Source organism: Megalopta genalis, chromosome 11 (assembly GCF_051020955.1).
Source record: "Megalopta genalis isolate 19385.01 chromosome 11, iyMegGena1_principal, whole genome shotgun sequence".
Lineage (NCBI taxonomy): Eukaryota > Metazoa > Arthropoda > Insecta > Hymenoptera > Halictidae > Megalopta > Megalopta genalis.
This window is the reverse complement of record NC_135023.1, coordinates 12,075,431-13,210,870: the sequence shown is the minus strand read 5'-3', so window position 1 is coordinate 13,210,870 and position 1,135,440 is coordinate 12,075,431. Positions and strand designations below refer to the sequence as shown.

At 38.0% G+C, this 1,135,440-nt stretch overlaps 28 protein-coding genes and 3 long non-coding RNA genes across 77 annotated transcripts; 11 read left to right on the top strand and 20 right to left on the bottom strand.

The window, feature by feature from the left end:
• Positions 1 to 66,920: 66,920 nt before the first annotated feature.
• LOC117226178 (uncharacterized) lies at positions 66,921 to 147,755 on the bottom strand. The gene is made up of 4 exons (XM_033480252.2): positions 144,222 to 147,755; positions 82,093 to 82,265; positions 69,468 to 69,671; positions 66,921 to 68,736 (listed from the first exon to the last, which is right to left on the bottom strand). The coding sequence occupies exons 1-4, from the start codon at positions 144,589 to 144,591 to the stop codon at positions 67,996 to 67,998; spliced, it is 1,488 nt and encodes a 495-aa protein (XP_033336143.1). The 5' UTR covers positions 144,592 to 147,755; the 3' UTR covers positions 66,921 to 67,995.
• A 145,053-nt stretch (positions 147,756 to 292,808) lies between these two features.
• On the top strand, positions 292,809 to 930,044 carry dpr1 (defective proboscis extension response 1). The gene is made up of 6 exons (XM_033480167.2): positions 292,809 to 293,914; positions 475,440 to 475,603; positions 666,689 to 666,899; positions 868,206 to 868,425; positions 878,425 to 878,522; positions 925,312 to 930,044. Exons 1-6 carry the CDS (start codon positions 293,839 to 293,841, stop codon positions 925,413 to 925,415), a joined length of 873 nt encoding a protein of 290 aa, XP_033336058.1. The 5' UTR covers positions 292,809 to 293,838; the 3' UTR covers positions 925,416 to 930,044.
• LOC143260280 (E3 ubiquitin-protein ligase MARCHF3-like) lies at positions 593,693 to 616,555 on the bottom strand. The gene is made up of 7 exons (XM_076525259.1): positions 616,468 to 616,555; positions 611,577 to 611,787; positions 603,363 to 603,488; positions 603,037 to 603,158; positions 602,319 to 602,446; positions 594,362 to 594,504; positions 593,693 to 593,723 (listed from the first exon to the last, which is right to left on the bottom strand). Exons 1-7 carry the CDS (start codon positions 616,553 to 616,555, stop codon positions 593,693 to 593,695), a joined length of 849 nt encoding a protein of 282 aa, XP_076381374.1.
• On the bottom strand, positions 865,482 to 900,103 carry LOC143260240 (uncharacterized). The gene is made up of 3 exons (XR_013034362.1): positions 900,044 to 900,103; positions 888,162 to 888,244; positions 865,482 to 866,243 (listed from the first exon to the last, which is right to left on the bottom strand). It is a non-coding gene; the product is annotated as an uncharacterized LOC143260240 (long non-coding RNA).
• Positions 930,045 to 969,892: 39,848 nt separating the features above from the next.
• Positions 969,893 to 976,009, bottom strand: LOC117226110 (uncharacterized). 4 transcript variants are annotated; one of them, XR_013034463.1, is made up of 5 exons: positions 975,873 to 976,009; positions 974,894 to 975,026; positions 973,826 to 974,767; positions 973,503 to 973,749; positions 969,893 to 972,335 (listed from the first exon to the last, which is right to left on the bottom strand). It is a non-coding gene; the product is annotated as an uncharacterized LOC117226110 (long non-coding RNA). The 4 variants fall into 4 exon arrangements; XR_004491716.2 differs by having other exon boundaries at positions 974,588 to 974,767; XR_013034464.1 differs by having other exon boundaries at positions 972,698 to 974,767.
• On the top strand, positions 971,030 to 979,877 carry exu (maternal protein exuperantia). Of its 7 annotated transcripts, none has more exons than XM_033480115.2 (6): positions 971,030 to 972,277; positions 977,499 to 977,803; positions 977,886 to 978,173; positions 978,406 to 978,598; positions 978,690 to 978,832; positions 978,923 to 979,877. In XM_033480115.2, exons 2-6 carry the CDS (start codon positions 977,516 to 977,518, stop codon positions 979,232 to 979,234), a joined length of 1,224 nt encoding a protein of 407 aa, XP_033336006.2. In that variant the 5' UTR covers positions 971,030 to 972,277; positions 977,499 to 977,515; the 3' UTR covers positions 979,235 to 979,877. The 7 variants fall into 7 exon arrangements, with proteins under 7 accessions (XP_033336006.2, XP_033336008.2, XP_033336003.2 ...); XM_033480117.2 differs by lacking the exon at positions 971,030 to 972,277 and adding an exon at positions 975,528 to 975,664; XM_033480112.2 differs by lacking the exon at positions 971,030 to 972,277 and adding an exon at positions 976,160 to 976,297.
• Positions 979,878 to 984,259: 4,382 nt separating this feature from the next.
• On the top strand, positions 984,260 to 998,937 carry LOC117225953 (uncharacterized). Of its 2 annotated transcripts, XM_033479821.2 has the most exons (7): positions 984,260 to 985,853; positions 985,953 to 986,201; positions 993,076 to 993,333; positions 994,747 to 994,883; positions 995,397 to 995,847; positions 996,482 to 996,659; positions 997,096 to 998,937. In XM_033479821.2, exons 2-7 carry the CDS (start codon positions 986,169 to 986,171, stop codon positions 997,335 to 997,337), a joined length of 1,299 nt encoding a protein of 432 aa, XP_033335712.1. In that variant the 5' UTR covers positions 984,260 to 985,853; positions 985,953 to 986,168; the 3' UTR covers positions 997,338 to 998,937. The 2 variants fall into 2 exon arrangements, with proteins under 2 accessions (XP_033335712.1, XP_033335711.1); XM_033479820.2 differs by lacking the exon at positions 984,260 to 985,853 and having other exon boundaries at positions 985,890 to 986,201.
• Positions 986,442 to 990,482, bottom strand: LOC117225954 (uncharacterized). The gene is made up of 2 exons (XR_004491669.2): positions 989,886 to 990,482; positions 986,442 to 989,254 (listed from the first exon to the last, which is right to left on the bottom strand). It is a non-coding gene; the product is annotated as an uncharacterized LOC117225954 (long non-coding RNA).
• On the bottom strand, positions 996,398 to 1,003,710 carry Pect (phosphoethanolamine cytidylyltransferase). 2 transcript variants are annotated; one of them, XM_033479819.2, is made up of 6 exons: positions 1,003,544 to 1,003,710; positions 1,002,974 to 1,003,111; positions 1,002,630 to 1,002,809; positions 1,002,108 to 1,002,534; positions 1,001,798 to 1,002,018; positions 996,398 to 1,000,512 (listed from the first exon to the last, which is right to left on the bottom strand). In XM_033479819.2, the coding sequence occupies exons 1-6, from the start codon at positions 1,003,585 to 1,003,587 to the stop codon at positions 1,000,506 to 1,000,508; spliced, it is 1,017 nt and encodes a 338-aa protein (XP_033335710.1). In that variant the 5' UTR covers positions 1,003,588 to 1,003,710; the 3' UTR covers positions 996,398 to 1,000,505. The 2 variants fall into 2 exon arrangements, with proteins under 2 accessions (XP_033335710.1, XP_033335709.1); XM_033479818.2 differs by having other exon boundaries at positions 996,398 to 1,000,499; positions 1,003,544 to 1,003,709.
• A 2,005-nt stretch (positions 1,003,711 to 1,005,715) lies between these two features.
• Positions 1,005,716 to 1,011,318, bottom strand: LOC117225950 (putative ATP-dependent RNA helicase DDX5). 2 transcript variants are annotated; one of them, XM_033479816.2, is made up of 6 exons: positions 1,011,162 to 1,011,318; positions 1,009,464 to 1,010,665; positions 1,009,296 to 1,009,355; positions 1,006,394 to 1,006,624; positions 1,006,139 to 1,006,318; positions 1,005,716 to 1,006,052 (listed from the first exon to the last, which is right to left on the bottom strand). In XM_033479816.2, coding segments are annotated over exons 1-6 (1,842 nt in total). In that variant the 5' UTR covers positions 1,011,164 to 1,011,318; the 3' UTR covers positions 1,005,716 to 1,005,885. The 2 variants fall into 2 exon arrangements, with proteins under 2 accessions (XP_033335707.2, XP_033335708.2); XM_033479817.2 differs by lacking the exons at positions 1,005,716 to 1,006,052; positions 1,006,139 to 1,006,318; positions 1,006,394 to 1,006,624 and adding an exon at positions 1,006,990 to 1,007,624.
• Positions 1,011,319 to 1,011,772: 454 nt separating this feature from the next.
• On the bottom strand, positions 1,011,773 to 1,016,669 carry LOC117225946 (uncharacterized). Of its 2 annotated transcripts, XM_033479809.2 has the most exons (7): positions 1,016,365 to 1,016,663; positions 1,015,566 to 1,015,823; positions 1,015,261 to 1,015,498; positions 1,014,842 to 1,015,122; positions 1,014,286 to 1,014,779; positions 1,012,863 to 1,013,105; positions 1,011,773 to 1,012,781 (listed from the first exon to the last, which is right to left on the bottom strand). In XM_033479809.2, coding segments are annotated over exons 1-7 (1,833 nt in total). In that variant the 5' UTR covers positions 1,016,367 to 1,016,663; the 3' UTR covers positions 1,011,773 to 1,012,464. The 2 variants fall into 2 exon arrangements, with proteins under 2 accessions (XP_033335700.2, XP_033335701.2); XM_033479810.2 differs by lacking the exons at positions 1,011,773 to 1,012,781; positions 1,012,863 to 1,013,105 and adding an exon at positions 1,013,423 to 1,013,934 and having other exon boundaries at positions 1,016,365 to 1,016,669.
• A 315-nt stretch (positions 1,016,670 to 1,016,984) lies between these two features.
• Positions 1,016,985 to 1,019,075, top strand: LOC117225947 (RNA-binding region-containing protein 3). Its single transcript, XM_033479811.2, has 6 exons — positions 1,016,985 to 1,017,111; positions 1,017,326 to 1,017,805; positions 1,017,864 to 1,018,005; positions 1,018,074 to 1,018,517; positions 1,018,601 to 1,018,751; positions 1,018,826 to 1,019,075. The coding sequence occupies exons 1-6, from the start codon at positions 1,017,091 to 1,017,093 to the stop codon at positions 1,018,983 to 1,018,985; spliced, it is 1,398 nt and encodes a 465-aa protein (XP_033335702.1). The 5' UTR covers positions 1,016,985 to 1,017,090; the 3' UTR covers positions 1,018,986 to 1,019,075.
• Positions 1,019,076 to 1,019,458: 383 nt separating this feature from the next.
• LOC117225948 (uncharacterized) lies at positions 1,019,459 to 1,028,149 on the top strand. Its single transcript, XM_033479813.2, has 5 exons — positions 1,019,459 to 1,019,865; positions 1,020,287 to 1,020,563; positions 1,020,638 to 1,020,927; positions 1,021,015 to 1,021,249; positions 1,021,341 to 1,028,149. Exons 1-5 carry the CDS (start codon positions 1,019,674 to 1,019,676, stop codon positions 1,021,400 to 1,021,402), a joined length of 1,056 nt encoding a protein of 351 aa, XP_033335704.1. The 5' UTR covers positions 1,019,459 to 1,019,673; the 3' UTR covers positions 1,021,403 to 1,028,149.
• Positions 1,028,120 to 1,030,328, bottom strand: LOC117225949 (uncharacterized). Its single transcript, XM_033479814.2, has 3 exons — positions 1,030,180 to 1,030,328; positions 1,029,567 to 1,029,788; positions 1,028,120 to 1,029,436 (listed from the first exon to the last, which is right to left on the bottom strand). Exons 1-3 carry the CDS (start codon positions 1,030,324 to 1,030,326, stop codon positions 1,028,954 to 1,028,956), a joined length of 852 nt encoding a protein of 283 aa, XP_033335705.2. The 5' UTR covers positions 1,030,327 to 1,030,328; the 3' UTR covers positions 1,028,120 to 1,028,953.
• A 74-nt stretch (positions 1,030,329 to 1,030,402) lies between these two features.
• Positions 1,030,403 to 1,038,940, bottom strand: LOC117225945 (uncharacterized). 6 transcript variants are annotated; one of them, XM_076525440.1, is made up of 12 exons: positions 1,038,704 to 1,038,939; positions 1,038,537 to 1,038,595; positions 1,038,137 to 1,038,206; positions 1,036,627 to 1,036,903; positions 1,034,493 to 1,034,685; positions 1,033,943 to 1,034,169; positions 1,033,229 to 1,033,518; positions 1,032,382 to 1,033,152; positions 1,031,344 to 1,031,436; positions 1,031,140 to 1,031,241; positions 1,030,702 to 1,031,011; positions 1,030,403 to 1,030,591 (listed from the first exon to the last, which is right to left on the bottom strand). In XM_076525440.1, exons 1-12 carry the CDS (start codon positions 1,038,838 to 1,038,840, stop codon positions 1,030,517 to 1,030,519), a joined length of 2,604 nt encoding a protein of 867 aa, XP_076381555.1. In that variant the 5' UTR covers positions 1,038,841 to 1,038,939; the 3' UTR covers positions 1,030,403 to 1,030,516. The 6 variants fall into 6 exon arrangements, 5 of the variants coding, with proteins under 5 accessions (XP_076381555.1, XP_076381558.1, XP_076381556.1 ...); XM_076525443.1 differs by having other exon boundaries at positions 1,036,627 to 1,036,930; positions 1,038,704 to 1,038,898; XM_076525441.1 differs by having other exon boundaries at positions 1,038,742 to 1,038,896.
• Positions 1,038,941 to 1,040,040: 1,100 nt separating this feature from the next.
• Positions 1,040,041 to 1,043,796, bottom strand: LOC117225942 (diphthine methyltransferase). The gene is made up of 4 exons (XM_033479805.2): positions 1,043,645 to 1,043,796; positions 1,041,372 to 1,041,981; positions 1,041,161 to 1,041,296; positions 1,040,041 to 1,041,085 (listed from the first exon to the last, which is right to left on the bottom strand). Exons 2-4 carry the CDS (start codon positions 1,041,964 to 1,041,966, stop codon positions 1,040,722 to 1,040,724), a joined length of 1,095 nt encoding a protein of 364 aa, XP_033335696.2. The 5' UTR covers positions 1,041,967 to 1,041,981; positions 1,043,645 to 1,043,796; the 3' UTR covers positions 1,040,041 to 1,040,721.
• Positions 1,043,797 to 1,044,278: 482 nt separating this feature from the next.
• On the bottom strand, positions 1,044,279 to 1,046,721 carry LOC117225941 (uncharacterized). 2 transcript variants are annotated; one of them, XM_033479803.2, is made up of 3 exons: positions 1,046,581 to 1,046,721; positions 1,046,203 to 1,046,391; positions 1,044,279 to 1,046,110 (listed from the first exon to the last, which is right to left on the bottom strand). In XM_033479803.2, the coding sequence occupies exon 3, from the start codon at positions 1,045,891 to 1,045,893 to the stop codon at positions 1,044,628 to 1,044,630; it is 1,266 nt and encodes a 421-aa protein (XP_033335694.2). In that variant the 5' UTR covers positions 1,045,894 to 1,046,110; positions 1,046,203 to 1,046,391; positions 1,046,581 to 1,046,721; the 3' UTR covers positions 1,044,279 to 1,044,627. The 2 variants fall into 2 exon arrangements, with proteins under 2 accessions (XP_033335694.2, XP_033335695.2); XM_033479804.2 differs by lacking the exon at positions 1,046,203 to 1,046,391.
• A 2,760-nt stretch (positions 1,046,722 to 1,049,481) lies between these two features.
• ClC-b (chloride channel protein 7) lies at positions 1,049,482 to 1,053,791 on the bottom strand. Of its 2 annotated transcripts, XR_004491667.2 has the most exons (13): positions 1,053,428 to 1,053,791; positions 1,053,076 to 1,053,204; positions 1,052,675 to 1,052,873; positions 1,052,341 to 1,052,594; positions 1,052,088 to 1,052,265; positions 1,051,502 to 1,052,026; positions 1,051,260 to 1,051,429; positions 1,050,965 to 1,051,144; positions 1,050,663 to 1,050,872; positions 1,050,335 to 1,050,580; positions 1,050,183 to 1,050,263; positions 1,049,740 to 1,050,118; positions 1,049,482 to 1,049,658 (listed from the first exon to the last, which is right to left on the bottom strand). XR_004491667.2 is itself a non-coding variant. In XM_033479802.2 (12 exons), exons 1-12 carry the CDS (start codon positions 1,053,602 to 1,053,604, stop codon positions 1,050,017 to 1,050,019), a joined length of 2,451 nt encoding a protein of 816 aa, XP_033335693.2. In that variant the 5' UTR covers positions 1,053,605 to 1,053,791; the 3' UTR covers positions 1,049,482 to 1,050,016. The 2 variants fall into 2 exon arrangements, 1 of the variants encoding a protein (XP_033335693.2); XM_033479802.2 differs by having other exon boundaries at positions 1,049,482 to 1,050,118.
• On the top strand, positions 1,049,680 to 1,049,814 carry LOC117225944 (uncharacterized). The gene has a single exon (XM_033479807.2). It carries the CDS (start codon positions 1,049,680 to 1,049,682, stop codon positions 1,049,791 to 1,049,793), a length of 114 nt encoding a protein of 37 aa, XP_033335698.1. The 3' UTR covers positions 1,049,794 to 1,049,814.
• A 383-nt stretch (positions 1,053,792 to 1,054,174) lies between the features above and the next one.
• Positions 1,054,175 to 1,056,062, bottom strand: IFT46 (intraflagellar transport 46). The gene is made up of 3 exons (XM_076525450.1): positions 1,055,703 to 1,056,062; positions 1,055,450 to 1,055,641; positions 1,054,175 to 1,055,385 (listed from the first exon to the last, which is right to left on the bottom strand). The coding sequence occupies exons 1-3, from the start codon at positions 1,055,909 to 1,055,911 to the stop codon at positions 1,054,809 to 1,054,811; spliced, it is 978 nt and encodes a 325-aa protein (XP_076381565.1). The 5' UTR covers positions 1,055,912 to 1,056,062; the 3' UTR covers positions 1,054,175 to 1,054,808.
• Positions 1,056,063 to 1,056,184: 122 nt separating this feature from the next.
• On the bottom strand, positions 1,056,185 to 1,059,206 carry LOC117226114 (uncharacterized). 2 transcript variants are annotated; one of them, XM_033480124.2, is made up of 3 exons: positions 1,057,780 to 1,059,206; positions 1,057,494 to 1,057,705; positions 1,056,185 to 1,057,349 (listed from the first exon to the last, which is right to left on the bottom strand). In XM_033480124.2, exons 1-3 carry the CDS (start codon positions 1,057,849 to 1,057,851, stop codon positions 1,057,001 to 1,057,003), a joined length of 633 nt encoding a protein of 210 aa, XP_033336015.2. In that variant the 5' UTR covers positions 1,057,852 to 1,059,206; the 3' UTR covers positions 1,056,185 to 1,057,000. The 2 variants fall into 2 exon arrangements, with proteins under 2 accessions (XP_033336015.2, XP_076381566.1); XM_076525451.1 differs by having other exon boundaries at positions 1,056,185 to 1,057,322.
• A 472-nt stretch (positions 1,059,207 to 1,059,678) lies between these two features.
• On the top strand, positions 1,059,679 to 1,062,303 carry LOC117226112 (sodium-dependent nutrient amino acid transporter 1). Its single transcript, XM_033480120.2, has 9 exons — positions 1,059,679 to 1,059,819; positions 1,059,892 to 1,060,023; positions 1,060,101 to 1,060,341; positions 1,060,397 to 1,060,622; positions 1,060,696 to 1,061,070; positions 1,061,125 to 1,061,491; positions 1,061,582 to 1,061,858; positions 1,061,931 to 1,062,025; positions 1,062,115 to 1,062,303. Exons 1-9 carry the CDS (start codon positions 1,059,793 to 1,059,795, stop codon positions 1,062,250 to 1,062,252), a joined length of 1,878 nt encoding a protein of 625 aa, XP_033336011.1. The 5' UTR covers positions 1,059,679 to 1,059,792; the 3' UTR covers positions 1,062,253 to 1,062,303.
• Positions 1,062,304 to 1,062,423: 120 nt separating this feature from the next.
• LOC117226113 (sodium-dependent nutrient amino acid transporter 1) lies at positions 1,062,424 to 1,067,584 on the top strand. Of its 2 annotated transcripts, none has more exons than XM_033480121.2 (10): positions 1,062,424 to 1,063,127; positions 1,064,655 to 1,064,741; positions 1,064,814 to 1,065,117; positions 1,065,177 to 1,065,390; positions 1,065,511 to 1,065,882; positions 1,065,976 to 1,066,342; positions 1,066,778 to 1,066,877; positions 1,066,951 to 1,067,127; positions 1,067,196 to 1,067,290; positions 1,067,360 to 1,067,584. In XM_033480121.2, the coding sequence occupies exons 1-10, from the start codon at positions 1,063,113 to 1,063,115 to the stop codon at positions 1,067,504 to 1,067,506; spliced, it is 1,878 nt and encodes a 625-aa protein (XP_033336012.2). In that variant the 5' UTR covers positions 1,062,424 to 1,063,112; the 3' UTR covers positions 1,067,507 to 1,067,584. The 2 variants fall into 2 exon arrangements, with proteins under 2 accessions (XP_033336012.2, XP_033336013.2); XM_033480122.2 differs by lacking the exon at positions 1,062,424 to 1,063,127 and adding an exon at positions 1,063,134 to 1,064,152.
• On the bottom strand, positions 1,067,314 to 1,071,415 carry LOC117226111 (sodium-dependent nutrient amino acid transporter 1). Its single transcript, XM_033480119.2, has 9 exons — positions 1,071,287 to 1,071,415; positions 1,070,446 to 1,070,818; positions 1,069,759 to 1,070,014; positions 1,069,324 to 1,069,698; positions 1,069,066 to 1,069,255; positions 1,068,711 to 1,068,887; positions 1,068,282 to 1,068,381; positions 1,067,953 to 1,068,224; positions 1,067,314 to 1,067,884 (listed from the first exon to the last, which is right to left on the bottom strand). Exons 1-9 carry the CDS (start codon positions 1,071,287 to 1,071,289, stop codon positions 1,067,717 to 1,067,719), a joined length of 1,914 nt encoding a protein of 637 aa, XP_033336010.2. The 5' UTR covers positions 1,071,290 to 1,071,415; the 3' UTR covers positions 1,067,314 to 1,067,716.
• A 109-nt stretch (positions 1,071,416 to 1,071,524) lies between these two features.
• On the top strand, positions 1,071,525 to 1,082,175 carry LOC117226188 (uncharacterized). Of its 4 annotated transcripts, none has more exons than XM_076525455.1 (7): positions 1,071,525 to 1,072,072; positions 1,072,837 to 1,073,092; positions 1,073,484 to 1,073,561; positions 1,073,623 to 1,075,298; positions 1,075,379 to 1,076,276; positions 1,076,732 to 1,077,138; positions 1,077,226 to 1,082,175. In XM_076525455.1, exons 1-4 carry the CDS (start codon positions 1,071,903 to 1,071,905, stop codon positions 1,073,698 to 1,073,700), a joined length of 582 nt encoding a protein of 193 aa, XP_076381570.1. In that variant the 5' UTR covers positions 1,071,525 to 1,071,902; the 3' UTR covers positions 1,073,701 to 1,075,298; positions 1,075,379 to 1,076,276; positions 1,076,732 to 1,077,138; positions 1,077,226 to 1,082,175. The 4 variants fall into 4 exon arrangements, with proteins under 4 accessions (XP_076381570.1, XP_076381568.1, XP_076381569.1 ...); XM_076525453.1 differs by having other exon boundaries at positions 1,073,484 to 1,075,298; positions 1,075,379 to 1,075,761; positions 1,075,942 to 1,076,276; XM_076525454.1 differs by having other exon boundaries at positions 1,073,484 to 1,075,298; positions 1,076,732 to 1,077,128.
• On the bottom strand, positions 1,073,727 to 1,081,025 carry LOC117226185 (sodium-dependent nutrient amino acid transporter 1). The gene is made up of 11 exons (XM_033480279.2): positions 1,080,890 to 1,081,025; positions 1,078,545 to 1,078,634; positions 1,078,387 to 1,078,476; positions 1,077,492 to 1,077,741; positions 1,077,166 to 1,077,403; positions 1,076,702 to 1,077,076; positions 1,076,023 to 1,076,212; positions 1,075,545 to 1,075,721; positions 1,075,013 to 1,075,289; positions 1,074,344 to 1,074,438; positions 1,073,727 to 1,074,214 (listed from the first exon to the last, which is right to left on the bottom strand). Exons 1-11 carry the CDS (start codon positions 1,080,896 to 1,080,898, stop codon positions 1,074,041 to 1,074,043), a joined length of 1,965 nt encoding a protein of 654 aa, XP_033336170.1. The 5' UTR covers positions 1,080,899 to 1,081,025; the 3' UTR covers positions 1,073,727 to 1,074,040.
• Positions 1,082,176 to 1,083,822: 1,647 nt separating the features above from the next.
• Sqor (Sulfide quinone oxidoreductase) lies at positions 1,083,823 to 1,086,717 on the bottom strand. Of its 4 annotated transcripts, none has more exons than XM_033480284.2 (9): positions 1,086,426 to 1,086,717; positions 1,085,873 to 1,085,993; positions 1,085,696 to 1,085,804; positions 1,085,393 to 1,085,617; positions 1,085,119 to 1,085,319; positions 1,084,825 to 1,085,034; positions 1,084,541 to 1,084,727; positions 1,084,226 to 1,084,472; positions 1,083,823 to 1,084,153 (listed from the first exon to the last, which is right to left on the bottom strand). In XM_033480284.2, exons 2-9 carry the CDS (start codon positions 1,085,983 to 1,085,985, stop codon positions 1,084,078 to 1,084,080), a joined length of 1,368 nt encoding a protein of 455 aa, XP_033336175.2. In that variant the 5' UTR covers positions 1,085,986 to 1,085,993; positions 1,086,426 to 1,086,717; the 3' UTR covers positions 1,083,823 to 1,084,077. The 4 variants fall into 4 exon arrangements, with proteins under 4 accessions (XP_033336175.2, XP_033336171.2, XP_033336173.2 ...); XM_033480280.2 differs by having other exon boundaries at positions 1,085,873 to 1,086,056; positions 1,086,426 to 1,086,716; XM_033480282.2 differs by lacking the exon at positions 1,086,426 to 1,086,717 and adding an exon at positions 1,086,271 to 1,086,408 and having other exon boundaries at positions 1,085,873 to 1,086,056.
• A 496-nt stretch (positions 1,086,718 to 1,087,213) lies between these two features.
• On the bottom strand, positions 1,087,214 to 1,111,755 carry LOC117226183 (uncharacterized). 8 transcript variants are annotated; one of them, XM_076525439.1, is made up of 9 exons: positions 1,111,609 to 1,111,755; positions 1,109,259 to 1,109,469; positions 1,109,056 to 1,109,179; positions 1,106,649 to 1,106,694; positions 1,105,104 to 1,105,194; positions 1,104,817 to 1,105,014; positions 1,101,747 to 1,104,710; positions 1,093,115 to 1,093,311; positions 1,087,214 to 1,093,048 (listed from the first exon to the last, which is right to left on the bottom strand). In XM_076525439.1, exons 1-8 carry the CDS (start codon positions 1,111,752 to 1,111,754, stop codon positions 1,093,144 to 1,093,146), a joined length of 3,948 nt encoding a protein of 1,315 aa, XP_076381554.1. In that variant the 5' UTR covers position 1,111,755; the 3' UTR covers positions 1,087,214 to 1,093,048; positions 1,093,115 to 1,093,143. The 8 variants fall into 8 exon arrangements, with proteins under 8 accessions (XP_076381554.1, XP_033336158.2, XP_076381553.1 ...); XM_076525438.1 differs by lacking the exons at positions 1,087,214 to 1,093,048; positions 1,093,115 to 1,093,311 and adding exons at positions 1,110,357 to 1,110,448; positions 1,110,789 to 1,110,937 and having other exon boundaries at positions 1,094,922 to 1,104,710; positions 1,111,110 to 1,111,751; XM_033480266.2 differs by lacking the exons at positions 1,087,214 to 1,093,048; positions 1,093,115 to 1,093,311 and adding exons at positions 1,110,357 to 1,110,448; positions 1,110,789 to 1,110,849 and having other exon boundaries at positions 1,094,922 to 1,104,710; positions 1,111,609 to 1,111,749.
• Positions 1,111,756 to 1,111,825: 70 nt separating this feature from the next.
• dgt1 (KAT8 regulatory NSL complex subunit dim gamma-tubulin 1) lies at positions 1,111,826 to 1,116,266 on the top strand. Of its 6 annotated transcripts, none has more exons than XM_033480276.2 (9): positions 1,111,826 to 1,111,949; positions 1,113,376 to 1,113,459; positions 1,113,932 to 1,114,180; positions 1,114,260 to 1,114,441; positions 1,114,513 to 1,114,681; positions 1,114,912 to 1,115,227; positions 1,115,305 to 1,115,427; positions 1,115,500 to 1,115,640; positions 1,115,709 to 1,116,266. In XM_033480276.2, exons 3-9 carry the CDS (start codon positions 1,113,939 to 1,113,941, stop codon positions 1,115,955 to 1,115,957), a joined length of 1,422 nt encoding a protein of 473 aa, XP_033336167.1. In that variant the 5' UTR covers positions 1,111,826 to 1,111,949; positions 1,113,376 to 1,113,459; positions 1,113,932 to 1,113,938; the 3' UTR covers positions 1,115,958 to 1,116,266. The 6 variants fall into 6 exon arrangements, with proteins under 6 accessions (XP_033336167.1, XP_033336161.1, XP_033336166.1 ...); XM_033480270.2 differs by lacking the exon at positions 1,111,826 to 1,111,949 and adding an exon at positions 1,112,980 to 1,113,119 and having other exon boundaries at positions 1,113,376 to 1,113,446; XM_033480275.2 differs by lacking the exon at positions 1,111,826 to 1,111,949 and adding an exon at positions 1,112,980 to 1,113,119.
• Positions 1,116,267 to 1,116,432: 166 nt separating this feature from the next.
• LOC117226137 (zinc transporter foi) lies at positions 1,116,433 to 1,124,454 on the bottom strand. Of its 6 annotated transcripts, none has more exons than XR_013034466.1 (13): positions 1,124,238 to 1,124,453; positions 1,121,613 to 1,122,353; positions 1,120,973 to 1,121,037; positions 1,120,623 to 1,120,863; positions 1,120,374 to 1,120,543; positions 1,120,108 to 1,120,305; positions 1,119,910 to 1,120,039; positions 1,119,522 to 1,119,791; positions 1,119,263 to 1,119,439; positions 1,118,995 to 1,119,182; positions 1,118,603 to 1,118,777; positions 1,118,149 to 1,118,465; positions 1,116,433 to 1,117,871 (listed from the first exon to the last, which is right to left on the bottom strand). XR_013034466.1 is itself a non-coding variant. In XM_076525446.1 (13 exons), exons 3-12 carry the CDS (start codon positions 1,122,334 to 1,122,336, stop codon positions 1,118,631 to 1,118,633), a joined length of 2,310 nt encoding a protein of 769 aa, XP_076381561.1. In that variant the 5' UTR covers positions 1,122,337 to 1,122,353; positions 1,123,724 to 1,124,086; positions 1,124,238 to 1,124,453; the 3' UTR covers positions 1,116,433 to 1,118,465; positions 1,118,603 to 1,118,630. The 6 variants fall into 6 exon arrangements, 5 of the variants coding, with proteins under 5 accessions (XP_076381561.1, XP_076381564.1, XP_076381560.1 ...); XM_076525446.1 differs by adding an exon at positions 1,123,724 to 1,124,086 and having other exon boundaries at positions 1,116,433 to 1,118,465; XM_076525449.1 differs by having other exon boundaries at positions 1,116,433 to 1,118,465; positions 1,124,224 to 1,124,454.
• A 1,102-nt stretch (positions 1,124,455 to 1,125,556) lies between these two features.
• mon2 (Mon2 homolog, regulator of endosome-to-Golgi trafficking) lies at positions 1,125,557 to 1,134,490 on the top strand. 2 transcript variants are annotated; one of them, XM_033479992.2, is made up of 25 exons: positions 1,125,557 to 1,126,064; positions 1,126,262 to 1,126,393; positions 1,126,492 to 1,126,674; positions 1,126,750 to 1,126,986; positions 1,127,052 to 1,127,177; positions 1,127,237 to 1,127,434; positions 1,127,522 to 1,127,774; positions 1,127,842 to 1,127,995; positions 1,128,068 to 1,128,310; positions 1,128,392 to 1,128,678; positions 1,128,759 to 1,129,129; positions 1,129,201 to 1,129,413; positions 1,129,513 to 1,129,688; positions 1,129,764 to 1,129,926; positions 1,130,330 to 1,130,477; positions 1,130,560 to 1,130,813; positions 1,130,961 to 1,131,095; positions 1,131,164 to 1,131,414; positions 1,131,495 to 1,131,657; positions 1,131,728 to 1,131,874; positions 1,131,950 to 1,132,263; positions 1,132,347 to 1,132,531; positions 1,132,613 to 1,132,856; positions 1,133,025 to 1,133,101; positions 1,133,397 to 1,134,490. In XM_033479992.2, the coding sequence occupies exons 1-25, from the start codon at positions 1,125,945 to 1,125,947 to the stop codon at positions 1,133,564 to 1,133,566; spliced, it is 4,944 nt and encodes a 1,647-aa protein (XP_033335883.1). In that variant the 5' UTR covers positions 1,125,557 to 1,125,944; the 3' UTR covers positions 1,133,567 to 1,134,490. The 2 variants fall into 2 exon arrangements, with proteins under 2 accessions (XP_033335883.1, XP_033335882.1); XM_033479991.2 differs by having other exon boundaries at positions 1,133,019 to 1,133,101.
• Positions 1,134,491 to 1,135,440: the final 950 nt, after the last annotated feature.

Genomic DNA, 1,135,440 nt, shown 5'->3' with positions numbered 1-1,135,440 from the left:
AATTGCTGTGTGTCTCGAGCTATGAGACAATAAGTAAAGAACGATTTATTTCGATCGAAAGCGGAAAGCAATTTCCGAGGAGCGTTGTAGGGGCCGAAGGGGCGAAATAATTGTTTGTCGAGCAGCGATTACGATACTTCTGAGACAGTTCGATAATCGCGAGTCATAACCGTTCACCCCGGCCGGTAATTGCGGCGGGGCCCCGTTTTTAAGTAAAATGCAAGGTTATGGAGCGGCCGGTTCTTAACGATTGTAAATTGTCGCGCAAGAGGGTGGCTTCGTAAACGATTTAGCGATAAGAGACGCCGGCCGAGCGCAAAACCGTAGTGAAAACAAAACGAGAGAAGACGGTAAAAATGTTTCATAGATACAAAGAGCCCGCGGGCTGGCCAGGCCGCGTTCGTTCACCGGAGATTGGCCCAAATGAAATTACCCCTCGAAACCGCCGCCGACAATCTCCGGCCGCGAATAAAAGCCGTGTACTTTGCCCTTTTAATACACGCACTTCCACCAGCGAAGATAAGCCTTTTCCGGGTCTATTTACGAACCCGTTCGCCGGTTTGATGTAATCGCTCCGATCGAGCCGGGTTTACGATCGTTCGCTCGATATTTCGGTGAAATTGTTTATCTTTTCCCTATGGTCAACGCCGCACAGCGTGGCACGTTTCCTCGCAAAAGTTCGCCGCGATTCATAACATCGAAATTGAAGTCCGTCGTTGTACATTATTTTCCTAGAATCGTGCAAACAGAATATAGAATTTAATATTACGATCTTCGTTTGGAACCGTTTCTGTAATTAACTGTGTTTAATAGATTACATAGCGCAACTATGTTGTACAACATAATACAACAAGGATATAATCAAGTGTAAACAATGTGATCGTAAACAATGCAACAATAAACGACAGAATCAGTTGGTAGTGGTATTTGAAATGAACTGTTTTTGTAATATTTATAATATAAAATTAAATTAGCTATTATTTATATGCTTGATTTATTTCAAAAACGTATTGCGACTATAGTAAAATAGTAAATATAGTAAAAATATAGTAAAAAGAATATAATAATAATAAATATTATATTATAATAAGTAGTAATAATAATATAATAATAAAATAAGAAATATGGTAAAATCTGTACAGTTTACCCGAAATATTGGCAATTTAAAATCGCAGTGCCGTTCGGAGAATTGAAAAAGTTAAAGTGAATATGGGTACAAAGGGGCAATTTAGAGTGCAAACAATTGATTATCATCTACAAACGGACTAATTCGAAGTGGAAAAAAGTGAACACGATACACAGAAGGACTGATTCGAATTCAAAAGCTGAATTTGATTTGCGAAAGGATAAATCGAATCTGAAAAATGCTTAATTTAATTTGCAACAAGGTGAACGTGGTCTAACGCAAAACTTATGGCACAAATTTTGAATCTTTGCATAGGTTGAATAGGTTCTCGTAGGTTGAATCATCGCACGAATCATCTCCGTTCCGATCTGCAAAACAGCGGACAAATCCATTAAATAATCCGCGCATCGGCGAGATGAAGTCGTCAGAGATCTCGAGAAGAAATCGTCGCGGGGGAACCGATCAGGGCCGCCATTACCGGTTCAGTAGCTCCGTTAAGAGGGCTCGAGAAGGAGCAGGCGAACCGTAGGGTGTCGGATACAAGGGGGTGAAGGGCCTCGGAGGATAAAACACAGAAGATGGACTTCGAAAAAGTCGAGCTCTTTGTCCCGCAAATGGAGACGTTTCCACGCCATTCCCTTCCACGCCGGCCAATCTGTCCGGCGCGGGGAGAAGTAGACCTTATTTTTTTCCTCACCCTAGTTCCGATCTGACCCTTTGTCTCGTTGTTCCCGGCCCCTCCCCCCTCCCGCCCCTTGCCGCCCTCGCGCGAGCCGCACACTGTCGGAAGTTTATCACGTCCGTGAGTCCGCTCGTAAGCTCCCACTCTCTTTCTCTATCCTCTTATTCCTTCAGGAACGAATCTGCGAAAGCTCCGCGCGGTTCCCGGGAATCGAAGGGACACCAAATCGAATTACGTGGATTTACGCCTTCTCGAGGAGGGGCGGGCGAGCTTCCCTTAAGCCCCTAGAACGATTCCTCCTCTCGGGAAATTCTTTTGGCCGAGCTGAGACGCGGTCGCCTACGAAACCGGCGAATTCTCCGAGAACGAAATTTATGCTCTCCGTTCCTGTCCATCTAGGGCGAATCGTTCCAACAGTATCCGAAGCTTAGAGTATATGAGCTTTTCTGGAATTCTCGTTCTTTCTTTTTTTTGTATCGTTGATGTTCGGTGTCTAGTGACAATTTTTTAGAGCGGTCTAAAATTGTATTGGTGCTTTTTCGGTGATTTTTCTGCGGATTTATGTGGAAAATAAGAAATATTTGTATCAGTTCGCAGGATGTAGGAGTCGAGCATACATTTTTCTGTTTTCAAACATTTTAATAAGTTCTAAGTTTTAATCAGTTCTGAATTCTCCCTAATTGACGCTCAGATTGTGCACGAAAATGGACAATTTGGGAGAAGTAATCGTATAATCGTGTCTCCTTTTCCCAGTTTGTCCATTTTTGTGAATAATCTGAGCGTCGATTAGGGAAAACTTTCTGTAACACAACAATATTTTTAATTCCTTTTAATCTCTTTACTATTTTAAAGTGATTCTATTCATTTTTATTTGAAATATATAAAATGTAGTGTAGTACCCTCATTGGGTAGAACAATATCTTAATTTTGGATAATATGATAGTGAGGTTTAATTGGTTTGAAGTTAGGTTCGACTAAAGTTCGCAATACACCAACGAATTGAAAGTAGTTTTAAATGTTTAAATTGAAAGGAATACGAAATCAATATACTGATATAATAAATACTGATATACACTGAAAAATCCACACACGATCTGTGCACGCATTAGCAAAGACTAAAAAGTGCATACATAATTTGTGCATACGTCAGAAAATACTGAAATGTGCACACTTAATTGGGCTCGCATTAGAAAACACTGAAACATGTGCACATAATTTGTACGAACACTAAAAAATACTGGAAACTGCACCCTTAATTTATGAATATAGATAGAAACGTTTGAAACGTGCAGACATAGTTTGTGCACGCGTTAAAAACATCTAACATGTGCACACATAATTTGTACAACCGTTGAAAACATTTAAAATGTGCACACATAATTTGGGCACCCGTTAAAAGAGTTTTAAATATCTGCAGACAATTTGTGAACTCGGAATAAACTGAAAAGTGCACACGCAATCGATGTACAAGTTAAAAGAGACTGGAAAGTGCACGCGTAACTTTTTTAGAAAATCCATTAGAAAATCCTGGAATGTGCACACAATTAGTTCGAACACTAGAAAAGACTGGCAACTGCACCCTTAATTTATGAATATACATAGAAACGTTTGAAATGTGCAGACATAATTTGTGCGCGCGTTAAAAACATCTAACATGTGCACACATAATTTGGGCACCCGTTAAAAGAGTTCGAAATATCTGCAGATAATTTGTGAACTCGGAAAAAACTGAAAAGAGACTGGAAAGTGCACGCATAACTTTTTTAGAAAATCCATTAGAAAATCCTGAAATGTGCAGACAAATTGGTACACACGTTAAAAACACATAAAATGTACAGACAAGATGCAATACAACCTGAATTAGTCGCGTTCAGTACTCGACAATTCCGGCGTTGATAATATCGCAAGTCCGGCTTGAATTGTTCCGCTGGAAAAAGTTTCAGCAGCTCTCGGAAACTCGGAAAAGATGGTGAGCAATTTTGGGAGCCACTGTGTGCCGGACGAGAAAGAGGAGAAGCTGGAAAGTGGAGCATAATGAGAGGATCGAAGGATCCACGAGAAATCGAAGCGTGCCAGGTCGATTCGGAAGCGGAGAGGACGCGCTTGTGTACCAGCTCATGTATGGAGAACAAGTTCGAGAGATTGGCGGTGGCTGCAGTTGCTATGGCGACAGGGCCGTCTAAATCCGCGAAGCACCCTTCCGTCGTCATGGGTCGAGGGGGTGGGTAGCGTGCACGGGGGTGACAATGGGGGCGCTAAGCCTGGAGATTTGCAGGGACCACGCCGGTTGGTCGGTTCATTGTTTCAACGCCAGCTCCGTCGGCAAAACGTATCACCGCGGATTCTCTCTCTCTCTCTTTTTCTCTCTCTCTCTCTCTCTTTCTCTCTCTTGATTTCTCTCAGCTTCTCCCGCTCTTGCCTCCTCTCTTGACTCGAGCGAGCAACGTCGAGAAAAAAGTCGTGAAACTTAGGCAGAGACGAACGAGCGGCGGCCGCGTTGAATATAAATCGCGTCGCCTTGCTCGCCGCTCCGCGGAAACCACTTTCGGCCGAGAAAAATGCCCTTGAATTAAATCGGCTGCTATTAATTTAATGACCACTTCATTAGTGGCTGCGATACGTGTATCGGTTCTTCGCTAACTCGCTTTTTCCAACGGCGCCGTCTCCGTTTCGTAGCGAAACTCTGCGCTCCGTTCGTTTCCTCGAAATCGTGCGCTTATTTCGACACAAGGGACAATCAGCTTGTCGCGTAATTGAGAGTAATTAGACGGCGCGTCTACGCGCGGGTTTTAGGGTTTCGATCGCTCGAGGATCTTCTTCTCGATATTTTTGCCTGGGCATTTTTCTACAATTTTGAAGACGTGCTCCAGAGAGACTGGAACGACGCGAAACTTTGTCTCCTTCCGCATCGATTTTGATAAATTAAACTTTCTTATTTACGATTGATTTGCGAGCATGCATTTATAGAATTACAAAATGGAAATAAAATTTATAGAATTATTTTAGATATTTATAGAATTATTTGAATCATTCATAGAATGTGATTTGAAACATTTATATAATTACTTTACACATTTATTTAATTATTTTAAACATTTGTAGAAATACAGAATTAATTCTAAAACATTTTCTTATGCATATATATTATGATAAAAATCGCTAATAATGTGAATAAACATACTTTTCTTATTTCTATCAAGTAATATAAAATGGTTGCATCCAGCGATCAGTAAACCTAATATTAAAAATTAAATACAGTCACATCTGCGACTACAAATTTTGTACGCGTGTGCCAACAGCGTGGCGATAACACATAAAACAATAGACGAATTAAATGCGAATTCAAGAACATAAAATATTATTTTTATTTGTCAGTTCAACTGTCAGCGTACGTCGTGTTTCACAAATCTCATGACTCGAATGTGTTTCGCGCGCTTAAAATTTCACAGTCCAGCAACATGATCGTTTGACATTAAACTTTTCCTAAACAGGTTATCAGATAAACAGAAACATCCGAAGTAACAGGTAGGAGCTTCGCTAAATTTCGACGCAGCGTTCGTTTTGTATTTTATATCGATATTCAGTCGGCACAACAGCGTGTCACTCGCGACAAAATACAGTGTCCAGCTTGACGTAGAATGGGGTCATCTGTCGTTAAAATGTTAGAACTGAACGGGGCGTAGACCGACAACCGGGAGAAATTTATTTTCTGTATAACCAGCGCCAACGCGTTCGACGTTATATAGAAATTGTGAACGAGACTTAGTTTAGTTCTTGTTTTATATCGCGTCTCGTGCGCTCGAGTACGGTGCACACAATTATCCTGAATTGTTTACGACTACCATTATCTTCGGTGAGAATCGTAGCTAGAGTACGCACATAAACTGCGCACGAAAGGCAAAGTATAATCAAATTCTCGACAGTCCATTAATCATCGTTTGTCTTTGACAAACTTCTTTCATTATCATTAAGCTGTTTGACGATCATCGAGCAGGATTGTACATTTTGCGACTGGTTTCGATGCAGCCAAAACATTTCTTATCACAGTTTGCAAACAATTATAGATATTCAATGATAATTCTTTGAACAATATCGGGATTGGTAAAGTATAATTACGCTGCGAATTTTTAGCATTTCTAGCGCACATAATTGTGGTGAATTTTGTATTTCGAAGAGTAAAATGATCTTGAACAACGCTCATATTTTTCTGGGGACTGATAAAATGTACGAACGGTAAGCTACGAATATTTTGCTTCGTGTAAGTTAGCCTTTAAGTATTTATGTTCATATTAAGATTCTGAGGACCTGATAATTTATGCTTGAAAAGCGTGAGGTAATTTCCTGGACACTCCTGAAACTATTATATAAGAAACGCGACGGTAATGACATCAGTTACAGCAGAAATCAGAAATTAATCACTTCTCCGAGATCGTGTTATAACTAAACTGCGAACTTCTATGCAAAATCAGAATTCTCTAAGAAAACTGCACGAAATGTAAGTTGAATAAAAATGCGTTTCTGTTGTCACTAATTTTAATAAATTGAGAAAAATATCGAATCGTTCTCAAATTGTTTGTAATGCCTTCACAACTTGACGTTTTTCCTCATCATTTTTATGATAAATGCCTGAAATCCGCAGTCTAGTTTAAACATGTTATTAATGATAATTAAAACGTGTTGGCGATGATAAATAAAACAAAATTTAAAAAAATTAAAAATTAATACATAAATCGTGAGTATTTCACAAAGTTAACTTAAAAGAATTTCTTACTCTCGTGAAAGAAATACAGTAAATTCTGCCTAATTGACGCTCAGATTGTGCACGAAAAAAAAAATGCACAATTTGAGAAATATAGATACGATTATTTTTTGGAGATTTTTTGGAGATACGAGTTTTCATAGTTGCTGGCAATCGGTAACTATAATCGCATCTCCCTTCTAAGACCCAAATTGTCAACTTTTGCGCGCGATCTGAGCGCGAATTAGAAAGAAATCACTGTAATACGGAATGGCTACTTCGATGCTTGGCTCTTTGACTCTCGCACTTCGAGATCAGCTGTTTCCTCAAACCGTATGACGGCCGAAGGATCCGAAATCTTATAAACCCCGTGGTTAGCTGCGTCCACCGAAACGGACCGCGCACCTGCTACGAAAGCTGCGCGAGCAATTGATAATCAGCCGTCGACGTGACAATAAATACATCCGGTTTAACGTGTTTCCATTGACATGCCGCGTACGAGACACACGGCGGCGCGACGCGACGTTCTCTACGGTGCTTTCACTTTGTATTGGACTTATGGTAAACACGGCTATTAATCGTTTCGCGGATAATAGGAATTAGATTCGGTTCGGTTTGTCGCTGGGCCGTTCGCCGGCTCTTTTACGAGGTATAAACGATATTTATGGCGGTAATCCACTTGCCGCGAGCCACCTAATGGTTGATTTCTTCATCCGCCGATGGAATTCAAGTTCGGCCCGAATCTCGCGGAAACCGAACGGCGCGTCGTAATATCGGGATTTATGGGGGATAAATGGTGGATAGCGGCGAGTAAGTCATCCGCAACGGGAAAGAAGCGCCCTAAACGATGGACAATTTGTACAGTTTATTCCAATACAGCCGCTGTTATACCGCGGCAAATGGAATTGCAGTACTCGAACGTTCCGGGGCCGGGAGATAAACGGCGCTCCGCATAGACCTGTCTTCGACGGCCGCGGCTCTAGCGCTAAGCCCTTAATACCCGCCGGTTATTGCGTACCTGCGATTCTAATCGGGCGCCATGCATTTTTAATCGAATCGGCTGAACGGTCCGCTGCTTTTTGGACGCTAGACCAAATTAATCGAGGCTTTGTAAGACTGCGGAAACGCTGCTTGCAAAACGCGGCTCGTGGAACTGAAGATGGGGTTCATCAGACCTTGGTATACTGTACTTAATTTTCCATCATTTCATTTGGTCCTAGTTCAATTCGGTTCGAGTTTAATTTGTGAAAATTTATGGCAACAGATGAACGCGAGAACTACGTGAAATAATTACGCAGCTATGTTTGACTTACGCTCTCAATTTGAGGTACAATGGCGAGTGAAAAATTAATTCTTCGGTACTATTGCAGAATAATTACTTTTCCCTCGTTTTTTTTTTTTAGTAAATTTTATCTCCCGCAGACAGGAAGAAATCATTTCGTTATTTCCGCGTAACAGTGTTTCCTTGATTTTTTGTACTGTACTTTCTTCTACGGCTCATTTTAACCCTTTACTTCAGACATGGAGTCTGACAGATTCTATGATTAACTATGAAATATATTGCAATAAAATTGTGCCATACACGTTATATTAATTTCAACATAAAAATTAATATCACATTCATTTTATGAACAATACACTTTAGTAAATCTGACAGATTCCGTGTTTCCTTATTATTGTCGCAAAATCGAACGTCCGCAGTTGAAGATTAGGTTCATTAGGTAGATTTCAGTATTTTAATGCATCCCAGTATTTTGCACGAAGTTCCACTACCTTTTAGCTTGAAAAATAGCGTGAATATTAAAGGAGAATACGAAAGTCTCGACAGCGGAAAATAGAAACATGAAAACGCATGAATCTCGGGAATAATTCCGCGCGTTCCACGCGATAGTAGCGTGAAGCTGGCCGAGCTGGATGAGATGATATTTAAAAATCGAATGGTCCGGCACCGTTTGAAAACAACCTAATGCGCGTTTAATGTTCGGATAATGCAAATTGGCTGAAATAAATGTTGCGTTGTTATTCATTACGGCGGCCGACGCGACGGCCGATACCTTAAAATTAGCTGTCTAACGTTGCCGCACAGAGAAATTTCCAGACATTACTTAATGTCAACTAATTGCTGCTCGCTCCGCTGAATTCGCGCCTATCCCCATAGAATATTTATTGCGTGTTACGTTAGAACGCAACTTCGGCGATGGCCAGGCACTCCGGTGCAATAATTAATGGGCTGACGATAGGTGTATAAATATCCAGAAAGTGGTCATGGATCAATAATCGTGTTCTATGCTAATGCGGGAACTATTAATTTGCAATGATTGATAACGTAATAGTTGAAGCCGGCCGCGTGTAACGTGGACAAGCGTCCGGGAATTCTAATTGCCGCGGCGGCAAACACTTTTCGTAATTAAAAGTATATTATTATCGAATTAAGAAACGGTACTTAACTTGTTTGTTCAATCGCGGCTCGATAAATCTTGGAAGTGCGAGGTTTTTCTCGGCTCGAAGTGCGAGCAACGAATGCATACGGAAAATATCCCCGCGTTAACTGCAGGCGATACCGTTAATTATAGTGATTTTGATATGATCGCGGGATTTCAAGAAATTTCTATCGTTATTAATAGACAGCGAGTCTTCATCTGTATTTGCCACGTGCAAATTTGTGAAATTCGCGAAAGCATTTACAATGTCGTAAATACATATAGAACATTCGTGGTTCAGTTTTGCTGCAACGAATCTTCTAATCAGCGAAAGGATACTTTCTCTGACTCGAACGGGGCAAAAAATCAGCTATTAAAATGGAAAATTGCATAAAGATCCGTTGTCTAATTATTATACTAAACTTCTCATTCGATAGCTTGTATTATTTCGTTATTTATACCAACTACTGCGAAGTGTATCGTTTATAGCTGTATTCCAAATTTTTTGAAATATCTAAACAAGCCATGATCTAAAAATTAGTTTAATGGATACCAGACATAAACGTGTCATCCTTGTAAACCAGACTCGTGACAAAAGCTCCATGCACAAGCTATTAAATATGAATAGCATTCGTGTCGTCTAAATCCAAATAAAATTTGATATTTCTATTAACAAAATCTATATAGGAATAATAGTAAATTAATACATGCAAGAAACAAAAATTGTCTTGTTCTGTTAAGAAAATTATTAAGGAAGAAGAAGAGCTAACCAACTTAGCTGTGAACAAATATCGTAGTGCAATTTGTTAATACTAGTGCGAGCGTTCGATTAATTATTATTAAATGTAAATTGAAACAAAATTTGATTCTCCTGTTACCAAAATCTGTGACTAAAAGTAAACGAGGACGCACAAGTAACAAAAACTGTCTCTTTCTATTAGCGAAATCATTAAAAACGGCGAATTGCTAATTAACGCGTCTGTGAAAGAGATCCTAGAGCAAACGGACGACGGTTCAACCGCACGCGTTTAAGATCCACGCAATGCAATATCTCAGTTCGAAAAGCCCTCAAATAATCACTTGAACAGTCACATTCACGGCCCCGGCTGATCACCTTGCGGCGGTGGTATAATCCTACGAAATGTATCCGAAGACAGCCACAAACGTAAACAAACTCGTTGGATCGGCAAGAGCCAAAGTACACCGAGTATATACTGAAAAATCGCAGCGGAACAGCGGCGCGCAGCTGTTCGTGGAGCGTCGGGTCCGCGAGAAACGGGCCTTAGGTAACCCGACAGGCAGCGCCGCGTGCAGCGGGCCCCGCAGAAAGTCGGTAACGCGTCGTGACGTCGCGGACGGCCATCTTTATTATGACAATAATTTAATTTCGAGCCAGGGAGTTTCGGGGCCGCTCGTAAATACGGCGATTATCGGTCGCGCTTATTAAATCCGTCCAGGGACATCTTTGGTCTCGCTTTGAGGCCGGTCCCGGGGTCTGCGCCGGGCCCATCTTGGCCCGTGATCCCTCTCGATGCCTCTCCCTTCCACGGTCCGCGGTTTCTCAGGCCTTTCTCTTACTCCTACTGACAGCGTCCAATCCGTGGCCGGCGCGCGTTATCTTTTTCCTCTCCGAGAGGCATCCTTTACGATCCGCCGATGCTAATTTTACGGGCCTATATCGCTTCAGCAGCAACGTGGCGGCGCGGCAGTGCGGCGGCAACGTGGCATCAACGTGGAACTCGTAGCGCAACTACGAGAGAGCCTCGTTCTCCTCCTCGTGGCGGCTTCACTGATGATGACGAGATGATCACTTAATTTGGCCAACAGCTGCCGCGTCCTCTTCCTTCTTTTCTTCTTCTTCTTTGTCTTCCACGTTCTCCTCTTCCACCACTTCTTCGTCCTCTGCCCCGTCCTCTTCTCCGCCCTCCTCCATCTTCTTCTTCTACCTCCACATCTTCGTCTTCTTCTTCTTCTTCGGTCGCCTCTTCCTCTTATTCTCCTTAATCTCGTTTCTCATCCTCCGCTGCCTCCCTGCTTCTCCTTCTCCTCTTCTCGCCAGTCGGATCCGCTTTTATAGCTCGGTCCCGCAGCTAAGCCAGCACTCGAACCGCCAATGAGTCCGCCTTGGCTTCGCCGAGCGGACACTCGCCCCGAAAAGATGTCCACTTTGTTGCGATTTGGTAGCCGCCGAGGAGTGTTGCCGTCGATTGCCGGCTCGCGTGTTAATTCTGACAGGCCTTCTGTTTCTCTGCTCCGGAGATCCCTCGGGCTGATCGTCGAAAATCGCCGAGGACCCGTCGAAAACGGCGCTGTTTAATGGATTCTCACGCATCTGCTCCCGACAGAATCACCGCGAGGACGTGTTCCGATAATCGACCGGCATTGTTTGCTCGGCCGGCGGACCTTCGTACAGAATCGCTTTTCAATTGTGGCTAATAAGCGAAATTCCTTCGCCGCGACGGCGAAATTCGGCGTCCTCGGCTGTTTGACGAGCATTCGTCACTATGCCGCTGCGAGGAACGTCGTCGTCAATCATTTTCTCGTTAACGTGACTGATGCGTGTTTCTTCGGCCACACGCCATTGCGGACATTTTTCGGCCGCGGCATGCAGGCTGGCCTGGATAACTGGTTGCCGAACTGATTTGTGGAGACGTCACGGGTTATTCGTTAAGTGGTTCGTTTGATCGTTTATTGAGAATCATTTTAGGATGTTTGTATTAATTGTGTGTAGATGACGTTACGTATTTATAGTTGATTCTTCCAAATTGACGCTCAGATTTACACGAAAGTGGACAATTTGGGAGGAGGGGTTACGATTATTCGAGCCTCGCGGCTTGCTTTTATGGTTGCCGATTGTCGACAACTATGAAAATGTGCCGCGAGGCTCGAATAATGAGCGTCGATTAGGGAGAATTCATTACATTCGTCGAAATTTATTTTGTCGCCATCAAAATTGGCCTCGTTCGAGGCGATGCACGTACGTCAACGTTTCTCAAAAATTCATTTCTGAATTCAATTTCAATTCAAAAACTCGGCTTTCTGTTGAGACTTTTTTTAACACACATGTTTATTCATATCTTTAGCGATTTCTCTCTCTATATATAGGCGAGTTAGGATCGTACTGGCGTGAGTCACATTTTCCTCATTGCGAGAAGAAGGAGTGTTATTATTTACTAACATATGTTGCTCGATGATCAAATATATTGTTCAGACAATTTAGAGTCAACTGAATTTATAGTAACTTTATAATTTATTTTATTTGCCTTTTCAACATTCTGGAATGTATAGATTTCAAAACGCAAATTGAAATCTTCAAAAATGTTTACAACTCCAAGAATCGCAAATTAAAAAGTTTGGAATCCGTCAGAATGACGCATTAAATAGAGCAATCATTTGCAACTATTCGCCATTATATATTTCATTTGATTTGATATTTCTTGTTCGCTGAAGAATGATACCACATAATTAAATAATTAATGTTCGCTATTGTGTAATCGACGTATCGCATCGCCGTTTATAAATTGTGACTCGTTCGTTATCGTTCGCGTTCGTCGTCGATCAATGTCTTATCATCTGCGTAATATACATCGTTTTCATTGTGTTGGAATAAATATATTTAATTACGAATAAATACAATTATTAATCGTGGCTGTTTGAAGTTTCTATGACAATTTCTTCGTTGAATTTCCTGCGCCGCTGCTTCGAACAGGCGTCGAACACGTGAGAAACGACGATCAACTCTAATAATAATCCTCGTTCGACTGAACAAAACTTTGGTATTTGCCTCCTGGTTCATTCGCCTATCGATTAATTTGAAACTAAACGTATGAGGCACGTGATTTAATGGCACGACTATCGGCAGACTTCAAGATCCCCAAAATCGGCTTGCTTTGCGTTTCGTAATATCGCAAAGTAAGCGGGAAATTAAACATTGTACTGCGGATTTTTGCGCAGAATAACACTTGTCGGCGTCGATAACGAGGAACAGCGTTTAAGAATAAACACGTTCGCGTTCTTTGGATAAAATCGAACTGAAAACGAAGTAAGAGCTGCTCGAAAGCCTACGAACGTTCCAGTTGTTTTGTACTTCGTCTACTAATTTTCGCAATAAATGCACAAAACCCGTCATTTAATTATGATGATTCAACCTAAAACTCTTTTCCGTGTTGAAATCAACTTAGGGACGCTCCGTAATGGGAGAAGGCGAAGAGGTTCGTTTAAAGATTATAAGGATTACACTCGGTAAGTACGGTAATAATTATTTATTCGGTTCACTCGCCTATCGAATATTTCGATGTTAATGCGGTAAGAGACGCGTGATCTTCGATCGGAGAGCATTGGTCGTATTCTCAATCCCCGGTAAGATTGACTCCGTAACGTCTCCGTACGGAAAAAAGCGAACGAGAAGATCTGCGAGGGCTCGCAGAATATTTCTCCGGATGTTAAAATCGTAAGCAGCGAATAACGTGATCGCGGGCTTACCGCGAGTTTAATCAGAACGTATTCAAAACAGCGGCGTTCCTCCGCGTATAAATCACGTATCAAGGGCGACCGAACGAAATTAAGCGACTATTACGCGTTCCTCGGCGCCGGTCAAAAAGCGGGGCCCCCTCAAAGTGCCAGCCAAAACCCAAATTTCCGGATACCCGGGGCCCCGGCTAATACACGGATTCCACGGGTGCCGGTTCGTCTTTAATCCGGGAATGATTATTTATGGACATAAGAAGACAGCCGAGGATCCTAACCGTCGCCTAAATAAGGTGTCGGTCTCACATACCCGTACGAATGTCCGTTATTAAATTATTATACGAGCGGTGGATTTACGGGCTTTTTCGTCATCGGAGATCAACGGCCTCCGTTAATTTCTTCACGGTTCATTAAACGAACCAGGTGTACCTGTCGAAATTAGACCTAGTGCCCCCGCGATCCTTTGTTCATCGGGAGGCTGTAATTTACGTCGAACAGAGCCGATTTCTACGAGAATACGATCTCGTACCCTGTCGTTAATTCAATCAACTGATCGATCACATGCTCTCCAAGGCTAAATTAATATGTTCTAGATAGAAGTCGTTTCGGCGTGATTTAACGTCCACGTAGTACTAATGAATTGTATATTTTCTTTCGTTTACGACTTTAGTTCACGAAATCGTCGTTCGATTGGTCTGTGTCAGCTGCAAGGGAACGCGGAGTTCATTGAAAATATATTTATTGTTTGAAAAATCTTCTAACGTGGAACAGCGTTTACAAATGAATACGTTCGTTCTTTTATTAAAATCGAACTGAAAATGAAGCGAGAGTTCCTCGACGATAATGTATTAGAATAACACAGTTCTCCTCATATTTTTAATCTTTTGCGACTCGTGAAAATGTAATCGATTTTCCGAAACATAGTTTTCCTATTTTTCAAAATCGAACCACACATTTTCTCATACACGCAGCTCGACAAAAATCCAGAGAAAAGAAATCAATTTCCTTCGAGGCCCCAGGCCCCGGAGCGTCCCCTAAAAAGATCCATCAAATAATTACGTCGAATAATTTTAAAACATCGTCGAACGCTGTGCACACCGGGCCCAAAATCTCGGCCGCGTAAACAAAAATAATGAAAATCCCGAACGGCGTTTATTAATCGCCGGAATTTCGATCGTAAACTCGCCCTTCAGCGTCGAATGTAGCAGCAGCAGCGGCGGCGGCGGCAGCGGCACGGCGGCGTTGCCCGAATTAAATCCCGCCTGCCCCCGTCGCGATCAGGTCGATCCCAAAAAGGACGATCGGCGTCCAACAAAATTGAAACGCGATTCATCTCTCGACCGTGCCATCGAACCATCGATTATACCCGGTTGCACGAATTTCCCTGGCACCCGACTGCGCGTCTAAAAGGCAGTCGGTCGCGGGGCGGGAGGACGAGGGTGCGCGGCAGCCTCTCGAAATTCCCATAAACTTCATAAATTTATCGAGCGGCTCTCTCTCTCTCTCTCTCTCTCTCTCTCTCTCTCTCTCTGTTGCGTCGTCGGAGCCGGGTTTCGCTATTTTCGAGGCGGGCCCGACGCGCGGCCGAGCGCTTCGTGGGCCGCGGCGTAATTCAAAAATTCAAATTACGTATTCTATTAGGTGCGAGGCTGGCCGGAGGGTGGGACGAGGCGAGAGCCTCCGCGCGGAATGAGAGAAAGAGAGACGGTGGGGGATGATAGGGAGAAAGAGAGACGGGGAGAGATATGGGAAGAGAGATAGCGTGAGAGAAAGCGAGATGCGGAGAGATAAAGCGAGATGGAGGAGAAATAAAGAGGGAGAGAGGAATTAAGAGAGATAGAAAGAGAGAATGAGAGAGATGAAAAGAGACGGTGGGAGACGAAGAGAGAAAACGAGAGATAAAAAGAGACAAAAAGCAGAGATTGAGAAAGAGAGAGATTGAGAAAGCGAAAGATTGAGAAGGAGGGAGAAGGAGGGAGAAAGAGAGAGATTGAGAAAGAGAGGCAGAGAGAGAGAGAAAGAGGTCGGCAGCGTACGGTCGGTGGAAAAAAGGACGACGAGGAAAGCGGCGACGAGGCCGAAGCGGGAAGAGGAGCGAGGAAGAAAGGACTAGCCACTCTGGTCGAGGATACAAAAGGAAGGGTCCGGTAGGTGCGCCGTGAGGCCGTGGCAGAAGGGGAGGGACGTCGCGCGGAGGGGGCAGCCGAGAAGAAATGAGAAAGAGTGTAATAAATTGGCGGTGAGATTATTCTCGACGTGCATTAAGACGTCAAGCGGCGACGGACGACCTGGAAAGTATTGCCCGACACCTTCTACGCCACTATTCTCCCCCTCCAGCTGTCCCCGCCGCTCCTCCCCCTCCCCACTCGACCCGCTCGCCGGTCCCCCACCATTTTGGGCCCTTCTCCCGAGGCCGGTCGGTCGGCCGGCCGGCCGGCCCGTCGGGTCCCCTCGGACGACCTACGGCCCTGCTGTCCGAACACAAGCCGGACAGAGAAAATTATGCTCGGTCTAATCAGCCGGAGGTGTGAACGTGCCCCATCTGAATTCGTTAACTGCGCCTTGTGGGCCCGCAATAAGGCCGATTCTAAATGCTGTCGGGCCCTATGTGTTCCTCCCGCGACTCTCCCACCGATTCGGTCCACGATCCTCCTTTTTCACCGGGATTCATCGCGTGTGCTTTCGCGCTGGAATGCGCGCGCCGCTTTTTCTTTCCTCCAGCACGGACACGACTTTATACAGAGGTTTATGCTAATGGAATAATTATTTGAACCCCACGTACGGCCCTCGTTTAAGGTGACGTGGAAGGTCTTTGCGGGCCCGTTTCAACTTGACTTTTAGGGATTAAACGTCGCCGTGAAACGTCTATTAAAATGTCTGGGAAAAATTAATGGGATTCGACAAATACGGATATTAATTGTTGCGAACGGTGTTAGGTTTGTTACACTTGCTCGGGTGTGCGATTTATTGCGGAAACGATTACGTCGAATTTGTTGATGGTTGGCGCAAGTTTTGTGACAATGTTTGCCCCGACGAAGGTGTTTGTTCGACTATTTCCCATGAGAGTATAGCAGCGTTCAGACCACATTTGTTACATGTTTTTATAAGCAATCACTGTCAAACAATGCCACGACTCAATGAAAAATGAATAATGCAAATGTAATGACCAATTAAAAATAAGCAACGCAATTTAATCAAAGGAAAGCATGAATGGTATAATATATAAAATTGTACTATTAACTGGAAACCGTAACTAATCGTTGCTAATAATGGAAAGTGTAACTTTTTAATTGACTGCTTAAGAAACACTCGGTCCTAATTAATTGCAGGATATTACAAAGTCTGTTCACACACTTATATTATATCTGTTCACATTTGGATATAAACACGTCTGTTCGTAATCAGTATTTAAAAAGGATCGAGCGCAAAATCTTTGACGATTCTAAAACTAAAAACTGCAAGAAGTCCACATCCTTGCGGTATTTGTTCGATAAAGTAAGATTATTACAACTCACATAATATATACAAGTTTATAATTGCTCTTAACTATTATTTTGACTACTATGAATTATTTTCTTGTGAATTCATTTAGTTTACAAGCTTTTCTTTACAACCATATTTTTTACATTTTTATTCATTTGTATCATTTATTTGTTATTTATTAATTTGTATTTATTTCATTTGTTCTATGTATTATTTATGTACAAGGGGAAATAGAAGCCATAAATAAATAAATAAATAAAATAAATGAACAGCACCAGAGTATGATTTCAATAATTGCAGCAATTGCATTGATTAAAAATTCATCAAATTTGAATCGTCTTAATCGAAAGAAATAAAAGAGTAGATAGGTAAGAATATGCAATCTGCTGATTCGATCTGACTGAATGAGATGTTTGTCCGGTGGCTGGCCACGGTGTTTCCGGGAGTGTTAACAAGTCCCGATCGTTTCCTCTCTGCCGAAAAGGATCAGAGCTTTATGCGGCCGTCCGCACGCGGTGCCAGGTGCTGGCCACATAATGTATTACTTAACACCCACCAAAAAGGGGGCCCACGTGTAGCTACGGGGGGCCTCGGATACCTAATCCATCCGCCTGGATCGTCTTCCAGCCGGTATTCTTCGCCTCGCACCTCCGACAAGGAAAAAAGAACTGTTCCACGGGGAACACTCGACCCGAAACGATTTCGGGAACTGTGAAACTGGACTGAACGTTACTCAGCGTGTTTTTAGAGGCTCCACGAAGTTTGCGGGAGTCCATTAATCCTGCTGAATGCGATGAATGCGATAGCAAGTAATTGTTTGAACGTTATTGTGAGCTGGCTCGATCCTTGGTGCTCGAAAGTCGAGATTTCTGTCATTATCTATTATTGTTATTATTTATTTATTTAGCATTTACGGGTTGAAATCTTTTGTTACAGGGATAAAGGAAATATATATGATTATATAAATATACATATATATAATTATATGTAATATACATATATAATAATTATATGTATTATAATATATATGATTATATAAATATATGTAATAATTATATACAATATATATAATTAAATTTTCTTGAAATATCTCCATACATATAAATAACGTAATCCATGTGCAACTATTATTGTAACTGTTACTAATTACTGTAATAATCAGTGATGATTTAATTTAAAACTTTATCCAAATAACCGATTAAAAAAAATAACTTTATCAAAGTAAATGTTCGAAGTAACTGTTATCCAAACGTTTATATTCTCTTAATTAGTTCGGATAACCGACATTCTACTGTATATTTTAAGAATTTAATCTGAATCATAATTACTATGGGAGATACGCACTTTTTTTTGTTTTTCTTTCTTTCTTTTTTTTGTTATTCTCAGATGTTAAAGAACATTTTTAAAGGAACATCGATTTAATTTCTTCTTATTCAGAGTAGCCGTAAGACTTGAATTCACACGATTCGAATTAAAAATTAATTGTTACTATGAAGCATTGAATAATTTAAATTAGTCAACAGCATCCATTCCGACAATTCAAGAAAATATCTTCAATGATATGATAAATCTCGATCAATAAACGAAAAACTAAAAACTTCTATAGTTTATAAACTACCGAAACTCTCAAAGTCAGAGCGAATGCATAAAACAAGCGAACAAAATGTTTGACGTTCGGCGGAATTTGGTAGCCAATTCCCGGCTCGGTTACAAAAATCGTAGATGACGACCAAGTGTCACTGTTGACGGCATATGTGACGAATAATGAGTTAATTTGCTGTCCGGTGCCGAAATTGTTGCAGCGAAAGACACAAAGGAATTTCGACGAAGCTCACCGGGCGGAATTTGCATCGCGAGAATCGAACACCTGACGTAACTACGCCCCTCAGATTAGCTCGCCTGTGGTGGAGAGAAATGGAGACTCGGTTCACCGAAACCGGTAATTTCGAGACCGGGACTTGACCGTGGTTGAACGCGTGTGACTAGGTATTATTCCGCGCCCGGAGCGGTGCGTGGCGCGTCCACGTTTCCGATGCCGCACCGTTCAATTTTCCAATGGAAATCGAACGAAAATTATCGTGTCCGTTTCAATCAACCGTTCCACTTCGTTCATTGCTGTCTACGCTGTCTGACACGCCAGTGTCAGAATTTTTTCGAACCGCTACTTTATCAGTCACGTCGCTTTGATCTCGGTTAACTTCATGCTTGAGACAGTCGAGATTTTTTCGTCGTGCGAGAAAGTATAGAGCATATATAAGTTGTTGCAAATTTTTGTTAATTCTTTGTGAATTTATGTTTATTATATTTTTTATGTAATAAATTATCATTATATTATTATTATTATTATTATTATTATTATTATTATTATTATTATTATTATTATTATTATTATTACGTTACATTTTTTCTAATTTTTGCTAACTTTTTTGCCAACCCTTCGCTGTTATTGCATCTTGTCACTCAAAAATTAGCGATACTATTGAGACGAAAAAATTTGAAAATATAATTTAAACATTCTAGAACATCGTTTCGTTTATTAGAATTTGATATCTCACGTTCAATACATTGAATTAATTGTTAATTTCATTTTTTCGAAAAAGAAATGTAAGCCATTTTGAACTGGCGTGACAGCAAAGGGTTAATTATCAAATTTGTACGCATATATTTAAGTATTTAACTATTAAATATTTATTAATATATAGACTATTTATATACATGTATATAATATATAATAAAATTTATAAGAGATACTATTGTCAACAGTACACTCTCTTTAGCCGACCATTTTGTATATTAACCCATTGCTCTCGAAGACATTCAGATTCTGAATGCAGCACAGCGTTTCCAACGTACAATGTTTCCCATATTATACGACTTAGCGCATTTTACGACACGATAAACAAATACTAAGCTCCACCACTGTGACCAATTTCACCGAACAAGTGACCATTATGTCGACAAAAGCAGAAAGTTAGAGGCCCGTCGAACAGTGAAATCGATTCTAGATATTTCGAACCGTGTCCGAAAAAGGAGCAGCGACTGATCGGCGCGAGCCTTTGATAAAATTATCGAGGACGAAAGAGAAGTCAGCTCGAGCGTGCCAGGAACAAGGGAAAGGCGCACCGCGAGGCTCGCGAAGAAGACGGGGTAGCGAACCAGGGATCCTCGTTAACGGGGAACGGTTCGCAACGTAGCACGGGAAGGCCAATAAACAGCCGGCCGAGAAGATCTAGGAACAAACGCCGAGTGAATTCCAATCAACGGGCTAAATTACACCGAGCCATTAGCTACCAAAACTTCCACCCACTGCTGGGAATGACTTGTCAAACATCGGCCATCGGTTCCGATGCAACGCGAGAGCCCGGGGGCCCTCTTTTACCTGTCCAGGTGCGTTCCTCGCTCCCCAGCACGACTATCCTCGTCCTGCCCAAGGGCGCTAAGGGCGACGGAGCGAGAAAGGGACATGCCGGACGATGAAGACGTTGTAAAACGACTGTACGTTCTCTGTGTCTCGGTTCTCACACCTCGAAGACGAAGCGGCGCACGGTCAAAGGCCCGCGGGGGGTAAGCCCCTCGGACCGTGAGGCTAATTGATACGTAAGATTACGTTCCTGGCCTCCTTCGGCCTGCCCGCCTCCACCCCCGGCCCCCCCTTCTCGGGATGATTGGTTGTCGGCCCGGAGACTAGTCACTAAATTCCTTGTTCGGCTTGGAAACGAGCCGCGTGTTCTGCCTCGCACTCGCGTGCGCGACAAGGAATCTCGGCTGGCCTAACGCTGAACTTGTTGATCCCCATTCAGTCCCGTGTACTTCAATCATGGCAAATGAAAGACGACGGTTTTATCGTCTTCGGGGGGGTTCGTCGATCTAGTGCAGCGAGACCGGGCCCACGGTCGCCCGGCGATTCTTTATGCAAATTCCTGTTTTGGAGGAACGAGAAAGCAGCATCGTGGTTTTTCGGCTCCGGGTTACGATCCCACGTTACCCCTGTTATTTGCGAAAATGCTCACTGTAACGATGAATCGTTATCGCCTGCCACTCTCCGGAACATCCCCCGGGCCCTTTCTTTTCCTTCCTGCTGCACCGCCGTGGAATCATTTTTGTCGAAGCCGTTTCTCTTCGTTTTGTTGCATCCGCTGCACTCTTCTTTTTGGAGAATCGTAACCGCACTGCCAATTACCGCCAGTTGTTGTAAATAGTGCACGTTTCCGAATTGGCAAGCACAAGCAAACGACAAGATCGGAACTGGAGATTTTCGCTCACTATTTCTTGCTTAGGAAAGCGATTCGGCGATGGTGCATCATCATTCGCAACATCAAAATCTCCGTGGAACGTATTATTACTTCCTGTCGAAACTGTCATCGTGGGAGGAACCTGTGTCATGCCGTTCGAAGTGACGAATCGTGCTCAAATGTTACAAATTTCTTGAAACGTTTAGATTTACTAAATCAAATTTAAAGGACCCTTAATTAAATACCAATGACCCTTCAGAACTTTTACGATCGTACTAATTTCTTAGATGAAAAAGAAACCTTATATTTATAACGTATTTACTCCTATTTAAATGTTTAAATAATGGTGACAGAAGAATAAAATGTTATTCTTCATTTCATTATTTATTATTTATATACAGGGTATCTCAAAAATGTCTCGCAATCCGGAAATGGCTGGTTCCCCGGATCATTTGAAGCAACTTCTTCATTTACAAAAATTTTCTCCGAGGCGCCGTTAACGAGTTATTAACGAAAAACAGTGACCAATAAGAATCGAGTACGGCTGACGCGAGGCGGCCCAGCTAACCAGCGCGCGAAGCCTAGTTCCGCTCATTGGCTCGGTCGCCTCGCGCCAGCCGAGCTCGCCTCTTATTGGTCACTATTTTTCGTTAATAACTGGTTAACGGTGACTCGGAGAAAATTTTTCTAAAGGAAAAAGTTGCTTCAAATGACCTGAGGAACCTGCCACTTTTGGATTACGAGACATTTTTGGGACATCCTGTATAAGGAATCTAATTAGAGTCCGACTTTAAGGAACGTCCGACTCTATTACGAGTCTGACTCGTTAAAGTACGGCAGATTAAAAATGAAAAGAAAAAGACAAAAAAGTATACATATAATATTTATATATATGTTTTGTCCTCAAATTCACTCAAGAAGAAGAGCAGCTGACCGCAGAGAACCGAAACGATCGAATTCGTCTTTGTTTCACTTTACCGGGAAGAGGAACCGCGTTCAGGTTGTCCGAAGGTGCGGCACGAAGCCGAAGTGCGCCCTGTCGTTCGCGTAATCTCGGCCGGCCGCCGAATCGCGAGAGGAATTCCGGGGAAGCTGTAAAAGTCGGCGTCGGATGCGGCTGATCCTGTATCGGCCAGTAAAAGTTGCGCCGCGAGTATCTAAAAGTTGAACGGCGAGCGAACAACGGCCGACTTCCCTCTCGCGAAAGGCAGCCCGGCGTTCATAAAACGGCCGTAAAACACTAAACGGCTGTAAAGCTGCCGCCCCGAAACCGCGGCGCGCGGGCACACCGTTGTTTAGGCTCTCTGTTGTTGCTGTTGCCTGTTCCCGTGCGCGTCCCCGATCCCGAGCTGCCGTCGCTTTCTACCTTTGCCGGGCCCGGCCCCGAATAGAGACACGGAGCTTCGACGTTAAATCATCCGGCGGCCACGCCCCCCCGGGTCCTTCCTCATATCGGGCCCCGCGAGCGGCCCCGCTCGAATCCTCCCGGACGGACAACACGATTCCTCGGGCCCCCGCTCCGCTGGTTATGCTTTAATAGTTCCGTAGATTGATTTAGAAGTGAATTTATGTGACGGTGGCGGGGCGCGGGGCTGACTCCGACAGAAATTTCTCCTCGATTGGGAAATAATTGATACTCCGGGAAAATATTGGGGAACTTCCAAATAGCCAATCGGAAACTGGAGATTGAATACGATAGACTCCTGTGTCATGCGCGTTTCTACGACGGATGTGTCTATAACGCGGAAAAGATGCTGCGATCATCGTTTTTAGGCAAGGTCATTCTGGAAATCCTATGAATGGAATTAGGGTAAAAATGTAGTGAGAAAAGATCAACTACACTTTACTTCTACAAGTGAAAATAGGAAGGAAATATTGTATAGCAAAAAGTCCATAAATGCTCTGGTGAGAAGTTATGATAAACATAAGAATTGTGAAGGATACATGATAACCAGTCTGCGAATCTTTATGCAAAATAAACATTCTCTGCATCAATTGCAATAAATAAGTAGCGCATGTGCATATAATTCTTTCTTTAATAACTTCAACAAGTTGAAAATATTGCTCTTATTCGTTTTTTGTAAGAGATACATCGAATCCGCAGTCTAACGATAACGCTTCTCATGTGTTACAGAATTTGGCAAATTTAACATTTTTCGAAAAAATAGTTACATATGGAGATAGCATTTCAAATATATTTGCAGATAGATTTTTGAAATTGCAAATAGATTTTTTAATCTTCTCATGTAATACAGATTTTTCAATTAAATATATTTGAAATGCTATTTCTATATGTACCTACTGTTTCAAAAAAAGATTATTTGCCAAAATTCTGTATTACGTGAAAAGATAAAAATACTTATACTGCATTTACTATTTAATAAATCTATTTTTCCCCAGGCCTGGTTCTAAACTTTCTGAGATGGTAACAAACGGACTTTGATTTGCAACTGTGTCCAGACAAAGTTCAAAGGACGAGTGTCTCGAAGTGACAAGAATATTCTCAATCGCGCAGAACACACACACACACACACAACTAACAATGTCCAATAGAATCCAAACTTTACAACAGACTTGCACGAGTTACGAAACAAGAATCATAGACTCCGACAGCAATAGGACAATTAGGCACGTCTCCATCCGTGAATCTGACAGGAGAATAGAAGGCAATACCGGGCCCGAATTTCCGAGCGGACCCATTCTCCCGAGAGGAATCAGAAAAACGACAACAATGCGGCCGGGGGAAGGGAAAAAACATGGGTTTTCACTCAGTCATCGTGTTCCGACGCGCAAGAAATCACATAATCATTGCTGCGAACGCGAAGCAGATCGAGCTACCGTACGACCCAATTTATCGCGGTGTTATTAACCACCGCGTATCCTCGTATTAACCGGGCCCGTTCAAACCGGCCAAAGATACTGACTCCGGGAATTAGGTTAATCACACGACCGGCCGTTTCGATCGGAGTGCCGTGGCACTGTGCATTAAAAATCATCGAAACTCGGACGAAAATCAAGTTCTCGGCTTCGATTAAAGTCAGTCAAATTTCCAGTACGCGATTCGAATATGTTCGTACTGAATTATGTTACAGAAATAATTGTTCGTAGACTGTACAGAATTTTTTTAGAAAGCTACGAATATGTGGAGAAATATGTGTCCTTCAGAAGGCGTGATATTTGCGTGAAATTATCTAAATTTGTTCAATTACATCGCTTTATGGAGAGCGATTTGGTGAAAACTAATTACACAATGTTAAAAATACACGTATGCACTTCAAATGTTCCTTCTGTAATCAACAGTGGTATTGCTTGACAGAAACGATAACTGTATTTACGAAGATAAATAAAATGTGGTTTATTTTGTTAATACTAGGTTTACGAAGCCTATCAAAAAAACGGATCATTAATTTCTTAATTTGCGATTATTTCGATTGCAAAAAGACATTATTATATGAATTATTTATTCAATATATTAGGCTTGCGACAAATATTATAATAACATTCGTTAAAAATCGGAATAAATGTAAACTAAAAAAACTAATATAAATAATATAATATAATATAATATAATATAATATAATATAATATAATATAATATAATATAATATAATATAATATAATATAATATAATATAATATAATATAATATAATATAATATAATATAATATAATATAATATAATATAATATAATATAATATAATATAATATAATATAATATAATATAATATAATATAATATAATATAATATAATATAATATAATATAATATAATATAATATAATATAATATAATATAATATAATATTAATATAATATAATATAATATAATATTAATATAGTAAATAATATAACTAATAGAAGTAAATTAAAATAAAACAGCTGCTTCTAGTGCCCCGCGAATCTAGTATTAGCCTGTCAATAAAGCAAGCGTTCAAGTCGCAATGATTTTCGTCCCATTTTTCGAAGGAATCGACCAGCGTGCGTCGCGACGCGTCGTCAGCCAGCGTCCGAGATCCCAGTCTCCATCGATCGGGATTCGTTGAACACGATCCGATATTGAATCTTAATCCGCGGAGCGGATCGACGCGGATCGGCGCGGTCCGCGGGATTAAATTCCATCGGGATAACGAGATCCTAATTACTGGACGACTTCCGACAGGCCGGCTCCTCGATCCGTCCCTGCCAGCGGTGCTTGTAATTTCCGCCCGATAATTTTACGACGCCACGTTTATCACGGAGTCATCAAAGTTAACGTGGCGACCGATAGCTCGGCCGGATTCCGAGCCGCGGTATAGTAATCATCGAGGTGGACGAGTGAGTCCGTGCCGGAGCATCGCGGCCAATCGTAAATTTCAACGTCGCGACGCAGACTCCGCTCCGCGCTAGAAACCGCCGCGTTTACGCCGCCAGTTATTAATTTGACGAGCGGGGATTCGAGTAACGGTTCTGGCTATTAGACCAGGGATCGCCATTGGTGATAGATCAGTTTAGAGTGATGAATGGCTCGCGCATACGCGCGTCTCGACACACCGTTTCGGGCAAACAGATCCGGATTCTTAAATGCCGTTCGACGAAACCGATTCCAAAAATCGCTTAGTTCAATCTTGGCTCGATCTTCCAATGGCCTTTAAGACAGGTTTCGGAATTCTGTCTGTATGGATTTCTATAAGTACGATACCACTAGATAACCTGTGACCCGCTCATTTGTCAACTTGACAGTTATATTTGTTTTTATAATAATCAGAATTATAATTCTGAATTTTTTCATGTTGAAAGTTTCACACTAGAACTGTTAAACCAATCAAAATGACTGGTTTTTTCTTTTTTCTTTTACAGTTGCTGCCATTATAAAATCATTTCTTGAAGAAATTTGTAGGTACATTTCTTTATTGGGGTATATATTGTAATATAAATCGCACGAAGTTCAAATTAATTCAGTCTTGGAATTTTTGTAAAATGATATACATTGGTCGCATTTAGAGCTCGGTACAGTAAATTCTCCCTAATTTTCCTTCAGCTTGTAAACAAGAATGTAAGACTATTTGATAAGGGGAGATAATGATTATTCGAGGCTCGCGCCTCATTGTTATAGTCGCCGATTGTCAACAATTATAAAAACGAGGTGCGAGACTCGAATGATCGTATCTCCTCTTTCTAAATCGTCCACTTTTGTTTGCAAGCTGAAGAAAAATTCGGGAGAATTTACTATAATTTTAGTGTTAAAAGCGCGCGTAAAATTGATCGAATTATTCCCCATAACACCGTTTTAAAATGAAAATACCACTGACTCAAAACGTGACGGCACAAGAGGCAAGATTCGCCCATTACAACTATTAAATAATATCTTATTTTTATCAAATAAATGATTCGATTTACCGTTTGTATTTAGTTTAGTTAGCAGCCACTCGATGCAGCTGGCATTGCCTTGCCCGGTCCCAATTAATCCACCACGTTCCGCAGTCTAACAGCCACATTTTCAATCAAACGTGCACTTGTTATCAGCCGAAACGGATTGCCGATGAAGTGATCATCGGCGAGAGATAAGATCGGCACCGAATTACGACCGAACGTCCTCGGTTTACTCGGGAATTTCGCCGCGAAGGTTTCATTACAGCATCGGCGCAGTTAACCGCGTAGCATCTCCATTTTGTCAGGCATCGGCAAGGTGTGCGCCGATGCAGTCCGCTCGCGTCGGATTCTCCAATTTCGTTAAACGATCGGTTGACAGATAATCGGCCCACCGTTTCCCGAGCGCGCCGGTACGGGGTCCGTCCGCATTATCGGCTCCGTGATCGAAAAGTGATCGATATACTTCGATCCCTGACCCAAGCGATAACGAGGTATTAACGATCGGAGCTGAACCAGTTTCCGAGGTGGTTCGGAACGCGCACACGGACGGGTCTCGTTTGCCCCCACCGCCGGTCCCCGAGGGCCCCGTGCTCCGTTCTTTTGTTTCGAATCGGCCGGGCTTTTTCGATTATCGTCCGCCGGGGCACCGTAACGATCGCCTAACTCAGTGGCCCCGCCCACCGAGGCAACGGTGCGCTCCACCCCCTCGGGCTCTCACCCGGAGACGGTCCCACTTTTTGCATTTAAATTAATTTACGCCGATTAATTTTTAATTAAACCCGTGCCCGAGCCTGGATCTCGGTAGGCGCGAAATACTTTGGGCAAACGCGCCGCGGCCGATCGGGACCGAAGCTGTTCCAGCCTCTTCCCCGCCGCTCTAATGGGAATCCGGGCCCAGGACGGTGCTCCAGATTCCTACGGGGACCCGGATAATATATTACGGTCACGTTTCGGGCGACCGAAGGACTTGCTAGATTGAAAAACATGGCGGAACCGGCCCAAAACCGTTGCGTCGCCTCACTTGTTTTTTCGTTCCGAGGAACCGACCGAGTATTAAGATATCCGAGTTTTATTAAATCGCCGCCGGTTTAACGAGGGGCCCGCATTCTCCTGCACTGACAAGCCAAGGAATCCACCGGTCACCCACGAGGTCTCCGGTTCCTTCGCGATCGTTCCGTGGACCTTTAATTTCGCTCCTGAAAATCTGTCTACGCGATATTAATTACGGGGATTAGCCTGTTTACGGGCTCTTTGAAATGTGTGCCCCTAAAATATGCCACAAAAAGCAAGCAATTCGAGTACATTAAATACCTAACCTAGATATTATATGTACACAGACTTTTCAAAATAATTATTTCTACATTTTTATTTATTTCATTTCGTTTTGACTTACAAATACTCCAAACATTTTAAAATTTACGAATATATTTTAAGTTTCACTAGAATTACGATTTAAACAAAAATATTGTTATTTCGTCACGACGAGAATACTCGTCGAAAATTAACTGAATAAGTGATGGACATGTAAACTACAATATACTTATTGTACATTGTTGGTGTGGTATTTTTGACAGGAATTCGATCATAGTTGTTTTCATTTATTTTGTTTCACTGACTTTAATCACATCTTTTACCAGATTATTTGATTCTAAAGATTGATCGCTAAAAATATTTACGTATAATAACAGCTGTATCTTGTTCGAAGCTTGAAGCACGTAGAATCTTTCGAAACATTTCAGAAAATTGCTCCAACATGGCGGACAGTTGAGTTGGCAGACAGATAAGAAGTGCAGGAGAATAGTTGCGGATAACACGAAAATAATATTCGGACAGCGCAGATTGCGGCGGCGGTTTTGTTTAATAATCGAGAGACGCGGGCGCCCGGGGTGCGAGTAATGCAGCGAAATTTACGAGGGATGTTCGCCCCTCGCAACAGTATTTTTTTTCTCCGGCCGGACGCACCGATATTCTCAATTCGAAATCTCGCGCAGACGATTGCTTATGCTGATTGTGTGTGCACCAAGAGAAACGGTTCTGTGTATCGAAATGCGATCTCCTGGTTTAATTACGAATCCTTCTGGGAGCGATCACGACACCGAACGTAAGCGGGCTGCTCCGTGAAATCGACCATCGACGATACGAATCCCGATAGATCAAGAAAAAGAAATGATCGCCGCTCTTAAACCGAATCAGACAACGACTATGTATGCTGGGATAGTATTCCTCGTTCGTTCGCATTGTTCGCCACGTTCGTGAAGTAGTTCATATTGTTCTTAAATAAATAACCTGTATTTAATGCATTGTATTTAATACAATTAATTTTTTGTATTCAAAATCTATTTGTAATATAATAATTCTATTTAATTTCTTACGCGAATCTATTATAGTTTAAATTTCTATTAAAAATCTATTACAATTTAAATTTCTATTTAGATTTCTATATACAAATCTGCTGTAATTTAAAATTTCTATTCAAAATTTACTAAAATTTGAATTTCTATTCAAATTTCTATGAAAATCTACTGTAATTTAAAATTTCTACTTAAATTCTTTCACAAATCTATTACAATTTAAATTTCCATTTAGATTTCTATACAAATCTGCTGTAATTTAAAATTTCTATTCAAAATTTACTAAAATTTGAATTTCTATTCAAATTTCTATGAAAATCTACTGTAATTTAAAATTTCTACTTAAATTCTTTCACAAATCTATTACAATTTAAATTTCCATTTAGATTTCTATACAAATCTGCTGTAATTTAAAATTTCTAATCAAAATTTATTAAAATTCAAATTTCTATTCAAATTTCTATAAAAATCTATTACAATTAAAAATTTCTACTTAAATTCTTATAAAAATCTATTACAATTTAAAATTTCTATTTAAATTCTTTTACAAATTTAATATCATTTAAAATCTCTATTGAAATTCTTATAAAAATGTACAGTAATCTAAAACTTCCATTTGAATTTCTAATAAAACTTTATTATAATCATAATTCCAGTTAAAATGTGCAAACCGTTGAAACGAGGGTTACCTTTTGTAATCGAGTGAACAAGAGTCGAGACTTTTGTGCAGCATCGAACGGAGGGGTACGGGGCTAACGGAAGCTCGTGGTTTTCCATCGTTCCCTTTACTGGTTCTTCTGCACTGTTACTCGTTTAACCACGGATGCCTTTCGAAAAGGGAAGGAGACGGGGCGAAACGCTATACGGCGGCACGAATCCACGCCTACCCATAACGATATTTTAATTAAACCGAGGCGCTGGTCGAGCCAAGGAGAAATTCAATCTCGGGATAATAAATGATCGCAGCCCAACACCTTCCTGACTGCTGACGAGCCGACACCTCGGCTTAAAGAGTTCACACCTTTTCCGTGTGCTTGTCCGGAATGGCGGACGCGCTGGATACTCCTCTTTATTATTTCTTTGATAAATTCGATCGAACTCGCCCTTATCATTTGTCTTGCGGGTCAGCCCGCGATCTCGTTAAGCTAAAACGTCCACCGATCACCACGGAATTAGTTGGAATCTGTTGGAAGCGTGCTGATCATCGTCCCTTTTAGGGTTGATTTCAACGTTCAAGCAACGTTTCATCCGGCAAATTAGTGTACTTTTTCTCGATCATTCGAAATCTTTATATCGTTAGAAGTAAAACGTTCGAAGTAAAGACTTCTGACGTTATTTATTCAATTTTATTATTATCGGTTTCGCGTAAACCGATACAAGGAATTTCTCTCGGAAATGAAACCGGCAGATCTGAGAATACTAAGTCGGTGAAGACATAGTAATGCGAAAACGAGGACTTAAATTTTGTATTTCTAACTTTGTCATGATTCGAAGGCAATTCGGAGGCCACGTGCCACGATTCGAAGGCAATTCAGAGGCCACATGGCACGATTCGAAGGCAATTCGAAGGCCACATGACTCAATTCGAAGGCAGTTCGGAAGCCACATAACACGATTCGAAGGCAATTCAGAGGCCACGTGACTCAATTTAAAGGCAATTCGGAGGCCACGTGACTCAATTCGAAGGCAATTCGGAGGCTACATGCCACGATTCCAAGGCAATTCGGAGTCCACATGCCACGATTCGAAGACAATTCAGAGGCCACGTGATTCATTTCGAAGGCAATTCGGAGGCCGCATGACACGATTCGAAGGCAATTCGGAGGCCGCATGTCACGATTTCTTACCTGACTCACATCCAAACAGATCATTTTGTGTCTTCTTTCGGTTATTCGCGTCACGTGCCGCATCATACCCTTTTAGCATCGACGTATCAATAAATTACATATGCGTAGGACTAGCACAGGGAAATTCACAGCATTCTGAAATTTGGCATTTCCGGGAGAAATTACTGTGCTCGTAATAGATAAATTCGAGAAGCGATGCGAACGGTACAGAAACAAAATTGTGTGATTATAGCGAATCCTGAAGTTACTGGCAGATGATTACCCTAACATATTTTTAATACTTATTCTTTTGCAACGTATGCTTTAAACTCTGATCTCACTAAACAAAGAATAATAATAATAACATTCAATACATCAACATATTAAATACTGCAAACAAGGAAAATACATTGTACACCGACGCGTACCAATCTTATGTGAATCGGTGAATTATATAGCAACTTCAGGGGTTATACACCTGGCGGCAGATAGGTGGCACATCAGACCGTGACTACACAACTACACAGACACACACACACACACACACGCGGGTGTTTGTTTCGGCGTTTTGCACGGCGCGTTTTCCTCGTCATTTATCACGTAAGATTATCGATTGCGGCGTACAAAACGCGTGGTAGGAAACGCTGGAAAAAGAAACGTCCGCGTATAGTCACGGCCTAATAATTTATCGTAGCTAAATTATTCGCAACAGTTTACGGGGATGTTTGACGATTATTAACGGCAACGCGCCATTGTCGCCGGGCCCGCATGATTTGTGGGAAACTTAACTGACGAGTAATTGCCCGATGATTACCGACTTGAGTGAAACGGCTTCGCCTAACTCGCGGGACCGTCCCTCAAAAATCGATGAATTATCGTCCGCTCGTCATTGTGAAATAATTTATGTTTACAGTAGACGGTGGCGCGCGCGTTCATTACGCGGCCCGATAGTCCTTCGGCTTCTCATTAGTCAGAGTTGGTTCCATTGAAACCGCGCGCGCGGTGCTTCGAATAATTATCGACGCGTTATAAATCGAGCCGTTTACCTTTACGCGGCCGGGCATCGCCTCTCGGCCAGTTTGCCGGATCAATGTGGAAAACGGCGCTGAACGAGCCGCGCTCGAAATAATTACTCGGCCGGGAATCTTGGAATTTTATTATCGCGCTTTAATTCACTTCTTTGACGCGCGATAATATTCCTGATGGAGCGAGCGCCTCCTTCGCGAGGCGATTTATCATCCTTTTTTTATTTTAAATGTCGCCGGGGAAACTCGTTTCGCGAAGTTATCCGCGGACGCGAAATTGGATTACGTTTCTCATTTTTCCATGCGCGTTCTTCTCGCCGCCGCGCCGGGGAGACGAAAAATCATGCCGAAACGCGGAATCAATCATTTCGACGATTATCTGTTTAATTAGCGGACGCGTGGAAACGTTTCTCGGCTGCTGCTTTTCGTCGCTGCCTTTCGGGAGAAGCTGCGCGCGTCCGATTGGACACATTGAAAAACAATGTTGCATCGATATGAAAATCAGGTTTCACGTTTCCGAAAGATCATCTTAATGAAATGACTTTTAACACGTTCCGTGCCGAGCTTTTTTTACTCGAATCTTCACACTTTGATATTTTACTAAAACTTGATGTATTACGTGCAATTATTAATTCTTGTACACATAACAACGTAACAAAAACTTATCAACGACCATTCTTGCGGTGGAAATTGATTCTTCGGTTCTAAATTTCTTGTAAACAATTTGTTCAGTTCACTAAGTAAACATGCAAGCGTGTACCATCGATGGTACACGTGGCACGGAACGTGTTAACGAAGAACGCGGATCTCGTCGAAGCGATAAATCGTATTTGCGGTGGAACGGAAGCTAACATTTAATCCGACAATCTTCATTGTTGGAAAACGACTGCTATTCGCAGAGTAAAATGATTTACATGCATACATTTTCCGTCAGTTTCCTTCGGCCGCGTCATATTGTAGCTTCGATGCATAACATTCAATTTTTCGAATGACTAAACGATGAAGCAGAATCGAAAACAACGGCCGAAAGCAGCATATTACTCTCTCTCCTTGCGGAAAATTATGCGAACATCAGAGAATAGCTAGTCTCGGCCTCGGGAGGACACTTTCTAATCGTCGGTTTTATTCCAGACATAATCAAATTACTTTGGCCGCGTAATTTCGATAGGAAATTACACGAGTTTCCCGCGGTCGTATTTCTTCGATTGCAATTGAAAATTGATTGGACACGCGGATATATTAAATCATGAGGATCAATACATTCGTTGCAATTATTTTCACAATTAATTGCATATTAAATCACGAATTGCTGTTTCAATTAGCAGCTCTATGTCGGAGCGAGCCGAGGTGCAGTGCACGGTGGTAGTAATTTAGAGTAGTGATTGACAACAGATTACTTCGATTATTAATTACGGCCTGGAGGAAAGTACGCGATTTATTAATGCGACTGGAATCTGCCGATTGCGGTGTAATATTGATATTCTAGTGGAAACGAGATACCTCGTACGTTTTCGATAATGATCGTTTATTTTTTCTGCATACATTAAGCTAACAGTAGATAAATATTGTCTATGTCATTATTATGCTTAATGTATCATTCGTTATTATAATTAAAATTGAATTGTTACCACACAAAAGAACCATTGTTATATTTAGTACATTATTCATTATTATACTTAAAATTGAATTGCTACCAGTCAAAAGAATTTACAAAACTGCAACGTTTCAGATGTAATAAAATCAATGCACATTGGGTATATTTTATTCTAAATGAGATAATTACATTCCACATAAATTTTCAGCCATTTCACACAGACAAGATCACAAATAATTTATTACAAGCTGTTGAAAATAAATTAATTCATTATGGAATCAAAAAATTCTTCAGAAGGACGTCTGCATTGAAATAAATCTTTATAAAAAAATTCGTATTTCAGATACAATTTAACCTTGACACGATCAAACAGAAAGTGTATGATATTCCATGTGCAAAAATGTTTCATAAAAAAAGAGAACCTAATGAACAATCATTTAAAAGAAATGAACGAACACGTGACAGATAAGACTCTATTACTCACGTATAATTACGTGCACATTATGGCGACCGATTTCATTGAAAAAGGAAAGAAAAAAATGGTCTCGTACATACAAAATGGTGTCCAGCATCCCAGAACCGACTAGTAAGAAATTATTTTTCGTTGAACGTTGACGCTGAGCCGCGGGACAGCGACAATGTCACACGAGTGTCGGCTGATGAGTCTATTATAAAATTAATAACTATAAATCTCCGGCGTCCCTGAGCGCGATAGCGCGTGGCCGGCCGTTTTTCATGCCTCCGTTAATTATATACGGGCGTAAATTGAGCGGACTGCCATGCAGCGCCGTAACAAGCCGTCTCCTTTCCTACAACTGCTTTCGATTTCTGGTCTTGCTACCGGCCCTGTCGCCTCTATCTGCGAACAATATCGATATCCAGCGACTCGGACGATCGACAGGTACACGCGCCTTCACCTTTCGTCGCGATATTATCACTCGACCGTGGTAATGGCCTACCCACGAATTCCCACGTCAATTTCCATAATCCGGCGTTCGATACCGGTTTGCTCGTTTCATTATGCAATAAGTTAGGCTTTTAGACAGTTCGATAAGAGATGAAAGATTCCATCGCAGCGCCTAACTGTGTTTTATTAAATTTCACAACACGGGAAACACGTGGGCCACTCGATCCCGAGAAATTCGGCCGTTCGTCTGCGGATTAGCTCCGAGTTCGCAAATTCCAAACTTTATAGATTGTTTCTCGGATGCTGAACACGGTCGCGTATGCCTAAGCTACAGGCATAGTACACGGCTCAACGGAGTGTTAAATGTTATTAAGAGAATCTAACGGTCGATGTCAATTGTAGGTTTATTATGCAATAAGTTAGGCAACAGCCTAATAAGGTATTTCAATGTGAAATGAAACGTTTCTCAACGAGGCAACGATGTTGCAGCTTCAATTTACTCGATTGTTTTATCGATCGTTTCTCAATTGTTTGATCGATTTTGTAATACCATGCCCCTAATCTGGGAATGTAGCGAACGGATGAATAAAAGCGTTGGACAAATATCAAAGTCATTATTTTCAATGCTTTATCCATTTGCATGTCCTCCTAAATGCATAAAATACGCAATCTAACCATCAGTCACAATTCACGGTGACTCTGATTGATGTGCTTTGTTGCTGGATCCATGCGACTAACGACTCGTGTAACACAGGGATTAGGGACGTTGTTCTAGTAATAAGAAAAAAATGTCGGGATACACTACTTCATCGGCACCAATTCTTGCCCCTTTATTACCCACCAAAATGGCTGTTGGAGAACGCCTATCTGAGCTCCGACTTCCGATTGGCCGAGGATAATGACGTGCATTTTACCAATTAAGGGTTTCAAAGAGTCTACACTGTAGACTGTACTGCCTTTTGTGTGAGGTTGCTGCGGAATGGACAGGTAGCCGCCCTGTGCTCTACAGTCTTCATAAATATTGAGAACATTTTCCACGTGAGAATTCTCTCAATTATTCAGTGAATTGTATATTAATTATTTCACACTGCTTTCTTTGGTAAAAAGTTTTACCTCTAACCGTTTAGACAAAAGTTGTTTGAAACAGTAAAGAATATCCTAACTTTCGATCATACTTCGTTGATAACGAATGCTAACAATTATTTCTTATATTTCTGAAGAATCTAGAGCATTTTTAATGAAAATCAATATCGACTGCATTCTTGTCTAAATTAACTAGGTTAAATACAAAACCATGATGACACTGGGAGAATTGAAAAATATTTTTTTAATGTGTGCAACTTATTAAAATGACCGAAGGAGGAAAGACATTTTTATGAGACTCGAGTGTCTTATAATTATCTAAGACTGTTTTAATTTTGCACAAAAATCCACAGTCCAATATTATATCATAATAAATGAATAAAAAACAATCTTTTTGTTCACCACTACACTCCTCGTTATAAAATTCGACAATTTCTCAAATACATCTAACTCTGTCATTAGGGTAGAGGTGTCCAATAATATCTTGTTAAATAATAACTTCTTATTAAGGACACTTTCATTAAAAGTAGATACACGTTTAAAACCTAAAACTAATTTAAGAAAAACTAATAATTTAAAAATATCACCACTTATCTAAATTCGATTCCTCATCCATATCAGTAAACAAAGGGTATCGTTCGTGGCAAACACACAACCAGTACCTTTTAATAGCTTATTTAGACCGTAAACTAACGCAATACTTCATTCTATCAATGTAATAACAAATGTGACATTAAAATGTTGTTTCTCAGAATTCTTCGCCGTATTATCGCGATGATCGTTAAAATAAATGAAAGTGACGGTATCCCGGGCAGCCTCGGTAATTGGGAGCCTTGCCCCATAACGGAAGCAAGTTAGGGTCTCGTATCAGGCAAGTTTGCCTTACTTCTAAACGTAATAAGGGAAAACTCGGCGTGGATATTTCGATTGGAGAGCCGCGAGCGCGCCGCGGCGGATGTAATTCGACCGGTATCCGGTGCGTAGAACGGAATCAGTCGAAAAAATCGTGGAAAATGAATTACGGAAAAGGGAGGAGCAACGTCGGGGATGGTCGATCGTGGACACGATTTCGCAGTGTCCGGTCGCACGAAAGTAAGAAGGAGAAACGCCGAAGTTCGTTTCACTCCTTCTTCGAGCTCTGTCCCGGTCCGCGTTTCCCGTTGCTCGTCTCTCCTCTCTCTCTCTCTTTCTCGCGTGTCTCGGGGGCATTAAGAGGAACGCTCACGGCAGCCAGTTTGAATTTCGAACCGTCGGGGGATAATTCCATCGGCGGGGTGTTCTAATTGGCCTCTCATTACCGATGCTCGGCTTGTTTCGGTATACCGAACCGTGAGCGAGGGTCCCAGCAGCGCCGAAGCTAACCGGTGGCCCCGGCCGATTATTGCCAGTTATTATCTACCGCGGGACCGTTCGATTTAATGGCCAATTGTTTCGAACGCCGCGCCGTTAATAGAAATTTACTGGTGGCCGCTCGACCGCGTACTGGTTCCGCTAGGAAATGATGTAACTGGACGCGGCGGCCTACGCGCGCGCCTTTCTTCCCGTGACCGCTCTTGATCACGATCGAATCGAGTCGATGACTCCGCGCCGTGTAATCATTCGCGGTTCTTCTCGCGCAAATTAACCCCTTGTCACGTCCACCGATTCCTTGAAACGCTTCTTCGAGCATCCGATCATTAGGAGTTTCAGGGAATCGCTGGTAGCGTACGGCCTCGATTATCGGAACGTTGCGACGTTTGAATCGGCTATTGAACGGATACCGTTTACATTTAAATGTTCACCTGTCAACCGGTTATGGAGAAGCATCTCAATAATTACAGTAACCGCTTCAATTTATATTTGTAGAAATACTGTGAAAACGTCAACATCCGTGTTCTCCTGTTCTCGTATTTTTTGCCTATGTGCATTCAAGTTTATATAGGAGAATTTATTTTTCTTAGTGTCAGAAAACATTTTTATGTAGACGTATTTTATACTTCATAAATATTTATCAGTGTCAGTTTAGTGACACGTTTGCATTTTATTCCCTTAAGTTTGGCTAATTTTCTAATTCTATTTGTCTGGCCAATTCAAGCACAATCTACTTACAATTAACACTTGCAAGACTCATTGTCTCACAGTTGTAACAGTATTATATTTAATTTTTGTATTAAAAATTATCTGTTAAAATAATGAAAGTGCAGGTCGCGATGAAAGTTTTAAAATTTCAATCTACGACTTGTGAAAAAATGATAAATATATTGATGTTTAGAACGCCGATAGCACCGCGGTTTAGTTCGAAAGTTCAGTTTCGTAGAAACTCCGACCGAGGTTCATCGTTCGCCGACAGAAGGTCAGTAATAACGAGGCAGGCTTCTTTTTTACAGAAATCTTTACCGTAATTGGCCATCCTTCCGACGAATACTTATAATAATACGCCTAATAGAAATAGGTAACTGGGTACCTTGTGATCTGTGTGGGATAATTGACAGAATTCTATTAGACCTGCTTCCCCTTCGGCAACTCCCGACTGACTTGATTTAGTAGCGTGCAGCAGCGAATTCGTCAAACTGTGAGCGAAAATTCCCGACAGTCGGACATTAATTCCCTTTCACCCGTAAACAGCTGCTAAAAGCAGAAATACCGCGCTGAAGAAAATCCACATTTGTGGAAACTCAAAACAATTTCGCTTTCAAATCTGATTTTCCGTATTCATTTAATATTCAATCTTAATTTTCCATACTCATTTAATTTTCAATTTCAATTCTCTACATATTCATTTAATTTTCTATTTTAATTTTCGATACTCATTTAATTGGCAATTTTAATTTTCGATACTCATTTAATTGGCAATTTTAATTCTCGATACTCATTTAATTGGCAATTTCAATTCTCAATACTCATTTAATTTTCAATTTTAATCCTAAATACTCATTTCATTTTCAATCTTGATTTTAAATGCTCATTTAATTTTCAATTTCAATTTTCAATACAAATCCAGTATTCCATACAAATCTAATTTCCAATACAAATCCGGTTTTCCATAGAAGTCTAATTTTCACCCCAAATCGCGCCAAACCATAAAGCCGTTCAGCATCGACTCGAAAATCCGATCAACATAATGGACCACACAAAAATTGCCCGTTCATAATACCACGCCTCGGCGATCCCGAAAATTCCGAGGCCATTTCACGCGGAACAACATAATACTTTCTCAAATTGCCCCAGCATTTCGTCTGGATATTCAAAAAGCCGCGGAGAAAGATCAATTAAAAATCGTTCGGTTATTTTCTCGAGCGTAATTGTTTACCAGGGATCGGGGCACGATGGCTGCGGAACGGGTCGGGAGGCTAGGACGTCGAGTTTCCTTGGAAATTATACACCAATATTTTTGCTCGATACACATTGTAACACCCTCTCGGGCGATCTTCCCGAGCCGGCTCCCATAAGCCGCTATAGCAAATGCGAAACGTGTATAATGGCGAAGCGCGTGGTCATAGGGCTCGATAATATAGTTATTACCGACAGAGGCCCCCTCCGGGCAGAAGAAAGCGACGAACCCCGCATTAAAAACCAATTTTTGGTCCCGAAAAAACCTCCGCTCTTCCTCGTAATAACAGGCCCGGTAATCTATAGTAGGTTTTCTGTCCGGGCCCGGGGACCGACCCGCCAGGGCCACCTTCTTCCACCATCGGGGCCCCTCCTCGCCTCCCTCGCCGCCACCGGCACCCCGTAGTCCTTCGTTCTCGTCGCGCCAGCTACCTTCTCCCGGGATAATCGAACAAATTGGACCTCCAGCATCCGCCAGGACGACTTTTTTTCAATTAAAAAGGGCCACGGTTGCGTCCAACAGCTGTCGACTATGTTGCACGGCGTGTATCCTCCTTTCGGGAAATTGGGGGTTGTTCAAATTATCCCCGTACCTATGGGAAGATGCGGTGTCCTGGAGGTCCACGAGCTTCTGTGCTCTCGATCCACGCAACCGAGATAGTTCCGACCGGCCATTTTCGTTTTATCGGAATTTCTGCACGGCGCATAGTGCGTCGTTCGGGGTCAAAGGTAACGAAATGAACTTACGTAAAACCGGCTGCGAAATCTATTCGTATGTTCGTAAATAGTATTCGAATGATTGTATATGTTGCAGTAAAAAATAAACGAATGTGATTCGTTTGGGGAGGGGTGGTTTGCCTGACAGTGTAACAATAAATATTTCAGTCAACGCTTGGCATCGAAGCAATGTTAATATTCACCGTCATAGACAGATTTTCATTTTCCTATTCTCAGTGTAACGTGTTGTTGAAGATAAATACTTTTCGCTTTGATTTGTTAAAATATAAGATACCACTAATAAAAATGATAGTACGATAAATAATGATATTAATAATATTCGCAATACAGTAAATTCTTCCTAATTATCCTTCAGCTTGTAAATAAAAATGGGCAATTTGAGAAGAGGAGATACGATTATTCGAAACTTGCATCTCGTTTTCATAATCGTTGACAATCGGCAACTATAAAAATCGTCCATGTTTGTTCCAATTATCCATTCCCAAATTGCAGGAAAATTGGGGAGAATTTATTGCATCATGATGACGTACACACAATAAAGTTCACCGATTATTATTTAAATATGATTTGATAGTATTGTTTAAATATCTTACTGATAGAAAAATCTATATTTTCATGTATAATTTCTTCAACGCCGTAATGCGGATTTTATGCGTTTATAAAACATAATGCACTTGAAACACGAAACAATGTAAATATTAAAAAAAGGAAAAAACTAAAAATATATCGGGTTATTACTTCCAGCTTATTAAAATGATTTAACGGAGAACAAAAATTGCGCTTAGCTCCTGCGTCTGACAATTCCAATTTTGCTCGAGCATCCTCAGCTTAATACACACCCAACAACATCCAAAAATTCACGACGACCCTAAAAATTCGTTGACAAGGAAGAATAAAGCTATAAATAACGTACGCGCAGGCCTCGGTTAAACCGTGAAATATCTCGTTCCCGGGAACGGACGAAACAATAAGCGTCGAAACAATAAAGCGGGATTCAATTAAACGAACGTTTCTATTCGCATACGTTGAACCCTAAACGCGCGAAGTCGGACGGTGCCGCGTAGCCGGTAATTACAGAAATTAATGAGAGCCACGACCGTCTTTTCGCTGGCTCGACACGCTCAAAGCGACGAGGGGCGAGTTATTACAACGTTTCTACGGAACGATTGTTTCGCGATCACCGGCGAGCCATTGTTTCCCGATCCGTTTGCGAGGGCCCTCCCTTTCGGTCGGTGATTCCTTTGTAAAGCGGGCGTCAGTTGTTCGAGGCGATTTATTATGAGAATTATGAGCGGCCGAGCAACGAGCACTCTTTCTACCTCTGTCTTCCTTCAGCGGTCTGCCATCATGCTCACTCTCGTGGAACTTTGGGGAGTGCTCGAGGAGGTGCTAGTAAGAGGCGGTACTGCCTCGTAAACCTTAGATTTACTTCTGGCTGGCCGCCATCAAAGTACCACATACCACTACGTAGATCGTAGCTCATGGCTCCGAGAGCCGTCTCGAGATACTTATCGGCGATATTGCCGTGAACAGAACCGATTGTTTAAGAACATTGACCGAGAGATTGCGCGGGAAAGAAAGAGAGAGAGAGAGAGAGAGAGAGAGAGAGAGAGAAGGGGAGAGGGAGACGGGCCGAACCGCGGAACGGTTCCACTTGGTTCGAAGGAATCCGACGCGCGAAAAATCTCGGTTTTGTTGCTCGCGAGACCCACGACGACGTAGGTAATATGTTCTCGTTACGAACGGCCGGCTTGCTGCAACTTAAAACGAGTTATTGTGCTCCGGAAACGATCCCAGGGCTCGCTTCGATGACTCACCTGGTGCCCGACCTCATAGGTGCCTGAGGATTGTCACTGCATTTGTTTCACTATTGCGAAGATGGAATTCGCGTGTCTCGGCTGACGGTGGTTTTCTTGCTGGAAAGAAGTTCCGCAAGAGCAAATGCTGGCAGCAATCTCTCTGGAATTCATATTCTCTTGATAATGTACGGTAATTTCTCTCTAATACGCGCTCGGATTGCGCACAAAAATGGACCATTTGGGAGGAGGAGATACGATTATTCGAGCCTTGTGTCTCGTTTTTTAGAGTTGTTGACAATCGGTAACTATAAAAACGAGCTGCAAGACTCGAATAATCGTATCTCCTCTTTCCAAATTACCTATTTTTGTGCGCAATCTAAGCGTCAATTAGGAAAAATTCATTGTATTTTTCGACTATACAGTAAATTCTCTCTAATTGGCGCTTGGATTGTACAAATGTCTCCCTAACTGACATTCAGATTATGCACAAAAATGAACAATTTGGGAAGAGGAGATACGATTATTCGAGCCTTGTGTCTCGTTTTTTAGAGTTGTTGACAATCGGTAACTATAAAAACGAGCAGCAAGACTCGAATAATCGTATCTCCTCTTCCCAAATTATCTATTTTTGTGCGCAATCTGAGCGTCAATTAGGAAAAATTCACTGTATTTTTCAACTGTACAGTAAATTCTCTCTAATTGGCAAACAAATGTCTCCCTAACTGACATTCAGATTGTGCACAAAAATGGACAATTTGGGAGGAGGAGATACGATTATTAGAGCCTTGCGTCTCGTTTTTTGCAGTTCTTGACAATCGGTAACTATAAAAATGAATCCGCAAGGCTCGAATAATCGTATCTCCTCTTCCCAAATTACCTATTTTTGTGCGGAATCTAAGCGTCAATTAGGAAGAATTCATTGTATTTTTCGACTGTACAGTAAATTCTCTCTAATTGGCGCTTGGATTGTACAAATGTCTCCCTAACTGACATTCAGATTATGCACAAAAATGAATAATTTGGGAAGAGGAGATACGATTATTCGAGCCTTGTGTCTCGTTTTTTAGAGTTGTTGACAATCGGTAACTATAAAAACGAATCCGCAAGGCTCGAATAATCGTATCTCCTCTTCCCAAATTGTCCATTTTTGTAGACAATCTGAGCGTCAATTAGAGAAACATTACTGTACACAGAAATTGGACAACTTGAAAACAGAAAATACGAGAATTATTTGAGCCTTGCAGCTCGTTTTTATAGTTGCCGATTGTCCATTTTCGTGCGCAATCTGAGCGCGAATTAGGGAGAAATTACCGTATCGCCTTAATAATCGACGCAAGCTCGCATCGCGAATTCGTTCACCAATGCAACAATGAAATAATCGCTGCTCATGTCAGAACGTATTTTACGAGAAAATTCCTCAACGGAATTGATCGTAAATGTAATCGAAGGAAGTAAAAGGACGTACCGCTAACCAGATTTTCGACGACATGTAATATTTAACGCCGGAGAGCATAATCGAATTAGGGAACAATGAATATTCGATATCGACGCGAATATACACGCAGCACGTTGACGAATTAAAATTGAGAACTCGCGCGCGCGCCGATATTGAATAAGGTCTTTTTTTCTGTAAAAAGTGTTACATGTCCTTAACATCATTCGGGTTGCATACTAAATCGATCCCGGAGAACCGGCCTGCACCGTGGACGCCTCCAAATATCTGGTTTACCCACACAGGTCATCGACACTCGCGATCAATTAATTTTTCTGCAGAAACTGATACTTGTCTGCCTGGACTTGTACAGATCGACGATACCGATCTTCCAGAGATGGTCACGCACATCTTGCCTGGATAAGACACGGCACTGCGAACGCTGCGCCAGATGTTGCTGATGTAGGTGTGTATCTCCGTTCGCTGCAAAAGTGTTCCTCGTATTAATTTAATATTGAATTCTAATAATAGAATGTTGGATGAGAGAATAACGTTATAACTTCTGGATAAAATAATTGAATATTTCAATAAAATGAATTGTAGCACAAATGAGTTTAGTAATGATTTAATATCTGTTATCGAAGAGTGGTGTGAAGAGTAGTGCATCGCGTGTACATTTGTATCGAGTAGACTGTGAATGTTATGCATTTATGAATAAAATTGGATAAATGCAATTTGAAATAGAAAGAATATTAAAAGAATTTAGAAACGTCGATGTATATCATTTTTAATCTATTAAAGCGATGAAACGAAGAATGAACTTGCTATTTGAGCTTCCATTTCATGCAATTGATAGGGACAATTTTTATTATGCATAAAAATCGACAGTCTACTTATAATTTTCGTCACGTTTCTGATAAAGCATGTTCGAATTAAGAAATCTATTCGGCAATCTCGACTGCGGATCTTTGTGCAATATAAAAATTATCTAAGTATATTGCGAGAGACATAAATTAGACGAAAGTATCTTCAATTTATTAACAATCGTAATAAGTTGAAAATAATATGACACATCTTCGAATACATTCAACGCCATTCTAGTCTTTCGTTCGACCAGTTAATTAACCATAAAATCCGCGGTCTGGTTAGTGCAGAAGAAAACACCTTCACAATTTCGTCGATTTGAAAATAAAAAATGGCGCGATAGCTTGAAGGATCGTCGACAGTAGAAAGATCCCAATGCCGTTTCTAATTCAAAGAAACAATGCACGAATTCCGGTTTCAAATTCATGTTCGCACACATGAACGAAACAATTTCGTTTCTCCGGCCAGAGATCTTGCATCCGTCTCGGCGACAGATCGGTATCCGGCGACCGCTATCGAGAATCGATTTTGGCAGAAAAGTGAATTCCAACGAGCCGCCTGTGGGGTCCGTATCCGTGCGCACCCGAGACAGGGTGTTCGAGGCACGGGGGTAGGAATGGTGTGGGGCAGGATCAGAGTGGTCGGCTGGCGCGGATATCTGGCATCTTCTCCGAACATTTCCTAATAAAATCCGTCCGTGCCGGTCGGGCCGAGGTTCGTTGCCAAAAGCGCCTATTAATTTTTTATCTCGCATCTTCGACGGTGCTAGGGGCTCGCCCGTGCCCCCGTCCGCGCTTTTCAATATGTAACGACGGTCGTAAAACGCCGCGGCGCGGCGCGGCGCGGAGCGGCGGCGTCCGTTGGCCCGGGACCACGGGACGCGTTCCCCATTATGCATGTGGATGCATAAATCGATCCGCGTATCGTGCTCCTGTTCGAGAACCAGCCTCCGAAACCGCGTATTAAGTCGTTGCTCGCGCAACGCGAGATAACCCGCCCCGCGTTTCCGCGAACCGTCGCGCCTGCAACGCGCTGCAACGCGCCGCAACGTGCTCGGAACCGCGGTGCAACGCGGCGAAACGCATCAGCCTCGCTCGGGCCCCGTGATGGATCCCGGCCAATTTCATCCGACACCTGCTAATTCCTGACTGTTTTGGTTTCACGGAATGCCCGTGAACGTTAACGGCCCCCCGAGCCAAACTATACGCTTCCGTTGATCCGGATCATTAATGATTCTCCACGAGGATTATGTTCTCTAGAGAATACAACGCTTCGGGGAACCCGAAGGCCGGGGCCCGGCCTTTTTTGGTCACCGGATGCAGTTTTCGGGCAGCGTGCACGCGAAATTAAGCAATTTGAGGGGCCCGGCTTAGAACGAATCTGATCATGTTCCTTCGGGGAACGAAGGCGGTATACACGAGGGTTTTCTAGTTTGGACCTCGGCGAATTTTATTCGAAAGTAGTCACATTGTTATTTTCAACGTTATTCTTTGAATATAAAAGTTATATCAAATGCATTTGAGGTAAGAGCAAATTCCTGTAATGTATTATTTCGTTATTCGTTTGATCCAAATAGGACGATTGTAATATACCGCAAACAGATTTCATTTTTAATAATATTCTGTCACACCAATTTGTTAACACTAGATTTACGGAGCACTGGATGCAGCTGTTTTGTATTAATTTAGAGAAGCAACATGTTTCTGAATACTCTTAAATGTTTAATTCCTCCTCGATGCTATTTTTCCAATAGATTGCTAAAAAATGACGTTGTTGATTTCAAACAATTCCAATCACGTTCCCTTTTAATTCAACTTCGACGAGCACATCGGCGAACATCGCAACACGCACACAGAATCTTGAAAAAATGATTCACTTGTTTCCAATTACAAGACCGTGCATTTTGATGCAAAATGAAAATCGTGTGCATCGCTTGAAAGATACAGAAACCGCATAGGATTTCCACTATTTATATTAATGATTTGAATAGTCGGATAGCATTATAGCATTATTTAAATAGTCGCGTTGGTGCTATCGAATTTTGTTTATCTAGTAATCGTTTAAAATTATACGCAGCCAATTGCGCAATAAGTGCGCAAAAATTACCTTGCAGCATGATCCAATTCCTGATTTCACGCATTCATAATCAAATATGCACGAGAGGCCAGAGGTCAACCGCGTTGGAAACAGAAAACCAGGATAGGTGAAATCGTTCAAGAGTTCTTACACGTAACTATGATAATTCCGCGGTAATCGTGGCAAAGAAATCCCGTGAAACGTATCCAAGGCGAAAGGTTCGGTTCAGAGACAGATTGGCATCCTACTATACTAATCTGCGGGTATCGGCGAGGCTATCGGGACGTCTCACTTTCGTCTGGCATTCATCATTTCGCACGCATCTCACGTGTCGTGTTCGATTACACGCGACATTTACAAATGGACAAGACGCCGGCCCGTCTGGAAAAACTGCTGGCATTATGCAAACGACGAATCTATTAAATCATTTCGCCAGAAGACAGGTTCGATACGCCACGCATCCTATCCGCGCGGCGACCGGCGCGATACGGCACGGCACGGCTCGGCTCGGCTCGGCTCGGCGCCACGTCTAGAAAAATCGAGTCATGAAGTGTGTACAGCCATCATTTTTCTCGTTCGCCTGATCGCCGCGGAAAGTGGCAGCCGCCACTCAGCTATCACTCAATTACAGCCGGGCGCATGCTTGCCGCATAAGAATCGCAATTTCCGAGAACGGCTACTGTTTATAGCATCATTACGCAAAAACTTAATTCAAACCGACCCGTCTCGACAGGAAAAGGTGCTGCATACGCAGCAGTCATTAATTCAATACTATATTTGCCTCACGCGATCCCGAGTCGCTCTGAAATCCAGAGCCTAATTTGCGGTCTGTCCTGCCGAAATTAGCTCGCTCCGGAAGATTAGTAGCCTCCGATCGTTTCTTCCTAGAAAATGCTTTAGGGAAATGCTAAGCTACGTGCGGTACCAAATATTTATTGTTCCAGCGTTTCTCGATTCGTGGAATCGGCGTTGGACGACGGTCAACGTTGTTCGTTCTGGCTAAAGCGGATTCGATGTTAACTTTTGTATCAATAATTTTACCGATCGATCAGTTCGCAATCCCCTTGGAAAGTGCGTAAGTTACTGTAATTATGCGAATTTTATGCATTTATAAGGAAAATAAGGAGATCAAATTCAAAACGGTGACAACATTTAAGGAATTGAAATTATTAAGAAAATGAATAAACGTCTGTTAAGCTCCTGCATCTATGCACATACACAGTATAATTACCATCCCTTTGGAAAGAGCGTAAGTTACTGTAATTATGCGAATTTTATGCATTTATTTGAAAAATAAGTAGATCAAATTCAAAACGGTGGCAACATTTAAGGAATTGAAATTATTAAGAAAATGAATAAACGTTTGTTAAGCTCCTGCATCTATGCACATACACAGTATAATTACCATCCCTTTGGAAAGAGCGTAAGTTACTGTAATTATGCGAATTTTATGCATTTATATGAAAAATAAGGAGATCAAATTCAAAACGGTGGCAACATTTAAGGAATTGAAATTATTAAGAAAATGAATAAACGTTTGTTAAGCTCCTGCATCTATGCACATACACAGTATAATTACCATCCCTTTGGAAAGAGCGTAAGTTACTGCAATTATGCGAATTTTATGCATTTATTTGAAAAATAAGTAGATCAAATTCAAAACGGTGGCAACATTTAAGGAATTGAAATTATTAAGAAAATGAATAAACGTTTGTTAAGCTCCTGCATCTATGCACATACACAGTATAATTACCATCCCTTTGGAAAGAGCGTAAGTTACTGTAATTATGCGAATTTTATGCATTTATATGAAAAATAAGGAGATCAAATTCAAAACGGTGGCAACATTTAAGGAATTGAAATTATTAAGAAAATGAATAAACGTTTGTTAAGCTCCTGCATCTATGCACATACACAGTATAATTACCATCCCTTTGGAAAGAGCGTAAGTTACTGTAATTATGCGAATTTTATGCATTTATTTGAAAAATAAGTAGATCAAATTCAAAACGGAGGCAACATTTAAGGAATTGAAATTATTAAGAAAATGAATAAACGTCTGTTAAGCTCCTGCATCTAAGCACATACGCAGTATAATTACCAGACCGCGGATCTTTAAGCAAAATAAATATTTTCTTAACGAACCGCGAAGAATAGAAGTTGAACAAAAATGTATTTCTCGTTTGAATTATTTCAATGAATTAAGTAACGTGTAAAAACATTTCTGAATTGTTGAAATTTTGTCATTGTTTGGTATTCGACCTAGACAATTTCAACACAGATGCATAAATTTGCAGTCTAGTTATTACGGACAAGATTACATTGCGTGCATGGGCGATTAAGCTATAATTATCAACTGTTGCTACAACATATGCCACTATCATTAAATTATCAAATAACTTTCTGAAGCTAAAGCGTTCGTATTGAATCAACTTGTGCACGATTTACTTCAATTATAATATCAACGAAAAATATTCAACGAGTCTGGAAAATTAGCAAAATCAATTTAACCGATTCTTGAAATGATCAGCTCGAATTACGCGTTGTACATCCAAAAGTTCTGAGAAGATGCCAATCAAACTTTCTACGGAACGAATGCAACGCGATCAGTATAACAGAGGAAAGAACATGGCGTTTGGTGGTAATCGACCGAAACCATTGTACTCGATATTTGGCGTCCCGGTTTCGCGTCAGCTTAATTACACCCCGCCTTTCAAAGTGTCTCAGATCCGCTATCGCCGCGCGCAAATGATCAATCCGCTAAAAGCGACGCTCTGTCCGATTATGCGAGGCTTCAAGCTCCTCCCATCGCTGTCCATGGTCGCGCAGGTCACAGGCCTATCTATCACCGCGATCTAAGCCGTAGCTATATTAATTTAGACGAAATTACTAGTTACGGCCGTCCTCTTCTTCGTACGACAGAAGGATCCGCGCGCTCGATACCCTGTGAAACAGGACGAGGAGAGCAAACGGAGCGCAGAGGATCGCCCAGAAAGAGAGACAAAGCAAGAAAGAAAGAAAGAAATAAAGAGGGCCCGGCCCAAGCATTTAATCTGGTCCGGCGTGGGTGGGGCTCGCTCGAGCGAGCGAGAAAAACGCGTCGAGCAAGAGGAAAGAAAGCTTGGGACTTGTCCGACGAAGATCGAGCGAGCAGATAGCCGATACCTCTGGGAAATATCGGTATCGATAGTCGATCGAGGCTAAATGGTTTATGCGAGCGATCGACCTCCGACCTCTTGTAATAACTGGCAAGGAATCTGCCGCCTGATCTATTGGATCGAACTCGATCGACTTACACCTTGTCCGCGAAGATTCATCCGTGTTCTCCGCTCGGCCGCTCCGCGCGCGGATACCTTGGTAGATAACGAGGCTGAACCGAATCCTCTCTCTCTCTCTCTCTCTCTCTCTCTCTCTCTCTCTCTTTCTCTCTCTCTCTTTCTCTCTCTTTCTCTTTCTCTTTCTGTCTTTTTCTCTAGCTCTTTCTAGAACGTTCTCTCTCTTGCTCTTTCTTGCTCTCTCCAACTCTGCCTCTCTCTATATATACTACTCGCTGAATCTCTGTGTCTGTCGCTATAATTCTTTTTCTATAGCATTTTTTGGGTCTCTATATCTTTATCTCTCTTTCTGTCTGTATCTCTGACTCTGTCTCTTTTTTCTTTATAAATCTCATTTTATAGACCCCCTCTCTCTTTCTAACTCTATCTCTCTCTATGTCTGTGTGTGTAACTTCAGAGTTTTTTTATCTATATGACTTTCTTTCTGCCTATAACTGGAACTCTATCCTTCTTTTTGTTTATAACTCTGTGTCTCTGTCTCTCTTTCTCTCTATAAATCTCTTTCTCTAGCTCGCTCTCACATATTTCTATTTCTCTTCTACAAATTTGTGTAGAGAGAGAGACTGTGGAGTGTGAATTTCGAAAACCTGTACAAATTATATGCTGCACTATTGATTCTAAAACCCTACAAGAAATGTTAATAATGTCTATACCTTGTTTATAAAATCTAAAGATGTTTATATTGTAAATAAACTGTTTCAATCTACCGAAATCCATCTATTTAAAATTTGGACCATTTTAAGTTCATAGATTCGATTACTTAACAGTGTATCAGTAAACGAAAGGTTTTGTTCGCGGCGAATACGTAACTACCGCATTTCAATCATTTTTTAGAATTTACAGTAATCTAATGGAGTACTTAAAAACGATTATACTCTGTTAATATAATATCGAACGTGATACTAAAATTTTGTCATCCCGAATTCTTTGTCATATTATTGTGGTTGTCGTTAAAATAAATAAAAGTGGCGGCATTCCGGACGACTTCGGTAATTGGGACCCTTACCCTATAACTCTTTCGCTAGCTCCACCTCTCTCTCTCTCTCTCTCTCTCTCTCTCTCTCTCTCTCTCTCTCTCTGTTTATAACTCCGACTCCGTCTCGTGTAGATTCGGTGTGGTCGATCGTTTCTTTCGTTCCGTCCGCTCCTCGTCCAGCGTCCCGCAAGGATCGATGATCCTGCAGGCTGGATCCGCGGGCCGGAACGGGTCTGCAGGAGGATTAGACTGTCCCGCAGATTGAATTATAACGCGGCCGTTTCTGCGAAGAATAAGATTATCGGGCTTTAAGCTGATGGCCGGTTAACACTGTCCTCCCTGCGATCTCGCCGCCTTTAAAACACACCGTCGCGCCTCGCGTCCCCGTGTTTGCAATGGTCCGCGCCGGAAATGCTCGTTGATTGTAACTAATCAGCGTCGTTAATCTGCGAGCCGATCTCCGGGCGAGTCCGAGCAGTTTGGACACGCCCGGGCACCGTGAGCCGAGTTTCCCCGAGATCGATCGCTTTCTATAATTTAAACGGTCCCGATATTAATTGGTACTGGTCTTCGCTGGTTATTCCACGTCTTCTTGTTCCGAAACATGCTTTCTCTTCGCCTTTTCTCGCGCGTCTTTCCAGACGCGATATTTCCACGTCGTTTCGATCCGATGCGATCGGAGAATTGAGGAAGTTTTCTTAATGCTCTCGATCGTTGTTTTTAGGTCGACTCTTTTTTTGTTATATTCCTTCTAAGGCGTTCTACGAAAAGTACCGGTAATGTTGTTTAAGCCACATGGATTCGACCCAAAGAAATGTTTTTTTTTTGGAAATGGTGCAATAAATTTAAGCTTGTCATATGGGATGGTATAGTGATTAATAGTCTGCGGATTTTATAAATTGACGGCACAAATATGAGTAATTGCAATTTAAAATAGCGAAGAGATTGAGAGAATTAAAATATCTCGTTGTGTCAGCTTCGATCTATCAAAATTATTAAAAGAAAGAATAGACTCTTTATTTAGTTGCTATTTCTTGCGATTGACATAAACAATTTCAATTTTGCATAAAAATCCGCGGTCTAATGGGTTCAAAGATAATCAACACTTGATTTACAAGTGTTAATAAATTTCACTCCAACAATGGCGATTTCTCCTCACACTTTTCGTATCGTGATAAACAATGACAGGCAATACACGTGATACGAAAAATCGCATAATAAGAAAAATTGATGTAATCGTTGACAATGATTATTATTTTTAATCGGAAGCGTGAAACCAATTTTCTCGACCGGCCACTTTCAAAGTGCACGAAAGTATCGAGCTTCCCCGTAAATTATCAAACATAAACCATATTTCGTATGAAAATTGGTTTCGTCTTCGAAAGGCAATTTCTTTTATATTATCAGGCACACGCGGCATTATCGACTACATTATGAATGGGGACTACCGTCACGGTATCCAAATAACACATTTGAAGTATTTACAAGTACATGTATTATGTTCGGACGACTATAAACGATAAGCATGAAACACATTTCGCCGGTGAAGCAACACTCGCGGCGAGCCTATAAAAGGACGCGACGCGACTCTGACGAGGAACCGTCCAGATATTATCGTTCGATATATGTATTGCAAGCGTGTGTAAGGGGCCAGTTCAACGAGGCGACACCGTTCACGCCTATTGAAATAATGACGAGGGATAATGGATGGACGATACGTATGACTCAATCGACATTGAAGACGTCTTCCTAACGAAGCGATCGCGGCCCTCATAAATCCCCGGATTATTAATACCTGGCAGTCCTGGTGCGTGAATCCGGCAGGTGGTTGGCTGGCCTCTAATCGCGATCCGAGAATAATTTACACTCGCACTCCTCGGAACCCATCGGAATCTTTAACGACCATCGTCTTCGCTTTCGCGCGATTTCTTTCGCGGGACCAGGTGACCGGCGGCGAACGCTTTTTATGCGGGGAAACTGATTCGCCTGGTCGAGGCAATTCCGCGACATTTTTTACGGTCGGCGCGCCGGGTCGGCTCGTAAATAAGTTCGCTTTCATATTAACAAGAATTATATCAGAATCAATTATACCGGGTAGCATATCTACAGGTAGTTAGGGTGCGCCTACGGTTGCAACAGTGTTAAAGGCATGTCTTCTTTGCACGCGCAGTCAAATTATTACAGCTGCATACTACTGTGATCAAAAAGTAAGGTGAATTTGTTTATAAAATGTAAATTCTTTATTTATTCTTCCAAATCAATTTCATCCCCTTCAAAGTAATCCCCGTCCGATAAAACGCACTGTTTCCGACGCTTTTTCCAGTCCTCGAAACAGTCGGAATAGTCTTTTTCCGGTATAGCCTTCAAGACCTTCTTCGATTCGGTTTTTATCTCCTCAATCGTGTCAAAACGGCGTCCCCGCATTGGCTTTTTGAGTTTGCTGAATAACCAGAAGTCGCACGGAGCCAAATCAGGCGAATACGGTGGTTGCGGAACGATATGAGTCGAGTTTTTGGCAAAAAAGTCGCGAAGAACCAATGCAGTATGACATGGCACCAATCGAGACTTGACGCGTTTGAGACACAAAACATCCTTCAAAATGGTTTGGACTGAGCCAAATGATATTCCAACACTATCAGCGAGATCTCTTATTGTCAATCGACGATTTTCAAGCACCAAATCTTCGATTTTTTGGACGTGGCCCTCGTCGGTAGACGTTGATGGTCGTCCAGAGCGCGGTTCGTCTTCAACGCGTTCTCGGCCCGCTTTGAACTCGTTGTACCACTTATAAACGTTTTTTTGTGCCATAGTTTGATCACCAAAGGCCTTCCGCAACATTTTCAACGTGTCCGCACAAGAATATTCGTTCCGCAAACAAAATTTGATGCAAGTTCTTTGCTCAACAAAATCACCCATTGTAAAAATCGAAAAATTCACTTTTGGTCGTTTACTAAAACACGTGTAACTCGGAGATAATTAAACCTTTTAACAAACAGACGCTTGGCAATTGTTATAGACAGTCCTACCAACCTAGGAAAAAAACAATTGCCTGCCTTCCTAATGTCCGGGAGTTTTAAATGACAATTTCACCTTACTTTTTGATCGCAGTAGTAGATGGAAGATCGTACATTCAACGAGTACATTTTCGACTAGATCGGGTAAATTGAATTGTTGTTATTTTTCTATGAACGTTTATAGATTGCAGGTATACACGCTTGTCAACGTTTGTCAGCGTGCACGCTTGAGCAACGTTGTAGACAACGTTATCAGTCGTGCCGACAGTGAATATATTACTTGTGTTGTTGTTAGGATAATCGTTGCATCGTGCAGTTTTCTTTTGCATATTCTAGCAGCATTTAAATGTATAAAATATTTTAACCCCTTGACATACCATTTTTTTTCGTAGTTACTGCGATTAGAAATTTTTCGATCGCAATAATTTCTTAGAAGAGAAAGAAAATCAATTTGTGCCTAAATTAACCTGGATGCCTAAATATTGATGCCAAGAGATTCGAATTTTATTGTAATTTTAAAGGACAGAATAACATCTGTACTCAATAAATTATTACTAGAAATTTTCATGACATGTCGGTCTCGTCAAAGTACGGCAAGGGGTTAATAGCGTGATCCTGAAACAAATTAGGACTTGAAAAATTATATTTGACTACGTTATCGTAAAAATATTCGACGCAAAAGTCCCAGCAACTTTTCGAAAACCTCAACAAATACAGAACCTTAGAAAAACATCGAAATCGTCGCTAAAACGAAACATTTCCTTTATCGACAACTAAAAATAGATAACCTTGCGTCCAAAGGAAGTTTCAACGTCAAATTTCATTAATAACACGCGCACTAATTGCACGCTACAGCACGTTAATTTCGAAAAAATGTTTAAACTGTTATCGCAAGGTTCGCGAATCGCGGCGAATAAAGCAATAAAAGCCTTACGTTAGATCGCAAGAATGCGATTAAATTAATTAATATGCTCGAACGGGCCTTCCGCGGAGATAGCGACCCTGTCAATTAATTTCTCATCCAACGAGTTCATTGTCGAACGGACCATCGCGCTGTAAAATTAAATAATTTCGAACACGACTCGATTCGCTTCTAGGGCATTACCTTCGGATTTATGAAGGTGAAATTAACAGTAGCCTCTTTCATATTCACGAGTAGGCAAGTTGTTTACGCCAGCGAAGCTGATGATATCATTTAATACAGGAAATGATAGTCACTTCGCACGTCGCTAGCGGGAGTCAACGGGCAGCAGCAGGAGCAACAACGGCAGCAACCCTCTGTTTAATGTTCCGTGCGCGTAATTTCTGAAGACGGAAAACTTTTTAGGCGATATTGTTTCCAGCGACAGGTTTCCCGGGAAAACGTAGCCTAGAGTGGCTAATTGCGTTCGTGATTCTCCCCAGTAACCGCACGCAGCTGGAAAGAAGGGGAGGGATGCGCGCGGCGCGCGATTAACTGGTAATTAGTTGACACGTTGACCTACCTCTGGTGCGCGTTACCTGCTCTAACAATTTCTAATTGTTTCGCGCTACGGCAATAGGCGAACGTCAACGCATCAAATATTAACGACGCTCGTAGGTAAATTGCCGGGTCGCGGTCCCTTTAACTTCGTCGAAACTCTCCTTCGTTTATTCTTTTTTCTCCCCTCTTGGTTTTTTTTTCTTCGCCGGGACGCCTTGCGCCGCTGGAAAGCGACTCGGGGCTAATTAAGAAATCGCGTTTCCACACCCCATTAAATACAAAAATTGCCCGGCGCGCGAATGAAGCCCCGACAGAAGATAAAGACCTTAAAATAATGACTGTCTATGGGAAGAAAGTCAGACAACCGTGCGCTCGCCGTCGCGTCCCGAGGAGACAATGGATTCACGACTCGTCGACGCAATTTTCAGACGATTAACACGAGAAAGCCGGGTCTACGACGTAACGGCCGAAGGTAATTGTTATTTAAGTAGAAAAATCGGCAACATTTTTTTCTGTTTTCATTCGTTTCTCTTTCAATTGTTTTACGTTCCTTCTCTTTGCCTCTTTCATTCTTCGTTCACTAAATTAATCGCTTCATTGGTGCAAAGCAGGCATCATTTTTTAGATGCACTTATTTCTAGATAAATTGTTTCGTATTTTTCATTCCACGGAAAGAAAAGTTCGCTAATTCGGTATCAAAAGATTGAAATAATTTCTGTGCTATTTTAAGAACATCCGTCGTTTGCATGTTCCATTTTAATAAATAAATAACTAATTTGATAAAGTTAATTGCCTTGAAAATGTGCTAAAGGCACAGTAATTGGCTGCTCCATAGTAACTAGCTCCACTACCCTCCGGTCTTTTCATCGTTGCGAGGCAACGTGAATCAGTTATTTTTAAGGCTCGGTGAATTTAGCGTTACGGAATATCGACGAATGATTGACAACGACAGGCGATACTTGGCGATTCACGCGAATAGATGATAGATTTTCCGGAGGTTGCAAATTTCTCGATTAAAGAGCACCGGTGATAACGTGAACGGGATCCGTGGCACGAATTTCTTGCGCAACGAGCGGGCGACGTCGACAACAACGGGCGCACTTTGAATACGCTTCGCTGATTATGCACGTTTTCTTCACTTCGTCGGATAGATTTCGGTGTCGGGCTACATGCATAAGTTAACAGTATCAACGAAACGCGCTTGTAATTACACAGTCGCAGCATGAAAGGGAGCAGCACCAAATGACTACGTTCGTATCCGACGTTAATAGCAAGGGGGTTAATGAATAAAAGATAGTTCCGCGGAAGGCCAAAGTACAAGTGACTGGAACTGGGGAAAGAATTCTACGCGGTGGAACAAGGGAGCCTTGAATTTATGATTGCTATAATTGTATTTAATAATTACGTTTCGATGAAATTAGATGGGACTTGCTCCGCTGATGAAATAATAACTTGTTTCGCCGCAAACTGGATGCATATTTTTGCGCGCGTAAAGATGCACGTCGATTTCTCGACGTTCGATTATCATAAGAAAATGATATTTTAAGTGAAACGTTCGTTCGCGTAGAAAACAAGCTTTCGGCGGCATCGAATCATGGAACATTGGCGTCGCAGTACATAAACGCGTGCAAGTGTTCGATTACGATTAAATCAGTGCTCTAAATACAAGGAGAGGGGAGAAATTGTTGTATAATTTCATAGAGATATTCTGAAGCAAGAGAGCTTTAATTAAGCACGTATACGATCGGGTAATCCGGTTTACGATATTCACGTTTTCAATCGGTAAATTTATAGGTTGATTTATCGAATCGTAAAGGTTATAGTCCGACAGTTATGGCGGCCGTGCGTTTATATAGCCTTGAAACAAGAAGATTATTTTAAACATTGAACGCATGGATAATGACAGCGAACGCGCGAAAACTAGAATAATTAGGTGCTAGATGAACTGTAAAATTCCTGCAAATTGTACAGGGCGAGGAACGGGATGATCACAGATAGAGAAACGAGGACAAAACAACGGGCGAAATTCGTTCGAAGACAGCTTTTTATGCGCATGTCGTTTCACAAGAATCTGCCGAGAAGCGTCCGATCCTGTCGCATATTTCCGTCGAATAAATAAATTAATTCATTCGGACGTATCAGATATAAAAAGATATTCTCTACGAGCCGTCTGTTCAAGTTTTCAATTTCCTTCTCCACGTTGGATTAAAATTCTCTTCCTAGCACGTGTATAAATATTTGATGAGCGATTTCTTAAATAATATACAAACGATCGGTATGTTTGTATATTATTTAAGAAATTGCTCGTAGAATATTTATGCACGTACTAGGAAGAGAATTTTCATATATTTACTTCTTATAAATTGCAAATTAACGTTCTCATGCATCTTAGAACACAGCGACCGTTCAGATAATCTTAATTCACGCCGTCATGTTTCTTCACGTTTACGTAAGAGAAATTCAATTAATTATCTACATTTGCTTCGCGGCTAACTTAAAATAAATTCTCTCTGCGGATGCTATATTTATTCTCGCATGCTTTAATTTTATCTCGGGTACATATTATTCTGGTACATTTTTTAACTTTCACAAGTATTGCATAAATCGAGAACTAGATCACTGGTTCTTATCTAGGAGAATAGTTCACATTTTTAATTGTTTATACGAACATATGTTCGTATAATCAGTCAGAGAATATTCTCTGATTATACCTCGGTTGTGAGAACATCCGAGACACGATTTAACCCGATTTTTATAAACAGCAAAAATACGTTTCGCGATCCTTGTTGCAACATCGTGCGGATAATGCGCTATCTTTATTTATCACTCTGCACCGATAGCAACGAATATTTAACGTCGTCTAGAATATAATATCTGAGAAGGTTCTGATCGCCGAAGCCGCTAAGAAATGCAAAGATAAACAACGAGCACCGCGAAATATTCTGCACTAAAACAAGCTGGAACAATAAGTTGGCTCTCGGTTAATTTGCGCACGGGAGATTGCGGCCGTCCATGCGCGTGCACGCGTTTATGGAGAACGCTGGACCGAACAACAAAAGGCTATTGTGCCCGACGTCGGTATGTGGTTAATATTATTAGCCGTGAGAGAAACGCCGCCGTAAAGGCAGGCGCTTTCTGTCCTCGTCCGGCTGAGGACTCAATTACCGGTCAATCCTCGAATCTGCTACCTCCTCTTACCTCCTCTTTCTCGTCTCCCCCCGCTCTCCGCTCTTCATCGTGATCCACGAACCCGGCACGAAACGTTGCAACAGAATCTTCGATATCTTCGATCTCGAATCGAACGTACTCTTTGCCATTTGCCACGGAGCGTTACGGATTAAGGGCTGCTTTTCGTAAATTATTAGGTTGCAGGCTCGTTTTGCATACGCTGATAGTCATTCTTAATTCCCTGCAATCTTCTAATCGTTGCCGCATATCTTCATTGAGATTTTCCTCTTCTCTAATATAAATAATATAAATATTACAATATATCTAATATAAATATTCCTCTTCTATTCCTCTTCTTCCAAACGTTCCACGCGCGGAGGAATGATTCTTTTAATTGCTGGATCGATGCGAACGTCTTGAACATTCTTGCATTTTATCGTCGATTTAGCGTTCGTCGCGACTGTGCCGGCGCATTGGTGCTCGATTAGGCAGAAACGGAAGCAGTATTATGTTTGGCTGTCGCAAAAAATCCAATAGGACGACGATTCCTCGCAGTCACTATAAATTCGCGACACTAAAGTTCCATGGAATCAATTGCATCGTACAGAAAAATCCTCCCTAATTGACGCTCAGCTTCGAAACAGAAGTGGACTATTTGGGAGAAGGAGGTACGATTAATCGAGCCTTAAAGTTCGTTTCGAGAATTTACTGCAATCGGACCATTTCAGCCGTTTTCTTCGACGCGACGCGACGGTACAGGCGGTTTCTCCGCGCGTACGCGCCGCTTCGAAATTAATGAGACCGTATTCATCCTGCGGAGCCCACGACGAACACGTTTTTACAGTGTTTTCAGCTGGTCGTTGTTGTATACAGATTGTCCCCGAACGATAATAACAACACACGCAACGCCGTATCTCGTCTCTATGATTTATAGGCCGGTCATTGTTCGCCACGCGACGACGACAGCGCGTGTGTCAGGACTATATCATTATTCCGCCGCTCTTTCGGCTGCATTATTAACAAAGAACGAATCCTGGCATCAACAAGTGTCCACGTTTCCGGGTGAGTCGAGGAAAGGAACGAGTGCTAAACCAGTTTACGCGGTCTCGTTGCCTCGGACAATCGCCGTAAGATAACATCAAATTGCAATTTCGAAGATACGGCGCCGTAAAGATTCGACGATCTTCTTTGATATTATAGCGGCGATATTGTATTAAAACATGACGATTCGTTCGGGGCTCTTTTCTGATGCATTCCAGACTTCCGAGTCGATGTGTCTAATTCGATTTTGTAGATTGTGAACATTTTTTTTAGCTCTAAGTGGTGTTGTATTTTAGATGTATGGTTTCGAGAGAATTTAGTATAATTTTAGTATAATTTAATTAATTATAGCAGCGATATTGTATTAAAACATGACGATTCGTTCTGGTATAATTTAATTAATTATAGCAGCGATATTGTATTAAAACATGACGATTCGTTCTGATATAATTTAATTAATTATAGCAGCGATATTGTATTAAAACATGACGATTCGTTCTGGTATAATTTAATTAATTATAGCAGCGATATTGTATTAAAACATGACGATTCGTTCTGGTATAATTTAATTAATTATAGCAGCGATATTGTATTAAAACATGACGATTCGTTCGGGGCTCCTTTCTGATGCATTCCAGACTTTCGAGTCGATGTGTCCAATTCGATTTTGTAGACTGTGAACATCTTTTTTAGCTCTAAGTGGTGTTGTATTTTAGATGTATGGTTTCGAGAGAATTTAGTATAATTTTAGTATAATTTCACGAGTAAGAATAACGTCGATATTATTCTAAGAACGATGACAGTAGGGTGATACATCTACATTGAAGATTCGTTCGAAATCTTGCAAGAGTGATCTTTTTCAATTCGATTTTGTGGACACTGTTTTTTGGCAATTTCGATAAGCGTTGTATCTTGAGGATACGATTTCGGAACGATTACTAATAATCAAGAGAATAATTGATGAATCAATCGGAATGCTTATTAATTTCATAATGATAACTAGCCAGCAGATATTATGCGTTTGTGAAAAAAAAGCGAGGGAAAATAAAACGGCAAAACCGTAAATGCATTTAAAGAGTTTCAAGATACTGTTGCGTTATCTCGAATGATGATATAATCGGAGAACGAAAGAAACGTCTGCGTGGCATTTTTATCTTGCAATTAATGCGAGCAGTTTTTACTTTGCATTAAAGTCCGCGGTCTGATAATAACGACGGCGAACAACGTAACGAACGCAACAACGTTTAATACGTCTTCCTTGCTAATGCATTCGCGGATGATGATTGAATTTCCCGATCTGGAAGAACTTAGTAATTCTAATTCGTGCATCGTTTAGCCCGTGACACCTCTATTAATATGTTACTGCCAAGTTACGATCTCCGCGTTATCCGCGTTACGCGGTTCATAGTGCGAGGAATTTAGACAAGGCACGCGTGCACGACGATTGAATTATTACGCGTCGATCGTAGGCACATAATAAAACAGCGTAGCCGAATAGATTAAGTAAACTGGCGGCAAGGATGGGAAAGTCTCGTTCCGATGTTACGCGTAATTAAATTTTTTCATATGCCAATTAACTTTCCCATCCCATTATTAACGGCGCTCGCGCGGACCGCTATTTCCCTTTTCACCGTCCGCAGATAAGGATTCCAGGAAACATATATAATATCGAGGATATTTCGCGTGATATTTCCGAGAACTTTAGAAGTCCGCGATGTGTGTCCGATTATTCCGCCTGCGAGGATAATCGCATCGTTCGTTCTTTTCCTGCCCCCGTGGAGGTAACGCGTGTACAACGTGTCTACAAAGAGCTACAACCGCGCGCACAGCTTCATTACAACGTTGCTCGATTATAATTAACCACTGCCGTGTTACGCATACCGAGAAATCCCGCCAATCATTCCAAAAGAATTACCATGAAAATAAAGGAAAACCAGCGGCCGCTTAATATCGCCGCTGGAAGCGCAGAGCTTTGCGGAATCGCGTAATCACGTGGCGAGGGTGATTTATGGGCGTCCCATTGTCTGCCGCTGAAACGGCGCGCGGGACTCGCGCATATTAACATTTTACGGCCGCGCTTCCGCCATTTAAACGTTATTAGAGGAAAGAAACGTTTGCCGATCGGTCGTGCGAGTAATCAAACGGAATCGGCCGGCGCATAAATTAGCAACGATCGCGTCGGCCGCAATCTGCTGTCCCCGCCGCGATAAACCCGTTACCCTCTTCGTACCCGCCGCGGCTTTCAAGCTCTCTTCCCGCCCCCGACCGCTCGCGTTGTCTATACGGCGGCGTTAATGAAACGGTTTAACCCTTCGCGTCTCCGCTTCGCCGCGTCGATAGCGGCGCTATCGCTGCAATTCATGAAACACCGACAAACGAACGGTGACGGCCGCGAAACAATTAAGGAAACAACTGCTTGGACGGCTGGCCGAGGGGCGGCTGCCATCTTGACGCTTTAAGAACAATCGGTCCTGTTTGCGGCGCGTCGATGCCGATGGAATCGCTATGTTTAGAACGGGATCGCGGGGGCGACGGATTTTTAATCGGCTCGGAAATATGGTGAATCGAACGATATGATTAGTCTTGTATTTATATTATTTAGATTATCTATTTATTATTAATTTATTATTTATTTATTATTATTTATATTATTTATATGTATCTTGATATTTTAGTCTTGTTGTGGGTCTTAAATGACCCTCTGCTGGCTAGGGAAATGTTGAAACGCTGTACCAAAATGCAAATGGTAATTAAAATTGTAAAACGTCGTCAGCTTTTAGCTTTGTTCATATTGTGGAACAAAAATGGCTTCATATAGCTTAATGTAAAAAGTCAAGCATGAGAGAAAATTAGAGATGTTAAGAAAAATGGCAAATAGCATATTAAACATGAAACAGAGTGAACGAATAATCATGCTAGTTTTTAGCTATGTTCATGTTGTGGAACAAAAATGGTCCCAAATGGATTAAGTAAAAGGTTAAACATGAAAGAAACGTACAGACGTTAATAAAAAAATGGTAAATAGAATATTAAACATCAAACAGAGTGAACGAATATAGTACATTCTTTTTAATTGACACTCAGCTTGTACATAAAAATGGACAATTTGGGAAAAGCAAGTACAATTATTCGAGCTCTCCGGCTCATTTTTATAGTTGCCGATTGTCAATTATAAAAACGAGGTGGAAGACTCGAATAATCGCATCTCCTCTTGCCAAATTATTATTACTATTTTTGTGTACAAGCTGAGCCTCAGTTATAGTTAAAATTAGTTTAGGTATGAAACAATGAAATTCCTTCCAGGTAGAGATGGAACTTAGTTATCATTTCCTGTTCGCATTTCGTGTTATAAAGAAGTGGTTTCACTACTTTTGCATTCTTACGAGCCTCTCAATTGGTTAATAAAAATTGGCGGTTGATATTGAATGACAACGAACGCCAATAGTTTAGTTACAATTAATTTGCTTCGACAGCACGAATAGTAATAAAAAATAGCAAGGCGTATCGCTTTAATCATCACTTCTTCGCGTGTATTGATTCACACGACTATTTAAATGTCACTCATTTACCAAAAAGAGAAGCAACAACAGCTTCAGAAAATTCATCAAAACCTCGAAGAAATGGTACGAATTTCTGACAACGTGCTTCAATTGCTTCTTTCCACATGAATTCGCCATTTTCGCGTATCAATCTCGCGTTCGAGGTTGAATTATTCGGCGAGCCGACACAAGAGGAACAATCAATTGAACTATCAATTAAACGTTCGGGAATCTTTCGCCGGCTAAAACTCGGAAGGTTTAACAACGAAACACGGTACGTTATTGCTAATTAGCAATTACCTCGCGCTTAACTAAAAGTTAATTTCGAATCGCCAGCGTTACAGGCTAATTACCAATTTTGCTAACGCCGCCGGGAATAGAATGGTAATACGACGATACAATATTCCGTATGAAATATCGACAGCTACGGTGGCTAATTGAAATCATTGCAAAGTGCTGGATTAACAGAGCAGAGAGCGCGTAATGCATCGGACTCATGCGATTGTTCGGCTAAAAAAAGAAATGCTCGCCGATGTTCACCGATTTTCGAGTAATTAGTCAAACAATAGTCGGAGCGAGACTGATGGAAACATTGTAAGTACATACTATGCCGGCATTCGGGAGATTGTAACGAACGAAATTATGAAATGTTTAATGGCAGAAGCTGTCGTTAACGCGGTAACACGGATGCTCGTTGTTCGCGGGAGTTTTGGAAGAAAGTCCATTCGTTTCTGTTCGCTGACTGCGAAACAATTAACGAACTGTTTGTTACAGCTGTCAGTGCGGCACACCTCGGTGTGATTTATCGTTCCCCTTTTTATCGCGTTTGATGAGCCCCGAGTGCGGCCGGAGTGTCCGAAATTATTCCGCGCGGAAAAATAGTATTACATGCAAATAGGATATTAATCGCGTTTTCATTTTTAATAAATACTGTCAAACGCCGGCCGGGGCGCGGGTGATGAACAGTCGCCCGACGAATTTAGGGCATTAAAATTCACTGACCATTAATTTCCAAACGCAACAATCGCCGTTCGTTTATTTTTCACGTGACACGGCCGTTATTAATTTCATTTTTCGGCGGCGACGGCTGCGGCCGCGGCTGCGGCGGCGGCGATGCGGCCGCGGCGGCCGCGATTACTTCAATTCGAAAACTGCAAATTAAATTCATAAATATTCATTAAAAAATCTGGCTGTTATAATCGACACCGCGGACAGAAGCGTTAAAATAAATATCCGTTTTCTGGCGGACGATAATGGCGTCGCGTCCCATGAAAGTTTAACGCCGGATTTCGACCGCTGTTATGCAAAAACAACGCCCGCGAAAAAAATTCGCGAGAAAAATGTATAACGAGAGTAATCCGACGTTGAGCGCCATATATAAAATTAACAGATCGCGCTTTCTATGTAAATTTGATATATATCCACGGGAATCTGATATATGTATCATTTCCCATGCATATTTATAACGCGAATTCGCACGCATCGCGAATATTTGTTGTATGAGAACACCAACGACTCTATTGTACTTCTAGTTCCGTGAATTTCTACGATTTCGCGGACTTCCGGGCTCGTTACCTTGAATATTAACTATTTCTTGCGATCCTATCTTCACAGATCATGCTTGAAAACCGGCGTTAACTTCGCTAAAAGAATGACTAGCTACACGAAAAATTATTCTTTTAATATTCCTCCGATAATACAAATTCATCCTCCGATCAAAAAAACTGATATTGTGACGACATTCATGGACTTTCTACGTAAAATTTATTTATGATTATATGAAGCAGTCAAAGTTTCACGATTTTCTCCTCAGATTTCGTGCTCGAATATTGTCGAAAGGTTGCTTCAACTTCACAATCAAGAAATCGTAAATTAAAAAATAATCATTCTTTTAATATTCCTGCATTTCAGATGAAAATTTAATTTAATGTTGGAATGTTCTATTGGATGTTCTATCTTTAGTCGTTCTTCGATCGATGATATTGTTCGTTCGTTCACGCGAAATTCGTTCGCAAGTGAAGAAATCGTTCGGGGATGCACGGCATTGCTCGAAGCGAGAACCAGATCCGATTCGATCGGTGGATCCGTTCGTATTGTTCCCGTGTTAATAAAAATCTTGCGAACCGTGCAGTCTACTTCCAATATTACCCCAAACGACAATGTTATTCGCGACGACCAACTAATCAGACTAGAGAAAAGGTCTGGCTTTCTAGTTTGCTTTCACGGTTCTCTTTTGTTCGTCATTTCTCCTGCATCTTATAAAATACAGCAAAATGGTATAATTCATACCGGCAGCCTCGATTCAAGGTAAATTAATTGTGCGGTTCGTATCCGTACGGTTTCATTCCACTTGGTCCCGGGCGTTTTCGGTCCGACGATATCGAACTTTCGTTTTACATCGGTAAATTTTAGGCCGAACATGATACAATTTAGAAAATTAGATCCATTTTCTATTTATCAGTGTCTGGCTTAACGATCGCGGCTAATTGGCATTATCAAACGGCTCGATGGCTCTATTTTCGTACGTGCTCGCCCATAAAAAGCACATTACACCAATTCCAACGTATCATCGTGTTCGTTTAACGGATTAACGAACATTCGAGGCAAACGAACGCAATTCCGCGCCATAATAATCTATTAACATTACAATGAAATGTTCGAAAGAGATCCCGCGCAGAACCGTAAGCTCCTAACACGTGCGCTCCGGCCGCATAATTTCCTGCTGCTAAACGAAACAGCAGCGTCCACTAATTTTATGCATTTAATAATATGCATTTCCAAGTGAAAGTTGTCTCCCCGAAGCACGTAACACGATTTCAACCGTATGAATTTGAAAATCCACATAACGCTTGGACCGCGAGTAAAACGATCTCTCGCGTGGGATCGCGTGCGTTAAGTACGTTGACAAATCTTTCGTAGGCCTCTCTCGGCAGGGTAATTGCTCAATTACCTTATTAATCAAATTACGTGTTAGCGGGAAGATACTGTTTCGAAGTGAAAGTGGCGTGGAGACATCGGCCACGCGATCGGAGGTGCCAATTTCAGTGCTATTAGTTCCTACGCGAAGGAGATGATCCGCGGGAGATTCGGCGTTAATCGAACAAAGGGCCCTGATCAGACGAGTCGTGGGCGGATTCGAAAATAAATACGCTTTCACGAGAGGATCTATAGGCCCCGGACGTGGGTGAGCCATCGAGAGATCAGTCATGGCGGAGACAAACCGCGGTCGCGATCGCGGCTCTATAAATCACGGCCAACTTACGCGCTGAAGGCGATAAATGCGTAATTAACCGCGCGTGTCGGGGACTATTTAAATCTTTATGGGTATAGAACCGTCGATCGGATGCCCTGTTTGATCCCGAGCCGCGCAAATATTTATTGCGCCGCGTTCGATGCCCTCGCGTTCCTTCGGCGCGACGCGGACGCGTTACGCGAGTGTACATTTTATTGCGAATGCAACATTATGGTACGCGACGAACCAATAAATTAACTCTCATGTTTCTGTTATATTGTTTTAATAATTTGTGAGTTACGTCGAAGTTCGATTCATAGTTGGGCAAAATTTTAATCGGATGACGGACGATAAATTAAGACTAACGGATCAAATTTTATTCCACACTATCGAATAAAAATATATTCGTCCTAAATATAACAATTCGTTTGAATAAGAATTCATTCGAATAAGATTTTATTCGAATATGTACAAAGTTTTGATAATTGAATAATATGATGAAATACATTGCTTGCATTATTAATCAGTCAGTTTATGAGAGAGGGGACTGTATAGCTGGCTGATGAGAAGATGTCAAGATGGCGCCGGTCACCGTGAAATTGATTTGAAAGTCTTTTTTATTCATTCGTTATAAAACTGTGTTACCTGGATAATTGTTTATATTAATAAAGAACAGTGATGCCTTGTAAGCTTTTTGAAAATAATTCTTATGTAAAAGTAAGTCTGACAGCCATTGATTCATTGGAAATGTAATTGGAAATATAATGTCAACTTATTCATGTGTTATAGTACTAAATGAACATGAACTTGGAAACTGAAACTTTTTCAATTTGGCTAAATTGTTTCACTAAAGCATCTCTAACCACGTAACTATTTCTTTCTAATTTCTAAAACTCATCAGTATAATTTCGGATTTTATGTATTTATGGCAAAATTGAATCATTGCAATTTGAAATAGTAAATATATTAAAAGAGCTTCGAAATGTAAATGAATTATTGCTGATCTATCAGAATTATTAAAGGAAGAAAGTACATTCTATTTAGCTTTTGCAGCAATGTTTCTTTTGCATAAAAATCAGCAATTTACTCACTAGTAACCGAAAATTTTGAGAAAGTGTGTTCACAAATTTCTAGCAACTTCAAATCCATTGTTCGTAATACGTAAAATAAGCACTTACCTGTACGATAAAAACTGTAATACTAAAAATCGTGAAATCCCAATGTCCCATCTGGAAAAACGCAACACTAGAATTTTAAAAATATGCCCATAAACAAACTTCGATATATTACAGTAAATCCTCGATTATCCGAGCGACAAATGTCTCAATTGTCTAATCCAAAACGACGCACAGAAACTAAATTGTCTGTGCAGATCAATAAAAAGGTCCGACAGCCTTGCAACTTCCCTTGACATTCAACTCTCCCAGACTGGTCCGAACGATCGAGGATGTACTGTACCATGATAAAAACAAATATTCGTACGACAACAATAAATGTCAAAGCATTTTTCCTAGGCAGATGTAAAACGAATACTGCCAAGTAACGAAATGATGCTACACTCTGCTTTCCCAGCGAACCTTTTACGCCTCGTTCGAAAAAAGGAAACGGACAAGGATCGGGGGGACGGGGCAGAAGTACGTGAAAACACCGGAGATAGTCTTGAGAATAAATTAATATATTTGAAATGAATATACGGTAGATACTGTCTCGCATCCCAGATTTTATGGCATCTCGTAACATCCCCTCTCCCCCGTGTCTCACATATGTCGGCCGTCAGTCTCGTCCGTTGCGAATGAACGGAAAACGGGGAGATCCTGGTTCCAGGGTTTTGCGTACCGCTTCGCGTCTCAGCTTCCTTGCTAGATCAACCTGTTTACTCTCTCTCTCTCTCTCTATATATATACACTGGTTGGTGCCAGGCGAAATCTGCTATTGCTTTTTTAAATAATATCCGCGTCTCGACGTACTGGGATAATCGGCTACGGTACAATTAAATAAAACGAGTCTCGTTCATACTCCGAGCTATTTACATTAAATACACGTACACACGGTCCTCTATCGCACGCACACGTCCGTCCACACGCAGCCGCATCCAATCGTTCCTCGTGTCAGAACAAATAAAAAAAAAAGAAAGAAAGAAAGGAAGAAGAAGAAGAAGAGGAAGAAGAAGAAGAAAAGAAAAAGAGAGCCGTCCGTGTTTTATTGCACATTCTCGTTTCTAGCGGGACAGAAGAATGGGATCGCAGGACAACAACACACATCATCGCTCACGCACTCGATGCAGATATGTCGAAACTGATATAAGCCCTCCCTTCGATCGGTCAGCACATCTTGTCTCGTCTCGTCCCGTCTCGTTCTCCGCCTCGCGCGATCGTTCATCAGTCGTACGGATGACCCCGAAGGAATCAGATCCCGACTCCCGGCCAGCAACCCCCGCGGTGTGCCAACCCGGCTAAGAGCCGGCCGCAATTAGTACCTAAAGTCTTCCTCGAAATTACCTAAAGACCTCTCTGATCCCTTCTGCCAACTACTACGATGCTACTCTAAAAACTGTCGCCTCCTTCTCTCGACCTCAACGCTCGTCTCGTTGTTCTCGATAGTGTTCGTGACTGGCCCATCACTTCGTTGTCGATCGAACCAAACTGTCCCGGGCCAGTTGTTTCTTTTTTCCTGGCCCGGGAAGCGTTCAAACTAGTCCGCAAACGCCTCGGTGTCGGTTTCTAGAGTCACTACGTCGTGGAGGGCGAAGTGGGCACCGAGATCGGCGACGTGGGGCTGCTCGACTCCCTGCCGTTCGACAGCGTGGGCGTCGAGGCCCTGTACTCGTGGAGGCCAGGCGTGCTGGTTCGGTTGTTGCCCAGGAGGCTGTCGATCGAGAACGGGTTCAGCCTCTTCCTCTCCTCCCTGCCCTTCACGGACAGATCTATGCTACTGCTCTGCACGTCCTCCTCGCTGATCTGCTGCTGCCTGGCCGACGTCCTCTCCGGGTTGCCGGCGTTGTTCGTTGCCTGGCGAGCTCCGCCCGCGTTGTTCATGCTCACCAGCTCCCGTCTTCTCTCCAGCAGGCTCAGGCCCCAATGGTGGATGCCCTGCTGGTGGTTCAGGTGGTCCAGGCTCAGGCTCGAGTTCGTGTTCTGCAGGTTGCCGGCGATTTGGTTCACGGTTCTCCGCGGGTTCGCCGGGTCGCCCGAGTTGCCGGACAGCCGTGGGTGACACTCCCCGTCCACCGAACCGTCCGCCGCGGAGTCAACCCGCTCGCTTCCGCTCTCGCTGCACGAATCCAAGCCGCCGACCACGTCGATCTCCTCGTTCGCGTCGTTCCCGGAACCTGACACGCTGCTGCTCTCGTTGTTGTTCGTCAGGTGATTGAACGAATTGCTCAACGCGCCGTTCAGCAAGTTGCCGGCCGGGGCGGCTGCACTGCGGGACTCCCACTCGGCCTTCAGCGTTGACAGGTCCACCGTGATGCCCTGGAATCACGACAGCATGGTCTACGATCTGGTCATTCACGCTGGGTGGGATTCGTTGGATGGGTTCGGGGATCCTCGGTTTGGCGGTTGGATGATCGTTGGCGATTTTGAGCGATGGGTGGAGAGGTTTAGAGCATTTGCCTGGGTCTTATTGATTCGATGGAAGCAGTTGGTAGCGTCTAAATCCTTGTAGTGTATGAATTAGAAGGATGATGAAGGTTTCATGTATAATCTATTGAATGATTGAGTTGGGATCATGGTGATGTGAGTGATATTTTCGAAAATTTTAAATTACGTTTGAAAATGTAGATGCCAAAATGTCAAAAGTAACTTATGTCCAAGCTATCTTAATAAATTCGGCCAGTAAACAATACACAAGCTAGCAAATAATAACACTTCCTATTCCTCACAATGAGGAAAATGTGACTCACGCTATTATGATTCTCGATCCAATCATATATGAAATTTCTCATATTCATATATTCATTTCTTCTGATCGAAACAAAACTTGAGGCTTCTTATCGTAATTATCGTAGTTATCGTAATCTAGGAATAAACGTACATAAAATCATACTAAAATATTGTTATATTGATATTGTTTCGTTCGATTGGGAAAATGATTGAGAACAAAGAAGTGGTAAGCAACGTAGAAAAAAGCAACGTGACAAAAATCGTAGAAATCGTGAATGAAATTTGATGTTTCCGTCCCCGTACAGAGTTCCAAATTGTACCTTCGATGCCAGCTTCCTCTGCTGTCGTTCCAGAGCCTTCAACAATTTCTTCTGTCGCCTTTCTCGCTCCTTTCTTCTCAGTTCTTCCGGCGGAATCGGTTCGCCGCTGCAACTCTGAGGATGAGCGTTGTGCGCCGGCCTTCCTGGACCCTTTTTCGTGTGCTCCTTCTTCCTCCACTTTGCCCTTCTATTCTGGAACCACACCTGCAACCGACCGAAGAAGATATTTTCATCAGCCTTCGCAATTATGCGAATTACAGTTTGTTATGAGCCGAAGCTCCAAATCTTTCAAAGATAAATATCTTCACACGTTTTAATTATATTTATTGAAAATCATAGATTCAGAATAATCCTATTACTCGAGCAGTATTTTAAAATATAGCTACGTATATTTCAGAACTATATTTTCACATCGGCTATTAGAAATCTTAGAAGGAATACCGGGAATTGGTTAATCTTCTAATTATCGAGCGAAGACTTCAGTTTTTACGATACTTAAAAACATAACTGCGCTGTAGAAGCTGTCGCATTCATAATATAGTTAATAATGATGTGTATACAATGACGTCTAATAACGATAATACAATTTTTATTTAGATATAAAAATGAAATTATAAAATATATATTATGAAATATATATTATGATATATATGTTATGAAATATATATTATGATATATATGTTATGAAATATATATATTATGAAATATATATTATGATATATATGTTATGAAATATATATTATGATATATATGTTATGAAATATATATATTATGAAATATATATTATGATATATATGTTATGAAATATATATTATGATATATATGTTATGAAATATATATTATGATATATATGTTATGAAATATATATTATGAAATATATATTATGATATATATGTTATGAAATATATATTATGATATATATGTTATGAAATATATATTATGATATAGATGTTATGAAATATATATTATGATATATATGTTATGAAATATATATATTATGAAATATATATTATGATATATATGTTATGAAATATATATTATGAAATATATATTATGTAATATAAAAATGAAATATTTCGTTAGGCAAGAGTTTTCATATCTCGTGGTTCGAATTTTGGGCTATTGTCCCGCGGATCGAACGCCGTGCGTCGTGTCGAATAATTAAAAGCGTTGGTAGGGGCGGCGGCGTTTAAATATCGGGACTACACGAAGGAACTAGCTACCCCACGCGTAAGGACCAACGACCCCCCGGAGTGTCTTGATTCATGAACAGTTTCAACACTTTACCCCGCGGCTCGCGTGAACGCTCGTGGCGTGAAGCACGATTTAGAGCCGGAGCGGAGCGGCGCGGCGTGAATTTCCGCGCGGGGGTCGAGCGCGGGCACCGCGAGCTGGAAAGAGCCGGTGGAAAGCGGTAAAAGGGGTTGAAAAGATGGTTGAAAAGGATGAAGACATTAGTTGCGGCTGGAGGCCGGTGCGCGGCGCTGTTCACACGCGAGCCACAGATCAATAGACCCACACACCAACCCTTGTAATACCTTCGTCACGTCACGTGCTCCTACGATTTTCTTCGTTCAAGCTTTTCTTGTTTACTTTTTGCTCGCGCCGGGCGAAACGAGATCGAATCGGGGGAGAGATCAGATTGCCGGCCGTTCAGCTGGTCATTTTTCAGTGAAACTAGCCGAGTTTGATGGAACTTCCCACGAAGCTTTTTCCAACGTCGGCAGGGTGTAAATTACTTTATCAGGAAACGCGTTCCCTTACACGGGAATGGAATCCGCCTCGGCACTACTTCATTTTCGTTGGAAGCCTGATGATGATGATCGCCGTGGCTCGGCTGCCCCGCCGCGTTTGAATAATTTCCGAGTAATTCAGAGCATTCGTCGGAACATAAGAGGATTAACGTCCTGTAATTTCGAAAATTATTTCAGTTTTCGCATTGGAAAGATTGGCTCTGTCTTCCCTCGGTTACGAATCGTTGTCAATTAGCGCCAGTTTTTTCTGTTCCACGAAGATGGAACAACTAAACTAGACTTTAATTCATAATCAATTTATAATGCGTTTCTCTGTCCTGGTGCAAAACATTTGATAATAATGGAGAATAAAAATATTTCATAATCGTTCCAACTCTCGCCAAATTCGCACCTTCATTTGGCTATTCTATTCAGTCGTTACAATTACTATTGTCAACGTTCGAATTAGCAAATCAGCCAAAACGACTGATTTTCTGGTTTCGTCTTTCACAGTTAGCGAAACTATGGAATCTTTTCGATGAACTTTTTTTATTCGAACGTGTATCATAGTAGAAATCGTACGCAATTCGACCAAATTCAATCACCATAATTTTTCGATGCTCGTACGGTTATTTATCGCTGAGCCCAATGCATAAGAAATTCGAATAATTACGCGCCGTGTAAGGTTCCAATAATACGACTCGCGAGCGACGTATCGTTAAAAATTTAATTAACAGCTCGGGAAACGATACGACACTAATATCAATATAATAACAACCGGCCAGGCAACGTTTGTTAAGCCATCGACGAAGGGTCGCAGCCGCAAGTTCAACGTCGATTAAATATCATCATGAGAAATAATAAACAGTATTAATTACCCGATGCGTATCCATAATTCAATTTTATTTGGACACAGTGCCCGAGATAAAACATTCGCGTCTCAAGCTAAATATATATTATTCTTCCGGCGCGGAGATAAATTTAGATAGGAGGCGTTCTGTACGCAGGAACGGAACGGAACGGAACGTTAGTTCGTAATCTCGGGATTTTTAATAACTCCCGATTAATGAGAAACGAAACGTGCCCGATACAACCGTGGCCAGGGGGAAAAAAAATTGAACTCATCGTGGTACCCGCAATGCGTTTCACAATATGGCTGATATATGCGAACGGACAGCAGCTGTCCCATTTTTAAGAATCCAGGCAGGACGTCAAAGTTGCAATTATTAACAGCTGCGGGTTCATCAATTTGTCGTGTTGCCGTTTACACCTCCGTTTTCTTGTAATATTCGTTAAAAATTCTCGCTAAATGGAAGGAGCTAATAAGCCACGTTCAGCTAAGTTAATTATCGTAGGCCTTGACTAAACCTGCGACAGCCTTGCTTGACCAGGCTGTCAATTTATTGTTCGAAAACGAAACTTAATGTCGAATCATTTTTTGCAATGAATTCTTTTGGGTCGAATATTTCGTTCGAATAACCATTATTCATCGTTTGTCATAAATTATTCTATCTATTTATTCGAATAAAGAATTCGAATAGAGATTTTAAAATTATTCGAATAATATATAATTTGTACAATTGTAGACTGTTCTTGTTTTCTTAAGAATATGTATAATAATAATAATAATAATAATAATAATAATAATAATAATAATAATAATAATAATAATAATATAATATTAATAATATTATAATAATTTCTATTATAAGGTTATAAAAGAACATATTTAGATATACGTCAACGATCAATCTACTCAAAAATGGAATATGGAAGAAATAAATCAATAAACTATGAAAAAAAGCACTGTATTCCCTATCATTTTTATTCGAATCCTAAACGAATAAATCCTTATTCGACCAAAATTTGATTCGAATGAATTCTTACTCGGATAAATCGTTTTAAAGTAACTCGAACACGTAAATCGATCAAATCGAATGACTTCAAATTATATCTGTTGGGGAAAATTCAGAAAACATGAAACATACATTTATTACTAACCGTAAACTCAGCATTGTAAAATACATGTACACAGAAGAAGTCAGTCACATTTTTCTCTGCGACAACATTTATTTTCCTGCGATCCAATCCGAAGAACAAGAAAAGTGTGTCTCTCAATCGTCGTTACACCGTCGATCTTTATGCAAATTCCTGTTTCCGTAGACTGTTCAATAAAGCATCAAATAAATGAAGAATTACCTTCGTACACACACCGGAGAGAATGTTTCCATATCGAAGTAACAGCGCCGATTTCGTCGGAACGATCCGCGATCCATAAATCACATTCGGAAACTCTACTTTCTATCTATTTCCCGGTCTCCGTCTCGATCGTATAATTAAATGCAGCAACGGATCAATCTTCGGAGTGAATATTCCCGAACGGACGACCGCGCAAACTCTTCGCCAAGATCCGCTGCCGCGGCGCCGCGCCGCGCCGCGGTAATCACCTCGCCATTAACCCGATTAGTATTCGGTCACTTAGGGTATTACTCGGTTCTAATTCGCATGCAACTATTACCGACGCGTCTTGCGCCCATAAACCCGTAAAGGGCCGACAATAGATCGTAAAACCCGTGCACACGAGGGAGCAACCTGGTCCAAGCATGTCATCCAGTACCGCTAACAATAAGCAATTACCGTGATCCGTTTGCAGATTCCGGTGCTTCGGGCACGATCGCTTCTTCGTCACGGTTTCCTCGAGCTCTGGGATCGCTTGTCATTCCGCGCGATGCTGTGTTATTACGAGGCAATTTTTCGGGAGAAATTTACTGCTGACGGGCGCGTCGTTGTCGTTCGACTGGCAAAACACGAGGTCGGGATCGCATGCTGCAGCGGCCACTTTCAGACGATGAATTTTCATTCGTTTCCATTCGAGAAATCTACGGTAGCGCGTTTCACTTTCTCGATTTAAATCTTAATCGAATAAGACAAAGCGACGATTCTGTTACGTCGATGCTGCGATGTTTCGGATTAAGGGAAACACAAAGGAAACGCAGCGTGAACATTTCTAAAACCTGAACATTTCTGTCGAACTTTACATATTCCAGCAAAATTGTGATCTATCCAGTAACATGTACAGATGGATTACTTTTTTATAGCATGTGATACGTCATTTCCCGTAGATTTTGACACGGCGACTTCGAAAATCCGGTCGCTGAAATTGATCTACCGCATCAGGACCTCGTAAAAAAGAAGAAGGAAAGAATCGATTTCAGCGAAACAACTAACGAAAACGGGATTATTTCGTTGAAACGACACACGATCAGCCCCCGGTTCGAACGTATATTGCGTTCGCGCATATGCGATATACAAGCCGAACGAAGATAATGAAGTATCCGAACGGAAACAAAACGAAACGGAACGAAATTAAAGTAAACTATTTAAATAATCCGCGCGTGATGTGAACTACCATCGATTGCGGAATAGCCCGCGGGATGTGCACTTGTTCATGATTTTATTGTGACACGGAGCCAGTTGCGCGGTATCTACGCGGTGATAGTTATAATTGATCTAGTAAGTAATCTTAAAAATAGTTATTTAATTGGTGATGGTTGGCGATCGCTGCGCGCGGATTATTCCGTTTACGGATGCAAATGGGTTGAGGCTTGAGCGACGTCGAGACGCGACCGAAAAAATTCCCGATCGTTATTGAAATTGTTCCCCCGCCGATGCAATCGGCGTCAATCATCCGGCTGCGCCAATAAAGCGGATCAAAGAGGACCAGTTCTGAGGCGACGTCGTAAAAGAACGTGAGAGAATAAAGAGGGGCTTCATGTCGTTCTCCATGCGATTGATTTTTAAGCAGTAACCCGCCCTGTCCTCCTCTTTATCCCGCTTCCCTTCGTCTCTCTCTCTCTCTCTTTCTCCTTCTTGCTCTCTTTCTTTCTCTCTTTCCCTCCACTGTTCGCGTTCCAGCCATCTCTGTCGTCCTTGTTCTCCATCCACTTGCGAGAGACAGGTTGTTCTTCGGCGGATTTGAGTAAATATGTTAATGATACCGCGAGAGAGTCGTCGAACGGCGCGACGCGTGCAACGATCGACAATTAACGAACACGGAGCATGGCGGTTCATTTGAATATAAACGCAAGACAGCAGGCATGGTGGACGAGAAAATGGCGGTACGATAACGTATTCGGAGCTTCGATAGTCCCGCGATGAGCCCGCGCATTGGTCAATCAATTTTACTGCTTTTGAGAGGAACTCGCGTTCGAGGATGATGGCCCCGCGATATTATTACGTACGAAGAGACGCATTAGTTTCTATCTTGGTCTCTATTTCGCGGTTATTCCCTCCCGTCGGACGTTTACGCTGGTTGTGTGCGAATTTTTTCAGCTCGCGAACGCGCGTAAGTCGGAGAACTGGTCTCGGGAGGAGAGCACGTCTGCACTGCAGTTATTCGGTTGATTTATTTTCCGATTTTTAGTCCGACCTTATTTAACGCTGGAACTACCGAGCCACACAGTCAAAATGACTGGCTTCTGATTTCTCCTATTTCATAATTCCCGATACTATGAAAATGTTATTCGTAGAAATTTTTATAGAAATTTTCTCATCGATGCACTTATTACAGTGAAGATATTAGGAAGCTTAAATAAATCCAATCTTCTCACTGTTCAGTGATAAATAACTGTCTATTTTCGCAGATTTCGGAGCCTATGGAAAGCAATTAAGAAGCCACGCAACGTGATTAAACGTATTTTATACGTCTGATAATATCACACGCGTAATATTATACAGATTTTCTTCTCAACTCGGCGCGGAGTGCAGAAAACGTAGCGGATGAAGTGGTACGTGGCCGCATAGCTGTTGAGCCGCTGAACAGAAAGCTCCAAATAAAAAGCGAGCCAGAGAGAAATAAGATTGAATAATTTTCTATAAGTGGATCTTTACAGCCCCAATAATCGTAAATCAAAAAATTCGAAACCCGCCAGTTTAACCGGCCCCGTAGTTCCAGTGTTAACGACTCAATAGCGATTAGGCCAGCAATCGTCCGAGGGCTATATCCTTTCCACGAGCCGACGCACGTGTAAACCGACATGGTCCCGAGATTCTCAGGCTCCCTGGGGCTCCCAGTTGCCCGTGCCGGATCGTGTCATCGGTTTATCTCGTCGTGACAATATTTTTTTAAAGGCCGCGCGTCGCGGGGGTTATCTCGCGCGGGGATCAACTATCTAATCTGAGGTCTATTCCCGATCCCGGCCCTTCGGGAAGACGCACCGGCTGCACGACATCGTGTCACCACCAGGCCCGGGTTATCTCCGGATCGCCCCTGTCACCAAGGTCGCTCACTTTTCCGCCGCGCAAAGGGAGTCGAGGAGATCTCCGCTGGCTACCGTTCGGGAAAACGGCGCGCGGCGCTCCCGAATCGCCAGAACTTCGCCGAAACTTCACCGAAATTGAAACTAAGATAACGGGACAGGGATAGGATAATAGGAAAGTACGATAAGATAAGCGACGAGAAAAGGTTAGAAGCAACGAGCTGCCTGCGAACGCGAGTGGCGACGCTTCCGAGCAACAGCGTGTCGACCGGCTCGAAATATTGAGAAGAAATCGTGGCGGAGGAAGTGAAAACCGCGTGTTATTGAATTTACAGTGTTGCGAAAACGTGTAATTTGTGTAAGACACGCGAGCTTTTCTATTTTCTCGTTTTCGTTGCCGGAAAAGTGGCGAGCACATAAATCGGCGCAAGTCAATTTCGAGGTTGTTTCTATTTAAGATCGAACGATCGCGCGTTCTGAGCAGCCTAATTATTGAACACCTTTCTTTGTATCTTCGTCGAAGGAAAGGAACGACAGGATTACGAGAAACGAACGAGCGACAGCTATTCGGGGGCCACAGTTCGAGCCCGCGTCTCGGTTTCGCGCGGTGATTTCAACGCCCGGTTTCGCGTGTCTCCTTTCACGTTGCTCGCGTCTGTCGCGCCGAGTTCAAACGTCGCCGTAACCTTTTTTCTTTTTTTCGGGCATTTCCTCGATTATGCGACGGAATATTTAATCGGCACGCGGGATATCTCCCCGCGAAAATAACAACAGGCCGGGAGAGCAATGAATATGCGATGAAACGAAAGTCGTTGTTGCATAGGTATCGGTTAATTATTCTTTCAACGGAGTTCATTTCACGGTGCAATTTTTACTGCGCCCATTCTATTTAATTTATATCGGGCACGTTAATGAGTCGTTGATTAAACGAGAAATTTCCGAGGTGAGAATTTTGTTAATGAACGCCTCGGTTTTGCCACATATTTCAGCTGGGCGGAGACTGTTTCAACAATGTGTTATTACCTTGATATTTTAGCGCGGCCGTTTCGCGGTGTTAACGAGCGTTCAACAACGCCGGAGTGAAACTGCCGATTGGTTTTTGGGTCGTGCCCTGATTAGAAGGTTCCTGGAGACTGCCTCAATTATCGTGGTGACTTATCATCGGCTTCGTTAATTGTAACAATGTTGCGTTCGAGACGGCACGAAAGGATGGACGCGCCGCGCGGAGATCGTATCGGCTCGCTGCGAGCAATATGCGCCGGCACATCGCACCTGAAGCGTGTCTAAGCACATAAATATAAATATCTTATCGTCGGGAGAGAATACGAGGGTGGCCTCGTGTTCGATCGGCCGTGAAATTGAGGGTCCACCATTCGTAGACCCCGGCGAAGGACACCGTCATGTCATGTTCCAGTGTCTGGTGTTGGGTTACGAAAGACCGAAAAGGGTGTCGCGGGTCTTTTCACATTTTTATGGACGGATACATTCACAGATACAGCGTATCGTTCACGAACCACTAACAGGAGCCACGTTCGATTCGGTGTTCGAGGATCTGACCGAGAGCGGCCGCTTTTGTGACCGAAATTCGGAGCAATTTAAACTCGGAATATTTTATCGGATGTTCATTCTGTTTGAACACGTCGTTCGATGTATTTAGGACTTTTGATTGCTGGATTGATTTTATACATTTATCGGAACAGTAGAAGTAACTGCAAGATTAAAGCGGTGTGTTATTTTCAACATATTAACACGAGAACGAATTTTTAATTTGTCTGCTTAGACAGAATATTATTATTATATTAATGTAATATATGATAACAATATGTATAACATATATGTTATATGTTATATGTTATATTTATAAATTTATATTATATTAATAACGAAAAATAGAGGGGGGTGGTTCTAAGTAGTTCTAAGTCGTTCTAAATCATTAAAGAAAGAAAGAGATTTGTTTGCTTTGCAATTTCTTGAATTAGAAATTTGTTCCTTTGCAACTGATACCAAAAATTTGCGTACAAAATCGCAACCCGGTGAATTACTATTTAAACTTAAATAATATGTTTAACAACTTTTTTATGCAGGATTTTCTGCATTCATGGCAAAAATGAATAAGTCAAATATAAAATTCCAAAAGAATTGCAAGAATTTAAAGATATTGTTACATTTGATGTTGAACTTATTACAACTGTAAAATGAGAAAAGACGTTTACATTGAATTTATGCGTTCTCCAATTAACTTGGACAATTTTCGTTTCACAAGACGATCCGCAGTCTAGTGATAATAAATCGCGGATCTTCAAGCTACGAAGTATTAAAATTCTAGATTTAATAAGATTTTATATACAGGAGTCTTTTATTTCCATCGAGTCTTTCGAAAGTTTTGTATAAAAATGCGTACCTAACAATGAATGTACCGTTTACTTAATTATCCAATTTTCTCATTAGCATTCGTTGCATTTACAGGAAGTGTAATCCGTAACTAGACTGTGTAGATTTATTTATTACAAATGTATACACAGCGCATTTTAATCTTGCTATCCTTCTGCCTGTTTCGTACAGTTTCCTCGCACTGAATAGAAAAAATGTAAAATCTCCAAGAACGAAGTTATAACATGGTCTACATCTTGAATGGAACAGCGCGCCGCTTCCTCTATCGGCGATTATCAAGCGTAATTAATTAGCTTGAATTTAAAATCTTTCGCGGGAACTGTTGTCGACTTTCAGAAAACTTTTCAGACGGTTACCGTACTTGCGGCACAATTTCATTTTCGTATCCTGTTCGCCGAGAGCAGAACGCACCCAGACGGTACGTATAATGAAAACACGAAGAATCGGCGCATGAATTTGAGAAACACGGCCTGTCAATTAGGGGCAAAACATCGCTTATTAGTTGAGAAATGGCGGCCGGTCATGGAACGTTTGTGTTGGGTGTTACGCGGGATCGCAGGGACTTTCACGGAAAACGATTCGCGTGGTTCGCCGATTTATCGGCGGATCGAGCTTCCGGACGAATAAATTAAGAATAATATCACTTACTTTGATTTCGCCCCGGTGGAAATACGCGACCGGCCGCGCACTGTGCCCGCCCGTCCACGGTGAAAAAAGCTGCGGGGCCGCGATAACATTCAAACGTTTTCCCGCGAAATCGACTTCCTGCGGCTGACAAGTTGCCCCGTCGCATGGAATGAGCACCGGTGCGCGCACGTGGATCGATAGCAGCCGAGAGATCCCGTCGGAATCTCCCCGATACCGACCGCACCGAAAAAAAACGCAGCCGTGAAATTTATTCCGATTTTCGTAATTCGTCGCGCACGCGGATATCGGCCGCTAATTAACGGTTCTCTCACCCGTCAAGGCTCGGATTACAAAGTGGACGCGCGAGAAGCTTCTTCTCCGTTCCTCGAAGCGGGATTCGAGCAAGGATTCGAGCTGTTAGAGAGAGGATTTCTAAATTTTTCCCATGAGAATTTCACTTCGCAGTAAGTACAGTCTGGGACAAATATACGTCGACATCTTTCGAAACGGTGCAGCTTTTTTAAAACTGGACTAAATGATTTTCATGTTTTCTTTTAGCGAGACTAGTCTGCTGGACAAGGAGTGCAATGCTTTTTTAAATTTTTCTATTACCTGGAACAACGAACAAAAATAAGGAACTCTCGTTTTTCTACATCTCAAAAACTACGCACGATGTTTGATATTTTTTAACGGCGTTCGATGCTCTGACGTGTATACTTCTGCTAATTCTTCCTAATTGACGCTTGGATTGTACACGAAAATGGACAATTTGGGAATAGGAGATACGATTACTCGATATATACGATTATTATCTTTTATATTATGTTATATTTATAGTATAATCACCGATTGTCAACAACTATAAAAATGAGACGCAAGGCTCGAATAATCGTATCTCCTCTTCCCGAACTGTCCACTTTTGTGCGCAATCTGTGCGTCGATTAGGGAGAATTTGCTTCGGAAGCTGTATTTCGATCAACTTTTTGGGAAGAAGGAATCCACAGAAAATTCTCTTCATTATTCAAACGATACGGTCGACGAGTCGGAGCAGTCCGAGATAGATCGCCTTCGGTTTACTACCCTCGAAGAGGGCAGCTCGACCTCTCTCTTCCTCTCTCTCTTTATTTCTCTCTTGGAAAGGTAACCGCATTCAGAACCGGGCAGATGGACTAACTACCCCCGGGAGACTAGCTCAGAGGCCAAGCCACCCCCGAGGTCTGTCGGGCATCAACCCTCGAAAAATGACGGCCAAGTCGCTATAAATTCTCGCCTATCGGCACGGCCGATCTCGGATCTCAGATAAACGTACGCCGGACCATGAATCGGGTCGCAATAAAAGTGCGTTTTTTCCTGCTCGCATCTATTGCCGCGGCGAGATTGTGGAACGGGGACAGATAATTACATGTGTCGCCGCCTGTAAACTGGAAGTCATTAGTAAGATATCTTCCAGCGCTTTCGGATCCTTCCAGCCTCTTCACTAATTTCATTATCGCGTTGGAATTTATCAATCTGCTCGTTCTCTTGTTTCGTCCGCCGAAATAATTTTGGGCTGATAAGCTATGGACACCGTGAAATCAATTTTTCTCGGTACGATGTTAACACTGTGCCTGCTATGCCAGTTAAAATGACCGGTTCCACAGTTTTTATTTAAACATTTTTGGCATTAATTCGAGCGAACGTTGTAATAAAAATGATAAAATGTCTAAATAAATTCTGTCTTGTAATTTTTATAAAACAAGACATGTCAGACGACTTTAATGCTCGGTTTAGTGTTAGGGGAAAAATAGATTTTTGAAATAGTAAATACACTTATGAAGAAGAGAATTATTCTAAAAAATAATAATAAAAAATAGATTTTTGAAATAGTAAATACGCTTATGAAGAAGAGAATTATTTTACTCGTGGAGTGAAAAATAACCAGTGGAGATCGTTTATTGATGATCTCATTTGTTATAAATAATCCTTAAAAGCACACAAAAGAACACGTATGGAAATAAAATAATTACAGCTTCACAGATGTTAGAAAAATGTTCGAAATAATTCTTAAACAATTGTAACACAAGAATTGACTATACCTGAATACTCTACCACATTCAAAAGATTCTTAAGGATTACAAAGTGTGCAGCATTTCTCGTATCATTACAATTCTCCATCCTTCAAAAATTTGTTGTTCACCAATTTGCACAGAAAAAAAGATAAAAAGATTACTCTTTAATGTCAAATAGCACATCGATTGACTATTTTCAAATACTTTCTTGCTATCAGAAGAATCGTACGCTCAGAAACGAAGAAGAAACGTTGTATATACTGCAAAAGTGTGAATTATTTTCTCTTGCCTTATAGCCAACGAATCGACCGTCCTCAAATATTTTCTTGCTTCCGCAAGAATCGCGCACGCGAGAAGAATATGAATTTGTTCCGCGAAGTGCAAGCCGCGCAGCATTTTCCGTATCGTTGTGTTCCCGCGTCTCTGAAAAATCTCTGGCATTCGAATTGACGACATCGCGCGATTACTGTCACTAATATGTTTCCTCATTCGGCTGGAACGGCAGATGCATTATCCCTGTAATTTCGCGGCCTCGGCTTTTTAAGATCATGAAAAAGCGTGTACTCACGGCGACGCGGCTCTCTTTCAGGTCGAGCCTCGCAGCCAAAGCTTCCCGCAGAAAGACATCGGGATAATGACTCAAGCGAAATGACTCCTCCAATTGTTCCACTTGCCAATTACTGAAGTTGGTCCTGCTCCTTCGTCTCTTGCCACCGCCTTCGTCCGATTCGCCGTCGCATCCTGGAATCAGAGACATTTTTACGTTTCCGTCGTCTAGCCAAAAATTTCAATCGACGTTCTATCTCTGTACCGACTATCTGACACTGTCTTTGTGCTGGCGTCATCGAACTCCGCGGTTCCATCTATTGTGCCCCGTCGGTGGCTGTTCAATTACGATTTTATTTATTTTTTATTTTATCGCCGCGAATTACCGAAATCATTGTTCTTTCGCAATTGGAAGACGATGGTAGTTTCCAAAGAGGAACAAACACCAGTTATGAGACGCATTCAAGATGTTTGGAGGTGATTAATAGATTGTGTATGTTAATAAATTCGTCGTCGTTGTCTCTTTGATTTCGTCATTTTGTATACGTCGAAGAGGATCAGTTTTCATTTAGTTCCGATCACTAGGAATTACGAGAACATTTTATTTCCAAATAAAGTCCGCGGTCTAAGTTAAACCGTCCACAAATATTTAATAAAATGACAGTATTTTGTTTAGCGAAATTAAAATCGAAATGTTTGCGGATCCTAATAAAATTAAAAAGAATAGCGTAAAATGTTAACTTATGTTATGAAATGTAATCGATAAATTCAAAAAACTTAGAAACACAAGTAAAATAAATTATGAAGTCACTGTAAATTAACTCAACTCTAAATTATCTTAATAATTAATTTGATCAGTGAGCAATACACATGTTATTAAATAATAACACTCATGAGGAAAATGTGACATACGCCACTATAATTAATAAAAATATATAATATATAATATATAATACATCATATAAATATATAAAAATAACCCTGTCATATGTTACAATTTTAGAATTGTGTGATAGACTATGGATCCTTATGCAAAGTAAACGTTTTGTACATCTCTTGTAATAAAAAAACGTTCAATTCTTCCTCCCGTTTACGAACAGGCCAAGAAAGTGCCACGAAATTATAGTGATTTCTTTTTCCGAATCGCAAGAAACACGATTCAAAATTAACTGACATCCCGGTAACGTTGCAGTATTTGATCGCCAAACAATCAACGAAACCTATCGTATCTTTGACAGATCGATGAAAAATAGTCACGAATAAACGATGAATTCAGTTTATCGATTTCGCCGGAAGATAAAGGCAGATATTGTGCATACGGAGAAAGCAGCTCCCGTATAAAAGCAGCAGGGGATCGGAAGCTTATCGCCGCGAAATTGTCCGAGGCACGGTATCATTCACCCCAATCGTCTCATCGTAGATAAGGCCAGGAAACTGAATCCCGGCATATTGAATAAACATGGAATTTCAGTGATTTTATGAGGGCCGTCGTCTACCCTCCCATCCGTATCTGAGACAGGAATCTGCGGATCCGCGGATTGTTTTGGCAGAGTCGTTCGCCGAACGCGCACAGATACGTATGCTAATGCGGGAACAGCGGAATTGAAAAAAGATCGGCAATTATGATTGACTCGGCAATAGAGACTACCGTTATCTGAATTGCGAGACGAAATGGCACGGGATGAAACGTCTCCACGGTTACCGAGAATTTTCTCGGCGCACCGGGTCCTTAGCTTCTCGATGCAGATTTAATTCCCTGCCGCCGTTGTGCTCCGTTTTTACGACATTGGAACGATATTGATAAATCATTAGGAATCGACGGGAGTCGTTTTCTCGAACGTTGCTTCCTAGTCTGTGTTCCGAGCTGCTTCGGTGATCAAATGATTGTTTTATTTTCTGGTCGGAGATCAAATTATTTATATTCTCTAATTAATATAATAGTTTGTGAGAAACTTTTCTAACGTATGTATTAACATGTATAAGTTTTACTGTCAACGTTAATTTTAATATTGAAAAATGTAGAACAACGCGAACAACAAATTGTATGATTCAATGAAGAAGTGTGTCTTTCAGGAATCGAGAAGATTTGTTCGAATGAAAAAGGTTTTAAAGGAAAGTTTGAATGGAAAAAGATTTTGGAAGAAAATATGAATAAAAAATATTTTCGGAGAACGATTCAATCAAAAAGATTTTAAAAGAAAGTTCGACTGAAAAGGATTTTAAAAGAAAGTTTGAATAAAAAAGATTTTAAATCAAAGTTTGAGTAGAAAAGATTTTCAAAGAAAATTTGAATAAGGAACATTTTGAGCGAAAGTTCGAATAAAAGAAATCGTAAAGGGAAGTTTGAATAAAAAATCTTAGTAAGTGATCGAGCGATGGCGTCTCCGAGAAAACACAGAAAATTGTTGGAGCCACGATGCAATTGGAAGTATCAATTGCGAGGAAGCATTAGATTTCATGGTAAAGGTTTGCGTGGCGCTGCTATTACAGAACTACTGCGATTATTTACAAGCAGTGAAACTATGTGTTCTATTAAACCCTACGCAGAATTCTACAGGTTACTTCCACGAAGTAGTCGCTCCCGTTTGTGATGGAACAGCTTCACACGCACTATTGACAGATGCTTCCACTTTAATAGGAGAATTTTTAATTTTCTCACGGAGCCACGGTATTATTATCGGAAACGGCTATCAAATCTGATGGATGAAACAAGATACGGTAATGAATAATTCATGAGGGAACAAGTTAAACAATTTTCACGTCCGGCTCGGCGCGCTGGTCATTTGAAACTATTTTGGTGTCGCGATACCGCACGATTTCCTCCCGGTTCGGGGAACCCACTCAGTCTCGGTCTCGATCATCCACTCGCTGTATAATGAACCCCTGATATCGTGATTATGATTCATTTAAGTTCGCGGTCGAACCGTGACACGATCCGACACAATGATCCGGTCGTTTCGTAATCGTCATTTCCGGAATGCTATCTCTCGGTTCTTCCCGCAAGAACGACGATCTCCGAGACTTGTATCGGGAGACAATAATTGAGCAATCTCGAGCCAATGGAATTCAAGATTGACGGAAAAGCGAACCGCGAAATCGTTTAACTTCTCGGAACAAAGACAATAACTTTTTCGACAGTTTTCTTCTGGTGACAGAGCTGTATATATAAAATGACATTATTTGAATATAATTAATAATTAAAATAATATAATGAAATTATAATAATATAATATTATTATATTATTATATATTGTTATAAATTATTATATTATTATGTATTATTATATTATTATATATCATTATATTATTACATATTATTATTATTAATATTATTATTTCAAACATGTTACATCATTTCATAATTATTTACACACTTGTGATCACTTTCGATATAACGTTATTTGAAATATTATTTTAAATAACATGCCACTTTCTGTTATAATTATTTGGAATAATTATTACCTGTATGAGATAATTGTGGTATGCTACATAGAAATTATATGGTGATATAATTATTAACTGTGATTGTGTGTCCGATTTATTCTGACATCCTGAATGACATTTCTGCAAGATAAAATAACCGACCTGACCAAGTTAAATGAATATTCGATTACCAGACACATCTTTCTGAAGAATTTCTCTCAGAAGTCTGCTACTAGCATAAATTAGAAACTTATTTCAAATCACGTTTGTATTTATACCTCGAATAATTGAACCTCTAAAGTAAAAATAATATAAAAGTAAAGTAAAAGTAACGTAAAAATTTTATAAAGTTAAACATCAAAGTGCCAGAACGGAGTACAAACAAAATTCGCATAAACGAGCCTAATCGAAAATTTCTATAAACGAACCTAATAAAAATTTGTATAAGTTACAATTACCAAATTTCCTTGAAGCGTTGAAATCGTGTACATTCGAAGCAAAAAATGAACAATGGAGAAAATTTGGTACAAGTTTAAGTGAGAAAATAATATAAAATATGAAACATAAAATCTGTAAAAAACGTAGAAAGCTCAAACTCGATATTGCAGAAACGAACTTACTGAAATTATTACAAACATCCATCGTCCACCGATCGCTTCCAAAGTGCCTCAGCAACAGGAACAACGAAATTCGTGGAACAGAGTTTCACAAGATACGAGACAACAGCATGCCAATATCACGAATTTGCAATTCATTGTGCAAGACGCTGCGGGCGAAATGTTTACCGCGGGCAGGCTCGATTGAGCCATAAATGTAGTTCCGTTAAAAGTCGCGAGTCCTCAAAAATAGACGGGGGAAAGTAATTGCGCGCGGTCGTAAAGATTAAAAGGAAAAACGAAAATTCGCTGTTCCGGAAGGCAGAACCGGGTCTTTATCGGTCGGCGATGATCCTTCAAGCTGCCACCGTTGTACAGCTGGATCGACCGCTTATTATGGCGTATAGATTATCAATAATGAGCGTACCGATCGATATCCATCGTCGTCTCAATTGGCGGACTCTCGCTGGCGTGGTGGGGCGAGAGCCGTAGAGGTAACTGCCAGATAAATAGCGTCTAATTACGCTGATTAATGCGCGGCCTCATGATTTCTTCTCTTCCTCCCCGGCCATGTCGACGACGACACGGCCGATTCGCAGGCATTATCGTCGATTGGTTAATTTTAATTGGACAAGAGGATCCCGACGGGACTGTCGAAATCGTCTCTCGGCGCAGCCGAGCAAATCGAACGACCGTCGCGATCAATGGCAGCCGCATTGGCGCCGCCAAAAACCGAACTTTCGCATCGGCAGATCCCTATCGCGGAACCGTTTTGCCGATCGCCGTACCAGATACGCGCCCTACCATTATCCTCCATTTCATTCGATCGCTAACGACTAGACATTTATGCAGAATAAAAATGATTTATATCAATAGTAAGAAACGGAAGACGTATATGGAAATCTTATTCTTTCTTAAAGTCGTTTAATTAATCCTGCGCGCTCGAGTGGCGACCACTAAAAATTGTTATGTGAAGTTTCGAAATTATTTTTACAACATCAAATTGCATTTGATTTCAAAAAATACTGTTAAAAGCGTTGCTGTTGAGGGACCGAATTTCATATGCATAAAATGTCGAGTCATCCAAAATGGAAATCTTGTGGAAATTTTAGAAGGACTTAGAGTGCAAATAAGTGAAAATTTGTCGTAGTAAATGTTAGTTCAACTCATTCGTGTTCTAAAAAGCCTAGTAACATTTACCTTAGTCAGTATAATACAATAAAAATGAATTCCAAAATCAGCTTAAAAATTAGTGCCATCCATATGTGACTGAAATAATACGTCGATGGAGTTCATTTAGCATTGTCACAGTTTGAAATTTGATCTACTCATTCTTGTCGTAAATGCATAAAATTCTCAACGAGAATTGTACGGAACAGAAGTTAGGTTGAAATGTGTATTCATCCTTCAAACAATAACAATAAATTAAGAAGAATCTAGTAACGTTCTTGGATTCTTTCGATGTCTTCATTTTTTGGAGTTTCGCCGAGTCAATTTTAGCATAAACTCATGAAATCCGCGATCTACAAACGGCAAACACGAAAACGTTCCACGAGCTGCGACACGATCGTGCATATTTTGGTCCTACAACTTCGACAATAAACTTCGAACGAGTAAAGACGAGATTGTTTAACGTTATATTACGCGATCCGTGCGCTTGCGGCGTTTATTATTGTAGACGCACGGTTCGGTTGACGCCACTCGATGAGCACTGATCTTGATAAATGCGAAGTAAATTGCTGTGCGTTAATCTCTACAGTCGAAGATTATTTTAAGACTCCGGTCCGTGTAATCTTCGTTATGGTTACACCAACAGCAGATAATCGGCATTTTGCAGTCACTTCTGACGTTTTTGTCGCATCTTTAATGTCTACACGAAACGATTACCGTGTACGACCGAATTTTTACTACGCTCTCGATGCGACTTTTCTCAGGAGTTATTATTATTAGCTCCCCCGGACCTCTTCGTTTTAATCGAAGATTAATATTAATCTCCCTGGCGTTTTTCCGTCACCGGCACTAGTCTTTTCAATATCTCCCCTAGCCACTTATTAAATCTAGCTATTAAGTTCTTAAACCTGTTCTCTCTCGTCGACGACGTTCGTCTATCGCGAAACAGCCACTAAGTTGCACGCGGTTAATTGAGAACTCAAGTATTTTGCATTAGGTTTTTCAATGTTTGGTCCGTAAATGATACCGGCGTACCAGTTTCTCATATTTCCAACGTAATTTCGTGTCTAGCCACAATGTTGCAAAAATCTTCTGTTCTATGCATCAAAGAAAATTTAATCTTTATCAATTTGTTAATTTATGTGCAGAGATTGATACTTCCTGGTTTCAAGTTACACGAACATTTTTGCACTCGCATTAGAAACAGATGGTTTATTTATACGAAGTCGAAGAAATAATATAAGTTTAAAATAGGTTTATACTTAATATAAGTTTAAAGAGAAGAAAAATATTTATCTTACTTTTCTTTACTTTCCTATTTTACTTTCTCCTAGCAACTATCCCTGCAACTATATTAATGCAGTACACAAAAGGATTCGTTTGCTTTTTTTATTAATACATAACGAATGTAGATACATTTACAATATATCCTCGTGGAATTAATTTTTCCAAATCATCCCCAAACATTTTAACGAGATAATTGTGATATGCTGGGTGGAAATTATATTTGGTGATATAATTACTAACTTATAATATGGTGATATAATTACTAACTTATAATATGGTGATATAATTACTAACTGTGATTGTAAATCTAGTTTATTCTGACATCTTCAAGGACATTTCTGCAAGATAAAATGAACGATCCGGCCATGTTAAATGAATATTCAATTATTAGACACATCTTCCGAAGAATTCCTTTCAGAAGTCTGCTACTAGCATAAATTACAGAAACTCGATCTGTCTCCAAAATTCGACTAAAAAGTACGCTTTAATGTTCACGTAGGGTAGTTCTTCTCATTCAAAAATAAACAAAATAACAGAATAAAAAATGTCATACGTCTCATTCGATAAACATGAAGTTAATTACGATCACCAGAATCCTGAGCAAACCGCAAAAATGTCATAGTTCGCGAAACAGCAATCGTCCGCCATCGCTGTAACGTAAAAGCAGAAGGTGATGTAGTCCTTCTGGAACCGTAATAGATCTGTTTGTCGCGGAAAACGTCGTCCGAGGCCTCTCGTTCGCCTCGTGACGGACTCTGAATACAAATTGCACTCGGCTCCGATATAATTTTAATACGGAGGCAATTTACAACGGCTGCACGACGATGTTCCCTCGAATCCGTCTTTCTTGCCGGGAAGGCCGCGGAACACCGCGCCGGCGTTTAAGCTAATTATCGTTGCCCGTGATAAGCAATTTACAGCGCGGCCATTTAAGGGTTCCGCAGAAATTCCGCGGGGAAAGGCTAATTCAATATGTCGCGGGTTTCGGGTTTCGTGGAATCGTCGGACGCCAGAACAGCCTCAATCGGCGACACTTAACCGAAACGTTTCTTTAATAAATCCCCGACACTCGCAATTACTCTGATCGATCACTTTACGCGACTCGGTAATTTCTGCCCGGGGCGGGACACTCCCCCTTTATGAACGCTAACAAACCAAATTGCACCGTCGTCTTTTTAAACGATCGTAGATTACTGCGCGATGGGAGATAATTAGGAATTGCGAGTCGCGAAACTTATCTTCGAGATCTCTTGCGTGAGATTGTTGTTCGATTGTTCATCGCTCTCTCGATCTAATCGATCGAAAATTGATTACCGTCCGTCATCGAAACGTTCTCGAACGAACGAACTTTCTGCCACGATGGTACTGGGTAATAGAACCGAGTCCGGGATCGATTTGTGCGCAAGAATGATTGATTTCTTTGGGTAATGATGTTTGAAGGAGGCTGGCGAGTGGACGAGACTTTACACGTTAAGACATTTTCGTTTCAGGGCGAAATTGTTTAGATCGAAGTGGTGTATGAATTTGCTGAACAATGTAACATACAAATATAACATAATTATATAATATTGGCATTATAATGTATAATATAATACAGACATTATAATATACACATAATATAAAACAGTCATTATTATATGTAATATAATATAGTCATTATAATATATAATATAATATATATATAATATAACACATTATAATATGTAACCTAATACAGTCATTATAATATATAATATAATACAGACATAATATACACACAATATAATACAGTTATTATTATATGTAATATAATATAGTCATTATAATATATAATATAATATATATATATAATATAACACATTATAATATGTAACCTAATACAGTCATTATAATATATAATATAATACAGACATAATATACACACAATATAATACAGTTATTATTATAAGTAATATAATATAGTCATTATAATATATAATATAATATATATAATATAACACATTATAATATGTAACCTAATACATAATATATGTGTAATATAATATAGTAGTAATATAATATAGTCATTATAATATATAATATAATACGTACATTACAATATACCATATAGTATAGACATTATAATATGTAATATAATACAGACATTATAATATATAATATAATATAGAGCTATAAATTAGCAATTTAGAATCGTGAACCACAAAAAATTCAATAATACAGTACAAGTATACATTAAAAAACTAACGTTTTCAATCATTCTAAGTTAAAATCGATTGCTCGACTATATCGTTCGATTTTGCGTTATTATACTATACGTTTTACAGTATACTAGTTATTCATATTATATTATAATTTAACGAATAATTATAACACATCGTACGTTAGTAAAACCGTAGAGTTTTTAAGAGCACACATACCACGAAGCACTTCGGAAGAATAATGTAAACGCTTGAACTGACAAATCAAAGAATCATTTCTGAATATATGATTTTCATACGACGATCTATCGATTATATTGAGGTAAGAAACTTGGCAAGTATTATCACGACTCCGGTTGTTATTCAAGGGACGATTTTGCGGCAATCTCGAAAAAATCGCGCGCAGCCAGAATATCGTGGTTCGAACGTTCCGGCCGGCAATTCTGTATCATTCAGTCATTACGGCCTGATGAGAGCGCGGCCGATGATCATAAAGCTTGGGCGCTGACAAAAACTGGAGGAATGAAAACGCCGCGCCGCCCCAAATAGAGACTAAGTACCAATTCCTGGCCAATTCTCGCCGATTCGAGGACTCCTGTTTGGTTTTCGTTTCCACGCGGTCCAGAAATAAGACATCGCCGCGCCGAAGGAAGGGGCACCATATAGGGTCGCGTGCGCCGTTAGGGGGCCCAACATGGCCGGAACGTATCATCATGCAATTACGCCACGCTAAGAACGCGGCTGGTCATCGGGAATCCTACGTGGACCGTCGTAAACGCGCACGAAACGCCGGCGAACCTGCACAAACGCGCCGCGATCAGCTCCGTCCTCCGGATAATAATCGATCCTCGATCGCCGACCATGACGCACGTGGGCTACACGTATATGTCGGTTTCCGATCATTCCACCAAATTACTCGCGCAACGTCGGGATCAATCGAGCGGGTTAAGATCGCAGCGGCGTAACTCAGATTTACGAAAATCTTCATCTGCGTACTGAAATGTAATCTATACGCGCGAAAGTGTAGAAATGGTGAGTGAAATAAATTAGAACGTTACTGTGTGTGTAAATTAACTTTACTCTAAATTAGCTTAGCCTTCGGACAACGGACCATTTTTTCACAACTGTACAATTGACAATGCTTTCGAGCTTTGCTCGTTGAAGTAGAATATTTTAAAAAATATTTTCGTCAGTCTATGTCAGTCTTTTTATTATTCATTTTATATATCGTTTGATTTTATTGAATTACAAAATGATTGAGTAATTAGGCGACGATTTAAATATTCTGGGTCCAAATGACCCGGTCCTCGCAGTCCGAGGGATTAACAGCAAATTTGATCAGCAAACAATGCGCGTATTAGCAAAAAATTACACACCTTTGTGTGATTAACGCAACAATTGCAATTATAAAGCAATTATAAGGCCCACTATACACCAGAAAATATACTTAAACACAGTATAAGAATACATTTTCCAATTCAAATCATACATTTATTTCCGACCATTTAATTTCCTAGAATAACTTCTCACACCGTACATTTTACAACATTAACAAACGAAAATATTAATAGAAATATACGCATTGAATATACAAGTGTCGAACCAATTAGCCACTCGTAGACCTGATCAGAAGAATTACACACACCGACATAAAATTGCTTCGAAGTTTGATTCGAAAGAGAACAAGATTTAGAAACCGATCGGTTGACAACGTGGTATAAATATATATAAATAAATAAAGAAAATGATATAAATAAAGAAAATAAATGGTATAAATAAATAAGTCGTATAAATAAATAAAGAAAATGATATAAATAAAGAAAATAAATGGTATAAATAAATAAGTCGTATAAATAAATAAAGAAAATAAATAAAACGATGAGAGTAATGCTCGCAATAAACGTGAACAGATAGAACGCAAAAGCTACGAAGACAGTGGCAGAACGTCGTTTTATTTCGTTCTACCTATTACATTAATTAGACCATAAAATGCAAGTCGGTGGCGGTAAACTATTACGGGAAAATTGTTTAACGATCCAACAGGAACGACGCGTCCGCGCATTCTGAACGTTCAAGCGCGATCGAACGTCGCCGCGACGCTCCAAAAAGGATCGTTAAGTTTGATTATTTCATCGGCGATGGTCAACACACTGTTAAATTATTACGTTACAGGCGAATCGTCAACTATTTTCCAAACCGTTCGAATTATTTTTAAACAAGCCCGAGCGTTTTTCCAGCCTAGCGACGATAACGCGTTTACAGCTAGCATAAACGTTCTCAGAAGCACGAGCAAGCATCGTAAACGGAATGAACGATGCAAAACCCTGTTTCTTCTTGGTGAAGAAAAGAAAAACGAGCAAGACGGCGGGCGGGAGGGAGGGAGGACGGGAACACGTTCGGAATCGTCTCCGGGGAGCGGCGGTGTACGTCTTAATTAAATACGTTATTTGAAGATTGGCGCGGCAATTATCCCCGCCGTTTCTAAATAACGTAACGCAGACTAATCAAAGTGAGCCACCGTCGAACGAAATTTCGTGGTGGACGATGGTCTTTCCCCTGTCCGTTAGTCAGCGTCGAGCCGGGTTCTCGATTAAAATATTTTAATTAAAGATCCTCGCGTTTACGCGCACGATTGCGGCGTCTTATTAAGACCGCACAATGTACGGGGTTGGAAAATGGGAGCCGGGCTATTAAGTTTAATGTCATTATGAAGGTGTCAAGGCGCGGCGGCGTCGTAAAACGTGCCACGGAAAAATATTCCACGCGCATCGCGTATTCAGCCTCCGGTTAATTACGGTGTAATTGCATGTTACGTCCCCGGTAACAGACAGCCGATCGCGTTCTTTCATTAAAAGATAGACCGTGGCCGGCTCGCGCTCGCGCGCACACGTCGCACTTTTATTTCACCGATATAAAATCTCAATTTTCTGCCGATCGGCTTCCATCCCTGCCGGATCGAGCCTCTCTTTTCAGCTCCCGAACACGGACTCCGCACGAACACGGTTCACCGTGAACGCGTGACAAGCCGTTTCTCCTCACAGTTTCGCGGAGATTTATTGCGGACGCGCCCGCATGAAACGGTTCGCCAAATGGTCGACTCATACTCGGCTGTGTTTTTACCACGGTGGATCGTCAGTTCTTCGCTCGTTGGGCTGCTCGCTGTCCGGTAAGTCGCCGGCTTCTTCGGCCAACCTACTTTTTTCTGTATTGTTCCGAGTTTCGCAAATTATAGGGGCGAATTAAACGACGTAAGTGGTTTAGCTTATTTTCGATCGAATGTGCTTCCGTTCCACCGTGGCCTTCGTTTCTGAACGGCAATCAATTCTTCAGAAACATAATGAAGTTTAATCGATGTTTTTTACCTGATACGAAAGGCTGTTTAACGTTTCAACCGTCGCGTCACCCGCGCGAGTTGATTGAAGGTGTAAGCCACATGTTTCCTCGTTGCGAGAAACAAGATGCGTTATTGTTTATTTGACCGAACATATCGTTACGATAGTTTTGGGTCTAGCGAATTTATAATTTATAGTCAAGTGATTTTATGATTTTATTTCACTTGTATTGTTCACGTTCTCGCGTGTATAGATTATATTTCAAGATGTGCACGAGTGATCTGCTTTATTTATTCAGCTTCGAAAATTAAAATTTACAATATTCTATCACATTTCAATTTTAATTTCGTTAAATAAGATGCTCGCATTTCATTGCATACTTATGGTTGCTGACGTGGCAGTCGAAGCATTAACGATATAGTTGTTAGACGGTGGATTTTACTGCGAAATAAAATGTTCTTGATGTAATTCGTAATGAAAACTGACCATCGGCAATGTCTGCAAAATGATAAGATCAAGGAAGTGATGAAGTTGAGGATGAATTTATTAACATCCACAATCTGTTAATTATCTTCAGATTTCTCGAATGAGTTTCGTAACTAGTGTTTTATAAAACATTTTAATTTGATGACATTTGTTAGATCGTTGGCCTCGCAGTCAAAGAGTTAAATAGGCTTTTCAATAATTGAACTGTGTCTAAAAGAATTTCCGTAATAATGTTTCAAGCAATAATTCCAATACAGCTTGTTACATTGCATTGTACTGAATTTCTTAAATGCAATAACTTTCGATAAAAATGAACCAAATGATTTGTATTGGTTTAAATATTAAAAGGTACTGGGCAATGACTAAAATACTTTTCTCTTAATTTTATTATTGAATGGAATCACGAAAAAGATAAAAACTCTCATTTTTTTAACTTGTTTATCTGAATCTGGAACGAAAATTTAAAAAATTGATAAAAACAGATCATTTCTGTATTGTGATTGTATTTTGATCATAATACATTGTGATGATGTATTATGATTTACAAGAAATATTTCAATATAAAAATTAAAGTTTCAAAAGCTCTATTTCGCTTTAAAAGATGTTCGAATACATTTTGCCGGGGGGAGGGGGGTGTAGTTTCCGAACAAATTTCGAATTATTGATGTTGAATCGTGGAACACAACTGTCGCCGCTAGAAATAAACAAGAGAATCGTACGAAATAAAAATAAGGTGGAATTAATTGACCGAGGCAGAGCATAGCAGCGAGTGGATCGGCGTCAAAGTGGCGTGGACGGAAGCGAAAAGAGCAGAGCGAAATAAAATCGATTCGACGAAAATTCGCGGTCAGCTTCTGGCTCGGTCTCACAAGGTGGACGGTTGCACGTACTTTAACAGCATTTACAGCGGATGTAATTTAGAAGTGAATTCGAGTTTCGTAATCACCGGGTTGGCGAGCACCACCGGACCGGTTGGCTGCAGGACGCAACCCTCCATTTAGAGGGTAGTCTCTTGTTAAGTGAGAGTCAACGACGTCATTAGCGTTAGGAACGACGTTCTGGCACCCCCGAGACCGCCACTTTCTGCCCAGAAAAGGGATGCAACACGAATTTCCACGGTGACCGTGCACTAAAGAACTTCTTTCTCGTGTCCGCGGCCAGTTCCCTCTAAAACGGGCCGAGCCATGCGACTGATTTATAATGATAAATTACAGGTTCGGGAGCATTCCGTATTATTTAAGAGCACGCCGCGATATTAAGCGATCAGCCGTGACAGGTGCGCGTTCCCCCCGGTGTTTTGTTACGTTTTCGGACCCCGTATGAATCGTTAAGTAATTATAGTGCGATTGCCAGAAAACTCCGGGACATCTTTACGCGCGATCGTTAGAAAAGCTTTCATTTTTTTCCCTATAATTCTACACCGGTCCGTTTCGAATAAATATTTATCCAAGATTATTACCCGAATTATGTGATCCATTTTGATCGAATATTTTACTCGAATGATTCATTATTCGTCATAGATTATTCCGTCTGTTTATTCGAATGATTCTTTATTCGACGATTTCTTTCGTCGACTAATTCTTTATTCGAATAATTCGAATAATTCAAAAAATTGTTTATCCTAATAATACGAAAAAATACTTTACATTATATGAAAAAAACATTTTATATTCTATGACGTTTTGTTCAAATCAATTATTTTCCGCACGAATTCCTGTACGAAGAAATTCTTATTCGAATAAAATCTCATTCGAATTACAGCTTAATTCGTTCCTCGAATCGGCGATGAGAAATCGATGGAATAAATAATTCACTCCGCGAATTCCTCTGAAAATGAACATTAATGGAACGACATGCGAATCACATTATTCGTCGAGTATCTCTGGAAACCGTTTGGAATTCCCGCGACAGGCGATTGAGGATCTCGTTGGATTTATAACGCGACGCGAATCAAACGACAACGCACCTGTCGTGCAAATATTTAATTAATAGACATTACAGTCACACTTTTAATTCGCCGTGCTTTCTACGAAACGAAACAATGCCTTCCGTTGCGATTTCTCAAAGAACGAACGCTTGCGCGGCGAACGGTGCGCTATTTAATTCGGTCCATTAGGAATAAATGCCGTGTCACGTTAAACGTACGACTCGACGCTTATTCAACGCTGTTCTGACAGAACGCATGATTCTTCGATCAACCACTGACAGCCGGCAACTCATATTTAACCCGGCCGAATGTGCGTAATTGGTCGACGCACGTGAAATTTGTTCACGAGGCTTTTATTATCAGCGCGAGTTGTCAAACTATTTATATTCCTGGTCGCGATTACGAGCTGCCCTGTCCACTTTCGGCGCGCTTAATTTCCACGTGCACCACCGTACAAAGGAGACAGTTTTACACGGGGGAGAGACGGCGTCTTATCAACAACGAACTGGATGAACAGCCATTAATAACCCTGAGAAATGTTCCAATCGGACCGAGGAATTAATTCGAGGCCCCAAAAAGTATAGCGACGCTCGGAAGCCAAAACGACTTTCTCCCCGGGAACGTTTACGGGGAACATTTTAATTACAAGCCGTACCTGCCGCGGCTCCGTCGAGGCCGCGTTCACCTAGCGGACAATTAATTTCCTACAGCAGCCTCCTTATAAGCTCGCGCAAACGAACGGCTCGCAATATCTCCTATCTACCGAAACATTAATATAAACTTAATTGCCGCGGTGTTTAACGAACTGAAGGATCTTCTGTCCATTAGATCATTTCTCCACCTTACCGTCGGGCTCGATCAACGGAACCGGTCCAGTTTCCTGTGGGATTTCCCAAGGGGACGCGTCCACAGCCGAACCACCGGAAGATCCAACGCGGTCGAAATAAGCTAATTAATGAAATTGAGCACGGAAAGCTGGATCGTTTTTTTCTTTTTTTAAGGATTTTAGACTTTGCGAATGACGACGGAACGTGATTGTTTAACAGTTGAACGGCTCCGCGTTTCGACAATAATTATTATTGATTGGTTCCAATTTTATTTAGCTATTTTTTCAACACATTTTTTAAGGAATTCCGATTGGACGCGTTAGTTTTTCGATAGATCTTAATGAAAATCTTCTAGATTTTAAACATGATAATATAAAATTTGATTGTCGAAGTATGCGTATCTTTTAGATTTTATGTATAACAGAATTGATAGATTGTTATATATTAAATAATATATAACATTACAACAATATATAACATTTATTTAATATATATTAAATAAATTGTTATATATTATATTATATATTGTTAATATAATAGATTGTTTTTAGATTTTTCATAAAATGAATGCGGACAGTTATGCAAACTAAAAGTCGTCGGATCATCAGTCGCAGGAAATAGAGACTAAATAGCAACGTCCTCTTGTCTCTTTATTTTTCTTTTTTTGGGTCCGTCGAATTTATTTCCGCGAACCTCTGAGAAATACGCGAATCCTATATTCTAAAACGCAATCACTGCATACCTTGAATTTCTCGAAATTGCGACAAACAGCGTTTCCAACCACAGAATTAATCGTGATCCACGTGATCGCTAACGACCACGCAGTTAATGCGACGACGTGAAACTAAATAAACTCGTAACGAAAAAAAGAAGGGGGCGACAGAAACAACAAAAAGATAGCGATCGGACACAAGGTGCAAGGACGTAGACGTGACGAGTCCGCGTAAAGAGCCGATAAAAGGCCGAACAAAGAGGGAATCGAGAACGAAAGAAAAAGTATTCGCCCGGCGATACCGAGAATCTCTGGAACGGTTCGCATAAACCACGAGGACGTCGAGGAGGAACGGATTGAAAAAGGAATCGCGTAACAGAAATTCAGAGAACAAGGGGCTCGGGAGAGGGAGAAGGAAAGGACACCGGGAAGGGTTGAAGGAGACGCGGCGCGAACGATGGAGAGGGAGCGGTACGAGCGAGTAGAGGGAGAGAGAGGAGAGCGAACAAGATTATTAAGTTGTAAGGCGTTAACTGGCATAAGGCGTCGGTAGGTGGATACGTTGCTTGCGTGCCAGACTGACTGCATTTGCATCTAGACGCCATCAATCCTCCTGACGCCCGGTTACAGTGCCCCTCTCCGGGCCCCGCCAACCCTCGCGGCAACCCTTCGAGGCTCTCCCCTCGCCCTTTTCTCCGCTCGAGCCGCCGCGCCGCGCCTCCGGCTGGATGATCTTGAATTAAATATCGAGAGCAATAAGGAGAGCGGATCCGACGGATCGCGGGCACCGTGCAACTCGAATCATGCTCGAGAAAATGATGCTGCTGCTGCTGCTGCCGCTGCCACGACGATTACGATTTCTATCAGACTTTTTTTGCTGGCCGTCATTTTCGCGACGGTAATCGATAGAAAGGGATTCAATTTCTTGCTGGATAACGAAATATCGATCGGAATTTCTTCATCCTGCGATGTTGGATAGGAACCGAAAATGAGAACAGTACGATTTTTTAAAGAAATGCTAGTTTGAACTGCTATTTAAGAGAAATAGATCTCCTTTTTTTTATTTGAGCGGTTGGTCCACTGTGAATAAAATAAAATTTATTTGTAAATATATACTAAAACACTCTCTCTCTCTCTCTCTCTCTCTCTCTCTCTCTTATATTTAATAATTTTTTACATAAAGTAACATTGACATAACCTTGAAAATGAAATAATAATTGTTGCAACAGTTTCTTGATTCGAACTTTGATTTGCACTGTAACAACGAGTCGGACTAGTTTCTTCGAAAGAAAATTTGATTCTTCCATTTATGAAAATCGAGAAATGAACGTAAACAAGGTCGTCCAAGAAACAGAAACCGTTTCGTTGTATTAGAAAAATGATTAAGAACAAAGCTAATCGATATAGATGTGGAAAAGATCATAATGCAATGAGTTAATGCGAGTGCAAATATATATTGTAACACAGACTGTATAAATTAATGCAAATCGAAACAAACATTGATTCTTCTGTTAAAAAAATCTAGAAGAGAGTGTAAACGAAACCGTAGAAGAAAGAAAAATTGTTTCATTCTATTAAAAAGAAACGTATAGAGCACGAGGAAGTGCTGATCAAACGTGCCATACGATTGATAAATTGCTATAAATGTAGCACGCCCTTCGTTAATCTCTCGATTATGCATTCAGAAAATTCATGTAACGTGCTCCGCGTGTTACGCTCATTATATCCAAGTTCTTGTCACTTTCTACTTGTCGTAGCGACCGCTGAAAGGAAACGGTCGCCGATCCGGAATGAATTTATTACCCGAAAATGCACGACGAGCCTTGCATTCCGTGTGATTTAAAACGACTGGCCCCGGGATCGACATCTTATCGATGATCGGACGACGCGCTAATCCAGCGGCAACGCGTGCTGCGATACGCGACATCGTGTTGCAGAACGGCGAAATTCCGTATTAAAAGTGAATTAATTATAAAAGACGTCGCGGCCGAGACGCGCCGAACAGAAACGCAACTATGCTGTCGCCCGGCGACAGGTGCGAGCCAGTTGTCGCGGGAAGAACGCCGGCCCGGCCGGGGCTGTTTAATTTACTGCTGGCTACCTTCAATTAGCCGTTAAGCAGCCATAAACAACACTCCCGAGCTCCTCTAATTTGAATTCTAATCGAGTCGTATCGGCCACACTGTTAATATTCCCGGCGAAAGTTGACGCGATGATAAGGATCGATTTTGCATGTTGCGAATTTTTACGAGCATCATGATTCATACAATCGACGTTCGTTCGTTTCTTTCTAAAGGATTTTTGAATTTTTTTCTCTACGAAATTCCTGCGCTAATGGAGCTCTTAACGATAGATCTATTTTTGTAATTTTTGCCTTCAGTGTTGTTTCTTTGGCGGAACTACTGGTTGATGGTGACTGAAAAACGGTGCTGAAAGATTAATTATGATAATTTTCGAGATTAAAGTTATTGATCTTTGACATTCCGAATTTTTCCTTAGGATAAAAATTGCCTGTATTAATTGCAAGATAGAAACGTTAGATGGATATCTATTTTGTTGCTTAATAAGTTCATCGAGTTGAGAACAATGCAAGAATATTTTCAAATTTTCGATTTTTGTCTTCGGTATTATTTTTGTGTGTGAACTATTTAGTTGACAGTTAATACATCGATTGGAAACATTTTAAGACCAATAATTTTCGTATAACCTAAACATTGTATACATCAATTGCAAGATACAGTCGTTACATAGGTATTTATTTCTTTATTGAATGAGCAAATTTCAAATCTTTGAGCAATATTTCATTGTACAGTTCCTGGTTGCTGTAACTGTAAATAAACATTAGTGGAATGTTCGAGCATTCTTTGGAAAGTATTGAAAGAGGAAGAAATCAGGCACAGATGGTAGCTATCTTAATTTCTGTATACTGGATGAGTATGATTTATAGATATTACCTTGGATCCGTCGAATATTAGAAATCTTAGGCACGTCGTTCGAATCTCCTGTATTTAATTGAATGCTAACTATGAACTGGTTTCGAGATTGGTTCCATCACTGGTGTTTCAGATTGATTGGTTTTTAAAACACTCTCGGTTGGCCTTTGGACTTCTCACTACTACCACCCGGTTTCCTGAATGCTAATCGAGCCCAACGGAACGTATCTTGTCTGTCGGATGAATGACTGACAGTCGGATAAAGGACAGAGAGCCGGGTCACAGTCAACCCTTGACATAGTTTATTATCAATGGACTGGGAGCTAATCTTTTATGCCACATTATAACCTCCTGCCTGGAGGTAGCTATTTCATTAACATTTTTGCAATTTAACAATATTGTGGGAATTATCGAGAAATCTTCCTGTGTTTATAATGTATTCTACAGAATTGTCATAAATTGTTATTCACCGAAATAAAATGTATATAGAAAATAATATATTTATACGATATTCTTAAATATAGATATACAGATTTTGTAAAGATAAGTTATAAGCATTGTTACAAGCAAGAAATATTTATTTATTAAGAATCACAGAGAAAAAAAGAGCTGCATGTTATGTACATCCACTTTCGAGATGTTATCGTTTGAAATTTTTAACGCTATTTCTTTGTATCGGCAATGCTGCCACACTTTCTTTTTACAGTATTGCATATTCTTCGTTTCGCGTAACGTTCTCGAATCGAATGATTAACCAGAATAGAAATAATATTATTATATTTGGAAGACAGGAAGTATTCCCTTAAAATATTGATTTACGAAAAATATTTTGAATGGACGTCTACCGAGAAATTAAAATGTGCGTATCAAAAATTTAGATGAAATGAAAATTGATTCATTAGCAAATATAAGTCGAAATATGTTAAAAATATTAAAGCGAAGTTATTCCAGAGCGAAAGGAACATTGATTTCCCAATTGAGAACCCCATTGCGTCACCGATATTATGCACCATTTGCTTGCACGCACTTTTCTCAGCGGGTTTCCAGCGATGAAATTTACGCAAAGCTCGCTGAAACGTACGCCTAATCTCTCGAACAATCAATCTGACTTATCAGAAATCCGACGTTTCGTATGCACGACCCACGTAACACTATTGAAACGGCTTCAAATAACGCAGCGTTTCCCCCCCACGGTCTGAGAGCTGCAAGGAGCGAAATGAGGAAATGGAAACGTGATTAGAAACAAGACATTTTGAATTAATAATTGCTTCAATTAATTCACGACGGCGAACGTGTTTGAGTGAGCCGAACGCGGCGCTCTATCCGATGCTGGTTGCGAGCTAGATGAAAGTAAACAGAATAAATAGATAGAAATGGATAAGAAAAAATATGAATAATCCGAGAACAATAAGGTTCGTTCGGAAGGAAACGTACCCGTTTCGTTTCACGATGCTTCGACGGTCCCTTATCTAGCTGGCTTTTTCTTGGCCGTCTTCTGGAAGAGTGGCTTCCTCTTCCCATGCATTATGCCGCGCAGCCACCCCCGGAGGGGTCCCCGGCTTCTTAATGCCGGCTATACGCAGCCAAGAATTGCACGCGAAGGTATTAATATATAATTAACCGGCCTGGTTGTAGATCGTATCTGAAAACCTCCTTATCGACCAGCAGACCGCCGATACCGGGGCTACCCATATTATGCGAAGACCCTTTACGTGGCTTCGTACCTCGTTCGACGAGCTGTTGCACCGCTGCCGGCGTTTATTTTTCTTCTTTCTTTTCCTCTCCTTCTTCTGCTCACTCTTACTCTCCCTCTCTCTCTCTCTCACTCTCTCTCTCTCTCTCTCTCTCTCTCTCTCTCTGACTGTCTCGCTCGCTCTCGCTCTCTCTTCCTCTTTCTATCTCTTCCTCTTTCTCTCTTCCTCTTTCTCTCTCCTCTCTCTCTCTCTCTCTCTCTCTCTCTCTCACTCCCTTCCTCCTTCCTTTGACGAGTCCTCTTCCCCGGCCTTTTCATAGCCCGGTCTTTTCAGCCGTTTCATTCGAGCCAGCTCTCCTCCTTTTTGCTTTGTCTACCGACGATGGAACACGGCGCAAGTTCCTGTCTCGAAAATCGCGGAAAATTGCCGGTCGATCGCCGGTCGATTGTGCGGTTTTGGCTCGTTGTCGACGCTACCATTTACCAGACATTAGCCTGAGCACAGTGGGCTCGAAAACCAACGCGCTTGGATCCGAAGTTCCCGTAGCGTCTGCTGTGCGCGGCTTATGTAGCCACTTAGCACGCAATTTGTTGTGCTGGCATTTTTCGTCAGCGTTCGCGAGAAATGTGCCGGTGTGATCGAACAGACGTTCAATTTTTGGGGAATTTGTGCATTTGCTTAGGATTTTCTGTTTCGACTTCGTAGAGTTTTAGGATCGTTTCTCCGTTGAAACTGTGGTAATTGAACAGATTTTTATACGAAAGCCTATTTTTCGGGATACCTTTTTTTAGAAATAATGGTAATTGAACGTATTTTCGTATAAAACTATGTTTCTGGAGATGCTTCTTGTCGAAAACGTAGTAACTGATCATTCGACTATTTTATGCAAAATAAAAATTGTCTGTGAACACATTCTGTAAACAAAATAGCAAATTCGTTCGTTGTTTAATTGCTTCAATAGATGGAAAATAATATATCGACATTTCAAAGTTCTTCGAATCTTTTTACCATTTGAAACTGCATCTACCAAGTTTCCCTATAAATGCATAAAATCCGCAATCTATTCATCATATTTTCCTGTGGAAAACTATATTATTCATTTATTAGACCACCGACGTTTATGCAAACTAAAAATTGTCTAGCTTAATTGCAAACAGAGGCTAGACGTAAATTTCATTCTTCCTTGAATAACTTCAGCAAGTTGTAATTAGAGTATATCGACGTTCCTCGGTCGCTCGATGTGCACTTATATTAACAATGACTTAACTCATTTCTAACTATTTCTGAGTCGACGTCACCGATGATACAAAGGTCGTGTCGAACGTAATCGAGTATCATTTCTCTCGAAATTTTTCTTGTTCACTTTTCCCAACATTACGAGTCATCCACCTCTGGTGTTTGCTTAATTTTCCTTTCCCGAGAGGACAAACAACGATAATTATATGTTTATTGTCCACGCTACCGTCCGCGAGATAACAAACGAACAGAAAATTATCACGGACGTACGTCCGTCCGTTTCTTTCCTATTAGATTGTCCTGCATTTACGTTTCGCCGCTGATTGAAATGCTCGAAGTTCAAAGGTTCCGCGCGGTAGCCCGTGCCCGAAGGTTTCACGAGGCTGACAGTAAAGATTTAATAAGGTTTTGACACGTTCCTGATCGAACCGTTCCGTATCGAGCCTGCTTAGGGTTTCGTAAGAGGCCGCCTATCTATCGTAATGTTTCTTCGTTGCATGACGTGCATACATTCTCATGGTTCTCTTTCAATATTCATTGTTTTGATGCTGATAAGGCGGCGCTACTGGCGATAAGTCAATCAGCATTTCATTCAACTCGCATGAAATTTACATCTTAATAGGCTTAAACGGAACGTATTAAGCAGGATTTTAGTAGGCTAAAGAGAGCATCCTGAATAATTCTATCCTCGTTTTATGGAGGAAAATTTCTTTTTAATGGAAGAATATATTACGCAGCAATTTATAATAACATCTTTGCTAGCAAGAGATTTTTTCGACGAACGAATTTGTTATTTAGTTTCTAATTCTCTTGCATACGACGCAGACAATTTTCATTCCGCATAAAATAGTCGAACGATCAATTACCGCGTTTTCGAAGAAAAGTGTCTCCAGAAATATATTTTCATACGAAAATACGCCCAATTGCCATTGTTTCGAGAAAAGATATCCTGAAATTTAAAAATTCTAGACAGTCGTTCACGGCTGAAGAACTGTTTATACGTTTTATAAAAGTGTTTTATTAAAATAAAAAAAAGGAAAATCGTGTCATCATTCTCTTTCCGTTGCTTAAGCGGTTAGTATACTCTTTCAGTATGCGCACTTTCATACTCTTTGTTAAATTATACAATATTCTTTCAAACGTGTTTAAAAATTTAAATCAAGCATGTACAGTGTAATTACGGGGGCTTACGTACTTTTCGAAATATTGCAACAGCGAACTGGTTGAGATTAAGATGAGTCGGTGATTAGGGGTGTTTAGATGGAATCGGCCGTATGTTTATTGCCTCGGACAGGGTTGAGAAGCTCCGTGTCCCTTGGTTGCTGTCAGTGCCTCAAGAAAACGTTCGTCAGCGGTTAACACGCTTGGAAACAATTACGGTTCTAATTACATCGTGCGTTTAATTGGTGCATCCTTGATTCACTATGCTTCGACAGTCGTTAAATTACCGCTCGCGGAGCAGGCGAAACAATTATTCGCCGCATATAAAACAATCTTGCAACAATTATCCATGGCAGAGTGTGCACAAATGAAAAGGAACTGCGATAATTCTATTTCCATGTGATTACGCGACCCGGCAATTAAAATGATCCCGCGGCACGGCGATCATCTGCCGTCGGAATCTACAGGCGCAACAACAACGGATGCGCATGGAAAATTCGTCTCGACCATACTAATCACGACTTTTTAAATTAGCACTTCATATATTCTGGCGAGACGGCGCGAGTTCTCGGCGCTCTATCGTAACGCATCTCGACGTGTTCCTATAATTTTCGTCGAGCTCGGAGCACGATCGATACGGTCTCGATCGCTAATCGGCTGTTCATCTAAAAATCTAATTTGCACCGGGACTTATAAAACGCTCCAGCGATCGCATAATCGCCGATCGATCAGAGGTTAAGTGGATTGTTCCCGATGCCTCGTTAAAGGAACAACTGCTTCTCGTTCTCTCATGCTTGTTATCAGTTTGTACGTACATAATGATTGTCTTCATTGAACAATGGCTGGCTGTTGTGCCGACCGACACCGTTCCGTCAGTATCCGACTATCCTCTGCCGATCGCCGAGCGATTAATATTTACGATTCCCGTTGCCGAATAACTTCGAAATCGGTGCGCGATAAACGTCGCTAGAATGTTCCACTAGTTTTAACCGAACGTTGTACGTACGGATAGATTCGAGACTTAACGTTGAGCAAGCATTTTGCAATTCCTATTGCTAAATGTCGAAGATAAGCTTGCAAATATAAGATAGTTGGCGAAGAAAATGCTCACCATAAATATTCACATTTTATACGCTTCAGTTCGTTTTATACGTGCTCATTTTATGTCGAAAGTGATAAAGGAAATGTATAATCATCTTAATCTTTGTTGAGCAATATGTTCACAATATACATAATTCTAGAATAATATTTGTATTAAATGCCGCGTTAATAAAAACGTTCTTTATTCTTATACAGAGCGAAACAGAATAATTCATGGACAATTAGCTTTTATGAAAGCTTCTTTCTGCACATATACTTTTCAATTGGAATATAAACATCTTCTTAAACAATAACGTTAACGACTTCAAAAGTATTTGGACTCGCGTGGATGAATTAAATCCGGAATTATGTGAAGAGTTTAATTTATCGAACAATCGAGTACAAAATAAAAGAATACTTTCGTGGAACTAATATCGAATCGTTGCATTTGTCTAGAATATTGTATCGAAGATAGCATTTTATAATTTTGTACAAAAGGGATCCTATTTGTTCGTCAAAAAATTGTAAATTCTGAATACAATTGTGACCGTTGCCTCGCGATTTAATTTCGAGATTTCGGATCAAAATGCATCGCTTAATTTTGCTTGATCCTCTTTGTATATTAAAAATGGAAAATAAAATAATTCGTATTGCTTTAAAATCGATGTCTATTTATGGAAAATCGTTAGGTTAGTATTCCACGCGACAGTTTATAATGAAAAGAATGATCCACGAAGGAATTAAATTAAAAATTTCTTTCATTAGACACATTTACATAAATGTTTAACTTTATAAATGTTTCCTGCAAAATCATTTTATTTCTTCAATGGAATGCGAATTTCTTTCAAATCATCTTGCCTAGAGTTAATGATTAAACCTTTGTACGTCTAATAATTAATGTTTCCGTCGCTCCGATGTGTCCATATCTCATACAAGAGGACATTGACCGTACGAAAAAAGAATAAACAAAAATCTAAATATAAACCAAACAAGAAGCCGGTGCCTCGATGGTTTTCAGGGCGTCTTATAATTTCACCCATCAGATCAAATTCTCACCCTGTTCGCCCGTTGGCGCGACCGGAAGCTTCCGGGCCCGAGAACTCGAAGATCACTGGCTGAAGCCGGTGTTTCCCGTATCGAGGATCGATCTGCGTCCAGAGCACGGCAATTTAATTGGCGTTAACCGTTACAGTTTGCCGGCAAAAGCGACGCGAATCCACGGAAAGCATTTTAATTAGCGTACAGCGGCAGGCGGCTCCGCCTGAAATTTCAGCAAGCTGGTCTCGCGCGCGCTCGTTATTGATTTATCGCTGACGGAATACTGTTTACGTGGTCCCGCCTAATTTCTTTTTTGCCTGCGCGGCCGTCGGGGCGCGTCGACCCCTCGCCGGTTCCTCAATTTTTGTAAATTATGGCCCACCGACGCTGTTCGAGGCACCGAAGCGCAATTACGCGCGCGCCGATAAGCGCTTCCAGCCGTGATCTGGCCGCGTCGACGGAATAAATCGTTCGTTTAATTGAAACGGACGCATCGCAATTTCTAAGAGTATGGAAATTTGCCCGGGCCCCGGGAATCGTTGCGTAATAATTGTCCGGGGCCCGATTACCAGCCGGTAATCGATACACGACCGCCGTCTCGTTGGTATCGATGTTGCGTAAATTGAGGAAGTTCAACGCGCGCCATTGTTTTGCTCGCCGGAGAACCCAGCGCCGCGAAAACGCGCGCTCATCCGAGCCGAAAACAATTACATATTGCGGAGAACTGCCATGATTGATACGTTACTGTCGTCTCAAAGAGATTTAAGATTAGCATACAATATTATACGTACTTACAATTAATCAGACACACTAATGAGTCTGGAAATGGGGGGGTTCCTGAGCTCATTTGAAGTAACTTTTTCCTTAGCGAAAATACAATCCGCGGCTTCGTTTACGAGTTATTAGCGAAAAACGTTGACCAATGAGAGGCGAGATCAGCAGGCGCGAGACGGCCGTGCCAATGAGCGGAACTGAGCTTCGTGCGCTCGTTGACTGGGCCGCCTCGCGCCAGCCGAGCTCGCTTCTCATTGGCCACAGTTTTTCGTTAATAACTTCTAAACGAAGCCGCGGATTGCATTTTCGCCGAGGAAAATGTTATTTCAAATGACCTCAGGAATCTTCTATTATCAGATTTAGAGACGTTCTTGTGATACCCTGTATATGTCAGAGTCGCGGATAAAATTAATTTCCGACCAATTTTGAACATTCATTTTCATTGTAGTACATTCGAACAAACTGAATTTGACTAGGATGTTTCATATGCGAAAGGCTTCCAATGTCATTCGCTATGATAAATTTTAACTTACTAGTTTCGATTTAATGATTTAAATTGCTTTTATTTTGGGGGGGGGGATTTTTTAATGCGATTACATTACTTTTTACTGTTACACCGTCCCATTCAAAATTGTCAAACAACAATCGCAAAATCTAGCTATGGTTTTCTACGCAATGATTTATGTTCGGTCCGCATAAATATGCAAAGCTGTTTATTAATTTCAAGCGTGTCGGTGTAGATAAAGTTTTACATCCTTCGAAGCTTCGCCGGAATAATTCAAAAAGTACTGTTCCAACGAGATGCAAGATACGAAATCAATTAACTTCCGAATTGTTTAGCGAGCAATATATGTCACGCTCGAAATTTTAATTCACTTCTAGCCTGCTGCATGGGTTACGACCACGCTGCATGTCGCGTCATACTTTATGCAGGTTGCGGTATTACGGGTTCCAAGCGTAACTCGCCGTTTGCGACGAGAAAAGTGGATCGTATCGGAGAGTGTCTTAATTTATACGCGATTTACGTGTCGTTCGTTTTGATTATCGCTAATGGAGGATCAATTTGCATCGTTCGATCTAGTCGTTATAGTAACTAGCAGCTTTCTACAATACTTCACGGAAACAAGGTAACTCTCTGTTTATGATTAAAATAACCCCTTCGAATAAATATCGGAAACGAAGTGCAAAATATGTGCCGCAACAAAGACGCGTCTAACATTTTCAGCGTATGTCGATCATGGCAATATTTCAAAATGAAAGATCTCGTTTCTTATGATCGAATTAATTTCAGCTTGAACCAAAAGATCGAGCAATCGGATGCTTTTCGATGTAATAGGAACTGTATATGTAAAACCGCGATGAAATCATCGTACAAGAAACTGAAGAAGGTAATTCGAGAACACAATTTTTCGTGGCAGCATCGTAACAATTTATTGATGAATAAAAATTGATAATCTCCGTCGCGGAAGAGAATTATATTCAGAAACATTCATTTAATAAGCAACGAATAAAACACAACGGTGCGTTCCGAATAATGATAGCGAGGCTCATGTAAACAAATTAAGCCGCAGCGGCGTCCGCTCGAGATCACGATAAAGTAGCTCGATGCGCATGTTAACTTTATCCGAATCGAGATCTCGATCTTTGGCTAATATTGAAATCGTACCCCACCGGGGCCACGCTCCTCTCTCCGTCTCTCTTCTGCTCTCCTGTTCCACTATTTTCTTACTTTCTCTCTCTCTCTCTATCTCTCCCCCTCTCTTTCACCCTTTTTCTCTTTTTCTCTCGTTCTCGCAATCGCCGTCTTTTCGTCTCTCCGTCGTTCCTTTTTTTCTCTCCGAGCGCAACGAGCATTCCGACGCGACTCGAACACAATTCGTTTCCTGCCGGTGTTATCACGTGGATTTGGAACGATTCCGCGTTGACGTGTTTGCGTAATCAGATCTGGCCAGCCCGCGGTAATAATTATTGGCACGGAAGGCTAATGAAGACGGAAACCGAGACGGGAATTAAAGAAACACCGGGACGAATCGATATCTCTGTCCTCACAATCGCGCTAATTGCGAACGCGGTTTGATCGATGCGATACTTTCGAGGAACCGTTCTTGTTTATTCGCATTTATTATGCGCGTTCTTATACCGGCGCCAATTTAATTACGTCGATTTGAAGATCCACTACACTTTGATTGTCACATCGACGATCTCAATAATTTTACAAAATTATAACATCATCTTCCTGAAAATAATTTGCGAATAATAATAAAATCAATTATATTGTTCATAAAAATAAATGATATATTGAGATTATTGTAGGATGCAAATAGAAACTGCGAAAAATTTTTAATTCTACATAAACTCACTGTATTTTATTCTTAATCAACATGTATAAAAACTGTTCGCAGTTTTTATTTACATTCTACGATAATCTCAATATATCGGTTATTTTTATGAACAATATCATTCATTTTACTATTATTCACAAATTATTCTTACGAAGACGATGCTATAATTTTGTAAAATTGTTGAGATCGTCGATGTGACAGTCAAACCGTATTTATAACTCATTGTATTTTATTTTTAATCGTACATACAATAACAAAATCGTGGAAAGCTAAACATATGATACAAAATAAAATAGATATAGAATGTCGGAACCACTCATTAGTCCAGTATAACAATTAACGGTAAAGTTATTAATAGCCTGCGGACTTTATGCACCTACGACAGAAACGAGTAGGTGTAACTTCAAAAAAAGGGAGAAGATGAAAAGAATCGAAAAATATCGATGACTTAATTCGAATTTATCGAAATTACTAGGGAACGCAAAAACATTGTGATCGGTTCCCTACGTCTGGCAAATTGATGCGGATGATTTTTCTTTCGCATAAAGATCCGCAATCCAACAGTGACAATCTTTCTATGCACCTACGGAATTTGCAAAAACATGATTACCCCGATCGTTACGAACCATGCAAAAATGAAAGGCTGTTTGAGCGTAGCGTTAATTATAAATTGATGAAGAAATTTTCCAGGAAAAAGTAGCAAGGTGTAGCGCATTAAGCAAGTGCATTAAGCGGTTATATTTCTTATTACGCGAGTCAAATTGTAGTATCTCGTTCCTGGAACTCTACAATAAGCCAGTATTTCCTCTGAAACATAAATGCCGCGGTCAAAACACGGCGTACAACTTTTTACCATCACGTATCGGTTGGTTCGATTTGCTTTTCAAAATAGATTTCGTTTTTTAAAGGGTCTGAAAAAGCGCCTGATTCAGTAATTTGCCAATATTTAATTTAACCTCTACGAGAATATGATTTCAAAGCTATGACAGAAAACGGTCAAAAAGCTGTTCAATTTAACGCTAAACATTAAAGAATCGTTTTTCATTTTCTCGCGAAATTGTGAAACATCGAGGGACCCAATGAATTTGACAGAAGAATCGACGTCGAAGCGTAAGTCTACGTCGACCAATGATGGTCAAGCGATGTTTCGCGCACAGGCGATAGCAACTATTTTTGTCGGGGATAGAAAATATCAGCGTTTTATGCGGAACTTTATAAAAACCATTCCGCGCTTACCCCGCTCCATAGGTCGATCATTAAGGATCGTAAATCGAGGAATATTTCCGATCGTGGTCTAGCACCGAGGCGACTGAACCCGCTGACTATGAATTTTTAATACAGCGTTTCTATGGAAGACAGATCGAGGAGCTATAAAGACGAGACTTTATGCGTAGAACCACGACCGGAGGCATAGCGTTTCCTCTTGGAGCGCATGGAAATGGAAGAAATCGTGCGAAACGTTAGGTTCGTAGGAACCGTTTCTTTCGTGAATTCTCATTAGCCGGCGCCGCTCGCTCGCTCGCTCGGTCCCGTGTAAACAACCGCAGCGGAATGGCCGTGTATTTTGACGAATGCCGCCGGCCGGCATAACGAAGGTATCACCGAATAATGCGAAATTAATTCGAGCGAAATTTTAATTAGCAAAATGCTTACCGCGCGGTTGCGCGGTGGTCGTTGGAATTGCAGACGATCGCGCCCCGAGGATGTTGCTGAATTATATGGAATTAATTCGAGGATGTTTTAATTAGCAAAACAGAGCCTCCTTTCTATGCGTTCGCGGAACGGCCGGTGTTCGACGGAGAATTCGAGACGGCGGTGCGCGTCGGTGCCCGAATAAACCGAAGATATATGACAAAAGGATGTTGCTAATCTCCGCGCGCACATTTCATTCGGCGTTCGGGCCCCCGACCGCGCTGCTGGATAACAAAATATATGTACTTATGCTATGATACTAACCGGCGCTCGCCGGCTCCACGAAAAAAACAAATTTCTTTTGTATCGTTACGTCCAATCTGTATACACATAATTACGCAACGCACATACCTTGTCACATAAATATTCACGCGGCCGCGTTAAAACGCGCGCGGCCGCGCCGACAATAGTTAAGAAACAAAATGTAACGTTAAACGATCGTATCTACCACTTTCGTTTACACGTAATTAAACCCTTATATCCTGCAGCCGACTTGGAAGAGCCGCCGTCGTTAAAATGCTGACACAAGCGAAATGAGATTAGATATTTTGTTCTGCGTTCACTTCACCCTACGGTCACGGTGCCCGAGTTCGCGCCGTTAAATTATTAACGATTCGGAAATCGTAATAATGAATTGCTCTCGTTTTCGATGGGCTCTCGAGGTATGTTGCACGATGATCCAAATTGCAACGAAGAATTAAATAATTCAGGACATTGTACATTGATTCACCGTACCTCGTTTCGTTTCGTTTTTACGCTAGAAAGCGTTTGTGTTCTGTCTGATACGAATCTTTCCTTGATTCAGTGCTGTACTGAAAGTCATGAACGAAAATGTGCTATCAATCAGTGGCAGTTCTGTTGCTCGTAATCGAGGCAGTCGCGCGTTAAGAACGAGAAAAGGGACGGACAGAAGTTCTTCGTTCGTATGCGGGATACAAAATACTTCGTGGAGTGGAAATTTTTCATTTATTATTCATTTCTATTTGATTTCTTTTTGATTTCTTTCTTATTTGGTTCATCGTATCATTAACAGTACTTCAATTTGAAACGATTCACGTGCAACGCTATTTGCTATAAAAATCAGCAACGAGCATTTGTTTTTACAATATCTTGGTATCGAAACGTTGTACTATCTAAGCATTGTGTTTCTAGATACATTATCATCTAGCAGAGAGCTTGAATTAAATTTTTAGATAATAGAATGTTATCAGGATATTAAAATCAGGATATTATTTTATTATATTAAAATCAGGATATTATATTATTATATTAAAATCAGGATATTATTTTATTATATTAAAATCAGGATATTATATTATTATATTAAAATCAGGATATTATTTTATTATATTAAAATCAGGATATTATATTACTATATTAAAATCAGGATATTATTTTATTATATTAAAATCAGGACATTATATTATTATATTAAAATCAGGATATTATTGGTATCAGGATATTAAAAAAATAAACCTAAACATATCATTAAGTCAAAGCCCATATCTTCATGATTTCTTGCAATTTATGTACCTAATAGAATTAATATACGTGCAATAAACTATGAGAACTATTTGACTATTTAAACAATATTTTCTAAAGCAATACGATGATATTTGTCATAACTTCACATTGACCGGATAATATTGATTTAAAAATTGATGGACCAACGAAAAAACACTTTCGTGGAAAATAATTGAACGAATTCTTCAAATCAAGCGAACGTTCTGATAAAATTAACGAACAGTTCAAATGAATTCATGCTTGCTATTATTGTAGGTTATTTCAATCATCGATCGCAAAAGCACAAAGACAAACATTAATTCTGCATATCAGTTGTTCGTCGAGTAACACCGATTCCTGTTCCGTTCACAATTTCGCGGATGCATCGATTTTCGATCGCTGTCAGAACGTATCGTCCCGCTGTGCGCTGGCGCAAAATGGCTGACTCTGCGGTTTTATCACGTGCGAACGAATCTGTCATTGGCCCGACGATTAATAATTCGACAGCGTTATCACGGGATCCCCGCTTACGCTCGTTTGCGATCGCTCGCGAGCCCTTTCGGTGGAGAGAAAAAAAATGCGAATTTGCGTGCCGGTGTTGGAGCGGCGACCTGGCAGCCACCCCCGCTCTGCCGCAGTAATTACTAACCACGGGTTGTTACCCCGTAGCGTGTCATTTGCCCGGCAATATCGTATCACCGTCTTCGCGTGCGATCTCCGCGTAGTCCGGAGTCGATTGTTTTAAATTGTCGATCTGTTCGCCGAGGCGAGCGGAGCCTGCGGATCGGTCGAACGAGATTTCCGCGAATTCATCTTCCGTGGTAAATGTCCCATTGATTGGACGATTGAGGGAAGAATTTCTGTTATAAGTCATCTATCAGTAGACCGCGGGTCTTTAGGCAAAATAAAAATTGTCTGCGATTTTAATAAGTTCTAATTAACGTATCAACGCGTTTCTAGGTTCTTCGAATTTGTTCGCTGTTCTATGTACGAGAGGAATTTAGAATTTCAATACAATTAAGAATTAACTGTTTAACGTATAGAACACTTTGGGAATTTTTTGTAAGATTGAGCAAAGGCTTCTATGAAGAAATTGAGGTTATGTTAAGTATTTAACAAGTATCTAACTCGGTATGTAAGTACTATATGACATGCAGTGAATACTTACCGTTAAATTAACGCAATAAATCGTTAACATTATGGATTTTTTACTTATAAATTTCATGAAATTCTCTCGAACACTTAATTCTTAAATAATATCGAATACTTTCGTCCGATAAGAAAATCTATCTCAATTTGATATCATTCAACGAGTTAATAAAAATCCTACTTGTTGTAAAAATAATACGAATTAGTTATATGCTTAAAAAGCGCGCAAGCAGATCTTCTTAATAGAATTATTAAAATTACTGAGATTATATTAAGATTATAATTTCTATTATTACATTATTACGTTATTACATTACTATATTATTATGTTATTGTATTATTATATTATTCCATTATTACATTATTATATTATTACATTATTCCATTATTACATTATTATATTATTATATTATTATATTATTATATTATTATATTATTATATTATTATATTATTATATTATTATATTATTATATTATTATATTATTATATTATTATATTATTATATTATTATATTATTATATTATTATATTATTATATTATTATACTATTATACTATTATACTATTATACTATTATACTATTATTATTATTAATTTTTTGGACGATCCTGTATTTCAACCTATCTTCTGCCGTTTGTTCTCTCCTAAAAACAAACGTTTGGAAAGTATTATTTAGTTCTACGAATAACCTAGTCACTAATACGAAGCTCAAGATTAATGAAAATGTAAATTGACGTCTAATCACTGGGCATGTCCAATCACTGGGACGCTTATCTTACCCCGTGGCTCGACAGGAACGGCCAAACAACGCCGAGACCGTATTTAGAGGCTAAGGACTTTTTAATTGGAGCGGAGGTGAAAAGTCCTCCCGGCTGCTTGAATTAATCGGTGTCAGGTGACCAGTCCCGCGCACACGCCACATATTTTACCGGTCGTTACGCGTTCCGTCGGTCGGAGTAATTATAATCCGCGGTGAGTTATGCCTTTTGTGGACCCGTTAGCCGAGGACTCCACTTTTGCTGATTTTCAGAATCCGGGACCGATTAATCGCGTGCGCCGGCACGAAACGCGCGCGCGCGGAAACTGTAAACGTGAATTAATGTGAGAAATGCCTGGCATTTCTGAGCTAGGAATTTGTCGTTTCACGATCGAACTTGAACGTTTCAGATGTCCGAAGGATGTACAGTAATTTCTCCGTAATTCGCGCTCGGATCGCGCAGAAAAATGGACAATTTCGGAAGAGGTGATACGATTATTCGCCGGTATTATTTTGCCGGCTCCCAAATTGTCCATTTTTCTGCGCGATCCGAGCGCGAATTAGGGGGAAATTATTATAGTAGCGATAACGGCGACGATGGGATAATAAAGAGTGTAGCGGTGGAATTATGGGACGATTAATTTTGTGCACAATTGGAACGTATGCGCGGAAACTATAAATGCGCATTAATGTGAGAAATTCAGAATGTTTAATGCAGAAATGAAATTAATCCAGAAATTCCAGTAGCGAGGAAAGAATATAACAAAGAAGATTAATGACAGCACACAATTATGATTTAATACAAGAAGAAATACTTATTAATATCGTTGAAAGAGCATTGATTTTCCCGATCGTTCAAAGTTTTGCGTTGAATTACGTTCGCGTACAGTCCGAATAAGATAAAGACTGGGTCGAGCAATTAGCATTACTCTCTCGATACACTCCTCCATTTTGCAACGTCCAATTATGTCCACGACGGTGTAATCGCGATCTTTCCTACGGATTTAATGTGACACTGATTTATGTTACTGATAAAAAAAACGTGTAGGGCTTACTATTAGCATTATATCACTGAATAGTACATTAAAACAGTATAAACATGTAGCGCATGTTTGATTGCATCAATGTTTTGCAATCCAGCTACGCTTAAATATTGCAGCTTAGCGAGGACATAACTCTGGCATTACTGTCTAATGACTGTGCGGCGGATGTTACCGCGGAATTTGATTTTCTCAGGCCGTTTAATAATCTTTGGGGCGGCCGCGGGGCGAATTAACGCTGCCAATTAAGGAGTTTATTAACATGCTACGCAAATATTCGAAAACTTCATACAGCACCGACTTCGTAAGCCCTCTAATGAATTTTCATTTCCTGGACAATAAACAACCGCGCGTTTGTTTTACTATTTTCACACACATTCAACCTAATTTTAATTATAATTATTGATTTCATATTTCTCTGTATATATAAAAACTGTGTAGTTCGATAATACAGGCTCTGGATGTTATAATTATAACGCCGCTAATTGAACGAGTCCTCTGTGGACCAAGTAAAGTTACCTACGACGGATTAAAAAACAATTTCAAAGTCCCCACGTGTAGGTTAATTTTTATTTCACTGGAACACGCATTCGGCGGCTGCGAATTTCATATAAAAAAGATAATTGACACGACAATAGTTCCTGCTGTACAATAAACGATGTCTCTATTTATGTTGAAAAATGTTCGAACGAGAAACGCGCGCAATAAACTGCATTCTCTCGTCGCAGGATCCACGTGCAACGTTATCGTTTAAAAGTGCAACACGCGGTCCATTAAACAACATCGTAGATTACGCGGTTTCTCATCGAACCACAATAAAACTCATTCTTCCGCTGTTTCAATTAAAAAGCGTTATAATTCAATACGCGATAGTGCTCCGCAAACAAGTCCTTTTATGCCGACTTTATCGCAATCGCCGACGTTTCCCTGACGATCGCTCATCGTTCCATTTTTCAAACCGTAAACGTCTCTCCCCCCGTTCGCACGTTGCGCCTCCTTTCGGTCCGAGCTCGATCTAATCAGCGCAGAAACGTTTTAATTGAATCACGTCGAAAACATTGTTTCCATCGAGACGATAAATCTGCGGTTCCGGGGAAGAACGCCGCGTGTCACATGTTCTCAATTCCGCTTAATCTATTAGTCAATCGACAATGATATTGTCGCTTAATCTTCCCATCGCTGGTGCTTCGTGTCGGTAGTGTTTCAAATTGCATAATTTTCTCCAGCCCGTAGTAGCTGTTTCCGCGATGTTTCCTTCCTGATAATCGCGTAAATCCCTGCTACAGTTCAATCAGTGCAATAACTTAACTTGTGTTTGACATCGTGTCATGCGACGTTTTTCCTTATAGCCGCAGAAATATCTCCGGCAACAGAGAATTTAATAACTGGAGTGTTAACCCGTCGCACTCGAAGTTATTATCACTCTGAATCGAAAATAGCTTTCCCTGACTTATAGTATTTCCATTTGATACGATTTGGTACGCATTTTATGCGTATGATATTGAGTCTTGTGACTCGTACACCCCCTTCGAAAAGCATTAGGAGACTTACGGTAGATCAAATAAATTTGCAAAACCGACAGGTAATTGTTATAATTTTTTAAATTATTGTTTTCCTATTATTTCTCATCCTATTTGGCTCTGCATGTATTTCATACTATATATATATACTCCATACATTATAATATAATAATTATAATAATAATAATAATAATATAATATAATAATAATAATATAATATAATAATTATTATTATTATAATATATATATATTATATTATTTATTATATACATATAATAAATTAATAATCATTTGCATAAGTGACAAACATTTACAACTCAACATGCACTTTCAACGATACGATGCTACGAAACTCGCAGACGTTACCTAAACTGAGAAAAAATTACAATTTATATTAAATAAGATGGTGTCGCAATACTTTTGGAGCGGGGTGTACAACAGTTACTGCTTCCAACAGCTCTTTCAACAGTTCTTTCGAAGCACAATTTTAATAAATTTAATTTCGGAATGCGATAATATAATTTTCGGCGTTTCAGAGTCGCCACTCGAGTGCAAAGGGTTAATACACCCGAACGGTTTCGTGAGCGACTGTACGCGAGACACCCGGGGTTGCGTCGATCCAGACACGGTTTGATAAATGATCGGATGATTCACATCCGTTCGGTACGCGCGTTCGTTCCGATAGCGGGGCCGCGCCGGTGATAAACGCGCCGGTATTGGATCCCATGCGGTCAACACAATTACAGGCAAATTACGATCGTAGCGGATCTGAAAATTCTCTGAAACGACGAGAACCGGCCGTGTCCCGCCGTGGGTGAGACCCGAGGCGCGTTCTCCCCACCGTAAGATTCCGTTCATTCATTTCTGCGCCGCTCGGAGCTGGCAGCTGAGAAACCGAGTACCGAGAACCGCGATCCAAACACCGAATTTCAGACGATAAATTACCAGGAACGAGGCCGACGTTTCCGCCTCGGATAGCTGTAATCGTTCCGGAGCGATTTCCTCGGCTCGATCGAAGATTTCCCTTCAAGAGGCTGTCACGGGAAATTCTAACATCGGGCAGGTCAGATCTCTTCAAAATTATTGTACGATTATATGTGTTTTTCTCGGATATTTTTTGGCATTTGGATCGCGTTAACGATATTAAACGTCAAACGAAAGGAACAGAGAGCGGTCAGATTTTCTTACTTCGATCACTTTCTTCGTGGTTAGGATGATCAGAATTACCTTGATTCGAATAATTTCTTGGAGAACGAAAATTAGTATTTATTGTTTTGCTATATTTACACGAATGCTTGAATATTCGTTAAATTTTTTAAATTCGTTCGTGATTAACTGATTTGTTACTAGAAATCTCTATCACTAGTCGGACTCATCAAATTATCTTAGTTACAGTTAATTAAATAGCTGATTAAATATTCGATGATTCCTTGGGTTTATTCTCTTTGTTTGTATATGTGTTTTATGTATTGAATGCCTTAAAATTAAAGTAACATTCCATGCATCCAGTAATACGACAAATTTAATATAATTTATTATCATAAACGCGAAATAAAATTTTATTTTACGATATAATAATATAACTTTTACGATCTCCAGTTTGCAATTTCTTGCAACAAATGTAGTCATCTTGAAACAAAGATGTTCTGTTAAATTCGATATGAACGTTGATTAGCAAAATTTTGCTTATTGTTCAGTATAAAGTACATCTCCTTCCTGCTAAGCATTAGTGATATTTTGTAAATGTTATTTATCAAAGTTTTATTGTACTTATGATTCTCTGATATTAACTATGATAGAGATACACAGCTATTAGTAACATACATAATTTCTTCGATCATTTATAGTGAATCGCATGCGATGGATACCTTATTGGATACATGATGCGTCCTACCGTGCAGGTGATTTCAATGCCGGATAAGACAGCGACTTCCAGAAAGTGACGAAAGGACTATACAGCAACACCGTTGGAATTTCCAATGTGTTGACAAAACTCATCCGTCTATCTCTTATCCGTTTATTATTTGATTCTAACGAATTTATTCGCGGTATGCGATAACAAATTTTTCAACGTTTTATAAAACACGAGCTTTATTTTCTCAGCTTAAAAATATCAATTACTACTCTTTAGCATCATCGACTAACTTATTAACACGACAGTTCAAATATATAAACTTTAGAATCACGTGAAAGATCATCAATAATTAATTAAAAGCTGAATATCAATTTTTCTTCCTCCATGGGGTTATTATAGAAACTGCGCTAATTATAAAAGCTTCAGAAACAAAAAGTTTCGCGACAAAAAAATCGCGTCTGCGAATCAATTATGAAATCATGTAACAATTCATGGAACAATTCGTGAGTGAAAAGTTCAGCTTGAAGGGTGTGCACATTTTCGTTGCTGTATTTTATATTCATCGCGTGCATTAATAATATTGTTATCGGGTCACCGTTAAAAATTGCGATTTCAGGCGGGGGCCACGAAATTCCCGTATCCGGTTGATTTATCGGGTTCGAGACAAGTAAAGTGACCGCGGGCCGCCGTGAAATTCTCTAATTCAATTTATTGTAAACGCGAAATGTCGCGGCCATAATTCACGTCCCCGTCGCGTCGGGGCAATCGAGCACGGTGGAGGAGCCGACCAGAGATCCGTCATAAATTTCGTGCTATTAAGTTGCATGCGAGCGTACCGCAATCATGCCGCCGTACTACGATTCTGCCACTGTACTGCAATTTAAACGTCATACCACAATTACGATCAAGAAACGTTTCAGCCTTTAAAGGCTTCTTTCGGGCAGCCGCGCGGACTTTCTCGTAACACGCCGCCGACGAGGAATCGTGCTTGAAACGAGCCGAGAAGCGGTTCGAACGCACTTTATTACCACTGATATCTTTATCAACGAAACGCGGGGGAATTAAATTTACATAAAAACGCGTACATTGTGCGATCACGAAGCTTAGCTGCCGCTTCACGTACTGCTTAATGTTTCCGAACGTTTCTCATTGTTTCTAAATGGTCCTTAATATTTTTCTAATGTGCTGCGAATGTTCCTGAATATTCCGCAATATTTTTTAATGTTTCCGAATGTTTCTGAATATTCTTCAATATTTTTTTTAATGTTCCTCAATGTTTCGGAATGGTTCTCAATATTTTTTAATGTTTTGTGAACGTTCCTGGACATTCCGCAATATTTTTTAATGTTTCCGAATGTTTCTGAATATTCTTCAATATTTTGTAATGTTTCTCAATGTTTCGGAATGGTTCTCAATATTTTTTAATGTTTTGTGAATGTTCCTAAACATTCCGCAATATTTTTTAATGTTTCCGAATGTTTCTGAATATTCTTCAATATTTTTTAATGTTTCTCAATGTTTCGAAATAGTTCTCAATACTATTTAATGTTTTGTGAATGTTCCTAAACATTCCGCAATATTTTTTAATGTTTCCGAATGTTTCTAAATATTCTTCAATATTTTGTAATGTTCTTCAATGCTTCGGAATAGTCCTCAATATTGTTTAATGTTTCTCATTGTTACTGAATACTCTTGAATATTATTTCATATTTTTCAATGTTTCTTAATATTCCTCAATGTTTTTTTTAAATATTTCTCAATGCTTCTCAACATTCCTCAATATTTTTTAATGTTTCTCAATGTTTCTGAATATTTTTGAATATTATTTCATATTTCTCAATGTTTCTTAATACTTCTGAATGTGTTTTAATATTTCTCAATCTTTCTCAATATTTCTTAATATTTTTCAATATTGCTCAATGTTTCTTAATATTTCGGAATGTTTTTTAATATTTTTCAATGTTTATAATATTACTCATCGTTTCTGAATAGTCCTCAATATTGTTTAATGTTTCTCAATGTTTCTCGAAGTATTTACGTTATTTTCTTTTCACATTTCGGAGCTGCATTGAACAAACTGCATCTAAAATTGTATAATTTCAGTAATTGCTAGAAAATGTTTTTCCATCTAGTAATAATAAATGGATGTTCAAACCAATAAATATTAATAGTATGAAAAAAAGACAGTAGAAAATGGTAAGCATTAACATTAAGAAGACAAACGTCGCTAAATCGTTCGAAAACTAAATAAAAAAACCTTGATCATTATTAAAAATCATTCAAAAGTCCTTAATCACCGGATGCGCGGAGACTTCGATCGGATATTGCCACTTAAATATTAGCTGAGCTCGACGGCGCTCGTCTTCGAAACTGTCACTGGAGCGTCATCCCTGGCCTAATAGAGGCATCTACTTTGTCGTTGTCGTCGTCGTCGCAAGCAGGAAAAAGCAATTCTTTTCTTTTTTTCGTTCGTGCGGCGCGTTTCACGCTCATAAATTGCAACCGTGCGTTAAGCAATCGCGTGAAGAATTATTGGTGCTGGGAACGATGGCGTCGAGAGCGGGCTGTGCTACCATTGACGCCCGGTGCAACGGGAAGCAACCCTTAATTTCCAGGAGGTGATTGATCTCTTCCCGTTTCAGTGATAATAAGGCAGCCCCGCGCGAGATTACACGTTCCGCGGAATATCATTGCCAATTTCCATCGGGCAGGCGCGAGGCTCGCTTAAAAACAATTCGCAGCTGAGGCCGTCGTGTCAGGCCGCGTCGGGCTAATGGTCGGGAAAAGTTGACCACGATAACTGGCTTCATACGATTTTTACGGAAACCGGCGCTGTTCTGTCTCGACCGTGGATCTTTGTGCATAATAAAACTCCTCCACTTCGATTCCGGCAGACAGGAATCAAATGGAAATTGATTTTCAGTTTTAACATTTTGAATAAGTCGAAAACAATCTGTCGGTATTATTAAAGTCTTGTTTTCTTAATATTTTTAACAAGGAGTTAGTTTTGTTGCACAATTTATGGCGCTTTTAGAATCTTTTAATTGTCAGATTTACAAAATCGGCATCATTTCTTTACAAATTAAAAGGGTTAAGGAAACAATTTGTAGAACATTTTAACAGTAAAATATAAGTTGCGATGATATATATTATTATTTTATAACAATGATAAGATTGCATTTACATTAACTTTGGACGATTTCTGTGATAATATATGCTTGAACGAAGAATGGTATCTAAAAATTTCACATAGAAATTTTATTATTAGAGATAGAATTTCTAGTATGAGAAATGTTGAAATTAAGTTTAAGCAATTAGTTTTTTTGGGCGCTTTATTATAAATAATTTTATAATAGCGGTAATATCAATGATAATAAGATCAAGCACAAAGATAATTACGAATAGCAATGGCAGAGCGTTTAAATGAAGTAAAAGAATGACAAAAGAAGTTGATAAGTACGTCGATAACAATTGATATTGTAAGTAAACAATTGATATAGTAAGTATTAGAGTAGCAATAGATATAGTAACAATTGATATAGTAAGCAATTTAAAGAGATTTCATATTTGCATTTTCGCAATTATCGCGGAATGTTGAAAAATCGTTGACATTCGTCAACGATTATATATAAATAATATATATAAAATATATATAAATAAATATAAAGTAATAAATATAAATAGTATATATATTTTATATTTATTATTTTGTATATATAAAATAATAAATATAAAATAAATTTATACATAAAGAAATTATGTATAAAACAGTGCTTATGTCAGCGGTATCGACTTCTCCACTCGGAACTTTGCAATTTTAATGACCTCTTGAAATTCGGCAATCTGGCATACACAAGAATCACCGATTTTCATAAAAATCACACGAGCATACGAAGTGCGGCAAACTTTTTTGGGAAGAGGCACCACCGCGATGGCGCGTCCTGTCGCGCGATCCCGCCATCGAACCGGTTCGCAGCCGACAATTTGCGTTTTTGCGATCGCCGGGAAGGTGCCGTTTACACGGAAAACGCTGTTTCTTGCGATCACGAATCTGGGACAAGTGTTCCCCGCTCGAGGGATCGTTCCGTGGGACGTTTAGCCGCGGACGGGCGGCGCGGGGGATGAGAGCTCGGCGAAGTCGCGGAGAAAGTAATAAAAGGGAGATGCTTATCGTCGAAGACAATTAGCGGAGCATATAAATACCGAGTATTTATAGTCCGCCGGCCGTATCTTTCCCATTCCTCCGCCGTCACCCCCCGCGGACGTCGCTGCTGTAACTCAAACTACTTAATTGATGTCTTCTTCGCCTCTAGTTAACATTCGATGAACGTTTAGCGAGCCGGATTATATATTTCGGCCTTGAACGGCGATATTTCAACTCCGCTTTTCATTGAATTAGTCCTCGACAGTAAGCTGCTAGGTTGTTTCTCATGGTTTCACGTGACGGTGTATTTATTGGAATTTTTATGCCGGCGGTTCTCTGTACAGCGTGTTCCATCGAAAGCGAGTCACGGTTTGCAAATACGATAATCTCTCCCTAATTCGCGGTCAGATTGCGTACGAAAATGGATAATTTCGGAAGAGGAGATTCGTTCGAGCTTTGCGGCTCGTTTTTATAGTTAACGATTGTCAGCGACTATAAAAAAACGGGACGCAAGGCTCGAATAATCGTTTCTTCTCTTCCGAAATTGTCCACTTTTGTGCGCAATCTGATCGCGAATTAGGGAGAAATTACTATACAGCTATTGCTTCTAATACAGAAATATTCAAATACGACAAATTCAGAAACTTGGCAAAATTTGCTTTGCAAATATACAGAGTGTCTTGTTAACTCAAAGTAACTGTTACATTTTTACCTATACTTATAAAAAATTCAAAAAGAAAACTATATTTGAATATTTCTATTTTCTATTATTTCTAATATAGAAACGCAATTATGGAGTTTCGTTAAATTGTTTAAATATTACTAGAAATGAGTAAGTTCCTTTCAGTCTGTGATTATTCACGCCACTGTATTCATAAATGACAAATTACAGAAGAAACAGGAGGAGTTAATTAGACCGTATGTTTCAATTAGAAGACCTTCAATGTTATAATTAAATCGCAGATTTTATACGTCTATGGCGAAACTGGATAATTGCAATTTAATATAATAGAAAGATTAAATGAATTTAGAAATACCAATATATTATTTTTAATCTATTAAAGTAATTGAAGAACGAAAGACCTTGCTACGTAGTTCGTGCTACGCGGTTACTTGCAATTACTGTAAAAATTTTTATTTTGCATAAACATCCGCAGCCCAGTCATAATAAGGAATACTTTAACCAGTCAGCTACTATCAATTCGCCTTTAAAATTGTTTGTACGTCCTTGTTAACGAATAGCAAAATTTGTCTAGAATTCTACTTCTGTTCTTAGACAATTAGGTATCGGTTGAATCTCATTTGCATACAAAGTCGAACGATTACAATATTGTAATCGAATAACGATCCGAATGTTTAACGAATACGATGCATATTTATTAAAAACAAAACAACTTCAAGCGATAGATAACAGAGTATGTACTTAGTGTTCAGAATTATTCATTTCGGTTATTGTTCATTCGACGAATGCTTTTTTACGAATTTGTTGCAACGTATTAATAAATACATGCGCAACGTACGACAAGATGTTTTCCGGTGAAATGGAATTAGGGCGTGAACGCGGCTAACGATTTCATGTATTTAATACAAAGGTAAATTATGTTACTACATTCGAAATTGTAATTATCGCGACAGAACACGATAACGGATTTCGTAACGCGCTGATATCGTTAATCGAACATCAAAGCGACGCCAGATTTTACGGCGGCAGATTTCGAACATCCGGGCTCCTAAATTTTTATCTTATCAACTGTCAAAATATATGACATCGTGATCGCCATGGGACAGTTGTTTTGCCAATGATGTCGCGCATTCAATTTTATTCGAATTGATTCGTGACTTTAACGCGTCCATCTCTGATCACTATATTGCGGATCTTCGTGCGGAATAAAAAATATCTAAGTCAACTGTAAGAAATATAAATCAGATGAAAATGTATTTCCTCTGTTAACAATCGTAATAAGTTGAAAACGATGTGACAATATCCTTACAATGTCATTTCATTTTCGCTTTCACAATGTCATTTTACTCTTGTATTTGACTTATTCATTTTTGTCATAAACGCATAAATTCCGCGATCTACCGATCTCATTACATGCAAACAAAATGTCGGCGATGCTGCACTCTTTCAATGTTATTGACATGTGATTTATAGTATGATAGTAGTTATATAATAATAATAATAATAATAATAATAATAATAATAATAATATAGTAGAATAATAGAAATATTATAATTATATATATATTATATATTATATATATTATTATATATATATTATATATATTATATATAATTATAATTATAATATTTCTATTATTCTACTATATTATTATTATTATTATTATTATTATTATATATTATATATATAAATTATATATATTATATTATATTATATTATAAATTATATATATATTATATATATATATATATATATATATATATTATTTATATTATATTATATTATAATAATGAATAGTAGAATATTTCGAGTGTACATATTAGCGTCGTCGAAGAATTCTGAAGCTCCGCGAATAAGTCCCAGAGAGCTGAGACTACGTGAGATAATATTCTCGCAATGTACTTTGCAAGATAAGTTGAAAGAGAAAGCAACACCGAGGTCTTAAATACGATTAAATGCGGTTAGTAAAAAATAATCGAAGCGTCGTTACAAACCGAGCTATTTTTCTCGGTATTGAGCCGCTTTTGCAAATACGCAACGTGGAAATAAATAATAGCAAAACTTGGGAATTACACTGGTGTTCGATGTCTGCCGTGGACAGCGGTGCCGAGAATCCTGCTTCGAGAGCGAGGTGCGTCCATCGAAGGGCCACGGGCTGGCAGTTCCGAGGCGAACCTGGAAACGCGGTACGGTTCGCGAGGAATCCTCGCTGGGCGAAGGCCGAGGACGATTCAATTTGTCGGTCGCGGTGCGAGCGTTTCTGGGGGCCCGTGGCGAGATTCACGGCGTGGCACGCAAACCGAGCTCGAAAATTAGCTCGTGACCGAGCGGCGGCGGCGGCGTTAGCGTTAGTAGTAGTAGTTGTAACACCGTGGCCGGGCGATACGTGATGAACAAGAAGAGAGCGATTGGGGAGGAGAAGGGAGAGGGAGATCGAAGAGAAAAGGGGAGTGACCAACGAGAAAGAGAGAAGGAGGAAGACAGAGGGCAAGAGAGTGAGGAGAAAGGGAGAAGGAAATGATGCAGTCCAAACAGAGAGAGAGAGAGAGAGAAAGAGTGAAAGGGAAAGAAAAATATAGAAAATGAGAAACTAGAAAGAAAGAAAGAGAAAGAAAGAAAAAGGAAAATATGGAAAGAGAGAGACCAAAAAGATTCAGGGAGAGAAAAAGAGAAAAAAATATATAGAAAATATGAGAGACTAGAAAGAAAGAAAGAAAAAGGAAAATATGGAAAGAGAGAGACCAAAAAGATTCAGGGAGAGAAAAAGAGAAAAAAATATATAGAAAATATGAGAGACTAGAAAGAAAGAAAGAAAAAGGAAAATATGGAAAGAGAGAGACCGGAAAGATACAGGGGGCGAGAAGGAGAAAGAAAAAATGTAGAGAAGGAGAAACCAGGAAGATAGCGAGACAAGAAAGAGAAAGAAAAACATAGGAAGAGAGAGATCAAAAAGATCGTGAAAGAGAAAGAAAAATATAGAAAGAGAGAGACGAAAAAGATCGAGAAAGAGAAAGAAAAATATAGAAAGAGAGAGACGAAAAAGATCGAGAAAGAGAGAGAAAAATGTAGAAAGAGATACCAAAAAGTTAGGGATAGAGAAAGAAAGAGAGAGAGAGAGAGAGAGAGAGAAATATAAAAAGAGAGAGACCAGAAAGATATCAAGAGAAAGAAAAGTATAGAAAGAGAGATCAAAAATGTAGAGAGACAGGGAAAGAAAGAGAGAGAAATATAGAAAGGAAGAGACCAGAAAGATATCAAGAGAAAGAAAGAGAACGAAAAACATAGAAAGAGAGAGACCAAAAAGATACAGAGAGAAAGAAAGAGAGAGAGAGAGAGAGAGAGAGAGAGAGAGAGTGGGAAATAAAGACAGAAAAAAACAGAAGGATTGAAGAAGGTGAATGCGAGGAATAAAGAGAGAAAGAAGAGGAGAGTGTGAGAGAGAAAGGGACGAAAGGGATGCCGTCGAAGGTGGTTGCCAGAGAAAGAAAGAAGTTTGAAAAGGGACTAACGACCGGCAGTTAACGACGGCTCTGAAATTGCTGGTTGCCCGCTGCATCTTCTACGGCCGACCTGGCCGAGAATTATTAAACTGTAGTTTAGTTTAAATTAAGTTATTACCCGGAGCCGTCCCCGTCTTCTTTGTCCCTTTTCTACACGACTATGACCCCTCGGAACGTCTCCTCGGCCCCCTCGCTCTTTCTAGCTTCTCCCCGGTGTTTTTCTGCCGTTGATCCTCTCCTCTGCCACGGCAACGTGGAATCCACGATTTTCCAATGGGAACTTCTCCGGAGAATGCTGGAAGGCCGACTACGATTCGAAACGATTACCCCGAGACCTGCTGCACCAGCGACTTCTTGTTTATTCGAGTATCAATTAACCCTGTTCTCTGTCCTTTGGCTCTGTTTAACCTCCCCGCGTTTTTATCCCGTTCCCGCGTTCACCGCGAGTTACAACTTCGAAATATTCAATAACGTTGATTTTATTAACCGCTCGCGGATTGTTATTAACCCCCGGGGTACTACGTCTGCTGTTTAAACTCGCGTAAGTGGCATCGTGATTTCTGCACCGTTCGAAAACTGCAGATATCCGTGCGAGGCTCTATGTTTGGAATTGCTTCGAGGAGAACAGACGAATGATATATGGACTGCGGATTTTCAGGCGAAATAGAAATTGTTCTGGACTGATCACAGATTACGGAAACCGCTTGGACGTTCCTTTCGTTCTTTACTTATTTTATTGATAACAGTATGCAACAGTATTTTCGAATAAATTATACGCTTTGTATTCGAGCTACCCTTTTTTGTCATAGATGCATAAAATCCGCAAAATCCGCAAAAATCTTCGAAAAGAAAATACAGAGAAAGAGCGAAGTATAATATAATATTGCAAATGGTGTCCTACTTGAAGTGTCCGCTTGAAAAGTCAATAGCAAAAATTCGTTTAAATCTCGTTTCGTTCGAAGTCGTTTAATATGTTCGAAAGACGTAAGAAAACGAACTAACAACAGCGTGAATCAAAGTGCAGTGATTCCACATTGTAGAAAGTCCCTAGAATCATTCAAGTCGATTTTGCAGGTCTCCGATTGTTCTTCGAGTTTGCTTTCACTCGAGACAGACGAGTTACTCCGAATAAATATACAGAAAGAAGGAAAACGTACGTACAATAACAATTCGCAAACGTGTGAGAAATGCGATCGCAGATATGGTCAACAATTGTCTGATTTATAGAAAAGAAGCGTCGCGAAGGTAAGATGGAGAATGGTTCAAGCAGCTGTTAAAAATATTACAAGAAAGAGAGATCAAGATGCTTGAAATTCAAGATCGAAAATAAAACGATCCGGGAGAAGATACTGTGCCGAATAACTCAAACGTAATATGTATGTACTTTCTAATTCGAAATATCTATGTTGTACAATAAATTAATTCTTTTTATATATACCGCCGGATAATTTGCACTTTATATCTCGATGCTTTCTCGTATTCCGGCGGAAAGTTCGTTATCGTCGTTCATATCGACAAAAGTTCATTAACGTCGAATGGAACGTTTCCAGGCCATCGATGGTCCAGTAATTCGTTTCGCGAGAAAGACAGCCGTCCGAAGAATTACAATTTAATTGTAAATTACATTTGGACAGCAGTTGTTTCTGTTCGATAAGAAAAAGAATGGAGATTTCTTCGTTTCCTCGACGCATTAGTGACCGCATTAGTAACTGCATTAGTAACTGCATTAGTAAACGCACACACTACGCACTTAGTTCCGACTGTCTGCAAGTTTAATGTCTGCATTATCAAACGGGGAGAAGAACGAGCAACGCCATGTTCCGGGAAGACTTATTTCGTGGCGTCCAAATGATTCTAGCTTCTTTAGGATGCGGCCGCGTTATCGCGGCATCCTGTCATTATTTTACGATTAGACTGAACGAACAGGCATTAGGCCGGTTGACAAAAAACCACCGATTTGTCGGGCGAGCCGACAGCAACGGATAAGATGAATCGATTGAACCGCTGAAAAAATTACAAATTAACGACCCCCTTTCGGTGAGTTAGGTGAGACCCCGGACCCCGGAGACCCCGCGGGTCACTTACAATTAGATTTCCCATGTTTCCTCCCAGAAATTGAACTTTGATGGACCGAATTCGGGAAACCTTCCGCGGTATCCCACATAAATCACATGGATCTACCTCCGGCTCTCTTCGAACTATTTATAAATCCCTCGTATTTTCCATACTACGTCACAGATTCAACTTCGACGAGAGACCGTGATAGACCGTGAAACAATTTTAAACCGTAAAAAGTTGATTTTCGAACTCGATTCGGACAACGTAACTGGATATTTTGTGTTCCACTTGTTTCGTATATTTTTAAATAAGGAGCAATACATTCGTCATCTTGTCTGATCATTATTGATACAATTGTTGTCCGAAATATCGTAAAAATTTGTGCTTTTTTTACATAACTTCAGAAAATTTCGATCTTTCATCTCGGCCAGAAAATAACTCTAACTAATATCGATTCATTTGAGGCAAAGCGATTTCAAATAATAAATTACTTCGTTATTTCTTCACTTCAAATTGATCAAAAAAGATAATGCTGAAAACAGTAATGAACAACAAGATTTTATTTTATGAAATCTTCACCACGATTTGATTAACGCAAGTGAAGATGCAAATCAGCCGCAAACATTAAATTTAGCTTCACAACTTGTTCGAATAATTATATCAAATGATCATAAAATAAGATGCCATGTTATTTCAAATAATTATAAAATAAAATACTATGTTATTTCGAATAATTATTTCAAATAATTATAAAATAAAATACCATGTTATTTCGAATAATTATTTCAAATAATTACAAAATAAAATAACATATTATTTCGAATAATTATATAATAAAATAACACACTATTTGAACTAACATTTCAAATAATATTTCAGAAGGGACCGCGTGCATGAAAACAATTACGAAATAAATGAACATGTTATTGAAACAATCGCATAATTCCAAACGTAGATCTGGCGACGATCCTGCTCGCCGGACCAACAGATTCGCGAGAAAATCGGCCGGCAATTAGTCAGCGGCGAGGATCGAAGGATCGCGATCCGCATTCCGGAGGATCAGGCGCGATTCCCCGCCCGCGTGCCACGCGCGCGCGTCCTTTCATCGCTCGGCGACTGCCCCTTATCTCTCCAGTTGTCGGAATACCGGCCCGGTTGTCGCGAACCGGTCATTATTCACGCGTTTCGCCGCGAATCCACTCCGGGCCAGCCGCAACGTGCAGTTTTCCGTGAAAGCCGGGCTCGCGCGGATCGCACGATCCACGGAGATAGATCGGGACGATTAAGGGAGGCAGCTACGGGAAAGATAAGCGTTCACCGACGGCGAGAGGCCAGCGGCTTCTAACAGCGGCTTCTAACATGCGGCCGCTCTAACGATCAACGAACGGCGAAAAAGTTTAACGATCGTGTAAAGCGTACACACGCGAACCATCTTATCCGGGCAATTATGTAAAAGAGACTTCTGTCGGAGCTGTTTCAAGTTTTATGAACGACGAAGTTACCGTTCAACCGCCCGGAGACTGATGGTTACTCATATTCCGTTGCGGCTGCGTTAGATAGGCCGAGCCGATTACACGGGATGCTGTTTACGTACGATTTTAGGTTCTCGTCGTCTTTTGAACCTCTCCGCGCTTGAATTTGCTCGCTCCGATATTGTCGTTATTAACCTCGACGTGTACGCACTCTATTCGCGGCCTGCGAGCGCTCCAAAAATAGTTCGTCCAGCGCTGATCTTCGTTGATCAACTCGCCGAGCCGTTTGATCGATCAGCTAAAGAACTATTTAGGAAGCTGATAGTCGGTGGACGGCGGATTTTTATGCAGAATTCGCTGCAACCAGTGCGAATGACAGGAATCGCTCGGAAGTTTCGTCTCTTCTGTAACAACTTTAGTCGATCGTAAATGATACATTGACGTTATTAATCGTTTTTTATTTAAATTAACATTGACGTAAAGAACTATTTAGGAAGCTGATAATCGGTGGACGGCGAATTTTTATGCAGAATTCGCTGCAACCAGTGCGAATGACAGGAATCGCTCGGAAGTTTCGTCTCTTCTGTAACAACTTTAGTCGATCCTAAATGAAACATTGACGTTATTAATCGTTTTTTATTTAAATTAACATTGACGTAAAGAACTATTTAGAAAGCTGATAGTCGGTGGACGGCGGATTTTTATGCAAAATTCGCTGCAACCAGTGCGAAAGACAGGAGTCGCTCGGAAGTTTCGTCTCTTCTGTAACAACTTTAGTCGATCGTAAATGATACATTGACGTTATTAATCGTTTTTTATTTAAATTAACATTGACGTAAAGAACTATTTAGGAAGCTGATAATCGGTGGACGGCGAATTTTTATGCAAAATTCGCTGCAACCAGTGCGAAAGACAGGAGTCGCTCGGAAGTTTCGTCTCTTCTGTAACAACTTTAGTCGATCGTAAATGATACATTGACGTTATTAATCGTTTTTTATTTAAATTAACATTGACGTAAAGAACTATTTAGGAAGCTGATAGTCGGTGGACGGCGAATTTTTATGCAGAATTCGCTGCAACCAGTGCGAATGACAGGAATCGCTCGGAAGTTTCGTCTCTTCTGTAACAACTTTAGTCGATCGTAAATGATACATTGACGTTATTAACCGGTCAGCTGTTTTTGAAGAGTACACTCGTCGTAATCCAAAATGCTGTCATTTCTTCGTGTCGAGTATACTCGTCACAGACTAATCAGCTGATCGTAGGATATATATGTACTTGGATAATCTCGATTAAATTATGAATTCGATAAGAGTAAGCGAATCATTTAATTGGAAAAGGAGAAACATCTGTAAAAATGGAAATAATTAATTTAAGTAGAAATTAAATAATTACGATAACTGTTGCACGCTTATAAAACAGATTGCGACAGCTGACTGGTTAAATGCTTGTAATTTCTCTGCATTGGTACGGAAATTGCGGAGCAATTGCGACAATTACGCGTGTTCCTGTACAGAATTCTTCGAGCGTGGTGCATGAAAGGAACGAGGAGAGCGAGTAACGCGAACCTTAGAAATTTATAAGCAGCTGCGCGAAAGTGATCGAACGCTTCGAAGTTTATTAACATCTTCGAGCATCGTGCGGCCGATCTACTCGACGGAGACATTTAATTTGTCGTATCGCCGCGTGAACGAGGGAAATTCCGATTTTAATGGGTTTATTTGTCTAATTGGAATTTCGAACCGGGACCGACGACAGCCGGGAATGTCAGCGTCATCGACTCTCGGCATCATCTGGGAACTGACAGGGGAAAAATCGGATGCCGGTATTTCAGGGAACTGTTCATTTTAACTGTTTTTGATCTGTGAAACCGTATTATTATGATAACTACGTAAACGTATATGCGTAATGAACGAGTCCCGGCGGTTGGCAGCTTTCTCGGCGAATTGATGACAGTCATAGATCATTCCGGGATTATCGTATTCATCTCGGACGGGCAGACGCGATGTTAAAGAAGGTTAATCGTGCAAATTTCCAACGGCAAATGGAAAACCGAGACCCGACGGGACCGCGATACGTTTAACCGGAGTTTCACGCATTGTGCAAGCCGACTTTGCCAGCGATTATGACGTAACCTCGGCTTTTTCCAGGGGAGCTCCGGGACAGTTTAGCTTTTCCCAGCAGTCGAGGTGTCATCGTTAACAGAAACACGACGGTTACATCACGCGTCGCGCAGCCGGCGTCATTCGCACCAAAATCTGTCGACGGGTATTCCAACGTGAAATTAACATATTTGTATTTAATTCTGTTCACTCGAGCGATGATTCTGAGGCACCGTTAAAAATTGCTAGGGTAGCGGAGCCGGTTACTGTGGCATCACCAATTGCCGTGCCTTTGGTTTGCTTTCGAGCATAATTAACTTTATATTTAGACATTCGATATCTTTTTATTGAAAAATAAACGAAACAAAAGAATAAAAGAAATTTAATTTATACTGTTAAGTTTAGATTTTGACTGCAATTGGGGCTTCGTAGTGTACATTTTAGAGGAAATAAGAGACTTTTATTTGTTTTGTAAATGTTTCCAAGGAAAATAAAAGACTTTTACTCGTTTCATAAATTTTTTCAAGGAAAATAGAAGACTTCTATTTGCTTTATACATTTTTTCAAGGAAAACAAAAGACTTTTATTTGTTTTATAAATTGGCTTAAGGAAAATAAAAGACTTTTATTTGTTTTATAAATTGTTTCAGGGGAAATAAAAGACTTTTATTTGTTTTATAAATTGTTTCAGGGGAAATAAAAGACTCTTATTTGATTTATAAATTGTTTCAAGGAAAATAAAAGATATATCTTCCAGCACAATAAAATATAATATGTTCACTTTAACTGAAATCTCACTTTTGTATTAAAATGTGATTTTTCCAGGTTTTCAAAACTATCAGGCTGTGTAACAATTACGTTCGCTATGACAAGAGAACGCGAACAGACTTATTACACAACCTGATAGTTTATTGTACCTGCCGTGGATCAGACAAATGATTTTGAAAATTGAGGAGATCGAATTCATTTTGATTTCGTAGAACGTGTATTACACATAAAATAAGAATCCGTAAAATAACTCTGTAAAATAAGAATCTGTCATTTTACTATTAAGGTTCAGTATTATGAGAATACCTTTCCTTGTTCAACCTGAACAGCAATATGTAGGTTAATCAAAATTTGACACGTACAATGCGTGAAATGTCTCGAAAAAAATTCATTACGCTTCAGTCTAATTGCTAGATTGTAGATAATTATGCAAATCCTCCTCATTTCTCGTCGACCATCTGGCATGAAAAAAGAGACCGTAACAAGAAAGAAATCAGAATTGTCACAAGTGTCTCTTTATGTAAACGACTCGCCGTGTGCATTAATAATCCGCGGACGTTGCAAACGCGGGGTAATTACGAAATCATTCAGAATAATCCTGGATACGCGAGAATGAAGTTGGAAGTAATTAAAATTGAAAATGATCTTCAACCTCGGAGCATCGCTATTTATGGCATCGCTCTGGGAAAAAACCTTATCTTTCAGATTAAACATTTCTGCAAAGTAACAAAGCAATGTAAACGCCAAACTTAACATAAACGTAGCGCCATAGGGCGCCAGCTGTAATTACCATGGCGAAACAGGATAAACTAGTTCGGGTTCCCTCAGATTCCACTGCAGCCATCAATTTCAAATTTTCGGAGCACAGCCGGTTATGGTAGCACTTGCTACCATACTTGAAGAACATTTTATCCGAAGATCACTTTAAAAGTGATCGGACTTTATGCAGCACGATCAATGCGTGGAATTTTCTGCACTTTTATTTTCAATGTAAGTGTTATTGCCAATCCGACTGTAGGAGAAATTTCGGAAGAGTCTTTGGTTACAATATGTATTATCCTAAGTAATAAAAAGTGTTTGAATTTAACAGAAATTTAACGATTCATAAATTATTATAAATACATGTTGCTTAGTCAACTTTTAACCGAATTATTTCTTTTCTGTTTTAAATTCACTTTTACATCAACACTTTCATTCTGTTATAAAAGTACAATTTTACCAGTTATTTTATATTTGATTGATAAAAGTTCTAAAGGGACATTTACTTCTCTTATCATACATTTTAAAGTGAAATATAAAAAGTTTATGCCAGTTTTCAATACTTATTTTATCGTACGCTTGCATTGATAGGAAAATTTCACAAAATAAAGAACCATTATGTAAACACTATCTTTTTCCAAACAGTATAACTTTTACCGTCCAATCAGAACTTCTTCCCATTTCCGAAAAGAGAACAAATGTTCTATCTATGCACAAATGTATAAAATAAAGGTTTCAGTGGATTCATTACTGTTTCCCTAGAGCAGAAGAGTTAACCGTGAAAAAACAACAGTTACATCAGGACCGACTGAAAATTTTCCGTTTCGTTCAAGCCTTGTTAACAAAAGTGTAGCAAATCTCAAATTGATCAAAAAAACATGATTCCATATTCAGAACGTTGTTTCATGTACAAAAATTGTTTTAATTGCGAATTCGGACTTCGCGGATATCATCTATTATAAAATGAAAGAAAACTTGAGATATCGAAATGAGAAAAATGCCTGGCCTCATTAAAACGTCAACCGAATGACTTGAAACGGCACGACAGGCGGAGATCGGGCACCGATTCGGTGTGATTCCATTAAAGATTTCAATGTCCGTGGTTTCGGCGCGGTTCCTTCGGCGAACGAACGCACGAGAACTGGGAGCGACGGAACAGTTGTTCGCCGGTTTCGCGACTCCGTGTTTCAATAACGAACGCTCCCGGGCCGGTTTATCCGTGTTTTATTCACCGGCCGGAATATTAATTAGCCCCTGTCACTGACGAATGCTCCGCGGTTCTTCCGAGCGCTAATGTATTCGGCGTAATTAGCCGGCGCTCAGGGCGTCGCTAATAAAGAGAAAATTATTGGATTCCGTTCGCCGATTGAAATAAACGCTCGAAATCGCTTCATTGAAGTCGCGTGCAGAGCACAGGCTGCAGAACCTTCCGCGAAATGCGATGCGTCCGGCGTCAGTTGCGTGAGACATCGGCCGAACGAAAACGTCCTCCTTCGAACGATTTTTAATAAGTCGAAAGTAGAATAATCGACATTCTTGAAGCGCCTCGACACCATCGCTTGCTTCCGCTCGTTTCGCTTTCAATAGCACAGTTTTATGTTTTACTGGTTCCAATATACGACGCGTTATTTTTCGACCGTGGATTCCGCGTGTTTATAGCGTTCTTCAACTTTGAGACACGTTGCAGAGAAACGCTGCAGCAATTATAATTCAATCGAGACTCGATTCAGTTTCTTCGTGACTCCGATGTAAATACTATGCGCTCCGATTCGTCGATTATAAAATTCGTTCAAACGTGGAACTGTCGCGTCGAATCGATAATATTTTTATTAGAATTTCTAGCGACTTGTACGTTCACGAAAAATCAATGGTTTTGCCAAATTGTTGACTACGTTATTATGTTTTATCAAATAATTTGTGAGATTTGTTCGGAGATCCTCGATGTAATGATCAGACAGCAGGTTTTTCCGTGCTGAGCGAAAATTTTCTGAATTTATTAAGTAATGCAGGAACAACGTGGACGTGTAATGCTTTCTTAACAATTGCAATGAATTGAAAATAACGGTATTTTCCGATTCCTTAAATGTTCTCGCTGTTCCACATTTGATCTAATATACCGTCAGGTTGACAAGTATCGCGCCGATAAGTATAAACTACATGTACATACATTCTGATTCGTCGATTATAAATTCGTTTAAAACTGGAACCGTGAATGAGAAGCTCCGGCATCGGATTAAATTCGTCTTAAAGTAAAGTACCGGGCTCGAGCTTCGGTGGCAAAAATATTTACGAGAAGCTTTGACGCCCGTGTATCGCAGTAATCAGGGTTCTGGAGCGCATCGTCGGCGACACGTCGGAATATCGGAACCAGTTCGAATGAAAATATAAATTCTCAATGACGAACAAGATGGCGTGGGCTGCGGAGCGTCTAGAAGTGGGCAGACTTAATTAACGGCTGGACTTAATGATCTGGTTTAATGAAAATTACACCGGATACACGTCACGGATGATGGCTTGTCGCGAGAATATGTAAACAGCCAGGCTGGAAACAATTTGTGCGATTTTCCGCGCGTTCTGTTTCGCGCGTTTTTGAGTAACGGTTATTCGACGGAGCGATCCCGAATGAATTACGGGCTAATTACTTATTCCGGGATGATTTCAGCTCGCATTATGCACGCAAATTAAACGAGAGCATAAAGAGGTTAGAAGCGAAGAATGGATGGATGCTATTAACGAGATCGAAGGCTTTAAGCGTCGCATAAATTAAAAATTATCGGGCTTGAGCAACCTTGAGACGCGTACCCTATCGAGAGTTCATATAAATTTCACGGCGGTCGAATAAGCTTCATTTGCAATTCACATCGTGATGTCTCGGTCGTGAACGATTATTAATATTATCGAGGAATAAATGTCTGTTTACACGGGAAAGTAACGCAAAATAATTATTTGACGTGCATAACTCCCTCGAATTAGTTAACCGGCGAAGGACTGGCAAAGTCTGTTCGCAGAAATGATACACAGGCTCACGTGACTCTCTCGTCGATAGAAGGCATTCACTGGATCGATAAAATTGCGCCGCAACGATATAACCGTGAGCGATCATGAATGAACGGACTTCAATTACTCGCGGGTCTAATTAAATGTCGATAGGAGCCGGCTGATAATCCTGAATACTTATCAGATACCTTTTCCTTCGTTGGCTACCGGAAACTCGTTAACAGTTACTTCTATTGTTAGTCCGTGCGTTGAAGAACCGAATTGAAATGCTCGCCCCGACAGCAACTTTTGCAGCGTGTTCTGTGCAACAGAATAATCGGTTCGCGGATCATCGAATGACGTGAACTTAACGAAGACGAGGGGTTTCGAACGTTTCTATTTAAAGGTCTTGATCGAATCGCCGATTAAAATTAGATTGAATCCCGATGAATATTCGTTCGATATTTTCGTGATTCGAACCGAAAGCGTTCGGCATCCGGGCGCGTTAATAAAAATAGCATTCGTTGAAGTGGATAGAAAATGACGGTGGAAACGCTGATAAACGTCGATCGGTGTTGAGTTCTAATTAACAGCGATAAAACGCTTCTATACAGACCGACGGAGAAATCGTGCACAGCCAATCGGCCGAAACATCGGCTAAAAAGAGGTTACAATGAAACGTCGAACGATTTGGCAACCGATGACGTTATTAACACACAAAAATTCGGTACAACATTTACTAGAACTTCACGAGAATTTCCCAGGATTTTATTCGTCTTGTGCCGAAACAAATAATCGATTTTTTTTCAAACGGAATCACCGCGAAACGATCAGCTGCCTGCTCCATCCTAAAAAGAAAAGTTACGAATGTAATTAAAAGGAGACATGTTACGGAAACAATGGAACATTCTACCAAAGTAATGTATGCAGATTGCATTTCAGAGCAATTATATTCTCGGAGGCCATTAAAAAATAATTAAGAAACTTCCTTCTATGAAGAACACATTTATAAGAGAGAACGATTACAGTTTTCACTTGTACATTTCTTTAAAAAGTCGCTGAACGAGATGGTGATTAAAAACACTCTCACGTTATTATCTGATGAATATTCATCCGAAGGTGGATAGAGGAAGATGTATGGTACAAGAGCAATGAGACATTTTCGAAAACTCGTTCACACCGTGAACGATAATAATTAGAATGCGGATGTTTATGCAGAATCAAACTTCTCTGCATTCATTCTTCCTTCTCCTCTCTCTCTCTCTCTCTCTCTCTCTCTCTCTCTCTCTCTCTCTCTCTCAATTATTATAATATCGATCTTCCTACTTGTTTAAATATTCATTTAGGCCATAATCCATTCATGTTTGTCACAAATGCACGATGTCTGCAGTGTAATTATAACGAAGCGATATGATATAATGAAATAGATAAAAATATAAGACAAAAAAAAATAAGATATCTGTATGACATTCTTAAAGCTTCTTTACAACGATGACAGCGATTTGACTGTGGATCTTTATACAAAATAGAAATTGCCTACATCAATTGTAAGAAAAAGAGGCTATACCAAAATGCGTCTTCTCTTCTAATGAACTGAATAAGTCGAAAATAACATAACAATGTCATTAAATTCTCTTAACGCTTTCACTGTTTTGAAAATTAATTTTAACGCCAATCTATTAGCTGTTAATAATGATAATAAAGTAATCAATATTAGTGCAAGATACACTGACAAAATAATTCAATACTTTGATGCAACGAATGCCAAGAAATCAAGCATTTTTTAAAAGTCGATATTATTCGATGCACTGCAGATTTTATGCAGTTATAATAAAAATAGGTCGAAAACGGTCGCACCGTTTAAACAATGGAAATATAGCAATACACCATTGTCAACATGTAAGTGACTCCAGTTTTTTCAAGGATCAATGAAAGCAAAAAAGAGACATTTTGGGAAACCCACTCGCAAACTAATGATAACAAAGAAATAATTCCTACGAGCTGCGGTGTGTCGCGATAATTGAATATTTTTCGCGTATGAATGGCTCCGCAACGAATCGGCGACTGCGACGAGAAGCGGATTGATTGAACAACCGATCGTGCGTTCCCAATGTACCGGTCGAGGTTCTGCGGTTGACAAATTAACTCACCGAAAATGGGAGTTGTCAAAGTCCCCGGATAGCGGCCGTCCGCTGGAAAAGAAGCGAAACGCCCGCCGTGGTAGGTCTCTCACGTCTGTCAGACGTGACGCGTTTATCTTAAACACTGTTACGTTAAACAGCCGCGGAACTCATTAGTTAGGTAGCCGGCTCGCAGGTCGCGTTACGTGCGGTTGGCTATGCTAGTTGGCCCATTAGCGAAATTAGAAGAGGAGTATTTTAAACGCCGCGTGTAATGAAAACAATTGCGGATTTCATTTAGCCAGTCGCTGCGCCGCGCCGCGCCGAGCCGAGCCGTTTTTCCGTCTGTTCGCCGCTGGATTAGTTTCGGATATTTCTTGTTTGTTCGACCGTTCACGAGGCGCGGAACGTTTTTCAGCCGGCTGCAAGAAGAATCGTTGGCTGATTTAAGGAGAAAAATCGACTCGGCTCGAATCGGATCGGGGGAAACCGTTCCGCGGGCTGATTTGTTGCACTGGAACCGCGGCAATTGCATTGTCAATGGTTAGTTACTTCGTGAACCTGGCTCAGAATTACACGAACGATGCGTTGTTTTATCGGCTGGTGTTTTATTCGGAACTGATAATTTAAACGGTCCGCGTTTAAAATATGCCGACAGAGATTGTTTAAAATCTGCCAACGGATGTGTTCAGAATCTGCGGCGATATTAATCAACAAAATGGACTTTTATAGCTGCGTTTGGGAGATAAGATTGCAGATCTTTATGCAGTTATGTTGCATAAAATTTAGAATACGAAGATAAGTCATTAATATTTTTATTAGAACTTTCAGTGACTTGTAACGTTAAGAAAAGTAAATATTTTTGCTAGAATTTTTGTGGCTTGCGCGTTAATGAAAATCGATATTTTTACTAAATTATAGTAAATGCCTTATTTTGTTTTATGAAATTGTTTCATCAAATTGTTTTATCAAATGATTTGTGAAAATGCAAATTTATTCGAAGATCCACTGTTTTATTAATCGGATTACGGGTCTTTTTATGCCAAGTGAAAATTGCCTGTACTAATTAAATGATAGAGGAACAACGTAGACACGTAATTATTTCTTAATCAGTTTGAAAGGTTGAAAATAATAGAACAGTATTTTCTAAATGCTCAGATGTTTTTATGTAATAAAATAATAATAAAATTGCTATGGGTACAAGCAAATAGAGTGTCGTATGCAATTATCAATACCATAAATTAATACAATGTAAAATATAAAACGCAGAACTACTCAGAGACAACATCGAAAAGTAGCAAATTTTTAAACGTGCTTCATATTCCCATCTCGTTCGACATTGACATTGAAATCGGTGAAGCGACTTCTGTCTCTTACACACTTCACATAAAAATTATTTCGCACAAAGATCCGCAGTCTCTTTACCAAACCAACGCATCGTCGTAACGCTACTACGATCGCACAATCCGTTTCTTCTCTATTCGCATCGAATCGACTAAATCCGCGTTGTAAACGCCGCGAACACGATCCAAGCCAGATAGTCGTGGCCCAATTAAGCCGGCCCGATTGTTTCCGTGACTTCCATATCGTTCGGAAGTGTCAAAGGCGTCGGATATAATGAAGATCGAACGGGTCGCAGCAAGTTCGACAGAGTGAAAAGAGAAAAAATATGGGATCGGGATCGATCTAGATCGGGGCGGGTTTCCGCGAAACAACAGGAAGAAAAAAAGTTGCGAGTTAAGTGGCACTCCCCGCGAGGCATAAACAAGCGTTAGGGACATGAATGGGATCACGTAAAAAACAGATTTCCACCCTCGATCTCGTACACGAAACGTGATTTCAAGCCGTCAGCCCGGAGGAAGGGTGGAAAAAGGGCGTTACGGATTGGGGCTAACCCTGTAAGCGATCCCAGGGGCTCGTCAAGAACGATCTTATGATTGACCGTGTTACGGCACTCCCTGTAGACCATTTTCCGGGTGTATCTTGGAAATACATACGAACGAGAGTGCCTGCCCGAGCAAGAAACAACCGGCGCGGACTATCTTCCAACTATCTGTAACTGTACACTCGGATTCTTATGTACACGCTTCTGCAGGATGACGGGTAAATAATCGGATCATTCGCCGATCAAACAGCCTCGATTCTACGCCCCGACTGAATCTACCAGCGATTAATCTGATCCTTTCAACGAACACGCACGAATTAATGGACCGCGATCGCGGCTCGACACGCTTCCAAAATTTGCAGAATTATCGTCGTCGATTGGTTGCATTAGAATCGTAGCGGCGTAGGTTCATACTTTTCTTATTGCGAGAAACATACAGCGTTATTGTTTACTAATATGTGTACTGTGTGCTGCGATGTGCATTGTTTACTGCCATATTTATTGTTCAATGATCTTGTTATTAAGACAATTCGGAGATCAGCTAATATATCTAAAGTTCATAATTTATTTCACTCGTTTCTTCAACGTTTCGGCATTTATAGATTACTTTTTAAGACGCAAGTCAACATTTTCGAAAGTACGACACAAGTCACTGCGATTCAAAGTCAATTTGCTCGACAGTTAAGATCGATTAGTATCTCTTTGTCGTTAATAAATTCCTGCACGATGAAGAAGATTTATATTTACTGCATGTTTTTGCATTGATTACGATCGCGAAGAGCGTCGACAACAAAACAATCGAATTTTATGCAGTCGTATTAATCCTTCGCGCTACGATTGTTCCTTTTTTCATTGCTACGTTGATCGATTATTAGTACTTATAATAACATCCCTTACAGAACGAGGCAATTTTCGTACGTTGTTGCACGTCTTCGTTCACCTTCATTCTTAGATCTCGATAACAGGAAGAATCTGTTTGAATAACATCTATATTCAGCGGATCACGTACGGAATCTCCGTAACGAATCTGACACGTTGTTATGGCGCAATTACCGGACTTCCGATTCCGTACGCGAAACACAAATTTCCGCGCATGAATTTCGAACGATAGAAATTATGCAAACGCCGGGTATCGCTGTGCCGGTAATTTTTGTATATTCATGGCGACGTAACGATAGCTTTCAATTCCCCTGAAGTTTTCACTCTATCGCGTTCTCCATGAATTACACATAAACGTTCGAAGCCGAGCATTAGAAGCGGCGAGCAAAAATATATATTCATTTCAATCAGCATGTTCCGCGCGCGACGTTCTTTATCGCGACACAGAAATTAAAAATGCGGAGCGAACTATGCGATGCCAGCGGTTAGAGCCGCGAAATATCGGATCGCGGTGAAATCGTTCGCGTCGGAACGATCTTCTCGTTCTTTCCCGGCAACGATGAATTATTCTCCGCGCGCGCGCGTGTATGTATGTATGTGTTCTAATGATTGAAAGAAACCCGAGATCGCGAAAAGCGCGGCCGCGCCAGTCCCGGCGACAATATTTCGGGGTCTAATCTCATTGACGTAAATAGCACTGTCAGTGGCACGCGGTTTAATTCGCATTGTAAATTAGACGACGGCGTGGACGCTGGCCGGCAAGGCTACCGTTCGTGCCTCAAAATTGCGGCTCGCGGTGCGATAAGCATGCAAAATATCCGAGAAAGAATGCGGCAACAAATGCGTGATTGCCTTTCGGTTCAAACGAAAAGTAAATTATCGGCTGCCGCGAACATGAGCGTGCACACGCGCTCGGGACGATGCTGTTTTCGTTTCGTTCGATATTTCGTCTCCGGCCTCGTTCCACCGTAAGAGTGGAACAATCGAGAGAACGAATCGAGCGACAGAGGGGCGTGAACGTCGTCGCCTCGGCATCTGGCTGCGCCAGACGATCGGAGACAGAATTAACGGTGAAGCGACCTGGAAAAGCACCTACCTTTCTTCTCCTCGTCCTCGTTGGCGTGAACGACACTGTGATGAAGATGATGGGCGGCCGGATGGTGGCTAGTTATCGCTGGCACTAGAGGGTGGTTCCCCAGCGCCGGATGCGGATGATGAGGATGATGATGGCTGAGGTACCTGACTGCAGCTGCGGCCGCCTGATGCTGGGCCTGCATCGTTTGAACCTGACTTTGAACCTGTCCGAGGACCGGGTGATGCGGTGGCCATCCTGTCAGATGAAACGGAAACACAGGTGTCGCCCTCTGGAAGAGCCTGGCCGGCGTCAGCAGGGAACCACCGGAACCAGCGGAACCGCTACCAGGAGGCACTGGGAAGGACAGACCACCTCCTGGTTCCAGGACCATGTTGGGTACCAACTTGATGACTGGCTGTCTCTCCGCGGGAGAGGCCTCACTTCCTCTGCATTTAAACACCTCTGTCACCGATCGATGCTACTCCGCCGACGTTTATCGGTCCTCTGTGCTCATCGGAACCGATCCAGTTCGCTGGCAGCCTGCTCCCAGAACGTGTCGCGAGTCGACGCGCAAAGGTCTTTAGGATTCCAGTAATCAGAGCGGATCGCGGCTTCTTTGTTTACATCTTCTCGAGCCCGGCAGCACTCGCTCTGCGGTTAGCTCTTTGTTTCGCGGCCAGTGCTTCCGGTCACGTTCACTTTGGCCATCTGAGATCGTCGTTGGTTCGCGGGATATTAGCGGCCGGTGTATCGTTACGAGTGGTCGAGGAGAGCTCGCGTGGAAGTGGTCGGTTCAGGTGCCGTCGGAAGGTGAGCTCTCGGGCTGTTTCGCCTTTAAACGACGAATCCCCGATCGGACGTGGACGAATAGCTTCGAATGTGTCTCGACAACGACATAGTACCGCCTCCTCGACTATACCCCGAAAATCGATGTCCCCGAGAGTCCTCTCCCAGGGTGCGACATTCGAATCACCGAGCCTGGCGAAGGTTGCTTCGTCGCGCACGGTTGACACGGGTCAGTCTCGATAGTTCTACGGCTCGCGCACAATAACAATCCTCTCGAAGTGTCACTGGAGTCACTCGAATGATCTCTCGTCGACTGTCATCGACGCGAACGCGCGCCGTTCGAGTCCGGATGCTGGTCCCTGGCCAGCGAGTCCTCGACGGTACGTCTTCGGCAACGGCGCCGGGTTCACGGAACAAGAAAAGTCACCGAGGCGGCTGGTCCCCGTTGACGGGGACACCGGTGTAGCACTAGGTAGATCAACACTGGCCCGGCAGAAGCTACGGGGCCGCACCTGGGGACTTGCGTCGCGCGGCCGTCACTGACGAAAACACTGATCAGCTGACGTGATCGGGAACGCGGGTCCGGTCCGACGGGTCTGTTGCGGCGAATTCGGCCACGTAACCCACGAATTCCTGGGATTCCTAGCTGGCAAGGGTCCTGTTAGTGTTAGGACCACTACGGCACGAGCCAACGGCACAGCACTATCTGCCTGGAGAGTCAAGTCAACGGCTCCCCTCTGCACGCGGAGCCCAAACTGGTTTCGGTCTCCGCCCACCGGCTGGGGATTCGCCGGCCGGGTGGTGGGTTCACCGGTGCCACTCCATTCCCGGCCAACCGGCGCGGACGGATTACGGCCGGAGCCACGCCCCGCGGACAGTTTTTTAGCCCTGGAATTGAATCGACGCCCCTTCCTTCCAGTAATGGAGCGGCGGTGGGGATGAATCAATTGGTGGCTGCCCTGAAACCGGCCGCAAGATGGCTCCTCCCTACCCCACAGCATTCGGGAAATCACCCCTGCCGTGGACCCTCTCTGCCGCGGCCGACCTTAGTCTCTAATTCGAGCCGCGGATGCACTCCTCCGTCTTCGAGCGGCGAAATTTTCACCTAGGAAAAATTGGGTGTTCCCGGCTGCGCCTTCGTCTCCCGATCGCAGAGTGGTCCTCCCGCGATATTTTAAGGGACACCGTCGCGAATACTTGCCAACGGATACTGATCGGCGAATCGAGGCTCGACCGCGATCGCCAGCGCGCGAAGGCAACAAGAAGCCTGCCTTGCTCGTCTTCCAGGGAAGCAGCTCGACAACGTTTCCCTTTCTTCGCGATCGGTCTCCGACGATTGTTGTGCTTCCACCACTCCGCGCGGCCCCCACCAGACCTCTGCCACCCCTCCAGCCCTCGAGGGCACGATCCTCTTTTAATAAGAGGAGCTCGGAGCTCGGAGGCGTTAAGTAATTACATCTATTCTCTTCTGGGGAGGAAATTACCTGCGCCTCGGGGTGGGAAAAATTAGGAAATTAAAATTAACCCCCGCCACGAACGCCGAGCTGTTCCTCCTCCTCTACACCTCGCTCGCCATTCCTGTCCTCCGTTCTATCTATCTATCTCCGTTACCTCCCCGCCCCTCTCTCTCCTCTCTCTCTCGCTCTCTTCCTCTTATCTCTCTCTATTTCTCTATATTTCTCTCTCTCTTTCTCTCTCGCGGTTTCTCTCCCGAGCTCTCCCTCTCCGTCGGTCTTTCTCTCTGTCTCTTGGCTTCGCGCACTCCGCTGGAACTCTTCGTTCTCGAATTTAGGAGGAGCCGGCGGCCATTACCGCTTACGTAATCTTTTTACAGTGGCGGCAGCACCTTGTTAAGCAAAGTTATTTAGCGCGCGACGCCGAGTTTGCCCAGTTGTCGGCGTGTCCCCATCTATCCGAGTCGAAAACTGCCGTCTTCCCATCTATTTCGAGTCGAAAACGAGCCTCCGCGACGATTCTTGATCATTTCGCTATCATGCCCCGGCCAACGAGCGCGTCTCGCGTTTTTTCGCGGCACACGTATTCCGTGTAATCCTCCCTTCTTGAAGAAGAGACTTCTCCACCCTCGGCGGATGTCGTCGAATTTTGTAAAAATCGTAAGCTGCGTCTAACCGGTTCCCGCAGATTTTGATTATGTCGCATGAATTTTCTGAGCTCGATTTGCTTGTCAATGATTTCTAAAATAATAAATTCTGATACGACCAGTAAGGGAACATTTTTTCATGAAGAACGGTGATTGCTCGAATTCGAATTTACTGTGAAGGAATTTGACACACTTTTAAGAGCCAGAGAAAATATATAATCGTTTCAATTGCAGATCTAAGATGCTCGATTTCTTGCTTAACGTATAATTCTAATTTTATGCTATTGGTCGAGGTTATTATTAAGTGTCGAATAATATAGTGTGAGTATTTAAGTTTATTATTTTGAATCATGCAAATCACTCGTGAAATCTTCGTATCGATGAAAACGTTGTTAACACTAGATTTACGAAACCCGTCAAAATGACGGGTCACTAATATTTTAATTTAAGATTATTCATACCGTAAAGATACATTTATGAGTTATTTATTCAATTTATATGTTACCTACGGCAAATGTTACAATAATACTTGATAAAAATCAGAATAAATGTCTTATTATTACTTTTATAAGCTAATATAAAACAGCTGTTTTTTGCTCGAATATAACCGTAAATCTAGTGTTAAAAATACTTCAAAAATACTATGAATTTACCAGTGACTTTTCTAAAATATGTAAACTAAAGGATTTTGCAAAAACGAGCGACTTGTTTCAACCGAGAACAATAATGAACACTGTTGAAATCACTCTACATGCAAAATTTTGAAAATTCTATTAAAACGAGATACGATTCTTAGATACCACGTTACAAATCACGGTAAATAAATTAACGCGCGATAGTTGGTCGAAAATGAACGAGGAAATTTTCCGATACAGCGTTCCGCGACACGAGATGGTCGACGCTGAATATGCCTGAGACATGCGATCGTTTCAATCTGTCGATTTAATCAGAGCTGCATTCAATATTTCGAACGATCGCGTTGTTTACGCGCCTGGAAATACGTTGCCCTAATCAATTCTACTGGTTACACATGCAAACTCCATTAAAATCATAAATCCACAAAGCAGATACCATTAGAAACGAGAACGATATTAATTTTAGATCGCTCCTTGTATTTTCGATCATCGACTAATGCTCTCCGCAACGATTTTCATCAGCCGACACAGAGTTTGAAATTCTTCCACTTTAAATTCTTTCACTCGCGAACGAGCACGATAAAACATATCCTAATTTGTCCCGAATTATACGAGGAGGCTATTACCGCATTTTTACTCTTCATTTTCCCACGTCGCTTTTTTCCCCACCGACAGCTAAATGTTCCCGGCATGGGAATCGCGGTGTTCTTGAATTAAAAATTCGCTGTATCCTATTTGTCGCGCGGCCTGAGCTTGCAGAATTTATGCTCGAAGTGGGCGCGCGCACGCGCGCGCGCCGGGGGATGCGCTATCGGCTGACGGCCGCGTCTGCAGTCAATTTGCCTAGGAACAGATGCATTTCTATTATCTGTCAGGGGCGCCCGCTCTTTGTGGATGCATAAACAGGCGTTGCTAATGGGATCGAGGTTATTACAGTCGCGGGAAGCAGTTATTGTGGGAACACCACCTTTTTGTGTCGCCCCGCTGCGACCTTCGGTATGTCGCTGATAAAACTATAAATTAATGTAATTCCACTTGGGTCGCGTTTACGTTCGCGTCCAACTAATTTATACAAACCGGGCTACTTTGTACGTTTTGTTGATACGTTCACTATGCAACCGGGAAACTTTATGCATTATATTAATACGTTCACTTTGCAACCGTACAAGTTCGTACGTTTTGTTGGTACGTTCACTTTGTAACCGAACAAGTATATACATTTCGATGAAACATACGTTTTATACAGTATTTGTGCTGATTGTGGGACAGCGAATTTTACGCATGTTGGATTAAAAAATGGCTGATAGTCGAATATGCAAAACTGGGAAACTGTTGGAAGAATTGAAAAATGCTCTTATATGTGCATTTTATTAGAATTACTAATTAATTGTAAGTCTTACGTTTCTTACAATATACTGATTAGACCATTTCTATTTGGCATAAATAAATCTGCTACCTGGACCCGTCGAATTTTTGTTCATGGTTTCGTTCTTGGTAAATACGTAAATTCTGCAGCTCGATTGATGCATAAAGTTATAAAATTGCAGCTTTTTTCAGTACAGTCACAGATACTTGGTTGAACATGATCAAAAATCTAATCAAATTAAACGAACAATTCGTACACATTTTTCTTTGCACGAGGCAAAATCGTGTGAAACGAGGTACACTGTTCAAAATCGAAGTAAAACGAAGAATATCGACTGCGGATGTCACACAGTTATGTTAAATGGATCGAATTTGCAGCTTACAAAAATTATTAAAAAAAGAAGACCATGATAAAGACCTATAATAATTACAAGACCGCGAATTTTACACATTTATGTAAAAAAATAAGTAGCATCAGATAAATATTATTATTTTCATTCAAATTATATCACTTCGGTTCTAAAAAAATTGTCGCAGCAAGCAAGACGTTTCCAATTCGCTCTTGCGCTTTACAACTGTTGCGGGTCATTTTTATTTTACACAAAACACTTACTTACGTCCCGAAGCGTAATGTAAAAGTGGCAAGACGACCGCCATCTAGTAAACGTGCGAACGTAGAAACGCTGTCGTTCGACCTGCGACCTTTTATTTGCGCGCATCACGAGGGTGGCGCGAACCCGGTTCGAAACTCGAGGAAACGATGATCCTTTTGTAAATCCCTTGTCGCCGATAATCCGGCGATCCAGGAGAAATCGTTCGTGCCCGGTGGCGTGGTTTTAAGCCGGGAACCCCGGCAAGTTCGCGAGCCTCGTTCAGAATCGGTGTACACGGAAGCGTCTCGGGGGGGTGGCGCGAGGCGGAGAAGCTGGCGAGTTCCTAATTTACACAGCCGCCGCATTCTCCGAAGCCCTTTTGGCCCGGACTCCAGAGTGCCGTCGGAACTTCGCCGACGATTAAAACGCTTTAGTAATTAACTGGGTCTCCTCACCTTCCGCGGTAACAGTTACCAAACCCACCAGCGGCCTCCTTCCGCCAACCAGTGGCGAGGATCACTCTTCTCTCCGCCGTTCCTCTTTTCCGTTCCGTCCACGAGCGCGCGGCCTCTCTTCTTCTCACCCTCTTTCGGCGTCGTCCCTCTTCCTCGGGCCGCTTCCTCTGGCCCGCTGGCGCATATTTAGGGATCGCTGGTTAGAGGTTGCCCGGGCAACCGCGCGCCGAGAAACCCTCTGTCGTTACCAGGGCAACCTTCTCCGCTCCTTCATCTTCCCTCTCGGCCTCCTTTTCCCGACCGCCGCGCCGCGGCCGGATTCAATTCGTGAGAGCGAGAACGAATCGACTGAGAGCGAGTGGAAAGAGGTGTGGGCGAGGGAACACCGACCCTATACTTCTCTCTTCTCTCCCTGCTGCTGCTGCTGCTGCCCGGCGGCGACGCCGGGAAAACGAAAAAGATGCCGCACGTTCGGTGATTGTATTTGATAGCCCGGCCGTGGACGTGGAGAATGAAGATTCGACCTTGATTAAAGCAGCCGTCGCCGCCGCCACCGCCGCTGTTGCCTCCCGAATTTTCCCGCAGCTGCCTCCTCGGGACTTCAACCAACACTCGTCCAACGATGATTGTTTTCGCACGCTTCGGGATCGATCCCAGAAATGATCTTCTCTCGCCGGCTGAGACCGACCCGGAGATGTCATGTTTTGGTTTCCACTCTTTTGGCAGGGATCTTCTGTGCTTTTAATTGTTTCGTTTCGAAGAATCTCTCTCGTTTTTGGGTGGCAAGCTGCAGCGAATTCTCCGCAATTGACCCTCAGCTTTTGGAAGAGGAGGTACGATTGGTTGAGCTTTGAGGCTCGTTTTTCTTTGCTGTTGAAAATGGGTAACTATAAAAATATATATATTACATTATATTATATTATATTATATTTATATCATATTTATGTTATATTTATTATCATATTTATATTATATTTATATTATATTAATATTATATTTATATTATATTTATATTATATTTATTTTATATTAAAATTATATTATATATTATATATATAATATAAATATATAATCTAAAAACAATAATCGTATCTTCCCTTCCCAAATTGTCCATTTTTTTTTATGTACAAGCAGTGCGTCAATTAGGGAAAATTTGCTGTACATCCACTTAGATGTTGAGAATTTGTTCTTGATATGATTTTTAGGCTGCTAGGACCTTAGAAACATATTAGGGTTGATATATCAGGATGGCATTAATAAATATGTGATGTACAATACAGTTCAACTGATATAATTTTGTGGTTGTTAAGGAGTAACTATAACTCTAGATAATAAAACATGCATAAAATTATTTCGATTATTTCAATATAAACTTAGAAATCGTGAATATTAAACAAACGTGAAGGTACTAAGCATTAGAGAGAGAGAGAGAGAGAGAGAGAGAGAGAGAGAGAGAGAAACAAGGAATAAAAAAAGTCGAAAAATCTCCCACTCTGGGCACTCGAGTTTGCGTTTTCAACCACTTAGCTATTGCAAACTCTTCGAAAAGTGTACAAATTACTGTAATAAATTATACTTTATACGCTTGATATTCTCAATAATTTGATTTAAATAAAACACTTTTAAAAAACATCGAATTCGATAAAGAAAATGAAAGTACGCATTCTTCTTGAGCAGTCAGCTGTGTTTGACGAGCACTATACTAACAGCTCGAGCAGCGGAAAGGAGAACGGCGGCTGATCGATAATCGTCAGGCAACGATCGGCAGATCGATATACGAGTCCGCGATGGTCGGCGGTGAATAGCGGTCGGCTGGTAATAAAGAAAAATGGCGGCGGCGACGCGAATTTCCATGACGGCGTAGAAAATTCTGGGAAAGGAGCGAACAGAGGGCCATGAAAAATTGATCGAGCACGATATCTCACGTTTAGGCGAATCCGGCAAGGCAAGCAGGACACGCGCGTCCCATGCATCAAAAAGCCGCCGGCTCCGGGCCGTGCTTTAATATAAAACTTAAATAACGATACAGCAGCGTCATGACGAAAATGGGAAATAATCTTATGAATAAGTTCTTCCCCGGGGCGTGCTTGGCTCAGCTGGTCTCGCCGGGAGACCGCGGCAAATTTGAGAACCCCCCGCGATTTTACAAATTACCTTTACATGATCGTCGCCGCCGCTACGGCGCCGATTAATTCTGCCCGCTCGTCTTCTTCCGGTCGTTTCGCCGAGTTTGCAAACTCGCCGGGTTTCCTTTCGACGCGTCCTGTCGGTACACGCGGAATCCTTTCCGCAGCGGCTTCTGGAACCTCTTGGCGAACGCGATTAAGAAAATATGGTTGCTCCAAAGATTTGATGCATTTATGATATAAAAATGACTGGGCGGAATTCCGAGCAATAATGTCGTTCAAAGAAGTTGAGGACATTCCCGTGTTCTCCTCCATTTGTAGAAATCATTGGAAAAAAGAAGTAGATTTTTATTCGAATCCTGTTTCGTACAATCGACTCAGACGATTTTTATTTTGATTTTATAAAGAGTCGCAGTTTAGTGATTAGACTTAGTGAAAAATATTTGAAAAAGTAATGAAAATGGTAAATGAGATACTCGTAATAACATAAAATTAATAGTCTAATTAAAATACTCTAATTTAAAAGTAGTGGAAATAGTAAATGAGATATTCATAATAATATAAAATTAATAACCTAAAATTAATAGCCGTAAAAGAATATTTCAAGATTTATTTGATGTCATAGAGATAAGTATATGTATCGAAAATTGTTATTTACGTTGTGGCAAAGAAATGTATTAATTGAAATAGTATTTTTTTCAAATATTTATGATATTTGGAATAAAAATAATTTAAATAAAGTTAAATATATTTTTTTGTAAATAATTGTGTTAAATAATATTTCATGCGTCTAGATTTCTATGAATTATTTGAAATTCTATTTCTGACGATTAATATTTACGGGAGAAAATAAGCCTACGGAAAAAGTACAAACACATATTGCTTTGCAATATTTGATCATTCTTATATTTCTCTTAATCAAGGAATGTAATCGGAACATTTAACATCTGTTTGCTTTTAGCAATATTTCAACGGCTCATACATCAACGAAGCATTTAACGAAAGGCTCGAATTTCTCACGAATTTTCCCTACGATTTCTACAATTAACTTTTAACACAACGATCGCATCCGTCTTACCCACTTCTTTTTCATACCGAAATCATGGGTCATTTTTTTGAAGCACATCGGAATTCGAAACGCCGAATTACGAATGCGAAACTAAATCAGATACATTATATCGCGAACTAAATACATTATCTTGACCAATCAAGCAATTGTTCCCGATCTTATAATAGGTTTATTACAGAGTTTCACTATCTAGTCCAAGCATCGGGCGAACGAATTACATTACTAATTATGTTTTACGAGCGCGTTGCCGGTAGGACAATAAATCAGTACACAAAGAAGCAACGTTATGCAAAATCCCGTGAAACGAAGTCAACCATATTTCTTAAGATCGCTAACAGTTTATTCGCATTTTTCATTTCTTTCCGCGGAGGATAACTGAAAATGTTACTGCATAATTTCCGCTGGTATATTAGCGTCCAGATAAAAGGTTTAATGATACGCCTCATGCAGATAAGCCCCCGCGCGATACATTTCCATCGCGGGCAAGAAAGAAAACAGATTAAAATCGTACTAATATATCTCCGTCTGCGTTAATTACCTGCGTTCTACCTAATAAATTACAATACCAACGGATTCTCCTTGGCGCTTATCTGTGCTGGCAATATCTCTGGTTTAGAATAACTCACGGCGTATGTTTACGTCATTAGTTCCCCATCCGACCAGCAAAATTATAGTCGTTCCGCGGATGAAAGTAAATGTTGCCGATCGGTAATCCGCGAGCTAAAGTATCACATGCGATAAACTCGGACATTGTAAAATTCGAGCGCCGTAATTGATTCGTAATTGCAATTAAGCCGAATCGTTTACAATTAAAATGAATCGGAAGAGCATTACAAGTAAGTAGACCGAGGTGCGAGCCAGCGGAGTTACTCATTGAAGCAGCGTTAATTGCTCACATGACTGGCTGGCATAAATTCCGCTTCCTTAGAAAACAGAAACAAAACGAGAGAGAGAGAGAGAGAGAGAGCCTCGCTCGGTCGTCATCTGTAATTCTAAACAAAAGACGAGGAAGAGTGAAATCGTCAAGGGGATCCGCGGAAAGAAACGGTTTCTAGGCTCGTCAACAATCAAAGTGCACTCGATACGGGGCGTTCATTGATTTCGCTGATGTTTGCAGTCTCCGCGATAACATCCTAACACCGCGGATATTTATTTAAACAACGGTGAAGAGACCTCGAGCTACGTCGGCGCGAACGAGAAGTCCGGACAATCGAAACGCGGCCGTATCTCGTCGGATTATCCCGCGGTTCGGTCGGCGTCGATAAAAATTCCGCCCCCGTCCCGCAGATAATTATTTCGCCAGATAAGACCGGCAGAAAATTTAGCGGACGCCAGCGATTCGAAAGCGGCGCGCCAGTTTGTTGCCGCGTGCCAAGAGTCAGGACGACTAATTAAGTGCGCCCGTAAGTTAATTGAGCCGTGTAGGAGGAGAACGAAGATACGAGGGAAACGTTAAACTGTGTAAACATCGGGCTAATTACTTCGAGACTTTATCGTTCTGCCGGGCGGCCCTCGGATGCTCGATATCGATTACCTAAGATCCATCGATTACAGATATGTAGACGGAAATGTTCCGCGAAAGTTGCGACTCCCTGAATAATAAATTTCACGCGACTGAAACATCGTATCTCAAGGATGGAACATGTTTCGCCATTTTCCGGGCGGTTTTGTTATTCTGTCTTTGAACAAATTACGCTTTCTATGTGGTGGATTGACGATAGAAAAGAAGCAGCGATTTATGTAACTTAGGCAAAAAATTTAGAAGATTGTTGCTGCGAAAGGAATACAGTTTCAAATTGTAATTTTGTAGAAGTTTGAATGCGTGCATACAATTTAGTTGATTAAGAAGAAATCATGTGGTTTAATGTTTGTTCTTGGAAAAATTCTTATCTTTTTGGATGAAACTGAAGAAAATTTATTTTAAGTGACTCAGAAAAATGAAACGTAAAATTTTGCACTGTGAAATTAATAATACAATTTTTAAGCTGTATTTTTCTGCAAAATTCGAATTCGTATCTTTACGCAAAATTCGATGAGCGTAAAATTTAGTTAATAAGCCAGAAGTCTTATGGTTTTGGCAATAATTGATTTTTGCATTCGCAAGTCGATTATTAAATAAATTTGTTAAATATATTAAATATAAATATATTAAATTAAATATATTACATATTATATATATTATAATATATAATAATATATATATAATATTATAATATATAATAATATATATATATAATATTATAATATATAATAATATATATATAATATTATAATATATAATAATATATATAATATTATAAATTAAATATATTAAAAAGTATATTAAATACATTAGATATATTAAATAAAGAACGTTATAATATCTTACAAGTGTTGTTTAATACGATATTCCTATTATATGTCCCGAATTGTTCTAAAAATGAAAATGATCGACACGCGGCGGAGTCATGCGATCGCGAAATTTGAGAAGCACATTTGCAAGCGGACGTCTCCCGAATCACGGATGCGTCTATTCGTGAAATATTACGCAACTATGATACCGCGTTGGAGCGAGGCCCGCGATCAATGGATCGACGTCGGTTCAGCAAAGCCCATGAATTGAAATTTCTCAATGCAAGTTCGGTCGCGACCTCTTGGCTCGTTAACTGACGTTTGACGTCTTTATCGTCCGCCGGTCGCGGAGAAAAAAAAGCGGGACGATCGGCGAAACGGGAAGAAAAAAGCCTGGAATGGATAGATTAGATGAGCTGGCCGGGGCGAAGAATGGGTTTTAGTGCCGTTCATTAAATCGTGACTCGTCATCGCGACGCTCTCGTGCCCCCGTTCAATTTCCGCCGCGAATCGTGACATCTTCGATCGGAAAACTATTCAATCGTCTTCCATTGCCGAACAGAGTGCCCCGATCGTGCCACGAAAATGCAACTAATTCCATGGGATTCCACGAACATACCAATGGCGAAGCGTCGGAAATTTTAATGGGAGACCGATTCTCTGTTTTCTATTAGCTTAGGTATACGTCTCTCGAGAATCTCCGTTTTTAAGGATGATAATTCATGGAACTCGACGATTTTTGTCGTATCGGTCATGCGCGAGAGACAAAATTGAGCCGTTTATTTTGAAAGTGGCATAAGTCAGTTTACCGTAATGAAAAGTGGTGATTTTTTCATGTTTATACGAAATTATTTATACTGAGCAAAATATCAGTATCCTGAGATAACAAATACAAGTAAATCTTCTCGAAAGTTAGCATCCATATTTTTAAACGTGTTAAAACGCAAACCCTTAAAATTTAAGAGAGAGAGAGAGAGAGAGAGAGAGAGAGAGAGAGGGTTTATATTTAATATATCGACTTAAAAACAAAGTGATTTATGCCACTTTCAAAATAGACGGCTCAATTATGTTCGTCTGTTTGTAAAGATTGATTTTTATCGCAACCTATTTGTGTACACCGAATTTCATTAGAACGTTAAACATCTGAGAAAGTTACCGAAAAAATCGCAACGTTTCATTCTTAGTTTTGCTGTTCGAATTTACTTAGATCTTCGAGGATTTTTCGTCATAATATTTCGATTGAGAGATTATAAAAATGTATTTACAAGGACTAATACACAAGAAATGAATATCTTCGTACATATATATATATATATATATATATATATCTATGCGACAAAATTAACGCAAAATCTAAATAAATACGTTTCATTTATTTTTAACGAAGTTGTTATTTCTTGTGCACGTTAGTTCTCGCATTAACTGTATTCGAGATATTTTTCTGATCGACGAGACACGTGAATGGAAACGCTTAACGCGCTTTGCTATTCATAGGTATGTCTATAAAAGAGCAGTTTAAGGCGAAGTATTCAAAGAGAGATGGATGAAATGATAAAAACAAAACCCTCTTCAAGGTCTTTGAATAACTTACGTTCATCTGCATAACCTTTTCTAATCTGCATAATCCGCGAACAGTGGCGGTATAGTTTGCACTCCCATTCAAGTGCGCATCCTTTATATTTATTCCTCACGCAACACAACGTAATGTTCGCCACGGAAACACGTAGTCTTTTCAAAGACCCCTCGGGTTAAAATAATTTGACTACTAAACTAATGTTTACGATGTTTAACGTGAAAAGCTAATTAATGAATTCTCCGACGCACAAAACACAACTCTTGCACCGCTATGAAATTATTGATCCTATAAAACTAATTAAAATCGGTCACACGAAGCTACCAAAGAATAATAATAATAACAATAATAATAATAATAATAATAATAATAATAATAATAATAATAATAATAATAATAATAAGATTATCTAAATAGCGATGATAAAATCAGGTAACTATTGTGTACTTTATTTTCTTTATTTTCCTGCGATTGTCGTAATAATCGTAAAATTGCGTTTGCCAATTAATATATTGCAATTTCTTCCTCATTTTTTTAGAATGCAATCAATGGTAATGTAACAATGGTAACCGGACAATTATAAATTAATATACTATTCGTTGCATAAGGGATCGAATATTAGATTGTCGTGCACATAATTTCGTTTTTTTTTCGTAAAGAAAATTAAAAATGACTTTTTATTATTTTAATAATAAGTAAATTTTAATCGATGATGCATTGACCACTTTGTTCAATATCTTCTGCCATTTTTCTACTAACTTTGATCTTCCATGCTCGCAGAAATCCTGCTCTGTATTAGCAAAGTACCGAATCACCGTGATCGAACCGAGACTTCTTTCCGTTCAAAAACATCTAAAATTCCTATTAATTCTTTTGAAGTAATAGATAGTAATATTGCTCCGAAGATCGGAATAAAATCGCCGGTGCTTTATCCGCCTAACGATTTTCGAGCGGCTGCGGGAATCAGGGGAAATCGGCCCTCCCCCGTCACTCGGCCGGAAGTTTGAATCCCCGCGAATTCGCGGTTGCTTTGCAAGTCTAATTGCCGGGGCGATCAAGAACGAGGATGAAGAAGACGAAGAAGAAGAAGACGGCTGTTGGAAGGAAGGAAGAGGCGGCAGCGAGCCGGGAGAGGGATGAAGGGCCAGGGGACGGCGGTGTAACACGAGGGGCTAGACCTAGGAGGAAGAAGTAGAAGTCGAGGAGGAGACTTAGCCAGCAGCGGTTCGCGAGGGAACGGCCATAACAGGAGCGCAAAAATGGGGTTGCTGGTGAAAGGGAGATGCAAAGATGGCTGCGTCGTAACGACGTGTCTGCGTTTCTTCTTCACCCGTCCCTTTTTTCACCTTGTACCTTTAGGCTGGCTCTCCCGCGCTCTAGTTCCTCTTTCTGTCCTCTTTCGACCCATCTCTTGCTCTCTCTCTCTCTCTCTCTCTCTCTTATTCTATTTCGTTCTCTGTCTTATTGTCTCTTTCTCATTTTTTATTTTTTTTTCTTCTCTTTATTCTCGCCATATCTATATTTCTCTCTCTTTCTCTCTCTCTCTCTCTCTCTCTCTCAGTCTCTCTATTTCTCTTTTTTTCTCTTGCTCACCCTCTCAGTATCTCTTTTCCTTTTTTCTCTCCTTCTGTCAGTCTCTCTAGTCTCTTTTTTCTCATTATCTCACTCTCTCAGTTTCTTAATTTCTTTTCTTTGCATTACTCTCTCAGTTTCTTAATTTCTTTTCTTTGCATTACTCTCTCAGTCTCTCTATTTCTCTTCTTTCTCTCTTGCTCACTCTCTCAGTTTTTCTGTTTCTCTTTTTTTCTCTCCCTCTCTCATTCTCTGTTTTTTTCTTTGCGTCGCTCTCTCAGTCTCCCTATTTCCCCTTTTCCACTATTGTTCATTCTCTCAGTTTCTCTGTTTCTCTTCTTTTCACTACCCCTCTTAGTCTCTCTATTTCTCTTTTTTCTCTTTATCGCACTCTTTCAGTCTCTCTATTTCTCTTTCTTCTCTTTATCTCACTCTCCCAGTTACTTTTTTTCTCTCTCAGTCCCTCTACTTCTGTCTTTTTCTCTTTCCATCTCTCTTTTCCAAGGGTTGAAAACAGTCGTTGTATGAGACAGAATGGTAATGATCTTCGAAAAACTAAAAATAATGACTCCACAAAGAGATTTTACTTCCATAATATTCCTCCTTCGGAACCATGGTTGCCATGAACATTGTTCATGACACAATGATTTCCACTCCCCTATTCTACACTAACATTCTCTGTTTCTATATCAAACTTATTCCCTCTTTTCGCCTCTCCTTATATTCTCTCATATTCGCTTTCTCTCTCTCTCTCTCTCTCTCTCTCTCTCTCTCTCATGGTGTGTGTGTTTCTCTCCCTCTCATCCTCTTTATCTCTCCATCTCGGTCTCGCCAATGGGGTCGACGGGGAAGCGGCGAATTCGAGTCACGCGTCGGCGGTTAGTTCTGATTAGCGACAGGGCGAATGACGTACCACTGGCAGGATCTCGTGTCTCGAATACGGGAGCAGGGAGTGTACGGTGCAAGTGCCAAGACCGGGCCAACGTGACCAAGCCGCCGGAGCTGCTTTATGGGAATTTATTTAGGAGGATCTGCGGTGACTGCAGAAGCGTGCTTGGCCGCGCGTACGATGTGCGGAAACCTCCCGGAAACCGATGTAAATGCAATACATTCGGCGAGGATACCTTATTCCCGCTGTTCCACTCGGCAATCACAGGTCTCGTACGCGACTGATGATTTATCGGAGGCTGGTTTCGTTCGTTCGCGCTCGGTCTAATTGTAGCTCCGGTTGGTCAGCATTTTCGTCTTCCCTCGCTTCGATTTTTCGGTATTTTGAGCACCGAGTCTGTTCGCTGTTATGTGTTCCACATTTTTTCTAACGTGACTTAGCTCGTGATGTTGCAAATTAACTTTGTTGACCCCTTTTTTGAATATTAAATATTATTTCATAGAACGACTGTTTTCAACCCTTGGAAAAGAGATATGGAAAGAGAAAAATACAGAAGTAGAGAGACTGAGAGAGTGATGCAAAGAAAAAAAGGGACAGAGAGTGAGATAAAGAGAAGAAAGAGAAATTAGAGAGACTGAGAGAGTGCGATAAAGAGAAAAAAGAGAAATAGAGAGACTAAGAGGGGGAGTGAAAAAAAGAGAAACAGAGAAACTGAGAGAATGAACAATAGTGGAAAAGGGAAAATAGGGAGACTGAGAGATTATTAATCCTGATGTGGATATCCAAAATATTCTCGTTGGTGAAGATAAAAGTTATGTGTAATATTGTACAATAAACAAATTGAAATAATAATTAAAATACAACGATAACTTTGAAAGACAAATTCAAAGTATGTGTCGTGATACCAGACTGTTGCATATTAATTTTTCAGCGAATTAAGTGGAAATTAATTTCGTTTTACAAGCATGGAAAGAAAGTGAAAATTAAAAATATTATGTAAATTTTTTAATTAGTTATGTCAATGAAATAATTATCAGCCTTTTAAGAAGAAGATTCCGTATTTTTGAAATCAATGAAAGTCGTATCTAATGAATATTCGAGAAATTAATGGGGGTTAATGGACCTTAATATCTGTGCTGCATCAGAAAGGAGAAATTGATTAAGAAATGCTTAGCCGCTAATCATGAATTCTAAAAGACGATAAATTATCTATTAGTAACATGCAGCTTTCTAATTTATGTTTGTCAGATTTTCATTTAAATATATTAACACATTAAAGTGACTGGTATGCATTGCCTTATAAAAATCACAACATTGAATTCAGTTAAAATTTCCACAATTTTTATAATAATATGTGCTTGATTGAAGAAATATATTCAACAATTTCCAGTGAGAAATCGGCTAAATGATTTCAATAATTATGTGGTGGTACGTTTAGCGTTAAAGAACAATTCTCGAAACATAAACTAATGCTCGATTTGAGAAATGCTACTACCTACGGGGAAATGTATTATTTTATTAAATCGTAATGTCGACTACAAAAAAGAAAACCAATGACAGTTAAAACACTCGGCCGTAAAAAGTTTAATTATAAAATGGGAAAATATTTGACGGCGTTGTGTGTGTGTGTGTGGAACTGTGCGAAGGGACGCTTGATATATTAAATTGTTTACATTGAATAAATCCAGGAATATCAATAATTTGGCAAACGAGCCTCATTAAAAGTAAAATTACCGAGTGACGTACTTACTAATTAACCGTTCCGTTTTCCATGTAATAACGGCGGATGTTGTAATTAAATTAATTAGCCATTTATATGTGTCCATCATTGAGCTTTAGAACACATTGCGCACGGACGTTCCTGTCAGTATGTTCCAATTAAATTGTGCACCCCGCCGATATTAATGGTCATGTTTAACACGGACGTATGGCACAATACCTAACAATCAATGCCGGGAGTCGGTAAAAGCACGACGGAACAAATTATATTATTTTTCATTGAATAATTTGCAATCCCTGTTCACGGCGGCGGCATTGAAATTTATCGACGATCTATTTTCCAATTTCTGCCGAACGATGTTACCGGGCGCGGCAAATTTTTGGGAACGGAGCTCGCGCGAGAGACCGCGACGATTAGTCATCTTGAATCCAAATGAAAATAACGCCGTAAATAAAATAAAATCATCGGAAAATCTCCGTCGTAATTTGCGCGCAGATTAAACTGTAGGAAATGACGTTCAATTATTTTGGATTCTATTTGGCACACGGTGCGGCACATTGACGAAGTTGAATATGTTGCGGAACAAGGGAAAAATGGGGAGAGAACATTTTTTAACCTTGGAAAATTATTGCAACGAAACTGTGATTTACCCGACACCGTGTGCAGTTGGATCGTCTTTTTATGACCTGTTACGCATCGTTTCCCGCAAATGTCGATATACTGATTTCAGATCCAGTCGCAAAGGTTATCCATTGCTTCTTTCGAAAAAACAAAACGGTTTCAAGCGAAAGGATCATCGGAACCGTGATTTTTTCGTCGAAACGATTCAACGATCCGCTGATATTTTCCCTAAAAAACCTGCTAATAACGTTACGTAAAACACGCTGTTACGTCAAAAAAATGAGAAGGAGTTGTTATTTCGGCGCGTCCACCTCAGCCAAAGGCAAGCAATCGAACTGCGGAGGCAACAAAACTGTGTCGAGCAGATACCTTGTGATCCGGTGAAAACTCGCGTAAGATTCCGAGAAGACAAGAAGGGAAAGAAGCGACTGATAATGGCAAGAAACCACCGCGTCCTCCTAAATCACGAGGAAGATGGCCGGCCGCCGATGTTGCCATCCTCCCCCCGTTCCCCTGTTTAGCTAACCCTCTTCATCCGGCCGTTTCCTCGCGGTTTCTCTCTTTCTCACCCCGATGCCCCGACTCCTCACGAATCCACGTCGCTTATCGGCCGGACGATCTACGGTCCGCACACCTCGGTGCGGTACCGTTTTCTTGGCGCAGAAGACTCGGGAGAGGCGACCGGACACACACGAGCACACCAGACCCGGCCGGATAATGTAGTCCTCCGGTTGATTTATGGGTTAATAGTTAACCGGCCGTAAATAATGCTAATCACACACTTATTATACGTTCCGCGGCGGCCGGCGCGGCGAATGTTTTGTCCCCCGCCAGATTTCCGAGAGCGGAGCTTTCTAGGACCCCTTCTTGACCAGCTGCCTCCGGACATCTGATTGGACGGGAACTGTTATTGCCGCCGGGAGGAGCGGAACGGTGGTCAACTGTTTCATCTGTGTCTCGCATTGTCCTGCACCCGGGTCCTTCCTCTCGCCCCCATTTTCTTCGCTGAGGGGAGATCCTGGTTTCGGACACTGAAATATCAGCGACTTCGGAGAATTTTTTTTTCTCGATAACTACAAGTGGAACTGTTTCAACACCTTACGGTGGTATTATTGAACATTCAGATGGCACAATAAAATTTTTGTGTTAACGATAATGTCTCTTAATATCGCTGTAATTGTGCGTGTTCGTGGCGCTGCGCCGCTGGAGTTGTTAGTTCGCGAAGAATTTCGAATCTAAAGTTCGAAACTAATTTCGAAACGAAGATTTTTCTTACTCTATTTATTACTCTATCTTACTAATTCTGTCGTGGATGGACTCACAAAATTACGAAAAAAGTGATAACTCGAGAAAATATATATGATTTTAAGAAAAAGTTACGATCTTTTTGAATCGGCTTGTTTATGCAGAAAAACTTATATGACTTAATATTTCCACGAATGTTCAAGGTCAAGTATTAGTTAACTAAAAAATGGTCGGCGAAGTCAATTGCTGAAATAGTTTTTTTTCTGTCGAGTACAAAGAAGTTGCAGTCATTCTTATAGTTATTGTCATATTAATAAGAATGACTATAATTTCTTTGTACTTGACAGAAAAAAGAACTATTTTAGCAATTGACTTCACCGACCATTTTTTCACAGATCCGACTTCACAGATCCAGAATAAATTATTGTCATATTATATTGTGGATCTGTATGTAAAATAAAAAATGTCTAACTCGATTCTAAGAAATATCCTTTCTCACTTGATGATGCTAAAATTCATTTAACATCGTTGCAGATCTCATCATTAGACTGTGGAGTTTTGTGCAAAATAAAGCCTGTCTGCGTTAGTTGCACGAAACAGAAAGTAAATACCAAGTTCAATCTTTCTTCAATCGCTTTACTTGATTAAAAGTAAAGCACTGACATTTCTAAATTCCTTTAATCTTCCTTCTATTTTAAATTGCAACCACCCAATTTTCTCACAAATGCATGAAATCCGCAGTCTATTCATCATAAATACATAAAATCAGCAGTCTACTTTCAATACAATGAAAGAATAATTTAATCATTCTCATGAACCAGGGCTAAAACCATCAACCTAAGTGAACTTCAACCCCTTGCCTCATACATAATATCGTATCAGATTCCTAACGAAGATTTGAAACATGATCTACTAAACATTCATATCATTCTCGTCTTGCAAATCAAAATAAAACTCCGCTCTTCTATTTTCTATCAATATTTAAACATCGAAGTAAAACTTGGCGCACAATAAATATAAATTATTTGGCTTCGCAACGTAAATTCTCAGTTTCGCGTATAAATTTATTATAGACGAACAAGTGTCGGTCAACTTAACTATGCAAAAAAAAATGATTGAACAACAATATTCGGCAGCAACAATCGCTTCCGAACACGTCGGAAATGAAATTAGCCTCCGTCAGCGAGCGGATCGCGGTTCAATATTTAACCGGGGACACGGAAGATATTGAATGCCGAGACACAAAAGCGACCGATCGGAAGTTACGCGCCGGAGGGGCGAGGGTGGAACGCCGGGTCGGCCAATGCGGTGTCGAGAACGAAAATAGCCGATACATTTTATTTCACCGGCCATGTTCTCCGGGAATGGTTCCCGTGGCGTGCTGACTCGGTGTTTTCCGGCTGAGACCCTCGTTTCTGCGACACCAGCACACCGTCTCCGCACGATCGCCCCCGAAAAAAGGAGCGGCCAAGGGGTGGTTTCAGCTGAAAATACCGAACCGGTCGATTGGAAACGCTTTAGCAACGGGAAATCCGCCGCGGATTGGATTGTATTTCGAGGTACGGCCGCCCTCGACCACGCTTTACCGGTGTCTCTTCTCGCGGGACCGAGGATCGAACCGGAAACTCGATGCCCGGCTCTTCCACACCGCATCCTTCGTTGATGAAGACATCGCTGACGCGAGATTGTGATTAATGATCGACCGCGCGTTTCCATCCGAGGCCTCTGCCGTGAATTTAGTAGCGACCATGCGGACGCGTGTTTTTCTTCGTCCCGGGAAATATGGGATGCGTTTTTATTGATAATCTGATTCGTGAGATTGGATCCTCCGTGCTATTACCGGAACGCGGATTTTTCTGGAAATATGCTGTGTGTATGTGTGTGTGTGTGTGTGTGTGTGTGTGCGTTCGTAGGTCTGAGGTCGAAGCCACCAGAGATGTCAGAAAGGAAATAATGAATGGAGGTACGAATGAAAGAAGAGAATGACGAATGAAGAAGAGAACGTTTTTAATTAAAAATTCTTGTCTCGAACTTCGATTTGTTTTATTCGAACAGCGAAATTTTTACATGTATTATAAAATCGTTCACAAATAGTTCGAAATATTGTATTTGATACTGTGTAGTAGACTTTTTATAAATGATTGGAATTGTATAATAATATAATAATATACTAGGTTGGATCATGGGTCTTGTCCATTATTACACGATTTGCGAAAGATTAAACTCAAGAGTACAACTAAGTTGAATTTCATAAACGCGGTGCATCAATCCTTTGCATTCGGATTAATCATTCAGCTCGAATTGTTTCTGTAGTCGAACAACAAGTGTATAGGAATAATCCGCAAACCACCGATGACTCGAAAGATGACATTCAATGCGACATTAACCCCTTGACTGCGATTAGAAATTTTTCGATTGCAATAATTTCTTAGAAGGGAAAGAAAATTGATGCTTATTGTGTGCCTAAATTTACTTGATTTTCAATATATTGTCATCAATATTTAAATATCGATAAGATATATAATATCTATATAAGAGATTAGAATCGAATGCTTAAATATTGATATTATTGGACATTTTCATGACGCGAGTTGGACTCGTCAAAGTATGGCAAGGTTATCTTAACCTTGGTTATTTTAACCAAGATTTTTAAATGTTGAAAAAGGTGCGACTGAGCGCAAAAAAAGCGATCGTTCGGCTGACATAGTATTTAACGCGTAACACTAAACGATCGTACCAAAAGTTACAATTAAAACTTCGTGCAACTTTTACGATTTAAACATGCTCTCTTTAAAAAAAAATGTATATATATATATATATATATATATATATATATATATATATATATATATATCGATAGCTCTTGTCGAAAGATTCTTAACATTCGTGTATCCGAACGAAGAAAATTCTCGGAGTGCGAAGCCAATTACCGAACCATTCGTCCGTCTTATCGAGCAGCACAATTCGGCGTCCGCGGCTCAACATCGACGCGTCGACTCGGACATCTCGAGCGGCTTCGGCCGACTCGTTAGCACACATCGAATCGTAATAAATCAGCCGGCCAGTGAATTTCTGTACGATTAACTGGAACGCGATCTGCGCGCGGTACTAATAAAAACATTATCGTCCCGGCGTGGATAACAGCTTGATAATCCGGCCGGTCGTAAAATTAGGAACAGATCGCGCAATTCAATGGTCTCTTGTTCGAGGCGGGTTCTGGCGTTCTCGCGATGGACCGTGACAGGGCCCGATGCGATCGTGATTGCATCGTTCAGGAGAAAACGGGTTTAGATGATTTTCAGATAGCAGTCGGCGGCGTCCGATGAAATCCAGCGTTTCCGGTGAACGAGCGCTTATACGTGGACGCTGGGTATCATGATCAGCCGCGAGCACACACGTGCTCCGCGTTCGCGATCATGCGAACGCGGCGGATCTGCGTGTACGCGCGCGCGCGCGTGTGTGTGTGCGCGCGCACGCAGAAGAGAGATATTGATATAAACAGGGGGCAGGGCCCGAGTGGAGCGTGCTTTGTAATCAAGCACCCATTACCATCGAAGGTGGTCAATCTTCTCTGTGGAGACGTTCGCATGGAACGACGTTGTTCGGGGCGATACGACTTTTAGCGCGGTCTTGCTAGACTTTTTCGCGAGAGGCTGCGCCCTCTCCGCGGCAGCTCGGCCCAAGAGAGGCTGCTGACACCGGCGATCCTCTCAGCCACCTGCCGTTCCACTTGCAAAGTGTCAAATTATGCTAATCGGGGCCCGTTGATAGATTTCGAAAATTTGTCTCGGTTAGAGGCTGCGTCTGTCCGCCGCGTCGCTCGCTGCTGGATTAAAACACGACCTCGCCGCTTATGGTTACCATAATTACCGCGTGAATGGACCCTAAGTGAACACGACACGAGAACGATACAATGAAAACAGGTTACAAGAACGGTACACGGGATGGGCTCTGTTCATAATTAAGGTGTCACTCGCGGTTTTGTTCGAGGCCTTTTGCATTTTTCACGGATTCGTGGCTTTGTTCGTACTTTGTCGGAGGACCTGCGTGTTCGGTGACTGCGGTGATAGATTATGAAGCATTCGTTTTGTAATTTCGATCATGATCTGCTTCCGAGATGTTATAGTATTGTTTGGGATCGATGGGACAGATCTGTTGTTCGTGTGTCTTTTTCCAGATATACTGAATAGTGTCACGAGCTATGAATGAAACAATTAATAATTAATAATAGTAGTTAATAAATTATCTGTAACAATTGAGAACGTATTTGTTCGTTTAATTCAGACGATGTCGTGGTTGCTCCGAGCACTTAAACTCCGTACGATGCTTGAATGCGGCTAAATTCTTATTAAATTTTCTGCTTTAACGACGATGACTTATTTCAAATGGCTGCATTTTAACCCCTTGGGTGCATTTGACGACTAAGACTCGTCATGCACTTGATTTGCCTAAATTACGGATGACGAGTTTAATTCATCACTCAAACTAATCATTCAAACTCAATTACTATGTATATCATAACGCTCAAATAAATGAATTCTCACACAAGATGCACTACTTTTATACAGAGTGACCCAAAAATATCTCGCAATACAGAAATGAGAAGTTCCTGAGGTCATTTGAAGTAACTTTTTCCTCAGCAAAAATGCAATCCGTGGCTTTGCTTTCGAGTTATTAACGAAAAACGCTAACCAATAAGAGGCGAGAGATCAGCTGACGCGGGACAGCCCAGTCAACAAGCACAGTTCCGTTCATTGGCTCGGCCGTCACGCGTCAACCAAGCTCGTCTCTCATTGGTCAGCGTTTTTCGTTAATAACTCGTAAACAAAGCCGCGTATTGAATTTTCGCCAAGGAAAAAGTTGCTTCAAACGACCTTAGGAACCTCTCATTTCTGGATTACAAGACATTTCTAGGACGTCGTGTATACTATTCATCAGCAAATTATATAAATCCGTTCCAAACGCAAGAATTTTTTCAAATAAATCTATACCCAAGCGATTAATGGCAATCTATCGCCAAGTGATCGAAACATTCGATCATATTAGAGAGCCTCAATAAACAATCATATCGTTTCTCTATTTTCGCGTCGAAACCGAAACCGGGTTACGTTGTTTTCGCAAGCAGCGCCTCGGCCGAGATAAACTTGTATCACGGCTGAAAGCTGCATTGTACCGAAGCTGCGACGATCGAAGAATGATCGCCTAGCCACCGAAAGACGCCGACCGTTGTCCTCGTTATTTCGAGAGACGTCATTAACGGTCGCCGTTTTCCGTGGAATCGGGCGTGTACGCGTTGAGTCGCGATCGGGCCCGATTATAAACGGCGCGGTTCCAGGAACCATGCCCATATCCGTCCACGAGGGGCACATTAAATTATGTAGAATTTTCAATATGTGCCATAATATCGGTACAGGACGGCAAAGGAACGAAGACGAAGCAGAATTCCCATCATCGATAAGATACCCCTCCCGCCTACCCGGCAATCGTTTTGTATCGGTCGATCGTGAACCGAGCGGAAGAGGAGTACCCGTGGTGAACGGCCTACGCCAATGGCCGATGATGAAGTTATCCAGCGATAATGGCTCCATTACGGTGCACCGTCTCCAATGGGGCCCCGTATACGTAGCAGGTATCCAGCTACGGAGAGAGGACGACCGAGGTACGATTCCACGATCGGCTATCCCGGGCTCTAGCTCCGACGAAGAGGGACTCGAGGGTCCATGGTGACCATGGGAACGAGAGGGACGCTGCGAGGTGGATAGAGGAAGAGGGCCAAGTATCGTCGCACCATATACTTACCATGGCGATTGTTTATGTTGGCTGATGGCCACTTATGTTGCACACACATCGCATTACGAAGCCGTTCTCGACCCTCACGAGCCGTTACTTAGCCCGTGGCTTCGACGTCGTAGGGTAATGGCGAACACGTTACGGATAAAATGTATACTTATTCTCTCGGCTCGATGGCACCGATGCGATGCCTCGGCACCATCGAGATTATCCTGCCTACTTCCCTTGCAAGACTCCCTCCCTCCCACCCTCGATGCTTCTCTGTCGCTCACCCTGTCTCTCTGGCGCTCACCCTGTCTCTCTGTTGCACTCTCTTTCTCTCTCTCTCTCTCTCTCTCTTTTTCTCCCTCTCTAGAGTTCGGTCGGTCTTATTATTTTTTTCTCACCGACGAATTCGAGGCTCTCCGCCATTTTCCACGGGCCGGCGACCACGCTCCATAACGCACACCTGCCGGGCGTAACCTGCGAGAACACGTCCAGCTATCCGCCGCGCCAAGTGTTGATCGTCCAGAGACACTGCAATTAGCTTCCATTTCGACTCCGCCGCGAGTGGAATCCGTCGGCGATGGTACCAATAGAAGGAGGTCCTTCGGGCAGCTCTTGCGTGTCTTGAATGGCAACTGATGGTAATGGCGGGCCGGTGTTGGGACCTGTACGATGCATGCCGAAGTAGCAGCTAATTGTCAAGGAAGAACTGTAACTAAAGAATCGGAGCAACACGGAGACGTGTTGCAAACTCTTTGATTTTAATGGGTGGATTAATCGGCGATTACTTTGCCGGGCACAATTAACTTTGTATTTATTGAATAAGGTGTGTTCAATTTTGTTGTTTAAAGGTGAGCGAAATAAAAGAATGAACGAAATTTGATGATGACTTCACCTCGCAGTTAGCAGCTCCATTATTTTACCCAAAATTCGTAGTCATCGAGTTCAGTCTTATCATCTTGGACTTTTTTTATGACGAAATTGAGTTCAGAGATACGTTTTCGAAAGCAGAAAACAAATAGTAAATTCTTCTCAATTTTTCTTCAGCTTGTAAACCAAAATGGACAATTTGGGAAGAGGAGAGACGATTATTCGAGCCCCGCGGCACGTTTTTACAGTTGCCGATTGTCAACAATTGTAAAAACGAGGTGCAAGGCTCGAATAATCGTATCTCCTCTTCCCAAAAATCTAGTATAGCATGTAAAATAGTATACTGTAATCTTCTTGAAAAACAAGGAAATTCTAATCTAGTGCACTTAAATGCACTTTAGTGCTAGCTTAATTGTGCTCCTGTCATTTTTATGTCTCGTGGATTGTTTACAAGCTGAAGGAAAACTACAGAGAATTTACTGTATTCCATAACTAGAGTTTACCATAGTTTAACCATAATTATTTCACCAACATTTGAAGCAAGAAAAAGTTTCTTTCATCGACTGCAGTGCAATTAATTTTTGTTAATATTTCCATTGTCTACTTGCGATTATAATAAAACCATAATCCATAAATAAACAAAAATAATGTGTCTAGACTTGTGCAAAATAAAAATGTTGTCGTGTAATTATACAATAAAACAAGAATCGACCAACAATGTATTTCGTCGTTCAATAGTTTTAATCAATTAAAAATAACGTAACGATGCTCTTAAATTCTTTCAACGTTTTCGATATTCTTCCGTGTATAACTCTTATCACTTTTTGCAATAAATGAATGAAATCCGCAGTCTAATAATCACTTAAGACCCGAGTCCGAAGCAAACCGTAAGAAGATAAACTATCTGCTGGTTCGCAAAAAGGAGAACCGTGGCTCCGATTATTTTAAATCATTCTTGGTAAGCAGACGTCTCGCCGTTGCATGAATAGAGTTCCTTCGGCAAATTCCAGCTCACCAACGCTTCCGCTTTGTTCTTATTGGCGGCGATAGAGGCGGGATTCAATAGTTATTCATTAAACTCGAATTCAGTCGGGCAGGATGCTGGGGTCAGTTCCACGCTGACCTTGCGGCTATATTCAAAGGCGTTATCTCCTGCTGAGGTCCCCCGCGCCACCCCGCGCCGCCGCTCTTCCTTTTCTTCCTCTTACGGCCTCCGATATGCATGTCCGACATACGTCCATGAAGCAGCAGAAAACCGAGCCGACCAATATCTCGCGACCCCTTTTCTTTTTCCCCCGCTCGGCTACTTCCTGTTTCGCTGTTTCTGCATCGCGATTTTCTAACCCCGTCGTGTTCCACTCGGTGAATTCGCGGCAAGCCAACGACCGGTGAAAAATCAATTGATTTTAGCTTAGTCCACCGGTGATTAGAATCTCTGAAATTTTATGTTTTGCAATAGTAGTTTAGGGCTTAAGTTTTTGCTCAGACCTTAACCCTTTGCTTAGTTCTTAACCGTTTGCTTAGACCTTAACCCTTTGCTTGGACTTAAAGGGGTTATTCTGGCGTAAAGTTTTTTCGTCTCTTCAGCTTTCTTTGAGATTTCTCTTTCAAAGAAATTCTATCGCATTTTGCAGTCGCATTTATAACGTTCATTTACATATATTCCAACGACACTTGCAAATTTCTTGGGTTCAAAGAAATTAAAAACGGAGGCATCGGCTAACGTGAAACGTCGGTGAATTTCAAGAAGATTATTTATTCAAAATATGTTTTCACGGCTGATTCAGGTTATTTTAGACAGTACCTACCCGTTGCTTTTTTGCATCGAAAAACATTTATCGGTTACAGGATTACAGCTGATCTTTAGGGAGGATCCGGTCGAAAAGACAAATAGCGGTTCGCGTGAAATTACAAATTCGATAATCTTGTAATTGGTAATCATTTTTATAGAATAAAGTGATGTACAGCTCGAAATGAAGCTTTTTATATACGGAAATAATTTTTTTCTTTTACGCGGTCTTACAAATGAGACAATTAATAAGTAAATTAGCGGATGAGTTGATCTTACAGATGTTGGACTAGATGGTAAGTTTTTAAAAGTCGAGAATTCGTAGCTGATCTTTTCTTTCTCGATAATGTCTTCGTCAGCAGTTTCGATCAGGAAATCAGGAAATTATCGCGTCGAACACAGTTTAATAAAATTTAGGATTAGGATCATTAGCGAAGAAGGGTTATTAACAAGCCTCCGGTAGGTGGAGGAATAAAATTAAAATTCGATGATTTAGGCGCTGATCTCATTTGAATATCTGCAGTTCCAGTAAATAAATTGCTTTTTACGATTACAAGTTTCTTTCCTGGCGTTCAAATCACCGGCTTCGATCTTCGTTCGAACTGTACGAGCATTGTTATTTATTGTACGCATGAAAAAGGTCTCGCTCTTATGTAAATCGTGTACTTTCGTGTGATTTTCAAGCATCGGAAACGAGTTTCCAGAGATCAATATGACTGAAAGAAAAAGATTGTACGATATTATAGCAAAGAATTCATCATTTCATAAGACTTAATACGAGCCATTTATTGCGAGTGATAGAGAAAGAAAAAGAGAAAGAGGGAAAGAGAGAAAGAGAGAGAGAGAGAGAGAGAGAAAGAGAAAGAAAGAGAAAGAAAGAGAGAGTGAGTCATACATAGACCGCAAATTTCCATGCAAAATAAAAAATATCTAAATTTGTTGCAAGAATCGCGAGTCACTTAGGAACTTCCTCCTTTCTTTAATAACTATAGTTGGTTAAAAGCAACGTGTCGATACTCTTTACGTCGTTCACTCTTTCCTCGCTTCAAAATTACGGATACCCGTTTTTGTCATAAATGCACAAAATCCGCGGTCTAGCCGTACATCGTAGAAATATCAAACGAAGCGAGAAGTGATCGACGTTAATCTGCATCCGTTAATTGGGTTACTTGCATATCGCTGGATGCGTGAAAAAAATCACAATGATTATGAAACAAGAATTTCAATTGAGCGGAGGAAGAAATCAAAGGCGGCGCGCAGCGGATGTGACGTTGTTTAAATCTCGGAACTGCAACGTCATGAGAAAATGCAAGCTGTAGTGGGTGGTTCCCAAATCATTTAGCCATCTTGCGAACCAACCGCGTCGAATCAATGGCACACACGATTAAATACGGCTCATTTCGACGTCATGGGAACGAACCGCTAGCGCGGCATACTGAACCGCTCTAATTCTAATCGCCGTGAAAATTGCCCCCGGACGGGTGTTCCTGATTGGAAACGGATAATTAAAGTTCTATTTAGAAATGCGGCCTGATGGCTCACTCAACTTGGGAAGAGATACGACCATGAGAAAAATCTGTTTCACCGAACAAAGTCGGTGTGCTTCCAACAAAAAGTCACAATTTTCACGACTCACGAGTGAAAATCTTCGTGCAACGTTTTCCTAACACTGTTGTAAGAGATACGAATTGGATAAAAATAAATCGTTCCTTTCAATAATTTTGATAAGTCGAGAACAGTGTGACAATATTATTAAATTTTTTACATATTGATTTGTTTTCACAACTTTATATTGTGCTACACATTTTTGCCAGAAGTGCATAAAATCAGTGGTCTATTCACGATAAAAATAAATCGTTCCTTTCAATAATTTTGATAAGTCGAGAACAGTGTAACAATATTATTAAATTTTTTATATATTGATTTGTTCTCATAACTTTATATTGTGCTACACATTTTTGCCAGAAGTGCATAAGTGCATCAGTGGTCTATTCACGATAAAAATAAATCGTTCCTTTCAATAATTTTGATAAGTCGAGAACAGTGTGACAATATTATCAAATCTTTTATATATTGATTTGTTTTCACAACTTTATATCGTGCTACACATTTTAGACAGAAGTGCATAAAATCAGTGGTCTATTCACGAGTCAAACGTTACACGCACAGTGTATAATAATTCTTATTTTAGAATTCGAATATTTAAAAAATTAAACAGATGGATCGATAACAAATGCTTCGCTTTTGAATAAATATAAAATATTATATACATCGGATATCGCTCAACTGCTTCAAATTATTGCAACACAGACTTATCAGATTTGCTCAACGCCTGCAGATGATTGATTGCTTCCTGGAATCAATGTTCTACTTTCCTTGCGTTCTACACACAATAATAAAGGGAAATCTAATCATTTTTATATTCGTGTTTCCTGCGTTCAATATGTGCCAATCTGGTTATCTTTCTTCACCGCCTATCAATTTATTAAAAAGAAAAATGAAGTAGTTTCGTAAAAACAAAAGTAAAAAATAAAGGATTTCATTTACAACAGATTTGAGGTAGACATTTATGTGCGTGAAAATACAAAGTAGATCAAATACGAAAATGTAAATATTAGAATAAGGATATTGTCACATCATTCTTGACTAAAATTATTAAAAGAATTACTTTTAATAAACTACATTTTCGTTTTCAAGAACAGTCTCAATTATGTATCATATATATTTTAAAAAAAATGCCAAGATCGGATTTATTTAAACTTTGCACAATTTCTGTTATAATATATACCTGAATAAAGATATTCATCTAAAGATCTCTGATAGAAACATTTTTATAATATCAAGAATTGTAAAAGAATCAGCTAGGAACCAATCATTTTGACTAGTTGGATAGTTCTACCCAATAAGACATTAAATTTTTGTACTCGAAAATAAAGAAAATAAACGAATGCAACAATTTAATACGCCTTACTAGATAAATATAAAGTTAATCACGCCGGAGAACAAAAGAAAGGCACTCGGTCGCCCACAGTAACCGGCTCCACAGTCTCCTTTGTGCATCCACAAACTTTCACGTCCTGTCTCCCCTGCCATAAAAAGTCACCTTGTATAATTCGCGGATAACGCGAGTTTTTGCCACACCCGGCCAGATCAAATGGCACCTGTCGCACCGTCTAACCTCGCAACAAGATCTCGCAGCACCTTTGACACGAGCCGAACCGTCTCGGCAATTACCTGCGTTCCATCCCTTTCCTCGAGCAGCTGGCAAAAGGTTAGCGAGCACACGATGCCCCAGGACTGGCGCAGTCCGAGGGGGAAGATTTTCGCACAGTCAAGTCAAAGAGGGGCCGCGCGGGGGTAGGCGTGAGGAGAGCTCCGCAGGGAACAAACGGGAAAGAGCCAAGGAAGCAGTGCGCCGATCAGATAGACCGTTGTACCGAGATCTTTGCTCTTTCCCTCCCTCTCGCAAAAGAGCAACAAATCCAGTGGCTTTATCGTCCATCGCCGGGGTGTAATCCTATAGGTGCTTAGCGTGAAATCCCATAATCGATAGTTTGCTTAACCCGGAGCCACGTGGCGCCACGTGCGAGCCTCCATTAGAGCATCCTAAAGTATACAACGGGTAGGTTGCACGGCCGAAACTCGTGCAACATCGGAACACCGTATCTCTATGTTAATATGGGAATGCGGGGGCCACCTCCGCGGCCCCATGGGGGAATTCGACACGCCTCGTGCGACGCATCTGGCCGAATCTTCGACCCCTGTCCCTGTGCACCGTGCGATCCTCGTTCCGCGGCCGACGTCGCGGACACGGGGAAAAAGATCGTGCCCGCGACCCCGATAGCCGCCACGCAATTATCGAAATTACGATGGGATCGTACGTTATCTCCTCCGCCGCGGAATTCGCCAATTGGGGTGGTTTATCGAGCACGGGGTGGAGGAGGGACAGAGTTTATGGCGGAGGGCGATGGAACGGGGACTCTTTCGAACGCCGTGTCGGCCGGTTTCGTAAACTGGAATTAATTATAATGAACGATGTTTTGCACGTTTTTCGAAGAAAAATAAGATTAATTTGTAGTTTTATCGTATATACTTCATTAGCGCTAGATTTACGGAGTATTAAAAGCAGCTGTTTTATATTAGTTTTTAAAAGTGGCAATAAGACGTTTATTCTGATTTTAAAGGGGTGTTATCGTAATATATAAATAGTATGTAATATATAAATAATTGTAGTATATAAAGTGACACGTACATTGAATAAATAACTGATAAATGTATCTCTACAATCTGAATATTGATGGATTCAATTATTAGGATTAAATTACATAAATAAATTATAAATTATAAAATACAGTGGATTAAATTATAATTACTTGTCATTTTGACGGGTTCCGTAAACCTAGTGTCAATGATAATTGTTCAAGTAAAATATTACTTGATCAAACAAGTTATTAACAATATTTATTTTAGAACTATGAAACGAAGAAACCGCACGGATGTGTTTTATAATATAAATCACTAAAATAGTGGACCAATTGCTGTGTCTTTCATTCGTTTTCGGTCACAATTAATTTAACATATATCAAATGAAGCATATTAAATGTTTTATTCGAAGCTATCCGCGATAAAAGAATTACAAAATTTAATACGTCTTATTCGACGAATATAAAGTCAATTATGGCTGAAAACAAACCAGAGCAATCGATCGGCGCACAGTAACCGGCTCGACTACCCCGATCGATGTACGAATGAAGAACGTGTTCCTCGATCCCATCGCCGAAACAACGAGTCCACGGCTAAAACAGCCAATCGAACCACGAATGCAGAACCAGTTACGCAAAGGCTCGTGAACGACACTGTCGAAAGTCATTCGTAGCCCCGGATCCTTTCTTCGACCGTTGCCCAAGTAACCAATTAGTCGTATCTGAATTACAAAATCGTGCGTCAATCAGTCTGCCGCGCAGCTCGTTTACCCTATCCCGGTCCGGATCTTATCAGCGCGTAAATAGCTCTCGAGGAACACAGTCGGCTGACACTATTCTATTAGGTCAGCACGAGTGACGTTAACAATCTCCCGACTCGAGCGAAGGAAAAATTTTCAACCGGAGAAGCGCTGGGCCACATTAATCCTCGAATTATCAATAACCGATTAGCTGCGAGAGATATTAATAGCCTGATCGTATGAGGGGAACAGGAATCATGAAGTCGTACTACCAAAGACTACCGACAAAGAAGTAGGACGACTATCTCTGAGCGCCGTTGATTCACGGGGCTCGCGGAAGATTCCATTCATAAATCGTTTACGGTCATTGTTACCTCCGGCCGGACAAGCATTATCGTCGCTCGGTGGACAGAAATGGGCGTATTTTCGTGATCCACGATTATGGAAAGCCTGTGTCCCACGCCCGGCGGACCATTAACGATCTTCGAGGTCGACCTCACTTCCTTTGATAGCGGCGTCTTAAAGTCTGCCACGGCCGAGCCAGCTGCGGCGTTTCTTCTTCGTTCCTCGTTCACGAGTCTTCTATCTTCTCTCTTTCCTCTCTTCTCTCTCTTCTCTCTTCTCCCTTCTCTATTCTATCTTCCCTCTTTCCTCTCTCTTACGTCTTCCCTCTTCTATCTTTTCTCTCTCCTCTGTTTTCTCTCTTCTATCTTCCCTCTCTTTTCTCTCTATCTTTTCTCTCTCTTCTGTTTTTTCTGTTCCACCTTTCCTCTCCCTTCTGTTTTCTTCCCTCTCCTATCTTTTCTCTTTCTTCTCTCTTCCACCTTCTCCCCCTTCTCTCTTCTATCTTTCCTCTCTCCTCCCTTCCATCCTTTCCCGCCTCTCTCTCTCTCTCTCTCTCCTAACATTTCTCCCTTCTCTGTTCTCACTTCTATCTCGTCTCTCTTCTCTCTTCCATCCTTTCCCGCCTCTCTTTCTCTCTCTCTCTCTCTCCTAACATTTCTCCCTTCTCTGTTCTCTCTTCTATCTCGTCTCTCTTCTCTCTTCCATCCTTTCCCGCCTCTCTCTCTCTCTCTCTCTCTCTCTCTTTCCTAACATTTCTCCCTTCTCTGTTCTCTCTTCTATCTCGTCTCTCTTCTCTCTTCGCTCTCCCGCTTCGCTCGAGTCCACCCCACGTTCCGCTCCGTATAAGATATTAATTATGCCGCGTGATAATGACGCTCCAGCTACGAATCCCCATTAATTAGCAGATACGTTACCGATCCCGGCCGATCTACGAACGAATCGAACGCTGATAAAACGGAAATAAGAGCCGAGCGGAACGGTAAATCTTGCGTCAAGACTGCCCATTGATTTTCTCGGACCGCTTAATGGATACGTTGATTCACTCGGCTAGCTGCTTCTTCTCCGGCTCCATTCAGACTATTGTTCGATCTGGAACAAGTGGCGGGGAGCTTCTTCGATTTATCACTTTCAGCATATTAGAATCTTCTTCTTTCTTCTTTTTTTTTTGTTTTCGTTACCTTCTGTGCACTCCTCCCGTAATCATTTGCACTATTTTCGCGGATAGACGGTGCTTCATATTTAGCGGAGGGAGAAGAGCATTTATCATTTCGTAAATAGCTTCTTGGAATTCTTTTTTCAGCACCTTTCTACATTGTCTGTTCGATACGTGTCTAATTTCTCATTTGCGATATGGAGCAGCCGAGATAATCGAGGAAACACGTGCGTTCGGATAATGCAACAGTTATTTAATTGAAACAGTGGTATCTAAGTGAAATGAAAAGTATAACGATACGTGTATTGTTTTAGAGCGATGGAGAATTTTTGTCCAATATCTTTTTGCTTTATGAGAAGAACACGTTCTTTAAACATTTGTTCGCGTTCATTTATGTACGTGTTATTAACACATTCTTTAAACATTTAATTCATTGATATACATGTTCATTAACACATCTTTTAAACGTTTAATTCATTCACGCACATTCTTGAAATATTTAATTCATTCATGTACGTATTCATTAACACACATTCTTTAAACATTTAATTCATTCATGTACGTATTCATTAATACACATTCTTCAAACATTTAATTCATTCATTTACGTATTAATTAATGCACATTCTTTAAAAATTTAATTGATTTAATTACTTCTATAGCTTCTTTATTTCGCAACAATCGTTTTTACTGATAAAATCGAAGGTGACGTGAAAGTTTTTATCAAAGCTTTTTTGTATCATCAAAAAATCTACTAGATCACCAAATTATTTCTTTTATTTCTCTAGTTAAAATCGAAAGAATCTCATGAATTTGTTACACACAACAATCCACCTCTAATGAAGAAACACTGTTTGAAAAAAAATCTTTGATCGCTTGATCAATTAATCTATTGCACTCTATATCCATTTGAACTCTAAGTCGAAAATAGCACCTCTCATCTACAGTATTTTCATTTTATATTCCACAATACACTTTACGCGTACAAAATTCCGCCTTGCGACCGGTACAACAGCTCATTAAACGCAAACAAATAGAATAACGTTAAAACTGTTTCTGTACATGATATAACGGCGCCTCCGAGTCGCGGCGAGAGCGCAAAGGGTTAATATCTGCCGGTTAATTACAGAGTATTTCGTCTGTGAACATTTTTGGCAAAGGGACCGACCGAACTGGCAAATGCCGGAACGTGAAAACATTATTGAAGTGCAGTGCGAGAAGATTAGCGAAATCTACCTTGGCAAAGAAAAAATCGCGCATTTAACCCAAGCTAATTAGCGGGGAATCGGTCGAATCAACTAGCGCGAACGAAATTAACGCGAGAATCGAAGAGGTGTCCGCGTGCCGGTAAAGCAGTCGCGATTAACTGCAATTACACGCGGACAAACGGGCGGCGATAATTCCGATCTAATTGCATCCGCGAGGCGGCCGACAGATGCAAATTGGGCTTAAGTCGACGGGACCGGTGGGGGAATTGCTGCGTCGGCCCGGAAGAGGAAGCTGCGTTTTCAGTAAGATGAACGACATCCATTCGCGGCTCATTCATCCTCGTAATTAGCGCTCGTCCCCGGCGCGTATTCGCGCCACGTAAATACAACGCACGTGGGAGCTATACAACCCCTCCGCTGGTAATTTATTCGCGCTGGCTACCTTCGCCTTATTATTGTATTAAGCCCGGTAGTCGTGGCCGGCGAACAGTTAATTACAGAAGCTGCCCGGGCTCGTGGAAAGTCGCGCGACCCGCCCCGCGCGCCCTCCGACGATCTATGGGCGGCTTCAACTTTTTCCGATGCTATTTCAATCGTGAAACGTTCATTAATAGTTCCGCCGAGAATTTTAATCCTTAAGCGCCCCGCGCGCCGTTCGCGAATTTTCTCGTCTCCCAACGTTTTCGAACTCGGATGATTTTATAACTGATACACGCGGATCATCATGGAAAATACAAATGTTTTACTTCAATTGCACCTATCGAAAGAAAAATTGTACAGTTGCTTCATTTCTAAATTGGTGTGACAGTTTGAAAATAATTGAACAGTGTCCTCGAAGTTTTTATTTTTAATCTTTTCACTCTTTTGTTTGTTATCTAACCAATTTTGTTATATATGTTCCCAGATAGTGTAAAGACGTCTTAAAGACATCTTAAAGACGTCCAGTTTGGGGCGTACGACGTTCAGACCTGAAATGGACGTAAAACGGACGTCTTTAAGATGTCCAGTGCTTATTGAGTTTATAATAAGCTAGGCCATTTGTTCGTTTATTTTTTAATCGCTATAAGAAACAACTATTTAATATTTTTCAAAGTTTCATGTTTTACTAAAAAGAGTTAAGTGAAACTCAGTTAAGTGAAAACGTATTTTTTTCTGATCATTTCAATCGGGCAAAAATAGTATAACGATTTTGCACTTTGTCTAGCCATTATTTGACGCTTAAAATGCACGGTTTATGGCTAGAAATAATTACGACTATAAATTGAATGAAATAAAAATAAAAATGAATATAAATAAACGTCGTGAACAGCACAGTTGTGAAAATAGTTCGTCGTCGGAGAACTAAAGGAAGAAAAGAAAAGGTTTTCGAGACGAACAACCATAAATTTTGCGAAGATTAAGCGATCGAACATTTCCGTCGCAACTTCAGGTAGCTATAAAGTATCCCGTTGATTTATATCGGCGAATTACGCCGAAAAATGGCACATTTGCCGGGAATCTCGTCGAAATGTTACCCTTTTTGCGAACAGAAAGCCCACTTTGCCGAGGACAAACCAAAAGGGAATTTAATTCCGGCGATTCCGAGGCCTGGCGAAGGGTTTCAGGGTTGCGGAGGCTCGCTGCCGCTGCCGAAAATCAGGGTTGTTCGGCGCGCTGGCAGTGATTTAAAATGACAACCGCTCCGGGCCAGTGCAGGGGTTATCCCAAGAGTGCAGTGTCTCACAGTCCACCGCCTCTGGCAGACGACGGTTTCATGCGCCGCGATTAAAAAACTTCCGCCCCGAGCACTGCAGAATCTCGTGAATTTATTAGCTCCGGAGCATCACTTACCCCCGTGGCTTCCGATTCTTCGACTTAACCCTGCGGCCCCTAAAAACGCCGAACAACTGTTTCATGTTCTTAGAATACGTTGCACTTCTAGCTGCAACATTCGTTGAGACCGTATACGATGATTCCTAAATTATGGGGACGATCGTTTAAAAATTAGGTAACAATAATCTGCGTTTAAGAGTTTCAAGCGACTAGAAATGTCTGCTGCAATTTCAGATTGCTCCAATTTTTAAAAATGTAAATTTTTATAAGAATTTGTAATCTGTCAATTCTATTAACGCTTTTACAAATTATTAGAAATATATAAATATTATATATATATATATATATATATATATATATATATATATATATGTATGTATATATATATTAGAGAGAGAGAGAGAGAGAGAAATTTCTATAGTATTATTCATTCTTATAAGAATTTATACAACTAAAAATAAAAAATTTCTTTAATTCTGTCGAGTTGATTTTATAAAACAGCCTTTTATTTGGTTAAATAAAGGACTGTAAACAAATTGTTACACAATGAAATAATTTTCCATAAGTTTTATATAAAAAAAAATCTGAAGAATACGTACAGATTCTGTATCAAATGGATCATTTTCAAACATGTTTCAGCGAATCATAAGTTTCGATAAAATTAATGTAAAATTACAAGCTACGTTGGAAATTTATCGTCACTGTTAACAGCAACGTAAGAAATTAGAGCGTGAAAGATTCGCGATGATTTTTATGCGAAATAAGAATGTCCTATATTTGTCAAAAAAGACAGGCGTCAGATGTAGCATTCTTTTTTTAACAATCATACTAGATAGCAATTTCGACATCGACATTATTAACTGCTTCGAATCATTTTACTGTTCTCAGGTTGCACCCATTCGTTTTTCTCATATAAATGCACAAAAACCGTTGCCTAGTAACGAATGTCTAAAGCCTCCCTCCTAAATTACAACGGAAACAGGCAAACCATTCAGATGGGAAACAAATTGAAAGGGTCTACGAATTTCTCTGAGAATATTGGTTTAACGTCCACTCCAGGCACTGCAAAGCCTCGCGAATTTATTAGCTCTGGGATTGCTGGGACCTGCACGTTTCCTCTTCTACGAGCCACCGTTCAACCACTAACGGATGTCCGGGCTGTATCTTGCCGCCGCGACTTGCCGGACGAGCTTGTAATGCAGTTGCAAGCTTTCGTCCGATTTCGTGATGCAACGATTTATTCGACATCCATGGAGTAGTATGCGATGCAGTCGCATGCGGACTCGATTCGGGAAGCTTCGCTTAAAAAAGGAAGAACGTCGATATCTCCGTGAAAATACCAGAGAAAGGGCGTAATTCAAATTTTTTAATTTATTTTACGTTGTTGAGATTGGAACATTCTGTGAGAAAGTCGAAAACTGTGTGGTCTTGTTTTTGAACAAAGAATTTTTTGACTATTTCCAGAATTCTATTTCCTAATTCTTTCCAGAATTTCCAGAATTCTATTTCCTCTAAATATGTACTATTTCCTAATTTCCAACTTGTTGACTTATTTTGTTTCGTAATTCGTGCATTGTTTATAGTAACACACTCTTCATTTCAAAAATAACATTTTATAAAATACTATACCGAGGATTTTTAAACAATAAAGCTATAGTTTGAAACACTAAAGTGTACTATATTCTGAAATGAAATTTATAAGGCTATAACTAGACTGCTGATTTTATGCGGTAAAATTCGGTTTTTATAATTGAAGATGGTGTAAAAATTAAAAGCATCTGAGCATCTTGTTAATCTGTTAAAATGATTAAAGGAACAATATACTTGCTATTTAGCCTCGGTTCCTTGCAATCGGCGCAGACAATTTTAATTTTGCATAAAAATCCGCAGTCTAGTTATAACCAGGAGACTTTTTAATTATGGTCACTCACAAAGACGTAACAGACGAGAGATAAAATTGACATAATCAAAATTTTGTTACGGTCAATCTAAACGTAACATAACTTATAGCATGCATACATTTTATAACATAATACAAAAAGAATGAACTATTCGTTGAGTCAAGAAATCGACAAGAAATATTCTCCATGAAAAACAAAATTTATTTACCTCAGCTGCAACGAGCTCAACGAGCTTCCTCTCCTCATAAATGATAATAAATTCTTCAAAAATCGCAATTATATTGTGAATGCACGAAATACTCGACTTAATATCCTCAGCGAAAACGTTAATTCTCGTCACAGGAATATTTGCAAATTCTGATCACGAGCAACCCCCGTTAGAATCAGTCTACGGTATAAATCGATTTCACGACGAACAATCTCAGACGTCTCAAAGAGCCAGCCGGCAAAGTTTCGGTCGCCGATAAGCCCGTCTAATTTTCATTAAGATCGAAAAGGAACACTTCGAAAATCCATTTCGCGACGTCCAATGTTTCCCGGTTATCTTCTCGCGGCATCTAATGACTGATGATCCGGGTCGGTCGGCCGCGAAGCCCGATCGATCCGGTTTGCCGGCCGATTTCCATCTTTCGCGCGAATTCATTTCCCTATTATTTCAGGACGTCGGCCAGGAGATATATGAATTGTTTGATAGCAGCGGTGCCGCCGGTGTTAACAGACAGGCAGGGCAAGGGCGTACGGATAAATTGTCCTAAATACCCGACGTAGCCCATGCCGGCAGGGTCCGGGGGGTTGGTGGACCGGGCATCGTGGGCGTGTCGGTCGCGTGCCAAGCATCTATCATCCCTTTAAAGGCCCTCGAAGATGCCGAACAGACTGAATGGACGAGGCCGTTAAACGCTGTCAAAACGTTGACGAAGTCACGTGCCCCGTGGATGAAAGAACGGCTCCAGGTCTTTCGACGGCGACTTTGCTCCCTGGAAGTGTTGCGACAACTACGCTTGATCGATCGACACGCGACGAGCTCTACGCGATGACCCGGACGTTTATGGTGGATGTAGATGAAGCTGCTGCTGCCGTGGAACAGATGCCGAAGTTCGAGGCGAATTTTAAGTTCTTTCGAAGCTGTTTCACTGGCGAAGCTTCGGTTGTTTTGCTGTTGGCGGCTCTTCGAGGAGGACAGTCGGTGCGAAAATTGTTCATAGAACTGAGGTATGCTTTTAAGAGATTTAATAATTAACGGACTGCGAAACTCTCTTTATGGAAAGTAAATATTATCAGATTACAACAGAAAGGAATGAAATAGAAATTATATCTTATTTTTATTCTTACAGTCACCGATGTGGGAAAATTGTTCATAGAACTGAAGTATACTTTTAAGAGATTTAATAATTAACGGACTGCGAAACTTTATGGAAAGTAAATATTATCAGATTGCAACAGAAAGAAATGAAATAGAAATTATATCTTATTTTTATTCTTACAGTCACCGACGTGGGAAAATTGTTCATAGAACTGAAGTATACTTTTAAGAGATTTAATAATTAACGGACTGCGAAACTTTATGGAAAGTAAATATTATCAGATTGCAACAGAAAGAAATGAAATAAAAATTATATTTCATTTTCATTCCTACGGTCAGCGACGTGGGAAAATTGTTCATAGAACTGAAGTATACTTTTAAGAGATTTAATAATTAACGGACTGCGAAACTCTCTTTATGGAAAGTAAATATTATCAGATTACAACAGAAAGGAATGAAATAGAAATTATATTTTATTTTTATTCTTACAGTCACCGACGTGGGAAAATTGTTCATAGAACTGAAGTATACTTTTAAGAGATTTAATAATTAACGGACTGCGAAACTTTATGGAAAGTAAATATTATCAGATTGCAACAGAAAGAAATGAAATATAAATTATATTTTATTTTCGTTCCTACAGTCAGCGACGTGGGAAAATTGTTCATAGAACCGGGGTGTTTTTTAAAGAGATTTAATAACCGATAGACTATGAATCTTTGTGCAAAATAAATATTCTCGGATTGCAACAGACGGAAATGAAATAGAAATTATATCTTATTTTTATTCTTACAATCAGTGACGTGGGAAAATTGTTCATAGAACCGGGGTGTTTTTTAAAGAGATTTAATAATCGATAGACTGCGAATCTTTGTGTAAAATTAAAATTCTCAGATTGAAGTTAGATAAAAATTGTGAAAATTTATTTTCCTTCTTAACAGTTTTAAAAGGTCGATCATAATTCACAACAGCTAGGTTTAATTCATCCCCTGCGTTTAATGTTTCGTATCCTACTCGCTTTTCTCACAAATGCATCGAGTGCATAAAATTTGTAGTATAATAATTAATTTGTTAAATATATAAATTAAATGTGTTAAATTAATGTGTAAAAAACTTGTACATAAACAAAGTATTTCCAAATAAATTAATCGTAGATGGGAAAATGAGATTACTATGTGTTCTTCGTACACTTGTTTACGAAGACAGTTGTTAATTAATATATTAAGGTAGAATCACAATATTAATGCGTAAAATACAGAGAAAACGAGTGTATTCAATAATAATATCAGTTCGAACGAGTCAAAAGAGCAAAAGTGTTCAGATAACAAAACGGCTAAATAATTACAGTGATTCTTCAGCTTGCACCGAGTCGTGATCGATTTGTTACAATAAATCCTGTTGTTTAAGGATGCCGAGGATCGAACAGTACGAGCACGCGTTCATTGAATAGATGAAATACCGGTGAATAAAGTTATTTCAAACTCATCGAGGCTCATTCGCTTCGAACGAACGAACACGGTGTAATAACGCACAATCGGGAGATACGTCGGGGTACAATGAACGCTGTTCACCGTGAATTATGCTGACGCGGATTCACAATAAATGGTAAACGGGCATTCGATTTAGAAGGTGAGATTAGAAGCGAGATCAAACGACGTTTCGTAAGATGAAAAGTGATTGATGAGATTTCAAGCGTATCAAGCGGGGTAGATCGTTTCGTATGGATAGCATGAAATAGAAATGAATCATCGTTCAGCTCGACTACTTGTGCATGCTAATTGCTTGGATTTTCGAACTACAGTACACCGAAAGATTGATCTGGCGAGAGACCGGACGACAAAAATAAACTCTACGACCTGATCCTTGAAATCTGACATGGATCGTCGTCATTGTCCTAGAAACTTCCGAGATCGACTCGAAAGCTGTTTGCGTCTACGACACGGGTTAAGACGTACAGTAGTGGACAAAAATTTCTTCTCGTTGAAATTGTTCTAATCATACAGACACTTTCGCAGGAAATAATTCGATAAATATCACAATTTAGATACTCATTTTGATAGGAGAGTTTTGTTAAATGACTTTTGTTAAATTCAGTTTTGTTAATCTATTTAATTTTAATCTATTCGTTAATCACTCTTAATTTTCGATGGTTTTAGTATCGATTCGACCGAAGGCACGCGGATTTTAAGGTCTGTATACTAAAATAACAAACAATTAATACTTCTATACTAAAGTAACTAATATAATCAATATAATTATAATATAATATAATTACTAATAATATAACTGTATAATATAATTACTAAACCGTAAATCATCTGTGCGTCGCCCAAATTGGTGGATTTCGAAACGAAACGATCGAAATATATAAGTAACAGTTACGCAAAACATGCTGCTAAATGAAATTAAAATGCATCGTCCGGAATTTATGACCGCCGCCATGAATTCGTGTACGGTCGATGGCAATCTTTATCGAAGTGAAAGGCCCGCTAATCAAACAGAGGAATCGGAATCCATTAAACGTCCATAAAACCGCAGTCCATTCCTGTAGCTACGGTCTAAACAATTTGTCCAAGGAAACTTTGGTCCAAGTGGAATCCAGTTAACCACGATAAAGAGGTCTCCAACAATAACCACCGGGAACCTTCGACTTCCCGTTAAACTTTTCGGAGGGTCGCCGGACTCGTGTTTGCGGTCGTAACCCAGGGGTGGCCCCCGTGATTTTGGGGGCGCACAAAGACCGCTGCCACCAGCGAAATCGTGTGCCGGTGGATACACAACACAGCCGCACGGCTCGGATGATTTTAACCCCCGTCGAGAGCGCTAACTCGACGGGTCTCTCGCCCCTCCGACAAGAATTATATTTGGATTACAAGCATTATCGCCCCGGAATGAACTTGACTTTTATGGCGGCGAAATTGCTTGGGGTTTTCGCTTATTCATCCCTACGCGGCGAGCTCGTAGCCGGCGAGGACCGACCAAGAAATTAGGCCAACCCCCGCAATCGCTTATCACCGTTGCAACAACGAAATTCTTGTTATTTCTAAACGGCGATTTTATTTGTCGTCGTACGTCACGAAAACTTCGAACACATTGATCTGGTTCAGCGATCTCGTTACAGCCGTTAATTGTTAACAGTTTGCAGTCTGATAATTCCATTAGGGTCTTCACGAATTATTTGTAAATTTGCACGCAATCGTTAATTTTTGTACGAAATCTAGACAAATAAAAATAATAATACAAGGTATGCAAATGTGTAAAAGACGATAAAGAATTGTTGAAGTAAATATGTTTACTGTTCATACGAACATTTGTTGTCTAGAATTGTCAAGATTAAAAATAACGAGCCACAATATCTTCCATCCATTGTATTCCTTGCCGATAAAAGCGAAGAACAATATTTTACACACAAACGTTGGATAATAACGATACAAAAATGACGCGCGTGAAAATTGTGTACCAACTTCTGACTTTAAATACAAAAAATACATAGAAAAAGGTACAACCAAAAAATATCGAAGACCTACAAATTTGTTTAAACAGCGATTATAATAATACAAAACGTGTTTGACAGCTGTTTTCGCATCATTCACGTAATAAAACATTTAAATAGATATGTTCGTATGGACGGTTGGGAACCGCGTCGCGACGGACAAAGGGTTCGAATTTCAAGAGAAATTAATTAATCGCCGGATCTTAAGGTCCCCGAATTAATTAGTGCAACTAATAACGGACTCTGCCTGGGAATATTTTGCGGATCGTCGGCGTCGGCGCATTACGAGCGGCCGCTCCTCGGAATGAAGATTGCACCGGTGTCTACGCCACTGGCAGACGTCTGGCGGCGTGGCTGACAGCCAAATAAAGGACAAATAAATTAAGTTAACGCGTTCCACACTCGGCCAGTACGATCTCCCTCCGAGCAACGAGTATTAACGCCTCCTTGGCCCTCCGGTTCCTCGGTCTATTGTTCGATGGAATTTGTAATTTAGATTGATACGACGCGGCGTTCCTCAACGCCTGTCCTCCGCCCTCGTCGGCGCGTTTGCCGGGGAAAAGTTTCGAGAAATCATTTGTTTGGCCGTCCGTGGCTGCGAAATTTACAACCCAACGGTGACGGGGTGACGCCACCAGCGTTACACCGCCGCGCCGCGTTGCGAGATTTTTAGCGATGGCGGACGTCGTTCGCCAAGACGTTTCAACATATGTATACTTATTCGAACCTGCGAGACTTCCTCTTCTCATCGAAAGCTTCTGCTTCGTCTGCGAACAATGTCTGCAGAAGTTCGTCCACTGCTATCCATTATGAAAATTTGTTTCTTGACCCGAGACGATGATCGCGCGGATTTGCAAATGTTCGAGGACGTTTGCTCTCGAATCTCTGGGTATTTGTGTTAATCTTTGTGTTAATCTCAATTTTAATGCTTCTGTACAAATATGCTGAGTTAACCAGTTCGATGTTTTTGACGAGTATACTCGCTATAACACGAAATATTGGCATTTCATTTTTCATACTCGTCATAAGTAGCCGATTAAAAAGGATAAATACTTTGATATTCTTTATTAAATTATATATTTTACGAAAGTGTTGTATTTAAACAAAATGTGGAGGAAATTAAATGTAAATATTGTACCTAATCTTAGTGATTTATACGCTTTTCAAAGAGGTTGCCGCAGCTAACTGGTTAATTGAATTAATCGGAACATGGGTGTTCGGATAATGGAGGAATTACTTGGATGCAGTGCTAAATGATATTTTGATTCATTTATATGGTTGGATTTCTTTATGTTTGTTTAATTTATTCGTTTCATTTATTTAATAAAGATAGAATCGTATTTGGAAAATAGAGAATTCTGACATTGGAGTTTCGAATAATCGAGATTCTATATTGTAATTCAATATTTTCTTGCATATCTTTTCTTGACAATTAAACATTTTTTGCAATATTTGACAGAATAATTTTTGTATCAATGATTTTCTATACTTCTTAATTGACGTGTTGCCTAAACGTGTTGCGAGAATTATCTCTCTGTAAAAATCATTCTTTACTTCCAACGATTTCGTAAAATTTCTGCGATCCTTTTACAGGAATGCGGCAATGGTCGCGTAAATATTGCGAATGACGGATTATTTATCATGCGTTATTCATAACGAACGATTAGCCCGGTCGACGCAGGCGTTGCAGAATAAAACAATTAATTTTCACCGCGGAGAGAGTCTTACATGTGCCATAAATTGACTGACAGTCAAGTTACCTGAAGGTATAATTACACAGAATCCTCATAATTAACCGCGGTGCGCAACGAACGTGTTATTATCAGCGGACGGAGAAAGAAAAAATGACGGTATTATTTCGCGCGGGCCGCGCGAGCTTCAACTTCGAAAGTTCCTTCTGGCTCCTGAGAATTTCACTCGCCATTACGTTAACTAGCGATAGAGCGCCAGAACTTATTAACTATCGCGATAATTAAAATGCTAAATGATTGTCGAATGGCTTCGGACACAGCGACTGTTGCAGCTGCGAGCGAAAAATTTGATTAAACGCCAATCAAAACCTCTGTTCCATAAATGAAAAGTATGAGGCTCGTTCAACCATACTCTCTTGTAGTATAATTTACATTTTGTATCATTTTATATTTATATGTTCTTCATTTTCTATTTATATATATTGTTCAGTTTTCATTTATATGTTCTTCATTTTTCATTTATATGTTCTAGCATTTTTCATTTACATGTTCTAATATTTTTCATTTATATATTGCAAGATTATATACATATATATATATATAATAATAATATAATAATATATATATATAATAATAATAATAATATAATATATAATCAATATATATATATATATTGATTATATATTATATTATTATATATCTGATATATTCAGATATAGCAAGAATCTCTATGTCTCCATAATTCTGTTGTTGTAATTTGATGCATTCGTCTAAAATAAAAAAATCACGTAGAGAAGATAATTGGTCGACTTCAAGAGTGAAATAAAACTGTATGAACGTCAACTGGAATTCTTTTGTGTAAATATTTCTATGGAACGTATGAGAACGTATAAAATCGTAAACATGAACATTGGACATTCTTAAGCATTCTCCGTCCGTTTAAATCGCACGAACACATTTTCGTCGCAAATGCATAAATTGTTAATTCCCTTACCGTTTGTAAGCTTTCTCTTCTCGACGAATAAATTCATCGACGTCGTAAAACTCACTCAGTGAGAAAAATCCGACAAGTTCTCCCGAAAAAAACCTCAATTTTATCTGCTATTTTTCAAGTCAAATAATTTAGCAACAGCGATAACTAGATTGCTAATTTTAGACGTTTCTGACAGAAATGTATAGGTCAAAGGTAAATCTGAAGAAACATCGGAAGAATTTCATTTATTGTCGCATTAATCTCCACTGAATTATTCACAAAGGTAAGGTCTTCTTACTTTTATTCTCAGACAATTCGCCTTTCGAACAAAGATACATCGTCCAGCTGCATCGATAATTACAAATTGTAATAATTATCCCGATCGGTGCCTTCGAAAGAAGGAAAGTACAAATCTCTCCTGCCTCGAGACAGGAGCGCAACTGAAATATAATACATAGTTCAGTGCTTCGGAAGCACCAATTAGCGTCTTCCGTGCCGGGGAAAAAAATTCAATTGTCCGTCGGAGCAAGGAATTCGCAACGATTTCCACGACGGTTATCGGCCGCAGCGAGAAGTATTTATCCGTGGCAGTCCAGTAAATAACGGCAGGGACAAAACGGTCGGCGGCGCACGATTTACAATGTATCAAGTTAATGAGTAGCCACGTCAATGCGGCTCAGCCGTCGGTAATCCTTACTCGTTTATGATTTGCGGCCATTTTCCCGGCGAGCGGGCGCGAACACGGGCCGCGCAAAAATCCGGCTGACGGAGCGACAGAAATGACTGAATAATTAGTACGTGCAGGATGATAGAGCCGTAACCTGTTGTGCGCTCGGATATCGGGTTTAAAAGCAGGCACTCGCGAGCACGCGAAATAAGTGGAACATCTATTTTTGCCCGGGCTCGGCCCGACGGATTTTTTTTTGTTCTTTTTTTTTCACCATTCAAACCGGATTTACACGTTTTCCCGCGGTACAAATTACCGCCGGCTGCCCCTCGCAAATTAGAGTTTCTATAAATCATTCTTCTAATTATACTTCTATAAATTACTCTCATTAATTATTGTTGGTTTATTCGCGCGCGGACATTTTATTCTGTCCCGGCGCGGCGTGGCGCGGCGCGGAGCGGCGCGCGAATGGCTCGGTTCCCTTCTTTCGCGAGGAGCGTGACTCTTAATCAGCCGTTCGACTCGTACGACAGTCGGCCCATTATTTATTTAATAGCGTCGTTAGAAGTGATTCGAGGCAGCCCCGTCGAACTGAAACGAATCGCGAGGGCTTTACGATCCGTGCGGAATAACGCGTCGGGGAAAAGAAGATCGCGATCGAATTCGACCGCCGTTAGATCCACCAAGAGAAGCGAACAGCCCCGATTGCGCGACCTAAATCAAACGCTAGACTTACGGAGCACAAAAAACAGCTGTTTTGTATTAGCTCATAAAAGGTAACGATAAGGCATTTGTTCTGATTTTTAACAAGCGTTATTGCAACACTTAGCGCAAGAAGCATATAAATTGAATAAATAACTCATAAATGTATCTTTACGATGTGAATAATCGTGACTAATTTTTCAAAAAATTTGTGACTCGTCGTTTCGACGGGTAAATCTAGTGTGAACCGTCGCGAACGCTCCCCGACGAACGCGGTGGGTCTTAATTAATTTAGTTCGGAAACGACCAGACGGAGGCTTCGATCTTCCGTCGGAGATTAATTATAGGTTACTCTTTTGGATTTTACAGGCATTCCGAGGTATTATTACGGCTTTTTACGAAAAGGCTCTTGAAACTGAATACTGATACTGCGTCGTGGAATCGACTCTTTTTCTCTGCGCGACCGGCAATTATCAGAGGACGGTAATTATGTTCGTTTTTCACGTTGTTGAGCATATCTGGAGTGCTCGGTGCAAGGTAAAATTAGTTTTCTTCTCGGCAATCCGGAGACCAATAAAATTAGAGATAACCGATTGAACGGCTGGCACTTTTTGTGTTAATCGTGAGCACTGTGCGGCCGCCAATGGACAAAATTCAAGGATGTTACTGCTTCGTATATATTCAAAATTACGTGTACGATGCGTTCAAATGTCTAAGGAATTATATTTAGCAACACAGGATGTTCGAAAAATTGAGCAGGCGGTTAATTTGAAGCGAGTTCGCCGAGCGAATATTAGAAAAATTAAATAGCACGTTAGTTTACAACGCAGCTTGTTTACATTGCCTTACGAACAAAAGGCCACTTCGCGATGTAATCTTTATAGAAAATGACGGCCAGGGGTTACACGATTCTAATTAATTTACAGAAATATTTGTAATGCTTATATGGCAATGGAAAATGCTTATATGGAAAATGGCGTCCAGGGGTTACATGATTCTAATTAATTTACAGAAATATTTGTAATGCTTATATGGAAAATGACGTCCACGGGTTACATGATTCTAATTAATTTTCAGAAATATTTGTAATGCTTATATGGAAAATGGCGTCCAGGGGTCACATGATTCTAATTAATTTACAGAAATATTTGTAATGCTTATATGGCAATGGAAAATGCTTATATGGAAAATGGCGTCCAGGGGTTACATGATTCTAATTAATTTACAGAAATATTTGTAATGCTTATATGGAAAATGACGTCCACGGGTTACATGATTCTAATTAATTTACAGAAATATTTGTAATGCTTATATGGAAAATGGCGTCCAGGGGTCACATGATTCTAATTAATTTACAGAAATATTTGTAATGCTTATATGGAAAATGGCGTCCAGGGGTCACATGATTCTAATTAATTTACAGAAATATTTGTAATGCTTATATGGAAAATGGCGTCCAGGGGTTACATGATTCTAATTAATTTACAGAAATATTTGTAATGCTTATATGGAAAATGACGTCCAGGGGTTACATGATTCTAATTAATTTACAGAAATATTTGTAATGCTTATATGGAAAATGGCGTCCAGGGGTTACATGATTCTAATTAATTTACAGAAATATTTGTAATGCTTATATGGAAAATGGCGTCCAGGGGTTACATGATTCTAATTAATTTACAGAAATATTTGTAATGCTTATATACAATATAATAATTAACACGAAATGAAATAATATTTTCCTACGCTTTAGATAAATTTTTAAACGGCTCCTGCTTTTTGCAATAAATGCCGGAAATTGTTACGTCGCACAAAGATCGGCAGTCTGATTATAGCAAATTCGGAAATAAAGGGAAGAAAATATATGAGCGCAAAGGCGAAGCGGAGGATTCGAAATTCGCTAGCGCTTCGGTGCCGAGGGGTCGAAAAAAGAAGAACAGCAAAGGGCCGTTTTGAGAAGGGCCCGAAGAATGTCGTGACAAGTTCGGATCGGGCCTGAGCAGGTTCCAGAGGAGCGGAACAAAGTCGACGGAAGGTAGGACGATGGTTTGCGGTTTCCTCGCGAAATTTATGATGATTAAACGCTCGGTCCAGCCCGGAGGTGTGCGACGACTTCATCGGCTCGGCCGCGTCCATTGCGGGCTCCGCAGACAAATTGGATTACGATTTTACGCTTACTCTCGCGACGATGTGAAAGACCGCAGCCATTATTGAGACGCGGCTCGGACGCCGTGGCGGATCGCTGATGAAACAAGTGTCGAGAAAGCTGAAGAAAACTGTTTATGAAACTTTACATTCCCCCGGCGCGACTGCGTTGTCACACGGCTCGTTAGGGAAACGGCCGGCACTCGGCAACGGAAGGGCATTTCGCTTTGCGAAGCGATTTCATAAGCTCTTTAAACGTCTTATTTCATTTTGGGAAAGAGCCATTGTGTGCTTAATTATTTGCACGCCGTATTAGCCGACAAAAGCAGCACGCACGTGTGCGCGTATGTTTTCTTTATTCCTGCCGCAAAAGTGTTCTAACATCTCTCGAAATTGCGACGACGCGTGTTCTTTTCTTTCTTTATTTCGTCGGAATTTTATTTTAATAGCAAAATGCGGAGTCGTCTTTTTACGACGCGCGACATAAATATCGAAGGGGTTAACGAACCTCGCGTTGCAAGAATGCTTCGCCGAGGAACTTCATTTCGAACGAATCATCCTATTGTTCGAGTTTTCTTCGTTCGAAGTGTTTTTGTAAATTTTCTTGGACGCGTTAAGTTTCAAATTTGTTGCAAATTTATTGAGACGATTGAAAACGAAGTAAGTGATGCATCTACGTAATTCAAAGATGTTTTGAACTGATAAAGAATGAAGTTTCTGGCTTGCAACGTTACAATTCAGTTCGTCAATTTCGATCTTTATTACTGTTTTAATGTGTTATTCCTAATGTAAAATTGTTTGGAATTGGCAGTGTAATCCTTTTTCTATTACGATGACGTGTTCTGACAAGGAATTAAATCAGAATGAAAAAAGATCACCGGTATTGACGTTTGCGAAATCATAATTTAAAAAGACGTTTCATATCTATTGGACATCAATTGACTATCACAATTAATTTTCACAATTTCAATTTGCTATTATTTCAACCCCTTGCCGTATCATTCTCCTCAAACTTACAATGATTAGAAATTTTTCGATTCTAATAATTTCTAAGAAGAAAACAGATACTGTATATTTATTGTGTGTCTACATTTACTTAAACGTTTAAATACTGATGACGAGAAATTAGAATTTTATTCAAATTGAAGAGAACGGAATAGCATTCATATTAGACAGGTTTATTACTAGAAATCTCCATCACAGACTCGTCAAAGTATGGCAAGGGGTTAATACGTCAATATTTATTGAAAACACTGCTTGTCACGAGAAGACTGCGAATTTGAAATATTTCTGGGAAAAAATGACTAAGTATAATTTAAAACAGTGAAAAGATTGAAAGAAACTCTAAAACTGTATTAAAAATGTATTCTTTTCAACATACTAAAATTGTTAAAGAAAGAAAACCATTTAGTGTTTTGGCTCCTACGCCTCGCAGGCGATGCACACGATTTTTCTTTCGCATGAAGATCCGTCCTCTAGTCACGTGTTCCATAATCCTGTGTTTATTATAACGTGTTCCTACGAGGCATCATAACGTCTTGGTTAGGTGGAGCTCGCTAATGGTTAATAGGTCCTGGCGGAACATAGATATTAGATAGCGCAGTTACACGGATCAGATATTTCATCAGTTCCAAAGGAGATGCCCGGAATGAATTGAAGAAGATACGAAGACAGATAGTGTGGACGATTTCTTCGGTCGATAATGATAGCTCTGGGAAACCGAAAATTACTCGAGGAGAAGGGACAGGTCGAAAATGGTAAGAGGGATGCGGATAGTCGAGAGGGAAGGTTCTAGTTAGCCGCTACTATCAGTTACACTATTATCTGCAGTAGCTACTAACTATAGGGGAAAGCCACGATTGTGCTCGCTCTGGTCGTATTGTATCGGGTGTTTCGAAAGAACCGCGCTGTTACAAAGAGAAAACCAAATCAACCAGAAGGCAATCTAATAATTAGCCGTTTGACAAACAGGCTCCTGAAAAATTCATCTTGATCTTCGGTCGCTCGACTAACTGGTACAATTAAATCAATCTTTTCATCTTCGGGTTTCGATCGTTATTTTCTTTTTTTCTTTTTTTTTGGTATTCTTCGCGTTTCGTGATCATTTTTACTTCACCGCGAAATTCTTTGGGATCTAAATTGACTGGATTTCAAATGATTGGACAATGTTGGCAGTTACAGGATGGACGAGAATATTTGAAAACGATTTAGGTATTCGAAACCGATTTAGAATTTATAATCGAACGATTGATTTGCAGAATTCTTTTTTCGAAAGTTGCTCTTGCAACTCTTGTGTTGCTGTTTTCTTTGAATACATTAGATTCAGTTATAAATAATTTCTACTTTGTTACATCAACAGGAGAATTTACAATATTTTGATCGATTGTATTGATCAATTATATGCTTCATATTATTTGGGGAAAAAACGGAAATTAAGATAAATTAATATTGAAATAAAATTAACAGATCATTCTTAAATCGTTGTTAAATCAGTCTTGATCAATTATATACTTGATACTATTTGGAAAAAAATGGAAATTGAGATACATTAAAATAACACTAACAGATCATTCTTAAATCGATCTTAAAATTGTATTTATCTAGTAATTGTATTGATCTTTTTTCGTCAGTCAAAAGACATTCGAACAATTTTGATAATTTTGATAGTTCATTCACCAATATATTTCTTATTGTAAATCTGGATATTCATCTTTCTAACGTTCATCTCTATATACAAAAATTGATCGAATCAATTATGGTAAGCTCAAGAAGTATGAATCTCTGAATCACATTGAGTTCACGAATAATGCCAGCATTACATGACACGTAAGATAACAATTGGAGTATTTTACAACTCTTTTATTTAGGTTGCAAAGTCACAGTTGAGGGTACGCTTAAATTATATAATTAGCATAATAGAAGAAAGATTATTTTATTCCGTGAACCATTGCACACACACACACACACACAACGTATGGTTCTCAAAAATGGAAAAATAAAAAGATTAATCGTGCTAATTTTTCTTAATACTTCTTAATATTTCTTAATATTTTAATTAATACTATTTCACATTTAATTTGTTAATTTTCTCCCGCGATTAAACGACTAAAGAAATAATGCAGCAGCAAATTCCGAAATAAAAGAGAGAAAATACATTGCAGCGCAATGGATGAAAGCTTGAGGCTAAAAAAACCGTTCCGAAGATAGTATAATAATCGCAGCGAGCACTCGCCGGACCCCGGAAGAAGGGCTCGAAATTGCGGGCGGCGGCTTCTTACGAGCGGCCGCGAAAATCTCATTAGTAATTTACACGGAAACAGTTCCGCTGTAATTAACGTATTTGCAGTAGCGCGTGGTTCGGCTCTCGCCGAGACAGATTCGGATATCTTTCGAACGCAATCAGTACACCCGTTATAGGCGTACCTATGCCCCGGGAAGGGATGAAGGTAATTAATTGCCATGGCAACGCCGAGCGGAGGCATTGAACGCTACCCCCGCACGCTTTAACTGAAATATGGCGGCCCGTACGAATTCCTCCTGCCTGCCGGAACATGATTTTCCTCCAAACCGCGGCGTCGTTCTACGCCCCGATGCACTTCGCGGAACGTCCCATCGACGAACCGCCTTTGACGATCGTTAGAAACCGAGAATATAATGTTCGAGAACGGATTTACTGGCGGTAGAACCGCGCGCCGGCCTCGAACCGCCGGAATTGCTACTTCGCGTACGATCGCAGTTTTCCGAGAAAAACATTTATAGTTCCCGCGTACGAATCGAATAAGAGCGAATTTATGGTTCCGACGTATGGTCGCCAGGAAGAAAATTGCTGATCGTGTTTAACACTTGCGGGCAGATCTGCGACACGGTGGTTCGCGTTCGTTGTTTATCGGAAATCGGGGAACTCGTTTTTGCAGAGGATCTTTTAAGATCGACGCGTGGAGTTTCGCGCATTTATGGCAGATTTTTTGGATGCTAGCAAATTTAGCTAGGTCCAATTGCATTTTTATTTCCCTTTTTCACTGGGCAATCTTCTAGCTGACGGAACTTTTCTCGAATTCAATTTATTTTGTAATATGGGAATGAAGTTTGTTTAAAGATCAAAAATGAAATGGTGAAAAGTTTGAAATAATAAAATTGTGTAAGCTTGCGCCCCGAATTTTTATGAAACACTGGTACCATCGGTTGATCTTCTTTATTACTGCATCTGGACAAATATGCAAGAACAATAATGCTTTTATATTAATTTAATTAAATAAGTTTTATATTAAACAGTGGTGTCTATGTTATTGAAAAATATCGTTAATAGTTTGTCTGTCATACTTAGAAGAATGAAAATTGGAAAATGTATAATGTTGAAGTTCGACTCTCATAAATGGAGAATTTACAATTAAAAAATGTTTAATGCTGAAGTTTCACTCTTATAAGAGGAGAAATGACAATTCAAAAAGTCGATAGAACTTTAATCCGCATGAAAGAAGTAAAATTAAAAAATACTGAAATTTGTCTTAGAAATAAAAAAGTGAAAATTAAAAAATGCATATTACCGAAGTTTGAAGAAATATCGCTTATTATCACCATATACACCATGGCCATGTACGTCATCATCATAACCAATAAGTATTATCAATTGGAACTACAATGGTCCTCGAGTCATGATGCTATCTTCTCCCGAACAAAAATGGCTCTGCCTGACGCACTTCTTACCTGCAATTACACGTTGCGAAGTGTTTTTCGCCGCTTCGTCAGGACACGAAATTCTTCAACCCGCGTTTTAATAACAAAGTAACGCGCAACGAGCCGCCGATAATCTTCAAGCCCCGGCAGCGCCTTCTCATTATCAATCCCCTCGACGGGCGACACCCTTTTCCCATTCATCACTTTAAACGGTCGATCAATCATCATCGTCGACCCGAAAAGTCGTTTTTATCCCGCGAGAGGAGCCATCCGGTCCTCTGCCAAGTCGAATCCTCCTCTAACACCTACAGATCGTCATTTAACCCTGCGTTAGGTGTGCTAATTTGACTGCCATTGTTAGCCGTCAGCGAGACAGGTGTCAACCAATTAGGATAGCGTATCTCTCTAGCTTAGAATAGTGAACTTCGACGTTGACATATGTTTATTGTATATGAAAATCTTCGGTAGATGTAAATTCTACTGAAATTCCTAGCATAAATTATATCGAAATTTCGAGTATCAATTATATTGACATTTCATGAAAAATGTGATGAATATTCTAAGAAAACTGTCATAAATATTCTCAGAAAAATATCGTGCGCATTTCACGAAAAATATCACGTCTATTTTAGTAATAACGACGCATTATTATATAATTCTTGATCGAGAAGTGATTTTGGCATCGACAGCGCAATGAATCAAAATAGGGGTTGTTTTAGGGGTAAATAGAAAATAAAAATAAAATTCATACAATTGGTCGCGATTAACTCAGTAATTATTAATCACGAAATGATTACTTTTTTACTATGATCATATTATGTTAGTTGGAATAATTCTAAACAGTTCCTTTAGTTTATGCTACGTTAATTTCAGAACAAGAGAAACAAACTATTTATTAATCGATTATGGATTACTGATCAATGATTAATAGACTGCGAATTTTATGCATTTAGTTAAGTTAAAATAATTGAAGAGCATTAATATTCTTTTCAACTTGTTCGATCCATTAACGAAATAATCGAGTGTATACATTAATGTAAGGACTACTATTAAAAAAAATTGTTAACGTTGTATTTCAATTTATGTGCCTAGTAGGATTAAAATGCGTGCAATAAACAATGTAACCAATTCAGTTTTTTGCAGTTGGAGCCATTTTAACTCGAAATAGAAAATACATTAAATTCTCCCTAATTTACGCTCAGATTGTACACAAAAATCAACAATTTAGGAAGAAGAGATACCATTACTCGAGCCTTGCGGCTCGTTTTTATAGTTATCCACTATCAACAACTATAGAAACGAGCCGCAAGGCACGAATAATTGTATCTCCACTTACAAATTTGTACACAATCTGAGCGTCAATTAGGGAGAATTTACTATAGTTCTTCTGACCCACAATATAGTAAATTCTCTCCAATTGTCGTTCATCATGTACAGTAAATACTTTCCAATTGTTGTTCATCATGTACAGTAAATTCTCTCCAATTGTCACTCAACATGTGCAGTAAATACTCTCCAATTGTCGCTCAACATGTACAGTAAATTATCTCCAATTGTCGTTCATCATGTACAGTAAATACTTTCCAATTGTCGCTCAACATGTACAGTAAATACTCTCCAATTGTCGCTCAACATATACAGTAAATTCTCTCCAATTGTCGTTCATCATGTACAGTAAATGCTCTCCAATTGTCGCTCAACATATACAGTAAATTCTCTCCAATTGTCGCTCAACATTTACAGTAAATTCTCTCCAATTGTCGTTCAACACGTACAGTAAATTCTCTCCAATTGTCGCTCAACATTTACAGTAAATTCTCTCCAATTGTCGTTCAACACGTACAGTAAATACTCTTCAATTGTCGCTCAACATATACAGTAAATTCTCTCCAATTGTCGCTCAACATTTACAGTAAATTCTCTCCAATTGTCGTTCAACACGTACAGTAAATACTCTCCAATTGTCGCTCAAAATGTAAACAGAAATGGACAATTTGGGAAGAGAAGACACGATTATTCGAGCCTCGCGGCTCCTGTTCTCAAATTATCCATTTCTCCCGACATGTTGAGTGACAATTAAAGAAAATTTATACCGTATTTCCATTTGATACAACACTAGCGCATTTTACGCACACGCGAAACGATATTCACAATCGCGGCATCGCAGCATCCGCGGAATGTCGTCGGCGACGGCTTATATTGTTCGGCAGCGTCGGCATGAGAAATGCGAATCGTGCCTCGGCTCGTTTGTAGGCGGTGGATGCTGCGGCACGGGGGTAAATGGCGAAATGGGGCGACGGTAAGGAGGGAAAGGGGGCGATCCGCGCGTTGCCGGGGCATAAAAGCTACCGTAGTGGTGCCGGAACGTATAACGTTTAACATTTAAGCCTTTAGAAGGTTGTAAGGTTGGCTCCCTGTAATTATCGCCGAGGCGCGGCGCCTTGAGGTCTTCATTATGGCCGAGCATCCTTGTTATTCCTCTGTACGCGAGCGTGTACGCGGTCGACGCGCGCCCGCGCGCGCGCACGCTCTCGTTCTCTTTGACGGGAAAAAGCGTTTCGGGCCAGCATCGTAAAGAGGAGGACCAACAGGAACAAGAAGACCGCTCTCTCGGCCCTTTCTACCACTTCCTTTTGCCTGACCACTGTCTTTCATAACGCGGGGAGGCGAGGGGTACCGAGGAGGATTTCGTGCGGCCAAGGGGTTGCTGCGAGAGATGGATGCTGTTTACAAGGTTTAATGAGAGCAGGCTTTATTCTCTCTTAGCGGTATTTTGTTTGCTGCTCGAAATTGCAAGCTGTGATTGATGAGCATTCGTAATTGTAACCGACTGGTTTATGTGGCTGCTGCTTCGCGTTTCTTGCTGCCCTCGTGGAAGGGTAGTTTCGGCCGGTTTTTTATAGATATCGGTTTCTAGATCGATCAGCCGGTTTCTAATTGGCTCTTTTTACCGCGGTGATCAACGATCGAGAGTTTCTTCAAATGTTGTTCGACGGCGACTATAATTTTCGTCGATGCTGAAGTTGGGTTTTATTAAATCCAAAATAAAATTGAAAGTTATTTGGGCTATCGCGAAGCAGTAACTTCTTCTGAAATTTTAATTAAGAGAAAATTACCGAGCTCTGTTTGCAGACGGTTCAGTTATTGAGTACCCTATTCTATACATTTTCATAGTTCAGAATAGTTGACGCAACTTGATACGCTAGTTCGATCGATCATTATTGATATGAAAGACCAATCTTTTTCAACAATTGTTCGGGTGTTGAAAGCTACTTGGAAATGAATGGAGCAATTTTAATTTCTTAGCAATATACAATCTAATCATCTATAGTCAGAGTTGTTTATGTGGGTTTAAAGTAATTTATTCATAATTTATTAACGCATTTTTGCCTATCACGAGATAACCCGTGGAATTATTTAATAAAAAGGAATTATTTATTATTTCTCCCTTATTATTATTTATTATTCATTTTCATTTATTATTATTATTATTATTATCTCACTTATTATAATCTTTTATCTTTAATTTATTATTTCTCACTTATCATTATTATTACACAGTAAAATATGGAAATATTACGACGCATTCTTGGCGATGAAAGAAAAACAACAGAACAAAATACTTTTACCACATTACAGCAGAAACTTAAGTTGCACTAAAACGCAATGATAAATGCAACGTCAAAGTTCCACGAAGTCGTAAAAAAAATAATTATGGAACCATTTGAACAAAGCGAAAAATAACCTTGAAAAACAAGCAACCGCCCACGTGCGCGACTATACAAAAACAAAATAAATATCACAGTAACCTCGAAGACCTTAAAACAGTTCGATCGAAGTTCCGTTGCCTATGATCCTCGTCCAACGGAGACGGCCAGATCTAATTTGAAATATAAAAATCGCAGCATCTAATATCTCTATCAACATCGAATCGAGGAACTTTAATTAAAGGTTACAGTTTACAGTCTACCACGCGAACTTTCCAACAGGATACGATCCCGTACACAATGCCGAGGGGTCTATAAATGGAAGAGGGTAATTGGAAGAACAGTTTGGAAACACGTAATTTTTCGCCGCGGCGCCGGACGGATCGGAGAGGTGCTTCGTTTCCCGAGAAACCGGAGGATAGCTCGCGGATCGGCCGCCGAGAGCCTATAAAATTCACTTTGACCGTAGCCCGGAATTGAGGCGAATGAAACCGAATGGACGATGAATAATTGCACGTCAACCGCGAGCGGAGAGGGTGATTTAAGTCTTAAAATAACATCTGTCGGTGTGGCGAACTATTGTTCCCGGAGTGTGGTGAACCCGGCGAAAAAAAAGGATGAAAAGGAAAACTATGAGGAAGAGGAGAAATAAAAGCGCGGCACCGCCGGACAGAACAAAGGAACGGCCGGCGGTGCCGCGTACTCACGAAATTAAAATAAACGGCGGCAAGAAAGCTCGCCTCTGCCATTCCTTTCTTGCCCTGTACGCCATTTCAGTCGGCCTGCTCGGCGAATTTTATTGTGGTATTTAAGCCCCATCGCGGCTATTGATGATCGCCTGCAACAGCGATGATTTCACTGGACGGTTGGTTCGTCCGCGCCGCAGTCTTCCGACCGCAGAAAGAAACGGCACGACTTTTAGGGTTGATTCGGAATTTATGGCGCGTTAGAGAGCTATCGCTCTCTGTATATTCGTTAGTAATATCAGTCGTAAATGGAACTGGCCAGAACCTGATTCAATATCGCCGATTTTTCGGCGTGACTAATTGGCCATTCTTCTGGAATATGTAGTAAATTCTCCCTAATTTTCCTTCAGCTTGTAAACAATAATGGACAACAATGGATGGCTTGTTTTTATAGTTGCCTATTGTCAACAAGTATGGAAATTGTCCATTTTTGTTTCCAAGCCGAGGGACAATTTGGGAGAATTTACTGTATTTTTTGGTTTCTCTGCCAAAATCGAATAATCATGTCTTCTCTTCCCAAATTGTCCATTTATGTTTACAAAATGAAGGAAGATTAGGGAGAATTTGTTCTATCCATAGAAATCACGTATAAACAAGAAACTCGAAAATCGGTTAACGCTTATGCAATAATAAGCTGGTTAAGTATATATATTTAGCCGTTTGCACTATTTTATTACCAATTTTTAGACGAGAAAGATAATCTATATTTATTGCCCGCCAAGTTTTGCTTTCATGTATTGATAATCGATAAAAAGAGAATTGCTAATAAATGATAATAGAAGATTAGATTTTTAGAATTAGAATTTTATTTCGTTTCCTAGACAGTGCATCTATATTTAGTGGATTCTTTTTTATTATTTTACTATTATTTTATATATTATTTTAGCAGATTTTCGGCGACTTGGATTTTAGCGAAAACTGACGAAATTGAACCTGTAAGACAGACGAGCATTTCTTAACCCTCAAATAAGTATTTAAATCGTGTACTTAATTATTCAATTCTCTCAACAATTAATTAAAATACATTACACTGAAAACAACAGAAACGCTAATTCTACAAGAAGCATCTTTGAAAATACATTTTAAAAAATGTGGCTCTTCCGTAACGAAAGTAAACGAAGCCACATAACAAACAGAAATCGACTCGTTCTATCAAACAAATTATTAACGCAGAAGAAGTGCCAATTAACGTAGCTGTTAAACAAGTATTTGAATCGTCACGAAACGATCGAACGCAGCCGATTCCTCCCGGCGTCTCAATGCTCCTCCATTTACAGTTGATCAATCGACTCACAACCACTACAATAACCATTATTATAATCACGGTGTTGTTCCTCTACCACGAACATCTCCGTCAAGGACGGTCTTGCGCGCGTTCGCCTTCGCAATTCGCTCGGGTCATCCCGGGAATTGTTTACGTAATATTTTGAAATATTCCCGGCGCAATGACAAATCGTGCCAGTCGACGGATAAACCGATGAAAGAATCAACGAACGGCGAATCTCGAAAGTTCACACGGCGGACGCGGGGCATCGCGGTCTGAAACGAGAATCGACAAGTAATGCATTTGCATTAGAAAGGAGCGGTGCGATGGGGGGGAGGGGGTGAGAAACATTGTTGCGCCATTAGCGTTAATCCGGCAATGAAATAAATCAAGCCGCAATAATGGCCGCGGTGTAAGGACAATCGATTATGTCGGGGCATAATTTACCGGCCGGCGATAGAGACACCTGACGACGAAGAAGACGGAATCCAGCGGTAATATCAATTCGAGTACGTGATTCACTCGGGATTCACGGCGTGAGTCTTGGCATCGAGATGAAGATAAAGTCGATTCCCGGTCGGTCGAGATGAAAGCCGAGCGTCCCGGGGCGTCCGACACCTTGTTAGACGAGTTGGAGCATGGCACCCCTCGAGGAAACGACCATTTGTTACGAGCATCCTTTCATTCCACCCTAGTCACCTCTTTTCTTCTCGGTCTACCGTTGCACCTCGCCCCGCAAGCCGAATATCCCTTAACCGGGAAGGAATCCACCGAATTTACACCCCCCCCCCTCCTACCCCGCTCCAGCGAAACGATCGAAGCGACTTTTTAATTTGTTATCGAAAGCGCGACGTTTCTACGGCTTTCAGTTCTTGGCGTGCGGCTATTTTTATTGGCTGAGTTTCTCAATTTATGATTATTAGATTGCGGACTTTACGTGCATTTATAACGAAAATGAGAAGGTCGAATGCAAAAGAGCGAAAATAGTTAAGCAATTTAAAAATATTACTGCGTCACTGTCAACTCATTTGGAATGTATAAACGAAAAATAAAAAATAATAGTCTGTGTAATTCCATCGTCTTTCAGTTGATCTCGACGATTTTTATTTTAAATAGAAATTCGCAGTGTAGTGATTATTATTAATTAAGTTCAATGAAAATGATGGGGGTGAGTGAGGGGTTATATTTGTTAAATTTAGTGTAATTAATTGACGGAATAATGCGGGAAAGGGAGAGCCGATTTAAATGTGTGCGAAATTAGTGTAGAAATTTATGTTCATATTTGAATGTTATAGTTCATAAGTTCATAAAATATGATTACGAATAACTGTAGCATGATCTCTTGTCAGGATTCGAAAGTCCCGGAACTTTTTCGCAAACTGCATTATTACACATTGCACATTAATAATAGCAAAACGTATTTGAGAATGATTAAGGAACAAATTTCCGGAATTTTTAAAGAGCAGTATATTTATTTTTTAATAGGTTAATGCCGCAGTGCACATTGCAAAAATAGTAAAAGAATAGTTTTCTCCAACAAAAATTCACATTTCAGATTAGCCAGCAAGAGCATAGATGGTTTTAAGCCCAAACGAAATGCAATACTGCAGTTTCACTTGCATTAAAGAAATTATGCGATTCGGCTGACAGAAGAATTTGAGATTCGTAAGTCTGATTTCGTTAAAAGAAAGTTGAAGATTGGAAAATATGGTTTCTTTTCGTATAATTTGTATTTATTTTATTTTATTTTCTCTCGATTGTTAACACTAGGATTACGGAACTAATGTTTTAATTTACGAATTATTCAGATCGTAAAGATGCATTTATGAGTTATTAATTCAATGTATGTGTTACTTGCGGCAAGTATAGCAATAACACTCGTTAAAAGTCGGAATAAATTTCTCACTGTTACTTTTAGAAATTAATGTAAAACAGCTGCTTTCAGTTATCCGTAAAACTAGCGTTATATCAAATTGAGAGTTAAACGCTTGTTGTTCTATCATGTGAACAATGTTATTAAACATTATTATTATTATTATATATTATTATTGTACATATATTACTATTATATATTATTCTACATTATGATTACTATTATTATACATATATTACTATTATATATTATTCTACATTATGATTACTATTATTATACATATATTACTATTATATATTATTCTACATTATGATTACTATTATTATACATATATTACTATTATATATTATTCTACATTACGATTACTATTATTATACATATATTACTATTATATATTATTATACATTATTATTACTATTATATATAATTATGTATTATTATATATTATTATTACTATTATTATATACCGTCTCTCAATTAATTCATATAACGGAGTTTCCACTGTAGTATGCATAGTCTGGCTCGGTCCGAGAGACTATAGATTCGAAAATTGAACGACGAAGGAACATGTGGTCTGGGCACGCAGTTCGTGGCGCGTATTCCGGGGGTTGCAACGAGGCCCATTCGGACAGCAGCCACCTCGTAAGTAACCTCGAGTAAATCAGTACCCAAGGTGGCCGTAAATCTGTCCCCCTGGAGCAGCGTCGCGGCGTCGGGAACACGATGGAGGAGAAAGCGACGCCCTCGCCCCTCGTGCGCGGCCTGTAAGGGCTCATAACGGCCGGCGAACAAGTGTTATGGTATGGCTTATAAGTGAATGCCACCCCCTAATCGGAAAATACGAGCTCGATTGTCGGCCGAGGGGTGGAAATTCGACTTGTCTCCTTTTCTCTCCTCAACCCTCTCCCTCCCAGTTTTCACGGTGCCCGGGTCTTTTTTAAAGCTTTATGAAGCTCCCGTGTCTCCGTCCCGCTGCCGATTGTTCCGCCCGTCACCTCTCCCGGTCCTTTCGCATCTTTTTTTTCTAAACGGTACGCGCGACCCAACCGCCTCGAACGCCCTCCATTTATGGCCGAATTTGTAACTTTAAATTGGCGGCCGAGCGCCACCCGGCGCACCGCCACGCAGCTCCGATCCACGAGGTTTCCGCGCCGTGAAATTTCGTGGCCTTTTTTTTCACGGCCTGATTTACTGGATCCCCATAAGAGGAATGGCAGCACGGGGTCCGCGGACGCTACGATTTTGCGACGATTTACGGCGCAACGTCTTGACGACCGCGCGGGTCATTAATACGAATGTTGACCTGCCGCGAGAACCGTTTGCCTCGAATTTGTTCCGGCGTAACCGACCGCCGAATTATGGCTCTACACACCCACACCTAACCGTCCGCGAAATCCTCCGCACATTTTTCAATTCGTCTTTAAGCGCGCTCCGAAACGTTACAACGAAGGAGGTTATTCAAATGTCTGCTAAACGAGTTCGTCCGTTTCGAAGTAGATAATGGTTGAATTAGGATCGTTTGCCTCGGTGATTATGTCCGTTGCACTCCGATGATTATGTTCGCCTTGCTTCGACGATCGTGTTCGCATCGCTTCGATGATTACGTTCGTCTTGCTACGATGATCGTGTTCGTTTTGCTTCGTTACGAAAGGAGGCAGCCAGATTAAATTAATCAAAATTGAAAGAACAAATACCAGTTGCTTCGATTCGTTTTGTTAAGTCAGCGCGCATCAGAGGCATTCGTGAATATAACTTGAACTGTGAGTGTGAGATTTCGATTTTTTAAAGTTCCATTTACGTTCCCTGTTGTTGTTTCACATTCTATTTTGTTCGTTAGTAAAATGCATAATGTTTATAATCAGACTGGGCAATTTTACGCGTTCGTGCAGATCTTTTAATTGGAGGAAGTATTTCTTCGATTCAAACCTTTCTAAAATGGCGTACGAAAGTACGAAGGTCCGCAGTCTATTTACAATAATAAAGGAACTGTGAAATCTTTATTTTCTGTGATTAACAACTGTATCATTGCTAATCTGTTCGTCACAACAATGTCGAATTGAAAGAATCATCAGCGCTTATTAGACTGCTGTGCGAAATATTTGCCTGCATCAATCGCGAGGTACTGCAGCTGGACATTTATTTTCATAATAATTATAACAAGTTCAAAATAGTACAACAGTATATTAAAATTCTTTATTTCGCATTCGGCCAACACCCTGCCATAAATGCTTAAAATCCGTCGTCTGGTCATTATGATTAAATTGACAGTCGGGCTTCTCAGAAGTTCGATAGTAAAAATATGCATGCGATCTTAACGGGGGACTGTTCTCGCGAAAATTCTCATAATTTTCCAGTATAATCGATGCCGGCGTCAAAGCCGAAGCGCCTAGGCACCAGCCTTAAGCCGAAATTAGCGACGATATTGCGAAGGAGACGGCTCGTAGACACTAGACGCGCAAAAGGCACGGCTTAGCACCCTCGTTCGAGGCGGTGGTAAGCTCGTTGGGGTGATTTGCTAAGCCCGCTAACAAATAGAAGGATAGATGGCGGCGTTCAAACCCTGCCAGGCGCCAGCAACCCCCGGCCAGACCGTACACAGCCATAGCAACCCCCGATCATACGAATTACACGCGGATCAGAACCACTTTGAGCTACGATTCGATACAGTGGACTATGACGTTGCGCTGTACCGAATGATCCAGCTCCTTATGCCACCCTGAGATCACTTTGGCATCGAGGAATCAGAGCAGAATAATCGGACCATTCTATTGAGTGGAAAATATTGCGGCCTGTCGCACGTTTATGGTATTCGGGGTGCGTTACTGTCTTTTGCGAGATTTCGTAGACTTTTCTTGAATCGACTATGCGATCGTCTCGAGTATGAATCTGTCATGAATGTTAGGATATCGGGTCGAATAGAATTCGAGTAGGATATACGAATGTTGGAATTAAATTTGCGTTTTATAATCTTTTTAGTAATTATGTTTTATTAACGAGGAAGATATATTCGACGTTATTTCTTTATGAATTTCCTAAGCTAAGTAATATTAACTCTCGAAGATACAAAAACGCATTGCTGGTTGGTTTAGCGATCATTTCTCACGTTTCCTAAAACTTATGATTATATTAATTAAAATAGAAAGAGAGTTTACTTTAGAATGTAATATAATGTACAGAATTATTTTTGTACACTATCCATACGTTCAGATATTCAACAATCAAATCATGTTAAAAGACTTATGAGAAATCTCTTGTAAAGTCATTAGAAAAGACTGAGATATACCTTTTCTAAAATCACTTTGAATTTAGATCGAGATAAATCGTTTATGTAATCATTACAAATTTAAACCGAGATATTGTATATCTTGTAAAATCATAATAAATTTAGACTGAAATATTGTATCTCTTGTAAAATCATTCTAAATTTAAACTCTTGCAAACTCATTTGAATTTAATCTATTAACAGTAGAAAAATTGATTAGAAACTCTAATTTCACTTATCAAATGCAAAATGGTAAATGTTATATCATTTTCAAACTGTAGATTTTTGCAAAATAATTGTACCAACTTCATTAGTGCTCCTATCGAGCTCTAAATCAAATAAATACATCATGGAAGTAACTAATAAAAACTTTTGAACGTATTCCAGTATTTTACTCGAACATTTCATAAATAAAATTACTATAAAATTATTTGAACCTTGACCCGACGATCCAAGATACGACGCAAGGAACGATAAATTCTCGGTCCTCCTTTTCCAAGATTTAGAATTCAATTTCAATTTTGAGACAGGCTTTGGATGAACATCCATCAACCGGAAAATCTCTATACGGTGGTCGAGACATATAATTTTGGCTGATATTTGCGACAAGGAAGGAAATCATCGAGGAAAATCGTTTCTCATGAAATCGTCCGTGTCCGACGATATCCATTCGGGTTCCGTGAGACGGTTTTCCATGGTACGGAGCGATCGTGGCGCCGATTTCCATATTCCGAGCTGATTCGACAACCCCCACGGTGATACCGACCGGTATTAAATTATCCGGGTCTACGTGCAAACGCGCCGCATAATGCCGTGTACCGAAACGCAAATGGAGCGGACCACGGCCGACTCGACGTTAGCTTCCCGATAGCCGCGAGAGAAAGAGAGACAGTGAGAGAGAGAGAGAGAGAGAGAGAGAGAGAGAGAAAGACGCAAGGATAGAGGGGAAAAAAGTAACACAGACAAAAAGAGAGAAAAATAAAGAAAATGAGAGAAAGAGAAAGAAGAAGAGAGAAAGATAGATAAAGAAAGAAATTAGAGAAAAAAAGAGAAAAGGAGAGGGAGAGAGAGAGTTGGTGAAGTAAGTGAGATAGAGAGAAAGAGTTACAGAAGAATAGAGAAAAAATGGGAGTAAGAAAGAGAGAAAGGGAGATAGAGAGAGAGAAAGTGGCAGTAAGAAAGAGAGAAAGGGAGAGAGAGACAGAAAGTGGCAGTAAGAAAGAGAGAAAGGAAGAGAGAGTGAGAGAAAGTGGCAGTAAGAAAGAGAGAAAGGAAGAGAGCGAGGGTAGAGAGAATTAAATTGAGAATATGAGTGAGAGAGAGAGAGAGAGAGAGAGAGAGAGAGAAAGAGAGGGGCAAATGAGTGAGAGGGAGGAAGAGAGAGAGAATTACAGAAGAATAGAGAGAAACAATGGGAGTAAGAAACAGAAAAAAGAAGATAGAGAGAAAAAATGAAAGCAAGAAAGAGAGAAAGGAAGCGAGCGAGAATAGAGAGAATTAAATTGAGAATATGAAAGAGTGAGAGAGAGAGAGAAAAAGGGAGAAATGAGTGAAATAGTGTGAAAGAGTTACAAAAGAATAGAGACAAGAAATGGAAGTAAGAAAGAGAGAAAGGAAGAGAGCGAGAATAGAGAGAATTAAATTGAGAATATGAAAGAGTGAGAGAGAGAGAGAAAAAAAGGGAGAAATGAGTGAAATAGTGTGAAAGAGTTACAAAAGAATAGAGACAAGAAATGGAAGTAAGGAAGAGAGAAAGGAAGAGAGCGAGAATAGAGAGAATTAAATTGAGAATATGAAAGAGTGAGAGAGAGAGAAAAAAAGGGAGAAATGAGTGAAATAGTGTGAAAGAGTTACAAAAGAATAGAGACAAGAAATGGAAATAAGAAAGAGAGAAAGGAAGAGAGAGAGAGAATAGAGAGAATCAAATTGAGAATATGAGAGAGTGAGAATGTATATGTGAGAGAGTGTGTGTGTAGAAGAGAATGAGAGAGTGAGGGATTCCTTTCTCGAAAAACTTCCACCTCGTTACCGGTTTCCAAGCTCGAGGAAAGGAGCTGGCGAGGAGCCAATTACGGGCACGCGATCCCGAGGAGACGCGCGAGAACTCTTGTCGGAGTTTCCGCGAATATTTCATACGCGATAGGATCGGCGAGAACGCGGTGCTCGGGGGTGCTAGACACCGATCATCGGATCGGTTTTGATAATGACTGCGATTTTTAATACTCTTGTTTTAAGTATCACCGCCCACAAGCTAGTCTCACCTCTGGTGCTCGGTTGATCTAGCGTCGATTGAAAACTGACCTGAAAAAATACTTCTGTTTTATCTGCAGCGATTATATACAGCATAATAATATATCCTGTAATCTAGTGTAGCATGTAAAATAGTATACTGTAATCTTGTTAAGGAAAAGGAAAACTTTGATCTAGTGCACACTTATGGCAGAAGGGATTCGAACGTATTAATTATGCTCCTGACATTTTTATGACTCGTGCAATTGACGTCGAAAGTATTTTCATGAACGTTGGAAATATTTTTATGAACCCCTTGCCATATTTCGGCGAGTCGGACACGTGATGGAGATTCGTAGCAATAACCTGTTAAGTATAAATGATTTCTTGACATCAGTATTTAATCATTTCAGTAAATGTTGACACACGATAAATATAATTTTAAATATAAATATATAAATATAATTTGTTTTTCCTCTTCTTAGAAATTAATGAAATGGTAAAACTTCTGATTGTTGCAACTACGAAGAAAATGGTTCGGCAAAGGGTTAACTATGAGAATAGATCCAACGATAGAATTTGTTACAAATAAATAGTCGAGAGGAAGATTAGTTTACTAAGACAATTTGTCGATAGTTTATCGATTAGTTTACCAAGACAATTTGTCGATAGTTTATCGATTAGTTTACTAAGACAATTTGTCGATAGTTTATCGATTAGTTTACTAAGACAACTTATCGATAGTCTCTATCGCTATTATATGGTTTGTAATTCTGAATAAAATAAGTTGTGTAGATTCAGTGGGAAAAATTCATTAAACGGTTAAATTAGCATTACAGTCACGCGAGGTTATTAAAACGTTTACATCCAATGTTTAGGATGCTGTTCGCTGCACGACGATGAACAGCTCGTCGTTCGAGCCCGTCCAATAATTAAAACGAAACTATAATTACGATCTTGTTCGTCCGAAGATTCCAATTACGATGCGTGCAACACGCAGGTGATGTTCGCAGGAAAATGACACCGAAGAAGTATCCTCTAGCTTTTCCGTAATCGACGCGATCGTAATCTAAATTTTCTCTAGATAGAAGATACGAAGGCGCACATGTTCGACTTTTTTAGAGACTCCTACGGAAAGTTATAGTCGCCGCAACACGGAGCGTATCTACCGGGGACCGAAGATTTACAGAAGCATAATGAGTCGCGCTAATTAATGCTGACGCAGTCGTGTTCAGCGGCAATTAACGGCGAAATTAATTAGCCCGGTTATCTCGTCGCAGGGTGGACTCCGTGGAACGACAGAGTGTTCTTCGGAGATTACGCCGAGAAATATTTGTCAGTCCCTTCGTTTTTTTTTCTTCTGGCGTCGCGCGAAGGAAGAGCAGAGATAAGTGCGGACAAAATATGCTTCCTTCTATCGATCAACGGTTTTTTCTTCTGTAAACAAGAAAGTAGGTGAGCGGTTATCCTGCACGATTCTAAGACCGCCGCGAGGAAGACGGTGTAAAAAATAACACACACACACACACACACAAAAACGAAGAAGTAAAAGAGCGTCTCGGTGATAACCGGAAGACGACGGGACACGAAAATGATCGGCCGTTAAAAATCGTACGACCTCGAGCGCGAGCGAGTTCGATACCGGAGCGTTTTCTGGCCGGCCACCGAAACGCCGGACATTATAATAATTAACAGGAATATTTCCCAGCGCGGCGAAACTTTCAATTAACGGCACGGACCGCGTGTCGCCGGTTAAACGGGCCGCAATGAAACGGTCGGTGAAAGTTAATGAAGTGATAGAATTTGCAAATCGAAAGGTACCGCGCGCGGAATTCCATTCCGGCGCGGGGCGAACGAGAAAAAGGAAACACGATTATCGTTAAGTTTTGACACGCCCCGGGCATGCCGACCAAGCGAATTCAACTTGTGGAAATCCCAACAGATTGCCGCGGGGTTTGTCGCCCGGCGGTGGGTCCCTTTTCATGGTGGTTTCCTCATAAATAAAAATAACCATCGCACCCCTCGAGGGATACGTATGCGCGATATCGCTTCTCCTGTCTCCCTGCCGCCCCCCCTTGGCCCTCGGAATCAGAAAGAATCGTCACGTCTCCTTTCTTTGTTTCAGCCGCCCCTCCTTCTCTCGCTCACGTGATAGATATTTGACGCGCGGTAAATATTTCCCTGAAACACGTATCGACGCTCCTGACACCCTCCGCGCGATTCGCCGCCGACATCCGCGGTCCTCGTCCTCTGTTCACGAGCCAAAGATTGCTGGATAGATCAGTGTTTTTTAGCTTTGGATTACGTTGCTGCTACCTTTTAACCATAATTGTTATTTTAAACAATTTAGATACTTTAGAGCACAGGTTTTATAAGTACAATTTTATTCAGCTGATCTACTGCAAGACGATAACTACAGAGTTCTGCCATTTTGTTCAGATTCACATAATTCCCACAATTATGTTATTGTGATAATTATGTTAATTGCGATTGTGATTTTATATGATGATTCCTGGGGTTATTTCAAGTAACTTTCTCCTCAGCGAAAGTGCAATCCGCGGCTTCGTTTACGAGTTATTAGCGAAAAACTCTGGCCAATGAGAGGCGAGCACGGCTGGCGGTAACCGGGCGAGCCCAGTTCCGCTCACTGGTTCGGTCGCCTAGCGCCAGCCGTGCTCGCATCTCATTGGTCAGTGTTTTTCGCTAATAACTCGTAAACGAAGCCTCGTGGAACATTTTCGCTAAGGAAAAAGTTACTTCAAATAACCTCAGGAATCATCCCTTACCGAGTATTAACATAATTATGGGACACGCAATATAACAAAACAAGCATATTAATTGCTTAAGAATCACTGTGTCGTAAATTACATTGTCGAAAACGTTGACTTACGTCTTGAAGTGCAACCTGTGCATGCCGAAATGTTAATAAACGGTGAAATAAATTATGAAGTTATTATAAATTAATTGCTGAATTAATAAAATTGCTGAATTATAGAATTTGCAAATCGAAAATTTAATTAATAAAATTGCTGAATTATTTCAACGATAAATTTAGTTTGGTTTCACAAATGGCTCCACCCTCTCGATTAGAAAAGAACGAGTGCATTTCACAACGAAAGAAATACTTAAAAAATCGATAGTGACCGTGCGGCTGGAGGGAGCAGGAAACTGATTTCGACGACATTTGACGGAAGACATAACAATATCCGCGGAAGACGCGATGGAAGCAAATGCAGCATTAGCGAAAGAAAGCCTGGTATCTTTAACAAGATCGAAAGTAGACGGTGGCAAAACAGTCGGCCGTATAAAATCGTTTAAAAGGCAACCAGCCCGGACGTCGAGGGGTTGTCTTTAACGCGTATGCACTTGTCCATATGGTCCGGCTGGCTCGTACGCGATAACAGGAAAGGGGACCCGTTATTCTCGCGGTCCCGGTGTCACGAGGGTGGAGACGCTCCGTTATGGGGCCCATGGGAATTCGGCCGCGGGCTACGCAACGAATTCGAGCTCTCTCCATGGTTATGTAGATACACGTATTAGGGGATTTTCGGGGGCCGATTCTCCGCATGGACTTTTCCCCGGTCCCACCCCCCTCCTGCCCCTCTACTCCGCCCCTAATCTTTTTGCTGCCGTGTCCATCTTCCTCCTCGTCCAGCATTCTCTCCACCCTCCCACCTCCTCGTTCCCGTTTGCTTTTTTACGGTTCTCCGTCGCTTTTGTCCCCGGCCCGGATGCGTTTACTTGCGGGTCGAGCTCCTGGCGAGACCGCAAGGATAACATCCCCCGGGGAGAATCCGGAGCAGGGGGTTGGCGAGGCCCGCGGTCAGCCACCGATACCGCACACCAAAAGCCAGAGAATTTGCCAACCTGGCGAAAATATGTTTGGGATTCGTTTCTCCGGCTGCCGCAATCCCGGGGCCAACGTCGGGGCGAGACCGTCATGGAATCTACTTTACGAGTCGGTAGATTGAACCATTTGCCAATGGTCCAGCTGATCTCCGAGCGCTTCGGGGACAACCCCGGCTGCGAAGGAACATCCACGGAGGTTCTTCGTATTCCGTGGGGCCGGCCGAGATTTTCTATTCCGTCGATGGGATGAGCTGTTTGATCGACGCCCTTGGCTGCTAATTATATTCGCGATACGAAAGGAAAGATAAATCGGAAGCGACGTAGGTTTGCTGCTAGATGGAATCCTTCGAAATCTTCCTGCCGTCGTTTAAGAAGTGTGGTTAACGTGGTTTTGATAAGCTTCGATCATTTACAGCGGACTGACAAGTTTTCACTTTTGTACAAACTTTCTTTACTTCGTTTTTTAGTGACCGTCTTTCTACAGTTAATGTTACAGTTTCGTGTTTGTGTTACATCAAATACGCTTACACCGTAGTTAAATAATTATGACATAGACACCCTTAATCGTCAATAAAGGGTGTCCCGTAATTACTTTAATACTCGGAAAGGGGTGATTTCTGACGTCATTTGAAGTAATTTTTTCATTATTTATATTATATAATAATATGATATATGTAATAATATATATAATATTGATATTATATATATTTTATTATTTATTATATATGTATATATAATATCAATATTGTGTATATATTATTATATATATTTCATATTATTATATTATAATATAAATAATGAAAAAGTTACTTCAAATGACGTCAGGAATCACCCCGTCATTGAAATGTTGTTGAAATAATTATGGGACAACCACCATTGACGATTATATATAATATTATCATTAACTATACTGTACTATTAATTATTCTACAATATTTTAATTAATTATAGGACATTCTGTATATGTATAGAACCAACTACTGCAAATCTTAATTCTTCAGTCCGTGTGATTAAATCAATTGCTTTATACTTCAATTTCAAAATTTTATCTTTCTATCGTTTTATCATTTTTCATTTCTCATTTACATTTCTCATTATTGTTGATTTTGTCATTTTCATTATTATTCTATTATTATAACTATTTCTACTATTATCATTATTATTATTATTATTAGTATTAGTATTAGTAGTAGTAGAGTAATAATAGTAATAGTATCATTAGTTATTATTATTATTGTCATTATCCTTTCGCTTATGCTAAATAAATAAATAAACAAGTAAAATAACGTTATATTTAATTACAGACTTGCCTGTTGAAAGTAATATTTCGGTTATGAAAGTTACAAAGAGTTTTCCGTAGGAAGAAGAATGTTCGCCAAAAACTAAAGTCGAGAAACAGTTTTAAATAGTAAAAAAAGATGTCAAAATTTAGATCGCTCAGACCACAGCGCGGCGCAAGGATCGCCGACACGTTCGAGCAGAATCCGGCGACTCACTCTCGCGCAGGCAGCTACTTAAGGGAGGCCCGGTTCACATAAAATACCCTATAAAATCGTGAAATATCCTGCAGATCATCGACCCGTGGCCGCGTCTCCCCGAAGGCGGCCGGCGCAGATCGATCATCGAGAATTCCCGGCCATTCTCACGCGTGCGAAAAGGGCAGGAAGACCCCGGCTCCCTGGAAGTCCATTGATTCGCGTATCATCGTAATTTCACGGCGCGTTACCTACGCGAAATAACTCGGGGGACCGTGGCCTCGTCGACGTCCTATCTGGGCTTCGGCTTTAAACAAGCCACGAAATTGGTTTACTTTTGAGCTGGAAGCCACCCCGTCGCCTGGCCGGGCCGAGTTTCCTCCGTGAAGCGAAGAAGGGCGACAAAGGGAGGTCGGAGGAGGATCCCACGGGCTTCCGTCGGGGAATTAGCCTTTTAAATTGGCTCGCCTACACCCACATCGCCGCTGCTTTTCGTGGATCGCGGCGACACAAACTCCGGCCGCCTCTTGCCTCCCGACGCGGACACCACCCCTCGCCATTCGGCGTCCTTTGCGGGGGCGGGTTTGATTGCACGCCCCTGTGAAATTGCTGGTATGATTGGACTCGAAACTCGGCTGATTAATATAGAAAATTGAAGCGGCCCGAAGGAGTCCGGAACCTCTCCTCGGAATTCGGGAAATTGTTGGTGGCGCCCTACTCTGACGCAATTAGCGACCCACGATTTATGGGGCTGTGAACATCATTTTTGTGTGCGCGATTTGTTCCCTAGGATATTCTATGAACAGTCGCCCACGATCCGCCACCGGTCCCCATTTCGGCTGATTTCGAATGGAGTGAAGATAGATCGATATCTTGGTGCTTGTTAGTAATAAAAAACTTGATCAAGGTTTGATTCTATACTTTCTAAAAAGCGCTTGAAATACACGGTTGCAGTAAATACTCCCTAATTGAAAGTTTGAAAGAAATAGACAGTTTGGAAAGAGGAGAAACGATTATTCGAGCCTTGTGGCTCGTTTTTATTGTTACCGATTATCAACTACTATAAAACCAGGCTCACGATTAATCGTACCTTTTCTTCTAAAATTGTCCATTTTTGTTTCTAAGCTGAGCGTCAATTAAGCAGAATTTACTGTATTGTTATATTATACTTTTACAATTTACTGTATTGTTATATTATATTCGCTAATGGTTCGATATTTTCTTTTCTGCAATTTATCAGAAGACGTAGGTTTGCTACAAGATAGAATCGTTCGAAATCCTCCTATCATTATTTAAAAAATGTGGAAACGTGGTTTCTGTAAGCTTCAATAATTGACGGCGATTACAGTAATCACAGCGATAATCATTATTAGACTGCGGACCTTCGTGCAAGATAAAAAGTTGTAGCATCTGTTGCAAAGAAACACGAGTGACTTAGATGCTTCATTCTTTGTCTAATCATTTTAATCGGTCGAAAGACATATCGACGTCATTAAATGTCTCCGATCTTTCTAGTGTATCAAATTACAGGTACTCATTCTTATCACAAATGCATAAAATCCGTAGTCTAATCATTACAAATAACAGATGATAAATTCTTCATACTTTCCATCAGATTCACATTGTTCACAATCAACTTACACAATTTTTCTTTGAATATACTACGATTCACCGATTATACTACGAATCAATCGAATTTCCAAACAAAGATTGCCAAACGAAGAGATTGAAACACCAGGTCCGACGAACCAAGAAAACTAAAACCGAAGGATCCGTAAACACAGTTATTAAGAGCCGATTGGATCGGCCGGTCAAAATTAATTTCGTCCGAAGCCGGGGACGAAACGTCGAAGCCGGCCCATTTTCCAGGGACATTTAAATCCGTCCGGACACACCGGCGTCTAATTAACGTCCGACTCCGTGCGTGTCTAACTCCAGCAATCAATTCGTCAAACAGTCTCAATTACCTGTCCACTTTGCCGGCCCTCGCCGAGTATTCGGAATGATGCCGCAATATCAACACTCGTGGTCGCGTCACGGTGGTCCTTTTTTCCTGCAGGAAATATCGAGAGATAGGCCCTATTTTGGCAACAATGGGAGGGTCGGGAGAGCCACTCGACTTTCCCATTTCCTCGACAAACGAGCAGAGTCGCGAGGCGCGCGCCGCGACAATGGCCTGTCATCGGCGCGGCCCACTTTGACTGCCACGTCCGACCGGAAGCCGAGGCTAATGTGTTTGATCAGAAGGACCCCGGGGCCAGGATCCTAGACACGGTCTCCCGCCAACGTAGAACTCGATATCCGCTTAGCCGAGTTCCACGCTGTTTCTCACGGCGCGGCGCGCGCGACTTTACCGGCGAAAATAAGCCGATGTAAAACCAATAGGTGTTGCCGGTGAAATGTGATCGATATGGCTGCTTTAACCGGGCTCTGCCAGGTGCTGGTTATGGCTTGGAAACCTGGTTGACCCACTTCCCGGTCTGACTGATTGAAAATGCTCGCCGCGAGAGAGCAAACGATTCTTCGGGGAAACGCTCGGTCCAGCGCCTTTCGATTTAATTAGCCGGAAGGAAGCGTTTCTCTCTTTGGAAAATGAACACCGAAATATCATTTAGGTTACTCTCGAGTGTCTTTGGTGCGAGATTATCGCATCGTGGTTCTACGATTTTGGTATTTCATCAGCGCGTTTCTCGTTTGTTCGTTCGTCCTTGCGAAAACAGCGGTGAATTCTTTCGGAGAAATATTTTGCGAGATTTATCGTAGTTAAATGGATTACAAACTTATTGTGAACAAATAAATGTAAATTTTATGTAAATTTTATGTAAATTTTACATTGGAAAGTGATGGATAGACCGTGCAAATTTTTGCAAATTCTTAAGTAAAATCGAAAAGAAAATGCCATACCGTGCAATAATTATTATTCATATTACAAAATATAAATGTCATTTGCTTTTTCTAATTCGAAACAGTCTTCCGCTGTGAAAGTCTAGGAATTTAGAACGCACTCGAATAACTTCTGATAATTTACTATCAATCGAAAAAGTAAATGCAGCCATCCAAAAACGTTGTCGCACATGAATTCCGAAAATTCCGCGGCGCGTTAGAAGCTAGCCGAGGCAATTCTAACGAGTGAAATCGAGCATCGTCGTAAATTTCGGCCGGATAAGAAAAAAAAAGCAGAAGATCGGCAAGAATCTCGTTTCGGTCTGACCAGGGAAAAATGTCGGCGATCGGCGGCGGACGCTCTAACTCCTTATTTATTCCCGTCTAAAATCTCATTCCGACTGAAATATTTGGTCTATACCCAGCGGTACGTGCATTCTCCGTATGATTTTTCATTAAAGTGTCTCCCGCAGCTGAGATATGGCCGGCACATTGAATGTAGCTAGTCCCATGAGCGAGAGAGACCGCCGTATGGGAAATTCGCGGGATAAAGCGGGCGCACGGACGAGAAATATAGCAAAAGCAACGGCCGGGTGTGGGAGGGAACCGTGTAGCCGCGTTTTGCACAATATTGCGCGGGTGATCTACGGTCCGGGCCGGCGTTCCCACGAGTGCGATAAAGATGGTGGCACACAAAGTTATGCAGCACGAAGAGAAATGGCGGAATTGCTCCGCGCTTTTCTTGCAAAATTCGTTTTGCCATTACCGGCCTGACGAGCGCTCGTATTTCGAATTTCAAGCGAGAACGCGGTCCGACTGTACACGTAGCCGTCCACTGTCCTGTTAAGTGTTATTCCCCGAGTGGCATTAAGATTGAAACGTATCAAAAAGCGCGGATATCACTGCACGCTGATTCGCTCGACACGGACGGCGCGACGTTCGGAGGATATCAAAATTGAGAACGAAACTGTGGATCTGCGCGCGAAATAAATATTGCTTGTATAGATCGAAAGGAATTTTGTGAAACCTTATTTAATCCCTCGATAATTTTGATTTTGAAATAAATGGCCTTAAAGTCTAATTTTCTAACAACTTTTTTGACAAATGTATAGAAGTTTGTAACCAAATGTAATTAAAATAAAAATTCCTTTGCGTAGATGGAAAGGTAGTTCGGTAAAACTTTATTTAATTCCTTAATAATTTTGATAAGTTGGACATAAATGATCTTAAATTCTAATTTTCTAACGATTTTTGTGACAAATACATAGAAGTTTGTAACCAAATGTAACTAAATAAAATTTGCTTGCATATATGGAAAGGTAGTTCGGTAAAACTTCATTTAATTCCTTAATAATTTTGATAAGTCGTAAATAAATAAACTTAAATCCTTCTAAATTGCTAACAAATTTTGTAACAAATGCATAAAAATCGTCTAACTAATTCTAACTAAATAAAACATAGTAATAACTTTTCTGATTGATACAAAGCAGTTTGCGCCAGCATAAATATAACAAAATAAAAATTGTCTTTTCCCCGCGAGTGATGTTCCGCAGACCGAAGCTGCAATGAAAAATGGATTCTACAAAACGCTTCGTTACAAAGGTCTACAATAATTTTTATATTATCTGAAATTTGCAAAGGTCTGCGATCTAATGGTATTTTATGTTCACGAATAGCCAAGAGTGGTAGGAAATTTATGGCCAGGCAAAATAAACGGCAACGCAGATTTTTGTTGTAAACTGTGCAATAAATTCAAATCAAGTATGCGCACTGAATATGATTAATTTTATATTTGATATATCCCCGTGCTTTTTCGCCTGAACGGCAATGCATTGTGGCAATCCCATACGGTTCTTTTTTTCTTTTTTTTTTTTTTTTAAATAAAGTTTGAGATCCATTTGTCAACGGCAGAAACGCTGCAGGTTATATTGCGAGCAGATTGGTTATACCGATGTAAATTTTAATGTAATTTTTAATTCGTTTCTCGCGGTTTTTACGATGCCGGATTTTACGAGCGCGAGGGAATAAATATTCATGGCCTCCCCTGGATTTCCGTTCCTCGAGTAAAACAGGAACGGGCGCGAGGCGTGTCCTGTCCAATACATCCAAATATCTTGCTAATTAAAAATTTATCTCCCGAACGCGCATGCAATATCGTTATTATCCACGAGGTTCGGCACGATAATTCCCAACGCGACCCCGAATTCGATAAACTGGCCTACCGATTCTATTTACCATTTCGTATTCGCACATAGGGCCAACCCGATTCACCTGCGCAGAATCTTTCCGAGCCTATTAGACTAATTTTAATACCTGGAATCGAGCATTTAAAGAAAAACGCGACATATCGATCCATAAAATTCTATCTTTCTTGGAACCAATGAGAAGAAAATATCAAGTGATCAAATAAATTAACGACTACAATTTCTGTTCTAATGACTGGACCGCAGATTTTTATGCAAAATATAAATTGTCATCATTAGTTGCAAGATGCTTGAACCACGTAGATATTTATTTCCTTTTTTTCAATTATATCAGTGAGTTGACAACGATGCAATAATTCTTTCAAAATGTTTAAATTGTTTGCTGTTTCAGAATTCGAAATGATCGAAGAGTATCGTATACTATTTTCAACTCGCCAAAATTATTAAAGGAAAAATTCAATGTAAATCTGGCTCCTATCTCTTACAGCCGATGTAACAAATCTATATTTTGCACAATTCGATTTAATTCTACATAAAGTTCTATCTTTCTCAGAACGAATGAGAAAAAAGATAAAGTGATCAGATAAATTAGAGACTACATTTTCTGTTCTAATAATTGGACCGCGGATTTCTATGCAAAAATTGTCATTAGTGAGTTGCAAGATGCAGGAACCACGTCGATATTTATTTCTTTTCTCAATTATTTCATTCAGTTGAAAACGATGCAAATTATTGCATTATTGCATTATACTTCGAAACTGCTTAAATTGTTCGCTATTTCGAATTCGAAATAATCGAATTGTTGTCGACGTATCATCTCCAATCCATTAAAATTATTAAAGGGAACATTAAACGTGTATCTGACACCTGTCTCTTACAGCCGCTGCAACAAATCCCTATTTTGCACAAAGATCCGCAGTCTAGTGTACCAACAAAGCGAACTCCGTCAAAAAGAACGCGTTTCCGCGCCCAACAGCGATAAAATATCGGTAATACGATATCGCCTAATCGATAGTCACATCTGTTGATCCGTAACTTCCCAAGTTCACCGCAGCAAGTCCACAAAGTTACTGCCCCCGTGTCTCGCCGATCGACGAGCCGAAACACCGAGCACGCCCGGCGAATTCAATGGCCTCGTAAGAAACCGTGGCCAACTAAAATTGAGCAACGATGGCCCGCTAACGCGCAGGATTCCGGCATCGACCATCTTGGCAGCGTCGGCCCCGCGGCTCATTACCATCGTTATTACCGTGCAGCGTCGTCGTCGTCGACGGCGTCGTTTTCCAATTTTCCCCGAGGCCCCAGAATCTCGAACGGCAGTCGAGAGCGGCGGCGGCGACGGCGGAGCTCGAAGGGCAACCGGAGCCAAGGAGAGAAAAATTAGCTTATCGCGTACAATAATCCCGATTCCCGTGGGACGATGGCTGGAGAGAGGCTCGGTGGGCGTGCGGCCGCGGATTAGGGAACATATTTCGTAATCCGCGATAGGTGGCACGGGTTGCGCGTATTCCGGACCACCCCTACTTATGCGGCCGCAACCCCGTCCGAGGCCGGAGGGGGCTGCACCGGACGAATTATTATCAGGAAGATCCTCATGTATCTCAATGACGCATCGCTTCGCACGGGACTTAGGGTTTAATGGACTGCCGGCCGGGCACATCCGTGTTTTTGCCGGGCCCCGTCGCACGCTCTCTCTCTCTCTCTCTCTCTCTCTCCCTCTCTCTTTCTCTCTCTCTCTCTCTTTCTCTTTCTCTTTGCCCCTTCGGCCCCCTTTCGGCCGCCAATCGGCACCCGGCCCTGCGGTCTCGCCTCCGAGGGAAAGGCCGAGGGAGAAGGACGAGGCGAAACACGTGAAACGCGTGAAATCGTTGTAATTTCGCGTCCGCGGGACCGAACGTGCACGCTGATGAGCTTGACGTAGCCGAGGTTGAATCGGTAACGAGATTGCCGGGCGACGCGGGCTGAAACGAGTTCTTCCGAGGGCGGTTTTTTGATAGCAGGCCGCCGGACTCGTGCGACCAGCCACGGAGGATTCAAAGGATTTCCTTTCCCACCGTTTTTACTTTTTTCTTTTTTTTTATTGTTGCTGGAGGCAGGAACGTAGCCGGTGTCACGTCACGTGAAATCATAGGAACGGGATCCGTTCGTGCGGGGACAGCGTGACGCGATCCTGATCTGTTTCAAACAGATTTGAAATAATAGAAACACGCATATCGCTCGAACGTCACATGACTTCACGTGACGTGACGTTAGTGTGTTTCTATATGTAAAGTCGCAGTAACACCTCAGGTTATGTCCTCATGTCTCGTATCCTTAGTTCTTTTTCAATTTAACACTAAACCTATCGCAGTGAATGTGACCGCTTTCTTATTTTGCAATTCTGCAAAGTTCCGAGACTCTTTCGTGGAAAAGATATTATTATATATTTATTATATATATATATACAGGGTGTCCCACAATTATTTTAACAGCCGAAAATGAGGGGTAGCTGAGGTCATTTGAAGTAACTTTTTTCTTTGCGAAAATGCAATCCGCGGCTTTGTTTACGAGTTATTAACGAAAAACACTGGCCAATGAGAGGTGACGGTGCGAGAGAGAGAGTCCGCGAGAGAGTACGCAGCACGAGGCTTTGACAGATGGTCGGGACGGACTCGAGCCACGTTCGAAGTATTGAACAAATTACGAAGCGAGAACTTTCGGGATTTTTTTTTACTACGTAACAGTGATATTTTTAAGAAAAACGCTGTTCACCTTTACTTTAGAACGTCTGAAGAATATTTACTCATTTTTCGGACCCGAAATAATAAATAATTTAACCGTGACGGCCGTTTTAATTTTCTAGTGTGCATGACACCTCGTGTGTAACATGTGAAATTTTTAAGCAAGGTGTACAGTGAAGGTTAACAAAGTACGTAAATGATATTTTACGTAAAGGATATTTTAATTTAAATAATTCCGTGTCCGAACACAGTTCGACGAATGATTCGCAAAGCTAATTTAATAAATAATAATCGTGTTAAAGGACGTAAGGGATATGTTTGTTAGAGAAATATGAAGAATATTATCAACAAGAAACTCACCCATTTAGTTGTAAAATCCACTTCATGCACGGAAATGTGTGCAGGAGGATAGTGCATTGACCTCGTACAATGTATGATGAACTGCACAGCTGATCTGTATCCGACGGCGACGAACAGAAGGATATCTCCAGGCAGGCAATTTCAACGTTTACTTTCACTGCATTATCACTAAACACTGATCACTTATCAATAATATTTATGGACCAACTTTCCTGGGTTAATATGTATGGCCCTGAAAAGAGCCGATTGTTTTATGCGACGCGTTCGAAGTTCATATCGTTAAGAACACATACCGCGTTGACGGGATAAACTGCGGAAGACTAGCACGATGGCTGACAATGTTCGCGTTCGATGGAAAACAGTTGAAATTCGCTCGTAGGAGAACGAAACACAGTCGGCCATCGTGCCAGTCTTCTGCAGTTCATCTCGACAACGCGGTACATACGTGTCGTTAACAGTGAGAACTTCGAACGCGTCGCATAAAAAAATCGGCTCTTTTCAGAGCTATACATATTAACCCAGGAAAGTTGGTCCATAAATATTATTGATAAGTGATCAGTGTTTAGTAATAATGCAGTGAAAGTAAACGTTGAAATTGCCTGCCCGGAGACATCCTTCTGTTCGTCGCCGTCGGATACATGAAGTGGATTTTACAACTAAATGGGTGAGTTTCTTATTGATAATATTCTTCATATTTCTCTAACAAACATATCCCTTACGTCCTTTAACACGATTATTATTTATTAAATTAGCTTTGCGAATCATTCGTTGAACTATGTTCGGACACGGAATTATTTAAATAAAATACCATTAACGTAAAATATCATTTACGTACTTTGTTAATCTTCACTGTACACCTTGCTTAAAAATTTCATATGTTACACACGAGGTGTCATGCACACTAGAAAATTAAAACGGCCGTCACGGTTAAATTACTTATTATTTCGGGTCCGAAGAATTAGTAAATATTCTTCAGACATTCTAAAGTAAAGGTGAACAGCGTTTTTCTTCAAAATATCACTGTCACGTAGTAAAAAAAAAATCCGGAAAGTTCTCGCTTCGTGATTTGTTCAATACTTCGAACGTGGCTCGAGTCCGTTCCGACCATCTGTCAAAGCCTCGTGCTGCGTACTCTCTCGCGGACTCTCTCTCTCGCACCGTCACCTCTCATTGGCCAGTGTTTTTCGTTAATAACTCGTAAACAAAGCCGCGGATTGCATTTTCGCAAAGGAAAAAGTTACTTCAAATGACCTCAGCTACCCCTCATTTTCGGCTGTTAAAATAATTGTGGGACACCCTGTATATATATTATTATTATATATTATATATATAATTAATAATATATAATAATATTTAATAATATTCAATATTTTATATAATATTTAATTATATTATTTAATATTATATTATTTATTATTAATATATATTATTAATATATTATTATTATATTATTTAATATTAATATAATATAATATTTAATAATTACATATATAAGATATTATTATTGCTTGAATAAGTTATATTATTGGAGCAAGTTTTACAATAAAAACTTTACAAATTCCAAATAAATTCGGTCTTCTCACTTTTGCGAAGCAGTACATGCCAGTTAGTATTACTGCTTGGTAGGTTTAGTGTTAAGGATATGCTTTGATGTTTCCCAGAAACGGATCCTTCGCGTAATTATTCGAATTCGTTATGTCACTCGTGTCATTTTTAACTTTGCGTTTGTCACTGCTATGTTCGAAGTGATCGCGTTCCAACATAACGTGTTTTATAACCGAGTTTTTCATTACAGTTCGGGCACTTCGGTGTGACATTTTCGAAAGTAATTTTCATGTTTAATTGGATTCTTTTCTTGAATATTTTCGTGGCATAGTAAAAGCGTGATCGACGTCGGCAATATTAAAGGAGCAATTAATTTCTGGTCGGATTACACTGCAAGATTGCATAATTCGCTCGTACGATTTATGACGAAAATTATACACACGTCCAAATATTTGTACGAACGCGTGCCGTAAATATCGCAGATACAAACGCTCTACAGAAACGAATTTATAGCTCGTGCAACTACAATGAAATAAAAGCTCCTGGTCAGAAATAAAATGAAATTATAAAATTTCTAGCAATAAATTACCTTGTAAAATCCTGGACTGTGGTGGAAATATCTTCTACGTTTTTTCGAGATGTACCACTCTAATGAAATAGGATTGCAGCAAATTGTCCTCGTAGTCAAAACTATTCTAACAATTATCTTCGTTATCAATTGTATTTCTTCGTGGTCAATCAATGCATCACGCTCATACATTTTATCGTTTCTTTTTGTATTATATTAATCTTATTCTAATTTCATGTTTAACCATAATGTGACGAAAGTATCTTGCTCTGTTATTTGTCCTAGACAATCGAAGATGTTACACCTTGCAATTTTCAATTCTTAATTACCACATTAAGTTCACCTAAAAATCATGAAGCTGAATTATATTTAGAGATCGAATCGTTGAATTGTATTTAGAGATCGACATTCGCTGCTTTCGAGTTGCATAAATTGTTGCGTACCTATACAAAGATTCAAATGACAAAGGGTTAAATACATTTAACTGATCTACTAGAACTTACGTAATATTTATTGCGTTATTAGCAGCATGAAAGTGTTACAAAAAATCCAGATTAATTGTTTCTACTTTGGACATCAAAAATGAAGAGATCCAAGTTCCATTGAGCAAATGTAAGTGTATTAAAAACGTTCTCTCTCTTTTGCAATTTGTCTTACAAGTATGAATAAAAATTATGAATAAAAATTACGAATAAAAATTATGAACAAGAATTATGAATAAAGATTATGAACAAGAATTATGAACAAGAATTATGAATAATAATTATGAATAATAATTATGAACAAGAATTATGAATAATAATTATGAATAACAGTTATGAACAAGAATTATGAAAAATAATTATGAATAATAATTATGAACAAGAATTATGAATAATAATTATGAATAATAGTTATATGAACAAGAATTATGAATAATGATTATGAATAATAATTGTGAATAATAATCACGAACAAAAATTATGAATAATACCGATGAGTAATAATTATGAACAAGAATTATGAATAAGAATGAATAAGTAATTAGTAGCGAACTCCCAGAGCGGCAATAGTAATTAAGGGTTAATTAGACAGGGCGAATCCTGTCACGCAAAGAAGTCTAAAATCTTCCGTTCGTCATTCGTCGGCGAGCGAGCGAGCGAATTTCCAAAGTGTCGCCGGTTAAAAAGAAATAAGCTAACAAATAATCACGAACCAATTTCCACTCCCCCCCCCCCCCCCTAGCATCCAATCTCGTCCGCGATCGGCGCGCGGTCCAATCTAAAAAAGCCGGCTCGCGAGGACGATAATACAATTACCGGTACCGTGTTAATCAGCAGCAGCCGCGGGAAAATGAAACGAGGTCGAAGGAAACGTCCACGGTCGTTGGTATTAATCCATACGGGAGGCGAAGGAGCACCGCGGCGGCGACTCCGGCGACTCCGGCGAGAGGAGTCCACGGTCTGTTAATTAACGAGATTTTAAAAATGCGATGACAATTTCAATCCAGCCCCGACTAACTTCAGCTCCGAGGGTAATTCTATTAGGCAGTGGCGTAGCATCGTAAAGGGTTGAGGGCAAGAGATAGACGGACGGACAAAGAGGGAACCAGCACAGATGGAGGGAGAACGCTGAACACCGTGGACGGAGGCAGGGGTGTACTGCCCCCTGGGGCACCCTCACGCTAACTGGCTGCGACTGTGGCACGGACCCCTTTACGATTCTGACTTAATTTATGTATCATCCGAGAGTTAAGTAATTTCTCCTCACGAATTACCTCCATCTCGCTGACTGAACGAATTTCTCCTTCTTCTTCTTCTTCTTCTGCTTCTTCTTCATCTTCCCTCTCTCCCCATTTGCTCCCCGGCAAAGTCATCCCTCTTCGCGTATTGCGACACGCGTGACGAGGCTCCGAATGCTGAACTTGATTAACACGTCAAGTGCCGAATATCGGCTCCAAACATTTCCATGATATCAAAGTTATTTAATTAGCACGTCGAACGCCATGTTTGTCACCGGTGAATGACAACAATTGTGATCTAGTGTGTAAATAAATTTCTAGTAATTATACAAATCTTGCACAGACTATTCATTACAAAATTGAGAGAGGATCACGAATTAATAAATACTTATTATAATATAATTATATATAATATAATATATATGTATAATATAGTTATATATAATATAATTATTTATAATATAATATATAATATAAAATTATATATAATATAATTATTTATAATATAATATATAATATAAAATTATATATAATAAATTATAATATAATATATAATATAAAATTATATATAATAAATTATAATATAATATATAATATAAAATTATATATAATAAATTATAATATAATTATAATATTATAAATTAATTATTAATTATAAGGACTAAAGAAATCGTCTACCTACCTATAAATTTCATGATGAAGCTTTCGTAGATAATCTACCAAGTATTAATATTATCCTTTTTTTCTGAATCGAAACAAAATTTGATTCTTTCGTATTAAAAATCTAGAAGCGAAAACGAAGAACTAAATCGAAAGGACATATGACACCTCTGTTACAAAAATCTAGAGAAATGAATACGAATGAAGGATTACATCGAAAGAAAATATGTTTCCTCCGTTATAAAAGTCTAAGAATGAAAATAAACAAAGTGCCGAATCGAAAGGGAATGTCATTCTTCTTCTAGCAAAAATGTACGAATGAAAGTAAATGAAGACACGCGAGGAAGAAAAATTGTCTCGTTCCATCAGGGAAATGATTAAGGACGAAGAGATACTAATCAACTCGGTTGTGAGAGAAATCGTTAATGGCACACGTCGATTGATATGGCGAATCGCATCAGCCGACAGCGACTCCGGAGAAAATAAAGTGATAGGCGTGTTACTTTGATGTTTCTGATTGAGGCAATCGATGGTTGCGGGCCTTCGGATCGGGAGAGATAATTTCATTCGTTCTTTGTTGTCGAGGATGAAAGAGTAATTGTAGAAATGCATTTTTAAAGTGTCTTAAAAAAAACAAGAAGAATAAGTTAAAACATATGGATGACGCTTCGTTCGACAATCAGATTCTCGTTTTTATACGTCGCCTTCGAGAGAAGAGAAAACGAAACTACGATTCGATATAAATTAACAAATTTATACGTTTTCTTGCATTCGAAGAATCCGGTGCACGCAGTAAATGCACAAAGATGAACAGTCCAACGATTGCTATTAAAATCATCGACGCAAGAAGCAGAGGTTCACATGACGAATGTTCTTAATCAATTATTCCTAAGAGCTTCTATTTTGCATAAGCGATCGATCGTTTTCAACGTTTCAACGGGGCTTGGCAACGCGTACAAGACTGCAGATTTGAATCATGCCCGACAAACATTATTAACCACGAACATTATCTCCGACTTGTTGAAACCGTTGATGTGGAAAATAAATCGTCGATTTTCGAAGATGCACGACGTCTACTTATAACGAACATCTAACAGAAAACAAGAATCCGCGACGCACAGGATTTGATCGCACCGAGCAACAACTGTGAGGATAATTAAATCACGGAATTAATGAGCCACGCAAATGCGTGGCTCGCACCCGACGGTGATAAAAACACGAAAAAGTTTGAACGGCGAACGTTTCGGTTGTGGAAGAAGGATCGAAGAGACGAGTGGATTATTTAAAATTTCCTCGAGCATTCAGCGTACGGTTTCTCCTACGGCGAGCGGCCGGCTAATTAAAACGCGAGAAACTTTCGCGGCAGCCCCGAGGAAACGAGTTTAAATCTGTTTCAGACCAGTTTCCAACGAGCGGTGCCTTAGTGGCTCCCTCGTGGACCGTTCCCAACATGACTGCACCCCCAGCACTTTATTACGAGTCTAATCTATCTCGGCGTGAACCAGCCGAGCAGCCGCTCGGTCAAAGAGGGTTAGTATTTAACCCCGAAGCTAATTGGCTTCTTTTGAATTTCTCGAGACGCGAAAACAAACCTGCCTCGACGGTCCACCGAGCAGCCACGCTCGAACGGGGACCCGCGTCTCCTTCGTTTCGATTGGCTAGCTCGTCGAACTCGTGTGTTTTCGGTTCGAAGATTCAAAAAATTAATTAGACCTCGTCGTTCGGAACAGAGTTGGGCAAAATTTGATTCGCGTAACGGTTACAATGTGAAGGTAATAACGAATGGAATTTTATGCGACACTATCGAACGAATGTCCAATCGAATAAAAATTTATCTGGCGAAAATTTTATTCCAACGAGACTTTATTGGAATTAGATTTTATTCGAATAAGAATTCATTTGAATAAGATTTTATTCGAGTAAAAAATTCATTCGAATAATTTATTTGAACATGAATTCGTTCGTACAGGAACGCGTACTGATTTTTATAAAATAATAAAAATGTGAAATCTGTGCGTGAAAGAAACATTTTACATGTCTCTTTGAAATCTGACAATTTTCATAAAAAGTACGATAACGTTTAAGGATTAACCAGTAAGCTGGAGACATTGTTCATTTCGAGTGAATAACAATGACACGTTTTTAACTTTGAAAAAGAACTCGTTCTCTATTTTGCAATAAAAGTATATAAAATATGAGTACAAGTTATTGTTCAATTATAGTTTTACAATTGTGATCAGTCTTAAAACAATCCAAAAATGACATTAGTTCATTAACAACCCCATAATTTTACTATAAAATCAATGCACTTTGCGCGGAATGATTGCCTATAAAATAAATAAAACTGTACATTCAGAGAAGAAATTTAAATGAAAGGATTTCGTGCAGCCTCGTGTGAACATTTGAAATCAAATTCAAAGATACAGTAATGTCTCTCTAATTGACGCTTAGATTGTCCACGAAAATGGACAATTTGGGGAGAGGAGAGACGATTATTCGATCCTTGCGGTTCAATTTCATAATATAATCACGAATTGTCAACAACTGTAAAAACGAGCTGCAAGGCTCGATAATACTTGTGATATAAATGATTTAGCTTCAACTGCACGCCAAACAAACGAGTTAGATTCAAATCCAAGCGAAACACATGATTTAGCTTCAAATCAATGCGAAGTAGAAGGGTTAGTTTCAAATCCATGCGTATCAAATGGTTTAGCTTCAAATACTTGTGATATACATGTTTTAGCTTCAACTGCACAACCTGAGCGTCAGTTAGGAAGACATTACTGTACGTAGAATCCTTGAGCCATCCTCGAGAAATCTTCCACAAAATAAATCGCAATTAAAGTGCTTTCGAAGTGACGAGTTTTCCAAATTTTTTTTCAGGCATCTGAAGATCTGATCGATTTCGAAGCATCAAGATGCCAGCAAGAAAAGGGGTTAGACGGCACGGCAACAGGCGAAACAAAGGACCCACCGACGTCCACCTGCTTGATGAAGTTATCCAGGGCGTAAGGTGGCGTCGTTAAATGATTTAGGCATCGCGAGATCGGAATCAAAAATTGGCGGTCGAGGGGTCGCCGGCGATGATCCACGAAACATGTGGCGAACGTGAAACGTGCTCGCGGGGGAAGCGCCTGTTACGCTCGTAATTGCATCTTACGCCAATGAGCAACGAATTACCAGGTAATATATTACCTGAAATTATAGGTGATAACCGACGGGACATTACGGTCGCCACTTCGGCCAGATGGGTCGATCGGTCCGGTCCGGCCCGGTCCGGTCCGTTTTCGGTGGCGATTCGCGCCGCGGCATATGGAACCCCATAAATATTCGAGGGCTTCCTGGCTCGTCGACAGTGGGCACCTTTGATTTCTCTTTCTATCCCCCGAGTGGTCAGTGTCGCTGGGCCCTGGCCAGTTTCGGGGTTCGAGTGCTTCGTCAATATCCTCGCTACTCCCCTGAAACACCAGATTTTGTTACACGGGGAACGCTCTGCTTTGCTCCATCCTTCCGCATCAATTTTTATATGTTTATTATTTTTATTATAATTATCTTATAAACAACTTTGACACAAACGGATCACGACTCGAGCGGTTATTGAAACTGGAGATTGAAAAATGGTGCATTTGTAACTCTGGGACAGTGACTACAAGTCTCATCATTTCAGCGCAACTTCTCATTATTTATACAAATATTTTATATACATAGGGTGAGCGATTTAACTATTTCAGTGTAATTTTTCTAGCAAACTGCATGTTGCATAAAAGAATATCTCGAACGAAAGATGTAAAGTATAAAAAGGTATACACGAAAACAGTTAATCTGTTTATGCAATTTAAATAATATTTTTATGCAACATGTGGTTTACTACAGAAATTAAGGTGATATATTATAATAATATTTTTATATTATTATATTAATATAACAATACGGTGAAAGAAACCACTCACCCTATAAGCGAAATCTTCTGGTTCACCTTTCAATGCACTCTTTCATTCCATTGTTACTAAAATCAGTGAAATGCGAGTTTTCGTTTCTACTCCACTGGAATTTACACATCCACTTGCGACCGAAACAGCGATCCTTCTTATTTTCCTAAACAGAAGGATCAAAGGCTACGGTGTACATTCTCCAAGACTTTCGTCTAGAAGCGTGTGCCCCGTTGCATTAAAAATCGCTCTAAGCTGCAATATTTAATCCTGCGGTAGAAGTGTCCGGGCGTCTTCGGCGTCGATGTAAAAAAGTTCATAACGGGTCTCGTTAAAAATTCTTCAGCGTCGTTCCGCGCTTTACAAGGCTTTCCAATTCCGCCCTTTCGTTTCCCACGTTTACTCTTTACAGTCCGGCGGGCTAACTGCGACTTTATAACAGGGACGATTATAGTGGAAAGCTAATTTCCAACTAGCTGAGCGTCGTCTCTCTGCCTCTCTTCCTTCCTCTCTCCCTCTCTCTCTCGCACTCTATCGCTCTCTATCGCGCGCGCGTTCTCTCCCGGTCTCTCTTCCTCCCTGCCTCGCGTTCTCTCCCCCATTCCGTGGCTAACTTCGTTAATGTATAATCCGGGGTGGCTCCCCGGGGCTGCGTTGCCGTGATATAAAATCAGTAAGCTTTAGTAAATTTCGTTTAAACAATCCAGTAAACAATTTTCCGCCGCTCTGCACGGCAAAGTAACTGCACCCTGGTGGCACCTGTACGCCTGCAACACTTTCTACCCCGTGGCGTTTACCCCTATCGTCGCGCCGTTCTGCTACCGTGCCCCCCCTCCCTCCTTTTACACTTCGACGTCCTACTTCGCAGGAGGATGTTCCCGGGTATCTGTCATCCTGGGATTAATCTGGTTAAGTGTTCGCCGAAACTTCCGTGCTTTGCGCTGTTTTATACATCCTTGCTCCCAGCGTCGCTCGCCGGGAATGTTACTGGCGCGCACACCGAACGACGTGTCTTGTAACAAACTTCGGAACACGGGAACCTTCGCCAAAATGAATACGCAGAGACCCTTGGAAATATTGGAGCACCCCGGGGGACTCGATTTACCGAACGGATTTTCTGTATTCGTTTGAAAAATAAGCGGCCGAGACGCTGAAGAGTGACGAGAGCGCTCTCTCTCTCTCTCTCTCTCTCGTGTATTGTTTTCAACTTAAATTAACAGGAAATTTTCTATTTAAACAGTCGGCTGTTGTAATTTCTTTGAAAATCGTATGCGCGTTTGTTTCTTTTATAGAATTAATCGATTCTATATTGTTATAATATAGAATTAAGCTGCAATGAAATGACTGGTTTATTTTTAATTTTATTTCTGTTTTATTCGTTTATTTGCTTAAATCCAGTTAGCTGTTTGACGAAACTACGGCACAACTGGAATTATAACAATTGTTTCTGTGAAAACTGTTTAGATAAACTTTTTTTATCAACTATATACTATAATAGAAGCCGTACGAAGTTTTAATAAATCCAGTCTTGTTACTGTTATAAAACAATATGCATTAATTGCATTCAGAGCTTGATAGGCCTAGCGTTAATCTAATTTTTCGCCACAATGTTTGTATTTAAACCGTGAATGCTTGATAATGTATATCTGGGGATTAATCATTGCTGTTTTCACAGTATGTAAATCTTTTACAGCTATTTATAAAACTCGGACCACAGAAGTTCAACACAACTATCTACCGAAAAATATTTCCGCTGTATTATATCTATCGATATTTGCAATTTTTTCACGAAAACATCAAGAATCCCATTATTTTCAGCATCGTTATCCTTCGTCGCGGGATTACCGAACGAACGAAACTGAAAATCCGTTTCGCACCATAATCGAGTGGCTGGCTGCCTTACAGGCATCAGAATTACACGATATTTATCACGGATGCTTTCGATCGTTGGCGCGAGAGGCTGCCGTCGACCGCAGATAGTGATAAAAGTATCTATAACTCAGCAAAAAAAAAGCCGAAAAAAAATAGCACCGAAAGAGAGGCACAAATCATTGGCGGGACGGTCGCGGGGGTGTGGCGAGGGGTTGAGGGTGGCGGCGGTCTCCCGTGGGATATCGAACGCGGTCATAAATCGCAAATCAAAACGTGTCAAACGGGCCGGTCGCGAAATTAAAAGTGACGGGCGAACGGCGTGTATTGTGCACGGTTGCATATCGGCACCGTGAAAACCGGCCCGCCATAATTGTGAGTTACGGTGATCACGCACCGGCATTTATTTATTCGCCGGTGCGCTCGTTATTTATGACGAAAATGTATCAGTGCCTGTATCTGCGGCAACGCGTTCCTCTCCTCTCTCGCTATCTCTCTCTCCCTCTCCCTCTCCCTCTCTCTCTCTCTCTCTCTCGCGATATATCTCTCTCTCGCTATATCTCCCCCCTCTCTCTCTCTCTCTCTGTGTCTCTCTCTCTCTCTCTCTCTCTCTCTCTCGCTACATCTCCCTCTCCCTCTCGCTATATTATTTCCCTCTCTCTCTCTCCCCCTCTCTCTCGTTATATTTCTCTCTCTCTCTCTCACTATATTTCCCTCTCTCTCTCCCTTTCTCTCTCTCCTTCACTATCTTTTTCCCCTCCCTCTCTTCCCCCTCTCCCTCTTTCTCCTTCTCTTTCTCTCTCTCTCTCTCTCTCTCTCTCTCTCTCTCTCTCTCCACATATATACACGTACGCGTTGCTACCGCGGAATCGATGACGCACCGATATTTTATCAGAATTTTCGAAAACTGTCGAACCGTGCCTAGAGATCGAACCACCCTTTTCGCAGTGTTTTCACGACCAAGAAAATTAAAACGTGTATGGGTTTTTCTATGGAAAAATGTTGCCCAAAGACTGACGCGCAACGTGTCCGAGTGTAGATCGAAGCAGAATTTATAGCTCTCTGAGGAACGCTAGATTTCGGATTTTAGGCAGTCACGGCAAAATTGAGTAGAAGATTATTCTAGAACGTCCATTATTTTTAATCTATTTAACATACAGTAATGAAGGAACAAACTTCTATTTCTGTATCTAGTTTTATCACCGACGACAATTTCAACGCCAGTCGACGAATCCTTCGAGACTGCTTCCAGAATGAAAAGAACAATTCAAAATCATATGCAGAACACATCGGTTTATTCAATAAACTATTCAAGTTTCTCTCTCTTTCTCTCTCTCTCTCTTAAGTCCATTGGAATACTTCAATGAATAATATGGTAACAAATTATTGTATATTAACTAACTGCTGTAATCGTATGATTGCTAGTGACCGTAGGGTTGATGCAACTTTGAACATACACAAACAAAATAGAAACGTATTAACAGGAATAATAAAACGTATATGCAATTTATAAATATCTTTAAAATTCATATTTCAATGCAAACAAACTTGGATTCCATATCTGAACATTTTCAAATTAGCCTTAGAAGGCTAACAATTATGTACAGCAAGATACGTTTTAATCAGTTAGCTGTGGCGCGTCCTTTCCAAGCGATGACGAGTATACTCGTCAAACATAGAATAAGTGTCGCTGTTAAAAAGACGGTTTTATTTTATAAAATAAAATCGCGTCTCATCGGTCACTGTTTTTCGTTAATAACTCGTAAACAAAGTCGCGGATTGGATTTTAGCTAAGGAGAAAGTTACTTGAAATGACATCAGGAACTACTTATTTTCGAATTGCGAGACATTTTCGGGACATCTTGTATAATGGACGAGTATTCTCGACGTGACACAAAATACAGTAAATTCTCCCTAACTGACGCTCAAATTGTGCACAAAAATGGACAATTTGAGAAGAGGATTATTCGAGCCTTGCAGCTCGTTCTTATAGTTATTGACAATTCGTAACTATAAAAATGAACCACAAGGATCGAATAAAATAGAATAAATAGAATCAAATAATCTAATAATAATAAGTATCTTCTCTTCCTAAATTGTCCATTTTTGTAGGCAATCTGAGCGTCAATCAGAGAGACATTACTGTACTGTCACTTCTCCGTGACGAGTATACTCGTCAAACACAGCTAACCGTTTAAAATACGTTCGAACAATTTGTATTGTATTGTACGTATACGAGTTTCTTCTATCTCGTGCAGTAACACTGCATTGGATGGCCTCATCCTCGAAGAACCTGCTCGCCAAAATATCGTCTTAACTGACAGTGGAAGCGAACGAAACAGTTACGGGACAGAGGATCGTCTACGGCAGGGGTGTCAAACTCGCGGCACGAGATGAACATTTTTGATGTCAAGTATCAGGACGTAAACAATAATTTAACTTTATATATGTTTATTAGAATGTACTAGTCGAAATAAAAATATTTGTTTCTATGAACATTGACTTTTTTTTTGCGGCCCACCTAAAGTTAAGCATTGTTTATTTGGCCCAAGTTAGCTTTTGAGTTTGACACCCCTGGTTTAAAGTGTAATTATTCACTCAAATAACAAAGTTAAAAAGTATTCAATTAAAGTTAAGAAGTTCAAAAGAGTATTTGTATTTATATTTCTTGTTGTTTCAAGCAATTTCAAGCTTTGCAAAATATTCTTTGCTAAATTAGACTCTCTAACATTTCATAAAAATTCAAATCATTCAGTTCAATGCGTTTTAAATTTATTCCGTGTTAAAAAGTGTACCAATATCTTCATAACTGATTGTAGTGACTGTACATGCTGATCTTGAAACATCAGCGTTGATTTCGTAATTTTTCATTGTATTAATTTTCAGGAAATTTGTGAGTTGATTTGGAAACAATTCTCTAAAGTACGTGTAAAGATTTTAAATGTATTCGGTTATAGCAATTTCATTTTTTGTGTTTGTATAGATTCATATCATTCGACAAATTTTTGCTGCACAATTGTACACTTGAATTGCATTTGAATTATATGAACATACAAGTTAAGCATTGTTTATTTACTCAAGTTAATTTATTTACTCAGTTTATTTATTTTTGTCCACGGTCTACTAAGGAGTACGAGGCAACTACTAAGGCAACCGTCGAAGAACAGTAAAACCATCCCGCCTTATCGAATAAATCTTTCATCCGGAAGTTCGCCGGAAGTTCCAGGATCGCCTCGCAGGTCTCCGAGGTCCATCGAGGCCCCGGCATCTTACGAGACCCGGCTGAAGTCGTCGAAAGGGGGGGCCCCGAAAAACCCTTTAACGAGGAAACTTTGGCCCCGAAACGAGCCGCCCGAACATTTTCGCGGGCAGCTTTAAATATTCGGAAGCACGGGGCGGCTCGCTCCCTCCTTCACGTCCCTGTTTCTCTACGGTCCTGCCGCGTCCCTGTTACTCTCCGGTGCCGCCATGACGATTCTAATTTAACGCTAGCTAACGACGGAAAGGGGGAAACTGTTGGCTCCCGTTTCCCACACCGCCGCGGCCCGCGCCCACGGTAACACACATTCCGTGCCAACAATGTACTGTTTCGGGACAACGAATAAACAAAAAACACCGATTCTCCATCAAGTTGATTGGCAGCGCGCTGCAGGATTTACGATGCGGATTTTTGGCCGGCACGGTCCGACGGAGCCGCGAGTTTTTCAATGGCGCCGCGCCGTTTAGACGTTCACGTTGAAATAATTTAAATTACCCGGCGAAAATTGTAATTAGCCCCGGCGCGTCCCGTGTAATCGCGCGTGCAGAAAATTGCGAGCGGAAGGAACGTTAATTATGCGGCCGTGACATAATAATGGCCCCGAAAACGACTTCGACGAGCCCCGGGCCGCGGTCGCGATTATTTTTAAAAACCGCCCAAACGCGACCGTCGCGTTCTCGTTGCGTTACGGCCGCGGTCTTGATGAATTATTCGCTGGCAAAAAAGAAAAGGAAAAAAAAGAAACGCGGAATATTAACCGTGAATGTTGCAGAGGAACGCATCGCGTAATTGGGACCGCCGCGGTCGCGTTTTTATCGAACTATTATGCGCGTCGTTCTCTACCTCGTTTGTCTTATTCCGCGATTCTTTTCGAGGAATTTATGCTCGTTCTGTCACGTCGTCTCGTTTGTCGAATGATTTTCATGGTCGTTCGCACGAAATTGTCCGCGTAAAAACGATGTCTCGGGCCGGGAAACATTGTCGAATATTTTACTGTGTTCGTAGGAAATGTATTAAATATATTTTTATATTCCTTTATTGCGTTTCCGAGCAATTAGTTTCAACCATAAACTTGAGGAATGACGACGAGTACGTTACTTTCAACGCATACATCACTCGGTGCTTCATAATGTTCCAGCAAGGCCGTACACATTTTTCTTGTGCAATATTTCTTTGCTTATTCAAATCCTGATGATGTTAAATAAATACTCTGTCCAAGGAAATCTTAATTAATCTGTAAATAACGTTCCAAATCTATATATTTCGAGCGCAACGCTTCGAGGACAAATTCTTTTATTTATATTTATATATATTATTTATTTATATTTTTATTTATATTTTTATTTATATTTTTATTTATATTTTTATTTATATTTTTATTTATATATTTATTTATATATTTATTTATATATTTATTTATATTTTTATTTATATATTTATTTATATATTACACTATCTGAGACAACAACTAGACCATGAATATTTATCGTTCATGGTATTTAAAAATTTTTAAACTGCTAAAAGACACGTATATTAACAACTAATAATATACATTATTAATTTCATTGCGGATTATGAGTGCTTCATTGAAAAATAAAATAAAATAAAACAAGAGAATAAAATAATATTGACAACTAATACCCACATCGCTATCCGATTGTTACCTACAAGGAATTTTCTCGTGTTGGTCAATTAATTTTGTTTCTAATTCTGTTTTCCACGAAATGATCTACGAAAATCGACAGTCGCGCAAAGATCTATTGATCGGAATTCATCGCAGAACGAAACGAAACGTAACGAAACGAACTCCTCCGGAGTAGCATTGTCGCGTTGTAAAAATAAAAAATCCTGCCGGAAACGAAAGGCCGCAAGTATGTAGAAATCGGCAGTATTTTTGAAAGCGGCTAACAGTTTCAGCAACCGATAACACGATGTCGTTAAATAACAGATTGAATGCGGCGAACGGCGTCACGTTTAAACGCGACGCACGCGAGACTCATTCACGCGTGCACACGCATTAACAACGCCGGACGCGTAAGCGTATTACGCAAGATTCGAAATTCCATTCCGCGCTCACCGAGCCGAGAAAGGTCCGGCAATAATGAAAATTTTCAAATTTCACGCTCGATTATCCGAGGGGTCGCGCGCGACACCGCCATTTGGCGCGTTTACAATCGACGATCCCTCGGCACGATCCATCCGGGCCGTCGATCACCAACGATTCGAACCGCGGCTCTGCGAGGCTTCTGTTCGAAAAGATTTGATTCGAACGCGAACCATAATTTCCTAATATTCCACGCTCGAAATGGCCGGCGACGCGCGGCGACGCCTTTTCCCGAAATGTTAACAACAGAATTCGCAACTTCGTACGATTTTTAGGAGAATCGGTACCCTTATTCGAGAAGAAAAATCGGAGACTGCTTGACGCGAGCATTGTTCCAATCTTATTTCTGGGGAATATATTAATTCTCGGATATTTCGCTGTTGTTGTACAGAGTGGCCCAACAGCTGTCGCTCAAATTGCTCGAAAACTGTTCACTCGAATGACTTTTTTCTCGATAGAAAAGTATAATAACTTTCGATAATATTGCTTGAGAAACGTTTCAAACGTCGCAGGAACGGGGTACACGGCGCGATATAATTAATTTTCTTCCAGATTGCTTTTTCATCGGGACTTGTAGGTCGCCTTGAATTTTTTAATCGTAATGTATAAAATTTGTCTCCGCCACTGGAATGATATTTGAATATTTGAAACGACATTTGACGCTACGAAATGTGCCCAACCGGGCCATTTTGCAGATTCAGAACGGGGATTTATTCTACGAAATGCGTCACGTTTATTCGCTATTCCCTCTGTTTTTATGCAATCCGTCTAATTTACAACGCGCGACGGTCGGCGCGCGGCGGACCGATTTGTATCGCGCGCACGCACGCCCGTTCGGATATTCTTCCGAAAAATCGGAGCAACCCGAGAGAGTGATTGAATAGTCGCGCCGCCATTCTCGCGCATTAACAACGAGGATAAATGAAATATTAATATAGCCGGGGCTCGCATTTATCTTAATGCGTCGCTGGAACGGATTTGCATATCCATTTAACCATCCGCCGACGGACTGCGTTCCTCGTTATTCCCACGAACAAATATTGCGTAACTGTATTTTGCAAATACGTGTTTATACGCGGTTCTCGTTCGTTCCAATTTGTTGTAAAAGGTGGTAGAGGCACGATTTAAAAAAAAAAATAATGCGCTCTGTGCACGAAATGTTTCGAACGAGTTCGATGAATTAGTTACATCATGAACAAATGCGCCGATACGCGGATATTAATATTTCATCATTAGTGTATTGCTTTTCGCGACGATCACAAGGTTGGATTCGTTCGAACTTCGTAAAGAAACGCAATAATAAAATCGCAAAAGTTCTCCGACAATTTTTGTCGAATTATTCAGTGAACGTGATCCATGAAAAATGGCAACTATTTAAATGATCTTGAAATTGCGAGCATTTTTGTAGCCGATATTCCGCACCAAGGAGCTGCTGTGACCTCTCTTCGACAAGAAAAATTCGAGAACGTCGGCACCGCGGTTGGAAATAAAAGCCGCGAGCCCGAGGAAAGCGCGCATGAAAATTCGGCCCGGTAAATATTTCCGGGGGAGCTCGCGCGCGGCTGCCTCTCCGGCGATTTTATCATCGGCGCGAGACAAAATATTCGTTCATTTAATCACGCCGCTGATTATTTCCCCGGGCCGTGATACTTTTTTTTTCTGCCGAGCCAATCCCGCTCTTCAATATTCGAAACAGAGTGGCTCGCGCGCGCAGGGTCGAATGAAAAACCAGCCGGAACTCAATCTACGAGCCGTCACAGCCGGCGCAGCGCGGAGCTCGTTAAAAAATCATCACCGAATTAAATCGAGTCGCCTTTCCACCGTGTAAACAACCCCCTTTCGCGTATAGATTTCGATGGGACGGGGCCAAGGGACGCCGGAGAGAGGGACGGAAGCGGCGGAGAGGGAACGGAACGGCGAGAAAGTTTCGGGGACAGCGGCAGGCCTGACCCTCGATAATAGATGGCACCCCTGGGTACCGCAAATGAACCACGAAATGCTGCCGGTGCCCCGGACCAACCTGTCATAGGCCCTGCCGAGACGATGCACCATCTGTCCACCGGCGAGCGCGGATGCAACGATGCGCTGCGAAAGATAACGCGGAGATCCGAAGCTGCGGGCGGCGACGATTGCTCCGCCGCGGCTGCGTTTAATGTCGTTCCGAGCGATCGTTTATGACAGACGAGGCGATGAAGGGTGCCGCCGAGGGCTGACCGATTAGGCGCACGCCAAATGCCAGTCGAATCTTGTTTTGTCTAACGTCGATCGATCCTCGGTCGCTCACGGCCGAGATGGGGTGCCGCGTCGACGACAGAAGGACTTCCGATTTCTCCGTGATTTTCGAATGTGATAATAATTCGTGGATCGTGACGTGTCCGATGGCTATCGGGATGTTCGAAAGTGTTCATCGTCAGGAGGAAATTGTAAAGGATGCGTACGTAATTGCGTACGTTCGAATCCGAACGCGTCGATTTTTTAATGCTTTAGGTATTGACAGTTTTTTAGTGGTTCTTTTAATAATCGAAGAAGAATAGTTCGTTTCTGAAAATATTGTTCGGAGACTAGAGTGATCTCGTTTGATCAATGTGTTAAATTATTCCGATTAGTGTAGTGGAAATAGTTCTTTTGGAGTTGTTATTTGAAAGATAATTGTGGAGCTTTTCATAGGCACAGTTCAGTTATTCTATTTTATTACTTTCGGTAGATAAAATGTTAATATGCAGAATGACATAAAAATTAGAATAGACAATATGTATTTTTTTTTTTAATGTTAGACTGAGTAGTTCACTAGACAAAAATGTTTTGTAAATATTGCAATTGATTGGAATTCTAAGAAAAACGAATGTGATATTTTTGCAATTTATTTATCTGAGCTAATTATAGTAAATTTTCCCCAATTTTCCTCTACAGCTTATGAACGTAAATAGTCAATTTGGGGAGAGGAGATACGATTATTCCAGCCACGCAGCTCATTTTTATGATTGCCGATTGTCAACAATTATAAAAATGAGATGCAAAGTTCCAATAATCGTATCTTCTTTTTCTAAATTGTCCATTTTTGTTTACAAACTGAAGGAAAATTTGGAAAGAATTTACTGTATTTCGAAATAGAACCATAAAATGGTGAAGCTGCTCATTAAAGTGTAGTAGTATAAAGTCTTGTAAATATAATGTCGGATATATGTAAGACCAATCTTAAGTCCTTAAGAACAATCTTAAATATTTAAGAACAATCTAAAATACTTAAGAACAATCTCAAGTACTGAAGAACAATCTCAAATACGTAAAAACAATCTTAAGCACCGAAGAACAATCTTAAATGCATAAAAACAATTTTAAGTAATTCAGAACACAATTTTAAATGACTCAAGAACAGCCTTAATTGCTTAACGAAAAAAAAAAAAAAAAAAAAAATTCGATCTTGCCCTCGCTCGTTGCACTTCAAGAAGAAAGTTTCAACTTGGCATAAAGATCCGCGGTCCAGCAATAACGGCCAAGGGGACCAACGAAATCCGACGAACGTCGAGTCCGAAGACGTTCTCCTATTCGCGAGTGTCCTAAAACGCAGCCGTAACTGTAAGTGCGGTACGTCGCGATGAATATTTATTAAATCAACGGTATCGTAATACCTGTCACATAATTGACACCTCGGGGTCCGTGTCGCGTTTATTGCCATCGGTGCTCATTACACCGGTCTGCACTTAAGTAAATTCCAGCAGCAACGGGCCCGCGGCCGCAGCAGGTTATTCAAGTTTCCTCGGAAAAAAAGGCCTTATCGAGAACCTGCTACAAGATCACGGGTCGCAGTTTCAATCTCGCCGTGCAAAAAGGAAGGACGAGTGGCCGGGTCGGCCGAAAACACGATGATCGCGGCCGAGATAAACGGCGACTAATTAAAAACGAGTAAATTAGGCCAATCGGCCGACCGGCCGGCCGCGACGGGGTCCGTTCGTGTCGATGCGGCCACGCAAAAGTTTCGCGACCGTTCTCTCTCTCTCTTTCTCGTTCTCTCATTTTCTCTCTCTCTCTTCTTCTCTCTCCGTCTCTTACCCTCTCTACCGAGGACCTTTTTCAGCCGCGTCCCTTCGGTGCTCGCCGCCGCCTACGGCCGTTTCATTAATCTCGCGTCTCTCAATTTATTTTGTACGTCTTGTTAGGTGCCGGGCCCGTTCCCGGCTGGTTATGTCTCACTCGAGGAGAGAACGCGCGATCCCGTGCTGGGTGATAATGAAAAGCGGACGACGGGACCAGAAGGAAGTTCTCTCTCTCTCTCTTCCTCGGCCGAGAGGAGAGGAGAGCCGCTGCAGAAAAACGAGTCGGTAGAACGCGCTGGAACCGCTGCTGCTGCTTCTGCTGCTGTTGCTGCCACTCGATAGACCTCTTCTCCCGATGCAACGCGTACTTACACATTCCCCCGTAAATTCGTCGTAATTAGATTAATTTATTCGACCTTCGCGCGCGTAAGCAGTCCGCGCAGTTTACCTGGAGATTGTTCGCTCGTTCATGCTCGTTACTCGATAAAAACGCGTGTCGCTTATCCTTATCAAGCCGAGGTACCCGCTATCTTCTTCTTCATCATCTTCTTCTTCTTCTTCTTCTGCTTCTTCTTCTGCTTTTTTTCTCCTTCGCGTTATTATCGCTCCCGCGGGTCAGCGCAGCCGACTGGCAGCGCGCATGAATTACGCGCGATTCCAGTTTAATAAGGGAAACGCAAATGGTTGCAAATTGCGACGTTAATGAAATGGGTGCAAATTGTCTAAACTGCTGATGGAAAAATGTTTAAGCGGAACGCGTGTGTGCAACGCCTCGCAGAGACAGAGACGTTCCAGGGATATTTACGCGCGATCATGGTCGAATTTAACGCGTTACGGCGCCGATACGCATGCATGAAACACTATAAACTACAAGCTTACGCTGATTTTTCCTTATTATTTCGAGCTTCTACCGATCAGTTCGATCGAAGCCCGCGTACGAAGTTCATTTATATTTCACGCCGTCGGACGCGTCGCTTTCGTCATTTATGTTTAATAATAATAATAATCGTAATAATAATAATCGACGACTTATATCTTGCGCGAGTGATCAAATAAATATTATTGCATGTTATTATTATTACGAGAACGTCGAATGGTCTGAATAGACTCGTCTCGTTCTTCCAGGCGCTGTAATATAGAGCAACGCGCCGTCAGCGTTACCGAGCGCTCGGCAGCAGGTTTTGCGGTTCAAATTCCGTAATAAAAGATCGGCGCGGCGCGAAACAGCAACGTAATTATTCAGAAGAATGAATTACACCGCGTACATATTAATCAACCCGGTCCGGGATGATTAATGAACAGGACGGCGCAGGTTGCACGTAAATAATAGAAAGGAGCGAAGAAACTAGCTGCCTAGAAGTAATTTAAATTACATTCGCCCGCGACGTTACAGCGCGACGCGTACCGGCGCGATGCGATCCGCTAATTTGCACAATTCCATTTTTGCAAGCTTGAAATTTTTCCGAATCCCCGAGGGCCGGGGAAAAGAAAATATTCGCCGGCGCGCTGCGGCGTCTCGTCTCGTCTCGTTTTCCGATTTCGTTTCCAGCCGGGTTTCCGCCCGTTCCACGAGGCGAGCCGGACTTCGCGCGCGCGAGACGTGCTCGCGTTTCCAAGAGCGCGCGGCCGGTAAATAATAAAGAACAGTGGAAAATCGATCGGAACGATATCACGGGCCGGGCACGATGATGATGAAGACGCAATTAAAACGTTGCGCACGCCGACGCCGCATGCCGCGTGTGTCAAACTTGCCGCGAAAAGTGGGACGTGTGTTTCTCGTGTTCCCGCAGAGAAACAGCTGTCTCTATGCGCGGTGAATCCCTTGGCAGCAGGAAAATTAGGTACGGATTCCTCTAGTCTCGATCGGAGATGCCCGTCACGAATTAGCATTTATATCACCGTGGTACCGTGCAACGAGCTGGAAATGGAATATCCAGAACGCCGTGATAGAGACTCGGCCCCGGTCTTCCCGCCGCGAATTAATACGTCCGTGTCGTCTCCAGACGAAATCGATCATCTTCTAACCGGTCATTATGTCCGAGTCAATTAAACGGATTTCTAATCTGATGCGAAACTACTATGTACTATCTTCGACGTCACCTCGGCTGTCGCGCCGCCGTCAATCCTTCGATTTATTTCGCAACATTTTTCAAGTTGCGAATATCGCAGCAGGGACAGTTCTAAGGTCTTTCGACGCGTTAAGCGTCGTAAAATTCACACAATCTCGAGTTAATTAACCCTTTGCAGTCGCGTGGCGACTATAAGGCGCCGTTAAAAATGATCACATCGTGTGTCAAAATGATTTTGATATTATCAAATTTGTTTGTATGTGGAAACCTTTTAAAAGTGTAACTGTGTGAACGAGTCTCAAAATTTAGTGTAACATTAAATGCACTAAGTTGTATAAAATGCAAAGACGGGGGTCAGGAAAACTTCTTTGGACTTCGAGTTGAAATCTCGCCGACTGCAAACGGTTAACGCTAGATTCACGGAGCACTAGCAACAGCTGTTTCATACTAATTTACAAAAGTAACAATAAGATATTATAAAAATTCCGTCACAGTTCTAGATATTATAAAAAAGTTTCTACAAGAAATTTTTAGACAGACTTCGTTATTCAAGTACGTATTATAACAGAAGAATTACGAAGTTTTATATTAATTTAATATTACTTTTATTTAATTTAATATTAATATTGGCACTGTTGCAGTGTTAAGTTTGTAAATCATGTAAAATTCGAGGTTTTCTCGGGATTTTTAAAAATTCGCCCCAATTTCCCTTCAGCTTGTAAATAAAAATGTACAATTTGGGAAGAGAAGAACGATTATTCGAGCCTCGCGACTCGAATTTTTACAGTCGCCGATTGTCAACAATTATAAAAACGAGATACAAGGCTTAAATAATCGCATCTCCACTTCCCAAATTGTCCAATTTTGATTACAAGCTGATGGAAAATTAGGGAGAATTTACTGACGAAGAGAACATTTTGTAGCCTAAACATGAACATTGTTGCTTTCACAGGTTTCAGAAACGATTGGTCCGAGTTGTACCATACTTCTCCTCGGCCGGAGAGTACAAGGGGTGAAGAACGTTCGAAGATAGACTATTTGTTTCGCAGAATGAGCCGTCATCAACGGGGGATGCGAGAACATCCTCGCGCGGTTAAGAGTGATGGATTTCTTGTCACCAACAAATGTGTATCATCCTCGTGGGAGAAAGAGAATCGAATAACGCTGAGTGGTCTCCGGTTTCTGATTCGTTTTGACGGATTTCTTAACAAGAAACGCGTCTAGCGTTTCACACGTTTCTCCGCGAAAATTGCTTCGCGATGAAGCAATTTACTTCAGCGAAGTAAAATTTAGCAAAAGGAAAGCGAAGTAGTTAACGCCAAACTTACCAAACGGTAAAATTGACTGGTACACGTTATCCTGGAAAAGCAAAACGATCCAATTTAATTAGATTTTATGCAGTGTTCTTATTGTAACAGCTGCCACGATAATGTAATTTACCAAGCGTTTCTAATGAAAGTGTGTCTTTACAATTTCTATAATCGTCGAATGAGGTCTATTTGATAGGTTCGGTGTCAAAGTTCAGTTGAAAGTTTGGTTAAAGTAAAATGGAAAACTAAAAGTAAAAAGAAAAGGAAAGCAAGCTATGCTTTAGCAAGCTATGTAGTAAATTCTCCCTAATTCTCGCACAAAAGTGGACGATATGGAAAGAAGATTATTATTCGATCCTTGCGGCTCGTTTTACGGCTCTTTGATTAACGTACACGATTAATCAAAAAAGCAGTCTCCAAATTCTTCCGTTCTCTCGCTACTTTGCAAAATCGCTCCGTCCATAGCTGCATAAACCCCGCAGTCTAATCATAATCCATAAGATTGTAACCTCGACATAAACGATCCCAATCAATCGGCCAAAGAACACTTAACGCAATTTTGACCGCAATCAATAACTCCTCTCCTCCGTTTTCCCCCTGCAGACTTCCGTGGAAAACGACGTTCACCTTGATCGCAGGAAAATTCTGGTTACGTTGGCTCATGTTTCGGTTGCGTGGAATAACTGGCATCACCCTGTTAACGGGTCAAAGTTCGAAGCGATGATGATAGGAGCCGGTGGGCTCATCATCAGGCCGGTACCTGCAATTTCTCTAATAATGGGAATATTTGTTGCGAAACGTTTAATGAAATGTTCTCGAAGGACTCGGCTCTCGGACCGAACAATTTCAATAGCGGCTTGGCCACTTAAGACCACCGATGAGCCGGGACCGGGGGAAAAAAAATGCCGCCGAGTTCTCCATAGAACAATCGCTTCCTTCATTCCTATTCCGCGAGACGCGCAACCATACCTCTCCGGGCTCTTCCTTATTATTTTCCTTTCAGCGACAAACGCTACCCGTTCAACGTGACCGCAATTATCGATAATTCCACGGTTCCGCGGTCGAATGGCCGGATCGGCGCGCTGCGCGGCGCGACGGGGCATCGGTATCGACAATTTTGCGAGCGGCCGTTTCCTCGGGTGGACGCGTAACAACGCGCAAATTACCGTAATTCGGTATGCGAGTACCGCGGCCGCTTCAGGTGAGCCCCGCGCGGTCCACCGTTATTTTCTACGTTGCTATTAGGATATTTACCGTGGAGCCCGCGTAAATACGAACAAAGCAGGGCCGCGCGGAACAATGAGCAGCCTCGGCAGCCACGGGCTACGAAACGTCCCCGTCGTGGCTCGTCAAGCCGGGACACGTCAGCAGCCACGTACACCCGGCCGGAGGGTCCCCTGTTTCGGTCCTCGGGGACAACCGCGGGGCCAACCATCGCGGAAAGATCGATCGCAGCGATAAGGAGGAACGTTTTTGATCGGACGCCGCAACGCGCCGCGCCGCGCCGCGTCGCGTTAGATGATGATCACGATGATCGGACACGTTAATTACGAGGCTCCCCTGATCGCAGAAGCTTTGTCCCGAATCGCCGAGGTGTATTGTCCTCGCGATCGGCGCCACGCGATTGCTGGATTTCGAGGGACTTTTCACGTACCGTTGACTTTCACTGGACACCGGAACTTCATCGCGTCACTGATCCGAGTGTAGCGACTTTGCACAGATTTTGCACAGATTTTGCGTAGATTTTGAAGTGGAAGATGACGATGTAATCTTTTGCGGGATGATTTTGCGAAAGTGATGGACATCGAACGATTAGAACTTTTGATTCGATCGAATTGAAAGAATTAATGTCGCACTGGGCTTGATCGTACGATGATACATTGATTTTTTGCAATCATCAGGTGCAATCGCTCGAACAGATTTTAAGGGGAATTGCTTGAAATCATTTCGCAACGTTATTATTAGATTGCGGATTGTACGCGTTTATGACAAAAATGAGTTCAACGAATGCAACATAGTAAAGCCATTTGAAGAACTATGAGCTAATGTTATTATTATTCGCGGCTAATTACAGTTATTAAGACATAAAATTAATGTGAACGTAGCTCTTGTACCTTACGATTACTGCACACAATTTTTATTTATTTTAAATCCATAGTTTAGTTATCGTAGACTATACAGATTTGACGTATTAATTTATAAGGAATTGCGGTTGCATTGCTATTTTTAATTAAACCTTGTAGATATCGATCCATTCGAAACCATCGCATTCTTTGATTTTGCAACTAACGAGTAACTTTCTCTACAAATGCAATAAATAAATAAATAAATAAATGATCGATGAAAACCATTAAAGTTATTAATCGTCGCAAAGTCGACGACTGGATTAATCGATCGACGAATCCACCCAATCATCGGTCGTTGATTAAAAACATTAACCGTCGAAAAGTCGACGACTGAATCAATCGATTGATGAAATTAATTAAGATGTTTGCACGTAACACGCTCGCGACGGTGAAACAAATTTCGTCGGTTAAAGACAATTTTAACCCGAGCTTTGTTTGCTACGTTAAAATACGTGTCTCGGTGGCGAAGCCAATTAGTATCTGCGGAGTTTAAGCGGTCCGAGAAGAATGCTCGGATTGACATAGGAAAACCGAAGGAAGAATATTATGGCGAGCCGACGCGTAACCCGTTCAGTACGAATATTACGGGATATCGCGTGAGAGAAGCCGTCTGCGTGCCGGTTGCATGCGCCGAACTCGTTACTGGTTTTGTCCACGTAAATTAATTACCTTACACCATTTGTTCCCTTTCGCAACCGAGGAATGTCGACGCAAACGTGCGTCAATGTTTTGCGGAGGATAAATGAAACGTTCGATGTCGAAAATTGATAGTAATTAAAGGAAACCTACTGACGGTTCTGCGTAACGATCACATCATACTTGAGATCGTATTAACTCGATCACTGTCACTTCGAACGCGTCGCTATTTTTATTATTTCACTGCGGATCTTTATGCAAAATAAAAATTATCTGTGTCAGTTGCAAGAGACAGCTGCTGGATTTATAATGGCGTGAATAATTGTAGACTGAATGCAACTTTTACATTTTCAGCGATATTTAAACTAAATGTTAATATAACACCGTATTTGTATATTTGAATCTTCTATTATTTTAAATATAAATACAAATACGACGTATGTACAAATACGATGTCATGTTGAGTTTTCTATTTTCTATTATTTCGAATATAAAAGTATACAAATACGATATTTTATGAAGTTTTTTTAATGAATTATGCACATCACTGTACAATCTAATCTCTTCTTGAACAATTTTAATCGGTGAAAGTAATACATCGACGCTATTCCAGCATGATTCACGAATACGCATTATCGGGGATGAAATCAGAAAATGAATTGGCTCCAATTATGTCCTTTAATAATAATCAAAGCGAGCTAGGAACTATGATATAGTGTATACGTAATTCTACGAGTATCACTGATCACGTTACTTAATTCTCAGGTGGAACGAACATTTCTCCACGTGAAAAATATTCGTCCGCGACGCTAGTGAAATATCTTAATTAGATCGAACGAGAAGAAATTAGAGCAGCGAATATTAGTCTCAATCTCCCGGGAGGTATAACTTCTCCATGATTTTCAATAGTGACTTCATCTGTTACAAAGTTCTAGTTTCATTCACGAAGATCGTAGATAATGTGAATCATACACCAGATATCGAAAACGCGCATCAAATATGAACGAACATACGTTTCCTGTGATAAGCAATGTTTAAAGATGGTACAAAAGGAAATCCGTGATGTATGTTCATATAATTGAAATGCGATTCAAGTGTACAATTCTGCAGCAAAAATTTGTCGAAAGATATCAATCTATACAAACACAACAAATAAAATTACTACAACCGAATACAGTTAAAATCTTTACACGTATTTTAGAGAATTGTTTCCAAATCAACTCACAAATTTTCTGAAAATTAATACAATGACAAATTACGAAATCAACGCTGACGTTTCAAGATCAGCAAGTACAGTCATTACAGTCAGTTATGAAAATATTAGTACACTTTTTAACACGGTATAAATTTAAAACGCATTGGACTAAATGATTTGAATTTTTATGAAATGTTAGAGAGTCTAATTTAGCAAAGAATATTTTGCAAAGCTTGAAATTGCTTGAAACGACAAGAAATATAAATACAAATACTTTTGAACTTCTTAACTTTAATTGAATATTTTTTAATTTTGTTATTTGAGTGAATAATTACACTTTAAACCAGGGGTGTCAAACTCAAAAGCTAACTTGGGCCAAATAAACAATGCTTAACTTTAGGTGGGCCGCAAAAAAAAAATCAATGTTCATAGAAACAAATATTTTTATTTTGACTAGTACATTCTAATAAACATATATAAAGTTAAATTATTGTTTACGTCCTGATACTTGACATCTCTTCTCTGATACAATCTTTCCTATTTCGGGAGAAATTTTATTACTTTCAAAATTTCTAATTCACATTACTATTTTATTTTTACTTTGCGTCGGATATATTGACTGGGCCGCAAAAATGTTCATCTCGGGCCGCGAGTTTGACACCCCTGCTTTAAAAATTGGCATTTTGCAACTTACATACACGCAGAAAAAAAAATTGTGAAAATAGCAGGTTTCCATTGTAGACCGCGTTCAAGAATAACTTTAGGCAGCCAATGACAATTCATCATCGACGACTGAACTGCGGGTCTCCATTCAATCACCGCTCATTAATAGAAACTAATCACGCTATAATTCGATACTCGGGAATTTTTCCCTCGACGCAGCACGCGCTGACCTTCTCACACGAGACAACGAAAATGTAAATTCGCAGGAACATCTGCTCGCAGAATAATCCACTCGTAACGCAGTGTCTCAGAGAAGCGAATCTTCTGCGCGCACATATGTATCTCTAATTCAATGGTCAACGGCTATAAAACATATTAATATCCGACGTATACAACTCTCTGCGACTCGTGCGAACTTGCCGGATATTACCGTTCGCTGTCACGGATCAAAAAACTAATTAGAGTCCGGTATCGTCCGACATTGTCCTCCGATCGCGATGGATGAGAATTCAGCAAATTTTTCCAGGGAAACCGATTACCAGCCGCCGTGCGTTCTATTATCGACCACACCGGCGAGCAATAAATGTCGATATGTGTCTATTGGCACATGCGCGTGTTAATCGAGTCGTCGTCTCGCGTGTTTCGTCGTATCGGAGCTGCCGCGGCCAATAACGCCTCGCTGACAACGCGAAGACGTCGCCCGGCAATCAAGCATCTTCTATTTTCGACAATACCGTAACCATTCCGATTTGTAATCTCTGGTTAATCGGGCGGCGGCCGCATCATGCTGACAAGCTCCATTTTTTCCGCGCCGTTATTAGCCTACCCCTGTGCAGGAGTGCCGGTCTAATCGCGTGTCCAGTTTCGATCGAAGCTATCGCGGACGATGAAAGAGGCGGAAATGGATTTGTTGATCGAACGATTCGATGGAACGGCGTGCAACGCGATTGGGTATATCCTGTAGCACATTGTGCCACGCGAAATTCAGCGGGAAGAATGTATTAAAATCATCGAAAGGACGAAGGAAGAAGCGGAACAATTTCGAACGCGCGTCTGCCGGTTAATCAAAGTCTTCGATGTCGGGATAGTCGTCCGCGAAAGACGTTGACGAACGGGTAAAGAGGCCGACGTGATCTCGACGTGAAATTTAATGTCTGCGCCGTCTGATCACTGACAGACGGTGGATGTTTGTACGTTTCTCGGTCGCATATATCTGCAAGATTCAATGGACGTTGCGACGGAATTGTTTATTTCAATTGAAAGTATTAACCGGTCGTTTTGCGAATGCGTTTTGTGCACGTCGCGTGGTCGATGCGCGCGCGCGCGCTTTCTTTTCGCCATTATTGCTGTATTGATTGGAAATTGAATCCTTGTTCTTTTTATTCGGAATTCAATTCCTTTGGAATTATTCGATGCTCGTTTGTTCCATGCAACAATTTGATACGTTTGTCACTGTTTTTAAACAAGTTTTATTTATGTATTTGCTGCTTGACGTCGGTGAGAGCGCCTAGTTTAAATTTTTCTCGTTACATTTTTTCGTTTACGATGCTAAAACGAGAGACTGAGGTTAATTGGTTTATTAGATCTTTAGATGTGATACCGCTCATTTGGCAACTTTGTTCTATTAATGTTTTATTAGGACGATGTTTCTCTGACTGCGACGGAGCAGCTACATTTCGAACAGAGAGATTATTTCTGCACAATAGCTAAGGAGGATTGCATCTTCCGGCAAAGGGTACATTTTAGAAACGACGTAACTAACACGGTTAGCTGAAACAGTTTAATTCGAACAGCTTAACTATGCCAGCGTTTAGAGCAAAACACTTTCTTGACGAAAATGCGTGGGTCAAAGTTGAAATGAATGTATCTGGAAAAATTTCGTCACAAGATTACATTATTTCCAGTTTGTTAATTAACACTTGTCAGACGGGTTGTTGTTTTTCTCTGTCTTTCTCTGTTTCCGGGCATTTTTTATGAGAGAGAGAGAGTGTATGCATGGTTTTAAAGCGTTGCAGTTTTATTAAATCAACACTATTTTTGACAAAATTTTACGAAGTTGTTTATTCGCGTGTCTAGCATTAATAAAATATTAAGAAAGTATTAATAAAGTACTAATAAAAATTCAAGCAAAAGCGTAAATCTACGAGGTCGAAGTCAGTCGAAGTTAGAATAGAAAAACGTAAATCAACGTAACCCATTCTAAGAAATCAGAATGGTGAAACGTAAATCTACGCGACCTATTCCAAGAAATCAGAATGGAAAAACGTAAGTTTACGTGATTATTGTAAGTAAGATGTGCCGGGAAGCAGAAAATCAACAGAAATGAATGAGAATGAATGAAAATTGGAGGAAATGAATGGAAATGCATGGAAATCAATGGAAATGAATGGAAATGAATGAAGATGAATGAAAATGAATTAGAATACATGAAAATGAATTAAAATGAATGAATAAGGATGACTAAAAATGGATAGGAATGAGTGGGAGTAATAAGAATAAATGAGAATAAAAATAGATGAAAACAAATACAAACGAGTTCGAACGAATTCAAACGAATGAAACCGAATATAGACGAACAAAAACGAATTACAATGGATAGAAACGATTAAAAACGTGTAAAAAGGAATAAAAAGGTATAACAACGAATAAAGTTGAATACAAACGAACAAAAACGGGTGAAAACAGATAAAAACGGATGAAAACGGATAAAAACGAATAAAAACAAATAAAAACGAATAAGAACAAATAAAAATGAATAAAAACGAATAAAAACGAATAAAAATAAATTCAATAAAATTGAATGAAAATGAATGAAAACTCGTATATAATAATTGAACACAATAGTTTCGTTTCTCAGTGGTATCTCGTCGCACCCTATCAAAGGACCAAAAGGGATCCGTAAACGTCACCTTGACTTATTCGATCGCAGCTGTCCCAGTGTTCCGACAAAACCAGTATAACTCAGGTAGCCGATCGAGCCGAGCGTTTCTGGCTGCGAAGAAGCTCCTGAATAATTTCAATCGAGACGTTCGAGGAACCGATTACGATCGAGTGTCCCGAAAGCAGCTTGTTAAAGGGATCGTATCGCGAGACGAGGCGATCCAGAAGGTAGCCAAGGAGCAAACGAGCGGTCCGGTTAATTCGGAGGACGAGCGGACCTAAGCGGAAGGTGGTAAAACTGAAAAATCAAGGGTCCCGGGCGCGGCGAGTCGCGCGCTCGTCCTCCCGGCCCACCCCCTCGGCCCCACCCCCTTCGGCGGCCGCGCGAAGAGGGGATAATAACGTGAAATTAGGAGCTAATGTGGATCGATGTGCCCTGCCGACATCGTGGCTCGACTGTTTCAAGAGCGATAATAAAAACGAAACGATTTCGACTCGGCTCCGGCCGACACGCACGGCACGGTGGCGAGGGGAACGAACGGCACGCGGGCGGAAGAGGCGTTTCCAACGAACAAGCGACTTCTTCGTCCAACTTTTGCCCCGCCTACGCCACGACGTTCTCGCCCCCCACCAGGAGTCCCCCAGAGAGAGGGGTAGACCCCCACCGCGGCCGGATTCGATTGCCAACCGACGCGGAGAACGTTCGCCTGGCGCAAGTCGCCATGGAAACCGACGAAAAGCGTCGCCCGGGATTGTTCGAAACAATTATCCGGCGCTCAATTCCACTCGCGCTAGTTCCACGGATCTCTCCGGCCGCGGCGCCTACGCTGGATGCTTCTCAATCCCGAGCGAAGCTGGAAAATTCCTTGCCAAACCGAGACCCGGATTCTTGCCGACTAGGGTGAACTGTCCAATACACGGACTAATTGAAATTTAGTTGACAATTAGAGAAAAACTTGACTTTTCAGCTGTATTCCTTTTACTTGATTTCGGAGACGAATTTTCTGGCGAAAAATCTTCCGCGAAACATTTATTTTAAAGGACAAAGACTTTCTCTGGTACGCTGGATAACGTTTTACGTCAATATGACGGGTCACTAATTCTCTAATTTGCGATTACTCAGATTGCGATGATGCACTTACGAGTTGTTTAGTCAATATATGTGTTACGCGAGGCAAATGTTACAATGACACTCGTTAAAAATCGGGATAAATGTCTTATCGTTGCTTCGATGAAATAGTATAACACAGCTGCTTTCGGAGCTCCATAAATCTAGTGTTAACCCGTTGCACTATAACGTCGAGTCAGACTCGTGACGAACGTTTCGTACATAATCTGCTAAACATGAATATTATTTCATTTCTTGCAACATTGCGAGTCTGAACATCGAGTAGATGTAATTCTTTAAACAACGCCAGAAACGACGAAGTCAGGAAAAAATGATGGCTCACGCTGACGCTGAGATCACTCGATAGTTCTTGGATATATCACGTTGTTGAACGCTGCATCAGCGATTTTTCGAATCAGCTATCCTTGCGAGCTGGAGACGCTATTTTGTAACACCTAGTTCGTGCTGCGTTGCTTTTTAATAACCAACAAGATGCCACTTTCAGGGAAACAAAGATCAAGGAGACGGACGCTGAACAAATTATTTAAATTGCAAATTATTTATGCAAATTGACTGTCTCGTAAGAACTTGTTCACTTTGCTAAGAGTCTTAGAACGTCGAGAGCGCGAAACGATTTAACGAACTATTAGGCCTATAATGCGAAACGGTTCTTTTAAAAGCAAATAGCGCAGTCTAATCGACAGCTGTTCGCGAGATGATTAAACAGTAACGAGAGAATCGTGTATTAGAGCTGAAGGAGCGAAACTCAGCGGTCTGATGCGATACCTAAATTATAAACTAGCGTATCTCAATTAGGTATTACGATCGTAATGTTTATTTTTCGATTCTTGTCTAATAACAAAATTCCATAATTGCAGTGGCACGATTTCAGATTACGAGTTTCGATGCTGTTTGAACAATAATTTAAAAATTAATAATAAGCTCACCGCGGTGTCAAGAGGGCGATTTTATTGCGGACTCACGCCGGCGTGGTTTCAGTTCACGAAACCTCCGGATATCTCGGAGGATCCGCGCGGAATACGGGGGAAAAGTATTCAGCGAATGTTTTCCCGAAGATGGCTGAATAGTGGAACGTATTCCGCGCGAGTTTTACTTTAGCACATCCGGGGAGGGATCCGTGGTGTGTGTAAGTGCTTGCGTGGTTAAGGGGCACCACGATTCGAGCAAATGTGTTTCACGCTCCGCTAAGCGACGGCTCGATTGGAGATCAGAAAGATGTACGGCATCGCGACTGCCTCCTCGGAATATAAAACTTTATGTACAAGCGAAATGAAAAATTCCGTACACTCTGTCTAAAAATCATGGACCTTTATCCCCGGCTTTCCGACGTCGTCGTTATCCTTTGCCAACCAGGATCTCTGTGCTGCGATTAAGCATCAATATTCGTGCCGGTAAATGAAACTATAATTCTCATCGTTCGCAAATATTTCCTTCTCAACAGCTCGCTCGAAATTTTGAACATTGCCGAACACATTTAAAACGACATTATACATTATAAATTAAATGTATAAATCACATATGCAATTGATACATTAACTTAAATGTATATATTAAATTTAATGAATGAATTAATTTAAATATAACAAAATTGAATGAATCGAAGTGAAATAAATTCAATGTAAGAAAGATCGTGGACACGAAGTGTAACAACGGAGGCTAAGTATTTTTAAAACGCCGAAAACTTTAATGTCGAAGTATGGATTGAAATAAGATTGTTACTATTATAAATTAAATGATCATTCGATTTTTTCATTTATGTATTAACACCTGTCATTGTAATGTATAAGCTGAATCCATTCTAAAAGTTTGCCAACTGACAAACGAAGATTAAAAGAAGGTAGAAGTTATTTTGAAACTTAATCGTCCATCGTTGTAACATTTTACGCATTCGTTTCTGATGAATTAATATCTGTATTGTATTATTATTGATTATTGTGCTAGATGTTCAAGTGAATTTCTACGAACAAAAACAGTTTCATGAAAATCGGAGCGAGAAAGACATACTTTTGTTACTCGAACGATTTGACGAAGTAAAAACTTTGACGAAAGAATTCTTCGAGCTCGTTGAATTCTGTCATTTCGCCGTATTTTCGCTCGCTTGCATATTTTATAAATCTATTGCACCCGCGTTTTACTTGTCACGCTTCGCCGCAATACGTTCGAACGCGTATTATTCCGCGCCGGTTTTTTGTCTTCGCTCGTAGACATTGTTCGGAAAGTTTCAATGCATGGGGAACACATTGCCGTATTAAAATAAAAGCTGATGAAGTTTTTCACATTAAAATTCAACGCGACACGAGGACCCCGGCGCATAATCCGGAACAAAATATTTTACACCTGTATGAATACTTTAATTACTTGTCGCGTGTGCCTGTTGTGCATAATGCATTTACTGACACGGTCCAGATAAAAAGAATTTCGGCGTGAACACGAAATAAATTTGCGCGCGATAATTATGCAGAATCTGCGCGCATATCTTAAAATTGGACATGCGTCAATTTTCGCCGCGTATTATCTCGTCGATTGGAAATGATTTCGCGAGCCTAGCAACTATCAATCTAGCGAATCACGAAACTGTACATTGTTTGATAAAAAGAGCCAGTACCTGCGATATGCTCCAGTTTAATGAATCATTTGCTCTGATGAAAATATCACCGACGCGATTCGACTTTCTGCTAATTACTTAAAATTTTAGAAGATATTGCTGGGAATTAAAAATTGATTCAAACCAAATTGCTCTAAACCAAAATCGAGTCTATCATTTTTATAATTAAGCTCATAGAACGATCGTTAAAAAGTGAAGTTTTGAAATTGATTCAAGCAAACAATTTTCTCCGAATTGAACTGGGCCAACAATATTATCTCAAATAATCTTTCTGCGAAGAACTTTCTCCGAAGAAAGAACACTCGATTAAACTGGCTTCAAATATTTATTTAGTTCGAATAGCATTCTCATAATCAATTTCAAGAAACAATTGTTTCAGACCTTTCTCCGGTTCGCGTAATTAATTAACGAAGACCGTCGCACTAAATCCGGCCCGAATCCGAGCTAAACATTAAAGGGCTCGTAAATCTCGGATGCTCGATTCGTGGGAAGCAACGAAGGAAGAGCCTGCTTCGACGGTGTTAGACGATATCGCAGACTTTCTGCGAGGACTGTATGCGAATCCTCTGTTATTTTCGCGCACATCCAGATATCGTTTCCGCATCACGTCTCCGCTATTCGCCTCGGTTCACCTGGAAATAAATATGTTTCCCTTATCGTTCCCGGCCGACCGATCAGGAAACAACGATTCCCGAAGGTTTGAAGGCCGCGCGGAGGGTCGCGGGGCGGAAGGCAGGCATCAGAAAATCCTGCTCAGCAGAGGTCGGAGCTGAAGAAGAGGACGAGTGTCCGAGTTCGCACCCGGGCCCTTTGTTCCGGGGAAAGCGGGAGAGCCGTCGATTTCACGACCGGCACCGCTTTTTCGCGGGCGTAGGTTGTAATTACGTTTATCAGGCCGCGAATCGGACGCGACGGAGACGGCGAATTAAGACACGGCCGCGGCGTCTTCGCGTCGATTTCATCGGGGGCGACCTACGGCTCTTTTATCGCCGGCGTTGATTCGGGGAAAAAGATCGAGGATCGGGGATCTGTCGCGCGTGAAGATTCCCGCTCGCAGATTACCGGTGCAATTAATTATCTCGCGGCCGCGTACTCGCGATCCTCGTAATTAATTGCGGCTCGCGTAACTCACGCGCGATCGTCTCCTTGCGAGTTTCCTTCGATGTTTCGATATCTGATGGAAATCGCACGAGAATGATTTAAGGCGGTGTGTCTCGCTGTTTAATATTTGAGGAGAGAGGGCGTGCAACTTCTCTGTTTCCTTCTTTTAATTATTAACTTCGCCGCAACCTTATCGACTCCGTTCGGCAACGATCTATTAGTCTAATCACATTCCTCCGCAGGAAGGAAACAAACTCGTATCAGGTTTCGCGGATCGTGATGGATTAATTCAATTAATAACCGTGTTGAACATATTTCCGCAATTAACTAACTGCTTCCCCGGAACCAAGTGTAAAGAGGATACTTACTTGCGCGGCGAACTATGCACCGTGTGCCGTGATTAATGGTGATAATTCTTTGCGAAGCTTCCCAAATTATCTTGCACGCGAAAGTAACGTAAGTACTAATGCGAAATGGAACAATGCAGAATATCGAGGGAACGCTTCTTAACCATTTTGCACTCGAAGTTGCTTTAATTCTAAAATGAAGACAGTTTTTCTGACCTGAAGTACCATTTACATTTCCGATGATTATTTTTATTTTATGCGTACGATATTTGTTCGTGTGATACCTGCGTTTGATTTTATATTTAGCGCTTTTATGCCAATAACAACGCAAGAAACATTAGCGGTCTGTGAGATCGATTATTATCGTAAGTTTTGATAGAGGTGTAGTAGCTAATGGTTAAGCTCTTGGAATTAGTATAGATCTTTTTAACAAGAATGACGTTATCCTGTGAATAAGTACATATATCTTTTAAGTATAAATTTCCATGACAATAATCACAACGTTAAGTTCGATAACTCAATCGAAGTTATTTTAATTCGAAATACAATATCTCCATTTTATACGATTTATTTCAAATTTATTTCTCCTATTATCAAGTACAATACTTGCAATTTTAACAGTTTTCTAAGTACAAACAAATCTGATACTGTTACAATCATTTTCGAAAATAGTATAGCAATGTTTAGTGGCACCTCGAAGCTATTTCAGTGTCAAAGGGTTGATAGATAAGTTTATAATGACATAAGTTAAATAACGTTAAGTTACAGTTAAGTTACACTTAAGTTACATTTCAGTTACAGTTAAGTTAATACAAAGATATTGTTGTACATACACCAGACTCATGACGTTAAAGTACACAATCTACTTGTAATCATCACACGAATAAAACTTCTCATAAAGAAAAAACCAAAGATTACGTTTCCCTTATTTCCTAACAATTTCGTTCGTAATCGAATATCTTAAAGATGATCGAAGAAAATCATTTGACCGCGAATAAAAGTTCCAGCTGAAGTGCTGGTCGTCAGAAAATATGATTAATGCTCCGTGCGTGTTGCATGTTGAAATCCCGTGAAAATAGTACGAACCGCGAGGAATCAACGAGCGAACGAATCAGATCCTGAATCAGGATTTTCGAGTCAATAACAGTACTCGGCATTCGAGCAAGCCGAGTGTTAACACCGGCGTTAGCGCAAAGAATATGGATTTAACGGTAATTCCAAGCGCGACGGCGGCGGCAGCGCCGAATGATTCAGATGCTCATTGCCATGAAGCTGCAGTACCGTTCGGGCATCAATAACGTCTAATCACCCTGACGTAGAACCGATCCTGCTTGGTCCTGCGGTGCAATTTCGTCCTCTAAGCGTTCGCCACAAATCACACCCCGCCACGATTTGGTAACCCCCCACGTTCGACATTTAAACTCGGCCGGATTATGGTCCAAAGCCTCTTGTGTGACCGATAATTAATCGCCCCGATCCGTTTTACGATCGCCTCTAATCACGCTCCGGAAAGTGTTTAAAGAGTCCGAACTGCATTTCCTCCGGTTCCATCGAGAAGCAATTTCTTTTACAGAGACCGGCCCGTTCGCTGTCATTTGCGATCGTTTCTTTTTCAACGTTCGAATTTTCGACGAATCGTTGAATATATGTATTAACAAATAACGTTGAAAGATTATGAATCCGACTTCGAAAACGATAGTGCTTTATATTTTATTTGAAAACGTTAATATGACAGAATTTAAAACGGTAGAAATAGGAAAAGAATTTAAGAATATTCATTTATTGTTCTCGATCGATGAAAGAAATTGCTGTCTCGCGGAAAGATTTGCGACAAAAATCAGTATGACAATTTAAAACAGTAGAAAGATTTCGGTCTTGTTAAATTCTGCCATAATCAATGTACTATTAACAATTTTTACAGTTATTGTATGTTATTACATGATCGAATGGAGAACAGTAACAATTTTTATTTTATGTTATTTCGTCTTATTCAAATTATCTAAGAAAGTACAGACGATTTCTATGGTGCTGTTTCACTTCGTCGTTTATCAAATCTCCTACATCGACCAGAATTTCCAAGACAGTTTCGAGCGCGAAGAATTCGATGATCAACCTTCGTTCTGTCTATTTTCGCGAGTCAAGTCTTTCCTTAATTCATCAATATACCAACCGAAAGCAACAACAAAAAGTGAATCAAACAATTTCACGGACTCGTCGAGAGCCGCCTGTGAATCGCGCCGCTTTTATTTATTCGCCGTTAATTCGTTCGGTTCATTGTTTCGCGGCCAAACAGGAATGCAAAGTTCGTTCTCGTTACCTCGAACTCGGACGTACATACATTGTCCGTGGAAGTGACTGTAATTCCTGGCCGTAACTTAATTTTCGGTGGTTTATAGGGAGAAAGAAGGATGACGTTGCGAGGCTGGATCGTACCTGGCCGATACCGGTAACGCTCGTAATAATTCTCGCTTAACCATGTGCCGGAAATAACAGGGAAATAACGATGAAATAACGACGACGGAAACGTCGTCCATGGCAACGCGAGATAAATATGCGTTTAATGTGGCCAACGATCCGTTTATAACCGCTAACGGTTCTCTCTGGTCGTTCTGCAAAAAGACAGCGTTAATTTCCGTTGTTCTTCGCACCGCCGTTTCCATCTGCATCGTTCAAACGGGCCCAGTAAACTCCGACTCCATTGTTTCTCGGTGAATCCTTTCTGTTCCCTTCGAATTATCAAACACAATGAATCTGCGTAGCTCGAGCTGCTAACAATTTCTCGTTTTTAATTATTCGTTCGCCGAGCTATCACGTTCTGATATCACTTTTTCGCAATATCGTAATATAAATAATGTACAAATAATATGCATAGATTATGTGAAAAAGATATTGTAATATGGTGATATGTGCGTACGGTTCAGAAGCCAATCAGTGTAAGTATAGTTTTCCATTCTCTTTGTTGTTTGACTGTCTAGTTTAATGCTAAATCTAATTAATACTAATCTAATTTCATATTTAATATGTGACAGAAATTGATAAATGAATTTATGAATGACTCTAAATGCATTCTAGATATTCTTTTACTTCTTTTTCCTTGCAATTCATTTTCATCGTTATTATCATCCAATATATTTATTTCAATATATTTCAATGTCTTTATTTCAATATTATCTTCAATATTTATTTTATTATATCAATATTCACTTCAATATATTTATCTCGATATATTTATTGAACAAACTGAAGTTACTAAGATCTGTGGAATACGAAAAAGTTGAACTAACATTTCCTACGGTAAATTTTAACTTTTTAGTTTCGGTTTAATTAATTGTGCAACTTTCATATTGTCGGAATTTTCGATGATGATATTCGGCACTTAACGTGTTCATCCTTTTTGTTGTATTATATTCATTCTGCACTTAATGTGTTACCAAGAATCCTAAAAATTTCATCAAATGATAATAATTTATTTATTCAAATTAATATTCAAAATTGAAATCGTAGGAGACATCCATTACTTTTTCAACACATCCTTTCGCTCTTTTATTTCCAATAAAATTAGGAACTTGTGGTTTGATTGTCACGAATTGGCATTATAAGGGCTTCAAAATGCAATTGTAACATAAATATCAAGATCGTAGGTTTGACAATGGCCCTATTAGAATACGCAAAGAACTGGCCTGATAAAAAGACTCAAAAACTATAGAATTTTCTTACTCATGACTGTGAGGTCCCTACTTTGCGAACCTAATAGCAAAGCTTGCTCGTATTTGTATCATTTCATAAAAGAACCTACGAAGTTAAAAAAAGATGAAAACCAATGCAACAATATTAAGTATAGTAAAAGAACGTGCAATCTGCTGGATAAACTAATATAATTCCATATAACTCCTAGAGTCCGTCTGATCTGAATAAGGAAAAACGAGAAAGACACAATGAACTGGTGTCGAAATGAATTTTGAAATTCGAGCAAACAATTCGCGGCCAGAAAAGTCTAGAAGACGAGAGAAGGGATACATCAGTGGCTCGGCCGGTGTCGATCAGGGAAACGGAAAAAGCTAACGATCAGGCTCGATAAAGTCTGGCAGCTCTCCGAGATACTGCGCCACGGATTTCCGAACGTATCTCAATTACCCGGCGGACTATAATTAACAAAAACATCGGTCGGCCGTAGCGGGCCGGAAGTTCGCCGCGGAGGGGTGCCGGGGGTGTATCCGGGGCGGCGGGGGTGTCGGAGGCTATTTTGTTATCGAACGACAGAAACGGCGCCGGTGGTGGAACCGCGCGCAATTACCCGCCGCAGAATGTACAGCCGTTCGGAATAGCTCTGCACGCGGAATCGCGGTACAGATTAATTGTAACTGCATCGTGGCTACCGATTTGCCTAATTAATTCGGTTACTAATGGCCGCCGCGGAATCCTCGACTTCCGAGGATCGAACGTGCCCGCTCACGGCATGGCAGCCTGCAGCGCCATTCGCGTCCGACGCTATCAATGGAATCGGACCGGGATCCGTGGCCGAATGGGAGATTCCACGGCTGCCAGCCAGCCGACGATGGAAACTCGGCCACGGAATTAAATCGCCAGAAATCTCGGCTAACCCGGCGCACCTCCCTACACGGAGATTCGATTAATTCCAATCGATCCGGCCGGCTGCACCACCTTCCCAAGCGACCGGCTCCTTGATCTCCATTTCTCCGTTACGATTGCTTTCTTCGGGATCCGATCGGTAATATCAATTGCGACTTCGACACGACCACGAAGACCGTGCCCATTAGCCACGACTTCACGGATTCCGGCGGATGGAATTTATTCGGCTCCGGTGACCGGAGACGAAAATAACAATTTCACTTTCGACCACCGTTGGCCGTTCTTCGAAGTCCCCTCGGATTGATATATTTATTCGGATTGTTTCGGATAAGTATTTATCTAGAATGATTATTCGAATTCTTTCGAATTAGTGTATTTATCAAGAATAATTATTTGAATTCTTTCGAATTAGTGTATTCATCAAGAATAAATATTCGAATTCTTTCGAATGAATATATTTATGAAGAATAATTATTCGAATTCTTTCGAATTAGTGTATTTATCAAGAATAATTAATCGAATTCTTTCGAATAAGTGTATTTATCAAAAATAATTATTCGAATTCTTTCGAATAAGTGTATTTATCAAAAATAATTATTCGAATTCTTTCGAATAAGTGTATTTATCAAAAATAATTATTCGAATTCTTTCGAATAAGTGTATTTATCAAAAATAATTATTCGAATTCTTTCGAATAAGTGTATTTATCAAAAATAATTATTCGAATTCTTTCGAATAAGTGTATTTATCAAAAATAATTATTCGAATTCTTTCGAATAAGTGTATTTATCAAAAATAATTATTCGAAAGTATTCGAAGAATTTATCAAGAACAATTATTCGAATTCTTTAGTATAAATGTGTATTTATCAAGAACAATTCGAATTCTTTCGAATAAGTGTGTATTTATCAAGAATAATTATTCGAATGCTTTCGAATAAGTGTGTATCTATCAAGAATAATTATTCGAATTCTTCCGAATAAGAGTGTGTATTTATCAAGAATAATTATTCGAATTCTTTCGAATGAGTGTGTATTTATCAAGAATAATAATTCGAATGAATTCTTCTTAGTAGACTATATTTTATTTGAATTGTTACGAATAAGTATTTAGCAGAAAGAATTATTCGAATGAATACGTTTTAGTAGAATATTTCATTCGAATTGTTTCGAATGTTAAGATTATTCAGTTACGCTGACGACGATACAGATTACCAAAGAGAATTGAACTGGAATTTTGAATTTTGAATTATTGGTCAACTTAGCGAAGTTCGAGTATACTAGGAAATACTCTTTTGCATCCGCATCTTTGAGGTTCTAATTTATACAGAAGGATGATCCCATTAACATTTCATATTACTTTGACCAAGGGGAGCAGTGAGATGAAAGGCACGCGTAGATTAAGATCGTAAAATATTTATCTCTACAGTTCTATTTAACAACCTTCGAAAGTAATAATTTCAAATGTAATATTGCTTTCGCATAATTTTATGAAACTGTTCCTTAACGCCATAACCGATCTTTGACAGAATCAAAGTGCACTTAGAGCCCCATAACTTGCAAGTTAAATTTTAATATTTTCGATCGGAGCATACTATTCAATTTGTACAATAATAATTTGTATTGTTTCAAAATCGATAATAAAATGATTAGATTGCTATTATATTATACAATGACTGGTTTATCGATCAACGGGAGAAAAGTCTGCCTGTTTCAATAATGTAACTGTGATAAAATGAGAAAAAGGAGCGATGTTAAACAATGGAGTACAGTTATTGAGCATTTTAATTATGTCCAGCATCGATAGATGTCAATAATTGAGCCGTTTATTTTGAAAGTGGCATAAGTCACTTTACCGTAATGAAAAGTGGTGATTTTTTAAAGTTTATACGAAATTATTTATACTGAGAAAAATATCAGTATCCTGAGATAACAAATACAAGTAAATCTTCTCGAAAGTTAGCATCCATATTTTTAAACGCGTTAAAACGCAAACCCTTAAATATATCGACCTAAAAACAAAGTGACTTATGCCACTTTCAAAATAAACGGCTCAATTGTTCTATAAAATTGTTTTCACGATTTCCACATATGAAATAAAAAACTTACAATATCTTTTTGTACTTGTGTGCCAACGAAGTGCCCACATGCGAACAGTAACAGAGATTAATAAAAAAAATTAAATGTTACAGCTTCTTCGTAATTCCTTTCGTTTATTTCCTTTACATGTATTATTCAAGTGCAGCAACAACCGCGCATATATTTTTTAACTCGCCATAAAAACCCACGCAATAGAGGGTTAACGACCCGATAAAATTGTGGCATCTGCCTGTTTTCCACTGAGCCTCTCGATTGTCTCAGCCGAGGAAGCGTGGTTCTAATGGATTTTTCACAGTGACCGCGAAATGGCGTGCGGACGGACCGCAACAATCGTCGGTTTGTTTACCGAACAAAACCGCGAGGACGTGACCAAGCTGGTTAAAAGGAGCAGATGGAAGGAGACGGGGAAACTAGAGAGGAACAGAGGGAAAGAAAGAGAGAGTGAGAGACAGGGAGAGAGAGAGAGAGAGAGAGAGAAAAAGAGAGAGAGAGAGAGAGAGAGAGAGAGAGAGAGAGACGAGAAGCAGGCAAAGGAGGATTCGTCGAAGAAGTCTATCTCGTTGAAAGGAAGGTAGCCGATCAAAAGATATCGGGTTCGAACGTAGCAGAGCTTCGAAGACCAGGAGCCACCACAAAAGATCCTCGGTCAAGATATGGACAAGTGTGTTCCCACTTTATTTTTTCCAGCTTCTCTTTTTCCTCGTCGGTGAAATCGTCGGCCCCGCGGTTTCACGTCGTAAATGGCCGCTCGGCAGAGATCGACGGGCCCATTGAAAACCTCCGAGGGAAGAACCGATTACATTATAAATCGAGATACAAGGTATCGGGTGCCGGCTGTCTGTTTGTTTCTACCCTGACGAACCACCAGTTCACGATTCACCACGTCGTCGCCCAACGATTTTAATTGATTCGACTCGATCACCAGTTTTCTCCGGTTTTCGATGATCGATGCTCTCTTATATCGCCGGAATTACCGATAAGACCGGTCGCGTCCACTTCGGCACCATTACTTCACGGTTCTCATTTTCTTCTGTTCAAGTTTGTTAATCGCCGATCTCGAACTTCGCTGTTTATTTCGTGGCAATTACGTTTGTATTACTTAGCCGGTCGTTATGCAAAATAAAACTGCTTTAGCGCAGATGCGAGAGACAGGGGCTGTGGATTTCAACGAATTATATTCGTAAATAATGAAATCATTCGTCTGAACTAGTTAACTTTGATGAAATACACGCGCGGACCCTCGAGTCAATAAAAACGAGGATTTACAACACGTGTCGCGCTACGGGTTTAATCATGGTTGTAAACCTGTTGCAACAGCTATATGCAGCATTTGCACTGGATAGATATAGAGAAAGTATCGGAGAACGGTAGAAAAATGCTTTTCTCGGTCTAAGGAAGTCGACAAATGACAGAAATCGCGACGGACTGGCTAATTTTTATGGAAAACCGCTGTCTTCTCCTTTTCGACGAATGAATTTCTCTGAAAGAGATTCATGGCATATATTGTAGCAGTTTGTCACAGAAACAATTATACACACTGTGCGCCGCGATATTGATAGACAAACGGATGACACTAATTTCTCGAATAAACTGAATTTTACTAGAATGTTTATTAATTGAAACACTTACAATACCATCCACTGCGACAAAATTTAAGCTTCCTTCTTTCAGCTTCATTGACGCTAGATTCACGGAGCACAAAACACAGCTGCTTTATTTTAATTGATAAAAGTAACAATAAGATGTTTGCTCTGATTTTTAACAAGTGTTATTGTAACATTTGCCGTGAGCAACATATAAATTGAATAAATAACTCATAAATGTATCTTCACGATATGAATAGTCGCAAAATTTAAAAAACTAGTGACCCGTCATTTTGACGGGTTCCTTAAATCTAGTGTCAAGCAACTTACTTAGATTTCGCGGGATTTTCGGCACTTATCGCGTTCGGTCAAAATCGAGCAATTCTCCGAACGTTCCACAACGGACCACACTACGCGAACGAAACATACAAAGCCAGCCATATTAAGAGGAATTAACCGCGCACGCACCGTGCTCTCGGAAGGTATCGACGCGGCTCGCGTTTCCAGAAAGCCCATCAATTAGCGGCGCACAGAAGTCGTCGGACGTTCCGAAAAGGCAAAAGGAACGCCGCGTCGTCGGCGAGAGGCTCGCGTGTCGCGGCGGTACGGGCCGGTCCGGAAAAATTAAAATAACGACTTGATTTATCGGCGAAGTTCTCACGGTCGAGGAGCGAAAAAGTTTTCGCTCTCCGGTCGGTCGAGCCGCGAGCGTGCGCGCGCGCGCGAGGCCAGGGATGAGGGCGAGATTCTGCCGGGCTTCGTCGTCCTCGTCGTCGTCGTCGTCGTCGTTACCGCGAGAAAAGGAAGTTTCCTCTCTTTCTCGGACCGGTTAGCACCCCCGACTTCCTCCTCGGCCTCCCCACGGCAGCTCGACCGGCGCCGTTCTTTATTCAAAGTTGTAATAACGTTTGGCAGATGTTTCTGATATAGTGGCGAAGCCCAGGGCCGCTTTATTCCGCGAACTTTTATCGAGTCAATTTAAGTTGCTGCCAGGGACTGCCGCGCGCGCGTCTGTGCTCGCCTCCCTTTTCTCTTTCTGCTCCCGCCATCCCACCGACATCCGCCACCATCCCCGAACCCCGCCTCCCCCCTTCGCACCCCGCCCCGTTCGCCCCGGCGTCCTCGCCTTCTCCACCCACGCCGCTTTCTTCGGGCAACTTTGTATTTCATATTCATCGCGGAACAGCGCGGCTTCTTTCCGGCCGGAAAAAAAAGAAGCAGGAGTAAAAAAAAATGGTAACGGGAACGCGAAGTTTCGGGGGCGCGGATAGATTTTCTTAATTTTATGCGAGCCCGCCGCAACTTCGGAATTAGTTCGGCGTGATGTCGGCGAAACCGGGGCTGCAAGCGGCGTTTTCGTGGCTCGTTTGTGGGAATCAAGTTTCTACCGCGCCGGATAGCGTACTCCTCGCGGATACGCCACCCCTTTGCCAGTTCTCGCGGGATTTTCGGATTGTTGTTCCGCTTGGTCTACGTCTTAATGCTTTTGTCGATGATCAAAATTGTCGACGTTGTTCTACAGGCTGTCCCGAGAATGTCTCGCAATCCGGAAATGAGGGGTTCCTCGCGTCATTTGAAGCAACTTTTCCCTTAGCGAAAATGCAATTCGCGGCTTTGTTTACGAATTATTAATGATAAACACTGACCAATGAGAGGCGAGATCAGCTGACTCGTGGCGGCCGAGCCAATGAGGTTTATTGCGCTCGTTGGCTGGACCGCCACGAGTCAGCTGACCTCGCCTCTCATTGGTCAAAGTTTTTCGTTAATAACTCGCAAACAAAGGCGCGGATTGCATTTTCGTTAAGGAAAAGATTACTTCAAATTGCCTCAGGAACATTTTTGGGACACCCTGTATAAACCAGTTGGCCTTACGATGAGCTTCTGTTGGATTTGAGAAGTTATTAGCAGCTCCTTATGCTTGATCGCAATCTTTTGTATACGAAAATACCTTTACGATAATCAAGAAAGATGTACTTGATATATTATTATAAATAAAGTCTTGATTGAATATTGTTACGAGACTGCGGATGTTTATGCGAGGTAGAAATATTCCAATCTAATTGCAAGGGTCAGAATTTCAATAAAAATGTATTTCTCCTTCTAATAATATTCATAAATTGAAGGGACGATAAGAATATTCTGAAATTTTTCCAGTGTTTATTATCGCATTTTGTGTCGTTATTTTTGTTATTCTAATGTGTTCACACTTTGGTATTTTACATAATTATTTTTGCCATAAATGCGTAAAGTCCGCAATCTAATTATTACACTTCTACTTCAATTTGACATTTTAACATTCTACTAAATGTTGCAGGTCGATACGATGGTGCGAGAAAGTTATTTTAAGTTGAAGATGGTCCACCATCGACGTTTTTTTACTGAACAATAAATATATTTAAATCGCATCCGAAAAATAAATCTTTTCATATGTCACACCTCAGCTCACGTCATAAATTCAACGAAACATGCGCGTCTGTGTGCCGACGCTAATTAACAAACGTAATCGGCGGATACAAGTGTATCAGAATGTTATCTCTCTCTTGTAACAAACGGATTAGAAAAAAAAGCAAACTCGTGAAATCGGTTTCACCTCGTTTCACCGTCAAGCAGGTGACGCAAATTGAACGGAATAAAAGTCGCGGTCGCATTCGTTGCACGCGTTAATAATTTTATGCATGCCGAACGCCCCGGCTTCCTGTAACGAGTACTATATAAATTCTGGCACACGTATTATGCCAAACTGGTATCGACACGTAGGGCAGGCAAATATAGTGGGGCTTAAACCTGCCGATGTAACTTTATTTCAGCTCACGTGCGAATCCAATCCAGGCATGATTTTCCATTTCAAATCGAGCGTATATCAAAAGTCGGGGCCGTCTCATCCATATCAATCGAAGAAGGGTATCGGCTTCTGTACCTGAATTACAATAATTCTTTGAATCTATATAAAAATTGTCAGCCGGCATGATGTATAACGCAGCCGGAGGGCCCCGATACCTTTCTTCTTGATCATTTTTCTTCGACGAGATCGGTTCTGACGCCGGCACAAGGCAAACCCGTACGTTCACTGTAATAGCGATTATGCGATTTTGCAATAGATATGCGATTATTCAATTTCACAAATAGTGGATGTGGGACACTGACCAATGTTAACAAATTTGGGAATTTTCTATATTGCTCCCGACTTTATAAACGAGTGGAATTTTATGTTGATTTTGTGCATGGTAAGTTCATGACAAATGTTCGTTCACTGTTGAAGCAGTTAGAAATAAGACATTTGGAGAAGTGAAGTGAGACATGTCTCGATTATTGAGAAATTATGCAAATAAATAATCATTAACAATAATATTCTGATGGTCTTGATACAGTCGAGTTATCAATAGTGTTGAACGATTTTTAAAATAATTTCTTAGATCTTCCACAATTCTTATTTGTGCTGTACTCAAGATACCTTTGCCTTTAACAATGCTGTTTTTTAATTATCGTCACTCAACTGACTTACTCGTCGTCGCCACAATAATTTCGCTACGAATCTCTGCGTGCACGGCTGTCGATAATGCAAGAAAAATAAGAAGTTAAAGAAATGACATTTAAAAATGAAAATTCTAAAATTCTAAAAATTCTAATTAAACTCAATCTGCTGTTTTTAAGAAGTATCGATGTAGCATAATAGCAACTGTAACATTATTTTACCGAAATAGTCAAGTTGAATTATCAGATATAATGAAGAGAAAAGAAATATTGTATTAGAATATATTTATAGAAGCATTGCGTGCCAAGGAAGTATGTTCAATAATAAACGCTATAATATTATTAAACTACGACTCTTTGCAGAATTCAGAAGTACGATTGATGCTGCCATCTGAAGGCGTGGTTGGAAGGACCCTTATCCTGACTCGTTCTTAGCAAGAATCGGGTATTTTCTATATTGCATTTCTGCATGCCTTAAATTTACATTTCTCAGTAAGAATCGAGTATTTTGTATACTTCATCTTTCCATATAGGTCATTACATCTCATGGGCTTTCCTATCTCAATTTTAGAGGGCTCTAGAGCCCTCTTACCATATCGTGTCGCACTCAGCGTTACCGATGGTCCATAAAAAATAAGCACGTTAGAAAGAAGCGAATATTTTGTATATTTCATTTCTACTACGAGTGTTGAATATTATTTATTATTTAGAGGCAATAATATTTGAAGGCACGAACATTTAAATTGTGGAAATAGTATTTGTACAAAAATCAAATTGTGCCCAAAACTGGACAATTTGGGAAGAGGTTAACAATTGGCAATTGTAAAAATGAACCGCGATGCTCGAATCATCGTATCGCCTCTTCCCGAATTGTCCAATTTTATTTACAAGCTGAAGGAAAATTGGAGAGAATTTATCGTATTACTGTCGCTTGGAAGGATAAGAGTTAAAATAACAAATTATATTTACACGTGAATTTACACGACTGACCATCCCCATAAAGTGGATTCGGTCATACAAGTTGCAACAAAAAGACAAATAAATACATGCTATAAACAAATTATGAAATCGTGCGAAATAGAGATATGAAACGACATCGATTTCCGTATTAAAACGAGATGTTTTTTCCATAAAACTTAGATAAGAAACTTAGATAAAGCTTATTATAAGAAGTTATTATGTAGAAGTGAGGAAATTTGCTGCACAAATTCTGGTTTCATTCTAACTCCCTTTCGGGTCTCCAATCGCAGCAACCTCCTCGTACTTAGACTCGGACAATTGACAAATATAATACTCAATTTCCAATCAGTTATAAATCGTTAATTACATCGAGTTAATGGCTGTAAAATAAACGGTTCAAATGCGAATAACGATGTAAAATTTTATATCTCTATTTTCCAAATGAGCTTTCGATATTTATAAAAGAATGTTTATAATCTCTTTTAAATTTGCAGCTGCAAATTGACTCTTCCATTTGGACAGCGGACGCGAGGAGACCTTCGTTTTTTTTTAGCGATGTCGGTATTTCAGATCATGTGACATCGAACGCGATATGGTGCCCATATCGTCTGTGCCTATACTACGTTCGTGGTTGTTATCATAACCATTCGATCGTTTACCTACATCTGGTGAAGCTATCATAAAATACACATACAGAAATCTGTGCTCGAATTTGTACATAAAATGGGTGTACGTATCTTTGTATCGTCGATATCATTGCAGTAGTTGCAATCGTGCTTATCAATCATCGATAAAGAATCAACCCTTAACTACCATGAAACCTTTGCAAAAAGATTGCAATCTTTATGCTTTCCTATTTAATATTTTTAATAATATTTGATTCCCGTAGAACATACAATTTTCCAACCAGTCGATTTGCCAACGTTCAAGTATACTTGTAACTGTTTATTATCATTGCGTAAAGTAAGAGCAATTAAATTTGATCTTTATTCGGCACTTGTACGCAGGTAATAACTATTAGTCCTTCTATACTAGTTGCGCAAGTTTTAATGTCTATAGTACTTAAGAGTTGAGAGTGTTGAATGCAGGGTATTACAAGGGATGAAATTAGACTCGCTTCAGGAAACTCTACGATACTGCTACGTTATATAATCGTAATCGTTAGATGAAGATTAAACGAAAGCATAACAACACAAGCTTGAAAATCTCAATTGAGTTTACTATAATTTCAAGACGTTATAGTGTGTCTATACGAAATACGTTAGAATATTTAATAAACCTCTTTTATATTATATTATGAAAATATGAAGTTACGCAAACATCCACATTATAAATATTTGTTATAGAAATGTATAATTAATTATTTCATAATTCTAACTTATAATTAGAATATAATTTGCATCTTGACATAAATCAATTTTAAAACCGAAACAGTATTACAACGAGACAGGATTATTTCTTATATTTCTGGGAAGGTACTGTTGCATTGAGAACTAAAGTAAAATTATTAAACATTGTGATCTCAGATATAAAATTTAGTAAAACATACGTCGATGGTGATTATAACCTGTATAAAAAGTTTTATAAAATATACAAAGCTACAATTTCCGCAATATTTAATTATTTATAGCTCATAACAACGTCGACCAATTTCCATGAAATTGTCAGCATATAAATCATTATACAAGGTGTCCCAAAAATGTCTCGCAATCCGGAAATAGGAGATTCCTGAGGTCATTTGAAGTAACTTTTTCCGTTGCGAAAATGCAATCCGCGGCTTCGTTTACGAGTTATTAGTGAAAAACACTGACCAATAAGAGGCGAGCTCGACTGGCGCGAGGCGGCGCAACCAACGAGCGCACGGAACTCAGGTCCGCTCATTGGCTCGACCGCTACGAGTCAGCTGACCTCACCTCTCATTGGTCAGTGTTTTTCGTTAATAACTCGTAAACGAAGCCGCGGATTGCATTTTCGCTAAGGAAAAAGTTACTTCAAATGACCCCAGGAACCTCTCACTACCGGATTACGAGACATTTTTAGGATATATAAATTGTATTGAGATATATAAATATCGCCATTCCAAGTAAATGTAATTAAACTAAAGAAAGACATTGTAGCGAATTAAACATCTAAAAGAATTCAAATAATTTCATGGAATTTGAAGGAAATTGTTCCAGTTTAAGTGGTGTTCGAATACTTTGGTTACGGCTCGCCGCATCTAGTTTCAGAAAACGATAAATCATAATCGGTGCTTCATTAATCAATAAAAATGCATGGCTGCATTTTTCTTGCCGCCGTTGTACAATGGGATGATCAATGCTCGGGAAGTTTGCAACCGCGAGTATCCCAAAGACGCCGCCGCGACCACCCTGTTCGCCAATGATATTTGAATAAGGGCGCCCTTGTGATAGACATGCAGATTTCTGTTTTGCAGCCGCCATAGGTGACTTCATTGTCTATGCAGCAACTTCCGGCGGCGAAAGTTTAATTCTATGAAACTTTGCCCGCCGTAGTCGGCCTTCTCCGGATCCCAGTGAGTTATCTCCGTGGATTCAGGGAGGAATTAAATTTGTGATTATAAGTGTTCGGCTAAATGAACATTTCGTTAAGCCGAAGAACTCAATAAGATCGCTCCCGTTTCGTTCCTATCACTCTTTCCACGCGATCACGCGGAATTCCCGTGAAAGATATCGGCCGTTTGGAAAAGTTCTATTAACTTCGCGAACGACCTATTGAAAATTCTTAAGAGAATTCTTCATTCCTCGAGCGTTATAAACGGTCGAGCTTGCTCTGTATCGAATCGAATCAATTATCACCGTCAAGATTACTGAAAGCATTACAAGAGCAAAGGTTACGTCTAAGAGGGTCTTTGAATTTTTAAGGGACGCCGATTTCCGTCGCCAGTACGAAATACTCAGTTCGCTATGGTCCCCTTCGGGTTAAATAAATTAGTATAAACCTTCTGCTTCCTATTAGGAAATGTCAAGACCTGGTGATATTTTTACTTCTTATTAGAAAATGCTAAGATCTTGTGAATTTTTTATTTCTTATTAGAAAATGTCGAGACCTTGCGAATGTTTTATTTACGCATATGCAATCTCAAAATTCCAAAAAGTTATCTATATACAATTGAATGACTTTAATTACACTTTAATTATATTTTGGAAGTTTTCTTCGAAGATCGCAATCGAAGAAGAAAATTTTATGGATTTATGTCGACTGAGCAGGTGAAATTTTAAACGATTGGAAGATTAAAGGAATCGAAGAGTGATGATATATATTATTTTCGATCTGCAAATGTCTTGTGACGGATCCAGAAATTGCTATGTTCCTTAAAGATCCACAGCATAGTGATAACGATTATAAATGTCTAGTGATAGCTGTATAAAATAATAAGTGTAGATACTAGATAATATTGTATAATAATAATATTATTATAATATATATAATATAGTATAGTATAGTATAATAATAATATAGTATATTATAGTATATTATAGAGTATAGTATATATAATATAGTATAATATAGTATATTATAGTATATAATATAGTATAGTATAATAATAATATTATTATTATATAATATTGCTAAAAATAAGCAATTCAATGATGTATACAGTAATTATACTTGTATAAGTAATTTATGTTCATAAAGCATAATGCTGTCTATGTTAAAATTATCCAATACGACGCACACGTACGCATTAACGTATAATTTCGAATATGAAATTTTTCTCGATAAATCTTCAAAGTTACATGAAAAATGTCTAGTAAAATATTGACTAAAAACTATACTTCGTACATTCGTCTTTTTTAATCATTACAAACGCAGCTTTCACGAATTCTGCTCTGCATCAAAAGTGATTAGAATTGGTTATTAGACTGCGGTTAATCGCTAGTGATTTTTCTACGATTCGTTGGAAATGTTATAGGAATGAAATTGGAATAAGTGCCGGATCGTAATATCCAGCCAGTAATAACTCACAAGCTTCCGGCACGCATACCAACCAATTGTACAGTAACTTCGGGTTAAATCGTGGCTCCATCCACGAAGGAATATTACGTTTCTGCCTTAAAACGCGTACAGCTACCGTGGATTCATTACGGCCGGCTTGTTCCGTGCATCGAACGTAATCTGGGGGGGTTTTTTCCCGTCCGAACGGAGCTCGCCTCTGTTTTTTATGGTAAACTAAGACGATTGTTCTTTCATTAGCAAATTGCTGGACCGGTACACGCGACGTTGTATTAAAATCGTCGTTAGTTACATAGAGCGGAATGTAAAGGGACTTACGCGCGTCGCGAGTAAAATTGCCTATTTGTTTGACTATGGGCTAATTTGAGTGAGTGTTTTCGAGGATATTACAAGTCGGGCCGAGCACACAGGTTACCTCGTACGATTAATCAAATTAATTGAAAGTTGCGAAACGGAATATTTCGTCCAACGCGTGTCATCCAACGCGTTTCTGAAATGTTTCTTAACCCGAGAAAGATAACTTACGTCGCAGAGGCGCCTGCGAAGACTGTTGATTTTTGTTAATTTTTCATAGAGGTCTAGTGATTTAAGTTTAAAATTACTTAAAATATAAAAAAATATAATATAAATGCATTTTATTTTTACAATAATGCCAAACCTTTAAAATGACTAGATTAACTTAAATAAATATCCATTGTTAGTATAAAATTGACGCCTTAGAAAAGCATGCGCCTCTGAAGCGTATGGTTATCTTTTACGTACGTTGTCATATGGTTATCTTTCTAGGGTTAAGATTCGCGTCGAAGCATAATACAAGTGATATCTTGCAACTGTGTTAGAGTTTGGAAATGTAATTGGCTGATTTAGGCTACGTAATATATTATTCCATTTTGTTTCGGAATAATGTGTTGTTACCTTGATTAATCGCGATAGCCGCTGCAGTTTCCCAAAGCATTGTTCAATTGTTAATTTTCTGTAATGTATCGCTCCGAAGGTGCGATCAATCAAACTTTTCAGTGCAACGCCGTTAGAAAACAAAGTATTTCGATACTTTAGAAGCCATACATCACGAGATGATTTTCCGCGTCGTTTAACTCCCATCTCGCCGCCACAATTACGTTTATATTTGATGTAGGTTACGAATGGATACATACAATTATGTATATCGTGTTGCGCGAATGCTGGATTCGGAAGCGATCGATTACCATACCGTAATGAAATACTTCTAATTGCTCGAACGTCTCATTCTTGTGTGAAAATTACTAAGTTACATTATTTTTGAGAATAGATTTTATTGAAGACTTAACGACTTCGTATCGATTTCAAACATTGATTTCTCTATTATATTCTCCTGATATTAATTATTATTATTATATATAATATATTTTTTTTATATTATATATTATATATTATATACAATATATATATATTATTATATTATTATATATGATATTAAACTGACTGTTAAATAATTATTAAATAATAAATAATAGTTGTTACTAAATAATAACTGATCAATAAATTATTTTAGTACGAGCAAGTAAACGTTTTACAGTAATTCGAATATAATTATTAATCATATAGTTGCGAATAAGACATGTGCGATAAAATGAAACGTACATAACTAATAGAATTTATAACAACATATTATAATAAATGTTATGAAGAAATTTATTGTAATTTACCAGATCATAATCGTAGGGCATCAGCGAAGCGTACACAGTTTCAATTCTACTTTTAGAAAGCAGCGATGAAAACACATGTTTATATCGTCCTAGTTTTCTCTTATACCACTTTATTCGACTAAGATATTACGTGTGTGTTAATGTAGGGTGCAGCACAGCACTGGAACTTCGCCGTTTCAATTAAAAAAGTGCGAATTAGAGGGAGAGAGGGAGGTACAGCAATTAATCAGCGAAAACGAAAATCTCGTGCCAAGAAAAACTGTCTCAGTCATCGAGCCATTATTACATACTACAAAGGTTAAGGAAGATGTACTAAGGGTAATGGCCCGTTTACATCGCTGGAACGAGGCGCCGCAGAAAATCGATATCATTCACACCGAGGCTGTGGGAAACTATGGGATGGACCTGAAACCGCGATTTCTTAGCTGCTGGCGAAACGATCGCGCCCGGCGATAGAATGCATGCAAATTTACGACAAACCGGGGAAGATAAACGTTTCAGCTAACTTGATTAGTGTATTCTAATAACTGCGCTGCGAATCTCGTGGATTCGTAAAATCCGGAAACGGTATAAGTCGCAGTAAAATGAGGTGTTCCGTGAAACCACGATATAGTTTCCATTGTTTAAATCAACAATCACAAAGAGGATTTATGGTATTTTAAAGAAACTCGCAAGTTAATGACAACTAATGATTATATCGAAAATATAAAAATATTAAATCTACATTTATTAAAAACTAGATATTAATGATAATTTCTTAAATATTAAATATTTGTAGTCACCGATTTTCATATTAAATCTACATTTATTAAATACTAGATATTAATGCTAAGTTCTTAAATATTAAATATTTGTAGTCACCGATTTTCATTGAAATTCTGTCGCTAAAAAATTGGTCAAATAGTCGTTCTATAGAACTTTGTATGTATTTGCTCGATAAGTAATAAACTTGGATTTCAGGGCGATAGAAATATGAACGCAGACTATACCGGACAAGCGAAAAATGTCAATATTAACTTTCGGCTCGTGGAAAGGCAGTTCCTCGAGACCCACGATTTTCAATTTTTCATCTGAAGCAATATATCATGTCGATGGAGAATGCTCGTAAATTTTATACATAGACGTTTAAATATGATAATTTAATTAATCGATGTATCGATACGCGAAGAAACTTCGTAATCCTTGTGCAAAATAAAAGTTTGGTGCATCGATTGCAATAAACAGGAAATGCATTCCTGCCTGTTGCAAATAATATGTAGTTAAATTGTTGAATTCTTCTAACAGTAACATTGTTCTGTGTTTCGACTACCAATTTTTGTTATAAATGCATAAAATTCGCGGTCTGCTGATTGAACAACACTTAACAAATTTAATTATATTTCCCGAGCAGACTGAACGGAGAAATGAAACGTTATTTCTGTCAACTTATTTTACATTTCCTCTTCATTGTCAATCATGTTATTCACAATCAAGCAAACGAAGAGCGAATGTGTATTACACAATGCAGTTGAATACCGTGTTATCCAACTCGGTACGAAAAGTTATGAATAATTCCAAAGTCTTCTCTCGCAAAACATTTATTCGTAGGCATTTCGTATTTTCTGCATTTTCAGGCAATATTTTCGGAAACACATTTCAATTTTAACAAACTCATAAATTTCGGAAAATTTGCGTATCGTTAAAAATATTGCAAATTTTAATCGATTTCGTTTGCTTGATGATGATAATCCAATAACGACGCCGTTCGGAATCTTCTTAAAATTTGTATTACCCCTTTGCACTCGAAGCCATTTGAACTGTAAATCTAAAATGATTTTTCTAACCTACGCTGTCTCTATTTTATATGACACAGCGCATTTTATGCGCGTGAAATTGAGTCCTTGTGACGTATGCAACAGTTTATACTTTTAACAATTTTTCAAATCTAAATTTTCTCGATATAAGAATTACTTTGGAGTGTGATATAAACATTTTTCAGTGATGCCTCGGGGTCACCACTCGAGCGGCAAAGGGTTGAAAATGTCACGTTAACCCGTGCAGTCAACTAGTTCAAAGAACAAGGCGCGACGTCGTTTTCTCACGGCACAGGTGTATGAAACTTTCGCTCGATTGTTCCTCCAAGATCCTCTAATTCCGATGCGCGTTTTCCACGCCGTCCTCGTTGCTTAAGCCCAATTGCCTTGCCGGCAATCGTTTGCGAGCACTTTCTTGTCAATGGACCGAAGAAAATCACCGGAAGAGAGAAAAGGCGACAAACCGGTTGGTAACCCCTTCACAGCAGCGACTGCATGGACAATTGTTTCCGTGGTTATCAGCTTCTTCGAGGACAGCCGAGATTCAACCAATTAAATCCGTCTCGTCGCGGCAACGAATCTCGAACGATTGAGTTTCATCAATTTGAGTGGAGCAATTAAATGTTCCCCATTTTTTGGTGAAACGAAATACGAACAGAAATATTCGTTATCGTCTTGCGTCATAGAAATGCGAATTAAACGATCAATATCCTGAGAACACGCATCTGTGTGGGTCAATTTCACCTTCTCGATATTCTGCTTTTTTCTCGTATCCACATATTCGTATACAATATTTTTCATTTTCAATAAATTTACAATATTCTCTGTTCCCCTTATATTTGCAATATGTTCCTATTTCCCTTGCACGATATAAAATGTACAAATAAATTCCGACAGACGTGCAAAAAAAGGCGAAAGCAATAAATTTTCTGTAAAAAACAGCGAATTAAGAACCTATTTTTCAATCAGTGAATTGCATTCTTTTTCCTCGATCAACGAAGAAGCGCAGTTTTTTGCCTGTATTTTCCAGTACATCGTACAAGAATACATATTTTCATATTTAAACGTGCACCTGCTTTTAAAGAAAAGTGTTCTCAATGGAAAATTATGAATTTTAAAAAAAGTGGGTCTCGCATTGGACTCTCTTTATCCCGAGTAATTCGTGGATCCACATCACATCGATTCACACTATCGATCCAAATCTTCGTGCAGAAAATCTTCGTTGCTTTCCAACTTGGCCGGACGTTAACGCGGGGGTTAAGGTCAGGCAAAGGGTATCTCGTAGCGAGTATATCTCGCAGGAGCCAGGGTAATCGCAGTAAAAATTCAGGGGACATTATGAAGCATCGTTACAGGATTAATCGCGAACTCTCGGGAGCACGACAATCTGGCATTAATGCAGGGGCTTCCGCGCGGAGCCCCCGGCGCCATTACGTTGAATAAGTGATCAAGGGCTTGCCTAAATCTCCGACATGAAAATTGCATTCCATCTAAAACCGTCGTCAGAAATCTCTATTGACCGAAGTTCGCGTACGCCGCCGCCGCCGCCGCGAGATGCGCCGTTCCAGCTGGGATCCCGTTTCTCGATCGGGATCCCGCGGATGTCACCGAAACCAGATTTCTGTTGCTCTCGTTAGTCGTATCGCGGCCTCGGCTAGGTCGTCTAGACAAACCGTGAGGGCAGAAGCGACGCACGGTAACGAAGACCGCGAAAGGCCGGGCGAGGCTAGCTACGTATTGCCTGGCCGTGTTGGCGTGTAACACGTACAACATTCTGCTCCAGATCCGTTCGATCAATCCGATGTGAAAGGTGTTTCCAAGCACCGGCTGGTACCTATCCTTTTACGTTGATTCGCAAAAGCCGGGCCAACGTGTACGCGAGAGCTGCTAAAGCCGCCTAGGAAACCGGCGGCCACGGAGTGATAACGCGTCCGAAAAGAAAGCGGTCATTCCATTCCAACGGACACCGGCGTTATTGCATCGTTACCCTGACTTTCGCTAGTTAGCGAAAATGAAGCTGCCGAATTCGGCCGGGTTCAAACAGCGTAACGCATCCCACTTGCGAGACTGCATCATTCTCGGCGCCGAAGCCTGACTTAATCCTTTGCACCGTGTCAACGTGGTGGACTCGCGATGAAGATTTCGTTAGCGATCGACCTCGGATCTTCGTGCAAAATGAATGCTTGTTGCATCGATTGTAAGGGACAGCTAACAGATACAGTAATTTCTCCGGAATTCGCGCTCAGATTGCGCATAAAAATGGATAATTTGGGAGAGGAGATACGATTGTTCGAGCCACGCGGCTCGTTTTTATAGTTGCCGATTGTCGAGAACTATAAAAACTAGACGCAAGGATCGGATAACCGCATCTTCTCTTCCCAAATTGTTCACTTAGGGAGAAATTACTGTATGCATTTTATTTTTATTTTGATTATTTCAATTAGTTAAGAATATTACATCGATGCTGCTCCATTATTTTCATTTTCCCACTGTTTTGAATTACCGTCGCTCGTTTTTGCCATAAACGCATGAAATTCGCAGTCCAGTTATTAACCCTTTGCACTCGAAATCATTTTAACGGTAAATCTAAAATAATTTTTCTGACTTGCGGTATTTCCATTTTATATGACAAAGTGCATTTTATGCATATGAAATTGAGTCTTGCGATGATTTGTGATGACAGTTACACTTTCAACAATTTTTTAAATTTAAACTTCGTTAATATACAAATTATTTTGGAACGTGAACTAACAATCTCTCAATGGTGCTTCAGAGTCACCACTCGAGTGCAAAGGGTTAAGATCTACGAATAAAAGTAGATCGAGCATTCAAGAAACGAAGATTGTCACGTTCCATCAGGAGAATTGTGCACTATAACAAGCCAGACTACTGATAAAGATTTCATACAGAGTTCACTAAATATTAACGTTATACATTTCTGCTAAATCGAAATAAAATTTCATGCTTCCGTCATTAAAATCTAGAAATAAATGTGGATCCAGACATTCGAGAATTAATAATCATCCCGTTATATCAGGAGAATTATTTAACTCCTGCACTATAACAAGCCAGACTACTGATAAAGATTTCATCCACAGTTCATTAGATATTAACGTTATACATTTCTGCTGAATCAAAATAAAATTTGATGCTTCCATTATTAAAATCTAGAAATAAATGTGGATCCAGACATGTAGATCAACGTCTGGTTTCATTCATGTTTTATAGCTTTCATTATATAAAAGCAAAATTTCGCTTTACTGGCCAATTAATTCCTTCGATGTACATACGATCAACAATTGAAACTCTGCAACTTCTGTCAACGATTGTAATCTGGGCCTGTTTCGTTTCAATGTTTTTCTAATTGTACTTTATCATATAACTAGACTGCGGATTTTATGCATTTACGGATTTTATTTCTTATAACTAGATAAAATACCGAAATATAAACGCATAAAAAAGTAGAAGCTCAAAATAATAACTATCTTCTCTTCAATGTATTAAAACGATTCGAAGTAGAAATATATTTTTATTTAGTTTCTGTCTCCTACAATTAAGCTAGAAAATACTCGTTTTCTCTAATTGAGCTTATTTTGATTCACATGCTAATTGAGCTTATTTTGATTCACAGATATAACAAACAGCTCGCAGCTATCCAACCAAATGTCAATCAGCCATCCACAATTCTGCATTCCAAAAACATGTCCCCCCCTACCCCGCGACATAAATTACGAAGCTCCCTTAATTGTTTCGTAATTAATCTCGATCGACTCGCGGAGGGGGGATGGCCGTCGAAGACGACGTTTTTGTTGCGTACTCGAAACACATTTTTCGCGGTTTACCGCGCGTTTGCTCATTTCTTCGGAACGGCTGTAAATCACCGCGGTGTAATATTTACGATCGGCGGAGAGCCTACAATTGATACGTAGCTCCAGGTAGAAATGATATTTCTTGCAGCGGGGACCTGTTCCCGGCCGTAATTGTTTGCGGCCGGTCCCGCGAGTTATTGAACCCTCGCAAGAGTCGGCTGGTGTTGCCAAACTGCAACACATTGACAGCGAGGCGTAATCTGTTCCTGTTTACAGAAATTTATCGGCGCGAAATTCGGTGCCAACTATGCAGCTACGCGCGTAGGCTCTCCCTATGGCCGAGGCGTGGCCTGTGTTACCGTCCGCGACCCGACCCGATGCAACGCGATGCAACGCGACGCGGCGCGCAGCGCGCGTTATTAAAACACGGCCAATTTCATAGAGCCGAACAACAGCGCGAAAACATGCCGGCGTAGCCTTTTAAAGTTGCGCTCGTTCCGTATGAATAGTAAACGAGCATTGAACATTTTCGCGATACCAATTGAAAGCGCCAGTTTTCAATGCGCCATTCAAACCCGTAATCGCGCCTACAAAAAATGCTTCCGCCGTGGACACTGCAGTTGCGCCTGTACTTTCATTTTTTATTTAACACGTGCACTGCCGGCGTCGACCACATTCGCCCCGGTTCCAATTATTTCCTCGAACTTGAACGGCGATTTTTCCATGCCGGATCGTGCGCACCTTGGCTTGCAGTCGACGAAATGCAACGGCATTTGAAAGAATGACCGTCAGTCGTCAGATTTTTATGCGAAGTAAACATTCTTTGCAACGATTGCTAGATGGATAAACCAAATACGAAGTTCTTCTCTTTCAATGAGAATTATACTGGAATATATTTATTCTCAATTATGCTTTATTTTTAAGTGATCAAGGAATAATCGGAAGTTTTTTAAATGTTTTCATTTTCTCGCTCGGTGTTTGTCGCGAATCCGCAGTTTTGCAGGTGTTATAAATTTTGACTCGTCGATCTTTATTTGTTAATTGAACTGCGTCGCTTCTGTTTAAACTTTATCCGAGTTAGCAATCGACGTGTCAACTATTTCTATTGAAATCGGATATATTGAATGTTTTATACAGAGCAAAAATGGGTACAGCAGTAAGTCTTTGTGAACATTTTTATAAAATGTATGTAAATATTCATATAATTACGAAAGTTATTAAAACTTTAGACGAACCATTCAACTTTGAAGCTGTTTCAGTCGAATTTACATTCTTAGAAGCTTGTGAACATAATAGCTCGCTGAAGGGTGCATACTTCTACTTGATCTTTTAGCTGAAGATATAGAATGTTGCTCTGTTAGAATTATTGCAAGAATTAGAAGAATTACTTGATGAGCAATTGCTCGACTGAGAATCGTTTCATGAAGAATTAATTGCTGAAAAATTACTTGTGCTGACGAATTATTTGATGAAGAATTACTTGCTGAAGAATTACTTGAATTACTTGCTGAAAAATGATGTAATGAAGAATTACTTGAATTACTTGCTGAAGAATTATTTCATAAAAAATTACTTGCTGAAGAATTATTTGACGAAGAATTTTTTACTGAAGAATTACTTGCTGAAGAATTATTTGACGAAGAATTTTTTACTGAAGAATTACTTGCTGAAGAATTATTTGCTGAAGAATTACTTGAATCACTTGCTGAAGAATTATTTTATGAAAAATTACTTACTGAAAGATTACTTGCTGAAGAATTATTTGATGAAGAATTACTTGCTGAAGAATTACTTGCTGAAGAATTACTTGCTGAAGAATTACTTGAATTACTTGCTGAAAAATTATTTAATGAAGAATTACTTGCTGAAGAATTATTTCATAAAAAATTACTTGCTGAAGAATTATTTAACGAAGAATTTTTTACTGAAGAATTACTTGAATTACTTGCTGAAGAATTATTTGCTGAAGAATTGCTTGAATTACTTGTTGAAGAATCATTTGACGAAGAACTACTTGCTAAAGAATTTTTTTTATTTGATGAAGAATTACTTGCTGAAGAATTCCTTGATGAGGAATTACTTCGTGAAGAACTGCTGGATGAAGAATTGTTTCAACAACGTACCGATCAAGACCGACATAGCCGTACGACAACTACAAGCACAATGAAAGGTCATAAGGGAACCGATTTCACGTGAACGATAATACGCTCGCCGGTTTTGATCCAACGTCACATACAGTACCTAGCACATAATACTATACTACTTGTCCGGCACATCACAGACGCACAAAAGGCGGCCAGCACTATTCTGATTTCTGAATTCATAGAACGCCGTGATGACAGGTATTCTACTAATCGGAAGTCGGAATGTGTCCGGGCAGCTTCGATGTATACGCGGTGGCACATTATGCACCCAGTTGCTTTCAACGCCCTGTTCCACAGGACAGTTTTGGCTTGTCTCGGGCAAAACGTCACTGAAAATATTGATCACACGTGTATAGACAATGATATTGTAGAACGAATAATAGTGATTGTCACTTTGATCGGCGTGTTGCAGCCGACAAATCGTTATGGATCGGGCCAGTGATTATGGTTATTACTCGACTGTGAATCGCATTGTATCATTGGCCAATAAGAACATTTTAACAACATTCCTGTACGAATATTAATTTATAGCAAGTTTCATCGTCGTTTTCTGTAATTTTAATTAATTAAAAACTTAATAAATACTATATATCAATAACTTAATTTGTAAAGATTGCAAAATATGTTAGTCGCTGTGGCGATCAAAAAAGAAGTTTTTTTATCAATTAGACAGAAGTTTAGACTGCAGTCTATTTATACATCTATTTATTTATTTTACACATGATTTATATATCCAACGTGGACGATGGTTTCGCTAACTACGAAAAAGATGCAGCAACGTAGAAAATATTATCTAAGACAAAACTGAAGATTAGTTATTTTCTATAAGGTGTAAAAACGATCGTCAACCACTATCATGAATAAATCGAACATCGTCTGCCAGAGTGTTCCATTATCACCATAGAAGTTTGATCATCCGAATTCAAAATTGACGATTAATTTTTCGACAAATCATTCGTGCAACAGTAAAAGATAATAGGTCGAGGTTCGATCGAGGTCCTTCTACAGTTCCGTCGTTGTTACTTGGAGTAATTCCAAATCTAAATAATAAAGCTCGAGGAAGGTACAGTTCGATTAATCGAGGTTCTATTGTGTTCGTTTGTCGCGGAAGTGATCGCGAAAAATTGACTCGATCTAGCAAAGTGACCATCCCCCCTGCCCCCCGTTATCTGGAGCAGTTGAAAGTTCAAGGAGCCGGCATCTAGAACAGGAAACGGCGGATCCGCGGATAAATTTGTAGAGTTCTTCCACGGAAGTTCAGACATTTAAAATAGGATAGAGAATCTCCGCGTGGCTTTTTTAAACAGAGCCCCGCTCATAATTCAGGGATGAAACCTGGCTTGCATACCGTACGATAATACGGCGGCGGGGCCGTTTTCCTCCTTCAAAATCCTATGGTTGAGAAGGGGAACGTGAAGATTAGTGCGCGTCTTGTGCTGTTCTTAAATGCAACGTGCCGCGGATGGCCGGTTGGATTTAACGCTGAAAGCCGCAATAACGAAAGCTTTATACAGTCTGAACATCCACGGCGAACGCCGGCAGATTATTTATGTGGGATCCGTGCGAAATGCCCGCGGATTCCATAATTTCTTCGTAGACATAATTTCTTCCATACTTACGGGGGGTGCCGAGCCTACGGGGGCGTAATTTTCTGACTCGCCGCTCTCGTTAATTGCAGCGCGCATTATGCCCGACCCCGTTCGGCTCGTATTATCGCGCAGCCATACTATCAATTGTTAATTAAACTGCCGAACATACGTCTCGCCAAGCGTTCCGATATTGCGTAGCCGTTACGCGCAGAAAGATGCAAATACAGCTGCAACCGTGGACCGCGCGGTCTGTGTTCCGCAAATTGCGCTTTCGCCAATGTACGTTTCTTGCGTTAATTTCGTAACCAATCAATAGTTCTTTATTCGCGATATCGTGTTATTCGTGCTGCTCTTGGCCCGGCATTACGTAATAAGCAAATCGAATTTGATTTCGCGCGTGCACAGCGAAATCGACGATCGTGAAATAATTTTCATTTACATTGTAGAATAAGGAATTAAACGACGAGCAGCCTCTGGCGAATTCTACTTGTTAATACGTTACATTTAATATACTATAGGATCGAAAATAATGTATCGGTCGAGAGAAGAACTATTTGCATGTTCTAACGGGAATAAAATTACCGTGAACGAGATGTTCTTTTAGATGTTCGCTTTTGAAAATGTAGCAGTTACACGTACACACATGCATACATACATACACGCACACGTTTCTGTACATAATACGTAAAAATGGTACATAGCGAACGTATTATAATAAACGTATTACCCAAGGCCAGTTTAATAGCACGCCCGTCCGACGAACATTCAAAGTTCATTTCCACGGAAATGGTGCTTTGTACTTAATGAAAAGTACCTTTTATCACTTTAATAATCCTCGTTAGTTTTGGAAATGTTAAAAACGTAATAACTTCTTCTGAACTTTTTCAGGCCGCGGGATAATCGCCACTCTTTTACCGGTGGTGTGGCTCGTAATGCAGAATTATACATTATATGAAACAAATAGTCCCGACACATATTTCCTAATGAATGGAATTTGTAACGAACGCTGTCGAGAGAACGCTGTCAACTGTTTTACTTCAAATGTAGGATAAAGGTGTACGAAGCTCCATTGGGAGGAGCAGAAACGGCCTTCACTCTCCGCAAATCTAATTCAAGAAAGAATTATTGCTGGTATGTTATGGGTCCCTCGGTGCCGAACAACTTTTATGTGCGAAGTTTCCTCGTATCTCGAAAAATGACGGTGATAGTTCGTAATCAACATTACGGTCCCAATCGTCTCGTAAAATTTCACTTCGCATTCGCGAATCTTGTTGCCCACGGAATCGTCGTTCCGTCGATTTCGCTGTCAACAAAATTATTTCGATCACAAGCATCTATCCGCGATTATACAATTCGCAGTAATCGCGGGTCTTCCTCTCGTTCGATTGTCGTTCCCTCCATTTAATTATCATCCATCGAGCATTCATTGGTCGACCAATGATTTAACGATGTAATTGCAGACCGGCGCGACACGTTGTCGTTCGTCCAATAACACGTCCCTCCGTCTGCTGTTAGTTAGAAACGACCGGCGTAGAAACGTGTGTCTCTTTCCAAGTGCAAGAACTCCCGCGAAGAAAGAGGAAGTACTTAGGAGCGGTGCCGCTAACGCGGTTTGAAATTTTTATAGAACTGGAAATGTTACGGGCACACGGGAGAATCCGGTAACTGGCGTCTGTGCTATCGCCAGAATTGTCAATAGTTGCGAGGGTCATTAGGGGAACTATAAATTGAGAAGGAAATCCTTTTCGACGCGATTCATTCATCGTCGATCGCACACATTACCGATTCTCTTGAAATGATTAAATATATTTTTGCGATTAGCTTTCGCGCTTGTTTGACTAAGTCGACCCGTAAGCAAAACTATTTACCGCACGAATCAATGAAAACTAGAACTGGCACTGTAAGTAAACGATTGATATGTCACTTTGCTTAACCCGAAATTTATGCACTTATGGCAAAAATGGATGTTATTTCCCGATCGTTACAATTATGAACATTAGGCTCGCGGAACCCTTCAAAATGACGGGTTAATGATTTTTTTTTATTTTTTTTACTCAAATTGTAAAGATATTAGGTTATGTCAAGGTTACTTCTTCCCTTTTTCTGATACGCGAAATAAAAATAAGATCAAAAAATGAAATAAAATAAATGAACGTCCCAATTAAACTGTAACAGCTTTTCTCTTACAGCCAATTAACATAACCAGTTAAAGTCATTCCTGGCGTGGTGCGAAAGAAACTTATGGGACAGCCTAATATACACTTACGAGTTATTAATTCAATCCATGTGTTACTTAATGCATGTTGTTACAATAATACTCTTTAACGAAATGAGAATATATGTCTCGTCGTTACTTTTATAAATTAATATGAAAGAGCTGCTCTTAGAGCTTCGTAAATCTAGCGTTTAAAAGAGGAGATACATTTGTATCTAATTTATGTTCCCCACGGCTAATCCTTTGCGGTCGTATGACTGCTCTCAGCCACCACAGCGAAGAACCATACTGATCTTATATTGTATTATTAGGTGTATGCATTGAAAATTACGTATTTTTAAGGGAAAAAAATTGTTTCTTTATTCAAGAATTTTTGATTTATTTTATTCACACAAGATTTGTTCTCGCAATTTGCGGATTCGATGTCGGAAAAACTGCTCGTCTTTCGAAGCGATCCACAAATCGATCCAATTTTTTGTACTTTCGAAAGAAGCGAAGCGTGTGCCGGCCAAATCGTTTTACATGTGTCGGAACAAATAGAAATCAGAAAATAGAAAAATTATGGACGGAAGACGCTAAACTTTTTCTTTCTGCGACACATGTTTCCGAAAACCGGAGCTTTATACTGAAGACTGCTTTGCAAGATACCATACCATGGAGAACTATAAAATATAATTTTTGCATAAAATTAAAACATGTTATTGTGCTACATATATCTAAAGTTTAAAAAGGAATTAATTTTCATATTGTTGTGTTACATATACCTAAAGTTTAAAAAGGAATTCAATTTAGTAAGGAATTAATTTTCATACTATTGCGTTACATATATCTAAAGTTTAAGAAGGAATGAATTAATAAGGAATTAATTTTCATATTATTGTGTTACATATACCTAAAGTTTAAAAAGGAATTCATTTAGTAAGGAATTAATTTTCATACTATTGCGTTACATATATCTAAAGTTTAAGAAGGAATGAATTAATAAGGAATTAATTTTCATATTATTGTGTTACATATACCTAAAGTTTAAAAAGGAATTAATTAATAAGGAATTAATTTAACAAGAAATTAATTTTCATATTATTGTGTTATATATATGTAAAGTTCAAAAAGGAATTAATTTTTATATTATTGCATTACATATATCTAAAGTTTAGAAAGGAATTAATTTAATAAGGGATCAATTTTCATAATATTGTATTACATATACCTAAGATATGAAAAGGGATCAATTAATAAGGAATTAACTTTTGCTTCATAATCTTACATATTACATATTACTCTTCGTCCAACAAAAATTAATTCCAGCACGACACCAACGTATAAACTGAATACCACCCCAATCGATCAACTTTAACAATTTTCCTCATGCATACAGATCCTTGGTCTACGTCGCCGTTCTCCGGTTCCTCGTTCTTTTAAAGACAGCGGATCTTAGCCGAAGGCGTCGCCGTGCGCCACGAGACAGGCAGCAAAGTGTGCATCCCCGGCTCGCGGGGATGTGTCTGTCCGTCGCGACAGGCGCCGAGTACACTCGGTAAACACACAGAGTCCCGATAGGGTTAACATAAACGTTTCCCGTCCCGTGCACTCGAACAAGAATTCCGGGGATTCTTGCCGAACCGAGGACTGCCTGTGACGATACCTTCAAAGATCGTATCGCGACGGAGGATTCTACAGCAGCTGACCCGACGACAAGGGTACCCGGCGCGTGCATTCCTGCACCGTTGCACCGCTGCACCGGACCAGTCGCCCCTCGAACGCGTGAAGTAGAAGTGGTCTGCGCGTAACCCGTCCGCGCCTGGTGCACGGCAACCGGGGCGCATGCGTGCACCAAGAACGGTCCCCCGCAGAATCACTTCGCGCCGCGACGCCAAGCGGCCACCCGCATCCGTGTATACGCGGCTGGTCCATGTGCGTTCGACGTCGTCGCGTGGGACGCCGACGACGACGAGGACGACGAAGACGCGTCAGTACAGTGCAGCCTCGCGCGTGTTCTCGGGCATCCGGCATTGGCTCCGGTCCAGTCAATCCTTGGGACGAGCCGATTTGATTCAGAGGACGCCGATAAATCGAGAAATAGCGTGCACACAGTGGTAACGCGTGTCGCGGTGCGCCGCTTGATTCGGGATCAATTGACCAGGATTTAGTGGAACGATGCGACAGCCGTGTGGCAACGGCGTGGTCGCGATGATCGCGGCCGACGATTCGCGCGAGATCGAGGAATTCACGGAGCGTGGTGATCGCCGCGGCTGCAACGGATTACGGTTCTATTTCGACGCGACGCAGCGGCCTGCTTGAGGAGAGCCTTCCGACGCTTCCGTCTATCGCTGCGCGCCGCGTTGATACCCGCGAGCACGGCTTAAGCCGTCCACGGATGCGTCCGGGACCGATCCGCGGGATTTCACGCGCGATTTATCCGGCTGGATCGTTCCTCTCCCCGCCGGGCCCCGCAGAGCTGGATCATCCGGTAATCCTGGAGAGTGCGACGACCGACGCCGCGGAGAACTCGAGTGGACCCGTCGCGACGGCCCGTGTCGCTGGCCTTTGAAACTAGCACGCGACCGACTGCGGGGTGCGATGATCGTCGGTTGAACCGGCCGCGAGAATGTTTTAGATGGTTTCCTCCCGGTGTGCCCGCGATCGGGATACGTGTTAACTGGAGCGAGTTGCGTAACACGGCGCACAGTGTGTAACTAGAGTAGCGTGTTAGGGGGTTTATCGGGCCGGCCGGAAGACCGATTTCAAAGCTGAATTAACCCGATCCGCCGACGGGTGTTCGTTCGGCTCTCGGCGGGGTGCGCGCCGCGCTGACCAGAAGCGGTCCGACCTGTGAAACGATCGACGGTGATACGACGTGTGAACCAAGTGTTAAAAATGTGGTGTCGTTGGCTCGCCGTTCTGATACTCGCTGCTTTTCTCCTGGTTATCGAAGGGATCGCGGTCAGCCAAGGTAAGTCGAGTCGCCTGCCAGGCATTCTGAAAAATTCGTCGGGCGTGCTCGCTCGCTCGCTCTCGAACGCGTTCAATTTTCCGCGCCCTTCTTCCCCCCTGTCCGAACGCGCCACCCTCATCCCCCGAGCGGCCCGATGAGAACCGACCTAGGTTCCTCGAGACGCATTCGCATGCATCGCCCACTTTTCGAGACGTTACGCCCGCCGCTTCTCGCTCGAGTATCCGCGGATTCAATCGAAATTGATCCTCGCCGGATCGAGCTGACCGCCGTCTCTGTGGACAAGCGGCAACCAATTTCGACGCCCTTGTATTAATACGCGGCCCCCGATCCGGTGACAACGGGTCGCGAAATTGAAGCCGAAATCGAGCTTGCACTCGTTAAACGGCCGGCTGTCCGTAAATGCGACGGATTTCGGTTTTGCGACACTGGCCACCCTTTGTCACGATTGTGTGCGAGATGTTGCGCACGGTGTGGTGCTGGGTGCGCGCTTTTCACACGGATTTCCTGGTTTTTCTGTCGCTGCTTGTTCGGGATCTTTTGATCATTTCCGCGTCTCCGATCTTTCGACGCTCCGCGGAAGGTTTGTCGGAGACGCTTTCTATATAAACGTGCTTTCGAGCGAAAGTAATATGGAATATTGATCTACAAAGCAGAGTAATTTCTCTCTAATTCGCGCACAGATTGCAAGCAAAAATGGAAAATTTGAGGAGAGGGGATACGATCATTCGAGTGTTTTTTTCGCCTCTTTTTCGAGTCTCGTTTTTATAATTGTTGACAATTGGTAATTATAGAAACGGGCCGGAAGGCTGGAATAATCGTGTCTCCTCTTCCCAAATTGTCCACTTTTCTGCGTAGTCTAAGTGCAAATTAGGGAGAAATTACTGTACATGTTTTCAATGTTTTAATTCTAGCGGATCGGAAGGGTGGTTTTAATATATCCCAAATGTAATTTAACACTAGATTTACACTAATTTTGTCACTTGATTGCCACTAATTTTTTAATTTACGATTATTCAGATTTCAAAGACACATTTACGAGTTATTTAATCATTATATGTGCTACTTGCGGCAAATATTACGACAACACTCGTCAGAAATCAGAATAAATGTCTTATTGTTGCTTTTACAAGCTGATATAAACCAGCTCTGCCTTTAGCGCTCCGTAAATTTAAAATAAAAATAAATCGGGGCATAAAGCAATGATAAATAACGCAATTTATAAACCGAATATACAATATCTTTTTAGAACATCGTTCCGCAATTAAAAAGGTATAAGTTCTGCACATTTCATAATCTAAGCAGGAACACTTAAAAAATGATCCAATTTATATCCAAAGGAATATTTTGTTATCCAACTTTTCTGTCCGTACCATCGAGTACCATTGAGTACCATGAGCGTGCAATTATTTCGCAGAAATGATTAATTAGAATCGCGCATCAAATTTCATATCTTTCAGCGAAATTGTTCAAATACTTATGGAGGCTGACGCATGTTCCTTTTCAATCTCTAATGAGCTGAAACGGACACAATTCCGAGCGTAGTTCACGTTAGAAGCGGAAAACAAAGAGTACCATGTAGAATGACAAGGAGACGAGTGCCTGAAAAATTCTTTCACAGACGGTTTCACGGAAACTGGCTGTAAAGAATGGATGACTATCCAGTTGCTCCTTAAAGAGTAACGTAAATTTTAGAAACACTGTTACCTTCTGTACAAAGACATCGCGCACTGACTTCATTTCCGTTGGTACAACGAATGTGAACGACTATTCGCTACGACTGTCTTCTTACGCGTATAAAAACTGTACCAATTAGAACGATCGAACTGTTTGTTGTCGATAATAGTTCGTTGTCGCATCATCGTGCGGATCATCGATATTAATCGCGTCGTTACAGTCGACGTTTCGTATTAAATATATTTCGTATTAAATATATTTCGTATTAAATATATTTCGTATTAAACATATTTCGCATTAAATATATTTCGTATAAATCGAATGCTCTAATAAAATACGATCAAAATGTCGATCAGAAAGCAACGAATGCCCTAAATATCGTGTCAAAATTTGAAATAATTATATTCGCGAAATTAATTCGACGTCCTTTAAGCGAAATTACGAGTTTCCACTGAATGGGCACGATCATTTTCAGCGGGTCTCAAGAAATTTTTCTTCGTCCTCGAAAGTGCTCGAAAGCGTCAAGGAGAAGTCTGGATACGTTCATACACTCCACGAAATCATTTGTTATTCAAATTTTAATTGTCGTCGCGAAGAATCCTCGCGGAGTTTGTTGGGAACGTCAACGTACCCCTAATTGTCGATTCGAACAGTTCCCGCGAACGTTGCAATGCTAATGACAGCATTCGGCAGCGTTAACTACTTTGACTTTCATGCTCACTGCTCCATTCAGATTCACTGTAGTAATAACTCCGCAACCATAACAGATAGCACAATTAATTTCAACACTTTAACAACTTCATGCGCAAGCATATAGGACATGCATTAGGACGCATCATTCACCTCCACGTCTCCATACTCCCGCATAATGCGGCTGCTCCCAGGCCCCAAGTGTCTCACTTCAGCAGTTTATGAAGCACTTTAGAAGCGAACGAACCGAGCTTAAGTTCCGAAACGAGAAATTTCTGCTTAGTATGTATTACATGTGCCGATGACTAATTCATTATTTCCTGGTGACATAATAGTGCAGTAAAGTGTTCCTAATTGACGCTCGGATTGTACATAAAAATTGATAATTTTCGAGGAGCAGATACGATTATTCGAGCCTCGCGGCTCGTTTTTATAGTTACCGATTGTCAATAACTATAAAAACGAGCCGCGAGACTCGAATAATCTTTAAGAACTTCTTTAATATCTCCTTTATTTTATCCTAATATCTCCTCTTCCCAAATTGTCCATTTTTGTGCCCAATCTGAGCGTCAATTAGGGAGACTTTACTGCACGTCAAATTCGAGGCCACAATTTTCCGTTCTTACATCACTTTTTTGTTCTTCGTGTCCAGTTTTCTTTGGAACATCGTCAGAAACTTATATGCTTTCGTTGTAGTGCGATAAATGTAGTTTAAAATGCGAATTTCGTGAATTTTTTGATGGGCGATTTTATCCTTTCGATTTCTCGAAATTGTACGAAGTAATTGCATGATTATTTCGAACTCGACATCTTCGCAAAAATCCATCATCTATTCATCAGACGCAAAGTATCAGAATTAAAGTACGTACTTGGTTATTTATCGTTACACATATTGAATAAAGTAGAGTAGAATGGAATTCGTGTTTATATAAAGAACAGAAAACTACGAAACGAATTGAAATTTTATAAAAATGTCTAGCCATCCGAACATTTAAATCTGATTCGGTTCGATCATCGTTAAAAATGATCGGCCATCAGAACGCGAGAACAGCAAGGTCTAACATGAATTTATATTTTACAAAAATGTTTGGCCATCGGAAGAAACGATTTAGCAAAGTGTATCATGAATTTATATCGTACGAAAGTGTACAGAGCACAGTAAAATATAATTCGTATTCATAGAAACAATCGAATAATGTAACATGCATTTGTACTTTATGGGAATGTTTAATCATCGGCTAAAGGGGACAGCAAAGTGTAATATTCGTTTATATTTTATGAAAATGTTTCAAGAACAACGGAACGCAATGAAAGAGTACAACAGAATACAGCAGATGAAAAGTTCGTATTTGGATAAAGAACAGAATAATATGAAACGAATTTATATTTCATAAAAGTGTTCTAAGAACAACGGAACGCGATGAAAGCGTATAAAATACAGCAGAATAGAGTTCGTAATTGCATAAAGAACGGAATAATAATAATGTAAAATATGGTAACATAAAACGAATTTGTATTTTATAAAAATGTTTGGTCTTGAGACAAAGGGACAAGGTATAATGTTTTGTGAAAATAATTGGCCATCGGAGGAAGAGAACAGCAAAGTATAATTTTCATTCATACATCAGGTCTACCGAAAGTTTTATCCGTTTAACACGTTCCGTGCCGAGCTTTTTTTACTCGAATCTTCACACTTTGATATTTTACTAAAACTTGATGTATTACGTGCAATTATTAATTCTCGTACGCATAACAACGTAACAAAAACTTATCAACGCCCATTCTTGCGGTGGAAATTGATTCTTCGGTTCTAAATTTCTTGTAAACAATTTGTTCAGTTCACTAAGTAAACATGCAAGCGTGTACCATCGATGGTACACGTGGCACGGAACGTGTTAAGAAATGAAAGGAAATAATAGATTTTTCATAAATTTAGTATTATTTAGCAATTCGTGAGTAATATTTTTCAAAAATATATGTCTCGAATGAACATGTGCATACCTATCGAAATTTGCAGTGACATTATCGGACAGAACTTTCCGGTAGACCTAATATTATCGAAATGATGAACTATCAGGAGAAAAGAAAGATAGATATTTAAGATATTTAAGCTTCGTGGAAATGTTTAAAGACAATCTGGAGCAACTCTCCTCGCCGTGAGAGCATACAGAGGCACGAGGGTTTGCCTAAACATCCCGAGCGTAGGCAGGCGTAATGAACTTATTAAGAAATAATGGATCGTCTATTAGCGCACTTAATACATGTTAGATAGACCGACGAAATTCGGTCACCTGTACGAGAAGCGTCCTGTGCGCCGTCGATGTCTTCCATCATCCGCATTAATATCGAATGTTCTGACGCATTAACACCAGGAAGAACGTGTTGCCGTGAATGATGGCTCCGAGGGAGGATGCGCGCAACGCGAGCGCAACCGGCTCGCCCAAAGTGTTTCGAAATTTAGCAGGCCTGCGACCCCTGCGCTCTGCTGTAGCGTTTTACGGTGTACGCGTGCTAATTGAATAATTAAAAGTCGCTGCGGTCGTACGTCCATTCGACGGAAAATGCGATCGCCGGGGCCACGGGGACGCGCCGTTGCCAAAGCAAATAATCACCGCCTCGTAATCGTGCAATCGCAGGAACACGGCTGATCAAGTGGCAAGAAACGAAATTTCATGGGGGACAGCTGGCCCACGTGTAAACGTCCGCGATCGTTCATAATAGAACGGAGCCCCATCGATTCCGTTCCTCCGTTACCGTCGCTCCACGATTCTCCCAGAACGAAGTCCAGATTTTCAAGCGAATTTAACAGAGCTGCGACATATTTTATTCTCCACCGGTCTATCAATATTTCATTACAGAGAAATAACTGTGCAATCGCAGAATACGCGGCACCGTTTTCATGACGAGCGCATTGCATACTTCGTCCGTTCGTACGAATATTTAATACGATTCCTATCGATTCACTAGGAAACTTTCGAACGTAATTATGCACAATAATAACTGTGCGATTTTAACAGGACGAATCTCGAATTTTAAAGCGAATCTGACAGAGCCGAGCATATGTTATTCCGTCGCTATAGCAATATTTAATTACCGATGAACATCTTTATGTAATCATAGAATATGTGCTTCGTTCTGATAATCAGCGTTGCTTCAATTGTTCATAGAAGCATTCATCGACTATGGAAATTAAAGATTACCGACGCTGGACAGTAGAACTCTAATGACGCTGTCTAATTACGATTCTTACGATAAGTACGAAATAACGTTGCGTCGAGCATCATCGTCAAATGCGCACGGCATTCGATTCAACGCAAGCTGAAAACGCGTTTTCATACGCGCCGTTCTCGAGCGATTTGAATCATGGCCGATAATTTGTCCCCGGCCCGTGAACGATTATTTATTTCCGTTGCGAATCGAATTCATTATTTTCGCAGCATTATGCAAAACGCGCCGCGCGGCAACTTCATCGCGCACGTCGCGCCGTTGGATTCTTGAAAACGCGGCGGCGTTCAGCCGAGTGCATTTTGCATTTTGATATTCCCCGCTGTTTGCGTAAACATAAAGGGTAAACAACGGCGCGCAACTGGCTCGGCAAATAATCAATTAATCGTCAACAGTCCGACGAGTGGAGCCGGCCCGACTCGTCGTAAAAAGTGCACGCTGGTTAACTGATCAGCGTTTATTTGAGAGACAACGGGCCCCCGCAGCGATCGTAAATGCACGGCGAAATAAAACAGTAACGAGCCGCGTAATCGAGGCCGCGAAGGGTTCGATTGACAATTGACAACGCCGAGGCGTCCCCATTGGCAAATGCATAACCGCTATTTGCAAGACCGTGTCACGTAAAACGGTGATCAAGAATATAAAAAAAAAGGTAGTTGAGCCGTAGCCCAACTTACTACTTGCTTTTATTTCAAATAATTACACACAGATTACAATGGCACTTGGTAAGGTATCCGGCGGGTCCGGTAGTTAAAATCAAGACTGTTCTTTGGGCGAAGTACAGCGGCTTATATACACGTATTTATCTTATCATAGCGGATGTTATGGTTTATAAATGAAATGAGAACTACTGGATCGTGTTATGGGAATTGGGCCCGTTACAACCGCATCGTTTTCCGCGAGAACCGCGGGGTTCCCACGTTTCCCGATCGTAACAGATCTCGCCGGATCCGCGCATCTTTCGCCCGTGGCACGCTTATAATTCGCTAAACGTATTGTATCGAGAATTCCGCCGATTCTTCGGAAGTTTCAATTTGATTCGAAAGTTTCTTCTTAATTTGTTTCTCAGCGGGAACTTTCGGTTTAGCGGCTTAATTATTCCTCCGCGTGCCGTCGGAGTTATAGATCTTTGAATAGAAGCTTCTCGCGCCGACAACTCGGCCAATAAGTGTACCGGGGGCGCGAGCGTATTTACCGGAAGTTTACCAGTTAAATATATTCGCCATCGAAACTTCGTTGCGCGGGATATGCATTATCGATAGCCGTTCCGATGTTCTATTGTTTCGAATAGATTTACACGGCGCAGCTTTATCCGGCACGTAGGATGCAATTCTATTTCCATTAGCTTTTGTTCCGGATTCCGCGGAATTCATAATAAATCATTTGCATGGACAACGCGGGGGGATCGCGCAGTTCCCGTGACAGTCCATTGCCGATCATTCTCAGCTCGCGTTAATGTTTGCGAATGTGGCCAGACGTACGATATTGTTTGCCCGAAGCAACAGCCTACGTGCAACCTGATAAAAGACAATAGCGTAAATGGGAAGCCTGTAATGGAGTCGTATCGTACGAAAGTTTATTGCACGTAGAAATATTGAGCATTCGCCGCGCACAATATCAAAGCCGTATTCAAGCGTGCTCCGCGGATGTCGAAACTTCGTTTCACCGGCGAACAAAGGCTTAAATGTAAATTAATGTGCCGTATTTACAACCTACTTTGTTCCCTTATTAGACCGTTATTGTGCCGTACAACGCCGCGCGGTAACGTGTAGTTTTAAACTATGCTCCGCAAACAGAACTCTCTAAGCGCAGAACAATATTTTCCATCCGCAGCTTGTTCCGTCTTCATGTTAAATTACTATGCATTGAACACTGTGTACCGTGCCATGCATTTTTAATCATACCATTGCGAGGAAGAAGCTCCGGCATAAAATAACATTCCACATTTCTATTTCATCTCGTCCTTCTGTCGCATTAAAGATAAAATCGTGTCCTTTGTATGAATGTATGCGTTATTTCAAACGTACCTCAACGTTTCCACGTTGGCAGCTGTTTCATACATTCACGAGAGAAACGGACAAGGGAGAAGCGAATAATTGAAAATATTAAAAGGATGATAACGATATTGACGTATTATTTTGTTATCGCGAAAGGAAATTCATTTTAACTTTACTCTTGAAATGTTGTTCAAGCAGTCGTCTCTAATGTGAACTTTTAAGCGACTTATTATTATTAGATTAACTCGTTTTTATGGAATTTAAAATTTATGAAAGTTTCTTAATGTAAGAAATTTTTATCGCGCGCAGTTATCGAGGCTGAGATATTCAGGGATGGAGCACGGTAATTGATTTTTGTAAATCGTAGGCACGCAGTAACTGGCTCCAGAACTTTCATCTTCTGTCTCCGACTATTCCAAGGCGATTTGATACTCGTGTCGTGGAAAAATTGCTGTCGTAAAGAGAAAAATTTCGAAATTTACCTTCAACTCCTTAAGAGAGACGTCATTTAAATTGCTAAAGTTGCGTTCGAAAACTGATAACGGAAAACTCGCGAGGGCCGCTTCCAGGGCACGGTAATTGGCACCTGAACCGTACACGCGCGAACGTGGTAGAAATCGGCGAATCTTTAGGCGGATAACCAACTTTCGGCACGGCAGTAGGCGAGGCTCGTTCATCATCGTGTATTTCGGAGCGGCGCATTGTCCACATCACGTGCACGCGTTCGGGGAACATTAAATCGATTCTCGTTCACGCGTGATTTACCACGGCGAATTGAATCGTAAAGTGGTTTGCGTGCTTACGATTTTTCCCGTGTAATCGACCGCTATATATCCCTGAGCCACCCCCAGGGTCGGCCCGCTGCCACCTTGCCGAACCGTGCCCGCTATCGTCAACACCACCACCACCACCATCACCAACACTAGCAACGCCTCCAGCAATTCCTCCTTCATTTATCCGCCTCGAATCCGTCCTCTTCGGGCGAAATTCGCGCCGCGGGAGGCACCGTTCACCGCACGCAATCGAAAGTAGCTGACAACCGCACAAATACGAGAGCTCAAACAGCGGACGCGCATAATTTTCTACGGCGACACAGGACAAACAAGATTCTGGCCACGTCGACGGCTCGTCCGCGCTTTCTACTACCGGCGGGACCGTGTTCAATATGTACTCATGAATATCGATCAATTCGACATCTAAGATTCTTTTGATTGGATTCGATCGACGGTTTGAGAAACCAAAGCCGAGCGGGTTCGTGGCACGGACTAGCTAGGAACGCTGATACCGGCATCGACGATTAGGGTCGCGAGATGTACTCCAAGTTCGATCTGCGCAGAACGGTAGTTCTCTAATCTTTTATTTCTGTTCGATTTTCTTTCATTCTCTGTACTCTCTGATAGTATTAGGTCTACCGGAAAGTTCTGTCCGTTTGAGGAATGAAAGGAAATAATGGATTTTTCATAAATTTAGTAATATTTATTGTGCAATGTAAGTTCCGTCGTTACTTATGACCTCTTGCCAGCGTGATGGCAATTTGTGGGCAACATTTTTCAAAAATATATGTCTCAAATGAGTATGTGCATATCTATCAAAATTTGCAATGACATTATCGGACAGAACTTTCTGGTAGACCTAATATTTGCGACGAACACGAGTTGTTCAAATAGGGAACAGTGTTTAAAAATGCTGTTGCATTATCTTTAACGCATTGTTATTCAATTATGTTTAATTGGAAAGTGAACGAGTGTCTATGTAGCGTCTGGATTTTGCAATGATCGATGGAGACAAGTTTAATTTTCACTCTTCTTCGGTAATTATCGTTTATAAACGGCTCCAAATAAAAATTAGTTTTGGAAACTGCGTTTGGTTCGTTCATCGTCGAAACTGTTGTCGTAGAAATTGTGTTAAACAACAGAAACATCGACGAGACAAAAAACTACACTTCAGAGACACCTCGTATCGAGTTACATTTGGATTTTGCAATGATTAATGGAGACAATTTTAATTTTCACCCTTCTCCGGTAATTATCGTTTATAAACGGCTCCAAATAAAAATTACTTTTGGAAACCGCGTTTGGTTCGTTCATCGTCGAAACTGTTGTCGTAGAAATTGTGTTAAACAACAGAAACATCGACGAGACAAAAAACTACACTTCAGAGACATCTCATATCGAGTTACATTTGGATTTTGCAATGATTAATGGAGACAATTTTAATTTTCATCCTTCTCCGGTAATTATCGTTTATAAACGGCTCCAAATAAAAATTAGTTTTGGAAACCGCGTTTGGTTCGTTCATCGTCGAAACTGTTGTCGTAGAAATTGTGTTAAACAACAGAAACATCGACGAGACAAAAAACTACACTTCAGAGACACCTCGTATCGAGTTACATTTGGATTTTGCAATGATTAATGGAGACAATTTTAATTTTCACCCTTCTCCGGTAATTATCGTTTATAAACGGCTCCAAATAAAAATTACTTTTGGAAACCGCGTTTGGTTCGTTCATCGTCGAAACTGTTGTCGTAGAAATTGTGTTAAACAACAGAAACATCGACGAGACAAAAAACTACACTTCAGAGACATCTCATATCGAGTTACATTTGGATTTTGCAATGATTAATGGAGACAATTTTAATTTTCATCCTTCTCCGGTAATTATCGTTTATAAACGGCTCCAAATAAAAATTAGTTTTGGAAACCGCGTTTGGTTCGTTCATCGTCGAAACTGTTGTCGTAGAAATCGTGTTAAACAACAGAAACATCGACGAGACAAAAAACTACACTTCAGAGACACCTCGTATCGAGTTACATTTGGATTTTGCAATTATTAATGGAGACAATTTTAATTTTCACTCTTCTCCGGTATTTATCGTTTATAAACGGCTCCAAATAAAAATTGGTTTTGGAAACCGCGTTAAACTGTTGTCGTAGAAATCGTGTTAAACAACAGAAACATCGACGAGACAAAAAACTACACTTCAGAGACATCTCATATCGAGTTACGTCGGAATCGCCGATACTGTTATCGCCGATACAGTTTTGATGGACAAGAATTCACTGGAACCAAGTTTAACTGACAGCAGCATTCGCTGGCAACATTGTTTCCTAGTAGTTATACTTGCATACTATGTAGACATTGTGGTCGGACGCCGATAGATGGATTTTCAAACTCGAACTTCACGAAAACCAAACTCCGCGAAACATATTGCGTTAGACACGTTTTACTTATTTTCGCTGAACTAACTGGCTCGCATGTTTCTCTGCGTACGTACATGCAACGATTTCAATTGTTATTATATATTTTTGTGTAGAAGGTATACTCATTTTATTCGCGACAAAAGCGACAATTCGAAGAAATATGCTCTTTGGGGAATACTGGAAATAATTCTTGGCTGATAGATTGCTTTGTTAATCAAAATTCACAATATTTCACGAGTTACACTTTTTCTAATAAAAATTAACAATTTTTCACAAGTCCTATACTTTCTCGACTGCTAGAGAGATTGCTTTGTTAATTAAGATTAACAATATTTCACGAGGTCCATACTTTTTCGTTTGCTAAATTCCTCTGTTAAGAAGAATTAACATTTTACAAGTCTTCCACTTTCTCGACTGTTACATTGCTCTGTTAATTAACATTCATGATATTTTATAAGATTCTCATTTTCTCAACTGCTAAATTGCTCTGTTAATCAAAACGAACAATATTTTGCAAGTTTCACGCTTGCTCAATTACCAAATTGCTCTGTGAATCAAAATTAACAATATTATATAAGTTTCACACTTTCACAACTGCCAAATTGCTCTATCAATCAAACTTATCAATGTTTTACAAGTTTCACGCTTTCTCAGTTGCTGAATTACTCTGTTAATCAAACTTATCAATATTTCACAAGTTTCACGCTTTCTCAACTGCTCAATTGCTCTGTTAATCGTAACGAGCAATGTTTCACGAGCCCCGTGATTTCTCAATTCTGCGCTGCATTGTTAACAAAAATTAACAACGTTTCGCAATCCCCACGTTTTCAGACTGCCGAATTGCATACACCATAAATGACGAACGTGAGTATCTCCGCTGTAACCCATCCTCTGCCACGAATATACGTTCGAGAAATAAATCAGACATCGTAATTGAGAAGAGAAATAGAATATTAAGCAGAAAGCGGGATTAATAAAAAAAAGGTTCGCTTCCGTGTGAAATTGGCTGGAACGGCGCACAAAGGATGGGAACTCAACCCGGGGAATCTATATATGTAAGTGCAAACAGAGTATCATAAAATACGGTCGAAAAGGAAACGTTAAATCGGATTGGCAAGTTTCACTTCATCATTCCGCTAGCCGAAGAAAAGGCACACACGTGTATGTATGTATGTGTATATATATATATATATATATATATATATATATATATATATATATATATATATATATATAGAAGGTATATACACACACATATATATAGGTATATATATATACATATACACATCGTCTAGTATATCTGTACATAGCGAATCGGCTTCTTATTTTATTTGCGTCACGCTCTCATTCTGTCTCACCGGGTAGCGTCACGTGCCAGGAGTCGTTTAGCGGTTGCTTTTTCTTTCGAAACGAGAAAATTTTTGGAGCGGACCTGCTCCTTGATATGGCACGACACTGCTTTAGTCCGCTTCGTCGAGCAGGATTACTTTCTTCCGTGTACTTCCAGGGCAGTGGCAATCGGGAAAAACTTGTTAAATCTTCCTAGGAGAGGAGTATCATTTCTGACCTGCTCTCTCCGCCGCGCCAGCGAAACTTCCTTGTGCATTGATAGAAACCATGCACCGACATGAAATGCGGCTCCTCTTTTTTTTCTTCTGCACCGACGACGTGCTCCAAGAGAAATATCGATCTCCCGGCAACTCGAACAGCTATCGAGTTCCCGGATCCTTTCACAACTTGTCGAGGAGCAGCGAGAGTTGTAAATTTATTTATTTGCCGGATTCTGAATCCGCGGTATTTCGGCGAGGTCGATGCGCGGCCAACCTCGAAGGTATTCGTAATTTTTCGAGTGCCGGTTGGACATGCGGAAAACGCGATTAGAACGCGGATCTTGTGCATTTTTCGCCGGAATTAGCGAATGTGGCGCTACGGAGGAATTTTGAAAATACTGTGGTGTCATTTTATGTATAGTCCTCGCGCGACAAGAAGGCGCCTTTGTGTTACATTCCCCCTCTTCCCGGAGGCCCCACTCTCGGAGCTAGTAAGAGGGGGAATGTAAGCACAAAGACGCCTTTTTGCCGCGCGAAGACTATAGCTCTTTTACGGTGCAATCGATGCAGGTAGGTTTGTTCTTGAAATCTGGTTATTTTTCGTTTTAGTTAGTAGAAACTTGACTGACAGATCTAACGTGTCAAGAAGCTTAATTCACTTGTTGTTAATCCTGCAAAAGTTACGAGTTTGAAGTTTAAGATTTAAGCCTAAAATGTATTATCTTAAGCACGGAAATGATTTAATATGTTTGTACATGAGAGATAAAGCTATGAATTTAATATAAATACGTTATTAATCGAATATGTATGAACTACGAATTTAATAGAGGTAAACTATGAATCCAATACATTATTAATTATTGATATAATTATTGATATATTTAATACATTAATATTTTAGTACATAATTTTAATACATTATTAATTATTGACATAATTATTGATATATTTATCATATGTGAATATATATTATTCATATGTTTATATATTGTTATTGATATATTTATACATAAATATAAACTACGAATCAAATGTAAATAAACTCTGAATCGAATTTACATAAACTATGAATTTAATGTTAAACCATGCTTGTAACGAATAACCACCTTGATTAAGCCATAATCACCAGCATCAAGCAATATTACAAAACGTCAGCTGTGAAAGAAACTATTAAGCATGAAAAGCATTTTTCGCATAAAATGAATGAAATTACATGCTGCAAGCGTGTTTCACAAATCGTGTTTACCAGTGCTTAGCTAAGGTAATGAATTTCCCGGCGATAGAGACGATATTATATTAATAAAATGGCAGGTTTCATGCACGCGTCAAGCACCCGCATGCAAATCCGCGTAGCATATCAGAAAATAAACATGCGAAATGCTTGATTAAATTCATAGCCTAGTTTCAAGATCTCGAAACGGTTGGCATAGTTCCTTAATTCTGCCTTCGATAAGATAATACTGCGGCATTTGCATAAAAATTCGCAATCCAGTAATATTTCATTAACCATCTTATCGGTGTTATCGAGGAGCAGAGAAATAGCTTCTAATTCACCGAGCAGTTACTTTTCATTCCAATGGAACGGGCATTTTAAACGGTCGTAACAAAACAGGGACATTGAATATGGAACAAGGGGACATGGTACGAAAACGGCGTTCCATAATAAGTACACGCTCGTATTTCACTGTGTCACTCGAATTATTTCGTTCCGCATTATATGTATTTCATTTGCATGATTTGAAAGGGTCTGCTAGCCCGTAAATAAATAATAATAATAACAATAATAATAATAATACGATAACTGTCTTTTATATTAAATATATATTAATAACAAAATTAATTAAAAAACAAAATTATATATTAAATAAATCGAACGGTAGTACAATTATTCAACAATAACACTTGTTATTCGTCGAGTGGCGACTCCAAGCGCCATTAAAAATTGTTACATCACGTTTCAAAATAATTTTTACATTATGAATCTTTTTGTATATAAAAAAAAAATGGTTAAAAATGTAACCGTTGCGTATAAACGCATTAAATTAATATAAAATGGAAATATTGTAGGTCGAAAGACTATTTTGGACTTCGAGTTCAAACGGCTCCGACTGCGAAAGGTTAATTGTAATAAAATCGTTGATAATGTTATACCGCGCCTGAAAAGCGTTCCGTAACAGGTACTTTTACCTTAATCACGGATATATACGTATATACGTAAAATGGGAAACGTTATCGAGTGGCGAGTACACTGCGGCCCCGGACTTATGTAATACATAAAACAGAGAGCTCGGTTCTCGCGATATAAAGCCAGAAGTCTCGCGTCAGGTCTCGCTGGGAGAAGCGTCGGATCGCCGGGGGAGCCCCACGATGATTTATGATCCCTTATGCGAAAGGTTATGGAGATTTTTGCGACGGCGTCGGCCGTGCTCATTTCCAGAAAGTCGCCCGAGCTATGTGCATATTGATCAGATCGAAATTTCCCCGCGTTCCTCGATACTAAACGCGGCCGCGCGCCGCGGTCGCATTGTTCCCCCGGCCAGATAATTACTGCAATATTCTTCGTTATCGTTGCCTTATCGGGGCCCGATCGTCGCATTAAACAATACGCTTATTGCGCACGCCGCCGCGCCGCGGAAACTATAATTTAGTAATTAACGTTGCAACGGCGAATTTAATTCGTACGAAATATCATTCTGATTATACTGAGTAACAGGTATCGCGGTCAACGCCGGACAATGATATTGAAACTCATGATTTGCAAGTAAACAGCATGTGTAATAGCCAGGATAATTTGCATAGTTCGCTACTATGTTTGAACTAACGTTTTACTAATCATCCGCGATAATGAAATCCCCCCTGGCAAATTCACTCTTCTTTCGCTGCCGTTGTTTCGAATGGTCGACGGACGTTTGTGCGAAATAAAAGTTTAACACAAGCCGACGAGAAAGTATATCTCTCGATCATTTTAATAAATTGTGTCGAGGTTATTCCGACGTCGCTTTTTTTTTTAATTTTTAAGCTAGTCATTTTTGTCGGAAGCGCAGACAATCTGCAGTCTTTCGATTAGCGTATTTTATCGTAAATGGCAAGTGCGCTTTTGAAAATAAAATATGAATTTGTGTCGGGACGCTGAGGATTTATTTAACATATTTGATTTACTTTAATTTATTTAGATGTATTTATTTATATGCAATATCGATCGCGAAGTTGCAAATGCAATGAATTTCTGCTGTATGCGACTGTTATTTCGTTTCGCTTCATATTAATCATCAAAACAACCGTATTCCATCAATTTATCCAAATATACACGAGAAATAAGTATAGTCTGCACGAACGAAATCACGTTGAACTATTTTCGAATGTGAATTATTTATTCGAAGTAACGCTAGATGATATTAAACGCAGAACTTTTTTCCAAATGATCTGTGTTACTCGAGCTAAACTATACAAAACAATACATGTTTGCTGTATTTGAAAAATACCTAGAAATCTGTCATAACATGATGGATCACTCGTATACATATATATACATATCTAATGCAGCTTTGCAGAGCGCGTGCCCGATAATAATTTATTTGTGGATAGAACTGGAAACGAGCACAAATCATGGTGCACTGCGACAGTAAGTAAACTGCAATACCAATGCAGGGATTGTTCGAGCAATAATAGTTTAATGACGACAATTAGCTGGTAATGTGTCTAGTATTAGCGCAGCTCTGCCTATAGATGCTAGCAAATTAGATGAAGATTTAGATGCGCCCGAGGCAAAGCTAACTTCCGGGCACATGGACGCACGCATACACAAACAACGCAGCAGCTTATGTACACCGAAAATGGTGTCTCAAGTTCAAGAACGTAAGCTTTGGCATACCTGGCTCCGACATGATTAAAATGATCGCTTCGGGGTAGTTCGACGGTGTATTTTAGAAATCGCGAAACAGCTGTTGTTAACCCAGTAACAACGATGGACAGTTTTATTCGTTACTTTTTTCCGAATATTCGTGCACCGCATACGTTTGTTTCGTTCGTGCAACGGAAATTTGTACGCTGTCTTGCCAGTTACAACTGGATCGACAAATGCAGAAAATGATGGTTTCGATGTCGTCGTTTCTGCAAGCTGAAATCACAAACTGCAAACGATCTTTTCTTTTATACTTTTGTTCGGTTTACGGTTTTCCAATTGACATGGAGAACGAGAAAAGCAAACGGAGCGCGGTCTGGAACCGCAAAAAATCCGTGTTTTAACTTCGATGGGAAAATGTGATCAAGATACAGTAATGTCTCCCTAACTGACGCACGGATTGTGCACAAAAATGAACGATTTTGAGAGAGGAGATGCGATTATTCGAGCCCTGCGGTTCGTTTTTATAGTTATAGATTGCCAACGATTTTAAAACCGAGCCGCAAGGCTCGAACAATCGTATCTGCTCTCTCCAAATTGTCCATATCCGTGGACAATCTAAGCGTCAATTAGAGAGACATTACTGTATCTTCATTTCTGTAAAATATCTGAATTGAATTCCGGAAATTGATTCGGTTAAAAGTAAAAACGTCGCAGGTCGTAATTTCGAAAAATTTAATAGAAACGCACTGCACATGATTACGAAAACAAATTCAACGAGCTCGCAAAGATCACGCAATTCGAAACGTTGCTAGTACGAAGCAACGTACTTACCACAAAGCAGCATATGAGCCGTTTATTTTGAAAGTGGCATAAGTCAATTTTCTTCTTCTTTTTTTTTAAAATGAAAAGATACCGTTCGATTGTAATTAGTGTTACCATTAACTCGATTTTGTTGAAAAAGTGACTTATGCCACTTTCAAAATAAACGGCTCATATTTCAGCAACGATATCTCGGAAATGAAAACATGTGACATGCAGCGTTCATCCTTGCAACTGCAGAGTTCTGTTACCCGCGTATGAACGACGCGGCAGTCAAAGCGATAAAAATCTAATGTATTCGACGGCGAGAAAGAAATCATTTAATTACATAAATAACGTAAGAAGGAAATCCGTTTTCTTGGACTGTTAAGCCCGATCATCTTGAAACTGTGGCAAATAAATACGGGGTGCGATTGAAACTGTCGATGAACCCGGGTCCGATACGGCCGCGGGCGTATCCATTTCTCTGTAACAAATTACTCGGCGGCTTCATCGTCACCGTGTCCCGTGCAACTCGAAAAGTATAAAGGTTAGTTACGAGCATCTTACGGTATCGATTCCCGTAAAAAGCTCGCGCCACCAGCACCTTTTATCGAAAGCTGTGGCGCTGTAATAGTGGCACTGTCGGTTCTTTATCAATGACGTGAAAATCGTTTTGTAATAGACCGCACATTCGCGATACTCTCTATGAACATAAATTGTCTGTTTATATCGCCGTTGCAGGTTCAGATACTTGATTTTCCCTCTCTCTCTTCCATCTGTCGCTCTCTCTCTCTCGCTTTCTCTCCCCTCTCTTGCTCTCTATCTCCCCCTCTCTCGTTTTCTCTCTATCGCCCCCTATCACGCTTTCTCTCTCTCTCTCCCCTCTCTTGCTCTCTATTCCCTCTCTCTCGCTTTCTCTCTCTCTCTCTCTCCCCTCTCTTGCTCTCTAGCTCCTCTCTCGCTTTCTCCTTCTCTCTCCCCTCTCTTGCTCTCTAGCTCCCACTCTCTCGCTTTCTCTCTCTCTCTCTCCCCTCTCTTGCTCTCAATCTCCCTCTCGCTCTCTCCTCTCTCGCTTTCCCTCCTCTCTCTATTTCCCTTCTGCTCTCCCCCTCGCGCTTTCTCTCTCTCTATCTATCTTCCTCCCTCTCTCCCCCTCTCTCACTCACTCTCTCACTCTATCTCCCTCCCTCTTTCCCCCTCTCTCGCTCGCTCTCTCATTCTATCACCTTCCCTCTCTCTCTCTCTCTCTCTCTCTCTCTCTCTCTCTCTCTGCGCCCATTAACACCTCGCAGCGTTGAACACACGAGCGTGTTCATAACGGCGTCCGCATTCGAGACACGTTTTATAAACAGATTTCAAAATTTTCCATCCGCGCGTTCCGTACCGTTCTGTTTTCCATTTTCTCCCGTTCCTTTAATTCGCGCGAAGTCGGAGAAGGGCGCCAACACAAGGAACGGGCTAAAGTCTTTTTAATTACGGAGGCAGAAAACGAGCAGCGTGACGACACAATTACACCGCGGCGCGGTTCCGTTCCTGTTCCCGACGAGTTCGCTAGCACAGCTTCCGTAATTACCTGACGCATGCTTCGCATGATCAGTTTCAATTTGCGAAAAAAGCTTAGTCGGCAACGGGGGAAAAAAACCAGTCGAGTCACCGCGGAAAAATTTATCGCGCGCAGTTACCTAGCCACGGATACACCCGATAGACGTCGGCTTTGCGTCCGCGTTTTTTTGAAAAAAAAAAAGAACGATATTTGCCGTGACAATTAATTTTCATAGGGAATAGAACGTTGTCGCTCGAGCTTTACTTGCGGTATTTCGTTAGCGATTGTTGTTACGATGCAGTGTGCACCGTGTTTTAATTGTTGAACTATTCAACTATAACGTGAACGACTCGATCAATGAACTTGTGGATTGGTATGCTATTGTGTTGATCATGTTCGTTGGGTTCCTATTCTGGACGTGTATGGCGAGGGGAGGGAGGGCACTCGAATGTCGAAAGTTATGTGACCGTTTAATACGGTCGATTTAAAACATGGCCGATGAGAATGTAAAATAAAAAATTGAAAAGTATTTTATTAATAAAAAAGTATTAAAACGATTTGATAAAAAGAAATTGCTTCATTGCAAGAAGTTCTGAATGGTAGTCAACGAATAACAATTGATTAACAATGTTAAATAATTATTTCAATCGTTTGTGTTTCTTTCAATAAATGTGGTAATTTATTTACAAGGGTATTTATTTCTCAAGGTTTATTATTACACCGATTCTCGTAATAAATTATAATATAAATTAATAATAAATAATATAAATAATAAAAATATAATAATATATAATAATAATAATATAAATTAATAATGTATAATATATAATATAAATTCCAAAGATCAGTATTTATTTCGAACTCTGGTAATATATTTCTTGAAAAATTATGCAGGAATTTTTGAAAAAAAAATTAAAACTCTATAACTCCGTACTCACTTATTAAAATTGTTGCATGCTATAGATGCAGTGGAGTTATTAATCCGGATAAAATCGTTTTAATAATAATTTGTTTCAATGCGATCAGAGTTAGAATCTTATTTGAATTTTAAATTACATAATGAGTCTCAACTATATGTGGAATCAAACTTTAAAGCAGTATGTACACTGCGCTCATAAACGATGAGAAAAGTTTAATAATTTAATATGTGTACTGTACGATAAAAGCAATATTGTTGGACAATTTAATAACACTATTAACTTGCAAATTGGATCGTATGGATATCTCTGCTTTGTGCATTTTTCATTACAACACAACGTATTTCCTTCCGCATTTTACACAAAAGTCTGCAAATGAAACAGTTTCAATTGTCACATAAATTGCACATTTTACATAAAATCAACATCTGAATTAAAAAACATTTATCATAAATCAATGAAACGTGTAACCAACAAGTATACAAAATAGTGAATACAATATATTCGAAAATATGTATTCTGATACATATATTGGATGAGATGAAAATATGTATTCTGATACATATTTTTAAATATATTGTATTCACTATTTTTACTCGTTGGTTACTCGTTTTAGTGATTTACGATAAATGTTTCTTAATTCAGATGTTGATTTTATGTGAGAAATGCATTTGACAATTCGAAGAAATACGAAGAAAGAAAAATTATACATTTTCTCAATTAATTATCATAATATCATTTTTATAATTTATTTTACAATTAATAATCAGAATAATTTGGCTTTTTGGTTTCTTTACAATAATCAGTTTTAAGTAAACGAACGAATAAATGTAAAAACAAGTTGCATTTATGAGAAGATATTAAAAGCCGTAAATGGTGTGAGAGGTATTTCGAACTAAATATTAACGATACTAGACATTACATAATTTTCTACAAAAGCATTGTTCTGTTCACTGTTGCTTAATGTTCCTCGTCTGGCCGTGTTCAGTCAAGAGATGGGGTCTATGTTACTGCGTTAACTTCGCAACAACATATTATATGCATGATCGCTCTATAGAGTAAACTGACGCTTTCCTCGAACTAATTATAAACTAGCTCAGAAAGTATTACGTTCAAGGAAATATTATATAAACCAACCAGTAAATTAGAGTTCTCTACGGATAAATGAATAATTAATTTCAGTAAGTTATTTCACTGTCGCAAACAATTATGATAATCCCAAGAAAACATCAACAACGTATAAATTACGCATATACAACAATTGCAAACATCCAATTATTAATAAAAGACGAACCTGTCAAACAGAGCAACAGTTCTCTCAACAAACATAACTGGTTTCCAGTGCTGTTATTCCACTATTACAAACAATCACAAAAGTTGTAAAAAGAAAAGAAATATTACGAACGTATAAATTTAGCAGAGATAATAATTGCAAGCGGCCAATTATTAATAACAAACCAATTTGTCAAACAGAGCAGACACTTGTCAACAAATATAATTGGTTTCTACCGCTGTTGTTTCACAACGCGCGGATAATTATAAAACTAGTGTAAATGCAGCGTAGACGAGAGTCGCGAACAGGAATTATTAATAACGGACCAATTTGTGTCGAAGAGGAGAAATATTTGCCGAGCTATCCCCTTACGGGGTTCCAACCGTATCCTGCGAGCACCATAAGCGTCTGACTGGACGCATGCTCGTAATATCGGAACACCCTACGGGAAAATCAATTACATTCACGGTATGGCGAAGTAATGATATTAATTTTCCAGCGAATTCACCGAAAGCAACCCCTCTGCGTGACGGTGGCTTACGCGGATAACACGGAGGCCGCCCCCCTAAACGCACCGTGGACAATCCGGATAATCTTGCGTAATAGGAACGAAGATTCCCGGGGTGTTCTTTCGTCCTCCGGCGAATCGCCGTCGCAATAATTACGGCGGATCCCGCGATTGAAAATTGAATGGTTCGTTATTACGTTTCAATTAGCAGCTCCGGGTATTTACGGTAATTGCAATCAGTTAACCTGTTAGGACGCACCGGGTATAACTAACGAGGGTGGGGAGCCACGCCGGCGAAGACAAACGGAATTCAAGCAACGTTTTACACGTTCCGGATCCCCCGGCCAGATTAATTCGATTAAAACTTCCGATTTTTTTAATCAAACTCGAAAGCCGCCCGAGAGCTGTTTCGAGGCTCGAACAAATTCGTGACTCTATGCACAGGCTGTAACTAAATTGTGCGGGCTGGGCCATCGCGTATTGCCATCTGGATTTACGTCATTATTATTAATACTTTGATTGCGTAGTTTTTTACCATTAACACTGTCACTCGTATGTGAGTGACGAAATTATTTAAAATTTAATTTCTAGGCTAATTCATAGAAATGTTGTGGCGGACCAGACATAAAAAGACACGTCCTTCAAAAACAGGGTGTGCATATGCCTTTTTCGGGTTTTCCCGACGCAAGGCGTACACACCGCAATAAAACAATAAAAACGTTGGGACACAGCTTCGGACCATAGGTCCCGGATCACCCCGGTCGGAAAATCTTCGGGAAAGGCCTTCGCCCTTCCCAAGGACTTTCCCTTACCAATTTCAATACGTTCTCCCCAATAAATACGAGGACCTCTCGACCGGGAGACGTCAGTTAGCAAGTTTTCCTCCGACTCTCAACGTGTTCATATTTCTGTCTCATCCGTCACTCGTTTACCTTTACCTTCTACACACTGTACCTCATCGCCTTTTGTTACAAGTTATATTAAAGTTCTCGTTATATAAAAACCAAAAAACTCTCTCGGATTATTTTATATAAACCGTCGCAGTAACCCCTGCGACAAAATGTTTTAATTTTATTGAGATTCGCAAGAGATAGAAACGTCGAAATAGTAATCGATGTTATATAACTTTGCTTTACAAGTCTAATGTAATTGATTAAAGTACTTTAATTATATAAAATTTTGAAATGTTTCGAGGCTCGAACAAATTCGTGACTCTATGCACAGGCTGTAACTAAATTGTGCGGGCTGGGCCATCGCGTATTGCCATCTGGATTTACGTAATTATTATTAATACTTTGACTGCGTAGTTTTTTACCATTAACACTGTCACTTTTACGCGGGTGACGAAATTATTTAAAATTTAATTTCTAGGCTAATTCATAGAAATGTTTTAATTTTATTGAGATTCGCAAGAGACAGGAACGTCGAAATAGTAATCGATGTTATATAACTTTGCTTTACAAGTTTAATGTAATTGATTAAAGTACTTTAATTATACTAAATTTTGAAATGTTTTCGGCGCGGCCGTCAATGAGTTAAGGGTTAAATATTTTAAGGGTTGAAAAAAAGTTCAGGATCAAAAAAAATAATTCACATGAAATTAAATGATCTCTAGAGGGGCACATTCTGATAATACTAGTTTTCTTGTTGGTGGACGGGTAGAGGACACACGAAGGTCATTAGCGTTTTTCTAAACGGAATGATATATTTTTTATCGCATCAGTCGATGCATGTTGATATTCTTTGCAAGAAGGTGTCAACACATTTCTGTTAAAATTCGTGAAAAATTCGCCTGGAATGTTCAAGGATTAAGATAGTATTTTTTTTATTTACGTAGCTTCGATTTACTTGTTTACAGAAATTTACGCGAATGTAAATTTCGCGAGGTTGATCCTGGTGACGATACTTTGAAATAAAAAAAGTTTCTTGATTTCTTACCGTGAATTTTTGAGGAGGGCACGCTCGATTTTGTGGTTCGATTTAAATTCTCGGTTTTCTTGGGACCGAAATGCTGTGACAAAATTGAGAAACTTCCGATGGAAACGTTGAAGTCGCAGATTTCCTGAAATTAGATGGCACGCGTGTTAGGATAAATAGCATCGTAGGATCCGAATTAAACGGAGATTAATTTCATACAAGTGGACAATGCTAACGCGAAACTAGTTGCACGGCACGTTGAATAAAGTATTCAGAATATTATCGAAGGTAAAAATGTTTGTTCACCGGGTCGTGAAACGGATAATAAAAAACTACGTAAACAACATGAAAACATATTACCACACTTTTAGAACTTTGTTCAAAGGAGATGATCGGAGAAATTATCGGAAAATAGATGAGGGTGAATGAACGCTTCTTCGTGCCGCAGCTCAGTTTCTTCATCCCGCGATTTGAAGAAAAACAAGTGTTTCACGCCTTCACGCGTTCACATTTACCTTAATACCATAATTTTTGTCCCTAAAAACAGCTATTATTTTTCTCTGTCAATTAGAAAATCTGTTACGATGAATATACAAATAATTTTCATAAAAATCGCTTGATCTGATCTTGTAAACCAATGATTTTTCGCGATAAACAGCTCGCTACTTTTATGTACAAAATAATCAGCTGTATCGATCGGTGCAACAGCAAATGTGTGACTCCATTAAAAAAAAAACAAAATTGACCTTCGTATCTTTCTTACGCCCCGAAACTATTTAATTTTTATATGGAACACTTGCCAGTATCGTCAACGATAATAGCACCCTGGGTGCTATGATATTCTTTATTAAATTATATATTTTGTAAAAGTGTTATATTTGAACTAAATAAGACGATAATAAAATATATAAAGTACGATATGAAGATTAGTGTGTATTGTTCTACTACAATAACGTGATTTGTTCCATACTTCGAATGCGGCTCGAGTCCGTCCCGACTATCTGTCAAAGCCTCGTGCTGCGGGCTCTCGAACTTCGCGCCGTCACCTCTCATTGGTCAGTGTTTTCCGTTAATAACTCGTAAACAAAGCCGCAGATTGCATTTTCGCAAAGGAAAAAGTTACTTCAAATGACCTCAGCTACCCCTCATTTTCGGCTATTAAAATAATTGTGGAACACCCTGCATTTAAGTCGAATAGGTTATCTATAAGTTAATTTAGTATAAATATTAGTATTAATATAGTATATTATATATATATATATATATAGTATATATATTAGTATTAATATAGTATATTATATATATATAGTATATATATTAGTATTAATATAGTATATTATATATATATAGTATATATATTAGTATTAATATAGTATCATCATCTGTAGAAATTATTTATATATATTATATATATAGTATAGTATAAATATTAATATTAATATAGTATAAACATATTTAGGCCTAATTTCTGATGAAAATCTATACGTAGATGAACGAAAAAAATTGTTTAACGTGCCGGTATCTGGGACGCTTACCCTAAATTATGTGCGAGATCTTCGTTACGAGTCGGACTCGTTGCAGGGGGTTGCAATGGGTTGAGAAACGAGTGGGCGCAGTCGACGATAAACAAAATTTATCGAGAGTTGACGACCGCGGTCTACCGCGACGCTCCTTAATTATTAGATATTTCAATATTCCATCCGGAATGGTCGTAGTTATATTAAATTCCGCGACGGACTTTGAAAACTCGAGCATCGCGGCCGTTAGGCGCGGAAAGTTTCGCCATCGAACGTTTGGCGGCGGCGGCGGCGGCAGTGGAGGCGCGCATAGTTAACTTGTTTCAGTCATATAAATTCGCGCAATAAAGTTGACGGCATTAAAGGATCGACGTAGTCGGCGAACCTCGGAAGTGCTTATATATAATTAGCGCACGGTTCGCCAGGCCGCGGCGGCACAAAGCGGGTTGATACGAGACGGGCTACCGCGGTATCCTCTCCGCTAAGAGATTCGGCGCGGTTTACAGCGCGACTGGATAATGAGATTGCGCCGAGTTAATAATGATTACTGTATTTCCCGCGGCAGTTATGGAATCTCGCGCGTACGCGCGGAAGCGATGACGGCTGAAGTACTATTCCGGGGCTGTGGCCCCGGTGGCTACTCGCACGCCAGAAATTCGAAACGCTGTTGTAATCTCCTTTAAACGCCGCGTTGCACACCGATGCGCTTCCCCGTCATACATGACCGGCATCTGCCCGATCGAGTGCTCTATCCCCATCGAACACCGATCTTCTGGGCTCTAACTGACGCGGCATATTATCCGATCGTTTGCTGTCAATCGTTTTCCTCGAAACGGTCTGCTAACACCGTGCAACGATCGATCTGTTTGTAATAGAGATTCTTGTACCGCGTATACTTACGTACACGCATTTACGAATTTACAAGCACGCTCAAAATTAATATTTCACTGCAAACAAACCTGAATTCCATGCCTGAGTTAGTATTATTCGTCAAACACAGAGTAGTGCCGCTGTTAAAATATTGCATCAAAAAGACGGGTTTCTTAATTCGACAGGTGACATAGGTGCGATCTTCTGTAGAAATTATTTATTGTTCGGAGTCGCATCGTTTTCCTCGAAACGGTCTGCTAACACCGTGCAACGATCGATCTGTTTGTAATAGAGATTCTTGTATCGCGTATGCTTACGTACACGCATTTACGAATTTACAAGTACGCTCAAAATTAATATTTCACTGCAAACAAACCTGAATTCCATACCTGAGTTAGTATTATTCGTCAAACACAGAGTAGTGTCGCTGTTAAAATATTGCATCAAAAAGACGGGTTTCTTAATTCGACAGGTGCCATAAGTGCCATCATCTGTAGAAATTATTTATTGTTCGGAGTCGCATCGTTTGCTACTTTATTAAAAATTGTTACGCCACATGAAAAGAACAATCTCATAAATTGTTTAAAAGTTTACATCGTTGTTTCCATGATGGTGTACGTTGAATATTCAATTCTGTGCAAAGCAGTACTTCGTTGCCATGAATTCCAATCGTATTTTCCATCACGTCGCGTTTACGAAAAGTTTATTCCCCGAGAAAACGACGTTCTAGTAAATGAATAGCGTATTCGTACTGAAATCTCCGCGACACCATAATTATTTTGTATGAGGAAAGGAATAGCTTGGTATCGGGAAAGTTTCATCTCGACGATTTATTGCCAGACAAATGGAAATAACTTCCCACGGAAACAACGGCCGCGATTAACGCGAGGAAAAACGATGCCGAGCGAGAAAATTTCTATCCACGGAGAATTCGTTGCCGCATATTAAAGTTCCAGTGCTATCGATGTTTACGCCGCTTTATAATCCCCTTTAAGCCATTTCACACGGTTAAAATGCCTGGAATTCGTATTATCGCAGTCGTAACTTCCCCCGTCGTCACAGTTTCATGGTACGTTCATTGATTGCAGTCGAATACATATATCGGATCGTGATCCAAGCTGTTCCGTTTTGTTACACGATTAACTTTGTCGCATATTTATGAAATCGACGAAAGAATTCGCTGACGATATATAAGCAATCGCTTTCCCTCTAAGCGAACTAAGCAGAGAAATATAGGACTGTTTGAAACACAAAATTATGCAACTTTTTGCAATTTCGTAACTTTTTCGGTTAGGCAGAGATCGTTTAAGAGTAGAAATATTTAAAATAATTGAAATAATTAAAATAGAAAAATAGAAATAATTAAAATAGAGAAATAGAAATAATTGAAATAATTAAAATAATTAAAATAGTGAAGTAGAAATAATTGAAATAATTAAAATAACTAAAATAGAGAAGTAGAAATAATTGAAATAATTAAAATAGAAAAATAGAAATAAGTGAAATAATGAAAATAGAAAAATAGAAATAATTGAAATAATTAAAATAATAGTAGAAATGATTAAAATAATTGAATAGAATATTTGAAATCAATACCGGTGTATGCAAGCGATGATAAAATTACTCTCTAATTTTCTAGTAAATTATCTCTAATTTTCCTTCTGCTTATAAACAAAAATGAACAATTTAGAAAAAAAAAATATATTATTCGAGCCTTGCACCTCGTATTTATAATATTTGACAATCACAACTATACAAATAAACCGAGGTTCGAATAATCGTATCTCCCCTTCCCAAATTGTCCATTTTCGTTTCCAAGCTGAAGGAAAATCAGGGAGAATTTACTGTATTGCCCTAATTCTTTTAAACGAATAACGGAGCATTTTGGTAACGTTATTTTGCTGTGAAATTGGGTGAAGTGAATTTTAGCAGAGAGCACAGCTCGTGATTTATCGGATCCGAGATTGTATCATCTTTCGAATTTCTTTCGCTCGAGAAATGATAAGTCGGTATGAATTGCAGTATAATTAGAGTATTACAAGTTTCCCCACCGGGAAACTTGGTGCTCGAGGGGGGAAGATATCGTCCAACTAAATGATGTATTTACAGATAAATCTTTCTTGGTAGTAGAACGGCAATTTAAACGAATTATTCAGTTTTTTTTAATTATCAGTAAGCGAATCGTAGGAAGTTCGGGAGCAAAAGTTTCAAGAATTGAGCACGCGAATAGGTCAAGCAAATTGACTGAATAGAATACTAACGAGCTGAATGGATCGGAGAGGTTCATGAATTCAATTGACTAATTGCTGCGCTCTTTTTAAACGTATGCCTGTATTCAGCCCGTGTATCTCGATTTTTACGACGTTTTCTGTGACACGTACTTCACGAAATTATAGAAATCGTGCAGCAATTAGACAACCGGCGGCTGCAATTAATGAATAAAAATGTATTCGTAGGACGACGGGCATTCTGGAATTCGTTCGAATAATTTATTATTTAAAAAGAATACAGAAATTGCCTTTCTGATAGCAAGAAGAAAGAGTTTTATGAAACGTGTTGAAAATGACAATGGATTTTGTAAAAGATTGTACGTGCTCCTCGATCCGCTTCGACTTGAAATTTAAAATAACATTTGAATAAAACATCGTCCTTAAGATCATAGTACTTGATACTGAAGATGTTTGTATCATGAAGCCACGTCGAAAAATGAATTCAATCTGTACGGTTACATTTTTTAATACGAAACCGAAGTAGAATCGAAGTTGAAAATTCGTCGATTGTTCGAACAATAGAACGACTGATTTGATGGAAACTGATCGTTAAGATTAAGATCACAGTGTTCTCGTTAACAGGTTCCATATGGGACACCATATCAGTAGATTTTAACGTTTTATATTATGTTATAATTACCAGACAAAATTTTTTTGCTGTTTGAAAGAAATGCAAGGACGCACAGAGATCTTTGTCTTCTTTTATTCCGATACATTAAAAAGCAGCAAATTGTTATGAAAATTCTTCTAAACTCTCCAGAATTCTTCCAAAAACCGCCGAGACGTTTGTCACGTTCAACATTCCACCGTTCGGCCAAAATAGGCGATGACCACTGATACCCGAGCGAACAATGTCGCGCGGAACGGAAAAGCCGGCGCTTTACCCGTAAACGAATACGAACGCACGCGGAAATAACAATTCGGCCGCGTTGCGTATTTGCGGGGAGGTATCGCGACGCGAGGTGCAGCGAAAGAAATCACTTTGATACGGCGAACGCGATCCGAAGAATCCCGGACCGCGGCCGATTAAAAATACGTGATTTCGTTCGCCGCGCTGTCTCGTTACCGAGCCGTGTCCTCATTCCGCTGTTTCTCCGACGTCGATCGCTATCGGTTTCAGCCGATTCACGTTTATACCGCCGGCTTATAACGCACGAACGAGAGGCATCGTTCACGCGCGGTCGGCCGCATGCACGCGCGAGCACGCGCGGACGCGCGCGAACACGCGGCCGTCCGGCCGCTGCCAGTGTACAGTCATTGTGGTTAATTTGCAACTGGCACGCTCGGGATTATTGTCTCGAGGGGATTTTCGCGGAGGATATGTCGGTGCACGCGTAGCCCCACGGTGCATCCCTACGGCGCGCAAGGGGAGACGATGCTTTTCCCAGATCCGGTTTACGGCCGACCCGCGCCACGAGTAATCTTTATTTCTTTCCGTTTCGCCGAATATTACCGCGGCAGCCGGTTGCGGCTGCGTGTCACGTTGTTAAATCATTATCGTTACTTTCGCCCTCGCAATAACGATTGCCGACTCGTTAGGGAAATACCGCGCCGCGAATTTTGCTGTGCGATAAGGTAGCGGAGCCGGTTACCGTGTGCGCCAGCCAATTTGGATTACACTGTCTTTGGTTTATTTTCGAGCACGATTAACTTTGTATTTATAAAATGGGACAGTTTAAAATTGTTGTATCGTTTCAATGCAATGAAGGATTTGTTTGATGAAACGAAACACGTAGCAGACAATAGTTATTTCAATTTCTTGATACTGCGTTCGGGAAATTTTCTGTGGTGCTCATTAGAAAGCTTCGGAAAATAGTAACAATTAATTGTATCAGAAAATGTATCAAGATTATGGAAAAACGAAACACTGATTGTTTATTTGAGTTTTTGACTTTTGTTGCGATTTCAGTTATTTATTTATTGTGCACGGTAATTGTACCTATTTGGACGGAAGAAGCAACTTTCGATTGAAGAACATTTTCTGGTTTGTTCAGTTTGAGAGTTGTAATAATAAAATGAAAGCGAATGATAATATAAAATCAATAAAATTCGAATTGTAATAATAAAATTGAAGATAAGTAAAATAAAGGTAAAACAAATAAAATATAAGCGAATTTATGCAAGAAAAATATTGCGCAATAAATATCTGCATATGTTCTACATGTCCAGAAAGTGTCAGAATTTTTTGAATTTCCGGGATGGGGATCATCCCTTGCGAGTCATTGGACAACGTGGAATTAGCAATTTAAGGGTAATGCGTTTGCAGATAGGTGTCTGATGGGTTCGTTGTTATGCTCGCGTTTCAATGGTTTCGTGATAAGATCGTGCAGCTTTTGATAGGGTTAATGTGGAATGATGGGATTTAAAAAAAATTGAAACTAGGGGTTTTTCGAATGAGGGAAAATAAGGGGGAGAATGATGGGTGCGTCTTGGAAATATTTGTCGAAGTTGAGTTTCGATCTTGACAATATTTGTGGAGATTGAAATTTCATTTTAAAAATATTTTTTGATGTTGAGTTTTCATTTTGATAATATTTAGTTTCAGTGGACTTTTCATCCGATCACTATTTTGTGAAATATTTGCCTTCACTACGATACAACGAAATTACATGAAACATCACCGTGTCTGTGATGAAATAAATATGATATCCTCTAAAACGGTCTTGATAACATAAAAATTAACTGATAATCTGCTTATCTGAATTTACGTTAGCGCACACCGAGTTCAGTGTTGCTATGGTTAAGTCATAAGCAACTTCAGTAATAAACGATGAATAATTATGTTAATATAATCACTAATAACGACAGTAATTGACAATGAGTGCTAGCTAAAATTAATGGAAATAGGTTAACCTCCGCGTAATCCCTGTCATCTCTGTATTATGTGTATAGAATAATTGGACGACCACTTTAATCAGCGCACTCCCTCTTCTTTCGACAAACAAGCTGCAGTGGTAATACACAATTTTTGGAGATCTCATTTCGATATAAAAACATACTTATTTACTTTTAAACAAGATCCGCATAAAGAACTCTAATAATTTACATCAAATTCTGTATTAGGTATCGAACATTTTGCGACAAGCTTGGATAAACTATAAATAATCAAATTATAATTCTAAAGTAGCAAATTTGATTATTAACACTCGCGTAACTTGCATAACTTGTAATAAGTCAACATATTGTAATGCTAAAAATAAAAATATGTTGTAAAAATAAAAATGTGTACAACTCTACTTTTTAATTGATAAAAAATCCTATTTCTTTTATTATCCATTTGAATCCAGAATATAATTTTGATTATTAACACTTGCATAACTTGTAATAAGTCAACATATTGTAATGCTAAAAATAAAAATATGTGATAAAATTAAAAATGTGTAAAACTCTACTTTTTAATTTATAAAAAATCCTATTTCTTTTATTATCCATTTGAATTCAGAATATAATTTAGATTTCCATATGTTTTACTAATGTTTGCAGAAAAATTAAAATGTCTAGAAGGAATACCTTAAAAAATATGTTATAAAAATTGATGAACAAAATTTTAAGCATAGTCAGTCGTATTTTCGTGAAAAAGGTTCACCGTTCGAGTGCCAAATATTTTTAGCGTTAGTTGAAGTATCCTCGGACTGCAAATAATTAACAACTATAAATCCGCAAATGAGTTTGCGAACGTAAGAAAATCTGTTCCATATTCACACGTTGCGCGAAACTCGTACGCAGAACACGGCTTTCGAATTTATGTTGTTGTTCAACGGACTCTGTTCACGGAGATGAAGCATACATTCCGCTGGAATCATTTGAGATCCTCGGTTTCGAGGAAACTTTGAAACGATGCTCTGCGAAATATCTTCAGGAGACCTGCAAAGGATAGTTCCTCGTAAAAATTTTCTAACAACGCGAAAGTTCCGCAGCCTTTAAGTCTGACAAATCTTCTACATACCATCTTAACAGTCACCGCCCCCTCTGTCTCCGGTGATCGAGAATCTTTCCTTCCCGGGCAATTTTCTAAAAAGCTTTCGTACATAGAACCACTCGCAAATCCGTGGGAAAAATACATGCTAATTGCAAACTTTCGAAACAGCTGAAACTTCGACTCGCAGCTTTTGCGCAATCGTAATCTTCGGAATGTGTCCCATACGTTACGAACTTTATCAAGCATCGCTTTCATCGCCTAACGAATTTCACTAGTTTTCATCATCTCAGTCGCCATTTTGTTGTTTCATAATTTTCAGATTAATTTCATGCGAAATGGTTTAAGATATTACATCAAATGTTATGAAGCCTCCAAAATGTTTCGTACAATTAGGTTGTGGATTTTTATGCATTTATGGTACTCTTAGATTTGTGAAATGTAAGAAATTAAGTACATTAACGGGAGTTAATTGTAATATTATTTCGTTTTTATAATTATACTATTATTTTTGATATATCAAAGTTATTCGAAAAAAATCGAGGAGCCGAATAAAAATGTCTTTTCTATTGTCCATTTAGGAAATTGGAATAAGAAATTTTCTAATTGATGCAAGATTAATTTATCTGCTCAAGAGAATTATATAAAAGAATTAGCAATTGCATTTTGTCTGTGATAAGACTCGATTATGTGACAAACTATTCCTTGATTTATTTAAAATATAAACATCAAATTCTGAATGACAGAACAAACAAATTTTGTCATGGCTAGCGAAACAAACTTTGGACGAGTAAATTATTCGAAAGAGAAAGTTTTTGTCTATCGTAAAAGGAGATAGAAAATATGGCGCATCGCCTGATTAGGTGAAGCACCCCCTGATCCGAGCAGGCCGTAACGCTTCCTTATGGCGCATCTCGTGCTTTCAAATGGAAGTTATGTAATAAGTGTTTGCATCTCGTAATTCGCAAAGATAAGTCCGATCACATTTCAACGTCATCTGACGCGGCTGGTGGGCTCTGAGAAATCGACTGCTCCTCGTATCTTCGGGCTCCTGTTTTCCGCCGGAGGGCTGAAGTTGCCCGATATATCAGGCCGAAAAAAGAAAATATATAAATGATTCATGAGAGCAGATTAAATATATCGGACAACTTTTAATAACCACTCCCCGGGAAATGTATGACACGGTAAATTCTCCGATTAAATCAGATTACGCGGCGTTAAATGCGCCCCGCTTTATCCTTGAAAAAGAGACGCGAACTTTTTTGGTGACACTGATAGATCTGGCACTTTTTACGAGAACGTCTCCCCTTTTGGTGGAGCAGTTCGAAAAAATTTTAATTGAATAAATAATGAAGGGGCGCGGGCGTGATTGAACGGCCGAGATAAATGTTATCTTGTCATTTAATTCTGCATCTATTCTTAGCTTCTGCGGCCTGTTAAGATTAAATGGAAGCAATGTGATTTTTAAAAATTATTCAATTATATTTAGAAGTGTTTATATTAGCTAAATATTTTATATTTAATATTAGTTATACGTTTCTTTGTAAGAGACTAGTAACAAGACCGCAGATTTTATGCATTTATGACAACAATGACTGGACGGCACTCGATTGAAAGCGTTTAATAATTAAGATCTTTATGCAAAATAGAAATTTTCCAAGACGGTTGTAAGAAACAGAAACGAAATGAAAATGTATTGTTTCTTTGAATTATTTTGATAGATTGAACCAAGCCTAATAAAATGATTAAATATTTGTTATGATTTTATATTTCAGTCACTCATTCTTGCCATAAATGCGTAAAATCCGCAGTCCATTAATAATATCAATGCATTAGTTTCAGATGATTAAATGCATTAACACGTTGTCTAATTTTTTGCTAGTTTTCAAAATTCATTTTTATTGCAATATATTCGAACGAACCGAATTTTACTAGCATCTTTAGAATGCGAAAAAATTCGAATACCATCCACTATGATACTTTTAAACCTAGGTATGTTCAATGTTAAAGGAAGAAAGGAAATTCTGTGATTTTTGTTTCTTGCAATCGGTGCAAGCAATTTTCAGTTTGCACGAAGATCCGCGATCTTTGCAATGCGGACATGTTCGCCTCGTGTTCGAAACTTTCGAACAGTAAAAACGCACAAAGAAGCATTATCTACTTGTGCCATAAGTTCGGAAGGGTTTGTATAGCGTATCGCACTATTGTTCCGGAGTGTACACGTGCACGTAAACGAATGAAACGGTACGCGGCAAGCTCTTGACAATCGGGACGCGTGCTTGAGGGCTATTCCCAAGTAGATTGGCACATTGCGCAACGGGCAAGGGGACAACTCATCGGATAATTGGACTTGTCACGGGGTCATACGACTGTCGTTACACGATCTCAGGTCAATTACGAGATTCCGGCATCAAATGTCTTGCCGATGAAATGATTAGCTTTCGAACGAATCCGACGACGCGACGTCGAATTCGATTCCCTCGCGAAGCTGTCACGTTCGTTCAGGCGTGACCATTCGACACGGAATACTATTGTTCTACTACGATTTTATTTTCAATGGTAACTAATCTCGAAAAACAAATTCTGATACAACAAGTAGAACTTGTAGTACGAGATGCATACTTTCGTACGCAAATGTACGAAAAAATTGGCGAATATTAGATCGATAAAGTGAACGAACCAGTGATTTATTTGATTATTGCAATGTTGAACTTGTTTGCATAATATTCTTTATTCGAAAATGGATAATTTTCTCATTTGTCATGTTCTTCTAGCTCTAACAGTCTCCAAAGATCAAATACCTTCGACATTCTCAAATTTGAATAGACATTTTTTATTTTTGATACAATCAACAATTTTTATACTTCAATCACAGTATTATCTGTAAAGAATCGAACAAAGCAAATTCATTAACTTAGGCTGCACTGAATTGTTTCGATAACGTAAGATCATTTTCGCAAACCGAAGGGAAACGGAATGCTTGCATTAAGTTCGTACGAATTGAATGAGATGCGAAATGCAAAACCGAGTACTGTAATGTCTCCCTAATTGACGCTCAAATTGTACACAAAAATGGATAATTTGGGAGGAGGAGATATAATCATTCGAGCCTTGTGACTCGTTTTTATAGTTACCGACATTCTCAAATTTGAAGAGACATTTTTTATTTTATCAACCTAATATAATGATACAGTCAACAATTTTTATACTTCAAGCAAAGTATTATCTGTAAAGAATCGAACAAAGCAAATTCATTAATTTGGGCTGCAGTGAATTGTTTCGATAACGTAAGATCATTTTCGCAAACCGAAGGGAAACGGAACGCCTGAATTAAGTTCGTACGAATTGAATGGGATGCGAAATGCAAAACCGAGTACTGTAATGTCTCCCTAATTGACGCTCAAATTGTGCACAAAAATGGACAATTTGGGAGGAGAAGATACGATTATTCGAGCTTTGCAGCTCGTCTTTATAATTGTCGACAGTCGATAACAATAAAAACTAACTGCAAGACTCGAATAATCGTATCTCCTCATCCCGAATTGTCCATTTTTCTGCAAACTCTGAACGTCAATTAGGGAGACTTTACTGCATCGTGGAACGAAAAATACATGGCCTACGCCACTTTCGTAATCACCGACACGCGCGAGCTAACTTCTAGAATGAATTGGGCGTGCGGAAGGAATAAGAGAACACCGCGCACAAGTATGTCTAGCGACGAGATTTAGGACGGCTAAAGATGTCTGGAATTAAAAGCTCGAAACACGGGAGCTATGCAAACGTTTCGCGAGCGTCACTCAAATGTTGCATCCGAAAGTCTTGTTTGCGTCGCGAAAGTTTCATCAAGTATCAGAGGAAGGCTTAGAAACTTCAGGACCGCCGAAAAATTGCGCCGCCGCTTCGCGATTTGTTCTCGGTGACCTGCGAAAGAAGCTCCGAAGTACGAAATGAGACGGGATCGCTTGAAATTACGAACGAATCGAATATAATATAGCGAAGAACGAATTACAAGTGCTCCGGGGGCTTTCAATACGCCGAACCGTGCCAGAGCTTCGAACTTTCCAGACTTTGACATCTTTATCGGGCTCGAGACGGTTTCAATGCGTCTCAAAACTTGGGTGTGCAGCTTGATATGCGCGAAACATCTGAAATAAATCCTCAACTTCTTGCAATTTTATAGGATTTTCTTGTATCGATGATATTCGTCGGACGTGATATTTGAAAATGCGCGCTGTTTTTTTTTCTTTTTTTTTCGTACGGGAGCACTTTTAAGTAGAGTGCGGATCGTATGCGTCTTAGACATTCGCGAGGTACCGACGTAATTCTTTCAATTTCATAAAGTTATCGGATGGAGGAATTCGTTTCTGTTTAAAGCCTAGTTGCAGCGAGAAGCGAAATTCAATTGAACGAGAAAAAAATCGTTTGACGAACAAATGAATCGAAGCGAAACAACACCGAACGTTTTAGTTTCGATGAAACAAAACGAAATAGAACTAAACCCTTTGGTTCCAACGAAGTAAGACAAAACTAAACCCTTTGGATTCAACGAAATAGAACAAACGGAACGAAACTGAATCCATTGACTTCAACGAAACAAAAGGAACGAAACAAAATTCTTTAGTTTCAACGAAACAAAACGAACGAAACCAAATTTCTTTAGTTTCAACGAGACAAAACGAAGCTACAACAAATAGATAGTAAATAAAACTGAAGAGAACTAGAAAAAAAGCTGCACTCTTCCTTGGAGATTTCTATTTTTCTGACTTTCCAGTGTGCATTCCAATGGATTTTCTCGAGTAAAGTCCAAAATTCGATGAATTCAGGAAATTCAACGAGCGGCGCCGCTAGAGAGCAAAAACGCTGGAAATTCAACTTCGGACGCGCGTAACTTTTTAACATATTAATTCGGAACTTATTTTAATTGCATTCCCGGATTCGGGACATCGATTTTTGGACTTTTCTCGAGAAAATCCATTAGAACATACATTGCAAAGTCAAAAAAAAAGAAAATAGAAATCCCCAAGGAAAAGTTTAAACCGAAAGAAAACTGAAGAAAACTGAGGAAAAAGAAATTGAAAGAAAACTAAAAAAGATCTGAACAAAACAAAACAGAGAGAAGGATGGCCAGAGTTCTGGTCACTGACTCGGCTGTCGTCGCGACGGCAGAAAAAGCGAAAGTAGAAGAAACCGAGCAACGTTCTTCCCTGGAACTGCAGACATTTGCGCGAAGATTTGCAAGGATCGCATTATTTACGAAGGCGCCGAAGTGGTTACAGTTACGTGCCTCGGCCTGTATATCCAGCAATTAGGTAAATAGCGATTTCCAGAGCGCCTCTGTCCATAAAATTCCACTTTAGCTCTGCGGCACGTTCTCGTCCGCGAAGGACGCCGGGGAGAAGAGGTTTCTCGGAGGGCTCCGAATTCCCCGACGTGTCGTTCATAAGCCTAGATAAATAAAAGAGCGTTACGATCTAAATAGCCGAGTCGGCCTACGTCTTACGTATGTGCTGGGGCGTGTTCCGGTTGGCCGGCACCGGCCACGAAGTGTTCGGACCACACGAGCCCCCAGCAGCCCCGGAAATTGATATAGAGCCACAGGAGACGATCGGACGAGCTGGCATTGAATTACGTTCGGAGAGCCGCGGTTCGAACCGGGAACTTATTATCCGAGGTTATGACAACGGGAAACTGCCGGCCGTTATAAGCCCCGACGATGTTACACAGCCGGTCCCGCAAAAGCGAAAGAAGGTCAATTGGTGTTTTTTGCATTGCTGCATCGGACGGCAAGCCCTTTGTTGCGAGGGTTCTCGAAACAACAGTGTTCCTCTTTTTTTTTCGTCACCGTGGCCCCCTTTTGTAAGCGAACTCGGAGAACTTGTTCCGGAATGTTTTCTTATTCGTTCGTTTTTTTGTCGTCATTAGACATTGTTTTTACACGGCGACGCCGGATCTAGCGGCATTGGGAGGCACTCGGGCGAAAATAAGGACCTTCTTATGTGCGTCGCCGAGATACCGTCCTCGCGAAAGCAAACCCGGGATGTTTTGTACGGAAAAATGCTGGTTCGAGTTTCGTTGTTGATTTTCGCCGACAGCGGGGATACCTCCAGTTGCACATTCTTCTTCACGGATCTCTTGGCTCGTTTGAGAACGATGAAGTGATTCCATATTGTGCGCGACATTTCCTTACGCCGCCGCGGATCCCTTCGGTGTTCTCGTCCTTGGATTCTCCGGTGGAAAATTCAAAGGTGTTTGTTGGCCGTCAATTTGCCGTTTATGACTTTACCTTGACCGCGCGAACATCGTTTTCTTTTTTAGGTATTTTCGTTCCAGTTTCGCGCGTTTGGTTTGCGTTGCCATTAGACTGCGGATTTTATGCGTTTATTATCATTTTATACAACGCGTTAAATGAGAGAAGAAGATCTAACGATGCTGTTCGATTATTTTCACCAGCAAGCAAATTTTCGACAACATGCTCCATTAACACTAAAATGATCAAACCAGAGATTTTGAATCTTCCTTTTACAATGTACTGACATTATCAAAATGTTTCTACGAGAAACTGTTCGACGATCTTCTTTATTAAAGAATTCATTACGACAGAAATCGTATTAATTACTATAAAACAATCTATATTAATCGCGGCAGGCAGTTCTCTAGCGTTAACAACGTCTCCAAAAATTGTCCACCTGAAATTAACATACGAGTCTAAGAAACGATACGATCTTCTCTACAATATCGTAATTAATATCTGGCCGAACAAATCCCGATGGAAACAAGAGATGAAGCAGGAGAGACGATTTTATTGCATCGTTCGCGGTGTAATTAATCAAACCAGGTGAAAGCAAGTTCACCCGGGTGATCCACTTAGCAATGATGTCGTATGTTCCTCCGGCGCAGCATTCTAACGATCTTTGCTATCCGAGATGGCATTCAATTGTCTTCTCCTCGAATTCACGAGGAAGAAGCTAGCGGCGACAAGACAAATTAGAAAAGTTCCGCGATGGCCGACTACATTCCGAATGCGAACGAGAAATATGAGGCAAGTCGGTTTCTTAGCGGAAAAAGGAGGCGACGACGCGAGGAAAAAGCTGACGAAGGGAATTGGATATACAACGAATTAGCTCTGGAGAATGTGAGTGTACTCGACGGAAAAAAGGATGGAGCCGGGCAGAGACAGAACAGAGACACTGCCTGCGGGTTGATAATTGAGCACAGCTCGCGATACGTTGTACAGGGTGCCTTAAAATTATGGTATTTCCGGGAAACAAGGAGTTCCCGAGCTCATTCGAAGTAACTTTTTCCTTTAGAAAAATTTTCTCCGAGGCATCGTTCACGAGTTATTAACAAAAAGACACTGACCAATGAGAGGCGAGCTCGCCTGGCGCGAGGCGGCCGAGCGGACGAAGCTCAGTTCCGCTGATTGGCTCGGCCGTCTCGCGTCAGCCGATCTCGCCTCTCATTGGTCACTGTTTTCCGTCAATAACTCGCAAACAAAGCCGCGGATTGCATTTTCGCAGAGGAAAAAGTTACTTCAAATAATCTCAGGAACCCCTCATTTCCCGGAAGTACCATAATATTGGGACACCCTGTATGACGGCGCAACGGGGTTAGAGAAATAGTGCGATACCTGCGTGAAATAACCACGGCGGTGGCGAGGACTGCTTTGAATATCCGGGCGATATTCCGCGCGATTTTCACCGGGCGCTCTTCATTTATATTCCTCTAGGTCCTTCCGACAGGGCTGCGAGTCTATTGCGGTGATATTAGTTAACGTGAAAAATAACCGGCAACCGGAGCTCGACCGCGCGCGGATGCACTTAAATATTGTAATCTATTTTCATCGGGTAAATTAAGCCCGCGGCCGAATAAATTGCGGATCAAAGCATTGATACCCGCATTCCATTAAACACCGAGATACGGTAAACTCGACTCGATTCTTTGCGGTTATAGAGTTTTAAGTAGCTTTCTGTCCAGTTACTTTTTGAGCGCTTCCTTTGGTTTATTAGGTAATTTGGTCTGTGCAATAGAAAATTCTGAGGACGACATTATTTGATATATTGATCATATATATATATATATATATATATATATATATATATATATATATATATATATATATATATTGATTATAATATATATGTATAATAATATATATAATATGTATATAATATATTATATATTATATAATATGTATTATATATATAATATATATGTATACTAATATATTATATATTATATAATATGTATAATATATATAATATATATGTATACTAATATATATTGATCACAATTATTTCATAATTATTAAGGGTGTACATCTTATTCATTAATTATATACATATTCAATATAATTCCTGAAGTTGCAGACGAATAATTATGAACATAACAACACACATGATTATTAACACAACAAAAGATATATTGCTCGTTTTTCTAATGGTCAAGGTTCATGATTTCTAGCCTAGTTCTTTTTATTTATTATTTATGCCAGAGAAATTCAATCTAGAAGATTGTACATTCATTAATAATATTTACTATTGCTACATTGATTCTAGAGTTACATGATACGTTCGACGCTAATCTATACATTCCATTTTTAAATTCGTAGATTACACGCATAATTTAGTTCTACGAGGAAACTATTGCTTAGGAAGTCCTCGTTTGCAAAGTAATAATATTTCGAAACCGGCGAACGCTTCCCGCTCGATCCCACACAAACACGCCACTTTATCGGCTCCATTGCTAGGAAAAAAGAATCTGATCGCGGCGCAACGTTCGCGTCTGTGCCAAATATTTCCCCGGTTATTAGATTATCGAATTCGCGTTAACGGGAACACCGGTGCCACAATTCTCCGAGAAATTACACGGAGGCACGTTTCGGTTCGAAATAACTTGGTCTTCGTTCCCGGAAACGTTCCCGAAAGTATCAAAGGATGAAAACGCCGGCGGAGCCGGCACAGTTGGGAAACGGATCGAATATTCCTTGGAACTGTATCCTTTGTAAAATGACAACTCTATTAGAAGTAACTTCGTTCGACATAAGGAAACTCGTTGAATTCTCCCGTACCCCGCGCGTCGATTCTAGTTAGAATCGAAATACCCTAACAGCGAATTCGGCGCAGCCTTTTGTGTACAACGGCGATTCATCCGCTTCGTTTTCGCCGATGCCGGGGGAACGCCAAAGAATTCCCCTACAAGTTCTTTTTGCTAACCGCAGAAGTGTATTCCTCTCTATTCATCGCGCGCGCATTCTATTCGCAAAGCGTCCTCCGCGGATCCTTCACGCGAGATAACGCCGCCTAATAACGGCCGCTCGTATGGGTGTCGTCGACGAAAAACGCAGAAACGCGTGGATCACCGAACTATCCATCCGTGGTGCACGGATACCGATCGTTATTATTCGAGGGCGTTCCGCAAACGGAAAGCGGCAACGACGGGATCAAGGGCCGCCGTAACTCCGCGAGCATCGACATTAATACCTACGCTCGAATTTGTCGTTCATTAGATAAATGGAAACCGCCGCGGCGTTATTTCGCTCGAGTTATTAGCCGTGCTCGCAGAGGTTATTACAACGGCGATACCGACGTCGCGGTAATTAACGGATGCTTTCGTACGACTGTGTTTCGATTACTTTCGTAAAACGTAATAAAAGCTGTCAGCGCTAAGAGTACGACATCTTTTTGACGGATTTTGCTCGTTTTCGTGTATATTGCGGGATGTGTTTATCGTCGAAAGACAGTAAATTCTCCCGAATTGACGCTCAGATTGTACACAAAAATGGATAATTTGGGAGGAGGAGATATAATCATTCGAGCCTTGTGACTCGTTTTTATAGTTACCGACATTCTCAAATTTGAAGAGACATTTTTTATTTTATCAACCTATAATATAATGATACAGTCAACAATTTTTATACTTCAAGCAAAGTATTATCTGTAAAGAATCGAACAAAGCAAATTCATTAATTTGGGCTGCAGTGAATTGTTTCGATAACATAAGGTCATTTTCGCAAACCGAAGGGAAACGGAACGCCTGAATTAAGTTCGTACGAATTGAAAGGGATGCGAAATGCAAAACCGAGTACTATAATGTCTCCCTAATTGACGCTCAAATTGTGCACAAAAATGGACAATTTGGGAGGAGAAGATACGATTATTCGAGCTTTGCAGCTCGTCTTTATAATTGTCGACAGTCGATAACAATAAAAACTAACTGCAAGACTTGAATAATCGTATCTCCTCTTCCCAAATTGTCCACTTATGTGCACAATCCGAGCGTCAATTAGAGAGAATTCACTGTACGACACGAATGGAGAACAATCTGAAATTTCAACTATTCTTGAACAGTACGCGAGTCACGCTTTTGTTTCGAATAGTTTATCGACTGAAACGGACCAATGAAAATATTGAATTATGAATGTCAAACATTGTAAATGTATCGATACGTATTTATTATAAATGTATAAATATAATATCTCCTCACTTGTAATTTTGTTCGCAATTTCTGAACTGATCGGATTATTTTGTTTCAACGTATTTCATCGCATATTTCAGCTCAACCGGAATTTGTCGACGCACGTGGCAATGAATATTTTGTTCGTTTGATAATTATTTCTTGATTAGTGTATGGAAGCGATGCTCCTTCAAGAGATAAATAATCAAGAAGCGCAAGAAAATGCAAGGGCGAAGCAGTAGATCACATCTAAATGCAGGTACAAGAGAATGCAATACCACTTCCATAAAATACTTTGGTTCATCGCAAGCAGTATCCAATATCGCATGCTGCAGGAATTCTAATAAGGATCGCCTTATAGGTTCAAAAGTCAATTCATTCCGGTTTCGATGGCACCAGAGCACCGGGGACGCAACGAGCAATTTTTAAATTCATATCATTTGAATCGATGATTCAAGAAGTTTTTTATTCGAGTGATTCGAATAATTCAAATAATTCGAAGAATTCTTCATTCGAATAATGCGAATAATTCGAAGAATTCTTCATTAGAATAATTCGAATAGTTCGAAGAATTCTTCATTAGAATAATTCTAAAAATTCTACCTTCGAATAATTCGAAAAATTTTACCTTCGAATAATTCGAAAAATTCTTCATTCGAATAATTCAAGAAATTCTTCACTCGAACAATTCGAAAAAGAAACATGGAATGTGCGAATAAATTCTTATTCGAGTGAAATCTTACTCTTATTCCAATAAATTCATATTCGGATAAATTTTTATCTAGACAAATTTATATTCGACTGAATACTTATCCGATACTATCGGATAAAATTGTATTCCTTAAGTCTTCATCTTTGACCCACCATAAAATTCCATCATCTATCCTAATAAAATTTTGCTCGACTCTGTCGTACATCCGAACAAAGTAGACTACAGTCAGTATTATCTACTTTTCTATCATCGAAGAAATTGTTCCGACGACTTGCGTCTTTTAAGGACGCTGTGTGCCAGTTAACGGTCGTCAAGAAATGAAAGTAAATGGAATTTCTCGTTTCTCCCAAACTAACGTCGATAGCTCATTTACTATTCCCCGTCTCGAGTTCGCGTGGACCGTGTAGACGGTGTCCCGGAATCCGCGTTAAATACCGTTTTGAAAACTTTATCGACCATGAATCCCAATTGCCGCCGCCGGAATCACTTACCTTGTCGTGCGAGCACGCTTTAAAATTGTTAACGCGCCGCGAGAGTGTTTGTTTTATTCAAATTCGCGAGGAAATACTGGCGACTACGGCGTATCATGTTAAACGCACTATCTCTCCGAGCAACGTACGGAATGAAAACTTTACAATCGTAAATTGTCGGTATACACCGTTACTGTGGCGAATAGCACCAGCCACGCGATATTTTCTTCGCTGTATTATGTATATAACCCCGTTCCTGGAAAACTTTCGTACTTGCGAGCCTGATGCTATTAATGAACGAACGAATGCGCTTTTAATATCCGTCTGTACGAATGAAGGAGAAAAGTGCGCAACACATTTACGTTCTCATTAGAATGTGGAAACGAGATTCACGAGTACCGTAGACCGCGTAACAATTTTAATTTCGTTCGTTTGAAAATAAATTTTCTGTAGCACGATTTATAAACGGCACGCGTGCAGGTTCCTGCGATACTTACACGATAATCTCATCGTTTCTTTCTTATGTAAGGTTATGTCAATTTTTAAATTCATATCATTTGAATCGATGATTCGCAAAGCTTTTTATTCGAGTAATTCGAATAATTCAAATAATTCGAAGAATTCTTCATTCGAATAATGCGAATAATTCGAAGAATTCTTCATTAGAATAATTCGAATAGTTCGAAGAATTCTTCATTATAATAATAATATATATGATAGATATAATATATATGATACATATATAATACGATATATTAATTAGATTATATAGTAATCTCTCGTCTCTTCTTCTCTTCAACCATTTCGGTCATTAGAGGACCGTACCAATTTCGAAGGAACGCGAATTTCTGGAAACGAAACATTTTATTTCGCGTGATCTTATTTCATTGCCGAAAAACGTTGTTACGTTCACACCACGGATTTTTATAGAAAATAAAAATCGTGCAAGTTCACTGGGCGAAACATGAATAGGACGAAAATATTCTTTTCTCTTTTAATAATTATAGTTGAGAACAGTAAGTTGAAAGTAACGTAACGATATCCTGGAATTTTTTCCGATATTTTTACGGTTCCGTATTTGAAGATACTTGCAATTAATTAGTCTAATATTAGATGTGTGCGCGTATTCAATGCAATGATATTTTAATTAGAAATTGCTTATGATTTTGATCCCATTACGAAGTAGTAATAATTTATTTCATGGCATTAACGGATTAATATTGAATATAGAGTAATCGTGTCAGGAAAGCAACAAAAATAACAATGATGAAATAATGAAGGATACAGAGAAGCAAACTAGCAGTAGCATTCGAATGCAAATTAAAGCGAAAACGAAGCGACGCAGCTGGTTTAAATACTAAATTTACCGAATACGGTACGATGGTAACCATTAAAAACTAGGTCGCTATTTCTGAAAATGAATAGACCTTCTGGTGAAACGAGATTAATGAAAAGATGCCAGTCGGGTAGCTAGTGATGTTATATTTTCTTTTTCATGACATCTCGTAAGCTTAATCCCAGCGTGGATTATTCAAAATTCGTCTACCACACGAACCGCATCTGATAGACAAGATTCACAAAAATTAGGCAATGATTGTCACGTTGAGCACTTGTCTGTGCAACTTCTAAATTGTCTAATTCATGCTGAAACAATCTATTTTATTAGTCCAAATTTATACAAAAAATCCCGAAGTATGGATACAAATCATAAAACAGTGTTAAACAAGTGTTAAATATGCAATAATCTGTGCATTTTTAAAGTAAAATTCAACATGATGTTTTTTTAATAAAATCAGATAATTGGATTTAAAACAGTCACCGTTTCCTAAAAAATAATTTGTTTGTCGTTGATTGCTGGTTAAATGATAACTTTATATCTATGAAGGTAATTGGAATTTTTGAATAATAGAAAGAGTATAAAAAAAGTATAATAAAATACGATCCGATATTATCTCCTACAGCTGGATTTCGTGATAAGATAAAAATCGTGAACAATTTCTAATTAAAAAATCTTCTGCAACGAATGCACATATAATATCTAATATTAGACTAATTAATTGCAAGTACCTTCAAACATAGAACTGTAAAAACACGGATTTTTGTGTTCTCCACAGAAGAATGCTTGAACAGTCGAATATATCGTGCAATAAAGGAGAAGAAAATTGTCCCTTAATACGTCCATCGATTTATCGAGAATCCGGCCTAGTAAATCCGCGGTAATTTTACACTGTTCAATGCCCGACAGAATTGATAACTGCGTGGGCCGAATGCATTTTCATTGAGCACCGATACTGGACAATCGAATACCAGTTATAGCAGAGACTGATAATTAAATATCTACTTCCCTTCCGACGGTTTAACGCTCGCCCACGCTGCCCCCGCGGTATGTTTTGGCCTGCAGCTGGCCTAAATAACCTCGTTTCGCACAATTTGCAATTATTTGATAATCCGTTAACGTGCCGAGTTTAATTGATTACTAATTTATTAGGACGAAGAATTCATTGGAATTACCGACACCGAGAAAGATGATTATCGGCCTAACCGCGACGATATACTGGCAAACGTGGGCGCCCCATTGTTCGTTGCGACACAATGCGCGACGTTACTAAAATGCTTCCGGTAAATCAATAGCCGGATCCCTTGAAAACGACAAAGACGGGGCTCGCCTGCACTTCGAAGTTTCACCTTCGAAACGTGATTGTTGCGTTTCGAGGGTACTTTTGCTAATCAGACTGGAATCGTTCGACTCGATTGTTACCCGGGAATTGTACAATACGATATCGTTTCTCGAGTCACAAGGACACATTCTGCTTTATTTCCCGCGTTTCACCAAGCTTTAACCCTAGAAAGATAAAACCATATGACAACGTACGTAAAAGATAACCATACGCTTCAGAGGCGCATGCTTTTCTAAGGCGTCAATTTTATACTAACAATGGATATTTATTTAAGTTAATCTAGTCATTTTAAAGGTTTGGCATTATTGTAAAAATAAAATGCATTTATATTATATTTTTTTATATTTTAAGTAATTTTAAACTTAAATCACTAGACCTCTATGAAAAATTAACAAAAATCAACAGTCTTCGCAGGCGCCTCTGCGACGTAGGTTATCTTTCTCGGGTTAAATAACAACCAAACGACGCGTAATATCCAGTTTACGTTGATTAAACAATCGATCGGTATTTATTACTGCCGAATGCTGCTATTCGGAACAGGTTAATTATATTTCGAAGTTGTTACGAATTACGATCTCTTATTGTGATATTACAATCATTCATTGGAGTATTACGATTTTTTATTGTAATATTACGACTTTTTATTCTATAAAAATAATATTAAATTATAATAATATTATTATAATAATATTAATATTTTATTCTATAAGAATAATAATATGTAATATTACGATTTTATTGTAATACTATTATTTTTTATATTACTATAATACTACGATCATTTAAATGATTAATAATAATATTATTATTTAGATTATTATTAAGATTATTATTAATAATAATACCTCAAATTTAAGACATAATTCATTTCAATTCGAGCAATGCTCACAACTTTAATTTGTAATATCGAAATTAATATCTTTCACTTAGAACCATGAACCTTTGTACCCTAATGAATTTTAGTTTCTCGAAGTATTCTCACATATACTCTACAGTGCAACAATAATCGTTCAACAATTTTGGTTGAACGTAATTTTTAATTGTTTCAATCGTATCGTCGTTCGAAAAAATTCTCTTCGAATAAATACACGATTTATATTCGTTCAACTTTGCACGTTGAACACCAACATCGTGATTTTACCGCATCTTCGTCATGACATTTTATAAAAATAAGAAGCTAGCAAAAACAGTTACCGCCGAGTTTCTCGGTATTAAAAACGCTAAAAAGAACGCTACCAATTTTGTAAAACATACACATTTTCTTGATTCGACAGGTGCCACAGGCGCGATCTTCCGTAGAAAACGCTTTATCATCTGGCGTTGCATCGTTTGCATCTCAATGACGAATATGGTCGTGAAACACGGCTAACTGGTTAAAGCGTGCGCCGAAACAGACGCGGAATTGGAGCGTGGCTGGGTTCAAGGGATTCTTCAATGGAGCGGACGCGCGCGGCGAACGACGGATAAACGATCGGAAGTTTCTTCCGGAGTCAGCCCTTAAAACCGCGCCCGTAAATCCGGACGTAGCTTTCTGCCGCGAAATTATCGTTCGAAGTTGGCCTATCCGGTCGGCTCAACGGAAATTCGATTTCTACGTCGGGGAAACGTGTAGCGGCCGGATACTTTATTATCAACGGACAGACGAACGGACTCGGGGAAAGTTTCGCGGGCCGCGCAGCGGCGCACTTTAAGCCGACCTCGCCAAAGCGTATCCAATCTTCGGGAAGATGCAAATAGAGGCGGGTGCCGCCGGGCTGAGTTTGCACCGAGACCGGTCAGGAATGTTAACAGCACAACAACCCCCCGGCTCGGTCTAACTATCTCAGCCACCGCTGTCCGTGTTTCCCTCTTAACTCGCGCCCGCGTCCGCGCCCACGCCGCGCCGCGTTTCCCATTCAATCGGGACGAAAGCGTGGCCTTCGTATCGCATAAAAATCCGCGCGGACTTTTCACAGGCATCCACGTTCGGAGCATACCACCCACGCGCTACACCGACCCATATCGCGCCGGCTGTACTTATTCATCGTCTACGTCTGTTACAACGTTTCGGCTCGATCTTCTATACGTGTCTGCTTACCTCAATGGATTTTCCGATCGGTTAACGGGGGAAGAGGATACTCGTTCTTTGCCCCCGCAACTCGGCTGTAAATTGAAGTTGCTCCATTCGAGGACGTCCGACGTTCGAGACAAAGACGTAGCCAGAGCAGTCGACAGGATCGCTGCTCTTCCAGGCAATATTTCTAAGCGGCGTTCTCGGCTGGATCGCGTCTGTCCGCATTGTCGAATTTTCATTCTAGAACCGGATTTACCTTAGAAACACCGCCGCGAGGCGTTATTGAATAGCTAATGTCTGGGAATTTTGTTACGGGTAATTATCGAATAAAATATTTAGTCGTTCCGAGAGAATATCGATGTTGCGTCAATGTGATATTAATGTAAGCTTCTTCGGCTTCGTTTTACAATTTCTTAAACGTGAAAATCGTATGAAATGACGAAGCTGTTCCGAAATAAATATTCTGATGATTTATGAACATTTTCGAAAGATTGAATAATTGTAGAAATGGCAGCAGATTGAAGAAAAAACAGCTGCCTTTATCCGAGAGAATCAACTTTAAATGCGTTTAAAACATTAAATAATCGACATATGAAAATAATTGTACGCTACATTGTAGAATACTTTGTGCAGAATATCAGCATAGCGATTTTGTGTCGACTAGGTTGAAAAATGTAGTTTCGAGAGAACCATGAAAGATGAGATAAGATTTTTTAAAATTTACCTACAGTCGCTTTGATGAAGTATCGCATTGACATGACATTCTACAACAAATACATATAATGAATATTTCGTGCTTCGTTAATATACGTTCGCAATTCGAAAATTAGCGAAACCTTTTTATTTCGATTAAATGTATGACACAATAAAAGTAATTCAATTCTCACTTTAATTATCGACTTGAGGACTTAATGGGAAATATTGAACGTATTACAGGAATATGTTCCTTGCTCGAATGTCCATAGAACGTAGGAACACAGAATCGTGGTTTAATTACGTTCGACAGAATTTATTAAATGAATTCTGGCAGGATTTTTTGTTCCATTGAATGTGCGTGATAGAATAGTGGAAGGGAATGTCTGTAATGAATCGAACAATGAATTATACGTTCGTTTGTCGACCGAACTGAACGTTGTAATATTCGTGCGATTGCGGGTGTTTGAACGAATCGAACTCATGTTTCTACGAGGAAGTTAGAAAATTCCTATGTCGTCGAGCTTTTGAAGAAATTGAAATCGAATAAAGAATTAACACTAGAATTACCAAACCAATCAGACTGACTGTTTTCTAATTTTTTGTTTTACAATTCCTAACGTTATAGAAATGTTTCTACGTAAAATGTTTATATGAACATCTTTATTCAAGCATATATTATAACAGAAATTTTATGAAGCTTTAATGAGCCCAATCCTGCCGTTATTATAAAACATTATACATTGTTCTTAATTGTACAAAGAAGCTTCTAAAAAGGACAGAATAATTAGACCTTAAAAAATGTAATTAAAATTTGCATTCGCTTCTATTTTAACTAAGAATTCAGTATAATAAATATAAATAAATTTGTCGACGTAAAAATTATTTCGGTCTGTAATAGAACAATTTTTAGTAGTATTATACTTCAAAGTAACTCGATTGCAAAGCGGCAACTAATCGAGCATTTCAAACGAAAGTATCTTCGAAAATTTATCGAATTTGAATATCAGCTCGACATCTTTAAAATTAATGAAATTAAGCGAAATTAATGAAATATAATTTCGTACGGTTTCATAGTAATTCCTGTTGAAAAACGCACTGCGGCGAGCCCTGTTGCCTACGTTATAGGATAAAATCTTAATAGGACGCGACGACAACGCGAAAAGCCACGGAACAACGTAATCCGCAAGGCCTGTTACTCCTCAAAGTCGGGGCGTATTAAATTTAATGACAAAATCGTTTACAGCTCGCGGCGGTAATTCAGCCGCGATGATTGTGTATCGTGACCCACATCGACCGAGCACATTATCCCGCGAAATCAGCGAAACCTCTCGTCTCGCAAATGAAAATCCATTTATGTCCACTACGCGGGACGCTTTCTACTTCCTGTGAACCGGCGATATTTGAGAAGAGATCGGGATTGGATCAAATTATTTCATCGATTTGGCCGGGTCTATTCTCTCGACACTCCATCAGCCAACGGTCTCCCTTTCCACGGACTACGTTTTTTTCCGATCGAATTCTCGGAGATTGCTCGATTTTCAACCGCGCGTCATACGCTCTCCACTCGCCGATACACGATCCCTTGCCTCCGAACCAGCCTCTGGCTGGATTTAAAACGCATGGTGACCGATATGGATCCCATAAGGCGGAATCTTCGTGGAGAAAACTGTACAGTTGGAGTTCGGCATTGTTCGGTATCTTTCTTAGTCGAATATTTTATTCGAATGATTCACTATTTGTTGTAAATCAGTTGTAAATTTGAATTGTTTTACTCGAATGAATTCCTCTTAGTCGAATATTTTATTCGACTGATTCACTATTTGTTGTAAATCAGTTGTAAATTCGAATTGTTTTATTCGAATAATTTTTTCTTCGAATGACTCGAAAAATTCTTTCTTCGAATGAGACTCGACAAATTCTTGGCTCGAATAATTCTTTCTTGGAATGACTCGAAAAATTCTTTATTCGAATAATGCTTTCTTCGAATGACTCGAAAAGTTCTTTATTCGGATAATTTTTTTCTTCGAATGACTCGAAAAGTTCTTTATTCGAATAATTCTTTATTCGAACAATTCGAAAAAGTAATATGGAAACATTTTCACTCAAATCAATTATTTTTCGTATGAATTCCTATACGAAATAATAAATGCTTGTTCGAATAAAATCTTATTCGAATGAGCTCTTATTTGAACAAAATTTTATTCATTTCTGAACCCTTGCATCTTAAGAATTTTTTATTCGGTATTTAATAGACTTTCGAATCGCATGATTGAATGTTGCACACTATAGTTAAAAAATACAAGGTGACCCTTATACTTTGAATGAAAAGAACGTCAAAAGAAATTAATTGTTGCCTAGTATGCTCCCCTTTATATGAAACACCTTTCGTTCGAAACATTTTTCTATCGAACATGTTTTACATTTACAAGAAAAATTAAGGTAAAAGAGCTAAATCGCCCACTCTGTATAATTATGCTAAAATTATTTTCTCTGTTTCTGGTGATTAAAGCATAATTTTGGTACATTTATCTACGTAGAGTGAACCACGAAAGTATTCGAACGTCGTTTAATATGCAATAACGTTTTTGAAATTAGAACAATCGATTTAAAATACTCTGTTCTTATAGACAACGACACAAATGTTCATAAAGAACATTTTGTACTAGTACAAACGCAATCATCAAGTTTTCTAACAATCCGTGCCTTCAAAAATTCGAACAAGAACGTTCAATTTTCGATTATTAACGAAGAGCTTCTAAATAATTTTTAAAGGAGAATTACGATTATTAACGGAGAGTTCACGATTATTAACGGAGAGTTCACGATTATTAACGGAGAACTTATTAATAATTACGAGCAGCGGATACGAGTATTTCCGAGTATCGCTATATAGGGTGGATCAATAATTTGATCACCTTGATGCTTTGAGGATGAAGTTAATGCTCTCGCGAAACTATCTTCGAAAACTAGTGCTAAGATACTACTCAAGTTCTAATATTAATACAAAAGCAATATCGTTGATGATTGATACTGCATTATAACTTGCAATTGAAATACAAAACTTTTACACGCATCCGCACACGTATCTATAATTATCGTCGATTGCTGTATTTTTAGCAAAAATTTCAAGACAAAATTCGCGTTACTAAATTCGAATTAAATAACCCTTTTTTTTGTATTGCACGGAGAGCAACAAAACGTTTCAACTAACTATCATATCTATATTTGAAAACTGTAGAATAATAACATTGTGTTGCATTACACGCAGAGCAACAAAACGCTTCTACTAAAGTGCTATTTACACTAACAAATAGGTGGTTTATATTAACTAACAACGCTAAAAAAAAATAATTCCGCGAATGCATCGTATCGAATACCGAAGAGAACGAAAGCACGATCGTATCATGTACGACGATACCGATATGATAGAATGCTGCATTAACCCGAGAAAGATAACATATGTCGCAGAGGCGCCTACGAAGACTGTTGATTTTTGTTAATTTTTCATAGAGGTCTAGTGATTTAAGTTTAAAATTACTTAAAATATAAAAAAAATATAATATAAATGCATTTTATTTTTACAATAATGCCAAACCTTTAAAATGACTAGATTAACTTAAATAAATATCCATTGTTAGTATAAAATTGACGCCTTAGAAAAGCATGCGCCTCTGAAGCGTATGTTTATCTTTTACGTACGTTGTCATATGGTTATCTTTCTAGGGTTAAAAATGAAAGAACACGACAGTACATTTCGTCATGCTAGCAAAGCTAGCAGATACAAGTACAGCCGAACGATTTACTTCGAGCGGATCCCTCTGCTCCAAAACGAGTGATATTTTATTGGACCTTACGATCACATTTCGAAGCTCTCTGCACGATCGTATGCAAGTCACGGTTCGTTTCCTGCATGTTTCACAACGGCTTCAATCTGCCCAAGAGCCGTACGCTATGAACCATTTTCTATTATCTGCTCCGAAGGATCTGTAAGCTCTATCGAAAACAACGCGTGCGATTGCCCGTGCGCGGCGCGCAATTTCGAAGGCATCGGATAACAGTGTCTCGTTAGGAAAATGCAGCAGGGACACGGAGCCGAGAATTTAAGGATGCAGATTCGTCGGGGAACCGGGAGCGCGCCGAGTGCAACGAGAATCGTCGGCGACGGAGCTCGACGGGGTTTAACTTCGCGAAAGAAATTACTCGGGAGTCTGTTCGAAATGGAAATGCGCGCGGACGGGAGCGTCTCGGCTGGTTTTCTGTTCGACCGTTCCGAGACGTGTAAATCACGATCGATTAGAGAGCCTAATTGGTCGCGATTGTTCGCGCCGCGGCTAATCGCGATTCGCGTCACGGATAAACGCGGAACAGGCGACGATTGACGCGGCTGGAACATCAGAAACAGGAATCGTGCAACAATGCAGCGCCGAAACGCGGTTGATCGAACGCAACGAGACTTTCATTTTAATTTCAAACAAACGATCCGCGGTTGTTCCGTGCCTCGTCAGCCTCGAATGCGAGCAACGTGCGTACAATGGCCCACAAAAGTGCTCCGTGCGCCTTTTAAAGCGCAATAATTATTTCAAAACTGAACTAAATGACTTGGGTTTTTTTAGATGATAGAGGGACCAGTCTACTAGACGAAACGTGTTTTTATTTTTATTTTGCTGTTACTTGGAATGAAAAGAAAAAATTAAAAATTGTTGGCTCTTTAACTTTTTTATCTGAGCCTATTACGAAAATTTAAAAAATGCTTTTTGCAGATCTTGATATATGAGTACTGAAAATTTGATTCATCCCAAAAGTCATTCCAAGTAATAGCAAAATTAAAAAAAAAGCTCATCGTCTAATAGGCTAGTCCCTCTATTATCTAAAAAAAATTCAAGTCATTTAGTTCGGTTTTGAAAAATTTATTGTATAAAACACTTTTGTGAGCCACTGTCTCACATCTTTTGCAATCAAAGGCTCCTACTCCATACGAAAGCTTCTTTTGACACGCATTTTGGGAAATAGACGATCGACCCCTCCAGATATATCTATTCGCATATAAATGCAACTTTGATTAGTCTAATAAGTAATTCACAACGAAAACCCGGCAATTTAAAGAGAAATACAGGACACCCTGTATATGTCAAATTTTCTTTATTCAGATCCTAATATCTATTATTAATTTCTAATGTGTTATCCCGTTTACAAATAAGAAAATGAATAAAATGTCACAGCAATATCACGGTTCTGGATGCATACACAGAAAGCAGAGAAAGCATTACGGCGCAATGGAGCAATATAGAGAGAAGAAGAAGAGAGGAGACGAGAGGTGTTCTAAGCGTTATCGGGACAATCGGGCCGCTTCAAATCAAGAAATAGGAAAAGGGTGCGGCAGCGACACGATCGTGGTACATCAAAAAGATAAGGAAGGTTATTCGGTGCAGTGATAGCAATAGGAGGGAAAAAGAGGAAAATGGACCATTGCTCTGCTAACGGCGTGCATAAAACCGTCGCGAGCGATACGTACTAGCACGGTGAGCCGATGTATCGAGCAGCCTTCCGGGATATAATCGTGATATACAGCCAATATTACGGGACATATAGATACTGCAACAGTGCTTTCAGACGCAGCGGGGTATACGACAGAGGGGTCCTGAACTGAACGCCACCGCCGCGTCGAGGTATAGAGAAAAGTAGGATTAAGCCCGGCACGATGTATTGGAATCCTGTTGTTCGGGCTCGCCTGCAACGCATCATCCTTTCGCGTCCTCGGCGAGCGTCGAAATTAGAAAATTTTTGGGAAGGAAGCGTGAAAGAATAATAGCCGGGGCCCCCAGATGACAGATTATAGACGCTCCTCGCGCCCGGAAACGATCATTTATTAGCCCAACGTGACCCCGTCGCCGATCTTTAAGTGTTTGTTCTTCGCGCTTGTTAACTGCTTGCACGTGTATCGTTTAGTTTTGCCGGGCGAACAACGAGCCGATATATTCACGGCCGCGTTCCGTCGTCGCAACGTAACCTGCCGAATATTCCGCGGGAAATAGGGACGATAAAGTTTTCGAGTTCGATATCAATCGTAACTAGCGGGATATTAATCGCGGACAGAGCGGTGCTCGAATGTGCAAACACGTGTTCATTAACCCTTTTGCGCTGTAACGGCGAGTCGGGCTCGCGACGATCGTTTCATACATCGTTTATTAACCGACGGATGGCGGACCGTTTTCGCAGACATGATATTTGGAACACGATGTTTGGAACAATTCGGAGCTTTATTCGGTAACTTCTTTTTCGGAAGACACTATTTACGGACTTAGCAGGGTTTCTCTGTTGTTCGTGATGCAACAACGAGTTATTTCATTGCCGGAAATTGAGTCGTTAAGTGAACAATGTACGTAGAGCCTGTTCGGAGCAGTTCTAGCACATTAATTCTTACAAGTTGAAACTGAAACGATTATGAAGAGAATTTTGTAATTATAATAATTTTGTTTAATCGGAGTACAAAATTGTTGAAATCACGAAGTCGTATTTAATTGTGAAAGTGAGAAGTGAAAATATTCTGGGTTGAGAATGAGAGCTACAGAAATGTTTTTTTACTGTCGATTGTAGATTTGCTAATTTCACTTGATTGAGTGAATAATAAGTAATGGTAAGTAAATAGTAGAAATAGTATTAAATTTAACTAAATAATAGTAGATAATAAAAAATAGTAGTAAATAGCAGTAAATAATAGTAATAGTATTACTATATTAATATAATATTATTATTATTATATTAATATAATATTATATTACTATATTATACAATATTATATTACTAAATTGTATAATATTATATTAATATTACTATATTACTATTACTACTATATTAATATAATATTAAATAATATTGTGTAATATAGTAATATGATATTGTACAATATAATAATATAATATTATATAATATAGTAATAAAATATTGTACAATATAGTAGTATAATATTATACAATATAGTAATAAAATATTGTATAATATAGTAATATAATATTGTACAATATAATAATATAATATTATATAATATGGTAATATTATAGTAATATTTTAATAAAGCAGTAAATAATAGTGAATAGTTAAGAGATAGAATCAAGTATAACTCGTATGTACGTAAGATAATGAATCCAATATCAATGGACAACAATGCTGCCGAACGAGCCACGACATTGCTATTGTTCGTTCAGAAGACAAACAAAACCGTCCACCTTCTGGAAGATTGAACTACTGTGCCAGCGTGCTCGCCGAATGAAGAGGCTTATTTATTTCGTATCCGAAATCGATCTTCTTCAAATCATCCTTGACCATATGTCAATTGCTATTATTGATACCAGGTCGTGCGAATCAAAGTCAAGATATATATATAGAGAATAGATAGGGGGGGAATGAAAATAACGTACATACGTATAGGTACACGTAGTTTCGGTAGCGCCAATTATCTGAAAACAAAATGCTATGGAGCGAGTGATCATTCTGCCGGAAGCGGAACAGTGAAAATCGTTGGCCGAATTCGGTCAAAAATTGTGAAAGTTACACGCAGATTGTTTCTTTTTTCTCTATATATTTTCGTCACAAAACACTGGCTGTTAATAATTGTTTTCGGAGTGATCCGATATTGGCGGCGGAGTTTCACATCGCGGAGATTGGTATGCTACAGCTTTATGTAAAATTTTAAGTAAACACATTCACGTGATCGAAAGTTCGGTTATTCACGGTTTTCGAAAATGTAGTTGTGCGATAAGCGGCTTTCCATGAAATAGTGGTCTTTGTAGCTTACGACTTACAAAGCTAGATTATGCAATATGGTAGTTCAACAAAATTTTGGTATTGTGCGTACGAGTGAGGCATATAATCCGTGATACAAACATCCTTATTCAATTTTGATGCCATAACTCAATCTGAATCGGTGACAATGCCCGGCTCTAGTGAGAACAATTTAACTAGAATTTGAAAATTTGATTGCATACTTAACTGCAGACGAAACATTTCTTCAGATGTTCGACCTCGTTGATATCTTTTAAACAATTTAAATTAACTACGAAGAACTATAGATTCTCTAATAATTGGTATGCAGTTTAATAGACGCGGCGGAACCATTTTTGTATTTTTCTCTTAAACAATCTTCTGGAAGAGATTTTCTGAAATTAATTCCAAATTTGTTGAAGCGGTAAAGACAACATCCCAAGAGGGTGAAAAATATCTAAAAAAGTGTAACTGAAATTGCAACGTTTTATCATCTATTGAACTGAGTAAAAAAATGTTTGGAAAAAATTCATGGTTTTCGAGTTACCTTCCCTATCATAACCAGCCCTCAGTAAATGATACTTAACTTAAAAAACATTAACTTTCCAACAATAAATTTGTATGCAGATCAATAGACGCAATAAAATTATGCAACTATTCCCGAAGTTTTTTCTAGGCAGCCTTCTCGAGATATTATAGGAAAAAGTAAATTCTAAATTATTTGATGATTATTATTAAATTAGCTAAATTATCTTATTATTCTAAATTATTTGTAAGATTCTACTGTTAGTGATACGCTTCACTTTTACATCTGGTCTCAATATCCTTTCAAAACCTGCACCAATGCAGTTTCCTTCAAAAAGTGCATCTAACGAGACACCGATCCTCCGATCAATTCGCATCATCGACACGCTCAGAAATAATTACTAAAATAAAGGAAGTTTAACCCAGAACGAGTCTTGGTAAATTCTCCGATCGGAACAAGAACCCTCAAATTTCTTGAGAAACTCTCCCGTTGTGTCGCGGCGACATAACTTCCACAGTTTCACGAAATCGTCTAAATCTGCAATTCGCGCGTTACAATTTGCGTTCGTTCGTATAATTTTGACAATATAATTATATAACATTACGTAGTACATAATTATACATAATTCCCAAGAATTTCAGAAATTCTCATCGAATCGGGACCAAAGAATAATCGATTTTCCGAGGTCTCGGCGGTGTTGCAACCCTGTAACAGATTGCCGAGCGGAGTAGCGAGTTGGCGGTTAAAATTTTCGCTACAATCAGTTGCGAAAGGAGGCCATTAGGGCGTCGTGGCATCGCCTAGCAGCCGCTTCGTTCTTGCCTGTCCCCGGACGGTCTTCTACAACGGGGAAATCTGGCGGTGGAACCCGGTCGGGCGAGCAACGCTTTCACGGTTTCCCTGGAGGGCAGCACGATTCATCCCGAGGCTCGTTGAAATAATCGAACAACCGGCTCGTGTAATTAATCGATCACATGAGAAATATCTGACATCGTTCGATGTAGTCCGGGGGGGAGTCCGCGTTAACGCATTCCGTCGCATTGATCAACGAGGATCATTATTCGACATATGGACTACAGTGGCTTGTTCGGTAATTCAATTATACCGTGGCGCCGCGCGTTCGAGCGTGTTTGGCATACTTGTACGATCTGCGTTTGACGCCGGCTGATTCATCCCGGTGTGTTAACAACGAAACGCATTTTCCGCCGGTTAATACCCGCCGCGAAAATCACCGGCGGTACATTGAAATCGGCCGGTAATGTTCCCCGTAAACCGGTACAATGCTCTCCGCCGGATTTTCAATCAGGTTCACGCCGTGTTCACGGATCTACGCGAGCGGCCCTGCCGCGCGCACGTTGGGGGAGGGAAAAAAAAAATATATCACGCGGCAGCGATCCCGATGATTGTCTTTCGAGTGGCCTCTGTCCCACATATCGAGGTAAAACGCGTTCGAAAACGCGCCGCTGAAAAATTTATGTTGCATCGGGATGCCGCGTATCGAACGCCCTTTCCACGAATGGAAATCCGCGGATTGGACCGTCGAATGTCTTCGGCTGGCCGTCGATCTTTATGGTAAAACGCACATCGTCTGCAGGCATTCTGTGAAACGGAATATAAACAGATACGGTAGAACCTAGACTGCTCGAGGAAACGCGAGCGTTAGGATAATAGAGCGTTTAATGTTATGCTTAGATCGCATTAGACCGATCTGTTTAAATTTATTAATATGAAGATCGAATTTGGACGATAAAGAATTCAAATGTCGAAGGTTCGAAATAACTTTTATCATTTTAATATGATGAATATATTGAATCGATATTTATATCAATATTTCTAGTGTTCTAGTGCTTTTTTCCTAGTTCTAGTGTTTTTAATAAATAGGTGAGCTCATTATAAATAGGTTATACTTCTGTTGGCTCGATGAAAACTTTTTTAATATAATTGTAGTAAGCTTTTAATCAATTTTAGTTAGATAACATGACACCCTATATACAGGGAGTCCCAAAATCATGGCATTTCCGCGAAATTAGGGGTCCCTGAGATCATTTGAAGCAACTTTTTCCTTAGCGAAAATGCAATCCGCGGCTTCGTTTACGAGTTATTAACGAAAAACAGTGACCAATGAGCGGCGAGATGATCAACTGGCGCGCGATAGCCGAGCCAATGAATGGAACTAGGCCTATTGACTCGATCGCATTGGGCTAGCCAAGCTCGCCTCTCATTGGTCACTGTTTTTCGTTAATAACTCGCGAACGAAGCCGCGGATTGCATTTTCGCTAAGGAAAAAGTTACTTCAAATGATCTCCCTCATTTCTCGGAAGTACCATAATTTTGGGAACACTATACCATGAATTAGGATTCCTGATCGAACTGATAGAAGCATTTTGAAACTCGTTTTATTTGAGTCTTTTTTTATTCTCTCTTCTTCTTTTTATTCTATCGATATCCCTTGGATATCCGAAATGTGGAGCTTGGACCGCGGAACCGTGAATGGGTCTGTCTTCTGAATTAAAATTCCCGATCGGGATGCTCGAAGCATTCATGGTGGATCGATCAGAATCGGGACTTCCGGTACTTAGCTGTTGGATACGGGGCACGCGTCGCAGGAAAGTTCCGGATTCCCAGCAATCCCGTATTAAAAGTTTTCCACGGTCTAAGCGCTTAGTTGACCCTATACATTAGTTGACAGGCTGAATTGTAAATGAGCTGGCAGACAGTGTTCTCCGGCGACAGTTCATTATAACTCGAGACACGAGGCGCGAGCCTCGAAGTATGGCGTCACGCATTTTGTTGCTGCGGGACAGTTGCCCGACAAGTAACGAGGCTACGGAAAACTCGGCTGCCTGGTTGCAATAAATTGCGATCCGACGGATGTAACAAGAGCTGCTGGCAAACTCGATTTTGCATTCATAGCAACGGTTTGCGGCATTTCGGCGGCGATACTGGCAATGCCGATTGTGCAGCCGATCGTGTTGCGCGATTTATTCCGTGTTTCTGGAATTCGATGTAATTGGAATTAAGTGAAATTGGGAGTTATTTTGTGGATTGGTAGAAGAGTGGCGGAAATGAGAGTGTTTCTGAAGCGATTTTCTGTGGAAATCTATTCTGTGCTTCTGAAATTCAATGTAGAATTGCAACTAAATCGGTGATTTAATTTTGTAGATTTTTATTGTGGAAGTGTCATCTGTGCCTCTAAAGTTCAATATAGAATTGCAACAAAGTTCAGAGTAATTTTGTGGACTGATAAAAGAGTCGTGCAAATAAAAATGATGGATATGAAATGATTCTGCGTGGAAATCTATTCTGTGTTTCCGAAGATCAATGTAAAATTGCAACTAAATCGGTGGCGTAATTTTGTAGATTTTTGTTGTGGAAGTGTCATCTGTGCCTCTAAAATTCAATGAAGAAATGCAACAAAGTTCAGAGTAATTTTGTGGACTGATAAAAGAGTCGTGCAAATAAAAATGATGGATATGAAATGATTCTGCGTGGAAATCTATTCTGTGTTTCCGAAGATCAATGTAAAATTGCAACTAAATCGGTGGCGTAATTTTGTAGATTTTTATTGTGAAGTGTCATCTGTGCCTCTAAAGTTCAATATAGAATTGCAACAAAGTTCAGAGTAATTTTGTGGACTGATAAAAGAGTCGTGCAAATAAAAATGATGGATATGAAATGATTCTGCGTGGAAATCTATTCTATGTTTCCGAAGATCAATGTAAAATTGCAACTAAATCGGTGGCGTAATTTTGTAGATTTTTATTGTGGAAGTGTCATCTGCGTCTCTGAAAATCAATGTAGAATTGCAACATAATTGCGAAACAATAATTTTGTGAATTGATGGAAAGATGGTGTAGAGATAATTGATGCTACTGAAATGATTTTTCGTGAAGATGTACACAAAGTTTTATCATTGGATTGCGGATCTTCGTAGATATTTTTCAAATGCAAGAAATGCATAAATTAACAAAGTCTCATAGCAGTTTTATTTTATTTTCATAGCGAGTATAAAAAAAATGTTTCACTCGACCAAAGAAATTTTGCTTTAATCCTAATTTCTGTAAAATGCTGTAAACGAGAATTTTCACGAAGACACGCGGACTAGTTGTCACGAATGAAACGGGTTGATATTTCCGAACCGATTAATTGGATCGAGAGAATATTATATAGATTTTTTGAACCCCGTCGTATAAAGGGACCGTTCATAATATGCGTGGACGAAAAAAGTACAATGTCATCCTAAGCGTGAAAAACAGAGGGTAACTTTGATTTTATAAATGGAATGTGGGGTAAATTTTTCATATATTCACGTTGCCCATAATGAATCTGATTTTTTCAATCATCTCTGAAAATATTGGCACGCGTGGAGCATGGCGTTGCTAATATCTTACTTTTATGTTTAATCTAATTTTAGGATGTTAACACTATTTGAAATTTCGAAATAGGGATTATAAAATTGAATAAAATCGAATCAAATCGTTTTTAATCCTAATTGTGTCGAACACTATGTTTCACGGATTTTTAATTAAAATCAGATAACATTTAGACAGTTGTCCAGTGAAAAACAGCGAATTTAAAACAACGACATTGCGAATCGAACTTTCAGCTATTATTATATGGTTAATTAAAAATTTACGTCCGAGCCACAAAAATTTGCTCACGCACATTACTCTTGACCTGCTGGAAGAATATATTTTCCGTACGTACACCGACCGTTGGATCCACACGTGGCTCGGCAGCTAGAAGTTTTAATTAGAAATTGGATACCTTAAAGTTTTTAATGGACCAATCACACGTTCATGTTATAGCGTGTCCGCAGAGAGATTTTAGCAATTCCGCGGAACTTCGGATCGTTTCTTCATTTTTCAAACGCCCGACACTTGGAAAACTTTGATTTCATTTCTGGAACTTCTCTTTCCGGTTCGTTTGAGATTTCATTCCGCACATAATGATATACACTCTTCTCTCCCATTACAAATCACGATCGCGACGTCAAATGAAAAAAAAAGTCAATGAAATTAAAAGATGGACAATAAAATCTGCAAATTCCTTTCCTACAAATAAATAAGAACGTTATTTTTATATCTTTCTGTATAAAATTCTTTGCATCGTTTAATAATAACAATTCTTTCTTTTTTTATTTCATGAACCAAAAAAGAAGTGTCAAATTACCGTAGGGAAAAAATAAAATAATACAAAACTGCAATGATTTACAACAGAAATAGCATAATAAAAACATGCGAGTAAAATTATCTTTGATATTAGATTTTTATGCAAATAAAATTTCTATTAAATATCCTAAAGTTTCTAATACAGATCGATGCAAATTCACGTGTAAAATAGGATTTACGCTGGAAGCCATAATCGAAAGCAACTTCCACAAAGAAAAACATAAGCGAATGATCGAATAAAAGTCTCCTTCGTTTGATGCTTCTAATTCGATTCGCGTAAATTAGTGTCCGCGGAAAGATCAAATGAAACGACTCCGTGCATCGTAAGTAAATTTCGCCTCTATAATTAAAATTACATTTTTAACGAACCTCGGAAGTTTCCATCTAATTACGCGGAACCCGTTGATCGGGGAAATATTCCAGAATTTTGATGCTCGAAGCGACGCGGACGCGCATTAATTAATCAAATCGCCGTCCAAATAGACGGGGGAATTCAAATTATCGACACGTGACGATTTTTTTTCGCCGAGATCCGACACATCCGAACGATGTAAGAGGGGGAGAGAGTGTTAATTTGTCTTCTCTCGGTGTATCAGCTGCCAAAGAATTTCGCGCCGTCGAGCAGCGCGCAGAGCCGGCCGCGCCAATGGGGAAAGCGGATGGTACGATCGACAAAGGAAACAATGGAACGTTTTAAAAAGAGATTCCTCGGAAGTTCGGAGCTCATTTTGTAGATAAGGTCTGTTAAAGATGGCACGTTACATCCGTTAGGAGCCGGCTCCGATTCGTGACGCGCGCTCGTGGCCACGGGAGCGTTATGGATCTCGCGGCATGGAAAAGTACTGTCAAACTGAGAGTGATTTACGATTCAAAGAATTGCCGCGACTTCGTACCAGCAGCTTCACGTCAAAAGTATTTCTCGGACGGGGAATCGACAGGATTTTCCTCGCGAATGCGCCGCAAACCGTATTACTTTCAGAAACATTTCACCGTCGATTTTCTGCTCCCTCATTACGGAAATTCTTGGCGAAGAATCAATATGCTGTCAGAGGGAGAATGTTGGACGGATGTTCCGCGACGTGATTCGTTACAATCCGAACGAATAAAACTATTTACCAGTTGCTGCTTCTGAAACATTGTTGCGACTCGGGTGAAAGTGTTTTTTTCTTTCGAAAACGATGTGTTCATCGACGTGTTTTACGACGTTATCGTTCATCTGCTTCTTACACGATTTTCTGATTTAAGGAATCGCTTATCGCACGATTATTGGTTAATTTCAACGTATAATCGTTCACAATTTATTTTTTCATTATATTGTTTACGGCTATTTTTGTAAGTAACTGAAACTCGCTCGAAACTAATTCCATTCGTACAGGAGAAAAAATAAAATAAAAGAATTATTACATTGTACTGTAAAGACAGTTACATTATGTTATATTATAAAAACAAACAACCTGTTGTATTTCATTCACTTATGTCAATGCCGCGTCTTTAATGTTTATTGTAATAAAATAAACTGCGGGTATTTAAGCAGAATAAATATTGTCTTAATCAATTGTAAAAGACGGAAGGTAAGTGAAATTATATATCTTGGCTTAATAATTTCAATAATTGAGAACGTGAAAATTTTAGCATAAGTGCATAAAATCCTCAGCATAATAACAAATGTCCAAATATAGTCTCTCTTTATCTGCCCAACTTTTTTCATAATTCCATGTGTTTTCACATTTGTACATTTTTTAACATAATTTGTAAAATTACATTTCTGGAGCTGTTGTTAAGTAGAAATACATTTATATTTACTTTACTAATAAGTAAAGTATATAAATAGAATATATATAAGAATAGAATAGTATATATATAAGAATATAAATATATATACTTTTTATTATTTTTTTTATTAGGAAACTATAGACGTTTTTAAAATTGCCACAGAATCGTGTTAAATGATTTTACTGTTTCACGATAATAAAGTTTCGTTGATTGAAGCTAATCAAATTCAATCTGAAAAATGTTCTAAAGGGTAATATATCGCGCAGGTTAACCCGCTGTTGCGTTATTGTTCGCGATCATGCGGTGTACGAAACGAGACGATTGGAAATTTCGTTGTAAATTTCCGTTCGGAATTCCGCGCTGCCTCGGGCTCCGTCGATCATGTGAAAAATTTCACGTCTAATACAATTTCTGAAGACGGGGCACAGGCATGCATGTTTGGAACGAAAGCGGAGTTCTGTTTTGTTGCCATTCGGAAAGTTAATAAAAATGCTAGCTTCGCTGGCTGCGTGGCCGGCATACTGAAGCACGCTGCGGTCGGTCATAAAATCGCGCAACATTTGTTGGGCTTTCTACCGGCAGTGACTCGATTTTCGCCGTTTGTTACATGCTCCCCATGGTGTAAGCAGTTTTCCAGTGACCCTATCGAACACTCGTTGCAGTCGATATTACGTTACCCAGATGATTTCATTTCGACTTCGAATTACGATTCATTCGCGCGCGCAAAACAGTTACCATAATATTCATAAACTGCAGATTTTTTGAAATTTCTATATTATATATCGATTTTATACCGTGACGAAAAATATGTGTATACTTATGTATTTTACATTTGTACGTATACTATATATTTTTAATAAGGATTTATTTTTTATAATTAATTTTTATAAAAATTTAATATTATACTTTTATTCATGAATTATCACCCCTAATAGTAATCTAAATAAATATCATAAATTTATTGAATTATAATTGATTTTTATAAAAATTTAATATTATACTTTTAATCTGAACGGTGAATCATTTATTACTATGTAGCAGAAAGTTTCCAAGTAAAACATAAAGAAGCTGAATAGAAATTCTTCTGTATAGTAATTGATTAATGTAGAAATTTTCTATTGTCCCTCTATTTTTTTAACGAATGGTTAAAATCTGCACTTGCAACTAATTTAAAATCATTCCACCGTATTTCTAAAGCTACGAATCTTTTGTTTTTAATTTTAGTTGCGAGGATGGAAATTTGAAAGCCACTTAATAGTTAGCGTAATTGTCGCCGTGCAATTCTGCAACGTGACTGCGAATAAATGACGAAAAAATTTTTATTTGCGAAGCAGATTATTTGCTTTGTGTTGGTAGTTCAAATAATGAAACGCGGAAATAAAAATTGTAAGAATAAAGCTGGAAAGCCATAAAACAATTAAGAAGAAACTCTCTCATAAAGATTAGAGTGTGGGTTCCGTGTGATGAGGAATCTCTCCATATTCAGTATGTCGGACAGGGATGCACATAATCTCGCAGCTGTGCAGGAACACATGTGTAATCACTAGAATGCGGACTTCAATATAATGCAAAATTTCCTTGGTATAACTTGCAGAGACTGAAATTAAACAGAAATTTGATTTCACTATTAAACGTTAAATGGAGATTTAATTATCCATTTAATAGTTCGAATAAGTTCGAATTCGTTTGGCATTATCAGATCCTGCTAATGTTTTTAGCTATCTATTTGCATAGATAGCACTATATATAGCACTATCTATTTAGTTGTAAATAATATAATAATTTATAAAATAAAAATGATTCAAATGAAAAAAAAAATAATTCGAACGAGCGTATGAAAAATATAGCGCGAAGAGTTGATTAGACTGCGAATTTTATGCATCGCTATAAAATTAAAAACTTTAAAAACAAAATTTAACCAATTTACAAATTGGAGTTTCCAATTGTAGCAGACAATCTTTATTTTGCGAAAAAATCCGCGGTTTCGTTATTCTAACCGCGAAGAAAAGATCTGCTCGCAATTATTACCGTGCGAATTCCTGTTCGAAATTCTGGCTCCGGGTAGCCTAGAAAACGGAAAGACAACACGATGATCGAAGTGGAACGCGAAGCTATATTTCAGAAGTAGCATGCTCGAGCAAACGAAACGAAGGCAAATATTCAAATTGTACGTTTCTTCGCGAAAGTTTCATTTGTCTATAGCAAACAATCCCCTCCGTTTCATACGTGGAAACATTCGGACGCGGAAGAGAGAATCGAACGTGCATTGAATATCAAGCAAAACGTTCCGAGCATGGTCGACGCCTAATTGACGTTTAACTTCATCCGGAGATAACACTGCCCGAGAATCTTTGATACATCTCGTAAAGTTCGAACAACGTGCGCCCCGCTGATGAAGCCTTTTATGATGCCTCGTCAAGAATTCCTTCATTTTCTCGTTAGATATTGGTTGCCCTGTTAGACCTGTCTCTGGTTTCTCAATTATCTTTCAACCATTTTGTTGTTTGTACGAAGGAATGCCGCGTTCGCTTCATAAAAATATTAATTTGTGAGTATTTATATTATATTATTATATTATATTACATTATTATATTATTATATTATATTATATTATTATATTATTATATTATATTATATTATTATATTATTATATTATTATATTATTATATTATATTACATTATATTTAGAATTTTTTAAATATAATTAATACATCGCTGCTATACTTTGCTGCGCTTATTACGATAATTAATATCAAATAACATGGAGCAGCATAGAAGAAGGGCTTTTTTGTTCACAAAAGTATCAACATGAAACAGGTATCACCAAATTCTCGGAATTTTTGAGCCATTTTATGCAGCTGCAGTTACAACGGTGCATGCGAATTTTTGTTTTAAGTAAAAATTAGGCAAAAAACTTTATGACCAAGAGGACGTGAAGTATTCCATTCTATATATCTTTTCTGACTGTAATTTGATGTAATTTATTTTCGAAGTTTCAAGAAAGTTCTGTATTATTTAAACTATATTCTTCCTTCAGAGAAATTCTAGCGAAACTTGGATCTAAAAACGTTGTGTCCACGAATTGAAAGTTACGCGACAACTCGAGATTGTGTTTTAACGCTGAACACACTGCGTCGGTCGATACGATCAACTTCACGTTCCTTAATTTAACGAAATTACGAAGACTCTCGTAGGGACCGAGCGAATGAACTTTTCAATTTACGCTATTCACACGCTGTAACCGAAACGACGAAAGGTCGCGACAAATTCAGTCTTACAAAGAAAAAAGAACTAAAGTTTATTTCATTTATTTATTCATTTTTTCATTCAGTTTTGACTATTTTTAGTCGTCCGGCATGTCAAGAAAATGGCTATTTTCAGTCATCCGGACGGTAATCTCTTCGAAATAGGAGAGGACTGTTGGAGGAGGCTTTATTCTGTCCCCTTAAATGTTGTTCCGAGGGCAACAACTAATAAGCAAGCGAACAGTGTCTCGCTTTTATAACTTGCTAATTTGTCGTTTCCACGAAAATTCGCTATTTGCCTCGCTACCTCCTCGAGTTTCTTAAACAAAGTTCGAAATGACCCGGTACAATGTGCTCAGTCAACGAAGCGTTATTAAAAGAACCCCGAAGAAAGGATGAGAGAAGTTACTCTTGTTCTCGTTTCGTCCATAGCTCGCGACGCCTTTGTGGACGGTCAAGTACCTTTAACTTTGCAGTAAGATTCAAAGCGTTGCGTATTCTGTCCATAAACCTCCGCCAGACTGCCAGCAGATTGGATTGGTTCGCTTTCAACGGTGAGCCCCGGACCTGCTATTTGATTTCACGAAAGCACAAGCGATCCTTTATCGTTGTCCATCGGCTGATGAGACAAAGGGTCATTGTATCCAGACATGTGATTTTCTGTCGGCAAATGGACCAGTGGACGGCGCCGAACAACGAACTATACACACCGGCCCCTTCGGCCGAGTTAATTAAATAACCGCGGCACGTGGTTCCGCGAACGGAACGTAGAAAGATACCCGAAGATGCGAGGACGCGGTGCTCGCGGGGACTTCGAGAACGGCTGCGTTTCTTTGTGCAAATTTAATTTCGTCCTGTCCATCGCAGTCCCGGGACCATAAAATGCGGGACATTCGAGCCCGCGCGGGACGACGATGCTTAATACCTGAATTTCTATTGCCCGCGATATTTCATGTCGCCTTTCATTTGGCTCATATATCCGACTTTTAGCGCGACTTAATGTTGCGAATATAATCGCATTCTTGTGGTTATTTTCTTTCGGTGTTTTAGAGAGCTGGTTCGAGGGTTCGAGCATTTCGACGCAACCGCGAATTCATGTTATTATATTGACGTTGAGTCAAGTTGGACAATTTTCAGTCGTGAGAGGCCAGAGAAAAATCTCTAATCGTGGAATTAATTACTGTATTATCACTGGTTGCGCAGTGATTGTTCCTGCATTTATGATGTATCGAGATTAAGTTTGAAACTGTGAAATTAATCCTTTTTAGTCGAGTGATGATTCTAAAGCACCGCCAAATATTTTTCATATTAAACAATTAAAGCATTATCAAATTATAATTTGAGAAGGAAGTACAATTAATCGGATAGAAACTTGTAAGTAGACTGATTAATTTATGGTAAATTTTATGATGCGTTTATGATAAAATACAAATCTGATCAAATAGAAAACTAAACAAAAATGAGAAGAATTTAAGGATATTTTTACACTATCTTCAACTCAATACGATTGTTAAAAGAGAAATGATATTTTCAGCTAATTCGTATATCTTTACAATTATCTTGGATAATGCTGCAATTTAAATAAACAATTTACACTAATTGATAAACTAAAACTACCTACGTATTGAATGATTGGTACTGAAATGATACTGAAACTGGTGCTGAATGACACTACAGATTGCAATAGATTGCAATAGTGTGCATAATAATACCCAAAACTATATAAAGAATAATAACAAAGATAAACGACTAAAGATTCTGTAATATTCTTTTTTTCAATGGCCATCTATATGATCAGCAGCTACATTATAGGATTGCAATCTTCGAGTACCTCAGCTGTAAGTTAGAGGCTCTAGTTCCAACGACTTACAGCTAAGAATAATTGCCGCTGACCTTGCTCCAGCGTTGCCAATAGAAGGCCGCCTAGAGAGAGAGTTGGAGAACAACGAATGAGCGTGCAGTCAGCGAACCGAACGACCGTAGAATTGCGTCCACTGCTCTTTATAGTCGCGTCAACTCACTGGAACGGTTATAACCAAAAAATCTTCCAATTTGCCGTTTTTACTGGTCGGTTCCACCTGCAATCTATGCATTACAGCCCTGCACACCGGCAAGAAACTGTGCCGGCATTTTTTCGGACGACAGCGAGTCACCGTTTTCCCAAAACGCTGACCGAAATGCGACTGTCGAATTACACATGTACAGAAAATTCTCCCTAATTGGCCCTCAGCTTGTACACAAAAATGGACAATTTTCGTTTCCAAGCTGACGGTCAATTAGGGAGAATTTACTCTAACAGCATAAATGTGTTTCCCATATCTTACAGAGTGTCAAAAAGATGTTCATATTTTTCCCATTTTTATTCCTTTCCAAGATATTCAAGTTTAATCATTTCCCCAAATTTAACCCTTTCATGGGCACAATATGAATTTTCGAAATATATATATTTATAATAATAATAATAAATTTTTTTTTAAATTTATAATAATAATAAATATATATATATGCTATACACTTAGCATAATTTTACCTTCGGTAATTACAGCTGTTATTCGCTTCCTGTTATTTTTAATTTTTCACCCCTCAAAATTAGGGGTGGTGGGACCTATATACAGATGGCAGCACGTTTCAACTGTGTAAATATTTGGGCCTGGTGACATAGGCCCAGTGGCTATGAAAGGGTTAATATTTAATTCAAACTGTTTCATTAAAAAATAAACGAAATACGCCAAAATGATCGAACTGTAATAAAAAAACCTCGGTATAAATCACATAAATTTCGAATGCAACGACCTCCAGTATAACAGAGACAAATACAAAGTTAAGACTAATACCAGTGACATAATGAACTCAAATGATGTCACGAAGAACCTAACCTTATTTTTGAAAAACATCAATACACGTACAGTTTCTAAAATAGAAATAACTCTGGCAATGTAAAAATGCTTTTGCAACGTGACATAACAATTTTCGATGGCACGTCACAGCCGCCACTCAAGTGGAAAGGGTTAATCTGTCACCCCCCGCGCATTGCGTTCGCTTTGGAACTCGGCGATCTTCGGCATGGGAATCGCGTGGCGTCATCGGGGTCGGGTAAAACTGTCGAGAGATTTAATTTCACGGATCAAAAATTCAAACAATTCAGCCGTAGCCAAAGCCCCGGCAAATTTTATGCGCGCTGCAACGGCATATTTCGGCGAAACACGTAAATCCATCGCGCGACAACACGCGCCGAACAGGTCTGCTTTGCTCTCTCCCTGTCCGTGTCCTCGCGCGAACGCGTGGGCCACCTCTCGTATCATTTAGTTTAACCATTCCGTTCTCCGCCGCCGATATATCGGAAGTTGCGGGCGAAAACTGTTCGGTCGTCCTGTAAGTGATGCGATTTTTCGGCGAGCTGAGCCTCGAATAACAGGGTTCGTCGCGGTCTCCAGTTTTCCGGGGAAACTGCGGATGAATTCGGGACGCATGGTTGAAGCCGTAGCATTGAGTACCATCGGGCCAAATGGGTTTCGATATTTATTTCTACAATGTCCGATGCGTTTCGAATTTTCCGTCGCTTAAATACTTCTCCTACTGAATTATTCTTTAACGCTTTTATCCGTATGTGGACAATGAAATTGTTGGCCTCGATTTGAAAGTTGACGAACACGCTAAAAATACTCGTCTGTAAATGAAAAATCTTCGCAGGATCTTCCGAAGCGTTTTTTTAACCCTTTGCCCTATCATTTTCTTCATAGTTGCAAATGGTTTCCGATCGTAATAATTTTTCAAAATTTTTCAGGCATTATATATGCCTGCGTTTCGACTTCGAAGAACGGAATAATATTCATACTTAACAGGTTCTTCCTAGAAATCTCCATCACGTGTCAGACACGTCGAAGTATGGCAAAGGGTCAAGGAACAAAGGTTTCTTTACCACTTCGCCCAGGAATGGTGGGAAAGCGATCAAAAGCGAAGCTGAAGTATGAACATTGCCATGATCTCGGACTTACTAAGGATCATTTATGAAAAATAAAAATGATCTGAATCGATTCCAGGAAACAGAAATTAAACGAAAATATACATCTTCTTCCGATGGTTTCAATAAATTGACGTAAATGCTTTTAAAGTAAATTCTTCGTTAAAAGAAGGTACATTAATCTTTTCAGAAAAAGGAAAAGATTCATAGAAGTCACTTATCTAATCACGACTCACTAAGAATGTATTTATCTCGATTTAATGATTTCATTGTGTGTGTGTGTGTGTGTGTGTGATCCCAAGCTTCCAACATTCGAGGATGTACACATCAAAGATTCAACCATCGCATTGTGTGAATTACTGCGTACGATTGTCAATATTTCTTCATCATTGTAAATACACAGAGAGAGACTGTAAATGTTTACACAGCCCTGTAAATATTTATTGCGTCGTTCCTAACATTTACACATCGTTGGAAATATTTATGCATCTTTCCAAATACCGACGTATCATTGCAAACGTTTATGCATCGTTGAAATTGTTCGTATATCATCGTAATTGTTTATATACCATTGTATGTATATATATATATATATATGTTTGAAATGATGCATTAACGTTCACAATGGTTATTTTGAGAAATGCAACAAAATGTAACAAACAATTACGATGATACACGAACAGCAACGTTGTACAAACATTTGTAGATATTTCTACATTATTGCAGACATTTGTGTTGTAAATAAATGTTCGACCGTGATGGAGAGCGACGCACGCGTAGTTCGGGCGCACCTTCTCTCCAGAATTAGCAGAACCGGTCTGCACGGTGTCGAGCACCGTGACTCGGTGAATTCAGTGCCAGTTGACAGTGCGTTACTCAAATCGCAGTATCGCGCTGTATAACAACGTTCGCCAGGGTATATTTCAAGTCGCGATTTCGCCATAAATCTTTCGATTCTGTATAACATTGACGCGCGGCGGCGGCGGCGGCGGTGGCGGCAGCAATGTAATAAAATGCTCCCGCATGCAACCTGGCTGAGTCGCGTCAAGCAGCAGATATTAGGCGGTCCGATGATTTACGTTTCGCCGCCGTTATCGAGATGCCGGCTGTTTACGGCCCGATTCCGCGAGCCGTAACCGTCGTCGTTACACTCCGTTCAAAACTCATAAAATCACAATATAAATTACGAGACAATAGGCTCGGTAGATACCATGAGGAAACCATTGTATCGCCGGCAGCCGGCTAACAATGGTCCGCGGGGACAATAATATAGCGGAGAGGGATGTAATTATCTTTGGTGCAGGAGAGATACTCTCCGCATTGTCTCGCGGATGTCTATCCGACCGCCAGTCCGAGGCGTTGGCGATCCGTCAAATGTTGAAAGGATCCACGAGTGTTCGACGATCTCTCCGACCGAACAAATACATATGGGGAAAAAAGATAAGGTTTGTAAATAAATAACCGCGAATTACTTATTTATTCGATCAAATTGATTTTGTCAGAATTGGGCAAGTTCATCGATTACTGTGCCCGTTGAAGCGACGTCCGGAGGTTTCGATATATTAAATATCATTCTTTTTTACCTATATTCTTAAAAGATTAAAGTTACACAATTGATATTTTTTTATAAGTGAAATATCTAAGCAACAAGAAATATTTAACAAAACGTACAGAATAATTTCCCGAGCGAGCTACTGTGCCCTGACAAAGATGAGAAGTTAATTACAGTGTCTCAATGACTCAGTGTTCTCTTATTTTTTAATTGCAGCCTTTTCTAAGCTCGATTGAATTTAAGCCTTTCCCAAGGCTTAATTCAACTTAAGCCTTTTTGCTTAATTTAAGCTGCTTCTTTTCTTCAATTTTAATTCTTAATCCGAAGGACCAAATTTGTTAACAACGATCTGTTGAATCATCTTAACTTTGGTCTTTGAGACGAGTAAAAAGCGGTAAATTAATAAGTTAATATTTTCAACGTTCTAACTATGAAAAAACTAGTCAAGGTCAATTTTACGGCGCCTTGCTTGCATCGTCTTCCACTAAATCGAGGGTGTGGAATCGATCTAGTCGTGGCATTTATTCTGTTTACACCCTGTACATGCAAATTATTGTATCCGATGCATGCGCCGCGGGACTTTAGGATGAGAAGTTCCGGGCACCTATTTTACACAATGTATAATCGCCCCTGTCTATCCCGATATTGGGCCGCGAGATGCACAATAATCCGTTATCGGGATTGAATAGGTTCCACGTCGTCGTTACAACGTATTTCCTACCGTCGCGTCGGGTACCATTGTAACGCCGGTTCTTATTGGAAGAAAGAAGCAGGTTTAAATTGCCAGTGAATTAAGTTATGAAGGACTCGAGAGGGGAAATTGTTTCATCGGCGAACAGATTATTCGCTCGCTACTCGCCGATGAGGATGCGTAACTACTTCTGCAGTTTCTCCCTTCTTTCTTCTGGACAATACTTCATCCTGCCGCATTGTGGTACTTACTTCTTGCGTCTGGTTTTTCTTTATTTTAATACTAGGATTTAATAAGAGTGCGCATTAATGAAGTCATTAGCCACCGTCAACTATAATGCGCTACTTTGTGTTAATCACCTACGCACACTTCATTCTACATCTTGTTACGAGCATATTACAACTTGTCACCAATTTATTTTAATTTTTATCATCGTATTAAAATTTATTTTCATATTAGAATTTATCATTATATTAGAATTTGTCGTATTAAAATTTATCTTCAGATTACAATTTATCATCACATTAGAATTAATTATCATATTAGAATTTATATTATCATATTAAAATTTATCATCATATTAATATCTATTATTACATTAGAATTTATCATATTAAAATTTACCTTCATATTACAATATATCATCAGATTAGAATTTATCCTATTACAATAAAATATCATATTAGAATTTATCATATTACAATATATCATCATATCAGAATTTATCATCATGTCGCAATTTATATCATCATATTAAAATCTATCTTCATATTACAATTTATCATCATATCAAAATCCATCATCATTAGAATTTATCTTTATATTAGAATTTATCATATTAAAATTTACCTTCATATTACAACATATCATCATATTAGAATTTATCCTATTACAATATATCATCATATTAGAATTTATCATATTACAATATATCATCATATTAGAATTTATCATATTACAATATATCATCATATTAGAATTTATCGTCATCACAATTTATATCATCATATTAAAATTTATCTTCATATTACAATTTACCACCATATTACAATTTATAGTCATTAGACTGTGGATCTTCGTGCAAAATAAACACTGCACACATTATTTATAAGAAACGGAAACTGCATAGACATCTGTTCCGTCTTGAATAATTTTAACGAGTTCTAATCAATACAATGAAATTACTACATTTTTCTATCAGAATCACCGTTTTGCGTTTCACCTACTAATTTGTGCAATAAATGCATAAAATCCGCAGTCCAATCACTATATCACAATTTCTAGGGGAAAGCTGTAACTTCGAAGAACTCTGGTACATTTTCAACATCCTTGCGACTATATAGATTCGTTTTAAAGTCATCGTCGAGCTTCAACCGGTTCTTTTCCAGCAGCAATCTGAGACATTCTAGCAAAGTATGTTCCACGTTCCGCGCATTGTTCTCGCGTAAATGCGATGAACACGGTTTCATCCTCTCCGTTACGATGATCTAATTAGTTTAATTAGTCGAAATGCATTGCAATGCATTTGTTGTAAAATGCAGAACAATGTTGCAGTAGGGTGGACGGTTAAAAGCGGTCTGCGGATTTTATCAAAAATTCTCCTCTCCGTGATACAAGAGAAACTGTTCGCAAGGATCATCGGGTAACACACCCATTTCGACGGAACTTTACAAAGAAGTAGTTCCTGTATGAAAACATTTGACCCAACCTTCTTTTTATCTGCAGCCGTATATCTCGGAGGGACGAAATCAGCCCTTGCAGGTGGGAGTGGAAAACTTATTCCGTCGTTTATCTTGAAGGCGATTCGATACAGAAGACATTTTTACGGATAAAGACCTCGTCGTTCAGTGATGAGATGGAAACTAAAGAATCTTCTCAACTAAAAAATAATTTCGTTGTATTATATATATGTCAGCGTTTTTCGCATCTTGTTCCTTTTTTTTCTAATAGCATGCATGCTATTAAAAGCATGCTATTATTAGCATGCTTGCCGGTATAAAAACCTCGTCGTTCAGTGACGAGATGGAAACTGAAGAATCTTCTCAACTAAAAAATAATTTCGTTGTATTATATATATGTAAGCGTTTTTCGCATCTTGTTCCTTTTTTTTCTAATAGCATGCATGCTATTAAAAGCATGCTATTATTAGCATGCTTGCCGGTATAAAAACCTCGTCGTTCAGTGACGAGATGGAAACTAAAGAATCTTCTCAACTAAAAAATAATTTCGTTGTATTATATATATGTCAGCGTTTTTCGCATCTTGTTCCATTTTTTTTCTAATAGCATGCATGCTATTAAAAGCATGCTATTATTAGCATGCTTGCCGGTATAAAAACCTCGTCGTTCAGTGACGAGATGGAAACTAAAGAATCTTCTCAACTAAAAAATAATTTCGTTGTATTATATATATGTCAGCGTTTTTCGCATCTTGTTCCTTTTTTTTCTAATAGCATGCATGCTATTAAAAGCATGCTGTTATTAGCATGCTTGCCGGTATAAACCGTTGAAAATAGTGGAAAATGTATTTGGTTTTCTGGTTTCGACGATGAAATTAACGTGGCGATTATGCGGGGGTTTATAGGGTTTATGCTTCATACGTTCGCGTTCTTATTGGCGTTCTTAATTACCTGCGATTAATAAGCCCTTGGTCGTATACAATAATTTCTACCACAGATATCGAAAAAGCAATTAAAGGTAATTAGCCGGATACGAATGAAAATGATGAAACCGAATTAACAGTTATAAAAAATATAACGAATTTACTATACCGCACACGTCTCTAATAATTTGAGTACATTTCTTCTTTTGGTGTTCTTTTTTTCTTACTCTTTTGATGAATTATTTTTCTTGCTCCTTTTTCTCTACTACCTCTGTTCCACCTAATTTATTATTATTATTATTATTATTATTATTATTATTATTATTATTATTATTATTATTATTATTGTAAGTTTATTTATTTTACCGTGGTCGCATTAACTGCAAGGTTATTAGCGACCACATGGTCGCTAATAAAGACATAAAGATGTATATATTCTATTGAGACATATTATATTATATAATTAAAATTTATATTGGCATGAGCGACAATAGGTATTAATAATAATTAACGGTAAGGTAATTCGGTAACAGGTTTGAAAAAATGGCGATAAATAGTGACTTTCGAAGGAACGTAACTCTCTGATTAAAAGATCGACGACGAATGCACTCCAGAAATACGAAATGAAACTAAGAATGATTTTCGAAGGGGCGCAACGCTATTACCGACGAAAAAAATCAATGACGAACCGCAGCAGCGTGAAGTTCATTCCACCGGAACCCATTTACCCTAATTCCGACTAAACCAGAGTTTTCTATTCTTTCGAATTTTAACAGGGAACGAAGTTTTTCCGCGGTTTCGCCAGCGTTGCGGAAAACGTTAATTACTACGTGCTGGCGAGAAATTAATCGAGTCAAAAAAAGAATGAAAAGGAAAGAGGGGAGGAAGAATGTTGCCGGGGCAATTTCACCGCACATTTTCGAGCGGACGCGATTCCTTTCACGTCGCACGTCACTTCCAGGCTCGATTTTGTTTATATTTGGTGTGCTAACCAGCAAACGAGCTTCGAAGGATCGTGTTTACAGCCGTCTTTTCGGTCCACGCAGCTTCTGCTCAATTATTACGCACGTAGGTCAAGTCTGTCTCTCGCGTGTTTGCATGAGCGCGCACCGCGTTCATTCGCTCAGGGTAGTGAAGTCGGTTACTGTGGCGTTACCAATTGCCTTTGGTTTGATTTCCGGCATAATTAATTATATCAATTTATATATAGTTAATATAGTTCCTTAATATAATATAATGGTTAATATAATTAGTTAGTTAATGATATAGTTAATATAGTTAGTTAGTTAATAATACAGTTAATATAGTTAGTCATAATTTTATATTTATTGAACGAGACATATTAAATTTTATTGTTAAAAAATTTCCAAGATGAAAGAACAACTTCAACGAAATATAGAATTATCTTTATATTTATGAAATATAATTTACCTTTAATTTTAAGAAATAAATCATTAATCGAGATTAAATGAGAAAAACTGATATATGTTATTTATATGATTGATGTAGTTAATCAATAGTTAGTAATATATAGTAATATATATTACTATATATTAATATATATTAGTAATATACATATAGTAATATATATTACTAACTATTGATTAACTACATCAATCATATAAATAACATATGTCAGTTTTTCTGTTATATAAATAACATATATATTACTATATATTACTATAATAACTATAAATTAACTATATCAATCATATAAATAGCATACATCAGCTTTTCTCATTTAATCTCAATTAATGATTCATTTCTTAAAATGAAATATAAATATAAAGGTAATTCAATATTTCTTTGAAGTTGTTATCTTGACAATTTTTTAACAACAAAATTTAATATATCTCGTTTGGTAAATATAAGATTAATTACGTTCGAAAACAAATTAAAGGCACAGCGATTTGTCATCCGATAGTTATCGACTTCGCTACCCTATTCGACTCGTGCGTCTCGCGAAAAACACGTCAAACACAGGTCAATTCAAGTTTAGTTGTACTCTGTTCACTTTCCGGGCGATCCTTCTAAACAAATTCCGAATTCCTCGGTCAGGACAACTAAACTACTCTGTCCGGTTGTAAAGTCAAATATAGGGGTGATATTGGTGGCGGTTTCGGAGATACAATAGCCTTTCCCTCGAAGGTCTCTCTATAACAGTTTCCTGTCGTACGAACACAATTGCATTTGTTTGGAATTGGTAAGACTGAATATCGTGGGTAATCAAGAAATATTCCGATCAGAACTGCGAACTCTATGGAATTAATAGAAGAACCGACAAATCGAATATTAAACAGCAAAAGTTGGAGAATTTTAGAATGCTTTTCGAATAATTTGAATTAATTACAGCTATAAAAGAGTACAGGCTTTATTCAACTCCTTCTGTTCAGATCGAATGGAGAACAATGTTTCGAGACACTTTGACTTTCTTTACTGTGCATAAACCGTTGAACAGATATAGCGTTCTTATATTAGCCTTAAAAAGTCGGAATAGTCGTAAACGCTTATAACTATTAGAATTTCAGTCTGCTGACAGTGGAAGTTCCTGTAACTTTTTACGGCGTCGTATTATCATAGTGATTCAAGCGACTTTTTATGAGGACAACATTCTGATATGTGCGTCCTGTCACAGGCAGGATAATTAAACAGTTTGTGTCGCGTGAAATTGACCTGGACAAAGGAGGACATTTTTCGGAAATAAATCGATAAAATATTCCGAGTGTTTTTCATTATTTTTCATGACACAAGAACGCGAACGTATGAGTCTTCATTGTGTTGTACAATTGTGACTGAATAACCTAAAATATTTTAATAGAAGTGTTCGTCAAAAGGGTATTTTCTAAAAGGTATTTTTTCTAAGGATTATTTTTCTATTGTTTCCTAAACTAGTCACTTGTAATAATTTATTATGTTTCGTAAAATGAAGTAAAATTTTAGTGAACAGTTTAATAAACAAGCACTATTTTACATTAATCAACATTGCACAAATGATTCTTTAATAATTAGCTTCTGTGGTACATTTAATTGAAACTAATGACCCATTGACATTTTCGGGAATTAATGTTCACATTTCTATAGTTTACTTATCGATTGATAATCTTACGAAAAAACTATTTAAAAATCGAGCTACAATTTCTCCATTGTCGTCCGCGAATGGCCGCGCTGTGCGACGCGCGAAGTACAGCAATTTCTCCCGGAAATGCCAAATTACGGGTTGCTGTGAATTTCCCTGTGCTAGTTCTACGCCTATAATGTATATAATATAATATATATACGTCTATAATATATTTATTTAAATAAATATTATGTATATGATATTTATATTTATAAATATATATAATATTTATGTGTATAAATATATTTATAATATTTATAATATATATCCTATGAAAACGAGCCGCGAGGCTCGAAGAATCGCGACTCAGTATTCTCAGACCTGCCTGTTTCGATTCCGATCTCCGAGCATTTCCGGGAGAAATTGCTGCATGAAAGTTGCACAGTTTACGCAGAGGCTGAAGCAACCCGCAGAAAATTCTAAGCCGCACCGCAGAGGTCTACGGTAGCACAGAAATTAATTTCAGCGTGTCCCGCCGTTCAATTTCTCCACGGGATCCAGACACGGATATCAAGTCCCCGATTGCAGTTCAGTCGCTGCACAGTTTTATTGCGAAACTTCGGGCCTGGCTCGCCCCTATGCTTCAACAAACATATCGCTAATATTTACGTACACACGGCTGTAGATTCTGTCCAAAGATCAACGCGAAGGAAGATCTTTTCGCGGCGGATACGCGGGGCACGTTTACCTTCCTCCGACGATTTTCTCTCGAAATAAACTCCGACCGGAACGACCGACGGGTCCGCGCACCATTTCCGAAACGGGCATACATACGTTTCACCACGTGCCGATACTTTGTGCTGCAAAAACCATTTGTGCATGCGCGCAAGCTTTGCGCCCGACTGTATTTACGTACACGCACGGTTTGTACACAGTTCGTCTGCACACTGGCCCCCTCTGCACACAACTGTGGATTGTCACAATGTTGCACAACTGTCCCATGCAAACGCACCTTTGCCCACGTTTATGCGGCTCGATGTACAGGCTGGCAAGGCTGCGACGGTCTTCCGCTCGACTCCGGGACAACGTAATTAGTAATTCCATTACCAGTTGTTTAGGGATTTCGGTGTGAAATAATGATGTTTCCAAGATGTGCGTGTCGATTACTGTGTCCCCCTGGCTACTGTGCCTTCGCAATAATTTCATTTATGTTTAAAATTTATGATACAAGGTTTGACGTGCTTCTGCCTCGATCTTGTCAAAACACTCAACAAACATGTTGCTAGTCGAAATGAAAAAAATACAAAAATGACGCTCAGGAACTATTATGGTAGCGGGATGTTTAGAATGGCTCGACTCAATCGAGCGATTAAGGAATTAAATAAATGAGCCGTTTATTTTGAAAGTGGCATAAGTCACTTTGTTTTTAAGTCGATATATTTAACCCTAGAAAGATAACCATATGACAACGTACGTAAAAGATAACCATACGCTTCAGAGGCGCATGCTTTTCTAAGGCGTCAATTTTATACTAACAATGGATATTTATTTAAGTTAATCTAGTCATTTTAAAGGTTTGGCATTATTGTAAAAATAAAATGCATTTATATTATATTTTTTTATATTTTAAGTAATTTTAAACTTAAATCACTAGACCTCTATGAAAACGGTGCAGTCAGTTGTTTATTTCGCAGGCGCCTCTGCGACGTACGTTATCTTTCTCGGGTTAAGGGTTTGCGTTTTAACACGTTTCAAAATATGGATGCTAACTTTCGAGAAGATTTACTTGTATTTGTTATCTCAGGATACTGATATTTTTCTCAGTATAAATGATTTCGTATAAACATTAAAAAATCACCACTTTTCATTACGGTAAAGTGACTTATGCCACTTTCAAAATAAACGGCTCAAATGTCTATGTTCCTCCTATATCTTGCAATTAATGCAATGTTTTTAGCGTTGAACCGTGATCGACTTGTCACAGTGTTTGCGTGAAAATTTCGTCGACTATGACTTCTCAGAGCAGAACAGTTTTAATCCTTCATCGCGCGTGGAATAATTCTCGCGATAATTAACTCGGAATCAGTTATTCGTACATTCTATATCGCATTACACCATAAGCTATACAACTTGTCTGAGGATTAACTTTAACATTTTCTATTTCCCATCATTCGTCTTTATCGTCACTACGATAGTTATTGAATAGCGTGCATATTGAAAAGAAGCGTGTCGTCCAATTTCGTATAAAACGCACTCGACGTCCTCGCAAATGATAGTCGCTATAGCAACGGAATAAATTCTTTTAGTTCATGAAACTATGAAACGATACCAGAACGCAGCTCGATCGAGTACTTTCAACGAGTATTAGCGTCGCTGTTGATGAAACACTACGTACGCGAATCGCGACTCTGAACGAAAGATCTGTTCGCATAGATTCGGAATGGTGGATTTTAACTGCGCCAGACGAACGAAAGTGGCGACCATTCGATCGCCATGAAAATGTTTAATCTTCTGTTCGACGCATAGCTTCCACATACTTTTCGCGACAAGCGATGCGTTTGCGAATCGAATATGTTAAATTGAGCATTTTATTCGGACGTTAAACAATTTCATACGACAATGTATACGCGTCGATCCATTATCGATTGCGATTCGAGAGAAAAAAAAAGGAAAGGTGAAAAACCGTGCCAACATAATAATTTCGAATGCAGAGAATGCAAACGGGGATAAAAGAGTGCATTCGTTGCAAAATGTTCGAGGATCTGGCAAGTCGAATACTTGTAAAAGTATTGGAAACGGAATTGGTTCAACGAATGAAGGTTTTACGAGTATCGAGCGTAAAAAAGCGGAATGAAAAAAAATTTGCCTGAACCCGTAGGTTTCGCGAACCGCTGGCGTTCTAAACAACAAAACGCATCTCGAATAACAGTGATTGCGAAATATCTCGAATTTTCTCCGTGCGATTCGTTAACATGGCTGTACTGTACGAAAATAATTACAATGGACTATAATATTATACTTCACAATCTGTAGTTCATCTTTTTATATTTTGTGAAGGGTGGGCCATCTGTTGCTTTTTCTCGCGTAAGCAGAAGCTAATGAATCACTCTAACGACCTAGTTATGAATTAGACCTTTTTCATTGTCAATTGCTAATTGTTTGTCGTTATATACGCAATCCGTTACGTAATTATATTTGTTGTATTTATCGAATTGAACACATCGTATCTTCAAATAAAATATGATAAAAATGTGGTCAGAGAGAAGCTATAAATTCTCTTAAATATCATGCAATGTGTTACAATTTTCTGTAATTATATAATTATATATATTCTATAATTATATATATTCTATAATTCTATAATTCTATAATTCTATAATTCTATAATTCTATAATTCTATAATTATACTAATTTAATGTTTTTTACATGAAATGAGTTAAAAGAAAGAAAACAAACATCAAACGGTTTTCCTTTTTGTCAATTTTAGAATGAAACCAACAGATAGCCCACTCTACAGATAACATATTAATTGATGTAACAACCATTGCTGTAATAGATTCATTCGTTTACTACGAAAGTCACGCACATCTTTCGGTTCCCTGGAACGCAGTAGCAAATTAACAATTCCAAAAGCAGAAACATCCGAAGTTCGCAAGAATTCTCGCGGCAGAAGACAAGCCGAAATTATGCAGAGCTAATTTCCAGCTGCACCGATGAATAATTAATAAGAAAACAATTTCAACGTCTTAAACGTCTATCGAGTTTCGTTACAATTGAATTTAATGCCGCGTAGACTAATAGGGGCAGCAAAAGTTCCCAAAATCTACAAGTTTCACGGCGAGTGGGAGCCACGCACACTTAACTGACATTAGTTTCGCGCGAGGTGCGCCCCGTTCCTCGTTCCGTGTTTCTATCTCGCCGGATATTGCGCAACTGAACATCCGAAAGAAACTTTTCTGCGAACAAGAGACTACCGTCTGCTGAATAATCGATGATTTTTGCGCATTGTTGACAGTAACGTTTATTCAGTAGTATTCTTTCTCAGCTCGACCGTTCCCGCTTTTCAGCCTTAATAGTTCCCACGATAGTTCCCAATTTTTCGTGGCTAAACTACGTAACATATCTGTACAATACTTTCACAATTTCTCTAAAATCATTAATTATTGATACTTTGGAAAGTCGGTAAAAACAACATAATATAAAGTGCAAGAAACAACGTGGAAAAGGAAATTTTATTATTTGACTTTGACATTGACTTTTAATATTTACTTCTCTAGTATTTTATATTGACTTTTAATATTTACTTCTAGTATTTTATATTGACTTTTAATATTTACTTCTAGTATTTTATATTGACTTTTAATATTTAACTTACCAACAACATCCTATTACCTCTATCGGCGTAGCAATGAATTACATAAGCGTAGTACTAGCGCAGGGAAATTCACAGCAACCCGAAATTTGGCATTTCCGGGAGAAATTACTGTATCCAGCATTTCCCACTGAATTTCTTATTTGGACCGCGTCTGAAACTGCACGTGCGCAAGCAAAACAGCATATTCCAACGCGAAACAGTACTCTATCATTTTTTGAAGCCGTTTCCGCTTGCCGTGCGACGTCTTGACTAACCCTAACACGTTCTCTCGTAAATCAACAGTCGACTTACCTGCCACGTGAGGCTCTCCGAAGACCGAATTCGGCGACAGCGGCGGCACCGCACGGATTGATCTGAATTTCGCGAGTCAACTCGCCGATAAAATTATTGCGCCCGTGCCGTCCCGTTCAAAGAATCAAAACCGCCTGCTCTCGCTGCGGTTTCTATGCACGGCCTTGCACGTATTTCATAAAAACAGTCGCCGAGGCAATAGCTGCGCCGAGGTTGGCGACGGAACGGCATCCAATATAGTTCCATCGCCGCAGCAAATCGGCTGCCGGGAAACAACGGATTCCTCATCTGGTCATCCGTGGGAAATAAAATTTATTGGGACGCCTATCCCTAGCACGCTGCCCGGGCAAAATTTCATTCGATTCGACCGCAGTGTCATACGTTGCGCGGGAGCTCGATTTACGTACACTCTCGTCCATAATTCCGGCGTACTCTTAACAGGTTGAACGCCATGCCGGTTGTATTTTATTCAGGAGCTGGTTGGCTAAGAGGCTGCAACGGTTAAATATATATTCGAAACGCGGATTGGATTCTATACCGGGCAGGACTTGTGACGAAGATTTGTACCTTCGCTGCACGCTACACAGTTACATTTACATTTACTACTAGCTTTATTGTGCATTTCTACATTTGTAACATGCTTCTATTACACTTCTAGTACACTTATACCGTATTGTATATTTTATTGTACATTTGGACTGTACAATTGAACCGGAAACTCGAACTTTATATAGGGTGTTCTATAATTATGTTAACATCCGAAAAGTCATACGAAAAGATTCCTCAGGTCATTCGAAGTAACTTTTTCCTTAGCGAAAATGCAATCCGCGGCTTTGTTTACGAGTTATTAACGATAAACGCTGACCAATGAGAGGCGAGCTCGCCCAGCGCTGGGCCAACCTGGGCGCCGACCGAGCCAATCAGCGGAACTGAGCTTCGATCGCTCGTTGGCTCGGCCGCCCTGCGTCAGCTAAGCTCGCTTCTCATTGGTCAACGTTTTTCGTTAATAACTCGTAAACAAAGCCGCGGATTGCATTTTCGCTAAGGAAAAAGTTGCTTCAAATGACGTCGGAAATCTCTCCTTTCCGGATGTTAACATAATTATGGGACAGCCGGCACTTTTGCGCAACAATAAAATTTCGTTATAAAACTAATCCACAGACCATAGGTTTTATGCATTTATAGCAAATGTAAGCACATCATCTAGTATCAGATTATTATCGATTATTAAATCGATTATTAAATCGAATGAAACAATTGTAGATATTTATTACCAAGCAATTGAATCGAGAATCGTAACAGAGATTAAGATTAAGTAGCTTTGCATGAAGAGACCTGTCGAAAACGCAACATAAATTAATGAAAAAATGTCGATTGAATAATTCTTGAGCACGCGTACGCTTGATTAATTACCCTTCGAACGTGCGCGGTTGAATCGGCGAGAAATTTCTTCATTTGCGAAATTGATTGATACACGCGGAGTCGAGTTCTCTAGTCAGATTTCCCCCCCAAAAAATCAAGTTCGCACACGTTTCACAAGAATTCAACGAAATGTAGTTGTACTAAATAAACTTCGAAATTGGTTTTTTAACCGAAACGGAATTTTTATATATTTTTTGATTATGGAATAACATTCTATTGTTCGCGCCATCTGTATGAAATCGGGAACTAGTCAAACGCATGTGTGCCCAACAAATTTTTAGAATTTATTTTTTTTCCAGAATGAGGCTTCAGGTTTTAATGAATGGAAAAATTTCATTTCACGCTTCCGACCTACTTCCTCGCACGGACCCCGCCACCTTTTCAATTATTTCAGTATATTCTAGGGACACGAGTCGTGCGAATATTTCAAAGCGAATGTTGCAATTATTTCAATGTGTTTTCGCCGAAAGCAATTTTTAAGTTGTGCAGACCAATAATTCAGTGAGATTCGTTTGGCTTGCTTCAAGCATTTCGAGTGGTCGAATTGCAAAAACTGTTAATTGGATGATCAGTTTCTACATACAGATGAAGATGGTGCTGTTATTATCGCTGATTTTCTGCATATATTCGTCAAAATCTCGCTGTTTGCTGAGAAATTATTTCACGCTAAAGTCTAAAATTTTAGAGAAATCGTACGATTTTTAATTTCGAAACTTTCAGCGAAAAATTATACATCAGTCCCTTGCATAATATATGCATTTGTGCAGGCCTTTCGCAGTAATTACCACTACGACTAGAGTAATTAATATTTCCACAGAAAATAGTAGAAAGAATGTAACGCTCTAAAGGCATTAAATATTCCTTAGAAAGCAGTTAATTTCGCCAAAATCGCTTCTGTATTCAACTGTCACCGTGGTTTCCCGCTTCGAGGATTTACTAATTTAGAGCATCTAAAGCTTTCATAAAATATACACCATTTATAATGCAACGTTGAAAAAAATGGCATTCATTTATTCATTCCTGGACACCAAAGCCTCCTGGCTTTACCATTTAATTGCTATTTAATCCGCGGACAACCTTTTCACACGATTTCACGGGAGCCACTACTGGACTCATTCACTCGATTCTCTATAGCATAACCTCGGTCTTATTTCTCAAAAATACGTCCCTTGATTATTTAGTTATACGTGCCATTCAATAGTACGCAGTAAATCTATAAATAGAAAATATTAGGTTCGTCCATTCATCGCTGCGAGATTTTTAAGAGATGCATTCGAGTCAGCATTCATTGATTTGAGAGAACACGAGATAAAATATTCTAACTATAAAAATTAATTATTCCATGATCTATGCGAGTGTTCCATAATTCGAGGGAGCTTTTTATAGTATTCGGGAACATGATTAATTTACTAGAATATAAATTTTTAATTTACTATAAATTTTTAATTTACTATAAATTTTTAATTTACTATAAATTTTTAATTTAAATGTAATATTCATATAATAAAATAATTTACTAGAATATAAATTTTTAATTTACTATAAATTTTTAATTTACTAGGATATAAATTTTTAATTTACTATAAATTTTTAAATTACTATAAATTTTTAATTTTAAATAAACGTTAGGATTATAATTTATTAGGTATTTTTAAAACAACAATAATTAAATTACTATAAATTTTTAATTTAAATGTAATATTCATATAATAAAATAATTTACTAGTATATAAATTTTTAATTTACTATAAATTTTTAATTTACTAGGATATAAATTTTTAATTTACTATAAATTTTTAATTTAAATGTAATATTCATATAATAAAATAATTTACCAGGATATAAATTTTTAAATTACTATAAATTTTTAATTTACTAGTATATAAATGTGTGTGTGTCAGGTGTCCGTCAGCAATCCATTCTCGTGAGGATTGAGCGCGTACCTTTTTCAAGAGTTCCAGATTTTGATCGAAACGACCTGGTGTTCGGTGATTTATACAAAGGGGCGTGTGGCGGTGCGATGTCCCTTGCACATTAGCACCTGCGGCCACGGGTGGATGGGAGCTGGGACGTGTCTAGGCGAAAGTGGATGCTCACCGTGGGATAACTGGCGGCGCGCGGAGAAGAGGTAGCGCGCGCGCGTCTCGTCAGCGTCTCCAACCTTTCGGCCTTTCATTAACTCAAACAGCCTGGCTTTCTCCCTTTCAGCTAAATGTAACCGTGGGACCGGCGCGATTGCATTCTGGAAGGTTGCCGGCTACGGCACTAGGTGAAACTACCGTTTCTTTTCGCCTGAATTTCTCCCTTTGTCCGCCTGGAAATTAACAAGTAGACAGGGCATCACGACCTCACACCGCGTCGCCCTGCCTTGCTCCGGCTTGCTCCGCCTTGGGCTGCTTTGGCTTGCTTCGGCCTGCCTCGGTTTGACTTGTTCGCTGCTTTGCTCGGTTGTCCGCCGCGCGGACGACGCTCGAAGCAGCCAGCCGAAGCGGACGAAGCGAACCGAAGCGGGTTGGTAAAGCGACGAAAACAATAAGAGTGGCGGAATATTAAAAAGGCAAAAGAAGGAAACGACGCGGAAACGGGAAGCGACGTCTAACCATCTTCCTGCGACATCCCGCCTTGCGTTTTTCGAATTCCGTTACGGCGAAACATTTCCCCCGAAACAATTGTCGCTGCTTATACATCGCGAGTGTCAGTTGATATATTTTTCTACGGCACGCAGTGGTCGGGAATGTCCAAATGTCGTGAAATTTCGCTTTCTGTCGACGTGAAGTGTCACAAATTATTTTTAACTAGGGATCAAAAATTCGGCGGGACTTCTCGAGGGACCTTTATTATGAATTTGAAAAATTAATAATTAGCGTCAGAATTTGTGTCTTTTTACTATTCTCGATTTAGAGAAATTATCTCGTAGAAGGTCGCAAGATCTCGCAACTTTTTCTTTTACTTTATAATGTTCATGTTCGCGACCGCCTTTTTAAGTGGAGAGCAAAAATTCGATGGATCACGTTTAAATATACATAAGAAAATTGATAGTCAGCATTAGAATTTGTAATTTTGTTCGTTTCTTAAACTTAACAAATTGAAACAAAGCTTAAAATAAAGCTGAAAAAATGAAAGCTTGCAGACAGAAATAACGACAAAGAGGAGCAAATTGCTTCCTCAAATAGTCATAATTGATTCCAAAATACTTACGTTATGTAGATGATCTAACAGGATACGTTGCACCACTTGATCCGCCTGTGCTTTTATTCTTTCGTTTTGATAGCTCTCGATGCGTCGAATCTGAAAGTCAAGAATTCATGATTATTCCTTCTAATAATTGTAATTACTAGACTGGGCATTTTTATGGAAAATAAAATTACGTTCATTCGTTTCAAGAAACAGAAGCAAGAAAAGGTCAAGCAGAAAAAGATTAATAAAAGTCATCCAGAAACAAAAAGTCGATAAAATTATTAACGATATATTAATCTCATTCGTACATTTCTACATTAAGAATGCTTAACTGAACAATTGTTACATAAATCTTGAAAAAATAAACTAATGCTTCGAACATATGTAAGTTCAATAACATTCAACAGCTCGAGTGGATTTCATAAAATGTTTATAAAAAACCATTTAAGCAACGGAGTAGTTCTGTATCGGTGATTTCGTTGGGCACACACACACACAGCCTAATTGAAGCCTGCACTTCCGTGTTGTTGCATGAGAATACGTTCATAATGTGCCAAGTCACGTAGTCAATAGTAGCATCAGGATTTAGTGTTCGGTACACGGTGTCGGACACTTTCATCCTCCTTTTTCCTGCCCTACATCGTGCCTCTTGGCGGAATTTTTTTTTAAACTTCATCTTAAAAGTGCTTTGCAAAGAAGCCTGCGTGAAAGTTCGCGAGATTTCGCTCGCAATTTCGCTCGCAATCGCGACAATATTTCTTTTGGAACGTTTAACGTTTAAGGCAAGTAGAATACGTCGCACAGTAGTCAGACGAGTGGAACAATTCGAGCATTAGTCGGACAAATGTAGAATATGTCGGTCGATGATCGGATAAGATCGACGGCGCAATCCGTGGCCAGATAAGTAGAATATTCCGACAAGTAGTCAATCAAGTAGAATGGGTTGGTGGTTGGACAAGTGGAATGGATCTGCCATTGGCCGGACAGATTTCTACTCACACGTACTCGGCGTACGTAGACCGGTGCTGTTGAACAAATTCATGGCGTCCGGAATTGGAAATTTTTATCTGACAGCTTTATCCTTCGTGTCAGCTACCTATAAATTACTTTTTCAGAATCACCATAATTTTCGGAATTAATCAACGCCTTCGAATGGTGCAAACATTTTGACTGTAGATAGTAAACTTTATTATTTTAGTAAGATATTTAGTAAATATTATTTCGAAAATCTATTAAAACGACTAGAGAAAGCAAAAGTTCGCTATTTGGATTCAATTTCTTGCAACTGACGCGGACAATTTTTATTTTGCACGAACACTCGCAATTATTGCAAGGAAAAAGCCATTGTTGTTCGCTTTTCTCTCTTCAAACGAATGAACATAATTTTTATTTTCCCTAGCAATCCGCAGTCTACTAATTACAATTATTAGAAGGAAAAGCACGTTGCTGTTCTCTTCTCTCTTTGAAACAAATGAACATAATTTTTGTTTTCCATGAAAATCCGCAGCCTACTAATTACAATTATTAGAAGGAAAAGTATATTATTCTTCATTTTTGTTTCTTGAACGAACGTTTTTGAAACAAATGAACATAATTATTATTTTCCATGAAAATCCGCAGCCTACTAATTACAATTATTAGAAGGAAAAGTACATTATTCTTCATTTTTGTTTCTTGAACGAACGTTTTTGAAACAAATGAACATAATTATTATTTTCCATGAAAATCCGCAGCCTACTAATTACAATTATTAAAAGAAAAAGTACATTATTCTTCATTTTTGTTTCTTGAAACGAACGAAGATCATTTTTATTTTGCAAAAACATCCGAAGCATACAGACTATTTTATGGAAGCAAGCTCGAAGGGGTTTTCAGCGAAGAGCAAAAGTCGCGTGCGAACGATTCATTGAACGCGACGCGAGCGTTCGCGAAACCGTGGGCAATCTGTTCCACGGCGATTCCCTGACACGTTGCGCGGTGCCGCGGCCGAATTAAGGTGTCGACCTTACGAACTTGTTGCCGCAGTTTCGTACGTGTTGCGTATGTGCCGGCGGGAATGGGAATTTTCGCCCCGGGAGGGACGGACGCGATACATGCGAACAACGCGATTCAATTAGACGGCGAATATTCGCGCGTTCCGGCTGGCTAAGTATTGTATGTCGTCAGAAGCCGGCGAAAGCGTGCTGGCTTCGTTACCAGCAAATCCATGTAATTTCGTTCCTTACACAACCGGGGAATAATCGTGCACCGAGGGACTTCAGCGCAATTTCATCGGACGATTTCGAATTCCCATTGAAGCTCGCCTAGCTCGCCCGACAACGCTGACTGAACAAATTTCCCTGATATTAGACGCTGGCTCCCCGCGATTGATCTGACAACTGCACGCGAAGTCTTCTCGGAAGTACTCGGGAACCCATGGATGACTGCAAAGAACCCCCAAACAGGGATGAACTTCAACGCTCCGACGAAATTTGCGGAACAGCTAATTCTGAGGGGAATTGACCCAGTGTCACGTATTTCCCCGGAAATATGTTTAACCCTAGAAAGATAACCATATGACAACGTACGTAAAAGATAACCATACGCTTCAGAGGCGCATGCTTTTCTAAGGCGTCAATTTTATACTAACAATGGATATTTATTTAAGTTAATCTAGTCATTTTAAAGGTTTGGCATTATTGTAAAAATAAAATGCATTTATATTATATTTTTTTATATTTTAAGTAATTTTAAACTTAAATCACTAGACCTCTATGAAAACGGTGCAGTCAGTTGTTTATTTCGCAGGCGCCTCTGCGACGTAGGTTATCTTTCTCGGGTTAAAGAGCAAATTCGGTTCGTTTAAGCATCCGCTGTCAATTCCTACGCGAAGCACGTGTGTCGTACAATTTTCAAACAATTGTCACTCAAGAATTTGCAATAATGTTTACTGATATCCAAAAATTTGAGAAGATAACTCGAACATTTTGGAACATCGCTTTCTTTATTATTTCGCTTATTCTGTCACTTCGAAGCGTATTGAATTAATTGTTAATTTCACTTCTCGTTAGTTTTCACTGTGTGTTATTTAATCCTTGTTCGAAAGTGTAGTTTCATGAAACAAGTTATTTCGAGTCCAGTTAATCCGGTATCGCATATCTGCTAGAAATAAGTTCATGGAATAAATTCAGTTCGTTTAATTGTCACAATTTAGTAACAATAAATTGTAAAGTTCCGTCGAAATGGAATGGTTACGGGAAAAGCTCATTGTCGACGGATTTCTTTGTACCGCGCGAAGGAATTTGGATAGAAATCGCAGATTAATTTTGAGAAAATTAAACGACGGACTTGTACTTTTTGTTAGACAATTATCGAGAAAATTCTTGGAGCTGTCGCGATGCACTTTATTAGTACAATGACTGGATCATTTATTGGAGTATATAATTGTAAAGGAAATCGATTAACAGATACTGCATTGTTCACTTTATCGGAGTGCCTCGCCATTTGTCCTGCTATAGTATTAAAGTTGCCTCTTTGTATATAATATATAAAAATTCATTCGAGTATGGATTTATTCTCGCAGGAATTTATACGGAAAATAGTTGATTTCAATAAAACTGGTAGAACACAGGTGTTTTTTCATAGTTTATCGATTTACTTCTTCCGTATTACTTTCTCGAATAAAGAATTTTTTTGAATTATTCGAATGAGGAATTACACGAATAAGGAATTATTCAAATAAAGAATCATTCGAATGTGGAATTATTTGAATAAAGAATTATTCGAATGTGGAATTATTTGAATAAAGAATTATTCGAATAAAGAATCATTCGAATGTGGAATTATATGAATAAAGAATTATTCGAATAAAGAATCATTTGTACCTGGAATTATATGAATAAGGATTTATTCGAATAAAGAATCATTCGAATAAGGAATTACGTGAATAAACAATTATTCGAATAAAGAATCATTTGAATCTGGAATTATATGAATAAGGAATTATTAAAATAAAGAATCATTCGAATAAGGAATTACATGAATAAAGAATTATTCGAATAAAGAATCATTTGAATCTGGAATTATATGAATAAGGAATTATTAAAATAAAGAATCATTCGAATAAGGAATTACATGAATAAAGAATTATTCGAATAAAGAATCATTCGAATCTGGAATTATATGAATAAGGAATTATTCAAATATGGAATCATTCGAATAAGGAATTATATGAATAAAGAATTATTCGAATAAAGAATTATTCGAACGAAGAGTCATTCGAATAAAGAATTATTCGAACAAATAGAAATAATAATAAGCGCGAATTCAATTCACGCTCATGTATGTCAAGAATGGAAAGAATGGCTTTAGTCCAGCAAATCTGTTTCGCTGGAATAATCGCGTCGGCAAAATTAAAAAAAAAACAAAACAAAATGAGCAAAGAATTACTCTCGGCGCGCAAGACCCCCTTTTTCTCATTTGTATGATCATTAACGGGCAACAGCTCGCAATGTTATCTTGAAGGCCACTCCAATTATAGTATTACAACAGCCGAATTATTCATCGCGCACTCTCGTACGTGGCACGCCCCAAATATTTTCAAAGAAGACAAAACAACCCCGAAAAAACACTCGAAAATACGCGGATTGCAGCAGGCGCAACTCCGGCTACTTTCTCGAGCACTGCTGCTGCATCGCATCGGTGCAGTTTTTCAGTGTTAACGCCGCGGCGGTATCGGCGGGTGGAAAATTAACCTCTTCTGGATGAAAAGTATCAGATGACCCACAATTTCCGAATAACGTCGAGCATCCGCATCGACTTGCTTCATATGCACTTGTGCATATGAAAGCCAATTTATTTATCGACGTGCACTTTGCAACACCGCTTTTAAACCCTGGCCATGTACCATTTCATTCGAGGTTACAATAATTAGAAGCCTTTCGACTGTAATAATTTCTTAGACGAAAACGATTCCTTAAATTTTGATGTGAAAAGAACAGAATTTTATATCGAATAATATTCTCAATAAATATTCTTGATAGAATAACAGCCATAAAATACAGATTATCATAAAAAAAATATGAAAGCGCGAGTTTGACACGTCTAACGGCAAGAATATTAATTTTTAAAATATTAAAGAACAAAATTCTTTTAATCTTTTTAATTCTTTTATTTATTTATTTAATCATTTTCTAGATATTATCGTCAGTGCAAGAACGTTTGTTGGATTCCATGCAGCTGATTACTTCGTTGAAGGAGATTTAATATTGCGTGAAATTTTGGAGGATCCCGCTTCGCTGTCGTACCCATGTGCCAGCGAAAAAGCTTAATGCCGCAACCGCAACACGGTAAACGCCCTCTGTGAGACACCCCTTCGCGAACTTGTTGTAACGATGGGGTGAAAGTAACGCGCGCACACGCGCCGTCAAAGGAACTTCCGCTCCGGGCCAGGCATTCCCGGTCCACAGACGACTCAATTAGGCTCCTCCTTGCTTTCGACACTTCACAGTTTATTCATCTAAGATTAGCGCGCTCGCTGCCATTAGGCGGAATCGTTTAAACGCGCGTTGATCGACGCGGCTGATGCATAAGGGTTGAAAACGCGATTTCAGCTCAGTATAATGACTTTGTTATATTTTTGTAAAATGTAGCTACCAAAATTCACTTATGTTTCTAATCAACTTTTGACACCGAATGACAACGAATCTTTTCAATAATAATACAAATTTGACGTTGATAATTTTATTTAGCAATTTTTTGAATGTAGTTGTTCAGCTACTTTTTTTAAACGCGTAGATTCATTTTCTTAATCAACTTTTGATACCGAATGACAACGAATCTTTTTAATAATAATCCAAATTTGACGTTTATAATTTTATTTAGCAATTTTTTGAATGTAGTTGTTCAGCTATTTTTTCTAAACGCGTAGGTTTTTCTTTAGGCCTTCATGAAATGTAAAGATTTTAATTCATTGTTACAAAGTAGTTACGAACTTGTTATTAATTTAAGTAACGATTTTCTGCTTATACTTGACTCGAGCTATTCGATATAGTTCACACGTACACTGAATGTAAATTTTACACTGAAAACTCGTATTTTGTTATTGTTCAGTATAGAATACGTTATCCTATAAATTCAGGAACGAATTGAACAATGAACAGACAGATAATCGTTGAATATTTATCACAATGATTAGACTTAGGATTTTTGTACAAAAATTTTCTGTGCTCATTGTAGGATATAAAATCTGCATAAACATTAATTTCATTTTCAATCTTCTCGACGACAGCAATTTTGGTTTCTTCAATGTCTTCTCTGTTTCGAGTTTAAAAAAATTAAGAAATCGATGAATCTGCTTGGCAAGATTTTGAGAATAAAAATTGCCGATTTGTATATAATAATTTAACAATGTTGGTAGAATGTTGGTAGTAGCAAGCGTTGCGCTGCGTTTCAATAATAAAACATACTTTCCGGAAACCTTTGGAAAAATGAACGAGAGCCTCGGTGCTTCACACTTCCGCTCGCTGCGATGCTCTGCAACCGTGATACTTCTTTCCCTATTTCTCGTCGTTCTCGCTTTTTTCTTTCTCTTTTTTTTGTCACGTAAATCGTAGATAACGGATGATACACTTGAAGTGCCAACGCGAAGATACGTATGCCAGACTTTTTCCCGGCGATATGGCAGCGTCAAATGGTGACATCAAACGCTCATCCCGGCTTGAAAAACTGGCGCTGATAATAACGAAACGCGGTCCAAGATAAAGCCGGCGAACAGTTTTCGGTTCCGTGCCACGCTCGACTGATCCAGTCATCGATCCATCCTCTTCTCTCATCCTCTCTCTCTCTCCCTCTCTCCATTCTCTCTCATCTTTTTTAAGTGTCATCCATCCCGACAAAATGATCCACGACTTTTTGCTAACAAGAAATACGAGCGCGGGATTATTGTTTCCGGGAAACCTATGCGGGGCCTAACCGGATGAAAAAATTCGCCGGGAAATGAGAACCGGCGGTCCTCAAACTTCTCTTTCCGCCCACGCGACCTCCAAATCGGACGGGATTGAACGTACGTTACCAATTAAAATTCACGCGATTATCGCGCGGCTCGAGAGCCGCCGTTAATTCTCTATTATTTTCATATTACGTTCGTATCACTCCCGATAGCATTGCGTTTCCCTCGCGTGCTCGGAACTTTTACGCGATTCTACACGCGCGCGAATTCGAAACGAAATTGTTGACGCGAATAATGAGCTGAAGATTTTAATGATTAATTATTTTGTAACGTGTAAATATTGGATGCAGAACAGGTTTCCGCGTATTGACTTGCTCGTACGAACAAACGAATAAAGCGACGGCACGATTTCATCTGTGTCGGATAAATATTAATTACCTGCATTATTATATGAAATGAATATTAAAAACGGGAATCGTATAATCTTGTTATCGTGCAGTGTTTCGTCGCTGACGGATCGACGAGGCATTCGAAATAATTAATGGCTTATTAGCTTCCGTTTGCAAGCAACTGACGTTGTGAAAAATTGAACGGTTGTATCGAAAAATTTAACAATGCATCATCTAATTCCGTTTGATTTTACCATGTATTCGTATTGTTTTTTTTTTTTTTAGTATTTCGTAACACAAATACGAAACGAATTCAGAGAATTGACCCGTACCGATATGAATTTGCATAGATGTCCACATGGTTTAGTTATTAATATTCTGTCCGTAGAACGGTTACGTGCTGAACAATAACGCGCCTATGATTAGAAGCAAATTGGTCGTTCGATGATTATTTAAAATCAGATTCATCAGAAACGTTGTTCCCGCTTACGTTTTAGGACAAAACGTCCAGCTTAATGAATTCCGTAACTTGTCAGCATAATTTAAACTGTCATGCAAAATTGCTCGAATTCTGTCCACCAGTATACGATGCACGTCACTTTGCATTTGTTTGTAGTTGGACGACAAAGTAATCGATTAGTGTTCAACAAATACGATCAAATATTTTCGAACATTTAGAAATATGTTTCTCCTTGCAGCAGAAAATGTCACTTTTAGTGTACAATTAAATCTATTTCTCTAAATATTGAAATTATGCAGACACATATTTATAATTTATACATATTTATATACATTTATAATTTCCATACAAATGGAGAAGATTGAGTATCGCAAATTAATGTAATATATATAAATTGCAAATTCTTATTTATTTGAATACAATTTAAATAAAATGTAAATTCGCATTTATACGATTAAAGTTCGAGTACAATTGAAATCCTCATTTATTGAAATAAAGTTGAACTCCCTATTTATTGAAATAAAGTTGAAATCAATGTTTAATAAAATAAAATAAAAATCCTTATTTATCAAAATAAAGTTGAACTCCCTATTTATTGAAATAAAGTTGAAATCCTTGTTTAATAAAATAAAGTTAAAATCCTTATTTACCAAAATAAAGTCAAAATCCGTATTTATTTGAATAAAAAGTTCGAACGAAACAAAAATTCCAATTCATTTGAACGAAGCATGAATGAAATTAAAATTCGCTTGAATAAAATTAAAATTCTCAATTAACCGAATAAAGTTCGAACAAGGTAAATACATTTACACGTTCGAACGAAATTCAAGCGAAACATAAAATGTCGTTTATTCGAATTAAACTTGAGGTACAAACATACTCGATTCTCAGCTCACCTCGAAATTCGAAGGAATTCGCGCTCGCAAGGAGCGGAGGTGCATTAAAAACATTTAATGCAGCAGCGGCGGCACAAACGGAATGCGTTATTTCTAAAAACACGAGAAGGAAGTGGCCTGCGTCGATGTGTAGGACACGCGGTCACTTATGTACGTGCTCAGTTGCACGCGAGGAGGGAAAAAAGGAATTCGCTTCCACGTTGAACGTTACAAGCCAGCCTTGAAGAACAAGTATCTCGAAACAACCGTACGAAGTGCCAGCTGCAGTTGTCGTGGTAGATAACTTCACGTAGCCCCCTCTCCCCCCTCTCTCCGACTAGTTCAGATTCCATCCAGTTTTCCGGCGTGGTCACGCGAGAAAAACCGACGACAGATGTTTCCAGTTCCTTTTCTAACTTTTCGACCAACTGATTTCTTTCTATTCGCTTCAATCCGTCCCCCGGCCGCCTACCCTCTGTCCTCCGTGCCCCGTCTCTTCATCCGATACTACTTTTCATTCGATAGTCGATCGCTTTGCTTCCGCGAAACATACTCGAGCGTGCACTCGTCGCACGCTGTCCATACCGACCCGATTCGCCTGCTGTTTCTGCAGTATGTCAGAAGAATATGGCATCATCCTCGGAAACGATCATACTTTCGACGGAAATGCATGTGCTGCGTGTAGAACGGGATGAGCTATCTGTTGGTTTGTTTTTTAAAATTGATGTAAAAAAGGAATCGTTTCATATTTTTCGAAGTTCAATGCTTCATCGAGAAGAGTAAACCTACCGATTAATTGTAAGAAATAATTTGTAGGATAATTTATGGGACATTCTGTAGTATCTGAAATGAAGGAGGAGTATCTAAAATAAAAGGAATCGTTTAATATTTTTCGAAGTTCAATGCTTCATCGAGAACAGCAAACCTACCGATTAATTGTAAGAAATAATTTGTAGGATAATTTATGGGACATTCTGTAGTATCTGAAATGAAGGAGGAGTATCTAAAATAAAAGGAATCGTTTAATATTTTTCGAAGTCCAATGCTTCATCGAGAAGAGCAAATCTACCGCGATTAATTGTAAGAAATAATTTCTAAAATGGAGATTGCAGGAATTTTTGGCAATTATTTAGTCGACCGTGTTCCAAATCTGTTAAAATATCGTGAAAAGTGGCAAATTAGTAGATAGAGTAATTTCTACTAGAAATGTTCGGAGGTCGGAATTGAAACCGGCAGATCCGAGAATACTAAGTCGCGATTCTTCGGGCCTTGCGGCTCGTTTTTATGGAAACTCGAGGCAGTCGGCAAAAAAGACGGTGGCCAGCTTGTCGGTGCACGTTAATACGAATACATAGTAATGCTGGAATAAAAACGATGACTTAATTTTTGTATTTTTAAGTTTTTGCCACGATTCGAAGGCAATTCGGAGGCCACGTGACACGATTCGAAGGCAATTCGGAGGCTACATGTCACGATTCGACGGCACCTTATAGCTCTCCCTTTTTTCTTACCTGACTCACACTCAAACAAACCATTTTGTAATCTCTATTTCCGAGAGAAATTACTGTAAAACGTTTGAATTAAAGACTACAGAACAAACGACGCGGCAGTTATAGCATAATGTTTAAAAATTTCAGAAAGACAGTCACACCTCGCCAAACAGCAGAAGTGCATTTCGGTCTGCATTCGTGTCAAGAATCTGCACGTTTCGGATGGTTTCGTATTATGTACGGTTCGCGAACGTTCAACGTTGTCCATTCAACATCGATTTCGCGTGCTAACCAATAAGATTGGTCACGATATATGCCTATATATAATCCGGGCCCGTATCGCGGCCGTTTCATTGCGATAACGCGAAATTAATTCGAATGGCCGCGGCTGAACACGTCGGAAATTTCAGCGACGTTCGGGTGCTTGATTTTTGCGAGGGCGCGAACGCGCGCGACGATTGTTTTTGACGAGCCGTTCGTATCCCGGAGCGCGGTGAATTGCTTTCGTTCGTATTTCCGCGGCTGCTCTTAATCAAAGCTTGATCTCTTTGTGTTCATTGCTCGAAACCGCGCGCGCGGTCGTCGATAAAGAGGGCTCGGTCGCCGGCACAATTACAAACGCCTCGTGATCGTCGATCACCGTTTCGAAAAGCACATCCCCGCTGAGCGTGTCGGAGATTACGGCGCGAACGTTGTTAACAATAATTAGGGTCACCGCGACTAAGTGCGAGATAATTTGAAAACTTCGCGCGCGCGCGCGCGGGTTTGCTGGACAATCGCGAACGTTTCTGATTAGAGATATTATGATTTTATTGTTCCGATTTCACGTATTACCGAAAAACCGGTTCTTTCAGATCGAGGTTCATCCTCTTATAAAATATTGCACTAGAAAATACGCCGCACGCGGAAACAGGCGAACGAAAGGAGAACCAAAATCTGTAAACTTGTTATCTCTAAACCGCGATATTTATGGAACCGCGCGAACGTTAACAAACTAAAACGTCCGAAACACAGAAACGTATATAAACAACGGAAAGATTAAAGCGACTAGAAACCGTAAAATTCAGCTCTGATATTTATCGATTCATAATTATTCTAATATTTATCGAACACCGAAAATATAAAAAAATAATTGTCAAACCTTGGACGAGAGTTATATCGTCCATGTATAACGGATGCAATGCCGAGCGTGTAAAATGAGGGAAAATAAAATATTTTCGAAAGCGGATTTGCCATATTTGGGATACATTCATCGCACGTCACAACACACATTTTCCATGAAAATCGTTCGACGTTTAGCGAAGAGAAAAGTACGAACGAATTAACTTTTCGATACATTATTTGCAAGGATAATTGCATTTTTCGTCGGACCGGTTTTCTGATTCGGATCCACGTGCTTTCAGAAGTCGGAGAAACGAATTATGTTCTAAACGAATGAAGTAACGCGTCGAATGTTTTTCTGGAGACCTCCACACGCCTGCGATGCGTTATCTCGTACTCGTACGACGTGTTTAGCAATTATACGATGACGTGAAATTTGTCATTTTAAACGGCGCCCGAGCCGCTCGCACGTTCGTACAGAGAACTTCAATTTATAACGCTCTGACAGGAACAATGGTACCAATCGCCGCAAGAGCTACGTTCAATCCATTCTTCGCGATTCTTTTCCTTCTACATCTTCAGTGCAGCTTTTCCAATAAAATCAACCAAACCAATCTTCTTTACGTTCCTCACTCGAATAAGGAACATTGACGTAAGCATAACACAAACAGGAGTTCCTTTGGACTTTACGAAGCGCAGCATTCATAATTTGCCACTTTGCATCCGATAAGAGACGATTCTTTTTCGGTATTCGAAATTGATTATCAACCTATGAATTTTTTTCATTGCAACGCGAACTAAGAAATGAACACTGTTTCGTTGCGAATAATTGAATTTGGTAATTTTGAATTACACAGTTGTGCGAATAACGCGATATAAAAATCATATAATAAAAATCAAATCAAACGAAACGATGTATAGTGCTTTATTGAATTCTTTGGTGCGCTGATTACAATGATCGCACGCGACATGAATGCATAGACATTTCCGGTCTAACGATAATGTATCGAGTTTAATACTATTCAGTTTAATACTATCGAGATTAATTAATATGAGATTTAGTTTTTGGTACAATGAGCATTGATAGAAATATGACCATTTCGGTACGATTTGATTATCGCGTCCATTATCGATTAATTCTATCTTCATAAATGTCAATGGTTGTCTTTGTTTGTATAACATTATGTATTTTCTATCCTAACTCCAATCGATCAACTAGAATTAACGACGCGATATTAACGTTAATATCGAGCGCAAGAAACAATGTCGAATGATACAAAGATCTCCGCGTATTTTCACGGAAGTATTGATCTTCGTGTAAACAGACGTTTTAACGTTATCCCGGCAGATATTGATAATTACCGCCGGCGATGAGATGCAGGAGATATTATAAAATGAACACAGCTTCCATACGTTATTTGTGTATGAAATGGAACAATTTTGTAACTGTTTTCATTAAAATATCGTGTGCATTGTTTTGAGCCGGGAACGTACTTTCCATCAGTTAACGAAACAATATGATAAATTAATGTTTCTCAATTGCAACGCAAACCATTAGAGATTGTTTAAACGCGCACGTGGAAATGTTCAGATTTTCAATACTCGTTCAAATGTCATTATAATAAACTGTACGTATATTGCACCGATAACTATGTTAAGCTGATTTCGGGTTAAGTTAATTTATAGTAATTTATAGTTATGTACTTTTTGTCAAGATTATGTCAAGAATACGTCAAGAGTCTTATTTTTACTTTTTAGCACTCACTCCCGAAGTATGAACGCAAACCCTCTATTTGTACATCGCTATATCACACTCGAGCCTCTCTTATCTGAACATTTATTTTTACACTCTTACATTAATATAAGTAATAACTTATATTATTATTACTTATATACTTATATTACTTATATTACTTATATTATTATTACTTATATACTTATATTACTTATATTACTTATATTATTATTACTTATATACTTATATTACTTATATTACTTATATTATTATTACTTATATACTTATATTACTTATATTACTTATATTATTATTACTTATATTACTTATATTATTATTACTTATATACTTATATTACTTATATTACTTATATTATTATTACTTATATACTTATATTACTTATATTACTTATATTATTATTACTTATATACTTATATTACTTATATTACTTATATTATTATTACTTATATACTTATATTACTTATATTACTTATATTATTATTACTTATATACTTATATTACTTATATTATTATTACTTATATTATTACTTATTATTATATTACTTACACTGTTCTATTTAACACTCACTCCCGAAGTATGAACGCAAAACCTCTATTTGTCCATGACTATATTACACTAGAGCCTCTCTTATCTGAACATTTATTTTTGCAATATGCAAATACCATAACATTCTCTAATCTAAAAATGTTATTCAAGTTCTCTACTAGGTGATAATGCATCCGAATAATACAATGCTTAGACAATAGAACGTTTCGATACCAGAATATTGAGAAAATAGATGTTCGATTAAAAAAGGAAGTCACTATTGTATTTATTTTCCTGTTAAATAAAATTCACGTTACTCCGCGGAACAAACCACATAAAATCCATAATTGTAGAAACGTTTCACGCAGCACTTCTCACATTCCAAAGTGTTTGGTCCCGAGATCCGTGCTCTGCCACTTCGAAAATTTAGGGAACAAAGACGGAACCTAAACTGTCCCGCCCAACAGGATTCAGTTGTCGGTGAATGGAACAAAGGAACTCGTGAGTTTACTCCTCTCGCCGAGACGCTGGGAGCTGCGAGTGCAAGAAAACGGATTGAATTCGCGCGGATCGATCAGGAAACAATTTACATAGACGTGTCGGCCACATAACGCTCTTCTAGCGTGCTCTCTCTCTCTCTCTCTCTTCCTCTCTCTCTCTCTCTTCCTCTCTCTCTCTCTCTCTCTCTCTCTCTCTCTCTCTCTCTCTCTCTCTCTCTGCTCCAGCTGGCACATGTAGTCGGAAGTGGGTGCTTAAGACGGTACGATTCAGCTCGGTATTTCCTGTTTTTCCTTCCCAGCGCGGTCACCTTTGACGCTGAGCCCTCTGTCACCTACTGTGCTCTGCGCGTCCCGTTCCCGCATTTAATGCATTTCGAATTTCTTCCACTCCCCGTGGAACGTGTACTCTCAAAGATCGCGCATAACGTCTCTCTGCAAGCCGACCCACGCCCTGATCTTCGCAGCACGCTCCTCAAGAGCACGGTACGCTTCACGGAATGGTAAATATTTACAAAACAGCGTAATCTCCAATTTCTATCGTTTCTTTTGATGCAAAGATCGTTACCGGCACTCGAATTGCGGAACTTGCAAAATAAAGGTTGTCTCCGTTGATTCGAAGAAACAGAAGTCTAGAGCAGATTTTGAAAATAAAGACGTTTACTATTTTCACAAAATCTATCTGCGTTTCTCGCGTTCATGAACCATTTTGCACGTCTTGTTGAACTTTTCGAAAATTAGATTCAGTTGTCTGCAATTGTTTGTAATCATATTTTTGTTGAGTTTAAAAATTGGATAAAAGACGGCCGATTTTAATGTGCGAAAACGTTATTTTTATGTGGAAAAATACGAATCCGATTTGCAAACGGATGAATAAACTCTGCAAAAGGATTAATTTGCATTATAGGAAGGCGAAAACGATTTAATAATTTGGAGTGGCGAGAATGTTCAATATAGTGTATAAAAGGATTAATTTCGAGTGGAAATAAAGTTGAATATGATCTACAAGTAAATTAGTTTGCAGTGGAAAAAATGAACATGGTCTAAAAGAGAATTGATTTAGAGTGGAGGGTGGTGAATATAATGTACAAAGGGATTAATTTGATTTTCAAAAATGCGAATATTACGTAGAAAAGGATTAATTCAGATTTGCAAAGATGTGATAAATTTTTGTGATTAATTTGGAGTCGCAAAGTAGTTGAACATGCTGTACAAAAGAATTAATTTGGAGTAGCAGAATTGTTGAATTCGGTCTAGAAAAGAATTAATTTCGAGGGAAAAACTTGAATGTGTTCTAAAAAAAAAAGTATTATATACTGTGGAAAGTGGCGAATACGATCTGGAAAAGGATTAATTCGGATTTTCGAAGATGTGATTACGACGTGCGAAAAGGATGAATTTCGAGTGCGAACGCTGCATCAAGCATTGCAGAGAAGCGGGATCGAAGTTTCTCGGCCCGAAGTTCAGGGAGTGACCCCGGCACTAAATTGGTTCGTCCCGGGATAGGTCTAATTACCGGTCGCTTTTCTCGCCTACTTTCTAACGGAATCCGTGTACTTAGGAATCTCGCGTCGCCGGGCTATCGTTGTATATCATCGGCCGGTGAATGCGTCAATAGTTCGCCGAATATCATAGAGATGAGACGACGACGAGAGCACTATACATCGAGAAATTATTGAGCCGCTTGGTCGGCCCCCGAGTTGCGGGGCTTGATTGAACTCAGCAGTGACGTACGTCGCCCTTCGACAGTGGCCAGGTATCGATTTTACATCGGGATCGACCAGCGCGTCGCGTGCAGCGACCTCGTATTTTGCTCGGGACCGTGACAGATCAAATTTTAGCTTCCATTCGCTCCGAGGAATGCGACACCGACTAAGATACCTCGAGCCATTTAGCTCATCTCCCAGCTATCAATCCTGTTCGCTGCTTAGATTTTCACCTGCAAGCGTTTGTTACGGGGCGCGATCGTATGGAAAGCGAATTTCTCTCGGTCCGCATTCGATTCTTCAAATTTAACGCGTTGCGTGTCTGCCGTTTTCAACGATTCGACTGGAAGGGTTTCGGTTACATGTAACATGTATCTTTTTTATATCATTTATATCATTTTATATCATTTTGTATCATTTATATCATTTTATATCATTTTGTATCATTTTATATCATTTTATATCATTTTATATCAGTTTATATAATTTTATATCATTTTATATCAGTTTATATCAGTTTATATCATTTTATATCATTTTATATCATTTCATATCATTTCATATCATTTCATATCATTTCATATCATTTCATATCATTTCATATCATTTCATATCATTTCATATCATTTCATATCATTTCATATCATTTCATATCATTTCATATCATTTCATATCATTTCATATCATTTCATATCATTTCATATCATTTCATATCATTTCATATCAGTTTATATCATTTTAAATCATTTTAAATCATTTTAAATCATTTTAAATCATTTCATATCATTTTATATCATTTTATATCTTTTTATATCATTTTATATCATTTTATATCATTTTATATCATTTTATATCATTTTATATCATTTTATATCATTTTATATCATTTTATATCATTTTACATCATTTTATATTATTTTATATCAACATGTTTTATTCGCATAATAATATCTCAATTTCAAAATTACATCAATTTCATTTTAAAGTTGCAGCTGAATGTTGACATTTTGTTCGCACACGTTCCACTTTCTTTTTCTGTCTTTTCGTTAAAATGTTCGTCACTAAACTGACTATAAATACAATAATTTGTGAGTCTGCATAATAGGACAACGCGAAGAGCGCAACTTTCTTCCAAAAGAATAAACGAGCTGGTGTAGAAGGGAAATAAGAGTAAGTTTGAAAGATGCAAAATAAGGTGAAAGTTATAAACCCGGGTGAGGCACAATATGCAGTGTATCTTGGGTTTATGAAGCATAAGTAATATGCAGTTCTGCTAATCTGTCTCTCCAAGTTACTTTAGACTTTACGCAATAATAACTCTTAAGGCAGCACGGCTGCCTAGTGCTGTTGGAAACGTGAGTGTAGTAACTTTTGGGAACGTTATCTTTGGTTTTCCACAAATCAGATGTTGGAGCTTCGAAATAGATACACATCGGTCCAGTTTTTCTTTGACTTCTTCGGCTGGGATTCTCGAAAATGCGGTTCTTAACGTTATACAAAGGCAGCAGCATAAAATTCTGCTGCGAAATAAAAACTTGAATCGTTTTCCATAATTAAATGTATTATAAACTAGTTAGAAATGGTCTAAAAGCGTTTAGAATTTGTCCAAAATTGATCATGTTTAAAAATGGCTGAAAAAGGACCACGTTTAAAAGGGACTGGAAAATGACCATGTTTAAAAATGACTGAAACTGACCATGTTCACAGCTAACTTAACACTGACCATATATAATGATAAAGAACATTTACGTCCATCCATTCGCTACTGATGCATAACTATAAATTTGTTGTAAAAATGAATATTTACGAGCATCATATTAAAGAAATATTTCTGAACAAGTTCTCGAGAAAAAAAGCTAAATTAGAAGTCAATCCTTTTTTTACGTTTCCGTTAAAATTCGGTAACAATTAAATGACACGAATTGAGATCAAAACTCCCATATGCTACCGTTGAGGAAAACCGAAGGTCTATGCAGGTTTGTATTTTACAGCATCAAGCTCCGCAATAATACTAAACGTCATTCTACAGTGTGCAATCGCGGTCTCCAATATCGTATCGATATTTCCGGAAGGTGTAACAGATCGAATAGCAGTCAGCTCCCCTACAATATATACGTACAATTCGTAGTAATATGAAATGTGATAATTTGTCAGATAACATGTATGGGAACCGGACGTTAATACTCTCGTTGCCTAGACCAACGTGAACCACGGATGACAATTTAATGTCGCTTCACTTATGCAATCGTCATAGCTTAAGAATAAATTTCCAAACTTGTACAATATATAATATTGTATAAGTTTGTATACAATATATAATATTGCATAAGTTTGTATACAATATATAATATTGCATAAGTTTGTATACAATATATAATATTGCATAAGTTTGTATACAATATATAATATTGCATAAGTTTGTATACAATATATAATATTGCATAAGTTTGTATACAATATATAATATTGCATAAGTTTGTATACAATATATAATATTGCATAAGTTTGTATACAATATATAATATTGCATAAGTTTGTATACAATATATAATATTGTATAAGTTTGTATACAATATATAATATTGTATAAGTTTGTATACAATATATAATATTCTATAAGTTTGTATACAATATATAATATTGTATAAGTTTTGTATACAATATATAATATTGCATAAGTTTGTACACAATATATAATATTCTATAAGTTTGTACACAATATATAATATTGTATAAGTTTGTATACAATATATAATATTGTATAAGTTTGTATACAATAAAGTATAAAAATAAAACGTATACAAACTAAAACAAAGAAAAGCTTTTCTAATCGATTAAAACACTCCTTGCAGTAATTCGTATTCATTCGTACGTTTTCTTGTATTTCAAAAAAGAAAAGAAAAAGACAAACTGCATAAAAAGATCCATCCAAAAATCACGCCTACTTCAAAATATTTCCAAACGAAAAATCTGCAAAGAAACACAAAAATTATAAAACAGTATCTCGTGCTGCTCTTATCTACATACAAAAGGAAATGAAAAATTCTGCGATCTACAATATTCCAACGCACTGCGAGACGATTTTCGTAAACCGAAATTGTAACAGAAGCAGCTGTCCGTACAATTATTTCCGAACTCGACCGAATCAGGAGTTTTTGCCAGAAACGCGAACGCTTTAACAACATCTCCGAGCAAAGGAAAATGAATTCCGCGCCACTTTCAACCTAAACGGTCTCCGCGGCGCCGTAATCAATGAATTTATTCTTTCATCCCGCTTGTAATCGTAGTACGTGCGTTTCCAGGAAAATTCTATTTCCCGTACGTGGCACGTTTTCCCGCGGTGACGCTCTCCTTTTACTCGAGCCGGAATGTAACGCGTCGCGGTGTAATATTTATTTTAGGTGTCTCCAGCGGAAAGCAAACGCCGGCCCGCCGTGGCCCGCTAAATAATCACGGGCGTACCTCAAACGCGATGGCCCGGGGAGTATTTTATGATACGTTTGTGGACGATATCGATCGATGCATCTCTGCGTTCGGCCGTCCACGTCCGAGCCGCATTGTGCTTTCCTACCGTTCAGTAGGTCGCAACCTGGCCGCCTCGAGACGCGTGATATACAGTCTCGTAAAAGGATTTGACACGATACATCAGCAGACAAATCCATGGCTGAATTGTGCTCCTGTTTGGTCAGCTTTCCCGGTGATCGACACACTGCCATCGCTACAGATAACCGCATTGTGCGGATATATTATTGGCAAGACGTTGATTAATATTGTTTAGTGCGACCTGTTCCTATCGGATTCGAGCCGGGAAGTCGGGTCACGGTGTCTTATGGTGCACCTTCAGAAACACAATGCTCCCTCACCTCCGGTAACCGCGCGGCTGTCCCTACCATTGACAGTGGGCGTGACTCGGTTCAGTGTTGCCGATTAGGGTGGGGATGACCTTTCTCATCGCAGCGAATTTGTCGGTTTCTTGGTCTTCTTGGGCATTCGTCTGAAACGGTTGATAATCGAACTGTTATAGTCGCTTTGTCTACAAATAGTTATTTGGCACTTTGTCTACAAATAGTTATTTGGCACTTTGTCTACAAATAGTTATTTGGCACCTTGTCTACAAGTAGTTATTTGGCACTTTGTCTACAAATAGTTTTCTAATGGTTCTTTCGTCAGTAGAATTATCAAGCCAGTTAAAATGACTGGTTTCTGATTTTTTCTTTTATTTATCTTTATTTTATTTCCGCCGATATTGCGAAAATATTTCTAGGAGAAATTTTTAAGGGCACTAGAGATATTTTCACAATATCGGCGGAAATAAAATAAAGATAAATAAAAGAAAAAATCAGAAACCAGTCATTTTAACTGGCTTGATAATTCTACTGACGAAAGAACCATTAGAAAACTATTTGTAGACAAAGTGCCAAATAACTATTTGTAGACAAGGTGCCAAATAACTATTTGTAGACAAGGTGCCAAATAACTATTTGTAGACAAAGTGCCAAATAACTATTTGTAGACAAAGTGCCAAATAACTATTTGTAGACAAAGCGACTATAACAGTTCGATTATCAACTGATTTCTGATTTTTTCTTTTATTTATCTTTATTTTATTTCCGCCGATATTGCGAAAATATTTCTAGGAGAAATTTTTAAGGGCACTAGAGATATTTTCACAATATCGGCGGAAATAAAATAAAGATAAATAAAAGAAAAAATCAGAAACCAGTCATTTTAACTGGCTTGATAATTCTACTGACACAAGAACCATTAGAAATCTATTCGTAGACAAAGTGCCAAAGACAAAGCGACTATAACAATTCGATTATCAACTGTTTCAGACGAATGCCCAAGAAGACCAAGAAACTGACAAATTCGCTGCTATTATGACATAAATCATACGAAGTTTAAACGTAAATTCGCGGTGATCCCTTCTTGTTAACAAAGTATTGTTTGTTGGGTTATTTAACGGACGGCTTTGAATCTTCGTATATGTTTGTTACATCGATCAAAAAAATCTTCGAAAATAAAAGCATATCCAATTCCAATCAAGGTTACTATTCGACAGACATTTGTTTACCTATAAAGGCGAGAAAAAGAATAGCAGAACTGGTAGCATTCTGACCCGCAGGTGCCATATGCTTTTATATTTATTCTCTTGAGTTTATTGGTTTGTTTTGCAAGAGAACACGGTTTGTGTTGGTCGTAAACGGTAAAACTGCTGGGACGGGAATATCCCGAGGTTCAATTGCAGGGGTTAAGAATAAAATGGAAGGTTCTCTTTAAAATTGACGTTCTCGCGCCCGATTTGAATTGCAAACGCATCTGTTCGAATGAAAGCACGCGAATTAATTCGTAAATTTTTCAATACACACGTTCCGAAAATCGACTTTATTAGTTGATAGAACGGACTTCTGTTTTTATGGACACTTCCTCGCCCGAATTAGCCCGTTATATCGAGGTTTTACTGTATTCCGCTGTACGTAGTTCTATGTCGGTGCTTCGTACCACCATGAAACCATTCCTGAAGTAAATGGATTCTTCGGAGTGTATAGTGGTGCAATCGGAATTGTTTCTAGATTTTTTTCTCTCTCTTCTTTTTTTCCTTCGCTTCTTTCATCTGCGCCGCAATATTGCTTCATCACCATCGAATTTTCTAATGTCATCGATTCTCTGAGTCAATGAACTTTTAACCCTGTTCGTAATTTCATTTTCTTCGGAGTCGATCAGTTCAAGAATTCTCTATTTATCGGACGTTTCGGTTTACAGTCTCTCGCCGCATCTATTTCGTATTTTACAGTAATTTTATGTATTTAATAGTAACATAATGTTCGATAATATAAAAGCATTGGGTTCGAAGAATTTTCATTTATGGAATCAAAGAGTTTCATCAACGAAATTAACAAACTCCAGAGTATTTGTTTCCCGGTCGATGCATTTTCGATTATCGTAACATTTCACATATTTTTATAAATAATATCTCCAAATGAGAAAACCTCGTTCACGAGGTTGCAGTTCATTCATCGCCGACGTCGATCCGACGCGGAACTGTTTCTCCATTTTGAAACCTATACTCTATGAATAAAGGTTGCGTCGCTAATTAATTTAAAGTGTCCCGGAAATTTGATTCGTGCAATCTGCTCTGCAGAACTTTAACTAATCCTTGGAGAAGCTAAATTAAGTTTAACTCTGTCGTAAAAGCGCAGCCATTCGGCAGTGCGCACCGCCCTAAACGGAACAAATAACATTTATAACTTTAATCTTTGTATTCCGCTATTATCAGTAAACTGCGGACTTTATGCGTTCATGTAAAAAAGCTGAAATTTTAAAGGGGAGGATGAATAAAAGATAACACCACTGCGGTTGATGCGACGTTAAACCTCGTATAAAAAACATATAAGAATAGATCAACGAAATAAATAAGTAACACTGCGATACAATAATGGCGCACATGAAGGAAATAAAAGGTCAGTGCCAGAGTTTGATGTATATAAATAAAATAAATATAAATAAAATATTTATATCAAGGTTATTTATATTTATTTTATTTATATTTATTTTATATATATTTATTTTATTTATATACATCGAACTGGCACTGACCTTTTATTTCCTTTCTGTGCGCCATTTATATCAAGTTATTTATATCAAGGTTATTTATATTTATTTTATTTATATTTAACCTCGATATGTTAAAGTTCACGGCCCTTTGTTTCACATAAAGAAAATGAAGTACGCCTTTATAGATTTAAAGAAGAAAGAAAAATGAAAGAAATAACAGCATAAAAATTAATGAAATAAAACAGCATAACTGAAACTAAAGTTCATCGTCTTACGGCAGCAATCGTACATCACAGCAGTAGCAGCACGGCGCATGAAACATTGACAGAGAACTGTACACCGCTCGAGAATTCAATCTCACCTTCTATTAAATATTACCTACAGACCCGGCCGCCGGTTGTCAATGCGAGCGAATTGAAAGTCCCGCACAATTTTCGCCAATTCCGTCGTTGCCTGGATCCCTCTATTCCCGTCGGTATTCGATTTTATTACTCGGCCGATATACGGCGTGTCCGGGACGTCGGATTACGAGGCCTAAACAGGTCCAGGAAACGGCAGGATCTGTTCCCTTTCAATAAATCAAACAATCACGGAGGAGCGTCTGGCCGAAAAAAGGGAGCGTCTTCGCCCGCAGTTTCTCATCCCCCTTAGCAGCGGATCAAATAAAAACCGAGGTTTCACCACGGCGCACAGTGGCGAAAAACGACAAAGTCTGCGTCAAAATCGTGGAACATTTGACAGAAATAAGATAGAGAGATGATTCTTCTTTTTTTTTTCATTTAGAATTAAAATGTTCCAGAGTAAGAGAAAATTATAGAGAATGTCGTATTTTTCTCTTTCTTAGTTTTGCAACCATTTGGTTTGATTGTATACATTTCGTAGTAGTATTTAATATTTTTGTTTTAGATTCTTTATGTCAGTTATTGTATTTTATTGTATTTTATTGTGCATTTAATTGAATTGAATTGTATCTTATCCAATTTTATTGTATTTAATTGAGTTTTATTATTTTTGTATTTTATTTAACTTTACTGTATTTTATTGTATATTATTTGTACTTTATTTCGTTATATTTTATTCTATCGTATTTTCTTTATTTTATTTAATCTTATTGGTCGATCAGATACCCAATAATATGGAAAACATGGAGAACCAATAGCATTTAGACAATAATTATTTAAAATGCAGCGATTGGAAGACAAAATGAAACGGAATTTTCGTAGAAGTCAGATTCACGTGCACTTGGATCAAAACTAACGTGAGCGTAAAGTTCATATCTTTCTCATGCCACGATCACTTACGGATTAAACGAAGCTAGAGTACAAAGCGACGATAAATTTTGACCGACGACGTCCAAGAGAATGGACGTTTCGTGTGCGCCGGAGCGATCATAGGAGAGATCATTAAATGTTTCCCGAGGATTTCGCCTCGGTATCATTTACCCACTCGTTCGGAATACTTCATTACACGGTTGAGCGGATGGCAATTAGAGTGGCCACGCAGTCTAACGTCGGCCGTCTGGAACTTCCTTGGTTCCACCGCCCGGCCGACCTTCCCGTCCTCTTCTTCATCCGCGACCCGGTTTCCCGGAAACATTAGAATTAGCCGTGAAATTAGCATATTCAGAAGTTTTGCAGTTTAACGGACGACTCCCAGGCAGAGTGCGACCTCCTCCACGGCTGCGCCGGATGTCTTCGGGCAACCAGCGCGGCCGAACAATGAGCCCCGGCTGCGTCGTCGTCGTCGTCGTCGTCGTCGTCGTTCTCGCGACGAACCAAGGAAAAACGTCGCCGTGCTACGGGCAATTATCAGGCCAAAGGGATGCTCGAGGTGATCCGGAATAACGGGCCGGCGCTAACGCTGAATTTCCATTAACCTTTTCGTTCCGAGGAAATTGTGCGTTTACACCGGTTTGGATATTACGCCGCCGGTATTTCGACGATTCAAACGGAAGTGTATTGCACGGGGAAAATAGCTTCTCGAAACACGCGAATAGGAAATCCGACTGTGCGAAGAATTATTTCCAAGTTCATTGCGAATACACGGAAAAATCCGTATCCCGTGTTCCGGGTGTTTCTGCAGGATATGGGAGATGGCTGATAATGTTCTGCGATTTGCAACCGTAGTTTCGATTGCAGATTCACCGTGTTTGGAAAAGGATTTATCGAGACATTCTTTTTTATAGTCTATTTATTTATAGTATATTTACATTGGACACTTCGCTTCAGTCATTTACTTTATGGAAATTCAATAATTTTTAAGGCTAGTTTCAATTGGAGATTTTTTTATAGTCTATTTATTTATAGTATATTTACATTGGACACTTCGCTTCAGTCATTTACTTTATGGAAATTCAGTAATTTGTAAGGCTAGTTTCAATTGGAGATTTTTTTTATAGTCTATTTATTTATAGTATATTTACATTGGACACTTTGCTTCAGTCATTTACTTCATGGAAATTCAGTAATTTTTAAGGCTAGTTTCAATTGGAGACTTTTTTTTATAGTCTATTTATTTATAGTATATTTACATTGGACACTTCGCTTCAGTCATTTACTTTATGGAAATTCAGTAATTTTTAAGGCTAGTTTCAATTGGAGATTTTTTTTATAGTCTATTTATTTATAGTATATTTACATTGGACACTTCGCTTCAGTCATTTACTTCATGGAAATTCAGTAATTTTTAAGGCTAGTTTCAATTGGAGATTTTTTTTATAGTCTATTTATTTATAGTATATTTACATTGGACACTTCGCTTCAGTCATTTACTTCACGGAAATTCAGTAATTTTTAAGGCTAGTTTCAATTGGAGATTTTTTTTATAGTCTATTTATTTATAGTATATTTACATTGGACACTTTGCTTCAGTCATTTACTTCATGGAAATTCAGTAATTTTTAAGGCTAGTTTCAATTGGAGACTTTTTTTTATAGTCTATTTATTTATAGTATATTTACATTGGACACTTCGCTTCAGTCATTTACTTTATGGAAATTCAGTAATTTTTAAGGCTAGTTTCAATTGGAGATTTTTTTTATAGTCTATTTATTTATAGTATATTTACATTGGACACTTCGCTTCAGTCATTTACTTCATGGAAATTCAGTAATTTTTAAGGCTAGTTTCAATTGGAGATTTTTTTTATAGTCTATTTATTTATAGTATATTTACATTGGACACTTCGCTTCAGTCATTTACTTCACGGAAATTCAGTAATTTTTAAGGCTAGTTTCAATTGGAGATTTTTTTTATAGTCTATTTATTTATAGTATATTTACATTGGACACTTTGCTTCAGTCATTTACTTCATGGAAATTCAGTAATTTTTAAGGCTAGTTTCAATTGGAGACTTTTTTTTATAGTCTATTTATTTATAGTATATTTACATTGGACACTTCGCTTCAGTCATTTACTTTATGGAAATTCAGTAATTTTTAAGGCTAGTTTCAATTGGAGATTTTTTTTATAGTCTATTTATTTATAGTATATTTACATTGGACACTTCGCTTCAGTCATTTACTTCATGGAAATTCAGTAATTTTTAAGGCTAGTTTCAATTGGAGATTTTTTTTATAGTCTATTTATTTATAGTATATTTACATTGGACACTTCGCTTCAGTCATTTACTTCATGGAAATTCAGTAATTTTTAAGGCTAGTTTCAATTGGAGATTTTTTTTATAGTCTATTTATTTATAGTATATTTACATTGGACACTTTGCTTCAGTCATTTACTTTATGGAAATTCAGTAATTTTTAAGGCTAGTTTCAATTGGAGATTCACTATGTTTGGGAAAAGGATTTCTAGAGAAATTTTTTGGTATCTTTAGGACACCTGTTTTGTGGAAATTTTGCAATTTTGAAAGGTAATTTCTTTTAGAGATGGATCATGTTTTGGAAATAGATATTTGGTAATTATTTTGGTCATTCTTTTGGTAATTATTTAACTTAGTCATCTTCGAGACGCGACTTCAATAGAGTGCTCAGCAGAATTGTGTCTTATTTTTAAATAAACTTCCATTGTATAAATATTTATATATTCATCGTAAATGCAATGATTCATTTTCATAATGTAAAAAGTTCAGAGACCAAGATCGTGCGAAGGTCACGATATTGTAACGAATGAATAGAGCGAATGAATTAAATCGATATACTGTTTCAACGCTAATCTACCGAGTGGCGTTTCAAGAATTGCATCAAAATGATTTCCCTTTCTTCCGATCGATGAATGCGAATGCTCCGAAGCACAGAAATATTAATTTCATTGTTAATGTTACGCAAATATTTAATTTCATCAATTTATCGTGCATTGAGACACGCGCGATAAATTCGAAAACGCGTCCGCGTCGAATCGACTGAATCAACTGAATCTTCGCTATGAAATGCAAATAAAGATGGACAGCTCGTCGATGTATTTTCTGCGGTGCGGCTTGTTTGCGAACACTTTTCCACTGACAGTTTCGTCCTATTTTCACCTAGAAAAACGGTCAGAAGAAGTTCGCGCAGAATCCTGCGAGATATCTCATATAATGGGGGACTACAACAACTCAAAGTCCAAACTAAAAGAGGAGAGGAAAAAAGCTATGGAGATGTAAAACAGGAAAATAACGAGAGGAGATAAACCCACCAGAAGAATAATACAAACAGAGGAACAGATGGAGATGCAGAGACGGACGAGGGAAAGAAGATAAAGAACCAATTATGGGCTACGAGGAAGGAGTAAAAAGAAGACCGGGGAATAAGAACATCCAAGATAACTCGAGGCACCAACCACAGGCGGCTATGGAAAACATGCCGAGAAACAGAAGAAAATGATTCCATTGTTGTATCGAGTAAACAAGATCAACGAAAATTACGGTGGAAAATACAATGCGGAGGAATGTCTGCAGAAATTTCATATCAGAAAAGTTTTCAATTATTTTGAGGTTGGTTGTGTATAAAAAAAGTTTTGAGGCCATTTTGGGAAATTTTGGTATTAATTTTATTAATCGATTATTAATTTCATTTAATCCGGTATTAGTTTATTAGAATTCCTCACGCTTTTATAGCATATTTATTATAGCATATATATTATTATGTTATATTATATTAATTTTTTTTTATTATATATATTTATATTATAATATTATATTATTATATATATTTTTGTATAGCATATAGTGGAGTAAAGTGTAAATTAATATAATATGCAGTTAATATTTGTAAAATGCGCAGTAATATTTTTCGTTGTTGCTTAAATTCTATGTGCTGATCGACGTTAATGGATTCAAATGTATGTTAAATTCGCGTTTACAATGAAAATACGGGGAACTTGACTCAACAATGCCGGGAGTCATGTTCATTGTGTAAAACGTCCGTGCTTATGAAAAATACACGTTTGCATATACCGTGCATTATAATGAATAACATCACTTTGTATTCAGCTCATAGTTTGCATAAATTTCATTACAAAGTTATTCCTCGAAGTTTATGTCGGCTAGAGCGCAAAAAATTAGAATGAAACTTCGATGACGACCATGACAAGATTTAAAAGAACGGAGCAGCGTGTTCCGGAGTCGTAAACAATTACTCAATAAATCCTAAGTTGTATAAATAATAATAATAATAATATTCATAAAAAATTGTTAAACATATCGAAGAAGTATTTGCTAAACAATTTGTTTTTAGAACTATAGAAATCAATCCGGTGTATCATAGTTACCAATTAATTGCACGCTGACATTTATGCAAAATAAAAATTTTCTAAGACAATCACAAGTTGCACCAAGCTATTATAAATTATTACGAAATAAATATTAAAGTAAAATCCGCAGTCTACTGATCAGAATCAAAACGATGGTAAAGATTGAAATACCTGTCACTGCTTTCAGTAAATTAATTTGCTTTAATTTCCATTATTTCTCATTGTATTAGGAAATTTGCAAAGTTCCGTCCTCCAAAGCCATAGAAATTGAACCGTCATTCCGTGATGACATCAATATTTCTCGTTCGTCATTCTCAACAGGTTTTCTAACAATTTTTTCGCGAGATGTTTCCCTGTCATTAATTAAACGGCATCCGCGAAGAAAAAACTTTCTCGTCCGAAGGAGGAAAAGTTCGGGAATTATATACTTGCGCCAATTTTCCCCAACAATACTTTTCGCCACGTTGTTTCGGCTGTCAGTCACGACAACTTCGCTAAATTACTTGCGCTTTGTTCGCGTATCAAATATATTTCGTCGGTGCCATAATGGCAAAACTTTGCAACCACTCGTTGTATATGATCAAAGTACGTAGTGCATGGGGATCTCGATTATGCGAGCATATCAGCTGGCACGGCCGAACTACGGATGTTTGTGTAAACATTAATTTTCAAACTTTAATTTGCTACAGTATCGTACAATTAGAACGCGATGATTTTTCCCCTATTACGAATCTTATCAGATTCATAGTTGAATAAAAATGTTGTATTTCAAACAAATCTATATACTCAAACATTAATTATATATACTGTATTAATATCAAAAAATAAGTAACTATTATAATGGACAGAAAGTAAAATAATTGTTACAGTAAATAATTCCTAGTCATTTTTTAGTTATAATAGCACTTAACTGTTCGGATATATTATACCAATTACTATAATTAAATACTTTCCTACATCGATTCTAAGAAACAGAAGTACAATAAAAATGTGTTTCAACAGTTCCAACAAGTTGGAAATAATGTAATCACATTTTTAAATTCTTGACGTATTCACTGACCTATTTTGCCATAAATGCATAAAATTCTCGCCCTAATTATGATCGTTATTAACATTACTCCCACAGAAAAAATTATTTCCCTATTTCCAGCTACAAATGTTAAAATTAAATATTGAAAAACACACGTTGAAATTAAATATCGATGAACATATAGACACGTTAAGCCGATTACTTTCCATCGAGTATGAAAAGAAAATTATTAAACGTATCTAGCATACATTGTTGTCACAAAATTCGATATTTCTGCAAGCCAACCGATCTTAGCCGACGTAATTCTTCCGAGCGACGGTATAATAATATCCCATGGACGAAAGTGGGCCCGGCGCGTTAAATTGATCAGTCCCCATAAAACCGTGCAGTTAAGTTACAATTGAACTTTATTCTATCACCGGAACGAGGAGCTCGACGGAGAATCGATTCAGCTCGAGAAAGGAGCAAAGCTTCGGATCGGCTCGACATATCGTTACCTGGAAGTCGAGGAACTGGAAGAACGACTGTATCGAGGCCGAACACAACCGCGGAGTTGCTCGTCGAACCGGAAACAGATTTGTTTCACTGAATTACGAGAGGAGCTCGATTTTTTCTCGTTGGGAGGAGGGGGGGACGGGGCAGAAAACCCGGCGCTGTCAACGGGAAGACTGATCAGCGGAATTACAATCGTCCCGGGCCGAACGTTTTATGATCAAACGGCGAAAAACCGCAGTTACTCTTGCCGCGCGTGCAATTACTGGCCGCGGTTCAAGCACCGTCTAAGCCCGCAATTAAACTTTATCTTTAATCGGGCCTGTGTAACTCCGGGATAACGATCCTTCATAGATTCCGCCGAGCGACGTAAGCTTCGTAACTCGTAAGTCGAATTCGGGCAACCCTGATATTAATTGCCCACTAGAAATTTTCGACGTTCGATCGCTTCGAATCCAAGTCCCTCGCGGTCGGACGAGACCTCTTTTGTGAGATTCTCGAATTACTGACGAACCATCTTGGTTTCCCAGTTTAATCACTTATTTCGTTATGTATCTCGTAAAATTCCTTGCTGTACGCAAGTATAATTTATCATTATATTGTTGTTTAGTAAACGGGATATTAAAGTACATAATTACTAGACTGCGGATTTTTAGGGAAAATGGACATCGCCTATATTATTTGCAAGATGCAGAAGTCACAGAAATATTTTTTTCTTTCATCAATTTGAATGAGTTGCGAATAATACAATAATGTATTTTAAATGCTCCAAATGTTTTTATTACTTCGAGATCGATTTACTCATTTTTACCATAAATGCGGAAAATCCGCAGTGTAATAATTACATGTTGCGGTGTCAGCGATGGTCGAGACATTTTTTAATTAATATTCATTTCGAAGTTGAATTGAACATTTCATAACGTATCTGTATACATATATGAGAATGCAAGCTTGCCTTTGAGATGCTGTAACTTTGCGAGAAAAAATCGCAGCCGCGTTTCTTTTTCTCCAAATTAAAGGAGAAAGATCAAATTTCATTCGACTCTAAACGGCATCCCGAAAAAAATTTTTACAAAGTCCGTGCATTTCGTCAAACTTGACAATTTTCAGTTTGACAAACACTGCGTCACGTTCCTAGAGTTACAGTGGTGAGCGTGCATCAATCTCAAAATCCAAAAACGCCATCTTAAAGTAGAGAATTCAAGCTTTAATTTGAAGAAAATATCATCGTCCTGCGATGATTTTTCACGGATTTATCGTCAGTCGAAGTTGGCTGATTCTTAACTAAAACTTGTCTATGCTGTAATTCTTTCGAGCAGCGTATTTCTTCGAAAGGATTCGCATAATCCTGAATTCTGTTCCCTTGTACGCGACACGTCGATTACTTTTTTCGACATTCTTGACTGTCGCAGGTTCCGAGCGTATAATTGAAAATGTTCACAAAAACGCAACAGCTTTTAATTTTCGTATTTTACCGTCAGCGTTCGGTATAACAAAAACTGGCACTTTCCCCGTGAAAACATCTTGACCCCACGCTCTTTTCACAGGATCCCCGTTTCCATGCCGTATATTTCGTCGAAAAATCTGTTACTTCCACCGGTTTACTTCTTCGTGCGGGATCCGTACAAATCCCGTGGCACGATGGCAAGGCATTCGCGAAGTTTTCACTCGAATGTTGCACTTCTTTCAGTGGTAGCGCGGGTGTTACACGGTGACACAGTGAATTCTGCCGATTCTCTAACCGCGTTAGAGCGGAACCGTGTCGCAGACACGCCGTATTATATACGCGGATGGCCCCTCCTGTAACTAAACAAAAGTTTCCATTTTCCTGCGGTATTTTACGCGAGCCCGTACTCGGGGGTATTTAGTCCGCGGAGCGAACTTAAAAATTCCATCAAACAAATTGCAAAATTTCTATTCCGCAATTTTCTAGGCGGCAGCGTCGCGGTCTACTTTAATGAATCGTTCTTCTTTCGTTAAACTTCTTTCATTCAAACGAATTAATTATGTTTTAATGAGACCCCCGTGTGTTTCCCTTTCGAGGGCCGTCGTGAAAAATATTCGACGCACCGTGCACAAAGTGCACTCTGAACCGTGGCCGCTTATGGCACCGACACCTGGCAAGCTTTTAACCCGCGTCGCGGATGACTGGATAAGTTCACTGCGAATCCTAGAGCATTTATGGCTACTGAAACGCGATAGCGAAATACGCTCGAAACTTTCGTGCAATTTCATTCCTTTTCGTATTAATCCGCACGTGAAATTCGTACGGGTTACACATTAACAATTACGAGATCTGCATTACGTTTCGCTCCGAACAATTTGAACGTTTGCAACAATCATTACGGCCATCCAAACGCCGCTCTAATTTAAACGACAAATTACTCGAACGTGAAACTAATTAAAAAAATATTTTGGACGTATTGCAACTTTCGCGAAAGTCTTTTTAGTTATTGTCCGGTTTAGCGATTGTCTAAATTCGAATCGTTTGGTCCAATTTTAATTGGACTTAATATTCGGAATTATATTCAGAAATAATATTATTATCGGAATTAATATTCCGTTCTAACACTAGGTCACTTGGCCACTAATTTTTCAATTCAATTCATTCATCAGTTATTTATTCATTTATTTGAGTTGCTTGCGTCAAGTATCGCGATATCACTCGTTAAAAATCCCACTAAACGTCTCATTGTCATTTTCACAAGTTAATATAAAGCAGCTGCTTTTTTATATTGGATCATAGTAGATCTAGTATCAAAAAGTGTCCGAATATTTTCGCGATTCCAAGCACCGCACCGATGAACAAATACACTTGTGTTTGAATTTCGCAGAACAGTGCAGAAAAGGCTGCGCAATAATGAATGATTTCGCTCGTGTTTCTTGCAATCTCGGCCTCTCCGCTTCTAGAAGGAATTTCTCCGCGAGCGTGCAATTCGTAATTGACAAAAGATTGAAATTTGCGGGTCGAATCCACAATCGGCCGAGGACGGTGTTAGACGCGAGAATGGATTCGGAGAAAACTTGGAATGGCAGAGGAACCGAAGAAAAGGAAATTGCTGTGGTAAGGTATAGAAGGCGGACACATTTCCTTCGTCGAGCGTGGCATCAGAAGGACGCTTAAAATGATTCTGTCGTCATTGAGATGAAGGGATAAATGTTCATGGTTAATTGCCACGGGAGATCTTTTGTAGCCGGCGGAAGATTAAAAGTCTCTATTCTCCCCCGGCATTGTCTTTGCCGACCACCTTAGAGGCGTTAACTCGCGGAGATTATAATTTCTCATTGTCAATTCTCCTCGATGTAGCTAATACTTTCTTCCGTCTGCCACTTCGCTCTCTTTTCTCGGTGCTTGCGAGGGAGGAGTGAAAAGACAGAGACAGAGACAGAGAGAGAAAGAGAGAGAAGGATCTGGCAAAAGCGAAGATGGTAGCTACTGTTACAGCCGCCAGGAAGACGTAATAATGTTCCGTATGTGAGAACCACTTTCCTCTCTGACACGGAATGAGCCGGAATTAAACATCAGTGGAATTTTCACTCGAACTGCAGCACGAGTTTAATGCGACGAGATGATTTTTATTTTTCTATGCATTACGAATTAACTGTTTCAATTGCGTGGAAATTGAAGTACCGAGAATGAGGATAACAGTGGGGATATTTAACACGTTGAACGCACAGCGTGAATCGGTAGAGTTTCTCCCGGCGCGCCACGAAGCAAAAAAGATATTTACAAAGGTCTAGAACGTATTGTCCCGAGTGTCCAGAGTCACTATGGTTAGAATGTTCTAACAAATTGCATCGTAACTAATAAAATGTTATAATATTTTAAAGACGAATTTAACCCTTTGCAGTCGAAGCTATTTCAATTCGAAATCCAAAACATGATTTCACAGTATTTCTATTTTATACATAATTTTTATTGCTATTCATGCATATGAATTTGAGCCTATTGACAAGTACAATGAAATCTTAACAGTTTTCTTTTAAGTATAAACGAGTCTGATGCTCTCAAAATGCTTTCGAAAAATAGTATACCTATTTTTAGTGGCGCCTCAGAGTCGCCACTCGAGTGCAGAGGGTTAAATATAAGTACAATTTGTTAGTATAAGTATATTTTATATTTCATTATTTTATTTTATTGTTAGTATAAGTACATTTTATATTTCATTATTTTATTTTATTGTTAGTATAAGTATATTTTATATTTCATTATTTTATTTTATTGTTAGTATAAGTACATTTCATATTTCATTATTTTATTTTATTGTTAGTATAAGTATACTTGTGTTACAAATAAAATTGCTACAAATTACCTCCAAAATCCTGCTTTAATCGGATGAAAACTGCGGAAATATAGCCGTCACCCAGATATGGGTGACGCGGCGTTCAACGTGTCAAAGAATTTACAGGTATTGTCCCCTTTTATTTGCAACTTATTCAAGTTATTAAGGAGAGAAGTACAATTCGACTGAATTCACGCATTATAATTAAATGCATATGGAATGTAACGCAATACGACATTGTTCCAATGAAAAAGGCAAATAACACGTTCATTGAACGACAATGAAAACGATAACAAAGACGACGTATTCGGATAATACAATTGATTCGGACAATTTATAATTTACCCAAAAATTCCGCGCCGTTTTATTATTCGGTATACAAATACGCGAATGCAAACGATAACAGTAATTGCTATCATTGACTGTAAAAATGCGTACACAGACAGTTATGTGTCTTGTTAACTGAAAACTGTGGATAATAGAATCGTTGCTTCGTTAACACTTCGACCAATCAAACTGAAAAGTTACGCGTTGTACCACATCAATTGCATTCTGAAACCAGTCAAATCATTTTCACGGCTGTCGAAGCGTAAAAGTGCTCGATCGAATCGCTATTAATTTGTCTAAAAAAAAAAAGAAAAAAACAATGCCGCACATAAATCCGAGGTGCAACGCGTTCGCACAACGGAGGACTCGGATATCGTAGATTCGGACAACCGTGGCGCCACGGTATCTCTTTCAATCCACGATCATCGAGCCGGGATGATTTCGTTCACGCACCGCGCGCACAAAAAAGCGAGGCCTTCGTCGCTGATAGAACGCGTGACATTCTCATTAACGAATGAAAGCTCGGATCCGGAAAATGATCCGGTCGTGTTTCCGGCGATCATGAGCAGGATAGAAACACGGGAACAAACGGCGAATAAAAAATGTGATCCGAGAACAATGCCCCGGGGGTTGTTATCGTAATCGGAGAACGGGAAGAGCGGAAAGGGAATGTGAAGAAATCCGAAGAAAAGCGAGTAGCGCAACGTGGGTGGGGGGGGGGGCGACGAAGACGGAGGGCGAAGAAGAAGGTGAGAGAAATTTATCACGTACAGGTGTCTGCGAGGATACATCGGGATAATGAGATTCGTGCCCCCTTTCCACGCCATAAACTTGTAAAAAAGCTCGGCGTCGTAACAATGTCCCCTGGTCTACGAGTGATCCGTGCCCGATGCTGCCTTTTTTTACGACGGCGTCGAAGAGGCTCGCCGACGGTGGGTAACGAGTGACAATAGTTCCTGAGGGTCATGCTCAGACTAGAGAACTTCGTTTGGGAAACATTGTCGACGTCTTCGGCCGGCCCGGAGCCTCCAATAACGTCTCCGCATTTTTATCAGCATCCCTCCTATCGTTATCGACATTCTCATCGATCGCCGGTGTCCGGCTGCGATAAGGATCAGCTGGCCGTCCATCGTGCCCTTTGTCCTTTCCTGAAACGTCTAGACCTGTTAATCCCGCCTAAGTCCACCGGATTTAATTGTTTCGCACAGTGATTGCGTTCCCGACCCCGCGGAATGACACTGCTGACTGTTCTTTTTCCGTTTTATTGCGGCGAATCTGCGGTGACTAGACTTTACGCGTTTATCGTATAAATCATCGCGGAATGTATCGAACACGTTGAAGTGTTCCCACGTCACTCCTTAATTTATTAGGATTATTAATAAAAGAGATACTTGCCTATTTAATTTACACTTGACACGATTTAGTTAGGCAATTTTTTTATATTTTGAGAGGACGGTAACTTTGATAGTTCGAAGATTATTTTAGTTACGCGCTTATTTTAGCACTATCCAATTCAAAACGATATTAATAAATTATACACTCTTTTATGGCAATGATAAGATTTGAGTTATAATGTGTGCTTGACGAAAGAAGTTCGTAGAAAAATTTCTTGCAAAAAAGTGAATCAGAAACCTGTCGTTTTGACCGGTTTGGCAGTTCTAGTGTCGAAAGAACGTGCAAAATAAAAATTGTTTATATCAATTGAAAGAAACAGAAACCAATTGGACAGTCGTTGATTTTCGTAACAATTTTCAAAGCTCGAAAATAACGTATTGACATCCTCAAGATTTTTTAATCCTGCTACTACGTTAAATTCTACTGAGTCAATTATGTCGTGAATGCATAAAAACCACAGTCTAATTATCATTGACGGAATCACTTCTATGTCACCAATTGATTAATGGTTACAACCATAATTTTAATAAACTCTGACACTATGTACCTGCTATTATCGACACACTAAATTTGAAAACAATACAAAGCATATGTGTCAAACGCGAATTTGATCAGCTTTGCTTGCTTGATATACAAGACTCCCTTATCCGAACATTTATTTTTACAGTATTCTCATATCCAAACGATCTATTATTTAATCATTGTACCGTTTATATACACTATCACCAAGTAGAAAACCTGCATGCAAATTTTTGCATAAAATATTTTGGTATCACAATATTACAAAAATAAATAGATAAGAAAGTATTCGCTGTACCAGACGACGCGCATCGAAGTTCACGAAAGTATTTGTGAAACAAGATGAGTTAATTTAGAGGGAATCCAGAATGAAATCGGAGAGAACGCAATCGCTGTTCCATGAGAAAACACCAATTCCGTAGCGCACGTGATCATTGTTCTTCTTTCTCTTTTACTTGTTACTGTCCTAATGCGGTTTCTGATGCGATCCATTTTCGAAACGATGATGAGACGATCGCGGAGAGGAGAGTCTGGTCTTTCCGTTGCCATGGTTGCGAAATTCAGTGGAAATGTATTTGATGCTACGTTTTGAGGTGGCTGCACGGACCAGGGCTGCGTGTCAATTTGAGAGTGTTTCTCTTGAAAGAACTTGTTAGTCGACGCAGACCTGAAAGCAGCTCTCCGACCGGGTCTCTTGCAATTGGTGTCGCTTCTACTGTCGAAGATATAACTCGCAGAGGTCTATTCTCAAGTGGACGCAAGTGAGAGCTGCAATCTGGAGTTAGCCTGACGCATACAACGAGTTACGAGTAGATTGAAACTGCATTCTGTATTTCTATTTATTAGTCGAAAAGTTTCCTCGTTTCGTTGCTGATATAATTTGTGCGCGACGACGCGCGAACAACCGTGCGTGTTGCAATTAATAAACGCGCTGGAAGAACGCGCAGTCGAATAATAAATGATACACTGTTTAGCGAAGTGTCATTTAATTTATGCACTTTTTAAGAAATGTCAGATGACCTTTTGATTAGTAGAGAAGAAGAACGTAGTCGAATAGTAAATGTTATACTGTTTAGCGATGTTTAATTTAATTTTGGCACTTTTTTGAGAAATATTAAAAGACCTTTTGATTAGCAGAGAAGAAGAACGTAGTCGAATAGTAAATGTTATACTGTTTAGCGATGTTTAATTTAATTTTGGCACTTTTTTGAGAAATATTAAAAGACCTTTTGATTAGCAGAGAAGAAGAACGTAGTCGAATAGTAAATGTTATACTGTTTAGCGATGTTTAATTTAATTTTGGCACTTTTTTGAGAAATATTAAAAGACCTTTTGATTAGCAGAGAAGAAGAACGTAGTCGAATAGTAAATGTTATACTGTTTAGCGATGTTTAATTTAATTTTGGCACTGTTTTGAGAAATATTAAAAGACCTTTTGATTAGCAGAGAAGAAGAACGTAGTCGAATAGTAAATGTTATACCGTTTAGCGATGTTTAATTTAATTTATGCACTTTTTTGAGAAATATTAAAAGACTTTTTAATTAGCAGAGAAGAAGGACGTAGTCGAATAGTAAATGCTATACTCTTTAGCGATGTTTAATTTAATTTATGCACTTTTTTGAGAAATATTAAAAGACTTTTTAATTAACAGAGAAGAAGAACGTAGTCGAATAGTAAATGTTATACTGTTTAGCGATGTTTAATTTAATTTATGCACTTTTTGAGAAATATTAAAAGACTTTTTAATTAACAGAGAAGAAGAACGTAGTCGAATAGTAAATGTTATACTGTTTAGCGATGCTTAATTTAATTTATGCACTTTTTTGAGAAATATTAAAAGACCTTTCGATTAGCAGAGAAGAAGAACGTAGTCGAATAGTAAATGTTATACTGTTTAGCGATGTCTAATCTCATTTTGGCACATTTTAAGAAATGTCAGAAGACCTTCTGACTAGTTCATATCGTTTCAATGAATTGTTCGTTACTTTTTACGCGTATAATTGGATCATTTAGTATGCCGCGTTACTTCATCAAGTTCGGCATGAAATAGTTATAACGCCAGAATTGAGTTGAACGTATACGAAGAATAATTGGATAACGTACGGTGTACTTCTGTCTCTCTCATTACATTTCGTTTTCGATTAAATCGACGATGATTTACGGCGTCTACGTGTGTCCGGGCATCATTCAGCTCACGCGTCTGTCCATTACTCATTAGTTCCACTTGCGTCAGTTATAAAATTGTCGGTGGCACGGCGTTGCTTCTTCATCGCATTCGTTCAATAAAAACTATAGTTGGTACGTAGCGAGGTTGATTAAAGACAAACAGTATCGCACGATCAACACCATGTGCTGCAAGTAAAAACAGTAAACAATAATCTGAGAGTAGGTGTGCTCAATCAATGTTCGAACTTAATTTCTGTGAAGAACGTAACATCGTATGAGAAATTGTTATTCCACCCATCCGAGTCGCTTTTTTCTACAGAAGCATTCGTCATTGAAATTTTGCCAGCAATTTGATAACTTCTTGCGTGTATTTTTTATTTATTTTTGTTACGCAACCGAGGTTGGAGACGAACAAATGTGAATGAAATTTGATTATCAATTCTCGAAATTTAAATTTATCCATGAAGTTGAAATTCAAAACGGTCACTTTTTAGTTGAAGTATAAAAGGAAATTCTTAATTTAGAAATGTTTAGAAACGTTGGCTGCATTTTTCCTTGCCGCACTCTTCGAAATTATATCTCGAATGTTGCGTCGATGTTGATAAATATTAACGGCCGACCATATATTTTCACGCATTCGGTAAACACGGTCATAAAACGGATCAGCTATCTCGCGTATTTTGTCGGAAACGTGAGAAAGTTTCTGTCGCAGTGACGCTAGAACGCGATGCTCGCAATTGTGGCTGGTAACAAGGAATGAAATTTCAAATTAGAATGAAATATGTATTACCCGTCGGTGGCGATAAAATTTCGGTGGGAACGTTCGTTCGAATCTCTATGCCTTTTCCGTGATCCGAAGGTGGTCCGCGCAGCCAAGGAAATTTCAGCTGTCGAACTGCGAACTGAATTTCCATCGATAAATTGCTTATTTACGTCAAATGCTTTGGAACATTCTGTTCAGGTACGGTTGAATTGCGATGCAATTCCATCGAGTGCCGATATAATGGTCTGTATGCACTGCGTGACAATAGGGATATTAAATGAACTGTCAGATTAGTTTCTGACTTTGAAAGCACCGGCACAATTGACTCGAACCTTCGGCGAAAACTTATCGAACCACTTAACCGGCCTTGACGACGATACGATCGCTATTCAAGAAAACTCAATCGATGGTAAATGTACACGCATCGAGCCCGTGAAATGCAGCCAACTGTACAATAGATCTGTGACACCTGGTAAATATAAGTCACAGCCTTTCTAAGATTTTCCAGTCGTTTTAAGTACTCTGGCGAATAACGACTGTTCGGGAAATTTGTATGAAATTTAATGCGCACGATTTTGTTCCGGCTCTGTGGTTTGTTAAAATTACAATGAAGTGACGCCGCGTTAAAGTTTACTGAAGTTTTAATGATCTGTTAAATACGAATAGAACATAGTTCCCATATAAATCGTTCTATGTTATTAAAAATATTCTATAGAAAATATGAGCCGTTTATTTTGAAAGTGGCATAAGTCAGTTTACCGTAATGAAAAGTGGTGGTTTTTTTAATGTTTATACGAAATTATTTATACTGAGAAAAATATCAGTATCCTGAGATAACAAATACAAGTAAATCTTCTCGAAAGTTAGCATCCATATTTTTAAGTGTGTTAAAACGCAAACCCTTAAATATATCGACTTAAAAACAAAGTGACCGACTTAAAAACAAAGTGACTTATGCCACTTTCAAAATAAACGGCTCATATATTCGTTAACCTTTTCTCGTTCTATATTTATTTAGCACTTGCTTATTGTATTTACATATGTTTATTATTCATCATTCTCATATGTCTGAGCTTAAGAAATGTCTATCCACTCAGAAGATGTTCACGAAGACCACATTAAGTTCATTTATCTGAAATAAATATTAACTATTTAAAAAAGTTTCGACAGTCTGAAAAATCCAACAAAATTAATCATTTTTAAACATTTTAAAAAGAGATGAAATAAATAGAAATCTGTTTCGTAAAGAGAATGAAAAAATAATGGAGGATATCGTCTTGGTCAGATATGATCGGTTCTCGACGAAACATTATGGCGAACGAAAACTATGCGGCCCGATGAAAGTAAATCCCGAGTTCCAGTGTTAGAGAGGAATTTCGTGTAATTCGGACTTAAATATGTATGTAACACTTGACAAGGCACCTTCAGTCGGTTTGCATTCTAACGAAGGAATTCCACGGGAATAATTGCCAATCGACTAAATGGATTTCGCCACTATTCGCAAAGAGGCTGTAATTACGTTGCTCAGGGGGGAGGGGGGGGGGGGAACTCGAGGGTTCGAGCAACCCTGTCGCTGATAAAATAATATTTTAGAACTTTGCTGACGTCGGAGGCCCGTTCAATTGTCTCGGAGGGTTCAAAGACGAATTAACCCTAGTAAGATAACCATATGACAACGTACGTAAAAGATAACCATACGCTTCAGAGGCGCATGCTTTTCTAAGGCGTCAATTTTATACTAACAATGGATATTTATTTAAGTTAATCTAGTCATTTTAACGGTTTGGCATTATTGTAAAAATAAAATGCATTTATATTATATTTTTTTATATTTTAAGTAATTTTAAACTTAAATCACTAGACCTCTATGAAAAATTAACAAAAATCAACAGTCTTCGCAGGCGCCTCTGCGACGTAGGTTATCTTTCTCGGGTTAAAGAATCCGGCTTTGAACGTTCCTTCGACCGATTAACACCTGCAACACCTCCAGTTACACTCTACTCGCGAAAGTGTTGCTTCTTTTCCCATCTCGCCGGCTTCGGGAGAAAAAAAATACGTCTAGCTGGCCCTAGAACCGCGGGCTAATTATGTTCAAAGTACTAATTACTCCGCCGCTCCATTAGTTCCGGTTTTAGTTAATTCCTTCACCGCATCGCGAGACTTTAAGTTTCTATGAAAATCCCCGTTTGTTTAATCTCGAATTGCGTCGCAGTGTTCGGCAAATGAATTTCCTTCTTATTTGCTAATAATTAAACTTTACTTGGTAACAATATCAATTAACGTTATCATGCACAAATTAAAGTCAAAGGAATGTCTCCCGACATAAAAGATTACTCTTTGCAAGAGCTAAATAAAAGTGCTATTAGAACTCGCTCGCTGCATTTGGCAAATCTGTATAATAAGTGCACGCGGATCCCGCAGCTTAATAATAATTTTCTGCAACATTCTTCAAACTAGTACAGCCATAATAATACAGGGATTTTAATAAAGTTGAGAATCGTTCCGTTATACGAGTTTGTATCAAATACGATACGTAATTTCTAGCAATTTCGCCGTGACACAGATTGTTAATTAAGCGAACGCGGCACCGTAAAAGTTTGCGCAAACGGGGAACTTCTGCAACCGAATTCGACGCGAAAGTAACCCGACAAATTCGCATACTTTTCTCCGTTGATTTCAGTGGATCGAGGTAGTAAAATACGATGAAACGATGCTACATGAAAATACGTATCTTGCAGAGCTCTTGGAAAGGACGCGATATTAAATCTCATGGGAGCCGTATTAAAATGCAAACATATCGAAATCGTCGATAAATATACATACGCGAAAATAAATATGCTTTCTGAAAGCCGAGGACCCGCCGCGGAACGAGTTTCATCCCCGACATTCTCAATTTCTCATTACAGGTATCATTTTATTTCGATTTTTACCGAGTGTGCATTTCAATCATGCGCATTTCCATCGTTCGACGCAAATAAAATAATGTTTCGCCGCGGATAAATCGCGCGCCGCAAGATACAAGATACACATTAATTTAATGAATCAGATTCCACGTTTAATGAATATTTATGTTTCCACCGGCCTCGCTGTGCAATCTGATACATATTAATCAAATTTCCTGACCGCATTTTTTGTTTCTTGCGCAAACTCTGCACGACGATGTGTACACGTATACATGTACATCGTGTATAGAAGTGCACGGAATTTCTCGTTTTAAAGTTTCACTCTACATTCCTAACGCCGTCCATCGACCACTGTGCTTAAACAGCTGTTGTTTATGTCGGCGGACCTCGAGCGGGTTCTGCGATTTTTAGAAAATGCTGCCGAGCAAAGAATTCTTGGGCCAATTTCGAGTGAGTCTGCGTTCACGAAACGCTTCGCAACTGGTGATGAAACACGGGTTTATGAGTACGACATGCAAACAAGTCAGCAATCTTCGGAATATTGCCCCCAAAAACGAACGGAAACCCGGAAGCAGAGTCAAAGTTGCTCCAAAATTAAAGTCGTGCTCGCTGTTCTCTTCGACTGCGCGCTGTTTTCATCATTCGGAATTTCTTTCAGACGGTCTTCACCGTCAGTGTTGGAAGATATTGAATAAATTTGTTTCGAATAAATTTGTTTGAAATCGATTATTTCGTCGAAATCAATTATTACGTAAATACAATTTGTTTGAAATCAATTATTACGTAAACACAATTTGTTTGAAATCAATTATTATGCGAATACGATTTCATTTGTTATTTGCGAGTTGAAATAACGAACAGAAATAAATTATTCGTTAACAGAATAACCCTGAATATGCTGTTTAATTAATTCCTTAATTGTATGTTCAAGCACCAGGCGACAATGTAAATAGAAATTTCGCTCGCGTTTATGGAATCCGTGGAAGAATGATGTTCCGACTACAAATCTGTGCTCTGGGCGACGCGTACGCGACACGCGCTATTTCCTTCCGGTAAAAAGAACAGAGGGACGCTTCCTCACGTGCTGGGTGACATCTGAGGGCGTTTTGCGGTTGGTTTTCCTTTACCGCGACGAAAGTCCGGTCAGGCGTCGTTGAAATTTTGGAACCCGACGAAAATAATGCCGAGCGGAAAAACGGTTCGCCCGTTGCGTCCGTTCTGTCCACTAATTAACAACTTTTTCATATTAAATCTGTTAATTATTTGAAATTAAACATTTTTTACATTCAGTTTCTTTTTGCTGAATTTTAGAAAATTTCTAGAACGCGAATTTCACGTCGTCGTGGTTGAGGGGTTAATTCAATTGAACACGTGGAAAACACTTATTTTGTAGATTTTTCCTTTCATTTCCAACTTTGACGAAAACTTTGCCGTTTCATGTGTACTTTCCTCCGAAAATTCCTCCAATAGCGTTGCTCGATATTTCTACTAATGTAGAAATATATAGTAGATACTTAGGTAAAGATACTTAAAATTACTAAAAGCATCTTATATTGTTCACTTTACTTTCAAGTTTTATTTACAAAGAACCAGGACATAATTAAACCTGTGCAAAACATGTAGACACTTTTTTTTAATATGTGAGAAACAGTTGCAGCCTTTAAAGAATATATTGTAATTATATTATTTTTATATTATATTTATATTATATTACTGTAATTATACAGTACTTCGACAAATCCTCTTTCTCGATGCAATTAGGAAAATATATTCTTTAAAGACTGCAACTGTTTCTCACATATTTAAAAAAAAGACATGTCTACATGTTTTGCACAGGTTTAATTATGTCCTGGTTCTCTGTAAATAAAACTTGAAAGTAAAATGAACAATAAGATGCTTTCGGTAATCTTAAGTATCTTTACTGAAGTATCCTTATTTGAGATTCTCTGAAACCAATTAAAACGGTATTGGAAATGAGAGAATGCAAAAGGAATGACGAGACTGCATCGTGCAACACTTGCAGAGATCGCATCGATTGAATCGTGAAAGGTACACCAAGGAAACGTTGTACAAAGTACATACTTCGCGAGTAGATAACGATTTATTTAAAATTCCGTGGTCCGATCGTTAGCATTCAGGAACGAAGAACATAAACAGACGCTATTTTTAACATATTATCCACCCCTCATACATGACAAAAGATCTCTCCTATTATGAAACAGCCTTGTATAAAAATAAGATGTGGAGCAAACACGTTGCGATTTCCCATACTCCCTATGGAAATAGTATAAAATTCTATCCCTGTTATCGAGACCCTCTGATTAACTTTCTAACTAAAGCAGCGCATCACTTTGAAGTTGTGTGTGTAATTCACATTTAATGGTGCCTGTTTCTCATTTGATTTCCAGAGAATATTTACGAGATAGAAGCAATTCTTATAAATAATTAGAAATGCAAAAATTATATATAAGCCGTTATTATTTATATATACATATAAATAATATATGAGCCGTTTATTTTGAAAGTGGCATAAGTCACTTTACCGTAATGAAAAGTGGTGATTTTTTAATGTTCATATGAAATTATTTATACTGAGAAAAATATCAGTATCCTGAGATAACAAATACAAGTAAATCTTCTCGAAAGTTAGCATCCATATTTTTAAACGTTAAAACGCAAACCCTTAAATATATCGACTTAAAAACAAAGTGACCGACTTGAAAACAAAGTGACTTGTGCCGCTTTCAAAATAAACGGCTCATATATAAAAAAAAATACTATTATAATATAAATTAGATACGTATTACAGTTCCAATATTTCCAGTCAATATTTCCACTTCCATAATCGCTTTATATAATAATATCGCTTCCATCGCTACCATGATCAAGAAAACTGCATCGTGTGCCACAATTTCGCCTGTTCACGTATTCGTTATCGTGCGTCGGAAATATTTGTTGCGCTCGCAAGAATACTAACAGGAGATATTTTACGCGCACCGATGGGACTCTGAAAAGTTCGTTTACGTTCTATATAATAAAACCAGCAATTTCTGTGTTTTATATTCCTTCCTACATCCTTCAAGTTATTTCATAAAGTTTTTCATCGCCAGCTTCGTGGACCATTTCTGGCCCGTAAACTCGAAACTGCACGGCCACGGAACGAACACTTTGCATGCTTGTCGATGCTACGCTCTCGCAGTTTTCGATTCGGTTTCAGCGAAATTTTTGATTCGCAACGATCGACATGTTCGACAATATCCCTTAGGAGATCGCCGAGCTCGCTCTTCCCAGTCCTCGCATTCTTTCCGCAGCTAATCTATCATCTCTGCCACGTGTCGGCAGTCGAGATTCGTTGGCAAGGCTATCGAAGTTCTATTGTACATCCGAAAGCAAAACGACAGCGCGTCAGATCGGACTGACGCGCACTGCCACACGGTGCGCGAGGGTGCATCACCGTCTGAAAGTATCCACAGAAATATCCTGTTAATATACTCGTTGCTTCTCGCTCGTTTTACTACTATTTAACAATGTAATTGATTCGGTAAATTTTTCCTAATTTTCCTTCAGTTTGTAATCATTCGAGCTTTGCACCTCGTTTTTATAGTCGTTGACGATCGGCGACTATAAAAATGAGCAGCGAGGCTCGAATAATCGTATCTCCTCTTCTCAAAGTGTCCATTTTTGTTTACAAGCTGAAGGAAAATTAGGGAGAATTTATTGAATTCGTCGATAAATGATCTCGATGCAATTGCTATGCAATTTGATCTTCTGTCTGACTTATTTCTATGTTAATTCTAATCGATTTCATTTTCAATTAATTATCTGAATCCAATAATAATTTTCCTACATTTAAAAGCAAAGAACAGAGAAATTAATTGATTAATTAATTAATTATACAAAGTTTCCTATTGTTACTGCAACGATGATAATTAGGCCGCGAATCCGTATGCAATAACGTTTCCAGAATTGCAACGAATGACGTGAATATTTTTGAAACATCAGACCGACTAATGCGTTAGTCAGTGAACAAAAATATAGTTGCAATAACGTTGCATAGATAAAAAGATAGAAGGAACATCATTCTTTCATTCTTTCATCGTGCCAACCAATTGCATTGTTTTATTGTCCAGTAAACACCCGAAAAGAATCTAAATCGCTTGGCCAAGTTATAAAAAAGCTATTCCGTTGAGAAAAATGTGTGCGAATGCTTTGTCCACAGACTGTACACGTATATTTTCGAAAGGATTCGGGCAATTAATTGAAAAAGAAATCGATTTTTCGAAGGCTCCAGGCTGGAACCCTCTCAACAAAAACACCCCGACACCGTCCTCGCCGGGATCTCGTTAAAAAGGTGCTCCTATTTCCATAAATTTTCCGGCCAGATATTTGCGGTCGATTCGGTGTATTATTTCCGGGGTTTGCCGGTCCCTTTTTCTCTCTCGCGCCGCTGAACAGATGTCCATCCCCGGGTTTCATCCCCTCGCCGCGACACGGGCCGGACGTCGGAAGACGTAGAAATTTGGAAGTCCATATATCGCGATGGCAACTGGCGGGCTCCGTTCCCCGGTGGCACGCCTTAGCGGGCCCTAAGGGTCTCTTCCCTCTTCTCTTCCCAATTTCACCGGTCCGCCCGGTACACTTGGGAGATGCCGGAGGCAATGAAAGTGCGCCACCTTTCTGTCCGTCTTAAAAGTTCGGCCGGCCTGCCAGGAAAAGACGAGTTTATGGCCGTGGCCGCGCTACGATCCGCACGGGAGCACCCGGCGACTCGGCAGCACCACCGACAGGCAAGCCTCTCTCCCTTCTGTTTGTCTTTCCCGTTGCCGGCCTTAAAGTAGTTCCCTTCTTACGGGCAACACCGTGAATTATTAGCAGAAAGACCGGCCGGCGGTTACCTCTTAAATGAAAGATTCGATTAGCTGCTCCTTTCCATGGAATCTAAAATTCAGGAGGCTAGAAGCACGACAAGAATAACCCCGAACCACGTCGCGGAGGAAGGCCGAATTAGCAGAGCGAAATTCTGGGCGATATACTAGCAGTCGATGGTTCCGCGATCGTCTTCGTTAACCGGGGAATTCGCTTCTTTTCAACTACCTTCGCAGTGGACATCTTTTTATTCCAAGTGAAAAGTTATTGCATCGCTGGGCTCTGCGATCTTTATGCGGAATAAAAATTGTTCTCATTAATTTCAAGATGATTTTCCCGCTTTGATATCAGTTCTATCGGAAAGTTCTGTCCAATAATGTCCCACAAATGTCACGAAAAACAGCCCTTTGCTTGCGCTTTCCTGCTTCGGCGTAAATCCGAGCAACTCGATAATTCTTGGCGAACGATTATTTTGCTCTGTAATTCGCATTTCTTCTGCGAGATTTTTAAACGAAAGGCAACTCTGAATTCCTCCGTCGAATTTTATTAATCGCAGTTGAACGGAGCTCTGAATAAAAGGGGAAATATTGTTTTCTGTAATGCGTCGAAGTTGTTGCATCGATTGCATTGAACTCCGTTGTTATCGTGTTTCTTTAAAAATGGCATCAGACGCGCCGATATTGGAAGAGACAACGTTTTATATTAAAAGAGAACAGTATTCCTGGAACATTCCAGCTCCCGAGGGTCGCTGGTAAAGACAGCAGCCAAGAAAGCAAATTTTTATCCTCCCGATCGATAGAACGGAGGCCATAGTGCGGCCAATAAAACAAATTTTTTATCATCCCCGACGATGCTGCCGCTCTCGTAAAATGTTCTTCGGCGCGACATGAAAGTAATTCGACAACTCGTAAACCGAGCTAAACATTAAACCAGTTCAACGACGCCTTCAGAACTGTTAAATATTTGACTAAATCGTAAAACAGGGCGAACGCGTGTCGTAACGAGCGAGGGTGTCGAATCTCCTCCATATTCAACATCGATGGAATCGATTCATTCGCGTATATGCTAAGTATTGTAAATTAGAATATCGTTGCTCGGACCACTTCAAACGATTTCTCCCCGAAGTTCGATTCACCAGCGTTTCTAGTGAAATCGGTGGCTCCTCGGTTGCGGGAATTTGCTTCGTCGATATTAATCGTAGAAAGCCATGCAGAAAATAGTTTTCTATATTTCGTATTTCGATATTTGAAAATGGGTTTCCGTCGAATATGATTGAGAGAATACAATAAAAGATTTCTATTGTTAAGACGACAGTTCCAATTTTTGGAACAATATAGTCTCGAAGATGTATTTTTTCGAATCCCAAAAATTGCTATCCTTGGATATGCTATTCTCGAATTTGCAATCTTTGAATTTACAATCCTTGAATTCGCAATCTTTGAATTTGCAGTCCTTAAATTTGCAACGCTTAAATTTGCAATCCTTAAATTTTCAACCCTTAAATTTGCAATCCTTAAATTCGTAATCCTTAAATTTGCAATGCTGAAATTTGCAATCCTTAAATTTGCAACCCTTAAATTTGCAATCCTTAAATTCATAATCCTTAAATTTGCAATGCTTAAATTTGCAATCCTTAAATTTTCAACCCTTAAATTTGCAATCCTTAAATTCGTAATCCTTATATTTGCAACGCTTAAATTTGCAATCCTTAAATTTTCAACCCTTGAATTTGCAATCCTTAAATTCGTAATCCTTAAATTTGCGATGCTTAAATTTGCAATTCTTAAATTCGTAATCCTTAAATTCGAAATCCTTAAATTCGTAATCCTTAAAATTTTAAACCCAAAAATTCCAAAATCCAAATTCCAGAATTCCTAAAACCTAAAATTGTCAAACCCTAAAATAATGATCCCTAAAATTGCAAACCCCAAAGTTGCAAATCCTAAAATTGCAATCCCCAAAATTGTAAACCCTAAAATTATAATCCCAAAAATTGCAATCCCAATAGAATGGAATCTTTTCTTCCTGGAATTGATAAATAATGAAAGAAAGTATCACATTCGAATTGATTTTTCTACAATGCTCAGTAAAATAAACCATTCAGGTAGATTTTAATTAAATTGGGTTAATTACAGTATGACCATTATCTCGTGACACGAGACAAAATGAGCTTATTACCTACTCCAACGTTATTGTTGTGTTATTACGATTAATTAACCAAGTGAAATATTCTCGAGCCCGCTCTATTCACAACATGTTTATGATACATTATTGTCTTTGTAATCCACTAATATTCATGAAAATTATTCGCTTCAAATGATTCAAAAATGTACGAATCTTTGACTAATAGTAAATTTCAAAGAAATAATATTAATAGTAAAATTTGAGGATGATGATATTAATATTCAACCTTAATAATTTATTATTAATAGTAAAATTTAGGGACACTTTAGCACTAGTTAAATTTAAGAATATATTATTAATAGTAAAATTTTAATAACAACTACGCTTCAAAATTCGACGTTATGAAATAAACGTTTTCATGATTGCATATAAAATTCTATTTTATCTTTTCTCACTTATATATTATATATTGTTTACCATAGACACAATTAATTGTGCAATAAATATAACTTCTATTTTTTCCAAATAAATTTGCATTGAAATTCGTTCTTCGACTACTCAGCGTGAAAGAAGTCAAGTGTTAAGAAGTTAAAACTTTGTATCGCGTGAAGTTAGGCAATGAGTTTCCCTGTTTGTTTCTGTTCCATCCCAAGATGGGCCACGAATTTCGAAAGTTGAAAAGTTCCCGGGACATGTGTAAGAGATTTGGTACCAAGCAGAAGGTAAACAGCCGCTCTGTGCAGGCTCAAGCTGTTTTAAGAGATCGGCGACGGACAGGAAACTGATTCGAACGTATTCATCCGGTCCGCGGCCGCGAGAAAAGAAAATGAAGAACAATTTTCGACATCGCGTTTCGCAGTCATAAATTTCAAATACTGTTTCCCACATTTTACGAGGACAGACAAATTATGATGTTAATCGCACGATGCATGAATTAAAAGTTTTATTCCGTTCGAAAAGCAACGAACGATCGTTGTATTCGAATAAAAAAACGTTCGCATAAAAATGAACTCATTCGGATAATTATCTTAGACAAACATTCACACGAAACAATTCGAACAATAGCCAACGCTGAACTCGCATAGCCATCCTAGCGTAAATTGCGAACCTCCGAATCGGCGGAGTTATGAAAACAGCGAATTGCGAAGCCACGAACGAAGCCGGAGTAATTAACGCTAGAAAAAGAGAGTTAGTTGAATGGGACGACAGGAGGTAAAAAAAAGGAGAGGGCGGTGTGGAACACAGAAAATTGTGCAATTAGCAATTCATAAGAGCCCGAAAGGAAGCAATTGATCGTCCGGCAGAATGGCGATGGAACTCTGTATGTAACAGAGCCGGGTTATGCGGAGCGTGGAATTCCACTCGGCGAATCGCATTCAACTGTTGATATATCAGAAACGAGCGTGAACACATTCATTCCGTATTTGTAATGAATGATCTGACAATCAATGAGCGGCTTCCGCACACACGGGCATCGCGCATGTTAAAACGTAATTTCAACGATACATGCTTCACCGTCAATGGCACGGAACGTGAAAGGGTGGAATCGATGAAAGAGGAAAATGGCACTTGAGCGGAATAAGGGAGCCAAAGGAACTGGTAAATAGACGCGAAAGGAGAGCGCCTCGTTCGGCAGTTCGCTTGATTCAATAACCTTAAGTCTTGTTGCTCATTTATTCACCCATAGAACGCCGTTTGTCTCTTTGATACCGGCCGAGATTCCTTTTTCATGTGCACTCGCAACACTTACTTTTTTTTTTTTCACTGGCGAGCAGACGCTGCTGTTTGATTCATTAGTCCCACTTCGTTCCGCGCGTCGGAATGCACATTCGAGGACGGAGAAATGCTTCTCAGCGAATCTATTATCTACATACGTGACAACTGTTAACACATTATTTTAACACATTGTACGCGACGAAGATTACGAACAGAGAATCTATTACAGCTGTTACGTTTCGAATAAATATTTATCTGAAATAATTTATTCGAGGGAATTGTGAATAATTGTGAATAACTCTTATTCGAATAAAATATTTGAGTGAAAGAAATTCATTCGAATAATTATTTTAATCTTTATTCTATATATATATATATATATAACAATTATTTAATCTTAATCTTTGTTCGAATATTTATTTTAATAATCAGTTCGACATTTATTTTAATAGTCATTTTGACATTTATTTTAATAGTCATTTTACATTTATTTTAATAGTCATTTTGACATTTATTTTAATAGTCATTTCGACATTTATTTTAATAGTCATTTTAACAATTATTTTAATAATCATTTCAACATCTATTTTAATAATCATATCAATATTTATTTTAATAATCGTTCTAATGTTTATTCGAATGAACTCCTTTTAGTCGAATATTTTATTCGAATAACAATTATTCGTAACAAATTAGTCTGTCCATTTATTAGTTCTTTTCTTAGTTAATAGTTCTTACTTTTTTATGGGAATAAATTATTCGAACGTAGATTATAAAATTCTCCAGATAATAATGCGAATAATAATGTTGACTATTTTACAACGATTGTTTCGTGAATTGATTCCTGTTCGAATATATAAATACTTTTTCGAATAATAGATAAATTCTTAGTCGAATGGAACCTCAACCGAATAAATTCTCATTCGGACAAATCCTTATTTGGAACACGAACTGATTATAAGTATATCGATAATTTCCGTTTGCTATGACAGAATGATAGGATTTCTGCGTACTTACGGCGCGCGAAAAGACTTGCACGCGAACACGGACTCGGAATTGCACAGGACTAGCTGATACCCGGACTGCCCGATAAAATACCTCGTTCAAACTTTCACATTTCTAGCTCCGCTGCAGCTAAAAGTAAACCTGATTGCAAAGGGATGTAAATTCGAATTCCGTCTGAACTATGGTGCCTAAAGTATGAAGCCATGTAAATTATTTACCCCGCGCGCAGTCGTCGGGCAATTAGTATGCAAATGCATTTTCATTATTAATCTATGACTCGGCGAAGTACCCGGGGCTTGCGCCTTGAGTTTTCGTTCCTTTTCCGAATTACGGTTACCACGTGAACAATTCGAGCCGGGGCCCTGGCTCCCAGAAATTCAAAACAACGCAAACCAAACCGCCACCCCCGCCCCCCACGACCCGGGGCGAACAGTTGTAATTAAAAGTTCGCGAAGTGAGGTTCGATCCATTCTTCTGTTACCTGCACTTCCGAAATACTTTGTCCATCCCCAGTTTGTAGCCGGCAATTATAAAATTAGTTCGAGCAAACAGAAAATGAATCGAACAATCTGTTACGCGAGAAAAGAACCCATGCTCCTTTCTGTAAACCAGTTTGCGCAGAAGTTCTCCGCAAACTTTTTGCGAAGTTATTCAAATGTTTCGGACTGCTTCTGTGCTTCACCCGTTGAGAGACACGTGCTTCTAGAACTTCAGTTTCGAATTATGCGAATTTTATCAATTTAAACGAGTAAGAAATATCATCCACGTACGCTGAAATCGATCATTTGTTTTAGGGATTGTGTACGATAGTTATTAAACTCTTATGGTTTAAATATATTGTAATGAACGATCAGCTGTCGGTAGCATAATTCTGTGCGCATTTATGCGAGATACAAATGCAAGGACAAGTCAAAGAAATCTAATAATTTAGTGTTTCAGAAAGTTTAACATTGGCTTACTTAAACTTTTGTTTATAAACTGAGTAAGTGAAATATAAAACAGCAAAAGAGTCGAACGAATTTAAGAACATTATTATATTCTTTTCGTATTTTGAAGCAGTCTGTCATAATCTTGCAGTTATAATACTCAGAAACTTCTGACAATTTCTGACCAATTTCTGACAATTATAAATATAATAATATATATAAATAAATCAATACAATTATAGAAACTAATATATCTATACCTTAAAAAATATGTTGATAAAATTGACAAATATTATTGATGTCTCCGAAACGCTACTTTTGTCAAAAAGGTCCATCGTTCGAGTGTCAATGTAAATGTATAATTCGCATAAATGTGCGACCGGTTAAAAAATCAATTTTACTGATAACTGGAGGACACTACCCACAAGTCTGCATTAAACAATGGATAATTGCAATGAATAATGAGTAAGTGAAATATAAAACAGCAAAAGAGTCGAACGAATTTATAAGGACATTATTATATTCTTTTCCTATTTTGAAGCAGTCTGTCATAATCTTGCAGTTATAATACTCAGAAACTTCTGACAATTTCTGACAAATTTCTGACAATTATAAATATAATAATATATATAAATAAATAAATACAATTATAGAAACTAATATATCTATACCTTAAAAAATATGTTGATAAAATTGACAAATATTATTGATGTCTCCAAAACGCTACTTTTGTCAAAAAGGTCCATCGTTCGAGTGTCAATGTAAATGTATAATTCGCATAAATGTGCGACTGGTTAGAAAATCAATTTTACTGTTAACTGATTCATAAATCGACACTACCCACCAGTCTGCATTAAACAGTGGATAATTGCAACGGTTGTATCGCAGCCATAGCAAAACTGTTCGAACACAAAGTGACTATGGCCTAAGGGTCTTCAATAGTTCCGAGATCTTGATGACCGTAGCTAGAACAGTTATCGGTTAGCACTGCTCATTTGCCCCGAATCTGATCAGTTTTGGCTTCATTTGACGATCGTAAGCGAGGGCGTGCAATCGGAGACTGTGTATTCGAGCTGCGTAGGAACATCACGTCCGATAATTACTCGTACTCCCTTTGGCGAAATTCCCTGCCCGTGTCGACTGAATTTCTTCGTAGAATTATTTCTCGCGTACAACCATCGAAGCATTGAAGTCAGTTAATACGGTTAATTGATGTTCGAAGTTACTCGCGAAGAAAAATGCACGATTGACCAATGTTAATTTTATATTTCCGGGCGATGGATCTCTTCGTGTTTGGTGCATTGTTCGCTTCAAATTTAGACACAGAATTTAGCAATACCAATTTCGATGCAAATTTCGATGCGATACCAATTCGTACACAATTAACGATATTATCAATAGACAGCGCGTTACACGCATTTCATGCATTTATCAAAAATGATCAGAAACTAATAGGTGAAATGCAAAACAGTAAAACGTTTGGAAGTGTGAAATATATAATTATAACAGAATATATATCAGAAGTTTCTGAGTATTATAACTGCAAGATTATGACAGACTGCTTAAAAATACGAAAAGAATATAATAATGTTCTTAAATTCGTTCGACTCTTTTGCTGTTTTATATTTCACTTACTCAGTTTATAATATATATATATATATATAATTATAATATAACATATAATAATATTTATAATATAAAATTATAAGAAAGAAATTTTTATTTCACTCACGTTTGTTGCAATTTTATTGCAGTTACATCTTATACTAATCGTTAATGATTGCGCAAATATAATTCATGACTCGCAAGCACGTCAGTAAATCGTTAATAACTAAATCTGTTAATATTTAAATGATATTTCAATCCGACTAAACTATTCTCACTGATTCTAAAATGGAAGACTCGAGGCAAGTATTATCGTGGAAAATAGCGGCTTTTAGGATCGTCGGCTTTGATCTATATTGAACTTTCCTCTCGCGTGCGTCGCGGCGAGAATGAGACGCATTAGATAGAAACGGAATAGAGAGAAGAATTCAGTGCCAGGAAACGGCGGGCACAATTTCGCGAATATTAAACGGTGAAAAAAATGTGTCTAGTAAGCGGGAGCCACGACGACCTTATCCTGGCATGGAACGAGGCGGGCGTCGCGTGCGATTTAAATCGTAACTTTAGGTGATTGATTTTTAGTAAGTACATCCTTCGGCGAAAACAATTTAATCAAACAAACCGACAGTCTGTCGTTTTAGCTGTCCCCGCGTAAAAGCAAATACGATGACAAATGAACCTCGTCACATTAGCGGAAAGGTATGTGTCTGTTTTTTTTATAAAAGATACTAAATGGAAGGTCTTGACAGTGATTCAAGGAAGTATTCAATCATACCTAAGCGCTGCGAACGTTTCCCTGGTGATCTCTACGGTCATCTTCGTAGTTGATGTGTTAAAGGAAGTTATAGTTTCGTCTCACGGTTCATATACTTTTATAATTTTCATGTAGCAGTTAGCAGTGCAATATTTACACTATATAGGAATCAAAATAAAATATATTATTATTAATTATATATTAATATTTATTATAATATTATAAATTAAAAATATTAATATTATAAAATTATTATTATTAATTATATATTAATACGATAACTAGAGAGAGAGAGAGAGAAAGAGAGAGAGAGAGAGAGACCGCCGATTTTTTGCATTTATAATACAAGTGGTTAGATGTAATTTAAAAAGATGAGAATGTAAAAAGAATTGAAGGGCATCTATGTATTATTTTCAATTCACTGAAATTATTATAATATAATATAAAATATAATTATAATATAATATAAAATTATAACATAATATATAATTATAATATAACATATAACAATATTTACAATATACAAGTATAAGAAAGAAATTTTTATTTCACTCATGTTTGTCGCAATTTTACTGCAGTTTCATTTTCCATAAAGATCGGCAGTCTAGTAATAACCAACGGCAACTTATTTACACATTTCAACAACGCGACCATTGTCGAGTGTCCTTATTCCTGCATGTAGAATTGTGTTCCAAGATAAGAAAAAAAAAGCAGTGGCATCGTTGTTCGCACCGACGTCGCAATAAAAGCGAATATTGTCTGAAAAACACAACGATGTTTCGCCGTGTCTACGAGCAAGCTTGGTCTGTCAAGGAAACGGACAAGCTCATAGGTTGTCCCGCGATAAATTCACTATAATACGAAACTATATATCCGCGGGATATTCCCTCGGACGAAACTTTCGCATGGCCAGTGCGAAGGCGCATAAATATGTAGCAGTGGTAAAGAAGCGTCCCCGCGGCTCTAATGTAATTCCTCCCTGGTCACTGTCGGAAAGTTAAAAACTTCGTATCTCCAAAGGTTTTCAACTCGGGGAAAGAAAGTTCGGCCGATGAGCGTGAGTGGTAAACCGGCGCACTGTGGGTCACAGAGAGAGCATACGAACGAGGCCAAAAATATTTTCTGATTGAAATCACACATTTATGCCGGATCTTTTCATCGTTTACGGGCGTTGCAATTACATTGCGTGTGATATCATAATTATAAATATATATTATAATTATATCACAGTTATAACCATGTGTTATAATTACATCATAATTATAACAACTCGGCGGCAACCGCATCTCAGAGCACCCAGGGCCCCCTCCCTGGACTTTCTGAAACTTCTGAAACCTTCCTGGAACTTTTCTGCAACCTTTCTGGAACCTTTCTGGAACCTTTCTAGAACCTTTCTGGAACCTTTCTGGGACTTTTCTGGTACTTTTCTGGAACCTTTCTGGAACTTTTCTGCAACCTTTCTGGAACCTTTCTGGAACCTTTCTGGAACCTTTCTAGAACATTTCTGGAACCTTTCTGGGACTTTTCTGGAACTTATCTACAACCTTTTTGGAACTTTTCTGGAACCTTTCTGGAACCTTTCTGGAACCTTTCTGGAACTTTTCTGGAACTTTTCTGGAACTTTCCTGGAACATTTCTGGAATTTTTCTAGAACTTTTCTGGAACCTTTCTAGAACTTTTCTGGAACCTTTCTGGAACTTTTCTAGAACCTCTCTGGAACTTATAACACCTATTATCATTATTATATCGTAATTACAACTATATATTATAATTATATTACACAATTACATACATTTAAAACGCTTTTTGCATAACATTACTATTATTGTGTATGCAATATTTGTTCTTGCGTACTTAATAAAATTATATAATTACTACATTAATGCCTATCATCAATTAATTAAATTAAGAAAATAACAGCACCTTTGAAATCGCATAGACGTGTTAATAATTACTAAAAATTCAGCACAACTATACCATATCGCTACTCGAATATTCGATTAATTATCTGCGTAGTTTTATGCTTTTTTCACTTATGAAACTAGAGCTTTTCCGTTTTTCGGTCCTTCTTGCCACATGGCTCGGCGCGAGCACATATCTCATCGTTGCTAGGACGCAGCGTAGTTATACGTTTCCACTATAGACGCGTCCGAAATCTGGCGTCGCCACGTTACTTATCGTTAGGGGCTTCGAGCAACCCTGCAAAGATTTGCCGATTCCTCCGATCTTATTTTTCTCCGGCAGCACGAAGGACACGGCGTCGACGTCGATAATGCGGCCGCGGTCTGGGACGTCCATTTTCGGATCAGAGCAACGTCCGTTGTTCCCATTGTTTCTAGCACTCGGCGAACCCTTGAGCACACGCTCGTCGGATCGGGACTTTCTTCCGAGAGGTATTTTGTCAGAATTTGCCGCGACCGTGTCTCGAGGAATTGCCCTTCGGGCACGTAGGAATTCAGACAAACGAGGACGCCGACTATTTAGGAAGAACGACCGCGCTCCGTTCGCGGTGCTATGATCTGGTTGCGATGGAAGCAGCTCCAACGTGGTTACCAATAACCTAAGAGAGTTGGCGAAACCATAAACAGCGAATTAAAGGAGAAAAGAATTTTATTCGATTAATATACCGAATGAATTATTCGATCGAAATTTTATTCGATTAATACATCGAATAAATTCTTCGATCGAAATTTTATTCGATCAATATATCGAATGAATTATTCGATCGAAATTATATTATATTATATTATATTATATTATATTATATTATATTATATTATATTATATTATATTATATTATATTATATTATATTATATTATATATTATTTTATTTTATTATATATTATATTTAATATATTAAATATTAAAATAAATTCATCGAATAAAGTATGCCTAACCACGCTACCGAAACTTTCATCGTCGTTTTCCATTTTCCGGAGCTATACAAGCGAACGTATTTCCCGGAAATAGAGCCATAATCCGTTCTTAAGAGTTGCGCACTGTCATCCGGCATTTTTCCGTTGATTCCGATCGGACCTGACCCTCGCGAGGCTGCCTTTGCCGTTGTCCTCCGTGAAGCATGCACCGACGAGTGGCGGCGGTGCGGCACGGCGAAACGTAAAGCGCATTAATCTCGCGCGGGACTTTGCTCTGCTCGGTTATTTTTCGAAGTTGGTCTCCCGCGATGCCGTAAACTTCCAGACAAACTTCATTTCCGGCCGCGGCTCCGGCGGAAGGATTTCGACGGTCGGCCGTAAAGCCAACACCGGCAGCGCCATCGAAATTTCCTTCTGTCGGCGAGAGACGAGCGGAGATCCGGGCGAACAGAAAAAAAAAGACAGGGAAGTAGATCGCAGCGGAGTGCATATCAGAGAGGAATCCGTGGGGCGACGTCTGTGCAACCGGCGGATTACAAAATTTTTATCGGCCGCTGACGAGTTGCGTTCCGCGAGGCTGGCCTCTCCGACGACCATAAAAGGTAACGACGGGGACGGTCATTCTCGTTTCATGACTCTGTCCGGATTTTGCCGGCTCGGTCAGTAAGGAAAAACACCGGGACTCCGACGGAGAGAGTAACTCGGTGGCTGCATAATTCATAAAACCGTCTTATCGGCCGTGCAACTGCATCCGATCGCGGCGCCGAACGAAACGCGCATCAATGGTTTTTGAATTGCTGATCGGAAGATGATATACGATGAAACGCCCGGCTGTGGACCGAACTCTGATCAACCGACATCCTATCGCCGGACTGTAGATAGACTTTTGGCTGCTTTGGCTTCTCGAAACGATGAATTTCCGCTTCACCTGCAACCCTTTAAACGTGACGCCACGTTCACCAAATTGAAAATAGCCAAATTCGACGAATTGCACGGATTTCGTCGAATTTTTTTCGGGAGTGCGGTTTGCAGCTGAATAAAGATCGATCCTTCCTCTTTAATTTCAAAAAAATGAAACGGAGCTGCGATTTTTTTTCGCAAAGTTACAGCGCTTTGAAGTAAGCCCTGTCAATCTCATACGTCAGTCCCCCGAAAAGGGGTGGTTACTTTCAAAGTGCTATAACTTCGCGTAAAAAAATCGCAGTCACGTTTCTTTTCTTTCAAATTAAAGAGGAAGGATCGAGCTTTATTCTACTGCAAACGGCATCCCCGAAAAAAATTTGACGAAGATCGTGCATTTCGTCAAACTTGACAATTTTTAGTACAACTCACAATTCAATGACTCGTCGATACGGTCTCACATTTAAAGTGCTACAATGGCGAGGATGAGTCAAACCTAAAATCGCGAAACAGTATCTTAAAGTAGAGACTCCAAGCTTTAATTCAAACCATTTTCATCCAAGATCATTCTGTGCTATAATTTTTTCAGCAACGTAGTTTCTGCGCAGTCGTCCTTCCAAAGTCAAATTGTTATTTTCTGTCTCGGTCTTCCGTGCTAACGAAACCGGAAGTACCGAGGAAGTACTCTTACACGAAGGGTGGAAGAACCCGGCGATCGCGTCAGCCATCGGAGGTAGCCGAGATAGAACCGCACTAACACCAAACCACCGTGAAAATCTCAATATCGTCAGGTCGTTGGAGGGTGGTGCATAACTCGCCGCCAAAATTCCGGAGATTCCTGGAGGTAGCTCGCGAGCGAAAAAGGACAACAGGACGTTCATTTCCGTTAAAAGGCTTGCTGCACGAGCTGTGTTCTTAATGGGTCACTCGATCCTTCCGGTGAAACGGGAGCCGCCGCGCCGCGCCGGTAAGAACAGCTTTGCAAACCAGTCTGCAATAAAGTGTTTCGCCTACATTTCAAGACGCTCCACGCCACGTGTATCCCCCCGCCGCCGCCCCGCAGCTTTCATCGTTCCAACTCTTCGTGCATTCTAGTGCATTCGGCCGGCCGCTTCTACCCCAGAGTACCTCGCTGTCTGAATTTCAATATATCCGAGCGAGCGCCCGCCTGTTAATTAACGTCTTCTCGGTATAACAAATATTTGGCGACTGTTCGCGTACCGATGTTACGCGAACGCGAATCCTCGCGCTTCGAAATTGCAGTTTCACGCGGCCCGAGAACCCTGTGGCACGCTAATTTCGACGAACTCCATGGGGTTGCGACTTTCGCCATTCTTTGCTGCTTCTTTTCGTGCGATATATTCCTACTTCCTGTTAACCTTTTAGGCACGGCTGAATTCTGCGCGAGGCTATATCTCTGCAGAGTCTGATATGTACTGTACAGAGTGTCTGTATACTCTGTCTGTATATTGTTAACCCTTTCGCTCCGAACGACGGATATATCCGTCATCCATATGAACACTCGCGGAGCCGAACGCCGGATATATCCGACATCCACATGATCGCCCTCTGGGGACGAACGCCGGATATATCCGACATGCTGGTAAAATCGCCTCTTGTTACTATTGCGTGAATCTTTTGACGAAACAAACAAACGACAGTCCGAAATAAACGACACACCATTCAAGTTATATTTGTTCTACCTGCATTTTCCATTATTATTGTGTTACATTAAAGGGATAGAAAATCGAAAGTACTAACTTTAGGACTAATTATTATGTATTATGTTTTGTATTATGAATATTATGTTTTATTTTATTACTGTATATTATATATTATTTCTTCACTTTTTCCATTGTTAATGAAACTTTTTTTATTAAATAACTTTATACCTTATGCAGAAATTATAACTATATTGTTTTAAAGAAAAATCCCTTTTCTTCCCAAATACACTATCCACGCGCAATGTGCACAATTTCGGCGGGTGGTTCCGTTCAGGAGGGGCGCTACGGCGGACTGAACCGCCGTAGCGAAAGGGTTAAGATACAGTTATATTGTTAACAGTTATATTGTTAAGATAAGTCTGTATATTGTAAATCGATGTGAAGACAAAAGAATTGTGAAACAATGCATATGAAGACGATTATTCGATTCAAACGACGACCGAGTGAGCTACTAGAGTAAGCCACTATAGTGACGCGTCGTTCAGAGAGATGATATCCACGGAAGCCGCTATAGTGGCGCGTCGTGCCTAAAAGGTTAAATAGTTTCCCCACGTGGCACTCGCCGCGGTATATCGACTGCTTCTCGAACCGAGAGAACTTCTTTTAAATCGATACAAATGATATTTCAATTTTTATTGAGATGTCACAGTTTCGACTAGGTTGCTAAAGAATAAGCAAACAACATTTTCTTTGGAACTTTCTTGCGAACTTCCTTGTTCGAGCATAGATTACAATAGGAATCTTGCCATTGTTATAAAATAATAAACATACATCGTTACTCGCAGTATTAAATTATAACTTCTATAGAACGAAGTTATTACTTCTACAAAAAATTCCTTCCAGCGTTATATAGGATCACGTGTTTATAGCGTCTCCGACAGAGTAAGTATTACATTTCGTATTTTTTGCCATATTCGATAAATTTTATATTTTCTACCACATTCAATAAATTTCGTATGTTTACCGTGTTCCATAAATTTCACACGCTGATTACTTGAAATTTTATGTTCTTTTTACGGGACATTCGCTCGGTTTAGCTATGGAGAATTACTCGGCAAGCTATTTAATACGGTGAGTGCTGTTTCAGGAGTTATAGAAACTGCATCAAATTGAAGGAACTTGGTTTATGAAACGAATCCTGGCAAGTCAGGATTAATGATGTTAATTACGCTTTCAATCATACCGGATTTCGCAATTTTTTAGCTGGCACGCTCGATCTGTCACCTCCAGCACACCAATCTTGAAGCGTGGGAGCGTTCAGGAGAAACATGTCATTCCAGAAACTTAATGAATAAAAATACGTTTCTCCAAGTAACCGTAATTTTATTCACCGTTGCTTCCTACTGCAGTATACTATAGTGTATTCTTCTTAATCCCTTGAATAATTTACAATTTGTTCATTCGACATTAGGTAAATTCACATATTTTTGTGATGTTAAATATTGCGCTGCACTTTGCAACTGCGTCGATGCACTTGTGAATAAAATCGTACTGTAGGATAATAAAGCTTGATTAATATTAAGTAAAATTAAATATTAATTAAAGCTTGACAAACATTAGAAAACAAACAGAAGAGGAGAAAGTTGTACAATATTTTGCTAGCAATATTGTAATGCAGTGTATTACAATTTCTTGTATACTGCAGTATACAAGAAAAAAATTATTATAGTTATAATATACTGATATAGCCATAATGTAGCTATAATATACTAATATAGCTATAGTATAGCTATGATATACTAATATAGCTATAGTATAGCTACAATATACTAATATAGCTATAATATAGCTATAATATACTAATATAGCTATAGTATAGCTATAATATACTAATATAGCTATAGTATAGCTATAATATACTAATATAGCTATAGTATAGCTATAATATACTGATATAGCTATAATGTAGCTCTATAATATACTAATATAGCTATAATGTAGCTCTATAATATACTAATATAGCTATAATGTAGCTCTATAATATATTAATATAGCTATAATGTAGCTCTATAATATACTAATATAGCTATAATGTAGCTCTATAATATATACTAATATACTAATATACTAATATACTAATATACTAATATACTAATATACTAATATACTAATATACTAATATACTAATATACTAATATACTAATATACTAATATACTAATATACTAATATACTAATATACTAATACACTAATATATTAATATTATATATTAATATACTAATATACTATGTATAATATATAGTTATTATATTGGTAGGAATATGAAAGAGATGTTCAGAGTGCAAAGGATTATATTTCTGTCAAAAATTCGGGCGTTCAAGCGTTTACAGAGCGAGTCGGAGCCGCATTAAAACAGATTTAGCGCCGGTCAGTCAAGCTGAATGCTAAATGCAGAGATCTCATTGAATCGTATCTTGCGCACACTTTGCGCGGCTAGAGTTATCGCAGGACTATTTATTATACCGGCGAAAATAACGCGGAAGCTTGAACGAGCAGTTTATAAACGCTAATGGAATTGACTTAGCCGGAGTATTTACGTAATATCAAGTCACCGATAACGCTTTATTCCAATGAAAGCGGATATTTCATGGTGAAATTTTAATTACGATAAAACATCGGATAACGTTAAAATATCGCGGTTTTAATTCACGCTGTTGCCAGCCAGTTTAACCCGTCCTTCCTGTCCGGAGTTCCCTCGGCTCGACGAAAAATTGCTTGATTTATCTGTTTAAACTTTCTACTTGAAATTCCCATAATCGCGCTCGCGAGCCATCCCTTATCTACTCGCCGCGCTATTAACGAGCGAACGGTTATTCGAACGGGGAATGCCGACGAACTTTTTTCAATGAAGATTACAAAAGTTTCATTACCGGCAAGCGTATATCTTAATACAACAATAGCGCCCGCGCGCACCATTGTCCCCACGTTTGACGCCAACGCTATGCTTCCAGCGGAAGCACGAACATCTTTCCTGCTCTCGCGAACAAAAGAAGAAGAACCGAATTTACGCGACCGACGCACAAGTGGCTGTTTCGACTTTTCTTTTTGGGAAGTAAGAAATCGAATTTTTGAGAAAATATTCGATCGTTTTGCCGAATCGTTGACCACGTTGCGGTGTCACGTGTTTAAGATGACGTTAACGCTGGAATTACCGCTGTAGACGGTTCCATTGGAAAGGTGAAAATAACGTGTTTTTCAAATCAATTTATTTTTCGTAATTTTTCGAACGTTTAAAAACGGCTCGCCGCAACCTATTGCGATTCGTTGGGTCTCGGAAAGCAAAGCTTCATGCAATCTACGATCGCGATTCGACTACGAAATTATTGTTTCGTTGCAATGGTACCAATTAGCCGCGGTTCTGTTATTATTACTTATATTTCAGGAATTGCAAATTTGGGGTACGATCGCCGTTCGTATTTAGAAGATCACGTTTCGTTCGAGCGGACATTGTTCCCAATTGGTGATGCATTAGCAATTGTTATTCATCATGCCGAATTCTAAAATATCGTGTAACATGAATAATGGGAATGCAATAATTAGAGCGTATAATGCATTCGCGTGTGCCTTCGCACGAAATTAATAATTCGGTGTACACTTGCGTATTTAACAACGTGGAAGTAAAATGAATTTCAAATTTTGTTCAACACGTTTCGCGATACAAATCGAATGATCGAGATTTATTTGTCGATTACGATCGTACGGAAGAAACAATTGCGTATGTAGCTGTTCTATTGTATATATTATTAGATTGTATATATTCTTCTATTGCATATATTCTGTTATATTGTATATATTTGTTCCTTCCGGTTGTTTTAAAATATACATAAACGACGATCAGAGAATTATAAAATGTATTGCACAGCTGGAAAGATCATGCAAAATTGAAACGTCTCGCTACGATTATTATTACACGATTGGACGAAGTTTCAGTCGATAGAAATATTCGAGGAATTTGAAAATATCGATGTACATTGTTTCTCAAGTGATTAAAATGATTGTGAAAATAGAAAGGTATTTCTATTTCACTTGCGTTTCTGGCGTGCAACAATTTTTTTGTAACACGATCCGCGGATCAATTTTCACTATTCACGAAATAACAATGTTTTCGAACTGATCGAAAATATTATTTTATATCAACCATATATATAATCCTAAAACTGCATATTTCATTAAAATGTCTTTCAAACTTTCCTTGGATGACCGTCTTTCTGTTTCATACAGCCGAAATTGTATATAGCTTCGTCGATGTTTGTAATTAATATCTTTACATAAAACAAGTATTTATACAACAGAAATTCTTATATTGATGCTATAGAAACGAAAGACATAGAAAATAACCGAATGAACGAAAAAGATCTACGAATTCCTATAGCAACATTTTTGATAGGTTTCTGCATAGAATACGTTGAATTCCTGAAAGACTGGGGAGGGGAGGGGGGCTGGAACAATTTAAACGGATACAGAACGACCCGTATTGGCACATTAAATTGGCAGATCAATGGAGGCCACGTTAACTTGTTTGCTTTTCAATTTCCATGATAACTGTACTGAACTGGCGCGAGGAATTCCTTTCCGCCTGTTCGCGCACACCCATCGGTGCAACGGGGGTCAAGTGTTCTACGCTTGTTAACAAGCGATTCGCGATCTCTTTAATTACGTCGCGACCGAAATCGCGATCGTGAATCGAAAATCATATGCAAGATTAATCGATGTCTTTCGGAGCAATGGTTAAGTAGAATAAACATTAGTCGGTACCGTTCGTTGATCTTTTTATGCCGAATATACGACTGAACAGTTGGCTAAACTTTGACGACCTTTCAATTGGACCGCCTTCGCTGATTCGAGTTTGCTTGCCTCGGAAAAGCGAGCGACACACCGAGAAAAAATAAAAGCTGCTTCAATTAACAGATGTTTATTAATAATTAAATAAATTCATTGAGAGAGCCGTAGGTGGTAGAACTGAAACGTTTTCGTTTATATATATATTCTGGAAGCAGAAAAAATAAGGACACTCATTTATTACACCGTTCATTATTTTATATGAAAAAAAGGGTATTCATTATCTCTTGTATTAATAATGAAATCATTGCAACAGATTTTAATCACCAATCGAAATTATTCTGCTTCGTTTATCGTAATATGCTAAATGTTGTATCGCGTTTTATTATAATCTGATTATCGCGGAAAAGTGATAATTATTTTAATATATTGCTGGCAAACGCAAGCAATTCAGAACTTATTTAAATAACGACTGAAATTGAAGCTAAAGAAATGGCGACAACGATGACGTCTGTGCAAAAGTAGAATTCATTTTATTCTACGAAAGAATATATTCTATTACATTTATTATTATTATTATTATATTATTATATCCTATTACATGCATTATTCTTATTATATTATTATATTCTATTACATGCATTATTCTTATTATATTATTATATCCTATTACATGCATTATTCTTATTATATTATTATATTGTATTACATGCATTATTCTTATTATATTATTATATTCTATTACATGCATTATTATTATTATTATATTATTATATTGTATTACATGCATTATTCTTATTATATTATTATATTCTATTACATTTATTATTATCATTATTATTATTATTATTATTATTATTATATTACATTCCATTACATTTATTATTATTTGGAAGAAACAACAAAAGTTTCCTCGAATCGCGAAAATCTGTAAATTCGTGAAACCAGCTGTACCTATAAGCCTTTTTTGCCACCGCCACAGAACGTTCAGCCGGCGATTATCAATGCACAAACACGTTTTTATTTAAAGATTGTCATTTCATTTCCATTATTTCCTGCACACCACCGCACCCAGATTTCGATCGGCAGATTTTCATTCGGTTTCCATTATATTTGCATATTGTCCTGGCCAGATTTTGATCGGTTTTCACTTTGCGCCCATTGTCTCCGCATATTGTATCGGCGAGCAACAAAATGCTAAAAAAATTCAATACACCGCCGGCATATTATTTCTGTTCAACCGATTACGTCGCGCAACCCGAACCGTACAAACACTTGATCGACCAGCGGCAGATGACATTACCATGCAATTTCGCTGGCACGTGTGCGAACGCGTTCGTACAACGTGTCTCCATTTCATTTATGAAGAAGCTAGAGAGGTGCGTAACACTGCAACAGTGGGCACCACTTCCCGAAAAGTCGGCGATCATTCATCGCTATGCATGATTTTCATGATAATCGGTGCTACCATGATCTTTGAATTACTGAATTTGAATGTGTCATCGAAACTGCAAAATTGTAATGCGGCAGAGATATGAACTTATAGGTATAATCAGAATATAAAATTTAATACAACGATCTCGATTTTAAACCACTTTTATGGTTAATCATAAAAATGTTTATTTCATCGATTTTTTTAGGAAAAAAATTACGTTGTTCGTAGTTGAAAATAGGGATGAAGGATTTGGGTCATAAACTGTATCGTTACAAATAATATGATGATAAAGAATATGTTAAATTCTAAATAATTTGTGGCATTATAAATAATATAAATTATAAAAAATATGGGCATACAAATAAACAGTATAATCAACTACAAATATAATTTGAATTAAGAACTACCATTTTATGGGTAGAACCATATTCCCAGCCAAAATAAATCTGTCATTTAAAATATAAAATTGTAGTTACACTTATACTGAACACAATTGTGTATAATAACACATGCACAGTTAACTGGAAAATGGCCTAAATTATAAAAAATGTAGGCATACAAATAAACAGTATAATCAACTACAAATATAATTTGAATTAAGAACTGCCATTTTATGAATAGAACCATATTCCCAGCCAAAATAAATCTGTCATTTAAAATATAAAATTATAGTTACACTTATACTGAACACAATTGTGTATAATAACACATGCACAGTTAACTGGAAAATGGCCTAAATTATAAAAAATATAGGCATACCAATAAACAGTATAATCAACTACAAATATAATTTGAATTGAAAACTGCCATTCCCAGCCAAAATAAATCTGTCACTTAAAATATAAAATTATAGTTACACTTACACTGAACACAATTGTGTATACTAACATATGCACTGTTAACTGGAAAATAGCCTAACTAACACGTACTAAATTGTTTTCTTAACACTAAACCTACCAAGCAGTAATACTAACTGGCATGTACTGCTAAGACCGAATTTATTTAGAATTTGTAAAGTTTTTATTATAAAACTTGCTCCAATAATATAACTTATTCAAGCGTTTTCCACGAAACAGTCTTGGAACTTCGCAGAACTACAAAATAAGAAAGCGGTCACTTTGACCGCGGTAGGTTTAGCGTTAAACAATGACCAAAATGAAAGAATAAACAAAACGTAATATATCCTACTCGATAAATATGAAGTTAATTGTGTCCGAAAACGAAGCAAAGTCACAGCAACTGGTCACCCCGCCGTAACCGGCTCCACTACTGTGTACCAAGAAAATTGCATTTTGACCAACTTTTTCAGAAAATGTACCACTGTGGGGCGCCTCGTGCTGTTTGTTCACGAAGATTGATAACCCAGGAAGAGAAACGAGCAGTAAACACGTGACACGGGGAACGGCGACGTCTATAGGAACGGTGATCCCCGTAGGGGCGTGCAAATACGGGGGTGGAAGTTAAGTATGAATAGATCGGAGCGTAACGCCTGATCAAATAGACGGAGCAACAGTCGGGAATGGTAATAGTCGTTTGTTTTTCAATTTCTCACGGTATTGCGAATACACAGAGAGAGAGATAGAGTGAGAGAGAGAGAGAGAGAGACATGGACGTACGCACGCACACCTGGGACACACGGCCATTCGTTCAGATCACAGAGAGCGCGAGAATTTTCCCCTTGGAGTAACGACGCAGGATTCTGGGAACTGTCGATCGACTTTCCCCCGTGATAGATAGCTCCGACGGCAGTCTGGAGTCTCTGCTTACCTCCCGATCTACGACGGTACAATCTATCTTGCGAGTAATCACCAGCTGAAAATCTCGATAAGCCTTCTGTCTTTGATTTTTCCACGTAATCAATCCGGAAGCAAATGTCCCTACACGTGATCATGTTTTCGTTACAAGACACATTGTTCCTCGTTCGGGTTGTTAACGGCTGTAATTGACACCGGGAGCACATCAAGTGACTATCTTCGTCGAAATAACGTGGCTGTATTCGTTCTCCTTTATCGTTCTACGTATTCAAAAGGTTTAAATGGTTTCCCGCATTTTTATGATCTCAATGGTTGTAAACTGAACGTTTTTGAATCATAGTTTATTCTATTTTAGTACTTTAGTACTTACTACTTTTAGTACTTTATTTTAATTTCAGGTACTTGAAGCTGCTTGGTCCTAGGAGACAACAAAAATGTGGTCAAAGTTTAATTATTTCATTGATTTAATTAGACTAGTCTATTGCAAGCATTTACATTTAATCAGTAAGTCTAAAAATGGATTTCTTATTTTTAGAATATCAAAAAGATGGTATTAATTTTAGATATTATTATAAACCACATTTATAAGATATATCTCTATTGAAAATTGAAATTTAATTTTTCGGATATGACAAACATTGTCTTAATTTTTATATCCTTTTATATATTATATCATATATATATATTATTTTTATATATACAGGGTGTTCCATAATTATTTTAACAGCCGAAAATAAGGGGTAGCTGAGGTCATTTGAAGTAACTTTTTCCTTTGCCAAAATGCAATCTGCGGCTTCGTTTACGAGTTATTAACGGAAAACACTGACCAATGAGAGGTGACGGCGCGAAGTTCGAGAGCCCGCAGCACGAGGCTTTGATAGATAGTCAGGACGGATTCGAGTCGCGTTCGAAGTATTGAACAAGTCACGAAGCGAGAACTTTCCGGATTTTTTTTTACTACGTAATAGTGATATTTTTAAGAAAAACGCTGTTCACCTTTACTTTAGAACGTCTGAAGAATATTTACTAATTTTTCGGACCCGAAATAGTAAGTAATTTAACCGTGACGGCCGTTTTAATTTTCTAGTGTGCATGACACCTTGTGTGTAAAATATGAAATTTTTAAGCAAGGTGTACAGTGAAGATTAACAAAGTACGTAAGTGACATTTTAATTTAAATAATTCCGTGTCCGATCACAGTTTAACGAATGATTCGCAAAGCTAATTTAATAAATAATAATCGTCTTAAAGGAAGTAAGGGATATGTTTGTTAGAGAAATATGAAGAATATTATCAATAACCTTGACATAACCTTGACACAACCTTGACATAACCTTGATATAACCTTGATATTAACCTTGATATAACCTTGACATAACCATGACATAACCTCGACATAACCTTGATATAACCTTGACATATATTATATTATATCATATTATTACATTATTTTATATATTATATCATTTTATATCATTTATTTATATGACGAACGGATATTTTATTTTTAAAAAATGCAAGCAGAAGAAGTGCTGCATAACACGTATCAATTTTCGCAGTTACCATTTGGGATGATCTTTCGATGTAATTAAAGTAATGAGAGATATTCCCGAGGAATTCCCAGATATCAACGGGAGCGTTACGTTTCCAGATTAATTCTGAGCACCGTCGTGAAAGTATCGCCCGGTTCTTTTGTCGCGCATATCCATTGATGACGTGGACAAAGTCGAGTGCTTCGCAAAGGCGGCGACCTACGATTTGTCTGAGCCGCAGGATCGTTTCGCGACGACAAAAAGAAATGTGCGGCACGTCCCGTGACAAAATCTCCTTTTACATTATCTCGAATCTCGTTTGCGGCCGATGCCTCAAGCTTTTCCCGGCGACAGACGTTACCGTGTTACACGCCGCGACGGGCTGATTCGTCGTCAATGGCTTGACCACAATTCACGTGGCCGTGGCACGTTTCTCAAAAGGTCCGACCGAATACATGAAAACATCGACGGGATAACTGTCCATTTCGATCCTGGCTCGCGCGTTGCAAATTGGCCGTGCATCATTATGCAAATTTCGGTTTCTGGGGGATCGTTTTTGTTGCCGGTGGACTGAGGATGTTCGCAGAAATTTTGGTAGAATGCTTTCGTTAGAAGTTGGCCGAGGAGCTTTAAGCAAATTTCTATTTTCATAGATTATATTTGTTACAAACGTGCCGACGATCTTTGCGTAAATTTCTATTTTCATCGAATGTTTTTATTATAAACAAGCTGAAGAGATTTATGCGAGTTCCTATTTTTATGGAACGTATTTGCTATAAATATGCTGATGAACTTTAACGTGTAAATTGCTGCTTTTAGAGACAATATTTATTATAAATAGGCGGAGAATCTTTATGCAAATATCTATTTTTTGAAATTATTTCTGTTATCGGTACACTGAGAACTTTCATGCTATTTTCATAGATTATCTAATAACGATTCGAACGCGACAAAAATAGTTTCAATAAGTTCGAATCGATTATCGAAATTTGCAGTGTAACGTGTAAAAGTTAAATTGATTATTAATCAGACTCATCTTTCAACCAAATAATATATTTCATTTAAGAAAAAAAAAATAACAAATGAAGGATAATAATCATTTTTCACACATCACAGTGATCGAACACTGGCATGTCTGACCATAGCTCGACGTTTCTACTTGCCTCGCAGCTGACACGCCCGTGTCGCGTAAATATTCGACGATGATCCAAGAAACAATGCATCGCGTGACGACATTCCGTTCTCGAATTTTTCTAAAAAACAATTTGCATTGAAATTTGCGCGAATTGACATCGTAACATTAATAACAACGAACTCGATAAACGGTTTTCAACATCGGGCAAAAGTTATTCTCGAATCACTCACAGTTTTAGCGAATTGACAAAGCGAGTCGATGGAAAATAATAGTACAAAAGCACATTCGCCGGAAACGTATGGTCGCATAAGGTATTCTAACACGATCAATTCCGCTCGGTTCGATTACGTTCTGCTGTCCGGATTTTTATTGTTCGCTTACAACCCCATTGTTGCAGCATTCCTGACCCATCGCGATCCCGTGCCCAATGAAATCCAATAGTTCCACTCGGAATTGAGAGGCCAGCATCAATGTCAAAATTAACACCTCGGACCCCATTGTTTCCGCAATCATGATCGTCTTTTACCGCAGCCCGCGCAGTGTGTGATCGCGCCGACAAAGCGCAGACGTTCGGCATTGTGATTTCTATTGGCCGTTGATCGTGTTATCAAGAGAAACAGCAGATCCCAGTGACAGGTGTCGATGCCTACTTCGTTATTGATTGCCGTCGTTTGGCGCCGATAATCGTACGAGTTTGTGCCTAACCGTGACCCGAGATCGGCCACGATAGATTACAGCCTGAACCTTCAGCGCCGGTTCAAGCATGCCGCAGACGTCATAATGATGCCATAATCACGGGTCTAAACTACTGATAAGCACGTTAATGCTGATCTTTATCATTGCTCTACCGTGTTACGCTGATGCGCGCGACGCACACATTTAGTACACGGCTAAAGCACCTCTGCTCGGATGAGATACATTTGCTTGACCGAACTTCCATTTTTCTTTCTTTTTCATTCTCGCTATGGTGTTACGATACTGCCGTGGGTATTATGCAGTATCGATATTCAATATTGTTTGAAGTTCGGTGTTGCAAAGCGTTTAACGAATGCGAGTTTCATTTCTGTTTTAATAAATCTTGTTCGATTGATTCCTGATTCGGTAAATTGACTTACAGAAATTAATGTCGGCATGAATACGATTTATGGATAGATATTTAAATGTTGATATTTATTGACTATACTGTATTAGTAACAATATATGCGTATTTAAATATAAATACGTATACGATAAAATAAATATACTGGAATTCGATGACGATGATTATAATATATTATACATAATTATACGATTATTATATGTAGCATATTTAATGATATGATTATTATATACAGCAAATATATAATTATGTGATTATTATGTATCGCAAATATATAATTATACGATTATTATATATCGCAAATATATAATTATCTGATTATTACATATCGCAAATATGTAATTATCTGATTATTTTATATCGTAAATATATAATTACACGATTATTACAAATCGCATGTATAATTATATGATTATTATTTGATTATTATAAATCGCATGTATAATTATATGATTGTTATTTGATTATTATAAATCGCATGTATAATTATATAATTATTATTTGATTATTATAAATCGCATGTATAATTATATGATTATTATTTTATTATTATACATAATTATACAATTATTGTATATCCTATATATACTTATATAATTATTACATATCACATAATTACATTATATTATATCGTTTATACTTTATTCATACCATGAACTTTATGTCGACATTTTAATATTCAGCTTCTACGTTTATTACATAAACCCCTTCGTAGGACCTTTTATCAAGTAAACCTATACGTGCAAGATCCTTTTTATGCGAGATCCTTGGAATTAATAACTTCTTCCTAAAGGGATCAGCTCTTCATCGATTGGTTTTTTTTCTCACTAGAATGACAGAAACTGATACTACTTTGACTGAAGCATCAATTTCACGTAAAAGCTGAGGTTCGGAAATCGGAATGAAGAGGTTTGGATTTCATATCCTTACTTCATTGGCTCTGTCGTCGTTCATCTCGTTATACGGCTCGTAAAAAATCTCCGGCTCTTAAATTACCTCTATATTATACGATACCTCGCGGAAATTTTTTATGAATAACAAAATAATGTTCGTATCGCAGCAAGAAGGGATCTTAATTGAATTTTGAACGAACTCTTTTCGATTCTATTGGAAATGTTCGATCGCTTTCGACTCCGTTTGATCTACGATAATGTGCTAGCAGTTAAGCAATTGGCGATTATTGTTATTACGTTTTAACGATTACAATACTTATTATGTACACGTGCATTGACGTTTAGTGGTTATCATATATAGAGAGTGTGAGAATGTGAACGAGTGTGAAATCGAAAGGAATACAGAACGCGTACGAGTGTCGTAGAAATTCACACAATTTTTCGTCACAATTTATTATTAATAGAAATCTACTCTCCTTTTGTTCCTTGCAAAACACGTCATTCGTAGCTTTATCCCTCATTCCCGCAATAACTTCTACTTTTATTTTCGTGTCTAAAGGGATTCAGAGCTGCGTGCTTGTAACATCGCGGGAACATCTATTATCCAGCACTTTTTCCCTAATCCAAAACTGTCTTTCCGTGATTAATGGCATTAACAATTGTCTACTCGAATTTGAATACACAGCAAAACACCTTCCCGACGTTATCAATGTACGATTCATCATCCGATCGAAGATTAAAGCACCGTTTCATAAATCCTGTCCCGCGATGCATATTTCCCGGATCCAGCCGATTTGAATAAAATTTGAATTCCGCCGGAAGAAGAAGTTCCCTCGCCATGCATTCATGGCAAAGTCAATAACAGCAAGATTCCTTAGACGCATTTAAGAGCAGAGGGAGATCAAGCGGCTGCGCAACGGCTCCATAAACAAATGAAATCCCATCCGTGCATTGTTTTCCGACAGTAATCTCCTTTGCTCCGGCGGAACGCGCTTTGATTGTTTACAACGTTGCAATTTCCCGAGGTAAACCGTCCTCGACTCATTTTTCCGTCGAGTTAAATCGAAAATATCGTTCTGCCGCCGAGTGCGAGCCTGCTTCAACAGAGGGAAACAAGAAAATTACAAGCAGCCGAGGGGGAGAGTTCGACGTTTCTGGATTACGTTCCGATATTAGCAGTTCGTGGTCGGGTCTGGGTCATCGATTAAGTCGTTCCGCGAGTTTTAGGGTAGCTGCCTTTTTTTAGTTCTGTTAACCCCCTCGCGCCAACAAGGCGGTCTTCGCGATGAAGATTTCATACGTGATCTGCTGACTACGAATGTAATTCGTTTCTTCCGAATCGAAAGAAAATTTCAGTCTTTTGTTATCATAATCTAAGAACGAATGCGAATGAACACTCGCGAGTAATTATTATCGGAGAATTAACTTTCGTTCAACTAATTTCACGATGGGACTTTTTCCTTCGCAATAAGAAGCTATATAATCAAGCTTAAGATAATTTTAAAAAAGTCGCTTCTCACTTGCTCAATATTTACTTAAACAAAATATTTTACGACATATTTAGAGAGTATATAAATCAAATATTTCCAGTGTACAAATAGTTGAAATAATTATTTCGTGTCAGTTAAATATACAAACATAAATATTGATAAAAAATAACCCCGAGAGAAAAAAAGAGACACGAGTCATAACATTCTTAGCTTTGAAATAAACAAAGTTGTCCTGACAAATCTTTTTATATCAACAAAAATAGCGAAGATATTTATATTATTTTAATTGCGCGCGCGTGTGTGCAAGAAACTAATTGCAATTTGTCATTTAAGTGGACTCGAAGAAGTTTTGAAGATTTGGCAGAATTTTCGCTAATTAACGGAGAAAGTGGATTACGGGAATCGTGGATCCGTTCACTCGAAGACCCTCCATAAATGTCCCCATAGCGATTGAGTGATTCCACGCACTTGTCTAACAAGGGGTTTTCGTTCGAGCGCCTGAATTGCTAATCAATATCGTAAAGAGCTGGTACGCTGGTTACTCTTCGTACGAGAGATCGTTGCCACAGTTTATCCATTAAATTAACATACACGCCAGTCCCTTCTTTCATTAAGTCTTTCTACGTTTTCCCTGTCTCCATTTTGAACGACAGTGTTTATTACAGACTTTTTAGAGATATTTAGAAAGTAATTTCTTTAGTCATTTCTGTAGTAATTTCTAGATGGTCTTAGTTAGAGATATTTAGACAGTCTGTCTCAATTTGAGATATTTAGACAATCTACCTTGTTATTATAAATATTTAGACAGTTTTTCTTCGAGGTATTATGACAGAGTTCTTCTTAGAGATATTTAAACAGTCTTTCTTGGAGGTATTTAGACTGTTTTCCCTAAAGGTATTTTGATAGTTTCTCTTAAAAATATTTAGACAATCTTTTTCTAAAATATTTGGACTATCTTTCTTAAAAATACTTAGTCAGCATCTCCAAGAGATATTTAGACAGTCCGTCTTAGAAATGTTTAGACAGTAATTTCTTCAGTAATTTCTAGACGGTCTTTCTTAGTTAGAGATATTTAAACAGTCTTCCTTAATTTGACATATTTAGACAGACTGTCTTAATTTGAGATATTTAGACAGTCTGTCTTATTGTTAGTTAGAGATATTTAGACAGTTTTTCTTCAAGATATTATGACAGTTCTTCTTAGAGTTATTTAAACAGTCTTTCTTGGAGGTATTTAGACTGTTTTCCTTAAAGGTATTTTGATAGTTTCTCTTAAAAATATTCAGACAATCTTTTTCTAAAATATTTGGACTATCTTTCTTAAAAATACTTAGTCAGCATCTCCAAGAGATATTTAGACAGTCCGTCTTAGAAATGTTTAGACAGTAATTTCTTCAATAATTTCTAGACGGTCTTTCTTAGTTAGAGATATTTAAACAGTCTTCCTTAATTTGACATATTTAGACAGACTGTCTTAATTTGAGATATTTAGACAGTCTGTCTTATTGTTAGTTAGAGATATTTAGACAGTTTTTCTTCAAGATATTATGACAGTTCTTCTTAGAGCTATTTAAACAGTCTTTCTTGGAGGTATTTAGACTGTTTTCCTTAAAGGTATTTTGATAGTTTCTCTTAAAAATATTCAGACAATCTTTTTCTAAAATATTTGGACTGTTTTTCTTAAAAATGCTTAGCATCTCCAAAAGATATTTAGACAGTCCGTCTTACAGATGTTTAGACAGTAATTTCTTCAGTAATTTCTAGACGGTCTTTCTTAGTTAGAGATATTTAAACAGTCTGTCTTAATTTGACATATTTAGACAGACTGTCTTAATTTGAGATATTTAGACAGTTTTTCTTCAAGGTCTTTTAACACTTCTTCTTAGACAGTCTTCGTCGGAGGTATTTAGCCTGTTTTCCATAAAGGTATTCCGACAGTATTTCTTAAAAATATTTAAACAATTCTTTTCTAAACTATTTGGTCTGCCTTTCTTAAAAATATCTAGACGGTCTTCCCTCGAGATATTTAGACCGTGTTCCTTAAAGACATTCCAGACAGTGTTTCTCAGAGATATTTGTACAGTCTATCCTGCGACTGAACCAGTATTTTCAGTCGAACGGAGTAAGCGAATTTCGATGGATCCGGCTAAAAAGCGTCGGGGAACGCTGGCAGCGGATTTTAAGCAGCCGCGAGCGAGCCCTTCGCCGCTGCTGTGGCAAACGTGGCGTAGAAAAGGTAGCTTGTATGACACGAGAAGAAGAGATATTTTATCAGGTCTTTTTTTACAACGCTCGTAAAATGACTTGTCGGGGCGTCCGACTAGAAAGCTATCTCGCCGGTGATCTTTCTAGCAGGCACCTCCTGGCCGTGGCCGTGCAGTTTCCAACACGTACGTGTATCGGCCGGAATTTAGTTCGAAGAGAATCGCGAACTGCGCGGGGGATCGCCTTACGAAAGGATATTCAGTTTCGAATTTTGTTTTATTGCTCGCCGCCGGAATCCTGTCGAGCGCCGACCGGATCGAATTATGCAAATTCCCGTTTCCCACGATGATGGAAATTTTATTAGTTTCGCCAGAATTCGTATGTTAATTCTGTGCAAATGTTCCTTTCTTCCCGTTATATTCGACCCGATAGCCACCGATACGAACGCAGACGTTCACGCCGGGATCACGGACTCGTGGCAACTGCCATCGATGAGATAACTTCTGTTGAAGTTCAACGGAGTTCATAGGGCGCTCGTGGGAACGAGCTATAATTCGTTCCGCGGGAAATAAGAATTATTAAAAGGACCTCGGTCGAGACGGGTCCCGAACTTCGCATTTCCATACGACGCGAAAGTTCACGGTGCACGCGAGCTTAGGTTTACGATTGCGACGTGACTTTTTCGGCAGTTCTCGAATTAAGCTGTCGTCTGTATCTGCGTGTCACGAGGGCACCAAAATTTTCGCCAGAAGTCGAGAGCTCTAGAGAGTTGTAACTCTCTAGACGTACTGTAGTACGTCCACAAAGTCGTATAAAAAAATGGAAACCGATTTGCTTTATTATAACGTGAAAGAGTAACGTTTATAACGTTCTTCACAGTGAAATTTATGCAGTAGTTTTATCGTACACCTATCTTGCACGTGTCATTTTGTATCGAAATTGTACAAAAAAGAAATCTTACAAAACATCTTATTTTTTTCCTATAGATTACGAGACATATTTAAATATTTAATACATTATATACTATATATTTAATATTCCACTTTGTGATGTTTAGTTCAATCATTGAATCTAGTCCTTCGGATAGAATTGCAATGTATACTGACATCAGTGTAATAAAAAATTCTGACAGTAGGTGCTCCAACAAACTAAAATATTTCCCAAAATATTAGCACTTAATATTTCCAACTTATACAAGGCGAGACCCCTAAAACCAGCCACCTGATTAATAAAAAAAAAACAATAAAAGTTGTTCGATTTCGAGTGGCATATAATATGATGTTAATAGATTTTTTGTTGATAGAGGCCATAGATTATACTTATAAAAAATGTTACAACTACAAAAACATGCTAGAATTATGTCCAGGGATATATGAACTTATAATTCATAGCCATCAGGTCATTAGGTCATTAATTATGAAATGCATAAATTTTATAGTAAAATGATAAAGTGCATTTCATACTTAACGACCTAATAAAACAACACACTATATTATCATCCAAAGAATCGAATATCGATCATTTTAACAAAAACATGCGGCTTAAACGTTCATCGACTGCTCACCCTAGCACCCAACAGAATTCCGCGAGTCGATCGTATTATACGATTATAAAAGATGATTCTCTTTTCAACACTCGCAACGAGTGTATCGATTCCGTACCTTTCGTCTCTATCACGAGGGCGACGAGTCATCTGTGTGCAAATCTAGGGAACCAACCCCGATATCATTGGTCATCATTGTAAATGACCTGCTTAATATTCAGTTCGACGAGGGGCAGTCGGGAGAAACTGTTATGCTTCGCGGGAAAACGTAACATCGACGAGATATGCAGAATCAAGCAAACAAACAACCGGGCAAGATCAATCTACGCCTCCAGTGTGCCACCTGCACGCGCTTGTGTCATGAACCAACACGGGACATCGCGCTCGGTGCGACGGTTGTTGATTTTTCTGGTACTTCGGTGGAGAATTGTTCTTACGGAATGTTCGACACGAATTTCTCAGCTGCTTCGTGTTCAACAATCGAATGGATTAGACTCGCCATCGGCGTAAGTCACGTTTTCGAAAATTTCGACTTGCGTCTTAAACTGTGATCTATACAGTATATTTTCCCGAATTCGCGCTCAGATTGTGCACACAAATGGACAGTTTGGGAAGAGGAGATACGATTATTCGAGCCTTGCAGCTCGTTTTTATAGTTACCGATTGTCAACAATCATTTTTGTGCACAATCTGAGCGCGAATTAAGGAGGATTTACGTGCCGAAAGTGAACAACGAGCGAAACAAATGACAAAGTTACTATAAATTAACTCAACTAAAATGAATAAACATCAACCTAACACAATCTTATTGCCTCAACAATAAATTTGGTCAGTGAACAATATACATATGTTGGTAAGCAATAACACTCATTGTCTCTCGCAGAGAGAATTCAGGATTTGTTAAGATTTTGTTCAAAGAAGAGAGACTTTTGCTGCTCACGATTAGTGCAAACAATTTGAATTCTGCACGAAAGTCCGCAGTTTAGCGATAACAATCAAAGAATCAAATTTCTTTTCCTTCTGCTTTACCGTCGCATCGACTGTTACGCTTAGATTGAAACGAACGAATGACAATCATATTTGAGCCGTTTATTTTGAAAGTGGCATAAGTCACTTTTTTTTTTAAATGAAAAGATACCGTTCAATTGTAATTAGTGTTACCATTAACTCGATTTTTTTGAAAAAGTGACTTATGCCACTTTCAAAATAAACGGCTCATTTCAAAGATTGCGTACAGAATCTTCATCACGACCGATTCTACAAAAGACTGAGCAACGTTATAATCGTTACAACAGAACTGGAAGTTGTTGCTTCGTCACAAATAAACGTCACAATTTTCTTCCATACAGACGCAAGAAATGAGAGCAGAGAATGTACACCCTTTAAAAGACCAAAAGCATCCTCTGATCATTTTAATCGTCGACGAGCCAAACATTTCACAGCCGAATATTCTTGATTACCAACAACAGCAACGAAGTATAGCCGGCTACTACGAATCCGTTGCAAAAGGCATCGTTATGGAATCCAGCGGAGCGAAGGCTCGAGCGAAGGATCTCGAAAATAGAAAATTGAATGCGAACATTTCCGCAGCGTAGACGTTTGTACCTTTCAAACGAGCCTCTCTGCTGCTCCAACTAAATAGAAATGGAGAAGTCGTGTAAATACTAGGATACCGAGCCGCTAATTAACAGCGGTAACCGAGAATTAAAGGAAACACCAAGGGAAAACGCGGAGGATACGGGGAGACAAAAGGTCCGGGAACGGTCAGATCGAGGCGGAGTGGCAGCCAGAGACAGTCGGTGGCCGGTTCGCATGATCGTTAGGCGACCTCCGAGGCTAATCGCACGCTGCAAATGAGCTATTTCGTTTTCCACCTTGATTGCGTGTCAGCCATGGTGATAACGTTTGTATAGAGCCCCTTTATGCCGGCCAGCCAACAAGGATTCCGACGGATTCGTGCTCGCCGTCACTAAATTCACCCGCGAAATTGTGGCCCAACCTTTGTAGCCTCGTCATCGGCCTGTCACAGACAAATCTCGCAATTCGGGCCGACGTAACCAAAACTGCTCCCGCGCGAATCAGTTTTGCCGCGTGCTTTAAACGGTTCCAATCGTCGCTCGTTACCTGCATCGCGTTCTCGTTACTTTTCAATCAGTTTCGACAACGGCCCGGTTATTCGCCGACGGAATCATGCCAAGATCACCGCAGATGGTGTGAATTAGAGATGCCGTGGTTAATCACTGGACGGCGGATTTTACGGACTTGTTGCAATAATTGATCGGGGAAATACAGAACAGTGAAATTATTGTAAGCATTTAAGCAATCTGTTGCATAATTTCCAATTGATCACAGCCATTAAAAGAACGGACACATTTTTATTTAACTCTCGTTTCATACAATTGCTGAACAAAATATTTATTTTTCACGTAGATCCGCCGTTTATTAATCCTGATTAATCCTGATTAACTAATCCCGATCTATCATCGTGATCGTGATTTCTTAGTTTGCACTGAATTTACTACGATTACTTTTTCCGATGATTCATTGCTTCGATACGGTTTACATGAATATCTGCATGTAATAAAATATTTATTAATTAATAATGAAAGGTAATTGAATTTTGCTCTCATTATCCTATTATGCCAACCTTTTAAGAAGAAGAATTAATTCTTCGTCTCGTCATAGAACAGATATTCGTTCAAATAGTGCATAAATAGTGCAAACAATTTCTTGTGTTATCGATTTCATTTGGGATAGGGACAATAAGTTTTCGAATCATGCCCGCAATTATTAAAGTGAAATGAAAGTGTTCACCACAGTTCCGTGAAACTTTCGCGCTGATTCGACAGCAGAACCGGCTACGTGCGAAAAGGTGAGAGATTTCACGCATAAATCGAAAGTTGGAGAATTTATTCTATAAACTATTCTATAAATTCCAAACTCCCGGGTAAGCGGATTAAAATGGTGATCGTTAGTTTTACATGCACTTGAAACGAATAACGGAATCATTTTGGACGATTTATTCGACTGGTATAACGCGTAACCTATGAAATTTTATGCACTTGCAGTTCATAACGACCTTGAAAAAAAAACCTGGTCGAATGAAAGCTGTCGTAAAATTACGCGTTTTGCTAGCGCAGGAAATGCAACTTCGTTTCACCACGATTCCGCGATTCCAGATTGTAAAAATGGAAATTCCCAGGTTATTTGCAATAATTACACGCTTATTCGTAAATGATTTTAAATTGAAACGATTCAATCGATGATTTTAAATTAAAACGATTAAATCAATGGCACTAAATCGAAACGATTAAATCAATGTCTCTGTATTGAGACGATTAAACCACCAGTGATTTTGAATTAAAACGATGAGATGAGTGATTTCAAATTAAAACGGCGAAGACAATGACATTAAATAAAAACGATGGGATCAATAATATTAAACAAAAACGATGCGATCAACGATTTTCAATTAAAAACCGATGAAATCGGTGATCTTAAATAAGAGGGACGAAGTCGATGGTATTCAATAAAAACGCTGGGCTCGATAATATTAAATATAAAAACGATGAGGTCAACGATTTTCGGTTAAACCGACGTGATCAAAATTTTTTAATAAAAACGATAGGGTCAATAAGGTTCAACAAAAACAATGAAGCAAATGATTTTGAATTGCAACGAGGAGGTCAACGATTTTAAATTAGAACGACGAGAGAAGTTAACGATTTGAAATGAAATCGATGAAAGCCAATGACTTCGTACGAAATCGACGAAAGCCAATGACATTTTTTATCCGCGAATAAAGCCATTGGCTGTGATTAATACGAATATTGACGCGTGAACCAGCAGGTGTTCGAAAACTCGTTAAAATTCGCATCTGAGCCGATCTTCGTGTAATCAGCGAAACGAAAAGACAACGACGAGCCGATTATGATGCGCCAATAATAATCGGCTGATTAAACTTGCGCGTTTGCGAGTGCAGTTTTGTTTGCGCGCCGCTATTATCCGGTTCTTCGTCTGTCAGCTATTTCTGTAGCGAGTAGCGCACGCCGACATGAAAATCTAATTAACCGGTCGCAATTACTAACCTGCACCCCACCCCCGCCCGCATGTAATTAAGGCTGATTCTCATAACCACTCGAAGTCGCGGCGAAATATATATATTTTCTGATGAATTTCAGGGAGGAGGAGGGAGGGGGGTGGCACGCACAAACGCCTCCTTTGCAGACGTCTCTTTGTTTAATTGCGTGTGAAACACCGCGAGAACGATCGTTTACCGGAGACCGCGTTTTTCCCACTTTCCGATTCGTTCTATTCACCTTTTCTTTTTTTTTCGTTCCACGCAGAATGCAATTACGGCTACGCCGTTGCTGTAATTTCCTCTCTTGATCTTGCTTCATTGTGCCCCGGTTCTGATGAATTCCGAAAGCTGTCCGAGCATGCTTAAGTCTATTAAGGCACGAAGTATCAAGATTAAGTCGCGTAATCATTGAGGTTCCTGGGATTTAATTATACTATCAGCTTCTCATCTTATTCATCAAAGATTAGGTAGCCGGAACGAGTAGAATACATTTACCTTCTCTCTCTCTCTCTCTCTCTCTCTCTCTCTCTCTCTCTCGTTAGTAGTATTAAAGTAGTATTAATAATACTATTAACAATTTTTATAGTTTAATAGTATTAATAGTACTATTAATAGTTTTTATAGTTTAATAATATTAATAGTACTATTAATAGTTTTTATAGTTTAATACTATTAATAGTACTATTAATAGTGTTCATAGTTTAATAATAGTAATAGTACTATTAATTGTTTTTATGCTACTAATAACGCTCTCAAAAATGCTATTAATTGTACCATTAAAAACGTTTATTCCTTTATGTATGTATATATATCGTATATTATGATAACATTGTTATCACTCTAAAAAGTTCCATTAAAAAAATTGTACTGTTAGTAATACTTTAATACCGCCGATATAAAGAGAATTCATGCTACTCTTGTCGATCATCTAGTATTTAAAACAAAATATGACAAGCTGGTAGTGTAATTAAATTTCAGGAACCTCTCGAAGCTTTTAATGATATTAATCCAACTTGTTGGACTATGAATGATATTGCTGCCACGTTTGATACAAGAACGTTATTAATGATCAGTTGTTATTAATGACCAGATCTTGTTCATTTAAATACGTTTCCTTCGATTTAAAATAGAGATGCAGAAAGATCAGCAGTTTATATTAACGATCAAAAATATAATCAATTTTGTGGATTTGTAACGTTGTTACAAATATAATCTACACACGCGAATGCATTATAATGCATTTAAAACGTACTCATTGTAGTAGATATGAAAAGCGTTTGCGTTCGAATGAGAACTGCACAATGTTGCGAAATATGCTGCATAAACTTCTGGAAAAGGTTGCGAACGAATGAATATAAAGGTCCAGAGGAATTTAGCTTGAAAATGAACGAAATGCTTTCGGCATTACGAATGCTTACCTTCGTTAACTAAATTCACTGTAAAAGATTCCGAACCTCTACCACTTCGTAGATTTTACGCTTTACACGTAAAATGCCAATTTACAGAATATACTAAAATTTAAGCTTCGCAGTGAAATATAAAATTGCCATTTAACTCCTAAAGAAATGAAGTCGTTGAGAGACGTAGCATATTCTTATTGAATCGAGTTTGCGAACAATTCGAGTGTATTTGTAACTGAAACGTATATACTGTAATTACATTTTGTAATTAATTGTGACACTAACCAATATCCCTGAAACACAGATAATCAAACTATACGAAAGCCATTGAATAAAATTTTCATTTTCATTTTCATCGAGCGGTTAATTAATCGAGCTTGTTTTATTCAAATATTGCCGATGCGCAACATATTCGTCGAATTAAAATGAATAAGTCACAGCATTTAAAATGTCCCTCGTGGAGAGGTAGTAATCTCGCGGTCTCTCTCCGTTTTCCGAACAAAAGCAAAATGGAGTTCGAGCTCCCTGGAAAATGTAGATTTATTCAGAACATGGGCAAAATCAATGGAACCGGAAGTGCTTACTCGGCTTTCGGTCCAAGTAGCTTTCGAAATGATTTTCAGAAAATTCTGAAATTCGCTCCGCCTTCGTGTCCTCGGAACGAATCAAAGAGCGTCATTTATAGCACGCCGGAAAGTGCTGTCATAAATGTTTTTTCAACCGGAAATAAACGTCCGACCCCACGAAAAAGGGCTCGCGTTATCGCGACCGGTGTGTGTATTATTTAATTCGCGGCGGACAACATTTTGAATTATAACACCGATGTGCAACGAGCACCTTTCGCCCGACGTGTAACGATTTTTCCTCGTTGCAATTGACACCTCGGTTATTTAGTGTCCCCTATCTATTGATCAGCGCAAATTAAACCGACCGAGCCGACAAAACTGTAGATCTTTCCAATAAACTGTCGCCGGTGTCGTTAAAGCTTCTGTTGTGAACGGTATTCAATTATCCAACTGTATTGGGCGACTTGAAGAAATTTATGGCAACTGTTCATTTATCCTTATCGATTAGACACAATATTTCAGTGGATCCGTGATCACGAAATATTTCTGCTGCTGCAATTACGTCCCGTTTTAACCGCTCGAACTTGTCAATTTCTACACGTTTTCTTGCTGCGCGTCGGCACACAGAGAGGATAGTTTATCTCGTTTTATCTCGTTTCGCGAGTAATTACGGTGCTGTACATTCTTCGACGCAGCGGAAAGTATGCGGAAAATAATGACGAGGGGAAATAACGTTATGACACAAGAATGCCTCTCTTTTTCCAGTTCTATCCTCTGTAATCGTATTTACGAGACCGACACGGCGTTATGTAATTACACAACTGCGTGAAATGAGAAAGAATTTCTTTAAAATGATAGGAAGCACGATAGCGTCTATAGCAGTTTAAGAAAAATAAAATAAAATAAAAATAACAAGACTAAACGAAACTAAAACTAAACAAGCTAAAGGAATAAAAAAAACTGAACGCTTATCTTATTACCACTTATTACTATCTTATTACTACTATCTTATTACTTATCTTATTCGATAAATGTAAAGTTAATTGCGCCAGAAAACAAACCAAAGGCACAGCGACTGGCTCAGTGCCACAGTAATCGGCTCCCTAGCCGCTTGAGCGACTTCTTCGAAAGACGACCAGCGATCCACGTGGTCGTTATCTGCTGTTCATAATCTTTCTTTTTCGACGAAAAATTACCGCGATCCAGGCCACTGCGCGTCGGCGGGAAAAACACATATTCCGACTTTTAGCCGACTCGAACACGACGCCGTGTTTTTTTCCCCCCGGTGCAGCATCGTTGCAGCTCGACAAGACAAACAGTAATCCGCATCGTTCACGTCATACGAAATCCGTTCGAGTTGGCCGCGTGCGGTTAATAAATTTGGAAGATTTGCATGCGGCTGTCCGCGCATTCCAGCGGCTCTTCAAACATCCGATTCGCTATAAATCATTCCGTGAAATGTTTGCAAAATGTTCGAGCCGTTCGGCTCGAGCGGGAATCGCGGCGCGCGGCAGTCACGCAAGGAATCTAACTGGATGAACAACGATTTCTCGCTCGCTTGCGTCTCATCGATATTTCAGGGAGCGTCGCGGTTGTGTCCCCGAAAGAAGTCACCGACGAAAGATAGTAAATCCTGTTCTCCCGATGTCGCACGCAGCTGTTGTCTTCGGTTTTTCTCTTGCATAATACAGAAACACCCGAGCGAGGCAAAAGCCTGCGACGTGTACCTGCTTGCGGCATCCTTGATACCGTATCCGCGATTCTCATTAGGATTTCCAAATCCTTCGACCTGCGCCAAGTCCTTATTAACCCTAGAAAGATAACTATATGACAACGTACGTAAAAGATAACCATACGCTTCAGAGGCGCATGCTATTCTAAGGCGTCAATTTTATACTAACAATGGATATTTATTTAAGTTAATCTAGTCATTTTAAAGGTTTGGCATTATTGTAAAAATAAAATGCATTTATATTATATTTTTTTATATTTTAAGTAATTTTAAACTTAAATCACTAGACCTCTATGAAAAATTAACAAAAATCAACAGTCTTCGCAGGCGCCTCTGCGACGTAGGTTATCTTTCTCGGGTTAAACGTTTTTTTTAAATCGAGACATATCTGCAAGATTCTCGAGGCTTGTAGCGTGAGAAAAATCAATCTGGTAAATGTGGATAAGGTTTTCTTGCGGAAAAATACGTATCATTTGAGATTTTTATTTTTGCGGATCACAAAACATTTTAGGCAATTTTCTGCATGTGAACGTGTGCTCTTTTGTTCAAACTAAAGAGTCTAAATGCATAATTGAATATTGTAACAAGACCCTTCTTACAAGAAACTTGCACTGTGTAATATTATCAAATTATATTCTTAGAACGATTTCCAAATTACAAAACAATATCGAGGAATCTTCTTTGAAATTAACATCCCGAAAAAGTGTTTAAATGACTGGTGATTATAGCTACATTGAATTTTATAATTACAGAAAGGACGAAATCCCTACTTTTTCGTTGCGAAAAATTGTTACTTTGCACAAACATTTCAACATTCAGTTGCATTCAAATTGCTGATGCTATTGAAAAGTTTACGATGAAGTTAATATATAATTCCTACGTAGCGATACTAAATTCATATAACATTCATATACAGTCATATTAAATTCACATATAATTCACATATAATCATATTGAGTTCATATTGAATAATTACTAAATAAGCCACATAAGCGTCTATTAAACTCTGAACACGTTTAAAATTTCGATCTATTGATTCCGATGCAGCTTGTGTGTCTGGAAAAGTAATTCACGTGGCGAATTAATTAACAGCTGTACATATATATTTTTGCCTGCGGAAAATGATTTTTTCTTTTGCGACGGTATTGAAACCTCAAGTTCGGAAGCAAATAAAATCTTCGATGGCGTCTGCAACTGCTGGTTGGCTATTGAAAGTCTTCGTTCGTAAGAACTTGTCAAGATGCTTAAAAAGGTAGTTGACGGTTGGAGAGACGTCTGGGGAAGAAACTCGGTGAGGTAAAGTCTCACAGCTCGGTTCATTCAATTTCTGCAGAGTCGTTTGCTAGGGACGAGGTTGAACGTTGTCACGAACCACGAGAAATATGTAGTAGCTACTTTTCGAGTGACATTTTTGTTGAATTTGTTTGGACCAGTGATGACACGTTGATCGATCGTTGTTGCTGGCAGCTTCATGGTCTAAGCTATTTTACTATTTTATTTTGCTACTTTCCTTTAGTATATGCAAGCTAGTTCACTATTTTATTTAATTAAATCTTTAATTATAAAATATTTAATATAATCAAAGCATCTCACCACTTCACTTTACTGTAATCAAAGTATTTTATTCTACCACGTGTAAACTGTTTCACAATAAAGTCCATAATTTAATGAGCTAAAATTTGAAAAGAATATTTCGACACAATAAAGCTATATATATAAATATATTCATACAAATTTCAACTCATTAAATTACGGATTTCATTGCGAAACAGGTTGCACGTGATAGCATAAAATACTTCGACTATAGTAAAGTGAAATAGTAAAACACTCCGAGCCAAAGGACTGCTAATCGTGTGTAGCAGAAGTTGGTTAATAATTAGTTTTAATCATTATACCAAAGTATGCGCGTACGATATTTCACAGTATGATCCGCTGTGAATTTATCGATTATACGCTCGGCCCAGCTAGAAATTCATTGTTGACATTCCCAAAAGCATCATTTATCGCCTCTCGTGTTCAATAAGTTTTATTTATAACTTGACAACCGACGTGAAACGGCGCGGCACGGTTTACGTTAGGATAATCGGGCCGGATCGATCTATGGCGTACATGAACTTTTCATTTAGAATGATCGCACGTAATTTGCTGGTTTCGCCGTCGAGCACCGTACATCTGATAGCACTCATGACAGTTTGTGACCGATTCCTCTTTGAACTAAGCGATTGGCTAGTTCTGGGTGAAGCCTGATTGCTTCTGTGAAACCGAAACGCTGTTTAAACTAACTGCTAGTGACAACGAATCTGAGTGCTTCTGATTATTCTTGTTGGCTGAACGCTTGATTACTCTCCACCGTACACCTGTGACGGTAATAGTCTAGTTGAACTCCCGTCGTTGCATCATATCGTAACTTTTAATATTATTCGAAACGTTCTTCACAGTTTTTATTTTGCAGTAAGATTCGTTAGCTTGTAGGAATAAATTGTCTAATGTACATGTATAATAATCAATTCCCTAGTGCACATGTATAATTAAAGATTGTCTCATATACATACATATTAGACAGTTTATTAATATACACGTATGTGAGATAATTTACTGTAATATTATAATAATATATAATATTATTAATATAATAATATTATAATATTATTATAAATATAATATTATTATAATATTATTACTCTATATATATAGAGTAAATTATTATTATAATATTATTAATAATATTATATATTATTATAATATTACAGTAAATTATCTCACATACGTGTATATTAATAAACTGTCTAATATGTATGTATATGAGACAATCTTTAATTATACATGTGCACTAGGGAATTGATTATTATACATGTACATATATATATATATATATATATATATATATATATATATATATATATATATATAATATACATGTATACTAATTAACTGTCTAATATGCATGCATATTAATAAACTGTCCAATGTACATGTATATTAAAAAAATGTCCACGGTACATGTGTAATAATAAACTGTCCACTATATAATAATGACTTGTTCGATAAATACGTATAATAATAAATAGTCTAATGTACACGTATAAAAATAAATTGTCTACTACACACGTCCAATAATAAATTGTCCAACGAACACGTATTATAATAAATTCGTCAACGTACACGAATAATAATAAATAATATTCCACGCACGAAAATAGTTTGTTATTAAAACAACTGGATTTCGAATATAAAAAGGCAAGGGTCAATCTCGAGTGGATAGACAGCAAAATCTAAAAAGATTCGTAAAGCGGAGTCAATCGGTTTGGCCGGTGACCATCAGCAATTGAAAGTGCTTGGCGGTTTCAGGTAATAAAGATTCGTTTCGCACGTTTCCCAGAAATCGAGCAATTACTCGTTAACCAAATCGCCGAACCAATCGTCTTATTAGTTTCGCGTGCACCGGGCGACGAACTAATGGACTGACGCACACCGTTCTTCGAAACCGCGTATCTTGGTTTCGGACGGTTCGTTCGTTAATCGAACATGGAAGCAATCAGGAACAGGTGGCACACCGTACACACCGGCGTGCAATCGTCGCGATTAAAGAAATTAGCGGCGCCGTCGTTCCCTGATACACCGACCATAAATAAGGATTAGGTGTAATCGCGCCGAATAACCGGCGGCACTTTTTACGTTTCGAAGAAGAAGAAAAAAGACAGGAAAATAGGGGAGGAACACGCGGCCGCAAACGTAGACGATCGTAACCCGCAAACTCAATTAATTTTACACTCTAATGTGTCCGGGGAGAAAGGAAGGGAGAACGCATGGAAATGTGTAGGCGGTTGCCGCGCGGTCGATAGACACTACCCACGGGCTTTTATACTTTTTAATCGTGGCATTGTGCGTGATATTTTATATATATATAAATGGAGTTCGAATCGTGACAAATAAAGGCACCGACGGAATTCCAATTCCACATATATATGGAATATATATATATATATATATATATATCAAGCCCTTTGCTTGCGCTTTCCTGCTTCGGCATAAATCCGAGCAACTCGATAATTTTTGGCGAACCATTATATATATATATATAATCGAATATATATATATATATAAGAATAGAATATAGAGTAGAATATAGAATTATCGAGTATATATATATATATATATATATACATATACTCGATAATTCTTGGCGAACGATTATATATATATATATATATATAATCGTTCGCCAAGAATTATCGAGTTGCTCGGATTTATGCCGAAGCAGGAAAGCGCAAGCAAAGGGCTTGATATATATATATTCCATATATATGTGGAATTGGAATTCCGTCGGTGCCCTTATTTGTCACGATTCGAACTCCATTTTGTTTGTCAGATGCAAATGGGTCATACTATTTTTATCCGCAACTACGAATGGTCTTTTTCGTTTCATATGGTACCATAAGGACAATGCCATTTTTTCCTATAAATTCAAAGCGGTTTTTTTAATCGTTCGCTTCGCATAAGAAAATCAATTGCGACTATTATTAATCTTACCGTTCTCATTCTTCCATTTTCATTTTCTACCACAGTTCTGCAAATTCTTCCAGCCGCCGTGTGCAAGCTGATATGTGGAGCCAGTTGAAATTGTTTATTCCATCAGATACCGTTGCTTGGTTAACTTTGTCCGTTAAATTAATTAGTAATCAAGTTCGTTCTTACTGTAGACAGAGTTAATTAAAATCTCTCGCTCGTTGAAAATAAATTCTTACAGACTTCGTACGAACAAGTAATAACTCGAGCTGGCTATTGGAAAATTACGATATAAATAGAACTGTAACGTTGTGTTAAAATTGACCCAAATCCATCCAATCGGAGGTTCGCGCTTAGAATCGCACACGCTTGAATGGCGAACCGTTGTTTTGTTTCAATGCATCCACCTTTTATATTTATCGTTTGATAAGTGAGAAATTGCGTTGACAAATGCGCAGGACGTAGTATTGTAATAAATAGAATTATGAATAAATAACAAAATGGTGAGAAGATTTACGAGTGCGATGGGATTATGAACAATTTAACCGTGGAGAGGAAGGGGTACGAAAAATGTTCGAGATTATGAACGAAGAAAGCGAATTATACGATATCACGTGCAAGTTTATAAGTGGATAAGATCCAGAAGTGAAGGAGGATCATTGAAACGTTGAGAGAGGTGAGAGAAAGGGAAGATAGCTTGGAAGATGGAGGAACTGGTTCATATTATTTGAAGATGAACGAGGTTGATAGGATTGTGCAGATAAACAATGTAATAATGGAGGCTTGTCAGATCTAAAATAATAGGACCCGTGTTTAATCATTTCCGAAAGTCAACATATATAGCTAGCTCGTCTTAGATTCCATAAACAAACAGAATTATCGCAGCAAAAGTAAGGTATTAAATATAACGAGCTTCATTTTTCACTTTGAATCAACGTCACGTTTCCTGGAAATAATAACAGCAGTAATTATTTCGCGAATTTTATATATTTGTGACAAAAATAGGAGAGTGAAATATGAAACAGCGGAAATAGCAGAACAGTTAACAAATACAGTAAATTCTTCCAAATTGATGTTTAGATTGTACATAAAAATGGACAATTTGGGTAGAGAAGATACGATTATTGTTGACTATCGGTAACTATAAAAGTAAGCCGCAAGGCTCAAATAATTGTAACTCCTATTTTGTACAATCTGAGCGTCAATTAGGGAGAATTTACTGTACTATAATATCATTTGCAAATTAATCAAATTATTAGGAGGAGAAATACGTTTCTATTTAATTGCACCTTCTCGCAATTAATACAGAGAATTTGCATTTCTAGTCCATTGACAGCGCAATAAGTTCAACTATTTGCCCGATTGTACCGTTTTCGAAAGAACCCAAATTGCAATTACCTTTGAACATTTTCCCGTACGACCTCGATTCGTGAGTTATCAATTATTCAATACCGAACTATAGCGTATAGAATGTATCGATTACCCATTAAGATAATTCACGTTAATTCCGGTAAATGGGTTAATTACCAAACCTTTGGGAACATAATGAGATTCCTCTTTCCTTTTACTATTATTCTAAAAATTAGTGTTCGGCTATCATAACACAATACTAAAATATATCGTAAAATATACTGATAACCCATCGAGATCGTTTACGTTAATGCTAGCAACCTAATAATCAATGAACCAATACAGATAGAATCAAGTTCTTCCATTTCGTCGTTATTACGCTAAAAATTAATGCTGAACAACTATATAACATAAACTATTGTTCCACAATCAACTGATCGTCCATTAAAATCGTTTACGTTAATTCTGGTAGCTTAGCTAATTAACGAATCATTTTAAATATAATAAGTATAAATATAATTTATACTTTCCTCCCGTTATTGTTCCAAAAATTAATGCTCAGCTATTTATAACGTGCTGATATTTATAAGTGCTGATAAGACTCTTCGCGTTGATTCTAATTAACAAACATTAACAAAGCAACTTGGATCCTTTTTTATACCGAATATTATTCTGAAATTTAAAGTTCGGCTAAAATAACGCAATACAAAAATATATCGTAAGATGTACTAATCGTTATAACACTTCGCGTTGTTCCATGTAAGTAAACGAAGGTCAAAGTTTCGGATCTGAAGATCGAAGTTAGCGCGGTGTTAATTAACACGTTCCGTGCCGAGCTTTTTTTACTCGAATCTTCACACTTTGATATTTTACTAAAACTTGATGTATTACGTGCAATTATTAATTCTCGTACACATAACAACGTAACAAAAACTTATCCACGCCCATTCTTGCGGTGGAAATTGATTCTTCGGTTCTAAATTTCTTGCAAACAATTTGTTCAGTTCACTAAGTAAACATGCAAGCGTGTACCATCGATGGTACACGTGGCACGGAACGTGTTAATAGACTGCAAGTTCTGTGTAATTACGATAAAATCGAATAGACGAAACTTAAAACAGCGCGGATAAAGCGTTTTCAACGTATCGAAATTGCTAAAGAAACGATAAAAAAAACTGTTTAAACCTCTGGTTCTTGCGATATACTCAGTCTACCGTGTTCCACAAGTTCGCCGGTATGCTATAAACTTGCCGCGCGCAGAACAGAAACAGCCACTCATCGATTCTGTAATTATTTTCCAACAGGTAACTTTGCACGGGAGCAGAAGCTGCTGGCAGGGAACGTCTTCAGCAGCCATAACGTCACTAACACGCCGACGTTCGAGACGAACGTTCCTCGAAACGTGACGACGGCGGTCAGCCAGACCGCTTTTCTTCATTGCAGGGTTCATCAGTTGGGTGACAAAGAGGTAAGTGGATTCGTACGTTACATCCGGCAGGAAAAGGGTTCTCTGCGGAAACGAGTAATAAGCGCGACGAGATACGCGGCCCACGGTGCCAGGGGAGATCGTGGCGAAGTTAGCCCAGAAAACTTTGTAAAAGGGTGCAAAACCTTTCTCTTCGTAAAGAAACGTTGAAACAAATTTAAATTGCAGTCGATCATCTTCTGCTATGTACAGTAATTTCTGCCGGAAATGTTCGGAGGTCGGAATTGAAACCGGCAGATCTGAGAGTACTAAGTCACGATTTTTTGGCCCTCGCGGCTCGTTTTTGTAGAAACTCGGGGCAGTCGGTATAAAAAAGCAGTGGTCAGCGCGATGGTGGCATTAATATGAATATCTAGTAATGTTGGAATAAAAACGATGACCTAACATTTTTATTTCTAATTGTTTGTCACGATTCGAAGGCAATTCGGAGGCCACTTAACTCGATTCGAAGGCAATTCGGAGGCCTCTTAACACGATTCGAAGGCAATTCGGAGGCCACATGCCACTATTCGAAGGTGATTATTCGATTTTTCTTAGTTGACTCACATCCACAAACAGACGTTTAGCTATAAATTACATAGGCGTAGGACCAGCACAGGGAAATTCACAGGAACCCGAAAGTTGGCATTTCCAGGAGAAATTACTGTAATTCGGGAATATCGCGATTGAAAATAACCTTGAAGCAGTTCTAAAACTGTTTCAAGGTTATTTACAGTTACCTTAACTCAACCTTAACTCTCTAAAGAGTTGAGGTACTGGGAAACGCGAGAATTGGTCAACTTCGACGGTCTATATCTCAGCAACCGTGCACGGTATTGGGCCATTTCAAACGGCATTCGGTGCTCTGAAACGTGTTTAACTACTATGTACTATAGCAGCCCATCATTCACGCTATATATGTACTTTGAGAATTCAACTTCGCGGAGAAGGTACACCACTGTGCGTCGTCGCCGACTTTTTATTCTCTGCTCGTATTATCGCAGGACGAGCCTTCACGAAGATAAGATTTCTCTTTAACGACCACCCACGCCTCTCTCTGACAGTAATACGGTGGATCATGTTTTCATAGTTCTTTTAATCGGCAAAATAAGTCGGCTCACGTCGTGTGCTAACTTCTACGATCTGGACTTTGTTGCTCGGACAAAAGATTTGATATCTGAGACAATCATTTGTTAGATCGTTTCACTCGTGCACTGCATTACTTCGTTCGAATGTTGCTTGGAGATAAATAATAATAATTTCTAGACTGCCAGATTTTGTGCATTCATTTCAAATACGATCTGGACTTTGTTACTCGGACAAAAGATTTGATATCTGAGACAATCATTTGTTAGATCGTTTCACTCGTGCACTGCATTACTTCGTTCGAATGTTGTTCGGAGATAAATAATAGCAATTTTTAGACTGCGGATTTTCTACATTCATTACAAAAATGAGTAAGCCGAATATTGATCCACGAAGACGTTACAAGAATTTAACGATATCGTTACACCGTTCTCAACACATCGCGGTTATTAGAACTGGAAAGACTTTTTTCATTTAACCGATATTTCTTACAATCAAAAAACTCGGACAATTTTTATTTTGCATACAAAATCCGCAGCACTTTCCAGAAATCCGTTGATGCTCGCGGATGCCGGTGTACGCAGAACGTCCAGTCTAATTTTCCCGGAGATAATGGCACTAACGGCTTAACCCCAGTGTCAATAATTAGGTACAGGGATAGTTACTTCCAACTTCGCTTGAATATTTCTTCACGATGCGAACTTCGAAAACCCTTTTCAGTTCGGCTTAGCGACCACTTTCAAGGATTTTTAGATAATATTCCGCCGATGTTGCGGAGAAGTTTCCGCGGAGAAGTTTCGATAAACTGACGCTTAAATGAATCGATGCCGGGGACGCGAACGATTCTGTGTTGTCGGCACGCTTTTTAGTCTGCTCATTAACTCGGACTCGGGATGCTGCCGGTACAATTTAATTAGCACGAGTAATTCCGTTTTAAAATACACGCCGATCGGCGCCCGGAAGAATGTGCTGCAGCAGCACGTAAAAGGGTCCGCTGTTCCATCAAAGGTAACCCTGCAGCTCTGTGTTGCGGTCGGGCTCGCTTTATCGTTTTTCAAAATCTTCGATCCGAGGTGTGCGTTCACGGCGGCTGTATGAATCCGGGAGGCTTCTGGGATAACATTACCGCAAGGCCGCCGTGCGGTTTCGGCGCCGGGTTGTTCATAGAATATGCATGACGCGTGTTCCGGGAGTGAAACAACCTGAAGGACGGGGTAAATATGCGTGCAGTCATCGAATTTTATTTTCATCCCTGTTGCGTCTGTAAACGGCGATTACCTGTAGCCCACGTAGCAATTTGCCCGGGGAGGAGAAACGTTTTCGGCCAAGGATATGTCGCGTAACATCGGCCTGTATACTTAACCCTAGAAAGATAACCATATGACAACGTACGTAAAAGATAACCATACGCTTCAGAGGCGCATGCTTTTCTAAGGCGTCAATTTTATACTAACAATGGATATTTATTTAAGTTAATCCAGTCATTTTAAAGGTTTGGCATTATTGTAAAAATAAAATGCATTTATATTATATTTTTTTATATTTTAAGTAATTTTAAACTTAAATCACTAGACCTCTATGAAAAATTAACAAAAATCAACAGTCTTCGCAGGTGCCTCTGCGACGTAGGTTATCTTTCTCGGGTTAAACGCGCATTTACAGCGAGACTATTATTACGCTTCGCTCGTGTTCAATGGTTGCATTCTTTTTGGCGAACGACATTTCGTTCCACCGATGACGGAACATTGAAGCGTGCATCAACATTTCGACTGGCCACGCCAAGAACCCCAAGAATTTCGGAAAATTCAAGTATTTTATTTAATTTAAAAAAATTAACTCGCCGAGCAAAGCGACGCGTTAACCTTTTAGGTACGGCTGATATGTACTGTACAGAGTGTCTGTATATTCTGTTTGTATATTGTTAACAGTTATATTGTTAAGATAAGATTGTATATTGTAAATCAAAGACAAAAGAAGTGTGAAACGATGCATTTGAAGGCGATTATTTGATTCAAACGATGACCGAGTGAACTACTAGAGTAAGCCACTATAGTGATGCGTCGTTCAGAGAGGTGACATCCGCGAAAGCCACTATAGTGGCGCGTCGTTCAGAGAGATGATATCCGCGGAAGCCACTATAGTGGCGCGTCGTGCCTAAAAGGTTAATTTCTAGTTCGCGGATTTTCTGTATTTACGACAAAAATGGCTGTCTGTAATCTTAAATAGGAGAAAGAGTAAACGAATCATTCGATTTCAATCTATGTGACCCCGGATTGTTGCAACAAATGTAGACAATTTTTAATTCGCGCGAAGATCCGCGATCTGTTAATTACATTCTCGACATCGTCTCGTTTGTTCGTAGGAAATGTTCGAATAGAATTAGCGAGCTTCCGAATTTCGCGTAGAAGCTTTATAAATGTTTCTTGTAATTCTATGAAGCGGTTACAGTTTCCGGAAAATGGTGATTTGGCGGTCGTTACCGAGGACAAAGCGTTCGGAAATCGCGCAGTTTAACGTGCGACCGCACAAACCGTAGTAAAAATTTCGAGGAAGCTAAAGCCCCCTCGTTCACGAAAACATCCGAGATCATTGTCTGGAATAATGTACGGGATATACGTATGCAGACCCGTTGATACGATAGCCCCACGTCAGCACGATTTATTCATACTTCCATCATTAAAGTTTAATCAAACCGTACGATCTTTACGTGCCGGGCGCTGCCGCGAGTTCGTAGAACGTGCACGGCAGTGCTATTTGTTGAAGTTCCAGCAAATGCGAAACTTTCGAACTATGGAGATCGAGGAATTACACAGGAAGATTTGATACAACGAAATCCTGTAGAACGTGAAGCCATCGCCTTGAAAATGTTCCACGATCTGCCGCTAACATTTCTGCGATTCTGCTGAAACAGCTTTGTTCTAATTACGGAAGGAAGATTATTGTTCCAATCGATTTCATGTCCCCGCGATACTGTGGATAATCTTAAGTTTGCCAGTATGTATTTTTATTTGTTGGCAACGTTCAGTCGATTGTTTAAATTTGCTAGCAACGGTTAAGCGGTTACTTAAACTTCCTAGCGACATTTAATCAGTTACTTAATGCTAGCAACATTTAGTCAGTTACATAAATCTGCTAACAATGTTCAACCTATTATCTAAATTTGTTAGTAACGATTACTTAAATTTGAAATATATTGTTATCGTTCGAAAATATTGATGCTAGGAAATATTTTAAACCGTAATTGGAATGAAGTCAAATTAATTTACATTCACAGTCGTAATGTGTTGCACGAAATTCAATTGTTCTGTATGCCATGAAACGAAGACAAAGAAATGTTTGGATATATCAATAACTTTTTAATCCACCGGAAATTTCAATTTTGAATGAAGAAGTTGCGTTAAAGAAGAAAGATCGCTATTTCATTTAAATGCGAGAAATACTTGTTTTGAATGCAATGAAGTATAGCAATTAAAAATATTTCCTTCGTATAATACGTAATACAGAGCAAATCGTTTGCAGACAATAATAATTTATCGGCTAGACACGTGAACTATAATTTAATGCAGCCTATTAAAACTTGCGAGAAATTCTGACCACGGTAGTTAACGAATAGTTGATAATTAAATACGAATCTGTCCAGGATCGACGAATATTGAGATTCATGTGCGTAATAACGTATAACGAGTTGAATAAATATCAGAGATCAGCACAAAACGGTGGAGATTTACGGAATGTCACCTCGACCAAATATCAGACCGTGTTGCGAATTGAATATAATTTCAATTTCAGTATTAAACTCATTAAATACTAAGCCTCTCCTCCGTGAGCTTATGTTGGCTGTAACTAATAGCCAGTAGTCAATCGCCTCCCAAGAGATTCCAATTAGTCAAATTAATCTGGTCAACTACCAGCATGACGATCGTTTACGATCAATACAGTAAGTGATAGTCACGTGTGTCCCGATTATTGGTAAATATGACGCTGTTAGAAAACAATCGCACTAAACAACGAACAAGTTCACAAGTTTCAATATCTCGCAAAGTCTGAGTCAAGTAAAACCATCCGATAATTTATCCTCGCTGTCTGATTTTGTATTAAATTGTTCCGAGCGAGATTATATTATCTTTCTAATATCCCTAATATTTAGATTATGAATTTACCTATTTTTTTTAAAATAATTTTAACGGGTCGAAAGTGATAGAACAGCAATTTCTAATTTTTTTAAATGTTTTTACCATTGTGGAACTTCATCTACTCGTCTTCGTGGTAAATGCATTAAATCCGCAGTCTACCAATATTTTATAGCAATAATACAACCTTGTCACGCACTGCGTTCCTATCTACGAATTATTGCGGGCAACAATATTTGGAGCGCTTCGAACAGCGATGGTGCTAAACGCAATCGATAGGATTAAATGCTGCAGATGTCTAATTCTGAATGTACAACGGCGAACTACGAGGTCTGACAAATTTGCAGTTCATACAGTACTGTTGGTAGCATAGAGATACTTAGTATCGTTATTATATTAGATAGAACTATGAATTAAAAATATTATTAAAAAAATAAATAAATTTCTGTCGACTTCTGTCAATAAAATCCTGTCATCAAAAATCAATCAAGGTAGTGCATATTGCAAAGAACATTCTAATCATTCTACACGAAAGTAACAAAATCCACGCGAAAAAAATCCTAATATTTTGTCCAAAAATCGCGTTGTAATTGTATCGTTTTCAATTTCACCTGAATCATCTTTTAACCGATCACGTACAGTCGTTTACTTTGTACATAAATTTACTATCTAAAATGCCAACTGTCCAAAGAATCGCGTAATTAGAAGGTTCGCGACCAATTAAATTCATGTGATGGAAACACGTGGACTAATTCAACACCAACGATTATCCTGAATTGAATATCACCATCGGCGTAAATTATAAACACCAACGGGACAATTACGCGAGCAGTCTACGAGAATTAATGTCTTCCCGTTTAAGACGGGAAACGCAACGAAGACTGCACTTGCTCACGTCGCGATGATGGAGGAAAATTTGGAAACAAAACAAACGCTCTGCTCTGCAGAGAAGTGCTCTCTGAATCACTCGACTGGACACCTTCGAGCGCCAGATACAGCTAATTTCTGTTCTACCCTCCGGAAACGTTGTTCCGCCACCGCGAATTGTAGCAGCGACGCTTTTGATATTTTCCAGCGTTCTAGAATTTCCACCTTTCGCTGGTTGCTTTCGTAATAGCGTCCAATTTCAGCACTTATCGACTCGGAACGGGTACATTCTTCTCGTAAATGCTGCATCGAATGTGCACGTCGAAAAATACTGACTTGGAATTTATTAAACCAAATCGTAACTGAATCTGCTCGACCGATAACTTTCTCTGTGTACGATGCAATGCAAAATTATCTCAAGAGAGATTAAAATTGTTTGAAAAAGAAAAACGAACTGAATAGAAAAATTTGTATTCAATTGTTGTCTATGTTCTATATTCGTTGTTCTATGTTCAGAAAGCGATTGCAAAAATGATCAATGCGTAGGCAGTTTCTAAAGTTGTATATTAATCATATAATTACTATGATATAGTACTATATATTACTACTAATACTACTATACTACTGTACTATACTATTATATACTATATATTATACATTATATATAGTAGTATTATAGTAATAATATACATATAATTACTCAACATAGTATAAAATTGTGTATATATAATTGAAAGATTAGTATGAATAGAATATGTAAGGGCAAAAATTATAAATTTAACCTGAGACTTGAAAACTCATAATAAAAAAGGAAACATGGGAAACAGGAAATAATTTGTATTAAAAATGATTAAAAGATGTCCTCTAACATCTTTGGTAAAAATAGTGTTAAATAGAGAGATGACTATTAAATAAAAACGATTATTAAGAGAACGATATTTCGAAAAATAAGAATATGCGGAAAAATTCGCAATACATACCACCTTCTGCAATCAAGTATAATAGTATATATCAAGTATAATAGGACCCGTGTTTAATCATTTCCGAAAGTCAACATATATAGCTAGCTCGTCTCAGATTCCATAAACAAACAGAATTATCGCAGCAAAAGTAAGGTATTGAATACAACGAGTTTCATTTTTCACTTTGAATCAACATCACGTTTCCTGAAGATAATAACAGCAGTAATTATTTCGCGAATTTTATATATTTATGACAAAAATAAGGGAGTGAAATATGAAACAGCGGAAATAGCAGAACAGTTAACAAATACAGTAAATTCTTCCAAATTGATGTTTAGATTGTACATAAAAATGGACAATTTGGGTAGAGAAGATACGATTATTGTTGACTATCGGTAACTATAAAAGTAAACCGCAAGGCTCAAATAATTGTAACTCCTATTTTGTACAATCTGAGCGTCAATTAAGGAGAATTTACTGTACTATAATATCATTTGCAAATTAATCAAATTATTAGGAGGAGAAATACGTTTCTATTTAATTGCACCTTCTCGCAATTAATACAGAGAATTTGCATTTCTAGTCCATTGACAGCGCAATAAGTTCAACTATAAAAATAAGCCGCAAGGTTCGAACAATCGTAACTCCTATCAAGTATAATAGCTCGAAAAATGTATTAGCGCATGAAGCAATACCTTTCAAAATCGTACGTTCAGTATGTTTTCAGCAAATCGTTTTGTCGTGTTTTATTCGACGGCACAGGAATAGGTGCGAGGCACAGATCGCAGACGGTTCTCTCGCGGCGCGCCGACGGCGTCGGGAGTTCGCTCGCGTAAAAACGCACGATGGGGGTCGACGTATTCCTAAATTTAAAGGCTAGATCGATACTTGTTCTTGAAGCGGCATTTCTGACCTCTCGTCGGGCTCCGCTAATTGCCTCATTCGTCGGCCATCAATGGCATCAAAAGGATAGAGGCGGCCACCGACAAGCTGTGACCTAATTAGATGGGGCGAGACGGTATTCCGTGCGGCGCGAATTTCGAAAGCCTCGAGCGTGGGCAACGATGAAAAGGATAGCCAGGATTTCAGCACGCACCGCGCGCTGCCACATAATTCTCTGACATTTCTTCCGTGCAATTTGCTTAACGTGAATTTTTTAAGAACGCGGCCCGCCGGCCCGCGCCCCGCATCCCGCGAGCCCGAAAAATGAAATTAGGATGTATCTGTCGGGCATCTCTCGCGCCCGAGAGATAACAACGTCGCGTTTTCTTTTATTATCCGTTTACGTGCCATAGTCGCCCCCCTCTTAGTTTTGTATCACATTTCGGGAACGATATGGAGCCACGAACTGCTCCGCCACGAAATTCTCTGAAAAGTAGAGTGATGCTTCTTGCATGCATTTACCGTCGGATGAGTGTGCTCGCTTTTGTATTATGAGAAAAATCGAGAGAGCTTTATATCGTATTTGCGATCTGATTTTTCTAGACTTATAATACAAAATAATTATAATAATAAATATTATAATAATAAATATTGTAATAATAAATATTGTAATGATAAATAAACTTACATAAAAAATACTTACACAACCTTGACACAACTAGTCATTTTGACTCAGCGTACTTACAATCGCCACCTAATTAATCAATTTAAAGAAATTGAATTAAATAAATCATTATTATACCAAGACCAACAGAAATAAATAATGAATTAATAAAACAGAATTATTCGAAGCATCGTCAATTCTATAGTTTTCAAAATGGTGCGTCATCCGAGAGTTAATAGAATTTTTGAATTTAGTGTATTTAATAAAAATATTCATTTTATCCACAAAAAGTACACGAACCGTTCTTTTGTCATATTAAATTGATGGAACGTAGAATTCTTTTTGAAACTACAAATACCTGACTACTTTTATTTGATCATAATATACTCCATCAGCTTGAATACACTTTTCCTAATTGATTTTTAATGCATGTGCTCTACGATTCTTTAAAATCTTGACGAATTTACCAACATGAATTTGCAGTAATCATTACATAGAAAATTCTGAATCGCATTTGTTCGGTAAAAATTACGAACGTTCCATTTTCTTTTTAGAAATCCAGCAACGAAACTACCCTCTGTTCTTGAAACATGCGAAACATTAGAAAGTTATGCAATTAATATTTCAGAGGAGTTCCATTTCAGAAGCTACGTTTCGACGCTGTTTATTTACCGGTAAATGAAATTAATTTGCTAGTCCACAGATATAGAGTACGCAGTTCAAAATTGCTCCAACCGAGTTTCTAAATGAATACCAGTTTTCCATGGCCGCCTGCGAGACTAGACTGCCGATGATTTGAGCGAGTTTAATTGAACTTAGATAATGAGTTAAGCGTGGACCACGTTCCCGGCATTTTCTTGCCAAACACTCAAAGAGAGAATGGTCGGTTTCCTACGAAATTATATATATACTTTCTCGAGCGCCGATTTTACATTTATTAACCGCCACCCTGTAGCAACTGTCAACGAGCAAGTAATCTTCCTTTTCCACAAAGAAACCTGTACTTCTCTTAATTATAATCTCACTTCTTGACAAGAGGATTTGCCGCTTCCACTTTGCCACACGAAAGAATGGGATTTTACAAGAGCTACTGTGAATAAAATATTTGGTTAAACGAACAGTCTCTGTGAAAGCTGTTTATACCAATTAGTTGCATTTCGTTTCCTGACAGTGGATGCTAATCGCAAGAAAATTCTTTCTGTGCTATAATCAATCAAATAAATATGTATTTATATTCTAGGAAATATTAATTGTTCTACACGAAATAATAATCGTTCGACGAAACATTAAGCCATTCTATGAAATATTAAGGCATTCATTGAAACGTTAATTTGGAAAACAAAGTTCAAATATTACATAATTAGTTCATTCCACGTTAAAAGAAATAAATTCACGATAAAAGTAAGTCGAATGCAACGAGACAAAAATTCAACAATGCTGTTCGATTATTTTCCAGCGATTAAAAACGTTAAGAATGAAAATAAATTTTTATTATACTGCTGTTCGTTGCAATCGAGGCAGACAATTATTTTGCACGAAGACCCGCGTTCTAGTTATTACAATAGAAATGTGTTGCAGCCTGTTGCAAGTGTCGTATCAGTAACAACAATCGTGTTATATTTAGCCCCATAGAAACGTTATAATGTTCACAGTTCATGTAAAATTCTCTGTTCACCTTTAAATGTAGAACACTGAAATGGACTTTAACCGTTCGACTGTGAAACACAGCAGTAATAAATGGAGCACTGTATTAAATTCAGAAAGCAAATCACATAATTGATTTCCGCGTGGCAAAACGACGAAATATAGTATGTGTATCCTAATGTGGTGAAATTATGTATGAAGAATAATTAATTTGTAACTGGTTGCGTATCGTTATACATATGGACGCGTTATATTTCGTCTAAACTGAACCGTACCAAAGAACACAAACGCGGTCGAAATCGGCTAATAGTTTAAAACAGTATCAACGATGCAAATATCATTTCGTAAATACGGAATGCAAAATGCGGGGAACGTTTTTCTTGGGAAGCGGAAGCGTCGAGATACAAATTTTATTTACGAATGATTTGGTGGAACACAGATTCACTCAAAAACAGAAACGAAGACGCGATTATAGTTTCATAAATACAAGAAACAAAAACTAAGATTATTCATATATAATTATTCATATCTTTTTATTCTCTCTCTCTCTCTCTCTCTCTCTCTCTCTCTCTCTCTCTCTGGCCTGTCCTTAAAATATTCTAAACATCTTGAAATCTGAGGATATGCCTTTATTTTCACGAAAATTATGATTTAAATAGCCAATGGTCACTACTTTTTACGCGCGACGAGTACGCTCGTCATGTCACAAAATATCGCCACTTCTCCGTGACGAGTATACTCGTCAAACGCAGGTAACTGGTTAAAGAGCAAAAGCATCGAAATAAAAATTGTATTTTCGGCCGTTTCTGTGCGACGAGCGCGACAAATGCGAGTGAAATTTTCCGAACAGAAGCTTAATATGATTTTATAAATACGCGAAACGAAATGGAAGAAAAACTCTGATCGGACAGCGGACGCGTCGAAATAAAAATTGTGTTGCCGGATGATTCGGTGCAGGCTGAAGTGATTTTCAGGATCGAATGGCTGCTGGCGACGAACTGATTGCGTTACTATAGCAGTATGGAACGGGAACGATAGGGATAAGGGGGTTCGAAGTTTCTCGGAATACCGGCCGCTGATTCTTCTGTCGTGACGGCATTAATAACGCGCGACGGCCCGTCTAATGCTATTTAGAGTGTTTCGGTATTTCGACGGAGTGTTTACACCGCCATATTATGTCAGTGGTTTAGTCTCGCTCGAAATCGGGACATTAACTACGTTTGCACGTGCGTCGGCGCGACGGCGACTTCGCCTCTGGCTTACGCGGCTTACACAAGCCGCCCATCCGTAAAATGGAACAAAGGATTTGCATTGCTAATTTCGTGTATGACGTTAGATCGCGCGTTTGCCGACTCGGCGCAAGATTCCGAACCGGAGACGGCATTTATTTTATTCGAATGCGCCGGCACCTTGCGTGCAATTTTGTCGCCATACTTTATTATTTTTACGTCGTCGCGCCGCGGCCTCGCTCGGAAGAAATTAAAAGCCTTTCGCGAGCTTGCAACGATATAACGATAACCCCTTATTTATTCGTAAAAAGTGATTTTGACGCCGTCGAAGCACGCAGCGGTGCGAATATTTATGGAGTCGAAGGAACTTTTACATTTTTTAGCGATGTGCAAGCAAGGACTTAACAAAATAAAACAAAATAAAATATTCGTATATCTCTTAAGAATAATAAAAAGATACTATTGCTATTGTTTATATTGTTCATATAGATCTCAGAAAAATGGTATACTATGATATGTACTCATGTCTTCAAAATTAATATTGAAGTAGCGTTTCCAATTTAGCAGTTCTTAAAAAATAACAGCAAAGTTTTGATTGTCTAACACCAAATATTTAAGGAAATAATTATTTTTCACGGTTATTCCTTATTTTTAGCTTGTCTCCTCTAATTAAGATTAAAGTCGAAGACTAATTTGTAGTTTCACCACAGCTACAAAATATCGATCAATTTGTTTTGTCTATGGAAAACAATTGTTTATTGTTACGAGCGTTCTAGAAGTTGGTGCTTGTGACAGTGATCGTAATAAGTAATTAGAAAGGGGCGAAATAAACGAGGATAATGGGTGTAATGTGGGAAGAAGATTGCGAGAAGCCGGGAAATAAGAAAAACGATAAACAAACAAATTGTATCTGACGGTAATTGATTGAAAGCATAATAAAACGCCCTTGATTTCACTGTTCCTACATATTGAAGTATCAATTTCACTTTAGTAACCCCTGGGGAACTTAGGGGAGGATTCTTTTCTCCCTCAGAAACAAAGGATTACAGATATGTTATTTCGTCTGTGATATTCGGTAACAATTATTCGCCGTTGTTTATTTCAAGTTTTTAAAATTATTTAAAGTTATTCAAGTTATTGACTTTAAAATTGTTCAAAAGCCCCCGAATAACTGAGTTTATTCAGCGAAACAGTTTCAAACGATACGCTTATCTTTTATGCTTATATTTAAAAAAATATATGTTTATCTAGGTCAAAATAATTTACATATGCTGTGTTCACTCGCTCAAAATAATTTTACACATGCTCTGAGTGTTTACTCGTCTATAATATTTTACGAAAATGATTAATGTTTGTACCTTCGAAATCCGTTTCGACCTCAAAACGCGCGATTACGTGGAATTTAAATTCGATTCAATTAAGATCGAACACGAAGAGAAAAAATATAAAGAGAAGGAGCTAATCTTCAAAACTTCTGGACGGTACCGTAAGAGCATTCGGCGGTTTTCAAATCACCGTTAAGGCTCGAATAATCGTATCTTCTCTTCCTGGATTGTCTATTTTTGTTTAAAAGCTCAGGAACAATGGGAGAGGATTTTGCCGAATATTGCAAACATCTCCGCAATGACCTAAATCTGGGCGTTTCGGAGACCACAGTGACGTAGCTTAGACTTTTAGCGAATAGAATTCACTATTCCCGACCTGGTCACTTCGATAACGAAGCGTCGGTATGGTTACTTCGGAAGCGGTGCGGCTGTGACAGGCGCTACGCTGGCCGAACATCGCAAATATCTCCACAATAACCAAAAAGCGGACATTTCCAAGGCCAGAGCGACGTAGCTTACTCTTTTAAGAATCTCAATTTCCCACTCCTGAACTGCACACTTCGATATTGAAGCGCCTATTCTGATCGACGTGAACCTCTGCAAACTAATGTACGTATATGGGTTTCTTCTATGTGTGGGTGGTAACAGTGTATTGAAAGCCCCAGCCTCAAGAAAGGTTTAATTTGAAGGAGTTCTCCGGAGAATATCACAGAACGAAGTTGCGCGAGCAAAATGTCAGGAGTAGGCACGCTATACGTAATTTGATCGCTTCGAAAGAAGCCCCTTGGCTCTTGCCTCGTTTCCCATAAACATCACTTGGGAGATGTTCCGTTCCGTTTAGCGGCGTTCTTAGCAAGGCGCATCAAATTGCACCTAGAAAAATAAAAGACATTCTATTTTATCAACGTCTTATCCGAGCTTTCTTTCGAAAGCTTCGGCTAACGCCGCGTGGCGAGTCGAGAAAACTGATTATGTGTTTTCTATGGATTGACACTATAAATGAAGATCCAGGAATCTCAAACTTCTACGAAGTCCAGTCGACAAATTACTGACACATGTCGTCTCTCCCGATGCTCTTAAAAAGTATTGGACTACTTTGGTAACATATGCACACAAAGTTTTAAATAAATAACTTATGCGATGATGAAGTTGTTCGTATTCAATTATACGCGGATTCGTTCTTATTATCTTATAAGAAACATCGAGACAGTTCCTATAAAAATCCCAAGGTTATAATATGTTAATAGATTGCAGATCTTTATGCAAATTCTCAGTTCAATATAACACTTTACAAGAATTATATAAAAATGTTATCAAGGTATGTTGATGTTTTCTTGCATTTGACAAATGTGCACGTGCCACAAATGCATAAACATGCGCAGTCTACAAATTAATTTGTTAAATGAAATGGAAATTTAAGGTGCATGTCCATTAAGTGACAAAAACCATATCTCTATATCCCTATTATACTTCTGAAACCATGTTGAAGTAAAAAACCATATTTAGAAAGCAGAGCAGAGCGACCTATAAAGCGAAAATAGAAAAATGAACTTTGCATTTTGTGCAGATTTTCCTGTGAAAAATTCAGCTTCATACGTCAAGAATAGAGAGTAATATTAAATGGACTGATGGAAGCACGAGTTCATAGAGTTTATTTTATAAAATAGAGCGCGTAAATGAGAGGATCTCATAAAAATTGTCGAATAACAAACATTTCTTCATGTCGCCTGACACGTGAATTACAAGCGGGATAGGGAACGATCGTACGGTGAAAAATAAGTAGGAATCGTGGAATAATTTTTTTCCCGTCGAGATCCCGCGTCCCGGAAAAATCAAATTCGAAAATTTGTCACGTACACGCGTCTATAGCTAACATCCGAGTGGACGCGGATTGTAATATCGACAGGAGATTATTCTACGTGCGAAAATAAGTAAAAAAATGCGGAATGAAACTTTTTCGTTTGTGACATTGTTCTCGGCGAAAATCCAATTTGAAAAATTGTTGGGCGGACTAGCGAAATCACGGCAGACCATGTGCGAACTCGATTATATCGAAAGCGAACGACGAAACAAAAGAGTATTATTTCACAATTTCAACATAGTTTCGCGTCGGCATCGATTGTATTATTTTCTAGTTAGCGATGATTTACCAATGCGTGCTCAACGACTATACTGCGTTTGATTTTTCTCTAATGTTTGCGACGTAAAACTGTTCAGCTTCGTTCTGCATCGACATTTGCCCGTTGTTGTTCTCTTGTGTTTCGCAACATCACAGATTCGTTTCATATAAAATTCGTTAGTATTCCGAAAGACATTGATACATGATAGTAGTTTTTATCAAGATATCATTTTGACTGCAAATGAACATACGTTCGTGCTAAGGTGGAAGAATGTTGTTAAACTGTTTCGTGGAACTTACGTGAAACGTTGTTCCCGTGTTTCGACGATTGCGCGAGATAACGAACAATCCGTCGGTGTCGCGGGCGGCGGCAAAAGTGACTCTATACCGAAAAACAAATAAGGAATGCTGCTTCGAGCATAATACAGTTCTGGAAGTCGATTAAAGCTTCTGCTTCAAAGTTTCGGCATCTCGACGGTCGTTACAGAGTTTTGATTGCTTAATGAGCTCGTTAGAGCTTCCCGAATTTCGAAGGGCTTCCTGTGACGTGAAAAGGTTTCAGCCATCTGTTTTTGCAAGTTTCACGGTACACGCACGCACAGAAGCAACATTTCGGGACTACGGAAAGCAGCCAGGTTAAACAGCTCCATAAATAAGAAGGAACAAAAGGTAATGTAAACTGCTAGTTAGCTTTCTTCACGAATTAGTCAACATCGCATTAACATTACGCTTTACTTCGAGCTTTCCTCAAGCTCAATTTAATCTCATTTTATTTCTCCTTAATTTAACAAATTACAAATTCGTTATTGAAGGAAACTTCGCGGACGGGGCGGTTCATTAATGGAAAGCTCCCTTTACGGGATTTTATGAACTACTCCAAGGTTATATTAATAATATTATAACAGCTCCATAAATAAGAAGGAGCAAAAGGTAACGTAAACTGCAAGTTAGCTTTCTTCACGAATTAGTCAACATCGCATTAACATTACGCTTTACTTCGAGCTTTCCTCAAGCTCAATTTAATCTCATTTTATTTCTCCTTAATTTGACAAATTACGAATTCGTTATTGAAGGAAACGTCGCGGACGGGGCGGTTCAATAATGGAAAGCCCCCTTTACGGGATTTTATGAACTACTCCAAGGTTATATTAATAATATTATAACAGCTCCATAAATAAGAAGGAACAAAAGGTAACGTAAACTGCTAGTTAGCTTTCTTCGTGAATTAGTCAACATCGCATTAACATTACGCTTTACTTCGAGCTTTCCTCAAGCTCAATTTAATCTCATTTTATTTCTCCTTAATTTAACAAATTACAAATTCGTTATTGAAGGAAACTTCGCGGACGGGGCGGTTCATTAATGGAAAGCTCCCTTTACGGGATTTTATGAACTACTCCAAGGTTATATTAATAATATTATAACAGCTCCATAAATAAGAAGGAGCAAAAGGTAACGTAAACTGCAAGTTAGCTTTCTTCACGAATTAGTCAACATCGCATTAACATTACGGTTTACTTCGAGCTTTCCTCAAGCTCAATGGGACTTGTGCTTATCGCATTATCGTGCACCATTCGCGACTGTTTACCAATAAATAGAGCAATCTAAGTGCAGCCTAAGAATCGACGTCATTTAATGGCGTTTAATCTCATTTAATTTCTTCTTAATTTAGCAAATTACAAATATTCGTTATTGAAGGAAACTTCGCGGACGGGATCTTACGAACTACTCCAAGGTTTTAACAAACTAACAAACTACTTACGAAATTGTTGAACAATCTCTTGCTTGTCGGTTCTCCGAAAGAAATTGATTAGAATGCAATTTATTTGAGTCGACGAGCGAAACAAGGAGAAACAAATGAACGTTGAAACTCTGCGGGTGCATACGGTTTGCATGCCGTCCGCAGATCTTAGATATGATTCTTTAGTTTGACGCCGGCATGATAGCTTGGAAATTTTAGATTTTAACAAAAATGTCGAAGATGGCGGTAATATAAATTCCTAAAATTAAGATATGTCATCCAAGAATTTTCGTATTTAATTCTTAGTTAACACGTTCCGTGCCGAGCTTTTTTTACTCGAATCTTCACACTTTGATATTTTACTAAAACTTGATGTATTACGTGCAATTATTAATTCTCGTACACATAACAACGTAACAAAAACTTATCAACGCCCATTCTTGCGGTGGAAATTGATTCTTCGGTTCTAAATTTCTTGTAAACAGTGTTCAGTTCACTAAGTAAACATGCAAGCGTGTACCATGGATGGTACACGTGGCACGGAACGTGTTAAATAAGCACAATGCTATAGTTAGTTTGCTGTCTTTTAACACTCAAGAAATATAGTTCAAATGTTATTTCAGTTTTCTTTAAATGGCACCAAAGTGGTACCACCGGCATACAACAGATAGTTTTTGCATGGCACCAGCGTGGTGCCACCGGACGGCATAGTGTTAATAATCGTATCAGATCGTTTAACGTTTCTGTAACAAAGAGAACCAACGAAATAAATAACGGAAAGTGTACGAATAGATTTCGAACGAATGCAACGGATTTCTATTCGACGCTGCCGGCACGGCCAGCGAAATGTCGCGCAACAAATTACTTATGAAAAGTTTCCGGACTCGTGCGATGATAATGGCCGACGTAACAAAGTGACGCCCGCGAGTGGCTCCCGGGTTGTTTTCCGTAACAAATCGCCCGGAGCTGCGGCAGCTTGTTAATGCAAACGCAACGCCAATAATACGGCGCGAATTTATCGATGTCATTAAATTAAAATGCGCTTATTTAAATCGGCCGGTCACGGGCGACCGCAGACAAATCGCGGCAAATTTCGGGCTGGTTGTAAACCGGAAACGGGTCGTGACGTTGAACGTTCAATGCGCCCTAAGAATAATTATCGCGCGCGATAACGTGTTGCCGGGTAGCACACTTTTGCGCGCGGGGAGAATCGCGCCGAGATAATGGAAGCGGAGGGCTGCTTTGAATTTGAAAGTTTACGAAAGTTTTCGGGACAGTTCGCGAGGCTGTTACACAGATAAAAACTTAACGAATAGCAACTTCCGGACGGTTTTAAGAAACTGCCTGCTAAAATGGGACCGGCCGAACTGCCACGCATTAGCGATATAAATCTGGAAACGGGAACGCTGACTTGTTGCCTTCCCTGGAAACTCGATCTTCTCGTTGGACGATTAACGACTGCGAAAAGTATTGCGAAACGGGATGGTGAATCGAGGTCAATGATATTTTTATTCGAAATAAACGTCGGAGATTTTAATGGCGTAATTAATGGAGTGAAATTGAAATAATTCGGTTTAAAAATATTTTTCGCTTTTTCTAATAACTGAATCATTTAAATGTGAAATTGCATAAGTTATCACCGGTGTCAAGTTTCGCATCGTTACGACAAAACTGATTAGGTCGGATGTGAAACATTAAAAATATTTGAAGCATTGAGAAATACTATTGCATTATTTCCAACACATTAGAGTTATTATAGCAGCAATAAATATCTATTATAATAAATAACATTTCTATTTCGCACAAGATCTATACTCCAGTAATGAGAATGCGATATAAAAATCATTCTAATAATTATTTTCTTCAATTTTGAAGGCTGAAAAATAATGCTAAATATATATATATATATATATATATATATATATATATATATAATTATTTTCTTCAATTTTAAAGGCTGAAAAATAATGCTAAATATATAGCTATATATATATATTAATTATAATAATTATATATATATATAATAATATATAATTATATATATATATATAATTATTTTCACAAAAATAATAAAACGACTAATTTTAACTGCATCATGCCGATAATTGCGATCGCATACAATTAAGAAATGTTCGAATGAATCGGAATGACTCGATCGAAACGCCGTCACGTGTGCCGAACGAGAACAGCAAAGCGTTTTCAACAACGTGCGCAATTAACGTTCTTTATCGTATCCCTTCGCATCCTCGATTAATTAGCACTAAAGCAATTTGCTTAATATCCGAAGGGAATTCGGGAATATTTTGCACGGTAGTCTAATACCGCGGCCCACCGGTAGGGAGCTGGCTGAAATTAATTGAATATTTCGAATTTCTGATCAGCTGACGGTAATCGCGATTCGATCACGCGTCCGGCGCACGCTATGCCTCTATGCGGGAATAAATTAAATCTGGTCATGAAAAAGGCCACGGGAAAACTGGCGCATTTAATCCGAACAATTGCTTTTCCGATGCCATCATGTTACCAGTCGCCCGCCCGTTTTCCAATTTCGTGTACTCCTTCCTTCCGTCCCACTCCCCCGCCGACCGGTCTCCTTTTTTTCCCTCGTTTATTCGTCTCACGCCCTTTTCATAGCGTCCCAATTGACCGATAAAATTGCAAAATAACTTGGACCGGGTGTCGGGATTCGATTTCTTCTCGCCACGTCCAACGGTGTGTTCGATTCATAGGAGAAAAGTTAAAAGTTCGAGGTGTGAGACATTGTCTTATATCAAAATATTAATGACAAAATGCAGCTTTTTTCAGACCACTCACAGTTCTCGCTGAGTATACCAATATACTCAACTCGAAGTTAGAGAGTCTTCAATATTTTTAAAATAACACCAAAAGGTATTTTCCTGATCGCTTGTCAATGCTGTCAATTACTCGGTAATTATATGACGATGATTCGCAATAATGAAATTGATCAGAAATTTCTTTTCGTTTAACACTTTGACTGTCCCAACGCCACCCATAGGTGGGTAACGGAATTATTTGCTCAGAATAGAAAATTAATTTGTAGGTCAATTAATTCTTTCTATTTCCATTAAGATCCAAAGAACTTAAGAATGTTGAAAATGTAATTTATCTCGTCCAGCTTAACTTTCCAATTTTCATTCAATTAAATATAATACTATGATTTTATGCAATTTTTTAGATGATTAATTAATTGTATGGCTTTGTTCATCAATTGATAGATCTTCGTGTTCTCTTTAAAAAAAAAAGAAGTGTTTGTGATCCTACACCGGAGTTGAATTAATTTGGGAGTTCTTAATTTTGTCCGAAAATTCTGCTGCGCGAAATGGTGTCAGTTAATATGGCGGCATTGTTAAGGTACGATTTCACCGTAAATGTGACGCTGAAACGATTTTGTTAGCCGTAGCTGGAATGTACGCTCCGGTCCTTGGGAAAACTCCAATAATTTCCGCCTCGTCGCAGCAATAAATGTTCTGCGAATATTAGCGATCCCTTCTTTCTGCTTGACGCAATATTTGCAGTTAATGTTGCGCCCGAAGCTATTCAATTACTGAAAACTCCGGGGACTTCATTCGGTCTAGAATTATTCAGATGGCATACGATTTTACCGGTTTTATATGCTCGTTCTTCATACGTTATTGCTAAATACTCTTTGGCCGGGGCGTATTTGGATAAATGTTTCATTAAATTCGTAACCGAATCGTCGTTTTTCATTTCTTTGCCCGGTGTAACGGTTCTAACGACTACGCTCGTGATTTTAATTCATCAATGCATTCATATTTTATCAATATTTATTCGTTTGACCGTTCATTCCACGATCGGATAATTATTATTCATTTATGCCTTGGCTGTAACAGTTCGTACGGTATTTCAGAATTTTATTCGTTAAAACATTTACGTGTTATTGTTATTCATTTATAATCGACATTTTTGAGTATAGCAAATTTTATTCACTTGTTATTTCTCATATCTATTGTAAAAAAGAACCGATTAATTCATGACGATAATAAATTTAGAAATTTAATAAGTAGACTGTGGATCTTTTTTGCAACATGGAGATTATTCATGTCGATCGGAAGGAGTATAAGTTGAATAAGAACGTGCAATCATGCGAATAACTCAGAAATAGTATAAGAATAATACAAGATCCTTGTAACATCTTCAATGTTCTTTATTTCACTTGTTCAATTTTGCAATAAATGCATGAAATCCGCGGTCCAGTGTTAAGCTACCATTATTTGGAAAAAAGTAAAGAGTGACGTTCTGTTATGGATCAATCCGGACCCAATATCGGCTCAAACACCTTTCGAAAATTAAATGCAAACTTTGCAGAGTTAATTGGTAACTTTGTGCGGTGTGCTCCAGTCGCTGTGGATTATCCGGGATCATGAGTATTAAAACAGTGTTGCCGGATAATTTTGCAATTTTGTATAGTCCTTCAGTTAAATTATCGTTCACAAAACAATATAATTGTTTATAGTCTTGTAATCACATATTTCATAATTCCATAAATTCATACAAAACTCCACAATTTCATAATTACATTCTGTAATCATAATTCATAATTGTAAGTAGACAATGATAACATTTATAGTACTTTAATTAAATACTTTGTAATCAACAAGATTAGCAAGAATTTATTTAGAATTTATTTAGACCTTCCCCTTCATATTTATTATAATGTAAGCTCGAATTCAGAAATTTATTCGATAATTATCTGTGAAAGAGTTTCTACAATTTCAACAATATTAATAAGAAAAATGTGAAATCGATCATTTTAATTGGTTCACTCTTCACGCGACGATAAGGCTTGCATTTAAACTCGAAATCGAGCAGACTCCAAAAACTAATGAAATTTCTCGATCTTCGAAAATAAGCGGTTTTAATCACAGAACGGCAAAACGTAGTAATAACAATCGAACCTTTGGCAACATCTAACCACGATTGGATTTGTATTCCCCGTGCAACGACGAAGCTCTGCAAATCGATCGAAATAAAAATATTGCACCGAAATTGCACAGCATTTTTCAAAAGCCGGACAAAAGGACAGGCGGCTTTGCGCGGCACGAGCACGGACAAAACGCATTTCATGGATTTTCCGGAACACTATTCGAAAATTTCCGATGAAATGTCCGCGGTTAAACCGCAGAAATTCCGCGTTCGAACATGACTTGCCAATGATCCGGCGGACGTGTATTAGTAAAAATTTTGCCACCGGTGAAATTAATCTTCGAAAAACTGTCGTCACTCGATTTGTATTCATCAACGACGTTTATTTATCGCGTCGTACACAAGAATGGAAATTCTCTGTAACTTCTGTTTCAGCACGTAACTAAATTTCGAGACGTTTAACACTTATTTCTATTCGAAGGCAAATTTAACGTTGTATTTGTTTCAATGTCGGTAATAAAAATTGCATTTTAATTCTTACGCGAACTTCAATGCAGAAAATATTAATCATTGACATATTAGATTAATGTATGGTCGATTTTTAATAGCATCTTTGAAATGTTATAATTTGAAATTTGAAATGTTATAATTTTGCATTTTAATTCTTACGCAAACTTCAATGCAGAAAATATTAATCATTGACATATTAGATTAATGTATGGTCGATTTTTAATAGCATCATTGAAATGTTATAATTTGACTCAAACTTAATTTTATTAATCAACATAAATTTAATAAAATCCATTAAAATTGGATTACTCAAGGAGTAAATAAATTTTTAAATATGAAGCAATTAATTGTCAAATATTCGGAAGGAATGTTACTCAAACGCGAAGCAAAGGAATTCAATCATTAGGCTGTAGATCTTAAATAAATAAATAAATAAAAAGACTTACTGCCAGTTGCAAGAAACAGGAGTTACTCAAGAATTTATTTCTCGCCTTAATAACCAGCCTGCGGATTTTTACGCGAAATAGAAACTGTCAAATTTAATTGCATGAAACGTAAGTCTGATAAAAATGTCTCCTCTCGTGTAGCCATTTCACTAAATCACAAATAACCGAAAATTCTTCTCATATCTTCGAAATCGTGACGAGAGTATGTTCATGGGATTTTTTGGACGACGACGTAAACGAATAAATAACTTCCGTGACTTCTCGCAGAAGCACTACCGCAATTCCAACTGCAAACGTCTCATCTTGCTTTGCAACAGCGTTCAACAAACAGAGGCAACCAAGCCAGATCAAAGATACACAGATTCATACGCGCGAGACGACTGCGATGTCTAATACAGTTGGGCAAACGCAACAGTTGTTAAATTGTTTCAAGCGTTGCATACACATCGGCGAGAAGTTGACACGGATACGATAGGTACACCGCGTGTACCACGAAACAAGCTCCGCCGCGAAGAAGGTCGCCATCTGAAGCGCCATTTGCTCGAACCCTTGAACTTTTCTTAATTACGCGAACGCAGCGGCATCGGGGACGAAGCCGCAACCTTCGTTTGAAACGTGCGAGAGCGACACTCTGCTCCCTTTGCCGAGCACTCGCGTCAAGTCTTCCGACGCTGTTGCTCGATGAACACGGATTTATCACTTTCGGATCGCGGTGTTTTTAAAAACGGCCGCCTTTAAAAGCTGCGGAGGGCCGGGAATGCTGGTACTGCACCTCGGCATCGCGTCATGCACTGTTAACTTGACCCAAATACTCCGGCACACCTGGATGCGCGTATAGCGCCGCGAAAGTACGTCTGGAAACGCGAGGACCGGGAGACCCGAGGAACGTATCAACAATGCCTCGCCGAGATTTTGTCACAACTAATGTTTGCCGGAGACGCTTGTTACGTCGGGGTGCTGCTCCTTGCAAATGCAATTTCGAAACGAACGATCCAGACGTGAAATCAACGTTCTTACGTCTGCCCGTTAATTAAACGGTAATAAGACAGTTGCCAAGTATTTGAAGCAAGCGGACGCGAACAAGTGTACTTTCGTTCCGGAGCCGGTGAATCGATTCCTTTGGAAATGGAACCGTTTAATTAGCGTCTGCTGTAATCAGCTAGTTTAGAATATATAGGGTAGCGGTCATAAATTTAAGACGATGAAGTTCGAGACAGCTCTTTTATGTTAGCCAGTTTTCCAGGCTTTAATTTAAAACGCTGCAAAAAGGTCAAATCAGATATCACATTATATATATATAAATACGATTTAATGATATTAAATCAACTTACTCAAGATTATTATATATGACATTAACCTCTTGCTACAGTTTGACGAGTCCGACTGACTGTGATGAAAATTTCTAGTAATAACTTACTAAATACATATATTATTCTGTCCTTTAAAATTGAAATAAAATTCTAATCTCTTGTCATCAATGTATTTAAGAATTCAAGTGAATTTAGGCAGAAATTATTGCAATGGAAAAATTTCTAATCGCATTATTCTCTTTGTAAGTTTAAGCTTTCTATGCGTAACCATGAAGTATTTTGCATTGAAAATGCGCAGTACGTGTTATATTTAATTTCTGTGTGAAAAATACCGTCATATTTATTTTACAAGCAATATATTTCGCGGAAAATCTGACAGACTCCATGCCACAAATTCGTATGTTCGGAGTTAACACTTTATCGACCGCTAGCCTATTTATCGGCTTTTCGATTGCCAATGTTTATCGATCGCTAGCCTATTAATCGGCTTTTCGATTGCCAATGCTTATCGACCGATAGCCTATTAATCGACTTTTAGCTATCGACGGTTTTCGCTTCTTTACTGTTTTGTTAGTAGCTGACCTCCTGTATGCTGACCTCCCCATATCCTTATGAATTATAATTATAATAATTATTATTATTTATTATTATTTTTAAAGGAATAAGCACAACACAATGAATAGCGAAAATTTAGCCGGTACTGGGAGCAAATGCGCGCGCGACTAAGCCAGTCCTTACTGAGTGGCAGCCTCAACCACGACCGGATGATAAAGTGTTAAGAGTTCATTCAAGCTCACATTGCAAGAAAGCCGAGGTAAGGCCTAAATAAATTCAGTAACGTACAAATAAATTCAGCGACACAAGTTTGCCGGTTTCGGTGCCCGACAGATTCAGCGAGATTAAGCGAGACACAATCGTTTTTATGTTCCCGGCGCCTCTCGACCTCCACAAACGCGCGATTTTTCACACTGATTGAACGATACATTTGGACAGAATAGAAACGATGATTCCCCGAGAACGAATCTGATGCAGAGCGGTTCGACCTAATTAAGAGATCCATTCCGAGAACTAGTCGCACCTATTACGCCGGTATTGTTCCGTGGCTCGGCCGCTGCCTAACAGTACACGTGTTAATTGATCCTCGCTCACGGTTTCGCTTCTGGAACAATACGCAGTTTCCTCTGAATGTAAATACCATCTCCATGAAGAATGGCGGCCGTTTTTTGACACATCGTACAAGTCTGCGTACAACGATTCCCATTTAGCGTGCGCGATACCTCGTCGCGAACACTGCGAACTGAGGGGATCGTTTAGGAATCGTTTTGGAAACACGCTCCATTTTTTGGTCTCCTTTACGTGTCCTAACGTATCTTGATTCGTGTCCAGAGAAGGTAATCAAGCAAGAACAATGTCGGAATAATAAGATCACACGAATGCGTAACATTTTGAAGCGTGTAATTCAAGTACAGTAATTTATTAATAATTCTACTTCAGCTTGTAGATGAAAATGGACAATTTGGGAAGGGGAGATACGATTATTCCAGCCTTTTGACCCGTTTTTATAGTGTAGTCGATCCGCTTTTGTAGTCGGTAACTATAAAAATGAGCCGGAAGGCTCGAATAATCGTATCTTCTCTTCCCAAATTGTCCATTTTTGTGCGTAACTTGAGTGCGAATCAGGGAGAAATTATTGTAATCGAAGAAGGAAATCTTGGAAAGTGTTACTTAATTATTTTTACAATTTCAACGTCTTTTATTAAAAATCAATGTGAACACTTTATACATCACATACCATACAATTAGATAAAATAGATGAAATAAAACAAGAGAATGAAATAAAATAAAATAGTAAAAATACAATGAAGTACAATACATTATATTAAAATAAATTGAACTAATAATTTATACATTATTAAAATCAATGTTTCATTTACCGGTAACACAGAAGAAACACTACCATTTTCTCCGCAGAATGCAACTGTTTCATTAAAACAGTCCTATTTTCCAATTTCTCAAAATTAGAAATGTTTTTCGGGAATAGAGATTTTACCTCTTCATCGTACTCCTTAAAAAAGAAACTTCTCTTTAAGCTCGAACTTGTTACGCACACGATTGTCTCACTCTAAATTATTTCGCATTAACGCAAGATAGACATTTTTTAATCAGCTGTAAAACGAATCAGAAATTTTGGTGTTTCGTGTCTCAATGTTCCTTCGCGTACAAGTAGCGCGACCACATAATCGCGCAGACGTTCGCGGTGGCAAAATAATCGTAGGAGCCGGTGGCTCGACGCAGAAAGGAAGAAACAGGTCCGAAATTTTCGGGCATTGAGATTCCGCCCTAACACTAGAATCCAGGTCACTCGGCGCCGAGACGGACGGATTTATTTCAGGCGCGGGGCTTAAGGCATAAGGAACGCGCGCTCGCTGTCTTCATTGAGACTCGGTGAATTTGGAATTCCCAATTCCCCTGAATGCGAAGTTGCTAAAAATATAATATTTACATAAGCCGATTTCCCGGGGGCATTTCGAACTTCTCGTAATTATCGAGCCGTCAGGCCGCGCGCGCGAAACATCTGCGATGAAATTTCATCATTTAGAAGAACTCGTTTATTCGGTCGAACGTTAATACCGGAGCTGAGATTTCACGAACGCAATGAGTTCTATAAGAGTCTAAACGAAATGAGAATTTGCATTTATAGCGAACGTGTCAAATATTTCGATGTCCCGTCAAGGAAGCCTAGTATTCTTCTAATTTTAGACAACAATTGTTTGAATTGTTTCATATTTGCAATTTTTATTTCACCAACGAAGAACTGCACCTTACAAATTCGTGCAAATCGTTGTTGCAAGAATGTTTAGATCTCTCAGAAATATATTTAAAAATGTCACGACTTATTTAACGACTTCAATGGTCGTTACACCATTGTTCTTCTTACGCGGACAGTGATGAATCTCGAAACGGCGTCGGCCCTATTTACGCCCGGACAGTTCACGCGCATTTGTCGCGGCGGCTAAACTACGGTAAATTGAAAATGATAAAAAAAGTCCGACAATGCTCCATACGTCGGTGCGAAAGTAACTGGAGCAGTTTCGTAGCGACAGCAGTTTTTATCCTCGACTGAAAAATGTACGCTGCGAAACGAATGTTAAAAATGAAAAAACAGTACGGAATTAGTGGCAGCCTCGTTCGAGCTGCGTTTCTGCATGCGCATGTTTCGCATTGGCCCTCTGCAAAAATCCGGCCGCATCGCCGGATTATTTCATCCTCTGATCAACATACTCGAAAGCTTCTTACCATTCACCCTCGATATTTTCGTCGACGTAGATCCGGCCGAAATTAATTGTATCGATCGATGGGAACGGCGCTCGATGGATCGAGACTTGTAGCTCTGCACGTGAATGCCCGAATTTGATACTGTCCGGAGAACAGAGCACTCCAGTTCTTCGTCTTCGTCCAAGCGCGCGCACATTGTGCTCCGCAGAACAAATAAGAGAAAAGCGAGGAGAAGGAAAGGGAGCAGAGTGCAGCGCCGTTTTTTGGCCGGATTCCTGAATGGCTGCGGAGTCTTCTCGAGACCCGGATCACTTGTTAAATCTGATTTTTGCATTTTGATAGTGACTCCGTGCCGGAACCCTCTGGCCCCGTTCCATCGGACCAACGGGTCCAAAATCTTCGGACACACGTCGCAGAATTTGTAGCAACCCTTTCGCATGCAATCGGGCGATAATCTTCGTGTCGCGTCGAATAGTTCGTACCTCAAAGGAGACTCTTGCATAAGGTAGTCCGAAAAGGAATCAGAGAGTCTGCGTTGGACGGTTCGCCAATATTCTGCTTGCAAATTGATACTGAATAGAAGGAATTTTAGAAATACTGTTTTGTTTGTACCTGGTTTCGAAAGTGGTTGTCCATTTATCCGGTGCAGTTATTTCTCATACGTATTCTGCGCATGTTTCTCATATTTCTCTATTAATATCTTGCCAGTGCGATATATTGGGTGGTTAGGTATGAAGATAATTATATTTTATAATATTATAATATAATATTATAATATAATTATAATATAATTTTATAATATAATTATAATATTATAATATCATATTATAATATAATTATAATATAATTTTATAATATAATTATAATATTATAATATCATATTATAATATAATTATAATATAATTATAATATAATTTTATAATATGATTATAATATTATAATATCATATTATAATATAATTATAATATAATTATAATATTATAATATCATATTATAATATAATTATAATATAATTTTATAATATTATACAGTTCGTTTCATGCTTAATGACGTAATAGTACATTTGTTTTGCCGACTGCTACGTTTTCAATGTTGTCGGAATCAATAACTAGACTGCAGATCTTTAATAAAAGTTTCCAAATAAAAGTTTCCATCATCAGTTTCAAGAGATGAGAATTGAATAGGGATGTGCAATAAATTCTCCCTAATTGACGCTCAGCAAAATGAACAATTTGGGAAGAGGAGGTACAATTAATCGAGCCTTGCTGTTCGTTTTTATAGTTCTTGACAATCGGTAACTATGAAAACGCACAGCATAGCTCGAATAATTGTATCTCCTCCTCCCTAATTATCCATTTTTGTTTCCAAGCCGAGCGTCAATTAGGAAGAACTTACTGTATCTCTTCTGTCGATATTTTTAATTATCTTAAAAATAACATGCTGTGTTCTTTTTCCTATTTTGTGTTTCGTGTTACCATTTCTCTTATAAATGTCGAGATATGAGAGCATGACATTTTTTAATCAAATTAAACATTTCTCTCAGAAACATTTTTATAATGTCGGATGCTGTAGATGAACAAATCAGAAACCAGTCATTTTGACTTATAGCGATAAGTTCATTTATAAAAACTCCGTCGCCGCCTTGAACTCGATCGATCAGCTTATCCTGTTACCGATTTTCGCCACGAAAATTCTTCAAATGACTCGCTTTTGCTTTGATCACCGCTATGATCGCATCGATAGAATGCTCGTGTTATCCAGCGACAGCGAAGCGGTTCGCCGCAGATACCAAAAGAAATGCGGAATGTCGCGAGAAGAACGCGACCGTACCGAAGCAACCGATCACTCCGGAAAGCCGATTACCTTAATTGAGCCGACGGCAATTGCCGTGCTTCGTCCTCGGCCGGAAAAGATGTTGCCGAACCGTTGGGGGAACGAGAGTCACTGTCACGGCAGTGTCTTGGTCGCGCTCAAAGTCTGCCGCGATTCAACTTTCAGTAATTTGATCAGATCCGGAGATACCTGCGGGTTTCAAACGCTAAAATCAGCACGATTCCGATAACTGAATGACCGGTCTCGCAGATTTTATTTCTCAATTATTGATAATCGTGGTGACTCCCTCTTAATCTCTCTGTGTACCGACGCCTATGTCCGCGTTATTCGATGCTTCTATATTCGCCTTTTCATACCAGTTGAATTCCGTATAAGACAATTTTTCGTAACATCACTATTGGGGGAGATATTTAATAGGAAACGTTTAAGTAGACCACCCTATATATCATCACAGAGTTCGAATGATATTTTTTAGATATTAATGATCAACGTTTCACTATTGCAATGAAATTTTGTTAGTGAACACCAGTATTCCAGAATTTCATTGATACAATGAAACTTTAATTATGGATATAGCATAAACTTAATTATAAATCAATATATGTGTATTAAACGTAATTTACACAATATAATTTAATACAATTTATACAGTACATATTATACAGTCCAGGATTAGGTAAAATCGATTTTTGAAATAATAGACAGACTGTAAATATTCTTATCTTCTCAAGTGATGCAGAGGGAGAGAGAGAGAGAGAATTTGGCAAATAAACTTGAATATATTTATAAAATTCAAACATATAATAATAATAATAATAATAATAATATAATAATAATAATAATAATAATAATAATAGATTTCAAATATATTTGAAATATATTTCTCCACATCGCGACATCGCTGCGAACAGCTTCTGACCTTCCCCATAGAGGGAACCGAGAAACTTCGAGCCCCTGCGGCGTTTGCGATTATTGCTGGCTAAGGTTTATCGTTAATCAGCGCCGGTAATCGATATCACCGACTCGATTGCGTAAGACGTGGCACGCAACGTTTGGCTAAGCGTCGCTGGCCAAGCTTTGCTGAATCACTGAATTTGGTCAATCACAGCTACGTCAATCAATCCCTCCGTTGCATGCCGCCGAACGATCCTTTGACCTAGGGGTGCTGCTCGTGCTTAGGGTCCGAGGTACTGATGATCCCATCAGCGACCCACCAGCTCGACAAATTCGTCGACTGTTCCGAAGATCCTTTTTTTGGCGGCCGTTCCCTTCCCACCTGCAATCTGTACTCATAAACTTGAGTTCGCAATTTACCCTTTTTCTTCCCGACCCTGTGTCGGCCCACTCACACAACCGCGCGCAAAATTCAGTCAATCCGACGATCTTCTCTTTACACAATCAGTCGGCGTTCCAATTTCACGCGGCCTCACGGTTGCGTTGGACTTGTAATTCCTTTGTGTACACGACTCGTCTTTCGCTTGCTCTGAAATCTGTACGTAAAATTATTTCTGGGTTCTCTGTGCGCCAGTCGGGCGATTGATTATTCATACTTCGTAATAATTAGAACAGAGACTCCTTTGTCCGAATATTTGTTTTTACAATTTTATTAGATATATTGTTATATATATAATATATTAGTTATTATATATATATATATATATATATATATATATATATATATATATGTATACGTTATATATATAATATATTAGTTGTTACATATATTATTAGTTATAATATATATATACGTTATTTATAATATATTATATATAATAATCGCATATTAGTTATGATATATATATATATATCATAACTAATATATTATATATATAACAATATATCTAATAATATTATATATATATATATATATATATATATATATATGTATTATTTAGATATATTGTTGTTGGAGGGCAACAATGTTCGAGCGAAGTGTGCGTAACTCGGGAGAGGGTCTATTTCGACCCACGGTGTTTTTAGAGGAATTAACTCAGGAATCGCATCGAGAAAAATTGCTGTAACAAATTCTAAACGAACCCAAGCCTACTCTGGCACACTGTTATCGAGAAGTTCCGCTGATCAAGCGTTAAGAAATAATAAAATAATAAATCGTTGCGAGTAACAAAAATTCAGATTAATCGTATACTTCATAGAAAAGCTGACTTTTCGCAGCGAAGCTGTAAAGCTGTGAAGTTCCGAATAAGAGTCACTATGTTGCAATTGTAAAAGGTGAAAAACGAAGCTTGCGGACTTACAGTGAATTCCAATGGGAAGTATCAAGGAACTTCTTCCACTTCTTCTTCCCGCTGGACTTTGATTCTTCGAAACTAAAGCGCTCTTTACAGTAATCTCTGGACTGCAAATCTTTATGCAAAGTGAAACTGCTCGGGCGTAATTTACAAAGATTGGAGTGAAACAGAAGTTCGCTTTCGCCGTCGAAGACGTTAATGTTGCCATCGAAGTGGAGATAGTATTCGATTCGACCGTATTTTACGGTTCCATTGTGCTTTACGAGCTATTGTATCTTTCGCGCGGACGTGCGATAAACATTCGTCAAAATTCCGTGGAAACATTTTCCCAACAAAGGGAAACGCGGCGACCGAGTTTTTCGTCTTACCTCCGCGGATCCGCTGCGAGGCCGTCGTCATTGTGCGAAACGTAACTCATTTCCCTTTTCTTTTAATGATCCCTTCCGCTTCTCCGACTTAAGCGTCCGGCTCATGATTGCGTCTTAAACATTTCAGAGATTCATAAAGTTGGACGTTACATCAACATTCGTTCTTTTTTTACGGCCGCTGTAAACGCCGGGCTCAGTTCTCCGAACGAGAACCTGGTGCTAGATAAATTTTCACGCGCAACGATTCCCCGTCGCAGATTACATATTACAGTCCCGCGTTGGAAGTTCCCTTTTTTAAACTTCGCTTTTGTGCTTCGAGTCGGCGGAAGAACCACGGCGGGTTAGGGGCGAGGCAAAACGTATTATAACTTTCCTAACAAATCGGTGCCAGCCGTTTTGATTTACATGTGGGCGCTTACAAGCGATGCGAGGTAATTAATTGGGACGTGCGAAAGTGTTGGAACTATTACACTGTGATACAATGTAAACCAACTGAAAATATAAATATCGCAATGGTGGAACAGTTTTGTTGTAATCTATTTATTGAAACGTTTCTATAAAAATCTATTATCCTCTGAAAACTCGTGGAACATTAATAGTTTATTTATTAGGTGTTTTCAATAGCTACGAATTTTTTAAAACACTGCTGGAAAGCTGCAATAATCCATAAATAAAATATATTATATATAATATATTATTATATTATTATGATTATTATATATATATATTATTTATATATATATATATATATATAAATATATTTATTATTTTATTATATTATTATTATATATATATTATAATTTTATTATTATATATATTATATCCATACATAAAATTATTTAGATTAATAGGTAACAAGATCTTTCGAAATTATTATTTAGAAAGGTCAATTAATAGGCTTTTGGGAGTAAAATGATAATAAAATGGAGTTTAACAATTTTTGTTTAAATAACAATGTATTAATAATAACAGAATGTCGAAGTACTGAGTAATCGAAATATCCTCTGATATTGAAAAATTTAATACAAGAAATTGAATATAATAAAATTTAATATAACGATAAAAAGAAACATTATTTTTAATGTCAAACGACATAGATTATTATACCGCGGATTTTCCTGCAAAATAAAAATAGTCTGCATTAATTACGAGATACTGGAGCTAAGTAGATATTTATTTCGTTCCATAATTATTTTAACAGTTTGAAACTAGTGCAACGGTATTTTCAAACCCTTCAGACATTTCCACTATTTTGTATTGGATCGATTCATTTTCATTATAAACGCATAAAATCCGCAGTTACTATGAATTAGCACAGTATTAAGAACTTGGTTGTTCTAAATCCGTCACGCTAAAAAGAACGTTACTTTCGAGGATCAGCACTCCGCTGTCGCGGTAAATACAATTCATCCGTGTACAATCGCATTTCATTAACCGAGAAGTTAAAAGTAATTTCCTTTAACTCTTTCGCTCGTAAAGACTTTATGCTAATGACCACGAGGATGATTGCAAAGATGGAAAGGGTTGCGGCGAACCACAGTGGTTACGTCTTCATACAAAGAAGCCAGTCGATTTAAATATCATTCGATTATTAAGTATCGCTGTTAATTGCGAACGGTGAAGTACCATTCGATTATCGATGGGGAAATATTCTTCTTGCAACGGGAAAGCACGCAGCAGCGTTTCCAAAACGTTTCAGATGAACTTGGTATTTGCTTCAATGAGAATCGTCGTATTCTCTCATCCGATCTATTTACATTATCGACTCCGTTTATTTAAATTTACAGCGCTAATATTTGGCAATGTCTCGTGTACACGTTCTGCGAAAACATCTCGCAAAGTATTTAAAAATATGGTACGTTTCTTTTGCAAACATAAATAAAGCATTTGTCGTCGTGTTAAATATTTGCGATATATCAGCGATATTTGTTTGTAATTTTTCAAGTATCGAAAATGTACGATCACCGTGAACGATCGCCGTTCGATTTATTTGCCATGATCGAAGAAAGATATTTCGGCACCGTCGTGCTGAATTTAACCCTTTCGCTACGGGCGGATTTTCCGCCGCGGTACTTCTGCTGGACGGCGCGCTGCGACATCGCTGCACGCTACAAGACGCCGATCGTTGCGGGGGTACCGCAGCGGAGAACCCGCCCGTAGCAAAAGGGTTAATCCAAATGAAGTTAAACAAAATTGAAAAAAATAAGGCATATCTATTTATCCGTTGTTGAGAGAAAAATAAGGTGAATTAGCTTTCTGCAGTAAGCACTGACTTTATTCGCTACAAACGATCGAACTTATGGAGGGCCACTATAGTGGCCCTTAGTACCTCGATGGCATCTTATGGAGGGCCACTATAGTGGCTCGTAGTACCTCGGTCGCATCTTATGGAGGGCCACTATAGTGGCTCGTAGTATCGAAAGGGTTAATAACAAATGCAAACGGACTTCGAAGATGTTGCAACTAAATGGAATTCAATTTTCACGCAGTTGCAATTTTGATGAATTAAAAATGCTTCAAATTTTATGTACATCGTATCTCTCTGATCTCGAGAACTCTCGAAAAAATTGCAGACACAGAGAGAGGAAGCTGTTTATTACCAATTAGGTTCATTTGGTAATTCAAAGTAAAGGAGACTGAAATAGTTCTCCGCCGATTCCCATGAAACCTTGGAACACGGATTTCTGCGTCAATGTGTGCACCGAAAGTTATATGGCCTCTACTTAACATTATTTGCAGACAGTATTACCAGGCTTTCTAAACGCTGCACCTTCGTTCCCGACGATTCCGATGAGACTGTTTCATAAGTCTTTGATTGCTAACAGCGAAAACTCGGCGAAATATTTTCTACAGGCTCAAAGCGGAGATCTCTCCGCGCGTTCCTTTTTCTTCATTTAATAAACGAAACGGACGCGACGGCACCGGTCCTCTCCAGTATCACACTGTGCAATAATTTACCGTGAAGTGTCATGCTTAACGAATACTTTTCGCGAAAATTAATATTCCTTCTCCATATTGCCCGTGTCCTGCAATTGTTCGCAAAATGGACTATAATACTTCGAGTTTCGCGGCGTTGACAAAAGTACTTATTGTTGCTCGATTCAAATCGAACCAGCATCTTAGGAACAATCTGTTTACAAATGCTCTATAGATAATTTGCATTCGGCGATTTGAAATTGAGTTTCTTTAGAAATAAACGAAGAAGACTCGCAAATTACAACGAAGCTTCTCATTTCATTCCTTTTGCGTCGCGTCATATTATTTATATTATGTTTTAATATTATTCGTTCCGCTTCGTCTCATTTCTTAACACGAAACGAAGTTACGGCAATCATTTTTGTGGGCCGTTTCGTCATTTAGAGATTAATAATGCTTATTCAACGGAACTGTTCCAAAATCGTGGGAATAATTTCAACGGATTGTTTGATCATTTACAAAATTAATTTCGTTAATACAAAATCATTTAAAGCGATATTACGACGACGCGTGTGTTATTCAATGAAACCGCCTATTCCATGAAAATGTACCGAAATCGTGGCAGTAATTCCAGCGAATTGTTTCAGCAATCTACAAATGAATTTCGTTAATACAAAATCTTCTAGAACAATATCACGATGATATATATTGCTTGCTCGTTGCAGCTGTTCCAAAATCATGGCAATAATTTCGGAGGATCGTTTCATCGTCGCAAATGAATTCCAATCGATACAAAGTCACCTGGAACAATATCGCGATGATGTATATCGCTTATTCGATAGATCTGTTCCGAAGTGACAATTCTATAGCGATCATGATACATAATTATAACTATAGCTTCGTCACGCGTTCACACGCTCTACTAGCAATGATCTGACTAGATCTGACCCTGGCCGGACGAATGATATATTCATTCTACTTGACATATGATCACAGCATTTGCTTGCCAAGGAACTGCGTCCCGGTGCATCAATCTTGTCGTGCCGCGCGTCGTTTGTTAATTGCAGTTCTGTGTAATAGATTTACGACTTCGGTGGGAATTGGTCCCGCGCATTTAATTGTCCGATCATTTTTTCTGTTCCATTTGTTTAAGGTGGCCTCTCTGTTTTATCGAAAATCTCTGCGCTTTGCTTTGAAGCTCTGCTTTAAAGTCGACTACTTCGAAGACGAAGTCCCGAATGAGAAAAGAATCTATTCTAATATATTCGTCTAATTTTTGTACGTAGAATCAGCCCCTGTTCGGCTGTGCCAGCAGTTGTATTAATCCCGAAAATTCATCATCGAACCCCTGACAAATAATTTCGTCCGCCAAGAATAAGCGACGCATCGGTGTACGCGTCGACAGGCTCCTGCGAAGATAAAACGTTCGTATTAGGTAACGCGAGCGATAGTGAAGAGCGATAGTAAGTTAGAGAATATTTGCTCACACAGTGGCTCCCGGCTGGAATCGATTCAACGAACGCATTCTTGCCGACGGAACCGTAAATTTCGAGCGGGTTCGACGTACTATTAGTTATGAGGAAAGAAATCGGACGATAGTTTCTCCGCCGAGCGCGGAGACCGCGCCTGAAATCTCGGTCTCCGCGTTACCAATGAGATTTCGTATCAGGATTCCTGCCGGCCATGTGGAAACGTGTTCAGCCGTGGTTCACAAAGATTAATGACCTTCGCGTGTGTAGCGCGTCATAAATTATATATTTTTTTTCGAGTATTGATCAGACCGGCGGGCCGAGAACTTTTCCCGCTGCCACTGAAAAATACGAACGAATCAATAACAGCCGCGTCCGATTTTTGCCTTTGGTATTCTGTTATCAGTCCTGCAGCCTTCCTTTGTCGCCGAGCACGAGGAAAAATATTTGTCGGGGACCGTGAACGTCTCGTACACCGGGACCACTTCGGGAACATGGATTAGGAAAACTGTGTGAAACTATTTATTGGCATACCGAGTGACACGTACACCGGGGGGACACGTATTGACATGGTCTTGAACTTTCCGTGGATTTTCGTGCTAAGGTGCAATGCGGTTTGCTCTCGTCGAGGCCGGAAGAGCATGTTGCTAGAGAATTGCTTGTATCGATACTTCTCACGAAATACACTGCTCAGAGAAGTTATAGAAACTGGAACATTTTCGAGAAAAATCGGCCAACTCTGGCCGCCGATATCTCTGCGAAACATCATCGTAGGATGATGAATTTTCCCTGGAATTAAAGCTTGAAACCTCTACTTGAAGATGGCGTTTTCGGACTTCGAATTTGACGCGCTCTCATCGCTGTAACCCTTTAAATGCGAGGCCATGTTTGTCATAGTGAAGATCGTCAAGTTTGACGAAATGCACGGACTTTGTACAATTTTGTTTGGAGATGCCGGTTACGACGAAATGAAGTTCGATCCTTTGTCTTTAATTTAAAAAAAAAGAAACTTGTCTGCGATTTTTTTCCGCAATATTACAACACTTTAAAGTAGCCCTTTTTTAGCAGTCGATAACTCTGCGAGAAAACATCGTGGAATGATGACTTTTTTTAAAAATCAAAGCATGAAACCTCTATTTGACAAACTCAACATCCAGAAGGGCTATCTTAAAGTAGAGATTTCAAGGTTTAATTTAAAGAATATGTCATGATCCTACGATGATTTTTCGTGGAGTGATCGTCAGTCAAAGTCGACCAACTTCTATCAAAAATTTGTCTATGCTTCAATTTTTTAAGCAGTATATACAGGGTGTCCGTGAATAAGTGTCGTTTGAATTAACTGCTGAATCGTTGGTTTTACGAAAACAACGGTCAAATAAATTTTGTATGTTCCCTTTGAAAGTTATTTTATTTTCATTTGTATAACGAATTCAGAACACTGCTTACATGTGGCTTTAATGTGATTAAGTCCATCGAGCGGGATCTCCGGTTCAATAAAATCGCCGATGCGAAAACTCCTGCTGTCTAAATGTTCTGCTGTTCGAACATTTTATTTGAATTTATTAAATTATCCTTTGCTCCACTGCGAAAACTGTGGAACGACAGTGTATACGGACATTGCGGACAAAATGCGTGTGTAAATTTCATTGCCGGTGTTTTTGGTTCCGCGTCAAGCAACGTCGAACATGACAGCGGCCTTCGCGTTTGCGATTTAAATACTGTATCCCCGTGGCGGAAATAGCGAAAAATATTGAAAATCGTGTGCACCTATTTACATCGGAACGTGCAACGGAATAACGACATCACGATTGATCGTATTAAGGGCGAGAAGCACTCGTTCTGCTTAACGCGGCAAGAATGAAGCGTTGAAGACAAAAAGAGGCACTAATTCGCGTCGAGTGCTCGGAAAGAGACCGAGGATACCGCGATTACCGCGAAACCGTCAAAGCGAGCACTTCGTATTTTATTCTAACGGGACATTTAAATTTGCAAAATACCGTGGAACGCGCGCGCGCGCGCGCGCCAAAAAAAGGAAGCGGCCGGAATGCGATACAAAGCTGAATACAGTTTTTCATAAGCGTGACAGAAAGGGGCGTGACCGTTGACAAAACTGGAATAAACGTTTGAATGAGTGAACGGCGTTTTAGAACCGCGGGGCTCGACATTTTTGCGAGATAGAACAAAAAGAACGTCTCTAACGTCGGTGAAAGCCTGCAGTTTCCCTGTGCATTTTATAGCCTGCTCTTTAAATGGTTTAACAGTGTAAGGCCGTAATACGAGCGCATATATTTTTCCGGCCCCCGTAGTTTGCTTTGTTGCATGGTACACCATAATCTACCGGCACCGTGATACGTGACCAACATGAGTATCCGCCTTTGGAGCTTTCGTCAACTCCCCTACCCGCCCGGCGACCTCCCGGCACCGTCGCCATCCCTCATGAAACCCTATCCACATTGTTCCCTTGTTGCGAGCAGACTTCAACATACTTCTCCGCGGCGGCGCTGTTCAACAGATTTATAAAACAAATCCAAGGACGCCAAGTTTACGAGCGCGTTTCACTCATCGTAATGATCAAAAGACGCTGGCACGAACCTGGCACCACGGTTGCTTCGTTTCCGCGAGACACCGCGTTACGAACTTTCTTATTTGATGCCACCGACGGTAATTAACACGTTCGCTACCGCAGCGTCGCGCATGCGAGACCGACACGATTTTATATTTCGCGTGAACAACGTCAAATTGTCAATGTAATAGAAATGAAAATTGTCAAGCAAGGCACGATATTTCGAGAATTTATGGCTTCCCTTTGACGACATCTTTGTCATATTTTTATAACGGGATACGGTGTATCTAATACGATAAATAAATACAGCTATAAATAAATATAAATTTATTATATAAATAAATGTAATATGAATATAACTACGTACGCTAGTGACGCTGGTAGCGAACGTGTCAATGTGTGCCGTACTGTAGAAACGCGTTAACCTTTTAGGCCCGACGCGCCACTATAGTGACTTCCGCGAATATCATCTTTCAGAACGACACGCCACTATAGTGGCTTTCGCGGATATCATCTCTCTGGACGACGCGCCACTATAGTGGCTTGCTCTAGTAGCTCACTCGCTCATCGTTTGAACCAAATAATCGTGTTCATATGCATTGTTTCACACTTCTTTTGTCTTCGCATCGATTTACAACAGTCTACAGGGTGTCCCAAAAATGTCTCGCAATCCGGAAATGGCGGGTTCCTCGGATCATTTGAAGCAACTTCTTCCTTTACAAAAATTTTCTCCGAGGCACCGTTAACGAGTTATCAACGAAAAACAGCGACCAATAAGAATCGAGTACGGTTGACGCGAGGCGGCCCAGCCAACCAGCGCGCGAAGCCCAGTTCCGCTCATTGGCTCGATCGCCTCGCGCCAGCTGAGCTCGCCTCTCATTGGTCACTGTTTTTCGTTAATAACTCGTTAACGGTGCCTCGGAGAAAATTTTTGTAAAGGAAAAAGTTGCTTCAAATGACCTCAGGAACCCGCCACTTTCGGATTGCGAGACATTTTTGGGACATCCTGTATATAAACTTTGTTCGATGAAAGGGATACGAATTAGACTACATAATCATGTAAAAAATATGATGAACGCGAGGCGACCACGCCGATCTGTTGCAACGAACAGAGATCGATTCAGCAACGAACGAACCGAAGATCGCATTTCAACGATATCGCGTTCGAGAAAGGTGTCCGAAAACTGCGAAGAAGCTCGTCCAGTTTTCAAGCGCCCAGCGCATTTGATCATTATCGATGAGAGTTCTCGTGTCACGCTCTAAACAGCATATTTCTCGAGCGTATTCCCGGAGGTTCCGGTCACTATAAAACGGATCTATGAAACACAACGAATCGGAATGAAGTAGCTCTAAAAACGATCAACCGCAGCGCCAGACCCAATCGCGCGGCTTTAACGGATTTCACTTAATCATCGTCAGGACAATGAATCCACTTCAGCCGTGCCTTGGCCGGCTACCCCGGACTCGCGGTTCGATACGAATGACTTTGTTCGTTCCGTTCGGCGACGCCCCATTTCCTAATGAACATCCGAAAGCGTGCTAACCATATCGCCGAACGGAATCAGCGCGGCGATCGGAAAGCTGTTCGACACAGAAGGTGTGCGCGACGATGCGCGACGATGCCGTAGATCGGCCGAGACGATCGCGGCGACGAAACTCGTTGCCGCCGCGTTTCCTCGGGATTTTGATAGATCGAATTATAGACGGGACCCGTCGACAGGGCAAATCGTCCGATGAAATGCTACAAAGGCTAACGCCGAGGGGCGCGTTGCATTTTTCTGGACGAACACGGTCGCGTTGCAGCTGTCGCGCGACGGAACTTCGCAGGCTGTCGGGAATATCGATTGAGTCCTCCGACAATGCGAAGGCGGAGATTATTTTACGGGGTGCCGAATCGCAGCCGGCCGCGATAGTTTCGTGCTCCCTTATTCATTGGCACATTCATGTTTCCCGGTGAACTTGTCGCGGCTTGTTGTCCAATTTTGGACAACGGACGAACGGAGTTCTGTGTGGAGTGAATGCAACCGCAGCAATCGAATCCGCTGACGGGGTCGGCTCGCTTCGCAACAGAATCGACGCCTTTCGGATCTGATCGCCGGATTATAATTAATTAACTATCTCCGAACCGTCGCGCGTCGCTCGACTTTTCTTTATCCGACTGTAGTTTCATTCGAAAACGCGGTGCATCAGAAATATCAAAAGAACATTTGTATTCTATGTAATCTGTTAGAAGGATTTTGCACGATAAAGTACGATTAAAAATAAACACAATGTACCATGTTGCAGTAGATTGCTTCGGTGTTCATGAAACGGCTGGAAAATCGAGAAATAAATTAATACCGTGCACGGATGTTTAAATGTGCGAATTGAAGGGAAGCGAATTTATCGTTCTCAATATTTTTAGCGAGTTTAACGTTCTAATAGTGCTGTGATTATAAAATTGCGCATTTTATGCGTTCATGAGAAAATGGAATAGATCGAATACGACGTAGCAAAACGTTAAAAGTTTCTAAAAACACTGTTTTTAAAATCACCGATTCTCGACATGCTGAAATGATTTATAAACGAAACAAATATCTGTCTAGTAATTATTTTCGCTTTATTCGTCGTTATTAGTTACGGTCTTTATTAAAATGCTCATGTCGTCGCGTCTAACAGTGCGAAGAATTTACTAAAACAGTTGCATCGATGTTTGCTGGTTGTGTGCTTACGCAACTATTTCTATTCTAAATAATTACAGCGAACACGCTCGTTGCGAATTTTAACATTTAATTTCCCTCGCCAGCATTTAATTCTCCATTTCATTCGTGAAATTGAGAAATTTTGTTAGTCTCGTATTTAATCGTTCGAAATCAAAGTGTTTCTGGTCTTTCATTTCAGAATTTACGCCAATAGTATTCGGTACTTTAATACCTATTTAAATTATGTATTTATAGCGTTTGAATCGCAGAAACAGGCTGTTCGTTCGTTCGATGTGGCGTTCAATCATCGCGTTGCATGCGAACGTAACACGAATCTGCAAACGAGAAATAATCGTTAACAGTAATCTGTTGTAAAAACAGAAGGACAAAATTATCGAAGCAGCGTTCTAATTAAATTCACTGTTCAACTTATGAGAAATTGTTTCCGAAATACGACGATTCTTCAAATCTCCAATTTGGCTTTTCAATGTTGTGAGACTTTTGTATCATGCTGGCATAAGTGAGACTACTTCTGTCTCAAAATGTAATTTACAGATGGCAAAATGTTGAAAAGACGTGAAATGAATGATAAAGTTACTGTAAATTCTTTTAATCGCAATTTGCGTCAATAAATTTGGTCAGCAAACAATACACGTGTTTGTATACGACAACACTCCGTGTTTCTCGCAATGAGGATAATCTGACTTACGCCGCTATCGTTCTGACCCATCAGAATCTCATCTGCGGCACGTAATTAACTAGACGATTGGCTCGGGCTCGATGTTTGACGACGTTGCCGATGGTGAACGGCGACCGCAAGGACAGCGATAAAAGCACAGATGTTTCTAATGACACTGTCGCAAATACCCGAGATCAGAGGGCCGCATATCGGGACAGATTTGTCAAACCTACCGAATGAACGATCGAACAACTAGATTTGGCACGTTTACGTGCACGCATTGTACAGAACATTGGATCAAAGCTATTGCTACGCCGGCCGGTCTCTCTATCCGCTCGTTCTTGGTTCATCCTGCCAAAACGTGTGTACCAACAGGAGGCCAGCCAATTGCGTTACACGTTGCGAGAGCTATCGTTACAATGCTCAAAGTCGTCTTTACGTTCCGTTACGTGACTTGGACACCGCCGATAACGGGAAATCCAGGAATCCAGAGCAATCCGGAAGCCATTTCCGTGTGCTAACTACTGTGTTTGCCTGGAACGCCAATGTAAAGAGCTTCATTGAAGATTGATTGTCTGGATCCGATTGAAATATTAAACCCGCCGCAGTACTCCAGCCATTTCTGGTTACTTTGGCCAAACACCTAGGTCAATTATCGTCGGTCCGTTCCGAGTCGGTGCAAGCATTTTCGGCGTCTTTATTCCAACAACTTTCTCTTTTCAAAAAAATGGACAGTTTGAAAGTTGCATTCTGTGAGCAGAGAAGCGGTGCAATGTTCGACGTTGAATCGAATAAATGTTGAATTTGACGTGTTTCTAAATTGTATTGCCAGAAGTAGGTGCAATGAATTTTATGTCTTCTCAAATGCATTAAAATCAATGTTAAATAGTCACGAGATTCTGCTTTGTTACTGTTGATAGAAAATTATGGAAAATAGTTTGATACCAACCGAATAAATATTACGAATTAATACCAATGATAATTTAATCATTTTTAATCTTTTCCTCGATCCTTAGCTATTGTTGCCGATCTGTGAGACCGCTAATAATTACTTATTCATCTGTGGTGATAATATAATTGCAAGGAAGCCGGGTTATTTAACCAAGAAACGCATTGTTTAAATTTTGATTATAAGCTCGGATGAGAAAGTTAGAAAACGCGACTTTCTGATATTATTTCATTCGAACCAATTGGAATTTAGAAAAAGAAATCTCGTCGACATTGTGCCTGGTAAACTAATCTTTCTAACGTATTCTTTTTCTCTGCGATTACAATAATTTCACCGTGTACTCGACGAAGAAACTCTGTGTGAGTGTGTGCACGTGTGTGCTAATCGTAATGAAAATCACAAACGAATCGGAAGAATTTTACATCTGTTACAAACAGCCCTTAATTGACGTTGTAATTTTCCATTACGGACACAAAATTGTATCAGTCGGATAACACGGTTTAAGCTGAAAATTATTTCGAGGAACGCTTCGGTGCGTTTTTTGCCATCGTCGCAGATTGATTATAAAAATTCAAAAAATTTTGACTTTTCCCTAGTTGCAGCCATAACTACATTCTTTCAATTAAACATACTTTTCCCCTGTTTTCTTTTCCGATTAATGGTACAGGCACAGTCGTGTCAGCCGTGGTGACACTTTTTTTAACCCTCGGATGGCGGACCATTTTCACAGTTGTACTACTGACGATATTTACAACAACTCTGATCTTTATTCAGTAATTTTTTCATACATATTTTTGAGGATATTTCTTGCAGATTTGTTCGACATTTAGTTGTTCTTAATGTCACAAAAATTTAGTTTATTTAATCGTCGAAAATCGAGTAATTCAATGAACAATTGCCTTGCGAGAGTTAATGGGACTAACTTCGATGTAGCTTGTACATCTGGCATTAATTTTACTCGAAAAAAATACTGCATATACTAGAAACATTAATAGATATATGTGCGAAACCGCAGTATAAAACCGTATACGGTTTGTTTAAACAACAAAAATCGGAAAGAATGCCTGAAAAAGCGCATATCTAAACCGGAATGTACCTCCTTAACGCGTTGACACGAGCTCTCGTTGCTACAACGCCAATCAGATTTTCCTAGGTCAACTCAACGGCGAAACGAGAAAGTTCCGAATACAATCAACGATGGTGAAGTGGACGAAGCGGAGGTAGATGCGGAAAGGCGGAAAGAAGGAGACGGTTTCACGTATCAAAAGTTTATCCATGACGTTTTACGTGATATCGCGACCGGCCGCTGGAAACGATTGCGGAGGCTTCAAACTCAATTCATAAAAATGTCCAGTAGAAATGGGGGTCAGACGGATGGAGTTTAAAGAAAGTTCCGGCCGGGGCCGGAATAGAAACGAACGGGAACTCCGAAACTTCTGCATTAAGCTCATTACGCGAGAAGCAGATATCACGCGCGCCGCCTTTGCCGTCGTTAAAAGTTGCGACGATCACAATAAGCCGTTCGTACCACGCCGACTAGGCGACCTATAGCATCGGTACTCGAGTCCTCTCATTATCGTGCGGCGATAATTCGTTTAATTCCCGCTTCCGCCGAGATGGAACTCCGTTCCCGTTCGACTCCGCGACGTTTAGTCCCGAATAAGCGTGCATAGGAATCGAATCGCTGCATGGCCAATCGGAATACTTCGACTCCTTCCGAGGAAAGTTTCCTGGAGAAGACCTGCGAAGTCTCGCGAAGTTCAGCGAAGTTCATCGAAGTTCAGAGAAGGGAGTTGTTTACTATTTGTATGTAACGACGGACATTTAAAGTGGAAGAGTCGGGAATGTGGGACTTTGGGATTGGTAATAATCAGAATAATAATCGATGTAATAATAAGAATAATCAGAACAATCAGAACAATCTGAACAATCTGAACAATCTGAACAATCAGAACAATCAGCACAATCAGAACAATCAGAATAGTAAAAACAATCAGAACAATCAGAAAAATAAAAACAATAAAAATAATACGTATTTTTATAACGTTTCAATATTACCGTGTTTCCTTTGAAAAAATTCAAGAAAGAGTTTAACCAGCGTTCAAAATATATTGAATTTCGAAAACCAGTTTGAAACAGTACTTAAAAGAAAACTTCACTATTATCTTTGCAAATTTATTTCTAAATAAAAATCTCGTCGTTGCGTTTACAAATTTATCTCGAAGTAAAATTCTCGCTGCAGCATTTACAAATATGTTTCCGAATAAAAAATACACTATTCTATTTGCAAAATTATTTCGAAATAAAAATGTCGCTGTCGCGTTCGCAAATGTATTTCTAAATAAAAATTTCGCTATTGTGTTTGCAAATATGTTTCTGTAGAAAAATTTACGTTCGCAAATTTATCCGCAAATATAACCACCATTGTTGCATTTGCAAATATACCTTCAAATGAAAACATCGCTGCTGTGTTTGTTAATTTCTCTAGCCAAACTGCGAAATTTATGAACAGTCCACTTTATTCTTGACTATCCTTATTGCACGATTCCGAACAATCCGAGCTAAAACAATGAACACACAAAATATTGAAAATCCCGCTAGGCTAAGAAACTTCATCTTTGATCCCATAATACACAAGCATGCCCGTAGTGGTTATTGCGGACCGCCGAATTAATCGGCCACTCTAATCTAGAGGCACAGTCTAACACCTCGTAACTCTATCGGATAGACAGAGCTTCGACTGAACCAAACAACTCTAACAATCGGCAGCGGTTAGAGCTGGCCCTGTTAGATAATGTCAAATGATCTATACGAACCAGAAGATTTCCCGGCATGAAATCCCCTGCAGCCGGAACAATGGAATAGATTCTGGTGCACTTCGGTGCTGTGAATAAATTCAAGAACAATGAATGTCATCGAGAACGGAAAAAACTTCTTGCAGGAAGAAAAGTCGAGTCCTCGAGTCTACAAGGTCCTATTTATGCTGGTACCACCCTCGACGTTAAATTGATTGCGCACCACCGTCTAGAAGTGTAGGCTAACGCCTCGATCCTCTATTGAGCGGCTATAAACCTGACCTACTCGACGGAATGGCCACCATTTGTCAGTTATGATGGAAGTAACGTTTCCACTAAGGCGAAGCGAATGTAAACGTCGACACGTTTGCTACAGATCGTTATTATGATGACTGCCATCGTGTGATTTGTGCAACGAAAGCCTATTTCGCGCACGGCGTTCTTCGAATTCGTGAAGCGTGCTTTCATCTTTGAGGAATTATCACGTGTTTTATGGGAAGGATCAGTATTGGAACATTTAGTGAAAACCTTTGAGATACTCAACGATTGTGTTCGAGAAGATTGAACATCTTTTTTGAACACATTGATCACCGACTCAGCGACCATAGATAATTAATGAACCAAACAAAAACGTTCAAACGTTTCGTATGAATCACTCTTTCCAGGCTTTTGCATTTTGCAAAAATGAACAAAGGAACAACAATGAACAAATTGATGATCCTAAACAGAAAGTTCATTCTTGTTAACTTGACACTCCATGATTTTCAACGAATCATGTTCAACAGCGAAGCTATCGAATGAGACATAACTGCTAGGCAATTGCTATCCGATCATTTTAAATCGAAATTAAAATCGCACGAACTTATTGACCGATCGTAGAACGATTTTAAAAGAAAACAAATGTGAGACAGGTAATCTCGATCTATTTAGCGTTAAAACAGAAAAGATTAGCGATACTTTCGCGCTGTCTCCGGCACGAATCGTTCTCCGCGAAGAAGAAGAAGAATTCACGCGCGAATACACGCACGGAATAGACAAACGTCGCGATAATCACCTTGTCTTCTACGACAGCTATCCCTGTTATTGATCAGAATGGCCGGATCTACAAATCTTGCCAACTCTTGCCACTGTATCGTTCCAATTTGTCATCTCCGCGCAGAACTGTCACGCGAAGTACAGTCTTCTGAATCCACAATACCGTGCATTCAGCCGTGACCTAAAGTGCAGTCATCTGTACTGCGACTGCAGTCCCCAGTTCTGTGCATAGTTGACAAGTTGGTTTACGGGACGTAGCAGCGAGCGAGGGGGATGAGACTCGTTCGCTCTGCACGACCCCACCTTTGACATTTTCAAAGTACAGTGTATACACTCGTAGTCTCTTTATCGCCTAGTCCTATTTGCGAACGTGCGACCGTTCCGGTAAATAACAAAAATACTCGCGGCCTGAGGACGTCTAATCGCATTTTAAACAGTGTTGGGACTATTAGACAACAATCACGGGCCCGCATTCCTTTGACTAGATAACACCTCGGCACTCTATTCCGCGGTCGCGCTTCTGCTTCACTTCAGCGATTCAGTGCTCTTGACAGCTGTTGTCACCTACCCGTGACTTTCTTCTGCTCGACGTTTTGGCCGGTATCGTAGGAACGTGACTTCGTTATTCCTGGTCGCACACGCGTCGACTGTCGAGATAGCTTTTTGGTATGGTAAGTGAATTTGTTATTCGGTATTTTGCTGTTAACAGGAGGAGATGATTAACACTAGATTCACGGAGCACGAAAAATAGGCGTTTTATATCAGTTTATAAAAGTAACAATAAGACATTTATTCTGATTCTTAACGAATATTGTTGTAACATTTGCCGTAAGTAACGTATAAATTGAATAAATAGCTCATAAGTGTATTTCTACGATGTGAATGATCGTAAATTAAAAAATTAGTGACCCGTCATTTTGACGGCTTCCGTAAATCTAGTGTTAACACTAGAATTTGCATTTTATGCGTTTTTATAGACTTTCCTATTTTATAAGTGGAAATTAATGATAAACTGAATAAGAATAATTGGAGAACGCTTGCACTCTTTTTCTTTATACAAGAATATACTTAGTTATATTATTATATATATATGTTCTTATATACTTTCCTATTTTATAAGCGAAAATTAATGGTAAACTAAATAAGAATAATTGGAGAACGCTTGGACTCTTTTTTTCTTTGTACAAGAATATACTTAGTTATATTATTATGTTTTTATATACTTTCCTATTTTATAAGCAGAAATTAATGATAAACTAAATAAGAATAATTGAAGAACGCTTGGACTCTTTTTTACTTTATACAAGAATATACTTAGTTATATTATTATGTTATATTATACGAAAAATTTTACGAGAAAAAGACAAGAAAACCGACAACGTTTTAACATAATTAATTATTTACATATTTTATGAAAAAATCATGCAACATTTTAAAAAACAAAATGTACTGGAAATGAGTAATAATTATAAGAATTTGGTTGGTGTCGAATCGACTCTGTGTCAATAGTGGTGACTTGGCGTCAAATTAATGGTGACTTGACGTCAAATTGACTCCGTATCGCTACTGGCATCACTATAATATGAAGTCAATTTGACGTGCAGTCACCATTATCGATACGGAGTCAGTTCGACGTGCAGTCACCATTATTGAGATGAAATCTATTTGACATCAAATCACCATTATATACATATATACAGACTCGATTTGACATCGAGTGACCATTATTGATACCGAGTCAATTTAACGTCGCGTTGCCACTAGTGACGTTAAAACAATAGCCGTCACTCTCTCGAGGTTAAACGTGCACCACGGTAGCAAGGAACCCTCGAGCCTGAAGTAGCTTGCAGCATTCGAATTAGAGTATTTCACGAACTTCGAGCAGAACGGTACACCCTTTCGCGGAACTTTTCGGGACCGATCGAACGGAGTGGATCGCCGACAAAGGAACAGTACCGTCGCCGACGAGTTCCTGGGAATCAATCATGCCCGAGTTATTATCGCCTTTCACGGGTGTCCATGAGAAAAGGCGACGGTGCTTCGGGAGCTTCGGAAGAGTCCGTCGTCGAAGGTTCGGCCGAGTTAATCTTGGAATCTCGGCTGGGTGATTCATGGCCGGGCGGCGTCGCTCGACACCGACGGGAGAGCCGAGCCGTCAGAAGTGACGGAAAGTTTCCCGGGAAGATCGACTTATCGCGCTAATTGAAGTCCCTTTTTTAATTTAACTTAGCAAACTGTTTCGCCGGATCGCCAGCCGCCGGACTTTCGCCGGAGTTCCCGCGATCGGGAGAGAGCTTTCATCGATAGACCAGGGGGGAATCGTCGCGATCCTGCGTGGAGACACGCCGGAGAACAGCTCCGGGGTACTCTCTGCCAGGAAATGGTCGGATTGGAACAGTCGCAAGGCCGCGTTGTTTCGCGGCAAATTGCGCTCAGTTGGCCGCAAGGATTTCCCTTCGACCTGCCGGCTTTATCGCGTCCGCGCAGCGTGCCAATTCCGGAAGAACGTGAATACCGGTTTATACTGCCTTCAGTTTCTCGATAATTTCGGGAATACACCCGTCGAGTTGGTTACCGCCGTTGCTTGTGACGTTTTCCGGGACCAGTTAGTGCGGCAATTCCGCCGGGTACATTTGTAATTCTAATACCGAGCGCAACGATTGTATTTGCGGATAAGACTGACCCCGCCAATGAATAACACCGTCGAAAACCGATCGATTCTACCGCAGCGATTATGTATTGGGCATGGTCGATCTGAAAGGTGCATAAAAAGCTATACGTTACGGGCGCCGCAGCGCGATTCCGCGCTTCTGCGTCGGCGGAGATCTGCTCGAAAAATGGACCGCGAAATTGAGCTTGACCTTCAGAATCGAGATACTATACTTTCCTCAACGTTCGCAAAATGTTTCGGTGTCCGGATGACGCCTCGACTCTCGTGGGATCTATTTCGAAGGCGTCGGAATCAGTTTTTGATGAATGAATGAGTAGTTCGTGATTCGTGCAGAAATTCTGGGTACTTTCTTTACATGGTGTATGTTAGAATGATTGTAAACTAATTCTGTAGAGTTGTGTGACGGTGTGAAATTACTCTTGATATATGATATAGAATTAATTTTGATATATGATTTTGTGGCATCCCGTACATCGACCGTGGTCATACCGAATTTTCGAGACGATCGGCTTTCATCGGTGTAATTCATTGCCGATTTTTAATTTAACGAGGCAGCAATTATTCTGAAACATGGTTTACACGGGACCTTCTGAAAAAGTAACGAATAAAGCTAAGCATCAAAATGACTGCTACTTTCCCATATCGTTTATCAATTAGTACAATAAGATACAACTATGTACAGTTAATTGCTATAAGCAGTCGTTTCGAATTGATCATCTTGACCATAATTAAAATGGATGAATAACCACTGTGGATGAATAATCACACTGAATCATCTTCGATAATAATTAAAATGGATCATCTATGACAATAGTTGCAATGAATATTTATCGCAATAAGCTTCAAAGCGTTCGATTTATCCGAAACGTTCTATTCGCGTACAAATTGGTCGAAGCTCTCCCATTCGCTTCAACGTCAATGATATTTGAGCCGTTTATTTTGAAAGTGGCATAAGTCACTTTACGGTAATGAAAAGTGGTGATTTTTTAATGTTTATACGAAATTATTTATACTGAGAAAAATATCAGTATCCTGAGATAATAAGGAGATAATAAATACAAGTAAATCTTTTCGAAAGTTAGCATCCATAAGTCACTTTACGGTAATGAAAAGTGGTGATTTTTGAATGTTTATACGAAATTATTTATACTGAGAAAAATATCAGTATCCTGAGATAATAAGGAGATAATAAATACAAGTAAATCTTTTCGAAAGTTAGCATCCATAAGTCACTTTACGGTAATGAAAAGTGGTGATTTTTGAATGTTTATACGAAATTATTTATACTGAGAAAAATATCAGTATCCTGAGATAATAAGGAGATAATAAATACAAGTAAATCTTCTCGAAAGTTAGCATCCATATTTTTAAACGTGTTAAAACCCACACCCTTAAATATATCGACTTAAAAACAAAGTGACTTATGCCACTTTCAAAATAAACGGCTCATTTGAGAAATTTCATAAGCGTTTCGCAAGAACGTAGCATCTCTTACATTTCTCATGAATGTTTCCACATTCTTGTGCGAGCGGACGTTTTCCAAGCGACACTATAAACTTCTCCGAATTGATTATATCGGCGAACTTAATGTTGGATAAAATTTTCGATTATACGACATCGATTGCTTTCAGCGCGGCGATCAAGCCGCAGAAAATTCAGATGGTCATAAAAATTCCGGAATTTCGTGGTTTACAACGCCCGCTTCCGTTCCCGGATGGAATTATTCCAAACATCTGCAAGGAACGCTCGCATCTTGAGACATCTGCTTACTAAACCCGAGCGTTTCTTGTTGCAGAAAAATTCCACGGCCATTTAGATACTTCGATAGAGATGTTCATTGTAGAATGTAGCATTTCATAGCTCTGTTCCCTTGTGTGCCACGAAAAGGAGCTGTTAAAGCTACCAATCATTTTTCAAGTGTTGCAGAATACTGAAGTATGCTTGCAATTGAATTTTATCGTACGACGAATCGAATTAGACAGACACGCTCGATTCTATCAGCGAATGTGTTATAATTAGTAGAGAGCGGATTTTATGCATTTATAGCAAAAATGAGAAGACATGATTTAAAACAACGAAAATATATAAAAAGAAACTAAGAACGCTGATGCACCAGTTTGAACTTATTAAAATTATTAAAGAAAAAAAATAACTTGTGCTTGGCTCCTGTGTCTTGCAATTTACGTAGACAATTTCCATGCAAAACAAAAATTGTCTGCGTTGTTTTTTTTTCATCTCGTCCTCAATAATTTCCTTAACAGAACGAGACAATTTTTGTTTCTCGCATGTCATCGTTCATTTTCATACTTTCATAAAAGAAGAATCAAATTTTCTTTTCATTTGGAAGAGATCGAAAACATATTTAGTAGATCAGGTATGTTTGTATTATTATCACAGGTATGGTTATAATACTTACCGCGAAAGTTGAGCTAAAAAATTAGTGCTCATGCGACGACTCAACGAATCATAATGATCCTCGTTTTACGGCAGTATCGCCGCATACTCGGCGACTAATCGCAACGTGCCGTTGATTTCTGAACATCTGTGCTCGTTCGATCATCAAACTAACATAAAACTCGACGTCTAGGTACCTGCGGATCGTTCCGAAAGTGGTCGGAAAGCGAAGTGATCGTCAGCGCGACGCACAAACCTGCCATTATGATGCGATGAGTCGACGATAATCGTTATCACCCAAGTTAAGCGGCCTACATCGAGATTGAGTCTAGAGGGGACGCCGTCTAATCGGTCGCGTTTAAGTTAATGGGAATTTTCCCGGAGTATAAATTATCCGACTTAATCGAGTGCGCGACTGAAATTATACGTTCCGACGTTCACGGCTAAACATAATTTCCCGTTCTGCAAATTACTTTAGAATTAACGCTTTCGTCAGTTATTTCGTGTCGTTCGAACGCAGTCGCGTTCTTCCGCGCGAATTGCTGCTGGGAAATCGCGAAATTTGCAGCTTCGCGGCGCGTGCCTTCGATTCTGTGCAAAACAAGCTGCTCAGTTTTATCGCGAGTTGTTTTTCTAATCGATTGTTTTCCTGCGGATTTTATGCGAATTCTCATTTAGAAATCTTCGGTCGGACACACTTCGACTGATCCACGATTCTGCTATAAATATCGTTACTCGATTACGCAGTCACCGACTGTAGGAGCGCGTGAACATAGATATCGAAAAGAATTGATAAATAAATCAGTAAGTGTTTCTACATCGAATCGCCTAAGAAGCGATCGTTGGCTAACTCGCCGCTGCTAAATAGATAATAACGTCGCGACAACGTCCGGACCGGTCCTGATCGCTAATCTGAATGCGGCGAAGATCAATGTCGTCGACGTCAACTATTGTTGGAGTAGAGCCAAACCAATCTGTTCCGACGATGCGTGCAACGAGCAACGATTTATTTACCGAGCCCCCCGATCAACCGATACCTCCGTTTCATCTCGATTAAACCAAACACTCGTCCGCGTCGCGGCGCGGCACGTCGCGTCGCGGCGCCACGCCGGAGTGCCATGGAAAAATAGAAAATCAATGAACCGATCGGAATTCAGTTAATCGAGCCGCGACCCAGATGCATAAGGGTGATTTTTAATTACCCAGCTGCGGCCGAATTTCGAAATTCATTACCGACGTGATCGATCTGCGACGCATTTACCGTAGAATGTCGCTGATCGACGGTCGTTAACGAAATGACCCGTTACTGATCGTTAGTATGCCGATACAACTTCCCTGTAATTTTATGCCTCCGATTATAATTACATTTCAGCGGCGCGGCGAGGTGACCGGCACGATTATTCAACTTATCGCTAATCCGAGCAGAAAAATCTCCTTTCGTTGCGCTTCGTTACACGTTTTTATTATTATTATTTTCCAGCGCGATCTCATTTTTCAGCGTAACCTTATTTTTTTAAGCTTGTCTTCCTCATTTTCAAGCATAATCTTATTTTTAATCTCATTTTTACACATAACCTTATTTTTAAACGTGGCGTATAGTTATAAAATCCGCCAACTTCGGATTATATTATTATTTATTACTTATTATATTATATTATTACACTATATTATATTATATATATTATATATAGTATATATATTGTATATTATATTATTATTACATTATATTATATTATTTATTATATTATTACTAATTTTCTCTGTTACTCATTTCGATAAGTTGACGGCAACAAAGTAATACTTTCAAATTATTTGAATATTTTTGCTCGAAGTATCTGCAAAAATGTGTTCGGTAAAGTTGCTAAACGAAGCTGAGACTCGTCGTGAACATCGTCAATTACCATCTCATCGACGCAGATATAAACGATGTTCATGCTTTCAAGGGAAAACTGGATTTTGTCGTCTTTGATGTAAGAACTGCGGTAATATCGGTTATGAATATTTATTTCCATTCCACTTATCGGTTCGCCTCGGTTCATCGGCTGCTGCCCCGAAACGCTTCACAAAGTTGAAATATAAATTCAACAGTTCCGGGAGTTGCCCGGCTGGACGGTTTTCACGTTTTCCTCTTTTACGCGGCGCAGAAAGCCACGTTCAGTGAAAATTTGTGGCGTAATAAAACTAGACGTGACCTGACATCGGGCAAATAAAGCTTTAAGGGAATAATCTATGCAAATGAACGTGTGCACGCGAGGGTGGGGGGGATGAAACACGATACGAGTGTCCGGCGGAATGAGGTCATTGGCAGGTTTTTCTCCCCGGTTCATTTTTACCGGTACGCCGTGGAAAAAAAAGCGCCGGCGAGATATTTGCGTGTTCCGAGTTAATTACGGCTCGCCGTGGCTTCTGCAGTCCCTAATTATGGCTGCTCTCGGTGTATATTCTTATCTTAAACGGATCTTCTTTCGCGTCCTGTCTCCCTGGAGAAAGTGAAACGACGTTTACGTTGTTTGCCTCGTGCCTGTAAATCTTCGACGCGAATCGTCCCGCAAGAAATGCAACGCATTTTGTTACCGGCAGTGCATTCTCCGTTATGGAAGAACGTTAATGAATTCTGCATTAACGTAAAAATGTAGATATTTTAGTTGATGATCAGCATTAACTTTCATTTTAACGCACGGGATTAGTAGACCGTGGATTTTATGCATTTGTGAGAAAAAATGGTAACATGAAACGCGAAATAGGAAGAGCATTAAAAGACCCGAAGAACGTAGCATCCTGTTTTTTAAATAATTAAAGCTATTAACGGAAGAGATGCGTTCTTTCTTAATTCTTATCCCTTGAAATTGACGATGGAAATTTTTATTTTGCACGAAGATCCGCGATCTAACGATTAGCGGCGATATTACGCGAAAGGAATTCGGACAGTCGTTTTTAGTAATTTTGAGAAATTCGTATGTTCCGATGTGATCTGACAAATTAGAATGTGTTTCAATATAATGTCAATTTCATTATACACTTTTTTTGCATTTGTTTAGATAACGTCTCATTCTCTCTGGTGACATATTAGTGATCTCAGTTTATAATTTTTCAAACTGAATTAACAGAATTTTGTGCCTATTAAAACAGGTTTAAACGATTCTCTGCTCAGCATAGAAATTTAGGGCAGTTCGATTGTTTTTATTTCTTCTGCGGATTTGCCATGTATTTATGTATCCTATTCCGAGACTATTCCACTTGTTACTTTGTTCCGAGAATTGTAATTGGATTTTCTTGGCGCATGTTTTCTCTTACTCGGCGCAGAAACGTGCTCTGATTATTCTGTGAATGCTTCCGTGCGTTTTTAATTAGTCTTCATAGTCTTTCTGGTTACTTTCTTCCCGGTTGCTTCTTGGTTTTTGATACTGTTCTCGCGACACATCTAAACGGGCAAGTTCGTCAGATTTTTCGTATCAACAAATTTGCTTGTACAAAAGATCTCAATGTGGTAAAATTATTATACGAATTATTGGTAAATGTGATAAAATTATTGTACAAACGCGGTAAAATGATTAAACGAGTGCTTTATTTTATTATATACGAGTGCTTCACTTTATTATTATTATTTTATTATATATAATCAAAACCTGAAGCTTGCAAGTTAGAAAGATGAAATTGGAACTGTTCATTCGTATCAATAATGATTAATTCGCATCAATATCGAGAACTGTTTGAAAAATTGCTTCCACGAGCTCGAATCACCCTGAATTCGAAGATCGTAACGAACTGTCCCTAACGAATACGATTCTCTACAAGCTGGACCCACGGTTTCGGTTTTCGATCCGGTGCCAATAATTAAATATTCAACAAGTTGTCGCGATCGCAGCGCCGGATTTCCTTCGCGGCCACTCAAAAAGACAGAATCGAAAAGCGGCGAGCGAGAGCCGCGCGGTTCGCAATAACAGAGCTGTTAAAAGAGAGGAGATTACGTACGCAGAAACAAGCGGTTCGGGCAGCCGGAAAAATAAATCGCGCGTTCATAAAAGGCAGACCGCGTCGTAAACGCGGAAACGAGATTGTCAATTTGACATGAAAGCAACTGGTTTTACAGCTAATTTGCGGTCGGCGTTGTCGAAATCAACGAGCCGCGGGTCCAGATGTCCGCGGAATGGCACCGTCAGTCAGTTAAGCTGGCCGGTCAGTCAGTTTTGCAGGCCTTTATGCGCACGGCTAGGAGAGGGTAGTATCTCCCTGTGTGTCCACACGCGCGCACCTGTGCGCGTGTGCGGGTGGCACGTGTGGGTGGAGGGCGGCGGCCGGTCGACTTGGCGAGAAACGCAACGTTCAATAAAAAAACAATTACCATGGCCCGTGACCGTAAAACGTGAACATGCCGTGTCGGTTCGGCCGTCACGTTCCCTTTCTGTGTTCGGTCCGGCACGGTCTTTTCCGAGCCCTGTCCTCCTCTTTTCTGCCACGGAAAATTGCTTCTGTGAACGGCGCACGGACAAATGCCGGGAAAATCGGATTGCTGATTGCTGTACTGCGGGAAACGTCGCCTTGATTCGATTAAGCGACACGAGAATTTCGATCGTTACTTTGCGAACGATACAAAATCGCCTGACAATTGGCGTACAACGTGCGCGTGTCGCTGCTCGTCCAAGAATTTCTCTTCCTTTTTTCTTGTCTCTCCTTCCTCTCTCTCTCTCCCTTTCCCCCTCTCCCTGTCCATCTGTCTCTCTCTCTCTCTTCGTTTTTCGTCCTTTGTTTTGTTTTATTGCTGCTCCACTTCGGCCATCCTCGCGTCATTTGCTTGCGGAACAGGTCCGGACCCCCTTGCTTCATGATTTGTTTCGTGACCAGGCTCGCGAGAGTCACTTTATTGCTGGCAATTTGTCAGCGGGGAAAGTTGTGTGTGTGTGTGTTTCATGTTGAGATTTTTCGAGGTTGCTGTAATGGAAAGGGTTGGAACATGTTTGACAGAGTCGACATTCACGGTTGAGGATCGGCATTTGCGGGGAATGAATACGATCGTGTCGTGGGAACAAATGTATGGGCGTTCGGGAAGATGTTGTGTTGCGTTGGGTGCGACGAGGTTTTTGAAATGATGGACGGTAATGGACGGTGTTGTGTTCAGAGGAAAGTGGGGCAAGCGGACGGGAAATGTCAATGCGAAGGTGGCAGTGATATGATCCATGTTTGAGACTCGCGACATTTAGTTAGCTGCAATAAATTCATAGCAATTGAATGTTTAGATACGTTAAAAGATACTGTATCTGTTGAAACGTACAGGTAAAGTTGGCACGAAATTTTTGGAAGGAAGGAATATCTAGACATTGCTATGGGAATATTTAAAATGAAACTACCAAAAAACTGATAAGGAGAAGCAAAAATACTTTTATATTAAAATTAATAATAAAAGTTATTCACGTAATAACGGATCTCTTTGATAGATTAATGAGTAATCGATTAATTTGTTAATAAATGTTGTGAAGAAATTAATTAGCAGCATACTGCATTGTTTTCAAGCTACAATTGAAGCAAAACGATATCATAATAAACTGAAGATATAATGTGGCTGATAATAATTCTGAAATAATTCTAGGGTGTAATCCTAGTAATCCTAATAATACTAGGATTTAGAATTAAAGAATTTTCATTAGGTATTGTATTTTGTTATATTTGGCATGTTCATAAACCCTGTAAACGCATAACTTGTAGCTACTAACAGCAATTCAGTAAAATACTTTTCCAGTAGTATAACCTGCCAGTGGTCAGACGCAGAACATCTTGCGTGCTAAAAATATGACATAAAAAGTTCTCATTTTTTTACGATTAATTGGTACATAATTTAATGCACAGTCTTCTAATCAAGGATAGTAGCATCGTGATATGTTCTTGTAAATATACAATTTTAAACATTATGATATAAAAATGAAACTAGGTATACTTTTAATAAGATGAGATATAGTTACGTGTTAATAATAATATTTCGTGAGGTCTACGAGTGATAACGTGTGTAGTTCATCGATGTAATTCACGAAATTCTTGGTTCTCCAAATGAATCATCAGTGCCATAAATGCAGCCGGCGATAAAAACAAATAAAACGAACGATCGCATTTCTTTTATCAGCGCGTGCGCGAGTCAAGTTGCTTCTCTGAACAAAAAAGAATGCTAGTCATGGAAACTGCCTTGGGGAGCCTTGCGAGCGGATTTTTGAATGGAGCTCTCTCTCTTGCTCTCTCTGCCTCTCTTTCTTTCGCTCTCTCTCTTTTGCTCTTTCTCTCTCTGTCTCTCTATCTTTCGCTCTTTCGCTCTCTCTCTCTTTCTCTCTCTGTCTCTCTATCTTTTGCTCTTACTCTCTCTGTCTCTCTATCTTTTGCTCTTACTCTCTCTGTCTCTCTATCTTTTGCTCTTTCTCTCTCTGTCTCTCTCTCTGTCTCTCTATCTTTTGCTCTTTCTCTCTCTGTCTCTCTATCTTTTGCTCTTTCTCTCTCTGTCTCTCTCTCTGTCTCTCTATCTTTTGCTCTTTCTCTCTTTCTTTCTATCTTTCACTCTCTCTCTCTTTCTCTCTCTCTTTCACCCTCTGTCTCTCACTCTCTCTCTCTCACTCTCTCTCTCTCTCTCACTCTCTGTCTCTCTCTGTCTCCGCTCTAGGCGTCTGGCAGCTCTTCGGTAACTCGGGTGTACCTTGCCACTAACGTGTAACGAAAATATGTTTCTCGCTTTTGCAGCTCCCGCCGTGGTACATTTAAATTGCCTCGTTTCCAATCATTTGCATAAGCGCTGTTCTCTGTGAGCAATCAGAAGCACTAAATGGCCGGCCAGCGAAAAATGGAAACCCCAGAACTCATTGTCGGTCGGCGATGCTACGCTTGTTACAGCATCGTTAATGAACTTGCTGACTACGACGATGTCTAGCTGATTTTCGTCTTTTTTTTTAAAGAAAATCTATTAGGCGTATCTATCTGGAACTCGGTGATTTTATGAGTTCGTGTCTGCAGAGTATGCAGCATTTTTTCCAAGCAACAATATTTGTTTATATATCTGTTTTATGAAATTATCAACTAGAGTAGAAGAACAATTCGCTATTTTTGCAAGGTATACGAGAATTGCTTGGAATTGATAATAATGCGAGAGGAAACGATGGTTGTAAAATATTTTTAAATAAATGTTTCGATATTAGTCAGAAATGGTAGTTCGACGAAAATCTGTTTCTTCTTTCAGTAAATTAAGCTCGTCGAAAAACGATGTAACGATATTGATAAATCCTTCACACTACTGTTTTCCATCCATCCATTTATATAATTCATTATTTTTGCAAGGTATACAGAAATTGTTCGGAATTGGTAATGATGCGAGGAACCGATGATTGATTAATAATTTAAAATAAATTAGTATTCGACAGTGATGTGTAGACTGCGGATGTTTATGCAAAATTGAAACCTTTCCGAATCGACTGTCAGCAACAGAAGTTCGATGGAAATGTATATCCTCTTTCCATTACTTATACACATCCAAATCATTTATAATTTTATTCATGTGTGAATTTTTTTTTAAATACATCTTTTAAGTTTCTCTAAGGAAAATTTTCTTAAGGAACATTTTAATTAATTTTCAGTTATCTGTCAAATCCGAGTCAGTATTAATACAGTGATCTCTCGAGATCTCTCTCAGTATACGTCTTGTCTTTTCAATTTTGACTTCGTTGAATAAATTAGCTTCATTTGATGGAATATTTTATGTTGCTGAAAGTCGATGTAACTCGATGCGACAGCTAATTTTATGAATTTAACTTTTCAACCTTTCGATTGGAATCTAAAACGAAAATTCTTTCGTGTCAATCAGGGAAGATTAATTATCTCATACGCATCATAAAAGAGATTATGATTTCTCTTTTGGGATCATTGCCTGTCAATCAGACAAATTCGTGACGGAAAACAGTGCTTATAATCCTAAAATTGCACTACTCGCAATAATCGTTTAACGTTCGTTCTCTTCTATCGCAAATTAAATTGTATGCATTATGAATATATCGTGAAAATCACTAATGAAATATCATCGTTGATAGAATTGCTCTATTTCGCGGAACCTCACTTTTGATAATAATGATCACGCTCGTTTAGTTTTATTTCCATAACCATTATCGTCATTCTGTTTCCGTGTTGCAACGCGAAATACGCGATTGAGTTGTAGGAGCAACCGTAATAAGTCATCTGAAAATTTATTCTTCTTTATTTTCGGAGACATCAAACCATCGGGAAGATGAATAATTGCCTACCGTGATATAATACGTGCTGTCGCGCGTCGTAGATCATATCCGCTCTATAATCAAAATTTATTGAAAGTAATCCCGTTATTCAATGGAACTCGTAAATCAAATGTCTCTTGTTCCTTTCTCTTCCAGCAAGTTAACACCAGGATCCTAATTTCATGTCGTTACGAGCAGTTTATTAAATGTTCGAACTTTTTTAATATGAACGCGGCTATTCTACGAAAGTTCCCCACCCCGTAATTGATATTATAATAATTACCTTTCATCTACCGCCTTTCGAACACTTCTCTCGAACCGTAGAGCCTTATACTGGATGTCGCAAGTAGGCTGCAAATTTTATGCGTTCTCGACAAAAATTAAGTAAAATTTGAAACAGTAAAACGACTCGAGGAACATTATTTTTCGAAATTATTCCAAGGAAAGAGAAATTTCAATTTGGCTGCTGTTTGTAGCAATCAGTGCTAAAGGCTCTGCAAAATAGTACTAATAATTTCAAATTAAGGTGTCTCAATTGTTAGTTACAGTATATTACGTTGTTCTACAGTGTACCATTGTAGTTTTTAATTTTCTTCGATATCTATTACTGATATTTTCTTCAGTTAATGAGATACTTCTTCCAATGAAAATCTTGTTATCTTGTTAATCTTGTTATAATCTTGTTATCTTGTTAATCTTGTTATAATCTTGTTATCTTGTTAACCTTGTTATAATCTTGTTATCTTGTTAATCTTGTTATAATCTTGTTATCTTGTTAATCTTGTTATAATCTTGTTATCTTGTTAATCTTGTTATAATCTTGTTATCTTGTTATCTTGTTAATCTTGTTATAATCTTGTTATCTTGTTAATCTTGTTATAATCTTGTTATCTTGTTAATCTTGTTATAATCTTGTTATCTTGTTAATCTTGTTATAATCTTGTTATAATGTTGTTATAAATTCACAGAATTCACGTAAACCTTTGCTGAACAAATTTCAAAGACAACGTGCAATTCTCTGCAAAAAATTCAAAATCGTACATAAAAAGTAATAAACTATAATAAAATCTTTAACTGTAAATAAAATAAGTAATTATAGTTTATACTATTCCGTAAATATTTTTCGAAATAAAATCATGGAGGTCGTCTAAAGAATAAGAACATTTCGCGATAAACCCTCTGTCAATTTTGCGTTACAGACGCGAACGGTGTCCTGTCAATTAGTAACTAAAGAGAATTGTCTTGTCAGAGTGGATCGTATTCCGCATTATAATTTCTGGACAAAGCAACGAGCACGCGGATGGAAATGGATACTTCCGGAGCCGATCGCGACAATTGGCTCACCCAGTTAGACTCGGCTCCGTGGACGCAGGATGCGCCGAACCGGATGCGTTAATCTTAATGCATCACCGATGACAGCGACAATCAGGAATCGGCTCGCGTCTTCGCCCGGCGATGAAAATTCGCAGCGGTTGACACGTCGCGTCGTCGCGGCGTGCCGCATAACAGGACACAGATTTCCGTTTAACGGCTCAACGTGAGCCGAGCTAACCAGCTTCACGTCAGAGGATTCGTTAGGCTGGCGACGCGGGGTTTATTGACAATTTTAACAGAAATTTCGGTGTGACGTGGTAGGAGGAGGAGGAGGAGAGGCGGGCCCCGCGTGTGTGTATGTGTGCACATCGTATTCGTGAGTAATGAGAGAAGCGAGAGCGCGAGACAAGATTAGAACGATATCTCGGCAACTTAATCCCCGGGACCACAATTTCCCCTTTAAGCTCGCCACTGCTCATCGGATAAAGTTGACACAATTAACGGGCAGACACAGTTAAGAGGTCCTCGAGCGTGCGGATGCGCCACTTTTAGATTGCTTATTTCCAAGACAAGACGGGAGAGAAACCGTTCCATCGACGGGGCGCGTTCGGAACCGATATAAGGTGGCCGTACAGTAATTTCTCCCTAATCCGCGCTCGGATCGCGCGCAAAAATGGACAATTTGAAGGAGGAGATACGATTATTCGAGCCACGCGGCTCGTTCTTATGGTCACCGATTGTCAATAACTATAAAAACGAGACGCAACGCTTGACTAATCGTATGTCTCCTCTTCTCAAATCGTTCATTTTTTGCGCGAATTAGGGAGATATTATTGTACCGGTCGCGTCAAGGATTTATACGAATTTCGATGCAAATATTGTTAATACGTTCGCTACCAGCGCACTGTACCGACGTAAGTGCTCACGCTTATTGCATTTATCGTATTTAGTGCATCGTATCTGCTCTGTATTTCTGCAACAAATCGTGTTCGAAAAGATGACGAGATAATCTGCGAATGAAGATGCCAAAGCAATCGTATCGAACTAAAATGTTTGACGAAAGTGTGTAGAAGAAATGCGATGCAATGAAGATACAAGGAGAATGCAAGAATATCGTTATACAATTATTTATAGCTTGGGGAATTTTTATTTTGCTCCAAAAAGGTCTTCAACGAAGCACATAAAAAATAACGATAGAAGTATCAATAAATCTTAGCAAAGTGGATGTTAATGGAAAATCGTGTGACGTACTTTATGCAATTTTGAATTTGTTACTATAATAATCGTGTTTTTTGTCAAGAAGAATATACAAGAAATATACAAGTAATATATAAGATATTAATATATATATATATGTAATCTTATATATAATATATAAGATATTAATATATAAGATTTAATATATAATCTTATATATAATATTTGTTATTTATTTATTATTATTTATTATTTATTACATAATATATAAGATATATATAATATACAATTATGTAATAGACAATTATGACAAATCGAATTCAAATAACAATTATTGATGATCTTGTACAGCTCTGTGTAATTAAATTTTTACAGTCAGCTGTGTAATCGAACGAAAAGTGTACGATTCAATTTGGAATCGTATTTAATTACAATTGGAAGTCGTTCTTACGAATAAAAGGATACAAGCAGAGGGAATTCGTCGACGAGAGTATGCAATATTAATGTAAAATCGGAATCTTGTTTCCTGTTCAATACATGATGCCAGCTAAATACACAGCCTCGTGTATCCAACAGATAATTTGAATCATACTGTATTCGTTCTATGTTTTAATCCCAGGGAGCTTGTTTCGCTAAATGGAGGATCCTGTTAATGAATCACGGCTGTAATATGCTGCTATGATTACAATGCCAATACTAGAATTATTTAATGTTTCTGAGCATTGGAGTTATATATATCAATATATATATATATATATATATATATATATATATATATACATACATATATTGACAATATATTGAGTTACCGCCGTATAATGAGATCTTGAGGATATATCGTCTTTAGTGGCGTATATATTATACTACCGTGAAATCGAAGCTACGTTGCTGGGTCACTGTAATTTCGTGTTATAATATTACGAATAACATTAGCTTAGGGAATTGCACGATGTCAAACTTAAGAGTTTTCTATCTTTTTTAAACAGGTTTCTTCATTCCAGTAAGAGCTTGGTTTCTGTGTATTTAATTCAAGAAAAATTAAGTCGACGTCGGTGGAAACAGGTTGTAGTACTTTATTTGACGTGAGCTCGAAAGCTGAACTTCAAAGTGACTTGTTAACAGACTGCGGATTTTATGCATTTATGGCAAAAATGACGAGCAGAAATATGAAATTATGCAGGCGCGAGATGAATTTAATAATACCGTTACATTATTTTCAACTCATTCAAATTAAGGAAAGAAAGAATTTATTTTGATTTAATTTCTGTCGCTTAGAACCGTTTCGGAAAATCTTTATTTTGCACGAAGATCTCCGCGGTCGGCTTGTAAGTTACAAAATATGTAACTTCGAAGCACGACGAATTTCCGCACGAATAAGTTCTTATTCGAATAAAATTTTATTCGAATGAATTCTTATCCGAATAAAATCTTATTCGAATATATATATATATATATATATAAATTTGTATCTAGATAAATTTTTATTCGATTGAATATTCATACGATCGTGTCAAATCAAATTTTATTCGAATGAATTCTTATCCGAATAAAATTTTATTCGAATGAATTCTTATCCAAATAAAATCTTATTCGAATATATATAATAAATAATATATATAAATTTGTATCTAGATAAATTTTTATTCGATTGAATATTCATACGATCGTGTCAAATCAAATTTTATTCGAATAAATTCTTATCCGAATAAAATCTTATTCGAATATATATATATAAAAAATAATATATATAAATTTGTATCTAGATAAATTTTTATTGGATTGAATATTCATTGAATATTCATTTTATCCATCGCTCGAATAAAATGTCGCCGAACACAATATAAAAATATTCCCAAATTCTTGAAACGTCCTCAGAATTTTGTTTCCCCTCAATTCTTTCTTGTCAAAACTGCATAAAATCCGCAGTCTACCAACGACGCTCCTTGTCACCGGAACGCTTAAACAACCGCGACAATGGAAGCTCATTGTTAATCGCGTGTGTACATGTACGGTGCAAGGGAGCGAAACGGGCGGGCTCGGTTATCTGATCGAATTCTCTGGTTCTTGTATTCGGTGGCAGTGTAAAACGGTCCCGCACACTGGCTCGGATTTGGGGAAAGAACGCGGAGAGCTGGGTGCCTGTTTGGCGGAGAGCGAGAGAGGGATGGGCGTCCTGCGAGTAGCATTTGGGGCATCGCTTCCAGGTCAAAGACAATGGAAAAACATTCTCGAGAGATTTAATCGGTCGCCTTCGGAACGGCTCGGATCGGCCACGAAGCGACCGATGATTTAGTTCGAAGTCGAACTGACCATTCGACGGATTCCCGGATGTCCCGGCCGAGGAACCTCGGCGAAACCTCGAGAGGAAAATGTGACGATCAGCGCCATGGTTTTTTGGCTTATCGCCAGATATTCCTACGAACCTTGTACGATCGCAGCCGAGCGACTCGAAGGATTCTTCTGCGAAGGCGGCGCGAGTCCCTCAGGTGCTTCGTGGACGATATCGAGATTCTATCTGGGCCTCCGTCTTTTTCAGTATACCCTCCCCGGACCCCCACCCCCACCCACCGCCCACCCTTATCTTTCCGTCTGCGCGCCGACTTAATCGTCTCGCTGGAAATCCTGCCAACTTCCCGAACGTGTAAGTATTTCTTATTCTTTTCGGTTTATTCCGTTAATCACTTTTGTTTCCATTTCTTCGCGGCGCGCTTTGGTGTGCCTTTATCGCAGAAAGTTCGCCGCAATTCATAACTTCGGCCGATTTTTAGGGGAGCCGCTGGCTCTTGTGATTTCGAGGGTTGCCGCATTTGAATGCGTTATCGAATGTACAGGGTGCAGAGTTTGGCGGAAAGTAATCTGATCAATGATCAACGAGTTATAACTCGTTAATTATTACAATCGATTTATGATCATTTATAATAACTAACGAATTATGATCGTTAATAATACAACAGATTAATTATTGACGAATCATTATATGTTAGTTGTAATAACCAACTAGTTTTAATCGGTAATCATTGGTCAGATTGCTTCTTCTGTAATTACTATAAATCAGTTATAATAACGAATTACTTATAATCATTAAACAGAATACTTTTTCCAAATTATCGTAGATTAGTTTTAATAATACGTTCATTAATTAGATTGATCGCTTAGATTATTGATTGATTAGATTGCTTCTTCTGTAATTACTATAAATCAGTTACAATAACGAACTAGTTATAATCATTAATCAGAATACTTTTTCCAAATTATCGTAGATTAGTTTTAATAATACGTTCATTAATTAGATTGATCGCTTCGATTATTGATTGATTAGATTGCTTCTTCTATAATTACTATAAATCAGTTACAATAACAAACTAGTTATAATCATTAAACAGAATACTTTTTCCAAATTATCGTAGATTAGTTTTAATAAAACGTTCATTAATTAGATTGATCGCTTAGATTATTGATTGATTAGATTGCTTCTTCTGTAATTACTATAAATCAGTTATAATAACGAACTAGTTATAATCATTAATCAGAATACTTTTTCCAAATTATCGTAGATTAGTTTAAATAACTAACGAGTTACGATCATTAATTAGATTGTGATCTCTTGTACGTTAGAATCAGATGTAGAAACAATAATTTGGTGATATCGAAATTACACGCGTAGTTCATTTCCATAAATTGACGCCTTGTTTCGCGTATCCTATCGCGTTGAAATTCATTAGCAGCGATCTGGAAATAATATGTCTGGATTTGATTTGTACATCATAGCGAGCATCCTTCCTTCCTTCCGTCTGTTTGCTTTTGTTTTTGGTTCTCGTCGTTACGAGGAAGTGTACTATTTCGCAACGTGGCTACAAAGAGCTCTTCTTCATAAAGGGGAACCAGGAAAAAAGGTTGCGTGTATACATACAGAGTTTTATGCTGTTAAGAATTCCGGGGACAAACAGAACAATGCCGTTACGGTAATTAATTTCGCCTTACCTCCCCGACGGGGCGGGGCGATGAGATGACACGGAAATTAATCTCTTGTGGTCACCAAAGTCATATTCCGCGCTTTCTTGGCACTAAATTTGTCCCGCAAATGTTTGCCCGGAGATTAATTGTTCTCCGAGTTCGATTAAAATTTGAATGCAAACAGATTCTCAGTAGAATGCAGCATATGTCCGATAAATATGTGCAACACATATTTTGTTGTTCAACGTCTTATATTCATACTATTTATCGTTCTCCTTGTATTATATTAAATTATACGATTATGCGAATCAGACTATAATTATTTTTATCTTCTCGAAAAATACAGAATTTGGTAAGTGAACCTTTTTTAAATAATAGTTGCATACGGTTATCACGTAATTAAATATATTTGAAATGCTATTCCCATGTGTAACTACCATTTGCCAAATATTATTTATATTATTATATTATTATTTGCCAAATTCTGTATTACATGAGAAGATCAAAATATTCATAGTTTATTTACTACTTCAAAAATCGATTTTTCCTCAGCCCTGATCTTAAGATAGCACACAATTAAGATAATTTAGTTAGTTATTTTATTTTTGCTTAGGTGGACAAGATTTACAAATTACATCTTTTTCCACCGGTTAAAATAATTTAAGAACATCGATATATTTATCTGCGGATTTGAAGAACTCATACAATTTATGATTTATTGTTTCTTTCGTCAAAGTGGAAACCCGTGCATTAGATATTAATGCATAATTCAAATACGATTCCTTAAGATCAGCAGATATTAGCAAATGTTTAAATGTATTAAAAATTCGATGATTCTATGAAATATATTTGTTATACCATATTGAACAGACTGCGTTTTGCGGACAATGAGAGAAATCAATGTTGTTGAAAAAAGGTATTTATTCTTGAATTGGAAGCGTCATCGGTGTTGGCTGAATTACGCACACGAATTTGCACAGTAAACAGTTGCCTGTTTTATTAGAACGATGTATTTGCGTTGAAACAATTAGCGCAATTACGGGACAGCGGGACTTAAATTCTTATATCCTCGAATGAAATTCGTTCGCACACAGCTGCATGTATGAATTCAATTTCGTTCTGTTGACTCAACTACCGGCTCCGTCAATTCTTTAATAATTCGAGCAATTATACTGTATTCATTAAAGCCTCCGATACCGTCGTGTTTACTCACACGTTCGTTTAATTTCTCGGAGATGATTGAATTGCATTTTGAAATCACTGTGATATGATCGATAATATGCTCGTACAAATTACATTTTCAATTTTCCCTCTTTAATTGTCATTATCTCAGCTTTACTTACCTATCCATCGCGTTCGTATTTCCATTTACACAAACACACAGACTTTATATTCCATTCATTAAAATACTCGTGTGAGAACTAATTAAGCTCCATTCGAGTGTATTTTTTGGTGTTCGTATTTGTTAGACGTAGAAACGCGAGTTTTTTTCCAATTAACTTCGTAGAAATAATTCGGATATGTTAACGAAGATATGCTCCGACTGTTTTACAGTTCTGCCGTGCTTTCTGGTATTATTGTAACATCGTGCAACGTACGTTTTAATTAATGTTGCCACGTGATTCAACGTGTTCAATAATTCGTCGTCGAATTTTTTAAACTTCTAATTCTTACGCCATTGGTGTAACGCGAGAATGATAATTGCACAGATATTTCGTTGATCGAGTAGCTGTAAATATTTTTGTAATTTTTGATTTTTCTCCATAAGAGAGAGAGAGAATTCTTTCTTATACATGTATTAGGAGCTTTGTAAATGTTTCTCGCATTAAAACGTTCCAGTGATATTGGAAATGCTGCAAGTGCCGGGCCAAATATTCTGGATTTACTTTAGGATTTACTTTACGTTTTAAATTCGATTGATTAATTCTCGGGAAGCATCCATTTCTAGATTAGTATGCCCTACATATTGGAAAACGTCGACCCAAAGGACTCGGGAGTAGAGTCACCGATAGTAGTCCCCGAGGAGACTTCGCGGAAATGACACTTTGCATTCCCGAATTCGCCGGGCTGTGTTGCATGTTAACTGTCATTCTTCGATCTATTTATTCCCATGGCTATTGTGCTTCTGCTACGTTAGACACGAAATAGTATTGCTAATCTGTTGCGATTACGTTTCATAATAAATGTTCATTCCGGAATTGGATCTCTCAATGGATGCAGTCTCGAGAGATACGTAACACTAATAATTCACTATCGTTGGACCCGAAATCATTGGCGATACAAAAGAAAGAGCCAGTTCGTGTTCGTCAAACGTGCAAAACAACAATTACAAAATTAAAAACAATTAAAGTACGTTCAACACACATTTGCAAATGAAATCAATTAGGATGTTCAAGCTTAATAATTCGTAATTTATTACGATTAGATTACGTTGATCTCAGTTAAAGAATTCTTACAAAACAATTAAAGTACGTTCAACATATATTTGCAAATGAAATCAATTAGGATGCTCAAGCTTAATAATTCGTAATTTATTACGATTAGATTACGTTGATCTCAGTTGAAGAATTCTTACAAAACAATTAAAGTACGTTCAACACATATTTGCAAATGAAATCAATTAGGATGTTCAAACTTAATAATTCGTAATTTATTACGATTAGATTACGTTGATCTCAGTTGAAGAATTCTTACAAAACAATTAAAGTACGTTCAACATATATTTGCAAATGAAATCAATTAGGATGTTCAAGCTTAATAATTCGTAATTACCGATTACGTTGATCTCGGTTGAAGAATTCTGTACGAACGTCCGGGGTCGAGTGGAATCATCGATTTTTCGAAACTATGTTAGCGTGCTAACGCGGATGAAAAATTCGTGAAAGAGAAAAATCGAGTGTTTGTCGTAATGTCTCCTTTCCAATGAAAGATCAATGGTATTCGAAACTGTAACTTCTATAAAAATTACAAAGTTTTCCAATCGACTGTGAAAAGCACTAGTTTCGTTCGTTTATTTCAACGGAATGTTTTACTCTTTTTCGATTTCGCTAAAAATTCGGAGAAACATTTCCAGTAGAGCAAACGCTGTTTCCATGAATCTGCTTCAATGCTTTCGCCACGTCCGAAAACTCTTTGGTAAAAGCTGCCGAAGTAACAGTCAAAGTTGCGTACCTTGACCGATGCCACGAAACATTCGGTAAACTACGATTTTGCGATGAAGAAAATTTCTGAAACGTAATCGAACTTTCGTCGCCTCGTACACGGGGTTAAACATTATAAGGCTCGCGCGAGCATAAGTTACACGCTATTCCAAAATGCACACATCAATTAACACTTCCACGACCGCGCTAGAAACCTCAAAAATTTTCATAAAATCAAAATATTTCATTCGATTAAACAAAAATTATGAAGCAAACTTATATGGCATCGATTACTTCTTCAGCATTCGTACGTCTTGCAAATCTTAATAAAATTAAGCAACCATTTTTAATTTTTCATTAATGATCCAATCGGTCGTCAATCGACTGAATTTAAAACGGGGAGATCTCCCCGTTCGGTTGGCTAAGTGTTAACAATTTAATACCACAACTTTGCGCTAAAACGGCTTCGAGCTTGCTCATTTATGTAAAGAGTTTCTAATCTCCGCGGCGCGCGTGATCGCGTTTCGAACAGTTATGGTTGGCCGGCGTAAAGGTTTCACAAATATCGCGGGTCGTTAAACCGCCCCGTTATAAAGATTTTAATTACGATTGGCGGAATCATTATTCGCACTTTCAATTCGACGAACTTCGGGACGCGTGTAATCAATTTTTCATTGAATGCCGACTCGATGAAACAGCTTCGACGGATGCAAATTTGCGTGAACGGCCCCGGCGCGGTCCGGTGCCGGTAAACAGCGGTGCTGAAATTTTTGCACATGTTCCGCAATACCGCGGGGGATTACGGTGCTTATGTTTCCGTTCGAACACCGTTGCTCAGATACATCCGTCGTTGTTTACGGAACAGAACATCCTCAAAAACACCACACATTCCATCGTACTAATTAACGCTGCGCGCAGAAATAACCGAAACACTTTTAGCTCGCGTTTAGAACACACATTCTTTGATACAAAAGTTTCAAAGGCGAGCCAGCCGGAGAGATAGATCCTCGTTTGGAAGATTCTGCGTGTCAGGTTATCATGGGCGCCAAACCTTCCGGCGTTTTCTGTGTATCTGTTTCTGCCAGGCTTTCTATCATTTCGATTTCCGCGCGGAGTCGAACTCGAAACATATTAAAAAAGCCGTGTTGACGGTGTTTGAACAACAGTCGTCTGCACGCTTCCGGGCATTCGAGTCGACGAAGGAGCGTGCTGGGAACTCTTTCGTGGATGTAACCTATTTCGGATTCTCCGGCTTCGGGAAAGGAAGACCGCGTTTTACAGTTTTTGTTCCTCATCGTTCCTGCTCTTCCTTTCCCGGCGGCTCATTCTTCCCTAACTTTACGACTCTCGCGAGCACTTTAAAATGAAGAAACAAAAGCACATTTTACCGGGGGCCAGCGAAAATGCGTGCGATAAAAAAGACTCCGCGAATACGTGTATGTATGTTCCAGTTGGTACATAGGATAGCCTATCTGAAGGCAGCCATCGAAACATCTTCAGGTTCGCTGTCATAAAAAATGCTACGCGATTTTTTTAGAAACGAATGTTATTTGTGATTTCGATCTTCGGAGCCAATTGTCACTTCGAAGTCGTGCCAATCGCACTTCTGAATGCATTGGAAGCTCACTGTGATATATGAATCAAATGTTATTTTGATATTATTTGCAAATAATAGTTTATTTGAAAATATATTTTATACTTGAGAATATATTAAATTTATTAGATATATTTTACAATATATTTGAAAATATATTATAAATATACCTTATAATATATTTGAAGATACGTTCGAAAATATTATACATGTGAAAACATTATTTGCAATTTGCTACAAATGTGTTCAAAGATAACACGATGTGCGAAACAAATGCAAATATTCTGTTCGCAACCTACCAGAAGTGAATTTCATGCGAAATTTAAATTTTGGAAAATGAGGGCTGGAAAATGAAGCTAGATTTTCATATTAAAATTAATTGCTTTTACTCGTCAATCATCGCCATTACAATTTTAATACCGTGCATGGAATATCGATGCTTTTCTCGCCGTATTTGGCGCGACCGAATGCGTGGGCGTCGGTGGAAAAGTTCATGCCCCAAGAAAACCCGAAGCCCGGAAACGGAATTAGAAACAAATAGCATGAAGTTATGTCAGAGAATTACTTAGGAGTTATAAGTGCTTTTTAGATGTTGTAACTTCGAAGTTTTCCAACTTCCAGCCAATTGTTTACTTCGATAGCAGAGCCGTAGCGCGGAAAAAGTGGCCGGCCATGTGTGAAATCAGAAAGTAAGAGGACGTCTTGGTCAACCAGCTGGAAATAGAAACGAGAAACGGAAGAAGTTACGTTCCTTGCGTTATTCTATTTTTTCCGCTTCGTACTACTACACGCACTCGTGAGAAATAAGACATTCGGCAAAATTCATCAAAATCTGACCGAACGTGACAAAACAGGCATTTAAGACTTCGGACGCTTCTTGACGTTCGTCTGCATCGCAAAGTGGGATTCGTTAACCTTGCTCGAAAGGAATTGCATGAAAGCCACGTGCGGTTCTCGTTTGGAGAGATCATCCGCGAAATAAATGGTCGGGTCAGGGTTTCCTCACTTAAAAGATCACGCATGTATGTGCATCCGCGTGCAATTTCAAAGGCCAAGCGACGAAAACGGGATTTACTGCTCCATCATCGTTCATGCTAGGTTCGCTCGACTTCCATACACTAATATGTATGAAATTATTACACACACCCATATATATTTGTATAAGGCTTCGTCGCGTTGGTATTTATATATTATATATATTATATTATATTATATTATATTATATTATATTATATTATATATATATATTATATTATATTATATATATATATATATATTATATTATATTATATTATATTATATTATATTATATTATATTATATTATATTATATTATATATATTATAATATTATATATATATATTAAATAATATATAAATACCAACGCGACGAGGCCTTGTATAAATTCATGTTGGAAGAAACCATGTTTCATGACAGGATTAATATTGCACCTACGCGTGAACGAAACATTTTGTTTCATACAAATATAACTGACGAAATGATATAACCCTCTGCAGTCATTTAACCTCGTAATTTGAACTAGTTTCCCTGACCTACAGCGTTTTCATTTTACATGACTCGTTGCATCTTATGCGACTCATTGCATTTTACATGACTTATTGCATTTTATATGACCAATTGCATTTCACGCACATGAAACTGAGTCTCGTAACTAATACAGTTACACTTTAAATAGCTTTTTAAAATATAGACAAATTTCATAACGTAAAATATCATTTTGTAACGTGATATAATTTTTCGTCGGAGCCACCGCTCGAGCGCGAAGAGTCAACAAACTCGCTGTGCAGTTATAATTAGTTCGCAATTAGCCCGAGTCGTTCTAAGTTACGTTCTAACGTCTTCGTTTATCACGAAAGAAACAATGCTCGCAATATTTTTGCCGCGCGTTACAGGAATTTCTGTTGCGGCAACTCGTGTTACGCGGCAGTCTATTGTAAAAGTCTATTGGAAAAGCCTGCCAAAACGATTGCTATGTATTAGGCTAGTCTCGACTCCGTTGGAATTTTGTTATAAATCTACGTTTAACGATAATGTAGAGCGCAGCGAGTGCCCCGTGTCAAACACGTTGCAATCTATACGTCTACGAGCAACGCCGATTACTTATGGAACGCGCAAAGTGCCACTTATAGCCTATTCTAGAACTGCATTTCCGCATGCGCGGTCCTGCTAATTTATTCAAGACGTTCTCAGGTTCTATGAGTGTTATGGAATACACATGGGTACCGCACAGGATCTCGGCTGTGTGCGATCGTCGATTCTGTTTGCCAACAGAAACCAGCGAGTCGAACTACAAAGGTTACATCGGTTGAATGCAACGGGTTTAACCCTTTATGTTCGGAATTATGTCACTCGGGTGTGCATTGTCCGGATAATCGTTGCATGAATATTTCCCGAATGAGGCCCGACGAAAGTTCACTTTCCGTCGAGAATTCAGTCAATTTGTGCGATCGCAGAACGAAAGTCGAAGCAAAGCAACTTAGTCGTTCGTTAAGTAACGCCGGAACGAAGCATCGCGCGAGGTAAACGAATTTTTTAACGACGAGTCTCTGGATCAAATTTCGCATGTATTCGGTTTGACGAATTATACGTTAATCAACTATATATATTTGTACAAGGCTTCCTCGCGTTGGTATTTATATATTATTTAATATATATATATAATATTATTATTTATTAATAATATTACATATTATATATATTATATTATATTATATTATATTATATTATATTATATTATATTATATTACATTGTATTGTATTGTATTGTATTGTATTGTATTGTATTGTATTGTATTGTATTGTATTGTATTGTATTGTATTGTATTGTATTGTATTGTATTGTATTGTATTGTATTATATTATATTATATTATATTATATTATATATATTAAATAATATATAAATACCAACGCGACGAGGCCTTGTACAAATTCATGTTGGAAGAAATCGTGTCACACAACAACCTTCTGTTTTTTACAACATACTGAATTTAGTTTACACGTTCGAAGTTTCCACGTCCGATTGAATATTTATTCGACAGCGTCGGGTACAATTTTATTCGTTAGCCATTATCTTTTATCGGTCATTCGGTTGAATTTCATCCGAATAACTCGAACGTAAGGATCCAGATCATTCAGTCCTTTAAGTAGCGTTAGAAGCCTGGAAACTAGAGAATCCACGCAGATTATGATAGTTGAGGCATGGACGACCGATCAAAAGCTTATGATCAAAAGCTAGAGGCCAGCCAAAATTCCACTAATAGAAGATTAGAATATAACTATAAAATGTCCATCCGTGTAATTAGCAGAAAGTTTGCAAATTTTACGTCGAACGTGAACACTTCGGTCGACTGCTCTAACCGCGATATTCATACCAATCATTCCTCAACGTGTATCGATCTGTGTATTTGTAATTCCCAGAAAAACTTTTATTATTTTACTGCATTTTCGATGCGGGTCAGCAGGACAGAATTCGTAAAAGCAGCATGTTGCATGCAGCATTCGAGTTGTTGCATTTTTTAAATATATTTCGAAGGCGCGCTTACTCATTCATGAAAACTGGGCAGAGTTCGCATGAAACGTATTGTTCGCATCCGGGAGACGGTAAGTTAATTTTAGATGAACTTCGCTTTCCAAGAATAATTAAAAAAATGTGACCCACGCGTCGCTCGTAAAATTTGATAAAAAAAATCCTATTTTCATTTCTTCAGAAGTGACCGAGATATAAACTGACTGTTGACAGTGCTGTTGTTTCCTTAACTTAACTAATCACTAATAATGACAATCAGTTAGAAATCAGTTATTAGTCGGCGATAAATTAGTTATCAATATCAAATAGCTGCGTTCAATAATTACACTTTTATTTACAAAATAATATAATAAATAATAAATAAATAAATATAAATATATATTTCAATATAATAAATATTATATATATATATCAAAAAATATCAAATAGCTGCGTCCAATAATTACGCTTTTATTTATATATTATATTTATTATATTTATTATATTGATATATATATATATATTTATATTTATTTATTTATTATTTATTATATTATTTTTTAAATATAAGTGTAATTATTGGACGCAGCTATTTGATATTGATAACTAATGTATCGCCGACTAATAACTGATTTCTAACTGATTGTCATTATCAGCGATATATATAATAATAATAATAATAATAATAATAATAATAATATAAAATAATATTTTGTTAAAAAATAAATTTTAACACATATTCTGCGTCGACAGGGTCACGCATATGATGCTTCACCGTAAAAAAAACCTAAAAAACCTAAAAATTCGACAAAAAAACATGTGATTCGAATCAGAAAATATTTCTCATCGCTTCCGGACGCTTTCTGTCTGCCCGACGTGAATTGGAGAAACCAGACTGCGGATATAATCGTTACTTTCGATTTCTGCGCTCCGTATTTTTCGTGTTCCAATCCCGCCGCAGCGGAAAGCCAAAACCCAGAATCTCGGCGCGGAATCTTGGTTCCGCGCGATCGATAAACCCGTTCAACGTATTTTCCTCTTGTCGCGATATTTCTTCCATTTCGTAAAAACAATTCGCGGGTTCGCCGGTAGACAGTGGGGCGGGCTCTCAGGATCCCCGAGGTTTTTCCGCGGATCGATCTTCCGCGAACGGTTTTTCCGCGGCCAGGAAAATCACGCCGGACAAGGGTCGCGCGTATGTGCGACCGGCAACGTATAATTTCCCAGTATCCAGGGGCCAGTGACACAGACGCGACGGCACCAAGTCTTCCGGTCCGCTTATCGATTAAATATAGACCGAACCAGCGATGCCAGGTACTGGTACGCCAGGCCAATAATTTCGCGGCCGCGCGCGCTGGATCCTCATGTTAAGTGGAGCATCGCTCAAACTCGTATACGGGGCCGCCGATAAAGATAAGACATTTAAGGAACGTCGTGATAAGTTGTTTTCGAGTCGATATCCACGAATTTCCGGCTCAACTCAGATTTCCGGGCGGAAGCGAGCGCCGGTCGCGTTCGGTTTCCTGGAAAGGGGGCACTCGATTTTTATTGGCCAGAAAAGAAGAATCGAACAGAGCCGGAATGCGCGAGGCGACGTTACAAGTTTGTCTTATTCCGAGGCGAACAGGAGGAAGCGATCGTGCTTTATCGGTGAATACGTACGCGCGATAACGGTCCAGTTTAATAATAATTTTGTCGAATAATTTTTGTTTGTAGTAGTTCGATCGTTAAGACAGGATAATTTATAATATATTTGTCATGTTCGAAACATTAACTGCAGTCTAATAATAATTTACTGAATAATTTTTCTGTAATAATCTAGTTTAATAATTAAGACATGATCGTTTATAATACGTTTCTCGTAATTATTTATTCAATAATTAGATTTTTCTAATAGTTCAGAACAATCGTTAATATACGACAATTTATAATATATAATAATTTATAATAATTTACTAAATAATTTTTCTGCAATAGTTTAGTTTAATAATTAAGACATGATCGTTTATAACACATTTTTCATGTTCGAAACGTGAACCGCAGCCTAATAATGTATTCGATGCAATCGTTATGCAACTCGATTTATCGAGTGCAGTCGTTAAGACGTGATCATTTACAATGTTTACGTTGAAAGAAGCGAATGATTAATGTCTGTTAAATGAACACGCTAAATTTCAGTCAATGATATTAACAACGAAGTTACTTCGAGCCAACTAATTTAAGGAACACGCTACGAACATGTTTAGTCGTTACATGTGATAAAATAAGGAACAAATTAGTTTCATGCTCGTCGCCATAATCTCCATAAGCTTTGACGTCGTTGAATTTCTCGGCTCTAGTTAAGGAAACAATTTAATGAGCTAATTTAGTAATTGTTATCCCCAGGTATTTCTACGAAGTGAAATTGAAGCGGCCTGAAATTTCAGAGGATGAACACGCCGATGAAAGTTCTCTATCGTTAAACTCTAGCAACTAAACCGAGCCAAAATTATCGCGATATAGACGATATTTTCCGTGTCGAGCAAAATATTGCTGTCGGACAAGCTTGCGGCGTAATTGCGTCAACTTCCACCATTATTCGCAGACTTTCGCAAGATTCGCGAATTTGCGTAGCCCGTCGTGCATGTAACGATAATGAGGCATCATTTCAGAAAATGTTCGATACACGTCTCACTTATAGCACGATCGCGAGGAATTCTCAGGAACTGCGCGCGCTGTATAGCAACAATCGCTGCAAAAATTTCTTTCCACCGATTTATCGCGAATTTTATGCAATTGTACATTTTTTGACAAAAATGAGTAGCTTCGATTTCAAATAGTGGAGAGATTAGAGTTGTTCTATTATTTTCAATCTACTAAAATCATTAAAAAAACAATGTACTTTTTATTTAGTTTCTATTTCTTGCAATTGATGTGGACAATTTTTATTTTGCTTGAAAATCCGCAGTAATTATAGCGTACACATTTTCCACACGAATTTCTATGTTACATTTGTAGATTTTTACGAGTATCTAATTTAATCAAATTCTTTGAATTAAATATCTAACTTAATTAAAAACTGTCTTCTGCAAAATATTCTGCGTTTGGTTCGATGCCTGATAAATTGATCTTTACTAAAATCTTAATTTACTACAACCAATCTTCGTTTAAAAATTGTTAGCATGCACCGTATATGATTTACCTTTGACAAAGCAATTTTTAGTAATTTCGAAGAATGTTACTACCTTCTGCTATGCGAAGAAAGCTACGTCGAATGAAGAAAATTGGAAGCAATAGGTTACAGGGTATTGTTGGTTGAAACGGTTCCAAGATTGGAGTGTTAGAATACGAAACAGAGCAGAATACCATAAGTCCGCATTGATTTCAGTATACATTTCCACGGTATCACTTCACGATCTTACAGAATCGATTCCGTAGAACAGTATACATTTCTTGATTAGATTTTTGCTCGATCTGATCGGTGAGTCACTTCTGCCGAGATTACCAGCGTCTCATTTTTATTTTCATTTCCTTGATTTAGTTAAATTCGTTCTCGTGTCGTCTGATATTTTTCGTCAGCGTTCTGCACGCTCTACACATTTCAGAATCACATTTTCATACTTCGTTGCAATTGTAGCCACGATTTTATAATAATAATAATAATATTTAGTAATTTAATGTTGTCGGGAAATTAAATTTTAAATCCTATCAAATTCTGCTATTAAATTTTCAATTATTTTCATCTTTTATTGAATGTTACTAACGTCAACGAGATTCTCACGCGAACCATCCAACGACCAGTGAACGGTTCGACAACCATAGGTTATGGAATAAATTGCACACCGTATGAAAAATCTAATAAAGCAAAACAAAACCGGATTGACACGCACGCGGCCTGTTTTTCCAGCGAGCCCCTCAATTGCGAAGCCCGCGCATTTCGGCTGAAATGAAATGAAATCGGAATGGAATGCTATTCCGCATTATCGCAGAGTAATCTATACGGAATCGGCCGTGATCCGAAAGCGAAGCGCGAGTGAATTCCGCTGGAACAAACCGATGGAAACAGCGGAAAATACGAGATTCGGCTGGGAATGATACGTTAGCGGCGTTCGCGATTAATGAATGAAACATTTGCGCGTAATAGAGCCGCGTCGAAGGACATAACTGTGAATCGCGTTCGTTCGAAAGCGAAACAATGAAGAGTTTCGGTCGATTGAAAAACCCATGGGGTATCTTAATGAATTAATGGCGGTCGTAACTCGGCGAGCGGCGCCTCGGGGCGCCGGTTCGCGACGCGCCTAATTGAAATTCATTAAAAATTAGTCGAGCTTCCAGCGATGTCAATGGCGTACGGATCTCGTGGATCCTTTCGGATGGCGCCCAGCATTCGACAGGGGGCCATTTTTTTGTTCGACCGCTTTGATCGACGAGAGATTTTCGGTGGCCGACGTCGAAAGTATCGATTCAACTTTGACGTCCTTATGTTACCGTAAATAGTCTTTTGCGATCTTTGCGCGGCGAAATCAATTCGGTGCCGTATTTAACCCTTAAATGCATATTGTTGCCAATTGTCTACATTCCAGTTCCACTTAATTTTATTCAAAAACCTGAATATGTGCGTTTCCGAACACACGTTGATAACAATAGACGATAGACCATGTGTGAAATAAAAGACTTGACATTACTTTTGCCGAGTAAGTTGTATGTTTTTTGACATCTGAATGTGGCGGGTGATAACCTTCAATGTGTTACTTGGAGAGATACTTTCTTTCTTCGAGTTTTCAAATTGCATTGTGTCACAACAAAAATCGCAATTGCTTTGCTGCATTTCATTTATAAATAATATGAAAATTCCTATACTAACAGATAATATAAATACATGACCATTTGCTTACGTCTACAATCATTTTAGTAATAAACACATATCGTTGCCAAAAGTCTACAATACAACCTTTTTTCGAAATAAATACTCAATATTATTACCTAGATCTTTTTATTTATTTTTCACGTAACCTACGACTACATTCCTATAAAAAACGATTTTTTAAAATTCAGAACAAAAAATCATGCATTTAAGGGTTAAACCGTTTCCGCGTCATTCAACCGATCCCCGGCAAACGCGAAAACGCTCGACCCCTTTTCGTCCTTTTTTTAACCCCAAAACGAATTCGAAGCCCTGTAGAACGCGGCTGCATGGGTTTTGTGTTATTCAGCCCTTTACGCGCGCATTGTTGCGATTTGACTACCTAAAGGACACGTTGAATGGCGCAGGAGCGCGCGTAGGCAACAGTCGCCATTTGCTGTTATCCAATGGTAAATAGAAACTGCGCGAATATTTACTAATAGTTACGCGAAACTGAATAACAAATATCGTTGTTGACCGCGGTAATACTTCATTAACACACGCGCCCCCCTGTTTATCGGACGATGCATGCGCGCGAACGTTATTTACAGTCGCGAACCACGATTTTTGTTACTCGTGGTTAATAGCCTTTCGATTGCTTTGCTGTGTCGAGATCGCGAAGGAACGTTCGGAATTTAAATGACAAATTTTATAGCATTGTTTCGAGAAGTGATATTTTCCTGGCAGGTTGTTCAGGATAGGATTAACCCGAGAAAGATAACCTACGTCGCAGAGGCGCCTGCGAAGACTGTTGATTTTTGTTAATTTTTCATAGAGGTCTAGTGATTTAAGTTTAAAATTACTTAAAATATAAAAAAATATAATATAAATGCATTTTATTTTTACAATAATGCCAAACCTTTAAAATGACTAGATTAACTTAAATAAATATCCATTGTTAGTATAAAATTGACGCCTTAGAAAAGCATGCGCCTCTGAAGCGTATGGTTATCTTTTACGTACGTTGTCATATGGTTATCTTTCTAGGGTTAAGGTATCGCGTGACGAAATATCTGCGAGTAACTTCTACTCTTTCGCTTATTTCTATGCGGAATAAGTATACAGTGAGTCACAGAATTATTGGCACATTTTTTAGAATGGATTAATTTGTTCACAAGTGAACGGAATGACTTGTATTTGTTTGTAAGTTAGTGAGATCGATGGAAAGCATTTTTTACATTTTCTTTGCATTTCGACCAGTTGCAATTTTTTCAAAATAATTTTGTGGACATTTTCTAATACTAAAACTAGTCTAACATTATATAATAATATAAGTTATTTCGTCCATTATTAAGAAAGTTATTAGTCTTCAGAAGTTCGTCGATAATTCTGGCTCTCGCTATACGTAATTATTAAACTGCATCCGGAATAATGTTAATATTGTAATAAAATTGATTGCCTAATGTTGTAATAAAATTGATTTCTCCCTTTGACAATTTGAGAAAGTTGAAAATAGCTCTAGCTCTAGCGATCAAGTTGTTCAGTAATAAAATTGATTGCCTAATATTGTAATAAAATTGATTTCTCCCTTTGACAATTTGAGAAAGTTGAAAATAGCTCTAGCTCTAGCGATCAAGTTGTTCAGTAATAAAATTGATTGCCTAATATTGTAATAAAATTGATTTCTCCCTTTAACAATTTGAAAAAGTTCAAAATAGCTCTAGCTCTAGCGATCAAGTTGTCCAGTAATCGTGTAATCATGTTTTGAGCAGAAATAAATCTCGGTTTCAATCGACTAACGAATAATCGAACTTAATGGATAGAATACTAACAATTATATGAGCCGTTTATTTTGAAAGTGGCATAAGTCACTTTACCGAAAAGTGGTGATTTTTGAATGTTTATACGAAATTATTTATGCTGAGAAAAATATCAGTATCCAGAGATAACAAATACAAGTAAATCTTCTCGAAAGTTAGCATCCATATTTTTAAACGTGTTAAAAAACGCAAACCCTTAAATATATCGACTTAAAAACAAAGTGGCTTATGCCACTTTCAAAATAAACGGCTCATATGTCATTACGCCAAATCTATGCGTATCCAGTTTTCGAAATGGTATCATTCTTCGTTCATTGTAGTCTAGTGGATCTTTAGAAGATTCCAACGAGCTAACAGAGGGCCATTCAGCATTGATTAAGGTCATTAGAACTACTCGAAAGACCCATTGAAATCGTGAAAGTAATCTTAAAGTCCGAAGAGTGAAGTTCTTCCAGATCTCGAATAATAATCGACGTAATTAAGATAATTAAAGTTATAGTTCCAGCCGGTTCGTGTAGGTATCCATTTCCCTCAACTATTCATCATCGCTTGTAAGGCAAGATTTTTGCTAGGTAGCCGTAATGATAAGTACACTGCGCAACCTAGAACAAAACGTTTCTTTTGTCAGTCTCATCTCTTCCCATTACATTCGCACTTACTCTCTCCGCATGTGCTTTTAACGTATGCTACACAAATAGACTGCGGACTTCGTGTATTTACAACGAAAAATGACGAAGTTCAAAGTGCTGTCGCATTATCTTCCGCTAATTACGATCATTATTAAAACATGAAACAAACGTTTGTGCAGCCCCTGTAACGTGGAACCAACGCACGAAATTTGTATTTTGCATAAAAATCCTCTGTGCCAAAAACAGATTTTTAAACGCGTTAAATAATTTTATTCTATTTTATAGTATTTTAAGCGCGTTAGATAATTTTATTCTATTTTATAGTATTTTAAGCGCGTTAAATAATTTTATTCTATTTTATAGTATTTTAAGCGCGTTAAATAATTTTATTCTATTTTATAGTATCTCAAACAGATTTTTAATGAAAGCGAAATAGAATCCGATGCAATTTTACGATTTATTTAATTTCTGTATATCAATTATGATGTCAATTGAATGAATGTTTATTGTGAAAGTGAATAACAGTAAAAATTTATTATTTAATTAATGAAGATGTTATCTATATAATTTTATAATTATTATATAAATTTTTATATAAATATATAAAATAAATATATAAATTATAATTAATTATATGTAAATAATTTTAACGAAAATTTAATCGGATCAACTTTAATGGGGACAATGTTAATTGAATAAATTTTTATTGTGAAAATAAATTATAGTAGAAATTTATTCTGTAATTTTATAAATCATAATTAATTTGTATAGAAATTTGACTATATAAATTTTAATGAAAATTTAATTGGATTAACTTTAATAGGAATAACGTTAATTGAATAAATTTTTATTGCGAAAACAAATTATAGTAGAAGTTTGTTCTGTAATTTAATCAAAAAGTTTTACAATGACGCCTAGCAAGTTCCTGAAAAAGTTTTCCACTGTTTCAGGAAGCTTTTCGAGCTTCGAATTCCCTCTCTTTCATTAACCGTGGCGTTTATCGTTTGTTGCGCATTGATCAAGTTACACAGCTCCCGATAAATGTCCACGGGAGGAATGTTTCCATCGGTGAAAAACTCGATAATAGCAAATCGTTTGGGCAGTATATTCAAAAAGGGGGGAGACATATTGACTGATTTGTGCGGAATCAATTGGTTCCAGCCATTTCTCACGCATAACGGAGTTATGGAGCGCGAAGTCAAACTTTTCAACCGGTTTCGCGAAAGAGAATTCGAATAGTGACTGCTGCTCGGCCAGTTTGATGTTTTTCATTCGAGAGCCCGTTCGGTATCTTGTTTTCAATCGCGTTCATGCGACGCGACAAATTAACGCTTTAGCGATCCCCCTTTATTTCCATGATCACGTTAGCGAAGTCATTTTTAATTCGCTGTTCGAATCAGAATTGGATAGAATTTTATTCGAATAACAGATATCAAGCGAAGTCGAACGAAGAAGATTTGATCCGATGCTCCCGAATAAATGTCTAATCGAGAACAAATTTATCTAATTAACAATTTATCCGAATAATCACTTATTCGAGTAAAAATTGAGTTACTTACAGGACCTCATCCGTAAAATACTCAATTTGGACGGAAACGATAGAATATAAAACGTTGTTTTCCATAGTTTGTTGGTCAGCCTCTTCCATGTTAATTTTCGCAATTTTGTCTCGAACGAGAAGTTTGGACGTTGACAGGATCGAGTTCGAAACACGAAATAAAATTGGAAATTGAGGAGTAATGTCGCAGGCACCTTCCGCTGCAATTTTCTGTGAAATACTTTAATAAACATCTTTCGTTGCTCGGTTCGGAGAAATGTAATAATCACCGCGAAATGATACGTGCATTAATATCGAGCGCTCCATGCGCGTAACGAAATTGCACAATCTCGTATTTAGATACTGAAACAGATACCCACTGTTATTCGATACTTTGCTGTTCAGCGATTCCCTGGAGCTCCAACATTTTTGACAATGTTATTCGGTTGCGGTAACGGTGCTTCTTTTTTCCGTGATTTATTTTATACCATTTACCTCGCGTGATTTATTTCGCACGGCTTTCGTCTACTCACGAATATCCATTTCTACCTCTTTGCTATGAAAATTCGTCACTGTGATCTCTGTATTCGTGTGTTTTTAGTGTTTTTTGTTATTTTTTAATTTTCTTCCAGATTTTGAAGGGAAAATGTGCAAACAATGCTTCGCAAAAATTCGAAAGTTCGATGGAGTGACACAGAAAATGAAAAAAAAATGAAGTTTCCACAACTTTTTCATTCGAGTCCATAGAGAAAATGTGGACGGTGTATTTTGCAGGTCTATGTGTTTTGGAAGTCGTGGAAAACTGTGTTCTGTAATAGTTTTGAATACACGTGGTCTTGTTGTCTTTTCCTCGTCGTTTCATACAATTGCGATTTCAGCAAAAATGTTTGTTATCCATTAGTTATTATTTTACCATCGTCAATTCAAACAGTGACCCCCTTTAGTATCCATATAGTAAATTAGCCCTTCCACCGTTCTAAAAATTTCAAAAAGGTTTTAAAATGTGTTCACACGTGTCAACCATGATTTTACATATTTCCGATAATGCTAATTCCTGTAGCAAAATGTAACAGCTTACCTGGAGGTAACTAGACCGCGTATGTTCATGCAAAATAAAAAGTTTGCGCATCAGTCGTTTGAAACAAGAACTGCATAAGCATTTACTGCAATCTTGGATCATTTTAACGAGTTATAAATAATAATAATGACATTGTTAAAATTCCCTAATCATGTCACTGTCTTGTGTTTCGTCTAATCATTCCTTACCATAAATGCGTAAATTCTGCTGGTTTTACGTATCGAAAAGAAATGTGTTTGTTATTTGTTATAATTTATTGGCGACTCTGCTTCGGTGACACGGGAGCACAGAACGTATTGGGTTGGCAACTAAGTAATTGCCGATTTCAGTTATAGACGTCTCTCACTCCCATTTTTATGATATCCGTAAATGTTATATTATAAAATTATTATTATTATTATTATTATTATTATTATTATTATTATTATTATTATTATTATGTTATTTTTTACTATCCGTGAATGTTAGCAACTGGACAAAGTGAATGCAGCGGTCAAGGAAAAGCGACCAGAATTGGTCAATCGTCCACGTCTTTGTCCACTCGGCAAAAATTGATGGATATTGGTTGGGAATTGATGTTACACCCACCATACAGCCCTGATCTCGCGCCATCGGATTACCACTTATTTCGATCCCTGGACAATTCCCTTCGTGGTAAAACTTTTAACGACGATGACGCTGTAAAATCTCACTTAACTCAGTTTTTGGCCGAAAAGGATCAGACTTCCTACGAGCGTGGAATGTTCAAGTTGTCAGAGAGATGGCAAAAGGTCGTCGAACAAAATGGAAAATACATTACAGATTAAACTTCATTCCAAGTAAAAAGAGATTTTTTATTTCATTGAACAAATCGGCAATTACTTAGTTGCCAACCCAATATTCCGATCTGCACGTTTAACACGTTGAATGCCACGCCGGTTTTACAGAAATTCTCCGTGGCGCCACGATGAATTTTCTTTTATGTGCTACATATAATGTTGAAATATTATCTGCAACAGATAAGTTACAGTGTACAACCATGTTTGACATGTTAATTGCGACAGGGGTCACTGTTTGAATTGACAATGGTAAAATAATACAAAATTTTAGATATTGACATTCGTTTGAAATTATATATATATATAATTTCAAACGAATGTCAATATCTAAAATTTTGTATTATTATTATTATTATTATATATATATATTTCTATCAATTTGGGCGCGCCGGTCACCGGTGGCCCCCATGGCGTCACCGCCAAGTTAAGTGCCGGTCACCGGTGACTCTCACGACATTCAACGTGTTTTAAGAATGCAATGTGGTCAGTGCGCGAAATGTAAACGCGCGGGCATCGCGTGAATCCGCGTAGTTAAATGTTTCCACTAAAAGTCTGTACACGGCTGCATACGGACTTTTATTCCGCGAATTTCATATCCGCGGCGGCGTTTTAGTCCATTGTTATATTTTCGGTGGTTTTCGTTCGCCGAGAGGAAAACTAGGAGGAGGAAGAAATAAAATGCGAAGAGAAGAGGAAGACGAAGAGAGGGAAAAGAAGAGAGAGCGTAGTGAAACGGAAAACGCGAACTTGAAGCACAATGTAGTGCAGTGAAAAGGCACGACGTTATTACGCCGATATCTGGCCGGCCAATATCTCATGGCGAACGTTTTCTAAAAGCGGTAATTCTTCCCGCCGCCTTTTGATTTCCGCGCGTACACCGAAGGAAGTCGTTGTCCCGTTGCAAGAAGGGCGAAGGGACAGTCCGAGGCGGCAAACTGGAACGCGGCGTGTTCGGCTATCGGGGACGTTAGGCGAACGTCGATCTTCGTGCAGCTATCCGACAATAAAGTAAAAGTGGAAACTTTTCCAATCTAGATGGATCGCGTGCAGAAAGAAATCAGTCTTAGGTTCCGCGTTTCGATTAATCTCGCCGCTCCCTGATCCTTCTTCGAAAACTAGGGTTAAATGATTCATTCGGCCCAATCGAATGTTACGTCGTAGATAATACTCCTCGGTCCTTCAGGTGCTAAGCCCGAACTTCCTCGGGAACTTCTTCGCCGGGGCCGGTCTTTTAAATTTCCTTCATGTTTTCCACGCGTATTCGGCCGAGAGTTCTAACGTGAATTATTCAGTGAAAAGTCGGCGGGAAGTTTATTACGAGCCGGAGTCGAGCATCATTTCGGGTTGTTTCGAATAGATAGTGTTGCGTCCAGAGACAAGGGCCATAAAAAGGTCCCACCATTGGGGAAACCCTCTCAGGCCCCAACAAGGGTCAAGGCAGACACCCCCCTCCAAGGAGTGATTCGTGCCTTGACCAATAATAAACAATCTACCTCCATCCACGGGTGCTCTTCCACGACTTTCCAGCGTTGGAAGAGCATTCTTCCACCAGCGCTCGCAGAGAGTACAACACAAGAAATAAAGTTCTCTAAGACTACTAGAGACCCTTCCACGTCATTAACACGTTCCGTGCCGAGCTTTTTTTACTCGAATCTTCACACTTTGATATTTTACTAAAACTTGATGTATTACGTGCAATTATTAATTCTCGTACACATAACAACGTAACAAAAACTTATCAACGCCCATTCTTGCGGTGGAAATTGATTCTTCGGTTCTAAATTTCTTGTAAACAATTTGTTCAGTTCACTAAGTAAACATGCAAGCGTGTACCATCGATGGTACACGTGGCACGGAACGTGTTAATTTGCCGTAGGAAGCGCGAATCGAGCGTACAATAGTACGGTCGCGCATGTACGTTAGGCGACTGACCGAACGTACGGACAAAACAGATAGATTTCTCGGGGATAATTATCCGAATGAATTTACCTTAGTCGAACATTTTCATCGAATAATTCATTTATTCCTCGTAGATTATACGATCCGTTTACGTCGATGAGTCGACATAAAATGATGTTTTCAGAGACAGTCCAAAGGTCTCGGCATCAAATTATTCTTTCGAGGACAATTGAAAAAAATTCAGGCACGAGATGATTCTTCCAAGAACAGTCGAAAGGCACAATCGTGAAATAACTCTTCCAGAAACCATCCGGAAGTTCGAACGTGAAATGATTCTCCCAAAGACAATCGAAAAGTTCAAACACAAAGTGATCCTTCCGGCAACGTTTCGAAGGTTCGACCGTGAAATGAAGCTCTGTCGCGAAACGATGACCAGTGACGCAAGGAACACGGTGACACGAATTTGTCCAACGAGAACCACTTCCGCGACGATAATTATCGAAATGCTTCGCGAACGAAGGGGGTGTCTTGGAAAATGTTACAATTGCTGACAGTTATCGAGGATCCGTTTGAAGGACGCGTCCGTTCACGAAGCACATCCTGCCTGTATAACTCGAATCCGCCGTGACGTATCCCGCGCCGCGTCGTCGAAACGCGCCGATTGACTGTTCAATTATAAAACACGCAGGCCACCGCCGGCGGCACATAAATCCATTAGAGCGAAATCATTTTATAATTACTGCAGCGCGCACCCACCGGTCGGGATTTTTCTGTGCCGTTAGATATTTATTTGGACGCGATAAAATGAGGAGAGCGCAATTTCGACAGGAATATTTCAATGATAAACGTCGCGACGTGTAATGAAAAACCGCGACCCGTTGCGCGGAAAATTATTTCCGCGACAAAACGGCGCGGAGCCGGAGCGAACATCGGCGACGTCGCTAATGCATAATTCTCGTATTTGCATAAAAACCAACCGCCGCGTGGCGCGGCAACAACAGCAACAACAAAAAGAGAAAAAAGAATCTGTTATTGATCGAGCATGCGTTTAATCACGCTCGCCGGGGAGTTCTTGTCCGCGGAAGAATTTTATGATGTTCGCCGTTTGTTTCGGTTCGGCTTGAATCGGACGCCAATAATGTTCCCGAAAACGCTTCGATCTTGCTGCACGAACAAAAATGAAGTTACGGCGCAACGGCGCCGAATATTAGTTAACCATTCGGAATTCTGAGTACAATATCCCGCCGATAGAAAATGCATTCGTTCCGCGCACGGAAAACAAAACGCGTTTCCAAACAATCCCATTGGCACGCGCGCGCGCTCCAACCTTCCCGCGCGCACAATCGAATTCGATACTCGATTGTTCGCGGGCTTTCGGCTCCTGCAATTTGCTGCCCGAACTATTAAATTATCAGCATTTCTTTTTCGATCGGTGGAAATATAAGTTTGACGGCAATATGCGCTGTCTCGATCATTTGATATGCGGCGGTGATTCGTCACTTTCGAGTGAACCGCTTTCCCGAGACACGTGCCATCGCCATTGTTCAGAAACATTTAGAAATCGTTTGGAAACATTTGGAAACATTTAGAAACATTTATAGACATTGTTCAGAAGCATTTAGAAACAATGAGATTGTGTTACTGATTATTTCACGTGTAATTACATCGCCGTCGCGATATAAGTTTTATTACGGATAATTAATTGAACTTTTTCAAATTAATTATGCCTGATGATGAATTTAAGAACATATAATTATAGATTTCACTGTGTTATAAATAATCTCGACTGGTAAAAATTGTGCGCATCTATTACCAGTAAAGATTTATTTATGATTTACAGTCAAAATTATTCCTTTATTGCCGAAAAAATATATAATTTTATAATCTTAAAAGAATATTATATAATAATCAATATATAGAGTATATATAATACTCAATCATATCTGTACATATCGAAATGAATAATAATTTGAATTATTTGTATTTCAATAGTTTAGTATGCGCGCAAAGCACAATTAGTGACTATTACGGTCGAATTTATTTATCTCTTGATATTCTTGAAGACAATAGCATATAAATAATATAACTTTTCAATTTATAGTAGAGATAATATAATTCAATTTTAATTCAAGTCTGTGATGGAACATTTGGATTAAATTCAGGATCGACAATTATTAGTAGACTTTCTGTAACTTAAGTAAGACATAATTCGTTTTTTAATCATTTCAATAAGTTGAACACGGTACAAATAGTATGTGTAAAGTGTTTTCACTGTTTCGAATTTGATCTAGTCGATTTCTTCAAAAATGTCTAGATCTGGAATAGACATAAATTGTCTAGTTCCGATAATAAAATATGACAATAAATATGACGCGGAAGGAATGGACTAATCGAACAGTAAAATCTGTCGTATCAAATCTGAGTTATCCGTGCCAGACGTAGAATACAATTTCGCCCGAAGAAACCGAGGCCAGCCCTCTTTGATTCTCCAGGGGTGCGAAGTGTCAAGGTTATTTTATTACGTGTCAATGAAAAGGATCCAACAAAGCATACCGACAGCAGAAAGAATTCCCTTAATATTAGCTCGGTCAAAAAGACTTCCCGGTCTTTTCTCAATATGCCGTTTCTATTGTGGCCCCTGAACAAATACAATTATTTTAGTAATCCGAAAGATAATAATAGTTATAATATATATTATATTTATCATATAATAATAATAATAATAATAATAATAATAATAATAATAATAATAATAATAATAATAATAATAATATATATCGATATTATAATAATAATAATAATATATATATATATATTATTATATTATGTCTGTTATTATTATTATTATTATTATTATTATATCGATATATATATAATATTATTATTATAATAATATATATATTAATATAATATATACATCGATATTATTATAATAATAATAATAATAACAGACACAGTTTAATTTCATAAAGTATATATGTACCTTCTTTCAAGTCGTTCTAAAAAGTTTTGAAGAACTATTTAACCAATTACTGTGTCCGGTTCTCTCTTTGAAACGTCCGAAATAACTCGTGGAAATTCAGTCGATTAGGAATCCATGTATTTCCACGAGACGCATGACAAGCTATTTCAGTACCACGTGGCGCTATAACTGTTCCATCCGTTATCTTTTTCAGGACCGCAGGAAAAGACAAATCCGTGCCGAAAGAAATTAACGTGTCGCTGGAGACTGTCATTTGATTTGCCCATTAATTTTTGATGTACTTTATTAGAAGGGGTTATTGGATACAGATTTGATCTCGCGAATCTCGCGAATCGAGATCGATCGAGCAGTAAAAATTCGCAATTTAAATCCACGTAGCTCAATATACAGCAAATTTTCACACGCGTTAATTAAAAAATTCTTTCATCAACTACAAAGAAATGTTCCAGTTTATCTAAGAAACTTCATTCTTGTTCTATGGTTTGTAAAACAGCTTGTAATGGCGGCATACGTGTAAATACCTGCAGTGTGGTCGTTATAATTCTAGTCATATGGCGATCTACAAAATTACCCATTTAATTAATGCACAAAACGTGAACTGCAAATCACAGAGGCTATTGTTAATTTACTAATAGGGTGCTTATGAATAAAGCCGTTGATGGTGGCTTTTGACGAGAAGACATAATGCACCTTCAAAGGCCATTTAATGAAAATTGTACCAACAGTAATAATTGTAACAGTAAAGTAAACTACGCTGCTACAAGTTATCGTGTTCCACAATTAACACTGATGGGTATATTTAATAAACGTGCCATAAACGTTGCATTTACCAAACATATCTCGACTGCGACAGAATTTTCGTGAAATTTTCAGTACGCACTTACTTCTCATAAATTTTCATCGTGGACTCAGTCGATACAGTTGAGAAAACGTCTTTTTTTATTCTTCTTGTGATTCCAATTGAAATGTATGCAAAAATTGGTTCTTACGCATTGTTTACTAAAACTAGTTATTCTAACGTCTAAAAAAGAAAATTATGCACATTTTTTACTCGGCTGATTTTTGCATCAGGGTCTGTAATTATGCTGTAGAATTATGCTGCGATCAAGTATGTTAAGATTGAAATAGATGGAGAACGCAAGTCGGCCAAAAATAATTGATTAATAACGAAGCAAATATAATTCTATGCGAAATAAAAAAAAGATTGAAATACTTCAGCTGTGAAATAATGACAATGACTTTTAAAAAAAGTAATCACGCAGATCGTCGTAATCGCATGGTTTTACAGGATGATTTCCAAAATATATTTCGAGAGAGAAAAAATGCTTATTAATAACAAATTAATAATTCGTACAGCAAGTGTAATTTATACGTTAATCACGTGCAAAAATATCTGCAACGTTTCCCAGCGAGTTTGGGATCATTTTATCTAGAAATGCTGACTGTCTTGTTAGATCGATCGTTCTTCTACCAACACGCATACAGAGGAATCGTTGACTGTGCACATCGTTGCACCAAAATTGTTTACTGATGACCTAGCTTTTAGCGTATGGGGATTGACTGCGGCCGTTTAATGTAAACACAGGGAGGAAGAACAATCGCGTTTCAGTCCTTGATCAAAAAAAAAGTGCACCGTTCCGGTCGATACCGTTCGTCGATGGAAGTTTGTTCAATGCAAGATTCGCAAACTCAAAAATTCCTTGTGTTTGGCGTAGGCACGATCATTTCGAAAAATTCAGTATAATGCTGTCGATTATTTTCAGCGCATCGATTGCACCTTACTTGTCGTCGAATGTACAAGTAAGTGGATCGTCGTGCAAGTAACTTCAAGGACATATCGAATCCATAAACGACTTTAAAATAGAAAGGGTGCAGGGGAAGCGCGTAAAAGGGATATATGATACATGAATGCAATATACGAGACATTTTAATAACTGGAATGGTGCAATCTTTAAAACGGCAGTCGACCGTAGATTTTAAGGGATTAAAACGTGTTTTACCATAGCCAGAAGGGACCAATAGGGAAGACGTAATTCACGTTACACGTTACGCTTTATACGCATCATGCCACTTATACTTATACTAATTTATATTTTCGAAAATTCTGGCAATATTTGCGTCTCGAAGTATCTAAATTCCACGCCGAGAAATTTTATTTATGTGCTTCCATTCTCATGTTTTGCATGAAAGAAAGGAATGTAATTATAGAATGAAGGGAACGTAATTTGTGATTGTTATTAATATACACTAATACACAGTAATTCACAATAATATCTAGTAATATGTAAAAATATATAATAATATATAATATTATAGGAAAGGAATATATAATAAATTATTATTATATATTATTATTATCTTATATATAAATATATAAGAAAGGAATGTGATTATGGAATGAAGGGAACGTAGTTATAATTTGTGATTGTTATTAATATACACTAATACAGAGTAATTCATAATAATATCTAGTAATATGTAAAAATATGTAATAATATTTGATAATATATAAGAATTTATAATGACATATAAGAAAATATATAATAGAATATTAAAGAATATATAAGAATATATAATAACATATAATAATATATAATAATATATAATAATATATAAGAGTACATAATAATATATAATAATATCTAGTAACATACAATGACATACTTATAGTAGCATGACAATGAAATGAAAAACTATGAACAATGACAATGAAAAACAAAAAAATCTAACTGAACCTACTCCGACTACCAAACCGCGTTCGTACAAAAATTGTTAAAAATCGATCGTTTCACGTATAACAGCCTGATCTATTTATAGTTGTTATGACTAGCCTGCTCTCAGCAAATAGAAGCGACGAGGTCCAGGTGCAACGACTCGAGAAATGCTCTGTCATATAATACTTTATTCCCAGCGCGAACAGTTTCGGAGGCAACGGCGAACTTTTCGTGGGACAATCAAGTATTCACGACAGAAATGGCCGCGCGATTTATAGCGTCATTTAAGAACCAAGGTCTGCGCAACAATGTCCGCGGGGGGTGGGTGGATGTGGTCAATGCTTCGCAGACGAACGGTTGAATCGTTCCGGAGAAGCAGCTTGCATCGCAAGTCGGTCAAAGAAACGACGCTTCGACGAGGAAAAGCGAATGTCGAGCGTTATGTCAACCAGTTACTGTGGGACAGCCAATTACCGTGCTTTTTGTGTATTTTCAAATATAATCAACTTGTGGCGGACCATACATAAAAAGACACGTCCTTCAAAAGCGGGGTGTACATATGCCTTTTTCGGGTTTTCCCGACGCAAGGCGTACACACCGCAATAAAACAATAAAAACGTTGGGACACAGCTTCGGACCATAGGTCCCGGATCACCCCGGTCGGAAAATCTTCGGGAAAGGCCTTCGCCCTTCCCAAGGACTTTCCCTTACCAATAAATACGAGGACCTCTCGACCGAGAGAAGTCAGTTAGCAAGTTTTCCTCCGACTCTCAACGTGTCCATATTTCTGTCTCTCGTTTACCTTTACCTTCTACACACTGTACCTCATCGCCTTTTGTTACAAGTTATATTAAAGTTCTCGTTATATAAAAACCAAAAAAACTCTCTCGGATTATTTTATATAAACCGTCGCAGTAACCCCTGCGACAAAAACTTAAGACATTTCAAATCTTCTTTATGTAAATTCGATCGATCATTTGTTCGGTAAAATTGAACGTTTAAAAGTTAAGCGCAAGTTTTTAGGATATCATAACAATTGTTTCAATTTTTTCATACCGAATTCGCGAAATTGGGATAAGCCTGCATGACCTCGAATCTCAAATCACGTGTGCCATATTTTAATGAGCAAAAATGTAAATATGAAATTCTGTTGAAACAGCCATCTTTAATGTTAACTTTTAAACGACTTATTAATATATTAAATCTTTTTTTATGGAATATGAAATTTATGAAGGTATATCAAGTATGAAATTTTTATTGTACACAGCTGTCGAAACTTAATATTCAGGGAGAGAGCATAGTAATCGAGACACACGGTAACTGGCTCCAGAATATTTTTTTCTTTAATAATTTTCGATAATAATGGCGCGATGGGAAAATTAACAATTTATGTCAACGAGAGGAACTTTTAAATTTACGTTTAAGTCATGAAATGTCACTTAAATTGCTAAAGTCGTTTTTAGGAACGAAAGCTCCCGAAGGCTGCTGACAGGGCTCAGTAATTGGCATCTTTACACTAATATTCTAACGGGCTGAACGAATTGAAAGCATCGAAGGAAAACAATGTACGTATTTGCACCCCGATATCCGGTAAATGCTCTTGTATGCTGCGCGAGTAAACAAGCTCGCCTGTCTCATCGTTTGCGCAGTTTCCCCCAACATCGCTAACTATTATTCCCATATTCAGGTATTTTCGCGTTTAAAATTCATCGATCCTCTCCATGCTATAATAAACCGCTGTCAGGCGATACTGCCATAACAACCTCAATTATGTATGTTAAACTGATGCTCGAAATTAAAGTAGCTTTTTGGACCTTATAAGGGATCGCCGGCCATCGATACAGCGCCGTTTTTGATGAAACCTTGCATAATTGGTAATTACACTTCGTGCACACTTCAAAGTTAACGTAAACCTACACGAATGAAATAGAATTGAATTTCGTCAGTTTCACAATTTTATTTGGAAAAAAGGAAGCTTTAAAGAAGAACATTTAACTGAAAATTGTGTGTAACAATAAATTAACGAATGATGTTTAAACTTCATATTTCATGGATTCTAATTTACGTTTAATGACAGTTATCGTTCTCTTTGGCACGATTTATAGAGTTAATAATTCCGTGAACGTTTATTGCGTTAAGGGAAAAATCAACCCCTTTGTCTAAATAAATGTAGAAAGTTATCCAACAACATTCCACGCGGATTTACGGGCTTAAAAATATTATGTATTATATATTATATATTATATTATATATTATATTATTATATTATTATATATTATTATTATTATATATTATGATATATATATTATAGGCTTGAAATATTTTTGATCATCGTTCGCGACTTATGAGCAATTATAAATTTGTATAAACAATGGAAACGATCTCCATCGATCGCAACGAACGTGAGTCAAATGGAAATTTCTTTCTCTAATAAATTTCAGTGAAACGAACATATTACAATAATAATACATAGCTGTCCCGAAATTCTTGTAATACCTGCCGCAAATGCATAAAATCCGCAGTTAGAATTTTCGTTAGATATTTTTAGCATAGAATATTCGTCGCGCCAACCATTTTGCCGCAAAAAACTGTATATTGAACAATGAGCTCCGCGGACTCGTTAAAAACCGTAGTCCGCGCTTTCAATTGCAGACGCAGCATTTTTATTAAGTTTTCCGGAAAGTTATTTCGAAAGTTCTACGTATTCAAATGTCCCGGGGTAGTTTAATAAATTTTCTTCGCGGTTCAAACTATCCCGAATTCGAAGATTAAACTCTCCTCTTTATAATGGCCCCATAAAACTCGATGCTGGTTTCCTTATTACCGTTTTATTGCGCTTTGAACGAGAATCGCGCCCGCTGACATCGCGGCGACTCGAGCAGCGACGCGAACAAGTTAATAATACAAAAATTGTTTTTCTTATTTGTCGATGGGCCGGACACTCCGTTCGCCGGCGGAACGTTGGAAAAATGAATTTTACTTTTAACGATCACGGGGCTTCCATCTAATTACGTAGCCGGCGAGTAATAAATCGGCAGCAGCCAATAAGAGCGCAGATTTATTAAAGCCCGTTACAGTGACAAAATTATTCGGGATAATGTTTTAATTAAAAAATCGCCGATCCGGGGATAGAAATTTCGAGCACGGTTGCGGCTATTTATCTCGCCGAAAATAGAACAGATTTCAATTAATCTTGCTCCTCCGCCGACCGATTTTCTGTATCGAAAAACATGGTGCTCCACTGAAAATACTAAAGTTAATACCCTCGTAATGAATATTAAACAATGCTATAGGGTGGTACGGGCTCAATGGACGCCGCTTTAATTATTTTCTCTTGATCCGCCTATTTCGAGCTAAATTTGCCTATCGACGGTGCTCGATAATTTACAAGAAATTCCAGTCGCGCCGCCGATCATGCCAAAATACGTTTCGCCGTATACTGACGATGGATATTAGACATTTTTCGGGGGCATACGTTTTTCACGGAATTAATTTACACCTCCGTTATCATGCAGATTAGCTGTAACACGAGAATTTTGATTAAAACGCGTGGGCTTCAAGCCCATTAATTCAGCGTTACATTCAAGTGTTTACGTTCATTTTTCTGCATTGTTTAGACGAGTTCATAATTCTCGCACGCTCTTAAAAAAAAAAAATTATGTGCACAATAAATGCTTCTATCTTTTACTTATGTCACTTAATATTTTACTATACAGACTTATTACCTTTTCATTTTTTAATTTGAATTTCTAATTTCTAATTTTGTGTAATTCTGACGTAAATGATTCCTATTTACTTTACTGTGCTATTTTTACATGTATAAAATACTGTATGATTTTGTTGATTTCAATATTTTACAGTATAAAATAATGCAATTTTAATTGAATGGGTGACACAATCATAGTGAAATAATTTCGCAGTATCGGGGACAGATAATGGGTGAATGTAAAAATTAAAAGGTGAACGGAATTTAACATTAAGAGATAAAGTGAATTTAAAAATCAACAAATAAAGTGAAGTTTAACATAAACATTTAGAAGATATTGCAATGCAAACTGAACTGATTTTGAAAGTTCCCAGTGGCTTCAATTTTCAATAGACTGTTACGTTCAATTAAATGATTATACTTTAGAATTTACGTTTTATTGCGTGCACTGTTATTATTGTACGAGTTTCCACGGTGTTATCAGTTGAAATAAAACCTCAGCTTGCAGATGGCAGCATCAGTGCCGGTTGAAGCGATAAGGATTAATACAGTTCTGGCCACTGTGCATCTGCTGGAGGTATTACTATATAAAATAAAATTCTACGTTACATTTTTATCTGTAACGTTACTAAAATGTGCCTCTGGAAATGAAAGTTTGCCTAGATACCGTACAATCAAATTATCATGCTTTGAGTTACTCTTTGGATTTCTTTATCCCTTATATTTATTTTCGGATTTATTGAGACTAATAAAGAATACAGAATGATAATTCTCCGGAAAAAAATAAACAATACGATAACCATTAGACCTATTAAACCTTTGCGTAAAATAAAAATGTTCTTTGATTCTTTTGACCTTTCTACCGTCGAAAGTTCGTCTATTATATCAAGTTATTTCGCAAAAATCGACGGTCAAACGATCAAATTTGTTTCGCTTTTTGTATAGTTTCCTATGAAACGAATTTTGAGCGCCGATCAATAGTCTATTCGCAATTCCATAAAGACACAATGAGATTTATTTTGCCGTTTGTGGCTTCGGATAAAACGAATTTTGAGCGCTGATCGATGACGGTCAGTTTTAAAGCGTGGCGCACAACCATGCCACCGACGATGGTTTACCCTCGTTTTAAATCTGTAGTGGAACGCGTCGTTTACTCTCGGAAAGGGGCGGAAAGGGCCGCGGGTCAAGATGGAACGTTGAACTCGTTGCGAATGTCTGATGATCGTGAATGCATCAATCATTCATGGAACCTGTTTAGAAACTTTAAATTATATCTGCTGATGTACGAGCCCTGTACGACCGGCTCACTGCCGACAGGAATAATTAGAATTTCAATATTCATATTCTACTTGCATAGCTGATAGCCTTTGTCGGTGACGTCGATAAAAGAATCCATCGATTAATGATTATTAACGGATGTTCATGCATTTTCATTCGACGCGTACGCGAGAGACAGAATCGAAATCGAAATACGATAGACCCAAAGTTTCCGTTTAAATATAATATTAACGCGTTCGTAATTGTTTCTAATAAATATTTTTATGCAGATGACAGAAACGGATCTAATTGTATCGTCGCATTTAATATTTACTTGACGAAAAATAAACATCTTCGTTTCTCTTAAACTGAGTTCTAACAACTTCTGTGAATTGTGAATCACTCGACAATTACTTAAAATTAAAAAAAGTATTAATTAAATATAATATTAACGCGTTCGTAATTGATTCTAATAAATATTTTTATGCAGATGACAGAAACGGATCTAATTGTATCGTCGCATTTAATATTTACTTGACGAAAAATAAACATCTTCGTTTCTCTTAAACTGAGTTCTAACAACTTCTGTGAATTGTGAATCACTCGACAATTACTTAAAATTAAAAAAAGTATTAATTAAATATAATATTAACGCGTTCGTAATTGTTTCTAATAAATATTTTTATGCAGATGATATCTTAGAGAGAAACAGATCTAATTGTATCGTCGCATTTAATATTTACTTGACGAAAAAGAAATATCTTCGTTTCTCTTAAACTGAGTTCGAACAACTTCTGCGAATCCGTAAATCACTCGACAAATGCGTTCGATGACGATTTACTCATCTATATGCATTTCACAACAGCACTGTGTTATGTGTACAACGATATTGGCACCGTATCGCAATTAATAGCGGAGCATACAATTGACAGATAATTTTCTCTGTTAATGATCGAAACATCGATTATTTGGCGCTCTTAATACCAGATGGAAGTAAATCAACGATTATTATTCAACTCAAAAATTCTTATAATCCCTCTATAATTTATTGCGGTGCTTATTGCATTTGCATTGTGCACTTTTGAGTATACTAGAGACTATTTTATCAGAGAGTTTATTTTTGTATCTATTTATTATTACTATTATTACTATTATTTATTATTAGTATACTATTATATTATACTTTTGTATCTATTTTGTATCTATTTATTATTACTATTATTACTATTATTTATTATTATTTATTATTATTTATTATTAGTATACTATTATATTATACTTATTCATTATTATTATTATACTATTATTATTATCATTACTATTATTTATTTATTCTATTTATGTATCTAAATAGTGCAATGAATAGACAATAGATCGTTTGGATATACATAATACTGTAAAAATGAATGTTCGGATAAGAGAGTCATTATTGCACTTCTTTTACATGTACTGCAAGTAGAACTATAATAATCGTCTCGAAGTCATTGCAAATTTCGGTCACTCTTTTAAAATTTGAAAAACGACATCATTCTGGAGAAACTTTCTCCATCCAGAGAATCTGTTTAACAATCATTTGCATTGCAGATGCGTAACTACAAAACAGATGGAATGGATTTCCTGGGGATAATCGGTCCCAAGGATCCCGGTGAATTCGTTTGTTTTAATAATGCACGGCTAAATAATGACTCGCCGGCCAGTAGGGTTCAACATCGTAGTAAAATATTAATTTCGCGATACTTCTCGCAGTTGGAGGCTCCACGAAGAAGCAGAACAATACAAATGAAGCATCGCGTTAGCCGTTCTGCAGTGATCACTGTCTCCCGAGCACCAAATTTAATTGTCGTTTTGATCTGATATCAGAATTGTCTGAATAATGAGGATATTTATTTGTTGTCTTGATTTGACCGCTTGTAAATAAAAGTAGTCTGCACAAAGGATTCGCAGACAGCTGATGCAAATTGTTATTTTCTATTGTGTAGGATATTTATATAATGTAAATAATTAATGTATGTATATATATATATATATAAATGTATTATATATATTATATAATGTATAATAAATATATTTATTAAGTGAATAAAATAAAAGAGATCACAACAGATTCAGCAGGGCACACACGAATGCAGAATATTAGTTTACGATGTTTACGTTATGATTATGACAATGATAAGTAATTGAAATAATTTATTCTGGAGAGGTTTAATATTTAGTAATATATAATCCAGTATATTTTCATATAAACATCGATTTATTGTTATTATTACTACTTCATAGTAAATACACAATATTGCAAAATTCACTGAGCTCACAAAATCATTGAAATTTTACCAAAAATTATTGGAAATTCGGTAGAAATATTTGTAGTACAACGTTGCTAATGACTTCTGTCGTTGAAGCACAACGGAGGAACTTACAAATAAAAACGAAAAATTACCAACTTAAAATCATCGAAATATCTATTTTCGTAAGCATAAATTACAGATACAAATTGTGCGCATCGAGTCAGATTCCGTCGTTAGTTTTTATCCGCTTGGAAAATTATTCATCCCTTAGAAAAGCGTATCAAACAGGATTCGCGAAAGTATCGCATTCAGTGATTTCCATTAGTGCTTTCTCGTTTAAATTTAATGCGTTGACCTACATCCGATAATAAATGGCGTGCTAAATATATCAGGGTGGTATTCGAAAGATTCGGGTGCTCTCGTAATAGCGTAGCCAAGTGTGTTTCGTCCAGCGCGTTGATATTTAACCCTTTGCACTCGAAGTTTTTTTTGAGTCATATTACCAGCAACTCGAAGCCATTTTAGTGAAAAGATCATATTCACATGTAAGTTCATGATATAAGCATTAAAAGAAAAGTCATCGTTGTATGTTATTATTTTTTTAATTGTTTATGGATACAAACGTCATTTGTCACCAACAGCGAAACATCCTATAACTAATTTTTACGATTTGTTTTTGTTCTTATGTTAAAAACTGAAAATTATTTGCATTGTCTCCGTTTAAAGACAAATTTTAAATGGCTCCGCTCCGGAGCCCTCGAGTGCAAAGGGTTAATATAAATTTCTGTGTACACTCAAACAGTGGTGGTTCACGAAAAAACAAAAACAGAAAAAAAAGAAAAATGAATTCGCGTGCCACACGCGATTTGCGGACAACCAGAAGCATTTGGTTACGCGTGTTATAAGCTTTCACAATAGAGTCAGAGATCCGGAAAAGTCAATTATCGATACCGCTGACTATGAAGCAAATATAGCAGAGCGCGGAACGCAAAATGGCCGCGGGGAAGCATTTCGCGTTGACGAACACAATTTTTAAAGTCTCTCAAGCATGCGAAACGTTTCTCTGATGAAACACCTATCGCTGGACGAAATGACCAATCGCTGAAACGGTTTTACATCGATCACGGGTGACCAATATGTAATCGTTAAATGGCGATACGATCAAATTAATTCCACGTAGAAATAAAATAAAATCTGCATTGCGATCGTACGTTTCAATATTTAAATATTGAGTGAGTGAAATAGTCATTGGTTAGAATATTAATATATTGCAGAGTACAGTAAATTCTCCCTAATTTTCCTTCAGCTTGTAAACAAAAGTGGACAATTTGGAAAGAGAAAATACGATTATTCATAATAGTAACTCCTCTTCCGAGATTGTCCATCTTTGATTGAAAGCTGATGGAAAATTAGGGAGAATTTACATTACAATTAGGGAGGATTTATTTATACAATTTAGATATATAGCAATGATTTCACATGTGAAAGATTTCATTAAATTACGAATTTTCTGTATTTATCAAATTGCTAAGTAGGAAACATTATTAAAGAGAGATATTCAATAAAATGATTCGTGCTTATAAAACAGTGTTCACAAATTCATTATGTGACAGTTAATAATAACGATCGCTGACTAATCACGAAATAAACTGCAAGACGAATATAATGTATAAAGTATTTTATATTTTCCATTGAAATAGATGAAAATTGAAATGTTCAATTTATCATGCTTTGTAATTTAACAATTAATAACTTTAAAACTGAACAATTTATTAGCTTTATAAATTTCGTTAGAAATAATATCTAAAAATCTAAATTAATTCAACGAGACTGAAGTAGATCACAATTTTGAACGATGCATTATTTACGTCGAACGAATGTTCCTTTCTAATATTCCCTATATTCGTAAAGTTTCTTCCGCTATCTACGAACCTATCTCCGAGGCGGCCTGTACACGAAACAGACCGATACGTTCAATATTAAATCAAGCTGCTCAAAAATTATTGCAGCTGCGGCAGCAGACCGCAGACACCAATTTCCCGGTAATCGTGGAAACGGATACCAAATAAATTACCCCATGAATTATTGGCGAATGCACTTTTACCGGTGTTAGAAAACCGTTGCCAAGAAACAACGTCGGCGTGCAGCGGTTTCAATCTCGCCGACCGCGGAACAGAACTTCGTTGCTGGTCTTACCTTTCTCTACGGACCGGTCGGCTTATTAAAGCTGCATCCCCCGCGTTCCCGGCGCTCCCGGAAACTTTATAAATCGTCAAAACTAGGTGTGTCGATGCCCCCCTTTAGTTGATCGTATTTTCGGTTCCCGCACGAAAGTACCGGGGAACCGGAGCCTCCGTGAAACTTCCGCGAAAGAAAACGCGATCGAATGGTGTTCTAAAGATGTTGCGACTGAATTACGGTCGCTGCTCCTCGAACCACAAGTACAAGTAATATTTGCCGCATTCACAATTTTATACAATGATTTAGACAGTGATATTTACAGCAAACGTTCGTCCTTAACGTTTTATTCTCATTTTTATCTCTTTTTTATCACAATTTTACGATACAATTTAATACAATTTTTATTACATGCATCGAGGTTCGTTTACGTTTGTCTACGTTTGTTTGTGTTTCAAGATGGTATTTTTCTGCAATCTTTATTATATGTTTCCCGAAATGTACTGTTTTTAATATCTGTCATGATTTAGGTCGTTGCATATAGCTAGAAAAAAAAATACTAATGCGATCAGAAGCAAAAATTGTCCTTTTCTAAATTGTCTTCCCTTAGATCGTCCTTTCTTAAATGCATATGGAAAAGCAAATAAATCTCTGAGAAATTCGAATGCTTCGAATAAAGAAGAAAGATCGAAGTTTCGAATAAACTTTTGCAAGAATATTTATTTTCGGAATTCTTTTCTTCTACATAAATATTTCTATACAGAAATCGAGCACAGGGATTACTGTCGAAACGTTATGCACTTGTTAAATATATTCTTTTGCAGCATAATTCTTCGAATGAACACAACGGTGCAGAGATTCCATAACGAGATCTAATTAGTATTCTTTCGACGATGAGGCATCTTTTGGTGAACGAGGGGAAACTTTCGTTCGACTCTGATTTTTGTGTAACGACGCGCGAATATGGGAGTTCGCATAAAAATCCGCAGTCCGCTTTTTTACCATCGCCTCCGTGTTTTTTCGAGAAGCTCGCGCGAGGTGATCATTACGGTTGCGGATCTACGGGGCGCGTAATACCGCCTATCAAATTCATAGATATGAAAATGTTTGACCGCGCGGCGTTCCACGAGGACCGGCGGGCGGTCAACGATTATTAACTGGGTTCAGTTTAAAATTAAAGTCGGATCGCGGCGGCAGTAAAACGGCGAATTGCGCCCGAGCGTCGGTATTACATTCTTCGGATAAATTTCCGTTATAATGGTACTTGACCATCATAAACCAAAAAGAGGACGCCGGTATTGGTGGCGGACGTGAGCAGTTGATGCAAAATCCGAGCGAGCTTCAAGTGGAAGTGAAAAAGGAGCAAAGCCACCTCTAATGGTTATGACTGGATTGGGTGAACCAACTACCTACCCCGTTGGTGTCCGCAATTGCGGCGGGCTACGTTATCCCGCGATTTGGAAAATGACGAAATTTGATAATAAAACGGCCGGGCCATCTACTCGGACCTCGTACAACACTCTATAAACGTATATTATTCTTAATAGCGGCCATCCGAGAGCCGGATCCCTCTAGAATTTCGGCGATACCAATATATCAGGAATACTAACAAGTAATCCGCTGTTTTGCTTCGCGAAAATGGGAACGGAGCTTTTTTGAAAAATTATAAAGAACATATGAAGATCTATATTAATTCATGAACGAAAAAGTCTACATTATCTTGATCTAATAATATGTTTCTTGCCAATTTTATTACTCGACTCTGTTATATTGCTGAGCAATTTTCGTTGGAACAATTTGTTATTGTTTTGTCAGTTCGTCGAATTAAAGAACGTACGAGGACATTCGATTTTGTTTAATAAAGTGCAAACAATCTTATTATCTTAAATAAATAATAAGTCGAGATGACAAGGATTTGCAGTGCTCGATCCATGGTGGATTTTGAAAAATTATAAAGAACATATGAGATCTATATTAATTCATGAACGAAAAAGTCTACATTATCTTGATCTAATAATATGTTTCTTGCCAATTTTATTACTCGACTCTGTTATATTGCTGAGCAATTTTCGTTGGAACAATTTGTTATTTTTTTGTCAGTTCGTCGAATTAAAGAACGTACGAGGACATTCGATTTTGTTTAATAAAGTGCAAACAATCTTATTATCTTAAATAAATAATAAGTCGAGATGATAAGGAATGTGAATTCTCCCCGAAATAACATTTCTGTAAAAAATGCCTGCTCAGAGAATTGTTCAAACAAACGTTGTTCAATAATTCTATCACAATTGGTAAATAATTTACAACAAATTGGTAAAGAATTTGTTTTCTTTTGATTAGGAGTAATTAGTCTTGTCTCGAAATTTCGAACAAACTCGAGCAAATGGAACTGACTTTAACGTAAAGTTTAACGTTTCTAGAAGTGAGAAAAATGTTTTTACGATTGTTTTACTGTGTAAACAACGTTTACTGTAAAAAAACTTTTTGTAAAATAGATTAGATCAATTAAAAATTAAATTCGAATTTTAACTGTTGTGTAATTGTTTTAAATAATACAGGTAATTGCTCCTGCAAATGCACGGGAGATTGAATTATTCGTGAAAAAACAAAATTTATTTTCATATCAACTAAAAATCTAGATTCGAGAGAAATATTCTATTTTACTCACCGTCCAAAATTTAAATAAACAAAATGTACAAATAATACAATTTCATCGTTGTTTAAATCTGAACTATCAGTAAATAACAATTATCCATTTTGCTGTGGGTAGTTTATATAATATTTCAATTAATCAGAACTAATATGAAAATCAAGTTCATCGATACGCAACATCAGAATATAACGTTTTAATTAAAATTCATCGTAAAGCGAACGCAGGGTAGATTTTGAAAATGGAAAGCTTCGTTACCATTGATATAGTTTTTACTAAAAATAGAATGATACTTATTGAGCACTCAGAATGAAGTAGTCTTTGATCAATTAATGTTCTTAGAAACACCATTTGCCACTGAAAAGGTTCGAGCTGTTGTAATTCATGAAAACTTTCAAGGAATCTATCGATTTAGGAATCGATAAGGAATCTACTCGCTTATGTACATCGATTGCTTATGTACATTTAAAATTCGATCGTGTCCTCTCTCGTGCTTCCATTCGATTGTTTTCTGGAGAGATCAATCAATTTCCCATTTTATTAACTCATCTTGGAGTCGTTTATCTTCGTGGAAGCAGCAGCGAAAACATTAAGAAATCGTGCTGATGCTATTACGGGAATAAATGACAACCGTTTAGAAGCATTGCGGACGATATCTCATTTTCATAGTATCGCATTTACAATTCTATCCACGCGAACTGGAACGCCTACAAGAGTAGTAGTGTCCAGGAAATATTCGTTGCATTATTCTCAAACGTGTACGCAACATTTTTCACGCGCTAGATTTTCAACAAAATGTTTCGAACACAATATTTTTAACAATATTATGCGCGAAATGAAACACGCTTACTTTAGTTTCGATGAAACAGTAGATTACAAATTTTCGTGACAAATGTCGGATTTCATTAATCTCGGAGCATTAATAATGCGAGAGATTTTCTACTGAAAATATTTATTGCATTACATATCGCAAATGCGCGCGACGTGCGCGTTATTTTTTAATAATATTATACACGGAAAGATTTATATGCAATTTATCTTGTCTGGGATAGTAGATTACAAATTTTTGCGATAAACGTCTGCTTTAATTAATCAGAATATTAATAATACGAGAGAACTTGTCGCGAAAATATCGCGTTACTTCCAAATGAATATGCGGCGCGCACAATATTTTTAATAATTTATGCTCGGAACGATTTGTATGCAGTTCATTTTTTATGAGACGGCAGATCGTAAAATTCTGTGAAAAATACTGCTTTGGTTACACAATGTTAATAATACTGGCGAGTTTGTACCAGAATTATTGCATCACTCCCGAATTGTATTGCGTTAAATCAAGAGAATCAATCGGTCCTATTGAATCCAAAACTCAAAGATAATACTCGCGTCACGTTATCCTATTGAAGCGGCATTTCTCTCGAATTATTATTTCTTTTCTCGCATCGTAAAGTAATCGTGTAAAATGCATAAATGAACCCACAAAATCTGTTATTCATTAATAAATAATAATAAAATTTCACGGCAGTACAATGATTTTCATTTCGATTGAACTTTCCACAGCAAAATCACGATTTCTGCAACAATTTCTCCGGCGACCAGCACATCCGAAAAATCTTCCGAGTGCAAAGGGTTGCGCATTCGACTGTTCTTTTCGCATCTAAACGAGTCCGCCAGTCTACGAACGATTTCGAAACGTGTCGCAACAATTATTTAGCGCGGATTTCATGTAAATTTAACCGTGCAAATTTAACCGCATCGAAGTGTCTCCGACGCTGTCGTTTTATCTTTTTCTCGCGACGGTCGGCCGCGATAAAACGGAAACAATCGCGACGGGGAATTCGAGATTTCGCACGATGCATTTCAATTCGAAGTTCCGAGTTCTCATAACTAAATGGAATCCAACAAACTGCGGGCGGCGGGACAGCGGATCCCGGAGCGAAATCGGCGGAACCTCGGGAAAACCGTGGAATGCCCGTGCAGGAACTTTCCGCGGCCGTTTTCCCGCTCGTATTTTCTTCCCCGGGGCTCGCTGGGAAACAAATATCTCATCGACTGGAGAACGCTTTTCACGGATCCTGGAGCCGCCTCGCCCCTCCCCGTCCCCCCACCCGTATATCATACTCGAAACAATCGCGTCAATCAATTTCCATCGCGGTCCAGTGATTAATGCCCGGCCACCGTCCGCTCCGGGAGAGACGGGTCTGCGGCTGGAAAAACAAAAAATTCGCCAATTTTTGGCGACGTAATTACAGCCATCGGCGGGCAAACATCCTTGACGGCGACCCTTTTATGTCCCCGTTTTCTACCGACGCTTTGTCCTCCTGCGACCGGACCAGCTGCGCCACTTGTTATCCGTAAAGATTACAACAACAACAACAATTGCTAGCCTGAATACCTGACCCGCTGACCTGACCCGCTTCGACGTTCCAAATAGCCGATAATTGGATGCCGACGATACCTCCTCGTACGACGGGACAGGGGCGAAGAGAGGCTGCGTGAGAGGAACGAGAAAGAAAGGCCCGAATAGTCGCCTCTGCTCTTCCCGAACTGTCCATTTTCGTGTACAATCCGAGCGTCAATTAGGGAGAATTTACTGCGATTACTTCGGACGATGACCTTACACGAAGACTCTTCTTCCGAGACCAGCCGACGACCCTTCAATTTCATTATGGGAACAAGTTCATTTTGCTAGCCGTTGCGAAACATTCCGGCGGGCCGGCTAATGGCAACGTGAATTTCACGCGTCTGCGTGTTCATCAATTAGCCCGCCGGTGTACCGTCCGCAAGACGAAAGTCGAGCAATCGAAGCGGAAGTCTCGTATCTAGGGTCATCGACACATTCGGCACAATTTTTTGTAATAAATAGCAAAGTAATAAAGCGAAGTAATAAATAGCAAAGTGAAAAGAACATTATTTTGGTCATTGCAGAGTGAACTGGTTCCTCTAAAATCTCAAAAAAAAATATAAGTCATTCAGTCGAATGATAAAAAAGTTATACCATCCTGAAAGATGCTCAAAGCGTCGTCGCGCTCGAAAACCGCGCCCCGTAAAGATCATAATTTACCAGTGGCACCTCAACGAACTGTGGCTACTTTGTTCGATTATTATGCTGTATAACCTGGCTTTTAGGAGAGGATCGGCGTTACAGCCGGAAACGCGGAGCACATAGAAGTTTCGGGGACACAGAAAACATTCTCGGTGTTTATAGATGCGTAAAAAGACAGTTCGGAGGAGCTAAGCTGCACGAAAGTATTCGGGATTTTTTTTATTACCTTGTTTACCTCTTTCGAAAGTTCGACACTGTCTTCCGATGGTTTTGCGGGTATCTGCGAGCGGGAGAAGTACGGATCCAAGCGCGACGGAAGTAAACATTCCGAGATTAATTGGAGCAATCGTTTATACAATGTACAAAGTGTCCTAAACTTATTGTACTATATTTTTCTTAGCGAATATTAGCATTCCTTGGCATTTTCGCTAAGGAAAGAGTTGCTTCAAATGATCTCACGAACCCCTCATTTCATCCCTCATGACATCCTGTATGCCATTCGTTTGTTCCGAATAAATGATCGTGTCCATAATTTTGTCAATAATATCGTGCGCAGCTCGCGTCGCCGATGGCTTCCTCGAGACAATTCTCCTAGTGCGAAAGGGTTAAGCAGCCGTACGCGTCGAAATAACTGTCGATTTCGCAGAGTTTCCGCAACGGGAATTAAGATCGCCCGAATTAATTACGTCGCCGCGCGGTCGCAAGTATTAATTTATATGCATTCGACAGCACACACAAACGATTTGCAATGCAACGTTCCGTGATCAATGGAATCATCTGTCCGCGGGGCGAACGCGCGTTCCGCGTAGCGGCTGGAAGCACCGGATAACCGGAAAGCCGATAAAAATAGAGTTACCATCTCCCAGCAAAGAACTCAATTGCAATTTACCACGGTCAGCTAATGCGTAGGAGCACCGCTCAAGAAAATGAATTTCCTCGCTTGCGGCGCAGATGGTCCGAGAAACATGCTCCCCGTTTATAGTGAGGAATGGTATTCCGGCAAGAGGAATGGCCGTCGATCTCAGCTCGGTTTAGCTTGCTTTTCGCTTTTTTCCCCGCCGCAGTTTTTTTTTCTCTCTCCCCCGCTTCCTTTTTTGGCCGGAGAATACAGAAACGCTTAATTAGAAGTTGGCTCGGAGCACGGGCTCCAGCTACCGGGCTAATTCTCGCTCGATATCGTTCAGACATCGAGCTTATACGGCTCGGGATTGGATTACGCGTGTTTTCATTTGTTCTCGTCAAGAACGGCCGCTTGTCAAGAGGCGGCTTGATTGGGTGCAGTCGTCGTTCCGCGAGATTTCCGTGTCGATTGTGATACGTCAGCCCTGTCCAGCCGACGACCCTTCAATTTCATTATGGGAACAAGTTCATTTTGCTAGCCGTTGCGAAACATTCCGGCGGGCCGGCTAATGGCAACGTGAATTTCACGCGTCTGCGTGTTCATCAATTAGCCCGCCGGTGTACCGTCCGCAAGACGAAAGTCGAGCAATCGAAGCGGAAGTCTCGTATCTAGGGTCATCGACACATTCGGCACAATTTTTTGTAATAAATAGCAAAGTAATAAAGCGAAGTAATAAATAGCAAAGTGAAAAAAACATTATTTTGGTCATTGCAGAGTGAACTGGTTTCTCTAAAATTTCAAAAAAAAAATATAAGTCATTCAGTCGAATGATAAAAAAGTTATAACATCCTGAAAGATGCTCAAAGACTTTTTACACCGAGTGCACAAAATAATTTGATGTATCATGAACTCATTAATCAGATCAAATATTATATACCAATAAAAATAAAATAATATATTATAAATCAAATATGATATTATATAATATACTATATACTATAATATATTATTTTATCATATGATGAAATAATATATTATCAACCACCGGTGACCGACGATTGAAAAAATTGTATTCTTCTACGTAGATAAATTTTAAATAATTTGGAGACCGTAGAAGAATGTACCTAATGTGGCATTGACACCTTTTTCTAAACATTTAATACTTGCGAAACTGACAATAAGATCTCGATAACAAGCATATAACGAGGATTGCTAGGATATCACAAAAAGATTCATTAAAATATACAACGAAATGAAGAAGCATTAAATTTTTAAAAACCTTATTAATACCTGTTCCGCGCATAGTGCTTTAAAACACGGTATGCGCAGGTTTCGCGCAATGTTCTAACGCGGGCTGAACGAAAAGCAAGGTAAAAAGCCGAGCTGCAAAAAATTCACGCGTCTCGCTCGAACTGCGCCGATAAAGCTTGCGCTCAGCGTCAGATTACAAAATTACAAATTCAAGCCGCAAAGCAATCGATATTCTTCAGGGAACAAAAGGAAGTCCCCGAGGTCTTCGTTCCCGCTACGAGTTCCAGCGGAACTCGTGGTCGCAATTAATCAGCGATATGACTGATCGGAATTCGAGGCGGACAGGCAACGGCGTGATTAAAAATGTCGATGCGACGGCCGAAGGTGTGCCGCGGAATTCGGCCGCGCAAGATGCGGGGACGCTGAACTTTCTCGGCCAAGAGTCTCCGGCTACAATTCCTAACAGTTCCAAACTCGCGGCACCGCTTCAGCCAGACACAAGAAAATGCAGTCTGAATGTACCGTCATGAATACGGGACCCGCGCATGCATCGGTGTATATAGTATACGTGACTTCACGCGCGAATCCTGAAGCCCGAAGTTGCCCCGGAGCTACCGGAAAAACGATTGTTCGCGGAGCTCCGAAAGTTTCAAGCTTTTTATCGTTCTCGAATTCTGCCGCAGGACAGCCTTGAGACAAGCACAAGGGAGTCTGATGGAGAAATGAGAAGGCGAACATTCAAGGGGCTGGATAAAGAGAGTGAGCGAGAGAGAGAGAGAGAGAGAGAGAGAGAGAGAGAGAAGGTGAAGGCAGATGAACAGAGGAAGTGCGCAACCGGAGGAATGCTCGGCACGTATCATTTCAAATGCGTCCCGTTTATCAGACGCGATTCGACTTCTTTAACTTTCCACGCCGTCTATTTTCTTACGTCGTAATGATCTCTGGCCCGTTTTCTTTGGTTCGGCAGGAATTAAATGCTCCCTGGCCTGGGTAAACCTTCGGATACCGCCAGGAATAAGTACAGTGAAACTTTTGTGATCTGCGTTCACACACCGAACGCCCATTGTCCGTCGCGCGTCTTTGTGCTCGTTTCTAAAATCAATGGGTTCTTCTTTCATTTTTTTTCTTTTTCTTTTTTATGGTATTGTAAGATCGTTTCTGTGCGCCGCGATTAGACCGCCGATCTTCCCGAAGAATAGGAGATTCTCTGGAACAGTTACAAGAAGTGGGCGCCGTCGAAGAATTTCTTTTTCTCATCGAATAATTTTAGTAAGTTCGAAGCACTCATTTTTTTCCAGAAATGCATAGAATCTTTGTCGTGGTGGAATTTACAAAGAGATGCTGAGATACAAAAAGTTTTATTCGCGTAATATCAACATTCTGAAATATATTCGTTTAATCGTTTAACGAACAATAATGTGCTGTACCAAAAGATGCCAATAGTTCGAAGCCATCGAGAACAATGCTTTAGGAAATCAAAGCGTCTTGATTTCAAGTAAAAACTTGTTTCTTTATGATGAACCCTACAGTGTATTATTATAACGAAATATCAACTTTTCTCTGCTAGAAATAGCACACAGATAATTAAGCTCGTGTTTTTATAGCAGTTTAATAGCTATTTAAATTTTAGTAGATTTTTAATAGAAATTAAAATTAATCGATTATTAATGGAAATTAAAATTAATTGATTTTACATAGAAGCGATACCAATTATAATGAACTTATATTACATATAAAGTTAATAATTACGATAGATTTTTTTGTTACTTTAATAGAATATACCACATCCATCGTGCGATTAATTTATAATTCGACCACGTGAAACAAATGTACAATTGCTCCACATCGATCGAAAGGAATTTAAAGATTCAACTCCGTTATAAAAATTTCATTTTTCGTAAAAATTTAGCAATATCGGCAATCTGCGGGATAACGGCAGCAAGCATGATCAATGCGGTCGAAAATTAAGGGTGCATAATTATCAGTAGCCGTCGCAATAGAAACTTCATTCGAGTGTGCTGTCCAGTAGTTGCATTATTGTTAGTTGCATTATTTCCTATAGGTGCCGGTCAACGTTCGAGGCAATATTTAACATTTAACGGTAAATCAGAGTTACGAGTGAACGTATTTCATTATGCAACAGTTCGGAACGTTATGGTCAAACAACTTCTGTTTCTGAAACTTCAAATAGAATAGGAGAATAGTCTCCGGCGCTGAACTTTAATTACTCGTTGAAACTGCAATGGAGAGTGTCGGCGGCAGAACGATATCACAGAAAGAATTCTGTAATATTCATGCACAGATTACGAACTTCCTTAAACATTGCTGCAACGAAGGAAAGTTGACGGGAATCAGGTCGCGACAACTAATACTCGATCTTTTGTTAACACTCGAACACTGGACCTTTTCGGGAAAATATCTTTTGTGAATTTTTTTGTTAATTTTTGTAAACATTTCGCACCGTGTAGCCAAAATTTTAGTTAATGTACAGTCTTAGAAGACACTGTACAGCAGACTTAAACAATAGATTCGAATAACAGATTGTCTCGAATTTTTATCAGAACCCATTTTCACCAAAAAAATACTCCTCGTGTCAAATATAATAAAAAAAGGCAACAATATTTATACGTTGTCAATGTTATACAGTGTTAACAAACCTGATACTTTGTTATACATACAGAAAATCGTACATTAATTGTAATCGCTGACAAGATATTTTGTTTGCCCTAAATTCCTCCCACTTTATGCGAAAATTGTGGCATCCGTGAAGCATTTCGTTTGCAATAAATTCTTCCCGCTTCACAGAAAAATTGCGACGTTAACAAAGTACACTTCTTTTACAATACATCTCTTCAGACACTCCGTACAAAAATCGTGCGACATCGGCGAAGTGTTTCCGTCACAAAATAATTTTTCCAAACACTCCGTGCGAAAAGTTGTGCGACACAGCGTGTCCAGTTCGCAATGAATTCCGTCCGAACGGTTCATACAAAAACTGTTTGCGCAGCAAACCGGAGCTTCGGGGTGAGCTCACAATAAATTCGTTTCTTCGTGAATTACGGTCTCCGCCGCTAATCTCCATGACAATGATGTTATTTGTCAAATCGCGAAACGTCAGACCATAGCGCGCGCGGGACAACGACAGAGCGTATAACGCGGCCGTGCGTGTGAACGCACAATGCGTTTGAAAAATCAATAAACGTCTGGAAGTTAAAACTCATCCGTAAACACGGTCGTTCCAACAATCAAGCAAACTTTGTTGACCTGTCGTAGCGAATGGATTCGGCAGCGGGGACAAAAAAAAATCTCCAATCAAGCAGCTCGGCCGCGGAACGCTTGTTTATCGCCTGGCTCTCGGTGGAGAACACAATGGGGGGCTGCAGAAAAAAAAACGCAACGGGGTGGGGAAGAGGGACACAAACCTACGCGGCCACGGGAATTGGAAAGCGGCGCAATCTCGAAGGCGTATCAAAGAAACGGACAGAAGTATCCGTGGGGTTCGCTAATCGCGAGTGTCAAGTTGAATCGGACCGTATCGGGTGTACTTCCCGGTAATAGGAGTAAAATGTATGAAAGCAGACAATCCAATTTCCCATCCGCCGACTCGAAATGATGCTTATCGACTGGCCGGAGGTGGGACATATTATTTCCTCCTTCGCCGTCGCGCTGCCTATCCTCTTTCCTTTCTGATCTTCTGATCATAATTTTCTAGAGACCGCTCGACCGATAACGTGGAAACGATTCCTCTCCTTAATCGTTTCACTATTCGCTCGTGCTCGGCCACAGAATGTCAGATCGATTGTCCCGGAATCAACTTTTTCTTTCCTTACAGTGTTCTCCAATCTATCGGTTACAAAATTTTCTTACTTCTTTCTTTCACGCTGCACGCTTCGCGCGATTCATTCGAGTAATCCTGGAATAGATTTTTATTCGAATAATTCTCGAATAATCTTCGAATGAATCGTTAGTCGAATGATTTTCGAATAAAATCTTCGAATACATTTGTATTCGAATGATCTTCGAATAATAGCTGAATAAATTGTTCTTCAATCTATCAGCTACAGAATTTTCTAATTTTTGTCTTTCACTCTGCACGTTTCATGATTCATTCGAATAATCCTCGAATACATTTTTATTCGAACAATCCGCGAATGAATTTTGTCTTCGAATAAGATCTTCGAATCAATTTGTATTCGAATAATCTTCGAATAAATTTGTATTCGAATAATCTTCGAATACACATTTGTATTCGAATAATCTTCGAATAAAAGCTGAAGAAACTGTTCTCCAATCTATCAGCTAGATTCTTCTAAATTTTTTCTTCCACCCTACACGTTTTACGATTTATTCGAATAATCCTCGAATACATTTTCATTCGAATAATCTTCGAATAAAATCTTCGAATAAATTTGTATTTGAATAATCTTCGAATAAAAGCTGAATAAACTGTTCTCCAATCTATCAGCTACAGAATTTTCTAATTTTTTTCTTTCACTCTACACGTTTCATGATTCATTCGAATAATCCTCGAATACATTTTTATTCGAACAATCCTCGAATGAATTTTGTCTTCGAATAAGATCGTCGAATAAATTTGTATTCGAATAATCTTCGAATAAATTTGTATTCGAATAATCTTCGAATACATTTGTATTCGAATAATCTTCGAATACATTTGTATTCGAATAATGTTCGAATAAATTCGTATTCGAATAAGATCTTCGAATTAATTTGTATTCGAATAATCTTCGAATACATTTGTATTCGAATAATGTTCGAATAAATTTCTATTCGAATAATGTTCGAATAAATTTCTATTCGAATAATCTTCGAATAAAAGCTGCGAACGAACGAAATCATTCTTGAACAACGAATTTATTTTCCTTCGAATTGAAATCGTTACGCGTTACTTACGAATAAATCTGGCGTGCGTATCAATCGTCCATCGTTCGAATAAAACATTCCCGGACTCCGGCAGCGGGCCGGATCGCAAAAATCGCCGCGAAAATTCGATAGCGAGATTACTCGTTTCTGGTGCTCGAAACGCGATCCATCGCAGCGCGCCTTGAACTATCTGCGCGGGCACGCGTCAAAGTGTCGTTAACTCGGTATCGTAAGCGGCTCGTCTGCACGGCCATTAATTACACCGCCTAATTCCGCGAATTGGTCATTAAGGATCAGCTGTTCCGCACTTAATGTCAAGCTAACCGCGCGCAGTTCACTTCGTCCCTGATCCAACGATAGTCAGTGCTCCTTCGTGCGACGCGGGACACTGTAATTGGTTTGTTGGAGCTTAACTAACTACCGGATAAAGTCGAACGAACCGGAGGCCGGGGCGTTTAAGCGCGGATTATCCAGAACGAGGTGAACAATATTTACTGCTAATTGCCGGGCTTTGGCTATCCGATTTATTTCGGCGATAAGAAAATTTGGCGAAAGCGCCAGGCCGCCCGTGGGATTTCTTTTTATCGGCTTTTGACGGGCTCTCTTTATGGCGGTTCGATTGTATCCGCGTCCTTGATTTATAAATTCGGGCTCCACGCCGCGGCCAGCCATTGCGCCGCGTCCGTGTTGGATTTCTCGCCGGGACATTTTCTGCCCGCTAAACAGAAATATCGCGCATCAGGGAAGCGTTCCGTATCGAGCGTTTTAAACGGCACGATCGAAACCTATACGATAACCGTTGGGTCCGATTAAAATCGTATTATATTAGGTCCATCGATAAGTGGTTACACCGATTTGAAAAACCGCGGGTTGCGTCTGATACTCTGGCGGAAGACAATACCGTTCTAGAGATTAATTCCCTTTGTTCGGAAATTAAGGCTGCGTTTGACGACGACATCCTTTCGCAATCGCGAATGCAGCGCGCAGCAATAATAGTCGCGAAGAAAGCTGTCCTTTGTGCGCAAAGAAACCTTTGTTCTTACGAATATTCATTTTGTGCAGCCAGAAACGTGCATTACTCGGGGTAATAAACGGAGTGAGAAAACAAATGAAGTATGGGATCATAGAGCTTCAAATGCGAGAAAAACCAATATTGTTATTACATTGCAGAAGTTGAATGAAAATGCTGAACTTACTTTTCACTCTTAACAAATTTGAAAATATTCTGTTATCCAATCTGAGGTTATTTATGAAAAATCAAGATTTTCTACAACAATTTGTCACGCACAGAAATCAGATAAAAATGTACTCGTTCTTTTCGGTGATTTTAATCGATCGAAATTGGTGCATTATTATTCGTAAATTCTTCCAATGTCCTCGAAACGAGTACCGGTTTAAAAATGTGAATAATGACTTAAAAATTATAAATTAAATAAGAACAACAATATTCTTATATTCTTCTGAAGTTTACAAGGTTTTGTACTTCGTCCGTTAACAAAATCCACGGTTAACTTATGAGATACATAACATCCGAGAAAATAATCTTCAATCGTGGAGCGTTAAGTGATCGAGTAATTTTCCGACTCCAGCCGGTTATCATAATAAATAAAAACATTTGTATATGCTGTTAATCCCGGCAGCAATTCTAGGTCTGCCTCTATCTCGGAACGTTTACATATTTCCCGCGTCGTTCGAAAGATTTAATCTCCCAAATGAGATCCAAATGCAGGTGCACCTACGGCGGCGCATTAAGCAGGAATATCTTGCCAGCTTAAGCACACCTTCTGCCAAGAAAAAATTAGCTCAGTCGGACGTGCCGGGACACAGGAAACGAAACTACTGCTGATCTAGCAATTAACTCACCTGGAGGTCTGCCAACTATTTATATTACGCTATTATCATACGTTTCGTTCCGAGGCTAGGGCACAAACAACTATTGTTATCTGTGTAGTTTAGATTGCGCCCGGACGAAAATACTCGGACTTAGTTCTTACCGTAATGTTCCGCATTTGCAAACATATTCTTTTTCTTCGAGACGAGATTGTCGCTGTGGTCTAATCACGGCTTTCGCTTCGTATCAGTCCTCGACGAAAATCAACCACCCATGGACCAATACGTGTATTTTTTATTTAGGAGATTCTTATAAATTTTTATTTATTAATTCACGCGAAACCAAGATATTATATATCCTATATAATATATAGTATTATTATTATATTAATATTAATAAATAATATTATATAGTATAATATTATTATAATGTTAGTATAAATAATATTATTATATATACTATATAATATATATATAGTATTATATATATATATATATAAATAAAAAAAAAAATATATATATATATAATATTATATATACTATATACCAGAATATTCGAAGTGCGTTGAATTTTCTCCGATGTTTGAAGCGAAGGTTGACAGCCGTGATCAATAAATCTCAGATTAAGAGGAAGAATAGATATTTTTACGACACTGTGGTTGAAAGTGAGATTAGGTTAGAAATTTGATAAGTCGGTGCGCGAATTCAAATAAGCTATTATTTCTTATAATGATATTTGTCCATTCGAAATATTTAGAAATTCAATATTTAAATTTTATACCGTACGAGGCAATTTCATTTTAAAGATATCACAGAGTTTATTGAACATTCTAAGTTTGTTCGGATTAAGAGAAATCATTTTTCGCAACTTCGTAAACTACACATCATTTGCGGAAACACCAAACAATTGACGTAGAGGTTGGGACTTTTACGCAAGTATCGTTTTATTTTATCTTCGAGCAACATTATTGGTAACAATTATTAATTAATTCGTAGCACGATTTTTATCCTACGCTATTAATTAGCTAATTGTGCGAGTGAAATTTTCTGAAACGACAACATTCCTTCGGTGTTAAAAGATTTAGCAATTTTATTCGAAACGAAAGAAAGATTTGTGTTAACTACACCCTCGTTAAAATGCAACTTATCGTTGCTTTCGCGATGAGCACATCACAGAGAAAGAAAATAATATGAACGATGATGTTCTCGTCATTCTGGGTTTGGTGCTGCACCGTTCTGCCTGAAAAAGTAACATATGATATAGTTAAAATTCGTTTGCTCGGTTTAAAAATATTAGTCTCGAGAAAGTTAATTTCTCTCTTATTAACACTTTTTTTTTTTTAAATAAAGATCGTAAAACTTGACACTAACTTTAATCTAGCTTTAATCTCCCAATTAATTTACAAAAGAAGAAACTGAATATTACTAGGATTTTTAGAATAAGGAAGAGTTCAACTAATATCTCCCATGGCAAATCATAACTTTCTAAGTTCGGTTTCGTTAACACGTTCCGTGCCACATGTACCATCCATGGTACACGCTTGCATGTTTACTTAGTGAACTGAACAAATTGTTTACAAGTAATTTAGAACCGAAAAATCAATTTCCACCGCAAGAATGGGCGTTGATAAGTTTTTGTTACGTTGTTACGTGTACGAGAATTAATAATTGCACGTAATACATCAAGTTTTAGTAAAATATCAAAGTGTGAAGATTCGAGTAAAAAAAGCTCGGCACGGAACGTGTTAATTCAATGATCTCGATGTTGTGGGAACCTTTCGAACTGTTCGACATTTAGCGTGTCAATTGTCACGACATCGCTTCGGAAACTTCGATTCTGTAATCGTCTGATTCGCGCGAACGTTTTCGTGAACGGACCTGATGCTGTTCAGCGTAGAATTGTCCTGAGTTTCGAAACCTTGAAACGATTCGTTCGACGGCCTCCTAAATAGTTGAGGGTCCATGATGAGCCTGACGTTCACGGTGCTCTTCCACCACCTGTACCAGGGCGACACCTGCTCCTGACGAAGAGAAAAATGAGCTTCACAGAGAGGGAATAGAATGGAAAAACCTGCGCAAGCACGCGGACCGTTCGATCTCTTTCTTTCTAGCGCCGGCTGATTTAAATTATCTAGATAGTTTCGGTTGTCACGGGCAAAAGACACTTCGCCCCGATAAATTAGCCCTGAGTGTCTTCGAAGTGGCCAGGCTTTCCGGCTGCCGGCCTGATCGAAAAGGGGCGAAACTGATTCCGGACTGTCACGTATACGCGATAATTCTTAATTAAATGTGCACTGGCTGGATTTCGATTCGGCTACCTGACGGGAATTGAATTTATGCAGCGGGGAACAAGGCTTTGCTTGAAATTCTTGCCTCGTTTCTGTTGAGATATTCGCCCGGCCATGTGCCCCATGTTTCTTAAGAATCAATTAACCTCGCCACCGTCGAATATTTCAGCCCACCTTTCTAACAATCGCCGTACGTGTAAGAACAATGTCGGCTAAGAACAATGATACCGTCAAGAGAAGAAACGTTTATTTGCTAATCGATTCTTAAGCATAAAAGGCTTTCAATCGTTCTTTGTGAAGTCCTCAAAGAGAGATGCATAAGAGTCATGCATCGGAGATATGAAATTCCATGCATATTGCATAATACGTAGACAATGGACTTTGTCTATTTATAGCGAAATTGGATGAATAAAATACGAAACGGTGAAAGCCCCGGAAGAATTTCTTTTTTATCGACTTACGGTATTTACAATTAATTCCCTCGTGGAAATATCAGTTTATACGAACAAACAACTTATTCTAACAATTTATTCTAACAATTTTCTGACAGTATTTGCTCGAGAGCACATGTTAAAGTAGTAGCAAAAAGTATGGAAGCGACCCAAGGCGGAATTTTCTTCATTAAAGCAGCCTTGCGATTTTTTAAATAGATTTAATCCTATCAAAGGTAAAATTAATACTTCTTGGCCTTTATATGAATGAATAATTTATTCCAGTAATTTCGAGACAGCATTTTCTTTCGAGCACACGTTAAAGTAGCAACGAAAACGAATGGAAGCGATTCAAGGTGAAATTTTCTTGATTGAAGCAGCCTTGCAATTTTTTGAATAGATTTAATCCTGTTAAAGGTATAGTTAATATAACTTGGCGTTTATATGAATAAACAGTTTATTGCAACAATTTTGCGACAGTATCTTGTTCAAGCACACGTTCAAATAGCAGCAAAGAAACATAGAAGCGAATCAAGGTGGAATTTTCTTGATTAAATCAACCCTGCAACTTTTTCAATGAATTTAATCCGATTAAATCTAATGTTGATAGATCCCGATCGTTGCACGAATGAACACATCATAGTAACAATTTTATGACAATATGTTCCTCGTAGCACACGTTAAAACAACGACAAAGTGATATCGGACGATGTTTTAACGTCTTTCTTTGATGACAGATGACAGACCTTCAAAAGGGTAGCATTAAACTAGGAAATATCGAGAAAATGCGGCAAGTGAAATCTAGGGAATATCGTAACGCAGTTGGGTCGGATAAAACCGAGTTTCACAAACGCTGATTGACGTTACTACGACGGCGCATAAAGGCAACTTGTCATGCCTCTATTAAGCACCCTTCAACGCTGATCTTTTGAACTTCGTTCCGATAGTTCCCGCATCAATATTCTCCCGGGGTCCTTCATTATTCTTCCAGGCTTCGTCATAAAGATGTTTTATAAAATTTCATAATTTATCTCCTCCATGCCCGTCTGAACTTATATTTTCCTCTAAATTAAGTTGTTCACCCGGCCGGGTTCGTTATTGTCACATTCCCGTTATTAAAACGGCGGCTCCCTTATAGGAAATCTTTTCTATAACGTCGATTATATAAAACGCGTCGCGGCCGACGGAAAAAACCGGGCACGCAACTATGTAAAACGGATTGGTTGTTACAACCAACGAAATTGAAACTATCCATCAACTTTAAAACTACATCGTATAAATGCAAATCGAAACCGGTATGGACACTCGCGGCCCAACATCCAGCACGGAAATATTAGAACGATCCCGGTCAAAAATTGTCTCGTCCCGTCCCACATGATTTACGACTAATGATGTTGTACGAACAGATTACGAAGTTGCATCTAAACAGGAAATCGTGGAGCACGTAATGAACCGGTCGTGATTGAAAAAGCGATATAAATCGTGCAAAGGCGGTGTAAATCAATTTTTTGCTTGATCGATTTAATGTTATTGAGTCATACGTAATTTAATATTTTATTTATTCTTCATCATTATTTTATGTTAAAGCTTGAAGTGGTTTACATGAAAGGGTTATAACAATTTTTTTACCTTATTGCATTTTACAGAACTTTTAACTTATTCTTCATCAGCCGCAAATTAATTCTTCTTAAAATTGCATTGGCTTGCATTGACTTAGAGTTGTATAATTAATAAATACTAAATAAATAATTCAATTTCTATTCTTTTCGATTTTCCACAATTAACGTAGAGAAATCTATTTTTTATCATAAAGATCCACGGTATACTAATTAATTTGAATTATAACAGTCATTCTGATTACTAAGAAGATAATTCAATTTCTATTCGTTTTCTGTTTCTAGCAATTAACGTAGACAATTATTGGAAGAAAATAAATGAAATACTCGCAAGAAAATAAATTAAAAACAATGCTTGTGTTTTAAACATTTTTTGATAAGCAATTCGAATTCGTCAACCTCGAAAACGCAAAGAGTAGAGATCGTAAAAGTTTATCGTAAAAATCGTATGAAATCGTGAATTGCGGCCAAGTTTTCGAGAAAAGATAGCACTGTACGTGATAGCCACGCAGTTCTGCATGCTGGTTCACCTGTCTCGCGTTCGCGCCGCGTGCATTAACGTGCATCTGCTTCGGGGCAGGCTGCTATCTGGGTCGGGTGAGCCGCATAAACATAAACCAAGAAAGACAGTCGCGGAGATGCAACAATATAACTGCTGACCTATACCCGCCCGCGAGCTATTGTCGAATATGCCGGTTCCCCGGTGAAATTCCATATTTTTATTCCACGATCGAAACTCCCGACACCCATCGCGCGGCTAAAAATTCCCCGACCAGCGGCGGCAAAATGGCGGGTCAACTTTCCGGCGGTAACGATTGCTACACGTGCCCCGTTGCGGAAGCGAGATGCCAGCCGGCTACTGAATAAATTTATTGGTCGTTATTGTTCTCGTTCCGCATGTTTATGCGTTTAAAATATCACGGAATGCGAAGTGTGTAGAGTCTGAATGCGGTTGTATGCGGAACAACGTATGGGAAAGATGTGTGACAGGCACCGTGACTCTGGAAAGTATTTAAAGTGCAATAAATTCTTGACGATTTCATCAAATGATGTGGAAAAGTTAATCCAATTTAAGATTAATTTGATTTAATAAAATTAATTTCATAAAATTTATTTGATTTCATAAGATTAATTTAATTTGATTTTATAAGATTAATTTGTGATTTGATTTTATAAAATTAATTTAATTTAATAAGATGTATTTATAATTTAATTGAATAAGATTTTCATTTGATTGTATAAAGTTAATTTAATTTAATAAGATGGATTTAATTTAATTTAATAAGATTTTCATTTGATTGTATAAAGTTAATTTAATTTAATAAGATGGATTTAATTTAATTTAATAAGATTCATTTGATTGTATAAAGTTAATTTAATTTAATAAGATGGATTTAATTTAATTTAATAAGATTCATTTGATTGTATAAAATTAATTTAATTGAATAAGATGGATTTCATTTAATTTAAATTAGTAAGATTCATTTTGAAGCAAAAAGATTTCTGGAGAAATTGCAAACTGGTTGAAAAATCACATCGTCTGCAAAATTCTGCAAAAACATTTTCCAAATTTTCATTATACTCGTGAACAAATTAAAACTTTTACCCAAATTAATTAATAAATTGGGTTCTACCATCACGAAGAAGATTATTTAGTCCAATTTTGGAAAATGTTGAACTGTATTTCGAGAAAATCGTTTTTGAACGATTTTTTTAAGTTCCCGGAACGGTTCTACGTAGCAATTTCGGCTAAATAGGAACGTTCGTTGATCAACGCCGCGGTAAAATGAAGAACTCCGTTCAGGAAGCCGGCGAATTCCTCGGGAAAAAATGCAATTCCTCACTCTCTAAGAATTAAAGTCCTTCCCCCGACGGGGTTTGAATACACTTTTAACGATCCAGGGACGGGGTAGCGTATTGTTTCGACCTAACAGAATTTTCGCCAATTTTAAAATTCATCGCAGGATAAATAACGTTACGCTGAAATACGCCTGCCGGCGGCCGTGAAATAATTTTCACGGAAGCGTTCCGCGGCGAGGTGAATTTTAAAGTTGCGACTTAATTTCCCGCTTATTGTTCGAAGTAAACGAAATTTTCTGTTGCGCCGCGGAAGACGGACGGACATGCCGCGCGGAGAAGCATCCAAATAAAAAGTGCTCCGCGAGCATTATAATATTACAGCTTCCTAATTTTTGAAAAGACAGGCGAAACGAGTTTCATTATTCTCGGGATGCCGCGACGCTGGGCCGCGCGCGCGAAAATGTCTGCATATTTAAATGAAGTACCGCGTCAGGGCTTGATGAAAACAAAGGTGGCAAGTTTCAAGTTTCTGCCTGACCACCTCGCGGGTGTACCAGATGGATTTAAAGTTTTCCCCCCAACTCGTCCCCCCGCCCCGAAAAAAAGAGAAAGAAAAAGACGGCGAAGAAGGGGAGAGGAAAAAAACAGAAAGAGCACGGAACCGCGATACCATTAAGAGGATTACTCGCGGGAAGAATACGTCTTGAATGCATTCGCGAAAAAGGTCTATTCACAGCTGACATAAAAAACTCCAAACTTTGGATTACGGAAGGTCGTTTACGGAACTTGTTAGGGACTGTATTACTTTCCATTGTGGCCTGTAAACGTGGGTGGCTCGAGAACCGACGATAAAAATGTTAAGTGAAATAATGCCCCGGCCACGACTTTTTTCCGTGCGGAACAGTTGGTCAAGACCGAGTCCTTTTGTTTCTAATTAACATACGGAAATGCTGCTTCTTTGCCGGATAAATTTCTCATTGAAATTATTCATTGAAATTCTAAGAAAATTATTATACGACATTTTTTACATACCGCCGGCTTTATCGGAGGAACTTTGCAAGTACTTCGTATTTCAATTATGTGTTGCTCGTGTAAATAAATCGATGTGCCACGCCTGTACATGTAACAAATATTTAATGCAACACTTTAATTGAGTAACTGTCGTATTGTTTCGTTCTATTATTTTGTTTTACAAATATTCGATCGATATTTCGTGTCATAAATATTCTATAAGTATTTCGTGTCATAAATATTCTATAAACATTTTGCATAACAAATATTCTATATGTATTTTGTACAATAAATAAATGTGAATAAATTCAACTAAAAAAATATTTTTAAATCATCTATAGAAAAATATGAGAATTGTCTAATTTTTGCTAAATGAATCTAGTAGGAATATTTAAAATTATTATTATTTCCAGCGATTATTACATATTGACTGGACTGTGGATCATTATTCAAACTCTCATTTCCACACGTGATTCTAAAAATGCCATTAGACCTTGTCAATTTGTACGTTTCGCGTATGAAAAATAAATAACAAAGATATGTACTAATAATTGTATACAAATTCGTAAAAGTTCGTAAATTATTTTCACAAAAGATGCATCGTAATGTAAAAATAAAAATAAAATATTAATTAACAGATCCTTTCGATATTCTAACAGCATTGATCGGTGACCGTGTAAACACGCTCGCAGCGGCCATTGTTTTCGTCAAAGGAGCCTATGAAATATAATCGGCGTGTATAAGTGGAACCGCAGAAATATTCAATCCGGTTGCCGATTCGATTTCCTCTGACGCAAACGTGACCGTTGGAAAATTATACCGAACAGAAATCGCGGTGCAATCCCGAGCGAACGACACGCGACGGAAGCGAGTCGGAACCAACAGCCAATTTCGAGGAATTATTTTGCAAAGGAACGCCGTTTCCAGCGCGTGGAAACCCGGCTGGAAGAACGTCGAATTCGAAAACAGAGATTTCCGCGTGCTGCGGCCCGTTATTACACGGCGCGGAACAAACGGCGGGCTTATAATCAGATTTACGCTTTACTTGCGAAGCTAATCTCTGCGTGCCAGCAGCAGTCGGCCAGTTAATTGCAAGAACACGATCCGTCTCTTGGGGCGCAACAAACTCGGGTTAAATATGTTTCGTTACAATGCGATTCCTGTTCGGTACTTACACGATTCTGCGTGGTCAGCTGCGGCGGGAATACACCGTGACGGCGAAACGACGATGAAATAGGGGACGCGATTTCGAACGGAATAAGGGCCGCGCAAGAAAATTAATGTCAGCTCTATTAGAACGTTTACGTAAAAATGGACCGTATATCTTTATGTAATTCCATAGTTGTGCGAATTTATTGGTGCGAAAGCGAGTTAAATTGACATTAAATTGCACAATTACGGATTCATCGAATTAGTTCCACGCAAGAAAATTAACGTCAGCTGTATTAGAACGTTTACCTAAAAATGAACCGTAAAATTTTATGTCATACTTCACAGTTGCGCGGATTTATTGGCACAATTGCGAGTTAAATTAATATTAAATCGCATTAATTTCTTCTAAATCGACAACTGTTATAAATGTCTAGAAGCGAAAGTATGCGAATGCATGCAAGAAGCAAAAATTGTCTGGTTCCAGCAGAGAAATTGTTAACAAAAAGAAGCGCGCCGATCAATCGTAGCGCATAAGGAAATCGTAGCGCATAATAGACTGTGAATTTTCACGGATTTTTTGTAAAGGCGAGGTAACTTGATGTAAAATTCTGACGTTCGCAATCTCGTGTTTTACGTGGAAGTATTCATATTAATTTTATGCACGTTGGTACGCGAGGTCACAATGCATAACATAAATAATCCGTAGGGAATCCGTAACTTTCGCGTTTGCTAAAATTACTTTAATATTGTACGAAGAGGATACGGTGGATTTCATGAAACATTTGAACAATGATGATGAGAAACGAAAACGTGGCCGGTAGTGAAATGTTGAAGAATTTTATTGAATTAGGCGGTGCGGGAAGCGGGGCGCGTAGTTTGTAACGAAATTAGGTTCACGGAAGAAAATTAACGTCGAGTGTATTACCCCGACTAAACTGTGTGTCCGCCATAGTTTTGCAAATGATTAAAGGATTTATCGAACTGTTGACATGTGTGGGGATTGAATGAACTGGATTGAGTGGACTAAAATTTGCAGTTTCGTTATTATTGGTTAATGATTTGCAAATGCTGGCGTTATTGATAAAACAGAAATTGAATTTTAATGGAATTTCCGTTACCCGCGTTAATGCTTCTGGTATATGTTAAATATGCGATGCATAGTAGTTCGCTATTTAAACATCCTTGTGGAATGTTTCGCATTAGCGCATTAATTTACACTGTTTGATTATTGTGCCCTGTGTATATAGTGTCAATAAATATTGGAGGTAAATCGACGCGAAACACTTTATGATAAACTTGTCCTATGGCAAACTCTCAATCGTTATTAGTCGTTATAATTATTATTTGTCACCGATATTCCTGAATATAGTTGTAACGAGAGATTGTTTTTGCATTAGATTCTCCTTTGTACGATTGAAACACGTGGCAGATTTTTGCATTTGTCTCGACTCAAGTGATTATTATTTTCGACTTCGATTGCATCGAGAAATTAGTGGCAATATTAGGTAATATCAAATAAAATTATAAGCGTAATTACTTTTCCTAATGAATATACCGTTGTAATGTAGCCCGTCACGACGATGGTTAAGAAAAACCATATAGCTCTGATCGTCCAGTGTCTCGAAATGCCAATTTTCTTCCCCTCGATGACGAAATACTGCATACCTGCATCACAACGTAAACGGTATTAAACTGTTGCTAAAAATTCTTTATCAATACAAATGGAAATTCTACCATAATATGTCAAGGTTTTATTAAAATTTACAGCATATCTTCTCTAATGACAACGACTTAAATCCTACTTGACAATGATTAGAATTAATAGCTTTTGACTGAAGCGAAAGCAGAATTCATTCTAGTATAATTATTCGACAGTGATTATAATTACAAGTTTTTGATTGAAAAAAAGTAGAAATTCTTATAGTATGATTATATGATAATGATTAGAATTAATAGCTTTCGATTGAAGAAGAAATAAAAATAATTATATGGTCTAATCATATCATATAAAATCATATCAAATAAATGTTCAGAATGAAATTCAATTGATATACAAAATTTGGGATTAAATTAAATTGCTATAAAAAATTTAGAATTAAATTAAATTGCTATAAGAAATTTAGAATTAAGTCAAATTGCTGTGAAAAATTTACAATTAGATTAAACTGCTATAAGACATTTAGAGTCGAAAGAAATCTAGAATTAAAATTACAATTAAAATTCAACGTCATCGATCTATTAATCGTCACACTCACCTAAGAGACAAACAGTTACCATGCCCGCCGTAACAATGGAGAGTAATGTGAAGATGAGCAAATCTGACTGCATATTCCTACGATTCCTCGGATGGCTAATCCATATTCTTAACGATTCTGGCCTGAAGGTTCCCATAAAAGTAATCACTATGCAAGTCGAAAACAAATTGGATTTTATGGATTCTATTAAAAGAGAATCGGTGAATCTACTCGTCGATCAACATGAAACATATCGTGTTATATCTTAAAGATTGAATAATCTACGAATGAAATTATAACTTTTCGATGTTATATCATAAAATACTAAATTTTCTAAATAAACTTACAATCGATATCGTTGGGTCTCGACAACGTTGAAATGATAATGGCATAGTTCGCAATAGGAACGCGAAGTTTGGTTCAACCATCTCTCCAAACAGGCAAGATGCACATAGGCCAGTGTTCCTTTGCATCTGCGAACATAAACGAGTCATTGTTACAGCAATAAGAGATATTTTTAGTGAAAAACGTCCGAGTTAATCGAAGGATTTTTTCAATGTACAAGTAGAGCTAGCAGCAACGAAGAGAAATGCTCCAAATTCGGGAGCTTTTTGGACAGAAACTTTTACTACGGACCCATCCGCTGCACCGATAAAATCATGCTTCAAATTCGAAGTGCAGTCAGCGCGTAATGTATGCGTGCGCAACTTTCCTACGTTTTTACAGTCGGCGACGACTGTAAAACGGTGGAACTATTTCGCTACTTTTTTTTATACGGCAGAAACTATTCGACAATAAATTCGACAATAAATTCGACAATAAATATCGGGAACGCGGCGAACGCGCGGCGTTCGAAGCGTTCGCGGAGCAACATTTCCCGAGACACGGATTGCAATGTCAATTCGCGACTGTTCAACAGAGATCAAAATGCTCGCTATGATATCGTCACACCCGACGTTCGTTAAGAGCTTATGTTTGACTGCTTTCAAAGCCGAACGTTGTTTTCATCGTGTCGCCCCATCAACAGCGGCTCCTCAAAATGGCGGACACTCGAGTGTCACATGACGAGCCTATCGCCCATACAGAGTGTCCAGCCACAGGTGGCAGGAAAAAATGATTCCACGTGATAACGCGAGCAAAGTGAACAATAACGGAATTGCTGTTGAGCATACAATTTTTCTGAAAACGCTCTGCATCGATTTGACGGGTTCCAAAAGCCGCGGTGGAATAGAAACACCCTCTCATAAGCATTCAGATCAATTAGAGTAGACTTATTCAAATAAAAAATTATTCGATTAAAAATTATTCAAATCAAAAATTTTTCGAATTATTCAACTGAAAATTATTCGAATTATTCAAATGAAGATTATTCGAATAAAAAATTATTCAAGTAAAGAATTTTTCGAATTATTCGAATAAATATTACTCAAGTAACGAATTTTTCGAATTGTTCAAGTAAAGAATTATTCGAATCATGCAAATGAAGATTATTCGAATAAAAAATTACTCAAGTAAAGAATTTTTCGAATTGTTCGAATAAAAATTACTCAAGTAACGAATTTTTCGAATTGTTCGAGTAAAGAATTTTTCGAATCATTCAAATGAAAAATTATTCGAATGGTTTTGTAAATTTTAAGCAAACGTTGCCATTAACCTGACTCAGGCCTCACTGTGATACGCGTCTCGGGTGTTAAAAGTTGCATATTTAGCAACATTTTCGGTACTCTCCCGTAATTGTTATTCGCAACGTGTAATGATGTAAACTCAGCCTATTCTGTGTAATACCGTCGCGGGGCGCTGAAGTTAGTTAGTATTACGTGTTTGGCACGGTTACGTTAAGATCGGGCGGGCATGATAGCAATGCAATTGGGCTGCTGCATACGTGATATGGATATTTTCGGTCCACTAGAAGCTTTCGTGAAAAATGACTCCAGAACTCCATCTACTTGGAGCGACATGCGCTGCCAAATATGTAAATTCGCCGCCTCCACTGGCATTGACAGATCATTAATATATGCTGCAGTTACAAGCGAGTGCCAGGTCTGTGTAACGAATGCTGTCTTCCGACGTTAACTTTCTGCCGACAATTATTAATACTTACATCTACTTTGAATCGTCGAGGTTTCCTTTATTGTCTTGTAATTTTAATCGTTCTTTTCTCAATATTACATAAGACAAATTATATCAGAATAACAAAAGGAAATATAAACTGTTACAATAGTTAGAGTACTGATAGTTAGACGAATGGAAAAAAAATTGAAACATGTGCTCGAGAAGTTAAGAAATTGAAATAAAAAACATAGAGTTGAAACTTTTAGAATTACAAATTACCTGAAACGTATTAAAGAATTCGAAAAAGCACTTAAAATTTCTAAACTTATATACCCGAAATATATTCTAGAAGTCGAAAAAAACAATACAAATTTCTAAATTTCTTAGTTGGCTGAAACATGGAAGATAAGGTTGGAGATTCTGAGGAATACGTGAATAATGAAAATTAAATGCACGTATTCATATTTTAGGCCGAACCTTCGTGGGCAAATTGATATGATCGGGAGAACAAGCGACGGATACAATGTAAAAATTTGAGCACACTACTTTTGTGCTGCGCCAGCTAAATAAGTACAAATTGCACTGAATAAGCTCCTGATTGAACAGGGTGCATTCCTTTCACAATCCCTGCTTTCCTCCTTTTCCGTAAAGAGTCTTTTGTAGTATCAGCTTTGCCTCGTAGGACAACAGGAAAAACGCAGAGAACGAGAGAGGAAAGTAAAATAAGAATATAAACCTAGCAGGAAGGATAATCAACCCTAGGTGGTTTAAGGGATGTCTGCACGAAACCAGCTGCTACAAAACACTAATGCACACAAAATCATCGTCTTTGTAATGATATTTGATGAATGTTAAGGATATAAATGGTCAAGGAATTTTCTAAAATCATTTACAACCGAGATTCTCCGGGAAGAATATGCAACGTTTGATTCCTTAAATAATAATGATCAAATGAGTGGCAAATTTATTCAACTCTATTAATATTATCTAGTATTGTCTACATATTCGACGTCATTGCTTCTAACGTTAATGAAAGTATTTTGCACGACAAATGTATGAATTGTTACAATGCAATCGATCAAATATTTATACACTTTTATATATTAAATGTGTTAAATACTTTCGCCTCGACTGGTAATAGAAAAGAGAATATTTACAAAGATTTAGTTTCCGATGCGGACAATTTACGTCGGAGAGAAGTAAGGAAGCAATTGTTTTCTCTTATGTCGACGCTGGAAAAGTTCTCTCCTGTGTCAAAGGCTGCTACAACTGAAGCTGTGTGTTGACTACAAAATACTAATGCACATAAAATCATCGTCTTTGTAATGATATTTGATGAATGTTAAGAATATAAATGGTCAAGGAATTTTCTGAAATCATTTACAATCGAGATTCTCCGGGAAGAATATGCAACGTTTGATTCCTTAAATAATAATGATCAAATGAGTGGCAAATTTATTCAACTCTATTAATATTGTCTAGTATTATCTACATATTCGACGTCATTGCTTCTAACGTTAATGAAAGTTTTTTGCACGACAAATGTATGAATTGTTACAATGCAATCGATCAAATATTTATACACTTTTATATATCAAATGTGTTAAATACTTTCGCCTCGACTGGTAATAGAAAAGAGAATATTTACAAAGATTTAGTTTCCGATGCGGACAATTTACGTCGGAGAGAAGTAAGGAAGCAATTGTTTTCTCTTATGTCGACGCTGGAATAGTTTTCTCCTGTGTCAAAGGCTGCTACAACTGAAGCTGCGTGTGGAAAAATTGAAGCGTTTGAAATTCAATGTAGGACGAACTCCTGTAGTTGGATTTCAATGTAGCGACAAATTAGAAGAGAGATTCAGCGATTCGAAGACGCGTCGAGGAGAGAATAACGAATGCGGATTGACTCTTTGGTAGACGGATCTCGGACCGTTGGAAATATAATACATGACATTTTCTACTGACCCACGAAGGTATGAGATTTTTATGAAACACTGCTGCAATTTCATATCAGGCACTGTATGGAATATGGTCCATTTTTTAATGTTATATTTCATATTATATTTCGTGTCATTTTTCCTTACAATCAATTTATTAGCGAACAGATGAAATTCGTGCACGATTTTTCAGCGAGCACATGTAATCATTGAACAATTTATCAATGGGCAGATGCAATCAGTACACAATTTTTTAGGGAGTGAATGTAATCAGTGAACGATTTATCGATGAGCAGATGCAATCAATACACAATTTTTTAGAGGGTACATGAAATCAATGAACAATTTATTAGTGAACAGATAAAATTAATAGGCAATTTTTTAGTGGCTAGATGAAATCAACGATGAACTTATCAGTGGACAAATTAAATCGACAGTACATGAAACACAAAATAGTAAAAATATTAGAATTTAATATTTTTATTTGTAAGAATCCAAGAATTCACAAGTTCTTGATACTGTAAAAATATTTCTAGGAGAAATTCTTATTTAAAATTTATATTTAAGTCTTTATCGAGGTGTACAATATTATTATAATTTAATATATATTAATATAATATTATTATAATATGATAAATATTAATATAATTATTATGATATAATATATATTAATATAATATTATTATAATATAATATATATTAATATAATTATTATGATATAATATATATTAATATAATATTTTTATAATACAAATCATACTTCGCGTCAGTAAGGACAACTTTCACGAGTAGTTTAGTATTAAAATAACAGCGCTAAAGCCGTAAGCATTTCGCAGTTCTGTCGCGGAGCGTGCATACAAACAATTGTTTCGATACCTGCGCCGCGGGAAATCGGAACGCGAAATTCCGGCTTTGTCTTGCAGAACGTTGCGCGATCCGATAAAAGCCTGCGGCGACTATTTGTTGCAGCCAGCCACTGAAATCTTCAGCAAACCGCGCGGAAATCCACGATAAACATATGTCCGAGCGTGTAATATTTGTCGCGAAGAGCGACGGCGCTGCTACGTGTGGAGGGCTATGATGAAACTGTGGAACGGGTGCGATGGGAAATGGGTCAGGCGATACGCATATCGTTCGCCGGGAATTCTCATGAGGACCCCCAAGTATTAAGTTGCCCGCGGAAAGGACATAGACAGCGGGAAAAGGCAGAAACAGGAAGAATAAGTCGGATGGCATGGGACGCGGGTCGACTCGACGCGAGCCAGGAAATAGACGAGCGAAAGAGAAGCAAAAGGAGAACGGCCGCGGAGGTAAGGAGGGACGGCGAAAAGGGAAAGGGCCGGGGGTGAAAGAAAAATTACATGAAAAGAGGCGAAAGACAGAAGGGAGGGAAATAAAGGCTCTAGTCGCGACACGCCGCTGAGCTTTTTATTCGCATATTGAAAAGACTGCGGGCGTCTCTTTTAACTTCGGGGGGTCGAGGGCTGAAATTAAAACCGTGAAGCAACGTAACGAACTCTTAATTCGATTAAGAATGGCCGGTAGTAAAGTTGTGACTCGCCGGGAAAATGTGTTTCTACGCGCACAACCGAGACGGCAATTGAAACTAAGGTGCAACATTTGTTTCTATTGTTAAGCTTGACGTAGTGCAGCCCCTAAGAAGGGGACGTTACAGTCGCGTCACGACTGCACGTTTAAAGCCGATACGTGAATTCATAGCGAAATGTTGCGGCCGGGAACGAAATTAAACCACGTGGCGCACGTTCCATGGGAGCCGTTATTTAACAATAATAAATTTTCATTTAATGATAATACATCATATAGTATTAGATATTATTCGGATTATTTCGAATAAGTATTTGTTTAAGATCATTTTTCGAATTAATCGCTTTCAGTCGAATATTTTATTCGAATATCTATTTATTCGACTAATTCTTTATTCGAATGATTCTTTATTCGTGTGATTCTTTATTCGAATGATTCTTTATTCGAATAATTCTTTATTCGAATAATTCTTTAGTCAAATGATTCTTTATTCGAATAATTCTTTGGTCGAATGATTCTTTATTCGAATAATTCTTTAGTCAAATGATTCTTTATTCGAATAATTCTTTAGTCGAATGATTCTTTATTTGAATAATTCTTTATTCGAATGATTCTCTATTCGAATAATTCTTTATTCGAATGATTCTTGATTCGAATAATTCTTGACTTGGATAAATTTCATACTCTTCGTACTCTCCTCGGTGCAATTTTTCTGCCTTTTTTATTGAAAATCAGACAGCAATCAATTTTGAACTTGTGGAACAAGTCTGTGTCAGGTTCTGTGAATGTGAAAGATGATTTCCATCAACTTGTCTTCTATTATGCTAATAGTTAAGCCAAAATCCAATAATCAATAGTTATCACAAGAATAAAAAAATAATATCGATACAAGAGAAATAATAATAAAAGGAATAACAAAGAATTGCTAAATTGTAAATTTGAAAAATTGATCCAATTGCACTTCGTTTCCAAAAACAATGACTAAGTCTGCTGTAATCGAAAGTCGATCCTCCCTTTAAAATGCAACAATTGCAGCACGTTCGAACAGATCGATCGAAATGAAAATTTTCATTAACATCCGCGTCACCATCCGCGAAATCCTTGCAACGAGATATTCCACCGCTTTCCCCGCATTCCCCAAGCATTTTCCGCGACTCGAATATGGAAAACATGTTTGCTGCATTTCGTCACGGCATTAACAGAATTCGACAGAACTTACAATCGCACGCACACGGTTACACTTAATAGAGCTTAGTATCGTGCATCGAACACGCGATTAATGTTTCTGTAAGCGGTGTGCGCCGCGTTATTAGTTCGTTACGTTCGAAATAACGTATTACCGCGATGTAATACATTTGTCAACAGACCGGCGTATTTGATGTTACCGTGCCCGATAAATCCTAGATTATTGTTTTGGAAGGATTTGTTTCAATAATTTAATGTAATTGATCTAGACGCGGACGTGTTTATCTTGTGTTGCATGACTCCGCCGACTTTCGAATAACGTACAACCGGCAAAATTATACAATACACGCGTGGCCAACACTGTCGGACAATATGGGATTTAATCAACGTATTAATCTTCGTAGTATTCGCCTCGTGTCGTGTGCTCGCAGAAAATATGAAATTCAGTGAAAAGAAACCATGGAAATTATTAAGAGAGAGAGTTCCATTGTATTTAAATAAAATTATTAAACCACATTATGTTTCATTCTATTTAATAAAATTATTAAACTATTATGTTTCGTTGTATTTAATAAAATTATTAAATTATTATGATTCGTTGTATTTAATAAAATTATTAAACTATTATGTTTCGTTGTATTTAATAAAATTATTAAACTATTATGTTTCGTTGTATTTAATAAAATTATTAAACTATTATGTTTCGTTGTATTTAATAAAATGATTAAACTATTATTTTTCATTGTATTTAATAAAATTATTAAACTATTATGTTTCGTTGTATTTAACAAAATTATTAAACTATTATTTTTCATTGTATTTAATAAAATTATTAAACTATTATGTTTCGTTGTATTTAATGAAATTATTAAACTACTATGTTTCATTGTATTTAATAAAAAGAGAACATTAGTATGTTTCATAGTATTTCACGAAAAGAAAACGTTCGAAGTATTAAGTTTCATCGCATTCGATGGAAAATGAACATGAATATAGCGAGTCTCATAGTATTTCATGAAAAGAAAGCATGGAACTATTGAATTTCATAGTCTTCAGCGAAAAGGAAACATGACACCATTGCTGATTGATCGATATTCAACGGTAAAGCATTTTTGAAAATCGTTCCTGGAAAATACAACCACTCCATCTGCGTATCACGTATTTCAAATAATAGTTTCAATCGAACTTGTCACGTTATATTACTCTAAATATATATATATATATATATAATTTGATAGATTATGGTTGATGTTATTGTGGTTTATGAATAGTTTGTTAGGATATTAACTATCGGTCTTCGGTCTTAAATGAACACTTAAAAAATCTGCTCGCAGTTGAAACGTCAATAGGCTCCTGGCAATTACAGTAAATTCCCCCAAATTCTCCTTCAGCTTGCAAACGAAAATGGACAATGTAGGAAGAGAAGATTCGATTATTCCAGGCTCGTGGCTCTCATTTCCATAGTCACCGATTCCCAAAAAATTATAGAAACAAGGCGCGAGGCTCGAATAATTTCATCACCTCTTCTCAAATTGCCTATTTTCGCTTACAAACTGAAGGAGAATTAGGGAGAATCTACTGAAAATACACGACACGCCCAAAAAACACGTGGAAAAATTGCGAAAAATCTTGATCGTTAACCATTCGAAACGCGGCCAAGCGTTCGCAGACTTTCGGCACGATCGTGCACATTTCGGTGACTCTTGACCAAAACGCAGTTAAATGGAATTCGCATGGTGTTCGGACGCGTTGGAACGGCGACGACCGGAGTGCGGGACCGTGAACGTGTCGAGGGGATGGCCGGCCAGGACAAGGGTCGTGGGAATGACGATTATACATTTACCTACAAGGCGAAATGAGCGGCTCCTTGGACGTATTTGTGTGACATATTCGGCAGACGCTGGAACCAACCGAGACCAGGCTGCGGGTTAGCTGCTGTTGTTGCCCAACCCCGGGAGACAGTTGCTGCGTGTCGCAGTCATTTAAATTGCAGGACGAACCCTCGGGAACCGTGACCGGTAACATCGGCATGCCGAGCTCGTGATCCAAGTTAACTAGAATCGAAGAGAAGGATACACACAAGGTGGTGCATATGTATGATTCACTGCTCGCCGCCACGCATCCGCGTTTACTTGCACACCGCACGTTATCGTGCGGCGCGCGGCGTTTCTCTGAATTTCGGTGTCCCAGTTCGATGATTGCTCTCGCGAAATCTCGTTAAACTCTCTCATTATTAGACGCCAGATTTTACGCGATCGTGGGAAAAATCGTCACGTCGGTTGGAGAGCTTTCAACGTTTTAGCGGCGAACGACGATATTTCGTTCTACTCTCGCGAGAGGCAGTGTTGTTTTCTTAGTATTTTTTTTTTCTTTAATAAACAGCAGCTTGATTTATTAATTGCTTCCGTTAACGCGTTATGTTCTTGATATTTTTAGTAAGTAGCATGATGATTTTTTAAATTTCTGTCAACATGTCAATTTTATTAATATTTCTATGTAAATAGCTGTTTTATTTCTTAATCGTGTCAAAATAATATCTTCTTAATATTTTTAACGAATAGCAATTTGATTTCTTAAACTTGTTAATGTGTTATTTTCTTTGATACATTTAATAGATATCAGTTTCGTTTTTTTAATTTTATGTCAAAATGTTATTTGCTCAATATATTTAATAAATAGCAGTATATTAATTATAATATATTATAAAATTATAATAACAATTAATAGCAGTACATATTAATTTCTTCTGTTAACAATTTTCTGAATATTTCTAATAAATATCAGTGTATTCTCTTTTATCTTCCACTTATCAGTTCTCATCTTCTTTTCGACGCTTTACCAAACACTACATCGATTGTAAATTTATAAAAAGATATGGCGCCTCTGATAAAAATACTCCTGGTAATTGTATCGTACACCTAATAATTTGCTTCGTAGTATATTTTGATGTTGATTTAGAACGAACTCCTATACAGGCCCGGAAATGCCGTGCTCAAAATAACAGAAACCAACAGAATGCGACACATATGTATGATCCGCCACGATTCCCCACGCATCTGCGTGTATTTACAGCCTATTAAGCGTAATGGCGGGCTTTGTGGGAATTTACTCCCTGGAATTAATCAATGCGAAATCTCAGATAGTCTCCGGAATTGCATGTGCAGCGATATAATTCAAATCCCGTCCGTCGGCTTTTATAATCGTACACGGATTTATTAACCCTTTGACGCTTCGTGAACGGCGAACCGAGTGTGTTCCCGTCACGACGGCAATCGAATCAGCGCGTTACAATCTGAACAGACAGCTGATATTCTTCGGAGAGACGGTATTTACGTCTTAAAAAAATGAGATACGCATTTGCTTCAGTAATTAATAATTACACTATAGGACAAACGTTTCCCAAGAGAATTGTAAGGAACAGAAATATGAAATCAGAACGTGCACGTTCATTTAATAAGTTGAGAAGAAGGTTCACCTATATATTTTTCACGTAAATGCATAAACAGTTTCTGCAACATTAGAAGATTGAAAAGACGTGATAAATTTTCGCGATGCATTTACATGTTCCATTCGATTGACAATTAAATCTTATTAATTTATACGAGCGATTATATCGTTGCACGAATTGTCATCGCGAAGAGAATAATTATTACCCGATTCTAACCTTATTAACGGCCACGCGATCTGTCCAAAGATCTGTCAATCGGAGATTCGTACGGCCGTTAATAACGAAATCGATAATTAATTAATCATTAAAACGTCCGCCAATAAATAAATTAGAAAGCCGAACAGAATCTCGATCAGAATTTTTCGCAGATCTCGATGATCGCGGACGGGAACTCCGCCGATAATGATATTTGCGCTGGCAAATACGAATATTAAACTGGCATGTTTCATATTAGATATCGACGAGCGATAAAATATGATTTCATGAAATTGAAATCGTCGGGCTGACCGTACCTGATTGCATTCTTGACGCGACGAACGGTTTACAGGCCGATCATAACCAAATCATTCAACAGCTTCTCGAGAGACGCGGCCAAGGGAGTCCTCCTCGACAGCGTGATCGATACAAATAATTTCTGCCGGATCCGTTTTCTTATTCAATGCGGTCTCCTCGGTATGCAAACGAATGCGCGGAGGGAAGAGGGCGTGACGGGAAAAAGGGAAACGATACTCTTGGTACAGCTGACAGGGAACCGTGCTGTCAGTTCATGGTAGTCAAACACGCGGTCCGTTCACTTGGTCGGTCGACGGATATTTTGTTGCATTTCCATGTCGATAACAAACGAGAAACGATCGAATCAACGGGAGAAGACGAAGGAGACCGCGAACGACGGGAGAGCTCTGCCGGATTCATTTGAATTCGTACAGTTGATCGAGAGAGGACATTTTAATATGTGGTCAACGGATCGCAAATCGCACGCGTTTACAGTAGCCATGAATATGCATAACGTTCTCGAATAGAATCTTCCGGAACAGTTAATAAAGTTTGCGACTCGTTGGTAGCCCATAGCGATCGTTACACTCTCGAACTTTCCGCAATCATTTTTATTGCCTGAATTATGGATCGTCGAACCATTAAATTGGAGATATTATCTTTCCGACGAAACGAGGATGCCTCTCGACTTTATTCGACTTTTTACTGCTACGATTATTGCAACATTTTTACACGAACTTCTCACAGTAACTGATCTCGGATTTTATTTCTCATTTGGTCTGTAAATAAATAAGTAACGCGAGATCTGCAAAGACCGTGTGCAAGAATCTAAAAATGCTGTCACATTATTTTATATATATATCGACATTATTGAACGAAGAAATAGATTTTAAACTAATTTCTGTATCTTATGGTTAACACAGAAACGTTTTATTTTACATAAATGTCCGCAGTCTAGTTATAAATGTATGAACAACCACAGAACAATTAGTAAAGAATGAAAATAATATGAATAATTTGTCGATACTAGATAATTTATCAAATGCATTTAAATTCATTGTACGTCCAATCATTTAGCCAAATCGTTTTGATGTTATTAAAATTTTTTCATACACACCGACTTATTTGATATTTGCATTTTGGATGCGCACCACGCAGTTCCATATTCGTCGGGGACAGCTTATTGCGAATTATTAGCCGAAGTCCTCGATTTATAACTCGGAATTAAAATGACAATAAAACAAGCTTAGCGACTTCAAAGCCGTCCAATCAGCCGTGACGTTAAATTTCCGTATCGCTGCTAATTATTTCACGTTAATAGAGCGTCCCGTTTCTCTGCATAATAAGATTAAAAGATTCCGATAGAATCGTACTTTTCCATCCCTCTTGTTATCTGCTGTGTCAAATCATGCACCCGTGGGATTAATTTCTGTGCAAGTTAATTTGATTAAATATTATGTTTGAGGAATTAGCAGTGATTTTCCCAATGCTAACAATCCTGCATTTTATTTAATTTTTGCTTAATGATTTTTTAATGAGTCGACAATAATTCAACGGTATCTTTGAACATTACATATTATCATTATATATATTTTATACATATTTTTATATATTTTAGACACGAAGAGACAGAAAAGAAAATAGAAACTATTGAAGCTTCTATTAGCAGTAAAATAAAATTAAGAAATCACTCGATTGATCCGCTAAATTCTGTAATATTAAATTAAAAAATATTCAATTTTAAAAACATTAAATGTTACATTTTAGAAATAGTAGATATTAAATTTCAGAAATATCAAATATTATATTTCGTAAGAATTTAAAGCTCCAATATTTTTAGAAATATTAAATTTCGGAAATATTAACGTTTCAATAATAAATGTTAAATTTCCGAGAATTGCGAACGACGCGAATCCATAAAATCGTACGCTATAAATGCATTACGTTCACAATTATATCCGTCCGTTTGCAATTTATGGTAGCTATTCAGGTTAGGAAGGAACCGAATCGATATTTGTTTCACGGCGATGGCGAGAATCAGGGAAAAATGGTATCTTGAGACGTTACCCCGGTCATAGGATTATGAAGATTAATTAACCACAGTAACCGTGCTACGTCGACGTCGGTAAATTGAATCCTCCAAGTCAGCCGACTCCCTGATTTATGGCACCACCGTATCGAAACTTTTTCCCCGGAAAATGCGCGGATTTGCATTACATTAAATTATAAAGTCTATCACTTATAAGCGATCGGAGATTACCTTTCTGTAAGACGGCTTTAGACGGCGACCCTCGAAATCGTTGAGGTTCGACGGATTGCGACTGCGAATCTGCGAGTTCTTGGACAAAATCGATGGACGAAATTAAGTTCGGTTGAAAATTATGACTCTTTTTTTCTTTGAGAAAAAAATCTATATTATCTATATTTTCTACATTTTCTATATTTTCTACATTTTCTACATTTTCTACATTTTCTACATTTTCTATATTTTCTATATTTTTTATATTTTCTATATTTTCTATATTTTCTATATTTTTTATGTTTTCTATATTTTCTATATTTTCTATATTTTTTATATTTTCTATATTTTCTATATTTGTTATGTTTTCTATATTTTCTATATTGTTTATATTTTCTACATTTTCTACATTTTCTACATTTTCTACATTTTCTATATTTTCTATATTTTCCATATTTTCTATATTTTCCATATTTTCTATATTTTCCATATTTTCTATATTTTCCATATTTTCTATATTTTTCATATTTTCCACATTTTCTGTATTTTCCATACTTCCCATATTTTCCATATTTCCTATATTTTTCATATTTTCCACATTTTCTGTATTTTCCATACTTCCCATATTTTCCATATTTCCCATATTTCCTATATTTTCCATATTTTTTATATTTTCTATATTTTCCATATTTACTATAATTCTTGAAATTTCTAACCGTATATATCAGTAGACAATATTCGTAACCTTCGTAACAAATCCGACACGTAGTTACGGGGCAAGTGGTAAAACGTTATATCTGATCGGGCCGACGTTAAAACAAGTTTATTTTTCAGTTTGATCTGACACCAGCCGGCGATACTCGTCGAACCGGACGGAATAAATCCTTTTTAATGACATCCCATCGCGGTGAACAGCGGCGTGCAGTTTCGGCGGTCGATTCGTTCGAAAACCCGTAAGCGTTTCAATATAGTGCCCATCGAGAAAAGTACTTCATCATTGGAATTAAACGGGCCGTGAACCATCCGATAGAACCATTTGCTCGAATATCCAGTTTCTTGCCGATGCAAATCGTTTGTTTGCATTACCGTCGAAAGAAACGAGCCGCGGACCCGTCGACGATTTCTGTCGGCGCGGCGGGCCCGCGACACACCGAGTGACGCGGCGTTTCAGATTGAATTTACTCGTTCCCACTACCGGACATAACATTTCCCCGGCTGGATCGGGGAGAGCCACCGAAGAAGTTTACCTTTCGACTTTCGTATTCGAGATTTTGTTTTCGCCAATCTCCCGGCCCCGCCCGTAGTCGCGGAACCGCCGAAGTTTCCCGTCCCCGAGACGCCGTTCACGGATTTCCTCCCTCGGATTTTTCCATCGTTCTTTTTACATTGGCTCCGAGGCAGAAAAACAGAAACATTTTCTGTAAAATTCTTCCGACGTTCTGACAGCGCTGTTCAGCTTCTTCGGCATCCTTTCCTCTACACGTTCGCCAAGATACATGGCGAAACCAGTGTTCCCGCGGAATCGGGTGAAATTAAAATAAAACGGCCACTTGAGAATTTATGGCCCAACGATGCTATTCAACGTTTAATTTAGAGGGTACTCGACAAATGTAGGAGTCTGCTGTTTTCGGAGTACTTAAAGTTTGACAAAGAAACTGTTTAAAGTACTTAAAAACTGTTACCATAAATTAATAAACAATTTTTTGAAATTTAAATGTATAAGATTACGAGGACTTATTATATTACTTATATATATAAATTTCAAAAAATTGTTTATTAATTTATGTTTTGTTATAATAATAATTGTTTATTATTAATTGTTTATTTATTTATAAATATATATATATATATATATTACTTATATATTACTTATATTATATATTATATTATTTATATTATTATATATTATATTTTATATTACTATTTTGTATTATTATATATTATATTATATATTACTTATATTACTTATTATACACGATATTTAAACATTTTCTCTGACGTATGTTATTTCTAATTTTGGGTTTTATGAGATGATCTATGAAATCTCGAGTTTGCATAAAGATCCACAGTCTAATGATCAGAACATGGACGTCCAGAATAGAACTTAAATCGAGTACATGTGTATGATAAAATTGCTCTGACACGTCGAAAGCGTAGCAATAAAGGTAATAAAATTCGAGGACGATGGAATGTTATTTTAACCAAAGGTTGTGCTACTGCTGGATCGAGTGCAGATGAAAAGAGGAACGATGAAACCCAATTATGCACCGGCACCAACAGCGAAATTTTATTGGTTCACGCGTGTTTCTATGAACTCTTGTTGACGCGAATCCAAGCTACAAGATTTTTGTTTATATACTCACCGGCTTCACAGCAGCGGAACATTATTGGCTCGCATGCACCTTGTTATTGACAATTGCAGCTGATGTTGTACAGCAGCAAAATGTTTTATCGGGCTATTGCGATTCTATGTAGTTTTACCGACACGGTCGGGTGTTTTAAGATTTTTGTTTATACACACATACTTACGAATTCTAGAAAAGCGAAACATTATTAGTTTGCTCGCTCTCTGCTATTGGCATTCGTGGCACACTTTATGCAGTTACGAAGTTATCGGTTCGCGGAACTGTAAACTCGTATTCGTACCAACCCACGGGTACGACATTTTTGTTTATAAACTTGCGACTTGACGGTGTTTTATAATGTCACCCAGTTTTGTACACCAGAAAGGTGTACAAAATTTTATCGATTTAATTTTTATTTTTATTTTAATTTTTATCGATTTAAATGTTGATTCTAGTTTATCTCAACTTAAATATTGATTTTCATTTTGTCAATGGAAATATTAATTTTAATTTTTATCAATTTAAATATTGATTTCAATTTGTATCAGTTCAATTATTGATTTTAATTTGTATCAATTTAAATATTGATCCCAGTTTTCCTGAATTTAAATATTGATTTCATTTTCGTCAATTCGAATATTAATTTCAATTTTTATGAATTCAAATATTGATTTCAATTTTTATGAATTCAAATATTAATTTCAATTTCTATGAATTCAAATATTGATTTCAATTTTTATGAATTAAAATATTGATTTCAATTTCTATGAATTCAAATATTGATTTCAATTTTTATCAATTCAAATATTGATTTCAATTTCTATCAGTTCAAATATCGATTTCAATTTTCACCAGTTCAAACATCGATTTCAATTTTCATCGGTTCAAACATCGATTTCAATTTTTATCAATTTAAATATTCATTTTAATGCTTATCAATTTAAATATTCGTTTTAATTTTTTCAATAAAAGTTTGCTGCTTCTAAGTGTACTGTAGAAAACGGTTCTACGTCAAATGCAAATAAAAATAGAAAAATTACAAAACTGAAAATCACGACACAGGTTTTCCTTTTAAATCGCAAAACGTCGATTCTGATTTTTAAGATAGCAAGCTCTAGAAACGATTTTCACACCTGAATAAAAGCATAGCGTAACGAATCATCGAATTGTCTACAAATATTCTATTTATATAGGAAATGGGTGAACAGGAAGAATGAATTTGCGTGTGCGACTCGCGCGGATATCGTAAAATCAGTTGTTTAACCCTAGAAAGATAACCATATGACAACGTACGTAAAAGATAACCATACGCTTCAGAGGCGCATGCTTTTCTAAGGCGTCAATTTTATACTAACAACGGATATTTATTTAAGTTAATCTAGTCATTTTAAAGGTTTGGCATTATTGTAGAAATAAAATGCATTTATATTATATTTTTTTATATTTTAAGTAATTTTAAACTTAAATCACTAAACCTCTATGAAAAATTAACAAAAATCAACAGTCTTCGGTTTATGGGAACAAATCCCGTAAAATATCACAAAAAATAGTGTTTTATCCTTACAAACTAGTAGACTATAATATAATCAGTGTAAAAAAAATTATAATATTATAAAAAATTTCTTTAGAGACAGTCATGACAAACGTCTTTCTTGTGTTCACCACAAACTGTCTTTTTGCATTTGGCACAGGTCATCTTTGACATTCTTTTCTTTTTAGACGTGCAAAGACTGCAATAACGCCTTTTTTTGGCTGAGGGTTCTTCTTCATCATCTGTGGAAGCCTGTACAGCAGATTTTGGAAGAATATTTTCAACGTTGCTTCGCACATGCGAACCCACATAGTGGGTGCTTCCAGTCTTTGCGTCATCCACGGTGCAGTCAGTTGTTTATTTCGCAGGCGCCTCTGCGACGTAGGTTATCTTTCTCGGGTTAACGACTGCGGAACGCGGCAGGAGCGTTTGAGAACCGCCGCTGTCGAAATGACATTTTGATGTTGATGTATACGACTCCGCGTCGGGAACCTATTGTGAATACCTTAGATAGTTCAGTCCATTTCACCCCTACTGGTTTATCGCTAAATATTACCGGATTCGCTCCGCGGAAACCGTTCAGACAATGCTGGACGTAGCCGCAATCGTTCATTGTTCGTGTTCTATACGCATTTTGCGCCCGCGCCGTGTCTTGCAACGTTATGCAACACCGATACACGCGGCCGGTTAACATTTATCACCTCGAAGGAAATAGTTGTTCGATGCTTGTAATTAAATGGCAGCGGTAAGTAATTTGCCAGCGGCTATCATTCATTAGCGGTCGGTAATTTATTAGCGTACGAATTCACGGAGTTGCGATGGGTTGCTTCGAAATCGCGTTCCCTGTTAACGCAATGCTACCGTATAATACCACTCGCCGTTCCACCGTCAACGTTAATGAACATTTCACGATATTATAATGCGGCTTTATTGAACACGTTGTTGATTCCGATTTCGTCGTTAATGCGTCGACGTTCGATAAGGAAATCACGGTTTGCTTTATCACGTCGCCCGGCCAGGAATTATAAATTATTACTATAGAATAGCGGGCAGAATATTTTGCAACGAGTAAACATGTTTGGTGTAACACAGGTGCACGCGGATATATTTATTGTTCAAATAAACGTTGATCGAGTAAAAAATGGAATTATTTAGTCGAGCGGGAGAAGTTGTTATTAGCGCATAAATAAATTTGCCGTTGAACGATAATGGAACTGATTTCGTATTACTCTCGGCTCTTGGTATTGTACTCTACGCTGTAATTAGAAAAATGATGTTGTAATTACGACTGCATCAGAGAGTACATCATTTTACTCGGTCGAAGGACTTCCAATGTGATCATAAATGCCTCGCTAATAAATGCCACGTGGCTTATATTTCTCTCAACTGTGTTACGCACGCTTCACTTGAAACAGTAATTTATTTCTACGTTAAATAAAATACTGGTCGAACTACTTGATTAATTACAGTTTGATAATACAGTTCGAAAATAATTTGAATACAATGGCCAGAGAGAAAAGCGTTCGTACACCTTTTACAACAAAATAAATTTTTCGACACTGAACTAAATAACTTGAATTTTGTTTAGATGATAGAGGGACTAGTCTACTAAACCATGGCTAGAAAGCTTTTTTTTAAACTTTGCTATTAGAATGAAAAGAAAAAATTAAAGCCCTTATTTTTTAACTTCTTTATCTGAACCTATAACGAAAATTTAAAAAATGCCTTTTGTAGATCTCGGTGAGTTATATGTCTGCTGAAAAGGCCCTCTATCATCTAAAAAGAATCCAAGTCATTTAGTTCAGTTTTAAATTAGTTATTGCGTTTTAAAAGGTGTACGAACACTTTTGTGGGCCACTGTATATATTATTATATCATTATACTATTATTATTATTATATTATTATATTATTATATTATTATATTATTATATTATTATATTATTATATTATTATATTATTATATTATTATATTATTATATTATTATATTATAATAAGTATTGTCAAATATTTTTACCCAGGTCCGAACAAATTTTCCACTGTACTTTCTTCGCGGGCTATAAAGGTTCGACTGCGTACCAAAAATGATCTGTGGGCCCTATACGGCCGGCAGGGGGTGCAGGTGGGCCCATTGCGGGTGACGAGCCTTCGCGATTCGCGTTAGGTGAGGCGGACGCAGTTTCATGAACAGTCGCGGGAGCGGATTCTCGGTCTTGCCGTGTTTAGTGGCAATAAATTTCAGTGTTGTACCTTGAGACGGCCGGGCCACGTGCACACGTAACACAGCGTGTGAGTGTTGGTGACGCGGTAATTACGAAACCCGGCGCGGGAGAGTGCCGCGAGCGACACAAATTTTCCGAGCTGGCAGCTACGAGGACATGTTTAAGACGTGGGGCCCGCGTGTTTTCATAATCTCTCTAATTTCCATTAGCGCGATAAGCGCGTCAGATCCCGCGATCCCGGCGAATTTGTTGCGACCGCCGGCGCGTATTTTTCCAGCTGCTCTTGGAGGATCTTAAAAGGAAAATTAGACGTTAACGCGGCTTCGCTAACCAGCTTTCAAGCAATTATACACTAGACCGTGCTCGACGGCACTGTATTTGAAGAATTCTCGTCTATGAGATTAGGCTGGCTGCGAATGCCAGCCGTAGAAACGAGACGGGCTAGCGTGTAACCGGCCGAAGTCGCGTCGAAATTCGTCAGAAAACGTAAAATGTCGCGAGGAAACTGTTTTCTGGCTTTCACAGTCACTCGCTTTAATATTCGGACACTACAGTACTTTCGAGTTTTACAGTATTTCTAGCAAAGGTGTCGAAATACACTTTTCAATTATTTCTATTTAACGCTATTTTTGTCAAAAGAATTGAGGAACACCTTTTCATGATTTTTAATAAATATTATTTCTTGTTTTACTACGTTCTCTATGTAATCATTTCTCGAGTTTTACTATAGTTACAAAATTAATAATATTATTATTAATATTATTATATAATATTAATTATATAATAATTAATTATTATTAATATATTATATATATATTATAATAGTAATATTATATACAAAATTATATATATATATATATATATATATATATATAATAATAATAATAATAACTCATATCTTCCTGAATCATTAAATCACTCATTCGCTTGCCATTTGTTATGTTAACTTATCTATCATAGATAACGGAAACATAAATAGTTGTTACGCAATCATCCATCCATTCTTCAGGGATCAAAAATATGGTCAAAAATTTGATAGGAAAAGATCGTCGATAGAAAATTGATTTTTCTATTCACCTAAAGAGGTGAATCGCTAAATCATCGCTAAATTTTAAAGGAAATTTTCAGAAATGTAATGATTCTTTACAGACGATCATTACAATTGACGCAAACAGTTTTTGATTCTAAATAAAACCGTTACGGATAACCAGAATTATATATCGATTACGAATAACCATTATCGACGATCAGAATTTTATTTTGGTCACCGGAAACCCATAATAAAAGTTGTCTCCGTCAATTGCAACGATCGTGGAGAAGTCGCGTGGAAAGTGCTCTCCTCAATAATTTCAGCGAGTTGAAAATACCGCATAGATGCAGTTAGATTATCTGAATATTTTTTCATTGTTAACAACATCGATTTCCTTAGTGTACATTTCCCGTCAGACAATCGAATAAATTGAAAGTGGTTTCTACGCGTTTCAATAATAATATAATTAAAATTCTTCTCCGGCGAGAGCTCGCACAATCGGCGTGCTTACAAAGGAACAAAAGTGCAATGGGAATATGGAAGCGACACGTGTAAAAATGCAAGAAAGCGTGGCCGCTGTCGATCAGTTCCTCTTTTTCCGTGCATTTCCAGAGCGAGCGCGCGGGATAGCAGCAACGCGATATTCGATGCTGGGCAAGAAATAAATTTATGAGATTCGACTGACGTTTATGCAGTCGATAATGTCTTCCGTGCGGTAATATCGCTTTGCCCGGGCTGCAATTTCACGCCAGTGACCGCTTCGTAGACGGAAACATCGCTCGGGAACATATCGTCGGCGATAATGTGCAAACGATCCTTTAAGAGACCGGGCGCACGGTCCCGGAGCTCCTTAAAATCGGCTTTACACGCGTCTTTTGTATTATGCAGAAGATAAGACTGTTTGGAAACCCCGTTTTTCGGTCTATCGATCAAAAACGCGTGAAACGAATTTTACGGAGTCACGGTTTTCCGCTGACCGTACACAAAAATGGACAATTTGGGGAGAGGAGATGCGATTATTCCTTGCGGCCCGTTTTTATGGTTGTTGATAATCGATTACTATAAAAATGACCAGTCTGCATTTTGTTGTTATTATTAATCGTTAGCAGACGGATGCTTCTGTTCTATCATTAATAATTATTAGACGGATACTTATAATATTTTGTATTATTAATGATTATCACACGAATGCTTTTTGAATTATTAACATTTAGACAGATATTTCTTTTGTATTATTAACCCTTTGCACTCGGAGCTATTTTAACCGTAAATCTAAAATAATTTTTCTGACTTATTACATTTTCATTCTCTATGACAAAGTGCATTTTATGCATATGAAATTGCGTGACTCGCATAACAGTTACACTTTTAACAATTTTTTAAATCTAAACTCTGTTAATATAAAAATTATCTTCGAGCGTGATGTAACAAATTTTAGCGTAACAAAATTTAGCCTCGGAATCGCCACTCGAGTTAATAAATATTAACTACTAATAATTATTATCAATATTAAGGTTTAATAATTCAAACTACTCGAACATCTGTAATTATATATTTCTAAAATCAATGAAATATTTCAACTAGTATTTCATTCAATACAGAAGTAAATTACTACTTCAAATAAACCGTACGCAACACTCGGTTGACAGAAACAAGTTGCAAACTCAGTTGCAAATATTCGTATAACTTAGCTGAAATATTTTTACCCAGGTCGGTTCGTAATTTTCTCTTGCGTCTGTATACATATATTTAATTATGGACGGGTAGGTGCTCGACGGCGAGGGCGCGAGCTGATAAATCGACGGCCGAGTATCGACGAACAAACACGGCCGCGCGCAAGAAATGGAAGCAGAGGGAATATCTGTTGCGATGAATACCGGTGGCGTCTCGTGGACTGTATTATCCTTGGAATAATAACATCTTGAGCCGCGAGGTTGGCCGACGATTGCAGCTCGACAAAGCGTCGAGGAGGAAACTGTCGGCGGTGCTGGCGCGCGGTTTAATTTGTGTCCTGCCCGGGGCTGCGTTTAAGGGGTTTCAAACATACGGATCAACAACGATTGCGTTACTGACATTCCGGCGAGGGGCGCGGAAGAAAAATATGATACGAAGATATCACTCGTGGCTATTTCGAAATGTTTCTTTCATCTTCGGGACAAACACTCCGAGCGAAGTGTTTGTTCTTGAACGGTGGCGTTGCCTCCAACGAATTCCTCGGGGATGATTCCCACCGAGCTCGTACTTTTTTCAAAAATACTTCCACCGCGCGTTTGGCTGATTGGATTTTCCTACTCTTTTTTTTCGAGTACATCCTCCGACGTTAATCTTTCTCTCTGCCATGGTTATGAAATTATTTACGTCGCCTTCTTTAATTCATTTCGAAGGAATATTACTCCGCTGATATTTCTATCGCAGTTATTTTATAATTGTTATTTCTATATTTTTATAATTGTTATTTGTATATTTATTAATATACTTATATATTTGTTTTATATATTAATTTATATATTAAATATAATAATATATTTTCTTCTTTAATTCATTTCGAAGGAATATTACTCCGCTGATATTTCTATCGCAGTTATTTTACAATTGTTATTTTTATATTTTTATAATTGTTATTTGTATATTTATTAATATACTTATATATTTGTTTTATATATTAATTAATATATTAAATATAATAATATATTTTCTCCTTTAATTCATTTCGAAGGAATATTACTCCGCTGACATTTCTATCGCAGTTATTTTATAATTGTTATCTGTATATTTATTAATATACTTATATATTTGTTTTATATATTAATTTATATATTAAATATAATAATATATTTTCTTCTTTAATTCATTTCGAAGGAATATTACTCCGCTGATATTTCTATCGCAGTTATTTTATAATTGTTATTTTTATATTTTTATAATTGTTATTTGTATATTTATTAATATACTTATATATTTGTTTTATATATTAATTAATATATTAAATATAATAATATATTTTCTTCTTTAATTCATTTCGAAGGAATATTACTCCGCTGATATTTCTATCGCAGTTATTTTATAATTGTTATTTTTATATTTTTATAATTGTTATTTGTATATTTATTAATATACTTATATATTTGTTTTATATATTAATTTATATATTAAATATAATATTATAATATATTTTATTAATATATTTATATTATTTTATAATTGTTACTTTATAACTGTTAGCATCGTCTGTTCTGTATTTTTTAAATAAATTTCTCTCCGTCATAGCTATCAAATTATTGGCGTCGTTTGCTTCATTTTCTTAGAAAAAAATTTTCCGTCATTAATTTCTCTATCATAGTTATTAAACTATTTGCATCGTTTACTGGTCTTCTTTAAAAAAAAAATGTTCCTTCCAAATACTTTATTCTATCATAGCACTCTGACATAGTATTCTATCATTCATTTAGGCAGGACACCTTGTAAACGAAATGTAAAATGAAAAACAAGATATAAAATGTACAAATGTTTATCTTCGGTGTGCATCAATGTGCGTTTCTCTTCGATGAGAATTTGTAGGTAAAAGGTAAAAAGATAATAGAAATAACTTTGCATTTTGTGCGTTTTTGCAACGGTTTTCCCGAAACCAATATTTTTTCTTTGAAATGACAGTCGGAGAGAGAGAGGAAGGCTACGGCAGAAAGTCTGCCGTGTTTCAAGCCGTTGCTGGAGTCGCGCAGAATTTCCAAATTTCGTCGTCTTTTTTTCTTCTTTTTCAACGAGACAACTGACGTTTGAAAAATATATTACTTGTATATACAAATGCGCGTGAAAGGGCGTATAAATTAAGCAGGGGAGCGCGTGTGTACATATCGGGCGGAGTCACTTCTGAATAAATTTATTGGGGCGGTCCCTTTCAATTTAATACAACTGTTTTATGGGACTTTTCGGTGGCGCGCGGTTTACTCGAACGATATACGCGAATAATTTCAATTGCGATTGTAGAACGGCGGAGAGAGAGGGCTCCGCGCTGAAAATTATTTTCCTGCTGGCCGGGCGAGTCGCGCGTGATGAGTTATGGTCGCGGCATAACAAAATTTCGGCCGTTAATAGGCCCGGAGGAATCGGGTAATTAGCATCAAGTATTGTTGTACAAAATACGGTGCCATATAATACGGGAACTAAAAGTGTCATCGGGTTATTTGTAATTTGACTCTTGCGCGTACATGCGAAATTTTATATCGCCATTCTCTGCGCCCGGTTGATTTCGCACAACCAACTTTATCGAGGAGAATATTTATCTCGCCGCGCGGCGGTGCGGTTATCAAAAATTTCGTTGTTAAAACGTCTCGCACTTTCTGTGTTATTTATTCTGTCCCCTCGATTTCATTTTGTCTATCGAATATGTTCACTGCCGTCGAACAGCGAGTTTCGTCAAAGAGACTGTCGACTTCGAAAGTTTAATTAATTAAACAGTTCATATCTTGTTGCATATTATCTATACCATGTTTTCATGATTTTATTTCATCTTTCGAAAACATTAACCGTTGCTAAACGGTAAGTTTTATCGATGAAACTATCGATTTCGATACCACTAGCGTAATTATTATTCGAACGATTCGCATATTCCCTAATTTCGTCTTTTTGCATCTCGAATTAATAACTCTAAGTTTGCTCGATCAGTGAAGTCTGCAAATAGCGCGATACTCGCTAAAGAATTTTATCGTTGGAAGAGACTGGCAATTAGCAGCGAAGGAAATTTAAATTAATTAAGTTAAGGAAAATGCAACAAGTGTCTCCATTTTACAACATTTCTCTCTCTCTCTCTCTCTCTCTCTCTCTCTCTCGAATATGCTTTTCTTCTTATCCCGGACGAATACCGGGATGATATTAAAATGTAAATGACGGAACGAAGCATCAGCGCAGGACAGATTTGTTTAAATAAGACTAATTTCCATTCGTTTGGATTCTACCGAGAGTGAATCATCTGATCGTCTACTTTATCCGCCGTCAGAGCGAAGCAAGTATTTCGGAAGGAAAATCGATAAGACGGAGGGTCATTTTAATTTTTCTTAAGCAGCCGTGCAAAAGTTGTCAAAAGGTCGGCGATGCCTTTTCTTAAACAACGTCTAACGAGTTACTAGCTGCTTCACCTTCTTATCAGAAATATTAAATCGCTTCGTTAACAGTCCGCTTGAAAGGAGATCATTTCCAACAGTTTTCATTTATCTACGAGGTCTCACGAAGGTAGTTTGGTTTAAAAGATGATAATTATGTACGAAATTACATTTACATAATTTCTTTTAAATTGTATTACATAATTTTAAAAAAATTATATTTACATAATTTCTTCTCAATTATATTTACATAATTCCTTTTCAATTATATTTACATAATTCCTTTTCAATTATATTTACTTAATTCCTTTTCAATTATATTTACTTAATTCCTTTTCAATTATATTTACATAATTCCTTTTCAATTATATTTACATAATTCCTTTCCAATTATATTTGCATAATTCCTTTTCAATTATATCCACAAAATTTTTTTAAAATTATATTCACATCATTTGTTAAAAATTATGTTCATATAATTTCGTATAAATTATGTTACGTAATTTTATATTATAGTATTTCTTATTACGAAAATAAAATAATATTTCTATACGTCAGGGTCCTCTAAAAGAACATCAGATTTATAGATTTTTGAAACTGTATGTCTAACTATTACGAGGCAATTCCACTTGAGAAGAGAGAGAACATTGACACGATACAAAATATTTCATTTCGATCTTAGTTTTTGCAAGCTATTAGTTCGTATTAACGAATTTTTCCAATTTTTGACATTCTCGAAGGTCAACACAACGCTGATGTTAATTAACGATTAATCTGAAACGCTCCCCCACGATACGCGCAACAATATCTTTAGTGCTGACTATCAAAAAGGAGCACACAAGCTATTAAGGTCTCATTATGGCACTCGAACCGAATGTAACCAGATAACTGCGATAGGGTGGTGGTTTAATGGCGACCACCTAGGCCAGCGTAACATGAAAACACCTATAAAGGGTTTCCCGAAACTCGTAAAAGTAAGACTTTCGTTTAGGCGCATCTGTGCAGCCAAATTTAACTTACAATCAAACTTATGCTATTACGCTATTAACTCCTTGCGCTATAATAATGAGTCAGTCTCTCGGCGGAGATTTCGAGCAGAATCTACTAAATAGGAATGTTATTCATTTTACCGAAATTGTATCCAGTACATCTTAAAAAATATTAGAAATTATTAAAATTATTACAGACAAATAAGATAGCACTTGGCTCCTACGTCTTGCATTGTTGCAGTCAATTTTTACAATGCATAAAGATCTGCAGGATTATTTCCTAAATTTTAATTTTACATCTTCATGTATATTAAATTGAATAGCATTTATTACTCTGATTTTAAAGTTAATTTAATTTGGCAATTATTGTGAACATAAACACGCTGCAATAAAACGTATTGGAACATATGAATTTATTCACGCGTTTATATTGCGGTAGAAATAACCTGCACAATTATGGTCCTGTAATTTTTTTAAGCAGTTAAATACTAAGTCTTCTTAGGTGTTCAACATGTGCAATATTGAAAACTCTGAATATACAAAATATAAACATTCGGAGTAACGTCTAACGAGCAATTTCGAACGATCACTTTTATTTTGCACACGCAAGCAATTGTCCGAGTATGACTTTTCCATAAATTGAAACATTTATGCATCGAACTAAAAAATTCATGCTCAAATCTGAAAGTAATTTAGCGAAATCTTTCGAAGCACCGAACATTAAAGGATTCAACGCGGAAATACCTCGAAGTTTAAAAAGAGAAACTTTAAAGAACTCAATGGCCAGCACGAAATGATATTTCGGCAAATGCCATAAGCGTTTCGCAAAGCGCGTTCATTCATTTCTAGCGTGTCCCTTCTTCTTTAAACAGCGCCGCAAGCAGAAGGAATGAGCGATTCGCGATCCACCTACAGATACGCGCGCTATAGTTGCAGTTAAGTAGGTAATTAGAAGCGGCTGCGAACGTAGTAGTAATGCTCGCCGACCTACGAGCGTAATCAGAGGCGTGTGAACGCACCGAACCGCGTAATAAGTAGGTACTTCGCCGACCATAATTTCTTCCAGGTGACTCGACAATTTTCCCGACGGTTCACGGCTGTTTTTCCGTTTCTCCTAGAACGCCTGCTCCGCGTTGCAATTCGGGGCTTCCTGGACACTTTAGACTACGTTTCCTCCTCTTCTCGGAAATTTTAGATAAAGGAAACTGCCCCGTTTCAGAACCGTATTTTTCGAGTTACGGTTGCCATTTCTTTTTTAACAACCAGAACATACCGTACGTGCCTGGCTTGTTTAGACGTCTTTTCACCCGGCTTCAATATTGCAAAAACGCTTTTAGCCGTTATTTATGGCACCGGTGAAGCATTTCCTTGTGTCCGAAATATGTTAGCTTCTTCGTTGTTGGTAACATTGCTTTCGCATTCATTTCATTTTATGCAACTTTCTCTCGCATTCATTTCGTTTTACACAAATTTCTTTCACATACATTTCCTTTTAGAAAAATCTCTTTCGCATTCATTCCCTTCTATAAAACTGTCTTTCGCAAATCAGATCTTTCGTGACAAATAGGAAAATGATTAGTTGTTAATTCCTGTTCGTATGTATTAAAGTACTTTTTAATTTTCTAGATTCCATAAATGCATAAAAATTTGCTGATTTCCGTAAGCGTATTTTCGCTCGAAGATACGCTCGAAATGACAAAAATGCTGCGACGTTCTAAAAGCAGTTCTTGAGATTTTAAGTGCACCCAATAAAAGCAGCGCCCATCTTATGAAATTGCGCGTTGATCACATATCCTTCAAGACAGAAATGTCGGGGAATGTCAATTATACAATCTGCATAACTGAATTCGGTAGCGTTGAAAATAGGTTTCCGCTCGCATACGTTTCGATGTTCATTGATTCTATTACGGACGACGCATACCATTACACTAATTAAATATTAGATATTACAAACGTTAAAACGTCCTTCGCATTGCTATCGTAACTTTAATCAGCAACAACGTCCAACCGATACAGAAGCGCAAGTAATCACAATTTTGTTAAAAAAAAATTAATGCCCCGCAAATACAGCCAAACAAAGTAAATACAGTCGGTGTAAAAAGTATTCCTGCACCTTTTAAAAACTTTTCTATAATTGGACCAAGCGATCTAAATCTTTTTTCAGATGTTAATGGCATTGGTTTATCGAACAATGGCTGAAACAATTATGTGGAAAAATCGGAATTGGCTGGCACGAATGAAAAAAAATGCTGCTGAAACGTTCATGTTAATAGCTTGTATTCAGTCGATGTTATAACTGAATATGCGAACGCGTAGTCGCCGACGTTCGACAGCGAGAAAAGAAGATTTATGAAATTTCATTAGCAATTTCGTATTCCATCGTACCGCGGCTTCGATATTCCTTCATCCCGTGATATCCGGCGATGTGATATCGCGATTGTGTCGGCAATATAACAAAGATCATGAATGATGGAGAGCCGCGGAAACGCCGGCCTTTTTTCTTTCCCTCTCTCGCTCTCTCTTTCTCTTTCCTCTCTACGAGGCGAAAGAGCTCTCGAATTGATCGGTGGAATCATCGGCGGCGCCTCTAAACGCTTACTAATAAAAACGTTCCATCTTCGGTAATCGTGCGTAAGCCGGGCGCCGGCCGCGCTGATAAATTTCCGCCGGCTGACAGAGAGGATGTATCGCGGCCGTTCCGCCAGATAAAAGCCGAAATCACGGTAAGCAATTCCGATAACCAGATTGCGGATTTTATGCATTCAAAGGCCGGGCGAAATAAAACGAATCAATTGAAACACGGTTACGTGTAAGGCGAATGTCCCTGTTTACGGCTATGTTTCTATTATCGAGCGGTTGTTTTATTCATGGCGACCGTTATGTCAATAACTGGGATACCCGTGCCACCCACTCGCCGGCGAAACATCTCTTTTTTCTTATCTTCCTTTTGGAAAATCGTGAGAACCCTCCCGGATCACCATTTTCCATTGATTTACGTCGACGGTGTAAAAGTGTGCGCCCGTCGTTCGTGTAGAAGAATGATACGATTTTTAAAACACCTTTGACAATTCGCGTTGGCGACGAAACATTGTCAGTTCGTGTTTTACCAACCAATGGATTTGTTCGCTCGGATATGGTAATTAATTATCACGCTTTTATTATACTCCTAACTTAGAATTCGCAGAACGTAAGAACGTTGTCAATAATCTATTGCGAGACGGATTATTAATATTTAATGTTTTCTAATGTTTACTTGAATGTTTAAATGGCGTCGATGGAAGGGTCGAATTTGATTATCGATTTAGAAGATAACGTTCATGTCTAGTAGCTCGTGTTCCAAATCTATGCAATAGGACTGGCACGTTATTATAGGAAAAATAAATTATTATAGGAATTAAATGAAATACTTTAACCCTTTGCGCTCGAAACCGTTTTAACTGTAAATCGGAAATCAATCTTTTTACTTACAGTATTATCATTTTATACGACAAAGTGCATTTTACGCGTGCGAAATCGAGTCATGCGACCTGCATAACGGTTACACTTTCAACAATTTTGTAAATCTAAACTTCGTTAATATAAAACTGATCTTAGAACGTGATGTGACAAATTTTAGCGGTGCCTCGGAGTCATCACTCGAGCGCAAAGGGTTGATTTCAATTTCATCGATCTTAACCCTTAAATGCATATTGTTGCCAATTGTCTACATTCCAGTTCCACTTAATTTTATTCAAAAACCTGAATATGTGCGTTTCCGAACACACGTTGATAACAATAGACGATAGACCATGTGTGAAATAAAAGACTTGACATTACTTTTGCCGAGTAAGTTGTATGTTTTTTGACATCTGAATGTGGCGGGTGATAACCTTCAATGTGTTACTTGGAGAGATACTTTCTTTCTTCGAGTTTTAAAATTGCATTGTGTCACAACAAAAATCGCAATTGCTTTGCTGCATTTCATTTATAAATAATATGAAAATTCCTATACTAACAGATAATATAAATACATGACCATTTGCTTACGTCTACAATCATTTTAGTAATAAACACATATCGTTGCCAAAAGTCTACAATACAACCTTTTTTCGAAATAAATACTCAATATTATTACCTAGATCTTTTTATTTATTTTTCACGTAACCTACGACTACATTCCTATAAAAAACGATTTTTTAAAATTCAGAACAAAAAATCATGCATTTAAGGGTTAATCACTGAATTATATTAGTATCGAAGTCGCAGCATTTAGAACAATTCAAATAAAATATCCTAATAGCCGACAAAATATTCTGCAGATATTAAGCACTATTAGCACCACTATGAATTTATGGCGAATGCAGATTCGTAAAATGCGAAGCAACGAATAAGATAAGAAGAACCGATAGCATTTTTATTTTATTTTTCCGGTGCAGAATTTCTCCGTTGAAGAAGGAAGTCAATGGTCAGTCCGAAGAACTTTCACGTCAACGGAGTTCTCGTTCCAATTTCGTTGCACTCGGATTGTTGACAGGAGCAACGAATTTTCAGTCCCGTGTTTCGTAATATCTAGAAAAATATGAAATTCCATATCCGTACGTCTGCAGTTAATTAATAATGAATTTATTCGCGTGGGATAAAAATGTCAGGATACAGAGAAGGAAAAACAACGAGCACGCAGGCAACCGGAATATTTCCGGGTTTGCAACAGAGACAGGTTAGAATGCACGGACAGTCGTACCTGCCAGCGGCAAGGCAGAGCAGCGCATTAGCGATTATGCACAGGTGAAATTTTTCATAGCCGTTGGAATATATTTCGATGAAATGAAGTCGGCTTAAGATGGGATTGAAATTCAAAGAATTTCAAACAATTCTCGTTCAAGTACGATATCGGCCAAAACTGTTTCCCACTTTTTCGTTCAAGTCATTATTTTGGCGAAAAATCGATCGTCGGATAAAAGTATTGAAGAATTACCGTGTAAAATTTTAACCAGAAGATAACTAAAACGCAGTCGTGTAAATATTTATTCGATAAGAACGCGGCGAACATTGAAATTCCTAAACGATCGGATCGTTTCATTCGGATTTAATTGGTTTAGGAAACAACTAGATAGCATAAACGAAATTTGTATGAGAGTCGCAGAGGTCCGAATCAATCGGTGAATGCGAAACATTCGCAATCAAACCGCTGACACCAATTTTCGATCGGTGATTTCATGAATAAAAGAATATTTAAAATTATTTGCAGCATAAAGAATCATATCTTCTCTGGAATACACTTGTTTCAATCGAATATTGGTTTAATTGAAATTATAATAGATTCGGAAATCTATTCGCAAAGTTTACAAAACTTTAGACCGCTGTTCTCGTACGAATTTCGCTATTTCTTTACACGTTTATTGCATTATACCTTCATTACCGAAAATCCACGGATTTTAAATATTTTATATTCCATCATTTTTATACAAATCAATTATTTTCCGTACGGATTCCTGCACGAATAAATTCTTAATCGAATACAATGTTATTCGGACGAATTTGAGCCGTTTATTTTGAAAGTGGCATAAGTCACTTTTTAATGTTTATACGAAATTATTTATACTGAGAAAAATATCAGTATCCTGAGATAACAAATACAAGTAAATCTTCTCGAAAGTTAGCATCCATATTTTTAAACGTGATAAAACGCAAACCCTTAAATATATCGACCTAAAAACAAAGTGACTTATGCCACTTTCAAAATAAACGGCTCATTTGTATCTAGATACATTTTCATTCGATCGAACATTTATTCGATAGTGTCGATAAAAATTTTACTCGCTAGATTTATTAATCTTTCTGTTGTTCCTAAATAGCCATTCATTTAATCGATTCACCGAAAATTACCTAATCAGACGACGATTTAAATACACTAGAAAAAAAATGTCCCGGCGACCGCAGTCCGAGGATTAATCTTATCAACATGGTACCAAGTTCCTTTGTTTTAGAAATAGCAATGTCCCCGTACAAACTTCGCCGACTGTAAAAAGTTCCACTGTCTCTCCGGAGCTTCTCTCTAGTTAGGAACCAATTTCACTCGTGTCCCATCGTTCAGACAATGGTAATGGACGGCCGCCGTTGGTTCTTCGCGGCGAATCATGATATTCTTCGTTGTTCCGGCGGCATCAAAGCCAGACGATGGAACACCATGACGCGCGCGCGCGGCCAGTGCACAATATCAGCGGGATAACCACGGAAGCACCATAAGCGACTCGAACTACCTAATCAAACCGTAAAAATACAGCCAGCAGCTTACCCGGAATTCCGTGGTCTTTGATATCGTGGATTCCATGCAGAACATTCCGACAAACGAGGCCGAGACCTGCGTATCTCAGGAAACGGAATCAGGTGGTGCGTCAAAGGACGTTTGACGGCGACCCTCTTTCGATGGGAATCCCAGGGAGGTTCATTGGTCCGATGTAAATACGATAACTTCTGCCCGGCTTTCCTTCGAAACTCGGGACCCGGACGTGGAACAAGGCTGCCGCGCCGCGCCGTCTCCTCCCGCGAGAACCGAACGCAATTAACCCGTCCGTCTTGACGGTGATCTGCTCGGCGAGCTGTTCCCGGATTCGAACCGTCTCGGATTGAAATATTAATTACGATGCCGGGGGATCCGGATCGAAAAATAGAACGGACAAGCCCGGACTCCGACAATGGAGGATTTAATCAGTCGAGTGAGGAGCTCGGCCCCCGACCTACTCGCCCACCCGAAACTATGAAGTCCCACGATTTTACGGCGGCTTTTTTTCAGCCCCTCCCCCTCACTGTTACCGAGCGAAACTTCTCGCGGAAACTTGTCTCCGGTGCCCAAATACCAAGGAACGACCGACTAGGTGAATTAGTTAGTATTTCACAGATTAATTTCGCCCCTGACGGGGGAACCGGGGGCTCCGCGTTCCACCGGAAAAATTGATTACCTCGCGGCGGAAGGTAGGGAAATAGTTGTACGAGAGGGGCAGATTAATCTTCGTTGGACTCGCGAAATTGTCTTGATCCTGGCGCATTGTCACTGGGAAATGTTAGAGAACGGCACGCTGCTCTCGAATAAAGTGCAACGCAGACGAATTCTGCATAAAAATTGGCCAAATGTCGCCGACGGTTACGCCGCGACAAGTTATCGCGGGACGATGATCTTTCTTTCGAATTAAAGCTTGGAATCTCTACTTTAAGATGCTGTTTCTCGAGTTTAAGTTCGACGCACCCCCGCCGCTGTGTAATATAAAATTAACCCTTCGAATGTGAGAACGCGTTTGTCGTATCGAATAGTGTCAAGTTTGACGAAATGCGTGGACTTGGTACAATTTTTTTCGGGAATACCACTTATAGCGAAATATAGTTTAATCCTTCCTCTTTGATCGAAAAAAAAGGAAACGCGGCTGCGATTTTTTTTCGCGAAGTTACAGCGCTTCGAATTAACCCTTGCGTTTCTGCCATCGAAATAGCGAATTCGATTTTATATTTCGCTGTATTAAAAAGATCGGTTACATCGTGTTCCATAAAAGTAGATCTCCCGAAACTGCATCAGTTAATTCGAATTTTATTCTTTGGAAAAAGATGAAATGTACCGTCGAACACGTGGTCGAATACGTTTCACCGATCCTAGCCTGTTCGAGCTTGATTAAATTTGAAATCTCTTCCTCATACAAACAAATTATCCGAGCCTGGTGTTCCACATCCGATACTTTCCCCGTGAAAATTGTCGGGAGCTAATTAGAATTCCCAGCTCGGGATCAGAAAAATAACCGGAACTCGGCGCCGCGGAGGGAATCGTACGTTCAGCAAAAAAATTTTTGCAAAAGTAGAAATGCTTAAAGAATTAAGCTGTGATTTTACCGGGAGGTCGAGAAGTTTCGAACAAGGAGGAACTTTTAAGTAAAATATTCAGTCGGAGAAACTTTTCAATGAACTTATGAAGAAAGAGAGGATTCCAAATGAACCGTGAAAGGCTATTCCGGGATTTATTTTGTTAAATCGGATCTTCGTTCCGATGGTATTCGCATCTCATCGAGCCTCGTTAAAACAACGCAACGGTTCAAAGTGCAACCAATAACGCGGATACTAATCTTTGCGCTTCAGTTACGCCGTTAAAATAGTGCACACACACACACATACGCGCTTCCTGAATGCCGACGCTATTTAGTGCAACCCATGCGAATTAATAAATTTTTTTCGTAAATGGTATCAATTGATTTGAAAATTTTTTAACTTTTTAATTCTTTTTAATTTTTAAGATTTTTTAATTTACTATTATTCAGATTCTAAAGATACGTTTGTGAATTATCTATTCTATGTCATTTACTATTTATTATTATTTATACTATTTGTATTATTTTTATTACATTATTTATATTATTTATATTCATATCATATTTATTCTATATCATTTATTATTCATTACCATTTATATTATTTATATTATTTATTACATACGTGTGCGTGTTACTTACTTTTATAAATTAACATAAAATAGCCGCCTTTAGTGCTCCGTAAATCCAGTGTTAAGTAAAGTACTTTAATGTTATCAAATTTTCGAGGTTGCTGGCGCGACGGTTAAATTATTAACGAAGAAAATATGCTTGAATTGTGCGATTGGAATTGTTCTGAGAACGCTTGACGAACGAACTATCGACAATATCACGCTTCCAACAGTATCTTGCTAGATTGAAGAGTGGCTCTATCAAGTGTACACATCCCGATGAAGTAGCGGGAGGGAAACGAAAGCAAACCAGTAATCCGACTGGTTGGAAAATTAAGCAAAAGAAATGGGGTCTGTGTTGTACGTGCGATGCACTTTTACTGCATCATCGAGGGAGATATTTGTTGGAGCGCGATATCAGTTCTAGCTTCTTCTGTGCTTGGAATTTTAAGGCGCTGCAAATTACGTTTGTTTCCTGCAGTCTTCGGATATGCTTTGGCACACGATACAAAGGAGTTTGTGTGTCGGTGATTCTCTTCGAGTCCGCGTCGAGATTTTCTCCAAGTAAACGAGCTCTCTTCGCTCTTGTTTATTACTAGACTGCGAATTTTGCGCACTTACAGCAAAAATGGCTAAACAAAACACGCAAGAATAATTTACAAAACTGTTGCATTACCGTTCTATTAACATCTCTCATTGAAAGAAGAAATACATTTTTATCGAATTTCTATTTTATACAATCAACGAGGAAAATTTTTATTTTGCATAAAAATCCGCGATATATCAAGTAGAATTGAGACTAAGCATTCAAAAGCATACAAAAGAATAAAAATACTAAATAATAGTTGTTTATTGTCTACATTTATTATCGTGGGTGAATTATTATTGTACGATAAGAATCTAAAACAATTTCAATAATATCCTTTATTTAGGTATATTAGTTAACGCTTATCAAGAGGTTTAATTAAGTATTAATTATTGTTTGAATCTTCGTTGAAAATTTGTCTTATCTCTGATTGTTGTATCTCGCTCAATTGAAAAGAAAAAAAGAGACACGTGCACGGTCCATTTTTCGAAACATTGGAAAAAGCGTGTTCCTGTTTGCCAGCAGTTTTGTATGTTCATATCCCTTCAACAAGAACGAATGTCAGTTAAAAAAAAATACCTGTCAAATATTTTCCCGAAAAACATCGCCTATACAGAAAGAATGATGTATTCGTGTCAGGTATGTTCTCCCTTGTAACTTGTATGTGGCTTGTTTAATCGGTCGCATTCTTGCAATAGACTCGCTTGATGGATTTAAGGATAATAAAATTGCTAAATCTACTGAAATAAAATTATACAAATAAACTCGATATAATTAAGAGCTCTATTGTTATTATTAATAATTCTTAATTATTTTATCAATAGTTGTCAGATAAAGGTGGAGAAAACAATTACTAGTCTCTCTCTCTCTCTCTCTCTCTCTCTCTCTCTCGTTCTAATTAAATTGCAAGAAATTCATCCTTGTGAAGAAACACTTTTGAACGCTAGTATTGTTTATTATATTGGTCAAAATTAATATTAGTTCATATTTAAGATATTTGTGTATCAGACATTTTTAATTAATGTTCATATGAAGTAATACCTAATTTATATTAATATAAAATGGTACCTAATTTATATTAATTTAAAATAGTATCTAATTCAAATTAATATAAAATAGTACCTAAAGTATATTAATTTAAAATAGTATCTCATTCATATTAATATAAAATAGTACCTAATTTATATTAGTATAAAATAGTATCTAATTCATATTAATATAAAATAGTACCTAGATTATATTAATTTAAAATAGTATCTAATTCATATTAATATAAAATAGTACCTAATTTATATTAATTTAAAATAGTATCTAATTCATATTAATATAAAATAGTACCTAAATTATATTAATTTAAAAAGGTATCTAATTCATATTAATATAAAATAGTACCTAATTTATATTCATATAAAATACAACCTAATTCATATTAATACAAAGTAGTACATGTCACAGTAAAAGCTGTACACAACGTTAATCTCACCTCAAAGGTACAACAAATAATCATAGAGCACAATGATTGGTTGCAATTAATCCACAAAGAAACAAACAGTTTTTTAATAATAAATTAATTCCAGATACTCCAGATATTCATTCTATAAAACAAAGGATCTCGTACATCACGTTGGCAAGCTTTTTATACATATTGTAATAGAAGTCATCCGAACTGCATCAAGTTATTTAAAATGAAACTGTCCCAGGTGACACGTGCCAAAACCGCAATCTATTTTCGGACAACAGAATATTAGAAGATCTGGATTAGTAGATGTTACAGAGGCTTTTGTTCTGCGTTGCTCGTTGAGGTAGAAGGCAACAGGAGCAGAAGGAAGGGCACAGATATCCTGTAGCGGCAGTGAGATATGCATTTAGGCCGGCAGTTAGCATAGAAACTACGAACATCCACTTGGCGGGACTCTAATCTAAACTAATCTCCTGCAATCTCACGCAGTGCCACCTATACGTGTTACATGCACTCCCGAGTTTATTTGCCCGAAATATTTCGCAGGGGTTGTATCAATTCGCAGCGAAAACGTTGCTGGAAATAATTGGATTATTCTAAAGAATAAATTTCATCGTTCTCCGCGAGAGAAAACTTCGGAATCTATGGGAGCCACGAGATACTTCGGAAATGTTTTAACCGCGTTCAATTCTCGACGATTTAACGAACATTGAACTAACTTGTTAACTAGGCGTTGTTATTCATTCGAAAATGATTTTTTTTAACAGGTTGATCGTATTCATCGCGTTAGCTATTATTCGTTCTTACTCTCTTGAACATCAAATATCAACTTTCGCTTTTTTAGCTTCAAATTTTTTAATACCAATTTTACGCACATTACCTCGTGTGCAGGTTTCAACATTTTTATTCTGATTGCACAGACATTGTTTCATCTGCTAGTTTCAAATTTTTTATTCCACTTGTACACACATTATTTCGTCTTTCAGCTGCAAATTTTCAATTCCAATCGTACACACATCGTTTCGTTTGCCAGTTTAAAATTTGTTCCAATTGTACACACGTCGCTTTGTCTTTTAGCTGCAAACTTTCAATTCTAATCGTACGCACATCGTTTCGTCAATTTCTCAGTCTCAAATTTTCACGTCTACGTTATTAAATAACGAAAGACAAATATACGCCAAATAATCCCAGGCATAAAAAATCGTAAAAGACTGGCACCCGAAGTTTCGGAAGATCTGGAATATTCATCGGATCAGATTCAAGTCCAGCGCTCCCGCGCAGCCTGAACAATCGAAAAGCGATTAAGGGCTGCGCCCAGCAGCAAATCAAGGGAGCAGAAAGCCGTCTTAACAATTTCATTCGCGAACAATTAACAGAGGAAGCGGCGAGCCGGCAAGCTCACAGATCTGATGATCGAAGTGGGAGAAAGGGTGAAGAGGGGGAGGGGGGTTAGTTTATCGGACCCGGGATAGAGGGAATGGGCGGATATGAAATGAAGGTTGATGAAAAGTCGAAGTTACCCGGAACAATGAACAGCGGCATTTCCTGCGTAGGTAAATTGGATTGGCAGTTTATTGGCAATATTCGTTTGCGTGGCGTTACGCCAAGGCTACGTGTTCCCTGCGACCGACAAAAATCTCGTTCTCGTCCTCTCGCCATTGGTAATCCTCTCGGCCACCCCTCCGGACCACCCTTCGGTCCCGTCCTGTCGTCTACAGGCATTGAAACATGTCAAAATCTCGGGATTTCTCAGAGTTTTTGCTCGAAACTCGAGGAAAACTGCGATTTTCACCGTCTTTAATCGAGGAGTGTTCGCGGAAAACAATGCAAGTACCAAAATTGGCAAATTTTATTTTTCTTTCTTCTACGAAGAGTCTTTTCTTCCGTCTGAAATATTTTGCGCGCCAATGGGAAATACGGTAGCACACCATTTAGGTACATGTTTTTAGAAATAATTGTAAATGATGTCGATAAAGTGCTGTAAAAGAAAATGCACTGGAAAAATTAAAAGATTCCCGTTCATTATTGGCAACGTAAGTTATTATTAGCAGAAAATATATTAATTTGTTCTTTTTACACTAGTTTGCCGGAGCGAGTTAATTTGACTCATTTACAAATTCATTGCTATACATATATACAGAAAACTTTAAATGATTTTTTCAAACATATGTTTTATACATATGTTATATACATTTTATGATTTTATTAAAAATCAACGATTAATAAATAGCGAATAATAAACCAACGATGAAAAGAATTATTTAAGTTTATATATCTATATAATAAATAAATGAGTCAAACTCACTCACTCCAATAATCAAGTGTTAACAAACGGTGATTTCGAGGCAACTGATTAATTCAATAATAAATTAAATAGCTTCACTAAAATAAATTTCCATTTTGGATAGGTACTCTGTTTTTTGAATCCGCGCGCGTAAATAGTAATCTCGTAAATAAAATCCTCGCAATTTGAATATTTCATGAAATAATATTTCCAAATAGTACTTCATTTAAGCATCAAATGAAATAGCGATTATTTATGCAAATATTTCGTTGTTTACTATTGTCTACTATTTCGATGTTTACTATTCTATATAAAATTATTTCGAATAGATACTCTTACCTTATCTCGACCTTTGATAACGATTCTTGTTACCTGCTGCCAATGCGTCCCACTGACACTGTTTGTTATCCTCTCCTCGATCGTACAGCGGTCGCAGGTTCGCCGGGACGCGGAACAGAAACTGGCATCCGCATATTCTTAGCTCTCTTTCCGGCGGGTCGAGTGGGACCCCTCTCGACATTTGAATTTCATCCAGCCGGGCCACATTCGCAGCTGTTTCCTCTAGCGATTTCGGAAATTCGACGTCGACGCGAAGACGTGGCCCCCCCTCTCGAAATTCCACGGTTCAGTTTTACATGGGTTTAATGCCCGAAGTTTTCCGACCCCGGTCGCGCTTGATTTCGAGAGACGGCCGCGGATATCGCCTCATAAACCTCGTTTCACGGGCTTCATTTCCTCGGAAAAAAAAGGAACGACCGGCGCGGCAAGTTTGGCTCGCGGTAATGCAATTTTTATTTTTGCTGCGCGTGTAATAAGTGGACTGCGGATTTCGTGGATTCGTGGCAGAAACGAGTAGTTGCAATTTGAAATAGTAGAGAATTCGAAAGTATTTAGAAATTTCGTTCTGTCGTATTTTTCAGCTGATCAAATTATTTAAAGAAGAATTAACTTTTTATTTAGCTTCTATCTCTTGCAATTCGTAATATGGATGCAGTTCTAAAATAAGAAAATTAGAGAATGAATAGTTAGAGAATAATAAAATATATTCAATGAAGTATATTTATAAAATAATAACGATAATGAATAAAATGTTAAACTGTGGAACGAATCTCGCTGAACACAATTGTCGAACTATTATGGAAAAAAATATTGTGGTTGACAGTGCATTTAAAGAGTACCGTTGAAATAAATGTCGAGCAAGACCAGAAACTGCATTCACTTCGTATTGCAATTGGAAAAATACTCTTGAGACTAATAACACGGTTTCCTCTGCTCCAAGAGAAATTGTTACGGCTCGCGGTACATGTAAGAAATGGTATCGAAGGTTTCAGGACAAGAATTTCAATATTTCCGATGAAAAACGTCAAGAAATTCTACAAAGTTTGGAAACGCATCGAAGCAATTGTCCCAAGAAAATCCTTATCGAACAGCTTCTTATCATCTTACAAGAAAAAATTGCATCGCGTGATCCACTTCGCATCTAGCAACGTTTGAAATGATTTTTCGTATAATCGTTAATTTGCAAGGAATAATAATAAGTCGCCACATTGCACAAGTAATGATAACAAGTCGTCTCCTGGAATATTTGTAATCATAATTTATATTTCTAATCGTAATCGATGTCTGTAATCATAATTTATATTTGTAGTCATAATTGATATCTCTAGTCATAATTGATATCAGTAATCATAATTTATATGTGAAATCATAATTAATGTCTGTAATCATAATTGATGGCTGTAATCATAATTGATGTCTGTAATCATAATTGATATCTGTAATCATAATTGATGTCTGTAATCATAATTGATGTCTGTAATCATAATTGATACCTCTAATCATAATTGATACCTCTAATCATAATTGATGTCAGTAAACATAATTGATGTGATGATAAACATAATTTACATCTCTAATCATAATCGATGCTGTTGTAATTATAATTTATATCTCTAAGCATAATTGATGTCCGTGATCATAATTTATATCTGTAATCGTAATTTCCATCTATAATCGCAATTTATATCCACAATGCGCCTATAAATCTCGTTAAGTGAACGATGTACAAGATTGGAAGCACATTTAGAACACCGTTACGCTATTATTGCGTTGTAACGTTTAAGCATACTTTGCACTAATTGTCCGGTGCATTTGGAAACTCTGATGGCCAGTGTAATGCAACGATACCGTTTTCTGCATTCCGCTCTGCGCGGATACGACTTCAGTGTTTCGCATCCAATTTTCGATCGTATTTATGGTACCACTTTCAGATACATCTCTGGAAACTCTATCGCTGTATTCGCATCATTTTTATCGCGCCTAAAATGTCCATAAACAGATCTATCCAGCCAAATCTGTGCGCAGTGAAACGCCCCTCCAAACATGCACTTTTATAGCATATTTATCGGTGCTTTGAATGTTATCATTCGGCAACGAATTTGAATGCAAAATGAATACTTTATGCTTTAATTTCACGCTACGTTTACGGAACGCGTCATGGTGACCATGTTTCAAATCTTTTAATTCACGATTTATAAGAAATTTATTCCATTTTGTTTCAATCAGCATTCTCGGCATTAATCATTTTAATGGTTGGAACATAACGATATTCATAGCATAAATACACATAGTATTTTTAAAATTAAATTATTTAAATTTCTTTAACGCTTGCATAATTCTATATTGAACTAATTTTTTCTCACGAATATATTATATTATATTATATTATATTATATTATATTATATTATATTATATTATATTATATTATATTATATTATATTATATTATATTATATTATATTATATTATATTATATTATATTATATTATATTATATTATATTATATTATATTATATTATATTATATTATATTATATTATATATTATATTATACTATATTATATATTATATTATATATTATATTATCTGCAGTTATCATTAAATCTGTTGTCAATTTTATTCAATCCGTTACCATGATATAGTAATTTCCAAATGTATATGTTAATCGATTTCATAGGAATTTTAATTCGATTTACCGAATTTCAACAATAACTTCTCATTGAAGGTAACAATCACGTTATTGAATAATTAGTGATACAGCGATCGAAAAAAGTTTTGTGATTCATTCTAAAGGAACTATGTAAATATTTCTCTCAAAAACATTTACTATTTACAGTAGCCCGACAATGCAACGCGTTTGACTAAATACATTTCCGGAATAACAGAAATATTTCGTTCGTTGCGCATGTTGCTACATACAATAAAATATTGACAAACAGCGAACGCGGAGGCATGAAAACTCCGCAGTGTTCTCCTTTATGTTCCTTTTTTCTTCGTTTCGACTGAACAGTTGCGCGGGCACAGGAGTTCTCGTCGAAAAACCGTCATAAAGTAGCAACGTTACGCAAAGAAACGAATTACACGGAGAAATACGATTCAATTTCGAGAAAATTCATGAAGCAACGGGGAGTGAGGGCAAGTGGAAGAAATTGAACCGCAGAATTCAACCACAATGTTGATCCTGAACTTCACCGCTTACCGTGGCCGCGACAAGAAATCGATAAGGATAACAATGTTTGTTTTCTATCCGTCCTGCGGCGCGTGAAATAAGGCAATATCTATTTCTGAATGAATTTCGTGAATGTAAATAGACTTCCGTGTCCCGATCTTTATACAAAACGGACCACGGGAATGCAAATAGCGCTGCGCGCACCGATTTCCCTGCGAAACTTATCCTGCTTCGACGAGAGTTATAGCGAAAACCATCGCAACATCGATCGTTCTGCATAACGTCGGAAAGAATTTTTATGTACATCTATGTACCGGAAAAATTCGGTACATACGTTTCTACATAGTCACAAATGAACAGTAATTAATTTCAATTTTAAGAGAGATGAATTTTAGATATTTTTATTTCAGTTTAAATTTTAAATATACGTTCCTTTTGCTCCGTTATTATTTAATAATTACAGAGGCAACAATTTTTTAAACGACATATCTATAGACTAATGATGTTATTTTAAATATCGATATGATAATATTAAATACGATTACAAATTCAGATATTAATAAAATATTATTAAATACGATTTTAAATTAAGATATTAATGTAATATTAAATAAAATTACAAATAATGATATTGATACAATATTAAATAAAATTACAAATAATGATACTGATACAATATTGAATAAAATTACAAATAATGATATTGATACAATATTAAATAAAATTGCAAATAATGATATTGATACAATATTAAATACAATTTTACAAATAATGATATTGATACAATATTAAATAAAATTACAAGTAATGATATTGATACAATATTAAATAAAATTACAAATAATGATACTGATACAATATTGAATAAAATTACAAATAATGATATTGATACAATATTAAATAAAATTACAAATAGTGATACTGATACAATATTAAATAAAATTACAAATAATGATATTGATACAATATTAAATAAAATTACAAATAATGATATTGATACAATATTAAATAAAATTACAAATAGTGATACTGATATAATATTAAATAAAATTTTTTACAAATAATGATACTAATACAATATTAAATAAAATTACAAATAATGATACTGATACAATATTAAATAAAATTACAAATAATGATATTGTTAAAATATTAAATAAAGTTACAAATAATGATCCGGATACAATATTAAATAAGATCGTAGATAAAGATATGAATGTAACATTAAATATGATTTGAAATAAAGGTATTAATCTAATGTGAAACACAATTTATCGACTAAAAATGAAAAATCGTCGAACTCGAAACAGAACGATTGTCGCAGCAAACGAACGAGATGCGTCATTACGTTTGAAAAATCGGTCTTTCACGATGTAACAAAGAGCCGCGTCGAAATTCCGTCGGGAACAAAACAGGTAAATGAGTTCCGAGTTGCCTAGGACTTCTGATAACTGTTAGTCTCGATCGCAACGGCCCTGTCTTTTGTTCAAAGTTCGTTGCGCAATTTCGGACTGGTCGTAAGGAAGCGTTATAAATGCAGACTACGCCATTAAAGGCTTTTAGTCGGAAGAATAAATTGCTTCTGAAATGCTTCAGATTATCCCGAAGTGAGACATCAAATATGTACGCTCGAATTTTGCCCCGACTGCGACACGAACACGGCCTTCCGCTCCGAGCTGTCTTACCGGAGCATCTTCATCATCAGCACAATACCTTCTTTTCTCTGTTTGCCATGCAGATTTTTTTGTCCGCTGCTATTAGCGTCGATAAATATTTTGTTGTTTATTACCTGAGCCTGCGACTGCAGCTGAAACTGTGTCACAGCAGAGAAGCACGTTCTGTCGAGCGAAGTATGAAAAATATTCTCGCGAAGGCGAGTCCAACAATGATCAATGTTGGAAGTATTTTAATGAAATGTGTTTTCAATGTTTCAATAAATTAATATTATACTTTCAATTTCATTGGAAACGTGATGCGAAGGCTTTCATTTTCTGGAATTTATGAGACAAGTGTGTTTTGTGGATTGTATTTGTTGATAAATTTATTCGAAAACAGTTATAAATCCATCGAAACTTCCGTACTCATATAGTTATTAATAAACAGAAAATTGTTACCTTCTCTAAAATGGGAAAAGTTCTAGTTAGACAGTAGCAGTAATTGTGCTTCGAAAAGTTCACTAAATAACTTATGTTTATAATAGTTTACAGTTAAACTACGGTTAAATTCACGCCCTGCGTTTATGAGAAAATCGAGTAAGCCGAGCGCAAAACGCCGAAAACGTTAAAGCTATTATGTTACTTTCTAACAGTGTTAGGGGCGAAATTTGATTCGAATGACGGATAAACGATAAAGTTTAACGAATAAAGTTTTATTCGGCACTGTTGAATAAAATATGCAATGGAATAAAAATATATCCGGGTAAAAATTGATCCGAATAAAATTTTATTCGAATAAGGATTTATTCGGATATGATTTTGTTCGATCGAGATTATATTCGTACAGGGATTCGCATGGGAAATAATTGATTTGAATAAAAATGGTGGAATATAAAGTGCTTTTTCATAGTTCATCAATTTATTTCTGCCGAATTATTTTCTCGAATCATTCGAATAAAGAATTTTTCGAATTATTCAAATAACGAATTTTTCGAATTATTCGAATAACGAATTTTTCGAATCATTCGAATAACGAATTTTTCGAATTATTCGAATCATTCGAATGAACAATGTTTCGAATTATTTGAATTATTCGAATAAAGAATTATTCGAGATAATTATTATGCAGATAATGATTACACGTAAAGAACTGTAAATAATAAAACGTATCATCTAAATTCGGCAGTTTAATAGTCGCGTTTTCGAGATACGCGTTTTTCCAACGAACTCTCCTGCGGCAGTCGCGGTGCAGATATTTAAAATCACGGTCAGCAATATCTCGAAATGGAAAACACCTGGCTCCGGTAGAAACAGAACACGCGGAACGGTCCGACAAGAGTGCCGCGGCAGAAAAAAAAACCTGTTGCGAGACACGGTGATTTCGAGGATACCGCGGGTCTCGAAGCGCTATTCCGGCCGCGATTTGCCTACGTCTACGTCTGTTAAGTTTAAACGCCGCGACGTCCGAAGGCCATAGAAACGGAACGGTACTGCACGATATTCGAAGTTATCCGGGAACAGTGCATGCCGCGGGAATATTCGTGGCAACAGAATGTTTCCTGACTCTGCTGATTTCTGCGAGGACAGGAAGCACTCACGCCGGCGACGACTTCTTCGCCGCTGCCAATATATGTCCTACGAATCACTGATCGCGCTCTTATCGAAAATCGAGAATTCACGCCGGGAACGCGGCCATGCTCGCTGTAAGTCCCACCAACGCACAGTGGGACTTCTGGACCGATTGGTTGGTCGACGGATAACATTTTTATTTTGTTCAAAGTTAATAAATCTTTCTATTTTGTGTTCCTGCATTCAGAGTGGCTCGTCAAAGAATTACTGTTTTCGTGCGAGTGGATTATTCATTTTGTTATTTATTCACCGATATTTATTTTATGTTGCTATTAATTTTATATTAAATGCTACTGTTAATTATGTATTAAATATTATTCTTAATTATATATTAAATATTACTATTAATTAGGTGTTAAATATTACTGATAATTATATATTCAATATTACTGGTAATTGTACAATATATTCAATACTACTATTAATTCTATAATAGATATTACTATTAAAATTATATATTAAATATTACTATTAATTTTATATTAAATATTACTATTAATTATATATTAAATATCACGATTATAATTTTATATACGAAATATTACATATGAAAGTATATTACATATTAAATATAAGTGTATATAAATTAATAAATTATGAATATCATTCTTTTGACTGACGACCGACGTTCTCGCGTTTGTTCTTTTCAACGATATTAAAGTTTTCTTGAAATATTAAGATATTACCTTAATTTATATTTTATCAAAAGAAGAAATCAATTTGATGTTAGATTCGTGATCAGTGATCTCGATAACCGCGATATAAAGCGTTTTAAGTAACATTTATAATTTTTTTAGTTTGTATTGTTTTCGATGCTTGCCCAGCTTTTCTTTTCTTCGCAGCGCCGAAATTCGCGGAGCCCGATAAATAAAATGGATGCCGGTTGATCCCGACAGGGTTTCGTCGAAGTGAGAACTCCGCGTCTCGTCGAATTCGTCAGGATTCACGGGGATTTCGAGGGACCGGTTTACACCGTACCACCCACCGTACCCGACTGTCTTAGAATCGTTTTTCATTCGGATCTGGTAAATCGATGGGCTGGCAGCCAGGCGATCGACTTAATCTTGTCCTTTCGCAGTGAACTTCGGATGAAAGTTTCCATCCATCTTGCATCTCCGGGGCACGGTGTGTCCCGGATTTAAGGGACAAACTTCGATATCGCCGGCAACGGGACCCGGAATATCGTTGAAAATTTTTACGGCCGCTTCGACGACGAACGACGGGTTCGCGTCGCCGACCATAAGTGTTAGGACACCTGCTGATTTTATCTGGGAGAGCTTAATCGATTTTTGGCGAGCGTGCTCTTTTCGCGAGATTATCCAGTATCCAGGGAATCGGATAAATCAATTTATATAGATAGATAAGAGTGCAGCTATTGATGAGATAAAATTAAAAGTAATTTTAATGAGATGAATTAATAGTAATTTTTGTGAGCCGAATCGTCGGTTATTTGATGGCAAACTGCGACTGAGCCTAGCAATAACGATGTGAAAAGACATGAAATCGATAAGCAAAAAGCTGGGCGTCTTCGTTTCATTTATTGCAAAATTATTGACGGAATTTTCAATCTTTTTTATGTGACAGTACTACGCGAAATTATTATTATATTTCTTCTTTTAATAATCTATGAATTGTTTTAAAGACGCATCCACTTTTATCATAAATGCGTAAAGACTATGAATTACATTTGAAATAAATTAGTCTTTCGTGTTTCACTAAAACGCAATTATAAACGTATCACACCCTTAACATCGGTAGACAATTACCGTCCATTTGAATGACAGACGGTTCGTCATTTTTATTCGATTCACCCGAGTCGTTACATTAAAAAGCTGAGCCAATAAAATCCTCTCGTGCCAGTTTTTCCTGCGAATTTGTTCCAGCTCGTGCAAAAATAAATATAAAAACTGCGCGAATTTTCGACTGAAAAATCATGAAGAACAGTCCCCGAAGTGCGGCCACTTTGCGCAAGCGTGAAGTACAGCTTCACTCGTGCTTCTCGGTCGAGTAATCTTCCAGTATGACGCATTCGCGTGAATTAACTTCGCAGGGGAGAAAAAAGACCGTCGCACGAAGTCGACCTCGTTAATTTTCTTGCGATAAACAAGCGTTAATTATTTAGACCGTGTAAAGCGCGTCGCGTTTGATAGCGGGCATTGTTTTACGAGCAGCTCTAGCAGGAATTGTCGAAACACGACTTAGTCGGTACATTTGCAGATTGCATGCAGCGCGCTGCACCCGGGAGAGCGCATCAAAGTAAACTTCTTCGGTATGCACGACGACACTGCGAACCCCCCGGGAACGCGCCCCAAACTCGAAAGCAGCGTATAGATATAGACGGCCACGTGAACACTGCCCAATTCCTCTTCGCGTAAAATCGCCCGAAATCTCCTGAAAGAATCCATCACACGAAAGGCTCTTCCGCGAATCGATCGGACTCGCAGCTTTCGAACGTGTACACGGTATCTTTAAAATTGAAAGAATCGAAGCGTGCAATATTCGAACCTGCTCAGAGCACCTTAAACGTTTTTAATTAATTCGTAGAATGTTCTCTGTTAACAATTCACGAACAACCTTATTTTTATTTCTGGCTCTTATTTGTTATCTATACTCTAATAACTATATACTCTATATATACTCTATAATATACTCTAGAGTATATAATATACTAGATATAATAGTATATAATATATATATATATATATATATATATATATATATATATAGAGAGAGAGAGAGAGAGAGAGTATATATAGAGTATATAATATAAGTATATAATATAAAGTATATATAGAGTATATAATATAAGTATATAATATAGAGTATATATAGAGTATATAATATACTATAATATACTATACTAGAGTATATAATATACTCTATATATACTCTAGTAGCCAAAGTTAATAACTATTAGCCAGAAATAAAAATAAGGTTGTGAATTGTTAACAGAGAACATTCTACGAATTAATTAAAAACGTTTAAGGTACTCTGAACACACGCACACAGTCTAGTTAGACTGTGGATCTTTATGCAAAATAAAAATGACTTCTTATAATTGTATAAAACGGAAGTAGAATAATAATGTATATATTCCATTATCGAATACTTTTAACAAATTAAAAATAACGCGACAATATCCTTAAATTAATTTTCATGAACTGATCAGAAACATTGAAATCATACTAAGAAACTTGTGTACGCTTGAACTAAAAATTCCCTTAACATTTAACAAAAGTACAAATCCTTTCGTGCTGTAATTGCGATATGAGTTGACTGGTAATCACAAACTCTTCTTCCTAACACGCGTATGTACCATCAAGAGCCGCGTTAGCATTTATATCATTGCTATTAATAACCTCATCAGTCAGTAATGAAAGGCTAATTACATTAAGCGATACCATCACGCTGCACGCTGTACAACGCAATGATAATTCGACATATGCGAATGATCATAATTTGAAAATATTTAGCGACCAATAGAACAAAAATTTGTGAATCGCTGATTCCGTGTTCCGCAAATGTAAATCAACATTTTAACATCGATAAACGGATTTTATTTGTTCGTAGTAAAATTGAGTGATTGCAATTTGAAATAGTAGACAGATAAAAGGAATTTTAAACTGTCGTTATCGTAATCTATTGAAATTGTTATAAAAAGGAAGAACTATTTCATCTATTTCGTGCAATCAATGCAGATAATTTTTACTTTTCATAAAAATCCTCTATTTATATTATTAGGATATCATATATTATATTATTTAGGTGAACTATAGGTATAATTAGGTTAATTTAGGTAATAACAATATATAATAATTTATATTATATTATAGTATTTATAGTATTTATAGTATTATATTATAGTATTATATTATAGTATTATATTATAGTATTATATTATAGTATTATATTATAGTATTATAAGTATTATAGTATTATATTATAGTATTATAAGTACTATAGTATTATATTATAGTATTATAAGTATTATATTATTATATTATAGTATTATAAGTATTATATTATTATATTATAGTATTATAAGTATTATATTATTATATTATAGTATTTATCGCACTTATATTATTTATATTACATTAAATATTTATATTACATAATAATTTAGGTAATAACTATAGGTGTATAGTTATATATACCTCGAATTTTATTTCTTGGAGAATTTCGAATTAGTTCTCCTAAATTCTTCGATTCGGTCGCACCGGCGCGATACGGAAAAAGGATGAAAACCGTTTGATCGATAAGTAGGTACACACGTTTGAAACAATGCGCGGCGTAGCCGGCGGGGCGCCGATATTGGCAACGATGTTATTTAAATGTTCAACGATATTAAAGCGTTCGGAGGCCATCGGCTGTTACATTTCACGGGCGCGGTAACCAGCGTCTCCGGTGAATGAAAAATAGATCTCGAATTCTCCGTGGCACGGATAACGATTTAATCCGCTGATTGCGTGGAACATATAACCCGGGCCGGCTCGCAATAACGTTCCGATCTCTCGTATATTTGTGGAAATCGGTCGGCACGGCGGGATACGTTTATGAGTCATAAATCACGGGGCAGGAAGGGGGCCGCGCAGATATAAACCCCGGAAAACGTAAACAAGTATTCCGATATACGATTTTTTAAACGCCGCATCCCGTATCGCGGAGACCGTCAGGGTATTCTGTGAAAACTGAGAAACCGGGACGCTCTCTTTGCACGCAGATCGATTTTTTCTCTGTTATGCCGGCAAACCGCGTCGCGGCACTCGATTTTTCAAATAATAACGCGAACGTTCATTCGATACGGTAACACGGACATCTTGATACGCCGCTTTCGAAAAATGTTCGAATCACTGCGGTGAGTGTTTTTTTCTTTTTTTTTAATACTCTGTCATGCTAACGAACTCTGAAATTTCATCAGATTAAGGTATTTTTCTTGATAAAGTAAAGATTGTAAAGTTTAGTTTTATGTCAGCGAGTATTTTTCTTAATAAAATGAAAATTGTAAGGATTAGTTTTATGTCATCGAGCATTTTTCTTGATAAAATAAAAATTGTAAGGATTAGTTTTATGCCATCGAGTATTTTTACTAATAAAATGAAAATTGTAAGGATTAGTTTTATGTCATCGAATATTTTTCGTGATAAAATGAAAATTGTAAGGATTAGTTTTGTCATCGAATATTTTTCGTAATAAAATAAAAGTTATAAGGATTAGTTATGTGTCATCGAGCATTTTTCTTGATAAAATAAAAATTGTAAGGATTAGTTTTATGCCATCGAGCATTTTCCTTAATAAAATAAAAACTGTAAGTATTAGTTTTATGTCATCGAGTATTTTCCTTAATAAAATAAAAACTGTAAGTATTAGTTTTATGTCACCGAGTATTTTCCTTAATAAAATAAAAACTGTAAGGATTAGTTTTATGTCATCGAGCATTTTTCTTAATAAAATAAAAACTGTAAGGATTAGTTTTATGTCATCGAATATTTTTCTTAATAAAATAAAAATTGTAAGGATTAGTTTTATGCCATCGAGCATTTTCCTTAATAAAATAAAAATTGTAGGGATTAATTTTGTCATCGAGCATTTTCCTTAATAAAATAAAAATTGTAGGGATTAATTTTATGTCATCGAGCATTTTTCTTAATATAATAAAAATTGTAAGGATTAGTTTTATGTCATCGAATATTTTTCTTAATAAAATAAAAATTGTAAGGATTAGTTTTATGCCATCGAGCATTTTCCTTAATAAAATAAAAATTGTAGGGATTAATTTTGTCATCGAGCATTTTCCTTAATAAAATAAAAATTGTAGGGATTAATTTTATGTCATCGAGCATTTTTCTTAATAAAATAAAAACTGTAAGGATTAGTTTTATGTCATCGAATATTTTTCTTAATAAAATAAAAATTGTAAGGATTAGTTTTATGCCATCGAGCATTTTCCTTAATAAAATAAAAATTGTAGGGATTAATTTAATGTCATCGAGCATATTTCTTAATATAATAAAAATTGTAAGGTTTAGTTGTATGTCATCGAGTATTTTTACTAGCAGACTGCGAATTTGACGCATACTTGGCAAAAATTGATAAGGGAATTGCAGAAGAGAGTTTAATTATTTTCGATTTATCAAGAGTATTCAAAACATTCTACTTTCGTTTCATACAATTGCGATAAATTATTTTTATCTTGCATAAAAATCCGCGGTCAATTAACCAACCGCGAACGCTGCGACTTTTGGATGCGATGTGGCATAAATTAGCAGAAATCTGCCGAAGATAGTTTCCGAATCAAACGGCCTCGGGTACGGTCGCGGAATTCCGATATGCAAAAATTCCATCGATCGAGGACATATTAAACGAAGCAATTGTATATTCACGTGCATTATAGCACTTATCTTAAAAGCCCGAATGCTTTCGGCCGTCTCTGTAACGGCCGGATTCGATCCGCGAATGAAAAAGATTACGCAGAAAAATGCCAGGAAACGTACGGACAGCCCCGAAAAAAAGGCTTTAGAATTTGCCTGTGCGCGGAACAGTCCCGAATATAATTCACACCCGCGAACAAAAAGGGAATCGAAAAGCATAAAATCCGTTCCAGTGATTTGAAATCGAATCTCGGCACCCGTGAAAAGTTTCTATTAACTCGAACAAAAATCCCGTTGATCGCGCGCGAGAATTAATGTTGAATGGCCAACCCGGTATTGAAATGTCACTTTATTGATTAGTCGCGAATGATGAATCGTCGCGATCAATTACTGGGGAACAGCCGCGTCGTCGTTCGTACAACCAAGTTTTATTTTCAAGTTTTATTTTCGAATTTTTCGCGACCGGTTTCTTGCTGTGCACACCGCGTGCGTTAATTACACGACAAATTGGAAGAACAGTAATTAGTCGTTATTCTAGCGTACGCGTGGGCCGTGTACTGTGCTGTGTATCTTTATTTAACGTACGAGTCGTGTTCGACTCTTGCAGCAATTTTACAGTAACAACAAATTTGTAGCTTATTCAATGAAATAAAAATTACTGATACGTATAATTAGTGTTAGTAAAAACATTACTTAGATGTGCACGGAATTGAAAGAAAGAATTTTTGGTCACACGAGATTAACACCCTGTTATTTAGTTTTAGAAGAGACTGTACTTAAATGTCCACTAAGTAACGAAAATCATAATGTAAATCATGGCATAAATCAGTAAATTTAACGGTGAAAATCATAATAAAAATCATAGTATGTAACAATGACCACGCGAGAAAATATCGAAAATAAAATTGGATTTTTCAAGGACAACAAAATTGAAACAACAAAATTTAAAATAAAAATATTGATCATCCGAATAAAATGAATTCTTCTTTCCTCGAATAATTGCCAGCATTTGGAAAACTCGACGCAGTAAATTCCCATGAGACGCTCTAACCGACCCGATTCCGCAGCACAAAAATTGAAAACCACGGCCGAATTTTATTCATTATGAAACTCGAACAGCTTCGGCGCAGCTGTGAATATCGTATAATCGCAACAATATCGAGCACTTGTTAAAAGTCATTGTGCCAAAAATAATTCGATATTGTAGTATTCGGTGCGCCGCGCCACGCAATATTGCGGAAGCAGATCCATAATATCGGTGTCACAAATTTTCCCCTAATTATCATTGCAAATCGACGAATCCTATTTCTACCCTAGGACCGACGATGGCACGAAAATCGCAACGTTAATTAATTAAACGCGGATCAGTTCGCAGGAATGATAATAAAGTTCTCATGCAATATGTAGATGCATGCGAGCCCCAATATAATTGAACGGCGTTTACGTGAATATTCGATTTAATGCCGGTGACAGACAACAAACCCCCAATTGTATTTACACGATCCAATAAAACATTAATCTGAACGGAGTGGCGCGCCATGGGCAACTTTTCCTAAAACGTTCGCCACAATTCATAACTTCAGACGATTTATCGAGGGTGCTGAATTTTCGATTTTGTATATTTTTTGAATATCAATCACTTTTCGATGTTTGGCTGTAATTATATTGTTATAACGGATACAATTTAATGTAACAGTTCTGGAATTAACTGTGATAAAAATGTTTAATTTCCTGATTTTTAACACAATTTGTTAAGTAGAACAAACATGTGGTCCAAAATGGTAATAACGAATGGAATCAATTATAAAAAATACGATCATTATAAAAAGTATGCTCATAAAATATGTAATAATAAACGGCATAATTTTTAATAAAGATATTAATATAATATTAAATAAGACTGTAAATAAAGATTTTAAATAAAGGTACTAATATGATATTAAATGTGATTTTAAATGAAGACATTAATATAATATTACAGAAGATTACAAATGAAGATTTTAAATAGAGATATTAACCTAATATTAAATATGATTTTAAATAAAGGTATTAACCTAATATTAAATATGATTTTAAATGAAGGTATTAACCTAATATTAAATACGATTTTAAATAAAGGCTATTATTAATATTAATATGATTTAAGTGTGATTTAAATATAAATTTAAATAATATTAATACGATATTAAATAAAGGTGTCAATTTAACATTAAATATAATTGTAAATTATGCCATACAGACCAAAGACAAAAGTATATCGATACAATAGTATGTATCAATAATATATCCAATATTATAGAACAATGGTTTGAAATAAATCCGCGAGAAAATACATTTCGAGTAGTTCTCGTGTGAGATGTAATCTGTTGATAAAATAATTGTTGCCACGAAATTATGTAGATGTTGTTCGGTTTCCACCATACAAAATGCAACCAATTCTGGCCACGTTTTCAGGACTCGGAGCCACAATATCTCTTTTCACAGGTGGTTATTTACCGGTGTATAATAAATTCCTTTAGCCTGGGCCCCATGGAATCAGCGCCAAAACAGAATGATTGGCCCGTATATCTGGCCGGGTGGATCTCCTTCATCGCGCGTCAAATGTCCTGTCATATTCCGCGCGCGGCCACGGACATTGTTTACAACGCCGGCCAGTATCGGCGCCATATCTGCGAGCGGTTCATTATTTATGAGGTCGCTGAAACACCCCGATCAGCGCTCATTCGAAATTGACGGGTATCGATCTCACCTGTTCCACAGGCGGAACGCCCCTGGTTACCACCAACAGCGTCCCGATGAATGACGGGTCCGTTCGTTTCGTTCGGTTTGACGAACGAGCCGTGAAACGCCGCGCCGAGACGCTGATGTTGCATCTTGGCTCCCGTCGCGCTCCCGAATTCACTCGCTGCCTCACCAATGCCGGGTCACTTCGATTCACCTCGACGAGCGATGCTCTGAACCTGCCGAATTCGTATTATTTCAATCTTTTCTCTATCCCCATAAAGCGAAATAAATGATACGATTTGGCCAGCTCGAATGTATCATTTGATTTTGATCGTAGGAAAAAATATAGGGATACTTTAAATGATTTTTTTGTTTAAGGTTCTTCTGGACGATGTTATTAATATTTTATTGGAATAGATGTACAGAGTTTGATTAATTTAATATGTAATATTTGAGAACATCATGGATCCAAGGATTCATGAATGAGTTTAAGAACAGCGTTGGTTAAAATAAAGGATAAAGACTAACGAATAAAATCTTATTCGGCACTGTCGAATAAATATTCTAGCGAATCAAAATTTATTCGTGCAGAAATTCACGCGGGAAATAATTGATTTGAATAAGAATGATATATAGAATATGGAGTGTTTCTTCACCGTTTGTCGCTTTGTTTCTCCCATATTACTTTTTCGAATCATTCGAATAAAGAATTATTCGAATAAAGAATTACTCGAATAAAGAATTATTAGAATTATTCAAATAAAGAATCATTCGAATTATTCGAATAAATAGATAGAATAATCTCTAACGAATAGTGAATTATTCGAATAAAATATTCGAATCATCATTCGAATTATTCGAATAAAATAGTCGAATCATCATTCGAATTATTCGAATAAAATAGTCGAATCATCATTCGAATTATTCGAATAAAATAGTCGATTCATCATTCGAATTATTCGAATGAAATAGTCGAATCGTCATTCGAATTATTCGAATGAAATAGTCGAATCATCATTCGAATTATTCGAATAAAATAGTCGAATCATCATTCGAATTATTCGAATAAAATAGTCGAATCGTCATTCGAATTATTCGAATGAAATAGTCGAATCATCATTCGAATTATTTGAATAAAATAGTCGAATCATCATTCGAATTATTCGAATGAATAGATAGAATAACTTCTACCAAATAATGAATTATTCCAATAAAATATTCGACCAAAAGGAATTCGTTCGCGTATAATTATCTTCGATAAATATTTATTCGAAACAATCCGAGAGAATAATGTGCCGAACTCCGTTTAAAAATATCTTGGAAACTGTGAGCTGAATACGGATGCATAAAATCGGCCGCGTGTTTGTAGTTATGAATATGTAAATATGTGTTCGGTAATTCTTTATAGTGGATCAGCGTGACCCAGGGTCCGGCTGTGATGTTGTGCGAACGGCTATAGTTCGGGAGGTCAAAGGCCCAGTGTTCTGGGAAAAATTTTGGTGGGACGAGGAAACTTTCGTATTAAATTCTCGGACGCGCTTACGAGGACGAAACGCGTTTTCCCACTCGGACTGACGAGAATGGGTCGCTGAAAATTGAGGCCACTGGGCTCCGAGCAGTCAACGAGTGTTCGCTAAATACGAAGCAGGTCGAAGGAACTTTTACGCAGCGGATTACTTTGTGTACAGGGCGGAAGGGTTGACAAAAGCATTGTTATTAATATCGAAATTTCGTGGAAGCTTCGCGGAGATTCCGTTGCCGAGAAATATCGTGGCTGATCTGCGAATTTCGTGATATAACAAGTTCTAGTTGTCACCGAATCACCACTGAAGTAGAAAGGATCAATTGAGAAAATAATGTGCAGTGACTTTTCGATGAACAGATTTTTTTTCTATTTCTACAGTTTCGATTAATCGTATTGCAAATTTTCGCAGATTTCGTATTTACGTCCGTCTATTATTGGCTGCTACTACTGGAAAATATGTCTGCCTACCACTGGCTATTTCTACTGATATACATGTCTGACTAATCCTCACTACATCTACTAGTACCTACGTCTGTGTGTCACTGACTTTTTCTACGAAAAAGACACATTTATTAAAAATTGTTTCAAATTTCACGAAATTATCATTGTCCCTGATATTAACAATCAAAATAAATGTACTGCGTGAAATACGTGTTAAAATGAGCTGGAAAATGTGTTAAAATGCGTGTTAAAATCGAAATCAGCCGTACCGGTGCAACTCGAAAGATTTCTTGTTGAATCACAGAAACGTACAGAGATGTACGAAGCCTACTAACGACGCAACAATGTTTCCATAATTGATGGTAATAGTTTTATGACGTTCATAAAGTGAATTAAGCTGCGTTTAAAATCAACCGTTGCAAATGAATTTATGCGCATACCTAATTCACGGTTGTACAGCCGATGCGACTTCCATAAAACGGATTCATATATCACAAACGTATCTCACGTATTGTACGAAGCTCTATTGTAATAATGCCTATTGTAGCAAATGTCATCAATATTACTTTTAGAAATCACCGTCAGCTGTCCGCGTCGCAGTTAGGTGATTGATCTTCCGACGACTAAATACTCTAATGCGATGGTCTAGCGAGCGTTTCAACTATTATTGGAAACTTGACATTTCGAGCGGCTTACAAATTGTCAAGCTTTCGTTGCCCACGGAAAAGACGTCGTGTCTAGTAATACGTCTTAACGTAATTACTTTCTAGTAATACACATTTAAGTGATATTCTCTAATAATTCATGTGAATACAATTTAAACGTATACGTAGGAACAGAACTTGATAACAAATTATGAACGTTCTTTAATTTTGAATTGACTTGCTAATTGAAATTGGGAACATTCTGAAAAGCTCAACATTGTTCACATTTCGATTAGAAAATATAGATTACTTAAAATTAGAAATATAACGTTACATATTGTTTATTGGACGATCAGGGGAGTACGTAAAAATTCTTAGAACTTATTACAATCACAATCATAAAACAGATTTCTTACGAATCGGTTTTTGAACAAAAATGTCTGAAAGCTGCTTCACTTTAATTAGCGCATAAATTGGGTTCCTGTTAGAAAAAGACTGTACAAAAATCAAGATAACATACATTACAGTTTTATAAATCAAAATAATAATATAATAATATAAATATATTATTATATTATTATTATATTATATTAAATATAAAATAATAATTATAATATAATATAATAAATATTATATTATATTAAATATAAAATAATAATATAAATAATATAATAAAATAATAAATAAATTTATTTATTTACATTGCATTAGAAAATTGCAATTCCAAGAAACTGTGCGCAGGACAAAAAAAAATATTCGTCGAACGGACAAACGGCTGAAGCGATTCTTGAGCGAACAATATTCGTCGTTCGCGCAGTTTGTACTAACCGATTACGGGATTACAGCTGGCGTAATAACGATCGATTAATTAGGAACAGAGGACTCGTTTCACGCTCGCGTACCGGTATTCCTGGCGGTGGTGCGCGCAATTTCCATTCCAGGAAGTTCCGCGACGGAGGACAACAAGAAGACACTTCTGGGCTATCCGCAGAATAATATTGCCGATTGACAAATCGCGAACTGGTTTTGTCCTTGTCCAAGGAGCCGGTCTGCGATCCGGGGAACTTCTGCGGATTACTTGGACGATAGTTCGGATGGCGAGAGGTATTCGGGTGCCGGTACTCGCAAATATCTTCCGTGTGAACAATGGACGCGCTTCGTCGGGATAGATCGTTACACGGGAGCCGAGCGTTTCCAGTATTCGTCCGTGAAATTTCGAATTCCATACGCGATTGATATACTTGGAGCCAAGGATGCTGGTTCGATATTCAATGCGGCACTTGCGATCGACTTTCGGGACCGTAAGGATACATTATGTCTCGGCAATTGCCTGTTCTCCTTTACCTCTCCCGCGCTGCCGTTGCAATTGCTTCGAAGTACTCGCCCGCGTTCGTTACCGTGAAGATATCTCTAATCGTTAGACTGTGGATCTCTATGCAAAATAGGAATTGTAAGACAAGTCAATTGTAAGACACGTCGGCTAAGCGAGGAAGTAGGTTATTTTTTCATAATTTCAACAATAATTGAAGCGGTACGAATGATAATGGACTCGCAGCAAGTTTTACGTTTTCAGTGATATTTAAACAAAAACTTAACGAAACACCGTATTTATGTATTATTTCGATATTAGAAATAATAGAAATGAAAATTACATTCGGTTATTATGTATTATATCGATATCAGAAATAATGGAAATGAAAATTACATTCGGTTATTATATATTATTTCGATATTAGAAATAATAGAAATGAAAATGACATTCGGTTATTATATATTATTTCGATATTAGAAATAATGGAAATGAAAATTACATTCGGTTATTATATATTATATCGATATTAGAAATAATAGAAATGAAAATTACATTCGGTTATTATGTATTATTTCGATATTAGAAATAATAGAAATGAAAATTACATTCGGTTATTATATATTATTTCGATATTAGAAATAATAGAAATGAAAATTACATTCGGTTATTATATATTATTTCGATATTAGAAATACAACGGATTGAATTGAACTCGGAACAGTTTTCTATTTTCCAGTGTGAACTAGTAAGTTGCCATTTGTACGAATCTTATTTTATCTTGTTTTGCCTTGTACAAATTTTAAACTTATGGAAATCAGAATTAAAACAGAAATATCTCTGTGCTAAATAATAGATTACTTTGATTAATTCCTGCTTTTAATTCTCGATTAATATACACGTTCAGTCGTATTTTTTAATCATGCATATACCATAATTGCGCAAAGATGTGCGATTCTGTTTATTACAAAGTAAATTTTGTAGACATTATTTGTATGATTACACTACGTTTGATATAATTGTGCGATACAGTTTCCGCACGATTGATAATTTTAGTTTATAATCATAGTTTCCACGCGACAACGTAATTGATTAACACGTTAATGTTCAATATAGCGTGAACGTAATTGTTGAACACGCGAATCGTTTATTATCGTGTCGCGAAGTTTTATAATATTGTAAGTTCGCAATCCTGGCATGTTAGTAAGATTGATTACCGTTAAGATATTAGTGCCTAACACTTGCGTGATCCTATCGATGACACGTGCTGATCGTAAATGATCACTTAGTCAGATTAATTTGACTAATTGGAACCTGTTGGCTCGTGATCGAGTATTGCTTGTTAGTTCCAGATACCTTGGCCGGCTATCCCCAGAATTCCCATCGAACCGACGAAAAATTTAATTGATCATCGGATCAAATGATTTCAGAATTTCTGAGAACACCGTGCAATAATTGTTCTTGAAACGGAACTTGTTATTCGTCGCGCTTGTTCTAAGAGTTTCCTTCGTCGCAACGTACTCGGTCGATTTTGTAATCCCGCGAATCCTTAAAGAGCACAATTCCCATCGCTTAATATGGCGAGTTAATTATCGAATTAAGTTAATTGCTCGGCTCTTTTTGAAAATTATCCCGGGCAGCTCGCGAAGCGATTACCAACGCATAGAAAATTTGTCGCGTAAATAGTCTAACGTTTTCATTACGAGCGTTAATTCGCAGCTTGTGTAATTACTGTACAAAAACTTCGCGCGAGGTAAATGTCTGAAACGGTTTTAATTGTACCCTTGTACACCAGGCCGGGAAAGTGTATTCGGAAAATTAATTATGAAACGAACCCGCTGGCCCCAGCTAAGTCTGTGGTCAGGCTAGTTTTCTGCGCAAGAAAATTCCATGACGTGTAACAACGATTTACTGAATTAATTATTACGGGAAACGTTGCCTGCGACAGACAGGAACTATTGGAAATTGTACGAAGAAGCTTACAGAATCGTCTATGCAGACATCTAAACGATAATTAGTAAGTATTACGGAGAGCCAAAAAACGAAACTTCGCCAAATCTACGTAATTAACTTGCACAAAATAGAAATAGTTTATCAGAAAGCCGTTTATCAGAATATTATTAATCATGTCCGTTTGTTATGTTATAGTTTTGGTGGTAAATACACACGTTTGATAGTGAGCCTCTAATTCTACTTGTAGATTTGACTGTTTATTATTGGATATTTCTACTGATATTTGCCTGGATATTGATGACTATTTCTACTAGTATTTATGTCTTTATTATTAGCTACTACTGCTAGTACATATGTCTGTTTATTACTGATTACTACTACTGACACAACATATGTCTGTGGCTCATTAATTCTACTGATACATGTGTCTGATTATTAGAGATTACATTTACTGTTAAATATATATGATTATTAGTGGCTACATTTACTGTTAAATATATATGATTATTATTATATTATAATATATTTATTATTTATATTATATATTATTTATATAATATATATATTAATTATATTATATATATATTAATTATATTATATATTATTTATTATTTATTAGCTACTTCTACTAATAAATATGTTTGATTATAAGTGGCTGCTAATTCTGCTATTAAATATGTCAGATTATTTGTGGCTAATTCTACCAGTAAATATGTCTGATTAATAGTGACTACTTCTACTAGTAAACATATTGTCTATTACTCACTATTTCTACTGTAAAATATGTCTGCCTATTGCTGGCTACTTCTACTAGCACCCATGTCAATCTATTATTCACTATTTCTCCTAATAAGACACATTTATAAATATCGTTTCAAATTGCAATAAACTACCATTGTTCCTGATATCATCTCAATGAAAATAATTTTCTGTTACTCATACTACATTAATGGAAGCACAAATATCTGACTCAAGAGATGCCGTTTTTATAAAATTTCACATGACATCGCAGAAAAAATTTCTACGCGAAAAGTCGCGATAAATTATGCAGAGAATTTGTCAATGAAAATGCTTTAGCAGACATTTGCGATTACTAATTAAAGGCTCTGAAAGAGAGGAAATTAATTAGAACCAGTGGCTGTGACGTGGTCACGAAAACCATACCGGGAGCCCTTGTGCAGGCATTAAACGGTTTGCAGACTGGTTAGCGCCGGAAACAATGAGAAGCTATAGAAAGGATTTCGAGAAATGCGCGCCGACCGACTGAGATTTAGGACGGCTTTCGGTGCTTGCGTTTTGTCATCTGTGTTTCAGGGTGCCGGTATTCCTCCGGAACTGTTGCAATCTGTTAAGTCTTTCGTCCAACTTTAAGAAAAATGTGCGGCTTATTCCTTACATCGTGTAGAACTGATTCTACGTCCTAGGTAGAACTGTAATTTATACGAGTGTTACTCACAGTCAAAATTAAACAGAATCAATTAATAATTAATCAATTCACTGTTAATTATTAATTTCTTGTTCATTGTTAATCTACTGTTAGTTATTTTTTTTTAAATTATTGATCTACTGTCAGTTCATCATTAATTCCTTATTCATGATTAATATACTGTTGATCATTAATTCCTTATTCATGATTAATATACTGTTAATCATTAATTTCTTATTCATGATTAATATACTGTTAATCATTAATTCCTTATTCATGATTAATATACTGTTAATCATTAATTCCTTATTCATGATTAATATACTGTTAACCATTAATTCCTTATTCATGATTAATATACTGTTAATCATTAATTCCTTATTCATGATTAATATACTGTTAATCATTAATTTCTTATTCATCTACTGTTGATTATTAATTTACTAGATCGCAGAAAAAAAAATGATTTTTAGAAATGAGAATATTTGTAAATGCAATGATATTTATATTTTTATTCATCTCCAAAGTTTATGTAACAATTTCTCTTCAACAAATAGTTTCAATACAGTCGCACTAACGGACGCGATCGTTCCGACACGATCAACCATAAAAATTGGATCGCGAGACATCAGAAATCATATCGTCCGAATAATTCTGTCATTTAGACAGAACCGAGACAGCAAGAACTCGGCGAAACGAGTGAAAACAGTGAAATAAATCTTCGTAAGATGTTCCAATTCGAAGGAAACAATATTTGAACTGCAATGCGTCTCCTTGGCTGCGAACATTATCGTCTATTCCGATTGAAATCAATAAACATTAACCCAGATTTGAGGCAAAGAAATTGTTCTCAACAGAGTTACCTGGAGTTTGAATCGCGCGACCCCGAGACCCATCGACTTGCAACAACCGGATTTAATCATCGTTCTGAATCCGAATTTCTGCAAAATTAACAACGAACAAACGTCCAAATTTTACAATCGGATTTACGTCAACTGCGCCACGCGATATCGGAACCACCACAAAGAAACCCATCGGTATATTCTGCGTCAGACGATAATTAAATCCCAGCCCGATCGCCTGTTTTTGGGCGAAAATTCAATCGCTTCCGGCCTGTTTATGAATAATAAACACATGAAACAGAGTGAGTCTTTTTATTTATATCGAAATCCATCTCGGTATAACGTTATTGTAAATATAATTGTATATTTAAGCATAAAAACATTTCGAATAAATACACGAATTACTTCGAATTAAAAAATATATCGAAGAATTTGAGAAGTTGCTTTTCCGTAATTTAGATGAATTTTCTAAATACAATAGTGAATTCTTTTGGTTCGTAAAGCATCGTTTTGGTATTTGTATTTCTTTTTCTAATTGTTATGCGATTTTCTGAAATCTCCGTACGTAAACATGATTATTCAGAGGACTCGGACATTTCAACACAGTGCGAACATAGTTTCGAACGACCATGAATCAGTGACTTTCGCGACTTTTGTCCCTGCGGCCTCGGTGCACCGTGCAGCGCGCGACTGCAGCTGCGGCAGCGAGCCCTCAAGATGGATTTAGAGAAATCGCCGGGCTTAAAGCGGCTCGCTTCTGTTTATCTTGCAGGTGTCCTGGATGCGTAAAAGGGACATGCATATCCTGAGCGCGGGCATTCTCATGTACACCTCGGATCTGAGGTTCCAAGTGATCCATCTGGACAAGTCCGAGAACTGGACCCTACAGATCAAGTCGCCCCAAAATCGCGACTCCGGGGTTTACGAGTGTCAGGTCAGCACGGAGCCGAAGATGTCGCTGAACTACACCCTGAACGTGATCGGTGAGTGCACTCTGAATAATTCAGCTGGCCGCGTAAGTCGCGCCGCGCTGGCTTCCCGGTTGATTTTCATTTTCCGAAGAAATCCCTTCTCGATCCGACGACTCCGACGAAAAACGAAAGCCCGATTTCCCCAGCGGAGCTGTCAGCGCCGCCGAAGAAATCACGGATTACCGCCGCGATCGGCTGATGAATTTTTAATGGACGCGAATAGCCGGCAGCGATTCTTGTCCGGTTGTTTTCTCGGGAACTTAGGGAACAAGGTACGATAGGACAGGGATCCGGTTCAGCTGGCAATAATTGAGGAGCGTTTGCAGGAAGCGATGTAAGCGCGCCGAAGTTGAAAGATTTATATCAAAAGAATTAGGTAGCTTCCTGTAACGCGATTACAGACGTTACACTTTATTTTACGTGGCGGAGAGATTCGTTCGACGCTAATTTAAATCGGGATTTATAATCTATGAAAGAGTATTTTCAATACAATTAAATGTGTCTTAGAATTAAAATAATAAGAAATAAATAAAATCTCAAAATAATTTCAACATTATCAGATTCGATTATATTTAAAGATAACTGTTGAAAGTGTTACTGTTGCGAGGCTTACAAAATTCAAATAAAATCGAACTAAATGTCTTATTATTACTTTTATAAATTAATATAGAACAATAGCTTTAATTCTCGGTGAATCTAGGTGTTAACCCTTTCGGGGACAGAATTGCAGAAAATAAAATAGACCCATGTTGCACAAAAATTTTATCGTAGAGATTTTAACAGAAATTTATTTAATTTATTTTAATTTAAACGAACTTGGTATGTGTTTTCATTAACACTTAGCCAACCAAATGGGGAGATCTCTCCGTTTTAAATTCAGTCGATTGACGACCGAATGGATGATTAATGAAAAATGAAAACTGATTGCTTAATTTGATTAAGATTTGCATGAGGTACGAATGCTGAAGAAGTAATTGATGCCATATAAGTTTGCTTAGTAATTTTTGTTCAATAGAATGGAATATTTTAATTTTATGAACATTTTTGAGGTCTCTAGCGCGGTCGTGGAAGTGTTAACAAAGGAATCGGATAATATGAAAACATAAAAAATAATGGTAATTCGATTCAATTTGTTGTTACAGGGTGGAACTAAAAATGTCCCACCATGCATTACCGTGCATCGAAAAGACGGGACATTTTTAATCCCACCGCGCCCCGAAAGAGTTAAACGCGTGTCCACTTTGAACGAAAGAGTTTTCAATCGAGAATTATGATTCGAATAGAAAAATTGGTCTCGCGTTAGACACCTCTGCTCGACACGTGAACTTGTTGAACAGATGCCGGAGAATTCCGGCGGATAACCTTCCTCGCTCACGCAAAGATCTTAACAGAGGCCGAGCCGTGCAGCAGATTTTTCAGTGACCGTTCCATTCGCGTAACATTTCGCGGAACTACCGAAGCAACGGGGTAAACGATACCGAACACGCGAGATTTCAGTTTCGTCTTCCGGCCTGCCCGGTATCTCGGGCTTTCTCGGAAATAAAACGACCGGCGTCGGGGAATAAGTTATATTCCTATCGGTGGCTGAAGTTTAGGCACACTATAAACAACCCAACTTTGTTTCCGCGCGGCCCGGAAAGCTTTCATATTGGCATAACCGCCCCGGTCGTGAACTTAATCTTTGCAGTTCAATGCCTCCGCAACATGTAGCCCCGTCCCCGTAAACTTTCCGCCCCGTGCGCAACCGATTTTTCCGTGGAATTAAAAGCCGCGTTCACTGCAAAATTATGCTCGTCCGCGTGCCGATAACTTTCGCCCGGGCTACAAACGGGGTACTCGCTTGAGAAAACGATACCGTTGTCCTTTGGAGGCTGCGTCAGTGTCCACAAATACGATACAGGTCGAAACGATGAATAAAATAAAATAAATTTGAGAATTTCTTGCGGATCAATAATTGTCGTCCGACTGGAGTGCATGGAATTTTTTTGTTTGGAGCATGTCAATTAACTCTAGAAAGATAACCATATGACAATGTACGTAAAAGATAACCATACGCTTCAGAGGCGCATGCTTTTCTAAGGCGTCAATTTTATACTAACAATGGATATTTATTTAAGTTAATCTAGTCATTTTAAAGGTTTGGCATTATTGTAAAAATAAAATGCATTTATATTATATTTTTTTATATTTTAAGTAATTTTAAACTTAAATCACTAGACCTCTATGAAAAATTAACAAAAATCAACAGTCTTCGCAGGCGCCTCTGCGACGTAGGTTATCTTTCTCGGGTTAAATAAGAATATGCTCCAGTCGAATTTAAACTGAAAAATGCTGCTTCAGATTGCAATCACGTGGCATCGTGATTTTTAGGAATTATTCAGCGACTGTTTTCTGGTAAACGATTTAAGTGTAATTGAGTATTTGAGTATTTTTAACACACGTTGGAAAGACTCTCTTCCGCGATAATTCTGTCTATGACTATGAAACGATATTCTGTTTATGTCTATATCACGGAAAAAGTACAACGAATCGAAATGTTGGGACGGCAACGCGGAGATACGTTTATTGTAAAATCGATTCCACGTTTGGTAGCGTCCTTCCAGTAAATTCAAGCACCTCCGAATGCAAGTTCGTAAAATATCTTTTCCTTGCATTTATTCATGCTTCGAACTGACGAAGTTTGATCGGTTAACTTTGAAGCATCCTGTAGAGTGCTACTCCTGAATATCTGCTATAAAGTATAACGCACGAGCGTAGTTCGAGTGGTTCGGTTATTAAAGTTCGATCGAAGAACCCGAATATGTGCAGTCGATCGAAACATCCTTTTTCCATTTTGCATCGTGGCGTTAAGTGGACGTGCAACGTGTGAAAGCATGCTCTGTAAAGACATTAATTTTCTGGGCGAATAATAACAATGAATAACGTTTCACTCGATAACACTATATACCATATAGTGTTACCAATATTAATTTTCTGTGCAAATGATAACGATGAATAATATTTCTTAGAATAATATTTAAAGTTGCCAAAATTACTGTGGCAGACAAAAATATTTATCCTATCATGCTATTTCTCTACAAGAACACTTTCGAAGGAGAAAATTTGTAAAATTAATAAAATGTTAGAATTTCCTGTTACACGCGCAAGCATCTGTTTAATTATCGATTCCATATTGTGAGAGATACTATTCGAACAAATATAGGAAATGTATTCTCATTCCCGCAAGCACACTGTTGGCTTGGATTCATCGAACATTAGCAAATTCTGATATTACCAGCTCCGTTTAGTGTCTATATTAGCTGCATTTGCACCGAAGCTTCTCCCATTGCACAGTGATCCAAAAAAAAATGCATCAATACTGCAATTCCGATTCGCTGATCGGAATCAGAATCGACGCATTCAACATTCTCCTATTTGCACCTCTATTTCGAGAACGAAGTTGTACAATTTTCAATTACAACTACCAAGGAAATTGAACGAATTTCGGAGGTTCTTAAGACGTTCGTTTGTGCGGACACTGGTAGAAAGTAAATTTTAATAAATTTCTCATTGTCAGCTTAAAAAGCCAATCTGTTGGATGAAATTTCTCCTGGGTCTACTATTCTAACACGGGAATTTCGGTTGAAAATTCTGCTTTCACCAGAACCTGTAGGACCGTGAAAAAAGTATGAAGTAATTTTCCTTTTCCTTTCTTTTTCGTGATATCTTTTAACTATGTCAAATAGGAATACTTTTTGTTCTCCATGCATCCGGTGTCTCTTTGTTGCATATGCTTCGAAGATAACAGACTGTAGACTGTAGACTGTAGACCTTCTTGAAAAATTATAATTTTCTGCGATAATTGCAAGAGACAGGAGTTCGCCAAAAGCTTATTTCTTCTTTTCACTGTTTCAAGAAATTCGAAATAATGGGAACAATTATGCTATTGCTATTTATATTGTATATTTCCATTGATACATATTTACTCTAAATGCATAATACTGTATTACTATAAATGCATTATGCTATATTACTATAAATGCATACATACAAATGCATATTCACTATAAACGCAGTCGAAACACGACCAGCGAGAAACATTTGTGCATTATGCAAATGCTTTTCTGTAATAGTCGCGTAATTTGTATAGTAATCGGACGCGATTGTTCCGCTCTCCTTTCTCCGGCTCTTATTTATTAGGATTTTCAATGTATCGTGAAAATGTACTCACTAAATCAGCTTCCGAACTGGCACAAAATCAAGTGCTATGACTGTCGGCACATCCTTCCTTTGTTCGAAGAAATACAAGACAATATTTCCCCGGGACATAACGTGTAAGATCTTCGAACGCGTGCCAATAGTTTGCCTGAACTGGAAGGAAACCATTTCATTGGTCTTGTGTTCTTTACTATAATTTTTATACTATATTTATTTTATTTATTTTATACTTACATGTATTTATATATTTGTATATTATTTATGTATATATATATATATATATATATATATATATATACATAAATAATATACAAATATATAAATATAATACAATAATATTATATATATATATATAATATTATTGTATTATATTTATTTAATTTATTATATTATATTGTACATTATATATTATAATGTATAAATATTATTGTATATTATATTATATTTACATATTTATATATTATTTATGTATATATAATTTTATTGTATTATATTATATTATATTCATCTATCTTCTCACGAACGATGTTGCAAACAAAGATCGTAGAAGGATAAGAAAAATAAACGACGTAAACAATTATTCCAATAATCGTGGAATATATAACACTAATATAGTACATATTCAAACCGTTGTGTAGCTTCGTGACAAAAATTCGTAGAACAATAAAATTGAGCCCCTTTGAAAGACCAAAGCGCCGACTTTCACATCCCCGGGCTGCTCATTTTTTTAAAAGCTCCTTTTGCATTAGGAAACGGCGGGAAAAGCGGAGATGCACACTTTCCATTCAAAGTGCGATAAAACGGTCGCAAAAAGTCGTATATCAAATTTTATGGTGTCGTTGTAAAGAGGAGGCTTCAATCTGCAAATCCTTGGCGATTTGAATCCGGAACAAAATTGCAGACGATGCATTTTTCTAATGTCGAAGCGCCGCGGAGAAATCAATCCGAGGGAACGCGGTATAATCTTTTAAAGCAAATCGAGTGAAATTTTTGTTTGTTAACAAGACTATGGAAACATAAATGCCAGCGTTGCTGTATTGTATATATATATATATATATATATATAACCATTATTGGTTCTCCGAAGGAGGCAATTAAATTTTAATTTTCAAAGCGATCTCGAAAAGATTTACCTTCAATTTTTGAACGAAACTGCGTCAGAATAAACAGCAACTTTTCACCGACGATTCAGCGACTCTCCAATATGGTTCGCTGCGGCAACGATATTTATTGGTAAAACATAGTCGATATATCGTTAAGCAAACAATTATAATTTTCAAGCGAGCCGAGATAGGTGCGCGTTGGGTTTTTTTTTTAAACAAATTAAAACGGCGTAAGCATTCGCGAGGTTCAACGTTCCTCTGGCCATTGATCGCCGGCGCAGAAATGTCAAATTAACTGGTATCGGAATTTTATAATGTACACAATTAAAGCATTCTTCCGATGAACGCGACACTGACGGACGCCGCCTCTCGCTGTCGCGGTGCTCAATTTAAAAAACCAATTTCCGCGGATCCATTCCCGCCACGTTGATATCTCTGTCTAATCTGCAGAGTGTCGCAAAAATGTTCCAATCAAATGAAATTGGTAATTCCATGAAGACGCTCGTTTTTAGCAGACGAGAAGACAGATGATATATTCACGTATGTCCAAAATTACTTCGAATCAGGACGTTCGTAAACATATAAATTTAAAAAGATATCGTGACCATTATCGCGCGAAATTAAGCAAAACGTTAGACCACTTTTTGGGACAAAATTTGTACGTGATTAGATTCTCTGGTAGAACTGCAAAATTTTATAATAAATGCCACGTTACGAAACTAAAAATGAATTTACTTTAATTAATTATATTAATAGTAGTTAAATTAATAATAGTAGAAAGTACACTTTCTACTTCTCCATGTAATATTATTACCCGTATAAAACGGTTGCATATATTTGTTAAAATACAAGATAATAATACAATAAAATATAATAATAAAATAATAGTACAATAAATAATATCCGCATAACCCAAACAATAATATCCACAAGATCATGATATGCGCACAATAAAGTTTAGACATTATTGTTTAAATACGTTTTTTATCGACTGTTCATGCGTAGAAACATCAACATCGCTTCCCTTGAAGAATAAACGTAACGAAAGATTAAACATTGAAATATAATCCAGTCTTTTGAAACACGCGCGAACAAACCCTGAAATCGTAGAATCTGATTTTCCTTCCCGAGTTCTCCCAAAACTCGACGCAACTGCGCGCCGAAAATAATGAAAAATCTTGGACGGAATTTGGAGGCGAGGCTGGCGCCGAAGGGCTGCGCCGCGCTTCATCGAATCGCGTTGCCACGAAAAAGCGGATCCTCCACCGAGAGCGAACCAAAATGAGATAAAACGGAAAGAGAAAGAGAGGAGAGAGAGAGGCAGTGGGTGGATCGTGAACTGGTAATGTATGTGTGGCGGACCAGACATAAAAAGACACGTCCTTCAAAAGCGGGGTGTACACATGCCTTTTTCGGGTTTTCCCGACGCAAGGCGTACACCCCGCAATAAAACAATAAAAACGTTGGGACACAGCTTCGGACCATAGGTCCCGGATCACCCCGGTCGGAAAATCTTCGGGAAAGGCCTTCGCCCTTCCCGAGGACTTTCCCTTACCAATTTCAAGGACTTTCCCTACCAATAAATACGAGGACCTCTCGACCGAGAGAAGTCAGTTAGCAAGTTTTCCTCCGACTCTCAACGTGTTCATATTTCTGTATCATCCGTCACTCGTTTACCTTTACCTTCTACACACTGTACCTCATCGCCTTTGTTACAAGTTATATTAAAGTTCTCGTTATTTAAAAACCAAAAAAACTCTCGGATTATTTTATATAAACCGTCGCAGTAACCCCTGCGACAAATATGTATGCACCGGTCGGCGGTGGTTGCCCGGCTCCCTATGAACATCTCGAGCACGGATCTCGGTTTACGGGGCGCGAGCAAAAACCGTGGCAGACGCGACAATCCATTGAGAATCCATCGAGCAAAAGAGGGGAGAAAAAATGGATGAAAGGAGAAAAGAAGGAACGGCGAGAGAGCGGGCGCGGAGGGTTGATTTTCCGAGCGCCCCCGACAGCATGACGGTCCGCCGCGCCGTGGAAAGAAGCTAAAATAGATTTATCTGCCTCCGGCCGACAAGGATGCAGAGTCGCGAAGACAACCGTTGACGTTAAAATCTTGCCGGGATGGGAGAAGGCGAGCTCGCGAATATGCGCCGGGAAAGTGTGCTGGGAAAATCGCGGGGGTGGGAAGGTTCGGCGAGTTGTACACTCCGCGACAATACGTAAGACGACGTCTGAAATCTTGTAAATGTTCGCAAGAATTTTTTCGACCACGTTTGTTGTTTTCCTCGAGGGAAGGCTATCGGTCATCGAACTGTAATTTCTTTCCGGTTAACCCCTTGCCGTACCATTTTCTTCGTAGTTACGACGATGGGCACTTTGTCGATATTTTTAGTTTTTTTGATTTCTTATTATTTTGGTAATTTTTTCAATTTCTTAGCAGAAAGAGAAAATTTGTATTTGTTGTGTTCGAGCATAGTTGTTTAAATGCTTAAATTCTGATTGCAAGAAGACAGAATTTTATTCCGGCTTCGAAGAGCAGAATAACACATTTGTAATTAACAGGATGTTACTAGGAAAAAGTATGGCAACGAGTTAATAATAATGAGGATCGTAAATTTGTTTTCATGCGCATTGCCGAATTTTTTATGCAGTTCACTCGTTTCCAAAAAAACTGCGAGCTATCTGTCTGAGATATTGTAAAAATGTAACTTGTCAACAACGTGTAACTTTGGCAACGTGCTGTACATGCTATGTAATGCAAAATAATCTCAAGAGAATCTCTTAGAATAATCTCTTAAAATTGCTCTAAAAAAAAGGCTGAGGAAAAACAGATTTTTGAAATAGAATATAAATAAATAAATATTTGCTTCTCTTGGCGACACATCTTCGATCTCTTAACGTTGAAACTGCTTTGTAATAAACGCTGCAACGAAAACCATAATTGCTCGATTTGAAAGATCGCAGAGTCTGCGGAGCGAAGTGAATTATTTACAATCCGTTGAAAGATGCAAATGATTATGGTACGAATAAGACTAATGAACGACCATCCACGGTTTCCTACTACTTAGTCTGCCACATCAAACTCTTGCCTTGCCTCGCGAGAAATAGCTCTCAAAGCTGAAGTTGTAACTAATGCTAGAAATGCTCGTCGCATACCCCAGTCATGCGGAATATTATTCGACTAGAACTGAACCAGAAACCTAGGTTCACAATTATTTCGGACTTTGACACATATTCCAACTTCCTCAGGGAAACTTTCTCCACAAAAATTTGTTAACATAAAAATACAGATAAGTGTTACGTTACCATCAGCACCCTTTACTTATCATTCATAGAATTTTGATACGAACAAACAAATTTCGAGAACAAAAGATTTTGATAAATCGTCAATTTTTTCCATTACAGTCTTCGACACGCGATCCAACTTTCTCAGGGAAATTTTCTCTCGGAAAGTATTAACACAAAACACGGCTATATATTATATTACTACGGTAGAAGCTCGATTAACCGAACTCCTGGATTTTCCTCGATTTTTATTATTTAGATTTTTAATTATTCCAAATAATAACGATGAAACTAGACAAGCTGTTCCATAATTATGTTAACACCCTAAAAGGAGTGATTCCTGAGGTCATTCGAAGCAACTTTTTCCTTAGCGAAAATGCAATCCGCAGCTTCGTTTACGAGTTATTAGCGAAAAACACTGGCCAATGAAAGACGAGCTCGCCTAGCGCTAGGCGGGCCGAGCCCACAAGCGGTCGAAACCCAGTTCCGCTGATTGGCTTGCCCCGCCTACCGCTAGGTGAGCTCGCATCTCATTGGCCAGTGTTTTTCGCTAATAACTCGTAAACGAAGCCGCGGATTGCATTTTCGCTAAGGAAAAAGTTACTTCGAATGACCTCAGGAATCACCTCTCTCCCTGTAGAAGAGTTTCGATCAAACCTCGACTTATCGTCTCATTCTATTCTATTAACGATTAATCGAAAATAAAAAGAATTTAACCATCAATTTCGAATTCGGATAATCAAAGCTTTATTGTTATAATCTTTTTTCATGGTTCATAGAATTTCGAATCAGCCATGGCAAGAATGTTGACGACCTTTACGTCGCGAACCTAACGTCAGCAGCCATAGCCTGACTTTTCGACCGGGAGTGTAGCATTATCACGGAGTGTGTTCTAATAGCGCAGGATTCCGGGAAGCGGAGGGCGGCTCGATAAGCGTCTGCGAGGAAACACGTCGGTAAACTAAGTCCCTCTCGTTGTGTAGAATCACGGGGTCGCGTGTACGCTTATTTGCGCACGCGCGCGCGCGCGTGTGTGTGAATGGCCTCGCGAGCACTCGCGACGTCTAATGCTCGTGCCGGGCCGGGCCGGGCCGTCGTCGGAGCCGGGGAATGGAAAAAGCTCGCGCGAAATAAATCGCCGTTCTTTGGACGGTGTGTCGAGCGTACTCGCTCGAAGTCGTAAAGCATGAACTCGATGGCGAAATCAATTTTACAAATCCGTCGGGCAAAAAGCACGCCTCGGAACTTTACGCCTCCCGATCCGGTGTGTCGCGGGACGTGCCCGGTGATTTGCTGCAGAACAGTGAGAACGGCCCGAGTCCCTACGTGTGTACTTAACTACGGTCCAAAGCTTTTTCTCCCGTGGCTGTGCTGCCTTTTCTCGCCAGTTGCGATCGAGTGTTTGGTAGCGTGTGTGGTTCGATAACGATTTTTTGTTGTTTACCCGTCGACATTTTCGTCCCGTCGCAGAGTTCCGGTATTTTTCGGACTGCAATTGTTATGCGTTTCTTGGGAATTCGACAGTTTCAGTCTGTTATCGTTTAACCCTTTCGCTGCGGAACGCCTAAAAATGAATTACTCTCTCAGCAGCCGGCGCGATAGTAGATTGTCTGTGCGAACGACACGATACGCGCGACGCTCGTAAGACGGTGTGTGAAACCGATTTTGCTGGTCTTTTCTTTGAGGCGACTGGCCGACACGGCAGCCAAACAATAACAGTAATAATAATGATAATAACTATTTTAGTAATTTTTAATAATCTTAAATAATATAGACAATTAATATAATATATTATAACAGAATTTAATAATCGAGCGCCAGAAGGCGCTGTTCGCTGAGAGAAAGTGTCTATAGCCGAGCGCCAAAAGGCGCTGTTCGCAGCGAAAGGGTTAATAATGTAATTCGAGAACGCGTGCAGCGTTATTCGAACGCCTCGTGTAAAACTTTTTGTCTTCGGTTTGCGCGGGGTTTAAGCATCGGGTGAAGCTGGCATGTGTTCGCAGCGCGAATATCTTTTGTAATTGTCGAAAGCAATTAGTGCAGATTGTTTTCGAACAGAGTTGAGTTAATGCTTATTCGGACGACGGGTAAAAGATGAAGAGTAACGAATAAAATTGTGTTCTTGTTTTTTATTAATTATTATTAATTTTAGTAATTGTTATTATTAATTATTATCGATTAATTAATTATTATTTAAATTTATCTGGATGAATTTTTATTCGAATTTTTATTCACATGGGAACTTTTTTATATGAAATATTTCGTCTGTATCATTTTACATCGATCAATATTAATTAGCTTTTGTAATTGTTAAGGTGAAATGCATAGAACGGTGGTTTGGATGAAAGTAAACTTGACGTTTATTCAGAATAAAACATACATTTTGTACACATATTTGTATAAAAATTTGTAGCAATCGTCAGATATTGTGGTACATCGAGTATTATCTGTCGCGTTAGTGCACCGGCACAGCCATAAAATGGAGTGGTTAATGTATTGGCAGTTCAGATTACTCTCCAGTTATCACAATAACGCTTTTAATCACTCGCGATACTAAATATTTGATGCAAGCCGCGTGTGCCCACGTTTCAAACCGTCACTTCCGAATCCATCAAACTTTAATTCCCATCAGTTATCGACGTTTACTCACCAATTTAATATTGTCACGTGGCCCGAAACAACCTCTCAATTAATTCGTCTAATTGAGTTAATCGACGCGGCATTGAGCGCTGTCGAGATTGTACTTTGACTAAATAATGTTTTGTCACGCCGCAGATTCCACCAGTGTACGTTGCAAAAATCATCGAGGGCCATTAATTCTGTTTTACGTTCGTACATCGTGCATAATAATTTCGCCCGAAATTATTAGATCGAAAAATGACCTGAGAAAGCTTATCCCTGTAAAAAAACAACAACATAAGATCACTCATTGCATGAAATATGTAAAAAGATTTTCGGTTTATTCAGGAGAAATAAATTTATAGTCGATTAAAAGTTTGGAAGAAATACAGCGATTAGTTCAAAAATATAGCACGAAATTATAAAAAAAAAGAAAAATGCAGGCTAGTACGATTTTGTTTAATTGTCAAAGTGGAGTGGTCGCTTAAGCTTGGAAACTAGCCAATGTATGGGCCATTGGCTTATTCGGACACAGCCGTGGATCTCGAAATTGAATGTTATTTTAATTCCATAAAAATTGTTCGGTCATCTAGCCAGTAACGGTAATTAGCATCGACACAGCTCGTCAGATTGCGTAATTGATCGCAATATTATGCTCGACCGAGCTCTGCCGGTTTCTAGCGGAATCATGCTGTAATGCCTGCGACTATTCGGTTTGCAGCTACCTATATAAATTACTGGTATTTATATGTCTGCCGTTCTACGCTGCCAGCTACAACTTCATTACCGATCTCTGGAATTAATGAGCGGCCGAATTGTGTAAGATCTATAATTGGTATTGCGAAAGCAATGTTTGCGAGCCAAACAATATTTCGTACGGAATAATTCGCGGATAATTTGGGTAGAGGATCATTTATACAGCTGCCGATTCTCAACAATTATAAATACGTATAAATATTTACATATATATAAACGTATAAATAATAATCGTATCTCCTCTTCCCAAATTGTCCAATTTTGTTTGCAAGCTGAAGGAAAATTGGGGAGAATTTACCGTACATTGATATCTGCAAATGTAGCACCGTTCGAAATTGTTATTTTTCGATATAAAAAAGTATAAACGAAAATAATATGAAATAGTAATATCTAATTATAAATTATTATCTATTAATAAACTAAACTGTAATAAACTAAACTATTAATAAACTAAACTATATTAATAAACTATTAATAAACTAAACTATATTAATAAACTATTAATAAACTAAACTATATTAATAAACTATTCATAAACTAAACTATATTAATAAACTATTCATAAACTAAACTATATTAATAAACTATTAATAAACTAAACTATATTAATAAACTATTAATAAACTAAACTATATTAATAAACTATTAATAAACTAAACTATATTAATAAACTATTCATAAACTAAACTATATTAATAAACTATTAATAAACTAAACTATATTAATAAACCAATATCAATCAATCATCTATTAATAAACTAATAAACTAATATCTCTATTAATAAACTAATATCAAATAGTATTAAAATTGAATGAAGTAATTACAATACTACTGTCTCACTATTATCTTATTTCTTATTTCGTATAAGTACATTTCAACATTTATCGAGAAGAATTCATTAGGAACACGAGCAGCCCGAACCCGTAAATAACCTTCATTATTTTAATGTCCGGAATCAATCCCGCAAGAATATCATTCGCAGAAGCGTCCTACACACCGCAAATCAAGAAAAATCGATACGAGATAGGGACGTTCCGTACACACGTAGCCAGCAGAGCCCGGAATTCAGTTACATGCAGGTATATTTACCTGAAAAATGTGCTCCGCCTACACCTCGAGCCCCGAACAAGCTAACTCATTCGTCCGGCCGGATAAAGGATAAAAATTGAAGGAATCTCGCGCAAAAACCAGTCTGCGGACTCGTTACGTAACTGCAAGCATATTTGGGTCAACCTCATATCCACACATGTGGAGAGAGAGAGGGAGACAGACAAGAGTATAGAGAGAGAGAGAGAGGGAGAGAGACAAGAGTAGAGAGAGAGAGAGAGAGGGAGAGAGACAAGAGTAGAGAGAGAGAGAGAGATAGGGAGAGAGAGACAAGAGTAGAGAGAGAGAGAGAGAGAAGAATAGAGAGAGAGAAAGAGAGAGAGGGGGAGAGAGACAAGAGTAGAGAGAGATAGAGAGAGACAAGAGTAGAGAGAGATAGAGAGAGAGAGAGAGGGCGAGAGACAAGAGTAGAGAGAGAAAGAGAGAGAGAGGGAGAGAGACAAGAGGAGAGAGAGATAGAGAGAGGGAGAGAGACAAGAGTAGAGAGAGAGAGAGAGAGAGAGAGAAAGAGAAAGAGAGAGGGTGAGAGGAACAGTGACTCGGATATTACGAGATTTTGGCTAAGTCAAAACTCAACTTTTTTCAACTGTTTTATCCGAGCCCAGAACGAAAATTTAAGAAATGCGTTTTGCAGATCTCGACGACTAATTCGACTCGGTGAAAATTTCATCGAAATCGATCGACGCAGAGTCAAGCTACAATCGTTGAAACATGTCAAAATCTCCAGACTCATCTCACAGTTTTTGGTCGAAAGTCGTGGAAAACCGCGATCATCGCTAATCTATTTTTCGCTAATTCGTAACTAATAACAACACATCTCGAATGAAACTTCCAGCATGCATATAAATTGCAGAGATCCACAAAAAACGCATTGTTCGAATTTACGTTATATGCTCAGATAAAAAAGTTAAGGAAACCTGATTATTTCATTCGTTTGTCCTTCTACGAAATTGCAATTATCGCAAAATTCTGTTAGCCAGCAAAGGAAAAGAGCGAATGAGAGAATGATAGAAAAAGAGAGAGAGAGAGGAAAAGGGAGAGAAGAGAGGCAGAGGGCACCTATGCCAGCAAGAAATCAAGGAAACCCGGCGTTGTGGAAGGGGGAGGGCAGAGGTCGCCGAGTCCGATCGATATCTCGATCCGTTCGTTACTTTTCGTTTTGCGTCCGCGACCGCAATTACCCTCGTTGTCGCCGATATTAGCCCGCTAATTCTGCTGGCCGTAGTAGCGGCGTTAACGGCTTAACGGCTAATGTATACGCTTCCTGCATTGGCCCAAATCGCTCAGCAGAGTCCACCCGCTGCCACTACCGTCGGGTTGCCGTTGCTCGTCCCGAAATGGCAGAGCCGAGCCGAGCAGAACAGAGCGGAGCGGAGCGGGTGCCGCTCGCGCGTGCATAATGTTCGAAGGATGCTCTCAAGAGCAACGCGTTCTGCCCCAGATCGCGTGAACCGTTGTTTTGGTTTTGTCCGGCGGCGTCGCTGACACCGTTATTGTTTCCCAAATCCGCGCCAGTTAATTAGCATTTTCATCGAGTTGCCGGGCACGCCGCTACCAGCCCGGCGATGATGCGACGCCGTTCGAGACACGGGAATTAATGCCATCCGGCTTAGAGATGCGATTCCAACGGGGATGTTACGTTTGATCGCTTATGCTACTTACGCCGCGCCGACACTCGATTCAAGGATCCCCGGGATACGTCGGTCTTTCTCCTGTCTAACGTTGCGATCGGCAACGGGGTCGGTTTCTCGCTTTGTCTTAATCGCGAGCGATCAATGCTCGTCGGTCGATTAATAGCGCGGGATTAGCTCTGATTTAAGTTTCATGGAACAAGTCGCTATCTGATGTGCTATCGAAACGGAATAGAATGGGGCAAAATATTAGAATAGAATGGAATGAAGTAGAATAGAATAGTAGAATAGGATAGAATGAAATATTAAAATAGGACAGAATAAAATATTAGAATAAAATAGAATATGATATCAGAGTAAAATAGAATACAATTTCAGAATAGAATAGAATGGAATAGAATAAAGTAGCAGAATAGAATAGAATAAATTGGAATAAAATACTCAAATAGAATAGAATAAAGGAGAATAAAATTTCAGAATAGGATAGAATGAAATAGAATAAAATATCAGAATAAAATAGAATAAAATTTCAGAATAGAATAGAATGGAATAGAATAATGTATCAGAATAGAATAGAATAAATTGGAATATAATATCAGAATAGAATAGAATAAAATAGAATAAATTGGAATATAATATCAGAATAGAATAGAATAAAATAGAATAAAATTTCAGAATAGAATAGAATATTACAATGGAATAGAATATAATATCAATAGAATACAATAGAATAAAATTATCAGAATAGAATAAAATATTAGAATAAAATATCAGAATAGAATAAAATAGAATAAAATAGAATAAAATATTAGAATAAAATATCAGAATAGAATAAAATAGAATAAAATAGAATAGAACAAAATATCGAAATATATATATATATATAGAACAGAGTAAAATAAAATATTTGGTGAGACTATAGTGCATCTAGAAACAATTATTATATCTTCATAACTTTATCCATTGTACTTCGAATCACTCTAATCTCTGAATATCATATTATTCCCTCGAACAACGAGATCGTGATAAGAAATCGCGAGTCAGCTCACGGAAGATCGTCGCGAAGATATCGTCTTCGCTAAAGAGGCGAACATTGGAACGAACGTAGGAAAAATGTTTCGCGGCCGAATTCGTACGCGCCTGAAACATTAATTACGGGAAAGCTGTCTCTACAGTATAATATAGGACAGAACAGATCAATATCCGCAACTGTTCATATCGATTACCTTTAACCCGGTGCACGCGGTATTTCTAGGCCAGCTGTTTCTCTTTCAGACTTCATTAACACGGCCGGGGAAGCCGGCCAGATCAATTGAAATGATCCGGGGGGTTAATGCAGGGCCGGTTTCCTGTAATTTTTACACCGGCGGCAAAACTGCCGGGTATATTTTTCTTCCGTCGCCCGGTTCTTGCCGCTGTCGGGGAAGAAACGCATTAGCGGTTAATACGGCTGTGTTCGTTTCGAGGGTCCCGAAGCGCGCTGCGCGGATATTTCGCCGAACAAGAATATTTCCCCGATGATCGACGGCGCGCCGTCCGCTACCGTCTTCTAAAGTCTCTCCCGCGAGATTACGGGAACGTGAATTAATTGCGGGCACCCCGATAGAAGATACTTTGTACGAGTAAATTCGACAAAATACTTCTTCACTCGAACGAACTCGAGTCAAATTTTATTCGGACGCGTTTTTTCATCGAGACGAACTTTTATCCGATAAATGCACGAAGTGTTAAAAATATTGAGAGAGAGAGAGAGAGAGAGAGAGAGAGAGAGAGTTCAATTAATTCCGAAAACAATATTCAACGAATCGTTCGATCGCCAGCGACACATTCTTCAAAAATATGTCATATTTACTAAAACATTTTAGTAACGCAAACCGAAACAGGTGCCAGCAACAAACATTTAAAATCGTAGCAAAACTGTGCAGCGCATAGCGGCGCGGAAAGGAAAACAAATGCTTCGCGGCCCTTCCTGACCACTCAGCTTCGATGGCAAGTTACTTTTACCAGGATTGAGTTTGACAAAATTGACATTTGGCCAGCTAGATTGGGCAAACACTCGGCTGCGCACGATCGAGTGCGGAGAAGAGAACGCGGGAGAGAGAGAGAGAGAGAGAGAGAGAGAGAGATGGAGAAAGTATTGAATTAGTTATATGGCAGCGAGAGACTCGCGTTACCTCTCGAATGGTAGGTCATAATAATTCCGAAGGAAATTGAGAGTATCACTAACTGCTAAATCCATTGCTCTCTGCTCTGGATATTTCTTCTCTCGTTTCGAATGCTTTTCGTCGGTGGAAGTCTCACACGTGTACCAAGCTCGCTGCCATAATTTTCATTGATCAACGCTTTCGCTGTTCTGCCAACCGTCTCAACAATTTCGGAAAAGTATTTTGTTCGGTGAAAATAAAGTTCAAAAGCAACGTTGGATTTATCCAAATAACTCACCATAGATTTTAGATACATCATAGACAACTATCAGGCTTCAATTAATGTTTCCAATACAATATTAATAAGCGCATTTTCATGATTTCATTAATTCGAAAGAATGATTTGATTCACGCGCAAATGCCGCGCTGTTTGTAACAATTCATGCTTCGAGAAGGATTTCGAATAAATGATTCAAAGTTGCAAACATGCCGCAGGTTTCGCATGAAGGTATAAACGATCGCGAACAGCAACGTGCAAATAACAAGCGCAACCATCCGTAATCTTGAAAGTTATGCGAATTTCAATGGCTGCGATTCTAGAGAAACTTCAAACAATTTTTCAGACATTTTCGACGATCCGGCAACGAAACGTTCGCTGCTCTGATTTGCCCCTTTGATGCCATTTAGATTCCAGGTCCCCAAATTTTCGTGAAACGTACCAACGAGTCATTGTTCGAGGTGATCGAGTTAGCTGAAACATTCGAGGCTTGATCGTTTTCTTTCTCGTTGCGCTCTTGCGAATGCAAGAAACGCCGCGGCCGCTAAGTGCCAAAAGTTTGTTTCGAGCGAAGTGTCCCGCGACATTACGAAATTAAATGTTTTATACATGTAGCGCGGCGGCTGTAACCAGAATTTTGCAGAAAGCTTCGTTTCTATTCCGAGTTTATTGTTACACCGGAAATTGCGGAAGGAATTAATTGACACATCCGCCTCACCGCATAAATTGCTCATTTCCGCGGACATTTTTGGAAAATTCGGAGGAAACTCGGATTATTTAAGCATTTTATAGCGCACTTTCGGACAGAAACGAATAAATACGAATTAACGTAGATTATAAAAAATATAGATCTTCGTGCATTTATGAGAAAAATGAACATGTCTGAAGTCCAATAGTGAACATTTTTGAAAAACTACATACTAGTATATTCTTTGCAGCTTGTTAAAGTTAATGGGAGACACTTCTCAATTTTTTGCAATTAACACAGGCAATTTTTATTTTTCATAAAAATCCGTAGTCTCGTAATAAATAAATACACAAATCAAGGTACCTTTTCTTTCGCTAGTACAACAGATAATTTTAGATCGATTTTTTTCCGAGATAAGCTTGTACAAACGAGTTCCCTCGATTTCATAAAAAAAGAGGAATACCTCTGCAATTATTTTTAATTAACATGTGCCGATGGAACGCGTGGCTAATGGCCTGGATGTCAACGTAACCGATAATCCCTTAAATACGAAAAAGAGGAGTAATCTCTTCCGTATGAACAAATTTGTTTCGCTCAAGTAAATCAAAATTAAAAAATATAATTTGTCATGTCCGGACTGCGGATTTTATGCGTTCACGACAAAATTGAAAAATGCTAGTTAAAAAGTGAACAGTTATTGTCTGTACAGTCATTGTCTCTAGCAATTAACGCAGACAATTTTTATGCTGCACAAAAATCCGCCGTCTAGTCGCGTCAACTGTTATCCGAGGTAAATGTTACTGTTGATCGTTATCTATACATCGTCTTCGTTATCATTTATATTCGTCGTCGTGCAACGTATCACGTGCCCGCTGTTCACCGTTTCCGTCGTAATGCATTAAATATATATATATTTATTTATGCAGCGCGAATTCTGTCATCATTCTGTCAGACGGAAGCGAATTGTATCGTTCGAAAGCAGAAACGCGTCGAACTGATTACCGCGAATACCTTAATAATAAATAGAAATGCTAATGACGTCAGCATTCACGTACACTCTGCACAGAACGTACAGCTCAAACAAACAGACCGCGGATCTTAATGCAAAATAAAAACCTCCCGCATCGATTTCAAGAAATTAGAAACGAAATAGCAAAGATCGTTCTCCGTGTAATAATTTTAACAGATTAACAACAATACACTGACGCTTTAAAATTCATCCAATCTTCCCGCCGTTTTCTAAATTGCAACTGCTCGATTGTGCCATAAATGCATAAAAACCGCGGTCTAGTAATAAAAGATCTATATAACCACAATGTTTCCTCGGCGTCGTATCGCGTTACGGGTCAATGAACCTTCTCTTCGCCCAAGCAAGACGGCGGCCTGGTTGCGCTATCGATCCCCGCGAAACAGGAGAATCTGCGAATCGCGCGACGCTAAAGAGAACACTTTCCCGCCGGCGCGAAAATTTCGGAAAAGCTCGCTGAAAACCGCCAACAGGTCCGCGCGGTCATTGACAAATCGTTATTAGGCTTACGCTTGACATTCTTCGTGCAATTAAGTCTCATTGTCGCGATTGGTCACACTTGGTTACAATATGGGACTGAATGACACGCGTTAACGCACTGACGGCTTAATTGGTTTCACCCTCGCGCTCCCCACTACCAGCACCGCCGCCCCCTACGTCGTCCCACCCGATCCGGCAATCCACCCCTGGCCGTCGCGTTGGCATTGTCGCAACGCAGCACAGGAGGCTACAAATCAATTGTGAAATTCGTGGTAATCGCACGAGAATAATGGTAGTCGTTCTTCGAGGCCGGCCCGCCTGGCAATGCAGGATTTAATGCCGCGGTGCGGCGTGTTAAATGGCCGAGATGTCGATTCTTGCTGGAACCTTTCGTTGAATTAAATTCGGCTTTAAGCACAGCGAACCGGTCGAAACTCGTGTCGCGCGGCTCACCCATCATTTCAGCCGCGTATCGATTCGCCACCTGAAAATAAGCGGCGGCTGGGTGACTGCGATTTCTTAAATTCTCCGGCTCAGAGTTCGGCATTAATCGATTAAAATGTTTGATTGATGCTTAATTAAATGATTCGGTTGATTGATGAAATGAATCGTCGAGAAAAATCGGCGAGTGATTTTTAATCAATTGATGAATTTGATCGTCGAAAAATCGGCGAGTAATTTAGTCAATTAATGAAATAGATCGTCGAATAATCGGCGATCCATTTCATCAATTGATGAAATTAATCGTCGAAAAATCGGCGATTGATTTAATCAATTGATGAAATTAATCGTCAAAAAATCGGTGATTGGTTTAATCAATTGATGAAATTAGTCGTCAAAAAATCGGTGATTGATTTAATCAATTGATGAAATTAATCGTCAAAAAATCGGTGATTGATTTAACCAATTGATGAAATTAATCGTCAAAAAATCGACGACTGATTTAATGAATCGATGAAATTAATCGTCGCAAAATCGGCGACTGATTGAACCAATTAATATAATGAGGAAAACGAGACGCTTTGAAAATGAAATTAAGACCGCTTCATCATGAAAATTAAATTGGATCGCACTGTACCTTCAATTCGGAACAAAATCTACTTCGCATTCAGCGTGCCCAAAGAGTTGACTTAATTCGCGTGTCTCGGTAAGGAAAAAAAAAGTTACAGCGAGCAAGAAAAGGCATGCTTTCGGGTCAACTTGACACGAACAGCGCACAATGATCGCGTTAGATTTTCGCCTGACACCGTGTCGGATAATGTTAACGAGTGACCCGAATGTAACTTTATTCTACGGATTCGTCGTAGCGACGCCGCGATACGTGCAATAATATCGTTTAAATCTCGACACGGTAAACGTTCGCGATGCGTTCTAACGGGATAAACGTCTGCTCGGCTCGCGCGGGAATTTATTACGGTCCGGCGCGGCCCGTCCTTGTCTCCCAACGCGTCTTCGTAATCGTGTTCCGCGATCATAAATTTTAATTTCCCCGCCGACAAAAATAGTGGAACGAAAACGTCCGTGATTTTCTATTTGCCCGCGGAAAGCCACATAGATCAGCGCATCGCTCGGCCGTGAATAACAACAAATGAAATTCGGCTTCCGGTGGAATTTGAATCGGTGTGCCTCAGCTTCCGATCGATTAGCTATCCGATTTTCGCATGATTGCTATGGTCCTGATCGTTCTACTACGAGAATTCTCTTAATTCTCGCAGAAATACCAGTAGAACCGTCTATTGTTCTCGATTTGCAATATATTTTTATTGGAACATATCGCGGTCGAGTGATGCATAACTTCCAAAGTGTTTGAAGTAGTAAATAATTTTTCTAGAATTAAGAGGGATTTTTCTGTACGAGATTTTTTTTATATTTTTTTGGACTCCATAGTCTGAACAGTATCCTTTCTAAATGTTTCGAACAAAAATTACCAGCATTAAAGTAATCGTTGCGAAGACGAGACAAATATTAATACTTTTTATAATTGATGGATTTGAGAAATATAATTTCTCTAAAATTAAGAGAGATTTTTCTTTTTGCCAGAAGAAGTAGATGCTAGATTTTTGTCTATGATTTCTGACTCACATAGTCTGAAGAATATTCTTGTTAATCGTTTGGCAAACATTTTCATCATTAAAGAAATTATAACAAAGACTCGAATACGCTGCTTAGAATAAAATGCAATAAAACGCATCTTCAATATAAATCCTAAAAATAAAATAATACTGAAAAGAATTATTTTCATGTACAGTACTGTTTAAAATCATAGTTGACGACTCCGGAAAGATTGTAAACTGTTGTTAGTATTGTGAAAGAGAAAACTCTTGCTTTTGATTATCGAAATAACGAACTGAAACGGGTGAAGATTCATGCGGTTATCGTTTAACGGCGCCCGAATTGTTATAGCGATTCGGTCGCACACAAATTAGGAGCGATTCGAGAAGATTTCCGGCCAACCTGCAGAACGTTGCGAAAAGAATTTCTGTTTTCCTGTATTTATCTTCTCAGCTTGGCAGAACCGGGGCGATGTCTTTTTGGACGTTTCCCGAAGAAACTGTCATGCACTTATACCGTGCCGTGTTCCGTGTTCCATTGTTTCCTTGTAGACAAATCTGCCAGGCAGCCCTTTGAAAATTGGGTCGTTTATTGGACGGATATATTTTTCTGGCCCCGTGGAATATAAATGACCGCTGGCGGCAGTTAAATGATGAAGTTATTTATCGAGCCTCGGCACAATATCGTTCAAGCGTTTCCACCGTTTTGATCCGATCGATCGACGTGGAAAAGTTATGCATCAAACGTTGCAAAGTATAATGCAGTCGACGAGAATGCAGCTCGAGCATATTTACATTTCAACAGTAATACGAGAGAACTTTAGGTAAGATAACTATTATTTCTTGATCTAATGATCTTGATTGATTAAAAATGATGCGGTGAGAAACGATTATGCTGTTTTTTTTTCTTTCTCCGTAAGTTATATTAAAATTTGATGATATAGTTGCTATTGATGGATAAATAATAATTTTATATTAAATATTTATTATATTAAATAATAAATATAATAATAATATTATTATATTAAATAATAAATATAATAATAATATTATTATATCAAATAATATATTTTATGGTGTCTCAATAACATCTTCAATAAAATATACTCTCTTTATGTCGCACTTTTAAAATTTTCTCAAGTCGCATAAAAATTTTAGATTCTACAATGATTCATTGCGCTTATAATCGTGATTATTATTCTTCTGGATAAAGTATCAGAAGCATCGATGTTGGTCGTCCACCATCTACTTGTTTCGTACAATGAAATACAATTTCCATTCTTTAACAGTTGTTCGAGTACTTCCTCCTAATCGATCATTTATGCGTTTCCGTTGTGCCAAGCCCCCCTTTCTACTCGTCGAACACAATTGGGTTATTCAGCTGGAGTTCCACGTTCTTCAAAAATTAATAAGTAGGGCAACGTAACCGCTTCTATCTGTTCGATTTTGTCCCCGAAGCAGAATTGCATTTTGTCATTCTCACAAAGCGCCGCCGTTTCATAGCAATCATTATTCCATTTCCTTTGGAGACAAAGGATCTTTTGCGGTGCCCGCGACGATTTCAACGGCATCAAAACCGATACTCTCTCATTAAATCACACAATCTTCAACTAGTCCCATAATATTAACACGTTGACAATTGTCTTACAGAAGCTCTAAAAATGTTTTCAACATTACAGTAATTCATTAGATAAAATCGAAAGTGAGAAATTACTCTTTCAATATTTCTAGCTGCATCGAATATTAATATATATCGCAACAAAGATGTCCCAAAAAATAGTTCATCGTGACAAAAATTAATTGGTACAATTGATCGCAAAATTGTGACACTCGATATAATCAACAGTGCAAGAAACCTGTTAAATTAGAATGAGATTTGGTGTGTATGTCGAAAATTATAGTGCAACGTTAATAGAATAATAATTAACGAACGTATAAAGTTTTTCTGAAGACTTCGATGCGTTTAATTCGAGCCGTTCCGTTTCGTTAGAAACCCGATGGTTAATTTAGCATCGAAACTTCCAGGATTTCGTTAATATTTAAGGCGGACCTACGAAAATAATCTGGGTCAACGGAAATAATTCCTTGAAGTCCACTTAATAGATAAAACGCCGTAAAACGAGTTATTTTCTCCGGGTTGTGCTGCTTGAATTAGTAATGCCAATTGCGGGATGAAGTTTTTCCATTAGTTAAATGACATCAAATCGACAATTAAATATTCACGCGGGGCGCCGGTATGGCGAGGCACGTGCTATAAAATGTGTATTTTGTGATTTATTACATATCGAGACAAATTGCTGCGGATTTTGTCCGCGTCAAGTTTAATTAGCGATCCGAATACATACTGGGAAAAGCGTGGCCAAATTTATGGCCACGAAAAACAATCGACGAACTATGTTACATCGGTTTCATGTACCGATAGACGATACACGTCTATGCACGATGCGTCGATCTGTATTACAGCGAAGCCGTTCACGTGCTATCGGAAATATACTAATTTTGACGTCACGCGAATGTTCTAACGTAAATCAAATGTTACAAATTCAATTGTATACGTAAGAATAATTCTAGTTACAAAGTAACTGAACGAAAGAATTTCCATATTACTGAGAATTCGATTCCAGATATTATTCAATTCTATTCAATTCTAATAGTTTTCAAATTCAACTCAATTTGAATTGAATTGAATTTAATTATAAAATATAAATATAACAGTACACATTCAAAATATAACGATGTTATGAATCTGCGAGTGTCTATTCGCATAATTTACTGAATTAGAGACTGAACTTCTACTTCGCTAAATTTATGCCGCGGGCTAAATGACGAACAGATGCAAATGAGCCCCGATGTTTTCAAGGATATCAAAAGTTCTGCCGTTTTCGGAGTAGGTATTCATACTTGAAACGTTGGAAGAGAACGAAAGCAGGCTGTTTTATACGATAAATAAACTCACCGAAGAAAATGTTCTATAGGAATCTGAATTTCGTGCTATCTTCTGACGGTCGCAATTGTTACATATACGAAATTATACGAATAATTATAGCATAAAAGTAGGCACACAGCCGTCTGGCAGGAATTTTATCTCGCCAGAAAGTTAATTTTATTGCACACGATTTTTCATCACAGAATTTCAGTTTCGAAATATTATTTTCAGAATATTTTCACAGCAAACGGTAAAACCACTGCAAATCCTAAACGGACGATACTATCGTTCATACTAACGCTGGCAATGATGTATGACGTTGATAAGGGAACATCTAACATAAATAGTTCCGCAAATGTAATCTGATTAGACGCTAATGACAGGATGTAAACCGTTAATCCGATTGCAGGTTTCTACAATAGCGAGATATAATTCATTTTGATCTCGTTAATCTCATTTACAAGTCGAGAATAATTAATGTAACAGGAATCGTTAGTATCTTTTAATTGTCCTTAATTATTCATAATTATAAATCTTTCCTTTCCATTCCGCTGGCACAGAAACTGATAATAATGCTTATTTCAACGTTTAATTATCAGGAAACGAAAACACGATCTTTTAAATGCACATTTTTTGTGCTCCTCCTATAATTATACTTTATTTTTATACAATTACAAAAATCATTACGAAAACTATATCTATGAAAATTGGATGGTTATCAATTTTTTAAAAATAGTGAACTGACGATTATTTCAAAATCGCAAAAAAGGAAATAACTTTCAAGGGGAACTTTTAAGGGAGATTTGATTGAGCAACTATTTCGTGTGAAATATCACGTTTTTATGGAAGTCGGCGCAGAACCGAGAATGTTTTCGAACTGGCTGCGGTCATCCTTCTGCTTTCGCTGCGCGTCGAAAATCCGAATATCAAAACCAAACACGCACAGAACCGTGGCTGTTGCTCACATTCGGTTCATGCAAAGGTGTCAAAAATCGATATTTTACCCGGTGAACTCCGAGATTAAAATCAACCACTTACCATCGATTTCTAGGCCGGCGGCGCGGCGTTTGCGTTGCTTCTCCGACGAGCATCGAATTTCGTTTCTCGATTTGCAAAATTTTCAACTTCAGGAATTTCAGCTGCCGACTACGTCCAGTTATAATTTCAAATTAAACGTAGTAATAACGTCGCCTGAATTGCAAAAATGCCAGCCGAGATTAACTCATTGTCTTACTTGCTATTTTATTACGTAATTTGTTCAGCAAGATTGTGATTCCGTTGTTTCAACTCCGAATGAAATTCTGTTCTTTTAAGTCCGAATAAAATTCTGTTCCGTGGTAATCTGTGCTTCAGCATCCAAGTGCTTGTTTAAGTACTTAGATCGGAGTTATAACTTAATTTTAATTGGATTCAGTATTTAGTTTATTATTCAAGTACTTAGGCACGCGATAACATAATAATCGTCTTTTTTTCGAAGAAGTTTCTATTATCCAAAAAGTTCTGATTATTGTAACTGTAAAGAAAATTGTACAGTAAGAAATTAAATAGTATATTGTTTTAGAGCTATATAATATATATAAAACAATATACTATACAATATACATTTAGTGCTATATATATAAATAAATAATAATAATAAATAATAATAAAATATCTAAAACAATATACTATTTAATTTCTTACTGTACAATTTTCTTTACAGTTACAATAATCAGAACTTTAGCTCTAAAACAATATACTATTATTACTATACATAATAATATAGTAGTATACAATATACTACTATATATATATAATTAATAATTAAATAGTGAATTATTTTAAAGATATATATATATAGCTATAAAACAATTCACTATTTAATTCCTTACTGTAATGTTCTTTACAGTTACAATAATCAGAATTTTTTGACTGATTTAACTGATCAAACATTTCCACGTGCTTCTGTCTAATTTGAATTAATAAACGAACTGTCTCTCTGTAAAAATGTCCGAGATCTTTATTTCTCTGCTTCAAATTCTACATAATTTGACAAGTGTACGTAGAGACGTTCGTGATCGATTACACGTAGTATTAGTAATGACTGCCGTCGAATTGGTTCCGCTAGCAATTACCAACTGAATACTTACAGTGTCGGCCTTTTTCCATTGAATCGTACGGTTCTGTTAATCTTCAATTAAACTCGCGTTTCATCGCGGCTTCGCTTCAATTAAATGCACTTTGACCAAACCGAATGCTTTACTACTGGCCAGTTTTTTGTGAAAATATTTTATTCCTATGCCAGCGAAGACTAAACCTCAAACGGATTTTGAATGACCATGGTCTGGAAATGTTAGCCCGTTTGTTTCTACTAATTCCATACCTTTTTTGTAAATTCAACAAAGCAGAGACTCTCTCTCTCTCTCTCTCTCTCTCTCTTCAATTTCCCTTTTAAAAATGTAGAGACTCAATTTCCCTTCAAAGCAGAGCTCTTTCAAAATTGAAATACAGTAGAGACTCCCTCAGTCGAACATTTATTTTCACAATATTCTGGTATACAAACGTTCTATTATCTGAGCATTGTATTATTACAATGCTTATATTAAACTTAATTATATTAAATTTTCGAATAATAGAATGTTTAGAGTTTTTCAAGATATTACAAAAATATACGTTCAGATAAGAGAAGCTCAACTGCACACGAAAGCAGTTAAATAAACGCAATTCTAATGTATAATGAGCATGATTCTTTCCGCCTACCTTTTTTATACGTCTAACTCCCTGAAGAAAAATTGCTGATTACGAATAACCAGAGTCAAGCGTTTCTTAACTGTTCCGTGAAATTTCGATGAAAGGAAATTGTTCTTGAAAATATTCCGCGATGAATTTAACATGGGAAGAAGCCTTGACAAGACTCGATGAAATTGTTTCAGTCGAACCACGTGTGTTTTAGAATTTATGCTGATATTGACAATCCGCTGGACCGAATAAATGTATTATAATGCGTTGGCCAACGTTAATTTAGAACAGATTAAGCAATTAACCCACCGCTATTTATTTTATAGTGGCGATGAATAATTAGACAGCAAACAATTAATTAATTATTTACCGGGAAACCATTAACACATGGTTTATATTATATAAACATTCAATTACGCTGCGAATACAATATTCAGCCGGGACCCGTTCCGTTTACGCGTGCCGTTCACATATTTATTATATATAAATCCGACCGTGTATCTCTGCGTTTCAATATGTTACTTTCACTTCTTAGCGATACTGTAATCGATATACCGCGGACTCTCGTGCGAAATAACAATTGTCCAAGTAAATTGTAAGAAATGAAAATTACATGAAAATGTCTTTGCTCCTCTTGTATAATGGTAACGAGTTGAAAATAATACAACAATATCCTCAAATGCTTTTAGTAATTAACGATTAAAACAGAACTGCAGAAATTTCGCTTCTACGGAACGGCCGTCTCAACAGAAATTTTATCAAGGTAGAAGCAGAAATTAGATTTTATCAGTTAACGACGATGTTACGTAGCGTTGTTAAAGTTTAGGCTATTATATTAGCGGACGCTGAGCCGCAAGCATTTTCTCTTTCGCGAGAAAACGTATTAGAAAAAAAGACAGCGGCGAGTGTGAAGACACAATGTACTTAAAAGTTCGCAATTCGTGCAAAGCTTGCAATATGTTCTCGAAAATTATTGTTTAAATTATTCATTACGCTGATAATAACGTCTCTGTGAAGTATATGTAATTCATTGGAATTATACCGTGGATTTTTATGCAAGATAAATATCGTCTACCAATAACAAACAGAAGTTAAGTAAAAATTTACTTCCCTTTTTAATAGGATCATTAGGTTGCAAATGACGTAACGGTGATTGTAAACTTTTCTATAGTCTTGATATGGCAATTTTTATTTACTTATTTTTATCATAAAGTAAGTTACAATAAGTAAGTGTAAGTTAGATCATACTACATCCAAATAGTTCATATATAAATTAATTGTTTTTATTGAATTATATTTAGTTATGGGAATAACTTTAATACTCTTCACTGTTTGAACTTTCAATTGGAACTCTTATTTAATTCAAGAAGGTATAAAGTATGTTCTCTATTTATGACATGTCTGCGTTAACTGACAGAATTCAGCTCGGTAAAAAAACAATAACGATTGGAAAAGATTAAATCAAAGATTAAATCATATCAGATGGTAAATAAAGAACTATTTGTTGGATGAAATTCAACAGTTTTCAATAGCATTTTTTAGTACCATCGCGAATACAGTGTTTCTCATGGCACAGAAATGTTTCAGCGAGGCTCGCTTGATCTAATTAGATAATGATTAGATCTTTTTACAATGCCAGCGACAGTGGTCTGTTATTTTATTAGTCACCTTTACTTCTAGCAGAATTGAATTTTTTATGACTTCCTGTAAAATGATATTTTCACCAAGGTACGAAGGCAGTTCAGGCAGTACTGTAACTTCTTTTATGATGACGAGGAACAGGGATAGGGTAAACTCGCGGTAAGTAAATGGCAATCAAGATTTTTTCCTTCAACGAAGGAAAGCGCGTTTTAAGACCAGAATTTTAATTAAGTTAGCACAACGTCAAGTTATGATAACGGGCTCGCAAAATCAGCTAACGCGATGTAACGTCATTTGAATGATTCAATTTGTCTGAGATGACTTCCATTAAGTATCTGCTTACGTTGATTTATGCGTGATGATGACGATGACAAGCTATTATCAATTATGAGGTGTTAATTCAAACGTGGATATTATCAAAATTCCTTAGAAAAATGTAATTATTGAAATAAAAATTATTACATATTATAATATAATCGTAATTGAAAAATAAATGTTACAACGAGATTATTATCGATTAAAGCTTTTAGTATGTAAATTCACATGTGTTGTGTATTTAATTTAGTATAGTGTATACATTTAAATTTTTAGCGTATTCAATTTAGTACAACGAACAGTTTTTAAATTGCACTGTACTCAACTTAATACAAAGTAAATTTTAAAAAATTTTAACGTATTCGATTTTATACAATATATGTATATTTTAATTCGCAGTGTTTCAAATTTAACGTGGCGTGTTAATTAAACAATTCATTTGAATATTCTACGTACGTTTACATTGGTCATTAATGTCGTGAAAAACTGAAAATAAGATTACGTAAGCTGACAAGAGTCGCAAAAAAGTTATTAACGTTCGCAGTGAAAGAGCAATAAGCAGCCGGTGCTCGTAAAAAGATCTCCTCGCGAACAATACGCTTGCATACGGTGTCAGTTCAGTTCCCTCGAGATTCCTGTAATAATTTTATCAATTTTATGAACGTGTTATAAATAAGGGCTGTAATAATATCTCTCTTACAATTGGAGCATTATCTAATCGTCAATACAGGTGCGATATAGACAATACGTTATTTATAGCAGCAGAACATAAAACCAACAGGAATATAATTGAATGATAAATCAGTAACACGAACAAGTAAATATTAATTGACAAATCAAATTTCTAATCGTAAAAATATTTTTCCTCTTTTAAAAGGAATTACGAAATTTTGCTCGGACGAATTTGTAGAATTTACGAAATAAAAATACAGTGGACATTTGTTTTTGAAAAATTTGCAATATGTTTAACGATGACATAATTAGTATTTTGAAGACGAGAGTATCAGTAAATATTATTTCATCGACACCAAGAATATAATTATTATTATTACATATACACTGTACATATACACTATATTATTATATAATATTAATATACTATATTGTATTATATATTATACATACATTATTTATATACACTATATATATACTATACATATACACTAAATTCCATTTGATAAAAATATTATTATATTCTTATAATTAATTCTTAATTCTTCATAACATAATCAATTATGTTATTTTGTATTATAAGAATATAATTCTATTTTTATCAAATGGAATAACAATAATAAATTATTATTATGAATAATAAATTATGTTATTGTGTATTATAAGAATATAATTCTATTTTTCTCAAATGGAATTTAGTGTTGGACCTTCCCCCGAAACGTTGCAAGAAAATAAGTATCGAAAGCATTGTTTGATACGATTTTAATACTTTTCGGTGATGATGATGGAATTAAGCGCGTCTGCGAAGTTTTACACAGAAGCCGTCAGCGGATTCTGCATAGTATAGCCGGAGTAATATGTTTAAATTAAGGAGCTTCAAATTTCATTGCGTGAGAAACTACGGGCGAAATTTTGGATAAAATGGAACGAGATGGGATCTCTGCACGGCTGAAAAGTTTTCCGCGCGGTAATTGCGGACATGCCAATATTATTATACTTTATTCCTATAAAAAATTTCGCGGTTCATTCTTTTTTAGTTCGCTGGGCTACGGATGCGGGCAACAACGGAGTACACACGCGCGCCGGTTTAGTTGCATATTTCAACAAATACTTGTTGTGTTTTGTTATTAGCGAATCGCAGAAATTCATGGAAATGAACAATTTTAGACGCGGGCTCTATTAAAACGAAAATTAGGCGGAATTTTATTCCCCTTGTTGTCGGCGTTACCATGTTAATTTTCACACGTGTGTAACGTTAAACTTTGTTAAAAAAAATTTATTTCACCGCGTCCGGCGAGTTGGAAGTTGCTGCAACAACGAACTAACGCGATATAGTGATTGCGTTTTGTAGTCATTTCTAGCACACTGTATTTTACGTCGAATTTTTAATCACCATAAAATCAAATATGAAATGTGCTTAACGTAAAAATGAATATAAATGTGCTTCACATTGTTTTTTCCAACATTAATGTACACAAGATTTTCGTTAGCAGATGAATGCTCGATTTGAAATCGTGCAATAATTAATAATCAGAGTGTAAATATTGTTATTTGAGATGGTGGCGTTCTTTAAAAATTATGGTAAAAGAAGAAATTCAGAAATAAAATGATTTAGGATCGTAAACATACTTTATTATTCAAAAGAATTAAGAATTTAAATTCAGAAAAGATAAGAATTGATTGTAACAACTGTATAAAAATTTCGATATCATTAACATTCGGAGTATAAATATTGTTGTTTGATTATTTAGCTTCTAGGTGGCGTTCTTTAAAAATTATGTTGAAAGAAGAAATTCAGAAATAAAATGATTTAGAATCGTAAGCACGCTTTATTATTAAAAAGAATGAAGAATCTAAATTCAAGAACGATAAAAATTGATTATATAACAGCTGTATAAAAACGTCGATAGTTTAAGCAGATGTTAAAGGTCGCCGACGATACGTTTCAGATCTAATCGATCGGCTCATCAAGGTCAACTACGAAAACGTATTTTGAGCCATGGCTTGCAGAATAATCACGAGCTAATTGCATATGAATGAACATAATAGCTCGGGGAACTAGATTCTATATAACAAAAGATGCAGTCTCACGCGCGCGGCCATTAGCTTTTGCATATGAAAAGCCGTAATTGTGCACAATAATCTGCATCTAAAAAGATGCAATAGCGCGGCGGTCAGGCCGGGTCTAGAAATTGTTAAATTGCGCAACACGTTTGCAGAAATATGAATTCCTGCGACTCCGTGCCTAGCTCCATAAATCAACGTGGGCCAGTCATTAACCCTTTGCCGCGGTCTACATTGATCCCACGTCATCTGCTCCGTACTTTGATGAAACGACGGATTGATTCACTGATCAAAGAGCACCGGCAACCTGAAAAATTTCGATTCTTTTTAACTTTGAAGGTTTCTAGGTCACCTAGATATTGGCTAATTGGCTGACTTTTGCTTCTTCAAAGTGAAAACTGTCCTTTAGAAATTAAAGCGTGTCTTTCTGTGCGCCTGTTTCTACGACAGCGAGTAACGATGATATTGATAATATACCTTTTGAAACGCAATTACACTTTTTTTCCAAATCCGACCGAATGAGTGAAATTTTGTTCAGTTCGTAATACGACGCGATTGTTTAAATGTTCGTTATATGCTGAGATAAAAATATCGTTTCTCGATTTGTATCGTTCCAACCAATTGTTATTCTCGCAGATACTTTTGGAATTTAGCGCATTACTCGGTGCATCGAGTAAACAAAATTTAACGAATTTGTCGAATTTGAAAAATGTCATTTCATTCTAAAAGATGTTATATATATGACAATTTGTTTTGTAACATCGTCAATCAATTTTTATTTATTGAACTCGACAGGTGACGCAATTTTTTATATTTTTACTCAAATTACTCTCTTTTCGTAAGATCGTTTTACTTATTGTAACAAATAAACTATGGATTTTTATGCAAAATAGAAGGTGTCAACGTCAATTCTAACGAACAACAAATGAAATAAATACGTACTTTTCCACGTGATATTCTCAATAAATCAAAAACAATGAACCAAAATGTATAATCTAGTAATATATATTTTTTATAACGTTCCACAATGTTCGCAAAAATTGAGATCTATTTGTAGTCAAAGTTCTTCTACGAGTCTCACAGAAAACTTTCGAAACGATGTACGACGTGCGCATAAATACAGACAAAATAAAAAAAGAGTAAATAAAATTAAAAGTATATTCAATTCGGTTTCCATCTCGTGGAATATTTGCGCACATTGAAATTCCCTGGACGATATTTCATGAAAAAAAAATTATACCAGCCATATCTTTAGCAATAATGTTATACGGATGTCCGGAAGAGGCGGAAATGATACAAATGAATTCATAAAATCCATTGCATCTGTAATTATGGGCACGGGGGCTCTCCATTAACGCTAGTAAGTGGAAACTGGGTACGCGGGAGGACGCTGCGGTTCGTTACATACACACGAGCTACAGATTATTGGAAATGATCGGGCAGTGACTGCAACAATCGGATTAGAATTGATGTCACTGACCGATGCGCCATTCTCGGTTCATTATACAAGCATTCGTTCCGCGATTTTTGTCGTGCCATCGTTTTGTTCCCTTTGGAAGTCGGCAACATCGACCTAAAAATCATTTCGAATTAAAATCGCTGGAATTTTTTAACACGTCGACTGCCACGCCTATTTCGAAGAAATCCGTTAAATAAGAGGGACAAGTAAATAAATAATAATAAGTAAAAGATGATGAACGCGTCCTTTTCATGACGCCTTTTTGGTAGCAACGAACCTTTAACAGAGATAACTCGTGATTGGCAGTGAACGTGTTAAATTACTTAACGACGGACGTTTTTGACAAAAATATAACTAATTTACGATTAAATTTATGAATTTTTATTTCTTATTATGTGTATTCCTAAACACGTTTTTTGTGTAAATCTTAAATGAAATATGTGAACATTTCAATTAGCTGTCAGAAATCAAATGGTTAAATAAGAACGGTTTAACATTTATTTCATTGTAATACAATGCTAGTTAATTGATAATTTAATGCTAATTAATTGATAATTTAATAGCATGTATAAGTAATATCGATGCAATTTGTGAACCATAATATATTGAAACTTCGTAGCAAAATTATGTCCGTCGCTAAATGCTTCTTACTGAAAACATTTCTGATTAATTTATAAAAATGTTTGCACTCTCTCTCTCTCTCTCTCTCTCTCTCTCTCGACATTCAATTACCGTGTTTTCTATGGTTAACGTGACTTTTCGCTGAAATCGTGGGAAAGTTGGCGGTGCCGTTGCCTAAAATGCGACGAGTACGGAAAATATTTTTCAATGAACCAGTCTCTGGGGAAGCATAAACGTCGTCGTAGAAAAGGAAGAGAATGGGACGATAACTAGGAACGAATTCGCCATGCTAATGAAGGTATGCGCGAATATTTTACGGGTTAATTATTTAAGTGCAACATCTTCCTTTCTGCGCGGAGCTCGCGTTATCAAAGTAATCTTTGTTAAGTTGGAAGGTGTTGATCGGCTGAAATTACGCGAGGAATATCTCGTTAAACGGATTCAAGAACGATGAACGTGTGCGTGCTGGAATGCAACGAACAGTCCAAACGTCCGAGGAATTGGATTTTAATCGCTTTTAATCGAAAAGTTTATAAAACACGTGTGAACGAGATCGTTCGACTGGAATCGTTCGTTTGGAATACGCGAAACGACGCGCGCAAAATTCGAGAAGTTTCAACGGAGGCTCCGGCGCATCTCGTCCTGATCGATTATGTTTTTTTAAACCGAAAATATATTATATTATATCTCCAATATTTCATATTTTTACCGCGTGCCATAATGCGATGAAATTATTAATTACTTATCGCGCTGTTTCGAGGGATTACTAAACATTTGCTGCGATAAAATCACGTTGCGCGCGGAGTCCACTGCTTCGTAGTTATTAATTATTTATTGTGTTATTTCGAGGGATTACTAAAAGTTTGGCGCGACAAAATCACGCTTCGCAATGTTTCCCGTGCGCAGTATTCTAATTCGTCGAGCAATAATTATTTCAATAGGGAAATATACTTCTAACAATTAACCCCTGGTGTGCAATAATTTCACGCTGATTAATAAAAATGTTGGAATTCTTTCTCTCTGGAAGACTTTTCATGTTACAAGAATGTTACAAGAATAAAATACAATTTATTATTTTGAAAGGAACATTAATTAGGCCAACATTCGTTGTAATCAATTTTGAGACCTTTAATTGGTCGCGTAATGACAATAGTTTGAACACGCTTCTTCAGGCATCGTATGCACGATTTTCAGTACACTTATTTGAGGAAATACTTGAAACACTATTTTGCGTTATAATAAACGGATCATTTTTTAAACACCGCGCAAAAACAAGACTGGCGGTATTTGGTTAAAAATTGTGGTTATTAACGCGAACACTGGTATAACGTAACGTGAAACCAAATGGTTTCTCGTTCTCTACTCTCCACGTCATACGTTCTCGAATAACAATTATTTTATAATAACAATCTGGCGAACAGGCACGATCAAATTTTCCGCTAATTGAAGGGAACGTACAGGTGTCATATTTCTATTACTCCCGCGTTACCTTCTTCGTGTATCATATTTTGTAACGTATAATATCATTTTTATATGTAAGAAAACAGAACTGCGTTATATATTCAATTGCAATTAAAATATTGCTATAAAATACTATTCGTTAATAAGAAAATTCTAGAAACTTGCTAAAAATAAAATTCATGAAAAACATACGTTTTTATGATCAATATTTATCCGGTTCGCGATATGTAAAAATGTTAACGGCAACAGCAAAATCGTGTTAAACGAAGCTGGTTGTCAGTAAAGTTGATCGTAAAACGGTGTTAATTAATTTCACAAACAAAACGATGAGACGTTTCCGCGAAAATTGGGAAGAACATTCGCTTCAATTTCAATTCTCAATTTTTTTCGAAAATAAACGCCTCGTGGACGGCAACGAGTGGATCACTGTTTTATGCAACAAAAAAATCGCGGCAGAAGTTTCCGAAACGGACGTTTCATTTCAACCGGCATGAACGATACGGGACAAGCATCGCCAGCGTAACTTAAAGTGAACTTGTTCCGCAGTTTCGGCTGCTCCATCGAATCGCTCGTAAAAATGTTAATTTTCGCACAGATCCGCAGTCCAATAATAAACAATGACGCGGTATGCTCGAGGTAAATGCTGGGACGGAGGCGCATTATCTGTCCGGGAATGTTCATGAAGTTGCGTCGCAGTGAAATAAAAGGAAACGGTAACTGTGACCTATGTGTGTTCCTTGGTACATGAAAAATCACAAGGGGTAGCCGGGCTCTTTTCCGTGGCAACAGAGACATGAAAGTGTCTCCGGATGATCGTAGGATATCAACGATATTCTAGCAATAGAAACCGCATGAGTATTGCGCGGGTCGGCTTCTTCCTCTTGAACCCGGCTCTGAACCGTCGAGATCAATATTATTTTTATGGAGCCGGCGTTTGGCTGCCAGAAAGAGAAAGAGAGACACAGGAGAGAGAGACACACAGGAGAGAGAGACACAGGAGAGAGAGAGAGAGGAGAGGAGAGAGAGAGGAGAGAGGAGAGAAAGAGAAGGCCGCTGAGGAAGCCAACCACTCTGATATCGAAATTCCACGTGTTGGCGTCGAAAAAATGTGAGGGGATCAATTTTTTAGGGTATTTTTAGTTTGCGAAAATTTAGGTGCATTCTATTGCAGTTTCGCTGTGTACATTCGATGTTGACCAGTTCGAGTTTATGGGATACTTGGGAAGCTACATGTTGCTGGCAAACTTCAAGAAATGCTGAGACTTGCAACATTGCGAGTATGTGCAATGAATACCGATTCGTGTCTGTTTGGCTTCAGCAGAATATCTAGTTTGCCCTCAAATGGAAGAATTCTTCTGTGCGTTGACTGCGATGTGAATTTTATATGTTCCATCCTGGCCGATACGATTGCAATTTAATATGATGGAAATGCATCACAAATACAAATTGTTACCGAAAGTATTAAATTGTTGCATAAATTATTAAATAAATTATTGCATAAATTATTACATAAATTATTACGTAAATAATTGCATAGTAAACTTTATTTCACTTATTTTGGAATATGAAAGATTAGTATAGTAACAAAGCTGCAATTATTATGGCGAAAATGAAAGAACTGTACAAAAGAGAATTGAAGCATAATGCTCGCATAAAATGACCATCGACTTCTGTTGAATTATTCTAATTGCTTCAACATCAATTCAATTGACGTTCCTGATCTTTTCGATTACATTTCTTGGCATTATACAAGAATATTTCATTAATAAATTTTTAAGCAAAATTCATCATTCAAGCATATACGTATTATAATAGAAATCGCGCGAAGTTTAAATAAATCCGATCTCCTAATCGTAACAAAACGATACACGTGAATCTCGTTCAGAGCTCGTAGAAAAATCTCAATCGGCTGAGAAATGAATTCTCAATGTCCGCAAAAGTGAATAATAACGCGCGAAGAAAATTGTTCACATATAACTATCGACGACGCTACACGAATCCGCGACAAACGAAATACTTGTCCCGCCGATGTTTGTTCGCTTACGGAGCGTGAAACGCGGCACACGAAGCCAAGCAAATTACAATGCGGGAATTGGACTTTCGCGGAAGTTTAAGCGTTTCTTTTCATGATCCAGTGACCCCGTTTCCTCGGCTCGGTCATCGCGTAACCTCTTACGACACTTCGGCAACAGCGGGCTCGCGGCTGCTGTGAAAATCGCTCTTTTAAAAAAAAATCCCGCCAATAGCGTCGGCACTCGCGGTGAGGCCGATCTGCCGCGAATGGAATAGCTTTTAATGTTTGCGAAGTTCCCCGGCCCGGGAACACAGTAAATGCGGAGCTGCGAGGGCCTGGAACTTCGGTGATACGTGTCCCTTGCGATTTATCGAGAGGGAAATGCTTTCATCTTGGCCCGGGTTTGCAGCCGCGCGGGTTACATTTAATATCGCCGACACCGGTTCCACCGACACTGTTTCGACCGGCGAAAACTCACCGGAACCGGAACACGCCGATTCCGATAGTAATCGACGAGCATCGATCGGCTGAGGCTTCGGTGCGCAGACAGAAATGCAGATATCTCTGTCTAATAAAACATGTCGAATGAAAGGTAATAAATGTATTATTACACGTATGTTATTTAATTTATATACGTTAAAGCTAGGAACGATGTAATAACATATAACAAATAACGAGTTATAACAGTTAACTGATTTATAATATTTTGTAACAACTAACGAGTTATAATAGCTAACTAACTCATAATAATTTATAATTACCGACGAGTTGTAAAAACTAGACTGCGGATTTTCTGCATTTATAGCAAAATCGGACAGTTAGAATTTCAAATAGTGTACAAATTAAACAATCAATGTGCTATTTTTAATCTATTAAGAGGATCGAAGAAAGAAAGAAGTTGCGCTACTTGGTTTCTGTTCTCTCGCAATTGATCCAGCCAATTCTTATTTTACATGGAAATCCGCGATCTAATAATAACTGACTAGTTTATAATAATTTATAATAACCAACGAATCGCAGTCACCGAAACCTGTATACAGGCCATAAGCTGCGAGCAAAGAACCGTGGAATGCGAAGAATTCACAGGAAGGAAGAAATAGTAGCTCTGCGCTCTGAAATCGACTAACAATGTTCGTTTCCCACGGTTCATTGTTGGAACTTCCGAAATTGTTTTCATCGCGTTATAATATCGCGTCCATTCTGCTCGTGGGAAAAGTGTCAGTCGAACGGTTCATGGAATCGTGACGTCGCCGTTCTAGTCAGCTTTTCGATCCGAAGTCGGTTTCTTACTTCGCGCGGAGTTTCTGCGGCTTTGCCAGCTACGTTTTACAGGCTGGCCGAAAGTTTTCTTGCGGAAAAGTTGTCCCGTGTTGCGGATACTTTTCTAGCCAAAGCTGTTTGGGTTCTGCCGGCAGGACCAGCGAGCTGAAAGTGACAGCACCCACGTCTGGCACCGACCCTTTGCTCGAAACTTGAACGCGTTCGGTGAAAAAAATTAGCTTCCGTGCACGCTTTCCTATGCAGTTTTATTTCAAGTGTAACTGACTGTTACAACTTACGTAGCGGGCCTCTCGTGTTCTATTCGCGCGAATGCATATGCGCTGCGAGCTGCGGAAGTTGGCCGAGCGGTTTTCCAACACGTTTGGTAGGTGGTCATTCGGCATCGAACGGTCCTCTATGCGTGTACGAGTGGGTCAGAGTCACACAGTTACCTAAGTAAGCCGCATTCTTCTCATTGTGACGAGCAAAGGGCGCAGAACTCTGCGAAACAAGTACACGAACTTATTTCAATCTCGAGTCCGAGATAGTCGAAACGAATGGAACGCGAAGTTTTGTGTCCGAACTTTAAAAATCCAAAATAATTTCTCCGACTCACAGGATTTCCATTTCATATAACTAGGTGCATTTTGTGCACATGAAATGTGAGTCTTTCGGCTCGTGCAACAGTTTTTTCAGTATTAACAAATTCGATAATGTAGAAATTATCTTGGCACGCGATGTAACAATTTTTAGCGCTCTCTCAGAGTCGCCATTCGAGTGCGAAAAGCGAACGTATATACGAAAGTGTTAACGTTCCCGTGGATTAAGAGAACTATGATTATTGTAATTTTTGTTGGTAAACCGATGAAATTTCCGTGTCATTATGAATTCGATCTTCGTATGACGTTCCTCCAATTCAACGGTTAACTGTGTCAATAGCAATGGTGTGGTCAATAACCGGTTAATCATTTATCAATCCCCCCCCCCCTCCCCTCAGTTACGCAGCCTCGATTTCTCATTCTACTTAACGTTCAAATATTGCCTCGCAAAGTTCCCGATCATCGGGGGCGTCTGGTCGCTCGTAAAGCTCTGCTGGAATCGATTTCAATTTGTAATGAATCTCTCGATAACCGTAAGTCTCGGCCGCATCTGTTAATCGCAAATAAACGAATCCGAGGGACGGAAGCGTTCCCCTTCCCGGGAAATTTTCATCGTTCGTCGGTAACGAATTCAACTTTAATTCATTCTCGAAGATTGCGCTTTTAGCCCTGCAGCTCGATAAGTAACAGTTTATAGCCGTTGCTTGCCTCGACAATAATTAAACAGTCGTCGGATCCGTTTTACCCCCAGCATTATATTTATTCATATTTCTTTCAATATTAATGAACGCCATTCTGCGAGCTGTTCCGTGACGATGATACCATCGAAAATTGATTCGTTGTTGCGTTTTATTGCCTCTGAAATCGCATCTACGCGAGCTGTAAATTGAGCATCGAACTGTAATCGAGATAGAATGCAAACTTTTACCATAAATTATACCGTTCATCGAATGGAACAGCCCGAAAATAATACGAATTTCTTGTTTATACAATCAGAAGTCGAAATGTAGAAAAATAATCAGCTTAAATTACGTTCAGATTATTAATTAATACTCTCTACATTAGTACGCGCTGATTACATGCTAAAACGAAATAATTGATGTTAGAAAGTACGTCAAACATAAGCTCATTAAAACGGTAATTATTTATTTCACTTAAGAGTCAAATATAAAAATTCAGACAATCTTTTTTACAAATATTGCGAAAATGATATCTTTAAATAATGACTTTATTAGTAATGACATCTTTAACAATATCGTTATTAATAACTTAATAGTATCTGTAATAATATCTTCCCTTGCAACGTTTGTTAAATAACATAAAAATTCGAAACATTTTTATTGTGAATATTGCAGAAATGAAAAATCTATTTTTAACGGAGAAATCAATTTTGTATTCGTACGAATTTAATACAATTAGAAACAGGTCTCGTTCCAATAATCGAAGAAATTCATTATTGATTTTCGATGGAAGCTTCTGCTTCTGTTTCTCAAAAAAGAGTGTCGCAATTTTCTGTTAATGCGACACGTTGTTACACAGTGTGCACGAGGTTGGAATTTTGATCCACGGCGTCGGTGAGTAATGGTTCGCAGGGTGGCGATACGGGCGGAGTTGTTTTGTTAACTTTATTAATGATTCAGAAAGCTGGTTATCCAGCATCGTTATCAAAATTCAATTATGTTCCCCCAGATTGCTAAAATATTACACTCTGCGACCGTTATAGAGTTCCTGTCATTAATGCCACAGTTTTTCCTCAAGGTAAGCACGTGGTTGGAATTAACTGTTTTTTGGACGAGACGGAAACACATTACCGCCCACGCGTCTCGTGACGCACGAGATAATAGCTTTAAGAAATATCCTACGTTTCCTGTCGTCACAAATCTGTCATTACACGGAGCAAATAACGCAATCAGGATGGCTCTTGTCTCAAGAAAATGTTGTAGGGTGATGTGACTCGATATTTCTTTTCACGTGAATCTAACGATGCATTTAAGGAATGCAAATGAACCAATTTCATTCTAATCGAACTACATTTCTTTTTCGAGGGGAGATGTGATTTATTAAGCTGGAATAATCGATTTTTCCTGCCAGCAGTAGCACACTTGAAAATCACGTTCTTTTCGGAAAGAAATTACCAAGCTGGCACGTTAGAAAAGAATTTGATAAATGTTTCATTAGTAGACAGCGGATCTCATGCATTTAAAGCAACAACAATTTAAAGCAATAAAAAGTTAAAAGAATTTTACAATGTCAATATATTGCTTCCAGACCATTAAAATGACTAAAGATAGAAAGGAAGGACTTTCTATTGTGTTTCCATTTCTTGTAATCGATGCACACGGTTCGTATTTTGCATAATAATCCGCAATTCAATGATTACATTCACTGCATTCGTGAAGCTGTCTCTGCAAGAAATGAATGAACAATTTTATTTGTCCATGCGCGTGTTATAAAACTATTTTTCACGACTTCGCAGCAACGTTTCACAATCCCGTGAAAGATCTTTACAAGCGTCCAAATACTTGTTGACGATGGTATACATTGCATCCGATGTCTGCTTCACGAGACCACGTTCCTAATGCCTGGGGTTCGGCTAGGTGCGCTTTCGCCGCGAAAAATCCTTTGCCTCGGAATAGACAATCGTGCCGGTGTGTCGTCGCTGCACGGTGTATCGATGTATAGAAACGATCGCGGAATCCTTTTGATTTTATTCCGAGAAAGTCGAGTGCGCATCTCCTCGCAGTAAGAAGGCTTTGATGGAAGTGAGCAGGAATTCTGACTATCTCGCAGGAATATCGCAGAATTTTATACCGGACGAAGCACGTAGCCTGCTATGCAAGTATTTCAGGTAAAGGTAACCACAATTTGTACATAGAATATTTTAATCAGAAGGAAGACCGCACGCGAGAGCTCACGGCAGATTGAAATTAATCGCGGCGTGTCTGATTATTTTCAGTGATTTTCACTTGTGGAGAACATAGGTGGCACCACGAGACTGATCAGACGAGAGGTTTTACACGTTCGTAGTACAAGTCACTGTGCAAATACAAAGTAAAATGTTTGTGCATTATGTGGTGAAAGGATATTATTTTTAAAATTTCAATAAAATAATAATTAAACGGTTTTACCGAGAGAATACTTCGTTCGATATTTGAGATGTTCATTTCGAAGGAAATATTATTAAAATTCTCTTGACTATGATATAGTTACTGAGAAATATTGTAACATAATTTTTTAACGTCTCTGCAATTAATAGACTAACAAATTCTTTTAGGATAATCACTGCGGATCTTTGTACAAAATAATAAAATAATAGTTAAAGGAAAATGTTTTTCTTCTTCTAATAATTCTAAAAAGTTGGAAACAATGCAACAACGTCGCCAAATTCTTCTAATGTTTTCACTGTTCTGGATTTCACTGATTCATTTTTGCCAACGATGCATAAAATCCGCAGTCTAGTTATTACTGAATCGTATACGATAGAACTTTGAGAGACCCTTAACGAGTCCCTCGGACAGAAAAGTGCTAATCTATCCGCGTGAATATATCAATTATCTTGCTGGAGAGGCGTGTATCTTACAAAAGCAATTACCGTCAGGGCTGATTCGGCCGCACAGCCATTATTATTCCGGCGATTATTAGCCGCCCTACGCTCTCATGCTATACTTTGCAGATTTCTGGGAACCCGTAAATCCCGGTCCTCATCCCCGCAACATAGAGGCACTAACCCATCCATTATCCTTATCTTGTCAACTTCAGATGTTCTTGAAAAGTCGAATAGGGCTCCATTCCTTACCTCGCGTCAACAGCGCACAATACCGTCGAGTATTCATTACGGGAACGGAGGCGAATAATTTTCTACTAAAAGCGGATATCCAAGTGCGCCTCCTCCCTTATACCTCGGCCGGCTTCCTCTTTCCATTAGTCGGCTGCTGGCTTGTTTATTTCGACGCGATTTCTGAACGTAGATTTAATTGCGCCGCGGGTCCGCGTCGAGCCCGGACGCTTATCTCCTCGGTTCTTGCCCGGCCGTGTTTTCCGTGGACTCGTTACAACTGTTTTCGCGCGAACGAATCGCGCCTCGGTTATTATTATTGCTGCGTGCACGATTAAAAGAATTCGCGCGGCCGCTCAAACGAAATGAGAGTTTACGTCATATTTTTTCGCTGCCCCGCGATCGTCGTAGTCCGTTCATTTGGACGGAAATTGTTTCTTTAATTTCCCCATATCGTATTTTTATCTGTAATGGTCGTTGTACTTGTAATATATGTCAAATAGAACAAATAATTATCGAATTAAACAAAATATTAAGTTTATCGACTTTCAGACTGAAGATCGTGAATCATAAACTAATGGAGATGAAAATAAAATTATTTCTACTACATACAGATTATTGAAATTGAGAAGGAATTCTTTCTCCCGGAAATAATAGAACTTTAATTCTCAATTATTGCACGGACGAATTTATGAAATTATAAATATACTTTCTCTGAACTCGGTTCATATAAGATGATTTATACTTTATTGCTACATCAAATATGGTAAAGAGACTAAATATCGACTGATGTTTGTAGCTTTCACAGAAGTTACGGTAGATAATGTCCACGGTAAATGATGTAGTTTATGGTTTCAGAGATCACTTTTGTAACGTGCCAATACTCTTCGGCAGAGAATATACGACACCTGCAAGGACGAAGAAATCAACGTTGTTAATGTACTCAAGAGATAATGGAGTCGACGGCGTTACGAACGCATTTTTGCACATGTCGATAGCTCAATCCGTTCCCGAGTTATGAGCCTTCAAAGTTTACGCGTGAGACGAATGGGGCGGGGGCGCCCATTCATAAATCATGTCCTGGAAACGCGTACGCGCTAATAGTAATAGTAAAAACTGACCTGCCGCAACTACGCTCGCGTAGGGGTAGGTCAGTGACGAGTGTGCGAGCGAGAGGTCCGATCGCGCGAGAGAGAAAGAGATAGTAAAACATCAAAAAGTTAGCTTTGTCTTTACACGACGATATCTCGGGAACGGAGTACCCTATCGCAATACAATAAACGCCATTTTAAAGAACAGGCTTCACGCTTTCCAACAACCTGAGTCTAATTAAAATAACCGTAACATTCACGAAGTTACAACGATTTAAAAATGTACTAATTTCAATAGGTTTTCTAAGTGCCTTTCGCGACACGCACCGATTAAAATCAGACAGATATTCGTCTTTAACATTGATTAACATATTTTTCACGAGAAATATTGTCTATAACTATTTCACCGACTATCTGAAGACGTCACCTGATTAATCATTGCCATCGCTTTAATGAGGAAACCATCAAAAATTGAAAACTGAAGCTTCCACGCGTAATGTGCTAAAATGGTTTTGCTAAAGTCAGCTGGCTGAATGTTACGAATAAATTACACCGGCAATAATAAATAATGATTCGTCGGAATCTGTACGCTATCTTTCTGTCGAATTTCTTCAGACATTCTTGTAATAGTCGTTTCGTAGACATCCGCGGATCGCGACCTCCACGAAACGGTCGATACTCTCTTCGCCTAGCAACGACGTTCGCCGGGTCGGTAAATTTCTATCGGATCGCAGGTTTCGTCAATTGGCCCTGGGAACCGTGAATCTGCATAAAGATCCGTGGCCGGGTAATTACCCAACAATTGCGGAAAGAAGGTCACGGCGCAGTGTCAGTTCTTCGATGAATCTCGGTGGCAGTTCACGGAATCAGTGCCGAGGGACGGACGCGTGCTGCATAGTTAAAAGTAATCATACGTAAGTGAACTTATCCGGGGAGGTTCGTGATAGTGTTTCATCTGTTATTTGCCCTCGGGATGAAGCCGGTTTCCCGTCCAGAACATAAATGATGTGTGTGTCTCTTCTCGGCCCGGCCGCGTTCGCCGGCGTTTGCTGCAGACCACTCCCGCCTATTTTCTGCAACCCGACGCAGACGGAACCCCGGCATTTCTTGTGATTATTACGAAGACGATGGAAACCATTAAGGATTCAAGAGGAGCTCCGTTATACCGTAAAGTTTCGGAGGGAGAGTGCGAGACCGCGGTCGTGACACGTTGTTGGAATCCGCTCAATTATTTTCGTTGTCCTCTTTAATAAGCGAGTCTTTTCCAACTCTTGTTAATGCGGTGTTCCGCGTGCAGCCTCATCCGGATGCCCAGTTTAATTAATTCAAGACTCTCGCTACACTCTGGTTCCCCGAATAATCGGATATCGTTTCCCACCGTCTCCCGATATTGTCGAATTTCCGAGAAAGAAGGAAGCTCGGTTGATCCTCGCTAAGATTTTCTAATAGGTTTAAAATGATCCGCGCGAGCGTTCTAATCTTCTTGACGGAAAAACTACTTATCTTTCCATTAGGGACGAATCAGAATGCATTACTGGTTAGCATAAATTAATGAACTGGTTTCTAGTCATTTAGTTAATACACGATAACGTCGAATTTATTTGATCGAATCTTTCATTTTATACTCGCAAGAAATGAAAGCAGATGCATAATACTCGGATAACAATGCATTTTGTTCTAACGATTTATAAGAACGATTTTCCATACTAGCGATGACAACAAATTTTTTAGACTCCGTTGTGCGAACACTGCTTTATTGTTGTACACAAATTTTTACGAAGGTTCCACGGTATGAAACAAGTTGGAAATGTAAATTTGCATTTTACTCCAGTGAATGTTATTTAAAATGTACACCTAATTACGTTTCCCTTGCCCGGTCTCCGTTTGATATTACTTCTCGGCAGTATTAATTATTTTTCATACCACGTTGTGAGTTTTGTAAACAATGTACGCCACTGGGCGAAATTCTATCCCGCTGTTCGCCGACAAACACCAGAAAATCATATCCTGCAGCGATAATCAATTCGAAGATTTTGCACATTAGTTTACTAAATATTCCCCGTCAGGGAGAAAGTGGCAAGACACTTGCTCTCTCTAAGAGAGAAAATTACCGAGAAGAGCCCTTGGTAATTCCATTTTCTACCTTTTTGGAGTTAAGAGAGTTAAGTTAACGAACGTTCGCGAAAAGACGAAGGCACTAATTATTTAAAACACGACTGCAATTAACCTTCGTCAAACATTTTATGCCTGAAATAATGCCACTTTTCATTCATATCGCGTTCGTTACAGTACGATGTACCATTTTACTTCGTCCGTCGATCAGTAATTTCATTTCTGCCTGTAATCTGATCGACAAAGTATGAACGAAAATAATTTATCGCAGTTTCTCTTGATTAGAAGTATTTCGTGAAAAATCGTAAAATATTGAAAAAGAAGAAAGTTCAATATCTTGACTTAATAAAAAAAAAGAGTGTAAAATATCGCAACGTAAAAGTTCGCTGCAATTTATGAAATTAAAATTAAATCCCGAAACATCTCTCGACTAAATAAAAAGCTGTAAAATGTCGCAACGTAAAATTTTACTACGATTCAAAGGGAAAGATGAAAATCAATCGTCGAAACGAAATTGAAGAACTAATCTGTTTTGTCAATCGACTCTGCGTGCAGATTAATTTTTAAAACGATATATTTATTTTCGTATCTCGATTGTCGTTTCTATAATCGAACATTGGTGAAGTGGAAACACGCGTGCGCACGTACTATGTCAATTAGCCGAACCTGTTTCGCAATGAAGACCGTAGTGGAAGAATCGCCGCTGTTAACCTTCGGCGAACGTAGGCCAATTAGGATTCGTGAAACCCTCGATTCCAGGGTCGGTTCCGCGAGCACAGAGGGGAAAATCAGCACTTCAGCTCTTAACGAACACACGTTCGAAGAAATTCTAGTCGAACAACTCAACGAGCATGCTCTTCAATTCCGCCAATCGTTATGAAGAGAAACTAAATTTTAATTTCGGCATCGACGAGATGATACTCAACTATTTCCTGCAATCGTGGAGCAGTCAACTTCCGATCGTTTCAGGAGACGAGTATGTACTCCGATCGTCCGTATAGAACCTAATCGTCTCATCATTCGATCCGTTCCTAATTGTTCGCGTAAAATCGATCAATCCTTGCATGGATCGTGGAAATTGCGCATCGTCAATTTCATGGCCTCTTGTCTCTCGTGGTCGCTTGTCTCACTATCGGCGAATATTAAAATGACTGCGCAATTGAATTAATTAATTTCCAATAATAATGAATAATTGTGCAGGATTTTCTTAGGAATTTGTCATCAGTTGAAAATAAAATAATAGTACTCCTAAATTCTTAATTAGCTCGCATTGTTTTCAGGCGTCGCGTATTCACGCATATTATAAATTTAAAATGTATAATTTGATCATTTTCATGAAGGAAGACGAACAGTCGATTAATTTACTCTGTTCACATTTTACAGCTTTTGATCTTTTTATAAATTTAATGTCTTATTCGATACATTATCGTGCAATTTAGAAGACAAAATCATAATGGTTTCAAACATATTGTACAATAAAAAAGATGTACAATTAATTAGAATAATAGCTTAAACGGTATTATTTGATAACGATCCTTAATGAAGCTACAAATTCAGTACTAAAATACGTCTGAATACGAATACTAAAAATTACGTCGAATTTCATTTAAGGAACATCGATGTAAAAGTTTCGCAGGTACGAAGGTTAGCATAATAATAATCACCGCTCGTGAAAAACAGGTAAAGTCTACAGTGTCGCGTAGTTGCAGAATATTCGTGCCTAGCGCTACAAAACCTTCGCAAGTCGTGAGCAAAGCAAAATTCACGGCCTTAACTGTGCTCACAAACCTTCGAGAACATTTCAGAAACTGAAGTTAGAACCCTCTGCTAAACGTCACTTTGTAAAATTAGAATGATCTGAAGTTTCTCCCCCGCGGCGAAACAGAAATTCGCCTTTCCTAATTGAATCTTTACGCTTCTCTCGCCGGTCTCTCCACTCGAAAACGTCTCCGTTCACACTTGTACTTGGCCCCGTGAATCGAAAACACGTCAGCTATATATACCATTTGCATTTAAATAGCTGCTGATTTCTCCCGTCGAACTTCGCATATTACGAAACTGTCGCGTTCAATTACACGCTTAATGATATATTTGAAGCGTGTACGACGTGCAGAATCGAGAGCGTCGCTTCGTATAAATATATCTCGTAAACAGCTATTACAATCATTTGCTATGCTGTTCGATGGAAAATGATTTTAGAATATCTGCGGTCCAGTTAGATTTTTCATTGTCTCTTTGTTACATCGAATTATTCCAATTGAGGTTTATAATCGAATTGTATTTCAGTTCACTTTTTCTAGTAATAGTTCACGCAATTACTTGCTTGAACTATTGGGTTGGCAACTAAGTAATTGCCGATTTCAGTTATAGATGTCTCTCGCTCCCATTTTTATGATATCCGTAAATGTTATATTATAAAATTATTATTATTATTATTATGTTATTTTTTATTATCCGTGAATGTTAGCAACTGGACAAATTGAATGCAGCGGTCAAGGAAAAGCGACCAGAATTGGTCGATCGTAAAGGTGTCATTTTCCAGCAGAACAATGCTAGGCCGTACACGTCTTTGTCCACTCGGCAAAAATTGATGGATATTGGTTGGGAATTGATGTTGCACCCACCATATAGCCCTGATCTCGCGCCATCGGATTACCACTTATTTCGATCCCTGGACAACTCCCTTCGTGGTAAAACTTTTAACGACGATGACGCTGTAAAATCTCACTTGACTCGGTTTTTGGCCGAAAAGGATCAGACTTTCTACGAGCGTGGAATTTTCAAGTTGTCAGAGAGATGGCAAAAGGTCATCGAACAAAATGGAAAATACATTACAGATTAAACTTCGTCCCAAGTAAAAAGAAATTTCTTATTTCATTGAACAAATCGGCAATTACTTAGTTGCCAACCCAATATTAACCATCGAAGCATCGATTGTTAATTCGAATAGAAATATGAAGTTGCATTCGCATAGTTTCCATGAAAATATGATAGAATTGAAACAAACTAAAGAAGAAACGCTGAAAATAAAAAAGCAGCTAAATAAAATGAGCGTAAAGATAAAATAAAACAGCGTAAAAATGAAAACAAATTGAGGAATACATGTTACATATGTGTCAGAGGCGAGAATTAAAAAAAAAAACGTACTGATAAATAATCTTCGAAGAAGTCCGCATCGTTCTAGAATCGCGTGAAGTTACTCTCATGTTAGAAATAATGAAGAAGTTACAGCAATTAATTATTCCCCGGGTAAAGTGGCATCGTTAATAACGCTCGCTTCTCCAGAATACACGTAAAAATCGTAATTGGACCATTAAAACGATGCCATTAGCTATTACGAAAAAGGAATAGCGACCCTCGCCGCCAGAAGATCCGACGTACCCAAATTACAAGCGACGTTTCCCTTCAGCAGTTTTACAATTTCACGACCCAATGAAATTCGAACACCGGTTTTACGCATCCCGCCGCGCCGTATAAATCTCATTAATCGGACTAATAAAATTTTTATCCTTAAGTAAACTCCTACAGTGTCGCGGAAATTTTCTTCCGGGTGACTTTCTAATAAGAGGAAATTCCTTCCAATTTCGTATTAAACTGATCTGCCGTTTTATCTTGCAACTACACACGATTTCGCGACGAATGCACAAAATCCGTAAATAATTATGAACAACCTATTGACTTACGAACGATTACTTGAAACTAGGAACATTTCAGAGTCGACGCGATAATTGTTGCGCGTCGATGTTCTCCGTATCGATTACGAGGATTATGGTCCCCGTAAAATATCATCATTCTCTAATAGACACCGAGTTTGTAGCCCGTTGCGCAAGGGGCTCCAGGTGTTCGGTTTTGCGCGGGGACAATTTACATTTTCTTCGGACGAGCCAGGTGTCCGATGACTTACGACAGCGCGCGTTAATAGCGCCGCGTTAGGATGCACCTAATCGGGCCGCGTGGTTCATTAGACCGCTTCTTGCCTCTACGGTGGGGCATCATCGACGCTCGATCACGATCCCATGGAAAATCGAGTTGGCCTGGGGATCCGTGGAAATCTTCGCCGAGCCAGCGCGAAGCTCGGAGCTCGGAAACGCAGGAGATCTCACCCGAAGCATTGTTTTTACGGTGTACCAGGGAGTGGCCTGTGGAAATTGCTATCGGTTACGCGGTGGTTTACGAGGCCGCCATTGGTTGTTTCGCCGGTAAACAGCCAATGGAAAGTTTCCAGCGGGGCCCCTCTGATTCCCGTTGTAAAACCGCGGCCGTCGTCGTTGCGCTCTTCGAAGTTTATCGACCCAAATTTTCCCAAGCCTTACGTGGTGTACAACGCGGCCGCGGCGGAGAGGCAGGCGGCTTGGCTTTCCTCTACGAGTTAACACGGGATCGGCCATTACAAGGCTACAAATTTCGCGAACCGTGCCCGGTAATGCAGAACGCCCGGGAGTAGTGATAACGAGGTACCTACCGGTAGCCTATTACAAAATTCGGCCACTGAATGGACTGTCGAAATTCTATTCTCGAGTGTGCTGTAAATTTCCGCGCACGGTATCCTGACGGACAAAGGCTCTCGGATGCTGAAAATTCCTCGAGGATGGAGAGCCCCTAACTTTTCGCCCGGAAACCGTGCCAGTTATTAACCCACGGCCGTACAGACATAACGTAGAAGAGTAAATATAAAATGCAAATGTAAATAAAAAATGCGAGTATAAGTAGAAGATACAAATATAGATAGAAAATGCGAATACAAATAGAAAATACAAATGTAGCCTATCGGTTTATGTAAGATTCTTTTTATTTGTAATGATGACACATTCGTTATTCGTTCGTCAATTTTCATTGGGTTCGGTGCTTGATTATCGGCAACATTATTGAATGAGAAAATAAGTTATAGTAATAGTTCGCAACTATTTCACGGTTGATTTTTATGAACGTTTCACTGCACGAATCAGTTTAGACACATGTTTTCTCTTAACACATTTATGTATAACAAGCAGTCCGACAATAAGGTGTCTGAATCCAACAACGTTTGTAATTAGTTCATAATTACAGATGTTATCGGATCGTGGTACCAATTATGCAGTTATACATCGGTTTGTAGTGTTTAGTAACTTGTGAACAAGGCCCAATTATGAAAACAATGATGCATTAATAATGGCTCGAATGCTATCGTGTTTGAGAAAATCAATCTTTGTAGTACGAATCATTCGAGAAAATTACGTTAAATTCTGTAAAGAAATATAATTGAACATGAAGAAAAACTCGAAATTTAATCGAAGTAATTGATGCCGCAGAACGAACCTTTTCAATTTTAATTCAGTGAAATTAATTTAACTTAATTTGATCGTATCTTTAAGTTCGCTGGCGTGGCGGTGAAAGTGTTCGTTAAACGACTCCGATTTTCTGGCAATTTTTAGAGTCGATATTCGACACTTGCTCGCGCATATCTGTTCTAACAGCAATCCTCTCCCGCACTATCTACATTGATACTACGTGAATTGTATTATTTCCTTGAGCTGTTTCATAACTCGGATCGGATTACACGTCTAATCCATTACATATCGCCCGTCTCGCAGCAGTGTGCGAGACCGCATACACACGGACACAATCCAATGTTGTCTTATTGGCACGGCTGTAAAGAAGATCTCAGTTCACCAAAGTGTTTAACCCGTTAGCTGGAGCACGCTCGAATCTAATATTATCAGATTCGGGCAGCAGTACACCCGGGGCTGAATAGAACCGGTTAGTAAATGTTATTGTAGGGAACTGCATTACGTTGGCTTAAAACAAGAAAATTACTCAGAATTATTTCATCGATGCTTGTACAACATGAATCTACAACGTCATAGCAAAGAGTGATTCGTTCGAAATTTCTGGTTTCAATGACTGCCGTACAGATTTTACACATTTATTGCGAAAATGGCTAGTTGCAATAATGATTAAAATGCTTCATGAGAGCAATTACGTTCTGCTTAGCTAGTTGCAATAATTACTAAAATGTTTCATCATGAGAGCAATTACGTTCTCTTCAACTCTCGTGCCTTGCAATTGACGAACGTCTTCGTTTTTCATAAAGAGTCAATAGTCCAGTTATACAAGGTGTGCCAGGTTTTAATGTTCAAACTTTGTTAGTGTATTCTATGGCACAAAGTAAGAAAAAAATGTTATGTAAACATAGGTCATATAGAGCTTTATTAAGAAGTTATAACAAAAATTCAGAATAGGAATAGTAATCAACTTGCTGTTACTGCGAGCATTGGCTTGAATAGATCAGCACATGCCGTGTGTTTATTAATACATTTCGAAATGTATTAATAACCGTTGTTGACAATACATGATTGACATCGATCGAAGATTTTTTTTTATTTTTTATTTTTTTTTTAGTTGATTACTATTCCTATTCTGAATTTTTGTTATAACTTCTTAATAAAGCTCTATATGACCTATGTTTACGTAACATTTTTTTCTTACTTTGTGCCATAGAACACACTGACAAAGTTTGAACATTAAAACCTGGGACACCCTGTATATTAATTATGCAAAGCAATTCTTTATTACTAAAATAACGAGTATTTAGACGACGTCAACTATGCAATGTGATCTAACACGTGCGACACTAATTTTCGCCCAGCTCTCGAAATTTCGCGTTCAATATCTCAAAAACACGCCGAAGTTTTCTAGGATGCACAGAAAGATGCAAAAGAGTTAAAACGCCATCGAATGCGATAAATTATAACATTGTAGTTTCGGTTTCATTAACCTTAGAAAGATAACCATATGACAACGTACGTAAAAGATAACCATACGCTTCAGAGGCGCATGCTTTTCTAAGGCGTCAATTTTATACTAACAATGGATATTTATTTAAGTTAATCTAGTCATTTTAACCCGAGAAAGATAACCTACGTCGCAGAGGCGCCTGCGAAATAAACAACTGACTGCACCGTTTTTCATAGAGGTCTAGTGATTTAAGTTTAAAATTACTTAAAATATAAAAAAATATAATATAAATGCATTTTATTTTTACAATAATGCCAAACCTTTAAAATGACTAGATTAACTTAAATAAATATCCATTGTTAGTATAAAATTGACGCCTTAGAAAAGCATGCGCCTCTGAAGCGTATGGTTATCTTTTACGTACGTTGTCATATGGTTATCTTTCTAGGGTTAAAGGTTTGGCATTATTGTAAAAATAAAATGCATTTATATTATATTTTTTTATATTTTAAGTGATTTTAAACTTAAATCACTAGACCTCTATGAAAAATTAACAAAAATCAACAGTCTTCGCAGGCGCCTCTGCGACGTAGGTTATCTTTCTCGGGTTAACAACGTAACTTCGATTTCGTGGGCATTTTTCGGACCGATTCTCGGCGCTCAACGCGGTTGGTATTCGATAAAAGAATAGAACTTTGTGTAGGTTTACATTGTCGCGACGTTACGAACGTAAGAATACAATAGGCTGACCGATCCACGGCACGCCCCGTGTACAATTCTCGCAGTCAAAGGGTCAGGGGGATCAAAGAATTGTGATTGTTGCCTGGGCACGACGAGCCGGTAATAGCGTATCAAAGACGAGGCTTAGAGAAAGGACAATAGAGAGATACGTTTGCCGCGAGTCCCTTCCTTTCTGCGTATCTTGAACTAACCGTCGCGGTTTCATGGGATGCTCTAATCCCTCCGATGGGAATGCGCTGCTTTATTTCCCTCGTGAACTCGACATCTTTGTAACAAGCTACAAGGATTTCATCCCCGAGCTGATTGTCACTTAGCCCCGAGCAATGGAAAATGTAGTCCAGTCTCTAATGCAGAGCTGAATATTGGATCACCTTATAACTAATGCAGTTTCGCGAGAGCTCGGATGAAAACGGCGCAACCGGACGCAATCTTTGCTTACCTGTTTCTTATGCAATATCGAATCAGTATAGAGTCTCCTGTGCGATTCTGCAAGCTGCTCTGAAGACCTTCATGGTGTTCAGTTACATTTTATTAACGCGGACGAAATGACTGGTACGCGAGTTCTTGTTTTATTATTCTTGACATTGTAAATGCGTTTTTGGGAGAAATTTTTATATCAGCAAATTTTTATGTTCAGCCAAGCATGCGTTATAATTATACGTTATTATTAGTATGGAAATTCTCGTTTTTGTACGTTGTTTTACAAAAGTTAGAATTGAAAGTTTCGTTCGTCAATTAATTATTGTATATTATTATTTTTGAATTGAGTCTTTTTGTGTTTATATTTATAGGTCAATTATTCCACATTATTATCTCTAGGATATATCATTAAATAATTTCACAATAATAAACGTTGATTTATTTTCAAATATATTTGTACAATAATCCTTCTTTTCCAAGTGAACTCGAAGAAATTTGTTTAAATTTATACTTATATTTTCAATTAAATATACATTTAATTTAAACACTTCATTAAAAATTGTAGCATTTTTCATAATTTTTGACTCCTTAACGTCATTATTTGTCACTTAACAATATATAACAACTTACCAAATTTTCCCTTCGAACAAAATGGAATAATAAAATAAAGTAAAATACTCTGTCACAACCTTAATGGTATTAAGATTATCTCGACTTTCTGACAAGGGATCTGACAAAAATTCTCCGAGTGCAAATGGTGAACGTTTTAAAACATACGTATCTCGTGCGACTGCCGTCGTTGACGGGTTAAATGAAGACGATTCGAAGTTACGAAAAGCAAGAAATTTCGCGCGAGCATTTTTTCGACTCTCACGAACCACGGGAAACAATAGGTGCGATATTTCGCGATGCTCGATCTTCGGATAAAGAGTTTTAGCGGAAGTTCGTCGGCTTCGAAGTCGAGCTGGCTCGTATACGATCGTTTTAAGGAGGGCAGGGCATATCTCCGGACGACTACGGATCGAAATTTTCAGCGGGAAACGGCATCGTCAAGTTTTATATTCCGCGATTTCAGTATCGAAGTACAATCTCCCGTTCGATATCGCAATCCACGGGATGTGTACACCGGACGCATACGAAATTATTTTCCGTGTGCGGCCGTCGCGACCCGTCGCGTCGCGTCGCGTCGCGTCGCGCCGCAGTTTCCTATATTACGAGCACGGTGCCAATGTTTGCCGCGATATATACCGAAATTGCAGATTCGCAATTAGCGGGAAGATCGATCAAAAGTAGAGGAGCAAAATGATCGGATATCGTGGCTCCGGATAGGTCGGCATTTTGTAATTAAATTTACCAGTTCAACGTGCGGGCAAACGTTGATGACAAATTCGTAAATTAAATCACGCTTACGTTCCGAATTAGTGTACGAAGAACGTTCGTACGTGTGCTCCTGTTCTGTGTCGGTGTTCCCAGTGTTAATGACAGCCGCGTGATTAAAATGTAATGCGGGGTTTAAATGTTGCGTTTGCGTCGACGAGTGGGATTTATTCGCCGTCAATATTTCTTCGGCATTGTATTCTGTTGTTATTAATTAGTTATGCTTATTTAGTATTGCATTATGTATTATATTATATTATAGTATTATTCTGCAGTTTAGAATACATCGTTCAAAAAAGCTCGCTACTTATTATTATTATTATTATTTATTATTTAACGTGTGCGCGTAAAAAAGCCAATTAGTCATAGCCAATTTACACAAATTAAATAATACAAACATACTGAAAGAACTAGAATACAGTTCAGAATATTTACATGTACATAGAATATTTTATAGAATATTAGAATATTAGAATGCTTTCAATTTGTTGCAACTATTGAAATTCGTGGCTGTCTCTCATTGTTTGCAAATGATGCAGAGAGAAATTTTTATTTTGCACAGCGATCCATGATCTGCTACAAAAATATCTTATATATTTTTTAATGATATCGTAATTTATAAATGGCACTGCAACACTGCGTTGATTAATAAGTAAATTAATAAGTACAATAACATTATTCGTACGACGAATAATATATGAAATCGAATTATTCGCTCATTCTAATTTTTATATTTATAAAAATAGTTTAAACAATTTATTGGCTATCGATGTGGATCTGGAAAATGGTTACGTACAAGTTTGTAATAAGTTTGTTACATACAATTTTGGTTTGCTATGGTAGAAGTGATGCGAATACCGGATACTCCAATTCGAAAGGAATGACTTGTTATCGGAACAGACAATTCGTTCGATACCGCAAGTATTGTAACGTAATTCGGGAAAATCAAAAGATTTCTGCACGAAACGTATTTCCTTTTCCTGATCGCGTCGCCGGAGGTTTCGCAAACAGAGCCAAGATACTTTCCAGATTCATAGTACACGCATGTATAATTTTCTAACGACGAAACCTTTGTTAATTGAAATTGTAATTTAGTTTCTATTTAATACAATTGTATTTTTAGTCGAATTCAATTTGTAATTTACTTATCAGCATTAGTATTATTTAATTAATAAAATCCAACATTTAGTTATAAATACGCTAAGAACTGTCTGCATCAATTGCAAGGAAATGAAATTATGCACGATCTTTTTTCATTCTTTAACATTTTTAACATGTTCAAATTGTTATGTATCATTATTCACGTTATTACAGTATCGACATATTATAATTTCCTTCAATCTTTTCACCGTTTCAAATTACATCTACCCGTTGTTGCAATAAACGCATAAAATTCGCGGTCTATTAACACGTAACAAATGTGCCACAGCGAGTTCAGAATTTAATTGCCGCGAGAGAATAATCGCGCAGAACGTGGTGTCTACTTTATTCGTATCTTGGACGACCGGTTATTTCGAGGTGCAGATATTCTCCGGGAAAAGCCTCTCAGACTCGGGAGCCATTCCGCAGAGAAATCGTATGGATTTATAAAATTGGATCTATGAAAAATCGCGCAAAAACGTTGCCGGTTTGTTTCAGTTCATTTTCTAGGCGGTTTCCCGGTATACGGTTCGCGCAGAAGGAAAACAGTATTTCGAATCCCGCTGTATAGTAGAGTGCACGCCCGGGGATGCAGCCGACGCGATAAATTCCAAACATCTTCCGCGAAGTGGAGGGAAAGATCGCGAAATTTGTGATCGACCGCCTTCTCCGGTGGAAAACCCGGCAATGCGTCATTTCCCGGCTTCTTTCCTCCTGCGGGAGTATATCGCATGAACCTCGTTGCGCAATTTTCAGACAACATTATCGCTCCTCCTATTTTCCCGCGCGATCACGTTCTCTATCGAATTTAAACTTTTTGGAAATTCGCAACGCTCTCGCTCTGAACGGCGCCCCGCGAATTTTTCCGTCCCCGAAGACGTGCGGTTCTTGAATCCGAGTGAGAATGATCGATCTTTTTTTTTTCTTCTCAAATACACCGATATTCGACATATTATTAGTCAGGATCCACTGAATAATAATTGAACAAACATATAAACTATGCGTACAAAAATTTATGCATGTGTATACAAATATTATAAAAATATATGTACTTATGTATTCGACACTTGTTAGTACAACTGATATTGTTTAGAAATTTTTATTGCGATCCAGTCGCGAAGTTTATGTCGTAATATTATATTATATTATTATATCATATTATTATATTACATTATTATATCATATTATTATATCATATTATTATATTACATTATTATATCATATTATTATATATTATATATTATATTATATTATATTATATTATATTATATTATATTATATTATATTATATTATATTATATTATATTATATTATATTATATTATATTATATTATATTATATTATATTATATTATATTATATTATATTATATTATATTATATTATATTATATTATATTATATTATATTATATTATATTATATTATATTATATTATATTATATTATATTATATTATATTATATTATATTATATTATATTATATTATATTATATTATATTATAATATATTATATTATATTATTATTATATTATGTCATAAACTGAACCTCGGTGAAATAAATAACTTGAAGAATCGAATAAAAAGCTCATACCACATTATACACTTTTCCGACAAAAATGAATACGTCAAACGAGAGAAATAAAATGATCGAAACGTTGCGATAAACTTCCGAAAATAATTGACGAAAGATTGACGCATCGAATCTGCACAAAACACCGCAGTTTTTGTAATGTTGTAGATTGAAACGATCGCGATAAAAATCGAGGAACGAGCACCGATCGCAGTGGAAACATTGAAAACATCTGTGCAAAACCTCGCGCGCTCGATCCGCGAACGTGGAAGCGTGGAAGTCGTCGAGCGATCGGTCGGCTCTATTTTCGTCGGAAGGAATCCGAACGATACGCGAGCCTCTCCGTGAAGTATCAATCATACGGATCGCATAGTCGCGGATCGTTTGTTCTCGCGGGAAATCGCGGATCGCGAGTGAAAAACGATTTCGTGTTCCAGATGCGAAACGGCGCGCGCCGCGGCACGAGTTTACGAGACGATCGCGGCAAGACGGTAGACGTTTCTGCTTTGGAATCGATTCGCCCGTTAATCGTAGACCGGAACGGAGATAAGCTCAACGTAAAACGGCGAGCGCGATAAATCGAGCGGCAAGAGTAGACGGAAATCGTACGAAACGACCGATCTACATATTTGTTTTCTGCCGACATGCTGCGCCGTGTTTCGCGCGGCCGCGATTCTTTAGAGTCGCTTGCCGAAGAATTTGAAACGTCTGTACCTCTTCAACGACGATTACGAGAAGTTTATTTGGTGATTTAGTAGACGCGTCTGCCCGAACGCGGGCCTGGAGCTGCAAGGAAATTCGCGGATATGCGCAAACTTGCGTAGACAAAACGCGAATGGCGAGAAATAAATGTTCCACAATTGCGCGGACCCGTTGGAACATCGCAATGATGATAGTATTCGCGAGAAACAATTATTGTATTAGCAAAAACGAGTCACCCGATAAATAGGCAATCGCAGTGAAATGCGTTGCGGCGGCAGAAATTTGAAAAATAATTATGTTCCCGGTATTGAAGTGGCAAAATCATGCGCAAACTGTGTGCGTGGCTTTTCGTGGCAAAGTGTAAAGTAAAGAAAATATGGAAATTATATTTCGTTACTAAAATATAGAGATGCTAATGCAGTTTCTTGATATGACAGAGGTTTAATAAAAAAAAATGCCAACGCGATATGTGTTTAATAATATTTCAAATTATAATGTACGACATAAGAGAATGCACAATAGTCATAAATACACAAACAAAATATCTATTCTATGTTAATATATAAAGTGTACTGCAAAAATTATATTTCATTATCAAATTTTATGATTGCATTTCCTTGACGCATTATAGTTTCACAAAAAGCTTTAACACCACGTGCGTTTATTAATACGTCAAATTGCAGTATAAAACATAAGGGATTGAGCAATATAAAAGAAGAAAATTCAAGAAAATATCCACGATTTCATTTAAAACAATGAAATTATCCACCGCAGACGAATGATCTAGCGCGGTGAAATATCTACGATTCCTTTAAATAATGAAATTATCTGCCGCGTACAAAAAGCAAAAGCCTCCTGAAATCCATTTCATTGATCCAGAAATTTGCTGTGCAGTGAATTATTGAGCAAATGAAATCCATAGAAATAAACTGGAGATTTCGCGCGTAAACCGGCTGGAACGCCGGCAAGGGCGTGTAAAAATCTTGAATCTACAACGTGATACATGCACGATGTTCGATCCGCGTTTGGCGAAATTATTTACTTTATTAAAAGCTTATGTTTAAGCGCTGTTTGCCAGCGTGTCCATAAATATTGTATGAACGCTCGAGCCCGTGCGAGATCTACTTGTAATCAGAGAATTGAAAGTAGCGGAACAGGGGGGGAGGGCGTGTTCGATCCCGTTCGCAATTCATATCGCACGAATTCGCGCTGGAAATACTTGCCGCGGTGCCGCGAAATTTATAATTGCGATTTCAATAACAAAACCCGCGGCCGGGGCGAGCGCGTCGAAGTGGTCGCGGGAACGCGTTCAACTCGGAGGGGGAGGGTAGGGGGGGGGATCAATACCGACCACTTATATACACCCTTAGAAAATGGCTCGTATGAATTAAGTACATAGGAGAAAGGTAAATGGTGACGTATTAGCATTGAAACAAGTTCTGAAGGGCCGAGAGAGCTGAATGCAAATGCGCGATTCGAATGATTCAGCCGATAATTGGAAAAGCTCCAAGAGAGTTCAGGGATCGGGAAAGTTATTCGTGCCTGGACAGGGGAGAAAGAGGAGCGAACGACGAAGGCGGTGGTAAGAACGAATCCCGCCGATAAGCATTGTAATGGTCAAGTTTTATGGTTGATATCACTTACGGTGATTAAATAGAGAAACGCGCGGCTCTGTCCTCCTCGATGTCCCAATACACCATACCCCGGGGGAAATACATTTTTTACGACGGCTACTACATGCTGGACGGTTGGCAAATTAAAATCAGCATGGAACGACAGCTCGCAACGTTTCTCGATGCTTTAATCAAGATTTCCAGGGACACGAGATATATATATTCGTGTTCGCCCTCCGCGTCGGAACGATCGCACAGTTTAAGGCAGGGTTCGGCAACATTTTATTCGGATGACGGATAAAGGATTAGGGCTAGCGAATAAAATTTTATTCGACGTACGGCGAATCAAATTTATCTGGAGAAGAAGTTGTTCGAACGAAATTTCATTCGATGTCTATCGAGTAAATAAATGTTCGATCGAATACAAATTTGTCTTAGAGAAAAGTTTGTTCGAACTTTGTTCGAATAAGAATTGATTCGTACAGGAAAATAATTGATTTGAATACAAATGATAGAGTATAAAGTGTTTTTCCACAGTTTGTCTTCCATATTATTTTTTCGAATTATTCGAATGCAGAATTTTTCGAATTATTCGAGTAAAGAATTATTCGAATTATTCAAATTATTCGAAAAGAATTACTCGAATTATTCGAATAAAGAATTATTCGAATTATTCAAATTATTCGAAAAGAATTACTCGAATTATTGGACTAAAGAATTATTCGAATTATTCAAATTATTCGAAAAGAATTACTCGAATTATTGGACTAAAGAATTATTCGAATTATTCAAATTATTCGAAAAGAATTACTCGAATTATTCGAATAAAGAATTATTCGAATAAATAGATAGAATAATATACGACCCAATGAATTATTTGAATAAAATATTCGACCGAAAGGAATTGACAAAATGATAGCACATTTAACTAAAGATTATGTTCAGAGTTCTTCAATACTAATTTCAATATTTTTCATACACAAAACTGCATGAATTTTTCATAAACTGCATAAACTGCGCAAACTTAACGCTAATAATTTTTAATTCGAGAATATCGCGATCAATATTCTCGTTCGAATTTTTACCGTCTCCTCGCGTATCGACGTAACACGGATTAAGCGTTCGGTCGGATGATCGGGAGAAAAAATCGATTCCACGGAAGACGAGCCGAAACGTCATTCTGTAGGCGCCGTTTCACAGCTGCCATAAAAGAACGTGGCTAATAATCCGCGAGAAAGCGATAACTCTATATAAGCCATAGTTCGGTATTTTCATGCGGAAAGGAGACCGTCTCGCGCGTGAAACGAATTAAATACATCGATCGACCAACCAGGATCGTTACAATGCGTATCAATCCTTCGCCGCTGCAACAACGAGTCAGGCTCGCGAGGAAGATTTCAAACGTAATCTAAACTAAAAATGAATGTTATCCATTCCTTCTAAATAAAAGCAAAATTACAAGGTAAGCGAGGAACATAAACTGTCTCGTTCTATTTGGGTAATTATTTACGACGAAGAAGTGCTAATTGCCGTAGCTGTGAAAGAAATCATAGTGCATAGTTTCATACTTGGTTTCCATACATAGTAATCTGTTTCGATTTAATTTAGTTTATTTTAATTTATTTATTTTAACTCATTTTAGTTTATTTTAATCTATTTGTTTCAATTTATTTTAGTTTATCGTAATTTATTTTAATTTATTTTGATGTATTTTGATTTATTTTGATTTATTTTGATTTATTGTAATTTATTTCAGTTTATTTCAATTCATTTATTTCTATTTGTCTTAATAATTTACATTTTACTCCGTTAAACAAGCGATCGACTACGAACGTATTATATATCATTCGAAACGATCGATCTCACAGCGAATCTAATTAAACGCCGATTCATGTATAGAACGTACGCGCAAATTCATTTAATAATCACTCCCGAATGCATTCTTAAGGTTTCAGTAATTATGAAACTGGGATTCCGAAACGGGTCATTTGACCCATGTGCCAGTTGCAGCGCGTTAAGTTCAGAACTTCTTCGGGCAACTTCCTCGAGCATCGAACTTCTTCTTTATCGTAAGGGTGCAAGTGAGTGTAAGAATTTTAATCTAAAATTATTTCAGAATTTTAATTTCCTTCGCGAAAGTTCTACCTCCGGCCAGAACTGCGCAATCGAACTGAGAAACTGTTTCGCGAGAATTATTCGACAGGGAATTATACTGTTCGAAGACGATCGGCGAGATCGTGTCAGAAAACAATGCTTGAGAACTTTGACCGATCGCAAGGAATATTTCCTCTCACCTTCTACGAAACGCACTTCTTTTTTCTTTAATTTTCGTTACAGGCTCAGATAAGAAAGCTTTTAAAAAACGCGAGTTCTTTATTTTCTTGTTACAAAATTAAAAAAGAAAGAAAGAACGTATTTCAGTCATTGTCTAGTGGACTAATTTTTCTGTCGTCTGAAACAAAATTCAAGTCGTTCATTCCAATTTGAAAAAAAACGTCATCGCGTTTCGAAAGGCGTGCGAACGATTTCGCGTACCACCGCGCGTGCAATTACCCGCAGCGCTGTTGTCATTTCTGTAGATTGTCCGCGATCGAAATGCAGTTAATATTTTCCGGATTTCAGGGAACTGCCGCCAGTGGCAGCGGTTCTGTAATAATTGTTCCGCATTCAGGCCTGTGAATTATTTGAGTCCTTCTGTTTGTACGTTGTTCAGGGGACGTAGGTAGATGTGAATGCATGGAAGCGCGTGCACCTAGTCGCAGTCAGATGATTGTTTGTACTCCGCGGAATATCTTATGCGTCCTTTACAACCAACGTCGTGTTCTACACATTTGTAAGTGTACTCGCCTGCATGTTGCGCCGTATCGTCGAAAGGGTACATTATACCCGACCTTCCCTCCGTGGAAGCATCGGCATTATATCGGAGCTCTCGTTTCAATCTAGAATGGAAATACATAGCGCGTTGTGCAAATTCCGCCATCGATCCAGGACACGGTGCGCGAGAACAAATGGAAACGACTGATAATCGCCTTTTCAATCCGCCCGGGATTCTAAAACGCGTTCTCGACTCGTACCTCGCTCAAGTCCCGCCAGATCAGCTCGTCTGCCATATATCGGCTAAAAATGCCCAGGGGTAAACTTTCTTTGTGCCCGAAACAGGCGGGTGAGCACACTTCCGAACACTTCCAGGTACTTTGGTCGCGGTTCCTTCGAAATTCATGGCACGGCCGTGGCCGACGAGGTTTTTCCACGTCGACAATGCAACTTCTGTGGATCGGACGACGTCTGCGTCGTTACAGAACAATTATGTTGTACAAATCTGATTATAAAAGTTTTGTAAATGTTATAGAATTTTTATGGAATTTATGTAGAATTTATATGGAATTTGTACAGAATTTTTAAGGAATTTTTGTAGAATTCTTGTAGAATTCTCGAGTAATTTATATAGGATCTTTATAGAATTTTTTAATACAGAATTTTTGAGGAATTTTTATAGAATTCTTGTAGAATTCTTGAGTAATTTATACAGAATCTTTATAGAATTTTTTTATACAGAATTTTTAAGGAATTTTTATAGAATTCTTGTAGAATTCTTGAGTAATTTATATAGAATCTCTATAGAATTTTTTCATACAGAATTTTTAAGGAATTTTTATAGAATTCTTGTAGAATTCTTGAGTAATTTATATAGAATCTTTACAGAATTTTTTTATATAGAATTTTTAAGGAATTTTTATAGAATTCTTGTAGAATTCTTGAGTAATTTATATAGAATCTTTATATAATTTTTTTATACAGAATTTTTAAGAAAATTTTATAGAACTCTTGTAGAATTCATAAGTAATTTATATAGAATCTTTGTAGAATTTTTTTGTACAGAATTTTTAAGAAATTTTTATAGAATTCTTGTAGAATTCTTGAGTAATCTATATAGAATCTTTACAGAATCTTTTTATATAGACCTTTTAAGGAATATTTACAGAATTTTTAAGAAATTCATCTAGAATTTCTATTGTAGAACTTTTAAGAAATTTTCATAGAATTTCTGTTATAGAATTTTATGGAATTATACTCCAAGCGTCAAGTAACAAGTAACAAATCTGTGAAATATTCAACGCTAAAAGACAGCTGAACGTGCATTAATAAATAAACATTTCATAAAATTTATCGAAGAGCCGCGAAATAAATACGAACGAATTGTAGACAACAAAGAAAAGAAGAAAAAACTCGGTAATAATAAAACGAAACGTAATGTTCGAAGCAGAGAAATCAGGGCTAATTGAACGATGTTTTATCGATCATTGTTAACACTTTATTAATACTCTCGGCAAACGTCGAACAACGGGATACGTTGGCGAAAAGAGTCGATTGTTCCCGGTCAGATGATTTTTTCGGCCGCGGATTATTTCTCCGAATTAATGACGATCAATCTGGCTCGCGGAGCCAGGCGATTGGTTGTTCGGTTCCCCGGTGCGCGGGCAACACTTGTAATTAAAGACAAACCGAACAGCCGTAACGCGGAACGCTGGGATATGGAAGTTTCATATTGGCACGTTATATTCATGAGTCGGTATTTCCGTTACGGCAGGCTACGAAAAAAAGTGTGCGGCATGCAATATTGTGCCCCTCTACAAGAAATACGTTGGAGACAATAGTAAATTACACATACTGGAACACGTGTGCATATTCCAAGCCTTCTGCCTCCTCCTCGTCATTAGTGGTTTTTTTTTTATACGTGGGCCCGCTTTCATTTCCACGGCTATAATCGTTACTGATAGAACAATACGGTTTTGTGCGTTCCGAGTATTATAAAGTGTTTTTTCCTACGGCTTTATTAACGTGTTGCCAGACGATGCCGCGACCGTAATTAAATTCATTCCGAACGGAAATATTATATTCCGGTGTTCCTGACGTGCGGCCGTGTGCTGGAAATTAATATGTGACAGAAGACGCGTTTCGAAATATCATTTATCATGTGAATTTATTAACTCCGCTGTCGGATCGGAATTCTACGGTGCGGCACAGCTTTCGCGGCTATTGAAGGAATAGTGCTGTTCGAGCGTATAATCTATTGGCAATGGGTAATTAATTGTCAACGGGTAGATTAGGAGCTTTTCGATTGCAATGATTTCTTAGAAGAAAATGAAATATTTACATTTTTGTAGACAGGAGAACAGCATTGTATTTCGACTTAAAATAATGGAATAACATTCGTACTAAAAACACATTATATTAGTAAACATCTTCATCACTAGTCAGACTCGTCAAAGTGTAGCAAAGGGTTAATTGCAAGGGCTAATTGCCAACGGGTAGATTAGGAGCTTTTCGATTGCAATGATTTCTTACAAGAAAATGAAATATTTACATTTTTGTAGACAGGAGAACAGCATTGTATTTCGACTTCAAATAATGGAATAACATTCGTACTAAAAACACATCATTAGTAAACATCTTCATCACTAGTCAGACTCGTGAAAGTATAGCAAAGGGTTAATTGCAAGGGTTAATTGCCAATGGGTAGATTAGGAGCTTTTCGATTGCAATGATTTCTTAGAAGAAAATGAAATATTTACATTTTTGTAGACAGGAGAACAGCATTGTATTTCGACTTAAAATAATGGAATAACATTCGTACTAAAAACACATTATTAGTAAACATCTTCATCACTAGTCAGACTCGTCAAAGTATAGCAAAGGGTTATGTTTATTGCATCAGCTGTACAAATTGTAAAATATACTATTACATAATAATTCTATAAAATCGATAAATTAAAACTCATTTCAAGAAATCCATATATTGGAAAATACACTTAAACGATTTTTAATTTAGAAAGATAATATATTAACTACGATGCAGATCATTACAACGTAATTTACGACAAAGGATTGTTACAATGATGAGGAGTTTCTCGATTGTAATGATTTCTTAGAAGAAGAAGAAATATTTATATTTTTTTTCTGATGACAGGAGATTTATTTCAATTTAAAATAATAAAATGATATTCTCGATGACAGATTATTAGTAGAAATCTCGATCACTAGTCAGACTTGAAAGTATAGCAAGGGATTATGCTTATTGCATCAGCTATACAAATTATAAGATATATTATCCCATAATGATTTTATAAAATCGACGAATAAAAATCATTTCAAGAAAACCATATAATGTGACAAATCTTTTTAAGCGATTTTTAATTTACGAATAAATTAATTACGATGTAATCTGTTACAATATAATTTGGAACAAAGGATTCGTCGATCAATTCTTCAATGAAAAAGACAATTTTTACTCCGGATCGGAACGAATCGCGTTCACCAACATAATCCAGCAATATTTTTCGAAATAATGGAATTAAGTTACTTTTTGTTTCACATCGAAAAGAATGTACCTTGCGCGAAAGCGCGAAGTATTTGCGTGGGTATTTTATTCGACTGGCGAGACCAATTGTTCCGACGGAAGACAATGTAGGCAACGTAGAAATTTGATAGGACACGCGTGACAGATAATAAAGAATAGGGAAGCGCGATGCGAACGGAGGAGGTGTCAAAGAGGTCAGATATTCCGCGTTGATACGGTCAAATCGATTCATTCGCGTTTGTCAGCGAAAATAATTTGAGCGGGCCGTCTTCATCGGGCGTCGCGTCGTCGCGTCATTGAACCGGAAAATTTATCGGGACGCATAATCCCGCATAACTCGAGAGCACAATTGTGTTTCTCGTGCCGGTAACTGAATGAATGCATGAACCGCGTCGTCCAAAATTTAACGTAACCGGGACACGGTATTGAATTTTTACTTAGAACGATCCCGGCAACATCGACTGAACACGAAATCGAGGTGACGTGGAAATATTTGTTTTCCATGCATTCAAATTTCTTACGCCGATGCAAGAATTTCGGTGTCGTCTGCTGTTTTAATACGCTTAGATGTGCATGCACAAGCCGGAACAACGGAGGACGGGTGTCGTGTTTCTACGAAGATGCTTCTCCCGTGGATGATGACAATTAACACGTTCCGTGCCGAGCTTTTTTTACTCGAATCTTCACACTTTGATATTTTACTAAAACTTGATGTATTACGTGCAATTATTAATTCTCGTACACATAACAACGTAACAAAAACTTATCAACGCCCATTCTTGCGGTGGAAATTGATTCTTCGGTTCTAAATTTCTTGTAAACAATTTGTTCAGTTTACTAAGTAAACATGCAAGCGTGTACCATCGATGGTACACGTGGCACGGAACGTGTTAAACAACGGATATTCGTGCAGAATAAAAATTGTCTACCTCGATTGCAACAAACAGGAATTGAATAGAAAATTTATCTTTATTCTTAACATTTTCAATCGGTCGAAAATAATCGTACAGCATTGTTAAATTTTTCCCTTGCATTTATGTGGTATGTTCGACCTATACGATTTTGTCGTAAATACATAAAATCCGCAGGTTAATTGTAATCAATAATTTTATGTGTAATAAATTTTACACTTCTAGTGCATCAGCGAACATTTAATGGATTTGTGACAAAAATAGATGAACGAAATTGTGACGGGATAAGGAAGATTGAATAATATTCTTTAATTGTTTTCTCGATGTATTAAAGTTATTGATAGAGGAATTATACTTATTATAATTATATGCTATTATATACTATCTATATTATATACTATTATATACTATCTTCTATTATTCACAATCGTCTCGAAAGCTTTTTGTTTTGCATAAAGATTTTGCAAGTTAATATGTAAGCTGTTAATATTTCTATATTTTGTATTGCTTAATAAAGGTAAACAAAAGCAGATAATTTTCTAGTACGAATTACAAAAGTTTTAGTGATCGCAATATCTAACTAATAAACTAACTCTACTCTAATAACTTAATTTATTGCATCGTTAATTCCGCGAAAATTCTACGACACATCTTCGTCGCATTGTAATCTCTAATTTTATATAAAAATAAAAGAGATGATTATTTCAACATTCGACAAAGAATAACGAAGCTGAGAAAATACTTTCGCGTAATATAACCAATGTAAATGGAACAGCGGAGGCTGCTGGCAATTCTTCTTCCGCTTTTTACTCGTTTTATTTAATAACGAACCGTCATTATTCAAGCTTTTATAATCAAATGCAAATCTTTACACATATGCAGGTCGAGAAACGTGCACCGATATTAGCTAAATTGTACGTTCTTCGTGGAAATGACATTGGAATAATGATAATAATAGCGACAAGAAAAATTGATCGAGTAATATGAAAACAATTTTATTCCACGTTCCTCGTTAGTCGCGAATGCATATGAAAATGCAGCACGTAATTGTAGCACTGCAAGTTCCTATTATATCAAACGGACGGCTGAAAGGAAGTAAATGGTAAATAACGTTTATTGTTCCCATTTTATGCGCTCGTATCGGCGAAGAACGCTTTACAATAAACATTGATTTATACGTATTCTACGTGATCGCGTTCTATTCTCGCTGTTTTACAATGAAGACATTCTGTCGATCGAGGCTCGGTTACTTATTGCAGTTCCGAATGAAACGTAATTTTGCATGCTTGCAATCGTTTGATCCTTTTCGTTCACCGGAAGCCAAAAATATCGAGAGCCCGATAAGTTCTCAGACAAAAATGCGAGAACTTTTCCACGAACCGCTAATTACAAAACCAAAGAATGAAATCCGAATAAAACCAAGTTAAGAAATAAGAGCGTTGCCCACGAACCGCTAATTACAAAATCCAAGAATGAAATCCGAATGAAACCAAGTTAAGAAATAAGAGCGTCGTCCACGAATAAATGATGTTGAGAAAACAACGATTTTTCCGAAATCCGGTCGCACGCGTCGTAAAAATAGAATTGAACTGCACTTTTTTATTCTCCGCGTTGCGGTCGGCAAGACTTCGCGTTAATCCGTTACGGCTGATAAAACCGTGCGTGTTCTCCCACTAAATAGTTGCAGACGGTAATACATACGAGGTATTTTTTCAACGGGGCAAGATAAAGATTTTCCAGCGGCACAGCGGTGGAAAACCGTGTCTGAAGCACGCGCTTAACTTGCCGCGCGGACCTGCTTAAATAAGGTTTCATAAAACCGTGGTGCTAATAGAACACCGGTAACGACGGGAAACATGAAACGGCGGAACACGTGGAAACGGAAAAACGATCCGGCTATCCGGTAAAAATGGCGCTTGAGTAATTAAAGCCGCCCGGCTAACCTCTCGCTAACTTGCCGCGTTGCGGAAAGAAACCGCGTCAAACACGATTTCCAAAGACGCGCCGTCGCATTATAAAGAAACTCCGGCGAATTATTCTTCAAACGCGATAATAACGTGTCTGAAAAAGAATTTCTGACAGACGTTGCGTTTCCATACGTCGGGATAACGCGCGCACAGTCGCATAAAGATATTTGGAGACGTTCCGAAAAATGGAAAGCGTTGCTGCGAGTGCACGCGAGTGTTCGAAAATCAAGGATTATAAAATAATATAAGCAGAAGATCCATCCAGGAATGAATGAAGGAATTATTATTCAGGAATAGTGATCCAGGAATTATCTATTATAATTAAATAGAAATGATTAAGAAGGCTCTATTTTTCGAACAATTTTTCCAAATTTGTTCCAAGAACATTTCTTAATAATAATATGTAAATTGCTTGCACGAATACCAAGAAACAATAATTGCATAGAAATCTCCTTTTTCCCTTGATCATTTCGATAAGCGGAAAATATCACATCGATGATCTGAAATTCTTTCGATACATTTATTCTTTTAAATCTCACTTATTCATTTTCGTCATAAATGCATAAAATCCGCGGTCAAATATTAAATGTCCCAAAACCGGAAAATTTTCAAAAACTGAGCATAATAATAGGGAAAAGAGGTTCCCAGATTAATGTCAAGCACAGTCGCCGGCGTAAAAAAAATTAGGACCGCCCAAATGTTCCCAAATTATACCGCGGCGATCGTAGAATTAAAATAACGGAACGTGTTTTAATAATAATTTTTAGCAGCTTAATTTTTTCATAGGATATTTTTGTAGGATATATTTTTTTATAGGATTCTTTTATGGGATAAGAAAATTTGTAAAAGAATGTTAACACACTACATGCGGGAGAGATATTTAACACCTTCTTAAAAAATATAATTTGAAGGTCATGTCAAGGTTACGTCAAGGTTATTGATAATATTCTTCATATTTCTCTAACAAACGTATCCCTTACGTCCTTTAACACGATTATTATTCACTAAATTAGCTTTGCGAATCATTCGTTGAACTGTCACATATCAAGGTCATATCAAGGTTATGTCAAGGTTATATCAAGGTTATGTCAAGGTCACTGTACACCTTCACTGTACACCTTGCTTAAAAATTTCATATTTTACACACAAGGTGTCATGCACACTAGAAAATTAAAACGGCCGTCGCGGTTAACACGTTCCGTGCCGAGCTTTTTTTACTCGAATCTTCACACTTCGATATTTTACTAAAACTTGATGTATTACGTGCAATTATTAATTCTCGTACACATAACAACGTAACAAAAACTTATCAACGCCCATTCTTGCGGTGGAAATTGATTCTTCGGTTCTAAATTTCTTGTAAACAATTTGTTCAGTTCACTAAGTAAACATGCAAGCGTGTACCATCGATGGTACACGTGGCACGGAACGTGTTAAATTACTTACTATTTCGGGTCCGAAAAATTAGTAAATATTCTTCAGACGTTCTAAAGTAAAAGTGAACAGTGTTTTTCTTAAAAATATCACTGTTACGTAGTAAAAAAAAATCCGGACCGTTCTCGCTTTCTGATTTGTCCAATACTTCGAACGCGGCTTGGTCAGTGTTTTCCGTTAATAACTCGTAAACAAAGCCGCAGATTGCATTTTCGCAAAGGAAAAAGTTACTTCAAATGACCTCGGCTACCCCTCATTTGCGGCTGTTAAAATAATTGTGGAACACCCTGTATATATATTTGAAGGAATCCCTCTGCGAAATCCTAAAAATCTTCTTCACATATTCGCTATTAAAATCCTGCTATCAGTTTTGAGATACTGAAATGTTTATTAATAAGTGAATTTTTTCCAAATCCACCGCTCTTTCCCCAAAATGTGTCAAGAAATGTCACTTGCCAAAATTATGTTCGGTAGCGAAAGCTCTTGAAAGCTGCAACAGGGCACACAGTAATCGGCGCCTGTGCCCTATAGCGCGTATCTGCCGCGACTGTCCGGAAAAGAGCGGTCGTGCTTAGTGGCCAGCTGGTTAATTTCAAGAGGATGCGATGTCGCTGTCATTCGGCCGGCAATTCTCTTCTTTGAAGCGTAACCACAAAGCAATCGGAGCTGTCCGACGCGTAGGCAGACGAGAGCACGTCAATATTCAGAAAAACTTGCGTCGTCGCGTTGCCGGTTGAAACAGTTTCATTCGATTAGAGCGCATTGCAATCGAATAAAGCGGCTGGCTGGCATTAATTTCAAAGCAACCGGGACAAAGGTTGCACGAGGGAGGGCAACGCTCGGTGACGCTTGCGTTCACGATCCTCGCTGCGCGCCGCGCTCTCTCGGCCCCGCTCTCTCGTGCTTTGCTCCGCGCCGAGGGGTTGAAATTTTCGCCGTGAATTTTCAATAGAGCGTCGCGCGATCAAGGACAAAGCTGGACCACGGTTGCGATCTCGCCTAGTCTGCCGCCGCTTTCTCCGCTATTCCATTTCCTCTCTTTATTTCCCTTCAAAGTCCTTCCGGCCCTGTAGTCTGCCGGCGTTCCTCGAACTCCGCAGCTCCATATCCTCTTTTTCCAGCTGCGGCGGTGGTGTGCAGGCCAGTTTCCAGCATCGCCACCGCCGCCTCCCTTTGCCTCTTTTCCGCAATTCGTAACCGAGTGCTTCCTACCAGGAAGCGTCATCACCAACCCCCTGCCTCCCTTTTTCTACCTTTCCTCTGGCTGCGAAGCGTCTTACGGCTCTGCCTCCGTACCCCGCCGCGTTTTACACGCGCTCGCGGTTTCCTCATATTCCTCAACTATTTTCTTTTTGCTACCCTCGACTTCCAACGCTCGGATATGACCTTTAAATTGGTATCGGGACTGCGCGTCTGATGAGGTTCCAAGCGTTTCTCGCGGTCCTGGTGGCAAGTAGAAACGCTTCTGACTGTGGCAGGGTAGCTGGACCGGTTACTGTGTGGTCACTAATTGCTGGGCTTTCGATTCTTGTTTCTTTGGCATGATTAACCCGAGAAAGATAACCTACGTCGCAGAGGCGCCTGCGAAGACTGTTGATTTTTGTTAATTTTTCATAGAGGTCTAGTGATTTAAGTTTAAAATTACTTAAAATATAAAAAAATATAATAGAAATGCATTTTATTTTTACAATAATGCCAAACCTTTAACCCTAGAAAGATAACCATATGACAACGTACGTAAAAGATAACCATACGCTTCAGAGGCGCATGCTTTTCTAAGGCGTCAATTTTATACTAACAATGGATATTTATTTAAGTTAATCTAGTCATTTTAAAGGTTTGGCATTATTGTAAAAATAAAATGCATTTATATTATATTTTTTTATATTTTAAGTAATTTTAAACTTAAATCACTAGACCTCTATGAAAAACGGTGCAGTCAGTTGTTTATTTCGCAGGCGCCTCTGCGACGTAGGTTATCTTTCTCGGGTTAAAATGACTAGATTAACTTAAATAAATATCCATTGTTAGTATAAAATTGACGCCTTAGAAAAGCATGCGCCTCTGAAGCGTATGGTTATTTTTTACGTACGTTGTCATATGGTTATCTTTCTAGGGTTAACTTTATGCTCGTCGAGTAAGATGTAGCGATTCTTTCTTTTTCCTTTTTGTTCTTTCATTTCGTTTAGATTCGAATGTTAGATTCGAATGAAATGATTTATTTGTTGTAGTTTTAGTTCGTTTATTTTTTAATTCGATACTTTCATTCGTCTTATAATTAACTTTATATTTATCGGACGAGACGTTTTTTCATTCTTTTGTTTTGTTTATTTTCGAATGGAGAAATTCGATATGACTTATTCGATGAACATCAAGTTGATTATTAAATCTTTTTGTTATTTTATTTCTTGTATTTCTGAATAACGAAATTTAATGTCTCTTATTCGATAAATATAAAGTTAGTTATAAGACATGTTAAATTTCATTATTCTTTGATCTTGTTTCTCTCTTAATAAAAATATTCCTTTTTTGTTTGTTTGCACTAATACAAATGTTCTGTTACTTTGTTTATATTTTAAGAATAATATCTAATGTGTTTTATACGATAAATACGAAGTTAATCATATCAGATCGGATCGTATAAGAACTGATCCAAACTATTCTCAGAGAGTGAAATAAATTCTAAATAAAATCCTACGAAAGTGTTCCATTAAAAAACTTCGTGATATCTTGAACATTTCCAAGAGAACTCGATGAAGTTTTCTTGACTAAACTTCTACACGTTATTGGGGATCTTCTTCTTGGTACTAGATCACTTAATACCGTGTAATGCGATTTTGGGAAACGGATGATGTCGTATATTCTTCTGATTGAGTATAAAAAGAAAAAAAAATTATGGAAAGAAGGTTGAATGCTATAAGAAGATCTAACTTTCCATGACCCGACTTTTTCTGTTAGCGTTACGCTGCACCTGCGAAGATGCGGTTGCGGAGAAACGGGTTCGCAGAAAAGTTATGGCTACTTAAATTATTCCACTTCTCGAAACTCGAATATTATCTTTTATTTTCGATGAACACAAAATGATCGACTGCATATTACAACTATATTGAAACTGTATTGTATATTCGATTATCATTTTATAGAGAAACAATTTAGCGAGCTGTACATGTACTTAATTCTTTAGAAAAATGATGAAAGTAGTATTCACATGATTATTAAGCGTGATAGAGTGTTTCAATCGTATGACTACGTTAATTTGAAATTTGGAGACATTAATGATAACAATCTGTTCTAAATTGTAGGAAACCAGTCCATTGTATTTCATTGTTAACTAATGTATAAAATAACGAAGCCATGAAAAATTAAACTTATGCTACACAAAGTCGATTGAAAAAACAATATTGATATCACTCCTGATCTCAGTATACAGTGACGTGATAAGTGCGATGAGATATTTACCTCAAAATCAATTTCTTCAATAGATCGTTTAAAAGCATAATTTTAATAAGAACGTTTTTAACTCAACCGACGAATTGTAATGTTGTAAGAAACGGTGTAAAAAATACAAGGATATTATTGTTATTTTCATTTTCTTTAAAGCAAGTCGATAATCTAAAAATCAGTGGGGTGTTGAAGGTACCAAATATGTTTAATCGATGATACTCAGGACAACACGACGAAAGTAGTAAAAAATTCTTTACTTAAATACACTATTCAATTTCTCTGAACTTATAAAAATTAACAGAAGGAAAAATGAATTTTTATTCAACTGCTTCCTGCGTTTCCTGCGGCAAGTTTTTATCCTGCCGAATGATCCGCGGTCTGCTGGTTACTTATTAAAAACGGATAATTAAATTTTTAATCCCTTTTGTCTAAAGATTAACTACAAAGTGAGAGAGAGAGAGAGAGAGAGAGAGGGAGAGATAGAGGGAGGGAAGAAGAGAGACAGGTAAGAGGGAGAGAGGGATAAGAGAATGAAGGAGAGTGATAAGAGAGATAAGAGAGAGAATGACAAGGGAGAGAGAGATAAAGGAGAGAGATAAGAGAGAGATAAGAGAGAGAGAGAGTGATAAGAGAGAAAGAGATAAGAGAGAGTGATAAGAGAGAGAGATAAGAGGGAGTAATAAAAGAGAGAGAGAGAGTGATATGAGAGAGAGAGAGAGGGAGAGAGAAAAGAGAGAGATAAGAGAGAGTGATAAGAGAGAAAGAGATGAGAGAGAGAGTGATACGAGAGAGAGAGAGAGATAAGAGGGAGTGGTAAGAGAGAGAGAGAGAGATAAGAGAGAGTAATAAAAGAGAGAGAGTGATACGAGAGAGAGAGAGAGAGAGGGAGAGAGAAAAGAGAGAGATAAGAGAGAGTGATAAGAGGAAAGAGATAAGAGAGAGAGAGAGTGATACGAGAGAGAGAGAGAGAGAAAAAAGAGAGAGAAAAGAAAGTGATACGAGAGAGAGAGAGAAAAGAGAGAGAAGAGAAAGTGATACGAGAGAGAGAGAGAGAAAAGAGAGAGAGAGGGAGAGAGAAGAGAGAGTGATCAGAGAGAGAGGGGAAGAAGAAAGGGGGCGCAAAATATGCCGGCGGTGAATGCGAGCGAATCCGGCATTCGATTGATATAAAGGGGGAGGATCGTGATCTTCGTTCTTCTTTTTCCGCGGCATTCGGCGGCGAGGAACCCCCGCGGGAATCGCATTTCCCGGGAGTCGATTTCTAAATTCGACTTAAAGGAACGGGCTCTGACGCGAAACGTATTTCCGTCGATGGCCGAGTCACCGTGGAAAGCTCGGCTTAAACTTTAATGCGGCAGCTTAGGTCGTATCAGTTTCTCGATCCACATTACACTAAGGCGATCGTTAACTTCGATATCGGCTGGACGACTGAACATGCCCGCCCGATCCGCGGATTAACGCGTCCGCCGAAGAATTATCTTCATTAATAAAACTGACACCTCGCTGCTCGGTGAGCTATAGAGGACTCTAGGATAATAAAGATTACGCGCGCCAGCCTCCGACACGATAAGCGCACGCGTGGCTAATTAATGTCGCGTAGAACATGAAATAGTTGCTTCTGTCTTAGGCGTTCTGTATCGTTAAAAATGAATTATCAAATTAATTAGCGAGTTTTCTTTTTTATAATATGTCGTTCGTATTTTAGAACTTATGATCGATCTGAAAAGATCGACGAAAGAAATTCTATTGTTATTGTCGAATGGATTTCAATTTTTTTAAGAATTATATTTATAATATTATCTATATCTATATCTATGTCTATATCTATGTCTATATCTATATCTATATCTATATCTATATCTATATCTATATATAGTATAATAAATATAACTTGACATAATAAATAACAAATATAAGAAATATAATGCAATGTACATATAATATATATGCAAATACAAATTGTAATTACATTGTTCAATCGGAGTTCAAACATCAGCTACCAAAAATATTGAATAAAATCACATGTTGGTAAAAATTCTCATATCTGATAATATTATATAATATTATAATAATATTATAAATATATAATATTATAGATATAGATAATATATATATATATATAGATATGAGAATTTATGATAATATCAGATATCAGAATTTTTACCAATATGTGATTTTATTCAGTGTTTTTGGTGGCCGATGTTTGAACTCCGATTGAACAATGTAATTACAATTTATATTTGCATATATATTATATGTACATTGCATTATATTTATTATATTTGTTATATCTATTATGTCAAGTTATATTTCTTATATTTCTTACATTTATTATAATTATCACATTTACCATACTTATCATATTGATCACATTTATCGTATTTTTTAGTCCCCTCTGTCCCGTCGTCGCTGTAACCGAATGCTCTTTACAAAACGCATTATCGCCGAGATAAACGTTAACCCTTTGACTGTGGCTCGACGAGGAGCGCGAGCCTCGCTGTTTGTGCCGCACAGAACTAGCCATAGTTGGCACGGTTTGCGATAAACATCTTTAGGCGTCGACGGCGCACTGCGATGGTTTCCGCGGGACGCCCAAAGGCGCTGTTCACAGTCAAAGTGTGAGAAGTATGGGTGCCGTCGCGACCCTGCTTCGCACCTTGATCGAACAAAGTAGACCGGTCCCCAATTTGCTGTTTCAAGATTACAGTAATTTCTCCCGGAAATGTTCGGAGGTTGGAATTGAAACTGACAAATCTGAGAATACTGAGTCGCGATTCTTCGGGCCTCGCGACTCGTTTTTATAGAAACTCGGGGCAGTCGGCGAAGAAAGGCAGCGGCCAGCATGCCGAATAAATACGAAGACTTAACTCTTGTATTTCTAATTTTTTGACACGATTCGGAGGCAATTCGGGGGCCACGTGACACGATTCGATGGAAATTCGGAGACCACGTGACACGATTCGAAGGCAAAAAAAGCATTAGCATCGACATAGCAATAAATTAGTATATTTTTAACTAGCATATTTTAATAAATTATATATAATATTATGTATATAATTTATATTAATGTAATATATTATAAATATATATTATAAATATAATATATATTTTAATAATATTTTAATAATATATTTTAATAAATTAGCATATATTTTTGACTAGCACAACGAAATTCACAGCAACCCAAAATGTGGCAATTCCGGGAGAAATTACTGTATTCGGTTGGTTATTGCTTCGCAATAAACTAAAGTATGCCTGTCCAAATTAGAAGAATAGTCCAGTTTTTACGATTAGACATTTAAATGTTTACGTTACCATATGATCATGCAGTTACATGACGCGAATGCAACAATTTAATGCATTTAGAACTGTTCTTTGTCGTCAATCCGTAAACATCAGGAATATTTACGTGATTCTGCTAACGCACACTGAACAACGGAGAAACGAATGTCGGTCCGTTTATTAAATCTGTATCACGGTTTCAGTTCCAGCGTATTTGACATCCTCGTGGACGCCATAAATGCGCGCAACGTGCTGTAAGGTGATACTATATCGTAATGCTCCTGAAAAAAAATATTAATGGACATTTTCATTCTTCAATTTGTTCTCTTTAATACTAAATGAGGAAATAATGCTACTTAAATGTCATAGATGTGCTTTATTTATTTAGTATTAAATATTAATTTAGCACTAAGTGTAAATTTAGTATTAAATTTTAATTTAGCACTAAATATATATATGTAGTATTAAATTTTAATTTATCACTAAATATAAATTGAGTATTAAATTTTAATTTATCACTAAATTGAGTATTAAATTTTAATTCAGCACTAAATATAAATTTAGTATTAAATTTTAATTCAGCACTAAATATAAATTGAGTATTAAATTTTAATTTAGCACTAAACATAAATGTAATATTAAATTAGTACTGAATTAATTCAGTACTATATATAGGACTATTTCTTCCTAAAAATTTCCATCAATTTTTGACAGAGCATCTGAAAGAGAAACGTTAAACAGAAATGTTAAGAATTTCGTAGAAATGATGCAGTCGGTTTCGATAATTACTGCAGCTTTCGTCACAAAGATATGATACGTATGTGTAGATCGTAAATGAATTCAAATTTCTATTCTAATTTTTCGCTTCAGTAGAACGACGATCAGGAACAATTTGATAGTAACCGCGTTACGTGCTGGGATACCGATATGACATTCGCAGAATGTTATCAAGTGTGAAGAAAGTAGTTCCCGGCTTACGGGAAATGTAATCCCGTGCAGCGGCTGGCCTGCCCTTATTAGGTCTTAACGGGTTTCTCACGGAAGCTCCTGACACCTTTTCCTCAATCCCGGCTTTTTAAATTGCGAGGTCGTTTCGGGAATATGCTGCCGAAAGTTATAGTTTTTCAACTCGAACTTCACTTATTACGCGATGACTGCGCCAAACGTTTTTACGTTCTCGGCGAAACACTGGATCTTAGAAAAATGCAGTGACGTAAAATATTGTATAAAATTGACAAAAATCATAAATTCGGTTCATGAATTAGTTCTGAATTCTTAAATCAGGAATTAGTTCCGAAATCTTAAATCAAGAATTAGATTTAAATTCTTAAATTAAGGATCGGTTCTAAATTCTTTAATCAGGTATTAGTACTGGATTCTTGAATCAAGAATTATAGTTCTGTATTCTTAAATCAAGAATTATAGTTTCAAAATTTTTAATCAAGTATTAGTTCTGGATTCTTGAATCAAGAATTAGTTCTGAATTCTTAAATCAAGAATTAGTTCCGAAACTTTTAATCACGTATTAGTTCTGAATTTTTAAATCAAGAATTAGTTCTCAATTCTTATAAATCAAGCATTAGTTCCGAAATCTTAAATCAAGAATTAGATTTAAATTCTTAGATTAAGAATCAGTTCTAAATTCTTAAATCAAGTATTAGTTCTGGATTCTTGAATCAAGAATTAGTCCTGTATTCTTAATCAAGAATTAGTTTCAAAATTTTTAATCAAGTATTAGTTCTGGATTCTTGAATCAAGAATTAGTTCTGAATTCTTAAATCAAGAATTAGTTTCGAAATCTTAAATCAAGAATTACTTCTGAATTCTTAAATTAAGAATTAGTTCTGAATTCTTATAGATCAAGAATTACTTCTGAATTCTTAAATTAAGAATTAGTTCTGAATTCTTATAGATCAAGAATTAGTTCTGAATTCTTATAGATCAAGAATTAGTTCTGAATTCTTATAGATCAAGAATTAGTTCCGAAATCTTAAATGAAGAATTACTTCTGAATTCTTAAATTAAGAATTAGTTCTGAGTTCTTATAAGTCAAGGATTAGTTCCGAAATCTTAAATCAAGAATTACTTCTGAATTCTTAAATTAAGAATTAATTCTGAATTCTTATAAATCAAGAATTATCTTCGAAATCTTAAATCAAGAATTAATTCTGAATTCTTATAAATCAAGAATTAGTTCCGAAATCTTAAATCAAGAATTACTTCCGAATTCTTAAATTGAGAATCAGTCCTGAATTCTTATAAATCAAGAATATTAGTTTTAAATTCTTAAACTGACAATCGATTCTAAATTCTTAAATCAAGAGTTAATTCAGAATTCTTCAATGAAGAATTAGTTCCGAATTCTCTTAAAATAGCCCTTAAAGAAAGAAATAACCTTCCATTTATTTTTAATATTTTACAATCGATGCAGACAATTTTCATTTTGCAATCCGCAATATGTTTATAAACCAACGGACAAATAAATTCAATCGAACTAATTAAATAGTGAAAAAAAGCAACAGCGCGAATATTAAGAACCGCTAAGGGTATAAATGAAATGATGTCCTAACTAGCCTCGCACGTTAATTCAAAGGGACAGGAATCAGTGATTTACGTACAGCCTGGTCGTAACGCGATAGATAAATAATCCCGTGGCTGTATCTACATCTGCTGGCGTCACTCGTACCAGAAGATTCGCAAATGTTTGAACCCGAGTACTGTACCGCGCCTAAGGTTAATTATGCAGCTGCGTCAATTCCGTTCGGAGAATTTCCTGGCAACCGCGCCTCGAATTTCCGCGTCTTCAATGATAATAACTCGATAACCTATCCGCAAAATTAGTTCGAAGCCCAGATCTTTGACGGCCGGCCCGATTGCGATTGTCCATTTTTTATTATCCACGGCCTCGCGTTCCATTGACCAAACGCAGAGACACGTATGGAACCACAGTCCGTGGACACGTGTAGAATTCACGGCACTGGAAGTATCAGTTCACAGAGCAACTAGAATTCGCATGAATTTTCCGGCGTAACGATTATTGGTGCCATCGTGCCATAATGTCGTGGCTTATCGGTAGATAGCGACCATGCGCTGTTAAGAAAGGTTTAAATACCGAAATGAGGCTGCGGAACGAAACACGAAAACGCCAACTAGTTGATTGCAACGCGACCGAATCGGTGTATGTAATTTGCGAGAGCTTGTGATCCCTCGGAAATTTAAATAAATAAACAATCACAATCAGTTTAAAGCGTAGCATTGAAAAATGTTTTCATAAAGACCTGCATATACATAGAACGCGCTGTAAAGAAACAATATTGAACGAGGAAAAGACATTTTAATTCTAATAATAATTTCAGTCATAATAATAACTTCAATTGTAACAATAATTTTAATTATGAACAATATCGAATCACTGCGAGACTAAATTGTTTAATCATCGTATGTTCAAATGACCGATCGTATGGTCATTAATTAATTGCTCGTTTAATTGCGTACAGAGAAAAATAATAATAAAATAATAATAAAATTCAACTCGGCCAGTTTTGTCTCTGAAATGAAACTCGATGAAAAGAATAGCATACCAACGCAGTTTAAGCTCGTAAAATTATTTACGGTAATGAAAACAGACCACAAAGTTCAATATAATATAACAGAACGTTTGCTAATTTCTGTACCCAAGATCCATTAGCCCGGTACAAATTTTCTAGTTAACACGTTCCGTGCCGAGCTTTTTTTACTCGAATCTTCACACTTTGATATTTTACTAAAACTTGATGTATTGCGTGCAATTATTAATTCTCGTACACGTAACAACGTAACAAAAACTTATCAACGCCCATTCTTGCGGTGGAAATTGATTCTTCGGTTCTAAATTTCTTGTAAACAATTCGTTCAGTTCACTAAGTAAACATGCAAGCGTGTACCATCGATGGTACACATGGCACGGAACGTGTTAATTAGTCTTTTTGGAAATTTGTCCAGAAAAGCGGGACTCTGCGTACTCGTTCCCGGTCCAGTAATGAGAACCACGTGATTTCAATATCTGTTAGCAATTCTCTTAACGTCATTATAGCATAGCTCGGAGTTAAGCGGATTTTCGCGAGGATTAAGGCGATCGGCACAGAAATGAGGTCGGTAATCAGGAGAAGCGGTATTTACAGTTTTGGGCCTGAATCTGGCAAATACATGTAGCATAGAGGTTCCAGTCACGCAGGCACGTCCGCAATTCTGTCGAATATTCACGTGTCGTGATCGCCTTGTGTACGTTTCCCCGAAATTTGACGAGGATTAAGGAGATCGCCGCTCGAACGAGCCGCGGCAATTAGAGGAATCCACGTTGCAGTCTTTCTATCGACCGTACCATAGGCGAACGTGTTTTAATCGTACGCGCGTAACAGATCGTTTCAAATGGAATTCGTGAATTTCTCGAAGAGCGTGAAATCGCGAAGAGCATTCTTCGCGAACTTTCGAAAATTAAATTCCTCAGGATACCACATTTTGCAAAATTTCGTTCTGAAACTTACCAAACATTGAACGATTTAATTCTCGAAGTTACCAAACATTGAACGATTTAATTCTCGAAGTTACCAAATTTTGAACAATTTAATTCTCGAAGCTACCAAACCGTGAAAAATGTAATTCTTTGGAGAATTTAATTCTCGAAGTTGCCAAACTTCGAACAATTTAATTTTTGAGCTTATCAAACCGTGGAAAATATCATTCTTTGGAAAATTTAATTGTTACACATACGAAACTTCGAACAATTTAATTCTCGAACTTACCAAACCGTGGAAGATATAATTCTTTGGAAAATTTAATTCTCGAACTCACGAAACTTCGAACAATTTAATTCTCGAACTTATCAAGCCGTGGAAAATATAATTCTTTGGAAAATTTAATTCTCGAACTCACGAAACTTCGAACAATTTAATTTTTGAACTTATCAAACCGTGAAAAATATAATTCTTTGGAAAATTGAATTCTCGAACTCACGAAACTTCGAACAATTTAATTCTCGAACTTACTAAATTTTGGAAAACGTAATTCTTGAACTTACAAAACTTTGGACACTCGATCCCTGTACACACTAAACTCTTCTCTCAATTCTCGAACGCACGACGTTTCCATTTATTTGAATTTATTTATTAATAGTTGTCTCCGGAACTATTTCGACCGTTCACTTTTTCAATTATTTTTGAATTGCTTTTACACCCAAGTTGACGCAACTTAAAAAAGAACGAAATCATTATTACGCCACGTCGATCATCGAGAGAGACGGTTTTTCCAAAAATTTGTGATACATATTTCAGGCAATTGAGCAAGCGACGAGACTTACAAACGCTGTCACAGAATTTTCAGAATTTCGGATTCACAGGATTGGTTTTGAATCACGGTCGTGTGCGGTTTTCGAAACGTACGGTGAAATTGCCGTAGGTATTCGTAGGTATTCGGATTATTGTCAGCGACTATGCGAAACACTCGTTTTTTGTTTTTTTACCAAACAGATCAGTTTTCGTTTTTTTTTCTTCCCTTCTTTTTTCGCACTGCAGTTTTTTTGGTGCACCGCGGGTCTCGGTTTCGATGGTGCAACGAATGGGAAATAGTTTGCGGTAACAATGAATTTCGGGATCGTCGGCGAAAGACTATTTCTTTTATTGTTTCGAGTATATAATGCACGTCGCGAAGTTCAGAATGCAAAGACCGTGGCAATTGTTCCTGCTTGCTACATTGCTGAATGCTCGCGGTGCGCGTTCCAAGGAACAACCCGCTTCGCTTCGGGGGGATAAAATTTGGATAGATCCTGTCCCCGATTCAAATTCGACCTCGAGATTACTTCTAAAAAATTAAACCGGCTACAACATCGCGTCGCTATGTTGTAAAACAGAGCAGACCATTGATAGAACAGTTGCAAGAAAATTGAAAAATTATTCGGATGTTCAAAGTAGAACCCGATAGAAACAATTTTTAAGCTTTAGAATAAAGCTTGATTAAGATTTAAAATAAAGTTACTATGAAAATACATAAAATTTGCAGTCGAATCATTACATCTAGTAAATTTAATTACGGACCAGATAGGAAAATACATTAGAAAACGTGTTCCAGTTGCAGCTTTACATTTTTCACAGAAAAGAAGAACGCTTAAATTAAGACTTAATTGCTTTTATCCCTGTAAAAGCTGCAAGATTTAAAAATTCAAAGTGTTTCCATTAGAATAGCAGACCATTGTTAAAAATGATGATCACGGTTCAAGGAACAAAAACCTTTCCATTATTCTATATTTGCGACAAGTAGATTGCAAACTTTATGCAAAGAATGTGCGAATGAAGTGCAGAACAGAATTCGAGAATATCGTTACATTATATGCAATTTGCTAAAATTATTGCAAGAGGTAACACAGATTTATTTAAATCCTGTTTTGCACAATCGGTGAAGAATATTTTTATTTTGCAAAAAGAACCGCGTTCTGGTGACAAGAGAGTGAATCTGTTCTTCTTTCTGTTGTCACTCCGAACAATTTAAATATCCGAAAAACGATCGTTGCATCTCAACGAAGTTGAAATTATTTGGTCAAAATTTGAAAACAGCTGTTCCGTTTCCAACAACTGTTTTCGTTCGAACACTGTTTTCGCGAGCCGTTGTGCCTGCAAAACGCGAATGATCCCGGGACTTCCGAAGCGTCAACAAAGCAGCTCACGTCACGGTGGAATGAATCCTAGCTGCAATAAGCGAGAGCCACGAGATATTACTGTCTATCAAAAATTCGTTGCGCTCGATACGGGGAGGGATGCGCGATATTGTAGCTTCCTGGATTTTCCGGAGGTCCGTATTAAAGAAAGTTGGTTATTTCACGGCGTGTAAAGAGCCGGCTCGGCTGAAAAGAGATCGAACGTGATAGATCGTTCCACCACCCCGGGCGGGATAACTAAATACGATATTCCGAACACGTATGGGCAATCTTTTTTGCTGCTTATGCGCGGGGAAAAACATGATGATAAATGATGCTCCAATCAATAGCCGCGAGAGATCCCGTGGGAGGATAACGATCGCTATCGACGCGATGGAAACGTTTGACAATGGGCTCGCCCGTTGATCACTGGCAACATGTTTAACCGCGGAATTAAACCGTGGAATTTAGATGCTCGTAATTAATACAGTCGGTCCCAGGAACAGCGACATACAAATATTTATCGGTATAATTTGATATTCGATATTTCTATCAAGTCGGTGTACAATTGAATAATCGAATGATCGAACGAGAGATGAGGAGTCGATTCGAGATTGTTACGTCTGTGTTTTTACGAATTTGTGTTTGTATTTTAATACTGTGTTTAATCAATTGAGAAAATATATTGTCGTTAAGGAAAGAGAACAGCGATAGTCGAGCAATGATATGAGCCGTTTATTTTGAAAGTGGCATAAGTCACTTTACCGTAATGAAAACTGGTGATTTTTTAATGTTTATACGAAATTATTTATACCGAGAAAAATATCAGTATCCTGAGATAACAAATACAAGTAAATCTTCTCGAAAGTTAGCATCCATATTTTTAACCCTTAAATATATCGACTTAAAAACAAAGTGACTTATATGCCACTTTCAAAATAAACGGCTCATACGTAATTTCGTATTTGGTGAAAATCGTTTAAATAATTTGCTGTGCGGTGTAACCACAGTTGGCGATATAAATAATGACCAGTACGTGTTGAATGGACGAATAACAATGTAAATATTTCTATCGAAATGAAAATAATTCAGTTTCAGTTTCGAAGCAACGTTGATTGATTTAATTGTACAAGCAAAGCAATTTTATTTCTTTGAACGATCCCGATGGAAAGGTCTGTCGAGAAAGAATACAATTTGATGACGTTACGTGATACCGTCACGGCCATCTTGAATAAATCTTACCTTTCACGTATCGCGGGTCTTAAGAGGTGACAGACCCTTGTCACGGCTGCCATTTTTGGAAGACGTTGTTTTTAGATTGAGCCGTTTTTATTTTGAAAGTGGCATAAGTCACTTTGTTTTTAAGTCGATATATTTAAGGGTTTGCATTTTAATACGTTTAAAAATATGGATGCTAACTTTCGAGAAGATTTACTTGTATTTGTTATCTCAGGATACCGATATTTTTCTCGGTATAAATAATTTCGTATAAACATTAAAAAATCACCACTTTTCATTACGGTAAAGTGACTTATGCCACTTTCAAAATAAACGGCTCAATTGAGAGATTTATCTGAAAAAATACAGGAAACACAGGGAAAATCGAAGAGATTCTTTTCCGTCGGTCTGAATTACCTTATCTTAATTATCTTATCTGAATTATCTTATTTCGTCATTAAAACATTCTCAACTACTTATTGTAAAATAAGTAGGCGAAGCTTTCAATTTGTATTCTCGCAGCTTTTCTCTCGCTCCAGTTCTGTCGAAAGTGCTTTATTTGCGTGGTTCTTGCTCGTTGAAACAGAATGTATTTTCTGAAGTATTTTCTTTTTTTAAATTGTATTCGTATTTCGGGCAACTTCGTTAACTTAACTAGGAGCCGGCAGCCCCTTAGATAAATATGGTATATGCAGCCCGAAAATGCGGTCAGTGGGTAAAGCGCTGCTTTGCCGGAAGGTCAGTGGGTAAAGCGCCTCATTTCGAGTTTGCTGGGGATTACCCTAATAGCGGCTCGCGGGAGACACGGGTCTTCTCTTCGAACGTACGACAATACTTCGAACTTCATTCCCTTCCGCCTCTCTCGAACAGCTTCGCAACAATGCTAAACCAAACGGACAATTTTCGTTCGTTGAGAAATACGAGCCGAAGCGAAACAATTTGTTTTTTTTTTTTTTTATTACAATTTCCCGAAAACTGTCGCATTTACAGCCGAATGTTGTATAGTAGAATACGTGTATTCGGGTGTGTACCGTTGATATTATTTTGTCGAAGCAATTTCGCTTTGCAACAAGTTAATTCGTTGACGGAAATGGACGCGAGAGAAACTTGAAAGTAAATTTGGTAAATGAATTTGGTAAATAAATGTAGTAAATAAATGTAGTGAATATAGTAAATAAATGTAGTAAATATAGTAAATAAATGTAGTGAATATAGTAAATAAATATAATAAAAATAGTAAATAAATATAGTAAATATAGTAAATAAATATAGTAAATATAGTAAATAAATATAGTAAATATAGTAAACGAATATAGTAAATATAGTAAACGAATATAATAAATATAGTAAATAAATTGAATTTAGAAACTTACTAACAGCAATTTCGAATGAAAATACGTACCGCATTTGAAAGAACAGAATTAAAGACTGGAAGAGAATGTAGTAAATAAATGTAGTAAATATGGTAAATAAATATAGTAAATATAGTAAATAAATATAGTAAATATAGTAAATAAATATAGTAAATATAGTAAATAAATATAGTAAATATAGTAAATAAATATAGTAAATATAGTAAATAAATATAGTAAATAAATATAACAAAAATAGTAAATAAATATAGTAAATATAGCAAACGAATATAGTAAACATAGTAAATAAATTGAATTTAAAAACTTACCAACAGCAATTTCGAATGACAATACGTACCGCATTTGAAAGAGACAGAATTAAAGACTGGAAGAGAAGATATTTTTTCCCCTCTATTAAAAACTGGCCAGAGATCGGTCGGCAGAACGGCGGAAAAACAATTCGCAGTCGATCGCTATTTTTCGGTAAAATTGAAACGGTGAGTAACGAACAAACGTAACTCATCAAAATCGATTCCGTCGACAACGAAACGGTATGAGAAAAATTACGTTGATTGCAGGACACTCTGTGCTCACGGGTTCCAATCAACAGGCCATACATATTATTCGAGCATATACTTTATCCCAAAGCAATTTGAAGGCGTAGTCGGCAGTCAGCGGGGCCCGAAACTTGCCCGGATTTTCCACGGAGAAATCTCGTCCGAATATTCCGATCAAATAAATTGTTTGAACGTATCGACTCTGTGATTTCAATACGCGAAACAAGCTCATGGTTTGTCGGTGGAACGATGTAGTGGTGACCGTTGGAGTTTAGCACAGTTTTATTAGCACGACACGCACTATACGCGCGATATTTTCAATTCTCATTCAATATTGCTTTTTCTTTCACCGCTTTTGCTTTTATTGCTTTTTCAAATAAATACAGTGTGTACCGTGTAAACAGTGAGGCAGGTTGTGCAGAAAAAAAAATTATGAACGTTATGTAAAAAAAAAAGTTACGTACGTCGCGTAAAAAGATTATGCGCGCTGTGTGAAAAAAAAGATTTCGTGCATGAACAATTTCAAAAAATTTGTAACAATGCAACGATGCGCTTATATTATATTGTAATATAATGTATATTGTAATTCGCCCACTCATTTTTATCGTAAATGCACAGAATACGCAGTCTGCTCGCAGCAAACGGAAAACTGAAGATGTTTGTTTGCTCGAGAAATGTTACAAATTGAAACGTCCGCAGAATCGTTGGAAAATTTTCGTCGCGAACAAATCGGCCGCGGATTTGAAGAACGAAGCTTCCCCTTTACAACGACCTCTCACAACTTGGTGTACGATCTTTTTTTAAATCGTTTTGTGAAACAGAAACGAGGAACAAGTTCGGCCGTGTAGAGCCCTCGTGAACTTTCTGCTACTGCGAAGTAGGCGGTACACCTTTCATTCGGAGCTCGATAGAGTGACTTAAAAAAAATCGTACATCAAAGTTTAGGGGTTCATTGTGAAGAGGAGGCTTCAATCTTGAAATCTACGGTAGGTTCGGTCGTGAACAAAATTTTCCGACGTGTCCACAGACGAGTCAATCCGTCACATTTTCCAGAAAGAGAATGTCTCCGGTTTCCCACCTGTTACATTATGCGAAACCGCGATACGGGGAAACGAACGATACGTGGCGTAAGTAGAAGCTTCGAGCTTTAAAACGAGCCTAGGTTCGTTATTGTGCGACAGGTTTTTATGGAATTATAACAGTTCGAACATCGACGATTCGTCAATAATCGGAAATACGGTGTTCGCTCCTTACACTGATGTCCCAATTTCCGTGCCTTTAAGCCAATTTTTGCTTTCCTGGAGCTTTCATTGAACACTCTAATTTTCATTTAATGCACTAAAATTATATTTCGATTTTTTAGACGGTTCTGTTTTTCGATATATATTTTTCCGTGACAGAAATTGGTAATTTAATAATGCTTTTAACGATATAAAAAAAGGTGGTTTTCACTCGAATTCCGCGTCCTCTCGGAGGCTCCGCGCATAATTTCATGCCCCGTATTGAAATTACTAATTATTATATTGTATTATATTATATTATATTATATTATATTATATTATATTATATTATATTATATTATATTATATTATATTATATTATATTATATTATATTATATTATTACTATTATTAAATTACTAATTTCTGTCACGGAAAAATACATATCTAAAAACAGAACCGTCTAAAAAATCGAAATATAATTTTGTCTGTCCATATCTCGGCGACCGTCGTTTCCGTGTCATTTAAAAGGCGTCGCAAAAACGGCGTCGTCGAACCTGCTCTCCGAGAACGATAGATAATTGCCGAGAGCAATCGTCGGCCACACTTCGATCGGGGGCTGTTAATTTTGAAACACGTGCCGGAAGCTTTGAAATCGGGCTACAAGAAAAATGATAGAGAGTGGCATTCATCGGCGGGCCGAGTTCAAAATGAGCTCGCGGCCAATTAATTATAAAAGCTACGAAAAGCCTGGGCGCGGTACAATTTGTCTTCCGCAAAAACGTTTTTTCGGCGTGGCAAATACAGAGAAACCGCGGCATCATTTGCAACGCCGTGAATTTTCTATGATATTACCATTACCGGGACTCAAAGGGCTTAAGCGCTTTAGTTTCGCGCGTCGGGCAAACGTTCTGTCGCTTTCAAAGGACCGTAAACGAAAAAGAAACGTCAAGCCCGCGTTTTGTCTTCCCCCGGTTTAACATCGCGCCACGGAAGATAAACAAATTTCGTGAGAATTAATTGCCTACCTCCGTTTCGCCATCGCGGTGCACTTCCATTTTTATTATTCGTCGTCTGCTTTGAAATCGCGATTAAAGCAGCTCTGGTTAACAATAACGACATAATGCAGTCGGGGGAAAAAAAGCCGTTCGTTTTAGATGTCGTTGAAATAATAACGTTTCCCCTTAGATTCCACAATGAACCCTTTGCACTCGAGTGGTGAGGCATCGCTAGAATTGTTACAGCATATTCCAAGATCATTTTTATATTAACGAAGTTTACATTTAAGAAATCGTTAAAAGTGTAACTTTGTTGTACGAGTCACCGCAACACTCAATTTCATACGCATAAAATGCATTTCGTCATATGAAATGGAAATACTATAAGTCAGAAAAATCATTCGAGTGCAAATAATATATTAATAATATATTAATAATAATATAATATATAATATATAATATATAATATATAATATATAATAATAATATATTATATAATATATAATATATAATATATAATATATAATAATAATATATTATATAATATATAATATATATAATATATATATTATAATATATTATATAATATATAATATATATAATATATATATTATAATATATAATAATAATAATATATTAATTATCTGAGACATTTGATATAACAACTTGTTGCACCGAGAATGTTCCATCTGCTCTGTTCTTTAGTTGTTCAGTGTTTTAGAATTTTCTGGTCAGATGGACTTGACTCAAACATTTTGCAACACCCTGTATACTAAGTGTATAATTCTGTACTCGATTCTACAAATATACAAACATTCTACAAATACGGCTAAAGTAGCTTCGAGTGCAAAATAGCTTCAAGAAAATATTACCGGTGAATCGTATTTCAATGTTTTCCTAGCGACAATATTTTCACGCCGTTATTAATCGTCGTTTCGAATTTTATTATCGTTGATTTCGCTTCGTTGCCATCGATGTTTACTCAACCAGTATACATATTTCGAAACAGCATGCAATTTTTGGTAATCAAATTTAATCGATATTTACATGTATACAATATAATATAAAATTAACGAATGCTTTTTATTTTGAATGTTTCACGTCACAATTCCGTACGCTACGTTTTTCCCATTGACTTTCTTGTTTGTTCGAATCGATTTATCTTCCTAAATTGGTCGTTGGCGTTCTGTGCATTGATTCCGATATTTAGAATGAAAGTTGAAAACAACGTTGAAATTATTTCTTTAACCCTAGAAAGATAACCATATGACAACGTACGTAAAAGATAACCATACGCTTCAGAGGCGCATGCTTTTCTAAGGCGTCAATTTTATACTAACAATGGATATTTATTTAAGTTGATCTAGTCATTTTAAAGGTTTGGCATTATTGTAAAAATAAAATGCATTTATATTATATTTTTTTATATTTTAAGTAATTTTAAACTTAAATCACTAGACCTCTATGAAAAATTAACAAAAATCAACAGTCTTCGCAGGCGCCTCTGCGACGTAGGTTATCTTTCTCGGGTTAATCCTGATCCTGCGAGCACGCAGCCAAATAAATTACACAACGGGCTGTTCTCTGTTTTAAGGTAAATTTCTTAGCCCTTTCGGCGAACGTTGGCAGCCGTTGTTGAGGAAAGAAACTCATCGGTCAATCTTTAGTTCCTTTTAAAACGAATTACGTTTCTCGGCGCGATGAAAGGTGACCGCAATACATCACGGCGCCACACGATTTGTGTACATTCCTGTTGGAACGGTAGATTAATGTGGGGAACCGAGAAAAGGGAGCGCATTATTCTCCTTCAGCGCTCTTTATCTCAACTACTCTGAATCTGTCCCTCTCGGTGCAATCATTCTTGACTCGGCCTGCAACGTCTTGCCCTCGAGTGTATTATAATTTGCAATAAGCGGACCGCGCCGTGAACTCTTGACTCGGCCACCGAAAATTCTGCGCGAAGTCTTGTTGCCGCAATCGTGGAAATAAACATTGCTTCGTAATAAGTTGTATACACTGTGTTTGCGAATAATTATAGACTCGAAGTAACTTTTTACATTTTTATTGCATTTGAACGAAAGCCTGAAAAAAATTGTATATTTTTATCTTTTATTATATCTGATATAGGAATGAATTAAAATCGTTTTTTAACAAACTTCGACTTTGGTCGTAAATTACGTCGACTTCGCGAGGTTTTCAGGGTGCTAATTCAGCAATCAGTGCGTTGATGTGAATTATGTCAAGAATACAATCTATCAAAAAGCTAAATGAACGCCGATATAACAATTGACCATTTTGCAATGTCGGAAAATATATTCAACGCCAAGAGCATACTGTTGCATTCATAACGTCATTGTTTTAGATTGAATGGAACACTTTGTCGATGAACGTTTGAAAATTCCTATTATCTTCTGTGAAAATGTCATCTGCTTGTATCGAAGATTTCCTTTTCGTTGTTCTGTTAGACGATTTGTCAGATTTTTGCTGGTTATTAACTGCAAAAATACGAGATACAATATTAACATGCAATATTAAAATACGAGATATATTATATTGTATTATAATTTTATAATATTATAATATATAATATATAATATTATATAATTATATATTATAATATATAATATAATATATATAATATTACATAATTATATATTATAATATATAATATAATATATATAATATTACATAATTATATATTATAATATATAATATAATATATATATATATAATATTATATAATTATATATTATAATATATAATATAATATATATAATATTACATAATTATATATTATAATATATAATATAATATATATAATATTATATAATTATACATTATAATATAATTATCTCAGTTTTTCCCTTTTAGCCACCACAAACTAGAAAAGTTAACAATTCCACTGCAAATTTCGTACATTTCTGACAAAAGTGTAACTGCACTAAAAATATGAGCAGCTGCAATTCGAAACAATAACAAAAGTTCAATAGTCCGAGAATTTCAATATAAAATTCTTAACTTGTTAATATTTATTACAAGAAAAAAAGAGAAACAAATCCCTAGGTGACACCAATTTCCTGCGACAGATGCAGTTTTCATTTCTCACAAATATATCCAGACTCTTCTAACAATAATAATCGTTAAAGAATTTCAGGATACGTTCGCTAGGAAACCCTGGGATTCGTCTGAGATTAGCCTCCTCCGGGCTAAGGGCCGCTAAAAAATGTATCTTTTCGCAGCGGCGTATTTTATTTCGGTAGCCGTGTATACACATATTTCCATTCCATCTGGAAACGTAAAGTTTCTCGGTATAGCGTTTCAAACATTCAGAGTAACGAATGGCCAGTCGAAATTCTCAGAAACGGCGTGACCTACATTCCCTCTTAGAAATAAGCACGACACGTAGAGTGGTAGTAAAAAAAACATTGACTCAGCGTTCGTCATTAACACCGCACTGCTGCCAAGCGTGGGGGGGGGGGGGGGGTAGGTTAGAAGGGCGAGTGTCAGCTAGGAAGACGAGGTAATGGAAAGCGATGATTTAAGTGACTCGGGCTGGAACTGGGTCCGTTTGGGTCCAACCCTTTCAACATTATCATTCGAACAACGAATTTCGAACAGCTAAGCAAATTCGGTGGAATTTAATCCGTCGATTAAATCGGACTCCGAATTGTGTGTGATCGGACCACGTTCGATATATTTAACCCTAGAAAGATAACCATATGACAACGTACGTAAAAGATAACCATACGCTTCAGAGGCGCATGCTTTTCTAAGGCGTCAATTTTATACTAACAATGGATATTTATTTAAGTTAATCTAGTCGTTTTAAAGGCTTGGCATTATTGTAAAAATAAAATGCATTTCTATTATATTTTTTTATATTTTAAGTAATTTTAAACTTAAATCACTAGACCTCTATGAAAAATTAACAAAAATCAACAGTCTTCGCAGGCGCCTCTGCGACGTAGGTTATCTTTCTCGGGTTAAGAAACCCGCGAGACTCTGTGAAACTAAAAACATGAAAATCTTCGTTTTAATTTCATCGTTAAGTTTACTTTGACTTGAATTCTGGTTGTGCTTGACGAGTATTTTGTGTCATGACGAGTATACTCGTCGCGCGTAAAAAGTAGCGATCATTGGTTATTTAAATTGTAATTTCAGTGAAAACAAAAATGTATTCTCAAATTTCAAAATATATATAAGGTCAAAATATATATGAGGTCGATACAATAATTGTTATAAAAATAAGCATACAATAATATGCATCGTTGCTTGCTTTGCAGAATACCACTCGAAAGCAGCAATTTGAATTTTTAACTTTTATGTGTATTCGATTTTTCCTGCGTTCTTCGTTCATTATGTGTGTAGTATATGTTAATGTCAAGTGTGAATAAGTAAATATTGGCAATGAAATTATTGATTTTATAAAATAAAGCGGTCTTTTTGATCCAATATTTTAACAGCGACGCTTACTCGACGAGCATACTCGTCGTGCGTAAAAAGTAGCGACCATTGGTTATTTAAATTGTAATTTCAGTGAAAACAAAAATATATTCTCAAATTTCAAAATGATTAGAGTACTTTGAGGTCAATAATGCACGAAGGTGTTTACATTGTTATAAAAATAAGCATACAATAATATGCATCGTTGCTTGCTTTGAAGAATACCACTCGAAAGCAGCAATTTGAATTTTTAACTTTTATGTGTATTCGATTTTTCCTGCGTTCTTCGTTCATTATGTGTGTAGTATATGTTAATGTCAAGTGTGAATAAGTAAACATTGGCAATGAAATTATTGATTTTATAAAATAAAGCGGTCTTTTCGATCCAATATTTTAACAGCAACGCTTACTCGACGAGTATGCTCGTTATCGCTTGATCCTCGCGAGGAGGCGCCATGGTTAACTGGTTAATGTGCCTTCCAGAAAAAAGAACCTTGAAACAGAGAATCAATTATTTCACAGCCTCGGCTCGCGCATATATCCTGAAGGTCTGTTAACTTGAAATATACGCCATTTTTAAAATTAGCATCTCCTTCATTTTATGGGATCGCACGAAGCATAGAAAATAAGGAGAGCAAAATATAGGTCGAGCATATACGAATGCAACGGATATAACGCCGTAATTAACGTAATTAAAATTGATATTGCTGTATTATGCGCCACACATATTCAAACAGCGCATTAATAAATGTGAATACCATAACACGCGGCACGTATTTAGCAGTCTTGGGATTTAGATTGATTGCGTCTTTAATTAGTCTGATTCGCGTGACTTCTGTGTGTATAATTCCGAATTAAAGGATTTAACTTGATGAATAGAGGAGGATAAAACACGGAATAACATGTTGCAAATGACCAAATTGTTTCTATGAAAGGAAATCTAAATTATTTCACAAATTACTAAGTGTCATTATATTATAATTATGTCGTCAAATTACGTCAACGTGTTCTAATTTTCTTTTTCAATTAATTCGAAAATCTACAAAAATTGTTTGAACCGTTTCAAAGTCAATTCTTTAACGATTCCACTTTCTTGATTGGTTCTTTATTGAGCAGAAAAAAATAGTTTCTCTAATTTACAAAAATTGTTTGAACCATTCCATAAATACCAATTGTATATCCAATGTCAATTTTTTAATGATTCCACTTTCTTGATTGGTTCTATATTGAGCAGAAAAAAATAGTTCCTCCAATTTACAAAAATTGTTTGAACCATTTCATATGTACCAATTGTATATCCAATGTCAATTTTTTAATGATTCCACTTTCTTGATTGGTTCTATATTGAGCAGAAAAAAATAGTTCCTCCAATTTACAAAAATTGTTTGAACCATTCCATAAATACCAATTGTATATCCAATGTCAATTTTTTAATGATTCCACTTTCTTGATTGGTTCTATATTGAGCAGAAAAAAATAGTTCCTCCAATTTACAAAAATTGTTTGAACCATTCCATAAATACCAATTGTATATCCAATGTCAATTTTTTAATGATTCCACTTTCTTGAGTGATTCTTTATTCAACAAAAGAAAAAATAGTTTCTCTAATTTACAAAAATTGTATATCCAATGTCAATTCTTTAATGATTCCACTTTCTCCATTGATTAAAGAAAAATAATGTCTTCGATCTAAAAAAGATTGTTAAACCATTTCATAAATATCAATCGCACACTCAAGGGCAATTCTTCAGTGCATTGATTCCACTTTCAATACCTTCGTTAATGGAGAACGATGAAACACTGACGATGCAATTTCCTTACGTTGTACTACGCCCATCGCTGACACAAACATAACGTGGCGAACACTTTGAATTTCAATGCGGCGCCTACACGGTCGAGACAGATGGGATCTTTGTAGGTCTCAGAAAAATGAAACACGGCTGGTATATTCAATGTTCCGAGTAATTTTTCTCGTGTCGGGCCGCATTGAAGCTGACGATGCATCATCCCGCGAATCCCGGGAAACGCCACCTACTTTGATTGCAGAAATACGGGCGAACCTGAAGGCGAACTAATTAAGGCCAGCATCTCGCAAAATTCCTAATAGCACGTTACAACATTCTATTCGATCATGCTACGAACACTATTCTCTCGATTGAACGACGATTCGTTTAATAATATCCAACGACAACGCGATGTCAAAGAATTTTCCGATTTCCGTGGTTCATTTAATTAATGGCTGTTTTAATCGCCTTTTAATCGCTGTCGCGATTCGCGAAGCTCAAGCTCATCGCGTTTCAGTGGCGCCGGACTGCCGGTGATTTATTCGAAAACCTAACAGCGAAAACGTGGCTGAAACAGTGAGTTATGCTGAATAATGCATGCTCTTTGGAAAAATCCTGATTGCATCTTTATGCAGTATATAGCGACTTTATTCGCCGATCAAGAAAGGGGAGAAAAATCCAATGTGGAAAAATTTTTTATTAAAGAGCCGTCATGCTTGTTCGTCGAGTAATACAATCTGTGACGGGGTGACACGAAATTACGGAGTCCATTTCGCCATAGTTGTGTAATAAGGTGCACAGGCGCCGACTTCAGGAAAATTGCTGTCATATCGCATCGTGTAATTTGCTCGATCCTTTAATTTCCGAAATAAATCGAATGTTCAAAGAACTTAGTGTCGCAAGGTGTCTTGCTGCATTTTAACGTTATTTGAAGATCTCAATTGTTTCGGATGCTAAGCAATCTTTTATTTCCAAGGTATTATTATATAATTTATTTTATAAATGTTATTATAATTTATTTATAAATATTATTATATTATTTACTGCTTTAAAGATGTCCTGCTGTATTATTTTAACATTATTTGAAGATCTCAGTTGTTTCGGATGCTGAGCAATCTTTTACTTCCAAAATAAATGCAATATCCAAATTAATTTAGTGCTTTAAAGATGTCCTGCTGTATTATTTTAACATTATTTGAAGATCTCAGTTGTTTCGGATGCTAAGCAATCTTTTACTTCCAAAATAAATGCAATATTCAAATTAATTTAGTGCTTTAAAGATGTCCTGCTGTATTATTTTAACATTATTTGAAGATCTCAGTTGTTTCGGATGCTGAGCAATCTTTTACTTCCAAAATAAATGCAATATTCAAATTAATTTAGTGCTTTAAAGATGTCCTGCTGTATTATTTTAACATTATTTGAAGATCTCAGTTGTTTCGGATGCTAAGCAATCTTTTACTTCCAAAATAAATGCAATATCCAAATTAATTTAGTGCTTTAAAGATGTCCTGCTGTATTATTTTAACATTATTTGAAGATCTCAGTTGTTTCGGATGCTGAGCAATCTTTTACTTCCAAAATAAATGCAATATCCAAATTAATTTAGTGCTTTAAAGATGTCCTGCTGTATTATTTTAACATTATTTGAAGATCTCAATTGTTTCGGATGCTAAGCAATCTTTTACTTCCAAAGTAAATACAATATCCAAATTAATTTACTGCTTTAAAGATGTCTTGCTGTATTTTTATTTGAAGATCTTTAATGCATCTACTGTTTAACATTCTTTTAAACTATACCACATCACATGGTTTAAAGAAATATAAATAATTGTTGGCACAGCGTGATTAGTAGACTGCAGATTTTTATGAAAAATAGAAATTGTTTATGTGAATTGCAAGAAATAGGAACTAAATAAGAAGTTTATACTTTTTTTAATAATTTGATTAGATCGAGACTAATACAATGACACGTTTCAATTCTTTCGTTCTCTTTACTATTTGAAATTGAAACTATCCTAAATTCTCCCTAATTGACGCTCAGCCTCTGCACAAAAATGGATAATTCGGAAAGAGTAGATACGATCATTCAAGCCTTACCTCTCGATTTTATAATTGTCAATTAGGGGGAATTTACCGTGCCCATTTTGATCGTAAATTGAGCCGCTTATTTTGAAAGTGGCATAAGTCACTTTACCGTAATGAAAAGTGGTGATTTTTTAACGTTTATACGAAAGTATTTATACTGAGAAAAATATCAGCATCCTGTGATAACAAATACAAGTAAATCTTCTCGAAAGTTAGCATCCATATTTTTAACCCTTAAATATATCGACTTAAAAACAAAGTGACTTATATGCCACTTTCAAAATAAACGGCTGATACGTAATTTCGTATTTGGTGAAAATCGTTTACATAATTTGCTGTGCGGTGTAACTACAGTTGGCGATATAAATAATGACCAGTACGTGTTGAATGGACGAATAACAATGTAAATATTTCTATCGAAATGAAAATAATTCAGTTTCAGTTTCGAAGCAACGTTGATTGATTTAATTGTACAAGCAAAGCAATTTTATTTCTTTGAACGATCCCGATGGAAAGGACTGTCGAGAAAGAATACAATTTGATGACGTTACGTTTTAAAAAAATGATTTCTCATTTATTTATCAATCCTTTAAATCGGATGATTGGATGATAGTGAAAAGTGGTGATTTTTTAATGTTTATACGAAATTATTTATACTGAGAAAAATATCAGTATCCTGTGATAACAAATACAAGTAAATCTTCTCGAAAGTTAGCATCCATATTTTTAAACGTGTTAAAACGCGAACCCTTAACCCGAGAAAGATAACCTACGTCGCAGAGGCGCCTGCGAAGACTGTTGATTTTTGTTAATTTTTCATAGAGGTCTAGTGATTTAAGTTTAAAATTACTTAAAATATAAAAAAATATAATATAAATGCATTTTATTTTTATAATAATGCCAAACCTTTAAAATGACTAGATTAACTTAAATAAATATCCATCGTTAGTATAAAATTGACGCCTTAGAAAAGCATGCGCCTCTGAAGCGTATGGTTATCTTTTACGTACGTTGTCATATGGTTATCTTTCTAGGGTTAAATATATCGACTTAAAAACAAAGTCACTTATGCCAATAGTAAAGAGAACGAAAGAATTGAAACATGTCATTGTATTAGTCTCGATCTAATCAAATGATTAAAAAAAAGAATGAACTTCTTATTCAGCTCCTATTTCTTGCAATTCACATAAACAATTTCTATTTTTCATAAAATCCGCAGTCCACTGATTAGACGCATTCTAGGTACACGCTTTTCAGAGAGATCTCAAAACTAACTGGTTAACGAGACTTCGCAACCTTACAAACGATTGTACGATTACATCGCGTCCATTGTACGATTACATAACGTTTGTTTGATTCGTCGCTAATTCGATCACACACACACATACTCGACGAGCAAGAACGACTTCAACAAAACGTCGAGTACCATTCGAGGCTCAGAGGCGACAATATTTATTTGCGTGGCCGCGAATTCGAGCATTAAGTTGTCAGCGCGCGGGCACGAAAAAATTTCAATAAAATCAATTACCCGATGCAATTATATTTGAATGACCGTCGTAGAGTGCATGGGATTGAGAACGACCGAGTTAATCCGCTGGCGCTTTTGTTCTCATCCGTCAGTCGTAACTGCGTTAAATATCCGAAACGAGACGCTCGTTCCGGAAAACAGAAAATTAAATTCCATTTCGTTTTCGAACCCGCCACAAATTTAACGTCGCCGTTGATATGCGCGGCGGGATCCGACGGATTGCGAAATAAAAAAAAAACGCGAGAGACAACGAGAGAAATAAAGAGAGAGAAAGCGAATGGGAATGAGAGAGAAAGAGAGAGAGAGAGAGAGAGGGAGGGAGATGAAAATAGAGGGGAGAAGAGGGAAGAAGTAATCGGCCGAATCATTTAATATTTATCGAACGGCGTGTAATAAAAAGCGATTCGTGATAAATTGGCGCATCGAAGGAGGAACGAAAAAGCGGCGGAGGCCGGAAAAAGAGGCGAAGCTGCTAGGTAAAATGGACGTGGCCTTGCGAAATGGCGCAACATTCGATTCGATTTAAATTGGCATTTACTGCAGCGCTGAAATAATGGCGTCGGCTTTTTTTTTCATTGGACAATTGAATGTTCATTAACGTATCAGGCGTCAGTCGGGGCGCCGCGTTTCGCCGCACCTGCTGTCCGCTCCAACGTTTGTCCCTCGATTATTTCAGTCGCGAGTGGGAATAATAATATTAATGGCAGCCGATCGCGTTGCAATGATACCGCGCCGCCGATAATTTAGTCGTTACCTGACCGTGGAACATTTGCGGAAGCGCTGTTTCCGTGAACTTGATTAAGTTCGCGTATTTATCATTTTCCGCGCGCGCGTCGCCCTTGCTGTGCTCAGTCAGTGTTCGGCATCGTTCGAGCAATCCATGTCCATTTAAACAAAATTATTTGAACTTAATTTGAATTGTTCGAATAAAAATGATTTGCTGTTTGGATGTTTGAGAGACATAAAAGAATTACTTATTACTTGTATAAATCTGAAATGAATGATTTGAAATTATAGAATGTATTTCGTATTTATAAAAACAGTTTCGATTGTTGCTTATTGATATTATCGTTCGATTGCTTACTATTTATTGCTATTATTTATTACTTACAAGCTAGTGTTTGTACAGTTTTATAATCAGTATAATAATCAATATTACTTTTCAAAATCTCTCGATTATATACTCTCTTCTTTGTTCATTTAATCTTCTGTATTTTACGCTGCTTTTGCATTATTTAACTAGTTTGCAGAAATTTAATAGAACTCTCTTTTTCCTTTAATATTCCTGTTCAGACTTTTATTTAATAAAATAAATTAATAATAAGCGAATTCACTTCCGAATATTCGAATCGGAATTTTTATAATAAAAATCGCGTTTCAAGACGTGGATATTTCATAACTAATACCATTATTAAAGTAAACAGTTAAAAAGTGTGCAAGTGTGATGTATGATATTCTGTAATTTTAAGGTTCGGCACTGAATCGGTGCTAACGAAACGATTAATAACGTGTTAAACGTGTCTCGTGAACACGATCGGAATGCGAATGGTGTAAAACGAACAGCGAAATGATTCAGGTACATAATACAAGTCTATTAGCCGGCGCAGGCTACTATGACTATGTACAGCGCGCTATATGGGGCCAGTTTTCCGGGTCAAAGTGAGGAAATGAAGAGGTCTCGTCGGGGCACCTTCCCTTTAATATTAATTATCGCCGCCATAATTAATAGTCCCTTGATTAATACAATTTATAACTTGGCGAATGAGGTCTTTGTCGGTCGCCCGGGAAAGAGCTGGACGGTTTCAGCGTTATCATTCCTTCTCTGCACCAAGTATATTTTCCGCTTTGATCGCTGGTTGAACGATGATAAAGCTTTAAAAGAGATGAGCGTGATTTTTTTCCACACGTTCCGCTGACAATCGACGATCCTTTTACTCTGATCTAACATCGTTGTTTATCACCGATTTCGAAGCATTTCTTCCACATTATCCGATGGAATCGACGGTTTCATTGACACAGCTGCTGGTTTCGTATTATTAGGTCTAACGGAAAGTTTTATTCGTTTAAGAAACGAAAGGAAATAATAGATTTTTCAGAAATTTGGTAATATTTATGCTGTTCAATATAATTTCCGTCGTTGCTTATGACCTCTTGCCAGCGTGATGGCAATTTGTGAGTAACATTTTTCACAAAATATACGACTCAATCGAAATTTCTATATCGAAACTTGCAATGACATTATCGGACAGAACTTTCCGGCAGACCTAATCTTTAAAAAGAAAAGTATTCAGTCATTGTGCAGCAAACCGGTTTAACCCTTAAATGCATGAATTAATGAATTTTATTCAAAAAATAGGGTTATAATTTTTCAAGTGAGTGGAAATCGGGAAAAATATTTAAAAAAATTATAAGTCATATCTTATAGGGTTTTTATTGAAAAATATTAATGATTCATTTTTGGTACACTATGCAAAATAGACATAAAAATTCTTTAGTTAGTATGACATATCTATAACAAAATTATAAACCACATGCATACCACACCAAAACAAAACCAACAAACCAATAAAGGAAGCATAATACTAAATACATGTCGTAATTATTACCATTAGTGCATGTTGTCCCATTTTTGCATCAACACGAAATAAGCCCTCCATACACATGATAGTTACGGAATATAGACAAAAGTACTAGCAAATTAATAAATAAGAGCCTTACCTTTAGAAAATATTGTTTGTTTAACGAATACACCAAAATATTTCTAAATAATCCACTTCCAAAAGTACGTAAATGAACCCGCTATCAAAAATGCGCGCCAATTGGTATAACGTCAGAAAGATACAAATATTGAAGTCAAATGTCATTATTTTAGTTAATTTTTGATAAGTCAATGGACAAAGGAATCACTGCCATTCAGCCAAATGTATCGATATCAAAACTGTTGTCGGGTAACCGCGCAAAAAGTTATTGATTCATTTTTGGGACTCTATGCATTTAAGGGTTAACATTAACCTTTTAGCTACGGCTGAATTCTGCGCGAGGCTGTTTCTCTGGACGGCAGAGTCTGATACGTGCTGTACAGAGTGTCTGTATATTCTGACTATATATTGTTAACACTTTATCGTCCGGTCGTGGTTGAGGCTGCCACTCAGTAAGGACTGGCTTAGTCGCGCGCGCATTTGCTCCCAGTACCGGCTAAATTTTCGCTATTCATTGTGTTGTGCTTATTCCTTTAAAAATAATAATAAATAATAATAATTATTATAATTATAATTCATAAGGATATGGGCAGGTCAGCATACAGGAGGTCAGCTACTAACAAAACAGTAAAGAAGCGAAAACCGTCGATAGCTAAAAGTCGATTAATAGGCTATCGGTCGATAAGCATTGGCAATCGAAAAGCCGATTAATAGGCTAGCGATCGATAAACATTGGCAATCGAAAAGCCGATAAATAGGCTAGCGGTCGATAAAGTGTTAACACATTAAAGGCGGGGGATCTTGACGAAAGTATGCTAGGTAACGCGGCGACCGCTCCGCCTCGTTTTTCGTCCTAGAGCGGGCGATATTTCGTGTAATCATAAAAAAATTTAGACTTAATAAACTTTATTTAAACTCTTAAAACTAAAAGAAATATTAAAAAAGAACTAAACACTAATTACAAAAAATGTTTTACAGTACATATTTATGAGAAGTCGAGATAAATCGCAGTACTACGACTCCCGCCTTTAATGCGTTAAGATATAGTTATATTGTTAAGATAAGTCTGTGCACTGTAAATCGATGTGAAGACAAAAGAAGTGCGAGACAATGCGTATGAAGACGATTATTCGATTCAAACGACGACCGAGTGAGCTACTAGAGCAAGCCACTATAGTGGCGCGTCGTTCAGAGAGATGACATCCGCGAAAGCCACTATAGTGGCGCGTCGTTCAGAGAGATGATATCCGCGGAAGCCACTATAGTGGCGCGTCGTGCCTAAAAGGTTAATTTCTAGTTCGCGGATTTTCTGTATTTACGACAAAAATGGCTGTCTGTAATCTTAAATAGGAGAAAGAGTAAACGAAACATTCGATTTCAATCTATGTGACCCCGGATTGTTGCAACAAATGTAGACAATTTTTAATTCGCGCGAAGATCCGCGATCTGTTAATTACATCTTCGACATCGTCTCGTTTCTTCGTAGGAAATGTTCGAATAGAATTAGCGAGCTTCCGAATTTCGCGTAGAAGCTTTATAAATGTTTCTTGTAATTCTATGAAGCGGTTACAGTTTCCGTAAAATGGTGATTTGGTTCGAGCCATTTCAGCCAGTTTGGAAAAAGTTGCAGCGCTTCGAAAGGTGTTCGAATACTTTTCGAGCACAGTTTCCGGCTCGGAACACACAGCGAACACCGCGTGCAAGTTTCGCGGTGCATGCGCGCGGGGCGCAGTTTCTGCTTATTAGAAAGCAAAAAAACGAGGAACGGTCGATTTTAAAATCTGTCGGCTCTTCGTCGCGCAGGTGAACTGTCGCTGGAAATCGAGAGAGAGAGAGAAAAAAAAAGAGAAAGCGAACGGAAACAGCGATTCCGTTGGATTAAGGGCAGCGGATACGACATCTATCGACAGGAAACAACGCGCGTGGAAATGTAACTCCGCGGAAGCGGAAGATATTTCTCCCGGGAGCGGAGCCGACAGTTCCATAATTTTATCCGGTCAGGGTTTAATTACTGCCGCCGAAGTTGCCCCCTCCCCCCGCTCGCCCCGCGCGACATACTTCGAGATATTTGGTATATACATATTTTATGGGGCGCGCTGTGTTATGGCCGGCGTCGAGATCTTTTATTGCGCCCGCGCTTAATGGAGATTGGGAATTCAGGATGCTCGAATGAAGGATTTCCGATGGGGATGAAATTTCCGCGCTGAAGCGGGACCAAATGACGGGGTGCGTCGGCGCGTGCACGAGAACGAAACTCGTGTTAAACCGATTAATGCGTATATTAATCGGTGAAACGGTGCGCGTCGTCGAACATCGGTCGGGCTTCTAACGGGAAAAGAAAGTGCGATGGACTTTAAGAAACTGGCGAGCATAGTCGAGATAAAAGCGATCTTTTTCGTTTTTTAATATAAATCGAAGAAATTGTGGGAAAAATATAAAATTTTGAAGACGAATTTTGAACGGAAACAAGGCAACTTCGACTGACGACAACTCCGCGAAAAATCATCGTAGAATGATGCATCTTTTTTTAAATTGAAGCTTGAAACCTCTACTTTTTCATAATGTTTCCTGATTTATCGTTTGACGCGTCCTTACTATTGTAACCCTTTAAATGTGACGCCATAACATTAAAAATTCGTAATATTAAAAATTGCCAAGTTTCACGAAATGCACGGGCTATGTAAAATTGTTTTTTGGAGATTCCGTTTGCAGTCGAATGAAGCTCGGTCCTTCCCCTTTCATTTAAAAAAAAGGAAACCTAGCTGCGACTTTCCTTCGCAAAGGTACAGCACTTTAAAGTAACCCTTGCACTTTCGTCAGGAAATCAGAGCTTGCATTAACATGAGGGACGCTGCAAGCAGTGATAAAGCAACGCGCAGGAAAAACATGCTACTGAAATTTACACTCACATACACACGAATACATATATATATTGTGTGTAAGATCCTACAGGCAACTTCCCTGCGGTATACATCAGATAACGACAATGCCGGTGGTACATGAGAAAATTCAGGGATTACTTCGGAGTGCTGCAACTTTGCGAAAAAAAATCGCAGTCAGGTTTTTCTTTTTGTAAATTGAAGAGAAAGGATCAAAGTACATTTTGGTGTGAGCGTCATCTCCGAAAAAAATTGTACAAAGTCCGTGCATTTCGTCAAACTTGACAATTTTTAATACAGCGAACACGGCCTCGTATTTAAAGGGTTACAATCGCGAGGATGCATCGAACTTAAAATCCAGAATCAGTATAATAAACTAGAGGTTTCAAGCTTCAATTTAAAGAAAGAGTCATCGTTCTACGATAATTTGTCACGAAGTTATCGTCAGTCAAATTTGCCCAATTTTAACAACGTTGAGTTTTAAGAATTATAATAACGTTGCTCTTTTCTCATGGAAAATTGTGTCGTAAGTATAATATGTACATAATATATGCAACGAGAAGTACGTATAAACCTGCTGGATATATAATTAACCAAGCTTGCGATTCAGCATATTACTCAGTACATTCCTTCATTGTAAAGCTTATTCGTATTAACATATTCATACATCATTCATATTAATTCCGCGAAACATGTTTTCGCTAATGACTCCATATTTAATGTGATCACATTAAGGTGAATAAATAAAGAAATAAGATAAAATAATTACGATCGACGCGGAGATCTTGTATTTTCCAGAGAATATCCGCAGTCCGCTAATTAGTCCAGTCTCGCAGCAGCATGCGTGCGATTGTTGCGGAAACAAATAAAATTGGAAGATCGTTGAAATACCGACTTCCCGTTCGTCTCTGCACGATCGACGAATCAACAAGCAAGCTCCGTAGGATAGTTCCATCTCGATGCAGCGTCGTGAGGTTGATTACAGAGTATAACTGAAAAATTTCATAATATTGGGTTGGCAACTAAGTAATCGCCGATTTGTTCAATGAAATAAAAAATTTCTTTTTACGCGCTTTAATATTCTCCTTCCGCAATCAGAGACAAATGATAAATTTGTTTTCGTGTAATATTGTGTTGGCAACTAAGTAATTGCCGATTTGTTCGATGAAATAAAATATTTCTTTTTACTTGGAACGAAGTTTAATCTGTAATGTATTTTCCATTTTGTTCGATGACCTTTTGCCATCTCTCTGACAACTTGAAAATTCCACGCTCGTAGAAAGTCTGATCCTTTTCGGCCAAAAACCGAGTTAAGTGAGATTTTACAGCGTCATCATCGTTAAAAGTTTTACCACGAAGGGAGTTGTCCAGGGATCGAAATAAGTGGTAATCCGATGGCGCGAGATCAGGGCTATATGGTGGGTGCAACATCAATTCCCAAGCAATATCCATCAATTTTTGCCGAGTGGACAAAGACGTGTGCGGCTTAGCATTGTCCTGCTGGAAAATGACACCTTTACGATTGACCAATTCTGCTCGCTTTTCCTTGACCGCTGCATTCAATTTGTCCAGTTGCTAACATTCACGGATAATAAAAAATAACATAATAATAATAATAATAATTTTATAATATAACATTTACGGATATCATAAAAACGGGAGTGAGAGACATCCATAACTGAAATCGGCAATTACTTAGTTGCCAACCCAATACAACCGATGCCGGCGCGCGTTTCACCGCGCGTAAACGGATATTAATTTCGACGCATTATTTCTGCGCCGAGCACGGCGCGATGTAGTTACGATACTGAAATCCTGCGGCATCCGCGGGAAAATTAACTACCGGCGTTTTTCTCAGGGACACGCAGCCGCGACGATTTATTCTTCTCTTTGACATTTATGCGAAAACGCGCGGAAAAATATTATTACCAACCGCGGCGGCGGCGTTGCTTCTTAAGTTTCGTTGTCTCGAAAAATTCTGTTTTATTGTTGGCGAAGCCACGCGGCCGCCCCCACAATTCACTCTGCGTTCGAGCGCTGAATTTTTTACGCTTAATGTCCCGGAATGCGTTCTAAAGCGCCTTGGAAATTCGCGATATATTCGAGGACTTTATCTATGGGAGAGCTGTAAAGAACGAGGCAGATTCCGACGCGCCGCGCCGCGAGAATCTCTTTTCTATCGCATCAATTTCGCCGTTCAAGCAAATACTCGATGGGCCGCGAGACGGATCATGCGAACGCGGTACGTGCGACTGTTCGAAATCGCATCGACGCCGAATTCTATAGCGTTAACGGAAATTATAGCGTACAAAAATTTCGGGGAAATATTGGTCAACTTCGACTGACGACAACTTCGCGAAAAATCATCGTAGGGTGATGATTTTTATTCGAAATTAAAGCTTGAAATCTCTACTTTATTAGACTGTTTTTCGATTTTATATTTGACGCACCCTCACCAATGTAATCCTTTAAATGTGGCGACATGTTCGTCGTGGTGAAAATTGCCAAGTTTGACGAAATGCACGGACTTTACAAAATTTTTTTCGGGGATACTGTTTAGAGTGGAATAAAGCTTGATTCTTGCTCTTTAATTTAAGGGAAAGAGAACGCGGCTGCGATTTTTTATCGCAAAGTTACAGCACTTTAAAGTTACCCTTGCATTTATACAGACGACAAACATGGTCTCACGTTTTAGGGTTACACTGGTGTGAGTGTGTGCCAAATCTAATATCCAGAAACATCATCTTAAAGGAGAGGTTTCAATCTATAATTCAGAAGGAGAGTCATCATCCTACGATGATTTTTCGCGGATTTATCGTCAATCAAAGTTGACCAACTTTTACCCAAAATTGTTCTACTTTTTGAGCATTTAATATTGAACATTCAGCATTGAACAATTTTAAACATTCAGCATTTTTTCAGCTTCTAAATCTGCCGAGCTCTAAAAGTGATTGAAGTCTACGATTTTGCAACAATGACAAGATTCGTTAAAACCTTTCACCGATTTTTATCATCTAACTGCCGATATTTATGCCATATAAAAGTTGTCCAAGTTATTTATAAGGTGTTTGTAATCTATTTATATTTATTTTGCTCGTTTTAACAAATTGATAAAACAACAAATAATTTCGTCCTTTCACCGAACGTAAAATAATGCTTGGACTTCGCTTGGCTCGAACGAGAATCGCAGGCAAACGATAAGTAAATTTCCACGGATATCAGCCGCCTACTAATAACTTCAAAATCGATATATCGAAACCCTTACGTCTGTAGACTTTGAAGTATGCGGCCATTAAATCTGCGGAAAGTTTGTGCGCCTAAGAATGAAATTTCATCTCCTGAGGGAAGGTTATGAAATTATTAAACGTCGTAAGTTCGCGTAATAATCGTCCTTCTTCTGTACACCGAGGGACTCTATCTCAATATTGATTCATGTTTAACCACCCAGAAACAGGAGAAATACGATCATATTTACGAGCACCCTACGAGAAACAAAGGCAACTGTCCTGGATGCGCCGAATACCTTCTATCACATGAAAGTTCAAAGCACGGCTGGGGGTAAGATCGCAGACAGGCTAATGCAACCAGACGAGAGATCCCTGCCCATGCAACGATAATCCGAAAATATTTTTCAGTTTAATATCTCCCCGAATATTTCCGAAATTATCCTCAGAATGCGTTATTAGCAAATATTCCATCGAAAAGCAATTCTTCCGGTGAAACAAAATTTTGCAGCATTTCAGGAATCATACTAACCCGTTCTAAATATTCAGTGTCGAAGTAAGTGTCCATCGAAATAGTTGCAAATGCATTTATGAAACACCGTTAAATAAATCATTTTAACGACCGTTAAAATCGAATGCTGAAAAGAACCGTCAATTTTGTCAAAAGCAGATCACGATATTTCTTAGAGAAATAAATTGTTCCAACAAAATATCTTGACAACAGAGAGATCGAAATACGCGCTTTAATATTCTCCTTCCGCAATCAGAGACAAATGATAAATTTGTTTTCGTGTAATGTTGGGTTGGCAACTAAGTAATTGCCGATTTGTTCAATGAAATACAAAATTTCTTTTCACTTGGAACGAAGTTTAATCTGTAATTTATTGCAAATCTGGCCACCGCGAAAGTGGCGCAGATATGTTTCCTCGCCAGGTCTGGCATACACAAGAAATTTAGTACCCACCCCCCGACGGAACACCTACGAGGGGTCCGAACGTGGGTAAACCAACGCCTTCTCTTATCGGTCATTAGGCCGGGTAAAGAAGACCCAGTCTTAACTCCGCGTCCGTGTAAGGAGTTTTGTGGTTTGCTTTGCCCCCAAAGTGCCACACGACAGCAATTCTACAGCGTGTCAGGCTAGAGGGCGGTTTAATCTGTAATGTATTTTCCATTTTGTTCGATGACCTTTTGCCATCTCCCTGACAACTTGAAAATTCCACGCTCGTAGAAAGTCTGATCCTTTTCGGCCAAAAACCGAGTTAAGTGAGATTTTACAGCGTCATCATCGTTAAAAGTTTATGTAAATGTGAGTTTAATTTTTTTAAAAAAGATTATTATATAATTTTAAGTTTTAGTATTTATTTAAGAATAAATTTAATAATTTTAGAATGTATTGTGAAAGATTTTAATGATATTATTTAAAGTAAAAGTTAATTTTGTACCTTTTGTATCAGGGTTAATTAATTAGTGGTTATATTTTTAGATATATTTAGATAGAATAAAAAGTTTTACCACGAAGGGAGTTGTCCAGGGATCGAAATAAGTGGTAATCCGATGGCGCGAGATCAGGGCTATATGGTGGGTGTAACATCAATTCCCAACCAATATCCATCAATTTTTGCCGAGTGGACAAAGACGTGTGCGGCCTAGCATTGTCCTGCTGGAAAATGACACCTTTACGATCGACCAATTCTGGTCGCTTTTCCTTGACCGCTGCATTCAATTTGTCCAGTTGCTAACATTCGCGGATAATAAAAAATAACATAATAATAATAATAATTTCATAATATAACATTTACGGATATCATAAAAATGGGAGTGAGAGACATCTATAACTGAAATCGGCATTTACTTAGTTGCCAACCCAATATTATTATCAAATTGCGAATCTTTATGCACTTATTGCACGTGCAGATTTTTAAATTGCAAAAGATCGTGTGAATCAACGATGTCCACAAACTAGATTGATTTTAAGCTTGCAGAAAGCAGTTCGTTAAATTGCTAGATTTAATGGCAGCTATTATTGAATTATCAAATTTCATAGAGGCAATCATGAAATTATTAAACTTAATAAAAGCGCAACACTAGGTACGCGAAGAACGCGCGTAAATCAAAGAGCAGAGTCTTTCTGTTCCGCTACGATTCGAAGTGAATCGAGCCTTCGACGAAGTCGATTCGTCCGAAGCAAAAAGAATTGATTCCGCGGAGCGCGCGCGGCTCGGATTTTCGGGAAAGAAACTGATTTTCCTCGGCCGGAAAATTGGAAGCTCCTTTGGGAGAGAAATCTGTTTCTAAGCAGAGCCCCGTCGACTGTCTACGATAATGCCCGCCCCCGTCGAACTAACTTCCCGCGAAAGTTCGCCGAAGTTTTTCCCCTCGTCGCGGACTTTAACGCGGCGTAGCCGGGCGAAGCCGTGGCTCCGCCGTCAGCCAGTCCTTTTATGAATCGCCTGAATGACTATTAATTTAGGCGTAGCCGAGACCCTTCCGTTTGCTAACCGGTCCATTTTTTTTTTAATTTTTTGTTCTTATTTTTGTTGCGCGAGCTTAACCCGTCCGCGGGGGGGGGGGGGGGGGATTGGTCAAAGCACTCGGCCGACCTAAATAAAGCGAAATCGAAATCCCGCGAAAATCCTCCATTCGATGCACACACGCCGCGCTTCCGTGTGATGTTCTAGCTCTGTCGGCGGAACTTTGATTGCTGTGTAATTAAGGTCAATAAGTGCTCCAACCCCTTCTTCCGAAGCTTTTCCGATTTCGTGTCGGACGACCTAAGTGAAATCGGGGAAAACGCTCGCCAACGTTGCTTCGACCGCCGCGATCATCCCTTTGTAACAGGGAACTTGGGATTTCGTTAGCTCTCAAGCCGAATACTGATTGGAATGATTGCAACGGGATGCTTATTTTTATTACTGCTCCCTGCAAGATCATAATGATTATATTTTTGGTTTTTAGTTAATTTATTTAATGTCGTGTCTATATTTGTAGAGTTACAAGTAGTGTAGTATATAAGATAGTATTGCATTACGTTTTTACATTATTTTCTTAATCTTAATAAAATACAATAATATATATATAATATAATAATAATATATATTATTAATAATTATAATATTTTATTAATATATATTTAATTATAATTTCTTAATTTTATTAAGGTTCGCAAGACATAAGAATGTTGGAAAAGTAATATAATAATATATTAATTAGTAATATAATATAGTAATATAATTATATATAGTATAGTATATTATATAATAATATAATTATAATATTATATATAGTAATGTAATTATATTGTATAGTAATATAATAATATATTATAATTCGAAAATTAAATTTTAAATAATTTAAAATTATAATACACTTTTTTAATAGTGCAATTATGATATACCTTGTTAATAATATAAGAGCAAATCACTGTTTAGATTGCTAGAATCGAAGGGATTTTTTACTTTCTCGATTATGTTGTTTTTTACTTCCTCGATTATGTATGTGAACCATTTTCTACGTCATCGAATGATTTTCTGTGCCGTTCGAATAATTTTTCATTCGAGAAATTCTGTGCACGAACAATCCGAAAAGGTAACACGGAACAAATAAATCGATAAGGTAGCCACGAAAAAACGCTTTATATTCTATCACTATTTTTCTGTTCAGATCAATTATTCTCCGTATGAATTTCTGTACGGTTAAATTTCTATCTAGACAAACGTTCATTCGATCGGATATTTATTTCGACAGCGTCGAATTAAATTTCATCCGTTAGTTAGTTTTTTTTTTATCTTCTGTCCGCGATCCGAATCAAATGTCGCCCGATTCTGATTTAGTGTAAAAAAGAAAAACACTTTTCACGTACATCCGGTAGCTTCGAAATCGCGCACTCGCAGAATCGGGCGCCGTTCGAACAGCCTCGCGAAGCGACATTTATTTTTTTTTTGAAGAAGGCAGCAACTCTCCGGACGACGAAATATCGTTCGAATAACTCGAACATTTTTGTCCCAAGTCCGGTTTAACCTTTTAGGCACGACGCGCCACTATAGTGGCTTGCTCTAGTAGCTCACTCGCTCATCGTTTGAACCAAATAATCGTCTTCATACGCATTGTTTCACACTTCTTTTGTCTTCACATCGATTTACAACAGTCTACAGGGTGTCCCAAAAATGTCTCGCAATCCGGAAGTGGCGGGTTCCTCGGATCATTTGAAGCAACTTCTTCCTTTACAAAAATGTTCTCCGAGGCACCGTTAACGAGTTATTGACGAAAAACAGTGACCAATAAGAATCGAGTACGGCTGACGCGAGGCGGCCCAGCCAACCAGCGCGCGAAGCCCAGTTCCGCTCATTGGCTCGATCGCCTCGCGCCAGCCGAGTTCGCCTCTCATTGGTCACTGTTTTTCGTTAATAACTCGTTAACGGTGCCTCGGAGAAAATTTTTGTAAAGGAAAAAGTTGCTTCGAATGGTCTGACGAACCCGCCACTTTCGGATTGCGAGACATTTTTGGGACAACCCGTATATACAGTATCAGACTCTGTACAGTACACATCAGACTCTGCCGTCCAGGGAAATAGCTTCACGCAGAATTCAGCCGTACCTAAAAGGTTAAAAAAATGTCGAGCTCCGAGGTTCTCGCGCCGAGAACTCGGAACGTGTCGAGTACTGGCGAGTCGGTAAAAACGAAACGAGCCCGGTAAGGAACGCAATCACTTTTGCCCTTAAATGTAAGAACGCGAAAGCAGAAGAAGGGAAAGAAGGGAACGGTAAACGCGGCGGGAATGGTTTACGACGCCGTTAAGAATCAGAAAAGCGAAATGAAGAAGAAGAAAAAATAGGGGCGGGGGGGGGGAACGGGATGCACGCAGCAGCTGTGTAATTTAATATCGGATTGATGAAGAATGTAATTTGAGGAGGCGGTCAAAACGCGCGAGCGGACTTCTCTAAAGTCCCCGGGCAAATAAGAGGAGCCCGGACGACGGATCCGAGGAAAAACTAACGGGCTGTCCTCGGATTCGTAACGACCGACGGACCCCGGCCGTTCCATTAGCCGTGATTGGTCAGTTTATTCACTCAAAGCAACCACTCCGGTGCCGGTGATTTGTCCCAGCGCGAGAAAAATCTTCCCTCGAAAGTTACGTCTAAGTGAAAGGGACGTGAAATGACGGCCGTCTGGGAAATCGAAGCCCGATTGCCTGGTTGGACAATGCGGCTGACGGGATCCGGCTCAAAAGAAACGGGAGAAATGGTCGAAAATCTCGTCTTATTACGCGGACTGTTCCCTCCGAATTCGGTTAGGCAGACGGTTCGGCCGCCGTACGATCTTCGCGAGATCACGTTTTGTATCGGTGCGAGGCGAACTATCGATCACGGGATTCGGATGGATCCGGCGGATTCTCTCGAATGAAATGCTCAAAATACTTCCGACCGCCGGAGGCGGTCCACGTTGCTGGCCATTTATCCTCTGACAACGGACTCCGTTATTTCATAATTACTATTAGATCGTGGATTTTTGTGCGAAATAAAAATCTTGTCGAGTACAGTAAATTCTGTCTAATTGACGCTCAGCTTGGAAACGAAAGTGAACAATTTGAGAAGGGAGATACGATTATTCGAGCTCTGCGGCTCGCTTTTATAGTTGTTGAGAATCGGTATCTATGAAAGTAAGCTTTAAGGCTCCATTAATCAAGAATTCTCAAATTGCCAAAATTATCTATTTCCAAATTGTCTATTTTTGTTTCCAAGCTGAGCGTCAATTGGAAAGAATTTACTGTAATGGTTTGTAAAAAGAATTAAATAACAATGTGTTTCTTCGTTTAATAGCTTTAATCGATAGAAAATAATGTAACAATAATATTGCTCTAATGTTTTCATTGTTCTGTGTATTTCTCTTAGCAATTTTTGCAATAAGTGCATAAAATCCACAGTCTAATTATTGCATCCAGCAGGATCAGAGTTGGACATTATTTAAAGAGGCACACCATCTTTATAAGTAATTACTAAATAAATGATTTAGCCTTTCTGAACAATTATTTGTCATTAGGAAGATTAGATAAGAGACAAATAATAATTACTTATCATTTAATTAGTAGTAATAAAATGGTAATATAGTAACTGATAAAATAAAATGCTTAGAGATAATTAAATAAATAGTTCGATAAGTATAGTGATTAACACAGTTCAATGGAGACTAAATAAATATACATAGATTGAAATAAATTATTTGGAATAATAACATTTAATTCTTATTTATAAATACAATTGTTACTTATTAATTATCAACGAATTGACGAAGACACCATTAAATTCACGAAGAAAGACGCAAATTCTTCGATGATAACGAATGGAAATTAATATTTACTACAAGAAAAACCAAACAAAAATTACTCGAATTCAGATAAAAAATAAGATTTCATTTGCAAGAATACAGAATACAGAATTCATTTGTTGAATTACGATAATCTGAATGAATTATTTGCATAAAATCGGCTTATTTGCAAGACACAGAAATAACAAATAAATTATTTATGGAACTTTTTAGCTGACTTTTCAACGAAATAAAAAATGTACGCCGATCAACGCCGTGGACCGAGAGGTTCATGGCGTCCAATCATTTCGGTAAATATCGATAAAATGGAACGAGAAAAAAATATGTACGAATCGTAAAATGTTAAAGAACACTTGTGCGAAGTGACGAATACCTTCATCAATGTTTCACGTTGTACAAAAATTGCGTAAAATCCGCGGACAAACATTTCTTCGCTGGTCTCTTTTGCTGGATCGCCGAATCTCCGTCGAAGATCGCGGATCGACCGTGACGTCGATTCTGACCATCCGAAAAGGTGACTGCGAAAGATTCGACCGGGATTAATCAAAGAATCGCGAACGGAAGCGACTCTGTATCTCTTACAATTCGATTCGTAATCAACGGACGTCGGAATGGAATTTCTTTGGGGCTCCTTTGTCCCGCGAAACAATGGCGGCGTTCGACTGGCCGGCGAAGAGAAAGAAACATTGACGTTGGACGGGGGTGTTGAGGGGCTGGGAGGGGCGTAACTCTTTAGCGCATTTGTGTCGGTAAGCAGAAGAATTCTTCGTCGAATTAGTTGCGCCGACGAAGATCTTAGCTCCGACCTGATGATACCGAGGAATGGCCGGCGTGTTGGCTCGAAGAATAATGCCCGGTATGTTCTCCCGGCGGCCTCAGCAAATCATGATAAATGAGTCTAGAATCGGCGAACTTAATTCCTGGCGGAACTGCGGCGCATCGATGTGCGCTTTGAATTCTTTCGGGCGATTGCCTAGCCTTTGTTACGCCTCCGAACTTATTTTTGTTGGAGAACGTCTATTGTAGAAACTCGTGGCCCGTCGCTTTGGAAACGTTTCTGAAAAAATTTCCGGATAAAATCCGCGAGACTTTCGACTTTGTCAGTGGACTGCGGATTTGATGGATTTAGGATTGCGGATTTTCTGTATTTGTGGCGGCATTGAGCAGGTAGAATCTAAAATGGTGCAATAATTAAAAGCAATTTTAAATATTAATTTATTATTTTTGGTCTGTTAAAGATGTTTGAAGGAACATGAGATTGCTTACTTGGTTTCTGTTCCTTGCAATTGTTGCAGACAATTTTTATTTTGCATATAAATTTATAACAGTAAACAGAGGTTAAATTAATTGGAGAATGACTATGTATTATGAAATATTGAATTTTTAATGAATAGTGAAATCGACAGATGTTTATTTGACCAAAATATGTATTTGTGGTCTGCTAAAGATGTTTAAAGGAACAATGAGATTGCTAACTTGGTTTCTGTTCCTTGCAATTGTTGCAGACAATTTTTATTTTGCACAAGAATCTGTAACAGTAGACAGGTTAAATAAATTTGAGAATGACTATGTATTATGAAATATCGAATTTTTAAATGAATACTGAAATCGGAAGATGTTTATTTTACCAAAATGAGCCATTTACTTCGATGCACATTTCCCAACGAGCTTTTGCTGTATAAATGCCACCACGTTACTAATAATTTTTATTTATTGAAACAAACTGTTTCATAACAATAAGTGTTGGCACTTAAACGTCCCAAACTACAGGGCGATTATTTACATTCAGTCCAGAATTACAAATAACTGAATATCGAGGCATCGAATTCATTTCTAGTTGCTAATTTTTAACCGAAATTTACATTTCATTATAAACAATTACTTCAATCGAACGTTTGTTATTCTAGTTTCGTATGTTCCACTGATATTTCCTTGTCCACTTATATTCTGCAATAGGGCTCTATAAGCTGTCCAATAAACAATAAACAAATAAACAAAACTAGCATTCTGCACTCAAACTCCCAGCTAAATTATCAGTGAAAACACTATCGCTTGAAATCGTAACCGAAAGAGTTAGAAGCTAAAATGCTCGATCGTTGTCACGAACATTTACAATACATTAAAAATCGTAAGTTCAATGTACCAACGCTATCTCGAGCCTCGATGCCAATCGAGAGCTGATAACGATTCGCCTAGGATCTGCCGTCGAGGAACTACGGTCGCGTTTTTTTTCGCGGTCGTTCCTTCGACACCGAGGGCAAACTCCATTATTCGGCAAGTAGTGCTATTAACAGAAAGAGTTAAAGTTGTAACCGAAAGAGTTAAAAGCTAAAATGCTCGACCGTTGTCACGAACATTTACAATACATTAAAAATCGTAAGTTCAATGTTCCAACGCCATCTCGAGCCACGATGCCAATCGAGAGCTGATAACGATTCGCCTAGGATCTGCCATCGAGGAACTACGGTCGCGTTTTTTTCGCGGTCGTTCCTTCGACACCGAGGGCAAACTCCATTATTCGGCAAGTAGTGCTATTAACAGAAAGAGTTAAAGTTGTAACCGAAAGAGTTAGAAGCTAAAATGCTCGACCGTTGTCACAAACATTTACAATACATTAAAAATCGTAAGTTTAATATACCAACGCCATCTTGAACCACGATGCCAATCGAGAGCTGATAACGATTCGCCTAGGATCTGCCATCGAGGAACTACGGTCGCGTTTTTTTTCGCGGTCGTTCCTTCGACACCGAGGGCAAACTCCATTATTCGGCAAGTAGTGCTATTAACAGAATCAACACTCGCGGATCTCGACAAACTTTGCCTGTAACACGGCGGAACGGTAACGCACGTCGAGCAGTCTGAAGAGTATTTAACTTCGAATAAGCGGTCGTTGTCCGTCGAATAGGATTCATGCGTATTTGGGCGAGAATCAATCGGATCCCGGCGAATACGGCCGCCCATTCACGGGCCCGTGCACGCGGCCCGAACAAAGCTGGACAAATAAAACGACGTTATTCTTCAGGCCGAGGTGTCACTGTGATTCCAATTTCTACACTTGATTGTAAATATTGGCGCTTACGGCGTACCGGGTTTCGGGGTTTACGTCCGTCTCCTTTTGTGCCGTTTCAATTAAAACAGATGCATGTGGGCCTGCGACGCGCCTATGCGCCTCCCTGTTTTGCTTTCAGCTTCCGAACGACAGGCAGTTTCGCTCGAACGCCACGTTTACGTGCCTGCGTACATATATACGTATACGCACATGTATGCATATATGTATGTATATGTACACATATGTACGTATATAATATATATATATATATGGATGAATGTATGTATGTTTCTGTATATGTATACGTGTATATCGCAGTAGCCCTCTGTACTGGAAAGCCGTCGATATTCTCCGTCCCTTTTAATTCACCGACTGTTGTCGTTTCATTTCTTCAATGACGAAGTGGATTTCAAGTTTTCATAGCAATCGTCTTGCTATTATTCTCGCATTTCGCGGTGCCCGCCGCTGCTAAATTTCTCCGTCTCGCGCAAAGCGATTTTGCGAGAACGATGCCGCCGAGTTGTAGGCCAGTGGAGCCAGTTACCGTGGGGTAGCCAATTACTGTGCCTTTTGATTTCCTTTATAGCATAATTAACTTTATATTCATCGTATATGACATATCAATTCCTTTTCATTTAAGTTCGATTAATTATCTCTTTGTTGAAATAACCTCGAGTCTCGAATCATATTTTTAAAGGAGAGAAATGTAAATCATTGTAAATATTGTGGAAATGTAAATAAATATGAAGGTTATACTAAATCTTTTTTATAGAACATTTAATTTAGACAAATATGTTGAGTATGAAATTTTTATTGTGCACAGTTATTGAGGCTCTGTATCCAAAGAGGAGGCACAGTAATTGAAGCATAGTGTTCGGGGAGACAGCACAGTAACTGAAGCACAGTATTCGGGGAGATAGCACTATGACTGAAACATAGTATCCAGGAAGGAAGCATAGTAATTGAAGCATAGTATTCGGGGAGACAGCACAGTGACCGAAGCACATTATTCAGGGAGATAGCACTATGACTGAAACATAGTATCAAGGAAGGAAGCACAGTAATTGAAGCATAGTGTTCGGGGAGACAGCATAGTAACTGAAGCACAGTATTCGGGGAGATAGCACTATGACTGAAACATAGTATCAAGGAAGGAAGCACAGTAATTGAAGCATAGTGTTCGGGGAGACAGCATAGTAACTGAAGCACAGTATGCGGGGAGATAGCACTATGACTGAAACATAGTATCCAGGAAGGAAGCATAGTAATTGAAGCATAGTATTCGGGGAGACAGCACAGTGACCGAAGCACAGTATCCAGGGAAATAGCACAATGACTGAAACATAGTATCCAGAAAGGAAGCACAGTAACTGGGACACAGTAACTAATTTTTGCAGATCATAGACACACAGTAACTGGCTCCAGAAAATTTGAATTTGAAGTCGATCATGGGAGAATTGATGTCGACAAAAGAAACTTCGAAATTGATCCTCGAATCCTTAAGAAATGTCACTTAAATTGCTAAAGTTCTGTTTAGTAGCATAAACTCCTGAAAGCTGCTAACGGGGCACAGTAATTGGCCCTTCTACCCTAGTCGAGTAATGGAACATTCGAATAGAGCAGAATATTCGGAAAATGGAACTTCGGATACGGAAGGTTTCACCGTGCTTGAATCGGACGATCTGCATCGAAAACAGAGTTATTAGCAACGAAACCTGACTCACGGCTGCAAATTCGACGCGAGCTCGGATAACATCTCACGTTTCTTTTCGCGGAGCCCGGTTGTTACGTGCCACGTTCCGTGCGTCACATATTTCATATTTCCGCGTTTAACGCATTGTTTTATTTTCGGTGGGCTTTTTGCATTCGCCCGATTGAGTTCGATCGTGTAAATATCGGAGAGCCGGCGCAATGACACGTGCCATTTGTTAGGTCGCACGTGTATACGGTGTATGTCCCTCCAATTAAAATTCACGTGAAACTGAACAATCGCCGAGCACTGAGAAGCGTTTCCTTCGCCCCCGCCCGAGCGGGGCGGACTCTCCTTGTTTGTTTTCCATGTTTATGCAATCATCGCGCGGACCTCGGGAATTATTTTTCGCTTGTCGGGCCGCCGCGGTTGTTTGAACTTTCAAGATTCTTCTCCATATATGCATTCGGAAACAAATGTCCCTGTCCCGTTTATTCATTACGGGGCGTTCAAACGGAACAAGAACTCGAGTATTTAAATGATTAATTCTCATTTGAATCCAAAGATTGAAATAGCCCGGCGTTGAATATATGCATTGACGTTTGAATATTTCAACAGCTTCCTACTTTAACAAGTTGACTGCCAGTCCGGCACTCATGGAACTTCCACGGGATTAAAACTCTATCTCTCTCTCTCTCTCTCGCTCTCTCGCTCTCTCGCTCTTTCTTTCTTTAATAAAACCGAAACGATATGCGAAAATATTTAAGCAGATTCTTGACCCAGATGGACTTTCAAGAAATTTGTTTTTCCTCGCGAAGAAGGACCCCAATAAAGATCGCAGCAAAGTTTCTGAAAATTATTTAATTTTCAGTAAGTGTCCTAATATTTTTCGAGGTGGATAATAATTAGTTAGCTATATTAATAATAATTACTAGCTACTAGCTAGTAGCTACTAGCTATATTAAACTAATATATAATTGGTAAGCTTCCACAAATTGCCCTTGCTAATAAAAGATATCTTACAATATAAAATAAAAACTACAGAATTTTCGATCGATTGCACTCTTATGCATTCTTCTGTTTCATATTTGCTATCTAGACATTCCTTGATGCACGACCTTGTTTCCATCGGTTAAAAGAGATGCAAGAAGCATTGCAGAATTTCTGTTCCATCATATTTTCGCGAGAGATCCGATCGAGCAAATAAAACCTCCGTTGCAACGAACATTCGTTGCATCATAGACCGTCTCGTGTTTAGCAACTGTTGTTCAAACGAGCAATTTGAAATATCGAATGTTACCCGGAACAACGTTTACGTATCACGCGGGACTGGGAAAGCGTAAAGAATGCTTCGCGGATATTTTAAAAACAATCTGATTCGATATAGTTATTTATCACTTTATTAAATGATACGAAATCGGCGGCCCGGTCAGCGATAAACCTGCGGCGATGATCAAACGATTCGAAAGCGCAGAGGAAATATTCGACGAGTTTTTCAAAATGATACGAAGCCGCCGGAAAATCCATGGAAACCTGAATACAATATTTTTCATTTACGTTGCAATAAAAACTCGAAACTCTGTTATTGATACTTTGCGGTTTACGATCTCGTACCTTTTGCGAATATGATCAAATTCATTTTACGTGTGCTAACCGGCGAGGTTCACAGTATATGCGCATAATAACAAGGAAATCCAAAACTCTCGTTTCCCAAATTGTTTTACAATTCTCAAACAAGCTGCGCCGCTTTCAGTGAAACATTTGAACAACGAAGATCGCGAAATGAGAAAGTAACGGTTGTAGATATGTTAAACATATAGAGTGCAAAAAAGTATTGTCCTCCATTTCAATCACTAATAATTTGATAATTGCTTTTACGAAATTAAAAATAAAAATTGAAAAAAAAATAATAATTGCCTTTAGTAAAAGAAAAATATTAATAATTGCTTCTAGTAAATTACAAATTTTAATACACTGCATTTTATTAAATTAAGAGAGAGAGAGAGAGAGAATTACAATTGCATCAAATTTAACAAAATGTAATAATTGTTTCTATCTAATTGAATAATTTAATAAATTGCATTCTACAAAAATCAGAATTAAAGAACAGTCTTTTATGCCAACTAAAATCCTACTAAAAAAAAAATCAAAATGTTATTAGACCTTGTCAATTTACAGATTTCCTAGCATCTGAAAAATCAACACGTGCCATAAATGCCTAAAGATCCGCAGTCTAATGATATCATACGCTACGGACCTTGGAATTTCGATTATACGCAAGTTGCTCGGTAATTTCACTTTCATCCTGAATCACCGCGATCGTGAAAATATATCGCTGCGCGTAAAAGCATCGATTACACCGTTCCGATTCCTCGAGCAAATTAACGGGAGAGTAGCGCACCGAGAAAGAAGGGAAAGAGTACTACAGTGTTCGCGATTCAAGCGAGGAAAGGGGAACACGCCCAAGGAATCCCGGATCCACGAACATCTCCGCGATCGGCACAATATGACCCTCCCCGGATCTGCGGATAAATTCGAGCGAGACGAACCGCGGTGAAACGAGGAGTAAGCGCTTCGAGATTTCTTCCGGTACCTTGGGAAAAGTATTAACGATCGGTGAACCGATAAGAAGTCTTATGTACGTACGATATATACAGAGTGTACGAAAAATGTCAAGAAAACGCGCATACCCGCGAAAAATTCCTGCTTGTTTGCCGAGCCGGTTTCATTCCTTGAATATTCTGGCGTCGCTGAAACTCTAGAATCGCAGAATTTCGGCAGGGTATTCTCTCCGAGAGCCGAGAGTAATCTCCCGATAGAACTCTCGGCTCTCGCAACTCTTTCCGCGAGCTGTTCGTCGACGAGAACATCGGCGTGTTCGTATCGTGTGCTCGCGAACTGTTCGCAAAATGCTCGCGAACAGTTGCAAGCTTGTTCGCCTCGAATTCACGGTCGGTTACAAACGCGTCAAATTGTTGCGAACGCGACCGGACACGCTCCGAGCTCGCGAACAATCCTTTCGATGTAACACTTTTAGGACGAACAGCGTCCTTCGAGGAGATCGTTGCTCGCTGTTCGCGTGTTCACATTGTGGACGAGGCATAAGGCGATCCATGGGCTATTTATTGTAAAAATCAGCGAGGATGCGAGCAACTTGTTCTCGTAATTATGGTAAATACGAGGAGATATTATAATAATAGTAAATAATAATAGTAATAATAATATTATAATAATAGTAAATAATAATAGTAATAATAATATTATAATAATAGTAAATAATAATAGTAATAATAATAGTAAATAGAGGAGATATTATTCGAGCCTTGGTAATAGTAAAATGGTAATAGTAATAATTAATACATGGTAATAGTAAATAATTAAATAATAATAGTAATAATAATATTATAATAATAGTAAATAATAATAGTAAATAATAATAGTAATAATAATAGTAAATAGAGGAGATATTATTCGAGCCTTGGTAATAGTAAAATGGTAATAGTAATAATTAATACATGGTAATAGTAAATAATTAAATAATAATAGTAATAATAATATTATAATAATAGTAAATAATAATAGTAAATAATAATAGTAATAATAATAGTAAATAGAGGAGATATTATTCGAGCCTTGGTAATAGTAAAATGGTAATAGTAATAATTAATATATAGTAATAGTAAATAATTAAATAATAATAGTAATAATAATATTATAATAATAGTAAATAATAATAGTAATAATAATAGTAAATAGAGGAGATATTATTCGAGCCTTGGTTCATTTTTATAGTTGCAGATTGTCAATAATTATAAATACGAGGCGCAAGGCTCAAATAATCGTATCTCCCCATCCTAAATTTTCTATTTTTGTGCGCAATCTGAGTATAAATTAGGGGGAAATAACTAGATACGCGACCGTCGAATCGTGGCATTTGACCTCCGAATTGCCTTCTCATCGTGTCATGTGGCCTCCGAATTGCCTTCTCGTCGTGTCATGTGGCCTCCGAATTGCCTTCGAATCATGGCAAAAGATTAGAAATAAGAAAGTTAAGTCATCGTTTTTTATTCCATTCATATCTGCTCTCCCGAAATTGTCCATTTTCGTGCGCAACCTGAGCGCGAATCAGGGAGAAATTACTGCGATCGTATCTCCTCTTCCCGAATTTTCCACTTTTTATTTGCAAGCCGAAGAAAAATTGGGTCGGGAATTTATACTGTACCGCTGAATAATCGCGGTCCCATTGTGTTAGAAGCCGGTCTGCGCAGAAATACGAGCGAACGCGAAGCCACCGCAACTCTGTCCGCGAAACGCGCTAAGAAGCTCGTGGACGAAAAACCGCGGCGAAGCGCCATTTGCAGGGATATCTTCGAAGATGCAACACACACGCGAACTAAGTTGTTCAAACTCGCTGGTAACGCCCCAACTAGACTAACATCGGGCCAGGTGACATGCTAGGGTTACGTGGCGGGATTAGCACGGTTTCTCCGAGCAGTTTCGTGACTGACTGACTCCTGCCACCGCAAGATCTAATTGTCCATCCGTGTTTCTGTATGCACGCGCGCGCGCACACGCGCACGATGCACTGTGTGTAATACGTACCGTAATTTCTACTCGAAGCCCGCAACGATGAATAACGATAATATCGCGTGCGCCAGGATTTCGACGCGTTCGAATGCCGCGGTAATTTTTACATCGTGAATTATCGATGTTGTTTGCTTGGCAGTCAACGCGTTAATCGATCACGCGCCCCCGATAAAGAGTCCGTATGTTTTCCAAATAATTACGGTGTAATCCGTTTTTGCAGCAGATTGGTATTTGTTCGGGGATAATTTGATTGTTGCACGCGACTCTGGCACGAATTCTGTTAATGAAGGAGAACCGACGGTGGAATTATCTTTGTTCACAGACGCGGAAGTCCGAAAGTTCGTTTCACTGGTCCGTTTTAGCAGAACTTTTATGCAATACTCCTACAGGTGATCGAGGCAAACGACACAACGGAATTCGATAATTAAACCATTCAGCTGGCCTATGTATGCTATTTATTTCCGTTTATCTTTTTATGTGACGGTATCGGGTAATTTGATCAGGTCGATTGAAGGAGCTTCTGCTGCACTGTCCAGTGACGTACTCGCAAAATCGTGTAGCAAAATAAAAAATTAGAATGATCGTACACTTAATTCTCCGAAATTTCAGGCGTCCTAACAATTATCCTAAATATTAACAACTTCGTCGGAAATTCGTTACAAAAAAGATATGTTGTAATAATTATTGTAATATAATGTTGTTATAATAATTATTAACGATCTGTTTTATTCGAGGGCTAAAGAATTGAACAATAATGCAAATATATATAATAAACGAGAACTTATTCAATTCTTTATTACAATTTATATTATACATATAGTTCTCATTATATTATATATTGCACTATATAACTATTATTATAATACAAATATATATTATTATTATTATTATTATTATTATATATTATTATTATTATTATTATTATATTATTGTTATATTATAGATTATATTATATATTATAATATTATATTATATATATATTTGTATTATTGTTCAATCTTTCAGCCTTCGAATAAAACAGTTAATTAATCATTATTTTAACATGTTTCTCGCATACGAACGAGACAATTCTTTGCAAAATTGTCTATACATAATCGTTCATCTTTGTAACAGTTACATGTTGCAGCTTACGTTTCCGCTTTAATTGTTGAAAAATCTGTCGATCATTCGAAGCTGAAAATGTTCTGTCGCAGACGAAATTCCACGCTCCCTGAAATTAATCGTCTTCGCGAAAACGCGATGGATTCGTTGTGCAAAGATTCTTAATTTCTTTGATTCGATTCACTCGCCGAGGGTGTAAGAGATCAAAAGACACAAACCGCGCTGTTTAAACGGTCCAGATTTTCGAAAGGGTCTGTTCGAAGCCAATTAGCAGTTCTAATCTCGGGAAACTAATGCCCGTGGCATCGCTGCGCGCGCGGTATTTTCTCAAAGCTGAAATCATTTTATCTCGAGCACTCGTTCCGAAGAGGAATTCCGTTTGAAGGATGTATAATTATTTGAAGAGGATATATAATTTTCGACTTTCCTCGTTGCGACGCACGCGAAAGAGATCCCAGGTGCGATTGGAACGTTCGCAGGATATTTCCAATGATCGATGAACGAAACTCTCCGTTCCACGGATACCTAGAAAATAAATGCTAAACCAATGAAGTTCCCGATTAAGAGCTGAAATTATATTAAAATGCAAATGCGGCACTCGTTAATGTTAATGATTTAAAAAGGAATGCAATTGTTCGGGGTATCCTGTTCAATTTTGAATTTATAATGAGGCTCTGAATAATAAATGAAAAAGGATCTGAATCCAAAATAGTTCCTCCGACCTATAGCATTCCTATTTTACGATTTACTGCATTTTACATGTGAAATTGAATCTTCTGATTTATACGACAGTTTTCTACATACATATATATATTATAACAATTTTCGTAGACATTGACATTTTATCTGCATTGACATTCTCAAATTCTTTCAATCCTTCCACCGTTTCAAATTGCAACTATAAACCATAATTGCAACCATAAACGCATAAAATCCGCAGCGTACTTATTGGCAATTATAAAACAGCTGCAAGAATAATCACACCTTCGAATTTATTCTACACACTGAAATTTAAAGAATATATAGAGTATAAAAAATAAATAGAGTATAAATATTATTATTTAACCATTTAGCTTCTGGCAATTGCATTAAACTTTTACATATTCTGTGTCAAGATCTATCATAATCCATCAGAAAGAGTCTAAAAAAAGTGTCTTAAGAAGTATATAATATGTACGTATAATTTCCATTTTATCATAATTTATTAATTAGTACCAATTAGTATTACACTCAATTGGTAATAAAACTATAAACAATCCTGAACGTGCTCGGTTAGATTTTAGTCGGAAAGCCCCGCCATTGGAGAATGTTGAAAATGGTAAATATATTGTTCATAGAAACACGGTTGGAGAGCATGTCTTCTGTTATTAATTTGCTACAACAGTTAGTTGTTATCAGTCGTAATCCATTCGCACGTTCCTCGATCCGGCGACATTCAATGAAGATTTAATGCACGATTTTATTACATAATCGTTTGTCACGTTCGCCCGAGTTTCTCAATTCGGCCGCGTTTTCAGCCAGCAGAATGCTCCTTTGCCGAGTGAGTGCAAACTCGCGATAGTACGAATTAACAATCGTACCTGTAGTTGCGTTGCAAATAATTTCTGCAAGGTCTTCGCTAAAGCGAGCTTGACTGTTACGCTGCTAGTTACACGGCGTCCATAAACTTTCCGCGACCATAATGCGCGCACAGACAATGAACATGTTGTGTAACTCGCATTAACATTTTCTACATTTTCCGCGAATTTGCCGATCGCGAATTACCCTTGTTTCATCTGTCACCTTTTCAAGGCTTAGAAGATAATATTGTAATAAAATAACAGTAAATAATATGATAATTTGTAATATTCTTTTGTATGCATTGACAATAGCAAGCAATGTTATAGCATACTTATAATATTTGGTTACGTACAATAATAATAATGAATAATATTGATAATCACAATTTTGAATTTTTCATCTTCTAACAAATTTGAAAAAAATCATAACGTAGTGGTCAATTCGACAATTTAATTGAAATAACAATAGCAAACAATATTAGAGTTTATCATATTATGGTATATACGTTATTGTACGATATACATTAATGAGAGTAAACAACATTATAACGTACATATAATATTTTATTAATATTATATTATATTATATTATAATTAATATTATATTAACATACATATAATATTTTATTACATACATTAATAGTAGTAAACAATATTATAATATATATTATATTACGTATAATAATAATAATAATAATAATAATAATAAGTAACATTATAATCATAATTTTTCGTTATTTTATAAATTTTAACAATGTGTATTATGGTATAATATCAAGCCCAACATCAAACTGATATTGACGTCTTTTCTCCAAGAAAATTAGGTTAGCAAGGATCAAGCAGATGACGTTTAAAATCTGAGTAGGATCGAGTTGACTGGGTCACGTCAGGTCAAACTTGTCCCCTGCGTCACTGACAGACGTTCGGCGTTACCATAAAATCCAGTCACGTCCCAAGTGCACCTTTACATCATAAAACAGCCATAAACCGTGACTGATTATGTCCGATGAAACAGTCCGCGTTCAGCTTGCCTTGCGGAACGGAAACTGGGACAAAACATAAACTCGTTGAAAGGTACCTGATTAATTTTTGTTTGTTCGAAAAATGAAATTAAAATCCGGTCTTGCATCCTGGGAACATCTGTCCCTTCGGAAATCGAGTTTGCGAAATAACTATTTTATTTCGCGGAAAATTCATACCTCTCGTTATCGGTAGATATCAAAATAAATTTATCCTTTTTCGTGAGTAAAACAAAGATACCTTGTCGAGTTCGAACAATAATTAATAATTTCGATTTACGTAATTCTTTCCTTAAACGTTGCTTCCTAAACAAAATTTAAAAATTACGAAATTGTCAATTACGAATTCTTTCCTCTATCATGTTCCTCGAATTGCAGACAAGTAATAAATATAGTAATAAATATTTACTATATATATTATTATATATTATATTTATTATATATTATTATATAATATATTATATATTTATATTATTATATTTATTATATATTATTATATAATATATTATATATTTATATTATTATATTTATTATATATTATTATATAATATATTATATATTTATATTATTATATTTATTATATATAGTAATAAATATTTAATGGTTTAATTATGAAATTAATAAGACGAACAAATAAATCAAAGAAATTGTTGGCAAATTGCTTGCCTATATTCGCAAAATAATCATTGGCTCTTCGCTCGACTCACGCGATTCTATTTAATAAAATATTTCCTCTGTTATCTTTCGAATTTTTTGCTTCCTCGAAAATCGAGCGCCCTATTGACACGTTAAATAGCGAAGGTTTCGCGCAGCAACAGAAGGAAGGAACAGCAGAAAGAACAGTTTCGCGAGCTACATACGTCCTGAAACGTCGGTTATAGTTTCAATCGTCCGGAACTGCGAAACGAACAGCATAAATCCCAATTCCCGCGAAATTTTATTGAAACGATTCGCGCACGTTTCTCCGAGTGTTGGAGTAATATCGCCGCCATATTTCCGCCCTAAGTACCGTCTTCAATCTTCGTTTGAGTACTGTCTTGAACTAGTTTTGATAAAGTTAAGTGACTTTCGGTGAAAGTGTTGGCGTTCTTCGGTAATCTTCCCATTGGGAACTTTCCGCGTTGCCTCGCCCGAAAGTCCTCGTCCGACTCCCTGGAACGCCTCAACTTTTGATAAGGTAAGAATATCAATCCCTTCGTTATTAATCCTATAACACGCCGGCTTTGATTCTGCTGTTTCGATAAGTGAAAAGGGGTGACGGCAGGAAGCGTATCAAATGCTCAGAAAGGCGCCACGCGTTGACACTCGCGCTAAATCTCCGACAGTTGTGCAAACTGTTCCGTATCCTTCGTTGATCTTAAATGTTCCCCTTATTTCGATCGAAACGATGCTGTGTGCTCACGAAGTTCCGAAACCGATGTATAGATTTCTTCGTTGGCAGCAAGAAATGTTCTATCGTACAGCAAAGAAACAGCGACTTTTTGATTATTCCGAGCATGTGTTTGTCGCTAAAGTTTCAGATCAATGTGTACTGACAATAACGTTTGCACTCTAACTATGCACTCTAACGTATGCACTCTAAAGTTTCACTGTTGATTTTACTTCATTGCTCTCTTAATTTAATTTGATTTAATTTGATTTAATTTTATTTAATTTTATTTAATTTTATTTAATTTGATTTAATTTCATTTAATTTTATTTAATTTTATTTAATTTTATTTATTTGAATTTAATTCAATTTAATTGAATTTAATTGAATTTAATGTATTCTTGTTTATCTTATGTATCGTTGAAAATTAAATAGATTATATTTTCCATCTATAAGAATTATTTGTATAATTATTTCTAGATGAATATGAGGAGAATTCATTTTATAAGGATTATTTGTGTAACTATTTCTGGATAAATATAAAAACAGCTTATTCTACAAGGATCACTTGTGTAACTATTTATTTGAAATTAATTGAATTTAATTAAATTTAATTGAATTTAATGTATTCTTGTTTATTTTATGTATCGTTGAAAATTAAATAGATTATATTTTCCATCTAAGAATTATTTGTATAGTTATTTCTAGACGAATATAAGGACTCATAACTCATTTTGTAGATAAACAGAAAAACAGTTTATTTTACAAGGATTATTTGTGCAACTATTTCTAAATAAATATAAAAATAGCTTATTTTACAAAGATCACTTGTGTAACTATTTCTATATGAACATAAATACAATTTATTTTATAAGGATATTTCTATTTTGTGAAAAGCTTTCTGCAACCATGATGATTAAATATAAATTGTATTTTAAATGATGCTTGTACCAACAATTAAACAATATTTTGATGTGTGCATGACTATTTAAATCTGAGTTTGATAATTTGGCGAACTAGTGACCAGTTTAATCAATCTAGACTAATTTAACATCTTCAGAATTGATTGAATGCTAGCAATCAAGCTAATGAAATTGTATCTGAACTTATATCGAAGCAGTATTTAAACTAGGAAGTATTAAAGAGCAGTTTTTCGAGGGACTCCGAGCGATCGCTGAATTCATATTATAATATCTCTCGAATCGAACCGCGGAAGTATCGATTGGATTTAGGTCGCCTGGGTGGAAAATTTCGAAAAACAAAGGCGACACAGATCCCTCCGGAAAGACTAGATGTTGCAGCACTGTTGCTCCGGAAAGCCAATCACGCTCCCAAAGACGCTTTTATAACACTGATATAAAGCCAATCTCGAGTAAGCCTCGGTTCAGGAGCGTTATCGGGGAAAAGAAAGATTTCCCGTTATATGCAAAGCACCCGAAACTCGATCCGTCTTGGATCAGCATAAATATTGCAACAAAGTTGCCGCGAATTTTGGCCGCGACTCGTGCTTCCGTTTGCACAGCGTACATCGTTTATCTTGATCACTTCCGGCACGGGTATCCCATAATTCTTCAGTGAAAAATAATGTTCGCGTTTCGCCGGATCGCATCGATAATGTGCGCAACGGCAATAGAATTTTTCAATGGGGCTCGGCTTCGCGTTAAATACACACGTCGGAACGTTAGCTCTCGCAAATTTCTAATATGGATCATCGTCGGATCGGTGTGATTTGTGTGTCTTTCTCGGAACATTCGTTAACCCGCGTATTTCCGTAGCATATTTATTATTTAAATGCTGGGTACATTTGTTAGGCAGTAGGTGCTTATGCACGTGTATAATTGGACTGTGAATTTTATGCATTTATTGCAGACTGGATAATTGAAATTTAAAATAATAGACGTACTCAGCGAATTTATAAATGTCAATGTATTATTTTCAATCTACTGAAATTATTGCAGAGTGAAGGAACTCGCTAGTTAGTTTATATTTCTTGAAATTGATGATGACAATTTTTATTTTGCATAAAAATTTGCAGTGTATACGTAACATACATATTATTATTATTATTATTATTATTATTATTATTATTTGATACTATTATTTGGTACTATTAGCAATATATTCACACGGTTTCAAAAAAAGGTTAGTTCACATTTGATGTGGACGGTAATTTTTCGAAATCTCTGGAGAGTGCAAACGAATATGTTAATTGTGCGAATATATCAACTTCGTTGCTCGTTGCATTGCAAATATTTTAAACAATGTGCAAATGTTTTCTTAACCGAGTTCCCACTTTCTTCTGCAAAGGGATGAACAATATTTTGCTTCAGTGATTACACAAACTTTATTTATCAATATCATTATTTCAGCTTCGCAGTCACGAAATCACACGCATTTCCAAGTTAAATATTAATAATTCGCGTGATTAATTCAACGAACGGATGCTCTGTGCAATATTCATACAAATCATCGCAACGATTCATAAATATTGTCCACCCGAAGCGACGAATGATTAAACTCTAATAATTAAATAGACTGAGGCAGGTGGATACGAGTAATATTTTTCACCTAAACAAAAAAAAGCCTTTCAAGAGGATCGCAAACGGAAAGGCTAAAGCCAAACAGAAATGAAAATTGAAAAACGTCAACACTTATGTATGAACGATGCTTTATAACAATAGCAAGATTGGATTTATTTATAAACTTCCTACGATTTTTATTATAATACCTGCTCGAACGAAGGAGTTCGTATGAAAATTTCGAACAGAAACATCATTATGGTATCAGGATTTGTAAAAGAAAAAATTAGGTAGCAGTCATTGACTGGTTTGGTAGTTAATATCGATTTAATCGAATCATCCTCGAAACACACACACTTAACCCGAGAAAGATAACCTACGTCGCAGAGGCGCCTGCGAAGACTGTTGATTTTTGTTAATTTTTCATAGAGGTCTAGTGATTTAAGTTTAAAATTACTTAAAATATAAAAAAATATAATATAAATGCATTTTATTTTTACGATAATGCCAAACCTTTAAAATGACTAGATTAACTTAAATAAATATCCATTGTTAGTATAAAATTGACGCCTTAGAAAAGCATGCGCCTCTGAAGCGTATGGTTATCTTTTACGTACGTTGTCATATGGTTATCTTTCTAGGGTTAAACATTCTAAACAAAAGTAGGGTACGTAGATGTGTCGAAGCCTATGACATCAAATTCGAAACGGGTCACTTTGGAGCGCCGCATCGCTCGACGGTGTGAAAAGAAAGAAGAGAATGTCTTTGACGTCCTTTAGAAACACTGACGATGCGACCGAAAGCGAACGCATTGACGCAACGCTCGCCGCGGCTCTCTCATTAAATTTATGATCACGGCCTCTATAGCAAAAATACTGTACACAATACCGTGCTCACAGTTCTCTGAAACGTGCATATCTATACTTCGAGAACGGGGGCTCTCGTCACCGGCAAGCGAAGACGAAACTTGAAATATCTTTTCCGGCCGTTTCCAATCAACTGTTTTCGCGATGGAATCCTCGGGTTTTATCCCGAGCAATTATCAACCGGATTCGAAACGCTCGATGGATTCTCTCTCTCTCTCTCTCTCTCGCTCTCTTTCTCTTTCTTTTTCTCACGCTCTCTCTCGCTCAGTTTTCCTTCTTTATCTTTTCTGTTTTCACACTTACTCACTTTCTCTCTGTCTCTCTCTCTCTCTCTCTCTCTCTCTCTCTTTCTCTCTCTATATCTCTCTCTATTTCTCTCTCACTTTCTCTCTCTCTCTCTCTCTCTCTCTCTCCCTCTCTCACTATTTCTCTCTCACTATTTTTCTCTCTCTCTCTCTCTCTCTCCCTCTCTCACTATTTCTCTCTCACTATTTTTCTCTCTCTCTATTTCTCTCTCTATATATCTCTCCTTCTCTATTTCTCACTATATATTCCTCTCTCTCTCTTAATTTCTCTCTCTCTCTCTCTCTCTCTCTCTCTATTTCTCTCTCCATCTCTATTCCTCTCTCTATATTTCTCTCTCTCTCTCTCTCTCTCTCTATTTCCCACTCTATTTCTCCTCCTATTTTTCTCTCAATATTTCTCTTCCTCTTTCCCTATTTCTCTCTCTATTTCTCTCTCTCTCTCTCTTTTGCTCTCCCTCTCTTTGCCTCTGCCTCTCACTCCCTCCCGCCGCCCGTATCTGCCTGCTTCGTTGGCCAGATCGCGGGACGGAAATTTAAGAACTTACTTGGAAATCCCTTTCATCTCGAAACGGACGGGCTCTTATTGTTAGCGCCGTCGGAACTCGTTTTCCACCGGTCGACCATTCATTCTTGCCGCGAACATAACTGCCATCACTGAAAATCTTATCTCCTGACAAATTTCGTTACGTGCCCGCAGCAATTTCCGTGTGTAGTTCTCGCTCGTCCCTGCCACCCGCCGACGCGTTCCATGTTTCAGGTCACGGGTCGCGCGACCATTTTCCGAGGGCCCTTTTTCGGTCTCCCTTCGATATCCTTTCCTAGGTTACCCTTCCAGATCCATTTCGCGCGTTCTTCATTTGCGACCCCGTGTCGGGAATCTTGAACGTTCCTCTCATTTCCCTACCCGGTAGGTCGGCTCGCATAAATACGTGAAATCTGTAATTAACTCGGTAATTACTGTAACGTGGATGTTTATGCGAAATAAAAATTGCCCGCTTTGCGACTGCGGGAGACGGCATATTTAGGCTGAGTATTATTAAACGGATTATTTTTGGAGACAGTACAGTTGGAAACCGTAAAATTTAGGATATAGTATACAAGGTGTCCCAAAAATGTCTCGTAATCGGGAAATAGGATGTTCCTGAGAGCATTTGAAGAAACTTTTTCCTTGGCGAAAATGCAATCCGCGGCTTCGTTTACGAGTTATTAACGAAAAAATAGTGACCAATCAGAGGCGAGTTAGCTAGCGCGAGACGGCCGAGCCAATGAGCGGAACTGGGCTTCCTGCGCTCGTTGACTGGGCTGCCACGCGCAAGCCAAGCTCGTCTCTCATTGGTCACCGCTTTTCGTTAATAACTCGTAAACAAAGCCGCGGATTGCATTTTCGCTCAGGAAAAAGTTACTTCAAATGACCTCAGGAACCCGCCGTTTATGGATTGCGAGACATTTTTGGGAGACCCTGTATTTATGAGTAGGACATTTCGACGGAGCACTTTTGGTCAGATTATATTTAAAATCAGCAAAAGATGTATTTGGAAACAGTATATTTAATAGTACATTTAACAGTATATTTAACAGTATACTTAACAGTATATTTAACAGTATATTTAATAGTATATTTAATAATATATTGAATAATATATTTAACAGTATATTTAATAGTATATTTAATAATATATTGAATAATATATTTAACAGTATATTTAATAGTATATTTAATAATATATTGAATAATATATTTAACAGTATATTTAATAGTATATTTAATAATATATTGAATAATATATTTAACAGTATATTTAACAGCATATTTAACAGTATATTTAATAGTATACTTAACAGTATACTTAGCAGTATATTTAACAGTATATTTAATAATACATTGAACAGTATATTTAACAGTATATTTAATAGTATATTTATCGATATATTGAACAATATATTTAACAGTATATTTAACGGCATATTTAACAGTATATTTAACACTATATTTAACAGTATACTTAACAGTACACTTAACAATATATTTAACAGTATATTTAATAGTATATTTAACGGCATATTTAACAATATATTTAACAGCATATTTAACAATTTATGTAAATAGTACGCATAAACCGTGAACGCATAAAGCCCAGCAGTCCACTAACCATGTACAGTTCAGAGCAATATGATAATGTCTTGAGCCACTGAAGAGCCCCCAAAAAAGGTTAAGCGACAAAAATAACAACTTTCAACATCAGCACTGGAGGATTAACACGGGTTCGCGTAGCACGACGCGTTAAAATTGTGACAGCGTTTGTGTAATAAGGTACAAAAAAAAGGGATTTGTGTTGCAACAGGGTGTATACACCGTGTTTACGGGCGCATGTTTGCATTTTTACAGTGCAGCGAGATGAGATGGGATCATAAGAGATCATTTGGGTGTATACAGAGCGAGTCAACTGCGGCGGGGTTATACGTCGACCTTGATTAGAACTGCGAGGGGAATGGAGATATGAAAGTTGAATTATATAGGAAGATCTGTGTTCTCTCGCATATATACATACGTTTTTCATGAAGCCGACAACATGCTACTTTCTTCCAACGTCACTTTCTTTCGTAACAGCATGTTTCAGGATTTGCACCACGAATCCGTTCTTTCGCCGGTTCGCATTCAGCTTTTCGCAAATCGAAGCAATTCTGTGGGTGTCGCGAGTGCGAAATTCTATAAATGTAATTTCAAATACTTTTTGCGAAATCAAATTCAATTTGTAGCTGTCTCGAAAGTGATATACTGTAAATGTAATTTTAAGTAGCTTTTGCGAAATCAAATTCAATTCGAGAGTTTCTAAAGAGTGAATTAATATAAACGTTACACCAAATGGATTTTACAGATCAAATTCATTTCGTGGGTGCCTGAAAAGTAAAGCTAACATATATGTAATAGCGCCTATGTAATAACAATATGTAACGATAAAATAATATGAAAATAATATAAATGTAATTTCAAATAGTTTAAGCAAATTGTGTGTTGATGTATAAAAATACAATAATATTTAATATATAAAGTATAATTTAGTATATTAATATAATAATTATATTATTATTATATAATTATTATATAATTTAGTATATTAATATAATAATTATATTATTATTATATAATTATTATATAATTTAGTATATTAATATAATAATTATATTATTATTATATAATTATTATATAATTATATTATACTATAATAATTATATTATTATATTAAATATTAATATAACAATTATAGTAATTTGGTATATAAAATATAATAAAAGCAATGTGCGGTAAATTCTCCCTAATGGACGCTCAGATTATACAAAAAAAAATAAACAATTTGGGAAAAGAAGATACGATTATTCGAACCTTGCACCTCGTTTTTACAGTCGTTGACAATCGGTAACTATAAAAACGAGCCGCGAGGCTCGAACAATCGCACCTCGTCCTCCGAAATTGGCCATTTTTGTGCCCAATCTGAGCGTCGATTAGGGAGAATTTACTGTAAAACGTTTCGCACGGGAAGTTTCGATGCTGTATAGGGACAGGTCAGGTCATTGGCACGGTGTCTTGAATACGCACGCATTCGCAGAGGGTTGGGAATGCCTCGGCCCGATTTCACCCTGGAGACGGGAGGATGAGAAACACGCGAGGCGTGTAACCTCACACTGGCCCGGTTCAAACCGGACGTTTGCATAATACGCGCGGACCGCGCAAAATAGCTGGCTAGACTAGACGCGCGTGCAAAGCCGAAGAACAGCATGGAGAATTACGACCTCTTTCGTCTTCCACGTTGGGGCACAAAGGACAACGGACCCGCGGAAATTCACAATCGTGCGTGAGAACGCGCCCTGCGGTCTCATGGTTGCCTGTTTTCTGCGAGCTTCGTCTGTGCCGGACTAGGGTAGCGGTGCCAGTTACTGCGGGGTAGCAAGTAACTTAGGCCAGTTACTGTGCCTTTTGTTTACTTCCAAGAACAATTTACATTATATATATTATCGTAAAAAATCGTTTAAATAAAGCCTGTATTGCCATTGTTATATATATATAATATATATTCTAGTAGTTCTAGTGTTAAATAAAAAAATTATATTCAATATTATATATATATTATATATATATAATATTGAATATAATTTTTTTATTATTAATTATAATAATATTTAATATTAATTAATTTTTCAATATTATATATATATTATATATATAATATTGAATATAATTTTATATATATATATATATATATATATATAATATTGAATATAATTTTTAAGAGCTCGGTAGTTCTAGTGTTAAATAAAAAAATTATATTCAATATTATATATAATATTGAATATATATTCAATATATATAATAATATATATATAATATTATATATAATTTTTTTATTTAACACTAGAACTGCCGAGCTCTTAACGAGACGAATGCATATCGTTTTATAACAATGGCAATATAGGCTTTATTTAAACGATTTTTTCCGATAATATATGCTTGAACGAAGAAGTTCATTAAAAAATCTCTCCTGGAATCATTCTTATAACATCGGGAATCTTAAAAAGAAGAGATCAGAAATCAGTCGTTCGCGCTGATTTTACAATCAGGTCTTTGCAATAGTTAAAAATGCCATATAGATATCGTTTGTGATTTGATAAAACTTCAGGGAAAGTCTGGGAAAGATAAAAAGAAATGAACAATGTACGTATTGTTGCTCAGCTTGAGGTATTTGTAAGCTTCCGTACGAAAGGTAGAGCGATGATTGGGAACACAGGGAGTCTGCGAACTCATTTAAAGTCGACCGATGACCCGCACTTGGGCTTCCGGTAAACAGCGTGGCTTCTGGTAATCAGCGCTATCGGATTAACTTGAAACAGTTCGAGCGAATAAACTTTGTTTGCCGAACACTTTTAAGTGCTATCGAAGTGAAGGATTTTGGATCACGGCACGTTAGAGTCGGCCAGTTTGTCGACAGCAATCCTAAGGAACCGTAACGGTGTACGCGAGCGTGAAGTATCACTCCTAAGACTGCATTGTAGATTACATTGCCGTTTTGTACGAACAGCTTCGACAAGGTAGAAACAGTTTAAACATTTTCTAGAACCTCTCAATTATTCTTCGAACAATTTAGAATGTCGATAGAAACGCAGTGGTTCATAAAATTCATTTCTTTTGTCGTATTTCAGATAAAAAGTGACGAGACAATTTATTATTTATAAATTAACTGTTTAGTGTTTATATATCGATTGTTTATTGTTTAAAACTGCTATTATTTACTGTTCAAAATTGCTGTTACTTCGAACGGATCGATGTTATTTTTATCATCAAATGAACCGTTTATTTTGAAAGTGGCATAAGTCACTTTGTTTTTAAGTCGATATATTTAAGGGTTAAAAATATGGATGCTAACTTTCGAGAAGATTTACTTGCATTTGTTATCTCAGGATACTGATATTTTTCTCAGTATAAATAATTTCGTATAAACATTGAAAAATCACCACTTTTCATTATCATCCAATCATCCGATTTAAAGGATTGATAAATAAATGAGAAATAATTTGTTAAACAGTTACCTCTCATTTTTCCGTTTTATAGAACATTTGGGGGCCGAGGTCTGCGACCAATAAGATTAAATTGGACGAACTTCGTCCTCGTGCATGAGCACTTTGTTGATTCGACTTGCGCGTAATCTCTTGATTGAATTTCTACTTCGGAACGGAGCTCGCCTGAAAAGCTCGCCGGATAACGAGAATTTTATTTTGACGTCTACTACGGCAAAGCGTGCGAAACTGGTCGCGCGATCAACCAGTGTTAATGTTGTCATAACTCAATACACACGCGCCCCGTCGCAACAGTTGTATACTAACTGTTTGCACCTGTGCTCGCATACTTTACCTGCGTGTCGGAACGCTCGCCGGATTGTGCTGGCTTGCAGGAGGTCGAGCGACGACTAGCCGAGTCAGTCGCTTTTAAAGCTCGTTCGTTCATCCGACTGAATTACAGGGGTCCCGATTGCTCTCTTTCACTTTTCACCGGGTCTCTCGTTTTCGTCGAGCGCCAGCGCGGGCTCGCCGGAGTATAAGATTCATTAAAAAAGGTATCCGGTACGCAGATTTTTAACCAACACGCGCTTTAAACCTCAACTGCTGACACGAAGTCTGACAGGCTATGCTGTATATATTATCGCTTGTCGATGCGTTCTATTCTCTTCTAAAGTTTACGCGTTTTAAGTTTTAAAGTAATTTTATTTGAGATAGTTATTTAAAACAATTTTATTTAAAAAGCTATATTTCAAGGAGCTATTTAAAATGATTTTATTTAAAGTAGCTATTTAAAACAATTTTATTTAAAATAGCTATTTAAAATAATTTTGTTTGAAATAGCTATTTAAAATAATTTTGTTTAAAATAGCTATTTATAAAATAATGTTATTTGAAATAGCTATTTAAAATAATTTTATTTGAAATAGCTATTTAAAACAATTTTATTTGAAATAGCTACTTAAAACCATTTTATTTGAAACAGCTATTCAAAACAATTTTATTTAAAATAGCTATTTAAAACACTTTTATTTAAAATAGTTATGTAGAACAATTTTATTGAAAATAGCTATTTAAAACAATTTTATTTAAAATAGCTATTTGAAACAATTTTATGTAAAGTAGCTATTTCAAATAATTTCCTTTAAAATAGCTATTTAAAATAGTTTTAATTAGAATAGCTATTTCAAATAATTTCATTTAAAATAATTACTTAAAGTAATTGTATTTAAAACAATTACTTAAAGTAATTGTATTTAAAATAATTACTTAAGGTAATTGTATTTAAAATAATTACTTAAAATAATTCTACTTAAAACAGTTACTTAGAATAATCGTACTTAAAATAGTCATTTAAAATAATTTCACTTAAAATAGTTATTTAAGATAATTTTATTTAAAATTTCTGTGAACGCTCATATCTATTCAATAAAACATTTTCGAACGTAAGTTCATTGTTTGCCCCCAATCTTTCAGAGCAACCCGTATGAAAGTGATCAATCTATAGATTAGTATCGACTACGAAGTACCGTAATTTGACTGAATCCGCGAAGCTCGACCCGCAGGTCCACAAAAAAAAGGACTTGCCGCCCGAGATAGGGACAGACGCACAGACAGCACCTGATAGAGAGATTTCTATCGCCGTAGAGAAGTTGGGCTACCGCCAATGCGAGTGCAATTAGTTCGCGATGACAATTCCGGCGAGTGGCGACCATTAACCCAGTTCCCGCACAGGGGAAATCCAAGTCGCGCCGGGTCTTGACTTTCCCCGAGCCTTGATTCGCCTTTTATTGGCAACTCCGCGTCGTACAAAACGACCCGGCCAGTTGAAAGTTCGAAGTGACACTCGCGAGACAGCCAGGGCGAGTTAGTTCGAAAAGTCGCCCGGAGGAATCGGCGGGTGACGGTGTTCGCGTTACGTCGGGCCGCTCGATGAAAATTACTTTCTCGCTCTATGCGAGAAAACTTGTTGTTAAAAGATGCAAATCGAACGAGCGTGCTTGCAAACGCGCGCGCGCGCGCGCGTTATCTCGCGGGAGAGCAAACTGTCTCCGTCGATCGAATGGAATTCTTTCGCGAATGGGAAATGCGCCCCGGTCGCGTTGTGCGTCGATCAAAGAAATGTTAATTCCGAGCCAGCCATTGTCGAGCAACATTTCGGCTTCTGAGTCGATCGATTGCACGCGTAATGGACAACAGTCGCCCGCAGAATACTGCGTCTGGTTTCGAGGTTTCTGGACCGAGCTGCAGAACGTTCTTCAGTCCTCCAAATGCGCAGACATCGTTCGCATAATTGCGAACATTGCGGAATTATCGTAGACCGCGTCGCGAGAAAATCGGAGAAAATTCGTCGTCTCGATCGCTGTCGCTCGCTCGAACGAGGCTCGCGTTATCGAACGCCCTTTGCACTCGGATGTCCCATCTGGTCGTAACTAGAATAGATTTTATGCATTTGCGACAAGACTGACTCGTACAAATGCGAAATAGTTGAAGACATTTAGATAATTTGAAAGTAATATCGCATTGTTATCGTTACATGAATTGAGGAAATGAGTGAATACTTGCGATGGATATAGACAATATTTATTTTGCATAAAGATTTGCACGTTTGAAATTACAAATTTTTCTTTCTCGTGATCTATAATATCATGCCTAATATCACGCTCATTTTGTAATTAAATGATAAGTTTCGATTAGAGACAATATTTATATTATATTATATATATAATATATATATATATAATATTTATATTATATTATATATATAATATATATATATATATATATAATATTTATATTATATTATATATATAATATATATATATATAATATTTATATTATATTATATATATATATAATATTTATATTATATTTATATATATATTCGTATATAATATAGACAATATTTATTTTGCATAAAGATCCGCAATTTAGCACTTTTGAAATTACAAATTTTTCTTCCTTATGATCTACAATATTATGCCTAATATCACGTCCATTTTGTAAAGGAATGATGAGTTTTGATTAGAGACAATATTTATATTATATTATATATAATACATATATAATATTTATATTATATTTATATATATTTATATTTATATATAATATAGACAATATTTATTTTGCATAAAGATCCGCAATTTAGCACTTTTGAAATAACAAATTTTTCTTCCTCATGATCTACAATATCAAGCCTAATATCACGCCCATTTTGTAAAAAAATGATAAGTTTCGATTAGAGACACTTTTATCAAGAGTAGATGCACGTTTAACACAAGATTCAAAGAACCCGTCAAAATGTCGGATGAGTAATTTTTTAATTTACGATTATTTAGATCGTAAAGATACATTTATGAGTAGATCGCGAATTTTATAATGCGAAATAAAAATTATCTGCATTAGTTGCAAGAAGTAGAAAGTGAATAATACGGTAACTTTTCTCTTTCGATAGAATGTGATACGAAATTTGATATAAATAGAGTAATTATCTGCGACATTGCGCCAATTTATATTACAGTAAATTCTCCCTAATCGATGCTCAGCTTGGAAACAAAAACCGACAATTCGAGAAGAGGATTAATCGAGCCTTGCGGCTCGTTTTTATAGTTATTGAGAACCGGTGGCTATAAAAATAATCGTACCTCCTCTTCCCAAATTGTCCATTTTCATTTCCCAAGCTGAGCGTCGATTCGGGAGAATTTAATGTACCTTCAGAGCGTCGGTTAGTGCCGCTTCACGAATAAATACGTTCGAGTCGTTGCCAGCTGATCTGAGAAAATTCTCCGAGCGCGAAGGGTTAATCTCTGTGTGTCAGTGCGGTTTCCGCGATCTGTAACTGACATCCGATAAAAAAATCAAATATTCACGCATGCAATATGCATCTGCTATTCCAGATAGACTGGAATTCATATATTCTCATACGAGCACGAAAATACGTGAAGTAGAAATAATTTACGAGCGAGAAGACAAATGGGGAACAATGGACGTGATATGAAGAATGTTGCACAATGGAAAGTGTGCGCATTTTATTAAAAAAAAGGGTATAAAACAGCGTATATTTTCGGGTTTTTTTTCCATGTCGCGTGGCAACGTGACGTGTGAACCTGTTAACAGGTGTAATTAATATTAACCAGCGGCGATTGCGTTCGCAAAAACTTGAGCTTGCACTGAAAATTCCAAATTTGCCAAATCGATTCGAGCGTCGTTCTGTCTTGGTCAGAAGTCTCGCGGTCCCCACGGTCAGTTAAAATTAATTAACCGGAAGAATCGAAATCGAATTGAACTAATTAAAAATAATTAATTGCGAGGGACGTGATCGAGTTTCATTAATTAAAAATAATTAACATTGGCATGAAACTATATATATCGTCACCAAGTTCGGTACGCAAGAAATTCGATATTTTTAATAACACTTTTTCTTCTTTTTTGCATACCGATATCTCGTAGGAGATTTATTAATACGTTTACGTGTTACGGAAGGTAATATTATAATGCAACATAGGAAACTGACAGAAAGTAATGTCGAACATTTCGCTGTCCTAATTCATCACTGTGACATTTTCAAAAAAATATGATTTGGTGATATTCTACTATTTCATACCAAATAGTATTTTATCTTGACAATGCAATACTGACATATTTTTTAATGTGTAAGGCAAAAGCATTGGCCATTATATCTCACTGTTCCATTTCTACGTTCTTTGTATGTATCTGGAGAAATATTGAGATATTAAAATATCTATATTTGTATAGATTTTCGGTTATTATATTTATTTATGGTTATTATATTCATTTGATCATTACATTTTTTCTATATACATCAATACGAACCTTGACGAAAATAATATTTCATTATTTCCGAAAACCAAATTGTTATTAGGAAAATAAAACTTTAAATGCATTTGTCTTTAAACTTCATTATTTAGACTTATTTAGACTTCATTATTTAGTATTGAATTAGAGCAACGATCTGCACATGTAAACACTCTGCATTTGCTAAATAAACCGTCTGGTTTAAATCACAAATAAATAAATAAAACAATAAATAAATGAATAAATCAACATTTGGTATCACTTTCAACTGTTGAACGTAAAGAAACAGTTCGTTTCAATATCCGCGAAACAAATGGACTGTCGGTTATATTTTAAAGCCGTTATATATATAAATTTAGTAAATAAGGTTAATTCCTGCTGTTGTTTCATCGCAAAATAACGCAAAAACCGCTTTACCCGGAAAATCGGAGTGAAAACAATTTAGCTGGATAAGCACTCAAAGATTGTTTAAAACTTCATTTTATAAGCTGTATTGAGACATCCTGGCGTTACGGTCGCAGTAAACTCTGCATGCACATATTGCGTCCGCATATAACGTAGCTATGAAACCCTCCTCTAGTTCGTAGTGAATTCAGGGACTGCAGCTGACGAATGATAGAATCTACTACCCGCTCCATTTCCCACGGCGTTCCCGCTTTTGTTTATTTTACACGGCGGAACATTCGGTAGACGATGATTTCGTTCTGGACGGCGGGCATGCTTTCCGGAAAACACGCGACTTGCGTTTCACCTAATTTCTCTCATCGTCGTGAAACCACGGAGCTCGATCCTGCGTGTGCAGGAAAATGTTGATAAATGTCCTGTTATAATATTAACAGTTAATATTAATGATATTTGCACTTCATTCCTATCATACGCAATGATTCAATTGCAGAAATTGTGAAATCGGTGCAGAGGGAACGCGCGATTTAAGATTAGACAAAATGAGACGATTTATTAGGATTCTTTATAGTTGTTGATTATAAATTTACTATAAAAACAAACTGCGAGGCTCGAATAATCGCATCTCCTCTTCCCGAGTTGCTCATTTTCGTTTCCAAGCTGAGGAACGATGCGATATAATATTATATTATATTATTATTTATTATTATATTATATTATATATATATTATTATATTATTATTATTATAGTATATTATTATTATTATTATTATTATATTATATTATATATACTATATATTATATATAATACAACAATGTCTCCCTAATTCGCGCCAAAAAAAATGGACAATTTGGGAAGAGGAGAATCTGAGAAGAGGAAGAACACAATCTGTAAGAATTTGATGTTATTTGATCGAACTTGTGAAACTGGATTAAGCGGCTTGAATTTTTCTCAGATGACAGAACAACTTGCAGTCACTGACTATAATACTTTTCGATCCACTTCCCAAATTGTTCATTTTCGTGCGCAATCTGAGCGCGAATTAAGAAGAAATTACTGTACAACGACGTTCACACACGCACACAAGTTGTTACACTATAATGTACAATGATCTGATGCAACAAATTTACGCATAATTCTACGAGGGAAACGATCGTAAATCCTCTGAGTCGATTAAAAAAAGGAAAAAAGCTCTTAGGCTAAAAAATCTGGTGACCTAATTAAAACAGCAGAAACCCGAAAATCGCGCGCGGAGGTTATCGATTCCTCGGCGCACATGTCGCACGTGGCGACCGCAGAGAAAAAAATCGCATTCGAAAGCCAGCGTACCGTGCGATCCGGATCGCGAAAACTTTTCAAGCGCCCGCACCTTGCGCCCTTGCTCGTAACAGCAGCGTCGCGCCGCCTCGCGCCGCGTCGTTTCAAATCGGAAAACGGGAGACCAGGCTCGGCGATCGATGTGTACCATCCGGCAAGAAATATTGCAGGGCCGTGTAAACAAATACTTTTCGAATAAGAGAATCCGATACGGAGGTCCGACGGGTTTTTTCCCCCGTTGCGAAACGAACGTCGGGCGCAAACGCGCGCGCGCGCGCTCGCGCTCGCGCGAGCACCGGTCCAGACCGCACATCGCGAGCCCAATTTGTTTGTACCGCCACTTTCGATACACTCGCCGCGCACCGGAAAAATATCGCCGTGTGCGACTAGGCAAATAACGTCGTTTAGAGTGACGGAGAATTGTTGTTTTTCGGCGGCGGCGGGCGCGCCACAATTTAAACCCCACCCACGCAGAGCCGAGCCGAGCCGCGCAGTCTGCAGAAATATCCGATCGCAGCACGGTGTACGGTCCTTATGGTCGTTCCCGACAAAACCCATAATTTTCGAACCAATGAATTTTCAGCTTAAGTACCCTGACATTTTTTTTTTTTGAAGAAATACACGGTTGCACTGGTTACTGCAAAAGATATACAATTATACGCGAGAACAATTGTTACTTTTATTTTCGATTAGGTTAATAATTTGTTGACGGTATTCTATACGGATCTAATCGATCGTTAATCATTCATCATCAGATTAGTCTTCGCCCAACTTTTCACTGAAGCATATAGTTTATTTATTTATTTATACTAAACCATGTTTCTTATTTTTATTACGACAAATAAAAGAAATAATAAGAATATATTTAAAAAATATAACAGTAATATAAATATATATAATATAATTAATATATATATTAAAATAATATAAATTATATAATATATCTATTAATAATAAATTATATATAAAATAGATAAAAAATATATATATTTAAATATATATAAAAATATATTGCTTGATAAAAATAAAAAAACATGGCTTTCTTGATAAAAATGCAAGACATATTTTTCTCGATAAAAATAAAAGCCACACTTGCCCTATAAAAATAAAAAACAAAGAATTGAGAGATTGCAAAAATAAGTGAAATTTATACTTTCGTTGCCACTATACAAAGTTAAGACTTACTATAGCCAAGAATATGCATCTGTGTAACACATTTCCGAACTTCTGCCTATTTTATAATTCGTACGCAACGTTTATGCAAGAATGATGAACGCTTTTATATCCACGAACATCTGTTTGATCATCAAATTGAAACATCAACGTACAAACAAATGTTTGTACATAAAAGAAGATTTATATCTCCACTCGCCGGGCACACTACCGGCGAACGGGGCGGCCGCCGATGAATGAAACCGCGTGTACTACCTGCTAATGACTGTTTCCCCGCGTTTGCTTTATCGGACCTTTATTTCTCGCGCTAATGACGTACAACGAGCATCGAAATTATTGGCGCGGCCGAAAATGGCCGCGGAAAAACTACGCTGTATTTGCGACGGTCGATATTTAAACGGTCGCCATTTCGTGAAAAAATATCGCGCGGCAATAAACTTGGACTCGTTTCAAAGCCCGAAGCTTCTGTTTTCGCTAGGCGTCGTTCATTTTCTCGTTACTTGTTTATTGCGCGATTCGGCGGGTTGGGTTGAAAACAGTTGCGACGTCGGTTTCGGTTCTTGAAACAGTCACGAAGAGAACGGATATGTTCTCATAAGTGCCATAAGGTTTATCGGTTCCGGCTTGTATCGGTTTCGATTTCGGTTCTACAACTGTTGTTTCTCGGTTCTGTGTTTCGTTTATGGATTTCGCGGTTCTAACTGCTATTTCGCGTGACAAATACATTGTGTCTCCTTTAGAGATTCAAACTATGGTTTCTAAAATATTTTGTATTATACAGGGTGTCCCAGGTTTTAATGTTCAAACTTTGTCAGTATATTCTATGGCACGAAGTAAGAAAAAAATGTTATGTAAACATAGGTCATATAGAGCATTATTAAGAAGTTATAACAAAAATTCGGAATAGGAATAGTAATCAACTAAAAAAAAATAGAAAATAAAAAAAGATCTTCGATCGATGTCAATCATGTATTGTCGACAACGGTTACTAATACATTTCGAAATGTATTAATAAACACACGGCATGTGCTGATCTATTCAAGTCAATGCTCGCAGTAACAGCAAGTTGATTGCTATTCCTATTCTGAATTTTTGTTATAACTTCTTAATAAAGCTCTATATGACCTATGTTTACATAACATTTTTTCTTGCTTTGTGCCATAGAATACGCTAACAAAGTTTGAACACTAAAACCTGGGACACCCTGTAGACACGCTGTGACCACGGCCAATGTACTGCATTGAAGAAGGGTGTGCAATCTCCTTAGACTGCATCGAATTTTGCCAATACGTGCAGGTATAACCTAAATCCGGAACCGAAAAATAACCGACATAACCGAAACCGAAATCGATATAAGTCGGAACCAATTACGGTAAATTCTCCCTAATTGAAGCTAATCGACAATCAATAACTACGAAAACGAGCGCAAGGCTCGAATAATCGTATCTCCTCTTCCCAAATTGTCCATTTTTGTGCACAATCTGGGCGTCGATTAGGGCGAATTTACTGTACACCTCGTGACAGGTAACGAAACTTTTTCGGTTCTCCATAACTGTTCCAGTCAGGACCAATACATATAGAACAGCTTGAAACAGTTATTTTCGGAAGCTTTTCAATGCCCGGAGCAAAGCCTCCTCTTTACGATGACTCCTAAAATTTTGATGTACGACTTTTTTCAGTCATTTCATTGAGCCTTGAGTGGAAGGTGGCCTTTTGAGGGCTTTCGCGAGGGCTTTCAAGCTTGTTCCTCGTTTCTGCTCCATAAAGCGACTGGAAAAAAAATCGTACAGCAAGTTTTGAGGGGTTGCCGTAAAGAGGAAACTCTGATCTTCGAATCTACGGTAGTAATAAATCTGTTTATTCGTGAAGAACATTTTTCGATACTTTTAGGGACGTTCCAATTCGTGGTAGTTTCGAGTGAACCTATACCTTCAGCTTTCTGTTTGCTACGTTACGTTGAAGCTCCGTCGAGAGAAATGGACATCGTTAAGAAAAACGAACAATAAATTGTGACAGTAGATGCTTCGAGCTTTACAATGACCTCGGGTTTATGGTTGTACGACTTCACTTCAGGAAATTATAACGATTGAATATAACCTCGACTGGTTGAAATATTGGGTTGGCAACTAAGTAATTGCCGATTTGTTCGATGAAATAAAAAATTTCTTTTTACTTGGAATGAAGTTTAATCTGTAATGTATTTTCCATTTTGTTCGATGACCTTTTGCCATCTCTCTGACAACTTGAAAATTCCACGCTCGTAGAAAGTCTGATCCTTTTCGGCCAAAAACCGAGTTAAGTGAGATTTTACAGCGTCATCATCGTTAAAAGTTTTACCACGAAGGGAGTTGTCCAGGGATCGAAGTAAGTGGTAATCCGATGGCGCGAGATCAGGGCTATATGGTGGGTGTAACATCAATTCCCAACCAATATCCATCAATTTTTGCCGAGTGGACAAAGACGTGTGCGGCCTAGCATTGTCTTGCTGGAAAATGACACCTTTACGATTGACCATTTCTGGTCGCTTTTCCTTGACCGCTGCATTCAATTTGTCCAGTTGCTAACATTCACGGATAATAAAAAATAACATAATAATAATAATAATAATCTTATAATATAACATTTACGGATATCATAAAAATGGGAGTGAGAGACATCTATAACTGAAATCGGCAATTACTTAGTTGCCAACCCAATATTTACCGTTCGGAATTGCATTGTTTATATTTTCGCAGCATGTTGTTCGAACAATATGTCAAAAAAGTTGGAATGCATTCGTCGCGAATGAGTCGATCAGGATTTATCTGCGGTTTTCTATAGGACGCGAATCTTGTAGTTTTCGATAAACAATGTTAATATAAAATCAACGCGGTGCTCGTTTAGAACCGCAGAAACGCGCAGCCCTGCAAGAGATGCATATTTGCGGAAACGCACTTTGGCCGACTTCTATAATTACAATGTGACCGAGAAACATTTCGCCCGGTAATCAATACCTCGGGTGCGCCGAATTGGAGTGACACGATTGTTTGATTAAGCCACAATTGGAATAAAAAGGTGTTCCAATAAGGACGTTGATCAGTCGGTCATTATTGAAAATTTCCCCGGAGGCCTCGGAGATAATTGAATGATAGAAATTTTAATATCTCCGCGAAGATTTTTGGCTAATTGGAAAGTTTCAATGCATTTCGAAGTTTTTACATCGAAAAAGATACTGATATTCTCAGAATTTGTACTTTAATCACTTTTTCGTACGCATCTCGAAATCGTACAATCGAGGGGTGACATTTAAAGCAAGAGATTCTCATTAAAGCTAAATCGAAATCATAGTGTTTTGGCATTAATCCTACGCTAGATCACCCAAGTAGTCTGATATCTAGACTAGTATAATTATAAGTCTTGTTTTAGTAGTCTAATCTAATATAAGTCTCATTCTAACAGTCCTAATAACAAGTCAAATTTAAATCTAATTTAATTCGAGTTCAATCTAAAAGTGTAATTTAATTGATGTTCAATCTAAAAGTGTAATTTAATTGATGTCTATCCTAGTAGTCGAACCTAATCTAGGGATAATTGAATTTCACTCTAACCCAGTAGTCTAACGTAATCAAAGAATAATTCAATTGAAGCCTAATCCAGTAGCCTAGTGTAATCTACGTCTGACCTAGTACATTAACTCAATCTAATCTCTATTTTTCCAGTTGCAAACGCGGACGTATACGTTCGTTGCAACGAAAATGTTCATCCATTTCAATGTCTCAAATGTCATAGAATATGACACGACCAGAAATTGTTGACCTATCGAATATGTGTCAGTACAGATTTCTTGGCAAAATATCAATAACAACCGATTCAGATATTTCTGCGTGACACAATGCGTACTGGAATGATACATATTTAAACAACATATTCGAATGTACACGACTTAAAAATACTAAATTACATTGACGCGACTGTAAACGATAATCTCTATAAAACCATTAAAAAATCGAAAGCATAATTGCTATATGAAAGTTGAATCAGTATCCAGTATTTTCTCGAAAATTATTCGAAATCGAATGACATTTGAGATCTATATATATATATATAATAAGTAATATTTTATTATTTTATTATTATATATATTATATATTATATATATATATATTATATATTATATATATATATTATATATATATATATAATAAAATAATAAAATATTACTGCTTGAAGAAATAAAATCGGTGAAACATGCGAAAAAGATAGGCGAGACTTTTCTATAAATTATTTTCTATAGATTTGTGTATAATAATATAATATAATAATATAATATAATAATATAATAAATAAATATATAAATAAATGAATGAATATATAAATAAATATAAATAAATAACATGTGAATAGAATAGAAACCGTGGAGGAATTCGTTCAGACTCTATCGTTAGGTGCACACTCCGCATGTATTTTCTTCCTAATGACATCTCCGCGGCTGGTTTTACGTGACTGGAAACATGATTTACGACGGAAGATCACGGAAATTTAAAACACATTCGATTCTTCCGGCATAGAGACATTTTAATGCGAATCTGACGACACGACGGAATATAGGAAACAACTTATGGTCTCTACGGAAGAAACGTTCTAATTTCAGATGTAACTCAAGAAAGCATTGCACGAAGCTATAAATAATTGAATTATAACGAGGAATTAACATATTGAATCGTTTCCTCGAAATCAATTTCAACGATATTCTACGACAGAACAGATTATCGAAGTATTTTTTTTATCTCTCAAGTTATCAAAGTGAAAAATAATATCTCACGTTTATGCCTTCGATTGTCACGAAAGAATATACATATGTTATTTCACGCATTGAATTAACAAAATAAAATATTTTAAATTATATTTTATATTATCGCAAAGCATATTTTATTTATAATACTATCTTACGTTATCGCGACAAAATATCAGATTTCAAGTTTAAGATGAGAAGAACGAAATCTTTTATTTCCTAAAATGTCTCTCATTTCCTACTCAAAACTCCATTTCATTTCAATCATGAGGAATCTATTATTTAAAATAGTATTCTCGAAATGCTTCGTTCCATAAATATTTTCTAGCACCTTGTGCAGCTCTAAATCAAGCAGTTCCGCCTGAATGAACGGGACAAGGCAGAAATTAACTGAAAAAATTCGAATTTCTCGGCATCATCGTCGAGCCGAATTTATTTATTGGCTCGTCGAACAACGTAGATTCGCGTTTCGGCTAACCGCACGCCGAAGCATCAGCGATAGACGATGACGCGGTTTCGCTCGCGATTCTGTCATACGAAAATCGACATCCGATGCCAGAAAAACGTGGAATCACGACGCCGAAGAATTAACGAGGCACTTTGCCCCTCTCGCGAATTATTTGTCCGCCGCCAGCCGGTGGATTGTCGAGTGGCACGCTTGAATAAGAATCGAGTGAACAGGTATCGGCTATCGATACCGTTTTAGAAATCCCCGTCTAGTTAATTAGAGGTTGTTCCCGGCGTTATTACTTGCGGCCGGAACAAATTTTTTTTTTTCGCCGTGGAACGCGAATACAAATTGAAGGAGGGCCTCACTTCATCGGCTTCGATTGGCCGGCAAGCATTTCAGCTAAATATCGAATAAGACACCAGTCGGAACGACGGGAAATCTTAACGAGCCCGCATAACGCTCGAGGATGGAAATATTAAATGACATAGCACCGCCGTTTCCCGGCGGAAGTAACTTCTTAACTTCTAATTAACTCTTAATTGCCTTTGCCACCGAGCACTCACTTAATTAATTCAACATTCGCGAATTCTTCCGTGCAATCCCTTCTGCGGATTTCTTTCCGTCTTCTTATCGTCGACTTCGATTTCTTAATTAGCCTGGGATTTTTATTAAGAACGCGTAGCAAATATACAATTGTGAACTGCGAACAGCCATACGAGCACGCGAGAAGTCGTTAAATTAATAAAAAGATGAAAGAGAGTCTCGTGTGCCCTCTATTTATTCTATGTCAATTTATTCTATGTTTCTTTATCCTACGTCATTTTATTTTATATCAATTTAGTCTGTGTCAATTTATTCCATTTTTAATTTTTTCTATGTCAATTCATTTTATATTAATCTATTCTATGTCAATTTATTCCACATATCCAAATTTGCACTTCGCTCCATTATTTTCATACGAAGAAAATAATTGAAGACAGAGAGAAACGTCTACGTTGCTTCTGCGCCTTGCAATTATTTTAAACAATTTTTATTGTGCTTGAAGATCCTCGTTATAATTAAAAATAGACTGCAGATCTTCGCGCATCTGTGCTGATTGCAGACTTTCAAGAATGCAAGAAAACGCGTAAATTACATTAGAAAAGAATAACAATTAAACAATATTATATTATATTATTTTATATTATAATATATTATATTATATTATATTATATTATATTATATTATATTATATTATATTATATTATATTATATTATATTATATTATATTATATTATATTATATTATATTATATTATATTATATTATATTATATTATATTATATTATATTATATTATATTATATTATATTATATTATATTATATTATATTATATTATATTATATTATATTATATTATATTATATTATATTATATTATATTATATTATATTATATTATATTATATTATATTATATTATATTATATTATATTATATTATATCATATTATATTATATTATATCATATTATATCATATTATATCATATTATATTATATTATATTATAAAGTCCACGTTTTCGCAATCTATGCTTTTACAGTCTACAGTACCGCATTTGCGCTATCTACTATATATTAATAATATCGTTTTATTAACATTTTCTGCTCGACAATTCACTCTGTCAGCACGCTGTATATAATAATGAGTGACACATTTCCGCTTGGCTGACCGTTCGAGTTGTGCTCGATCGAGCATACCCTAACTACGAACTTTGCAACTTCTTCGCCGCGCGAAGATGTCAGACATTATAAAATATGAAGGAAGAAACGGTAAGCCCGGGGTGAACTTATTTTAACGCGAAGACGCGGTTCCACTAATAACATCCGAATGATAAAGGTGATGAAAATCGATTAACCCAATTTTGAACGATTCAAGGCTGGTCTGGTGACCGCCCCCCCCCCCTGTTCTCCTCTGGATTCATGTTCCGCTGATTCGCGGTTGGCCATTGTGAATGACCCTTTTCATACCTATTCGACTCCAGCAATCTATTGGTTCGTCTATGTCATATTTGTAGGTCATTTTTCTTCGACCGTGATATGGGACCGTTTCTAAGCGTCGAATGACCTTTTGTAGTGCAAACAATGCATATAAAGGGCGTGCCATCGCACGTGGGACATTTTGGAGGGCCGATTCTACGCACCGAAGCGATGAAAAATGCTTCTGCGTACGCGTGTGTCATGCGAGCCTTAGCGTTATAGGCGAAGATTGCTTTTGCGTACCATAAAACACCCATAAAAGGGCGACCGCTTAATAATGACATACAACTTTGTCGATGTTGCCTCAACACCATTTTGTTGCTCAAAATACAAAAATTTATGCAGAAGATATTTTTGTCCCTCATTCTGTACTTAATTTTGTTCGAGATGATTTCTTTCAAAGTTCTCGAGATCACCGATGTTAATTTGCACATAATTGCATTTAATTCAAATGATTTAGTCCTTCTAAATACCTTTAGACATATTAGAAATATATAAAGAAGCAAACAATTGTCAAATAACGCAGTTTTCAAAAAGATGTATCATAATTATATCATTAACAAAATTTACCCATATTTATACTATTATCATAGTATATCATAATCGCACTATTAAAAAAGCGCATCACAATTACGCTATTAACTCTTTGACTGCCGCGTCACCCATGCATGGATGACAAAATGATTTAAAACTCTGAATTTTTTTCAGATTAATTTTTACGCTGCTCCATTATAATTTCTTAATTTTATTCAGCCTCGCAAGAGGCAAGAATGTTGAAAGAAACAATCGATGTTACATAGTCCTGCTTTGTAATTTGAATTTAATCGAATGAAATACTTGAATTTGATGAAATTTTCGAGGTTTTTGACACGGCCGTCAAAGTGTTAAGTATCTCATGTCCTGTGTCCTCGACCACGTTCACCTCTGCATCACTCTGCGCTAATGTCAGCTAAAAGATAGCGGTGGTGGCCAGTTAACCGCCTGGAGAACCGGCTAACTAGTGGTAGAGCTTGTGCGGCTTGTGGCGGAGAAGTTCGTCGCCCCTGATTTCAGCAATGATAAGAACTATACATATGCATCGCCATTTTGCTTGCAGCGTACCAGTTGAAAGATAAAAGCTTTCGTCGCCTTCAAGAAAGAAGCGTCCTCGAATATTCTAGTGCCATCGCTGTTAACAGATTAGACGATAATTTATAAACGCGAGAGGATGCTGATAATAATATTCTATATCAATTTGCTCTACGTTAATTTTTTCTGTATTAATTTTTTCTGTGCTAATTTGTTCTATATTAATTTGTTCTATGTCAATTTATTCTTTGCCAATTTATTCTATATTAATTTTTTCTATGCCAATTTATTCTATATTAATTTATTCTTTGTCAATTTATTCTATATTAATTTATTCCTTGTGAATTTATTCTATATTAATTTATTCTTTATCAATTTATTCTATATTAATTTATTCTTTGTCAATTTATTCTATATCAATTTGTTCTGTGTTAATTTATTCTATGTCAATTTATTCTATGTCAATTTATACTATATCAATTTATTCTATGTCAATTTATTCTATATCAATTTACTGTATGTCAATTTATTCTATATTAATTTATTCCTTGTGAATTTATTCTATATTAATTTATTCTTTGTCAATTTATTCTATATTAATTTATTCTTTATTAATTTATTCTTTGTCAATTTATTCTATATTAATTTATTCTTTGTCAATTTATTCTATATTAATTTATTCTTTGTCAATTTATTCTATATCAATTTGTTCTGTGTTAATTTATTCTATGTCAATTTATTCTATGTCAATTTATACTATATCAATTTATTCTAAATCAATTTACTGTATGTCAATTTATTCTATATTAATTTATTCCTTGTGAATTTATTCTATATTAATTTATTCTTTATCAATTTATTCTATATTAATTTATTCTTTGTCAATTTATTCTATATTAATTTATTCTTTATCAATTTATTCTATATCAATTTGTCATTCTTACGAATATCTAGCACTGTCAGTGCTTGGTAGGTTTAGTGTTAATTACATACTCCTCCAATGCGACTTCTAATAACCTAAGAGAATTGATGAGATCTTAAACACTAAATTAGAAGAGAAACGAATGGTTCAGTGACGCGAGCGAGAGGGCTAAAGAGAAAAGTGACTTCCTGAATCTTAAATCGTCGAGGCAGTCGTCGAACATCCGGTCTAAATCCGTTATGAGCAACGAGTCGCACGGAGATCCCGAAGATTCTGAGATGCCTGTTTACACGGCAGTATCTGGGTGCGACGGTGTCGGGCGAGGCGGCACGAAAACTGGAGCGAAGGGCGACGTCTACGGGGATCGGCGAAGTTCGTTTTCACCTGGTCTCGCTGTCCCGTTTCATTCAACGGCGCATGTTTGCCCAGTTGATTGCCTTTGCAGACGCGGCGTCGAAGTTAAGCGACCAATTAAAAATGTAAACTCGGCTAATTGGCGCATTAAACGGCATATCGCTTTGAGCGCCGAAGAGATCAACGATCTGATTGGACGGCGACCTGTCCGCCGAAACTTTTCCACGAAGCCTCTGAAGCTTATCAAAGCTAGACTCGAACACGATTATACTTGGCTCCGGCATGGTCCTCGCGTTAATCTTCCGAGCGTTCGTTATTTTCATACGCATGTTTCAGAACGGCGAAGAAAAAATGCATTCGGACGGCTCTTTTGAAACGGTGTAACTTTTGTTTGCAAACTGGACGGACTGGTCCGGACTTCTTCGAGACGTTGGAGCGATTAGTTTTGCCGTAAAATGACTGAAATACCTTCTGTTAATTTTGCTATTACAATAGTGCCACTCTAATCGGAATGTTTAGTTTTTTAATAGCCTGATGCCAAAACATTCTGTCATCTAACAATTTCATTCAAGTTCTCTGTTAGGTGGTAATGTAATTAAATAATACTAAATAATGTTCGAATAAATGTATTCATCGATTAATTTAATCATTTTTCAGTCATTTTACATTATCATTAATAGAACTATTAATATACAGATCATTGTAATCAAAAAATTCAAATAAATAACTTATTCACCCAAATTCCACGTACGTGCAGATACTTTATCTCTTTATTCATTTACTAATTAATTATCATAATTGAACGGATATAATTATCATGGCGCCTATAAGTCAATTTACAATTATCACAATTGAACGTATATAATTATCATGATGCCTATAAGACAATTTACACAATTATCATAATTGAACGTATACATATAATTATCACGGCGCCTATAAGTCAATTTACAATTATGACAATTGAACGGATATTATTATCACGACGCCTATAAGTCAATTTACAATTATCATAATTGAACGAATATAATTGTTATGGCGCCTATAAGTCAATTTACAATTATCATAATTGAACGCATATAATTATCACGGCGCCTATAAGTCAATTTACAATTATCATAATTGAACGTATACATATAATTATCACGGCGCCTATAAGTCAATTTACAATTATCATAATTGAACGAATATAATTATCACGGCGCCTATAAGTCAATTTACAATTATCATAATTGAACGTATACATATAATTATCACGGCGCCTATAAGTCAATTTACAATTATCATAATTGAACGAATATAATTGTTATGGCGCCTATAAGTCAATTTACAATTATCATAATTGAACGCATATAATTATCACGGCATCATCAATAATTTACAATTATCACAATTGAACGTATATAATGATCATGGCGCCTATAAGTCAGTTTACTATATAACTTTATATCGCATCAATTTCAATTGTATAAATAAATATTCGACGAACTTCTGTTTCCCCCGAGACTCACTATAGTCTATCTGTAATAAAACTTCGCGAAGTATGGCAGATTTCACAGGATTCCGCTGCTAATGCGAAACGGCGGGGTCCGACGAAAATTCGCAAACGGTTATCGAGGCGTCCGCCCCGATCTGCCGCGCGCCGTAATCTTGATATAAACGCGTAATCTCGTAATTGTACACCCTCCCGTATTTCTTTTTTTTTTTCATTTTCCCGGCGCAGCTCGGGCGGAGGCACCGTCTGCGGTAAACGCGGCAACGCCAGTCTTCATTGGGGCGAAAAAAATACGAATACGCGGTGCCCGCAATCGGTTTTTCGCGTCGGCTCGTCCGGCACGATTACCGCCGTGAATTTAATACCGACGTATCGCGAGCGCGGAAAAGCGTATTTCCACGGGACTTGTCGGCGTAATAATAAGTTAAGTATTTTTAAACGGGCTTCGCCGCGCCGCGAACGGCCGGCCAGGATTATGCCGGCGGGGCGAGCTGCGTGCGCGGAACTCCACGCGAATTAGCGGCATAAATTACGGCAGTTGATTCCGGCGTGGAACGCGTAACGAGATGGCCGATAAATATTTGAAGATGAAATACTTGAACGCTGAATAAATAGAACGCTTCGTTCCAAGTTTCATTATCGTTCGCCGTCGCGACGCTGTCGCTCTTTGTCTTCTTCCCGTTCGCGCTGCCGGACCAGCAATCGTTTCGCTCCGGTTTTGTAACACAGTTTTATTTGTCGTTGTTCTTCCTCGTCGGTTTCGTCAGATTCTGACGCTTCAACAATAGCGCCAGAAAAATCTTGTAACGTCGAAGCATTTTATTCGATGAAATTCAAATTGCAAAGCAAACTTATGTGGCGTCGATTGCTCCTTCAACGTTCGTGCCTCTTGCAAATCGTAATCAAATAAATTGATTCGTGATAACAATCATGATAAAGTAAGTGATCAAATATAATATTCGCGTGATTTCTGTTGATAATAGTAAGCGCATGGAGAATTCACTGCATTTAGCTAAGTTCAATCTATTTAATTCGACAAAAATCTTTTCATCTATTCTGAGAATGCTACATGCGTTACATTCGTTTTAAATAATTGACAATGTTTCATGTTCGTTGAGAAGAAATAGTTTGGAAAGTCTTCCTCGAATATACGGTGTATGTGAGCATTTGACATTATAAAAATAAGTAATGAGAAATACAACTGTTTTCGCACCAAATTAGAGAAAATTAATTTAGAGATTTGTTGCTGTTTGTTATGTATTCATGATATTTGAAATAGATCAAGTTTCCTTCAAAATTCGACAGGAATTGACCAGCAGAAAGCAACAGGAGCGATGTAAATTCTACAAATGTCGAGAGCCGTGGCGAGTAGAGTACATTCGTCGCAAGTAGTATAACCAAGCAATAGTCAGACACGCTAACCAGGTGAGCTAGAGACAATAGAACGTCAGCAAATTATCTTTGCATTACCATACTGAGTAAAGTGGTCGCTAATGGCCTCCGTAGTCAATGCGACCACGCTAAAATAAATAAACTTATAATAATAATAATAATAATAATAATAATAACAATAATAATGATGATAATAATTAATACACCGAAGCTAGAAAATTCGATTAGATTCTCGTCAGTTTAACTGACTGGAAAAATTAATTCTCACGGAACAATTAATTTTTACAACGCCCGGTCTGCTTATGCAAACGTTTCGCAAAATCTTCATAAGTTCTTTTTAGATTGCAAGCAATATTCTCCATTTTATGCAGCACATAGTTCCAAAGCAACTATGCAATGTACACATAATATTAACAAGCTTTAAAGCAGAGAGAGAGGTATCGTAAAAAGGGATATAACCTCTGCATACACAAGCTTCTACGCTATTAAACCGTATTTGGGGAAGAAGTAAAATAGGTCGAAAACTTTCTGCTGACAGTGTATGCCGTTGAGTAATATGCAAATTGAATTCCCTCGTAAACGAAGAGCTTCGTACGGAGAAAAAAAAGAAATTGAATTCTTCATTTCATTCTGCTTTACCGCGCGGTATCCTCGGTATTAATGAAACATTTCTAATGTTCGATCGTGCTGCACTTTCGTTATTTATTTTAATACCGTTTCTATTTAGAAATTCATCTTTTTTTACGTACTTATGCGCGCATGAACGATAAATTAGATTTATGGAAACATTTATTTTACAAGCCTTATTTTCTAGGAGGTCATTCGAACATTCGAATTTATTTATTATAGTCACCGGCAATTATAAACTGCATAGATTTTCTAGTAAAATTATGAAGCATGCATTTCATACGCAATGAGCTAATATATTCCATATTCTAATATTTATTATTAGGATAATACAAACGTCTTTCTAAATATCAAAAATTGTCTTCTATTTAGTCGATATTATTTTCTACATTTAGCAGATGAATACATTAAAAACTTTTTCCTTTTTTTATTCGTTTCAACAATTATTTAATTCTTCATATATCTTTTCGTACCTTATTGTTTACTGTACACCATGTAAGAAAAAAATCTTTTTCTCTTGACATCAATAAACTATTGTTACTATTATTACTGTTATTCTTATAAAACCGTGCATTAAAGTAAAATGAAATTTCCAAAAACGCGACGTCCGTTTCAATGAAACACCAACGAATGTTACAAATCTCGATGCTCTTTACGCAACAATTTCCGAAATAATTTGCGGTCGACGATGCTCCTAAGTTAACAATTACTTGGTCCGACGCGACGCACCGTGTGCACAGATTAAACACTTTAATTTATCGAGCTGTTTATGCAGGATGCAAGCGTGTGTACATTGAGGAATATTTACATTTCCTCTTTTGACAGGACCGGCGTTGCCGGGACAGGGACGGGCGGATTCATTACATTAATTGGCCTACAGCGTACGAAAAAGGAAATAAAGTATCGCGATGCAACAAATTTAAATAACATTATCAAATTGACTGAGTACTTAACAATTTATAATATCCTGCGACGCGGCAAATTTAAACGACCGTGTCAAATCGACCGAGTGCTTAACAATTATCTGGCGATATTATATTATATTATATATATATATATTATATTATATTTATTATTATATATATTATATATATAATATTATATTATATTATATTATATTATATTATATTAAATTAAATTATATTAAATTATATTATATTATATTATATTATATTATATTATATTATATTATATTATATTATATTATAATATATTATATTATATTATATTATATTATATTATATTATATTATATTATATTATATTATATTATATTATATTATATTATATTATATTATATTATATTATATTATATTATATTATATTATATTGGCTTATATTGGCTTATATTACATTATATTTGACTTATATTTGGCGATGCGCCAAATTTAAATGACAGTATTAAATTTACTACGATTATTTCCCCTTCATCGACGTTTCAACGGAATATACAAATTTTTACACGAAGATGAAATAAGTATTGTACTTTTCTAACTAATGAATCACAGCGTTGTCATGTCCAATCAAGAATCGACAAAGTTTGAAACAATGATTGGACATCGTTTCGCAGTCGAAAATATTGCTCGGCTAGTCCGTTCATTCGCGTCGCGGAAAATCGAACTGTTGAACATTTTCTGACGTTATATTTCCCACTAACAATTAACGAACGAGACGCGTTACAAGCTCGTACAAGCACGGCGAAGCGACGAAATCACGTCGAACCGTAAAACGCCGTCGTGATGAGAAAGCTCGGCCGTGTTCGCGAGGTGCGACGCCGCGCGAGAAATGAACCGTTCGGTAGATTTAATTCGTTTAAAAGTCGGCAGAAAAATCCGCGCGGTCCCGTTCCGTCGACTAATTACGAAATGTCTCGTCCGAGTCACCGGCGGCACGGCGGCCGGCGCGCGGCGCATTAACGGGCGGGAAAAGTGGCCGAAAAGTGGCCCCGCGAGATCGTGTAAATTTCGCGGCCGGCGTGATTTTGACAGGTCGCAGAGGCCGCCGCGCGTTTTCGTAGGAGCCTGCTCTGTCACAATAATCCGGTCTCTCTATCGCGCGCGGAATTTCACGAATTATACGGCGCGTGGAGAGAGAGAGAGAGAGAAAAAAAGCGCGGCGGACGCGCGGCCGAAAAAATGTTTTCGGGCGGGCGCGGTACGCGGACGCGTGACGAGCGACGAGCCGGAATTGCACGGGTTGCCAACGAGCGTGGCAAGTGCGAAACAGTCGAAATAGGTTGCATAAATTACGAGCAGGAACGGAATGTGTCGTATAACGAGATAATTAATACATGGACGACTGTTCACCGAGGCGAAAGCCGCGCCTGCACTAGAATGGATTTACCGACTGTTTCGTTGCTTATAACCGGCCATACATTGTTTGCCGGAAGCACGTGTTGCCTCTTTTGTTCCAGCAACGATCTATGCCGGCCGAAGAACCATTCACGGATTCGAGAAATTCGAGCGATGCCGGTTTCGACGCGGATACAATCCGAATTCTATGGCCGGCCGGGCGGGGACCGGTTGGCCTTTCATTAACCATCACTTTTGTAACACGCTCGCAATTAAAAGCAGAACCTTTGTGCACAGGTCAAAGTGCTTCCTAAGGGAACTGCCTGAACAACGGGGAGCGAGCGATGAGAATCGAGCGGCCATGTTCTTTTTTGGGCCGAACAGGAAGTCTTCGACGCATGCTCCTTGTTTTTACCAGCTCGCTTAGAATTCGTGGCAAGACTTTTGTTAAATGAGAGCAAGGAGCAAAAGTGTCCACGCATCTTTCAAAGCGATGTGTTTCTTTTTTAACTAAATAACTTGAATTTTTTTGTAAATGTTAAGGGGACTGGTTCGCTGCGACTAAAATGACTGAAATACTTTTTTATCCAGAATAAAAAGAAATGTCGGGACACCTCTCGTTTTTTCACCTTTTTATCTGAGCCTGAGACGACATGCAGTGACATAAGAAATAATAATCGAAATAAAAAAAGAATAAAGTATTCATACAAAGAGTAAAGTATACAAGTAGTAAAGTAATCATACAAATAGGTGTTTTTCTTTATTCATTATAAAAATACCTATTATGGAACGCTTTTCAAGAGATGTAAAATTATCATAGATTTTATTTCAACTAAAAAGTGTCGTTGTTGAATATTTATACCACGTTATCGTACCGAAGTTTTAGTAATTTTTAGAAGTTTATTTAGTAGTTTTACTGTCAAGCTGTCAACTGTTTACATATCAATAATAAATTTGCCGCAAAGGGTTAATCCTCGAGTCAGAAAAGAAATTGATCAAAAATCGATCTTCGCGACGAAAACAAGTTGAAAAATCGCGAAATTCGGAAAGGCAGGGCGAGGTCAGCGATAGTCTGTAAGAAATGGACGCAGGAAGATAAACCAAAGAATCTAGAGCAAACTGGCAAAAGGGGATACTCTGAAAACGATAGCGAGATTTAGATACTGCGATGAATGGGAGGCTAATCGATATCGGGGATAAATGGAGGAGAAACTTTATAGAATATGCAAAAAGGAGAGAGAGAGAAACGTTGTGCAACATTTAAGAGCAGCCTGCTAGGAGATCGAAGGAGCTTGAAAAACGGAAAACGAACTGACGGAGAGAACGGAATAGAAAGTTTGAATTGTTTGCAGAAGCTGATAAGGAACGGAGTAAAACGAGTGAAAGAAAGTAACAAAGAATGAAGAGAGATAATACGAAAGTAGCATATAATCCATATGCAATAAAGGTCGATATTACTGTGCGTTTTCACTGCAAACAATTTCTTACCGCGTTCATTTCGAGATAATACGCTCGCTGATGGGTAGACCATCGAGTTTTATGAAAAATAGAAATTGCCTGCGTCATTTTCAAGGTGCAAGACTTGTGTAGACATTTCGTTCTTCCTTTAATTATTAGCTAATGCGATAGTATCTTTAAATTCTCTATTTAGAGAATAAATAGAGAATAAATATAATGAAGATATAATAAATATATATAAAATAAAATATAATAAAGAACAAATATAAATAAATATAATAATAAATATGTTCACCGTTTTGTTTTCGACTTACTCATTTTTATCATGAATACATAAAATCCGCAGTCCACTGATAAGACATATTTTTAAAAAGGAAATAATATCGACGAATATCTGTTGCACATAATTACAAAAATGCAAATCGATATTGCAAATCTCTTGACACCTGTGCAGAAAAAATAACAGCCTCTTTTGTTCCCTAATATTTAATGTCTGGTATTAGGCTATAGTATTAGATATAGTTTCGTGATTATACACATAGTTCTCTCTTAAGAAAATTAGGCTTTTCTCTGCGCGGGCCTGTGGCATTAAGTTCGAAGAAGAGTTCAGTCCACTTTTTCTTCTTTTATTTTGATATTTTTCAATCGATTTCTTTAATCGATATTCGTGAAATAAAACTCTGCGTGCGCAGAAGCGCATTAAAAACGGAATTAAAATTGCAACAAGCAATGAAGAGAAAAAATAGTTGCGACAAAATCATTATAGTTGTAACACGAAATCATGGAACGAAGGCAGCGTAATTCTTGCTTAAATCATTCCGTTTCATTTCGTGGTGTTCCGAGCGAAGTGTGAATTTCTCGATGTGTGCCCAAGGAACACGACTAACAACGTTATGGAGAGTACATCGCGTTAATGGCCTTATTACTAAGCTACAAGTGGTTTCGTTCGAGTATCTCGTACAATTTACCAGGAATACCCAAGGAGATTGTAATTATCCAGCAGATGAACGTGTTGCGTTACCGGATAATAATCGACGCTCCCTTTTGATAACGGCGGGACACGCGTGCTGCCGGTATTCATGTTATAACTAGAGCTGTTCTAATCATAAACGCGATTATGCCTTACCACCATGCACCGGGCACCGAAAGTTTCACGATAATTACTCGGTTCGATGGGATCGCTGACTCGATTATCGCGGATCCAAATACCAGGTATAATTAGAGGATATGTAAACAACGGTGCAGCGTTCCAGTAAAGGAACCGGACTGTTCGATAACGCGTGCAATCGGCATGTAGCTTGACCCTTAACACGTTCGTGACTGCGCCGAACATCTCAGAAATTTCATCGAATTAATATATTCTGTTCGATGATATTCAAAATTGGAAGGAAGCTGAATTATTAATAATATATATTTGTATATATAATATAATATAATATAATATAATATAATATAATATAACATAATATAATATAATATAATATAATATAATATAATATAATATAATATAATATAATATAATATAATATAATATAATATAATATAATATAATATAATATAATATAATATAATATAATATAATATAATATAATATAATATAATATAATATAATATAATATAATATAATATAATATAATATAATATAATATAATATAATATAATATAATATAATATAATATAATATAATATAATATTATTATACATATAATATAATAATTCACAGTATATATACTATGATTATTACTATTAATATTATTACTATTATTCATATTTATATTAACATTGCGTTATCTTATCTACAACGATTTACAATATTTGACTGAATATAGATCTTCACTCGTCCAGTATATCCCGAAGCTTTTTCACAAGCTTCACAGAAAATTTCGCGAATTCGGTATAAAAAAAGAATAGAAATAATTTTTACGGTATTTTAAGAACAGTCGTCTTTCACATATTTAATTTCGACACGGAAACAATTACTCGAATTTGAAGAAAAAGAATTTACGAGAAACGAACTAAAGATACAGTAATTGGCGCTAAGGCACGGTAACTGGCTCCATTACCCTATATATAAAGGCACGGAACTTTCTGCAGCCTCGTTAACGCCTTACACCCTGTACGTATACACGAATGCGATATTGCCGGGGAAAAGGATGTCCGTCGGAATGGTGGAAGACATTATATGCTCCAGCGGGACACCGTGGACATGCGTTAAGTTATTTTGACAGTAAGCAGCTTAAGGAACAGGTATCCTAGATTACGTCGTTCATACGACACCGACTTAACTACTCCGCCGGCTATTTGCTTCTAAATTGAAACTTTCCCATTACACACTGGCATATTAGTTTAGATCTTAATCTAGCGGATTCGGACACCGGTTTGTTGGCCGCTGCCAGAAAAACACCCTGGGTACGGAACGTGCGCCAACGAACACCTGACAGAAATTCAAATCTACCTTGCGCACACGATGCTAATGGAGGGATCATGTCTCGTCTGAAAATCACGCTATATCTCATTCACACGGCTTGATTGTATGTATTTGACGAATGTAAGTTGGAGTTTGTTGGAAAACGCAGCGCTATGTGCTCGCGTAAGTTTGTACGAAGTTTTAGCGAATCTACCATATATATGAAGAATATTTGTTATTCTGACTGAATTAAATTATTTTTTAAATTATTAAATTATTAAATTATTACTGGAAGAAATGAAAATAGGAATATAGAAAATCTTGATCTAAACCGTGAACATTCGGTGGGACCAGGTAAAATAAATACCTGCCCCAAATATGAATAATTAAATAGGTAACGATTCTTAAAAGTAATTTCTGAATAATAATAATAATATATTGCACGAGTATTTTCAATTACGTACTAGTTTTACGTGACAAGTCAGATATATTGATGTACATAGAGAAATATTAAATTATAAAATATTATATTAATTTATAACAACACGCTTAGAAAGGTGTATATTTAGAAAACCAGTAGATTACAAAAAACAGGATTCAAATAAATATTTATAAATAATAACTGTATCGAATTCAAAATAATACATAGATGTCTTTAAAATTTTTGTTTTAAATGCACAAAATCAAGCAGACTGTGGATTATTGTGCAAAATAAAAATTTTCCAATTTTCCAAGCAAACGCTAGTTCCACAAATTATCTCAAATAATGATTTATATATGAATAACTGCGAATTAAAACGTCGCTTAAAACTATTTCTTCTATTCGTACCATTAAATGACATCTTTTAATAATTTTCAACGAAAATGATTTCCTATGTGATCGCTTCTCGACTTTTGCTGTAATCGCCGCAATAATAATTCGATAAATTGCATAACAAAAAATATCATTAAAAATAGCGTCAAGATACTATCGTAAACGTTGTTACATCAGAAACGTCCGCAAGGGGACGGAAGTAATGGTCGAATAAAATAACATGATTCGAAATGCGGCTGGGTTTGTTACGCGGCGGCATTTCCGGGTAATTTGCTGGCGGTCAAGTTTTCTTCCATCGCGTTCCGACAATTGCACGCGGCGACACGGATCCGCCGCGCCCGTTGTCGATCGCGTTATCGAATTTCGCCCGAGTCATTAGCATCTAAACTTGAATGAACTTCCCTGAACTCGTCCGAACTGTTTTGCGGCTCTGCCCCCCGTCGGGCCAACTGAGCTGCCCGGGGCGTTTTCTTCGGACTCGTCGTTGAATTCCCCGGGTTTTTCGTGCCGGCTCCGCGAGCCCCATTATCGGCCAAGCGGACAACGGGGTGATTATCATCAGCTGCGATTGTTCCAGACCTCGTCGAAGTTCCCGGACGGTCCCGCGAGTCGAATAATTCACTTAACCGCGGTTTGCATCACGCCCGAGCTACCGTATAAATTCACTTTACACTACGGAATTACGGAACTTAGAAACATGGACGCTTATTAACCCACGGACGGGAGCACATCTGCACTGATGGCTTTGGCTTTCGTGAACTTCCCTGGCGAACGTGAACAGCATACGTGACCACCCGGCATGTTCCTTTCGGACACCGGATCAGCTTCTTCCGCTGACAACACACCGTACCTGTGGCTTTTCATGCGTTTCTGATAAGCAGACTGCTAGCGATCTTCGCGCGCGTGTACGGTCGTTTTTCCCTAATTCGCGCTCGGATCGCGCACGAAAATGGACAATTTGGGAAGAGGAGATACAATTTGGGAAGAGGAGATTATATTATTTTTGAACTGCCAAAATTATTAAGGAAAAAATGCCACTCGTGAGTTGCTGCTGTTCCTTGCGACGGATGCAGATAGTTCTTACTTTGCACAATGTGCAGTCATTCCTCCCTAATCCGCGCTCAGATTGCGTGCATTATTGCAACCTTGCGTTTTATAGTTGTTGACAATCGGTAACTATAAAAGCGAGCCGCAGAAGTACTTTGTGCAAAATAAAAACTATCTGCGTCCGTTGCAAGAAATAAGAGCAACTTACGAGTAGCATTTTTTCCTCGATGATTTTAACAAGTTGAAAGTGTCGTATTGACGTTATTATATTCTATTATATTATTATTATTATTATATTATTATTATATTATATTATATTATTATTATTGTTATTTATTATTATTATATTATATTATATTATATTATATTATCTTTTCAGTCTAATTATAACACACGTGTGCATTTGTTTCGATATCGAAAAATACAGTAATGTCTCTCTAATTGACGCTCCGATTGTCCACAGAAATAGACAATTTGGGACAATTTGGGAAAATAGAAAATTATTCGAGCCTTGCGGTTTGTTTTTATAGGTACGAATTGCCAACAATTATAAAAACGAGCTGCAAGGCTCGAATAATCGTATTTCCTCTTCCCAAATTGTACATTTTTGTGCACAATCTGAGCGTCAGTAAGGAAGACATTACTGTACTCGGTTTTTATGCACACTCTGTAAGATTTTGATGTCATTCGATCGAACTTAAAACTGGATTAAAAGGCTCGAATTTTTCTCAGATGACAGAACGATTCTCAGGCAATAACTATAATACTTCTTTTTTTTTTTTAATTTTACTATTACTCGGAACGACAGAAAAAAGGATAAGAAACTCACGTTTTTCAACTTTCTCATCTGAGCCAATAACGAATATTTGACGAATGCGTTTCGCAGGTTAGTTAGTTGTTATTCGAATATGAGTTTGTTCGTACAGAAATTATTTCGGAAAATAATCCATAATCGCGGTAATAATCCGTACATCGTTGAAAGTCTCAAGTGTGCTGTCGGTAGCCGAGACATAACAAACTTGTAAACTCCCCGAAGACTTGTAACATCTTGTCTAGGTACAGGCCATATCCTAAATAACATCTGATTGAATAAATCATATTCCTGAGAGACCCCGTGAAATTTAACGATCAAGAGAAGTTCCGACGAAATACCGAAGCGTTAGGTGATTAAATCTCTTGGTGTAACAGGCACATTAATTAATCGTTGCTTACATAGTTTGAAACAATCGAAATTTGCTGGTTTCAGACAGAATTTTCAGGTTACTTTTCGTTGTGAACGATTACAGTAAAATATTTGATGATACGATAAAATAGTTATGCAATTAAAATTATTATAGATTTATATATATATATATATATATATATATATATATATATATATATATATATTATATATATATTTATATATTACATTCAGATATTATATTTATATATTTATATATTACATTCAGATATTATATTTATATATTTATATATTACATTCAGATATTATATTTATATATTTATATATTATATTCATATATTATATATATTTATTTATATTATATATTTTATAGATTCATATAGTCAGTCATTCGCTAGACTCCGCGAAATGTTCACATTTCGAAGATTATAATCAATTAAAAATGCCAATACATTGCATCCATCTTAAAAAAATCGTTAAAGGAATGCACAAAATTTTTAGTTCGCTGAAAGATCTGCAGTCCAACAACAACTCCAGTGCAAAGAACTGCTGCTCGTGAGAGATAAAAATGTTAATCCACCCGTTAATAATCCTCCCATACGCGCGTTTTGCTAATTGAAATTCCAACCGCATAAACCGGGACAAACTATCTGTGAAAATCTACGTATTTCTTCGAAACTTCTCCACCATGTATTTAACATTCGTCTAGGATAGGGTACGTTGCCTCGAATCGTCCCGTTTACGACTTTCGAGTCCAATCGTAAACTGTTTTACGGATGCTCCGACGCAACGATGAAAAACTATTAAACAACTGGCTCCAGAGCTGCGAAAACGTCCAACCGATATCGGCCGTGTTACGTCCGCAAAACTCGACGATGATCCAATGCAGGGGTGTCAAACTCAAAAGCTAACTTGCGCCATAATAATAAATAAACAATGCTTAACTTTAGATGGGCCGCAAAAACAAATCAATGTTCATAAAAACAAATATTTTTATTTTGACTAGTACATTGTAATAAACACATATATAAAGTTAAATTATTGTTTACGTCCTGATACTTGACATCAAAAATGTTCATCTCGGGCCGCGAGTTTGACACCTCTGATCTAATGCCTAAAAACTGTATCATTCTTCTAGGTACTGATCGAACGCGAAAGCCACAATAAAATGAATGTGTGCCGGATTAAAAACATCCAAACTGAAGTGAAACGATATTTGATTTCGCTTAAAAGTGACTCGTCTGTGTCGCCTTATGCAAATTGCAGTATTGAATTTATTTAGATTTTTCCAAGTGTTCTCTTAATATATGTTGAGATAAATATTGGGTTGGCAACTAAGTAATTGCCGATTTCAGTTATAGATGTCTCTCGCTCCCATTTTTATGATGTCCGTAAATGTTATATTATAAAATTATTATTATTATTATTATGTTATTTTTTATTATCCGTGAATGTTAGCAACTGGACAAATTGAATGCAGCGGTCAAGGAAAAGCGACCAGAATTGGTCAATCGTAAAGGTGTCATTTTCCAGCAGGACAATGCTAGGCCGCACACGTCTTTGTCCACTCGGCAAAAATTGATGGATATTGGTTGGGAATTGATGTTGCACCCACCATATAGACCTGATCTCGCGCCATCGGATTACCACTTATTTCGATCCCCGGACAACTCCCTTCGTGGTAAAACTTTTAACGACGATGACGCTGTAAAATCTCACTTAACTCGGTTTTTGGCCGAAAAGGATCAGACTTTCTACGAGCGTGGAATGTTCAAGTTGTCAGAGAGATGGCAAAAGGTCATCGAACAAAGTGGAGAATACATTACAGATTAAACTTCATTCCAAGCAAAAAAAAATTTTTATTTCATTGAACAAATAGGCAATTACTTAGTTGCCAACCCAATAAATTTATTGAATGGTGTGTTTATTGAACGTGTCTTTATAATTTCGATAATTGTAGAATAAAAATTGTCGAACCGGTCATTTGACCATCAATGGCACGATCAGTATTAAAAACAACGTAGAGATGAAATGTAATTAAAAAGGGAGTCGAAGATATAGTTTCAATTTTATACCGTTTCAATAGCCGTTCTAGTTGTGAACGCATTTTGCAATGTTAATCGATTCTACCAATTCACGTGATTCGGAATGATTCGCGGTGCAGCGTGTTTTCAAATCGATCGAACGAATATCTCTGCCACGTTCAAACAGCGAGACGTTCCGTGTGTAACTTCAATTCCCAGTTTCGCGAAACTATATTCCGCGATGATCAACGGAATAAAACGCAATTAAATTATACCGTTCCGGGCTTCCGCGCCGTAATATCTGCATAGAGAGAAGCGGGGAGACCTCGCCGAATTTAGCGCAGAACAAACAACGGGAAGCTCGCTGAACGAGAGCAATGCAAAGAAGCGGCGAGCCGGAGCCAAAAATCACGTAAACACCTGTCGAAAGGGAGAGTCGAAAATACGAAAGATAAAGATAGCGATACGAGGATCGAGGGGATAGAGCGACGCGGATCGATGCGCACAGCGGGGGCAAACAAAACGCGGCAGACAGCTTAAACCAACTTAAAGAAACGTAATTCTCGAGTAATCTGAAGCTCGCGGTAACGCGAACGGGCACTTGCGATTAACGCAAAACTAATGGCAAGTATAGATAAGAATTGGTCTTGCGAAGCGAAAACTAAGGGCGCAGTTAAGCGTTCTTAATCCGTCGATAGAATCAATGAAAAAGATGCTACCCTTCGAGATTTGTGGTTCGGAATGTTACTTCGACGTTATTACCATTATTTTATAATTTTAAGAAGAATTTCATAGGCTCAATTTTTCTTCCTTATTAAAGTGCACACTTGCGTGTATCTATTTTGCATATTTTTTGAATATTATATTTACATAAATTTTCGTAGTCTGCCAGTAGCATGGGCTACATAGAAAACGGACTTTATTTTCGGATTATCTATATTCGATTTCGTTTAATTGACAATCCTTGAAGCAATTGCGTCGCGTAAGGAATTAGATTATAATTAAAATAGTTAGGCAAATTTCTTCGATAAAAATACCAGTAGAACTTTTAATGTAACGAAATGCTTGCTTTATAAATATCAGTGCTTGTTATTCTATTTATATTTTTGTTGTTTATACGTCTATCTAATTTGTTTAAAACGATAGGGAGACATTCAGAGAACGTCTATAAATATTCAGACAGAAATGCAAAACAGTTGTGGAGATAATAGATAAATGTTTTAAATTGCGATTATTTATTGTTGAGAGACTTAAATTATGGTTACTTATTTCTCGAAGGTTTCAATTATCATGACTTCCTTCATAAAGACTTAAATTACGATTATTTATCTCTCGACTGCTTAAATTATCATAATTTCTCACCTAAAGGCTTCAATTATGATTACTTATTTCTTAATGGCACAAATTATGATTACTTATTTCTTAATGGCACAAATTATGATTACTTATTTCTAAATCGTTTAAATTATGATCGATTATTTCTTGAAAGCTTAAATCATGATCAGTTATTTCGTAAAGGCTTAAATCGTGACCACTTATTTCTCAGAACTTTCAAATTGATCTTACCTATATTATTTCATTAATAAAAGAAAAAGAAACATCAAGCATTCCTTGTCGCAAATCGAAAGCAGCTCGATCAAATAACAAACAATTCACTAACATTCGGACTCGACGATTTTCAGGAAATTTGCAACAATTTTCTCGAAACTATTCTTCAACGTCGAATCGTTACTTTCGACCGCTCGAGAACAATCTCGGCTATCGTGGGCACAAGATGCCATAAAATTGCGAACGCATAAGCAGACTGTCGAGACCTGTCCCATTAATTCCCGAATAATCGTACCGAGCATCCGTCTAGCGTTTCCTTCCGCTTCCGGTCGGTGTTCTGCTGCCTGGCCGGCGAATCCGATACATATATCGGCCGGAGAAGAATGAAGTCGATTAAAGCGTTTCGGGATCGCATCCTGCCGGTCCGGCGACCAGTATTTTTCTTTTGCCGTGTGTGCCGCCGAGTGGGCACTCTTAACCCAGATAGCCGGGCAACATTCCAAATTTTACGAGCTGGAAGTGTGTATGATATAAACGTCAGGACTGAATCCGGCGGAGCAGCGCGCCCGCTGGCCGGGGTAAGCGCCGCTGTAAGTGCGCTGCACTTTTCGAATCGACTGTGAGCCGAACGTATTTACCGGCCCGTATCTTTTATGCATCGTGCTTGGATCAGGATAAATTCTCGCGCGACTAGTGCCACGTTTTTTCGCCACTCGAAATCCGATTCTCGATCGTCTACTACGGACCGCGCCACTTCGGCCGCTTGCATAATCGCCCTCGGTTATTGCAGTATTTTTGTTCTTCCTTTCTTTCTTTCTTGCTTTCGTTCTTTCTTTCGTTCTTTCGTTCTTTCTTTCCTTTCGTTTTCTCTAACGCCGCAATGACCAAATTGCGGTGCTTTCGAAGCATCGATGTTTTTACGGCGAGATCCATTCGTCGCGTGTACAGCCGCGAAAGAGAGCATGTTAACACCTTTTCGAATGGGACAACATTTTTGAAACTGGTCCAAATGACACGAATTTGTTTCACGCGTTAGATCGAATAGTTTTCCAGAGAATGAGTATAACAGAATTTTTTTTCGATTGCTTCGAGCGATCAAGAAATTACACGATTTTGTCTACTTTTGACTAAATTTGCTTATAAAGAATTGAATAAGTGTCATAGAAAGAATTAAATAATTGACATAGAAAAAAATTAAATAATTGACATAGAACAAATTAAGTAATTGACACAGAAATTCCATTTGTTAATTTAAAATCTATGTGTTAATGTTAGATGACGTTTAACCCATTGCACTCGAGCGACGACTCTGAGGCGCCACCAATGATTGCTGTACCATTTTTGCAAGTAGTTTTTCCATTATTAAATTATAAAGAACTGCAAAGATAATAAATAATAAATATGTAAATAAATAATAATAATTTTTTTTATTAATTTAAATAATAATTTAAATAAATATTAATAAATATTTAAAGAACTGCAAGTACTGTATTTGCCAATAGGCTCAATGTCGTATGCATAAATTGCAATGAATCATATAAAATGGAAATACCGCAGATCAGAGAACAAATTTTGGAATTAAAATAGCTTCGACTGCAAAGGGTTAACACACCGGGTCGGAATGACCCGGTAACCGCAGCCAGAAGATTAATAATTAATTAATACCGACGTCGACAAAACCGCGACTTAGTAAAAATATTTCAGGGATCAGTAAAATATATTATAATCGAATACCGTTTATGTTGCATTTGTCGAAACTCTAACTTCATGAAACGAAATCGTTATTGAAGTTCTTCCACGACGATGAGAACATGCATAAACATTCGCTCCACTTGTTAAAACGTAACGGGGCAAGTATTTAACAAATTGGCGAGGGTAGTTCTGGGAATATGCTGTGCTACCTTGGAAGGGTGGAAGCTAACATTTGCCATGTTAGAAGAGTTATGAAAAGAATTTGTTCTCCAGGAAATCTAAATTGCTCTCCAAAGGCCAGTAGTAACATCTGGGTTAAAGGAGGTAATTGGGAGCGTGGAATGGAAATAGAGGAGTTCTTTGTACATGTCGTTGGCAACGAATATTCAGTTAAATAAATGTTGTTACGAAAGTCATTAAAAATATTAGCAACGAACGTAATGCACCACCACTTCGTGCCAGCCGCGGCCACGTAAATAACAATATCAATTAAACGTTGTTGTTTTATAATGACCGGTTGTAAATTTATTCGACCGACGTGTAATCAACTTTTCTGCCGTGACGGAGAAAATTAATAACAGAATAAGTATTCGATAATGGATGAAACTGGAATGGTTTTCAAAATTAATTTTCGAAACGAAGAACAATAAAGAGTTGAAACGCGGTCGACCAGTGTGCAATATCGAAGAAATTGTTTCAATATGGAAATAACGTTGCTGAGCCTGATAATTTAATGCACGGCTGATCGATTTTATATTATTTATTTTATTTTTTTATATTTATATTATTTTATATATTTATATTATTTTATGATTTTATATATTTATATTATTTATTTTATATATTATATTTATTATTGGCAAGATCGATTTTATAAATATAGACTGAAATTGTCAAGTCAAGAGGTGTTCCGTGAAGTATGAAACTAAAAAGGTTTTCAGAATTAAGAACAATAGGATTGTTAAAGAATGACCGTCTCGTCATTATTGAAAACAATGTACCAATACGAAGTAAAGTTGCCAAACCTGATAATACAATATATGGCAAATAAATAACAAAACTAGTTTCGAAGGAAGAAACAGAGCTTGCGAATCATTCTAAGGAGACTGTAGATTTTGTGCGGTTATGGCAAAAATGGGTGGCTGAAACGGGAAAGAACTAAGAATGTTGGTTTACGAATTTCAACGTATTTAAATTATTAAAGAGAAAAATCGATGCAACAAAATTTTATTTTGCATAAAAATCTGAAGTCTAATTATGACTCATTATGAGTCAATCTAAACTGTTACCAATGCTTCTTTAAATCATTTATTTAATCATTTATTATATTCCTCTCATTGTATTAATGGATTATTCCGTTAAAATAACACAAAGAAAGGAAGAAAGAACGAAAGAAAGGAAGAAAGAAAGAAAGAAAGAAAGAAAGAAAGAAAGAAAGAAAGAAAGGAAGAAAGAAAGAAATAAAGAAAGAAAGAGAGAAAGGAAGATACAAAAAAAGAAAGAAAGAAAGAAAGAAAGATAGAAAGAAGGAAAGAAACAAAAAAAGAATGAATGGAAGAAATATATAAATAAATAAATAAATAAAATAGAGAACTAGGAATGCCTTGCACTGAAACACGATCTCGCAGCATTACATCTAAACATGTGATCCGGAAGAATGGCATCAGCCCAGCTTATCCCCAGGAAATTATTGAAGTTACCGAGCGTAATTCGTTATATCTGACCCAGTTTCGTGCATGTACACCGTAAAGGGGAAAATCCACATTGACCTTTAAGTGGTTCATCCGGGACAGCCGAAACCGGGCGGCGCGAGAATCGCCCGATGCTTCTATCGTAATTATGTATCTTTAGGAAGAAATCAGAATTTCCAGACTGGCGAAGTTCCTTTGTTGGCGAAGTTGAAGTTATACTTCGAGGTTCGCAGGAACAGGTCGGTATTAATACTGCACGAGATGTATATTCCGATCGCATCGCCGGAGGAACAGAGTTGTAATACGAACATTTTCTCGTTACTTGAAGATTATTATTATTGTTATCACTATTCTTTTGTCTCGTTTTTTTTTATTTATTTTATTTATTATATTATATTTATATTATATTTTATTATTTATTATATTTATTATATTATATTTTATTATTTATTATATTATATTATTATTATATTATTATATTATTATATATTATATAATATTATATTATTATTATATTATTATATATTATATTATATTTTATTTTATATTTTTTTTTTATTGCCCACTTATTACCATCGTTCTCATATTCTCTGTATTTTTCTAATCTTTTCAGCTGGATCTTGCTAAAAGGGTTGAGAAACACGTTGCTAATAAAAATGAGAAAAATTACAAAAATGGTAATAATGTAATATAATCGACTAATGTGTATAATCGACTTCTTAGACATATTTCTTTATTCAAAGCGGTTCGATAACGGAAACAAATTTACGCATTTCTTTTTTTGTTTTCGCGTCTCTTTCGATGACCGAACCCGTTCATTACTGACTCCCCTCATGCGAAACCACGCGTGTTACATCTATCTAGCCTTTCGCCGTGAAATGTGTATAAACGCTATGACTTTCTTCCTTTCTCGCATAACGTCGCAAGTATTGAAACATAAATAATAAATGACGCGAAATAATTTCATTTCGTGTTCGTACATTTTCGTTATAGGATTATATGCCTACAACTGATGAAACAGAATGCGAAGGCACATACCGGCTCGCAATCCCGTCCGAAAAGATGATCGAATTCGAGTAGCTCGAACAATTCGGACCGGTCGACCCGTTCCGAACAATCGAGCCGAGATCGATTCGGCCCGTGAAACCCGAGCATACTCGCCGAGCTCTGGTTTCGAGGCCGTGCGAACGGTCCTCCTGCATACTCGAAGGCGACTCGGCAAGTCTTGGCCTGTTTAAAGCACGAGTGGCGTCAGTTGTTCATGTATCAAACGCCGGTAAGTCGGATTTATTGCGTTCCGAAGTTTAACAATGTCCAGGGGGAGGGGGGGGGGCAGTCGGCTCGCGGAGCCGCCCGTGACTTTAACCGAGTTCGCGACGAGCTGCTCGGGCCGCACGTCCGCAACAGATTCTGCCGAAACCTCGAACGTGATTCGGTGCAAAGTTGCGCCCGTTTATTGGCTCGAAACGCTCACCGCGATTTGTCGCCCGGAAAAATTATGCCCAGGAACGGGCCGCGCGAAGGAAGCACGCGCGACGGCGACACGTACCGATGTGTCTCGATTAATATCACCGGAGACCGCCGCTCTTATAATAAATAAAATCTCCGTTCTCGATCATTTTCGGACAAAATGCGACGAACAAGATTCTCGGTCGATTGCGATCGTTACTCGAAATCTTTCAATCGCGCGGTTTCTTTTTTCAATTTCTTCCGCAATTCGCGATTAAAGGTTTATGTCCGAAGTGTTCGTTAGCTTGGGTTTATAGCTGATATTGCTGATATAGGCTCATAGTTATTCTATTCTATTTATTTATTTATATATTTATTTATCTACAGGGTGTCCCAAAAATGTCTCGCAATCCGGAAATGGCGGGTTCCTCGGATCATTTGAAGCAGCTTCTTCCTTTACAAAAATTCTCTCCGAGGCACCGTTAACGAGTTATCAACGAAAAACAGTGACCAATAAGAATCGAGTACGGCTGACGCGAGGCGGCCCAGCCAACCAGCGCGCGAAGTCCAGTCCCGCTCGTTGGCTCGATCGCCTCGCGCCAGCCGAGCTCGCCTCTCATTGGTCACTGTTTTTCGTTAACAACTCGTTAACGGTGCCTCGGAGAAAATTTTTGTAAAGGAAAAAGTTGCTTCGAATGGCCTGAGGAACCCGCCACTTTCGGATTGCGAGACATTTTTGGGACACTCTGTATTTATATATCTTTCTATCTTTCTTTTTCTTTCTTTTATTAGCTGAAAGTTTACAGCTGACGTACGATATAACGTAATCGAGTAATCGATAAAACGATGCACCATGGCGCACAGTTTTTTGTAAATTCGTTATCGATCCTTGTCGTCGTTCTATTATATTAGGTACATTTAATTACACCGTGCCGATTCTATCGAGATCGGATAATAAACACAACATTGTTGCCGACGTTCTTTCTTTTTTCGCAAAAACATTGTTCGAATAACCGTTGCCGGGGTTCCGAAAAATTGCGAAACAATTTCCGTGGTGCTGATCGATGGCACAGATTCCATCGAAGAATGGTATTTCAATATGAAAGTATCGAATAGACTTCACGGCGCATCGATTCGCCGCCAACCGGCCAAACGAAACGATCCGCGCGAACGTTACAAATGATAAAGAGGCGAACAAATCACGGGCATAATTGATAGCGCAAACGTTCCTCGGCCCTCGCGAGCCGTAGTTTCATGATTCATCCGCGACAGACTTTAAGACGAATCGCTCGCGCTAATTGCTTTCCTGTCGGACGCATCGTTCCATTGCTCGCCGCTAGTTGTTGATACGTTATCGCATCGAGGATTATTCGCGTAATTTACGCCGGCGCTGCGCGAGCCCCGCGAAATCGATTATTTGCCACGTTTAACTTCAATCAGCGTCCAGCCAACTGTATTTATACCCCGGACGATTGTAACGGGGATCCCGCGCGATTCTCACAAAAACCGGAATAATGCTACACGTAATTAATATTTGTCACGGCGGAGCGTCATCAACGCCGCCCCTTCCAGCGGGGTGAGCGCGCGCGGATCTCTCACCGGGGAGCTCGTCGAAATTCGAAACGCGGGCTTTTTCGCTCGCCGAATTAACGTGATTAATTCACGACTTGCCTGTCCGCGGTTTCTTGCCGACCCCGCGTCTATCCTCCCAAGACGGCGGCCAGGTCAATTTTGACCCGGAGCGTTTAAATCGTTCACTCAATTATTGGATTAATTTTTTTATTTAATACATGAGCCTTTTATTTTGAAAGTGGCATAAGTCACTTTGTTTTTAAGTCGATACATTTAAGGGTTTGCGTTTTAACACGTTTCAAAATATGGATGCTAACTTTCGAGAAGATTTGTTATACTTGTATTTGTTATCTCAGGATACTGACATTTTTCTCAGTATAAATAATTTCGTATAAACATTAAAAAGTCACCACTTTCCATTACGGTAAAGTGACTTATGCCACTTTCAAAGTAAACGGCTCATATAATGGAATATATTTAATATATACATGTTATTAAATAATCCATTAAATACATTCCACTTTGACTTTTGTATAATATTTTTATACATTCAAGTAAAAGTATTATGCGAAAGTAATGTACAAAAATAAAAATGGAATGCATTTAAATAATACAAGTAAACGTATTATGCGAAAGTGATGTACAAAAATAAAAATGGAATGCATTTAAATAATACAAGTGAAAGCATTATGCGAAAGTAATGTACAAAAATAAAAATGGAATGCATTTAAATAATAAAAGTAAAAGTATTAGCGAAAGTAATGTACAAAAATAAAAATGGAATGCATTTAAATAATAAAAGTAAAAGTATTAGCGAAAGTAATGTACAAAAATAAAAATGGAATGCATTTAAATAATAAAAGTAAAAGTATTGTGCGAAAGTAATGTACAAAAATAAAAATGGAATGCATTTAAATAATACAAGTAAACGTATTATGCGATAGTAATATACAAAAATAAAAATGGAATGCATTTAAATAATACAAGTAAACGTATTATGCGAAAGTAATATACAAAAATAAAAATGGAATGCATTTAAATAATACAAGTAAACGTATTATGCGAAAGTAATATACAAAAATAAAAATGGAATGCATTTAAATAATACAAGTAAACGTATTATGCGAAAGTAATATACAAAAATAAAAATGGAATGCATTTAAATAATAAAAGTAAAAGTATTATGCGAAAGTAATGTACAAAAATAAAAATAGAATGCATTTAAATAATTATTTAAATTGAAAATGTAGTCGACATGTGCAATGTACAATGTAGTCGACTGTTTTATAAATTAAATAGCTGTACCAATTCTTTAATATTATCAACGAGAGGCCTTCGTTTAAGAAACATTTTTATTGAAAATACTGCGAAGGAGCTTCGCATTCTAACAATTGGAACATGTAATCTGCTATTCGAAACGTAAAACAGTGCTTATTTCGTACTTTCGTCGCGTCCGCGGTATTTTCTATCATCCCCGGCTAATTTGTAAATGGCATCCATCCTATAGCTGTCCTGTGTACACAGAACGTGCTTGAAAATTCCAAGCGACGGGGATTTGGAAGCTCATAACGTTATACATATAATAGTTATTCTAAACTCGTAACCGCAAACTAACCCGAACTTGGCGTAATTATTTCTCTTTATTTGTTGGTTTATCTGTTGTCTGTACGATTCGGTATTCAGCCGAGTGGTATGGGCGCAGCAACAATGGATTTTTCATTTTCGCGTACGCTGAAACTTGTTCGCTCGCAGTCAGGTTGCTTCTCTCATTCGCCGAATGAATCCAATCTCCAGTCATTCGACCGAGCACCAAGAATTCTGCGTGCATTTTTAGACGTTCGACGCTGTATCTCATCGGCGGAGTGCGGACTTTTATGCGGAATAAAAATTGTATGCGCTAATTAGGAGAGGCGGAAGAGCCACGCAGATAGCGATTTCATTTCTTGATACGCGATAAATTCGATTTTCAAATTCTTTTAAATGTTTTTACCTGTTTTTTTTGTGTTTGATTTACTCATTTTTATTATGAATGCATAAACTCTGCAGTACGATCTGGTCATTTTTAAATGGTTAATCTGCTTTAAACAGAATGACAATAATAATAATAATAATTTAAAAAATGCATAAGTCATATCCTTGTATTTTAGTATTATTTTAACTTTGTTCATCTTTTTGCACATCATTATTGGCAAATGTTTTATTCGAACGAAAAATGTGCTTGCTAAAATTATGTTCGTAGACATCTTGTCAAAGAAATTGATCGGTAATGAATATTATCGATGAATAGAATTATGGAAAATCGAAATACTTTGTATCGTTTGAAAAAAGCACGATATTACTTAAAAATTGATTTTTTGCCCTAACGACGACTCCAGTGAACTGGAAACAGCGTAAGAATATTTTTCAGTTCTTCTGTGAAGCTTTCTGTATTTCGGTTTACCTATTTATTGCCGCGCAAATGGACAGAAAGCAGCAGCTTATTCTATTAATATCGAATTCGAATTTAAAAGCGGATAATTCCCAAAGAAATATTGCCCGCGATTAGTCTAGACTTCCAGCAAGAAAAATAGGGAACCCGCTGCCTTGCATATTGCACTGCCACCTTTTAATTAGTTCGTTCATTTAGAATGAAGATCCTCTTCATTCTTCTAGCCGCAGGGATATTTTCTCTTAAGCACTAGCTATTAAGCGAAATGGATCATGCTGAACCCATCAGCAGAACTTGCCCGCACTTGCTCATTAACAATTCGAAGTAGCTGCACTTGTTTCATTTTTATGCGCGCAAAACAGCGGACTATAACAGAAGATGCCTTCAGATGGTTTCGACGTAAATAAATCCTTTTATATATACGTATATATCTAAATTCGAATTTTTAAATTCGAATCCGATATTAATAAAATAAGCTGCGGTTTCTGTGCATTTTTGCGACGATAAATAGATAAACAGAGATACAGAAATCTTCAGAAGAACTGAAAAATATTCTTGCATTGTTTCCAGTTCACTGAAGTCGTGTGTGCGTGTGTGTTATAAGGCAATATTTATTTATTTTATTTTATATATATATATTCAGCGTTTAAAGTCGCATCAACCACTGAATGGGTTATTAGCGACTAAAAATTAGGTTTACAGTTGATGTGTGATTTGGTTCACTTCAAGTAATGTAGCAAGTTTTTACATTTCCCATTGTTCTTCGGTATGTCTTCTAAAAAAAGCACTTATGTTGTATCGTCTTCTTCTGTTTACTGTAACTAGAAAAATTAGCGAAAGCAATCTGTGAAATTTTCCACCTGATAGCCATGATTTGACATACAATAAAAGCTCTGAAATCGAAGCTAATATTAGATTGGTGCGTATGAAATGTCGAATTTTTATATAATAATAATATAATACAAATAAAAATAATAATAATAAAATAGATAAAAATTTAAAAAAATAAATAAAAATAAACAAATAAATAAAAAAACAATAAAAGCTTTGTATCTCTTTTTGGACGACGTTTGTTTGATCAAAATATGACCCGTTTGCTTCGTTCCCTAGACATTTTTTCTCTCTCCATCGAGATTTTAATATATAAGTGACATTTTTATAGTTCTGGTCGTTTGAATGGATAAACTCAACTAAATTCCGCATAAAATGAAAATCTGTTGACGATAAATATATAGTAAATAATGTGCGGATTTTGCAAAATTTCATACTTTAATTTCATCTCAACTTTCATAATTTAATTTTGAAACTGTTTTTTGCGACGTGTGCGACATAGCGACGTGAATATTCACGGGATTCATGCTCGTACGAGACTCGAAATAAATGACAAAAATACGGAATTTTGAAAAAACTCTTTCTGGCGAAATATGATGCTGGCAATGCGCGAGAAGACTGCAAGCGAGATTAGGTCACAAGCGGAGGACGTAACGTAAGCGTGGACAAACATTTACACGTAATAAAGAACTGAGATTTCGCACGAATAAATGGCTAGTCAAAAATAGATAACGAATGATAGTTTTAATTTAATATTGCTATATCGCGTGATACAAATTCACGTTCAGGTAAAAAAATCCCTTTCAATTTAAAGACCTTAAGAAATAGGACCGTTCAAATTCACGTTCATGTAAAAAAAATCCCTTTCAATTTAAAGACCATAAGGAATATTTAAATAAAAATAGTTTTATTTTAATATTGCTATATCGCGTGATACAAATTCACGTTGAGGTAAAAAAAATCTCCTTCAATTCAAAGACCTTAAGAAATAGGACGATTCAAATTCACGTTCAGGTAAAAAAAATCCCTTTCAATTTAAAGACCATAAGGAATATTTAAATAAAAATAGTTTTATTTTAATATTGCTATATCGCGTGATACAAATTCACGTTCAGGTAAAAAAATCCCTTTCAATTTAAAGACCTTAAGAAATAGGACCATTCAAATTCACGTTCAGGTAAAAAAAATCCCTTTCAATTTAAAGACCATAAGGAATATTGAAATAAAAATAGTTTTAATTTAATATTGCTATATCACGTGATACAAATTCACGTTGAGGTAAAAAAAAATCCCTTTCAATTTAAAAACCTTAAGGAATAGGACCATTCAAATTCACGTTCAGGTAAAAAAATCCCTTTCAATTTAAAGACCATAAGGAATATTTAAATAAAAATAGTTTTAATTTAATATTGCTATATCGCGTGATACAAATTCACGTTCAGGTAAAAAAAATCCCTTTCAATTTAAAAACCTTAAGGAATAGGACCATTCAAATTCACGTTCAGGTAAAAAAAATCCCTTTCAATTTAAAGACCATAAGGAATATTTAAATAAAAATAGTTTTATTTTAATATTGCTATATCGCGTGATACAAATTCACGTTTAGGTAAAAAAAATCCTTTTCAATTTAAAAACCTTAAGGAATAGGACCATTCAAATTCATGTTCAGGTAAAAAAAATCCCTTTCAATTTAAAGACCATAAGGAATATTTAAATAAAAATAATTTTAATTTAATATTGCTATATCGCGTGCTACAAATTCACGTTCAGGTAAAAAAAAAATCCCTTTGAATTTAAAAACCTTAAGGAATAGGACCATTCAAATTCACGTTCAGGTAAAAAATATCCCTTTCAATTTAAAGACCATAAGGAATATTTAAATAAAAATAGTTTTATTTTAATATTGCTATATCGCGTGATACAAATTCACGTTCAGGTAAAAAAAATCCCTTTCAATTTAAAGACCATAAGGAATAGGACCATTCAAATTCACGTTCAGGTAAAAAAAATCCCTTTCAATTTAAAGACCATAAAGAATATTTAAATAAAAATAGTTTTAATTTAATATTGCTATATCGCGTGATACAAAGTCACGTTCAGGTAAAAAAAAATCCCTTTCAATTTAAAAACCTTACGGGTTAGGCGCTCCTAGAGTCGAAGAGGACAAATATTTGGAAATTTCATTACCCATGGTTCAACCGCTGGTTTATACCTTAAGGGACGCTTCGAAAAACTTTCTTAATGAACATCTAGGACTCGAGAGTGATGTCCCTGGAAACTTTCAACTTCTCGGGTCAAGTAGTTCCGAAGATACCAAGGATCGGCCAGTAAGTAAGTGGATACTTGGCATTTTATTTTGCAACGTGAAATCACTTTAATAAATAAGTGATCCTTTAAAGTCGGAAAAATGTGGAACACTCGCCGACATCGTTTGCACATCTTCGTGTACTCTCATCTTTTTCTGAAGCCTCCAGTAATATTATTCTCCATACTTCAGAAAATATCTTTCATACTTTATGAAACGTTTTTCCAAGATTCTGTAAAAGCAAGACGTCGTTGTAGGCGAACCTTAAAGCAAACACATCGAGTCTACTATTATAGTAGAATAATATCTCTGAATAGAATGGACAAATGATAAATAATTATTAAATGTTAACGAATAAACGGAATATTATTAACAATACTCTTGCGCCAAGAATTATATTAGCCAATCGAATCAGCAATATTAATATAGAAATCGAATTTTCTGCGCAACCATAGATCAATTATGTAGAACTGTATTTTCTTCTGCAGGATTTTTTAATATTTCGGGTTTAATATTCTCAATCGAAATTATACAGATTTTAGATTATTTTTTTTTAATAGTGGGGTTGCCTCGGGTTCGCGTCGAATAATTGAAATTATTGGGTGATCCTACAATTTTGATTGGAATCGTAGAATACAGAACAAGAGTAGAATGTAATTGAAATGCATAGAAAATTTTCACGTGACAAAAATTCATGGATGTCATCACGGTGAATTTCAATCATGCCTGTCGTACTAAAAAGGGGGTGAAAAAATTGTAGAATTGTTTTGCTATTCTTGATGACTTTTTTAAGCAATAATATATCGCGCTCGAAAGATATTATCCCAAGATAATTCATGCTCTGATAAACATTTCAGTGAGACAATTTTTTAATACAAATTATACAGAGAAATTACATATAATAATAAACTAAATTACGTATAATAGAAATTACATATTGGTACGTAATTTCTTAAATAAGTAGATTTAACTGATATCATTTGTATTAAAAAATAGTCTCACTGAATTGTTTACCAGAGCATGAATTTTATTTTATAAACTTCTAATATTTTATTAAACGAAAGCCTGACGGTATACCTAAAAGTGTTCAAGTAAAATGAACGATATTTCGAATAGAGGACTGCGACAAAAAATGGTACAATGAAATATAATGACATGATTGCCTTCAATTTTTCACAATTTTGAACCGCTTAATTGATAGTATTTATTCTTTTCATAGTAATAAATGTAATTATCGCACGGAATAGACAATGCGGCAGGGTTTTAAAGCCACGAAATATTGCGCTATGCAAAATTGCGAAGCTCGTGCTGACGGAACTATTCATTGCGGTAATCCGCATGGTCCAATTCGCAAGATTCTAATTGCATTAATAGCAATTGCGGGATTACGTTTGCAAAATTGATAATCTACGACATGAATAAGAACGTACGGCTTTCTCGTGGAAAGTAACGGAATGGTAAAAGTTAATTGTGCATATAGTCGTACAGATGAAAAACTGGAGACCTTTATGTAACATCGACTACGAAAGAAATTAAAAAATATATTTACATGTCGCTTGAAGCGGAAGTGTCTTGGTACATCTTATACGTATTGCTTTGTATAAATTGTAAAGAAAATAATTCATTTATTTGTTTAAAAAGTAAATAATGAATTTATTCGTTGGAAAAGTATACAATCGATTTATTCGATTATAAGGCAAATAATGAACGCATTCGTTTGAAAAGTAAGTAATAAATTTATTCAAACTCTAAAGTGAACAATGAATTCATTCGTTTAAAAAGCACATAATTCATTTACTTGTTTAATAAGTAAACAATGAATTTATTCGTTTTTAAACTGTATAAAGAATTTGTTCCTTATAAATGTAAACAATGAATTTGTTCGTTTAAAAAATAAGTGATGAATTTATTCGATTATAAATAATGAATTCAATCGTTTAAAAAGTATACAATGAATTCATTCGATTATAAAGTAACTAATGAATACATTCGATCACGAACTAATGAATTTATTCGACCATTAACTAATGAATTTATTCGTTTGAAAACTATATAAAGAATTCGATCGATTACGAAGTAAATAATTGATTTATTCGATTCTCCATCCTCAAACAATGATGTAAAGACACGTGTCGCAGGAAAAGCGAAATGTCTTTTTAAATACGAACACGCAACCGTATGCAGCATGCAAAATACGTAAAGTAAGAAACATATTTTTGGGATCAACTAACGACAATATCTTCTATCCAGGTCCCATCGATCTATCTATTATCTAAAAAAAATTGCTTATCGCCGCAAATCCAGCGAGAGCGTGGAAATCGGCGTCGACGAAAACTGCAACTTGCGATTCGCTTCCGCGGCGTGTGCAAGATTGCACTGTATCGGAATTAACGGGGCGTCGCAGCTGAGTGTTTCACGGCTCGGTGGTTAAACCGTTTCGCCTCGGACACGAAAACAAGAAAACGCGCAGAAAATTCGTAGAAGCTTTTGAAGATCGCGTTCGCCGCCGCGCCGCGCCGCGCCGCGCGGCGCCCGTAGGTAAAGAAAAGGTAACGATGGGTCCGGCCAAACCTCGTCAAAGTGAGCCGGCTCTTTGCGCGCTGGTTGTTCACCGCATTTCCGAAAGGGGTGGGTTTGCACCGAGTCGAAAGAAGAAAAAAAAACGTAGGAAAGACAGGCGGTCGCGATAGATAGAAAGAAAGAGACGAAGATAGGCAAGCTTTGCAAGCAACGGCAATGAGCTTACCTGGGTGCTTCCTCGGATCGCAGTGAAAAACGTTTGGACCTAACGTTACCTGGGGAAAAACTCTGAAAGGGTGCCTGCTCTTTCGTCGTACCATTGTGGAAACCGCTGTCACACGGCGTCGCGTCGCGACGCTCGGCGTCGTTACCCGCGATGATGCTAATACCTTCCTCGGACATTAGGGTTTATTAGAAATGAGCCCTCGTGCAAGAGAGCAATTACGTTCCGCGCTTTTCCCTGCCTCCCGACTCGGTCCGCTCTTTTCAAGCTGTTTTGCCAGCGAACGCGGGCGAACGAGAAAGCTGGCTTAATGACGGACGGCAATCACATCTTTCTCTCCGGATTAATTATTACGTGTCACATAATCGGAATCTTTCGCGACGAGCAGGTTGTTGAAAATGGGTGTGAAAGGATGTGAAAAGCAGCACTGTTAAAATCGGTGTGAAAACAATCGTCGCGGAATTACAGTAAATTCTCCCCAATTTTCTTTCGGCTTGTAAACAAAAATGGACAATTTGGGAACAGGAGATTGTTCGAGGCTCGCGCCTCGTTTTTGTAATTGTCGACGATCGGCAACTGTAGAAATGAGCCGCGAGGCTCGAATAATCGTATCTCCCCTTCCCAAATTGTTTGTTTTTGCTTGAAAGCTGAAGAAAAATTGGGAAGAATTTACTGTATTTTCTCATAATCGCACGAAAGAATTAATCGTAAATGCTCTAAGTTAATAAGAATTGTTATAATTACTATGAAAAGAATTGTTTTGCAGACTTATTTATTTATAATTCCACGAAAGAATTGATTTCAAATGCTCTAAATACAAAAAAAGACAGACATCACACTATTTGCCAATTGTGACGGCCAACATTCAATGTTCCACGGAAAAGGGTTCTGAATGCAGCGAACAACTTTCGCCATTTTGTACGATTTTCCCTTTTGGAAACTTGCAAAACGAAGCTGTAACTTACATTTATATTTCGTCAGAAGAACTAAATCTTTTATTCAATAATTATCCATGAAAAAATCCCCAAACTTCACCTGTTTCTTAACGCCTCGGGGTGGGGCCCACCCTTGAAAACGTGAAAACTCTTACTAAAGTATTAAAACTATTTAATGGGTACATTTTTTACGGAGCTATGCTATCCGAAAATCCGGATTGCATGAGTCGCCCTCAACCCTTCTTCATAGTTACTAACATTTTGTACCATTTGTTCAAACACATGTTTAATCATATTTTATATTATTAACCCCTTGGCGTACCATTGTCTTCGCAATCTCTGCGATTAGAAAATTTTCGACTGCAATAATTTCTTAGAAGAGAAAGAAAATCGATGCTTATCGTGTGCCTAAATTGACTTGAATGCTTAAACATTGATGACAAGAGATTAGAATTTTATTCCAATTTTTTAAGGATTATTAACCCCTTGGCATACCATTTTCTTCGCAGTCACTGCGATTAGAAAATTTTTGACTGCAATAATTTCTTAGAAGAGAAAGAAAATCGATGCTTATCGTGTGCCTAAATCGACTTGAATGCTTAAATATTGGTGACGAGAGATTAGAATTTTATTCCAATTTTTTAAGGATTATTAACCCCTTGGCGTACCATTTTCTTCGCAATCTCTGCGATTAGAAAATTTTCAACTGCAATAATTTCTTAGAAGAGAAAAAAAATCGATGCTTATCGTGTGCCTAAATTGACTTCAATGCTTAAACATTGATGACGAGAGATTAGAATTTTATTCCAATTTTTTAAGGACAGAATAACATCTATACTTATTACCAGAAATCTTCATGACGAGTCGGACTCGTCGAAACACGGCGTTAAATGTATTCGTTGTGTAAATTGTCTCCGTTAATTCCGATCTCCGTTCAATCACTTTTACGTGCCCTCGACGAGACATTTACCTCATAGACATCGTCTCATAGACGGACATCCCGTGCACAACAGAATTCTTCGCGACAGTTCGCCGAACAGGCGAGAACCGTTCGAGACTCGCCGTCGCATTAATCAAAGAAAGGGAAAACTTCTCCGAACACTCGATCTCATCGCTAAGTACGGGCGCGGCTAAAAAGGAAAACCGGTCTGGGAAAAAGTTTCGCGTTAAAGCTGACACTTGTCGCCGCGCCGTGCCGTGCCGCCGCCCATAATTTCAAGTTTGCGCGAACGAACTCTCCGTATGCAGAAGGTTTCCCGCGACGAGCCTGCATTCACTCGTTGCGGCAACCGCCCCTAAATCTTCAGCGAAGCGTGCACAACAATGGGAGAGCGCCGCGATGATAAATTCCGGGGAAAAACATTAATTAGCGCGCGACGAAAGGGAGAAATTGTATAAAATAAAAGCGGCGGGTTGACGGCGGCGCGCCGCTCGAAATTATTCGATTTTCACGCGGAACAATTTCAATTCGGGAAAAAACGATCGGAAAGCCTTCGGAAAATATTGGCGCCGACGCGGCGACGTCAATTAAAAAGCATCGCCGATGCAGATTTTTCGGATTTCTCCGATGAACGCCCGATATCGACGACTATCGATCCCCCTTCCCCCCTCTCGCCGCTGTCTTTCAGCGGTGATTTATAAACTATCCGATTTGCAACGGTGGCCGAGCAAATCTGCGCGGCCGCGAATTCGCGATTTCCTTCGCGCCACCAACTGGTAGCCGCGATTTTTCTCAGCTCGGATTTCTCGTTCGCGGATAAATCGGATCGCGATCGAATCTGCTCGCGCGTGCACCGCTCGGCGCCGAGAACAAGACTCGCTGCTATTGATTGCGCCGAAACGGTCCTCTTTTTTTTCTCGTTATCCCGCGCGCGGTTGATTGGATATGACTTTATTGAAACTGCGCGCGATATTTATCGAAACGGTTAACACGTTTTTGGCAAGAGCCGGCAAACGATTCCACGGACAAGTTGATGACGAGATCTCGCGGATTCGATCCTATCGGAATAAATGTAGAGACTCCGTGCTCGCGTTGCCACTGGACATCGCTTTAACCCTAGAAAGATAACCATATGACAACGTACGTAAAAGATAACCATACGCTTCAGAGGCGCATGCTTTTCTAAGGCGTCAATTTTATACTAACAATGGATATTTATTTAAGTTAATCTAGTCATTTTAAAGGTTTGGCATTATTGTAAAAATAAAATGCATTTCTATTATATTTTTTTATATTTTAAGTAATTTTAAACTTAAATCACTAGACCTCTATGAAAAATTAACAAAAATCAACAGTCTTCGCAGGCGCCTCTGCGACGTAGGTTATCTTTCTCGGGTTAATGTTGATCCGGCGAAATGTAGATATTATTGCATCAGAACCGACCAACAGTTTTCGCCAGACCTTCCTGTAGAGGATGATCTCGCACTGCGGCAATCCTTCGCCAATTTTAAATACTTCTTTTCGAACGGGATTTATGCGTTGTGTTTGAACACGCGTGTTACATTTCCTGAGGAAAGAGAAAAATTATGTACTCGAAGGTACTTTTATATTTTTGCTGATATTTAAACGAAAACTTGTTAAACGAAATATCGTATTTGTATAGATTTCTATTTTTTTTATTGTTTCTGATATGGAAATATACAAACGTGATATTTCGTATACTTCTATTTTCTATTATTTCTAATATAATGATGTACAAGTATAATATTTTGTGAATTTTTTTTAAATATACAGGATGTTTGTTTAAATATACAACGAGACCACCTGTAGTGCTGTGAATAATTATAGACTCGAAGTAACTTTTTACATTTTTATTGATATTTAAACGAAAACAAAAAGATAAGCTATATTTGTATATTTTCTATTATTTCGGATATAGAAATAAAAAAATATATTTTATATACAAAATATACAACTATATTATATTATATTATATTATATTATATTATGTTATATTATATTATATTATATTATATTATATTATATTATATTATATTATATTATATTATATTATATTATATTATATTATATTATATTATATTATATTATATTATATTATATTATATTATATTATATTATATTATATTATATTATATTATATTATATTATATTATATTATATTATATTATATTATATTATATTATATTATATTATATTATATTATATTATATTATATTATATTATATTATATTATATTATATTATATTATATTATATTATATTATATTATATTATATTATATTATATTATATTATATTATATTATATTATATAAATATACAACTATACTATATTATATTTTTGTTTAAACATTGCAGAAACGTGATAGTCGTCAAGTAAAATATGAAAAGCACGTTCCACGATTGCAAACCGAATTTTTCAGTTAGCGTGCAGCTTGCAGAATTTCATTTGCAATGTAACCGGTTCAGTTTCAATAGCAAATGTTATTCAGTTGGGACCCTTCACAGGTATTTGCTTACATTTGTAATAAGTTGCTCAATGGAATTGTGCGGTTGTATATTCGCTGAAACTGTTAAATTCATCGGGGATTAAGGAGTGTTTGAGTTTCTAACTGCCTTATCTCCTGTTACACGCAAGATACCGATACGATTGTGGCGTTAATATCAATGTACCATGATGCTAACTCGTACGACGTTCACGACACCGTCAGGAACTTGGGCGAAATTACAGGATAACGAATGAACGAATCTTTTTCTGTCGACATAATTTGTCTTGCAATTTTATTCAAGATCTACTAGAAATTCGTTTTCTAATTTAACTTAGCAATACTAGTGGTAATGTCTACGCTATCGTCTTTAGTTAAATTGTCCTAACACTTCTGATCACCCAAAAAATGAAGTTTTGAATTGATAACTTGTGCACTAAAAAATAAAAAATAAATAACTAACTCGTAAAATCTAACTAACTCTGTTCACCCAAAAAATGAAGCGTTGAATTAATAACTTGTACACTAAAAAATAAATATCTACGCTATCATGCTTAGTTAAATCGTCCTAACATTTCTGATCACCCAAAAAATGAAGCGTTGAATTAATAACTTGTACACTAAAAAATAAATATCTACGCTATCATGCTTAGTTAAATCGTCCTAACATTTCTGATCATCCAAAAAATGAAGCTTTGAATTAATAACTTCTACACTAAAAAATAAAAAATAAATAACTAACTCGTAAAATCTAACTAACTCTGATCACCCAAGAAATGAAGCTTTGAATTAATAATTTGTACACTAAAAAATAAAAAAAAAATAGCTAACTCATAAAATCATTTTTATATAAGTGAAAACAAATCAATGGAATTACATACGGAACTTTATGGAGTGCAATGTTGGAAGAAATCACGTGATGTTCCAAATAGTTTTTAATATTCTGAAAAGAGGCAATATATTGACTGTTATCGATATTACATAGCATACGATGCCAGATCGATGCACAATTATGTTCGACCTCCAGAGCTCAATTTAATCTTGAAAATGAGTTTTAGTAACGATCTCTATGTTTCGTAACATTTCGGTGTTCTATTATCTTTCCCAAACGCATCTCGAATTTTCCAAGTTTAGTTAAACGTTCTTTACGATCGAGATCGAATTTGTACAGTATCGTACTGAAAAATCAACATTTCCGAGGTAGACCTTCACTTCAATTCAATCGAGAAGTCAAAACAGCGAAGACTGCCGAAAGCACTTCTGCTATCGGTCAAAAAGACCGCTTCTCGAACGAGGAAGCCATCGTTCAGCTATTCTTACCATTTTCGATAAGATGAGAGTAGAAAAATAAATGGAGAAAAATGAAACTACATCGAAATAATGATATTAAATTTTCTTATTCAAAAGTAAACAAAATAAAGGAATGAAAAAATGTCATATGTCTTATTCGACAAATACAGTAGTGGAGCCAGTTACTGTGGGGTAGCCAATACTTTTTGTTTATTTCCACGAATTATTATTATTATTAATTATTTCCACTATGTTTATATATATATATATATTATATATATTATTTATATATTATTTATATATTATATATTATTATATTATTATTATGTATATATTATATATATATATTATTATATTATTATATATATTATATATATATTATTATATTATTATATATATTATATATTATTATATATTATTTATATATTATTTATATATATTATTTCCACTATGTTTACCGTATAAGACATATGAAATATCTTTTAACCATTAAAAGTAACTGGATCAATTTTCCGTGTACGAATGACAAGGTTTAATTTTTTTAATTTTGTGCTTGAGTATCGCTTATTTAGTATCGAGTCCTTAAGAGCCCCTAAGTCCCTAAAGTTGCGTTCGATAGCGAAAGCTGGAGGCGCGGTAACGGGGCACAGTAATCGACTCCTCAGCCCTACGAAGTTAATTACGGCCGAAAACAAAGCAGAGACACGTACAGCGGTTGGTCAGGCTACGATAACCGGCTCCCAGCCATATCGGAATAAATCGGTGTCCCCCGTTCTGCTTGCGGCCCCTCTTCCAGCCGAAGCATTTCCGATGCTCCGCGCGTCATGCCGCGGCGCGTCGTTAATATGCGCACGTCCTTTCTCGCGTCCGCAGTGTTTCGATCTCCCGTGGGATCCGCAACCGGAAACGCGTGACGCTTGCCGCTTGCACGGGAGAGACCAGGGACCCCGGGCCGCGAATGAATACTCGTCACTCGAAAGCTAACAGCATTTTCCGACAGCGCGGCGGCCGGAGGTTAAACAGCCTTCGGCCGCTTTTCATGAAACCACCCCTCACGCTAAACCCATTCGTCGGCCGGCTCTTCGGTTCGGTAGCCTCGGTTATGACTTCACCGGGATGTTTTGAAAATAACGGGCCAGGGTGGTGGAGCCAGTTAACTCCGAGGTAGCCAATTAGCATGCCTTTTGTTCGGTTCCGAGCATAATTAAGTTTACGGTTAACGAATAAGACGTATTCAATGTTTCTGTTCGAATTCGATTTACGATTTGTTTGTTAATGTTGAAATTTTAGCCTCGAACAAAAATTAATCTATAGTTTACTTAGTAAGATATATTCAGTTAAGATTTCGGTTTACATTTCGCCGGCTCCGTCAGCGGGCAGCGACGGTGATGTAAACTGTATATGTATATATATATAATATCTAATAATATCTCTCTCTCTCTCTCTCTCTATATATATATATATATACAGGGTGTCCCACAATTATTTTAACAGCCGAAAATGAGGGGTAGCTGAGGTCATTTGAAGTAACTTTTTCCTTTGCGAAAATGCAATCCGCGGCTTCGTTTGCGAGTTATTAACGAAAAACACTGGCCAATGAGAGGTGACGGTGCGAGAGAGAGAGTCCGCGAGAGAGTACGCAGCACGAGGCTTTGACAGATGGTCGGGACGGACTCGAGCCATGTTCGAAGTATTGAACAAATCACAAAGCGAGAACTTTCCGGATTTTTTTAACTACATAACAGTGATATTTTTAAGAAAAACGCTGTTCACCTTTACTTTAGAACGTCTGAAGAATATTCACTAATTTTTCGGACTCGAAATAATATGTGGTTTAACCATGACAGTCGTTTTAATTTTCTGGTGTGCATGACACCTTATGTGTACCTTTTGATATACATCGTGCCCTGACTGTTTGAGGGTCCCAGCGTCACGTATACAATGTAAAACGCGACAAATAAAACGTCTCTGATTGGTGGACACGACGAACCCAAAAAGGGTATAAAAGAAGCGTTTCTTCTTACCGGACTCTCAGTAGAGTTTGGTCGCTCGATCGTTTTCGCCCACATACCTTCTCTCAATAAAGGAATAAAATAAAGTCCTTTTAAGCAAAGAATTAGAATCATATTCATTTTCATTCCATAATCCCAATAGTTAACACTTCCACGACCGCGCTAGAAACCCCTCAAAAATTGTCATAAAATTAAGATATTTCATTCGATTAAACAAAAATTATGAAGCAAGCTTATATGGCATCGATTGCTTCTTCAGTATTCGTACCTCTTGCAAATCTTAATAAAATTGAGCAATCATTTCTAATTTTTCATTAATCATTCATTCGGTCGTCGATCGACTGAATTCAAAACGGGGAGATCTCCCCGTTCGGTTGGCTAAGTGTTAAAATTAAGCACGTGGAGGATGGAAGTTCTTAGAATGTTACAAGTTAATTGTTTCAAGCTTTTGGTGCTAATATTCGGTAAAATAAATCGTTAATTGTGTCAGTAAAACGTTGGAAATGTAACAGAATCCTTATTCTCGACTCGGACACTAAATCATGAAAAATAATTTATCAGTTTTATTATCTCGTTTTAGCGGAATCGATGAAAATCGATTCAGCGCACAATGTTTTAAGAAATTTACCATGATTATATTAACAAGATTTTTATCGTATTTATACTACTAATAAAGGTAATAATTTACAATTTAAAAAAAAATTTGTACAGTCATAATTTTGAGAATTATTTAAAATTTAATCTTCAAAAATGAATTTTTTCACGCTAATCCGTTGTGATTTCTTAATTTTATTAAGATTACCGTGAGACAAGAATGTTAAAGAAAATGATTGATCTCGTATAACTTTGCTTTGCTTACTTTCATTGAATAATTTTACTTTGATTTTATGAAATATTTTAGATCGTCGAAGTGATAAGAAAAGTCAATTAAATTGCTGAAGTTGTTCTCTGGGTAACGAAAACTCCTGAAAGCTGCCGACGGGGATAATAAAACAATAGGCTCGAGGCATCGGGAAACGTAAGCAACTGAAGGAAAACAGCCCTGGTAAACCTGGAGCATAAAATATTCTAGATCCCACTTTTTTTATTATTTCGTTGAGAAATTTGCGATCCAGAGGAAAGTCGATCGGCCGTCTATTGATTGCAAATATTTGCTATTTTTTTAATCCTCGAACGTCGGACCATTTTCACAATTGTACTACCGACGACGTTTACAACAATTCCGAGAGCTTAATTCGACAATTTTACAAAATATATTTTCGAAGAGATTTCTTGCAGACTTTATCAGCCTTTCTGTCGTTCCCGACTTAACAGCTATTTATCGTATTTAATTACCGAAAATTCAGTAATTAGGTGAACGAGCCAAATACTCTGGATTAAAATGGGCCGGATTAATATGACAATGATTACTAAAAACAACGAGCCAAATTAATGCAACGTGTTAATTTGTTCAAATGTATTCGTATCGTATGTGTATGTGTGTGCGAACGTCCATCGAGATAAACTTCATACAAAACACGCCGGAAATGCGACGAAAATGTTTCCTACTACACGTGAAGCGTTCGAATTTATTTGTAAATCGATCTCGTTAATGGTCCATTATTTTCACGTTGCAACATAATCTCAGCCAATTTATATCTGGACATGACGTATGACAGAACCTGTCAGCGCGATCGATTCCCCCTCCCCTCTCGTATACTCTCTCTGTTTTTCTCTCTTTCTCTCTCACTTTCTCTCTCTTCCTCTCTCTCTCTTTCTCTCACTTCCTCTCCATCTCTCTCTCTCTCCCTCTCTCTCTCTTTCTCTCTCTTCCTCTCCATCTCTTTCTCTCTCTCCCTTTCTTTCTCCCTCGCTCTCTAATCTCTCTCTTTCTCTCTCTTCCTCTCCATCTCTTTCTCTCTCTCCCTTTCTTTCTCCCTCGCTCTCTAATCTCCCTCTCTCTCTCTCTCTCTTTCTCTCTCTTCCTCTCCATCTCTTTCTCTCTCTCCCTTTCTTTCTCCCTCGCTCTCTAATCTCTCTCTCTCTCTCTCTCTCTCTCTCTCTCTCTCTCTCTCTCTCTCTCCATCCCTTCCGGTGTCAGGGAAAAGCGAATAGCCTGATTCAATGTAGCCATTAAATTTTTACGTTGGACATTCTCATCGGTATTTTTAAAGGCGAAAGGTCGTGCACACGGCTGACCCTCCATAGAACATCATCACTTAAAAGAAACATCCCGTGGAGACTTTGAATTGCTGGAATTCTTAAAGATTTTTACAACACCGTGATATCTTAGAGATGAACATTTATTATATCCTCCCCTCGATATTACGGCGAGGTACTTTCTCTAATAAGTCAAAAGCTCGCGGACCACAGACTTTCACGAAATATCAAGCGAGAGGTTTTCTTAATTTTAATCATTATCGTTTCGATTAGAGGCGGCGACAGAAATAGCTTACAATAGAAATATCTTACTAAAAGTGCAGTTTGTTGTTCTAATAACATTAATTTTAATATATTATGATTTTAATAGATTTTAATTATTTTTATACTTTCCTGCGTTTCTCGCGAACTATTTCACGCGACTATTCACTGAATTATTAGTTTGTAAAATTTTGCAAAAAGCAACTTAAAATTTTTTCAAATATTTTATTTCTTTCTGGTTTCTCTTACCACATCCTTCTTAACCTAATTCACAGGAAACATCTGCGTAACGAATAATATTAACCCTTTGCACTCGAATGGTGACTCCGAGGCACCATTAAAATTCATGATGTCACGTTCTAAAATAATTTTTACAATAGCAACGTTTAAATTTAAAAAGATTGTTAAGAGCGTAACCGTTGTGCGAGTCACAAGAGTCAATTTCACATGCATAAAATGCACTTTGTCATGTAAAATAAAAATACTATAAGTCAGAAAAATTATCCTAGATTTACAATTGAAATAGCTTCGAGTGCAAATGGTTAATACTTTAATAATAGCAAAATTTTTAAATCCGTACAAATTACTGCGTTTCATCTGAGTTAAATTTATTCTATTTTATTCAATTGTATTATATTCTCTTGTTTTATTTTCCGTCTGTTTTATCTCATTTAATCTTATTCTATTGGAAGCAATGTACACGGAGATGGGCCACTTGCAATCCGTAACGAAATCAACAAAGTTCATTATTACTTTGCTCTGTAATTTCGCTATAAAATCTATGCGTTTCGTACTCGGTGACCCAATACCATCGTATTACGTAGAACAGTGATGTGGATAACGATCGTCGCTTTCAAACAAGTACAATTAGCCCGCTTAAATTCGTGCAGACGTTACGCGATCGTTTCTAAATCGTAGATTTCGGTCGGAACGAAAAGGAGGTTCCGTTGGGCCGACGTTTCCGGGCATTAGCAGCAGGCCATCAAGAGTTTCTTCATGGTATCGGTTGCCGGTTTCGCGTGTCGCAAAAACGACCGAAGAAAAACGCGATCGCACTTCGGCCCGAGCGGCGGCGGCGGAACAAAAGGAGCCGGTGTAGTTAATTAACAACGCGCTGTCGCGGGTTATTTGTTCCGCGAAAAACAGTAAAAGCTGGCATGTCGCGTCGCTAATAAAATACCAAACGATAATTGAACCATCGGGAGGGGCCCGAAGAATAAAAAGAGCAGGTTAGCCGGCGCGGCGCGGCGGTTCGTTTGAACGCAATGAATTCTTTTGTTTCAAGCTAGCCGTAGATCGCGCGACGAAATAAATCCCGCATTCGGCCGGCAACATTTATTGAGCCGGTCACGCGGGAAAATCCGGCGAAATCTTTTTATCGGGGCCGCTTTTGTCCCGTAGGTAAAGTGCCCCGTGCGCGCGCGCGCCTAGGCCCGCGTTTAATCGTGTAATCGTGCGTTCCATGCCCGACCCGGGACAACCGAAAATGCACAGGCAGCACGGCAAGCCGCGTGAAATATGACCGATAATACGGCCGCGCAATCGACCAATTCAATCGGTAATTTCGAAAATGTTTTTTCACCGCGCGCCGCACTGATTTACGCTGTTTTTGTTGTTTGGCCCGGCTGCTCCGCCGTGTTACATTAATGCATGACTTGTTTTTTTCGTTGTTCAGGGGAGCATTCTGGCCTAGAATGCGATTTTACGGCCCTTTCGGAATCGTTTGTTTCAAACGAAGCCGTAAGACTTATCGTACGCGGATTTTGGCGCGCCAACGAAAATAATAAAAATCGCACGCGCTGCATTTGGTTAAGAGAAAGTATTTTAGGGGAAAAATGACGTGCTGGCGATACCTTGTTTAGTGTGAGTGTGACTATTTGTGCGAACTACCACTGAAGAATTCGAAATAATTTCGAAAATGACGGCACTTCGATATTTAAATATTGATTTTTCCGATTATTTTTCCGTTTATGATATTTTTGAAAGAGAAAAAACATTCTTTAGAAACGCGCGATGGTTCGTGCGACAGCGGATTTTTTTAACGCAAGTATACGTGTTGAACGTTTTATTTTCGAGTAAAATATTCTATTTTCGCAATGAGTAATCTCTCAGCCGACGAAGACAACATTTCTCTGCTTTCGATTTGATCGGCGGCCTGAACAGAAACGTCTTTAAAATGCACGAGATTCGAGCCGTTGTAACTTCGTCGCGAAGGTATCGACCGGCAATATGCCGAGGCTATTTTTCAAGCGACAAATCTCTGGGTTCACTTACCCGCGTTGCATTTTGCCAACGATATTTTTATACTCCGGAAAGCACTGTAACTTCTCACGGTGTGCCTTATTTTAGCGCGAGTGGCACACTTTTCGTTCGGAGTGCAATAAAATGGCAGTAAAAAATCATGCGTCAAATTTTATGGGCTCGTAGCAAAGGGGAAAGTTCAATCTACGAAACCATGGCGGTTTGAGCCGGGAGAAAAATTCTCTGTGCGTTACGCGGAGGCTGCACCCGTGGCGCATCTAGTGAGAGAAACACTTAGGGGAGTGAATAAATTAGGATGAAGTAAAAGCTTTACCCCTTTTTAGACGCGGTAACTTGCTGTTAGACGCTTCTTCTGGAAGTTATAGCAGATGGCCTGAAATATAAATCGTACATTGAGAATGTAAATGGCAAATTAAAAGTAGAAATCGTACATTGAATATGCAAATGGTAAATTGCAAATATATATATAAATCGTACATTTAAAATGTAAATATATATATATATATATATATATATATATATATATATATATATATATAAATTGTACATTGTATATGTAAATGGCAAATTAAAAATACAAATCGTAGATTGAAAATGTAAATGGTAAATTAAAAACATATAAATCGCATATGCAGAATATAATTGATAAATTGAAAATATAAATGGTAAATTGAAAATATAAATCCTATATTGAAAGTATGAATGGGAAATTAGAAATATAAATCGTATATTTTAAATAAAAATGGTAAATTAAAAATATAAATGGTAAATTAGAAATATAAATTGTAAATGAATAGTATAAATCGTAAATTAAAAATATAAATCACACATAATGGAAAGTATAAATCATAAATTGGAAAATATTGTAAATGAATAGTATAAATCGTAAATTAAAAATATAAATTATAAATGGAAAGTTTTTATCGTAAATTGGAAAATATAAATTGTAAATGAATCGTATAAATCGTAAATTGGAAAATATAAATTGTAAATGAAAAGCATGAATCGTAAATTAAAACCTTAAACCGTAAATTGGAAAATATAAGTCGTAAATTAAAAATATAAATCATAAATTGGAAAATATAAAGCATAAATTAAAAACATAAATCGTAAATTCGAAAATATAAATCACAAATTAAAAGTATAAATCCTAAACTGTAAAATACAAATCGTCGATTAAAAAACGTAAATCGTGCATTAAAAATATAAGCAGCACCTTAGCCAGCACATTCTCGAAACGATAAGAAATCCGCCGGTAAATAACGCGTTAACTGCAACCTACTTCGTAACGCACGAATAGTTATAGAACCTATTACATATTACGATCGTGTGCATAAAGTTAGGTGCCGCGCGAGAGTTCGAGCCTTGAAGCAGTGTGCGTTATGATCTCTGCTCGTTAAGTTTTACGAATCGTTCCTCCATTGCTTGTAGTGCCTCGGCCGGCTAGATAGAGACACCCCCGTACATACTCCTGCGTGGCGTATAATGGATAGATAACGATAGTTTTAAACACATAGTTCGCGTATGTTCCAGCTAACTTTGTTCCCGCGAAAGTTGCTTCGCGGCGACAGTTTTGCTCGCGCATAATTGCCCCGTCCCCATTATAGATGCGCAACACGCGGGGACATTCATGTGCCGATCGTAAAGTAGGCCGATCTTCGATGTCAGGGGACCCGAACCGCTGGTTGCTTATACGCGATGAGATTTGTCCGCAATATGAATAATTTATCGGCTCGGGTTATCAGATAATAGCGCGTAATATTGACGCGGTCAGGGAGCCGGGATCAAGGTTTCGGAACATCGGTCCTTGAAACACCGTGTCCTTGACTAAATTCGTACTATGTTGAAACTGCCGGAGCTGCTTGGAGAAAGGCTTTCGTTATCTCGCCGGGATATTTTTGAAACCGATTTTTACGCGGAATTGTAAGAATCCTGCCGCAAACTGCACCGCGACTTCTCACTGTTGCGTAAAACATAACGCATCGAAGAAATCATTTACGATTTAGCTTGCAAATTACGTGCATCGTTGTCTGAAATTATTCGGACATTTACATGTTTGCAGGTGGCATCCATTTGGCGTATTTTCAGGCATTCGACCTTTCTCTTCTGAACTTGAAGAGGCTCTTGGCGATCTCTGACGATATCTTCATCGTTTGAACCATCAAAAAATATTCTGATCTTTCGTCGTGATATATCAATTTTTTTTACAATCTCAGCGCAGCGACGGACAACATTATTACACAGTTGATAAAGCAAAAGATTCTTGAGGCAGAGTGCTGCTTCCGGATGCGTTTCTTCGATCGTTATTAATTGGCGGAAATATTGTGTGTTGCAGAGGCACGCGCCAGAATAAACGGCTCGTCGGACATATACGTGAAAACCGGAAGTATTCTCACGCTGACCTGCCTGATGTCCCAGGGGCCTCACGATTTGGGCACGGTGTCTTGGTTCCGTGGTAGCCAACCGGTGGTCACGTCGCCGCATTCGGAGAACGATGTGGACGGTAAACCTCGTATCACTGTCGAAACCGAGTGGAGCGACGCCCTCACATCGACGTAAGTCTATTGTTCTTTGTTCACGTGTCACGTTATCTCGATGATACGGTGTGACCGTGCATCAGATTATTTTACATGAATGAGACAAAAGAAAAGAGATATATATATATATATATATTTCTGACGCCTCATTTTGGAGAAAATCGAAATTGGAAATTTCTTACAAAACTTCGTAGGAAATTATTCTATTTTTATTCATTTTTATTCGTTTTATTTGTTTTTATTTGCTTTATTCGTTTTATTTGTTTTTATTTGCTTTATTCATTTTTATTTGCTTTATTCGTTTTATTTGCTTTTATTTGCTTTATTCATTTTTATTTGCTTTATTCGTTTTATTTGCTTTTATTTGCTTTATTCATTTTTATTTGCTTTATTCGTTTTATTTGCTTTTATTTGCTTTATTCATTTTTATTTGCTTTATTCGTTTTATTTGCTTTTATTTGCTTTATTCATTTTTATTTGCTTTATTCGTTTCATTTGCTTTTATTTGCTTTATTCATTTTTATTTGCTTTATTCATTTTTATTTGCTTTATTCGTTTTCATTCGTTTTCATTCGTTTTTATTCGTTTTTATTCGTTTTTATTCGTTTTTATTCGTTTTTATTCGTTTTTATTCGTTTTTATTCGTTTTTATTCGTTTTCATTCGTTTTCATTCGTTTTTATTCGTTTTTATTCGTTTTTATTCGTTTTTATTCATCTCTATTTGTTTTCATTCGTTTTCATTCATTTTTATCCGTTTTTATTCATCTCTATTCGTTTTTATCCGTACGTAATTTTATTTATTTATTTTATTTGCAAGCCTTATCTATTTTGAAACAGTCTATATAACAAGCAAAAAAACGTTTGATATTCAATGATAATATAGAACCGCCAGTATTCGAATAATTTTACACAAAACAATGTAATTCAACGTATGCAACGTAACATTGTATAACAATTCAATTATTGATAATTGATTACACGAGAAAACACGAAAGTTGAAAGAATATAAAAACCGTAAAGTTCAACGTTTGTCAACTTCCATTGCGACTCAGAACAAAAATTGCATAATTTAGTAGATGCCGCGTTGCAAACATAATGTAATAAAATATAAACAGTTTTATTCGTTCGCGAAACCAGCTTCGTCACTCCGTAAAGTATTATAGAATGCTACCCTTTCTTTATTTACGTATGCGTATCGTGTAGTAAATGCCTATGGGCGTTTGATTAAATTTTTCTTGATTTGAAAAATATTTTCTAGAGCCACCCTCGACCCGGCGAGATGATCGAGGGTGCCGTAGAATTTTGACTCCCTAAAATACCCATGGCGGTCACCACCCGGTGTCGACGCATTGGGAAAACTCAATATTAAGGGGAAATCCGGTGAACTCGGTAGGAATACATCACTAGACTTCCATCTTGCTCACATATGTATGTATAGGTTTACGTGAGATTCGAAATGCTTGAGAAAAAGATGAAAAAGGAAAATCAAGAATTTATGTTTCATTTAGGATGTTACGGTTGAAAGAAGCGTATCTTACGATACAATTCGAAAGGAACGTTTTACGATATCTGAAACAAGAATCGTTCATTTTCTTAATAGTATAATGTATTTATTTCATTTATTATATTTGAATGTATTGCATTGTATTTTAGTTGCATTTATTGTATTTAATTTATCGTTCGTATCAGAAACTGTACACACGTTTTTAAAATCTATAATTATTGTTGAAAGTTGGAATTATAAATGCAGAACAATTTACTAATAACGCAACGCAAAAATGTCCACCAATTTTTTCAAATTTTAAAACGTTCGTTTAATTTATTCCTGTTTGTATCACGAAGATTATATATATATTTATATTATAATTTATTCCTGTTTGTATCACGAAGATTAGATATATTATATATGATATATTATATATATTTATAGATTATAAAAAATATGAGGAAGCACAATTCATTAATTTACAATGCAAAAATGTCCAACAATGTCTTAATATTGTAAAACGTTCGTGTAATTTATTCCTGTTCGCATTACAAAGTATACATAGATTATAAAAAAAAAGGAACGTGTGATTGTTAAAATATTATAATACGAATGCAACACATTTCATTAATTAGCAGCGCGAAGTAAAAGTTCAGTGTTACTTAAAAAATTTGTGTACAAATATGTTTAAGAAATATACGATAATTACTAGACTTCGTATCCATTTATGGCAAGATTAAGTATTTTAATTTTTCCATTTATCCAATCGAGATAGAAAATGTTAATTTCGCGCCAAATCACGCGTCCATATATTTTTCCACAAAAAAAAGAAGAACAGCATTCGCTGTAACGATTAAAACTGAACCGTATCAAAAACGATTCTGCTTTATATTCGTCCGGTGCTAAAGTTCGGCCAGTTTCGTGCCACTAAATTTCGGTGCTGACCTGTGATTTCGAATTACCATCGACGGATGAACTATTACCGTTCAGCCCGGCGTAAATTCCCCGAACTTTTCGGGCTCGTGGAAGCGAGCTTTTCACGCGCGTTGCACCACCGCAATTTTTTTCCCTCTCGCGTATGCATCTCGGCGAAGCGGAGCGTACGCGATATAATATTCAGTTGGTCCTCGAGTGAAGAGGAAACAGGGGAGTCCTTTGTCAGGTGGCCTCTGCACCGTGAAGACGTATCGGGCATGCTCTGCATTTCTAGCCGGCCCTTGTCAGCCCTGCCGTTCGTGTGTCGCGCGAATATTGCAGCCGGGTTGCATCTGTTTTTGGACGTGATTGACGATTGTCAGGGCGACGCCGAGCCGAGCCGAGCCGGGCCGGGCGAGCCGGCGTTTCGCGTCGACGAATTTACGCGGAGCCTTCTCTCCAGAGCCGTTGGTCCTCTCTTGAGTCAAGAACCGGAATTAGTTCTATCCGTGGCAGCGATTGCGTGCGACGCGCCCCGATCTCGTAGAAATGAAATCAGTGCTTTGAATTGTTGCTGCCCTCATGCATTCTAACCAGCTCCGCCGATCGCTATCTCTTTTCTCGCGTTCGAGAATCTTTCACTCGTACCGACGTGCATTCCAATTTCAAGGGATTCCGCTGAGCCAACCTGCCGTCGACTTTACATCCTCGATGCGAGCCAATGGCTTAAATTGTGCTGTACGTAATCATACTTGCGACGAGAATAAACATTTTCTGTCTCGATCGCGTCCAAGCGGAATGAGATACAAAATTTCCTTCTCGGGCAGGTCTAATAAAAAACGCAAAGTTTTGAATATTTTTTTCCCTGTTAATCTCGTCACAAATGCATGAAATCTACAGTCTAGTAATTAATAAACCGCTTAACCCTTTGCAGTCGAAGCTATTTTAACTGTAAGTATAAAATCATTTTTCTCAGTTATAGTGTTTTTATTTTATATGATAAAATGCATTTTATATGATAAAATGCATTTTATGCATATGAAATTAACTCTTGGGACTCGCACAATAGTTTTAACTGTAAATATAAAATCATTTTTCTCACTTATAGTGTTTTTATTTTATATGATAAAATGCATTTTATGCATACGAAATTATCTCTTGGGACTCGCATAACAGAGACAGAGAGAGAGAGAGAGAGAGAGAGAGAGTGTTTTAACTGTAAATATAAAATCATTTTTCTCAGTTAGAGTGTTTTTATTTTATATGATAAAATGCATTTTATGCATATGAAATTAACTCTTGGGACTCTCACACGACAGTTACACCCTTAAGAATTTTTTAAATCTAAACTTTGTTAATATAAAAATTATCTTAAAACGTGATGTAACAAATTTTCGTGGTGCCTCTGAGTCACCACTCGAGTGCAAAGGGTTAAAAGCGGTCGCATGAAAGATTCTCGGATGAGAAACTTCGTTTTTCCATTTAGAATTTCAAATTAACAATTCGAGTGCTCTGCTTTTATGAATTTTTCGTGCTCAAGGTCACGCGAAGAGTACATGTGTGTAAATGCAATGATAAGGAGAGATAGTCATATGAGCCGTTTATTTTGAAAGTGGCCTAAGTCCATTTATTTTAAAATCAAGATATTTAAGGTTTTTACGTTTTAATAAATTTAAAAATATTGCTAATTGATAACATGGTGGTATAATGTTTTTGTATTCCCAAGGGTCACTGCGTTCTTTCAGCTTTGCTGACATGAAATTATATGTATAACGTAGAAATGTGAATATTAAAATAGCTAGCTCGGTGTTTTTGAAAAATCACTTAGGCCACTTTCAAAATAAACGGCTCATATATGTCTCAAATCAACACGTGCATATGGATTGAAACTTGAAGTGACACTATCGGACAGAACTTTCCGCTATATATATATATATATATATATATATATATATATATATATATATATATATATATATATATATATATACCGGAATATATTTATTAGATCTATATATATATATATATATACCGGAATATATTTATTAGATCTATATATATATATATAGATCTAATAATCTCTACCTTGAACAACAAAATATTCCGTCTCAGTTCCGCCGAAGCGGAGATTTGAGTTTGAACGCCGGCAGCGATGTTCGTCTTCCTTGTTCGAGGGGATCATTAAAATGCAGCTAATTTAGCCGGCATTAAAATGATTATTTCTGAAAGGTTATTTAGTGGATGCGCGGGAGGCCGTGAGGTATACCGGGACACCATTACGCAACCCTTAAACGATCGTTATTAGTCCCCGAGGTACAATACGTTGCGATGGTGTGCGATGACACTAACTACTGAAATACGGCAGGTAAATGATTAATCAATAATCCATTGGGAGCAAGTTTGCCGGGACTTCTTTACGAGCCGCGGTGTCATGCAACTAGTGCATCTGACGTCAAATTATTTGCTTGTTGCCCGAGAGGATACTCGTTCGAACATCTACCGACCAATCGGCGTTCGTTGCCCGCTCGCTCGACGAAACACCGTTTTTGCTTTATTACGCGTGTCAAACGGAATTTCGACCAGTAAAAATTACGCGGCGACCGAGTTCGTTTAACGGCCGCTTTTCATGCGGGTTTAACTGCCCGCTTCCTTGCCGTAACGTCTGCGATCATTTTTACTGCTGTTTTCTCGTTCTTCGTTTCGTTATCGATCATTGAACCGCCGGTTTTATGAATTCGTTGCAGCTCGTTGCAGCTTCGCCGCGCATTCTACTATGTTGCAGTTCCGCGTGCATTTCGATTCTCTGCTTAAATCTCTTTGTTCTTTTGTTTGTTTAAGAGTATTGATTTGTACGATTCCGAATCGTCGAGATATGCGCTGACGATTGGAAGATATGATTATGATAGTGAAAATATGAATTCTCTAATTCGCGATCATTATTGTCAGGAACATATTAAACAAAATGCGAACTTAGAATTTCGGGAAGTGATTATTAGACCGTGGATTTTATAAATTTTTGACAAAAATAACTAGATAAATGTTTACAAAGCTACTGCATTTTTTATTTCGCATAAAAACCCACGGTCCAATGATTATTAATATAGTTCGTCTATTTCCTTGATTTTTCTCCTTTAATCGTTACAGAATATCCGGATCATTTATTTGTGTCGACAAAATTTTATGAACAAGAATAGTCGTTAGATCTTTTAAACAATTTTAAAAAATTTTGCTAATAAAATAAATTGCAAACGAGCATCATTCTTGTCAGCGTTTTACTTTTATCATCTAGCTGCAACTAGAAGAATAGGAATACTACATATGAGCCGTTTATTTTGAAAGTGGCATAAGTCCCTTTTTTTTTAAATGAAAAGATACCGTTCGATTGTAATTAGTGTTACCATTAACTCGATCTTTTTGAAAAAGTGACTTATGCCACTTTCAAAATAAACGGCTCATATTATCATTAAAATGCAGCTAATTTAGCTAATAGTACTACATAATACTACGTATTAAGTATAAGTCGTCAATTATGTCCAAAAGAATCGAACTAAAATATTTTTATTCAAAGAATGCAGTGACACTTGAGTCGAAGAATCCGCTGAACACTGCGACCTAAATGATCAATCTAAATCAGGGATGTCAAACTCGCGGCCCGAGACGAACATTTTTGATGTCAAGTATCAGGACGTAAACAATAATATTATATTAATTAACAAATAATATATAATATAATATATTAATTAATTAATAATATTATATATGTTTATTACAATGTACTAGTCGAAATAAAAATATTTGTTTCTATGAACATTGACATTTTTTTGCGGCCCACCTAAAGTTAAGCATTGTTTATTTATTATTGTGGCCCAAGTTAGCTTTCGAGTTTGACAGCGTTGATCTAAATCGACATTTTTGTGGCGGTGACACAATGAGCTGCGAAGCGTTAAAGAATTTAATAGTGGATCCGCGGCGGCAACAAATTATGGCGATTTAAGCCGTTTAATCGCGGCGTGTTGTGAACATCACGTGCGATTACGCTTTATAACGTGTGCCTGGGTGTTCAATAAAAAGCAGCACACGACTGTCGACGTAAACAGGACGGAGAGTGTATCACGTGTCAAAGGGTAGCGTCATAAACTAAGTCCGACGATCGTGTTCACCTAATCGTATTATCGCCGCGACGTGCTTGTACATCATTCGTTCGGCGGTCGTAATAATGGCCCGGTACGTTTCTCCCCGGGCGTTCTGTGACGTTACAGGAACACTGTGTCCAGCGTGAGTAAAACAAATGGTTTCCTTGGAGAGCAGTGCTTCTGTTCGCGGTTAAACGTTTTTGCGTTTGACTCTCGAATCGATAAGAACACCGTACAAATAGTTAATTGAAGTCACGTCATTTTCGCTCATTGATATTAATTGTTAACACGGCTACGCGATAACTTTAAAATGACTGAGGCATAAATTATTATTTACATTCATATATAAATTGATATATTATATAATTATATTATTATTGTATTATTATATTGTTTATATTATATTATATTATATTATATTATATTATATTATATTATATTATATTATATTATATTATATTATATTATATTATATTATATTATATTATATTATATTATATTATATTATATTATATTATATTATATTATATTATATTATATTATATTATATTATATTATATTATATTATATTATATTATATTATATTATATTATTATATATATTATATTATATTATTATATTGTTATAATTGTATTATATAAATCGTTATTATAGTGCTGTTGTTTCCTTAACTTAACTAATTGCTGATGAGAATACTTATTACTGAATTAATAGTATTAATTTTTGCTGGCTTATATGTCGTTTAACAGCTTTATTTTCATTTCTATTTTTTAAAACATATTCAGTGGAATTCGATCATTTAATTAGTACTACCGTGTAGGGTATAGTCTTAATTTAATTTATAATTTATATCTTTATGATTACGATTTAGGAATTCAATTGAATATTTGTACTTTTATACGTAATAACCGTATTTCATAATTACAATTGTATTTCATAATTATATCTGTATTTCATAATTATATTTGTACTTCATAATTGCATTTACATCTCATAATTATACATATATCTTTCATTGTTGTATCATTTTATATATTTCATATACTGTATCATTTTATGATTATATTGTTATTTATAAATATTATTGAGAAATGGATTCCGTTACTTATTCTGTATCGAATATTTATAAATGCCTGCATTCGATCGGACAATATATTTTTCCGCTTTTCGTTGCATTCTGTTCCACACAGTGCGATATTTAGCTTTTACCATGTACAACGCGGCGGGAAAATGTCGGATGCGCGTGAGATAAGTAGTATGAAACTTTTACTCAAAGATCAGTCTGGTTATATCTTTGCAAATATTGGCTCGCAAACTTACAATCCTGAAGCTGTATACCGGAACGAATCGTATCTTCCAAAGCAAATGTTTGTTCTATTCCTTTACGCTTCGGAAAATTTTTCAGATCGGCGGCCAGCGATTCCAACGTGCTTCTCTTGGATATGTATACTGTTCTGCGCCGTGATTGTTTGATTAGTTTCGCACGTTCGAGATATAGAATGCTCGAGAAGAATAATACCCGTTGTTGGCGGAAAAACGATCCGGCAATTCTCATCTATCTTTGAAGCTTTTGTTTCGATCGCTTCTTTCGAATGTTTTCTGACATTCTTCGAGTAGATTTTATTTAATTGTTGATAGTTCAGTGCGTTGGTATTTGTGTGTCTTCTACATTACACAATTTTTATTTTACTGTCGCACTCGTCTTACCAAATTTTTGTAAAAATAAAGTCTGACAGACGTTTAGAATATGCAATTGAAACCACTGCCTGCGGTAATTACAGCGTTCTTTATTTTTCTAATAAATTTTGCAGTTTGCATTAATTTGCAAGTTTTGTTAATTGCGCTAATTTGAAATATTTTGTGAACATTTTTATTATATTTTAGAATTAAAAAAGTTGTATTACATTTTACCTGCGGTAATTAATTACAGCGTTCTTTATTTTTCTAATAAATTTTGCAATTTGCATTAATTTGCAAGTTTTGTTAATTGCGCTAATTTGAAATATTTTGTGAACATTTTTATTATATTTTAGAATTAAAAAAGTTGTATTACATTTTAGACTAAAATTTTAGAATAATTATTAATTTAATTAATTATAATTTTAGAATAACTTTTTAACAATATAATATAAAATCTAAATTGTATAAAATTGATTATTAATTCTTATCGATATATATATATATATATGATCTCTTGTATTTCGGAGATTTACTTTAATTGTTTACAAATTAACACGTAAACGTACAAATTTTGAAAATGCTGCTCGATTTTGTTGAAAATTGCAGTCGAATCAGGAAGTAAAAAATATAAGGAATAATGTTTGATCTTATAAGAGATTTGTTCAACGTGATGCTTTTATATATATGAATTTCATACGTATTTTCTCTACCGTGAAAACTTAAGTTGGTAACGAAGGGGTTGACGTCATTTATTTCCATTAAACCCGAGCTGCAGGAAGCCTTGGATTATATTAAAACGTAAACGAATCAATGGATGCCCACAACTTTATAAAATGCGCTGATGTTTACTTCATTTAACCCTGACATACTAGGATCAATTTATTCGACGCTATTTCTGTCGCTATTATAAATCAAAGAAATTATGATTTAGGATCTGTGCGATCTGAAAACCACTCCGCATTAATAATTTAACGTTAACGTTACAGATACTGTTGTTCTTGAAATGAGTTATTAATTTTCTAATCTTACGCCACTCGACTTTTTTCATTCTACTATATTTTATTGTTTCATTAAAAAAAGAAAGAATTATTACTGGCCATGGCATAGTATTTAACATTGTTCGATACAACATTTGTTTCATTCAATTGTTAAAAATCGTTTCGTGCGAACAAAATATCTGCAGATATATATTAAATCTATTACATATTAATGTAATAGATATATTAATATAGATATATTAATATTAAATATTATATTAATAGATATTAATAGATATATTAATATTAAATATTATATTAATAGATATTAATAGATATATTAATATTAAATATTATATTAATAGATATTAATAGATATATTAATATTAAATATTATATTAATAGATATTAATAGATATATTAATATTAAACGTAACAAAGAATAAAGAATAATAAAAAATGATTTCTCGACGAAATAATAATCCTAAACGTGCACAAATCTTGTCGATGTGTACGCAATTAACTGTGCAACGAAATAATTATAATTTCCATGAATTTATGTTGGTTCAAGATATTGCGAATATTGCGAAATTCAAGATATTATTGTACACGAATTATGGAAAAATCTGGTATATGCATTGTGCTCGGTCGCACCAGCGGCGACCATAATTTGTTATTTTTCCCTCATGAAAGCACAGTCGAATGCCTCGATCAGTGAATTCGTTCGCCTCGTGCGCAACAAGCCCGCATTTAAAAATCAGATTTGAAGAATACGGTTCAAATATTTCTCGCTAACGTGAATACCGCTATTTCGTTTTATTGCAGATTGAGTATCAGTCATGCGAAACTACACGACTCGGGAATCTACAGTTGTGTGCCCACCGTGGCGCAGAAGGCCAGCGTCAACGTACACGTTATCAATGGTGAGTGAACTATAAAATATGCATCTACACGTTTCTGCCGGCTCTAATGTATGCCTTACAGAAATTAATACGTTAAACGTTACATCGATATAGATTACGCTAATTTTATGCTGTACTTGTGAGCGTGTTATACGCTGTTTTCTACACGGCACGCTAATCAATTGCATTATGCAGCACAATAATTAATGATACGAACGTTAATTAATCATTAATTTTACTATTCTCCTTTAATGCTTTTTATTGTAAGAACATCCTCCATTTTTATATTTTTCCAGCTAACATTTTAACATTATTCTACTTACTTTTTCTGTTTAAAATTATCTTTTATATTGTTATTGTTATTGTATATTGTTTTCTTTACAACACTTTCAGGCTATGAAAATTGTCTCTTCGATTTAACAAATATTTTCAATTGATTAAATTCCTTAATATTTTGTATGAATCCATGATTAGCTTCATATTTTGTTATAACATTATTGACGTGCAGTTTTAGTTTCCTATCTTGTAAATTTCTTCACGCTTTAGTTTACAATGATTTGCTTGAAATAAAATTCAAGGGGAGTCGTAATAAAGCAATTAGTTAAACATTAAAAATTGAGTAATTCTTTAATTATATATATATATTTTTTTAGTTTTTCTAATAACGGCGCGTTAATATTGATCTTTCGTTTTCTATCGATTAATATTCACGAAGATTGAAGGAATAAGGGCACGGGATAAAAATAATTCAATGACACTGTAATCAAGCCGTATTCAGTCGTACGCGTGGTCCACGAATTTTTAAATTGGATCTACGCTTTTTATTTGTTGTTACATGTAAAATCAGTATCGCTTTGATTGCATCTCGAATTTTTCCGGCCCACGAATATTAGCGAATAAGTCGAAACAATTATATTTCCACTGATCATTTTCCACTTATTGATTCGTTCAATTTTCTGTTTTAATCAGGGTACAAATATTGTTCTCAATAAAATTCACTGCATTATCTTCCATTTCAGTAAGCACGCAAATATCATACTAAATAACATTCACTGTCACATTCCATGTTAATAACCATACAAACACGATTCCAAATTAATTTCGCTGCATTGTTTTCTACAGCGATAAAAACACAAACATGTTTTTAAATTAAATGCACCGCGGTTATCTTCGGCTTCCGTAACCATACTGTTCTTGTTTTTATCTCTTAATTACTTCCACGAATGGCAATGTTTTAATTAAAATCCTCGCTGCCAAAGCCGCGGATAAAAGACGAAAAAAAGGGTGATATCGAAACCCTAAAAAATTCTAGCAAAAAATGTAAAACGAAGAAGCTTCATTATTTTATAGAATATGAAGGCTGTTAATTGATTTTGCAGAGCGTTAATTGTGCGTTGTACTGTCGGAACTCGCTCTAATTGCAAGCTCGGTATTAATACTTGATGTATTTAGCGGTGTGATTTCTCCACGTTTTCGAACAGTACGATTTTGTTTATCATTCCTTTTTCGCTGGTAACAAATCGAAGAGACGCGGCTGTCGATTGTTTCGTACAAGTTTTCCAAAAGAAAAAAGAAAAAACATCAACGACAACGGGAAAATGTTATACTGACCACCGTAATGACAAGGCAGCCGTGTGTGAACGTTTCGGGGGACGGATACCGTTTGCCCGGCGAAAATGTCAATTATTACGAGACAGGTGCATAACAACGCCGAAAGCGGTTTAATTATGCGATACGGGCAACGCGTTCGTTTTCAACCTGTTCCGGTTTTCAAACTCCTGACGGGTTAATAGATGTTTTCACCGTTATTTCGTCTACTGGTATTATTATCCCGTTCAGTTCCGAGCGAATCGCTCGCTGTAAACGTCATAACCACCGCAAACCAGTGATAATCACCTATTAACTGGATACTTGTGTAACGATGACTGCTTAGTCGACTGTAGTCATTGTGAAGCGGTCTTCGTGGCCGTAATTTTCATCCGAATTATTTACCGTTAATCGGCTCCAATCTGAACTCCCACTCTGCGGCTGATATAAATTAATCGTCGTTTCAAGGTTTGGCACTCGACAAAATAGAGAGCGATCTGCTGTAATATTTATGGAACAGACAATTCAATTGTCACCGTTCTCGTAATACGTGTATCATGAATCTTTGTGCAAAAATGCTGAATTTTTGCATCGGTTCCGTAAAAGTCAGATTGACAGTCTTTATCATCGCGTTCACAGTTTCTACCGTTGTTTCTTTGTATTCCATTTATTACTAATAATATTTAATATTTTAATATTAATGTGATATTAATAATAATATATTATTATATAATATTATTAATATTATTATTATATTAATATAATAATATATATATTATTATTATTATAATTATATATATATATTATATTAATATATATATATATATAATTTATATTATATTTATATTATATTATATATATAAATTATTATTATTATTAATATATATTATTATATAATAACTGAGAGATCAATTTCTTTCATTCTGTAATAATTCCAGCGAGTTATTTATTTATATTTTCATTTTCTACCCATTTCGATAATAAAATAATATTCACAGAATTAAAATAATAAGATTCATAAATTGCATAAAATGCATATCTGCAAAATAGAAAAATAATCTGCAAAATACCGCTATGCACATGCAACAAGCATCGCGCGAGTAGTTATCAGTTTTTAAAAATTAGAACACTCCGTAATTGAGCCGTTTATTTTGAAAGTGGCATAAGTCCCTTTGTTTTTAAGTCGATATATTTAAAGGTTTGCGTTTTAACACGTTTAAAAATATGGATGCTAACTTCGAGAAGATTTACTTGTATTTGTTATCTCAGGATACTGACATTTTTCTCAGTATAAATAATTTCGTACAAACATTCAAAAATCACCGCTTTTCATTACGGTGAAGTGACTTATGCCACTTTCAAAATAAACGGCTCAATTGACAGCGTTGAAATTAGTAATTGACAAGCATTATGGTTTTGATTAAAGTTAAAAGTAACACTCGAAAAGTGAATCACGGTAAATAATTTCCTTTCGATTTCTTGGATCGGGGAAGTATTTCGAACACGTTCATTATCCGTGGATCTTTCTGTAAGATAAAATTTGTCCGAGATAATTGCAAGAAGCAGAAATCAAATAAAAGCGAATTGTTTCTTTCGATAATTTTGATCGGTCAAAAATAGTCAACCGATACCGAAAATATTCTTTCGCATACATAATAAATATCCATCGATTTCGTAAGAGTATTCAGTGCCGGAAACAGCGCGTCGCGCGAAGATGCTATAATTTTCGGGGAAAAAAAAGTGAAAGGTAATTGTCCCGATTTGGGAAGCAGAAATGCGAAAAAGTTTCTTTGTGCTGGCTTGAACGATCCCTTTGACGGTTCAGACATATTATTAATCACAGCAATCTCAGCGCTATCGAGCGATCTTATATGTGTTCGCCTGTGTCACGCCGTCGCTGATGTCTCCCGATAACTTGTACCCGTTCGAGACCTCGAGCACAGTACATCGTACATACTCCGCAAACTCCACTCTCGTATCGTCGCTAGGTATAATATACATATATCCTGCAAGTTGAACATTAATGATAACCGAGTGTTCGAAGCCAAACACGGGTTGTCAACGGGAAAGTTTGCCGGGAGCGCGGCTGGATTTAAAAACGGCGAATATTTCGACGAAATATTTACACGTTACGCAGAGTATTTGCTTTTCTACGGATGACACGGTGCCGTTCCAATATTGACGAATATAAATTCGATCGGGACTACGCGAGACTATCGTGCGTTTGCCACGCATGGTTACAGAAGCTCAACGCAACAATTACAAAAGTAAATAGCATTGCTGTATCGCATCCGGAAAATTGGTGCGTCGACCTCGCCTCGTCTCAGCAATCGGACGATCTTTTTTTAGGTAAAAAGCGATCTCCGCGCTTTTCACGCTGTTTTAATGTTTAAAATCTGATATTCGAACGATAAGATCAGGTGAGAAAAGTACAGTGAGATGAATCAGTAGTATAAGAGAAAATTTGCCAGCTCACAAAATTGCAATGCGAAAAGTGCACTTATAAATGCACTTGCAATGCACTTGCAAATATTAATGGTAATATTTTGTACACCGAAAATCCATATATTATTTCATTTTCTTTTGGCCGATTCGATTTAAAGTCGCGCGATCTTTTATAATTAATACCTCGACTCGTCGATCATCCTGTTGCACTCATTTGAACAACCTCCAATTACTATAATTATTTTTGCAAATGCATTGTAATCAGTCTTCCATGGTCTCTGTTGCAAAATCAGTTTTTTAATCGCGGATACTGAGGATAAATCTTGAGAAAAGAATTTGAAAAGAAAACTGTGAAAAAAGCACTTTATTATTATTTATTCGAATAAAATTTTATTCGGATTTTGTATCTAGACGAATCTTAGTTCGAATATTTATTCGATGGTGTCGAATCAAATTTTATTCGAATTAAGTTCGTATCTAGATCAATTTTTATTCGATAATATATATATATATATATATATATATATATATATATATATATATATATATATATATATAAATATTATCGAATAAAAATTGATCTAGATACGAATTTAATATATACATATATATGATATAATATAATATAATATAATATAATAATAATAATAATATATTATTATTATTATTATTATTATTATATTATTAATATTTATATATATATATTTATATATAAATTTTATTCGTTGGCTTTTACCTCGTATCACACGAATAAAATCTTTCCCAACTCTGACAGAAACCACGTGGACATTTATCTCCGTCTCTAATCATTTCAATCCATCGACCATAAGACAATATTCTCAAATAATTTAAACATTTTCCCTGTCCAGCATTTGATCTACAGGTTTCCGTGACAAATAATGCATAAAATCTAGCCATAATTTGAGGTAATCGTGGTGTATGTCAAGGTTATTTGTACGTCCGCATAGCGATCGTATCACCATGACATTATCTCGTCCCATTGAGGCACTTCCCGCGAAAGGCTGTTCACAGCTGTTAGCCGCCACTGGATCACCGGGTAAAGGAACGGCAACAATACCTGCACCCGAAGTCCATTGAAGAATATTTTAATGGCGTGTGGCAAGCGACGCTCGTTCCAATTTCATTCAATTCTGGCTCCCTTTTGTCTCGCGGTGGAGCAGAGGTCTTCACAGTGTGTCCCGCGCTGTCCGGCGGAGAAAAAGGCCGCCGTTAGTCGAAAGCTTCCCGATCGACACGTGCAAACAGATGCATTCGGCGTTTCCCTTCGGCGACACGCTCGACGTCGACGCGTTCGACGTCGTCGCGTTCTCGAACGCGTGACTTCCGCGTTGGATTACGCTCGCCGATGACAGTGTTCCTTCCTTTCGACCCGGCCTTTTCTGCCACGCAGTGATCTCAAGTGTACAGAGTCTATTTTAATTGAAATACACACACACACACACACACACACACACACACACACACACACACACACACACACACACAGTTGTTTCTCTGCGAAGACCGTAGCAATCGCATTATTCGATCTTCTATGTGCATGTATGGAGAATTCTCTCAAATATCTTTTCATAATTCGCTCGTTTATTTTCGATGTTTTCTCAACAGACTTGCGTCGGTCACATTGGAGTCGTGTTTATTCAATTATATTGTGATTCGATTATGTAATTTAATTACGTTGCGTTTCTGTTACATTGTCTTTCAATCACGTAATTCAATTACGTTGTGTTTCAGTTATGTAATTTAAGTACGTTGTAATTCAATTATGTAATTTAAAGGTTTCAGTTAATTCAGTTATTAATTACTTTAATCATGAGTGCAGTGGAAAGACAATGCACAATGGAAATACAATGTAATTGAGATACAATGTAATGGAAATACAATATAATTTAAATACAATGTAATTACAATACAGTGTAGTGAAAATACAATGTAATGTAAATACAATATAATTTAAATACAATGTAATTACAATACAGTGTAATATAAATACAATGTAATTACAATACAATGTAATTGAGATACAATGTAATGTAAATACAATATAATTTAAATACAACGTAATGTAAATACAATGTGATTACAATATTATACAATGTAATGGAAATACAATGTAATTACAGCACAATATAATGGAAATACAATGTAATTACAATACAGTGTAATGGAAATACAATGTAATGGAAATACAATGTAATTACAACACAATATAATGGAAATACAATGTGTAATTACACTACAATATATTGGAGAAACAATGTAACAGAAATGCAATTTAATTGAAATGCAATGTAATCGTAATACAATGCACGATATACATCTCTGTGTTCGTTAATTCAACAACATTCCAATGAAATAAAAAATTTAATTATTCTTTGCAAACGAAATATATTCATTTAATCGCGAAACATTAACTTCGAACTATTTTACTTACGATTAACTGATAACAGTATCAAATCAGCCGTAATTATATCTGCGTAACATAGTAACATATAAAACAAGCATATAAAACTTTATCACAGAAAGGCTCGCAATTTTTCAGACAATGGCAACGTACCGTTCAACACGCGTTCTATTCATGCTGGTTCTGCCGTGCGACGAAATCGTGAATCGTGGGTCAACCGATAAGCCTTCTAGAGAAGTAATAACTTTCCGTGTTAGGAAGCACGCTTTTCGGATCACTGTGCGACCGATCGCTGCGCGTATATCCCGTGCCGTTGGCTCCGCGGATAGTAGTTCCGCGGAGCGATCGATGCGTTTGACAGATTAATTAGATCCCATGCGTTTTCTCGAATGATGTGTAGTGCGCGCCGCGCTCGATGGAAAAAAGGCCGGCCCGGCAACGTCCCGGCCCCGTTTTTTCCCTTTTCCTTGTCCAAAGACCGAGCAGGACGATAAGATCGTTTTGTTTTTAATGCGTCCGCTGACAGGAGGAATCCGTTCCGAACGGCTGACAGGCCCGTGATTGAAGGCTTCGACGCGACCGATTAGCCCCCGTTAAGCTCGCTTTTCTCTCAGACCCGGGGCAGTCCGTCGCTTTTCCTCGCGTTTTCTTTTTTGGCCGACCGACCGGCATCGTTGCGCCGCGACTTCATTTCATTGCCGCGCATCGAGTGGACGTCTACTTAATCGTCGAATACCATTGGCGGCACGGCACGACCGTGTTCGAACGACCACGCGCACTCGAAATTACAATAAATACGAGTGTATCGAGAGCTCGTTGCATCGACGCGATAACGATATCTTCGACGGTAATGGACGAGTCGCGGAATTCGTCGACGCGCGTGGAGCGCAGCTGCTCGATTCGGCCATCCTAAACTCGTAGACGGTGCTTTCGTCGGTGGTCGAAACCGTTCCAGTAAAATCATTTTACAGTGCGCTATTTTTCGCGGCAGGCTATTCTCGTTAAAAATAGAAACACGGTTTCGTTTCGTTTCTGTTCCTTAGAATCGACTTGGAATATTTCTGTTTCGTGTAAAAATCTAGCAATCGATTAAAATTCTAAAAACATATTATTTACAACCGTGAAGCAAATGTGAATAGACTATTGAGAATAGGAAGCTTGAAAAAATGCTCTTATAAAATATGATAAAAATGTCGCCAACGAGAAGCTATGAATTCTGTGAATTTATATGTTACAATTTTAAGTAATCGTGTCCATCAAATTAATTCCAGAAACGAAATGACGAGAGAAACAAATTTTAGTCCGAATTGACGCCAGATTTGCGGAGCATAAAAAACAGCTGTTTCATATCGATTTGTAAAAGTAACAATAAGACATTTATTCTGCTTTTAACTAATATTATTGTAACATTTGTCGTAAGTAACATATAAATTGAACAAATTCATATCGTAAGATATGAATAATCGTAAATTAAAAGAGCGAAGCGTTTAATGCTTATCAAGTTTATTATTAAAAATCTCCATCGAAGCCGGTGCTCGAGAAACGTTCGCGAGAGTCGATTCGAAGATCGCAGACCGGAATTTTTCACCGATTAAACGTCCAATCAAGCCGACCGGAGATCATCGAGGTCGTCGAGCAAGCGAAAGGCTAAGGAGCGCGAAGGGTCCAAAGGCTTTAACAAGATTAACAGCAATATCTGCAGCCTTGCGAATCACTCAGACGCCAGCTCGGTAACATTTAACCCTTGGATGAGACGCATACCAATGCGGCGTCTCGTGCTATCACCCACGACCACCGTCGCTTCCTTACACAGCCCGCCATCCACCCTTAAACTCCACTCACGAACCACTTCTCGCCCCCTTGCAGCTCATTCTCCCAAGAGCAACCCTGCTACCTACAATTAGACACGGCCTGCAACATGATCCAAGCAAGCATCGATCGTTCTTGCTGCAAAGTGATCACGGGTTCCCGCATTCTTCTAGCGACACCCTTCTAAACGTTGCACTTAATACGTTAATACGATCTGAAGTAGGCACTTTTATTTCTGCACTTCCTTGTGTCTTACTTTTTTAATTTTTTGCTGGACTTCACTATGCTTTGTTCATCTTCTTTTCGTTCTAACACCGTTTCATGTTCAGTTTCGACACTGTTTCGCGTTCGTTTCGTTTCAATTCTGTGACATCGTTTCATCTTTATTTTGTTTTCATTTTTACGCTGTTTTATTTTATTTTTACGCTCATTTTATTTAGCTGCTTTTTTTATTTTTAGCGTTTCTTCTTTAGTTTGTTTCAATTCTATCGTATTTTCATGGAAACTATGCGAATGCAACTTCACATTTCTGTTCGAATTAACAATCGATGCTTCGATAGTTAATATTGGGTTGGCAACTAAGTAATTGCCGATTTGTTCAATGAAATAAGAAATTTCTTTTTACTTGGGACGAAGTTTAATCTGTAATGTATTTCCCATTTTGTTCGATGACCTTTTGCCATCTCTCTGACAACTTGAAAATTCCACGCTCGTAGAAAGTCTGATCCTTTTCGGCCAAAAACCGAGTCAAGTGAGATTTTACAGCGTCATCGTCGTTAAAAGTTTTACCACGAAGGGAGTTGTCCAGGGATCGAAATAAGTGGTAATCCGATGGCGCGAGATCAGGGCTATATGGTGGGTGTAACATCAATTCCCAACCAATATCCATAAATTTTTGCCGAGTGGACAAAGACGTGTGCGGCCTAGCATTGTCTTGGTGGAAAATGACACCTTTACGATCGACCAATTCTGGTCGCTTTTCCTTGACCGCTGCATTCAATTTGTCCAGTTGCTAACATTCACGGATAATAAAAAATAACATAATAATAATAATAATAATCTTATAATATAACATTTACGGATATCATAAAAACGGGAGTGAGAGACATCTATAACTGAAATCGGTAATTACTTAGTTGCCAACCCAATATATGATTTTCTTTTCAAGCAAACGATGTTAAAGATATTCATTTCTCAACGTACATTTATTGGTATAACTAAGAACAATTTGAAATCGAATCAGCTTAAAACTTCCCTTAAGAACAATTCATTTTAAACGGTGGCACTTTCATTGTAATGTATAATAACGTATTTATATATATATATAATAATAATAATAAAATGTATTTAATGATACATTTAGTGTATTGCAATTTGGGTTTCATTGATTCACTTACATTGATTTTCCGGCAATTTACCGGGATGATTATCGTCACTTATCGTCTCAAACAGTACGGCCGATCCAGCAACCCCGTTGCACCTGCAAAAGAAAAATTGCAAGATTGGTTTCCTGATACGTGAAATATTTAGCGGCGTTTCAGAACCGGGGCGCGCGTAAAAAGGAAGAACCGCGGTAGATAAATAAGAAAAAAGCGTCGGAAGCTGAAAACAAAGGGCGCGATAAATGTAAATGCATGCGACGGATATTATGTGCGGGGCCGCTGCGTCTCTGAAAAATGCATGCTTGCATTAGATACGATTTCACTGATGCATTTGTATGATAACCGGAGGCAACAACCGACGCTGACCCAGAACACCCGAAGATACTTGGCAATTCGATTCGTTGCGGATCTATAGAACCTCTGGATATCCAATACCTTCGTTGGGCACAAAACACCCCCGGTATCTGAAATGCTCTGGAGCTCCTGTCTTCGGGAACTGCCGCATAACTTTGAACACCACTGGAAAATGGAAATTACTGGATACCTCGCGAAATGGTTTCCTACACACGGGATTAACTCCTTGAAAATTTTGTCTGACACGCGGTCGACATCAAAAATTTCATGAGACTAAATGATTTCGTTTGATCGAATTCGCGAAACTGGAAAGTTAAGTTGTTGTGACGTCAATTAGTTTTACAACATTCTTACGTTATGGAGATCCTGATCAAATTGGGAAGATGTAATAGATATTAGGGTAACAATTCATTTTCAAGACTGTGCAAATGATTCCGTCACAGATGAACAGTCAAGAAATATAAATTGTCGAGACAAAAAAATAAAATAAAATAAAATAAAATAAAATAAAATAAAATGGAATAAAATAAAATAAAACAAAATAAAATAGAATAAAATAAAATAAAACAAAATAAAATAGAATAAAGTAAAATAAAATAAAATAAAATAAAATGGAATGACATAAAATGGAACAAAATAGAATAGAATAGAATAGAATAGAATAGAATAAAATAAAATAAAATAACATGGAATAAAATAAAATAAAACACAATAAAATAGAATAAAATAAAATAAAACAAAATAAAATAGAATAAAGTAAAATAAAATAAAATAAAATAAAATGGAATGACATAAAATGGAACAAAATAGAATAGAATAGAATAGAATAGAATAGAATAGAATAAAATAAAATAAAATAACATGGAATAAAATAAAATAAAACACAATAAAATAGAATAAAATAAAATAAAACAAAATAAAATAGAATAAAGTAAAATAAAATAAAATGGAATGACATAAAATGGAACAAAATAAAATGAACTCAAATAAAATACAATAATTTCTACAACGAATTTAAAAGTATACAATGATCAGCAATTTAATGATTGAAACGAATGAAATGATAGACCGGCAGCATTTTAGATGCACGATCTAGCTGCACACTGTACAGTAAAACGCAACAGATTACTGTCGTGAAGTTGTCCGCCGAAACTGACGGCCGTTAAATGAGGACACAGCGATTTCGTATCCATCAATGTCCTGGATGCACAGTGATGCAATTCGAACGCGCAATAGATTATCCAGATTCGTTTAACTTATATCCCGAGATTAACGCGTTAAAATATCGATTGTCATCGTTAATTTTACGCGCGACAATTTGGATTAATCACCTTGCGAAATTATCTCCGGGGTTTCTGGAACTCGCGTTTTTATTTGGCAAGTTTGTCGGTTAGTGTGTTCGGTTAGCGTGTTGAGTAACATAATATTTATTAGACTAACGAAACGGGATTATCACGTATTTTCATCTTCTAGGGTGGAGAACATGAAAAATCAATTTCTGACCAATGACGTCTGTCGAAGATTTTTATTTCGCAAGAAAACAATTTCTGAAATGCGTTTCCCTTCTGCAACGGCACTGCAATCTTTTAAACGTAATCCATTAAGATCCGAACTCAGCTCTTTGATAAATACACATTCTCGATTTAAGAACGAGTACAAAGTGTATATAATAATATACGTATAACGTTCACGTATTTACATTTATATAATTATTTTCAGTGCAAACATCTTTCCCTGTTAGTAGTACGATCATTTTTGTAATATTATGCGAACATGATCTTCCCTTCGCTTTATTCCCATTTCAAATTATTAATATTACTCGAACGTGCAACGTTCGCCATTTTTAAAAATATTAGAAAAAATTTGCTCTCATTAATTGAGTGGGTTAAGATCATAATGGTGTGAGTAACATTTTCGAGAACTATAAATTAACTTCAGTATAAATTATCTTAACGATACATTTGGCCAGCAAACAACAAATTTGGACAGTAAACAATAAATAGCAAACAATAGCACTCCTTGTTTCTCACAATCAGCAAAAATGTTACACCATTATGATTTTGACTCCCTCAATCGAGTCTGAATTTCTCTGATTTGTTAATGTTCGTACAATCTTTCAAATTATCTCGTGTTAACGTATAATAACGAGCACGAATATATTGCGGGTAAAAGATTCGCCGCGTTTCGAAAAATGAGATTTCCAAAAAATCGACAATGGAAACCGACCCCCGGATTTCGCGTTTAGCACGCGAAAGTCCACGATCAACCGGGCATCGGTTATTGAAACGTAGAATCGGTGTTGTGCCGCGTTACTCTCCAAAGAAGATTAAACCGCGGTTGTTTATTCGCAGGAGAAAGGAAAACACGGGCGGATATTTTCCATTCGAACATACATCGGAATTGAAGGGGGAGTGGCCGCAGAATCCTTCGGCGCCGGACAAAAGCGGAAGAACAAATAACAGGAACTAATATCGGTTCCCTTGACAAAAAGGCAGCCCGATATTCGATCAGCCGGTTCCCGCAGAGACGGCGCACAAAGAGATTTCGTGATTCGAAAACTAGCCAGGAAAACTCTCCCCTCGTAGATTTTTCGCGGCGGGAAACGGCGAATTCCCGCGAGAGAATGCCGGGATATCGAAATCAAATCAGGGCCGAGTAGATAAGCAACACTCCGGGCACGTAGACGAGCGTAAATGCCTGTCTCGCACTTTCGCGGCAACGCACGGTGCTTAAGCCTCCCCTTCAGTCTCTATTGTATTCAGAAGAGATCGAACAATGCTCGTCTTCATTACCTGCCTCTACAGGGTGTCCCGAAAATGGTGCGAGCCGACGAAGCAGACGATTTCAAGCAACTTTTTCCTTGGCGAAAATGTTATCCGTGGCTTCGTTAGCGAGATATCAACGAAAAACGCGGACCAATCAGAGAGCGAGTACATCCGGCGCCGTCTGACGCTGTAGCGAGCTCGTCGCGGCATTGGCCGCGAGGGCGGAGCGCCGTTCGTACTTGCTCTCTGATTGGTCCGTGTTTTTCGTTAATAACTCGTCAACGAAGCCGCGCAGGACATTTTCGTAAAGGAAAAAGTTACTTCGAATTGCCTCAGGAATCGCATGTTCCAATGGCTTACAATCATTCTGGGACTCCCTATGGTTTTTCACCGCGTTTCACTGCTTTTCGCAATGAGTTTTATGTACCACCTTAAATTCTTTGGTAGTTATTAAATTCGATTTCGTTCAACAGTAAACCATAAAATGTCCAAGTCATGTTTTTGATATCATGTGACGCTGTGACACTGTTTCAACGTCAATGCCAACATTCGATTTATTTTTAAAAATTTTCGAAACGTCACTGTTCCAAAAAAAAATAAACGATCGAATTAAATAAAATTTTAGTTTTTCGTTAGTGATTTTGTTTGAATAAGAACATTGTCTGAAATGTTAGATGAAAAAAAATGGTTGGAACTTTCCGTGATTGATAAAGATTTTTATTGAGCTACAAATTTATACATTGAAATCAGACATTGAACATTGGACAGCGAATGTTCGCCAAAATCGTTATTTAATACAGTAGCCACGATTCGTGGCAGTGCTCTATAAAATTGTACCGTGTGTGGTGCTTCAAATAAAAGCTTCTACCCCAGTTGTGTTCTTACCACATGGCTTTTAAAAGTTGCTCCGGAGTTCAGAAAAGTGAGTTAACAGTAACTACGTCGCGACCGTAATGAACGATCGATTCTTCCCGTGGAAACACGTATGACTAGCTACAGCCCTGTCTCCCGGTAATCCAGCAAGGGTGTAGGAGCAGTATTCTTTAGATAATTGGAAATTTCGTTTCACCGATGAAACGTGGATCTTCGTTTTAAACGCCGCAGCTTTAAAACAGCTTTGCTAAAAATTCACCGATTTAGGGAAGCAACAAAATTGATGAAAACAAATGGAAATAAATAATGGTCCAACCATGTACTTGTTTCTATCGCTGGAAACCATATAACATGATAAATACATGTAAACAATACCTTGCTTTGTTAGAAAAAAATTTGCATTTGGAAAGTAATAACTAGACTGCACATTTTGTGCATTTACAATCAAAGTAGGTAGATAAAATTTAAAATAATGAAATATTAAAATGAAAAATTAAATATAAAAGATTAAAAGAAGTTTAGAACATTCGCGTGTTATTTTCAACTCGTTAAAACGATTAAAGAAAGGAAGATTTTTCTGTTCGATTCGGACGTGTTCCATTAATGAAAATAATCGCTATTTTCATTAACTGCTTCTCGCGATTCTACGACAGTTTAAACATCGGCTCGAATCAATTCACTTCAGGAACACAGAATGTAACCGATTTTCGTAGAATAAACCCGAAATGTTCGAACAGAATTGAATAATCCCGCCATGGTAATGCGTGAGAAGTGAAACGATACAGTGAAATGATGCAAACAAAGGGGAGTTACTATACGCAATTTTATGAACGATCGAATAGAATCGATACAGAAACGAGAATCGGCCGAGGTCTGTTCGTCGTTCGAGTCGATTGTTCCCCGAAATTCGAAACGTGTCAACAGATCGTATAATTCACGGAAGATGTGTTTAATTAGAGATAGAAAAGGGAAGACAATGAAATATCGTTGAGGCGTCGATGCGGAATTAATTGGCGGGGGAACGAAAAGAAAAGCCTCGGTCGCGCGTTGCATTAATTAAACCGGGAACGTTCTATTTCAATTTCAAATACCGTGGATCTAGTCTTCCGCTCCTCCAGTGGGGCTTGTCTGATCATGAAACGATAATACCACTTCTTCGATTACCACGCCGACCATCCGCATTTGCATAATTCGCTGAGCAACTTAATTTCTCACGTCTTAACCCAAGCTCCGGGCGACCGACTAACCATAATTTTTCTAGTCGAACGAACCATCGCGGTCTTCCATTAAAAATGCTATCTGTTCAACGAAGAACAGCGCGACAATTACAGGTGCCAAGAATAACGGTTATTTGAAAAATTATGATCATACTTCTGAATGAATAAAGTAAATAATAAAATGGGCCACTTTCGTTTTACAAAGCTTCATTCGATATTTTTTTGCGAACCTTGAAAGATGCAGCGGCGCTAGGCATGCTGTTAATATTAATAATAATACTCGTACACTGAACAAATTATCCAAGAATAATATTAGCGAATAAAATGTGCAACGACTATGAAATTATTGCACAAATGATTCTGAAAGTGTGGTCTTATCGAGGAACCATAATAACAGTTGTTTGACAAATTTTTGTGAAAAAATACAATAACTAAAACACGTGTATTGTTCGTTATCATTATCGAAATGTACGTAAAATTGTTCAAAATTTGGTTAAAAACCACAATTAGGTTCTTCAATAATCATCATCGATGACTAAAATTCTATTTCGTTCGTTTATCATAATTCCGATAAGAATGATATCGATATTGAACGATCATATTTTGTACAACTACACTGCAGATTTTATTCAACTTAAGTCCGTTTTAATCGCAAGATGTTCGTTTATCATAATTTCGATAAGAATGATATCGACATTGAACGATGATATTTTTTGCAACTACACTACAGGTTTTATTCAACTTAAGTTCGTTTTAATCGCAAGATATTCGTTTATCATAATTTCGATAAGAAGAATGATATTGATATTGAACGATAACATTTTTTATAACTAAACTACAGATTTTATTCAACTTAAGTTCGTTTTAATCGCAAGATATTCATTTATCATAATTTCGATAAGAAGAATGATATCGATATTGAACGATCATATTTTTTACAACTACACTGCAGATTTTATTCAACTTAAGTCCGTTTTAATCGCAAGATGTTCGTTTATCATAATTTCGATAAGAATGATATCGACATTGAACGATGATATTTTTTGCAACTACACTACAGGTTTTATTCAACTTAAGTTCGTTTTAATCGCAAGATATTCGTTTCTCATAATTTCGATAAGAAGAATGATATTGATATTGAACGATAACATTTTTTATAACTAAACTACAGATTTTATTCAACTTAAGTTCGTTTTAATCGCAAGATATTCGTTTATCATAATTTCGATAAGAATGATATCGACATTGAACGATGACATTTTTTGCAACTACACTACAGATTTTATTCAACTCAAGTCCGTTTTAATCGCAAGATACAGAAGCTGCATAAACATTTCATTCTTTCTTAAATAGCCTCAATCGTTTCGATATTTTTGCAACGATACTTTCCAATTCTGATTTCACTGTTTCACGTTCGATCCACTCGTTCGCGCCATATAAATGCACTTATTACATAATTCGCACGAAATTACATGTATCCTAAGCGTTCGCAGATCATAAATCGACGATTCCATTGCACGGTCAACAGACAGATAGAAGCTTTTAAAGATTCAGTGACCGCCCGGTGCGAATTTCACAATTTTCCGCTGCGACCTCGTCGGGAATTTTGGAAAAAAAAAAGAAGGAAAAAAAGACGAAAATCGCGAATGCAGGAGCCACGCGTGAAAATAAATTCCTACGGTGAAAATATGCGGCCGGGGGGGCCCCTATCGAATCCTCGACGCGACCATCGTAAAATCTATAAATTGTAATCCACGGCCCTTACAAAACTTGGCTTCAGCTACACGGGCCGATTCCATAGAAACGTAACCATCGCCATGTATTTATACGACCACATTTATGCCCGTGCACTTGGTATTTCCGCGGGTTAATTCGGTCATAAATATACGCGGACGTCTTTACAGCGATAATCATAGGGTCGTGTGCGTGCGCACGTGCAAGGCCGGGCGTACGTGTGCATGCATACAGAGCCGCCGCGAGATGAACTAAGAAATATTCCCGGCACCGGGAGTAATGTTTAAAACGCGCGATGCCCGACCAGTTCCTTACTGCTTTATTTCACGTGGATGCATTACACGGGGAAGCCGACTTCACCGTTCCCGCGATTTCTAAATCACTGTATCAAGCCCGATAAACTATGGCCCACGTTTCACGCACACGACCGTCTCGTTACTCTCACCAAAAATGAAACGTTCCATTCTGAAATATGTAACGAGTGGTTCCCCGCTGCCTTTTTTTTTCTCTTCTATTTCATACTGTAGTGACTTATGTATAACTTAAAATGTATAATATGTCTCTGGAATTATAGTCTTTTATTTATTCGTACAATTCTACTTATTCTGCTATTATTGTTATTATTATTATTATTATTATTATTGGTATTAGTATTAGTATTGGTATTGGTATTGGTATTGGTATTGGTATTGGTATATTGGTATATTGGTATATTGGTATATTGGTATATTGGTATATTGGTATATTGGTACATTGGTACATTGGTACATTGGTACATTGGTACATTGGTACATTGGTACATTGGTATATTGGTATATTGGTATATTGGTATATTGGTGTATTGGTATATTGGTATTGGTATTGGTATTGGTATTGGTATTATTAGTATTGGTATTATTAGTATTGGTATTATTAGTGTTGGTATTATTAGTATTGGTATTATTAGTATTGGTATTATTAGTATTGGTATTATTAGTATTGGTATTATTAGTATTGGTATTATTAGTATTGGTATTATTAGTATTGGTATTATTAGTATTGGTATTATTAGTATTGGTATTATTAGTATTGGTATTATTAGTATTGGTATTATTAGTATTGGTATTATTAGTATTGGTATTATTAGTATTGGTATTATTAGTATTGGTATTATTAGTATTGGTATTATTAGTATTGGTATTATTAGTATTGGTATTATTAGTATTGGTATTATTAGTATTGGTATTATTAGTATTGGTATTATTAGTATTGGTATTGGTATTGGTATTGGTATTGGTATTGGTATTGGTATTGGTATTGGTATTGGTATTGGTATTGGTATTGGTATTAGTATTAGTATTAGTATTAGTATTAGTATTAGTATATTATAAATTTATTTATTTTAGCGTGGTCTCATTAACTGCGAGGTAATTAGCGATTACATAGTTTACCAACTCAAAATTGATAGTTAACTTCTTTTTATCTTCGATAAATTATTAACAGAATAGTACAAGATGATAGGTCGATGTTTAAAGAAGAGGAGGACCTTCTTCGCGTTGTCATTCGTCCTTATGCATTAGGCAATTATGTTATTTTTATGTCGCTTTCTGCTGGCATTGCAAACATTGTTTTTATGCACAGCGACGTTTAACAAATAGAAGAAAATTATTCGCGGGGAGTTAAAGGATTGAGTAAAACGGATAAAATCAATTGAAGAAAATTAATTTTCCGCTGTTGATTCCGTTGAAATTTGCGCTGTGCAATTTTTTTAATATTTTCTTTTAAAACGTCGGTCTGTGTCTGTTAGATGTTCTAGACTCGTAAAAACGATTTTAAAAAAATACAGTGCCTTTTCATTCTGCTGTTTTCGACTTGTTAAAATTGTGAAGACCGAAACTTTCACGTTTATCCAATTTCCATCTCTGACAATTTACACGGAAAATGATTATTTCACGTAAAATCTAATCGCGATAAAGAACGTTGCATTAGCAACGCAACGGACTTTATTCAGTCAATGTTCGCCGGTTTCTCGATATTCGCGAAACCTTGAAATCACTTCTGCGAGAACCTTGACATAACGGTTCGGATAGTAGACGGTGTCAGACGATTTTGAAAAATAGGCACGCCGAAAACGATAGTTCGCCGACCGTAAACTTGCCGGCACATATCGATTTATTTTTCGCTCTAAATCACGAGTTTATTGCCATCGGTAATCTCTGGTTACAAGAATTTATTATTAGAGGCATCATACAGCCTCGGAACGTGAAGGCTGTCTTGTGGGAAAACCAAAATTTATTGCAGGAGCCACACGGTAAATTGATTCGTTATTTAACCACGCGTTATGTATTATCATCCGAAGGACACATTGGTTACGCGAAATCGATCAATTATAAACGATCGATTATGTTTTCCATCTACAAACGATAACGTTTAATGCTTCCGATAGTTTCGATCGGATTTCGATGTTGTTTCGAATCGTCGCGCGAAGAACAGAGTTAGGCTGCCACATAATTCATTGATTAATTAATTTACCTTAGCGTGCTCGGATTAACTGCGAGGCGGCACATTTGTCATTCAAAGCGCCGTAGCTGTGCGAGAAAAAATCGTAGCGACTTGATTCGACCATGAAATTAAAGGGGAAAGTCCGAACTTTGCGACGTTGTCAACGACATGCTCGAGAAAAATTTATCCAAGTCCATAAAAAGAGTTAGACTCGTCACTTCCCCTCGGTATCACGAACATGTCCTCGGATTTAGGATAGTACGGTCATGTGGATACATGATATTAAAAATTCGAATATAGCATCGTAAAGTAGACATTTCAAGCTTCAATTTAAAAAAAAGTTCATAATTTTCTGTTAACTTTTAACTCCACAGCTGTTCAAAGACCTTGACAATTTTTCGTCGAGAAATTAGCGATGCTTTAATTTCGCTGTCGAGTGTATCTCTGTGTTATCCAGAAGCACCGGTCTATCGAACGTTAATACAAATTTCCAACACTTTGAAGTTGCAATAAAATCGCTGATAATCTTATAGCGGCTGAAAAGCGTTCCGTTAATAGGTAGTTTTACGTTATCGGAGGCGCGCGGCGAATGCACGAAACCCGTCGTCCGGTAATCGGTCTCGAAATCCGGCGTCCACGGGATCCATTTTATTTTTCTAAATCAGCAAATCGATTTATTCGGACGTGAACGATGCCGAAATTCCCGTGGAAAGCACGGGCGACGGCCGGCCCCGCGGATGAAATTTCCCGTCGATCCCGCGTAGAAGCAACAAGCCGGATAATCCCGGTATTTTTCGGTCGATCGAGCTGCGCGCGTTAATTACGAGCGTGGGGGCCCGGTGCATCCGAAGATTACAGAGGTTTTCAGCGGCCCCGGCAACCGGCCAGGCCAACGCAGCAACTTGGGAATGTCAGAAATTTCACGTCGGGAAACGGTCCGCCTCGCGGCATTTCGATCGCGGAAGGGTCTCGTCCAACCCCAATCCATCCGGCGGAGTAGCCGCTCGAGATCGGACTTAAGATCACATGATCCGGGGTTTAACGGGCCACTTCGCAGTTATTAAACGATGCTCCACGGCGTAATTCGGATTACTGTCGCGGTTTGTTGGCTGTTCCTCTTTTCTAGTACCTCATTAAACGGATTTCACGGCGATCCCCCCACCCTCCTCCCCCGCGCGGAATTTTATTTCGCCCCCGATCCACGTCAAATATTTTCCTTTCTAATGCCCGGCCGGAACTGTGCTTTCATGGCTTTTCGCAGAACTATTTCGGAATTATTCAATCCACCAGACGTGATCCACCTCTCTCTCTCGTTCACGATCCTTCCTCGTTCACCACTCGAAATTCATCCTTTCGTATTTCACGTTCACCCTTTTTCTTTTTTCCACCGGGCTCCATTGAAATTCATAATTTGGACGCCGCATTCAGCGTTTCTCGAATTAAATTCATCTTCTTGTAAACCGTGTTCACGCCCTTTCAAATCGTGTTCACCCCGTTTACTACTCGCGGATGGAGCGAGATTTAAATCCACGGAGCCAAAATTTTGTTCTCTATTCGATTTTTGAGTTTCACGCGAATTTATGGATTTGTTTAATTATTGGTCTTCGTAACTGGCCAATATTCGTTTGTCAAGTTTCGTTCGATTTTTAATAAGAATTTGGAATTCTTGTGATTACAAAATGTCGGTCAATTTTTAAATTATATACGAATAATTGGATAAGTGATTTTCAAATTCGATACGAATCTAGATAATTGATTTTTGGAATCACAATAGGAACTTAAATAATTGATTTTTTAATTTAACGTGAATTTCGATAATCGAGCTAGACGAGTTTGCACTAAACTGGACTAAAGTTTGTTCGTTGTAATTTATAATTATTATTGTAATGTATTAAAAATAGTTATTATAATAATATTATTATTAATATATAATATTATATTATTATTACAATATACCCGGCATATTAATAATAAAAATTTAATTAAGAATTAAAAATATTAATTACGAATATTCTAGACATTCGTAATGCTATTGAAGCAAATTAGTAAATACGTGTGTAAAACTATTAATAAACATATAAACGTAAATTTATTACTAAACATATAAGTGCAAAAATTATTAGTAAACAAACAAGTGTAAACTTATTGGTGAACGTACAAGTATAAAATTATTAATATACATACGAATGTAAAATCATTGGCACATATATAAAATTACGCGACATAAGCGAAAAATAAATAAACGATAATGGTGATTGAAAACTCATGAAACTTTCAGTCCCGAAGAATATCGATTACATGTATCGTATCGGGAAAGAAAGGCAACGGCGAGACCAGACAATTTCCTGATGACGTCAGATCTAATCTTCTCCAGATTGGAATAGTTGTTGCCGTTCCCCTCGGAGGACTTTGCCTGAAACTTCACCGCGTCCGACATGTGCCAATAAATGGTTCGTAAAAACGTGAAACTCACCGATGCGCCGCCATTACCAGTTGGAACTTCGTTTCTTTCCGCGGAATTCAACGACTCGAAGAGGCCGGGAGAACTGAAATCTAGAAATTCCGCGTCGTCACGGGGAGTTGCATAAACCTGAATCACCTGGCCGCGCGGTTTAGGTGCCGCATTGAAATAATAAAGCTCGATCGGAGAATGTGAATCGCGTGCCGTTGCTTCGGGATCGATAAAAACGGGCGCGGAAAAGGCTTTTCGCATGATCGTCATGCCTCCGTGAAATGAAATTCGTTCGTTATAAACCAGAATCATTATGCGAAGTACGAAATTTTCGGGAATAATCGCGAGGAGACGAAATTAAATAAAAATATAAATAAACTGAAAATAATGTAATTGCGTTATTAAATCTTAATAAATCGGTCTAATTATTACTGTTGCTGATAGCCTGCAGATCTTTATGCAAGATATCTAAACGATTTCAAACAGAAGTAATTCAGAACAATAAAAAAGATAATTTAAAACATTCACCTTCAACGTAAGGAATATTTTAAACGATTTATTAAACTTTGCTTTCATTCAAGTTCTTAGAAGTATGTTCATAAACATCGAAATTTGCGTAAATATTCGCAATGTAAATATTAAATGTTAGCAACTGTTTCGTGAAATTTATTTACCGGAATATCGAGAATTGTAATTCAAATTAATTTGGATTCCTAATCCTAGAACAATTTTTAAACGCAGGCAAACGTAAATTCCGTAAGATTGAAACGTTTCTTGTGATTCCGTAAAATTCCTTGCTTGCTCTTTCTCGATCTTAATTAATCATTGCAGTTCCTCTTCGCTGGTGACACACACATCGATTTAAAAATAGACGAACTTGTCACTAAAACGAAGTCATCGATGAACGATCCACACGCACACAATTACATTGACTATTCAACCAAATGAAAAACGCGTCATCCTTATCTTTTCGTCCGAGTCGCGTGTTATCGTTAAAACATAGTATCCATTACCAATTAGCAATTCGAAACTTCACGATCGAACGGAAGAAGTGCGGCGCCGGTGACCCAAATGAAATTCTACCGCGAAGAGTACACGGTTACCGATTATTTTACAAAACTTAACGGTGCCCGCCGAACATCGGGAGTTACTGTTCGAAAGTTCGTTATCACCTACCTGACAAGAAGTTTACCGGCGCCACGGAAATTATAGTCTCTCGTGAAAGGGTTAAAGGAACTTACGAAAGCCAGTAAAAATTACGCGAACGTAAATGCTTCCGCTTTAATCGATTATTTAAGGAGGGCACTTAGGAGGCAACGGGCGATAAAATTCGCCCGTAAATTAGTGGCAAATTGTCTCGAGTTCAAACCGCGGGGAAATTACGGGACGCGATTATTTGTGGTTAATTTCAAGTTGCAAGTTACGCACGCGTCCTTGGCGAACCATTTATCGGAGTTCTATTAGGTAGTCGCGGTGACCTTCCACGTGTCTCGGCGTTAACCCCGGCATTACCAGCGGCACTTTTTTATGCCGCCATTACGATAAATATTACATTGTTGCGCACGAACCGGTCTCACCGCTGATTTACACACGGAACACACGTTAATGAGGTCTGATTATTAAGTATGATCGCTGACCGCGTATCGCGCGGCGCAACGGAGATCCTTTCGCGTTGCACGAGCAAACGTGAGAGCCGGGCTCGGATAATTCAGGCGAACCGCGACATTTAATTTCGTAAAATGCACCGTGGCTCTTACATGTCTGGCAAACTTCTTGCGCGCGCGCGATCGATGACAATCTACGTTTTCTTTTTCTGGCCCTTGCGAGCCCCGGGTACAGGACCCAATTCTCTGCCAATTTATTCCCAGATAAGGTATGTTTCCTTCAAGCTATATTTACAACGAAGTTGAACAATAAATTCGTTGTAATTGAACGTTGCGTCCAGCAAAAGGAACGTCGAGATAAAACTGATGGATGGAGGGAGCATTAAATGTTATAACAATTGTGGTATACACTATATATACAATATATATATATAAAAATATATATATATATATATATATATATAAATAATTACAATTGTATATATATATATATATATATATATATATATATATACAATACAATTATTTCAATATCATTTTTTGTAATAGATTTTTGATCGCTGTACTTTTTCTACAAGGTAGCATTTCTTGGATATCATTCTTTTATAAAATAGAATGTTATTGAACAAGATACTTTGATAGAATATTATTTCGTTGAATAGGATTCTTTTTTATGAAACAGTATTTCACTGTCATGAAATAATATTTTATCCAATAAAACTTTTCTATCTTTTGTCAAATAGTATTTTATTTAATACTATTATTACTATATGTTTATACTATATATATATTGTATAATGTGTATATATAATATTGTATAATGTTTATACTATATATATATTGTATATACAATACAATTATTTCAATATCATTTTTTGTAATAGATTTTTGATCGCTGTACTTTTTCTACAAGGTAGCATTTCTTGGATATCATTCTTTTATAAAATAGAATGTTATTGAACAAGATACTTTGATAAAATATTATTTCGTCGAATAGGATTCTTTTTTATGAAACAGTATTTCACTGTCATGAAATAATATTTTATCGAACAGAACTTTCGTATCATTTGTCAAATAGTATTTTATTTAACGCGATGCGCCGTTATATGAAATAATATTCCCGAATTAGTTAATTACGTCGTTGTTTGCACGTTCCAGTGTTTCCATTAAATCCGAAACGTATGAACGATCGCGTTTCGCTTTTGACGGCGGTGTGCGAATGCACGCGATTATATTGTACGAAACGCTTTCATAGAAAGTAAATTACCTTGTACGTTTCATAGGCGGGCCCGTTCGCTTAGAATTAAATTCGCGCCGTGTTTGATTATTTTTAATTACCGACGCGCGTGCAACGGCGTCGCCTGTAAAATATCCGGCGGTCAGTTTTGAATTTAAATTGCAGATGTTAATACAAGAAAAATACTCGCGGGCCGCGAGGATAAACCGCATCTGACCCAGATTTGGATTCGCCGAGTCTCGCTCGCTCTCCTCTTACGAACATTTTTAATTTAAAATCACTAGGTTTCGCAATTAATTCGGAAAAGAATTCATTCGTGCAACTCCGCGTCGCGAAATAAGCTTCAGAAAGTTTATCCCACCCCCCCCCCCCCCCCGACCAATTGTGCTCTGCCGCGCGCAATTTAATTGCAAACATAATTCTTGCATGTGGACTCGCTAATACGGCGCGCGCGCGCGCGCGTTTCGCGATCTTCTTCAGATTATTTCAAATTTCATTTCGACCTGGAAAACGTGAAATGTACGATTACGAGCGGGTTGCATTAAATGTAAATTTCATTAAAATAAGATGCAAATTTTTTCCCGCGAAGGAATGATTTAGAGAAGTTCAGCATTTCTAAATGCGTTGATTAATATTAATCAGTTGCAAACAGCGATTAAATACCGCATTCCGGTTCGCAATTATTTCGCAATTTTTTTAACCGAGCATTCCTAACCACGGTACCGAGTAATCTTTTGCAATTGATTATATTTTTATTTCATTGTAACTAATTGTATTTTATCGGCTGACAGAACGTAATTGACTGCGAATTTTATGCGAGTTTCACACATCAGGACAAATTTAAAAGAAGATAAAACTGTCGAAGAGAGAAATGAATCCCCGTGTCTTCGAATTGATGCGAACAATCTCTATTTTGCACAAAAAAATATCCGCAGTCTAGTAATTAACTTTTACACTTCGTTGGGATATTTAACAATTAGTAGTCACATTTCTTATTTAGTTTGTACGAAAACCATGAGAAAATTAATAAAAATAAAAGATAAATAAAAAATTAAATAAAATTTTCGTAATTAAAAATTACGAAGTTATGAAAAAGTAAAATTAATATTTCAACCAGAACGTTCGGAATGCAAAAGTGCGCTACGACAAATCGTAGCATTCTAGCTTCGGTTTCATTGTTTAAATTACTTCGATCTGGTAGACATTTTTCCAGTTGATTTCCGGCACTCGGCGAATTAGACGCGTTCCCGTGCATTCGAGGCGGAGCATTTCCACGTGGCCGTGACCCGAGATGCGACCGGAGTAACCAGCTAATGAGAAGAAGTAACCGGTGACGCAACAACAACGTCCATAAACCGAAGCAAGTAAATGAGGAGCGAAAGTTACGAGCGTTGGCCGCGGTGTTTGGAAAATTTAAGGGTCGAACAATAAAAAGAAATGAGAGCGCCATCGGGCCAGTCGCACCGAAGAAGAGGAAGAAGAGGAAGAAGAAGAAGAAGAAGAAGGTGGCCGACCCTTCTTTCGCAGACGTGACTGCACGTTTAAGAAATAGGGAACGTGTGAACCCGTAAACCGAAAGTATCAGCTCCGACACCGGCAGCGAGTTCCCGCGTCTCCGTTTCGCTTGTTCGATAAAATTAGTCTTCCGCGTCGGCTAAACACCTCGCAACACGGTTATGCTACTTTTTGCATCCTGCACTGGAGAAATGTTCGCGCATAGGTCCGTCTCACAGTGTCGCGATTCGAGGCACTAATTGGGCAAAACTCTCTTTTTATGTTTATTGGCTGTCTCGCGTCTCTGTAGTTTTATTGCGGGCAAAACATTTGTTAACGATTGCTCGGCGAAACATTTTTTTTGCCGAAAAGATATATCAATATTGATTGCAAAATAATGAAATACAATTATATTAGATCCAATTCAATTCAATTAAAAATACATTAAATTAAATTAAATTGAAATAAATTACATTAAATTAAATTAAATTGAAATTAATTACATCAAATTAGATTAAATTGAAATAAATTACATCGAATTAAATTAAATTGAAAGAAATAACATGAAATTACATTAAACTGAAAGAAATTAAATTAAATTGAAAATAAATTGAAAGAAATAACATGAAATTACATTAAACTGAAAGAAATTAAATTAAATTAAAAATAAATGTATCATAACTCATCGTTCGTAGAACCAAACTTTTCTTTACTTAATGAAATGGCGTTCTCGTCAGACGAATGTTCAATGTACATAAATATAATCAAATAAGTTGATATATTTTTGAATTTTATATATTTTCATATATTATTAATATATTTCATGAAGACGGTTGTTTTTCTTAAAATTATTCCAATTGTCAAAACATTCTCCTCGTTAAATAACGATCTCTGTCACAAAAATGTACTTTAACGTACAAACAAAGTAAATACAAAACTTGTTCATAATAATACTAGTTCGTGTTAATCTTAAATAAGAGCTTGCAAGAATTGTTTCAAAAAATGTAACACAGCGTGTATTTCAAACGCTAATTAATTCGTGTTGGTAAAACCGACCACAGAAACGTTTGTATTCTTATTATATATACATACATTCATACGACGAGCATCTATTTCTTTTTTTACGAAGCCAAGTCACGAGATCCGGCCACCTAATCAGCATTAATCGCAACGCGGCGCGTCTGTTCGAATCCGGCGATGAAACAAGCTAAACTCCGCGATACTGCAATCTACGAGTTCCGTAAATTAACTGTGTGGCCGCCTTTCACGCCGAAAGCCAAACTTCGTCCGCGGACAGAAAACGGAGCCAATCTCGTTTATGGTCGCCATATCAAAGCAGGAGAAGCTACGAGAGGCGAATTCATTCGCGGCGCTATCGGCGGGTATCGGCGAGCCGAACAACGCTGTACCGAATTTTCGCGAGAAAAATGCAAGCGACATCTTTCCCTTTGACTGTGCCACAGGAAACGCGAGCGGGTACGCGACTGGCGGAGAATAAGAATGAAGACAATAAGCGCCGAGCTTAAGAAATCACGTCACAAAGGAAATCATCCCGGCCGGGGCATCGCCGGATGAACCTCCAACGGATCCGCCCGACCGTTATCGCGAGCTTATTTTCATGCTCCCGGGAATCATTAAATCTTGGCAATTAACTCGTTGCGCTACGCAAATTTTCCGGGATCACCTGCCAGCGACTCGAATTTACGCGAGGTAGGATAGAGGAGCCAATTGCTGTGCCCCGTCTTCGGGACATTTCGCTGATAAAAAGACAACTTTGGCGATTTAAATGAAATAAAAATTACAATTAAAAAGGTCAATCTCAAAGTTCCCTCTGTCGATTTTCCCATGACACAAGTATCATTCTGCGAGATCAATAAAGTGATTAATTTTTCCAGAATTATGGAGCGTTAAGTTAACAATCTCAAAGTTTCCTCTGTCGATTTTCCCATGACACAAGTATCATTCTGTGAGATTGATAGAGTGATTAATTTTTCCAAAATTATGGAGCGTTAAAAAGGTCAATCTCAAAGTTCCCTCTGTCGATTTTCCCATGACACAAGTATCATTCTGCAAGATTGATAGAGTGATTAATTTTTCCAAAATTATGGAGCGTTAAGTTAACAATCTCAAAGTTCCCTCTGTCGATTTTCCCATGACACAAGTATCATTCTGTGAGATCAATAAAGTGATTAATTTTTCCAGAATTATGGAGCGTTAAGTTAACAATCTCAAAGTTCCCTCTGTCGATTTTCCCATGACACAAGTATCATTCTGCGAGATTGATAGAGTGATTAATTTTTCCAGAATTATGGAGCGTTAAGTTAACAATCTCAAAGTTTCCTCTGTCGATTTTCCCATGACACAAGTATCATTCTGCGAGATCGATAGAGTGATTAATTTTTCCAGAATTATGGAGCGTTAAGTTAACAATCTCAAAGTTCCCTCTGTCGATTTTCCCATGACACAAGTATCATTCTGCGAGATCGATAAAGTGATTAATTTTTCCAAAATTATGGAGCGTTAGGTTAACAAGATTTGCTGTGCGATTAAATTCGTGATAAAATGACTGATATTTTGAGTTAACAAGTAAACAAGAATGAACAATTACGATTTAAAGAACGTGAATTACGACCTGCAAGAAAATGGATTTGATTCGCAAAAGGATGAACTTGATCTGCGAGAACATGAATTTGTTCTCAGACTCGATTTGGAATTAAACGAAGATGACCTGTCCGAAAGAATGTACTTACGATGCAATGTGCAACGGCGGAAAAGAGTTTCTCGGAGAAACTGCAGCAACGTTGCATTGTCGTCGCAGCGTCCCAGCGTCCAGAAACCAACCCGAGTTGTTCTGTACCAATTTTCTTTCTCAGCGGGACGCGCGTACTCGCGTGCACTCGCGCGTGCATGCACGCGTCGTAATCAATCGGACGCAGTACAAACTTTGCAACAACAAATTAAATATTATAACGCTTCCGTGGGTGGCAAACACGTTCTCCCTGTATTTGCACGGGAGGACCGGTGGGACCCGCGCGGAGCGGAGCAGAGCGGTGCGGAGCGGAGCCGCGTTCGCGCGCATCGACACACTTTTCGCAAATATTGGACGAACGTGTGCATCGCGTTAGCACCTACGCCGTTCGGACGAATCAACAATGCCTTATGAAAATCGTCCCATCAACGGCCCGACGAAAAAGTAAACAGCCCGCGAAACGAATAACGCGGGAACGGATTCGTCAGCTGGAGAACGGGTTTTTGGCACGGCTCAAGGCAGGCGGACAAAGGAGAAAATTCTGGACATAAATTGATATTTGGTCACGAATTTACGGTCGGGGACGAATGTACGTGGACAACCTTTTGAAACGGTGTAATTTTTTTTTTGAAACTGGGATAATCGACTTGAATTTCTTGGTGATGTTAGGAGGATTAATTTGCTTTGCGATGATTGGAACTTTTTTTTTCTAAGTTTGCTATTACTTGGAATGGCAACGGAAAGAGAAAACGAGAGTTTTTATCTGGAGACTTTTATAGGCACGTTTTTATCTGGAAAAAAATAAAGGAAATGTAAAAAATGCATTCTGTTTCTGACGATCGCCTTAAACTCAATTATTATTACACTGCAGATTTTATGCAACCATGGCAAACATGAGTAGACGAAATATAAAACATTAGGAAGAGATTGTTGAACGAAGAAAGCAACTTCTAACTATCTTCTCGCTTCATGGAATAAATAATTGCAAAAATGATAGAGCAACTTTGTAATAAATAAATGTTCGGATAAGAGAGTCTCTAATGAATGCACATAAAGAGATTTTCGTAATTCAGTACGTACATAACAGAGACACCTTCCAGATTCTTTTGTACTCGAATCGCAAAAGTACGAACATGAATTGTGATGCGATGGGATGTGATTATGTTTCGCACAAATATCGCAGGATGCAGTTTGCTATCTGACATCTAGGTCGCCTAAAAGAGAAATTTTCAGTATTGTATACGAATTCTTTCTACTTAAGCCCGCACTTACAGTGAAAAGGAAGACGTCGCATTTGCATACGTTGCACGAACCGGTTGCATGGAAGCTTAGCAGCTCGAATCGAGCGAAAAGTTGTAGTTGCCCGTGAAACCTCTGTTCGTGATTAATGGAAAATTGCAGAAATAAATATCGGAAATATGATCAGTTTCTTCGGGGAAGTTAAATAAATAACTGCGCGAGTTCGCATGCCGTTCGATGATGCCGGATATTAGTTTTCCATCGAAGAATGGCCACTGTTGTCGACCGTATTAACCGTTCACACCGAGTTGCAGTTGCGATGTTCTTTAACGATCCAGCACGACCTATTTCCCAACACGTTCTCACGCAGACTTCGTAACTTGTTGAAATTAACAGTCGAGTCTATTTTACAAACATGTTCCCCGGTCGTATGTGTACGTTCATTAAATATACAGGGTGAATTGTAAATATAATTAAATATAATAATTAAAATAATAAATAATATAATAAAATAATAAATAAAATAATAAATAAAATAATTAAATATAAGGGCGTCATCTTAATTTCTCTCGTAAACTACATGTCGTATAAAAAGATCTTTCGAACAAAAGCTGTTTGGTACAAAGACGAGCGTACGCGGCAACAATTTATTGTTTGCTATTTTCAACTGAAGAATATATCAATGAACATTCACTTTTCAACCCTTGCACCTTAATCATTTTTTATTCTGCAGTTAATAGACTATAATTGAATGTGGCATAATTGAATGTTGCACATCATAGTTAAAAAGCTCTGGGTGAGCCTGATATTTTAAAATAAAAAAGGAAAATAGCAACAAATTAACTAATTATTAATTGTTGTTTGTTCCTTTTTAAACGAAACAACTGTCGTTCGAAACATTTGTTTATTCATGTGGTTTACAAGAAAAATTAAGATAAGAAACTCGCCCTGTATCCTTCTAAAAAAAGTTTTAAAAAATAATTCTATTTAAACATTAAGTATATAAATACATCGACGATTTCAATAATACATTAATAATCGAGCATTTTAACAAATAAATTCTACCTGTAACGCGTTTTAATTCTGTAACGAATAAGTAATAATCGCAGTATTTTTGCAGTATTTATTCCTCTTTCCATCATTATCGTAATTCCTGTAATTTTACGATTACTTTGTTCCTGAGATATTCGTGTAATTATTATTCCAATGGTTCGATGTACAGGTACGATTACGCAATTTGCGTATCGCACGTATGAAACGCTTAATCATTTTTGAAACAATGAAATTCAATGCTGTCTCATTTATTTCGGATCGCGGCGGTATGTTTATGACGTATTTACCGTGAAAATGACGTTCCCGTTCGTTGTTAATTCCTGTCACAGATGAGCCTTCTTTCAGATATAATCCTCGTTGCGGGAGGGGGGCGTTGTCGATGGTGTGAGTTATTACTGCAATAAACAGAACAATACTACTTAGCCGGGCCGTAATTGTCATTGCGCTCGTCGAAACCGCGGGCTAATCGGAACTGAAACGGCTTTCCTTGCCCCCGCGTAATTTTCGTTTCATTCGAAAATGGTAATACGCGTATCCACGATGCGAATTAGAATCTGCGGCCCATCCGCGCATTTCACGCGATCATGCACAATGAATCTCCATTTACAACCCCTCCGCGGGTTATCCCTGTTTTTGGCAAAACCTGTCGCGATTGACTTTCTGCGGAACCGAGCGATCGGTAATTGATTAACGATCGCCCAACGTGACAAATTCGCACAACGACCGCGACACACGCCGACGGAAAATTCGCAGATCAAAGAAACGAATGGAAAGTGTCGATGTGGGAAGCTTCAATTTACTTAAAAAAAAATTAGCGTCGCAGCTGGAAATTGAGTGAACAATAAATTGCGTTAAAATATGAGAAATTAAGGAATAATCGATATTGTGTATTGATTTGATATTGTGCATGATTTGTAATATTAATGTTGAGAATTTTGAGATGGTAGACGTTCGGAAGAATTTATTAAGCTGGACAGAGAAGTGCAGGAATGTAAATAAATAATCGTGACAAAATAAAATAGCTGCGATTTGCCACACGAATTATATTCAAATATATCTTTTCAGAAGATTACAGTTTCCAAAATAATTGTTTTTTGCCACGAACATTTTTACAGCTGTGATCTTCGTTGGAAATTTTTATCTATTTTAATATTGATTTTAATGTCGAGATGTTCGAAAATTGCAGTTTCCAAAATAATAATCACGATTCTAAACACGTAATTTCTTGACGCTAATTCTGAATTAGATTCCGAAATTCATTTCTATTCAACATATCGAACAAACCGAATGTCACCGATATTATATATTATTTTATATTATTATTATATATTATATATTTATATAATATTATATAATAATATTTTATATTACTATTATATATTATATATTTATATAATAATATTTTATATTATTATATATATTATATTATTTATATTTATATTATTATTATATATTATACAAATTTCGCATCGTTGATTCAAATGACTTCGACGTTGTGGCAATCTTTGGAATCGACACACGGCAATTAACGTGCTAAACTCGTCTTTGTGATTTTCGTGCACCACGATGGAATTATAAACGACGATCACGTTCACACCAACGAGGAACAATGAACGCGCGAGCTTTCGTGGCATCGTTAACAAAACGACGGAAAAATTCGCCGAAGTTTTGTTTAGTTTCACGAGCCGGCAGCTTTTTGGAGAAACACCGGGCTATAATCATGTAGAACGTTCTGTTCGAGCAGTCCTATTGAGACGCAAAACGAGACCGACGTTCTTTGATCCAACATTGAAATTTCAGCAGCCGATCAAAGCCAAAGGTTCCCCGCGAAGGGCAGCGCGGCTTTGAGTGATCACGCGCCGCTAAATCCGTGAAAAAGGCTGCCGATTTTCCCGGTTTCCGCGCGCCTACCAACTATTAACAAAATCACGTGCCACGGTGAAACAAACTATACCGAACGAAATATTGTTTTCTCAGTCCATCGATCCCGATATCCTCGAATCGAAAGAACTTCACTTCCGTCGGAGCATCTTTTCCGAAAGCCGTTCCGGAAGAAGAAATCAAATGATTCTCGTTCAAAGAGCGTTCGTTCGTTGCACGAACCACGCGAACGCTTATTTTCATTTCTGAATGATTGTACCGAGTTGACAGTGGTGCAATAATATTATCAGATTAATTTTGATCAATTTAATGCATCATTTTCGCTATTGCGCTTTCGCTATTTTGCATAATTTTTGTCGTAAATGCGTCAAATCCGCGGTCTAGTAATCAGATCTCATGAATCATGTTGAACGCAAAATTAAAACATCAACACGAATCTCTCGCACAGTATTTTCGCGTGCGCAATTTTTGGAACATATCGCATAGCAATCTGAATCGCCTCTAACTGCTCATTCAACATCATTCGATTATTCGATTACACCAATTATGCGATCTTGATAAAAGATAACTCCGCGATATCTACACACACGTTTTTTTTCAGTTTTACGTATTTTCTAGTTTCACATGCTTTCCCGGCGAGATAACGTGACCATTGCATGCAGTTTTAACAGAAAATTGTGCTCGCGATATTTTCGCTACGTTCTGTATTAGCATATTAAAAAGAAAAAAAACATGACACTGGAATCCAATTTTTGCGAGAAAAGGTATTTATTGAGAGCTACGATGCAAACACAAAGTGTCCGTTTCGAGACTATCAGCATCTTTTGGCCACCGTGAACCGTAACAGAGCACGTTAATTATGTTTCCATGCTCTAGTTGCTATAAAAAGAACGTAAAACAGCTTGTAAATATAGCATGCACGCATTAGCATTCCAGAGAACCGATGGCAACGCGATTGTGTCTGTTCCAGTTAGAAAAGAATTTCGAACGCGTTTTAATTAAATTACATTAATTGAATGAACAGCCAAAAGGACGGCAGATCATACATATTCTTCATTTACGTACGAGTTGCAGGAACCTCCAATTAATTGCGCTGCGTATTTGAATAAATATTTAATAAACGCCTCGCAACCGTGCAGAGACGTTTATCTTACCGTGCTTTTCACACTTGCGAAGGCTGTTTGCGTAAGGGGAGGCATTCGGGCGATAATCGCGTACCAGTAATTTTCCAGAGACAATTAGGGGAACGCGTATTTCGATAGCATTTTTCACGCTGATCCGAATTACGTGAAAACTATTTCGCGAACTAATTTTGTTCGATAATAACGAAAATTTTATCTCGTGAGAGAATCATCAGATTCAAAAATCCATATTCGATTCTCGTCAACGTCGTGTACAGAAAATGCAGTAAAAATTTCAGCTGGAAATCTTGATTATCGTTCGAGTTATTTCAATTTTAGTGATAATTATTGGCACTACGGTCGTCTATGCATCGGTCAAAGTTGGGTAAATTTTAATTTGGATGATGGATAATAATGGATGAATATGAATGGATATGATGGATATGAATTATTCTTAATCGAATATTTTATTATACTTATTCGCATATTTCTGTACTCGAATGAATTATTCGCATGATTCTTTACGACGTCGAAGAGAATCGGATACAGCTTTCGAATTCGATAAAATCGAATCCGTGAAAAAGCAATTCTTTACATCGTCGACAAAATTAGTTGGCAAAATAATTTGCACGTAAATCGAATCAGCGTACAAAATGCTATCGAGATGCAGGTGAAATTTTCAACATTTTATCCGTAGAATTACTGGCAGTAATTGCTATAAATTACTATAAATTACCGGTACCAGCGAGACGGTAACGCGAGGTATAATCACAGATCGCCACAAATTAATTAATCGCGGCAATTAATCGGAACTATGCGATAGCCGTGAATCGGCTCACTTCCGTCGCCATTTTACACATTGTTGCAAATCCTGTATCCACGGTTCGATGGGTCACGGGGTTCAACATGCAACTGACCGCTTCGAAATGCTTTTGCACCCGTCGCTTCTCTCCTCAGGGCTTCTAGTTAACCTTCAACAGGAAGCTCCTAATCCTGCCGGAATTAATTTAACCGTGAAACGTGACGGCCAACCGGTCGTGGCTTTAATGCATCCACGGAAATAATGCGGCAGCCGCAGTTTCAAAGGACACATCCCCGCGACGACGACGACGACGCCGCCGCGCCGCGGCGCCCGCGTAATTAATGAAGACGAATTGGACCGCGTTTCTGCGCCTCGTCGCCGTTCCGAAAACGCGTTCGCCCGTGAAAGATTCTTCTTGCGGCGAACTCTGTTCCCTTGATTTCAGAAATTATTCGCATACGCATACGCGCATTCACCTCGATTAAATAACGAAGAATCGCTGCTTCCGCGTGTTTCCTTTTCATCCGCGCACGGTGCGCGAAACTTCTGTTATTATAGCGGTTGCACCGACTGCGAAACCGAGGTTCTCTGACCGAACCAGATGCTTCTCTGGATGCAACTGAATTCTTTCTTTCTTTTCATTTTTTTTTTTTTAATTAAGTTAGGGAACCCTTGCAGGGTTATTATTAGCTCTGTGCACATCGCTGCGCATAGAAATCATTTGTATGTACAAAGTTGGAAACGAACAAAAATAACATGAAATTATTTTAAGACTTGATATCGCTAAGAGTTATAACTTAGAGTTATACTTAACAATTCACTAAGAGTTATACTTAATAGAGTTATACTAAGAGTTATACTTCTATTCACTAAGAGTTATACTTAATATCGCTATAAGAGTTAATATCGCTGGAATTTTTTGGAGATTTTAGGCGGACCAGTTTACTGTACAATGACCAAAATACTTTTTCTTGATTTTGCTATTACTTGGAGTGACAGAAAGAAATTGCGTTTGTTAGCTTTTTTTATCTGAACTTGTAACGAAAATTTAAACAACGCGTTTCTTAGCTCTTTGGAACTTATGTGCATGCTAAAAATCTCATCGAGAGAAACTGTAGAAATTATAGAAATTATAGAAATTAATTATAGAATTTAATTATAGAAATTGCAGAAATTATAGAAATGAACAGCAAGAACAAATCGCGAAGAATTACTGAAGAGGCTAAAACGACTTACAACTTTTATAAATATATGAAAAATATGTTGAAAAATAAATATATATAAATTATATGAAAAATGAATATATGTAAATATAATATATGAAAACTGAATACATACAAAAAATATGGCAAATAAATATACACGAAACATATGACAAATAATTCGAGTGTCGAACAATCAAAATTAATTTGCAAGCGAGTTCGTAAGGTACTTTACTTTGGGATATACAAAGGCACTTAATTATCATTGTGGAAAAGGTGCGATCTTAATTAGCCGCTTCGGAATCTCAGTATAGCGTAATCACGTATCTGGTTTGCCCTGTGGGGCATTGCACAATGCACTGCATCGGCTCCTTCGAAATCGGGAGGAACGAGGCCACGCCCACGCAAGACGTTCTACATTCTACAGAAACATCAAAAGCGGGTACATAGATGCTGTTCTACCGCTGTCGATGTCAAACTTGCAAGATCGAGAAGCTACTTTTCTTTGACGTCGTTCGCTCTGAAGTATTGGCCCGGAGGGACGCTCGGAGCGACTGGTTTAAAGCGAAGTTGCCATGTAGCAACAACAACTTAATCAAGAAAAATTGAATGCAGCGTGAAAAAGTCTGTTTTATGCTCGAGCAAATGCTGTCCGAGTTCATTCGATTAGCTCGTATGCGGTGCGAAAATTTTGAACACTGATATAATGTTCTCCTCGAATGTTTACTTTGAAGATAAGAAAAGACGTTCTTGCCGCTAATAATAGGAGATGCATTTATACAATATCTCAGTGTAGGCATAATTAAAATCGACCTCGTACGCAGTGTGCAAATTTGGAAAAATTGAAGCAATACTTACTTCGAGTATTTACTCTCAAAATGTAAAACGTCAGATTTCCTGCTGGTTGTAAGAGATGGATTTCTATATTCCAATTTCGACGTGATTAAAATCGATCTCTCGTATGCAGAATATAAATTTAGAGATCTGGAATACTGTTCTCTTCGAATGTTTCCTCTGAAAATAGGAGAAGCCATTTTTTGTTCCTGATAATAAGAGATGGATCGCTATATGTTTCGTTTCAGACATAATTAAAGTCGATCTCGCATGCAGAATATACATATATTTGGAAACCTGAAAAATAATATAAATAGAAAAAGTCACGTTCGTAGTTCACGCGATGTTAAAACTTTTTTAAAATATTCAACTAATACTGTAACGGATTCAATTCATTATAAGCAATCGTTCTAAATAAAAATTGCGTTTGATGAACGCTACGAGTGTCAAGAAAGACCGCACAATAGCGTCCCATCTTTCTTTGTATTTGCACTTTCGAGGTTCCCGGGGAGCCCTTCGATGCTTTCAAGTAAATTAATATCTCAGCGAGAGAAATTGCAGATAACCACGGAAATGTATACAATTAATCTGTTTACCGCTTCGTAGATTTGCGTAAGAAAAAAGTTTCCTACGCTGTAAATGCTCCTCTTATCTCTTGCTGTTCTTCGTATATCATTCTCCTTCGTTCCTTTATTCCCGGCGTATCTAACGAGTACCCTACTTATCTGCGAACCTCGTCCTTTTCTTCCGGTACGATTTTTCACGTGTTAAGCGTTTTTTTGCTTTTCACCGTTCGCTTCATCAGGCTAAGTTGCGAGTTCGCGAAGATATTCGTTAACCTACTCAGTTTATATTCTTCTCGCGAAAATTCCGAGCTACGGCATTTTCTCCCTAATTCGCGCTCAGATTGCGCACAAAAATGGACAATTTTTGGGAAAAGGAGATACGATCATTCGAGCACGGCGGCTACGTTTTCATAGTTACCGATTGTCAATAATTATGAAAACGAAACGCAAGCCTCCAATAATCGCATCTCCGCTTCTCAAATTGTCAATTTTTGTTTACAAGCTGTGCAATAATTGGAGATAAATTACTGTGTTATCGTTTGACGATTATAAAAGTTATGAAAACACTTTCGCGTGAATCTATTGAATAATTTACACGATCGGAGCAATTACTATTAAAAAAAAAAAGAAAACGGATCTGAATAAATTGGAGCTTGTCAGTTTTTCGAGGCAATTTTATCGCTCGAAATATGTGGTGTTAACACTGGTCGAATTAACAGCATACGATGATCACTAGACTGTGGATCTTTACGCGTGTACGGCATGCGCAGGTTTTTAAGATGCAAGCAAAATGCAGCGTTGTTGCGGTTTTCTTTTCTTTTCACAATGAGTAAGTTTTTAGTTCACGAAGCAGACTATACTTTTCATTTTAATTTCCGTAAAATCACCTGCGAGAATGTGGATTCGCATTTTCTGCATTCGCGACGAAATGGACATATTAGTTCAGATTTTTTCCAAATTTGCCCTTAGATTCTGCATCTTGCAATAGAAAATTCTGATTTCGCCAAGATCACTAAAATGTGATCGTTAAAGAAGGGGACAAATTTCAGCATAGCATATAGTACAGAATAATTTAACGCCGGATTAACTTAATCCGTCAAAATGTCGGGTCATTTTTAATTTACGATTATTCAGATTGCAAGGATGCATTCACGAGTTATTCATTATTCAATATATTGCTTGCGGCTAATGTTACGATAACGCTCGTTAAAAAATCAGAATAAATGTCCGACTGTTACTTTTACAAGCCAATATGAAACAGCTGCTGTCAACGTTAAGCTGCGCGATATTTTAGAAAACTTCGCGGTTTCTTCAGTCGCAGCTGGCGTTCCGATGCTTCGTCGATTAATGCATAGAAATTGAGCACTTAAGCAACCGAAATTACCGTCCGCCTTATAATAAAAGCCGGCGTAATCGACGGAAGTTAGTAAATACTCCGCGCACTTGACGAATCACCGGACATCTTTCATCGGCCGAAGTCGTGGCATCTTCCGGCAGTGTTAATGAGCTGCGGACGCGGCCCGAACCGCAATTATCTCGAGCGAAGTGCATGGATTCAGTCTCTCCTCCATGCACGATGAATGCACCGACCACCGTGGAGAAGGATAAATATTCAAATATGCGTAACAACACCGGAAGCGGAGCATCGTCACGATTTGTGTCCATAAGCAGATCGAAGAGTGAATCAAATTATGCTAGTCCCCGACTGCATAGTATAACGCGGGCAACCTTTTACGGCTGCGGGTTGAAATCGACCGAAATGCGACTTATAACCTAACCTGACTGATCTGTCCAGTTTATCTGTTGCGATCTCTTTTTGAAAAGTGTGCGAGTTACCGTAATTATTAGACTGCGAAATAATTTCTTCCTTTCTTTAATCATTTCGGTGAGTTGAAAATAATACAGAGATGTCCTTAAATTCGTTCAATATTTTCATTGTCTGAAATTTCACCGAGTCAAATTTATTATAAATCCATAAAATTCGCAATCTGTGTTTGATTGGTATTTTATTCGAATGCGACAGCTTTATAAAATATAGAATTTTCTAAAGAATATCGAAGTATATATCCTTCTTAACCATAACGCAAAATGTTGCCATTTCTTCGTGACGAGAATACTCGTCGAAAACAGCTAATTGATTAAGAAGACTTTTTCCGGGTATTTTCATTTTATAAACGATCTTTCCGTGAATTATAAAATCAATTTTATTGAGAAATCAATTGCGATACGTTTTTAAACATTAAACGTAAAAATTCCAAATTCTAATTACTAAGAATTATAATATAAGAATTAATAAAATCGAATTATTATCATTGTGAAGTTATCGAATGCGTTATAGACCCGCGGCTCATAGATTTCCCGGTCTCAAGCCAGCATGTAATAATCCATGAAAAGCAACTTTTTTCTACTTTCTAAGTAGCTGCATCGATTTTAGATGCTCACAGGCTGCTTGGCTGAATCCGAAATCGGAAACAGGCGCCTGTAATACTGGCTTTCCACGCGAAAGTAGACGTTGCAAGGAACATCGTCCAAGTGTGGCACGCTGATCTCGAATAAATTAGATCGCGGACTTTGCATGGATGCGTTGCATAGTTATTCGCAAGTTAAGGATGCTTCCTGAGACCCTGGACAACGCATTCCAAGGCCTCGACATGAGGATCCCCTGATCCAATTTATATACGTATATATAAATTATAATATTATATTATATTTATATTATATTTATATTATATTATATTTATTTTATATTTATATATAAAGTTAAGGTTACTTCCTGAGACTCTGGACAACGCATTCCAAGGCCTCGAAATACGGCATCGAGGATCCCCTGACCCAATTTATATACACATATATAAATTATAATATTATATTATATTTATATTATATTTATTTTATATTTATATATAAAGTTAAGGATGCTTCCTGAGACCCTGGACAACGCATTCCAAGGCCTCGAAATACGGCATCGAGGATCCCCTGACCCAATTTATATACATATATATAAATTATAATATTATATTATATTTATATTATATTTATTTTATATTTATATATAAAGTTAAGGATACTTCCTGAGACCCTGAACAACGCATTCCAAGGCCTCGAAATACGGCATCGAGGATCCCCTGATCCAATTTATATACGTATATATAAATTATAATATTATATTATATTTATTTTATATTTATATATAAAGTTAAGGATACTTCCTGAGACCCTGGACAACGCATTCCAAGGCCTCGAAATACGGCATCGAGGATCCCCTGATCCAATTTATATACATATATATAAATTATAATATTATATTATATTTATATTATATTTATTTTATATTTATATATAAAGTTAAGGATGCTTCCTGAGACCCTGGACAACGCATTCCAAGGCCTCGAAATACGGCATCGAGGATCCCCTGACCCAATTTATATACATATATATAAATTATAATATTATATTATATTTATATTATATTTATTTTATATTTATATATAAAGTTAAGGATGCTTCCTGAGACCCTGGACAACGCATTCCAAGGCCTCGAAATACGGCATCGAGGATCCCCTGACCCAATTTATATACATATATATAAATTATAATATTATATTATATTTATATTATATTTATTTTATATTTATTTTATATTTATATATAAAGTTAAGGATGCTTCCTGAGACCCTGGACAACGCATATTCCAAGGCCTCGAAATACGGCACCGAGGATCCCCTGATCCAATTTATATACATATATATAAATTATAATATTATATTATATTTATTTTATATATATACAATGACCAATTTCGGTGGACTCGAATCACGCGGAAATGGTCCTCGCCTCTTTAATCCGACCTTATACCTTAACCGAGATATAGAAAATTCAAGCAACGTGGAAAATTGTATCGACTACGCAGCGAGTCGGTAAATGTTTGCCATCCGAGAATTCGAGGAGCGGTGGCACGTATCGCACGTGTCGAATCGCTGATCGCGGTCGGACAGGTTTGAAAAGACATCGAGAGACCGGTAAGTCGGTCTCGTTCCCATCGAATCCGACGTGTATTCACCGGTAATTTCACGGGCAGCCAGCGCCGAGGCCGAAAGTGGCCCCGTAAACTTTAAATGTATTATTTATCGCGGGAACGGCCGTGTGATTTATCGCGAGCCACCGGCCGGCTTGTATTTCTTTTTTTTTGTTCCCAGGGGCGCGGTTTCGTCCGCGGCGCCGCGCGGCGAAATAAAATTCCGATTGTATTTTGAACGCGGGAGACAAGTGCTGGCTGGCCCGCCTCCGCTAATTTCGACGCACGGCTTACTTACAGTTGCACATCACGCGCAATACGATTTATGTCACGTGCAGGGGCTCGTGACGAGGCTCCGCCGCGGTGGCCTCTGCAACGGGGCGCGCACCCCTTACGTGGTAATCTCATCCGAAAATATTGCGAGCGCGCGACGGACGCGGCCGCAAATTTACAAGTAGCACGTTTCGAATCAGCTTTATGAGATTCGGATCGTCTGCCGCGGACGTCGCGCTTTATTGTTCCCGGATCGTGCCGCGTTGCTGCGTTCGCAGCTACTCATTGCATATGCAATCAATACCGAGAATAAGTTCGAATCGAGAGAGCCGGTGCGCTCGAGTGCGAAGCGAGATTGCTTTGCCGCGACCAACTTTTCCGTCGTTCGAATTATTTTTATTGTTCCCATCCCGGTGTTCAAACCTTGCCGCACGATTTCGTTCGGAGCTACGACCACCAGTACTTTGTTCGCCTTGAAGAGGCTCGAATATGTAAAAGAAATGTGTACAATTAATGTATTTTAGTGAATTAACTTTTGAGCGGTGATCAGATTTTTTATAGCTTGTTTTCGGGGCTGGTGGGTCGTCGATTTGATGCACGCCATTAATCGGTGGTTAAATGAAAATTGCAAAGAGCTCCATGGTATTTTGTGCATTTTGTTACGTTCTTGGAAGTAACGAGGCTTTCGACTATTTTATGTATGTTAATTTATGCTGCAATACTCGATATAATATCTCGTTATTATTATAGTAGTTATTATAAGAAGGAAGAGAAACGACTAACGTTCGTATTTACGCACCATCAATTTTTATGCACCGTCGAGATCATTAAGATCTGCTTTGTTATTTCATCCAGTCCACTATAATGCATCGAAGCCAACAAATCGTGTTCTGATCTGAACTTTTTATGAGCAACGCATGCAGATCGAAGTTGGGCATTATTCGAATAAATTCGTCGAACAGAATTTCATTCCAATAATACATCGAATAAGTTCATTGGATACAATTTTATTGGAGTAATATTGCGAATAAAATTGTATTCGGATAATATATGGAATAAGTTTTATTCGAACAATATATCGAATAAATTCTTCGAATAAAATTTTATTCGGATAATATATGGAATAAATTTTATTCGAACAATATATCGAATAAATTCTTCGAATAAAATTTTATTTAGATAATATATGGAATAAATACTTCGAATAAAATTTTATTCGAACAATATATCGAATAAATTCTTCGAATAAAATTTTATTTAGATAATATATGGAATAAATACTTCGAATAAAATTTTATTCGAACAATATATCGAATAAATTCCTCGAATAATAAATATTATATAATAAATATTATTCGTTATTCGAATAAAATATGCCCAACTCTGAAATAAATAAATAAATATTTGATCGTTTAAATTCCTCGAATGAAATTTTATTCGGACAATATATTAAATAAATTCTTCGAATAAAATTGTATTCGATTATATCGAATAAATTCCTCGAATAATAAATATTATATAATATTATATAATAAATATTATTCGTTATTCGAATAAAATATGCCCATCTCTGAAATAACTAAATAAACAACTATTTGATCGATCACAAGAATGAAATTTTCATCGCGAGCCGAACTCGTAGCAGTACAGGGTGTTAAGATAAAAGCAAGAAGATTAAACGGACGTAAAGGAAATGGCAAACGCGTAATTCCTTCGTGAGCCGATCGATCGGCGCGATCGTCGTCGTCAGTTCGAACGTCGACATGAATTTTGCATCGGGAATTAAGACGCACGACGACGACGATGACGACGACGACGAAGACGACGACGTTTATCGCTGAGACCGTCAATTTCAAAGGACGCCAGCCGCCGCGGCGACCTCCCCCTTTAAACCAATGCGACAGAGCAGGAATTAGATCATCGATTAGATGGTTAATTATGGAATTGCGTCGGACAGACATCATACGAGTAATTCGATGTTTCCAGTTGGAATACTCGTGCCGGGAATTGCGCATCGTTACGAGCCGCACACCGCCGAAAATATAATTAGTTAACGTCGATAATTAAAAGCATTCGGTACGGGTTTCACGTAGCATCGGCGAGATTTCATTGGCCCGTGAAAATAATTAAATATTCTATTATCGGCGAACGGCTTGTCCTGACGGGGTATTTCGGTATCCATTAGACTATTAGAGTATGCAACAGATGCGTCCGGGTGAGTTCGACAAACGCTTCCGGTTCCCGTAAATTATAGCATCTTCGCGCGACGAGCTGCTTCCGACACTGAATACTCTTTCGAAATCGATGGATATTTATTATGTATGCGAAAGAATATTTCCGGTATCGGTTTACTATTTTTGACCGATCAAAATTATCAAAAGAAACAATTTATTTTTATTTGATTTCTGCTTCTTGCAATTATCTTGGACAAATTTTATCTTACAGAAAGATCCACGGATAATGAACGTGTTCGAAATACTTCCCTGATCTAAAAAATTAAAAGGAAATTATTTACCGTGATTCACTTTTCGAGTGTTACTTTTAACTTTAATCAAAACCAATAATGCTTGTCAATTACTAATTTCAACGCTGTCAATTGAGCCGTTTATTTTGAAAGTGGCATAAGTCACTTTACCGTAATGAAAAGCGGTGATTCTTTAATGTTTATACGAAATTATTTATACTGAGGAAAATATCAGTATCCTGAGATAACAAATACAAGTAAATCTTCTCGAAAGTTAGCATCCATATTTTGAAACGTGTTCAAACGCGAACCCTTAAATATATCGACTTAAAAACAAAGTGACTTATGCCACTTTCAAAATAAACGGCTCAATTATTACTTATTTCCTCTACAGTTTATCTGCGACATCAACTGCCTAAATCGTTCAAAGGGTTACGACGAGCAAGTTGCGTGCTTAACCCTAGAAAGATAACCATATGACAACGTACGTAAAAGATAACCATACGCTTCAGAGGCGCATGCTTTTCTAAGGCGTCAATTTTATACTAACAATGGATATTTATTTAAGTTAATCTAGTCATTTTAAAGGTTTGGCATTATTGTAAAAATAAAATGCATTTCTATTATATTTTTGTTATATTTTAAGTAATTTTAAACTTAAATCACTAGACCTCTATGAAAAATTAACAAAAATCAACAGTCTTCGCAGGCGCCTCTGCGACGTAGGTTATCTTTCTCGGGTTAAAATACCTGATCCATTTAAAGGGTGCCCAGGATCCGCTTCGATTTATCCCCGGAACACTGAAATCTGCTATATGCAATTACCATCTAATTGCCTATACGAAATGGACATCTAATCTAGTATACATCATGGTTCTCCCGTAGCCGATAGCAGTAATTCTCTGGCTTATCCCGTCAACGAACATTACTCCACCGGGCGGCAATTATCGAGAAATCAATCAAGAATGCGACTGCGGCCGAGAACATTCCCCGCATACACATTCAATTCCGTTTGTTAACGCGTCTCCGTCCGTTAAATGCTTTACTCCCTTTCGTTTCGCTGTCCTCGCAACATTCCCAAATAGTACGCTACGGACAATAAATGTATTATACTCGTTGGTAGACCGCGGGTCTTTGTGCATTTATGGCGTTTTTGCGCATTTCTAAACTGTTAGGAGACACGCGTATTCGCAAACGTTAATGACATTGCCGTATTACTTTTACGGTGTTGTTTTTTTTTTGTATATTCTAACAAAATCATTTGAACAAATTAATATACTTATACGAAACAATGAGCTTGCAGTAATAGTATCAAAAATGGCAGAATATTTTAGGGTTAATTTCCATCCCTTAAAGCGAATTTATGTAATATAAATTATAAATTGCGGATGGCATATACAGGATGTCCCGAAATTATTGTACAAGCGGGAAATTAAGGATTCCTGAAGTTATTTGAAGTAACTTTTTCCTGAGCGAAAATGCAATCCGCGGCGCCGTTTACGAGTTATTGACGAAAAACAGTAACCAATGAGAGGCGAGCTCGGCTGGCGCCCCGCCCTCGCGACCACGAAGTCCAGTTCCACTTATTGGCTAAGCTGTCTCGCGCCAGCTAATCTCGCCTCTCATTGGTCATTGTTTTTCGTTAATAACTCGTAAACGGCGCCGCGGATTGCATTTTCGCTAAGGAAAAAGTTACTTCAAATGACCTCAGGAACCCCTCATTTCTCGCTTGTACAATAATTTCGGGACATCCTATATACATATCTGCGTACTTAATACAGTAAATTTTCTCTAATTGAAGGTGCATAAAAATAGACAATTTTGGAAGAGGAGATACGAGTATTTGTATAATTGTTGACAATCGATAACTATAAAAACGAGCCACAAGGCTCGAATAATCGTATCTCCTCTTCCCAAATTGTCAATTTTTGTGTACAATCTGAGTGTCAATTAGGGAGAATTTACACTGTAGACACAAGTGGTCCATCTCCTTATACATCACATAACGCAATGCAATAAAATAAAATAAAATAAAACAAAACAAGAAAATGAAATAAAATGGGATAGAATAAAATACCATAAATTAAACTCGAATAAAATACCATAATTTACACACAACGAATTCAAAATTATACCATTACTAAACTACTAACACTATTCATAACAACTCACACAACTATATACACATATATTATAATATTATACACATATATCCGCATATGCTCTACGTATCCCCAAAGTTTCAGAGCTTCTCGTATTTCGGTAAGGTTACCGGAATGCAAAAGGATTAAACTAATAGCTACCGCGTTAACCTCTGACAATCTAGTTTCGGTTTGCTCGATCAAACGACTTCGACAATCGAGGGTATTTTCGGTTTAATAGAAGCTGCTTGCTTCTGGTGCTGCGACTTCGGCAAGTTCGCGAACGCGACAGCAACGAAATTGCCAGGAAACGTAGATAGAAAGAAAAAAAACAGGCCATAAGTAGAATCCGACATCGAATGATTCGCTTCTGCGAGTAGTCTCGTAGAGCGGCGCCGAGGCACGAATATAAATCAAGATCCCGTCGGATCGCGTGCGACAGAGCGATAGAAAAGCGACGACGAGGGTAAACGGTAGAGATCTCTGTAACCGGGATTCGCGACTCGATCCCGGCGGGATCGCGTAGTAGAAACGCGTGGGAGGCGAATCTGGTCGCAAGTGTTGCCGGAAGTTCAGGCCGGACGCTAATCCGATGCTTGTTGTTCTTGTTCCAGGGGAGCATCCAGCTGCAATGCAGCACGGCAACACGGCAGCAGGCTCGCCGACATCGAAGACGGTCCTCGTGATGCTCGCCTTCTTTTTGGGTCAATTGAGATAATGTGTGTGTTCGCGTACGTGTCGTCTGCGCGTGTGTCCACGAGTGAGCTGTCCACGAACGCGTGCGTGTGCGTATGCATGGGAACATGTGTGTGCGTATGAGCACGAGACCGGATCTCGACACGATGAATCTTATTGCCCGAGTGTTAGGTGAAATTCGATGGATCGTCGGACACAATAAGACATGTAGAGTCGTACCACCCCTCCCCCCCGAACCACCCTCGCCCCTTTCACACCGGCCCCAAACCCGCACCCGTCGCCGTTTGTGTCGCGATCGAGGATCGCGATCGATGATGTGTCGAGGAGCGATCATCGGTGAAGAAGTTCTCTCGCGCGCTCCATCGAGACGGATCCCTCTCAGGAGAAGCGAGTCGGTGAGTTCCTTCCTTTTCCGTTCGCCGGATCTTCAAAAGGGAATCGTCGATCACAGAGCGTGATGCCACTCGTTGTTTTACGAAACGTCGCCGCGATCGTTCGATTATTTTCCATCGCGCAGCTACGGGTGCCGCACGGCGAATCCGCGTGGCACGGAGAATTCAGCGAAACGTAATCCTCCCTGATCAGCGATCGACGGCTGCGATCGCGGCGCGACGCGAATCGAATGGCCGGCGAATGGTCATATTTGTTCGAGCAATCGGAAGTTGCGATTAATAAATAACAGGTGTAATCAGACCGACCGAGAATGCGATTAACCGGCTAATCACGGAACCATTACGCTTCGGATTATCGTCGAAGCTATAAGTTCATTACGCCGTCACGCGTCATTGTGCCGCGTCCGCGTTGCTCATCCCCGGCACGGTATCCGGAACGGATACTTTTTTCTTTTCTGTCGAACTGCGCGCGACGCTACGATCGCGAACGTTAATCGTCGCTTTTTGTTACCGTGATTATCGTTATCGCCGGCGAGAGATACCGTCGATCGACGGTCGATTTTTGTTGGCGGACGTCATATTGCACAGCACTGGCAAACCGTTCCCCGAAACGATCGTGGCTAATTCGTCTCGTAATTGGACACAGGAACTGCGTCGACATTTGTTTGCGTTTTAATAAGTAATTTCAACGAGTTAGGAATAGACTGCGGATCTTTGTGCGATGATAAAAGTGTTCTTTTATCAATTGCAGCAAACGAGAACCAAATAGGAGTTCCTTTGTTTCTTTAGTCAGTTCAGTATGGTGAAAATAATTCATGAACAATGTTAAGGTTTTAGAATTTGTCCGATCTTTTAACACTAAACCTACCACGGTCGAAATGACCGATTTTTTTATTTTACGATGCTACAAACTTTGGAGACTTCTTCGTGGAAAATGATTGAATAAATTATATTATTGAAAACAAGCCTCATAATGAAAACTTCACAAAATCCAAGCGAATTCTATCTTTTCACTCTTATGAGTCAATGCACGCTGATCGTCATTACAGGTCGGTTGGTTTAGTGTTAAATTTCATCTATTAATTTTCACGATAAACGAATCAAATCCGCAGTCTAGTTGTAAATCATGTAGTATCGAATAATTCGATTTTTGTAACAGCAGTCAGTGTTTCGTGCTTCGTTCGCGCATTTTTTCTCGCGAATGCAGAAAATCCGCAGTCTCGTTGTTGCAATTCGAAAAGAACGAGGCAAGTGTAACGGTAATGTTGCGAGCCGTACGACTGCGCGTGCAGCATTATTTTCGTCTGGAATTTTCGTGTCTTTGTTACGTGCTCGGGACAAAATGACGTGCGTTAAAGCGAACCGTAATTTTTTCATTGTAATTCATATTGTTTGAAATCGGCAGGACATGTTAGCGAATATCGGGTAGAATTCCGTGTGTCTCATTTCCATGCGTGAATGCATACGGTATGCCACTGGTTCGTGCGAAAGTAAGAGAAACTGCGGGCAAGTAACTGCGGACGCGAACACGAGTACTGCAAAGCGACACATTTTGCAACGTGATAACTCTGTTTCAGGAAACACCGCGGAGAGACGTAACAATTTTCAATTATATTTCGCGACGTGATCGATCATCGGGAACAATGTAGCTTGAGCAAATGAATAATTCCGATGAAGTTTGCATTCATTAATTAAGAGAAGTATAAGAGAGGAAGCTTATTTTCCAGAACAACGCGTGTTCGTAGTTTTCTCTGCGAAATTGTCTTCTCTCATAAATATTAATCGTAACAAAGAGAATTTCAAATAATTCACAGAAAGGTTGACAAACGAAAATGATTATTTCCGTTACGTTCCAAGAAAATACTATTTCAATTCATCATTCTTTTTGCACCATACAACGGAATATTATTATTACAAATTCGACGAAAAATTGGAAGAACGTCGTCGCGATCACGCGATTCGCGAATTTCGTTAACGAAGGGCATTCGGGCAAAAATCAACCGGTAATTTTCCAGATAAAATTTTCGAACTGCGCATTCATGACAGCGACTTTTACGCTGATTCGGATCACGAGCGAATTATCTCTCTCGTCAACTAATTTTTCTGACAAATGAAAAGGATTTTTTGCCGTGGAAAAACAGGTCGGATTGAAAAATCCGTAACCGATTCTATTCGATATCGTGTACGCAGACTGCGGCAAAAGTTTCAGCTCGAGAGCTCGGCTATTGTTCGAGTTATTACAATTTTTCGTGATAATTGTAGGTGCTACGGGCCGTTTATGTACCTATCGGAGTTGGACAAAATTTGATTCGTATCACTGACAAGAGATAAACGATAACGAATGCAATTCAATGTCGACACCGTCGAATAAATATCGGATAAAAATGTGTCCGAATAAGATTTCACTCGAGCAAGAATTCGTACGGGAAATAATCGATTCGAATGAAAATGATGAAATGCAAAGTGTCTTCATCAATCATTGGTAATTGCTTGAAATAGATCGTCCGTCGACCGGCCGTTTCAGCCCCGCGGAGCCGCGCGAAATAAAGGAACCGCGTCGACGGCATTGTTACAGATCGCGAAGGCAAGGATCCCGGATGAAAAACTCCATTATCGAATTTTATTTCTGTTCCGTGCGCTAGTTTCGTAACTGGTTCACGCGGCGAAACGAACGAACAATGTTGCCGCGTGATCGGTGGATGTTAGCGGGTACATTTTAAGGGAATTAAAGACCGCTGATGAAAAAAGTTTCCCGTTTAATACCGCGACGGGCGCGAACGACGTTATTTCCCGGCGACGGAATTTTCGAATCGCGCGCGACGGTTTCCGAAAGATTGAAGTCGATTGGCAAATATCGGAAAAAATCTGTCCTTCTCTTTGTTTCGTGTCCAGGATTTGCGTGCCGTCGCAACAACGAGGAAATTGATAGAAGAAAATTCGCAAGTAGAGAGATATTTATATGAACGATCGTGTGTCGGTGTAACAAAGAAGATAATGAAGGAAAATTGGATTTAAAAAAATATCTGCGCCAAGGGTCGTGCGTTGATATAGGAAGACGAGAAAAGCTAATTGAAGTAGAGAAATGTTTACGTCGAGGATCGTGTGTCGATAAAACAAAGTAACAAATTGGAGCGAACAAATAATTAAGTGTTGTACGAATTTATGGCACGAGAGACGTTTGAGAATTCTATCCATCGCAGGAACTTGAAAATTGCAGACGAAAATATTGATTTTCCGAAGGGGTTATTTTATTGACGACAAGTTTGCAGACAAATTCTCATCAGTAAGATTCTGTTTGCACCCTGCTTGTGTAATTCTGTTTATGCGTGTCTGCGCAGAATGATTTACTATCGTCAATAATCCGACAAATTCTGTATAATTTGTTGCACAGAAGTTGCCATCGACGATCGAATTTATGCTTTCTTCGATATCCGTTTTATTGATTTCGATAATTCTGTACACATTTGCTGCTGTTAATAATTGTGCAACATTGAGGGTGTGTTCGTAATTTGCCGATGTCACAGCGTTGACTGGTTCAATTTTTGAACAAATTTCGTTGAAATTGTTCATTTCATTGCGCTATGACAAACCGTGATTCACAATTGGTGAGAGAGATATACTAAATTCCTTATTTGGCAGCGAGAAGTAAAAACGTTAACAAATGCAAAATTATACTTCGTCTTCGATTTGCGGTGAGAAATACAAATCAGTATAATTATTGAGAATAAATATTCTTTTGGATAATAACGTTCTTTCGAATGTGTAACAACATTCGGATCTTTATTATTTTACCATACATTATTTTCTAAACGAATAACGAAATGATAATAACCGTACCTTCGATTTTTGATTACGATCAAGTGCAATTTTATTGGAACGATAAAACAGGCGCCGCATGCTTCGAAATTGCACTGTGAAGTTTCGATCATCGGCGTAACACGAATCCGTAAAAGAAAAGGCCCGATGATCCGTGATGATGATCCGATGATCCGATGATTCGATGGATCACTTGATTCGCGAATTTACTGTATCTCTGTCACGGCCGACGAACGAAACGCAAGATCCGTGTACAACAAATTCAGCTCAATTCGTGCTCTATTACAATTTAACGAAACCGATTATGTACGAGTTTTTTATGACGTATTAATATACCAACGCACAATTGTATATAAGTTACGTCGTGTAGTTAACGTCGACCATGAAGCATCATGTATCATAGCGAGTTAGTGGTAAAAACAAAAGCATTTATTGTATCGTTACGACAACGGTTAATGATTTTTATGTTTTCTAATATAACGTGCATTACTAATATAATTCCGTATAATTAAGGGTCGCTGGTTCGAGCGACGATTCAAGTATCAGCAACGATTCATTTTAATACAACCTATCGATAAATCGGTGATTAATATTACGTCGCTTGCGAATATTACAGTATCTATATGTGGAATTTCTTGTTGTTACAACGACAGGCTAAATCTTCGAACGGTGCGTTTCGTATTCTCAATTTTTTGTGTGGAACAAGTTTTCTGAAAATGACGTGAAAATGACGTGAAAATAATTTTCTGTGAAAATTATCTTCGAATGAATTTATACGTTCGAATTTATATGTTAGCAATCCGTTATGTTTGTCAGTTTACACGCGTGTTTTTTTCTTACTAAACAGTGCATTTACAATATCATCATCCGAGTGTAATTAGACTGCAGATTCGACGCATTTGCATCGCATGCGAGTACATACATTGGCAAAAGCCTTGTTTGAACGAGTCAGCCGTAGTCCGATTTTAATCATTTGCAATTGAACAAACAATTAACGGAACTCACGATCGATTGTGAAACTAAAGGATCAAATGCGCCAGGCGTTGCATTCGGGGGAAATAAATTCATTCGTTCGGTTTCTGTACAGTGTTCTGTTCGCTATTGTAATCGATTAACGGAGAATAAAGTTGTATCGCTACGTGTATGTTCAGGAAACGTATTAGCCTCGTAGACACGTTGATATTTTCTGCGACGACTCGCGATCGAAGAGGGCAAAAAAATAGACAACGATGGAGGCTGTTCGAAAGATACAAATGATCCATTCGTTTTTATCTGTAACGAATCTAAACGCTAATAAGAAGTCTCGTCGACGAAGAAACTCTTCGTTGGCTGGTTTGAAGATGCGCGAAACCCATCTTTGCTACGGGTGGCGAGCCATTTACACGATTTTGTACCCTTATAAGCGCCATGCTGGGTCTCGACGGACCCGCGCGTATACGTAATGTACTCACTTACGGATGATCTATCATTGTTCACGAAATTTCGAGTACGATGATTCTCCGCGAAAATAATATGTTAATTGTACGAGATGAAATTATAGAAGATGAAGTTTTTGTTTGGAGAAATGCTTTCGGAACTTTTCACACGTGTGCACTCCGATCTCGGAATAGTGGCTGGACTTGGGCAGAAAATAATAGAAATAATTAGCATGTGTTTAATTCAGTGAATTTTTAACACGTGAATTCAGTAGTTCGACGAATAATTCACTGCGTTTTATCACAATTTCTTTACTTTAGTTTGGTAATTGAAGAAGACGTCTTTGATATCTCCCGACACGATATTTTCTTCTTAATTCAATTGTAGTATCAAAATGTTCACGTTGGTATAAAACGTGTCGCAAATTATGCAAATTGCGATAAATGTTTCTCATCAATTTTATTCGTTTCGTGACGCTATGTTTTGCTGTTTGCATTTATTCACGTCTGAGTGAATAAAATCTAAAATACAGTGTACGTTCAACACGATTATAAATTTAATTTATACACGTTTGTTATTAGGTTCTATAAAAAATATTAACGCGATTAGAAGGAGAGCATTAAAAAGCATGCCGACAAAAATTGCTAAATAAAATTATAAACGATCCTAAAAGATCTCAGTTACATTTTTCTCGAAAGAGTCCATCGTTCAGACATTAATACCAAACAATTGTCCCAAATTACAGTGTACTTTCAACACGTTCTAAACGAAATCTGTGTACGTTTTATTTAAATTTCATAAAACAATCTATCGCATCTAGAAAGAATATATTAAAAAGCATGCTGACAAAAATTGCTAAATAAAATTATAAACGATCCTAAAAGATCTCAGTTACTTTTTTGTCAAAAGAGTCCATCGTTCAGACATTAATACCAAACAATTGACCCAAACTACAGTGTACTTTCAACACGTTCTAAATGAAATTTCTACACATTTTATTAAATTCCATAAAACAATCTATCGCGTCTAGAAAGAATACATTAAAAAGCATGCCGACAAAAATTGCTAAATAAAATTATAAACGATCCTAAACAATCTCGATCATATTTTTGTCACAAGACATTAACACCAGACGATTGTCCCAAATTACAGTGTACTTTCAACACGTTCTAAATGAAATTTCTACACATTTTATTAAATTCCATAAAACAATCTATCGCGTCTAGAAAGAATACATTAAAAAGCATGCCGACAAAAATTGCTAAATAAAATTATAAACGATCCTAAACAATCTCGGTCATATTTTTGTCACAAGACATTAACACCAGACAATTGTCCCAAATTACAGTGTACTTTCAACACGTTCTAAACGAAATTTCTACACGTTTCATTAAATCCCACGAAACAAGCTATCGCGTCAACAAGCAGTACCTTAAAAAACCGTTGACGAAAGATGCTAAACAAAGTTACAAATGGTCCCAAACAAACTGCTACAAACATTTTTGCCAGAAGCGTCCACTGTTCAAATCTTGACGCCAGACAATTGTCCTAAATTACAGTCGGCACTTAAACAGCCGCTATCCCGGCTGATTCCAGAGTACACACGCCTAACAGGCACCGAGGGTATCCTCCGAGAGAGAACGCGGCCAGGAAATTCCGGCTGCCGAATTTATTTTTCCCACCAGTCGTATTACAAATGAGATAGATCATCCGCCGCAGCGCCGCAGCCCTAATCGGCGCTTAAGGTTTCGGTCGTTCGAGACCACCATCCGAGGGATAATCCCTGTCGCGGCAGGGTTATCGCAAGCCAGTGACGGTTGTCTCCAATCGGCAGACACACGGGGGGCATTAACTTGCCAACACGAGTGTTTCTCAAACAGCGAGGCGAATTACGCTCGCGCATAAAACCGGCGGCGATCAAGCGTCAACGTGATTCACCGGTCGGGGAACCTTTCGCGCTCGATTATGGGCGTCCCGGTGAAAGCCGTGGAGACACTCCACCATCGAAAACATCATCGTCGTCGTCGTCGTAGTGTCCCGTGGTTCGACGTGCGTAACGAATCGCGGATCACCGGTGTTCCAGTGTCGACGGAGCACAAAGGACAATGGACGCACGCTGAAAATGGTTCGCGCGTGCGGTCGAAACGAGAATACGGTGTGCGTGCGTGCGTGCGATTTTTTCCTTTTTTCTCTTTTTTTTGGCAACGATGTTTCAACGCGTGTCTGCGCGAGAGTGCCGCGAATTAGAGGCGAATTATTGCGAAGCGATCGCAACGCGCGAACGATCCGGCGTTTGATACTTTCCCCGCGGTGTAAAGCGAACTTTCTTTCGAGCGAGTGACTCGTCGGGACTGACACGGTTATGGGGAAAGAAGAGCGATCGGTGTTGTTTGTTCGTGAACCTTTCGAGAGGCGGCCGTGAACGAGAGCTTTAAGGATTAAGTGCTCGAAGGAATGCTCGTGAAATAGTACCTTAGCGTGAGCTTGTTTCGTATTGCACATCGCGAGTTTCTTTGTGATATGCAGCGTGTGTTTCCGTTCGCAGAAGAATCATCGATGTTCCAACGATTGCGGTTCCGACGATTTTTTACCCCTGCAATTGTCTTCACAGTTACGACCCGAGCTGTTTCGATCGCGATCATTTGTTCGGAGGTGATGAATATGTATGTTTATCGCGTGTGTCTGGGCTTATTTAACCCTAGAAAGATAACCATATGACAACGTACGTAAAAGATAACCATACGCTTCAGAGGCGCATGCTTTTCTAAGGCGTCAATTTTATACTAACAATGGATATTTATTTAAGTTGATCTAGTCATTTTATAGGTTTGGCATTATTGTAAAAATAAAATGCATTTATATTATATTTTTTTATATTTTAAGTAATTTTAAACTTAAATCACTAGACCTCTATGAAAAATTAACAAAAATCAACAGTCTTCGCAGGCGCCTCTGCGACGTAGGTTATCTTTCTCGGGTTAAGCACCGATGGCGAGAGAACAGAATTCTATTCGAGCCTGTCGAAACGACCGACCTCGGTTTGTTCGGTTAAAAAGTGCCGAAGTTGTGATGCTCTTTCGCAGAGAACGGTGGAATCAATTTCGTAATCAGTTCAGAACAGTGGAACCAGTCACTGCGTGGCTTTTGATTAGTTTCAAGTACAATTAACTCTTTATACGCTCGTCCCATGAAACATCTGAATCATTTTCATTTAAATTCAATTGATTATTTATTCGTTCGAATTGAACACGCGAAAGATATTCTTAAGATATCGCAAAAATTATTTCCACTTTTTTTCATAATGAATTCGCGAAATTTTCTGTGAAATGTTAATCGTATCGGCAAAACGTATTAAGATCACGGTGAAACAGAACAGTGATTGTTTATTTGAATTTTTGTTTTCAGTTTCAATTTCAGTGGTTCGTTCACTGTGAATCGAACCTGCTTTTCTGATCTATTTTTTAACAGCTCGGTGTTAAAAGAAATCTCCGTCGAAGTACGATGAGGGATTAATTAAGTTGCAAAATTCCGTGGACGAATCTGTCGTAGCGTTTCCTACGTTTCGAATCATTCTTACTTTGGCAAGTGTCTCTATCGAATCATCTGATCGAACGTGCTCCAAGCGAGTCTCCTAAAAAATAAAAGGAACAACTGGAAACTTGTCTCGGCGAAGCTCGAGCCATCGCGAGCCGAACGTTAGTTATTTTAGCGGCAACCATGGTTTACTCGCGGTCTTTGGGAACAGAAAATTGCTTAATCAGGTAACATTTATCGATCGCCGTACTTGTTTACCTGTCTACCGTTTTGACACACGTAACATAATACTAACGTTAATTATATTACGCGAAGGGTTTCATTACGCGTCCGTGAAATCGAACACGCGATCCCGCGGTAATTGTAGAAGACTCCGGAAATCGGCTGGCAGAACTCGTTTTAATCGTTTCCCTCGTTTCGACGTATTCGACGACGTGAAAACCCGATTTCGGGCCGCGGAAGATTGGCGAATATAAATGAATTTCGCGCGACCGATCGATCCGGCAGTTTCCATTTTCTTGGTCCGGCTACGCGAGAGGAACGCCTTCTTCGGCTTTGCTCGGACACGGCCAGACCAGGGTGAAAAATATTTCAACCGAGAGACACGGATATTTGCGAATACTGTTAAGTAGTCGTTTATTTCCGTGTCGAATGAAATACTAGTCGAAATTCTTAATTGATTTGTTCAAATGTGTAACAAGTATTTAATATATGTAGGTATTTTACAACGTGAACCTGAGATACTTCGTTCAAATAAATATTTTTATTATTTATTTAATATATATATTATTTATTATTTATTATTATATATTATTTATTTAATATATTATTTAAACGAAGTATTTCAGGTTCATATTGTAAAATACTTACATATATTAAATACTTGATATTAATATTACTTATATTATATTAAATATAATATTAATATTAATATTAATTAAATATAATATTAATATTAATATTAATTAAAAATAATATTAATATTAATATTACTTGTATTAAATATATATATATACATATATATATATGTTATTATTTGAGGCATGTACATTCAACAATTTACAAAATAACGTTAATATAGTACTTTTTCTATAATACTGCAAAATGCGGTGAAGCATTTGTTTTCTAAAATGCTGTAGAGTCGTAACAATTTTAAATTACATTTTGCTTTGTAACCAATCATCGAGACCAATGGAAACTGAGTAAATGAATAATTGCAATGGATTTCCATTCATTAATTAAGAGAAATATAAGAGAAAGCTTATTTTTCAGAACACTAATGTGTTTGTACTTTTTCTACAGGTTATATTGAATTTCAAATAATTCACAGAAATTTGGATACATGGATCAAATAGATCAAATAATTATTTCCAGTAGACCCCAAGAAAATACTGTTTCAATTAATAATTTTCTGTAACACACAATGGATAACTATTTTCAATGTACTGATCTCTTAAATAAATCTTGAAATATTATTTCACAGAAACAAGAGAGCATTCTCGTTGGCTATTTCGAATATATATTTTCGCAAAATATTTTTACCCAGGTCGGGTCACAAGAAACCGTTCTGCTCGTATTATTTTCGGACGATATCGTCAAGGGGCTCCGCCGACGACGGAAACTCGTGTCGCCGTTGAAAGGAAATTCTAGCATTATGAAGTTCCAAAAAATACGTTCTCTCTCGGGCAACCCGCGGATACACAGGCGGATACAAATCGTGTTTTGTGGTTCGTTGTATCTTTATTGAATGAAATATACTACCCCCGGTGGCAGATGCTCGTCGTTACACCGTATGTTTTCATCAAAATCCATGTAAAGCTTGGAGGAAACACGGGGAAAGCTATCGGTTTCGGATCGGCGTTATGCTTTTATTTTACACGCGTCCTCGTGGAGTGCTACGTTGTACAAACAACCCCGGAAATAAATTCCGGCGTGGGTGTTTATGTGTTTCGGGCGGGCACGTGAGTTCATTTTATTCTCGTGGCAGCCCTGCGATGGTACACTTGGTCTCGTGACTCCGGCGAAACGCGTTGCAGCACTGTTGCGGTCGCCAGTTTTCTTTGTAGCATTTTGGTTCGTAGTCTCGGGTTCATAAAAATGTCTTAATCCGTGGAACTTCTGCTACCACGTGTGACAATTAGACTAGCGGGTTTTATGCACCCGCGACGGGAATTAGTAGATCAAAAGGAAAGTAGGAAAAACGTTTGAATTATTTGAAAATGTTATTTATGTTACTGTTAACTCGTCAACATTTTTATTTTGCACTATAACGATTTTTGCAGTATCAACTCGTTTATTCTAAATCGAAACAAAATTTAAAAAATTCTAATTTCATTTAACTTTAAATTATACATTATAATTTCATTTAACTTTAAATTATAAATTATAATTTCATTTAATTTTAAATTATAAATTACAATTTCGTTTAATATTATATTATAAATTATAATTTCATTTAATTTTAAATTATAAATTACAATTTCATTTAACTTTAAATTATAAATTACAATTTCATTAAATTTTATATGATAAATGATAATTTCATTAAATCTTATATGATAAATTATAATTTCATTAAATTTTATATTATAAATTCTAATCTCATTTCATTTTATATTATAAATTATAACGAATGCAGTTGTAAAAGGAATCGCAGTTGAAATGGGTTAAAATAAAAATAAATGTTTACGTAGTTCCTGCATCTTTGCAAATTAATTAAGGCAACTTTTATTTAGCTTACAAATCCGCATTATTAGTCTGAAAAATGATTGTATCACTGCAGGGTTAGCCGAAGTCTTGTTGCCAAGAAGTTCTTGGTCAACGGGAAAACAGTAAAATCGAAATTACTGATTTAACTGATAAAAAGAATTCTCTTTCGAATGTAACACTATGGAATATTTTCGTTGATCTGGTTTTAATTGTAATCTGTTCCTTTTCTTTCGAATCGATTGTTAGAATGTAATTAAGAATGTGAGACATAGCGTGCGAAAGTGGACAATTGAGAGAAAAAGAGAGAGAGAGAGCGTGCAAGGAGAGCGAAACGTAGAAGAAGAATGTATTAAAATTCCCCCAAAAAAATACCGAACTGGCCAGACGTCGATGTAGAAAAACGACTTCCACCGAATTATCCCCCTTCTACGACCCAACCCCATAACGGACTACTTTCTACTACCGAGTAGGTGTTAACGATAAAATGGTCGAGGCCACCCTAAACAGATACCTCGGACTACATTATGTATTTGATTATTATACAGTCGGAACCTCGAAGTGTCGCGTCTAACAATTTTGTATCGTGAGTATTCATCCCTTGATAATTCCTCAGATTTTCGTATGAACATTTAATCATTTCGAACGTGACTCACCGAAATCGATCGAATTATTTTATGCTTTTGCTGCCAAAATAAGTCGACGAAATTTCGAACAGCAAAACGTCAGAAGCTTTAAGAACACAATTATTTCTCAGATTTTTTTGTTCAACATTAAATCCTTCTTTCTTTATATGTTTATTGGAAAATTAAATAGATGAAAGCTGAAGCATTAAGAATGCAGTTATTCCTCGGATTTTTTATTGAGCATTAAATCCTTGTTTTCCAATATATTTATTGGACAAATAAATAGATGAAATCTCAAACAATAAAATGTCCAAAAACAGTAAGAATGCAATTATTCCTCGGATTTTCTTCTGGATTGACGATGACCGAATTATTTTATGCATTCATTGCAAAAATAAGTGGACGAAATTTCAAATGGCAAAAAAACGTTCAAAACCATTAAGAATACAGCTATTTTTATCTTGCATAAAAGACCACGGATCAAATGTTATACGAAACGTTTCCATTGTGTTCTGACCGCGAATTTTCGTTTCACGGAAGAATTTTTAGAAGGTCGAGCTGTTGATGGATCAATATTTAGGAAGCCAAGTTAAATCGTGTGTTTTTTTTTCTCGTCTGTAATAATATTTCCGTGAAATTCGACGTTCCTTGATCCTCTGAAAACTCGTGCGAGCCATAAATGCATAAAGAGCCGTGTTATAGTTATCACGCTTCCGTTTATCTCTCCAACGATGTCGGTCACCGGCGACTCCCATGGCAATTAAACTGTTAATTTCCTTCTCTCGTGGATATCTTGGCCAATCCCTGTTCTAGACCATAAATTCTTCTAGCATGGTCGGTTCTACGTTGACTCGCGCAATTGTTCGCTTACCCTTAAAATCGCGATTAGATCTAAAAGTAATTACGCGGTTCCACGTTAATTTTCTCTTCTCATCGGTATCGTTTCGATTTTATTTCTGAATAATTTCAATTATCAGACCGGGGATCTTTGTGCAAAATAAAAATGCTCCAAGACGATTGTAAGAAACAGAAATTAGGTAACAATAAAATGTTCGTTTCAATAATCCCGATTATATTCATTGTATTTATAAATACATCGTATCCACTTATGTATTTTTAAAATTAAAATTGTAACGCGTAGCATGATATTTAGAGAATTCACGGCGTTTCTTTGACGATAATTTTTAACATATTTATGTTACAAATTATAAAAGAAACGCCGTGAATTCTCTAAATATCATGCTACGCGTAACAATTTTAATTTTAAAAATATTCTTAAAATTAATTTGACGTCCTTCGCGTGAAATACAAAAAATCGTGGTCGTCAGACACGTGACAGCGAACGCGTTAAATCCTTATTTTTAAGAAATAATCTTTTGCGAAATTATTTGCAACATTTACATCGTATCTTTAGCTGTATGAATTTGTATAAAAAAAAAAGCTTGTAACCAACGAGGTGAACGTCTGCGAAAGAAAGCAATGTTATTCGAGGTATGGACCGATTAGCATGGTAATATGGCGGATGTGGAACGCGGATGAATATTCAATCACGGTAGTGCGACAGTTCGAGGTGAACAGAGGTAGCCGTTCAGGATTGCCGGCGCAAAAAAAAGAAAACCGTAAGTTGCAGCGATAAGACGTAGGAATTTCTGTGTGTAAACCACATGACTCAGCGAGCTCTTATATTATAATTTCCACCGTGAACTAACTGGTAAAAATCCGAAACTGTGTGCTCCCACTACCACGTACCCTTAGCATGTATTCTTTTCACACGATTCTCGAGGCATTCTTGTACATAATGTTTTACTCTTGTAAATAAATTATCCATATGATCCGGACCGACCGAATCTCGCTTTTTTACCCCCAGTCGAACGTGTGACTCTTCTTCCCCATTAACCCTCTCCGTCCATCCTCTGTTTAAACAGATTGATCGTGGCCTTTTGGCACGGCGGCGAGAACTCAACAAGACGGAACGATAAATAATTAACTTCGCGAATTCCTTCTTTGAGGATGACGGAGATTATTCGCGATGATCGCAACTAATAAACGGATCTGTGCAAAATATCTGTTCAGGGTCCGCGAGAACTGCGTCAAATTGATGCAAGAGAGGGATGATGGTGAAAATTACGCGAGGTAAGTACAACAAACGTAGATAAATATTCTCGAACAGTTCGTTGTTATTTCGTATTTCTCTTGTCATTTTTTGATAAGTTTCTTTCTTATCTTCGCTGATTATCTTGGCCGGAAAGAACTGGGCCACCCTGTATATATAATTAGATAATCGGAAATATATTTTGGAAATACGATCGCTGGTATCTTCCTTTTGGATTAGAAGATTTATAAATAAAATTAACGCATTTCTATCAAGCTTCCGGTTCTTTCAATATTTTTTTAAATAATGAACAATATTTTAACTAGAACGTTACTCGTGCCGGGAAATATTTTCGCTCATATTCTGCGTATTTTTCCTGCGCAAACGTCACACGCAGTTTTCATATTTATCGTGAATACAAGCATCCGCAGCCCCGTGATAACTATAACTAAAATAGAAGTAATGTTTGAGCACGCATGTCGTACACGTTTAGCGAGACTTAAATTACCGACTCGTAATTTAGGTCAGAGGTCGCAGCTGACATTTTACATTTCCATACCAGCATCTTCAAACGCGACGACTATTGTAGTCGATCTTTCAAAGGCGGGAGTACAGCGATAGTCACAATAGCTGTCCACTCCGCTGCGAGCATCCAAACGTAATCATTCCGAAGTGATTGCGGTGGAAGATCTATTATAATCGGCGTCGCACCGAAAATGTCTCTTCTCAACAGGACCGTACGAAATGTCGCCTTTACAAATCAAAATTCCCAGAAATCTTACGCTGGCTCGACACGGTGCATTCTTACAGCAGAAGAACTGTTCTTTCGAGTATCTCGAACTGGAATCAGATAGTTCGTTTGGTTCTTTTGTCGCGTGTGGAAAACAAAAATGTGTGGTCGGTGCAACGCAAGAAATTCCATCGACCACGTTATTACATCCTGTCAAAAGTTTGAAAAAGAAAGATGTCTCCACCTGGCGAACAACAACGAATATCGAAGGAATCTTGAACAAGATCAACTGCTATTAGAATTTTTTTAAGCCTATTGATACACTTCAACATATACAGTGACCCTTATTAATATTCGGACACCTTATAAAACAGGATAATTGTTTTAAAACTGACCTAAACGACTCGAATCTTTTTTCGATGATAGAGGTCTAGACTACTGGATAATTACTAGAATGTTTTTTAATTTTGCTATTGCTTCAAATAATTTTTTCGATATTTTATTTATATAGAGTTAATTGAATTTAAATAAAAAGGAAATCGACATGTCTTGTGCCATAAACATAAAGTTGATTATGCTTGAAATAATTGTATTGCTTCAAATAACTTTTTCGATGTCTTATATATACACAATTAATTGGATTTAAATAAAAAGGAAATCGACGTGTCTTCTGCCATAAACATAAAGTTGATTATGCTTGAAATAATTGTACTGCTTCAAATAATTTTTTCGATATTTTATTTATATAGAATTAATTGTATTTAAATAAAAAAGAAATCGAGATGTCTTCTGCCATAAACATAAAGTTGATTATGCTTGAAATAATTGTACTGCTTCAAATAATTTGTTCGATGTCTTATACACACACAATTAATTGTATTCAAGTAAAAAAGAAATCGTCATGTCTTGTACCGTAAACATAAAGTTGATCATGCTTGAAAATAAACTAAAAGCACGGTGATTGACCCCGCTGCCCTACATACGTCCAGAAAAAAGAGGCGTGCAAGAGTTTACACGGTGAAAGAATTTGCTATTGCATCGGACTTATGGGCGTTCCGACTTTAAAAGCACCTCAGACGACCGATTGTGATTTGGAAGTAATAGGAAGTGGAACGAAGGCGTAGAGGTCGGGAAAATCGATAGGTCTGACCCCGATGCGCTTGAACTTTTCTTTCCTTTCGGGATATTTAAGAACACCATGCGCTCGCAAAATCGCGACGATCGATCCATTATTTTTATTCTCGGCGAGCGTCGCGCTTTTCGCGTGGCAACCAGCCTCCTGCCCGATTTAATTTAATTCGCGGATATAACCGGGTAAACGACACGTTTGTTTCGAACACGGTGCAAACGAAATTGACGATCGCGTGACGGTGGCTGGGTCAATTTCGACTCGGAGAATACAAATCGTTCGCTTAATCACGGAATTTTCGGCGTGCAAATGAAATACTGAAATATTAATATTAATATTAATATTAATACTAATATAATAATAATATATAATATAATAATAATATTATATTATATTATTATTATAATATAATATTAATCGTTCGCTTAATTACGGAATTTTCGGCGTGCAAATGAAATACTGAAATATTAATATTAATATTAATATAATAATAATATATAATATAGTAATAATATAAATAATATATATAATATATATATATTATAAATATAATATAATAATAATATAAATATTAATATTAATATTTAATATTTTATAATTAATATTTATGTAATTTAGTGCATATAATATTATATGCACTCGTAACAAAATAAAAAGAACAGCACTTGCAAGTAGAAGCTGGATCTGCACGCGAAATAAAAATTTATTGCGTGTATTGTAAGGGATAAGAGACACGAAGACACTTAATTCTGTCTGTAAAAAGGGTTGATGCAACCTCAGAAATAAAAAGAAAGAAACGAAAAGGAAACATCGCCACGGTAGAATCACTGCACGCATCCAGTACAAAGCCAAGAAAAAGAAGAGCCGTAAAAAGACGAGGAGAACGTCGGGCCGAGGAGTCGGCGGACATGTGAAGTAGGCAGCAATGAAATATTCTTCCTCGCGGCGAGACACCTTAATTATTCCGGCCGCGACGAAATGCTAATTGAACATTTTCCGGGGAACAGCAGGAGGAGACCAGGAGACAGGGTATGCTGATTAACCGACACTCGAGCCGGCGTATCCTAAATTCGACACTGCGTTCAGCCTGCTATTGTTTGCCGGCCGAACTTAATTAACAACGTTAATCAGGCCACTTGAATTTCGCTCGGTCAATGAAAGGACAGGGAGTGTCGCGGCTCGAATACGATTCTCCCCTGTGGCTGAACAAATTTTTGAGCACACGCCGCATAGCGTCGCGTCGCGTCGCGACCGCCAAGTTAGGCCACGGAGTTTAGCATGATGCTTTCGCGCAAGCTAATTCGCGTGAAAAGCGACGAATTTCGCGCGGAAACGTGCCAGCCCGAATTCGCGCGGAGCCTTTCCGTCGCGTGTTTTAATAGACAATTTCGGGCGGACTGCGCGGACGGCCGCGTTCGAGCATCGAAAGGACCGGATTATGATCAAAATCGCGGGGTCCGGTTAACATCTGACTCGCGCGGTGCTCGACTTTCTCGGAAAATGGGATCAAAATGAAAAAGAAAGGTTGTTTTTTAAATGGTAAAGTTTTGTGTAGCTTGATTCATTATTGCCTGGTAATTGATTTTGTACGGTTATTTTTGTCGATAACGGAAACAATTGAGATAACTCAAAATTATTGAAGTTCTTATTATCATGCTTCACTTCTATCAAAGCGATAGTGATATTATAACAATTAGACTGCGGGTCTATAAATATAAATATATCGAAAATAACGTGATAGTATACTTAAATTCTCTTGAAGTCTTTATTTAGAAATGATTCTTAGTTCTAATAATGTTTAATACGACAAGTAATATTTAATATGACAATTCTCGATACGACGAACGTGGCCTCGTATTTAAAAGATTACAGCGATGAGGATGCATTGAGCTTAAAATCCACGAACACTATCCTAAAGTAGAGACTTCAGGCTTCGATTTAAAAAAAAATTCATCATCCTACGATGATTTTTCGCGGAGTTATCGTCAGTCAAATATGGCCAATTTTTATCCAAAATTTTCTATAACTTTCTTCAGTGTACATAAAACATGAATTGAAACCCTTTAATTAATCCTCCATAATGAGTTCTAACAACAATAAGCTTCGCTCTGGATCCAGAAGAAACGTGAAACATTGTTGCATAGCAGATTACGTACGAAATCATCGGGAATCTGATTCGGTGTTTCAGCGGAGCCGGTTAAAAACGGTGAACGAAACGGAACCGAAGAAGCCCGGGATATTTCGTAGCCGAGGAAATCCCGAGTTAACGACACTTCGCCGGCACTTATTTTCGGTTCATTAAACCGGATTCGACTTTGTCTGACAATAACGAACCACAGAAGTGGAGTGGCTGGTATCGGAACCGAGGGAATTCCGTGGCATTTGCGGCATCGCGATGCTTCAACGCACCCGACCGTTCAAAGAGCCTCATTTCACTGTAGGTACGTGAGGTATCACGCGTATCTTTAAATCGTCCCGTGTGCAAACAATATAAACAGGAAGCTCAAAAGGAAAAGAAAGAGTAAGGAAGCGAGAGAGAGAGAGAACGAGAGGATGGAAACCGGAACGTAGCTCAACCGTGGCTCTTTCAATTTCGGTCGAAATTTCCTTTGAATGAGCTTCCTTCTAGCAACGTAATATCTTTCCTTTGCCCAATCCCGACGAACGCCTCGCAAGATTGTATCAGCTTTCGGCGCGAATTACCCGAATCGAAAAGCATTTAAGGGTCGCGAACCCTTTGAACGGCTAGGAAATAAGGCGATTCTCTTCAGGTGCAAAATTATGTTCGGTTAAACGATCGGTGTGCTTACACGTCCTGTTGCATGGTATTTAAGCTTCGGAGTCGTTGAAAGTTTCGGCCGAATATCTGGAAATAAATTGTTTTAATTATATACAAAAGGCTTCTAAAAATACAGAAATCGAAGATTCGCTTCGTCATATGTTAGATAATCAAGAATAGAATCGATGTACGGAATAATTAGTAGAATTACTGATTGTCTAATTGTCAAGAAAATAATATTACTTTTTATTATTTTATTAGCGGTATTAATAATTCCCTAATTATCTAGAAAACAATATTATCTTTAATTTACTTTATACGTATGCAGTTTAATTATTAGAAAAGAAATAATATTGTAGAATAATGAACAGAGTTACTAATTACTTGATTATCTAGAAAACAATATTATTTTTGATATTATTTGCGTCATATTCATGTCGTCTAATTATTACAATAGAAATAATTTCTGGAGTTAAGTTACCAATTACTTAATTATCTAGAAAACATTATTACTCTTCATTATATGTATTTTTATTTATTTATTTATTCAATTTAAGATTTTGTTTCCATACGATCTCGCACGTAATTCATGAAACAAATTCAGTGATACGCGCGTTACAAGATACTCGGATACCGAACCATTGGATGAATGACTTTTAAGATAATTAAAATGTAATTTAATAATGTGCGAACAATGTTTTCCACGGTTTTCTGTTATCAAAGCGCTCGGCGTGCGGCCCGGTCGCGAGTCGCGCCAGTAAAAATAAGAACGTGGACGACCGCATTTTACAATTCAACGACCGAGAATACCAGCATCGACAACAATGCATTTGAATATCAAAGGTAGACATAAACTATGCAGAAGGAGGTCAGAAATCTTCGGCTCGACGTATCCGGGCCCGTGGAAAAATATTCCAACGGTCAGAGGATGTTTCACTCGTCCAACTCTCCGCAAATACGTATACAACGCCATCCCATTTTCATCTCTCTGCGCGATTATCTTCCGACTGATTTGTTAGACGGAGATAAATTCCAATTCTCCGGCCTGCTTCGACTCCAATTTCATTAGCGATGCGCGCCTTCCTTTCATTTTCTCAATGAATACTAAACAGCCCTTTGTAACAACTGTTTTCTAATTGAATCGCTATAATAGGGGATAACGTATGGAGTAATTAGTCGAATTACTAATCACCTAATTCTCTAGAAAACGATGTTTTTCTTCAATTTATTTTATACGCACGTGGTTTGATTATTGTAATGCGAGTAACGTTGTAATCAACAGAATTGCCGATTACTTAATTATGTAGGAAACAATATTATTTTTCATTATTTATTCCATATGTATCAGTTATATGTATCAGAAAAATCAGTTTTCCTAGTTTATCGTCTAAACCGATTTACACTTTGAAACCTCGAATTCGCTTTTTAATGAAACGTTAATTCATTTTGAACCGGTTATAGCTGCATTTGGTAATTAATTAACCCCGATGCGTTCACCAGACTGAAAATTCACTTTCTATTTTTAGACAATATGAAAAAATCTGATTTGTTTCTACAGCGCGCTGTTGCGCGATTTCTTGAAATTTGCGAAACCATAAATCACAATTTATGTCACGCAATGGTAAAGAAAATATATGGAAAATGAGAAAGGAACAATGATATCGTTGCATCGATCATTATAGTTATCTTGAACCCGCCTTGCATGCTGCAACCTTCGTCTCCCGAAGCCGAGCATATAGTCGTTGCTCTCGCAGCACGCGACAGTCGCAAACTCTGGCAGCCCAATTTTCTCCTCGGTCACCGAACTTGTCGAAGAGCCGTCCAAACGGCCATTCTTGACTGTAAAATACACGCTCGCCGGCATAAACCGAAGCCTTTCACAAAATCTGCTCAACGTATGCTTCGCTCCGATTCCTTTTCCCAGCCTGAGCGAAAATATCAGGCGGTCTTATACTTTCTTGAAATGTCTGCGGACAGACGATCTTGGGACGATCAAAGCTCCGGGCATCTCCTGAACCAATCAATTTCGTGTTACATCCCACTCGATTACGAATTCTGTCCTCGTCTAATCCGGTCGGACGTACAGGACGTGGTCGATCTTCAAGATCAACATTACCTTTGCGAGCTAAATACTGATAAAACGGAACCCGGCTGCCATGACTTCGAATTTCCGATTATTTTGTCAACTGTTATTTATTGCTTCGGCCAACAAAGTTACAAATGTTCGGCAAACAATCCGCGTGATCGGCGTGATTTAAATAATGAAAACGTCTAACAGGGACGTATTTCTTTTCGTGATCAAAATTTCCCGTAGAAATATTTTTGGAAGCTCAGCGATTGTGAGATAAAAACGTCAGAAACCAATGATCTTGACTTATTTGTTAGTTCCAGCGTTAACCCTTTGCAGTCGAAGCTATTTTAATTCGAAATCTAAAACGTGTTTTCTGATCTACAGTATTTCCATTTCATATGATTTAGTACGATTTATTCATATGAAATTGAGCTTGTTGACAAATATAATAATTGCAATTCTAACAGTTTTTAAAAAATATAAACGAATTTGATACTGTTACGATTATTTAGAAAAATAGTATAGCAATTTTTAGTGGCGCCTCAGAGTCGCCATTCGAGTGCAAAGGGTTAAAAGGGAAACGCAAATTTACAGGTCAGCATAATGAAATTTGTTCAACAATTATTTCTATCGTCGATAAACAGCTTTCAATCATTTCTATTATTGACTATTTTCACCGAAGGGGTTAAAGGGCATCTTCCAATGATTTTTCTCTATGTAATAAGAGTTTCCATGTAATAATCTCTCGAGTTTCGCCGCGGTCATCGCAAAATTATTCCGATGAACAATGTAATGCAAATTATCGTATTATATAAAGTATAGTATACTGTCGACGTGCGTTCATTCCGGCAACTTTGACCTACGAGCCGATCGACTCGCATAAATTACACGCGCGGCAATCTCCCATGATCCATCGGTCGGTTCGTCGCGTCTCCAGGACACCGTCACAGGATTGTTTCAGGACAACGATATTAAGACCGGTTAGAGGGGTAGCCTCATTACGTGCTCGCGAGCATATAAAGGTGCTTAGCTAACCGTGCGACCTGCTATTCGAAATCAGCAGGGAGAATTCTCGCATATACGGTTCGAAACGATCCTGCCGCTTTGATCGACGAACCGAAACGAGCAATGTTACGCAAGCCTCTTCTGATGTCTCCCTTCTGAAAATTAGATTATAACGACGCCCGGGCGCGCGGCGTCTAATTAAAGAGCCCGGGTTTCTGTTCCGCGCGATTGTCGTTCTCTCGTACGTACACGTACCGCGGTTCTTTAACACTTTCGACGGCCGTCTCTATTACAGAAATGAACCATCCCGCCAACTCGTGCAACAATGTCGAGCGTGTAGTCGGTCGCTAAATATCTGCTTCGCCGGAATAAAATATTTTGTGGCCGCCGCGGATTTCTTCGCGGCCCGCGCGTTTCATCCCCCCCCCCCCCCTCATAGAAATTGCGAGATGCATGTTGAGACGCGGTGACCTGAGAAACAATAATTTCCGGAGGAAATTCGATTATTCGACTCTCGTGATTAAACACAATTTTATTTGTCCATCGATCGATAGCTTCTTGGAACTTTTTAGATTTTTTAAATTTTCGTTATGGGCTCGGGTAAAGAAGTAATTCGTAAGTAATAGCAAAATATTAAAGAGAAGTATTTTAGTAATTGAAAACTCTGAGAAAAATGTGCTTCGAAGAAAACTGCTTTTTGCATCGTATTTTTCTCTTGATACTGGTTCAATTTCGTAGAAGAACATCTTTTTGTGGCATCGCTATTGGAGGAGATATTTAGATGGAAAAGTGAACCACCCCGTATTCATGTATATTTTATATGAATATAAAATAATGTATCTAATAATAATAATAATATCATATATTTTATATAAATAGAAAATAATAGTAAGATGTATTTTATATAAATAGAAAATAATATATCTAATAATAATAATATATATTTTACATAAATATAAAATAATATATATTATATAAATACAAAATAATACGTCTAACAACAACAACATATATTTTAAATAAATATAAAATAACATATCCAGTAATAACAATAATAAAATATATATCGATCAAAATTACTAAGTCACGTTGAAAATAATTACGAGTCAACATTCTATGTGGGTCCAATCGAACGCACAATGAAAAGAAAATTGAACAAATGATTCGTAGACAACGAAGTTTCCCCTAGATCATCGAAATGTGTACATATGTCATAGCGCGAGACGGCGAAAACAGTGAATGAATCGATCGATCGCGGTTTCCTGGCGCAACGACGAGAGGGCAGACCGTACGAGAGGCGACCGAAGAAACATTGACAGACTAATTTTGACGTTCGACCAGCGGACAAATTTGCTTCGGAATCAGAACAGGCTTGCACGGGCCCGCGGCAAATTCCGCGTGAAACGGCTGACAAATAACAGATTGATCCGCAGGAACCGTTCCCGGGGCCGGCTCCTCGCGAAATTATGCAGCTGTTCATATGCAGTCGCGTTAAATGGATACAAGACAATCGTTTCACGTTTGGCGTGCAAGCATGCTTAGAGGAGAAGGTCGTAATACGTACACAGCGCAGTCTCTGGTTACATTAGCCGTGTTCCTCGGCGCGTGTGCTATACGTTGCCCGAGAGGGTGCCCTGTCTGTCCGGAACGCGCCGGACGATGGAATCTGATTAACCGATGACGATGCAATTGACCAACGCCAGTCGGATTTGAACGTGTGCGCCTCGAGCCGAATCACCGAGACACCGGCAGCCCCTTCCTGCTTGCGTTAGAATGATCGAAGAGATCCTCTGATGCTCGGCCGAAGGAGCTAGGGCAAAGTTGGCTAACACGAGGGAGGGGGTAGTCGATCATTCTGTCTTTTGTTTACTCTCAAGCATAATTAACTTTGTATTTATCGTATAAGGCGTGTCAATTTCTTTCTATCTAAATACAATTAACTATTCGTTTGTTAAAATTAATTCTTTTTTACATTTACATTTACATTTACATTTTATATCTTTTTTACATTTTACACAATTTTTTATATTCGTATTCAATTATTTTGTGTCCTCGTGGATAACCGTGTTTGCAAAACATGGTGCGGAAACGTTGCGAAAAGTTTGCAAGTATCTCCAAAATGGAAAGCGAAGCATTATTTTCATAAATACTATCGTATTGTGTGTTCAATGAAGTTCAAGATTTGCAACCCCTGGCAAACTTCTTCGAACACCTTTCAAAATGCAATGACTTCTTTCAAACTGGTCTGAATGACTTGTTTTCAGTTTCATTTTCATTTTTATTATTATTGTATTATTATTGATATTATTATTGTCAATTTCTTTCTATCTAAATACAATTAACTATTCATTTGTTAAAATTAAACATTTTACAGAATTGTTTATATTCGTTTATATTCAATTATTTTGTGTCGTCGTGGATAACCGTGTTTGCAAAACATGGTGCGGAAACGTTGCGAAAAGTTTGCAAGTATCTCCAAAATGAAAAGCGAAGAATTATTTTCATAAATACTATCGTATTGTGTGTTCAATGAAGAACACCTTTCAAAATTCAACGACTTCTTTCAAACTGGTCTGAATGACTTGTTTTCAGTTTCATTTTCATTTTTATTACTATTGTATTATTATTGATATTATTATTGTTACTATTATTACTATGTCGAAGTTGTGTAGAAAAATTAATAAGTGCGCTAAATAAATTAAATTAAACGATGTCCGATGGGCTTTTGTCAATTTTTAGCAATTTATAAGATATTTACAAGTGTGAAGTAGTATCCTTGGATGCTTTAAGCGGACAATGTTAAAAATGTTGAGATTTGAGGCAAGATAAAGGAAGGATCCAATTTTATCAGTGTATGACCCAGTATCGAATCTGTCTTTAAATAAAGAAGTACGGTTCGAAGACACCGCGGGTTAAAATACAACCGAACAACTTTGCTCCAAGAGCAAAGATATTTTTACGTGTATTCTTTTAACCTTTATACATTCTTTAGCTGGAAATTCGCATTTCTCTCGGAGCATGACGTGAACGATATAGTTCGTCAAAATATCAAACGAATGAAACAGAATTTTGGCAGAAAATTACAAGAGAAAATTAAAGTCGATTGAGCACATTATTAGTCATTAAGACGCGCGCGCACAGTGCCGCATTTGAACATTTTCAAACCGCGGATTTCCATACGTGCGAAACATTCTATGCAATAAAGTTTCATCATACCAAAAAGAAAAGGCAATAAAGCACTAGGACACGCACTGTATGCCTATTTAAAAATTCCTTTTGAAAGCCTGACAAATTGAAAAATGGACGGGAAAGTGAGTCGCCTCGGCTCGCCTCGCCGGCGTTACTTACTCGGCCTGTGAATTGCTTTTCGCGGGTATCGATAAAAATTTGCGAAATAAAATACGCCACTTTGCGGAACGGCTAGATCGTCGCGGAATTTCCGACTCGGCTCTGTAAGATTAATTCGAAATGTTCGGCTGAGAGCCCGACGCGAACCAAAGGAACACAGCGCGGATGTGTTCCCCTCGAATTTCCCGCGTGCATACAAAAAAATTCACACTATCTTGGTACCTGCGCGAAACTAATTCGAGCTCTTTGACTGCGACAGTCGTTGCATGGTGTTCCATTACTAATGAATGTCTGCCTGTTTTTAACGAAGCCGTGCGGATTTCCGATGCGGCCTGAGATTTACGAGATACAGTAATGTTTCTATAAACGACGCTCAGATTGTCCAGAAAAATGGACAATTTAGGGAGAGGAGATACGATTATTCGATCCTTACGGTTCATATTTATAGTCACGAATTGTCAACAACTGTAAAAACGAGCTGCAACGCACGAATAACCGTATCTCCTCTTCCCAAATTGTCCATTTGTTGACAATTGGCGATTATAAAAATGGGTCGCGGGGCTCGAATAATCGTATCTCCTCTCCCCAAATTGTCCATTTTCGTGCACAATCTGAGCGTCAGTTAGGGAGACATTACTGTACTGTAAATTCTCCCTAATTCACGCACAGTTTGTGCACGAAAATGGACAATTTGGGGAGAGGAGATACGATTATTCGAGCCCCGCGGCCCATTTTTATAATCGCCGATTGTCAACAATTATTAAAACGAGGTGAAAGCTTCGAATAATCGTGTCTCCTCTTCCCAAATTATCCATTTTTGTGCACAATCTGTGCGTCAATTAGGGAGAATTTACTATATCGTGCACGTATAGATTGCAAATGCTACGCCTTGTATTTATTCTAAATTTTTCTAATTCAAAGCTCAAACGTATGCTTCATCGTAATTAATGTATCTATTAGTCGACGAAAATATTGTGACTTCTCTGCTATTTCATTTGATTTAATTAACAGTGTACTATTATGAATTTACAATTTACACGATGTGCCGAAAAATGTGCATCGTTATCAATGTATTTATTAGTCGATGAAAAATATGTTGAAAAATACGATGAAAGATTGCAATTAAAAATCGGTCCAAAATAAATACAAACGACTAACAGTAGAATAGTTACTAAAAATAGTTCATTTGCAGCGTTCGTTTAGTACAGTAGTATATTGCAATGTATTTTGTATCGTAGGTTTATTTAATTATAGAACATACAAGAAAGAACAAGCAATTACTAACTAATCAATCAATCGAACAACTCATGCTATTTCAGAATCTTACAATTATTCCCAACGTTTCGAAATCGATCGACCATATTCGTTCAATGATCGGACGCAATTAAAATCGAAGATCGCGACGAAAACGCGACGGATCTACGAATGTTTCCGAGAAACGAGCAATTAGTTCAATGCCAGTCCTCCGTTCGAAGTTTTAACGATTCCGTTGTAGAAACAAAAAAAAAGAGAAAAGAAGATGTTTAAACGAGTGTAAAACGAAATGTCGCGCCGCGGCGGCCCGTTCGACACCAAACGTTCGGTGTTCAACTTTAATTTACTTTTTCCTCGTTTTCGAAGCCTAACTTTCGAATGTAGGAACGGCGACGGGGGCGCATCGTTCGAATCAATTTCCTCCTGACTCGCGTGCAGGAAATCGAATATACCGGAAACGGGTTCTGGCGATGGCTGCGAACAGAATCGGCTATCAGCAGCTAGCCGATCTCTTTGTAAGATAATCTGCCATCTTCCTATTATTATTTTTGTCCTCTCTTTCCCATTTTAATCCTCGTAAGTCCTCGACGGATCACGCCGATTTTATCGTTCGCTCGACGCAACCGTTCTCGGTGTACAGCAAATTCTCCACAATTTTTCATCGGCTTCTAAACAAAAATGGACAATTTTGGAAGAGAAGATACGATTATTCGAGCCTCGCGACTCATTTTTATAGTTGCCGATTGTTAATAATTATAAAAACGAGGTACAAGGCTCGAATGATCTCATCCCAAATTGTCCACTTTTGTTTACAAGCTGAAGGAAAATTAGGGAGAATTTATTGTACACGGTGATTCACGAAAATATTCGTACACCTCTTAAAAGGCCATAACTTTTTCAAAATGGGACCAAACGACTCGAATATTTTCGCTGCTCTAATTCAATATCGAGATGCGTCTAAATAATAAAGTTTGAAGAAAAAGGCAATTGAAGCTTTATTTTTCCAATAATTATTTGGTTCTCGGAGATAATGAAATGTCATTTTCACTAAATTTTGCACTAAGGTACATTGACAAAGAAATAAAACAAATATGCACAAGCAATTACAGATTGCAGAATCTCCTAAGATTTCTTGGGATTATCGACAGATAGTTGCAAACAAAACTGCGTTCCAAGTAGAAACTATCTCACGGATAAATTCGATAGCACGTAATATCGGATGCGTTTTTTTCTTTTAATCAATACTCGTAATGCATCGCATCGAGTGCACGCCGTCCTTCATTAGCCATATTAATATCACACGCGGAAATTAATGTAATACCATTAATCGCCGAAGTAACGCCAAATACTCATTAGCTCAAATGCCGGTATGATTTGATTGTTCAATAACCATAGAATTACCATATCTTTGATTGACTTTTAGCTTTGGCATTCCCATTCGGTAATTAATTACAACTATTACGGTGCCACAAATAAACTGGTAAACAATTGTTGTTGAAGAAACAAGCAAACGTTAATTTGAAAAGAATTGTCAATAATTATATCATTTGTTGTAACCAGACAGTAGATTTTTATGCAAAATGAAGGTAGAAATTTCGTTTCTTCGTATAATAATTTTTGGTGAGCTGTTAACAATGTATAGATAATCTTAAATCTTCTTTTTCGAAGATCAAATTTTAACAACATGTTTTTACCATAAATGCATAAATCCGCTCTTTAATTACAGGCGTTATAATTAACAATACTATATCAATAATTAAAAGCAATGTTTTCTAACTTGTTAAAGCGTCAATTTCGAGAATCCTGTTAACAAAAAGATTGTTCCATCGTTCATTTACAATTTGTGTATAGCCATGCCATAAAATTACTAAATTCGAGTATAACAAAGATACTAAAATCGATAAAAATTACAAAGTTATCGCGGCAGGCTAGCAAATATTTGCAATACGTTGCGCATTATTTTTTCATCATGCTGAAACTAACAATACCACGCACAGAGGACGTATAATTTTTTACCCCTTCTACGTAAAGTTCGATTTATACGCAGCAAGTTTAAAAAGAATGTTCCAAGTTCGAAGCAATTTTCTGCCTCGTAACTGCTTCCCCCAACTACCACTCACTCTCATTTTCGTTTTTCATTTTCTTCAGCTAACTGTTCTACTTATCTGCATATCCTTAGCCCCGTTTCTCTCCCCGTTGTTTTTATTAAGCGCAGTAAAAAAATAATTACACGATAGGAAAGTGTCTCCACATACGAGCGGAAACGTTTCTCTTAAAATGTCGCATGTTTCTCATTTATAATTTTCAGGCCTGTCCTCTTGATCTTATATCCTGAAACACTGAACTAATGATGACAATAAATTATTATTAAATGCTCGCAATCTTTTTACGAATAAGTTATACGCCCGTTAAGTGCTACAATAGGTGCAATTGTTAATTGAAATATAATGTCTCTGAAGTAATAATATGTATTTATGAACTTTACTTTCATTTTGATATTCATGTATTACAATTTTACTTTCGTGTCTGATCATTGTCGGTCGTTTCCACTTGCCGCGACTTTGAACATCTGCATACACTGGACTTTTTCTTATCGATTCATATTATGTTCAAATCTCGTTTACAATAATTATATTTTAGATTCTGAGCTTGTTGGTTCGTAAACACAGGTGACATCATTTTAAGGGGATCTTTAGAACTAGATAACAAAATGGATATAATTAAATTTCACAAATGAAAGAACTGAAGATCATGATAAAAATCTCGACTTAAACGTCATCAGCTGTTAAGTGAAACACTCTCAGATGACAATAAAATAATTGATTAAATGTTTTACGGTACTATACACATAATGAAACAACAAATAATTGCCCAGATTTCAAACAATTGCATCGAAACGAATTCAAGAAATATTAACTTTTCAAAGCTCTGTGCAAACTCTTTGAAGTCACGTGTACTAATTTATCATTGCTTTTTAACGTAACTTCTCTTTCACTTACAACGTGAAACAAATACTTTATTCCTCTTTCATCGCCAACAAATAAATTTCTGATAAATTTTTGATAAATTTCTTTTGATTAAAAATTATAAATTCGGCGTAGATTTATATTTAAATGTCGATTACCAGTAATTTTAACTTACCTCAATTATTTTACAGAAACAATTCAGCTTACACAGGGTTGATCTAAACTTGCCCAGGATTGCTAGCTAAGACTATAGAAATAACCCTGACATAACCGTAACAGAGAACCGCATTAAAAAAAAGAAAAGAACCTGATTCTATGGCCGTGAGAGAACATATTAACAGCGACAAGCTGTTAATGTTAGAATGATCTAAGTCGATCTAACCAGACATTCATCAGGGGAAAATTGGTGTTTGGAAATGTTTCGCTTGTTAGGAGATTACTTATCGCAGTCACGACAGGCAAACGTAGCTGCGCAGCTAACACGATTAATTTGCGCTCTATCCACAAGGAGATCGGTCAATCAAAGCTTCTAAACATTAGTCGATGTGCACAGAACGAGAATGGCGGAACGGGGCAGGTAGGCCGCCGGCTAATGAATATTGATCTCGAAAGGTGGGAACTCGGCATGTTAGAAGAAACTAGATCGGGATAGAGAAATTTTAGTCCCTGGCGGCTGTAATGGGTCAGGCTCATCGGCCACACCGCGTAAGTAAGATAAATGATCCCCTAATGTCTATATTCCGCAACGGCTGCAGATCAGCCGATAGGAACGCACGGTTTCCTTCGAATTACTTTGTCGAGATCGCGATCGGTTTTCAACAAACCAGAATTTATTGAAATCGATTGCTTAAATTGCCAGGAACGATATTAACACTGTTTTCACCGAGGCTGTGTGTTATAGGATTCACCGAATTAATTTTGCGATGGCACAGAGTCGAGCGAAAATTTGCTCGAATGACGAATAAAAGATAAAGAATGAGGAGTAAATATATTCAATCGAACACAAAAATGTATGTAGACGAAAATTTATTCGAATAAAATTTCATTCGAATAAGAATTCGTGTAAACTGTTCTTTCGTAGTTTACCGATTTATTTCTTCTATATTGCATCCTCGAATTATTCGAGCAAAGAATTTTTCGAATAAAAAATTATTCGAATCATTGGAAGATATATGATTTATAAAAATTATTCGAACAGAAACTGATTGCGGGAAACTAGCATAAATAGAGATCACGAGATCGCCGAGCTTTTTCGTGAATTCAACTGGAGGAACGAAATTGTCCGATTTAATGGGATTGCTAATGGCACAAGAGAATCTAGGAAAATGGGAGTTTTCGCGAGAGAGTTTTCGAACGACTTTATAAATAACAAACAGAGGTAAATGACGATGTTTGACGAGATCGTGCCGCGCGTTTCGATATTTTATCAATGCAACAGTATAGCGACCGGTTCGAAAAAGATAGCCGAATGAAATGAAATATCACGGAACAAAGATCAGATTCAGACTCTGATGCACCGCAGCACCTATAAATCTTCCTTGACATTGAGCTGGGAAACTTGTGCGCTGATCGACATTATTTATAACGAAGCCGTGAGATAACGAACCCCGGGCATTATGTCACAGAAATGAAATTCTTTCGAGAAACGTGGAAACTAGAACGCGGTGACTATGACTAACACGCTTTGATTACAATAATACCGATGCGAACGATATTTCTACGTATATTCCAACGAATTCTGGTTGCGCCAATAACACCGACGTGACGAAGCTTCGTAAAAATTGGTAAATATTAATCGATGTTTTATAACTTCGCTTCTCGCGTGACGTTATTTCGCACTCGTTGCATAGCCGAGAGCGTGTCGTATTTTGCAGCGACGCGTCATTATTTCGAAATTGCACGATTAAGCTGATTTTATGACGCTCTAATGAACTCTTATGGTATGGAAGAAAATACGGACGTAATAAAACATTGCCGGTGTGAAATAATATCGATAATTATCAATTAATGTGACGCGTTAAGAGATTAAACGTAACAGAAGCGGACGACGATAACGAGTGCTTTTACAACGTAAATAACGAACATGTTTTCAGAGATGAATATTATGGTAGAAGGTGACTAAAAATTCTCCTTTCAGTTCGACACCGTGTCATTACGATTTATCGGTATAACTTTTTACCGGGTTCGTCCGAACGATTGTCGAAATGTATGCGATCGTAAATAACGTAGAAAATTCTTCCATTTGCAGAGAATGCTAACGCGACCATGATTCGAATCGCTTCGCGTTTCATTCGTGCAAATTTCTCTCCTGCAAAACGCTCGAAATGATTGCGTGATCATCAATGTAAGGACGATGATATCATCGGTGAGAATACCAATGATACCATCGCTGTAGAACAGCTGTAGAATAAATCATACCGCGTTTGTTATGTTAATGATGTTTAGCGTGTCAATTTCCATGTAACATTAATAATGGGAATAGACACGATGCGATTAACCTTATTCAATAATAAACCAGGAAACAATGCGTTCATGTTTATCGTTTCCTCCCAGGAGCTAACAATTACGTAACATTAATTATTTATCCTGTGGATTCATGATTTTCAATGAATAAGTTTTGAAAATGTAGAAATATAGAAATATAGAAATGTAGAAATATAGAAATATAGAAATATAGAAATGTAGAAATGTAGAAATATAAAAATATGGAAATGTAGAAATATAGAAATGTAGAAATATAGAAATATAGAAATATAGAAATGTAGAAATGTAGAAATATAAAAATATGGAAATGTAGAAATATAGAAATGTAGAAATATAGAGAAAAATATAGAGATATAGAAATATAGAAATATAGAGATATAGAGATATAGAGATATAGAGATATAGAGATATAGAGATATAGAGATATAGAGATATAGAGATATAGAGATATAGAGATATAGAGATATAGAGATATAGAGATATAGAAATATAGAGATATGGAAATATGGAAATATGGAAATATGGAAATATGGAAATATAGAAATATAGAAATATAGAAATATAGAAATATAGAAATATAGAAATATAGAAATATAGAAATATAGAAATATAGAAATATAGAAATATTGAAATATAGAAATATAGAAATATAGAAATATAGAAATATAGAAATATAGAAACATAGAAATATAGAAACATAGAAATATAGAAATATATAAATATAAAAGATCTTTCATATATTGAAACGCAAAATACTTAGAGACTTAAAAATAATACAAATTTAGTACAACATCGAAACACCAGCATTGAAAATTACGAATATTATAAAAGCAAGTTTGCAATGAAGATCAGAAAACTAAAATTTGTTAACACTTGAAATTTGTTACTCTCTCGTAAGCATTTAACGCACCCCCAATGTTACAAACTCTTTCCTTACAAAATCTTCCTCGCAAAATCGCCGAAGCCGGCGAATAGCATTCCTACCGGTTATTATGCAATTTAATATTCGTCACAAATTTGCATTAAGTAATGGCGCGAACATCAAAGTAGCATTCCTATTTTCACCCTCCTACTTAATTAAATTTCTCCGTTCTATTCCTGTTCGATCGCTTTGAACCTATCAACGACACTTAAGAACGGCGTACGACGTCGGGAATCATGAATTTTCTCGGACATAAATTGTCTTCCGCGCGGCGTTCCATTTCCTTAAATTTCAGTTCCCCGTCCATAATATTCATACATCATAATTGCGATAGTTAAGGCGGGATGTTCCGGATGAACGGGCTTTCACCCTTTCCCCCCAATGCTCCCTTTCTTCTTACAGAACGAAAAATAATTCATGCACGAAATTTCGAACGTGACAATCATCGGGTTACGTTCTACGACGTATAACAATAAAACCACATAGAAATATCGATCTTCTAAGAATCTGCATCGATTAAAAAACAAATATTTAATCCTAATCTAACGTAAATGATATTTAATTCAAAGTCGATGTTTTGATAAAACGAAATTTAATAACCACAGCGTCCTAAAAAATCCTGTTCAAAAATTCATTTGGTGGACTTTACCTTTATAAGTTATTTAATTTCTGTTTAGGGAACGTTTGATAACAAGCGAGAAGATATTTCCCGTACGACACGCACTAATCGATCGGTTAAAATGATCGTAGCAACGAGAATCACAGGTGAAAGGATCCAAAGAATCGCGCGTCTATTTTCGTCCTGTTGCTGACCAGAAAAAGATATTTCGCTTTATTCCGTCTGCGATTTTGCGAAGAACAAATAGGTTGCAGTGGTATCCCAGAGGCTAAGATTTCTCTCGATCGAGAAAACTCCCGATTTTCAGCGGAATGTATGAGAGGCCATTTCTGTTGTCGATCGATTCGACCGGAAAATGTCAAGCTCGCGGCAGCTAATGAGACTCGTTTTTTCTCTCTCTCTCTCTCTCTCTCTCTCTCTCTCTCTCTCTATCTATCTCTCTCTCTGCCCCTACTCCGCTTGCGAGTCCACGAAACTGTGCAAACCATGTCGACACGGTCTGAGCTTCATCGAGTCATTTCATTTGCTTCGATGGGGCGCAAATGAAGAACAACTGGCGCGGTAGATAAAAGCGAGGTGGAACAGACTTGCACGCGATAATACGTGGCACACGAGAGTGCGGCTTCTTTTGTTGTAAATCGGATCGGTTGAACTTGGCCGCTGAAACGGACCGCATCGAAACAGGTCGCCTTGAAAATCATGTCACTCGTTTCCACTGAATTGAACTCCCTTGGAAGTTCTTGCCGATGAAATGTTCGCTGTGCCGCGCGCCTTGCCGTGCAATCCATTAATTCCATAATATGATCACGATATAAAATAACGACGGAGACCGTCGAAAAGTGTGGTTTAAAGAACGGACACTGGTCTCGTCGCGATTCTCGTCCTCGTTGCGACAGAACTGCCATGAATGGGACACTTTTTATTTAGAACGAGGTAACAAAAACGTCGAACGACCTGTTCTAATTCTAGTTAACCCTTTCATAGGCACTGGAAACTAAGCTTCCCACCGAGTTTCAGCGCGCATATAGATATTCAGGCTCAAATATTCCCACCGTTGAAATGTGCTGCCATCTTGAAAATTCATATCGTGCTCACGAAAGGGTTAAAACGTTCGAAATATCAATTGTTTCACTGTAGGAATGCACAGCGACTACGAGTTTCTCCTTGTTTACTTGCTTTATTTTCAATTTTTTTTTGTGTAATAATGTAAAGTAATCTTGTAAGTTATATTTATTTTATAAGTACTGTTGTTTTTTATTCATTTTTAGTATTTTAGGACAAAAACGAATCCTTTCGATAAAATGAAACTGAAGAAAGTTAACAAAAATCTCTAGATCTATGATTAATTTATCTAAATCTATAGATTACTAAAACAGTAATCTAAAAATTAAAGACATAACAAGCTAAAAATGTGTTTAGCAGTAAAAATACGTTAATGTTTCTTTGAATAATGTTGATAAATTGAAAATAGCGTAACGAGATATAATGAAATTCTTTTCACGTCTTCGCAATTTTATATTTCAGATGCTCATCCTTGAAATAAATGCATTTTTCTTTGACCTTTTCCATAGGAAATATTATTTTTAAAAGAAATCTTGTTAAAGATCGCATTTAAAACACTAAGTTCGACGTAATTTTCTATACAGAAAATAAGAGCTTCGGTAAACGTGACAAATAGTATCGAAACCATTGCTAATAATTTCTCAAAATCCGAACACGTTTTAAAAAATAAACCAACATTTACGATTAGCACAAAATGTATTTCATAATTCGCTGAAAACAGTCTTGATGCGTAAACCGTCCAGAAAACCGTACCAAACAAATAAAACACATTCGAAAGTAGTATCGGACGAGCGCCGAAACGAAAACAGCACGCGGTAACGTCGCGATCATACCGCTCTCGCCAGAAATCAAATTAAGTTAGCAACGCGAGCAAGATAGACGCTCTCGCCGCGGGTCTAGAAATCTTCGGTTTCGTTCTATTTTCGAGGTATCGATATTCGATAGCGGAGTGCCGAAGGTCATCCGCCCACGAAGTTTACCGAAGCATTCCCGGTCTGGTTTCCAGTAGAAAAGCATTAGGCACGCGTGGGCCTTTGGGGAACCGAAAGGATAACTGTACAACGGTGCACTTGGAGTCTGCTATCGGTCGAATGATTACAAACGGTACCGGGAACACAATAGCGGCGGCGTACGAACGCGGAAACGGGGGGGAGGAGGGAGGAGAAAAATGTGTAGAGTCAATTATGCGGACAACTGGTCGCCGGCCCTAACGATCGGCCACGGTAATCGCAGATTTCTGGCGTGCGGTAATCGCGCGAGCAAAGTCACATAAAATCCAGGTGCCGGCCGGCGAGCGAATTAACGGCATGTAGACAATGTGCACGGCACAGGCTGCCGAGATGGCCAGCCTGCGTGGAGGAGATCGGCGCTGTTCGAAATCGGCCGCAAAGTTAACCGAGGGGATCATGCTATGTACTTCCTACTTATTAGAATACGTCCGGTGAAGACAAATTAACGGCGGTCCACGAAAATGTTCGTACACCTTTTTTGAAAACGCGATAAATATTTCTTAAATTCGACCAAATCGCCTGGAGTTTTTTCAGACGACAGGGAGACTGACCTATTAAACAATCGATAAAATGCTTCTTTTTACTTTGTTATTACTTAAAGTGGCAAAAATAGGTTTTACAACTCTCGTTTTTTAACTTCTACATACCGAATTTATTGCATTTACGGTATATCGAATTTATTGCATTTATGGGGTTGCTTTCGTTAACATAATTAGTATAATTTAACATTAAACCTATCAGTGCCGCTCAAACGACCGGTTTCATATTTTTTATTTCGTAATTGTTGAAGTCATAAAGCTGCTTCCATTAGAGATCGTTTAATTTATTTATTTATTCAGTCACACACTATTATAAGAATTGTGAAATATTTAAATAAATTCTATCATGTACTTCTTATAAAGCGACACATGTCAGTCGCTTTTACATCTCTGCAGGTTTAATGTTAAGAAAATATAAATTAGTACCATTAACCCTACACCCTGATGTGTCAAAAACTGTTCGCGAGAGCCTGATAAATTAACGACGATAAGCTTCGACGTTCATAATCTGATCCGTGTAACATAATCGTTGCAACTTAATCGTATATTTAAATACAATTATAATCTCATCGACAGTATTTATGCGTGCGATTAAATTAAAAATTTTGGAAAATATAGCACTTTTTGCAAAAAAAAGAAATATACTCTGCTACTTCTGTCCCATTATAGTAGACATTTTAATTTCGTCGCGACAAGACGACAAGTATCTCGCATCCTAAATGGTTGTCCGGTGCAGCCACCGGGTCAAAATGAACCAATATCGGCGCGCAAGGGGTTAAATATCCGGAGCGGTGCCTATAAAACGACCCCGCTGCGGAGTTAGTTGCCTAATCAGAGATTTGAGGCTTCCGCGGGCCGGTATCACGCAGTTCCCGCAGTTGAGGATTTCGTGTGTAAACCTGTCCTTTTATCAGGTCACCAATTAAAATCTCTAGCGGGTGACCATTGATCCGGAACGTGAACAGGGTCCGCTTTAACAGTGAAACACCGCGCGGCGTGCAACGGTATCGGTGTGTTATTCAATCCCTTCGTGAAGCTGCACCGCTGGCGAAACGTTAGCATAATTTTTCGAAAGAGCACGCTTACGCTCGACAACCTCGTCCACGGAACAATAACGATCGGGATGTTTAAACATTGAGAAACGCGAACGACGACGGCTTGACGTGTTTATTCGAAGTAACGATATTGTGTTAAAGTAATCGGGTAAAACACATCAATATGATTTATTTAATACCTGACTTTTGACAAATTTGTTGTTTGGCTCTGCGATCACTTAAATGTTACGTTAACGGACAGCGGATTTTATGCATTTATTTAAGAAACTAGTCGAAGCAATTTTAAAAAGGTAGCAAAATTTCAGTAACTGAAAGTCGTATTATTTTTGATTCGTTAAAGTTATCGAAGAGGGAAAGAAATTCCTAAATTACTATTGTTTCTTGCGACAGGTGCAGAATTTATTTTGCATAAAAATTCACAGTTCGTTAATTATTATTGAAGATAGCGTTTTCGCGTACGTTATGATAGCATTGCAACGGTATTAGTTATTAACGACAATTATTTAGAAAATTGGGTAAGAAAAGAAAGAATTTGCGAAAGATAGAAATCTTTGAATATTGCTCTATGAAATTTTCATTTGCGAAATTATGTGGCATGAAAACACTTTTGGTGAGAGAAACCCTCGTCTCTTTATGTACTCGACGAGTATTTAGATAAAAATATGTTGCAACAGTTGAAAAAAAATACCGATAATCGCGAAACCTGCAGCAAATGAAGCATAAAGCGATTTCTTGTTTTATCGTCGAATAGATCTTTTTAGATAACTTAAATCCGTCCGAAACAGGATTGTTCACTGTACAGCGTGCAGCGAAAGCATCTGTCCGGTCAATTACAATATTATCTGTCACGTCCATCGCAGATCGTTATCTAGCCTCGTCGTTTTGAATATTTCTGTGGGCCAGCGAAATCTATAGAGATTTTCGCGAATTTTCAGCTGCGAGTTTCCCATTCCGATCTCTTTCAATGAAATTCGATACAATCTTCGTACATCGAAAAATGTAACAGTGAAACGAAACAAAAGGGACAGCCGTCATAATAGAAAACGCGCTGTGTATTCCCAGGCAGATCAATATTTCGAGATCGAGAAAAAATCAAATTCTCGCACAACGAATTGGCGAACATCCTACAATAACCGTAAATAACATTTCTATCGTTCCCGCCTATTCTTTTTCCTTTTTTTTTTCAAAATTTCACAAACGCGGAGACGTCGCCCTCGTGCAATCCTCGAAATGAAAAATCGCCCTTTTTTTTTTTGTTTCGTTTTGGATACCGCAGAACATCGTTCGTTGATCTAACGATTCTATACGAATAATTTATTCGAAATATTCGAGGTATTTCTCGAATACAAAATTTATTCGAACAATTCATTCGAAATATTTCCCGAATCAAATTTTATTCGAAGAATTCATTCGAAACATGTTTCGAATACAATTTTATTGGATGAATTCATTCGAATATACTTCTCGATTAAAATTTTATTCGAAGAATTGATTCACAATATTTCTCGAATGCAATTTTATTCGAAAAATTGATTCACGATATTTCTCGAATACAATTTTATTCGAAGAGTTCATTCGAGATATTTCTCGAATACAATTTTATTCGAAGAGTTCATTCGAAACATTTTTCGAATACAATTTTATTCGAATAATTGATTCAGAATATTTCTTGAATGAAACTTTATTCGAAGAACTAACTCGAAATATTTCCATTATTCCAAGTAACAGAAAAATTTTTTAAAAAGTTATTAAGTTATTAAGTCATTATTAAGCCATTTTAGTAGGCTAGTCCTTCTGTCACCTAAAAAATAATTCAAATCATTTAACGCAATTTCAAAAAAGTTGCACCGTTCTTTCTGCACCGCTCTTGTTTTGCATGGTATATTAGAAGGGCCGTAGGTGGTACGTTATCCAGAGAATCTATGGCCTTTCCAAACGACGTGTCTTTTAGGACTCGCAAAGGGCATACGTTGCGTTTAATGAAATAGTGTCTAGCAACTCTAGGAAGCCTGTTAGCGAAACGAACGGTGGATGGGGCCGTGTGAAATAATTTCTCAGGAAACGGTGGCAGTGCTTAGAGGGCGCGATACGAGCGAGTTACCGAAACGAGTAATTACGCGTTCAAAGGAAATTTACGAGTCACCGGACGCGCTACTCAAAAAATTAACGAAGCCGTCGGCCGTATTAGCATACGAAAAGTAAGATGAGAGCCGGAGTGGTAGACGTAACATTTTCACCCGGCGCGTTATTGCCCTTCGCAATATATGTACGTATGTAGCACCGCGCGCCGGTGCACGCGCCGCGATGCACCGTCCCTCCGAGCTGGAAAATGTACAGCACCGCGTGCTAATTATACCGTAACGAGATACACGTTGCATCTCTTGTACGAGTCGATAATACAAGCGCGTTTTGTCTTTGCGCGATTAAGGAGAGACCCAGCCAGTTCCCGGCTGTTACACAGCGAAACGCTGCCGAACTTCGCGACGCGGCCATCGTCGACGCACGCCGAGCTGAAAACCCGTTTTACCCCCGTTCAAAATTGAAATTGAATTTCTCAAGTTTCGCATTTTGACCATGTTCGTTTCTTGTATCAATCATTTGCCTATATACGTGTCTACTATGTGTGTGTGTTGTATCCACCCCCGTCCACAAGTATGTGGACACTTCCATAATTAAGATAATTGTCCAGAAAAAGTTGTGAAATCATTAATGGATTATTATTATTATGACTTTTGTATTTACTTTGTACCGTAATATGTTAAAGAATATATTTTACCAATAACGAAATATTTCAGTCATAATAACCGTTCAATGAATTTTGAACGTAGCAGAAATGTGCAATTGTTATCGATTTATCAGCATTCAGTCGTAGAAGGAAAGGTCGTTTCTTTAAAACAAATTTAAAAATAAAACAAATAAAACAAATTTAACGCTATTTTTGTAATACATTATACCAACGCAAAGAAAGCCACTAAAATATATATCAATCAAATGTTTACTTTTTTCTGCTATCGCTTTGAAGTACGATTAATCTTCGAACGCGTCAAAGTCGCTGTAAATAAATAATTTCAATGCATGTATGACGCGGAGGAAAGTGTAACGATAAAAATGATTTTCCTCTGCTATAATCGCGTTTTAGATCGCCGCGCGGCGTCGGGGTCGGCGCCGAGGGGAAGGTGTAAGTGACGAAACGGAACTTTTTCCGAGGATTTGATCAAAGATCGCAACTTTCTTTCGGTATCCACGTAGTCGCGAAGTGATTAAAGTTTCTGTTTGAATTGACTCAAGCGTTCCCGGTAACGACTTTTAATTAAACCGGTGGCAAATGCTCCGGCCATCGTCGAGCAGGAAAGAATAGTTTTTTCTGTTGCAGATTGATCGCATTTAAATGCAGAGCCGACGGCCGGCACTCGCCTCCGGATACTCGGCAAATAAATAGTGATTAAAGGACTTTCATAGGATCGTGTTACCACTGTCTCTGCGGGCGAGGCGCGCTCGTAAAATGTGACGAAAACCGACGAAAAACTGGCGAGAAGCCACATTTCCGATTCGGAAATAAATCGTGGAAATTTCATTGTCTGCCGCGAGACGGTTAATTTCTGGTATTGATCGAAATTGTGATTGTTAATAATGGATACTTCGGTAATTGACATTCCGTTCACTCTTGGAAGTCCAAAATCGACAGTTGAGCGTTTTGAAAAAAGAATTGCTCAAAAGCAGCGATAACTTCTTTTGAAATTATTATTTGAACGATAATTATCGAGTTTCTCTTAGACATGGCACAGTTATTGTTACTGTCTTTTGACAAATCGAATGAATTTTTCATTAGAATTGATTTGATTCATTAGAATTGTTTATCGATTATGTGTCACTGTTGTTTAACCGATGTACATAAATAAATGATTCAATTTCGGTAGAGATTCATAAACGAACGTCAATAAAACGAAAAAAGTAACATGTTGCGCGAATAACAAGTATCCGCAGTTAATGTAACACTGTATCATCAATAGCAAGCGATGGCGACGTTGTTGACGCAGAGAAAATAGATAAATGTCCATGCATGCGTGTAAGCAAATACACATTTTCTTATCACCGATCAGGGGATTTTCTGCAGTTACAGGAAATGCGACCGTGTTAAACGTGGAACAGTAAATAATTCGATCGTATTTTACACGAGTTCGTGATCAAAAGACGTGCACTGGAATTCGCTTATATCGGACAATTCATTCGAAACAGAAAGTGAAACTGTGCGAAGAGATTCGGTATATTTTTAATAGCATTCGTTGTTAATAAACCGCGGATGTCGTGCAACGAAAACATGAGAACTGTTGCATTATTTTGAAGTTATCGATTTCATGTCAAAGCTACTGTATTTATAAAAAAAAGAACAAACTTATAAACAAACTATTTATATCTAATTTCCGTTGCCTGCCAACGCGGTCAATTATTAATGACGTCAATATTGACCCGCGGTCTAATTATTAATGTTACGTTCATTAATAAATTGTAACGTTTCCAACGTTATCGTAGCCCATACGTCCCGTGATTTACGAACAGAATTGAAACATTAATTAACCGCGATACTTGAACACCGAGAACCCTTCGAACTTTCGCGGGACGATCAGCGAAATTTATTTCGTCATTCTCAACAGGCACAATAATTCACATTGTAAATTGCGCCTGCGTTTCTTCGGCGCAAACGTAAATTTATATGTATATCCGTGTGTCATTACTATGCAAGCCCGGGTACATGAAATATATCAAGTATACAATTAATGGGGCCATTTTAATGCCGCTAAAAGCGCCAATTTGTATCCAGAATTAGAATGCATTTACAAAGGAAACTGCGATGCAACGTTATTTATCCCCGCAACTGCGTTACACAATGTGTCTTGGAATCGTGTTAGGGTATCCTCTTGCTTCTACGATTTCGATAATCATTTTACAGACGCGAGATTTACATCTTTTTTTTTTTAATTGCGTTTAATCGCACGTCGATTCTATCCCACGTAAACTGGGAAGGCGAATCGACACGTCGCGTTATCACCACCTCCGAACAATTACAGTTATCTGAACACGTTTGCAACAAAGAACAATACCATCGGGCGTGAATTATTCAGCGGCGAAAATCATTAACAACGTAATAATATTATCACGCGTTTAGCACATTCGTCGTTTTCGTTGCTGCACGATAAACATTAATTAATAACGAAGTTATGTCATAGCGTGTACTTTGCACATTTTCTCAATATTTATGTCGGCGACGAGCCAAGTAAACAATATTTATGCAGACCTTAGAAAATTCAACATGTTAACGAACGTACAGGCGAAGATAAATCAATGAACGCGTATACGTGCAACCGAAATAGCATAAATCATTGTTAAACCGCAGCTGGGCGCGTGTACATTTGTCGCTTCGATTTTATAATTCAATTCCTCCGCGGACGATGTGATCGCGTTTATTCGGCAGCCCGGATGATATGACAAGAAATTATGTTCTTTCCGCGTGTACAATTAAATTGCATGTCGGTGAATGCGCGCGATAAAACAATAGCTCATTCGGCAAAGAGTCTAACCCAAGATTGAGATACCGCCGCCAGGAAACATGAATAAGTTCGCATAATTTGTATTATTATCGTATGGAACGTATACATAAATAAACGAGATTTATCATTCGTAATTGCGAAACGCTCGACTCATTATGCAAACATTATTATCGCGCGGCTTTGATAAATTGTCGGCGATGAGTGGGAATTAGAATAGAAAACGGGATTACGAATCTGGACGGTCTCCCGATGGAAACGTGGGAGCGATTTTATGACACGAGCCGCGATTCTGTCGTCTCACACGAGAAACATTTATTTTCGCGGTGCGAGTCGAAGTAACGCGGCCCTTATCAGCTAACCGAGTTCCGACAAATCATGCTCTTATCGAACCTACACACCAGAAACGTACGCGTGATTCGGCCCTGCGGCTGCATACTGTGTCGCAGAAATTAATAGGGAGCTAGTTAACCGGGTAGAGTATACGAACAATTTCTTAGACGCGAAACTTGCATTTATATTCTCTGAAATATTAATTTTGCTCCGAATGAAATATTAATCTTCATCAAATTCAATTCACTAAATATGTGATTACTGTGACAATTTTACACTTGAACACAGCGAGGGTACTGTTTCTTCGATGGAAGAATGTCATAACTAATTTTAGAATATCAAAATGATTCTAAGAAACGGACAGCGCCAAAAACAAAAAACGAATTCTTACGTCACCGCGGGTGCTCAATGTGGTGTATGTATTTGTTTGCAAAACGTAGCGCTGCACTCTTCGAAGTGCTGAAGCCTTCTTATGAAATAAGAATCTCTGCCACCGCTCACACTTGATGAAGCCTTTGGCGACGCCGAACGCGGAGCGATTGTACCGTTTATTTCGTGATACAGTAAATTCTCCCTAATTGTCACAGTAAATTCTCCCTAAAAATGGGCAATTTGGAAAGAGGAGATACGATCATTATTTTATAATGATTAGCTATTACAGTTACGATCATTGTATAGTTTTATAGTTGCCGATTGTCAACAACTATAAAAACGAGACGCAAGGCTCGAGTAATCGTACCTCCTCTTGTACCTAATGAATTCCGAATTAAATATACAACTATATTTAAATTTACACTTAATCCGAATTACATTTGATTTAAACGAATTTTATCCAACATCATAGAGCACCCAATATGTCTGATTTTCTAATTATAGTTCTAACACTCTTGGAATTCATTCGCAAGGCCGTTATTTCTAGATAATAGTAAGGTAAATCCTTGAACGTTTCTGGTTTATTTATATACGTCGTTATCGCGCTAAAAATTCGAGCAACGCATTATACTTCACACTTCATATCGGGAAGATAAATGTTTGATGAATTAGGTTTCGGTAAACCGTACACAATAATAGTGAGGGATAAGAGCTTTATTTTTCTTCTGATTTCAATTAAAAACACGTCTAACAATCGCAATTCCTGTTTCACGTTTCCAGCGAGGTCGTGGTCGATTCATTGCACGTTGCAGTTTAACAATAAATATATCTATTAATCCAAGATTGCTTTTGACCGCGAACAGATAGTACTCGAAAATGAATCTACAATCTCCGAGAGAAATCATTCGATTGATAATATCTATTTTCTTTGACCAGAGAGCGTTCGCGTATCTATTGTTATAACTCCGTTGTCGCACGAGTATACATAGACTTTCATGGCGCATTCACAACTCGGGAATTCCCCCTTGATCGACACGAGTGTTTTCTATGGTGCTGCGAGATCGGATGAATAAAAGAAAAAAAAAGAAAAAGGAAAAGAACATATCGAAGTCCTATATGCCGGAAAAAGGGAAAACAACGATACCTGCATTCTTTTATTCATCGGTCCCGCTTTATCCGCGGCACACAATGCGACCTTGCATATATTAAAAAATGTGCAGTGAAAAGCAGCCCCGTTGCATGTAATCCGGAGAGAAAGCATCGCGGCCCGTGAACAGAACTATCGGTATCCGTAATTTTCGTTAGCAGAAATTCCACCGATATCCCGGTGGTTACTGTAAACTTCGAATCGATACGTTCACAATCTTGCCGTATCATTGATAATTTTTACCAGCGAAACTCAATGAATTGCGTGGCGCGCATGCAAATGCCGCCGCACGATCCGCGTTATTGGGCACGATAATAGAATTTGTGAACGATTTCATGTATTGTGTGATAAGCGCGCGACTTCCAGAATTGCAATGAAGCGATAAGATCGCGTTTCTGCCACGCCGCGTGTATTTTTCGATTCGCAATACACCGTATAAATTCTGTTACGATATTATGTATCGGCTGACTTTACAATATTCTGCGCGTGTTTTTTTTTTTATTTTTGGAAACGTCGATACCGAAAGCTACGCCGAATAGATAATAACATGCTTTCTTCGCTGATCAGTAGACAATTATGGCAAAAATTGTTCGTTCAAACTACACGGACTGTCAATTGGTAAATCAATTCGCTTACGGCAAAAATTGATAACGAAAACACAGAATAATCATTGAAAGATAATTCGTGGCGTGCAATATTAACTGTGTTCAATGAACTAAAACGAATAAAATGACACAAATAGTTAACACGAATACGTACACTTCGGATCAGAGGATACTGGACATTCATCTTCTATGAACTCAGCTAATCTCCGTCCTTGATGCACAAATAATAAAAACATACAGCTGCACGCACGTTAATGTCTACATCATCAATCTTCCGTGAATGCCTTCATTGGTTGTAAGTAATCTATTAACCATAATGAATGTGTTTCTCGGAATGCAAATAGAAATTATATTCACCGTATGTACAATGTATGTACAATAATAATGATATTAAAATAATACAAAAAGTATTCCCTTCAACTATGTGAAATTCCTATGATGACATTAAAAACTATCTCAGAGATCTCATTTAAACAATAAACCTCGGCTAATAAACCTTACAGTGATTTAAACACAGAATAACGGCTAACAACCTGTGACGATGACGCGAATGAAACCATCGACAATATCTAATCTAATCGGAAAAATCGCAGAGGCCGTTGAGAAAAACCCCCTCGTTTCGCAATTGCGCGGACAATAGTAATCGTAAGACGGTCGGAGATTCCACGGAGAAGACAGATATCATCGGGACACGAAGCGTTCGTTATCTCTGTTTTTGACGCGTCTTCGCGGACGCCCAGAAAGGCTGGATTCATCGAATAATTAGGGAGCAAAGTGTCGCGGCGTGAGAAGCGTACAGCGCGCGCGGCCACCAGACGATGCAACATTATCTCGCTGCGCTGCATATCGCTCGAGTATCAGACACGTTGCGTGTACGTGCGAATCTCGCGGTATCTGGATGCATTGTTATCAGTGGGCGCGGTGCGTCCGATCTGAACGTGGTTGAGGTTGAAGTCGATCGCAGCCGAGAACGGGAGGGCCACCGTCGAAAAGGGGCAGGCCGAGGGACAGCGAACGCGGCGTGAAAGAACAAAAGCGGATCGAGAGATTCGAGCGGGAAGGAGATGAAGATAATGCGTGACGATCGGTAGGGGACCGGAAACGAACAGAAGACAATAGACTGTCGAATATCAGTGACGAAGACGCCAAGCGACGTTTCACGGCATCCACGAAAGTGCGTGTGTAAAGTAATCGAGACCGCGAGTGAGGAATCATCGGCTCGTGCTGCTGCGATTTTCGGACATTCTGTTGTAAATGATCTTGCCGATCCACGGCGAAGATAGTGATCGAACGGTTTCTGTGAGACGATTCCGGTGTTACATACTTAGCGTAAGTATCCTCTATTTCTCTGGCTTTTGATTGGCGCGATCCTGCGCGACTGGGGTTCCTGAAACATTTTAGAATTACTGGGGAATCCTGTTACAATAGAATGTAATGAAATTTAAGATTTGATTTGCTTGGTAATTTAGAAGAAATTATTTCGAAGTGACAAATAGGTGAATCTTTAACGTAAAACATGCAAAATACGAATATTAGAGAATTACTTTATAATTACTATTTTGAAACGCATTCTTGATATATAGAATGAATAGAATATTAAATAATATATATAGATAATATATAATATAATAGAATATTAAACTGAAAATGTTCGAATTTCCATTCAGAAAATTGAATACAATACGACAATTACAAATACGACAATTTAGATAATAGACAGTACACCAATGTAAATTGTAAAATACTCACAATATATATGATTTCTGGAAACGAATACTTTATAGTTGCGTTTCACAATTTATTAGTATTTATCGTCACTTGAAATCGAAAATGCTACACCAAAGATATCGAGAAAGACCGATTTCATCATGCTTATCGCATTCAGCGAACATTTAATGTCTATTCATTATTTTCGCATACTCACGCGCCTTTCTCTTCACCGTAATAGAATTTGACATTTAACAGTTTGTGAACAGAGAACAAAATAACCGTGCAACACCAATTATACCACACCTCGGCCCCTCCAAATGCATTTGTTTCGGTAGAATTTCTTTGCGTCAACATTTCCTATCAGAGCACAGATATGAAACTGTCGGACACGTGCGCAAATAGCAAAACCAAACCTGAATATTAACAAACCGGCGAACGCGGAATGTTGCAAGGGGATTTTAATGCTTTTTTTTTATCACAGAATTTCTGGTTCGTCAGCTACCCCAAAAAACGAATGTGACAACAGAAAATGGCTTTCGACATATTTGTAACTTCAGATTATTGCTGTTTTATTGCATGCACATTTACATACTTCGCAATTTCTATCGATGATTTTTTTATTTAACAATTCGCCAAAATCCATGTTGCACAGCTAAAGATCTTCGAATAAATTTTTCAGTAGCAATAACAATTTTATTCGTAAATTAACGAGCTACTCAACAATGTAATCTAATCATTTCTATTCGAATAATTAAGAGAAGATACTTATGTTCGCTTTTGATATAGCACAGTCATTAAGAAACTAGTATATATGTAATTACGTTCCATTTAAAGAATCACTAACCTTCTTCTGCTTACAAGCATTAGTATAATTATCGAATGATGAACAGACTTGGAAGTGAAACTTTTTTAATTGTTGAAAGTTCTGAATTCATTTATCATAGGACAACGAATACCGTGCGAGCAATTTTACGAAGCATGGCATTCCCGGTATAAAGTACCAGAATTTATAAATAGAAATGCTTTCAATCGAAATAGAATTTTTCAACGTTATACTTCATCTTCGTACTGCAATAGAATCGTGGAAACGTCTGAAAAAAAGGATGGTATTATATTATACATGCAACAGAGTATGAAGTTAATAACGGCAATTACAGGTCTACACACGGAAACGCGTATCGTAATAGACGCTTCAGCCAGAGACAGGAAAAAAGCCCGTTGACTATACTGAACGGTCGACTGGACGGTTTATTTTTCAATTTTCTTCTTGTTTAAAACTACGCGAGAATCCGATAAATTCGGGACCACTTGTGCGGCGGGAATGCCGTTTAAACGGCAAGACAAAAAAGAGTTATGACAAACGTATGACCCAGTTGAAACAATTTATCAGTACTACAAAGCGTGTGCCGCGTTCTAAAAAAGGATAAACAACAGATAACGGGAGATAAGCGACGCGGGCCAATTTATCACTACCGTCAACAATTTTGCACAGTGCAACGTGCAAATGGAACTTTGCGCAGACAGCCGAAATAATATCTGACCGCGGAACATCGGTAAAATTCGGATTCTTTATGCTGACCATTATATTACAGAACTTTTGATATAGTACTCCATATGGTGTAGATATATAAACCGTTTCCTCTTGCTTCTAGATTGCAAAGTGTAAAAACGCACCTTAACCATGTGCGAGGTACGATAAACTTGTAAAAATTTAGATAAGAGATAGTTAACACTCGAACGGCGGACCTTTTCGACAAAACTGTAACTTGGGTATGCTTAGGATTATTTATGACTTTATTCGTCGGTACTGTGTTTAATATATTTTGTTAGGCGCTCTTTCAAGACACGCTTTTGTAGACATTAATGAAACATGTGAAATCCCAAAGTCACATCAAGATTGTTTTATTAAATCGGTGGATTCGTCTTTACCTTGGCTGTTACATGTCTGTAATGGAAATATACAAACTTCTATCGATTTTTTTCCAAAACTTTGTTCCTTCAGAATCATCTTTTTCCTAAACATTTTCCTGTTAATCTACATATAAAAAATTGTTCAAGGATGCTCGTACTTCAGAAAGCTAGCTAATGTAACAATTAACCTATTTTAACCTGAAAATAAATATTTAATAGTCTCATTAAGTATTAAAAATCCTTGATTTTAGTCGAATAATGTTATTAATATACGTGTTCATATTCTACTTATTAATTTTTTTTAAATATTCAAGTTGCACTTACCAAGTTTGAATGACTGCGAAACTTGAAAATTTTTTCAAAACAGTTTTTTCTCTGATTTCATATCAATATTTCCTCGGGATGATGTACAAACTCACAATCACGGCACGATTGAATACGTCTAAAGAAACCTGAACTGAAAAATAAACTATATATTATCACTCGTTTCAAATAAACCTATTCGATTGTTTTAATACATATCAGTTAACTTCGCGATATATCAGACACCATAAACCAACTAGTTCTAAACAGATTCGACAAGTTCTATCAGGTGCTTTGTTTTTGGTGCAAATAGCATGAATTAAAAGTGCGCAAAAATGTGTTAATCTGCATTACCGACTGTACTGCGGGCAACATTAATAACTCTTAAATACTTCGTTTCTAATCATTGATACATTCTATTCAGTACTAATTAATCATTTTCATAGTTTATTTGTACTCAATGTCTTATCGAAGTTCTAAAAGGATCACTTACAAAGTAATGAAATACTTCCTGTATTAATACTTTAATGTCTAATTTGAAACGATACAAGCAAATTAAAACGAAATCAGTCCAGAAGCTTTTCAATTTAGTCGCAACTGCATCAGCAAATCTACCTTCTACTGAACCGACAATCGTTAAGCTACGTTCATACAGTTCCTCGCGATCGTCGGCCAGCGATCGTCAATTTTTGTAACAAGTAACGACATCGAAAATTCTCGCAGTCTGTTGTTCAGTTCGTTTGAACGTGTATCGTGACGTTTTCATCACCGCCATTAATAAAAAATCTCAATGTAAGGACCAAACTTTCTTTACTAATAATTGCTAACCAAAATTGATTCCAAATCTACATCTTTCATTGATCTGTTTCCGTACTTCAATCGCGATCTAGATTCGCCAATGTTTAAGCAACAAAACGTTCGTTTCCACGTTCATTAGATACCGGTAACGAGGTTTGGTAACAAATGTAGACACACCTTGAAAAAACTCTTTTGCGCTTACCATTGTCATCATCGTTATCTTTCAATATTCGTTAAAATTCGAAGAATCGGGATAAAGGAGTGCAGCAGCATGCGCTATAGATTCAGCTGCCATGATCGCCTCGCAGAAACTGGATGATATTTTGCGTTTCTGCCTCGTATCGTAGATACAGTAGCGCCAGTCTACAGGTAGCAATTTGTGGACACCGCTTTAGCGTCTTTCCTTCGTCCATCAGTGACATTCGAGCCACGTGACCAAAGGAACAAGAACGCACGCGCAGCTCCGCGAGCGGGCGATTTACTGGCAATCTTACACGTGCGTTCAAATGACTCTAGTCGCGTTCCAGTGATTTCCAGTATCTGGTAAGGATTTACAGTGTTGTCGTTCGCGACGAGTGTCATAGGAAGAAATCTGTAAAGAAACGAGTCAGCGACGGACAGAAAGCGGTGAGTAATCGTCGCCGATACAAGCGAGTCAATCGAAGCGCTAAAATCGAGGCTACGCGAGTCGCGAACGACCCACGTGCGGTGAGAATATCTGTTTTACATACATACGTGACACTATTCGAGAAGCACGTCGTCTTACAACAAACCACGTCGCGCGAACATAGCGGAATCGGAAAGCATCGTACGGATTCGATATACTTATTAAACAGTTCTACGGTTGATAAAAAAAAAATAACAGTGTACGTGTGTGTGCCAGTTGTTAGGCGAATTAGCTTTTTCCTATCGTTAGTGGTGTGTACGATTCTTTCTCCCTCTTTTTCTTGAGGATATTTTTTCGTTCGCACGGCTGATGTTGATTGCCTCGAAACAACGTGGACCTCTGATTGCTATTTCCTCATTTCCGGTAAATAGTTTTATCGTTTTATCCTCGTCACCGTTTTAAATAGGACTACAGTGAGTATCGCCTAGACTGGCCTCTAGAGCCTGGGCAACACCAGCGAGCCGTGTGTGCAGCCATGAAATGTTGCTATTGCTTTTGGCGAACGATTATTTTCTTAATTATGCGCGATGAGACAGTCGTTATTATTAGATGTATCTTTAGCTATCAGTCTCTTTGTTCAACAGTATTTGTGTACTGTATTGTATTCCAAGGTCGAGCTTGCTCTGCTGTGTGTATGTAATCTTCTGTTCTACGCCACGTACCGAAATATCTTGCCCTTGTACAAAAACCGTGTGGAAGTTCAAAATATTTTCTAACAGCAAATTCAAATTAGAAACGTATGATTTAATATCAGAATTCCGGAATCGTGCCTTCATCGCATTACGTGTGCATTTTGTTCGAGAACATGCGCGTTCAGACATCTGTTTCAACGGGAAATATAGAATGTGTAATCTTGAATTTCCTGCACACGTTATTACATTCCATAACATATGGTTTTCATTTACGATTGTAAATGTATCACGATTGTAAATACACTTGTTTAAAATTTTCTTCACTGAAATACGAAATGTTATCATAAACCGTTTGTTTATCGCATTTTACCAATTACATATGTTTGTTAATGATTTTATTTCGTTGATTGTTTTAAATGCTTTTTTTTTAATCATTCAACTATCTAAATATCTTCCATTAAAGTTAATGTAAATCAAAGTTAATAATTTTCACAAATAATTTGTATAATTTCATTTGTCTTATTTACAGATTAGTAACTGTACAAAATGGTGTCGACAACAATAATGGAAAATGGAAAATCCAGCCCAACTAGGAAGCCATGTGCTGTGGATATTAATTCAGGCAAATACCAAATAGTTGGATGGGACATGGATACGACAGGCAAAAAAGTTATAGATGAAATATGCCAAATAGCTGGTTATACTCCTAGTTTCTCTTACTCTCAGTATGTGATGCCATATAAAAACCTGGATCCTCCAGCTACGAAAAGGCACAACATGAAAGTTGTGACCATTGGAAAGTTCCGTGTTCTCAGAAACACCAAAACTAATAAAGTAATTATCAAATTGTAGAATAGACTTTAAAGTTATTACTTATATATTTCATGATATCGAGCTAAATACATTGCTTTTATAGGTAGTGAAAGCTAAGAGTGAGATATCTGCGTTAACAGAATTTCTATCTTGGTTGGAGAACATTACTTCAGTATGTTCTAAAACAGATGGGGTGATATTAGTTTATCACGAACCACGTAAAGTTATTCCTGCTATGTTGCTTGAGTCCTTAAAAAGGTATAATCTGCTAGAAAGATTTAAGAAAACAGTCAAAGGATTTGCAAATGGCTTTGATATTGCTACAGCAAAGTTTACAAGCACGGTTCGTGCACATACTCTTAGAGCACTATCAAAAACCTTATTTAATCAAGTAAGATAATTTAGTTTTGTACACTTTACAATTATAATTTGTTAAATTTAATGTATTTTAAATTGATCTTAATTATTTAAATTGAATTATCAAATTGATCTTAATTGATTTTAATTTGATAAAAACAAATATTAACTCTGTATTTTTAACTGATGAATTAAATGCTCTTCATAAAATCTAAGATTCATATAATATTAGGAGATAACTTTAACAATGTTTCTTTCTGTTTAAGGAAAAAGAATTAGATAATGCAAAAGATAGAGCTTGTTTAACTCTTCAAATAATAGAGCATTTAAGTTCACTGGAACATAAAAATGGAACTGAAACAAATGGTAACAGCAATGTTGACAATGCTGTAGATCAAACTGTAGAATTTGTTAAGGAATTTGTTCAACCAATAGAAGTTGAAGAACAAGAGTATGCAGGTATACATATAAAGTAGATTCTATGAAAAATATAAATAAACAGAAATAGTCACACGAGACTTGTATGCATAACGCGTTGGCCTTGTTTCAGAACAGAAAATAGTGTTTGAACGACAAAATACTTTAAAACCTATTTTTGGTGTTTTGTTCCGCATGAATCGTCGTGAACGACAGCATGCTAGTCCCTTGCGGCGACTACTCGCCGAAGCGGGAATCGACTATGTCCAGCTAGAAGTTAGTATAATATCTGAACAAATTAATTGCCAATTAAACTGATAAAAATAATAATCCAAAATTGATTTATTCTTCACTTTCCTTTTACAGACAGCTTGGAATAGCGGGAAGAAAGAAGGCTTGGAGAAGTTAATTAAGGAAAGACTTTTATCGGCCGATGAGAAGAAAATAGAAGATTTATTAATCATTCTTGTAAGTCATTTCGATCCCGACAAGAAACCCACGACAAGAATTTCGCAAGAGCAGCCGAGAATCAAGACGAAAAATTCGAAAAGTTATGATGACCGAGAGAACAATAACAAAGTTCATTCTGGCTATGAAAGTCCGGACACAACCACTCCCAATTCACCGCTTCAATTAAAAGTGGAATCCGGAAATGGTGCATTTATACCGGAAGAATAATAACTTGGCAATTCGGTAGTTGCTCTTATTACATTTTTATATAATTATAAGATGAAAATATTGTTTTTCAGTAACATAGTTTAAAAAAATCATTCCGTTTATTCGTATAATAACGTTATTCGAGCGTGATAAATATGTGAGTGTTACTTGTTGCAGTATTGTATTTAAGTTTTATTTTCGTTAGATCGAAGTATACACATATCGTATCCGGACCGGATATAAAACGCTTGACTTATTTAACGAAAACGAGTATGTACAAATAACACATGTTAATTATTTTTTAGTTTTGTGATAGGAATAATATATTCGTTTTGTTTAATGTTTAATTTTATGATTATTGTTTACTTTTTTGGTTTAATCAGATTAACGAGTGATGGTTAGAGACTGCTCGACGTATGAAACCAATTCAAATACTGACAAAACTTTTCTTTTCTTCTTAATTCTGAGATTAGCATACACAATGTTATTTTCTACTAGCCAAATAGTAGCGTGTTCGTGTACAAAGGACATTGTTATATTGAAGAATGTATATTTTTGTACTATGAGATTTATTGAAAACTAATAAGCGCGCACATGTTGCATTTACACGTTAAATTTTGTCGTGCTGAGTAACCGCAATAAATAAAAAGACTTGGAACTACAACCGTGGCTTTAATCTCTCGCATACGAATCGTTCCCGCCTAATTCCGTTTCACAAAATTACCCGATTTAATTCGTGAACAGTTAAATCAATCCCGTAACTCGAAACCTTTTCTTTTTTTATGGAAACCATAATAACTGCACGCAATAAAGGGAGAAAAAGAAACACAACAGAAGTCTTCAGCGTGACTTCTTTGTGTAATAAAACGCACCTGGAATGAGCGCAGCCATCGAGATAAAGCCAGAAATGAATTAAATATATGAATGCCTATGCAGTGGACCGTTGTATCCGCTTATATGGGCTTCCATAAAGCATGCCAAACGCCGCAGAGCGTAAACAGGATAGTGCAACGCATAGAAGATTAAAGAAGTATTTACTGTTTGAGAAGACTATTGACGTAGGATGTTTTTAAAATTAGGCGAGACTTAAACATTGAATTGAACTTTCTGAGAAGAAGTCGCGATTCACCGGGAACTCATGAACACCTAACAGAGCATGACATTTTTTCAAGACATTGAATAAACAATGCAGTAGATTGAAGTATTTGATGTTTTTCCCAGGAGCATATAGATATAGAAATATATGTATGTATAATAGCAATATTGAAATAAGATTCAATTAATATTATTGAATGTGTTGAAATAATGATGTATCTTTTATACACATGTTGTAAACATGTATATAACTTTTCAAACTGTAACAGGTATACCTGTTAGGAAACAATTTTCTTTTAATTGGCACATGTCACGTTACTATTACATACACATTATCTTCAAGTAACAAGACATTCCGTAATAAACCAACTTACTTAATATAAGTATACTGTGACTGCTGGGAACACTAATAAAGTTTTATTATAGAGACTCTACTATATCAAAGACGATACCGCGTGCTTAAATTTTTTATGATATTTATCAACATACTATGTGCGATTAGATAGATTGTAATCTTCATATAATCTGAAAATGATTTTCAAGGAATACATAAAAGCCATGCTTTCTCATTATAATTCAGGCTAATAAGTTTCAAATAACGAATAAATTACGTCGAAAAGGACAATACATACATATACTCTCGCTGCCACGTGATTATTGTAATAAGGATCAAGAAGAAAATTGGTGAATGTGAAAGATCATTAATTCAAAATAATGACAACGATGTTTAATTACATCATTAGTATTATTAATATTCGATTATGAAATATCCCGATGTACTACTACCATTTTTGCCTAAATTTTCATTGTAGCGAAAAATATTGATAGGATTTATTTGCTTTACAATGATAAATATTGTTATTGCTTATTAAGCGTTAGAAAAGTTATTGTATAATAATATTTATTCCAATCTACTTTTATATTAAAATGTTTGGTGTTTTTACAGATATTTAATCTCTACTATTACACTTCATGTTCACTGCCTTTTTAAATAGAACTGTATATACATATAACGAAAAACAAATTAGTTAGCTATATTATTATTCTATTTTTTGGTATTATCAGAAAAATTATTTTGCCGCGCATAAATTAAGCGATATATATAATCAAATTTGTTATGAAAATTGTACAAGACGAAGCGGTAGAATTCGGCCAATATTTTCGCACGAGTATTTGAATTTGATACTGTAAACTATAATGTAAACCATTTCTGGATCATTCTTCGAAGAAGAGTGATTCCGCGAAGCCATTCGCATGAACAATGCGCTACAATTCGAAGTGTTCACGGACAAGCTCGGCGGCGTAACAGAAGCAAAAATAAACGCGTTTCTGCAATTTTATTACACGCGTTATCCGTCACATTTCGCGGGTCTCGGATTTCTGCGTCCGTGGAATTCTTCTCGACTTCCGAATACCTATCACCCGTTCAGCATAAGTCCAGGATTGATGAACGCAAATGTTGTCGGACGACTACATACTGTACCGGAAGCTACATGCTACTGAAAATATTTACTGCATCGCGTAAATTCACTTATCGTTAGTGTCCACTGGTTTCCTACAAGCGAAGATAAATTCTCTTTGGAACACGAATTCTTTTCGGACTTTAACTACACGTTCCATCATATATACTCGCAACTACCGTGAAGAAGTAATTCAACATATTAGATTCGTATACTTATGTGCATTAATTTCGTACAAGATGGAGATCATAAATTAGTTGTTTAAGTCAGTCCTGAATACTTTCAGATAATTTATGAAGACTACAATAAAATGAGGAACCATTTATCCGCTTGATTTTTAGCACTTCGCGGATCATAAAAGTGCTTTCAAAAGAATTGGGTAAATTAATTTAGTCGTTCGCATACATTAGATTAGATTTTTAAAAATGTGATTTGAGAAAAGATAATCTTTTTAAGATTGTTATACATAGTATATATAGAATAATGTGATTATAATTATATATTATATATATATATGATTCAGTATATAACAATATGATTACAATTATATTGTACACATATAACTAAGAATTATATTTTCAATGTTTTATGAATTAAAAAATAATAAGGTATAGACTATCTTCTGTTATGAAAATTATCGAAACGAATTATAATCGATGTATGCTCGAAGTGAAAAAAATGTATTCAATCATTTTCCATGAAAGAACCATTACAAGTTTCGACAAATTGAAAATGAAACAATTGAAAAATCGCTCATTTACGTCGCCGACGTTCACTCGTTACCAATGTTCGAGCATCGCGATGCGGTAGGCGCACGATAAATCTAAATCTATTTCGTCCTCGAGAAGATTATTAAGGACAAATTAGTTCCAGCCGCTGTAACCGTGAAGATGATCCGGCGGGGGGTTAATGACGATCCCCCCGTAAGAATCAGCCACACACGGCCGTGTGTAGTTTCGCGGCCACGGTGCGCGCGCGGTTTCAGTTTTTATCTCGAACACTTTCGTGATATGCATGTAACGGATACATTTTCCGTCTTGGAGCGTAACAAACGATAACGGTCGACGATTATTGCTTGAAGCCTCCTCCCCGCTCTGCATCTTAGCGGATCGACGCAGCGAACGTAATTGCAGACGGGCCCCGCACACGTGCCATAATTGAAACGGTTCCCTCGTTAAGGGATATGCGGCGCGTTACGTTGCACGGCGGCCGAAACGATTCGATTTAGTTAAAAAGCAATCGTTTCCGCGACCGGTTCACGAGCGTGTGCCGGTGGCCGGCCGAGACAGAATCGTTCGCCGTGCCGATAGACACCGGCTAACGGAAGCGCAATTTTCGCCGGGGTGAATCCTCTCTTGTACGTTCGAACGCGTGACATCGCACTACGCTCTATTAGTCACCCGGTCCCGCGACAGCTACAATAAACCGTCGCCGAGAATGGCCACGTGGACGCGACTCGTCATTCTCACTTTTTACACGGAGCATCTGACGGACGCCGCGGAGCCGGCTAATGAAAGCTGGCTCTCGTCGAGAGCCGCGCTGCACCGCGCTGCACCGCGCTGCACCGCGAAAAATAAAGCGCAACGAGACCGAAACTTCGTTGTTTCCGTACGCGGCGCCGCGGTTCAAGTTCGCGGGGATAAAAGGGGAGAGGGATCGGAGTTATTCAGAGCATTAAACGATCGAACCATCGTGCCGCTACCGGGCACGCCACGAACGACCGAGACGATAAAGGAGAGGAAAAAAAGAGGAGCCCCCGTGCTCGCCGCCGCGATGCAGGAGGAAGAATGCTATTAGGGAGAAACACGCACGCGAAAACTTCACGGGGATCCGACGCCGCTGAAACGGGGGTGTCGAAAATAAAGGATCCCGCCGGCGCGATTCTAATCGTCTGCCATTAATTCGCCCGGTCACGCGCCGTGATGGTAAAACTGTTATGTGCCGGAGAGAATCTCTGGACAGGCTCGAATATTTTCTATCGTCCGCTTAGGATCTCGCGGTGAAAGAATTAATGATATTATCCGGATACTTGCGTCACCAGATGCTCATGATTTCTTTCACGCGATCGCGTACGATTGATACCGATCGATAGATCTGTTCTGATCGAAGCGTTCGCGTGACGATCTTCGTGCAAAGTCGGAGATTAACGGAACAAGTGGTTGAAGCATGTGGATTTGCTCTTCATTTCAAAATACAGTTTCTGATCGCACGTATTTTTGGAACATGCAGTTCGCATAAAAACTGCACGAACTCCAAATGTTATTTATACGTTTGGGTTTGACGTGAAAAGTGTGACAAAAAGAGGGTAGATATGTTATATAATATATTATATTTATATACTGTAATATATTATTTAATTATAATATGTTATATAATATATTATATATACTGTAATATATTATTTAATTATAATATGTTACATAATATATTATATACATATATACTGTAATATATTATTTAATTAAAATATATTATTAATGCATGAAATTCGGTCTGCTAATATCAGAGTTGAATTTATCCTTAACACTAGAAAAATAGAATAACGAATTCCGGACGCTTTTCTTTTTAATTATCAACTTTTTGGAACAAAAATCATACAATCTCTCGATAAATACAGTTTATATAAGATAGCTAGGAATTAATTTACATCCACTTATACGTTGTCATTTTTCATGCGTGGTTGTTCTATAGTTAAAATAATATTCGTCCTGTTACACACATTATGACATCAGGGACGATGTAATATATTTTTCAAACAGCTATAGCTAATACGTCTATCTTGTTTGCACGTATTTCCCTGTGTTTGGTTAATCTAGATCGCCGATATTGAGCGATTGTGATATCGCGGCTATTGTAATATTCCCTGTTTGATCGAACGCCGACATTGACCCAAAATCAGCGCACCGGCAAAAGTCAGCAACCGGCTAAGCAATTCGCCGTTTATGCATGTCTGAATCACGTAATGTTTCGCGATTCCGCCAGTTCACTGACGCTTCTCGAGCGGAAATGCCTCGCGGTGTAAAAGAAACCGAAATGAAATTTTATTTCGCGGCGAAAATGTTTCGCTGGTAAACGTTTTCTATATTTCTTTCTTCGCCAACTATCGGATTCTCTTCAGCAGAATTAAACACGCGAAAAATACGCGGATTTAGAGTTCACGTTTACGATGCAGCAACAATATCACGCGTTCTCCGCGAATCGTGTTCTTACTTTGTTCATGGGAAAACGTAATACAATATGTGATATTAGTAATGTATGAATAACGAATATCCATACCTAATCCGTTGTAATATTTAAATTACCAACAGAAGCGTATTAACTAGTAATCTGCTATTTTAATTCAACGAAATGGTAATGTGGCTTAAACTGAAAGCGGCTTCCTATCCTTTTCGACCTTAAAAAGTGTCGGACTGTATTGAAGAGAACGAGCGTGAATAATACAGGAGCATCGCAGTCTCTCTCAATTTCCTAGAAATCAATGATTTAATTGAACAGCGCGTCAATTATTCGCATGTTCGTCGAACTTCGAATCGAAAATATTATTGTTAATGATAACTTGATCAAAATCAATAGAAACAATCCCCTCCCGTGTTAACTTCACCAGAAATATTGAATAACTTATCAATGATTTTTTCAGAATATGCTCGAAATCAAATATTCTATTTTCCTAAGCTCCTAGAATTAATTAACAATTGACCAAAAATGACATCGTCTTGGCTGTAGACCAAACAACGAAACGCCAATAAAACGACGAAAGGAATATTCTTTTTAACGCGTAATCAAAATTTTTAATCGATCCGCTTATCTCCAACTTCTTGGCCGACACTCCAAGGAAAAATCGACGCTTCGAAGTCGATCAATTCTTCCGCAATTGTCTTTGACATCTCTGCTTAGTTTCCGTTGATCGTTCGCCGTAGTATATCTCCGCAAGACAAGGTCAAAAACTAAACGCTAAACTTCTCGCCGAGCACCGAAACGGAAGGAACGGCTTGAAGAAACTGCGATGGACGCGGTCTCGGCGAGGAACCGAGAGAAAGAGGACGTGGTGTCCGCTCGAGGCCGTCGCTGCTCGCGAAGAGGACTCGGTAAGGATGGTTGTTAGCAGAGGCAGCAAGCATGCATTAACAGTACTCTGGATGGGCCGGTGGTTCTCTGGTTCCTTGATTTCCGTTCCTCCCCTCCAGGAGACAGTACCCGTTGAAGGAACAATCTACCACAGAAGGGAGAATTCTTCCGTGGTACACGCGCCGCAGTTCATCGGGAATCTTCGTCAAAATTGCATCCCTCATCGTGCAGTCCTTGCAGACATTGCTAGTGTGGTTATTTCCTTTTTCCTACACGTGTTGCCGGTCACCGAACGAGCCAAGCGCAAGGATAGAAGAAGAGCGAACGGGAAGATCATGTTGACGGTTCTGATCGCCGGATTCTGCACGGTAGGTCCTTGCCTTCGAAAACGTTCTCGATCGATATATATTTTTTCGAAAATCCACCGTCGAATCTCACGATCGACTGCACTGGCCGCAGATTTATTTGCTGTTTATTTATTTATTTATTTTGCTATTTGCTGAAACGAAAAGATATTCGAGCTCGGTCAGCTTCGTGAGTAGACAGTGGATTTGCGAAGTAAAATTGACCGGGTTTATTACGAGGGACCTAAGTTCGATAAAAATGTATTTCCTGTTTTAGTTATTTTTGTATTTTGTACACGATAGAAGGATATTCTAAAATTCTTGTAAGGTCTTCGCAGTTTGGACCAGTCGTTTTTGCGAAAAACGCGTGCGCGCGGTCTTTTTATTAATACTTCATTTGAAGCAGTGTCAAGTCAGTAATTACAACAGTAATTAGAACAATCGAGATGTGTTCAAGCTAACTCGTTCCTTAAAATGAAGCTGACCGTTGACTCTGTCGACTAAAATTGTTTTTCAGAATAATCTCGTGCAAATTAGGAAACGACATATCGGTTGTAATTTGTGTTACATGGCTCCGTAAAAATATATGAATCGTTTATTTCGCTATAGATGCCTCGTTAGCCTAACACCGTTTGTCCAAACGCCGGTCAACCCCCTAATGCTCGCGCTTTCGATGTAATACCGAATGTAATACCGAAAGCTCTGCATTTCCAAACACTGTGAAAATAATTCTCGCTTTACAAATAAACGCAACATTTTTTAGAGAATTCTAGATTTACCATTGATATTAATATTGAACGAATAGTGAGATCTCTCAAATTTTGATTATGTCGAGCTTTTTATCGAATATCAACGTTCTCAGAAAAATCGTGCAGGTGTAAAAAATTGACTCGACATTCTTACAAGGCATAGAAGTCGGGAAACAGCGCGCGCTGACGCTTGCGGGTACATTAACATTACAGAGTAGTGTGGATAGAGGCGATCCGATGTCATCCTGCCGAATGGGGGAAAAAAAGAGCAGAATTTATGGCGCCGTAAAGGCACAGTTGCGGTTCTCTCGTACAAAACGGAAAAAGATGTACATGTATGTATATACATATAGATGTGTATATATATATGTGTGTACTGTATATGTATAGTTATCTAGAAGGCAATCGGGAGAGAGGATTCGTGCTGGGAGGACCGTTTTACGTAACAGATTTCGGTTGTTTCTCTCTTCCCGTTAAATTCCCGGGCATCAATCGAATCGGCCCGCGCGTGTGCCACTTTACGTACACCTTCACGTGTGCACACATCATTAAAATGTGTCGACGTTTGCGCGTTCCGACCTGCGTGCGGAAAGATCCACGAGAGATCTCGTGCAATCCTGTGTTTTTTTATCCTGAATGCCCGTCGAACATTTTAACGACACTATTTGCTACCCTTATCGCTACGCTCGACGCAAATCGCGTTTTCCGAAGTAATCGTGCTGCCTGCGTTGCCTGTTTGATGTCACCTCGGAAACCTATTTATTGCATAATCGATCTATCCTCAACACGATTTTTATTTTCGTGAAAATGCTAACGAGCGGTCTGCGAAATAACTGACCAATTAGCATTTCCGTGTCTAATTTTAACATAATTTATTCGTCACTATACCGTTTCGAAACTGTTGTCGCATTCGTCGAGCTACTTTTATTAATTATAAAAATAATTGCTATATCGATCGGATGTCAACGAAACTGTTGTTTATTGTCCCATGAAAAATAGCTCGATGACAGTGAGTCGAGACACACGAATGTATTAACGTGTCTCTAATAATCTTTTAAAAGGCGATACGAACTACTTTGATGCTATTCTACTAACACAATATCACGTAGCAGTTCGTTTAAATAATACACGATACGTAATAAATGTTAAATGGTGTTCCGATACGTGTTCGCTTTTACTTGATCGAATTTTCCATTATTATCGCGGGCATAATTATTTCCATTACTATTCGCTGCTCCAATTGAATTTCCTCGTTCCGCCGGCCTCCTCGTGCACCGAACCAATCAGTGTTGCCTAGTCGATCGAAAAAGCGTTTCGATAAAGATTCGTTCGGAACCATGGCAGTACTATGGTTCGGCATTTTATTCGAAATGAACGGCCGAATCATGATTAATGCCGCGGACTGTATTATTTAATTATCGCGAGCACGAAAGCATCCTAATTCCTTTTTCTTTCGTGGAAACGAAACTGACTTCGAACTTATTCATTGCAGCGCACGCAGTTTTTATGAACATTTTTATAAGCTAAATAGTTTAACTAAAATTGTTTGACAAATTCTTATCGTTTCTTGTTGTTTATCGCGACCACGAAAGCATCCTAATTCCTTTTTCTTTCGTGGAAACGAAACTGACTTCGAACTTATTCATTGCAGCGTACGCAGTTTTTATGAACATTTTTATAAGCTAAATAGTTTAACTAAAATTGTTTGAGACAAATTCTTATTGTTTCTTGTTGTTTATCGCGACCACGAAAGCATCCTAATTCCTTTTTCTTTCGTGGAAACGAAACTGACTTCGAACTTATTCATTGCAGCGTACGCAGTTTTTATGAACATTTTTATAAGCTAAATAGTTTAACTAAAATTGTTTGAGACAAATTCTTATTGTTTCTTGTTGTTTATCGCGACCACGAAAGCATCCTAATTCCTTTTTCTTTCGTGGAAACGAAACTGACTTCGAACTTATTCATTGCAGCGTACGCAGTTTTTATGAACATTTTTATAAGCTAAATAGTTTAACTAAAATTGTTTGAGACAAATTCTTATTGTTTCTTGTTGTTTATCGCGACCACGAAATCATCCTAATTCCTTTTTCTTTCGTGGAAACGAAACTGACTTCGAATTTATTCATTGCGGCGCACGCAATTTTTATGAACATTTTTATAAGCTAAATAATTTAAGCAATATTGTTTTACAAATTCTTGTTGTTCCTTTACAAATCTCTCGTTATTCCTTTACAAATCTCTCGTTGTTTTACAAATTCATCCTTTGGCAACAACAGCACAAAATATCCTTCCATAGTTTTCAACTCCAATTAGACCGCGTTTCGTCTAAAAAATGCAATTAAAAAAGCAATATTTTAAACAAGTGCAACCGCTAACAACGCGAAGATATAAAAAAAATTGTACAGCTTCTAAAATATCGACTGGATGAATTTTTGTTCGAAATACGTACATACATGGAACAAACGGCACGATTCTAAATAATCGAAAAATTGTGCAACATTTTGCAAAGATCGAGGGGGGGGGCAATTTCGAAAGAAGCACACGCCGAACCAGAAGATAATTACGGTTCGATCAAAAAGTTCACACCGTAAAATGGGGAACGGGTGGATTTCTTTCGGAGAGGCGCAAGCGCGCGTTATAAACCTCGGCGCCTAACGTATCATTATAGCGATCCCGTCTTCGTTTCATCCGGAACTGTATTTTCAATTTGCCGCATGATTAAACAGGAAATAATAAATCTAATATTTCGAGGAGTTATAATGTAGCACGGATCATTGCTTGATTGATCGATCGATTATACCGGTGGTCTTATTTCGTGAACTGTGCCGAGTGCGCCGTCGAAGTCTTTGTAAAATGCATCGCGAATCGGTTTATCGGGTCTATCATCTTCTGTACGAGTCGATCATGGTGCTCGTCAAGTATCCCGGAGCAAAAGAACACTTTGATATTGACCTACCTTGAGGAAATAACCATGACCTATACCACTATTACCCGTCTGGCTGACCGTACGATGGGCAACCTGTATGGTACGCATAACGAATATCTTAGGTGGGCATCAGAGCGTTTCTTTACACCGTTATTCGAATTGAAGTCTGCTTTCCACGCGTGTTGGTCACCTTGTTTCATATCGAAGGCAACGCCACAGTAGGCACCGTGATAAACGCGGAACAGGCGTATGCCCTCGCCGGTGTATCCCAGGAAGAGAATTCGAATGACTTGCGTTTAATTAAGACCATTGCGGTTCTGATGTCGCGGGGTTAATCAAGATATTACCTTGATATTACGCGATGAATTTCAGATCAAATCGTCTCGGCTCGTGGCAGATAGGTTCTTTCGTTTGCTCGGTAACAATAGAGCGCGTTCTACACGGTTTAACTCTCGCGCAGCTCTATTTATCGACGATGTTTATAAAAATTCTGAGCTTCGTTCGGCGAGCATGTTATTAGCCTTTTTGTTGTTCCAGCAATTTGTTTTATTCGATTGCCGATAATCGAGCAATTGAACGAGATAAATAGTCTGGATCAAAATTGACCCTGCAATCGCCTTGCGGATTTTTTTGAAAGAAATTTTTATGCATTGATTTGTCGCGCTTGGATTTAGTTATAGTATATAAGATATGTATTATTATTATATTATTTTATAATATATTTAATATTATATAATATAATATAATATAATACAATGCAATACAATACAATACAATACATTATAATATAATATAATATAATAATATAATACAATACAATACATTATAATATAATGTAATATATTATAATATACTATAATAAAATATTACTCTACATAATATATATCCGAAATACTGAAAATTGTACGAACTCTGCTTTCTTCAAGAATATCTCTTCCAGAAACATCTTTCCGATAACTTTGAATCGAAAATAAAGCAGATTTGCCACTGGTATTAACGTGGGAATAAATAAAATATCACATCTCTAAACAAAAATGATGGGACCTTGACGTTCGTGTTCTGTTCCTTAGCTTCTGATTTCGTAAAGAATTCCGGAAAAAGCCAAGATTTATTTAAGATTTCGATCTAGAAAACAGTGGACACACCTGCCGAAGATTTGCTCGAAGTACGACGAAGCCGGTCGTTGAATTATAACCAGGGATAACCGTGCACTTGTTATTGAAAGCAAGACAAACATTGACGGGAACCTAATTTCTTTAGCAGCAGAAAGAAGAAGGTAAACTCGGCCTTACGTTGATTGTCAGTTGTATTTACCTTAAACGCTAAAATATGCGGTCTGCCCGTGATTGCGGTCGGCTCGACTGAGTAACAATTTACTCGAGTATGTGATTAAGCCGTGGACAATGAGCGCCGGGACATTTCAAGGAAATAACTGCCATAATCCGGCAGCGCGGCTCGAAAAAAAAGAAAACTATAATATGAGCTGTTTTGACCCCGAACGGGCAGTTCAGGGTTTAAGGAACCGTTTCCTTTAAATTGGGACGTCACTTATTTTTCGGTGTAAAAAGTAAAGTCCGGACATGATGTGGGGCACCCGTGCACGGTTACGGCCGAAACCGAATGGCCTCAAATTGCCGTGAAAATAGGAAGGAACATTTTCATGATGATTACGAGAGACGTGTACGCGTTTTAAAACAATGATGGTTTTTCGAGACACGAAAGCGAATTAATGATGCGTGCCACATTCTGCAATAACGATAAGTAACGGTTTCGGTTCGAAGTGCATTACAGAAACGTAGGGTATAATTATTGCACAGATACAAATGTGATTCGTGCTGAATACGGAATAATTCTATTCCAACGTTATCGTTGTTTTTGCGTGTCGGATGCCTGCAACATGTTGCGAAACTCTCATTAAACGCGCGTCGTTGTTACGTTTCCATACAAAAATGCGCCATTGTATCATTAAAATAGCGATGATGTAACGCATAATTTCTTGGCGAATGACTTTTTGACTTCATCAACGTCGATCCGATATCGGTTTATTTAATCGCTGGCACGGTGTCGTTTGCGTAATTATTATTTATTTGCAACAATAATATTTCCGTATTATAATCCTTGAATCATGAACCTAATTCTTAGCACCGGTGGTTCCACCATCGTTGGAATTAGTGTCTGTCGATTTTTCAAAGTACGTTTGTTTGGACGTACAATTTGAAAAGCAGAGTTTTCGAATTCGTTGTTCAAGTAGAAACGTTGATGTATCAACTTGAAATCGCCTTGAACAGGTGCACACCGCAATAAAACTAATCTAGATCGATCAACTATTTAAACAACTTGAAATCGCGTGAAGCACAAACACACATTGTAGTCAAGCTAATCTTCATGAATCGAGCTAATATTTGACGCGTCAATCTACAAACGCATTCTATTGTGCTGCGCCGTTTTATGGGACAGCACGCAGACAAATAGATCCGCGCGTCCTTGCAGAAAAATACCAAATAAAGTAAAATGTATGATTCATATTTTACACTGATTTCGATCGTTTTGTTTCCTATATAGTGTGCATCTTACCATGTTTTTTAACTAAACCTGAAAAATAATATGGATCTTAGTTCATTTATTTATTTTTATTCTGCATGAATCAATTTTATTTGTACTCTCATAGTTTCATTTACACTAAACAAAATAAAAAATATTTGTAATCCAGCACAAACATTTCGTTCGGAATTCTTTTTGTTTCGAGCTTTGAAAATCGATATTCGTATAAATCAATGTTTATCTTTTTGTTATATTTACATTATAATATATATAATATAATATAATAATAATATTTTATAATATAATATTATATAATATTATTATTATATAATAATATGTGTGGTATTAATAATAATATATTATATATTATTATATTATAATATAGTAATATATATATATTATATATATAATAATAATATAATAATAATATTATATAATATTATATTATAAAAAAAACTGCGTCCATCGCAATTTCTCTTTAGTGCAAATGCAATCGCGTATCGAGCGTGTCACCCAATTAGTTGAAGGTCACGCGCGCGAAAACCATTGTTCCGGAAAGCGTCGCCGAAAACGGGGGTAAAACAAATCGCGGATGAGAACGGAAAGAATTGTGCGCGGAAACGTCGGGAATGTTGCCCGGGCAAAACCGTGCAGATGAATGACGGTGGTATTGTTTCAGGTTGCCGCCACCGTTGCCCAGGATTACGAGGTCTCTGACATTCAGTGCAGCGGTGCAGGATCAGCCGCTGATTTGCTGACAGCAAAGATCAAAAGGCCAGTCGGCTTCAGAGGGGCGCCGCTTTTTGCCGACGACAGATCCGCCAATCCGCTCACCGACATTCACTGCCAGATCAGGCCAGATCCCAATGATCCTCAGGAAGATAACTATTTCCTGAAGGTTACTGACTTCTCGAGATGCGGTGTCCTGAAGAGAAACGTGAGTCGTCCTTCGGGGGCATACGTATCGCGCGCCGATTAAATTCCACGACCCCGTGCGAACTGTTTACGGACACCGTAAGATTTGCATGGGTACATTTTCGGAAGATGCTCGATTATCCTCGATGTTCCCGCTTTAAACAATTTTCCACGATCACGTTAATCTTTTCACGCAATTTTTCAGTCTCGTCTCCGTTTTTTTTACGAAACGTTTTCTATTAATTAACTGTTCTGGTAATTGAATTCGACTGGTTCGGTAATTCTAGCATTAATACGGTGGAACGATAAATAATTAACGTCGCGAATTCCTTCTCTGAGAACGAAAACCTAAGGCGAGACGAGGCAAATTTTAACGGAGATGATTCGCTAATAAAACGACGAGAATCAACGCCGATAAAACGATCCGTAGATTATTTCCTCGGTATCCTCGTGCAAACCGTCGAATCGACAGGAGGCGAGGGTCGATCGAAGTGTTATCCGTGAAATTGTGACACAAAGATGGAAGTGGTTCTCCTGTTTCCGGGGTTATCGGCTGCTGTTCGTCCATTTTCGATTGAGCAAGTTACGGAAACGGCGCTGCCTTGGATCATTCGTAATTTCGATCGATAAAGCGCAGGCAACGACATTTAGCAGAACGGTCAAGATGCATCCAGGTACTCCAGAAAGCTAGGAACTCACTCAGAGTAACAGGGATTTCTCATTTGACCGTGACCCAAGAAGCGAGCACTCGAAAGACATACAGACATTCAGCGCCGCTTCAAGAAACGAGAGAACCTCCTCCATCGATGTATCGTGTCTCAAGGCAATTATTCTAAAGTGGATCACCTTGAACGTTCAAAAAGTAACGCGAAGAGGGTCAGGACAACTCGGAATACCGTAAATATAACGTTTAAATATAGGAGAGAGAGAGAGAGAGAGAAAAGCTGGTTTGCGATCAGCTGATCGAGAAAAAAAAATGATTGAAAATTCCTCTCGATCATTTCGGCGGAATCATCAAAACATCGTGTAATACCACGGCGTCAAACGTTATGCAACACCTGTTGCAAAATACGTAAAATGTCCAAGATACGTAAATGTCAATGCAGCAATGACCCAATTCGAAATGATGCAATTCCATGAATGATAATTTCAATGAATATGCAATTCGCTCGCGAGTTCCAGTTCTGTCTGTTTCGATCGTCGCGTTTCTGTTACAAAGAACAACCAGTTTCACTTATTTACGTTCCTTTTTTGTTACGGCAAAAAGGTATGTTAAATGCTAGACGTACAGTCGACGCATGAAACAAATATTTTCATAGTTCCGTTTCGTTATGTATTCATGAGAAGATAATGATTCGCTGTCTTGCATCTTGTATCTTCGAATAGGACAGAATTTATTTATTATTAACCGATCGTTCTTCGCACTGTCAAGCAGGGATTCATTCACCTGAGAATATGGTTCCCCGCATTTTCCGGCGTTGTAATGCTGGCCGATCAAGAACTGATCCTCATGTGCCGACCGCCGGAACCGACATTACTACGGCATAAGGCCGCCGGTTTTGCGGGCACGTTGTAAGTATCCAGTTCACGAAGTTCCACTTACTCGAGCCACAAATCCGACGCACACGATGAAAATTTAAAAAAAATCGTTGCAAATCCGATACACGTGAGAATTAAACAAGGGTTGCGTTCTCTAGTACGCGATAATCTAGTACGCGCACGTGTGCATTAAAGAAAAATTCCGTTATTCAGTTCACGAGGATCCAACGTCGCGAAGTTTTAACCCTTTGCGGCCGGAGCTATTCCAATTCGAAATCCGAAACATGTTTTCCGATCGGGGGTATTTCCGTTTTATACGATTTATTGGGATTCGTGGATACGAAATTGTGCCTGTTGGCGAGTACAATAATTGCAATTTTAACAGTTTTTTTTAAATATAAACGAATCTGATAATGTTACAATTATTTTCGAAAATGGTGTAACAATTTTTAGTGGCTGCCGAGGAGTGAGAGAAAACCAGTGTACACGAATATATCTTGAAAAATCTAGAAGATCGAATGATCGTGAAATTAAAATGTCTTTCAGCCCACACGGAGCAAGGGTGTCGGGGGTGGTCGAAGAAACCCCGGGCCGTTTGGAGTACGAGGTGGCTCTTTATCGGGAAGCTACGGGAAATGTGTCGGACGCATCCGGATCTCAAACCGTCGATCAAGCAGTCCCTATCGGCACAAAGCTCCAGCTGAGAGCACGAATCAGCTCGGACAGCGCATGGGGATACATTAAACTCTTGGAGGTGACTGTCAGTCCTGATCCTGATCAGCCTCACGCACCGGGCAGTGTCGTCCTCGTGAAAGACGGCTGCAGAAATCGAGACTTCGCCTCGATAATTCCTCATCAGCCGGCTCGATATCGGGAGAGGAAAAATGAGGTTTTCCTCGACTTCGAGGCGTTCCTCCTGAGCTCGATGAGAGAACGGTCCACTTTGTGGATACACTCGCAGATTAAAGCCTGCATGGAGCCGCAGGACTGTCAGCCGGTAAGGACGCGGATTCGAGGATTGCCGGAGGATCATTTATTTCACGCAATTCTCAATCGTCTGCAGTCTGTGCACGCAGTTCTCAACATGTTCAGAAATGTTCTCCTTTCAATTGGTCGTAAATGCGTCCACAGTTAAAGGGCGAAAAGCAGAACCGGAAGTTGTAGAATCTTTTAATAGAATCTATTTGAAACAGAGATCACAGAACTTGAAAAAAAAACGATCAAAAGTTTTAATTTCGATAGAATTTATAAGATACAAAAATAAAACATTTTGTATAATAAAAATAGATATTTCTTATATTATATATAATATATTAAATATATTATATATATATATTAATATTATATATATTATATATAATATTATATATAATATTAAAAACGTTCGCAATAATAACAAATTCTATTAGGAATTTTGGAGGAATAACGTTTTGATTATGTGTTCTCATTTAAGATGGACAAATTTTTTATGTATAAATAACATAGAGGAATTTTCGTTCGTATCATTCATTTAAGAGATAGGGTATACTGATAAAAATTCAACAATATTTAAAGTACACGTATTTATTTTCAACTGTTTTTGAGATTGACGACGATCTAAATCGAGTCCTCAATGTTACATATGTTTATAGGATTTCTGTCTGGACCTGTTCGAGCCATCGGGTCACGGTAAAAGGAGAAAACGATTTTTAACAGAGGAATCACCTATATTTCTTTCCAAAGACAGGCGTTCGATAAAAGAGTACAATGATTCGACGCCGTCCACAAAATTCAAAGAAAATATCGAGTACACAGTAACGATGCCCGACGGTGAGTTTTAAAACATATCGAATATCGAAGATATCTTTTGAAGCGTACAAATTCGAAGCGGTCATTATTTATACATTGCATCGGTGTCATAGAAAGCATTATCGAAGATGGTCGTATATAATTAATAAAAAAAGACATTCGAACAAAAGTGCGTAAAAATTCCGTACATTTGTAACAGCAAGATAGCTTACATATTTAAAACAGTAGAATACCTCAATTGTTTAAAATGGTAATATACTTCAGTGAAGTATATGAAACTCATTCTTGAAACGATTATAGTAAAATATTCATTCGCTGCCAATGATAGCTTTTAATGAAGAATAAGTTGATGCGACCTTAAAGATAAACATAGTTACATTATAATAGCATCATAGAAATTAAAGTATTCCTAGGTGATGAGCACAGATAAATGAAACGAATTTTTCTACTCTTTCAGATCTATATCAAAAAGTTACCGCCGGATTTGAAAACAGTTGCGGCAGCTTTCTTTACGTTGCTACCGGGTTGGGTGCACTTCTCGCCTTATCGGCCTTTATCATGTGTTATCTTGCTTCTCGTTTACACAATTTATCGTCGACTATACCGCAAAATAAATCAATTGACGAACTTATCCGAGACCGAGCGAGAAAATATTCAGAGACAACTCAAGGCTACACCGGTCGATCAACAGTACAATAGCGAAGTATTGCACATTGTGTGCATCATACTTGGCCGAACACATCACAGAAACCTTGTATGCAAACTTGTTATAAAAAGAAATATAAACGTTGTTTTTTTTTCTTTATAGAAACATCATTACAAGAAATTATTAAAAACACTATATATATATATATATAAAACGTATAATTTATGTAAATAATACGTATACAAGGTGAATCACTTATCCCAAATAACTTCTTCACACGTAAGCATTAGTTTCGCACGACTCGAATGCTCCAATATGTTCAAAGTGTAAATGATTAGACACGTCGTTATCTGCAACGTCGTGTAGACGAAAATGCTTCATAACCGCTGTAATTTATATTGTAGACACATATGTACGTGTCTACAAATTCATGTGATAACAGAATGATAACGCTTTAAATCATTAATCTCGTTCTTGCAACGACATCATTTTGCATTCAGAATACATATTGTGCTACATTTTTGAATGGATCAATACGTTCCAAGAAACGACACACTTTAAAACATACTCGAAACGCTTGTAACAGTTTTTAGAATGAAACAATACGAAGAAGTTGTCTGAGTTATGTACACGAGTATTATTTGAAGTTGGAAAATGTAATAAAACTGAATAGATTTATAATAGAAATATTTTTACTGATATATATATATATATACTTACAATGTTGAAGTTGCAAGGACAAATTTCTCTTAATTTCCAAACGCTAACGGAAGTTGGACTTCTTCGCTGTTGCTATCTCAATCAATGATTCACCTTGCACGTTCTTTACAGACAGGTGCACAGAAAATTTATTACCTTTCAATTTTCGCACTCGATATTTACGACATTTTCACTCACTTTAAAGTAATTTTTACCGGTAAATTTATCGAGACGTACCACCAGTGCTATTACGTGACCTGAAAGAATCTTCATTTATAATGATAATTTGAAACTCAATGTAGAATAATAATTTAGATTCGTGTTTCTCATAAAGTGACTTTATAATTCCGACACAATGTATATACATACACATGGTAAAATATTTATATTTATAAATAGAAACTGAATGTCCAAGGAGGCCTATACCAAGATTTCCTTTGGCAATCAATTAATTAAAGTATAAAAAAAATAAATAGAACAACATAACATCTAATTGTGTACATGACCGCGCGATCCAATTATTTATTATAGAATAAGCTACGATTTTGTACTCGTGCATGCGATCATAACATTCGAAACATCGAATTCATTGTAAAAATGTTAATCGGTCATTTGATTTTGTTTTTCAAAGCTTCATAACATATTGTACTGTATTATATTTTTATAAGTATATAGTGCAACGTTTAATAACAGGGTGCAAACGCACAACAATCTATATGTCCGAATATAAACGACAGTTAATAATAGTTGATAGTATTGAAACGTATCGAGAATTTCTACAATAAACTAAGCAGTCGAATGCACGCATACGAAAGACGCACGTATTTACTAAAATGCGTGGAACTGTTTTACAATCTAACTTTATGTGTACGCTCAAAACCACTCTTTGGTTAATGTTTCTAATTTAGAATAAAAATAATTGTAACGTTCTGTTACAAAGTGTGGCACTTATTATTTATTTTGTATTTTTTAACATTTACCTATAAATATATATTTTTTTTCTCCTTGTATAGTGCATCATTCATTCAGATTAATTATACATATCTATTTAACAGGAACGATTGCAAATATTACTTTATCTGTATAATAAATACACATAGATACAGCTCAATAAGCTTCACTAGTACATCAAAATCAAGAGAAGAAGATATATGTAAATTAGACACTTTGATACATCTAATTATATCAAAATAATTAAATAATAATTATATCATAATAAAATCAACGGTGATTGTTAAATAATCAACAATATTTACATGACAAATAATATGATGGGAGTGTACACTTAAATGATTCATGTCCTGTTAAACGCAATTGTTTTAAACCTCAAGTGACTGTAAAAGGGAATTACGATTTTATTCTAGTTTATATCTTTACACTGAACAGTTCACGATTAAAAGGTACTGATCTACTGTATTCGTTATAATATAATATTGTGAAATTGATCTATATAAATATTCTGTGTATTATGTTCAGACTAAAAAATCGTAATATCCTAATCAGTCGCTTAACAATTAATCGTGTTTACATAACAACATACAATTCCTGTCTTCGTAGATAAAAATTTAGTTACAAATTATATATAATGAAATGTGCAAAAAGTTAATAAACACATTTTCTTTGGCTCTAATCATCTCATACATATTAATAGATAAGCTATATAGACGTCAAGTAAATTAGTAAAATTATTTTGGGATTTTATAATAATAAAATCATTGTAAAAAAATAAACTGTGTAAAATTCACGGGTAGATAGATTTGTGGAAATGCAAGTCACGTATTAGACTTGTAAAAGCATTCTAATGATTAGGTCGTTTTTTCCTGTCTTTATACATACTTACGCTTCTATGTAATGCTGACTGTGTAAAAATTAAACATATTTACACTTTCTTAATGGTATGTTAATATCAAATAGATATATAATGTTTATATATACAATAACTAGACTGTGGATATTTAAGCGAATTAATCGATTTCTGCAATAATTTATAAAAGCTATAATTAACTTCTTTTGTTAAGACTGTTACAGATCAAAATTAAAATAAAATGTTTACTAAATATCATTAAAACTTTCATATAATAGCATATTGACGGATAATAGTATAAATGCAGAAAGTGTAGTCTAATAGTAACACAGAATACTTTACTCTATGTTTCTCCTTTTAATTCAAGATTTATAGGTGTGCATCATTATTTATGCACTTCTGTCGTTGTATCTCTTATTCCTTTTTCGTTGAATTCCCGAAAAATGCTAAGTAACACTTTACGCGATAATACTTTAACTATCTATGGTAATCATAAATAATTAAGCCACATATATGTTTTAACATAAGCAAATAAGTTAAATATCAGTGTGATATCGTATTTACAAGTATTTCCATAGAATATGATTATCACACGCTCCGAATATTCAGAGTAAGTTATTCAGTCCTCCCTTTTTTCTGAGACTTTCCTAATGCCTCAATTATTGCTAACTCTTTCTTCTCCTTCTTTAAATTCCTATCCTCAAATTCCAATCTGTAATTAAACGCTATATCAAAAAGGTGATAAGTCTGTTTAATTTACTTGGGATATGCAAACATCTTCAAATGTTATCAGCATATTGAGTTAAGTGAATAAAAAATATCTTAATTTAATAAAGTGAATCTGATGAAGTCTTTTCCTGCATTAAGTTGCATATCCCATTAGAAAAGCATGAACAGATGAACAGTAAAACAAAAATTTCAAAGTAAAATAAGAATAAACACGATCAGTGTAAGCTGAGCGGTGAATTACGAAATGCAAATTGGCAAGATTCAACAGGACAATAGTTGATCAGGCTGTTAATTTCTGTATAGTTCTTTTGATATAGGAAGATAAAATGGTACATAAATAGTCAATTTTTACATTTTGTTAAGCAAGTGGCAAAATATTAATTCTATACAATTAACCTCATGATATTATTAATTCCATTAATATATTGTTTATTGCATAAATTAAGTGTTCATATACCAGTATTTTTTTCGTGAGAAAAATCTTCAAAAATAATTCCTTAAACATACCAAACTAACAGTAAACATATTGTTAACTACCAAGTAAAAAAATATAATCTAGTATCCAACCATTCTTCGAATAGATTCCATTCTCGAAACACGTGTGAAGAACCATTACTTTCTACAGTATTCATTAAGAATCGAAATTGGTATGGATATTGAATCTAATTAATATTCTTTATGTATAACTTGCTTTTACATCGATTTTACGTGAGTTATATATCGACGACTGAATTACTAATCCATTGATTATATATTCGCCTATAAATTTACATTTCTTCACTACTTGCTATCTGCAGTTTTAGTATAAGTTAAATGAATAATTAACATATTATTGATGACGTCAAGATAATTATTTACAGCTCTTGAATTATTTTCACCTCTTCTTTTTTCTTTTAATTATTGAATACAACAATGATATTTGTTTTCAACTGTAATAATTTAAAACAAATGAAGAATTAAAATATAATTTCTAAAAAGAGTCAAATTACTTTGTTTGTCATTATTAAAATATTCTTTCATCTCAAATTCGTAAATGCACTAAAACTTTTTCCATAGGAAGATACTGGTGTACGAATTTTTATTTATCTACAGGTATAAAATACACTTAACAAATTATGAAACTTCCTAGTATCTCAAAAATTTTAGAACTAACAGTTTAATGGATGATATATTTCCACACAGCATATATCTTCAATTTTGAACTAAAGAAAACATATACCGATATTGATTGGTGAAATATTTTAAATCATGCACAAGATGAAATACATAAAACTGATCTACCTGTGAAGTATAATGCGTTCAACCATTTTTTCTGTTGTCATATCATTACCACTATCCAACAATTTAAATCTATTTTGCTGCTTAGGCTCAGCATATGGATCTGTACCATCTTCACAAGGCATTATAGGAGTCTGACCATGGCAAACGACAGAAACATCAAAATGTTCCATAAGATCTTTTGTAACTTCATATGGTGCACCAATTACTACTTCATTAACATACTATGAATTGAGAAAATAATAAATATTAAATACACTCTGATCCAATAAGCCTTTGATTAAACTTTCCAAGTGACATTTCATTTCTTTACCTTGCATGCTAGAACACTAAGTACTCTTTCATGAAGATTCATAATTGGATGATTACCACCTTTGTAACGATTAACTACTGGATCTGTATGTAATCCAGCTATGAGATAATCACCTTCTTTCTTAGCGACTTCTAAGAAATCTAAGTGACCAACGTGAAAGAGATCAAATGCTCCTGCTACATAAACAATTTTGTCTCCAGGTTGTGGACTCTTTCCATCGCTAAACTGAATAATCTTCTGTGTAGTAGGTAAAAATTGTGAACAGCCTGTCCATGGACATCTAGCTGATCGATCTTGCCCCATTCTTTTACTAGGTTCTCTATCAACGCTATATTCACTATCTCCTTGTTTAAAATGCTGCCGCGTCATTAACAGCATACGTCCTACTAGATCAGTTGTTGAAATACCAGCAGTTCTTTGAACTTCTCTATAATAATGATGTGAAATTTTAGAAATTACATTCCATAATTTATTACTATATAATACGAGCAACTTTACAATAATTTATCATTTAATATGTACCTGTAACGACCTGCTGCTTTGACCAAATGGTATGTATCTATACCATCTGCTGTCATAGTAATGTCATCTCCGTGTACACAAAAATCACAATTATATTTATCTAATGTCTCCAATGTTGTAACATAAGGTGCACCTTCTACAACTTCATCTACCCATTTAATACCACGAACCATTTTATACCTGACACAAAAACATTATATTACAAAACAAATGAAAACTTCCATAAATCACTATAAAAGCATTTAATGATTTATTTGCAATACTACTTGGAACAAATGTGAAACAATGGAAAAAAAAGACTCTGGTATTCAAATTCAAAATTTTCTTTTTAATAAAAAGCATACCTTTCCTCTTCCATAAACACTGGTGGCCCCTTATGCTTAGCAATTTCTTCATCAGTATGTATACCCACAACTAAATAATCACCTAATGCCTTCGCTTGGCGCAGAGAATTTGCGTGGCCGAAGTGTACCATGTCATAACTGTGTTAGAAAAGCAATAACTTCTAAAACTTCATAGCTGACATTATGCTCACGATTGACACCAATTTGCGCCGGCAATTACTTCATCGTATGCAGTTACAAGGAGATAAGATTCGCTAGTGTCGATAGCTCGTGACAGCAAAATATTGTTAAATACATTTTTGAATTCGCGATCGTACGAGACAAAATTAAACAGAAATAAAAATGTGAAAAAGATATCTCGAACTTAATTAAAATGTATGAACATAGGCTACGTGGAAATCAAAGCACCATCGGAATAGCTACACGCATTGATTTATACGTATAAGCATAGCGTATACCGTGTAATTCCTATTTTATTGTCAAGGATTGACACAGTCATCCAACAATTTTAAAAAGCACGCGAATGTTTCAAGTAATAAAGACAACGGAATTAACTTGATGGAAACTTACCATCCGTCACACCATACTCTCACTTCTTTGCGATTTTCTGTCATGATGAAAGAATTACTGATATCGTACAATAGATAAAAAAAACTGTCCTTTTGCGAAGAAGAGCGTATAACCAAGAAGTACACTACGCCCACCGGAGTGCTTGAAACGAACTGCGCGCGTCGATTCGCGCGTCACGCAATTTTGATCAACCCATATCCCCCTCCACTTCTATTTTTTACGTTCACATTTTAATAAAGGGTGTCCGAAAAATATTGCAAGCTGTTGATAGCAATAATTCAACTTTTTCTTTAGCGAAATTGTTCTCAGCGGCTTTATTAACAAGTTATTAGAAAGCAAGTGCTGCCTACGAATTGTGGCGTAACGACGCGTTATACCTAGCGTAGTGTTAGCTTTACGACAAATTCGTGGCTTCTGCAAGTCAGTAATTAATAGAAAATTAATAAGAAACTCATCCATTTAGTTAGAAATCCACTTACTACTCGAAAATGTATGTCACTTGATCTTGAACAATGGAGAACATTTTCGCTAAGGGAAATTATTTCAAATTGCCTTAGGAATCTGCTTAGAACACCCTGTAGAGGTATACACGAGACGGTTTTTCAAACGGACTTTGAACATTTTTAAAGCTGTGTATAACATTAGAATGATAATGCTTTACTTGAATAATTATTTAGTAGATCAAATAAATTGAATGCAAGGATAAGAACTTTTAAATAAAATGTCAATTATTCACAGACTTCTCTTTATTCATCAAATACAAATTTTAATCGATTATACTATACACATACATTCAATTTCACAAATGCATGCTATCTAGTAAGCAATATTACGTAATAGTACAATGCGATATTAGTACAATTAAAAGTGGAATACTTTATTATTCATTGACCATTGTACAATATAAAAATATTATGATGATTTTGACTCTACAATGTTTATTGTATCAATGAGACAATACTTTGTTCCTACATTTTGACTTAATAGATTCGATTTATTCATTAATGTCGATATATTTACTCACGTGGATATTATAGTCACTGAAAAATATACACATTATTGCATTATATGTTGAATATCGCAATGAATGACAATTGATATTATGGTGTGAATTTTCCTATCTCAAAAACAATTTGATTGACACAAGTAGTCGTGAGAATTCTAATAATATCGCAGAAATGTAGTTATACAGAACGACTATATATTGGAATGAATCAATAACATTGATCTAATCGCATGACTTCTGAAGAATGCTGCACACAAAATAAATAAGGTACTTTTCCGTGAAGCACGGCATTGATTATTTGTTTCGGCATTATGACAAGTTACTTATATTACATAAACAGTATCATATCATGTATCACTGATAATAACAAAGGTATAATATTTAAAGTAATTTCATAAGAAAAATATTTCTTTTACATTATCTTATTTATCTTATTTATTATATCCTTACTTAAATGTACTAGGTTTTATGAAATTTACGTATATAAGTTATGTAGTTTAGAACTTATTGTGTTAAAGCGACGTACACATTCTTACGTGCGTTAGAAATTTGATAAACAAAGTATTTAGCTCCCATGAGAGAAAAGTAAAATATTGTAATGAAATTGTTTATATCTCATACTTATGTATTGTTTTATTAAATTTCTAATACTATGGTGCACTGAGATTTCATGCGCTTTTAAATTAACTACAGTGTAGTGCATTGTACGCTTTTAAGTAATACAGCTAATCCATGCATCATCAAATCGTAAATTATCACTTGAATGATATTCCTTGCTAGTTAAATTTTAAGAGGATAGCCACGAAATAAGCTACCAAAAGTCATGTACTTATTTTCTTGCAAAAGTTGAATTTCCTTACTTATGGGAAATTATAAATTATAAAAATAAAAAATATTTATTTCAGGAAATAAATACTGCTGCATCTTGCATTTAGATTTCACAAACTTCTTTCTTGTTTCAATGTACATTCAAACTCATAAAGAATAGACTTGTACGTAGTATTGCAAAGAAACTAGTAATCGCAACTGACGTCATAAATCGAAGGTTTTATCAAAGCTTTACCTTCTATTATTACACTTACATTTATTTTTACTTAGAAAAAGAAGAGAATGCTAGGTGTCCTTGACTCGACACAACTGGGACTTCCTAATATGAAACGTCCTGGTTTTCAACAGCGATATTATCGCATTTATTCTAATTTGCTTTGTGTCCAGTTCCAGCAAAAAGCACATTACTCGGAAACTATGTTTCTCGTTCGCGAATAGAATCATTCTCCTTTCTTTTCTTATTTTTACTATATTACATAAAACTCTTTTGAAGTTCATTATTTTGAAGTTAATAACCATTTTGTTGTCTATAGTTGCTTCCACCACCACCACCTCCTCCACTTCCGCCGTATCCACCACTGCCATTTTGATAACTGCTAGATCCACCGCCTGAAACTCCGCCATAACTGTTTTGGGAAAATGGTTTGCTACTATAATTGCCACCTCCCATACCGCCTGAAAAAAAGATAAGTAATATTTAGGGACATTCTAATTTACAAAATTAATCATTTTCATGGAAATGCTATTATGCGAAGTCTTACTGCTAGTATTTCCATTCCATTTTCCTCTATCTCCGCCACTACCGCCGCCACCACTGGAACGATCAAATCTGCCTCCCCTGTCTCCTCCATCACGACCACCACGAGATCCTCGAGGACCACCACCACGGCCTCCAGAACCACGTCCACCGCCACCTCCACTGCGTCCACCATAACGACCTCCTGCGAAGAGAAATATTACAACATATTGAATGAAAAAAGCGTACTTTATTAAATACAATTTATTTAAGGACGTACTTTTATAAATTCCTGGGTTTCTTGAGAGCTCGTAAAGCTTAGGGTTTACGACTTGTTTTGCTTCTTCTAAAACTTGAATTAAGTCACCAGCCTTGTGCGCGTTTCCAGGTGTGAAAAACGCGTACGCGGTTCCCGTACGCTGTGAACGTCCCGTACGGCCGATACGGTGTACATAGTCCTCAGAATTTGACGGGTAGTCCAAATTTATCACAAATTTAACATCTTCCACATCTGTACAATATTAGAAATTATAATCATGGTAATTAAAAACTCTTTGTGTCTTTGTGGTTCAATTAACTTACAAAGCGAAATTGTTAAAGCGTTAGGGATTCTAGCATGTGTAACATAGGTGGAATGAAAAAGCACAGTGCAATTACAATTACAAAAAAATTGGAAGAAAATAACTTTAATGTATTTCACATGTTCACTGAACTTTCGATTCCATCTACAATCTTCACATGAAGTGTACAAATGGATTGACCACAAAGAGCAAGTTTTTATATTATTTACCTGTTATTGCCAAAAGCTGGAAACGTAAATACATTTTTGGAAATGTAGAGGAATCAGAGCTCAGATGGTTCTCATGGAATTCTCGCATTATGCGTTAGCGAGCTGTATATTTACTCATAGTAACTTCACACCCTTCTCTCCCGCACCAAAGTATGGATCTGTGCTGGTCTTTCAAAATTTGGTCCTTGCGCATTGCTTCGATGAGGTTGGAACATTGGACGAGCACCATGTGCACTTTCCGATCAACCCCACATGCATTCCATTGCACGACTAACATCAACATTTGTTTTGCAATGTTGAGAGTTTACAATTTTTATGAAAGTCTAACAATCAATTGGAACGCCTTATGGTAAATATTCGCTAAACGGTCAATGGAGGTGGAAGTGCTTTTTAAAGATTTACTGGAGAATGTAATTTCACAACCACTGCAAAACAATGCGATGCCATCCCTAGCCTTTTAATCTAAGAGAAGCGGTAAAATATCTATCCTGTTCGGTAGTCCTCGTATGCTAGATGCCCTAACACTATGCTTCCATACTTTGGACCGTCGCAGGTACAGAGTGAGAGTGTGTTTTTCAAGTGGCACGGTGGGCCGAGGCACAGCGTTACGTTAGCTTGTTGCACGGGGACAGAGACCAGCAGTCACGCCCCATTCAATTATTTATTCCAAAGCAAGCTCTCCAGAGTTCTTATCATTGATAAAACTCCGTCGCATGTGCCTCTGAAAACACATAGAACAGCACGTTAATACCAGACTGACAAGACTTTTTTCAATCAGAGCAAAATTTAAAAAGGTGAACTTCCTATTATCTTACCTGTTTACCTAATCTAATCATACTGCTGAAATATTTTGACTTACTTTTGGATTTCACAATAATACAAATCTAATCCTAAAATACTAATCTTCTGTAGATGTTGTGACTAGTAATTGCCATTTCAACTATGTAATTTGAACAAGTAACTTTTCAACTTACTATAAGAAACTAAAATTAGTTTACTTCTTGTTTAACTTGTTACGTGTATTATTGATAATAAAATGTGTGTATATAAATATTTATTACTATTAATGAAACAAATAATATCTTGTATTTTTTTCAAAAAATAAAAAATGTCAAGAAAATTAATTGATTTACCAAAGATTAATATTCTAGAATTGATAATCTGATCTTATTGCTAGAGTAGTAATCAACATCTCCTCAATGCACAATTCATAGTTCAAATTAATATTAAATTGGACTATAGTGAAGCTGTATTGCGAAGATATGATAACATTGTACAATAAAGTAAAAGTATGTCAAAATCCACCTAAGCTCTGATGGAACTCAACAAATCACAAAATATCCTTTTAATATTAATAATGCTGAAAAGTTGAGAATAGTAATATTAATTTCTTGATATGCTCTATACAGTACATCATTTAATTCCATAGGTACTGATTTAACGAAAATGAATTAAAATATTATATAGTTTATCATAGTTATTTTAGGATAGTTGAAATTTCATAAGGTATTGAAGATATAAAAAAATTGTTTCTACCATGTATATTGATTGAAAGAAGAATATTATGTAATATATACAGCTGTTCTATATATAGTAAGGAGGAAAATCTTTGTTATCTACAATGCAATAATACAGTGGTATCTCTGTGACCCTAACTAAAAAGTCAGAGATATTGTAAAAATTAATTATTTTATCCCGCTTTCTTAAAAAAAAAACAATAGTTTACATAGTACCTGCTGCGTTTTAAAAATGTTATTGTATAATAAATAAAAAAATATAGCACTCAATTTGAAAAAATTTAATTAATTTCAAGATTTTCCTATTTTTCTACTTTAGAAAATCTGTATATAGCACATAAAGTAAATTTTCTCAAATTGTTCCTCGGCTTGTAAACAAAAAATGGACAATTTGAGAAGAGCCTCGCGGCTCGTTTTTATAGTTGTTGACAATCGGCGACTATAAAAACGAGCCGCGAGACTCGAATAATCGCATCCCCTCTTCCCAAATTGTCCATTTCTGCTTACAAGCTGAGGGTCAATATTGGAAAGAATTTACCATAATATCTAACAAAACAAAATACTTTTGTAAACACAATTTTTTTTATATTTTCAAATCCTTATGAAATAGTTATCAATACTGAAATAACTCGGACATACTATACATTATTTATTGAACATAAATTATTAATTTTGTCAATGAATTGTCCTAAATCCTTTGCCTATTGTTCTTTTTTAATAATTTCCATTCACACCAAAAGAAGACTAATGTCAATCAGTCTGGCACATGCCGTTATCCGTTGCCACATCACTATATTACAACTCTCACAAACGTGAAATAACCATCGCAGCCTGACCCTTACATCATACCCACTCATGTGTAAGTAAATTCTTACCTAATCCTCTTGCTGCAACATCTGTGGCTACTAGTATGGCAGATCTGCTATTCCGGAATTCTGAAATAAATTATCTAGTATTGAGCAGAATATGTTATATATATATATATATATATATATATATATATATATATATATATGTTATATATGTATACTTCAGTTACTTACGATTTAATACATAATCTCTTTCTTGTTGACTCTTATCTCCATGGATGCCAATTGCTTGCCACCCATATCTATTAATTGCACGTGTTATATCATCCACTTTCCTTTTAGTTTCAACAAATATAATTGTTTTGTTTTCTGGCTCATTTGAAATTTCTTCTAATAATTTCATAAGTTTACCCTCCTTTTCAAATTCTTCACATACATCAACAATTTGAAGGATGTTGTGATTAGCTGCCAATTGGAGGGAGCCAATATTAATTTGTATATAATCAGTTAAGAATTCTTCTGCAAGATTTCGAACTTCCTTTGGCCATGTTGCAGACCACATTAAAGTTTGTCGATCAGGTCGGATTTGTTCAACAATTTTTCTAATTTGTGGCTCAAAGCCCATGTCAAGCATCCTATCAGCTTCATCTAGCACTAAGTATGTACATCTACGCAAATTTGTTGTACCACGTTCTAGAAAATCGATAAGACGACCAGGTGTTGCTATACAGATTTCAACACCACGTTCAAGGTCACGAGCTTGAGGACCTTTCGGAGCTCCGCCAAAAATGCAGGTATTTCTTACTTGTGATGAGACTCCAAAATCTGATGCAACTTGCTGAATCTGTTGTGCAAGTTCTCTTGTTGGTGCTAGAATGAGAGCTATAGGCCCATCATTTCGATTTAATCTGGGTTGATGATTTATGTGTACAATAGCTGGTAAAATATATGCCAATGTTTTCCCTGATCCTGTCTGTGCAATTCCAACCATATCACGTCCAGATAAAGCAATGGGCCAACCTTGTGCTTGTATTGCAGTTGGTTCCCCAAATCCTTGTCTACGGATTTCATTTAAGACATAATCTGGGAATCCCCCTTCTTCAAAGAATATGTTTGGTCCTGGTATATTTGTACCCTTTACAGTAATCTCTTTATCTGAACGATAAGCCTCAACAACATGTGGATTTCGGGTTGTAACATTAGGATGAGGTTGATAAAAATCTTTTCTAAACGGCTGTAATGTGGCCATATCCCACCTTGGCTTCCGAAGACGTTCACCAGGTTGCCGATTTTTAAAGTTGTTGCCAAAATTACCACCATCTCTATTTGAACTGCTACCAAATCTACCACCCCCGCCACTTCCATCTCGGCCAAAACGACCTCCTCCACGAGCACCGCCTCCTCTTCTATCACCACGTTCACGATCACGATAAGCCCTGCATAAAGATATTTATACAATTAAAAATTAAATGAATAAACGATTAACAAATTCTATATAATCTGCCAAATAAACGATAGAAAGCTAGCATATTATGTTAATGTAAAATACTATATTTTAAAGTATAATCATTATTTAATGTTAACTAACGTTTAAAATAATTATATATTAAATATTGTGTTCGCATTGTATAAATTAAATATTAAGGATATATGTTAAATATATAGAGACTATTTTTAATATTATATTTATACATATAATAAATTTACAGTCGAAATTTGAAATACACTTTTAAAATGCTTAATAACACCAAATATATTCAATTAATTCCTATGAATTATAAGAATTTCGCATGTAACGGACGTAGAAAATTTCGCTAATATAAAAGCAATATGGAGTAACGCATACTCAATCATAGATACTAAATGTCAATAAGAAATCTACAGAAAACTAACAGTTAAACGCAATATTAATAGAAAATTTGTATAACTTACATTTTTATACGAAATTCACTAGTTCCGCTTGAAAATACGATATATTTTCTAGTAAAATTGAGGCTTTTTAACGTCCAGAATGAATGCAAAGTACGCTACACTCGTCACACGACCCAAAGGGGATCTGTGAAACAAATGTCATGGCGTCGCGATTGTACCAGGAAATAGTTCCCTTCACTATAATTTATATCTTATTCCTTCGTATTTATTATGTTTTTTGTGTTTAACTTATAATATAATAAAATTAAAAAATTATGGATTTTATCTAAATACTAAAATTTGTAAAGAATTATAAATATGTTACCAAACGTACTTGCGTATATTTCCGGAAATAGAGATACATACAGGAGTGGGAGTATATACATACACGGAAATACATAAAGTATTAGAGATACATAAGTATAAAATGAAAAAATTAACTTTTTTGAGCACTCAAGATGTTTATGTAAAATCACGTATTTCTGAAATAGTTTATAGCAATAAAAATTGAACAAACATTTATCTTATCTCTTGATTATTTCAATGCATACAGAAAAAATAAAAATTTGATTATTGAATTGTATTACATTATATATTTGTTGTTGTTAAGACAAGGAAAAAGAAACTACTAATTTCGAAAAAGAAAACAATTTTATTGATATAATTCACAACACAAAAATTTAACAAATACATTTAGTTATATGTTTTAATATCATTTCTATTGCTTATAAAATTTATTTTTTATTATATAGGATATTTATGTACTAAAGTCTTTAATATAAATTAAATTGCACCTGGCTTCTGTATTCAAAACAATGATAATAAAGTCTTTTTGAATTTATACAATAAATGTAACGTTAATAATATTTATACATCTTTTTATCCTTCAAGAATTAAATAATGTTTTCATTCAACAAAGTGAACACTACTTTGAGCAACATATATAAAATAATATTTCATATTTTATAACAAGAATAAATAATTAAAACAATAATAAGTTATGCTATACAAATGGTTTTTGTTAAGTAATTTTAAACATTTTTTTAGCATTTTCTATTTCTTCAATCCTATTTCGCAATCATAATTGCAGTCTCTGTTAAATAATACATGTACATTTAACCAATCTTATTCTGACTGTTATTATTGACTGGTATATTTTTATCACACACATGAAATATGCAACATCTTTTCTTTGGTATCTAGTTCTTCTTTGTGCATTTTTAATTGCTTTATTATATCTTCATTCTAACAAAACTCGAATTAAATATGATACTATTAACACTGTTTAATAAAAATTCATTTGTTTAATACTATTAATACCATTTTAATATGTTACGCCTCTATACTGATAAGTACTTCCATAATTGTCTCCACCTCCATAACTCGGTGCTAAATTATTTTGCCCATATGATCTTTGTGTACTGTATCCATATCCTGAGTTCTGATTAACTGAATTACTTTGCTTCATATTATTATAGCTGCCATAGTCTGAACCAGAATAACTGCTTGAAACAGATTGATAAGTATTTCCACCACGAGCGTTACTACCACCTCTTCCTCTTGAAGGACCTCCTCTTCCTCTGTTATCACTATTTCCTCTTCTACTATTATTTCTATCACTTCCCATAAATCGTTTACCACCTTATACATTAGAAGTACATATATTAAAAAAATTCTTTAAATATAGTGTGTATTAAATGTAGAGGAAACATGAAAACATACTTCTGCTTCCATAATTTCCCGATTTTGCCAATTCTGCCATTTCAGTGAGTCGAGGATTTATGTTTTGTCCTGCTTCCTTTAGTACTTCTATTAAATCTCCAGCATGTTTCATATTATGGCTTGTGAAGAATGCATAAGCAGTTCCAGTCTGCCTTCTTCGACCAGTACGACCAATTCTGTGTATGTAATCTTCTGACGATGATGGATAATCAAAATTTATTACATATTTGACATCATCCACATCTATGACAAAATGTTTGTATTTATAAGGGCAATTATATGTATTTGACTATTGTTAATGCATTTGTTTTTCTCAGCGAACTCATAGAATGATCTTCAAACTTGGGAATAAATTTTGAATACATTGGATGTTTACATTATATAAAGTACTGAATAGCTTACACAGTTTGTAATGGTTCAGGATGGAACCCTTAGATTTTTACTTAAAAAATAATATTGATTTGTAAATCAGGTTTGAAAACCACCCACCTTTCGTTTAGAATTTCCATTGTAAAATCAGCAAGAACAGCCCCATTTACTTTAAAAGTAGGGCTATTCGGTTGTTTTCATATGAAAATGTATTGATGGCCTAGAGATTAGACAGACACAGCGGTAGTGTCTGGTTTGGGATAAAGGCAGCATTTTAGGGTTTAAGCCTGAATGCATTAATCTTGTTAAGTATCGAACAACAATTTCAATAATTTTAGAGGCACTGAAAAATACTTTGAATTTTAATTAAAATAAATAATTAAATTAATCTATCAAGGGGGTTGAAAGTTTAACATATAGGACACAACATTATAAGAATACCTCTTAAATAATAATGAAATATGCAATTTTTCTAGCGTGAACTTTTCTAGAAAATAACTGTCATCACAAATTTTTAAAGTTTTGCATCTAGATATTATTTGTAATACCAATAATACATTTAGAAACATATTTTTTAAGAAATAGATTTGTATTACAGTTTGAATGAAATAATGAATAAAATACAAGCAAAGAAAAATATAACATTCACTGTGTCTGCCCAATACCGGCAGTACACCGCATTCACTTAGGATACTCTGTGCCTCTGAAAAAGAAAAGCAGACAGTCTTACTGGTAGCTGGTGTGCATTTTTATAGAACCCTTTTTATAAATCTGATTATTATAATTCATTATTGTTACTTACATATTTAGTTAATAATACAAAAATACAAACCTGTTACAGTATGTATTATAAAGAAATATAGAAAATAGGTCGAAAAATCTAGTCTAATATTTTCAGGGCTCTACTACACATTTCCAATGTATCGCACACTGCTACATACACTGCTGTCCACTGGTCTTACTAATAACGCATCACTGGCTAATCCGATAAGTGTTGCCAATTCCCAGATTCATTTGATATTGAAATATTATACATAAAAAAATGAATACCTACCTAAACCTCTAGCAGCTACATCTGTTGCAACTAAAATGGGAGCTCTTCCACTTTTAAATTCTTGTAATACATGATCCCTTTCTTGTTGATTTTTATCACCATGGATACTTAAAGCTTGCCATCCATCCCGTCTGATATTCCTTGTAATATCATCTACTTTTCGTTTTGTTTCAACAAAAATGATTGTCTTGTTTTCCTTTTCATTTCCAATTTCTTGAAGCAATCTATACAGTTTCAAGTCTTTTTCAAACTCTTGACAAACATCAATTATTTGAATAATGTTATGATTGGCAGACAAGGTCAAAGAACCAATATTAAGATGTGTGTAATCAGTCAAAAAGTCTTCTGCTAAAGCCCGAACCTCTTTGGGCCATGTGGCTGACCACATTAAAACTTGTCTATCAGGTCGTATTTGTTCAATTATTTTTTTAATTTGTGGTTCAAAACCCATATCCAACATTCTATCAGCTTCATCTAGTACTAAGTATGTACATCTGAAAAATATATATATTCAATGTCATAAATATAGAATAATTTAGATTAAAAGCTATAATACCTGCGTAAATTTGTTGTTCCTCTTTCCAAAAAATCAATGAGTCTGCCTGGTGTAGCAATGCATATTTCAACACCCCGTTCTAAGTCATGAGCCTGCGGTCCCTTAGGTGCACCACCAAAGATACAAGTGTTTCTTACACCTGCTGACTCACCAAAAGAATTAGCTACTTCCTGAATTTGTTGTGCTAATTCTCTTGTGGGGGCTAAGATCAAAGCAATTGGACCATCACCAGCACTAAGTCGTGGTTGATGTATAATGTGCACAATTGCTGGTAATATATACTAAAATAAAAATATATCTTAATATTTTTCATTTTAACATATAGATGTATTATATATTGTATCAAGATTTGGAGATATTATTCTACATATACTAGATAATATTTAATATTTAATATTTAATTGGGAAAACTGGCTCACTCCAAGAGTTTTTCCAGAACCAGTTTGAGCAATAGCAACTAGATCTTTTCCACTAAGTGCAATAGGCCATCCTTGTGCTTGAATTGGCGTAGGCTGAGAGTAACCCTGTTTATGTATTACGTCTAATACATAAGGTGGAAAATTTCCTTCTTCAAAATACTGAATGGGATTAGGAACATCATCACCTTTCACAGTTATTTCAGCATTTTCACGAAATTTACTTACTTCTTCTTTGGATCTGATAGAAGACATGTTAGTAGAATTTCATTTTCTCTTTTAGAATACGCAACTTCAAGAATTTTTACCTATTTCTAACTGAAGGATGTTCAACATAGAAATCTTTACGCAAGGGTTCTAAAGACCTTATGTCCCAAGTGATTTTTCTAAGTGCTCCTCCAGGCTGTTTGCCTTTTATTCCACCACGAATACTATTATTAATTCCTCTACCACGTCCACCAAATCTATTCATGTTATTTCCACGAATGTTATCACCACCTCCTCTACTATTTCCACGGCCACTGATACCACGACGTCCTCTACCTTGTTCTCTGTCTCGATTAAACCTAAACACATTATATGTCACAGCATATATCTAATTATACACTATATATTAGATGTAATATGTACACATGTATAAATTAAAACAAATAAAAAATTTCTGATTATGAATTTTATAGTTGTAGTGAATATGCAGAACCTCTTAATAATACGTCAAATTATTCACTTAAAAAATGAATAAAATGTATTCAAATACAAGAGAAATGAACAGTTGAGGGAGAAATCTGTGTTTAATACAATTTCACATAGGTATTTGCATTTCTATTATAATTTCATTTAACAGCCTTTAATTTATCGTGAACATTGAATAAAATACATAAACATATATCTATGTGTGTTAGAAATGATCACTATCTTTTTTTTTTTATTACAAATTTCGATTATTGATTGTTGATACCATTGCCTCCTATACGATTCGGCGCTGCATGGCAAGTTGAATAAACTAGGTATTTCAGAGGAAACTTTTTACATTGGACAATATATACGAAAAATTGAACTTAAGCTACTATTTTGTGATGTTAAATTAAATTGTCATGCCATACTTACATTTAGAAATCGAAATATCCTCGAACACAATGAGCAACAGATTATTCCCTCTTGCGGTCAGTTCGACGAAGGCCAATCGATAATTTAGAAGAAGCAAATAATAGAATAATCACTTATCCTACTGTGTCACTGTATTCCATGTAATAAAATATTTTAAATCAACAAGTCTAGAAAAATTAAATAAATTAAATACTGCAACTAAAATACAGTGGCCGTATCTTTAAACTTGCCGGTAAATCCGACAGATCAAATTGACAAGTGAACTTCCGAAAGTAGTTCCGTGTAAACTGTTTCCATGACAGCATCGGCGTAGTAATACATAAGTAACGAAGAAAGTGCATGGAATAGACAGTTTTAGATAGAGTGGAAGTGTCCTTTCAAAAAAAAGAAACATCAATAAATTTCGTCCAAAAAAAGATATATTTTTTCTAAAATAATTATGCATATTATAACTTAATCTGAAAATTTTATGATTAACTTGTTATTCGATTTGTAATACGTAATTAATATTCATGAGAAAACTATACATTAATTACAACACTTACATTAGATTTCAAACAACTTCAAAGCTGCATTCAAGGTCACGCAATTTAGGAACACAAACTTCAACATTTTGGACGGCGATTTCGCCTCTAGTCAAACGTTTATGTTTGTGGTATAATCACAAAGCCAACAAAGATTGTTGACGTTTAATAATGTTGGAATTACTGCGAGAATAATCTTAGAATGACAACTAAAATGGCACATGTAATTTCTTGTTTTTCTGTATTCATAGTTAAGAAATTATAATAAGGAATAAGAAATTTCTTATGTTTTATTGTAAATTATATTTTAGACTACTAACCTCTGATGATTTATATTGTATTTAATATAGTGTTGTATTTGTTTATCAATGTTAAAAAGAAGTTTAGGAATTTAAAAATTACATATCTCACATTTCTGGCATTTTATTTTATTTTAGATATCTGATACTCTTAGGATTCTTCACTTACCACAAGAACTTTCTGATGACCGACGAAATGAATTATTTAAGAAATATGGTGCTATTAAAACGCGTACATTAAGGCCTTCCAAGAAGTATACTGTAACATTTGCAAAGTTTTCATCTCAACAAGCAGCTACAGAAGCATTATTACGTTTGCATCAATTAAATGTCAAAGGACAGTATTTAACAGTTGAATATGCGAAAAAGTCTATACCAATCGAAAGTATAGAAAATGAAATTCCAAATGATACGATTACGAAAGAGGAAAACAAAAAAGATTTATCAAACAAATCTAGTTTTCAAGCTTTTGTACAAAAATTGAATAATTGGACGATGAATCATGTTTTCACGCAACCACCTCCACCAAACGTATATTATAAGTATACAGCACCAACAAGAAATACATTAATAAGGATAGCTATACAATTGTTAAAAGAACCAGCTTTTTACACACAGGTAAGTTAAATAAATTAAGGTCAAATGTAACAAATTTTTAAAAGAATGTTTTTCATAGGTTTTACATTTAATGAACAGAATGAATTTGCCACCCCCTTTCGAGGAACTGGAGGCAGAGTTTCCATCACTGAAAGAAGCTTATAACATGAAAAAATATAAGGACATCTTTAGCAGTGACACTTTGTTCGACAAGGAAAATGGTACCAAAATTTATTTCATTTTTTTACAATTTGATTATAACATTCACTGTTTATGTTTATTGAAATAGGTTCTGACAATGATGAGGAAGAAGAATCTGAAATAGAATCAAATGAAGAAGATAATGCAATGCCACCTTTGGAAATCGTCCCTGTAAAGAGGAAACATGCGCAGAGTACAAAACGTCTAAAAATTCCAAAATTTGTTAACCCAGCTAAACAAATTCAAGCTGCAAGTTCTACACAAAAGATTGTCAAACCAGAAGATATGTTCGAACCAGTACAGCGTGCAGAGACAAAAAATCTTAAAATTGAGTTAAAGACAGTAGATACGTTTTTGGATACTTTAAGTAAAGAAGATAATACTACTACTGAAATTGGTACAGACAGTGGTTTCGGTTTAATGTTTCCATCCTCCAAAAATCCAGATACTGTCGAAAATGAAAACATGGAAGATATTCAACAAGATGTAATTACGTCCAAACAGTTGACAGATAATAAAATTTCAGCTAATGGTAAAAATATATTTCTTCCAGCAATTATACCGCATTTTATTGTAAAAAATATATGTAAAATATGTTTGTTTTTTATATTACAGATCAAAGATTGCTTCCAGTTTTTAAAAACTATCATCCCGGAAAACCATCAAACCGTTTATATATAAAGAACCTTGCGAAACATGTTGAAGAAAAGGATCTTCATTTTATCTATAAAAAATTTGTGGTACCTGATTTAAAAGCAGAATTTCAGTAAGAATTGTTGTTATAGATTAATATGTTATAATTGCATGAATTTCACTATCTAATACAATCTATCATTTTAGATACGATATTCGACTTATGCAAGAAGGAAGAATGAAAGGACAAGCATTTATCACATTACAAAATATAGAACAAGCACAATTAGCTCTTGATCAAACGAACGGATACATTTTAAAAGATAAACCAATGGTTGTGCAATTCGCTAAAGCAGTAAAAAGCTAGCCAAAATAACATAACAATCATTTATTCTTTTATTTATAAAACTCACCACTCGAACAATAATAATTTTAATAAACCGTCACATTTTCTTAATTTTTTATAAAAACTTTATTTATACATCCTGTATTCAATACAGTAGAATAAAAGAATGTTCGCTCAAAACATAACATAGATCTTAAAATTGGCGCGGACACAATATAAATAATATTCCGAGTAATATTCAGTTCATGAATCATTTTTTACTATATTACATTTAAAATATTGCCGCGTTTTTCAACGTCTCTCATTTTTTCCATGAAGTCTTTGTCTTTCATTCAGTGGTCCAGAGGGAAATGCATAGATGAAAATATGAATTTAAAAAACCGAGGCTACACCTGTGTGTATGTGTGCACGTACTTCGTGGCAAAATGCATAAAATGGAATCTCGCTTGATTCATTTAGTGGCATGTCATAGCCGCGTCAGCGGAGATCAGCGCCCGCCTGGCAGCCAGTAATTCCTGGACCTCCCGCTAGAGCGCAATGTTTTGAGTTCCAAAGATCTGTAACAAATCCTTACCTTACCGTATGCGTTGTGCGTCCGGTTCTCCGATCATCGTCGAGTTGTAACCGTATGTGCTGTCGCCGTCACTCTATTGCCGTCCCTCATTTCCGTCGTCGGTCTCACACACGTTAACACGTCCCTCGCATTGCCATGGACGTCAACCTGCTGCTATTCCAGCACTGGCAATATGCGTTACCTATGGGTGTTGTGCTCGTAGGCGCGATCCTCGTTTTCGTCTTCGGTTTCAAAAAGGCTGAACAACCACCTTTTGCACAACTCTCGGTGGGTTCCGACGTGGACCGGAAATTTGCCAACAAGAAACGCAGCAAGATCAAAGAAAAGGTTAGCACAACGCACGAAGCGAGCAGTTTGAACAGTAATGCTTTTTTTCCCAATTAACTAACAATGTAAATGCGACAGTTGTACACCCATCGTCTACCCTCCATATGGTTACTTATTCGTGCCGAGCGATGGACACGCACACGTTGTTGGTAATCAGCTGGTTTCCTTAGACGAAGAGCAGAACCTACCCTTGATGTATAAAACATGTGTGAATTAATCGTGTGCGAACCGTTTAAACCGAATATATTTCTTTCTGCTACGCTTTCCTGTGAATTTTTGTGTTTCTTTTACCGCGACATGTTTTGATACGGATGTTTAAGGTCCCGTACATCTGATTATAATGTTGACTTTGTGTGCCCACTTGGGTTATGAAACATAAGTATTAGCGGAAAAGTGTTAAATTCAATTATGTTTATTTCAGAGGTCTGCTAATGGCCAGGTATCGACGGAAAAAGCAAGTCCTGTTAAAAAATCTGTACCAACAAAATCGGAAAACACAAAGAAATCTACTTCTAAAGTTGATGATATTGATGGAAAGTTGAAAGAACAGAAACAGGATGATAATAAAACTACATTGAACAAGAAGGACAAGGATCAAATTGTAGCAAAGGCTGGAAAAGAAAACAAGGCTGAACAAGCAAAGAATAAGAAGAACTTGAAGAACTTGTTTCTAGAGAAACCAGTGGACTTTGATGAAGGTAATGTTTCATTAAATTTGGTTTTTAATTGTTTTAGTATTACAAAGTGAAGTTATTCTATATTCAATACATAGGAGATTGGGAGCAGGCTTATTCAAGGAAGGATAAAAAAAATAAGAAGAAAGAAGAAGAATCACCCTCAAAGAAAAATAAGAAAAATGCAAAGAAGGCTGCTGATTTGATTAATGAAGTGGTAGCTAAACAAAAAGAACCTGAAAAAATTGAAATTAAAGACAAAGTTGCCAAAGAAACTGAAAATAATGAATTGAAAGAAAAGGAGAAGAAAGATGTAGTTCTTATTCCTATCTCCAATGAAGAAATAGCAAAGGAGGCTGAAGATCAAAAGAAGGAGGAACAGCCTAAGGTATTTTATATATTATTTGTATATATTACTATATTGTGTATATATATATTGTATTATTATAATAATTTATTTCAATCTCTGTTTAAGATTGAAAAGGTAGAAAAAGAAGAGAAAAAAAATGGGAAACCCAAGAAAGGTAAAAAAGTTTCCGAAAGTGAAATTGCACCTGTAGCTATTCCAAAGGTAGACGATAAACTTCAGGAGCAAAAGACACAGAAGAATGAAGAAAATACAGAAAAAGTTTCCGACGATGTTGAACAAAAAAGTCCTAATGTTACGGAAACACAGGAGAAAAGTGGTCCTGTATTTGACGAGCTAGGAGGTAATTTCTTCTCTGTAATGTAGAAATTATGGTTGTCTGAATTTTTAGATAAACACCTATAAGTGTTTTTTTCTTTTTGTATGTGTTTCAGATATCTGGACAGAAGCTAAACCGCAAAAGAAAAGTAAAAAGAAAGCTCGTAAAGATAACTGAGAGTATTTAAATGTAATGAAAATTATATTCCTTGTGAAGAGGAATAATGTGAGAGTCCTGCTTAGTCCAAACGACATTTGTCATTTCGGACTTATCAGGTGCGTTTTAAGTGACTTACGAATCAACCACCTGACCAAATTGTTCCTTTCCCTTGTACATAACGCCAATGGGACTAGGTTGTTTGATGGATTATGTTTGATAGACTTCATGACTGTAGGTGCATAAGTGAATGTATGAAGAAAAAATCTTTATGTATTATTGATTTTTTCAACATACCACAATGGTTTGCTTTAACAAAAGCAATGCATTTAACGAAAGAGGCATAAGTCATAATTTTCTCTATAAAATAATTATTGTACACATGTTACTCTTTCAAAAATCTCCATATGTCCATATTTGACGGATTAGTATTCTATGATTTACAGCTATATCTATATTACATATTTATAAGGTCTTCATATTAATCTTACATTATTAACGAGATGGTACTTATGTCTTTTACGTTTTATCCAGAAATCTTAAACAGAGTGATTTTGTTAGGCTAGTTATGATTTTCTATCCTAACGAATAGCACATTCTTTTTATCGTATTCGTTATATACATACACATATATGTATATGTTATATGTATATAACGGATGGTTGAAAGCTAAAACTTAGAAAGTATGAGATATATCCCAAAATAGTAAAATGCAGGACAATCTCTACATGAGGAAAAGTTTGCATTACTGATGTACATGTCTTTTTCAAAGTATAAAGAAAGATATTTTCTTATATCTGATAGTGAGTAATTTACTTCAGCATATAGATCCGAAATGATATGCTTTGTAACTATGAACCATAGGTAATATTTTATTATGGTAAGTACATCAGTAATGAATTTTAAGGGTCGATATAATGTATTTATAAGAATATGCAAATCTGACAGAATTTGTGCCAAGTTGTGAAACAAAATAAAACAAGGTGCGACGAAAGTCATTAATTATACACATAATACAAATAATTTATATTTAATCCAAAGAATATGTTAATATAATTTACAAAATACTAGAGCTTTTAATTTCTTGTATATATGAAATGCTGAAAAAGAAAATGTTATAAATAATCAATTATGCACAGAGTGCTCTTGTACCGAATCAATTATTCATTTACAGTGTACCACAGGTAATGATGAATTGTGAATTGACTTTCGAAGTACCTAGTTATATACAGGGTGAAGCACTTGAAATTACCAGCTTAGTTCTTATCAATATTATTTTTTAACTGAAATGTGATAGATAAAACTTATATTTTTCGAAGAAGTACAAATATGTTGTTAAGCGCTGGAATTTGAAAGATATCTATGTTTTTATTTTCGTCGTTTAATCACATGTTTAAGGACGAAAGCGCGTTTTTGAAGATTAAAAATTTGTCATTCCACAAATAATGAGTTTTGCCTACATAAAATATATTTTAAGAGACCTACTAATACAGTGTGAAACAATTGATATCGATTTCACAAATCAAGACTGAAGGAAGGGGCGATAATATTTCAAGGGTGATTAAAAGGGCTCAGAGATAAAACAAGAAATGGCCTATGGACCGTTTTACGGTAATGTCGCCTTAGAGTTGTGAAATATTTTTACCTGTTTATGCTACAGTAATACTTCTTCCAATATTCTTAACCTAATCCAGTGACTTAGTCTAATATTTGTCAATGTTCGCCAACAGTCCACAGAGTACATAATATACTTTTATCTTTGCAAATGTGTTTTTATAATTTACAGAACTCGTTTACGTATTTACCTTTTTAGCGCCTTTACTTTTACACGACAGGAAACATTCAAACGTTTTTTCAAGCTTAATAACGTTGCGATATTTTAACGAAAATGATCTTTTGCTAAAAAAAGTTTCTCCTTGCTCTTCCTTTTTGTTATCTGAATTTCTTCGAAATATATGGCGTTTCTTCCATATACTTACAATTAATCATACAGTTTGGAATTCGTAATTTGATTATAGCTCATAGAAAGGAGTGGACATTAGTCTGTGATCATCTATTGTCATATAAGAATTTTATATTAAACTTATAAAGACGAAATTAATGATTTCTGTAGTAGAAATTTTTATATCCTGTGTTTTGTTTTCTAAAATATCCCGTGTCACTTGAAATTATTAATTAAACCTGGAAATTATCTCAAGCGTGTATTTTGAAAGTTCATCAAAGATTCACTATGGGCAGGTATTTTCGAAAGATTTCAGTCTCTTCCACATTTTATTTTGTTATCGAGCTGAAACATTAGGATCGTTCACTTTCGATTGTAATTACATAAACATTCATTTATAATGTATAATACTAATTTTTTAACGGTAATATTAGTACGAATTAAAGTAATAATTTCAAGAGCTTTATTCTGCGAATTAGAAAAAACGCTGAGCCTTGTCAGTGTTAACGATCGATTTGTAAGAATGATTTCAATGATGCTTAAAAGTACTTGGAAGCGAAATATGGGCCACAGACCATGAACATGATTCTGCTATTCATCGATTATTTGTAAAAATAAAAACGATCCGAACCGATCGTTCACATCTTGCGCCATGCATATAGCGTAGTAAAAAGTTGAAAGCTGTCTCTCAAATGTAATAACGTGTATATTGTAACAATTACATACGGAGAGAGATACGAGAGTTGTAACTTTTCCGACAGTATTTGTCTCAAAGGATGAATTAGATTTCGAAGATTCTGGCGATGCCGTTCAAAATTGAACGTCGTGTCCCGAGCCTCTGGTTTCTAAAAGAAAAAAAAAAGGACATAGATTAGAGCAGAGAGAAAAGCAGAAGAAATCTATATGAAAAATGACGATAGCTCGTAGTTGCGTTTATTGCGCGTACCATGTGTCGTTGTAACAGTTGATATAGAAAATTTGCTACAGTTGTTCTTTCGGGACGATTCTATTTAAGTAGCGTTACATGTTAGCACGTAAAAAATTATAGTACGTATATTTAACGAAGGAAAAAGAGAGGGACGGATTGCACGTTGGGTATACGGCGAATGGAGTATTGTGATAAGTAAACTAATATCTGTATCCGAGGATTACGTAAACCATTTAAAATAGTATTGTTAAATGATGCTAACATTTATATATAGCTTATACCGATAACGAAACTGGGATGAAACGATGTCTGTTTAACATAGCTATTAAAATATTTTGTATTTTCATCCTGCATCTATTTTTCACAATTGTTCGCTTACGGTATTCGCGGCATACCAATGCCAAGAGCGTTGCTCGTTCTCTCATATATTTTTTAAACGCATCTGGCTTAGAAAACGTCGGCATTCGGGTGGCTATTTCTTTACACAAGTGCGAATTTCAAACGAGCTTCGATCCTATAAATAGTGCGAAACGCGACGGACCGTTGTTACGCGAAGTTAAACGAAGCACAGTTTTCCTCGCATTAAATGTGTGTCCCATTCTCGTGCCAAAAGCGTCTATGTCTTGCTGTCTGGTTGCCGATAAACCTCGTACAATAATTATTTTCGCCGCGGAACAATCGCGAGCTTTCATCTTTCGGATATTTATAATCGCATCGTGTACAACGTTTGTTTAGCTGCGTGACTTTTTATAGCGGAGGTGCAGTGTCCTCGTAGTTTCTATAGCTTGCGACAGTATTCCTTCTCTGTAGATGCTATGTAGAAAATCTATAGACTTTATGTTGCTTGAATCTAAGAGGGAGAGAGAGAGAAGGGAGCAATGAACAAAACGCTGCGAACGTTTTATTGACCGTTCGCTTTTCTTCTGCCCCTTCTCGCTCTGTCTTCGCCATTTTCTCATCATCGTTACACGCGAAACGTATTAATATCTCCTATGAAAATCGAAAGAAAGTTGATCCTTAGTAACAAACAAGGAAAAATATCGTAAACTTTCAAAGTACCCAACTGGAAGTTTGGTGCTTCATGTAGAAACGAAGAAGACGGTTGTAAAGTGGGAATGCCGAATTGTCTGATTTCAATTGGTCTGTAAATTTGTGTTGCGAAACAGTTCGTTTGAAAATCTTCGCTTGCGTTGAAAGCACCGTTCGCTTTGCGAAGAATGCTTTTGCTTGTGAACACTATGTTTCGATGACGCGTTCCACAATGTCTCGTGATATTTCCTTTTTCTTGTACAGACATCGTGTAAGATGGTAATATCCCATCGCAGAGACAAGATACAGCGAACTGTCCAAGTTTTTCAGATTTTCGGAGGAATTTTGGTGTTCGTTGTATTTCGTCTGTTCTAAGTTAACGCTGTTTATAGCTTGGATCCCCGGTGCGAGCCTAAGTGGTACAATATACGGTAAAGGGAACTTCTCGAGTTCCGAAGCTTGCGATCTACAGCTTGCGTTAGACCGTACTGACTTAAATGATAGGCGCTAAGCGAATCGGATGACACAACTGTAACTTTGTGTTCTCCACGTGCATACGACAGTCTTAGTTAATTTTCGGGAGTGGTCGGTGTCTGGGTCCGTTTGGAGACCTGCGAGTGTTTTCTATAAAATCAAATTCTTCAATCGAGAATTCCTTCAAACAGACTCGGGCATTTCCCCGCGAGGGGTTAACGATCATGGTCCCTGCATTCACTCGAATGCAGAACAATAGGTAAACTAATATCGAATTGTTTGAGTTTAAGTTGCGTGTTGAGCCGAACTGTGTAAAATAGAATATCTAGAAGCGTGCAGTTTGGTTGATTCGAGCTGCAGAAAGACGCAACGGATAAGAATATTTTCTTTACATGACCTTTTTGTCTGGATTCGTGTGTTACGTAGTGCACGCGCATGTGTGTGTGTGTCTTTTTTTTGCCGAAAAAATATTAAGTAAACTTTCACGAAGGTATCGTCTAATCGGTCAAAACAAAACCACACCACGAAGGCAAATGAATGTCGTCATGACTGCTTATGACGAAGAGATAGTAAAATGATTTGCGAATCGAAGCAACGTTTACGGCGTTAAATTGCTACATGATAATATTCTTTTTTTATCAATGTTTCTTGGCATCTCTTGGCGATTTCTTAGTGTTACGATTGAACGTTAGTTAATTGTAACAAATGTTTCTATAGATTGGAGGATTCTTGGGGTACTTAAATTTAATAATCTGGACTAACCGAGCAGCTGCTGAATAATGCGATCTAAGTGTATTTAATGTTATCATATTTTTGTATGTAATATTCTTCTAACTCGCGTAACGATAGATGTATAAAAGGAAAGTTATTCCCGATCGTACGCTCGGGAATTTTGGAGGTTTTCGAGGATGCGTTTATCGTAACGATATTATATTTTGAATAAAATTTTTATCCGATTAATTTATTGCCTAACGTGTAACCAAACATTCGTGCGAATTACTGTGGAACCGTCGTGAAATTCTAAAGTCGAATCAAAATTTAATTAGCTGTCCAAGGTCGTTCTTCTGGCTCGGAATGTTGTCAAATATTTGTTCGCTTTTTCTGTTCGAACACAAATTGTACTACGATGAAGGCCACGAAACAGTTGGACAACCATATTGTCGCCTCTAAATTATTGTAAAAATTACTTTAGAAAAATTTGTAAGATTTCTAAGGGACCTCAAAACATTGCGGTGAGTTTTTCTTGGTGCTCCACGACAACCGATAAAAAGAAAAAACTCCATTGCACTGATTAAAGTCGAAAGAATCTATTGTCGCTATTATATGTATATACAATATATGTATATTATATATGTATGTGTTAACCAGCAATGTCCTAACTAAATATGTGTCTGCAATTTCATTGTGTACCGTGGTGGTAGTAAGTCGAGCATAAAACAGGAGAATTCGTGAATAATATTGAATTTATCGATAAAATAAGGATATTTCGATATGGCGATCAGTGTCCAATAATATGATAAACAACAATGTTTTTTTTGAAGTTACGTTCTCGCCGTACCATGATTTCTTTTCGCGACTCGTATCCTTGGAGCGAGACAAATATTTTCATCGGTGTGTCGCCGAGGGACAAAATCGCGACACCGATTTAGATTTTAGAGGCCTAACGCATGCAATACTATCGAAACAATAATAGTCGCGACATTCTGGGACTCTGGTTGAAATATCGTAATCAGAACGGAACAAAGTACAGAATCAAGAAATCCCCAACGTTGTTCCGTGAAGCGAGAACATCATGGTTCTGTGCGATCTTAGTTTATTCGTTTGGAAATGCTGTAGCTATTGCAACGATATGTGTGGAGCGTATCGTACTAATTAGCGTTAATGTTGCGGTATCCTGTATAAAACATGTTTGTGTAAAATGCGTGTATCTCGGTCAGCTCTAATCCTAGCGCTACGATACGATTTAATGTTAACATTAAGAAGCGTCGGGAGTGTGAGAGAGAGAGAGAGAGAGAGAAAAAAAAACAAGAGAAAAGCGAAATTAATATAAGGGCAATTTTCTTCTGAGGTTCGTGGGATGTATGCTATATTATAATCGAAGAGAGAAATATTCTGTTTATGCAGGTCGCGTACGACACATGACAAACATTTCATATTTATTTTTCGAGTGAACCGAAACGTGATTAGAAGCTGCACAAGAAAATCAAAGTTCGACGGTCGATTAACAAATGGCGTTTAACAGCAGAACGTTTCTCCTTTCGCGAACGTATTTACGTTGCCGACCGTTTTAGCAAATGAACACAAAATAAGTGGGTTGGATCACAAGGTAAACGGAGAGTGAGAGTGAGAGAAAGCAAGACACAGGTAAATGAATAAAAATTATATTTTTCCAGCATTCAGTTGCAAAAACCATTCAATGTGCCCGCCCATTATTGTCGTTACATTGTTTTTGTACACACTGAATTGTCACTGCTGATTCTCGAACTATTGTACAAAGAGAGCTATGGCTTACATTCTCCGTGCTAACGATTTTCAAAGTAGAATATGTTGTTTCAAGGGACCACGAATATAGACAAATAAAACATTCACAACTCCGGTTTCTTCATTTTACTTTATCATCGATATATTGCTCCTTCATCGTTTTTTTGTTTGTTTTTGTCTCACGCCAGAGGAATCAATTATATGCAATTTTGATTTCGCTACGAATCTCAACAGGTATTAATAAGAATCCTTTCGAATACCGTTCATTATTCGCTACAGGAACTGCGGCAAAATTCATAGTACGCATTTTTATTGAAATCAACGTTTAATCTTGTATATATTTTTGTTCATGAATCGAACATACAGGAATTCAAATGTAATTCTCAGACACGTTGGATAAACATTTCAAGATCTTCCTCGAAAGAATTCAATGTATGTAGAAACGATTTGTGAACTTCAACATTTACTTCGGAAAGTCTTAGCGACGCGTAACATTACTTGACGTGTTCCGTACATATTTATTTTACACATACATACATGCGATTACCATAATTTATTCGTAGAATTCTATCGATCTGACTACTTAAGTATTCGTTACCAGGTTCCATAAATTCGTGTTGATGTTACAAAAAATGTAATCTAACCGTTCGCATTCTGTGATAAATATCGCATTCGTTTCTACGATAAATATTATACATTATCCAACGGTATGCTACCATTACTTCCGCAGTCCTTTTTTAGTATACTTACTACACTTTCTTTTAAACGGTTTAATCGTCTTCGATTCGCGCGCGTTTCTGTCTAGTTGATCGGTGCTGCTTCTCCTATCTAATTCGTTACTTAAAGATTTCTTTCCTTTGCTTCGAACCAGCAGCCTGGCGGTCTTCCTAGACGTTCTGCCTTTGCTCTTGGCTCGTTTCTTCTTCTTGCGCTTCTTCTTGCGATCCATGTTAGCTATTATCGCCTCGGTGTCGGCGGACACTTTCACTTTCGGCTGCTGGATCGTGACGGTGACTCTTATGAACGAGTCGTAAAGGACATCTCCGCAGAACTCGCCGAAGCAAAATTCCTCTCCGCATTCCGTGCAAATTTTTACGCTGCTCTCTATTATGCCAGCGCGATTCTTGCTTCGCCTAATGGGACTCGTCGTCGATCGCCGCTCTCTGGCGATCGTCTTTGCTTCCAGTTTACCCATTTCCACCTGGGGAACAGAAGAACGCGAATAAACTTGACAGAATAACTTTCCATCTGTTGATAGTACTACAAGATATTTTTCTGTTGAAAAATTTGTAATAGCGTCTCGAAATTCATAAGCAGAATAATGCGAATACCAATCTTGAGAACATCTCTTCGTCCTGACGTTGCTTCGGCCTGAGGGGCGTCAACATCCTCCAGTCAATGGCAACCTGCTGTAATTCTCCAAGATTCAAACCTCTCATATCCGGCGGTATTGGATTTCCATAGTTCCACTCTTTTCCGAATGCTTTTATCTCTTTCTTAGTCGGTCTCCAGGAAAAATCTTTGTCGCGCACCTTCGCGTCATCTTTCTTCACCTGTGTTCACAATTTTTAAATTCTACAGAACGGCGTATATTTGAAAAGTAATCTTGTACGGGGTGTAAGTGTATACAGTTCTATTACATTTGTTTAAGATCACTTCGAAGACATTTCAACAAACTACAAGGCGTTGAAAAACTCTCGTTACACCGGACCGGGGGTGATTCCTGATGTAATTTGAAGTAACTTTATCCTGGAGGCGCGCGGAGAACATTTTCGCCAAGAAAAAAGTTATTTCGAATTACCTTCCAGGATTACCTCAGTATGTGACAAACAAAGAGACAAGCCTTGTTTCAGGGATCAGGAGAAGAATGCAGAAGTTGAGCAATTTAATTCACAATTGAACTGATGTTAATTTCGTGTCATGTTAACTTCGAATCATTCGGACCTTTTCCGGCTTGATTTTGAACTCGGGACAGTTCTCAAGCAGTCGCCGGAACTCCTCTGGAGACTGACAGGTTGCTTTACTTAGGTCAGGCAATAAATTTGCGTCCTTCTTATCCTCCTTTAGGAGATCCTCGAGCTCAAACGCCATTATTTACATCTGCAATCCAAGAAAAATGTTCAGCCGTGATTCCTCGAGACAGAAGTCTCCAATTCTGGTTCATCTCATGCTCTCTCTCTCTCTCTCTCTTTCTCTCTTTCTCTGCACAATCGTACATTCTACAATAATAAAACAAAACAAAACGATAGTGTGCGAAACGGCGCGGTTTTTCTGATTATCGTTAAAAGATTTCGGACGCTGCGGGAGAAACCAAGCATCTCTCGGAATTCCATTCGATTTGTTTCATCAATAGTCCCTGAAAGAACATGTCCATTACAATCGGTACTATTGTCATTGCTGTCACAGTTTATGCATAAACTGTGTATAAAATATAATTATATGTAAATTCAAGTACGCGATAAATACATTTTTCAAAGTGGACAACTTCGACAGAATTTCTTGTCCGCACCAGACATTGGAATTCTCATTGTCCGATTGTCTGGCATTATCAGTCTCGTTAACGCGATCGTTCATCGAGCGAACCTTATCGTTTCGCTCTAATCTGTTGTCCTCGATAGTTATCCGTCCATTTTTATCGGTTCGTAGAGGTATGATGGAGTTCAAACTGTCCATCGAAAGGTCTGCGTCGTAGCTGTCCGGCTTCACTTTTTGCCTGTTTAGAGATCGTGTTTTCAATTTCGTGTTTATTAGTTTCCTTCTGTCCGGTGACGGTGACCTGTTCGAAATAGGATTTTTTAGTACTCGTCGTTAATTAACGAATATATTAGGTCGGCCCGTAAGTCGCGTCGTTTTGTCAGAGAAAATGATATCTCCTTATCGGATCAGTGAAAATCATTGAAGTACCTAGATCTTTCGTCGCTCGATTCAACTTGGCGTCTCCTCATCCGTAACCGTCGTTGATAATGGGGATCCTTCTCGCTCTGAGTTCGATATCGAGTTCCTGGTCTACGAAATTATTATATTATAATTATTATACTATTATAATTATTATAATTACTATAATTCTCCGCAATGGTTAAATCAGTCGACTAAAATCTAGATCATTACCTATTAGCATTCCACTGCGGCCTAGAGTTAATAGAAGTTCTAGGCTGAGATTTTGATCGAGAATGACTTTTAACAGGACCTTCGCTTGTGGACCTTTAAAATCATATGGAAACATACAATAACGTTCGAAAAACGCTGCTTGAAAGAACTGCTGGCATTCGCAGCAGACAATAAGATAGGACAATTGGTATTAATATGAGAAAATAACAATTCGTACACGAAATCGGGCTGCTTAGTTTTTCGGAGATGTTAAACTAACTAAGAGTTTTGTCTCATCGTAAACGCACGCTAGACGTTTATCATCATCAACATTCAAACTTCGCGGATTCGTAAAGCAGCCAAATGCATGAAGTATCAATTTTATTCTTTCAATGTGTTATTCGAAAAGCTACTCCAGAAAATGTTTTCTCAAAAACTCGATGGTTAATCTTTTGATTATTACAAAAATCATCCACTCCTTACTTTTAGCTGCTTTACAAAATTACAAAGTCTCAGTGGTTCAATAAAATACAAGCACGTGAAACTATGTACATAAGGACGAGTCATAAGTAATTTCCATTTTTAGAATAAATTACAACGATGTCGGCGCAATGATTCATAAGTATACTGCGAATCTTTCTGCAAAATGAAAATTGTCTGTACTTGTTGCAAGAAACAGATCTTTCTTTAATAACTTGAAAAAGTCAAAAACGATACATTGGTATCCTTTAATTATTTAAATTTTTGCCACTGTATTAATTCGTGCCTATTCATTTATCTGATAAATAATATTAATGTACTATAAGGAAACTTGTCTCTGACTCGACCTAATAGTTTATATCAATAAATGGTATCCGTGCTAATCTAACGAGGATCGTGCCCGAAAAAATGTGCACCCGAAACCGTTCGCTGTTCCCCCGACCAAAGGTGCACAGAAAAGTCGAAAAATTCGCAAAACGAAATGAAACAATAATTACCACTATTCGCAAGACAGAAGAATAATATCCTCTACGATTCCTCAAGTTTTGAAGCGATTCAATGCATCATATTACGACTCACTTTTCAATGTCCCTTTTACTAGCATTCGTCGCGTCCTTGCGGTCCTTCATTGTAACATTCTTCATAGTCATGTCCTGCAGATCCTCGCGAGAATCTTGAAGATCGTTCTCGACGTCGGTCTGCGTGCCAAAATCTCGACCGTTCGTCACTCTGTATTTGCTAGGGGTCAGCAGTCTATTCTCTACGATCGTTGACGGAATCCTGGAGGTTCCAATACCGTGCACGAAACTGTTCAAGCCCATGAGCAGATTGCTCGAGCTGTTCTCCAGTTTCCTGGGCGACGGTGTCAACACCAGATTCACCAATTGCAGATTGGCCTTGTTCAACAGTTCCGAGTCCTCTAGTCTACCGCTCAACACTATCGCCACTTCTTTGCTAATAGGAACTTGAACCGATTTGACGTCGTTCGTGCTCGAAGTTCTCTCCGAAACATTCCGCGGCTTCTGATCGTCGTTGCTCCCCGCTGTTTCCTTCTCGCTCGACGTGTCCCTGTCCTTCTTCGTATCTTGAGCATCGCTGCTAGGACTCGAATTCTGGCGAGTCCTTTCGCTTAGACAGTCTTGATCCAACTGGCTCGCGTTCGAACTATTCGAGTCGAAGTTTCTGGAAGAACTAATGGCAGTGTCTTCGTCTGTTTCTTCGCGTTTGCGACGATTCTTCTTTTGCTCCTTGGCCAGACGTTCTGCAGCCTCTAGCACCTCGCGCATCGCTTCCGCTTGTCTGAACTTCGCCGCTTCCTTCTCTTTCAATCTCCTCTGCTCTTCCTCGAATCTGATCCAGATGCAAATGATTAGTTAATGGATTTCATTTCATTTCGTAAATAAAATAAAAATACACCGCGAAATACCTTTTCTGCTCTTTTTCTCTTTCGAGCCTAATTCGCTCCTCTTCCAAGCGTTCTTCTCTCAGTCGCCTCTCTTTCTCTTCCTTCCTCTGTCGATCCTTCTCTTCCAGTTGCTTTTTAATCGCGTTCTGCAACTCCAAAGCCTTTTGTCTCTTCGCCTCCCTTTCCTGGAGGATGGCTGCGTCCACAGGGATGTTTTGGCCACGAAGATAGGTTTTGCTGGTCTCAGACCCGGTCGTGCCTACCGTCGAACTGTCCGAACTGCTTGCGCTTTCATGATTGATCACCAATACCTAGAAGAATATTAATTCAATTTAAAATCAGTATTAAATCATTACTAGACTGCGGATTTTCTGCATTTGTGATCAAATTGAAGAGTGTCCTTACATTCTCTCTAATTCATTGAAATTATTGGTACAAGAAAAACATTTTTATTTACGCCTTGTTTTTTTCAATTAAATCACATACATATAAACAAAAATGAACGGTTTTCATTTTCTCATTTTTATTTCAAAAGACCGTTCCTTTAATAGAATTGACCCCGTCTGGATTTTTTAAAAAATCCTTGGAGAACAATGTGTTCATATTTTTAACTAAATGATACGATTTATATTATCTCTGTTTACTAAAGCACGGCGGAAAGATCGCGTGTCGCTGATGCGGACTAATTGATCTACTAGAGCACAAACTCTAGGCGCAATAGTCGAATGCTCGTACCTGACTCGAGTGTCCTAATCTCGAAAGCCAAGAAGGCGGGGGTGGATCTCCTCGCGTGGTTTCCTGACCCCAGACACTGCCCCACCTTGGCCTGTTAAGTTCACCAATTCTGCCATCAGATAATCTCCTCGATGGTGGCAACGAACTCTCGGGTGTGGTGCAGTAAGGATTCTGCCAAGTTTTTTCGATCATCTCCCCACCTGGCCGCTTGCAGTCCGGTAACAATGCTAATGTCAAATGAAAAATCATATTTATCAGCATGTATAATAATTCGATGGCTGATCAATGAAAACTCGTAACAATGCTTAATAAAGAAACCCTTTCTTCACTCTGCGAATTACATATGCATGTACACTGTAACGAAGTGGTTTCATTTCAGCAATTATTACAGCGACTTCATATGCAATCAAAAATACCGATGGCTTAATTTCACCTTAAAATTCTGCGTTTGGAAGGGATTTCTACTGAAGTATTAAGAATGTCTATTATATCATCTCTCTTCTAAAATTGAGTGTATTTTTTTCGCTTCTGAAAGGTCAGAGTCTCTTACTTCCGGTGGTCGATACGGGCACGTCGACAGAGTCGCTGGCGTAACCGGAAGTCTCTCCCTCGCGGTCCTCGCTCTGCAAGCCGCAATGAGATTTTTCGGGATTCTCGTAACGATCGTAGGCCCGATGGTCGTGTTGTTGAAGCTTTCCTGACCGATAACGCAATCCCTCGCCGCCGAAGTCTCGTTGTTGATTCTAAGAAAATAACAGAGAAAAACCCTGATGTATTCTTGGAGCGTCGCGTGACCCAACAGCCATTTTGCGATTTTCATCAATCTTCAAAACCTGCTTCCTCTACCGTGGAGGTATGTCGTATATACACCGCGTATGATTGCTGTGCCAGTTCGAGACAGGGGCGACAAACCGTGACAGGGTTTGTATCGACTTTCAAGATTTAACATTCATGCATTCTAATTCTAGTATTTATAGAATCGCTTGTGACGTGACTGCTGCAAGATCGTGTTACGACACAAAAGTTCCGCGGAACATCTTCGAAATATTTCTAGGCTACATTTTATTATACAGCGAATTCTCCCTAAAATTCCCCCCCATATTCTCCCTCTAATATGACAATCTACATTGAGAAAAATAAAATACAGTCAATTCTCCTCGATTTTCCTTCAGCTTGAAAACCTTTATTATACAGCGAATTCTCCCTAAAATTCTCCCCCGTATTCTCCCTAATATGACGATCTACATTGAGAAAAATAAAATACAGTCAATTCTCCCCAATTTTCCTTCAGCTTGAAAACCTTTATTATACAGCGAATTCTCCCCCATATTCTCCCTAATATGACGATCTACATTGAGAAAAATAAAATACAGTAAATTCTCCACGATTTTCCTTCAGTTTGAAAACCAAATTAAAAAACGATTATTTGCACCTTGTTTTTATAATTGTTCGAATAATCGCATCTCCTCTTCCAATATTGCCCATTTTTGTTTACAAGCCGAAGGAAAATCGGGGAGAATCTACTGTATTTTATTTTTCTCAATGTAGATTGCCATGTTTTAAGAAATAGATAAAAATTTTTATTAATGGGCTGCTTCGTGACAAGTAACTATATAACTCGCGAAACAGATAATCTCTTTAGAGTTAAACAGATCTCGTGATCGATTCAAACATTGATATAGATTATAAGTTTCCACCTTTTCCCAGGAAAGTTGGTCATTGAAACTTTCGTATACTTGGATTATGTACGTATAACCCGTTAGACAAGGGGTGACTGAACTCTACGATAAGGATCGATTTGCCAGACTGCCTTACTTTTGCTTTCCCCCTTACGAATGAGAAGTTGTCACGTATAGCTTTCAGCGTAGTCCTTGTACGACAATTAAAAACTGTTCTCATTTGTTATTCCACCATGAAACGGAATAATTCAATAGTAAATTATACGCTGGTAAGTATATTTGTTGTAGATGGTAAGTTACCATTGGTAGCTGACCCGTTATGACAGTAATAGAGCGTTCATACGTCGTTATTATACAGTTACCATGCGCTAAAGAATAATTACGTGAAATCATGCTTCGTTAGATTCGTTTCTAAACACCGAAATATTTATAGGCATTCGAGCAACGGTAAAGTAAAACGATACGAGACTTCGTGATTTTTTAATCAACTGTAATAAAAATATATAGCGACATTTACTATCAATTCTTTATAAAATCGTACTTATACGAAAGTTTTATTATAGTATAAATAATAATATAAGAAGATAAATATAAAACTAAAAAACAGATATAAATAAGAATATAAAAGATTATTCTTTCAATTACAGATTTTTCAAAGCTATAACCGAAAAGTCTGATTTTCTTAGTTATAACAAGGTCCTCAAAGTTTGCAATTTCCATTTAATCCTTTGAGGAAGGGGATTCTTCGCAGTATCATGAATAATTTCCTCGGAGAACTGGACTCTGAATCAAATCCTTATGCAAACACATGAAGCAAATTACACGCTCGCAATTACTGGGATAAGACGCGTGCTCCTGTGATGTCGTCGATACGTCGACGTTCGTCCTGGACAAGTAAATCCCGGATACTCCGAGAAGGTTCGGGGGGAAATGGTAAATTGTGCCTACAGCTAACATTCTATTCCCCTAACAGAGTCTAGGATCGAGGGTTTCGTGCGGACAGACCTGAGAGAGATATTGTTGCTGGTCCTTGCTGTAAATCGGCGGTAGGCTCGGGCTTCTGTGCCTGATTTGCGACGCATCCGGTTCCTCGTTGAGATTTATCAAGCTACCACCATTGCAGTCGAGACACTTTAGGCTCGTGATACCGTTTCCGGAGCTCTCGATCGCGAGACTCTTCAGGCTGGCGGTGCTTCCGTAATGGCCGCTGGCACGGAAAGGTTTCGAGGACGATTGCCTGTCCTTCGTTTCCGCCAAGGACATTCTTGCGCCGGCCGGATAGCTGTTGCGTTACGCGTTTTATTATGAACTGTACAGAGGGGTCGAGGGTCGCTTGATTTATCTAACGGATCGATACGTCTCGCGTACAGCTTTTAAATACGCTAATTAAACGCTTCTGGTCGCGGCCGGATCGCACGCGAACACGGCATCGCTAACAGCTATTCGCGAACATCGGTTCCTCAAACTCGAAGAATTCTTCTAGACACTCGATCGTTCGTTAATTAAAAACGCGCCGGCTACTGGACATTTTCATTGCGCAAAGTGAACATTAGTTTCGTACAAATTCTGTGCGATTTTCAAGTTACGCATCTATATTAGATCTTGATCTTTTATCTAAAAGCATAACATTTCAAGTTCAAAGATGTATCGTGTAAATGATTTTGTATGATTTATTGTCTTTTGTTATTTTCTAAATTATTTTATTAGTTGTTGTTTCTATTATAATACATATATGTGCGTATGTTTGATCGAGGACGTTCGTCAGAAACCGTAACAAATACGAAGTTTGCATTGCAAACGCAAGGTAACAGACGGTAATAAATAAAATGTTAACACGCAAGGCTGTGGTTCCGGTGAATTTGGATGTAAAGAATTTATGGAGTTACACGAGCAATTGATCATACGTCTGAGTAATGCACTTGCCCAACGCGTCTGACTATGACGCACTGTTTCTACTTATTGCAACCGACTACGTATGTAGCTGCGCTATTCTGAGATTTGTAATAATTCAATTCAAAATCATATTTACCGATCTTGTTTATGCGAATCAATGTACAATTGACGCATGTTATTATTATTTTCATCGATTAAAAGGGATTTAAATTTCGGTTGTAAAAAGTCGCCGTGACGTGTAGTCGTTTGAACGATCGCAAATGATACGGATTAAATTGCAGCTATTCACTTTTGACATGAATGCATGAAATTCGTAGAGTCTACCGATGATTTACTATTTCGAACTATACTATTAAATTAACGTGCCCCGGAATGTTGTGCGTGGACTGCGGATCTTCATGCGAAACGAACGAATTGTCTGATTTAATTGTAAGAAATGTAAGTCACGGAAAACTGTCTTCCCACTTTTAACAGTTGCGACAAGTTGAAAACACAAATGTAACAATATTTTTAAGCTCTCTTAATGTCCCCGCAGTTTCGCAGTTTTGACCTATACAATTTTGTCAAAAATGCATAAAATCCGCAGCCCACTCGTGTTCTATCATTCCTAATGAATACTCACCGAACGTTGGTGCGGATATTGCCGTTACTTTTCAAAAATCCCCAACTCCCGCTGAGTCGCGCCATTTCTTCTACAGTATTCGCATAAATTATTAACGGTGCCATGCACAATGTCAGTCGTTCTAATTCTAATAAATCCTTCACATACATCGAACCGATACAAGCACGACAGGCACGTCGTATTAACTCTCATCGATAAACCTATTCGGATATTCGTAGCGCACAACCTCTAACATCGGAATAGTTACAAATTCAACTGAAAATTATCCGCGTCTCGAATCGAAACCACGGATTCCATCTGATCGCGGTTTCTAACACGTTCCAAACGATTCAACAGATTGCCACGGCTACCATCTAAACACCGGCACTATACCGAACGATTCGGAAATACCGAAACTTACCTCTTTCTCTCGCCCATTGTATCCTCTTTTGTTCCACTAACGATGTACGTCCGATCATTCTTTGCGCGCGCCGCGATTGTGCACGAAAAGAAAAGGAAATATCACTGGGTCAATAACGACATGGTGGAACGAAAAGGATACGGCAGAAACGAAAATGAATAGCCTACATCATCCAGCCTCCGACGGCTCGTCTAGTTTTACCTACATGCTGTTTTCTAGCCCCGATCAGCGGCGAGCGTTCGATCTTCCGGAGCGTAACGACTTCCGGCGCGAACTTTCGGCTGGGTTCGAGACACCGGGACATCAGAGGACGATGCCTGGGTTCATCGTGGGTCGTGTCAATATTTGAGACTGCGGTAGGCCCGCCACACCGTACAAGGTTTGCCCGGTTACCTACACATACGTCCGTATCAAAGGAAAGGTACGCGCGGACGCGATTCGATCGCGAGTTACGTTTCTATGGGAACAATCGTGAATCAACCACGGAACTCTCTTGCACTGGCTGTCAGGGTCGATAATATTGACCAGACACGGACAAGATAAGGGATAATGACCTCCAGCCATCTGTTTGACGGTCAGAGATTGCATCTTCGACGATGGAATGCGAACGTGCGATTGCGATCACAGGTACAGGATCGTCAAACTGCGGATTTTACGATCCGAGCGTGCCACGAAATCCGGGGATTTCGAGTTACACGATTTTTACGCGCCCTAACACTGAACCCTAACGAACCCTGGAAGTGACTAACGCGTGTTGCATTAGAAGACTGTATTTATTTAGACTCCTCGGAATTTTTATTGTAACGAAAGAGCCTTTATATTAGTGCATACTTTATTTTACAATTTTTAACTAGTAAAATCGATGGATTTCGTACTCGATGATCTAATGATCTCGATAACTTTAAAACAAAAAATGTGGAACCGGTCATTTTAAGCAGTTCAGTCGGGTTAGCATTAACATGATCGCTTTCCCGATAATTTGTGTTTATATTGACTTATGAGTACTAATTTATATTAACTAAAGATTAATAATTGCAATAATTGGAATGCACGCTAATTTTTCGCTTTAAAATGTCATGGAAAATACATAGGATATGGATAATATTGTACAATGTTATGATATATATAAATAAATATATGAGATTGTTCGATATAGTTATCATAATTTATTTATGGATAGTTAATTATTTTTTGGAAGCTGATAATAAGAAATATAACAAATATAGCTAGTAATAACAATATATATAGCTGGTAATAACAAATATAACTCGTCAACAAAACTCAATAAACTCAACACCTAATGTATTATTTTGTCGCCCAAAAATGGGGCTTCAGAAACTCCATTATCATTCCCGTATCGCGCACATCGTTACCGATATTTAAGAAATTTAAACTTCTTAGCGAGGATCGAGTATTCTGTATACCTCATTCATATTACGGCACGTTTTATTATAATCACTCTGTATATTTGACGTTGATATTTTTTATAAAAAATTTAGATGAATAACCTGCAAGCGCTCAATGGCTTTATTGCAAAATAAATTGTTACAAACATTAAAGAATTAAAAATAATCAAAATTATCGATCGTCATCGATTACCGCGATTAATGTTCATCGATATCACAGGTGTCTCGTTTACCGCGCTATTGTTCAGTCAGTTGCAGCGCGATCTCGTTGGGGGGAACAATCTGGTTCAAGGGGTTTTCTTGCAGAAGTGATATGACAAACGGTGGACCTACAGAATGACCACCGCTGACCTTTGGTTCAGTCTTATGGTCAACCATGATCATCCTAGATGTCACTTCTGGTGGTCTTTCCCCAAATGTATGTTTCCCTTTCATCTCTAACTTTTTTTTTTCATATTTTAGATATTTAGAATCACGATGTTGACTTCAACTAATGCTACCTTCTCCTAAATTTAAACAAATTTCCTTTTCTTTTCTAAATTTTAATTGAAATTTAATACATTTTTGCCTAAAACCAAATTTCAGTTTCTTCTCAATTTTAATCTAAATTTATTCGACTTTCCCTTCATTTAACAAAATTTGATCCTCTTCAATTTTAACACAAATTTACCTTTTCGAAATAGAAATTAATATTTTTGTTAGTAATTTTAAATCAGACCTGATGCTTGGGTTGTGTGTACTTCTGTACTTCCTGCAGCTTTCCTATTATTTACACTCGTTTAATTTTCTTTCAAGCATACCGCGGATAGTTTCAAGAGATGGTCATAAAAGGAGCAGGTACTAACTAAATAGACGCCCTCTGCTTTTTTCTTAAGTATTTGCTCCCCGATCTCTACACTGTTCAAAAGGGACCAATCACAACCATATGCCAAGCTATCGTGCTCATTGTATTCGCCAATGACGAGCGGTGATTCCGGCTTTTCACAGTTGACTATTCGAAACCCGCCATACATGCACGCGGCAAGCAAGTATTTCCGCGCGAAAGGATCCCATTTCAAACGCCATACTCCGCCGCCGAGGTCGATCTTCGAAATGGGGCTGTTCAGATTTCTTGTGTCCCATAATCTCAACGATTCATCGTAACTGAAAAATATGTAAGTGTACGATTAAAATATCTACTCTGTATTGTTCAATTATTTTTCGATTTCGATACGTCACCTTCCAGATGCTAATAAAAATTCTCTCATGGCATTACTGTGCAAACTTGTTACGCCGGCATCATGAGCTTTATTTATCGCGACAGGACACCTTTCTATTCTAATATCGAATTTTTTAAATTTGCAGTCGTCACCACCTTAAATATAATAATAATTATTATTATTACAAAATGTTTAAATATTTTTATCGAAAATCGTTCGTTCGTTCATACCGCTATATATCACGTTTGTGTCCCAGTAATCGAAAGCTGTAATCCAAGCTTCGAATTTATGCGCATACCAGGAATTAATATAGATCAGTTCATCTTCATTTATGTCGAATAACGTTATAGAACCTTTCGAATCGCTGACTACTATGCTTAAATTCGATTCGTTATCGTGCGTCCATCTTCCGCTGCACCAGTCTAAAGATAAAGCGAGGATTTCTTTATCACCTGCAACTTTTTTTCCTGTTAATAATTCCAAATATTCGCTCTCTTTGTTATTTTTCATTTGATATATTTGCAAGTATCCTAGAGAATTTACAACTCCAAGTAAAATTCTATTCTGGCATACGTGTGCCCATTTCATGTCTAAGACAGCAGTTACGTCTAAATCTTGTAATAACGTTAGACGTCCGTTGTGATCAACTTTGAACATATATATTCGTCCTATACGTGTTGATTTTTCTACATCTACCACTGGTTCTTCATTTTGTATTAGTTGGTATGTTCCGCATACAAACACATTTTTATGAAAATTTGATGGGCACCACTCGATAGAGTCTGCAGAAAATTCTGTATCAAAGCTATCCAAAGTATGGAACATATTCGATGACTTGATCTGAAACATACAATCATTTACATTATAACTATGTACTTCTGGGTGAAGATTTAATTTGCTAAATTATATAAAATGTGGGAGCAGCAATCTTATGAAAAGCAACATGAGACTTACACTCAAATTTCTTTATTTGTTACATAAATATTACATTTGGTATAATTTTTATATAAATATGACATACAATTTTAAAATTCATACAAGTTGATATCGTGGACAAACACGTTTAAAATTGTTATTGTGCTAACTTTTTGTAAATGCTTGCTGAATTCACATTTGTAAATTGTATAGTCATATAGAAAAGGTACATCATGTTCAAAAGTATCTTATATCTTTGAAATTATACTATATTTTAAAGGGTAATACAATTTTACTAGTAAAGTTTTCCTTAAAAGTAATAAATTCTTATCATTCTGAGCAATAGATGATTTAGGTATCATAGGAACTTTGTTTCTTTCACTCTCACAGTATCAAAAAATTTGTAAAATCTGTTCTCATTTAAACACACGCTGTAATATACTCACATATGTATAAATTACTACAGATATACAATATACTGCTTAAAGTAATACCATGCTGGTTTTTAATGGTATAGCGTTTATCATTAAATATTTGCTGCTTCGATACTTTGTAAAATATTTGTACTGTCAAGTATTTAATCTATCTTTACAGTTGCATTTAAACCTTATGGAATGTATCATTGGATACATATTAAAATAAATAATTTCAATTACAACTTTATATCTACATATACTAGAGCTTACATAAAATCATTCATACTGCATAGTTTTAATAAATTATGCCACACATTGATTATCATAATCTTTGGCAGTATGGAAATTAATAAATACTTTTATGTAGTATAAAATGCTTAAATGGTTGTTGTACTAATCCATTTATAAAAATATAGAGATGATAATATCTCTTTTCACATTTCGTTATTATGTTTTTCTAAAATTTGAGGTAGACAAAATTGGTATCTTTGTTCTCCTATTGGTAAAATTCTAATGCATTTTTCTCTCAAATCTTTGTGCATTTCATCATTACTTATAATCCAATATGATTAATATATTTAATCAACTCGAGTTGTCAGATATATGTATCACTATAAAAAATTTTGTTTCATTGGCGTGCACTTCTTTCTGTTTCGACTAAACATTCTCTGACTAGAATACGGGCATGTACAATTCCGCGCTTAATTTTTTCTGCTGAAGTACGACTTCCAGCATATGTAGGTCGAACTTCGTGACCAAGTTCTTCTATGACATTAAGTAGCTGTATATATTTTGAATGGCCAGGTACTGTAGGAACTGTTTGCTGAAGTGCTCTTGGATTTGGTACACTTAGTACTGGCTCTGTGATTTTTGTTGGGACTTCTACACTTCCTCGTTCTTCTTCCATCTTCTACCTTTTTTTAAATAAATATCCTAACAAATAATTTACGAAGAAAGTCTAAATTAGAAAGAACCAAATACAACGATATAACTCATACAATTTGACTAACGTACCAATTTCGTTTGTACAAATAACAGTAAACTATATATTTGAAAAGGAACAGAACGTTTTAAAATATGAATTAATATATAATTTTTGTGAAACATTCGTTAAAAGAAATTATAACCTCAAATGAAAGGTTTAATTTTTTTGGATACATTGTAAAGCTTACCTTCAACGATATGTGTATTAGTATAATACCGGAACGTGTACTTGACCGAAAGAATAAATAAGTACAAAAAGAAGTGAAGTGTAATATGTTTTAAATTAATTTATAAAATTAACGCCACTTCTACCTCTACCATGGCACGCGTTAGTTTACTAACATGAATTCAAAACATGTACATAACCGAAACAAGAGGAACGAGGCGCGACCAACGCCAATGCGTAATTTTTACGCGCTATTTTCGAATTGATCGATGACTTCGGGTATGAAGTATGAAATCAATAGACGTTATTGTAGAAAATTGTTTTCTTTTTATTTAGATATACCTTGTAATCAGTTATATTCAATGATTATACTTTCCATAGGTACATTCTGTTTGATCAATTCTTCTTTATGTATACTGTAGGTAGGTAATACCTATAGTTTTAACAAAAGAATGAGATACGCTTTTCATAGAAAATATAAACGAAGACTCTGCTGTATACAAATTGTTCCTGTTCAATATCATTGTTCCTAGTTACTAAATTAGAACTTATAGCGAAGGAAACATTCCTCCAGGATTTGTGTGTATGCATAGAAACTGGTGGCTTTTAAGTCCTTTCTAATAGAAAATAAGAATACAAAACAAAAAAGAACAAAGTCTCTTTTTTCATTTATTTCATTTATATCCAATATTATGCACTATTAATTGATTAATTTTTTTAGGCATCCACAAAAGTGTACATCCTTTCTAAAAAGTCTGTTTAGTTATTATTGAAAGTGATAGTAAGTTTTAAATAACTATTTTCTCAGCCTCTTACACTTTCTTTTATTAAACTTACAATTGTTAAATTCGTATAAAATATGAAATATTAGGAATTAGACGTTTATGCACATTTTTGTGGATGCTAAGACACTCCCTTTAAAATATACTGCTGTACTCCATACAATGTACATAGCATTATCTAAAATAATCTGCTAAAAATCTAATCGCTATGTGTATTGGCAGATCATTGCCGTGCATTATGCTCTGTTTCCAATAGACATTCTCGTACAAGGATTCTTGCATGTTGAATACCCATCTTGAGGCGTTCAGCTGCGCTGCGACTTCCAGCATACGAAAGACGAATGTCTCTCCCAAGTTCCTCGATTATAACAAGTAACTGAGCATATTTACCCTGTCCGGGTACAGTAGGGAAATTTATTGTACTGGATGGGCTAGCCTGTGCTACTTGAACGGTTTGAACATTTTGCAGATTTCTTGGATTTGGCACAGTGATCACAGGTTCAGGAATTCGAGGAATTTCTGGTACTTTCGGTGGAGGAGGATCGTTTAATTTTGTTATCGTTATCTCATTTAATTTAGCCAACTCTGTTAGCTTCGCCATCTCAGCCATTTTAGAATACTCTGGCATCTTTGTGATGTCATTTTGTATATTTGCCATTTTAATCATTTCATTCATTTTTGTTTTTTCGTTCATCTTGGCAATTTCTTTTGCCATCTCATTGATTTGTGCAATTTCATTCAACTTAGTTATGTCGTTATTATACTTAGCCATTTCTGTCATTTTCACCATTTCGTTTAGTTTAGCTATTTCGTTCATTCTCTGAACTTCGTTTATTTTTGCCATTTGAGACATCTTCATCATTTCATTCATTTTCGCGATTTCATTAATCTTTGTGATGTCATTGTATTTAGCCATTTCTGAGAGCTTCACCATTTCGTTCATCTTAGCGATTTCAGACATTTTTGCAATTTCTTGCATCTTCATGTATTCTGTTGTCTTGGCATATTCCGCCATCTTTTCCATTTCATATCTTTTTGCCATATCCTGAGACATTTTATTTAATTCAGTCATTTTGCTAAACTCAGCAAGTTGAGCCATTTGAACTATATGTTCTGGTACTTTCCCCCTTTCCATCATCTGTTTGAGCTCTGCAGAAATTTTGTTCATATTCATCTCCGACATTTGTGCTATAGTCGCTGCATCAGGCATTTTGGAAAGTTCAGCAATTTTAGATATTTCTCTTGCTAAATTTTCATCCAAACAACGCTTCTTTTTAGCACGATGCCTAGCCATACGTTGAGCCTCCTGCATTCTTCTTATTGCTGCTTGCTCCTCTGTTTCTTTTGCTCTAGCGTTCTTCATTCTTTCAGCAGCAGTATACAATCTAATAGCACGTTCCTCTATTGTCTCTGACCTTAGCTTTTCTCGTCTATATTCACGCATTTCCCTTATCTTCTTAAGGTAAGATTTCTTTTTAACCTTAGGCATAACATATAATTATGCATGGCATAGATGCAATCATCTATGTAGACTGTCATTTTTGTAAGATTTAAATATCAAACTATCCACAAAATATATTTTATGCATACGTTTTGGTATGCAGTTGAGTTTCTCTTGTTCTTATTCTTTGATATTGACTAAATGTTCATACGTATACTTTTATGTACTTGATGATGTTTACATTATTTTCTCTGCATCACATTATCTGTAACATAGGAAAGAAATATTATAATGTAAATATTCTTTAATTACTCCTTCGTAAGCTTCTTTAAATTGTATGTATATTCGCGTACATACTCAAAAATCTAATGATTGGTTATAAATTCTATGAAGTCTAACGGCTCCTTAATTGTCATCAAACAGAAACGCTGATCGAACAAGATTACTGACAACAATAACCGAAAAATTACTTTATTTTTAAGGGAATAGCAGAACATCAACTGAACGATCGTCTCAGAAATATTCCGTTAATCACTTTCATCGTCACTGTAAGTTAAAAAATAGTAAATAATAATTAAATTTTCAATGTCGAAAAAGACGCGGGCAACGAGGTCGAAAAAAAAATTGTATGGCACGTGCGCAAAAATCAAGCAACGAACACTGTTTTCGAAATGCATGTACATGTGTAGGTGCGTGCGCGCTCGCGCTAATGTGTGTGCATGTAGATGCGGCTACCTGTGTCACGTTCCTTTGTGTGTGCGTGTCTCCCAAAATTCGAAAGAAGAGCGTCGTCAAGTAGGACGTCGGGCGCATGCGCGCCAATCTAAGAACGCCGTCTTCTCTGGAACGTTCACCAATCACAACAATGGCGGACGCAATTCGGTCAGTTCACTGAAACGGACGATTAACCCGCCGCGAAGCTAAACCGCGCCGTAGGCCGAATTCATTTTACATTCGCATCTTCCTTGAGGTGACACGGGCCTGTTGATGCCGTTCCTATCAAAATCAGTCCAGTTTTTCTCAAGATATACTGCAGACAAACGCACAAAAGCAATATCGGCCGACATGTAAGATTTTCGTTCGGAGCCACTTTAAGGGGCCAAGCGGGGTCGCCGATAGGCTGCGTGTGACGTGGTTGCGTTTATTGACCATAACCCCTTCCTACTCCCGTCTGCAACTTCACGACGGACAGGTGTACGACCCAAGAGACCGCAAAACAATTGACCGAGCCGACCACGTCTTAAAATACACGACGACATTGTCAAACAGTCGTGAACACTCTCGGAATGTTCAGCCGCCTTATCCTCTTCTTCGCTGATGGTGATCCTAGACTTTCTTTCTTACCATAATACGATGTTTCCCTGGAAATATTCGCTGCATGGTAAATTTTCTTAACGGGTTAGGATACTGGAAAAATCAACAAAATTTCAAGAATTTCTGTTCTCCTCGAATGCTAGTTCAAAATTCGAACTTTTAATACAAGATTATATAAATAATCTGAAATACAGTACTAGAAGCGTATACATACACCTGAAAATACATATTGTCTTCAAAATATACAGGATTTCTCCAGTTCTCTTAATCTTAATCTTATTATTTCGAGAATTGAGTGTGTATTTAATTTTGTTTATAATTTCAGTTATAAAATCTGCCTACTCTATTTGGTTTTTAATAGTATCCTAATCCCATAATGTTTTAAACAAAGTATTGTTTCTTAAAGGAATGGAAAATTATTGATGGATTGTCTATCTATCGTTCTTCCAGACGAAAAGACGAAACTTATTCATGAACTCGCTAAGGGGATTCGCTTTTTTGAAGGATTATCGAGTTACGAAAATACTTTGGCGCAATCAAATTCAGAATAATTTATAATTTATTATATTTATTATTACTTTACATGATGCTTTGCCTCCAAGTTGCAACATTTTTTCGAACTCATATGTTCGGGACCCATTAGTGTCTTCAAGGTAATCGAAAAATATTATATATACAGAAATTGTTTGCAAACCGATTAGTTTATTAAATTCAAATTGTCATTCGGATGTGTAGACGATTTTTTAAACGATCCTGAAATTTTAACTCGTTTTTGTATGGAGCATTATTATTATTATGTCAATGAACTTTTTTTATTGTTACTGTTTTTATGGTTTGCACTCATGTTCTATTCAGATGTTAACCTAACTTTAAGATATATTCAAACAAAGCTTTAAAATATGATGTCTGTTCTTTATTCATTTAGAGAATAATATTTCTGGAGAATTTCTATATTTTTCTATGTTACAGTAGTTTTAAGAGTTGTATCATTTGTATCTTAGATGGGATGCGTAAGGAATCTACCGATTTGTAGATAAATTACTGCCACGAACTTGTTTCTGTCTCCAATAAGCACTCTTTGATTAATATTTTTGCTTGCGTAATGCCTGCTTTTAGTCTTTCTGCTGAGGTTTTACTACCAGCATACGATAGTTTAATATCTTTTCCCAGTTCCTCGATAACTTCTAATAATTGAGAGTATCTACTTTGTCCACAAGTAATATGTACAATAGTGGATGATTTTTGTGTAGGCAAGAATGTTTGAACATTTTCAATATTTGTTACATGGACAATAGACTTATTAGTTTCAAATATCATGTTTCTTTTTTTCAGTTCTGTAATCAGTGAAAGCTCATTAAATTTTAATGCCTCGAGTGCTCTTGCCTCCTCCAAAGCCTTTTTTCTTCTAGCCCTAAATCTTGCCATTCTTTGCGCATCATGAAATCTGCGAGTTATAGCTTCCTCTTTGGTTTCATGAGGTTTTATTACAAGTCTATGCATTGTCTTCCCTTTCTCTTTGCTTGAATTCCTTCTACTTTTCAAGGTATTATTTCTTGGACTCCACTTACAATCATTCATTTTGTTTAATAAAATGTGTTGCACAAAAAAATTATTTGAATCACCCTCTATTTCTCTGGTGCGCACGCGTGCGCAATGTTTGCTCGATTCAAAAACCAATCACAAGAATGACAGACCTTTTTAGACAATGCCGTTGAACTTTCGAATCACGTGCGTTTTAATGGAAAATATTTGACTTTGATAATCTATTTTGCATTCGTGTTACATGCTGACAATATTTTTTACTGTGTTGTTACTGTTGAATACTTGTTATCACAAACCCCGAAGGAAACAGAAAGATCATCGTATTTGCGCGCGAAACACTTTAATGTGTATCCCTTTCCACTAATGCAGTTTCACAAAAAATTTTGAAGTCTCGGTTAATCGGGAATTAAAATTAGCTGCCTTCTTCCTTGTATATATTACTGTCTCAAGGTGATGCGCTCCCAAAATAGGGAGCTGCAGTTAATTGACGACATTTCTTCTATCGGTGTTTTTAGTCGATGACGCCGTTTTCGCGGGAATTCGGTTTTCCGAACGTTCAATATTGTAATGTTATTTATTAATTATTGAATTCGTACTTATGAACAAATCTTTAATAAATAATTTTACGAAAATGTATATTTCTAATGCTTAGTCAGTAACTACAGAAATATTAACTTGTTGAGATGTATAAAATTTTATATTTAAATCTATGTTGATTTCACGGGACCGAATATTATTCGATGTATGTCCAAATTGTGAAAATAAATGTTAGAAACAAAATATTGATAAAATTTCTTTTTATTTTCTTAATAAATGCATACATAAGAAACAGGTATCGATAAATGTATCACGTAGTTTACAATAAAATATTCTTTCATGTTCCAGGTTGTACGTAAAAGTGTTGCATTATTTTTTTGCACCCTATACTAGAGGTGTTTAAGACAGAGGGTACCAGTTCTGAAAATTAAATAGATAAACATGTATATATCATTGTATGAATATTATTTTCTGTTAGTGTTAGTGCTTCTTCCTATATACCTTTTCTTCAAACTATGGTCATGGTTGGGTTGGCAATTATTTGTAAATAATTAATACTAAATTCTTTGTCTGCGATCTTTGTTTTTTCTTTTTTCCTTACTTTAAATACTTCAAAATGAATTTTCTTTGATATATTTTGAGCTTCTTTGCGGTTTAAAAATCTCTTTTGACTTTATACAAAAGCATAACATATATATATATATACTTTGTATATAATATATAAATAAATATTTTTTTAGAAATTAAATAGTAAATTATGTTTGTAAAAAAATTTTAATTAAAGTTTGTTCGTTATTAAAAGTTCATCTAATCCCATTCTTCCTCTATGTTTCCATATCCTAAATCTAGCAACATCTTTTCGTGTAACAATTCCAACTACCTAAAAAAAAAGATGATTAACAAGTTTGTAGACAGATTATGTCAATAAATACAATCGTTATTACCTCGTTTGTATCATTTATGACCGGTAAATGACGAAGACCTAAAGCTCTGAAAAGTCTAAATGCTCGTGGTAATGTTGCAGACTGAAAAGTAAATTAGTATAAATAGTTGAAATAATTTAAATTAGAAATGAAGTAGACAACAAATTACTAACATGTTGTAGCGTGTAAGGGGCAGGATTTATAAAAGGTCTCAGGTCTATTGTGTAAGTTTTTTCTTCGTCAGTTATAGAAATTTTTTCGATTGTCGGGTATCTAGGATATTCTTTTCTGAATAATTTAATGTTATAATATTTCTTCAAATACTCTGAATCTTCATTGAAAACTTTATGCTTCAATAATACTATCAACTGAGAACGTAAAATTAGACCTCGAAATCGTCCATAGGAACGTATTTCAGTCTGAAATAAAAGATATCAAAAAATTAATTTAAAGGAAATTTAATAATTCTTAGTATATAATGATGTAATGGGTAATAGTAACCTCATCGCTGCTAGGAGGATCGACTACAGGAAATCCATTAAATGTTACACATTTAAGTAATTCGACTATATGCCCGACGTTCTCTACAGTTTTCAGTGTTACTACAGGGTGGCTCATTATTTCGCTAGCATATATATTGTTTGACAAGGGCGGAGCTTCCCATGGCAAAATAGGTACTCCAGCCATTTGTGTATGAATCTCATAGATTCCCTAAAAAATAAATAGTAGAAATCTTTATATTAATCTACAGTTGTATCCACATTTTCCATGGATAAATGATAAAGATTAATAGATTTACATGCCTCATTGAAAAAGTCTCCGACCCATTTAGCCATGATTAGAACTATTATAACGGGTAAACCAAACGATATTCCTTGAGTGGCCTCTATAAGTATAGCAGTTAAACTGATCGTCATTCTGACTACTCCACCTAACTGTGCAGCTGCTCCTAATAAAGCATATTTTCCAGGAATTAACGCAACCTGTAACAATGCATAATATTTTATATTATCCTATTTTAGAGAACAAATCAGTGGGAAACTAGTTGAGAAAAAGGGGAGCTTATTTTCGACTGTATTATTTACAATGCTATCTTACACTGTTAGGAAAAAGCTTCGAAAGACCTGATCCAATTAATCTACCCCATGCAGAGCCTATAAGGAGGGATGGGATGAATAGTCCACTGGACATAGAGAGACCAAAAGTAAATACGGCCAGGATGAAGTAAAGTATAATAAAAATCGCTAGTGTTATATCATTGTGGGAACCTAAAAGTAGATGACTGATTAGGTGTAAAGTTTACCATTAGTCCAAGTCCACACATTAGCATAGTAACATACCTTTGGGATCATGGAATAACGATCGTACGCTACTTTCCGGTGTTTGAAACCATAAAGCTGCAACCGCATTATATTCGCCTTCACGGCAAAACATTTGAATAGGAAATTTAGTAGGATCTTGACCCAATGGTTTACAATCGTTTAGAAAATAAATCATTACAAATCCCATTGTTGCGCTCAGAACACCGATTAAAAGCGCTTCTACTACTTTTAACGATTTTCTCTTTATGTATCTCAGACGGAAACAAGTAATTTTATAGTTTATGTGGTTCCACAAAGCGCCCAGCATTCCACCTATTGTTCCCATGATCATAAACAGAGGAATTTCGTAAATTTTATAAGGTATTGTTTCGAATTTCCCAAGGTTTAGTAAACCGGGATAAGAAAGATCACCAGGCCGTCCATGATATGTACTCAGCACAATATTTAAGGTGAATGTTGTAATCATACTAGCAAAAAACGTTCTCCATGTGAGGCTTTGATTAAAAAAACTAGTCCCTTCTTCGATGCTAAACAATACTCCCCCTAAATTATTTTTTAACAATTAGAATTTGTTTCCTATATACTATTGCTTGTTATAATTTACCAATTGGTGCTCCAAATGCTGCAGACACGCCAGATGCTGCACCTCCTGACACAAAGTCCCGTTTTTCATGGTCTTCTCGAAAATATTGAAATATCTTGAAATCCTTTTTGAACGTAGTACTTTTTCCTTGAGATATTCCTGCTGCTACAACAGCGCCAGAATGTATCATAGGTCCCTCCTACAATTATTAATGCAAATATGTTGTTTATCTTGATAGTAAATAATTTAGGAAATGACGACAAATGATATTTACCTTTCCACCAGCCAAACCTCCTACAACTGTACAGATTACTCCAATGATCTTTACAGCCAATGTTTTAATACGTACAACTCGTGGTACTTTAATTCCATTTAAATAACATTTTACCTGTGGAATACCACTGCCTGCGGCCACTGGTTCTATGTAGGACACCAAAAGGGCACCTATTAACACTGGTACTAAATTTAAAGTCAACCACAATAGGTACGGTAACCATAAACAATTTTCTACTACACACTGATCCATATCTGTAATTCATTGTAAGGAAAGAGAGAAAATTGATTGTTTCATTCAGTCCTTATATTTATGTATTAATAACGAAGGATACAAGTCTTAAGACAGCCATATTTCAAATGCGTTAATTCTTCTATAGATATATCTACGAAAGAGGCTATAAGGGCTGTGCAGATGCCTATCAGTAAAAAAATGAACCATCTGGCAAAATTCTTTTTAACTACAAACTTATACCCTTTTTTCCTTTCTTCATCTTTTAAAAGTTGGTTCTCGCATGGATCATAATCTAAACTCTAAGAAAAAAGAAGCAGATTCTCTGAGTTGAACATACTCAGAGATAAGATGCAGTACTTGCAATGATTAGCATATAGAATTCATTGAACAAAAAAAAAAAATAAAGAGAACTACAAGATAAAAGTTAGAATTGGCAGCGTCGAAAGATAAAGCACGTAATGCTTTTACTTATTTTATTAAAGCGATTACAGAATAAATTACCTCATAATTGGTAGATAAAAAATTTGTCGCTCCAGGGGTGATTTCACCTGAAATTTGCCTCCTTGGATTCCGTGCGATCGTCTCCATAATATTTTGCGTGGATAGACTGCCATGGTCGGAGATAGTGTTCTATCAAACAAATAAGATGATAAAACATTGAAAACAAACGTAGAAGTCGTACGTTGTACATGTAATTGTGCATCGTTCCGAGCAATCTTTGAAGTAATTAGCAACAGGCTTGACGTGCTGTTGGATTCAATGCGTACTTATTAGGTTATGCTTGAACATTTGCCAAATACCAGGCTGTTCAATCAATGCACAGTGTCATTGATACAATAGACTTTTTACGTACCCTAAATCTAACATGGACGTCATCATTTGTATATGACGCAAAATTATTTCTTGGCCTCAGGAGTTGTTCTGTGTCTTCGTTCGTGTAACTCTGAAAGCTGTCTTCGATTTCGATGGCACCGTTTATTATAGCATTAACATTTGATGGGGTGTCTGTGTTAGTCATCTTTTCAAACATCAATTCTATCACGTCTTACAGAAATTCCACAGACAAGGCCATCAAAATTATCGTGTCAACGAAACATGTACACATCCATTTCTCAGAGTTAAACTACTAAACACGCACACAAAGGACAAGTGTCATCCACTGGCAGCATCGGCATCAGCCACGTGATTCATACATACGTATCTAGTCCATATCTCAATGGATCTGTTACTATGATTCATGTCCGATACGAATGAAGCTCGATCAATCGCATCCGTGAATCGATCTAACGTTTTCTCGATTAATCAGATCTTATCTCTCGAATACATCATATCGATCGAGGAACGTTCGAGCCCATGGATAGTGTCTACATGATCTTATTTCATCTAATTCGTCGATTCTAATGAAACCGACATGGAAATGTAGTTTCATAACATTGCTGATAATGACCACGTAAGGCATGAATCACCGGAAAAGCTTCCGTTCGAAACCATCATGCAAATAAAAAAGCGAAGTACTAAAAAGCAGTCTTGCAGCAGTGTAAACGTACAAATTTTAAAAAAGGAAGTAGTCAAACGCTATAAAGGTGATCAAAGATAAACATTGTTTTCATTTTTCCTCTTTATTTTTTAGATTACATTATGCCACCGACATTGTCGTAATCCCATTACTGTAGCCTTTCCGTTCCAGATTATTCATCGAAAATTATGCAGAATATAAAGCAAAATATTTGCTTTTGTAGCAAATTGAAGCCACTCAGGAACTTCTTTTCTTCGCTAATTCTAGTAGGTTGAAAAATAACATATCGGTCCTCATAAATTCTTTTTATCTTCTATCTGTTTCAAACTACGGCTACACACTTTAGTCATGAATAAATCAAATCCGCAGATTAGCGATGACACACGAATCCGAAGTTTGTAATTCCATCCATCTGCGGTCTTGACGTCATCAATAAACGGAGTATCGTCCTTAAATATACAGCTACGTATATCGAAATATTTTACACAATTCCGCTGACCAACGTACGGGAAAAAGTACTAAAAATTCATTGAATATTTTAGCGAATATTTTCACGAGGTTTCCTTGTGTTGGCCATTCGCTATTCTGTGCTCGGACTCGCCGTTCTACGCCTTGAAAGGAAGAAGCCCATTTACATAGATATTTACAGAAGATTAGCATCGTTTTCGTCATGGCGTGCGATTGAAAATCGTATTCACGTGGACGTATCCGGCGGAAGTCAATACTTTTGCGCTCGAGCATTCCGGACCTCGAGGAAAAGCGTGAAAAGCGTGTGAAGCGCTTCCAGCCTAGAGTCCTCCTCGACGGGGATGTCGAGAAGGTTGCAGATTATATCGGTCAGATGGGACAGATCGCAATCCAGCTGAGTGAAGTCCAGCTCGGTCTCGTTCAGCCTCTCCTCGACCTCGACCGGCCACTGTTGCAGCAGAGAGTCGATGTCCGGCATAGGTTTGGTCAGATGCACGGCCGGTGGGTGTTTGCTCCTGTGCAGCTGATTGATGTCGTCGATCCACTTGTCGATCGACTTCGCGTTCTTCTCGGCGTCCTCGATTCTCTTGACAACCGTTTGCCTGGCTGCACCCGCGCTTCTCATATGACTGCGTAATTGCAGGTGCAGCACGGCAGGGTCCGACTGGTTGGTGCAAGGCTCGTCCAGCACGGTCAACCCTATCTTGTCCTCCACCCCGTCGGGCCTGGGGATCTTAATGAACGCATCTATGTCGCCAACCGCCGGGATATAGTCAGGGATGAACGGTATTAGCTTGTAGTTCAGCTCTATCCTCTGCGGAGTATACCTGTCGTACGAGGCACTTGCATTTCAAGCTGTTCAAGCAGGAGATAATTGAGCAATAGAGATACCTCATGATGTTTTGAAACAGCTCCGTCACTTCCGCTGACGCTTTCAGATTCTCAAAGTCCTTAGGGTTGTAGATCTCAATTTGCTGCGCGGTGCTGGCCCCCTGGATGTCATCGTCGTCGGTCTCCTCACTGTCCGAGGGATCGCTGCCGATCTCCAGCGACTTCCCGAAGCTGGTTTCTACCTTGTTATACCTTGAATCGAAAACCCCGCTCGACGATCCACGCGTTTCTCGGTAGAGCGCAAAACGATTACCTTTCGAACTTATTCCGCATCGAACTCATCTCCGTAGAGCTCGAAGTCCCCTGCTTCGCAGATTGCCTTGGTCTTCTGGAGCTAGAAGGTCTGTGACGCACGGGGCTCTGGATCTCCTCGGCGTTTCGGACCTCGATGCTCTCGTCGAATTTTGCGAATGCTAAAATATTGTGCGCTTCCTCTTCGTCGCTGCTATCCTTGATGTCCATCGCGTCGCTTATTTCTGCTCGTCCATGGAAAACGCGGCGGACACTGTTACCACATCGTGCATACTTACAGCCCGACGAACGATTGTTTTGATTCCCGCGTGCTCGCCGTTTCTATGGTTTCGAGCGGGTCGATGGACGCAGCGTTCCGAGTTCCGGGGGATATATAGATCCGAGCGTTTCTTGATCGTTTAAATAATTTTACATTATACCATGCGAAAACTCAGCGGGCAGAATTTTCGTTCGAAGTTCGTAAGTAGCTGTTTCGACACATCGTTCGTTATGGTTTAATATTTATTGCGTGATTTACGATAGATCGATAGATCAAGGATTTATATATTATCGATCGACAAATCTTTCGCAAGAAATAATTGTCTGTCGCGCGATAAAACCGGAGCAGTCTTTGCAACGGAGAACCCGATGGTCGTATTAAGTTTACGACTTTCCCGAGATAAAACGCGTCCGGGTTTTTCGATCGAGTTATTTATTTATCGATAACGAACCATCATCGGAGTTTGCCTTGACGAAATTCATCGACGCGTTAATGCGCGTTACCATGCGTTTTATTTGTTCGGGGCATAAAAACATTAACAAAGACGACCTTACAAATAAGAATAGAATTTCACGGTGATAAAAGATCGCAATAAAAGTCGGCAAACGTGTCTCGAATAAAATATACGATATGCAAACGTTTGCCCACGATCGATGAGAAGAAACATCGACAGAAAATAAAGACGATACAAAATGTGATGTAAACGACTCGAAAATATAATTGCGCGCACCGTGATCTGTCGGGATTGCGTTAACGCGTTGATTAACTAACAGCCAGCCGAGGGGGAAAAAGCGCAACTGTATAATTCTGACAAGCTTTACCCGCGAATCGATTCGAAACGAATTCTGTTTGCGAAAGAAATTTGTCGCGAGTCGCGAAGCATCCGATAACGTTTCGCTAATTAGCTCGGAATGTTAAGCAACCGTGAATTACGCGCGCAACGAATGGGAACGCTGTTAAACGATGATCCGTCAATTCTCCAACGTTCCTTTCAGCGTTCTCGAAGAGACACTGTTGCACGAAATCTATGGGAAGGTCGGCTATTCGAACGAGTATTTCCCATAAACCAAGCCGCTCCTTGTCCGCCTGACAAACCATTTCTGGTTCGGTTTCGAAGCCAGCTTATGCGTTTGGGTGCTCTGCGAGTTGTGCAGCTGGTTCCCGGTCAGACCGAAGATCGACTTCTTCAGGATGCAACGGGGCCTTCTCCTGTTGCTCCTATGCATTCGGGAGAAGCTCTCGTGCGAGAAGTTCCTCTCCGGGATCCTGCCACGATGAAACATCGAGTCCCCGCACGCTTCGAAGCGGACCGAACTTGCGTTCGACACGCGGCACAGGCTTCCTTCGAGGTCTACCGGCACTCTATCGGGAACGAGGTCGCTGATAATCCTAAATTGCATTCCCGTTCGTCGTTATTGCCGTATTTTCGATCTTTTAACGCGTTGAACGCAGCTTCGCGTCATTCTACATTCGTTTATGCTTTCAGGCATTCAACGCGCTAACGTTCTCGAACCGGGAACGGAAGGAGCTCACGTCTCGATCCCGGCGAAAGCGTAGGAATCCGGGTCTTCGGCCTTCTCGCATTTCGACGTCAGATTCACGAGAATGAAAAGCACGATGCAGATGACGGAGAACGCCACGAGGTCCGCGGTCAAGTTCCTGAAGGAGAGACCCTGCAGCTTCGAATCGAAGGAATCGAGGTTTTCGTCGTCGGCTGTCAGCCAGACCTTGTACCGGATCAGATCCTGAGGATCGACGGTTTCGTTTATTCGGGTCACGGATCGTTCGTTACGAGGACAGGTTAATCGCACGATCCTACCCGTAAGTAGACAAATACTTGTTGGACGATCAGCTGCACGAGATAGTAGAAGTTGCCCAGATGGTCCATCATCGATCGCTGTTTTGGATGAACGTTGTCGTCGAGCTAGCTAGCAGCGGATACGCTGGTTAATTTGTTAAGCCATCCTGTCGGGAAACGTCTCACATCGTTCTGCCAAATAGCCGGAATTTGACAAAAGCTTCGCCGTCCCGCGTTTGTTTCGTCGGATCGAACATTCCCGCGCGCGAATAAATGCTTTCAAGATCGGCGACCGGACGTTACGCGATTAAAAATCCATGGTATTTCGTGCGAAAGTTCTCCAACCGACTGGCGCTAATTCATAAAAACTTTAATCAGGAGCAGTGTTTGCCGAGTGACGTAAGGGAGCTGCGATTAAGACGCAATTATATGCAGTCCGCAGACTGTAGTTCCACCGTATCGCGGTATTCGCGGTGCAGTTTTGCAACGCACCTGCTCGGTTGATCGGGGGCCTTGAACGCTGCTTACCGGCGCTGACAATTACAGCTAATATTTATATGTTTCTGAGTTATTTATAATTAAATTAATTATTATTCATGAGCTATCCATTAGCAATACAGTGTGGCACGAAAAGAACAGCATTTATTTCGCACACATAATTTCCCCGGGCCCTTGTGATCGACGTGTCGCACGTTCGCAGCTGTCAACAAGACGACCCAGAAAACATTGAAACCTGTCCAGATATGATAGATCGTTTAGTAACGCGCGAAAGAACAAAAGATCCTGAATGGCTTATGGAGGCTCATTCGAATTTTGTTGCGGAGAAATCCGACGAAATTCGCGGTATCCGTTCGCTCCATTTCCTCGCTAATCCGTAACATCGATTGGCCTTTATCGCATGTCGGAGATACGCGACAACTGCAATATATGCCAACTACAATATTTCGCCGCGCCTTTCGACTTTCAGAAACGAAAGCACAATTATCCGTTCTTCGAATCCAGTCTTCCTAGACATTTCTTTATATCTTTACGATCTCGACCTATTCTCTTTCGACGGCGTCGGAGAGAAGGACGTGGGATTACACGATCCCTTATCAGACTCTTTCTTCGCAGCCGTCGTAATAATCGTTGGATTAAACGCCGTCTTTATTTGCTCTAACTTTAATAGAATTTATATCCGCGGCATATTCGTGCCTTTTCGAGACGATCTCAATTAAACCAGAAGTCTTACCGCCTCTTATCGATTCCATGAAAACTAAACTTTTCCACGCGTGGCATCTCGAATCGAACCTCCGCCGAATGCTTGCCGAACTTTCGTTAATTAGCAATAAGAGGACAATGCGTTCCAAATCGCGGTCTCTGTTCCATAAACGATGCGTAATTTCGTAGGTTTCCGAACGGCGGGATGTCGCTATAAAAACGAAGGCGTCTCAATTTTCAGCAAGCCGTCCGAAACCATTCGTCCGCCCGGGAAATGTTAATGCTTCGCGTACGCGCGGCTGGCAATTATCGGCACGTGCTGCAGCCTCGAGCGTACCTGTACGCGGAGCCGAGCGGGCCGCGGTCTGCAGAAGCAGAGATGAAATTCGAAGAACGCGGGAGAACGTTCAAGCTGCGTGTCGTATCTAATCAGCGCGCAGCGCTGAAGCCTTTATTTTGCGGATCTCGGTGCTCGTGACAGCTCGTTGGTCAGACTTTCTCGGACAAGAGGAAGGTCCATTCGTCGGCTCCAGTTTTCCGGGGCCCAATCGACTCTCCGTTCGTCAAATTTCACGATTCCACTCTACGAAGGCAGCTCTCGCGTTCTCCCAATGATCATCTCGCGTCGGTGATAGTCAATTTATTCCGTCCATTGAATACCATCGAAGAGGCTGGCTAATGGGACACTGTCCTGTGATGACCACCTCGTCTCTCGGCCGCATCCTTTCCGTGGAAAGGATATTCTTCTCAAAGCTCGCCAGCCAAACGGATTAATCTAGCGGGGACCAATCGCCAGAAAGAAGATCACCGGTGCATCAGGATCGCAACTTAAACATGGCGAAGCTGGAAAACGGAGTTTATGTGAGACACTTGTGATGTTCGATCATGTTGTTGATCGCTAACCGAATTAACGACCGGAATATGTACTTGCAGACGCAGAACGGATATGCGAACGAAGCTTTCGAGATGGACAGTGTCCGCGTTGGTTGGAACGGGAGCAATTCCGTGGCTGCAGAGAAGCCGAAGCAATCGGTGGAACCGGGACAAAGCGACATCGTGAAAACCGTGTGTTTAAATCTTTTGGAGCCGAGATAGTCCACTGTCGCGTCGGCGAACACTGATCGATCCTTTTACCTCTACAGAGAGCAGAATGGGGAGGCGGACTGGAATTCCTAATGGCCTGCATCTCCACTTCCGTCGGCCTCGGGAACGTTTGGAGGTTTCCGTTCACCGCGTACGAGAACGGCGGCGGCGCGTTCCTGATTCCTTACATCATCATCTTGATATTCGTCGGGAAACCGTTCTACTTTTTGGAGGCCCTTCTGGGCCAGTTCACGAACCAGTCCTGCGCGAAAACGTGGGCCATGTCCCCGGCGATGAAAGGTTTACTCGTAACGAAGGGTTGCCTGATTTTCTTCTGACCACGACGTCGTTTCAGGTCTGGGATACGGACAGGCGTTCGCGGCAACCTGCGTGGTCTCGTACTACTGCTCTCTAATGGCTCTCACGTTGTTTTACCTGGTGACCAGTTTCCAAGCCGAACTGCCTTGGTCCTACTGCCGAGAAGAATGGGGGGACACCTGCGTGGACGCGGTGTCGGACAATGGGAACACGATCTCGTCCGTCAACAAGACTTTGCACAGCGCCGCAGAGTTGTACTTCCGGTTGGTTGTACTTCCGGTTTGTTGTACTTCCAGTTTATTCGCTTTCCTCCGCTAAAGCAAACGTTCTCTTAAGGAAAATCGTTCTCAACGAATACGATTCGATCGACAACGGTATCGGCACTCCTTCCTGGCAGCTGATTATCTGCCTGGTCTTCAGCTGGGTCGCGGTCTTCTTCGTGCTCTTCAAAGGAGTGAAGAGCACGGGCAAGGCGGCTTACTTCCTCGCGCTGTTCCCGTACGTGGTGATGATCGCGTTGCTGATTAGGGCGGTCACCTTGGAGGGCGCTGTTGACGGCATTCTCTTCCTAGTCATTCCCAAATGGGAGAAACTCTGGCAGCCGAATGTCTGGTACGCCGCCATCACTCAGTGCTTCTTCTCGTTGTCGGTCTGCTTCGGGCCCATCCTCACCTTCTCGTCTTACAATAACTTCCGGCATAAGCTCGGCAGGTAAATTCTTTTGTCGCTATCCGAGTTTCAGTGTTAACAAGAATTTTGTTTCAGAGACGTGATGATTGTGACCACTCTGGACACGTTCACGAGTCTGATGGCCGGGTGCACGATTTTCGGGATCCTCGGAAATCTGGCTCACGAGATGGGCACCACGGACGTGTCTTCGGTGGTTCGCGGTGGCACCGGCCTCGCGTTCATTTCCTATCCGGACGCTTTGGCAAGATTCAAAGTGGTTCCGCAGCTGTTCTCTGTTCTCTTCTTCGTGATGTTGTTTGTCTTGGGAGTCGGTAGCGCGGTGGCACTCTGCGGAGCCGTCTTCAGCATCCTCTGCGATTACTTTCCCAAAATAGCTCACTGGAAGCTGGTGCTCGTGGTTTCAGTCATCGGGTTCGCCGTTAGTATCGTATATGTCACTCCCGTGAGTATCGTGAAAGATTTCTAGAACAGCTTAGAGTGTCTCAATTGCTTGATGTTGTTACTTGTAATCGGAACAATGTTGTCGTGAAAGGGTGGCCAATGGTTCGTCACGTTGGTCGACTACTACGGCGGCACCTTCGTCGCCATAATCGTCGGGGTGCTGGAAATGATCACCGTCTTCTGGATCTACGGGATATCAAGATTCGTGACCGACGTCGAGTTCATGCTGGGCCAAAAACCGTCGTGGTACTGGAGGATCTGCTGGACTATCATCACGCCGGTCCTCATGATCGTTATACTAATTTACACCATTGTCACTTACGTGCCGCCCACCTACGACGGCACGGTGTTCCCTGATTATGCTTACGGTTGGTATCCTAAATGAAAGTAAATGAAACCGTCGCGTTGGCTAATCTCTATGAAAATCGATTTGCTCGTAGGTATCGGTTGGTTCCTGTTCGCTCTGGGAATGTCCTTGATCGCAGGATTCATGTTTCAGAAAGTGATGCAGAGCCGGTCGTCGTCGGTTATCGAAGTGAGTCATCTTCGCAAACGATCATCCTCGCGACTCGACACGCGATGATCTTTCATTAATTTTCATTGGATTCGTCTTTTGTTTCGTAGACCGTAAAATCGGCGTTTCAACCATCCGAGGAAAAGTGGGGGCCCAGGGATCCGAAAATCCGTTTGGAATGGAAAGAATTCGTGGCCGAGAAAAATTTCAGGTGTCAGGGCGGCTTTGTCGAGACCTTTTTCAAGTGAAATTAAACAGATTGAATCTTGGTCGAATTAAATGTACATATAGGATCTTGATTTGTCGTGACGTTCGTCACCCTCCTTGTTCTCCTCGTCGACGTGCGCACACTTTGTGGAAACGATCGACCTCAAGTTAATGCATAGAAAGTTGCTCTTAATCGCCGTCGCGAGGGTTACGCTTGAAAGCACACGTGCGTCAAGCGTACGGAAAAAAACGCGCTCCGCAAGGAAAACGAGTGAGCGCATTCTTCCGAGATGTACTGGAAGAAGTGTACCAGAGAGAAGTAATTCGTTGGAACCCGTTGACCATGCAAGCCCGTTTCGTTTTACCAGAGGTGGATCACTTTGCGCGATCGGTTTGCAAAACAGTTTACAATTTACAAAACAACCGATACATCCTCTGTCAGCGATCCCTCTTCGCCGAAAATCGCAGAATATAGATTTCACGACGCGGACCATAGTTTCGTAATCTTTTCTCGTTTCTGTTACAAAAATTTCCGAAATTTTCTCAAGTTGGGAAACTATGAGACTACAAACTGATGAGACTTCGCCATCGCGGTTTAGCGCCGCCGCCGAATTTTGCATGTCGAACGCGAACGGGATTGCGCGTGCGGAACGTTTGTTTTTAGATAAGGGATAACACCAAGAAGACGGATCGCGAAGGAAATTTGATAAGTGAAATCCGTTAATGCGAAAATGAAAATATATAGCAGTGCTCACTCGTTCCCATTATTTCACATGACGAACGGTTTATGCAGGAGAATAAAAGTCAGCAATCAGTCTTCCAAAGGCTGTTGCCTCGAAAAGACCACGGCGCAAGCCACTGAATTAGAACCGGAGGTGCGATCGTATGTGTGCAAGTGATTATGAACTGTTGCAAGGTTCGTATCGTTCGCGTGTAGGCGTGCAGTTATGCAATCTGCCGGCAATTAAATAAATTCATATAAAAATATAGCGGGCCAGTGATCTGAGTTACGTTAACCGACGGGACAATTAATCGACGATCCACGAATCATCGAGAAGATCGGGACGAGAGCGAATTCGTATCTGGGCCAATGGCGAACGAGAACGAGAAATATTTTTCGAAATTGTTCGCGAGATTTTGGAGAACGTCTCCTGGTTCTATTCGTTGTCCAATCATCGTTCTCTGTCGCTAGGAACGTGCAATGTCGGCAAACAAAAGTAGCTAGCAAGCGTAAATCATTTGTTGCTATAAATGTCGAACATCATTTCCGCGAGCCTAATCTAAATTGCAGCTGTAAACGCATAGCAAACACCTTCGTTCTGGCATCTGCCAACAATGTTGTTTCATATCAAAACGGTTCGGCACCGGCGACACTCGAGGCATACGTGTTACCTGTAACATACACATACAGGGTGATCCGTTTAACAGATCTCGGTGGAATATTTCACGGGTAATTGAAGTTATCAAAAACATGTTCTCGCGAGAATTGTTTGGTACAGAGAGGGACGTTAGATGGTAGAAACAATATTCCTACAGGTGTAATAGTGGGAGAGATATTGAAGTCAAATTAATAAACGCTTTATCCTGTATTTTAAGACGAATACAATGACCTATCATATATGTAATATCATTTCATGTAGTGACATAAGTGACATAAACGAAATGCGCATAAGACAGGTGAACGCAAGCCGCTAGTTGAACTCTGCATGACTGTATCAGCTAGCCATATCGGATAACGCCAATCCGTCTGTGCACTATCTTAAACCTCCTCATTCCTATTTAGATTTTTTTAGGCTCATGCTTTTAGTTTCTTATTCTAACAATCGGTCTGAGTCAGTCTGAGAAGTGCCTTCGATAAGTCAAGAAGTCGCAAAAAGGAACAGAAAAAGTGCTAAAACGTGTCGATTTCTGTCATTTTGCTACATGGAATAATATCATATGGTAGGTCATTGTATTTTTGTCAACAAACGCTGCTGTATTATGAATAAAAAAATACAGGGTCCCATTTAAAAATATTAATTTGACTTCAATATCTCCACCACCACTACTATTACTACTCCAAACAACTTTTGTGAGAACATGTCTCTAATAACTTCAATTCGCCGCGAAATATTCCATCGAGTCCAGTTAAACGGATCACCCTGTATGTAATAAACAATGCTTCCAGAGCTTTCATGGCTACATTGCCTTATTTTTCCACGAACAGATTCGAAACGGATTCAATATCTCGCGGCAATCACACTTTAATTACAGGCTGCTCGTGTCGCTCCGCAAATCAAGAGAAAATATTCGTTGATTCCATGAGAGAACAACGCTTACGTAAACACCGTAATGATTACGGAAATCGCGTTGCGCAGAATAGTCGGATAATAAGCGAAGATAATCGAGCTGGGCAAACAAATATAAATAATAAACTAGTGAAATTGTTGATTTCTCTTCGCAGAAGAACTCCGCGTGCGACGATGACGTGCCGGGTTCTTACCGGCTCTCGGTGATATCTAGGAATGGGAAGCAGCAGGAAATTCAAGTGGTACGTGATTATTAGAAGGTAATTGCATTTAAGGTAATTGACAAGGTTTAAAAAATTGTTATATTTGTTCAGCCAACGCCGGAAGCGGCCGCAAGGACCGCGGATGCAGGGACCACGGCCGCGGTACCAGCCGAACGTGTTCAATGGGGCAGCAAAACGGAGTTCCTGATGTCCTGCGTGGCGTTCTCCGTCGGCTTGGGCAACGTCTGGAGATTTCCAAACACTGCCTACGAGAACGGAGGTGGCGCCTTTCTTGTGCCTTATGTGATCGTGCTGATCCTGATCGGCAAGCCGATCTACTACATGGAGATGATCCTGGGACAGTTCACAAGCAGATCCTGCGTCGAAATTTGGTGTCTGTCGCCTGCCTTCAAAGGTGACTATTGTTTCCGTCTGCCTAAAAATTGGTTGCATCGCGTCGTCTTCTGATTTCAGGGATCGGCTACGGGGCAGCCATTTCCGTGTTCTCTGTGGTCACCTACTACTGTTCCCTGATGTCGTTGACGATGTACTACCTCCTGGCCAGCTGCCAGACGGTCCTTCCGTGGGCTTCCTGCAGAGAGGAATGGGGCGAGGAGTGTTACGACAGCAACACGGCCACCGGCACTGCAAACGTCAACCAGAGCAGCTCGGCCGAACTATACTTCCGGTACGGACTATTCAGAGCTGATGAAAAGTCTGTGGGATGCTTTTTTATCTGCTCTGCTCTGTAGTCGCGGAACTCGAGAGAGAGACACCGTTTACAACAAATGGTCGATTTGTCCTTCAGGAGGATCGTCCTGGACGAAGTAGGAACCAAAGAGGAACTCGGCCAGCCGTCCTGGCAACTGGTCCTGGCCCTGTTGTTCAGCTGGCTGTGCGTATTCGTGGTCCTCCGCAACGGCGTGAAGAGCAGCGGCAAGGTCGCCTACTTTCTCGCGATTTTCCCATACGTTATCCTGATAGCGCTTCTAATTAGAGCGGTCACTCTCGAGGGAGCCGTGAGTGGTATAGTGTTCTTGTTTAAGCCTACTTGGAGCAAGATTCTCGATCCCGCTGTTTGGTACGCCGCCGTCACTCAGTCGTTCTTCTCTCTGGGCGTCTGCTTCGGCGCCGTGACCATGTACTCCTCTTATAATTGTTTCGACCATAACGTCTCTAGGTAATTCCTCAATCACCATCGCCAATTTTCGTTGTCAATTTCTTTTGTTAATTTTCAAAGATCGGTGTCTGAACTTTGCTACGTTGCTCGCAGGGATTGTACAATCGTGACGACGATGGATCTAGCCACGAGCCTCATAGCAGGGACAACGATTTTCGGGATTCTAGGCAATCTGGCTCACGAGCTGGGCCGAGGCGACGTAAGCACCGTGGTGCGCGCCGGCACAGGTCTCGCCTTCATCTCCTATCCTGAAGCCCTCGCTAAGTTCGACGTGCTCCCGCAATTGTGCGCCGTACTGTTCTTCTTGATGCTGTTCGTCTTGGGAGTCGGTACCGCGGTGGCGTTCACCAGCGTCATCTGCAGCGTCATCATGGACAACTTCCCTAGGCTGCAGAACTGGAAGGTCACCGCAGGCGTTTCCATCTCCGGCTTCTTGATCGGCATCGTTTATTGCACCAGAGTCAGTCCACCTTTCGATGCACACTCGGTAGAAAATGTTTGCGTGCACCTTTTAACGCCAAGCCTATCGTGCCGGTTGGACCATCTTTTTCATATTATTTAGTTTTGAATTATTGAAATTATAGAAACTCTCTCGTTGGAGAAGATTGAATTAATTTCTTACTTCAAGAATATTTTTTTACTTATTTATTTTATCATTTCAAATAAATGCAATTTTTGCAGAAATTTGTTTTACATATTATCTAGTAAACAAGTGCTTCTAACATCATAAAAGAATTCTAGCCGTTTGCTCGTACATTGAAAAAGTTATTCCGTTTTAAAATGTATACGCAGACTTTTTCTACCGAGTGTATCTCTCGAATAGAGCCAAGAAAGTTGGTGTCTTTCTAGGTCGCTCGTTAGTCGTGCGTTCTTTAACTTCCGCTTCGACTTGCAGGGAGGACAGTCTATCCTGAATCTGGTGGACTATTTCGGCGGGACGTTCATCATCGTATTCCTGGCCTCGTTCGAGTTGATCGCGATTTCCTGGATATACGGTATATCACCGGTGTTCCGTAACTGTCTTCTGCTCGTTGCCGAGTATTTGTGTAAATCGTTCTCGCTGTCCAGGTATCGACAACTTCTTGGACGATGTGGAGTTCATGACAGGCAGACGGCCGCCTTTCTATTGGAGACTCACCTGGGGTTTCATCACACCGTTGTCGCTCTTCTCGATCTTAATTTATTTTCTCTGCGAGCTGACGCCGCTCGAGTACGACGGCGAATACTACCTGACCTCCGCTTACGGTAGGTGGCTCGAACGAAACTATAGTTACGCGATCAAAGATGAACACGTTTACTCGGCTATATTCCAGTGGCTGGATGGTTGCTATTGGGATTGGGAGTGGTGCAGCTTCCCCTATGGGCCGTGATCATCAACATTCAGAACAAGGGCAAATCTTGTTTGGACGTAAGCGGCACAAACAATAAAACGACAGTGAAAAGTGTTCTTTATCTATTTCAATATGCATGCTTTTAGAGCCTGAAGCCGAGCCCCGATTGGGGCCCCAAAGACCCCGTCAAACACAAACAATGGATAGAGTTTAAGAACGCGAAAAGGATATCGCGGATGGAATTGAGTAAAAAAAGATCGAGAGTTCTAAGAGCGTTGTTCGGCGGAGACTAGAACGGGCGGTTCTCTTCGCGCGTGTTCTGTATCGGAGTAGAATCCAAAATAAACGCACAGTCTTGCTTTGTCAAAGTAGGAATCTACGTTTTCGTTATCGCGATTATTATCGACCGCATCCGAGACCACCCTAGTCCAGGTACTTCTGATTAAGCAGATACCATGCATCAGACTTCGCAATTACAATCACGGACTACTTAACAATCTCGTTTACTTCGGCTTAACGCGGAACAGAATGTTAATCAACTGAAGCCATCTAGGTTGCGTCCTGAGACTCCTCTCCTTCTCTTTCTCTTCTTTGTTCGCGAGCCAGGCTTTCCTGTCCTGGATCCTTCTTGGCCCCCATTCCGGCGACGCTCCGAAAGACGTTTTCAAATTCTGAAACGAGACAAGAGATTCGACTTGCGCGCTATCAAAGCAAAGACTCCCGCTAAGAATCAAGGTACCTGAAGAAAAGGCAAACGCCTGTTCTTCGCAAGCTGCACCAAGGCCCAGATCGGTATTTGGGAGAGGCTGAAGCACAGTAACACTGCGCCAGCTGCGTGAGCCGATCCTGGGAACCCTTTGCCAGCGTAGGTGAGCGGGGTCAAGGTAGCAACGGTGTAGAAGAAGATCGCTATCAGAATCAATGGTGTCACGAAGAACCAACAGATCCTCCAATAGCAGCTCGTCTGCTTGTTGAGCATGAAGTCGAGGTCGTTTATAAAGTTCTCTATACCTGTTGCAAAATCTTGGATCGTAATAACCGCTTTAACGTTGCAGAGATTATACGAACCGTAAATCCACATGATCCCGGTGATTTCGAAGGAAGCCAAGACGAACACGACGAACGATGTGCCGTAATAATCGACCAACGTCAACAAGAATTGCCCACCCTGCGTATTAAGATCAGCTCGTTGATTATCGCAAAGATTATCGATACTCAATCAATTTGTTTCCGCTCGAATGGTACATGTAACCGAGTCGGAGAATTACGTTATTCGACACAACTAATTATATCGATAGCAGAGAACGGATTAGCAGAAATAATTAATTAGATTTCAACGATACTGTCGGAACTTGACGACGATGCGCGTCGATCACGAAGGATTCCGAGATTCGATCGATCAGTACCGTCGAGATCTCCTCGAATCGATCGGGTCCGGACACCCGGTCAATAAAATGATTCAGCAATCATGCGAAAACGAGAAGCTTGTTTATTTACCGGAGTCACGTAAACCGTGCTGACCGCGAATCCCATCAAACACAGCGGAACAACGATCTTCCAGATCTGGACGTTCGGTAGTTTCTCGCTGAGATTGATCACCATGCCGGACACCATTCCTACGATACTGCCGACGCCCAACACGAACATCATCAAGAAGAACAGAACCGCGAACAGCTGCGAAAAATTGTGACACATGTGTACAAAATTCATCTTTACAACATGTATTCGAATGGTAACATGTTCTATGAGTCGTTCGATTAAGGATGAACTTTAGCTTGATACGTTAAAGATGTTCTATACCTCGAAGATTGCATTCTAGCCAACTTTTTGGTAAAAAGATGCGTTGACTTACCTGTGGCACGACGGTGAATTTTGCGATAGCGTCGGGATAGGAGACAAACGCCAGACTGGCACCGGACTTCACCACTTTCTCGATATCCGGCAAGTTCATCTCGTGGGCGAGGTTCCCCAGGATACCGAATATCGTGCAACCCGCCACGAAACTCGTGATCGTGTCGAGAGTGGTCACGATCATCGCGTCCCTGATGAACGCATCTCCATAATTAATGTCCCGAATGTTTCAGGCTATACTGATCCGCTCGCTGCTTACCTGTATATGTTATGCTTGAAGTCGTTGTGCGATGAGTATGTGATGATGCTCCCGAAGCAGACGGAAAGCGAGAAGAAGCACTGAGTGACAGCGGCGTACCAGACGGTGGGTTCCAAAAGTTTCGACCATTTCGGCGTGACGAAGTACAAGATTCCCGTTAACGCTCCCTCGAGGGTCACCGCCCTGATCAGAAGGCTGATCAGGATGACGTACGGGAAGATCGCGAGGAAATAGGAGGCTTTCCCAGAGCTCTTGACACCCTGGAAGGTGATCAGGATCACCGAGAGCCAGCTGCCGAGCAGACAAAGGGTCAGCTTCCAGTCGGGCAAGCCTATTCCATCGTCGATATTGTCTTTTTCCTGGAGAACGACTTTCCTGTAACGGAGAGACACGTTGGTCAGGGAACGGAGACTCTCATGAGGTAGCACGACTTACAAGAAGTAGTATTCGGCCGAGCTTCTGTACTGCTCGTCATTTGCCAACAGCTGGAACGTGTTGGTTTCGGAGGTGGTAGCCTCGTCGGACGGTTTCTTGCCGGAGTTCACGCAGTATTCGCCCCATTCCTCCCTGCACTTCGACCAGGGCAGCTCCGCGGAGAAGGACGCGATCAGGAAATAGAGCGTCAGAGACATCAACGAGCTGTAGTAGGTCGACAAGGCGGCGGTCGAACAGAATTGGGCCCAGCCGACGCCTGAAACGATCGATTTCGTGGTCGAGAAGAAAGAGGAGCGATGAACGATGGAAACATAATTAATAGACTGCAGATGAGAATATCGCGATATCACTTTTGTACGTAGGTGGTCTTAAAAAGAGGGATTCTTATTTTCAACAAAAAAATTAAAGTTTTGACTGTTATGTTCTTTTTATTAAGTTTTGATTATTTTTAGTTCACCGGCGTTTCACGAGCAATCAAGAAAATGACTATTCTTAATCATCCGGCATTTCAGGAGCAGTCAAGAAAATGACTATTTTCAGTCATCCGGACGGTAATGTGTTAAGAATAAATTATATATAATAAATTAGTATAAATTAGAACCGCTACCGTAACTCATGTATCATGCAATTAACGGAAACAATTTTTATTTCGTATAAAAATCCGCGGTCTAGCAAATACGTGCGTACCGACGAGAGCGGGGCACATGTTCCACACCCTGGTGGACGAGGACGTAGAGAACTGTCCGATAATCATCTCCAGATAGTAGAACGGTTTCCCGATGAGGAACAGAACGATGATGTACGGTATCAGGAAGACACCGCCGCCGTTCTCGTACGCGGTGAACGGGAACCTCCAGATGTTGCCGAACCCGATGGAGATGGCGATGCAGGACATCAGGAACTCGATGCTGTTGTTCCAGCCTCTCCTGACTTCCGTCTCCGGCATCGCGTCGGAACATTGCGAGACCGACTCCCTTTGTTTCCCGTAGTCCGTCTCTTTGTCCATCTCGTCCTCGACGAACGCTGGATTTTCGGATCCATGATGATGAACTCGACCGCTCTACGACCGTCAAACAAACCGTGTTTCCGATTATCCTTTTTTTCGGAAACGAGCAACCGCGTCACGGTATACCCGCGCTCGTAATTAAACGCCGAAGCATTAGCCTTAAGCTCTTTATGTGCCCTGTACCGATTCTTATCGCGTGAGTAAAATGCCGCTATCGCGGGTGTTCTCGTGGCAAAAATACAATCAGGGTCGTTTATCGCTTCCGGCATTGACGGCGATCCTATTAATTAGATCCTGTTTCAAGTTCGAATCGCTTCACCTCGATGGCGAATAGCCGCGGGGCCCCTAAGCCGAGCTGTTGTTGTTTCTTGATTTACGCGCTTCCGGTTGCGATCGAAACGGAGCGCCGAATGATCGATGATTCTTTTATATCTTTACTGAACATTGTCACAAAGCGTCACGGCGCGACGGAATTATTGTCATAGAAATAGTAGATAGAAACGCGCAGCTTACGCTACTCACCATGTTCGCCGCGATTCGGGGCTCGACCAGACAATGAACCGTCGACGAGAGGAAACGGGAGGATCGCTGGTGATCCGTCGAACCATCGGCGAATCGATTGACATCGCGCGAGTCGGCTCTTTATATGCAGAGACGCTTGTCGATACCGTGCCCACTCGGCGCGAGAAGTTGGAAAAACGTCGCCGATAAGACGACTGCGATCCCAACATTTAGATTATACTGCACCGTTGTGCACTCGATCTGATAAGAAACTCATCTAGTTCCTACGCTGATATCATCGATATAATGAACACCATTCCGAATAGCGCAACCAAATTGCTCTTCTAACAATTTTTTAAGAATTTTCCTGTTACCTACCTCTATTTACAGTTACACCCGTGGACTAAACTATAATAGCTTTCCGCTGTAACAATAGACACGCGGTCTCGACGATAGAGGCGTTATTACAAAGTACGATATTACAAAGCACGATATTGCAAGTGTTATCAGCGCCGTGTAAAGATATAGATTAACTAAAAATCAAGATAAATCATACGTATGCGACGAAACGCGGCGAAGTTCGTGTTGTAACACGAACGCGAAACAGCACGAGGCCCCGAAACGATTAACCTTCATCATGGAGCCGGGAGAAAAGATCGGAGAAACTTTAACCGACTGCGAATCGGTCAAAGATTGTAAAGTCGGCGAAGCTGGGCGAGAAATTGCAAAGCTCCTGCGGGATAGATCGATCAGCGAGAGCCTGATCACGACATTGTTAAAAGTCGGTTTTGCGGACGAGTTTGGCAGGTGATGAAAGAACGCAGCTGTGAATGAAACCGTAGTGCAAGGGACTAATAGAAACTTATGTTCGTTCAGTTCGCAACCTGGCAATTAATGTTACTATTATATATTATATAACATATAATATAATATATACTATATTATATAACATATAATATAATATATACTACATTATATAACATATAATATAATATATACTATATTATATTATATTATTAGTTGCGTAAAAGTCTAATACTCGGGAGCTTGTTACACGCCTATAATCATATAAAGACGATAAAGATATTTATAAAATTTAGCGGGGGATGGAAGTGATTCAAAATGTTTTGTCTTTAGTCATAGTGTTTATTCCTGTCTATGAGCGTGCGCGGGCGCGGCTAGCGTAGTGTGGAGATGTACAGAATTTTTGAAACTGACCGGACCGACTGGGGTAACTGACTCGATTTGGGTGACTGAACTAATTGCCCTTTGCGAAGTTGCCTTTTGCCTTTCTTTATAGTGTTTGCGAGGACAGTCATAAGAAGGGAAAAGATGAAATTCTCTTAGAAGAGCGAGCGATGCGACGCTACAAAAATATCAATTATTGTATATTTTATATTTACTTATATTATTTATTATTATTATTATCATTTATTATTATTATTATTATTATTATTATTATATTATTATATTTATATATTTATATATTATGTTATATTATATTTATTTATATTTTATATTATTGTATATTTCAATGTACGACATAATTTACAAAATCAATTCTCGTTTAGGCTTCTGAAGACGATGGGCGTCCCCGAGGGGGACATCGCGGAACTTGAACGACTGTGGACCATCGAAGCAAAGAATCGCGGCGACGTCGATTCGATCGGATCTCTGGATTCGTCTTCGAGTGGCAACCTGTCCCCGGACGGAACTTACCTGCGTAATTCCTTGAGCAAACCGCTGTCCCGTGCTCTTCGTGAAATCGTGGCGACGAAGCCCTTCGATCCGATCGAGTACCTCGCTCATTGGCTGTTGAACTACAAGGTCGTATTTCGCGGTGTCGTCCACGATTATGTTGCGCGCACGGACGGAATTATGACATAAAAAAGATAGACGCGTTAAGATTATTTACTTTGTTTACTTTTAATTTTACTTTCACTTTATTTATTCATCTTTTAATTTCAATGTGCTTTTGTATTTCACATTAATTCACTGAATTTTTTAACGAAAAGTTATTGTACGCTTTATTAAAAATTACTACTACTAAAAATTGTACGAAAAATTGTACGCTTTACTCGCATTCTGTCGAAGTGAGCACTGTGGGTGATATTCGATATTATTGAACACATGGGCACACCAGAAACTAGTAAAACCGTAAAATATATATTTCAGTCAGATTTTGATGCAAAACATTAAGGAATATAATATATTGCAGGTTTGTCAGGAACGAGAAAAAAGACGAAAGGAATTGGATCTTGAGCTGATGATCGAGCGAGAAAGACGTAGACCGAAAGTTCGTGTTTCTCGTCGAATCAAACGTTCGTCAAGATTCTGCAACGTGCTCTCGTTTTCAGGAAGAGGAACGCGAGGAAGGATTGTACGGGGATGAATGCGAAGAGGAAGAGGAGTGCGCGGGCGATTGGGATGAATGATTCGAAATAAGGAAAGAGACATAATCTAATAAATAAATCAGTGAGTTTATTTGCTTAAATACGATCCTGTAGCAATCGATCGCTCGAACTATACTCGTACAGCTACCAACGCTATTATTACAAAAATATCAATTAATACTGTGATCTACGACGCTCGCCGAAGTGCTCCTCTCACGTGCATTGAATGGTTCATTGATTCACCGTTCTTCTTCGGGCCCTTTTTTCACGATCCAACGATAAAGATAGAAACTAGTTTGTGACAAAACAAAGGCGAGAAGTTGAAAGTCTGTACTGGACAAGTGATAGACAAGTGATTCTGGCGAGATACAGAGATACATTATCACGCGAGTTTATCCTCCATGCAGAATATCGTGTAAACGAACTGCTTGAACGGCGAGCACTGTCGCTTCTCGCGAATTTTCCGCTTGGTCTCCTTGAACTCACGCCACGAAGCCAGTTCTTTGGCGTTCTTGGGCCCCCAATCTGAAGACGGTGCGAAAGCCGAACGGATCATCTGCACAGAGACGTTTCGATCGTCAGGACACGCTGCGATTAACGCTGGGTTAATCAACGTAACAGCGAATTTATGTAATAAAGTTTCATTGCACCATATACTGTAATAAAAATCACTCTGGATGCATACCGCGGCCGGTTCCAAGTTCTTCTTGGACAGCACGACGTAGACGAGCCAGAAAGGAACCTGCAGAGCTCCGAAGGCGCAAATACTCCATCCAGCAGCTACGTTTCGTTTGGAAAACACGGTGTAATTAATTTGGAAGATAACGTTGAAAGAGGATACACGTGTAATTAATAGACAGCGGATTCTATGCATTTGTGGTACAAATAAGTTTTGGTGAAATTTGAAACGGTAGAAAATTTAAAGGAATTTAATTAGCAATTTACGGAGATTGTTAAACGACGAACGACATTTTTATCTTGTACCTGTTTGTCGCAATTTGTGAAGAAAGTTAGTATTTTGCGTGAAGATCCGAAAATCTAGTAATTGATGTAACCGTGTTTTAATCCGTGTACTTTCTTGTACAACATTATTACTCTGTAAGTACATTAATTGGTTTCTGACACGGATATATTAATTACACGTGTATTTTGACGCTAATCCTGCCGAGCACTAAAAATGAATAGCTTTATAAGACTAGCAAGACTTTTTCTGACACAATGTATGCTTACATTGAGATATTTGTTCGATTATTTCCTGTGGCAGTGTTTCTCTAATCAGCACAATTGTAAGAGGAGAAACGTTAATGTCGAACACACGTGAATCAGGTGGCTCTAATTCGAAAGGCAGACGTACCGTGTGCGCTCTCAGGATAGGGGATACCGCTGTACGTAACAGGTGTCAGAGTGATCAACGTGTAAACTAAGATCACAGCCAGCAAAATCGGAGTGATGACAGCCCAACAGATTCTCCAGTACGCGGACGGTCTCCTCTTCAGCATGTACTCGACGTCGTCCACGAAGTTCTCCAAGCCGTAGACCCAGAATATTCCAGTGATCTCCAAAGTGGCTAGGATGAACACGATGAACGAGCCGCCGTAGTAATCGACCAGCTCCAAGACGAATTGTCCACCCTTTCCAAGGTAAACGTAAGTTCGATTCATTGTCATCGGCACTGTATGTAACATCTTTAACCGTGTCAAGCTAATGTTCTTCTTTAAAGAAACCATTCACAGAGCAGTTTACCATTCAGTCAGTCGTTTTATCAAGATCAAATGGCGCAATCGAATTCCAGCAACCACGAAAACGTGAGAGTACCGATTTCCATAAAATTGATCTGCAGTTATGAACTCTGGTCGATCATCTTTGGTAAAGTTGTGCGTACTTACAGGCGTGCAATAAATGGTGCCGACGGAGAACCCGAAGACAACCGTGGCGAGCATTATGTAGAAGTACTTCCAGTGTGGAAATTGGTCGCTGATAATGGTGATGATGGCACCCGCGATGGCGATGGCGCTCCCGATACCGAGGACGAACAACATCAGGAAGAACAACACCGAGAATAACTGCGAACAAGGCCAGCAGAGGAACCTTGATACATAGTTGGTTCGTTCCGACAAGTTCCGGATCTGGATTACCTCGCCGCGACACACCCGTCACTCGCGCTAGATCCTTTAACGTATCCCGACCACGTGAACGCCTTGAATCACTTTGCGGCTAAAGGCTATTAATAAAACGTTACACTTTTCGACCATGGATTCTTCTTATCGTTCGTTTTTTTTTCAGGTGATCCGGCGAGGTTGTCCTGAAAACGGCTCTCGTCCACTCTGCCGAGTGGACGTCACCTGCGGCGAGTTTGCGTCTCACCTGTGGTAGAACAGTGAATTTCGCGATCGCGTCCGGATAGGAGACGAAGGCTAGACCGGTCCCACCGCGAACCACATTGCCGATGTCGTCCGTGCCGAGTTCGTGGGCCAAGTTGCCTAGTATACCGAAGATCGTGAAGCCTGCGATCAGGCTGGTGAACGTGTCCAAAGTGGTCACCACTATCACGTCCCTGCGAAGATTTTCGACGAAACGATAAGCGACCCTTGGTGACAAAGGGTTGCTGTACTAGCTAGGTAAACAGGCGCCTTAGTAATGTTAAAAGATAAGGATATGGCCTTTGTGACTTACCTAGGATAATAGGGTAGGTCAATATGCTCAGGAACCGGTTATAGTAAAAGAGTGTTACAAAATGCCAAATTTTATTCTTGCGATAAATATATTATTATTATGTTATTATTATATTATTATATTATTATGTTATATTATATTATATTATATTATTATGTTATATTATATTATATTATATTATATTATTCATGTTTAATCTTTAGATAACACAAAATGTGGCATAATTGCAACACTCTTTTACCATGATCGGTCACCGAGCATATTGAATTACCCTATTCTAAAGAATGTAAAGTATTATTGGATAAACAGGACAATACAGTCCTAGCACTTTGCACTTAGCACAAATAGATTGGAATTGGATTCGAACAACCTGTATATGTTGTGCCTGAAATCGTTGTAGGAGGAGTACATGACGACGCCCCCGAAGCAGACCGACAATGAGAAGAAGCACTGCGTGACGGCGGCGTACCAGACGTTCGCTTCGAACAACTTCGACCAGTCCGGCTTGATGAAGAAGACGATCCCCTTCAGAGCTCCCTCGAGTGTCACGGCTCTGACTAGCAAGCTGATCATGATCACGTACGGGAAGATGGCGAGAAAGTAGGCCGCTTTTCCGGAGCTGTGCACACCCCGCGCCAAAACGCCGAATATACAAAGCCACGAGATCAGCAGGCAGATCGTCAGCTTCCAGTCCGGCAGCCCGATGCCGTCGTCGATGCTCGACTTCTCTCTCAGTACTGTTTTCCTGATGGTACAAGTTTCTGTATTGCGAGCGATCCTCCTCTACGAGCCCCTAAGTAGGCGGTGGTAAACTTGATCGATTATTTTTCTCACCGAAAGTAAAGCTCCGCCGAGCTGATCATGCCTGTACCGTTCGGTCTCGTTGAATTGTAGGTGCCCGCGGAGTCAACGCAAGAGTCTCCCCATTGTTCGAGGCACGTGGCCCATGGAAGCACCGACTGAAAGCTCGAGAACAAGTACAGGAGAGTGACGGACATCAAGGAGCAATAGTAGGTGCCCACGATCATCATGGAGAACATCTGGGCCCAGCCGACACCGCGAAATCCTGGTACTGCGAAGCGATTCTCGTCCGATTTATTACGTCTGGGTTATCGTTTGAAACGGTTTCCAGCCAGAATGGAGTAAAAGCAAATTCGCACCTGCCGCCCACATTTTCACCGAGGACCTGCTGCAGAACTGGCCCATTATCATCTCCAGATAGTAGAACGGTTTGCCGACCACGAACAAGACGATGATGTACGGGATCAGGAAGACTCCGCCGCCGTTCTCGTAAGCGGTGAACGGGAATCTCCAAACGTTGCCCAGGCCGATCGACATGGCGATGCAGGACATCAGGAACTCTAATCCGTTGTCCCAAGTGGCTCTCTGCTTTTCGTTCTCCGCGAATGTCTTCATCAATTAGGGCAGATGTGTCAATTACTGTGACCACTGTTAGCTTTCAATTCTATTTCATGTATTACATGTCGGATAAATGAATGATACTGGATAGATCGTTCACGTGTTAACAAATTCGTTATAAATGATGAAAAAACCCGTATTTTAAGCGAACTATTTTATGCATCGTTTTGGGTTGCTTCTATGTCTGGAAACTTGACAAGCTTTTGAAATACCTTGGAAAAGTACTAACTACTAAGTACTGCAAGAAGTACTAAGAGAAATATAGAAAGGACTACTTTCTTTAACGAAACATGCGAAAAGTTAGTATAAGAGCACAGTAACTGTAACATCCGCCCTACGTATCGTTAACCCTCTGCACTATAACAACGAGTCCGACTTAGAACAAACACGTCGTACATGATCTACTAAATACAATTCACTATATATACATATATATAGTGAAATATAATATATAATACAATTCAATTCCTCTGAATTGAAACAAATGCCGATCTTTCTGTTATCAAAATCTAAGAATATAAGTAAATGATTAAGGACGAACGAGTGCTAATCGACGCAGTTGTTCAAAGAAACTCAGTGCAGGAGATGAATTCGCATTGTCTCGCGAGCGTAGCGAGATTCGACGACTCGACCTACCATCTCCTCCGGCACCGACAACGAGAGCGGCAACTTGCGACCGTCCTCCACCCGATATTGGAAATCGAAAGCGTCGTCGTTCCCATGGACCTGAACAACACCGACAACGTACTTTGTAAATCGCGGACAGTCGTGTCGACGGACGAATCGCGGCTCACCTTTTCCGCGAGAACGGCCGGGTTCGGGTTCTGGGAGTTCGTAGTCGCGAGGCCATCGTCTCCCACGAACGCCGCGTTTTCTCTACCGTTCTGAAAGAAAACGATTTCGTAGGCCGTGATGCGCTTCCACAGAGTGGACGCGAGCCGGGACGGATGAAGCAACGCGTACTTTTACTCGCGCAAACGTGAAACGCGAAACGCTCGGACTTCGGAAAGCGGCCTTGGATGCAGTAACAAGAACGGGAGTGCGGAGAGATTAGTCGTTTCGCGCGTCACGGTTCGTTCGCGGCGGATAATTAAGCGTTAGAGGAACATAGTTGCCGGCGGTCGGCTCGCCGCGGATTCGAGGAAAAACCTCTCGCCCGTTTTTTTTTTCTTTCTACCGATTATCGATCGGCCACGAAGATCAACGATCGCCGGAGCATTGTCTCGCGCCTCGTGTTTTAGCATACCTCGTCGTCGCGCGTCCGTCGCCGTGCACGCGCGACATTCCCAACATTTCCATGGAAACGCGATCCCGCTATCGAATTATCGAAAAGTTCGCGAGCCCGTTCCATTACGGCTTGTTTCGCCGATCCGATTTCTAAGCGTTGCATCATTCGACGAAAGGATCGGCCTTCGATCCGAATCGACCGGTGCAATTGCCCCCGCAATTAGTCGATGGAATTGGTGATCGGCCGGCAAACCCGTTGTTTCGGTTTCGGTTCGCGGCGATGCGTCGGGAATGCGGCAAGATCCTTGAACGAGCTCTACAAGGATTAGTCCGCGACAACTTCTAACGCGGCACCGCGATTATTGCTTTTTCGTTACGCAAAGGAAGCCGGTTCGACCACTCTCCGATGATCGCGCGTTTAACGATACACCGTGCGTCCATCGATCGTCCGTCGATAGCGGTGGTCCCCGAGGACTCCCGACGATCGGGAAGCCCTTAACAACTTCCGGTTATTAGCGTTTGCCGTACGATCGTTTCTCTTTTTGTCGCGAGCCGTAAACTCGGCACCGTTCTCCTCCTCGTCCCGCGCGTATCGGCGCGGACACGGCTACTCCGAAACGAGAAGAAAACCACGTGGAATTCGTTCGGCAACAATGAAACTTTCACGACTCGATTATAACAGATTTTTCTATCCGCGGACCCGATTGCCTCACAACGAAAGCGATCGTTCCGTGTCCTCGCTTTCTCGATTATCAGCGGCGACCACCGCCGACACCGGCTGACTTCTCGGACGAAGTATGAAGTTTCGTAATTATTCGTCGCGTCTCGAATAATTACCGTGGATCCGATCACGCGAGAACGTCGCGTCGTGTTCATTATGTACGTCCCCCCCCCCCCCCTACAAAAGTATTAGGACACTCGCAGAGAATTAGACAGATGCGAAAATCCGATACGAAATTGTCATCATTTGTTTTTAAATCGATTTCGAATTTTCTAAGAGAAAATGAAATTTTCTTCACGTCGTTACATCCACCGCGTTCTCTAATCACTTCTTCGAACAATTTCGGTATCCGTTTTATCGGCTCTTCTATTATTTCTGGATAGTCTTCTTTGGTTTCAATTTTTTCTAGTATACCCAGCGCACTAAGAAAACGTATTACGATGCCATATTGCAGACTCGCAGAGACGTTGCCTAATCTGACTCGAACAATTACAATTTATACTAAATAAGCAAGTGTGCTATTACCTTTGTAAGGGGTCATAAATTATGATTGCGAAGCGACAGCGGCGAAAGCTCGGAAAGTGGACCGAATTTGATCGACGAGGAAACGAGCATGGCGGTCGAAACCGTGTAACTGGTTCCACATTCGTCTGGTTCTGGTTGAAATCGAGGCGCGGAACGTTCGCGCCGATAAATATTCGAACGCCGACGATAATAGCCGCTGCCTGCAGCTGCCGTGTTACGATCAAGGAAAGTTGGCATTGACGGCATGGCATAGTCACGCGTTCAAATCACCTCGGGATGCTGGCATTGCTCACGCGAGCTTATGAAACGCATTCCCACGATTTTTCTCTCCTCGTATCGTTACATTCGAGTAACGCCAGTAAAACCGTACCAATCTCGGAACCACGTTATTAATGGCTCCGTGCCATGGTTGCCTAACTGCACGATAACGATAATGCGTTCGTTATCTCCGAAATATTCGTCAAGAAAGATCAAACGGTTCCTCGAGGCAGAGCGTGTCGCGTTCGCTCGTTTCTTTCTTCGATATAGGCCACCGCGCTTCCAGGAACGCGTATCCCGCGCGATCCTCCAAAAAAAGAACGATCGTAATCGTACCGACAAATCGCGGCTGAACATTGTCGCGTTCGTTTCGCGGGAAAAAGCGTTCCTGAATGACAACTGTTATACCTTTCGCATCTCGATCGAGCGAACGATGCCTGACGACGTGAAGGCCGGGTATCCGATCGGGAGGAAGCGTTTCGCCGATGTGGGACACGCAGAGAGCCTCGATCTTTGAACCGTGCAACATCTATGGGCACCTGTCCCGACCGCCGGTGGTACCCTCGCGAGGACCGAACAACCACTGCGAACGCGATCGTGATCGTTGCCCGCTCGTCCGCTTCTCGGCTTGTCACCAAAGCGATCGAAAGGTAGGGATCGCCTGCCACGAGACCTAGTAAACTTGATCGAGAAGGGGGCCCGTGATCTCCCCCCGTGCATCAGCAACTCTCCACCGTCGAAAATTGCGACAGCAGTTCGCCCCCGTTTGCGAAGCCGCGACAGATCTCGCGATTCCCGTGCGCGTGTCCCGCCGAATCGTTTTCCTCTCGCGTGCCGCTGCCAAAACGTGCATCCCCGTTTTTTTTCCTTTGTCGGCGGATCGGATCGGGGAATTTTATCGGCGTCCAGGATCGCGGGACGCGCGCGAGCGAGCGCGCGACGTTTATCGCGCCGGTAACACGGTTTTTAAGTGTGACGCGTGCCGACCGGTTGTACCGTGGTCGTGTAATTATTCGATCGTGTACGCGGATCGTGGAATCGTTTGTTTCGTTGTGTTCCGAGGACGTCAGCCTATCTACCTTGACACGAGCTGAATCGATCGTCCGGCCGCGGCACTTAGGAAGATCCGCGCCGATTAGCCGGTGGATCTTCATGCAAATTCTCATTTTTATACGTTACTTTGTACAAGAATTCGTATTCGAGAAAAATGTCCTTTCGTCGACGAGGGAGCTTGTTAATCGCGAGAAGAAAATTGTTGTTAAGATTTATACGTTCTACTGCATTTGGAAAATCTGCGCACGCCGTGAACCCGTTACAGTGTGAGAATCGTAGCGCGATCCAGGATCGGGATACTTTTCAGCCGAACGGGTTGTGGATCGAAAGAGGTCGCAGAGGTCGTTTAGAATTCGAGTTCGTCGACGGGAAATCCCCCATCGCGAAATTACGCGCGGCTCGGGAATGCTCGGTCTTTCCGAGATAACTCTACTGAACGAGAGAGCGAACGGTCAAGGATTCCCCGTGAAGAACTGGTCGAGTTGGTTTCAGCGCGATCCCGCCTAGGCCTTCCTAGTAAACGCGTTTCTTTCGTCCATGAATTGCCTGTTCCTTTTTTTCTCATTGTTCGCATTCGAGTTCATAAGTTTATCGAAACACGATATAATCTGCGAAGAGAAATTATAATATCTTTAACATCGGTGGCTTATCTGGCGCTTTACAAGTACGCTCTTGTCGTTTTCTCGCTATATTTATTTTGTTCCCCTCTTCGGTCTCGTTCATTCAACTGTACCACGCCTTATCGTTATCTACAAGACCTCTCGAATTGTCACCTACGCTCGGACCGCGGTATTTAAAAAGGTTCGCTTTGGAGGAATTCGAATTTCGCCGCTGATTCCGAGCGCGGAATACGCGACAGTGGCGCCATCTGTGGTGGCGCGGGACAAGGACAGAGAGAGCGTGCAACGAGGAGGGTCGAGGTGCCACCAACTTTTTCGCCGGACTTCGAATTCCCTGGTAAGTATTAGTGAAACATGATGTGCATGGAGGTATCCGACAAGGACAGACTTATGTATTTTACGGAGTGAGAGAAGGACGGACGACGAGTCTCTTTCTTGGCGTAAGAAATCGAGGGATGATTTGTTAATTACTCGCTTCTCGTTAATAATTTATGAACATTCGCGATCGAAGAACGTAAAACGGACCTTCCGCTACTTTCGCATATAGTTTTTGTTAGTATTTTGACCGTTGTTGAACGGTTATTAATTAATTTTTCAAACTGTGTCCCGGGATAGCATCGAAAAATAAAACATCGCGTCATATAAATAATTTATTTTTTGAGTTTTCGGACATCGTTTATGAACATTTATAATTGAAGAAACTAGAATGGACCTCTGGCTACATTCCAATTACAAATTTAATCATATTTGATTCGTAATTAATAAGTTATTATCGATTTTTACGCGGGCGTGCTCTTCTAACCTATTTCCGTAATGTGTAAGACAAAGAATACTGCGACAAGGATAGACATGGTATCAGGGGATGAGCAGCAGCATCAAAGTTAGTGGCACGAAGAGCATATCTCTGTCCTTGTCGCGCCATCTGTCTCTCCTTGTCTCAAACATGGCGGAAATATGTTAGAAGAGCACCCCCGCGTAAAAATCGTTATTAACTCATTAATCACGAACCAAATGTGATTCAATGTGCTATTGGAATGTTGCTCGAAGTCCATTCTAGCTTCTTCAATTATTAATCATCGTGAATGATGTTTACGAAATGAGTGAATTAATTATTTATATGACGATGTTTTATTTTTTGAGGTTATTCCAGGATACGGCTTGCAAAATTAATTGATAACTATTTAACAACGCATGAAATCTTAACAAAAACTATATGTGAAAGTGGCGGAAGGTCCATTTCACATTCATCAATTGCAAATGTTCATAATTTATTAGCGAGAAGCGAGTAATTAACAAATCTTCCGTCGATTTATTATGTTAAAGAAGACTCATTGTCTGTCCTTCTCTCACTCTGTAAAACGCATGTCTGTCCTTATTGGATACCTCCATGCACGTCATGTTTCATTAATACTTACCAGGGAATTCGAAATCCGGCGAAAAAGTTGGTGGCACGAAAGAGATGGCACCACAATAGTAATGTTCCTAGTATTATTGGCGGGAAAGACAAATTCTCCAATCTATATATTATATAGAGAGAGATTATATTTTCAATTAATTTCATAATAAAAATTTTATAAAGTTTGGGAATAAAAATCTTAGAAAATTTTGGGTACAGAATAGACACACTTTAATTATACTATTTTAAATTAAATTAATTAAAACACAATATTTCTTATTCACATCCCTTTATTGGAACAAATGTGTATTGTGTCCCACAGTGCGTAATATATAATGAACAATATAAATAAATATATATATATATTCGCAAAGTAATAACAACGATATAATAGTAACAAAGATATAATCCCACGATTGCGGAAACGTACAAAGATATATCTACTATCACATGAAACTATTATATACAATAATGACTTGCCGATATGCTGTTGCAAACTAAATAATTGGAAAGTGTTACAACGTCGTTTAGCTTTTAGTCGTTTCCTTCTTCTTTATCAGATTCGAATATTTTCGGAAAAATTCTGGTCCATTCCACTGGCCACTGTAAATAATAACGGCAATTACAAAATTTATTTACATCAAGACTTTAAAAACGCGAACATTGTAATTTTACCGTAACATTAGATGCCAGTAGAGCAGTGGGAAAATATAGGTCTTGAGAAGAAACATAAAGAAATATTCTCGTCCTTGATTGACTGGAAATGTTTCTAATGGTTGCAAATTATAATCGAATTCAGCTAAAATACATTTAGAGTAGCCAGTAACTAAGGGACAAGATGAATATCCATTGTAAGCCAGAGACATTGGTTTATTAGCTAAATCGTCGCAAATGTTCTTGTATAAAACTTTTCCCTGGGCCGCTGAAAATAATATATATAAGTAAAAAATATTATATAAAATATACTATATAAAATAGGTATTATAGTACCTATTGCAGCCATCGTTTTCGAATTAGGAGAATTTGTACAATCTCCTATTCCAAATATGTTCGAATAAGTCGTATGCCTTAAAGTTTTCGGGTCAACAGAGAGAAATCCCATTTCGTTCGTTAATGCAGTATGCTTTTTTAAAACTTCCGGCGGACCCATCGGTGGACATACGTGAAGTAATGAGTACTAAAATAAAAACAAAATATTGGACATCGTCGCTTTCCGAAATAACAATTGAATTCTTAGAGTCCTTAGATATTGTTCATATAATACATAAAAGTACCTTTTCAACAATTGTCTCATCTGGTTTATCTAATTTCTGAAATACAGCTTCCTGAGAAGCCGGTCTGATTTCCACAAGACTCGTTTGAAGGTTTACTGTAATATTTTTTCTTTTACAAACGCCCCAAAGCGCATCGGCGTATTTTTTCACGCCAAATATAACTGGTAAAGAAGTGTTGTACACAACTTTTACTTTGTCACGTATATTTTCCTAGAAGAAAGAGAAAGTAATTATAAAAATATTAACACGCAAGTATCTGTGTACAGGAACGCCCAGTCTAGTAACAATACATACTTTGCAAAAGTATTCTTCTGCAATATATGCAATTTTTTGTGGTGCTCCAGGACATTTAACTGGACTATTTGGGTAAGTAAATATTGCTGTACCTTGCCTGGTTCTTTTTAGTTTAGTATAAACATTAGTAACAGTATCTGAGCCATAAATGGAACAAACTTGTGAGGTATAGTCTTTGAGGCCTTCTGCTAACCCTGGTATCTGGGATATATGTTGAATATAATTAATTTCCACTTGTTAATTCAATGATATGAGATAAATTTTCCAACCTCACTTTTTCCCAATACAGTTGCATACCCATTGCAACGATCATGATCTCGTATTGCACAGTATCACCATTGGTCATAGTGACTTGATTCTGTTCTGGTTCAAAACTCATTGCATTTTCATGGAGCCACTTTGCATTTGATGGTAAAACCTCTTTCATTGGTCTTTTAGAGTCCTCAAAAGACCTGATACCACCACCAATTAAAGTGAACATCGGTTGATAATAGTGTACCTATAGAATAGAATCTTATTTAACGCAATCAAGTATTTTATAAATAGAAGTGTTGTATATAACAAAAGGTGAACTTACATCATTCGATTCTATAACAATAACTTTGTTTGGATCCTTAAATTTATTTGCAAATTTTGCAGCCATCGAGCAACCTCCAGTCCCGCCTCCAACTACCAATACTTTGCACCTGAAACATTTGTCCAGCATAAATATAATTATTCGATCCTGAGTGTTTAATATATGTAAAAAACTCACGAATGATGAAGATGTCTGTATCCATTTTTTAGCACCATGGTCCTTGCGAACGATTCAAAATTGCAGGTGAATAGACAGGACATCGGATAATATAAACTCTTAATGTGACTCATTGTGAAATCTGTTAATACAAGATTAACGCTGACAGCAGGCTATATATTTTTATTTCTGAAGAGACATACTCCTATATCAACCGACATCAAACATACATTAATTAAATTTTGATTCTTTGGGAAACAAAGTTACAAAAATATGTATTATTCGGTGAAAAATGATAAATAATAAAGAAAGTTAGGATTGTCAACAAACTTGTTATAAATAACTGATATAGAAGTCGATTGTGTTACGTTTTCTTTCACCATGTAAAAATAATAATCTATCAAAGTCTGAAGACATACCATGCTTGTGCAAATCTCACGCAATAACGTAGGGTGTGTAACCATGCACATAATATGCGATGATCTCAACAGAGTAAACTGTTCAGTGACAGTCCCGACAGTAAATATCAAATAAAACGTGGAATGCAAAAAAATCACGTGTAAATGTTACGTACCCAAAACCTGGCAGTTGGCATCCGAATACGGCGAAAACTGAATACATACTGCAAACTAGCAATACTTCGCGACTGATATCTACACAGTAGATTCTTTTAACCTTAAAGTAGTGCGCAATCGCGAATTCAAAATTTCGAACGAAATCAAACAATTTCTATCTACGTTTTCATTGTCGAATGATATAAATCCGATATCAATTATTTAGCAAGACACAAAATACGCTTTAATCCTCTTATCGCGACGATAAAAATTGAAGTGTCAGATTCGAAATCACATCATGCGACACATATGACACCAAATTAACACTTGTACTTGCACATAGATGTTAAATCGAGGTGTCATTTTTCGCTTAAGACGTCTTAATTAAAACATACCTCAGTTTGTTCCATATCTAATCAAATTAAAATTAAAAATTTGCCGAGTACACGTGTATGCATAACAAATTATGTTCCTGACTAATTAATAATAATATAATAATTAATGAATAAATAAATTTATTCTACTTAGATGTTCCAAGAAAATTAAGCGTCAAATGATTTTACCCTTCTTTCGATTACTAGCAGTTAATAGTAAATTTGTATACCTTAGTATTAAATGTTTCTAACGTAGTTATCAATGCATGAAACATATTTATATTTTCTTTTATCTAAAGTGGATGTTTACAGTTTTTTTTATTCTCGGAATATCTTTTCTTATCGGAAATATATTTCTGAAGGCGAGAATAATAAGGAATAAATTGTGGGCGGTTTGTAATAAGGAAGATTGAATTCAAGAATAAGACAGTAGCTTGTTTTAGTCATTCTTTTGCTTCTCTCTTTATTGAGGATAACTTTTTTTAAACGCCGCCTGAAACTAGGCAAGCCCAGCTCAATCCGGAAGATCGTCAGTCGTGAGAAATCGATGAAAGGCTTTGCTACGTCTTTTCTATATCGTTTCCTTCACATTTTTTTAAATATCTCTCTAAAAACCTCTACATATACACGCTGGAAGTGAGTCTTTATTATGGTACAACGATTGCACACACAATGAAAGAGGCATACCAATAACCAGTGAACAAGTCACTTTAATAACAGAAATTTGAAACATTTGATTTTTGTTCGGGACCAGTCCCCGCAAAAGTAGGATTCCCTAACACTTAAAATCACTCTGACCACCATGATCTTGTTCGTCGATCGTAGGTCAAACCTGCTCTCGACAAAGTAAAAGAGAAAACAAAAAATTTCCATTGTGTGCTGATTCTTTCCCGCAGAATTTTTACAAGGTCGCGTTGCTCACGCTAAAAATTTCAAACAAAGGGTGACTTTCCCGCGACTGAGGACTTCCGGAGCGAGACTGTATCCACGATACGCGGCCGGATGTGGCCTGCGTGTGAAATACAAATGCACGATTTGCAAACGATAATAATAATAATAATTAATAATAATAATAATAATAATTAATAATAATAATAAGTATACACTCTTCACGAATCGTCACTTCTGTTTCAAGTCCTTAAGAATAAATTTATTTACATCGCGGACACGGTTTGTTAAACTTTTTGTTCGCTTCGTTAGAAAAAAAAAGGAAAAACAAAAACATTTATATACTCGTCCATTTCTTTTTTGTATCTGGCTCGAGCTGCTGAATAATTTTTCTTTTTGCCAACATTTTCCGAAGAAGGAAACGAAAGAGAATAATCTCTCTCTCCGGACATTTTGCTATTTTATTCTCCCTCTTCTTTTTGTTTTCTTCGGCGCTTCTCTAGAATCGCAATCCGTTTCGATCCGCAGTCCGTTTCGATCTTCGAAAATGGAAAAATCCGCGATCATGAAACACCGTCGCATTTCGTTACAATCTAACAATAAGTTCTTGTCGAACGGTGAAACGGTTTCGTCACGCAATTTGTCCACTGACCGAGAAAAACAATTAGCAATAAACGTCGTTTGTACCGCACAGCCAAGAGAATGCTAAAGAAAACGTCGCTCTACTTTTGTTCTTTTTTCACTCCTTTTCTCGTTTTGTTCTATCACTCTAAATGAAAAACGCAAACGGCTCAGCAGCCTCCAAGAAGGATCAGCTCTTTCGATTACTCTCATCAACGGGACATACGAAAATACATATGGTCGGCGCGATAAAATAGACTCGTCGGTTTCTTGCCCATCCGTTTTCTAATAAGAATGAAAAATAGCCGTTGCATTATCGTCACCGACGAGCAAAATTCTGGTATTTTATCGGGCCGAGTCGTCGCGCCCCACATTTATTGCTAACGGTACCATTTTTTTTCGTTGAACGAACGCATCGAAGGCATTTTTTGACATCGATTACACAATCCACTGGCAAGGGCTGTTAGCCAAGCGACCCCCCTCTTAATTTTAATTCAACCCAAAACAATATTTTTCATGAATTTTCTAACGGACATTATTCAGTTTTTAGGGATGAAAATGAAACACTCGAAGTAGATTTTGCAAACCAGACTTGCTCATTCTAGGACCTACAATATTAAATTAATAATTCCGAATTATCTATAGTCTAGAGCCTGTAACGTGAAATTTGAAGTTTTAATTTATCTATAACCTGTAACGTGAAAGTCCTGATTCACGAGAGATCACAAGTTCGTCTAATCTTAAGATAAACCAACGCTTACACAAGAAATTTGCAAAAAGATCTTATTTTTCAATATATTTTGTACAAAAGAATTGTTTAAAAATGTATTTACATGGATGAATAAGACGCTGAAGTGCACACGTCCTACAGTTAATACTTTCCGAGATAAACGACTGGATTTGCATCTCTTGTATTCTGGGCGAGTTTCAACCCTTAGATAACAATAATGTCTGCTAAAAAAAATAAATGTTGAACATTGTCGTCGGTTCTACAATCTGTTGTCAGTTCACCCCTCGAGCAAAGCGAATTCTCTTTCATATTTTTTCAAAGTGTGAAATACAAAAATGAAATATCACAATTATTAGCTTTTTATATATTTTCTATAATCTAGAAATCCATGTAAAAACCTAATGTTTACGTTTCATGTTCGAAAAATATGAAATTCGCATTGCCCGTGGGATAATACGTAAATTCCCTAGGGACGCGAAGAAGATTACTTGGCTAGCATCCCTTGAAAGTTAACAGTTCGATCCGACACAAATCGCAGAATAAATACACACAATTGTATCCGCGAGTTTCCTCCGCGATCATTTGTTTCCCTCGTGCATGTCCCTGTGCCTTCTCATTTCTGCCCCGCTATATCGAGAAACAATTAGCAGGAGAAGGGGATCGACGCGATCCTCGATATGCACAGAAAGAATTAATGAATTAATTACGACAACGTTGACGAAGAAGAAGAAGAACGATGGCTATGGGGGGTGGCTGGCGGTGAGATTCGCTCGAACATCATCCTTGAACGATCTTTATGGGGTCGATTTTCCACCGTTTCGCGTTCTTATCGTTATCATTATCGTTACATGTAATTGGTATGTACATATGTATGTGCGCGCGCTTGTATCTTCGTGTGTGTCGTTGGTGGGTCGGTCTGCGTCGGTGTTATTATAATAATCGTGATTAATGGTTTATCAATACTTTTAATAGTAATTATTATTAATAATAGAACGTGTTAAGGGGGCACGCATGCTCCGCTGTTCTAGATTTTTCTTTTCGCCGACGCGACAACGGAAATCGCCCTCGGATTACGAAATATAATGGTGTCTCGTTAAATGGAAAACCGATGGTAACGAAACACCTCGCTTCCGGTACAATACGCGCGAAGATTTCGGGGATGGCGTGTTTATCGATTCCCTTTTCTTTCTCTCCCTTAAAAAATAATCGACCTACGGTGAACGGAACTGCGAGTATTAAACCGTGGTTCGCTAACTATGCGCATGCTTCGTTAAGATATCGTGTGTTGTCTCGTCCGATGCCGCGTACTGTAACTTGTACCACGTTTCTTTTTCGCTTGTGTTGATGGTAACGACATGGGTACAGCGACTTGAACCCAGCGGGACCATCAGCGGATCCTCATTTGCATTTTTAAATATTTTCTCGGTTCTTCTAAAAACACGGTCTTTCACGTTTCATAAATGCATTCATCATCTCAGCTGAGAACTTTCTAACAATTTTTTTTTTCAAAGCATTAGCAATTTCATAGGAGACTAACAAAACATCCGGAGCAACGCAAACTCAACTATTGTGTAGAAAATGATTTTCAAGCTCCTTTTGTTTGAAGTAGTCTTAACGAGAAGACTGAATAAGAAAGGATATGCATCGCGTAGAATTCAGTTTGAGGGATGCCCAACCTTCGCAATGATTAGCATACATGGTAAGCTTCCACTTGTGGCCCTGCCAAGTCGCTTCACCGTATACTGAAATGTATACTTGCAGGGCAAGAATATGAGGTAGCAGACCCAGCGTGTTCATTCGCTGAATCTCTACTGCCTTGAACAGTCAAACGAAGGAAGTACTAAAAATGTTCCGCAGAGCAACCGTTTAAGTTCTACGTTGACTTTCGAAGCCGAAAATCGCTTCACAGTCCTACCGCGGGTTGTCCTAGCTTCAATATATTCAAGTATTATACTTTGCTACCTCATCGTACCCTCAAGTAGACACTTGGAAGTAAAGATACAGTTTATGCAGTTAACCCAGTGGGACCACAAACAAGTTCTTTGCGGGCTCAGGACTGTCTACAGTGTTAAGAGATTTCAGTATTGGTCTAAAGGAGGAACTGTCTTCGAAACTTCTTGCACTCGGTCCTGCTGGGTGAACTGTCTCTCACTGTCATTGTTACTCATAAAGTATATGTACACACGCTTCCGCGTGTGTTTCCCTATTCCACAGTCTTCATTCTGTGTTTGTGTGTACATGTATCATCGTAACGTGTATTGTAACGCGAGACTGTGTGACCATTGTGTGTCGAGTCATTTCATTTGGTTTATTTTGGCATACAAAATAATTTTATTTACAGTCTGACAATAATATTAATTATTTTATCTATAGTCCTTTATACTAAATGGCGATAGTATAATTCGAATTACTTACTATATTATGCAGTTTTTTCCGGCTATTTACATAACAAAACGGCACGAATAAATATCATTGGACAATGGACCAAGGGCTTTCTTTTTCCCTCTTCTATCGTTCTGTGTCCGTCCGTCTGTCTGTCCTGTGTGTACACGCTCTCATCGAGAACGATTCGCTCTTTAGGGACGCGTCGAGACGCTATGGGGACTCAGCAGTAACGAGACAGGCGCGTGTCTGTTTCCATCGAGATCAACGCATTCCCGGGAAGAATTTCGGATTCTCGGTTGCAGAAAAAAAGAGAGAAAGAGAGAGAGAAATAGAGAGAGAGAGAGAGAGAGAGAGAGAAATAGAACGCGGTATAAAAAGGATTAAATGCACAATTAATGCGAGAAAACGGAAAAATACAATCGGTTAAGAATCGCGATGAAAACGAAACGATCCTGTCCGCGTGCTTAGTCGGGCCGGATGCAAAAATCGTGTCGAACCGTTCGCAGTGTGTACGTCCCTGCTTGACGAATCGATCGACGATCAATTTACTAGCCGTGAGAATGGCGGCGCATCGTCTCTTACTCGTTCGATGCAAATAATCGTGGCAGTTGAACGGGATAACAAATGCAAAATGACGGGATGGGAGCGTAGCTGCCCTCGGGATCGGAGCCCGGAAGTTCTAAAACTAGATTTTTCAATTCAAACTATAAGTTTTTACCCTAAAGTCGCGCTTTAGACGGTATACTTCCTCTGAAACGTTCGCGTATCGTCGACGAAAGTCGCGCAACGTCACGAAGGAAATGCGAGGACTAAAAATAAAATCGGAAAGAAGAACGCGCGACTAACGGACCAAAACAAGAGCCCTCTAATCCCCGCGCGACTTTGGGGACGTAGCACCCGTTCGGCACTGTTCTCCTCGCCCTAGCTTGCTATACAACTAATTTTTTTCGGCTAACAATATAAACGGACCATCGTAAATGGTAGCGATCCCGAGGTGTACGGGAAAACGTTCGCTTGAAATTATGTTACAAAACATTGAAGACGCACGTGTAGGAAACGGAGCTTGGATCGGGCGCGTAATCCAATGATCAAAGGACGAAATGAAGTTTGCTTTACTCTTAGCTTAATCGCGTACCTAATTTTTCACCTGAGTATAAGAACATTATCTTGCCCCGTTCGTGGGCTCTCTCCCCCTTCGTTCTAGTCGGAAGCAGTTAATCGCTGATCGATTCGCGTTAAGCTTCGGCTAGCCTAAGGGCGCTAAGCATCGTTCCTCGTTCGATCGGTACCAAAATGGTACCGGAACGAGGTCATTCGCCGTGGACCTCGGGAGGTCTTTCATCGGGCGCGTCCAGTTTTCCTATTTACTTTCTCGTTGAAAAACGCGTAACGAAGAAAATCCAGCTCCTTCGAGGTCTTCATGCGGATCCGACGGGCAACGACGAAGCGCAAGCAAGGTGGAGGCTTCCGGTTGGACGTCGGTCGGTCCGATCGCTGTCGCAGCTTACAGTCTTTTCGCTTCCATTTTTTTTTGTGTTTTTTACCGACATCCTCTTCGACTGGGGTCCGAATACTACGTTGCGTGAGACTGCTGCGACTGTGACATCTTACTGGAGCTTTTATGGTGGCTAGACGAGTGCTTCTCCTGAAAATACAAACAGAAATGTGGTACTTCGCTCCCTGACTGAATGGCGGAAGGGTATTTACGCACTGTCGGCTGATGTCGATGCTTTGAAAGTACTAAGTGACCGTTAAAGAATACGCCCCTGCTCTAATCTCTGTTTTAGAAGATGTTCTCCCATTTCTTTTATTTACGACCGTGCGAGGACCGTTTTCTTTCCTTACCCCATTTGCATCGTTAATGGTTCCAGATTGGAACAACTTCGTTCGAGAATAGTTCGAGAACATCTGTTCATCAAATAAAAGAGAAGAAGATAATTGTATGAAGTACTAGCTGTGTGGACCGGCCGACTGATCGGTCGTTAGATTTCGTTCTTTCTTGCGATGTAAACGGGTCAGAAATGAATGATTATCTTTAAAATTGTGAACAGTGAACAGCATCCCTTGCTGAATTGAAGACAGAGAGAATTAGAGACTGAAACCGATAGTACGTGAACAAGAAGGAAACGTCGAATCGTAACAGGTGTATAGTACGACTGCGGGAACGAAGGTTCCCTCCATTTTGGACTAATTACTGCGGTTTCCGGTGGTATCAGCCATCTTGATCACAGCGGAGCCGCGATGACCACCGCGAGGATGCTGTCTTTCGTCCGTCCGTTCCACTATCTACTTCATCATCGTCGTCAACAGACTGCGGATCTTTATGCAAATTGACATTCTCGCATTGCTTAATGCTTCCCGCAAATGCACAAAGATCTCAATCAACTTAGAAAAAACGAGAAAGTCGATGATCGCTTGTCCTCGAGGGATCGACGATCCTTCAGGCGACGGACATCTCGATGGATTTCGAGCCGTTGGAGCTAATCACGTGATTAATGAACGGGAACGATCGCCTAAACAGGAATCAGGTGATAGGGGTGGAATAATGAATGTTTAGTTTGCAGCCGTCTTTTTAAGCGCCCGGATGAGAACGAACCCCCATAGATCACCGTGTGTGCCGCGAGTGTTAACCGTGTCATCCTGATTCCCATTGGCAACGTGAGCCACCGTGAAAGGAGGACGAATAAGAGACGCATGTCGAAAGCGTGGTCTTAAAAACTGTATACGCATGCACGCAACACAAATGAAAGCCTGCTACCGCGGCGCATGCCCATGCAAACTCGCACCCACGCACATACGTGACAAACGTCAATCAACAACAACAACAACAATAATAATAATAACAACAACATCAATGACAACGCCAACATCAACAACAACAACAGAGGTCACAACAACAATAGCGCCGATGATAGAATAATAACAATGGCGAGAACGATCATCGCAGGTGTACCCTCCACCAAGCAAATTCGAGACATAACGAGCACGACTTAATTTACCGCCATCCTAATCGGCGGGACCGGTATATGATGTGTGTCAATGGGCCGACTCGTACGCATGATCATCGTAAATTACATACTGATAGCGTGTGGTATATAATGTTAGTACACAAAAAGATGCGGCGAGTAATGATGTGCGATATTATATATATGTATATATTATAATATAGTATATTATGTATATTATAATATAATATATTATATATATATATATAAGTAAAAATTATACATATACCGTATAAATATATATGTAGTTTTATATCTAGGCATAATATGTACGGATACGTAAGCGCCGTATGTACATACATATATCTGGCTACGTATATATTTACACGTATAAATACATGTATATTTAAATATATATATATATAATTATATATATAAATATATATATATATATATATATATATATATATATATATATAATTATATATATAAATATATATATATATATATATATATATACAAAAATATATATGGTGTTGTGTTAAGAAAGAGACAAAATAATCACTAAGGTACTTTTCGTTTCCATACAACGTTTATTTGCGATGCTTATTTTTTTTTTCTTGGTCGAACACGTGACGCGTACGGTCCCTGTAATAGATAATTAACGGGTCTACAAATAGTCGGAATTAGCGGTAACCATCTGCTTTTCCACGGGGTATATATGCATCGTGGTGTCGCACCACTGCGAACGCCATTTTTCTGCCTCCGCGAACGCGTTCCGTTCCCGCGGCGAGAAATTACGCGAAAACTTGTCCACGTTCGGGGAGACAAAGTGGGTCACCGGTGGCCCATGATCGCGTCGTCCCTTTCTCTAACCGCGAAACGGAGAACCGCTCGATCACCTGCGGACCAACTGCGGTGACCCAACGGAGATCGCGCGAATAGCATAAATCGTTTGCGAGATTCGTCGGCGAGAAATCGTTTCTCGCCAGCAGAATAATCTGATTTAATTACAAATTACACATTACACGCTACGCTCAATGTCGCTCGAACTTGCAACTCCCGTGCAATCGCGGCGACAACTGTCGTTCATCGTTGCGCTCGACTACCGTCTTATCGTTGCTAAGAATCTCTGGTGAACCGATCCGCGTTCGTTCGATCATTCAGTCTAATTAATTCCAGTCGATTTGAAACTACTTCATCGAGGGGGGAGGGGGGGGGGGAGCTGGCTGGCTTAAAAACATGGAGTAGTAAAAAAGAAGCGTAACGATTTATATCAGTGCGACAACTGCAACGTTGTGCACTGACCGCGAATGATGCTGTACAAAACGATCGATGTGACGAGGTCATTTATATATCATTTCTCCTAGCGATGCAAATGGATTGGCGAATGGGTCTGACCGACTTCCCGTTGTCGCACGAAATAACTAAGCAATCGATGCGGCGTTTACCGACACGGAAAACGATATCATTTTTCACACATTGCAACGAAACGATAGAGTTCGGTGCTCGCGAGTGATCGACGTTGCTCCACGTGATTCCACGATCGAGCAGCAGTTCGAGCAGTTCTCAATGGTTCTCGATTATTTTCTGTTAAGATGCAAAGACAACACCGTGTGGCACGCAGATGTTTAATCATAGAAAAGAAAAAAATAGAAAGAAACAGGCAACGTACGCGACAAGTGGTTGATTATACATTATGTACAGTATTGAATGCAGTGGTTTTTCGCAATTTGTTACATATCTTTGCCGCGTTCCTCTTCCGTAGCTCAACGTCCGTAAAACTGTGTTTTGTCGTTTATATCACTCGTACCGATCGCTGGACACATGCGTGGGCTCGTGTTAATATTTAATTAATTAATATATATTTTAATAATATATATATATGTGTGTGTATATATATATATATATATATATATAGTATTTATAACTCTTTCTTTCAAATCATTTTTCATTTTAATCCCACTATCGGAGTGTACAAAACCTACATAATTTACCTTAGCAATTATTTTGTCTTCGTCGACAATTGCACGAAGTGTTCTTTTTTTCCATTGTTTTTCTTTCATTTAAATAGGCCGATCCCGTTCGATCTATCGAGTCTTAGATCATTGATCGCACTGCTTCTACACATACTCTGAACACACACGCATGCACGCACACAGTCTCTCTCTCTCTCTCTCTCACTCACTTACAACGCCGTTACAAACTAAAGCTAGAATAAAGATCCTTAACACCTAATGGTTATTCGTTGCTTTCGCCGTCCAGGAAGAACGCGGGACCGACACATCGGTCCTGACGAGCAATCGAGAATGATTTTCCTACGTGCACGTTCATAGTCAACTAGGTTCGTTAACGAAAGAAAGAGGAACCGACACCTGCACGCCAAAGAATCCTTCGTACTCGCGGAACACGATCATTCCCAGCGGTTCTTCCTGAACCTCTCGTTCCAGAGGGCTGTTAACGGACAACCCTGCTATAGCGTATCTCAATTACAATAAACGGACGAATACTCTGTTACTGAGCCGCGATCTGTCGCGGAAAAGATCTGTCGGCGATGAGGGGCATCATACAGTTTTGTCACCGTCCCGCGCGCAAATTACCATCGTAATTTTCGACGCGTTCGTATAGTTGCTTTTTGCCGCTGGGAAAGGCCTGGGAAACGAGGCGACCGATCTTCTATAGCAATCACACAGTACACATTGTAAATAGTCTACGTCGAGAGTAGTGGCTACTAATCGTGACAATAATAACAATTAACAACAATGACATCGAGACGCTATTTAACGCTAGCGGACACGATTTAAAGAACATCTTTCTCTCCCCCCCCCTCTCTCTCTCTCTCACTCACTCTCTCACTAACTTTTATTTCATCACCTCTCCTCAGTTTATCCGTCGCAAAAAAAGAAATGGCAACAACAAATGACACGCGCCGTGCACTCATGTTTTAGATATAAACGCATTATTTATAAATTTATGTATAAATATATATAGGAGATATATATATATATATATTAATGTCACACTCTGTCTCTCTGGCTCACACACTCACTTTCTTTCTCTCTTTCTCTTACTCTCGCTCTCTTTCAACGCGTTCCTGAGATAATATCCTTTCTATAGAAATGATTTATTCCTACTTTTGTTTCCCATTTTTTATCTTCCGTATATATATATTGTCGAAAATGTGGATGCGCGTGTGTGTGTGTGTGTGTATATACATATATATATATGTGTGTGTGAGTGTATATGTGTTTGTGTGTGTGGACGTCTATTGATAAGAATAAAAAAAAGGTCTCATGCGCGCTGCGAATACTCCAAATAAATATATAAAAAGAAACTATATACAGTCACGAGGACACGCACGGTGATCGAACTAGAAGCACTGTATTATACAAGAGTGTAATAAAAAAAAAACAAAAGAAAATCTTGCGAAAATGAAGAACTCCTAACTAATTGCACAACAAGTGGACTATTTTTCTTTTTCTTTTTCTCGTGGTCGATTCGACTTTGCCTACGCGGCGAGAAACTTGGTCGTTGCAGTCGTCTGTTTCCGGTCCGGTTTTCGTTCCTTTCGGATCATTGAATTGCTTAGAGATCAACGATGACCGTATCAGAAGATTAAAATGCTTTTCGGAGTTCGGACATCGATAAAAAAATTCCCGACAATCGTTATTCTATATCTTTCTAACGTGTAGAACCGAGTACGTATGAAAATTATATACGTAACAATCAATTGGTAGCTGCAATGCACTGTTTGATAATAAATAAAAAGCTTTTCTCACTCTTGCTAATCAAATGTTACACAACTAATATCGTTTCAAGATGCGTAGAAATACTATTTAAAAAAATTGAGAATCATAGGGAGACACCTCTGAGCTTTCTACATGCGAATTTAAAAAAAGAACACAAATAAACGTTTCGATGCATAAAAAAACGCGGTTTGGCGATCACCAAAAAATCTTGAATTCGGCTACAGAGAAATTCGGAGTATCGTTTCTAATCATTCCAAGCTGATCGTAATTAAATGCAATAGTGTAAAAGTGAGAGAATTGGCTAAATTACTGACCTCAACTAACCCAAATTCTAGCGACTAACTCGCTGAATTCGTTGAATGAATTCGAGAACCTGTCGATAAACCTGTAAAAAAAATTACTGACCAGATCGTTAACACTATGCCGTCCGGTAGCACCACGCTGGGTGCCATGTAAAAACTATCTGTTGTATGCCGGTGGTACCACTTTGGTGCCATTTTAAAAAACTGAAATAACATTTGAACTATATTTCTTGGGTGTTAAAAGGCAGCAAACTAACTATAGCATTGGGTTTATTTAACTAAGAATTAAGTACGAAAATTCTTGGATGACATATCTTAATTTTAGGAATTTATTTTATTTTTAAAATCTAAAATTTCCAAGCTATTATGCCGGCGTCAAACAAAAGAATCATATCTAAGATCTGCGGACGGCATAGTGTTAATTAATCACCGAGCTGACCGTAACTCCCGAGTTTCTCGAAACCGGAGGCAAAGCAGGACCGACCGAAAAGCTATTCGACCGGTAAACTCACTGGAACTACTTGCAAAAACTGGCAAGTAGTATAATGAAGTCATATAAAACTTCTCTACCCGATCTACACCGCTCTCATTCGATCGGAAGAGTGTGCACGAACGGGTCACGAATACATGGAAAAGATGAGAAGAATCGGTTGCAATCGTGCTGAAGTCGCATCGTTCGAGCATGTCGATCATGCCGCGGCTCTGGATCTCTATAGTGAATGGATCATCGTGAAAAGAACCATTCTAAACACACCGTGATCGCGATGCAACCCCCTGTGGATCGCCTGAAAGTGGCGTACAACGTGTTCACAAACATAACTTCATAAACGCGTAAACACTTCCGAGCGCACACCACATCGAGATAATACACTTATAAGCACGTATACTATTTTACCCTATTTCGTGTATACAGATTCCGCGCGACCGCGTATCCGTACGTGTATATGATATTTTTTTTAAGTAACTTTGTATAAGTTTTTCATTTTTTCTTCTCGTCTTTTCGTTTTTCCCTCTCTCTCTCTCTCGCTCTCTCTTTAATTTAAACGTAATTTTCCTAATCTGCTGATAAACCTTTGCCAGCAAAGGAATTTTACCACCCTGAAACTCGATATCGTAGCAATTACAAAGAATGGGGGGCGGCACGGAAGTAAGAAAAGAAAACAGAAGAATATTGAAAATAGGGCCTATACATCTCACGCGATTGAGCACGTCGTTAGGATCAACCGACACGTTTCACCGTGACCGGAAGTCAGCTAGTTCCCCTCTCTCTGTTCGATTGGCAGTGCGTTCTTAACAACGTATTCCCACGGTTGCTTCCGCTGCAACTTCTTCCCCCGGATGTTCGCGTGATCCCCGATTTAAGTAACCTTCGCGAATTCGTTTCCCTAGAAGTACACCCACGTCGACGCGCCGGCACTTCGTTCGGCCCAATTCGTCGACAGGACCGAATCCGGATACTGTTATCGTCAACTCTTCTACGAAATCGCGACACACTGTCTCTCGGTGGTCGTCTTCGTGGCCGCAGTTCTCTCCTTCCACAAGGTCCTAAAATCCCGAGGGACCCTCGGCCTCCGCATTCGTTCTTCGACGAAAACACTCCCACACTCATTTCGAATACTACACTAAGGAGATGCGCTACAGGTACAAAGGTGGAAAGATCGATATATGGTATATCCGTAACACTAGGGGATAGAGATCGTACGGCATGCTGCTACTTCTACCATTCCAAAACTGGAAAAGGGGACGAAGAGGGAGGAATAGAGGCTAGGTAAGAAAGGCCAGCCACTTCTCCTTTTCGTTCCTGACACGTTCGTTCTCGTTGCAACCCGACGAGAGAATTCTCACAGCTCTCGACTTTGGGGATTCTTGAAGGCAAAGTATCAATCAGCCTTTCCAAGCGCGACGCTAGAACCGCCGGATCAGTCGGATACGAGCTATCTTATCTTATTTTATGGTTATTCGAGCTCTAAAGATGTCTTCTTCGTAGAAAATTATTAAATGAATGGTTCAACGAAAGTGTCGATGTTCGGGATCTTGTTATCTTTGTACAGCATTTTAGGAACTTCGCTTTTAGCAGTCGGTGGTTCTAGCGTCGAACGTCGTTTACTTTTCTCGTTGCTTTCCTTCGATTTTCCGTTCACAATTTTTGTTACAAAATTTCATCCAATTTCGTTGTGTTCCTTGGAAACTGTGCAACGTTAGTTTCAATCGGTAGTTTTCTATAACTTTGATGAAGCAGTAATGTATCTTTCAGGGGGTTGTGAAAGTAATCCTCAAACGTAATTTCCATTCCCAGATACAAATCGCATTTCCCATAAACTATCCATCCGTTCTCCTCTTTTATATGCATCATTGTATTTATCACATCATTGTAATCGAAGTCCCTCCAACCCCTTTTCATGTTATATACAGTTTGTTCAGACTTAAGAAACAGAGGGTTGATGCTGAATTCGCCCATGTAAGCAAATTTACAGGGAATTCGTCGGATTAACAAGTGTGCACTGAACAGTCCAAAATGCGAGGATCACTTTCATCCCCTAAACATGAACAATATAACTATGAAAATGTTTTCCATTGCACGTGAACACTGTGCCCTGATAATAGCAAAAACTGATACAGTATGCATCCAGCTCGATGGATAACCCCAAGCAGTTCGAGGACAATGAGCGCCTGTTACCGAACTGACGTAGACGTTCCAAGGGGCTGTCCAGCGAGCCTATCTATCGAAGAGAGAACCGTGGAACGAAAGACCGAGAAGTGGCTGGGTGAGCAAACGCTACGTTGGAACTACCTCTCAAAGTCCACTACAAGTCAGGATTTCCGTACGAACGTTATTCCGGTGGCGGGGGCGGAGGTGGAGATCTGGGAGGTGGTCCGCTCGGCAACGGTGGCGGTGTCTTAGGTTCCTGCCGAGTAGACGGGACAGGGATCATGCTTTGACCTTGCCGCATGTTCTGCGGAAGGGTCGGTGGCGGCACAGACGTGTCGATGGCGCCGTCAGGCGTCATGATCACGTTCCCCGTCGGATACATCGAGTACTGTTGCTGATACTGATAGAACATGACGGGGTCATAGATGTATCCGGCGGGGGGATACAACGAGGGTGGTGGATAATTCGTGAAAAAATAAGATTCTGGTTGGGACTGGTTCACGGGACCACCCCTCGAGTAGCCTGGATCGCCGCGGCCGGACGACGGATGCGGATGGTGGGGATTACGAGCATTGTTATTATTGTAGGTGTCTTGATACATGTCGTGCTGTATAGAAGCACCGTAATGTCCCGCCGATCCTGCTGGTGGTGGACCACGCCCGATATACTGGCGGCCGCCTCTACCGCCTCCACGTACCTTGTTATTGCTGCCCGAACTATAGTGCCTGCCGTTCTGCCGTTCGCCCGGCCGGTGCTGGCCGTATCCCGCCGAGGACATCTGCGATTGCTTCTTTGTTGGAGGCAGGCTGGTCATCGGGCTTTCCTTTGTGTCGGCCCGCTCTCGTTTCCGATTGTCGTTCGCGAACTCCGGCACCAAGCTGCTTGAGCTGTTGGTGGTCGAAGACGCGCCAGTCGAGCTACGCGACATTCCGTCCGTCCTGATCTTGATCTTCAACGGACCCTGCACCACGGCGGGCGCCGGCGAGCTCGACACGTTCTCCGCGCCCTTCAGCCGCTCCTTCGGTATAATGATCTTAATGCTCGTGCTTTGAGGCGACTTGTTCTTATCGATCGACACCTGGTTCCCACCGACACTGCCGCCAGTCGACTCGGTGCTAAGGTTCAGCTTGTCCTTCGGTATCGTAATCTTAATCGGTACCGCTGACACTGCTTCTTCTCCACCCTTCTCCTTGTCCTTCTCCCGATGCTTCTCTTTGTCCTTGTCCTTGTGTTTGTGCTTGTGCTTCTCCTTGGTCTTCTCCTTGGTCTTCTCCTTGTCTTTGTGCTTGTGTTTCTCCTTCTTTTTCTTTTTCTCGCTCTTGTGGTGGTCTGATTTCTTTTCTTCGGCCGGTGCCGGGACCGTCAACGTCGTTGTCGACGTCGGTACGGAGATAATTGACTCTGTACTGCTCTGCAGTGGTCCGGAGATCGCGCTTATGTCCACGGTCGAGGCTATCACCGGCTCGATGACCGTCGGCAGAGACAAGCATTGGGCTTGAACGGGGATTTGATGATCCGTTAGCAGCATTGAATGAGACATCGATTGCTGTTGTTGAGCTTGCTGTTGTTGTTGTTGTTGCTGCTGCTGCTGCTGCTGTTGTTGTGGTTGCTGCAGTTGCAGAGGTGGTTGCTGCTGCTGCATGTGCTGCGGCTGGAATATCTCAAGGGGCATTTGTTGTGGAACAATCGTCTGGTTAAACGACTGCACGTTCTGAAGTAAAGACGGCATCGGTGCTAATGGCTCCTGAAGCAGAGCGCTTATACTCTGCGCGGATTTCATTGGCGACAGATAGTCAGTCTTGGTCTGTTGCTCAATCTTTTTGACATCCGCTTTATAAGAGTCTTTCTTCGATTGAAATTCCTGAGGCTCTTGCTTCCCCGTGTCCAGGCCGTTCGTCATTCCTTGCTGATTCGACAATGCCTGTTGGTGATGCGCTGCACTGAACCGTAGCATCGTCGGCTCGGCGTCGAACGGCTTGATCAGTTCCGGCATTTTAACGTCGTTGACGATCTGACTGGCCCTGCCGTTCGACGGATTGTCCCTGATAGGTTGAATCAACTCCGGCACCCTACCGAGCATCTTGGCTGCCTCGAAGCTGGACGTGTCCTCCACCTTCACCTTGGCCGGCTGGCCGCTCTCGCTCGCACTGCCAGAACGATGCCTTTTATGCGACGATGCTGAGACCTCGTTGGACGAACGCTTTCCTAAAAGAGTCTCTGGCTGCGGCAAGCCCGGCGGACTCGCGAACGGCGATACTAAATTAAAACCTATCGATGAGTCCGACACGCGGTCTTGCTTAGGAACTTTAGCCGCCGAAGGCGGCGTCTTCTGCTTAGACTTAGGCCTTTGCGAGTGTGACTCTCGTGGCGTCGGAACCTTCTCCGGGCTGAACAGAGACTTGTGTTTGGTCGGCGGCGTCTGCAACACGCCCTGCTGCAGCTCGGACAAGTTCTTGTCATGCTCCTCATGTCGTGGCCTTTTCTCTGTTTTCGGATCATCGAGATTGTTTAAAGACGCCAGATTTGACGCCTGAGAGCTACCGTTTTTAATCGTATCCTTCAGTATTTGCGACACACCGTGAGCCGTGTGCTGATTAGATGCAGTCTTCGAAGACAGGGGCTTCTGGGTGAGCAATGAACTGGTACCTGTCGGGGATTTTTCCTGCGTGAAGGAGCCTTGAGGAACCATCAACTTCCCGTCGACGGATACTGCGCTAACTTGTAGCTTCTCCGGTTGGTTGTATTTAGTGTGGTGCGTTGGTTTCTGCGCGTTGGGAGCATAAGATGCGTCCAATGTCGGCTTTGGCAGAGATAAAGGCTTCTCGATGATTTTCCTCACCTCCTCGCACCTCTGCTCCAACGTGTCAGATTTTCTCTGTCGATCTACCCTCGACGGGTCCGGGTATTTGTACGACTTCTGCTCACTATCTTTTCGATGCTCCATCGGCTTATGCCTCGGGTCATACATCCTTTTGTCGTGACCCTGATGCTTACTCTCTACACCGCTTAATCTATGCACACTATGGTTATTATTACTAAGTTTCTCCTGCATGGATCCATGAGATGCTGGTTCCTGCAACGAGCCGACCTCCGATCGGTGAGTCGACGAGTCCGTTAATGAGTTATCCCCGCTCGGCTCTTTCGGCACTGCGTGGCTATGTGAATGAAGAGTACTACTGCTGCTACTGCTACTCATACCGCTTGTCGAATTGTACTCCCGCTGTACCCTCTGCCTATTAGGATCGCGATTTGGTTCCCTAGCTTGATTACTGGCAGAGTGTCTCTGCATTACCGGCTGGCCGACCTTCACCTCTGGCCGGTGATGATGGTTGTGATGAAGCGCCTTCTGTCCAGGCGGCAACGGATGCTTATTCAACACGTTTGTACTAGATACAGGTTTGTGATGATGAGAATGATGAATGTTGATGTCCGAACTATGAGTCATTGTGGCCGTTGTCGGAGCTGAAGCCTTCTCCCTGCTTAAACGTTCTCGTTCTTTCTTCTCACGATATTCGCGGTAATCAACCGGTGGTCTTGTCGGAGCAGAACCGAGCTGCTTTTTATCTTCTTGCTTGTCCGTATGATGAGGTCGACTCGTATGGAATGTTGGCCCACCATCGGCTGTTGTCGCGGGAGACTGCACTTTGCGGGGCTCTGCGTCCTGCAAACGAATCTTAGTGAAACCATTTTCTTCCTTAATGAAGACTGTATGGACATTGTACAGTTAGAGGTAGATAAAGTGTGAATGACTGGAAGAAGATACTCACAAAAGGTGAATTTGGTAAACTAGGATGATTGATGCTTGGACTTTGATTGGCGGATATGCTCATAATTTTCCTCTTTAATCTCGAGGGACATTTATCAAATATATGCAGAAATTCTGCAGTAAGCTCTTGAAGAAGTTCAGATGTCACGCTCCGGTCGACGTACCAGAACCAATGCTTTCCTTCTGTACTCTGTGGTATCTGAAAACATTTCAACGTTACAGTATAAATTGTGTTTACTATTTTCTACAAGCTTAATGGTGTGTTGAGTAACAGTTATAATGATTTACCTCCCAGTTGGACCATTTGCAGGCAAGATGAATGCAAAAACAGGCGACTACCGTTGGCTTGTACTGCAGACACATTGTCGTCAAATGCAAACTGTAAAAATAAACGGTTTCATGAGTTTTATAGAGAGCTTCTAATCTCGTGTACCAGCGACTGTTCCATGTAATATAACCCAAGGCATAAAAAGAACTGTACCATAAAAGCTGATGTACAAGTTCCATTAAACATGGGTAATATCGGGATAAAACCAGGACGAATTTCTTACGATTCGTTCAAAATGATTAACATTATTTCCAATTAGAAGTTTTTCAGTCTGTGAATACAATTTTGTCTAATTCCAAAGAGTACGTTTCCAAAACAATGAGAAAAAGAATACATGCTAAGGCAAAGATACTCCATTTTCGCAATGAACTGTACAAAATTGTTTATATGAAATTTCGTTCTACATACGTGATTCTCAGTATATGTCTTACGACACTCTGTTGTATCGTAACAAATTTTACCGAAGTTTGCCCCAACATAATCCCATGATAGAGTGAACAATAGTACCATATTCCGTTATATGTAAAACATAAAAACCAAAAAACTAAAAATATCAAACTTTTTATATTATGCTTCCATATACTCGAGAGAACGTATTGTTTCGAGTAAAAAGATTTGCAAAAGCTTACCACATTTTCAATTATTTCGTCTTTTTTAATAGAAATAGATTAAGGCTTGATCCAAACTAATTATGCAATCATTTGTTCAAGTATTATTTAATGATCGTTCGTACTTCTCATCATTAAATAATACTTGAATGAACTGGGATCAGATTGTGATTCAACCTACTTATCCCATTACATGAAAAGTTGTAGCATATATAAATTCTAATTAACGTATCTAATTTTCCTCCTATTTCTTTAATTATTACATATATCTAATACATTCATTCATCGCATGACTGCTCCCACATTCATCTCATTCACTCTTTCAAATTTGTTTTGTGCATCTACAGCTTAAAAATAAGTGTATATAAATATAAAAATAAAAACTTGACAATATACCGTAATTTAAGAGAAAACGATCAGTCCTTAAGAATATTCCATTTACCTTAGATTAAGCAATCCTCATCGTGAACTTAGTTTAGGAAATAAACTTCGTTTCGCTTTGGCATACGTTCTCTTTAGAATCAGACATTACCGCGACTGCAACGCAACATTCCTCCCTAAAAGTTACTGTTGACAATTTAAACATTCGCATTAGAACTCAGAAAATGCATGAAATCAAAGTAAACTTTATCGTGCTATCATAATACACTGCAAGATCTTCGAATGTCTCTCCAATTCTTTCTTGTTACAACATTATTTATATTTAGGAAGCAAGTCAAATTATTCTATATAATTTTATTTCACGTTTACTTTGATTTCTCATGTGAAAACAGGTCAGAATGTTGCGCCAGTGGCTATTTGCCTGACAGTCTTAGCTTGGAAATATGATCCAACTGGCATCTATTTGACCAGAAGACTGCTAAGAGTAAGAGATACTAGGAAATAATGTGTAGCCACCTGTTAGATGCCATGAAGTATGAAGTCTGGGCTAAGTCCTTGCTCGCTGTAAAAAGAAAACGTGTACAACTTTAATAAGGTTTTATAATATCAGACATCTACAAAATAATAACTTGTCTTTGTGTCACCCGCGTCGCATCGGAGCGTCGCATCGCTCGCCATTGCTCACCCGCTACCTGAGCAGGGCCGCTAACAATCAAAAAAACATTTGCCTTCTTAATCCACTTCCAATAAACTCCCAAACTTTGTCCTCTCTCGTAAACTTTTCCTTTTCGACAGCCCTAATGAACACCAAATGTGCATCAGAACTCCCGTCCTTCTCGAATCCTCGTAAATTTCCTTAATAACACGCACCCCCAATAAAACAATTATCCGAACCTTCGCACACCTCGACTCGCACAGACCTTTTTCCTTTTTCTCCCTTTCCAAGAGAATTTCATCTTTCAGCTTCTAATGACTGTCCTCGCAAACAGTATGAAAAAGAGAAAAGATGAAATTCTCTTGGAAAGGGAGAAGAAGGAAAGGTCTGTGCGAGTCGAGGTGTGCGAAGGTTCGGATAATTGTTTTATTGGCGGTACGTGCTTTTAAGGCAATTATTGAGGATTACCGAAGGACGGGAGTTCTGATGCACATTTGCTGTTTATTAGGGCTGTCGTAAAGGAAAAGTTTACGAGGGAGGACAAAGTTGGACTCGCGCATGTTTGGTGTTTATTGGGAGTGGATTAGGAAGGCAAATGTTTTTTTGATTGTTAGCGGCCCCGCTCAGGTAGCGGGTGAGCAATGGCGAGCGAAAGACCTTTCCTTTCTTTCCCATTCCAAGAGAATTTCATCTCTTCCCTTCTAATGACTGTCCTCGCAAACAGTATGAAAAAGAGAAAAGATGAAATTCTCTTGGAAAGGGAGAAGAAGGAAAGGTCTGTGCGAGTCGAGGTGTGCGAAGGTTCGGATAATTGTTTTATTGGGGGTGCGTGTTATTAAGGAAATTTACGAGGATTCGAGAAGGACGGGAGTTCTGATGCACATTTGGTGTTCATTAGGGCTGTCGAAAAGGAAAAGTTTACGAGAGAGGACAAAGTTTGGGAGTTTATTGGAAGTGGATTAGGAAGGCAAATGTTTTTTTGATTGTTAGCGGCTCTGCTCAGGTAGCGGGTGAGCAATGGCGAGCGAAAGACCTTTCCTTTCTTTCCCATTCCAAGAGAATTTCATCTCTTCCCTTCTAATGACTGTCCTCGCAAACAGTATGAAAAAGAGAAAAGATGAAATTCTCTTGGAAAGGGAGAAGAAGGAAAGGTCTGTGCGAGTCGAGGTGTGCGAAGGTTTGGATAATTGTTTTATTGGGGGTGCGTGTTATTAAGGAAATTTACGAGGATTCGAGAAGGACGGGAGTTCTGATGCACATTTGGTGTTCATTAGGGCTGTCGAAAAGGAAAAGTTTACGAGAGAGGACAAAGTTTGGGAGTTTATTGGAAGTGGATTAGGAAGGCAAATGTTTTTTTGATTGTTAGCGGCTCTGCTCAGGTAGCGGGTGAGCAATGGCGAGCGAAAGACCTTTCCTTTCTTTCCCATTCCAAGAGAATTTCATCTCTTCCCTTCTAATGACTGTCCTCGCAAACAGTATGAAAAAGAGAAAAGATGAAATTCTCTTGGAAAGGGAGAAGAAGGAAAGGTCTGTGCGAGTCGAGGTGTGCGAAGGTTCGGATAATTGTTTTATTGGGGGTGCGTGTTATTAAGGAAATTTACGAGGATTCGAGAAGGACGGGAGTTCTGATGCACATTTGGTGTTCATTAGGGCTGTCGAAAAGAAAAAGTTTACGAGAGAGGACAAAGTTTGGGAGTTTATTGGAAGTGGATTAGAAAGGCAAATGTTTTTTTGATTGTTAGCGGCTCTGCTCAGGTAGCGGGTGAGCAATGGCGAGCGAAAGACCTTTCCTTTCTTTCCCATTCCAAGAGAATTTCATCTCTTCCCTTCTAATGACTGTCCTCGCAAACAGTATGAAAAAGAGAAAAGATGAAATTCTCTTGGAAAGGGAGAAGAAGGAAAGGTCTGTGCGAGTCGAGGTGTGCGAAGGTTCGGATAATTGTTTTATTGGGGGTGCGTGTTATTAAGGAAATTTACGAGGATTCGAGAAGGACGGGAGTTCTGATGCACATTTGGTGTTCATTAGGGCTGTCGAAAAGAAAAAGTTTACGAGAGAGGACAAAGTTTGGGAGTTTATTGGAAGTGGATTAGAAAGGCAAATGTTTGATTGTTAGCGGCAGATAGCGGCTCAGGTAGAGGATGAGCAGTGGCGAGCGATGCGATACCACACTTGTAATTTCGATTCATTAAAATTGTTCATGTAGTTACAACATTTTTAAACAATAAAAAAAATTATAACACCAAAAAATGAATTACTTATATATCTACCTTTAACCAGTTGACAACACCTAACAACATGTGTGTGGGGATGATCAATGGCGACATCAAACCCCAATGTTTGGAGTAAGACATTTTCATTGAATACCAGGTCTTGAGCTTGTTCAAGGTATGGCTGTAAATTAATATATATTTGGATAATTATATTGATAACGATTTAGGTTTAGCTTTTGTACTGATTTTGTAAATCTTACCTCGGACCTGATATCAGGTGGGGGCTGATCTCTGTGGAGACACATGTGTGCCATTTTGATAACATGTTCTAACTTGCGTGGCTGTTCTTCCACTTTTGCTGCTAAAAATAGTGCTGCAGCTGCTATTGCATTCCTGTGGAATTGTGACAGCGAGTGGAATACGTAGAACCTGTGCATGTACACTATTGCTGTGTTGATACATAATTGTGATCTGTTGTAGACCAGTTAAGAAAAATATTGAATAATAAATTGCCTGTTATATTTTATTTCTTAATATAGTAGTGATTGCATCCTTTGTTGTTCAAATTTCAAGGGAGATCTGTGCTGTTCGATATTGTGCTGTTCGATATAGTGCTATTCGATTCTGAAAATTAGTTACAGTAAAAGTTTCTGTTTCTTAGTTTATTAGTGAAATCACTGAACAATATAATAAACAAGAACATATAAATAGAATATTGGATACTGAATTGTTCATTGAATTGTTATGACATAGTAGATGAACAAAGTTTTCAATGCATGTTTTGAGATATAAATAAAGAAATATAGAAAACTTTTTAAATAATCATGTTTCATATGATAGAATGTACATTTACAAATTTACTAGGTTGTTAAAATAAGATAAAAAAAAGATGAAAAAAATATGTAAGTAATAAACTTCATTCATATATGAAAAAAATTGTTACATTAAATGATAAGATTAGAAAATAGAGGGAACGATAGATTTTACTTAAAAAATTTTATTTAAACTGTAAATTACATTAATATAAAAAACTTGTCTAAATGACTATGTTGTTCTATATTCTTGCCTTTTATCGAGAGATCTTCTGAGCTTATTTTTTTAACTGTTTGTATTATACTATGAATATATGTACTATCAATATTTTCTGTTTTATATTATTTATTGTCTTAATCAGCAACATATATAAATTAGAACTTCTGAATAACTTACAATAGAAAGAAAAGAGAATAGTACAAAAGAGACCAGCACTCTACATATTCATTAAATGTTTAGTGTATAAAATTGATTATAGAACACAAGAAGTATTGAAATTATAATTCTCTAAATAAATTTCATCTGAACCCGTAATCCCAAGATACACTTAATAGCTTTTAATTCAAAATGATATGAAGAATCTGTTGAAGTTCTCACAACCGGTATGGCAATTAAGAATTTTATGACAAACATGTATCTGAAACATAAAAATGTTATAGAAAGTATAAATCGTTACTATGTTCCATGATTAGGAAACATCTTACAAATATAAATTTTAAATCTATCATTTAAAATTATACAAGATATTTGGCAACAGGTTGAAGAAGATTTATTATGTGATCTTACAAGACGATCAAAGATAAAAAATCAAAAATAAAAAAACTGATTTTATTAGTTTTCATAGTATTATTAATGAAATATCTTTCTGATCTAATGTGCCTCTGTCAGTTGACTCTGATGGTCAAACTAGAACTAGAACTTTTTTTATTTTTAATTCTATACTATCTTAAAAAATCATCTTTTGAATTTTCTCTTACCTGATACTGAATAGCCTGCATACAATAAGTTATTATTCGAAGAAGTCGTAAACATTCTTCACTAATAGATAATAGTAAGGAGTTGCCAAAATTCCATTAGAATAATAGTTTGATCAAGGTATGATCAAATAAGAAAGAATTCAAATAATCTATCGATCACAGAACAATGTCAATGATAAGAACCATACAGAGCTGATTAGTCATTGAATGCTTTTCACATAGATAGATAACATTGTCACTGGTAAATTAGATTTGACTCTTGATGCATCACAATGATGCGTAAACAAAGATAAACTGAAAATAGAAGAAAAATGTACTTGCATAAGGAATATTAGCAGAAACCGTGCCTTTGGTTGGTACTACTGTCAAACTTGGCTTGGCAAACAATGCAGCCTTTCCATGACCCTATTCCCTGTCCTCCTTTCAGCTAACAAAACTCTTTCCGATATTTCCGCACTCCGAGAACATTCTCTACGGACCGCGACCGGATCGAATAGCACAAAAATCCCGAAATTTGTAACGCACTGTGGACGCAACGCGAAGAACTCCAATATGGAGAACGATAATCGTGACGCGTGACCTCCTCTTTCGCACGTCACTCATGTTTACAACACGTTACGTATTTCGCGTTTACTCGAAATTCCGGAACGATCGAGGGATCGTTACGTAAGGAAAAAGGATCGCGGTGATGCACTAACGTTCGAGGCAACATTTGCGACGGGTAGAAATCGCAGAATAAACGTGCGAACGTTTGATAGGAACAGGGGGAAAGGGTGGTTGAGAAACACGCAACTGAACATGTACGTGTTAAAAAGGATACACCACAAGCCGCTGTCCCATGTCCTGAATGAAATTCGCTGCCTGCTGCCTGTAGCTCAGTTCTTTATCCGCGTCGATGCCGCATCTTCTGCTCGGCGTGTTTATTAGCTGTTCTTTCGTAAAGTACCATTTTTCGTCAGTCGCCATTTATATGTACACACAACTCGGTACTAACGATGCGCACTTCACGGCAGTCGCGACGGTGGCAGTGGTGGCGAGCACAAACACACGACGCGACACATTGGAAACTTCACGTCACTATGCCAACCGAAAACTCCACACTGAGCTTATAGCGGCGAAACTTTTCACAGTGAACCATAATCACACGTTAATCAAGAGGGGGTAATGTCTTTGTTAGAATTTTTTTTTCTAAGCTTGGTACTAGTGCTTCTAATATTTTTGTAAACTTCGCCTACGATACAGTCATAGAAATTTCGCTTAATATGTAACTATATATTAGAGTGCTTAACTAAGCAAGTCGGAAGTTCGCGTTGACATGACTTTTTTTTCGACGACGAATTATTCCTGTTCGCGTCAAACTTCACCACACTGCTTCAGAATCGTGCAGGAAATGAAAAAATCAACTTCGGAAATGCTTCAAAGGCTTCAGTACTCTTATATTTATATGATAATAGATTGTCGTAGTTTACAGAAGTTCGAACGGAACTTCTTGACACCGTTACGATATCGGTTCCGGTTTTTTCTTTTTTCGAGGACGTTTTATTTACACGAGTAGTCGTTTTACAAAACAGGATTTACTGTATAATTGTAATAAGTTAATAAAATCGTCTCTTTGATAAGTGCATCACAGTAACAAGTTTTATTTATACTTTAAAATTCATTTATAGGGGCCGTTGCATTTTTGTCTTTTTTTTACGTGTAGTTTATTCCTCGCAATTTCCTCGGAACATTTACGCATTTAAAACACGGTCTTAGAATGGGTTGTGATTTAGAACTCGATATATGTATAATATGTTAGGTACACAAGGTAATCAACGTTGTAAGGCGTCCATTATTGCACGGAAATATCCTCCGCACGCATCATTTATTCGTATATCACCGTGTTAAGCGATTTTCGTTTAAATTATTTTTCGGCAGGCTATGAGGTTGGTTACAGAAAAAAATAGGTTATTATACTCAGATTCAGAACAAGTTATATTATAAATACTTTTTACCGTTCCTTGAAGGTATCGAATTTTTTGTCCCATCTATTATGTAACATTATATAGAAAATACTTAGCATGCGATGGTTTTACGCACTCTCGTGAAATTTACCCCATCTTGTCTGAGAACCATAAAGTGCTACTTGTTCTGTTGCACAAAAAGATGCAATTACGTCGTCACGGTTAGTGCGACGAACGCGTGTGCCTTGTACAAGAGGAATTCTTTCGATCCTGAGCACGTTACGGTTTGGTTAGCAGTAAATACGCGTGCGTAACGTAAAACCAATTCGGCTAACACTTTACAACCAACGTCATAACCTACCTGAACTGTTTTTCAGTCTACCGACAGGTATGAATCACGTAGTTTATCAATTAGAACTTTTGAGCTTTAAACTCCCGGAAGTGACGCAACCTTCGTTCAGCTAGTAGTATGTGCACGCAGCCAATGTTATCCCTGTAGTAGCGTTCCCGTTATCTCAGTCCTACCGAAGGACCCAGTGCTCCCTATCAAGTATTTATCATTTTTTGATTCGCATCATTTTGACTTACGGCACTATCGCCACTACTTTACGTTTCACTTGTATTATCTTTTTCCCCCTCTGAAGTTTCCAGAACAACGTTGACGGTGACAAGCGTGAATCGGTTGGCACTGTCTTTCCGTTCCGAAGGATTTGATGTAAGTGATCACGGTGAGTTTCTAAAAAGATTTATGTCTCGCGGCTTTCTCAAGTCCCGCTGATTTCCCTTTTTACCGATTTTTCACAAAAACCAATCACATGTCCGCCTCATTCTTTCGAAATCCGTACATACATCAATGAAACTTCATTCAACATCCCACATACAAAATGGCGGCCAACTACCACTTGTTACAAATATCGCTTTCTTTAAATTTGTATCTTGAAAAGCGAATGCAGATATATATATTTACGATACTTTATATTTTATATATTTTTTGATATACGGAGTGATCATACATTCGGAGAATGTCGTCGAACAACAAAATTAATGTATTTGTTTTGATTTCCGATATTAGTGGCGGCAAATTAGAATTTGTAGATCGTGTTGAAATATTATCAATACATAATATTTATTTCGAATGTTTTAAATATCAATCTTTGAGATGTTTCTTTTTAATTGATATATTTTTCATTCTTTACATAGGCAAGGTATGTTTCGCATCCCAAAAACAATGCCTGTGACTACAACAGTCACAAAGAAGCCAAAGCAAATGCAAGTTTGTTTATATGCATCTTATGAATGCTCACAGCCTTGTCTTGAGGGATACAATTATTGTGCCAAGCATATCCTGGAAGATACAAATGCACCTTACAAACAATGTGGTTTCGTGTACAATACTAATGGCAGGAAATGCCAGAACCCAGCACCAAAGTTAGACAGAAGGGATATTTCGTACGTAGAATGGCTACATTTATAAAGATCATTTTATACAACGTTCTTTGGACTTCGTTAAATTATTCATTTTTTACAGATATTGTTCTGAGCACACTAGAAAGGCCCAGATTGCGCGCATTAAGTCAACATCACGTCATGCATTGCCACAGACACCTGAAATGCTTTTACTCAATTTAAGTCACTATGTTAAGCCAACTGATTCCAGTACAGAAGATACTGAAGATGAAGAAGGGAAAGTCAAAGCATTAGATCCCTTCAGTAAGAATTAAATTAAAATTTTTATTATGAACTTTAGAATTGCGGACATTAGTTGTGTATTTTGATTTCAGCTGAGGTAGATGCAACTAAGGTAAATGCAAGTGGATGTGATATTTTGGATTATGCAAGTTCTTCGGACAGTGATGTTGAGCCTACTGTAGTAAACGATACATTAAGAGGAAGTTATCTAGATGATAGTGATAATGAAAGTTTGTATAGCGCACAAGAAGATCCCTTAAAGTAAGGATAAGATTATGCTGCAGACATAACAGTGTCTAACGCATTCAAAAAATATGACTGCTTGTAGAATATCAGCTAGCATGCTTTAGCTTGAGCAAATCTTTCTAAAACTTTTAATCTTTAATCGTTTAATTTGCACAATTAAAATTTTCAAAATCTCGATACTACTTACTCAACTGTTGTAGCTGCTTAATGCAAAGATAAGGAACTTATTTCTATCAAATAAATAGTATTAATTTTTTAAGGCATGCAGGAATTTTTACTGCTGAGGAGGTGATATATATTGCGAGAGAAAAATTGATACGATTACAGTCACTTTATATAGATCAATACAGAAGACTGCAGTACACATTGAAAGAAAAGAGACGAAAATATTTGCATGGTCTTAAAAAGGAAAAGGAAACCTTGTGTGCCATACATGATCAACCAAAGGAAACTGCAAAAGAAAAGAAAATGTATGAGAAATTAAAAGCTTTAAATCGATATCACAGAAGAAGTGGAGTCGAGGCTATTCTATATAGAAAATCATTAGAGCGCAGAGCACAGGTAATGAGCAAAAAAAACCATGATTTTATTTCATTAAAATTCTTTTCAGTTGTAAAATAAATACTTTTTGGTTATAGGCAACTGAAGGGCCTGCACAAAAAATTCCTAGTATATCAAAATGTATATTCACAGAAGGAGGAGTGAAATGCGGAGAAAGAACTCTTCCTGCTGCAAAGCATTGTCGTAAACATATTCTTAAAGTAAGATTTCTGAATTACTACAACAATACCATACCAAATAGCAGTGTAAAAAAAATCATATAACTTTGGCAGGATCAACATCAAGTTTTATTCAAAGCTTGTGGTGCTGTTAGAGCAGATATAGAATGCCATGAGCCAGTACCTGTGATTTTTGATACAAATTGTGTTTTCCATATGAACTTACCATCTGAATGTAAACTAGAATCCATGAAGGTAAACGTTAAAATTACTCTTATCATAATCATGATTATGGATAATATAAACATAATGATTTAAATTAGTTTAAGGAAATAAAGCCGGAAGTGCCAGAGATGTCGATAACAGATAGTCAGTCCATGGAGATCGACGTAGTGGGTGAAATGCAAGAAATTGATCCAGATGATGACATGGCTGGGTTAATGAGAGAAATGAGCGATGCTGCTCACATAAAGCCAGTGTTTAATGAAAGCTTAAATAGCGAAGCTAGCACGGACACTGCGTTTAGTTTATCAGCACAGATGAGTGATAAAGATGACCTCGTTTCTGTATGACATATTTTTCTATGATCTCTCACAGCTCACAATTGATATCTGTTGTTACATAACTTTGATAAAGTTACTTGGATAACATCGTATTACTTAACAATATTGAAATACGTAATGAGTGAAAAGTTGTATTACAATTATTTATTGATTGTTTAAACGCTGGACAAATATTTTGAATAGATGATACATATTATATGACAACAGAAACCATTCGTGTATGTTATATTTGTTAAGTACTTCATTTGTAAATATGTCACTCACTAAGATCCTTTTACTAATCAATTTGAAGAAATAAAAAGGATAATCGTTTGTAAACTTTTCTTGAACCCTTTATGATATACTTTCTTCCCCTAAACTGTTCATATGTTTTTTTAAGGTAAATAGATAAAAGATTCGTAATATGGAATTATTAAGCAACATGTTTTATGCGAGGAAAATTAGAACTACTTAGGAAGTGTAATAATGTATAAACACGTAATAATATGTGAAAACTAACTTTTTTATACTCAGCGTTTCAATTTTTACAAAAAAGCGCAAATCATTCGGTTAATTACATCAGTATTAATATAAGATGCAATTTAAGAAAAAATGTGCGCTTACAAGAATACAATGCTTTTTTTTAATTTTTACATTTTCTGTAAAAAAATACATTGCTATTGATTGTAGCATTAATATTAACATACAAAAAATAATTGTCATAAGTAACTTACAATAAGTACATGAGGTTTTTTCCGCGATTTGGTTGTTTAAATGGTACATTCTTCTTTTTTAAGTAATAGAGAAGGTGCATAATACATATCCGTGATTATAAGAAAAAACGCCGTTGCAAAATTTTAAAAAATTTAAGTTAATGCATTAATTGAAGTGTAGCATATAGGATTTATGTATTTATCAGAAGAAACATCGTGGAAACAAATTCTATAGATTCAAAAAAATTCTGTAATTTGAAACACTACTAATACGAAGTATTTAGTGATCAGAACTTTAGGCGACAGTATTTCAGAAGTAACAACATGTAACTTGTGGCATTCTTCCTTGCAGCCACAGATTATTTGCACGGACATTCTATTTTCTTGCGGTAGTTGCCACGATAAATGCATTATAGATTAGAAATGATTATATACGACATTGAGAAAATAAGTTTCGTTTGGAACATAATTTTTGAAAATTTAATGATTTGCAATTAAATTTTTTTCCATTATAGTCATGGATAAAGTTATTATTAATTTACATAGGTACAGCTAAAAATATTTAGATTTACAGCTACAATTATTTGAATTTTTAAGTTTCAATTGTATATTATGGCGTGACATGCAGATATGTACATAGAATGATAATTACCTATAAAACAATATTGGTAATTACATATTACAACAGGAGAATATTTGAGAAGTGTGAATATTATCCAATCATTCCGAATGGTGTAGTATTTTTTGTACCATTTTTGTTCATTTAAGTCAATATGACAAAATTATTTTATGTGCGAGAGTGTAAGATATTAAGTAAAATTAAAATGTACTATAGCAGTGTCGAAACATCGTATTTCACAAAGTGTGCTTGCTGAAAAAAGGCCGTGTATGCACCTTACTGGCAGCATTGTAATTGAAAAATTCGTGTATAATACATCGAGGATAATTACAATAAAACACCGTAATTGGAGGAGCACCAAAGTTTTAAGAAACAAACGTATCTGTAAACTCAAAATGCAAATATGATCAATGAATATATCTGATATTCTATAATTTGATGTTGTTTTAATATCACTATCTTTTCTTAGTATTATTATAAGTTTTATGTCTCAACTAACGCATATCTACTTGACTTTAAAATGATCTTAAAAGATATTGCACTTTGTTAATTTCAATAATACATCTGACGACAGCATTATTTGCGACATCGTTTCAATAAAGGGGTATTTATCTGAAATAGTATCTAAATTATAGTACCAAAATAAAGAATACAATCATTAAATATAACAACAGATAAATCCGAGCGCTAATAGTTATGAAGTATATATAAATTGCGTAAACGCCAAGCAATTGATAATTAAAAGAGAATAATAATATTATAAATTTTTCAAGAAGTTTGCTTTTTGATACAATTCAATTATAACTAATCGACAACTGCATGACATTTTCACAAATTCTCCGTAAGGAATATATCAAACAATTATGCAATAATAATTAACTATATTTACCTATCTTCATAATGTTCTGCCGAATAAATTTCAAAGTATTTAAATCTTATTCACGATCCTTTTCCTTTTAACGTTACTTTCAGAGAACATAATATCTCACGTACGATTTCTAATAAGTATACTTCAAATATTGTCGTTGTATTTGAATTATCTAAATTTCTTCGAATTGCCTATTTCATTCGTTCTTGTGCATTGAATACTCTTAACGTTATAAATGTTATAAAACATTTAGCATTTATTACGTTTTAGTACCATATTAAGTTTTTCTTTTCTTTTTAACAACAATAAGTATGTTGCTGTCAACAGAAAATCTTATGCTAGGCATACAAAGAAGGAAAAAATAAATTAGTCTTATAAAGAAAGTGTTGTTTCGGTAAGAACTCACAACTAAAGTTTTATTGACTCAGGTAGTGACCTATAACATATAGGTCTGTAGGCAGTATTGCAAGCTTACCATTAAAAAGTTGTCAGTCTTTGAAAATTTAATCACTGAACATAGTCTTAAGATCGTGTTCATAAAGTGCTATAACTAACATTATTCCAAGGCCACATGATAGCCCTAGCCCTTGTAGAATACATTGCCACTGAGAACTACGTTCCGCAGAATGACTTGAAGATAATTCTGGAATCTAAATTACACGTACATATTTATTACATCATTAATAGTAATTAGAATTTAATAAAAAGAATGGTTCAACTAGATGAGATCATCTTCTTAAGTTATTAATACTGTCTTTATCAAGACATCATTACTTATCATTATGAAATGTGTTAATAATACAATCTTCTTTTTAGACTGCCATTGTAAGAAAAATATTCAATAAATAGAAACTAGATATTACTTACCATGTCAACTAATGCTATATAAATAAACATTCCTGCAGCAGCTGCAAACATCCAGCTACTCACAGCCGGAGTGCTACCCAACAGTACTCCAAATACCATTCCAAATAAGCAAAGTACGGAAGATAACAGATTATAAAAGACAGCTTGTTTAGCGCTCATTCCGGCTTTCAATAAAACCGCGAAGTCTCCTATTTAGGCAAATAAATTAAAATCAAATCTTTGATCATCTTTAGCACAAGTTACTAAAATTAAAATTTAAGTTTAGTACCTATTTCATGAGGTAATTCATGGCAAAACACAGCTATAGCCGTTGAGAAACCGCCAGCTATGTTCGCTGAAAAAGCAGCACCTATGGCCATACCATCTGTGAAGTTATGTAAACCATCGCCCATAACTACCATCCAAGCAACACTTGATAAAGATTCTGGTGCAGAATGTACATGGCCTAATAAAAACATTTAACCATTTAATTGAGCTACTTAACATATATGTAAGTAATGAAGTTAGATTAATCAATTAAATCATACCGTGGGAATGGGTGTGACCATGGTGCTTCGTTTCGTGCTCACGTATAATAACAGTATAACTTTCAGATTTATTTAGTGGTATATCAGCACCATCCGTGTTTTTCTTAGTATTTACAATTGAATCATCTAATCTCCACTCTTCGTTTGATTTCTTTTCTCCGTCGTTCGTCATTATTTTAGAAACTGAATTGCAATTTGATGTTAATGGTTTCTCCTCATCGATAACAGGAGGTTTCTCGTGGTTATTGTGTTGACGATTATGATGATTATCTGAACAGTAAATAGATTAAGCATCCCACTTAATAGTGCTTAAAAGATGTAGTAAAAGATGTGAACATTACCAACGATAACGTATTCGAGTTTGTAAAAAGTGGATACAATATTCTACCTTGGGCATCAGTGTTAATCTCTCCATAACAATAAGGGTACGATGAATATTTGTGTTTGCAAAGCTTCTCGCCAACAACGTTGCTGTTTGGTCCGTCCGTCTCACGCATTACCCGAACACGCGAAGGGAGCTAAAACGAATTCTATATTTATATTTTCTGTCTTTGCAATTTTTATTTATATTACATTTTATTTATACCTTATTACGGCGTTGCCGAAGCTTTCTCCATTCTGCAACCAATGTCAAAGCTTTCTCCGTAAAAAAAAATAATACAAGACCCGCCATTGCCACTACCCCTTTCCACATATTTATATTGTGTTGTTCTTTATGATCTATCTCAGCATGATCATTATCATCATGACCATGGTGATCGTGTGTGTGATGCGGCATCATCGCCTAAAGCAAACAATATAATTACTAGTTTACAATGATCGTTAAAGACTATTCCTCACCAGAAGACTTACATGGGGTAACAAATGAATAAGAGCATCGCCGCATAATGTTCCTACAGCAAGAGCAACTAGGAACTGCAATAATTGGTGATAGTAAATTTTACCCATGAAAGGTATAACAGCTACACCAAATAAACCGCAGAGACTAATTATTAGAATACTGATTATAGAATAGGCCCATACTGAAATAGAAAAAAAAACTGTATTTAGCACTTCATGATGATTTCAGCGTTTAAGGCTTGTGTGCATTATATTTTTTACCTTGAACCATATTACGCGATACATCCTCTCCAAGGTATTTAGTAACTATTACTGGTTTATAATTCTCTGGTACAAGAATGCATCCATTTCTTTCTGAACTCGATTCGCCTGCTAATTGGTAAACAAGAGCTGGACACACACGTTCAAAAAGCCAACTTGGTAATGTTGTATTATTATTAGTGATGGAATTGTAGGGCATATCTCTTGCAACAGTACTTAATAATTCTTTGCTATTTAAGCACTGAAATTTGGGGACAATTATGTGTGAGAAATCTTTGATGTATTAGGAAAAGAAGTGTGTTCCATTCTTCTATAATAAAATGAATTTTGGTAATCAAAATTTATCTTACCCGTTCTTTTCTGATTCCGTTTTCATACTCTGATAGGCCACTATTTTGCACGCTCTTTGATTTTTCTACAACAAAAAGTTTTCTTTTTAGAGACCACTGTGTATATGATAATAGAACAGTAACAAACATTACTTATCTTGTAGAAGATAAGATTACATAAGGACTATTTAATTATATCTTATATAAACATAAGTAGCATTGTATTTTATTTATAGATATTATCAGAACTGTAAAACTAATGGACTTTTTTATTACAGTAGCGCCCACTTTAACGTCCGCACTTTTGTTTACTTTAGCGTGTATTTTTTTCTCACAGTAAATTACTGTGAACAGGTTTTAATAAAGAACCAAAGTAGTCCAATGAAATCAATAAGTAACTTAATAGGACCATTGAACAGAAGTTTGGACCCTCAAATTAAGCTAAATTATTATTATTAAAATGACTCTTATATATGTAGAATCAATTCAGAAGGTATGATTAAAGCAGATGTATGTAGATACATTAGGGGAGATTTATTATGATTGATGGGCTGTTAATTGATAATTAAAAGTAATATATTGATATTTTCTATGTGTCATACACTAAAATATGTTTTGTCTTTCATATATACAGTTATCAAAATGATGAAAGTAAACTTACCTAATGGATGATGACTAGCAATAGCATTAAGATCTTCTAATTTAGATACATCTGTTAATAACCTCAGTAATCCTAATTTTTTCAATAACTTCTCAAAACCTTCTATAGTCACACTAGTACCATCTCCATAAGTCTCAAAAATTTTTTTCATGAAATACTTCTCATCTATGACATCTACATTTCTTTTTTTTCTAATCATAGTGACCGAATTGGGATTTTTTGTAGACCTTGTAGACTTCAATCCTCTATTGTAACTTATCTCAGTCTGTCCTAGTCTCTCCATTATTTCTAAATCTTTTAAAGTTGTATAATTTTCCTCTATCTCTGGAACACGAGTGTCTTCAACATTTTTGTCTACTTTCATATCCTGTAGGATGGTTTTTCTTTTTGTGTGAACTTCGTCAATGGTAGATGGCACTAACAATGTAGGTATTTCATTAACATTACTATTGTTTAATTCACTATTAGAAAATTTAACAGCACCACTTTTATAAGTGCCTAAATTGTTTAAATTCAATTTCTTGTTATCCTTCTCTTGCGACTTTTTAAATTTCATTAGCAACCATGATGGCTGTAGCTGCTCATTAAGTTTTGGTAAATTCTCAGAATTCACAGTATTACGAACTTTCTGTCCTGCAGTTGATATTTCAGTGTGTGCTGAGCAAGGATTATGTGCTGCGCACAAAACGCACACTACGCAAACTGTGACAAAATGGTGTGACATATTGAATTACCTGTAAACTAAAAAGAAAAATTATATCTTAAACGTTTGTATATTTTGCATTTTTAAATTCACAGATCCTGTCTATATATCAATATATAACTTACACATGATTATTCATTATTATATTTAACTAATTTTATATCGCTCATTATACAGCATTTCAAAATACTTGGATATCAATGAAATAGAGGATGAGCAACTGAATATGATGTCAAATAGGAAGTAGCTATCTGTGTAACAATCCTTGTGATAATGAATCCATTTATAGCTATGAATGTTATCGAATTGCTTACTCATAAAATTATCAATTATATCCATAAATCAGTATGGAACATGATTTCTGTGTACAAATAACATCTTTCTAGTACCAATGAAATTAGCTCCATCTTAGTGATTTGATTGTAAATAAATTTTTTAACATACTTTATATCTCTTTCGAAACCAATTTACTAATTCCAAAAGATACTTTGTATGTTTCAAATAGATTGAGAATAGACTAGTAACAAACATAGTAAAGCAAATGTAATGTAAATAATATCAAAAATATATAGGTAGAAATAAAAGAAAAATAATTACAAATTACAACACAATATAGAGAAATATAAAAACAGAAAATACTAATACAGCTCAATTGTAGACTTGTTTGGTTTTTTATTCAGTAAAAAAGTATTTAATACTAAGTATCTGTAAAAATATGAATTGAAATAAAATTATTATTATACTTTGTAGAATTTATAAAAATAATTTGACATAAATATAAGAAAATATAACTAGTTTCTCCAACAGTAAAACTTTTCATACAAGATAATTCTAAGATTATTATAGATTTCTATTTATAACAAGGACAATAATAAAAGTAGAATCAATATAAATATCAATTACACAGATAAGATCCACACAAGATTATTATGATCTGACCAATTGATCTAAATTTAAATAGTGATTTATTCTATTTTCAGAAATGAGACTGTTTTTGTAATAGTAAATATAATACGAACTAAAATTATCCTATCCTTTAAGATTAATGTGTCTGCGATTTTAACATAAAACTTTTCCAATTCTAAAAGCAAATTAATAGAAACTTATGTTAAATTATATAAAATAAAATTCGCAAATTTCATTATCAATTATTACTAATAATTACCATATTAATATGTAACATTCGTAAACGTTTTCAAATATTTAATGCTATTTTATTCTACACACGAATAAAAATTTATTTAGTTGACATTAACAGTGAAACGATTAAAGAGAATAATACACAAAAATATGTCCGCATCACGTGAAGCTATTCTACAGATTATATTGTCACCAAAGCAAAAAATTACGGTTCGATATACTTATTGAAACCACATGCATATTAAATTCATTTTGATTCAAGTACTACCATATAAGTGTAAAGCAGAAGAATCGCAGGTAAACAACAAGCTCGTTCACTGGTTACGGAGATTAACGCAAGCGACATAGACATAATTAATTGTAGTTCGCAAATAGACATATAATTCGGCAGTAGACGGCGAGGTACATATTTCCAGCGTGGAATGCTGCGTAAACGATTCAGGACGTATCCACTGGTTTTATCGTAGCCGAAATAGTCAAGATGCTCGCTCTCGCGGACGCTTCGTCAAAAACCGTATTTTTAGCTGTCAAAAAGGGAAGGAGACCCTGCGCTTGTCGCCCTCCTCACCCTACCCCGCAGATTATAGTCCATGACAGAATTTGGAATTTAGGTTAGAAAGGCGGCCTTTTACTTTTATAGAAAAAAGAAGAAACATACTGTCAAGTTTTGACTCAGGAACGGCTCCGTTTTTATTGACATAGAAAATCCAACCGAGGACCACTGGATTATCGAAACGTATATCTATATACCTATATATGCATACGTACTGTCATGTAATTACCTTTATTCGATCAGTGAAACAAAATTCCCGCTAGGAAGTAGCATATGCTAATTGATCGGGACGCGCTCCACCAGCTTGCGGAAAGCTCGCGAAGTCCAACGAAAACGTGAGAGGAGAAACCCTTGGACAACCGTCACTGTCCTCTTTCTTCCCTCCTCGACCAACCGCCAAACTAACTTAGCCGCGTGTGAGCAACAAGTATACTATGAACATTGCTGATCATACAACAGAATGACAAACCCTTCAATTATAACTCACTTCACTCGTGGGTTATGCAATCTCTGAAGTTACGCACCGACGTTGTCCACGGACCATTTTTGTAGATTCTAAACTGCGGCGTTTCTCGGCGACTAATTCAAATGCGCATGCGTGCACAAGTTAATGTATTTATGTATGTATGTATGTATATCGTGTATATCTGCCGTTCTTAGTTAAATTGTACTGATTAACATTTCTGATTACTCAAAAAATGAAGTTCTCTTTTTCATTAAAAATGAATTAATTTGCTCGCGATAGAGCATTTTCGGAGATAGATCTGAAATGGGTGCAGGGTGGTTGAGGGGAAAACGGAGTGTGCTGGCTACACTGCTATTGGAAATTGCCAATGGAATCCATTGGCATTATCCAATCCCATTTGTGAAATTTCCCCTCCACCATTCTGCAGCATATTTCAGACCTGTCTCCGTTGTGGACAAGCCCTGTTCTAAATTAATAAAATCATTTTTAAATAAATGATTTTATTAATTTGCTAGCTTCTCTTAAAAGATAAAAGGCATGTGATGTTCAAAATATTTTAGAATATCCTGAAAAGTGGCAAATTAATAGATAAAACATTTTAATTAAGGATAGCGATAATATTCTGTTCGTGAAATTATGTATATTTATTGAATACCGTTTGCTACCATGCACAGTAAAAATATCGTACAAATTTTTCACCATTATAAGAATGTGTTTGGAATTGTCTCGTAGTATGTATATATGTGCATACATAGTATGTATGGCTTGGTACATACACTGGCATTGTCCAATTTGTGGTTCACGGATGTAGGAAGAAGATTTTAATCTTATTCAATTAAGCGCTATGGGTTGGCGCTTTTAATTACATACATAGTAGAATGCAAAGTCAGGTGTTAATTTGATTAATAGAATGTTATATTTTTAAGAAATTGTATCACCTTAAATCATTATTATAATTTAAGTAATAATCGTGCGTTCTGTAATGCACGTATCTTTGAATGCCACGTTCATTTCCACTCTAAATATAGAGTGACCGAAGGTGAAGTTATAAGCACCTGTACATCTACGGACACACACACATACATATGTACATCGTATGAGTTATCAGCGCCATTGCATGCCACGGTTTATTATTTACTTGATCGTGTTGCAATTAAGATGCAAATAACTGTTTACCGAGGAAAAGCACGATTGTCAAAGAATTTGAAACAAACGATTAGAAACGCCATTAAATAATTATTCGAAGAGATGTCTTAAAAATGACGTAAGTTTGAAAATGTTTAAGGACAAGTTCGATAGATTGTCACCTGTCCGTTGTCATTTGTGATAATCGGCATGGGACGTGCCAACTCACCTACTATCAGTTAGATACTATTTGTATTACGACGGTATGTGTTTATTAAAGGATTGCTTATAGCTTACAATGAAATAGATTTTTATAGTAAGTCTGTAAAAGAGAATCGCGATACGATGGCGAACGCAGCTGTCGGGACAAACTCGGAAAATATTTCCAAATTTTTGGAGTCACTGCAAACTGATTTGAAAGCCCTCGCTTCTGAAACGAAGAAGAAGTATCCGCACATTAAAGAAGTATGTACTTGTTCAGGTTTTATTGAATAGTTAAATGTTTATTTTAGCGTAATGTTTAGTGAGAAAGTGAGGTTAGTTTGTCGAACTATTAAAAAGCATTTTTGAAAATTATTGTGGGTGTAATACACCTTCTCATCGTAATATTTATATAAATCATTAAACTATCGTGATATTTATTTATATGTATTTTATTTTAGTCATGCGAAGAGGGAATCACGAAAATACGAACTACATCAAATGCCTTAGGTGCTCCTATTTATTACATTGTAAATCAAATCTTGTACCCTTTGGTTCAAGGCTGTGAAAGCAAAGACGTGAAGATTATTAAGGTATATTTCTAAGGATGAGACGTTCTTATTCTTAATTATAATATTTTCTATCATTATCATTAAATTGTTTCAAACTATATTTTTTTATATTGTTTTAGTTTTGTTTAACTATAATGCAAAGGTTAATTACACAACAAGCTGTTGATCAAAAAGGTGCACGTTACATTACGGACACATTATGGATGTTGATGGAGTCTGGAACAGAAGAAGTCAAAGTGTTACAGACTGTAACTTTGTTACTCACAAGTAATACCATTGTGCATGGTGAAACACTCGCAAGGGTAATAATATACAATGGGCTTCAAATTAAAGTTTATATCTTAAAGAATAAGTTTACTATGTGGTTTAATTTTCAGAATCTAGTTCTTTGCTTTCGTTTACATTTTACAAAAGATAGTACAACAATCAACACAGCAGGAGCCACTGTAAGACAACTAGTGTCATTGGTGTTTGAACGTGTTGTTGCAGAAGATGAACAAAGTCCTGATAATGAAGACTCAGATGACATTAATTTAGAAGAACTGAAAATCCCTACTAATCAGGCACCTAAAGGTTTAGGACCATGTGCTGCTGATGCATATTTAATGTTTCAAGTAGGTACACTGAGATTATTTATTAGATTACGCTATAAAATTAATTTTGTAATATTTTTTCATAGGATTTAGTTCAATTGGTAAATGCGGATCAACCTTACTGGTTAATCGGTATTACTGAAATGACACGTACATTTGGATTGGAATTATTAGAGTCTGTTTTAACAAACTTCTCTTCAGTTTTTTTCAAGGTATTTATATTTAGCAATTAATTTGAATATGAGTGATAAAACAACAATGCTTTTTACAGCATCCAGAATTTAGTTTCCTCTTGAAAGAAAGGGTTTGCGCCCTTGTAATTAAACTTTTTTCACCAAATATCAAATATCGTAATTCTGTCCCGGCATCCTTACAACAAGCCACACCTTTGGATAAACCCTATTTCCCTATTAGTATGAGACTTCTTAGGGTTGTATCCATATTAATACAGAAATATCATTCCCTTTTGGTAAGTAAAATATCTTAAATTACAATTACCAAATATTTGTTATATATCATTACGTGAAATATACATTGTGAAATTTGATATTTTCAGGTAACAGAATGCGAAATATTTTTATCCTTGATTGTGAAATTTTTGGATCCAGACAAGCCGACTTGGCAGAGAGCTTTAGCTCTGGAGGTTTTACATAAGATGACAGTGCAAGCTGATCTTCTTACAAACTTCTGTGAATGTTACGACTTGAAACCTCACGCAACTAATATCTTTCAAGATATTGTTAATAGTTTGGGTGCCTATGTACATAGTCTTTTCGTTAATCCACAAATGATGAATCAGAGTAATATGGGTAATTTTAAATATATTAATAATTATATATTTTTAAACAAAACGATATTGATAATTCCATAATACAGCGGCAGGTGCAGCAATACCACAAAATACTACGTCTCCGTTATTCACGGGAATGCCAATTGGCCCTGGTGTTTCACCACAGCCTGGTTTTTATTCCCGTGGTATTTGGTTGCCGGTAGTCGCAACCTTCACAAGTGGTCAAGCAAAATCTACCTAGTAAGTGCATCATTTATGATCTTCTATTTCTCAGTTTCTAAGAATAATACTTTTACCAAAAATAATTTTCAGTTTGGATATGCTCGATAAAGGTGAACCACCACAAATACCAATAGGCTATGGAATCAGTATAGCTTATGCATGTTTATTGGACATTATACGATCCATTGCCCTTGCTATTAATGGCTCCGGCGAAGCTATGACAGGAAATCAATCATACAAACCGATCGAGTCTGAACGAAAACTTCATACTCAGCTTATTAATTCAAGTTGGTGTGGTTTACTAGCCGCATTGAGCCCTCTGATCGATGCTAGGTACATGAATATTATTTTCCATGGCATAAAACTGCTCTAAAAAGTGTATGTAACTAATTTGTATTTTATTGTAATTATCAGCACCGACGAATCTGCGACAGAAAATGTACTGAAAGCTATCCAGATCTTCGCATCCTTATGTGGACAATTGGAACTACAAACTCCTCGTGACGCGTTCATCACAGCGATATGTAAAGCCTCATTGCCACCTCACTATGCGTTGACAGTACTGTACAATGCTCCACAAGGTATACCAAGTGCAAGACAACAAGAGTCTGCTCAGTATAATTTGACTATGGGAGAACCGGATTACCGACAACAGGTTGTAGCTGTCGGTACTCCACTACCCACTGCATCTTTGCCTGTTGGTATGTAAAAAATAACAAAAGCTTAAATAGCTCTGTCTAATATAGAGCAGTCCCTATCAAATTATATTATGATTAAACAGGTGCACACCAGGGCCCCGTGATGCTAACAGCAAAGAATCTGCAATGCATGCGTGCATTACTATCACTCGCGCATTGTCATGGCAGTATACTTGGTGGTGCATGGCATTTGGTACTTACAACATTGCAACATCTTGTCTGGATACTCGGTTTAAAACCCTCTACAGGGGGATCCTTGAAAGCTGGCAGGACTGCTGCAGATCCAAATGCAGTACTTACAAATGCAGTAATGGCGGATCTACCTGTTCTCAGCGCCATGCTTAGTAGATTATTTGAAAGTAGTCAGCATTTAGATGATGTAGCTCTTCACCACTTAATAGATGCTCTTTGCAAACTGAGCCATGAAGCGATGGAGCTAGCTTATTCCAATCGAGTAAGTAACAATATGTTTATAACGTGTACTTCTTTAAAGTTATACAGATATATTATGAATGTCTATATTAGGAACCGTCGTTGTTCGCTGTTGCTAAACTGTTGGAAACTGGTTTGGTGAATTTGCCTAGAGTGGAGGTTTTATGGAGACCATTGACAAATCACTTGCTGGAAGTTTGTCAACATCCGCACATTCGTATGAGGGAATGGGGAGTGGAAGCTATCACATACCTTGTTAAAATGGCACTTCAACATAAATATCCCCAGCCTTTGCGTGATAATCAAGTACATATGTCCATTCGTGTCAATGAATTCATGTTCATTCAATTATATCAACTTCTATCAGAATGAAGCATTAAAATATGGTTCATACTTTCTACACAGAAGTTGCAGACGTTACTGTTGGGACCACTGTCCGAGTTGTCATCGGTGCGTCATGGTGACGTGAGGCAACGTCAGCTGGAATGTGTTCTGCAAGTTCTACATGGTGCTGGAGAGACATTGTATCATGGATGGCCCTTGGTACTTGGTATCATCGGAGCAGTGTCCGATCACCATGGGTATACCTCGCATATTATTTAAATAAATCTAACCCGACATTGTTAAATAATGTTCCTCCTTATGATGTTTTACAGGGAGGCTTTAGTTAGAATAGCTTTTCAGTGTTTACAATTGGTAGTAACTGATTTTCTGCCAGTGATGCCTTGGCGGTGTCTTCCACTTTGCGTCGACACGGCTGCTAAATTTGGTTCACAAACTCAAGAATTAAATATTTCACTGACTGCTGTTGGATTGATGGTAAGAACAAATTTCTTATAACAGTATCCAATATCTAAACTACGTAACTGCATGTGTGTTAATCATGGTGTTGCTTGTGCATTCCTTTTCAATCGTACAAGAGATGAGAAGTGAAGTTAAAAGTTTCGAGCCATGGAATTCGATTGGAATATATGAGATCAAGAAAACATGATCAAAAGACACGCACATCCAATTGTAGAAGAATTAGAAGCGCCTAACGTTGTTAAAGTCCGAGCAAAAATATCTTGAACGAATGAAATTACAATCAAGGCAGTTAAATAAAACAAACAGTTTTTATCGTGTATAACATACACAGTTTAAAGTAGATAAACGAATCAACAGACCATGTACATTTAATTTAGTAGTAACTCTAATTGATTAATATCTTTATGTGTCTTTACAGTGGAATATAAGCGATTATTTTTATCAAAATCAAGAGAAACTTTGCGTTTCTTTGAAAGGAGATTCGTCCTCTGTATTTCCGGATTTTCCTGGAACAACAAATATGCCGGCGTTTGATAAGCTTTGGATGTGCCTATATACAAGATTAGGTAATAAGTAATAACTGAATAAAGCAATGTTGCAATTATAATAAAAAATGGAAAGTATAAAGAGTACTGTTCTATTTTTAAGGGGATTTATGCGTGGATCCCAGACCTGCAGTGCGCAAGTCAGCCAGTCAAACTTTATTTTCAACAATATCCGCACATGGTAGTCTGTTGCACCAGCCAACATGGCAGGCTGTTCTCTGGCAAGTTCTTTTTCCATTATTGGATAAAGTTAGAAGTTTATCTAACTCTGCTAGCAGTGAAAAGGTAGACACTAGTGGAAACATACTCATTCATCACAGTCGAAACACAGCACAGAAGCAGTGGGCTGAAACACAGGTAATAATTCAACATATACATATATTAGATACTAATTGTTTGTATTATATTAATGGATTCTTTGTTCTGAGATATTATTGTAAGATAATAGAGTTTAAATCTATTTTTTTAAAAGTATTCTATTAGTGAATAGAATCAATTTTATAGGTACTGACGTTGAGTGGCGTTGGGAGAGTATTTAATACAAAACGCCAGCTTTTACAAATGTTGGGCGATTTTCCTAGAGCTTGGTCGCTTTTGCTAGAGTTTATAGAAAATTCTGCACTTAGTAAAAATAACGAGGTACAGTACTAACGTTGGTTTTCTTTGCAAAAAAAATACCGATGCTTAAACTTGAAGTGTATCCACAGGTATCTTTGGCAGCTCTGAAATCGTTTCAAGAGATTTTGTACCTTCAAAAAGGTAGTGATAGCAATGAGGTGATACAATCTAACGATTCAGAAGCATTATGGGTTGTCGCATGGCGTGTGTGGCTTAACATTGGAATGGAAAGTACAACCCCACCGCAAGAAGGTGAAACGGAACCTTACATACCGTCACAAGCGTTTTTAACAGCATTAGTTCACATATTTCCAGCTGTTTTTCAGCACATCAGAAACAAGTATGTTTTGGTACAATATGTTGGCGCTTATCCGCGATGATTTAATAGCCTTTTCCATTCTAATTATCTTTCCTTCTCAGATTCACTGGACCGGATTTGCAAAAGCTTTGCATAGTACTGAAAAATGCCGTGGCAGTTCCGGTGCATGGTGAGTCAACGCCATACATTTTACCTACAATGCCAGATGTCGTCCTTACTCATTTACAGGACGGTGTGCTCCATTCTATGGAGCTTCTACAAAAAGTTTGTAATTTCTGCTTCTCTTCTGAATGATTTTCTTCTACTTGTAACTAATTCGAATATTGTTTTATAGGAAGCGTTAAATGGACCCGACAATCTGCGAACAATGATCGTTCTAATCTTTCTGCAGCTTCTTAGTTTTTCTAAATTGGCTTGCGAAGCACCCACGTATGGTAAAATACCAACAAAACATATTTCTCAAGTTAGAGGTGTTTCAGTAGTACGTGTCTGCGCTTCAAGTATTATATTGTTTACTTGTTAAACGAATATTAATTAAAATTTCTTATTAATTTAGACTGACTGGGTCACTATGAATTATGTTCCTTTTGGAGAGAAAGCCCTGTCAATGGTCGTGACGCTGTATCAAAAGACAGCTCATGAGGTAGCTGTAATAGAAGGACAAGTTTTAAAGCACATTATAGAAGCGTTACACGTGCCTTTGTCGATGAAATATGCTTGTCCGTCACCGACTACTTGGAAATTAGCTGTTACTAGTCTGCTTGCTGTTTTGCACACTGGTTTGCCACTAGCCAGAAAATGTCCAGAACAATTTCAGAGTATGTGGCCAGAACTCGCGAGTACCTTAGATGATTTTTTATTCCCCAAAAGGTAACATTAATAAATTTTAGCACCATAACAGCAATGACAGCAGCATAATTGAGCACAAATGATAACATATTTTTTTACCACAGCGTATTAAGCGTGGAACGGGGCGTAGAAGAGATTCAAGCAGACGAAGCTGTAGATTGTCAAGTGATGGAACTTTTGCGTGATGAAGTTTTGCCACATTCACAATATATACCTCATCAGTTTATCTTACGTGTGGTAATGCTCTTAAATAAAGGCTCTATACATTCAGCAACCACAGCTAACATTGGTATGTAGTCCTAATATTCAAATATCGGTACATCTAAAACAATTTATTCTGTTTCTAATGCTGTTTCCATTTTTTAAATAGAAAATAGTGGTGAAACAAAATTGAGGGAAGAGTTTGCGAAGACATGCTTCGAAACGTTGCTACAATTTTCTCTTTTGGATGGTTTAAATACTGAGTCGGAGCACGATTCGTCAAAAAATACTGAAAATGACGAAGGAGGAGTAGCTGGAAGATTGGCAGTCACTGCTCTTCTTCATAGGTTCCAAGAAGTATTGCGACGATATATAGAAAATGAAAGGCGTAGTGGAAAATGTCCATTGCCCAGGTAATTGTTTCGTTATTTTTTTCCATTATTTTCTCCATATTATTTCTATATATATTTCGTTATTTTTTCTATATTTAATGATATACAGTTGTGTTATCATCTCTGTCAAATGTGATGATTTTTTATTTATTTTTAAGTACTTATTATATGAACCTTTTCTAGGTACAGATTATCAGAAATATCATTTGTTTTGAAAGCAGTAGCGACGCTTGTTGTGTCGTTAAAAAAGGCACCCCCAAATAAAGGTAATTCAAATTTAAAATCAAAACAAAAATATGATTTTGCTAATAAGGTAACTTAATTACCCGTTCATGTTTGGTGTTTCATTCTTAACTTCACATGTAGTGTAGAACTAGACTCTTCAATTGCTAATAATATGTTATTTGATGAAATTTTTGTTTACTGAAGTCACATTATTAAAAGCTAGCTTCGTCAAATCAGATAAGAGTTAAAAAGTAATTTGTGATGCAAAGGATTATATTTTAATTGTTTCCCAAAAAATTTGATATTATTCTAAAAAATTTTAATTTAATTTTTCAGTTGAAAAATCCGTTTGGGAGCAACTGATTGGATTATATCCCTGTCTAGTAGAATGTACAATTGCTACCGCATCGGGCCAAGTTTCAAGATCTTTACGCGAAGCTTTGCTGCAATACCATGATCTGTTGAGGCCACCAATTCAAAATTCCACAACGTCCAATGGCGTTTGACCACTACATTCTTTACTTCTATCTCGAAATAGTGATGTTTGCTACAGCGCCAAGTAGTGAACTTCTCGTAACCATGGTTACATGTATAATAAAATTCGTTACAAAGTTTTTACTTCCACGTACACGTAAGGCAAAGTGTGAAGTACCAAGGTGAAGTACCGCTAGCAATATTTTCCTCTACACATGCTAAAAAATTTTTCTCTTCATACATTTTTCATCGCTGTTTCAACAAGTGAAGAAACTTAATGCCATATTTTGTTTACAAGATAAAAAATTATTTTGATTTTGTAAATTGCAGTAGTTTTTTGTATAGATACATGGTTACTATTAGTAGACTAGCGATAAAGTACAAAAGGAAACAACACTTTAGTTATTTATTTTAAATTTCCAGAGTGTATGTTGTTTTATGTAATTATGATCGTAGAAATAGGCCTTTCCTTCGTCAGAAAGGAAAGTTTCGAGATAACGGAACAATACTACACCACATGTGACATTTAAAGATAATGAAAGCTGCATATAATTTCTTTTGCATTTGACATTATCATCTATAAACAGCAGAAGCTTACATAATATAATGTGGTCTCATATGTGAGTGAAATAGCACACGAGCAAATATAGCATTAGGAAGTCGAAGCAAGTATACAAAAGATTGTATTAAATAGCTAATTCGTAAGTGCAAAGTAACTAATAACTACAATTTATACACATGCCATTCTGCTGTACATAGTCGATGTACAAGTTGGCTTTTTCTAATACACATTGTAAATATCGAACTAATCATGATTAGTATACAGTATAAGACGATTTTATAAATAATATAAAATTATTATTCGCTATTCTTACAATGATATATGATATCGAAAAAAATTTATGATATAATAATGTAAATAGTTACACAAAAATTCAATAAAAGTCTGAAATATTTATTGCTATTTTTGTATAGAATTCGCGTTATCGTATTTTTTTTTTTGGGCTTCGCAATTATTTTTTACATATTTTCGTGATTCGTCAACATGTAAATAACAATAGTTCTGTTATATACTAACATTTAAATATAAATATTATTTCTAACCGATTTTGTAACGCATTTACATTATGTTAGTTACAGTGATGAGTAAAAGGGAGCATACACCTTTCAAAACCAATTAGCTTTTTTTAAAATTGCATTAAGCGACTTGAATTCTTTTGAGAAAAAAGGAGCAGTTTATTGAATCGAATTTTAAAAAAAGTTACTCCATTTTAAAAGGTGTTAACTCAGTTTTGTTCTTTACTGCATATCGTCGCATAGTTGTGATTAATGTAGCTGTAGCATTTAGTAACAATACATAAAATTTATTTTGATTTACATAAAATATTGTAAATAGCATAGTTTTACGAGTGATATGTATGTACTTGGTTCGATTTCTTTTAATGGGCAAGCGCCGTTGTAAGAATTGGAAGGAAGCCTCTTCAAAAGATAGATGTCGCCTTGGTAACCGGAAAGCTTCTAGAAGTAAATCAAGTTTCAGCAAAACTGTGTCGTAGAATAATAATTCTATTTGTTCAACGTAAAGTTTCCTGTCGGGTGATAAATAAATACAGTAAATTTTCTTGCCGTGCCAACATCGTGAAATACATTAGATAGAAAGAAGTGTCGCCTTTGATTCATGATGTATTTTCGAGCGACGCCGCAGCCATGATTGTTTAGTTTCGGGGGGATGAAAAGTGAACGCGAGCGAGGGATTTGAATGAAACGCGTACGAACATAACGTGCCGACTTATTTCTGTGTTTAACGAGCGTGCCGGTTACTTCAGAGATATGGTAAGCGATAGCATTAGTCCGAGCATCGGTTAAGTGTCTATCCCCGGCGAATAGTTTTCGCGCGAATTTTCAG

Bases quoted from the DNA above. Each gene is read 5' to 3' on its own strand.
- LOC117226185 (XM_033480279.2), bottom strand. The intron at 1,077,404-1,077,491 runs GTGCGAATTTGC...ATCGCTTCGCAG, and splicing joins GGTGAAAATGTGGGCGGCAG to TACCAGGATTTCGCGGTGTC. The intron at 1,074,439-1,075,012 runs GTACGTCTGCCT...AACGAAACGTAG, and splicing joins CTATCCTGAGAGCGCACACG to CTGCTGGATGGAGTATTTGC.
- LOC117226183 (XM_076525436.1), bottom strand. From the start codon at position 1,111,754: ATGGCGACTGACGAAAAATGGTACTTTACGAAAGAACAGCTAATAAAC. The intron at 1,109,470-1,111,608 runs GTATCCTTTTTA...GGTCTACAACAG, and splicing joins ATGGGACAGCGGCTTGTGGT to ATCACAATTATGTATCAACA. The intron at 1,109,180-1,109,258 runs GTAAGATTTACA...ATTAATTTACAG, and splicing joins CACCTGATATCAGGTCCGAG to CCATACCTTGAACAAGCTCA.
- LOC117225946 (XM_033479809.2), bottom strand. The intron at 1,015,499-1,015,565 runs GTAAAAATTCTT...GTCTTCTATCAG, and splicing joins CATCCTTCAGTTAGAAATAG to ATCCAAAGAAGAAGTAAGTA. The intron at 1,012,782-1,012,862 runs GTATGTTTTCAT...CTAATGTATAAG, and splicing joins GGGAAATTATGGAAGCAGAA to GTGGTAAACGATTTATGGGA.
- dgt1 (XM_033480270.2), top strand. The intron at 1,114,181-1,114,259 runs GTACGTAGAATG...CATTTTTTACAG, and splicing joins TTAGACAGAAGGGATATTTC to ATATTGTTCTGAGCACACTA. The intron at 1,115,641-1,115,708 runs GTAAACGTTAAA...GATTTAAATTAG, and splicing joins GTAAACTAGAATCCATGAAG to TTTAAGGAAATAAAGCCGGA.
- IFT46 (XM_076525450.1), bottom strand. From the start codon at position 1,055,911: ATGGACATCAAGGATAGCAGCGACGAAGAGGAAGCGCACAATATTTTA. The intron at 1,055,642-1,055,702 runs GTAATCGTTTTG...TTTCGATTCAAG, and splicing joins ATGCGGAATAAGTTCGAAAG to GTATAACAAGGTAGAAACCA. The intron at 1,055,386-1,055,449 runs GTATCTCTATTG...CTCGTACGACAG, and splicing joins CTGTTTCAAAACATCATGAG to GTATACTCCGCAGAGGATAG.
- LOC117225949 (XM_033479814.2), bottom strand. From the start codon at position 1,030,326: ATGGCGTTTGAGCTCGAGGATCTCCTAAAGGAGGATAAGAAGGACGCA. The intron at 1,029,789-1,030,179 runs GTCCGAATGATT...TTGTGAACACAG, and splicing joins TCAAAATCAAGCCGGAAAAG to GTGAAGAAAGATGACGCGAA. The intron at 1,029,437-1,029,566 runs GTATTCGCATTA...TCTGTTCCCCAG, and splicing joins AAGAGATGTTCTCAAGATTG to GTGGAAATGGGTAAACTGGA.
- LOC117225941 (XM_033479803.2), bottom strand. From the start codon at position 1,045,893: ATGCCTAAGGTTAAAAAGAAATCTTACCTTAAGAAGATAAGGGAAATG.
- LOC117226112 (XM_033480120.2), top strand. From the start codon at position 1,059,793: ATGGCGAAGCTGGAAAACGGAGTTTAT. The intron at 1,060,342-1,060,396 runs GTTTACTCGTAA...ACGTCGTTTCAG, and splicing joins CATGTCCCCGGCGATGAAAG to GTCTGGGATACGGACAGGCG. The intron at 1,062,026-1,062,114 runs GTGAGTCATCTT...TTTGTTTCGTAG, and splicing joins GGTCGTCGTCGGTTATCGAA to ACCGTAAAATCGGCGTTTCA.
- dpr1 (XM_033480167.2), top strand. From the start codon at position 293,839: ATGTGGTGTCGTTGGCTCGCCGTTCTGATACTCGCTGCTTTTCTCCTG. The intron at 475,604-666,688 runs GTAAGTGGATTC...TTTATCTTGCAG, and splicing joins ATCAGTTGGGTGACAAAGAG to GTGTCCTGGATGCGTAAAAG. The intron at 868,426-878,424 runs GTAAGTCTATTG...GTTTTATTGCAG, and splicing joins AGCGACGCCCTCACATCGAC to ATTGAGTATCAGTCATGCGA.
- LOC117226137 (XM_076525449.1), bottom strand. From the start codon at position 1,122,336: ATGTCACACCATTTTGTCACAGTTTGCGTAGTGTGCGTTTTGTGCGCA. The intron at 1,120,040-1,120,107 runs GTATAAATAAAA...AATTCGTTTTAG, and splicing joins TTCGGCAACGCCGTAATAAG to CTCCCTTCGCGTGTTCGGGT. The intron at 1,119,183-1,119,262 runs GTACTAAACTTA...TTGCCTAAATAG, and splicing joins TGAATTACCTCATGAAATAG to GAGACTTCGCGGTTTTATTG.
- LOC117226113 (XM_033480121.2), top strand. The intron at 1,064,742-1,064,813 runs GTACGTGATTAT...ATATTTGTTCAG, and splicing joins AGCAGCAGGAAATTCAAGTG to CCAACGCCGGAAGCGGCCGC. The intron at 1,065,391-1,065,510 runs GTACGGACTATT...TTTGTCCTTCAG, and splicing joins TCGGCCGAACTATACTTCCG to GAGGATCGTCCTGGACGAAG.
- LOC117226178 (XM_033480252.2), bottom strand. From the start codon at position 144,591: ATGGTCCTGGAACCAGGAGGTGGTCTGTCCTTCCCAGTGCCTCCTGGT. The intron at 69,672-82,092 runs GTGAGTACACGC...GGTCGGTTGCAG, and splicing joins TGAAAGAGAGCCGCGTCGCC to GTGTGGTTCCAGAATAGAAG. The intron at 68,737-69,467 runs GTACAATTTGGA...TCGTGATTCCAG, and splicing joins AGAGGAAGCTGGCATCGAAG to GGCATCACGGTGGACCTGTC.
- LOC117225942 (XM_033479805.2), bottom strand. From the start codon at position 1,041,966: ATGTTCCATACTTTGGATAGCTTTGATACAGAATTTTCTGCAGACTCT. The intron at 1,041,297-1,041,371 runs GTATGAACGAAC...ATTATATTTAAG, and splicing joins CACAAACGTGATATATAGCG to GTGGTGACGACTGCAAATTT. The intron at 1,041,086-1,041,160 runs GTGACGTATCGA...CATATTTTTCAG, and splicing joins TTTTTATTAGCATCTGGAAG to TTACGATGAATCGTTGAGAT.
- Pect (XM_033479818.2), bottom strand. From the start codon at position 1,003,587: ATGACAGAAAATCGCAAAGAAGTGAGAGTATGGTGTGACGGATG. The intron at 1,002,810-1,002,973 runs GTATGCTTTTTA...TTTTTGTGTCAG, and splicing joins GTGTTTATGGAAGAGGAAAG to GTATAAAATGGTTCGTGGTA. The intron at 1,002,535-1,002,629 runs GTACATATTAAA...TCATTATTATAG, and splicing joins AAAGCAGCAGGTCGTTACAG to AGAAGTTCAAAGAACTGCTG.
- LOC117225947 (XM_033479811.2), top strand. From the start codon at position 1,017,091: ATGACAACTAAAATGGCACAT. The intron at 1,018,518-1,018,600 runs GTAAAAATATAT...TTTATATTACAG, and splicing joins TAATAAAATTTCAGCTAATG to ATCAAAGATTGCTTCCAGTT. The intron at 1,018,752-1,018,825 runs GTAAGAATTGTT...CTATCATTTTAG, and splicing joins GATTTAAAAGCAGAATTTCA to ATACGATATTCGACTTATGC.
- LOC117226111 (XM_033480119.2), bottom strand. The intron at 1,068,382-1,068,710 runs GTAAATAAACAA...CTTAATACGCAG, and splicing joins GCACGGTTTACGTGACTCCG to GGTGGGCAATTCTTGTTGAC. The intron at 1,067,885-1,067,952 runs GTACCTTGATTC...GTCTCGTTTCAG, and splicing joins GGCGTTTGCCTTTTCTTCAG to AATTTGAAAACGTCTTTCGG.
- Sqor (XM_033480284.2), bottom strand. From the start codon at position 1,085,985: ATGAGTCACATTAAGAGTTTATATTATCCGATGTCCTGTCTATTCACC. The intron at 1,084,473-1,084,540 runs GTACTATAATAC...TATTATTTTCAG, and splicing joins GAAAACGATGGCTGCAATAG to CGGCCCAGGGAAAAGTTTTA. The intron at 1,084,154-1,084,225 runs GTAAAATTACAA...TATTATTTACAG, and splicing joins TACTGGCATCTAATGTTACG to TGGCCAGTGGAATGGACCAG.
- mon2 (XM_033479991.2), top strand. From the start codon at position 1,125,945: ATGGCGAACGCAGCTGTCGGGACAAACTCGGAAAATATTTCCAAATTT. The intron at 1,126,987-1,127,051 runs GTAGGTACACTG...ATTTTTTCATAG, and splicing joins ATGCATATTTAATGTTTCAA to GATTTAGTTCAATTGGTAAA. The intron at 1,132,264-1,132,346 runs GTAACATTAATA...TTTTTACCACAG, and splicing joins GATTTTTTATTCCCCAAAAG to CGTATTAAGCGTGGAACGGG.
- exu (XM_033480115.2), top strand. From the start codon at position 977,516: ATGGTGTCGACAACAATAATGGAAAATGGAAAATCCAGCCCAACTAGG. The intron at 977,804-977,885 runs GTAATTATCAAA...TTGCTTTTATAG, and splicing joins GAAACACCAAAACTAATAAA to GTAGTGAAAGCTAAGAGTGA. The intron at 978,174-978,405 runs GTAAGATAATTT...TTTCTGTTTAAG, and splicing joins CAAAAACCTTATTTAATCAA to GAAAAAGAATTAGATAATGC.
- LOC117226114 (XM_033480124.2), bottom strand. From the start codon at position 1,057,851: ATGATGGACCATCTGGGCAACTTCTACTATCTCGTGCAGCTGATCGTC. The intron at 1,057,706-1,057,779 runs GTAGGATCGTGC...GTCGATCCTCAG, and splicing joins AAGTATTTGTCTACTTACGG to GATCTGATCCGGTACAAGGT. The intron at 1,057,350-1,057,493 runs GTGAGCTCCTTC...AATGCAATTTAG, and splicing joins GCTTTCGCCGGGATCGAGAC to GATTATCAGCGACCTCGTTC.
- LOC117225944 (XM_033479807.2), top strand. From the start codon at position 1,049,680: ATGTATATATCATTGTATGAATATTATTTTCTGTTAGTGTTAGTGCTT.
- LOC117225953 (XM_033479820.2), top strand. From the start codon at position 985,905: ATGGGCCGGTGGTTCTCTGGTTCCTTGATTTCCGTTCCTCCCCTCCAG. The intron at 994,884-995,396 runs GTAAGTATCCAG...AATGTCTTTCAG, and splicing joins GCCGGTTTTGCGGGCACGTT to CCCACACGGAGCAAGGGTGT. The intron at 995,848-996,481 runs GTAAGGACGCGG...ATATGTTTATAG, and splicing joins AGCCGCAGGACTGTCAGCCG to GATTTCTGTCTGGACCTGTT.
- LOC117226188 (XM_076525453.1), top strand. From the start codon at position 1,071,903: ATGGAGCCGGGAGAAAAGATCGGAGAAACTTTAACCGACTGCGAATCG. The intron at 1,072,073-1,072,836 runs GTGATGAAAGAA...ATTCTCGTTTAG, and splicing joins TTTGCGGACGAGTTTGGCAG to GCTTCTGAAGACGATGGGCG. The intron at 1,073,093-1,073,483 runs GTCGTATTTCGC...AATATATTGCAG, and splicing joins ATTGGCTGTTGAACTACAAG to GTTTGTCAGGAACGAGAAAA.
- LOC117225950 (XM_033479816.2), bottom strand. The intron at 1,009,356-1,009,463 runs GTAAGTAACTGA...AATTTATTTCAG, and splicing joins AAGAGATTATGTATTAAATC to AATTCCGGAATAGCAGATCT. The intron at 1,006,319-1,006,393 runs GTACGTCCTTAA...TTCTCTTCGCAG, and splicing joins AAACCCAGGAATTTATAAAA to GAGGTCGTTATGGTGGACGC.
- LOC143260280 (XM_076525259.1), bottom strand. From the start codon at position 616,555: ATGGGAAATATGGAAAATATGGGAAGTATGGAAAATACAGAAAATGTG. The intron at 603,159-603,362 runs GTAAGTTTATTT...GGGAACCTTCAG, and splicing joins GAGACCCAACGATATCGATT to GCCAGAATCGTTAAGAATAT. The intron at 593,724-594,361 runs GTCCGTTCACGA...TTACTTTTTCAG, and splicing joins TCTACGCTGAACAGCATCAG to GCAGAACGGTGCAGCACCAA.
- ClC-b (XM_033479802.2), bottom strand. From the start codon at position 1,053,604: ATGTTTGAAAAGATGACTAACACAGACACCCCATCAAATGTTAATGCT. The intron at 1,052,266-1,052,340 runs GTAAATATCATT...TAATAATTGTAG, and splicing joins GAGGTTTGGCTGGTGGAAAG to GAGGGACCTATGATACATTC. The intron at 1,052,027-1,052,087 runs GTAAATTATAAC...AAAATAATTTAG, and splicing joins AGCATTTGGAGCACCAATTG to GGGGAGTATTGTTTAGCATC.
- LOC117225945 (XM_076525440.1), bottom strand. From the start codon at position 1,038,840: ATGTCCCGGTGTCTCGAACCCAGCCGAAAGTTCGCGCCGGAAGTCGTT. The intron at 1,036,904-1,038,136 runs GTGAGTATTCAT...GTAACGCAACAG, and splicing joins AATATCCGCACCAACGTTCG to CTATCCGGCCGGCGCAAGAA. The intron at 1,033,519-1,033,942 runs GTACGAGCATTC...ATATTCTTCTAG, and splicing joins GATTAGGACACTCGAGTCAG to GTATTGGTGATCAATCATGA.
- LOC117225948 (XM_033479813.2), top strand. From the start codon at position 1,019,674: ATGGACGTCAACCTGCTGCTATTCCAGCACTGGCAATATGCGTTACCT. The intron at 1,019,866-1,020,286 runs GTTAGCACAACG...TGTTTATTTCAG, and splicing joins GCAGCAAGATCAAAGAAAAG to AGGTCTGCTAATGGCCAGGT. The intron at 1,021,250-1,021,340 runs GTAATTTCTTCT...TATGTGTTTCAG, and splicing joins TGTATTTGACGAGCTAGGAG to ATATCTGGACAGAAGCTAAA.